The following is a 1,153,433-nucleotide window of genomic DNA, read 5'->3' on the forward strand; positions in this document are numbered from 1 at the left end:
TGGAGAGGCAGCTCTCAGAAGCTGAGGCAATTCCTAATGCCTATAACCTGTATGCAGAAAAGCAGCCTCTCCGTCAAGGCCTAGCCTGTGGAACCTCTTATTTGAGGATAAACAATGTGAGTTTGCCATGGAATTTATTTATGAAACAAACCCACAGACCTACCCTGAGCAACTATCTCCAGGAATCTTTGTAGCTCAACTAGAACTGGAGCTGGGTCACCAGGTAATCTCACCACAGTACCCCCAGCAGCTGAGGCAACAAGTCTTCCTGCAAAGCAGGCTCTGGCAGCACACCACTGTGCTCACCACCCGATCCTGGTTTTCTAAAGTACATTTTTAATTAATGTAGTCTAAGGCATGGCATTAGCACATGGACTCACATACCACTAGCGGCTTTGGACGACTGTCCACTAAACCCTCGATTCTTTTTCACAGTTTCAGATCTCTGCCTGCCAGGGTCCTGGGAGCCAAAGCACTTATAAGACTGGTTTTCTTAGAATAAAAATTTTTAATCGTAAATGTTTGTAACCTGTACATTGTTCTTCCCTTGTCCTCATCAAGCTCCTCCCAAATAAAACTCCACTTGCACAAGCATATTATTAGGCAATGACTCGGGGGACTGCACTAGACTGATTTCTTTAATAAGAGATTTGTATTTCAAGGAGCAATAAATTCCACTTAATGGGTTAGGAAAAATGTTCTTTACCTGTAATGTCAAAAGTCCCGGGAACATCTGAGTTAAAGCATGTTTTCGATTTTTTCCTGTGATGTTTCAGACTCTTATTGACCAGTGAAATGGTCTGGCGGGCCTTACATGAATCTGGTTTTATGGGAGCAAAGGGGAACGTGAAAGACAAGGTTCCTGCAGAAGTAGAATGGGAGCCAAAGCAAACACTCCCAAACAGCGTCAACCCAAAGGGCTTGAAGGAGGAGACAAGGGGAATAAGATAGCTGAGCACGTGGTCCAGAGTGGGACCATGCTGAGTAGGCAAAGCCCAGAGAATCTGGGGCCTTCTGATACAGTGAGCTTGAAGCCACATCTGCACTTGGGGAGGGGGGGTTCCTTGTTTTCAAGACACACATACGGATCTTTAAAAAACAGAACAATCCTACTAAGTTTAACTCCTAAAAATTGCCCTACCTTTCCCCTGCCCTCCCTTCTCTTTGCTTTTCTCCTCTTCTTTCCTCTAAACATAGTAACATAACAACAAACCCCTGGAGGTACAGCATTCATGCAGAGGTTTACCATCCGTGTAGAGGATGAAGGAATTCATGTGGGTTTTGATGAAAAGGACTTTCTTTCTTTGTCCACAGCCTTGATTGGAAGATAAGAGTAGGAAGCTTCGCTCTGATTGGCAGGGGAATTGGTGGGCAAGAGGGAGGGTGCAGGCCCTGATTGGAGGAAAAGAGAGGAGAGGCGGGCCTGGCTCTGATTGGTAAAAGAGTCTGCAACTTGCAAGCCCTTGACTGGTGGAGAGGAGAGGGGAGTCATGCTCTGACTGTCTGGGAGTTCACCGGGTGCAAGCCAGGTTCACCTCTGTGCCTCTGAGAATTCTCATTGCCTGTTCCAAGCCTCTTCTCCCCAGCTCGCCATCCCTCCAGCATGGGGTCCATCTTGGAAGCTATATGGGTGCCAGTCGCTCCTCACCCCAGATTGGCACTGCTCAACCCTCACCTGCCATGCTGTCAGCCTCCCTGTGTTGTAAGGAAGGCCGTCTCCAAGCCACCAGCACTACATTTTTTTCAAGGGCGAGAGCCAAGCTTTCCCCCAATGATCAGCTTCAATGACCCGAGGCGACTCAGTGATGCAGGAAAGATGACATGCATTAAAATAGCATGTCAAGGGCTTCCCTGGCGTCGCAGTGGTTGAGAGTCCGCCTGCCAATGCAGGGGACACGGGTTCGTGCCCCGGTCTGGGAAGATCCCACATGCCGCGGAGTGGCTGGTCCCGTGAGCCATGGCCGCTGAGCCTGCGAGTCCGGAGCCTGTGTTCTGCAACGCAAGAGGCCACAACAGCGAGAGGCCCACGTACCGAAAAAAAAATATATAGCATGTCAATAATTTTGTTTGTAACTTACTAGAAAATATGAAAAATAATGCACCTCACTTCCTTGTCACTATCTGTAGATTTAGAAACATTACCGAAGAGGACAAAAGACTTTCTCGCCAATGCCTGGTTTCTCGTTGGCTTAACTGACTCTGGTGATATGCATTAATAATTGTTGAAAACAGGCTCTGCGTCCTTTCCAGCCCCAGCTCCCAGCCCCTATTCCAGTGGGCCATGTGTTTTTAAGGAGTCTTCAGGCTCAGATTGGTGTACCCACAAAACATTCCTCCTTGCAATTATGCAAGGCAAGAGCTGAAGTCTCAGAAAGGCATCCAGGAATTAATTGAAGACTGGGGGCTTCTCTCCTGTTGAGGTCTTCTGCGGCTTCTCACTTGTCACAATTTATCCTTATTGGAATAAGAAAATTTTTCTTTTCATTTTTTACTACAGTATTCCACAAAAGAACTTAAAAAAAAATCCTATAGAAAATGATGTAGGGAAAAACAATACCATTAGAAATAGGAGCTAGAATATTTAAGGAGGGAAGGACAACGGGGGGTCCTAACCCCTACGTAACCCAAGAAGTAATGTGGTGGCTGACTGTGTTTTCCACCTTGTAGCTAAGGCAACGCTCAGTATGTGAGGTCATAGAAAGGTTGCTGTGGAAGGTTCCCCAGGAGCACTGCCTCTGGGCCTTTGGGGAAGGGAAACGCAGGTTCTGGACAAAGGTCTGTTGGCTGTGTGAGCACCTTCTGTACGAAGGCTTTTGCAGACAGGTACCTCTCATCTCTTCCCAGACTCTGTCCTCTTTCAGGCCTGCATTTGGGATTTTTTTTTCTTTTACCATTTCAATGTTATCCATATAAATGTATTATTATTTAAATGATTGATCCCTTAAGTGCTTATGCCTTGCTAGACTGAATAGTAACTAACCAGATGGGGGAAAAAACATATATACACACACTCAAAATGCATGATTTCTAAAATTCTGTTATCTTTCATTGTTTTCCCCTCTACTCTTTTTTTTTTTTAAGCTGGTGCTGTTTGTTTTTAACTTATTTATTTAATTTATTTATTTTTGGCTGCATTGGGTCTTCGTTGCTGTGTGCGGGCTTTCTCCAGTTGCAGTGAGCAGGGGCTACTCTTCATTGTGGTGCGTGGGCTTCCCATTGCAGTGGCTTCTCTTGCTGCGGAGCACGGGCTCTAAGTGCGTGGGCTTCAGTAGTTGTGGCTCGAGGGCTCTAGAGCGCAGGCTCAGGAGTTGTGGCGCATGGGCTTAGTTGCTCCGCGGCATGTGGGATTTTCCCGGACCAGGGCTCGAACCCGTGTCTCCTGCATTGGCAGGCGGATTCTTAACCACTGCGCCACCAAGGAAGCCCTTCCCCTCTATTCTTACTTTTTCCTCTGACAAATCCAGGCTGCTTTGCAGACATGTAGGCAAACATGGCATTTACTGTGTCCTATATTAGATCTGCAGTGGCCAGGGAGCTCTGGGGAGGGTGAGACACAGAGACGCTCACCCCGGACAAGGAGCCTGGCATCTGTCCACAGGCTGTGGCTCCGCGGGGACCAGCCTCGCCTGCCCCTGCACCCTCCCCTTGCTGTCCTTTTGCCAATTCATCACTCTGTGCAGAAGGGAAGCGACCAGATGGATTTTGGCCACAGCTAATGCTAATGGACTTCTATTTATGAGTAATCATTTTAAACAGAAAATGGAGTTTGCTGTCCTGAAGAGAAGATCAGACAGAGAAGACCAAAGCTCTCATCATAAGATGCTGTTTTCACTGATTGAAAACAAAAAGGCAGAGGAGCGAAAAGTTGTTGGTGAAAAGCAGTGGCAATCGAAAGCTAAGCCTATGAATACACCGAACAGAAAAGCCGTCTTTTTTCATGAGAGGAGGAAATGAATAATTCAGTTTCAGCTAGAAACAGCCAGCAATCAGATATCTGGAACAAGGGGTGAATAAAAACAAGATGACCTGGGAGCTAAAACAAAATGAGTAGTAGAGCCCATATCTTATATTTGTGTTATTAGCTGGTGACATCTGAAAACCAGGAGTAAAACACAATTCCGTGAGTTTGGATGGTTGACTGACATGGGCACCATAAGACAACCATCACACAGAACCACATTTGGAAGGTTTTGCACTTCAGGTAAAGTACTAAATCAGTTTTTAAAATTACATTCTAAGCTCTGATTAAATTCTCATTTTTGTCTTGGATTGAAAACACTTTAAATTCTACAGACATAAATGCCAACAAATTCTGGCCGCATTCTGTCCCTTTGTAGACACGTGGATCTCATAGCTGTGCTGGTGGTCTGTCTTCTGTTTTACACCAAAACATTGCAGATGCCTAGGCAATCCAGAAAGGGGGGACTGGAGGCTGCTCCCCGGAGCTCCTCGTGTCTAATCCCCTCTGATTCTCTCACGCTGACGAGCTGCGCCCTCTCGGCCTCAGGGTCTGTACTATGCTGTGACACTGGTAGGGCTTCCAGATTTAGCAAACAAAAATATAGGATGCCCAGTTAAATCTGAATTTCAGGTAAACAACAAAATTTTGTAGTATAAGTTTGTCTCGTGCAATAACCGGCATCCTGTATTTTATCTGGCATCCCTAGGCTACGTATAGGCCGTCTGCCTTGTCCCTGGGATCCCCCAGAGTCCCTTACACAAGCACGGGATGGCCGCACACCAACTGCTCCATGCCTGTGGCCTGCAGTATGGAGTAACTGCCTCTGCTGTCTTTTCCACATGTAAGACCCAGAGTGACAGTGATCTAGGGTACAAAGTTGTAGGTAAAAAAAAACAGTAGGAGGAGGATCCAGTGGCAACCTCAGGAGAAATGCTCTATAGATATTTCCAACTTCATGTTCACAGGTGGAGAATCTTTTGTAACTCTCTTGATCTTGACCTTAAGGAAGTCACTCTAACTCCTTGGATCCCAGCTTCATTTCTGACACAACAGTGCCTACACTGACTAATAACTCTAAAAGAATATGGTTTTAAACAGTCAGGCGTCTGTCGCATAGCTTGTTTCTCTTCATTTGCAGGGAAGAGACCTTCTCCCAGGTCACCAAGTATAAGGAGCACTTATAATAAAGAATGTTTTCTAAGCGCCAAGCCTTCTGGAAATGGAGTGTTGTTTGGGCGATGGGTCTTGGTGACTCTCAAGAGCCAGACGGACGTCCCAGGTCTCTGCTCTACAGGCTCTGTTGTTTGTGGGACTCCAGCCTATGCGGTCTCCCTGATGTCTGCTCGACTTCTCCTCCTTCCTATTTGCCAGGGCTGGATGCAAACTCTGGACCCCAAATTCAAAAGAGCTGAGAGAGGACCTGCTGAGGCAGATACTATTTACTGAAACTCCCGATTCTATGTTGTTTTGGAGACTAGACATTTGTCCAGATCACTATCCTTCCTCATGTTCAGGCTTCAAGAAATGCATCAGGCTAGGGCACCAAGCCCCAGATCTAAACAACCGTGGCCAGAGTTTCAGGATGATGTAACACATAGCTTAGCACCTTGTTGAGAAGGAACCACCTGGCCCAGTCTCTTCCTCCGAAGGGGCTTTGGGCACAGTGGGTACTTCAAGGTCTATGAATCGATTAGTATACTCCACGTCTTCCTCCCATGCACAGCTTCAAAGGACCCCTACCCACCCTAATGCAACTATTGCATTTATCCAGCAAATACAGACATCCAAGTTGTCCTTTCTCAGTGATGGAAAGTGGAAAGCTTTGGGTTATTCAGAGAATCAGAGGATTTTAAAGTTTGAAGTTACGTTAAAAATGTATAGAAGAGGGGACTTCCCTGGTGGCGCAGTGGTTGAGAATCCACCTGCCAGTGCAGGGGACACGGGTTGGATCCCTGGTCCGCGAAGATCCCACATGCCGCGGAACAAGTAAGCCCGTGCGCCACAGCGCAGCCATATATCTGTGTGTGTGTGTGTGTGTGTGTGTGTGTGTAGAAGGGGAAACTGAAGTACAGAAAGGAGGCTAAACAGCTAGTTGATGTGATCTCATTCATCATCCAGATTCCAACTCTGGGGACTGCCTCCCTTCTTTGCCTTTTAGTTACCACCAAACTATCTTATATCCTAGTCTCCCCTCCAGCGATGGCCAAACTACTACTATTCCTATCTTAATAATTTAGTTTTTCCAATCAAGAAAAAATGAAATGAAAAAAAAAAAAAGACTGCCTCTATTTACAGTCACTTTTGGACCAAGTTCCTGTCCAGGCCAGAAGCTTAGGCAAGGACTATTTTCTTCTTTGTTTAGTTTGTCAACCCCCAATCTTGTACTCAGAAAATAAGAACCAGCCATTTATGGGCTGTCATCATTCTGATGAATGATGTGAACCTTCTATGCTCCCTAAGTGCATGTCTCCTACCTGACCCTTGATCCAAGGCAATTAAGAAAAGCAATAAAATCATAAAACCTCACTTCTGATCACTGCATTCCGGCCAGAGGAGATCAGGGTGTCCTTACAGAATATCTATAATTAGATTGGGTTTGAAATTTGGACTGCTGCATCAAGTAGAAAAAGAGCATAGATTTAAATCACCATCTCAACGTGATTTAACATTGGACTGAAATCAAGGCATTTTGAACTAGCGACCTCACTGCAACACTTTATAAGGTGACACTTTATAAGGAGCTGGTTGAGTAGTTAGGTCTTGTACAAATGAGGGGTAGTACTTGGAAGTCACCAAACATTTTTGTTTAGCCCAATTAAGCAACAACAGTGAAAGGGAATAAAGTATTCTTGCCCCTCATGATACCTTGAGATGCCATGTAGCTACAAACTGAACTTTTTTTTAAAAAATTATTTTTATTTTCTTATTTATTTTTGGCTGTGTTGGGTCTTTGTTGCTGCGTGCGGGCTTTCTCTAGTTGTGGCCAGCGGGGGCTACTTTTCTTTGTAGCATGCAGGCTTCTCATTACGGTAGCTTCGCTGCAGAGCACAGGCTCTAGGCGCGTAGTCTTCAGTAGTTGTGGCACACGGGCTCAGTAGTTGTGGCTCGTGGGCTCTAGAGCGCAGGCTCAGTAGTCGTGGCGCACGGGCTTTGTTGCTCCGCATGATGTGGGATCTTCCCGGACCAGGGCTCGAACCCGTGTGCCCCGCATCGGCAGGCGGATTCTTAACCACTGCGCCACCAGGGAAGCCCTGAACTTCTTTTTTAATAACAATTTTATTGAGGTATAATTTATGTACATAACTGCATCTATGTAAAGTGTACACTGCATTTTGAAAGATGTATAAACCCATGAAATTATGACCACAATCAAGATACATAACATTTCTATCAATTTCAGAAGTTGCCCCGTGACCTTTATAATCCATCCTCCCACGATCCTTTGCCCCTCAGGGAAACACTGATCTATTTCTGTCACTATGGATTAGTTTGTATTTTCTAAAATTCTATATAAATGGAAACATACAATATGTACTCTTTTGTTCCTGGCTTCTTTTCACTCAGTTATTTTGAGATTCATCCATGTTTGTGTATCCATAGTTTGTTCTTTTTTATTGCTGAATAGTATTCTATTAGTGATGAACCTTGGGGTGTTTCCATTTTTTGGCTATTATGGATAGAGCTGCTGTGAACATTTGTGTAAAGTTTTTGTGTGGACACATTTTTATCTCTCTTAGGTAAGAACCTAGGTGTGGAATTGCTGGGTCATGCAGAGGTGTGTACTTAACTTTATAAGAAACCGCAAAACTGTTTTCTAAAGCAGTTGGTACCATTTCATATTCCCACTAGTTGTGTGTGAGAATTTGGTTGGTCCACATCCTCACCAACAAAGACACTTGGTGGTGTCTTTTTGTGTGTGTGCACATGCATGTGTGGTAAAATATGTTTAACATAAAATTTGCCATTTTAACTATTTTTAAGTGTAAAATTCAGTGGCATTAAGTACATTTACAGTGTGTGCAACCATTGCCACCACTATCTGTTTACAAAATTTTTTCATCCCCCAAACAGAAACAGTAACAGTTAAGCTATAACTTCCCTTTCCCCCTTCCCTTAGCCCCTGGTAACCATTGTTCTATTTCCTGTCTCTTTGAATTTGCCAATTATAGATATTTCATTCAAGTCAAATCACACTATTTGTTCTTTTATTTTTTTTAAATTTTTTTTAGATGTTGGGGGTAGGAGTTTATTAATTAATTTATTTATTTTTGCTGTGTTGCGTCTTCATTTCTGTGCGAGGGCTTTCTCTAGTTGTGGCAAGCGGGGGCCAGTCTTCATCACGGTGCGCGGGCCTCTCACTACCGCGGCCTCTCTTGTTGTGGAGCACAGGCTCCAGACGCGCAGGCTCAGTAGTTGTGGCTCATGGGCCTAGTTGCTCCATGGCATGTGGGATCCTCCCAGACCAGGGCTCGAACCCGTGTCCCCTGCATTAGCAGGCAGATTCTCAACCACAGCACCACCAGGGAAGCCCCACTATTTGTTTTTTTGAGTCTGGCTATTTCACAGAACATGTTTTCCATGTTCACCCATGTTGTAGTATGTATCATTTCATTCATCTTATTGTGGTTTTGATTTTCATTTCCCTGATGATCAGTGATGTTGAGCATTTTTTCATGTATTTATTGGTCATTTGTGTATCTTCTTTGGAAAAATGTGTATTCAAGTCTCTTGCCCATTTTAAAATTGGGTTGTCTTTTTGTTGAATTGTAGGTGATCTTTACATATTCTGGATATTAAACCCTTACCAGATATCTGACTTGCAAAAAATGTTCTCCCTTTCTGTGGGTTGTCTTTTCATTCTCTTGATAATTTCCTTTGATGCATAAATTAAAAAATTTTTTTAGGAAGTCCTAAAAAAAATGTTTAGTCCTATGTTTTTTCTTTTGTTGTGTGCCTTTGTTGTCATATCTAAGAATCCATTGCTAAATCCATAGTCATGAAGATGTACCCAAATGTTGTATGTACCCCTTATAAGAGTTTTGTGGATTTACCTCATATTTAGATCATCAATCCATTTTGCATTAATCTTTGTATATGGTGTGAGGCAGGGGTCCAAATTCATTCTTTTGCATGTGGAAATCCAGTTGTCCTGGAACTATTTGTTGAACAGAGAATTCTTCCTCATTGAATGGACCTGACACCCTCATTGAAAATAAACTGGCCAAAGAGGTGTGGGCTTATTTCTGGATTCTCATTTCTATTCCATTGGTCTGTAGGTCTATCCTTATACCAGCATCACACTGTTTTGATTACTGAAGCTTTGTAGTAAGTTTTGAAATTGGGAAATGTGAGTCCTCCAATTTTGTCTTTCTCTTTTCATGATTTGTTTGGCTATTTGGGTCCCCCTGCAATGCCATATAAATTTGATAATTGGCTTTTCCATTTTTGCAAAAAAGGCTCTTAGAATTTTGATAGGGATTGCATTAAATCTGTAGATCACTTTAGGTATTATTGACATCTTAACAATATTGTCTCCCCATCCATAAACACAAGATACCTTTCCATTTATTTATTCTTTAATTTTTTAATCAATGATTTGTAGTTTTCAGTGTACAAGTCTTCTCCCCCTTGGTTAAGTTTATTCCTAGGTATTTTATTCTATCAGATTCTGTTGCAAATGAAATTGCTGTCTTAATTTCCTTTCTGTAATGTTAATTAATTGCTGGTATAGAGAAACAGCTGATTTTCATGGGTTGATCTTGTAATGCTGCAACTTTGCTGATTTTATTTATTAGCTCTGGCATCTTTCTTGTGTATTCTTTGGGAGATATATATTATTAGCTGTGGGTTTTTCACCAATGCCCTTTATCGTGTTGAGGAAGTTCCCCTCTAGTTTATTGAGATTTTTTTTTATCATTAAAGAATGTTGGATTTTGTCAAATTTTTTTTGCAGCAGTTGGAACAATCATAGTTTTCTCCCCCTTGTTCTATTAATGTGAGGTATTTCGTTGACTTTCGTAGGCTGAACCACCCTTTCATTCTTGGGGTTGTGACAGTCTTTTAAATTTTATTCTACCTGGTGTGTGGTGGTATCTCAGTTCTAATTTGCATCTTGATGACTAATGATATTCAGCATCTTTTCATGTGCTCATTAGCCATTTGTATATATATATATATATATATTTTTGAAAGGGGTGTTCAAAGTTTTTAAATGGTTGTCATATTCAGTTGCATGAAATCTTTACATATTTTGAATACAAGGCCTTTACTAGATAAACGTATTGTGAATTTTCCCCCAATCTTCAGCTTGCTTTTTCATTTTCCTAACCATGTTCAAAGAGCATGTGCTTTAAAAGTCCAGCTAATCCTTTCTTTTTTTTATGGTTTGTGTATTTTGTGTTCTAAGAAATCTTTGCTTACTCAAAGGTTGCAAGGATTTTCTCCTGTTTTGTTTTAGAAGTTTTATAGCTTAGATCCACTTATTTCAAGTTAAGTTTTGTGTTGTGTGAGGCAAAAGTCTACGTTAATTATATTCCCTAGTGGGATATACAGTTGCTCCAGCAATTATTTGTTGAAGACTTCCTTTCCCCCTTTGAATTGCCTTGGCACCTTTGTAGATCATTGAACACATACATGTGGATTTCCTTTTGCCATACCATGGTTTGATTATTGCAGCATTTGGTTCTGAAATCTGGAAGTACAAGTCCTCCAGTTTTGTTCTAACAAGTTCACTGACTGTCTTCTAGGGCACACGCATCTCCAAACATTTTAAAATCAGCCTGTCAACTTGTAAAAATTGCTGCAATTCTGATAGGGATTGTTGTCAGGTCTAGGGATCAATATTGTTTTCATAAAATGAATTAGCAAGTATTTTCTCCTATTTGAAGAGTGTTTTGTTGGATGGGTATTATATCTTACTGAAATGATTGCTAGAATTTACTGGAGAAGCATCTGGACCTGCAGTTCTGTGAGAAAGTTTTCAATTGTGCTATTTAGTGCTATTCAGACTTTCAATTTTGAAGAAGGCTCTAGCCAAGCAGTTTTCTACTCCTGGAAAGCCTACCCGCTATTAATGACACAAATGCTAACTAGAGGCAAAAAGTAATACTCAATAGAATTTTGGCTGGAAGAAAAGATTCCTGTCTATCAAGTTGCTATGCAGGTGGCCTAGAGGGAATTTTACTTTTCCTCCTAAAAAAGCATGACACATGGTAGGGAGGAATGAGCTCAAGTTTCTATCCCCATGAGTAGTAGTATCCTATATTTCTTCATTTTTTTTCCCCCTTTCACAAATATATTTACCTTACCAGACACTAACTTCTTTAAGCTGGTACCATTTCTTGTTTCGAGAGCCCCAGCACCGAGCTCAGTGCTTGGCACACTGCAGACACGCCAATGTTTGCCAAGGTACAGAGAGTAATAAACACTGTTGCTCATGGTTCTGCACTGTTCTCGGGGCAAGAGACAAGAGGTTGATTTCAGGACTTACTCTTCTCAGGACCAGGAAGAAGAGATGCTCAGTAGCCTACACCAAGAGAGATTTAAAAGCTACCAGAATTCCTTAAAGAAAATTCCTTAGTACATGAGGCTCACCAAATGTTTATCTTTGAGGTTATTAAAATAGCAGATGGCACTAGAACTTGTGCCATAAACCCTAGATCACTCTTATTCTTTTTGAGGATGGAGGCAACATGATAGAAGAGAAAGTATAATGGCTTCGGGAGTCACAAGACCTGATTTAAGGGATGTGTGTTTACTGATCTAAGTAAGCATCAAATGAATAAATGTGAAAACACTATATACACTTCATAATTAAGTATACAAGGGTGGGTTAATATTAACTGAGCCCATAGAAATGAACAGAGTTATACAGGTCACGTTAGTGGGAACACAAATATTCAGTCTCTCTCTGGATTGGGATTAAACGTCACAAAGTCAGCTTCAGCAAAACAGGTAATAGGTAAAAGATTTCTTGTCCTTTCCCCACCTTCCCTCTTTTACTTCTAAATTCCTACCCTTTCCTCCACCCTGCCATTCCAGCAAGATCCAATTCACATCTGTCCTTTCAAAATAAGGCCTACCTTCAAATTTTAAATCCTCTTAGCATAATTCACAGCTCAATATAGTAAACCTCCCAGAGGGACTTGATTTTTAAATCTAAAGGAATGAATTTTTAGAGTGAATTTCGGTTGCTGTTTCAGGCAGATGGGAAAGTGTTTTAGAAGCATAGGAGCCTTTACGTAGGGAGCTATTAGACTACCCAAAGTAATCTACTCGTGGTGCCAGACCAACTTCTGAAATTATTTTACTTTCACTTTAAAGCGGTTTTTCTCAGTACCCAAGGGGTTCAAATAAACTCTCTGAGACATTTTTTGGGTATAGATTTTAAATTACAAGCTTGATCTGTTACCCTCAAATACAGTTCTTAAGGAAGATTAGTTACAAATAGTTGTCAGTGCTTTCAAATGACAGAAAAAATTACATTATAGTAAAACTGGATGATTTTTTTATGCGAGAGATAACAATTTCTCTCATCACCAGATAGAATTACTCCAATTCATGCAATAAATGACAATTACATTTTTAAAAGTTGTCCTAATTTTTCTAGTTGAGATTTCATGCCTATTTTAAATCAAGACATCAATATGCTCCTGAGCTCACCTCACCCTCCCTGGGAAGTAGTGAGGACACACGTGGTTCTTCTGAGACTCAACTGGACTCCACAGAGTACCAAAGTATTATCTCAGTTCTTTCACCTCAGTGTGAAGGTTCCCAGGAAACCTTCAGTTTCAGAAGTAATGGTCCTGGTGGCCAATAGGAAAACATGACATATAGAGTTTTTAGGACTTCAACAGTGACCTAAAAAGGTGAACAGGAGGGAAATTTTGACTTATCTTCACATAAAACCGGCAGAAATCAGCATCACCAAATTTCTGTAACTAGAAATCATGAGGGTAAAACAGAAGAGGTTTGTCTCTGATGGGGATGCCCCTCACAGTAGACTTTGTGAATGTCTTTTACAGAACCACATAATATAGTACCATCAACATTTTAAATATTTACATACAATTTGAATACAAATTCTTAAAATTTATAATAGAACATTAAAATAATCTTCTAATAAAATCATCCTTAAGTATAAGGAATCTAGATTTCAGTATCTTGTACACTTCTAAATAAATATCTTTGATCTATAATCCTTGAAAATATTATAGTTTATGGTGACATGATACAGACAAGTCAAACAGTATTATAAGTAAAAATAAAACATCAATTTAAAAATAAACAAGCCTAAAACCACACTGAGCTGAAATTATAGAAAATCAAAACACTAAGTATACAGTAATTAAATATCTAGCATTGGGATAACCAGATGCATGCTAAATGACACAATTTCAACTTCTATAAAAAGCCCTTTAAAAATCATAAGTCTAAATAAATAAGCAGAAACACAAAGGGAGGTACTGTACCAGCCAGTAACAACTAGAAAGAAAACTCTCTTTTTCTTTCAAATGATCCTCACAGAAAAACATGAAATAATAGTCACTTCCAGAAAACTATAGTTCATGTGTTTTGTTTCTTTTAGAATGCTGCCAATGACATAAAAAGCCAAAGCAAGGCTTCCTAATTGTTAGACCACTGCACCTTAGAAAAGGAAATTGACAGATTTAAATAAAAATCAGACATTTGCCTATTTAAGATATGATTGAATTTTCCCCTAATGACCTCACATTAGGTCTAAATCAAGCCCATGATATGAACGCACATTCAAGCATCTGAATGTATGATCTGTTAATACTGAATTATATATGATGATTTAATTTCATTTGCCAAAGTATTAGTTTATTTTACATAAGGCCAGAATTAAAACATCTAGAGCAGGAACTAATACCTTATTTATCTTTATAGAAGGGTTCTTAGATTCTCAGAACATAATAGGTGCTCAGTAAGTATTTATTGAATCGAGATGAATCCAGCATTTATTATATCAGGAAGCACTGAATCCACGATGAAACTGGTTGCCTGACACTCAGAGGGAGCTCTTTAATTTTACCTCTAGGCCTGTGATTAATTTCTGGCTAGTTAATAAAGTTAACTGTCACAGATCTGTCACAGTTTCTTAATTCAGGGCCAAGATTTGTACCGTTCATCTGTTCCACAGTTAAGCCTTCTTGAAAGTTTTGTGGCTGCACATCTATAGTCATGTTGAAAGAATAATCTTTGTTATTCTACGTTGGGTTTTTGCTTATGATAACTGTCTGAAATACACAAGCACACACACACAAACATAATCATTTCACAAATGGAAATCTGGAGAGTGCCCAAAGCCTAAATTACATAGCTCCCAAGGTGAACTAAAAAAAGACATTGAAACTGTAAGGTAACTCTTTTTCATTACACACAAACTTATTGCGTGATGGCTGGAAGCAATGTCTTTGGACAAACGGTTATAAACCACAAGTGTCCTTAGCCATTAGCCTGACAAGGTAGCCCAAAATGGTTTGGCTCCAACACTGCCCTGTTTAATTCTGTAGCTCATTACACTAGGAAACAGCGAGGAGGAGGTGGACATGCTCTCCAAAGACCATTCCTTCCATCCACAGTGCTCAGATCAATATCTGTATCATTATGTGGATTATTCTGAGTTCCTCTGTTTTGCCAGTTAAAGCTGCTGTTTCTGATGTTTGTGGTTCCTCACTGGGGAAGGGAGGCGCATGTTACAGAACTCTTGAAATAAAAGCTATTTAGAAAGTTTCACTCTTTGATTCTCACGGCCAGCATGCCTGTCCCTCTTGAATGCTGCTAGGAGAGGTAGATCCAGTGTTTAAGTCCTGCCATTCCCTGCAGTAACTTAGTGTAATAGAAATCCATGTTGTCTGCAAAGTCTGTACAAACAGGTGACTCCGTGTCACCAAAAGTGCAGTATAATGCAGTTCCTCCCACACTAAGGAAAACCGTCACTATGCACAGCAAGACCAGTAAAATACAGGAACCACCTCCAACTTCATCTGCAAACAGGAAAACAGAGTAAGGTTAAACTGACACAAAATTAATGCCTAGTATCTGCTGTCTGCTCACTGATTAAGATAACTAGATGTTTCTAATATTAGTCCTCTATGGATAGTCACTGACAGGAAGCTAGGACACCAATGACTATACAAGGACCTATTAGTTACCATAAAGATATATACTTGTAGAGCTTGTGAATGCTAAAATTAAAACTAGCTCATTTATACAATGAATATAACCATTTCCATAAAAAAAGAGAAAAAAATGGCAATACTTCTCTGATGTGCTCATAGCATTATTTTAGAGTACAAATTATACGTAACCTCACTATTACAGTATCTTTGGAGTTCACATCATGGGACCACCTTAAAGCAAAGTCAATTTGATATTAAACAAACAAGCAAAAATGTCTGAGTGGGATCTTGCATCTTAGTAATACTCAATTTTATCTTTCAGTGGAATAGTGAAGTTCTAGCTAGTACAGTAATTTCATTTCTTAAACAACTTTGGCAGGCTTGTTTTTAATAAAGATGTCCACATGAGTCTTTCTATATTGAAGAAAATAACTACTCTCTGTTGAAAGTCTTAATGATCACTCATAATTAAAGAAAAATTAAAAATATTTGGAAAAGACTAAGAAGTTTTATGATCAGCATGATGAGGGTGTACCAAAACCTTCTCGGAAGGTAATCTGGCAGTATCTATTAACATTTTAAATTAATTTATCATCCAGCCTGGGGCACTTTTGACAGTGAAAGAGTGTTAAGTGAATGCAGTGCTGGGATAATAGGTATAAACAAGGAAGGACTGCCTGAGGCCAACTGGTCCATATGGTCCTGATCACCTAGCCTAGCAAATCCACTTTCAGGAATTAAGCCTACAGATCTGCACAAAACACAATAGCATATTTACAGGCATGTTCACTGCAGCAAAGTTTGTTATAACATAAAGTTGAGAATAACTTAGTTATTCTAGTTACAATGGAAGAGTTAAATAATTATGGGAGATTCATATCATGGAATACTATGCAACTGTTTTACAGAATGGAGTAAATTTAATACATGTTCAAAGAAAGATGTCCAAGATTGATGGTTAAATTAAAAAGCCGTGACATAACGGTATATAATGAACCATTCATGTTAAAAAAAAAAAGGGCACATGTGTATGTACGCACATATACATGCATATATACAGAATGTGTTTTGAAAGGATGGTAAGAACTTCAATCAATACCTGGGGGAAACCCTCAAGGGAGGGAGGGTTGGGAGCCTTAAACTTTCTACTTCATTATTGTCTAAGTTTTTTCATGATTAGTGTATATTACTTTTATGATTAAAAACACAAATTTTACAGAACCCAATATAAACCAAATAGAATTTATTTGGAAGATTTTACAGTAATATGTGAATATATTCTCCCCATAAAAATTTAAACATGAAAGTATCTAAGAGTCTAAGGGACTCTTCCCTTTTATTCCTACCCAATCATATTCCCCTCTCAACCAAGAGGTAAACACTGTTAAATATGGTGTGTATCCTTCTAGATCAAACACATGTGGTTTCAGGATTTTTATAAAAACAGGATTATGTAATTGTATTGTCCTGTGATTTACACATTTACAGTTTAATAGATTTTAATAATTAAAAGACATTAATAGATTTAATAATTTATACTTAGCATAATTTTTATACACACAAATAAAAAGGATCATATCATTCATGTTGTGTTTCTTGGGGTTTTTTTGGTTTTTGGTCAGTTCAGTATTTTTACCATCTTTTCTCTTTTTGGCATGATTCCCACCCACCCTCTTATCTTTGTTAACAATCTAGTTTATGTACTTTTCTGGGTATTTCTTCATTATCATATATTTATATACAAACATTTAGATACAATTTATTTTAAAACATCTACTTTGTTTTAACTACATGCACTGATAGTATTTAGAGCTGTGCTGCCCAACATGGAAGCCAGGAGGCACAGGCGGCTACTGAGCACAAGTTACGTGACTTAGTGTAAGACGAGATGGCTACTAAGGGAACTAGGGACTGTCAGTTCTAAATCCTGGGTTCCCCCTACTGTGTATGCAATGATTCAATACCAATTGGTACAAACAAAGAATTGAGCACTTTATCTGGAGAGGACTGTGATAGTTACAAGCAAGGTGCAGAGGTAAAATGAGGGGTGGGAACAGATTATTTCCAAGGTTCCTACCAGCTTTATAATTGTAAAAATTTAGAAACCTCTACTGCTATCACTTTATGTCATATTTAGAAAGCGTATCTACACGTTGACACTGTTATTTTAACAATGCAGTTGTTTTATAAACATGAAAAGCATACTGACAGGTTCTTGGCTATATTTCTACTCACTCTGATTTACCTAGGCCCTAGACAAATTTAACCACTACCTTAAATATAAGCCCAGGAGGAAAAAAAAATCAAACAATAGCAACAGTGCTAAACTGTACTCTTTTTTTTTTTTTTTTCCGGTACGCGGACCTCTCACTGTTGTGGCCTCTCCCGTTGAGGAGCACAGGCTCCGGACGCGCAGGCTCAGCGGCCATGGCTCACGGGCCCAGCCGCTCCGCGGCATGTGGGATCTTCCCGGACCGGGGCACGAATCCGTGTCCCCTGCATCGGCAGGTGGACTCTCAACCACTGCGCCACCAGGGAAGCCCTAAACTGTACTCTTGAGAGACACCTCTTTCTACAGAGTCAAGAAGAAATCACCGAAGAGAAAATATTTGTAATCCATAAATATTTTCCACATCAGTCAAGAAGGAGTATGAACTGCCACTGAAAAGAAGACAAAAATAGCAGGCTCACTAAAAAACACCAAACAAAAACTAGAAAATAAAACACGAAACAAAGAAACTGAAATAAGCTCTGAAAATTGAGGACTATCTGTGGGACAGGAAGGCAATGAGATGAATTTTGCAACTTGCTCACTTATTTGAGCAAAACAAATTGCTTAGGAATTATTTAAGAACTGATGATAGTTTGATCCTCTGTGTTTCTTTACAGAAGATAAAGCAACTAAGTCCACATATTCTTTACAAATCCTGTTACCAAACACCTTATTGTACATTAATTCATTCTTTCAGCAAACACTGATCAAATCTGTGTTAGACACAGTCTGAGCACTTTACCTTGATCTAAGCTGTCGTCTATTTCTTGGAATCTCACTCTTCGTTTAGATGGTTTCTGTTGCATCTGGGCAGGATGATCTCCTACAGTATTATTCCTCTTCTTTAATATAGAGACCAATCCTTCAGCATGAACAACCTGTCAGAGATTGTAAGCACTGTTTGTTATATTATGGTGGGACATATCAGTGATGTTTTACATGTAATGGTAAGAAGGCTAATTCAGTTCAAGGGGTATCTGAAGTCCTATTAGAGGTTTAACCAATTCCTATAGAAAAAAATCACAGTCGTCAAAATCTAACAGAATAATACTTTGTCTTCAGATATTGCCAAATACACATATCTAAAAGTCTGATTGCTCTTCTAAAGCCCTGACTTGATTCCAGGGCCAGGCAGTGTGACACAGCATGGACTGGAAATCAGGCCTAGTTTATCCTCATTTACAGCTCCGCTTCCCTGTTAAGTCATCTATAAAGTGATTCCTTATGGCCTCTCTTTGCTTAACCATTAGTCCTGGGTTTTGCTTTATAACAGAGGCTGCTTTTTTCATTCATCAGCAATTTTTAAGAAATGAACATGTGAGACTTAAAATATATTCGATACCAACTTTTACCATCAAAATGAGTGTTGTCCTCAGTTCCCCTGAGAAACTACACATTTACTAAGTAATGTTCTAGTGCTCTAAATGTCTTAAGGACTTCTCTTCTAGAATATCTCTTAGACCCAGTTTACTAGGGACACCCTGTAGTATGCAGAGGGTGGCAAACTATGGCCACTAGGCCAAAGGCCTGCTGCCTAGTTTTGCAAATAGAATTTAATTGGAGCACAGCCAAGGTTACTTATCCACATATCGTGTATGGCTGCTACAACGGCAGAAGTGAGTACAGACCATAAAGTCTAAACTGTTCAGTATTTGGCCCTTAGAAAAAGAAAAGAAATAGAAAAAGACTTCTATTATTTCTTTAGTCCCCCTGCTACCCCCTTCTATGCTGTCTTTCCAGTTTTCACTTGGGACACCTCTCTTCTGCCTCCACCCCACCCTTTATTTAGGAACAAAGACAAAACAGAAACCCTTGCCATTTAGGAGTTAAAAGACTCTGAGGCACAGGGAGAAAGAGAACAGAATCAGTTGGTAGAGGCAACTGGGAAGCTGGAGGCCTTACCATAGGCCCCCCTAGGCAGTAGGTTGATTCACAGAAGTTGACTTGTGAGTTGCCTGCTTGAACAAGCTGTAGGTGATGACATAGGTGGGCATTGTGGCCCTAACACTGCTGATGTCAGTGACTTGCTGGTATCCGATCACTGTAAGCTGAGGACTTCCTGTAATGTCATTTATCGGATCAATGGTATAAAATATTTAATATGACTTCCAGTTCCAGCCAGCCACCTCTGATAATGAGCTATACATAAACACTACAGATTCTATTAGTTCTTTTTATAACTCAATGCTTTTAGGGCCAAATAACTCAATATAGTCTTCTACTGGGCTTCCCTGAACATGGGTCTATAGAAACCATTATCTCAAAAAAAAAAAATGTTAGCAATTTATTCTTTTTATAGAAAATATGTATTTCAGATGAGGTAGTTCTTCTGAGAAAGCTAAAATACTTTAGTGACATTAAAATGATAAGTACAAATTATGCAAAGGAATAGTTTTTCAAATCTTTCGTTAGAAAGCAACAATATTAAAGACCATCTTCATACAGCAAAGAAAAATGATTTTACAAGTACCTTGCTGAAACTGGGTACTTGAGGAAGGGAAAGAAACCCTAATAAGTTTCTAAAGAGCAAGACATGGAAAATGGAAATTAATTTTAATGAGTATATTACTACTAAAGATATATCATTGACTTTTTAAATTTTTAGTAAATGTAAAAAAAAATAGGAACTTTTCATAGATTCATTCACTATCTATTTCATTCCATAAAATAGTACATTTACCAAGAGTGAATTCACCTACCATAGGTGTTTTGAAGTTGCTTTAACTACTTAGAAAAAACAATCCTATTAAGAATAGTTACAAAGACAAGCTCCAGAGTTGCATTACTGTTAACTGTACGTCTTTATGATCTGAGTTTTGAATCTGTAAATTCAAGAGACAGACCCAATAATAAATCAAAAGACACTGCAAATATGAATAAATGGATGTTGAAAGACCAAGAGAAACTCTCAAAATCATCTGGAAAGACACAGAATGTGCTTCCAAGACCTAGAAGCTAGTCCTAGTACAGCAGCTGTTAGGCCCCTACCTTACCTCCTGCTTGCCCTAATCTGGTGTGTTGGGCTCCAGAAGTCATATAGTTAAGGGATACAAGACTTCCCAAGTGGCCCCATCTTATTTACTATGGATGGCAATGAACTTTGGCAAATTTTTGAAAAAGGGAAGAAGTAAGAGTATGAGACATTACAGTTGTGTGGGATGAGCCAACATTTTATCTTGACACCCTCCCCACTCAACCCTTAATTCCTGGCAAAAAATCTATCCACAGCCTTTACATGCTTTTCCTTTTTCTCTCCCACCAAGAATCTTTTGTTTCAGCAGGCCTGCTCCAGTGTCTGAAGTGAAGGAATGTGTTCTTTTCCATTATTTCCTTTCAGTCTTATTCAGGGATCTTCTCCAGGGATCTTTCTTTTTTTAACTGCCCTCTTGTCCTATAGTTTATAGGGATGGTGGGACCAAGTTTAGGCATAGGAGATGCAAGCCAAGGGGGAAACTCTTAAAAGACAGGTGGGTGCGGTCCTTTCTGTTCTGACAAGAGTTTGGGGCAAGCGTCTTAGAACCTACCCCTAGTACAGAAATTCCTACTTATCATACCAAGACAGTCAAACAAAAAGAAATGACTTTGGTAGAGTTTACCTTAATTTTATGGTAGAAGGCAATTAAGTTAAAACAAAGTCATGGTCTTAGTCTACAGTTTCATTCAGAAGACTGCCAAGTGTTTCTAAGTAGGTTGGGAAATTGAGTTATGGCACACAGAAATGTGTCTTCTCCAAACTACTCTTAAAAAACATTTCTATGCTTTTAATTTTTTAACATAATGTCAATATTAAAAGGTTAAGAAACTTTAAACCTCAAAAAATAAAGCTTTAAAAACTAAATTTAGGGAATTCCCTGGCAGTCTAGTGGTTAGAACTCCACGCTCTCACTGCTATGGGCCTGGGTTCAATTCCTGTTCAGGGAACTAAGATCCCACAAGCCGCATGGTGCGGCCAAAAAAAACGTTAAAAAAAAACCAGACTAAATTTAGTTTCCCGCTTCAATTACCAAATTCCTTTCCTACCAAAACAAAGTATACCAAGCCTTTACACTGAGAACAAAAAGACTGTCTAAGCTGTAATTAGTGTAATTGTTACTGGTGGTACTCTATGAATAAGTGCAGAATTAAAACAAATAACGAAACATCCATCCGACCTAGCCCTGTATATTTATAAATAAATAGCTCTTCTGCACTTTCCCCTCAAACAGCAATGATCATCTTAAATAGCATTTTAATAATGAACTGTTTGTAAAAAACAAAATTATTCTGCAACTCTGCTGGCACATTCAGAGAGGCCTTGCTGTTAGATCTGCCTCCTCAAATTAAAGGAGAAAATAGATACCAAATAATATTCTTCTACTGATCAAGGCTTTACTCAACCCAGAAACTCAAGGTTGGTAAATTTTGCTTGGTTTCCAGATAACTTGAGAAATAACATTCATAAATCATATTAGTATATTATAAACAGCTTAAATGCCAGCAATTTCACTGTAGAGAATGAAATTCCGGTCATTCAGGGTCAAATTTTCCAGTACTGTTCTTCACTGAAGGAACAAGTCATGGATCTCCGCCTGGTCCTTTAGATTTGGGCTCCATAATAAGAACTATGATTTAGTGAACCTGCACTTTATGTAAAGACCTTTACATAATATTTCATACTTAATCTTTACAACTCTATTACACAGGCATTACCAGTCCTATTTTACAGATGAAGAGGCCAAGCTGAGAAAGCTTAAATAACTTGCTTACATTTGTAGCACCAGTTATGGGCAGAGTTGAATACTAACTCAAGATTAAACCTCTTGCCATTTCCCTAATGCGAAAAGATCTTATTTTCTATGAGTATTAAAATTTTGCTTAGTGTCATTTGTTATAATACATATTACAATTCAAATTAGATGAACAGAACTTTCAAATAAACCTAATAAGTTTCTTTTGTCTTTCCAAAACACTTTATAGCAATAAATCCTTATCTTATACATCACCTGAATTAAGAGATACTTAAACTAATGGCTAAAACCGTCAGTCTAGAGACACTGCGGAGGAGAAGGTTAGATGAAAAATCCTTTGTGTCATTCAATAATCCGAAAGTACATTAATGTCATGGCTACTACTACAGCAAATTAATATAACAAGTCACAGCAGGAGCAAGAGGAGGCAGCTAAATGGAGGAAATCCGTCTTCTAGAAGTAACACGACGGTGCTCTCTGGCACTACAATGCTGCATCTTAGAACAAGACAACATGGAGAGTAAAAAACAAATGATGATGAAGTACATTGATATTGAATTTTTCAAAGATTAATTTAAAAAGGAAAAAAGGGCGCATGCGTGGTCCTACCACAATGTCGGCGCCTAGTCCATAGTGAGGGTGACAAGAAGTTAGTTTTCTTAGGACCAAGGAGGCAACCTTGCACCTGCAGGAAGACTTGTTGCCCCACCCATAGGGAGGAATAAGCTTCCTGTTACGGCTGCAACTGCTAAGAACCCGGCCTTGCTGTGGTTTCTCCCAGACATTTTATAGATACCGTGTGGCTGACAGGGTCTTGGTGCTCCAGTCTGGTGTCAGGCCTGACCCTCTGAGGTGGGAGAGCCGAGTTCAGGATATTCGTCCACCAGAGACCTCCTGGCTCCATGTAATATAAAACAGCAAAAGCTCTCCCGGAGATCTCCACCTCAACGCTAAGACCCAGATGCACTCAACGACAGCAAGCTACAGTGCTGGACACCCTATGCCAAAAAACTAGCAATACAGGAACACAACCCCACCCATTAGCAGAGAGGCTACCTAAAATCATAATAAGGTCAGAGGCACCCCAAAACACACCACTGGATGCGGTCCTGCCCACCAGAAAGACAAGATTCAGCCTCATCCACCAGAACACAGGCACCAGTCCCCTCCACCAGGTAGCCTACACAACCCACTGAACCAACCTTAGCCACTGGGGCAGATACCAAAAACAACGGGAATGACGAACCTGCAGCCTGTGAAAAGGAGACCCCAAACACAGTAAGTTAAGCAAAATGAGAAGACAGAGAAACACAGCAGATGAAGGAGCAAGGTAAAAACCCACCAGACCAAATAAATGAAGAGGAAATAGGCAGTCTACCTGAAAGAGAATTCAGAGTAATGATAGTAAAGATGATCCAAAATCTCGTTAATAGAATGGAGAAAATACAAGAAACGTTTAACAAGGACCTAAAAGAAGTAAAGAGCAAACAAACAATGATGAACAACACAATAACTAAAACTAAAAATTCTCTAGAAGGACACAATAGTAGAATAACTGAGGCAGAAGAACGGATAAAGTGACCTGGAAGATAAAACGGCGGAAAGAACTACTGCAGAGCAGAATAAAGAAAAAAGAATGAAAAGAACTGAGGACAGTCTTAGAGACCCCTGGGACAACATTAAACGCACCAATATTTGAATTAGAGGGTTCCCAGAAAAAGAGAGAAAGAGAGGGACTGAGAAAATATTTGAAGAGATAATAGTTGAAAACTTCCCTAATATGGGAAAGGAAATAGTCAAGTCCAGGAAGTGCAGAGAGTCCCATAAAGGATAAATACAAGGAGAAACAGTCCAAGACACATATTAATCACACTATCAAAAAATAAATACAAAGAAAAAAATATTAAAAGAAGCAAGGGAAAAACAACAAATAACACACAAGGGAATCCCCATAAGGTTAACAGCTGATCTTTCAGCAGGAACTCTGCAAGCCAGAAGGGAGTGGCAGGACATATTTAAAGTGATGAAGGGGTAAAACCTACAACCAAGATTACTCTACCCAGCAAGGACCTCATTCAGATTTGATGGAGAAATTAAAACCTTTACAGACAAGCAAAACCTAACAGAGTTCAGCACCACCGAACCAGCTTTACAACAAATGCTAAAGGAACTTCTCTAGGCAAGCAACACAAGAGAAGGAAAAGACCTACAATAACAAACCCAAAACAATTAAGAAAATGGGAATAGGAACATACATATCGATAATTACCTTAAATGTAAATGGACTGAATGCTCCCACCAAAAGACACAGACTGGCTGAATGGATACAAAAACAAGACGCATATATATGCTGTCTACAAGAGACCCACTTCAGACCTAGGGACACATACAGACTGAAAGTGAGGGGATGGAAAAAGATATTCCATGCAAATGGAAATCAAAAGAAAGCTCGAGTAGCAATATTCATATCAGATAAAATAGACATTAAAATAAAGACTGTTACAAGAGACAAGGAAGGACACTACATACTGATCAAGGGATCAATCCAAGAAGACGATACAACAATTATAAATATATATGCACCCAAAATAGGAGCACCTCAATACATAAGGCAACTGCTAACAGCTATAAAAGAGGAAATCAACAGTAACACAATAATAGTGGGGGACTTTCACACCTCACTTACACCAATGGACAAATCATCCAAACAGAAAATTAACAAGGAAACACAAGCTTTAAATGACACAATAGACCAGATAGATTTAATTGATATTTATAGGACATTCCGTCCAAAAACAGCAGATTACACTTTCTTCTCAGGAAATCATATCAAGCGTATTTTCTGACCACAACGCTATGAGATTAGAAACCAATTACAGGGAAAAAACGTAAAAAACAGAAAAACATGGAGGCTAAGCAATACGTTACTAAATAACCAAGGATCACTGAAGAAATCAAAGAGGAAATCAAAAACTGCCTAGAGACAAAGGACAATGCAACATGACAATCCAGAACCTATGGGATGCAGCAAAAGCAGTTCTAAGAGGGAAGTTTATAGGTACACAAGCCTACCTCAAGAAACAAGAAACATCTCAAAAAAACAATCTAATCTTACACCTAAAGGAACTACAGAAGGAAGAAGAAACAAAACCCAAAGTCAGCAGAAGGAAAGAAATCATAAAGATCAGAGCAGAAATAAATGAAATAGAAACAAAGAAAACAATAGCAGAAATCAATAAAACTAAAAGCTGGTTCTTTGAGAAGATAAACAAAATTGATAACCCATTAGCCAGACTCATCAAAATAAACAGGGAGAAGACTCAAATCAATAAAATTAGAAATGTAAAAGAAGTTACAACATACACCACAGGAATACAAAGCATCCTAAGAGAGCACTACAAGCAACTCTATGCCAATAAATCGACAACCTGGAAAAAAAGGACAAATTCTTAGAGAGGTATAACCTTCCAAGACTGAACCAGGAGGAAATAGAAAATATGAACAGACCAATCACAAGTAATAAAGTTAAAACTGTGATTAAAAATCTACAAACAAACAAAACTCCAGGAGCAGATGGCTTCACAAGTGAATTCTATCAAACATTTAGAGAAGAGCTAACACCCAACCTTCTCAAACTGTTCCAAAAAATTGCAAAGGAAGGAAAACTCCCAAACTCATTCTATGAGGCCACCATCACCCTGATAGCAAAACCAGACAGAGATACTATGGAAAAAGAAAACTACAGACCAATATCACTGATGAATATACATGCAAAAATCCTCAACCAAATACTAGGAAACACAATTCAACAACGCATTAAAAGGATCATACACCATGATCAAGTGGGATTTATCCAGGGATGCAAGATTCCTCAATATAAGCAAATCAATCAATGTGATACACCATATTAACAAACTGAAGAATAAAAGCCATATGATCATCTCAACAGATGCAGAAAAAGCTTTTGACAAAATTCAACACCTATTTATGATAAAAACTCTCCAGAAAGTGGGCATAGAGGGAACCTACCTCAACATAATAAAGGCTATATACGACAACCCCACAGCCAACATCATTCTCAATGGTGAAAAACTGAAAGCATTTCCTCTAAGATCAGGAATAAGACAAGGATGTCCACTCTCACCACTATTATTCAAAATAGTTTTGGAAGTCCTAGCCACGGCAATCAGAGAAGAAAAAGAAATAAAAGGAATACAGATTGGAAAAGAAGAAGTAAAACTGTCACTGTTTGCAGATGACATGACACTGTACATAGAGAATCCTAAAGATGCCAGCAGAAAACTATTAGAGCTAATCAATGAATTTGGTAAAGTTGCAGGATACAAAATTAATGCAGAGAAATCTCTTGCATTCCTATACACTAATGCTGAGAAATCTGAAAGAGAAATTAATAACAATTAAGAAATTATTAAGAAATTAGTAACAAAAAGAATAAAATACCTAGGAATAAACCTACTTAGGGAGACAAAAGACCTGTATGCAGAAAACTATATGACATTGATGAAAGAAATTAAAGATGATACCAACAGATGGAGAGATATACCATGCTCTTGGATTGGAAGAATCAACATTGTGAAAATGAGTATACTACCCATAGCAATCTACAGATTCAGTGCAATCCCTATCAAATTATCAATGGCATTTTTTACAGAACTAGAACAAACAATCTGAAAATTTGTACGGAGACACAAAAGACCCCGAATAGCCAAAGCAGTTTTGAGGGAAAAAAACGGAGCTGGAGGAATCAGACTCCCTGACTTCAGACTATACTACAAAGCTACAGTAATCAAGACAACATGGTACTGGCACAAAAACAGAAATATAGATCAATGGAACAAGATAGAAAGCCCAGAGATAAACCCACGCACCTATGGTCAACTAATCTATGACAAAGGAGGCAAGGAAATACAATGGAGAAAAGACTGTCTCTTCAGTAAGTGGTGCTGGGAAAACTGGACAGCTACATGTAAAAGAATAAAATTAGAACACTCCCTAACACCATACACAAAAATAAACTCAAAATGGATTAGAGACCTAAATGTAAGACTGGACACTATAAAACTCTTAGAGGAAAACATAGGAAGAACACTCTTTGACATAAATCACAGCAAGATGTTTTTGATTGACCTCTGGTGGTCCAAATGGGACCTAATGAAACTTAAAAGCTTTTGCACAGCAAAGAAAACCATAAACAAGACGAAAAGGCAACCCTCAGAATGGGAGAAAATATTTGCAAACGAATCAATGGACAAAGGATTAATCTCCAAAATACATAAACAGCTCATGCAGCTCAATATTAAAAAAACAAACAACCCAATCCAAAAATGGGCAGAAGACCTAAATAGACATTTCTCCAAAGAAGATGTACAGATGGCCAAGGAGCACATGAAAAGCTGCTCAACATCACTAATTATTAGAGAAATGCAAATCAAAACTATAATGAGGTATCACCTCACACCGGTCAGAATGGCCATCATCAAAAAATCTACAAACAATAAATGCTGGAGAGGGTGTGGAGAGAAGGGAACCCTTATGCATTGTTGGTGGGAAGTAAACTGATACAGCCACTATGAAGAACAGAATGGAGGTTCCTTAAAAAACTAAAAATAGAACTACCGTATGACCCAGCAATCCCACTACTGGGCATATACCCAGAGGAAACCATAATTCAAAAAGACACATGCACTCCAATGTTCATTGAAGCACTGTTTACAAATAGCCAGGTCACGGAAGCAACCTAAATGCCCATCGACAGACGAATGGATAGGGAAGATTTGGTAAATATATACAATGGAATATTACTCAGCCATGAAAAGGAACGAAATTGGGTCGTTTGTAGAGATGTGGATGAATCTAGAGACTGTCATACAGAGTGAGGTAAGTCAGAAAGGGAAAGACAAATATCGTATATTAACGCAAGTATGTCGAACCTAGAAAAATGATAGAGATGAACCAGTTTGCAGGGCAGAAATTGAGACACAGATGTAGGGGAGAACTGTATGGACACCAAGGTGGGAAGGCGCCAGGGGGTTGGGGGTGGTGGTGTGATGAATTCGGAGATTGGGATTGACATGTATACACCGATGTGTATAAAATGGATGACTAATAAGAACCTGCTGCATAAAAAAATAAAATATAAATAAAAAATAAATTAAAAAAGGGATCATGATCTGTGGTGTTTATCCCAGGAATGGAAGGATTCTTCAATATATGCAAATCAATGTGATAAACCATATTAACAAACTGAAGGTGGAAAACCATATGATCATCTCAATAGATGCAGAAAAAACTTCTGACAAAATTCAACACCCATTTATGATAAAAACCCTCCAGAAAGTAGGCATAGAGGGAACTTACCTCAACATAATAAAGGCCATATATGACAAACCCACAGCCAACATTGTTCTCAATGGTGAAAAACTGAAACCATTTCCTCTAAGATCAGGAACGAGACAAGGTTGTCCACTCTCACCACCACTATTCAACATAGTTTTGAAAGTTTTAACCACAGGGATCAGAGAAGAAAAAGAAATAAAAGGAATCCAAATTGCAAAAGAAGTAAAGCTGTCACTGTTTGCAGATGACATGATACTATACATAGAGAGTCCTACATATGGTACCAAAAACTACTAGGACTAATCAATGAATTTGGTAAAGTAGCAGGATACAAAATTAATGCACAGAAATCTCTTGCATTTCTATACACTAATAATGAAAAATCTGAAAGAGAAATTAAGGAAACACTCCCATTTACCATTGCCACAAAAAGATAAAAATCCCTAGGAATAAACCTACCTAAAGAGACAAAAGACCTGTATGCAGAAAACTATAAGATACTGATTAAAGAAATTAAAGATGATACAAAGATGGAGAGATATACCATGTTCCTGGATTGGAAGAATCAACCTTGTGAAAATGATTATACTACCCAAAGCAATTCACAGATTCAATGCAATCCCTATCAAACTACCAGTGTCATTTTTCATAGAACTAGAACAAAAAAATTAACAATTTGTATGGAAACACAAAAGACCCCAAATAGTGAAAGTGATCTTGAGAAAGAAAAATGGAGCTGGAAGAATTAGGCTCCCGGACTTCAGTCCAGACTACAAAGCTACAGTAATCAAGACAGTATGGTACTGGCACAAAAACAGAAATATAGATCAATGGAACAGGATAGGAAGCCCAGAGATAAACCCACGCACATATGGTCACCTTATTTTTGATAAAGGAGGCAAGAAGATACAATGGAGAAAAGTCAGCCTCTTCAATAAGTGTTGCTGGGAAAACTGGACAGCTACTTGGAAAAGAATGAAATTAGAGCACTCCCTAACACCATACACAAAAATAAACTGAAAATGGATTAAAGAACTGAATGTAAGGCCAGACACTATAAAACTCTTAGAGGAAAACATAGGCAGAACACTCTATGACATAAATCACAGCAAGATCCTTTTTGACCCACCTCCTAGAGAAATGGAAATAAAAACAAAAATAAACAAATGGGACATAATACAACTTAAAAGCTTTTGCACAGCAAAGGAAACCATAAACAAGATGAAAAGACAACCCTTAGAATGGGAGAAAATATTTGCAAATGAAGCAACTTACAAAGGATTAATCTCCAAAATTTACAAGCAGCTCATGCAGCTCAGCTTAATATCAAAAAAAAAAAAAAAAACCAACCCAATCCAAAAATGGGCAGAAGACCTAAATAGACATTTCTCCAAAGAAGATATACAGATTGCCAACAAACACATTAAAGAATGCTCAACATCACTAATCATTAGAGAAATGCAAATCAAAACTACCTTGAGGTATCACCTCACACCAGTCAGAATGGCCATCTTCAAAAAATCTACAAACAATAAATGCTGGAGAGGGTGTGGAGAAAGGGGAACCCTCTTGCACTGTTTGTGGGAATGTAAATTGATACAGCCACTGTGGAGAACAGTATGGAGGTTCCTTAAAAAACTAAAAATAGAATCACCGTATGACCCAGCAATCCTACTACTGGGCATATACCTTGAGAAAACCATAATTGAAAAAGAGTCATGTACCACAATGTTCACTGCAGCTCTATTTACAATAGCCAAGACATGGAAGCAACCTAAGTGTCTATTGACAGATGAATGGCTAAAGAAGATGTGGCACATGTATACAATGGAATATTACTCAGCCATGAAAAGGAATGAAATTGAGTTATTTGTAGTGAGGTGGATGGACCTAGAGACTGTCATACAGAGTGAAGTAAGTCAGAAAGAGAAAAACAAATAACGTATGTTAACACATATATATGGAATCTAAAGAAAAAAAAATGGTTCTGAAGAAACTAGGGGCAGGACAGGAATAAGGACACAGACGTAGAGAATGGACTTGAGGACATGAGGAGGGGGAAGGGTAAGCTGCGACAAAGTGAGAGAGTGGCACTGACATATATACACTACCAAACGTAAAATAGATAGCTAGTGGGAAGCAGCCGCATAGCTGCTGGGAGATCAGCTCGGTGCTTTGTGACCACCTAGAGGGGTGGGATAGGGAGGGTGGGAGGGAGGGGATATGGGGATATATGTATATGTATAGCTGATTCACTTTGTTATAAAGCAGAAACTAACACACCACTGTAAAGCAATTATACTCTAATAAAGGTGTTAAAGATAAATAAAAAGGAAAAAAGTTTTTTAAAATAAAAATATGAGTTTTATAATGTACCTAAGTCTCTAGATTAGGTACTATCTCATGTTTTTGTAACTAGCTTTTATTTGCTTAAAGGGACAATTTAATAAGTATAAAATAGGAAAAGAAATGGTAAGAGTATCAAGATAGCATCCCACTTTTTAAGCCCCAGTAAATCATTTAGATAGGTAGATTCTAAAACAGAACTCCTGATTCTCTTCCTCTCAGAACTGCTCCTTACCACCCTACCTCATATCTAATCCATTAGCAAATCCTTTTAGTTCTTCCTTCAAAAATATATCTTCACCACATCCATCACTACTGAGTCCTTCATTATATGTCATCTGAATAATTGCAATAACTGGATTTGGTTGCCTTTCTTTGGCCCCTACCTGCAGTTTGCTAGTCTCCATAGAGTAGGCAGGAAACAAATCAAGTCACATCTTCTGTTCAAAATCCATTTCAAACTTCTAGCACCATTTAAATTGAATTCCAGTTCCTTACCCTGGTCTATGAGGCCCTACAGGAACCAGCTCCAGCTTGCCTTCTCCACCTGGACTTCCTACTGTCCTTCTCCTGTTCATTGTGCTCCAGATGTGCTGGCCCTCCTGCTGGCCCTCCCATTGCCTTCCCCTACACCCTGGTTAATAGAGCCTGTTCCTCCATCCTACCCACCACTTCAGTCTCTCTACACCCCTCCACCCTGCTCAGATTTCTTCAGAGCCACTACCAATATATGAAACTGTACTGTTTGTTTTTATGTGAACTCATTTATTATGTGTCTCTCCCTCTGAAGAGTAAGTGTGACGAGAGCAGGTACTTGATCTGTGTTCACGGGTGCCTCCTTAGTTTCTGCAATACAGTAGGTGCTCAAGAAATGTGCCAAAGAGCAAATGAATATATAGATGAGCAATTTATATAAAGACAGCACCTAGCCTATACTTATTTGAATAACATAGCTATTTCCCTTAAAATAATCAAATCTGTCCTTAAAGGTAATTTATTTTTCTAAGTGAACTAGGTCAAAAAAAAAAAAAAAAAAAAGAAAAGAAAAAGAAAAAAGGAGGAGGCGAGGAGGAAGCCTTACTGTGTATAGGTGGCTGTGTTGGCTCTGTAGAGAATACAAGAAGGTATTCAACAAGATCCCTGCGCTTAAGGAGTCTGCAATTTAGTATCCAATGCAATGCGCCCACGCATGTGTGTGTCCTATAATAACAAGGGAATATTACAGGTAGACAGGACTTTAGGAGGAATGGTGTTCAAGCCCCCCCCCCCTCATTATGGACTTCAGTGATCAAGAAATAATGGCAGCAGCTAGCATTTATTGAGTACGGACCATGGCAGGCACTGTGCCTTGCACTCTGTGCTAAAAAGTCATGAACTAGATCTTGAGGGTTGAGAAGAAATAATATGTGGAAAAGAGTTCATCACCTGTGACAGAAGGTAAAGATCAGAGGTGACAATATGTGAGGTGTATCCGGAAGGCAGCAGGGAGGCCAGGCTGACCACAGTATAGGTTAAGAACAAAGGAACGGCAGGAGATGGTGTTGGAAAGGTGAAGTGGGCCAGATTACCAACTGTCCTGAATAACAAGCCACTTAGTACAGCCTTCATCCTGGAGCCAGATGGAGTCGTGGGAAGAGACTGACAAGCAAAAATTATTTTATAGCAGAGGTTTAAATTAACAGTCTATGTGTTAGACCCAGACCCTCAGGTGTGTTTGGTTTCATCTACAGTATTTCAAAAAGCTATTCAGCCTTCTAGACAAGGCATGGGAACATTCTATTCTCCCTATCACCTACAACTAAATCATTTCATCTACTACTACTATTGTCTGACTGGCCCCTTTGGGTATCAGTTTGAGACCCTAAGTTTATACAGTGCTAATGTAAGACCATTTGGAGAGGAAAATGAGGAATGGGGAAACTTATTAAGTAGCTATTGCAAAAGCCCAGGAAGAGGCAGTAAAGATATAAATTGAAAGAATGATTTAAATGGAAAAGAAAAGGAGCTGGGTGCAAGAGACATGACAAATAAGAGAAGCATTCATTAATTAGAAAATTTAAAGGGCAGGATGAAAAAGAAAGGCAAAGACGAGACCATCTGGCACAAAGAAAAGATAGGTAATCCCTGGATAATCCTTTGGGGTTCATTTAGACACTTACATAAGTCCTGGGTCAAACATTTTCCATGAACCCATGAACCTTCTTATGTTATTGGAAGACTATATTTCCTCTTTTGTGAGGAAGCTGGACTTCCCCTGCTCCCCTTAAAAGAGCCATTCAAGAACACCATGATTGCTGTTTCTAAGACCCTCCTTTGTCTAAGATCCAAAGACCAGCTAACTATACGATTTCATAAAATCCTACTGCTTAGTCCCAGCCTCCCATCTTAACTTGGTAAGAGAATCCCACAGTGGCTAGTCTTAATGTAACTTAAATTTCCTGATCTTGGCCAAGAGACAGAGATGAATATTGCACAGAAGTCACTTAGATTAGACAGCTTCTCTGAAGACAAACTCAAAACCAATTTTGGGCTCTCATCTTTCTCCCCGTCAGAAAGTTCTAGGTTATGTCCTCCCCCACTGTGTTTCTTGTGAGACAGGTAGACCTGAAGATATCTAAGTAAATGTTGCCAATAAAGACAGAGGGGGTAGGGAACATATTTTGCCCTCTTTCAGATTGAAAGTTTTTTAAAGACCCAAGCAGTAGTAAAGTGGCTTCTTCTCCAGCTATCACATTAGGATATTATTTCTAAAAACAAAAATCACTTGAATCTGAAGCATTTAAAATAGTTTTCTGAACATATGACATCTCTGCAAACAGATCACACACACATATGTTAAATGAAGAAAAATGAATGGTTTATTTCCATATGGCACATCATGTTGCTAAAATCTGCTCACAAAGGGACCTCGGAATTACATACTATGACTATTTTCAATGTGAATAGATTACTTTTTGTAAAATTTACCCAATACTTGACCTGTTACTTATTTAGAAAACAAAACAACTCCTTCATCCCCACACATGTAACAAACAGCCTACTGTACGCTGAGTGGACTTTTATTACCAATATGAGGTTGGATCCTAATGCCAACTTGAACTTGTATAACATATTTCCTTTCTAAGGTTTTGATGCTAGGAACAGCTAAAGAGTTTAAAGAGAAGATAGTGTAACCCTCCCAGGTTCCAGAACACAGCAAGTCAATGATTTATTAGCATTACTAGGTTCCTGGGTCAAAGGGGTTTGGATTCTGACATTAAAGTAATGTCAGGGGGTTCCCTGGTGGTGCATTGGTTGAGAGTCCGCCTGCCGATGCAGGGGACACGGGTTCGTGCCCCGGTCCAGGAGGATCCCACGTGCCGTGGAGCGGCTGGGCCCATGAGCCATGGCCGCTGAGCCTGCACGTCCGGAGCCTGTGCTCCACAACAGGAGAGGCCACAACAGTAGAGGCCCCTGTGCCGCAAAAAATAAAATTAAAAAAAAAATAATGTCAGTATATTATGGGTTTTGGGATAAAATTTCATCTTTTTCTAAAAACTGGGATACTCAAATTCAGCAAACAGGTAACACTTGCCACCAGACAACTGTTAGACTGAGGCTTCATACATACAGCATCCTTCTCTGAATTTTTAATCACTGCAACTGTAATATCATGGCACTCGCACAGAAGTTACTCATATAAAAATTACTTAATGAGGGGATAAATAAGTGAATCTCTCTAACTTGCTGACACTCTACATGTGATAAACTTTTTTTCTTAAAAAATCTATGAAATGGGGACTTCCCTGGTGGCACAGTGGTTAAGAATCCGCCTGCCAATGCAGGGGACACGGGTTCGAGCCCTGGTCTGGGAAGATCCCACATGCCGCGGAGCAACTAAGCCCGTGCGCCACAACTACTGAGACTGTGTGCTGCAACTACTGAAGCCCATGCTCCTAGAGCCCGTGCTCCGCAACAATAGAAGCCACCGCAGTGAGAAGCCCACGCACTGCAACTAGAGAAGCCTGTGCACAGCAACAAAGACCCAACCCAGCCATAAACAAATAAATAAATAAAATATTAAAAAAACAAAAATCTATGAAATGAGCATAAATGTTTTTGATGCTTTTGTAAAACAGTAGAGATTATACTTTTGATGACAGTATGTCACCTTTTTTACATAAGAAAGAACACCAATGCTTCAGATATTAAGCTATCGTTTTACTTAGCAAAATTACTCCGGTTTTGGAAAAGCTTCCAAAACCTAGAAAAGTTTCATTTATACGTCTTTTTTTTTTGGCCGTGCCATGCAGCATGTGGGATCTTAGTTCCCCGACTAGGGGTCAAATCCGTGCCCCCTGAAGTGGAAGCCCAGAGTTTTAACCACTGGACTGCCAGGGACGTCCCCCACATGTCTCCACATTAATGAATTAAATTAGTGTACATATTTTCAGTTCTCTATGAGATTTTATACAAAAACTTCACTTTATGTGATGAAGCTAATTGTTTAAGAAAAAACACAACAGACACTTCCACCGTGCTGGTAATGGTTATCAAGGCCAAGTTCCACTGAAGCCAGAGCTGAGCAATGCAGAAATGACAAGAAAATGAAAGCAGAGATACAAGAAAAAAGGGGAAAACTGGCAATGAGAGAACGTACTATTATATTCTACCATAAACACAGTGGTAGAAAGAGTGAAAAGCAGTAAGGAAATCTGTAAGGGGCAGAGTCACTCACAGGAAGAAATGATAGATTTGGGAGAGAAGGACTCACAGGATAGCACAGTGATGTGGAGAAAAGCAGGCTCACAAGCCTCAGTGGTTCCTGAGGGCAGGAAAAATATTATTCGTGAACATTATTTAGTTATTAAGAAATTATGTTCTGTATCCTATATTCACAAAAGTATGCACAAATGTGGCAGCAGAGAGTCCCCAAATGCCAAGAACTTCATCTGACTCCTCACTTATCCTCAGCACCTGACACATGAAGATACCCCTAATACAATTACATTGAAAGCACGAAATAAACAGTGTTTGGATTAAAAAGAAGTTTGTACTTATAAGCAAACCCACTGTTACCTGGACATTTTACTTAGCTCAAAACTTCATTCTTAGGGTACTAAGGAAGTAGTAAGCATAGTGATTTCCAGTTTTGAAATTTTAAAAACTTTTCCTGACACAGGCAGATTCTATTAAAGGTGTATTTTTCAGAATGGAGAAGGAAGTATTCAGAAACAATCTGTTTAGCATTATCATAGGAAAGTAAACTAGTTTTGTTAGTCATATGTAGCTTTGGGGGTTTTTAAAACAGTATAACTTAACAGACCAATAGATTTTTAGGAAAGGGGACCATCATGTATAAAAAGTAACTTCACAGGAAAGACAACTTTAAAATGTTCATACATATAATTTCCACCTCTAGCTAGGTGTTATCTACAGGAAAAACTGACATTACGAGTTTGAGGAAGGACTATTCCATTTAGTTGTAGTACAATGTTAATTTAACAGTAATTCTACACCACAAATGTCCTTTAAGGCAGGGAGACTCAACAGGAGTACTCTGGTTCTTCTTCACAGTTTATACTTAAAAAAGTAAAATTAGACCATACATAAGGTCAGCTTGATTCAACTTGAAAATAAGCAGTCAGATAATGGTAACTTTTTGGTATTACAGCTAGATTTGAATATGGTTGTGACTTCTGCCTTGATAATTCCCTGTACCAGAGGTCTGATGAAAATAAAAAAGAAAAGGTCCAGTGTTATACTATTAGCTGTATTAAAAATTTTTTTTTTTACTATTCTTAAAAATTATGGTTTAAAAATATGTATATATATATAAAACAGAAAACTCTCATTTAAACCATTTTTAGGTGTACTATTCAGTGGCATTAATTACATTCATAATGTTGTATAACCACAACCAAAACTACTTCTAAAAGTTTCATCACCCCAAACAGAAACTCTGTACTCATTAAGCACTACTAAATAATTTTAAGAAAAAATTAAGAAGAAAAGTCAGTTTATGGAGGATTGACTATAAATGGCAATAAAAAGATCTAGTTAAAATAAACAAAAGAATGACTATTTTATCTAATTTTGTCAAGAAAAAAATTCAGAATAAAAATCATAGTTGATGGAGAATTGACTATAAATAGCAATAAAGGAAGCTAGTCATAACAGTAATCATCTTAGAAAGCTTCCACAGGGTTCCATTTTCATATGTATTCTGTTGTCTATTTTGTCTTTGTTACATTTCCATTTTCTACTTGATGGGTTTTTTTTTCCAGTGATAATGCAGAATTAGAAAACAATGGACATAAATTAAATTAAAAGCTTATTTGGAAAAAAATATAAGATGAAGAAGAAGAAAAGTAATTAGCAACCTAATTCTCAGAGAAGTAAACAGAATTAGAGAGTTAGATAGTAACTCCATAAGGCTGATAACTGGTGGAGTCAGTATTTGAACTAAGGCTCTCCAGACTCTGCTCCTTCCACTAGGTCAGGCTGCCTTCCTGAGGCGCTATAGTTTTGGTATGGCTTTATTTTTCCCCCCTGAACTTTAAAAAATTGTATTATCAAACAAAGGAGGATGGTCATCTTGATATTCTCTCCTGCCCCCCTTTTTGGATTTTGACTAGCTTAATTACTGTTTAGAGAAACTTTAAAACTTTGAATTATTTGTAATATTTGACTTAGTCAAGCAGTAAGTATTAAGTTTGTTCAAACCTAGAGCTTATAAATCCATTCAGTATCTCCTACTCTTACTGTATTTTAAAATGTTTCCTTCATTCTATTATACTGTTTTAAAGAATTTTAAAATACATTAATAATAAGAAGAAACAGTGAGTATATATTTTATCTTCTAGATGTATGAGAAGAAAAATAAGATTTCCTTACAAGAATGTAACTAATCTTATTTTGTTAATAATTCCCAGGACTGCCAAATAAAAATCATAAGAATATGAAAAATGAGGTACATAATGCTTACTAGAGGCATACGATATAATTTTTGAGGTATAAACATCATGATTATACATAATGATTAAAAATTTATGTTAACTAAATTTCCCCCTCATGTTTGAGGCCAGGGAAAATTTACAAAAACAAGGCAATATTTAGCATATATGTGCTTTCAAATTTCATCATTTTAATCGTATTTTATATTAAATCATATTTATATTAAATCTCAAATTTACCTCTGCAATCTCTATCCTTTTTGCAAGATCATCGAGAGAAAGACAGCTTTCATCAGAAGGCAGGTTCTCCTGTAGACTATAGGATTCTTCTTCAGGAGAAAGATCTTGAAGGAGATCAGCGTCTTCCTCTTGGTTATCTTCATATGAAAGGGAATCTTCAGTATCTTTTAAGCATTCTTCTAAAAGGCTGTTCAAATAGTCTTCTGTTTCCTTACTGACTTGTTCGTGTTTATCTCCCTGTTCCTCTGGGGCCATATACACTTCTGGAAGCACTGTACTTAAATCAGATACTTGATTATTTTCACAAAGTACACTCTCAGAGCCCTCTGAGTCAGTCTGCCCCTGTGGTGATTTTCCATCACTGTCTGTAAGATCAGGTTGCTGCAGCTCATTTAATTCATTGTTCTCAAGTTGGTCTGTGGGCAACGCCTCAGAAGCATCCTCAAGTAGCAACTGGAGTTCCTTTCTTTGCGTCTGTGAGTATTTACCCTCAGAAATCAACGCAGGAGGTATATGGTCAGAGCCTGGTAAAATCAATGGCTCTATCACTGACTCGCTGGAAACCTTAGGGTCTTTAGCAATGCCCTCTATTTCAGCCACATCTTGGCTGGCCTCTGACTGAGTCAGCTGCAAGCGGCTGTCATCCTCACAAGCATGCCCTGAAGAGAGTAGCCCAGACCTGCTCCCTGCCGACTCCAAGGGCAGGGCGTGGAGCTCCAGTGTGGCTTCAGCGCTGCAGAGCGGCTCCTCCGTGTGGCCCTTCCCTGCAGTTACCGGAAGGCTCAGGGGATCTGCCTGCCTGTCCATCTGATTACAGCAGGGACTGCTCTCGCAGGTCTCTCTTTTATGTTGGCTTTCTTTTCCTGATTCCATGCCAAGACAAGTTTCACTCTCTGAAAATGAAGGAAAGCAAGCTGTTTTAAGATTCAAAACAACTTTGTACAGGAGGGAAGAGAAAGGACATGAATAAAATGTGGGACACAACGATATTCTAAACCTCTGAAATGGAAATTCTACCTGATGGATAATAGTGTCTTTAGGTAGAGGAAACATCCTAAACATTTAGTAAGTAATCCTTTAGATATGAAAATTAACAGATTATTCAAAAACATGTTAAAATATGAATATATAATTTAGTCTTCATTATAATTGAAAAAGTCATTTTTTTCAAAGGTTTAGAAGATATTCTTCTGAGCTTTATTGGCTGTGTATATTTAAACGAATATTTTAAAGTGTAGAAAAATTATTTTCAGTGTATTTAAGACATGGTATATTAAATAAATATTTTTACATGATGAACCATGTAATACATAATTTAAAGTGTAAGAAAAACAATACTGGTTCTGATCTATTAAGACTAAACTAAGGAACGTAAGTCTGTTCTGTTCAAATTTATTTAAGCATAATATCTTTAATAATAACATCCTTAATTAATGTGTTGGAAAATTACTTTAACTTCTTAAAGGGAGGCAGTCAAAGGTAGTGGTATAAAGCATAAGTCTTGGTACCAGGCAGAAATGGGTTTGGAATTTTAATATTTCTTTCCATTTCTATTTTAAATAAAACAATTTAAAATACTTTTCTTCCACTTTAAAACTAAAGCATTAAAAACTTTCACAAAATATATACTGAATGCATAAACTAGTAGATAAGAGAGAAGCTTGCTCATGATTGAGTTTTTGGTCGATTAAGCATTCCTAACTACCACAGGAGTTTTAACTTTTTCTTTTGTCATATATTGTTTAATTTATACAAATCATGGGCCAAAGGTTAAAATCAAGAGTGAAATATAGTGATGATTATATTCTACCTGGTTTTTCATTTATTGGTACTTTAATAATTACCAATTGGCAATGGCAGCACGTACCATACCAAAGAAAAGACAGAACTTAAATGCCATCTTCTGGTTTCAGAGAATCAGGGATGGAGTCTGGCCACCTCAACTCTGCACTGCTGAGCTTATTAGAGTTCGTATTACCTCCCCCAATGCCTTAACTTGAACATCAGATGAGGAGAGGACAAGGAAAAATAGGTCTCTTTTGGGGAGAGTACAGCATTCTTTGTCTTGTCTCACCCCAAGGAATCACTCAAAGTTTGGAAGACTGCAAAAAAAAAAAAAACACATGGACATTTTAATTCCCATTAGGTTGTCTGCTTCACCATTGAGCTTGCTGGTCTGCCTCTCTGTTAAGATGCGGGATGTCAGAGCAAGGAGGGCCCCTGCAAGATGGAAAGGGGGCCAAGCTCTCCTCCACAAGTTCCCAGTACCCAAAGGTTCAGAAGGCGGCCCTCAAAACACATCCATGGAATTCAGAGAGTAAATAGCATACACACAGGGTGGAGAGGGCCCCACATCAGAGGAACGGGGTGTGCTGTCTCTAGCTGAGGGCCAGTTACCTAAAGGACCACAGATGTCTAGGAGAGCAATTTGGAAGTAAGCGCCTCCTCAGTTGGTCCTGCCGGAGCCACCACACGTCCCCATAGCCTGGATTCTGTCCTATGCACTAATCTAGCTAGCTTCACCAGAGAGCAGACCATGCTCCCAGCCCCTGCAGAGCTGGTGGACAGAGAAGAGCTTTGAATAATGAGATTTAAGTGTTATGGCAAAGTTTGGAATTGAAAAGGACTAAGTCATAAAGAATCAAAATGAGACTATTTAATAGCTATAAGTGACTGAAAAGTTAGAGAATCAGCCTGAGATGCCATTACATGAGTAGAAAGTGACGTGGCTGACTATAGTTACTTAGACAAAATACAGTCACTTTAAGTACCGTTTCTAATGAAGCAAGATACCACTTAAGTGGTGTGTAATAAAGACTACGCATAGGTACAATGTATTACTTATAAATACTGGCCTGAAAACAGTTGCTTCATTCCACTATTAGAAACAATATAAAATATGAAAAGAAGTAGTAATTTAAGATGCAAAGGGCAAGAGTTTCAGACTAGATCAGGAGAGTAGCTATAGTTTGTTTGACGCCATATAAAATCTAAGTGATATTTTTAATACATATTCAGTCTCCAAATCACACATAATATATGCTATTTTATAATTTGTTGTATCAAATCATGCTTTTGGGGAAAAACTTAAAACCTGTCCTTACAGGTAATGAAAAACAGTCTGCTGCCTTACCCTCCCATCTGTCTGATTCCTGCTCTCTAGAGGCAGCCAATTTTCAATTCCTTTAGCTGTTTCCTCTCATATTTACTCTCTATTTCTAGATAAGACTTACATTGTTATTTATTGACTTTTCAGTTTTAGAGAACACCTACTGACTTCCTACTATGGAAGAGAGTTAGCTCTCATGGTTCCTTTCCCCAACAATGATGCTTTCTTTCTCCTCCTCTAGCTCCCATTACAATTCAACACAATTCTAGGGCAAATCAATATTCAAATGCTTATGTTACTATGGCTTTGTAAGTATTATTCACAACTGACCCACACTATGTACTCTGATACGTCTTCCTTTCTCCTTTATGCTTTGTTTTCCTTGGTGTTGATAACTGCCTCATTACTTCATTAAAAAAAAAAACTTTACCTATGTGTCTTCAAACTCGGACAGATGTACAACTACGGCATATGTACCAAGAGGTAATCCATCAGTTTTAAAACATATCCTTCTTGAGTCCCTGACCTGGAACTCCTCTCCAGGGCTGCTACACAGTTATCATCCTGGAATTTCCTTTCCCAGTGATCCTAGGAATTCATTTTGGCTCTATTTTGGAAACCTTGTTTTCTCTGAATCCCAGGTCTTCCTCTTTGTTTATCCTCTCTTAGTAGAAAATTTCCTAAGAACAGGTACATGGAAGGTAAACTTTCTAAGGTTATTCACATCTGAAAGTCTTTACTTCTTCACCCCTGACTAAAACTTTGGTTGGGTAAAGTTTTCTAGGTTAGAAATCATTCTCTCTCGCAATTTTGAAGGCACTGCTGTATTGTGTCTAGCTTCCAACAGGCCTCCGATTTGGTAGAAGGGGAATATAAAGGTCTAAATGCTTCTTGTACAGTCTTTTAGCCCAACTTTAAACCCTTAAATTTAGAGGTACCCTCTGTGCTTCCAATTCCCAAACCTTCCCAAGCAGAAATCAACCTTTTCCCTGTAGACACTTAGTTTCTGGCTTTCTCTGGTATGTTAAGCCAGGTGTCACCCATCTATCTGCTTTCCAGCTTCCAAAATTTTCTGGATGTCATATCTGCTGCTGGGTCCTTGCCAGTTCTATCCTTCTGGCTTTCTGCCTTTAAGGATCCCCTTCAGATATTTTAATAGTGTTCCAAAAAGAAAGTGGAAGTAAATGTTTGATCCACTATGTTTAACCAAAAATATTTTCTGAATTTTCTACGAGTATGTATCATAGTATAAAACTTATTGTTAATGTTTCTGTTAATATTAACATGAATTTCTGTTAATTGGTTCTCCTGAACCCAAAGATCTAGTGAGGTAAGTTTACTAAACCCTACTGCATTGACTTAAGATGTACTAAAAAAAAAATTCTACTCTGATGACATAAAAATGGAATAAAAGCTGAGTGTATGACAGATACTTAATAATACCAAATTAAAGAGGTAGTTCTAAAATGAGAAGTTAGACTTAAACCTAAGTTCTAACACATGCTCTACAAATGCACATACCTTTGCGTTACTCTCTCATTTCCCATTCCCCCATGAATTCTCTTTAGGGAAAAATCCCCTATACAATACATGAGGTGAGACTAAAGCATTCATGAATTAACACATTTCTTATATTTTCTGAGTATCTCATTAATTATCATCAGGTAAGAACATCTGAGTGATATCAGGCTTGAAAAAGAAATTTTCAATGTTAATATCTATTTTAGCAGCTGGAAAGAAATGTGCCTAAATTAAGTCTGAACTGTTGGTAATAGTATAAATTAGTACAACTTCTACAGAGGCTAATTCAAAACTAAAAATGTACATACTCAGTCATCAGGGAAAAGCAAGGTAAAACCACAATGACATTCATATCCACTAAAATGACTTAAGAAAAAAAAGACTGACAACATTAAATGTCAGCAAGGACGTGGAACACCTGGAATTCTCATATATTGCTGGTGGGGTATAAAATAGGACAACAGCGTTGGAGAACTATTTGACAGTTTTTTAGAAAGCTAAACATGTACCTTCCCTATGACCCAATGACTCCACCCTAAGTTCTTTACCCAAGAGAAATAAAAACATGTATCTACAAAAAAACCTTCCTACCGTTTTATTCATGATATCTCCAACTTGGAAACAACCCAAATATCTATCAACAGGTGTATGGATAAATAAATTGTGGTACGGTCAAAAATGTGGAATACTACTCAGCAATGAAAGGAAATGAATTAATGATACATACAACAATATGGGAGGCTCTCAAAAAAAAAAGGATGCTGAGCAATTCTACTTATATTACATTCTAAAACAGGGAAAACCCACTGATAATAAGAGAAAGCACTGGGTCGCCTGGGACTGGAGGTGGGAGGGACTGAGTGTAAGAGGGCTGGGAGAAAGATTCTGGAGTGATGAATGTGTTCCATATCTTGACTGGGGTAGTAGTTACATGAGTGTATACAGTTGTCAAATCTCACCAAATTATACACTTCAAATGGGTACATTTTATTGTATGGAAATTGTACTTCAATAAAGTTGATTTAAAAATGGGAAGGGAATGATAAATAGAGAACTCAGGATAATGGTTACCTCAGGAATGGAGTGAAGCAGGTGATGGGATAGAGAGGAACACAAAGGTAGCTGTAACAGAACTGACAATTTAGTCCCTTGTTAGGTACAAGGTTCACAGGTCTTCATTTTTCTATCAATTGTTAAAATGTATGTACGTTTCATATTATTTTTACATATAAAATATTACTTAATAAAATGAATTAAAATATAAATTAATAAAAACACATGGGCTTCAGGGTCAGAAAAATAGGGTTTAGCTTTGTGTTCTAATTAGTTCTGTTCCGGAATAAGTCACTTACCTTCCTTGAGTTTCTTAAAATGATTTAGCCTACCTTAAATTGGTTGTTAGGAGGAAAAGATGAGATAATATACATAAAAGTATTTTGAAAATATAAAATACTACATAAGTTACTTGAAGACTTTAATAATGATAGATTAATTAGAAAAGTAGCAATGAATAACACATAGAGAACATTAATGGAATACTAGAAGTAGGGGGTAGTGATAACATGAGGAGGAAGTGGTGGAGGAAGAGTAATGAGAGCAGTGAGCACATATTTTTCTTACCTTATGCCAGGTACTGTTCTAAACTTTAATGAAATTACTAATTTAATCCTCATAAGAATCCTATGAGGTAAGAACTATTAATGTCCACCTTTTGGAGCTGAGGAAAGGGAGGGACAGAGAAATTAGGCAACTTGCTTATGGTCACACAACTTTTTTTTTTTTTTTGGCTGCACCGTGTAGCATGCAGGATCTTAGTTCCCCAACCAGGCATGGAACCCATGTGCCCTGCACTGGGAGTGTGAAGTCTTAACCACTGGACCACCAGGGAAGACTCTTAGGGTCACACAACTTCAAGTGGTGGAGAGAGGATTCAAACCAGACAAGTTTGGTGCCAGAAACAATGTCTTTAACCACCACACACACAAAAAAGCAAGTTACTTATTATATAAGGAGCTTAAGACCAAGATATGTAGAGAGAAAGAAAAGGGAAAGTCTACACTGTAGAACATGTAAGACATTAGAAATAAGGAATATGGGGTAAAACAAGGACAATATATTAAATACAAATCATTTAAAGTAATATTTTCATATTTCTTTCTCTCATATTCTTTCTTACATTTCTATGTATTTATTCATAGAATAACCAATCTGAGTAGGCTCATTATGAGACATTTGACATTTTTCCTTAAAAGATATTATTTTATCAGACTTGGCAAGATTTCTTTCTCCAGAATTTAGTCCCCACCCTCCCCGTAAAATGGCTATTAATGAAATGTCTGCATTGTGTAAGTCTTTGAAAATCCACACAACTTACTTAGCAGAAGTATGCTGCAATTTAATTAGAAACCAGAAGACCCAGGTTCTAGTTGTGAATCAAAGCACCAAGCAAGTGGCTTAAACGTGGTATCTCAGTTTCCTGTCTGAGATAGTGGTGTCTCAGTTCCTATCTCGCAGTAAAGGCCAAGCTAGAAGTAGTGCCAAGCTAGTGCTAGGCAGTGTCAGACTCAAACACTCAGCATGTAATAACAGCCTTCTTCCCAATGTGCACAGCAAAGAGACACATTCACACCCAAACTAGGTGACTATTTTGTGACTTTTTCCCCTAAGATTTTTATGAAGCTCATTGTATTCTGATTTCCAAAATAAAAATGACTGGGAAAAAGAGACAGGAAGAACAGAGTATAGTTGGATTGACCTAAGGCAACCCAAATTTGCCTCATAAGAGAAGAGGGGATAAAATAAGATTTAGGGGGAAAAAAACATAAAGAGAAAAAAGCAAGTGAAATTGCAGGCGTCATCGTCATCATCTTACCTCTTCAGGCACCTCAAGTCAAAAGACCTGATGCTGCCTGTTTACTATCAGGGCTCTCAGGCCCAGGAACATAAAGCCCAGGAATATAAATTAGTACTAAAATCATAAACAAGGAGAAATAAATGCCCTAAAACATATTTATTTATCTTTATTTTCTAAAGTTTTTATAATGAACATACATTACTACTGTAAGAAAAAAAATTTCTAGAAATCTTTAACCTTTGACATAAGACACAGTGCTATAAAATATACTATGAATGCTATAGAAATATATATGTACAAATTAAAGTATACCATATGTTAGTCAACAAAAAAAGGAAAAGAATAAATTACTATAGATAAACTATAAGGATACAGAGCTTATCTTGATAATATCTAGATTTACAGAAAAAATTTCTGATAAAGTTTGTACAAAAATTGATTTTTTTTAACAGAAAGGGATGTCTGAATACACTAAAACCAATTCTATTTCAGAGCTTATTTGTACAATCTTGTCATATTCTGTTAGACACATATAACCACCTACTGAAAACATGAAATAATTTTATGTTTTTACAAGAATTCAGATTTTATCATTCCTACTACTAGATATCTAAAAATAGAATTACACAATGTAAAAAAGTCTTGCTTTGCTATTTGTGCAGGAGAGGTATACGCAAAAAAACTCCTTCACAGCAACTCAGATTAACATTTGTAGAATACTTATTATAAGAGGCAGGCATATCTCCTATATCCCCCTGTAATTTAAAAACATACCCGGCTCTTTGGCTGTAGCTCCTCTTTCCTTTGGATCTTCAGATACTATTAACTGCATAAAGCATTTCCTTCCCAGGGACTTCTGTACAGCTGCTATCTAAAAAGTTTTTTAAAAAGAAGAAGAAGAAAAATAAAACTTTGGAGGAAACTATTACATTAAATTAGAAAGCTGAAAATAATTTGAGAAAGGTTTCATTATTTTCTAAAACAGTCCATACAACAAACATGACACATTTTTCCTATAGACATTTTCAAAGAAAATCTCTTACCTTATGTTTGGATAAAAGAGGACTGTAGGAAAAAAGAGAGAAAAAAAAGAATTAAAAAAATAAATTACAGCAGCAATATGCTTCCAAACAAATGTCACTGAAAGGGCTGTAAAAAAAAAAAAAATAGAGCTTCTCTGGATTCTAATATTAGCACAGAACATTTCCACTGCTGAAACATTACCACTGGTTCACATAGTTCAAAGTGCAGCTATCTCATGTGTTAATCTCCTTAGATGGCCAATAACTAATGAAAACCTCCATAGAAGCTATAAATACTGAGATTCGCGGGGAAAAGTGTCAACCTTTTGCTAATAATGTATTTCAAGAGCATTTCACAGATACTATTAAAATTTTAGTTTATGTCATTATAGTCTAAAATTATGGTGGAAGATAATTTTATATGCATTATCCACAGAAAAGGATAACAAAAGTAATCTTTAAATATTATACTTTAGGAAATACCCAAGATAAAAGAATGCATATATTCACCACAAAGCATACACAAAAATGTTCACAGCCATTTTATTCATACAATTCAAAAACTGGAAACAAACCAAATGTCTATTAACAATATAATGGATAAATAAATTGCTGCATAGTCATATAATGAATACACACAGCAGTAAAGCAGAGCAAGTTACCATAACATGTAACAACATAACCATGGGCAAAAGAAGCTAGATACAAAAATCTACTCTGTGTGATTACATTTATATTAAATTACAGAACAGGCAAACACACTGTTATAGAACTCAGACAGTAGTTACTTTGGGAGATGGGTACTGACTTTGTACAGAAATTAGGCAGATTTCTGAGGGGCTGGACTGTCCTGTATCTTGGTCAGACTGGTAGTTACACTATGTATCTGTACATGTACAAATTCATCAAGCTGGGTACTTTAATGTATGTATAACTCAAAAATATTTTTTATATTAAAAATTTTAGGAGTATAATTTTGGGAAATTATCAAATTTAAAGCATAAAAATTTGAGGTTTTGTTTACTATACTATCCACTGTTCATTAGCCAGAAATTCTCTAGTGATCTGAAGCAATGTGACTAGCTTTTAAATTGTGTGTTGGCAAGTTACCTTATATTTAAAAAGAGAAAAAAAAAAAGAAAAACAAAGTCATGCTCATATTAGGTTAAAAAAAATTGCTTTTAAATAATTAAAACATTTGTAACACATTAAAAATTATTAGTTCCATGGGAAGGGCAGAAAAAGTGTCTATACTGAAATTGTGAAAGTAAGAAAACAATCTCCACAGTATGGAGGTTCCTTAAAAAACTACAAATAGAACTACCATATGACCCATCAATCCCACTACTGGGCATACACCCTGAGAAAACCATAATTCAAAAAGAGTCATGTACCAAAATGTTCATTGCAGCTCTATTTACAATAGCCCGGAGATGGAAACAACCTAAGTGTCCATCATAGGATGAATGGATAAAGAAGATGTGGCACATATATACAATGGAATATTACTCAGCCATAAAAAGAAACGAAATTGAGCTATTTGTAATGAGGTGGATAGACCTAGAGTCTGTCATACAGAGTGAAGCAAGTCAGAAAGAGAAAGACAAATACTGTATGCTAACACATATATATGGAATTTAAGAAAAAAAAATGTCATGAAGAACCTAGGGGTAAGACAGGAATAAAGACACAGACCTACTATAGAATGGACTTGAGGATATGGAGAGGGGGAAGGGTAAGCTGTGACAAAGCGAGAGAGAGGCATGAACATATATACACTACCAAACGTAAGGTAGATAGCTAGTGGGAAGCAGCCGCACAGCACAGGGAGATCAGCTTGGTGCTTTGTGACCGCCTGGAGGGGTGGGATAGGGAGGGTGGGAGGGAGGGAGCTGCAAGAGGGAAGAGATATGGGAACATACCTAAATGTATAACTGATTTACTTTGTTATAAAGCAGAAACTAACCATTGTAAAGCAATTATACTCCAATAAAGATGTAAAAAAAAAGAAAGAAAAGAAAAAAAAAGAAAACAATCTCCTTTATCTATTTTAAAAGATTCCGTTGTTTAAAACCTCTACAAAGTCAAAAGTTAACCTATTTAACTCACTAAGAATTAGGTTATAATGCAAAATCCATACAAATACTGTTTCAAAGGTTCAAATTGACTAACACAAGAAAATTGTACATCCCAGAAATCTGCACTTGTTTAATCACTATCATGTCCCCTCACCTTTAAAATTCTGAGTCTTCAAATAATGAATTAAAAAAATATATTTAAGTTCTTTATTATTACTATATTCAGTTTTAAAAATCCAACTCTTTGATATAAATCAAACAATTTAAAATTATCTGGTAAATGGACTTTTCCTTCTACAGTATTTTGGTTAAATACCATAGTGCGTTCGCTTTCCAGTATTAGACTACTCTTAAAAATGTGTTTTTACTATAACATAGTATAGTAAAAACATAGAAACACTGACAAACATACAAACATTGAAAAACAATTATAATAAAAAATCCTAACACAAATTTTTCCATCTGAATCGCCTAATCTCTTAACCAAAAAGTAATCGAAATTAGAAGTTACATTTAAAAATTTCTAATTAGAAGGTGCTTTGAATTTTGTAAAGTAGACCTTTCGCTGAGTTTAGTGTAAGAAACAGATAAAAGCTGAGAAAGGAACCTAATCATTTTATCAATTTTAATTTCTCCAGTTGAAAGCATTAACAAAACAAAGAAATGAATCTTGTATTTCAAATATTCAATGCTACAGTGCTTCTTCAATATTCTATTCAAACTCATTGTAAACAAATACTGAAGTACTTACTCTTGATGTGTTGTGCAAAATTTAGCAAGCCGTTCAAAATCCTCACCATTAAATCCTTTTTCTGAGTTCCTCAAAGATGTAACTGTATGTGGTTGTACAGTTTTCCATTTTGTTTCTAAATTTAAAATATTTGTTAGTCACTGGCTGTTATAAAACATGTTTAGGAGGGAAAAAATAGATAACTGGCACCACTGACAAAGATCATCATGCAAAAGTATCTTCTCAACCCCAAAGTTAACACAGAAATAGCTAAGTGATTACTTTTCATTCTAAGTAAATATTATCCCAGAGACTAAATTAGCCAATAGGGCATACAAAGTGATCAGAAGAAATGCAAACAGTTGCAAGTGTTCTTTTCTTGGCACTGATATGAAGAACAAAATACAAAGAGAAAAATTTTCTTACAGTGACATAAACTTGTGCTAAAAATGCTACTTTCTTTGCAACATTAACTTGACTAGAAATGTCTATTTCCTAAAACTAGGTCAAATATGTTAACTTTCTAGAGAGCAACTTGTTAGATTATTGATAATTCCACATTCTGTTAGTCTGTACTCACCCCACTGTTCTTGAATGGCAGAAAGATTTGCGAGCAATTGCTCATGATACAGTCGTTCGAGCTGAATGAATTTCATTGCTTTCTCATCTGAATAGAAAATTTGAGGAAAACAGAAATCCAGCCTAAAGAATAATGTCCTATATCAGTTGATAAATTTGAAGCTTACCAAAAAATGAGAGGACTCTAAATACTTTTAAATTTTTTTTTTTTTTTTTTTTTTTAATTTTGCGGTAAGCGGGCCTCTCACTGTTGTGGCCTCTCCCGTTGCAGAGCACAGGCTCCGGACGCGCAGGCTCAGCGGCCATGGCTCACGGGCCCAGCCGCTCCGCGGCATGTGGGATCTTCCCAGACCGGGGCACGAACCCGCGTCCCCTGCATCAGTAGGCGGACTCTCAACCACTGCGCCACCAGGGAAGCCCAATACTTTTAAATTTAAACAAAACTTAAGTAAGGTTTCTTGGTTCTGAAGTAGGTAAATTTTAATGTAGCGTATCATGCAGTAGCTACCTGGGTTCTATTCTATCAGCAAACAGTAGAAATAAAAAGAAGGTTTTAACGTTCAAGGAATGGCTGCTTGCTAACAATATCTCTAGGAGAGTCAATTAAATATAATTTAATTAGAAATAGGACCCATGTGGAATCCTGTATCTAAGTGTTCCCCCTCCCTTTCTTTCTCTCCTTAAATTACCTTCTGTCAAGCAACTATGTTACCCTCTAGTCAAATGTTTGTTTCTGATTTCAACTGCCTGTGATCCTTTACTTATTTCTCACCGAACACTTAAAAAAAATTAACTTGCCACAGTGATTTTCATAATTATGTGCTTCTACTTTTTTGGTAGATTTTCTTATAAACTGCTGTCTTCTCCATCTGTATCACACATTTAGCATCACATGAGGTCATAATAAATTGTGCAACTGTCTACCTTCCTTTGGGCCATGTTCTAAATGTTGACCCAGAAAGAAGGAAGAGAAAAAACTCACTGTTTTAGCTTTTTGTCCTTCCCATGATCACTCAGAGGTTTAATTCTCTCTCTCATTTGTAGTCTTAAAGATATGCCAGGAATCATAAAATAGGCCAGGGAGAAGCAGAGACAATTCCATTTTCCTCTGTGCATGGCTTAAAAGTATACCAATGTTTCTCAAACTTTACTGAACATAAAAAGTGTTTGAAAATCTTGCTAAAATAGAGATTCATGGGTCTGATCCCCAGAAGCTCTGATTCTAAGGCCCATGAATTTTCGTTTCTAAGAAGCTCCCAGGGATGCTGATGCTGATCTGAACTGCACTACATCATACTCATTATTTGGGTAGATCTAGCTTCCTTTCCATAAGAATTTGATTTCCTACATACTTAGAAATGAACTGCCACTGTCTGAAGTTTCATTTCGTAGTTTACTGGATAGGGTTCAGGATGATAATGGCTTATCTCTCAATCTGTCGTGAAAGTCAATAAGGTTAGGAGGAAAAAGAAATCACACAAATAGGGAAATAGAGATACTTAGGATACATTCTTTCTAGAGAATATATTGGGCCATCTTTCAAAAACAATTTCAAATGAGGAAAATTTAAAAGCTAAGGGAATAAATCTTTCCTATACAAAAGTTAACATGCAGTCTCCTTTGAGAACATTTATTCTGTTTATTACTAGTGAAGAACTCAATCTTCCCTTTACTGATATATAGCTACAATAAGACAGTTATGAGATTTACTATGTATAATACACTTGACAGACTCTAACATACGAATATTACTTGACTTGTACTTCTGTTTAATTCAAAAGAAAAAAAATTCAATGGGTTGTTTTTTTTGTTTGTTTGTTTTTTGCAACATGCTTTTCCCCCTCCCCCCAACACACAAATATTTAGATTTTGGTAAAATTAGGGCTTGTTCATGGGAGGTCAAATTTGGGTGCTTCTAGAGAATTTTCTGGAGTGACAAATTCCCTACATCTTGTTTTCTGAGATGGTTACACTGGCGCATACAACAATTAAAACCCAGTGAAAACAACAGATTATACATTTCATTGTACGTAAATCTCAGTTTTTAAAAATGGGCAGTTCTCTAAGAAATCTGTGAATTTCTTCTTGTAATTAAGAAAAGGATACAGTCCTCCTCCTGGAAATAGGACTCTGCTATCTGTTAAAAACAAATAAAAAACAGAGGAAATTAAATTAACATTTGGATGAAAAGACAAATTTAGAAGAAACCAAGACCTTGAAATTCTCAAAGTCTTTGATATTGAACTAAGAAAACTCTTATTTAACTACATTCGCCAGTTCAGAAAAAATCAGACTGTAGGCACAGGACACATTTCTGAAGTCACTTATCTCAAGAAAAGCAAACATAGACATTCTTTGGTCCATATACAATCTCATTCTTCCTACTCTATTTCAAGTCAAAGCAAACATCACTGATTCATTAGAGTTTACAAGTAAGAACTCTAAACAATGAGGGAAATGCTACTGAGGCTTATAAAAGTATATTATGAGTGAAAGGATGACTTTATCGTAAATTAAAAAGTTGAAATATGTCATGTCACATGAAATCTTAAAACCTATTCATTTCATTTCTGTTTCACAAACTACCTCATGGGACACTGATTTTTCATTCTTTTTTGATATTTCAGAAAAGGACAGACCAAGTGCTAATAGTTGAGCAATGATCTTTGGAATATATACAAAGTGCTGCACAGTATAAAGGGCAATGGATGGGAGGGTGGGGTCCAGAGACTCATGATCTGGACTCAGTTGAGGCTTATCACTTAGCAGATTCATTCTAGGGCATCTCTAAATTTAAAAATTCTTTGATTCTAAAAACTTTGGGATCTTTTACTTAGATCTTCATTTAGATATAGCATTTATAAATAGAATAGTAAAACTGAAAGTATTCACTAAGAAATATTTTCATAAATTTACTGTCATATTTAAAATATTTCATTAAGTACTTTACACTTTCAAACAGTTTCCACTGATTTTTAGTATGTCTCTAGTGAAAAAGGTATTCCATTTATAGATCACTATCTCCATTTTCCAGGTAGCTGCCAAGGCAAAGAGCAATAAAGCACTTGTCAAACCTATAAGCTAGCAATAAAAAGGAATGGTCTTTCCCAAAACCCACAGTGGAAAAAGGATAGTTTTAAAGGAAATATTTGCCTAGCTTAAAATTTATTCTATATATCTAACATTCTTCCAGGAGCAACATACAATATAGATGGACTCAATCACCTCTTTGTAAACTGTTAATCAATTAGCTTTCAGATTTCCGTGACAGTTCTAGTACCATTAAGTGCAACTAAAAAGACAGGGTCATGGGACTTCCCTGGTGGCGCAGTGGTTAAGAGTCTGCCTGCCAATGCAGGGGACACAAGTTTGAGCCCTGGTCTGGGAAGATCCCACATGCCACGGAGCAACTAAGCCCGTGCACCACAACTACTGAGCCTGCGCTCTAGAGCCAGCGAGCCACAACTACTGAGCCTGCAAGCCACAGCTACTTAAGCCTGCATGCCTAGAGCCTGTGCTCCACCACAAGAGAAGCCACTGCAATGAGAAGCCTGTGCACCGCAACGAAGAATAGACCCCACGCGCAGCAACGAAGACCCAACGCAGCCAAAAATAAATAAATTTATATACATATATATAAAAAAAAGACAGGGTCATGAAACCCAAGGTATCAAAAATAAAAGACATTTCCAAGGTGAAAGGGCAGCTTGAAAAATAAATATACAGATCATATCCCCTATAAAAACCTACCCCTGGCAAGTCTAGCAGGGCAAAAGAAAATGTGATTTTCTTTGATGCCCCATATGTCTAGATCTGGGAGGTAGCCTGGTATAACAGAAAAACGTGAGGTTTGAAAGTGAATAACCTGACTGCGTTCTAGTCCAAGCTTTGCCACTACCAGCTGTGTGACCCTGGACATGTTGAGTCTCAAACTCAGCTTCCTTATCTGTAAAATAGGGACAATAATACCTACAACTCTGAGACAGGGCTGCTGTAAGGACTAAGTGAGGAAACGTGCATCTAGCACAGTGCCCAGCACATAGCAGTAAGTGCTTAAAATGGTTTTCGAGTCTGACTCTGGACTAGAAGTGAGAGAGGCAGAGTAGAATTATGTGAAGAAGTAAGTTGAAAATCACTTTGGGATGGTAATAATTTTAAGGTTCTCCTGGTTTCAGGCTTCTTTTACCTACCAGAAACAAAAAGAAAGGGAATTAGGAAGGTGTAGTTTTTCGGCCATAGTCTTACAGAGTGGCTTCAAGGATCCCAGCGGAGACATATCCTGCCTGAGTCTGAGATGAGTTTCAGTATAAGCTCACTGAGCACAGAGTACAGCACTTGATCTTTTTCTTCTTACTTCTATATGAGAAACTTCTAAGTTTATGACTTCAGTTACATATTTAAAGCTAACCTGCAGTCATTAACTAAGTCAGTGTAGGAAGATTACTCAAACCCAAAAAAAATAATTTTTAAATGGAATCTTCAAGAGTTCCAAGAGCTAAAAGTATAAGTGTATATCTAAAGTAATCGTAGTCATTATATCAAATGGCCTTTAGCATATATTCATCCATATAATATCATGTTAAAAATAATAAAATTGTCTGGGCTTCCCTGGTGGCGCAGTGGTTGAGAGTCCACCTGCCGATGCAGGGGACACGGGTTCGTGCCCCGGTCTGGGAAGATCCCACATGCCGCGGAGCGGCTAGGCCCGTGAGCCATGGCCGCTGAGCCTGCACGGCTGGAGCCTGTGCTCTGCAACGGGAGGGGCCACAACAGTGAGAGGCCCGCGTACAGCAAAAAATAAAATAAAAATAATAATAATATAATTGTCCCCTAATTAACTCTTCCCATCCATACTTCCTTATTTCTGTTAGTGGTACTACCATTCCTTTCAACTGGATATCCTAGCCTTATGCCTGAATTATAAATTTCTTCTTTTAGCTCTTTTTTTTTTTTTTTTTTTTGTGGTACGCGGGCCTCTCACTGCTGTGGCCTCTCCCGTTGCAGAGCACAGGCTCCGGATGCGCAGGCCCAGCGGCCATGGCTCACGGGCGCAGCTGCTCCGCGGCATGTGGGATCTTCCCAGACCCGGGCACGAACCCGTGTCCCCTGCATCGGCAGGCGGACTCTCAACCACTGCGCCACCAGCGAAGCCCTAGCTCTTATTTTTATCAAGATTACACATGTATATGGTTTAAAGAGTCAAATAGTTTTATGAGGTGTGTTAAAAAAGGCCCTACCCTTCTTGCCCTATTCTCCTTTCTTCAGGAGCAAGCACATACTTAGATTTCTCTTATCTGTTTAAAAATATATTTTTTGCTGTATCTCTAAACATTATGCTTATATTTGCTATTTCTTGATTTTTTCAGTTTTAGAAAATGAGGATTGGGTCTTTTGCTCCTCCCCATCCAAACCCTACAAACATACACGACACACACTTTCTCTCACATATTCACCTATCCCATGTTATTATATTGTAGTAACAGGTAGATAAACATTTAATGTTTACCTTATTATGAGTTAAGCCAAGTAGTAAACTCATTATTTTTCCTTTCCTGAAAACTTTTTGTTTTCCCTGGAGTTTCTTTTTTTCCCTTTTTTGTAAAAAAAAAGTTTTCCATGCACTTATCACTTATACAACTCTAAATAGTCCACCAGGAGTCTAAATCTTCCCTCAATACATTCAGATACCGCAAATATTCAGAAATAGGAAAATGATATAAAAGTTCCTCCCCAGACCCTTCTGATCTGCTCAAATAGAAGTGGTTACTCTCTCCTTTTTGGTACAAAGCTGTCATCTTAGAATCTCCCTTCACCTAGAGATTCCCTTCACCTCTCTCCTGGTAGCATCCCCAGTTTCCTATATCTCAATCTTCCTGTTCCTTGGTTTACTCCCTTGTTTTGATGGAGTACATCATCTAGCGGCTTCCTGAGAAAGGATGGAAAGGAAGTACCATAGACCCTGATGTAGGAACATTCTTGGTATATCTGACAAACTGCTAGGAGGCCAGTGTACCTGGAAAGGAGTGAACAAGAAGGAGAGTTTTAGGAATTAAGGCCTAAGAGGTAACAGGGCCAAATCATGTAGGATCTCGTAGGCCATGGTAAGGATTTTGGCTTTTACTCTGAATGCGAAGAGAAGTCAGTGGATGGCTTTGAGCAGAGAAGTAACATGATCTGACGTAACATTTTATCTGAATCACAATGACTGCTGTGTAGAGAGAAAAAAACCTAAATGGAAGTAAAGGTAAAGCAAGGAGGTTTCTACAATTAGTTTACTGCAAGAATCCAAGTGAGATTTGATAATATCTTGCACTGAGATGGTGTCAATGCAGGAGGTAAGAAGAGGTCAGAATCTGGATATATTTTGAAATAGAGTGGCAGGACTTGCTGACTGGATTTGGACGTGGGGAAAAGTGAAGGATGACTTCAAAGTATTTGGTCTCAGCAACTGGAGGGATGGAGTTGCCATTTAACAAAAGGGGGAAGACTAGGAAAGCAAAAGATTTTGGAGAAAAAAATCAAAGTTTGATTTTGGGCATCTCAAGTTTGAAATGCCCATGAGATGCCTCAGGAAGCTGGATGTTTAAGTCTGTAGTTCAGAATTGAATCCTGAAGCACTTCAATGTTTAAGAATTAGTAAAACTTGGAGGACTCAACAAATGAGCCAGAGAAGGAATGTCCAGTGAGGTAAGATATAAAAGCCAAAAGTGAGGGGTCCTAAAAGGCAAAAAAAGAAAATGCTGTAAAATAGAGTATGTGGTCAACTTGTCAGAGATTCTGATACTTCCAGTAAGATGAAAACTGAGGACTGACCACTAGATTCGTATGGGCACGCAACATGGAGGTCACACCTGGCCTTTACAACGCAACTTTGATGGAGTAGTTGGCACAAAGGCCATATTGGAGTGAGTTCAAAAGAGAACTGAGGGGCTTCCCTGGTGGCACAGTGGTTGAGAGTCCGCCTGCCGATGCAGGGGACGCGGGTTCATGCCCCGGTCCGGGAGGATCCCACATGCCGCAGAGCATCTAGGCCCGTGAGCCATGGCCGCTGAGCCTGCGCGTCCGGAGCCTGTGCTCCGCAACCGGAGAGGCCGCAACAGTGAGAGGCCCGCGTATCACCAAAAAAAAAAAAAAAAAGAGAACTGAGTATGGAATGTTACCTAGGTAGAATTCTTGGCCAATATATTTTAACCTGAATCAAATCATGAAGAAATAATCAGGCAGATCCTAATTATGGGACATTTTACAAGAATTCTTGAGTCTTCGGAAGTGTCAATGTTATAAAAGTATAAACAAACAAGCAAATAAACAAAACAAAAGGCAGGGAATTGTTCTGGATTACCAAAGACTAAAGAATCTTCCCACTGTGTGCTCCTTCACTGGATCCTGGATCTGGGGAAAACTATTTATAAAGAATATTTGTGGAATAACTTGAGGGAAACAAATACAGGCTGTATGTTAAATAATATTAAACCAATGTCTCATTTCTTGGGGTTGATAATGGCATTGTAGGTTATGTAGGAGAGTATCATTGTTCTTGGGGAATTTATGCACAAGTATTGATATTTAAGGGTGAAGTGATATAATGCCTGAAAATTACTTTAAAATGTGTCAGTGGAAAATACGTGTGTGGAGAGGGGCTGGGGGGTAGGAGGAAAACGAAAATCTGGCAAAATGTCAACAACTGTCAATCCAAGTGAAAGGCACAGTATGAAAGTGGGAATTACTAAATAATGAAAAGAAGAAAAACTCACTCCACTTCTCCCTGATTTGTGTCTCCCTTGGGAGGTGACAGGATATTTTGTATTCTTGGGCTGAGGAAGGCAGCCATCAGCTGACTCCTGTTGCCCTGATGTCTCAGCTTACTGCAGGCTTCAGCATCTCTTTCCAACAAGCAATGTTTGAAGTAGTGACAGAGAAATATAGTTATAATGCTTAATATTTATTTAGCTTTTATGTTAAGTGTACCAAGTACTATGTTAAGTACTTTTACTGCATTATTTCACTGAGTCCTCTACAACTTTACAGGAAAAGAAACTAAAAGCTACTTTGCTTGTTAGTGGTACAGCCAAAGCTCATACTTTAAAACCATCACTATAGGGACTTCCCTGGTGGTCCAGTGGGTAGGGCTCTGCATTCCCAATGCAGTGGGCCCCGGTTCGATCCCTGGTTGGGGAACTAGATCCCGCATGCATGCCGCCACGAAGATCCCGCATGCCACAACTAAGACCCAGCGCAGCCTAAGTAAATATATTTTTTTAAATTAAATAAATTTTTTAAAAGTGGCATTAAAAAAAAAAACTCACTATACTTTCTAAGCTCCTTTGCCAGGAGAGGACAGATTGCTGAGATATATAAGAAGCATAACATACGGGACCCAGCAAACTGACATGTTTCTGGGGGATGAAGGTAGAATTTTACTTTGAGACATAAGAAAAATAATCTTCATCTGATCAAGACTGTTATCGTCTTCCTGCCTAAAAATGTGATTTTCTACTAGATCTGCTTCAGCTGTAGGATCACCTGCCTGTAGAAAAGAGAATTCTTCCTACCCTTAATGTAATAGCCCAGTGACATAAACTGCTTGAAAAGATTTGACTACACTTGCTATTTCCATTTACTCCAAATGTCCTTTTCCCCAACTTTTTATCGAAATTCTACAGAAGAGTTCAAAGAACAGTAAAATCAACAGCCATATACCTTTTATTTAGATTCGTCAATTATTGACATTTTGCCAAATTTGCTTTCTCTGTCTTTCCCTCCCTTACATGTATTTTCCCACTGAAATATCTTAAGCTGCAGGCATTCTATCACTTCACTCCTAAGTACTACTTGCACATGTATCTCCCAAGAATAAAGATACTCTCCTACATGATCTTCAATTCCATTATCAATCTCAAGAAACCTGACACTGATGCAACAGTATTATTTAATATACAGTCCATATTCAAATTTCTCCCAAGTTGTCCCCAAAACAGATTCATTGAATGGAACTAACAAATTGTAGCCCTAGAATTATAAGGAACTTGCTTTGTGAGGGAGTCTCAGCCTCCCTACTTGTAAAGATGGTGATAATAATTACCTCTCTAGATTGTTTGGAGAATGAAATAACAGTTAATGCAAATACCCTTTACAAACTCAATCCACTGTACAAATTCAAGGAAGGCTGAAAGATTAGAAAGCTGCCTTAATATTGGTGGTTCTCAACTATAGTTCTCAACTATGGTAAACATATACCATATATGTCAGTAACACATTAGAGGTCAAAAAGTAGTACACATTTTCTCAAAGGCATTCTTCAAGTCCACCAAGGAGGTAACATAAAGTTGTAAGAATATATGTTTTCCTGCCTTAGGACAAAAGCTGTTTTACTTCTTAAAAATTATTCACTGCTCACTGCAAAAGTTAAATGAAACAGGAGGAGTGAAATAAAAAGTGAAGCTTTTTCCACACCCATATACAAATTATTTTCATTTTAAAAGAAAATAAAACACAGCTCATAAATATCTTAATCTTTTTGGAATTATCTCTTGTGTATCTTCCTCATCACTGTCCTATAGATCTCCCAGTCTCCAGGCTCTCCATCTTCTAGCTTACCCTCCCAATCATCAAAAGAGTTATTTTTCTAAAATTCAAATTATGGCACCTGCATAATTAAAAGCTCTCAGCCTCGGGCTTCCCTGGTGGCACAGTGGTTAAGAATCTGCCTGCCAATGCAGGGAACACGGGTTCGAACCCTGGTCCAGGAAGATCCCACATGCTGCAGAGCAACTAAGCATGTGCGCCACAACTACCGAGCCCACATGACACAACTACTGAAGCCCGTGTGCCTAGAGCCCATGCTCCCCAACAAAGAGAAGCCACCTCAATGAGAAGCCCATGCACCGCAATGAAGAGTAGCCCCGGCTCGCCACAACTACAGAAAGCCCGCACACAGCAACGAAGACCCAACGCAGCCAAAAATAAATAAATAAAATAAATTTAAAAAAAAAAGGCTCTCAGCCTCTAAAAGTAAGCCCTTAATGGCACAAGCTACCCAGTCTTAATTCCTGTCTCTTTTACATCTTAATCTTCAACAACATCCCTGTCTTTGCAGGGACTGTTCTCTCTTTCTGTACCAGCTCACTTTGTTCATCTAGTGAGAGCCTAAACATCCTGCAAAACCCAGCTCAAGAATCACCTTTTTTTCCCCTGATGTCCAAAGGACAAAGTTAATCATGCATTTTGTGCTTCTGCTGAACCTTAAACACGTATCTACTCTAATGCTTTGTACAGACTTCTACAATTAGTTATCTACAAACTGTTTCTCCTATTCCACAGTGCCTCTCTTAAGGACATGCTCTGTTACATAATCTGTTTCCCTAGCGTCTAGCTTAGTTTTTGGTACCTTGTTGGTACTTTAATTAAGCACTCACTACATTCACTCTTATTTGTACACAGCTTACTCACTAAGCAAAAGAAGTTAGCAACAGTATGAACTATAGATTGATGATCCAAGCCAATGTGTGGCCACGAGTCAGTGATATGCCAAATTTCCTACCAGCCACTGATCCAGGGTCACCTCCTCTTGGACTCACCAATGACAGGTGGGGTAGAATCAATTACAGAGAATAGGATTTTAGATTATTACAAATATTGGTCCCAGAATTTCAGTGAGGCTGAAAGTGAAGTGTTTAACATGATACCTGATGAAGGCAAAGGGGAAGTGCTCTTGAATCCAACTGCTCAACTTCACCACGTATAAGTGAGAACAGAGATTGCAGAACCAGCTTCGGGGCTTCTAGTTGATCATTAGCATTTACTTCTGCAGATTCTTCATCACTAACAGCATGTATGGCTGCATGTAATATATTTTCTTGCATAAAGGGTGTGGTATCTCCTGAAGAAAGTCCTTTGAGAGGTAAATAAAATGCCTATGTTAGGATAAATTTCCATCATGGTAAACACCTTAAAACAATTATGCCTGTTAATCATAAAATTTTCAAATAAAGCTAATCACATAAAAAAAACCCCAAACCCACAGAAACCACAAGTTATTCTCCTCAATAAATTAAGATTGTGCTGACATCTGATTGTTTCTATTAGCGATTAGTTAATAGAAGCAATTCTATTAGATCTATATAACTTTTTTATTTATATTATAAATTAAGAATATAATTTATATTCTTAATTAAGAATTATAATTAAGAATATAAAAAAAGATCTAAAGAAAAGTAGGTTAAAATTTGACCAAAAACTTGATTCTCCCAAAGGAAAAACGAATTAACTATAATCTGAAGTCATGTCTTACGCAAAATTAAAGAACTACATGGGAAGGTAAATGTGTTTATCATATGAAAGGCTAAAGAAGTTAAGCCTTCCTCTCTAAACTCTTGGTCTGATAACTTTAGAACTACTTCTGGATCCCAGCAGAGCAGAAGGAATTCAGATGTCCAGAGCTAATGGCCACAGAAGCTTTTTTCCTAATAAAAAGAAGTAACACAAACTTGGGGGAAAAAAATCAGTGAATAAATCCTTGGCCCACAGCTCCTGAAATGACACACCAAAGTTTTAAACTTTAAATGTTACACATTATAACTTCACCCTTCACTGAAATCTCAGCATCAGTTCTAATTTTCATATTGAAATTGAATAGACTGTCTGCATCTGTACGTACCTTTAGCTAGTCCGGCTTGGAAAGGATCTTTCTCAGTAATTTAGCGTGTGCATACCATGACTGAAGTTGCCTCCTGCCAGCCCTCTAGAGCAGGGGTCCCTAACCCGTGAGCTGCAGACCTATAGCAGTCCGAGGCCTGTTAGGAACCGGGCCGCACAGCAGGAGGTGAGTGATGGGCAAGCAAGCGAAGCTTCATCTGCCACTCCCCATCGCTCCCCATCGCTCGTGTTACTGCCTGAAACACCACCCCCCCCAACCCTGGAAAAACTCTCTTCCACGAAACCGGTCCCTGGTGCCAAAAAGGTTGGGGAGTTTGCCCAGAACCCTGTCTTCTACTGCCTTCTAAATAAATCCACTGCTCTAGCCAAGCTGGCCAATTCTGTATCTCCCTAGTATTAATACTCTGCACCTTTCTGAGCAATTACAAATCCTAACAGTTAAAAAATTTTCCTCCCTGGACGTCCCTGGCTGTCCAGTGGTTGAGACTCTGCACTTCCAATGCAAGGGGCTCAGCTTCGATCCCTGGTTAGGGAACTAAGATCCCACATGCCGCACAGTGTGGCCAAGAAAATTAAAAAAGAAAAAAATTTCCTCCCATCTGTCTAGTTAAGTTCTACCCTAAAAAATTCATATATTTCTCTATAACATGAGCCTGAAGTAAACTTACTTTCCTCTAAATCCTATATATGGTCTATGGAAAGTCCGCTAGGGCTTTGCATTATAGTGTATTATAGTGACTGGTGAAGGATCGTATTACAGTGACTGGTGAAGGGTCGTATCTTTATTAGATCATAACTCCTACAGCACAGGGATTAATTTACTTACTATAGTATTGCAGTTATATCCAGTAGCGTATTCAGCATTAAAATTCCAAGTGTTGTGCTTTCTACAGATAATCACCTACAGTGATTCCTTATATTTTAGAAAATTCTCTTCTATAAATTTTATGTCGTTTGGACTCTGGAAGTACAAGGCCTAGAGATGGCCTGCCATTTTATTTTGCAGGAACAGTATTTGTGAAAACATGGATGATTCTTCTGCCTTCTAATTTTCTAACCACAATGGTAGTAGTGCCAATGTAGGAACATAAGCTTTGTATAGAGAACTACAAAGAGACTAAGAGAAATACTGTTTTCTTTCCTTTTTCTCCAGCCACACTACTGTGCCCAAGTTATTTAATTTCATATAGACTGTGATAAGGCTAACCTCTCAAATTCTATACTTCTTTTCATTAAATTCTTCCCACATAATTATCAAATATTACTCCATATTTCCTCTTTGAAAAATTGAATTTTATAATGCTCATTTTCTGTAGAGGGAATTTAAATAAAACCCTTGAAGGATATGGCCAAAGAAGGGCAGGATTTTCCAAAGTAAGGATAAAGGACAGAATTTATGACTCCATTATCTAAAGGAAGTCTAAAAAGGGTCCTGTTAAATAATGGAAATGAAAACACGCCATATGATTACCTCAGTTATTTAGACAGTATAGATGCATAATGGTCACGGTTCCTGCTAGATCCATTTTCTAAGTTATTTTATTTACTTATTAAAATTTTTTTCTTCCAGTTTTATTGAGATGTACTTGACATACAGCACTGTATAACTTTCAGGTGTACAGCCTAACAATCTGACTTACATAAAACACGAAATGAATCCCACAATAAGTTTATTTCATATAGATAAAACATTAAAGAAATAGAAAAAAATGTTCTTGTGATGAGAACCCTTAGGATTTACTCTCTTAACAACTTTCACATATAACATAACACATAACATTACATACATAACACATAACATAATTTCACACATAACATTAATTATATTTATCATGTTATACACTACATCCCTAGTAATTGCTTATCCTGTAATTGGAAGTTTGTACCTTTTGACCACCTTCACCCAATTCCCCTTCCCACCACCCCACAACTCTGGTAACCACAAATCTGATCTTTCTCTATGAGTTTGTTTGTTTATGAAGTATAATTGACCTGCAATACTGTTAGTTCCTGGTATACAACCTAGTGATTCAATATTTCTATATATTTCAAAGTGATCACCATGATACGTCTCATTGTCATCTGTCATCATTACAAAGATATCACGTAGTTATTGACTATATTCCCCACACTGTACATTTCATACCTGTGACTCATTTATTTTGTAACTGAAAATTTGTACCTCTTAATCTCCCTCACCTATTTCTCTCCTCCTCCCATCCCATTCCCCTCTGTCAACCACCTGTTTGTTCTATGACTGTTTCTCTTTAGTTATGTTTGTTCACTTATTTAGTTTTTTAGATGACACATGTAACTGAAATCATACAGTATTTGTCTTTCTCTGACTTATTTCACTAAGCATAACACTCTCCAGGTCCATCCATGTTATCACAAATGGCAAGATGCCAATCTTTTTCATGGCTCAGTAATATTCCACTGTATATGCATGTATCTGTGTGCGTGTGTGTGTGTGTGTATAGAACACATCATCTTTATCCATTCATCTACTGATGGGCACTTAGCTTGCTTTCATATCACGGCTATTATAAATAATGCTGCAATAGACACAGAGGTGCATGTATCATTTTGAATTACTGTTTACCTTTCCTTCAGATAAATACCCAGGAGTGGAACTGCTGGATCATATGGTAGTTCTACTTTTGCTTTTTTGAGGACTCTCCATACTATTTTCACATAGTGACTGCTCTTATTTACATTCCCACCAACAGAGCAGAAGGGTTCCCGTTTCTCCATGTCCTCACCAACACCTGCTATTTGTTGTCTTTTTGATACAAGCCATTCAAACGGGTATGAAGTGATATCTCGCTGTGGTCTTCATTTGCATTTCCCTGACGATTAGTGACGTTCAGCATCTTTTCTTTCTTTCTTTTTTAAAAAAGCAGAATAGTACTGTATACTCCTCATTTGTGTATCAGAAAAAAGAATGCAAGGAGATCATACCCTAAGATCTGAGCTAGTGCTCGGTGCCAGAACTTTAAAATATTTCTGGAAAGATATCCAAGAAATTCCCCTATAGAGAAGGGAACTGAGGAATCAAGATTCTGGTCAGGGAGGAGGACTTACATTTCAGTTGTTTGTTTTTTTTTGAATTTTATTTATTTTTTTATACAGCAGGTTCTTATTATCCATTTTATACATATTAGTGTATACACGTCAATCCCAATCTCCCAGTTCATCCCAACACCACCACCCCACCACTACTTTCCTCCCTTGGTGTCCATACATTTGTTCTCTACATCTGTGTCTCTATTTCTGCCCTGCAAACCGGTTCATCTGTACCATTTTTCTAGGTTCCACATATATGCATTAATATACTTGTTTTTCTCCTTCTGACTTACTTCACTCTGTATGACAGTCTCTAGATACATCCACGTCTCTACAAATGACCCAATTTCACTCCATTTGATGGTTGAGTAATATTCCATTGTGTATATATATATATATATATATAAAACATCTTTACCCATTCATCTGTAGATGGGCATTTAGCTTGCTTCCATGATCTGGCTACTGTAAATAGTGCTGCAATGAACATTCAGGTGCATGTGTTTTTTGTTTTTTATTTTTTGCAGTACGCGGGCCTCACTGTTGTGGCCTCTCCTGTTGCGGAGCACAGGCTCCGGACGCGCAGGCTCAGCGGCCATGGCTCACGGGCCTAGCCGCTCCGCGGCATGTGGGATCTTCCCGGACCGGGGCACGAACCTGTGTCTCCTGCATTGGCAGGTGGACTCTCAACCACTGTACCACCAGGGAAGCCCACATGTGTCTTTTGGAATTATGGTTTCCTCTGGGTATATGCCCAGTAGTAGGACTGCTGGGTCATATGGTAATTCTATTTTTAGTTTTTTAAGGAACCTCCATACTGTTCTCCATAGTGGCTGTATCAATTTACATTCTCACAGTGCAAGAGGTTCCCCTTTTCTCCACACCCTCTCCAGCATTTGCTGTTTGTAGATTTTCTGATGATGCCCATTCTAACTGGTGTGAGGTGATGATACCTCATTGTAATTTTTTTTTAAATGCTTGGCTTTTTTTGTTTGTTTGTTTTTGTTTATTTATTTTTGGCTGTGTTGGGTCTTCATTTCTGTGCGAGGGCTTTCTCTAGTTGTGGCAAGCTGGGGGGGGGGCCACTCTTCATCGCGGTGCGCGGGCCTCTCACTATCACGGCCTCTCTTGTTGCGGAGCACAGGCTCCAGACGTGCAGGCTCAGTAGTTGTGGCTCACGGGCCCAGCCGCTCTGCGGCATGTGGGATCTTCCCAGACCAGGGCTCGAATGCGCGTGTCCCCTGCATTAGCAGGCAGATTCTCAACCACTGCGCCACCAGGGAAGCCCCTCATTGTAGTTTTGATTTGCATTTCTCTAATAATTAGTGATGTTGAGCAGCTTTTCATGTGCTTCTTGGCCATCTGTATGTCTAATTTGGAGAAATGTCTATTTAGGTCTTCTGCCCATTTTTAGATTGGTTTGTTTCTTTTTTTAATATTGAGCTGTATGAGCTGTTTGTATATTTTGGAGATTAACCCTTTGTCTCTTGATTCGCTTGCAAATATTTTCTCCCATAGTGAGGGCTGTCTTTTCATCTTGTTTGTAGATTGCTTTGTAAAAGGTTTTAAGTTTCATTAGGTCCCATTTGTTTATTTTTGTTTTTATTTCCATTACTCTAGAAGGTGGATCAAAACAGATCTTGCTGTGACTTATGTCAAACAGTGTTCTTCTTGTTTTCCTCCAAGAGTTTTATAGTGTCCAGTCTTACATTTAGGTCTCGAATCCATTTTGAGTTTATTTTTGTGTATGGTGTTAGGGAGCGTTCTAATTTCATTCTTTTACATGTAGCTGTCCAGTTTTCCCAGCAACACTTATTGAAGAAACTGTCTTTTCTCCATTGTATAACCTTGCATCCTTTGTCATAGATTAGGTGACCACAGGTGCGTGGGTTTATCTCTGGGCTTTCTATCCTGTTCCATTGATCTATATATTTCTGTTTCTGTGCCAGTACCATATTGTCTCGATGACTGTAGCATTGTAGTATAGTTTGAAGTCAGGGAGTCTGATTCCTCCAGCTCTGTTTTCTTCCCTGAAGACTGCATTGGCTATTCGGGGTCTTTTGTGTCTCCATACAATTTTCAGATTTTTTGTTCTAGTTCTGTAAAAAATGCCACTGGAAATTTGATAGGGATTGCATTGAATCTGTAGATTACTTTGTGTCGTATAGTCATTCTTGCAATATTGATTCTTCCAATCCAAGAACGTGGTATATCTCTCCATCTGTTTGTATCATCTTTAATTTCTTTCATCAGTGTATTTTAGTTTTCTGCATACAGGTCTTTTGTCTCCCTAGGTAGGTTTATTCCTAGGTATTTTATTCTTTTTGTTGCAATGGTAAATGGGAGTGTTTCCTTAATTTCTCTTTCAGATTTTTCATCATTAGTGTATAGGTATGCAAGATATTTCTCTGCATTAATTTTGTATCCTGCAACTTTACCAAATTCATTGATTAGCTCTAGTAGTTTTCTGGTGGCATCTTTAGGACTCTATGTATAGTATCATGTCATCTGCAAACAGTGACAGTTTTACTTCTTCTTTTCCAATTTGTATTCCTTTTATTTCTTTTTCTTCTCTGATTGCTGTGGCTAGGACTTCCAAAACTATGTTGAATAATAGTGGTGAGAGAGGACATCCTTGTTTTGTTCCTGATCTTAGAGGAAATGCTTTCAGTTTTTCACCACTGAGAATGATGTTGGCTGTGGTGTTGTCGTATATGGCCTTTATTACGTTGAGGTAGGATCCCTCCATGCCCACTTTCTGAAGAGTTTTTATTATAAATGGGTGTTGAATTTTGTCAAAAGCTTTTTCTGCATCTATTGAGATGATCAAATGGTTTTTATTATTCAATTTGTTTATATTGTGTATCACATTGATTGATTTGCATATATTGAAGAATCCTTGCATCCCTGGGAGAAATCTCACTTTATCATGGTGTATGATCCTTTTAATGTGCTGTTGGATTCTGATTGCTAGTATTTTGTTGAGAATTTTTGCATCTATATTCATCAGTGATATTGGTCTGTAATTTTCTTTTTCTGTAGTATCTTTGTCTGGTTTTGCTATAAGGGTGATGGTGGCCTCATTGAATGAGTTTCACAGTGCTCCTTCCTCTGCAATTTTCTGGAAGAGTTTGAGAAGTATGGGTGTTAGCTCTTCTCTAAATGTTTGACAGAATTCACCTGTGAAGTCATCTGGTCCTGGACTTTTGCTTTTTGGAAGATTTTTAATCACAGTTTCAATTTCATTACTTGTATTGGTCTGTTCATATTTTCTATTTCTTCCAGGCTCAGCCTTGGAAGGTTATATCTTTCTAAGAATTTGTCCATTTCTTCCAGGTTGTCCATTTTATTGGCATAGAGTTGCTTGTAGTAGTCTCTTAGAATGCTTTGTATTCCTGCGGTGTCTGTTGTAACTTCTTTTTCATTTCTAATTTTATTGATTTGAGTCCTGTCCCTCTTCTTCTTCATGAGTCTGGCTAATGGTTTATCAATTTTGTTTACTTTCTCAAAGAACTGGCTTTTAGTTTTATTGATCTTTGCTATTGTTTTCTTTGTTTCTATTTTATTTATTTCTGCTCTGATCTTTATGATTTCTTTCCTTCTACTAACTTTGGGTTTTGTTTGTTCTTCTTTCTCTAGTTCCTTTAGGTTTAAGGTTAGATTGTTCGAGAGTTTTCTTGTTACTTGAGGTAGGCTTGTATTGCTATAAACTTCCCTCTTAGAACTGTTTTGGTTTCATCCCACAGGTTTTGCATCATTGTGTTTTCGTTGTCATTTGTCTCTAGGTATTTTTTGATTTACTCTTTGATTTCTCCAGTGATCTCTTGGTTATTTAGTAATGTACTGTTTAGCCTCCATGTGTTTGTTTTTTTAACTTTTTTTTTTCCTGTAATTGATTTCTAATCTCACAACTTTGTGGCAGGAAAAGATGCTTGAGATGATTTCAATTTTCTTAAATTTACTGAGGCTTGATTTGTGACCCAAGACATGACGCATCCTGGAGAATGTTCTGTGAGCACTTGAGAAGAAAGTGTAATCTGCTGTTTTTGGATGGAATGTCCTATAAATATCAATTAAATCTATCTGGTCTATTGTGTCATTTAAAGCTTCTGTTTCCTTATTTATTTTCATTTTGGATGATCTGTCCATTGGTGTAAGTGAGGTGTTAAAGTCCCCCGCTATTATTGTCTTACTGTTGATTCCCTCTTTTATAGCTGTTAGCAGTTGCCTTATGTATTGAGGTGCTCCTATGTTGGTTGCATATATATTTACAATGGTCATATCTTCTTCTTGGAATGGTCCCTAGATCATTATGTAGTGTCCTTCCTTGTCTCTTGTAACATTCTTTATTTTAAAGTCTATTTTATCTGACATGAGTATTGCTTCTCCAGCTTTCTTTTGATTTCCATTTGCATGGAATATCTTTTTCCATCCCCTCACTTTCAGTCTGTATGTGTCCCTAGGTCTGAAGTGGGTCTCTTGTAGACAGCATATATATGGGTCTTGTTTTTGTATCCATTCAGAAAGTCTATGTTCTTTGGTTGGAGCATTTAATCCATTCACATTTAAGGTAATTATCGATATGTATGTTTCTATTACCATTTTCTTAATTGTTATGGGTTTGTTTTTGTAGGTCCTTTTCTTCTCTTTTGTTTCTCACTTAGAGAAGTTCTTTAGCATTTGTTGTAGAGCTGGTTTGGTGGTGCTGAATTCTCTTAGCTTTCGCTTGTCTGTAAAGCTTTTGATTTCTCCATTGAATCTGAATGGGATCCTTGTCAGAGAGAGTAATCTTGGTTGTAGGTTCTTCCCTTTCATCACTTTAAATATATCATGCCACTCTCCTCTGGCCTGTAGAGTTTCTGCTGAGAAATCTGCCGTTAATCTTATGGGTGTTCCCTTGTATGTTATTTGTCGTTTTTCTCTTGTTGCTTTCAATGATTTTTCTTTGTCTTTAATTTTTGTCAATTTGATTGCTATGTGTCTTGGCCTGTTTCTCCTTGGGTTTATCCTGTATGGGACTCGCTGCGCTTCCTGGACTTGGGTGGCTATTTCCTTTCCCATGTTAGGGAAGTTTTCGACTATAATCTCTTCAAATATTTTCTCGGGTCCTTACTCTCTCTCTTCTCCTTCTGGGACCCCTATAATGCGAATGTTGTTGCATTTAATGTTGTCCCAGAGGTCTCTTTGGCTTTCTTCATTTCTTTTCATTCTTTCTTCTTTATTCTGTTCCGTGGCGGTGAATTCCACCATTCTGTCTTTCAGGTCTCTTATCCGTTCTGCTGCCTCAATTATGCTGCTCTTGATTCCTTCTAGTGTAGTTTTCATTTCAGTTATTTTATTGTTCATCTCTGTTTGTTTGTTCTTTAATTCTTCTAGGTCTTTGTTAAACATTTCCTGCATCTTCTTGATCTCTGCCTCCATTGTTTTTCTGAGGTCCTGGATCACCTTCACTATCATTATTCTGAATTCTTTTTCTGGAAGGTTGCCTATCTCCACTTAATTTAGTTGTTTTTCTGGGGTTTTATCTTGTTCCTTCATCTGGTACATAGCCCTCTGCCTTTTCATGTTGTCTATCTTTCTGTGAATGTGGTTTTTGTTCCACAAGCTGCAGGATTGTAGTTCTTTTTGCTTCTGCTGTCTGCCCTCCTGTGGATTAGGCTAACTAAGAGGCTTGTGAAAGTTTCCTGATGGGAGGGACTGGTAGTGGGTAGAGCTGGGTGTTGCTCTGGTGGGCAGAGCTCAGTCTTGAGCATCTTTTTATGTGACTGTTGGCCATCTGTACATCTTCTTTGGAAAAATGTCTACTCAGGTCCTCTGCCCATTTTTTAACTGCGTTGTCTGGTTTTTTGATATCACATTGTATGAGTTCTTTGTATATTTTGGATATTAACCCCTTCTCAAATATATAATTTGGAAATATTTTCTGCCATTCAGTAGTCAGCCTTTTTGTTTTGTTGACAGTTTCCTTCACTGTGCAAAAGCTTTTTAGTTTGACTTACTTATTTTTGCTTTTGTTTCCCTTCCCTGCAGAAACATATCCAAAGAACTATTGCTAAGACCAATGACAAAGAGTGTACTGCCTATGTTTTCTTCTCGTTTTATGGTTTCAGGTCTTTCATTTAGGTCTTTAATCCATTTTGAGTTTATTTTTGTGGTGTGAGGAAGTGGCTCAGTTTGATTCTTTCATGTAGCTGTCCCGTTTTCCAAACCCTATTTATTTAAGAGGTTAAATTTTCCCCATTGTATATTCTTGCCTCCTTTGTCTTTAATTGTCCATATAAGTGTGGGCTCATTTCTGGGCTCTCTATTCTGTTCCAGTGGTATATGCATCTATTTTTGTGCCAGTAGCATATTGTTTTGATTACTGTAGATTTGTAGAACAGCTTGAAATGAGTGAGCATGATACCTCCAGCTTGTTTCTTCTTTCATAAGATTGTTTTGGCTATTCAGTCTTTTGTGCTTCCATACAAATTTTAGATTTATTTGCTGTATTTCTATGAAAAATGCTATTGGTATTTTGATAGGGATTGCACTGAATCTGTAGATTGCTTTGGGTACTACAGTCATTTTAACAATATTCTTCCAATCCATGAGCATGGTATATCTTTCAATCTGTGTTATCTGTAGTTTTTTTCATCAGTGTTGTAGCTTTCTTAGTGCAGGTCTTTTACCTCCTTAGTTATATTTACTTATTGTATTTTTTTTGAGAAAATTGTAAATGGGGTTGTTTTCTTAATTTCACTTTCTGATAGTTTGTTGTTAGTATATAGAAACACAACAGATTTTGTGTACTAATTTTTCATCCTGCAACTCTGCCAAATTCACTGATGAGTTCTAATAGTTTTTTGGTGGCATCATTAGGATTTTCTATGCTTAGTTATCATGTCATCTGCAAACAGTGACAGTTTTATTTCTTCCTTTCCCATTTGGATTCCTTTTCTTTTTCTCGTCTGATGGAAGACTTCGAATACTATGTTGAATAAAAGTGACAAAGGTGGGCATCCTTGTCTTGTTCTTGATCTCAGAGAGACTGCTTTCAGCTTTTCACAGTTGAGTATAACAGTAGCTGTGGGCTTGTCATGTATGGCCTTTATTATGCTGAGGTATATTCCCTCTATACCCAATTTGTGGAGAGTTTTTACCATTAATTGGTGTCAGATTTTGTCAAAAGCTTTTTCTGCATCTATTGAGATGATCATATGATTTTTATTCTTCATTTTGTTAATGTAATGTATCACGTGATTGACGTAAACACTTTTAACTCTGGTATAAAAGTTAAAAGACAGAAGTATTGTGAGTAACTATAGCTACAATAAAGTGTTAATAGATAAACCATATATTTAAAATGTAAACTGTGACATCAATAACATAAAATGTCAGGGGAGGAGAAGTTAAACTACTTTTTTTTTTTTTTTGCCATGCTCTGCAGCCTGTGGGATCTTAGTTCCCTGACCAGGGATTGAACCGCCTCAGCAGTGAAAGTGCAGAGTCCTAAGCACTGGACCTCCAGGGAATTCCCTAAACTGTACTTTTTGATTATGGTAAAAATTAAACTGTCATCAGCTAAAAATACAATTATATATATATATATATATATATGTGTGTGTGTGTGTGTATATATATATATATATATATATATATATATATATGATGTTTTATATAAGCCTCATGGTAACCAAAAAAAAAAAAATCCTGCAGTAGACACACAAAAGATAAAGATATCAAAGCATACCACTATAAAAATTATCAAATAATGAAGACAGAAAGAAAGGAAGAGAGGAACTACAAAACAGCCAGAAAACAATTTATAAAATGGCAATAGTAAATCCTCACCTACTGATAATTACTTCAAGTGTAACTGGATTAAACTCTCTAATCAAAAAACATAGGGTGCCTGAGTGATTTAAAAAACAAGATCCAACAATTGTTTCAAGAGACTCATTTTAGCTTTAAGGCACACATAGGCTGAAAGTGAGGGATGAAAAACATTATTATATGCAAATGATAAACAGAGAGAGGAGGAGTTGCTGTACTTATATCAGACAAAATTAAGTCAAAAACTGTCAAAAGAGACAAAGGTCACATAAAGGGGTCAGTTTATCAAGAGGATATAATAATTGTAAACAGATATGTAACCAACCACATATATAAATATATATAAGCACATATTAACTAAACTGAAGAGAGAAATAGACAGCAATATAATAATAATAGAGGACTTCAATACCCCACTTTCAGCTATGAATAGATCATACAGGCTGATAATGAAAAGTGGACTTGAACAACACTATAGATCAAAAGGTCCTAACAGAACTATATAAAACATTGTATCTAACAGCAATAGAGCACAGGATCTTATCAAGTTATTCCCCGGGATAGATCATATGTTAGGCCACAAAACAAGCCTTAACAAATTTTAAAAGTCTGAAATCATATCCAGTGTCTTTTCTGACCACCATGTTATAAAACTAGAAATCAATAGCAGGAGGAAATTTGGGAAATTCGTAAGTAAGTGAAAATTAAACAACACACTCCAGAACAACCAATGGATCAAAAAAGAAATCAAAAGGGAAGTAAAAAGTATCTTGAGAAAAATGAAAATGAAAGCACAACTTATCGAAACTTATGTGATGCAGAAAAAGCTGCGATAAGAAGAAACTATATAGTAATCAATGCCCACATTACAAAAAAAGTAAGATCTCAAATAAACGTTTAAACTAAACTTATACCTCAAGGAACTAGAAAAAGAACAAACTAAGCCCAAAGTTAGCAAAAGGAAAGAAACAATAAAGATTAGAGTAGAAACAAATGAAATAGAGACTAGAAAAACAATAGAAAAGACCAATGAAACAATGAGTTGGTTTTTTGGAAAGATAAACAAAATTGACAAATCTTTAGCTACAATAAGAAAAAAAGAGAGAAGTCTCAAATAAATAAAATCAGAAATGAAAAAGAAGACATTACAACTAATACCACAGAAATAAAAAGGATCATAAGAGACTATTATGAACAATTTATATGTCAACAAATTGGATGACCAAGAAGAAATGGATAAGTTCCTAGAAACATACACCATACCAAGAATGAATCATGAATAGAAAATATGAACAGACCAGTAATGAGTAAGCAGATTGAATCAGTAATCAAAAACCTCCCAAAAAAGAAAAGCCCAAGCCCATATAGTTTCACTGGTGGATTCTACCAAATATTTAATGAAAAATTAATGTCAATCCTTCTTAAATTCTTCCAAAAATCAAAGAAGAGGGAACAGTCCCAATCCCATTTTTACAAAGCCAGCATTTCCCCCAATACTAAAGCCAAATAAAGATACTACAAGAAAAGTAAACTATAGACCAATATCTCTGATGAATAAAGATGTAAAAACTCTCAACAAAATACTAGGAAATTGAATTCAACAGCACATTTAAGGGATTGGACACCATGATCAAGCAGGATTTATTTCTGGAATGCAAGGATGGTTCAACATACAGAAATCAATCAATGTGATACAGCACATTAACTGAATGAAGGATAAATACCATATGATCATCTCAGTAGATGTGAGAAAAGTTACTTAACAAAATTCAATATCCTTTCCTGATAAAACTCTTGACATAGAAGTTACAGACGGAAACCTCAACATGATAAAAGCCATATATGACAAACCCACAGATAACATCACACTCAACAGTGAAAGATTAAAATAGTTTCCTCTAAGGTCATGAACAAGGCAAAGGTGCCCACTCTCACCACTCCTATTCAACACAGTACTGGAAGTCCTAGCCAGAGCAATTAGGCAAGAAAAAGAAATATAAGGCATCAAACTCAAAAAGGAAGAAGTAAAACTGTCTGTTTGCAGATGATATGATCTTATAAAATAGAAAACCCTCAGGATGCCACTAAAAAACTGTTAGAGCTAATAAATGATTTCAGTAAAGTTGCAGAATATACAATCAACATACAAAAATCAGTTGCGTTGCTATACACTAACAATGAGCCATCTGGAAAAGAAATAAAGAAAAAAATCCTATTTACAATAGCTTTAAAACGATCAAGTACTTAGGAATAAATTTAACCAAGTAGGGGAAAGCTCTGTACACTGAAAACAATAAATATTTATGAAAGGAACTAAGAAGACACAAATAAGTAGAAAGATATACTATGTTCATGGGTTGGAAGAATTTTAAAATATCTATAATACTCAGCAATCTACAGATTCAATGGAATCCCTATCAAAATTTCAATGGCAGTTTTCAAAGAAATAGAAAAAAGTCCTAAAATGTATATGGAACCACAAAAGATCACATATAGCCACAGCAGTCTTGAGTAAAAAGAACAAAGTTAGAGGCATCACAGTACCTGATTTCAAAAAATACTACAAAGTTTTAGTATTCAAAATAAGATGGTTGGCAATAATAACAGACATACAGACCAATGGAACACAACAGAGAGCTCAGAAATAAATCCACACAATTATGAACTTGATCAAAGATGCAAGAAACAAATAATTGGAGAAAGGATAGTTTCTTCAATAAATGGTACTGAGAAAACTGGTTTTCCACATGCGGAAGAATGAAATTGGACGCTTATCTCACTACATATACAAAAATAAAAAAAAAAAATCAACTCAGTATGAACTGAAGATTTAAATGTAAGACCTGAAACCATACAACAATTAGAACAAAACATAGGGGAAAATCTTCTTGACATTGGTCTAGGCAATAATGTTTCAGACATGACACCAAAAGCACAGACAACAAAAGCAAAAGTAGAAGATGGGATTTCATTAAACTAAAAAGCTTCTGCACAGTAAAGGAAACAATCAACAAAGTGAAGAGACAACCTATGAAATAGGAGAAAATATTTGCAAACCATCCCATCTGAAAAGGGGCTAACATCCGAAATATATAAGGAATTCAAACAAATGAATAGCAAGAAAACAATGTGATTGTACCCTGTTGGTGGAAATGCAAATTGGTACAACTATTGTGGAAAACAGGACAAACATTCCTCAAAAACGTAAAACTACAACTACCATATTATCCAGCTAACCTACTTCTGGGTATATACCCAAAGGAAATGAAATCAAGACTTAAAGAGATATCTGCTCCCCCAGGTTCATTACAGCATTACTTATAATAGCCCAGATATGGAAATAATACAAGTGTCTATCAATGGATAAACAGCCGAAGAAGAGGTGGTACACATATAAAATGGAATATTACTCAGCCATGAGAAAGAAGAAAATCCTGCCTGTTGTGACAACTTGGATGAACTTGGAGGACATTATGCTAAGTGAAATAAGCTAGACAGAGAAAGACAAACACTGCATGATTTCACCTTACATGTGCAATCTAAAAAAAAAAAATTTTTTTTTAAATGAAACTCAGAAGCAAAGTAGTATAATGATGGTTCCCAGGGACTGGTGGGGGCAGACGGGGAGATGTTGATCAAAAGGTACAGAGTTGTAGTTATGTAGGATGCATAAATCTAGAAATCTAATGTACAGGCATGATGACTATACTTAATAATACTGTATTGTACACTGAAAATATACTGAGAGAAGATTTCAGTTGCAGTCATCACACAATAAATGGTAACTATGTGAGGAGATATGTTAACTAGCTTGACTGTAGTAATCATTTCACTATGTATATCAAACCATCATGTTGCACACCTTAAATACGTACAATTTAAATAAATAAATGAATTGAAATGTAAAATATCACTGTAAACAAGGCTGTCAATTATTTAAGAAAATTGAAGGTAAGGGTATCTGTCTAATACAAGTATCTTCTAGCTGCCCTCCCCCACACACAGTGTATTTTTTTAACCACTGTGACTAACTTTGCATAAAATGTAGATTGCATAAACAGTGGCATATCAGAGTTTCATGCAAGAAAATAAGTGCATGGCCTTGCAAGAATTCTGCCACATTCCATACTAAAAAGCAGGTTTCTGTTTCCAGTGCTGTCAAGCTTGAAGGACAATAATTTTATCATGGTTTAAAGAAACATATAAATTGTTACTATACATGTTATTAAATGACAAGGATATACTTTGCCTTAGGCATACAAAATATTCAATGGGAAAACAGGATTTAGCCATATTCTGGATAATCGATTTTTAAACTACTTAAAATACATCCTTATTAATTTCACATTACTAGGATAAAGAACTCATACTGAGAAAACTATGTATTCCCAAAGAGTTGGAAGAAGAATGACGGAAATAAGGGCAGCCCTAAGTACCCATCCTACTTCCACTACGTATTAGCTGTACCTGCAGCACATCCGTCAATCTCTTCACCCCCCAGTTTCCTGATCTGTAATCTGGACACTCTACCAACTTATAAAATTATTGTGAGAATTAAATGAGATAGTGAATGCAAAAGGTAGGTGTACTCCCAAAGCTTATCCTAAAAAGAGGTTTTACTGTCACTTGAATTAAAAAGGTCACAGGAATCATAAAGCACTTCTCAGACAGTGTGCTTTTACATTTCTTTTTTCACTTTGAAGAAAACATTCAGAGCAAAGTGTAAATAAAGCTAATGAAGCACATATTGCTAATGTCATGGTGAATAATAGGAATTATAAAAACTACGTTGGAGTATTAAATTGCTTATCTATTAGTCACCAATATTGTAAGTTTGAACATGATTAAACTTATTTTTAATAAAGACAATAAAGAAAATAAACACTAGCATAACCATGAGTACTCAGAAAGATTAGCATATTGTGAATTGATACCTTTATAATGTACTAAAACATTTTGAAGTAATAGTAATCAAGCATTTATGACATAACATGGAAGTTTCAGTATTTTTCCATGTAGAGTTCAAAATAATTTTTATGTCATTACTTCTCATGTCACATGGTCTTACAAAAGTTTTGCTTGAAAAAATTAAGAATATATCATCAATTAATACAAAAATTTCTTCTAAATATATTAAAACTTTTCTGGTAAAACTGTATTTATAGTTACTGAGAAAAGCCAAATCAAAACATGTATCAGCACATATAATTTCACCTTAATTACAAATTGTCACTCAATACAAAAGAAGCTTTCTTTTACTAGGTATGAATCTACACATCCACATAGGAGCAAAAAATTCTATTTATCTTCATCTGTGAAAGTCAAATGGGCTATAGTTAAAACACCTCATTAAGCAATTTGGTGATTCTATTTATAAGTATATGTAGGTGGTGACAGTCAATCATAGGCCTTCATTTAATTTAATATCTGTCAACTTCATCAAGTTCTAAAATAGACATCATAGCTTACATGTACCTATTGAGGTTTCACATTCTTTTAAAAAATTACTTGTAACTGCCTTGGGCCAGAGATTAGAGGAATTACCTTAACTGAGAGATTGTATTCAATTCATCACACCACCTGAGTTTTGTGTCAGTTTTGACACAGTTATTTTATTCAATTTAGAATCTGTCTCTGATAGTGGTCAAGAGACACACCTATGGAAGAACAGTACCAGTATCCTTTACCCTGAAACATCAGGAGTGTACCCTGACATAATTACTCATAGTATTCTTCTTTAATAATCTAAAATCTGCCATTTGTTAATATACCGAAGGGATATTAACTGTTTCTCTGCGTGACAGGGAGAATGATGTGACTAGATAATTTAAAGGTAAAAATCTCATACCTTAGGTAGTAATTAATCAAGATAATGAAAAATTATCACAGGCAAAATGGGGGTTGAAAAGATGCTACATAGAAGACAACAAGGCCTAGGTAAAGATAGCAGCAACGGCTATACTTAGGATAAAATAGTGAAAGTAATAATGTAAACTAAGCTGATGGGGATGTTTGGGGATGGGAGAAGCGTTATTTAAAGGCTTAATGCATTTCACCCCTATGTTCATAGCTGCACTATTCACAATAGCCAAGACATGGAAACAACCTAAATGTCCATCGACAGATGAATGGATAAAGAAGATATGGTGTATGTATACACACACACACAAACACACACACACACTACTCAGCCATGAAGAAGAATGAAATAATGCCATTTGCTGCAACATGGATGCAACTAGAGATTATCATACTAAGTATGTCAGAAAGAGAAAGACAAATATCACACGCTATCACTTAGATGTGAAATCTAAAATATGACACAAATGAACCTATCTATGAAACAGAAACAGACTCACAGAGAACAGACTTGTGGTTGCCAAGGGGTAGGGGGTTGGAGGAGGGATGGAGTGGGAGGCTGGGGTGAGCAGATGTAGGTTATTATATACAGAATGGATAAACACCAAGGTCCTACTGTATAGTACAGGGAATTATATTCAATATCCTGGGATAAACCATAATGGGAAAGAGTATTAAAAAAAGAATGTATATATATGTATAAGTGAATCACTTTGCTGTACAGCAGAAATTAACAAAACATTATAAGACAACTATACTTCAATTTTAAAAAATGAAGGCTTAATGCATTTCATATACTGTATACTACTACTCAAGAGTATAAGGAAGCTATTTTATATGCAGGTTTGTGGGGCTTTAGAAAACAATCTGCATTTTGTTCATGCTGTTCCCTCTGCCTGGTCTGTCAGCTTTTCAAGGGCAGGGGTATGATTAACCATTGTGACATCAATACTGAGCACAGTGCCTAACACAGAGCAGGTACTTAAAATACTTCTTGGGAAAAAAGTTGGTTAAATGTGAGTATGTACCATGGAGTATACTACGAGCCCATATTCACTACGCCACTGGACTCTCACAACAGTATAAAGTGGGTATTAGAAATTATAGATAAAGCAATTGAAATTCATCAGAGCTTAAATGAGAGCCTTGACTCTGAAGTCAGGTGCCTGGGTTTGAATCCCAAATTGACTGCTTTCTAGTTCTGCAACTCTAGGCAAGTCAACCTCTTAATTTTCCTACCTGTTAAACGGGGATACTGCCCTGTACAGACTCTCCTCAGAAATTACATTTAGATAAGAAATAAAGTAAGACACACTGCTATTTATCCACAATTCCATGACCTCTCTTCTTTCAACTAAGAACACTGAGCTTTTTGAATAAAAGTATTAGGGAAAAAACCTACATTCACTGCTTTCATAAAAATACTTTCCTTGACCCAGTTGTCGAAGGTCCCTTTCACTACATTGAGACTAGATCTAATAACGAAATCTGAGGAAAAGTTATACCAGGATTCAGAGACAATTACTGAAACAAACCAAACTCCACCACTTCCTTCAGAGTGAACCATTACCCCTTTCTCTGATTATGTTTCATCTTGCTGAGGCTGGCAAGCAGGAATTGTTCTGAAGAAGCACGGCTAGCAACATACTCAGAGAAAAGGCAAAGTATGGTCAGTCAAACATGAAACAACTTTCCTTTAAACACACATTAGAATTCAGAAAAAGTCAAATAGCATGGTCTAACAATCAGGCTCAGTCTGAAGTCAGACTGCCTGGGATCAAATCCTGAGAGTGTCACTTGTGAGCAATATGATATTGGGCAATTTACTTATCTCTGTGCTTTCAGATTCCTCATCTGTAGACTGAGGCTAATTGTGGTACTTAGTAAGGCTTTGGAGAAGATTAAATGAGCTATTTCATACAAAGCATGCATCATGGTGGCAGTCATACAGTAAGTGCTCAATAAATACTCAAGAACTTTTGTTTAAAACTCAGCAAGCTTCAATCAAATTAACTCTATATGTCCATACCAGTGAGTTTGGAGCTCTATGAACTTTTTTTGGTGATTTTTTTTTATAGGTAACATAAAACCATTTTTTAACCATTTTGAACTGTACAATTCAGTGACATTAATTACATTCACGATGTTGTACAGCCATCACCACTAACCATTTCCAGAACTTTCTCATCACCCCCAAAACTCTGTACCCATTCAACATTAACTCCCCATTCCCCTCCTGCTTCACATCTGGAATCCTCTGCCACATCAGCAAACAAAGGAGGTTGTGGCCATCAAGCCATTAGCCACTGCAGCTGCCCATACGGTGAGCCCTGAGGGAACTCAGGATGGAGACAAACAGGCTGCCTGCCACCATCATCAGCCACTGCAGCTGCCCCCCAATGGTGCACCCTGATGGGATTCAGGATGGAAAAAAGCAGGATACTGGCCCTAGATAATTATGATGCATATCAAAGGAATGATTTCAATGAGCCCAGACTCTCACATCTTCCTGTACATAGAAAAGCACTAAATTCATTAACTTGAGATGTCTGGTTTTCTTTAATTAACAGTCATCTTTCCATGTTCTGACTAGCTGGTTTTTGTTGCAAAAACTGCTGTATCTCCTGGCTTTTACTTTACCTCTTAGGAACAGCCACTCAGAGCTATCTGAGAGGCTGCCTCCTGGGTTTAGGTCTTCAGAAAGTCTGCCAAATTAAACATTCTCAACTTCTAGGTTCTGCCTTCTTTTTTCTCAGTCGACACCTCTACTCTACTTCCTGTTTCCAAGAATTTGCATAGTCTAAATACCTCATGTAAGTGAAATCAAACAATATTTGTCCTTTTGTGTCTGGCTTGTTTCACTCAGCATAATGTCTTCAAGGTTCATCCATGTTGCAGCATATATCAGATTATCACTCCTTTTAAGGCTGAATAATGTTTCCATATATATGTTTTTTTCCATACATTTTGTTTGTTTCATACATTTTGTCAATGGACATTTGGGTTGTTAATACCTTTTGGTTTCTGTGAATAATGCTGCCATGAACACTGGTGTACAGGTATCTGAGTCCTTACTTTCAATTACCTTGGGTACATGTCTAGAAGTAGAATTGCTGAATTAAATGGTAATTCTATGTTTAACTTTGAGGAACTACCAAACTGTTTTCCTGGAGCTCTACTGCATTTAAACTTCTCAACCACTGTATCCTTATGAGGCTTCAATATTTAAGCTTTTTGCGCCCTCCATCTCTAAAACAAAGATAATATCACTTCCCAAAGATTGAGGTGATGTTTCTTAATCAACAGCATCCCTATCTAAAAAGGTGCTATCAAACAAAAATACGGAACCGTAGTATTCTTCAGAGCATTTTCAATCCATGCATCTGGGCATAGCTCTTGCTATTGGAAACCCTAAAATTAAAAGGTGTTGAGTGATATAAGCAAAATCATGGAGTAGGCAGCTCCAAACTCCCATCCCTTCATAGAAATATTAAAAAAAAACAAAAACAAAAACTAGAACTACCGAAATCAACTTTGTCAGAACTCTGGAAAAACAGTCACAGATATACAGGAACAAAGTGAATGCTGAATCAAGAAAAAGGCATTGTAAAACTGGTAGGCGAGATTTGTGGCATATTAAAAGCCCTTGCCCTCTCCAGCTCAGCAACGGTCTTGAAGACAACAGCACCCTCCCTATATGGGACACTGGTCCCTGGTTCCAAAGGAAGCAGGGCAGACCTTACTTGAAAATTATTGTTTCTCTATTCGAACCTGTCTGGGACTACCTGAAGGACTGATGCAAGGTGTTCACCTCTGTTTCACCTAACTCAGAACCCCCTCAGAGCAGAAAAGCAGCAGGCTTTGCTGGCAAGCATTACTTATACCAAGTGCCCCTAAAACCAAGTTCTCCTGCTGAGTTTATGATCAATCTCTCTATGCAAAACTTCATTCCCTTTCTTGTCCTCTCTGACCTCAATCCTGTGCTAACTGAACACAAACATACCAGTCAGATGACTAAAATTGCTGTTGTCGATAACAATAATGTACTAAAATTACTATTATAGATATCATCATTAACATACAAACTCAAGTTGTTTCTCTATGGCAAGATAAGCTAATAGATTTCCCCAAGCTGTGGACCACCTGGCCTGAAAATTGTAAACCAGAGACATACTGACTCCTGAAACACTGACTAAGAAATGTCACAAAATGACAATCCCAGCCTTTCTTCCCCTAAAAACAAAAAACAAAAACAAAAAACCCCATAACTTAAAGACCAAGTTGAATTGGATCTAAGACTTGGTTCCCACTCCCTCACTTGGTGCCTTGCAAAAAACCCTTATTTTGCTGCAAACACCAGCTCTCAGAGTTTGTGCCAGAGTTTCTGCTGGGGGCACAGAAGCCCTTGCTTTGTTACATTATCAAGCGATCAAAAAATCTGCAGCCACCTGGGGCAAAAAATTCACAACTGAGGCATACAATAGACTGCTTAAAACCAGGGAGCAAAGGCCAGGGATAGAGTTTCTTTGGGAAATCAGAGCCTTCAAAAGCGCTGGCATATAGTAGGGAATTTAGAAAGTTACACATATGCCCAGGCCAGGAAGCATGCTTATTAGGGACGGGAGAACACCTTAAGCTTTTCCCACTGGATGAATAAGCTCAGTGGCAGCAGGAAGTGAAGGCTGAGGCAGAATTGTAAATGGTCTGGCTAAGTGTTAAAGAAGGACCTAAGCATAGAGCCATAAAGAATGGAAAAGGAATACAAACCATAACTTCAATCAAGAACAGCCAACCTTGAGAAAGAGGGAGAATATAATTTCCAGAGTTACCACATTATAATATTCAAGTGTCCAGTTTTCAACAACAAAAAGTCACACAGCATACAAAGAAACACTAAAGTATGGCCCATTCAGAGGAAATAAACTGACGGACGCATCCTTGAGGAAGCCCAAATGTTGGATTAGAAAACCACTTTAAATCACCTGTCTTAAATATGCCCAAAGAGCTAATGGAAACCATGGACAAAGGAAATCAGGAAAACAATGTTATGAACAAAATAAGAATATCAATTAAAGAGATAGTAATTATCAACAGAAGTGAAACAAAAACTCTGGAACTTAAAAATACAGTGATTGAAATGAAAACTTCACTAGGGGATTCAACAGCAGACTTGAGCAAGCAGGAAAAAGAATCAGTGAACTTAGTAAGATGTTAAAGAAAAAATGTTGCCTGCCATATCAGTAAACAAAGGATGCTGCAGCCATCAAGCCATCACAGTACAGCTGCCCAGAAGGTGAACCCTGAGGGAACTGAGGATAGAAACAGGATGCCCACCCTCTAACAGTCAGCCTCTGCAGCCACCCCAATGATTCACCCAGAGGAGACTCAGGATAAGAAAGCACAGGATACTGGTCCCAGAAAGCTGAGGTGTATATCAAAAGAACGATTTCAATGAGCCCAGACTCTTGCATCTTCCCATTCATAGAAAAGCGCTAAATTCCTTGAGATGTCTGGTTTTCTCTAGTTAACAGTGATCTTTTGATGTTCCGACTACCTGGTCTTTGTTGCAAAAACTCCTACTATCCTGGCTCCTCCCTTACCTCTTCGGAGCAGTTCCTTAGAGCTATCTGAGAGGCTGTCTCCTGGGCTTAAGTTCTCAGTTTTGTCGCCAAATAAAACTTAATTCTCAACTTTTAGGTTGTGCTTTTTTCTTTTTTTCAGTTGACAAAGATAATTATCCTATCAGACAATAACACCCAATCTAGAAAACAGTGCTACCACTTGGAATGTCTACTAAGTGCTTCATTTTATCCTTAGCCATTAATTTATAAGGAGCCAGGTTGAGAGGAGTCAGGTCGCTTGCCTTAGGTCACAGGGCAGCTTGACTGTGGCCTGAGCTCCTAACCACAGACCCCTGTGCTGCTCCCTCTAAAGGCAGAGGCTGCCACCTGAGGGCACAGGAGGGGAATGTGCCATGCAAAGCAAATGGTAATTATGCTATAATTACATAAGTTATCCCTTTGACCCCAGGTCAGGTCAGAAGGAAGCTGGCTCATTTTCAACTTTATCTCTCATAATACTAGTATGTAGTGTTGAGGAAAAGGAAGGAATATTTCCTTTTAACTGCTTAAATGTGTTTAGCCAACAACTGAAGATATTTAAATGTTGAGCACTCTTCTCTCTATTTTCATGGCACTAACTTGAACCTTTGAGAGAGGAAATTTTGGAAGGAAAATAAAAGGAACAAAGCACATAGAGTCTTAGCATAGGAACTACATAACCATGTATTCAAATTTATTTCTGATCCATTTTCCAAACTTATGGCCAAGATATGCATGAGCATATGCAGGTGATTTGAGGAATTTAGTTGTGCAATGGCTCAAAGAATCATAATATGAAATTACAGCAATGAAGGCATTTTTTTCAATGTCAATATAAAGAAGGAAAGACATCAAAATAGCCACAACTTTATTTTAGGCAGCGTCTTGAAAATTACTATTAATACCTCAGGACTGTTTTGGGGGATGGGACTCAAACAAGGATGAAAGACCACTACTTTCACTAGCTAAATCACTCATGTTTTAAGCGTTTTAGTAGGAATGTGCCATCATAGGAGACTCTGACATATAAACATTCAAAAGATTATCCTTATTTTCTTCTCATATGCCACAAAGGGCACTTTTCTTGAGTGGAAAGAACAGCACTTCATACAGCTTGTTTGCTTTGCTGAGCTCTTAAAGAAGCAGAGCTCTAATTATTCGTTAGGAAATTTAATGAGCCACACTAAGCCAATGTCTAGCTCTACAAGCTTACCTGATTATTTAAGCACCTCTGCCTCCAGCCAGACTGTCCTGAACTCAAAAACCATTATTTATTTTCTCCTTTCATATAAAAGGCTCACTTAGTTAGGATACACATTTGTCTGAGTATCCTAAACTCAATATTTAGATTTTTATATACAGCAGATCTGAAAAAGCATTTCAAGAAATGAAACTCACGAAACTCCAAGGGAATTTAACAAACGCATGCCCGTTAGAGCTCCCATAGGCTTTTTAAGGGCAGAGTCTGAGAAATGGGGAGTGACTGCTAATAGGTAAGGGATTTCTTTTTGTGGTGATGAAAATGTTCTAAAACTGACTGTGGCAATGATTGCACAGCTTTGTGAATATACTAAAAATCACTGAACTGCTGTATACTTTAAATGTATGAGTGAATTATATAGTATGTGAATTATATCTCAATCAAGCTGTTAAAGATTTACTGGTTTCAACTATACTTCAATAAAAAATTTAAAAATATTATTGATTCATTTTCATTCACTTTTAGGACATTTACCTAAAGCTACACCAGATTTAACCACAGTGAAAACTTGATGTAATGCAGCTTGAAACCCTGCTCCATTCTCTTAAGAAAAAAAAATTCTTGTAACATAATGACAACTGGACTTTTCCTGGGGACAAGTTCCAGGTTTTAGCAGGTTTACAGAAATGCTGCTTCCAGAAAACCAGTAAATAATGATGTCCCCTAATACTATTGCTCCAATTTTTTTCCCCTAGTACTAGCTTTTGGATACATGAAAAATTACTACAAATTAAACTAGGTAAGCATAACAGTGAATAAATTCACCTTAATGTATGTTTCCAAAAAACTGTTGAGAGGGCACTCACCTACAAAAAACTTATTTCTGGTTTGGAATTGAATATCATGTTTTATATGTCATTTCATTTCACATTTGAGAAGCTACTCTATTATTAGAAAAGTACTTATCTGCTAATTTTGTGAAACTTTATTTACTTAGTATCTTAGAATTAAATAGTAAAGAGTAAATATGCCCATAGATCTCTAACCATAAACTCTGTGCATTTTTAGTTTTGACATGAAGAATGGATTAGCAAGAAACAAGATGGGAGACATCTTTAGGGGGCTTTTGCAGTACTCCAGCTAAAGATGATGATTAAAAACAAAAATGTACCAACGTACCGCTTATACATGAAAAACTCTATAGATACACTGGAGGTGAATCACCAAATTTTAATTGAGTTTAGACTATACCATCTCTATTCAGAAATCTGAGAAATTCATAGCTCAGAAAGGAGTTTTATAGATATATGTAGATGAACATCATCATTACACAGATGAGGAAACTAAAGTACAGAATGGTTAAGTCTCACCAAGTGACCCAGGACCAGAAGTAAGATTTGACCTTAGGTTGTACAACTCCTAATTCAGTTTTCTTACACTCTTAAACTCATTTTATTAAAGATATATAAAATAACTTTTTAAATAATCTGTATAAAGGCTGTCCCTAACTTTTATAAGTCATATATTTCAAATGCATAAGGGGACAGTAATTTTACACATATCTGCTCACTGATAATCACTAAATAACTTGAAATTATATAATCACACGTAGGGTAACTGGAATAGGTCATGGAAAGAAGAAATAAAAGGAGCCATGAGTCCTGAAGCTATGACTGACTCTTATATATATGCAACTAGGTGTCAGTTCTTAAAAACATCACTAGATCAGATTAGAAAGGAACAGTCAAATAGCACTTGAATTATGGTTACTGAATAAATCAATTTATATACAGATAGCACTGTATATATCATCTGTTTACAATTAGTTCTTTTAAGAAAATGCTTTCACTTCTCTTGTCAAAAATTTTTTTAATTTGCTTTGAGTCTACTAAGGAAAAGCAAAGAAAAAGGGATCCATTAATTGGAAAGCCAAATGAGTTTAATGAGTTACATTAAAAAGTTATCAAATTGCCCGACTGAATAAACAAGGATTGATTTGTAGAAACCAGGAAGTTTCATATTTTACTCCAAATAAACAAATACAAATAAAAAATAGGATATGGACAGACTGGCTATGTTTCTAATCAGCCAAAGAAGCAGAAGAGAGGAGACACTCCATTTTGTTCACTAGAGCAGCTGTTTGTGTGGGTAAAGTGGTGCTACACTAAAGAGTCCCAGTCTAGGGTGTCAAGAACTCTCTAGAGACAAATGGTTTTGATCAAAAATAACGAGAGGCTGCCTTTTCCCAAGCGTGCCCTGTGACTCAGGCAAAAAAGTCCACAGCTCCAAATTTTAACTGCCAAATTATAAGCCAGATGAGAAATACTCTGATTTACTTTGTAACCAAAGTAATATAAAGCTAGATGTCTTATTCAACATTGTTAGATGATGTATATTAATACATGTTAATGTTTACCACTCACCTACTAAGTGAGATGGAAAGATCCTATAAAGAGGCTGAGTAAGATTGTACTAGCCCATAAACTCACAGGGTAGAAATCAAAGCCAAAGTGATGAAAGAAGGAAACTTTTAAGGTTGATATTGGTAGAAAATGGTCTAATATATAAAGGAAGGAGGCAATATATATATATATTTAAAGCACCTAGTGAGAAGACAGGTACAAAGAATGTCAATTTCAGCACACTTATTACATCAGAATGCTGGGAACAGCCATAAAGAAGTGGTTAAATACTTTATGGTACACCCATATAATGGAACACTATAGAGACATACGTCACATGCATGGCATACCACACAGATGTATCTGTATGTGCTATCACAGAACTAGCTCTGGAATATATTAAGAGAAGAAAAGCAAGAAGCAGGACAATACACACAGTATGGGATGGGAAGACTTTATTCTTAAACAACAGTATAAATAATTTTTTAAAAATACCTTGTGGTATCTTCTTAACAGTGCCTTTTTTGCTTCTTGAACTTTTTCCAGGTATTTTTTGGTCCTTTCTCAAGAAGGCCTGTCCATCTTTGGGGCCTTCACAAGCAGTGTTTTCCAAGTTCTCACCTGCAGCCACCTCACAGCTTGATGTGCAGCTTTCATTATTGTTGAGACTGTCCGGCTCAAACACTTCAGGTTTACCCATTGCACTGTCACTGCTGGTCAGAAGCTCATGCCCATCACCATCAAGTTGATTTTCATTTTCATCTGATGCAGAGGGCAAGCATGTTACAGTACTTTCCACGCCATCACCAGGATGACATCCAACTTGTGGTTCTATCTGCAGATTACATGTAGGAGTTTCACTGTCATCCATTAGAGCATCTTTTGTTGAACCGTTTAAGTTTCATTAAAGTCCTTCAATGTCTACAATGACAAAAAGAAAAAAACATTCATTTTTTAAACTCTGGATTTTCGGGGATCTTTGATTTTCCTCTTCTTCTGGGTTGTTCTACTGTAAGTAGGGAAGAGAGAAATGACTAAGGCTCATTTCTACTACTTCTATCCCACTTACAACCCTACCCCACCTCACCTAGTTCTTGTTTGAATACAATGGTTCTAAACCCTGGCTGTAAGTTTATTGCCTATGGAGCTTGTCAAATTTCTATCATAGACCTCTGAAATCTAAATCTCTGGGGATCGAGCCCAAACACTGACATATTTTTTGAAGTTCTCTAGATTATTCTAATGTGCATCACGTTGGGACCACTGCCTTGAAGAAAGAAATTAATGGTTATCTGCTAAATTAAAGGTTGTCTGCTAAAACCAATCACTCATGTTATCCCTGGACACTTAACAAACAAGTGAAAGTTACTTATGTAAGTCGTTATATGGCCAAACAGCAGCAATATTTACAAATGAAAACATTTAAAAATAGTTTTAAAATAAATTTTTTAAAAAGTATATGGGGGAAAATTCAGGTAGCATATATTTATACTATATTCTCATTACATCCTTCCTAAAAATAAGCCCTGAAAAGTACCTTAGGATTGTCAACAGATTCCTTTTATACAATTAAAAAAAAAAAAAAAAAGAGGGCCATGATTAACTCTAGGCTATTTAGTTTAAGACTTGGAAAAAAATCTCAGTCTACTCCAAGAATCCTTCTAACATTTTAAAGATATACAAAATAGATTTTAAGCCTTGTATCAGTCATGTTTTACCCCCTCTTCTCATCCAAAAGTATATTACATTTTAAGAAAAATCATGCCAGCCAGATTTAGATATTTTTATGCTTGCCAAGTATTACTTTGGATTTGAATGAAATATAATATTTCAGCAATTTTGAGAAAAACGCAGTGATAAAGAATTTTGTAAATTCTTCAAACTAATAAAAAGAAATGTTTATTTGCTCTTTAGAAAGTCAGTAAATATATATAAATAAATATATATTTAAGTAAAGTAAAATTTTTTTAAAACCAGTAAAACAAAGTATAAAACAAAACATGAGCTCTACACTGATTGTATCACATGATTTCAGCTATTTTGCAAGTGGAATATTTTATTTGATTCAGGCATAAAAGTACTGCTTGTCAAATATAAAAATATCTAAATCTGGCTGGTATCATTTTCCTTAAAATATATACTACATAGCTCCACTAAGAAGTATGTAATATGAAAAGTAAAATGATTTAACTTGACTAGAATAACTTAGTTTAGACCTAAATGAATTCTAACTAGAGTATAATTTTTAATTGAAAAGTAATTATTATTATTTTTATAAATTTATTTATTTAATTTATTTTTGGCTGCATTGGGTCTTCGTTGCTCCACGCAGGCTTTCTCTAGTTGCAGCGAGCAGGGGCTACTCTTCATTGCGGTGCGCAGGCTTCTCATTGTGGTGGCCTCTCTTGTTGTGGAGCACGGGCTCTAGGCGCACGGGCTTCAGTAGTTGTGGCACACAGGCTCAGTAGGTGTGTCTCATGGGCTCTAGAGTGCTGGCTCAGTAGTTGTAGCACACGGGCTTAGTTGCTCCATGGCATGTGAGATCTTCCCAGACCAGGGCTCGAACCTGTGTCCCCTGCATTGGCAGGAGAATTCTTAACCACTGTGCCACCAGGGAAGTCCCAGTAATTATTATTTTAATAAAGTGTCTTCAAGATCTCTCTCATGAGAGAATCCAAATTCAAATGAGACTTTAAAAGTGCATGTGGCTAATATGGTGGAAACACCCCAAATGTTCACTGACGGATGAAGAGAGAAGCAAAATGTGATATATTCACACAATGGAATATTATTCTGCCATAAAAAGGAATGAAGTTCTGATACATGCCACAACATGGATGACCCTTGAAAACATTAAGCCAGACACAAACGGATAAATACTGTATGATTCTACTTATGTGTAATTTTATAATAGGCAAATTCATAGAAATAGAAACTAGATTAGAGGGGCTGAGGGCAGGGGAGGGAGTTACAGCTTAATGGTTACAGAGATTTTGCTTAGGGTGATGGAAAAGATCTGGAAAGAGACAGGGGTGACGGTTACACAACAGTGTCAATGTAATCAATGCCACTGAATTGTATACTTAAAAATGGTTAAAATGGCATATTTTCTGTCACATATTTTTTATCACAATAAAAACAGTGAAAATTTTATGTGGCTATGTAGGAAAAATGTCAGTCCTTAAAACTGGCAACAGCCTCGGTTGTTCTCTGATTTAAATAACCAAACTATTTTCTAGCATGTATTTGCAGTTGAAAATATAAAGGTTTTACTTTTATCTGAAAGAGACACAGAGATCTCATGCCAAGGGGGAAGGATGAAAGCAATCCACAGAGCCCCAAACAATAAGAGTCGCCTCTTGTTGAGTCTCTGTCATGTATTAGAAGCCGTGCCAGGCACTTCACACACCTTATTTCTAATTCTCCAAACAAGCCCACATGGGAGGTGCTCATACTGTTTTAGATGAAGACTCTGAGGCTTGGAGAGGCAAAAATAACTTGTTTAAAATCATATTCTTGGAAAGAAGTGGAACTGGATCTGAAACCAGGTCTTCCTGATTTGCATCCTGTGCAGTTCAGCATAATAGCCGAGAACACAGGCAGACCAAGGGTCAACTTCTGGCTCTGCCATTTAACAAACTGTGTGGTGACCTTAGGCAAGTTACCTAGCATCTCCAAGCTTTAATTTTCTCTTTGTGAAAATAGAGAACTGTAATGCTTACCTCGAAGAGTCATTTGTGAGGCTGAGACAATATGGCAGGTAAAGCAGTTAGCAGAGTACTTGGCCCACAGTAAATGCTCAAGAAAAGTTAGTCATTATTATTGCCCAAGAAATCTTACAGATTGGCCTTGAACACCAGGAGGTTTATTCAAGCAGCTCTGTAGCCTTACTGAAGGTTCAGAAACAGAGCTTTTCTAGACCTCCTGGAAATAATTAGGTTCCTGATGATAGACTAATGTTAACCAGCATCATTTGAGAATGCTGAAGTATTAATTTATGATAGGGATATCTCAGCAAGTTCCTGGAATATTTAATGATCTGTTCTGTGCACCATTTCAGATGACGAGGATGTCTAGAAATTAGAGATTAAGGGATTTCCCTGGTGGTCCAGTGGGTAAGACTCCGTGCTCTCAATGCAGGGGGCCCGGGTTCCATCCCTGGTCGGGGAACCAGATCTCACACGCATGCTGCAACTAAGAGTCCGAATGCTGCAATGAAGAAGCCCTCATGCCACAACTAAACAGGTCGCAACGAAGATCCCATGTGTTGCAACTACGACCCGGCCCAGCCAAATAAATAAATAAATATTTAAGAAAAAAAATTAGTGATTAAGCCTCCTTGGTGAGTATAAAATTACAGATCACACTTCGCAACTTTAATGAGTGTCATGTACCAGTTAAACTCTTCTGACCGCTACTCTAATTCAATTCTCACAATTACTCTAGCAGATGGGTAATTTTTAGTCCTATTATACTAATGAAGAAACCAAGTCTCATATCTCATCAAGGGTCAGCTAGTAAGTTCAGAAATAGAACATGGATCAGTTGTGATCTTGAGGCCATACTCTCAACAATTATGCTTTATGGACAATGGGGTAAAAGTATCAATAACTTAAAGAATATTTCACGCCAGTTGTGGTATACCTCAGTGAAGAATCTCTACCCTACAACACAGGACACATCTCTAATAAACATGAAGTTCAAGTTCCTGGAAGTTCTCTCTATCCCTGGGAATTGCTAGATCCAAACAATATACAATTTCTTAAAATAATCCACCTTCTTCTGTCGAGAACTGTTTTTTAAAAAAGACATACTAATATACTATTTATGTTAAATATCTATTACCAGTAAAGTAGGTCTTCCTTTCTTTGGGCCTCAAGACATTTTGCCTCCTATTATTTTGTGACAACGTAATTAGTTTAATTCTCAAAAGGCTACTTTGTAAACTACTTTCTAATACTAATACTTATAGGTGTGAATCTGTAATTGTTCTTAATAGACACTGACCAATTCTTCATGGCTTGGCTCAAAAGTCACTCCAATTTGTCTTCCCTGACTTCTCCATTCCAAAAGACATGATGCATTCCTCTATGGCACTCTGTACCACGCATAGAGTCCCTCCCAAATACAACTCTCTGCACTGTATATATTTGCATATGTGTCCTACCAGATTTAAGCCATTTGAATACCCATAACTCCAGCCACAGATAATTTTTATTCTTCACAATGTCTAGCTCTGGGCCTTATACTTATTATATATATGAAGGAGTGGAGGGCTTATTTTCTACAGTTTCTGTCTTCAAAGGAGAAAGGCACATGGATTTCTATACACTCCTCTGCCCCTACTCTGAGAGGTAAAGGAACCTATTATACAATATTTGGCTTCTATCTGCATTCCTAACACATTTCAATTGGAACACTTTAACTTAAGCAGTAGGATAATATTCTTAATGGGATTTCAAATTAGTACGGGCCTACTGCTTTTGGAAACAGTTATAAAGAAATACTATTTTTGGAAACAGTTATAAGCAAATACTATTTTTGTCTTCTTCCTCCTCTTTCCTTTCCTTCAATGCTATAACAACAGCATTTAAAAAGGTTCATCTTCATGTACACCTGTATCTCGCTATATGAAAGCACCTAGGCAAGAGAAAAATCATAGGGAGAAAGAAGCCCCAGTTGATACATAGTATTTTTAAATATGCCCTAACATTATATGGGACCTGGAGGTTAGAAGTACAGTAGAAAAGGCATTCTAAGTTATTTGCTATATCTAAGCTGTACGTCTATTCTATGAGTCCCTACGGCTGTACCAATTCTCACAAAAAGAAACAGCGAGGGCTTCCCTGGTGCCGCAGCGGTTAAGAATCCGCCTGCCAATGCAGGGGACACAGGTTCGAGCCCTGGTCTGGGAAGATCCCACATGCCGAGGAGCAACTAAGCCTGTGTGACACAACTACTGAGCCTGCGCTCTAGAGCCCGTGAGCCACAACTACTGAACTCATGTGCCACAACTACTGAAGCCTGCACGCCTAGAGCCCGTGCTCCGCAACAAGAGAAGCCACCGTGATGAGAAGCCTGCACACCTCAAGGAAGAGCAGCCCCTGCTCGCCGCCACTAGAGAAAGCCCACACGCAGCAATGAAGACCCAACACAACCAAAAAATAAAATAAATAAATTTTTTAAAAAAAGAATGAAAAAGAACAGCGACACAGTACAATCATTGCACAACACTGACTCGGGCATATTTTGCCTTTCAAAAGCATGATAGTAAGTGTTGCCCAAGTTTCCAGCCTCTTGTGGCAAAATAGCATACCAAATATGTACATTGTATAAAAGTTATTTGACATGTTGACTTAGTACACTGAAGAATTTCAAGCAAACTATTCAAGCTGAAGAATCTCAAGCAAACTATTCAAGTAAGGCTCATACAAAAGTTAAAAAACAAAACTTTGAGGAAGAACATTTAAATATAATAAAGTAACAGACTAACAAAGAGAAATCTACATTTTGTCAAAAAAATAATCTCACTCCCAGGTATGATTTGACTTCATTTTTGATACATCTTAATGCATTATCTGGTGAGATTAAACATCAGGTGCTACTGAAATTAAAAAATTAATTTATAGGAATGGTTAAATATATAATATTACTCAATTATTTTATCAAAATGCTTTAAGAAGATTCTGAGTGCCATTTTTCTGTAATCCAAGTAAATTAGGCCTAAATACTATACTTTTACCTTCGAAAGAAGCCAAGATTCTTCTTAAGAATTAAGATGCAACCCCAAGTTTAAATTTGATGACTTATAGTCAACCCAAAATTTAGAAGTTACCAAATAACGTATTCTATTAAACCTAAATTCAAATCTGGCTACTCACAGTTAACTCAGAATTGAGGAAGAAAGTCACCACACTCATATGTTGTGTTTATGATGGTAACTACATATCACTTTACATTTCGTCATCTTACTCACTTGACGTGTTCCAATACTACTTATATCTCATTGCTAAATCTATAGTTTTCTGTGATGAATGCTTTGTTTAGACATATGCACCTGTAGGCAATATTCAGTATACCAGCAATAAAAAGCATGCCCCAGAAGAATGATTCTCAAAAATTTTGCAGCCCAAAATAAACAATTCATTGTTCACTGAAATCATGTACATACAAAATACGTATACATAACTGAAACAAAGATTTCTCAAAACTAAACACACATGAAGCACTCTGATACATTCTCCATTCTATTCAATACTATTTCTTATTTTCTTTAAATGCTGATCAAGGTCTACTAGGTAGATTTCATACCTCACTAATGAGCATTGACCACAGCAATAAGGCAGTTTCTAGGAATTAACAGTCTCATCCTAAGGACCACCAACTGAGCACTAGAGAAGTTTGTAATTATCTCCAAATTTTTTTCTGAAAATGATGCAGATCATATGAAACTCGGACATAAACTTCACTTAACATATTATCCCCCAAATCTCAGTAAAATAATTTTTGCTAATTTATATCACTGACCTCACATTAAAATTTAGCTAAAATACTATGCTTGATTCAGGGTCCCTTAGTTGATATCTTTGGTTGTCAGCTATATTCTATATCTATGCTATCCAATATGGTAGCCACTAACCACATATGGCTCCTGAGTACTTGAAATATGAACAGTGAGACTGGGGAACTGAATTTTTACTTTTATTTAATTTTAATTAATTTAAATTCTAAAACATATTGATTCAGTTATTGAAAAACTTATGCATGTTTGAAACAAATTGGGTATGTGAACCTGCTTTTTCACCTAAATTTTAGGAAATTTAAATATAGATCAAGCATTTCCAACAAAAAATGTGTCTAAATTGAGATGTGCTATATTTGCAAAATAAACACCATATTTCAAAGACTTATTAGGAATAGAAAGAATATAAAAATAATAGGCCTTTAATAATTTTAAGTATTGATTACAAGTTAAAATAATATTTTGATCTAACGGATTAAACAAACCCTATTATTAAAATTAATCTCACCTTTTAAAACCCTTTTTTAATGTGGTTACTAGAAAACAAAATTCTATATATGGCTCACATTCTATTTCTATCAGACAATGTTGCTCTCCATTATACTGCTTTGATAGTGCCACTGTAGCCAAAGTCCTGGCTCATAGTGAATCACTCCATTCAGGATTCTTTCTTGCTAATACTAGTTAGGCTGTCGACATTTCCCGGGTATAGACGTTATTATTACTATAATTAAATAAGGTAAACACCTAATGAAAGAAATAGATACTAAAAGTTTAAAAAATTAATTTGTAAGTACTTGTTTATATCTTATTTTCTGGATCATGTCGTCCCCCTCTTTAGGTACTTTGCCATATTCAAATTATTCCTGGTACTTCAGAAATGTTAAATGGTAATTATAACTAGTAAAATGGCCTTATAGAAATCTTTCTAAATAGTTTAATTTCTATATAATACTATGTACAAAAGTAAGCCAGATTGTTTTAGTATTTCTTTAGTAAGAATAAAAAACACAATTTCACAATAAGGAATTTACTCTTAATTAAGAAAAACGGTCATAGAAAATGTCTTAAGGAGGAGGATAAAAATATAACAAAGTATATAGATGCAAACTATTACATATAGAATGGATAAACAACAAGGTCCTACTGTATAGGGAACTATACTACTATATACTACAGGGAACTATATTCAATATCCTGAGATAAACCATAATGGAAAAGAATATAAAAAGAATATAATAGTAACTCTGTGTAACTAACTGAAAAAAATGCTTGTGTTGCTACTATAATTTCGTATGCTGTGATTTGCCCACCCTTTATCTTCAAGTGATACATAAGTTGTTAATTTCTAGGAGCATTTGAGTCATAAAGTCAGTAGACAAAATTTATAATTAATGATTGTTAAATGAAAAAATTGTATAAAAATAAAATAGAATATAAAAAAGAATGTATATATGTGTATAACTGAGTCACTTTGCTATATAGCAGAAATTAACACAACATTGTAAATCAACTATACTTCAATAAAAAAAATTTGTTAAATCATAAAAATGCAACAAAGTATACAACACAACTACAAGAATACAAAAAAGAAAAACAAGAAAAATAATCCATTACTGTAAAATGTGAAGGTAATGATTCTAAGGGAGAATACAACAAACATGGATTTTACTTATGCAGAGAAAGTACTCTTAAAATATAAAGGAACTCACAAACCATGTGACTCATAAACCCAAAACAACCTTGGGGCAGGTAAGCTGAATAAAAGGAAGCATAATTTGTTTCATTTTCTTCAATCCTCCCTTTCATAATGGGACTCAGTTCAAGATAGCTTACACATCAACAAAGACTTTAAGTTCAAAATCCATTACATAAATGGAAATGACATGTCAAAAGCCTCAGTGGGGGTATATCCAAGCAGTGCAAAGATAAATAGAGTCATCTCTCTCCTCTCTTTCCTCTCTCTTATATACAGACATATATAAATTTTACTTAAAGAAAAAACAGAAAAGTAAATCTTTAAAATAGTGTGAATGCAAGGACATCTTCAGGCATCCAGACACATGTATTTTTAGCAATAATTTCTAACAATTTTTTCATTTAACAATCATTAATTATAAATTTTGCCTACTTCAGGGTGACTGACTTTATGATTCAAATGCTCCTAGAAATTAACAACGTCTATCACTTGAAGATAAAGGGTGGGCAAATCACAGCATATGAAATTACAGTAGCAACACAAGTATTTTTTTCAGTTAGTTCCACAGAGTTAATACCACATGCATTGAGAGAACCACAGTTTAGGGGAAGGAGTCATTTCACTAGGGTCATGCATAAGCTATGTTTTTTTGGTTTTAAATACTTCTTTGTTGTAAAACTGATTGCAACCATACTTTGAAGCCACAACCAACAGAATCTAAGAACTTGAAAATACTTTTTAGTTCAGACCATAACTTTTAAAATACTTTTAAAACAAAAACTATGTTTACTATTACATATATACTATATATCTTCATGGAAACTGTCTTAATAATTTTTAAACTTTGAGCACTTTGCTATACAACTAGTAACATAAGGCAATCTATCTACACTTTAATTATTAAATATACAAAAGAATCTATATATTTTGTTTTAAAATAATTCTTGCTAATATAGTGGCAAGAGCAAACTGTTCATTAGAACCTTCCCTTAAGAGGCCTGACCAAATAGCATTATCTGAATAAAATGCTAATTATTAACAGTAGTCAACAGTTATTGAATATTTACTATCAGGCAGTATTTCAGTCATGTGTAATATATATGTGAATTTATGAATTTAAAATAATTTAAATTTATAAATTTAATATATAAAATTTAATGTTCACACAGGTCCTACAAAGTAGTTCTATAATTACATCCATATTATAGAGAAGGAAACAGCAACAAAAAGATTCAATAAATAGGCCAAGGTCACAGAGCTAGTACATGACAAAGTCTGGATTCAAACTCAAAGAACCTGACTCCACAGCCTACACCCTTGACCACTATAATCATTTTTACATTAATTTAAAAAATCAACTATATTCATGTATATTTTGTAAACACCAAATTGCTAGCCCTAAGGAGATAGCAACATGAAAAATTTCTAGTGTCTTGAAATGTTTTTCAGATTATAGAGTTTAGAAAATAGGTTGAGGCAAAATAAAATAAAACCCACCAATAAGACTATTTACTTAATGTAATTTCTAAATGTGATGAACTCATTTCTTTAGGATTACACATTAATCTATATCATATCCCCATTAGAGACCATCATTAAGAATTTGACATGTTCCCTTGTACACACAGAATAATTTCTACTAGGCCGATCACAAGTATTTACTGAACCAACATCACAGCTAAAGGGAATAAAGTACAAGAGTCTTCATACTTTGATAGTATACCCCTAATGAGCAAAGAAATTGCACACATACCCACTATATGTATATTTGTTCATAACCTATATGAATGTATACTGGATATATATATATACACATATACACACACACACACACACACACACACACTCATTTTTGAACATGTGCAAAAACATATTAAGAAAAGATGAAAGGGACTTCCCTCACGGTCAAGTGGGTAAGACTCTGTGCTCCCAATGCAGGGGGCCCAGGTTTGATCCCTGGTTGGGGAACTAGATCCCGCATGCATGCTACAACTAAGAGTTCTCATGCTGCAACTAAGAAGTCTGTGTGCCACGACTAAGAAGCCTGAATGCCACAACTAAGAGTCTGCATGTCGCAACTAAGAGTCTGCATGCCGCAACTAAGAAGCCTGCATGCTGCAACTAAGATGCCTGCATGCCACGACTAAGAAACCCACATGCTGCAACTAAGAGCCTGCATGCCGCAACTAAACATCCTGAATGCCGCAACAAAGATCCTGCGTGCCGCAACTAAGACCCCACGCAGCCAAAATAAAATAAAAAAATAAAAATAAAAATGTTTTGAAAAGAAAAGATGAATGAGTTCTACTTCTGGGAAGTGCAGACTAGCTCGTTTCAGACAAACCCTCCTGTTGATAGCAGTTAGAGAAGCTGGCAGAGAGCTTCAATTTGGAAGCCAAAAAAGCTGAGCAGAGCCTTTAGCAGACTTACAGAGCTGGCACAAACAATGGGGTTTAGGACTTGCCAAGAAGAAGGGAGCCTTAGGCTTTCAAGTGGGACCAAAAACGGCTACTCCCCAGAAGAAACAGTGAGTTTGAAATAGACCAGCCTTCACAGGGACTAAAGCCCAGTAGAATGATCTTCATTTCTGGATGAATTAAGATGATCTGCCCTAACTTGGTTGCCTGCCAGCAACATGAATAAATCTCCTCTGGAAGAAGAAATCCAACAAAGGCTCAAATTACCTCCACAAATTTTCATCTATAAAGCCTGTAATATAATCCAAAATAACCAGGCATACAAGAGATCAAAACGTGACAAAAAAAACTGGGAGGAAATGCAGTGAACAGAAGCAGGTTCACAAGAAATTCATATACTGGAGTTAACTTAAAGAAACTTTAAAACAACTATTATTAAAATGTTCAAGGACTTAAATGAATAGGTGAGAAAATTTCAAAAGAATTGACAATATAGCGACAAAAGCAAATAGTTTATTTTGCTTTTTAATCAAATCACTATATTTGAATTTTTAAAAATCCAAATGAGTATTCTAGATCTAAAAAATACAATAACTGAAATTACTCTAGAACTGGAACTCAAGGGTAAATTTATTAATTTCTAAAAGATTTTAGAATGAAGAAACGAGTATAACTTTTGAACTCATGCAAAATGGTGTCTAATAAGAAAAAAGTTGAAAAATGTGACATGAAAAACATAAAAAACATGGAGGGGAGTACAAACAGAGAGTTTTAGAATGTGTTCAAACTTAAGTTGTTGTCAAATTAAAATAGACTATCGTAAGTAGAAGCTGTTATATGGAAGCCACATGATAACCACCAAGCAAAAACCTATAATAGATACACAAAAGATAATGAGAAAGGAATCTAAGCACATCCACTAAAGAAAGCCATCAAACCACAAAGGGAGAAAGCAAGAGAAGAAGAAAAAAATCAGAGGAACTACAAAACAGTCAAAAAAACAATGAACAAACTGGCAGTAAATACATACCTATCGATAACTACTTTAAATGTGAATAGAATAAATTCTCCAATCAAAAGACAGAGAATGGCTGAGTGGATAAAAAAAGCAAAACTCATCTATATGCTGTCTACAAGAGACTCACTTCAGACATAGGTCCTAAACAAACTGAAAATGAAAGAATAGGAAAAAATATTCACTGCAAATGGAAACCAAAAGAAAGTTGAGATAGCTATACTTATATCAGACAAACTAGACTTTAAAACAAAGACTGTAATAAAAGAAGGGCATTATACATTGATAAAGGAGTAATACAACAAGAATATAAGGAATTTGTAAATGTTTATGCATCCAGCATAGGAGCACCTAAACATTTAAAGCAAATACTAACAGACCTAAAAGGAGAAATATATAGCAATACAATAATAACAGTAGAGAAATTTAATAACCCAATTACATCAATGGATAGATCATCCAAAAACATCATCTTTAAATAAGATGTTAGGTCAGATAGACTTAACAGATATATAAAGAACATTTCATCCAAAAGCAACAGACAGGGTTTCCCTGGTGGCTCAGTGGCTAAGAATTCGCCTGCCAATGAAAGGGACACGGGTTTGAACCCTGGACCGGGAAGATCCTACGTGCAGTGGAGCAACTAAGCCCATGCACCACAACTACTGAGCCCACGCACCTAGAGCCCATGCTCCGCAACAAGAGAAGCCACGGCAATGAGAAGCCTGTGCACTGCAACAAAGAGCAGCCCCTGCTCACTGCAACTAGATAAAGCCCACGTACAGCTACAAAGACCCAATACAGCCAAAAATTAATTAATTAATTAATTTAAAAAAAGAACAAAAGCAACAGACTCACATTCTTCTTGAGTACACATGGAACATTCTCCAGGACAGATCATATGGTAGGCCACAAAAAGTCTTAACAAATTAAAAAAGGCTGAAATCATCTCAAACACCTTTTCCAACTACGGTGGTATGAAACTAGAAATCAATTACGAGAAGAAAATTCACAAATATGTGCAGAGGAAACAACATGCTACTGAAAAACCAATGGATCCACAAAGAAACCAAGAGTGAAATTCAAAAATACCTTGAGACAAACAAAAATGGAAATACAACATATCAAAACTTATAAGACACAGCAAAAGCAGTTCTAAGAGGGAAGTTCATAATGATAAATGCCACCTCAAGAAACTGGAAACATGTCAAACAAATAAACTAACTTTACATCTGAAGGGAAAAAAAGGACAAATGAAGCCCAAAATTAGTAGAAGAAAGGAAATAAGAAAGATCAGAGCAGAAATAAATGAAATAGAGACTAGAAAAATAATAGAAAAGATCAATGAAACCAAGAGCTGGTTCTTTGAAAAGATAAACTAAACTGAGAAACCTTTAGCTTGCCTCACCAATAAAAAAAGAGGACTCAAATAAAATCAGAAATGAAACAGGAAACATTATGACTGACACCACAAAAATACAAAGAATCCTAAGAGACTACTACAAACAGCTGTAAACCAACAAACTGGACAACCTAGAAGAAATGGATACATTCCTAGAAACATACAACTTTCCAAGACCAAATCAGGAAAAACTGAAAATCAATTACTAATAAGATTTACTGATCAGTAACTTAAAACCTCCTAACAAACAGAAGTCCAAAAGCAGACAGCTTTACTAGTGAATTCTACCTAACATTCAAAGAATCATTACCAATCCTTCTCAAATTCTTCTAAAAAATACAAGGGGAGGGAACAGTTCCAAACTCATTTTATGAGGCCAGCATTACCCTGATACCAAAACCAGACAAGGATAACACAAGAAAAGTAAATCACAGGCCAATATCCCTGACGAACATAGATGAAGAGTACTCAACTAAATATTAGCAAATTGGACTCGACCTTACGTTAAGAGGATCTCACACCATGCATAATCAAGTGGGACTTATCCCAGGAATGCAAGGATGGTTCAACATCCACAAATCAATTACGTGATACACCACATTAACAAAATGAAGACTAAAAATCATATGACCATCTCAATGGATGCTGAAGATGCATTTGACAAAATTCAACATCATTTTATGATAAAAACTCTCCACAAAGTGGGTATGAAGGGAACATACCTCAACATAATAAAGACTGTATATGACAAGGCCACAGCTAACATCATACTCAATGAAAAGCTGAAAGTTTTCCTTCGAAGACTAGGAACAAAACAAGGATGCCCACTCTCCCCACTTTCATTGAGCATAGTATTGGAATTCCTATCCAGAGCAAGAAAAAAAATAAAAGGCATCCAACTTGGAAAGGAAGAAATAAAATTGACACTCTTTGCAGATTACACATGATACCATACACAGAAAATCCTTAAGACTCCACCACAAAAATTGTTAGAACTAATAAATGAATACAGTTGCAGGATACAAAATTAATAGGCAAAAATCTGTTTCTATACACTAATCATGAACTATCAGAAAGAGAAATTAAGAAAATCCCATTTACAACAGCATCAAAAAGAATAAAACGCCCCAAAATAAATTTAACCAAGGAGGTGAAAGACCTATACACTGAACATTGTAAGACACAGAGGAAAGAAATTGAAGAAGACACAAATAAAGACATTCTGTGCTCATGGACTGGAATAATTAATATTGTTAAAATGGCCATACTACTCAAGGCTGTCTATAGATTCAATGCAATCCTTATCAAAATTCCAATGTCATTTTTCCAGAAATAGAAAAAACAATTCTAAAATTTGTATGGAACCACAAAAGACTCCAAATAGCCAAAGCAATCTTGAGAAAGAACAACAAAGCTGGAGGCACCATGCTCCCTGATTTCAAACTATATTAGAAAGCTACAGTAATCAAAGTAGTATGGTATTAGCATAAACACAGACACAGAAATCTATAGAACAAAATAGAGAACCCAGAAATAAACCCATGCGCACATTTATTTATGACAAAGTAGCCAAGAATACACAATGGGGAAAGGACAGTCTCTTCAATTAATGGTTTTGGGAAAACTGGACAGCCACATGCAAAAGAAAAAAATTAGACCACTATCTTACATCATACACAAAAATTAACTCAAAATGGATTAACTCTTGAATGTAAGACCTGAAACCATAAAATTCCTACAAGAAAACATAGGCAATAAGCTCCCTGACATCATTCATGGTAATGATTTTTCAGACAACTGGGACTACATCAAACTTAAAAGCTTCTAGACAGCAAAGGAAACCATCAACAAAATGAAAGGCAACCTACTGAATGAGAGAAAAAAATCTGCAAATCATATATCTCTGATGAGAGGTTAATTTCCAAAATACATAAAGAATTCACACAACTTAATAGCAAAATAATCCAATTTAAAAATGAGCAAAGGATCTGGATAGACATTTTTTCTAAAGACATACAGATGGCCAAGAGGAACGTGAAAAGATGCTCAATATCACTAATCATCAGAGAAATGCAAATCAAAATCACGAGATACCACCTCACACCTGTCAGAATGGCTATTAGCAAAAAGATAAGAAATAACATGTGTTGGTGAGGATATGGAGATAAGTGAACCCTGTGCACTGTTGGTGGGAATGTAAATTGGTACAGTCACTATGGAAAACAGTAAAGAGGTTGCTAAAAAATAAAAAATAGAGTTACCATGTGATCCAGAAATCCCACTTCCAGGTATTTATCCAAAGAAAACAAAATCACGACCGTCAGAAGATAACCGCAACCCCATGTTCACTGCAACATTATTTACATTAGTCAAGACTTGGAAACAACCTAAGTGCTCATCAACAGATGAACAGATAAAGAAAATGTGTGTACACACACAGACACACACAATGAAATATTATTCAACCATTTTTAAAAAGAATGAAATTCTGCCATTTGCAAAAACATGGATGAACCTTGAGAGCATTATGTTAAGTAAAATAAGCCAGATGGACAAAGACAAATACCATATGATCTCATATGTATGTGGAATATTAAAAACAAACAAACAAAAACAAGCTCATAGATACAGTGAAGAGATTGGTGGTTGCCAGAGATGGAGGGTGATGAGTAGGCGAAATGGGTGAAGGAAGTCAAAAGACACAAACTTCCGGTTATAAAATAAATAAGTCATGGGGAAGTAATGCAGTGTGGCAACTATAGCTAATACTGCATTGTATACCTGAAAGTTGCTAAAACAGTAGAGCTTAAAAGTTTCATCATAAGAAAAAAATTCTACAACTATGTATGGTGACAGATGTTAACTAGAATTATATGGTGATCATTTCACAATATATACAAATATTGAACCACTGTGTTGTACACTTGAAACTAATATATGTCAATTATACCTCAAAAAATAGAAAATTTAAATTAAAAAAAAAAAGCTAAACTTTACAAAAGGTATCTAATAACTTTTTAACCAATTCAAGAAAATTTCATTTAGATGAGTTGCTAAGTGGGAAAGCAAAGAGTAACTTTCCTAAAATCTATTTTGTTTTTTAAATCCAATCACTAGGGCTATCTAAGCATAATTTACTAAAATGAACAAATCTTTACCTATAATATCTACATATTATATAACACTGATGTATGAATATTTTCTCTTTGGTAGTTTCAGAATAAATACTAGATTGAATGAAAATTTATATCCCCAAACAACTAAGTCATAACTAAATTAGTGTAAGCGTTAAGATAATAATCATATACTGTTTTTTACATATGCACACCAACCTATATATTTGTGCCAACATCAACAGTCCTGGGTAACTTAAGACCTGATACATTGCTAAAAGGTCCATCTGTCTTGTTTGTTTGTTTATCTCAAATCTCTTCAGTGCTTAATAAATAACTGCTATCTCTGAGTCCCATGGTTTATTTTGCAGCTACTTAGACAAGAAACAGAACTAACACTGAATTCATTGACAGCAATGGATATCATGAAATTGCATTAAAAATTTCTGAAAAAAAAATTTCACTGCTTTTAACTTCTAACAAATGAATTAATGCTGTGCTGTACTTTGGAGGGAGAGGCAGCAGACCAAAAAACAAACAAAAACAAACAAAAAAGTTAGATAACAGCTATAATAAAATCATAGCTCCAAATCATTAATCATGCTGTATCAGAAGGGATCCTCTGAAAGATTTTTAACCAGAGTAGTTGCATGATCTGGTTTACATATCAGAAAAATCACTTGTGTCGATCTTTAATAACATGAAACGAAAGGGCCAGTTGAGAGAGAGAAGTTAAGGATAACAGGAGAGAAAGTGCTGGACAAATAATGGTGCAAAGACTGAGGAGTGGGAAGGCATCCAGGACACAGGCAGAGGGACTATCCTTACACAGGAGAAGGGGTACATTTTCCATTGTGACAGAGGCTTGTGACAGAAGCGGGGTGGGGGATAGTGTTTACACTGGAGTTAAGTTAGAGGCATTTCCATTTAGTAATATATCTTTCTCAGGGAAACAGTGAGTAGGACATCTGCTGAATGGGGGGAAGGGGTATTGGGAGCAGGGACCTGGGAAACATACAGAAGGTTTAAAATAGCCAGTGGAAGTTTGTAGGGCTGCTGCTGAGGGACCACTGAAATTAGTTCACTACAAATTCGTAGTCTCCATTCTACTTGGTCATATACACTGCCTTCAAATTAATCTCATGGTGCAAACAAACCACAGAAAAGCAACTAAAAGGAGACTCTTTTACCTAACCTTCTACATGAGTTCAAAGTATCGAAAGAAATGCTGGAATTTTCTCAGGGTACTAGGAGAGAGATTTCTTCAGTCCATCTCAACACCTATCTTCATTTGTATTCCTCTGCACAGCTCACCATTCTTCTTCCTATCTCTGTATGCAGACAACTGAATGCAGTTGGTAAAATACTTGCCTCAGGTTTATTTCATTTAAAGAAAATGAATTCTTAAAATCCTGACCCATACTGTAATTGTACTCAAAAGTACACCAAAATTTTTTTTTAAGTAATAGCACCTCATTTTAACCTGCTGCAAATGCTATTCACTAAGCTCTTATGTTCTGCATAGTTTAGGAACACCATATCTTTGGGTTTTTGGGGGGTCTGCGTTGGGTCTTCGTTGCTATGTGGGCTTTCTCTAGTTGCAGCGAGCGGGGACTAGTCTTCACTGCAGTGCGGTGGCTTCTCTTGTTGCAGAGCATGGGCTATAGGCACGCAGGCTTCAGTAGTTGCGGCACATGGGCTCAGTACTTGTGGCTCAGGGGCTCTAGAGCGCAAGCTCAGTAGTTGTGGCACACAAGCTCAGTTGCTCCACAGCATGTGGGATCTTCCCAGACCAAGGATCGAACCCGTGTCCCCTGCACTGGCAAGTGGATTGTTAACCACTGCACCACCAGAGAAGTCCCACACCTATCTCTGAAATGCCACGTTTTTGGTTAAAGTCAGTTTTGAATTTCATCTTATTTCCTCTTAGCAATTTGAGATTTTTCAAACGTAGTTATAAGACTAAATTCTTGTGCCTGTATAAGAAAATCAACATACTGATTTAGTGAATCAGAAAACTTGAGTTCTGATATTATCTCATTTCCTGGGATATAAGATTCCTCCAAACATTAACACGTGATGATTCTAGTTATTAGTTCCCAAATTCTCGATTATTTGTCTTTTACTGCATTAAGTCTAAACAAATATCTACTTTCTCGGGTATTATTTTGTGAGCTGCAATCACTTCTAATCTACTTTAAAACTACAGCTACTGGCAAACACACATTTTCTTCTGTCGTTCCTTATCTTGAAAAACAATGATATAAGGTTGCCCTTTGAATGGAAATATGAAGCTCCTGTCCCACATCCAAGAGGATATTAGCTTTGAACTGTTTATACAATTCATGTGCTAATTCATTGTTTTTTCACCCAGTGCTCTTTGTAATCAAAAGCAGCGGTCCCCACCCTTTTTGGCACCAGGGACCAGTTTCGTGAAAGACAATTTTTCCACGGACAGGGTGTTGGGGGGTATGGTTCAGGTGGTAATGCAAGCAATGGTTCAGGCAGTAATGCGAGCAATGGTTCAGGTGGTAATGCAAGCGATAGGGAGCAGCAGATGAAGCTTCACTGCCTCACCCACCGCTCACCTCCTGCTGTGCGGCACAGTTCCTAACAGGCCAACACCGGTCCACAGCCCAGGGGTTGGGGACCCCTGATCAAAAGCACACATTTGGTCAGCATTAAAGGTTTAGTATCAGGACACAAAACAACACCAATAAATCACTACAAGAAGACTGAACTTTGACCTCAGGAGTAAAGCGCTTTAACTGAGCTAGCCTCAGGTTAATGTAATCAATCTGGTCTACTATGAAGAAGCTATACTTATTAGGTACAGTGGCGGAAGAGGGAGACAGACAAGACACAACCTGTCCTTAAGTGTTTACTCTAAGAGGTTAATAATCAAAATATATAAAGAACTCATACAACTCAATAGCAAAATCCAAATAATCCAATTAAAAAATGGGCAAAAGACCTGAAAAGATACATCACCAATGAACATTTACAAAAGGCCAACAGGTACATTAAAATATGCCCAGTGCCCAGTGTCATTAAGGAAATGCAAATCAAAACCACAATGAGATATCACCACACGTTTGCTAGAATGTCCATCATCAAAAAGAAAAGAGATAACACAGAAAGAAAAATTAAGGAAACAATCCCATTCACCACGGCAACAAGAAGAATAAAATACCTAGGAATAAACCTACCTAAGGAGGTAAAAGACCTGTACTCAGAAAACTATAAGACACTGACGAAAGAAATCAAAGATGACACAGATGGAGAGATATACCATGTTCTTGGATTGGAAGAATCAATATTGTGAAAATGACTATACTACCCAAAGCAATCTACAGATTCAATGTAATCCCTATCAAATTACCAGTGGTATTTTTTACAGAACTAGAACAAAAAATCTGAAAATTTGTATGGAGACACAAAAGACCCCGAATAGCCAAAGCAGTCTTGAGGGAAAAAAACAGAGCTGGAGGAATCAGACTCCCTGACTTCAGACTATACTACAAAGCTACAGTAATCAAGACAATATGGTACTGGCACAAAAACAAATATAGATCGATGGAACAGGATAGAAACCTCAGAGATAAACCCACGCACCTATGTTCAACTAATCTACGACAAAGGAGGCAAGGATATACAATGGAGAAAAGACAGTCTCTTCAGTAAGTGGTGCTGGGAAAACTGGACAGGTACATGTAAAAGAACAAAATTAGAACACTCCCTAACACCATACACAAAAATAAACTCAATATGGATTCGAGACCTAAATGTAAGATCGGACACTATAAAACTCTTAAAGGAAAACATAGGAAGAACACTCTTTGACATAAATCACAGCAAGATCTTTTTTGATCCACCTCCTAGAGTAGTGAAAATAAAAACAGAAATAAACAAATGGGACCGAATGAAACTTAAAAGCTTTTGCAAAGCAAAGGAAACTACAAACAAGACGAAAAGACAACCCTCAGAATGGGAGAAAATATTTGCCAATGAATCAATGGACAGAGGATTAATCTCCAAAGTATATAAACAGCTCATTCAGCTCAATATTAAAAAAAACAAACAACTCAATCAAAAAATGGGCAGAACACCTGAACAGACATTTCTCCAAAGAAGACATACTGATGGCCAAGAGGCATATGAAAAGCTGCTAACATCACTAATTATTAGAGAAATGCAAATCAAAACTGGTGGCGCAGTGGTTAAGAATCCGCCTGCCAATGCAGGGGACATGGGTTTGAGCCCTGGTCCAGGAAGATCCCACATGCACGGAGCAACTAAGCCCGTGTGCCACAACTACTGAGCCTGCACTCTACAGCCCGTGAGCCACAACTACCGAGCCCGCGTGCCACAACTACTGAAGTCTGTGCGCCTAGAGCTCATGCTTCACAACAAGAAAAGCCACTTGTTGCTTGGCAAAAAGCCCATGCACCACAACTAGAGAAAGCCCATGCACAGCAATGAAGACCCAACGCAGTCAAAAATTTAAAAATAAATTAATTAAAAAAAAAGAATTCCCCATCATTCCTAAGTATGAGACATTCCATTTCAAAACATGAATGAAGGCCAGAGACAGGACAAAGGGAAGCTCTGATCCTGGAGTCATTCCCTCCTCAGTTCAAAAACAGGCTCCTATACTTACCATCTGTGTAATTTTAGTCAAATTATTTCAGCTCTATGAGACTTATTTTTCTTTCTTGTAAGAATGAAATGAGATCTAATTTATGGGAAAGTTCTAAGGCCATCCATAAGTCAAATTAAGAACACTCTTGTAGATTAATGTTTTGTCAGTTGCTTCATTTGCAAATATTTTCTCCCATTCTGAGGGTTGTCTTTTCGTCTTGTTTGTAGTTTCCTTTGCTTTGCAAAAGCTTTTACGTTTCATTCGGTCCCATTTGTTTGTTTTTGTTTTTATTTCCATTTCTCTAGGAAGTGGGTCAAAAAGGATCTTGCTGTGATTTATGTCACAGAGTGTCCTGCCTATGTTTTCCTCTAAGAGTTTGATAGTGTCTGGCCTTACATTTAGGTCTTTAATCCGTTTTGAGCTTATTTTTGTGTATGGTGTTAGGGAGTGATCTAATCTCATACTTTTACATGTAGCTGTCCAGTTTTCCCAGCACCACTTATTGAAGAGGCTGTCCTTTCTCCACTATACATTCCTGCCTCCTTTATCAAAGATAAAGTGACCATATGTGGGTGTGTTTATCTCTGGGCTTTCTATCCTGTTCCATTGATCTTTCTGTTTTTGTGCCAGTACCATACTGTCTTGATTACTGTAGCTTTGTAGTATAGTGTGAAGTCAGGGAGCCTGATTCCTCCAGCTCCGTTTTTCGTTCTCAAGATTGCAAACAGTCCCTGGACATCAGTCAAGACAGTAATGAAATCCTATGCTCCAGTTAAAAAAAGTCAACTGTCTCATCAGAAATATTTCTTGCCGTGTATTCTAATTAGAAATTTAAGTTGTTCTGCTTAGGACTCTGTGTGATTTCCAAATCTAAGTACTCATGTTTCATCAATTCTGGTAAACAATCAGTTTTATCTTTACATACTGTCTCTCCCCCACTCATGTTCCTCTTTCCCTCTGTAACTCCTATTAGATGTATTTTAGATTTCCTTACTATCTGATCTACATCACTTAATTTCTCTTTTATAACTTCTCTTTATATTTTTGTATTGAGATTGGGGGCTTGAGTTCCAAATCAAACTTCACAGATGTCATTCAATATCATTTCTTCAACTGTATACAATTTGTTGCTTAATTTGTCTGCTCAGTTTATTTCTGTGATTTTTATTCTTAGAAGTCATACAGTACTATTTAAAATAGCTTTAATTTTTTGATAGTACCTTTTTCCTTTTCCATTTTTATCCCACTTTAATATTTATTTTATTAAAGATAAATATTAGAAGTATATAATTATAAGGATAAAAAAATGCTCATTCTTAGGAGTCTAAATGTATTGTTTCTGTCGACTCCTGATCACGGTGGATTATTTTGTAATTTTGGATAATGAGCTCCTCTGCAGTGAAGGGCTTTATCTGTGGGGATCTTGCACAGGCTGATTTAAGGATCGCTTCTTCCAGAGTGCTTTTGCTTCTGCCAGGTGTCCCTGGTTATGTTACCAACTAGGGCCAGTTTTTGTATTAATTCTCAACTGAGGAAAGCATTAATATGAACCCCAAACCTCAGGGTTAACAGACTCATGGTTACAAACACAAATATAAACAGAGAGAAGTCACTCTCTTCAACAGAATATCAAGGCAGAGACAGAAAAACTCCTTATCTCTTTGCTCCTAGGCAGACACCCCCTCCCCCCCAAATCCATCACTGGAGAACTGAGATCTTCAGGGTCCTGGCTGTATGTGCAGCTCTCAATACCAATGCCCTGTTCAGGTTCCTTGGTTAAGTCTTAAGGCCTCCTTTTCTGTCCCAATGTGGTGGTTAAAATTCAAGCCCACTGGATAACTGCCCCCATCCCGTTCTCCTAAAACAGCTGTTGATTATATGTGATTATTTATCGAACATTTAATGAATGCCAGGTACTATGTTAACACTTTACATATCTTATTTCATTTCGTTCTCATGGAAACCCTTCTATTTTTCCCACCTTACAGATGAGGAAACAGAAAGCAAGATAAGCAATTTGCTCAAAGCTTATGCAGCAAGTAAGAAGCAGAATTGAGATTTGACCTAGATCTATGTGAGCCTGAGTATGCATTGTTAATTATCATACACTGCCACTTTTAAAAACTTCTTCCTAGTGCCTAGGCTAGTGCTAGATGTAAAGTAGTCACTCAAGGACTGTCTGCTGAATGAACATTCTCCTTCGGTATATAAGTCTGTTATTGGAAACCCTGAGAACAATTAAGTATTTGGCAGATTTTTAAGAGTAGCAACAATGGGTATAAAACAGTGGATGGGTTATAGGATATCACCCAAACTACTGAGTAGAAATAATGTTGGATGGCACTTCCAGCCATGTTTTATTATACTTGAATCACAATATTAAAATGTTTGTTTTATTGACTAATCATGAAATCATGAATTTTCTAGTGATGCACGACATTAAGTGTTCAATAATTGTTACATTTGTCATTTGTCATCATTATCAAAACAGAATGCCTCCTTGAGAAGAATTTATAAGCTAGTGGAGAGCACACATGTATAACCTAGATAGCCAGGTATAATGAATAAATATTTAACAGAAAAAGTAAAGAGAGAAAAAAAGGAAAGAGCAAAAGCTGCCCAGGGATCTGCAAAGTCACAGGATGATAAATGAACATTTTCTGGTAACATGAATTCACTACAAAAATTGAGCTGGGAACTACTTAACTATTTGTATGTTAAAACAGATGTTACAGAGCAGAATTTTAAAATATATAAAATTCCTGGGACTTCTCTGGTGGGACAGTGGTTAAGAATCCTCCTGCCAATGCAGGGGACATTGGTTCGATCCCTGGTCCGGGAAGATCCCACATGCTGTGGAGCAACTAAGTCCGTGTGCCACAACTACTGGGCCTGCACTCTAGAGCCCGCGAGCCACAACTACTGAAGCCTGCACGCCCTAGAGCCCACGCATCTCAACTACTGAGCCTACATGCCACAACTACTGAGCCTGTGTGCTACAACTACTGAAGCCTGCACGCCTAGAGCCCACGCACCTCAATAAAGAGGAGCCCCCACTCACCGCAACTAGAGAAAGCCCGCGGACAGCAATGAAGACCCAACGCAGCCAAAAAATAAATAAATAAAAATAAATTCATTAAAAAAATATACATATATAAAATTCCAAAAAATCTTTAGGTTCAAATAGACGTCTTCACAGAATGATTACACTTGTTGTTAGGAATACCATTAAAAACAAAGTATGAGAATAAAAGCAAATATTTATATGGTGCTTACTCTGTGCCCTGTACATACTGACTCATTTAGCCTCACAATAATCCTCTTAGGTAGCTTTGATATTATTAGCACCTCCATTTTATGGGTAAGCAAACTGAGGCACTGACAGGTTGAGCACTCATCACGTCAAACAGCTGTCGAAACTGGGACTCAAACCTACATTGACTGGCTCCAGAGTCCATGCTGCCTCTGACAGCCATACACAAGGTAGAATTTGAGCTACGTGCTGAAGATTAAGAGTTTGGACAAATTAGGAGGAGGAGGAGGAAAGGAAACTGTAATAATACAATTTACAATGCATTTAATACAAATTTATTATTTGACCTTAGAAAAGTCCAATCATAGATGGAGACAATAGCTTACACAGAATCTATGCTAAAATATTCACAAAGACTTTTTTTTTAATGAAATAAGCACTGTATTTTTTAAAGTATCTAGTGGATACTGTTTCAAGTTTGCTTATTTATTGCTTTAGGCTTTTTCACAAGCTATTCCATACATGTATATTATTTCCCAAGTAGAATTCAAGTGCTTGAAGCAAGAGAATATATGTGTTACTTCTTTTGCAGCCCTTACCACAGCACGGTCCTAGGCACATAATTGGCCCTAAATAATGCTTGTTCAATTGAACTAAAACAGTAACGTCTCTTTTTCACTTCCTCTTACCTAAGGAAATAGATTTAGAAAAAATGATTACATCACTTAAGATAATGTTTAAAATATATTTAACAACAAAAACCCCACAAATACCTGGTAGGAAACAGAAATAGAGGGGAAACGCCAAAACAGAGAGTACTTTTGTCACTGAAAGATTAAATATAACGGCAAGTCAGCAAATTCGAAAAAAGAAGCATGAATTAGTACAAAAAGCAAAGATTAAATTAAATGGACCCACTCTACTTTCTGATCCAGAAAATTCTGAATCTGTAATTATAAATCCTTACTGCTCAAGCTATGCAAATTAAAGGATAAGATTTAAATATGCAAAGAACATACAGAAGAACTGTTTTATGTTACTTTCAAAAATAGAGATGAGACAAATGGAACTAGACAAAGGTCAAATTTATTTTAACCTAGACTTTCCTTTTTTTTTTCAACTACAATTTTACCTGAAAGCTTCACCTTCTCATATTCTAGATTGGATTTCTCTACTATAGAAAAACATAAAAGATATTTCCATGCCCATTTAAAAGACAAAAATGAAATCTATGAAATAAATGGAATAAAACTGGTTCCAATAAGAATTATGACCACTCTTACTGAAATTAAGAAAATATATTATTTTACTAATAGGAGTCTCCTGAAATTTTCAAAGTAGAAGACTAAAATAATAAGAGAGTAACCTCAGAGGTCCAAGTGAAAGTGGAGACATACGTTAAAAATTTGGATGATGGGTATAAAATAGTGGATGGATTACAGGATATCACACAGACTACTGAGTTTCAGAGTAAGCTTGGCCCAAAGTTAGTTCAAAAACAGACCCAGGGACTTCCCTGGTGGCTCAGTGGTTAAGAATCAGCCTGCCAATGCAGGGGACATGGGTTCGAGCCCTGGTCCAGGAAGATGCCACATGCCGTGGAGCAACTAAGCCTGTGTGCCACAACTACTGAGCCTGCACTCTAGAGCCTGAGAGCCACAACTACTGAGCCCACGTGCCCCAACTACTGAAGCCCGCTCACCTAGAGCCCATGCTCTGTCTGCAACAAGAGAAGCCACCACAACGAAAAGCCTGCGCACCGCAACAAAGAGTAGCCCCTGCTCGCCGCAACTAGAGAAAAGCCCACGCACAGACCCAACACAGCCAAAAATAAATAAATAAATAAATAAAATAAATTTATTTAAAAAAACCCAAAACAAACAAACAAAAAACAGACCCAGAGAATGGTCAGGTCTAGAAAGAGAATTTGAATAAGGAGGTAAAAGTAGGAGAGGGAAGAGGCTATAAAGGGAGAGGAATGAAGAGCAAAGTCATAATAATAGTACAACAGGATTTGTTGGTACTGCTTAAATCTTTATTTCATAAGAATTGTCAATTTTGAAGATGTTTTAACCACAAAAAGATTTGCACTTGAATCATTTTAGTACATGCTCTTTTCTTTACTAAAAGGAAAATGTCCACCTTAGCAATCTTCAAAAAAAGCTATAACTTGGCAATAACCCATCAAAAACAGAGAGCAGGATAGTTTCTAAAAAGGTAAGAACCAAAATCAAGGGAATTCCCTGGCAGTCCAGGGGTTAGGACTCCATGCTCTCATTGCCAAAGTCCCGGATTCGATCCCTGGTTGGGGAACTAAAATCCCACAAGCTGCCAAAAAAAAACCAAGAACCAAAAATCAATATTTTAAAGTTTTTAACGTAAACCTGTTACTTTACTGTTCCATGTTAGAACGAGACTTCCGAATGTTTGCACTCTGGCCCGTGCCTGAGTTTTGAAGGCCAAGTTTCCATGGCTCCCAGAAGGCAAAGGTAACACCCTTTATTAACATTTACGGAGAGCCTACTAAATGTATACCACCAGGCTCAGTGCAGCATATGTTGGGGGAAGAGGGGGGTGGGGGCATGTATTTATTGGCCATTTGTCTCTTCGGAGAAATGTCTATTCAGATCCTTTGCCCAATTTTTAATTGGGTTATTATTTATTGAGTTGTAAGGTGCATTATTTTTACACTCAGAAAAAACGTTTTAAAAGGCATTTGAATATATGCTAATATATATAATCACTAAGAATGTGGCAACGTTACTATAAATATTGAGGGTTATGAAGAAACCTCCCTCGTTCCTGATGTACTCCTTTACTCACCTCTGGGGAGGCAGATTGATTTATCTGTTTCGTAAATTTGGTAATACCTGATCTTAACTGTCTCAGCCACCTTTCTTTCTTGAGTGAGCCTGTCAGCAGAAAACAGACCCTGCTCTGCTCTGCTCTGTTGTTTAGCTGGGCAGGCCTCCGGACAGGAAAAGACAGAGGAGAAAAGATTGAGAAGAAGATTAAGAAGGAAAAATTAGATAAATGGAAAATAAGGAGAGGTGGGATAGGATAGAGACTTCAGTACAGATAATAGACAAGGAGTTTTTAGAGGAAAATGAGTGCGACAGCTTGGCTGGATGGGAAAAGTATAAGAAGTAGCTAGAGATCTACTGAAGTTGCCTCTTCAACTCACATTGCCCTTAATCCAGTTCAAGTCCTAACTCCTAAACCTTAATACAATCTCTCAACAATCCATCTAACTTTATTCCCTACTAATCTTCTACTAAGATATGCCTTGTCACATGCTGTTCAATTTGAATATAAATCGGCACAATTTATCAGAAAACAATTTCATAATAAATAGTAAGACTATTAAAACAATTAAGACCTACTAAGTTTCTTTCTGAAGGTTTATGCTAAAGAAATACTCTGAATAGCAAGCAAAAAAAGAAAAAAGGGAGAGGGGGAGGATTCTCTATGCACAAACATGAACAGCAAGGCATTATTTTAAAAGTTTATTCTGTTCCAGGAACTGTGCTGTATATTTTGTACACATTACCTCAGTTGATCCTTTTAATTGCTACGAAGTATTGTTTTTCCCACTTACAAATGGGAAAACTAAGCAGCCAGATAGTTTGTCCAAGGTCATTGTGGCAATGTGTGAAAAATTGGAAACAATCTAAATGTTCAATAATAGGGGAATGATTAAGTAAATTAGCTCATACCCTAGATATTACAACACCACAAAATATGTACATTATGAATCTATAATGAGGGAAATAGAATCTAAAACAAATAAATATGATCTCAACTATGTTTACACACACTCCAGAGACACTGAAAGTAAATATACAGAAATGTTCACAATTCTTGCTCTTGGCTGATGGGAGTACAAGTTAATTTGTTTTGTACTTTTCTGCATTTTGCATATATTTAAACATACAATATTTTTCTATTCAAAAAAATGTTTAAAGCATTGAACCAAGGACACAGTATTTTTAAAAACTCCAAAGAATGCTACAGTTAATCTAGATATTAATATTGTTCACCTCTTTACAAAGAAAATAATCCAAATATATACAAGGTTATCACAAAGTTAGCAAATTAAAAACAAAACAACCAATTTACTAACTGCTCTATGTGCTTAACACTGTGGAAGGCGGTCACTTTAACATATGTTATCTCATGCGATAAATGTGTGGTTTTTTTTTTTTTGTAAGGTTTGTTTATCCACCATTTCAGAGGATTCCCATTGCCTTAAGACCCTAACTATTTTAGAGCATCAAAGAGTCACTGGATATATTTGCCAATAACCTACAGAAACAGGAGTTCCTACAAAGCCAGTTCTCAAGGGCACAAAGTAGAAACCTCTATGGTGGAACTCTACAGATCTTAGAAATGAACTCATCTGAATTGTTACATAACTTTTCCCTATATGTTTACCAAACCCTAAGTCAAAAAGGTGGTATTTGGGCTTCCCTGGTGGCGCAGTGGTTGAGAGTCCGCCTGCTGATCAGGGGACACGGGTTCGTGCCCTGGTCCGGGAAGATCCCACATGCCACAGAGTGGCTGGGCCCGTGAGCCATGGCCGCTGAGCCTTAGTGTCCAGAGCCTGTGCTCCGCAACGGGAGAGGCCACAACAGTGAGAGGCCCACGTACCGGGGGCGGGGGGGAAGGTGGCATTTAAAATTCTGGTAAAATGAGGAAATAAATTCTACAAAATATTTAGTGAATTAATTATAAATTATACTAAACCAAAAAAGGTTCTCATATGTTTTCTTCCCTTTCCTAAAAAACTACTTATATATATTTGGGACTTGTATTTTTCATCAAATGTTCTGATGAAAGGGCTCATTTTTACTGCATTTCCCACAGTACTTAGTACAATGCTGATCACCTATGGGTTCAAACATTAGACAATAAACTAATAGGAACTAATGCTAGCTTCAAGGTCATTGACAAGCCACCATATTTCAAAATTATTCACCGAAGTGTATATGGATGTTGTAATGTGTAGGTTCATATGGATTATCAGTAAATTAAAATTAACCTATGAATTCAACTAGGAAAAAGAACATAACCCATACGGCGTCAAACATAATTTTAACACTATTTCACAGTTATAAAACCTAAGCCAGGAGCTCTCTAGTTTACTCTCTATTCTTCTTTTGAACAAAAAGCAAAAATCTATTAATTCTATCGTTTCAGAAGATATGAAATTTCAAAATGAGCTTAGGCTGATATGTTTACTTTTAATTGAGGCTCTTGTCTCACACAGCCTTTTCAATCCATCCTGCAAGCCAGAGGCAGATTACTGTTCAGAAAACACTACCTTTGTAAGCAACTATACTCCAGTAAAAATTAATTTTAAAAAATAATAAAATTTTAAAAAAAAGAAAACACACTATCTTCGTGTTTTACATAAGAAAGACAGTGACTTGATAGACTTGTGGAATGAATATTTCTCCATGTCTCAAAGTTCTATAATGACATCTTACTGTCTGGTGAATTTAGCAAGTGTCACCCTGGTCTTAGATTTTATTGAGCATCAAAACAATCTGTTCCTTCAGATAAGTCTTAATATCTCCAATATGCCACTACCAATATCCCATTATCTGGTTCTATTCCTATTTTTAACTCTCAATCCCCTACTGTCATTACCCTCACTACCGTTACCCAGTTCAACTACATCAAGAACTGCAGCCTCAGGAGTTCCCCAGTGGCCTAATGGTTAGGATTCTGGGCTTTCATTGCCATGGCCAGGGTTCAATCCCTGGTCGGGGAACTGAGATCCTGCAAGCGGCGCAGCGTGGCCAGGAACAAAAAAAAGTAAACAAAATAAAATTATTTTTAAAACAACAACAACAAAAAACCTTCAGACTTCTGCCTTTTTTTTTTTTTTTAACATTAGCCTCCTCCTGGCATTACTTTCTTTCCTATGGAGCACTGAATTCATGGATCATCTCTAGCTACCTCCTTAGTTCTCATATTTCTTCTGCACCCACCCTATAAAACTCCAGCCCTGATCAACCTAACCACTTTCTCTGCTCTTATACCCAAGCTGCTATCTGTTGCTAAAGAAAATCACAATTATGCAGATTGGTAACTGTAAAAACAGTATCCATCCAACCTCAGGTAGGAGCCTCAATGATGGCCAGACATCATTCCTCAGAGAGCTCCCGGGACCACGTCCCCCAAAGCTATTCTAAACCTTTACCACTGGCCTCCAGTCCTCTTTGTATTCCTAGCTCAGCAGTCTCAACTGGGCCACATGTAAACAGAGGTTACCAGATGTTAGTTGGTAACTAGTATTTCCCCCTCTTATCTCAGTAGTAGAATGTTTCTATCTGCTGTTCAAGGATATTCTTTCCCTTTCTTACTCTTTTCCACTTCATCAGGAGCATATGTGTATAATCAACCTACCTATGGACTCATTCCTCTCACTGCGTAAGGCATCCTCACAAAATGCAGCTTTCCTTTATCCTAATCCTTACTCTATGAACAACTCTTTGAAGTGCCAGGAAAAATTCAGTCACAAGAATTAATCATCTTTCTGTAAAATGCACAGATGGCAAACAAATGATAAAAAACAAAGTAACCTGCAGGATACTTGAGAAATGTCTAAAGGTATACAAAACAATAGGTAAGATACTTGAGGAAGAGTTGTTTTTTAAAAGAATCAGTATGCCTTTTCCTATAAGATAATCTATTAAATTATTTTTGTCATAAATAAAATACTACTAAAAAATGAAGCTTATATATAGAGATCCTTACAAAACTATCACTGATGAGAAGGATTAGAGATTTATAACCAAGCTCAAATTAATTCTGTGGTTCTTATCTTTTTCTGGGTCATGGACCTTTGAAGAATCTGATGAAAGCTAAGAATTCCCTCCTCAGAAAAATACACATATACTACCGCTAAGTTATGAATGTTATTTCAGGGGGCTCACAGACCCCTTGAAGTCTATTCTTGGGCCTGACATTAAAAACTCTGATTGTTCGGCTTCCCTGGTGGCGCAGTGGTTAAGAATCCGCCTGCCAATGCAGGGGACACAGGTTCGAGCCCTGGTCCAGGAAGATCCCACATGCCACAGAGCAACTAAGCCTGTGTGCCACAACTACTGAGCCTGCGCTCTAGAGCCCACGAGCCACAACTACTGAGCCTGCATGCCACAACTACTGAAGCCCACGCACCTAGAGCCCGTGCTCTGCAACAAGAGAAGCCACCACAATGAGAAGCCCGTGCACTGCAACAAAGAGTAGCCCCCGCTCGCCACAACTAGAGAAAGCCCGCACACCGCAACAAAGACCCAACGCAGCCAAAAATAAATAAATAAAATCAAAAAAAACAAAACTCTGATTGTTCCCAAGAAATTATATCTTATCCATGTCAAATAGGTAGATATTGTTTTCTATTCCTATAATATCTAAATATTTATGATATTAATTCTTACTGTGATGTTTGACACAACAGTGACATACTAATTTATATCTCCAGCATAACAAAAGTTAATAGAAAGGCAGGAAGGGAGACAGGTGTAAAAGTGAATATGCTTTCCTATAACTAGTCATTCAAGAGAAAGTATTTTGATGGGGGTTTGGGAAAAGAAAAAATTCCAGAGTAAGGTAGTTTATCCTAGGTAATAAATTCTAAGAAAAGAATAAAAAACCAAGAGAAAATATTTGTCCCAGAAGAAGATACCTTCCAATACTTTGAAAGACTGTTGACAGAATACGATTTTTCCCCGAAGATATTTTATTTCAGTGGAGAATATTCCCTAAAGAAAACACACATGATGAAAGAGACACTATTAAATATATTCTACTGGGAATTCCCTGGCGGTCCAGCTGTTAGGACTTGGCACTTTCACTACCGAGGGCCTGGGTTCAATCCCTAGTTGGGGAACTAAGATCCCACAAGCCACGTGGTGCAGCCAAGTAAATAAACAAATATATATATATATGTATTTACACACACACACACACACACACACACACACACACATTCTAGCACAGTTTAGTATTGGTGTACTCAAAGTTTCCTTCTGTAATAGGGAAGAACAAGTCTGACACCATACTGGATCTGCTTCTTCTACTTTAACGTTTGTATTCTATTGCTTTTTGTCACAAGTTAAGAATGTTGCCTATATCCTAAAATATACAGGATAGCCCATTCTCAAGACTCTGACCTTTAAAGGTAAAACACTTTTCCATTCACGTAGAGATAAAAAGTTGCAGAACAGAAAATAACATTTGTCTTGTTGGAGGTTTATAGGAACACTGTGATTGGACCTACCTGGAAAGCTGGAAGAATGAAGGATTCTGGCACCAAGAAGTATGCAGCAACCAACCACACCCCCACATCTTTTAGTATAAAGGGGCCTGAATTCTAACTGGGGGAAGATGGTTCTTTGGGACACTAGTCCACCACCTTCTCAGTCTGCTGGCTTTCTGAATAAAGTCACTCACTATTCCTTGCCCCATGAACTTGTCTCCCGATTTACTGGCCTGTTGTGCAGTGAGCAGTATAGGTAACACCTGTACTCGAAGTTTCTTCCTGGCAAATCCACCAGACATCAAAAGTATGATGACAGTGATCAATGGATTCTAACTGCTAAATTAAAGCTTCTGTTCAACTTTCATTATAGGAAAAAACTCTAATTTTTGAATAACCATGTTTTCCTTAAGTTAAAATATATCAGGCTTCCCTGGTGGCACACTGGTTAAGAATCCGCCTGCCAATACAGGGGACATGGGTTCGAACACTGGTCCGGGAAGACCTCACATGCCGCAGAGCAACTAAGCCCGTGCGCCTCAAGTACTGAGCCTGCGCTCTAGAGCTTGCGAGCCACAACTACTGAGCCCGCGTGCCTAGAGCCCATGCTCTGCAACAAGAGAAGCCACCGCAATGAGAAGCCCACGCACCGCAACGAAGAGTAGCCTCCACTCGCCGCAACTAGAAAAAGCCCGTGCGCAGCAACGAAGACCCAGTGCAGCCAAAAATAAATAAACAAAAAATAAATAAATTTATAAAAATAAAATTTATCCACCTTTTTTTCTCTCTGGAGCACTATTACTTTTGTAATAGAGAGGAAGGAAAGGAAAAAAGGAAGGCGTAAAATGTGTTGTACTCCTACCCCACCCCACCCCAAGGTTATAATAAACCATGACCTGTTCTGACTTTTGAACTTTTCATGGAAGGCAGGTTAGGAAAAAACCAAAAGGTGAGATAAGGCAGAATAAGCTATAGGAGATATTATTCTGGATATCTTTTTACGTACTCTGAAGCACTGTAACAAAATGGAAACTCTCCAGCAAAGGCTATACAAAATACATAGTTTTATACAAAGTATTATACAAGTACATGGAAACTGTAGTTTTAAGACAGACATTCTTAGAATATTTGTTTCATCAGCATAGATAAGTGTTCCCGGAGGAGAATTTTTGCTCATAAGTTTTCTGCACACATAGGTATACTCTTCGAGGCTGTCAGGGAAGGTAAGCCAAATACTCAAAGGTCAAAGCCCTGTCATGGTTTACTAGGGAGTCCCTAGGTTTTCCCCAGGCATACAGCTGAAAGAGGACAAAAAGCCTATAGGCATCAAAATGCACAAAATTATAATTAACCAAGAGGGTTCCTGATATAATAAAAAATTACCTCCTGAATTAGACACTTTAGGTTAATTTGAAATAGACCTTTCTCTGGCTAGCAAAAATACGAACTTTGGTGGACATAAGACCTATTAGGTCAATTTTAAACTAGAGTTCAACTGTAAGACTAAGACAACAAACCATCTTGTCTTATAAAACATTTAATTATATGATTAAAATAAGGAAGTCACATAACATTGCTTCTAATTTTGGCTCTTTACAGTGCTTATGCAATGCTATAGTTAAAAACTCTAACTGGCGTGACAAAGAACTCCACAACAATTTTGTTTTCTTAAACTATTGGAGCAAAAGAAACCTAGTGATTACTTTGTAAATTGTTGAAAAAAATAAAGCCTAATGACTGAATTTGGATTAAGAAATCACAAATGGATACAAAACCTTTTTTTCAGGAAACTAAACTTCATAATTTTCTAATCAGTATAGTTTCTACAAAATTCCACTCCTCTTTTGAGTTGAACATGAGGGAGGAAATCAAGTCTGTTACTTGGTATGAATCCTTTTGAGACCTGATTTAAGTAAACTTTTTCATGTCCACAGTGGAAAAAAGAAAAATCTAAACTAATCTTTGGTGGTTAATAAGGGAGAAAAATAAAAAACAAAACAAAACTCCACTAGGCTTCAATAAATAAAACACATGTTCACAAAAATAAGTCCTTGTTGAAAAATCTTAAGCAATGTTTTTCAGTTCATTTAATAATTCTTTTTGAAGATTTTGTTGTACAGAGCTAATACCTGCAGAAGAGAGAAAAGTGAACAAGGAAAACAATGTAGGCATAAAATAAAAATACAAGTGGTATGCTCTCCAATATCCAGGAACAACAGCATTCTTTATCTTATTATAAAGTTCACATATTTTAAGGAAATTATTTATTTAAAAACCTATATATAAAAGGTGCTTCAAAATATTAGTGTTTTTTTTTTCTTTTTTGCGGTACGCGGGCCTCTCACTGCTGTGCCCTCTCCCGTTGCGGAGCACAGGCTCCGGACGCGCAAGCTCAGTGGCCATGGCTCACGGGCCCAGCCGCTCCGCGGCATGTGGGATCCTCCCGGACCGGGGCACGAACCCGTGTTCCCTGCATCGGCAGGCGGACTCTCAACCACTGCGCCACCAGGGAAGCCCCCAAAATATTAGTTTGCCTTCATTCAAATTACAAATCCACAGCCACCTAATTCACTGGGTTTTCAAAATGCAGCAAACATAGAAAAAATGTAATTATTTATTCAGGTAGTAGCTTTCCAAGAAAATCAGATTAGTATTCTCATAAGAGAACTTAATAGGTATAACAATTACAAAATATTGTTAATTACTAAAATCTCTTAGGTACTGTCAATTAAAATATCAAATGCCCAAATGTCAATAAAGTTGACTAAATGTGTCACTTACTCCTTCAGAATTCTTCCTACAGTCAAAGGGAAAAATACTCTTGATTTGTCAGTATTTTGACAAACACACACTATTTTTCCTTTCCACATGGCTAATGATGATGAAAAAGCGGGAAGTCCTAAGAGATGGAAGGGAGGAGGTGATATAAAGGCAAAAAGTTTTCATCTCCAAATATGTTAAAGAGCAGAATCTGAAAACTGTGACTAAAACAATTTAAGAAATCTCAACCTATTATAAGATTCAGAACTTTTTAATAATGTATTTCTTTTTTTTGAAGATTTAGATATGATTTTTTTTACTTTTTATTAAAGGATATTATAGTTACTTCAAATGCATTAAAAAAAAGTATTCCTTGGTTAAAAGGAAATATAATTTCCCCCAAAGGAATGATACATAAATAAGGAAAAGCCTATATTCATGTGAATCTTCAAGGCCCTAAACAGAACACACTCATAACTGTATCAAGACAGATGGACATATTGAGTGCAGAACTTCTCAATAAAAATATAATCCTTGCAAAGACCACTTAAATTGAGCCTTTTTAAAAACAGAAAATTGCCAGACTATCAATTATTCTTCCTTAAATAACTAAAGAAAAATTTGCTAGGACTAATTTGAAGCAACAAAACAACGTATTCTCTTATCCAACTAAAATGGTGTCAATGGATAGCCATCTATATTTAAAGACAAAATGAAAATGCTCTGTTTTCCTACATAATGTGTATGCACCTCTCATGAAACAAGCAACATCCAATAACTATCCCCTTCTCCAAATCTGTCTTTGATCCTTTAACATTCCACACACTGCCAACACTGTGCTAGGTTTATACTGACTAGGTTTTACAGAGGGAGTTTGTTGACTGATCAGGTAATTTAAGATTTCTTTATACCATAAAAGTTGTGGAGGAGGCATGTTTCTCATATTAAATTATACTGAATATTAATTAGGCCTTCAAGTAAATTCTGACATTAAATGTAAAAGTACAGCTAAAATAGTATTTAGGTAAGCTTATCAGAATACAGACATCAAGATAAGAATGATGATGGGTCCTATTGATCCCCACTGAAGTCAGTGAGCTGCAGTCACCTTTCAAAGAGGGTTATCTTTAAGTTATAACAGCTCTGAACAAGAGATGGTGCAAATCACCACATCTGTTGCAAAAACAACTTAAAACACATTCCTTGTCAATATGTCAGTAGCGTTCTCTAAAAAACTGCCATATTCCCTTTACAGTTTAACCAAACCACCACACACGTGTGTGTGTTTTGCTATTACTCAGGCTCCCAGTGTTTTACAGCCAAAAAACATACCCTCTTCCTTCTCAGTTTTTGCTAAAAAGATTTGCTTTCCTTTAATAACACCATCATATATAGAAGCGCATTTACAGAATTCTTAGCCATACCTGAAACCGAGTCAGAAAATAAGCCTCCAACATTAGGTACTCTACCTGTTTACCATAAAGTTCAAACTTCTCATATGTTTTCAAGTTCTCCCTACTTAATACCAACAGATATAGTAGACAAAGACTCATACAGTGTCTTGACACACTCTTGACATGCAGATGTAATTAACTGTAACGATGACACACCAGGAAATGACTGAGCACTCTATACATCTTACGACACTCACTAAACAAGCACAGGGCACCTGTTAATCCTCCTCAGTCAACACAAAAAGGAAGAGACTTTTTGGAACTTTCATCCTGCTAGAATCTTCTCAGTTTGAATATCCCAGCACTTTAGGAAAAAGATTTTTAAATTTACTCCACAGAATTTACCCCAGACTCTCAGGGTAAGAAGATATCTTAAGAATCACACAGTAATCCTATAGATATGTGCTGCTCAATAAGGTCTTTAGCCACCAGCTAAGACATGTAGCTGGTTGGAATTCAGCTGTACTGTAAATATAAAATACCCATGAGATTTTGCAGATTCAGTATGAAAGAATGTAAAACATCTCATCATTAACTTTTAAAACTGATCACATGTTGAAATGATATATATAGAAATCAAATAAAATATTAAAATTAATTCCACCTACTACTTCTTTTTTACTTTGTTAATGTGACTAGAAAACTTTAAATTGCTCATATAGCTTGTATTATATTTCTATTGGGCAGCACTACTGTAGACCCACAGTCTAAATTCTGGTAGCAAACTGTCACTTGGCATTTCCCAATTACAACTGCCGTATAAAAGTCAAAAGAAAAATCAGTATTTTAACTTCTCTGTCAATTAAACAGGGATAGTAAAAAAAATAACTTAAGAATAGTGTAAAAATAATAGAATCAGTTTGCCTGACACCACTAAACAGATATTACATTACTTCAAAAAGGCAAAAATAGCACAGGATGCAAAAACTACACCTCTTAAAAAAATAAGATGGGAAATATACAAACAAGGTTTTTCTAAAGAAGTAGCTCTCAATGCTGATTATAAAGTTCATTTTTAAGGGAAATGGATATTTCTGTCATTTCTAGCACCTGGGACCTCAGAAAAATAAAATGTGTAAGATTCTGTCTCTTATTATTTAAGCATCGTCAACCACAAACAAACCATTAACACTATAAAAAGAGAAATAATTACCATAACCTAATTCTCTTTTCCAAAATCAAAAGAATATAACACCACTCAAAAGCAAAATTAAAAACGACATTAATTTCTCTAGAGTTGAGTAGGTTATCTTTGGTCCACAAATATAAAATAAGAAAGCATATTTTAAGGTAGGTATTTTTTACCACAATTTTTTAAAGTATATTTTAAACGTGAGAAATTCAACAACACAGTTCTATGAGTGAACCATTTCTTCCTCTACCGTAATAGATCTTTCTGCTTTGATTTTTAAAATATTTAGGCCTCAAGGGCTCTTGGGGAAAAAAATCCAGTGTATTTCTGAATGTACAGAAATATTTTTATAAGGAGAGATGGGGAGACAGCTCAGTAAAAGGATCGGGGGTATGGAGCTCTCTCAGGCGTTCAGAGGATGCAAGAATAACTTCTAGACTTGTCAATGGGGAAAATATTTTAAAAAGAATTAAAAAAAATTAAGACCAAAGGGTTCCCAGGGCTTCCACAACAGTTGACAAGACACTTTCTACGGTGTCCTCACAAATTTACAACCCGAAAAAGGCCATACTTGGCCATCAATTCTTTATCCATTTGATATTCATCCGCCGAATAAATCTTCAGACTTCTATTTGCTAGGCGATACATTCCTTAGGAATCTTTTCCTTGTGCATTTAAAATACCAAGCTCAATTACGCTCCCAGTAAGGTACGCAGAAAGGACTGTACATATTTTAAAATAGGAAGTTGAATGGCTGCAGTTTCCTGCCTTGGTGGAAAGGGTGACGGGTAAAGCTCTTTCTGAGTATAATCCTTAAATACTGAAATCGCTCTCAAAGAATTGAGTGTTCTATCACTATCCAATAGGTAAAAAGACTGCCAAATTCTCCATTAGAGCATCCTATTTTTAGAGTCTTTGGAATCGGTCTTTTAAATTGTATTCCACAGTACAATGTGTTTGACTAAGTTTACAAAGGCAACAAAATAAGCATCCTAAGACCTTACTGTTTTCAAGCTCAGGAAGGAATTTTAAACTTTTCAATCCTATTTTTTTAATCTTAACTTTAAATCTTATAAACGCGCAAATAAAAATAAAGACTAAAATAAATATTGGCCCAGAGGGAGGAACGGAAGGGAGACACTAGGTGCTTCTTGACAATCTAAGCGGTGAGGGGAAGAAAACAGGTATGAAGGAAAATAAAACCACCCACAGGGGTGGAGAGACACGGCTGTGGGCAACAGGACAAAAACGAACAGAGGCGCCGTGGAAGCCGCAGGCTCTGCGGGGAGCCGGGAGAGGGACAACTCCTGGCGCGAGTGCCCTAGGGAGGGAGAAATGGGCGCGCTGCGCAGGAAGAGGCCACGGCGGCGACAGAAGAGAGGGAAACGGGAGAGCGCAGAAAGGGAGGAGGTGAGGGAACAGGGCTCCACCGCACCGAGAAGGCAGAGGCTTCGCTGCCGGAGGAAGACAGCGCCGGGGGAGCAGCGAGGGGGTTCCCAAAGGCTTTACCCTAGACGCGAGCCGGCCGGCCAGCTGCGACCCGCTCTTCCTCTCCTCACCTGGGAACCGGAGACGAAAGGAGGGCTACCGCCGGGCGCCGGATCCGCTTCTAGCCCCCCTTGCTGACATGGCGGCCGACCAGCTGTCACAGAGCTTGCTCGGGTCTCCCGCCGCTCGAGTGTAGGAGACACCTCTCGCCTTCCCGCCCCGCCTCCCTCTGCGTACCCCTCCCGGCTGGCTGGCTGGCTGGCTGGTGGCCGGCGGCCCGCCACCGCGGAGCATAGAGCGCGGATGGCTAGAGAGGAGGTGCAGAGGACGGACGACCATAGAGTTCGAGTTCAGACACCGCCTAGATGGTCCGTCTCTCTCCTCGGCCGTCCACTCACAGTCCTCGGGCGTCGGCGCCGGTACGGAAACGGAAGTGACGGCAAAGGCAAGATGGAGAGGTCGTTCGCACGCACTGTTTGGCCTGTTTACTTCCGCCGGCCTAGACCCGGGGCAAGGAGATGTAGCACATGGGCTTCCCTGTATGGAGTTCGTCGAGGATGTAACGACCCTGGGTAACACTGGGACAGGACTTAGAGGGTGAGAATGTGGGTCCCAGGGGTGGGACTTCTTTCGAGGCTGATGCTGTCAGCTTTGACCCGCGCTGGGCGCTTTTGCATTTTGAAGTCGGGAGCGGTGAGGCTGATGGACGTCCCGGCGGGGAACCGCCGTGGCTTGTCTGACTACTACCCGCACCTGATGCCCAATGTGGGATTTGGAAAATCGTCCTCGCGTGTTTACAGATGCCGCTCAGAGACCAAGCGGTACATAACCAGCCCTAGAGTGGCTGAGACCTTGGTGCGGATCCTACGGAGAAAACGAAAATCTTGCCAGCTATTCCTGGAATGCAATCCAGGTGAGACCCTCGTGGCCTTCATTTTCTTGGATGTTCACTTTTGCAGACTGTGTAAAACATGGCCTCTTCCTTTAAGCAGCTTATATGGCCTCTGTTAATCATCACTCCACAAGATATTTCCGTAGCAGTTTGCACTTTACAAACTGTTTTGATAAAACATGCTCTTAGATTTCACCATCTTCCCAAAAGAACTTTTATCTTACCCTTTCGTGCATCTTCTATAGACCGCAGCAGGATGCCGGGAACACAAGATTTATAGACTTTTTGAAAAATAATTTTTTTAAGCACCATTTCCTATCATGGGGAGTCAGTTCTGTTTAGGTTTGGCAATATCTTTGATGATAAAGTATCCAGAGAGTCTATGAGTAAGTGGTAAGCTAGAGGCAACTATTTTGTTTGTTTGTTTGTTTTTTCTTGAGAGGTAGTGAAACATTGTAAGGAGCGCAGGTTTTGCGGTCTTTGACGGAATGGATTCAAAGCCAGGCAGCACCGCGTTCCAGTTGTGATGGTGGAGTCAAGTGACTGTATCTAATCCGCAGTTTCCTTATATGTAAATCAGGAGTGTAATATCCACTTTGGGAATGTTGTGAGAATTAAAATTATATCATACAGGTAAAACATCTAATTCCTTTGATATTGAAAAAGATTATGTTGTTTCTTTTGCAAATAAACTTTTCGTTCTGTTAATACATTAGGTCCTGGAATCCTGACACGAGCATTGCTTGAAAGTGGTGCCAAAGTGATTGCCCTTGAAAGTGACGAGACTTTTATTCCACAATTGAAGGTATATTTTTGTTTCTAAAAATAATTTATTGTTCAATCAGCTACCTTTGAGTGGTTTAGGGAAGTAAAATTAAGCACACTTTTTTTTTTTTTTTTTTTTGCGGTACGCGGGCCTCTCACTGCTGTGGCCTCTCCCGTTGCGGAGCACAGGCTCCGGACGCGCAGGCTCAGCGGCCATGGCTCACGGGCCCAGCCGCTCTGCGGCATGTGGGATCTTCCCGGACCGGGGCACGAACCTATGTCCCCTGCATTGGCAGGCGGACTCTCAACCACTGCGCCACCAGGGAAGCCCCACACAGTTTATTTTTAAACAATCACTTTTAGGGGCTATGCCGTATCTTGTTAGCCCCAGTGACTAGAACACAGTATCAATGATTGTTGAATGACTGAAAGATGGATTCAGAGACTTTTTTTCTGGTTCTAGCTCTGCTACAGATGGGTGATTGAACAAAATGTATAACTGGTATCTCTAGGCTTGTTTCCTCGTATTAGCAGGCTATGCTGTGCCTCTTCTTTCTTAGAAGGGGATAAGTGAGCTTAGAATCTAATTGGAATGCTAAGATTAGGTTAACGGGACTGTGTTAACTCTGGACTTAGGGTTTCAGAGGCAAGAAAAGTTTGGTGTATTCAGAATAAATTGCATGGAGTAAAGGCATTATCCAAATGGATTTTTTAGTGAATTTGGCTTCATGTATAGCTGACAAGTTCACATAACAGTAAAGTGGAAATTCCTTGCATCATTGTCAGCCTCTTTTTTGTTCTCTTTCTCTTCTTCCCTCCTTTATAAATCTTTTGATTCAATTCAGGAAACTTTTCCTCCATGTGCCAGCTTCCTGAAACCATGTAAAATAGTGTTATCTGAAAGTGCAAGATGACATCAAAAAATGATGAAAATGTATACAAAATCCTGCTCTTTTAAATATAACTGTCACATTAGATGGTTGTTTTTCTACAACTGAAAAAATTCAGGGTTTTTGAATTCAGATTATTTAATTGATGTTAAATCTGCTGGAATTCCAAAAACATGAAGAGAAAAAGAACCCATAAAATTATTCAAAGATTCAAGATCATGAAATGTGATTTAGTAAACATAGCCATCTGTAATTTCAACCTGGAAATTAAAAACAAAATAGCTCTTATCTTGGTCTTTAAACGGGGGGTACTTCCGAAGATTAATCTACATGTTCACAAAATAATTAAGGTGGTATTAAAATGTCCTTCTGTTTACAGTTTGTTATCCTGTAACACAACGGTTGCTTTTCTATAAGATCAAGATAACAGTAGTCTCAATTTAAAAACAGTTGAATCAATGAAATAGAGTGACTAGGGACTAGAGAATTCCTCACAGTATTTCTTACAGGAATATCAGTCATAAAATGTTTCTGAAGCTGTTAATGTAAGCGCAAAATTTAAACGTCTAACTCCCTATTCCCCCCTCCCCACCAACACTCACTTGAGCTCAGCCATTAGTACACGTTCTTTCACTCATTGTAAAGTGAAAAGCCATTCAAAGTTTTGTGTGAATTCATGTATATTTGCAAGAATAAAAGAGAAGTAATCATTTATATAGAACCTTTGCAGCCCTGAATCAGGGCCTTGAAGTGGTGCTCTTAGCAGACAGTGCTTCTAGCCACCCAAAGGCTCACAATTTTGCTCCTAAGAACTAAAATTATTTTCAAGGATAATGCTTGACTCTGGATTTTTATCTAAATTTAAAATCCCATGGACTTCCTTGGTGGTGCAGTGGATAAGAAACCACCTGCCAGTGCAGGGGACACACATTCAATTCCTGGTCCAGAAAGATCCCTACGCCGTGGAGCAACTAAGCCCTTGCGCCACAATGGCTGAGCCCGCACTCTAGAGCCTGCGAGCCACAACTACTGAGCCCGTGTGCCTAGAGCCCATGCTCCGCAACAAGAGAAGCCACCACAATGAGAAGCCCGCGCACCACAACGAAGAGTAGCCCCTGCTCACTGCAACTAGAGAAAACCCACGCGTAGCAATGAAGACCCAACGCAGCCAAAAATTAATTAATTAATTTTTAAAAAAATCCCTCTTCACCCCTACTCCATTTCCCTGATAAAATTCCTGGGACTTCACATTAACAATGTTTCAAGCAGGAACAGTTTGTTTTCCTATCTGGATGTGCTAGAGAGACACATGTTGCCAATTGTGTTCTGTAATAATGAATCATCACAGTATTGTAATCAACTATACTTCAATTTTTTAAAAAAGATAAAATATCTTTAAAAAACCAAAATAATAAATCATGATATATCTCATTTGAATTGTGAAGACTATTGCTGCAGAAATATCTGTATGTGTTCAGATGAAGAGACATCAGCTTTTGTGGTAAACTGTGTCTTATTTCAGCACATTTATGTCTTCAGCCTGGACTTCAGTATTCAGGTCTATAACTTCCTACCTGCATCTCCAGTTTAATCACCTAATAGGCATCTCAAAATTAACATGACCAAAAATATGTGGTTTCTACCTCCAGTCTGTTCCTTTCACTAGTTTTTTTCAAGGGTCCTCTTGAAAGTAATCATTAAAATTTACTAAATTTAGGAATAGAACCATACTTATAGGTTGAATTCAAACAGTTAAGAAAACTTAGGTTTTTTAACTCATAACTTTAAATTGCAAATTCATTAAAACCTTGATAAATACCAGTAGAATTTTCTGTGCATGAGAACCTCAGTGTGCACATCAAAACCTTGCTCTCTTCTATTTGGTTTTTTGTAACTTCGAATTAAGTTTGTAGGGTCTATAGCTAACACTTCCTCTCACTACTAAGTTCTCCAGCGCTACTGCCAGGTGAACACATCAGGGCAGTAAAAAGATTGAGGTATATTGGACACCTTCTAGTGTGCAGGGAGTTTTCCTTCTATAGTTGGCTCTGTCTTTAGGAAAAGTAAATGAAAAATTAAGAGGAAAATGGAGAGTGACCTACACAGTGAGCTAAGTTCATTTGGTGAAGGACTAACTAAACTGTTCTGGAAAAAAGGAATGCTCTCTTGCATCTATCTGCCTTTCACTTTAATATTTTTATTGTTATTTTCTGTTAAAATATCTTCCCATGACTAGCAGATGAATCACAGCTCTGAATAACAGAAACCATTTAGATAAAGTAAAGAAAATAAAAGGATATGTAATAATTTGTTGAAGGTTTCTATTTTGGGTGCTTTTTCTTGGTAATATTATATTCACTTTTCAGACATTAATTCATTTCTATTAACTGTTACATTTTAGGGTATGTTAGTAATGTTTTCTTTGCCTCTTTATTGAGGTAGCAATATTTTTTATAAGAATTACTTTTTGAAGTAGATCTTGGAATTGTTACAAGGTCTGCCTAACACTGAAATTTCTAAACATGTTCTCTCTGTCTCTCTTTAGTCCTTAGGAAAAAAGGTGAATGGAAGACTAGAAGTGGTCTACTGTGACTTCTTTAAACTGGATCCTAGAAGTCGTGGAATACTAACACCTCCCGTTATGACTTCAGATATGCTTTTTCAGTATTTGGGAATAGAAGCACAGCCTTGGTCAAAAGGTGATTTTTGTCATTCAGTAAAGCAAGTACCTTATAACTTGTCAGCTTTCTCTAGCAGTACACCAGATTTGTTGAGATGTGTGTACATGTTTATATTACACAGTTTATGGGTGGTTGCTCTTAAGTTGAATATGGCTTTTCCCTCACCTAGATACAATCAGCAGTTTTGTGGAAGCCAAGTTCCAGATCAAGGAAAGATGCTAAGGCCTAGTTTTGCTCGAAATAACCTTAAAGTAATATAGTTTGTTAACCTAATTTGACTCAGTAAAATATGGTCGTAGGAAAAAAGTGTTAAGAATTTATTTAAATATTTTTGCTTGTATTCTTAACAGGTGCCCCTTTAAAAGCAATTGGGATCTTACCACCTAAAAATGAGAGAAGTGCACTTTGGAAACTTTTACATGACCTGTATTCCTGTACTTCTATATATAAATATGGACGACTAGAACTAAACTTGTTTATTAGTGAAAAGGAATGCCGGGTAGGTTATTAACAAGTACCTAATTTTTTGTTTTAAATGTTCTGCGATTTTTCTCAGAGTAGTCTTAATCTGTGTGATTTTAATTTGGGCTCATGACATTTGAGAGTACTAAGGTTGTTTTTAAATTTCTATAGAGCATTCTTTAGGTATTATTTTTTAAAAGGTTTTCTGTGTGATAAAATATATATAACATAAAGTTTACCATTTTAACTATTTTAAGTGTACAATTCAGTGGCATTAAGTACATTCACATTGTGGTACAACTATTATTACCATCCATCTATTCTCAGAACTTTTTATCATTCCATACTGAAACTCTGTACCCATTAAACATTAATTCCCCATCTCCCCCCCGCCCCTGTGCCCCTGGTAACCACTGTTTTATTTTCTGTTTCTATGAATTTGACTATTCTATATACCTCATGTAAATGGAATCATACAGTATTCCACTTTGTGTCTGGCTTATTTCACTTAGCATACTGTCTTTAGGGTTCATCCAAGTTGTAGCATGTGTCAGAATGTCATTCCTTGTTAAGGCTGAATAATATTCCATTATATAATTAGACACCACCCCACCACCTTTTGTTTATCCATTTCCGTCAATGGATATAATTGACATGTTGCACTGTATAAGTTTAAGGTATATAGTACAATGTTTTGACTTCCATACATCATGAAATGATTGCCATCATAAATGTGGTGAACATCCATCATCTCATATAGATACAAAATTAAAAAATATTTCTCCTTGTGATGAGAACTCTTAGGATTTACTCTCTAACGACTTTCATATGTAACATACCACAGTGTTAATTATGTAGTTGTACACTACAAAACAGGACGTTTGTACCTTTTGACCACATTCATTCCGTTCCCTCTCCCCTCCACCCCTGCCTCTGGTAACCACAAATGTGATTTTTTTCTATGAGTTTGTTTTTTGAAATATAATTGACCTAAACATTGTGTTAGTTCCTGCTATACAACATGGTGATTTGATATGTCTGTATATTACAAAATGATGACATGTTTATATATTACCATCTGTCATCATACAAAGATATTATATTATTATTGACTATTTCCCACACTGTACATTTCATCCCCCTGATTCATTTATTTTGTAACTGGAAGATTGTGCCTCATAATCTCTGTCATCTGTTTCACTTATTCCCCCACCCCCTCATCTCTAGCAACCTTCTGTTGTCTCTATCTGTGACTGTTTCTGTTTTTATGTTTGTTCATTTGTTTTGTTTTTTAGATTCCACATATAAGTGAAATCATATTTATTTATCTTCCTTTGTCTGACTTATTTCACATAGCATAATACTCTCTAGATCTATCCATGTTGTCAAAAATGGCAAGATTTCATTCATTTTTATGGCTGAGTTATATGTGTGTGTATATATGTATATGTAAAACATATACATCTTCTTTATCCATTCATCTACCAGTGGACACTGAGGTTATATACCTTTCTCGGCTGTTGTGAATAATGCTGTAGTGAACATAGGGTTTTAGACTTTTTGTTCTTTGAAATCAAAGGGCTTCCTGAAGTCCTTGAGAGTTATGTTTCTTTGCTGCCCAGAATGCTTCATGTTACTAATCTTATAATCCAAGATAACTGGAAATGCTTATTTGTATATAAGAGAACTATGGGTTGAGATGGGGGGCGGCGGGAGATGAAAGCAAGAGATGAAAGGATGATTTGCTTACCAAGATCCAAATAGTAAGTAAATAGTGACTGTCCCTGGAAGAGAGTAGGGGACTCAGAACCTTGAGGCTGTGTGCATACGTGAAGGAATGAAAGGAAGAGAAATAGGAAATGCTTCGTCAGGTTTCATCTTGCTACTAGTAGAATGTTCTAATGTTTCTTTTACCATGGACCTTTTCACATTTGGTTTTCTCTCTCTGTAGTGCCCTTTCATTCAGTGAGGTACCTCTGATCCTCAAGTGTCAGCCTAAGTAATTCTTGACTCAAAATTTAATAGCCCAGCTAATGCACGTTTCTATCACACTTACCCTTCACCACAGTAATTATACACTTCTGTGTCACTTTTTGTTTAATGAGAATTTGCCCTGATAGGTGATATGGTTAAAGGAAATCAGTCTCAAATACGTTATATTTTAAGTGTACATGATGATATATTTCAATATGAAAGTTTAAGAAGACTTTCTTTTCTTTGAAATGGTTAAGATTCTGCATTTAATTCTAATTTTCTTTCATTTCTAGATATCATTAAGGTATTAAGATCTGACATATGATTTTGACTGATTGGCTATAGCTATGTATAACATGTAACTTCTGTTTTCCTTTTTCTAGAAAATAATGGCAAATCCCCAAAATCCAAGCTTGTATCAAGCATTAAGTGTGCTCTGTCAAATAGCTTGTGGGATTAAGCTCCTGCATACAGTGAGTAAAATCCTTCTAAATTTCAACAAAGAACCTCATGGTTTTTCAGAGGCTGTATTTCTGTGACCAGATTAATTTTATTGTTTTTCCAAGTGTTTAAGATAATAGAGCACTATTCTGATGTTTTTCTGTCACAAATATTTATATACTTCTCTCATTGTAAAACTAATATATTCTCAGTGTAAAAATGTGAGACATGTTAAAGAAAGAAAAGAATTTAAAAAATGATCACTACAGTGCTACCACCCAGAGGTCACTATTGTTGTTTGTGGCATAATTTTAGTCTTTTATTTTTCCTGTTTTTTCTTTTTTGTGTAGAGGAGATTATATTATTTTTTTATTTAATAGCTAATAGTTAATTATAAGATTTTTTTTCCCTTCTATCTAAACATTTTTCTTAAGTTTTTAAGACTATATAATAAGTTTTTATAAATTAAGTTTTTAATGATTCTAATACCTCATTATAGAGCATTCCCCTTTTTAGTTTATTTCCTTAGGCAAGATCAGAGTTGTCTAATAGGAAGACAATGCAAGCCACATATGTAGTTTTACATTTTTTTTAGTCGCCAGGTTACGGAAAGTAAAAAAGAAACAGGTGAAATTAATTTTAATATTATGTTTTATTGAATCTTCTCAATTCAAAACATTATTTCAGTGTGTAATATTTTTAAATTAGTTATTACATAATTTACATTCTTTTTTGTGTACTAAAAATCCATTGTATATTTTACACTTACAACCAATTCAGACTGGACACATTTCACATGTTCAGTAGCCACATGAGACTAGTATCTACCATTTTGTGTGTGTGTGTGTGTGTGTGTGTGTGTCTGCCATTTTTAATAGAGGCCTAAAAGCATAAGAAAAAACAATAAATACCATTTCTTTCATACCATAATTTACCCATTCTCTTTTTTTTATTTTAGTAGACTAGAGTATATATCAAATTGTTTTTATACAGAATATGTTTGTTTTTTGTTTTTTGTTTTTTTTGCGGTACGCGGGCCTCTCACTGTTGTGGCCTCTCCCGTTGCAGAGCACAGGCTCTGGACGCGCAGGCTTAGCAGCCATGACTCACAGGCCCAGCCGCTCCGCGGCATGTGGGATCTTCCCGGACCGGGGCACAAAACCATGTCCCCTGCATCGACAGGCGGACTCTCAACCACTGCACCACCAGGGAAGCCCTATGTTTGTATATTTTATGAGCCCTTGTTCTTCCAAGGATATATTGATTTAATTTTAAAAGAGTGTTTCCTCTATGTAGTCTCTTCATTGCTTTTGTCCAGGAACACATTAAGACCTTCAGTGCATACTTAGTTGTTAGAATGTTATCTCATTTGATTTTAGCTTTTGTTCCGATTCTGGTTTTTTTCCTCCAGAATGTATCAGGTTCTTAGGTTGGCTCTCTCTGTTCCTTGTCTTTCGTATCTGTCATACTCTCATCCTTTTTCTGTATTCCCAGAAATCTTTTTCACATTTAGCCTTCATGGCACTGACCCTGCTTTCTACCTATACTACATATTGTAATCTTGGTACTGTAGTTCTTGGTTTCCCTAAAATCCTTCTTAACCCCACTGATCTCCTCTCATTCTGTTGGCTTTTCATCTCAGTTCTCTCTTCCTGGCTTTTGGCTAGTTTCTTGATAGAAGGCCCTCTGAGGACCTCAGCTTTCAGGACAGTTTTCTTTTTCTGCAGTATTTGTTTTCAAAAGCCCTATGTTGAGTTTTGCCATGTATTAACCTCCAGAAAGGAGAGGTCTTTCTAGACCCAGCATTTTTAACATTTGTCCATTATATATCTACTACTGGATGGTCTGTTGTTGAATCCAATTCCCAAGGTCTTGCAGGTCTTCCTCTCCTGTGGGTTTGGTAGATGGGAGTGAGGTCTTCTCTGTGCCCACTGCAGTGCCCTAAACTGCTGTGGATAGACCAAGTGTGGGGGGAAGCTGCAGTGCCTGCTGCTGATGCTGCTTTGCCTTCCTCCACTTAGTGACATTCCTGGAGCTGCTGGGAGTTTCACAGATGAGCAACAATTGCATTTTTCATTCTACGTCAGCTGCCACTGCAATTAGTAATAAATTATCGTTTCTGACCTTACATCCAATATTATAAGTTTTAGTCTTTTAAGTCTGTGTCAAATGCTGTTATTTTGGAATTTAATGTGTGTATATGTGTTTATACACACACACACACACACACACACACAATAATTTTTCAGTTGGGTCATCTTTTAAAATTGCTTCACATACAAAATTGTATGTACAAAAGTTAGATACAAGAAAGCAATGATCCTTTTAAAAATTGACACAAATTTCTTTGTCTATCTCCTTACATGTCCCAGCATATTCATATCAGTGGTTTTTCCACTAAGGTAGGGCAAAAACATCCCCATAATTGATCTGATAGACCCTAAACTGATTGTGACTGTAATATGCTGGCTATTAAAAATAACTTTAGAATGTATTTGCATAATTATATTAAGGGCAACTCTCTTTTATCTAAGCAAGTAATAGAGTTACCAGTATTTGGCTAGACCTTTGACTCCCCTTTTCTTTATCCAAAAAAAATGAGAGAGAAGAGAAATGTATATGATTTAACTGTCACATGTTGTTTTTCTTACATTCAGTTAGACTGGAGACTTGGCTTTAATTCATTATGTTGTTTAGGCAAGACAATTTTAAAGGCAGTAATAATGTGGGGCACTTTGCACAAAGAGAACTGAAAGAAATGTTTTCTTTTTGTTTATCTTCACTCAAGGAGTCTTGCTTATCATTTGGCACATATACCGCAAATGGGCAGCTGGCAAAGCAAAAGCATAGGGTAAGAACGAATGAATACCTTTCCCTTTTTTCCTCTAATGTAACAGTCTTTGTTTTCTTTTGCATTATCTGGTATTCTGTATTTATTTAAATTTTTAATTTTAGAATATCTAGAAAAATTTTTAAACATATCTTATTGATTTTAATATATTCAAATTATTTTGGAAGGGAGTTATATTTTTCAGCTGTTTATACAATGAATGCTAGCATAGTAATAGACTTAAACACAGATTCTGACTTTTTTTTAATATATAAATTTATTTATTTATTTTTGGCTGCGTTGGGTCTTCTTTGCTGCATGCGGGCTTTCTCTAGTTGTGGTGAGTGGGGGCTACTCTTTGTTGCCGTGCGCGGGCTGCTCATTGCAGTGGCTTCTCTTGTTGCGGAGCACAGGCTCTAGGCGCATGGGCTTCAGCAGTTGTGGTGCATGGGCTTAGTTGCAGCCTGTGGGATCTTCCTGGACCAGGGCTCGAACCCATGTTCCCTGTATTGGCAGGTGGATTCTTAACCACTGCACCACCAGGGAAGCCCCTGACTTCTATTTTTAACTTTTGAAATGAAAATACCTCTCAAATTTGGAAAACATGAATATTAAAATGTTTATTCATCTAATTTGATAAACTGAAAACAAGATTTTATACCTTATTAATAAATCATATATATAATATTACTACTTATAATGGTTTATTTCACTAACAGGTACATCTTGTTTCTTACCCTAGGGGTTGGGCTTTAATTTTTGTTTATTTTTTCCCTTCATAAAGAACCAAAGTGATTATGTTATAGAGTGATCCTCCATTTAGATTATATAGGGCTACTTATAGTGAAGTTGTAATAAAGTAGCTGAAGTTTTAAAAACAATTTTCGGACTCAATTCAGAAGTTCCACTTCAGGATTAAATGCTAATGATTCCCTAATCTCAGCGTATTAGTTCAGTCTGACTTTCCCATTGCTTACTACTTTGGTTTTTTTCTCGCTCTTGCCGCTAAAGGAAAACTATCAATTAAGAAATATTCTGATTTTAGAATAATCAGTGATCATTGTGATTTTAGTTCTGTTTCACTATCCATAAACGTAACTTATGTAGCCTCACAAAACAGAATAGGGGTAATACATTTTGGCTTGATACCAGTAGGAATTTATCCAAATGACCCTGAAATTAATAACCCTGCATATAGGACACTTTCCCATTTTCTCAATGACAGTGTCAAAAGCTAAAACACTTTTTTGGCCGACATAAATGCATAAACTTTTAGGGATGAAAATGAAATAACCAAATGTTATGTTTTAAGAGAAAATTTTATTCAGATATTTCACATGTCTGATGTCGGTGTGTTCATAATTGTTACAGAAGTGCTTTTAGATATTTAACAGTTTTTTAAAGCACATGATCTTCATTTCCATCCAAGTGGTTTGAGGTTTATACTTTTTTGAAGCCATGTTTTTGTGCTGTCACTGGAACTTTTTTCCTAAGCTACATATAACCATTTGTTGAACATCAGGAAAGTTGTTTTTTCCCTACTTATCAAGTAAACCTATATCTGTAACTCCAAATCTATTTACAAGATGCTGTTTAAAGTCACCTTCAAGGGACTTCCCTGGTGGCACAGTGGATAAGAATCCGCCTGCCAGTTCAGGGGACAGGGGTTCAAGCCCTGGTTCAGGAAGATCCCACATGCTGCAGAGCAACTAAGCCTGTGCGCCACAACTACTGAGCCTGCACTCCAGAGCCCGTGAGCCACAACTACTGTAAATAAATATATTTTTAAAAATAAATAAAAAATAAAGTCACCTTCAAAAGACTTGTTAACAACATATAATGCTATCAATTGTGAGGTTATTCCCCTCCCTAATTGATAATTGCTAAATACGTTAAAATTTTATTGCCTTCCTTTTTTACTAATTTCTTCAGCTACAGGAATTCAAAACTAGAAACCAGAATTGATTGAAATTTTTTTTGGCCAACATGTCTTCCACAAACAGTATTTATGTTTAAATATGTATATACATAGGTATTTATTATAAAGTAAATAAGGGGTTACTAGCTAATACGTGAGATTTCCTAAGAACTCAAACATAAGGCTCCCTCTGTTCTGAGGAATAATTTTAGAGGAAAAAACATCTTAATGTTACATCAAGTCACATACAGTTTTTATTTTAACCTGTATAATACTATATACTAAAGCAGGTTGGCAAACTTTTTGTGTAAAGGGCCAGAGAGTAAATATTTTATGCTTTGCAGGTCCCATATTCTTTGTGGGTTTGTTGTTGTTTGTTTGTTTTTTTAAGAATCCTTTATAAATGTAAAAACTGTTCTGAGCTCCATATTATACAGAAACAGGCAGGCCATGTACCATAGTTTGCTAACCCTATATTTTTTAAAAATCCAATTAAAAATTATAAGGCAATAATTTTTTTTTTGCAGTACGTGGGCCTCTCACTGCTGTGGCCTCTCCCGTTGTGGAGCACAGGCTCCAGACGTGCAGGCTCAGCAGCCATGGCTCATGGGCCCAGCCGCTCCGCGGCATGTGGGATCTTCCCAGACTGGGGCATGAACCCGTGTCCCCTGCATCGGCAGGCGGACTCTCAACCACTGCGCCACCAGGGAAGCCCGGCAATAATTTTTTTTATGCTTAGGATCTGGTGTTAATGCCTCAAATACAGAAGAGACTCAGCATATGCTAGTGTCACGTTTAGGATTTCATTTTTCCCTGCTTATAAGTTAATAAGCTGTTACTGTTTCATGGGTGCTGGGCAAAGACACAGACTCCTGTGTCCTGTGGAATAATATGATATTGCGTAGTTGTGTGCTATGCATGCAGTGGGTTTGCACTGCAGCTGAGGAACACAGAGCTGGGGGAATCCACCTCTCTTTAGCAAACATTAATGTCAGTCTATAGAGAGACATTATCTCATCCCCCAAGGTGATTCACTGCAAACAACCCTGAGGAATGGCCCAGGTTAAGAGCAGTTGGGGCCTTGCATTCTTGTCACATCCAAAAATAACCTATAGGGACACGCAGGGTGTATTGTGATTGCCTCTTCAAAAAGGTAGCTTGAATGCGTAAGTGAACAATGTCTGGCACTGGCAATATTTTATGACTAACACATTTTATTTTCCTTTCTCTGCAGGAATCATTAGAACAAAACCTGTGTTTTATTCAACTGACTCCTCATAGGAATTTATTTGCAGGAACCTTAACACCTTTTAATTATGATGTGTTTTTTCACATGTTAAGGCAGTGTTTTATGAAACGCAATGCCAAGCTAATAGACCATTTACAGTAAGTAAGAAAAATAAAAGCAAATATAAAAGTAGCAACTTAATGTGCGAATTGTACTTTCATGTTAGAGCTTTGTTTTTTATATTTTTTATATCTTCATTAACAGTGAGGTACCATGTTTTCACTCATCTATTTGTACAAAATACTTCATTCTCGCCGGTATACATTTTGAGGAAAATATATTTTCCACATAATCTCCTGAGCTTAATTTTTTTTCCCTTCTTTGAAAAAACAACCAGGGATGCCTACAATTTGTTTTATCTTTGTCAGGATTAATTTAACTACATGAAGAACTGGCTGCTTGCCCCGGCATTAGTGTCAGCATACCCACCATCCACCTCTTGTCATTGCCTGTCGTTAGTGGTTCTGTTTCCTAGGCAAAGTAGGCACAGATCATTATACCACCCTAGTCCTGCTCTGGATCAAATTCTATGTTTCTACCTAAAGCCTTATAAAAATTTTACTGTTACTGCCTGCTTTGTATCTATATAATTTTTACGTAGGGCTGATGTGTACAGTTCTGGAAGTTATGCATTTTACCATGTACTCATCAGCCCATAGTCATTCAAAGTACTGTCAGAGGATGGGCAAAATAAATAATCATTTTAATTAATTTGATCATCATTTAATGTATAACTCTGAATGAGCTGCTGATTGAACAATATTTATGTAAAAATAAATGTTAAAAGTGGCAGTAGACCCGTAAAAGTCATCTGTTTTTCATCTTATCAGGAGCGTAGGAAATTAAGGAATACACGTATGATAAACTGTGGTTTAAAATGTTAAGAATTGCCTTGGAGAGCCTGTGGATTGAAAGGATGTTTACAGCTGTGACCAAGATTCCATTCACAGTCAAAAAGTATTGGAAATATTTTCCACCAAAATATTTTAGTACAGTTGTTTACTTGTTATTGTCAGAGGCTCACTGGTCGTTTCTTGCTAGGCTAATAGAATAAGGCAGTTTTCTGCTTTATAATTTATTCACAGTAATTGTTACATAAAAATGTGAAAATTATTTCCTCTTCTGAAAACAAACAGTAGTTCCTGCTGTTTATTAAACTTTTACATGAACCTAAGTGTTTACTTATTAAACTTTTACATGAACCTAAATAGAGTTAAGAATAGTTTTGCAAAGAGAATTAAAAGATGAAAGGTAGACAGAAGAATTTTGGGTTTTTTTTTTTTTTTTTTGCGGTATGCGGGCCTCTCACTGTTGTGGCCTCTCCCGTTGTGGAGCACAGGCTCTGGACGCACAGGCTCAGCGGCCATGGCTTACGGGCCCAGCCACTCTGCAGCATGTGGGATCTTCCTGGACCGGGGCACAAACCCGTGTCCCCTGCACCGGCAGGCAGACTCCCAACCGCTGCGCCACCAGGGAAGCCCAGGCAAAAGAATTTTTAAGGGCAATGTTAAACTAGAATTTGCCTAAGAACTGATGAGAACATGTTAAAGCCTAAATCAGCTCTTTTCATTACAGGCAAGCCATGGAACTTTAGGAATAGACATAGTTAAAGCTATATATAATAGGCAGGCTATTAAACTGAATAAGATTAATTATATATAATAAGTTAGGCATTTTAAATTGGGCTTAGAAGCCGCCTCTATCAATATTAACTGACAGTTGTTATGATAAAGAATTAAGCACATTTACTTTGTATTTATTTTGCAGTTCATTGAGTCCAATTGATGCAATGCATATATTGAAGCAAATTAAAAAAAATAAAGATGTGAAAGTAATAGATATGTACCCTGAAGACTTTCAGCACCTTTTTGAAACCATAGAGTGTTCCAAAGATGATAACTATAAGTGGCTATATGATGACTTCATGGAAGATGTAATCATATAGAGAAGTGGACTGATAAGACATTAACTGGAGCTGTTTATTTATTTGGAAATTATGGCACAAATGAAAAAGAACTGAGTTTGAAAAACTCATATCCTTTCAACAGAAGATAACTGTTCTTGTTTTGCACAGCTAGGCGGATCAATTCTTGTGCCATTGATACCATTACTGTATTGGATAAAATAATGGCTGCTATTTTATTCAAACTGAATAAAAGGAAAACTTCAGTTAATTGTGGATTTGATCAAATTGGATTTGTTTTAAATTCCTATCTGCTATAAGCATACTGGTAGTTATAGGGTATTAGCAGATGAAATTTAGTTTTAGAAATTCTTTTGGCCAAATATCTTACATTATACTTAAATATTCCATTTTCACTGTCGATTTTTATATCCTCCTGGGGGAGCAGAAGAGTTTGTACGTAATTAAACTTGGAAAGTAAACTGATTTAGTGGGTTTTTTTACTTTTCAGTTTGTTGAAATGTATTATCAAGTACTGTACAATGAAATTATTTAAATTTTAATATGGTTTAAATTTTTTTAGAAATTAAAATATTTTAAGTAATAAGATTTTGTGCCTATCTGTTCAAACATAAAATTGACCCTAACTTATTCACTTTAAATTCCGTCACTTATAGTCAATATACTTTCAGTGAGTAATTCAGTCTGTGTTATTCAAAACTCTCATGCATTTTCATTCCATCAAGAAAGTTCATCTGAAGTTAGACCTTTACATGAACCTAAATGGAATTAAGAATATTTATTTTCTTAGCTCTTTGAAGAAGCTACTAGATTTTACCTGAGACATCTAATCTCTGTTAGATTTCTTTGCTGTTATAACACTTCATAATACCTAAGGCATATTATTAGTAACTCTTTGTAAGGCGTGTGTTTTTAATAACACTTAGCCAAACCAGTTCTTCCCAACGTCCCTACTGTTGTCCTTGGTTCACAGTTCAGTCCAGCTAGAAACTCTGAATCCTTGTTTGTTTGTTTTTTAATTTTTTTTGGCTTTGTTGGGTCTTTGGTGCTGCGCGCGGGCTTTCTCTAGTTGCATCAAGCGGGGGCTGCTCTTTGTTCCGGCCTGCTGGCTTCTCACTGCAGTGGCTTCTCTTGTTGCGGAGCACGGGCTCCAGGCCCGTGAACTTCAGTAGTTGTGGCTCGCGGGCTCTAGAGCGCAGGCTCAGTAGTTGCGGCGTGAAGGCTTAGTTGCCCCGCGGCATGTGGGATCTTGGTTCCCTGACCAGGGATCAAACCCACATCCCCTGCATTGGCAGGCGGATTCTTAACCACTGCACCACCAGGGAAGCCCTAAATCCTTTTTTCTCTTGTAATTCCTATCCTGCCATTACATAATCTGCCTAATCTTTATAATGTCATTCTGTCTTCTCAATCCGATGCCTTAGGCCTAAATTTCTCCTGGGACTTCTTAACTACCTCTCTCTCATCTTCCAATACATCTTGTTTATTACTGCTATATTAACTTCCTAAAACATTTATTTCACCATAGTTTCTTCTAAGGCCTTGGTTTCCTAATGGGTAATAGTGGCATATATTAGGGTTCTTGTCAGGAGGAAATCATTTACGAAAAAGGGCTTAGTGTAGAAACTTGACAGTGGTAGTTATAAGTGTTGGTGTAATGCATTATCTTCCCCCACTCCCTCATATATAGGTAGCCAGAGACCTCTGTGCTCTTCATTCTGCATTCAAAAAATTAGAGTTTAAAAAAAACGAATTTACAGTTGTCTATTCACTGAAAGATATGAGCAATTAATGAAGCTTAATATGTGGGGGTAGTTGCTCATGGTAGCAGTCAGGTGCCCCAAGAATTTCGAATTAAAGGTAGCCTTGTTACACAGTAAAAACCCAGAGGCATCAATAGGAACTGAACTCTCTGGAAAGGCCAATTAAGTTAACTAAAAATTTACAGCCAATATCATTAGCAATCAGTAGGTCAGGCCACTTTCAAATAGGGGGTGTAGGCAGAACCCTGATGGTGGGAGTGTATGATTTGTAATAACCTTGGCTGTGTAAGGCAAGAAAAAAGAGAATTCAGAGTTGGGAGATGGGTTCCTATATTTCTTAGTTTATTTTTTTTAAGATGAGACATTTAAACATGTTACTAGGTTACAAGAATGAAGTCAGCTGAGAAAGACATATTAAATATAGCTCAGAAGGATTAACTGATGTTCATAAGAAAAGGAATGGGATCAAAGTACAAGAGAAGCACATTTTGCTCTTAGCCTAGATAAAGGGTCGAGTATGGGGACTTCTCTGGTGGTCCAGTGCCTAAGAATCCGCCTTCCAATGCAGGGGATGTGGGTTTGATCCCTGGTTGGGGAACCAAGATCCCACATGCCGCGGGGCAACTAAGCCTTCATGCTGCAACTACTGAGCCTGCGTTGGGTCTTCACTGATGCACAGGCTATCTCCAGTTGCGGCAGGCAGAGGCCACCCCTCCGTTGTGTGCAGGCTTCTCATTGCAGTGATCTTCCTGCACCAGGGATCGAACCCGTGTCCCCTGCACTGGCAGGTGGATTCTCAACCGCTGTGCCACCAGGGAAGTCCTCAACTCGTTTTAAAAAAAATTTATTTATTTGGCTGCGTTGGTTCTTAGTTGTGGCACACAGGATCTTTGTTGCAGCACATGAGATCTTTGTTGCAGCGTGTGGGGATCTTTTGTTGTGGTTCACAGGTTCTCTAGTTGCGGCACACAGGCTCCAGAGTGTGCAGGTAAGATCATGTTGGTTCAAAGATTGCTAGGAGAGCTAAGAACTTGAGTTATTACAACAGGAGACCCTTTCAGTGGTATTTAGGAAGTTTTTGTGTGTCCGTTTTTGCAATATTGGTAGGTAAGAAATATTGATAAGAAAATAGATGTTTGGGGGCTTCCCTGGTGGCGCAGTCGTTGGGAGTCTGCCTGCCACTGCAGGGGACACGGGTTCAAACCCTGGTCCAGGAGGATCCCATGTGCCATGGAGCAGCTGGGCCCACGCGCCACAACTACTGAGCCTGCGCTCTGCTTTAGAGCCCACGCAGCCCAACTACTGAAGCCCATGTGCCACAACTACTAAGGCCTGCGCGCTTGGGCCCTGTGCTCCACAACAAGAGGGGCCACCGCAATGAGAAGCCTGCACACCACAATGGAGGGGTGGCCCCCGCCCACCACAACTGGAGAAAGTCCGTGCAGCAGTGAAGACCCAACGCAGCCAAAAATAAATAAATAAAATGAATAAAGTTATAAAGAAAAAAAAATAGATGTTTTTCTCTAGAATAAATAAGAATGCAGTCAGCATAAATTCAGAAAGTGATTGGGACCAAAATATGCATGTTCTACATTAGTAGGGTAAAAAAAAATGTTCTTTGTTACTGTGGAGTATTACCATTTGTTCTTGTATCACTAAATTGTAGAATGGCATTCAGCAGGTTACTTATCTGGGTCTTGATTTTGCACATGCAAAACAGAAGGAGTTAACTATGTGGGCTTCTTCTCTGTAATACCCTATGTAATTATCTGACAATGTGTTGTCCAAAGTGTATCTCCTATAGGGAAGAAAATTTCTCCTTTGCCAACCACATAAGGAAAATCTTCTAGAGAATGAAGTCAACGTAGAGAAAGCATGGAAATAGGGTGACAACATTCTGATAACATTTGAACCCCTGACTCCAGCCATACCCGAAGCCATACACGTGTCCAAAGCCAAGAAAATGCCCGAAGCCAACCAATTTCCTTTTTTTGTTTAAACTAGTTCGGGATGGAATTCTATCACTTTTAATCCAGAGTCCTAATATAAATACTATCTTAATAACACTCATTAATAACATCCCATTTCTACATTAATACAGGGACTCTTCTGAGTTTAACTACTAAAAATTAGCATGCTCCTAAAGTGATGACTGTGGCTGGTGATCTCCAAGCCACAAGTGTGGACTTTTGGATTAGTATAAAAGGAAGGGTTTCTTTAATTCCATGACCTGTGAGTATATTATTTGCACCATTCTAAAGCTTGAAAGAGGAATTCTAGTTACCTGATGAGATATGTAATAGACTTTAAAAATAATCCAGTAATTCTTGGTTAAATGTTCATTCAGTTTATTATTAAAACTGCTGGGTAATTCTGTATTAAACGTTTATAAGGGACTTCCCTGGTGGTCCAGTGGTTAAGACTCTGTGCTTCCACCACAGTGGGCGCCTGTACAATCCTGATACCTGGTCAGGGAACAAAGATCCCACATGCCTTGCTGCACAGCCAAAAGAAAAAAAAAAATTATAACTACTACTTAATTTACCTCTTGCTAATAAAATAGTGTGTTAAACTTTCAGTTTGGGTTTATGGGGAATAAGGCACAACATTCTATGCTCTTCTTGGTTTTTATCTGCTCATTTAAAGTGAGGATATGAAAGTAATGGAACAAGTAGAGTATATTTTTAAATTTCAACTTAGATTCCTGGCGAAAGCTAATTGTAAAGCACATTAGTAAGGATTTTTATTGGAAACATCAAATCTTCTCTAAAGAAGATTTCTCCAAAACTTTGAGAAAAAAGGTCAGCTCCAGGATTTCCTCATTGTTTATGGTATAGAAATCTCTACTACATATCATGAAACTTTCATAACATCCTCCAGTTCTCTTTAAAATAAACTTTCTTTTACTGTTTTCATACAAAAGAAACTTCCACAAGAATTTGTTGAGTGCAGGATAGGAATGAGTGCCTAGGGATTCTGGACTTCTGTTTCTATAACATGTCTAAACCATAATGTGGTCCCTCCTAGGTAACTTTTTTTTTTAATATATATACACCAGCATTTTAAAAAATTTATTTATTTTATTTATTTATTTTTGGGTTTTTTTGGCTGCGTTGGGTCTTTGTTGCTGTGCGCGGGCTTTCTCTAGTTGCGGTGAGCGGGGGCTACTCTTCACTGTGGTGCGCGGGCTTCTCATTGCGGTGGCTTCTCCTGTTGCGGAGCACGGGCTCTAGGTGCGCAGGCTTCAGTAGTTGTGGCTCGCGGGCTCAGTAGTTGTGGCTCGCAGGCTCTGGAGCACAGGCTCAGTAGCTCCGTGGCATGTGGGATCTTCCTGGAGCAGAGCTTGAACCCATGTCCTCTGCATTGGCAGATGGATTCTTAACCACTGTGCCACTAGGGAAGCCCCCTCCTAGGCAACTTTAAAGAACAGTATGAGTCAGCCATCTTTAATTTCTGAGTGGTCGTTGTATAGAAAATCTGGAATCTGATGTTGTGATTTATCATTTAGGATTTCTGAAAAGCAGAACTTCCCATTTTCCAATAGTTTGATGAATCTCGTTTATTAAGAGGAAAAAAAGAAAAACACCCTTAACCCTTCTGTTACTGAATATGTGATTCTCATTTTAAAATGTTATATTTGTGTTATTATGGAATTGTTTATTCCATTGGTAGGAACAGATCCAAGTTTGTGGGCCTAAGGCTTAAACAACTTTAGGGAGCCCCCTTTTAAAACTGTGGAATAAATAAAATGGTAAGAATATATATATGCCATTTTAACTTTTTTTTTTTTTTTTTTTTTTTTTTGCGGTACGTGGGCCTCTCACTGCCGTGGCCTCTCCCGCTGCGGAGCACAGGCTCCGGACACGCAGGCTCAGCGGCCATGGCTCACGGGCCCAGCCGCTCCGTGGCATGTGGGATCCTCCTGGGCGCGAACCCGTGTCCCCTGCATCGGCAGGCGGACCCCCAACCACTGCGCCACCAGGGAAGACCCCCATTTTAACCATTTTAAGTGTTCAATTCTGTGACATTAAGTACATTCACATTGTGCTACCATCACCATTATATATTTTCAGAACTTTTTCATCATCCCAAATAGAAACTCTATAACCCATTAAACTAATTTTCCATTCCCCCCTCTCCCCTGGCCCATAGCTTTTGTCTCTATGAACATATCTATTCCAGGGACCCTATATAAGTGGAATCATACAGTACTTGTTGTTTTGTGTCTGGCTTATTTCACTTAGCATTATATTTTAAAAGTTCATTCACATTGTAACATAATCAAATTTCATTCCTTTTAAAGGTTGAATAATATTCCATTGTACGTATATACTACATTTTATTTATCCATTCAACTGTAGATGGACACTTGGGTTGTTTCTACCTTTTGACTTATTGTGAGTAATTCTGTGAACACTGGTGTGCAAGTATCTCTTGGAGTCCCTGCTTTCAGTTCTTTTGGGTAATGGGATCTCTTTTAAGAAAAAGGATACAAAACAATGAATACAAATATAAGTACAAAAGGAGGGACTTCCCTGATGGTCCAGTGGCTAAGACTCCACACTCCCAATGCAGGGGGCTCGGGTTCAATCCCTGCTCAGGGAACTAGATCCTACATGCCACAACTATAAGTTCACATACCGCAACTATGAGTTCTCACGCCGCAACTATATAAAAGATCCCGCATGCCACAACAAAGATCCCACACGCAGCAATGGAGATCCCGCAAGGCGCGACTAAGACCTGGCACAGATAAATAAATATTAAAACAAAACAAATATAAGGGGACTTCCCTGGTGGCGCAGTGGTTAAGAATCCACCTGCCAATGCAGAGGACACGGGTTCGAGGTCTGCTCCAGGAAGATCCCACATGCCACAGAGCAACTAAGCCCGTGCACCACAACTACTGTGCCTGCGCTCTAGAGTCTGCGAGCCACAACTACTGAGCCCACGTGCCACAACTACTGAAGCCCGCGCGCCTAGACAAGAGAAGCCACCGCAGTGAGAAGCCCGCGCACCACAACGAAGAGTAGCCCCCGCTTGCCGCAACTAGAGAAAGCCCACGTGCAGCAACGAAGGCCCAATGCAACCAAAAATAAAATAAAAAATTTAAATTATAAATATAAGTACAAAAGGGAATATTTGGAATAAGAAAAAAAAATAACAAAAATATAAATTTTTAAAAGCTGATAAATACAAACAACAAAAAATCCAGAAAAAAGTAACATATGTTGTTATTAGCTGTGATAGAGCCCTGTGATAACATTTTTTCCCCTGCATTTTTTGGCTGCATACTCTTTATCATTTCTTCACAAGACAACAATTTTTTTTTGTTGTTGTTGTAATAAATTTACCCATTTATTATAAGCTAGCAATGTTTCAAATGGTGGAGCCTCTACTGGACTTTCAATTCCTTCAGTCTTCTGATGGCTGTGAGGGCAGGGGCGGTATTGTAGGTCCAGGCACCACCAGCTACCATTCATGAAGGAACCACAGTGCCAGATCCCCACAGCTTGTCTCTTCGTCTTGGTTTTACCACAGAAGGAGCTGTGCTGGCTGGTGTGCTCGCTGATTTCAATTTTCTACACAATTACCCTGAAGGAGGCACCATTACAGTCCCGTATTTACTAACAATTCTGACCGTTTTAGTGCATTTAGCCACATTACCACAAACTAATTCTGAGCCCAGAGAGCAAGACAGTTTTATAGTATCAGTTTCTATAGAGAGAGTGAGAAGATAATTCAACCTTCCCTCTATGTTGGTTGATTGAAATTTTTTCTGATTATTAATAGTTTAAAATTTTTTCTTTCAGCCTCTAAACTAATGCGTGATTCCATGTCTCTAACTTTCTCTGCATTGTCTTGCACTGGTGGTGCCTCTCACCTAAGAGTGAGCCCCTTGGGGCTCCAGCCCTTTGATCTCCCTCCACACTGTCCCAAGTCCAGCTCCTTGAAGTATTTGGTCCTCCCCACTTCGTGAAACCTACCTCTGCCAGGATGGTCTTGGGTTGGTGAGTGAAACCGGGATCATAGTGGTCCCAAGTAGTGACTCATTTAGCTTTTTCTCCTTGGGGTCAAATATGTGGATGTGGAGGGACTGCTGACAATCTTGAGACTGCCACCAAGGAATAGAGGATGACCCCCAGTGGTCCCTGGCTTCCACATGCCTGAGACTACTGCTTGCTTTCTTTTTTCACTGAGGAAAACTGAGGGCCTTGGAAAGGAGCTTTTCAAGTAAGGGACTCTGCCTATGAAGTTTCCTTAGCCTCTGTGCACTGGCCAAGCAAGGGACAGTGGGTGACCTGCTTAGTAAGAAAAATGCTATGCATGGAGTAGGCTACTTCTGATTCTTGAAGCCCTCTTCTTCTTCTTCTTAGTTGAGGCTCAAATATCCTCAACACCAGGCTCAGTACACAAAAACTCAAATCAGGAAACGTTTAAGTCATTCCAACATTCTATGACTCAACATCGAGTTATCCTGGCTTCACATACCATCTCAATAACTGAAATCCTACATTCTTTGTGTGTCTTAAACCTTCAGTTGGGGAGCTCATGCCTTCTCTTGTAGGTGCACTTCTTACACGCAGATTCATGAGAGAAACAACCCAGGAGAACAGGGACTGAGACCCTGCCATTCATTCATCTGTCAAATCTCTGCATGCTAATTATGAGCAATGCATCATTTAAGAGTACAGGAAGATGGGAGTGTGCATCCCTCAAACGGTCCCCCATGTTTGTTAGATACCTTCCTGATGCCCAATGTCTGCTTCTGAGATCAAAAGTTTTGAGTCCCTGTTGCCATATATGGGTCCAAATAGAGACCTCTTGTGCACAGCCTCTTGGACACTGAGTTTTTCTGGAAGCATAGATGACCTCTTCTAGTATAAGCAGCTTGATGAGAGTTCCTAAATTCTCTTGGCTCTGGTGAAATAATTTACACTTTTTCCAGGCATATCTTGCCTGCCTTGGCTCCTGTTGAATCCCAGCAATGACAATGAACAGGGAACAAAGAAAAATAACGAAGATATATATTAACCAAATGTCACGTGTAAACTGCATTTGGATTCTGAATTAAACAAATCTACTCTAAAAGCAAACAACCAAACAACAACAAAAACATTTATGAGACTATTAGGATACTTTTTTAAGGTGAGATGATGGTATTTTCCCCTTAACATTTTATTATGAACATTTTCAAACATACAGTAAAATTGAAAGAATTTATAGTGAACACTGTATATCACCACCTAGATTCTGGCTTTAACATTTTACAGTAAGTCCCCTACCTATGAACCTTCAAGTTGCAAACTTTCAAAGATGCGAACGTGCGTCCCCATGTCCAATCACGTAAGTTAGTTCACGTGTCTGGTGTAGATTGTCAGGTGCGTGCATCCTCTACAAGTGGTTGCGCTTTTGTGTACTTTACTGTACAGTACCGTATAGGGTACAGTAGTACAGTGTCTTTATTTCAAGCCCAGGATGTCCGGAAGCAAGCATAAAAGCAGCAGTGATGTAGCTGGTACTACAAGGAAGCGCCAAGCGATAATTACGGAAACAAAAGTGAAAATTGAGAGGGTGGAGCAAGGCGAAAAGATGGTAGATGTCGCTTGTTCTTATAACATGAATTGTTCAACCATCGGCACGACTCTAAAGAACAAGGACAAGATCATGGAACATGTGAAGTCTGGTGTGCCGACGATGTCGACAATAATATTGGAGAAGTGTGGGAAAGTGATGGAGGAGATGGAGAAACTTCTCAGCGTGCGGTTGCAGGATCAACATCAGCGCTGAGTCCTGCTCAGCTTAATGCCAATTCAAGAGAAAGCTAAAAGCCTTTATGAAGACTTAAAGAAGAAACACAGCGAAGAATCAGAGGGCGCATCTTTTAATGCCAGCCATGGCTGGTTTCATTGGTTCAAGGCTAGAGCCAACCTTCACAATGTAAAAGTAAGTGGTGAGGCAGCAAGTGCGGATATGGTAGCAGCCCAGGAATTTCCTGAAACACTTCGAGAAACTGTTGATGAAGGCACGTATTTACCCGAACAGGTTTTTTTTTTTTTTTTTTTTTTTTTTTTTTTTTTTTTTTTGCGGTACGCGGGCCTCTCACTGTTGTGGCCTCTCCCGTTGCGGAGCACAGGCTCCGGACGCGCAGGCTCAGCGGCCATGGCTCACGGGCCCAGCCGCTCCGCGGCATGTGGGATCCTCCCGTACGGGGTCACAAACCCGTGTCCCCTGCATCGGCAGGCGGACTCCCAACCACTGCGCCACCAGGGAAGCCCCCCGAACAGGTTTTTAATGTGGATGAGACAGGACTGTGCTGGAAGAGGATGCCAGACCGAAGTTACATAAGTATGGAGGAAAAGTTGATGCCACCCTATAAAGCAGCAAAGGTTAGACTAACTCTGTTGTTTGGTGGCAATGCTTTTGGCGATATGAAGGTGAAGCCTCTCTTAGTTTATCATTCAGAGGACCCAGGAGCCCTTAAAAACATAGCCAAGGGCTCTCTTCCCGTTGTGTGGAAGAGTTACCCCAAAGCCTGGGTTACACAGGCTATATTCCAGGACTGGTTTTTCCACCACTTTATCCTGGAGGTAGAGAAATATTGCTTGGAGAAGGATGTCCCATTCAACATTCTTTTGCTGCTGGACAGTGCTCCGGGCCATGCCACATTCACGGACAACTTTAATCCCAACATCAAAGTAGTGCACCTGCCACCGAATACTATGTTGCTCATCCAACCTATGGGCCAGGGAGTTACAGTGTATGCACATGGCTGATCCGCTTTGTTGTGCAACAGAAACTAACACAGTATTGTGAAGCAATTATACTCCAATAAAGATCTATTAAAGAAAAAATATTATTTATTTATTAAAGAATTTTTTTTTTCTGCTGACCTTGGGTGTGTTTTTTTTTCACATCTTTATTGGAGTACAACTGCCCCACAATAGTGCGTTAGTTTCTGCTTTATAACAAAGTGAGTCAGCTATACATATATACATATCCCCATATCTCCTCCCTCTTGCGTCTCCCTCCCACCCTCCCTATCCCACCCCTCTAGACATTCACAAAGCACCGAGCTGATCTCCCCGTGCCATGTGGCTGCTCCCCATCCATTCTACAATTGATAGTGTATATATGTCCATGCTACTCTCTCACTTCGTCCCAGCTTACCCTTCCCCCTCCTCATGTTCTCAAGTCCAAGGAAATATTATTTAAGTCACACATTTTGTCAGGCAGTAAAGGTGAGTGACAAATCAGGAACAACCTTGCGACAACTTTGGAAGGACTGTAACATCTACGAGGCCATAAAAAACATTGACATTGTTTGAAGTGAGGTTACGGCTGTCACCATAAATGGGGTTTGGAAGAACCTTTGCTCAAAGCTTGTTCACAATTTTTATGGATTTGAGAAGGTGAATGAGGAGTCCAAAGAGGTCTTCAGCAACTTAGTGACCCTCAGCGAGAAGCTGGAGCTAGATCTGCAAGAGGATGACTTCATTGAACTCCTTGCTGTGCAACACGAGGAGCTTACTAATGAAGACCTGATGGAATTGGAGGCCCAGAGAAAGGACGAAGAGAGACAAGAGGAAGAAGTAACTGAAGAACTGATGAGATTCAGGGTGCAGGAAATGGCAAGGGAATCTTTATCTGAGGAGGCACTGTTAGTTTTTGACGCACAGGACCCAAACGTAGAAAGGTACACGAAGTTTGCAGCAATTCAGAATGCAATCCAGTTCTACCATGTCATCTATGATGAGAAAATAGAGCTACTACCCAGACATCACTGGATCGTTTTTTCAAGAGGGTAGATAGAATTGAATCCAGCAAGGAACCAGAACCTGTGCCATCTACGTCAGGTGTGAGTGAAGTTGCAGCTTGCCCTCCATCTCCTATTGCTGACCATCCTTCAGCTCTACCATCTCCCACCTCCTTTCCCTCCTCCAGTCAGTAACTCTTCTTGCCTGTTCACTCGATGCCAGCCCCCGTATGCCAGGTGTTGGACTGTACTACAGTACTTTTCAAGGTACTGTACTGTAAGATTAAAAATGTTTAATTTTTGGTTTGTTTTTTATGTACTATTTGTGTGGAAAGTTTTATAAACCTATTAGAGTACAGTAGTATATAGCTGATTGTGTTAATTGGGTACCTAGGCTAGCTTTGTTGGACTTAACGAACAAATTGGACTTACGAACGTGCTCTTGGAACAGAATTCGTTCATGTGTGGGGGACTTACTGTATTATACTGGCTTTTCTACATATCTATATATTTACCCATTTCTTTATTTATCCATTAATCCATCTTATTTTTGGTGCACTTCAAAGTAGTTGCTAGCAACCAGAGCTCCCCAAGGCCTCCATAACTCTGCAGTGGGAAGGCCAGATGGGCACAGCCCAAGTATTGCACTTTAGCTACAAAAGAGGCTAAAGATGATGACATTGGTTTTGTTTCTTTAACACAGACCAAAATAAGGGTTATTTAACCAAGCTGTCTCTCCCATGGAAATGTCCAACCAGGTGAACAGTCAGGGGTGTAGGGCTCTTCCTTTCTCGTTCCATCGTTTTCTGGGATATTGCCTTTTTGTTTTTGGTGGGTAATGGCTCACCACTAGCCCTGCATCCAAGTTCCAACCAGTGGGAAATGAGAAACATATATATGCACAGACTAGGAGAAAGTTAGACTGAAGGAATGGGACATTCCTCTAAGGTCTGGGGCAGTTGAGTTTCTGGGTCTTGGGAACAAGACATACATTAGAGGAAATGGGATCATGTCCAGGTAGCTGGAACCACATCCCAGAATAGGAAAGACTAGGTCATCCCGTCTCTGAGAATGGATCCCAGCCTAATGTTCCCCTGGAGAATTCTTTTCACATGCTCTAGTAATTGGGAATATTCTATGGTAGAATTAGCCCCTGGTTCTCTGGAACTCCTTAGGACGTGTTATTTTGTTCAGGAAACGGTTTCTGAGCTCCTTCGATGTACAATGCTTAATGGTAAGCAGTGGTATGAGATGATTATACTAGTAGTGCTGGTGAGTGCTCCGGCATTATCCTATCCTTACAGACATAAAAGCTTTAACTCAGGATAATGATTCCTTACATTTGTAAGGTGAATTAAAGGTTTCTCAGAATACTTTCATAGGATTTATTCTCATCACTTTGTAAGGTATTATCTTCATTATACAGTTAATAAACAGGCTTGGAAAATTTGCTGAAGGTCACACAGCAGAACTAGGACTCAAATCCATGTCTTTGAAATCCTTACTCACTGCTCTTTCCACTACAGCACAGCCACTTCTAGATTATTTCAGGAAGTGCCAGAAGTTTGCCTCTCCAGGTTGTGAAAGTCAGGCTATTCTTACAGTGCAGGAATATCACCGCATGGATTACTTGCCAATTGCCAAGGTAAAATGTACCTTTACAATGAAGAGTTTTAGCAGCCGCCACTTTTACCAAGTGATCAAACTTATTAATGGACAACCTGATATTATGCACACTCTGATATGATGTGATGCACTAAGAAGTGAACAATATATAATTTGTAGTGTGTTTTTACTAAAAAACACTTAACTTGAATCAAATCAAACCTCTAGTTTCTAACATCTAGATCTAGTCTGAAGTTTACAGGAAATACAGGGAATAGCGGAACAAGTGAAATGGCACTAGGAGAAAACAATAGGCAAATACAGGATGTTGAACATTTTAACAAGAATCCTAGCTTGGAATCTTTCTTTTTAGAATTTTTGAATTTTATTTTATTTTATTTTTTATGCACCAGGTTCTTATTAGTCATCCATTTTATACACATCAGTGTATACATGTCAATCCCAATCTCCCAATTCATCCCACCACCACTCCCACCCACCACTGCTTCTCCCCACTTGGTGTCCATATGTTTGTTCTCTACTTCTTTTTTCTTTTTTTCGCAGTACGCGGGCCTCTCCCGTTGCAGAGCACAGGCTCTGGACGCACAGGCTTAGCGGCCATGGCTCACGGGCCCAGCCGCTCTGCGGCATGTGGGATCTTCCCGGACCGGGGCACGAACCCATGTCCCCTACATTGGCAGGCGGACTCTCTACCACTGCGCCACCAGGGAAGCCCCTGTTCTCTACTTCTGTATCTCAATTTCTGCCCTGCAAACCGGTTCATCTGTACCATTTTTCTAGGTTCCACATATATGAGTTAATATGCAATATTTGTTTTTCTCTTTCTGACTTACTTCACTCTGTATGACAGTCTCTAGATTCATCCACATCTCTACAAATGACCCAATTTCCTTCCTTTTTATGGCTGAGTAATAGTCCATTGTATATATGTAACACATCTTCTTTATCCATTCGTCTGTCAATGGGCATTTAGGTTGCTTCCATGACCTGGCTATTGTAAATAGTGTTGCAATGAACATTGGTGTGCCTGTGTCTTTTTGAATTATGGTTTTCTCTGGGTATATGCCCAGTAGTGGGATTGCTGGGTCATACGGTAATTCTATTTTTAGTTTTTTAAGGACCCTGCATACTGTTCTCCATAGTGGCTGTTAGATTGGAATCTTGAAAGAGTCAATGTCATGAAAAAGAAAATGCAATCCCAGTTTTTTAAGAAAAAGTTACCAAAGCCATTCTTAAAGTGAATATGTTTTTTGCTTGTCATTATAATTTTCTTAGATGTGATGATATTGTAGTTTTTGTTATTTTTTTTTACAGGTATAGAAAGTTTATAGCTCAGCATTGCCAATATAGTTAATTTGACACCTTAGTGCTTAGTCCTACTTGCAAAGTGATTAACAGCTATACAGTAACTTGTTTTATTGTCATCAGCTTTGGCTCAGATGTTTAAATACTTAAGCAACTTGGAAAGATTTTTCATTTGTGTTCTGTTTTCTTGTTTTTTGCATGGGCATGGGTGCAGGTGGGGATTATAATAAAGAGGGGTCAGTTCAATATAATGAAGACAGATCAGGAACTAAACAGCTACTAAAATTTCACTTACTGGGACTTCCCTGGTGATCCAGTGGTTAAGAATCTGCCTTCCAATGCAGGGGACAGCGTTTGGATCCTTGGTCAGGGAACTAAGATCTCACATGCCACAGGGCAACCAAGCCCGTGCGCTGCAACTACTGAGCCTGTGTGCTCTGGAGCCCGAGTGCCACAACTAGAGGGCTGTCAACGTCACAACAAAGACCCAATGCAAAGAAGTAAATAAATAAATATTTTAAAAATTTATTTTAAATTTTTTCATTTACCATTTCCTTACAAAATATGTGTGGGAGAATATGGCTTAAAGACAGATGGGAAAAGCCTCTTATTTGTTCATACTACTTTACTGTACTACTTATCCAGTCTGACAATAATGCCAAATTTATTTACTACCTAGGGCAAGGGTAACTAAGAGGAATTTTATGAAGTCCAATTAATTTTGATTCTGAGATCTTAAGTGCTTAAAATTTTGGAGTTCTTCAGATTAACTCAAAAAAAAAATCAACAACCAAAATACCCCAAAGGTTAGATAAAGAGCAATTGGTTAGCCATCAACAATTATCCAATTCTTTCACAGATTAGGATTAGTTAGTAGACTAATAGTCTGTAGACCAAGGCAACTTTTCTTAAGCAAGATGCTTCTATTAAGGAGAGAAAAATGATCTCTTCAAAAACAAAACACTAGAGTAACGGAAATAAAAACAAAAATAAAGAAATGGGACTTAAAATCTTTTGCACAGCAAAGGAAACCATAAACAAGACAAAAATACAACCCTCAGAATGGGAGAAAATATCTGCAAATGAAGAAACAGGCAAAGGATTAATCTCCAAAATATACAAACAGCTCATGGAGCTCAATATCAAAAAAACCCCAAACAATCCAGTTAAAAAATAGGCAGAAGATCTAAATAGACATTTCACCAAGGAAGACATACAGATGGCCACGAGGCACGTGAAAAGAAGCTCAATGCTCAACATGACTAATTATAAGCGAAACGTACCTTAGACATAGAGAATGGACCTGAGGACACGGGGTGGGAGGGGGAAGCTGGGGCGAAGTGAGAGTAGCATCGACATATATACAGTACCGAATGTAAAATAGCTGGTGGGAAGCAGCAGCATAGCACAGGGAGATCAGCTCGGTGCTTTGTGATCACCTAGAGGGGTGGGATAGGGTGGGTGGGAGGGAGGCTCAAGAGGGAGGGGATATGGGGACATATGTATGCACATGGCTGATGCACCTTGTTATACAGCAGAAACTAACACAGTATTGTGAAGCAATTATACTCCAGTAAAGATCTATTAAAAAAAAAAAGTGGTCTAAAATCATTCTAGAGCTATCTCTTGGGTCAGAAATAGAACAATGGACAACACACTTTCCACAAACGTACCATTTTCCCTTGCTTCCCTCTGTCCCTCCCTACATCCTCCCTCCTGCCTCCCTCCCTTTGTTTTATTTATTTGAAAATTTTATTTATTTTTGGCTGTGTTGAGTCCTCGTTGCAGTGAGCGGGCTTCTCATTGCAGTGGCTTCTCTTGTTGGGGAGCACGGGCTCTAGGTGTGTGGGCTTCAGTAGTTGTGTCCCACGGGCACTAGAGTGCAGGCTCAGTAGTGGTGGTGCATGGGCTTAGTTGCTCCGTGGCATGTGGGATCTTCCCGGACCAGGGCTCAAACCCGTGTTCCCTGCGTTGGCAGGCGGATTCTCAACCACTGCACCACCAGGGAAGCCCCTTTCTTTTTAAAAGAGAGAAGTTGGTTTTATATATCAAACCCAGAATTTTCATGTTTCCCAATTTTGGTGCTAGAGATCCCCAAATTCCTTGAACTCATTTGGGAAGGTTTCTGAAGGTGTGCATTATAGTAAACAGTAGCAAAATACCAAACCACTTCTATTGCTAAAAAGCAGCTACTCCTGCTTGTGCTTTTAGAATACTAGTTGTAAAACAGCAACAACATGCAAAGTGCGCCATCAATTGGGATTTGAGCTATTCTAAGGAAAAAGCATTGTTTTCTTTAAAAACAGTGCAAGGCAGGATGTCTATAATCATATTGGGCAAATATTGAGTTTTGGGGGAAAATGTCAGAAAACAGCCAAAAGGAAGAGACAATAGCATTATATTTAGTATTCTAAAGGCATGCTTCAGGTAGTTAACTATGATTCTGGTAAGACCAACTGCTCACACGCACACACACAGATTTTAATGGTTAAAAAACCCTCAAATTTGTTACTTTATTTATTTATTTATTTTTTGGATGTACCACATGACATACAGGATCTTAGTTCCCCGAGGAGGGATGGAACCTGTGTCCAGTGGAAGTGTGGAGTCTTAACCACTGGATCACCAGGGGAGTCCCCAGATTTGTTACTTTAGAAAAATAAATGCAGTGGATTTTCAGCAATATTATTGACTCTGATTGCTCAGTCCACACATAAGTAATAGTTGCTTTCTATGGTGATAGGGCTTCTCTGCACTAATTCCCATCATGTTGAAAAACACTCTTGCAGGTTAAGTAAAGACCGAACTGTTGCACAAAGTAAGATTTACTCATCAGATCCCACTGATGAGCCTGTCTCCTGGGCAACCTTCTTGGTGAAGCTTTATTGATTTGATTCAAAGTTTCCTGAGGAATCCAGCTCATGTCAACATCATTTTGACTTGACCTACCCATCTCTACCTCTGTATGGGTCTCTTGTGCTTTCTAGATTCTAGGAGCTGATGAAGGCCAACAACCACAAAGAGCCCAAGACCAGTAAGGAACATATACCCGAAGATTGTTTCTCCATCTAACCCATCTTCTGTCTCAATAATTGTAACTGTTTGATAGAAGACAGCATCTTGGAAAATGTTGCCGTTCAAATCTTTGTAGTTCAGACCAGACCAAAGGGCCTTCCACCCACGGGCTCTGCAGGAATGAAGGAGTACTCAAAAATGCCTGCCTCTGGGGCGGCACTACAGTGTTCAGAGGAAGAGCTGTGAAATTCTGGATGTAAAACTGGTAGTCCTGAAGATAACGGAATGAGGTGTCTAGAGATTCAACAATAAAATCTGGTCTGTAAAGTCTACCAGGAACTTCACAATGTTATCTGCTGGAAACTCTCCTTTCACAAACAGGATGGTTGTATCTGCACTCGGTGAAGCTTCAGGTTCACCAGATACATCTTCTTCCTCTTTATCTTCGGCCAAATATGTGGGTTCATCATCTTCCACCTCTGCTTCATCGTCTTCATCTTCATTTATAGAATCTTCCACTGTTTCTTCATCTTCTGTAAGACCTCGAGTCACTGCCAATGAGCCTCCAGGATCTCCTCGGAGCAAGAGGCTGGCAGGGAACAGCAGCAGGAGAAGCAGCAGCAGGCGGGGGAGGGACTTCATGGCGCCGCCGCTCCGGCGTCCGGTCCCTGTTTGTTGTAGTTTCATAGCATATTGTTCTTATTCTGTGGAAATGCATGCTACAGTATTTAATTATGACATGTCATGATGTAAAGTATTAGTTATGGAACCTTATGATGTCTGCAACTCAAACGGTTCAACACAACAACTTTCAAGCGGTTCAACAACTTTTTTTTTTTTTTCGGTACGCGGGCCTCTCACTTTTGTGGCCTCTCCCGTTGCGGAGCACACGCTCCGGACGCGCAGGCTCAGCGGCCATGGCTCACGGGCCCAGCCGCTCCGCAGCATGTGGGATCCTCCCGGACCGGGGCATGAACCCGTGTCTCCTGCCTCGGCAGGCGGACTCTCAACCACTGCGCCACCAGGAAAGCCCTCAACAACTTTTATAAACACACACACGTACATACACACATACGTACATCCATACTGGGAGAAAATGAGCAGAAACCGCAAAATGGTAAGAATTGTTTGATCTAGGTGGAGGGTATACAGGTGTTCACTGCACTGTGCTCTCAACTTCCCGTCTGCATTAAAATTATCCTAATAAAATGTTGGAGGGGAAAAACACCGCCTCTCCTCGCGGAACCGCCTCGGGTCCGAAAGGTTGGGAGAGCAGGTGGGAAGGCCAGCAACGCCCTCACCCCAACCAGCGGGACCAACCTCGAGACTCCATCTGGGCATGCTCAGAGGCTCCGTCGCGCCCGCCCCGCCCCTCGGGGTACGTGAGCGCAAGGCGCAGGCGCCCGGCTCCCGGCAGCCCGCGAGACGCCAGCTGCGAAACGCGGCGGACGCCTGAGGTGCGGGAGCTCTGCGAGGATGGAGGCGTCGAAGGTGGAAAAGTTCAGCACCGACGACAGGGGAAACGGGCTGCGTGCGTTGGCGCCACTGCGACCCGGAGAGCTGCTTTTCCGCTCGGATCCTTTGGCGTACACGGTGTGCAAGGGGAGTCGTGGTGTCGTCTGCGACCGCTGCCTCCTCGGGTACGTACCTCCCTCGCCCACCTGAGTCCAGAGCAGTGAGGGGTCCGGGGTGCTGAGGGCGTGGCGGGGGGGGGCAGCCCTCCCCGGGACTCCCCATGGCTGTGGCTGCACAAGGTCTCGCCGGTGCTGCCCAGATGCCCAGCCCCGCACTTCCCCAGATGAGCGGCTCCCGGGGGCGCCTCGCAGCTGACAGACTCCGCTTGGCCGTCCCCTGGGCTGCCGCGGCGGGGGTTGGAGGGACCCCAGACGCAGCCCCAGCTGGACCCGCTACCACCCCACCCCGCCGTAGTATTAACTGGAGAGAGCCGGTGGGCAGACTTAAGGGGAGACGTTGAGCCGTGGGTAGTTTTGCTGCGGAACAAAAAAGTCTGTGTCTCAGGCGATAAGCTTCATTGGTGCCGTTGTGGAAATCACAGTTGGAGGAGGTGGGGGTGAGTGGGAGAACGGATGGTGTAAGTCAGGCTGACGGCCGAGGCCTCGCCAAGAAAGTGCGGGGCTCGCAGGACGCAGAAGAATCTTGGTGTTCACGGAGCACTTCCTGTGGTCCAGGTTCTGTTTGGCCTGGGGATACAAAGATGAACGGGACGTCCTTAAGAATCCTTAAGGAGCAGATAAGTGAGCGAGATAATTAATTACAGTGTATCAGAAGGGCTGAAATAGAGATGCAGTACTGTGCTGTAGGAGCATAAGTTACTGAGCTTCCATCGTGTGCTTTGCATTTAATGACTGCAGGCAGGTCTAACTCTTAACCACCTATCTAGATGCAAGAATTCATGTGAAAGTAATTTGTAAGCCTGTAAGCACTGGGTCAATGTAAAGTGCTATGGGAGAGCAATTTATGGAAATGTGTAATATGTATGCACAGTCATAGGAATTGTATTCAAGCAACAATTGTTCTTGAGCTCCTATTATATGTCAAGGAGAAGAGCTCTGTTTTAGATGGCTGGGATGATTTTTTTCCATGACTGCTCTTCCAGACCTATTAGTCTGGGATTGGGGTGGATGGAGGTGAGGGGGTAAGTGCAAAGCTCAAATCAGTAGCTTGACCATTAGTATTACTATGTCCTTATTTGGTTCATAATTGAGGAATTTATTCTCATATTTTAAAGTTACTTAATTGTATTTGTTGCTTCCTGAAGTAATGATAACAGCAACAACAACAAAAATTCTTTGAGGAGTGAACACCTTGAAGCTTTTGTAAACTGTGTGGTTGAAAACAATTCATTCCTTTCAAGAAATGAAATGCTGAAGGCTTCAACATTGAAAGTTGTAGACCTTTGATTCTCATTCAGGCAAATTAGAGAGAAAGCTGGGATGTTCATCCTGTTAAATCCTTTGGAGGTGTTTCTAGAGTTTGAATGTAGCCCAGAACAGAGAACTTGCTTTTTCTTAAGTCTTATAACATTAATTGATGAAGATGTGGATCATCTTGCAGATGAAACCAGACTGCCAAGTTATTTAGTAGTTGGAATAGAAAAGTTTTGGAATGAATACACGATGACAGATTATTAATTGAATTATCAGAGCTGAACTTTAGTTCACATGGAACATGGAATTGTCCACTTTCCAAATAGACTGCACAAACCCAGCCCTTTGTATGTGGCATACTTCTTGATTTACCAATAAAATTCCATTACTGCTATCGCTTATTTTTCTTATTAACAAGAACTGTAATGATTTAAACGAGAAAAGGAATTTCATGAAAGAGTTTTGGGGAGTTCTTGGCATCCTTTTAAAGTCTAGAGGAAACCCAGCTCTGAAAATGGGCAGGAACCAGGGGAGTTCCACAGTCAGAATTGCACTTCAGAAGTAGATGGGGTTGGGACCTGGAGAGTACGTTCCTTCTGACGCTGCCTGGTAATACTGGGTTCTGCAGCATGTGTCGCCAGCACTATGACACTGGACCCTACTGCTGCTGCTATTCTTGCCACCACTGCCGCCGCCACTGCTGCTTGGGAAACTGGTTATTGCTGGAAAGTTGCCAGCTCACCCATGCTTCTTTGTGATATTAGCTTTCTCTTTCTTTCTTTTTTTTTTTCTATTTAATTTTTTTGGCTGTGCCGCGAGGCTTGCTGGATCTCAGTTCCCCGACCAGGGACTGAACCTAGGCCGTGGCAGTAAAAGCCCGGAATCCTAACCACTAGGCAACCAGGGAACTCCGGATATTAGCTTCTGATTCAAAGTTCTCAGTGGGTGTCTTGGATTGGTTGAGCTTGGGTCACTGCCTGCATCCTAGCTACAAGGGAAGTTGAGAAGGTGAGTAGTTGGCCTTCGTGGCTTTTAAGAAAGGAGGTAGGTTCTACTTCCCACCATATGCATATTATAATGGAGAAATCAGCAAACATAAACATAGGAAAGGTAATATCAGTAAATGCCAAGGATCCAAACAAAACAAACTAAAACAAACAAATGGATTTTTTTTTTTTTTTTTTTTTTTTTGCGGTACGTGGGCCTCTCACTGCTGTGGCCTCTCACAGCTGTGGCCCCTCCCGCTGCGGAGCACAGGCTCCGGACGCCCAGGCCCAGCAGCCATGGCTCACGGGCCCAGCCGCCCCGCAGCATGTGGGATCCTCCCGGACCGGGGCATGAACCTGCGTCCCCTGCATCGGCAGGCGGACTCTCAACCACTGCGCCACTAGGGAAGCCCTGCACTTAATTTTGGATTGCTAAGACATAGTTCACAGGTGCTGAACTAGTGCTCCTAGTAGTAGGAGCTCTGTTGAACACTTCTGCTTCAGTGGTTGTTGTGTTTCTGAAGTGCTTAGCTAGGAATCACTGCAGCCTGAGGGTAGTGTTAGAGAAATCAAACTTTGGTGCGTTGTCTTATGCAGTTTTCTACCAATATTGAATGCTCATCAGTGGGGGGATACAATTCTGTGTTCCTTATCACCTTGTAAGTAAAATTTGTTTCTTATTAGCTGTGAAGTCCTTAAGAGTAGATGTCTTTCAATTTTTGTAAACTCCAGTGCCTGGCATGTAGTAAGCTTTTAATTTGTAGTATGAACATCTTGCAGAATTCTCCTCTAGTTGTTTTTGTCCTTTTGCTGCCTTCCATTTGAATTAAGAAATGGAATGAAAATATTAGTTTGTAACGAATAACAACAGTTCCATGGGAAGTGGGGGGGGGACCAAAATAGAATAAAAGAACAGGTATTTATTGTAATTACTTCATTACTCTCCAGATCATTTATTGTTATAAGATTCTACCTGATTTCCTTTGGCCTTGGGCTGTTTTGATTAGTGCTTTAGTTCCTGCATATTTATTTTTATTAATAGAGAAACTTAAACCTGCTTTATGACTTCTCTTGCTTTTTTCCTTTCCTTTTCTTTTCCTTTCCTTTCCTTTTTTTTTCATGGATTGGCTCCTGGTATTTTGTGTTGTGAGTGGGAAAGAATGAGGTATATAAATTGGAGAAAGATTAAATGACAATGAAATTGTGACCTGAAATAATTTATATTATCCTTTTTCTTATCCATTTTTAATTTGATGGAGCTGGAGAAGATTGACAAGGGTTATTTGTGTCTTCTGTTTGTTTTGGTATATGTAACACATAAAATTCCATTGTAATTATTTTGTTTGTAGGTCTCCCCACTTTAGTGACGTAAGTCTAATCTTTATATCTCTGGGACCTAGTACACAAGTGATTCTAACTGTTGGAGTTGTGAAGGGATAATATTTTGGGGAATTTAAAGTCATTCTTTGTTTTTGGTTTTCTAAAGTTCCAAGTTGCCTGCAGTTTCCATTATCAAGAGCTTCCATGGCAAACTCTAATAATAGTTTCTTCTGCAGGGTAAAGAGGGTATTTCTTCCATCACTAAAGCTGAGTATGAGGCTTAGTGCCTCCCAGGAGGAAGGAGAATGAATTGGAAAGTCCATCTTTTTTCAGCCCTGGTGGCTTATGGGAAGCAGGGGATGGGCGGGGGGGAAATAGATTGTGAGAAACATATGTTCTGACCTTCCTTGTCTGGCCAAAGTTCTGGGGTTGGGGTGAGGGTATTAAATGGGTTGACGGGTCAGTCAAAAGTAGAAGGCCTTAAAAAAAAAAAAAAAAAGTGGAAGACCTTTGGGTCTGCTCCTTATTTGTAAGCTTGAGAGCTGTGTAGGCTGTTGCTGTGCCAACATTGGGGCCTAGGGCATAGCAGTGGTAAGAGAAAGTGGCTGGCTGCATGAGTCTGTGCTGGCAGGGGATTCTGAAGTGCTCTCATATCACTTCAGGGATGTGGACAAGCTTAGAGGCCTGGTGGAACAGCAGGCATCATGACAAAGGGCTGTGTGACTCTAGGTCAGGAACATGGAGACCAGAGGTGGGAGGCAGCATGACATCCCAAAAGGTGAGATGGCACCAGTCCAGCCATAGGACCTGATCACTGCCTTGCAGCAGAGACCAGTGAGGATCCTTAGAGACGTCAAGATCTGAGGTCTTGCCACCGTAAGGATGTCCCATAAGCCCCACTTGGAGAAATATTTACCTGAAAGCGACTGTTGAAACCAGCTCTGGTAAGGAGTTAAACTTAAATGTCTGAATATTAACTGGAAGAGACTGAGATGTTATTTGGCAAATATTACATTTCTGGCTATTTACTAGGGTGAGTGTTCTTGAGGAAGCTTGGATTAATTATAGAAAAAACAGCCCCATGTTCATGAGACAGAGTAGATCAATTATAGGAAATAAAGCAACTACATTTGAGCTACAGTGTGGGTAAATATGATCAGGCAGTAAAGGGCAAAAAAAAGAACCCTGGTGAGATGATGTAATCCGTCTTGGCCAAGGACTGAACCTAGGGTGGAAGCAGGAGGGAATACCTTCTTATACTGGGGTAAGAAGAAGAGGTGCCCGAGAAGGTAACAGCAGTGACTGCAAGGCTTGAGGACAACTAGGGAGGCGGCTGCTGAGTGACAGATTCTCAGAGAGGAGAAGGTGTGAAATATTCTTCTAGGAGAGGAAAGTGAATTGCTTAGGAAAATATAGCGGGGTTGCTGGGAAGTGCTAAGGGTCCACTTAAAACTTTTGTTCATTTATTTACCGTGAGAGCAGTTAGCAGACTAGTGCTCTTTTCTCCCAGTGGTTGGCAGTTTGACTGTGAGAATTGGGCTCACCCAGGGCTGCCTGGTTACCATGATGGGTGGAGAGAGGAAGCAGGAAGCTGAAGTCGTGGGCAAGGAAGAGTGTAATCATGGACCATATTTCTAAGCTAGGGACTGAGGTCATGAGGAAGGTGATGAACAGTGAAATGTGGTGGAAGCAATGGATTAGAGGACCTGATGTGCTCAGAGCGATGGTGGAGCGGTCAGAGGATGGGGTGACTTGACATATATATGCTTTAGAAGTAGTGTGTGATTTGGTACCGCAGGGTTTAGGGTATGCAGAAAGTGACTGAGGTAGGGAATAAGAAAAATGTTGGAATGATCAGGAGACTGAGAGGCTGAGGTGTTAGATGAATCTTCTAAATAAGTGAAGTTACCAAGAATGCTAGGCATTGGAAGGAATGGTTTCAACAAAGGCAGAATTCTCATTTTGGCTTCCTGACCCGGGGTTTAAGGGCTGACCAGAAAGAGCCAAGTGGAGACAGGGAGGCACTCACTTCTGTTCAAATAGTGTATAAAAGACATTCTGTGGGTTTACAGCTGGTTTTGTGAAGTATCCCAGCACCAGGTGCAAGTGAGCTGCTGTAGTGTTGCAGACTCTTCCTGGGGGGATGGGCTTGGAAGATGGAAAGACAAGGAAAATCTTCTCAAGGGAAGGACCTTGAGAGCATTGAAATCAGGGTTTGCACATTCCTGGACAGTGGTTCATGGGCTTACTGGAAGGTCAAGGACTTAGAGTAAAATAAAGTAGAAGGATTGATGAGGTGGGTTGGGAAAGGACTCTTTGGATATGACTTCCATTTTTCTTTTTAAGTGGGAGTTATAATTCCTGTTTCTTTTGCTACTACCTTTTCTTCTGCATGGAAGTTTGGTGAAGGGCTGTATGGCAGAGCCCTGAGCCTGAAAACATTTGGTCCATGTGATTGCCGCAGCAGAGGACGTTCTTAATCAGACAGGATGACCTGCTTTGTGGATAGCAGTAAGTTCTCCTTCTTCAGACAGCCTGGTGCTTGTTCAAGGGCTCAAGAACAGAGCAACCATGGGGACAGGGATGGAGGCTGGTGCCTAGAACTCAACAGTGCAGACTTCCTCTCACCATGGCTATTGTGGCTTCTACTGGTACACAGTTCCCAGTTTGTTAGGGATCCTGAGTTCCTCAAATGGCAGCACATGTTTGGGAACCTGGCCAGCTGGTGTCAGGTTTTTATTTTAGACCCTTTTGTCATGGAGCAATCATTGATTTGTTCTCATTGGAACACTCATTTTTTCCTGCCCTTGGATTTGCCTTTTCTACTTGTGCTGCCATCTCTGAGACCCACTGAAATCTTCTGTGAAGCTGTGCTACTCCTTACAAGGTTGGCTCTGACCTTCACAGAAAGAGAATTGAAGCAGCGGGCTAATACCTATGGTTTGACTTCTCTTGACTTATATGCTGTCATTTGAGGCAGCTGATTTCATACACCGTGGTTCTCAAACTTCAGTCTCAGGACCACTTTACCCTCTTAAGAATTATAGAAAAAGATTTCATAGGAGGGTTTAAAAAAAAAAAGTTATTTAGGGCCCTGCAGGGGTTTAAACAAAACATAACCATGCAAGCAGTGTGGTTATATTTATTGATTTTACTGCTTAAAATATTAAAACTGATAAGTTTTGAAATATACAGTCAGCCCTCCATGGATCAAAAATATTCAGGGGACAGAAGAAGTCCAGAAAGTTCCAAAAAGCAAAACTTGAATTTGCAGTGCAAAGGCAACTATTTACATAGCATTTACCTTTTATTTACAACTATTTACATACATTTACATTGTATTAGGTGTTATAAATAATCTAGAGATGATTTAAAGTATATGAAAGGATGTGTGTAGGTTGTATGTAAATAGTATGCCATTTTACATAAGGGACTTGAGCGTCCGAGGATTTTAGTATTGTGAGGGTCCTGGAACCAATCCACTGCAGATACCAAGGGACGACTGGATTTAAACATAATGAATCATTGCATTTTGACAAGGATTTTAATGACACAGACTGTATTTGCAAAACAAAAGAAAATTTGCTGAGAAAATTCGCTTACTTTCATTTTTGTATGTCTCTCTAACGTCTGGCTTAATAGAACACCCTCAGATTCTCACAACTGCTCCTGCATTTAGTGTATTGTAAAATCACAAGTCATTTAACCTCTAGAAAACTCCACTGTACATTGTGAGAGAAAGAGAATAAAAAGACAAAAAATGTCTTAGTATTATTATGAAAATAGTTTTGACCTCGTGGGCCTCCTGAAAGGGCTTTGGAGTCCCGGGACCCTACTTTGAGAACCACTGTTATAAAAGACTGTACCTGTCTTTTGTGACATTTGGAGAGGCTCAGATTTGTTCTCCAGTGTATGTTGTGAACCATGAACAATATTTGTTCTGGTTTTCTTGTAACCTGCCAGGATATACTGGGATCAGGAACCAAAGTATGGAGTTAGTGCCTCTCTGTTAGTATGACTTGTTCAACGTTTGCTTCCCGTCTTCTAACTCTGGCTGGTTCTGGTCGTTTAAGAGTCAAGGGACTTGCGATGGTGATTAACCTTGATTATTAAGGGAAAGTAAGAGAGCCATTTTCCATTTACTTGTTACCACAGTATATGATGACTGAAAATTATTTTTCAGTAGCTAATATGATTATCACTTACTAAGCAATGACAGGCATGATTTTAAGCGCTTTACCTTAAATAGTACTTCACTTAATTCTCATAATGACTCTAAAGTGTCTATTATGTTCCTTGTAAGCACAGATATGAACTAGAGAGCATTCAGACATTTGTAGAGTGTAAATTGGTATGCTCCTTTGGAGGGCAATTTGGTAGTACCTAGCAAAATTGAGCACTGTGTTTTCTTGACCGTATTTTTGGGATTCTGACAAATGAAAATAACAATGGTTGCACAAGAATACTTAGTATAGCATTTTTGTAATTAAGAAAAAAGGAGAGAGAATTTTAATGTGCATTAATAGGAACTGGTTAAGTTATGGTGCAGCCATATTGTAGAATCCATGTAGCTGTTAAGATTGAAGTGGATCTGTTTCTACAGTGGATGTGGATGGATGTCAGTAACACATTGTTGGGTGAATAAAGTTGTAGAACAATGTGTGTATTTTAAATAAAATTTTTGTGTGCATGTACTTGTGCGTGTAGAAGAGGTCTGGAAGAACACCCCAGAATTCTAATACGGTTACTTTCGGAGGATGGGACTTGGAGGGGGGAAGATATCCTTTTGTACTTTATATATTTTGTATTTTTCAAAGCTTGTATCACTTTTTGTAATTAAAGATTTGAATAAACGTTGAGAAAGTCTTTGTTTCATTTGGAATTGTATAAAAGGGTGGTGCTGCTTGGGATGAAGGTGACTTTGAAATTTTTGCCAGTTTATGTCTGCTTTTTTTTTTTCTTTGAGTTGCCAGCTGATTAGACCAAGAGTGAACCTCTTGATAAAACGTGAGCCAGGTGAGCCAGTTTACTGGCTGGCCATTGGCATTAGAATTTGAACTGAGAGAAGTAGAACTTCTCTTCATGGTCCTCATCATAATTCTCCTTGCTCTGACTTTGCTCAGGCCTGGTTATTCAGCTTTCCATGGTGTTTCTGAGATATCACAGTATCCATTATAAACTTTATTCATTTTCCTTGGGTGGGTACATAAGATGACTACATTTCCAAGCCTCCTTGTTAGACTGGGGCTTGTGACTCAGTTTTGGCCAATGGAGTTTGGGCTAGAGGTTGCACAAGCCATTTCCAGGTCTACCATAAAATATCCTATGCCATGTTCTCTGCTCTCTCTTACCTTATCTTGATGACTGTGGGGGCAGTGAGTTGAGATGGAGAAAACAAGAAGTATGAGTCATGGCATGGAAGAGAGCTGCTCTGGGGAATCACTCTACATGCACCAGATTTAGTAGGAGCTAGAAATAAATCTGTTAAGTCACTTAGAGGAGGCCTTATTTAACTTTAATGTGCAGAAGAATCACCTGAAGATCTTGTTAAAGTGCAGATTCTGCTTCAGTAAGGTCTGGGTTGCATGTAAGATTCTGCGTTTCTAACAAACTCCTAGGTGATGCTAAAGCTGCTGGTCTGCTGATCACACACGCGTAGCAGAGATTTAAAAGGGTAGATGAAATGACTTATAGCCTAACGTAAGTACTCAGTAAACACTTATCCAGTGGATATTTGAGCATCCTGAATAAGATGAAAAGGAATTCGAGACTATACATACATAATCAGATGTTGAAATGATTCCTAAGTGCATATCTCTTTCATGTATCATGGACTGGAATTTAGTTTTAGTATTATGTGTGCAGAAAGTATGAAACGAGAACCTGGAATTATTTTAAAGATCATTTTGAACATTTACTTATTTTTAAAATTCTATTTATTTATTTATTTTTGGCTGCGTTGGGTCTTCGTTGCTGCACGCGGGCTTTCTCTAGTTGCAGTGAGCTGGGGCTACTCTTCGTTGCGTTGCGCGGGCTTCTCATGGTGGTGGCTTCTCCTGTTGCAGAGTGTAGGCTCTAGGGGCGAGCTTCAGTAGTTACAGCAGACATGTTTTTCTTTTTAACAGAACATTCCTTATTTTAGGTATCACATCTGGAGGTTAACAGGGTCCTTTCATTGATAGTGTTAAACTGATCACTCAGTCAAGCTGTTGTCCTATTTTTGCCACTGTGTATTATTTTTCCCCCCAGCCAGTTTGTGGGGAGACGTTGTAAGATGGAAATATCCTGTTCATTAAAATTTCCCCTGAGATTTATGCATCCATGGGTGACTATTGATTGAATCTTTGGTATAGTAGTTGCAAAATGCTCATTTTTTACCTATAGCACTCCTCCACACTTACCAGTTGACATTCAGTTCAGCATTCCACCATAAGAGCCTGTCCTCCTTCCTTATTAGTTATCTTGTTATTATCAGTATGGACTCAAGTATTTCCATTTTTTCAGTGGTTTAGAATTAATTAGGTACCTAATTGTTTTGGTACTCAAATTGTCCCAGATCTTTTTTTAGTATGAAACCTTCCAAGGTAGATCCTGTGTCCTTGTGATATGCCCCCAAGTTTTCTTTATTCCTCCATCCCACCCTGCCTTCCTTCCTTCCTTCTTCTCTTTCTCCCTCCCTCTCTCTTTCTACCTACCCTTCCTTTTCTTTCCTTCTCTTCTCTCCTTTTTTTTTTTTCTTTAACACTTCCTTGCTTTCTGGCATAACAGATGTTTTAGACTCATCCTGTACCCATCCTGCCAAAACTCTGGAATCAGTATTTCTCTGAGGATTCCTGGTTTCTTTTAGTGAGAAATAATATTAGAGACCAAGATCTGAGCGCTAGATATGCTCACTGCCCCTGGGATGTTTTTGCTCTTTGACTCTTTCAGAGGACAGAGGAAGTATGCAGGTTCATGCAAATATGCATACATATACACATACGTACACATATTTTCAAAATCATGAGTTCACATCAGTACTTTCAATTCCGACTTGTCTCCTCAGGGTTCTTTCTTGCCTTTCCCGGTTCCATAATTGTATATCCTTTCTGGCTCAGTGAGAACTCTGGCCCTCGAAAGCCTCAATGTATTTACTCATTTGTTCAACTCTATATAATATCTAAAATTGTTTCAGAATTGCTTTGCCCACATCATTACCAAAAAGACTCTATTTGAGGGCTTCCCTGGTGGCGCAGTGGTTGAGAGTCCGCCTGCCGACGCAGGGGACACGGGTTCGTGCCCCGGTCCGGGAAGATCCCACATGCCGTGGAGCGTCTGGGCCTGTGAGCCATGGCCGCTGAGCCTGCGCGTCCGGAGCCTTTGCTCCGCAACGGGAGAGGCCACAGCAGTGAGAGGCCCGCGTACCGCAAAAAAAAAAAAAAAAAAAAAAGACCCTATTTGAAACAGTACAGAATTTGTTTACAATTTCCCTTTCCCCTCTACTCTGCCAAAGACTGAGAATATACAGTTAAATACTGTGTTCGTTTTACATTCTTTCTTTTTTTCCCCTTCATTATATTTATTGGTATTTATTAGAAATACAATTGAGTGACTTCCCTGGTGGCGCAGTGGTTATGAATCCGCCTGCCAATGCAGGGGACACGGGTTTGATCCCTAGTCCGGGAAGATCCCACATGCTGTGGAGCAGCTAAGCCCATGTGCCACCACTACTGGGCCTGCATGCCACAACTACTGAAGCCTACATGCCCTAGAACCCATGCGCCACAACTACTGAGCCCACTCGCTGCAGCTACTAAAGCCCGTGCACCTAGAGCCCGTGCTCTGCAACAAGAGAAGCCACTGCAATGAGAAGCCCGTGCTTGCTGCAACTAGAGAAAGCCCGTGCACACCAACGAAGACCCAACACTGCCAAAAAAATAATTAAAAAAAAAAAAAAAGAAATACAATTGAGTTCATTTGTTTCACTTTGCTTTCAGTTTTAGTTTTTCCCCCTCATCCTTTTTGATTTAATTTTATATTTTGAATATATGGAACATCCACATGCTTCTAAAACTCAAACTATGAAAAAGCGAAGTGTTAGCCCCCCTCCCATATTCATACTGTTCCTCCCTGCCACCCCTTGTAGATAAGCAAGTTCATTGTTTTCTGGTTTATCTTCTCTCTGTCTCTCTCTCTTCGGTAAAGAGAAGCAAATATATGTGTTTATTATTTTCCATTCTTACACAAAAGGTAGCATACTTTATTTGCTCTTTTGCACTTGCTTTCTTCACTTAAAAAATCTACTCCATATCGTATTTACAGAGATCTTTCTTATTCTTTTTTATAGCTCCAAAGTACTCCACTTTATGTGTGTACCATAGTTTCTAATTTCCTATGCTTGGACATTTAGGTAATTTCCAGTATTTTGCAATTGTGAATAGTGCTGTAATCAATAACCTTGCACATAGGTGTTTTTATATTGTTGCCGGTATATACTCAGGGTAAATTCCTAGAAGTGGGATTGTTAGGTGAACGTGTAAATGCCTATGTGTGGGGCGGCACCATTTCACAACTCCACTAGCAACGTATCAGTATGAGAGTGCTGGTTTCCCTCAGCTTTGCAGACTCAGTGTACTGTCAACCTTTTGAATTTTTACCAGTCTGATGGGTGAACAGTGGTATCTCAGTATAGTTTTCAGTTTGCATTTAAATTGTATTATCAATAAAGTTAAACATCTTTTCATATGTTTAAAGGCCATGATTATATGAATATCTCTTTGTGAATTGTCTTTATATATCTTTTGCCTGTTTTTCTATAAGACTTTTGTTCTTTCCTTCAGATTTAAAACTTTTTGTATATTAGAGATATTAGTCTCATGTTTGAGAAATATTGCAAATATTTCTTTCTGGTTGTCATTTGTGTTTTAACTTTTCTTGTGATAGAGTAATTCACATGTTTTTTTCTAGAATTTGTATACTTTAAATCTTTACATTTAGATCTCTGATTCATTTGTGTTTATTCTTATGTATGGTGTAAGGAATGGATCTAATCTTATCTTTTTCCAAATGGATATCCAGTTGTTCCATTTATTAGGAAGATTATTTTTGTCCCAATGATTGGCTCCAGTAATCATATTCTAGATCATATACTAATTGGGTCTAACTCTTGACTTTCTACTCTTTTCCATTGGTTTATCTGTCTATTTATGCATAGGTACCACACTGTTTTAATTACAGATAATTTAATTTCTAGGAGTACTCTTATGTCATCTTCAAACACGTAGTTTCTTCTTTTTCAATTTTTATGCCTCTGAGTGTTCTTTCTAGGCTAATTACTTTGAGTAATGCTTCCAGAACAATGTTTAATAGTCGTGAAGATAGTTGGCATTCTTGTGTTGTTCCTGGACATTAGGGTTTCCTTATTAATTAAGGTGCTGGTTTTACGACTCAGGTACATATATTTTATCATGTTAAGGAGGCATCCATTCATTTACATTTTCTCATGAGTTTATTTATTTATTAACATCTTTATTGGAGTATAATTGCTTTACAGTGTTGTGTTAGTTTTTGCTGTATAACAGAGTGAATCAGCAAAATGCCTACATATATACCCATATGCCCTCCCTCTTCCATGTCCTTCCCACCCTCCTTATCCCAACCCTCTAGGTGGTTGCAAAGCACTGAGCTCATCTCCCTGTGCCATGCAGCAGCTTCCCACTAGCTATCTATTTTACATCTGGTAGTGTATATATGTCAGTGCTACTCTCTTACTTCCTCCCAGCTTACCCTTCTCCCTCCCCATGTCCTCAAGTCCATGCTCTACATCCGTGTCTTTATTTCTGTCTTGCCCCTAGGTTCATCAGAACCTTTTTTTTAGATTCCATGTATATGTATTAGCATATGATATTTGTTTTACTCTTTCTGACTTCACTCTGTATGACAGACTCTAGGTCCATCCACCTCACTACAAATAACTCAATTTCGTCTTTTTATAGCTGAGTAATATTCCATTGTACATATGTGCCACATCTTCTTTATCCATTCATCTGTCGATGGGCACTTAGGTTGCTTCCATGTCCTGGATATTGTAAATAGAGCTGCAATGAACATTGTGGTACATGACTCTTTTTGAATTATGGTTTTCTCTGTGTATATGCCCAGTAGTGGGATTGCTGGGTCATATGGTAGTTCTATTTGTAGTTTTTTAAGGAACCTCCATACTGTTCTCCATAGTGGCTGTACCAATTTACATTCCCACCAACAGTGCAAGAGGGTTCCCTTTTCTCCACACCCTCTCCAGCATTAATTGTTTGTAGATTTTTTGATGATGGCCATTCTGACTGGTGTGAGGTGATATACCTCACTGTAGTTTTGACTTGTATTTCTCTAATGATTAGTGACGTTGAGCATCCTTTCACGTGTTTGATGGCAATCTGTATATCTTCTTTGGAGAAATGTCTATTTAGGTCTTCTGCCCATTTTTGTATTGGGTTGGGTTTTTTTTTGATGTTGAGCTGCATGAGCTGCTTGTATCTTTTAGAGATGGATCCTTTGTCAGTTGCTTCATTTGCAAATATTTTCTCCCATTCTTAGGGTTGTTTTTTCATCTTTTTTATGGTTTCCTTTGCTGTGCAAAAAGCTTTTAAGTTTTATTAGGTCCCATTTATTTATTTTTGTTTTTATTTCCCTTTCTCTAGGAGGTGGGTCAAAAAGGATCTTGCTGTGATTTACGTCATAGAGTGTTCTATGTTTTCCTCTAAGAGTTTTATAGTGTCTGGCCTTAAATATAGGTCTTTAGTCCATTTTGAGTTTATTTTCGTGTATAGTGTTAGGAAGCATTCTAATTTCATTTTTTTCCAAGTACCTGTCCAGTTTTCCCAGCACCACTTATTGAAGAGGCTGTCTTTTCTCCATTGTATACTCTTGCCTAGAGATAAGGTGACCATAGGTGTGTGTGTTTATCTGTAGGCTTTCTATCCAGTTCCATTGAGCTATATTTCTGTTTTTGTGCCAATACCATACTGTCTTGATTACTGTAGCTTTGTAGTATAGTCTGAAGTCTGGGAGCTTGATTCCTCCAGCTCCGTTTTTCTTTCTCAAGATTGCTTTGGCTATTCGGGGTCTTTTGTGCTTCTGTACAAATTGTGAATTTTTTTGTTCTGGTTCTGTGAAAAATGCCATTGGTAGTTTGATAAGGATTGCATTGAATCTGTAAATTGCTTTGGGTAGTATAATCATTTTCACAATGTTGATTCTTCCAACCCAACGACATGGTATATCTCTCCATCTGTTTGTATCATCTTTAATTTTTCTCATCAGTGTCTTACCGTTTTCTGCACATAGGTCTTTTGTCTCCTTAGGTAGGTTTATTCCTAGGTATTTTATTCTTTTTGTTGCAGTGGTAAATGGGAGTGTTTCCTTAATTTCTCTTTCAGATTTTTCATCATTAGTGTATAGGAATGCAAGAAATTTCTGTGCATTAGTTTTGTATCCTGCTACTTTACCAACTTCATTGATTAGCTCTAGTAGTTTTCTGGTAGCATCTTTAGGATTCTCTATGTATAGTATCATGTCATCTGCAAACAGTGACGGTTTTACTTCTTCTTTTCCAATTTGGATTCCTTTTATTTCTTTTTCTTCTCTGATTGCTGTGGCTGAAACTTCCAAAACTATGTTAAATAATAGTGGTGAGAGTGGGCAACCTTGTTTGTTCCTGAACTCAGTGGAAATGGTTTCAGTTTTTCACAATTGAGAACGATGTTGGCTGTGGGTTTGTCATATATGGCCTTTATTATGTTGAGGTAAGCTCCCTCTGTGCCTACTTTCTGGAGGGTTTTTGTCATAAATGGGTGTTGAATTTTGTCAAAAGCTTTTCCTGCATCTATTGAGATGATCATATGGTTTTTCTCCTTCAATTTGTTAATGTGGTTTGTCACATTGATTGATTTGTATACACTGAAGAATCCTTGCATTCCTGGGATAAACCCCACTTGATCATGGTGTATGATGATTTTAATGTGCTGTTGGATTTTGTTTCCTAATATTTTGCTGAGGATTTTTGCATCTATGTTCATCAGTGATGTTGGCCTGTAGTTTTCTTTTTTTGTGACATCTTTGTCTGATTTTGGTATTTGGGTGATGGTGGCCTCGTAGGATGAGTTTGGGAGTGTTCCTCCCTCTGCTATATTTTGAAAGAGTTTGAGAAGGATAGGGGTTAACTCTTCTGTAAATGTTTGATAGAATTCACCTGTGAATCCATCTGGTCCTGGGCTTTTGTTTGTTGGAAGATTTTTAATCACAGTTTCAATTTCAGTGCTTGTGATTGGTCTGTTTATATTTTCTGTTTCTTCCTGGTTCAGTCTCAGAAGGTTGTGCCTTTCTAAGAATTTGTCCATTTCTTCCAGGTTGTCCATTTTATTGGCATATAGTTGCTTGTAGTAATCTCTCTTGATCCTTTGTATTTATGCCGTGTCAGTTGTTACTTCTCCTTTTTCATTTTGAATTTTGTTGATGTGAGTCTTCTCCCTTTTTTTTCTTGATGACTCTGGCTAATGCTTTATCAGTTTTGTTTATCTTCTCAAAGAACCAGCTTTTATTTTTATTGACCTTTGCTATTGTTTCCTTCTTTTCTTTTTATTTATTTCTGATCTGATCTTTATGATTTCTTTCTTTCTGCTAACTTTGGGGGTTTTTTTTGTTCTTCTTTCTCTAATTGCTTTAGGTGTAAGGTTAGGTTGTTTATTTGAGATTTTTCTGTTTCTTGTATTGCTGTAAACTTCTCTCTTAGAAGAGCTTTTGCTGCATGCTATAGGTTTTGGGTCGTCGTGTTTTCATTGTCATTTGTTTCAAGGTATTTTTTGATTTTCTCTATGAATTCTTCAGTGATCTCTTGGTTATTTAGTAACGTATTCTTTAGCCTCCATGTGTTTGTATTTGTTACAGATTTTTTCCTGTAATTGATACCTAGTCTCGTAGCATTGTGGTTGGAAAGGATACTTGATATGATTTCACTTTTCTTAAATTTACCCTGGCTTGATTTGTGACCCCAGATATGGTCCATCCTGTAGAATGTTCCCTGAGGACTTGAGAAGAAAGTGTATTCTGTTTTTGTTGGGTTGAATGTCCTATAAATATCAATTAAGTTCATCTTGTTTAATGTGTCTTTTAAAGCTTGTGTTTCCTTATTTATTTTCATTTTGGATGATCTGTCCATTGATGAAAGTGGGGTGTTAAAGTCCCCTACTATGAATGTGTTACTGTCGATTTCCCCTTTTATGGCTGTTAGTATTCGCCTTATGTATTGAGGTGCTCCTTTGTTGGGTGCATAAATATTTACAATTGTTATATCTTCTTGGATCGATCCCTTGATCATTATGTAGTGTCCTTCTTTGTCTCTTGTAATAGTCTTCATTTTAAAGTCTATTTTGTCTGATATGAGTGTTGCTACTCCAGCTTTCTTTTGATTTCCATTTGCATGGAATATCTTTTACCATCCCCTCACTTTCAGTCTGTATGTGTCCCTAGGTCTGAAGTGGGTCTGTTGTGGACAGCATATGTAAGGGTCTTGTTTTTGTATCCATTCAGCCAGCCTAACCCTTTTGGTTGGAATATTTAAATCATTTACATTTAAGGTAATTACTGATACGTACGTTCCTATTCCCATTTTCTTAATTGTTTTGGGTTTGTTATTGTAGGTCTTTTCCTTCTCTCTGTTTCCTGCCTAGAGTAGTTCCTTTAGCATTTGTTGTAAAGCTGGTTTGGTGGTGGTGAATTCTCTTAACTTTTGCTTATCTGTAAAGGTTTAATTTCTCCGTCGAATGTGAATGAGGTCCTTGCTGGGTAGAGTAATCTTGGTTGTAGGTTTTTCGCTTTCATCACTTTAAATATGTCTTGCCACTCCCTTCTGGCTTGCAGAGTTTCTGCTGAAAAATCAGCTGTTAACCTTATGGGGATTCCCTTGTATGTTATTTGTAGCTTTCCCTTGCTGCTTTCAGTACTTTTTCTTTGTATTTAATTTTGGATAGTTTGATTAATATGTCTCTTGGAGTGTTTCTCCTTGGGTGTATACTCTATGGTACTCTCTGTGCTTCTTGACTTGATTGATTATTTCCTTCCCCATATTAGGGAAGTTTTTGACTATAATCTCTTCAGATATTTCTCAGTCCCTTTCTTTTTCTCTTCTTCTTCTGGGACCCCTATAATTTGAATGTTGGTGCATTTAGTGTTGTCCCAGTGGTCTCTGAGACTGTCCTCAGTTCTTTTCATTCTTTTTTCTTTATTCCACTCCCTGGCAGTTATTTCCACCATTTTATCTTCCAGGTCACTTATCCATTCTTCTGCCTCAGTTATTCTGTTATTGATTCCTTCTAGAGTATTTTTAATTTCAGTAATTGTGTTCATCACTGTTTGTTTGTTTTGTTTGTTCTTTAGTTCTTCTAGATCCTTGTTAAATGTTTCTTGCATTTTCTCCATTCTGTTTCCAAGATTTTGGATCCTCTTTACTATCATTATTCAGAATTCTTTTTCAGGTAAGTTGCCTATTTTGTCTTCAGTTATTTGGTCTTGTAGGTTTTTACCTTCTTTGTCTGTAACAAATTTTTTTGTCATTTCATTTTTTTTTTTTTTTTTGATGGGTGGTGCTGTATTCCTGTCTTACTGGTTGTTTGGCCTGAGGCGTCCAGCACTGGAGTTTGCAGGCAGTTGGATAGAGCTGGGTCTTGGTGCTGAGATGAGGACCTCTGGGAGACCTCACTCCGATTGAGATTCCCTGGGGTCTGAGGTTCTCTGTTAGTCCAGAGATTTGGACTTGGAGCTCCCACCACAGGAACTCAGGCTCGACCTCCGGCCTGGGAACCAAGATCCCACAAGCTGGTCCCTGGGGGTTCGTCCTATCCTCTTAGGTGTATGTGGTCCCCCACCGGTGGCTGGTGGGTGCCCTAGTTGTGAGGAGACATGAATTCTGCATCCTCCTAGTATGCCATCTTGACTCCCAGTCTCTCTCATGAGTTTTTAATTAAGAAGAGGTGTTGAGTTCTGCCTAAGGCATTTCCTTCATCTGTGGAGACTCATATGATTTTTTTCCTCTAGAGTTATGAATATCCCACCATACATTTACTTAAGAGAGACTATAGAAACAATTTGTATGTAAGTCTCTTTATATTTCTGGCTTGCTTGCTTAGGTAAAGAGCATCAATAAAATAAATCTGTGTTTCAGTGTTGTGAAATTTTAATCAGTGTGGCGTTTATGCAAATTACCTCCCCCACTGCAGTCTTGCTGTCTAAAGTTTCCAAGTTTCACCAAATAAAGGGGAAATTCTTAATTTAAGGTGTTAATAAAATCATGGGATAGAATGTTTGAGTTGGATGGGATCTCAGAAGGAATCTAATCCAGTGCCTTTGGACAAAAATCATCAATGGATGCTAAAATAAGTGGGCAAGGGTATGATCAGAAATAGATATTTACACAATTTCAAAGAGTCTTCTTACTAGATACTTATTAAGTACAAGGGAAAAATACAGTAACTTTACAATGTAAAACAGGTGATCAAAGTTAGTATCACCAGTAACAGGACAGACTGACATCATGTGCTTCCTGATATACATTGAACAGGACACAGCACCACTTCTGTGATGTATAGATGCCAGAATGCGTAACCTGAATTTAATCATGAGGAAACTTCAAGGAAAGCCAAATTGAGGGATAGTCTACAAAATAACTAGGCAGTACCCTGCACAAGTATCGAGGATGTGAATGACAAGGAGAGACTGAAGAACTCCAAGATTAAAGGAGATCAAGGAAGCATGGCAACTGAGTGCAAAGTGTGATCTTGGATCAGAAATTGGACATTCGTGGGACAGCTGATGAAATTTGAATAAACCCCATAGATTTGATGATAGTATTGAATCAATGTTAATGTTTTGATTTTGATAATTGTTCTTTAGTTATGTAAGATATTAACATTGGGGGAATCCTTGTGAAGGACATATGGAAATTCTTTACTATTCCTTGCAACTTGTTTTTAATCAGTCTGAAATTATTTCAAAATGAAAAGTTAAAAAATGAAAACAATGAAGGCTTTATCTTTTTGAGATGGATAATGGATGAAGTGACAGGTTGTCTGGTGTTTGCTATTTTTTTTTTTTTTTTTTAGCTGTGCCATGCAGCTTGTGGGATCTTAGTTCCCCAACCAGGGGTTGAACCTGGGCCCTTGGCAGTGAAAGCCTGGAGTCCTAACTACTGGACTGCCAGGGAATTCCCTGGTGTTTGCTTTAAAATGATGTAGTTGGGAGGTGTTGGTGGGGTTTAAGTTATACAAGATTGGTCATGTGTTGATAATTTCTGAAGCTGGTTGGGGGGGGTGGTATATTGTACTATTCTCTCTACTTTGGGGAATGTTTGAAATTTTCTATGATAAAAAGTAAAATAAAAGGCAAGGAAAAAGAGCTGTCCTTAAGTGTCTGCTCGTTCTTGGCCAATCATATTTAAAAGCAAGGCACCAAAAGGTCTTAGGTTAAAAAAATTCTGGGCATTTGCCCAGTAGGTGACTATATATATGGTCATCTGGTGTCTCCCAACTGTTAAGGCTGTTCTCTGGGGCTGGTCAGTTTTTGTGGGAAGGGATTGTATCAGTTAGGGTTTGTTCAAAGAAGGAGAACTCTTGAATGACGAAGCATAAAGATAATAGAGATTAGACTTTACATAAGTTGATAGAGATGCTGTTGCCTCTGCATTATGGGGTAGGCCTGAAGACACTATTAAGTCAGCAGAGCTTGCAGGAAGATAAGCTGATATCAAGTGGGAGGAAGCAAGAACAAATTGGAATCCAACTGGAACTAATAGGATAATTGGAATATGTGTCTGTCTGTCACTGCCTTCCCCCCTCAGTGACACTGATGGCCTACAGAAATTGCTAATGCCCTTTGCCACAGAACTGTTCATGTGCTGGGCCCCATGCCTTGGAGAAGGTTCAGGAAGAGATACAGCGGGAGCTGTCGGAAGAGAGGGCCTGGCTGCTGCCCCAGGCCAACAAGGCGAGCCATTAGATCAGCGACATTGCACACAAGCTGCAGCAGTACCCTACACAGACTGTCAGAATATAATGAAGGTTGCTGCACTTCTGCCTTCCAAATCTCACCCATGTCTTTTGTGGCCAAGCTTCACCTAGAATCATACAGAGAGAGAATTTTGGGAAATGTAGTTCCAGTTTGCTATGTTGATAAACTGCAGAAGCCACCACAGTCCCTTGTCAACTATACATACCTTATTTAACCATACTTAAGGTACTTAAGAGACAAATGCAAGCTCACTCTCCCACCTAACTATTCTTTGCACAACTAAAAACACTAGCCCTCTTCCAAAAAGAGTATACAAAATCCCTTTACCCATCTTTGGGTGATTTCGTTCTTCTTACAGCTGAATCACATTCTCCCTTTGATATTCTATCATTTTGATATCCTGTAATCAATGTCATTCTCCAAGATCCATCTGTCTTCTACATTGGCCATGTAGGCAAGTTAAATGAGGATGTGGGCGGAATCACCACCTTTGCATCTCACAAATCATTGATGTTAGCATTACACCCTCCAGAAATGCAGTATTGGTTTTGGTTCACTGTTAAGGTAGATAAAGGCAGTTTGACTTCCAATTGGACTTTTATACCGTAATAGCCATTACTTCTACGGGTTAGGGAACAAGAGAGGGGACTCTGACAGTTGTTGAGGATTTCTTTTCCAACTCTGCATTCTGGAACTGGAGAATATAACCGCAAGATGGATTTGGGGGCTTACAAAGCCCACTGTGAGATGAATCTGAGCCCAAATCGCGTTGATCCTCTGAATTCCATAAGCTCCTGTTCCTGAGACATTGGACCACAGTGGTATTTTAGGTCTTCAGGAATTAACTTTAGTTCAGAGCCAGTGTCCAGTAATCCCTGCCCACCGCTACCCCCACCCCCCACCGAAGTCTGGATTATGTCCTCTTCATAGTGCAAAGTCAGCCTTGTAAATGGCTGTAGATTGCTTTTGGAAAGCCTAGGAGGAAAATATATACTCTGCATATTTGGCTCTGTAGTAGAGTTCTTCTTCAAGGACCTGGCCCTTCCCTTCATTCAAGGGACTCTGGGTCTGTGAAATGGCTCAAATCTGGGAATTGGTGGAGGGACTACAGCACTTTATTTTTTTGGTTATTGAAGTCATACTTCTGTTTGCCAGACCCAGAGCTTTTCCAGTTATACTAATCAAGTGAGACTTTAGTAGGTTGCCGTTCTATTTCATTTCTAGGGACACTGTGATTAATTAGCCTAGGTCAAAGATCTCTGCAGTTCAGATCTTTCTGGTTACGGTCTTGGCTGCCTTTATGGTATCCACTCCCACCTTATCTTTGGTGCCTAAGTACTATCATCTCTGCTGCCATGGGGCCCCCACCATCCCCCCCTCAGTTCAGGGAGCCCAGTTTGATGGCAGGAGTTACCATTTTTATTCCTGGCCTATGGAGAACAGCCACCAGGGAGCTCTTAAGGGAGGCCAGGGCTCCTCTCATAAAGGTATTTCTCTTAGCTTGGTGAATGGAATGTTTTCTGGGTCCTCCCAGGGACATGGTTAAGGGGTGGGTAAGCAGGTCTTGGATGTTAAATCCACTCAGCATCCTCATCTCCCTAAGCCATCAGGCAACTTCCTTCTCAGTGTACCAGAGTTCTGACATTTCAACTTCATTTAGTGTAGGTCACCTCTAGATTCAGCTTTCAGTCAACCAACCAAGCAGACTCTTAGAGCCATTTCCAGCTGCTTGAACCAACCTGTTGAATCCACAGTCTCTGCTCCATATCAATAAATCCACTCATATCAATAAATTCGTCTTCATCCAGCATTATTTTCCACCTGAATCCAACACTCCAACACTCTTCGCATCCTTTCCCATATGTGCTCCCCAAGTTTTTGTTGATATAAATTGGCAAAATCTCGCAGTTCTTTTGGTATGTTATGCACCTCCGAGTGGATCGCATTTTTTAGTTTTATCCTTGGGGCCCTACTAGGACTCGAGTCTGGCCGTAGATCTAGAAACTCTCAGAGGTGGTGAAAGTAGTTCCTGAGGAGAATCAGTACTTCATAAGGCATAGGGCAGGCCTTTGCAGGTTTCTTCAGGCAAAGGGAAACCAACACCTTCAGAGTGCTTTTGCTGGTAAAAGGAATTCAACACAATTTGGGAGTTCAGGGTACTAAGTTTCATGAGTGTCTGCCCAAATGTTTGCATCTCATATTTGGGGCCCCACTCCTTACGATCAGTTCCCTAATTTTATGTAAGAGTTAAACCTTTGCATTTGGAAATTCAGTTTATGTTGTCTTTCAGTTCTTGCTGCTCCAAATGTGGTCTATGAATGAGCAGCACCTTTATCAACTGGAAGCTTGTTAGCAGTGCAGTTTCATGCTGCACCACAGACTTACTGAATCAGAATATACATTTTCTGTACATAATTTCAAGATATCTGTGTAACTTGTATTTACATTAAGCTGAGACAAACTGATTTCTGTAAGTACTTTTATTTTTTAATTTTTGGCTGCATTGGGGCTTTGTGGCTGCACGCGGGCTTTTCTCTAGTTGTGTCGAGTGGGGGCTACTCTTTGTTGCAGTGCGCGGGCTTCTCATTGCGGTGGTTTCTCTTGTTGCAGAGCACGGGCTCTAGGCGTGCGGGCTTCAATAGCTGTGGCACGTGGGCTCAGTAGTTGTGGCTCGCGGGCTCTAGAGCGCAGGCTCAGTAGTTGTGGCGCATGGGCTTAGTTGCTCTGCGGCACGTGGAATCTTCCTGGACAAGGGCTCGAACCCGTGTCCCCTGCATTGGCAGGCGGATTCTTAATTACTGCACCACCAGGGAAGTCCTGTAAGTACTTTTAAACTTTAACTTCTCAGCAACCCAGTTATTGGATAAATATTACATTTGTGATTATTTTGAGGGGTTCTGTATTTTACTTTTAAATCTATATACACTGCTTCTAAAATTTTTGCAGGTTAATGTTTTAGATGATTTCCCCTTTCCCTCTGAGAGTTCTGCAAGCAGTCTTAATTAGATGTGATGCTCACTCTGGTGGACAATGGCGTGAAAAGCACACAAACATTTTTTCAGAATAGTGAGGGACTTGGTTTTCTGCTACTAAAACTTAATATCCCTGAGTGATCACCTTCATGACTCTCCTTTCCAAACTGCTCTCAACCTATGACATTTACCATAACTTTTGTTTTGAATTTGAACCAAAAAAACCCACTCAAATCAAGTTTTGTCATGAATATCTTTATAAAACTCACCATGATGAAAGAGCTTTGGACAAACTGATACGGTAACAGTGCCTTTTTTTCGGGGGGGTGGCAGGGGACCGTGCTGCGTGGCTTGTGGGACCTTAGTTCCCTGACCAGGGATTGAACCCGGGCCCTCGGCAGTGAAACCAGAGTCCTAACCACTGGACCACCAGGGAATTCCGAACAGTGCCGTATTAATAATGATCATGTTATTCACATTAACAATCACAAAATCATGTCTGAAACTGGTAGTTGAACTTGAATTTGTGATGACCTGGGGGAAAAATTGTGCCTGTTCATCTACTTATATTTATTACTATGAAACACTTTGTGCAAATGATTTCCCCCCAGTTTTTGCTATAATAATTACTTGTTAGAGTGAAAATAACAAATGTGACTGTGTGCAATAACCTTGTCTTTTATATCTCGTTCTAATCTTAGAACTTGAATGGTTGCTTTCCCAGGAGCATAGGTATATATCTGAATAGTTCCTGAAAAGGCAGATAACCGATGTGACAAACACCTTAGACATTTTATTTTAAAAGTAGAAATTGTCAAATAAAGCCATTATTTTACTTGTTTGAGTACAGTAAAAATCAAGAAAGTATCCTTTTTAAAGTTAGCTTGTTGAGCTTCCCTGGTGGCGCAGTGGTTAAGAATCTGCCTGCCAATGCAGGGGACACAGGTTCAAGCCCTGGTCCAGGAAGATGCCACAGAGCAATTAAGCCCGTGCGCCACAACTACTGAGTCTGTGCTCTAGAGCCCGCGAGGCACAACTACTGAACCCCATGCGCCTAGAGCCTGTGCTCCGCAACAAGAGAAGCCACCGCAGTGAGAAGCCCGCGCGCCGCAACTAAGAGTAGCCCCCACTCGCCACAACTAGAGAAAGCCCGCGCCCAGCAACAAAGACCCAATACAGCCAAAATAATAATAATAAAGTTAGCTTGTTTCCATTTTACTGTTTTACACGTGGCCTATTCATGCTCAGTTTTAAACATTTAAGGGCATTTATAGTCCTAGGTTAATATTGATTTTTTTTATTCGTTACTTTGGTTGAGAATTATAATGTTATAAAGTTCTCTGGTTTGTTTTGTTGTTATTAACCATTGAGGCAGAAATAAGAGAAACCTCACAAGGAGTAAAGATAGATTGATAGATCAACAGATTTGACTTCATAAAAGTTAAAAACACATGTATGTCAAAGAACTGTCTTATAATAGGAAAGCCAAGAAACAGGAAAATATTTGCAACATAAAAAGGCATATATCCTTAATATGTAAAAATCATTCATAAATTAATGAGACAAAGCAACTTACTTATAAAGTAATACTTGATTTCTGGGATTTTTTTCCCCCTTTGTCTCAATCTCTGAACAGTTCTGATCTTCAGATTTTTCTGTGAGAGATTTTCTGATTCATAGGTTCTCAACATTGGCTACACATTGGAAGCAGCTGAGGAGCTTTAAAAATACTGATGCATGGGTCCCACCCAGAGATTCTGTTTTAATTGGTTGAGAGTATGGCTTGGACATAGAAACTTAAAAAACTCTCCAGGTTGCTATAATGTGCAGTCTGGGTTGACTACTACTCTCTTTCTTTTTCATCTTAACTGACTCCCTTCCTGCATCTTTAAATTCAAGGGCCAGGGTGAAATTGGCACAGCTGGGTTCAGTCAAGCTACTTATGATATCCATAACTATGCTGTTTAATTTCAAACTGGATATTTACATTAGCATGTTCTGTTCACATTTAAATGATTGTCATATGTAGGACAAACATGTATTAAGTTGCATTTTTAATTTGAATGGTTGTGGTGTTTCTCACAAATTAATTTGATGAGTATATCAAAATTTAATTCTTGTTAGCATCTTTCAGCTACTGTGTTTACCTCTTGTTAGGAAACAGATGTTAATTAGAAAGATTTATGTGGTACAGGTGATCAAGAAAAGAATGCTTGGTTATTTAGGTAATAAAAAATTAAATTGCTCAGAGAAACTATTACCTAAATAACTGTATTATATTAGATATTATAACTAATAATGTAATAACTGTATAATATTAGCACTCAGTTTAGGTGCTGAAATCTTAACCATTTTACAGAAGACCTTCTTATAGTCTGTGAATCATTGCTTTTTCACTCCTTGTAAAAATTTACCTGTAGAATTTTGAAAAATATCCAGATGTTTGGGCCACATCTTTAAAGCCCTACAGGTAAGACTGTTGCATAGCCTGAACTGAGAACCTTTAGGAAAGGGGGAAAAAAAGACAAACAGTTAATAGTTAATATAAGTGGCATAGATAGTAACTATGGGGGTATAACTAATGGAGAGATGCATATGGATTCTGTAGTAGACCAGTTTGACTGCATTGGAGTGGTTTGTGTAGAAGGTTACAGGGGATGAGATTGGAATAGATTCTGGAATACAGAAGGCCTTGATGGTCACGCTAAAGAATTTGCACTTTATTTTGTAGGTATTGAGGAGCTCATAAAGATTTTGAGTAGCAATGTGAAATGTACAAAAATTTAGATGTGTGCTGGAGTACTGATTTGGTGAATGGGATTGGGGAGAGATGTGGAAAGACTGAAGATGGGGATTCTAGACAAGAGAAAATTTGCTTTACTTTGGGTGTGAAGTAGTGAAGGCCTGAGTTAAGAGGGTGGTAGAGAGCCTGGCAATAAAATGAGTCCTTTTGAGGGGAGGGTTGACCCAATTCTCTGATTGTCATGCGAGGGAGAAGTGAAGGATGAGTGCAGGGTTTTGAGCTTGAATTGTTGGAATAATGATACTAGTAGTAGTGATACTACTGCTATTTGAAGACTTTGGTGTGGGTGAGACTTTCAGGTAATAAGTTATGCAGCAAAAGATAGCCCTGCTGAGGACCAAGCTTCAGAAAAATCAGTTCTCAGGGCTGGGAGACAAGAGAGGGCTATTAAATAAGGTAATAGATCCCCTTTTTTTGGGTTTAGGTTTTACTGTCTATGTAAGGTAAGTAATTTAATCCTCTGAGCCTCAATTTTACATTTTTTGAAATGAAGGGGGCTTGAAGAGATTGAATGATTTCTGACATCCTTTTAAAAGTTTTCTTCAGTTCTTGAGATCATTTCTGTATTTGCAGCCTCTTCCTCCTTTTGTTTTTTTCCTCCTTTTTTTGTAACAGTTTTACTGAGGTATAATTCATATACCATATCCATTTAAAGTGCCATAACATAAAAGACCATCTTATCCATTTTTAACTGTATAATTCAGTGGCATTAAGTACATCAAAATGTTACACAATCATCACCACAGTCAATTTTAGAATATTTTCGTCATCTCCAAAAGAAACCCTGTACCTTAAGCCGGTCTTCTACTCTAAATAAACAGAGGGAAACATTAAGATTAAACCCTTGAATTCAGGCTCTTTTCCACCTGCCTTGTAACCAAATGAGTTCACAGCCACCTAGAAATCACTTCCAGCTCAAATCAGCTCCTTGCCATTCTGACCCACTAGATGGCAGTGTGGGAACACCAGGTAGGAAAAATGGCTGGAGGAATTCACCTCTATTTGTGCACAGCTACAACAGGCTGTACCTGTTTACATCTGTTTGTAGTAGTAGGTGTAGTTGTTATGCAGGCAGCCTCAGAGGACTGAAAGTCTCCCACTCGAAGATTTTTCTAATGCGGAAAATTGTCTTTACTAGTCGACCATGTTTCCCAGTCATCTAAACCTATCTCCACATTCCTATCTGGTTTCTGTGTATCATTTGTTAAGTGCAGTGTCTCCTTTATCATTTTCATTACTCTGTACCTTGGAATTCTGTTCAGTCTTCAAGCCAGTTTTTTCATTTTAGCTTTTTGCCCCAGTAATTCCTTGGGTCTCTTTCACCCTTCCCATTGCTTTTCCTTTTTCCTCCCAGCCATGAGCATCCTCATGATAGTGATTCTTGACTTTGTCTGCTCATTGGAACCACCTGGGGAGCTTTAAAACAGCCTGATGCTCAGGCTACACTCAAGATCTATTAAATCAGAGTCTTTGGAGGTGGGACCCAGACATCATTATTGTTTAATCTCTAAATTGCCTACTAAATATTTTTCTGTCTTCCTTTATCTTTTATGCAGTTCATAAAAAATGAGCTAATTTAACTAGATCCACTCTAAGTTCATAATATTTCAGTATTCCAAGTGGTGTATGAGTCTTGATTTTTTTTTCTTCTTTAATTGTCTGTTACTAGTTCTTTTCATTCTTACCTGAAAATGTCTTTTTCTTTCCTCCATTCCCACTGCCACCAACACACTAGTAGTTGAACAAAGTGGGGTTTATTAACTTGTTGCAAACAGAAAACTTACAGATCATGGGGGAATTGTGGGGTGTCTCAGAGGATGTTAGAAAGGATTTATTATAGGATTTAGCTTGTGTTAGGTGATTTGGAGAGGGTTCAAGGAAGTAGGGCTTTGCTTTGAGTTGGAGGCTGTGAAGAAGTGGGGGCAGTTCCATGATTGAAATCTTACTAGAAGGCTGGAGGAATGAAACGGGGCTAAAGCTGTGATTGGTAAAGAAGCAGCGATCACCTGTGTTAGCCAGGATATGGAATGTTTGATCATTTTTGTGGCTTGGACATTGTTCACGTTTCGTCCATGTTCAGACATGATTACAGAGAGGTCTTGTTTTTTGTCTTGATCCATCCTGGCCACAGAGTAGCTTTGTCTGACGTTGATGCTTGTGGAATTGTTTATGATCAACAGGAGAACACCACTGCCTAGCTGTGTCAGCCAGCTCCTGGCAACACCATAGCATAGCTGTTGCTGCCAGGCCCGCTCTGGCAGTGAGGGGCAGCTCCTTTCTAGAGCCGGTTCTTAGCCCTGTGGTCCCCAACCGTTTTGGCACCAGGGACCGGTTTCGTGGAAGACATTTTTCCACGGACCGGAGTGGTGGTGGGGATATGAAGGTTCAGGCGGTAATGTGAGCCATGGGGAGCGGTAGATGAAGCTTCGCTCACTTGCCTGCCATTCCCCTCTTGCTGTGCAGCCCGGGGGCTGGGGACCCCTGTCTTAGCTAATTATATCTTTTTATAGATCTTCCCTAATAAAGTTTGTTCTATTCTGAAGTATTAGCATAACAGTTTCCCTTAAATGTCCCTTTAATGACTGGTTCTTATCTCATCAAACATAAATAGTGGACCTTTCTAATCTGGCCCAACTCTGGCCAGCTTTATTACCCATTGTACCTTCTGTTTTAGTCGGACTGGTTTCCTCAGTGCCTTGTGAACCAGTCATACTTAACTTCCCTTAGGTGCTTTCCCTTGTGTTGTCTTTGCTAGTTATGTGAGTTGGGGGAAGCTCCTTAACTGCTCTGAACTTTGTTTTCTTCATTCTGAACCCTGCCTCTCAGGGGGTATTCTTAGAATTAAAAGCGATATCACATGTGAAAGTATTTAGTCTATAATAGGCGTTCATACTTAATGAATGGTCTTGCTCTGCTTCTCATTGATTTCCTCCATTGATCTGTGGCATTAGGTAATATTACATACTTTTGTTCTTAACTTGGCTATTATTAGATTTTATTTTCCATTTGGTTTTAGCCTCCTTGAGGACAGGGACCTAGTCTTATGTTTCTGTGAATTTCCAGGGATTAGCACAGTGCTGAGCACACAGGGATGCTCCATAAACGTCTCAGTTTCTGAGATTTGCAGGGTTATCAGAGCACTGTGTCTACAGGTAACACCTGAGACATTTTCATGATCCTTTGAAACTTTCTTCTTCCCTTAATTAATTACCACTCTGTCAATTGGTATTACTGCTTAAGACAGCTAGTATATTTGGGGACACAGGCTGAATTCTTCATATCAAACTATAATTCTATGTAGTCACCAAAAAGTTTATATCAAAAGAGATATTCATAGATGAGTATTTAATTCACCTATAAAAGATGACTTAAAGCTCAAAGAAAGTAGATTTTAAACATAGATAACTTCATACCAGTGTACTTTTACTCTCCACCTCAGCCTACACACAGCCAACTTCAGAGGTAATTTTAAATAATTATTTAATGTTTAGTTATAATTTTTAATATTGACCTTTCACTTCTCTGTATCTTTGAGTGAACAAGATAATGAAGCTCTCTGATCTAGTATTATTTTTATTTTTTAATGATTTTTAGCTTCTTTAGGTTACTCTCAAGTTGCTGTCTAATCAAACAAATTTCTCTTGTCCTTTTCCTTTCTCTTTAGTTGTTTAATCTTAACCCCTGGACTTTTGTTTCCTCATTCATAAAGTAAGGATAATAGCTATGTCACCTGATCTTTATGAGGGTTAAATGAAAGAATACACTCGAGAGTACCTAGTACAGTGCCTGGAATATTGTTTCTTAAAGCATGACCCACAACCATCAGAATTAGCTGGAAGTGGGTCTTATTTTAAAATGTTTTTCTGTGTTTCTCCTCAAAATATCTACTATTTTAGGCGCAGTAATCTACATTCTTATGGGACTACCTGGGTGATGTTGGTACCCACCAGATTTTAAGCCCTGCTTACCTGCAGGATAAGGACACATTCCTTTTGGAATCTGTCCTTTGCGTACTTTGTCTTATTGGCACTGAAGTTGGAGAATATTAGGGCCAAATAAATATTATTTGAATGTGAATATCTGCAGCAAATCTCAGTAACAGCCTGATTAAAATTTTTACTGTTTTTTCTGAGCTTAGTCAGACTTTTTTCTTAGCAAACTTCACTTTCATCTGTCTTAACTTTGCTTTTTGATTGAATTTCCTGAATTTGACCTTCTTATATTGGAGATCTATGGTAATATCAGATCTTCTGTTGTCTTCAGTCAAGATATACAACTCAGGGGGCTTCCCTGGTGGCGCAGTGGTTAAGAATTCACCTGCCAATGCAGGGGACATGGGTTCGAGCCCTGGTCCGGGAAGATCCCACATGCCGTGGAGCAACTAAGCCCGTGCACCACAACTACTGAGCCTGCGCTCTAGAGCCCGTGACCCACAACTACTGAAGCCCGCGCGCCTAGAGCCCGTGCTCTGCAGCAAGAGAAGCCACCGCAATGAGAAGACTGCACACCGCAACAAAGAATAGTTGCAGTCCTGCTCGCTGCAACTAGAGAAAGCCTGTGCACAGCAACGAAGACCCAGCACAACCATAAATAAATAAATAGACAAATAGGTAAATAAACAAACACAACTCAAGTTGGCAGATGATTCTAGAAGTCTATTTTAAAATGGCCATGTAGGGTTTCCCTGGTGGTGCAGTGGTTAAGAATCTGCCTGCCAATGCAGGGGACATGGGTTCGAACCCTGGTCCGGGAAGATCCCACATGCCACGGACCAGCTAATCCCGTGTGCCACAACTATTGAAGCCCACGCGCCTACAGCCTGTGCTCCGCAACAAGAGAAGCCACCACAATGAGAAGCCCGCACACCGCGACATAGAGAAAAGCCCGCGCTAGAGAAAGCCTGCGCGCAGCAACGAAGACCCAACACAGCCCAAAAAAACCAAATAAATTTATTAAAAAAAAAACAAACCTAAAATGGCTGTGTAATAACTATCTTTAATCATTAATTTATCGGTCACAGAGCAAATAACTTGATTTAATTATAATTTGGAGCCCACCCCTTAATGAGTAGGATTTAGTGAGCAGTGCACTTGTGGAAGATCGATTTATTGAGAGGTCAAATGATTCATGTAGCTATTAGGCATAGGAAATGGTAAAAGACTGTTAAGTGGAGGCTAAGTTAGAAACTGAGCCTGGTTTTCTGCAGCAGACTGACACCTCCTGAAACTATTTTTCTTGTGTTTTGGAGCATCTCTTATTTTTTTCCTTTTTCTTTCTGTACGTCAACAGATTACTCGAGTACCCTGTTTGTTTAACGTGGTGCTCGCTCGTCCATGTACTCATAACATATATTTTTTATCCCACATACTACATTGTATTTTAGTTGATTATTTGAACCAATATTTATTGTATAATTTTCTGTCTCCTCTGGAAGCTCTGATGCAAGAACTATGTCTTGTAGTACTGCCAATATATACCAATTCTGACAGTTCTTCCTTATGTAAATTAAATTCCTCAGTATAGTTCTAAGCTGTATTTTCTTTTAGTACAGATAGATAATTTTATTTATTTTCTTTTCTTGGAGACTGATCCTCTGCCTTCCTTATAGGTCGTCGTTTTTGAAGAGTATTACGCTCCTTCACCTTTCTTTAAATGTTGTCATTTGGAGAACTGCAACATTGTTTTGTCTTTAAGGCTTTGATCATTGCTAAGAATGAGTATGATGTGTGGACTCCTTTCTTTGGGGGGGGCAGTTACTCTTTTTTAAGAGTTTTTAATTAATATTTATTCATCTGTCTATCTACATAGTGTAGTAAAAAAAATAGCTCTGTACTTAGAGCAAGAAGACTTAGGTTTGAGTCCTTCTTCCATTATTTGTCAGCTTTGTGACCTTTCATTTTCATCATCTACAAAATGGAGATAATAGTTCCTACCTATATCCATGGGATTGTAGTGAAGATCAAATTAGTTAATATACCAAAGAATTGTATAAATGTGATATATTATCATAATCATCACTCTCATCTCTGAAATAGCTTTTAGAAATGAAAGGTCAGTTAATAAATCTAGAGTTGGAATTGGGTTTTTCAGTTTTTGGCTGGAACGTTCAGAAGTTAGTGTAGTTATGTCACCTATAATGTCTTGTGTGTGGGTAATGAATCTGCTATTACCCATTCTAGAGGAATTTGAACCTTTTAATACTTTTGTCATATCTGTTAAGTAGCTTTGTTGTTAGATTCTGGTTTAGGTTCTGGTTATGCTATTTACTAATTGTATGAACCTGGAAAATTAGCTAAACCTAGTTTCCTCATTGACGAAATGGGGTCAGTAATAATAATATAACACCACCACCACCACTACTTTACAAGGTTGCTGAAAGGAATAAAAGAGAAAACGTATGGTAAAGTGTCCAGCATCCAGTGCCATGCCTAAGATATTGTTTGTGACTGATAAGTAAGTAGTAATGATGGTAGTAAATATAGAGGATGATGATAGTTAACACTTCTGGCGTACTTGCTGCGTTAGGAGCAATGCCAAGGGTTTTAATGTGCATTATCTTATATAATCTTGCAAAATCTCATGAAGTCTCTGTAGGTATTCTTATTATTCCCATTTTATAGATAAGGGAATTAAAGTATAGATGGGTTTTAACTTGCTCAAGTCATGCAACTAATTCCACCTGAAGTCAGAGCCCATGATCTTTATTACTAATTAAGCTTTTCATTTCTGTTTGAAACTTGTCAGATGTCAATAGTAATTATACATTCTGTGACTCAATAAAATTGACAATAAAATAATCTCTCTCTTAGAGATTAGAAAAAAGTGTACAGACAAGATTGAATATATAAAACCCTTTCTTGTAATGTGTAGCTAGTTTAATAGTTTAGAAATTTAGGTTGAAAGTTATGTATTTTTGTGCTCTTCAGTATCTTAAAATTTTTTTTGGTGAATCGCGTCTGTTAAAATAGTGAAAAAACAATGGTACTCTTATTAAAATATGAAATATTATTTACAGTTAACCACAAAACTACTTGGACTGCATTGAGATTTTCTTTGTTTTTATTAGAAAGACCCCAAATTGCAGAATACATGAAAGGGGGAGAGAGAGAGAGAGAAAGGAAGAGAGAGGTACTGGTTATTACGTTTTCTGTGAATGCTCATTGCTGGTATATATATATATTTTTCTGTGTTGTGCCATCTTATTTGCTCCGTGCTCTTGTAAGAAAGTTGAGGTGAGAGTCACAGGTGTATGAGAGAACATAATTACATAATTACACAACCCTTAAATGATCCCTTAAGCCTTTAGGTCAGCAATAGAGATAACTTAGTGGCTGTTCTTCCAAAGAATAAAGAAGTTCTTTAGTTTCATTTTTAGAGAAAGCAATCTTTGTGTTTGCATACAACAATGCCTTGGTAAATGTTGTGTATTTAAGGGAAGAATAGGGTACCTTTGGGGGCTTAGTAAGTATTTTGACTTTAGTTTTAAAACATATTTTCGTGCTGTGAATGATAACTTGTGCTAAACTGATGCTCTGGGTGCCTTAATGGTTGTTCTTTTCATCACCAGTTTAATATGACTCATTATATAATGCTCTTTAATGTTTTGCTTGAATTAATGTGATTGTTTTATGAGAATACCAGATTTCAAGGACTTATCAACAGGTTAATTCTTAGTTTAATGTTAAAACACATCAACTGAGGTATACATATCATCAAGGGGGAACTCCTCCTTTCATTACCTTAAAAAGGAACATTAAAAAAGAAGTCATCTGGGTGCAGTAGAAAATCAGTTGTGTTTCTGTGAACAGTAAATCTTTTCTAGGTGTACAACTGGGTTTTGTTTAGGTTCAAGAGAGGGGCAGTGAGGGCTTCCCTGGTGGCGCAGTGGTTGAGAGTCCGCCTGCCGATGCAGGGGACACGGGTTCGTGCCCCGGTCCGGGACGATCCCACATGCCGCGGAGCGGCTGGGCCCATGAGCCATGGCCGCTGAGCCTGCGCGTCCAGAGCCTGTGCTCTGCAACGGGAGAGGCCACAACAGTGAGAGGCTCGCGTACCGCAAAAAAAAAAAAAAAAGAGGGGCAGTGAGATCAATCTGGTTATATAAGAATGTATGGTCTAAGTCAGCAGTAACCCAAAATTTGGGGTAACTAGTTTTATCTCTTTGGGAAATCTTCTTATAACCATAGACTCTTGGGAATCTTAGAGGTTCTCTGGTCCACCCTTGCTTGTGGTGCAATGTTTTCTTGTCTTTGTTCCTGGCTGGCGGTTTTTCAGGATCTTATTGGACATTTCTGCTATTGAGAATATATGGCTTTCATTTCCCTGCACTTGAAATTGGAGTAAGACCTGTTTCTCACTGTCTCCTAGGTTACAGTGTTTATAAAACATATGTAGCTCATTACCTTAATTTTGCTGGCTGAAGTTCTCTGTCTGTTACTTCAGGGCATGGCCACTTCTTTAAAAGAAGGTGCTGTACTGAGATTGAGTAGCTATTTATCCCAGGACATGTGAGAGGGTGGGTGCTTGTGCCTCTGAGGGAGGGCTGTGGAGAGCCCACCCTGGTTGCTCCTGCTTATACTTGGCCCTGATCGAGGCCAGGAATGGGGATGAGGTAGGTTCCAGCAGCGATTGTAACTGAAAAAAATCTGAGGGAGCTTCTATCATATGGATGCTCGTGTTATGTGATGGATCTAGATACATGATGAATCAACTTCTAAAGTGATAAAAAGTGCCTAGTGTGCATCTGTAACATGGAGGATTGGGTTGGTGAGGAAGACTGCCGTGGCTTTACATATAACACCCTGAGTGAGACCATCCGTGTAAAGATTTTATGTCCTGGCCGGACCTAGAATGTCATATCACCTCTCATGGCAAACTGAGAATCACTTTAATGAAAGAAGTTATGGAAGTTTTTTGAGCTCCTCAGAAAGAAAATGACATACTGACCTGAAAGTATTTGGAGCGGATTTATTTCATCCATAATCTTATGTGTAACACTGCTTCCCTGTTGGCTATTTTTAAAATTGAGATTTAAAGGGATCTTTTGAAAACAAAAACAAAAAACCCTTACTTGGGTTTTGCCATTGAGATTCCCATTGAGATTTGCTTTCATTTTATCAGAAAGGCCCAAAATAAGCAGAATGGAGAGGCACAGGGGAGGATTGATGGCTGTGTTTTCTGTGAGTGCTCATTTGCTAGTAAAATTTTTTTTAGCTGTGCAGTGCCATTTTATAAGAGAGCTGATGTGAAAGCCACAGTTGTGTGAGAGAACATCAACACACACCTCCTGCTTTCTGTTAGACTAGGAACTAACAGTTATGTCTGAATAAGTAGTTTATTAGTCTTACCTTGCTAAGATTTTGGAAACATCTTAATACAGTGAAAAATGGGTTGCTTATTGTTGAAGCTGATTGATGAATACATGAAGGTGCCTTATACTTCTTTGTATGGTTTTAATGTTTTATTGTACAAAATGTTCAATTAGAAATACTTTAAGCATGTGATAGAAAATCTCACATGGAGTCTTAGGGGCTAGACTTCTAAATCTTATTAAACCCAAATGAAGAGACCTGCACTTTCAGCGATGCTTACAAATACATATGCTCAAGAAGGCTGAAGCTAAACAAGGGTCATGGCGGAGGGAATAGTTTCTGACCCACCTGGCACTAAACAGTTTATTCAATATTTATCGCAGTATTTATTTCAAGCCTTCTACTTGTCAGTCATTATTCTAGGTACTGAGGATACAGCTGGGAACAAAACAGATAAAAATCCCCGTTTTGTTCTTGACACATGCCAAGCACATTACATGTATTTTCACAGCTTATCCACAGTGCCTAATGCAGTGCCAGATGGCAAGGTATACCTTCAGTGAAAGTGTGTTAAATGAATAACTTTTTTGAGTAAGTGCAATTTTTATCTCCATTTGACACTTGAGGTCACTGAGGCTTAAAGAGGTTACTTGACCAAAGTCACACAGCTGTTAGTGATAGAGCTGGGTATTAAACTCAGGTCTTTGTGACCACTGCAGGTCCATGCTGTGAACTATGACCCTGTACTGCCTCCAAGATAGAGGACAAGTGTGTACACCTGAGCACTTGCATGTCCATAGACACTTTCTCACCCACTAACACTTTTATACAGAAGAGCTTTAGTATTTAGCTGTACTTTTAGGTGAGTGTGCTGAGATGCAATTAAATTAAATCGCCTATCATTTAAAACATTAGTTATTATATACTCTTAGTGTGGTTTAGGTTAGTTTATTTTTCTTGTTTTAAATTGTCTTTATCTTTAGTCTAAATTCCTCTCATAATGTTTGGTAAACTATAACTCCCTAGCACTATGTTCTCATAGTAGGTCTTCAGCAGATGTTTGTTAGAATAAAAAACTGGGAGGGCCTAATAGCTAATTTTCTCAGTCATCTTTGTCCTCAGCAACATACGTATGCATTAGTTTACTTGAGATTCACTTTTATGTTTTTTCCATCCAGTGAGTTGATATTTGATAATCGGTTGTCTTAGTACCAATACTGTAGATGTAGGTGGATTTTGTGATACAGTATAGGTGTAGCCTTTTTAAAATTAAAGATCCACTCAGTGCGTGAGAAATACGTGTTATCTCGGTTAAGCAATCAATAACCCCGCATTAGAAATGCAATATCTGGGTCAGGAGAAATCCTGGGCTTTGGAGTCAGATAGAGCTGGACTTATTCCAGCTTTTTCAGTTATTATGTGACCTTCAACAAGTTGCAAAAATTCCATGAGCTTTAACTTTCTCTTTTATAAAGGGTTCTATAATATCTGTTGCAAAAATAACTATATAATTGAGTATTTACTATACATAAAATAAAGAATTATGACATAGCAAGTTTAGATAAACCTGCCCAAAGGTCACACAATCACTAAGAGTGAATATAAACGCAGAATATAGATCTGGGTCTGCCTAATTGCCAAGCTTGTGCCTACTTGCTTGTAGGAATGCCATAAAAAATAGTCCTTCTACCCTTTTCTTCAAGTAGTTTCTCTAGGTTTCAAAAAGAGCATTAGAATATATTCATGTTGAAAGGTGATTTTAGAATGCAGAGTTTTTTTTTTGTTTTTTTTTTTTGCGGTACGTGGGCCTCCCACGCCTGCGGCCGCTCCAATTGCGGAGCACAGGCTCTGGACGCGCAGGCGCAGGGGCCATGGCTCACGGGCCCAGCCGCGTGGCGGCATGTGGGATCTTCCTGAACCGGGGCACGAACCCGTGTGCCCTGCATCGGCAGGCGGACTCTCAACCACTGTGCCACCAGGGAAGCCCTGCAGGGATTTTTTTTAAAGTACCCTTTTAAAAAAAAGGTGACCTGTTAGAGAAAGTTATTATAGTTAACTTGGTTAATAAGACCAGATTTTAATTTCAAAATCTAATAAATTCCTTAATTACATTTATTCAGATATCACATAAGGAGACAAAATAGAAAGCATGAACAAAGAAAACTCTGAGTCCTTAAAAGAGACTGTACAAGATAATTTTTAGAAACAGATTGATTTTGAGAAAGAGAAATGAAGTTTAAGTATGTTAGTAATTAACCATATTTTAATGTTGGTATAGATTCAAACAAGCAAATCTATTTCAGTTCATGTCAGAGATGTCTTTAAATGTAAGGGCTTAAAGCATGTTGTTTTTAGTAGACAAGCGTGACTAGTTGGAACAAAATCTTTTTGTAATCCTTCCTGTAAAAAGTTGCTGAGCTGGAGGAATCCAGAGACAAGCTGTCTTTGCAGCTTTTTGTGGCATATTTGAGAATTGAGTAGTTATGAGTTTCGTGTCTTAATTATGTCTGCTTTCACGTGTAATGTTCAGTCAAATGCCAAGTTGAAAGAATTTGTCTGCTCCCCCCCAAAGAAAGAGTTGTTTTTCTTCTATATATTTGCATGGGAATAGGGAGAAATAGATTTTTGTCCTAAGAGTAGGAAAAAAGACATTGCACAAATCAAGTGTACTTTAGTTGGGTCTAGAACTTCACTGTAAACTGGAACTCTTCACATAGATTGAAAACAGCACCTTGGTTCAGTACTTGAATTTAGGATATAAATGCCTTTTTGCTTAGGTCACTAAATCCTAAGCTAAATAGCATCCTATTCTAGTGTGTAGTTGGGCAGCAGAGTGAAGTGATTTAGAATCTTATTACTAAAAGTGTGGTCTGTGGACCAGCAGCATTGGTGCTTTTTGGAAATGTAAAATGTCAGGCCCAGCCCTAGACCAGCTTAATCAGATTATACATTTTAACAAGATTTCCAGGTGATTTGTGTGCATTTCAGAGTCTGAGAAGCACCAATTGAACATCAGCTATGGACAGAGTTTAAATCCTGAATCTGACACTTTCTAATGTTGTGACATTGGGCAAGTTATTTAGCCTCCCATGTCTTAGTTTCCTTGTTTGTAGAACAGGGATAAAATAATGGTATATGTGCAATGCTTAGAGGAATGGAGTTCACAGGAAGTGAGTGCTTCATTAGAATTAGCAAGATAGGGAACTTCCCTGGTGGTCCAGTGGTTAAGACTTCACCTTCCAATGCAGGGGGTGTGGGTTCGATCCCTGATCGGGGAGCTAACATCCCACATACCTCACAGCCAAAAAACCAAAACAAAACAGAAGCAGTATTGTTACAAATTCAATAAAGACTTTAAAAATGGTTCACATCAAAAAGTCTTTAAAAAAATTAGCAAGATATTTTTAAGATGTAGCGTACATGAGTAATTACAGAATAAAATGCCCAGGTTCTTTACCATGAACCCCACTATTAATTTATTGGTAAGGTTATTAAAAATAGCTTTAGGAACATATACTAATATTATCTTTCTGTATCAATATTACTTGTCATAGAATAACAAAGTGAAATCTAGATAACATGACTTTTGAGCATGAATAAAATCAATTTAAGTACAAATTCACCGTAAAAACTTTTAAATAATCCTATAAATAATAATCATAATCACACCCCATAAATCACCATAAGGTTGTAGTTGAGGATTTGACCATCTCTGTCAAAAGTACCAAAGGCAGCACCTTAAATTCTGATAGCACAGATAAGGCCGTTTTCTTACTTCTTTCTTACCAATCCTAGGTCCAAGGCTCAGCTCCTTCCTCTTCCCAATATTTGACTGAATTGCCTCATAAAACAGCACTTTCTTGGAAAAGGGGGTAGAGGAAAGGAAAAAGAGAGATAGTGGAAAGGAAGGGGGAGAATGACCTGCAGACAGCATCCTCCCTCCCTCCCCCCACCTCTCCCTGTCTACCCTTTTCTCTCCATTAACCTCGAAGAGTTGTTGACCTGTGCTTTAAATGTTGGAATCCTCTATACATATTAGAGATTAAAAGAAGAAAAACCCAGTGCCTACATATTATAATTCTATATGTAGAATTAAGTTTTGCTGTTAATAATTGTTTCGCATCAATTTTTAAAAAGAGTAGTCAAGCCTCATTACTCCTGAATTTCTATAAGAACTGTGTAAAACGAATGTCTGTCTTATCTATGGGGAGAAAATACAGATTGTAAAGTTTAAGTAAAAGCTGAAAGCACCCTAATGTAGAATTAGAATATTTTGTATTCTATTCCATTTATTTAGGTATTAGTTATGATTATATATAGGATTAGGTTAAAAATAAGTCTTGGGAGCTTTTGGTAGGCTTAAGGTATAGTGAGTTTGATGGCCCTACAGATTTGTTTTGTTTTGAAGATCAAAATCTCAGCCTTATTAGTGATAGAGCATTTGGAAGACATGGCTTTGGTATGTGGCAACGTTGGCCTCCACAGGATTAGGCAACAGAGGCAAATTAGTCTCTTGGCAATGCTGAACAACCATAGGCTTTCTCCTGAGGGGCAGAACCTGCCTCTCTGCAACTTACGACACGGAGGAGTTGTCCCCGAAAAGAACTCTAAAGGGACTGAGCCCTGTGTGTCCAGCTTCCCAAACTCACCAATCATATAAGGCATAAATGGGTTTTGGATTGTCAGTGTAGAGCGTCTGTCTGCTATGGAAGGGGGGCAATTTTAGTACAGAAAAATGTTTTTTGAACCTTACAAGACCTATTAGAAAGTTGGTAATATTCTGAGCCAAAGCAAATGTTTTTAGAAGAATGGTTCTGAAATAAGCCTAGAGTGGTAATTTATAGAGCTAGTCATAAAAGAGTTTTCTTCTCTGAGATGAACAGAATACCCATCAACAAAAATAATAAGGAGCCAGGGTACTTTTCCCAGTTTTAAAAATATGTATATAATAAAATAAGTAATACCATAATAAATCAGATTTACTCTAAATATATTCTGGACTCAGACTGCTAAAGTAGTCTCCCAGATGTGAAACAAGTTAGACTTAGTTTACTGGTTTTCTTTATTACCAGAACCTAAGCAGTGTAAAAAGATTAACTAAAACGTTAAGATACATGCTAAGTAAGGGAATGGAAAAGATTCATCAGAGAAGACCAGATTGATCAGAAACTCTTGTATGACTCTTTAATAATAATCAAGCTGTAGAAAGTATGGAAAATCTTTAAAGAGAATTGTCTCATTTTCTGCATTCAGTTAAACATTGTGTTGTCAGCTGTTCCTTCAAAATGTAACTTGAATTTGTATGTTTCTCTTTATTTTCACTGTAGCTGACATTAAGCAGACACACATGCACACACACAAACACAAGCATGCATATACCTATATCTACTTAACTGCACACACACAAACACACATGTGTGTGTATGTGTGCATTTTAAGAGAAGAAATGGTCTGACAAAACTGCATGTACTACATTTGGGTTTTGGAGAAGTAAACCTAAAACAATGTTTTCTGTCCCGTACCAGACTTTGCTATTTATCGAAGAGCAGAAAGCAGGAAGCATTAAAACACATAGGGGTGGTTAGGTTTTCAAAGAAGAGCAAGTCCACGGTGTACAGGCCTCTGTATTAGCTTTATCGGGTGTACAGTAATCATGATTTTGATCTCTTAGATCAGAAATGTGAGAAACATGTCATGCATGCTAGCACTCCTTTTTCTCTGAGCAGACGTGACTAACCTCCTATGGTATTTTGGAATTGGCCTCACAATCTTTCTTAATACCTTTCTCCTCCTAGCAGGCCATTATCAACTGATTATAGATTATAATATGAAACCTTTCTCGTTTATTTATATAAGTGAGGGCCCTGGGCAGACTCATCTCCTAAGGCTTTGCATACCATCACTCTGTCTGTGACTGTGAAATCTTCACATCTTTGATCATAGTTACAGTAGCTGGACTCAAGCTCTAGACCCTTTCCTCTGCAGTGGGCAGCAGCTGAAATCTCTGTTCAGTTCTGTTAGCTTTAGTTGGGCTGCTTGCAGCTTGCCCTATCCCTGTGTGGTCTGAGGGGCAGCCAAAAACTTCGGTAGAGTAATTATACTTAGAATTTGGGGCACACACTCTCTCTCTGGGTCTCTCTCTTTTTGGTTTCCCCCCTTCATTTTCAAGCTGTTATAGTTGCCCCAAACTCTGGTGTTTCAAGCCAGTAAGTCAAGACTGAATTTTTATCATAGTTTCAGCTGTCCTGCATAGCACAAACTGGGGTCTGCCTTCAGAGTAAGTCATTCAAACCAACCAACCAACCAACCAGCCGACCTGGAAATTCACTCAGGACCCTTCCCTTCTTCCAAGTATAACCCCCATTCCCCACCTCCCCACACTCCTGCCTTATCCTGTGATTTTCTCTCTGCTTTTGGTTGCTCTCCAGTGCCTTTGGTAGTTGTTTTTTATATTTTGCCCAGAGTTTATAGTTGTTATGTGCAGGAGGACTGCCCCATAAAGGAGCAATTACCCATGACATGTTTTGTTTTTTCCTGTTTTTAAAAATTGAGATGCAACTAAAATACCATAAAATTCACCCTTTTCAAAGTACAATTATGTGGTTTTTAGTATATTTATAAAATTGTGCAACCATCACCATTATCTAATTCCAGAACATTTTAATCACCCCTAAAAGAAATCCGGTACCCTTTAGCATTTACTCCCCAACCTCCTCAGTACCTGGCCACCAGGAGCCTATCTCCGGATTTGCCAATTCTAAGACATTCCATATAAATGGAATTTTATAGTATGTAGCTTTTTGTGTCTCACTTCTTTCACTTAGTGTAATGTTTTCAAGGTGCCTCCATGTTGTATCATGTGTCATTACCTCATTCCTTTTTATACTTGAATCATTTCTATTGCATAAATATACCACATTTTGTTTATCCATTCATCAGTTGTTGGGCATTTGGGTTGTTCCACCTGTTATGAATAATGCTACTAAGAACATTCATGTACAAGCGTTTGTGTGGACTTATTGTTTCAACTCTTGGGAACCCATGACTTTTAAATCTTTATCTGTATTCCATGTGCCTTCCCTGAATTCCATACCCATATCTCAAGTAAACTATTATTCATCTCTTCTTGGATTCAAACTCCTTATCTCTAACTCAAACCAGTAACCTCCTCCTCTATTCTTATCTCGACTGATCAAGCTATAACCCTGTGTATCATCTCTTATTCTTCCCTCTCTCTCTCACCCACAATATCCAGTCATTACCACATTCTCATTATTCCATTTCATAAATAACTCTAAAATTCTCCACTTTGCTCCACCCCTGCTGTTACTTCCTTACTTCAGCTCCCATGATCATCTCTTCCTTTATCAGTGCACAGCCAACTGGCCTTCCTCCCTCCAGTATTGCTCTCTACAGTTCCTTTTTCCTACATCTAGAATGATATTTCTAAAAATAAAAGTCTGATCATGTCACTCCCTTGTTTTCAACTTCTTCTATGGTTTTCCATTGCTCTTGGGTTAATTTGTAAGACAAATTGGCTGGCTTCTCTTTACCTTTCGAGCTGTATCTATTGACCCTCTTTCCCCTCCACCTTTGTAATCCAGCCAAATTGAATTACTTTCAGGTCCATAAATGGTCCATGCTTTTCCTTGCCTCTGGCTTTTGCCTGTATTGTTCTTTTGGTCTGTCTTCTCCCCTACCTTATACCCTCTGCCTGGCTAATTGCTATCATACGTATCCTTCTCGTTTCACCTTACAGGTCTCTTCTTCCAGCAGCCTTCCTGTACCTCCTTACATGGCTTAAGTGCTCCTCTTAGGTGCTTTACTGTATTTTTCCTGTCATAGCACACTTTGCATTATATTGGTATTTTCCATTCCTTTATCCATGTCTTCTACCATACTGTGAACTTTATGAGGAGCTATGTCTGTTGTACTATTGGAGGAGTTCTTTTCTTTTTTAATTAAAAAACATTTTTTAAAATTGATGTATAGTTGATTTACAGTGTTGTATTAGTTTCTGGTGTAAAGCAAAGTGATTCAGATGTGTGTATATATATATTTTTTTCTTTTTCATATTCTTTTCCAATATAGGTTATTACAAGATACTGAATATAGTTCCCTGTGCCAAACAGTAGCACCTTGTTGTTTATCTATTTTATATATAGTAGTTTGTATTTTCTAATCCCCAAATCCTTATCTGTCCATCCCCCCCTTTCCCCTTTGGTAACCATAAGTTTTTTTCTATGTCTGTGAGTCTGTTTCTGTTTTGTAAATAAGTTCATTTGTATCATATTTTAGAATCCACATATAAGTGATATCATATATTTGTCTTTCTCTGTCTGACTTCATGTAATATATATATATTTTAAATTTATTTTATTTATTCCTTTTGTTTTCTTTTGGCTGCGTTGGGTCTTCGTTGCTGTGCGCGGGCTTTCTCTAGTCGAGGCAAGCCGGGGCTACTCTTCATTGCGGTGTGCAGGCTTCTCATTGCGGTGGCTTCTCTTGTTGCAGTTGCAGAGCATGGGCCATAGGTGCGTGGGCTTCAGTAGTTGCAGAGTGTGGGCTCAGTAGTTGTGGCTCGTGGGCTGTAGAGCACAGGCTCAGTAGTTGTGCATGGGCTTAGTTGCTCCACAGCATGTGGGATCTTCCCGGACCAGGGCTTGAACCCGTGTCTCCTGCATTGGCAGGCAGATTCTTAACCACTGTGCCACCAGCGTAGTCCCTAGATGTATTTTTGATGTGTTCGTGGGAGGACGTGAGCTCCGTGTCCTTCTATTCTGCCATCTTGATCTCTCTCTAGAAGAGTTCTTAGTTCTTAGTGCAGCGACTGGCATAGTACCTACTCAGTAAGTATTTGAATAAAGAAATGAGTAAAATATTGACAGGGGTGTAGATTATTATCTACAATAATAATCTACAATAAATTTAATTTAATCAATTAAATTTGATCAATAAATTTAATCAATAAATTTTTAGTAAATGCCCCTATATGCTAAGAACTATGTGAGATATTAGGCAGGATATAAGAAAAGGGAAAACCAAGTGCCAGACCTCATCAGTGACCTTTTGTTGCAGTTGTGAAAACAAATGAAATTACTAGAAAACAAATGACAGACTATCATTAATGTTAATTTTTGTGGTACAGATGATAAGTACAGTTCAGGAATCTGGGTGATTACTGGATATTGGAGTAGTCATAGATGTGTATGTTAGAGAAGGAGACCCTAATCCAACTGGGGAAGAATAATAACCAAATTAGTGAGAAATAATCATTGATTAGTTTAAAATGACTCCTAATACCTTCATTACAATTGGAGTTATATGGGAGTACTAATTAACCGTAGAAACAATGCTTTTCACAAGGTGGCTCCTTGATAAATACTTATAGGTTGATTGAAGTGGAAAATGTGTGAAAAAATAATTTCATCTTTTTTATGATAAGTCCTCATGATTATCAGGAGGCTAGAGTGTTATTTAATGAAGTGGTTAGAGTTGGTGATTGTAATAAAAAACATAGTCAACTTAATAACCTTCCTATAATTTTGGCAAGGACTTAATGATCCTCATATTTAAATCATTTTCAGCTAAAAGAGGTTCTGGGATGTTTAAAGCATGCAGGGCACAGGAATTGAGAAACGAAGACAGATATGCAGTTGTCTTTAAGCTGAGCAGTGTCCCTGGTGCATAATAAAGCATCTGAACTCACTTATCTCATGGGGAAAAAAACATGGTCTAATGAAAGGATATGCTTGTTACTTGAAATTATCCTTTGTGTACATTCATTTCCTGTGAAGACCAGCATATAACTAAGTTCTTTGCACGTAAAGAACTAAGTTCTTTAGATGTTGATGCCTCTTTCCCAATTATGTTCCTTTATGTATTTTTATTAGAGTTTGTCCTTTACATTAAATAGGTCTGCTTTCTGCTACTACTTCTGTGTTTTGGTCACTGCCTTCTTTTGCCAACTCTGCATTGCTTGTGTAGGTGTATTTATTTCAACAAATTTTGCTGAGCATTGTTACAGTCGTGTGCTCAATATGGGTACTTGTGGGGTCATAGGGATGGATGAATTACTCTGGGGAGACTCAGAGTGAGAAGAGATTAGGAGTGGTGACTGAGCCTAAGGGAACATTATATGGTTAAAGAGTAGCAGAAGAAGAGAGCCAGCAAGAGACAGAAAGATAATAAGGAGATGGTCATAGATGCCAGGATGAAGGGAGAGTTTCAAGGAGGGGGAATGGTTCACAGTGTGTAAATCCTTGAGATAAGTCAAGTAACGAGAGAATAAAAGACTGATTTCTGGGGGCACATTAGATTGGGTGGGAGTCAAGTTTGGTACAGATACAGGTGATGTCTGGAGGCAGAGGGGAGATATTTTGGGAATTCATGTTGCCTTCCTTTCTTGGCTTCAGGAGGCAAGCAGGTGGGATTAGAGCCGCACAATTTAAGGGATGGAAAAGTTTACCAAATAAGAGTGCTTTGCTTCTGTGGAAGTGATACTGGAGAGGTTGCAGTGCAAATAAGCCACCATTCATGAGGCTGTTATTCATGAGTAGTTTTATTGTGTGATTGGATCACTCTCTTCCTACTTCCCTTCAGTTTGGGAAGTAAGTCTCAAGTATCAATCATTTGACCTATAAATATTTTAATATATAACCCTAAGCTATATGACTTTTTTAAAGAGTACTCAAAATCTTGTCATAATAAATAATTAACAGTAATTCTTTAATATTGCTAAACATTCTTTCAGTGTTTAAACTTCTCCAATTGTCTCATTTTTTGTTTGTTTAAGTTAGGATCCAAATAAGGAAGACATTGTAATGGGTTGATATTGGAGTTTTAAAACTTTTAAAATTTAGGTGACTAGTGGGAAGCAGCTGCATAGCACAGGGAGATCAGCTCGGTGCTTTGTGACCACCTAGAGGGGCGGGATTGGGAGGGTGGGAGGGAGACCCAAGAGGGAGGGGATATGGGGATATATGTATATGTATAGCTGATTCACTTTGTTATACAGCAGAAACTAACACAATATTGTAAAGCAATTATACTCCAATAAAGACGTTAAAAAAATTTAGGTGAAATTTACAAAACATAAAATTAACCATTTTAAAAACGATTCAGTGGCGTTTAGTACATTAACGGTGTTGTGCAACCATCCCCTCTTGATATTGGTTCTTAATTCTATTGATTCATTCTGTATCTTTTTCTTTTCCTTGCAGTTTATTCTTCGAGGAAATGGGTTTTTTTTTTTTGCCTCTAGGGTTTCCCCAAATCTGTTTTTTTTTCTGATTGTATACCCAAACTGCCATTTAATATGTTCTTCTTTCCCTGTAAATTATAAATTGATAGTTGGATCAAGACTTGATCACTGTTTTGCAAGAATATTTCAGAGGAGGTTTTGTGTTCTGACAGGTGCCACATAATGTCTGTGAAAAGGGGAAACTTTGGACAGGCTTTTCTATATCGATATCTTAGAGTGAGCTTCATCTGTTGTCTTCATTATAGTCTGAACATCTGATAAGTCTTGATATTACCTTGTAGTTGAAAAGGCATCATTTTTGGAGAATTGTACCACTCCCCAACTTGCATCTGCCAAGGCTAAACCCAGTGCTACCCTAGGGAGCTGCCCCCCAGGTCTTATGCCTGTACTACTGGGAGTAGCCCCTAGTGTACAATCCCCATCCATCTTTCTCTTTCTCATGCTCCATTATATTCAGTCCACTAGCATAATCTGCTGGTTTTACCTCTCAAAGATATTGAATCCACATACTTTTCTCTATCTTCACTGGTTACCCTCATTCAAGTCACAGTATGTCTTGCCACAATAACTCTAATAGCTTCCTGGTTCTCTGCTTACATTCTTGCCGTTTCTTAACCACTTTTCTGTAGCTGTCCAGCTTTTTTTTTTACGTTGAAATAACATAAAATTTGTCATTTTAACCATTTTTGTGTATAATTCTGTGGCATTAATTACATTCACAATATTGTGCAACCATCACCATTATTTATTTCCAGTACTGTTTTAATCATATTGGACTGAAGCTCTGTAACCACTAAGTAGTAACTCTCCACTCCCCCTTCCCCAGCCCCTGGTAACCTCTAATCTAATTTCTGTCTCTATGGATTTGCCTCTTCTAGATATTTCATGTAAGTGGAATCATATAATATGTGGTCTTTTATGACTGGCTTCTTTCATTTAGCATAATGTTTTCAAGGTTCATCCATGTGGTAGCATATATCAACTTCATTCCTTTTTATGGCTGGATAATATTTATTGTATGTATAGATTTCATTTTGATTATCCATTCATCTGTTGATGGACACTTGCATTGTTCCTACCTGTTGGCTCTTGTAAATAATGCTGCTGTGAACATTCATAATACAAGTTATTGTGTGGGCATTTTCATTTTTCTTGGGTACATGTGTAGGACTGGAATTTCTGAATCATATATGTTTAATCATTTGAAGAATTGCCAGTTTGTATTCCAAAGTGGCTGTGCCATTTTACATTCTTAACAGCATATGTGAGGATTCTGATTTCTCCACATCCTTGCCAGCATTTGTAATCTGTGTTTGATTGTAGCCATCATAGTGGGTTAGAAGTGTATTTCCTTGTGGTTTTGATTTTGCACTTCCCTGATGGCTAATGTTTCCCTTATTCTTGAAATACCTAATTCTCTTGACTTGCACATAACACCACACTTTCTTGGTTTCCCTCTTATCTCACTATCTACTTCTTAGTCTCTTTTGTTGATTCTGCCTCTTCTGCCTGCCCATGAAATATGGAGTACCTCAGGTACAATCTTGGGTCTTCTTGTCTTTCTGCACTCTTTTCTTAGGTAATTTCATCCAGTTTCATGCATTTACCTTCTATAGCAGAGGCGATCCTTCTAGGCCTTCATTTTCCTTCGCTTTTAGGTATGATATAACGTGACTCCCTTAAGATGGTCACCAGGTGACTGACCAGATTAGAATCTGTGGTTCTAAAATTGTGAGCATGGTAAAATTTGCTCATGGTATTCTAAGGGTTAGTTTGAACTTTAGATGAGTGTGTATATGGTGCAGGGGGATAGAGAGGGAAGCTTTTGGATACATTTGTTGGCCGTTGGAAATTCTGAGCATTTTTCTGGAGCACCTGGGAATTTGCTCACCTGCTAAGACCTCCTCACTGTACAGAAGAACTGTTTCTCATCTGACCAAAAGAGGCTCAAGGAGTCAGTGTCGTAGGTGACTGACAGGTTGCAGAGATGGTGGCCTACTTTCCTCCCTTCTGTGTGGCCTTTACTGGTTAGTGAGATTGTGGAGCATTCCTTCTAACCAGGAACCTCACTTTCTTCTCCTTTTGGGATAAGGACAGGTGGGAGTCAATAATAAGTAAGATTGTATATTTAATCTGCAAGTGTTCCTTGTCATTCTGTGATACCAAAGGTAAAGAATCTGAGACAGATCTGTTACCAAGTTTATACCCTAGTGATAACCCTTGGCTGTCTCTTAAAACATTGCCTGTAAATTGGTGACTCTCAAATGTATTTTTCCAGTCCCAACCTTTACCCTGATCTCCAGGAGACTACCCTACAGTGCAATGAAATCCCAGAATGACTGCTTATAGCATGCATTTGGTTCAAATTAGAAGAGAAGGCCATTAGTTTTTAAATCTAAGCTATAAATGGAATGAGTAAAAAGTGCACACACAGGCACACAAAACATAAAGGAAAACAAATTCCAAAGGGGGAAAGAGTGCAATAAATTGCGATCTAAATATGAGTCAAATTAAAACCTGGTGTGCTTTGGAGCAACTGGGAGTAGGCAGAAAGGATATTGTATTTAATTGTGACACTAGGAACATTCTTTTTCTAGTAGCAATAGGGTCATGACATTACAACCATAGAGAATGAAATGTAATCTTAATGTATTATTTGGTCCTTTGTTGAGCAACGTTCTTTATTGGTTTTCACCTTTAGAATCATCCTTTAGACCAGTGGTCTTCAAAGTAGGGTCCCTGGAACAGCAGCATCAGCATCCCCTGGGAACTTGTTAGAAATGCAGACTCAGGCCATACCCCAGACCTGTAGAATCAGAAACTCACCAGGTGAAGTCCATCAGTCTTGTGTTTTTAACAAGTTCTCCAGGTGACTGTGATTCACATGGCAGTTGTTTTTCTTTTTCTTTTTTTTCTGCGGTATGTGGGCCTCCCACTGCTGCGGCCTCTGCCGCCGCGGAGCACAGGCTCCGGACACGCAGGCTCAGCGGCCATGGCCCACGGGCCCAGCCGCTCTGCGGCATGTGGGATCCTCCTAGACCAGGGCACGAACCCGTGTTCCCTGCATCGGCAGGCAGACTCTCAACCACTGAGCCACCAGGGAAGCCCTGGATATAGGTTCTGATAGTCTCGTTTTGAAGGAGGAGTCAGAATATTTTGCATTCGATAGAACAAACAATGAGATTGGAAGTATATCTTAAAAGTAACCAACAAAAGAATTAAAATTAGTGATATACATTGAGAGGAAGAGAGAGGGGTGTTTATGAGAAGTGTAAGTTGACTAAAGCATCATATCCTAACAGATGTATCTCATGGGTAACTATAGGTGATAAAGGAAGAAATGGTGGTAAAAAGTGGTAAAAAAAAAAAGTGGTAAAAGTGAATTATTTAGAAAAGTGAGAGTAACTGCAAGAAAAGCCCTAAAATGACATGGTTAAATATGATTGCTTTTTGGGAACAGGAGAAGGGAGCCCTTTGTACTCTTTGATTTTTTAACCATATGCTGTATATTACTGTGATTAAAAATCCACTCATTAAATTGCAGAAAGGGCTGCCTGTCACTGTTCTGGGTTCTTTTTCATACCGTTGAAGGCCTCTGATTCTTGTAATTACACATGGCACTTCTCTGTGAGTGCTGCGTGAGTGGGTTTGTAGAAACATGGTGTGTGTGTTTTTCTGAGGCTCTTGTGGCTTGTGCTGGGTAATTAACCTTTAGTTTATATTCTTCCCATATTTTTATTACTTAAAGAGCATCAGGAGTCATTGGAAAACTAAAATCAGGTATTTTGGTTCAGTGCTTACATAGTTTTTATAGAACCATCCATAGCATAAGACTTCATAAGTAACAACTTGTTTAAGTTTTTATTTCCCAAGAGTGGTCTGAATGTCCTCCACTTTCTGTATTTGAATTGGGCTTCCTGCTAATTAGCTTTTAAAGGCTAATGAGATTAAGAGCCAGATTTGGTGCCTGTGCAGTTCTCAACCTAGTTGACTTTATGAGCTGTCTTCCTACACTTTTATAGAACTTTTTTTATCCAAATGTAATGATCTATTTCTAGATAAGAGATAAAGTGTTTTAATCTTACTCAGGGGATCCCTGATGAGCCCCAAATGAAATCCAAGTGAAACAATAAGCTGAGCACCAGTGCATAATTGCTGTGCTAGCTGAAGCTTTAATCCTCTCATGAAGTATTTATCTATGCTTTATATCACATTGATTTTTAGATCTTTTCCATTGGGAGGTATATTTTATTATTTTGCTAATTATGGTGAAATCAAAGACAAAGTAAATGCATTCTTATTTTTTAAGTATGTTTTTAAATTGGCTAAACCACTTAAAAAGCTTTATTTTGGAATAATTTTAAAATTACAGAAAAGTGAAGGAATAGTACAGAGAACTCTCACATGTCCTTTACCCACCCCAATTTAGCAAATTTTAACGTTTTGCTACATTAATTTTATCGTCTCTTTTTTACTCTATCTACACACACACACACACACAATTTATTTTTTCTAAACCATTTGAGAGAAGACTGCATACATAATGTCCCTTAATACTTTAGTGTGTGTTTCCTAAGAACAAGGATATTCTCTTATATCACCACTATATACTTAGTAAAATCAAGGAAATTTAACATTCATACAATACTTGTATCTGTAGTCTGTATTTCCAATTTTGTCAGTTGTTCCAATAATTTCTTTGTTGCATTTTTTTCCTTCCGATCCAAGATCCAGTCTAGAATCACATGTTACATGTGGTTGTTATGACTCTTTAGTCTTCTTTAATCTGGAATAGTTCCTCAGCCTTCCTGAGTCTTTCATGACATTAATATTTTTATGATGCTAATATTTTTGAATAATGCAAGATGGCTGTTTTATAGGGTGTTCCTAAAATAGGGTTTGTCGGGTGTTTCCTCTTAAGACTTGGCTTTTTCACGCCCAGCCAGAGCACTACATAAATTACGGTGTGTCCTTCTCAGGGTGTCACATCAGGAGACACACAATGTCCATGTGCTGCTCATTGGTGAAACTTTGATCAGCTGGTCAAGGTACTGCCTGGGTTGAGTAGTTACTGTTTTTCCCCTTGTAACTAGTAAGCCAGTCTGTGGGGAAGACACTTTGAGACCATGCAAACATCTATTCCCCATCATTTTCTTTTCTCCATATATCTAGCATCTCTTTGTGATTGGTTCTTGCCTGAACCAAAATTTACTGTGATGGTTGTAAAATAATGATTTTCTAATTCCTTCACTCTCTCCACATTTATAAGTGTTTCTTCTCTTCAAAGAAGAGTGCCCCCTTCTCAGTTATTTATCTGTTTATATCAGTGTGGACTCTTACTGATAAGTTAAAAAAGTAAAAAACCTATTTTATTCAATGGGTTATGTATGATCGATTATTGTTCTATTTGTTTTTTTAATAAATTTATTTAATTTATTTATTATTTTTGGCTGCGTTGGGTCTTCGTTGCTGTGCGCAGGCCTTCTCTAGTTGTGGTGAGCAGGGGCTTCTCTTGTTGTGGAGCATGGGCTCTAGGTGTGTGGGCTTCAGCAGTTGTGGCACGTGGGCTCAGTAGTTGTGGCTCACGGGCTCTAGAGCGCCGGCTCAGTAGTTGTGGCGCACGGGCTTAGTTGCTCCCCAGCATGTGGGATCTTCCCAGACCAGGGCTCGAACCCATGTCCCCTTCATTGGCAGGCGGATTCTTAACCACTGCGCCACCAGGGAAGCTCTGTTCTGTTTGTTTTGATGCTGAAATTATCATAGATTTAACTATGGGGCCCCTTCAAGCTGGCTCCTGTATTTTTGATCTTCCTCCATATTTTTTGGAACACTTACTCTGCAACAACAAAATGTTTTAGGTTTGTCTAGTATCTTCCCTGCCCAGTCTGGAATCAGCTGTTTTTATGAATTCGTTTAGCTTCTTTCTTAAAAAAATTATTTTAATTTTTAAAAATTTTATTGAAGTGTAGTTGATTTACGTGTTAATTTCTGCTGTATGGCAAAGTGATTCAGTTACACTTATATATATATTCTTTTTCATATTCTTTTCCATTGTGGTTGATCACAGGATACTGAATATAGTTCCCTGTGCTATACAGTAGGACCTTGTTGTTTATCCATTCTATATATAATAGTTTATATCTGTCCTTTAGCTTCTTTTGATATACTAACACCCAAGCTTAGACTATGAGATAGTGAAATTTAACAATATTTTAGGGCTTTTTCCAACCAAGGGAAATTGTGGGAAGAGGAAAAAGACCCGGATTAAAGAAGTAGTTGGTAAGACTGCACCTGTTTGGGAGGTGTGTTTGATAGGTGGTGGTGGTGATGGTGGAGAGCAGATGGCCAGTAGCAGAGGCCCCTCCACTGGGTGGCCAAAGAGATTGGCTAAATATGGCAATACTCCTGGTTCTCCATGGTATGGACTTGTCATGCTGGGATTCCAGTAGTTCCCCTTTGCTCTAGTGATGGACTGTGGAGGTACTGAATGGGCCATTGGGTAGGCAGTTGACCTGGGTTTAGGATGAAAAGGCTGCCACGTGTCGTGAATTAAGGAACAAAGGGAGATGACTGTGCTTGTGGACCTTGGTAATGTGTGATAGCACAGTGTCCCAAAAAAGCCATCTGGCAGGGATAAGGGATGGAGAGAGGGATTAAATAAGTACAAAGAAGTACCACAAGGGAATTTGGGGGATGATGGAACTTCTCTCTGTATCTATGCATTTATGAAAAATTAGAGAATTGTATGTCAAAAAAGTGAATTTAACAGTATGTAAAATTTTTAAAAAGGCATATTGGGTGTTTTTTGTCAAGGTAAAGAGGAGCCATCCTACAGTATATGAAAACTCTAGTTTGTCAAATGTTGTGTATTTCTTGGCCCAAATAATGGAATGATACCAACTTCCCAGTGTTTTAGTGTTAGATGTCCTTTCAATATTTCTCCCAAACTCCTGAACTTCTTCCATTAATTTATGTTTTATTATCAGCACTGAATCTCTGTGCCATAGGAGGAGTTATTAGTAGTGTATTTGGCACAGATCCAGAAGTAGATGCTATCATATTTCATTCATCTACAGAGCTAGGGCAGTGTAGAGTTCCTACAAATGCATTACTTACCAGGCTTGTGAATTAGTCCATTTTTCCTGAAACAATTCACATTGTTAGATAGAGGATCCAAATGATTTGGTAGAATATCATCTCCTGCCATATCCATTGGGTTTGATGAGACAGATTTTAACAAAAATCCATCAGTCGGTGTTTGGGCATTTCCCCTCCCCCAGCTGTTTTGATATATAATTAACAACTTGTGAAAGTTTAAGGTGTACAGTGTTATGGCACATGTATATATTGCAAAATGTATACCACAGTAAGGTTACTTAACATATCCTTCACCTCACATAATTACCATTTTTTGGTTGTTATTGAGGGTAGTTTTCCATCTTCTCCTTATTACCATCGTGAAGGATAGTAGCATCTGGAAAGCAAAAATAAGAGGTTTAGCTGAGAGCCTTTCATTTCATTTAATTTATCCCTGCATTTTGTGCTTCTCACTTTCAAGGAATTCGTTTCCTAAAGGAAGAAGATATACCAAATGACAATCTCAAATCCCTCAAATCAAGCTAAAAAAAGATTATATAACAAAACCGTCATCTTTCTTTGCTGTAACATACAGGACCAAATAAAACCTTACTTACAATAAATAAACATTCACAGATCCCTGGAAAAAAAAAAAAGGGCCACACAGGACCATTTGTACTTCAGTGGTCACCAATTTAGTGGTAAGTCCAGATTAACCATAACCAATGGGCTGGAAAAACTGAGAATCTGGTGGACTGCTTCCTCAACCACCGTCCTAAAGCCACACAAACGTTTGTTTAGCCAGACATCATCTGGGAGAGGAGGGGCTAATCCCCCCACGTGGGTGCTAGAGCCCATTTTCCAGCTTTCTTGGAATTTATACTATTGAGTGTCATTTCTGTCTCATATTGTTAACCTTTCTCTCTATACAGACTCATTCCTATTAGCACTTTAAACATGTTACATTGTCTTCCATCAAAAAATAAAACGGCACCCCTCTACCTTAGCTTCTTGTCTCTTAAGACTACTTACTGTATTATCTTCTTTTTTTCCACGAGCAAATGTCTCCAAAACTTTATTTACAATCAAAGACTCCACTTCAGTTTCCTATGTAGGTTCTCCCTTCCACTAGCATCTAAAGTTTAGATTTTAGACCTTTTCAGTGCCTGTTCCTAGGCCATCTTTTCAGTCCACATTCTTCCATTTCCTCTGGTGATCTCACGTATTGTTGCAATTAATTATATACTAGTGGTTCCCCAAATTATAATTTCAGTGTAAAGAGTCCTCTCTTTTGAGAGATCTTTATATTCAGCTGTCTGCTTGATATTTCTTCTTGGATATCTCAGAGGTGCTTGGAATTGAACATGTTTAAAATACTGTATTCTCAGTCTTCCTTCTTAAATCTTCTCCCACTTTCTTTATTTCAGTGATTGTTACCACCATTTTGCCCTTGTGATGCCTTGGGAGACATCTCTGACATTTTCTCTCCCTCTCTCTGCCCCATAAGTCTGATAACCAGTGAATCCTATTGATTTTAGCAATGAAATATTTCTTTTTTTAACTTTAAAATTTTTTGGAAATATTTCTTAAGTATATGTTTATCTCAGTATCTCCACTATCCTCACCCTAGTCAAAACCATCATACCATCATGCCATAACCCCTCACGTAAACTGCTATGATCGTTCCCTGATTTGTCACCTTGTACCCATTTTTGTTCCCCCTCTAGCTATTATTCTTAATTTAGGGTTTAAAATCCTTATGTGCCTACATGCCCCTCCCTGCCTCATCTTGAACCACTTAACCTTTTCCTTTTCTTTCTTCTCATTCCAGTCAGTCAACTCCAGCTATTTTTACTGTCCATATTACTGAGTTTTTCTTGAATTCTCCTTCTTTCCATGCCTACTACCACTGTCATACTTCACACCTCCCTTATTTCACTTGAATGCCACCATGCCACAGCCTCTTAAAGGTGGTTTTGCTGCCTCCTGATTTCTTATTCACCAGTCCATCCTCTGTTAGCCACCAGGATAAGCTATCTGAGGTTTCTTTGGATCCTGATTTCTTGTAACATCAAGTCCAAACTCCTTAGTGTGTTTCTATAGCCCTGCAGTTCTGATCCTTCCCTCAACTCTGGGCTCCTCTGATTGCCTCTGTCCTGAACTTGTTTCAGCTAGACCGGGTTGCCTGAAGGCGATTCTCCTGTGCGCCTCCACACCCAGCAGGCTTTCTTCTTCTCTCTAGGGCCGTACTCAAAATGCCAGGCTTCCCACATCTACACACACACACACACACACACACACACACACACACACACACACACACCTTACCTGGGTACCTTCTACCCTTTGTTTTAGATTCACCTCCTGCATGGAAGCCTTCCTTGCTCTCTCTGCCACCTCACATTGCATTAGGTACCCTCCTCTGTTGCACTTTCCAAATTAAATTACAGTTAGGTTTATGTGTTTGCTCCTTATCTAAACAGTGAGTACCTTCATCTTTATGCCCCTAGAATTAGGCAGACATGCAATTAACTTAGAATAAATAAGAATGAATGCATGAACATGGGTGTTCTGTGAGGTAAGAAGTATGTGCCACAGCAAAAATCAAATAATGGAAGTACTTTTCTCTGTGTCAGAAAAAAATATGTTTGTGTGGACATTTTCTCAATTGTAGTTTTTTTACACGCATTTTTCTTAACTTTCAGTTACATACTTCTCGCTAACAAAATGAATGAATAAATAGCAGGTATATTTTTGAAAAAACATGGAAATAGACTGCTATGCTTTGTATGATAGGTTTTTGTTTTTCTACAGAAACATGCTTGTGACATGATCACTTTCTGCCATTAAAATTGTCCTAAGTTTTTATGACGAATTTTTTTTTTACCTCTTTATTGGAGTATAATTGCTTTACAATGGTGTGTTAGTTTCTGCTTTATAACAAAGTGAATCAGTTATACAAATACGTATGTTCCCATATCTCTTCCCTCTTGCGTCTCTCTCCCTCCCACCCTCCCTATCCCACCCCTCTAGGTGGTCACAAAGCACCGAGCTGATCTCCCTGTGCTATGCGGCTGCTTCCCATTAGCTATCTATTTTACGTTTGTAGGGTATATATGTCCATGATACTCTCTCACTTTGTCACAGCTTACCCTTGCCCCTCCCCATATCCTCAAGTCCATTCTCCAGTAGGTCTGTGTCTTTATTCCCATCTTACCCCTAGGTTCTTCATGACTTTTTTTTCCCTTAGATTCCATATATATGTGTTAGCATACGGTATTTGTCTTTCTCTTTCTGACTTACTTCACTCTGTATGACAGACTCTAGGTCCATCCACCTCACTACAAATAACTCAATTTTGTTTCTTTTTATGGCTGAGTAATATTCCATTGTATATATGTGCCACATCTTCTTTATCCATTCATCCGATGTTGGACATTTAGGTTGCTTCCAGCTCCTGGCTATTGTAAATAGAGCTGCAATGAACATTTTGGTACATGACCCTTTTTGAATTATGGTTTTCTCAGGGTATATGCCCAGTAGTGGGATTGCTGGGTCATATGGTAGTTCTATTTGTAATTTTTTAAGGAACCTCCATACTGTTCTCCATAGTGGCTGTACCAATTCACATTCCCACCAGCAGTGCAAGAGTGTTCCCTTTTCTCCACACCCTCTCCAGCATTTATTGTTTCTAAATTTTTTGATGATGACCATTCTGACTGGTGTGAGATGATATCTCACTGTAGTTTTGATTTGCATTTCTCTAATGATTAATGATGTTGAGCATTCTTTCATGTGTTTGTTGGCAATCTGTATATCTTCTTTGGAGAAATGTCTATTTAGGTCTTCTGCCCATTTTTGGATTGGGCTGTTTGTTTTTTTGTTATTGAGCTGCATGAGCTGCTTGTAAATTTTGGAGATTGATCCTTTGTCAGTTGCTTCATTTGCAAATATTTTCTCCCATTCTGAGGGTTGTCTTTTGGTCTTGTTTATGGTTTCCTTTGCTGTGCAAAAGCTTTGAAGTTTCATTAGGTCTCATTTGTTTATTTTTGTTTTTATTTCCATTTCCCTAGGAGGTGGGTCAAAAAGGATCTTGCTGTGATTTATGTCATAGAGTGTTCTGCATATGTTTTCCTCTAAGAGTTTGATAGTTTCTGGCCTTACATTTAGGTCTTTAATCCATTTTGAACTTATTTTTGTGTATGGTGTTAGGGAGTGTTCTAATCTCATACTTTAACATGTACCTGTCCAGTTTTCCCAGCACCACTTATTGAATAGGCTGCCTTTTCTCCACTGTACATTCCTGCCTCCTTTATCAAAGATAAGGTGACCATATGTGCGTGGGTTTATCTCTGGGCTTTCTATCCTGTTCCATTGATCTATCTTTCTGTTTTTGTGCCAGTACCATACTGTCTTGATTATTGTAGCTTTGTAGTGTAGTCTGAAGTCAGGGAGCCTGATTCCTCCAGCTCCGTTTTTCGTTCTCAAGATTGCTTTGGCTATTTGGGGTCTTTTGTGTTTCCATACAAATTGTGAAATTTTTTGTTCCAGTTCTGTGAGAAATGCCAGTGGTAGTTTGATAGGGATTGCATTAAATCTGTAGATTGCTTTGGGTAGTAGAGTCATTTTCACAATGTTGATTCTTCCAATCCAAGAACATGGTATATCTCTCCATCTTTAATTTCTTTCATCAGTGTATTTTAGTTTTTTGCATACAGGTCTTTTGTCTCCTTAGGTAGGTTTATTCCTAGATATTTTATTCTTTTTGTTGCAATGGTAAATGGGAGTATTTTCTTAATTTCACTTTCAGATTTTTTATCATTAGTGTATAGGAATGCCAGAGAGTTCTGTGCATTAATTTTGTATCCTGCTACTTTACCAACTTCATTGATTAGCTCTAGTAGTTTTCTGGTATCATCTTTAGGATTCTCTATGTATAGTATCATGTCATCTGCAAACAGTGATGGTTTTACTTCTTCTTTTCCAATTTGGATTCCTTTTATTTCCTTTTCTTCTCTGATTGTTGTGGCTAAAACTTCCAAAACTGTGTTGAATAAGAGTGGTGAGAATGGGCAACTTTGTCTTGTTCCTGATCTTAGTGGAAATGCTTTCAGTTTTTCACCATTGAGGACGATGTTGGCTGTGGGTTTGTCATATATGGCCTTTATTATGTTGAGGGAAGTTCCCTCTATGCCTGCTTTCTGCAGGGTTTTTATCATAAATGGGTGTTGAATTTTGTCAAAAGCTTTCTCTGCATCTATTGATATGATCATATGGTTTTTCTCCTTCAATTTGTTAATATGGTGTATCATGTTGATTGATTTGCGTGTATTGAAGAATCCTTGCATTCCTGGAATCAACCCCACTTGATCATGGTGTATGGTCCTTTTAATGTGCTGTTGGATTCTGTTTGCTAGTATTTTGTTGAGGATTTTTCCATCTATGTTCACCAGTGTTATTGGCCTGTAGGTTTCTTCCTTTGTGACATCCTTGTCTGGTTTTGGTATCAGGGTGATGGTGGCCTCGTAGAATGAGTTTGGGAGTGTTCCTCCCTCTGCTATATTTTGGAAGAGTTTGAGAAGGATAGGTGTTAGCTCTTCTCTAAATGTTTGATAAAATTCATCTGTGAAGCCATCTGGTCCTGGGCTTGTGTTTGTTGGAAGATTTTTTTTTTTTTGTGGTACGCAGGCCTCTCACTGTTGTGGCCTCTCCTGTTGTGGAGCACAGGCTCCGGACGCGCAGGCTCAGCGGCCATGGCTCACGGGCCCAGCCGCTCTGCGGCATGTGGGATCTTCCAGACCGGGGCACGAACCTGTGTCCCTTGCATCAGCAGGCAGACTCTCAACCACTGAACCACCAGGGAAGCACTGTTGGAAGATTTTAAATCACTGTTTCAATTCACAGTGCTTGTGATTGGTCTGTTCATATTTTCTATTTCTTCCTGATTCAGTCTTGGCAGGTTGTACATTTCTAAGAATTTGTCCATTTCTTCCAGGTTGTCCATTTTATTGGCATAGAGTTGCTTGTAGTAATCTCTTGTGATCTTTTGTATTTCTGCAGTGTCAGTTGTTTCTTCTCCTTTTTCATTTCTAATTCTATTGATTTGAGTCTTCTCCCTTTTTTTCTTGATGAATCTGGCTAATGGTTTATCAATTTTGTTTATCTTCTCAAGAACCAGCTTTTAGTTTTATTGATCTTTGCCATCGTTTCCTTCATTTCTTTTTCATTTATTTCTGATTTGATTTTTATGATTTCTTTCCTTCTGCTAACTTTGGGGTTTTTTTTGTTCTTCTTTCTCTAATTGCTTTAGGTGCAAGGTTAGGTTGTTTATTCGAGATGTTTCCTGTTTCTTAAGGTAGGATTGTATAGCTATAAACTTCCCTCTTAGAACTGCTTTTGCTGCATCCCTTAGGTTTTGGGTTGTCGTGTCTCCATTTTCATTTGTTTCTAGGTGTTTTTTGATTTTCTCTTTGATTTCTTCAAGGATCACTTCGTTATTAAGTAGTGTATTGTTTAGCCTCCATGTGCTTGTATTTTTTACAGATCTTTTCCTGTAATTGATATCTAGTCTCATAGTGTTGTGGTCAGAAAAGATACTTGAAACAATTTCAGTTTTCTTAAATTTACCACGGCTTTATTTGTGACCCAAGATATGATCTATCCTGGAGAATGTTCCATGAGCACTTGAGAAAAATGTGTATTCTGTTGTTTTTGGATGGAATGTCCTATAATTATCAATTAAGTCCATCTTGTTTAATGTATCATTTAAAGCTTGTGTTTCCTTATTTATTTTCATTTTGGATGATCTGTCCATTGGTGAAAGTGAGGTGTTAAAGTCCCCTACTCTGAATGTGTTACTGTCTATTTCCCCTTTTATGGCTGTTAGTATTTGCCTTATGTATTGAGGTGCTCCTATATTGGGTGCATAAATATTTACAATAGCTATATCTTCTCCTTGGATCGATCCCTTGATCATTATGTAGTGTCCTTCTTTGTCCCTTGTAACTTTCGTTTACATACTTCTCCTTAAGAAAATGAATGAATAAATAGCAAGTATATTTTTCAAAAAACATGGAAATAGACTGCTATGCTTTGTATGATAGGTTTTTGTTTTTATACAGAAACATGCTTGTGACATGATCACTTTCTGCCATTAAAATTGTCCTAAGTTTTTATGACAAATATTTAAAAAATTTTGAAGTATAATTGATTTACAATGTTGTGTTAATTTGTGCTGTACAGGAAAATTACTCAGTTATACACATATGTATATTTTTTCATATTCTTTTCCATTTTGATTTATCACAGAATATTGAACATAGTTCACTGTGCTATACAGTAGGACCTTGTGGTTTATCCATCCTATATATATATAAAATATTTTGTATCTGATAATCCCCAACTCCCAGTCCTTTCCTTCTGTACCCCTCCTCCCCCTTGGCAGCCATAAGTCTGTTCTCTATGTCTGTGAGTCTGTTTCTGTTTTGTAGATATGTTCATTTGTGTCGTATTTTAGATTCCACATTTAAGTGATATCATATGGTGTTTGTCTTTCTCTTTCTGACTTCACTTAGTATGATAACCTCTAGGTCCATCCATGTTGCTGCAAGTGACATTATTTCATTCTTTTAATGGCTAATATTCCATTGTGTGTGTGTGTGTGTGTGTATATATATATATATGTACACACATGTATCTTTTCGAATTATTGTTTTGTCTGGGTATATGCCCAGGAGTGGGATTGCCGGATCATATGGCAACTCTATTTTTAGTTTTTTAAGGAACCTCCATACTGTTCTCCATAGTGGCTGCACCAATTTACATTCCCACCAACAGTGTAGGAAGGTTTCCTTTCTCCACACCACCTTCAGCATTTGTTGTTTGTAGACTTTTCAATGATGGCCATTCTGACTGGTGTGAGGTGGTACCTTATTGTAGTTTTGATTTGCATTTCTCTAATAATTAGTGAAGATGAGCATCTTTTTATGTGCCTATTGGCCATCTGTGTGTCTTCTTTGGAGAAATGTCAATTTAGGTCTTCTGTCCAGTTTTTGATTAGGCTGTTTGTTTTTTTGTTATTGAATTGTATGAGTTGTTTGTATATTTTAGAAATTAAGCCCTTGTTGGTTGTATCATCTGCAAATATTTTCTCTCATTCGTAGGTTGTCTTTTCATTTTGTTTATAGTTTCCTTTGCTGTGCAAAAGCTTATAAGTTTGATTAGGTCCCATTTGTTTATTTTTGCTTTTATTTCTGTTGCCTTGGGAGACTGATTATGATGAATTTTGACATATCAATATTTCATGACATTCCACAGTATTTATGGTGTTCTGTATAATTCCTGGAGCAGCATGTACTGTGTGTTTAGGAAACATTCTTGTTAACTAATCAAGGGTATCATAACTTCTGCTACCTGATAAAGATTGGTAGTCTTTAAATTAGAGAATAAACTAAAGACTACTAATTCTAATGTTTGAATTCATTTTCCTTGAAATGAGATCAGATTCTTAGCCTCAAGTCACTTGGAAGATACATGAAATACCAGAATATGCCCATCTTATTTGATGTATTCTTCTTACATTCTCTTCAATTAGTGTTTTTCAGAAGTTACCTTAGACAATTTAGAGTCATCGTAGGCCTTTAATAATATTTGAACTCCGTTATCTTCTGCCTCATGGTCTTCTTTTTCCAGGCTAACTTGTCATCTCTTGTAGCTCAGTAGTTGCCCTGATGATGATTGGGGTTTCGCCCAGTCAGCATTCATTGGAAGTATGGCAGAAACTTGCTAAATTTATACTTAGCTAATTAAGAGTTTATAATATTCTGACATGCTGATTTGAACTTTCTTTGTACTGTTTAAGGCAAAGAGAAAAGGATTTGCTTAGCTAATTAAAACTAAACAAGGAGGAATGTTTAATGTACTTGAGGCAAACCAATAACTGTTTTCAAGCATGTAAAATCAACACAAACTAAGGCTGTGCCAATTCAAGTTATTTTTTATTAATTTAAGCACTAGTGGATTCTCCAGGGCACAACTTTTATCTGGTATTTATTTGTTGAGGTTATTAGGAAATACAGATTCACTGGTATTTTTCAAACTCTTTGTTCATGACTCAGTAAGAAATACATATTGTATAGCTGTCCCTTACAAACACACATGTAGCTGAAAGAAAAGTCATAGAAAACAATATAACCTTATAACAATATAACCTTATAACAATAACCTTAACCACTTATCTCTATTTTTATCTTCATATATGTCTTTTTTTTTTTTTTTTTTTTTGCGGTACACGGGCCTCTCACTGCTGCGGCCTCTCCGGTTGCGGAGCACAGGCTCCGGACGCACAGGCTCAGCGGCCATGGCTCACGGGCCCAGCCGCTCCACGACACGCGGGATCTTCCCGGACCGGGGCACGTACCTGCGTCCCCTGCATCGGCAGGCGGACTCTCAACCACTGTACCACCAGGGAAGCCCCAAAATTTTAAAAAGTGCTGCCTGGGACCAACTAAATTGATTTTACAAATTGATCAAGACTCACATTTTGACAGAAGTACTACACTAGATTATGAATTTGAGTGCAGGGACCATGGCGTCCTCATCCTTCTGTTGCCAGGTCCTAGCAGTGCCTGGCATGAAGTAGGTGCTCATTAGCTGCTAATTGAATGCATTGGTGGTTGGAAAGATGTGTAAGAAATGAAATAGGAGTTATAAAATGAGTAGATGTTTTTGGCAATGAAGTTTTTGGATGTAATCAAGGCAGCAGAGGCAAAGCACTTGTGGTTTTAATGTTTGGTGTAAGATTTCTTGTTTTCAGGTAACAGGAACCAGTTTGAGCTAGCTTAAGCAAAGACAAATATATTAAAAGGATTCAGGGTGTCTCACAGAACTGAAGGGCAGGGGTGCATCTCTGCCTTCAGGGAGGCATGAAATTAGGGACTGGGGAGAGAGTGAAACTAGGGCCTGGAAAGGCTTCAAGATCCCAGGCATGTTATCCTGCATTTTTTCACCTCTGCTTCTCTCTGCTTGACTGCTTTGGTTTTTGTTTTACTGCAAAATGGTTTGCTCTGATGCTCCGTCCACATGACAGTTTATGTTCAAAGCTCCTGATTTTATATTTCAGTCCAGCCTTTGTATTGCATATGAATTGTATATGGTAGAATAAATTAGTCTTTTGATATGTATGGTGAATGTTAGTAATCTCAAGTCACTGGTTTTAGATTAGATCTCTTCTGACATCCTGCTCTAAAATTAGTGTTTCTAGTGTCTTTGGTTTTACCTGCTGGGTCATATGAAGACACAGTGTATACATGTGTATATAATTATTGCTTGCAAAAGTATTAATTAATTCAGCATATTTTTGCAGCATCCATTCCTAGTTACTAGGTTAGGCTGTACGATGATTACGGAGATTAATATAATGTATTTAGAATGGTTTTGCCCCTTGAAGGTTATGGCCTTGTTCCAGAGAAGTGATGCATTGATGAGCTGTATTCATTATGTTAGTTCAAAATTAGTCTTCAATTTTTCCATACCTAAGTTTCATCTCTGCCTGCCCTGTTTGTCACTTTTACCTCTATTCTTTTCATCTGGGATGAAGATCCTTAACCCTTCTTCATTTTCACTGTTTGTATTCTACATGTGGGCTCAGACCAGTATCAGTCCTCGTAGCCTGATCCAGGGCCCCCCACAGTTACGAACTGACCTCAAGGGAATCTTTACTAGGCATACATAACCTGGCATGCTCAGCTTCTCTTGGATCAAAGTAAGAAAAACAAAAGAGCTGGACCAGAAAATATGGTTCTTATCTTCAAGAGATGCGTAGAGTGACGGAGAAGATAAAATCACTAGTGTTATTAACACATCATTATAACTGTCATAACTCAAGTTTGAACACAGTACCACTGGTTTAAACCAGTGGCTGTCAGATAGTAGGGCCTCCAGAAGAACTTTTGGAAAAAATCAGAATGAATGTGCTCATCTGCTATAGCCTCACTGAAGAGGTAACATTTGAGCTGATTTTTGCTGGATCTGTAAAATTTGGAAGATGGGTGGGTAATGGGTTGACATTTTTACTGTAAGAACAGCTTGTGTATAGGAACTAAGTTGTGAGCTGATCGAGTGTGAATGTAGCATTGATTATGGTTGGAGAATAGCTGAAGAGATTAGTTACAGCCAGGTTGAGAAAGGCCTTACAAAGGTGATGGTAGAGAATTTGGACTTCATTCTCTGAGAGCTACATGAGAATTTCCAATGAAGGAGTAATGGGAGGAGGTTTCTTTTTTAAAAGGTAACTCTGTGGTCAGTCTTAGCCTGGGGTGGCAAGGGATGGGCATGAATTAAGATGCTGTTTTAAAAGTCTAGGCAAGAGACAGTGAAGGCTCCACCTAAAGGCTATAGCAATGAGGGTGAAAAGAACTTACATATGATCTACTTTGGGGAGCTGGACTTTTCAGACTGTTCGCTCCAGCACAGGGTCAGATTTAATCAGTCTGGTCTACTCAGTGTATGGGGTGGAGGCTAATAAAGGTGAGCCTCAGGTGTACCATCCCCTTCCCTCTGTGTCCTCCTTCATGACTCTCACCCTGCGTTTTACCTGGTTAATCATCCCTCAGCCGTTTCTCTTGTTTTCCAGTCTTGCAGTTACTTCTTAGAACTGACTGTAAAAACTGGGTTAGTCTTTTTGGCTATCACTCATCCTCTGGTGCCACCCATTTGTGGATGCTTTGGATGCTAAAATGAAAAAAAAAAATCCAGTCTTACGGGGATGATAGTCAGTTACAATAAATGGTGATAAACGCTTTAATGGTGGCATGGACAGAATTCTGTGGAAGCTTGGAGGAAGGACTGCTGAATGCTCCTGGGGTCAGTTAAGGAAGAAGAGAAGAAAATGCTCTAGCTTAGTGCTGGTGGAAGAGTATGTTAGACAGGAGACAAGTTTGAGTTGCCTGTGGGATGTTCAGTTGAGGGTCATCAGGAGGGGTGGTGTGATAGACCTAGAAGAGCAGTAGGTCTGGACCTTGACTGCCTGCTAGGGAAACTCAACAACAACAAAACCATGACATGGTGCTACCCATAGAGATTCTAATTTTTTTTTTTTTTTTGCGGTATGCGGTATATATGTGCCACAGCTTCTTTATCCATTCATCTGTCGATGGACACTTAGGTTGCTTCTATGTCCTGGCTACTGTAAATAGTGATGCAATGAACATTGTGGTACATGACTCTTTTTTTTGTTGTTGTTCTTTAGGTGCCCAAATTCAACTTATTTATTTGTAATTAAAGTATACAAATAGAACAGTTTCTTTAATCAGATTTTCATATAACATAAATGTTTGCCAAGCACTGTTATTTTGGAATGTAGTCAAAAATGTATTTTCCAAAGTGAGGGAAGTAGTAAGTTTGGTCAAGTCATGAATGGCATTTTCGCAATAACTATAAACATCAGCATTTCAAATACATATGCCAATTGACTAAATGATTCTACTTCTAGGAACTCACATTTAGAAAATTTCAAAAAGATTTCATGGCAGAATTATTTCTCATAGAAAAAGACTGAGGAAAAGATGAAGAGGACTGGATACATCAATGTCATGACTCTTTTTGAATTATGGTTTTCTCAGGGTATATGCCCAGTAGTGGGAGGTATGTTTTAAAAGCTGCTAGGGTGATGCTAATGTGCAGCCAGGGTTGACAATCACTTTAATCCTGGAGATTGTGGCATGTAAGTGATAGCTGATGCCTTGGGTATAGATCAGTTTGGGAACAGGGAGAATTAGAAGAAAATAGAACCAGACAAAAACCCTAATTAGGGAACACCAACATTGTGGTATGTGGCAAGGATGTACCAGTCAAGGAGAATCTGCAAACATAATTCCTAAATCTTTTTTGTACCCTGTTTTTTTTTTTTTTTTGCGGTACGCGGGCCTCTCACTGTTGTGGCCTCTCCCGCCGCGGAGCACAGGCTCCGGACACGCAGGCTCAGCGGCCATGACTCACGGGCCCAGCCGCTCCGCGGCACGTGGGATCTTCCCGGACCGGGGCACGAGCCCGTGTCCCCTGCATCAGCAGGCGGACTCTCAACCACTGCGCCACCACGGAAGCCCCTGTACCCTGTTTTAATTGTTATTAATGTGTATTTTGCGTAATTCTTTCCTTTCATGACCCAGAGTGAATTGTCTATCTCCTGATACCTTAAATACCTGATTCATGTATATATTGTTGATTGACAGACTGATGCAAATGATAAACATTAATCTTTTTGTCATTGATGTAGAAAATCATGACCTTTAATTCTTATCAGTAGCAAATACCTGTATCTGCCTCCAAGTTTATTTAGAAGAAGTAACAATTACCAAGAATCCATTTTATTTTCTGAATTCAAAGTCACCTGTCATTTTTGCCATAAATTCTTTGAGGCATGAAATAGCCTGCCAGTTGTCTCTTGCTCTCAAAGTTAATGAATGGTTATCAATTTATCATGGGTAATAACCTAGCTGCAAATTGTAAAGAAGGTATTCTATCACTTCCTAGCATTTTTGCCTCAAGGCTGTATCTGCCTTTTCTACAGGATTTGGAGGCTTAGTGTTCTCAGAGCTTTTAGTAGTGCACGTTTCTTACTTGGAAACCAATCTATACTTGGTAATAGCGCAGTGAAATATTAGCTGTTTATATATTGCTTTGTGTAATAGATTTAGTGTAAATAAAATTTCTTGATGTAGGATGTCATGGTTTTATATTGAACCAGTACAGCATTATAGTTTTAGAGGTATTTAATTTTATTTCCAATTCATATTCCGTTCATTTATTACAAGTCAGGTGTAGTGGTTTTCCAGCTTTGTAGCCTCTTGGTTAGGCACTTAATGATTGGAAAAACACGACTGTTTCAAGGAACCTTACTTTTATTTATTTATTTGTTTATTATTATTATTATTTTTTGCGGTACGCGGGCCCCTCACTGCTGTGACCTCTCCCGCTGTGGAGCACAGGCTCCGGACGCACAGGCCCAGCAGCCATGGCTCACGGGCCCAGCTGCTCCGCGGCATGTGGGATCCTCCCGGACCGGGGCACGAACCTATGTACCCTGCATCGGCAGGCGGACTCTCAACCGCTGTGCCACCAGGGAAGCCCAAGGAAGCTTACTTTTTAAAGGCATGCCATTTTTTCCCCAGCGAAGAGAAAGAACTCTGTAACATGAGTTCTTTTTTGTTTTTCATTCTTACATATTGCTTTGTATCTTCTAAGTCATTTGTGTTTTTTTTGTTTTTTTTAAATCGTCTTTTTTTATTTGGAGTATAGTTGCTTGACAATATTGTGTTAGTTTACACTGTACAGTAAAGTGAATCAACTATACGTATACATATATCCCTTCTTTTTTGGATTTCCTTCTCATTTGGGTCACCACAGAGCATTGAGTAGAATTCCTTGTGCTAGAGTAGGTTCTCATTAGTTATCTATTTTATACATAGTATCAATAGAGTATACATGTCAATCCTAATCTCCTAGTTCATCCCACTGCACCCACCCTGGTATCCATACGTTTGTTCTCTACCTCTGTGTCTCTGTTTCTGCTTTGTAAATAAGATCGTCTATATTAATTTTTTCAGATTCCACATATATGTGTTACTATACAATATTTGTTTTTCTCTTTCTTACTTCACTCAGTATGACAGTCTCTGGGTCCATCCATGTCTCTACAAATGACCCAATTTCACTCCTTTTTATGGCTGAGTAATTCCATTGTATATGTGTACCACATCTTCTTTATCCATTCTTCTGTTGATCGACATTTAGGTTGCTTCCATGTCCTGGCTATTGTAAATAGTGCTGCAGTAAACATTGGGATGCATGTGACTTTTTGAATTATGGTTTTCTCTGGGTATATGCTCAGTAGTGGGATTGCTGTGTCATATGTTAGTTCTATTTTTAGTTTTTTAAGGAAGCTTCATTCTGTTCTCCACAGTGGCTGTATCAGTTTACATTCCCACTAACAATGCATAAGGGTTCCCTTTTCTCCACACCCTCTCCAGCATTTATTTTTTGTAGATTTTCTGATGATGGCCATTCTGACCGGTGTGAGGTGATACCTCATTATAGTTTTGATTTGCATTTCTCTAATAATTAGCGATGTTGAGCATCTTTTCATATGTTTGTTGGCCATCTGTATGTCTTCTTTGGAGAAATGTCTATTTAGGTCTTTTGCCCATTTTTTGATTGGGTTGTTTGGTTTTTTGATATTGAGCTGCATGGGCTGTTTGTATATTTTGGAGGTTAATCCTTTGCTTTCGTGTAACATGAGCTCTTTTAGATTAAGGACTTGACTGTATCTTTATTTAAAAACACAGTAAACCGGGTCCATGTCTTATTCAACTTCACATTTCAGGCATTGAGCATACTATTAGGACTCAGTACATTTTTGTTGAATTGAATTCATGTGAACTATCATCTGCATTTCCTCAGTTATAAGTCTGTGGTACTGTGGAGAAGGTTATCTTAAGGATAGGAGGACATTGATTTAATCTCATCATCAGTTTTTATCCTAGCAGTATAAATAGAGGTGACCAGACAGCCAAATGTGCTATTTTCAGTTACAGACTCAAGAATTTCAGTCCCAGTTCTTTCATTGTTAAAGAGCTACCCTCAGAACTTGCGTCCAGTCCTGTTGCTTTATATAAGAACTCTCAGTATTTTAATCTGTTTCATTTTGGCTCATTCAGTAGGAGCCTAGCACAGTGGCTTGTGTATATTGTAGTGATTAATTAAATTAGTTAGTGAATATGCTTTGTTGAGGTAGGAGAATAAACATTACTGAGATTTCTTTGAGGTTTTAGTGTGTTTTCAGTAATCTCTGATCAGTTATTACCGTTGCTATGGATTATTTACCTGTGTGTGTTTAAAAAGCTTCAAATCCTTTCAGCTTCTAAAAGTTGGAGGAGATAAAATTCTGTTCTGATTGACTGCTTCTTGTATTCTTATTCCTAATACATATGTGGGAAAGCAGAGAGAGAAATTCTGCCATTACTAGTTGGCCTTATCCATTTCATGTATTGCTTTTGTTCTCTTCATGTGTTTATTCTGTCTCCCCACCCCTTTAATAAACACTTCTCATGATGGAACCGTATCTTACATTTTACTTAATATTATAACTGCTGCAGAGTTGTGCACATAGTAGGAATTCAATAAATTATTGATTGGTTGCTTAGCTGACTGATTAGTTATGGGGCTATCCTTGACAGAGAAAGCATTTTCCCCATCTCAGTGCATGACAGTTTCTTTATGATTGTATATCTGTCCTATGAAAAATATTTCCTAGAGAGAACCCCAGTTTCTCTCAACTCATTTCATATTTGAATGATCCTTACTTTTCAGGGAGCATGTTTCTGTATATTTGTATATACAGGATTTGTATTTTTGTCCTATGAACAGTTTCCTCACTTAGAACCTGATGTGAGTCAGCTGGTCGGAAGCCACTGCCTTCATCTAGGCATAAACTGCACAACTGTAGTCAAGGTCTGTCATGAAATAGCCAATGGGAAGATCTACTGGTTCCAACAGATTCCCTCTCCCTCTCCTTGTTCCGAGATTTGGTGCTTACTTAGGTAATAAAAATGTGGACTGTTGTGTGAACACAGTTGAGGTTTACTGATACTTTGCGGAAAGAGTACTCCACATCCTGTCCATGCTCTTGGACTGGTAAAGCAAAGGATTAAATTTCTTACGGGTTGGTCTGAGAGATTGGGCATAAGTAAATTACTTGACAAGGCTCATGTGCTTTCCCTTGTGATCATGTGATCACCTGATCCAGGTAGGTGGGGGAGGGGTGTTGGTTTGCTTCCTACCCTGACAGCTAGTGCTGGAGGAGCCCTCTGAGGCAGTCCATACTGTTTGAATACCTCACTTCCTATAAATGTGGAGTTCATACTCATGGATAAGCTAGCAAAGTTGTAACTTTTTATTCAAATAGAAACTGTATATTTCCTATTTTCTGTTAGTGTTTTTTTGGTCGGTAGTGTAAATGGCATCTTTGTTAAAAAATGTATTTTCTGGGCTTCCCTGGTGGTGCAGTGGTTGGGAGTCTGCCTGCCGATGCAGGGGACGCGGGTTCGTGCCCCAGTCCAGGAGGATCCCGCATGCCGCAGAGCGGCTGGGCCCGTGGGCCATGGCCGCTGGGCCTGCGCATCTGGAGCCTGTGCTCCGCGATGGGAGAGGCCACAGCGGTGAGAGGCCTGCATACTGCAAAAAAAAAAAAAAAAAGAAAAGAAAAAAAAATGTATTTTCTAAGTTTTTACTGTTAACATATAGAAATACTATTGATATTTTACGTGATTTTGTAATCAACTACTCTAGTAAATTCTCATTTCCAACAGCAGTTCACCTTTTTTCTCTTTTGGTTTTCTAGCTTCAGTTGTATCATCTGTATTTATGGATGCTTTTGCTTTCTCCTTTGCAATATCGTTTCATATAGCGTAGTGTTGAAGAGCATAGAATCACTACTGCTTGGATTGTAACCTCATCTCCCCTAACTTGCTAGCTGCGTGGCTTTGGGCAAGTTACTTGTGTTCTCTGTGCCTCGATCTCCCCATCTGTAGAATGGGATAATAATAGTACTACCTCATAGGATTGTTATGAAGAGTATATGAATTAAATAATTTAATATTTATAAAGTGCTTAGAACAGTCTCTGACACAATCACCGTAAAAATGTTTGATGGATTAAAAACTTACCATTTTTTCCTTTGCATTGGCTAGTACTTCTAGATCAGTAAGATGAGCTTGCTTCCTTCTAGACTTCAACAGAAACGTTTCTGATGTTTCATTGGTTTAGCATTTCAATAATGGTTCAAATGAAACATCAGAAAGTTATGGACTGATAGAGCATTTTGTATTTTTCAATTATATTAAGAAAAAAATCATCTGCTATGGGTTAAAAATCAGGAGTGGCTTTACAATTTTTCATAAGCATTTTTGGCGTATACTGAGATTGTCATTAACTTCAGATGCCTTTCCTGGAGATCATATCTCAGTCTCCTTTTAATCTTACAATCTAGTTACAAATATTTACCAAAAGGTAACAAAGTACTTTGTCACTCTTCTTGGCTCTGGTGATACAGCATTGATCAAAACAGACATGAGCTATGCCTGTCCTCATGGAACCTGGCATAATTTCCAGAACCTAGCAGGTGCATGGTGAATGTGGTTGAAATGTGTTTGCTTATGGCCCCTCAACCCATTTGGAAATTCTGTTTCTTCCTTAACGAGTTTCCAATCATGGTAATGTGCATTTATTTCCACTAGGTGGTGGTAGTGTCATGTACCCAGAGCAGTTTGCACCGTAATTGTCACTAATTGTTTGCTTGTAAATATATTTCTCTTTATAATAAGTAAAATTTAAATCTGTTTATATTAATTGATTAGGATGTAATCACTAATTAAAATGAGAACTTTTAATATATATCAGAATGAATTCCAGTACGTAAAATTTCTCAGTTTCTTAAGTTTGCCTTCCTTTGTTTAATAATGAAACGTTTATTGAGATTTGGCTATATGTTAGGCATTGTACTAGTGTTGGGGATTCCGAATTGAATATGATTTTCTTTTTGATGAGAGAGAGACAGATATGAAAAGAGATTAAAATATACAGTGAAATGTGTATGTCTTAGGTGTACCACTAGATGAGTTTTGACAAACGCATACATGTGTTTAAACCGAATCCCTATCAAGTTATAGATCATTACCATCTTGGGGTGGCTATTTTTATGGGCCATGTGTGGGCTGAGTTAGCAGAGGAAACCAGTTAGAAGAAAAACGGGGCTTTCCTGGTGGCGCAGTCGTAAAGAATCCGCCTGACAGTGCTAGGGGACACGGGTTCGATCCCTGATCCGGGAAGATCCCACATGCTGTGGAGCAACTAAGCCTGTGTGCCACAACTACTGAGCCTGCGCTCCAGAGCTTGCGAGCCACAACTACTGAGCCCGTGTGCCACAACTACTGAAGCCCGCACGCCTAGAGCCCGTGCTCTGCAACAAGAGAAGCCACCACAATGAGAAGCCCACGTACCACAGTGAAGAGCAGCCCCTGCTCGCCGCAACTAGAGAAAGCCTGTGTGCAGCAACGAAGACCCAACACAGCCAAAAAGAAAGAAATAAATTAAAAACAAACAAACAAACAAAAACAGGGATGATCAAACAAAGCATTCCTGAGAGAGTAACCTGGTTTCTTGAGTTGTTATTTATTAGTTCACATTCAGTCCTTTTCAGTCCTAGATGTACTTTGCATCTGTCTGTGAGATTTTACATTAACTGGTTTTGGTGGTTTTGGTGTTTTGGTGGTTTTCTGTCATTTGTCATTTTCTGTCATTTGCCGTGCTTTACTTTCTAAGATGAGGGACTTGGCACTGTATTGCTAATGATATAGCTTAAAAACAAAACAAAAAATAACTCCCACCCCTAATAGCAGCAGGTTTATTGAATCACAGGATTAAATGTTTCCGTGCTGAAAACTGTAGCCTAATCAAAGCATCTAACTTCATTGAGGACTCATTCTGTGCCAGGCACTGTTCCTCTTTGTGTTCTTTTTAGGGCGATAAGCCCTAAAAATTATTGTTCCCTCGGTTGGGAACATTGGTGAGGAAACTGGTGTTCAGAGAAATTATAGAATTTCTATAAGATCATAGCTAGAGGAGTCAGATCTTGAAACCCAGGTCTCTCTGGTTCCAAAAGAAGGAATTTTTAAGTTACAGAGCAAAAACACCACAAAAATAAAATGAGGATCTTAACTTCTTTTATCCTAGTTGTGGAAGTAAATGAAGGCCATCCAAATTAGGACAGCCAATGGCTATTCATTTAGAGCTTGCTGTAGCAAGGGAATCAGCCACCATCACTTGGAATTGTCAGAGATTCAAAGGCAGGTAGTAGAGTGGGAAACCTTGATAGTGGAAAGAAGGGAGGCTTCAGGTATGCCTGGATTGGAGACTATTTTTATGGGGAAGCTGTAGCCAGGCTAATTAGAAGCAGGACATCCTATGCGATTGGTTAGGGGTACATTTTTGGGTTTCTGTGTTGGTCCTAAGTTGAAGTAGGGGCAAAAATGAGGGAAGCTGTCAGCTATTAATCGACTCCTGGCCATTTGGGGATGATTGTTGCAGAAGTTATTGTTTGGCTTCCTTGGACCGGTTGTTAGAGATTGCATTCTGAGTTCCTGCACTGGTTACTGTGGATAACGGGTTGGCTTCCTGGGCTTGTTGCTGCAGGTTGTAGGTCAGAGTTCTGTTTTTATATATGGTTTGCCTGTTGTTCTTTTGTATATCTAGTCTCTCACAGTAGGTGTGTTAGGGATGGACATTTCTTGCTAAAGGATTGATTGTATAATATATATTCAAATATATTTTCTTTTCATAGGGTAATGACTGTTGGACTTCTGGAAAGGAAAGAGTAGAGGAAGAAGAGAGGAGCATTTATTGAGCATCTGTTTTATCCCAGGCTATGTGCATTGGTCCTCAAAGTGGGGTTTCAGGAGCAGCAGCTTCAGCATCGTATAGAACTTGTTAGCAATGTCATGTGTTAGGCCTCACCCCAGACCCACTGAATCAGGAACTCTGTGAGTGGGACCCAGCAATTGATGTTTTCACAAGCTCTACGAGCGTGACTCTGATGCATGCTCAAATAGAGAACCACGGCTTTATATCAAGGAATCCTAATAGCCACGAGGCCGGTTAGACTGTATCCCCATTTCATAGGGAAGAAAATGAGTTTCAGATTGGCAGTTTGCTCTGGAAGGTATAGGAAGTGAGAGAGGAGGCAGTGGAACCCAGGCCAGTCTGACTATAAAACTCATGCTCATGTGAACTTTATGTTTTGTTCATTTTACCTCAGTAAAAACCAACCAACCAACCAAACAACAACAACGAACTAAAACTGTATTAGTTTCCTAGGGCTGCCTTAACAAATTAACACAAATTCGATGACTTAAAAGAAAAATGCCTTTTCTCACAGTTTTGGAGGCTAGAAGTCTGAAATAAAGGTTTGGCAGGGCTTTCTCTAAACATTATAGGGGAGAATCCTTCCTTGACTCTTGTGAGCTTCTGGTGGCTTCCCAGCAATTCATGGCATTTTTGGTTTGTATTGATAGTTGCATGATTCCACTCTCTGCCTCTGTTGTCGCATGGCTTTCTTCCTCTGTGTCTGTTGTGTGTCCTCTTTGTGTGCTCTTATAAGGACACCAGTCACTGGGTTTAGGGCCCATCTAATCCAGTATGACTTCATCCTAACTAATGACATCTGCAAAGACCCTATTTCCAAATACGGTCACATTCTGAGGTTCTGGGTGGACATGAATTTTGGGGGCACGCTATTCAATCCACTACAACACCTTTGTAGAAAACCACTTGACAATATATGGGAGTCTGTTTCTGGATACTATTTCTGTTCCTTTGATGTATATATCTGTCTTTATGTCAATAATGTACTGTCTTTTAAAAAATTTTTTGGCTGCGTTGGGTCTTTGTTGCTGCGCGAGGGCTTTCTCTAGTTGTGGCGAGCAGAGGCTACTCTTTGTTGCGGTGCATGGGCTTCTCATTGCGGTGGCTTCTCTTGTTGCAGAACACGGGCTCTAGGTGCGCGGGCCTCAGTAGTTGTGGCTCACAGGCTCTAGAGCCCAGGCTCAGTAGTTGTGGTGCACTGGCTTAGTTGCTCCGCGGCATGTGGGATCTTCCCGGACCAGGGCTCAAACCCACGTCCCCTGCATGGGCAGGCGGATTCTTAACCACTGCACCACCAGGAAGCCCAGTAATGTACTGTCTTGATTACTCTAACTTTACAGTAAATCTTGGTGTCAGATAGTGTGAGTTCTCCAACTTTGTTCATTGTAAAAATCATTCAGGTCCTTTGTTTCTCCATATAAATTTTAGAGTCAGTTTGTCAGTTTCTGTAACGGAGCTTGCTGGGAGGTGTTCAATGGCTTGTGGTTGCATAACTTCAGTCTCTGTCTCCATCTTCACATGGCCTTCTCTTCTCTCTGTCTTCTCATCTTCTGCGTCTCGTAAGGACAGTTGTCATTAGATTTAGGGCCTACCCAGATAATTCAGGATGGAGCTCATCTCAAGATCCTTCACTTAATTATATCTGCAAATATCCTTTTTCCAAATAAGGTCACATTCATAAGTTTCTGGAGTTAGGCCATGTTCATTTTTTTTTTTTTTGTGGTACGCGGGCCTCTCACTGCTGTGGCCTCTCCCATTGCGGAGCACAAGCTCCGGACGCGCAGGCTCAGCGGCCATGGCTCACGGGCCCAGCCGCTCCGCGGCATGTGGGATCCTCCCAGACCGGGGCACGAACCTGTGTCCTCTGCATCGGCAGGCTGTCTCCCAACCACTGCGCCACCAAGGAAGCCCCATGTTCATATTTTTATAAGGCCACCTTTCAACCTACTGCAAGAACCTTGCTCAGTCGCTTGCTTGAAAAATTGTTACTTTATGGTAAAATACAAAACAAAACAAATCGTGTTTATAAGCTTAGTATATGGCAGATGTCAGGATCCATTCTTTTCTGATCTTATATCCTGCAACTACCCCCAGCTTACTGGACTCCAGCCACACAGCCTTCTTGCTGATCCTCAGACACTCCAAGCAGGGCCTTTGCTCTGTTCGCATGGCCTGGGTTTCTCATCTTCCAGATGCTACAAGCTACTTTCTCAACTTCATTTGGGTCTCTGCCTAATGTTATCTCATTGGAGGGGCTCTCTGTACTCTAAACTATCAGCTCTCTATCATTCTTCATCCCCTACACTGCTTTATTTTTCTCCTAAGCACTTACCCCCATCTGATGTATTACTTAATTATTTTTCCTTCTATTGTTTGTCTTCATAAATAATAATAATGTAAGCCTCATGGTAGTAGGGACTCTGTTGTTCATTAATATATCCCCAACACCTAAAAAAGCATCTGGCACATGGTAAATACTTAAGAGATATTTTTGAATTAATTTGAATAAATGAGTAGGTGATTTTCTTCAGTAGAGAAAAAGCCTTTAAAAAAAAGACATGACTTTAATCGTACTGTGTTAAGACTCAGGTTTTTAAAAACAGCAGTTTAAAGAAGTTCCTAATTGTCAAATTTGGGGCAATTTGAGTGTTTAAGAAAGAATAATAACTCTAATTGATTTTAACATTTTGAATAGATAACAATCCATTAATCCATAGAGGTAGTCCAGAAAGGTGGTGGGGAGAGAGAAAAATAAAAAGCAAAGCTCTACCTTAGGAACAGGAGAATTCCCCCAACAGGTGTAGGTGGATGATAGAACATCACCAACGTGAAGTGTTCTTGCAAAAGTGTTTAACTTGACTGTAATCAAGCCTGTACCAAATTCAAGGTTTTAGGAAACACGGGGGATAGAGAAACAAGGTAAATGCCCCAAGAGGAAAACAGTCACATACGCTCAAAATGCATGACATTTAATAAGACAAATTTCTGGAACTTTTCAAAATGTCATTGTCATGAAAAGCAGACTCTGTCTGTGTGTGTGTGTGTGTGTGTGTGTGTGTGTGTGTGTGTGTGTGAGAGAGAGAGAGAGAGAGAGAGAGAGAGAGAGAGAATTCTCCAGTCTAAAGGAAGCTAACGAGACATAATTACCCGTTGTGATGTATGAACTTAGATTGGATCCAGGGTCTAGGTTGAAGGGGGAAGTTAAAACAAATGTTCTTTTCACCAATTGGTTGAATTTGAACTGAATTCAACTGAATACTGAATACTGATAATACTGAATACTGAATACTAGATAATATTATGTAATTATTGTTTATTTTCTTGTGTGGGGTAATAATTTGTGATCATATAAGAGATGTTAATCTTAAGAATCACATGCTGGAGATTTTAGGGTTGAGTTATGATTTCTGCAACTTTCAAATGGATGAGCGAAAGAACATACACGTTTATGTATGTGTAGAGAGATGAAGTAGACATGGCAAATTGTTAACAAATGTTGAATCTGGGGGAAGGATATATTAGTAATCATTGTATTTTTTCCCCTTTTCTATTTGAAAAAAGTGGGAAGAAAACAAGGAAAACAGTTCTCTTACAAAGCTGGGTGTAAAAGAGTAGAGCTCAGTAATCCACGTGATGATTACGTGACGATTAATTCCCCACGGGAGTTGAGGCTGCCTTGAACTGGGAAAGGATGTTGAATGAAGAATTGACTAAGCATGAAGCTGACCTGTCCCCTGTGATTTATGATGTATGCATGTCTTCTCCCTCTCCTTATGTGGGTATTTCTGTAGACTATAAGGTTGAAAAAGAAATATTGGAAAGACAGTCATCCTTGTATTGAGAGAATCAATCTTAAAAGATAGGTACAACAACTTCAGGTATGTGACCCGTGAATGAATGAGTCGGTCTCTCTCTCTGATGTTTCTGAGAGAGAAACTATGGGGATTAAATTTGTTTTCAAATATAATTTCTTTTTTTTTTTTTACTGTTTTCATCTTGTCATAAGCCTGAAATTTCCCTCTGGCTTTTGTAGCTAATAATCAATTTTACTGTCTTGCAGCAATTTGTATCACGGTATTGATTTTACAAGTGTTCTTTTTTTCATACTGCATTTTGTTACTTAACATTACTAAAGTTTATGGAACCAAAAAAGTATATTGCACACTCTAATTCACTTATTTAATCACCCACCCAATTTCTCAGAAAAAGACAAAACATCACAGATTACCTTACAATTAAATCTAGTTTCCAAAGGAAACCCTATAATGATAATAATTCTTTTAACATTTCAATAAAATATTCATTTATAGGATTTGGTTTTGAAAGCTATATATCTTAAAATATAGAACTTTCTCTATGTTATGGTGTGATAAAATTACCTAGGATGCCATTTCTAAATTTCTGTGTTACTGCAGTAATAGAAAATTCCTTTTAATAATGCAGTGACATCAGATGCCTCAACTTACAGAGGTTCATAAAACTTATCTCCATATGATACCAATCTACATCATAGATAAGTTTTAATTGAATTTCTAGAAATGAAACTTCTCATAGGCAGAGATCAAAGAGTTAGCTTGAATGGGTTTAGATAAACAGCACCTCTTGATAGTATCTCTAATGTGAAAGTATCATTTACTAAAGATTAGTACATTTTCTCTCCCAGATCACAGAGCTTATTGGATAATATAGCCTTTTAATTTTTGAAATTCTTTGAAGGATTATGTTGTTTATATATAGTAAATTGTCATGCGTTTTCTTATTAGATAAACAGAATTATTTCTAGAGTTGTCTTTAGGACAAGTGAGGTAACACATTATCTTATGGATGTAGCACTGTTATGCCTTGATTCTCTGCCTACTTGCTACATGTAGTGATATACTCTGTTTCATAGTTTGCTAATAACATAAGCCATGATTTTGGGCTCTGCTTCCACAAAAGTGTTGAGAGACTATGCAGTATCCTCTTTGTTCTTTCAGTATTGGTCTTTGTTTTTAGAGGCAATTGATATAATTACATCCTGGGTCTCTGATTTACCTTAGTAAATGGGGAGGTAAAGATTAAAAAGCAAACCAGTTCTCGAAAGGTTTTAAAAGTATGACATGGAATTAACTGCTTGTGATTGTGAATGAACTTGTTCTGTGGAGCATTTCATTGGTTATATGTTCATATGTTGTTCAATCCTAACAGATGTCTAGTAATGCCTTATTTTTATGAGTCACTAAATTAATTCTTTTATTTCTAGGTTTTTTTTTTTTGGATGTCCACTTAAAGCTCCAGGCCCATTTCAGAAGTGAGAATGTTTGTGGAATTAAGTTTAGGTCATTCAGTCAAATTAAGTTCTTATCTGCACTAAGCTCTCCCAGACAGATGACTGGAAGTCTCCTCCATACTTGCACAAATTAAATTCCTAATCTCTTGGTTTGCAAAAGACTGTCTCTTCACACCTGTAGGGGTTTTCTAACTTAGCTCTCTTGAGTTCATTTTCTTTGTTAACTGTGTCATATACTGTTGGACTCTGGGCACCTTAAACACAATTTGAAATTCAGATAAAGATTTGAGAATGGCTTAAAAAATAGCAGAATCTTATTAGTGCTGTTTATCCCTCAGGTCAATAGAAAGAAGGGAAAATTCTTACGTTTTCCTTAAACTGTGCTCTGATTGGGTTTAGATTCATGAAGGTCAATTCTAGAGACATAGGACAGGCTTGTAGTTGAAAATAACGTCTCCATTTTATCTGAGTTGACTGTTAATAGCTCTCTTACTCATAACCTAAATAATTGTATGTTAGCATTTTTTTTTTTTTTTTTTTGCGGTACGTGGGCCTCTCACTGTTGTGGCCTCTCCTGTTGCAGAGCACAGGCTCCGGACGTGCAGGCTCAGCGGCCATGGCGCATGGGCCCAGCTGCTTCGTGGCACGTGGGATCTTCCCGGACCGGGGCACGAACCCGTGTCCCCTGCATCAGCAGGCCGACTCTCAACCACTGCGCCACCAGGGAAGACCTGTTAGCATTTATTGAGTGTCTACTACATGCTAGGCTTTGGCTAAGTGCCTCATGTTATCCTATCTAACCTTGATAACAATTCAGTGAAGCACGGTTACTTGTAACATAGTTTTATCATCATCATCATGACATGATGACCATCACTCCTGTTTTATAGGTGAGGAAACTGAGCCTTTAGGAGATAAAGGGCTTGTCATGTGTGGCCTATTTATATTGAAATACATTCCTTTTTTATCCAATGTGTTGAGAGTTTTTTTTTTTTTTTGGCTGCGCTGAGCAGCATGTGGGATCTTAGTTCCCTGACCAGGGGTTGAACCCGTGCCCCCTGACGTGGAAGCCTGGAGTCTTAACCACTGGACCTCCAAGGAAGTCCCTGTTGAGAATTTTTATCATGAGTGGATGTTGAGTTTTGTCAGATGCTTTTTTTTTTCATGTATTGAGATGATCATTTTTATCTTTCATTCTATGAATGTGATGTACCACATTTATTGACAGGCATATGTAACACATCATACTCAATGGTGAAGGGTTGAAAGCTATTCCTCTAAGATCAGCAACAAGACAAGGGTGCCCACTCTCATCATTCCTATACAATATAGTACTGCAAGTCCTAGCCAGAGCAATCAGGCAAGAAAAGAAATAAAAGCCATCTGAATTGGAAAGGAAGAAGTAAAATTGTCTCTGTTTGTTGATGGCATGATCTTCTACATAGAAAATCCTAAAGACACTGCTGAAAAACTGTTAGGACTAATAAACGAATTCAGTAGAGTTGCAGGATACAAAATCTAATCTAATGTACAGCATGGTGACTATAGTTAACAATGTTGTATTGTATATTTGAAAGTTGCTAAGAGAGTAGATCTTAAAAGCTCTCATCACACACACAAAAAATTGTAACTGTGTGAGGTGATGGGTGTGTTAACGCACCTTATCGTGGAGATCATGTCATAATATGTACATATATTCGATCATTGTACACCTTAAACTTATACAATGTTATATGTCAGTTATATCTCAATAAAGGTCAACAAAAAAAGGAGGTAAAGGAATTTACTTAAAGTCACAGGGCTCGGGCTTCCCTGGTGGCGCAGTGGTTGAGAATCTGCCTGCTTATGCAAGGTACACGGTTTCGAGCCCTGGTCTGGGAGGATCCCACATGCCGCGGAGCAACTAGGCCCGTGAGCCACAACTACTGAGCCTGCGCGTCTGGAGCCTGTGCGCCGCGATAGTGAGAGGCCCGCGCACCACAATGAAGAGTGGCCCCCACTTGCCACAACTAGAGAAAGCCCTTGCACAGAAACGAAGACCCAATACAGCAAAAATAAATAAATAAATTAAAGTCACAGCGCTCTTAAGTGGTAGAGCTGGAATCCAAACCCTGAGCATTATGATTCCAGAGTCCAATCTCTGTACTCTTATATTGAACCTACATATCCTAGAGCTTTTGCCATGCTGCCCTGTATCTTGATTCTGCTTCTTTGCTTAGGACATAATGACTTATAGTTTTTTTTTAATAGATTTTATTTATTTTATTTATTTATTTATTTATGGCTGTGTTGGGTCTTCATTGTTGCATGTGGGCTTTCTCTAGTTGCTACGAGTGGGGGCTACTCTTCGTTGCGGTGCGCGGGCTTCTCATCGCAGTGGCTTCTCTTGTTGCGGAGCATGGGCTCTAGGTGCACAGGCTTCAGTAGTTGTGGCGTGCAGGCTCAGTAGTTGTGGCTCGTGGGCTGCAGAGCACAGGCTCAGTAGTTGCTGTGCATGGGCTTAGTTGCTCTGCGGCATGTGGGATCTTCCCAGACCAGGGCTCGAACCCGTGTCCTCTGCATTGGCAGGTGGATTCTTAACCGCTGCGCCACCAGGGAAGCCCCATGACTGATGATTTTTAGTTTGTGTGTCTGGCTTTCAATTTTGAGTTCCACTCTGGAGCTGTTCTTAGATTTCTAGTCTTCAAACTGGAGTATATATATACCTGGCCTTTCATGGGAACTTTACAGAGATTTTGCATACAAAAAGAGCTTAGATGGTATTTAGTTGATCAATGCACATATTTACTTTCCTGAAATTGGTTGCCTGAGAGCACTTGTGGTTGGCTGATTCGGCTTTCCTACCTTCCCCTTCACCAATTGCTTTTCTCCCACTTGACAAAGACAGTCACTCATGCTTCTCACCTAGCATGAATCTTTCAGTAGTTGACTGCTTTAGGAGGTAAAAACCTCTGGTTCTCCCAGTGAAGGGACCATTTAACAGTTCTTGGCTCCTGAGTGAGAATTTGTAAATAGCAAAGCAGAGATAGCTTTGGCCAGAATCATAGATGGGGCAGAGCCTTATTTTATTTTGGTAACAAACGCATGACAGGTTTCCATGCCTTATTTCTTTCTTTTAGAGTTGGGCTTGATTGCTGCGTGTGTGTGTGTGTGTGTGTGTGTGTGTGTGTGTGTGTTGGGGCAGGGGACAGGGGGCAGGGGGTAGCAGGGTTTACTGAGAAGGCAGATTAGCATATTTACCTGAATTTAAAAATGAAGTCAGGCTTTTCTGACAGACAGTAGGTTAGATTTGGTTTATTGATTTGACAATGAGGACATGCTTAGCAATTAGATTGTTTGGTAGACGTATTTCATTAAGTTAATGAGTGAAATCTACAGTTTCAGGGTTACAACAAAAATATATTTAAAATACATATATGCTGTGGGTATATTATTCTGCCATAAAAAAGAAGGAAATCTTGCCTTTTGAGACAGCATGGATGAACCTGGAGAACATTATGCTAAGTGAAATAAACCAGACCCAGAAAGACAAATACTGTATGATGTCATTTATATGGGAAATCTCAAAAAGTCAAAGTCACAGAAGTCGGTAGGCAAGAATCCTAGAGGGTAGAGAAGGTAGCCTGAGGTTAGGTGGACACAGGGGTTAGGTGCCCAGTGGGAAAACTAACCTTCCTTCCCAAGGCGTTAGATTCCCGCCTGAGTTGATCTCCCATGATCATCCATCCATTCCCTTTTTGCCCTGCTTCATCTCCCAAAACCAAAGCCAGTGTTTGCTTTAATGATTCCGCTTCACCAGTGAGCTAAAGCATACATTCATTTGGAAGCTGTAAACCTCTGGTCTAGTTTAATACCCACATCAAAAATGTTTGTGTGCACTAACTCATGGAATCCTCATACCTACTCCATGAATTACTTCTCAAATTTTATTTCACAGATTAAAGACAAGTGAGAGTGGCTTGGAAACTCAGCTTCGGTTCATTCTTAATTGAAAATACAAAGTAAGCTTTTATAGTCTATTTTGATCCAGTCTAGGTGGCATTATAGCCTCGAGGTTAAGACTATGGGCTCTAGAGCCAGGCTACCTGGGTTCAAATCCTGGCTCTGACTTTAATTAGCTGTGCAGGTTATTTGGCAAGTGTGCCTTGATTTGCTCATTTGCAAAAAGAGGATGACAATAAAATGTACCTTATGTGATTATTGTGGGTACTGAATAAGTTAATGTGTGCAACAGGTTTAGGCAGTGCCTATTAAAGGAAACAGCCACTAAATGTTAAGTATTTTTATTTCATAAATGACACTTATACAATTAAATGTATTGACACCTATACAATTAAATGTCTTGACACTTAATTGACACTTTTACTTATACAGTTAAATGTCTTGAATATCAGACTTGTGGCTGTCTTTGCTTTTTCAGAGGAGAAGGCTCAGCAATAGAGAATAGAGAGTATATTCTCCGTAGGAGTCAGAAGTTACTTAGGTGCTAAGATTTGTCTTGTTTATTTAGGGAAAATAAGAAGCTGTTCTTTGTCCTTGTTTCAGTGTTTCTACTGAGCCACTAGATTGCTTTCCAATTTCTTGAAGATTTCGAAGTTTCAATGATGTCAAAAAAGGAGTGACCGGTGGTGCTTTCCTCACAGGGTTCTTGTGAGGGTGAAATGAGATGACATGGAGTGCTGTGATCACAAACTCTGCAGCGTTGTTACAAACCATGAGTTTGCCCTGTAGGTGAAGTGACCTTGAAGCAAAGGTGTTTTGGTACTTTAATGAGTAAACGGCCATGAATGAGAGCTAAGAAAGAACCAGCTTAGAATGAATTTTACCTACAATGATTCTTTTTAGAGATTTTTCTGTGAGCTTCCTTAGTGAGCTCTTTCAAAGTCTTGGGGAAAAGTTTTTTCCTCATAGGTCTGTAATACGTGTATGCGTATGAATGGCAGGCCAAGGGGAGAGGCACAAAACAGAGGTCAAGGGTTACCTATAATTTGCTTCTGCATAGTATGACCAGATTGAAGGACCATGTTTCTCCCGCTAACAGGTGTGCACAATTCCGAATGGCCTGAAACCAAGCAGCAGGCATGGATAGCCTTACAACACATGGCACCAAGGGTATTGTTCCATTCATGAAAGGATTTCTTCCTCTCTTAGGAAAATACAAAGGAAGGGGTATACCAGGGCATTCAGAAAGATGGTCATAGATGAGAAGGGTCCAACCCTGTAATTATGAAAGGGATTTTGTGAACCTTTTCTGTGAAAGCTTGTGACGCTGCTGCAGGTTGTTTGAATCCCCCCTCTCTACTTATAGTATATGGTAGTCAAATGTGAGGCTTTCCTTTTTAGTCACATCAAAGTCAAGGTTTTCAACTTCGTCTTAAATATGTTTGCATTCTTATTTTAATTTAGTTTTCGCACTTTGAACTTTTTTTTCATAGACATGCACTTGATGATTTGAGGAGAGTTCCCACCTCACCAGGTTCTGCCTGAAAAGACTTCTATAGATTTGACTTTGCAATAAAAAAAACAGTACTATTGAGATTATTTGTCCTGTGACCCTAAATATCATTACATATTTAACACTCAGTTTGTTCATCAGTATAATGAGCCCAGGGTATCACGGAGAGTGAGTGCTAAGTCTAGTGCTTGGCACATGATAAGGACTTAATATGTGGTAGGTATGTATCTTTTATTAGTATTCATTTTTAATGATATTTAATGACATGGGTCAAATAATCATATTGAGTTATAAAAGTAAATTACAAAACTGTATCCTGGGTCTTAAAAAATAAAACCGGACATACGTTTTGTGTGTGTATTGATTAACAGTGGTTGTCTTTCTGGGTAATTTCATTATTATCTTATGTTGGTTTTTCTCATTATTTTACAATTAAAAAAATCTATTTTGCCTTTAAAAAAATAAATTTATTTATTTATTTTTGGCTGCGTTGGGTCTTCGTTGTTGCGCGCTGGCTTTCTCTAGTTGCGGTGAGCGGGGGCTACTCTTCATTGTGATGCGCCAGCTTCTCATGGCGGTGGCTTCTCTTGTTGTGGAGCACGGGCTCTAGGCACGCCGGCTTCAGTAGTTGTGGTGCGTGGGCTCAGTAGTTGTGGCTTGCGGGCTCTAGAGCACAGGCTCAATAGTTGTGGCGCATGGGCTTAGTTGCTCCGTGGCATGTGGGATCTTCCCAGACCAGGGATCAAACTCGTGTCCCCTGCATTGGCCGGCGGATTCTTAACCACTGCAGAGAAGTCCCACATTCTTTTACAATTTAAAAAACTCCCCACAAACATGACTGTTTGCCAGAGTGAAAACTTTTTTCTTCCCTTCCTCCCTTCCTTCCGGAATGCTGTTGAAAACTGCCATGACAGCCTGCAGAAATAATGTTTAACTTTTTTTTAGCCAGAGGGTAAATTGAGAATACCTCCACCCTGTTTGGGATAGGATGTTTACTTTGTAGGATATATGGATGACATTTGGTGTTTGGGGCACTAAGGGTATTCGTGGAAAAGAATGCAGAATTATAGGGTGGCTGATCATTATAAACGTCTCCCAAACTCTATTTTGACTTTTTGAAAAATTTCTAAAGTAGGTTTTTATCTGTCTGAGGTAAAATTAGATGATCTGCCAATCAAATTTTTATTTCTCTTGTGTTACATTTGGGTTAAAAGAAGATAAAATCCTGACTGATCCTGTGGTAATAAAATTTCTATCAGAATTTCACATAAAAAGCACAAAGTAGTAATGACTGTCTTCATGTGAAGATATTAAAAATTTTAGAATATATAATATAGCCACTTCATTTTTAACATTTGTTAGTGTATGTTTAATAAAATGCAAACCGGACTCAGTAGTAACAATGGGAAATTATGCATTATTGCTGGAATAACTTAAAAAGCGTGTGGAGAGATTTAATTCTAGGTAACAGTCAACCTTTTGTTTTTACTCCCATAATATAATTCAAGAAATGGTAGCTGTAGACTCTGAGACTAGAAGCATAATGAATGCACCGGAAGTACTGAAGTTTGATTTCTCAGGTAGGTTACATATATCCTCTGTGTGTCAGTAAACACTTTATAGTTAGATAATTCGGGTGGACTGAAGTTTTTCCTTGAGTTATTACAAATTCTAAATTAGCAGAACTGGAGAAAATGAAATCTTCTCAGACCCAGGATATGCTGGACCTATGACTTTCTATTCCGACCCATACCTGGCTATCTATTCTTACTGACGGGATGTGGTGATAAGGACAGTGGCCTGACAGTCAGGCGGCTCTAGGCTGCTTCTAGCAATAACCTTTAGCTGTGTAATCAAGCAATCCTGATTGTCTTTTTTTTTCTCTTTAAGTTGTGGTAAAGCATATATAACATCAAATGTATCATCTTAGTAATTTTTAAGCATATGCTTCAGCGGCATTAAGTCCATTCATATGGTTTTGCAGGCATCACCACCATCCATTACCAGAATTCTTTTCATTCTGTAAATCTGAAACTTTGTGCCCATTAACAGTAACTTCCCCTTCCCCCTTCTGTCTCTGAATTTGACTACTCTAGGTACCTCATATAAGTGAAATTATATGGAATTTGTCCTTCTGTGACAGGCTTATTTCACTTAGCTTAATTTCCTCAAGGTTCATCCCCGTTGTAGCTGGTGTCCTAACTTCCTTACTTTTCAAGCCTGAATAATATTCCATCGTATATATACACACACCATTTTGTTTATCCATTCATCTGTAGATGGACACCTGGATTACTTCTGCATTTTGGCTGTTGTGTGTAGTACAGCTCTGAACATGGGTGTTCAAGAACCTTCTTTAAATTCTTTGGTAAATATATCCAGAAATGTAATTGCTGGATCATATGGAAGTTCTCTTTTTAATTTTTTGAGGAACTGCCATACTGTTTTCCAAAGTGGCTGTACCATTTTACATTCCAACTAACAGTGCATAAGGGTTCCAATTTCTCCACACCCTTGTCAACACATGTTATTTTCTGTTTTTTGCATGCACTCTGGTTGCATGTGTTTGTGACAGTCAGTGCAAGTTTGTATGTGTATATGTTGTTTCAGACTTTTCTTGGATACACAAACTTTCTGGACCACAAGATTTACCTGGAGTAAGATTGCTTGCTCCAGACCTGTTGAATCAGAATCTCCAGGCCTGGAAATCTATGTATTTGACCCCAGGTGATTCTTATAACCAGGCAAATTTGAGAAATACTGACTAGAGCTTTATTTTCCATGATTATTGATCAGATAAGTTCATAAATATTCAATAATCTACCTCTTGGAGACATTATCTTATTAAAGGATATGTAAAAATGACTTCCCCAAAGATTTTTTTTTGGCTGCATTGGGTCTTCGTTGCTGCGCACAGGCTTCCTCTAGTTGTGGTGAGCGGGGGCTGCTCTTCGTTGAGGAGCGTGGGCTTCTCATTGCAGTGGCTTCTCTTGTTGCAGAGCAAGGGCTCTAGGTGTGAGGGCTTCAGTAGTTGTGGCACGTGGGCTTCAGTAGCTGTGGCTCATGGGCTCTAGGGCGCAGGCTCAGTAGTAGTGGCTCATGGGCTTAGTTGCTCTGTGGCATGTGGGATCTTCCCAGACCAGGGATCAAACCAGTGTCTTCTGCATTGGCAGGCGGACTCCCACCCACTGCACCACCAGGGAAGTCCCCCAAAAGCTATTTTTTCTTAGTTCAGTCCAGCATTTCCCAGCTTAACCATGATCAGTCTTTTGGCAGCAGATTTAGCTTCTTATTCTAGGCTATTATTCCTCAAAACATACTTTGGTAAATACTGATTTGGACTAATGTTTCTTAACTCTCATTCCCTGGGAAAATTTTACCATTCTGAAAATTTTACAGCTCAAAGGCCTTATTAGACTTAGTGATTTATAACCTTACTTAACATATTCAAGCCCTAACTATCAATTAATTCCCTGTGTGAAAGAGGTCCTTTGTTTTCTATGTGCCTACCATAGCCTTCTGCTTATAATTAGTGGGAGCTGGGTTTTTTTTTAGTGGTTTCTTAGGTCATTATAATTATATTAGTCTTAAATTTATAGACTTATTCATTGTAGTCTTTTGATACTAATGAAAGAGAAGGATGTTTTTCACATGTGAGGGAAAAATGTCTAGAGATTCTTACTTCTTGTGCCTGAAGTAGAGTGAGTCTAGTACTTCAGTATGTTCTGTGGCTAATAAAAGTGAAGCTCAGCTTGATGTCTGCAAAGCAGAAAGTGTTGGGTGTTATCTAGAGCCCCAGAGTCTAGTATAATAGCTACTAGCCACTTGTGGTTATTTAAATTTAAATTGATTTAAATTAAAAAATTTAGTACTTTAACCACATACCTACATTTAAAGTGTAATGGCTAGTGGCTCCTGTAGATATAGAGCATTTCCACCATTGCAGAAAGTTCTATTGGGCAGTGCCCATCTAGAGGGTCTAAAACGTGATTATGCTTTATTGTTTGACCTACATGAAGTATGTCAAAACTGCCATGTGTCTTTTGTGGAGATGATTTGCTGAATAGAACTGTGGAGCCAGAAGCGTTTTCTTTATATCTGAAGATAAAAATTTAGAATTAGAAAATAAACCCATCCAAAAAACAAAACAACAGCAACAATATACTCTTCAAAAAACTCAAACACCCACAGAAAGGATTTGTTTATATACCCATCAATTCTTAAAAAATTTTTATTGAACTATTTTTATACATATATAATACATATGTTTAATATATATACAAAATATATAAAAGCAATGTTTATGTAAATTATATATAAATTATATATATGTACGCACACATGCACGCACACACACACACAGCATACAGATTGATGAATTTTTACAAACTGAACACCATAGTGTCACCAGCACCCCATATGGCTTCTTCCTTATGTGTTGTAAGAATTGCAGAGCTTGTTTATTTACTAACTAATGTATTTTCACTTCCAAATATTAACTGAATGTGAGACACCATATCACAAGGACATTCATCTTCAATTTATGAAATAAAAATTGAACTCTGGGGCTTCCCTGGTGGCGCAGTGGTTGGGAGTCCGCCTGCCGATGCAGGAGACGCGGGTTCGTGCCCCGGTCCGGGAGGATCCCACGTGCCGCGGAGCGGCTGGGCCCGTGGGCCATGGCCACTGGGCCTGCGCGTCCGGAGCCTGTGCTCCGCGACGGGAGGGGCCACAGCAGTGAGAGGCCCGCGTACCGCAAAAAAAAAAAAAAAAAAATTGAACTCTGAAATAAAATCGAATTGAGGTTGCATCTCCAATCCTCTGTAGTGAATACTGTCTTCAATTTGTGAAACAAACGCTTTTAAAAAGAAAAATTTTAGTTGAAGTGCACATAATAGAATAATTATAAAATACAGCCTTTTAGGTTTTTGAATTATCTTTTATTAGACACAACTATAAGAAGCAACAAAAAGCACTATTTGTGAATATTTGAGAGAAACTTTCTTGAGTATTTACTACCTCTGTTCACTAGTAGACTTGTTTGAGAAACCTAGAGATTACCTGTTCTCTAGATCACCAAAACATCTATTTCATGTACACTGAAGAAGAAAAACTTACAGAATTATCTTCAGATTTAGTATTATAATAAATATTTAAGAAATGAATATAACAAGTTGGAGTGATTAAACTCTTTCCAAAAGGGACAATAAAACTATTAGTATTTTTTCCAGTTGTAAAGCAAAGTTTGGGGCTCTGATGATGGTGAAAACCAAAGCACGTTTATAAATATCGATTGTTTTATACCTGTGTATTGTTAATGGTCTGCAACAAAGACTTTCACTAGCTATTGTAAGACTAGTTTTTTTCAGATATTTTTTGGAATTAGAATTCACAAAAATTTATTTTATATCTTGAGTTAGTACAAACATATATATTTATAACTGAAACTAGTAAATAACACCTTACTACCTGTGATCTGGGATATATTTTATTCCATTCATCTTTAGGCCCTTGTTTAGCTCACTTAAAAACTGCCCTACTAGGGCTTCCCTGGTGGCACAGTGGTTGAGAGTCCGCCTGCCGATGCAGGGGACACGGGTTGGTGCCCCGGTCCGGGAAGATCCCACATGCCGCGGAGCGGCTGGGCCCGTGAGCCATGGCCGCTGAGCCTGCGCGTCCGGAGCCTGTGCTCCGCGACGGGAGAGGCCACAGAAGTGAGAGGCCCGCGTACCAAAAAAAAAAAAAGTGCCCTACTAAATTGATTTTACAACCCACTAATGGATTGCAGCTGGCTATGTGAAAACTCTGTTCTAATCTCCTACAGAATAGTTCAGCAGTTGCTAACTGAGGGACCCTGCCTTCCTCCCTCTACATGTGGGACTGAGGGTATAGGTGCTCCCCTTCATGGATACTATTGGTTATCCAAATTTAGGTCTCCCTCTATTAGTAAATGTGAACTCCTACCACCTGTTAGATCCTGTGGCTGTCACTTCCTATTCTTAATCAACTCACGTCTACTTAAAGCTTTGACAGTGGTTTAAGGTGTGCCCACTCTCCTGGGACTGGGTGTTCATTTTGGTCTCAGGAAAGAGCCATGGTGAAGGCATTTCTGCTCAGAGAGTCTGCAGTCTGGCTACCATCACCCCTTCCTCCATTTATTATTTTTTTTAAATTCAGATAAAATTCACACAACATAAAATTCACCACTTTAACCATTTTAAAAGTGTACAATTGGGTTTTTAGCATATTTAGCGTTGTGCAAACATCACCACTATCTAATTCTAGAAAATTTCTATCACTCCAAAAAGAAACTCTATAGCTCCCAATTTTCCTCTTCCCTACCCCCTGGTCTAGTCTGTTTTCTGACTTTATGAATTTGCCTATTCTGGGCAACTCATTTAAATGGAATCAAACAATATGTGGTCTTTTGTGACTGACTTCTTTCAAGGTTCATTCATTCCTTTTTAAAAATTGAGGAATAATTGACATATAACATTAAATTAGTTTTAGGTGTACAACATAATGATTTGATATTTGTATATATTGTGATTTCATTCCTTTTTATGGCTGAATAATATTTCATTGTCTGCATATACCACCACATTTTGTTTATACATTCATCAGTTGATGGACATTTGGGGTTTTATTTCCACTTTCTATTATGAATAATGCTGCTGTGAACATTTGTGAACAAGTTTTGTGTGGCCATATCTTTTTATTTCTCTTGAGTATATACCTAGGAGTGGAATTGCTGGATCATATAGTAACTCTGTCTTTTTGAGGAACTGCCAAACTTTTCCACAGTGGCTGCACCATTTTATACCAGCAATGTATGAGGGTCTCAATTTGTCCACATCTTCAAAAACACTTGTTACTTCCATTAAAAAAAGTTATTATGGCCATCCTAGTTGGTATAAAGTGGTATCTCATTGTGGTTTGATTTGCATTTCCCTAATGATAAATGATGTGAGCATTTTTTCCTAGGCTTATCGGTCATTTTATATTTTCTTTGGAGAAATGTTCAAATCCTTTGCCCATTTTTAAATTGGGTTATTTGTCTCTTTATCGTTGAATTGTAAGAGTTCATTATTCTGCATAGAAGACCTTTATCAGATATGTGATTTTTCATATATTTTCTCCTATTTTGTGAGTTGTCTTTTCATTTTCTTGATAGTGTCCTTTGATGCACAGAAGTTTTTAATTTTGATGAAGTCCAACTTACCTATTTTTTCTTTTGTTATTTGTGCATTTAGTGTCATATTTAAGAAAGTGTTGTCTAATGCATTGGTCACTAAGATTTATATCTGCATTTCCTTATAAGAGTTGTAGCTCTTCCATTTAGTTCTTTGATCTATTTTGAGTTAATTTTCATACATGGGTTGAGGTAAGGGTTCATTGTTTTACATGTGGCTATGCAGTTGTCCCAGTATTATTTGTTGAAAAGACTATTTTTTTTCCTCCCTCTGTCTTTTTTTGAGGTGTCTTTTATTTACACCTCTGTATATAGGAGGTAAAATGGGGATCGTCTGTAGATTCACTCATTGGTTCAGTAACATGGATCCAGTAATATTTCTCTTTTCTTTTTTCTTAAACAACTTTATTAAAGTATCATTTAAATACCATGAGGTTCACCACTGTAAATGTACAATTCAATGATTGTGAGAGGACAGAGAAGGTAAAGGCACATTAGGAAAGAACCAGACCCCCTTCTAGAATACTTTGGTGGGTACCAAAGGCTATAATTGTAGATACAGCCTATGAGACAAAAAGTGCTTCTTTTGTTCTAAAAAATGTGCCGTGTCGTTTGTCTTCTGATAATTTCTTGGTTGTTTCCAAGATGAAGATATAGGACAGAGCTTCTAGGTTTTAACATAAAGGAAAGTCTAGGGAAGCTCACGAATTGTTGGCCTATACCAGGAAAGTAATTTCTCTGGGCCTGAGTTAACTACATTTTTCACTGTCTTGCTCCAGCTGTCTCTCATCATTCACCCATAAGCTTGTGCTTATAAAGTCCTCTTCTTGGTTGAAAATTCATTTACTATGTGTGGTTTTATAATAGAAATCTAATCATGTGATATATTTGCAGGAAGAAAGATATAAATAAGAGACAGTACTTTACTGACTAGACTTTATTTTCCTATTGTTGACATCGTTTATATTTTGGCAAAAGGGAGTTGGATCTCATAAAGAAAAAATTCCCTCTGAACGTTTGCCAGAATCAGTTTACTGTCATTTCTAGTTAAAAAGGTTTTCTTTTTTCAAACTTAACGTACACCTTCTTTTTGAATAGCAGATGGGAAAGATCAATGAGCTGCTATGGAGAATTACAGGGTTTTTTCCTCTATTTGATCTTTGATCTTAAGGCAGCTTTTAACCCTGTAGTAATCTCCCAAGAGATTTGAGGAAATATTTTGTAAAACAAAATTATAGGGACTATGAATACATGATTGGTGTTCTCAAAGCATTCTGTCAAATGTAAAGTAAATGCTTTTAAGAAATCATTATCAGCTGTTATGTGTTTTTTATTAGGCTGAATCCTTAGTGTAGTTTATGTCTAAATGCATTATTGTAATTTAGTTTTGAATTTATTTTATTGTTAGGGAAATAGAGTTTTCTTGATATATCAACAAACAGCTGGAAAAAATCACATCAGTGAACAGCCAAAACTCTCTAATTAGGTTTTAAGACTAAATATTATATTAGAGTATTTTAATGTGGAATTTGGAATGTTGCTTTTAAGTTGACTTTTCAATGCGCTTTAAATTTGGTTTCATAGTCTTATCTTTTAGCAAATAAGTTCATGCATTAATAAAAACAAAATTGTGCAGAAAGAGCATTTCTTCCACCCTTAAAACATGACCCACCCCCCCACCCCCACCCCAAAACAGGCCGGACAGCTGCAAGCTTATGATTTTTTTGGAATACATCAGAGAGCTTAGGTTACAGGGCCACCAACTGGCTTGAGGTCTAAGGAGAAACAGGTGCCTACAGAGAGAGACGTGAGCACTTGCTTACCTGGGGCAGTCACTGCAGGGCACTGGTAAGAATTTAGCTAGAATAAAGAAATTGATGGATGCTGAATGTGGAGACTCTGCAGGCTGCACATACAGGTAGAGTTTATCTCCACTTGCAGCCTTTTTTCTCTGTGAACTCTACCAGGTGTTCCCCCAAAAGACAGGTGAAATTCCTGCAAAAGCATCCTCTGGTGGTGCAGGGATTGTGGAGAAGAGCAGCTGCTGTAGATGAAGCAAGAAATTATACCAGTACCCTTCTTCCATACCTTTCCTTTCTCCTCTACTGAATAAAAACGGGAAGGGCAGAAAAATCACTGTTGCCTTTAGGGTACTGGTAAAAACCCATTGCACTTGAGGGTAGGAAATAGAATCAAAGCTACTGTTGGGTGGCATGACGGGTTGAGAACCATAGTTGAGTAAGGGGCAGGGGCACTGAGAAGGCCATATTCCTGAGACCCAGGGACACAGTGACTGTCTAAGATTTATGCATAATCGGAACAACAGGAAATCCCTATTCCTGTCTCCTGTCACCAGAGTGGTAAGCATCAAGTAACAAGTAACAGTGGAATACTGCTGGGAGAGTGGCCAGACCATGCAGACTTCTCTGAGGCGCAGCACAGAGGGAAGGACCTAAAGCTGAGAGTACGGCAGACATTGAGAACGAGTCCCCACTCGAAACACTTTAAACACAAGTTACCAGGAGAGGAATTTGAAGACTGTGGTGCCCTGAGGGTAACCATATCCATAATACATCTCAAACCTAGCCTGATTTCTGACTCGATTAACTTAACCCCCCACCCGAAAGGCATAGCAAAAGAAAAGGGTATGCCGCTTTTTATGCATAAAAACTACTGTCTTGGTTCCTAACCTCCTTCATAAGTTCAACTTTCAACAAAAAAATGAGGTGGTGTACAAAAAGGCAACAGAAAAACCCAACAAACTGCCAAGAGACAGAGCAATCAACAAAATCAGATTTAGATATGATTTTGGGACTATCTGACTGAAAATAACTATAATTACTGTATTGAAAGCTCTAATGAAAAAGATTAAGCAATATGATAAATTAGATGAGTAGTTTTAGCAGAAGGATAGAAACTGCAAGAAAGAATTAACTAGAAGCACTAGAAGTGAGAAAAGGCAGAAATGAAGAAATCCTTTGGTGGGCTTATATCAGTAGTTCTGACAGCCAAGGGAAGAATCAGTGAGCTTGTGAATAGGCCAATAGAAATTACTGAAAAAGAGAAGAAAATCAAAAAAGAGAAAAAAGAGTAGAAAAAACACAGAACAGAGCCTCTAAAAGCTATGGAATGGTATCAACAGATCAAACGTAAGCGCAATTGATAGCACTGTAAACGACTAAAAAATTAAACTGGAAAAGGCAAAACTATAGGAAGGGAAAACAGATCAGGAGTTGTCAGAGTTGGAGATGGGGAAGGGGTTGATTCCAAGGGGCAATATGAGGGAATTTTGGGGTATTCTGACTGTGGTGTTGGATACATGACTCTACCCATTTACCAAAACGGAACCGTATACCTCAAAGAGTATATTTTACTCTATGTACATTAAAAACAACCAGGATGTGAGGGGAAACCAAAATGGAATTCAAACTATTACTAATGTACCTAACAAACGAATAATACAACTTCCCCAAAGAGAGAGGAAAGGAAAAGAACTATCCTAATTAATGTTGGAAAATAGTCTTTTGACTGGATATTGGAAGGCTAAAGACAAAAGAGAGCCGCACACAAGCACTGTACTCTTGTTAGCATATTTGTTTCTCGCAGAAGTATGGATTAACAATTCTGAAACTATATATGTTTACTAGGGTTGAAAAAATAGGTATAGTAGGTAAGGAGATTCAGTTTTCTGACTGTCAGAGAAATTACAAATAAGGAAAGTGACAGATTAGAATGAACCCTGTGGTGTTGGAGTATAATCAGAAATGGCATTAAGAATTCATTCTGGGGCTTCCCTTGTGGCGCAGCGGTTGAGAGTCCGCCTGCCGATGCAGGGGACACGGGTTCGTGCCCCGGTCCGGGAAGATCCCACATGCCGCGGAGCGGCTGGGCCCGTGAGCCATGGCCGCTGAGCCTGCGCGTCCAGAGCCTGTGCTCCGCAACGGGAGAGGCCACAACAGTGAGAGGCCCGCGTACCGCAAACAAAACAAACAAACAAACAAACAAACAAAAAAAAAAGAATTCATTCTGAATATTTTAGGTATATATGTAAATAGATATAGAAATAAATATAGATGTATGTGTGTGTGTGGGGGGGTATTATACATACATAGACGGTTGACCCTTGAACAACATGGGTTTGAACTGCATGGGTCTACTTACATGCAGTTGTTTTTCAATAGTAAACAGGGCTTCCCTGGTGGCGCAGTGGTTAAGAATCTGCCTGCCAATGCAAGGGACAGGGGTTCGAGCCCTGGCCCGGGAAGATCCCACATACCGCAGAGCAGCTAAGCCCATGCACCACAACTGCTGAGCCTGTGGTCTAGAGCCCACCAGCCACAACTGCTGAGCCCACGTGCCACAACTAGTGAAGCCTGCATGCCTAGAGCCCGTGCTCCGCAACAAGAGAAGCCACCGTAATGAGAAACCTGTGCACCGCAACGAAGAGTAACCCCTGCTCACCGCAACTAGAGAAAGCCCACGCACAGCAACGAAGACCCAACTCAGCCAAAAATAAAACAAACAAATAAATACATTTATAAAAAACAATAGTAAATGCTACAGTACTACATGGTCCGAGGTTGTTGAATCTGAGGATGCAGAGGATCTGAGGTTACAGAGGGCTGACCATAGCTGTACGAGAATTAACCCCCATGTTGTTCAAAGGTCAACAGTATTTCTTATCACTATCCACTGGAAGGGTCTAGAACAGAGACAGCCCAGTGGCAGTGAGTACACATGGTTCCCATATCTTGTTTTCTAAATACCGTTATCCAATTAAAGAAACTAGGGTTCCTTCAAGAAGTGGTTGATCCCAGAAGTGGGTTAGAGAAAATACAAGATGAGCCTGGAGCATCTTGTGGTACCAGAACTAAGGAAGTTCTTAAAAGAAGCGTGCGGGCATGTTGAGAGGTACAGGAGCCAACCTGAAAGAGCCTTCAATGGCCAAAGCTGGAACAATTTGAACCACAAAATGTCACAATAGTTTTGGATTATAACTCACAGAATAAAATAATATTTATGAACCCATACTGATACAAAAAATAAAATAAATGAAGAAATAAGTGGGGAGGTAGCATATAGAAGAATTTGAATTCTAAATGTAGAAGGGATACGGGAAGTAGAAAATCATCGTTAGAACACCACAGTAGTAATTGTCACAGGCAGGATCCAGTGATGGATGCTAAAATTAGTGGATCAGAGTTTGATAAGAAACAGGATGTTTGGAGAATCTTAGTGTGTCTCTTCCAAGATATTAATTAGAAGGGAAAGAGAGTAACTTTACTGTTGATAAACCTGGCAAAGAGAAGCGCGCCTCACCTTTGTGGTGTTCTTGCCAAAATGCATAGCCTCAATTTAATTGTGAGAAAACATCAGATGGACCCTAAATAACTTGATCATTACTCTTCAAAGCTATCAAATGTCGAAGACAAGGAAAGATTTAGGGGTTGTCACAGATTGGAGGAGACTAAAGACAGAGGATACATCCTAAATGCATTGTAGAATCCTGGACAGAACAAGGATGTTAGTGGAAAAATGTATTTGGGTAAAGTCTGAGTAAAGCTTGTAGTTTACTTGATAGTATTACATCAATTTTTGTTTCTTAGTTTTGATAGTTATGGTATGATTAAGTAAGATGTTAATATTAGGGGAAGTTGGGTGAAGAGTATTTGGGAATTCTTTGTACTATTCACCTTTTCTGTAAGTTTAAGATTATTTTAAGATAAAAAGTTAAAGGGAAAAAATGTAGGTTTTTATTTAACTGCTGCCTGATGACTGAGATATTCTAAAAAGAAAGCTCCCATCCCCAATTAAGAGACTTAAATTTGTAAATTTCCGTTCACTTTAGGAAGATTAGGTTCTTTTGCAATCCTCTACTATTTTTATATAGTTTTATTAAAACAAGGTTTCATAAGTAAGTTTCCCTCTCAAATATTTTAGGTTCTGTACGTTTTATTTCTTAAGTTGGTGTGCAGGAAATTTGAACATGTAACTATTGCTAAAAGCTTCAGGCCTAAAAATTTTTTACAACTTGGCATTTACTTCCAACTCTTATTTGCATTGTTGACTCATGAAATGTTGAGTAGCAGCTGTGTGACAGGTGCTGAGCTGGTACCCATGGTACAAAGACTTTTAAGGGAGGTCTGTCCCCTTGATAACTTGCAGTTATTTGGAGCATGTAGGAAACACTGTAGTAGAGGAAATTTCACTGTCATGCGGGACATCCTACTCAATGTGGTTTTATTTCTCCAGTCTCTTCATGCCTTCTGTTTGGAATTCTTCTCCTGTTTACAATCTGAACACCTCAACACTGTTACTTTTCTTCAACCCACTAATGGCTTTCCTAACTCAGAGAAGAGTGGTAGGTCTTGTCCTGGTTGTACATTGTCTAGTACTACAGTTTCTTAGAATGCGTTTTGCTTAACAGACTACTCTTACCAAAGAAACTTTGGAGTATAAATAAAATGCCTTCACTTAAAAGTCTGCTGCTTTTTTTGTTTATTTTGTGGTGTTATTCATGCAATAAGAAAATAACTTATGAAACCGCTTTGTAAAAAAAGGTATGTATACGGAATTCCCTAGTGGCCTAGTGGTTAGGATTCTGAGCTTTCACTGCTGTGGCTCAGGGTCAGTCCCTGCTCGGGGAACTGAGATCCCGCGAGCTGCGTGGCGGGGCAAAAAGAAAAAAAGAGTATACATACATGTTTTGCAGTAATTTCAGGTAAGCAGATCTCACCAAAGCTTATTTGTTGACCCCAGATAAAGAATCATGTTTTGGGGCAAAAATGAAGTATCAATTTATTTTGATACTTGATTTATTTCTTATCATATCAGTAAATGATTGGGGGGGTGATTATGATAACTCAAACAGTGAAAAGTTGTCAAAAAAAAAGGACTGTGGGCTTCCCTGGTGGCACAGTGGTTGAGAGTCCGCCTGCCGATGCAGGGGACACGGGTTCGTGCCCCGGTCCCGGAGGATCCCACATGCCGCGGAACGTCTGGGCCCATGAGCCATGGCCGCTGAGCCTGCACATCCGGAGCCTGTGCTCCTCAGTGGGAGAGGCCACAGCAGTGAGAGGCCAGCGTACCGCAAAAAAAAAAAAAAAAAAGGACTGTGGAATGTTTTGTAATGATGACTGTGAAGGCATACAGCAGGATCATTGTAAAATAGAAGGCTGCCTTCAGAGTAGGAATGTGATTTAGGAAATAGTCTGCTGTCAATTAAGTAGCGAAGACCAAGCAAATGAGTGCTCTTCTCTTTTTCCTTCAGTGGAATGAGCACGGAATATAGCTGAAGGATGATAGATCTGGGAATCTTTTACATTATTCCTGTGTCTCATCTGCAGTTACGTCAAATTCTTTTACTTCTTTCCACTTTCCATTCTTCTTTTTTTTTTTTTTGGCGGTACACGGGCCTCTCACTGTTGTGGCCTCTGCCCTTGCGGAGCACAGGCTCCGGACGCACAGGCTCAGCGGCCATGGCTCATGGACCCAGCCGCTCCGCGGCATGTGGGATCTTCCCGGACCGGGGCACGAACCCGTGTCCCCTGCATCGGCAGGCGGACTCTCAACCACTGCACCACCAGGGAAGCCCCCACTTTCCATTCTTGATGTGTTCCATTTGCCCTTATATTGTTGCTGGGATGTTAGTCTCTTTGATGTTAATTGTGAACCTTCTATTTCTTAATGATTTGGTGTCAGAGGGATTGTGCTGAATTCAGATTACATGTGTTTATTAAACGTCTTCTATGTCGTAGACTGTGCAAAATCCGCTTTCATACGTCTTATTTCGTTTGATCTTACTTAGTTGAATGAGATTGTGAGATATAGCTGGGGCACAATACCATTTTATTGTGTGGTCTGAATTGTCCTGAGAGAAGTGTGTGGGACTACTAATGGGATTATGGAAGGTAGTGGAGGAATGGCATAAAATATGTATAAAGTAATGTACAGGAAGGCCGATACATCTGTGGGAGATAAGGTTGTGTATATGTTTTGAAAGTTACCTCTAACACTAAATGCTAGTGATGACACATTTGCCTACAAAAAATCATAATGAGTTTACATTTTAAGATGGAGTACTCATCTATAGAAGTAAGTTGCTTTACTATTAATGAATCTAGGATGAGGGAAATGTGTGCTGCAGATGTACCACATGATTTACTTGCTGATTGGTAATATCTTAGATTTTATTATATGAAAATTTTCTTATTTATAGTTTAATTTATAATGTATTTGAGCTAATTTTGAGCTTTGTTAGTCATAGATTATGACTTTGTTGACCTTTTGTCTCTTAGAAATATTCTAAGAAAAATGCTAGAGTAGTCACTTATTACATAGTGAAGTCTCACAGCATATTGAAAACTAAACCTGACACAGTGAAGTGGGAGTTTTCTCCTGAAGTGAACATGAGTAAATGCATTAAAGAGAATCTCTTACTATTTCTTGGCTCTATGCAGATTACAGATTTTGAGTTTTTGATAAACTTTATTTCCTGGATGATCTCTCTCTTACTGGGTGCCCTCTAATTAACTTTTTAAAAAGCACTGAATACTACCACCTCCCCACCTCCTTTAAAATCTCTTTGTGAGAACAAGGAGAATGATTAACTTTCTAATTGATGTATGGTGGCATAGCTATCTGAAATACTTTCATTAAAGCAACTTATTTTTTAAAGATAGCCAAGTTAAATATGTAATCACTCTCCAGAGTAATTGAAGGAATGGATGTAATTAATAATTGTGTCTTTTTATAGGGCATCACATAACTGATAGTTCTGCTATGTACATGCAGTTGATAATAAATGGCTCTGATAGTTTCCTTGGAGCAAATGCTAGTGGATATAGTACTTTCACACTTACAGTCCAGTCTGAGTTTGACATAACTTTTTCATTACTACTCTTGTGTTGCATCTGTAGTCACACAGTGAGGTCAAAAACCTACATATATATTGTGCTATCTACATTTTCTTCTCCTGCAGTGTAGCCAGAAATATGGCATTTTAGGAACTGACTGATTTTTCTAATAAAGGTAAAATTGAGTTTTTTAAATGGCTCCTTCTTAAGAAAAGAATTGAGTAAAAATGAAGATTAAGATTGAAGTTTCGTTGCCTAGATTGAGCTTGAACAGATTGTGGCAGAATTGGAAAGTACTTTATACAGCAGATATACATAAATTTGCTCCTTTTAGAAATTGGTCATACAAAAAGTGTGGCCTCCTCATTTACATACCTTTTCATCAAATTTTGCTGAGTAGTGTATTTGCCAGATATTTTATTTTATTTTTTTAGTTATTTCTGAGATATACATTAAAGTAATAACTAGAATTATGACTTATAACATTATACCAGAACATATAAGATTTTTATAAATTTCATGCAATGCCTGAAACATTTATATTAACATATTTCCACACAAATAACCCAAAGAAAATTTAGTATTAGTTGTTTTTTTTGTTTTTTTTATACTGCAGTTTCTTTTTAGTTATCAATTTTATACACATCAGTGTATACATGTCAATCCCAATCGCCCAATTCGCAACACCACCATCCCCACCCCACCGCAGTTTTCCCCCCTTGTTGTCCGTACGTTTGTTCTCACATCTGTGTGTCAGCTTCTGCCCTGCAAACCGGTTCATCTGTACCATTTTTCTAGGTTCCGCATACATGAGTTAATATACGAGATTTGTATTTCTCTTTCGGACTACTTCACACTGTTTGACAGTCTCTAGATCCATCCATATCTCAACAAATGACTCAATTTCGTTGCTTTTTATGGCTAACTAATATTCCATTGTATATATATACCACAACTTCTTTATCCATTCATCTGTCGTTGGGCATTCCATGACCGGCTATTGTAAATAGTGCTGCAGTGAACATTGGGATGCATGTGTCTTTTTGAATTATGGTCTTCTCTGGGTATATGCCCAGTAGTGGGATTTCTGGGTCATATGGTAGTTCTATTTGTAGTTTTTTAAGGAACCTCCATACTGTTCTCCATAGTGGCTGTATCAATTTACATTCCCACCAACAATGCAAGAGGGTTCCCTTTTCTCCACACCCTCTGCAGCATTTGTTGTTTGTAGATTTTCTGATGATGCCCATTCTAACTGGTGTGAGGTGATGCCTCATTGTAGTTTTCATCTGCATTTCTCTAATAATTAGTGATGTTGAGCAGCTTTTCATGTGCTTCTTGGTCATCTGTATCTCTTCTTTGGAGAAATGTCTATTTAGGTCTTCTGCCCATTTTTGGATTGGGTTGTTTGTTTCTTTAACATTGAGTTGCATGAGCTGTTTATATATTTTGGAGATTAATCCTTTGTCTGTTGATTTGTTTGCAAATATTTTCTCTCCCATTCTGAGGGTTGTCTTTTCGTCTTATTTATGGTTTCCTTTGCTGTGCAAAAGCTTTGAAGTTTCATTAGGTCCCATTTGTTTATTTTTATTTCCATTACTCTAGGAGGTGGATCAAAAAAGATCTTGCTGTAATTTATGTCAAAGAGTGTTCTTCCTATGTTTTCCTCTAAGAGTTTCATAGTTTCCGTTCTTATATTTAGGTCTTGAATCCATTTGGAGTTTATTTTTGTGTATGGTGTTAGGGAGTGTTCTAATTTCATTCTTTTACATGTAGCTGTCCAGTTTTCTCAGCACCACTTATTGAAGAGACCGTTTTTTCTCCATTGTATACCTTTGCCTCCTTTGTCATAGATTAATTGACCCTAGGTGCCTGGGTTTACCTCTGGGGTTTCTATTTTGTTCCATTGATCTATGTTTCTGTTTTTGTGCCAGTACCATATTGTCTTGATTACTGTAGCTTTGTAGTATAGTCTGAAGTCAGGGAGTCTGATTCCTCCAGCTCCGTTTTTTTCCCTCAAGACTGCTTTGGCTGTTTGGGGTCTTTTGTGTCTCCATACAAATTTTAAGATGATTTGTTCTAGTTCCGTAAAAAATGCCATTGGTAATTTGATAGGGATTGCATTGAATCTGTAGATTGCTTTGGGTAGTATAGTCATTTTCACAATATTGATTCTTCCAATCCAAGAACCTGGTAAATCTCTCCATCTATTGGTATCATCTTTAATTTCTTTCATCAGTGTCTTTTAATTTTCTGCATACAGGTCTTTTGTCTCCTTAGGTAGGTTTATTCCTAGATATTTTATTCTTTTTGTTGCAGTGGTAAATGGGAGTGTTTTCTTAATTTCACTTTCAGATTTTTCATCATTAGTGTTTAGGAATGCCAGAGAGTTCTGTGCATTAATTTTGTATCCTGCTACTTTTCCAAATTCATTGATTAGCTCTAGTAGTTTTCTGGTAGCATCTTTAGGATTCTCTATGTATAGTATCATGTCATCTGCAAACAGTGACAGTTTTACTTCTTCTTTTCCAATTTGCATTCCTATTATTTCTTTTTCTTCTCTGATTGCCGTGGCTGGGACTTCCAAAACTATCTTGAATAATAGTGGTGAGAGTGGACATCCTTGTCTTGTTCCTGATCTTAGAGGAAATGCTTTCAGTTTTTCACCATTGAGAATGATGTTTACTGTGGGTTTGTAGTATATGGCCTTTATTATGTTGAGGTAGTTTCCCACAATGCCCACTTTCTGTAGAGTTTTTATCATAAATCGGTGTTGAATTTTGTCAAAAGCTTTTCCTGCATCTATTGAGATGATCATATGGTTTTTCTTCTTCATATTCTTAATATGGTGTATCCTATTGATTGATTTGCGTATATTGAAGAATCCTTGCATCCCGGGGATAAATCCCTCTTGAACATGGTGTATGATCCTTTTAATGTGCTGTTGGATTCTGTTTGCTAGTATTTTATTGAGGATTTTTGCATCTATATTCATCAGTGATATTGGTCTGTAATTTTCTTTTTTTGTAGTATCTTTGTCTGGTTTCGGTACCAGGGTGATGGTGGCCTCGTAGAATGAGTTTGGGAGTGTTCCTTCCTCTGCAATTTTTTGGAAGAGTTAGAGAAGGGTGGGTGTTAGCTCTTCTCTAAATGTTTGATAGAATTCACCTGTGAAGCCATCTGGTCCTGGACTTTTGTTTGTTGGAAGATTTTTAGTCACAGTTTAAATTTCATTACTTGTGAGTGGTCTGTTCATATTTTCTGTTTCTTCCTGGTTCAGTCTTGGAAAGTTCTACCTTTCTATGAATTTGTCCATTTCTTCCAGGTTGTCCATTTTATTGGCGTAGAGTTGCTTGTAGTAGTCTCTTAAGATGCTTTGTATTTCTGTGGTGTCTGTTGTAACTTCTCCTTTTTCATTTCTAATTTTATTGATTTGAGTCCTCTCTCTCTTTTTCTTGATGAGTCTGGCTAATGGTTTATCAATTTTGTTTATTTTCTCAAAGAACCAGCTTTTAGTTTTATTGAACTTTGCTATTGTTTTCTTTGTTTCTATTTCATTTATTTCTGCTCTGACCTTTATGATTTCTTTCCTTCTGGAAACTTTGGGTTTTGTTTGTTCTTCTTTCTCTAGTTCCTTTAGGTGTAAGTTTCGATTGTTTATTTGAGATTTTTCTTGTTTCTTGAGGTAGGCTTATATAGCTATAAACTTCCCTCTTAGAACTGCTTTTGCTGCATCATATAGGTTTTGGATCATCGTGTTTTCTTTGTCATTTATCTCTAGATATATTTTGATTTTCTCTTTGATTTATTCAGTGATCTCTTGGTTATTTAGTAATGTATTGTTTAGCCTCCATGTGTTTGTGGTTTTTCTGTTTTTTTCCCCTGTAATTGATTTCTAATCTCATAGCGTTGTGGTCAGAAAAGATGCTTGATATGATTTCAATTTTCTTAAATTTACTGAGGCTAGATTTGTGACCCAAGATGTGATCTATGCTGGAGAATGTTCCATGTGCACTTGAGAAGAAAGTGTAATCTGCTGTTTTTGGATGGAATGTCCTATAAATATCAATTAAATCTACCTGGTCTGTTGTGTCATTTAAAGCTTCTGTTTCCTTATTTATTTTCATTTGGATGGCCTGTCTATTGGTGTGAGTGAGGTGTTAAAGTCACCCACTATTATTGTGTTACTGTTGATTTCCTCTTTTATACCTGTTAGCAGTTGCCTTATGTATTGAGGTGCTCCTATGTTGGGTGCATATATATTTATAATTTTTATATCTTCTTCTTTTATTGATTCCTTGATCATTATGTAGTATCCTTCCTTGTCTCTTGTAACATTCTTTATTTTAAAGTCTATTTTATCTGATATGAGTATAGCTACTCCAGCTTTGTTCTGTTTTCCATTTGCATGGAATATCTTTTTCCATCCCCTCACTTTCAGTCTGTATGTGTCCCTAGGTCTGAAGTGGGTCTCTTGTAGATAGCATATATATGGGTTTTGTTTTTTTATCTATTCAGCAAGCCTGTGTCTTTTGGTTGGAGGATTTAATCCATTCATGTTTAAGGTAATTATCGATATGTATGTTCCTGTGACCATTTTCTTAATTGTTTTGGGTTTGTTTTTGTAGGTCCTTTTCTTCTCTTGTGTTTCCCACTTAGAGAAGTTCCTTTAGCATTTGTTGTAGAGCTGGTTTGGTGGTGCTGAATTCTTCTAGCTTTTGCTTGTCTATAAAGATTTTGATTTCTCCACCGAATCTGAATGAGATCCTTGCCGGATAGAGTAATCTTAATTGTAGGTTCTTCCCTTTCATCACTTTAAATATATCATGCCACTCCCTTCTGGCTTGTAGAGTTTCTGCTGAGAAATCAGCTGTTAACCTTATGGGAGTTCCCTTGTATGTTATTTGTCATTTTTCCCTTGCTGCTTTCAATAATTTTTCTTTGTCTTTAATTTTTGCCAGTTTGATTACTATGTGTCTCGGCGTGTTTCTCCTTGGTTTTATCCTGTATGGGACTTGCTGCACTTCCTGGACTTGGGTGGCTATTTCCTTTCCCATGTTAGGGAAGTTTTCAACTCTTAGCTCTTCAAATATTTTCTCTGGTCCTTTCTCTCTCTCTTCTCCTTCTGGGACCCCTATAATGCAAATGTTGTGTTTAATGTTGTCCCAGAGGTCTCTTTGGTTGTCTTCATTTCTTTTCATTCTTTTTTCTTTAATCTGTTCTGCAGCAGAGAATTCCACCATTCTGTCTTCCAGGCCAGTTATCTGTTCTTCTGCCTCAGTTATTCTGCTATTGATTCCTTCTAGTGTAGTTTTCATTTCAGTTATTGTGTTGTTCATGTTTATTTGTTTGTTTTTTACTTCTTCTGAGTCTTTATTAAACATTTCTTGCATCGTCTCGATCTTCGCCTCCATTTTTTTTCCGAGATCCTGGATCATCTTCACTATCATTATTCTGAATTCCTTTTCTGGGAGGTAAATGAAGGTCTCCACTTCATTTAGTTGTTTTTCTAGGGTTTTATCTTCTTCCTTCATCTGGTACATAGCCCTCTGCCCTTTCATCTTGTCTATCTTTCTGTGAATGTGGTTTTTGTTCCACAGGCTGCAGGATTGTAGTTCTTCTTGCTTCTGCTGTCTGCCCTCTGGTGGATCAGGCTATCTAAGAGGCTTGATGGGAGGGACTGATGGTGTGTAGAGCTGACTGTTGCTCTGGTGTGAAGAGCTCAGTAAAACTTTAATCCACTTGACTGTTGATGAGTGGGGCTGGGTTCCCTCCCTGTTGGTTTTTTGGCCTGAGGCAGCCCAACACTGGAGCCTACCTGAGCTCTTTGTTGGGGCTAATGACAGACTCTGGGAGGGCTCATGCAAAGGAGTACTTCCCAGAACTTCTGCTGCCAGTGACCTTGTCCCCACGGTGAAACAGAACCACCCCCTGCCTCTGCAGAAGACACTCCAATACTAGCAGGTAGGTCTGGTTCAGTCTCCTGTGGGGTCACTGCTCCTTCCCCTGGGTCCCGATGCACACGCTACTTTGTGTGTGCCCTCCAGGAGTGGAGTCTCTGTTTCCCCCAGTTCTGTCCAAGTTCTGCAATCAATTCCCACTAGGCTTCAAAGGCTGATTCTCTAGGAATTCCTCCTCCCATTGCCAGACCCCCAGGTTGGGAAGCCTGACTTGGGGCTCAGAAGCTTCACTCCAGTGGGTGAACTTCTGTGTTATAAGGTATAAGTGTTTGGCAGTCTGTGAGTCACCCACTCAACCAGTTACGGGATTTGGTTTTACTGTGATTGCGCCCCTCCTAGCGTCTCACTGTGGCTTCTCCTTTGTCTTTGGATGTGGCATATCTTTTTTGGTGAGTTCCAGTGTCTTCCTGTCGATGATTGTCCAGCAGCTAGTTGTGATTCTGGTGTTCTCGCAAGAGGGAGTGAGAGCACGTCCTTCTACTCTGCCATCTTGGTTCCTCCCTTGCCAGATTTTTGATTGGTTTCTTTTTCTCAAAAAATTACGGTTGCAATTAAAAGATTATTTTGCTCAAAATAACAAGTTATTATTGTTGCTAAATTTGAAAATCTCTTTATGTGTGCTTTACAGCTTTTTTTTTTGTTTAGGATAAACATCTTGGAATTGGATCCAGCTCATCCTTAGCAGATGCTCTTTCCCTTTCCTTCCACCTGATGACTTTCCCTGTTCATCTGGGTGACTTCAGCTCAGCTCAAGGGCAGTCTTTTCTGACATCCCAGTGTGTACTCCACCCCCATTCCTGCCACTCCACTTAAACTGCTTTCAGCCAGGTCATCAACGGCCTAAATCCCTGGGGACGTGTTTCTTATTCCATCTTGCTGTGAAATTTGTCAGTATTGACGCCTCTCTTTCTTACGTACTGGTTTCCTTTCTCTTGATTTTCTTTCCCCTTATATGATTGCTGCTTCTTATTCTTTGTGAGCTCTTCTGCTCATCCCACTAATGGTGATGTTCCTCAGATTATTTCTCTGGGTTCCTTTTTTTCTTTTTGTTTTTGCTTGTGTGTCACATCCTCTTGGGGAAATGTCTTGTTTCCTAGGACTGTCATCTGGTCCTGATGACTCCTAAATAAAAATTCCCAGTCCAGATCTTTCTTCTGCATTCCTGACTCATATCTAGCTGGCTTCTGGGCACTTCCAGTAAGTGAGAAAAATCACCAAGATGTCCCATAAGCCCTTTAAATCTAGTGTCTCCAAACAACTCTTTAGGGGATCTCCCCCCCCCCCTTTCTGGTCATGTCGTCTCTCTCCTTAAAAACATTCAGTGCCTCTTCTTGCCTACCATGCTCTGGCTTCAAGCTATATTTCTAGCTTCATTTTCCATTGTGCCTCTGCTTTAGGGAAATAAAATACTTGCTTTTCTACCAGTATGTCCTGAACCTGCCCATATCCTTGTTATTTTCTCTTGCTTCATGCCTCCCTCTCTTAAGCAGATCCTCGTCTCTTACACATGCTCAGACAGTTCTGATGCCGGCTTGATCCTGAAACTTTCCCTGATCCAGTTACTCTCTCTCCTTTTTTGTGAACTCCTGTATTTTATTGAAACCCATTTAATGGCACAACCTCATTCTGCTAATTATTCTGTATAATTATTTAGTACCTGCCTTATCTCGCCTACCAGTCTATCATATCCTTCAGGCTGGAGTTAAGACGTGTTCCCTCACAGGACCCACACACTGGGCCTGGCATATGGTGGGCATGTCCTGGCCTGTTGGGGTGTCTGATAGAGGGGTTGAGGAGTGTTAACTTTTGACAGCTCTTAGTTACCATTCACGATAAGTTCTGGCCACAGCAGGATTGATTCCTGTTCCATTTCTCAGCCTGCGTGTGGAGTCAGACTAGACTCATGTTGGATATATGTGGGGAAGCAGCTGTAGATTTTTTGAACCCTGGCTGTTTTCATTTATCATATTATTTGACTCTTAAGATGAACATTTTCCCCCACACTTTACTATCTCTGAAATTAGGATGGATTTTACACTTCATGAATTTTACAGCCTCTTACAATAACAGTTCGCAATGTTATACCAGGTTTAGTGGTATATTTAATAATGGCATGTCACACGATCCATAGCCCCTTAGGTTTGATGAATTTTAGTAAATTATAGTGTGTGGTTTCACAGTGATTTCCATTCATGGGATTGTGTCACCCAAGGGTGTTATTGATTGCAGTGAACATTGTAGTTTCTATTCAACCTTCTTTCCAACCCAGACACATTACACAGTAGTTGTTCAGGTTGGGTAGGGGGGGACTCCCCTCACCCTCCTGCCCATGGTGGGTTCCTACTGGTATAGATAACTCAGGGCAACCTCACCTCTTATCTCCAGTAGTTGCTTCTGTGGTGGGAACAACAACTAGATGTGTCCAATTAAAGTAAGACTCCGAGCTTTTGTTTGGTGAGAGGAAATACTTGCTGAGTCTCCTTTTGCCTGAGAACAAGGTCGTCTGTAGCGATAGGAGCTCCTGGCAGCCATAATACCTCTCAGGGGAGACAGTTTCAGCTTCAGGCTATCTGTGGAAAAGGGCAGAGCCAAGAGAATTGAAGAGAAAGGAGCTGCGGCCCGAGAAAGTGTGAAGAGCAGCAGAGCATTAGCGGTTAGGAGTGTAACTCTGGACTATAATGTGTGGGCTTGAAGGCCAGCTCTACCGCTTACTAGCTGTGTCCCTCTGGGCAAACAAAGTAACACAATCTCACTCCACCTCAACTTCCTCATCTGTAAAATGGGGATAATAACCCTCAGAAAGTTGTGGAGAGGATTAATGATACATGGAAAATGGAGAGGGGGTACCTGGCACATTGTGTTTGCTTTGTTACTATTATTGTTATTATTGCTAATCAACTCTGAAACTTACCCTCTCTCTGGGCTTTCTTTTTTTGTTCATGCAGTTTGATTGATGCTTTTGGTTGTTTTCCACTGAAAAACACCCTACTGTATACTGATGAAGTTCAGAATTCTGAGAGTAATTTGAATTTAGCTTAAAGGTAAATATTTAATAAGTAGTTTGACTTCCTGACCACTACATACTTTACATAATAGGTTAAAGTTATTCTTAAAAAATGTGAGAATTATGATTTTACAGACTGCTTTTGTCTAGGACTAAAAAAAATCAGTCCTAGCATTTTTAGGAGAGCTAACTGAACTGGCTCTCCCTCCCCCTCACTTTAACAAATAAGCATTAAAAATGATATCGGCCTTTAGCACCTACTTATAAAAATTTTAAAATTTGTTTGAAAGTTCTCTTGAATAGAAAAGCAAATATTTTCAATTACTTCCTGTGTCATGTTGATATACCCATCTCCATGTTTGTTCTTGGAATCCCCGTATAATAAGTTAAAGATTTAAGAATCTTTTAACCTTTCAGATACATCTCTAAAGTTTAACTTCTTGAAAATGCAGACTCCTTTACTTTTTTTTCCCCCTTTTAAAACTACATTTGGTTGTAATAATGTCCATCCCATCATAGGTACTAAATGTAACCCTTGGTAAACATTCACTTACATCTCATATGTCACACTGTCTAATGACATGGGTATTGACTGACTTTTCCCCCCAAGTGTTATTGAGATATAATTGACATATAACGTATTACTTTTAGCTGTACAACATGATTGACTTACTTTTGAAAACATTCCTTTAAAAAGCAACCTTCCCTATGGCATTAAAAAAATTCGTTTTAGGGCTTCCCTCGTGGTGCAGTGGTTGAGAATCCACCTGCCAGTGCAGGGGACACGGGTTCGAGCCCTGGTCCAGGAAGATCCCACATGCTGCGGAGCAACTAAGCCTGTGTGCCACAACTACTGAGCCTGTGTGCCACAACTACTGAGCCTGCGTGCTGCAACTACTGAAGTCCGCACGCCTAGAGCCCATGCTCCGCAACAAGAGAAGCCACTGCAATGAGAAGCCCGCGCACCACAACGAAGAGTAGCTCCCGCTCTCCACAACTAGAGAAAGCCTGTGCGCAGCAACGAAGACCCAACGCAGCCAAAAATAAATAAAATAAATAAATTTATTTAAAAAAATTCGTTTTAGAAAAATTTGACCTAAAGGTGTGTTTTGGGGAAAATACCTATCATGATTACAAGTTATCTATTACTTTGTTCTTTGGTTTACAAAAGAATACAAGGAAAAGTGACTGTACCATTGTGAGGAAGACAGAAAACCCGAAGTATCTCAATGTGACATTAGCTTCCCTCCTTCTTATACACAGTTGCAAGGCTGAAGGTTCTGGTTTCCTTGTTTCTTTTCTACTAACCTCTTTCTCCCTGTCTCCTTGGTCAGTTGCTAAAAACATATGCTTTCAAAGGAGTTCAGTAATTTCTAAATTTATTTTATTTTTTAAATAAATTTATTTATTTTATTTTATTTTATTTTGGCTGCATTGGGTCTTCGTTGCTGCGTGCGGGCTTTCTCTAGTTGCAGTGAGCAGGGGCTACTCTATGTTGCAGTGTGCAGGCTTCTCATTGTGGTGGCTTCTCTTGTTGCCGAGCATGGACTCTAGGTGCACGGGCTTCAGTAGTTGTGGCTCGCGGACTCTAAAACGCAGGCTTAGTAATTGGGGCGCACGGGCTTAGTTGCTCCGCGGCATGTGGGATCTTCCCGGACCAGGGCTCGAACCCATGTCCCCTGCGTTGGCAGACAGATTCTTAACCACTGCACCACCAGGGAAGCCCTCTAAGTTATTTTTAATGGCTAATCTAACACAGGTTTTTAGATGTATAGAAAGTTTAGTTGTTTACAAAGCATTTCATATCTATCTTCTTTTTAGGATTTCTGAGACGTAGATAGGGCACACATATTATCCTATTTTAGGCGAAGAAACAGTGGCTTCTAGTTAACACACATGTGGACAGTGACCTATATAGGAATATGCTTGTCCTGTCAGAGTTAAACTATTAAATAATCAGCATTTTACTTTAACAGGAAACACTAGCAGTATTCCCACTAAGGTTAGAAACAAACTCAATGTAGTTGACAAGAGAAAACAATTAGAGGCATCTTAGCCGTTATATGGTATTTTATTTGGAAATCCCTAGTGAATCAATGGTAAAACTGACTCAATGAACCTAAAGAGCATTATGTTAAGTGAAAGAAACCAGACACAGAAGACCACATACTGTATGATTCCATTTGTATGAATTGTTCACAACAGGCAAATCTATAGATACAGAAAGTCGGTTGGTGGTTGCCTAGGTCTGGGAGGTGGGGATGGGTAGTGACTCTATATGGGCACAAGGTTTCTTTTTGAGGTGATGGAACTTTCTAAAATTAGATCGTGGTTTTGGCTGTACAACTCTATAAGTATACTAAGATGTATTGAATCATATATTTAAAAGGCGTGACTTATATGTAAATTATTTCTTAATAAGTGTTTTTAAAAATCTAACTCATAAAGTAAAATACTTCAATAGGATAGTAGGATATAAATTAACATACAAAAAATCAAAAGCAGGCTTCCCTGGTGGCGCAGTGGTTGGGAGTCCGCCTGCCGATGCAGGGGACACGGGTTCGTGCCCCGGTCCGGGAGGATCCCACATGCCGCGGAGTGGCTGGGCCCGTGAGCCATGGCCGCTGAGCCTGCGCATCCGGGGCCTGTGTTCCGCAGCGGGAGCGGCCGCAGCAGTGAGAGGCCCGCGTACCGCAAAAAAAAAAAAAAAAAAAATCAAAAGCCTTCATATACATAAACAATAGCTCGTTAGAAGATAAAATGCAAGAGAAGACCCCACTTATAATAGCAACAGAAAAGATAAAATACTCAGGAATGAAACTTTAAAAATGTGCAAAACTGATATGAAACAAACTTTAAAACACTCCTGAAAGGCTTAAAGGTAGAACTGAACAAAACTAAAGTCATGCCTTGTTGTAGGACAGGATGACAGCACTGTACAGCTGTAATCAAGGATTTGAGTGCAGGGAGTGAATTTGAGAGATGATCCCAGGAAGCACTTGTGGGGGAGTGGGAGTGGGGAATGAGATGAAATGCAATGAAGCCAATGTTAGGGTGTGTTCATATGAATGGGCTCCCACTGGTAGCAGCTGGATCTCAATCCTACTGGGGGCTTTTGTGAAGCTGCATAGAAATCATCTCAGAGTTCTCTCACCTGAGGGCAAAGAAGCTGGAGTATTTATTCACCACCTCCTGCCCAGCTTTGGTGGCTGGCTTCTCCCTGATACTCTGGCCTGCCCTCGACAATCTTCCTCCAACGCTTTCAGGCAGAGAGTAGCTGTGGCAGCAGTAGAAAGCTATAAGAATGTAGGGAGTGGTGAGTGCTGAGTAGACCAGCAGCTTATGTTGCAGTGGCATTCCAGATCTGTGCTGTTGAGATGTAGGAGATATTACAGTTTCAAGCCAAACTGAGGAGGTGGAGGTACTCTGTGGGCTTTGTTGTCTATGTAGTGTCATATCTCCAGTACCTGGAGAGCTGTAGTCTTCTCTGAGTGGGACCATAAATGAGTCAGGGAGCAGTTGTGCATTTTTTCTGTTGCAAAGAGTTGGTGGGCTTCTCCACCACAGGACCTCTCTTCCCCTGTGCTCTGTCCAGACCTGCTGAGAGTCTGGCCTGGCTCTTGGAAAGAGCTGGTCTTGCTGTGACCAGTTTTACATTGTGCCTGTGGTTTTTTGCCAATGAAATTTAATGAAATAGGATAAATTAACATCGACAATTGTTTATTTTTAAAAAGCAATTTTTTTTGGTTCGATTTGCCTCTGCCAATATGAATTGTAATATATTTGTTCCTTGATCCTTATTATCACAGTATGAAATAAAGAAAGCATAATTTTGCAAAAAGATATGTTCATGTGATTTTTGAATGTTGATCAGGGAACTATATAGTGTATGAGATCCATAATGGTTCTCTGAATCAAAGATTCAGGATTTTGCAGATAACTATTTTAATTCAGTATTTTACTTGTTTTTCTTCTTATAAATCCTCAACTGCTAGCTGTTTGTTTTTTTATTTATTTATGGCTGTATTGGGTCTTCGTTGCTGCACGCAGGCTTTCTCTAGTTGGGGCGAGCAGGGGCTACTCTTCCTTGTGGTGTGCGGGCTTCTCATTGCGGTGGCTTCTCTTGTTGCGGAGCACGGGCTCTAGGTGTGCGGGCTGTAGGCACATGGGCTTCAGTAGTTGTGGCACGTGGACTCAGTAGTTGTGGTTCTCGGGCTCTAGAGCGCAGGCTCAGTAGTTGTGGAGCACGGGACGGGCTTAGTTGCTCCACAGCATGTGGGGTCTTCCGCACCAGGGATTGAACCTGGGTCCCCTGAATTGGCAGGCGGATTCTTAACCACTGTGCCACCAGGGAAGTCCCCTCAGTTGCTAATTTTATTTGATGATGCCTAGTATTTCCAAAAGCTTATTTGAATGAGAATGTTTATCAGTAAACTAGTTGGCTAATTAAAAATATCTCTTGATTTTGAAAACCTGCACAATGTGACAGATTGAAAGGGAATATGTAAAATGAGCATATTACAGTATATATTCTCTGAAACCCACTGGTAGACGTTTATATCCATTAGTCAAGATGTTGGTTTTCACCTTTATTCCCAATAGATACACTAAGCCAGACTAGCTTAAATATGTTGCTTGGTAGTCATTTTTATTGCCAAGTTTTATTAAGTATACTTATTTTCTATTGTTGTTGTTCCTTTCCTTTCTTTTTCTGCCTTCCTTTGAATTGAGTATTTTTAAATATTCCATTTTATCTCTTCTTTTGGTTTATTAGCTGTACTTTACTTTTTGTTGTTGTTGCTGTGGGATTTAAAATATTTATCTCTAACTTATCATAGTCAACTATTAAATAATATTACACCCTTCACGTATAATGTAAGAACCTTACAATAGTATGCTTCCATTTCCCCCTCCCATTTTATCATAAATTTTACTTGTATGTATTATGAACCCCACAGTATATTGTCATTTTTGCTTTAAGCAATAAATGATCTTTCAAGTAAAATTTTAAAATGTGAAACAAAGTTTGTTATTCTTTAGCCACATATATAACATTTCTAATATATCTTTGTGTTTATATGAATTTCCATCTGATATTCTTTTTTTTCAGCTCCCTTAAAAATTTTTAAGTTTCAGGTCTGCTGGTACCAAATTATCTTTGCGTTTGTCTGAAATTTTTATTTTGCCTTCATTTGAAATGATGTTTTTGCTTGGTATAGAATTCTGGCTTGGCTTTCTTTCTTTCTTTATTGCCTTTCAGTACGTTATAGCTGTTCCATTGTCTTCTGGTTTGCCTTGTTTCTGAGGTGATTTCAGTGTAAAACCTTCTCAGTGACCTGTAAAATCTACATGATCTCAAACTTTCTGACTCTTTGACTTCATTTCCTCCTCCTTCCTCCCCTCCCTCATTCAGGCAGGCTAAGTGTTTACCTGCTGTGGGTTTTTGTATTTGTTTTTCCATTTTTGTGGTCCACTCTTCTCTCAGATATTCTATGACTCGGCTTTCACCTCATGCAGGTCATCTTATGAGAAAAGCATTCTTTTGTTACTCTATATATAATAGTAATACCTTCCACTCTGCACTTATTTTCCCTCTGACCATACTTTATTTTTATCCATAATGCTTATCACTGTGTGACATATTTTGTCTTGATTTGTTTTTTGTCTTGTTTCTTCTGTCGAATTTTAAATCCAACTGGGGAAGGAATAAATATTTTCTTTATCTTCTAGAATAGCACCTGACACTTAATAGGGGTTCAATAAATATACATGGAAAGGAAGAAAGAAAAGACAGACAGCAGGCTTCAGTTCATTAAGGAAGTGATGGTATAAAAATAGCTATCTTTGTCCGAAAATAATATTAAATATGAGGGTGTTTATCATTTCCTTGTGTGGAAACCTTATAGCCTCTGTTAATAATTCTGTAGCTGACCACAAGTATGTTATACTCTCTGAGCCTGATAAATGATGGAATGGGGACAGGCAATGTCTGAAGTCCCTTCCAACTGTTTATTCATTCATTATAAACAACTTCATAATGAGGTCTCCTTCCTAGTTTTCCCTGCCAAAATCCATTGTAATCAGGTTAAATATACAGTAGGGAGATTAATTATATCATTTTTCTTTGCAGAAAACCTTCTTTTTTTAATAAGGTTCCCTCTTTATTATTATTATTTTTTAAATTTATTATTTATTTATTTATTTATTTTTGGCTGCATTGGGTCTTCGTCGCTGTGCGTGGGCTTTCTCTAGTTGCGGCGAGCAGGGATTACTTTTCGTTGCAGTGCGGGGGCTTCTCATTGCAGTGGCTTCTCTTGTTGCGGAGCGCAGGCTCTAGGCACACAGGCTTCAGTAGTTGTGGCATGCGGGCTCAGTAGTTGTTGCACATGGGCTTAGTTGCTCCGCGGCATATGGGATCTTCCCCGGCGAGGTATCGAACCCGTGTCCCCTGCATTGGCAGGCGGATTCTTAACCACTGCACCACCAGGGAAATCCCTTTTGTTGGTTTTTGATTGCCCTAAAATTCTTTGATCCATCATCAAAGGCCTTCCACCATGTCATTCATTCCTGTCTCCAGTTTTCCATATCACCATTCCTACTCTATATCCCATACGTATTCTCCATTTTCTTTTTTAGATGCTGCTTTTTGTTCCTTCCGTTAGGATTTTTTGCCGCGCATTCCTATTTTTGTCGCCATTCCCATACGTATTCTCCATTTTCTTTTTTAGATGCTGCTTTTTGTTCCTTCCGATAGGATTTTTTGCCGCCCATTCCTATTTGTCAAAATCCTTTCTGTCTTTCATGTCTAATATCAAATGCCATCTTCTTTGTGACATCTTTCCCAGTGCTCAGAATTAAATGATTGTTTCTTAATCTGAACTTCTTTTGTACTCTGTTGAAATGAAATATTATATTTGAATATGCTTAACAGATAATAGGGCCTCAAAAGCTTCTAATTGAATTTAAAACATTAAATAATCGCATTGTTTCTTGACATAGGTAAGTACATTGGTGTAGTGCAATAACACTGCCTCTAGGAAAAATCGTGCAGCCAGTGAAGTTTTTTTTAACCCCACCCAGGTTTTCCTTTGGAGGAGCATTGACCTCTCTTGCAGTGTTAAGTTGTCTTTCTCACTTTGCGCTGGATAATTGGGGCTTTGCGCGCCAGCTTTCCTCTCCCTGAGCAGCAGCCTCCTCTAGCTCCGTTTTAGAGTTAAAAATCTCCTTTTTATATTATTGCCTTTATTTATCCTCTGTTATTTTCAAGTACGTCTAGATTCTTTAGAGTTGTTTTTAGTATTTTTTATTTAGTATTTTAAGTCCTATAAGATTGCCTTTAATACAGACCCTGGGGCTCTCTGACTTTCAGTAAAATAAAATCACTTTAAGCTTTAGTTTTATTGGCATAGTTTTCCCCATTTCTCTCATGGATTTGCAGATTGCCTTTTTGATTTTATCATTTTATTACATTTTATTGGTTTAGTGTTTTTAGATAAAGGGCATCTCTTGATATCCTTTTATTCAAAAATTTTTGATAACTTTTACTGGTCTTCACATATTTGTAAAGGAATCTTTAAAAAAGGGAAGAGATTTGTCAAGCCATTTACTGTTCTTTATCGTAAGATACACCAAAATGTACATCTATTTTAGCCTTATTGGTAGTTTCGTTTATTTGATCACAGTGAAATATTGAATATAATCTTGATGTAAATTAAACTTCTTCCTATAGTTAGTAATTTAGATTATTCCTTGTCAGTCAATGATGCAGAGTTGACCCTTGCCAATTAGACATAACAATGTAAAAATGGAAGAAGAATGGATATTTGAGGAGTTTAGAGTTTATTTCAGTGTGGGATATCCTACTTCTACAAGACCATGTCTTGACATGTACAGGTATACCTCAGAGATATTGTGGGTTAGGTTCCAGGTGACTGCAATAAAATAAATATATCACAATAAAGTGAGTCACAATTTTTTTGGTTTCCCAGCGCATGTAAAAGTTATGTTTACACTATACTGCAATCTATGAAGTGTGCAATAATAGCATTATATCTAAAAAAACAATGTGCATACCTTAATTAAAAAACACTTTGTTGCTAAAAAATGCCAACTATCATCTGAGTCCTTTGCTGGTGGAGGGTCTTGCCTGGATATTGACGGCTGCTGACTGATCAGGGAGGTGGTCACTGAAGGCTGGGGTGGCTGGGTCAGTTTCATAAAATGAGACAACAATGGAGTTGGTGGCATCGATTGATTCCTTCCTTTCATGAACGATTTCTCTATAGAATGCAGTGTTGCTTCATAGCATTTTACTCACAGTAGAACTTCTCCCCGAATTAGTCAGTCCTCTCAAACCCTGCTGCTGCTTCATCAACTAAGTTTATGTAATATTCTAAATCATTTGTTGTCATTTCAGCAGTCTTCACCAGGAGTGGATTGCATCTCACAAAAGCACTTTCTTTGCTCATCAGTAAGGCAACTCCTCTTTCATTAAAGTTTTATCATGAGATGGCAGCAATTCAGTCACATCTTTAGACTCTACTTCTAATTTTAGTTCTCTTGCTATTTCCACCAGTCCTCCACTGAAGTCTTGAACCCCTCAAAGTCATCTGTGAGTGTTGGAATTAACTTCTTCCAAACTCCTGTTAGTGTTCATATTTTGACCTCTTCCCATGAATCTCTAATGTTCTTAATGGCATCTGGAATGGTGAATCCTTTCCAGAAAGTTTTCAGTTTACCCAGATCCATCAGAGGAATCACTAGCTCTAACCTTAACAAAATGTATTTCTTCAATAATGAGACTTGAAAATTGAAATCACTCCTTGATCCATGGGCTGCAAATAGATGTTGTGTTGGTAGGCATGAGAACAGCATGGATCTCCTTGTACATCTCCATCAGAGCTCTTAGGTAGCCAGATGCATTGTCAGTGAGCAGTGATATTTTGAAAGGCATCTTTTTTTCTGAGCAGTTGGTCTCAACAGTGTGCTTTAAATATTCAGTAAACCATGTTGTAAACAGATGTGCTGTCATCCAGGCTTTGTTGTTCCATTTATAGAGCACAGGCAGAGTAGACTTAGCATAATTCTTAAGGGCCCTAGGATGGTAAATGAGCATTGGCTTCAACTTCAAGTCAGCAGCTGCATTAGCCCCTAATAAGAGAGTCAGCCTGTCCTTTGAAGCCAGGCATTGACTTCTCCTCTCTAGCTAACAAAGACCTAGATGGCGTCTTCTTCCAATAGAGGGTTGTTTCATCGACATTGAAAATCTGTTGTTTAGTGTAGCCAACTTCATTAATTATGTTAGCTGCATTTTCTGGATAACTTGCTGCAGCTTCTATGACAGCACTTGCGGCTTCACCTTGTATGTTATGGAGACGGCTTCTTTCCTTAAACCTCAGGAACCGACCTCTGCCAGCTTCAGACTTTTCTTCTGCTTTCTCACTTTTCTCAGTGTTCATAGAATTGAAGAAATTTCGGGCCTTGCTCTGGATGAGACTCAGGTTTAAGGGAATGTTGTGGCGGTTTGACCTACTTATCCAGACCACTAAAACGTTCTCCGTATGAGCAATAGCACTGTTTCGCTTTCTTATTGTTGGTGTGTTCAGTGAAGTAGCACTTTTAATTTCCTTCCAGGACTTTTCCTTTACATTCACAACTTGGCTAACCGTTTGGTACAAGAGGCCTAGCTTTGGGCCTCTGTCAGCTTTCAACATGCCTTCTTCACAAAGCTTAATCATTTCTTGCTTTTGATATAAAGTGAGAGACGTTCAACTCTTCCTTTCACTTGAACATTTAGAGGCCTCGGTAGGGTTGTCAATTGGCCTAATTTCAATATTGTTGTGTCTCAGGGAATAGGGAGGCCTGAGGAAAGGGAGGGAGACAGGGAACAGCTGGTCGGTAGAAGAGTCAGAACATGTACAACGTCTATCAAGTTCACTGTCTTATCTGGGCAAGGTACGTGGTACCCCCAATTATAATAGTAACATCGAAGATCACTGATCACAGATCAATATAACAAATATCACAATAATGAAAACGTTTGAAATATTGTGAGAATTACAAAAATGTGACACAAGAAACATGAAGTGAGCAAGTGCTTTTGGAAAAATGGTGCTCAACACAGGGTTGCCATAAACCTTCACCTTGTAAAAAATGCAGTATCTGTGAAGTGCAGTAAAGCAAAGCTTAATAAAATGAGTTATGCCTGTATTAATAGTAAAAATGTATTTAGTACTTCCAGATGCTTTTAAGTGCTTTACATACTCCATTATTTTTAATCCTTACAACAATCCCATTATTAATTCCTTTTGTTAATAAGGGAATTGACCTAGAATTTAGGTAAATAGTCTAAGGTCATGTAGTTAGTTGGCAGAGCTGGGTCTGGAAGTCTGGCTTCTAGTAATAAAAAAGCCTTTTTCTCACTTTTTTTTTTTAACATACCAGGTTTAAGTTTAAGATTTCATTTGGAGAACAAAACGGTTTTACTATTTAAAATAAAGATATTAAATACCACTAGTCTACAAAGTTCATTTAGTTATTATTACTTATCGTTTGATATCACTTTTACTGCACTCTTGATGCATTCTTTAATTCTGTGTTGCTGTTTTAACTTTCTGATGTTTGTGAGAAATATATTTATGTCTTGAACTGCATCTGTCTGGGTGTAAACTTCCCACAGATAAGTTCATTAGACTGGATGTTCCTGGAGAACTTATATTTCTTTGTATCTCCTATGTGGCACCCAGCGCAGTACCTTGACATATACATTTTTCAACAAGTAAACTTGGTTTAACTGGTTGAATAAACCCATATTTTTGTCCTTGGGAAAACAATTCTAATTTGATGTAAAATATGCTACCTATTATAGTTAACAATCTTGAGAATGTCATATGAGAACAGCGGTTCTGTCCCACCCACCCCCAATTTCTTATTCGTACAGTGACACCTATGAATTTGTAGGTTGGAACAAGCTATAAAACTATGGAGCGTACTTTTCCTGCAGAGGGCTGGCTAATTAAGTGTTTTTTGAAGCTTAGCATTCAAATCTGCATTCTTACTTGATTAATATTCACCACCACTATTTTTATGCAGATCACATGAAAAATGAACCCTACATGCCAGGATACCTTGCAAGAAATTACTGTTCATCAGCATGAATCAATAAGCTCACAAGTATAACAGTATCCACTGGGAAAAGTAGAGAAAAGCTGTTACTAAGGTCATATAATATGAAAGAAAAAGGAGAAAAAAATTCGTTTTTGCATTGAAAACCATAAAAATGTTTCAAGAGAAAATTAGTATGACTATCCATATTAGTATGCCTAGATCAAAAACCAATAGATGAAGTTCTGTTATATTTTACTACATCCATGAACCTTGAAAACATCAGACTAAGTGAAATAAGCCAGACACAAAAGGACAAGTATGGTGTGATTCCAGTTATATGAAGCATGTAGAACAGGCAAATTCAGTGAGACAGAAAGTAGATTAGAGGTTACCAGGGCCTGGTTGGGAGGAGGAAATGGGACTCATTGCTTAATGGTTACAGAATTTTTTTTTTGGTGAGGGGTTGATTTAAAAATTTTGGAAATAATGTTGATGATTGCACAACATTGTGAATGTAATGAAGGCCATTGAATTGTACTTAAAAATGGTTGAAATGGCTAATTTTATGTTAGATATTTTAAATTTTAAAAAGCATGTAAATTATTAGGATGGACATTTAAACATTTTCTGCAGTCTTTGAATGAAGAAAGTAACGGATTTCACAGTGAAGCAGGTCACACCACTGGCTCAGGGCTTACTCTCTGCCTGTGAGTAAGCCTTGCCTGGCATGACTCCAGGTTGTGCCTGATGTCAGAGACCTGTGAAGTGGCTCAGATAGACAGAGGAATCTAAAAGTGATCAGCTTGTGAGACACTGGGGGCTGGGAAAGGAGCTGGCTGACCTGGAGTAGGAGACTGAAATAAAAGTTTGCAAATTTAAAGTCTTCAAAGAATGAAAAGAGGGAATAAAAAGAAAATGAGACGAGCGGTGCTAAGAAAACAAGACCAGATGTGCAGTGGAGAAAGGCAGCTTGCCTTGGGAAGCTGGACAGCTGTTTCCTCTGTGCTCTGCAAGCACACGCAGCTGCTCATCCCTTTGTAAATCTTCCTCTGCTGGACTGAGAGGCCAAGGGGCATGTCCATCCCTGTATTCTCAGCACTCAGAACAGGAAAGGGACTCAGTGAGTGAGTCAATAAGCGTCGAGTACCCGGGCTGAGGGAAGGTTAATCACAGAGTTCTGGTGGCCACAGTCAGAATCAGCAGGCCAAACGACCACCAAGAGAGACACTGGAAACTGCAGTAAAAAGGGGGTGGAACAGTTAAAAATGGCTAAGTGAATACCAGCATTTACTTTAGTTGCCTCTTAAAATCCAACTAAAATAACAAAGGAAAGATATTTAAGGGGAGGGGGGGAGAATTGGCATTAACAGACTACAATGTAAAAAATAGGAGAAAGAAACCCCAACAATGTTAGAAGCTGACTTAAGAAGCCAGAGGCTCACTTAGATGGAAAACAAATGTTGAAGTGTAAACAGACTACAGAAAGTGAGTGTTTGCTAGCATCCTGAACCTATGAAATAATCTTGAAAGATGCTAAAGATCTGTTGAAAGAATAACAAAGAATAAATTGGACCCCCCAAGCTCTCCCTCATGTTGCGTAGCCTGGGAACTGCCCCTGGGGGGGGTACATCAGGCATAGCTGAGGGTGAGGTGCCACGCTGAACACAGGGTGGGGAAGTGAAAGGCGGTACTGGGTTCCCATCCTTTGCACACTTGAATCCCAGAGCAATGGCAGGTAGGCTTATACTCCCACAGCAGGACATGGGAGGACACTTTTCTGTTTTCTGGGGAATTTTGACCAGCCCTAGATCCAATAATCAGGCTTTGGGCCAAATCGTTCAAGGCCTCTGTTGTGCAATATGGTAGCCACTGAGCAACATGTGGCTACGGAGCATTGAAATGTAGATGGTCTGGATTGAGATAGTAAAATGCACTCTATGTTTTAAAAGCTTAATAAGAAAAAAATGTAAAACATCTCAATAATTGTTATACTGATTACATGTTGAAATAATATTCTTGATATACTAGGTTAAATAAAACATCCTATTAAAATTAATTTAACCTATTTCTTTTTAATGTGTTGCTACCAGAAAGCTTAAAATTACGTATTTCTATTGGACAGCACTGCTCTGTGATGGAGCCTTCTACTGAACAGTCTGCTCTTGCTCACTCAGCTTCAAAATAGCTTTTAATACTCTACCGTAGGGACTTCCCTGGTGGCGCAGTGGCTAAGAATCCACCTGCCAATCCAGGGGACACGGGTTCGAGCCCTGGTCTGGGAAGATCCCACATGCCATGGAGCAACTAAGCCCGTGTGCCACAACTACTGAGCCCATGCACCACAACTACTGAAGCCTTCGCACCTAGAGCCCCTGCTCGCCACAACTAGAGAAAGCCCGTGCACAGCAACAAAGGCCCAACTGAGCCCAAAATAAATAAAATTAAAACAAAAATACTCTGCCATAGAGGAGATAGTCAAAGATCATTAGACTTTTGAGGAAACGTGTTAATATGAAAGACAGAGAGAAAACAAACTTAAAAAAAAAAGGAGCCTACTGGAAAAGAAACAATGCAAGAGGAAGAAAACAAAATGAAGCAACAAAAACCTGTTGTGTTAACCTTAGGGAAAATTTACCATAACCCTGTTTTTAAAAAAACTCAGAAAACAAATATTCCTGGAAATTAAATCACAAGTGCAGAAATGAACTGTAGTGGGCCAAATAATAGCCTCCTAAAGACGTCTGTGTCCTAATTCTGGAACCTATGAATATGTTACCTTACGTGGCAAAAGGTAATGAAGAATGTGGAGGGAATTAAGATTGCTAATCATCTGACCTTAAAATAAGGAGATTATTCCTCGGTCATCCTGGTGTGCCCAGTTTTATGACAAGAGTGCTTTAAGGATAGAATAGGGAGGCAGAAGATCAAGGTCAGAGATTTGAAGATACTACACTGTTACCTTTGAAGATTGAAGAAGGGGCTACAAGCCAAAAAAGCTTAAAAGGGCAAGGAAGTAGATCTCCTGTAGTGCTTCCAGAATGAACGCTGCCTAGTGACAACTGATTTTACCTCAACGAGAGCTACTTCTGACCTTCCAAACTGTAAAATAATAAATATACAGTGCTGTAAGTGAATACAGTTATGGTATTTGTTTTAAGAGCAATAAGAAACTAATATGAGCAGCTAAATAAAAAGGTTAGAAGATAAAGTTGAAGAAGTTTCTCAGAGAGTACAACAAACATAAGTGGATTCTAGAATGCATGAGACTGCTCCTACAGTTCGGGGCTAGAAGTAAAGAGAACCAGTAGAGGCACAGTGACCTCATAGCCATGCAGTAAACATGTATGGAGCACCTACTTCCTACAGTGCACTGCAGTCAGTGATAATTCAGACTATAGTCAATTTGGAATCACCATCATCTAAGGTTCATTCATAAATAATTCACTTTAACAGGTTGGAAAGGATGCATGAAGAACTATAGTTTTTAAAAAATTATTATTATAATTTTTTTAAAAATTAATTATTTTTGGCTGCGCTGGTCTTCTTTGCTGTGTGCTGGCTTTCTCTAGTTGCAGCGAGCGGGGGCTATTCTTTGTTATGGTGCGCGGGCTTCTCATTGCGGTGGCTTCCCTTGTTGTGCAGCACAGGCTCTAGGTGCACGGGCTTCTGTAGTTGTGGCACGTGGGCTCAGTAGTTGTGGCTTGCAGCTCAGTAGTTGTGGCACATGGGCTTAGTTGCTCTGCGGCACGTGGGATCTTCCTGGACCAGGGCTTCAAACCGTGTCCGCTGCATTGGCAGGCAGATTCTTAACCACTGCGCCACCAGGGAAGTCCAGAACTATAGTTTTATTTCCAAGAATCTGTGATCCTGTCCAGACCTGGTCTTATGAATGGGCAGAGAAGATACTCACATACTTGGCATGATTTCCCAAGGAGCTAAAAGATTCAGCTGCCCCCAGATATCTGATGCATTGGTTTGCTCTGATATATCAAATTCCCACCAACAGAAAGCTTTCAAGATAATAAGTCTTCAGAAAGAGTATTAAAATGCAAATATTAACAGGAAGGTAGTGCCCACTAAAATTTTAGCATAGTTTAGGGAGGAGAAGCAGTCATGGAGAAGAGCAAAAATGGTTAATTGGGAAGACAGCCAGCCATATTTGGTGGGAATTTGATGAATTTCCCATTTTCTTTCTCCGGGTTCTGAAATATCCCTATTTTTATAAGACAGGTCTCACTTCTCCCAGCTGTGGAATCCTAAGCCTAGAGGCAATAAATCCTATCTGAGTTTAGAGAAGAAAAGATTGCAAATTAGCATGGGAGTTTTTGGCTAAAAATTACTGAGACTATATCTGTGTTTAAAGTTCCAAGGGTTTATTAGTTTTATTATCCTCTTTTGGATATTATCCTCATTAGAGTAATATGAAATATACCTAAACCTAAGTAGTAAGCCGTAAATTAAGACAGCATTTTGTTACAAATGCTGTGCTGCTCACCACGATTTGCCCAATGTAGATTCAGAAATCTGAGTCCAATATTTAGGCTTACCTGATTCAGACATATATTTCCATTTACATATATGTATATATCTGTGAACATATATGTATGAATATATGTGAAAAAAATATATGTATGTATCCTGTCTACATGTATATTATGCAGATAAAATATATACATAAAAACCTTCAGAATGATGACAGTGAGAACTATTTACATGATACAACACATTTTAAATCTCAGTTCTTGAAAACTTGTGCTGAACCTTAACCTGTATGAAGAAGAGAATGGTTCTCGTTGGGATATCTGATACTTGCTTCAGGGCTTTGTTAATTTATTAGATAATGTTTTTAGTTTTTCCTTACATATTTTCTAAGAACAATCTTTAAATGCCACTAAAATGATTTATTTAGAATCTTTTGCTTTCCTCTAATATATTAGTATATCCTTCACATTTCTCACTGTTGGTGTTACTTATAAATAACAGTGTGTGATACCTTAGCCCTTGTGTTCTCTCTCAAGAGACTGCCTATTCTGTTTTGCTTTTTGTAGCCACTTCTTTCTGACTGCTCAAGGGATAGGAGGGGCCTGGAGTCCAAGGAGAAAACTGGATTTCCAATGGGGTAGATATAGGGAGACATTTCTGTGCTGCACCATTAAACATCAACCACTCCCTTTCCACCCATAAACGGCAATTATAGGGAATTATTCTTTAATCACTTCATGTTCAGTATTTACATTAGCACATCAAAAGAGGATATTTCATCGTTAAGGTTAACAGTTACGATTTTTAAGAGTTTTCATCATTTGTGCACTTTAAAAAATCCAATTTTGATTTGCTAATCCATCCTCATGAATGTAGCTCCTGTTAAATAAACCATCCTGTTGGGAATCAAATTGTTGTAATTCCATTAGTAATCTTTACTGGTGAAAATTAGCTCTTTACTGTTTTTGCCTAGTCTTGGCAGCGAGTATAGTCTAATGATTAAGGGCATGGGTTCTGGAGTCTGACTGCCTGGGTTTGAATATAAGCTGCACTATTTACTATGTGATTTTGGGCAATGTAACTTATTTTCTCTAGCCTCAGTTTTCTCATTTGCAAAATGGGGCTAAATTTGGTACCTCTCTCTTAGGATTATTATAAAGATTAAATAAAAAATATAGCACAGTTCCTGGTATGTTGTTAGCACTAGTTTAATAATTATTGTGAAGAGGCAGCAAGGTATAATGGAATTAGACAAACAGGGTTTATAATCGTAGCACTGAGATGGGGGTCGGGGTGGAGGTGTTTTTATACACGACCCTGACCTTGAGCAAACTGTTTAACCTCTCTGTATTGATTTCTTCAGCCTAAAAATTTTGGGTAACCTTCCTTATCAAATAATTGGGAAGGTCTGGTACATAGCAAAACTGTAAAACTGCACACTATGTCATTCTCTTCTTCCTTTCTTTCTAGTTCGCTTTAGGAATGCTGCAAATTCAGAAAACCTTTTAACTCTCCACCCCTTTTCCAAAAAACCCAGCAAGTTTTCTTTTATAATACATGGTAAGTAGTTGTCATTCAATATGTTTTATTTAGTTTTATTGGGATCTTTTTTTAATGCCTGCCCTATTTTTTGGCTGAATTATAGGAAACAAGTAGAAGGCATTGAGAAGAGATCAAGTATTAGAGAGCTTTAAGGTTTTATATCTAAAGAATAAGTAGAAAATAAAAGAATAGGCAATGCAGTTGTTTTGTTTTCATTAGAAGCTGTGAGGTAAGAAACTAGAGAGATGCCTGGTAGGTCAGGGAAATGAAATCGGAGCCCAGTGCTCTGTCTTTGGAGATGGAAATATCAGCAACATTAGTAAACTATATTCAAGCTGGGAGAGTGCTGTAGGAACTACCCAAGGGATTGTGAAAGTCATTCTTATTCACTGGGTGGCCAAAGATGCTGAGAGTTTGCGATGATCTGATGGTGATCAACCTGAGATCATCATGGGCCTTTATGTAGCTTCTTGGGGTTGTGCTGAGAATGGTAAATCCAAACCAAGTTGACTCAGCCAGGCGGGCAGTGATACAAGAAAGAGGAGGGATAGTAGTTTCTATTCCTCAGACTTGCTTCAGGGTAGGGACTAGCATAGGGAGGCGCCAGGACTCTGTGGAGAATTTACAAGTTTTAGTTTTTCCTTTGTTTATCCTGGGCAGCCAGAAAGCTGGTGTTGTGGTTACGGAGCTCTGAGGATAGTAAAATATTGATAGGAAACAGCAAGGTGGGTATCACATGACTTCATTCTGTATACCACCAGCTTGTTTCACAGAACAATGTCCCCTTTTTATAAACATGTATTTTGAAACACACACATACACACACTTACTATCCTGAAGGAAAAAAAATCTTAGCTAATATAGCTACTTCTGCACATAATTTCAAAATGCCAGCATGATGCCCTAATGATAATATAAAGGAGAAATAAATGGAAAGTTATCATAAAATAGTGTATGTTACCATATATGAACGTTTAGGTACTAATAGAATTCATGGAAGAATTACGGTAAATGTGCAGCTCTAATTGAGAGTGATAGAAATGTACTGAGTTGGTGATTCAGGTAGCATGACATTATCATCTGAAATGATGAACACCTCTTGGTAAAGTTTTGGACAAAAAAGAACTAATTTTCTTCAGTGTACCTAGTAATAGCAATCCTGGAAAATTCTGCATGTTAAGTATACTAAAACAATACAAGCATTGCTTCTGCCCATAGGTAAAAAGGAATTTGGTTCTAGACCGAAATGTGCTAGTTGGACATTTGAAAGCTGTGTGGGATTGTGACATATATTGCAGGATGTAAGCACACTTGTCTTCTGCAGAGTGAATGCCTATGGTGCCCCCCAGTCATAGTGAAAACCAAACGACCCTCACAGCTTTCTACCACACCTCCCAGGGATCAGTGCCAACCCTTCTGAGAAGAGGTTGATTCCATCCACATTTGCCAAGGGACAGTGATTACTGCTCTGGTCCCATCCAAATCTCAGGAGATTCTCCCCTTGCCTCTCATTGCCGAACCCATTACATAAGGTGTCTGTTTCTGATGATATTACCTAACAACTAGTTTGGAAATGCTTTGTTTGTTTGGGAAGGGAGCTTTCAGCATATAGAGACAATATTGCATAATGGCTGTGAGCAGGAACTCTGGATCCAGATTGCCTCCATTCCAATCCAGTCACTGCCACTTACTAGCTGTGGGATCTTACATGAGCTACTTAACCTCTCAGCGTCTCTGTTTTCTCATCTGAAAAGGGATAGGTCCATTGAGTTACTTACCTTGTGGGACTGTTGTGAGCGGCTACATATATGTGCTTTGAGTAGTTCTTGACACGTAGCACTATGCACACAGTGTGTGAAAGAGACTTGTGAGAATAGTGAACAGGCTTTAAGAGGTGAGAAAGGAAATCATTAAATTGTAAATATACAGTGCAGAAAATTACAAAGATCATGTATTTTTGATTTTCTCTCATAGAGAACGTTTACCAGAGTTCTAAATAGATTTTAATGGATAAAATTCATCATATTCTTTCCTTTTCCTCCCTTTCGGCGTGATAATAATGGTTAATAGCTAACAATTATAGAGCTCTTAACGTGTACCAGGCGTGGTACTAATAGGTTTATAAGTATTGTATCATTTAGTTTTTAAACAAACCTATGAAGTTGTTACTGTTGTTATCTTCATTTTAAAATGCCAGCATTTTAAAAAATGAGACAGGTTGAGTAATTAACTCTGAGAGTCACAGTTTAGAGTCAGACTCAATCATCCAACTCCAGGGTCCGTTCTTTGAATCACTGGGCAACACTAAACAATGAAATGGGCAAATTACAGACAGCACCCAAGAGAAGTCTCAAGTGTCCAAGCCTGTGAACAATCTCAGATAATTGTGCGGAGTCACTAATCCTTGACATTTTCTGGTTGATTCTAGGATTTTTATGTTCAGCAGTCTGGTGGAGGTTTGGTTTGTTTTAAACATGCATTAGGGTCTAGATCAGGGCTGTCCACAAGTACTTTCTGTAATGTTCAGTATGGTAACCAGCCAGTAGTCATATGTTGCTCTTGAGCACTTGAAATGTGGCTAGTGTGACTGAGGAATTTTAAAATTTTATTGAATTTTAATTAGTCTAAATATAAATAGCCGCATGTGGCTAGTATTAGTGCAGGTCTAGGTAAGTAAAGGGGACGCAAAGAGAAAATGCTGGACTTGCAAAACCACCACCCTGTGTTTCAGTAGGAGCGAGTCTGCTATAAGGTATAGAAAATAGGGAGTGGGACTGACTTCTTTCTGCCTTTTTGGATACGGAGGCCTTAGTGCCATGCCTTCAGAGGTGTCCTTTGTTTAGCAGGTGGGTGCCCCGTGTAAAGTCCTCTGGTGTGCTCACAGGTCATCGGCTTCAGCATCCCTAGCACTGCTGAACTGGCTCCAGAAACCTTTAATTATTGCAGCATATGTTTCAGTTTTCAGGCTGGAGGAAATTTATTCCCTTCAGCCTGAAGTCAGCACAGATGGGATCTACAGCCGAGACCTCGATACGAAAGAACTAAATTGCTGACCCTTCACAGTTGCCATGATGCTGCTGACATCAACAGCTGTGGTTGCCACAGTATGTGGAAAGCTTTTATAACAAAAATCAGAAAATTTCCATTTAGAGCCATCATCGTGATGTGAATTCAAGGTAGGTAAATGAAAGGTAGCGTAAGTTGCTGGCTTTATTTAAAAACAATCAACAATATTAGAACAGAAGTAGGTTGTTTGTGTTTTGTGCGTCCATGAATAGTGCAGTATACATTCCAATTTAAGTGTGTATTCAAACATGAATACATTTCTGTGAAAACGTTGACTTTGAATCAGGGTATCTGAGATGTTTTTCTATGTTTAGTTTTATCACAAATGTAGGTATGCTTAAACATAGATATTCTTATTTCTTGAGCTGTATAAAGTGGTATCATTGCTGAATGTAGTCTTATGGGATTTTTTTGGTACTCTACATTTTCAAGATTCATCTGTTATTGCACGTAGCTATAGTTCATTCATTTTCACTGCTATATGATAGTCCACTGTATGGAATATATCACACTTTATTCATTCTCCTGTCAGTGGGCTTATGGGTTGTTTCCTAGTTAAACGTTCTTTCGGTTGATTACACTTTCTGTTGCGTTATTGTTTGAAGGTAGCAAGGATAGGGCATAGATTATCCACCTCTCAGAAGGAGAGAGCAGTAGGAAGGAGGGACCTGGAATATAGGCTATATTTAAAATAGGGAGAAGAGATGGGAACTAACATATATTATTTTCTGGGTACCTGGCACTGTCACATATGTCATCTTATTTTTTCTCATAACAGTCATGTGAGAAATTTTATTATCTTCATTTAATAACTGAAGAAATGGACTCACACAGGAAAACTAACTTCTCCAAGATCACACAGCTAGTAAGAGATGGAGCTAAATGTTCAACCTTGGTGTCTCTGACCCAAATCCTTTATGTTCTCTATACGTGGAGCTGGCTAGAACCGTCAGGATTATATGACCCTGAGGGGAGACAAAGTATAAATGGAAAGAGGTTACAGTTTGGCTCTGTCACTTAAACCAACAAAGTCAGCATAGCACCAGGGAAATTTGAATTCAAGGTAGGCAAATAAAGGAAAACAAAAGCAACTTTATGTTCCAGGCCATGTGTATGGCTCTCCAGCACAAATCTTTCTGACCCTACAACCTTCTGGCTTGGACTGTGACTCATCCAGCCAGCTCTGTAGTCTCACTCTTCTAGAAATTGTCCTTCTGTCAGGGATGAAGTAAAAAAAAAGTCGTGTAGTCCCAGGATTACCCTTAATCAGCCACAAGTAGAGTAAATTGACCTTGATTTATCAGCAGTCTGCCATGTGAAGATTTGGGGTGTTTTTTTCAATGGTGAATCTTTATGAAAAAATAGGATAGAATTGGGTGTCAGCTTAGCAAATGAGAGAACTTCATTTTTTTTCTGTCTGTAACAATTTTCTACGGCTACTGTGCAATTCATAATAAAATGTAAGTATGCATTCAAAATTTATTTCCATAATTTTAAATTATTGACTGCTACTGCTAGCCCAGGGATCACACAGCCTGGGTGACTGTGTGAATAGAGAAAAATCTCTTTTGGTAAACAGAGGCTGGAAATTGGCATTGCTCTTTGCAGGTGACTGTTCTTGTTCATGTTTTATTTAGGTGTTTAGCAGTGCCATTTGAGTTTTTAATTAAAGTTGTGCCTGTGCTTCAATTGTTTATGAAGCCTCACATAGATTTAATCATCAGAACAGCTTGATGAGGATTTGCAAAGGTGAGCTTTATCACTTCACACCGCGGCTTCTAGTCTCTATCTAGAATGTGAAGGGAGCCTTGATTCATAAGAACATTACAAATAGCTCAATGATCGTTGGAGTATATTGAGTAGAGAATGAAATGTGGAAGTCTATTACAGATACTCTGTCTCTATTAACCTTTCCAACCTTCCATTTAGTTTGATGGATAGAGGGATTTGTGCCCTGAAATCACAGAGGTATCACGTGCTCAGATGTGGGATCATCTTTAAGATGGTGTTGTTAATCATTTTAGCACATCAGGACTCAAGTTTAAGTGGTTTTGAACAGTTTTGCTTCACATTTCATTATGGTATTTCATAAATTTGGAAAATAGGTAATCAGCAAATGTAATCTTAAATTTACACAATAGGATGAATAAACATCTGTATTTTGATGTGTTAACTCCATATATATTGAATTAATGTTCCTATGATTACAATAAAAATATTGGAATTTTGTTTTTGCCATTCTGTCGGAAAAAGAAAGGGTGGGTGAAGGTAGTATATACTGCTTAGAGAGGTTATTTTATCCTAGGCTAGAATGCATTATAATAATAATAATAATATAATATGTTTCTGGGCTTTAAAAATAGTATTACTGGGATGTTTTAAAACTTTATATGGTTATTACATACCTTATTTTTAGATTTTGATATTATCAGTGTTTTCCATTTTAATGGCTCTTCTTGGTTACCTAGAAATGTTTTTTTTAGCTTTTAAAGTGATCATTGAATTAATCTAAGAAAGTATAAGTCTTAAGATACTATGATATTCAGCTGTCCCAAACACTTTTTAAAAAGATAGTATCATATTCACTATTTCCATTTTTTTTTTATTTATAAATTTCAGATTTTGTGAAATTTATGAATTTCAAGTGTTTCTGAAAAAGGGCAATGATGGGAATAGTCATTTCTTTCCATGTGAATGGTTTTATTTTTCAGTACTTTCCAAAGAATACATGCACAGATGCCATGTAATTCGTAGTCCTTTTTTTTTTTTTTTTTCCTGCCCAGGATAACTAAATGAATAAAGTTAGTGTATTAGGTCTTTTATTACATGGCTAGTATCGTTTGTTTTGCTTTGTTTTAAAAAAAAAAAGTCTTAAGTTTTCCATCTCAACTGCAGTAGCTTGAAAGGGGCAAGAATTTGGAAGTGGCTAGGAATCTATACTATATCAATATTAGAAGTCATAAAATAGCACCATTAATGACTAATGTCAACCATGTTATTGTTTCTTAAAGTTACCTAAATACCTCAAGGACTTTTAGGAAATGGATTTGAAATGAAAAGTTGAAGTGCAAGTCATTGCTAGTGTAGCTGCAAAGCTTATTTATAAAAAGCACTTAACATACTGTGTTTTAGTTCCTTGTTAAATTATTTTCCAGCTTAAGATGAAGCTTTGTGAAGGCAGGTACTGTTTCTGCTTTGTTCTGTGCTTATTCCTCACTGCCTAAATAGTATCTGGCTTAATAAATAATTGTTAGATGAATAAATGAATGAGTGACTTCTTAAACTGATGACATATGTTAAAATTAGTCACTTAGCAATTGAACATTTTTTTTTTAGGATTATGTACCTTAAATATATAGCTTTTTTTTTTTTGTGGTACACGGGCCTCTCACTATTGTGGCCTCTCCCGTTGTGGAGCACAGGCTCCGGACGCGCAGGCTCAGCAGCCATGGCTCACGGGCCCAGTCGCTCCGTGGCATGTGGGATCTTCCCAGACCGGGGCACGAACCCGTGTCCCCTGCATTAGCAGGCGGACTCTCAACCACTGCGCCACCAGGGAAGCCCAATATATAGCTTTTGATCTTAGAGGAGTTTCTTTGCCTTTTATTTCTTTTAAAAAAGCAATCTAAGGGGATAAAAGGCAAAGATGAAAATTGTCCCTTAAAAATATGACTGTAATTTCAGTGATCTTGTTGAATGGCTTTTTAAAATTATTTTTCATTGATGTATAGTTGACTTACAATACTATATTAGTTTTGTTGAATGGCTTATTAATGTCAGAGTTTTTAATACTTGGATGCCATGAGAGCATTATATAAATTAATAATTAAAATGTACTGATTTGTAGATCAGAATCTTTCATTTCTATCCTTGAATTTTATGTTTCTAAACACAAATAATTTTTTTCTTTTTTTAAAAAATTTTATTGGGGTATAGTTGATTTACAATGTTGTGATAGTTTCAGGTGTACAGCAAAGTGAATGTTATACATATACATATATCTACTCTTTTTTAGATTTTCCCATATAGGCCTTTACAGAGCATTGAGTAGAGTTCCCTGTGCTATACAGTAAGTCCTTATTAGTTATCTATTTTATATAGATAAATATGTATATCTATATAAAATAGATAAGTTATCTAAATAGATAACAGTTATCTATATTTTATATAGATATAAAATATCTATATTTTATATAGATATATAGTAGTGTGGATGTGTCAACCCCAATCTTCCAATTTATCCCTCTCCCCCTTACCCTCTGGTAAACATAAGTTTATTTTCTACATCTGTAACTTTATTTTGTTTTTGTATATAAGTTCATTTGTAGCCCTTTTTGAGATTCCACATATAAACAATATCATATGATTTTTGTCTTTCTCTGTCTGACTTACTTCACTCAGTATGACAATCTCTAGGTCTATCCCTGTTACTGCAAATGGCATTATTTTGTCCTTCTTTATGGCTGAGTAATATTCCGTTGTATATATGTACCACGTCTTCTTTATCTGTTTCTCTGTTGATGGACATTTAGGCTGCTTCCATGTCCTGGCTATTGCAAATAGTGCTGCAGTGAACAGTGGGGTGCATGTATCTTTTTGAATTATGATTTCCTCCAGATATATATGCCCAGGAGTGGGATTGCTGGATGATGTGGTGGCTCTATTTTTAGTTTTTTAAGGAACCTCCATACTGTTCTCCATACTGGCTCTACCAGTTTACATTCCAACCAACAGTGTATGAAGGTTCCCTTTTCTCCACACCCTCTCCAGCATTTTATTGTTTGTAGATTTTTTGATGACGGCCATTCTGACTGGTGTGAGGAGATACCTCATTGTAGTTTTGATTTGCATTTCTCTAATAATTAGTGATGTTGAGCATCTTTTCATGTGCTTTTTAGCCATCTGTATGTCTTCTTTGGAGAAATATCTAGTTAGATCTTCTGCCCGTTTCTTAATTGGGTTGTTAGTTTTTTTGATATTGAGCTGCATGTGCTGTTTGTATATTTTAGAGATAAATCCCTTATCGGTTGCTTCGTTTGCAAATATTTTCTCCTGTTCTGAGGGTTGTCATTTCGTTTTGTTTATGGTTTTCTTTGCTGTGCAAAAGCTTTTAAGTTTAATTAGGTCCCATTTGTTTATTTTTGTTTTTATTTTCATTACTCTAGGAGGTGGATCGAAAAAGATCTTGCTGTGATTTATGTTAGAGAGTGTTCTGCCTATGTTTTTTCTATGAGTTTTATAGTATCCGGCCTTACATTGAGGTCTTTAATCCATAAACACAAATAATTTTAAAGTTGATGTTAATACATCTTATTTATGGACATGGAATGTCTCATATCTAGTCTCTATAATAAAGTTTACAGGATGACATATTGCTATAAATGCATAAATGACTTTATAGCCTGGTAGGATATAAGATCTTAGGGGTAGGTATCTGTCTTTCTCATCTTTTCTTCTCTTTCCCAGTACCATTTTCAATGGTAGTTTATTTAAATATGTGTATGTGTATAATTGAAATCACAAGAGAAAATCTACAGCCCTCTCAAGATTACTCCTTTATGGTATGACTGGGTATGCTAGGCAGTTGACCATGTGTGAATCAGTCTTTTAGGAATAGTAGCAAGAGGGCTGGGTATTAGATCTAGTTTGATTCCATCTATTTTATACAGCTGTGTCCAGACTGAATTCTCCATTTCCTTGGCTTCTGAGAGTGATCTCACCTGTTTTTTTTCCTCCCTTGTGCGTATCTCATTCTCAGTTTTTGTTTTCTGTTCTCCTGCTCCTTTTGGCTTCTGCTTATCTAATTAACCTCAGCCCCCAGTGTCCCCCTGTTTATGCTCTGTGCGGCAGTCATTCTAGGCTAGTTATGTTTCTGTGAATGGACTGTGCTCTTTCATGCCACTGTACTTTTGCACATGCTTTTCCTGATGCCTGGAATATCCTCCTTTTTCTTGTCAGCCTGCTGGAGAACCTTACCGATCCTTTAGGAACCATGTCAAGTATTTGATTTATAAAGTTTTCTTTTCTTTTTTCAATAAATTTATTTTTTTAAATTTTTATTTATTTTTGGTTGTGTTGGGTCTTCGTTGCTGCACGCGGGCTTTCTCTAGTTGTGGTGAGTGGGGGCTACTCTTTGTTGCGGTGTGCAGGCTTCTCATTGCGGTGGCTTCTCTTGTTGCAGAGCATGCGCTCTAGGCACGTGGGCTTCAGTAGTTGTGGCACGTGGGCTGAGTAGTTGTGGCTCGTAGGCTCTAGAGTGCAGGCTCAGTAGTTCTGGAGCACGGGCTTAGTTGCTCCACGGCATGTGGGATCTTCCTGGACCAGGGCTCGAACCTATGTCCCCTGCATTGGCAGGTGGATTCTTAACCACTGTGCCACCAGGGAGGCCCTGTAAAGCTTTTCTTAAGCAGAGTTCATCGCCACTGCACCTTGTACATACCGCTGTTATAACTTTTATCATACCTTTAACAGTTGTTTATATATATTTTTCCGTACTAGATCATGAGCTTCTTAGGGGCCTGGCAATAATAAACATTTATTATTTTTGATAATGGATAAGTGAGGGATTTAGGGCTTGTGCTAGAATAGCTCCTATCTTCTGAGACAGTTTTCTAGCACAGACAGCAAAGGAATCAACCATCTCACGTAGTCAGGAAGATGACAGAGCTAGTATATGATTGGACTATGTCCTAAAAATTCATGGTCCAACAGGCAGATAAGAAATTGAACAGTTTTCCCAAGAGAGCACGAATTCTAAGGATTCCTAGCAATCTCTGGAAAATTGATGTCACAGTGACACACTTTTTACTTTGTCTTAAGCCACACTTTGCAAAGAAATATTATTACTATCTATCTATTCACTTGGCTAAGTACAGTTTTTATACTTGCTGACTATATGAAAGCTTTGGTTATCTTACAAATATCAAAATAAACTGAGATTGCATAATAGTTTATTCTTTAGTTTTATGAAAGCTGTCCTGAATTAGTCCAATATGCACAAAATATTCATATATGATGATGACATTAATCCAATTCTAATTCAGAAGCTTCCTGATGATCCATATAGGGTGATAAAGAGGAGCAGAAGCTCAGAGGGCTTTATAGTTCGAGGTGTAATGAGTAAGTGAGCCTGTGCGAACCATCACTTTTGAATAATAAATAATTAACTAGCTGAGAAGGTAAAACTAAAATTTCTAAAGAGTATAGGATTGAGAAAAATGGAGACATGCTGTATCATTGAGATACAGATACAAAGTTCCCTGTAACGCCTGATTTGCAGAAGACAGTATGTCTCTATGAAATAGATGCATTAAAAGCAACTCCTACTTTTATCTCAATCTTAAAGTGAATGATATTTTCCTAAGGCTCCCCGGTATGTTGGGGTGTGTTCCTAAGGCTCCCTCCATGGTGAGATACAGTAACCCTCACTGCCACACAGACCCTTCACCAAGCTCTTAGTTGCACCAGACATCTTCCTTTTTCCTGTTAGATCCCCGGGCCATGGACCGGTACTGGTCCGCGGCCTGTTAGGAACTGGCCCCCACAGCAGGAAGTGAGTGCTGGGCGAGCGAGCAAAGCTTCACCTGCCGCTCCCCATCGCTCACATTACCGCCTGCACCATCCCCCCCGCCCCCTCCTGCCAGTGGAAAAATTGTCTTCCACGAAACCGGTCCCTAGTGCCAAAAAGGTTGGGGACCGCGGTGATAGACTACCTCATACATTTTGCTTACTTTGTACTTTTAAAATCAGGTTTAAAAGCTCCTCTACCCTCTCATGTACTTGACGTAGGTGTCTTGACATCTGCAGGCTCTGGGCATGTGATGTCCTTGCTCATACTTTTCAGGCGGGGGCAGAACACAGAGCCAGTGATTGCGGCCCCCTTGCCTGCCTCACGGCGGTGGTCCCCATTGAAGGGGTGATGCACGTGGTCCATTTGTGAAAATGGGGGAACTTGTCAAAGGCACACTGACAGCCAGTGCTTTGGCTCTGTCTACTTGTAGAGAAACCCTCAGGGCAATCAGATGACTCTGAAAAGAGTAAATTTGTCTCCGGCTGAAAGGAAATAGAAAAAATCTTTCCCCGTAGGAATGTATGAGTGATGTTGGTGTTGACGTTGCTTATCTGGCCAATGTTGAACATTTCAGGGATGGAGAAAAATGACTTATTTCTATGCATGTACTTGCATATATGTGTGGATTTGTATGGTAATATATTTAGTTGGTTTCATCTCAAACATTTATATTTTAAAATCCATGTTACTTGGTTATAGATTGTTTGCTTGGGGATAATGGTAGAAATTCAATCTTCTGTTTTGTTTTAAAATGGAGGGAGTTTGAACCCTTTTCTTCACGTTAAGGCTGTTTTCCCAGGTGGTTCTATCCAACAGGTGGCCAAATTGTCACTCTTACATGATAAAGAATAGCTAAATTAATGAGTTGATTACTGCTGTTTATTGTTCAGTCTCTTTACAGCAATAGGATTTAAGCTTGAGTACTTGATACTGGTGGTTTCTTGTTTGGAGATATTCTAATCTCTACATCAAAAGACTGTGATGCAGTGAAGTTCAAAGCAGGATTCTAAAGGTTGGTAGCAATGATTGAGGCTTTGCATCTGCCGAATAGCAGTTATTCTGGTGCTGTATGTTCACACTGCAAGGCCCTCTCTGTGGTGTTCTGACATCAGGTCTTGTCTGTGTAGTCAGGTTTGTGTACAGTGGGTTTAAATTTCCTTTCATTATGGAGAGGAGGTGCACGGGAGGAATCTCACAGTGTGTATTGGTTAGTACTAGCCGTTTGGATTCCATTCTTCAAGGAAATGAGTACTTCCTCAGTTTCCAGATGTGTTAGAGATCATTGGTTTCATCACTTACACACTTGTGTTATATGAGTTAGTTTGTCTAATATTTTAGGTAAATGCTAAAAAGAGCAATCAAAATACAAATACCATTTGCCTACTAGTCTAACCCCCTCCATGAAGAACACAGGATAACATTTTGAGGATATGACACTAGGGAGGAATAATATAACTGTTTAGATTTTCCTTGTTTTCTGTTTATATGAAATAAGTATAACTAAAACTAAGAAAAACAGAATCCATATGGAAAAATCATCTTCTTTCAACAGCTAAAGCTAGCTTTCATTTTTTACCATAGGATGTCACCGAAGTACAGAAAGGAGTTAGAAATAATTTTCCTTTAGATTTTTTTATATCATAAATTTTGTTCTTATGCCACTTAGCTTTTTTAAAAAATATTACATTAATAGAAAAATGCTTATATTAAAATTTATTGCTTTGGCTTAGATATTTAGATGCAGTCCTTTTTTGAAGATGAGCTAAGTATAATGCTTCTGTTTTGAACTTTGTGAAGTATGCAGGTATCCAGAGCACAGAATCAGACTGCCTGGGTTCAAATTCTGGCTCTGCCAGTTAATAACTATATAATAATGGGTGAGTTAATTTTTTTTAAGTTAGTGCTTTTAAAATATGCAATTCACATGCTATACAATTTGCCCATTTAAATTGTACAGTTCAGTCTTTTTCAATATATTCTCAGAGTTGTGCAACCATCACCAGTTTTAGAACAGTTTTGTTACCCCTGTAAGAAAATCTTTAACCATTAGCTGTCGCTCCATATTCTGGTGTATCATATGGTAATTCTATGTTTAATATTTTGAGGAACTGCCAAGTTGTTTCCAAAGCGATGCACCATTTTACATTCCCACCTTTAATGTGTGACAGTTCTAATTTTTCCTCATCCTTGACAACACTTTTTTTTTTAAAATACAGCAGATTTTTATTAGTTATATTTTATACCTATTAGTGTATACATGTCAATCCCAATCTCCCAATTCATCACACCACCACCACCACCCCCCTGGGGTTTTCCCCCCTTGGTGTCCGTACGTTTCTTCTCTACATCTGTGTCTCTATTTCTGCCTTGCAAAACGGTTCATCTGTACCATTTTTCTAGATTCCACATATATGCATTAATATATAATACTTGTTTTTCTCTTTCTGACTTACTTCACTCTGCATGACAGTCAGTAGGTCCATCCATGTCTCTACAAATGACCCAATGTTGTTCCTTTTTATGGCTGAGTAATATTCCATTGTATATATGTACCACATCTTCTTTATCCATTCGTCTGTCTGTGGGCATTTAGGTTGCTTCCATATCCTGGCTATTGTAAATAGTGCTGCAATGAACATTGACGTGCGTGTGTCTTTTTGAATTATGGTTTTCTCTGAGTATATGCCCAGTAGTGGGATTGCTGGGTCATATGGTAATTCTATTTTTAGTTTTTTAAGGAACCTCCATACTACTCTCCATAGTGGCTGTATCAGTTTACATTCCCACCAACATGCAAGAGGGTTCCCTTTTCTCCACATCCTCATCAGCATTTGTTGTTTGTAGATTTTCTGATGATGCCCATTCTAACCGGTGTGAGGTGATACCTCATTTTAGTTTTGATTTGCATTTCTCTAATAATTAGTAATGTTGAGCAGCTTTTCATGTGCATCTTGGCCATCTGTATTTCTTCTTTGGAGAAATATCTATTTAGGTCTTCTGCCCAGTTTTTTTTTTTTTTTTTTTGCGGTACATGGGCCTCTCACTGTTGTGGGCTCTCCCATTGCAGAGTACAGGCTCCAGACGCGCAGGCCCAGTGGCCATGGCTCTCGGGCCCAGCCGCTCCACGGCATGTGGGATCCTCCCGGACCGGGGCACAAACCCGTGTCCCCTGCATCGACAGGTGGACTCTCAACCACTGTGCCACCAGGGAAGCCCTTCTGCCCACTTTTTAATTGGGTTGTTTGTTTTTTTAATATTGAGCTGCATGAGCTGTTTATATATTTTGGAGCTTAATCCTTCATCCATTGATTCATTTGCAAATATTTTCTCCCATTCTGAGGGTTGTCTTTTTGTCTTGTTTATAGTTTCCTTGCTGTGCAAAAGCTTTTAAGTTTCAATACGTCCCATTTGCCATTTGTTTATTTTTGTTTTTATTTCCATTACTCTAGGAGGTGGGTCAAAAAAGATTGTACTGTGATTTATGTCAAAAAGTGTTCTTCCTATGTTTTCCTCTAAGAGTTTTATAGTGTCCGGTCTTACATTTAGGTCTCTAATCCATTTGGAGTTTATTTTTGTGTATGGTGTTAGGGAGTGTTCTAATTTTGTTCTTTTACATGTAGCTGTCCAGTTTTCCCAGCACCACTTATTGAAGAGACTGTCTTTTTCTCCATTGTATATCCTTGCCTCCTTTGTCATAGATTAGTTGACCATAGGTGCATGGGTTTATCTCTGGGCTTTCTATCCTGTTCCATTGATCTATATTTTTCTGTGCCAGTACCATATTGTCTTGATTACTGTAGCTTTGTGGTGTAGTCTGAAGTCAGGGAGTCTGATTCCTGCAGTTCCGTTTTTTTCCCTCAAGATTGCTTTGGCTATCTGGGGTCTTTTGTGTCTCCATACAAATTTTAAGATTTTTCTTCTAGTTCTGTAAAAAAAAATGCCATTGGTAATTTGGTAGGAATTGCATTGAATCTGCAGATTGCTTTCGGTACTGTAGTCATTTGAACAACATTGATTCTTCCAATCAAAGAACATGGTATATCGCTCCATCTGTTTGTATCATCTTTAATTTCTTTCATGAGTGTCTTATAGTTTTCTGAGTACAGGTCTTTTACCTCCTTAGGTAGGTTTATTCCTAGGTATTTTATTCTTTTTGTTGCAATGGTGAATGGGATTGCTTCCTTAATTGCTCTTTCTGATCTTTTGTTTTTAGTGTATAGGAATGCAAGAGATTTCTGTGCATTAATTTTGTATCCTGCAACTTTACCAAATTCATTGATTAGCTTTAGTTGTTTTCTGGTGGCATCTTTAGGATTCTCTATGTATAGTATCATGTCATCTGCAAACAGTGACAGTTTTACTTCTTTTCCAATTTGTATCTTTTTATTTCTTTTTCTTCTCTGATTGCTTTGGCTAAGACTTCCAAAACTATGTTGAATAATAGTGGTGCGTGTGGACATCCTTATCTTGTTCCTGATCGTAGAGGAAATGCTTTCAGTTTTTCACCATTGAGAATGCTGTTGGCTGTGGGTTTGTCATATATGGCCTTTATTATGTTGAGGTAGATTCCCTCTCTGCCCAATTTCTGGAGAGTTTTTATCATAAATGGATGTTGAATTTTGTCAAAAGCTTTTTCTGCATCTATTGAGATGATCATATGGTTTTTATTCTTCAGTTTGTTAGTGTGGTGTATCCCATTGATTGATTTGCGTATATTGAAGAATCCTTGCATCCCGGGGATAAATCCCTCTTGAACATGGTGTATGATCCTTTTAATGTGTTGTTGGATTCTGTTTGCTAGTATTATGTTGAGGATTTTTGCATCTATATTCATCAGTGATATTGGTCTGTAATTTTCTTTTTTTGTAGTATCTTTGTCTGGTTTGGTATCAGGGTGATGGTGGCCACTTTGAATGAGTTTAGGAATATTCCTTCCTCTGCATATTTTGGAAGAGTTTGAGAAGGATGAATGATAGCTTTTCTCTAAATGTTTGATAGAATTCACCTGTGAAGCCATCTGGTCCTGGACTTTTGTTTTTTGGAAGATTTTTAATCACAGTTTCAATTTCTTTACCTGTGATTGGTCTGTTCATATTTTCTATTTCCTCCTGGTTCAGTCTTGGAAGGTTATACCTCTCTAAGAATTTGTCCATTTCTTCTAGGTTATCCATTTTATTGGCATAGAGTTGCTTTGTATTTCTGCAGTGTCTGTTGTAACTTCTCCTTTTTCGTTTCTAATTTTATTGATTTGAGTCCTCTCCCTCTTCTTGATGACTCTGGCTAATGGTTTATCAATTTTTGTTTATCTTCACAAAGAACCAGCTTTTAGTTTCATTGATCCTTGCTCTTGTTTTCTTTGTTTCTATTTCATTTATTTCTGCTCTGATCTTTATGATTTCTTTCCTTCTGGTAACTTTAGGTTTTGTTTGTTCTTCTTTCTCTAGTTCCTTTAGGTGTAAGGTTAGATTGTTTATTTGAGATTTTTCTTGTTTCTTGAGTTAGGATCATAGTGCTATAGACTTCCCTCCTAGAACTGCTTTTGCTGCATCCCATAGGTTTTGGATCGTCATGTTTTCATTGTTGTTTGTCTCTAGGTATTTTTTGATTTCTGTTTTGATTTCTTCAGTCATCTCTTGTTTATTTAGTAATGTATTGTTTAGCCTCCATGTGTTTGTGTTTTTTATATTTTTTCCCCTGTAATTCATTTCTAATCTCATAGTGTTGTGGCCAGAAAAGATACTTGATATGATTTCAGTTTTCTTAAATTTACTGAGGCTTGATTTTTGACCCAAGGTGTGATCTGTCCTGGAGAATGTTCTGTGTCCACTTGAGAAGAAAGTGTTAGCTGCTTGTTTAGGATGGAATGTCCTATAAATATCAATTAAATCTTTCTGGTCTATTGTGTCATTTAAAGCTTGTGTTTCCTTATTAATTTTCTGTTTGGATGATCTGTCCATTGGTGAAAGTGAGATGTTAAAGTCCCCCACTATTATTGTGTTACTGTCGATTTCCCCTTTTATAGCTCTTAGCATTTGCCTTATGTATTGAGGTGCTCCTATGTTGGGTGCATATATATTTATAATTTTTATATCTTCTTCTTGGATTGATCCCCTGATTGTTATGTAATGTCCTTCCTTGTCTCTTGTAACATTCTTTATTTTAAAGTCTATTTTATCTGATATGAGTATTGCTACTCCAGCTTTGTTTTGATTTCCATTTGCCTGGAATATCTTTTTCCATCCCCTCACTTTCAGTCTGTATGTGTCCCTAGGTCTGAAGTGGGTCTCTTGTAGACAGCATATATATGGATCTTGTTTTTTATTCGTTCAGCAAGTCTGTGTCTTTTGATTGGAGTATTTCATGCATTCACATTTAAGGTAGTTATCGACATGTATGTTCCTGTTACCATTTTCTTAATTTTTTTGGGTATGTGTTTGTAGGTCCTTTTCTTCTCTTTTGTTTCCCACTTAGAGAAATTCCTTTAGCATTCGTTGTAGAGCTGGTTTGGTGGTGCTGAATTCTCTTACCTTTTGATTTTTATGTCAAATCTGAATGAGATCCTTGCCCGGTAGATTAATCTTGATTGTAGGTTTTTACCTTTCATCACTTTAAATATATCGTGCCACTCCCTTCTGGCTTGTAGAGTTTCTGCTGAGAAATCAGCTGTTAACCTTATGGGAATTCCCTTGTATGTTATTTGTCATTTTTCCTTTGTTGCTTTTAATAATTTTTGTTTGTCTTTTTTTTTCACACACACACACTGTATTTTATTTTTACAAGAGAGAAATACACTGACACCAAGCTTTGTAAATGGATGACCACAACAAAAGCAACAATGATTGCAATTACCAAACATGAAACACACTCATACTATGTCATAATATTGACATTCAGTCCAGTAATCCTCCACTGTAACAGCTCCTTTACTTTGCAGTGTAAATTGATTTGTATATTTTTTTCCTCTGAGTCCTCGTTGGATTTTTTTTTTTATTATTGAAACAGAATGTCACAAAAATTATAATCATCCTCATCAGTTCACTCAGTCCCATGTAATTAATTTTTTTTCATCTTGATCTTTTGTTAGCACTTTTATGAATTCATGAGTTTTCCATTAGAGTTCTGAAAATGCTTATTCATTCAGTTCAGCAGTATAGTCAGTTACCAGAAACCTGTACTTGTCAGAGTGTTTTCCATGAATTCCTTGAAGATGAAGCCCTTTTATAGGAACATTTTTGCAAAAGTGTCAGAGTACACCCAGAACTGTTGGTAAATGACAAAAGACTTAAAAATGACCACGGTTAAAGATTTGATGAAAGTTCATAATAATGCAATTGACAAGGAAAGTTAGTGATTTCTGAGAGATACATTTTAAAGTAATAACTAGAATTATGACATAACATTATACCAGAACATATAAGATTTTTAGAAATTTCATGTAATGTCTGAAACATTTATTTTAACATATTTCCATACAAATAACCCAAAGAAAGTTTAGTGTTAGTTGTTTTTTTGTTTGTTTGTTTATACTGAAGTTTCTTATTACTCATCAGTTTTATACACATCAGTGTATACATGTCAATCCCAATCGCCCAATTCAGCACACCACCATCCCCACCCCACCACAGTTTTCCCCCCTTGGTGTCCATACGTTTGTTGTCTACATCTGTGTGTCAACTTCTGTCCTGCACACTGGTTCATCTGTACCATTTTTCTAGGTTCCACATACATGCACGTCTGTTCCACATACACGTTATTTCTTTGTCTTTAATTTTTGTCAACTTGATTACTATGTGTCTTGGCATGTTTCTCCTTGGGTTTATCCTACCTGGGACTCTCTGCACTTTCTGACTTGGGTGGCTATTTCTTTTTCCGTGTTAGGGAAGTTTTCGACCATAATCTCTTTATATATTTTCTTGTGTCCTTTCTCTCTCTCTTCTCTTTCTGGGACCTCTATAATGTGATTGTTGGTGCGTTTAATGTTGTCCCAGAGGTCTCTTAGGCTGTCTTCTCTTCTTTTCATTTTATTTTCTCAATCTGTTCTGTGGCTGTAAATTCCACCATTCTGTCTTCCAGGTCACTTATCCATTCTTCTGCCTCAGTTATCTGCTACTGATTCCTTCTAGTGTGTTTTTCATTTCAGTTATTGTATTGTTCATCTCTGTTTGTTTGTTCTTTAATTCTTCTAAGTGTTTGTTCTTTAATTCTTCTAGGTCTTTGTTAAACATTTCTTGCATCTTCTCGATCTTTGCCTTCATTCTTTTTCCAAGGTCCTGGATCATCTTCACTGTCATTATTCTGAATTCTTTTTCTGGAAGGTCACCTATCTCCACTTCGTTTAGTTATTTTTCTGGTGTTTTATCTTGTTCCTTCATCTGGTACATAGTCCCCTGCCTTTTCATTTTGTTTGTCTTTCTGTGAATGTGGTTTTCGTTCCACAGGCTGCAGGATTGTAGTTCTTCTTGCTTCTGCTGTCTGCCCTCTGGTCAACAACACTTGGTTATTGTCTGCTTTTTTATTATATCCATCCTGGTGTTTGAAGCAGTATAGCATTGTGGTTTTGATTAATATTTGTCTCCCTGATGATTAATGATGTTCAGCATCTCTTCACATGCTTTTTGGCTATTTGTATATCTTCTTTGGAGAAATGTCCATTTATTTTAATTGAGTTTTTTGTTGTTGACCCTTCTCTGAAGTGGTGGTAAAGCTAGTACCTTCCTAATGGAGTTATTTTGAGGTAAACGAATTAATATATGCTAACTGCCTAGAGCAGTGCTTAACACATACTAAATGTTCCTTTATGTTGGTTACTATTATTGTTATCACTTATAACAATTTCTTCATGTGCTATATGCTTCCTAGTGACTCTATTTTTAACTTCTCTGAGGGAATTGTGAAAAATAACCTTGATCTTAAACTCCCAGTTCTACCAACAGTGGTCTTTGCTAAGTATGTTCAGTTTTTCATTTGTTTAGCAAGCATTTATTGAACACCTATTATGGGTCATAGTTTTTGAAAGAATTAGAAAATGCAAAGAAAAAATATGATGGTTCTTATTTTCAGAAAGTCTGGAGAGAGAGAGATACCAAAATGATAATTGTAGAATAATGAGTGCTTTAATATAGGTGTGCAAGCTGTGGTGAGAGCCTAGGATTCAGTAAAGCCTTTATAGACAGCCTGAAATTTGAAGGATGAGTTGGGTCATGCACAATGTTGGGGTCACTGTTCTGGGTGGTGCAAGTGTATGTTTAAATGCATAGTAAGATGAGAATAATAGGGCTGCTCCGCTATGCAATGCTGAGACGCAGTGGAAGTGTAGTATCAGCAGGAAAGCGAAACACCTTTCTTACTTCTGAACCTTTAATGCTCAGAACATTCTTGTTGTTCCCCTTCTTAACATGTCCAGATTTTCATTATGAAATGTCTTTCTTTTCATTATGAAATATCTTTCTTTGTCTCTAGTAATATTCTTGTCTTAAAGACTATTTAATATAGTTGCCACTGCACTCTTGTGGTTACTGATTTGTTTTGTTTTTAGCCTGTTTGTATCTGAATGTATAGTGTATCTTCTCTAGATAGCATACAATTTGATCTTGCTTTTTTTTATGCAGTCTGACAGTAGTTCCCTGTAGATTTAAATGTTTATTAGTTCATTCACATTAATGTAATATTTGATGTAGTTGAGTTTATGTCTGTCATTATGCTGTTTGTTTTCTGTGGGTCTCATATCTTTTTTATTCCTCTGTCCTTTGTTACTGTCTTCTTTTTTTTAAGTAAATGTATTTTGAGTGTACCATTTTAATTTGCTAATTTTTAAAAAAATTTGCTGATTTTTAAAAGTCATCTTTTTTGGATTATTTCTTCTGGTGATGGCTCTGGGGCTGCTTTGTCCAATGCCATAGCCACTAGCCACCTGTGGCTGGTGTGCACTCGAAATGTGGCAAGTCTGAATTGATATATGCTAAGGTGAAATACAAACTGGATTTCAGCAACATAGTAGGAAATGCAGAAAGTAAAATATCTCATTGATAATTTTTATATTGATTATATAAATAAGCCTCTAGCAGATTTTGAAAAATAAATGCTTTCCAACTTGTTATCTGCTTTTGGTCTATTTTCAGTACTCAGAAATGTTGTAAATTTTAGTATAATTTTGTCCGATTTTACACTTGTTCTGTGTAGCGTTGAATTACTGACTTCCTCACGTAGCCATAACTAGAAGTTTCTCCAGAACTGTTACTTTTCCTTCAGGTTTTTCTTTTTCTGAGGAGACTTCTCTGTCTCATACTACTTCTCTGCTTTAGATCTCTCTGCTGTGTGTTCTGGTAACATCCAGTACTTCTTTTCATTGTCAGATTAATTGTTGCTTTATGCTAGATTGTAAACTCCAGGAGGCAGGTACCTTTTAAAATATTGTATTTCTCTTGCATACACGGTATCTGGCACATAGTAGCAGAATTTGTTGAATGAATTTATGTTTTCCTAGCATTTGAGTCTGGTTTGCTAATATGTTAACTTAAATTTTGTTGAGGATAATTTGGAAGATAGTAAGAACTGCCCTTTATGAAAGACCAAGTATGAGGCTACTTACTACATTAAATGTTTTGCATATATTATTAATTTTACTTCTTAAAATAAAGTTAGCAGTATTGTCTCCGTGTTATAGACAAGGAGTATGAAGTTGAAAAAGCTTAACTAAATTATCCTAAATCATATAAGTAGTAAGTGTGGAGCCAGATTCTAATCAAGAGTCTGACGCCCTTACTGTATACTAAGTGCTGCAATACATTGCCTCACACAGTGTTTACAAGAGGTATTTATCCAGTGGTTTCTTTTTATTTAAAGGCAGCCTCTAAATGCTGATGGTAATTTCTGAGCACTGGTCCTTGGCATTGTGCCAGCCAATCTGCTTGCTCTACTCTGCACCTGCCTTCCTTATGGGTTCTTCGTGAAAGTCATGTAATGTGGGTAGTCCCCTGGTCACCAAGCCCCAAAGGATATTAATTTGCTAGTCAGTACCTCCAAGACTCTTGCTTATTGTGTGGTTCTGCTTCCATGTTCTGCCCAGAAAGAGTTGATCTTTCTGATACCAGAACAAGGATCCCCATAAGGAGATTGGGAATTATGTAATAGCGTGGACAGTTCTTCCCATTAATTCTCTAGCTGAGCATATTCTATATCCTCCGTAACACCAGTGACTTACTATTGCTTCTTTATCTACTCTAGCCCTCTTTGTTCCTCCTGCTTCCTAGATAAAAATTATTAAGCTATCCAGACAATAAATTATCTCTGGTTCTTGACAACCTTGACTCCAGAACAGCCTTCCACTTCCTTGGCCAGTTGTCCCAAATCACCCAGCACAAACCCAGAGCCCATTCTGTGAGCCCCCTAAGCTCATTCTAACTCCCGCATAGAGATGCCTGGTTTCCCAAGACGTGCACCCTTCCTTGTGGCGAAGCTGATAAAGCTAACTGGCAGTCTTTGGGCACAACTTTACCCCCGCAAATGAGGTGTGGATGTTATTACTCTCTCGCTACTCACAGTATGGTCCATGGACAGGCGGCATCAGTATCATCTGGAACCTTGTTAGAAACGCAGAGAAGCCCCCTCCGGACCTAGTGAATTAGAATCTGCATTTTTAACAAGGTTCCCAGGTGGTTTCTCTGAAAAACACTATTCTGCTGGATTCCTGTTTCTACTGGTCCATGTCTGTTTTCTTTCTTGTTCATGGAGAATATTATACACAGTTTGATGGGGGAGTGCTATTTGTACAGTGTTCTTCATTGAATCACTTCACTTAGGTTATTCTTTATCTTTTCTTTCTTTTAGGGGAAACATTTCTAATGTTTATTCTAAGTAACAGAGGCTAGCTCCTTTTTCTCCAAGCAACATGACTTAATTTATTATGTGAGGATTTGAGGTAGAAGCAGAAATGCAGTAAGGCATTTGCTCTTAATATTTATAAAAATTTTAAAGTTTATAGAGCCATGTGAGTTTTAAGCACTGAGGAGATATTGAAATATTTAGGAAATTTGCGTATTTTGTTTCTCTGTCTCACACAGAGAATTATGCTCATCATTTACGCAGATCTCTGTCTCACACAGAGAATTATGCTCATCATTTACGCAGATCAATTTTCAAATCTTTGGTATTGTGTTATGTACATAGAGTTTAAATAATTTAGCTATTAAATTCAGTGTAAAAGACATTCTGGAAACAAACAATAAATTTTCAATATTTGAGCACATACGAAAACCTAGTCTTGTAAGATTTTGTTTAGTAAAATGTCCAGACAGAAAATATCAATGCTTTGCCCTTCAGAATCTTAAACAATTTATTTTCTTCTTCTTATTTTTTTAAATGTGTGAATGAAAAGTTTCTTTATTAGAAATTTGGTCAGGTTTTTATCACGCTGCAAGTCTTGGGCAATATTATATATGTCTCATGGGTGAAATATTTCTAAGGTGAAAAGAAAATCAGCCCAGTTCAGCTATTACAAATAATGTCTTTTGACAGCTAATAAATAGAAGAATCAATTAAGTACCTTTGTCTTTTATTACTGAGTTGTTGAAGTATGGTTTTCATTATAATTTATTTTCTAAACTAAGGCTTTTTAAGGACAGTAAGTGGTGATACTTTTGTAGACACACACACATACGTTACGTATAAAATTTCTATCAGGCATTGTCTTATCTTGTTCATCAGTTACATTTTCTTCCCTTTGTATTCATCTCTGCTTAGAACATTATGGGAATTCATTTCTAAATTTAGTCTCAACTATAAATAGAACTGGAACGGGAAGGTCTATGAGATCTGACCTTAAGAGGAAGATGAAAACACATTGTACTTCCAATTTCTAGTTCTGCATGTAAAGAGCATAGAATTTATCACTCCATTTTAACAAAAAGTAAAAAGCTAAAGACACTGAAAAATCAGCATCTCTTCTTGGATCTGTAAGAGAGGTAAGGAGACAGGGCAACCTACTGTCTCCAAAATTGAAGAGACAGACAAGTTAATCCACGGAGTCACAGCTTTCCAGAGCAAAAATTCATGAGCAGAAACCAATCCTGGAGTAGGAAAACCTGAACTGTAACAGATGAATTGATGGGGGCTCAGTGTAGACAAATCTGAGGGTTAAAAACACCAGGGGAACCTAGTCATGGGAGGGAGTCCATACTTTTGTGAGTTTTATCTCAGGGAGCTTGACCAGATTCTCACAGTAAATATTGGAGAAAAATTCCCTCATGCTTCTGGTAGGGGAAGGGGAAGAGGAACCATTTTGAAAAACACCAGAGCGCTTTGTACTTCCTAACAAGGCCTGCCCTGAGGAGAAATTAGTTTATCATATCCTAACCTGCTGGGGTATTACTGGAGCCTAACTGACCTGGAGAAAGGGTAATACACAGTCTTGTCAGCTCTAGCATTGCACCTGACAGAAGGGAAATACTCACCTCCAGTCCTTTCCGCCTTCCATGTGGGAAGAAGGAGATACCCAACTCCAGTCCACTCTAGCCATTCTCTCACCTAAAGAAGCAGAAAAAAAACCCTGATTAACACTTGCGATGTTCACAGTCCAGAAGCACTGGCTCATTAGAAGGCTGGAGCCTAATCATAAGACTGTAGAACACTTCCTTTCTCCCCACAACTCACCACCTCATTACTAAAGGTCTATTTACAGCGGTTCCTTTTACCCAGTATGTCATATCCAGCTATCGAGAAAAAAAATCACAAGGCATACTAAAAGGGGACAAACACAATTTGAAGATAAAGAAAAAACTTCAGAACCAGATATAACAGAGATGTTGGAATTATCAGACTGGGAATTTAAAACAGCTATATGCTAAGGGCTCTAATGGATAAAGTAGACAACATATAAAAACAGATGGACAATGCAAGCAGAGAGATGGAACTCCTAAGAAGGAAACAAAAAGAAATGCTAGAAATAAAAAACTCTGTAACAGAAATGATGAATTTCTTTAATATTAGTGGACTAGACATGCTTGAAGAAAGAATCTCTGAGCTTGAGGATATCTGAATAGAAAGTTTCCAAACTGAAAAGCAATGAGAAAAAATAGAACAGGAAATACAAAGACTATAGGACTACAAAGAGTGTAACATAACTGAAATGTGAATACTAGAAGGAGAAGAAAGAGAGAAAGGAACAGAAAAAATATTTGAAACAAAAATAAGCATTTCCCCAAGTGATGTTAGACAGTGAACCTTAGATCCAGGAATCTTGGAGAACACCCTACAGGATAAATACCAAAACACTATATCTAGGCATATCATTTTTAAACTACAGAAAATCAAAGGAAAAAAATCCTAAAGAAGCCAGAGGAAAAACACATGTACAGAGGAACAAAGATAAGAATTTACATCCAACTTCTCAGAAACTATGCAAGCAAGAAGAGAGTGTAGTGAAATATTTAAAGTGTTGGGAGAAAAAAACTCTATCAACCTAGAATTCTGTACCCTGTGAAATTATCATTCAGAAGTGAAGGAGAGGACTTCCCTGGTGACGCAGTGGTTAAGAATTCACCTGCCAATGCAGGGGACATGGATTTGATCCCTGATCCAGGAAGATCCCACATGCTGCGGAGCAACTAAGCCCGTGCACCACAACTACTGAGCCTGTGCTCTAGAGTCTGTAAGCCACAACTACTGAGCCTGCGTGCTACAACTACTGAAGCCTGCGTGTCCTAGAGCCTGCATGCCGCAACTGCAGATCCCGTGTGCTGCAACTACTGAAGCCCGTTCGCCTAGAGCCTGTGCTCTGCAACAAGAGAAGCCATCACAATGAGAAACCCGTGCACCACAATGAAGAGTAGCCCCCACTCGCCGCAACTAGAGAAAGCCCGTGTGCAGCAACAAAGACTCAATGCAGCCCCCCCAAAAAAGAAAAAAAAACCCAAAAGTGAAGGAGAAATAAAAACTTTCTCACACAAACAAATATTGCAAGAACTTTTTGCCAGTAGACCTGCCTTGCAAGAAGTTCTTTAGAAGAAGTTAAAAGAAGTTCTTCAGAGAGAAGAAAAATTATATATAAATAATATAGTATTGTTGCATCTAATAAAGAAAGAAAAAGCATTGAAGAAGGAATAAGTGAAGGTAAAATAAAAAGTTCTTTTTTTCTTCTTCATTGATCTAACAGATAACTGATTGTTCAAAATCTATGCTTATGTATATATCATATATATGTATTTATTTACACATAAGTGAAATGAACCATAGCAGTGATACAAGGGATTGGAGGAATTAGGATTATTTTCTTATTATAAGGTATTCGCACTACCCATGAAACAGTATAATATTATTTGAAAGTGGACTTGGATTAGTTGTAAATGTACATTGTAAAGTCTATGGCAACTACTATAAAAAGTTAAAAAAAAAAAGAGTAGGAGATAAAAAAGGCATTAAGAACAAGGGCACCAAATAGAAAATAGTAACAGGTATCGTAGATATTAATCCAACTCTGTCAACAGTTTGAATGTTAATCATCTAATATGCATCAATTAAAAAGACAGAGATTGTCAGAGTGGATCAAAAAAACAAGGCCCAAGTATATGTTGTCTACAAGAAGCCCACTTTAAATATAAAGACACATGTAGATTAAAAGTAAATGGATGGAACTTCCCTGGTGGCACAGTGGTTAAGAATCTGCCTGCCAATGCAGGGGGCATGGATTCGAGCCCTGATCTGGGAAGATCCCACGTGCCGCGAAGCAACTAAGCCCGCATGCCACAACTACTGAGACCTGCATGCCTGGAGCCCGTGCTCCGCAACAGGAGAGGCCACAGCAGTGAGAAGCCCGTGCACCGCAGGGAGGAGTGGCCCCGCTCGCCACAACTAGAGAAGGCCTGCATGCAGCAACGAAGACCCAACGTAGCCAAAAATAAAATACATAAATTAAAATAAAAAAGTAAATGGATGGAGAAAACTATACCATGGTAACACTAATGAAAAGAAAACAAGAATAGTTATATTAATGTCAAAGAAGACTTCAAAGCAAGAAAATTCCACAGGAGTAAAGAAATGCATTACATAATGATGAAGCAGTCATTTCTCCAATAAGATATAGCAGTTCTTAACATGTATGTACAACAGAGCCTCAAACTATGTGAAGCAAAAACTGATACTACTGCAAGGAGAAACAGATGAATCCACTATCATATTTGGATACTTCAACACCCATCTATCAAAAATGGACAGACCTAACAGGCAGAAAATCAGGACATAATTGAACTCATCAATCATAATTGAACAGTATCAATCAACTGAATATAATTGACATTTATAGACTACTTCATCCAACAATAGTAGATTACACATTTTTCTCAAGCTGACATGGAACATTCACCAAGATAGTTCATATTCTGGGCCATCAAACACTCCTTAACAAATTTAAGAGTAGAAGTCATAGCAGTGTCTGCTCTGAGACCACAATAGAATTAAACTAAAAATCAATAACAGAAAGATAATTGGAAAACCCTAAAATATGTGGAGATTAAACAACACACTTCTAAATAACACATGGGTCAAAGAAGAAATCTCAAGGGAAATTTAAAAATATTTTGAACTAAACAAAAATGAGAATACAGCTTATTAAAATTTTGGGGATGCAGAGAAGGTACTGCTTAGAGGGAAATTTATAGCATTGAATATATAAGAAAAGAAGAAAGATCTATAATCCGTCATATAAATTTCTACCTTAGGAAACTAGAAAAAGAAAAGCAAATTAAGTCCAAAGTAACCAAAAGGAAAACAATAATAAGATTTAAAGAAGAAATCAAATTGAAGACAAGAAATCAATAGAGGAAACAAATGAAACCAAGAGCTGGTTCTTTGAAAAGATCAATAAAATCAATAAGCCTCTAGCCAGGCCAACTAAGAGAAAAATAAGAGAATACACAAGTTACTAATATCAGAAATGAAAAAGGCGGCATCACTACAGATCCCATGGACATTAAAGGATGTTAAAGGAATACGATGAACAACTTTATGCCCACATATTTGATACCCTAGATGAAATGGACCAGTTTCTTGAAGGGCACAGTCTGCCAAAATGCACACAAGAAATACACAATGGGGCTTCCCTGGTGGCACAGTGGTTGAGAGTCCGCCTGCCGTTGCAGGGGACACGGGTTCGTGCCCCGGTCTGGGAAGATCCGACGTGCCGCGGAGCGGCTGGGCCCGTGGGCCATGGCCGCTGAGCCTGTGCGTCCGGAGCCTGTGCTCTGCGGCGGGAGAGGCCGCAGCAGTAAGAGGCCCGCGTACCGCAAAAAAAAAAAAAAAAAAAAAAAGAAATACACAATGAATAGGCCTATACCTGTTAAAGAAATTGAATTAATAATTAATAACCTTCCCAAACAGAAAGTACCAGGCCCGTTTTGGTTCACTGATGAATTCTACCAAATTTTAAAAAAGAAATTATATCCATTTTCTACAATCTCTTTCAGAGGATAGAAGCAGAGAGAATACTTCTTGACTCATTTTGTGAGGCCATCATTACCCTAATACCAAAACCAGGTAAAGCCCTTATAAGAGAAGAAAACTTCAGACAGATATCTCTTATGAAGATAGATGCAAAAATCCTCAATGATATAGGAAAACTATAAAACTAAAAAAGAACTTAATAAATGGAGAAACATTCCATGTCCATAGATGGGAAGACTCAATATTGTCAAGATGTCAGTTCTTCCAAACTTGACTTGTAGATTTTATGCAATCTCAGTTATAATCCCAGCAAGTTATTTTGTGGATATGGACAGACTGATTCTAAAGTTATATAGAGAGGCAAAAGGCTCAGAATAACCAACGCAATATTGAAGAAGAACAAAGTTGGAGAACTGACACTACCCAACTTCAAGAATTTCTATCAAGCCACAGTAATCAAGTCAGTATGCTATTGCAAAATAAAAGACAAATGGATCAGTGGAACAGAGTAGACAGCACAGAAATGGACTCACATAAATATAGTCAACTGATCTTTGACAAAGGAGCAAACGCAATACGATGGAGCAAAGATAATCTTTTCAACAAATGGTGCTGGAAAAACTGAACATATGCAGGCAAAAAAAAATCAATCTCACACAGAACTTAGAGTCTACACAAAAATTAGCTGAAAATAGATAATAGATCTAGATGTAAAATGGAAAATTATAAAACTCCTGGAAGATAGGATAGGAGTAAACTTGTAACACCAAAGGCACAATCCGTGAAATAAATACTTGATAAGCTAGACTTCATTAAATTTAAAAACTTCTGCTCTGCAAAAGACAATGTTAAGAGAATGAGAAGATAAGCCACGGACTGGAAGAAAATATTTGCAAAAGATTTATATTATAAAGGACTGTTATCCAAAATATACAAAGAACTCTTAAAACTCAACAATAAGAAAACAATCTGATTTAAAAATGGTCTAGGGACTTCCCTGGTGGTGCAGTGGTTAAGAATCCACCTGCCAATGCAGGGGACGCGGGTTCGAGCCCTGAACCGGGAAGATCCCACATGCTGTGGAGCAACTAAGCCTGTGTGCCACAACTACTGAGCCTGTGCGCTAGAGCCCACGAGCCAAAACTACTGAGCCTGCGTGCCACAACTACTGAAGCCTGCGCTTCTAGAGCCCATGCTTTGCAACAAGAGAAGCCACCGTAATGAGAAGCCTGCACACCACAACGAGGAGTAGCCCCCGCTTGCCGCAACTAGAGAAGGCCCGCACACAGCAGCGAAGCCCCAACGCAGCCAAAGATTAAAATAAATAAATAAATAAATGGAAGTAACACCTAAAAAAAAATGGTCTAAGGATCTTAACAGGCATCTCACCACAGAAGATATAGTGATGGCAAGTAAGCATATTAAAAGCTATCCTACATCATATGTCATCAGGGAAATGCAAATTAAAACAACAATGAGATACCACTACACACCTATAAAATGGCCAAGATCCAGAACACTGACAACACCAAATGGTGGTGAGGATGTATAGCAGCACGAACTCTTATTCACTGCTAGTGGGAATGCAAAATGGTATAATCACTTTGGAAGGCAGTTTGGCCATTTCTTACAAAATTAAACATACTTTTACCATGATCCAGCAATCCTGCCCCTTGGTATTTACCCAATGGAACTGGAAACTTATGTCCACACAAAAACGTGCATGTGGATGTTTATAGCAGCTTTATTCATAATTTCCAAGACTTGGAAGCAACCAAGATGTCCTTCGGTAGGTGAATGGATAAATAAACTGTGGTGCCTCCAGACAGTAGAATGTCACTCACTGCTGAAATGGAATGACCTGTGAAGCCATGAAAGACATGGAGGTACTTAAATGCATATTGCTAAGTGAAAGAAGACAATCTGAAAAGGCTCTGTACTATACAGTGCCAACTATATCACATTCTGGAAAAGGCAAAACCATGGAGACAGAAAAAGATCAGTGGTTGCCATGGGTTGAGTTGAGGGGAGGGGTGAATAGGTGGAGCCTAGGATTTTTAGGGCAGTAAAAATATTCTGTATGACACTTGAATGACATATGTTATTATATATTTGTCAAAACCCAGAGAATGTACAACACCAAAAGTGAATCCTAACGTAAACTATGGACTTTGGGTGATTATAATGTATCTTGTAACAAATGTAAAGTTTGTAACAAATGTGGTGCTGAGGGCATGTTGGTAATGGGAGTAGCTATGAATGTGGGAGAGGCAGGGAGTATATGGGCCATCTCTGTACCTTCCTCTCAACTTTGCTGTGATCCTAAAAATGCTCAAAAATTAAAGCTATTAAAAAAAACATGAAAATCAAAAAGAGTACATGTAGCATGGGAGAAAAAATATCTGAAGGTTGATTTATCTCTCAGGATAATTTTCTTGAATATTTCCATGTCATGATATTGCTTTAAAATAGATACATTTTATTTTCCAATTTACCCAGAAGAAAATATTTTATATGAGATACATGTATAGTGAAAGCAAGCCACATGTTTTCCACCCTCCTTCTCTCCTTTTGACTCCATGTCAGGTTTGTCTATTAAATACCTGCAGGAACCCCCAGGTGTTTCCTTTCAGACACTAATTACACCCACTGTTGCAGATCATTTAATTTTTAAAAAATGCCTTTATCTTTTCCTTAACCATAGTTTTTTTCCTGCCATATCTTTCACATTCTTTTTGTGTATTGTAGATAACAAGAAAAGAATAAATGCTAGCACACTTTGGAATGTGTGTGACAGGTCAGTAGAAACAAAGGTGTTGGGATTTGTTGTGGTCTAAGAAGAAGAGTGAGTTTTGCTGAAAGGAGTTATTTGTTAATTCTGGTAGATTAACCAAGTAGGGACATTTGGGCAGAGGAGTGGGAAGAAAGATGAGTGGAATGAGATGCTTATCCTTGATGGGTATGAACCAGCAGCAGCTGGCGTGCCTGTCTAGGGATCCTTCTTGGACTGAACTTGACGGTGATCTTTCACATATACTTTCACTTGAAAGATTTGTCCTTTGAGGAGGACAAAATGCATTTGATAGTGATGTTTGGTATACTAAGATGATAATACTAAGCTTCAAGTTTTGCTATTTTTTCTTATAGTCATTTCCCCATAACTTGTGATAAATGTTTACAGTGTACTCAGTGTGGAATGAGGGTTGACTGTTGGGTTGGCAGTTTTTTTCCTATGTACAAACCCATATATATATAAAAATATATATATATATGTGTGTGTGTGTGTGTACAAACCTATATATATTTCTTATAAACTTTATCATTAGATTAAGCTATCTGAATCATTCATCCATTCACTAAATACTTAATGAGCACCTGCTATATGCTTGGCCCTGTACCAGATGCCAATGAAATAAAGACATGGAGGGGGATGAGGTAAAGAACACATGAGTAAGTCACTAAATATAACTCAGTGAAATAGTCCTCCAGTGAGTGGAGGACTCCATTGTGACTTACTTCAGTTTATAAGTTGAATATTTAGAGATGCCAGACTTCATGGCAGCTGTGTCTTGGGAAAGACAGATGTACTTTGGAAATTCACTGTGAGGCATATTTTAAAAGCATCTTCTCTTTTTACTTATCACTTTCATTTCAGAATTGCTCCATTGGCCTTGAAAATCAATTTAAAGTTTTTAGAATAACATGTTATTAAGAAAATAGGAATTGTTTCACATGCTGTCTATAGTCCTGGGAGCACTATTGCACTATATAACTCACTTGTGCTTTTATTCCTCCTTGCCTTTCCCCTAATCACGAATTTTCCTTCTATTCCTGGTAGCATTTTTGTACCTCTTTTCTTTTAGTCTGGGTACTTTTTAGGTCTACTAAAAGGCTGTACTATCACCTTTACCAGTAATTGTCCTGTATTGCATGTGTCACTGAAACAGTGTATATTTTAAATTTGAAGGTTCATGTTGGTGAAGTAAATTAGACCTTCCTTTATCAGTGTTTTTTCAAACAAACTTATGTAAAATGATGGCTACCAATTTTAAATTTTCAAATGGTTAGGTAATTGGTTAAGTATTTGGATTGATTATAATTCTGTATTTCTCCTGATCAGTTTCTTTTTGGCTTACTTTGGTATAACATAATATTGTATTTAGTGTGTGTGTGTGTGTGTGTGTGTGTGTGTGTGTGTGTGTATTCTGTACTAAATTTTATGGACAAGGGATAAATCATCTTGATATTTTGACCATCTTCTAAAAAGCATCATGACAGCTTTTATTTCATGTGATATGTTAGACTTTGCTGCCTACCATTTCAAAGATAATATATTTTGAAACCAAAGAGGCTTCACATCCAAAGTAATTGCCTACAATTCCATTTCAGATATGGCTATTCTTTGTAGGTAAGACCAGTGTTTTTCTACTTTTAATGCAATATGAATCACCTCGAGTTGATTCATATAGATATCATATAGATATGATATAGAATCTGCATATAGATGCAGATTCTGATACGGTAGTTGTGGGGAATTTGTTAAGCTCCCAAATGAAACCAGGCTCTGGTACCAGCAGTTGTCACCTTCTGTCATTTTGGGAGGAGGTTATTATCAGGGAGTCTTCTTTCAGTAATTGCTGAGATCTCCTATCTCATTCAGTTGTCTTCCCAGCTGGTAGATCTTGCTGTGAAGATAGAGGCCAGGTTAGTGATTCCTTAAGCATCTTTCATGCCTGTAAGGTCCTTTTGCCTTCCCTCTGTATGACCCCACCCCCGAGGGGAGGAGGGGCACCTCACTTGAGGAGAGGTTGGACCCATTCTGTGAGTTGCTTATTTAGCTGACCTCTGGCCTAAGAATGTCAGAACTTGTGTTTATGATAGATATAGAGACAGACACATTTTAACTTGGAGACATAGTCTTGGCATGACAAGTGCAAATAAAATTAAATGAATCTAATAATGTTAAGTGTAGGAGAAACAGTCCCATTTAATAGAATACTCAAGTAAATCTTTTTGAAAAGTGAATATAAGGAATTCCTTTTTAACAAATGATAATTATTCCCTAATTTATATTTTTGTTAGTGTTTCTGTTATTGGCATTTTAAAAAGAAGTGTTATTCTATATGTGCACATATTTTCACTTTTGAACTTATTTTATAAAATTTCAAACTTGCTGTATAAGTCATAGTTGGGAAAAACATGGTGGTGTATACTTTTTCCCCTAGAACACTTTATCTGTAAGTAGTTTGCATTATTACCAGGTGAGAATTTTGAGTTTGCCCTTAAACTAAGCATTTAACAAAATTTTGAAAACCGTATTGTGTTTGTTGGGATGTTTATCTGAATGAAGTAGAGACCGTTTTGCTTTTATCTTTGAAATAGTACAAGGTTTGAGAAACACAAAGGGCTAAAATTAGACTATTCGATCTGAAACTTGCCTCTTGACCTCCAGGAAAGTCGTTTTAGAAAAATTTGCCGATTTTCTTTTAAAGATTTCAACCATTGTTGGTGTTGGTGGTCTAGTTGAAAGTACTTTTATATGTAAGTGCACTTATTCTTTTAGCAAATATTTATTCACTGTGTAAAATGTGCAAGGTACTGTGAGGGGCATTGATGGGATTATAAAGAGGTACCAGATGCCGTTCAACTTTTAAGGAAATCCACAGCCTTCAGTGCACTTATCAATCAATCTGTGTTCACTGGTCTTCCTTCCTGGTATAAGAATATCTTTAAGTCTTCTGATTTTGACTTGACTGCAGTTTGTCTATGGTATTTTACAGAAAGGCATTGATATACTTTGTCTCTCTTCCCCACTCTTTTACCAGGCAATGTCTTTAATCTCATCAGTGTTATCCTTTGTTTATTTTATTACCTGTATCTGTTACGTTATATTTAAATAATTTAAATGAATTACTTAATATCTCCTCTTTTGCATATAAGCATATCCTGGGTTCACTAACTCTTTCAGTGCTTTCATCTCTAACAAAATTAACAAATCTGCTTATTCAGATTGCATTTAGACCCTTTATTTTGAGAGCCTTTCTTGGGACTTCCTGAACTCATATCTATCTTGCATGTATTCTTTATGTCAGGTAAAAAGTCTGCTCTGTTCTCTAGTAGCTGTGGAGGGAGAGAGAAGGTGAGAAAAATGTTTCAGGTGAAGGGTAGAACAGGCTTGACCCATTTCTACAACAGGAGGTGAGGTCCGAGCGTGGGGAGGTTAGAATCTGCCCAGGTGGGATTTAGCCATTGTGTGGACGTTCTATTTCTTTCCATTTCTAAAGGAAGCAAAGGGCTACATTCACTTTAGGAGTAAAGAGTTTTCTTTGCCCCAACAATCTCTCTCCCTCTCAGACTTCAGAACAGAGCTGAACTAATCAGAGGAATCACTCTTGGTTGTCTTTTTTTCTGTAACAGCTTTGCTGAGGTATAATTCACGTACTGTACCATTTAGTCATTTAAAGTATACAGTTGAGTGATTTTTAGTGTATCCATAAAGTGGTGAAACCATCACCACAATCAATTTAAATGTTCTAATTTAATCACTCCAAAAGAAATTCTGAGCCTTTTAGAGGCACTTCCCACTTCCCCAATCCTCCGCTGCCCCGACCCAGCCCCAGGCAACCACTGGTCCACTTTCTTCCTCTATGGATTTGATGATTCTGGGTATTTCACATCAGTGGAATCATATAATATGTGATCTTTTGTGACTGACTCCTTTCACTTAGCATAATACTTTCAAGGTTCATCCATGCTGTAGCATGTATCAATATTTATTTCTTTTTATGGCTCTAAATCCTCACAAGGAGTGTCCTCTAGCTGTTCCCATAGTCTGGAGTGCCACCATCCCCTTTTAACCTTATTCACTCAGAAATTCTCATCCATTCTGTAGTTCTGATTTCGTTGATCATTTTTAATGAGCTGCCTTCTGACAGCTCTTTGTTTCTAATCTTGAGTTTTCCTGGATTTTTGTTATATATTTTGACTAAAACATTTGTCATTTTGCATCAAGGATATTTTAAGAGTAGAATGTAGGTAGAATGAGCATGGCCTTTGAAATCAGGTAACATCCAACGTTATCTGTTCGTACCAGACTTTTAACTCCATATGGCTCCGTGTCTACCTTAATCTCACTCAATTCCTCACCCTTTCTTAACACTGGCCCCCATCCTTTCTTCTCTATCACCTGGAGTGTGCTTTATCATCAGCAAACCCTCTATATCCTGAAGGTCTTCTCTGAATACTCTCTTCTTGTTGCTCTAACTGAAATCTGACTGCCTTTTAAGGACAGTGCTTCCTATCCTCTTAAGTAGTGGCTATTTTTTCTCATATCCTAAGTACCTCAGCATCTAGAGAGGTACTAAGACCATGCTGTTCTTAGACCATTTCTCTTCTCCCTCGAAATGGCCAGGTCCTTTGAAGCATTTGCCATTATATCCCCATCACCTCACCTTCCGGTTATTCCTTTACATGCATGGCTCACTTTTTCTTTCCTCATCATTACTCTTGGTGTCATTTTTGCTGAAGCAAATATCCACCCAGCACCTGGCCTCTTCATCCCCATTTCTAATTATCTTTGCCTTTATCACAGTTTAGCTACCTCTTCCTGTGGCCATACCCTAGAACCGGTGGTGACCAATAACTATTACTTCTGTTACTTCAATTTCAGGGTTCCCACTCTCCAACTACTATCTTACAGATGTCTAGCACAGTCCCTGACACAACATAATAGGTGTATAGTAAGCATTACTGCTGTTCCTGCTATTCTGCTTCTGTTGTAGCATCAACAGTCCTTGAAAGCAAGAACTGTATCTTATTATGACCCCTGTTTCTCCAGAACCTCCCATAGTTCATCGTACAAAATGGTCCTTAGTGATATTTATGGGCCCAGTAAAATAAAGAGCAGTAACAATAGGAAGGATTTGGCTTTCAAAAGATCTTTATATCAGAAAAAAAGATAATTAAATTTTACCATGTAAACATCACATAGTTTTAAAAAAACATTTGAGTAATGACATTTCAAAAATCGTTTTCTTTCTCATTTCCTCTGGGGGAAAATAGATGTTATAAATTGTTGCCATTGGGATTCTTTTAGTTTAGTCAAGGTTGATCAATTATAAATTTCCATTGTCTAAGGATTATTGTAAATGAGCTATAAACAGGGAGATTGCTTTTTAGTAAAATGAGTCAGCTTACCTGAAAAGAGTTAATTATCTTTTCTCTTCTGTGTTGAAAGACTTTTTACTACTAACCTAATGAGTGGAGAGGAGAGGGAAGTTGATGTGTTAAGATTTTCTCAGCCTTTCTTATAATCTCTGTAGAAAAATAAAAGTATAAGTTGCCACTGTATTATTTCTGATTTTTTTGAGATAAGAGAAAAATATGTAAAAGTTTTCTACTTATTTGGGTCAGATGTTGACTTTCTAGAACATTTAAAACTCATGTTGGGCTTCCTTGGTGGCACAGTGGTTGAGAATCTGCCTGCTAATGCAGGGGACAGGGGTTCGAGCCCTGGTCTGGGAGGATCCCACGTGCTGCGGAGCAACTGGGCCCGTGAACCACAACTACTGAGCCTGTGCGTCTGGAGCCTGTGCTCCGCAACAAGAGAGGCCGCGATAGTGAGAGGCCCATGCACCGCGATGAAGAGTGGCCCCCGCTCGCCGCAACTAGAGAAAGCCCTTGCACAGAAACAAAGACCCAACACAGCCAAAAATAAATAAATTAATTAATAAACTCCTACCCCCAACATCTTCTTTAAAACAAAAAAAACAAAAAAAAAAACTCATGTTGACCAACAGTTTTTCCAGAAACACTAGTTTCATTATTATTGTATTCATGTGTGGTTGCTTTTAAGCTAAGAAGTAACTACCATTTCATTATATCCATGAATATTTCAGTAAATGACTTCTACTTATACTGCTATTATACTTTTTCAATAATTTTTCATAGTTAGATAGATATATGAAGGACTTGGAAATGACTGGGAAAAATGTTCCAAATGTTTATAGACATTCAAGGGTTTATAAAATTCTGAATGTCTAGAAGGTTAAACTTTTTATTATATTAATATATTTCTACCCAGCACTTGAGGTATTTCAAATAATATCTAGAAACGTCTTTTGAGAGTTTACCATTAAAAAATCTCTTAAAGTAATAATAATAATGTGATGATAATAAGGAGTATTTCCTATAAACCAAGCACAATAAGTTTTCCACATGTTTTATTTAATTCTCATTACAACCAAATAATTTTGGTATTGTTATTATTCCCACTTTTGTTCAGTGGTTTAGAGAGATTAAATGGCTTAGTATCACACAACTACGAAATGATAAACTGGAATTCAGTTCCAGGCCATATGGCTTCATTGTCAATGATTTAACTACTATATTGTATTCTCTTATAGTGCCTAATTGAGGAATAAATACAGACATAGTCTGTGAGAAATTAATTTACAAATCATGCATCCAACAAGAGATCAAACTCAGTAGGTTTAATCTCTTTAAAAGACAACCCAGGGTTTCCCTGGTGGCGCAGTGGTTGAGTCCGCCTGCCGATGCAGGGGATGCAGGTTCGTGCCCTGATCCGGGAAGATCCCACATGCCGCGGAGCGGCTGGGCCCGTGAGCCATGGCCGCTGAGCCTGCGTGTCCGGAGCCTGTGCTCCGCAGCGGGAGAGGCCACAACAGTGAGAGGCCCGCGTACCGTAAAAAAAAAAAAAAAAAAAAAAAAGACAACCCAGCAGAAAGTGGGCAAATGATATGAATAGGCAGTTCACACAAAAGAAACCATGAATGGTGAATGAACTTGCAAAGATGCTCAAACTGTGACTATTTATCTAGAAAATGCCCAGTAAAAGCACAGTGAGACAACGTTTCACACCCATCAGGCTAGCAGAAAGTAAAATGACTGTCAACAGGGCTGACAAGACATGGATTTAAGAGAACTCTCACTAGGCTGCTGCAGGAGTGTAAATTCCTACAACCACTTTGGAGAGCCATTTGTCAATATGTGAAATATTTCAAGATGTGCATTCTTACAACTCAGCAATTCTACTTCTACGAATATGTATTCTGAAGCAGCAGAAGTCAAAGTGGGGTCCTGAAATGTCTGGGGGTTCCCCAAGGTACTTTCAGAGGACCTCTAAGTTTAAAACTATTTTTATAGTAATATTAAGACAGTATTTGCCTTTTTCACTCTCATTCCCTCATGAGTATACGGTGGAGTTTTCCAGAAGCTCCATGATAACCATAAATGAGAATCCAGCTGCATTCTATTAAGCCATATATTTAAGAGATTTGCATAAATGTAAAACAGTGCCACTCTGCTCACTAACTTATTTTTATTTTGGAAAATATAGTTATTTTCATAAAAATGTATTATTTATATCAACATGTAATGGAATTATTATTTTAAATGAATGAATAAATATATTAAAATTTTCTTAATTTTAGTCTTTAATATAGTAAATATGAATAGAGGTAACCCACATAAATAAAACCTCTTTGGAGTCCATCAATAATTTTTTTTTTTTTTGCGGTACGCGGGCCTCTCACTGTTGTGGCCTCTCCCGTTGCGGAGCACAGGCTCCGGACGCGCACGCTCAGCGGCCATGGCTCACAGGCCCAGCCGCTCCGTGGCATGTGGGATCCTGCCAGACCGGGGCACGAACCCGTGTCCCCTGCATTGGCAGGCGGACTGTCAACCACTGCGCCACCAGGGAAGCCCCATCAATAATTTTTTTAAATTTAATTTTTATTTTCTATTGGAGTGTAGTTGATCTACAGTGTTGTGTTAGTTTCAGGTATACAGCAAAGTGATTCAGTTATACATATGCATATATCCATTCTTTTTAGATTCTTTTCCCATATTGGTTATTACAGATTATCAAGTAGAGTTCCCTGTGCTATACAGTAAGTCCTTGTTGATTATCTATTTTATATATAGTAGTATGTATACGTTAAGTCCAGATTGAGACCAGATAGTTTTGAAAATCATTGTATATGTGTACAATGCAGGTAACATTGTTTTCTAAGAGTAAAATAATTGACCCAAATGTCCATCAATATGGACACGATGCCAATTCTTTCAATGTGGAATGGCAAAATAAATTGTGATATATCTTTATATATACACATACATACACACACATTCATACATAATTATATATTAATCAGACAGTATTATTTGTCAGATGTTCCTTACCTTATATGTCAAATGAAGTGATTTTTGAGAATGTATTTTTCTAAGTAAGTACATGATAAAAATAAGTGCAAAATTTATTAAGAATTAAATATTAGTTCATAATATTGCAGGTTTGTTGACCTTAACCTCAAAAGGTAGAAATAAAAGTGCTACATAAGCTACTCTATTTGACTAGAATTCACAGTAAGCAGCATTTATAGGACTTGGTTTTTCGGAATGTAGAACATGTTATTGTTTTATTTCAGGAGTAGTATACTGTGTGTTTATTGAAAAGGAAGCATCATTTTATTATATCTTTATATATACATTTCCACTGTAATGGCTTAAACAAATAGGAACTTATTTTTCCCATCCAAAAGCTGGAGGTTGGTAGCTGCTGGCTATTGGATGTTATCGGGGTCTTTCTGTCTGATGGTATTTGTTCTCTTGTTGCCTCTTGTGCAAAGAAAGTTGAAATGGACAGAGTGTCTCTCATTAGAAATATAGTTGATTCTTGTTATTCACCACAAATGCTGAATTAGCCAAAACTGAACCATCACTCCTAGGGGATATACAAAGTTAGGTTCCTATAAGTCTCTGGGCACACTTTAATCAGCCAGTCAATACATAACCTTGTTTTGTGTGTGTTTCTGTTTATAGATACCTTATTTAATACGTATTGTTGATTCATTAACGTTGAACTCATGGCCAACAGCACTATAACTCACGCCTGAATGAAGCTTATCTAACACACATATTTCCTGGGTAACACACATCACAGCTTTCTTGTGCTTAGGACACTAGATAGCACTGCAGCACTGTACTAGCTGGCCGTTTAAAATAGCGAAATCACCAATGAAAAGCACAAAAATGAGTAAAGTGTGGCACTAGATAGACCTTGAAAAGGGTTCTCGTTTACAGTATGAGAGCTGAAATAAGAAAGCAGAATGTCACTTCATTTGACCTCAGCTGGGAACATGTGCATTGGGTAACTCAAATTTTTTTGCCTCTCCACACATATCCACGAATGACTACAAAAATGGTGCAAGTATTGATTTGGAGTTACAAATAAATTTTAGTGAGTAGGCAGATTTTCAAATAAACAACCCATAAATAATGAGGGTCAGCTGTATCTCTTTACAAGTCATTTGCCAGAACTGGGTAACAGGGTCTGTTATTAGAACAACCAGTGGCCATGGGGCATGAGCTTTTTACTAGTTTAGACCAGCGATGATTTATCCCCCTGGAGTTGGCAACCTACACTTCCTGAAATCCAGAGATCTCTGCTATTTCAACAAATCACAGTACCCTTGGCAGGGAAGAGTGAAGTGGTTGTTGGGTAAGCAATGGACAGTGCCTGCCATGTGCCTAATCAGGTGCTTGGCAATTGGAAGGGACTTGGCACTTTTTTGTTGAAGAATGAATTGGTGAATGAATGACGGGGTCATTTTTGGAAACAGCCTTTGATTTCTCTCGTATCTCAAAGATTTTCCATTTGCATCTGAATTTTTTAAAAAACGTGGTGTTTTGACTGGCCAACTCCAAATCAAAGTGAAAGTTAATGTAAGAGAATAAAGAAATTTTACTTTATATGGATTAACTTCAAGTTAAATAAGTCAGAGAGAATAATAAAAAATGAAGCATCAGTTGAAGTTGAAACTTGTATTCAGAAAGAGGCTAAGTAGCCCAAGTTTCATGTGGTAAAACTTTTTCTTTCTTTTCATATTGTTCCTTTTCTGAAATGATTGCTTTTTATATTTTGGAAGATGTTAAATCTAGAAATATTAGTTTTTAAATATAGTATGATGATAGGTATCATTTTAAATTATCAGGTTCTCATATATTATCAAAGAGTAAAACAATTTTACTTTTTAACACTACATTTGTAGCAAATGCCAGTTAAAAATAAGTTCAATTAATAAAGTATAATTTCATTTAAATTTTGTGTAAACAAAGCGTACATTTGCGCTTACTATTCCAAACATTGGAATAAATTGTTGATCTTTCTGTCTGTGTCCTGCCTTAGACCAAGAGCAATTTAAAGCCATTAAATAGTACATATTGCTTTTTCATTAAAGTTGATGTTTATTTGATTATGGAAGTAAAATAATATTATTATATAAAATTGGAAAAGAGAAAAAAGAGGGAAAATCACCCCAATTCATATCACTCAAAGAAAAGTTTCAACAATTTGGTCTATTTCTTTTCACTCTTTTTTTTCACACATTACAAGAACTTAATTTCACAAAGTATATGTAGTATGAAAAATCCATTCAACATTCTAGGTGTAGCCTTTATTATTATTGTTATTATTATAATAGACTTAGAATAACTTACAACTTTAGGGACAGAGAAGTATATTTATTACTATCAGTTGCAGAGCAATAAATGAAGCAGCCAGGTTTAAAGTATGGTTCTCCTAGAACTTTTTCTGCTCAGCTTACCTTCTCTATTCCATACCTGTCTGCATACTGAGCTGGAGTCCACATTTCAGGGCAAATGAAATTGTCTTCTTGTACATTTCTAATTTCCATTTTGGTGCATTGTCACGGTTTCTGATATCTTTTCTCCCTAGGTCTTTTAGATGTCGAACACTCTGGTAGTTCTCCTCCCTTTCTATACCTGCTCTAAGCAAAATGTCTATTGCCAGAAATCACAGCTAAGGGTCTAGAGAAAAATAATGCGATTATCTGATTAAGGTAATTCATACTAAGTTGCAAATGACTTGTAGTCATAAGGTTTTTGGGGTGATGTCTGCATTTCATCACAATATATTATCAAACTCATAAGGGTGTTTGATAAGTAGAGTATGTGAGGGTAACGTTGGGGGGCCGTGGGAGAACCTTATATCGGCCATAGTACCTGCTCGCTGTAGGAGGACAACACAGGCAGGAAAACCCTTGCACGGCCCCTGTTAACTCTCATTCAGCGGTTATCAGCTGATGATCATTCTCCTTAAAAAAAAAATCATTAAGAATTTACAGTTAATTATAATGCATTGGCAGGTGAAACATTTAATTCTGTGTCTCCTAAGGACTCATCTTTTAAGGTTTCTTTATTTTGGGATTAGGTCAGCACAGTGTTTCTTTATAAACTTAAAGTGCCATTTTATTCTCCAAAGTTGAGAATGAGTTATCTGAGATTTCATTAATGCTTACTTCCAGGAGGACTTGAGGAAATTTATAGTTAGAGGTTAAACGAAGTAATATACTTAATTATAAAGTAGAAGAGCAAATTTTTAAGCAGCCAGGAGAAAATGGCTTCCAGACCTCTGAAGTGAACAGATAAATATAGTTCGATAGTGATTTTGACTTTTGGATTTCTCACTGTTCAAGTTAAAATGGAAACATGCTGCTGATAACCTCATTTTCTAATTAGAGGTAGCATGATAGATAATTCATTCATGGTGATAAAGTATACCCTGCATTTGAAACCAAGGTGAGCAGCTTTTGCCATTTTGAAGGCTTAGGTTTTAGTATGTTAATGAAAATGTTGACCAGATTTTCTTGTACCTTCTTTGATATTTTACCCATGGTACTTTTATTTTTATGTGTATGCTGTGTGATATTTATAATAGCAATACTTAACATATTTAAAGGGTATCTGATTTCAGTCTTTAGGCAAAGTCAGGTTTTTTTCTTCTTCCTCACTTAAAAAAAATTTCAAGACTTAGGGAAAACGAATATATCTCTTAGACTTATCAGAGTTGTATTACTCGACTAGGCTAAAGAGGTTTCCTATTTAGAAACAAAGATGTTGTCACTAGAAAACAATCCCTCTTCAGCAATTCGTTTTGGTCACAGCTTTCTTCAGTCTACTTGTGTGTGCTCTGCCTAAGAAACACCTTTAAGTCACCAGTTTTCAATTCTTAGCTGTTAGAGTGACCCACAGCACACAATATCCAATTTTGTAGAGAAATATCATATAATGAGGAGAGTTTAAATCTGTACTCTTGTAAAAATGTTAATTTTCTCAACTTGTAATAGACATTAGTTTACATAAAGCAAGCAGAATATTAGGAGTTGTAATTACCTTTTAATATTACTGAAGACGTAACAGCCTTCTCTGATTTTAATTTCCACAGATGAAACTTTCATAAAACGTTTTTAGCTTCTTGAATCAGACCACTTTGAAGTTAATCATTCTGATCAAATTAAAAATAGTAATACAAACTTTAGTGAACGTGATTGAGCAGTGAAACACTTAACGATGCTAGTCAAATTTTGAAATTAGAGTCAAGTATTACGGGAACATGTGGATTTCAAAAAAAAAGTGGTGAATTTTCTGTGTGCTTGCAAGGAGATGACCAGATTTGTGGCACATGTGGATTTTGCTTTTTTAGCAACCATGGAAGAGGTGTGGGATTTTCAGATATGGCACAGAAATAGGCAACGTTATCTTGAGCACTTTGAAAATATACTTAGCATCCTCAGTTTTAACTCTATGCTTAGACGCTCTGTTAGCAGCCACTTTATGTAGATTACCTCACATAGTCTACCCAACAGTTTTATGAGTAGTCACTTATTCTCACTTTACAGAGGAGGAAATTGAGGCTAAGAGAGGTTACAAGGTTACACTGCTAGTAGGGAGTGGACTTGGTGTCTCAGTCCTTTCAGGCTGCTGTAATAAAATGTCATAGACTGTGTAGCTTATAAACAACCTAAGTTTATTTCTCACACTTCTGGAAGCTGGATAGCCCAGTATCGAGCAGCTAGCCTGGTCACATTCTGATAAGGGCCCTCTTCCTAATTCATAGCTGGCACCTTCTCACTTTGTCCTCACGTGGTAGAAGGGGTAAGGGATCTCTGTGGGGTCTCTTTTATAAAAACACTAATCTCATTAATGAAGGTTCAACCGTCAAGACCTGAGCACCCCCCAAAGTTCCCACCTCCTAATATCTTTGGGGGTTAGGATTTCAACTCATGAATTTAGGGCAGGGGGACACAAACATTCAGACTATAGCACTTGGACTACAAATTTTGAACTCTAAACTGGTAAAATATTTTCCCTCCTAGGTATGGTGTCTTCCTTTTCCCTTATAACACCCTCTCCAATTCACTCTTTACCGGTCAGAAAGTGACTTTTCCTTCTTCTGAACTAGGGCCCTGTAGCTGTGCTGCTTTTCAAAACACAGTTTTGTATTGTAGCTCATTCTGCAAGTGGTATGTGTTGATCTGTCCTCCTTTACCACGAGCTCCTAGAAACAGTGACTGTAATACCCTCCTCACACCCACCCACCCAGGACCTTACACCTTACACGGTGGCCAGTCACTGAACACTTGTTGATTTAACTACTGGAGTTTGTGTTCATCAGGTAGCATAGTCTCCGCCAGTACAGAAGCTTTAAGAGACCAAGGACAGTGAAAAACGGAAGTCCCCGAGTCAGAGGGTTTGCCTCTCTTGACTAACTTGGCTCAAATACTTTGCTGTGCTTTTCTCTAAGTGCTAATGTGGGTTTAAATTACTTGTGCTTCTCCCATGAAGTTATGGTGCCTGTGAATCACAGATTCATTTTCCCTGAAATATTATCCATTGCATTTTCTTGTTTTGTACTTTAAATATTAGAAATAGGAAATAAAGTGATAGGGAATATAGAAAAAGGAGTCCAAACCAATTCTTTCTATATTCCTGTGTTATGAATCTGTTATATATTATTTTGATCACATCTGCTGCTTTGTATTAAAAACCATTTGATAGGTGGATGGTAGATATGAATCTCTTTAATTTTTAAAAAGGCCTTTGGGCCCAAACCCACACAGTTACCATCTCCAAACAAAAATGGAGGATCCCTTTAATATATTATTATGAATATTTATGCCTAAAGGAGTTCTTTAGCATTTTCCGGTGTATTTTATTTGGCCAGAGTACGTGTTGCACTACCCTTGCATAGAATAACATGATTCTATTTGGGATAATCTCTTTTTCATAATGTAGAACTTCTTTTGCTTCAGAAATTTCCAGGGGGAAATATAGCCAAGTACTTGGTTACATGACATTAACATTTCTAATGAATCAGGATTCTGAGGTTTTAAAGATATTAACAAACATAAAAATTCTGTAAATAAATATTTCTGTGGTATTTTTGTTTAAAAAATTGTATTTAGACTTCTTTCACTTAGGTATTTTGGCTTTCTCCATTTAAGAACAAATGGAGAGTTTTTATTCTTTATTTTTAAGAGCTTGCCCATCATGACATTCAGTATTTCTCATACTCCATAGAGCATCTTGGGTCTTAATTATGTGAAAAAATACTTTCATAGGAATTCTACTTAGGGAATTTTCTTAACACTTGTATAAGGCCTGGGGTACTAAATCAGACATCCCATAAGTCAACACTTTTTCCTTAGCACCTATAAGTGGTACAGGCTTTACTTAATGCGCTCTGGTCTTTTTCTCAGCTCAGATTTCTTCCCAAAGAAATCAGCCACAAAATAAATTTCCTCATTGGTCAGCCACAAAGTAAAATCTGGTCCTTGAGATATTCACGGTGCAAAAGATCACTGGGCAGGGATCTTCACCTTGAATGAGGAGGCTGCAAAGGCACACCCTGGGCTCTGGGGTTGCTTCTGATTGTGCTGGGCTATGCTCCATCCAGATGAGTGTGCTTCAGCGAGCGGGAGGGTCGCCTGGCTTCCCTGTGGTGTCTGAGCCTTCGCCTGCATCTGACTGGTCAACAGTGAGCCAGTTTCCTTCCACTGTGAGGATGGCTGTTGAAGGAGAGATTCAACCGCTAGACACACTGGGAGACTTCTAGGAGATCGAGGCATGTTGCTAGGAAGGAACCCTGTATGATAAGTATATTATCTATGAATGTGTTGTAGATGCATTTTTTCCCTCTGTAGGAAGTTTTAAATGGATTCTGTACGTGCCAGGGCTGGGGGAAATTTGGGATAGAATTTGTTCATTTTCTATATCCTTTCCAGGAAACTTCTTTCTCTCTACCTGGCAACTGGCCGTATTATTTTAGGGCAGAGTTTCTAAACAGTAGTATACTTTTGCCCTCTGATAACCAAGAAGGACAGAGAGATGTTCCCTTAAATAGTACTCCAGTTGTTGGGATCTGAGGGAGCCAATTAATCCCCTTTCCTCTTTGATTTCTTAGAGACAGTGGTTTCCCCTATATCCATATACGATTGACCCTTGAATAACACGGGTTTGAACTGCGTGGGTCCACTATGTTTTAGTTTTCACTATGTTTTAGTGAAAAAACCGCAGCTTTTTTCACTAAATACACACTACAGTACAACACCATCCGAGTTTGGTTGAATCCGTGGATGCAGACCCTCAGATATGTAGGGCCAAACTGTAAAGTTATACATAGATTTTCAGCTGCATGGAGGGTTGGCGCCCCTAAGCCCCATGTTGTTCAAGGGTCAACTGTATGACTTTTTGATTTGTATAGCAGCAGAACAATTAATTTAGCTTTATTTTAATTTCCTTTCCACACTTCAGTTGCCTAGGCTATTGGAGAAACTAATTACGACCCAACTTTTACTTGGAAGAGAGGACTTAACTTATGCTCCGTGAATCACTGTGTCTGGAGCACTGGAGCAAGCTGAGAATTTTCTCTGATTTGACATTGTGTTCAGTAACATCCAAGTTTATATGAACAAGTGATAAGGGAACCCATTTTGCTTTTTTGGGATGGGGGCCTAAAACTTCCATTTATTTTAGTATACAATAATTTTAATATCTTCTTTAATTTAGAGGTAGCCTGCTACTATTTGTCTCTTAAGTGGAGGGGAAAAAAGAGGTTCTGTTACTGATACATTCCTAACCTGTTTCTTTAGATTCCTTTTTATTCAGAAATTCCAGTTCTGGATGGACTCTTGAAATAATCGCTTTGCAAACAGGATGTTTGTGGAGTTTGTGAGAATTGTATATTGCTCACTTCTCTACTCCTGTGAGATTATCATGTTTGGCCTAATAATAGGCACAAATTTTGTTATCTTCAAATTTTATTTATATTTTTTTGTTACACAGGAGAAGCAGAACCAAATAATTTTGGAATTAGAAGGAAACATTTAATTCATGCTCCTCTGCAGTGCTGGAATTTCCTGTACATATGTCTGTAAATGTACCTATCAGATTCTCCTTGAACATGTCAAATGACCTGGAACTCCACCTCCTCAGGGCATTTCTTTTGACTTTTGAACAGTTGTTGTTGCCACAACGATCTTCTTTACCTTTAGACAGAATCTGTCCCTCTCGCGCTTCCATTCAGTATTTCTTGTTTTAGCCTTTGGAGCTACCACCTAGAATAAGTGATCCTTTTTATTTAGGGCTTCTAATTAATTCTGTTTTTTATTTGACATGTACATTTCTGATTTTTTAAAGAAAAATGTTGGTTTGTCTTTCAGTTGGAAATGATGTATTGATTTTTTTTTTTTTAAGAGAGAAAGAATGTTTCCATGAACTGTCTGGGTGGCTATGTTTCTAATACTTATTTTCCTCTCCCACTGCTGCCCAAATTTTTTCTCTGCAGGGAGACCTAACCAGGAGGCTATTACTCTGAACCTTACTCAACAGGGAAAAGCAGTAACTCTTCAAAGCCTCAGTGGTTCCTCTAATCAGACACACTACTTTTCTCTTGGATTCAGTTGACCTTTATTTTTGAAACTTGAGAACTTAAATTTATTTGTTTGGTTATTTGATATGTAAAAGTAACCCCAAACATTTAAATAACTCATGTTAAGGAATTTTTTTTCACACATCAAATGGCAGCTGAATTATCCCAGTTCTTTGAATCATCTTGCTATTTATTTTGCTGAAATTCTGTGTTAAAATTCATTAAAGCCTGTGGTTGAGAGCTATGGGAGGGAGAAGACGAAGTTTTAATATTTGCTACCAGGTTCATCACTGATTTTCCTGGGTATTTTGATTCTGCTTATTATTTTCATTTGTTTATTTATTTTTTTCTTTTTCCTTTCTTTTTGCGGTACACGGGCCTCTCACTGCTGTGGCCTCTCCCGTTGCGGAGCACAGGCTCCGGACGCACAGGCTCAGTGGCCATGGCTCACGGGCCCAGCCGCTCCGCGGCATGTGGGATCCTCCCGGACCGGGGCATGAACCCGTGTCCCCTGCATCGGCAGGCGGACTTCAACCACCGTGCCACCAGGGAAGCCCTGCTTATTATTTTTAAAAATGGAGATGAAACACTTTGTATAGTTGGGAATCTTTATTTGCAAGCAACAGAAATAGCCTCTGAATAACTTAGACAAGAAAAAAGGAAATGAGGGGAAATCTGAGGAGCCAGGTCTAAGGAAAGCAGGATTCAGGGGAGCCCCAGGGACCTCATCCTCAGGAGTGTTCCTGCAGAAAGCATACTTTCCCAGTCTTGGCTGCAGTTCTCAGTTTGGCTTGACAGGCTTTCTGCCAGGGATCTTTTGGCAGTTTGGGGCTTCTTCTGTTTTCAGGTCTATTGGAAGTTGCCTTCTTTGTTTTCTCCCACAAATATACTGATTTAATTTAAGTCTTGAAGCTAGTAGTGTGTGTGTGTGTATGTGTGTGTGCTTTCTTTTTCCTGCTAATATTTTTGGGTTTGTTGTAGATATTTTCCAGGGTGGGGAGTGATGGTTAGGTTTTCCTATTTCCTACTTACTCTGTCATTTTTTTTATGGGGAAAGTTACGGAGATTAAAAAATTATGCCACTGCGGTCAACATAAACATTTAAAGCTATAAATGTTCCTTTAAGTATTACTTTAGCTGTATCTCACGTTTCGTTTTTTTTATTATTTAATATAATACATTTTCTAATTTTCATGACAACTCTTTGATCCTTGAATTATATAAGCTTTTAAATTTCTATAAATATGAGATTTTACTGGGTTTATTTTTTTTTTTTTTACTGATTTCTAATCTAATTCTTTTATGGTTGGAGAAAATTATCTGTATAATATTGATTCTTTGGGATTTTTAGATTTGTTCTGTGGCCTAATGTGTGGGCATATTTTGTAAATGGCCAGTGGATGCTTGAAAAGAGTATGTGAATACACATTAATATAAAAGGTGCAAGGGTCTGTGTTTTGCATGAGATCAAGTAAAATTATAGAGCTCCTTATTCTTTATGTGCTTGATCTATGAATTCCTGAAAAAGACTTGATAACTAATACTTGTATGGTACTTAGTATATTCCAGGCATTATTTTTAAGGCCTTACTTGTATTAATTTATTGTGTATTGATCATTTTTTTAGATGTTACTTTTACTTTATGTATTTTTAGACTGCGAACATTTGGACTGCGAACACTAGGTACTTAATACCTAGTGATTGGAGTCTTTTATCTTTGTGTATTGACCTTATTCATCTGTAGTAATATTTTTAACCTTAATGTCTCTTTTTCTGATATTGATATAGTTACACAGGCTTTTTTCTATTAGTGTTTAATTAATTTTAATATTAATGTTAATATTGCCTAAGCATATCCATCTCATTCCACCTTTGTATGTCCTTTTATTTGGAGTGTGTCTCATAAATAGTCTATGACGGGACTTCCCTGGTGGTACAGTGGTTAGGAATCCACCTGCCAATGTAGGGGACACTGGTTCGTTCCCTGGTCCAGGAGGATCCCACATGCCATGGAGCAACTAAGCTCGTGTGCCACAACTACTGAGCCTGTGCTCTAGAGTCTCCAAGACACACCTGCTGAGCCCGCATGCCACAAGTACTGAAGCCCAAGCACCTAGAGCCCATGCTCTGCAGCAAGAGAAGCCACCACAATGAGAAGCCCGCGTACCGCAAGGAAGAGTAGCCCCCGCTCGCCACAACCAGAGAAAGCCCGCATGCAGCAATGAAGACCCAGCACAGCCAAAAATTAAAAAAAAATTTAAATTAAAAAAATTAATTAATTAAAAAAATAGTCTATGGGTGGATTTTGTTTTTATCCAGTTTTGTCTAAGGGTGGTAGTATAATATGATGGTTAAAAGCAAGAAATTTAGGGCCAGGTTGCTTGGGTTTGGGTTGTTGTCTGGGATGTTGATATCTGACACCTGTAATTCTACACTTGGGGGTAGGAGGTGTTTGGACTTTGCTTTATTTAGACTTTTAACCTCCCCCCATGTTATATGCTCCATATCTCACTGCTGCTCTCCTATGGGTGAGGTACCTGGTATATTCAAGTTCTGATTCTCTGCAGCGTTCAGTTGTTACCGTTTCAATGTCACCTGCCACTTGAACTTTATGGTGTGTTTCCTTAGTCATCTGCTTCTTATCTCTTGAAAATGTATTGAAGTATCTCTAAAATGGACATAATAAAACTGCTTAGTTATAGGACTATCTGAAGTTAAGTGTGAGTCAATAGATGTAAAGAACTTTGAACACTACCTGGCACATCAGAAGTGCTTAGAAAGATTTGTTCCTGTTTTGTCACTGTTGTTAATACTATAGTTTGACTTTTAATGCTCTTGGCTGCCTTGAAAGTATCTCCAGTCCTGTCTGATATTTGTTACTGTGAATTTCATCATCAGATTTATTGTTTTTATTTTATAATCCAAGTTTTTCTTTGTTTTGGCTTTTTCCTTCCTCAGGCGATTTGGGGAGGACATAACTTTGGTGCATCTCAATTTAGCAAGTTGAAAGTAGTAATTGAATTTAATGGAAATTGAAAATCATTTCCCAGAAGGAGTATATTATAATTAAACTACATGGTAAATTTAAACTTGTAAAATTTCTCTATTTGAATGGTGTAGGGTACTTTCAGTTAGTTGATAGGCTAGATTCTTAATTTCATATGGAGACATTAAAAACTCTATGAAAAAAGAACTCTATGAAGTGAAATTTTTTGCCTAAGTGGGAATCTCTGTGTTTTCATTAAATTTATGTTAAAAAGAACATTAGTGGTGGTGACTGTTACACAACAATGTGAATGTACTTAAGGCCACTGAAGCCATACACTTAAAAATAGTTAAAGTGGTAAATTTTTTGTTATATATATCTTACCACAATTTAAAAAAAAAGAACACTAGTTATTAGGTATATGTCTCACATTGAAGGTGAAAGAAGATGTTCATCACTGTGAAAATCTAAATCTCATGGACCAAACAGATAGAGTGAGAAGAACATATTGGTGTCAATACCTTGACTTATGTTTTCTTTCTTCAGCCATATATGATTCTCATTCATTTCCTAATGTGAACTTTATTTTTTAACAGGAAGGAAAAGCTGATGCGATGCTCTCAATGCCGAGTTGCCAAATACTGTAGTGCTAAGTGTCAGGTAAGAAGGTTCTGCTGTATGTAAGCTCTCTACTCTTAAATTTGTTCTCCAGGCTTCCCTGGTGGCACAGTGGTTGAGAGTCTGCCTGCCGATGCAGGAGACACGGGTTTGTGCCCCAGTCCGGGAAGATCCCACATGCCGCGGAGCGGCTGGGCCCGTGAGCCATGGCCGCTGAGCCTGCGCGTCCGGAGCCTGTGCTCCGCAACGGGAGAGGCCACAACAGTGAGAGGCCCGCGTATCGCAAAAAAAATAAAATAAAATAAAATTTGTTCTCCATTATGCCTGTTGAACTATTTCTGTTTCTTCATAATCTTTTATTTATTTTAACTTGTTTTTTTCCTTCAACTTAAAAATCATATATGTATATGGTAATAATTATATATACATAATATATACATAAACTCTATCCATATAGTGTGTGTGTGTGTGTGTGTGTGTGTGTGTGTGTGTATCACTGAAGAAAAGTTAAATGTTTACTCCTCTCCATCTTCTTGTCCTCTTGACTTCAGTCCCATTTCCCAGAGCTAACCACTGTTAAGGTTCTTATGTATCTTCGCAGCATTTTTTTGGTGTAAACACATTCATGTATCTTTATCTTTTGTTTTTAAAAACAAATACAGGTTATTCTGGCACAAATTCTTTTATACCTTGATTTTCTTTTTCATTTAATAATCTATCTAGAAGAATTTTTTGTATCCTCATGTTCATTCTATCATATGATGCACCACAATCATAATTTCCCCACTAATGAATGCATAATTTTTTCCCAATATTTGGTATTGCCAGTACTGCACCAGGCATCCTTTCATGCACATTTTTGCACACTTGTGCAAATTGATTGTAGGATAAATTCTTCCCCGTTGTACTGATTAGTAAAAGGATATATGCATTTTGAATTTTTAAAGAGAATGCTCAGTTGCCTTCCAAGAGTTTGAGTTAATTAACAACAACAGACAGTCTATGAGAGTACTGCTGTTAACATCTTTGAAATTCTTTAAAGGATGTATAATTAACATTCAACATGACCTTTTCTTCTAACCTTACGGTTAATCATTTAATAAGAAATTTAATTATGCTCTAATGAATTAGGTCATAATAAAAAGTCTAATTGGAGGGTATGTGTCTGTGTCACTTGCCACCCATGCTTCAGGGAACTTCAAGTTAAGAAGACTACATATAGAACCAAATGAATTATATTATTTGATACAGATTTTCTAGTTGAGCTTCCTTTCCCTTCTCAATGAACTAAACATTTACTTTTATTTTCCCTTGTTTTTATGACTGTTTTTCCCCAGGGCTACTTCCTCCTTTTGTAGTACACTCAAGAAAAAAAAACAACAAAACCCATTATCTGATTAGAATGAATAGAGGGAGTCTGGTGGGTAGGTATGTCATTTTGATTCATTATAGTGCATGTGTTTTTACCACATATATTAGCTGTTTACTGTAGCATCAATAATAATGTCATCGTCAGATATACTGTAGAAGGTAATGGGAAAATAGCTAGTAAGATGAAAGATATCATATATAACACAGCTAGTGGACATGCTTGTCTGTGGGCGGGGGATAGGGTGTGTGTGTAGAGGAGATGGGATGGGAGTCAAAGAATGGCCAGAACATATGCATTTAAACTGCTCTGTTAAGCTCACCCTTAAGGTACAGCATTAAACATTGTAATTATTGTGGATACCTACAAAGCAGCACAAAATTAAACTGACAGACTGAACTATGAACAGTAATGAACAAAAGCACTTGGAATGGAAATTGATATAGAGGATGCGAATTCATAACATAAAATCCAAAATACGTTTACCCTAGGGGGACATAACTTTTGTCAGTAGCTTAGCGTTTGATGTATGGGGCCATAGCATCAATGAGCTCTCCACAAGAAGCTGAGGTGTTATAGGGTATAATGTCCCCTGTGCTCATAAGGAAGGTATCAGTGGCATCAGTTTTCACACTTCATTTTTAAACATAAGCGATACAAGGATACATTTGCATTATAAAAATTAGCACAGTATAGACTAATGCAGGGTGAAAAGTAAAAGTCTTCCTCCAGCATTCTTCTCCCATTCCTACTTCTCTTTTCCAGAGGTAGTCTCTCTGTGTTTGTTTTGTGAGTGGAGGATACACACCAAACTGTTCGTCTATGCGTCATACGTAGTATACACATACATGTATATATTTACTGCTACGTACAGAACTGTTCGTATTCCTCTGTATATACCTTGTTATGAGGTGTCATATAATGTAATAGAGGGGTTATATATTGGATCCAGTCTTATTTCTATATTGGCATAATCAGCATATCACAGATGATTATGAGATCAAAGAGGAGGAACAGGCTAAGTTTTCTTATGAAAAAACATTCTCAAAATTTGTAATATAGATAGCAAGTAAACCAGTTTTAAGCAAATTCACCAATTACTATTTCATCTCTGCTGGATTTACTTTGATTCATAATATGTACATTTCTAATTGAATTAATTGCAGAGCAAAACAAGCAGCTGGATACCACATCAAATTGCAGTTTACATACTTTTAAAAAGTACTGTATTAGCAGAAAGAGGCTCTATTTTTTGTTGATAATTATAGGCCTCTTTAAAAATGTGAATCATATTTTTGAGTGTGCATTTTATGTTTAGTTGTAGAATGATTTGATTCATTTTTGATGAATTCCACATTAGTAAGCACTTAACAGCGTGATTTAATAAGTTGGTTTCTGTAGTATCATACCCAAAGTGATGATAATGAAGAAAGCCAAGCCCTTGGTTTTTATAAATAGCTCTGTGCCAGGCTTCAGGCTGATAGAATATGTACTGGGTGCTCTGTAGAGAAGTTGGCTTTGTATCTAACTGTAAACAAAAAGGGAATATTGTAGAAAGGTTAAAATTATTTGATCATATTTAACTTTTTGACTTCTGCAAATGTCTGCAGGCCTGAGCTTTTCTTTTCTCGCTTTACATTTGCCTGCAGAGTGATCCCATCTACTCCCATGGCTTCAGTTGACATCTGTATATTAATTATTCTCAGTTCCCATCTCCAGCCTCCTCCTTTCTCCTGAGCACCAGACCCATATCTTACGGGGCACCTCTATTTGGGTGTTGCACCGGTATCTGGAATGCCATATATTTATACCTGAGCACATTATCTTACCCCAGACCTTCTTTCCTTCGCATTTTTCAACCTCAGTGAATAATCTCACCAGCCACTCAGCAGTCCTAGTTGCCAGGGTGTCATCAGCTCTGATTTACGTTCTTTCCTGGCTCCACATCCCCTTAATCACCACGTCCTGCTGATTCTACCACCTGAAGATCTGAATTGGTTCACTTCTCTCTAGCTTCTCTACCACTACCCTTGTGCATGTTACCATGATCTCTTTCCTAGGTTAGCTGCAGTCTTTAAACTCTTACAAGCTTCTATTCTCTTTTCTACACAGGAACCAGAGTGATTATTTTATTCTAGAATGTAAGCGTGATCTGTCAGTCACCAGCTTGAAACCCTGGCCCTCTCTTTCCTCAGGGTGAAATTCAAACTGGCAGATTTTGCCACGTTTTTACTTCTGGGCCTTTGGCTATGTAAGTCCCTGGGTCTGGAGCAGACCTCTCCCCCCAGCTACTGAACTCCTATTTATCCTTTAGAACTCAGATTAAATGTCACTCCCTTTTTCCTAACCCCCTGAGACTAGTTTGTATCCCTCCTTTATCATACAGAAATTTAATTGGGTTAATTGCCTGTTTCTGTAGTTAGATGTCAGGCTCCTTGAAGGTATGCTCTGTGCATGGGTCACTGCTGCAGATGTAGCATAATTTGTTGAGTGAATGAATGAATGAATACATTCATCAGTGATAATTGTTGAATTCCATTTTTAAAATTACATCATCTCTAAATAACCTGTCCGTAGTAATATTTCTTTTTTAGATGGAAATATAAGTGGGATATAACATTGTATTAGTTTTAGATATACAACATAATGATTTGATAGGTGTATATATATGGCAAAATGATCACGACAATAAGTTTAGTTAACATCCATTGCCACACGTAATTATAATATTTTTTCTTGTGATGAGAACATTTAAGATTTACTCTCTTAGCAACTTTCAAATATACAATACTGTATTGTTAACTATAGTCACCAACCTGTACGTTACATCCCCAGGAATTTTTTGTTTGTTTGTTTTTTGTTTTGACCACGCTGCATGGCATGTAGGATCTTAATTCCCCAACCAGGAATTGAACCTGCGCCCCCTGCATTGGAAGCACAGAGTCTTAACCCCTGCACTGCCAAGGAAGCCCTCCCCAAGAATTATTTAATTTTTATAAACCGTTTGATCATCTTCACCCATTTCTCCCCTCCCCCACTTACCCCCATCTCCTGCCTCTGGCAAACACCTGTCTGTTCTCTGTATCTATAATTTTTTAAAATTTATTTTTATTTATTTTATTAATTTATTTGGTTGCGCCAGGTCTTAGTTGTGGCAGGCAGACTCCTTAGTTGCGGCTCACGGGCTACTTAGTTGTGGCATGCGAACTCTTAGTTGCAGCATGCATGTGGGATCTAGTTCCCTGACCAGGGATCGAACCCAGGCCCCCTGCATTGGGAGTGCAGATTCTAAACTACTGCACCACCAGGAAAGTCCCTATATAATTGTTTTTTTTTTTTAGATTCCACATATAAGTGAGACATAATAATACGTCTTTTGTTTTCTTTTATTCAACAAATGTTTATTTAGAGCCATCAAGCTGGGTCTGCTGCATTTCTAGATTGTGACACTTTCTTAATCCTCTAACTCAAAAATTATGGAGCCAGTGACTATTATTGGCACTCAGGAATGCATCCATGGGAAAAAAAAACAGACAAATATCCTTACCTGTGTATAATATAAATTCTAATAGGGAGAGATAATTAAAAACATTATTTTATTGTGGTAGTCACAGGATATAAAACATACTATTGTAACCATATTTAACTGTACAGTTCAGTGGCACTAAGTACATTCACGTTGTCGTGCAACTATCACCATCATCCATCTCCCGAATTTTTCACCTTCCTAAACTGAAGCTCTGTCCCCTTTAACACTAATTCCCCATTCCCCCCTCCCTTCCACCACCCCCTGGCCCCTGGCATCTACCGATGTACTTTCTGACTCTATGAATTTGACTGTTCTAGGTACCTCGTACAAGTGGAATCAAGCAGTATTTGTCTGCACCTAATGTATATTGGAATGCATTTTTAAGGTTTTAATATGTCTTAATTCATCAGTATAGGCATAGTCTACTAACTTCCTGCTCTGATAGACAACAGAATTTAGCTCACCTATGTCAGCATCTGCTTCCTCTCTGTCTTTTTACATAGCTATATCAGGATCCTCCATTCATCCAGAGTCTATCCAATAGATATTTATTGAGTACCTGCTAGCTAGTCACTGTTCTAAGTTGGGATTTTGGTGGTGGGCAGCTAGCAATGAACAAATAAACAAGGTCCTGGCTTTCGTAAAGTTTATAGGGGTGAGGAGACAGACAGTAACAAATGCCATGATTATATGAGTGAGTGTGATTTGGATGAGTGTGAGCTTGCCATTGCACAGATGGTTACAGAAGGGCTTCCTGTATAGGTGACATTTGGCTGGAGTCTAAAAGTACTCAGCCACGGAAAGATCTCGGAACAGTTTTTTTTTTTTTTTTTTTTTTAATGTAAAAGGAACAGCGAATGTAAAGGCCCTGAAGAGGAAAAAAGCTTGTCATGTTAGAGGAATGAAGAGGAGTTTGAGGTAAACAGATTAACAAATTCATATGAAAAAAATGAAAAAAATGTTTTGCCAGAGTGTGTATCCTTATTATTTTACCAAATATGACCACAAACAAAAATGACTGAATGACTTACAATTAAATAATGCTAAAATAACATTCTTGCCCTGCTTTTTACAGAGTATTGTGAAATTATGTGTTCTGCATGTTTTTGAGTTATAGTTGCTTCTGGTTAGCTGGAAAATAGAGAAATTTAGTGGTCAAAACTGAGACTTTGTCAAAAACATTTTTTCTAGTTCATTACACACCTGGTTCTCAGAATTTAAAAAAACTAATTATTAATAAATTTAAATTATACTTCTTTGGGGGAAAAAAGGAGTTGGATAATGGTGGATACATGTCATTTGTTCAAACCCATAGAATGTTTGACACCAAGAGTGAACCCTCATGTACACTATGGACTTGAGTGATAATGATGTGTCCGCCTAAGTCCATCAGTTGTAACATATGCGCCACTGTGATGGGGATGTTGATAACAGAGGAGGCTGTACATGTGTGGGGGGCAGAGGGTATATGGGAACTTTATGTACTTTCCTCTCAATGCTATGAACTTAAAACTGCTCTAAAAGTTAATGTCTTAAAAAAATAAATCATAGGGAAAAAAAGCAGTTGGAGGTGAGGCCAATGAGGAAGGACTTGATAAGGGATTCATCCATCCATTAATTTACTCAGCAAATATTAGTGCTGGTGCCGGGACTTTTCTTGGCTCTGGCACAATATTATTGAACAAGACACAGAAAACCCTTGCCTTTATGGAGCTTTCATTTTCCTTGTGAGACAGATATATAATATTGTCTTATTTTTATGCCTAAAATAAAGGGAGCAAGAGAAAATGATCGGGATTGGGAGGCTATTTTTACATATGTATGTGTGTGTGAATACATATACACACATATGTACATATACATATCTATATTTAACTTCTTTCTATATATCTAATATATAGATATTGAGAAAGAGATATATCTATGTATCTATATCCATATCTGTATCTATATCTATAGTGAGATAAGTATTTCTATATCTGTCTGTCTGTCTACCTAAGACCTCTCAGGAGGTGGCATTTGAGTGGAGATCTGAAAGAAGTAAGACACGTGAAGATTGGAGAAGGGAGTTTCAGGTTTGATGTACATCACATGTAAAAGCAGGAATGAATATGGTGTGTTCACTGAAGGACAAGAAGGCCAGTATGGTGGACCAGAGTAAGCAACAAAGAGAGTTGTAGGAGATAGATTAGAGAGATAGGAGGGGCCAGGTTATGAGGTCATTGTGTACTATGGCTAAAAATAAACATTTTGTTCCATGTGTGATGGGCTGCTACTGTAGGGTTCCGGGAAGGGGAGGGGGGATCAGTATTATGGTCTGAGATTTTAAAGGAATTTTCCTGACTGCTGTGGGGATAGGTTTTAGGAGGGCAAGGATAGAGGCTGAGAAACCAGTTAGGAGGTTGTTACACTAGTCTGGTTGCCATATAATGGTGGCTAGGACTAGAGTAGCAACAGCAAAAAGAATTGGTTAGATTTGGGGTATCTTTTGAAGGAAGAACTGACTGAATTTGCTCATGGTTGCGTTCATTCATTCAAGTTGAGAACTCAACATATGCAGGCACTGATCTAGTCAAGAGCTCTGATGACTTGGATTAGAGTGGTAGCAGTAGAGGTGGTAATAAATTATTGGATTTGAGATGTATTTTGCAGGTGTAACTGGAAGAGTTTGCTAATAGATTAGATGTAAGAGGTGAGACAAAAAGTCAGAGATAGAACTTTTTTTTAAATGGAGTTCCATTTAATATTTATTTATTTATTTACTTAGGCCACGCCGGGTCTTAGTTGCGGCATGTGTGCTCTTTTTTTAGTTTTGGCATGCGGACTTAGTTGCGGCATGCAGACTCTTAGTCGCAGCGTGCGAACTCTTTAGTTTCAGCATGCATGCAGGATCTAGTTCCCTGACCAGGGATCGAACCCGGGCCCCTCGCATTGGGAGCGTGGAGTCTTACCCACTGGACTACCAGGGAAGTCCCAGAGATAGAACTTTTAAGTTTCTGCCTTCAGCAACTTTGGGTGAATGGTGGTGCTATTTAGTGACTTAAAGAAATCTTATTGAAGAGTAGGTTCTGAGAAGAGAATTCTAATTTACAAATTTTTAGTTTGTGCCTATTAAACATATACATGGAGATGTTGAATAGGCAACTGGATATACTTGCTCAGAATGGGGGCTGGGACTGCATGAAAAAATGTAAGAATGAATATGGGGATGGAGAGGGAAAGAGAGGAATCAAGAATGAATCCTTGGGCACTTTCCTGGCTGTCCAGTGGTTAAGACTCTGCGCTTCCAATGCAAGGGGCGTGGGTTTGATCCCTGGTTGGGGAACTAAGATCCCACAAGCTGCGCAGTATGGCCGAAAAAAGAAGAAAATAAAGAATGACTCCTTGGTTTTTGGCTTTAGCAATTGGGTAGATGATGATTCCATTTACTGACATGGGGAAGACAAGACCCCCATGTAATAGCGTAATAGACCCAGTTTTAGGTGGGAAAAATCTGCTTTGGCTGTGTTAGATTTGCAGTAACTGTTATATGTCTATTAGGTTCAATTTCCTTTTCTCATGTCTGTAACTTTAAACAATATGTGCAAGCCTCCATCTGTGTTTATCAGTTGTAGATCGTATCTTTTGATTCCCTACCTTTAAGGTGAAGATATTAGTATTCCCACTCTTTCCTCTCTTATCACTCTATTTTCCATAATTTGCCAGCTGTACCTTTACTTTTATATTGTCAAGGTTAGTGATATTTACATGCTGTTCTAGAACACAAAACTAAGTCCCGCGTAATGATTTTAAAAAGTCAAAATCAGTAAAAAGTCATAAGTGATTTTTAAAATATCACTTTCTAGATTCAGATTCAATGCAGTCCCATTTAAAGTCCCACGGATGGATAAGCTGACTGAAATTTATGTGGAAATGCAAAAGACTTAGAAACTGAGTCCCTTATGTAGAAGAAGAGCAAAGTTGGAGGACTTAGACCGCTTGATTTAAACACTTACTCTGAAGCTACAGTAATGAAGACAGTAGTGTTAGGTTAGGCGTATAGAGCAATGAATAGAATAGAGTGACGGTCCCCAACCTTTTTGGCACCAGGGGCTGGTTTCGTGGAAGACAGTTTTTCCATGGATGGGGTTGGGGGGTGGTGCAGGCAGTAATGTGAGCGGTGGGGAGCGATGGGGAGTGGCAGATGAAGCTTCGCTCGCTCGCCCCCCCCCCCGCTCACCTCCTGCTGTGCGTCTCGGGTTCTTAACAGGCTGTGGACTGGTACCGGTCCGCGGCCCGGGGGCTGGGGACCCCTGGAATAGAGAGTCTAGAAATTGGCCCTGTTCTGTGTTCTTTTATGTGATAGTTAGCTATGGCCACAAGAGAGGACTCAGAGAGGCTCAGGAAAAAGTTTATTACCCTCAGAGATCCTAGAAACAGGAGCGATGGATTGCCGCACAGCATCGTGTGCGGGAAGCCTCAGGGTGGTCTGGAGGCAGAAAGGAGGAGAAAGGGGAAAACTGAGGCTAGAGCCTTTATTAAGGTTTCCGCAGGATTACTCAGCCATAAAAAGGAAAGAAATTGGGTCATTTGTAGAGACGTGGATGGACCTTGAGACTGTCATACAGAGCGAAGTAAGTCAGAAAGAGAAAAACCAACATCGTATATTAATGCATACATGTGGAATCTGAAAAAATTGGAATAGACGATCTTATTTACAAAACAGAAATAGAGACACAGACGTAGAGAACAAAGGGGGGGGGTGGGATGAATTGGGAGGTTGGGATTGACATATATATACTATTGATACTACTTATAAAATAGATAACTAATGAGAACCTACTGTATAGCCCAGGGAACTCTACGCAATGCTCTGTGGTGACCTAACTGGGAAGGAAATCCAAAACATAGGGGATATATGTATACCTATAGCTGATTCACTTTGCTGTACAGTAGAAACTAACACAACATTGTAAAGCAACTATACTCCAATAAAACTTAAAAAAAAAAAGGTTTCCTCAGGAAAGGCAAGGCAGGGTAAGGTAAACAGTTTAGGATTGGCTAATTTGAATAATTCCAGAGGGCTTTGAGCTATAGGAGTGGCCTCTCCATTCCTGGTACCTGGCTCTATGAATTTTAAAGCTGATGGAGGGAGGTAGGGCTCTGGATTGGTTAGTTTGCATATCAAAGGCATGCTCCCTGCTGAGCCTTTTGCTGTCTCTAAGAATTGCCTAGCTCTGGGATGGGCAGTCTCTCTTTCCAGCCAGAAAGGTTTTTAAGATGTCATACTATCATAATATACAGAAAATTTAAAAAATATAAATGCAACCCCACACATGTATAGCCAGTTGATTTTCTACAGAGGTGCCAAGGTAATTCAATGTTGAAAGGATAGTGTTTTCAACAAATTGTGGTAGATATGCACATGGAAAAGAAATTATATAAATACAGTTTTCCCCCATCAAAGTCTCATAATAGATTACAGACTTAAAAGCTAAAGCTCTAAAACTTTTAGAAGAAAACTTAGGAGAAAATCTTTGGACCCGGGGTAGGTCAAGTTTCTCAGGCTGGACACAGAAAGCACTCACTATACAAGACATTGATAAAGTGAACTTTAGCAAAGTTGAACCCTTCTGCTCTTTGAAGACATGACTAAGAAAATGAAAAGACAAACCACAGGCTGGGGAAAATATTTGTAATGCATATATATCCAACCAAAGAGTTGTATCCATAATTTTTAAACAGTGCTTACAATTCAGTAGTAAGATTATCCAGTAAAATGGACAAAAGCTTTGAATAGACCCTTCAGTAAGATATACAGTAGAAGATGCTTAACATCATTAGTCATCAGAGAAATGAAAATGAAAACCACAATGAGATGCCATTACATACCCACTAGAAAGGCTAAAATGAGAAAGACTGACTATACCAAGTGCATACAAGGAAGAACAACTGGAACCTCATACTCTGCTGGTGGGAATGTGATATGTTACAACTGCTTTGGAAAAGTTTGGTAGTTTCTAAAAGTGTTAAATGTGCACTTACCAACTAACCCATCAATTCTACTCCTAGGTAGTGCGTGTGTGTGTGTGTGTGTGTGTGTGTGTATACACACATAGATACACCCACAATTTACTATTACTCAGCCATAAAAGAGAACTATTGATATATACAGCAACATGAGTGAATCTCAGAAACATTATATGGAGGAAATAAAGCCAGATAGAAAGAAGTAGTACTGTTCTGGGACAGGCACAACTAGTCTGTAATGATGGAGACCAGATTACTGGTTGCCAGGGATTGAGGGGTTGAAAGTAAAGGCCCACAAAGGAATTTGTGGGAGTAATGACAATCTATATCTTAATTTTGGTGTTGGTTACATAAAACTATACTCTTAAAATGGGTCCATTTTATTGTAATTTATATCTCAATACATTCCTTAAAAAATATTGCTCACTGCAGAGCCATTAAGTATGCATAGTTCTTACTTCTTCCTCTGTAATAAAGTGTCCACAACCTTTCAGCCACTCAAAGAATAAGACTGCTGTTTGAGGGAACCATTATAAGATGGTAAGCATTGGGGAGGGAAGACCAAACAGAAGGCTGAAGAAATGGTCTAGATCAGTGATATTCTTAGCGTTACATTCAACTAGAGTCTCCATTTTAACACTCCACTGCTTACTCAAAATCGTGCCAATAGTAAGAAGGTGTTTTGGGACCCTCTGGTATACAGACTTCTGGTTCACTGTCTCTTTTTCAGTCACTTTTCAATCCCATTCTCTGTCCCATACGTAGTCTTCAATTCTAAATTCTTGTTGGAGTTCTGTTTGGCAGGAGTCAAAGACTTTGCAGGTAACTGCCTCCAAAGTTACCTGCCACTTTGAGGCGGCCTCCTTTGCCCTGTTTCTGTAGCCTGTTCTCTTACCCCAACTTTCTGACTTAATGGAAATGAGGTTAAACACCTCATCCATTGATGGCCCTTCCGGTTCACTTTGGGAGTTAAAAACCTGATAATTACTTGTGTTGGGGAGATGAAATGCATGTGCCCCATCTGCCATGTTGCACTAGAACTCGGCGTTGACATTTTGATCAATCTAGCATGGAAGTTTCTTTCAAAGAAGTCCTTAGAGGTGAATGATTTATTTTGCCCTTCCAGCTAAAATGTATCAATTAGGTCATTCCATCTTGATATGACCTCTCACTAGATCAGAGATTGGCAAGCTTTTTCGGTAGAGGGCCAGATAATAAACATGTTAGGCTTTGTGGGCCATAGGATTTGTCATAACTATTCAACTCTGTTGTCATAGTATGAAATTAGTGAGTGTAATACCATGAATTGACTATGTTTCAATAAAACTTTACAGAAACAAGTGGCAAAATGGATTTGACCTGAACCTTGTACTAGATTGACTTACTTTGGGACTCTAATGTTTTTATTTATTATAAGGTTCGTCAATTAACCAAGAAAGTGTAATACCCATTTTCCTAAGGAGTAATACTTTATTCTTGTTTCTTTTGTCAACTTCTTGCCCTATGACCATCCTCCTGCCTTATTCTGTCTTTATATTTGGCCCTATCGGTCTAATTTGATTAAGGCTAGTGGGGAGGCACTCTTGTCCTACGTTTGTTACAGCATCCAGAAAGCTTTTAAAGTGCTAAGTCTAATGTCTATCGCTAGGTCTCTAGTGTGCTCTAAGGAGGTTTTACGCAAGATTTTAATCAATACCTGTCAGTCAACTATAGCTTGTTAGCCAGCGTGCTTAGCTTTCCAGTTTTCTTTTCCCAGATTCCAGCTTTTCAGGTCTTCATGCATCTGTCAACCTGTAATTCATTAGTGTACTACATTTGATGCATACAGAAGATATTATTTATTTGCTGTTAAGCAGCCTGTAAGTGAATGGAAGACTGTTGAGTCTCTTTTCTTTCCTGCAAGTTGCATGGCAGCTCAACTATCCTAAGTTTTGCCTATAGCAGACCTCTGTAGATGATTGATTGAGAGCGGAATGAGTCATGAACATGTGGTTAAAAAAAATCATGACAATATTTCACATAGAAAATGTTCAATTAATAGTGGTTATTAGTCACAAAATGAGCTTGTTGAATAAGCTGGCTTAAAAGAATTCGTTTCTTTTTTACATATTTTAAGGCAATTTCTTTTAAATATCCCCAAATCTGAGGAAAATACCATTCCAAATTTTCAGTTCTCTGTAAGCCTAACATGGGGAGGTTTCAAGCCTTTTTGACATAATTCAGATTATTTGTTATGAATGGGGATTACAGAATCATAGATTTTTATCATTGAGAGGTTACCTTAGATATGAATGAATCCAGTCCTCTTACAGAATAAACGTCTAGTGAGCCCTGATTGTGAATTAGATGTGTTTTACTGAAACTGGATTTAATATGTATTGATCCTTCCCACATTCCATCCCACAAAATAATAAGCTGCCCTAAAATGAGTATTTAATCCAACTAAAATTCAATGTTAAATAGTATTTAAATGGGTTATTGAGCTGTAGTGGCTTTGTATCCAAGGCAGGGAGGGAAATGTTACAATAATAGTGTAAAGGTTATTTTGTGTAAGAAAGAAGAAATAAATGGATTTTCTCTTTCTATTGTAACATCTCATCAATCTTCTCCTTTCATAATTAAGCAATCAAAACCGTCTCAGACTGGCCAAAGCAAGAATTGCTAGGGATTTTCCTGACCTTTTTGCATGGCTTTAATTTCAAATAAACAGTGGTAAATATATAGTAAATTATATCTCCTAAGTGGTACTGATTTTAGAATAAATCATCAGATACCTATTGAACACCTGTTACACGCATGCTGCGCCTAGCTGGTAGTATACTTATTTAAGAAAACCAGACATAAACAAAGCTAAAAATAAAATAATATTTAAAAATTGATAAAAGTTTACTGTCTTTGCGTTACAAAAGATTTCATTGGTATTACAAAAGAATTCATTGAAGCATTTTTTTAACATTTAAAAATTAATACATTTAAAAGATTTTTTGAGTTACAACCAGGTTTTCCAAAATAAACAAACGTTAAAAAGTTGTTTTTTAGGGCTTCCCTGGTAGCGCAGTGGTTGAAGGTCCTCCTGCCGATGCAGGGGATACGGGTTCGTGCCCCGGTCCGGGAGGATCCCACGTGGCTTGGAGCGGCTGAGCACGTGAGCCATGGCCGCTGAGCCTGCGAGTCCGGAGCCTGTGCTCCGCAACGGGAGAGGCCACGACAGTGAGAGGCCCGCGTACCGCAAAAAAAAAAAAAAAAAAAAAAAAAAAGTTGTTTAGTAACCGTGATTTTGCTTTCTTTTTCACATAAAAATGCTTCTCCCCGAATCACAGTTATTAGATATAAGAAAGATAATTATGTTTTGCTTTTATTTATAAATATAATACATGATATTAGTCAAAGATAACAGTATTGGGAAAGTATAAAGAGAAAAACAAAAGTAGCTTTTTCTTATAGGAAAAGCTGGAAAATTATTGCCAATTTCCAGTATTTTAGCAAATCTACAATGAGCATTCTTAAGCTTATTTATGTACATCATTTAAACTAGGATTAATTGCATTATAAATATTATTTCTGTGCCAGCAAAATGCACATTGAAAATCCCGATATTTACTACCAAACACCCATCAGAAAGATTAGGGAAACTTACGATTCCAAGGACAAGGTTAGAAAGTCCCCACTTCCCTATACCCTAGAGACTTCTGAATTAATATTTTCATTTATCTTTGCTATACTAATGGGTCACCTATGTTATCTTGTTTCTATTAACATTTCTTTGATCACTTGTTTGGTTTTTAGTTTTTGTTTATTGGCATTTCTTTTTTAGGCATGAATTTTCTCTTCATGTCCTTCACTTTTTTTACTATTTTTATGGAAATATTCACCCTTTTCTTAGTTATTTTATAAGACCTCTTTGTATTTTGGTGACAGTTAACACTATCTACGTACGTATTTAAAATTTTCTTTTCCTAGTTTGTCCTTTATCTTTCAACCATATTTGTGGTATTAGGTTTTCTTCCTTCTGATATACATGAGAATTATATATTATATATATAATATATAAGAATTATATATATGAGATATGAGATATACATGAGAATTATATATTATATATATAATATATAAGAATTATATATATATAATATATAAGAATTATATATATAATATATAAGAATTATATATATGATAAAGAATTATGTATATGATAAAGATGAGAATTACTTAAGCCATTATGCTTTCTTTTTGCCTTGCCTGTGAGGCAGCTCAAATAATCGTTGCACACAAGCACGATAATTGCTTAGCTCTCCTGTTTAGCTTACTAAGAATTTATACTCTCCCCCTTTATATTTATGTAGCTTGGTAATTAGATCCCAGCTCTTGAGCCTTACTTTTTTCACCTTTAATATAAGGATGACAGTATCTACCATTTGGATTATTGTGAAAGTCAAATAAAATATTTTTTAATTGCTTAGTCATGTGTCTAACACTGTAGAATGCTAAGTAAATGCTAGAGGACTTTTTTTTCCATAATTTTTACATTTTCTGTTTCTAATTTTACAACCTTATTTCATACTCATCTTTACTTTGAAAGCAACTCAGTTTTATTTAGAAATGAGTAAAGTATAAACACTAAAAAAAAAAAAACACATTAAGAGCATTGCCATAGTGGATATGAAGGAATGAAATGAGGCAACTGTGAATAGAGTTGATAAAAGAAGTACCCCTTGTAAACAGTGTCTCCAAGATTTGGTTTACAAGGAAATAGCAGCAGACAAACCACGCCTTCACCCAGCAACCTGACACAGGCAGTCTTTCTGAGCAAAATGCTGTCTTGAACTTGAATCTGAGTCACAATTTCAAAGTAGCTGCAGCTACTGTCTTGGTTGTGCTGCATGTTGTGCTGTAAGTGGAAAAGAGAAACCTCTTCTATGGGGATTTTATAGGCCCAGAATTTGGGAGTGATTGAACTTCCAGCTCTCATCTGGAAAAGAACATACTAGATATTTGCTTTAGCTGTCTTCCACTTGCCAGGGTTAAATATTGGATACTCTGGATTTTATTTCCATATAGAAGTAATCCCATGTAAAGGGAGTCATGGCATTTCTGACATCAGACTCAAGGATAATGTCCATCCATTTAGTCCTCTTATTCCTCGTGTTGCGAGATTGGTGACTGGCTCTGTGGTCTCTTCAGCCCCACTAGCACATGGCTAGGATCCTGGGAAAAGTGACTATATAATTTATCATCCAAACCACACTTTTCAGAATGGAAAGGGACAGTATTAATAATTAGGCCAGGGCTTCCCTGGTGGCGCAGTGGTTGAGAGTCCGCCTGCCGATGCAGGGGATACGGGTTCGTGCCCCGGTCTGGAAAGATCCCACATGCCGCGGAGCGGCTGGGCCCGTGAGCCATAGCCGCTGAGCCTGTGCGTCCGGAGCCTGTGCTCCGCAACGGGAGAGGCCACAAGAGTGAGAGGCCCGCGTACCGCAAAAAACAAACAAACAAACAATAATTAGGCCAGTACAACATAAGTAAACCAAGATGGTCCTGGGTAAAAATGGCATTTGGTCATTTTAGCTAATAACCCCTTTCTATCTTGTCTTAAAAAAACAAAAAGGTTTTCTATTTTTTATGTTAGCCCTCCTGATATTTCTATACTTACTGTAATAGTGCAGAAATTCAGAAAGCTATCAGCCCTGTTTTGATTTTTTTGAACCATGTGTTTTGTTTTCTAATTTGGAGTGATATTTTCTTTTTGTATTCAAAATCACTGTCCATTATTGAATCCTATTTAATCACCTAAAAGGCTATCTTATAAATTATTAAGAAAGACATAATGAATCTTTCTTTGGACTCTACCAGTTAGGTAATAACCAAGGGACAAATTGAAGGACAGAGGTGAAATGGAAGTTCTTGATGTCCATGCCTGGTAATTGCATACTGAATCCTGGATCATTAATAGTATTAGAATATTGCTTTCATTTTCTATTTGCAGTTATATTTAGGCTGTTGAAATTAATGTTGATGACTCACAACATTCAAAACCAGTGTAAATGAAAGTTAAATTTTTATGTCTTATATGCCCTCCTCACTCTTGTCTTAACAGAAAAAAGCTTGGCAGGACCACAAGCGAGAATGCAAATGCCTTAAAAGCTGCAAACCCAGATATCCTCCCGACTCTGTCCGACTTCTTGGCAGAGTTGTTTTCAAACTTGTGAGTATAAAACTTGTGAAATATGCTTGGGTTTTAATTTAGCATAAGCGCTTGTAATTGCATGTATTATTCATATTTAAGACTGAATTTAAATCCATGTTAAGGTAGAAGGTGGATTATTCCAGGGAGTGTCTTAAGACAAGACTTGTTTTCCTATTAATCACAGCAGTGATAAAGTGCACCGTCCCTCTTTGAAGACCCTGTGTGTGATCTCCTGTGAATAGAAACCTAAAGTCCTATGTTTGGGACATGAGATGTTAGTGATGCCTGTTACATTGCCTTTATTACTTTTCTACTGAGAACTAATGCACAGGGCAAGTATATAATTCTTTTGGTTGCCTCTTCAAGTGAGATTTTAATTAGATGATAATTAATCTTACAAGGAAGGGTACTTATCTTTTTTTCTTTTCGTTTTTTTTTTAAGCCAACATTCACTGAAATTGTTTCTCCAGTCCCTTTCCCTACTCTGCCAAAGCAGCTAGTGGATTCCCTGAAATCCCCCTCTGGCGACACCTTCCAGTTTTGGTTTTTTTTTTTTTTTTTTTGCCAGGCTTTAGAGTGAATATCTCTTTATTGCAGGCTTCAGCTCTCTTGTGTCCTGTTGTCTGTTAACTTCTTTTGGCAATAAAATTTCACAGAGGAATTTAGGGATGTAAAAGTATATACCTAAAACTGGTGCGATGTTATATATCAACTACATCTTTACTAAAAGAAAAATGGATTTAGAATGCCAAATTGGCATTGTCTTTGGACTGAATATTCAACATCTGTCACATATACTTACTACTATTTTTAAATGTACATATTGTGTTGAACTAAAATACACAAATTTATTTCAGAGCTTTAATAAATTCAGAGCAACTTTGTCATTATGCGTTTCTTTAATCACTGGATATTAAAAGTATAATAATATTATATTTGAGTCTGAACTTTTTTTTTGCTTTATTAGTATTGAATAGATAGAGAACCACTGTTAGAGCAGAAATGGGTTGCTTCAGAATCACCCAGGGCTCTAGTTCTCAGTCTTCACCCCGACCTATGGAATCAGAATCTAATAGAAACTAACTGTAATGATAGCTACTTTCTGTTGAGCACTTAACTATTCCTAGGCCCTGTGCTAATTGCTTTACAAGATATACCTTATTTCATCCCACAACAACTCAGTGCTATTATTACTCCTGTGTTTCGCATAAGGAAATTGACACCTCAAGTTTAAGTAACGTGCCCAAGGTTGCACAGTTTGTAATAAACTCTTATTTTTATTCATCCATCTTTGCTTTTCTATAATAATTAGTAGTAAATTCCTTACAGTGATACAAGTCTGTGGTAGAATTGGGGAAAAAAATGGAAACTTCTTGTAAAAGAATTTTGTGTTTGGAAATTAAATTGGTGGGTCAAGTTGCAACACAGATTTTAAAGTTGTGACTGATTGAATAATTTAACTCTAAGAATGATGAGAAGGATAATATAGAAAATTATCTTTTTAACGGACTTCCATTTGAATATTTAAAGATATGCAAACATATTCATTTATATATTGGAGCACTTGAAATCGTTTTTGGTGTTTTCCCCCTTTCTTCATAGATGGAAGAAACACCCTCTGAATCGGAGAAACTTTACTCATTTTATGATCTGGAGTCAAGTAAGTGATTCTCTATCAGCATCTTAAGTTCTATCATTTATTTGCTGAGCTGATGAGTTGCCTTTTTTTTTTTTTTAACTTTGTTTTTCTGTCTCTTTATTATGTGAGGCAGCAAACCTTTTCATGCTTTTATATAGACACATTAGCTTATTTAATTTATTCTAGGGTAGCTTTGGCCCTATAGGAGTTTGTGAGGTGCCATAGAGGTGTCCAAGTTAGGCAGTGAGGGGAGTATAACCCTCTGTCCAGCTAGCAGAATACATTTTACTTCTGTTTTTCCTCCTCTTTCCCTTTTTCCTACTCTTGGTTTCTTTTTGATGTTAGGGAACAGTAATGTGAATGGGGGCTCCAGGGAACATTTAGATAATAAGGAAAGTAGAAAGTACCGATGACTTAGGCTCTCTGACAGCACTGAGCGTTGTTCTTTTCCTGAACTACCATGGTGGTGGCCAACCTCCTTAATACTGAGAGGCTTTGCAAATCTGAGTGTGAAGTGAACGTAGCGTTTACGTTTCTTTCTATTGGCACAGATCACAGATCCTCTTTGTTGAAGTTGTAAATGACTTTTAAGTCAAAAGTAGCAAGAGCTCATGGAGTAAATGTGCTACACAGTTTAATATTTCTAGATGGAGACAAATAAAATCATCTAGTACGGATTTATGGTTATGGAATCCTAAGTGCCAATGATAATAAATTATTATTTAAGGAATCATTGGGTTAATTTATTCTGTTGAACAAGTAATTTAAAGAAAATATGTAGACCTGACATGAGCAACAGAGTTATGCTGTAGTTTCATCTTGATCTATCTTTTCAAGTTTTAATAGAGAACTAGTCATTTTTTTCTTCTTTTTTTTTTTTTTTTTTTTTTTTGCGGTACGCGGGCCTCTCACTGCTGTGGCCTCTCCCGTTGCGGAGCACAGGCTCCGGATGCGCAGGCTCAGCGGCCATGGCTCATGGGCCCAGCTGCTCTGCGGCATGTGGGATCTTCCCGGACCGGGGCACGAACCCATGTCCCCTGCATCGGCAGGCGGACTCTCAACCACTACGCCGCCAGGGAAGCCCTATTTTTTTCTTCTTATATTACTGCTAGGTAAATAACATCTCTTGCAGTGAGTTTTACTATGAACATTAGCCCTGCTCAGTAGCAGTGTCATACACGCTGCCTTAAGTGAAGTGCTCTCAAACGTTATTAATTCAACTGTGCACTCCTAGTCCTCACACCCCTTTGTGGTATGAATGAAACTGAGTTTTTAAAGGGGTGATATTGGCTTTGGAACTTTCTCCTTCTGTTTGGGTTGAAGCAGTATCATATTTTGTTTATTATTCAACCTGAAAAGAACTTGAAAATGAGATTTCTTTGGTTGATTCATGTTTTTTTCTTGATGTACTTTCTACTTGACCAATTTCACCAATTTGAACTTAATTTAACTGAACTTTTCTGTTCTTGCTTTAGGTTTTTTTTGTCTTTGAGATGATACTGTTTATCAGTTAGTTATGACCTGGCTGTAAATTGTTTCATGGAAAAGTCTACTTAAATTCACTAACTAAATAAGCATGTATGGTGGTTTGAACATGTGTGCAGAAGGATGTAGAAAATCTGCTAACACACATCATTACTGATTTTGGTTTTAATGTTTTTTCATCAGTTTGTGTATTTATTTTGTTTTGCTAGGTGTTTGATCTTATTTTGTAGATAACGTTTGGCAGAATTTGATTGATAATGTATGATAATGATTTGTAGTTGTCAAAAAATAAAAAGATGCATTTGATCTCTGTCAGAATGGAATCTGGGTAGGAAATATCTGCCTTAACAGCTACCATTGAACACCTGAAAATTATCCATTGAAAGTTCACAGTGTGATTGTACTATTTATTTTATCTTTAAAAAAGATATTAACAAACTGACTGAAGATAAGAAAGAGGGCCTCAGGCAACTTGTATTGACATTTCAACACTTCATGAGAGAAGAAATACAGGATGCTTCTCAGCTGCCACCTTCCTTTGACATTTTTGAAGCCTTTGCAAAAGTAAGTGTTAACTTTGGTATCTTTGCTAATGCCATAAATCAACGCTTTACTCCTTATTTCCTTGTTGATCCGTGAAAATCCAGGACCCTTCATGCCTTTATCAGTCCCCTGCTTTACTGAGTAGAGAATGGGAGAATGTATTGCTTATATTGAAAAGAGTATTATTTTTTCTGCTTTATCAGTATTCTTACTAATGGCCCAAGTATGTTCATTGTCAGCTCTCAAAGCACACCCTCAAGAGTGTGCTTTCTTTTCTCAAAAGAAAGTAACATATTCCATTATTTTTTATGAATGGATTTAAGTTTGCCATTGAGTCCATTTCGTTTTGTGATGGTTGTTTCAGCAATGTAACCTTCCTTGAAGTGAAAGAAATCATTGGAATCCGTTTCTTGATTAAGTGAATTTTAAATGATATGAAAATATAACCATTTCTGATTTTAAAATAATTGCCCAAATTGCCAAAACATTTGTTTAAATGTTTTAAGTCATGAAAATCTTAGATTAGGGGTAGAAAATAGGTATAATTTAATATTTCATTGTGGTCTCTTGGTAATGGGTACCTGAGTGCTCTTTTTGGAAGTGCTTCTGAGGGTTTGTTTGGGTCCAGAGAGAAAGAATGCACTGATTGATTCTTTTTCTTTTATAATTTATTTATCCATTTATTTATTTTTGGCTGTCTTGGGTCTTTGTTGCTGTGTGTGGCTTTCTCTAGTTGCAGCGAGCAGGGGCTTCTCTTTGTTGTGGTACGTGGGCTTCTCATTGCAGTGGCTTCTCTTGTTGTGGAGCACGGGCTCTAGGTGTGTGGGCTTCAGTAGTTGTGGCACGTGGGCTCAGTAGTTGTAGCTCACGGGCTCTAGAGTGCCGGTTCGGTAGTTGTGGTGCACAGGCTTAGTTGCTCTGCAGCATGTGGGATCTTCCTGGACCAGGGCTTGGACCCGTGTCCCCTGCATTGGCAGGTGGATTCTTAACAAGTGTGCCACCAGGGAAGTCCCTGATTGATTCTTGATATCTACCCTGGGATAGGGACAGAGGAACCAGTATATCCTTTGTTATTATCATGTGTTTGCCGTCCTTACTTTCTCATATTGTGTGTTTGGATTTGTTTAAATATTGATCATATTTTTAATAATAAGTAAAATTTTACATTTGAGGGTGATTTTGTCAATTTTACAATTTATATGCACACATCCAATGATATATTTATCTTGTGAATATTTTTAAAGTATGTTTTATAACCTGCTTATTTTCTAAGAATTTAAATGTGATTAGTGTGATTGCTACAGATTTATTCTTGTTTTTCCCAAATGTAGTTTTATTCTTTTAGGTATGCTCTTACGATTTTCCGATAATATCATCTTAGCATTACATTCTGGTTTGTCTATTAATTAAAATTGATTTCAAAATGTAAATGTTGTTTATAATGCATCTGAGAAGTTTCTCATGTTTATTTCATATGCTTCTGAAAATTACAACCTATAGTAACGCTGCGTATACAGTGCATACAGGCTCTTTTGATGTTACATGCTATACAACGTAACACCTACTGAAAGATAAAAATATACCTTATGATGACTGTAACTTCATTTCTGGTGTTTCCTGTTGTTGAAAAATGTTCAAGTGCTAATTACTGGAGTTATTAGTGTTCATAATAACGAATTAAAAATACTTTCATTGCTTAATGTAAATTGTAAATTACTATCTTATTTCTCTTGTTTCTTTTAAAATAATTTTAATCTCACGTATCTTACAATGAACTTTTCTCTGTGCTGTGTAGGGGGAAATTCTGTCATTATGATTAAGCAGACAGAATTTTAGTAATGTGCTTTCCTTCTCCCCACATACTTAGATTTGTTGTTGCTACAAAAGTAAAACGTATACATTTTTGTGGTGTATGGGGGAATTGGACTCAGAGCTGTGATTTCTGCCTTAAAATATAGGTTAATAATCAGAGGAAAGCAGCATTAACCTATGGCTCCTGTACTTCCTTGTAGAAGTTTTGTTTATATTTTATAGACTGTAGTTATTTTTCTGCTTATACATTTGTGTTTAAAAGAGAAAACTCTCCTCCTTCTCCCCTCCTCCATCCGTCCCCCTCCTTGTCCTTCATTTTTTAAAAGAAGAATAGAATAGTCTTAAATTAAGCTGATCAGTGTCCTGCAAAGCTTAGGGATGAGCCACTGAGCTTATAACTTTGCAAGTGTGTGATGACACCGACCATGACAAATGCGTTGGAAGTGGGTGGAGAATGCTGGACAGGGAATTTTATCCCTATCTACTGCCCCCCGCCCCATCTTACTGGCATAGAATTAATCAAAGAGAAGAAATGGGCACTTCAGAGAGTGCTGCTTTCTTTTGCTGCACCTACCTGTACAGTCTGTCAGGAGTGGTTCTATGCTGACCTGCCTTTCCCACCTTCAGGAACTAACTTTTTAATTTACGCTTCAAAGAAAGCTGGCTTCACCTGGCCTCAAAAAGAAAAGCCTGTTTTATGTTTTGCTTTTCCTCCCACTTACTTATGTTCATGCAGGTTCTGTGCAGGTATTAGACATGAGAAGCTTGTGTTTTGGCTCCTCTCATTGTCATTTAAGACAAGAGGAATTCTGAGAGCTTTTGCTGATTTGTTTCTATCTTAATTTTTTTGAATCTTTGATTATGGACTTTTCCAAACACACACAAAAGTAGAGAGACAATTCTAATGAACCCTCATGTTTCCATCACTTGGTTTCAATACTTTTCAGACTTGTTTTACATCTGATAGATGTCACACAGATGTTCTTTTCCTTTATTTGGGTTTCCAAACATTCCTTACAATTACTCTTTTGCTATCAGGCCTCTTGGCCTCCTGAGAGAGGTGTCTGTTAGTGAATTCACTGATCAAATTATGCAAGTTTTGTTTTGTTTTTGTTTGCAGCAAGCACTCTTGTCCAGGGTTATCAAAATACATGGTTAATTCTAACTCTGAAAATTATCTACCAAGGCAAAGAACCTCAGCAAGTCAAAAGTTTTACTTGGGGTTATGCATATATTTATCAAACTTGTACTGCCTGGAAAGGAAAGGGGTTGGTGGAGGATGAGAAGGTTCTTAGTCCTGAGAGCAAATTTCTTCTCTGCTGAGCTGATAGCTTTTTCTCTTAGAAGACCATGATGAATTCCTCAAAAGTTAGCAATTTGTATTTTGAACACTCTGGGGTTTTCTGTTGAAAGATAGTGTATATTTCCTGTTGGACTAGGTTCTTAGTGCCTCTTGTGCTTCTGTTGCTCAGGACTTGGTTTTGCTTGGAAAATGTCCCCCCGTCCCCCTTCACTACTCTGAACACATTATTGTGTAGCCTTTTTTCCAGTTATATTTCCAAGTGTTCCTTTTTTCTCCACTTCCTGGTTACCAGTATTAGCCTCCCACTACCCATCCCCACATTCACACACACACACAGAGCAACTGGAATTTGGGATTTAGAGATAGTACTTTACTGTATAAAATATCCTGTTGACTTCTGAACTTATTGCCTGGTTGTAAAAGTTAAGTAGGAAGAAGAAATTTTTCTAGGGGAGGAGATCAAGGAGGACTTCACATAGGAAGCAGAAATTAATGGCATGAATTTCAGAAGAGAAGATGGTGTTGGGAAACAATTATAGAGAATGGTCTAGAAATACTTGTGGGGAGCGAGGGGGTACTAACTCCTCTAACCCCCGGGTAAGAAAAATATGTTGACTTCCTATGGAGAAGATTTGAAAAGGCAGTTGTTACCAGTGGAATACATGTTTCAGTTATATTTAGTGATTACAAAAAGAGTTTGAATGAAAGCGTGATGCTTAAAATGTTTGTTTTGCTTTAGGTAGTAAGAGAAAATTAGTGAGGGTAGTAGTACCTCTAGAATTTCTACAGCTGGCGAGCTGCAGAGTGATGATCTGGTTGGATGGAAACGTGGGAGTGATTTGCTTGAAGCTTTATTTGCATAAGTTTTTTTTTTTTAACTTAGATTGTGTGTTACTTGGGGGTGTGGCTGAATGGAAATAAAAGCGTAAGGTATGAGGAAAGTGGTGGTTCACCACTGACAATAATGAAGGTGGCCAAAGGGTGGGAGATGTACTGGGGATACTTGTTAGTGAGCACAGTGGAGGCGCGTGACTATTTGTATATTCATCAAAAATAGAGGCCAGACTCATCTCTGCTGGCTCTTTTTCAGATTGTTTAGAGAAGGGAAGATGTATGTTTCCATCTCCACAGGCCCCTCCTCCTTCCCACTCCCCAACTTTTTTTCCTTCCATTTCTATTTTGAAATAAGATTTCTGGTTAGATTTCAAAATGGATTTATCTTGGCAAGACAACTCCTGTGGTTCAATCTGTTGATAGAGTTCGAAACATTTGCTACAAATATAGAGAATGTATATACAAATAATGATGACTGTAAACTTTAAAAGGTGAGACAATTACAGTTAGAGGGCAAATTTAAATGGGAGGTTGAACAGTAGTATGATGGCTAAGTTGCTTTTTCAGACAAGTGAGTGAAATTCTCTCAACCTCAATTTCCTCATCTGTAAATGGGAATAATAATAATAATATTTACAGATAAAAGTGAGGATTAACTCTAAAGTACTTAGAGTGTCTGACACGTTATTAATTTCTACTGCTGCTGTGCCTATTTCCCATACTTATTTGTATTCTAGTATAAAACTTCAGTGTTGTATGTCTCCCTGTGTTGTCATGTAGCCAAGAGTGTAATCTGCAACTGATTGTAAACCAGAGTCTCAGATGGTTGCTTACAGTTGTGCCCAGTGCTGGTATCCCATGCCTATGCTGAGAATTACCTATCTTGTTGAGAAAAAAATTTTGCAGGCAGAAAATAGTACCTTTCCCCTAGTAACTGGCTTGGTTTCAGCCCATAGCTATTGTGGACAGAAATCGTGTACTATGTCCTACATTCGTCGCAACTCCATGATTTCAGAGTAGTTCCTTGGGATTTCATGTAGGAAATATAAAAGCAAGCTTACTATGATGAATGAGATGTTTCTCACACGTGAATCTTAAAAGGATGAAATTAAATTGTAAGGGTTTTGTTAGTTGTTATGTCATAGTTCACTGAAATGACATGGAATGTCTCTATTCCATCCCCCCAAACATACACTGGTTATTATTGGTAATGGTTATTCTAAATTTAATGTCAGTAGACTTAGTTCTGAGCTTATTTTCTATGCATAGAGTATACTTTTTAGCGATCACTGTGCAGAGTTCTAGAACAATATACTTATTTTTTTTTCTGGACTTAAAACTTCCTTTTCTAAAAATGCATTTGGTAGACTGATTAGAATGTGATAAGCTCTGAACAAAATAATAGAAAATGGACTAGTTGCATAAAATGTTTCAAAACCAGACATCAAATTGGAAGCAACAAGAATAAAAGTGAACTTCCTGACCACAAAACAGATGTCATTGTTCGTGCTGCCAGACCTCTGCAAAGTACTTTTTAACTCGATAATATTATGTAACTGCAACAGAATTTTTTGATTAGAAATTTCACATCTGTTTGAGAAGATGTTCCCTCTTTTTGTCTTTTAAACAAAATAATAATTTTCCTGGTAGAATGTTATTTTTGCTCTTTAGGGCACATCTGTGACCTCCAGAGCTTGCCTACTGAACTCTAATTTTTAATGCTATTAGGGGGAGCTGGTTTTGCAATATACACTGTGGTTGTATAGATTTGAAAGTGAGAATTTTAGGTGCTTTTTGTACTATGATACTTAAAGTTTACATTCAGTTTCATTCTGAGTAAATTCTTTTTCACTGGGGGAGAATTTTTGTTTATTGAGAAACAGTGGAGAATGGGTTAAAACGAGAATCTGCTAATTCATAGGATGAAAAGAAATAGTAATTTAATATTTTTGATTGAGATATGTTAGAAATAAGACACAAATGATAATATATTTAAGATTATACTTGCATTTGCCTGGTATGTGCCATTCGAGTGTTAATAAATAGTCTATGTGATATTCTGCCATAGCCTTATAATTTTAGTAAAGTATAGAAGTCATCATGGAGGAAAAAATTACTAAGTAAACGCTTATTGGGTCTTTTTACTTGCCAAAGAATGGTGTACCTCAGTAAAAGGCAAGAACAAATTTGTTTATGATATATTCAGTTCTTTAATCTTAAATTTTTCGTTCAGTTAGCCCTCTCATTCTGGATGTACTGGTGCTTTATTACTTCACTGTTGCTGTTAGGCTAATTTGTGGGACACATATTACCACAGTTGTTTTGAAAGGTCAAGAGTGTGTGTGTTTGCCACTGGAGGTTTCAGGTTCATATAGGACCAAATTTTAGAGCCTTTTTGTTGATCAGCTTAGTTGAATTTCACTACCGTAGCATGCTATAAAGTAGTAAAGAGAGCAATCTTTTGAATTAGTAAAGTGACGAATTATCTAATTACAAAGCTTATAAGATGGCGGTATGGTAACTTTGACTGCATTACTAAATGATCCCAGTGACTGATCAGATGTGCCTGGATTCCATTAAGGAAAAAATATGCCATTAATTATTTAATACTAAAAGCAAGGAGACACACCAGGATTGCTAACCTCCAATCACCGGGGTGCATGTATCTCTACATTTGGAGGTAGTTGCTAGTTGAGACGTCTCTCTCGTCTGCTCACAACAGTTGCTAGAAGACTTCATTATTGGGATTATACTTTCCTTCTGGTTTTAAGTGAAGCAGGCAAACAGCCAACATTCGTAGCTGCATGCACATCCTGGCACTCTAATTATGAAAAGCAGATGCATTTATGATTTATTTATTTACTTTTTACAATAGATTGAATCTCTGACGAGATTCAAGGGACAGTTCTTCTCAGAAGTGTTCTTCCAAGTAAAGTGACACTTGTAGGACACTTGAGACTTCAAAACAAAACAATTCATGTATTTTTAATGATGGTATTTATCTATTATGTTCTTCATTATTAACCATTCAGTTACTATTTCTCTTCCTTTATGTACAAATAACCTATGATGAGTTGGTGTCTGTTTATCATAGTTAAGGACCAGATGGCCAACTAACTTCTAAAGTTCAGAAGGATAATTAGTAAATTCTTAATCAGCATTTTTACTTACATGTGTGTTGGTCAAGGTTGATTATGTACATAAGGTTATTAAAACTATTAATGGATAAACGTGTTGGCCAAGCCTTGTTGCCTTATTTATTTGAGTGTATAACTTGCCACTAATTCATATAGAGGTAATATTTTAAAAATGACAGTATGTCTTTATGAAATGGTAGAGGTTAGTTTCATTGCTTTGGCCTTCCCTTTAGTGACAAAAACCTTTATTAGAGTACTGTGTCTCCCCACTAGAGTATGACTTTCTTAGAGCTAGGAATTACATTTTATTTATTTTGAATCCCTAGAAATCTTCATTGTATACAGTAGGGTTTAATTGTTGACTGAGTTAAATAATGCATGAAAACTGTACCTTTTCTGTTTTATGGTGTATTCTTTGTTAAATATATTTTAAAATTATTACAGTACTGTAAATATACAACACTAGGTAAAAAGGAATCTTTATTATGGTAAAATTCAAGAAGTTCAGTTGATAGCTCAGAATCACAGAAGCTGTTATTATCATAAATTCTTCAGGGAATAATGAATCATTATATTAATTATTCCAGAGTTCGGCAAACCTTTTCTGTAAAATCCCACATATTTTACACTTTGTAGGCCAAGAAGCAAAAATGAATTATTACTGGCGATTTGTAATGCACGCTGAGAGGGTTACTTATGGTCTCCATGGCAACTCCTTAACTCTTCCATTATAGTGGAAAGCATCCATGGATAATATATAAGTGAACGGGTGTGGGTGTCTTCCAATAAAACTTTGTTTACAGACACAGAACATTGATTTTCGTATAATTTTTACTTGTACCCAAATATTCCTCTTTTTATTTTCCCTCAGCCTTTTAAAAATGTAAGAAAATATTCTGAGCTTGCAGGCTGCGCAAAAACAGGTGGTGGATCAGATTTGGTCCATGGGTCATTGCTTGCCAACCCTTAAATTAGTTTTTGTAAGCCAAAAGATTTTTTTGTACACAGTAGGAGACAGCACGTGTTATCAAAAACTTCTCTAATTAAAAAAAAAACGATAGGAAATATTTTATTTGTTACCTTCTAACTAGCCACTGGTTCTACAGTTTTACATTGCCAATGACATTTGTAAGCATAGCATGTATACAATAATTGTTTTTTGAATTTATTATTTTTTATCCTCAAAACATTTGATTCAATAAATTTAAAATGTTTTAATTCAGTAATATAGTAGAAGAGATGTAGTATTTCACTAAGGATTAGGAAGAAATAAAATTCTTAAATAGAAAAAATGTGTACTTTACTAATGTCTTACATACTTAAACTATCATTCTTGGTCTTTTGTTTTTGTTTTCTTTAACTGCAGATGTTATAGTTTGTTACTTTGCCTTGAAAAGAAATACACATTTTTCTTTTTTTAAAAAATTTTATTTGTTTAATTTATTTATTTTTGGCCGTGTTGGGTCTTTGTTGCTGTGCGCAGGCTTTCTCTAGGTGCGGCGAGCGAGGGCTACTCTTCGTCATGGTGCGTGGGCTTCTCATTGTGGTGGCTTCTCTTGCTGTGAAGCACGGGCTCTAGGTGTGTGGGCTTCAGTAGTTGTGGCACGCGGGCTCAGTAGTTGCGGCTCGCGGGCTCTGGAGTGCCGACTCAGTAGCTGTGGAGCACGGGCTTAGTTGCTCTGCAGCATGTGGAATCTTCCTGGACCAGGGATCGAACCCGTGTCTCCTGCATGGACAGGTGGATTCTTAACCCCTGCACCACCAGGGAAGCCCCAAGACACATTTTCCTAGTAGAATTATTTTGGCTGTGTAACTCGGGTTCAGAAATTTTTTGTTTGAGTCTTCAGATCTTTTTCTTAGATAATGGATATTGCCTTCAGATTTTACTTTGTGATTTGACTATTTCTGTTATGAATGAGAAGGACCTCTCATGGGAGGAAAAAAAAGGTTTTAGGGGTATAACACTAATAGTAATGAAAAATTATGATAAACTGCTCTGTTAAATTTTACTATTTTTAGAAACAGTGATAGTTTTGATGGCAGAAATCAGACATTGCTATATGATGAAGAAAACAAGGTGGTATATTATAAAGGTAAGCAGGTAAGTTTGGGGATGGCTTCTCTAAGTCAGATGAAAAAAATGTGGCCTGATCAAGAGAGAAAATAGCCCAACTACTATCTGAAAGGGTCAATTTTCATTAAATTTTTCTTCAGTACCTAGTGTTACGTATTTAAGGAGATGTATTTAGATAAATGTTCTTTGTAAAGTATGACGAAGGAAGGACAGAAAGCCCTGTCATATTGGGCAAGCTGACTATAGCTCAGTATCTGGAAGAGCTTTGTCATTAGAGTGGTCCAAGGATGTATCAGGCTGCCCTGGCATAGCTTGGAGCTTCCTGTCCCTGGAAGTGTTTCATTCCAGATTAGAAGCACATGTCAGGATGAGTTATCTCCATGAATAAGGTAAGGCTTGATGATATGTAAAGTGCTCTGTGTTTGTCGTACTCATGGTACATAATGGAAGAATGTAATATATCTTTCCCCATCCTCTCTATCCAAGTCCAGCTTATTTCTTTCTTTATTTTTTTTTAACCGGTACGCGGGCCTCTCACTGTTGTGGCCTCTCCCGTTGCAGAGCACAGGCTCTGGACGCGCAGGCTCAGCGGCCATGGCTCTCGGGCCCAGCCGCTCCGCAGCATGTGGGATCTTCCCGGACCGGGGCATGAACCCGTGTCCCCTGCATCGGCAGGTGGACTCTCAACTACTGCGCCACCAGGGAAACCCCAGCTTATTTCTTTGATGAAGTCCACCTGACTAGGATTGATCCTTCCTTGTTGTAAAATCAGTAGCCACTGGTATTTTCTACGCCAATCATTTGGCAATGGTGAATATTCTTTTAATTAGCTATATGTCTTCATTTCCTACATTCCCAGTTAGATGTTAAACTTTGTGAGAATCTACTCACGTAGCAATTTTTAAATATGATACAGTATTATCAGCTACGATCACTATGCTATCCAGTAGATTCCCAGAATTCATTCATCTTATAGCTGGAAGTGTGTATCCTTTGTCCATCTCCCCATTTCCTGGCACCACCCCTCTCTATTCCTTATTTTGAAGGTTATCAGTATAAAGCCAGAAAATTAAGAATAAGTTGCACCATAGGATTACTCTTAACAGCATTGGAACCTAGATTAGATTGTCTCTGTAATGATGAGTTTCAGTCTCAGGGACTCTGTATGGCTATGTTTAAATGATGGTGGCTTTCCAAACCATCTGGATACATTCCCTTCAGATAACTCTGTTATAAACAGAGCTGCTTTATTACATACTTAACGATATGTGGATTTGTTTTGTATTCCTCATTTTTTTTTGTCCCATATTTACCAGGAAGCCAGTGGGTATTTAGACACTGGTCTTTGTCTTACATGAACAGATCAAGCGATAATTGAGAGATTTATCACAAGTTGCCTAGTGCTGCACTCACCCAATTTTATTTTATTTTATTTTATTTTACTTATTTATTTTTTTGCGGTACACGGGCCTCTCACCGTTGTGGCCTCTCCTGTTGCGGAGCACAGGCTCTGGACGCGCAGGCTCAGCGGCCATGGCTCACGGGCCTAGCCGCTCCGTGGCACGTGGGATCTTCCCAGACCGGGGCACGAACCCATGTCCCCTGCATCGGCAGGCGGACTCTCAACCACTGGGCCACCAGGGAAGCCCACCCAATTTTATTTTTTATTGTTTACTCTACAAAGTACTTTAACAAATATAATCACATTTATTACTTACAACAACCTTCTGAGTTATTGTTATTATTCCTTTTGCAGATGATGGAATGCTTAAGGTCACACTGTTTTTAAATAAAGGAACCAGAGCTTTAACTTGACTATCATGATTTTAGATTTTCTCCATCCCACCATACTGCATTCCCACCATACTGCATTCTGGTGTTATGTTAGTTTTGTGTTAAAGCTCTAATTATGAACTATTGTAAGCCTTAGGAGCAAAACCAGAGTGAAAGAAATGAGAATATGTAGGATAAGATTTCTATCACTAATACTAAAGCACTACTATAGGCAAAGCTTTAAAGTATTTAATTAGGATTCCTTCTGTTCTCATACAGGTGGTGCATCATGTCTTACATGTCTCTGCTTCATATATTCAAATCTAAAAAGGGCTGGCAGGGAGGGTCGGGGGAGGGTGGGTTTTTCATATCAAATATTTCTGAGCTGATGCTGCCACAACTCTATGTGAAAATAAAGATGACTGAAATGGAATTTGCATGGCGTTAAGCTAACTTTTGAAATCTAGATTCCACAACCTTGAAGTACTGGATCAGTTGAATTAGGAACAGGATTAAAAATACACTTTACAGCACTTTCTTTCCTACCCTCCTCCCCCATCATGGGTGGCAGTATTTTATTGAAATACAGGGCCAACTCAGCATCTGAAGAGGCCCATGTGACTTGCTGGTTGATGTCCTGGGCCTTGTTTCATCCTTTCTTTTCCCCTAATATTTATTTATTTATTTGGCTGCACTGGGTCTTTGTTGCAGCATGTGTGATCTTTTAGTTGTGGCATGTGGAATCTAGTTCCCTGACCAGGGATCGAACCCGGGCCCCCTGCATTGGGAGCACGGAGTCTTAGCCACTGGACCAGCAGGGAAGTCCCCCTGTTTCATCCTTCACAGCCGTTCATGGGCTCTTGGTGTTTCAAGTTTAGAGCGAAACTTGGTAAGGTATGTTGTTTTGGTGCCTCAGAAGTCTTTTGTAATAGCAGGTGACTGTGGGTTTTCTTGTTTTCCATTTGTCCGAGAGTCCATAGAGCAGTACCCACTTAAACCTCAAGGATGCAGATCTTAAGGTGTGATATTGTCCAAATTTTAGAAATCTTTTAATTGCCTTCTGTGGCATGACCTGCCGCTGATTCTCCTATGTCTCATACCATTTTTTAAAAAAAATTATCATTCTCTAGTTCTCTTTTTACCTGTTGGATGACAAGCATTCCACTGCCATGGCCTGACTTGCTGAGCCTTGCCGTTTCCTCTGAGATCCAATCCCATATTTTCTACTTAATAAAAATCTTCATTTGCATGATCTGTTTTAACTTCAGATTCATCCAATACTTAAACTCTTGTCTTATCCTCAGTAGGATGTGCTGCTTCTTCATCTTTTCTATCTCTTTTCTGAGCATGGCAGTCTCCTGAGTCAGCCACACCAGAAGCGTCAAGGATGCCCCTGAATATTCCCTCTCTCTTGCCTTCTATATGCCCTGCTTATGCTGCTTTTGAAATATCTCTTAACTCTGTTCTTTTCGTTTTATATATTTTTTGCCTCTGGCCTAGTTAAGTCTTTTTATCTTGTGTACTTGGCTCTAACTAATCTTTTTGCCTCTCTTTCCCTGGATCTCAACCCATTTTTAATACTGCCTTCAGAAATATATATATATATATATATATATATATAATTAAAAAAATTTATTTATTTATTTTGGCTGCTTTGGTTCTTCGTTGCTGTGCGTGGCTTTCTCTAGTTGCAGTGAGTGGGAGCTACTCTTTGTTGTGGTGAATGGGCTTCTCATTGTGGTGGCTTCTGTTGTTGTAGAACATGGGCTCTAGGCACGCAGGCTCAGTAGTTGTGGCTCACAGGCTCTAGAGCGCAGGCTCAGTAGTTGTGGCGCTCAGGCTTAGTTGCTCCACGGCATGTGGGATCTTCCCAGACGAGGGCTCGAACCCTTGTCCCCTGCATTGGCAGGTGGATTCTTAACCACTGCGCCACCAGGGAAGCCCTAGAAATATATTTTTAAAATACCAATCTGATCATTTGTATCCCCTGCTTTAAATTTTGATTTCCTACTGCCTGTTGTATAAAATTAAGGTTTTAAAATATAGCATTTGAGGACTCTGCAGGCCTCATCCCATTGCTGCTTTCCTGGAACTGGATGACTGCTTGGATAGATTGTAACTTGAGGGGTGTAACCATTTTCTTAGCACCTTGCATAGTAACCAGCAAGTTGCAGGGATTCAGTCAATGCATGCTTTCGCTCTTTTACATTGTTGCATCGTCACCTGCATTTTGCTTTTCCCCCTTCACATTATTGCATCGTCAGTGTGTTTCTTCACACTTCCAAAGCTTGATGATATCTGAAGCATTGTTGCTATGGCAGTAGCAAACAAAGGTAGGCAGGGCAAGTTAAGTCCTCTGGATACGGAATTATTTTTGACAGGCTAAGGTATTTTTGAGCCAATTTGTAAAGCTGCCTGTGTATATGAGAATACACAAGGAGAGGTTGTCAAAGCCAGTGTGACAAATGAGCAAAGCCTGGTTATGGCTGCTGCTGCTGCTGTGTGTGTGTGTGTGTGTGTGTGTGTGTGTGTGTGTGTGTAAATGCGTAAGCAAGGAGGTGGAAATCATTGTGTTCCTTTGGATCCTAAGGTAGTGTGCTTCTATCTCGGAGTCATTCTGATTTGATAGAGGAAATTTAGCTTTGAATACAAATTATCAGCAGTAGTTGAGTGGGCTTCTGCTTTGTCAACACTGCTGGGTTTGATAATTAGAGAATTACAGGGATGTGATTAGATTTTGGAATTCCATTCCTGGAAGATAACTATGTGTTTGCTAATGGTTGTCAGGCAGGCTTCTAGCTTTTCTTTAGAGCAATTGCTAAACATAAGTTTTCTACGCTGAAAATATTTTCCTCATATCAGTGATGTTTGGATGATCTTTGTCACTTCTGACGTCCTCAAAGTCACTAAAGAGAAGCTTGCAAATTCCTTTGCATTTTGTGGAAGCAAGGCATTATGCTCTGTGGTTATAGTTAGGGCTCTTTCGGCTTATTAGAGTAGAAGGGTATTTTCTACATGGCAAGGAGTGTTTAGACTTAGAGGATCTTGGTATTTGAAAGTTCTTTTGAAAACAACTTCATGTTTTCAATTACAAAATAATATAGTGGCTCAGAGAGTGTGATAATTCACATATATAGTAATAGTTATCAGCGTTAGTTGCGTAGGATTCAGAGTACTCTAAACTCTTGCCATTTATCATTTCACCTAACAGTCAAGATTCCTTTCCTAATTCCAAGCTTTGCATGTACAGCTCTTTCCATTCTTCCTGGCAAATTCCTTTTCATTCTTCAAGATTCACTTCAAATGCCCCCTTTCCTAGGAAGTCTTTCTCAACTTCCTTGGACATGGCCCATTATGACAGGAATGAGAAAGCTGAAGTACAAAATATAAGTGGATTAAAAAAATAAGAGCAGTCATGTCTATCATTTTATCCCTCCAGCCAGGAGGGATTAAAAAATATATATATAGGTATATATATTTTTTGGCCGCGCTGTGCAGCTTGTGGGATCTTAGTTCCCCCACCAGGGATCAAACCCAGGCCATGGCAGTGAAAGTACTGAATCCTAACCACTGGACTGCCAGGGAATTCCGAACCTTAAATAATTTTAAACAATTAAAAATACTTATTGATTTTAGAAATAACTTCGAGGTTCTATTATATTAATATAGAATGAATGCTTAAAATTTTTTTAGTGTAATTAAGCTTTTAAAATGTTAGGCAAGGAAGTAATTTTACATTTTTGTAGATGGATACCAGTTTGGGTGCTTTTTGGATGTTGTTTTTAGAATGTTGACGTTGCAGTCCTTTCCGTCTTTATTTTCAGTGTCAGCAGAATCCCAAGTATAAGAAAATGTGATTAATTCTTTCACATTGAAGTCATTTAATCGTTCTTTGCCTAACAGCTGCTTTTTATTCAGTACACTGAACATAAAATTCTAGAGTGCCTTTGTGCAATCATAAATTTTAAATGTGAACCATTCTTCCTCTGCAGTATCATATGCTATTGTTGTTTTGATTTGTCACTTTGGTAGGCTGTCTCGCTAGAGACTGCTGTTGTAGTTGGTTAGGAGGGCGTTCTTCTGAGACTAAACCCTTTCCCCAGCTTTGTATGTCACCATGGTATTTAGTGTCATGTACTGACAGTAACGAAGTGGGGAACAATTGGTTTGCCTTGTCATTCCTAAGCTCCTTTTATTTCTAGAAAATCTTGGAGAAGTGGAGAAGTAGGGTCAAAACAAAGCCCTGGGGTTCTTTCTTGGATATTTTGGGTCAGAAAGAGCCAGCTTAGTAAATTTCAGCTCCACAAATGTGTACCCTCTCTGTGGGAAAAGAAGGGTAATTAACACTTCGTTTCTGACTTGTCTGGTAGGAGACATAAAAGAAATATATAAATAACTTAAATATAATTATATTGAAAGTTCCTTGAAAGCAGGACTATGCCTTAATCTTCTTTTTAAAACATTTTACATGCCAGACTCCGTTCGTTGTAGTTGCTCAGAATATTCTGCAGACTAAACTAACGGTAGTAGGTGCTGAGATGGAGATCAGGTGCCGGGGGATCATTTGATTCAGGCCTTTAATGAAAGGTGTTGCAGGTGGAAGAGTCAGTGCTGACTTCCTAGAATTTAGCAGCCACTGTTCCACATAGGTCAGTGCAGACCCCAGAACTGTGAAGTAGACTGCTGTGGCTCTGGTTGCCAGAGGAGGAAGCAATCCAAGGAGATTTTTGCTTCTGGTTTAAGTTTAACGAATCTGACTATTTTTGCTTAGGAGCTTTAAGATTTTCCTTGAAACGTAACCTGAGGCTGTTCCAGTGAGTCTCGCTTCCCCTATGTGAGCCCTCCACGTGCACTTGCTCTTCCTGGCCCTGATGGAATCCCCTAATTCATGACAGGCACGTTCTCAAGTGGGAAATTTGGCTGTAGACTTTTGTTTATTTTGCTTTTTGTTTTTCAAAATAAACTGAGAAGCATCTTTTAAAAGACGTGAAGAGAAAGAGTAACCTAGGTGTCTCAGGAGCCTTGGTGATCTCAGGTTGTTTGGTATCCACGAAAGAAAACAGTTTCCAAAAGGAGATGGCCAACATATATGGAAGTGCAGAGATGTTAAGGGGGCATAAATACAGCATTCAGTTTAGCAATTAGAAATTCACTGGTGGGACTTCCTTCATGGTGCAGTGGTTAAGAATCCGCCTGCCAATGCAGGGGACACGGGTTCAAGCCCTGGTCCAGGAAGATCCCACATTCCGGGGAGCACCTAAGCCCCTGCACCACAACTACTTAGCCTGTGCTCTAGAGCCCGCGTGCCACAACTACTGAGGTCTGTGCACCCTAGAGCCCATGAGCCGTGACTACTGAGCCCACGCGCTGCAACTACTGAAGCCCACGCACTCTAGGGCCTGTGTGCCGCAATTACTGAGCCTGCATGCTGCAACTACTGAAGCCCGCGTGCCTAGAGCCCGTGCTCTGCAACAAGAGAAGCCACTGCAACAAGAAGCCCGCGCACCACAACGAAGAGTAGCCCCCGCTCGCTGCAACTGGAGAAAGCCCACGCGCAGCAACAAAGACCCAACACGGCCAAAAAAAAAATTTTTTTAAATTAAATAAGAAAATAAAAAAGAGTAAAAAAAAAGAAATCCATTGGTCTGTCTTAGATTTGAATGGATCTTAAAAAAAAAAAGAGAAATTCACTAGTGCTGTTTTTATATTTTATGCAGACTCAAAGTGTGAAGGCTTTTTTTGTTTTACTTCGGAATAGTAGTTGAGTGATTAGGCTTTTGGTATTTTTACCAAAATTATAAGTTGTTTCTCAGGATGTATTGCTCCTAATGAAAAACTGAGTTATTCTTTCTCATTCTTAGAAGAAAATCCCTCGCCTCCCCTATATTTGAACTCAGAATTACTTCTAGCTAAATTGGTATGTTAGTTCATTGGCCTGAAAATCAGCTAGTATTTTTTAAAGTATTTCATGAAGAGCTACAAGAGTCATGGTGATTTAGGATTTTACAAACTTTGGTGACCGTGTTATGTTCTATAATGAAAGTATCCGGGATGAAGAAGGAAGTCAGGATGGTCTTATCTGAGCCGTCATTTGCTTTAGTCAATCCTTTGTAAAGCATCGTTTTACAGTATTAACCCTAAAGGTGGTACACACATTTAATTTGGGGATTACTTATAACTTACTAAATTGTAAGTGTAGGTTTATCTTTATGTATATGTGTGATCTCTTATTGTACTAAGGCACTAAGTAAAGTGATTATCCATTAAAAAGCCATGTCCATTGAAGAGCCATGATGGTAACGGCTCCATCCTGCTGTTAAAGTACAGTCACTCGCTGGCAGGTGTGTTGGAGATGTAAACCAAATTGTTCTATTTTGAATAGGGAGCTGCTTGAATGGCCATAAATGTTCGTATTTGTATATAGAAAATATAGGTTTTTTTCATGAGCGTTAAGACAATAAAGTTTTTGAAAAAAATATTTTGAAGGAAAATAATGGCATAGGTAAAGTAAAGCTTGAAGGTATATTCTCTTGCATGTTTTCAACGCAACGCAGAAATACATTTTGTGGTGCCATTGAGAAGGTTCCCAAAATCAGTGCTGTGAATACCTGGCTTACTTACCAAGTCTAGCTCTTTACAAGCTTGAAGGGAATGAGAACTTTAGTAACGTTGTTTGTCATGGTTGAATGCTGCCATTAGGTATCAGGAGCATATTAAAGAGGAGGGTTGGGCTGTTAAATATCGTACTCACTTGTTAAGACAAGGTAATAGTTGAAAAATCATAGGACAAACTAACCTTGTATACTTATTAAAGAAAGGGGCCTTAAAGTATTTTTGGTTCCTTCATATTAGATTTTCTTTCTTCTTCTTCTTTTTTTTTTTTTGATGTGGACCATTTTTAAAGTCTTTATTGAATTTGTTACAATATTGCTTCTGTTTTATGTTTTGGTCTTTTGGCCACAAGGCATATGGGACCTTAGCTCCCCGACCAGGGATATAACCTGCACCCCTGCATTGGAAGTCGCAGTCTTAACCACTGGACTGCCAGGGAAGTTCGTAGATTTTCTAATTAAAAATTCTGTGGTAATTAATAAAAGTCAAACTTCAGTTAGAATTTTCCTTCAATACATATGACTATGGAAGCTTATATGTTAATTTCAAATTATTTTTTAAAATGGTTTTATTTCCTTTATCATCCTTCTTTAATATTCATTTCTTAACATCTGTATGAGAAAGTAGCCCTTATATGCATATTATAAAATGGAGGCAGTCTGACTCGACCATTAAAATTTTTTTCTAATGTAATAAGGCTGTGAAATTACCATGACCCCTAGTGTTTTATGTTAAAAGGGCGATTTGTGCTATATTGGAGATAACAAGGAAGCTCTTATGCTGAGGCTTGTGCTGAAATGAGGTTTTCTGTAATTCTATGAAATTGTTGTTTGAGTTTAACTTTTTTCTTGAGGCAATTTTATATCTTATAAGATTTTAGAAACGAATGTGAAATGGAATCTTTAATCATTGTTTCAGTAAATGAAGTCTGTGCTCCTCAAAATGTGAGCTCTGAACCCTTTGGGACTCAGCAATTTTTGTGAGCGATTTAGGACACTTCTCTTAAAAGCTTGAAGCAACCTCAGGAAAAGTGAATTATAATGTTAGGAATAGATATACATTTGTAAAGTTATCCTTGTTTCTTACTCCAAATAATTGTATCAGAGTTTATTCCACACCACATCTTATGTGTGTATTGTAGAGATTCAGTGGTTCTGGGGTGAGCTGCAGCAAGGCTGTGCTCAGTGGTGGAGCTCAGGAATGTAATAATTTTCAACCAAGATGAAAGTTTCATGTCTCATTAAGTAAAGTTAAGTCACAACCCACAGAGATTTATCAGTGGACTATTCCTATATTATTTCAGATATAAATTTATTAATTTGTACCCAAGGGCTCAAAAGCAACAGAGGCATTGACAGAACATTAAGTTCCATCTTGATGTCACAGGTCTCTACAGTGATCTTGCTGGAAAATATTAGTAGTTTCAAGATAATTATGACTGTGACTAACTATGAATGCTGGAGATGAAGAGAATATTCCCACTTCTAGCAGCATCGGTGGGTGGGTGGGTGGCCTTTAGGCTTTGGTCTGTGATTCACTTCATTTTGAGGGTGAAGGAAAAAATCTTTATGATACTTTTTTCCTCACTATTTTTTTCTGCTTATGTGTTCATTGAAGTCTTTTTTTTAAAATCACATTTTCAGTTTTCTGTTGCTTGTCATTTACTAATATTCAGAGCAATGTGTGATTTTATGGCATGTGTGCACATTACAGGGGTATTTTTTCAAATTCATTATTTTTCTGTATGCTTTGAGCTATTTTCTTTTTTTAACTGAAATATATTTCTACATGTACTGTGGTTACTTCCATAGGAAGTTTTTCAATTTATTTTGCTTTGTACAGATTTTTACTACTGTATTTCTTCTGTATATGTGGCCTATAGGAATTCATTCAAATGTATTCTATATTAGGTCCTGTTTTGTTAGTTGCTAGTTTCATCTGAAATATAGTACCATTATTTAATACTGTATGTGTGAGATGGGATTTTATTTACCAGTAAGATTATTATGCTTTTTTCCATGCTAAGTATCTGTTGATCTAAAATACTTAAAAAATAACTTTGTGGTGCTATATTTTATTTTTAGGTTAGTAGACTGTCATTGCATATCCTGAACTTGATATTTCCAACTGGATTCTAGTCTACAGTATATGAAGCAAACAATTACTTTCCTCCTACAAAATCACTTTAAAATCACTCTCAAGACATATATTAATAAAAGTATTTTTATAAATTGTTTGCCCTACCTTACATCTTTGAAATTCTTCAGAGAAACAACCAGCTATATGTATGCGTGTGTGTGTGTGTGTGTGTGTGTATTTGAAGGGGAGAGGGGGCAAGAGGGGAGAGAGAAAGAGAGAGGGAGGGAGATGGATGTGGCTGTACTGGGTTAGTTCCCACGTGACAACGATTTGCTTGAGCTGGGTAGCAGCTACTACTTTTAGTGAAGTGTGAGCACTCCAGTTTGCTATACTGAGCCCACTCAGCTAACCCCAACCCATTCAGACTTAATCTAAACTTAAACGTGAGCTATAGATTTTTTAAAATCGCTGTAACTGAAGTAGTCTTCTTGTTTCTTTTCTCTTCCTTGTTTTGTATGTAGTTCTTTCCATTTGGAACCTCTTTCCCTATTGAAAACATTCTTCAGTGATCAATTCCAATTCCGTCTTTGCACGAAAACTCTTACAGTTTCATATGATTGAAAATCTGGCTTGATATTGAATGAAGCAAAAAGGGATTTGTTTGCTATGAACTGAAAAATGCCTCGTCAAGCACTGCTAAACTAAATCCAGAGGCTCAAGAGCTGTCATTAGGATCTGGTATCTCTCCATTGCTAGGCTCTCTTTCCATGCGATGCCTCCATTCTCAGATAGGCTCTCCCCTTGTGGTGGCAAGACAGTGATCGCAAGCTCTAAGTTTTCATCCTCTCAGCTGCAAATCCAGCATGAAAAAGAACTTGTGTTTTTGGTTGCTTAAGCAAAATTCCCAAGATTAGTGATGATTGTATCTAATTAGCATGGCTTGGGTCAGGAATGCATTTTTTTTTTTTTTTTTTTGCGTACGCAGGCCTCTCACTGTTGTGGCCTCTCCCACTGCGGAGCACAGGCTCCAGATGCGCAGGCTCAGCGGCCATGGCTCATGGACCCAGCCGCTCCGCGGCATGTGGGATCTTCCTGGACCGGGGCACGAACCTGTGTCCCCTGCATTGGCAGGCGGACTCTCAACCACTGCGCCACCAGGGAAGCCCAGGAATGCATTTTTGAACCATTTTCTGTAACCAGGAGGATGCTGTATTTTCGATTTGCTCAGCCTAGGTCACATGCCCACCCCTGCAGTTAGCTCCAAGGGAGCAGGGAGACAGATAAAGGGGAAGAGATGATTACCAGAGGAATATGGGGATGAATGCTGGATGACAAAAATGGTACTTACCTTCACCTTCCTTGCTTGCCCTATTGCAAATTCTGTGTCCCTCTGCTAAACTTCTCTGATTCTGATGATCAGCAGCACATCCAATATTCTGCTTTGTATTATAGTCATTTGTTTATTCAGTTATTTGCCAGACATTTATTTAGTGCCAGTGATTTTGCAGGCATTGTGCAAGGGGATGGGAATACAAAGATAAAAAAGACACATCAGTTGCCCTTGGGGAATTCACAATACAATATGTATCATTTGTTTCCCAACTGGATTGTAAAGCTTAGGGTGTATCAGAAATATTATTGTGTTCCCTTATAGCATGTTACAATATTTTCCACAAAATAGACTCTCGATAGATAGTATAAAGTTTGTGCATGCAGCTTATTAAAACATAGTTTCATTACTTCAAACTTGCTAGATGAATGAAACTCAATTTGTGACCATCTTGTCTGTACTCATACCTGAAAGGCATTTCCACTGTACCTGTATGCTTCTCCCTTGGCCTGGCAAGAAGCGTGCTATCTCTTTGACAGGCTCCTGTGGAGCTTGGTAATTCTTGTATCACAGTTACTTGTTGGTTTATCTTGGCTTCTGTAGTAGAACTGGATATTCCTGAGGGCAATGAATTGCTTAATACATGTTTGTTGATTTCATTCTGTTGAATGATGGAAATGTATGTGCTTTGATTGTGGGAAACAGTTGCAGTTCTTTTTTCACTCTCTTTATAGTTATTTGTTCATAAGACTTTGTCAAGATTTTCCCTCAAGTTCTCATTGATGTTTAACAGGCACATTGGGTTTTGTTCTTCATTCAGTTTTTTATGTGTACATTTTGAACTGGTATTATTTTAGTACGTGTCACGAAGTCAGGGTTGGTATTAATAATCAGAGAGGACTTATATCTCTGGAAAGCTACAACTATCTTTAGGATGGGTAGCATTATAGAGTTAAAATGAATTCCACTGACTGGCTGGGTGTTTTCTGTTATCCAATCTGAAGTTAACATCCCTCATTTCTATTTTTTCTGCAATAAAATTCAGGCTTCGGTTTCATGAGGTTTTTGTAATTGCTAATGAAAAAAACTTGGTGTGCTTTGAGAAGGATAAGAGCCCAGATCGAAAACTGGCCATACGCCAAGCACTGTTCCTTGCATATATTATCTTTTAAATCTTCCCAACAATTTTATGGGGGTAATACTATTATTATCCCTGTATTGTAGGAGATAAACTGAGGCTTGGAAAGGTGAAGGAACCTGCCCAGGGTCACTGACAGAATTGGGCCCCTAAACCATGTATCGCTCATTTCAGAGCCCATGGTGTTAACACCTGAAAAGCACAGAGGCATTTAAAAACCCAAATTCATACCTTGCCACCCATTTCCCCCTCCCACCACCCTGAAGGTTGATAGCATCTTCATGCTGGTAATATATTAAACATTTGCTGGATTAATTTTCTCACCAGTATTCCCAAGATGACAATTTTGTGTATTTCTTTTCATCTCTTGTGTAATAACAGTGGTAGAATATAGTCAACACATTAGCTTTCATATCTCTAGGTATCTTTAATCCTTTGACACAAACAAAAGCCATTGTCTATAATATATGCAAATATGTATTTTTCAACTGTGGTAATAAATTTCATCACTTATTTCAAACATTTATTCAAGTGTTTAAAAAAATTTTATGTACATTATAAAAAAATTAAAATAATCAATAAAAGTGCAGATCAGAAATTCAAGTACCTCAGAAACCCTGCTTCTTAGAGACCACCATTTCCATCATTCAGCAGACTGCTGTTGGGTCTATGTCTGTATCTATATCTAATATATACACTCCTGAATGCATACCATATATAATTTTCTTTTAACAGTTATATACCATTCCATGGTATGAAACATGTCAAAATGTAATTAACCAGTACCCTTTTGAGTTACGTCCATTTTTTTTTTCCATTGCATGGAACATCAGTATACATATATCTTTATAAAATAAAGTTTTTTTGTTTTTGCATAGGATAAGTGAATAGAAATGAATTTCCTGAGGCATATTTTGCATTTTTATATATGTTGTCAAATTGTATTCCAGTATGTATTGTATTAACTTATACCCCATCAGCACTGTATGAGTGCACTGTTTTTTTACAACCTTGCTAGCATGAGATATTATCATTCTTTTTAATCCTTGTCCATCTTATAAATGCTGTAAATAATATCTCTTTGTAGTTTTAATTTCTTATGTTATTTAGTTCTGTTGCATTTTAAATCTTGAAGTTTTGCATGATAAAAACTTGAGACTGACTCTTTTTTCTCTGTGAAATTGCGGCCATGACAATTCTAAGCAGACCTAGACATTTCCTCTGGCTTTTAAACGTAGAAATGTTTCTTCCTTCTTTACATGGTAGAGTCTAATATACAGGTAATATTGTATATGCTTGATAGTCCAGTCATTGTCACAACATTATGATAGCTTTTTGAACAGCCTTATTTTGAAAGCTATTAGGTGTAGAATGTTTTAACCTGGTGGGGTATATCTTTTACTTTTAGAGCAAAACTTCCATTTCATTTCTGATGTTTTGTGAAAGAATACCTGGAACTAAATGTGGCAGCCCCTATGTGATATCTGAAATTGTACTGTAAACACAGGAGAACCCCTATAGTGTTCTCAGCTTTCTTCTTTACATTCAAGTCCTTTGAATTTAAATCAGCCCATTAGGCATTAGTTGAGTTTGTAAGCTTTACTATACTTTTTGGTTATAGGAGAAAATTAATATTCAATATTTAAAACTTTTTTCAATTTACTACCTTTTGTAGTGCTTGATATTACTATGCAGTTATATTTTATCCCTCCCCCCACTTTTTGCCTGCGGTAATAGGTACTAATTATTATATTTTACCTCTGTAAGCATGTTCTTGTCTTTTAGGGATACTTCTCTTAGAAGTTCCTTCTTATTTCTCTTTGACTTTTGACAAAACTGTCTCTGAACCTGCAGATTTAAATAGACAAAGGAAAAAGCCTATGTTGTTTATTGTCTTTCCAAAAGAGGGTGTAGCGAGAGAGGAAAAGAGCAACTGTACTATCCTATTCCTCTTCATATTTGGCATCTCTTAAAAATTTCAGATGACGGAATATTCATCATATTGAAAAACACTCCTACACTTGTAATTCATAAATAGTATTGGCAATTAAATCCAAGATGTTCTGTTAACAGAAACCAAAAAGTAAATCTGTCTCCCTCCAAAATATGAAGATCATTGTCCTATGAGACAAGGATGAATGGGGAAAACACATATTTAGGACTGAAATGGAAGTCTTGGAAGGAAAAATCTTTTAATTAAAAGCATTACTAATCTCAGATAGATTCAGAGCATCCTTTAATAGTTGCAATGTATCTATGGCATTTACACATCAGAAAAAATAAATTTTGACATTTGATGCATGAGAAAATATTCTCTTTTTTTTGCCAAGAAATTTATTTATACTGCCGGGATTTAAAAAAAAGAAAAAAAAAAAAGGATGGATTGCTGCTTCCTAGTACAAGTCACTAATTTCAAGTTTTTGCCTTTAAAAACAAATCTGCGGGCTTCCCTCGTGGTGCAATGGTTAAGAATCCACCTGCCAATGCAGGGGACATGGGTTCGAGCCCTGGTTGGGGAAGATCCCACATGCTGAGGAGCAACTAAGCCCCTGTGCCACAACTACTGAGCCTGCGCTCTAGAGCCCATGTGCCACAACTACTGCAGCCCGCGGCGCCTAGAGCCCGTGCTCTGCAACAAGAGAAGCCACCGTAATGAGAAGCCCACACACTGCAATGAAGAGTAGCCCCCGCTCGCCACAACTAGAGAAAGCCTGCATGCAGCAATGAAGACCCAACACAGACAAAAATAATAAATAAATTAAATAAATAAATTTATATAAACAAAAACAAATCTGCTATTGTTTCTTTCACGTAAGAATGGTTATTATATAATCCAGAAACACTAAGTTTTATTTGTTGAGGATTCTGATTTTAGCATTAAGCATGTAGAACATAGCAATGTTGGATGCATTGTTTCCTTTTTCTCACTCTACCCTTTGAGGCTAGCTAGCTTCTGCCTCAGCTACTGTACTGAAAATGACTCCACTAATACGCCTAGTTACATCTGAAATGCAGATCCCAATATGCCTTTTCTGTTGATATGTTCTGTTGAGCTCTTTGAGGTGTATGTTGTTGACTGCTCTCTTCTTGAAACCCTCCTCTCATGACTTTCAAGACACTTTTGTCACCTTGTTTTTTTAAAATTCCACTAACCTTTAAATATTTAGTCTCCCTCAAGGTTTATCCTTGTTTCTCTTTATTAGTCTCTTTTTCACGATGTTTCCCTAAGGGGTATCATCCTCTTTTGTACATTCAGTTTTTGCTCATTCGCCAGTGAGTGAACCTTCGTCAATATTGCAGACAGCCCTCCTGAGTTGCAGCCCTCTGTTAACAACTTCTGACTGTTTACCACATATCTCCACCTCATTATTCAGTCTTTCTAGAGCATGGATGATTATCTAGCACTTTCCCTCAAATTTGTACTCACTCGTGGGCTTCCCTGGTGGCGCAGTGGTTAAGAATCTGCCTGCCAATGCAGGGGACACAGGTTCGAGCCCTGGTCTGGGAAGATCCCACATGCCACGGAGAAACTAAGCCCGTGAGCCATAACTACTGAGCCTGCGCATCTGGAGACTGTGCTCCGCAACAGGAGAGGCCGCGACAGTGAGAGGCCTGCACACCACAATGAAGAGTGGGCCCCGCTTGCCGCAACTGGAGAAAGCCCTTGCACAGAAATGAACACCCAACACAGCCAAAAAATAAATACATTAATTAATTAAAAAAAAATTTGTACTCACTCATATATTTCCTTTACCATTTAATGTTATTATCCTCCATCTAAGTTCCTCAACCTAGAAACCTTTGGTCTTGACCTTAATCTCCATAATCTTTAAGAACAATAAGCAAAAGTATGTAATCTGTGCTAGCTATAGTTGTTATTTAAGTTGTTAATATTTTGTATGAATTTAATAAAATTTAAGATATTAGATTTTATGAAGTTTTCTGAAATCTTAACTGTGATTTTATTTTTTTTAATTTTAAAAAATATTTATTTATTTACTTATTTATTTGACCGCCTTGGCCTTAGTTGCAGCATGTGGGATCTTTTTTGCAGCACGAGGGCTTATTTGCTCCATGGCATGTGGGATCCTAGTTCCCTGACCAGGGATAGAACTCACATCCCCTGCATTGGAAGGTGGATGCTTAACCACTGGACCACCAGGGAATTCCCTAACTGTTATTTTTAAAAAGGTGTCTTTAGCCAATCCTTTTCAGGGAGGCTGGAGACACGTTCTATAATTTTATATTGAAAGTAGAGAGAAAGCATGGCTTATACAGAAAATTTGATTACACATAGTTTTCAGGATTGTATTTCAGAAAACAAACTAGTTATTTTATATATGAATATTTATATTTGTAAAAATAGATGCTATTATATATGATATAAATATATATTATAATAGTATATATAATGTAAACATATATTACCAAATCTGCACTGACTATTGAAGTTAAGGAAAGAGCTGGCCAATGAAGAAAAATATTTCTTTAATTCTGCATGCTGATATTTTCTTACAAAGCCAGTTTATTGTTGAAGCAGAGGGAGTGCAATTTTTATTCTGGTTGTCTTTGAGGACATTGAGCACGGATATGCTGTTCTGTAAAATCATTACAAATAGACAAGAAATGATTTGTTCACAGCTAAAGTTGTGGGGAAAATGTTATCGTTTCTCGGATTGTTGTAGAAACAAGTATTAGAAAAGCTTTTACAGAAGAGAAAATCTATATGATGTTCATAGTCATGGCTGAGGCTTTGCTGATTGTGTGGAAATTGTCCTGTCTGCATAAACAGTCTGTGTGTCCAGACTTCAAAATGGTCTAATTTTGAAGACCATTCAAGAACGATAACTTACTTCCTTTTTTTATTTAGAATCAATTTATTTTGAATATGTCCTTCTGACATTTTCTAAATAAAAGTAGAAGGTTAAATCATCCAAGGATGTCCTAGAGTTCAAAATATACCCCTTCCCCCAGCATATACACGCACACATACACACAAAACAAAATACCAAAATGAAACCTTCGAGCTTGCTGTGAGAAATTTAGTCTTGATAATTCATACTTCCTTTGAGGACTGATTTTGTTCTCCTTTTGATGAATTCTGACTTTCTTGTTCCATGGCTGTCATCTCAGTTGTTTAATGATTTATTTTTCTTACTCATAGAATTGAGTTCTCCAGATAATATAGCTATACCTTGTATTGGTGTCAAGGTCAAAATCTTTTAATTTTATTGATGGAACTGTTATTGTAAACTGAGGATCTCTTGCTGTATATTTAAATCATGTTGTATTGCCTAAAAATGGTCATGTCTTGGCTTTTGGTCCAGCAGATACTTTCATTAAATTCCTTTGCTACATCTAGTTTACTTTTCCTTGAGAGAAATATAACGGAATAATACCAGCATCATGATTGCAAATAGATTGTTACCATGGCAACCCGACAGTTTTTAATATTAGAATTTTCTTGTTAAAGCAAAACTTATGACATTGGGGACCTTTCCCTGACTATAAAAACTTTACGGTGTCTCTTATAGTTGGCACTACCCTGTGTCGGCTAAGAAAACAAAAACAGTTAATTTAAACACTTCTTTGCTCATTAACCCCTCAGCTACTATGTTAGGAAGACCTATGTTTTCTCAGCTGTAGTCCCACTCTTTGGTGTAGGGTCTTTCATAATTAGGTGCCAGTGAGATTTGTAAGAGACAGTAAGTAAAGAGAATCACAGTTTCATACTTGATACCAAAGAACTTTGCCACTGACCAACTGCATTAGTGGTCTTGGGAAAATGGCTTAGATACCCTGGTGCTGGTTTTAAAAATTATACGTGGGAATAATAATTCCTGTCTTATTTGTCTTATGTGAAGTAATACATAAAATATTACTGCCTTTTATTTATAGCAGGGGTCCCCAACCCCCAGGCTGCCGAGGGGTACTGGTCTGTGGCCTGTTAGGTACTGGACCACACAGCAGGAGGGGAGCAGCAGGCTAGCGAGGGAAGCTTCATCTGCCGCTCCCCATCGATCCCCGTCACTCCTCATCGCGCCCCATCGCTCCCCACCGCTCCCCATCACGCCCCATCACGCCCCATCGCGCCCCATCGCTCCCCATCGCACCCCATCGCGCCCCATCGCTCCCCATCGTGCCCCATCGCTCCCCATCGCTCCCATTACCGCCTGCACCGTCCTTCCCTACAACACACACACCCACCCGCCATCTGTGGAAAAATTGTCTTCCACGAAACTGGTCCCTGGTGCCAAAAAGGTTGGGGACCGCTGATTTATAGTGAATATAGGGATAACTAATATGTTTACACCATATTGGGTTTATGTATTATCTCATTTAACTCCCACAATAACCCTGTGAAATAGATACATTGCTCTCAGTTTATATACGAAGACATTTATAAGCAGAGAGCTTAATTGGTTGGCACATAGATCTCACAACTATTAAATATCTAGGTGGATTTGGAAGAAAGAAAGAGTACTCTTTCTAGTTGCATTGCTTTCCCTGCTAATTCATGTGCCTACCATGGTAGCTGGCATATAGTTGACACTGGATATTTGTTGAATAAGTGAATACTGAGCTGAAGACTTCTTGGAAATGTAAGACTCAGTAAGACTGACCACTTGTAGGTAATTTCTTGAAGGAAATTAGAAATTAGTAATTCTTCAACAGGGCAGGCCCTATTTGTTTCTATATATTTCTTTATAATCTCCCATTCATTAGGCCTTCATCAGACCTTGTGAGCGGTACTATGTGTCAGGGACTTAGGTACGCGGAGATGAGTAAGACAGCCTCTGTAGCCAGTGGTCTGGTTGATAATTTGGGTAGTCAGACCCTTTGGAGGGCACATGAATTCCTTCAAGTGTATATGATGCTTCTATTGAGACAACTTTGTTATCAAGGCCTAGAGACTGGTCCCTTCTTTGACCTTTTATTAGTATTAGTATTAGTATAAAAATAACAAGAAATATATGACTCTGAAGTTCTGAATAAATACAGTTTGACATAGACTTCTCAGGTGTTCCAGCCATTATGCCAGCTGCGGAGTTCAAGCCAAATTATTATTTGTTCATCTTACATTTTTTTTTAAAACTTCCTTTATTAAAAGGAATTATTAGAATTAAGTGATGACGTATTTTACAGGTGAACATCATAGCTTGTATCTACAAGAAGTATAAAAAAGATGCCCATGTTTTAATTCCACTATTGCTACTTAACAGTTGTGAATATCAGCTCTAGGCCCTAAAAATCAAGATGAAGAATGAAATACTAAGGAAAAGCAACTTCTTCTTCATCACTGGGTATCATCTTACATTCTTTGAAAGCCGTTTATTGAGTGCCTGCTATGCTAGCCAATAAACTATTGGTTCATTTCTTCAAATATGAAGTCATAGTACTGTCTACTATTCATAGGGGGCTCTTGCCCTTAGAGCACATGGGAAGGGCATTACACTCAGGCTGTAGGTGCCTGGGAAGGCTCTGGGAGAGTCTTTGCAGCTAGATAAATTGGGGACAAAAGTTATCAGGCAGAGAAGCAGCCTATACCAAGGCACAGATATACAAGATGTTTTTTGGGGGAAGCTGCCAAGCAATTTGGTGTGCGCAGGAGGCAGGAACTTGGTTAGAAATGAGGCTAACGATAGGCTGGCGCCAAGGAGTTGGGCCTTATCTTGAGGGAGACCCATTTACACATTCTTAAGTTGACAAGGGACATGGGATTTGGTGAGTGAGATGTGCACTTCAGAAAGCTCTTTCTATCTCAGTTTGGAGGATGTTTGGAAGAGAGTAAAACTGAGAGCAGGAGACTGCTGCAGTCATCAGCTCAAGAAATGATGTGGTCCTGAAGGTCTGGACAGTTGCAGGAGGCCAGGAGAGCCAGCAAGCAGTGGGGCACCTGCCTCCCTCTTCAACTCAGTCTTCTCTGCTCACTTACACTTTCTGTCTCAGCTCTCCTGGATCCCATGCAGTTCCAGAGTGCACCATGCTTCTTTGTTTCTCTCTGTCTTTACAGGTGTTATGCTATTGGTTTTCGGTGCGTTCCTCTCAGAACTTTAACCTGACCGATTTGTGTTTATTCCACAAATCTATTCAAGCATCCACTGCTTTGTGAAGCCTTTCCCAGTTTACCCAAGAGGAACTCATGTTTCTGCCTTTGGGCTCCCCCTATGTCATATACATACCTCTTTTGCTGTACTTCTATTCATTCATTTGACAACTATTTATTTCACACTACCATGTGCCAAGCACTGTTCTAAACAATGGGGAAATCAGTCAGTCCGAGCTTCTGAATTAATGAAGCTATCTAAGTTTTAAAAAAAAAGCAGGATTTTGAACAGAGAAATGATTTGATCTAATGTCTCTTTTAAAAGGGTCACTCTGGTCAGAAAGAGAAAAACAAATATCGTATATTAATGCATATATGTGGAACCTAGAAAAATGGTACAAATGAACCCGTTTGCAGGGCAGAAATAGAGACACAGATGTAGAGAACAAACGTATGAACACCAAGGGGGGAAAGTGGTGGGGGTGGTGGTGGTGGTAGTGTGATGAATTGGGAGATTGGGATTGACATGTATACACTAATATGTATAAAATGGATAACTAATAAGAACCTTCTATATAAAAAATAAAATTAAAAAATTTAAAAAAATTTTTAAAATAAAACAAAAGAAATGATGTGGTCCTGTACTCTGGCAGTAGTAGCCATGGCTGTGCGAAGGGAAGAGGGAAGTAATGAGAATATTTGAAGAAGGTAGAGTTGCTAGCACTTGGGGGCTGCCCACTGTGGACGTATTAAAAGAAAGAAAGGAATCAGAGAGGATGCTCATGTTTCTAACTCGGCAGACTTGAGGCGTGAGTGGTGGTACCTCAGAAAGACAGTGAGTACAGCCAGAGGAGTTGACAGTAGGGGAAGAGAGAAAGAGGAGAGGGAGTTGCATGTGTAGATCATGAATTTCATTTTGGATGTGTTCAGTTTGAGATGCTTGTGGGACATCCAGGTGGATGTATTCTTAAGGGATCTGGATATGTGCGACTGAATCTCAGCAGTGATTTGGGTAGGAAATTAAGACTTGAGAATATAGTATATATTCTCAAAAAATATAAAGATGATCTCTTATTCTGTGGAGGTAGGAATAATACAGGGAGAGGGTGGAAACAATGAAGACAGTAACAGTATGGATGGAACCCTGTGGAACAGGAATATTTAAGAGGCTAATTGAAAAGAAAGAGAAGCCGGCAAAGGTGATTGATTGAGACGAAGAGTCAGAGGAAAACCTAGAGAGAAAGCTGTCATAGACACCAAGGGAGAAAAAACATCTCAAGATTGAAGTCAACAGTTTCATGCTGTAGAGAAGTCAATTAAGATGAAGACTGAAAAGTGTTAATTGATTTCAATAGTAAAGAATCCTTTAGTGAGCTTTGCTAGAGCGCCTCAGAGTCATGAGTGCTGGATCTTAAGAAATTGGGCTATGAATAAGAAATAAAGAACAGGATGGGGGTTAGCAAGGTAAAAATAGTTTTTTGATTGGCTGGTTGTTTTAAAGAGTTTTGAACTTGGGGGCCAGTAAGGATGCATATTTTAAGGTAAGTGGAGGAGATGGTTATTAGTGATGAAGTGAAATTTCTGAGAAGGTGAGAGCAAAGGAATTAGCCTTGAGTCTTGGGATAGACACTTTCCCTCTGAGACTGTTGTGGGTTGTCACTATGCAGGCTAGAAAACTTACTGGAGAGACCTCACCAGTTGGAGAGCCTTAAAATGCCCCATGTCCTCAAAAGTGGAAACACATGTGCATATGCCTATGTTATACTACTTGGAGGTCACAGCCCTCTAATTTTTTAATTCACCTTCTGATAATAGCTTAAAATAAATCACAGTTTAATAAAAAGTATACCTTGACCACACTTATATTAAAGTAGCCTTCTAGAAGCACCAGGTGCTCTAAGGTGCCAGTGAACCATTAAAAGTACATGGTGGGCTTCCCTGGTGGCGCAGTGGTTGAGAGTTCCTGCCGATGCAGGGGACACGGGTTCGTGCCCCGGTCCTGGAAGATCCCACATGCCACGGAGCGGCTGGGCCCGTGAGCCATGGCCGCTGAGCCTGCGCGTCCGGAGCCTGTGCTCCACAACGGGACAGGCCACGGCAGTGAGAGGCCCGCGTACCGCAAAAAAAAAAAAAAAAAAAAAGTACATGGTAAATGTAGAGGAGAGAGGCGTGAATGATTTGTTGTGCACACTGACAACCAGCACAGCTCAGAAGGGGCCTGCCAGCGCTGGGCCTCTTCATGAGGTTGCCTACGAGGTCGTGGGCCCACGACTGTCCTCAGGGGGTGATATGATATATTTTAGGGATTCACAATCCCTTCCTGGTGAGGAGCTGCAAATTGGCCTCATGATTACCACCGCGTGTAGAATAATATCACATGTGTTCTAGTTTGTCTGCAGTGCTTTCCTAGCACGGATGCGGTAAGAAAGACAGGCAGTTACTCACCAAGTGTGGCAGCCGAATTGTTCTTTGTAGTCCTCCTCAATTTCGCCTTCAGGTTTTCTCAACTCAGGCTTCAGTTTTCAATCTTTTTTTTTTTTTTTTTGCGGTACGCGGGCCTCTCACTGCTGTGGCCTCTCCTGTTGCGGAGCACAGGCTCCGGACGCACAGGCTCAGCGGCCATGGCTCACGGGCCCAGCCGGTCCATGGCATGTGGGATCTTCCCGGACCGGGGCACGAACCCGTGTCCCCTGCATTGGCAGGCGGACTCTCAACCACTGTGCCACCAGGGAAGCCCCAGTTTTCAATCTTAATACCTAACATCAACTAAAATTATTTTCTTGAAAATGGTTATCCATTGACTTCTTTCCTTCTTTTTTTTCTTTTCCCCTCACCCCCACACTCCTTGCCTGATCTCCCTCTGTCTTTGCTCAGCCCCTTATAAGGTTGCAGACTGCTGTTTGGGCCTGACCTTTTTACCCCTGAGTGATCTCAAGTAATAGGTTGACAATACCTGCTCGCAGTATTTTGTGTAAGGGAGACTTGTAATATGTCATACCTTTTACTGTGTCACATGGTTTATTATAGCACATACCTGCAAAAATTATACTGTACTGTGATGGAGTGACTAGTATGTTGGAGTAGATTTTTATTAGCAATATATTTGCCCATATAGTGATCATATCTTTTTAGTACGTGACAGTTATGGTAAGTTTAAGGTACAGACATATTGATTAGTTGTGGGAGGTAGTAATGACTCCTTTACTACCTACCTGTATGATAATCAAATTCATTTTTTTCCTAAGACCGATATTTTCTTCTTTCTATTGTAATTAGCTTTCTCTTTCTGAAAGTTAACTCTGATAATGCATACTGAATACTTGGCATGTTTTCTCAAGTATGAAAATAAAAACTTAAACGTAATGTGTAAATTACAGCTGAACATAGGTACAGACATATGGTTATTAGTGTCGCTTAAATCATTGGGACTTCTTGTCAACACTGTTACAAATGTTCCCAAAGGGCCTTCAAGTTGCTTCCTTTTCTGTCCCCTGTAAATAAAATAAATAAATAAATTTTAAAATGCATGAATTTCAAATTTATTTTGCCCTTTACTTGGAGGTCCACATATAAACAGCAACAACTAGTACTGAGAAGTACACGTGCACTGGGCTTGTTAGATGCCTCACAGTCTCTAAACATTTGGTCTAGTGTTTCTGGCTAAAAGCCAGCAGCAGATTATACTTTCCGTGCAACTAAGTTCACTCTCTCACTTCTCAGAGCATGATCTGCAGAATGTACTCATAAGACATCATATTTGAATTGTAAATTTGTGTGTGAATATTATTTTACAAGTAGTCAGAAAAGAAACCAAAGGGGAACATTTTCCTAATTTGTTAGCAAGCTGTACACATAATTTGTAACTGATGCTCATCTTGACCATACAGTCAATATTCTATAGTATATGGAAACACCAATAATTCTCAAATCTTTCTTTTCTTTTTATTAAAATCACTTTATTAACCTACATATTTTCTGTTGTGCTTAAAAGCTTGCTTAATTGTACCATCATAAGGCAACAAATAGTTTTATTTTTTAAACAGGGGAAATTAGTTATTTTATAAAGTGGAAAATTACCTGTTTAAAAAGAAGTATATAACCTCAGAGATTTATTATTACTTTTCTTTCAACTGCTGTGTATTTGGTGATAGGTTAGTTGATGATGAAGATATCAGGGTGGTAAATTATGAAGATTGTGTGTCTAATTATGTGTGTTTACTTCAGAATAAAGCTAGAGTCCCCCCCACCCCAAATCTGAGCAAGGGAAAAGATGGAGTGGGAAAAAAAAAGAGAATACTATAGAGTTTTCTTTATTTTGTGAGGTGTGTGTGCTTTTGTTCCTTCTGTCTTGGTAGTTGTGGTATTGCTTATTAATATTAGGAAAACTGAACTCCTGACACTTGAAAGAAAAGCAGTGGAATGAAGAATCACCAAATGGCCATGGCCTTGACAGTGTATTGATGTATCTGAAACTCTCACCCTCTAAGTTAAAGTCAAAGTTAAGTCTGAGGTTTCTTATAAGCCCGGTTTTAACATTAGACAAGCTTTTGTTTTCACAGGTGCACTTCATTTGCGAAGAAAATTCCTGTAGAAAAATCATACCTTTGGAGTTTATAATTTAAGAAATTAACCGTATATTCTCTTTCTGGGAGCTTTTGCTCCCTCCCTTAACCAGTTTCCTCTCTGCTCACATACCAATATAGTTAACTTTGCTGTACTGCTTTTTCTTCTGTAACTGGATCAATGACATAAGTTTTGAATATCATTCAAACATCCCCTTAAAGTATGGAAGAACGCACTTTTGGTCACCAAGGAGATGGCTTCTTTTAGATCAGTGTACTTGATTTTGCTAAGTTATCATTGTTTTCTCCCCATAGGCCCACACACCTATTGTGATAAATAAACAAGTGATTCTCATCATCTGCATTGATAGTTTGGGAATTATTTTGAGCAGAGTGGCTCCCTATATTCACAATATTTGCAAGTGGCCCCAACTGAGGGAGGCTTCCATGTAACTACTGACCTGGGTCACCCTCGATTATTGCTTTGAAATCCTGTTGGTAAGTCTGTGGCCACTGCTAGAGGCCACGTAAAATCCCTTCCAACTACTAGCAGCTATGCATAATAGCACATTTACTGAGCATTTACTATGTGCTATGCACTGTGCTAAGCACTTTACTCGAATTATCTTGTAAAATATCCATTTGAGATCGGGGTCATTGGGTGGTAGATTCACAAACACTGTTAGATCTGTAAAGAAAATGTAGTATCAAAGTACAATCTTCAAAAAGTTAGAACTTGACTCATAGAAATACAGAAAGAAATATGTCAGTGATTTATTAACTTACTAACAAGGGAACCCGTAAAGGTTACTGCTGGTTCCAACATTAAAATATACACACACACACACACACATATCATGTCTATGTATACATATTGTATCTACATATACTTATTATACCTACATATATACAAACATTTATATATATATATATAAAATAAGATTTCTAGGTTGGAGACAAAACTGCGAATGTTCTACAGTCAGTAAAACTATAACTTTTTGGGTTATTATTTCTCTTGGACCCAAACCTACAAGTAACTTGCAGTTGTGCAGTGTCTGCACTCTGATGGAAGAGTATATGACAAAGTCAAATGCAGGGACATTCTTCTAGAGAATTAAATAAACCCTGGGTCAGCCTATTAAATGGTACCCCAATATGACACTGAAAGAACGTGTGGCTCTCTCACCTTTTCCTTTTTTTTCAATTTTTGGGTAACTTTAATAACAATGGCTTCTTTATATTCTATAATTCCTCACTTGCCTCCACCTCAGCCTGGATGGGGTAAGGGTAGGGTGGAGGCATGCACACAACTAGGACAAACTTGGCAAGTCATGGTACTTCTTCTGTTTCTTCTAGTTTCGTTTCTCTTGGGTAGCCCAGCTTCTTTCAGGTAAGTGCTCAACCCTTGGCATCTTCTCTTTCGTGCGCTGTCCATGACTGTGGGAACATGGCTGTCCTTTGGACCGATTTGTTTCTGCTCCCGGTGCTTTGCATAGTCTGGTCCCTGACTGGCCTTGGCCCCTGTTCTCGTGATCTCTCCACTCTGGCCCCAGTCTCCTACTTGCAGCCATCCTGTCCCAGTCTCCACATTCCTCCACAGGGTCACAAGATCTCCTGCACAGTCTACACACATGGCTGTAGGGGGCCAGGAGGGCACTGCCAGATTTTCCTTCCTGTTCTGTGTTGGTCACAGTTTTGGATCAAATGGGAGGTTTCTCTTAGAGCTATCATTCCAAAGCCAGGCTACATATCAGAGTCACCTGACGGTGCTTTAAATATATTATCAATGCCTGAGTGCCTCGCCCCAGACCAATCAACATGGGTGGGGGTGCGGTCAGGCATATGAGGTCACGGGGGTGTGGGGGGGAAGCTGGGGCGAGGTGAGAGCGTGGCACAGACGTGTACACACTACCAAATGGAAAATAGCCAGCTAGTGGGAAGCAGCTGCAGAGCACAGGAAGATCAGCTTGGTGCTTTGTGACCACCTAGAGGGGTCGGGTAGGGAGGGCGGGAGGGAAGGAGACGCAAGAGGGAGGGGATATGGGGACATGTGTATACGTATGGCTGATTCACTTTGTTATACAGCAGAAACTAACATACCATTGTAAAGCAATTATACTTCAATAAAGATGTTAAAACAAAAAGTTCCGAAGGCGACCCAGGTGGTTCTAATGTGCAGCAATGCTCAGGGAATCAGGTCACTACCAGTGCTGAGGCTCTTGTGCCTTCTTCATCCCTAATTGTTAAAACTGAAGTTTAAAGAATTTAGAAAACACAGTCTCTCCTGACAAGACTCAACTTTCAGGAACGTTGTCTTGCGGTTGATTTAAAATCATGGTTTCTGGGTTTCAAAACTGATCATTGAGGCTTTCTCTTTGTATTCGGGTTTCAACAAACTTGAATATCCCTTAATATGCCCTTAATATTCAACAAACTTAAATATTCCAAAATGCAGGCAGGGTCAGGTCCAAGTAAACACAAAAAAGCAAAGCTAACTGAAGCAAAGAAAGTGGTAACTGAAGCAAAGATAGATTTAGTATAACTTGCTCGAAGTCACTTAGCAAGGGATGGAACTGAAATTTGAACCACATCTTCCAGCCATGTTTGGACAGGGAAGTAAGTTCTTCCGGTGTCCTGACTCAACAGACAGGATGCCAAATACATTTGTGGAAAATATAAACTATTATAAACTATTAGATTAGTGATTAGATCATAGGCTTGTAATGAAACTATAAAATGAAATCTTTAGCTCATCTGACCTAATCATTACTCAAAATAGCATTTATCTGAGAAAAACATTTCTAAGTTAGAATAACTTTGGACTGTAAATATCAGACTTTTGGGGTTTGTCTTTATTAATATTTTCTTATTAATTAATATTCATGGAGTTCTAAAATGATTGTTGCTTTTTAAAATGTGATTTTATTATATTATATCTTGGGATCAAGTATTTTGCAAAGGTGTACCATTCCCCTTTTATAATGATGGTCAGTGGTAACAAATTTTCCCATTTGAATTTGTAATTCAAAAAGTCTGACTACCAAACATTCGAAAGGCAACAAATCTACTCTTTAGTCAACAAATATTGAGTGTCTTGTATGTGCCAGGCCATCTGCTAGGTGCTGAATGTACTGAGATGAACAGAAACAGTGTTTCCATATTCATAGTTATATTGGTACATTATTGCTACATACAAATTCCTATTTTTTCTATTCAACTCTCTATATAAGGAGTTGGTAGAAAACATGCACTAGTAGTCTCAGAATGTGAGTACAGAACTTGTATCGGTCTTGTGTTATACTCAAATTTACACTGAGTGAAAACTTGGGGAATTAATTTGTATGGCAAAATTTCAATCAATTTGGACTTCCCAAGATGGTGGAAAATACTTGCTTGTAAGAGGCATTGTTGGGGGCAGGTTGGTGATTTATGATGGTCAGGTTAAAAAACAAAAAAAGTGCTTTCAAGTGTTAGAAGGCAAGGTTTTATTACTATTCTTCATTAAGCTTTTTGTGGGGGAGAGACTTTACTTTAGAGTCAGAAACCCCAGATGATGGAAGATTTGCTCGCATTTCATGAAATTGGGAGAATTCACCGTGTAGACCAGGTGACTCTTGGAATATGCTGCAGGTGGCTAAAAGGAAGCTGAAAGACTTCTGAGTCTGCTGCTCTCTTTGTTCTGCATTTACAACACAATACCAGATGCCAGATGCAGAAGTACTGCAACATTTCCTTATTGGGAAATCTTAATCTAACAGCTAAAGTGTTGCTGATATGCAGCATCTGACAGCCTCATATGCCGGTGTGCAGCATGTTCACCAACACTCTTGATACTGGCTCTGAGGAAATGCTTAAGGCTGCACGTGACATGGAATGTACCTCTCTAGCAAAATTTCATTTCTAAGGAGTACGTGTAGTCTTCTTCAAGAGTAATTTATGTTTAAAACAATTTTTCTACTGGTTGGTTTGCTATTTTATTTAAATATTGATGTGTTGAATTTGAATGCTTGACATTAATCTGATATAGACACCTCCTTTTGTTGTTTTTTAATATCAATTATTGGAAAATGGACTGTTGTGAATGGTGTATCTGAAGGTTGTGAATAGTTACAGTTGTCGTGGGGTCTGAAAGATGGAATGTGCTCTGGTCTTTGTTAATGACTGGATAGTGTGAAGAGTGGGAGATATAAATTCTAAAGATATGGCCAGCAGACAACCTTGTAGATTTCTGTGAGTGCTGTAAGCTTTATGTACAAATGATCTTGTGCTTTTGATCTTACAGATGTGACCATTATATTTTCTTCTGGTCTCACAGAAGATGGTGTCATTTAGGGACCAATGGGGCAGAATATTGCAATTTGGACCACATTGCCTAATTTGAGACCTCTAGTTACCAAAATAAGACAGAATCACAAATATTATATATGAACAGGAGCTTTATTTATGTATGAGCAGAGCAACATTTCCTGAGGTGCTGATTATTGGCAAGAAAGGGAAAGGAAGGAAGGAGGGTAAAATGGACTCATTTAACACATTCAGAGCCCAGCTTAGCCAGAGTGAGGATTCAGAGGTCCTATCTCTGTTAAGATCGAGAGTTGAAGGCAAGACTTTAGGAGGGAAGTCATATAGGGGTTGTAATAATGGTTGTAGCTTATGCTTATTGAACACTTATGTACTATATAGTACGCTAAGCTCTTTGCATGTGATAGCTTGGTTTTACAAAGGTAATCTTACTATATTTGATTTAGAAAAGTAGGTGACTTAGCCACAATTACAGTTGTGGAACTTCGATCTGAACCCAGGGCCCATTGGCTTGACCACTGCTTTGTATTCTCTGGGAGCTAATGTTCCCACAGCAAATTTTAGATTTTTACTGTGGCCGTTGTTGAGAGGAACCCTACTTCCTCTGTCTCATGTTTTCCTGTACCAGGGAAGGTGCAGGAAGAGGTGGTTAAATTCCAGTCCCTCTTAAGGAATGATTTTGCAGCAGTGGTTTGGTGTAGGGTAGGACAACATAGAAAGTATTGACAATATTGAGAATCTGGGGTTATTCATTCCTGTTTGGGGAGAGAGATTGCATCCTCGGTTTTACCTTAAATCGTTAACAAGCACAACAAACCAGATTCATGTATAATATTTTCTATGTGGTTTTTGACTGTTCAGTTATTTTAGTCATGAATACATTTCTACCATTTTCCCCCATAACATATGTTGAAGCAGAAGTCTCATCTGCTAGAAGCAGTATTAAAAGTGCTGACATAACAATAATGTTGATGCACAAGATCATTTGTATCCAGACAAGGAAGTTTAACCACTGTACTTCATTTATCTTCATCTGTCTCTAAGTGACAAGAAAAGAGATGCTGAAAAATAAGGGGAGGTAGGAAAAGAAAAAATACATTAACTTCTTGGGAACATAGTAGAATTTTTGAATCTCTACATTGTGTTTGTTTCCATGATTCTCTTCTTTCCACGGTTTTCTTCTTTTTTCTTTTCTTCTGTTCCCTCCTCTTAATAGGTTTCAGGTTCTATTAAAGTCCAGCACCCGTGTATGTCATCATCTTCTGATGCTGGAGTCCTTTTTCTATTTGGTTTTTAACTGGATAGTGTTAAGCTCTGTTTCCATAACGCTCTGTTTAACTCATGTCTTGGGATTTTCTCCTTTTCTTGCCACAGTTGAGTATGGGTGTCTATGTTCAGGGATCAAAACTTTTTTTCTCCTCTTTTTTCTTCCACTACTTTCTCATACTATGAGCTTAAGCACAGGTCATGCTCATAGTATGCATTTAGAAGCCACATTTGTTCAATATTATCTCCATTCATATATCCTGCAGACATTTTTTTGAGTACATACTATACGCCAGGTACTGGAGATGTGCTACGTTCTGGGGAAACAAACATGACAATGACATAATCCCCTATGCTTAAGATGCTCATTTTCTTGTAGAGGAGAAACATCTGTTTAAAACAAAAGCATTGTAGTGTAGTGTACAGCTTTCCTCATCTATGAACTAAGCATAAGCATAAAAATAACTGTTTCATAGAGTTATCAAGTGAGGTGAATATGATAGTGTCTGGAAAACACCTAGCCTCAGTCCCTGGCACATAGGAGATCGTTAGTAAATGGCAGCCATTATTATTCATGAAGTACAATGGGTTCCTAAAGAAGAAGGAGATAAAATTTTCCTGGGCTTGTTCAGTAAAGAATCTTAAGTGAACTCAAGCCCATGAGGCAGGCTATACCACCAGCTCTATGGTAGCCCTACTTCCTTCTTACTTTTGTAGTGTCCAATCATATGCTAGAATTTAATTCTCAAATGTATCTTTTTAATGACTGGTAAGTGCCTGTGAGTACCTGGAGGGCAGATGCTGTACTTCTAAGTATCTCTGCTTTTCTGTGTTCTTCCAGAAATCTGTAAGTGTTTGTTAAATGAATGAATTTGTAGAATAAATCAGTAGGTTCTAGGAAACACTTCTGTGGAGCACTAGGGTGATTTTAATTGTTAGGTCTTTGCAAATAAAATAGCCAGACTGAAGCAGGCATCTTTCCACTTGCAATTGTGGGAGTAGCCGTCCTTTTCCTTTGTCATGTTTTTGATATGGGAATCTGATCAAATGCAGTTTCAACAGTAGGATGCAGTTGGGTGTTGTCGTATCTGACAAATGCAGAAAAGATGAGGCCAGCAGGGGTCAGTTTAATACCAGCCTAAGTTGCAAATACAGTACTTCTTTACTTCTCTGTAAACTGGAATGAGAATAGAAACTGAAATGTACAGTCCAAATGTAAGCTTTTTAATACCAAGCTATAGTAGAGAATTGCTAAAAAATTAGGTAGGAATACTTAACCATTTTTAATGAATGATAAAGACTACTAGTGACACAAGATGAATGATGGAAAGTAGATGGTTTAGCTCTTTTTTTTCTGACATGGCAGCATAGGACTTTCAACCAAAGTTATTTTCCTTGCTGACTGTTCTTTGTTGGCATATGCCGGAAAAAGCCTGGAAATATCATGTGCATTCCTTTGATCTTAGTTACTTGGTAGGCTTTATAACATAATACTTTAATTTATGCCTATTTTTTTGCTAGCTGGCTATAACATTAAACCAGCACTACTCATAGCTTGCATATGAAATGTCAGTATTTCACAGTTATATTTATAGTAAGAAACTGTACATTAAATAATGACTTCTGAACACTAAACTTAAAGTAGAATAACAAAGGAATATATACATATATAAATTAGCTGGAGGTTATCTTAGAGGATTTGAATGGCCTTTTCTTTGCAGCCAAGATGTATGGGTTGACATTTATAAGACTAGACTCTCAAATGCTAAGGATACAATGTGTGCTAACATTCAGAGCCCTGCCTGCTAATCTTAGTTACTGAGAATAGGTACTCTTAGCAGATAGAATAGTTGCTTTCTTGATGTCTTAGTACACTTTTTTCCTAAGGTAGTAGCTGCTTGTTACTATAATTGTTGAACTACATATTCTTATGTGAAGACTGAAGAATGTAGGACTGTTAGACCTGGAAGACACCTGAAGGCGTCCTAAGCCTCCCGTTTAGTAGCCCATGGGCAGGGCTGCTGCTGTCAGAGCATTTCAGACTTCTTATAGTGTTCTTTTTCTATGATACCACACTGTCTTTTTTCTCTCCATACTGTGTGTTTGCTTGTTCACTATTCTGCATTTTTGAGTTTAATGCTAAATATATTACAGAAATTAAGAGCCTGTCTTTGTCTTACACCCTTCTTTTTCAGTTGTAGACTAGAACCCCATGCTCAAAAGAACTGGTCACAGCAATCTCCCATCCTGGCTTTAATGGCTCCTAAAGGATTGTTGTGAGCCATGTCCTCTGGGGCCCCTTAGATCCAAGAGAGTATGGGTCTTCCCAGAAGAGAATAGGGTACTGCTTGAAAGTGCAGTATGTACCATGCTCCCTGCGGCGCTCATAGGGACTGTGGTGAGGTCTGTGATCCATACATGGTAATGCTTTAGGGTCTGGACATGCTGGACTAGTGTGGTGTCAGGAAGGAACACAGGGCAGCATTACTCATTGAACAAGGAAGTGGCTCTGTTGTCTGGACAGGTACCTCTGCCTAGCCCTTGTGTTCTGAAAAAGCCTGCTTTATTGGAGGCATTAAGGTTTTCCTTTTTAACCATTTAAGTATCTCCCTCTCTATTAGTTTTCTGTTGTGAGTGCCAGATTGCCACAAACTTAGTGGCTTAAAACGTTACATACTTATTTTTTACAGTTTCTGTGATTCCAATAGTTAATCAATTCTATAATATCCAAATTTCACAAACCTCTGATGTATTCTTCCTTTAGTTTTACTATTCTAAGATTCATGCCTGGACGTCTTATAATGCCTGACTTTTCTAGAAAGAACATAGTCATATAGCAAAAACACTGATGTGAGCACGTTGACGTTCAACCCAGTGTTTTATTCTGGGGCTCCTGCTTCAGGCCACTACTGCTCAATGTCGTGTACTCCGTTTTCCAAATGCACATGATTATTTTTTCTTTTTAAGTAGCTAAATTACTGCATATTATTGAAAGCAATATAATGACTTAAAAGTTTTTTCTACAACTCTGGATTTTCACTAATTCAGGTTGAGAGTCCTTCTATCTAGTCCAGATTCATCCAAATTTTATTGACTAGCCCGCCCATAAACCCTGTGAAATAAAATGCCTCATCACAGATACAGGCAGCCTGAGAGTCAATCACATCCCATGGGAACACAGCCTGAAGCATCTCTGACAGTACAGAGAGCCAGTAGCTGCCATCTCAGCCGTGCTCCCCTGCCCTCCGCTATGTAGGAATTCAGTTTTACAAGTGACGTACTAGAAATGTTAAGCCAACCCTGTTAGGCTCATTCAAGAATAATACTTGACAGAATGAATGCAAGAATCATGCTGTAGGATGGGAGAAAGAATATGAATGTATAAATTAGATCTGGATTCTAATTCTAGCTCCATCACTTGCCACCAGTTATTTAACTTAGGAGCCTCAGTTTCCTGATCTAGAAAATAAGAATATAATATCAGCATCACAATAGTAAACTAATTCTTATGGTGATAACATAGAAGTCATTAATTCAGTATTTATTGAGTTATTAATAGAGGTTATAGTTACGTCATTAAGTGTATCTACTAAGTATAGTGACAGAATGAGTAATATGCCAAGAGCAGTTTGCTGGTATTTGAGAAGTATGATGTCAAGTATGTTCAGATGAAAATTTGAAAATGTTTCCCCAAAGCATTATTCATGTCAGATTTTAGAGATTTGCTATGGACTGGGAATAATCAAATAACATAAACCATATTTTTTCTGTTTTTATAATGGGGCTCAGAATATAGATTCATAGGTGTTTTATCAATTGATAAAATTTCAGTTCGTATGTCAACATATGATTATTAGCTTTTTAGATTATCTAGGCTATATTTATAATTGTGGTCCATCTTTTCCCTTTGACCAAGCATATATATTCAACTATCTCTATGCTGATTTATATTCATGCTATGCATATACATTTTAATATTGCTTTATTTCATCTCTAAAAGGCAGACAAATATTCTCACAAAAAGTTGCAAAGTGAATTTTGCATTATTCAGTACTAAATATATATTTCATATCTCTGGGGCAAGACATTTGTCAGGTTCATAAAACTAGATATAACCATTCATAAATAAAAATCTCCCCAAGTGATGTTTAATGGAAGAGAATTAAGAAACCATAGAAAATGAATGAGAAAAGAAAAATATTATTTTCTGCAATTTATATTTTTTACTTGGGATTATACTCCATTTTGTGTTTCTACTACTTAAAAAGATATTTTCTCTTTCTCACTGCCGTTTCAAAGACTAATATTACAATATTTTCCTTAAATAAAATAAAATTATTACTGAGGACTTTGAGTCACATTAATAAAATTATTCAACAAAAATTATTAAATAACTGCCCCTGGCTCAGGTATGTTTTGGACATACAGAGATGAATAAGTGATGTTTTGTGTCTTCACAGACTTCATTATCTGGGATATAAACAATTTACTGTAATAAATTTATTAGTACTCTAATAGTAGTATGGACAAATAGTTGGGGAGTACAGAGGGAAGAACTGTTAATTCTGTTAGAGCAGTTTGGAAATGATATTTGAGCTCGTCCTGGTAGGGTGAATATAAACTTGCCTGATGTTGAAAAGAAGAAGGGGTTTAGAGGGAAAGGCATGGCATTTCCAGTAGAGTTCTCTCCTTGTCCTTTAAAAAAAAATGAACTTTTTAGGAATCTTAAGTGTTGATATACGGTGAGCAAAAAAAAGTTGATGAGATGACTGTTAAGGATGACTAAAATGGAAGAGTTGTTGGGGGGATCTGCATGATTCCCTTTTGGAATCAGGTTTTCAGCACACAGGAGAACTGAAAAGTTAGCGGTGTCTTGAAGAACAAACTCAAAATTGTAAGGAGGTGAGTCAACTGCATCTGCGTGGCTTTTTTTGTTTGTTTGTTTTTGTGGTACGCGGGCCTCTCACTGTTGTGGCCCCTCCCGTTGCGGAGCACAGGCTCCGGACGCGCAGGCTCAGCGGCCATGGCTCACGGGCCCAGCCGCTCCACGGTATGTGGGATCCTCCCGCACCGGGGCACGAACCCGTGTCCCCTGCATCGGCAGGTGGACTCTCAACCACTGCGCCACCAGGGAAGCCCTGCATCTGCGTTTTTATAAATAGCAAATACGTGTACCTTAAGCATTAAAAACATTTGCGAAAAATTAGTTAATGGAGAACAGAATATTCTCAAACCCAATACTTTGGGGAAAAAAATCCATTTTCTCATTAATTGGAAGATTGTCAATGTAAAGGGATGGCAGTAATTCTCAGTTACTTTCACATAATCCTACTTAAAAAAGCAAGCACTGCGGGAGTATTTTCTGTTGATTCTTTGGTTTATCAAGATGCCCCACAGGAGAAGACTTACACAAGCTGGACGATGAGCTCATTTATTAAGATACGTGGTGGTCACTGAATGCCATCATGTTTCTGACATGTTTATTCCGCCTGCTGATTTGCTGACTTTTTGTTGTTGTTTCATGTTTATATTGAGGTCTGCTGAACATGTGAATATCCTAAGAGCTATCATCCCTGAAATATGTGTTCTTTAAGAATGAGGACTGCAGGTTCTCTGGAGTCTATCTTGTCTCTTTCTGCTGGCTCATGTTTATGAAATGAGGGTTTATTCTTTAAAAAAAAAAAGAAGAAAGAAATATATGCTGACCAGGAATGTCAGTCTGATCCATCGTCAATAAAGAACCATGCAAGAACAATTAACGAGTTGAGTTTATGTTTCACAAAATCAGGATAAACAAAAGCTAGCAGGATTCTTTCTTAGGCGTATTTCTCTTCATATGTACCTTTGATTTAAAAATCACTCTCCTCTAGGTTTTTATTTCTTCAAGATTACCAGTTGGAAACCGACTTTCTTCTTTAGTAATAAGATTGCTGGTACTGTATGCATCATAGAATTGCAAGAATTAAGCAACAGAGTCCATGTAGAATGTTTGGCACATAGCAAGCACTGAATAAATAGCAGTTATCATTCTTGTGGTCACTACTACCAGGACCTCCACCACCCCCACCATCTTCATCATTCTTGGTAAATGCTTACTCTCATGTTGTCTGTTACTGCAGAGTCACTGACAGGTAATGAGGAATAGCCAGTTAGGTGTCAGATCTCAGGAATTCAGGAAGCCCATAAACGTTGTGGACCGAGAAGGATTTGGTCTAGACTGCATGCTCTTTGTCTGTGAAGACAGTGCCTGCAGTCCCCACAGAATGATTACAAAGCACTGCATTGCATTTAAGGCCTTGGCATTAAGAAACTATTCCTTGAAAGGCATGGTCTTGTTGAGGTGTGAGAATAAAGTCGTACTGAAAAAATAGAAAAGTTACCATGTTTCATTAATTCTAAGATGCAGATCTTTTTTCGCATTTTGTTTTGCCCGAAATCAGTGTGCATTTTAAAGTCAATGGCATGTTATACTTCGACAGCATTTTTTCTTTTAACATAGATAATAATGCATCTTAAAATCATTGGCATCTTAGATTTGATGACATCTTACAAATGCTTAACCATGTGGTACTCATGAGAAGGGTAGTGAGAATCTAGAAAAAGAACAGTCAAGACCAGACCTTAGAAGGCAGTCGTGGGACTTGGGTGCAATCCGTGTATCTGACTGGGGTCAGTCAAACCCTGTGGCTTCACTGCCACTTTGCGGCTAACGTTTACATTCATCTGCTGTGCCATCCTAACTGCTTCTGTGTTATTTCAGGCCCAGGTTTCTCATCTGGATTACTTTGATAATCCCCCTCTGTCCTTCTCTAACGTACCCTTTGAAATGCTCTAAGAGTCCTTTTAAAAACAGTCAGGTCTTGATACCGCTGTCTTCAACAGCCTCTAAAAATTGGCCTCCCGTGATGGCATAGCACAAGTTGGAAGCATGACCTGGTCCCAGTCCTGAATCTGTCACGTACTAGTCACATGTCCCTGGGCAAGGTTGTCAGCCTCTCTGAACTGGTTTTCCTAATTATAAGATTGGGGTGCTAACAATTCTTTATCTCAGAAGATCATAATGTTTGCTATTTACCTTGCAAAGGGCTTGGTACATAGTGGATGTTTAGTAAATATTAGTCTTCTTGCTTAACTCAGTTTCCTCATCTGTAAAATAGGGTTGATAATTTTTTCCCTGCTAATGTGGTCGGATTGCTCTGACGATTGATGGAAATAATTTACCTGAAAGCATAAATTATTTTTATGCTTAAAATTATTACATTTTTATGCTTTAAATTACTATTTTATAAACTATAAAATGCTTTGTCAAATTAGAGATTGTTTTTACCAAAGCATCCTAGGCCTTTAAGGAACTCATTCCAGGGTTTCTTTCCAGTTTAGTGTACTCCAGTCTATTCCAGTCACATACCTTCCTGTACATCCCCAGAATATGTCAGGTACTTTGGCAAAGTTTGTTCTGTATGTTTATGCTATAGGAATTTTACTCTCCACGATATTCTGTATCCACATCCAGTAATGTCCAGTTCAAATATCCTTACCTTTTCTGATTCTACTAGAAAAAAAATTGCTTTTTCCCATTTTTTCTCAGAAGCTGTAGGAGTTTGGCCTTCTTTTTTTTGGGGGGGTGGCCTTCTTTTTAATGTTGATTTTATTCTGATTTATATATTAAAAAAATTTTTTTTTCATTTATTTTTGGCTGTGTTGGGTGTTTGTTGCTGCACGGGCTTTCTCTACTTGCGGTGAGCGGGAGCTACTCTTCGTTGCAGTGCGCGGGCTTCTCATTGCGGTGCCTTCTCTTGTTGTGGAGCACGGGCTCTAGGTGTGCGGGCTCAAGTAGCTGTGGCACACGGGCTCAGTAGTTGTGGCTCGTGGGCTCTAGAGCGCAGGCTCAGTAGTTGTGGCCACAGGCTTAGTTGCTCCGTGGCATGTGGGATCTTCCCGGACCAGGGCTCGAACCCGTGTCCCCTGCATTGGTAGGCTGATTCTTATCCACTGCGCCACCAGGGAAGCCCTCTTCTTATTTATATTGTGTTAATTGTTTTGTCTGTTTTCTTGTCCATTAGACTGAAAGCTACTGAAAGGTAGGGACATGTCTAATTTAACAAAGCATTTTGTCCACAGAAATTGTGTAGAATATGTTGAATTGAACAAGGTACACGAAGGCAAGCACAAAGGCATTCTTGACAATGGGGTTAATGGCTGAAGAGGTAATGTACATGGAACATGTAGAGCCCAGTCGTGTTGACTGGAATGGCTGTAGTGTTTGGAAGAGTTGTGAGAAAGAAGTTTTGAAAGGTAGAGTAGCATCTGTTTATGGATGTCCCCAACACCAGCCAGAGAAGGTGGAACTGTATCAAGACAACCATTTTCAATTGTTATTTACCAGCAGAATTTTCTTCTCACATTTTTACAACAAAACCCCAGTGTATACGAAAGAGAAAAATGGAGTTGCTTTGGTTGATAGAGACACTGGCTTCCCACCCTCCCTGCGAATCCTCTCCCCCATTAACATCATGTTTGCTCCTCAGCAGAACAGTTGGAGTGTCATGAAGCAAGATTTGAAAATCAGTGTATTACAGATTAGGCTGGTACCTTCTTGTGCAGGAGAATGACATGATGGGAATTATGCTTCACATCTGGTAACAATGTGAAAGATTGATTGGAGAGGAGGTGTTTGATTTCCTTTTTAGTTGCTTCATTTTCTTTCTGTACTACCTCAGAATAACTGCCAGTCTTCAAGGATTATCCTGTTGAACAGTTTTTCCTACTGCGTGCTCTCTCAACTTCTTGCAGAGCTGTTGTCTCAGTTTTACTAATCTTCACACTGGTGACCAAGCTGAATGCCTAGATGTCTGACTTTACTAACTAAATCTTTCCCAGGCTGTCAAGACCTATCACTTCTGCTTATTTAGTGTACCTGTGCCACGTTTGGGCAGGTTGTTGTTTTCTTTGTAGGCAATAATATTAGTTTTGAGCCCTGCTATAGCTTGTGCTTTGTTCCTGTCTTCTACTGCTTGTTCAAAAACATACTGAAAATGGACCTTTGGAAGATGATTGTATTGAATTATTGTATCCAGAATAATTATATACTAATTCAAAAGGAGATGAATACCCAAGTGATAGAATAAAATGAGTGATTAGTTAAGATACAATGGGTTTTGCTTCTAACAGGAAAAGTTTCCATCTATCTGGCTTCCCTCAGAGGACTGTATTCTAAACCTGAGTTTCCTCATACCTATATGTAGGTTATAAAATGAAAAAAACAAAACGAAACATTTGTTTTTATTCTATTGGGGCAATATGGTCTTTTGGCTAAGACTTAGAAATTAAGAGCTTAATATATCTATCTGTTGGTTGTATAGACATCTTACATCAAAGTAATTAGTAATTTGGAGATAAAAGAGTAATTGTGTACCACCTAATAAGGAGGAACATAATTATCTAAGCCAGTTACAATCTTACACATTTTTCATTTAATACATGAAAAAGTGGCTAATATAATTTCTTTTTCTGAGACATATTTTTTTAAATGTTCAGATTTATCACTAATCTTTGGGTTTGATCATGCCTTTGGGAGGAATTAGTGTTTTCTTTATAGAATTAAAAGGTAAAATTTGTTGAGGGAGTATAGGATAATTTAGAAAGAAATCAGTAATTTTTCCCATTTTTACTATTAAGTTATAAGCAGATATTTTGAATGGTAGTATGAAAAGGTATGTGTTTGTGTTTTAAGCAGGATGCTGTTAAATTAAGAAAAATAAATGAGGTGATTTTTCTGGAATCCTACATTATGGAGATCAGCTGATTCAGGAACAGGCATTTGCCTGCCTACTATGAAGCTTTAAAGGTCAGAGAGTAGAAAGGTGTCTAGTCTCTTCAACCCCAGACCTACCAGAAAATTTATTTCCCAGCTTCCTTAATTCTTTTTTTTGTTTTAAACATCTTTTTTGGAGTATAATTGCTTTACAATGGTGTGTTAGTTTCTGCTTTATGACAAAGTGAATCAGCTATACATGTACATATATCCCCATATCCCCTCCCTCTTGCGTCTCCCTCCCACCCTCCCTATCCCGCCCCTCTAGGTGGTCATAAAGCACCGAGCTGATCTCCCTGTGCTCTGCAGCTGCTTCCCACTAGCTATCTATTTTACATTTGGTAGTGTATATATGTCCATGCCACTCTCTCACTTCATCCCAGCTTAATTCTTATTCTAATATAAAGCTAACATTTAATGAACCGTAACTCTGACCTGGGCATGTGCTAAATATTTTATGTACGTCATGTCATTTAGTCCTCAATCATCTCTGAAGGGTACGCTAGGTGCAGTTGTAATCATCTGCATTTTACAATGTAGAAACTGAGGCTTAGAAGTAAAGTAACTTGCCCAAGATGAGGTAGTTTGTAAATGGCAGAGGTAGCATTCAAACTCCTTGATGTCCGACTACAAAGTAATCTTCACGTTGTGTGGTTTCCTTATGTTGCTTTTTTGGCCAACACTATGCATTATGCCCTGAGTCTGTGAAAATGCATTAGAAGACTATACCCATGTCATGGCTGTAACTGAATTGGGTATGCAGATCACACAGTCTTGAAATAATTGGATGATGACTGTGTGATGGTTTATTTATACACTAGGTTGAGGTAATGTGCGTCATGCTGCACGTATCCCACTGCGCCACACTTCCTTCTCCGTGTAAGTTTGAAGTACAAGTATTTGCCATCTGATGTGGGTTGCCTGGATGCTCATAATCAGTGAAATAATTCCTCTTAAAAATTATTTTTAAAATATGTATTTTAGTGTTGAATAGCAAGCTATTTTGAGGTAAAATCACCCTGGATCCAGATATCTATTTAAATGCTATGTTGTAGAGACAAGTAACTTATTTAACCAAATAATTCAGTGAATCTTCACTAAGAACCTAATATGGGCTAGGTACCCATGCTGGATGTCAGGGACTGGGTATGTGGTGCAGTAAAAGAGAGATGGATTTTTAGGATAGTTACTGAGCTAAACGTAGGGCCTGGTATGTACGGAAAATACTAAGAAATGTTTATTAACTGAAAGGAAGGCCAGAGTTGAAATTGTGGTCTAAAATGGGAAAATTAGTTAGTGTTCTTAGTTTGTTTCTTCATCAGAAATATAAGGGTAATAAAATCCACGTCAGAAGGATTGCTGTCAAGGTTAAATGAGTTAATCGACAAAACTAAAAGACAGCCTACTGAATGGAAGCAAATATTTGCAAATGATATGACCAATAAGGGATTAATATTCAAGATATATAACAGCTCATACAACTCAACATCAAAAAAACAAACAACTTGATTAAAAAATGAGCAGGAGTGGCTTCTCTGGTGGCGCAGTGGTTGAGAATCCACCTGCCGACGCAGGGGACGCGGGTTCGTGCCCTGGTCTGGGAAGATCCCACATGCCGCGGAGCGGTGGGCCCATGAGCCATGGCCGCTGAGCCTGCACATCCGGAGCCTGTGCTCCGCAACGGGAGAGGCCACAACAGTGAGAGGCCCGCGTACCTCAAAAAAAAAAAAAATGAGCAGGAGAAGTGAATACACATTTTTCCAAAGAGGAAATGGAGATAGCCAACAGGCACATGAAAAGATGCTCAACATCGCTAATCATCAGGGAAATGCAAATCAAAACCACAATGAGATAACACCTCACACTTGTCAAAATGGCTATAATCAAAAAGAACCCAAATAACAAATGCTGGCAAGGATGTGGAGAAAAAGGAACCCTTGTCACTCTTGGTGCGATGTAAATTGGTACAGCCACTGTGGAAAACAGTATGGAGGTTCCTCAAAAAACTAAAAATAGAACTACCATATGACCCAGCAATTCTACTTCTGGGTATATATTCAAAACAAAAACAAAAACACTAATTCGAAAACATATGTGCATCCCAAAGTTCATAGCAGAATTACTCACATTTTCCAAGGTACAGAAGCAACCTAAGTGGCCATCCACAGATGAATGGATAAAGAAGATGTGGTTAATATACACAATAGAATACTACTCAGCTATAAAAAAAAACAAACTAATTTTGCCATTTGTAGCAGCATGGATGGACTCTGGAGGACATTATGCTAAGTGTTAAGTCGGACAGAGAACGACAAATACTGTATGATGTCACTTATATTTGGAATCTAAAAACATATGACAAACTAGTAAATGTAACAAAAAAGTAGCAGATTCACAAATAAAGAACAAATTAGTGGTAACCAGTGTTGAGGGGCGCAGTGTAGGGGTGGTGGAGTGGGAGGTATTGGGTTGACCAAAAAGCTCATTCAGGTTTTTCCACACAGTCTTTTAGAAGAACCCGAACGAACTTTTGGGTCAACCTAATACACACTATTGGGTGTAAAATTGCTCAAGGATTTACTGTACAGCACAAAGAATATAGCCAATATTTTGTAATAACTGTGAATGGAAAGTAGCCTTTAAAAATTACATAAAATTTTTTTAAAAAAATATTAAATGAGGTAAAATATGGAAGTGTGTCCAGGAGTGTGTCTGACACATATCAGATGGTTAATAATTGTTAGTAAAATAGTGAAAAATAAAGAACACCTTTCCCTCTTCTCAAGGCGTGTCAAGGTTTAGGACAGGGGATTCTTATACATTATGAAGTTGGACTTTAGTTGTCATTTCCCTGTATTTGCTTTAAAGTTCTGTCTGAGCTTCACTAATAATCCAAAGGGATTTGGGACTCTAAGAAGAAAACACATGCAAACACACCCACACACTCCCCCGCATCTGCCCTCATACTTAATTCTCCTCTTGTTCACAAATTTATTGCTTAAACCCATGAAATATTTTTACATTTAGATGTCCTCTATAATAACAAAAGAACATGGGAAATGAGCAGAAGCAGCAGAATTGTATTATTGGATTAAAATTTGGATACAGAAAGAGATGTGTAGGTATTGAAATTTCAACAGCTTATTTTTTCCTCACTTCTACACATTTTATGGTTCTTATAAACAGATTTATTGCATTTTTGCCTCGTGATTGAAAATCGACAGAAGTTAAGCCTAGTGATGCCAAAGGGATGTGATGTATGTGTGACACAGGCTGCTGTTTGTGCCCATCTGCACAGAATGCCACATATTTTAAAGAACTTTTTCCTCTCTTTCTTAATAGGAAGAGAAAATGATCTGTTTTTCCTATTAGACAACAGTGAACTGATTCGTTTTGGTCCCTATTGCTGTTTTTAAGAAGAATTGCTAGTGTGAAATATGCTAAATGCACAGCTGTGTTTTCGCTTAAGGTCAATTCATATTTTAATAATGTGTTTTGTGCTTTGTCTATCTTTAAATTTAACCATTTAAAAACTTTGATTGCTAAACTGATCATTTTATACATAATTTTTAAAATCCCATAGGTCATTTGATGACCTTTCTATATTTTTTGATTTTATGGATGTCTTCGTTTGAAGATTATCATATCTTTAATGCTAAAAATGCCTCACATTTTCTGAAATTGGATTTGAATCATCATTAAAGGATCGAATGCTATAACTGTAAGGGGGCATTAAAAAGCCAGAAACACTTATTAAATTTAAACTATTACTTTCAAGCACAGATTTTCAACCCTTTTAGAAATACTTTTGAGTTAAAATTGAAATGTCAAATAACATAAAATTTAAAATACATATTTGGTTCATTATTACCATCATATAGTATTAAATATTAAACATTAATTTATTTCATGCTGCTGGCAGGACACAATGATTCAGGGTTTAATGAAAAAAGTATTGTCTGCTTGATGACTTCCATGTATTGTAATAGAACTGAGTGTTTATTTACTATGGATTAATAGGATTTGTTCTGCTAGTGTATACTTAAATATGATGTCATGTATGAATATATTTATTTCAGACACAATCTATAACTGAAATCCACAAATTCTCTTTTTTGAAATATGCCTTTGTTTCTTCTATGAAAGGAGTATTTATGAAAAGATGCCTCTGCCTTATACACTACATTGCTTACAGTAACCAAGGCCTCATTAAAACCAGTTGCTTTGTACCCAGTGATAGGTTTAATGTAGGTAGTAAAATCTGGCTAAATGAATCTGAAAAGAAATCTGCTTTCAGTAAAGGGAATGAATCTAAAACAATAGAATGTACTACTCAGAGCAGAATTAAACAGAAATCTTTAACAGAGAACAAATTTATTTCATTATATTTTGGAGTCAGTGTAAGTATACATATGATTTGTTCCTACCACTGAATGTATGACCTTGGGCAAGTTACTGACTTCTCTGTGCTTCAGTTTCTTTACCTGAAAAATGGGTATAATAATAGTTCCCACCTGTGCAAACACTGTGTAAGTGTTATCTTTTTGTTATTGCATGATATGTAGAGTAGGGTAGGGAAATGGGAATAAAGGATGAAACCCTTCAAAGTCAACTGAAATAGTACACTGTCAAGGGCCCTTTTAGGGATGCAGGCCAGCTGTTGTTGCACTTGAGACGAGCTCCAATCACAAAGTGATAACATTCTGTAGATGTGTCTTATATCTACAACCTACCTATAAATATCTCAAGGAAGCCACTACTATTTGAAGTCAACTCAGGTTACTTTCTATTATGAGAAAAAAAGTTGTTCCTCTGTGAAGTTCCTTTCCCTCACCCCCAAACCTCAAATCCAGCAACACAATCCTCACCTCCAACTCAAATAGACTACCCACTCCCAACACAAATTTGTGTTGGTTCTACCTATTGATTTTCTTTGAATTAAGAAATCACATCTGAAACAAACTTCCAGAACTACATGTAGGGTGTCTTTAATTGTTAGAAGAGCTTAAAGTAGTTGGCATTCAGGTTTTCATTTTAGTTTATTGATCTCTTAAAGCTATTAACTATTATTTAAAGATGGCTACCTTTTTTGGTTTTTATTGAGGTATAAATGACATACAACACTATATTCGTTTCAGGTGTACAACATAATGATTCAATATTTGTGTGTATTGCAAATTATCACCACAATAAGTCTAGTTAACATCTGTCACTGTACATCCTACAGACTTTTTCTTTATGAGAACTTTCAAGATTTTCTCTCTTAGCAACTTGCAAATATGCAATACAGCATTACTAATTGTAGTCACCAGGCTGTCCATTACATCCTCTTGACTTATTTATAACTGGAAGTTTGTACCTTTTGGCCCCCTTAACCCATTTTGTCCTCCCCCAACCCTCCACCTCTGGCAACCACCAGTGTGTTCTCTGTATGTATGAGCTCAGTTGTTGTTTTTTTTTAAGATTCCACATATAAGTGAGATCATAAAGTATTTATCCTTTTCTGTCTGATTTATTTCACTTAGCATAATGCTCTCAAGGTCCATCCCTGTTGTCTCAAATGGTGAGATGTCTTTCTTTTTCATGGCTGAATAACATTCCAATATATGTATGTGTATTTATTTATTCTCACCAACACTTGTTATTTCTTGTCTTTTTTTTTTTTTTTTTGCGGTACACGGGCCTCTCACTGTTGTGGCCTCTCCCATTGCGGAGCACAGGCTCCGGACGCACAGGCTCAGCAGCCATGTCTCACGGGCCCAGCCGCTCCACGGCATGTGGGATCTTACCGCACCGGGGCACGAACCCGTGTCCCCTGCATCGACAGGCGGACTCTCAACCACTGCGCCACCAGGGAAGCCCTATTTCTTGTCCTTTTGATAATAGTCATTCTGACAGGTATGAGATATCTTTCTGTGGCTTTGATTTGTATTTCTCTCATAATTTGTGGTGTTGAGTACCTTTCCATGTGTCTGTTGGCCATCTCTGTCTGTTTACATCTTCTTTGGAAAAATGTCTATTTGTGTCCTCTGCCCATTTTTTAATTAGGTTGTTTGTTGTTTTACTGTTAAGTTGTTGGAGCTCTTCATATATTTTGAATATTAACCCCTTATCTGATACATGATTTGCAGATATTGTCTCCCATATGGTAGGTTGCCTTTTCATTTTGTTCATGATTTTCTTTGTTGTGAAGTAGCTTTTTAGCTTGATGTGGTCCCGTTGTTTATTTTTGCTTTTGTTGCCTTTGCTTTTGGTGCCAGATGGCTGCCTTTTTAAAGTTTGATTTAGGACAGTTGTATTTACAGTCTAAAGTTTCATAGTCATCTTTAAAAGTATCTATCAAACTTACTTTTTTTTTGTTTTGCTTGGTAAAATTATAAATGCATGAAAATAGCCTTAAGAAATGGAACTTCAGTTGTAATTTAATTTCTGATTCCATTAGACACATGCTACCATTTTGTCAGTGTTACAACCCTGTTGACTATTTCTGATGTTACCAGCGGGCTTCTTTTGGATTATTCAAGGTGTTATATAAGTGTAATGATGTCTTACTGGTTTTCTGTAAACTTATGTGTTTGGTCTGGTGAGATTTATTTTTCAAAATAAAATATTCTCTTATGAAGTTTGCACATTATATGTCTTTACACCTAGCTTATGAGAAAAATTATCTGCATTGCGTGCTGTAGTTTTGCAGTCACTGAAAATAGTGTTCTGAACTTAGTTGCTTTTCTTTCAATAGACATTCCATGACAACCAGATTTCTCAAGAAATAGTTGAAGATGTGAGTATTGGACTATGAAAATGAAATTTCAAAGGAGTCACAGTAGACACAAGGTGAGGATAGATTAGATAGTGTTGCCAAATTTGTAGAGAAGTGTTAGACTGGAGAATCAGTATATCATGTGAATATAGAGAAGTCCATTTTTTAAATGTAGATTTCATAGCAAGAGTTTTTGAGACAATTTTGCAGCTGTGTATCAAGAGAAAGAGAAAGGGGAAAGTAGAGTTGGTGGGAGAATGAAGAAAAAGGGGATGGAAAGGAATGCGTTTGAATTCACCCTGCAAGCACTTAAAATGACTAGTGGGGGCTTCCCTGGTGGCGCAGTGGTTGAGAGTCTGCCTGCCGATGCAGGGGACACAGGTTCGTGCCCCGGTCCGGGAGGATCCCACATGCTGCGGAGTGGCTGGGCCCGTGAGCCATGGCCCCTGAGCCTGCGCATCCAGAGCCTGTGCTCCACAGCGGGAGAGGCCACAACAGTGAGAGGCCCCCCCCCAAAAAAAAAGACTAGTGGACTCCATAATGGCACATTTCCACAAGCAGCTCAGTTTAGAGGCAAGTTAACATGGACCAGATTTGACTACCTGGGGGAACTGCTATCAGCAGAAAAGAGACAAAGTTTAATATAAAAAGGACAAGATCACTGATCTGAGGGGGAAGTAACTTGCAAGTTCATAGAATATCCTATCTAAGAAACAGTTGTCAAAGCAGGTATATTGCAGTGAAAGGTAAGGGCAATAGACTTAATGTGACCTTATATTATTAACTGATAAGGAAAACAAGTTTTCAAAGTACATAAACACACATGCACACAACACACACACACACATACACACACACACAGAGACAAACTTTTTTTAAAGGGGAAAGAGAAGCTGTATTTTGATGTTGCTTTAGATAAAAACTGTTTAATCATGCTGCACCATGATTCTCAAATATGACTTTAAATGAAGACTTTTACAGAACCTATCATTTTTTTCAGGAATATTTTTTCCAGTGCATTGAGGAAATTAACAACAACAACAACACTGTATAAAGGTCCATTCTGGGCACTTTTTCATGAATTAAAACCTGGGGAAAAATTCATGTAAATTTTATGTCTTTTCTACATCTTGTGTGGAATGTTGCATAACAATAATAGTGATATCATCCTATGTTTTGTTGCCCTTACAATTTTCACATCTTGTTCATGATCTCAGTTGATCCTCAGACCACTGTGAAGCAGGTAGATGGTTTCCTTATTCTTTAGATGAGGAAGGTGAGGCCAGATTGGTTACATGATTTGCCCAGAGATGTGGGTCTACAATCCAGGCTTTCGGAGCTTGAATGCAGAGCTATCACGTGAGGATTAGAACATAAGCACGAGGAAACCCAGGAGCAGCTTTGGTTTAGGAAAAGAAGTATTTAAATACTGATCAGTAGTTGATGGTGGAACAGATGACTCAGACTAAGCTTTATCAGGAAAACCATGCAGAAGAGGCAGCCTTTGTGAACTAGTGAAAGCAGGCACTTAGATCTGAATTGAAGTGAAGTTTCCAGACTTAAGAGAAATTAGTTTGTGTGTACTAATTGGCCTGATTTCGTCAAAATTACTTTCCAATAAAATATTGTCTCTGGAGAAGTTTTGAGTTGGAAAGAAGAGCAACTTTTGGATGAGACAGGAAGATTTTAAATCTTGTGAAATCTTTTCAAAATCCAAAATCAGTGCGTCAGAGCCCAGCTTCTGTTTTGTGACCAGACTTTTCCTGTGTATATTACATTAGTTAGAGGGCATGATTTGATTATGTGGTCAGGAAACAGTCTGGGCAAAATCGTTAAATCATCAGTCTTTGTCTTACTGGCGCTTTCTTGTGGTTATTTTTCAGTTTTATGAAACAGTTTACTCCCAAACACTTTCTCAATGACTCAATGTCCTAATCTTTTACTTCAGAATTTGTTATCAAAAGAGATACCCTCACTCCCTGATAACTATTTAAATTGAGACCCAAACCTTTTTTTTTTTTTTACTTTTTGGCCGTGCCACGCAGCATGTGGGATCTTAGTTCCCCGACCAGGGACTGAACCTGCACTCCCTGCATTGGAAGCACAGAGTCTTTAACTACTGGACCTCCAGGGAAGTCCCCCTGGATTCTTTTAGGAGGAAAAGACTACTAAAAATTTTCAAAGCAGACATTGTAACCCACTTGAATTTATCCCTGTGAAGAAAATAGGTGACACTTAGCTAGAAAATAAAAAGTGTTACAGTAGTTTTTGTTTTCTTTAAAAAGGCTTTTAAGGTCGTGTATTTAATCAAAGAAATGAAACTTGAGTTTTTAGCATTGTACTTATATATAACCCATGAAGTTCGAGATCTGGGGCTTGGGATATTTCCTCCCAAGCTGCACAAGGACTTTGAGATGCCGTAACCTGCTGGAGTCCAGCATCTGGCAACTTGTTATACTGAGCAGCTAATTTTTCATTGCGGCTCCTCTGGGGGCTCAGTGCAAAGTCATACGACACAACGGACATAGCGGAGTAGCAGCCTGAATTCAGATCAGGAGCCAAGTGTATTCACAGCTCTATAACCTTCAAGCCTAATAAGGAAGTTGTTTTAGCATTTGGCCTATTAGTACATTTAGTGGTTGGATGTGTAATCTGGGTATTTGACATCTGTAGCTAACCAAGACATATGCTGAATGTTATTTTCTCCATAAAAGCATTTACTTATCTGAATAATTGGAATTCAGATGTCTTCATCCCTACTTCAGATACTATAATCATATTCAACAGTTTAAAATGTTGGCATCAGGCAAGTTGGGCTTGAATTTTGGCAGAAACACTGTGTCATTTGGACATCTTCTCTATGCCTTAGTTTCCACATCTGTAAAATGAGGATGCTAAAAATAGCAACTTCATAGGGCTCCTGTGGGGATTAAATAAAAATTATAGTTATACTATTAATGCACATTATAAAGTGCCTAGTAAGTGCCATTTATTTCATTTGATAGAATTCATTTATGAATATGAAGCTTTTTTGATCATAACAAATATATAATATATAACATGAATAATTCACTCTTCATAAGTTATACTGGCTCTGAAGTAATATGGAGCATGGACTGAATTTCTCCACTTACGATAATGACTCTACTTGGAAACCTCATTACTTGGGATTGGTGCTCTTTCCACTATGACAGGAACCTTAGCTACTCAAATAGACTCAGTTGGACTGTCCAGTAGAAAAATGTATATTTGTACTCCAGGTAGGATCTCATTTGGATAACTAGAGCAATGTCCAATTCAGTATAATAAAGCACATTTATATTTATTCAATGTAAAGAATACCTTTGAACAATAAATTTTATAGACTATACTTAAAATTCTCTATTTTCCTTTATTTGTACATTATATGTCATAAGTATACTTGAATATCTTTATAATTTAAGTGTTTTTTTAAAATAAACAGCATCGGTAACCATAATTGTAGGCTGGAGCTTATGAATTGGAGATGTACAGTTTTGGAGGTGCCATTGTTATCAAGGAAATCACCTTCTTTTCACTGAATCAGTGGGGCTTCTTCACGTTCCACATCTCCCAGCTAACTGGAGTCTTGGTCTTGACCTCTTCTCCTTTGTTGGCAGCTGCCTAGTTCTTGGCATGTTCATTTTGGGTATACCACTGTCAGCCTGGTACCCACCCTGGGTGCTAACACCAAGATGGTAATTTTATCAGGAAGAAATAAAAGTGCCTATTTACTCTCTGTAGTCTCCACCCAAACTCCATCTCAAGTGAGCATCACACCCTGATTTATTGTCTTTTTTTATTTTTTTAAGCTGTTGGAAAATAAATTCCTGTGATTTCATGTCACATTTCTCTCTTGGGTCAGAACATCTCGTCAATATTAATGCTCCAACTCAAATGAGAATGCTGTACTAGTGTGTAATTCATACTCTGCCCAGGTGGTGACATGATCTTAAGAAGGTGAAGGCCCTAAATCCCTTAGGTTATTAAGTAGAAGCCCTTCCATTCCCTAATTATTTAGCCATTTGTTGCCTGCATAGTGAAAGAGATTGCTCTTTAATTCAGTCTGGTCCCTTACATTTGACGAAAAGCTCATTACCCAGTTTTGTCATGGATGAAGCTGTATGTTTGACTCTTTTCTCATTTGTATACTAAATTGGTAAGGGCAGCATAGTAACTTGGCTGTCACCTCCCACTCTCCAATTTCATTTTCTGGTAACCTCTCAGGCTTTGTCATCTCTTGAATTGCTTGTCCTTTTTTACATGCCATATCAGTGGTTGGTTCCCATGTGAACTGGGGTCAGCCAGGCTCATGGCCACTGACTTCCCTGGAGTAAACCTTTGTTACAAATTATAGATCTTGTGATAACCACACATAATCAGAGGGAGAGATGGCCATTATTTCTCTTTTCTTCACGGCACAGTCCCAGTAATGAGTTCATTAGATGTAGGACTTCGGTATGTATCAATTTCCATATGTACGTCTGGCTAGAGAAAATTCTCATTCACAAATGCCCTTGACTTACAAAATAAATTAAGGATGTAATTATTTGTGATACAGGAGGATGCACCATAGTGTTCCTTTAAATCAGAAACCTTACTGAAACTTAGATGTTTCAATCAATGAAGGGAAGGGAAAGGAAGGGGAGAAAAGGAAAGGGTAAAGGAAAGGGAAGTGTGAGCAGATCTACCCTACAGTATGGTATGACTGGGATCATCCCAGAGCTGCACACTTGAATTTTGGTTAAAAAGCGATGCAGGAAGATGGCGCCGAAGGCGAAGAAGGAAGTCCCTGCCCCTCCCAAAGCCGAAGCCAAAGCAAAGCCTTTGAAGGCCAAGAAAGCAGCGTTGAAAGGCGTCCACAGCCACACAAAAAAGAAGATCCGGACGTCACCCACCTTCCAACGGCCCAAAACACCGCGGCTCAGGAGGCAGCCCAAATATCCTCGGAAGGGCGCCCCTAGGAGAAACAAGCTTGACCACTATGCCATCATCAAGTTCCCCCTCACCACCCAGTCAGCCATGAAGAAAATAGAAGACAGCAACACACTGGTGTTCATTGTGGATGTCAGGGCCAACAAGCACCAAATTAAACAGGCCGTGAAAAAGCTCTATGACACTGATGTGGCTAAGGTCAACACCCTGATCAGGCCTGATGGAGAGAAGAAGGCATATGTTCGACCGGCTCCTGACTATGACGCTTTGGATGTTGCCAACAAAATTGGGATCATCTAAACTGAGTCCAGCTGACTAATTCTAAATATAAAAGTTTTCACTATATATTAAAAAAAAAAGCGATGCAAGATATTTTTCTTTGCAGTCAAGATACATGCTGTAGGCTTAGTGGAACCAAAAGACCCTATGTTCCTGGATCCATATTACATTAAAACTTGGCTCATAAACCAGACCTAAGTTCTGCCCTTTGGACTAACGGCTCACCTTGATCCAGCATTCAAGGCCTCGAGCAGTTCCTACCACATGACATCACTCTCCTTCCTGTGCAGCCACAGCCATTTCCCCAAGATAGTATGTTAATTAAGAGACTTGGTATTGAGTGTAACAGAAACCAACTCTGGCTAGCTTAGGTCAAAGGGGAATTAGTTGATAGAACCTTGGATTATTTCATGAGATCAAACAAATTCCTTGGTAGCTAAGTCAGAACTCGTGGACCTGCACATCCTCTGGAATGCTCCCTTAGATGCGACCACTCCAGCAGTGTCCTGTCTCTGAGTGTCTCTGTTTCAAACCTTTGTACCCTAGAATGGGAATCTGTTTGGACTGGTTTGGGTTAGGCATCAGTCAGCAGGGCCATATAGCTCAGAAATGAGCGTTTGGTAAACGTTTCTAGAAAAGGGGAGATTGTTAAACTAAGTTATCCCATGACATGACTGCTCCGTAATCCAGCTTCTGTCCAATCTTCATCTCTGTATTTATGATGTTCTTTCTACTTGTCCCCTCTGCCAGGCAAAATCTTCTCAATGCAGTTCACGGTCTACCTCCTTTGTGATGCCTTTCCTGACCATCTAGTCAGAATTACAGCATTCTCCTACTTTCCCACAGCATATTACTAATGTCTTTGATTTAGCACACAGCATTATTTTGTTCTTCTGATAAACTGAGATGTTGACTGCTACCAGACAATGATTTCACTTTCTTTCCAGCTGCTAGGAAAGCCAGGGCTAAGGTTTACATTCAATTACTATGGCCTTCTTTAGTCCAAAAAATTTTTTAATATGATCTTTCTCTTCTCTTCCCCTTTACCACCTGGCTTTTGTCTTTGTCCTTGTGGTGGGATCCTTGATCTTATGGTACCTGCGGTTTTATTTCACAAGAAACATGAATAGTAACAGAAAAGACGGCCTTTGTCACACAAGTTCTTTTTTGGTGCCCTTACAGTACCTGGAATAACTCTGACCACAGCTCTGCTCTCACCTTGGTCTGTCACAAACTATGCCCGTTGTCCAAGGCTTTACCCAGCTGTCACCTCCTTTATTAAGCCTTTCCTTATCATCCCGATCCCACACCAAGATGGCAGAGATATAGACTTATTTTTCCCCTGAAGATACTTTTATTCACACTTTACATAAAACTTAACACATATATTTGTCATTGTTATTGTTGATGTTGTTGTTAACATTTTTATTAGGGGTGGCTTAGGAAGGCTGATGGAAATTTGGAGAGGCGGGCTAAAATTTCCCAAGCCTTGGCAACCCCAGTACTGACTGGATTTCAGTTTTGATTCTGCCACTTGCTTCCTGGCTGATCTGGTCAGGGTCAAGTCATTCCCCTTCTCTGGGCTTCAAATAATTTCATTTTTCAAAATGTCTTTATTGAGTGTTACAACTGCAAAGGTGATTATTAAAAGCCCCTGTAAACCTTTAAATATCTGTAGAACTAGAAGAAGAAGTGAGAGTAGCTCTGTAGCCTCCTAGACTTCTTTTCACATGAATATATGTAAACATCAAAGCATTTTAACCTAGATTATGTCATGCCGTCCATCCATATGGCAACTTTATTCCCTTAAAAATATTGATTTCAGCAATACATTAGTATTATCATTTGTTTTATCTGCTGCATTATAAAGAAGAACTATAGTCTAACAATCCCCTATTGATGAAAGTGCCCTTTAAATTTTAAGCTTTTCTTAAAACTAGGAAAGTAATATATGCATATAGTTTTTTTAAGTATAAAATGAAAATGTTCCTCCAACATTACTCTCTCTGAAAAAAAAAAACAAACACTTCTAAAATGTATTATTTTTGTTCTTCTGATGCCTACCATCATAGTTTTAAATAATATGTTCCTACATTTCTTGATTTTTCTTATAGTATTATTTTACATTGCCATAAACTATTAAATTCTTTTCCATAACTAGAACTCAGTCCTCTGTACTTTCTCATTAGTTGAGTTTAGGAGGCTAAAAAACCAATAGACAGCATTTACAATATTCTAATTATATAAATATTATTAAGCATAGAACTAAGTATGGTGGCAAGGTGAACAGACCCACAGAAGAGGAAATGCCATTAATCCTGTCTTCTCTAAAGGAAAATATTCCAAGAATCAAGGTCAAGTGGATTCAATCTGCTGCTGTTGTTTCTGACATCTCAAGTTATCTTTTTTCTTAGATTCATTGTCATTTCATTTAAGTAACTCTCCAAATATTTATTTTTCATATAGGAATTGTGGATAGTATTAAATGGCTTATATCCATGCATATTTGAATATTTTTTATTGTTGCCTTAATTAATAGATAGTTTTGACGACAAAAGATTTTTGGCTAAAGTTTTTTTTCCCTGAGAACTTTGAAAATATTGCTCCATTATCTTCTAGAATCCAGTGTGGCTCGTGAGAAATGTAATTTTAGTGTAGTTCTTGTATCTTTTGCAGCTTACTGTTTTCTCTCTAGAAGTATGTAGGGATACACACACAGACACGCACACACACACACATTTTTTAATCCATGGAATTATAACTGAGAATAGTAATATCTGACTATTAGATTTTTTTTTTAATCTGACCCAACACATAGTGAGTTTTTTCAGTCTGAATACTGGTATAGCTTTTATCGGCTTTGTGTAGAATTCTTCTATGATTTCATTTATTATTTTCTCCCCTCTGTTTTGACTATTATCTGCTTCTGAAAATCCTAATAAAAAGATCTTGATCTTCCTAGATGTTAACCTCAAAGTCTTATTTCCGAAATTATCCATTACTTAGACTTTTTTCATACATATTCGGGGAGTTTTTCTGAACTTTACTTTCAAAGTCAGTCTTTGGCTATATTTATTCTATTAGTTTGTCCATATATTGAATTTTTTCTTTTTTAAATCATGGGGCAATTCTTAGGAAAAAGTTTAACTATTTCAATATTGTTTTGATTCCTACCTTGAAAAGTTGGTGCAGAAAGAATTCTTAGTTCATGGACAGAGAACACAACAGATTGAGCGTTAAGTCAGAAAGAAACATTTTCAAGGTTTTAAAATATTTTTTTCCCTCTTATTTGGAGGTAAAAGATGATTATTTTAAGGGTAAAAGCCAACTGACCTCTCAATCTAATGTGAAATACAACCTGAAATGTAGCCTATCGTCAATAAAAGCTTTATACTCTGTCCATGCATACTTTTGGGTCGTATGCGTAATTTGGGTCAAATTTAAAACATATGTCCAGGCAACCGCAGATTCAATCGACCACTGTTAGAGATTTTGCCTAGCCTAGTGGTTTAGGAGAAGGATAATAATAGATAAAAAGGAAAATATATATTAAGAGAATCTCTGCTAAATTAGTTTCCATGTAAAAAAATATTTTATTATCATCTCTTATACACAGGAAACATTAACACAAAACACTTCCCTCCTTTATTTTATTGGACTCTAAAAATATGCTATAAAAGGGGTTAGCTACAGTTCACGTATCAGCGACTCATCACTCAACTCCCACACCTGAAAGAGTCCAAGGAACTTAAATGCAATTGCATTGCACTTTTCACTTTCTTGAGTGACCCCATTTAAAATGCACCTTGAGACTAGCTGCAGAGTAGAATTTTTAATTCTGAAGTGCTGACTCACTTCATTGGAGAGAATGAGGCTTCCAATTTGTGAATGTGAAAGAAGTCCTGATTTTCTGGATCATTTTCCTCCATTCACTTTCAATAATGCTACCCTATAAATAGGATTTAATTCACGCAAATCAGCAAACTGAAAGCACCAGTGGTATATACTGTAATAATTTATTTTCATATTTTTAAATGCCTTATTATTAATGGAAAATAGCTTTAAAGCCATCCGTGATATGCTCCACAGCTAACTCAATTTGACAGTGAAAGATGCTTTGTTGGTCTGTAATGGCAGATACAAAATTTACACCATAAGAGCTGATCTTCTGCATATATAATCACATTCTTTGTGCTTCATATTTTTCCATACTATAAAAAGGGACAGGAAGCACTACTAACACTGCTTTTACTGAATTTTTCCACAGTGTTTTCTGTTGCCTACTATAAATATTTAAACATCTGTTTTTACTGTCTAGTTACGTTTTCTATAAAGAAAAAATATTTCAGTTCTAATATGAATTGGGTTTATACGAACTCCATCTAAACATTATTCGTGAAATATTCTGAACACATACAAAAATGATAGCTTAATGATCTTCAAAATGCTGAGGTTTCAAATTTCTATAATTCTGCTCTCAGACCAGGCAATGTGTTCATCTCGGTGTGGCAGCCTGCCTTTCAGGCATCGTTAATGTTTTAGATTTTCATAAATTCTACTATGGCCAAACAGACCAAGAACCTGGAATCTATAAAGTTGCTGAAGGAATTAAACAGCTACTAGCTTTTATTTTTTCCTTATGGTTTCATCTCCAAATAAAGTGAAACAAAAATTAGAATAAAGATTGGGAACAAAAATACTTTGGAACAGGCTAAAGTATATACTTTCTACTATATTAAGAAAAGAGCAGACACTCAACACCCTTGGGATAATCCCCAGCCCCCAAAGGGAGAGAGAAGTGAAACATTTTATAAATGAAACATCTCAACAAAATAATAGCAACTTGTATCTAAGAGGTAAAAACTTGAGATTTAAAGTAGAAAATGTTTGAAAAATGTTGTGGTTCTGAGTAAGCCTTATGACATTTCTACACCACCCTTGAGTGGTGGTACTCATCCCCACTGAGGACCTTATTTCTCAGTATTGCAAAGGTGATTCTTTCATGGTCAGACTTTACTCTGAATACTGTATGAAAAGTTACAGCTACAGTTTTTCCAACTCTGTAAGTGCAAGTTCAACCATGTAATCATAGATAACATAGAAGGCCAAGGTCTCAGTCAATTACTAATTTAACCATGTTTTCCTGCCCAGATATTCATTTGTTTTTGGTGATGGTAATAACAGAATTTTTAAAATGTACTCATTTATTTGTTTTTCATTTGGTTGTTTAATCATATTTGTGCTCCAGTTTGTTCCATAGAGGGTTTGAGAAAGCCTACAGTAAAAGTACGTATGGTACATTAAAAATATCCAGGACAGGAAAACAAAATTTAAATAGGAAACCAAGACCAGAACAAACCCCAAGACACAAAGACTCAGGACCTTAAGTTCAGCAAATATTTTGTTCTTCTGATAAACTTCGATGTTGACTACAACCAAACAGTGATTTCACTTCCTTCCTTGGTGGGGAGCTCTGATAGGATGTGGCACTGCCATGAAACTGATGAGTGGAGATGGCTCCCTCTATATGTATATTTCCCCCAGAGCCTTGCTGTTGCCCATCTGAGGACCACAATTGTATTTAATTTACCTGCATAGCCATGTATGGTTATGTATCCCTAAGAAGACTATAAGTAATTTGAGAGCAGGGATTATATTTTATAATTCTGCATCTTCCTCAGTTGAATAACACATTAGTAAGTATATAGGTAGGGCATTGTAATCTGGCTTGAAGACAATGTGTTATTCATATTCCAGCAGAAATTGATAATGATTCTTCAATTTCAGTGAACTGGAAGGTGTTAAATATAGGATGATTAGGATAGAAACTAGTGTAGGGCTTATGACACTTTCATTTTTTTTTCCTAAAAAAATTTTTTTGTAGCAGTTTATCTTATTTCATTTTTTAATACAGCAGTTTCTTATTAGTTATCTATTTTATACATATTAGTGTATATATGTCAATCCCAATCTCCCAATTCACACCCCCCTCTTGCTTTCCCACCTTGGTGTCCATATGTTTGTTCTCTACATCTGTGTCTCTGTTTCTGCCTTGCAAACCGGTTCATCTATACTGTTTTTCTAGATTCCACATATATGCGTTAATATATGATATTTATTTTTCTCTTTCTGACTTAGTTCAGTCTGTATGACAGACCCTAGGTCCACCCATGTCTCTACAAATGACCTAGTTTTGTTGCTTTTTATGGCTGAGTAATATTCCATTGCAAATATGTACCACATCTTCTTTATCCATTTGTCTGTTGATGGGCATTTAGGTTGCTTCCATGACCTGGCTATTGTAAATAGTGCTGCAATGAACATTGGGGTGCATGTTTTCTTTTTGAATTATGGTTTCCTCTGGGTATATGCCTAGTAGTGGGATTGCTGGGTCATATGGTAATTCTATTTTTACTTTTTAAGGAACCTCCATACTGTTCTCCATAGTGGCTGTATCAATTTACATTCCCACCAACAGTGCAAGAGGGTTCCCTTTTCTCCACACCCTCTTCAGCATTTGTTGTTTGTAGATTTTCTGTTGATGCCTATTCTAACCAATGTGAAGTGATACCTCATTGTACTTTTGATTTGCATTTCTCTAATAGTTAGTGATGTTGAGCATCTTTTCATGTGTTTGTTGGCCATCTGTATGTCTTCTTTGGTGAAATGTCTATTTAGGACTTCTGCCCATTTTTCGATTGGGTTGTTTGTTTTTTTAATATTCAGCTGCATGCGCTGTTTATATATTTTGGAGATTAATCCTTTGTCCATTGATTCATTTGCAAATACTTTCTCCCATTCTGAGGGTTGTCTTTTCGTCTTGTTTGTAGTTTCTTTTCCTGTGCAAAAGCTTTTAAATTTCGTTAGGTCCCAACTGCTTATTTTTGTTTTTATTTCCATTACTCTAGGAGGTGGATCAAAAAAGATCTTGCTGTGATTTATGTCAAAGAGTGTTCTTCCTATGTTTTCCTCTAAGAGTTTTATAGTGTCTGGTCTTGCATTTAGGTCTTTCATCCATTTTGAGTTTATTTTTGTGTATGGTGTTAGGGAGTGATCTAATTTCATTCTTTTACATGCAGTTGTCCAGTTTTCCCAGCACCACTTATTGAAGAGACTGTCTTTTCTCCATTGTATATCCTTGCCTCCTTTGTCATAGATTAGTTGACCATAGGTGCGTGGGTTTCTCTCTGGGCTATCTATCCTGTTCCATTGATCTATATTTCTGTTTTTGTGCCAGTCCCATATTGTCTTTATGACTGTAGCTTTGTAGTATAGTCTGAAGTCAAGAAGTCTGATTCATTCAGCTCCGTTTGTTTCCCTCAAGATTGCTTTGGCTATCCGGGGTCTTTTGTGTCTCCATACAAATTTTAAGATTTTTTGTTCTAGTTCTGTAAAAAATGCCATTGGTAGTTTGATAGGGATTGCACTGAATCTGTAGATTGCTTTGGGTAATATAGTCATTTGCACAATATTGATTCTTTGAATCCAAGAATATGGTATATCTCTCCATCCGTTTGTGTCATCTTTAATTTCTTTCAACAGTGTCTTATAATTTCCCGAGTACAGGTCTTTTACTTCCTTATGTAGGTCTATTCCTAGGTATTTTATTCTTTTGTTGCAATGGTGAATCGGATTGTTTCCTTGATTTCTCTTTCTGACCTTTCATTGTTAGTGTATAGGAATGCAAGAGATTTCTGTGCATTAATTTTGTATCCTGCAACTTTACCAAATTCATTGATTAGCTCTAGTAGTTTTCTAGTGGCATCTTTAGGATTTTCCAGGCATAGTATCATGTCATCTGCAAAGAGTGACAGTTTTACTTCTTCTTTTCCAATTTGTATTCCTTTTATTTCTTTTTCTTCTCTGATTGCCATGGCTGTGACTTCCAAAACTATGTTGAATAATGGTGGTGAGTGTGGACATCCTTGTCTTGTTCCTGATCTTAGAGGAAATGCTTTCAGTTTATCACCATTGAGAACAATGTTGGCTGTGAGTTTGCTGTATATGGCCTTTATTATGTTGAGGTAGGTTCCCTCTGTGCCCACTTTCTGGAGAGTTTTTGTCATAAATGGATGTTGAATTTTGTCAAAAGCTTTTTCTGCATCTATGGAGATGATCATATAGCTTTTATTCTTCAATTTGCTAATATGGTGTATCACACTGAATGATTTGCATATATTGAAAAATCCTTGCATCCCTGGGATAAATCCCACTTGATCATTGTGTATGATCCTTTTAATGTGTTGTTGGATTCTCTTTGCTAGTATTTTGTTCAGGATTTTTGAATCTATATTAATCAGTGATATTGGTCTATAATTTTCTTTTTGTAGTATCTTTGTCTGGTTTCGTTGTCAGGGTGATGGTGGCCTCGTTAGAAGGAGTTGGGAGTGTTCCTTCTTCTGTTATTTTTTGGAAGAGTTTGAGAAGGACGGGTGATAGCTCTTCTCTAAATGTTTGATAGAATTCACCTCTGAAACCATATGGTCCTGGACTTTTGTTTATTGGAATCTTTTAAATCACAGTTTCAATTTCATTACTTCTGATTGATCTGTCCATATTTTCTGTTTCTTCCTGGTTCAGTCTTGGAAGGTTATACCTTTCTAAGCATTTCTCCATTTCTTCCAGGTTGTCCATTTATTGGCATAGAGTTGCTTGTAGTAGTCTTTTATGATGCTTTGTATTTCTGCGATGTCCATTGTAACTTCTCCCTTTTCATTTCTGATTTATTGAGTACTCTCCCTCTTTTTCTTAATGAGCCTGGCTAATGGTTTATCAATTTTGTTTATCTTCTCAGAGAACCAGCTTTTAGTATTATTGATCTTTGCTTTTGTTTTCTTTGTTTCTATTTCATTTATTTCTGCTCTGATCTTTATGATTTCTTTCCTTCTACTAACTTTGGGTTTTGTTTATTCTTCTTTCTCTAGTTTCTTTAGGTGTAATGTTAGGTTATATATTTAAGAATTTTCTTGTTTCTTGAGGTAAGATTGCATTGCTATAAATTCCCCTCTTAGAACTGCTTTTGCTGCATACCACAGGTTTTGGATTGTTGTGTTTTCGTTGTCATTTGTCTCTAGGTATTTTTTGCTTTCCTCTTTGATTTCTTCAGTGATCTCTTGGTTATTTAGTAATGTATTGTTTAGCCTCCATGTGTTTGTGTTTTTTATATTTTTTCCCCTGTAATTTATTTCTAATCTCATAGCATTGTGGTCAGAAAAGATGCTTGATATGATTTCAGTTTTCTTAAATTTACTGAGGTTTGATTTGTGACCCAAGGTGTGATCTATCCTGGAAAATGTTCTCCGTGCACTTGAGAAGAAAGTGTAATCTGCTGTTTTTGGATAGAATGTCCTATAAATATCAATCAAGTGTATCTGGTCTATCGTGTCATTTAAAGCTTGTGTTTCCTTATTCATTTTCTGTCTGGATAATCTGTCCATTGGTGTAAGTGAGGTGTTAAATTCCCCCACTATTATTGTGTTAACTGTTGATTTCCTCTTTTATAGCTCTTAGCATTTGCCTTATATACTGAGGTGCTCCTATGTTGGGGGTGTATATATATAATTATTATATCTTCTTCTTGGATCGATCCCCTGAGCATTATGTAGTGTCCTTCCTTGTCTCTTGTAACATTCTTTATTTTAAAGTCTATTTTATCTGATATGAGTATTGCTGCTCCACCTTTCTTCTGACTTCCATTTGCATGGAATATCTTTTTCCATCCCCTCACTTTCAGTCTGTATGTGTCCCTAGGTCTGAAGTGCGTCTCTTATAGACAGCATATATATGGGTCTTGTTTTTGTATCCATTCAGTGAGCCTGTGTCTTTTGGTTGGATCATTTAATCCATTCACATTTAAGGTAGTTATCGATATGTATGTTCCTATTACCAGTTTCTTAATTTTGGGGGGTATGTTTTTGTAGGTCCTTTTCTTCTCTTTTGTTTCCCACTTAGAGAAGTTCCTTTAGCATTTGTTGTAGAGTTAGTTTGGTGGCACTGAATTGGGTTAGCTTTTGCTTGTCTGTAAAGCTTTTGATATCTCCATCAAATCTGAATGAGACCCTTGCCAGGTAGAGTAATCTTGGTTGTAGGTTCTTCCCTTTCATCATTTTAAATATATCATGACACTCCCTTCTGGCTTGTAGAGTTTCTGCTGAGAAATCAGCTGTTAACCTTATGGGAGTTCCTTGTATGTTATTTGTCGTTTTTCCCTTGTTGCCTTTAATAATTTTTCTTTGTCTTTAATTTTTGTGAATTTGATTACTATGTGTCTTGGCGTGTTTCTCCTTGGGTTTATCCTGCCTGGGACTCTCTGCACTTCCTGGACTTGGGTGGCTATTTCCTTTCCCATGTTAGGGAAGTTGTCGACTATAATCTCTTCAAATATTTTCTCGGGTCCTCTGTCTTTCTCTTCTCCTTCTGGGATCCCCATAATGCGAATTTTGGTGCATTTAATGTTGTCCCAGAGGTCTCTTAGGTTGTCCTCATTTCTTTTCATTCTTTTTTCTTTATTCTGTTCCACAGCGGTGATTTCTACCATTCTGTCTTCTAGGTCATTAACCGTTCTTCTGCCTCAGTTATTCTGCTATTGATTCCTTCTAGTGTATTTTTCATTTCAGTTATTGTATTGCTCATCTCTGTTTGTTTGTTCTTTACTTCTTTTAGGTCTGTGTTAAACATTTCTTGTATCTTCTCAATCTTTGCCTCCATTCTTTTTCCGAGGTCCTGGATCATCTTCACTATCATTATTCTGAATTCTTTTTCTGGAAGGTTGCCCGTCTCCACTTCATTTAGTTGTTTTTCTGGGGTTTTATCTTGTTCCTTCATCTGGTACATAGTCCTCTGCCTTTTCAATTTGTCTGTCTTCCTGTGAATGTGATTTTCGTTCCACAGGCTGCAAGGTTGTAGTTTTCTTGCTTCTGCTGTCAGCCCTCTGGTGGATGAGGCTGTCTAAGAGACTCATGCAAGCTTCCTTATGGGAGGGACTGGTGGTGGGTAGACCTGCATGTTGCTCTGGTAGGTAGAGCTCAGTAAAACTTTAAGCCACTTGTCTGCTGATAGGTGGGACTGAGGTCCTTCCCTGTAGGTTGTTTGGCCTGAGGTGACCCAGTACTGGAGGCTACAGGCTCTTTGGTGGTGCTAATGGCAGACTCTGGGAGGGCTCATTCCAAGGAGTACTTCCCAGAACTTCTGCTGCCAGTGTCCTTGTCCCTGCAGTGAGCCACAGCCACCCCTTGTCTCTGCAGGAGACTCTCCAGCACTAGCAGATTGTTCTGGTTCAGTTTCCTATTCAGTTTCCAGGGGCCACTGCTCTTTCCTCCTGGGTCCTGATGTGCACACTACTTTGTGTGTGCCCTCCAAGAGTGGAGTCTCTGTTTCCCCCAGTCGTATCGAAGTCCTGCAATCAAATCCTGCTAGCCTTCAAAGTCTGATTCTTTGGGAATTCCTCCTCCCATTGCTGGACCTCCAATTTCGGAAGCCTGATATGGGGCTCAGAACCTTCAGTCCAGTGGGTGGACTTCTGTGGTATAATTGTTCTCCAGTTTGTGAGTCATCCACAAACTGGGTTTGTGGATGACTCACAAACTGGGAGTGTTGTTATGGGATCCACACTTTCTAATTACAGTGTATGAAAGTGTTAACTCTTGTTTTTTTCTTCTGTGATCTTCCTGTCTGAGCCTTAACACTTAAGAGCAGATCTGTTAATGAGATATTTGACCTTTAATTTTTTTCCAAGTTAGTAGTTCAAAAGTAGTCCTATTTGTAGGAATGGGAGACTAGAAACCTATGCAGGGTAAAATATAAATCTGTTCTGTAAAATCTGATTTAGTGTCACGTTTCACTTTTCAGTAGTCAGTGCATCTCTGCACCCCCACCTTTCTCCTTTTGAACTGAAATGGTCTCGTAGGTAATATAACCTGATTTTTTTTCCTTTGTATTGGTTTCAATCACTCTTTACGTTACTTTTGCATCAGCTTAAGTAGACACATAATTTAAACATAATTCTAATTCCAAATTGTGCACAAGTTTTAACTGGTATATAGAATTCTATAGTCTTAAGTTAAAATGTACATTGCAGCATGGTTCACTATGTTAGCTATTTAGCATTTATCATCTTGCAGGATAAATGCAATATTCCCTCACATGAGATAATTTAAGGTGTTAAAATGTAAGACACATATGGCAAGAGAGGCCAATAACCATCGCAGCGTGTCTTGAAGGAGTGCTTTCCCTCTGTACAGTGCCTGTTCTTTAAAGGCAGCAGCCATTGCTTTCTACCTCATTGTAATTCACCCCGCATCCAGCGCTACTGGAAAACTAATGAAAATGCTGGGACTACAAGGCTTTATTTTACTGTTGAGAATTCTCAGTGGTTACAGTATTATGTAGTGTCTAATTCTCTTGGTGTCGCATTTTTTTTAATAGTGATTTTTATTTTTAATCCAGTGATCCATTTCATTCATTAACCCCCTAACCACTAAGTTTCGTGTCACAAAAGGGCTTCCAAAGGAAGATGCATGAATTACATTTATTGTAAATTTTCTAATCATCCTAAATGTCTCTTTCTCTCTCTCTCTTCCTATATTTTTCTCATTGGCGTTAAAATCTATGGCTTTTAAGTCAAACTATGAAAGCTCAAAGTGCTAGAATAAGACAGTAAATACTGTGTTTCTCCCGGACTATGATCTCATATGATACAACTGTTGCCATAGCAAAATTAGGTTAAATTTAATAAAATCTGTTCATTGCTCCCATGGCAAAACTAAACTAGGGCATAAGGATTTTAATGTCACTTGTTCCCCTTTCCTTTAATTTCCCATCCTTAACAGAAAATAAACATTGAGTGTACCCTTTATTTTGAAAAAATTGATTTGCTATGGGAAGTTGACTGGTATTGGATCCTGTGTGTGATCTGTACAGATTTGTACCCAAAACAGTAATTGTCATTCATGCCATGCCTTTATGTGTCAAGTGCTGTATCTGATGAAAAACTGGTGCCCTAGATGACTAAGGCAGTTTTGAAATGTCGGGGATATTGTCTCCAGGATATTTATGAAATATGTTAAGATTTTATTTTGATTTTTTCCCTTGCCATTTAAAGCGTGCTTTCTTTTTTCTGTATATCAATGTGTGTGGATGTGCATTTTAGTAAAACTCCCCAAAATCAGTTTTTAATGTGGAGTTTAGAATTATTACGTTGATGCTTGTCTGAACACTGTAAAAATACTACAGCTGCATTTTGTATCTATATTGTTCCCTGTAGTAGGGATATGTATTTGCTTTTTAAAATAAGTCCATGTATTGCTGCTGCTGTCAACTGCCCAGTGACCACAGAAGCTGCTTTCTGGACAGCATCTTTATTACACTCTGCAAGTGTCCACAAGCCATATCAAAAAAGCAAGAAACAGGAGAGAAAGCACACCTCTTTGAAAGTGGAATGTCAGCTGGAGTGAGAGAAGGGTATGAATGATTGATAGTTTAAGAGAATGAAAGACTGCTTTCAGGAATGAATGAGGACCAGAATCTGAGTGCTTCAAAATCGTGCTTAGCACTAACCCAGGGAACTCATGAGGCAAGAGAATACTGAGTTCATAATCTGAAAAACTCTCTTCAATAAAATGCATTAGTTAGAAAAGTAATTAAAGTATTTAGGTGATAATATACCTCATATGAAAAATACTTCTGAATTAGGAAGCTATGTAACTGAGAAAGATACTACCAGGACAAAGAAATTTATACACATGCATATATGCGTTAGAACTAAACTGTCAAATACAACAGCCACTAGCTACATTTGGCTACTTAAGTTCAAATTAATTAAAATAAAATCAGATTTAAAATCAGGTTTTTCAGTTGCACTACCCATATTTCAAGTATTAAACAGCCACATGTGGCTACTGGCTACCATATTTAATGGCGCAGGCATAGAACATTTCTATTATTGCAGAAAGTTATCTAGGATAATGCTGCTCTAGAAGAATTTCTTCTTAATCAAGAAAGGTACAAGGATCATGATACTGTTGTTTAATGATAAAAATAAGCCAAACGGTATAAGAGTGAGGATATATTTTGCAGCTGACTCCGCCTGGGGACGTAATAGTAACCTGAGAATCATAAACAATGAAGCTATCCCCAGCTCTGCTCTAAAACTTCTCTGTGGTATCTTGGACCTATTATTGTATCTTTCCAAACTTGAACCTGCCTTGCATGTGTTTTGTATTCCAGCCTAACTCCTGCTTTGCTGTTCCTTCTCTCATTTTCTTTAGCTTATGATTTCTTTTTTTTTCTCTTTCTTTTTTTAAGTTGATATAGTTGACATGCAACATTATATTAGTTTCAGGTGTACCGTGTAGTAATTCAACATTTATATACATTACAAATTGATCACCACAATGAGTCTAGTAACCATCTGTGACCGTGCAAAGTTATTACAGTATTATTGACTGTATTCCCTGTGCTGGGCATTATATCCCCATGACTTATTTATTTTATAACTGGAAGCTATGCCTCATAATTCCTTCAAGCTATTTCAGCCAACTCCTTACTTGCCTATCTTCTGACAACCACCAGTTGTTCTTTCTATGAGTCTGTGTTTCTGTTTCATTTTGTTTGTTCTTGTGTTTTGTTTTTTAGGTTCCACATAGAAGTGAAATCATACAATATTTCTTTCTCTGTCTGACTTACTTCCCTTAGCATAATGTCCTCTAGGTGCATCATGTTGTCTCAAATGGCAAGATTTCATTCTTTTATATGGCTGAGTAATATTCCATAAAAAAATATATATATAATTTGCATAATTTTTATCCATTCATCTATCAGTGGACACTTAAGTTGCTTCCATATCTTCACTATTGTGAATGATGCTGCAGTGAACATAAGGGTGCAGATATCTTTCCAAATTAGTGTTTTGGTTTCTTTGGATAAATACCTGGAAGTGGAATGACTGGATCATATGGTAGTTCCATTTTTAATTTTTAAAAACTTCCATATTGTTTTCTATAGTGGCTGCACCAATTTACGTTCCCACCAACAGTGCAGAAGGGTCCCCTATTTTTCCACATCCTTTCCATCACTTGTTATTTCTGCTTTTTTGGGGGGGAATAGCCATTCTGACAGGTGTGAGGTAATAAATTTTGATTTGCATTTCCCTAATGATTTGTGGTGTTGAATATCTTTTCATGTTTATGTTGGCCATCTGTATGTCTTCCTTGGAAAAATGTCTATTCAGGTTCTCTGCCCATTTTTAAATTAGATGGTTTTTTTGATATGAGTTGTAAGCATTCTTTATATTTTTTGATATTAACCCCTTATTGCATATATGATTTTAAAATATCTTTTCTAATTCAATAGGTTGCCTTTTCTTTTTGTTGATGATTTCCTTCCCTCAGCAAAAGCTTTTTAGTTTGATGTAGTTCCATTTGTTTATTTTTGCTTTTGTTGCCCTTGCTTGAGGAGACAGATCCAAAAAATATAGCCAAGACTGATGTCAAAGAGACCAGTCTGAGGCTTAGACCCCTCACTTCCCAGGGGGGACCTCTGTGGTTGTGGTATCCCTCCTGCTTTTGGGTTGCCACACCAGGGTTGGGGGTTCTGACTAGACTGTCATATTGTAGGCAGGAGACTCCTCCCATCTGTCTCAATGTGGCCTTTTCTTTATATCCTTAGTTGTAGAGAATCTTCTGCTAGTCTTCAGGTTGTTCTCAGAGACAGTTGTCCCATATGCAGTTGTAGCTTTGGCATGTCTGTGGGAAGAGGTGAGCTCAGGATCTTCTTACTCACCATGTTGATCTGGACCTCCCTCCAGGTTATGATTTCTTTGTGTACCTTTAAAAAAATTGTCAACCTGTTGTATTAATTGTGTTTATGCAAAGCACTTTAAATCTTTCTCGGGGGGTACGAATTAGAAATAAATGACCCTTTCTTTCTCTTTCAAGCTTGGTTTTCCTACTTGTTAAAAAAGAATTGATATTACTAACCCACAGATCATAATAGTGTGAGAATTAATGAATTGATCATTGGGAACAATTGGAAAAATGCAAAACATTATATACAGAGTGGCATGGATATTTGGAAAACACCATGTAGGAAAAGCAATGGTTCTTAAAGGCTTGGTGCATTTTCAAACTTAAAAATCCTAAGAAATTTCTCAAATTAGTGTTTAAATTCTATGATATTGCAATTATTTTATGTGTCTAGACAGTGACTTTGATGTGAATGCCTCATTTTGGGGGGGTTCATCTGTTTGAACACCTGGAAAAACCCAGACCCAGATTTTTAGGACTAAAAATATATGTTTGTTGTAGGTGTTCATAGACATTGAGATAGTTTCAATATTATGTAAATTTCTCAGAAGCTCACAATAATTGAAAGGTGTGTTATGTAACTTTGCAACATCTCTATGAAATGGATAAGGGGCAATTTTAGTCATTTTTCTATAGATTTAACATTAAAAAAATTTTTAGGATTAAATACATTATTGGTATTATTTTGTTCTGTGGCAGATAGACTGAAGCAATGTAACACCTATTATTAACGTAAGCTAATTACTCAGCAGGTTATTGCTAGTTATTTCATTTAAATTGACACTTATCCCTTTTATTTTTAATTAGTGAGAGAAATTGATTTAAAAGAATTTTAGCAGGATGATAATATGAACAAAAACCAGATGTAGAGTTTCTCAGTAAAAAGATAGTGTAGAATTTTGGGATATAAGCAAAGATAATTTCTTAGGAGATGTTCTAACATTATTCCTATAATGACTTTTAAATTTATGAACTACTAATTGCAGACTTAGAATAATTGTCATTATTAATGAATATAAAAAAGAATATTGGTGCTTTACTTGTGGAAATTATTTCAGGCCACATAATTGTTCTTCTTAATCTAAATGATGTTAATATAGTTTCTAAATTTATCTGAAAATTTTAAATCTGGCTCAAAAATCCCACTTCATTCATTCATTCAATTTTGGTTTTATTATGGATATTTCCAAGGATAACAGGAACTTCTAAAAGCAATGGAGCAATCTGAAATAATATCCGTAGTTAAAAAGAGGCCTTACTTCTTTTTGAAGAAATATTGTATCTGGATGGTAGAGTTTTAACTGTTTTCATAAAATCAGATAAGTGACTGCTGTCAGACAACGCACATCTTGTTTTTCTCTCTCTGAGAAACTCATATATAAAGGAATATCAGTAGAATAGAGGTTTTTGAACTTCTTAACCATTGAAACCTAAATTGCCACTTCAGCTGCTGTAAAAGATGTGATCTAGATATTAAGACTTATGAGCACTTGGGATTTTTTACTGCCATTCAGCCAGAAATACAGGGAGGCCCTGAGATGGGAATGAGGGCAGGTCGAGAATCACCAGCTAGTACTGAAAATGCAAGAAAGGATGTGTGGGACTCAGAACAACATATTTGATTTTCTTCTGCCTCAAAATATTCGAAGTTAGGATAGAAACAGTACCACCCAGTTCAATATTCTATGAACTTTGCCTTCCTTTAAAAATGATATAGACTTGGGCTTCCCTGGTGGCACAGTGGTTAAGAGTCCGCCTGCCGATGCAGGGGACACGGGTTCGTGCTCCGGTCCGGGAAGATCCCGCATGCCGCGGAGAGGCTGGGCCCATGAGCCATGGCCGCTGAGCCTGCGCGTGCAGGGCCTGTGCTCCGCAACGGGAGAGGCCACAACAGTGAGAGGCCCATGTACCGCAAAAAAAAAAAAGATATAAACTTAAGAGTCCTATAAGAGAAACTATTTCGTTCTTGTTAAACATGGAAGCCAATTGAATTTCCCTGCTTTAGGGTCTTCTGAAGTAAACTTTGAAATAAGGGAAATATTTTTATGGTGTAAATAGCAGCATGTGTTGTTAAATCTAGATTATAAATACTTTTGTCATAGATTTTTGGAGGTAGGTGGGACCTTGGAAAGTTACTTGAATGATTATGTATAAACTAGTATTATTTTCATTTTATGTATAAAGCTAAATGGGGCGGAAAGGTCATCTGCTTAAGTTCAAAATGTTAATAAAGTGCCAAAGGAACACAGTTCTCCAGCCCAGTTTTCCATCTTAGGATGGAGTTGCTTTATTTAGTCCTTCTGAGGGCTCTTGCATACATTAGATGGTAAGGAAACATAGAAGGGTAGAATATATAATCAACATTTCCTAAAATAGAAACATTGTTCTCCAATAGTAGAAAAAGTGGAAAGTGCATCTAATCATGTATTGTGATGTGTTCCAATGAAAGTATTACCCCATTTCTCCTCAGGGTCTAACGTTTTACCATGAGATATATATATGGGAAATTGGACTTGGTTAATGTTCTCCAAGAATTATTGCTGAGGTATAAAATTTAATGTGTCAATAATTATCCTATGTGGTTATTAAGTGTTAATTATTAATATTAAAGAAAATTAGGGAGAACAAATAACTTCACCTAATAATCAGACGCTAAACAAACCAAGACTATATTTTGAAACCAAGGGAGATGAACCTACATGATTTATAAGATCTTCCTGAGCTTTAAAATTCAGTGATCATGATTACTAGATACTATTTGCTTTGTTATTTTTCATATTAAAAAAAAATATATATATATATATATTTGCCTTTTTGGAATATTTGCGTGCCTCCAGTTTATTCAAAGCTTAGTTTGATAATCTTATAACAGAGTTTCTTTTCTTTTTTCCAAATATGGATTAAAAAATCAGAACAGTAAAGTTATAGAAGGACTAGAAATCACTGTGCTTCCCAGTTCCACTCTAAATAAGTCATAGTTGAAAGAAATTGGACACATCAAAGATTTGTACTGTGCAGGTATAAATGGTAGCACAAATGGTGATGGTGCTACAAGTCACTCCATGACTTGAGTGGAAACCTTTTATCAGTTAGTGATATGTATAATCAGCATTCAAAGATGGACTCTAAGCAAACTATACTACTTATGGAATGTTTGATTTTTATATAATTTTTGTATACTTTTAATATAATTTTTATACAATTTGTCATTATCATTGCAATAGTCATTGACGAAAATATACCAAACATCCCATGTAGACTAAACAAATCTGCAGTACGTGGCATCATCACTAACTGGTCTTTATGTAAATTAAAATTTTTTTCTTAACTTATGCAGTGTGCCTAGTAGAAAAGATGCTCCTCCAAGTTAATGGAAAGGCTATGAAATTGTATTTGCAATACACTTAGGAGTTCACTATCCACAAAAGGCAAGTACCAGGGCTTTCATAGTTATTAGTCCCTTAGTACTTGCTCTGTGAGGACAGAGTCCAAACTGTTTATGGAGATCAAAATGCTACACTTTCAGTTCAATTTAGTAGAGCAGATGGATAGAAGTTTCTATTAGGTAAGGGGAAACTCCCCAGAACAAAATGGGGGCCAGAGAGTGTAAAAAAGAGCAAATAAATATGTTATGGAGACTTTAACATAACTATATATGTTATGTTATAGAGACTTATCTTGTGAAAGGTGACTGGGACATAGATTGGCTTTCATTATTGGAAATGGTAGAAAATCAGATTCAAACTTTCTTTAGCGATTTTTCCCATTTCCAGGTAGAAGAGAATCAAAACTTTTTTTGTGTGTCCTATGAGGTACGTCTATCCTTGCAATCTTTTAATACTTACAAGATGCTGCTAATTTGCACATGTTTATAACAATGAAGACTGTAGTTGATCCTAATCCATCCTCAGAACTCCTGATTAGATTTGGAAGAAAAATATGGATAGAGAGGTTGAATAAAAGAGGTATATGAGTTGTGGGTCTACATCATTTATTCAGTAAGAGGTTTTTTACAATTAGACTTCAGCAGGTTGATTTGAATGGGAATCCGAGGAAGGGGATTTTAAATATGTTCCATTTCTTACAATGACTTTTGTTGTTACCTATTTTGAGTGCATGTGCACATTCACATATACACACTTCTTCTGACTTAACATTCTTTGCAGTTACTGCTATGTTTCTAAGCACAGGGAAACTTTTTTTCCTGATATGGTTACAATTTACAGGGTGGTCTGCATTGGCCCCTCTTTTCTAGGACCTGCTACTGGTTCTTTTGGTTCTCCAGGCACATCTTTATACCTGGGTGGCTTTAGACACAGTGAGGAAACATATCCCAAGCAAAAATAAATAATTCAAACTATTTAATTTTTGAAAGGGGACTAAAATTTTATTGTGTCAGGTTGGAATTCTCTGCTTTGGCCCTATTTTTGGCCAATGTTTTCAGTGGAGAGTGTCCCCATTCTTAAACATCACATTAATCCCTATTGCTCTTAATAAGGTAGCAAAGAACTGTGTATATGAAGATGAGAGCAGCCTTCCCATCCCAAAGAAAGATATGTTTTGCTGCAACAGATCTTGCTTTTGCAAAGAGACACAAATGCCTTTATTTTATCATTTCTGATTCTTTCCTGGCTTTCAGATCACTTGCCTCTCTTCTTTCTCTGCCTTCCTTTGTCAAAAGCATGAAGTGTAGATACGTGGAGCCCTAGAACCTTTTGTTTTTAGGTAACTCTTTTGGATAAAGTTTGGGTGAATAAATTCAGATAACTCAACAACTTACTCAAAGGGAATATGAATGTTTGGGCCAATGTAGTGAAACTTTTTAAAAGGTCTGAATGTAGTCAGGCTCCCCCCGACCCCCAGCCCATTTTCCTCACCTTCCATGCTCTTATCAGCTCATTCTAAGGGGACTTTCATTCCTCATACTTCATTGAAACTCTACTAATAAGGTTACCAAAGGCTATATTTAACCTTGCCAAATCTAGTGTCTTATCTCTGCCCTCCTGACTTTTCAGCAGCCTTCCACATAACTGACCACTCCCTTTTCTTTAATAGACTCACATCTTGGCTTCCAGCATCCCACGCTCTCCTCATTTTCTGTCACTGGATAGCCATTTCTTTTCAACAACTTTTGATGGTTTTTATGCTGTTATCAACCTTTAAATATTGGAATTTCCAAAGGCTCGGTTCTGGGCAGTCTTCTCCCTTTCTTTCTAACTAAACTGTCTCCTTTAAGGGTTCTCATTTAGTTTCATGGCTTTAAATGCCCTCTTTTAGTGAATATACTCCAAAATTTGTATCTCCAGCCCTGACCTCTACACTGAACTTTGGATTTGTGTATCCAGCTTCCTACTGGAAAGCTCCACTGGGATATCTGAAAGGCATCTCAGAACCAGAGCAGAACTCTTTATTCCCCCACCTCCTCTCCCGCCTATCTCTCTTTGTCTCTTTCTCACCTCAGTAATTAATACTACCCTCCATTCAGTTGCTCAGGACAGAAGTGTAGTCATCACTTTTGATTAATTCTTTATATCACTATCCACCCCCGGTCTAATCCATCAGTGAGTCCTGTTAGCACTTCGTTCAGAATACAACTAAAATCTGTTTTCTTCCAGATTTCACTGCTCTTCTTTCTTCCTTTCCTGCTCCTTTATAACCTTTCCACACACCAACCAGAGTGATCTTTTAAAAATTAAATTAGGCTGTACTTGCTCCTTCCTCCCCAAACCTTTCATTAATCCTCATTACACTTAGAATACAATTTGAATTCCTCATGCCAGTCAGTACTAACATATATAACCCCAGCTTACCTCTCTGACATACTGCTCCGCACCCTTCCTAAATCACTGACCTCAGCCACACTGGCCTTCTGTCTGTCCTTCTAACATACCAAGCTATTTTTGTAGCCCTTGTAACTGCTAGGTCTCTGGTTGGGATGGTTTTAAGTCTGTGGGTCTCAGTATAGATGTCACCCCCTCAGAAAGGCCTCCTTGACCACTCCATCTAAAGGAGCTCCCCATTAAATCTACTGTATTTTATTCTCTTTGGAGCAATAGCATTGTCTAAAATGTTGTCCACTTATTTATTTGTTTATTGTCTTTCTGCTGCATGAGGACAGAGCCCTTGCTGGTCTGGTTCACTCTAGCTACTAGTACTCTAGTAGCAGGGCACAGAAAGAAACCCTGTGTATTCAATGAAAGATGCTTGAATAAACACTCTAGAAGGATTAAAATCCTCTTACAAATGAGAGGTCTTTACAACTAAAAGAATTTTTCAGTTCTTTTCAGGTTATAATCAAAAGTGATTTTGGAAACAAGTCAAACTGAATGCTATGATTTGATTAAGTTCATCTAATGAAATTATAGAATTTAGCAATTCCAGCATATTATAATTACTGAAGTTTTCCATATACTAAAGGACCAATCAGAATGCACAGTTCCAATCAAGTGTGCCTATCAGGTAAGAGGAAATGGTATGCTGCACGGAGGAGAAGGGGAACATAGACGGGGCAGGCCTGCTAAAGTGACCTCAAGGTTAGGTGAGATCTTTGAGTGCCTTTAGTAGCTCCAGCATAGGGTTAGGTCAATAAGAGAAGCAAGAGGGTGCTGGACATCCGCTCTAATAACTGTGACTCCCTTTTCAGTATTTCTTCAAAATGTCAGAATGAGCAAATAAATAAGTGTGGTATGTCACCCTCAAGCAGGAAAATATAGGGACAAGAAATTAAAATCTTGGATATTGGAAGGTTTCTGAGATATTTACAGGAAACTCAGGCTGCGTAGTTGATCTGAGAACACCCTCAGTCTCACTCCCTGGCTACACTTCTTTCTTCTTTGCCTGGTGAGACATTTGTGGGTGGATATGCATCTGCAGACTCTTGCTTCCCTGTGCCTACCTGTCTCCTCATCCCTGGCTACAGGGGACTCTCTTTTCTGAACCTTGCTGCCTGCCATCCCCTGCTGGGAACCAGAGGAGTTGGGCAGAGGGGTGTTTGCTTGCAGCTCAGGGAGGATTCTACAAATTACAAATCCCCAATATCAGAAACAGGGAGTCTATGAATGAATGTCAAGGGCTGTCTGTATGTGATATGGAGTATACTATTTAACTGTATAGAAAAGATATGCATATATTAATGTCAAATAACAATATTAGAGCATGTATGATTTATTTATTTTTTTTTATTTTTTGCTGTACGCGGACCTCTCACTGTTGTGGCCTCTCCCATTGTGGAGCACAGGCTCCGGATGCGCAGGCTCAGAGGCCATGGCTCATGGGCCCAGCTGCTCCGTGGCATGTGGGATCCTCCTGGACCGGGGCACAAACCCATGTCCCCTGCATCAGCAGGCGGACTCTCGACCACTGCGCCACCAGGGGAGCCCAGCATGTATGATTTAGTATCAGATGAATCATGATTATTACTAATAGGGCAATTGTGTCCCTTGGAAACTACTTAATGACCCACTTATTAGGTTCTGTCTACTCCTTCAGGATGTCTGTGAGAAGCCACTGAAGTGAGATTATAGAAAGGTTAGAGTTCCTTGCAACCTTCAGTTTATATTGATGTTTTAGGTGTAAACTTTGTCTTGTCCTAAATCTCAGGTACCTCAGACTTCTTTTGAAGGGAGTAAAGGTGAAAATTGGGACTTTTTCTTGTCAACTGGGACTTCATTATTAAATGGAAGGATATATTTATTAAGAACCTACTCAATGACAGGTACTCTTGTTTGGAACTTCTTTAAATTTTATGTAATTCTCACAGGAACCCTGTGAATTAGCTATTATTGCACCTGTTTTACAAACAAGGAGATGGAGGCTCTGAGAAATTAAGTTCTTACTCAAAGTTATGCAGCTAATGAGGCACAGATGAGCTCAAATCCCAGGTCTAATTTCTGAAGTCAGCCCATTTTCTGTGATAACATGGGTGTCTCCCTATGCTTTATTCCTTGTCTATATAAAGTCAGGCTAATAATACCTCCAGGGCTTCTCTGGTGGCGCAGTGGCTGAGAGTGTGCCTGCCGATGCAGGGGACACTGGTTCGTGCCCCGGTCTGGGAAGATCCCACATGCTGCGGAGTGGCTGGGCCCGTGAGCCATGGCCGCTGAGCCTGCGCGTCTGGAGCCTGTGCTCCGCAACGGGAGAGGCCACAACAGTGAGAGGCCCGCGTACCGGAGGGAAAAAAAAAAAAAAAAAAAAAGCTAATAATACCTCCATATCTATTTTGTAAAACCATGAGAACCAGATGAATATGAATGTAATACCCATACAAATTCCAAGGTCTATTATGACTATTAGTAGCATTAATTTAACAGCAGTACCAAAGTGGTCTTTTAATTAACTGTCATTTTATACCACCATTTCTGAATACACATCATGATTCTGTGAAGACTTCTATCTGCAACAGTGGATATTATAATTATTTGTTAGACTCCTCATGGTTATGTTTGGGTTTCTTTGAGAATGAGTTTTACACCCTTCCAATTGTTGGCAAATATTCATACTGGGGAAAAACTATCCATCTGTTCAGCTGCTAGCCAAAACATCACAGTCAAAATAGCAGATTCAGCTCTAACATGAACTGTGAAGAGACAGTGTCACACAGAATATAAGTCATATCCTCATCAACAGATGTGGAAAGGGGTAGTGTCCGCCTAGGAAATTTTAAGATTTTCATCATATAAGATGAAAGATGGTATTTTAGGTTACACATCATATGAGGGTAAGGCTAGGTTTAGAAGAACATAGCAAATGCCAAAAATTACACCTACAGATAGCATTAGAGGTGAAACTGAATGAACGGAAATAGAGGGGAAAACAAAAGACTAAATTAGTTAGCTTAAGCCCAGCCTCTGTTACGGATAGACTTGACATCTCCTAGGCGCTCAAGGAAGGCTGTTGGCGCTCCATAGGATGGAGGTCTACTTGAGTAGATTGGTCATTTACTCACCACAGTATCCAATATATTCTTGAAGCACATGGATGTTTGCCATGATCATCTTGACGAATGTTATTATTTTCCTTTTTTCTAAGGCATGTTTCTCGCATGCAGTACTAGTATAACTTTGTGCGTTGGCCAGGATGCCCATGCATATTGTTGCTTTTTTTGTTTTGTTAAGTAATTTTTATTACTAAACACATAGCAAAAATGTTTATAACATAAGTATAAGGCACAAATAATAGTAAACAAAAACTTGTATAGCAATCGATCAGCCTAAGAAATAGAATGTTCCCACTACCTTTGAAGTTCCCTGTACTTCCTTTATCTTAACGCCCTCTCTGTCCTATGATGTAACCACTACCTCAGGTCTTACGTATCATTCACTGGCTTCTCTTTATGGTTTTTCGCATCTGTATTACAATTGATATTTTAGTTTATTTTTATATGTTTTTAACCTTATTTAATTTTTTTTCTACTTTCTTTTTTGGCCCAGTATTCTGAGATTTATCCATGATGATGAATGTAGCTGTAGCTCATTCAGTTTCACTACTGTATAGTTTTCTATTATGTGAGTTTATCATAGTTTATTTGCTTTCTGTTTTTAACAATTACACACTCCATTGCCATGAACATTTATAAACTTATCTCCTGTTGAACATCTACAGGAGTTTTTCTAGGGTATATAACTTGTAATGGATTTGTTGGGCCATGAGTATGCTTATCTCAGCTTCACTAGATACTGTCAAATGATTTTCCAAGGGGACTGTATACATTTATACTTAACCATCTGTGTATCAGAGTTCGTGTTGTTTCAAATCTTTGCTAACATTAGACGTTGTAGGATTTAAGGATTGTTGCCAATTTTTAATTATTTTAATTATAATTTGCAGTTCTAGACATTTTTTGCTTTAGACATTTAAAGAATGTTTTTATCTTTCCTCATATTTGTAATCTTTTTTAAAATTTAAATTAAAATTTTTTTTGTAATCTTTTATTTTTAAAACATGTTAAACATTTACTTTAAATTCTGACAACCCCAATTATGAGATCTTTGTGAGTTTAATTCAGCTATATGATATTTCTGCCGAGTCTTCCTCACTAGTTTTTGTTTCTTTGTTTTGTGATTTTTTTTTTTAACCTGTAAGCTCATGTGCTTTCAAAATTCTTTGAGGTCTGTGTTGAAGGTGTTTTCATCCAGAGTGAATTTGCTTTTTTTCTGGTGGCTCACTAGGGCAATAACAGCCCCAGATCCCTCTAAGGTTAATTCCTGTGTTTGAGGCTTCTTGGGCCAGAAGTATAATGTTAGTTTAGGCTTCAGACTTGGCCAGTTGTCAAGTTATGGCTATGAGTTCTCCGGAAAAAAATTATCCCACTCTATCCAGTGCTAACGTCTAGACTGGCAACTTCCTTGCTGTCCCTTCTGTGTGGTAGGCTTATTCGAATTCACTCTAAGGGTATGACCCTTGGGAACCCAGGTCTATTCAGGAGTTTGGCCCAGGCACAGTTCCTAGTGCTTTGTAACCCTGGCTACTGTCAAAATGGAAGTTCAGGGTCCCTGTGTTAGCCAAATGTCCCCAGTGAGAGAGCCAGCCTCAGAGTTTACTTACCTCTCTGATTTGCTGCTTTTGCTTCACTGCAGTCATCTAATGATACTTCTCTTTCTTGTCATCTGAATGACGAATTTTATTTTTCAATTTTCTGTTTTTTAATGGAACTTCTTACATGCCTTAATTTTTCTTTATTTTTTTAATTATAAAAACTTTCAATCATGCAGAAAAGATGAAGGGATAAGGTAGGAAGTGTATTACCTAGATTCATTAATTGTTAGTATTTTGTCATATTTGCTGTGTGTGTGTGTGTGTGTGTGTGTGCGCGTGGGTGTGTGTGTATACGATGAACCATTTGGAAGTCAGTTGCAGATATCATGACACTTGACCCTGGATGTTTTGCTGTGCATCTTCTGAAAATAAGGACGTTCTCCTTTATAGTCCCAGTACCATATCACACCTTAGAAAATGAATAAGAAGTCTCTAATATTTTATCTAATACCTAGTCCATGTTCAAATTCCCCAGTTGTCCCTAAATATGTTTAATATATTTTTTTCCTCTAAAATGAGAATACAAATAATGTAGTGATGCATTTATTTTTCAGTAGGGCTATTTGGGTTATTTGGTTCACTGTGCTTTCAGATGTGGAAATACATTTTACTGTTTGTCCTTTTCTGAAGTTTGCTCTTGACTTTTTCAAGTAGCCAGAAGTGTTACATCTTTTGCTCTCTATTCACTTTCCTTTGAGTTGCTGATTATTTGGATATGCAGTTAAAGAACTATAACTTAGTTGAAAAAAATATTTTTATGTCCTTTTTAAAGAGCTTTGCCTTTCAAGTCGAAGATACAGAGGTGGTTAGCTCACTGACTTTCATGCAAATAGTTAATAAGGTTTAAGTTTTGTCAGGCAAGTGGACTGACCTCACCCAGGATTTCATCCCTGGGTGTGCTTTAAAAAAAGACATTTGGCTTTATACAACAAAACCAGTTTGTCATTGGACTTTTCTTTGGGCAACTGAATTCTGCTGAACCCTGTTGTGTCCTGCTGCTGGTCAACCCAACTGCATGAAGATGGCCAGAGAATGATGAAGATGAAGAGTGATCCAAGTTACTTTATGGGGAGAAGACAGATGGATAAAGATTTCTTCTTAAATATAAATCTAACCTAATGTTGCTGCTCATTACTGGTAGCTTTCTTTAGGGCTTAAGACTTGATGAATTTAGTGTTGCCTGACATATTTTTTAAATGGCTCAGGATTAAAAAAATATGTATCTCTGTTGAATAATAATAAGCACCAAGTAAGAAATATGGCTGTGCTGCTTCTTTTTGATGATTTCATGGTGATTTATGTATTTAGCTACATACATGAAGCCCCCATGTTTTTATTTTTCTTTGCCACTGACTTCACAGCAGCTCAGTAGGATTTTAAATATTTATATTTTATATTTTCCAACACCTGCCCCATGACAATATTCATAGACCATGCAAACAAAGATGTATTTAGTGAAGAGATTGTGAAACTGTTTTATTACTGTCCTGATCTCAATTGGAAATGAAGCCGCTTTTTCAAACACTGTTTAGGCATGCTTTCTAGCAGTCAGTAGTTGTGCTGATTATAATCATGAGCTTTTCTTCAACATGTGTATGGCTATTCTGGTAATAACTGATGAATCATTGCATTTTAATTTGAATGAATAAAAAATAGAAAGCTCAGCAGAAGCATTCGTTAGAGAGGTAAAAAATCTTTAAAAAAAGAGAAAAAGAAAATAAGGTATATCCATGAATTTTAACTTACTAGATATGGAAAAATGACTTAGATAATATATATGCTTTTATAATACTGCTAACATAAACATGAGCATATAATTTTGGGGATTCAGTTAGTTTAGCTGCAAAATGACTTTTCTTCATCCTTCTTTGTTTGTGTTTTTAAATTAGCATTCCTCAGTAATCAGAAGGTTCTGTTTCTTAATTTTTTATTTATTTTTTTTGCGGTACGCGGGCCTCTCACTGTTGCGGCCTCTCCCACTGCGGAGCACAGGCTCCGGACGCGCAGGCTCAGCGGCCATGGCTCACGGGCCCAGCCGCTCTGCGGCATGTGGGATCTTCCTGGACCGGGGCACGAGCCCGTGTCCCCTGCATCGGCAGGCAGACTCTCAACCACTGCGCCACCAGGGAAGCCCTGTTTCTTAATTTTTAGACCTAAATATCCCATTAGTTGTCTTTGGAAGGTTTTAAACGTATTTTCAGTGACCACAATGGAGAATGTTGGATAGAACAGAACCATGTCTTTACATGCCAGAACCCAGTGGTCTAAAACAGTTTCTCTCTTAGCCCTACTTCTTGGGGGCATGTTTATTGTATGGTTATTTATTTACTACAGCATGCTAATTTTTTAATTTCTTGGTTTTTATCTTAACTCCCTAATGTATTTCATTAATCTTACAATAAATAAGCTGTTATTATTAACTTTAACCCGTTGGTTTCAAACCTCAACTCTTTGTCTTTTCCCTTTGTTTTACCCCAGATATGGTTAATTGAGTGTTGTGTTTGTTCTTCCTTTGAGATTTCTTGCCATGCTTGGCTTAATGTTGAAGCACAGACTGGACGCTTCCTAGCTAGATTGCTATGACATTTGATACTTGTCTCTTTCCTTTTCAGTCCATCTTGCATGCTTCTATCAAATAAATCTTTTAAAAATATATCACCTCCCTACTGATTAGTGATCTAGGATGTGAAATCTATTCTCTGGCTAGATTTGAAGACCCCTTCCTTGTCTTTTTCAACATCATTATTCACAGCTTGGCTTTATGAAGACCATGTTCCATTTAGGCGAACACCATCACTTCTTCAAAGAAAAAAACAGTCTGGCTGCTTCTAGAAGGTGGGGAGGAGAGTATGTATTTAATTTAGTACCTAGATTAAACCATGACCAATTTACTGCAACTTCTGTCTCTGATGTTAAGAGGTAGAGTTTGGTGTTACAGGTGAGCCACCAAACAGGGCAGGTTATGGGAGCCAGTTCTGCAGAGCTCTTGACAGCGGGAGTTCAGAAGATGTTATAAGCTAGGATACCCAAGGTACCACCAAAGACATTTCTTGAAGGAAGAGGAGCTGTATTGAGGAAGAGAAAGCAGCAGCACAGGAGGAAAAGTTCTTTAGTCATATGCAGATTTAAAACTGGGGTTTACTCAAAGCCAATGGCCATTACAGTTGTTTTGGGGATCATGGGAAGTCAATAAGCTGGATGGGTGCGTCAGGGTAGGACTGATGTTGATCTTTGAACAGGGCCACTGTCCTGGCCTGGAAATGCAGTAGATGATAGGGCCAGTCTGACGGGAACCAGGAAGCTGAGTGTTCCATTGCCCTGTTGTAGCAGACTTGGGTGCGGAGCAGGGGGGAGTGTGGGCCTGAGAATATCTTGCTCTCTGTTTCTCCCATGCTGTTCTTTTGAAATACATACCTTTCTCCTATTCATTTACCCAAATGTCACATGTGCTATGATGGAAGGAGCACAGACTTAGGAAGTAAGCTGACCTAGACTTGAGTTTTGTCTTCTTGCTGGTTAGCTGGGTGACCCTGACCAAGTTATTTTACCATTCAAAACTCCAGTTTCTTCCTTTGATAATGGATATATTGATATATTCTCTGCTGGTGTAAGGAATGAAAAGTCTGCCTCTCAGTTTTTGGACTTAGAAAATGGCTTTTGTCAGCACCCATAGTCACTGAGAAAAAGAATATATGAAATCTTCCATATCTGTATATACATATAAAACATGAACTCTAGAGGAAGATTTAAAGAAATACTAATTTCCATTGACAAGGTTCTCTTAATTTTATTTGTTTCTCTGCATCCTTGACCCTTCAGTCTCTCTGCTGGCAGGGGGTTAAGGGGGTTAGCAGTTGTAGGTAGCGTAATCACCTGCCCCAGATGGTACTAAAAACTCCTTTTGTGAAAAGTGAGTACATTCTGGTACAAGAGGAATGCTTGCCTGAAGCCCCTGTATCTTCTGGAAGGTTACTGAAATATATCCCTAACATCTCAAGAGTATCCTGTCCATATCTGTATGCTCTGTGCTTGGTGCATGTTTGTTGAATTGTTAAATAAAGGATGCTTTTCTTTAGATTAAATTAAATTATATGCTTTTATTATAACTGTTCTCTGTGGTAATATTGACTAAATTTATCTATATTTATGGAAGTGAAAATTGTTGATCTAAAAATACTTTTTGAAATTTAAGTACTTCAGCTTGTCAGTACTTAGGAGACTAGTGAGGGTTGAAGTTCTGAGTTGAAATTTAAAGATCTCTTAATCGTTCAAATAAAATTCTGATGTATTTTATTTATTAGGACATTTTTCTGATTACAAAATACGTAATTGTCAGTATGAAAAAACTAGAAAGGCATAGGAAAAGAAAGGGAAAATAATCACCCCTAATTACTAATATTTTGATATGTTTTCCTCCACTATGTTTTCTATACATTTATGTATTGGTTATTTTGTTTCATTGTTTTTCTTCTCATTATAAGAATTATTTCTTTTCATAAAATATTCCTGAAAAATACTTTAATAGTGCTTGTCATATAACTGTATCATTACTCATTTAATCATTCTTCTAATATTGGGCGTTTAAGTATTTACAATTTTAAATGTACCTGAAAGAAATGTCTTTTGTTGACATCTTTAATTATTTCCTTAAAATACTTTCTTAGATAAACAATTACTGTATCAAAATTTTAAATATGTTTATATATATATATATATATAAACTACTGAGCAGGCTTAGTAGTTGTGGTGCACGGGCTTAGTTGCTCTGTGGCATGTGGGATCTTCCCAGACCAGGGCTCGAACCTGTGTCCCCTGCATTGGCAGGCGGATTCTTAACCACTGCGCCACCAGGGAAGCTCCTGCATTACTTACTGATACGACTGTTTCTACCACGAGATTGTACAGGGATCAGATTTTACTCATCTTTATGCTGCCCATAAAGATGTGAGCGTATATTAGGTGCTCAATAAACATGGAAAATAATTATCACATAATACCCTCCTCGATGGATTCCACCACCTACTAACATATCTGTGCATACGCTTTAAGCAAATATCAACTCTTTTTATTGGAAAGCATCACATAAAGTTCCTGGGTGTCGTTCTTGTTTTTGTATGAAGAATCCATTCATTGGTAGCCTATAATGATATGTTTAAAATAAGAATTCTTATTGCCTCCTCCCAAAGTCAGTGTTAGTATTGAGTATTTGTAATTTAGCTTGTAAATTGCATCGTAAGTGCCAAGTAATTTAGCTTGTAAGCAGTGCCCATCTGAAAGAATCTTATGTTGTACTATCAGTGGAGAGACATTGGAAAGTGTAGCTAGTGGTTAGTAAGAATGTAACCAAGATGTGAGCTTTAACAGAGATGTGAGATGTGTATTAAACCAGTTTCTGGAAATCATTTGCTTTTTGTATTTTATGGCAGTACCTTGTCGATCTGCATTTAGAATGATAATTCATGCTAATGTCTTTCATCTCCCATGAGGTAGCAGAAATCAATTCTAAAATGGCAGAATGAAAGGATATAGCAAATAAAGTCAATGAGCTGTCAAAGAATTTTTCTTCATCAAACAAGCCCCAAAGCACAGTGTGTTATACTGACCTTCCTTCACTCTTCTTTCTTGGATCCTTATGTTGATTTGATTCATGACTTTCTCTTTCTTTTCTTCTTTTCATAATAGAAAAATTAACAAACATGTTTGGTCAGTGAAACAGAAGGTATTTGAAAATAATACCTTGGAGCACTGTCTCAATCTTCAGGAAAATTGTGAAGGGGAAATACAGCATTGATTGCTGTTGCTAAGCAACAGCTTTCACTGCAGATGTGCTGGGGACAGTGGTGGTGTCTGCCAGCACACTATGCAGGCTAGAAAGCAGTGCAGCACTGTGACGTTTCTGAGGAATCAGAATCAGGGCCCTGCATTTCCTCTTTCTGCACAATTTTCTGCGATCAGTATTTGAGACATTAAGATCATATTGTCAAATATATAGACTGAAAAATTTGGAACACTTTGGGAATTTTTAGAGAGCTAGTTGTGAATAGATTTGTTAGAGCCAACTCTAAAGGAATCAGAATTCCTATTTTATTTCAGAAATACTATCAGTTTTCCCATTCATGCATTTATCCATTCAGCCATGCATATGTTCACACATTCATTTAGCTTGATATTCAAGGCACTATCCTGCTGTTAAGAGTCTGGTATGTCTTGTATTGCTGACAGGTACACAGTAGGTATGATGGTAGGAAATTAGAGGTGGCATTGCAGCAGCGCAGATGTGGTATTATGAAGAGCCTCTTGGGCCTTCTTCATTGGACTGTACCACTCAAGCTTTAGGGCACATGAAAATCTCCTGGGCAGCTGGTTCCTGGTGATCCTATTACCAGAGGTCTGGAAGGTAATTTAGGAATATGCATTTTATTTATTTATTTTTTTGAATTTTATTTTATTTTTTTTATACAGCAAGTTCTTATTAGTTATCCATTTTATACATATTAGTGTATATATGTCAATCCCAATCTCCCAGTTCATCCCACCACAACCACCCACTCACTATCGCTTTCCCCACTTGGTGTCCATACGTTTGTTCTTTACATCTGTGTCTCTATTTCTGCCCTGCAAACGGGTTCATCTGTACCATTTTTCTAGGTTCCACATATATGTGTTAATATACGATATTTGTTTTTCTCTTTCTGACTTAATTCAATCTGTATGACAGCCTCTTGATCCATCCACATCTCGACAAATGACCCAGTTTCATTCCTTTTTACGGCTGAGTAATATTCCATCGTATATATGTACCACATCTTCTTTATCCATTCGTATGTTGATGGGCATTTAGTTTGCTTCCATGTCGTGGCTATTGTAAATAGTGCTGCAGTGAACATTGGGGTGCATGTTTCTTTTTGAATTATGGTTGAATTATGTCTTGTAGACAGCATATATATGGGTCTTGTTTTTGTATCCATTCAGCGAGCCTGTGTCTTTTGGTTGGAGCATTTAATCCATTTACGTTTGAGGTAATTATTGACATGTATGTTCCTATTACCATTTTCTTAATTGTTATGGGTTTGTTTTTTTAAGTCCTTTTCTTCTCTTATGTTTCCCACTTAGAGAAGTTCCTTTAGCATTTGTTGTAGAGCTGGATTGGTGGTGCTGAATTCTCTTAGCTTTTGCTTGTCGGTAAAGCTTTTGATTTCTCCATCGAATCTGAATGAGATCCTTGCCGGGTAGAGTAATCTTGGTTGTAGGTTCTTCCCTTTCATCACTTTAAATATATGTGCCACTCCCTTCTGGGTTGTAGAGTTTCTGCTGAGAAATTAGCTGTTAACCTTATGGGAGTTCCCTTGTATGTTATTTGTCATTTTTCCCTTGTTGCTTTCAATGATCTTTCTTTGTCTTTAATTTTTGTCAGTTTGATTACTATGTGTCTCGGTGGGTTTCTCCTTGGGTTTATCCTGCCTGGGACTGTCTGCGGTTTCTGGACTTGGGTGGCTATTTCCTTTCCCATGTTAGGGAAGTTTTTGACTATAATCTCTTCAAATATTTTCTTGGGTCCTTTCTCTCTCTCTTCTCCTTCTGGGACCCCTATAATGCGAATGTTGTTGCATTTAATGTTGTCCCAGAGGTCTCTTTGGCCGTCTTCATTTCTTTTAATTCTTTTTTCTTTATTCTGTTCCGTGGCAGTGAATTCCACCATTCTGTCTTCCAGGTCACTTATCTGTTCTTCTGTCTCAGTTATTCTGCTATTGATTCCTTCTAGTGTATTTTTCATTTCAGTTATTGTATTGTTCATTTCTGTTTGTTTGTTCTTTAATTCTTCTAGGTGTTTGTTCTTTAATTCTTCTAGGTCTTTGTTAAACATTTCTTGCATCTTCTCGATCTTTGCCTTCATTCTTTTTCCGAGGTCCTGGATCATCTTCACTATCATTATTCTGAATTCTTTTTCTGGAAGGTTGCCTATCTCCGCTTCATTTAGTTGTTTTTCTGGGGTTTTATCTTGTTCCTTCATCTGGTACATAGCTCTCTGCCTTTTCATCTTGTCTGTCTTTGTGTGAATGTGGTTTTTATTCCACAGGCTGCAGGATTGTAGTTCTTCTTGCTTCCGCTAGGAATATGCATTTTAAACAAGCTCTGTGAGTGATTCCGATACTGGTGCTAGGAGTCCCACTCTTAAGAAATACCGAAGTAGATGGATTAGTGAAGATTTTATCACTGTTACGGGGCAAGATGTCATCTGTCAGTTTTAATTCAATAATGGAAACTACCTGTTGTGGTTTTACTTGTTCAATCTGTGCCTCTTCCAACTCGGTTCTTATGTCTCTCCATATTAGAACTGCTTTTGATTCAGTAGAGTTATACTGCTTGTGACTCACACCTGAGCAAGAAATGGGAGTATATATATAAAGTACACAAGCAGTGCTTTGTATTAATCTGCAATACAGACCCCAAAGACTAAATTTTCAAACTGCCTTTCATTGAAAGCAAAAAACAAATGAACAAGCAAATACCTGAACTGACTGGTTACTTTTTTTTTTTTTTTTTTTAACCCCAAAGCTGATAACATTACAGGGTCTGTCAATTGTGAATCTGGCCAGTCCTTTAATAAAATCTTGTGTGCTTATATTTTCATAAACTAATGAGTAATTATTGTTTATACAGTCTTTTAATAGGATAATTCTTTTTTTTCTTTCTTCAGTTATGTATGCTCCGAAACACAGTTTTGGTCTCAATTAGACCATGTTTGCGATCTTGGTTTCATGCCATGTAGTAGTATAGACTAGTAACACGTGGTTCTTATTAGTTTATGTAGTTTGTTAACCATTCATCTATCAAGGTAAATGATTTACAAATGACTTGGACATTTAAATCTGTTCAAAAGTTATTAAGGTCTGTAATTTATCATCACTAACATATCTGACCTTATTCTTGATCCCTTAACCAAAATGATGTTCATTGAATGTATACAACACAATAGGAAGAAAATTAAGTTGCACTAAAGGCATCACCAATATGTGTGGGGAGGTTTAAAATGTTGGTAGTAATCAAATAGATTACTGTATACTTTGTAATAGAGACATTTTTCATTACACTTATATTTTCTAAATTGCTTCCATTTTAAAATTAGTTGCCTTCATCTTGGACCATACTCAACAGTGAAATAATATATTTTCTGCATTTAAACCGTTGTATATGGTTTGACCTTTAGCTGAATCAAGTAGTAAAGATCAAAATGAATTATGCTTGAGTGGAAAGGGATTTTAATGTTGCTCTGCAATGCATTTTCCCTCATCCCACATGCTGTTTAATATTATTAATTCAGCTTGAATGATGATGAGACAAATAAATGACTCTAGTTGTTTTTGGCTAATGCATTCTTGGATGTTATAGAAGTGCCTGTAACACCTGAATGGTTCCACATAAATAGCGATGCCTTTTCATTTTGTCCACAAGAGAAAATGCAGCGCAATTGCCTCTAACCAGCAGAGAACAGGTTTCTAGATGTATGTTCTTTCCTAGGTACAAATATATAACTTCTGTTATCACTAATAGGACCTGTGTGTTTGCATCCAGAAATTCAGTTTTTAGAATATGACAAGCGATGAATATTTGAGGAGTTATTCCTTAACCTTCCGAATAAGTTGAAAGATATAAATGACTTTGAGTACTGGGGAAGTGCAGTAATCCCTTAGAAATGAACTATTCAGAATATTTAACTCTATTGTCAATGAAGTGTTAGGAGAAGGGAACTATCCATATCTTTAGATTTATTTCGGCCTAATAGTATATATGTACATTTTGCAGTCATATCAGCTCCCTGGTAATGCCCTTCACCACATGAAGTCAGTGGAATAGTCTCAGCCTTGTTCACAAAGCCGTGGTCTCTCAACTCCCCTTGTTGAATCTGCAGCCATTATAATGGCTCTTGCAGCAGCTCTGTTGCAGAAACAAAAGGTGCACACAGAGTAATAGCTGTGCTTTCAATTAACCTATGAGGTAAGGATGACTCATTCTAGAATTATTTTATGTCATATAGGCAGAAAGCAAAAATGTATAATCTTACTTTATAGAATAGATGCATCTAAAAAGTTCCCTGTCACCTGAATTTTTGTATAAATATTTTTCTATAAATATTTTGTATAAATATTTTTCTATAAATATTCCTTTATATTTTCTTTATATAGATAGATATTCATCTAGGCAAAAAGACATTGCATCAAGACATAGGCAATTTAAGAAGGTTTCAAGTCTCTTAAGACTTTAGAAATCACAGATTTCTAGGGAAATAATAATTTTTCTAATAAAATATGACAGCTCCCAAATAGCTGTGCTTATTTTTACATTTGGTGTCCTGAAGGAAAAATGAGTCCATGAGCTGTTTTGGAGAGGCACCTGGGAAGTCTCATACACAGTTGAGAGCCCATGTCATGCAGCAATGTACAGGTTTAACTGGTTTACATGAGACAGTGGTTTAAAATGTAGCATTGACTTAACAAATAGGTACAGGGCAATTATTGATCACTCACGTCAGAAAACTTGAAAGTTATGTGTTTCTTGCTCTGTAAATTATTCAAGTTCAATTTTCTGTCTAATTCAGTGCTTATAAAAATCTCACAATTTTCCTAAATGTACAAGTATAATTAATAGCACTCAAAACAAAAATTTGAACTTGAATAGAGTTCATATGAAAGGTGAGAACTGCATGGACATAGAGAACAGATATATAAGGTGGCTGCCACAGGTAGGGGTTAGGGGTGGCTGAAATGGGTGAAGGGTCAAAGGTATATACTTCCAGTTATTAAAAAAATAAGTCCTGGGAATGTTATGTATAGCGTGGTGATTATAGTTTCTAATATTATATTGCATATTTGAAAGTTGCTAACAGAATAGATCTTAAAAGTCCTCATCACAAGAAAAAAAAATGTTGCTAACTATGTACGATGATGGATGTTAACTAGACTTCTGGTGGTAATCGTTTCATGATACAGTTGAAGGTTGAACCCTGGTGCAATGGAAAATCCACGGGGGATTTGTTCCAGGACCTTCCAAGGATACCAAAACCTATTTTTAAATGTTACCCATGTTTTAACCTGTAGAGGTAACTGCAGTTGTTTTTCTGTGTTTATGTGTTTTTTCTTTTTGTTATTACACAGTTGGTATCACGTTGTATATGAAATTTTATATGCTGCATTTTTGTTTATTATATTAAAGACGTTGCATTTCATTAAATTCTTTGTAGATATGGTTTTTAGAAAGCAAAAGAAATCCTAGTGAAAAGATATGCTATATTGTATATTAACGCAAACATGTGGAATCTAGAAAAATGGTACAGATGAACCTACTTGCGGGGCAGGAACAGAGAATGCAGATGTAAGAGAATGAATGTGTGGACACGGGTTGGGGGGGAAGGAGGGGGTGGGATGAACTGGGAGATTGGGATTTACATATATACACTACCATGTGTAGAACAGATAACTAGTGGGGACCTGTTGTATAGCACAGGGAGTTCAGCTTGGTGCTCTGTGGTGACCTAGGTGGGATGGGGGTGAGGGAGGTCCAAGAGGGAGGGAGTATATGTATACAGATAGCTGATTCACTTCGTTGTACAGCAGAAACTAACAGAACATTGTAAAGCAATTATACCCCAATAAAAAAAGAAAAAAAAAGAAAAGATATGCTAAAATTAATATAGTTCTCTATTGTTTAGGTTATATCTAAATTTTTGCCAATAGGAGTACCATTGCAATAAAGTTATGATTTTTTTTTTTTTTTTTTTTGCTGCCTGTTCCATTATTTACTGTACATTTTCTTTTTTCTTTACTCAAGATTCCCTTGGGACTTCCCTGGCGGTCCAGTGGCTAAGACTCCACGCTGCCATTGCAGGGGGCACCAGTTCAAGCCCTGGTCAGGGAACAAAGATCCCACATGCTGCACAGCCAAAAGAACAAAAAGATTTCCTTAAGGCCCCCTCCTCTTGCTAACTTGAATGTTTTTGGTATATTTGCTTATCTTTTCTTTTTCTTTATTATTTATTTTTGGCTGCTTTGGGTCTTCCCTGCTGTGTGTGGGCTTTTTCTCTAGTTGTGGTGAGCAGGGGCTACTCTTCGTTGCAGTGCGTGGGCTTCTCATCGCGGTGGCTTCCCTTGTTGCAGAGCACGGGCTCCAGGCATGCGGGCTTCAGTAGTTGTGGCTCACGGTCTCTAGAGTGCAGGCTCAGTAGTTGTGACGCACGGGCTTAGTTGCTCCGCGGCATGTGGGATCTTCGCGGACCAGGGCTCAAGCCTGTGTCCCCTGCATTGCCAGGAGGATTCTTAACCACTGTGCCACCAGGGAAGCCCCTCTTTTCTTTTTAAATTAATAATGAAAGTCTTTAAGGGTATCAATTTAATTATAAGCACAGTGTTGGCTGCAACCTATACCATGAGTTCTTTTTTGTTACTTTCTATTTTTTTTCTGAATTTTATTTAATTAATTTTTTTATACAGCAGGCTCTTATTAGTTTTCTATTTTATATGTATTAGTGTATATATGTCAATCCCAATCTCCCTATTCATACCACCACCACGACCTCCCGCCGCTTTCACCCCTTGGTGTCCATACGTTTGTTCTCCACTTCTGTGTCTCAATTTCTGCCCTGCAAACCGGTTCATCTGTACCATTTTTCTAAGTTCCACATACATGTGTTAATATACGATATTTGTTTTTCTCTTTCTGACTTACTTCACTCTGTATGACAGACTCTAGATCCATCCACATCTCTACAAATGACCCAATTTCGTTCCTTTTTATGGCTGAGTAATATTCCATTGTATATATGTACCACATCTTCTTTATCCATTCATCTGTCGATGGGCATTTAGGTTGCTTCCATGACCTGGCTATTGTAAATAGTGCTGCAGTGAACATTGTGGTACATGACTCTTTTTGAATTATGGTTTTCTCATGGTATATGCCCAGTAGTGGGATGGCTGTGTCGTATGGTAGTTCTACTTTTAGTTTTTTAAGGAACCACCATGCTGTTCTCCATAGTGGCTGTATCAATTTACATTCCCACCAACAGTGCAAGAGGGTTCCCTTTTCTCCACAATTTCTTTTTTTACTTTTTAAGAAATATGTTATTATACATCTGCCTTTTGAGTTTTCAGATGAATGGAATTTTGTATTTACATTCAGTAATTTCTAGTTTTCAGAATATGTTCAATGTATTTATTACTGTTTTGTTTTATAGATGATTAGTTGTTCAGACTCTTTCATGGACATTTTTCAAAAAGTACAATATTATTTGGAGATACAGAGTTGGTGTAGTTAATAATCCAGTCTTGTAGGTAAAATCTTCCACAACAGTATTTGTGGATTAGTCATTGTGTTTCAGTCTTCCCCTATAATTTTGTTTTTGTTCTTATTCATTTTTAATAGCTTTTGATTTTCATATATTGATATTACATGACTGAGTGAAAAAAGGTTCACAATTGTTTCATTATAGGATTGGTATCAGTATAAATTGACTTATGGGTTTGGTTTTTGCCCTGAATTTTTTGTAATCTGATTTATTTTATTTTATCTTATTTTATTTCATTGAAGTATAGTTGATTTACAGTATTTCAGGTGTATAGCAAAGTGATTCAGTTATACATATATATATGCTTTTTTAGATTCATTTCCATTGTAATCTGATTTTAATTTGTTAACTCTGCTTTTGATTATGATTGACATATCTTTGCCTGCTCTCTAATCTTTAATCTTTCCATTTCATTTTGTTTCTTCACCCTTTTTTAAGTTCTTTGTCCTGGTTAAGGAGAGTTAAAATTATTTACATATATTTTACCAACTGACAGGTGTTTTATGTTTTCTGTACTCCATGCTTCCTTGCTTATTTTGCAACCTGAACTTTGTTTTGTTTGCTTTTATGTTCTACTATGATTGGAAGTTAAATCTAATTACAAAATCTAAGAACTAAATTTACTTTTTCAACTTATATTTCAAAAACAATGTATTTTCTTGTGACTTTTCTGCCCCCAGTTTCTAAAACTAGTCTTCTAAAACTTTTCATTAGTGGATTTTAATTTTTTTAATATATTTTCTCCTTCAATAATTGATTTTTACTTTAACACATTTACAGTTATTATCTAGACTTGACTGTTTAACTGTCATGTTGTCCATCAGTGCTATAATATTTTAAATTCCCAATTTTTCTGGTTCTTAATTTCTTTTCATCTGGTAGTCAGCAGGATAGTAACAGCAGCCAACAACAGCCAAAGTTTATTAAGTATTTACAAAGTGCCACTGGCACTGTGCTCAGCCCTTTGTATCAGTGAGCTAACTCATATTTAATCTTCTGCACATTTTTCTGAGGTAGATCCATTAATATCTCCACCGTACAGATGAAGAAGTCGAGACACCAAAAGGTGAAATAATTTGTCCATGGTCACAAATCTTCTGGAGCCAGGACTCCGGATAAATTCCTCTCTCTGTCTCTGTCTTTGTCTCTTTCCAGAGTCCATGCTCTGAAACATTGCACTCCTGCTGCCTCACCTCTGTTGCCTGGAAAAATATACACACTCATACATTTTTAAGAATCTTTGGGGTGGGTGATAAATTTTCTGAACCTTTGCATGTGAGAGTGTGTCTACAACCTTTAGACATAAAACATCAATTTAGTTCAATATGAAATTCTTGAATCACAGCCTTTTTTCTTCAAGACAAAAATACAACTGTCTCCATCATGTCATCATTTTCCTGTTGCAGAGGGAAAGTGTGAGGCCACCCTGATTTTTGTTTCTTCATAGGCAACCTGTACTCTCCTCCCCGCCCCAAACCTGCCTGTATGTTCTTAGAATTCTTTACTTTAACATTAAAATTCCAAAATTCTACTAAGGTTTGTCCAGGGGTGAATCACTTTGAGTTAATTTTGCCTAAAATTCTGAATTTTGATGTCAGGTTGCGATATTTCTTTAGATCAGGAAACGTTCTTGAATTATATCGTTGTTTATTACTTTCATTTGCTTTGGTTCTTCTTTGGAGATACACGTTATTCATTGGTTGGCTTTCATGTCCCTGACCGCATAGGCATTATCTTTTTCCCAGCATGTAGATCTCTTTCTCTTTTCCCTAAAGCTGAAGTTGGAAAACATTTTCTGTAAAGACCCAGTTAGTAAATATTTTACACTTTGTGGAAAAAGAGGCAAAATTGAGGATATTATGTAGCTACTATAACAAGAGAGAAAACAAATTTCTATACATTTTTTATTGATGAATATAATAATAATTGAGTAGAATTTATTTCGTTTTGTTTTGTTATAATACAGATCTACTAATGAGAAGAATGTCATTCTTTTTGGGATAGATAACCTTTCGGTTAATTGGGGTTCAAAGTTCTTATCATTAATTGATTGCAAGGGTTCATGTGTCAAAACAATTGTTAGCTCACAGGACTTAAAAAAACAGAGTGCAAGCCAGATTTGGCTTTCAGGCTATACTTTACTGACTTCTGTTCTAATATCTTGGAGAATTTCTCAGACTTGTCTTCTGTTCTTCAGAATTGATTTTCTGTATTGTTAGTTTGGCTTTTTATTGCCTTGGATGCATATTTTAAGTTTCCGTTTGTTCTTCTAAAATCTTAGCCATTTTCCTTACCTTTCCTTTTACATCTCAACCTGTTGACTTTTCATATCATATTTTTAAAATAAATTTATTTATTATTTTATCTTTGGCTGTGTTAGGTCTTTGTTGCTGCGCCTGGACTTTCTCTAGTTGCGGCGAGCGGGGGCTACTCTTCGTTGCGGTGCGTGTGCTTCTCATTGTCGTGGCTTCTCTTGTTGCGGAGCACGGGCTCTAGGCACGCAGGCTTCAGTAGTTGTGGCTCACGGGCTCTAGAGTGCAGGCTCAGTAGCTGTGGTGCACAGGCTTAGTTGCTCCACGGCGTGTGGGATCTTCCCGGACCAGGGCTTGAACTCGTGTCCCCTGCATTGGCAGGCAGATTCTTAACCACTGCGCCGCCAGGAAGGACCTTTCATATCATATTCATCTCTATTTGTTGTTCTTTTTGAAGCCATGGTTTTTATGTTTCCTTGGGAATACAAAACAGAAGTCATTAAAATAGTCACACTAATTCATTTTCAAGATGATTTCCTATGTACCTCCAAAGGAATGTGAACCTTATCCTAAAGCTTGCAGTTTTCTTAGGCTCATGCTATGCTTCCTACTTTATATTTGTTTTTTCATAAGGAAATATTTAAGCACAGTCTATCTCAAAATCTAAACAAACAGATATGTGGCTTGCCCTTTGTTCTCTCACTATTTATGTATCCTTCTCATATTTTAGGCCAAGAGTGTGTTGTTTCACCTAGCTTCTCCTAGTGTGACTTTGTTAGAATGAGGAATATTCTTTCCCATCACTCTTCGTTTGACACAGTTTTGAGAATGCAAGTTTACATCTGTATCATCAGAGGTAATTTGCATATCTTATTTAACTATACCGCCCAAAGTATGCTGCTTCCCAGGCTCTTCAGAGTCCTATCCTTGCCTCAGTTGTATTAATGTGGTTCCTGTGAAAAACTGAGATTCAATAATAGGTATGGTTAAAAAGTGCCTCTCAACCCAAAAAAAGCAAATTTAAAATTAAAACCTTTCTTAAGCAAATCCTCCCCTACCAGGTACATGTCATTTATTTTTCTTTCTTCTAGTTAGAAATGAAAAATATGCTTCATATCCCATAGTTATAAATTTGTAAACTGTAAAGCTTCTTCTTTTTTTTTTCTTACACTCACATGGTAAGTCAGGAGGAGCTGAACTGCTACTTATTTCTTTTTGTTTTTTTATACATCTTTATTGGAGCATAATTCCTTCACAATGCTGTGTTAGTTTCTGTCGTACAATAAAGTGAATCAGCCGTATGCACACATATATCTCCATATCCCCTACCTCCTGCGTCTCCCTCCCACCCTCCCTATCCCACCCCTCTAGGTGGTCACGAAGCACCGAGCTGATCTCCCTGTGCTATGCGGCTGCTTCCCACTAGCTATCTATTTTACATTTGGTAGTGTATATATGTCGATGCTACTCTAACTTCACCCAGCTTTCCCCTCCCCCGCACCATGTCCTCAAGTCCATTCTCTATGTCTACGTCTTTATTCCTGCCCTGCCACTAGGTTCATCAGTACCATTTTTTTTTTAGATTCCATATGTATACATTAGCATACGGTATTTGTTTTTCTCTTTCTGACTTACTTCACTCTGTATGACAGACTCTAGATCCATCCACCTCACTACAAATAACTCAATTTCGTTTCTTTTTATGGCTGAGTAATATTCCATTGTATATATGTGCCACATCTTCTTTATCCATTCGTCTGTTGATGGGCATTTAGGTTGCTTCCATGACCTCGCTATTGTAAATAGTTCTGCAATGAACATTGTGGTACATGTCTCTTTTTGAATTATGGTTTTCTCAGGGTATATGCTCAGTAGTGGGATTACTGGGTCATATGGTAGTTCTATTTTCAGTTTTTTAAGGAACCTCCATACTGTTCTCCATAGTGGCTGTATCAATTTACATTCCCACCAACAGTGCAGGAGGGCTCCTTTTTCTCTGCACTCTGCAACATTTATTGTTTCTAGATTTTTTGATAATGACCATTCTCACTGTCATGAGGTGATGCCTCATTGTAGTTTTGATTTACATTTCTCTAATAATTAGTGATGTTGAGCATCTTTTCATGTGTTTGTTGGCCGTCTGTATGTCTTCTTTGGTGAAATGTCTATTTAGGTCTTCCGCCCATTTTTTAATTGGGTTGTTTGTTTTTTTGATATTGAACTGCATGACCTGCTTGTATATTTTGGAGATTAATCCTTTGTCTGTTGTTTCATTTGCAAATATTTTCTTCTGTTCTGAGGGTTGTCTTATTGTCTTGTTATATTCTTCAACCTTTCTTTGGATTGCTTTTTCAGCTTTTTACTCTTCATACAAGTGTCCCTGATAAATATTCCCATAAATGGCACTTTCTCGTGGGTTACATTCCTTGTGACATGGTTTGTTTTCCCATGATCTTTGCTTAGTAGCACCCAAACCATTGTCCTTTTCTATTCCTTATTCTGTATTTTAGGTGGAAACAAGAGGACACGATGTTCCATCTTGGAGCTCTGGGAGATCTTAAGGCTTACAGAATAAGATTAACATAATAGCATGGGCCAAGGGTAAACATGAAAACACAGAAGAAGGTGCAATGTAAATAAGTAAGAGAAACATACATCCAGGTAATAGGTATGAGAATATGATGGTGATGAAGAATTATTTAAAAGAGAAGAGTAGACATAGGAATGATTCATACCCAGGAATTCAGATTTTGTTATGTTTCATGTAAAATATTTATTTTATATAGCTTGGGTATGACAATTCCAATCTAATTTTGATGTCCAATATCCATTATCTGTACAGAAATGACCTCCCATGGTGTTCATTTTAGGTAATCTGAAGTCCTCATATCTGCCTTATATGCTGTGGCATAGAATGGCATGCCCTGCTAATGCCTAGCAATGAAATGTTTGGGAAAATCAATTTGGTTTTTTTTTTTTTTAGAAAGCTTCTGAGTCTTTCAGCACTTTTGGCACATCACTGTTTCTGTTAGTGAATTGAAAAATTAATATAGATTATATACTATGAATTTGGCTTTTTAGAGTTGTTAAATCAGCTGAAATTATATAGTTTCTAAAACTATATTAAAATGTAATATACTTATTCTAGGGCTTCCCTGGTGGTGCAGTGTTTGAGAGTCCGCCTGCCAATGCAGGGGACACGGGTTTGTGCCCCGGTCTGGGAAGATCCCACATGCTGCGGAGCGGCTGGGCCCGCGCGTCTGGAGCCTGTACTCCGGAATGGGAGAGGCCACAACAGTGAGAGGCCCGCGTACCACAAAAAAAAAAAAAAAAAAAAAAAGTAATATACTTATTTTAAAGTAGCCAATGTTTTAAGGTTCCCCCAACCTTTTCTGAGTTTTATTAAAGCATTAAATACAATACAAAGTGCTCTCTTTGCCACTGTCTGATTAGTTATGTATTGGTCAGAGTGACAAATTTACTTGTCTGAGAAGATGCTGAGTTAGGAGTTCTGTTCAGTGCCCAGATTGCCTCTATGCACTACAATGGATACAAATCTAGAAATAAAATTGGTTATTGATTTTGCTTGTTTTGCATTTGTAGCAAGAGAAAAATAATACTTGCAACCTTTCATTCAAGCGTACCATTTCTGTGCACAGTTTTTCTCTGTTGGTTTTGTGCAGGGTTTTTTGGTATCACTGAAACTTTCCATGTGATACTAACTCAGCTTCTCTCTTGTGTTTGACATTCAGCATGCTCAAATGCCTGTTTAATATATTCAGCTGCTTCATTTACCCACAGAATTCATATTGCTTTTACTCGAGAAGTTCAAAATTCCTTTTATCTTCTTCTTATAAGAAGATTTCATGTTGTTTTATGGTGGAATATTGACTTCAATATAGATTTCACCCCCTATTTTGATCTTTTGGTCTATCATCTAGACCAATTTTTTGTTTTTTAATTTATGATAGTTGTTTTATGGTAGGTTGGGTCCAAAATAGTTTTCTGATTTTTTTGAGAGTATGTAAACATTACAGGACACATAATTCAGATTTCCAGGAAGGCCTAACATTAAAAAAAAAAAAAGAGAGAGAAAGAAATACCAATAAAATTAGGTGTTTTTTTTGTTTGTTTTTTGCTGGTTTTTTTTTTTTTTGCCATTTTATAGCTTTTTCTTTTTATTCATTTTAGGTTTAAATGGTTTCTAGTTTTTAACAAAACATATTTTCAGAGTGTTGTATTTTTTTCCTATTACTTCCATATGTGATTGAAATTGTCCTAAGAATAAGGAATATTATTCATGCAACATTTTCAATAGAAAATCTGACTCGTAACCTGGAAGCCACATCAGGGATAAATGAGGGCAGTTTTCCAAGTCTGATATGAAAACCTCAGCTGAAATGGTAATTCTAATATGTGGAGCCTTAGTTCTCCCTTTGAAATTAAAGTGAAGATAGGATGTTACGTATTTCATCACATCACTTAAATCTCAGCCTTCCTAGGTTTTAACATTAAGATCCCCATTTTGCAGTGGAGGAAGCTAAGATCTAGAAAAGTTAAGTGACTTGGCTTAGCATAGTACTGGAGCTGGTATTTTAATCCATTTTTGTCTGATTCCTGTTATGCAGGAATTGAACAAAAGCAGAGCTGTATGGGAGTGTGTAGGGTCACTCACATTCTCCTTTTCCTACAGAGAGATATGGTTAGGCTGAGCATTAGTGGACTGGATGTCCACCAAAGTCACCACCTTCTTTTAAATAAAAAGACCTCTTTATTGGAGTCTTCATAGAGCCCACCCTCCTGGAGTACTTAGACCATTTTTCAGAGAGGCAGACGAGAGGGAGTAAATTCAGTCTAGTCCTGAGTCGGCTAGAAAGACACCTCTACAGAACAGTAAACCAATATCTCAGGAATTAAGTCTGAATTTCAGGCTAATGTAATAGAACATACTTCTGGCCAGATACATTTCCCCTCCAAATAAAGTTATGTTTAAGAATTAAAAGCCAGTAGGTTCCAAATGAAGGCCTGAAGCGTTCCCATATGAGTGAAATTAATGAATATTAACCATCTATTCTGACAACTCATAGAATTTCTTCTTATCTCCTGACGCTTGACTATGTTCTAAAATGTTAAGCACGTAGATAATTGACCTTGTGAATAAATGAGTTAGAATTATATCAGAATTTTCCTCTCAAGAAGCTAAAATTTGCCATTTGGAAGAAAAGTGGGCATTTAAGCTCTCGTGCCATGTAGGAGTAGATACATGACATGATAGGCAGGAATCTTGCTAAAACAATGAAGCGAATAGGTATATAAAATAAATGGTGAGCCTTTACAAAATTATTCAAGGTGGAATTCTTTGATTTACAGTTCCTCCATGCATTTTGGTTGTTCCAAAGGGATAAGCCAGTCCTTTACTCGGTAATCATTTATTGAGGACTCAGTGTTAAGCATTTGAAATATGGAGATAAAATATACACAGTCTGCCTTCAAGGAGCTCACATTCGAGATAGGGAGGATGACAGGAAAGCTGTGGGGACTTCAGAGTGGAATGTGTGGAAAGGACTTGGTGCAAAGAAACCTGATTTCAGAAATGGAAGAAATGAATGACAGGTAGGAAACGGGGAAGGTAAGAGATTAAAGGAAAAAATAAGGGAAAAAAGATTTGGGGCCTACTTTATTTGGCCCACCTAGAGTTTTTTGTTTGTTTTTGTCACCAGCATATAAAACTTGGGAAATTCAGCTAAGTAACTTAAACTCTGTGAACTTCAATTTCAACTCTAGTAAAATGAGGCTGATAATACCCACCTTACAAGGTTATTTGGAGAATTGAATTAGATGTGAAAGCAGAATGCCTCCTACAGTTCCTGGAGGTTAGCTGGTTATTCCCATACCTTGCTCCTTCTCTATCACAGGGGACGTCCGGGTTCATGCCCGCCCAGCATCCGTATCTCCCTCTTCTGGGAACAGCACCCCTACATTTGCTTTGGATAACTTCTCCTCCACCTTTGGATAAAGCCTTGATACAACTGTCAGTCAGGATCCCTGGTGAACATGCAACCCAAGCCAGCCAATCAGATGTGCTCTTCGGATTCTTGAGCTATGTGGCATGATTCTGCAAACGTGTAGAATAGTGTCCTGAAGGGAGTGACTGACCAGTGGTTTCTACTGCTCAGAGCCCCGCAACTGCTCCGGTCCCTTAGAGTAAATACTTTTTTTTTTAAACATAAATTACCTGGGTTGTTTTGTTTGTATCGCTTATACCCAAAGTCCCCTGACCGGTACATTTGACTGGGAATAATTTCACAAGCAGGTACTTTCATTTGTGTGCTGATGACCTTCCTCTTTATCCGTCCAGTGCTAGGTGCTGGAGTGTATTCAAAGATTGGGTTTCTGCTCCCTCGGTGCTCTCAGTTCAGTGGCTTCACAGAGGGCATTTGGTTCTAGCACAGTAGCTCATGTGGTGCAGTCTGAGGCATAACCCCAGCTTAAATTTAGTATCAGGTATAGTGACAGTTAATCTAACTCTAAAAAAGTTAATTAAGAAGTTTTAAGCTAAAAAAAGCCCTCTAATTCCCATTAATTATAGTCTTTTTACAGGATCGCTACTACTCAGCCTTTTCATTAGTTTCACTTAATTTCATCTTTTTACTTATTTAATCCGATGAAGAAAAAGTGTCTTAATAGTTTTATATTAAAAAGTAGGTGACACTAGAAAATTCTGAGCTTTTGCTGAAAATTGTGACCTTTGATTATTCACACTGGTAATTCATTTCTGTTTTACGTTGCTATTGTAGCATTCAAAGCAGTAGACTAAGATCTAATAATTTGGAAGCACCAGAGGCATTGTTGGACCAAGATGACAAGCCTTTAATGACTATCTTCACTGGCAAAAGCCAGTATAATTGCTGCATGAATATTCATTTGAGAAGCATTCATTTGTAGGAAAGTTGTAAATCTTAACAACATGTAAACTTTTTTATAAACAGCACTATGAACCCTGGCCATTTTTTATTCAAAGTATCTTCAGCTATTTTCATCAAATTCATTTTGCTCCTTTTTCTTAGAATAAGCTTTGCTTGTGGAAAGAAAATAGGATTTCATTAGCCTCATCTGCATATTAGAAGTAATAAGCAGGTAGTGTTCATATCACGTGAAATTGCTGATGGTTCTTAAAATCAGTCCTGCACTTTGCTCAGAGGCATTAATCACTTTGCTGGTTACATCTGTTCTTGGGAAAGAGAACCTGCCTTGACTGTGAATGGGGATGAGGTTGCCATCTGCTTATTCCCAGTGTTATTCAGAGCAACACATTGGCCTGGGCCATTGCTAGACATGGTTACCCCGTGGTAAGAAGGTCATGGCTGATTGGGCTTTACTTATCTTATTTTCTCTCATTGGGAAAGCAGAGATTGTGCTGAATATAACTGAAGTCAGGCTGGGCTCCGTAGTTAGCTATATATACTGTGTTCAAGGCAAGCACATAGCTAGTAAAAATCAATCTAGACAGTTGAACTGGATTCAAATCCTAGCAGTTTGATACTCTTCACCACAATTGCAATGTCAAATAAATACTGTAAAAACAAACCAAAAGTGGTATGTAATATGATTTAGTGTTGAAAAGATAGTATAAATTTCAAAATAAACTTTTAATTTAAATTTTTTTGTTAAAATTTTTTTTAAATTTTAATTGTTAAATTTTTTGTGGGAATCTTAATTCCCCGACCAGGGATTGAACCCGGGCCCTCTGCAGTGGAAGCATGGAGCCCTAACCACTGGACTGCCAGGGAAGTCCCAAAATTTAATTTTAGAGCAGTTTGGATTTACAGCAAAATTGTGAAGATAGTACAGAATTCCACTATCTCCTGCACTGTTTTCCCTGTTATTAACACTTTACATTAGTATGGTACATTCGTTACAGTCAGTGGACCAATACTGATATGCTGTTATTAACAACTTCCATACTTTATGCAGATATTCTTTGTTTGTACCTAATGTCCCTTTTTTGTACCAGGATCCCACACGCATTACCGCATTACCCTTCATCGTCATGTTGCCTTAGGCTCCTCTGCAACGGTTTCTCAGACTTTGTTTTTGATGACCTTGACAGTTTTGAGAAGTACCGGTCAGGTTTTTATAGAATGATGCTTAAATGGAAAGAAAGTAAGATTTGTCTGAAGTTTTCTCCTGATGAGCGTGGAGTTTTGGGTTTTGGAGAGGAAGACTACAGAGCAAAAGTGCTTTCATCACATTGTATCGGAGTATGTACTTTCAACATGACATTGTGTTTTTGTTTTTTAATTTATTGTGGTAACATTTGATTATAACATTATGTAAATTTCATGTGTATGACATTATATTTTGACTTCTGTATACAGTACAGTGTGCTCACTACTCTTTTCTCTGTATCTGTGTGTGTGTTTTGGTTTGCTTGCCTATCTATCTGTCTATCTATCATCTGTCTTCCACCTATGATTGAAATCATCTAGTATTTGCCGTTCTCCGTCTGACTTATTTTACTTAGCATAATACCCTCAAGGTCCATCCATGTTGTTGCAAACATCAAGATTTCATCTTTTTTTTTTTTTTTTAAGTGGCTGAAGAGTATTCCATTGTATATATGTACAACATCATCTTTATCCCTTCATCTGTCGATGGGCACTTAGGTTGTTCCATATCTTGGCTGTTGTAAATAATGCTGCTGGTAACTTTAGGGTGTATATATCTCTTTGAATTAGTGTTTTGTACTCTTTGGGTAAATACCCAGAAGTGCAATAGCTGGATTGTATGTAGTTCAATTTCTTAATTCTTTGAAAATTCTCCCTACTCCACAGTGGCTGCACCAATTTACATTCCCATCAAGTGCATCCTAGCCAACACTTGTTATTTCTTGCTTTTTTGATATTAGTCATTCCAGCGGGTATGAGGTGGTATCTCCTTGTGGTTTTGATTTGCATTTCCCTGATAATGAGTGATGTTAAAGATCTTTTCATGTGCCTGTTGGCCATCTGTATGTCTTCCTTAGAAAAATGAAATGACTTACTGTTGATTTTGACCTTGATCACTTGGCTGAGTGTAGTGTTTGTGAAGTTTCTCCTCTGCAAATGTACATTTCCCCCTTCCACTTTGTCCTCTTTGAAAGGAAGTCACTATGTGCAGTTCACACTTGAGTGGAGAGTTATGGCCCATCTCCTTGAAGGGGGAGTATTGACATAAATTGCTTGGGATTCTTCTGCAAAGGAATGTTGTCTCTTCTCCCTTATTTATTGAATTTATTTATTTATCATACATGGACTCATGGATATTTATTTTACACTTTGGGTCATAATTCAATACTGCTTCATTTATGCTGTTGTTCAAATTGTTCCATCTTTGGTCATTGGGAGCTCTTTCAGTTGAGTTCTCCAGTGTCCCTTTGCCATATCCCCACCTTTGTGGAGTTTTGTTTGTTTCTTTTTAACATTTCCTCACTTTCTGGCATCACAGAATGCTCCATGCTTATCTTGTATATTTCCCACTCTACTCCCTGAATCCACCATTTCTTCAATGAGCCCTGGTTTCTTTTATCGTGGAATGGTATTAGAAGCCAAGAGCTGGATGCTAGTCATGTTTATCGCTACTGGCATGTCTTTGCTGCTAGGGCTTAGAAAAAGTTTTTAACTCTGGCTTTTTGAGCTGCCTGAGCTTCTATACTGAGCAGGACTTTTAAACGTTGGTAACCAAAAATGTTAAATGTTTTCATTTGTTGTTCCTTATAGAGAGAATGTTCTATTATAGCTGCAGTCAAAAATTGCCAAAAATAAAATTGAAAAAGAAAACATACTTTATAAGAACTTGCACTCTTGTCTTAGAATTGTTTAACTGTCTCCTTAAATTTGCCTTTATAGATTTTAAGATATTTTTTTAAAACAATGGTTCCCTGGATAGTGACTGTGAAGAGTACCATCTGTGCTTTTCTTTTACAGTGGAATTTCCATTTATTTAATTTGGATTAGAATTAGAAATGCAAATAGGTCAGCAATTGAATTTAGCACTTGGAAGCTGGAGATTTACTATCTTAGTTACATAATGGAAAAAAAAAAGACAGACTTCAGTATCTGTGCCCCAGAGTAATTTTCAGAGTATTTAATAGCTAGCACTGATTGATCGGTGAGGACAGGATAGCCAGAAACGACGAGATCACGTCAGGTGTTTTCTGGACAAATATCACCCCTGCCCAAGACTAAAGAATTGCCAAAGGTCTGAGATCTTGTGGCTTTTGAATGTTACGAAGTAACAATCTTTTAAATTTCAGTGATATTTCTAAAAGTATGTTGTTTTTGTTTTTAGATCCAGAAATGACAGTAAAAGTTATCTTTGCTAGCTTTTAAGACAGTGCTGTCTTCTGTATGGTAATATATTATTCTGAGAAAAATCTTAATTCTTTCAAGGTAAAAAGTAGCCTATTATCACAGGCAGCCAACCACTGCAACAACGGATATCGACAAAGTCTCTGAATCCTTTGGTTAAAAATTTAGCAAAATCAGAGTTTTCGTAGAGCTTCCCAACCTGCTGCAGAGCTACATGGAAGAACTATCCACCCATTTCAATAATCCAAGCATGTGATGATATATATTCTAGTAACCTGCAAAGTAATAACTTAGTGAGAGGTGTTCTTTGTCAGAATAGGGACAGACTGAATCACAGAAGGTAAAATTTAGAAGAAAGTTGAACTATTATAATGCTGTTTCAGTGTGTGTGTGCGTGCGTGTGTGTGTGTGTGTGTCATATGGTCCAAGAATTCCTGGATCCTTTTGGGTTTATGAATATACTGTACAACTGACAGAATGATGTATTACTTTGTAGGTCACTGGAATAGAGTCCAGATGCGCTTAAGTGTTTGTGAAAATTTACGTATTGTCGCAGAGGCCCAATGTCACATTACATTATGTGGGCCTGCACTACAGTATTGCTCTCAGACTTTAAAGGAAATCTAACTAAAATTGAGGTCTATTTCAAATATAGCTTTTGTTATTTGAAAGTGACATTATACCCATTAAAAATTTTTTTACGTTCATTTAAAAACCCATTAAGTTATTTACTGTTACTTACTTCACAGTAGCACAAGTTCTTTCGATCTCCTGGGCTGAAGCAAAACTTCAGCAGCATAAAGTTGACTTCTGCCACTGCCCTGGGAACATATGTGCAACAATATGTGCAACAATTTGATGTCTTTTTTGGCCCAAACCTTTGCTAGACATTCAGGAGAGGTTAGAATAGAGTCAGAATTGGAAGACTCGTGCTCTCTATGGGCCAGGTAGAGTGTAGAAAATTGCAGTGGTGAAAAATGAGGCGGTTCTAAGAGAGCTCATGCAGAAGCCTGCAGGGTTCTAGTAAGAGCTGTGGAGTGAGAGAATTCATCTTCATTGTGCCACAGAGACCAAGTGTAATTCTACAGATATTTTTGTGGAAAATCTTCAGTAAGGAGAAAGGACAACAATGCTGTCCAATAGAACTTTCTGCGATGATGTAGATGACCTGTATCAGGACAATATGGTGGTCACTAGCCACATGCATCTTTTGTGTACTTGAAATGTGGCGAATGTGCCTGAGGAACTGAATTTTTAATTTAATTTAATTTAATTTTTAATTTAAATAGCACAGCTCTAGAGCGTTATGTTTGTCATGTCTTTTCATCAGATGATGTCCAAAAACTGTGGCACAGTAGAGAACACAAAAAATGTTAAATTTCCCTTTAGGAAGTGTGTAGATCGATATGATACTTCTTTTAAATGACATCCTAGAGGAGAATAAATCTCTTATTTTAACTTTCCAAATATAGCACCATTGCACATATATCTCATATATTTCAAGACAGAATCAGGAACCCTTAGAACTTTGGAATTATAGAGAAATATACCTGAAAAGAATACACCCCTCTTAATCATGTGTGTCCCAGAATGAAAGAGAACATAGATGATACATTTGTTTCCATTTTGTTCCCCAGCTCAGGACTGGGTGAGCATGATGTGGGATGCTTTGCTAGTTTTGCCATATAGTTCCCCTCCTTGAATAAAAGGAGAAGTTTGAAAGGGGGTACAGAGGTAGGAAGGAAAGAAAACAGGCCTAGAATTAAGGAAGGAGAAAAAGAAAGGGAAGTATCTGCGGAGCTAAGGGTACCAATAGCCTGATTGTGGAGGCCCTCTTCTGGAGGTGACGAGGGATGTGTCTAGTGTAAATGGAGGTCCTCCCTTTACAGTATAGTTCGGTTCTAAGCTCCAAATAGTTGGTAATTTCACCTTTCCAGACAAAGCTTTTCATTAGTTAGTCCTATTTTTTATTGTATTTATATGTTAATTTATTCTTCACCCCTCTCCTTCCTTACTTTTCCATCTCATTTACTTCAGAAACGTATATTGTTAGCAATGTGACTGTCAAGTTGTCTCCAATTTGTCAGGGCCTGCAGCCCTGGATTCCCTTAACTAGAAGTGATAAATGGGATATGAAGATGAAAATAAGCTAAGAATATTTCTAATAAGGAATATTTTTGTTTAACATGTTTTATTGGGCTTAACTAGAATGTAGAATGAAAAAATAATCTTCATACCACCTCTCAGTTTTCTTAGCGTATTTTATTCTTAATTTAGTTCTACTTATTAGAATTCCTCAAAGACTTCCTATAGTTATTACATGAAAAGCCTACATTGTCTTTGAAATGCATCCTTTGCAACCACATTCTTTTTATTTTGACTTCATATTTTACCTTTTTAAAAAATAATGAATGCATTACTGTTACCAAGCAAATGTAAAGATCTCAGTAAGATTTATTTTTTTCCTTCCCCAAGAGAGATCTAATTTCAAATTCATTCTTTAATTTATTAATAACTGGATTTAAGTCAATTTAGTCTAATGGTTACTCTTTTAAAGAAAATGTGATGATTATTAATTTGATTTCATTTCCCCCAGTACTTTTAACGTTAGGACTAAATAATATACATTTTAGCATTGATAGGTGTTTCATAATTTCAGATTTCATTTTATAGTGACATTTACTAAAAAAGCTGTTGGAATGTGAATCTGGGTGTAACACACACACACCTTATCTATATCCAACTACGTGTAAATGGAAGTCCTTAAAACTTTGAACAAATGTAACATTCTTCATTTTTCCACTGTAACTTTAATGTTTTAAAATTTCATGATTGTTTTCATATATATTTTTGTGGTGATTCTCAAACGTTTTAGTGCATTAGAATTGCAGATTGTTGGAGTTTCTGATTTAGTAGGCCTAGGGTAGGGCTCGAGATTTTGCAATTTGAAGAAGTTCCCAGGTTCCTGATGCTGCTGGTAACAGGGACCACGATTCAAGAATGACTGTGTTAGTATATTTGATCCTTACAAGAACCCAGTGTGGTGTTGGGCAGATATAGACGAGGAACCTGAGCCTTGTAGCAATTCATGATTTTCCCCGTGGCACGTAATGAATTAGTGGTTGACTAAAGATGAGAACCCATGAGGACCTTTCAGTTGTCCTCCTGATCAGGACAAGAGTTCAGTTCCCCCCAAAAATCTCTTGATTTCAGATGTTTGATATTTTTGTTGCATTCTATACAGACCCATTTTTCTATGTAGATATGTCCTCCCCTGGTATTCACATTTAATAAATATGTGTTTAAAATAGTCTTCCCCTTTAAAGATATAACTGATTTTTGTTCCTCAAGATGTTCGAAAAATGCCAGTCCTTCTGTAGAAACAAAAAGCTTATGTAACTTGTTAAGGCCACCCAAGCTGATATAACTTGTTAAGGCCTTCCCTTAATCATAAGGAAAGATGTTGAATTTTTTTACCCACTAGCCTAGTGCTCTGGCATTTTTTCACTCTAATTTGTGGTGATGGTTCTAGGCAGAACCACTGTTTGTGGGTGTAGCAAATGAGGATGGATCATGAATGATCCAGAACAAGGAATCTTAAAATCACAACTCTTGTGTGCAGAACAGTGGCATCCAGAATGAACTATGACATGTGCTTTCTCCCCCTTCCTCACAATTTCTGTCTGAACTGGTTCAGGGTATTCAGCATATGTTTGTAGAATGGTAAGTCAAACCTAGTGTCACCCAGTATTTGGAGCTTGCCTTCTGAATGTTGCCTAGTGATCTTTTCTCATATTATGAGGCAAATGTTGGTGCACTTTTCTTTTTTTTTTTTTTCGGTACGCGGGCCTCTCACCATTGTGGCCTCTCCCGTTGCGGAGCACAGGCTCCGGATGCGCAGGGTCAGCGGCCATGGCTCACGGGCCCAGCCGCTCCGTGGAATGTGGGATCTTCCCGGACCGGGGCACGAACCCGTGTCCCCTGCATCGGCAGGCGGACTCTCAACCACTGTGTCACCAGGGAAGCCCTGGTGCACTTTTCTGATACTGTTTTTTCTAGTTCCTACCTTCTGTGTTCTCTTGCTTTCCTCCTTTTGTTGTACTTTGACCTTGGACCCTTGTAATCCAAAAAAAAAGAGTAGAGAAAAATAATGGAAGGAGAACAAATTGAAAATCATGACCCTGACTGTCTACTATTATTATTATTTTGCTGTTATCTTTTTTTTTTTTTTTCCTGTAGGACAGAGGAAGATTTGATATGTTTTACTTAGTCTTATTGAGTATGAATTTAAATCACTGTGCTTTCAGACCTGAAACTCATCCTGGTCTTCAGCCTCTCTTCCCCTCTTTCCACTCTTCTTAAAACTTATATTAAGCCTTAATGTGTGGCAGGCTCTGTGTGGTGCTTTATATGCACCATTTTATTGATGCTTAATCCTCACATCGACCTTATGAGGTATGATTTTGAGGAAATAGAGTCATAGAGGTTATGTAAGTTGGCCAAGATGTCACACTTAGTATGTCATAGAGCTGGGTCTTGAAATCAGGCCTTTTGGACTCCAGAGCTTATGCATTTAAGGACTAGTTTGTATTACTTCCCATTTGAGACCACTACTCAGACGAGATAGTTGAATTTAATAATCTAGATTTCTTGAAATAAATTAGGATCCACAAAAAACAACATCCTGACTTTAAATTTGTCTCCATATTTCCTCTTATTTCTCAGTTCTTTTTTTTTTTCTAAATTATTGTAAAGAGAAGGAAAGAATTCTCCCTATTTCAGCGATATTTGCCTCTCCCTGAAGCACACAAAATTGGCAGTATCTTGCCTTTGCTGTTCCTGAGAGTTTTTATTCTAGTCATTTGGTCTTTAAAGCAGTGTGTGATGGAGTTTTCAATTTGTCTTAAAACCACAGAGTGCTCCCATGATACAAACAACAGTAAACTGCGAGGGTACATCAGGCTCTTTTTCTTTATTTTGCCCTTGAAATATTTGGCAGTTTTTAGAAAAAGACAGCCACCCTAAGTGATTGAGGTGACCCATTTATAGGGAGGTAGTTGGGAATATCTCCGAAAGCATATCCATTTAAAATCCTTCCTTAGCCTCTCCTGTATCTTTGAAAAAATCATTTTCATCTTTCCTGTTTTTTCTTATGTGTCTCTTCTTGTATGAATATGTATTTTAATAACAGATATAACACAGCATTCAGATTTAGGATCAGGGTTTAGTGAATATTTATTATTAATGGTAACCCTATACCCAAACCAACCATATGTCTTCCCTCCCTCTCTCCTTTTTTCCTCTCTCCATCCCTCCCTCCCTTCCTCCTTCTCTTTCTGCTCCACTTTGCTTTCTTTCATCATTGCTACAATATAGAATAACTGGTATTGATTCTTGGATTTTTCCCTTACTAGCTGAGTAGCCTTGAGAACATTTTTTCATTCCTTTGAGCCTCAAGCTTCCTTATCTGTGAAAATGTGATAATAATGTCTCTGTAGATATTTGTAAGACTTGGGTAAGATAGTACACCACACAAGAAAGTGCATCTCTGCAGTGTCTGGGTGGGGAAAACGGCATGGCAATGAGGTGCCTCTCTTCTCAAGAAATTTATGTTTGCTTCTGGAAAATGATTATAAAATCAAAGCACAATGGCTGAAGTATCACATAGGCTAAAGGGACAGATTTTAGGCAGTCCTATAATCTAACTAATAAGATAGATATCTTTAAAAGAAATATGTCAACCAGAAATGTTAGTAACCTGTGGCCCTTTAAAAAAGCAGTAATTATTGCAGAGTTTCCATTTGGGGTGATAAAAAAGTCTTGGAAATAGTGGTAATGCCACTGAATTAAACACTTATGAATGGTTAAAATGACACATTTTGTTATTTAAAAAAGTCAGTGAGGTGAATATTCACAGTGTTCCTTCGGGTGTAACCCAGTCCAAGGAAAGGTGGAACTAGTATGCTGCACAGATCCAGTGCAAAGTAGACCCTCTTTGTGCAGTTCAGTCCAGAGATTGTAAGCTCCACAAGGCCAGGAATCTGCTCTCTTGTTCACTGCTAGGCAGGCACCTGCTGAATGAATGAATAGCCTCTTATTCAGTGTTTTATGTATGCAACTTACTGCTCTCGCTACAGTGTCAGACAAAACAATATTCCGATTGTAATTTGGCTTCTAATGCAGGGAGAGAACATGCTGGTCGGAAGATGACTATCTGAACCTTTCACTCATTATCTTTTCATTGTAAATGAATAAATTATTATTTATTAAACATTCTTAAAAATATTGAAATGTGTTAGAGGTTTACGACTGAACTCTGAGGTCTGCTAGATGATTTTTACCATGGCCATCCTTAGTGCATGTGAGGAATGTGTGCCAAAGACTTTTTTTTTTTAATTTTTCTTTTATTTTTTGCGGTACGCGGGACTCTCACCGTTGCAGCCTCTCCCATTCCGGAGCACAGGCTCGGGACGCGCAGGCCCAGCGGCCATGGCTCACGGGCCCAGCGCTCCGCGGCACGTGGGATCCTCCCAGACCGGGGAACGAACCCGTGTCCCCTGCATCTGCAGGCGGACTCTCAACCACTGTGCCACCAGGGAAGCCCCAAAGACTTTTTAAGAAGACTTACCAGCAATATTTCTATCAATATCAAGGTCTTCAGTGAGATTAATACTTAACTGAATATTCTTTCATTTTTTCCCTTTCGCTTTGCACTATTATTATTTCCAGGGAATGGGTTCCATTATGGTGGTTTGTTTATTTGCTTGCTTGGTTTTTTTTCTTTTTTTCATAGTTTGCTATTCAAACAATGAATGTAAGCATGTTTGTTTCAAGAAAAATGGATAGAAATTTGGTAGTCCCTTTAGAGCATCAGTACTGCTTAAGAATGAACTGAATCCAGAAGCATTTCAATTAAGATATTTAAAGATTTCAAAGCTTGCAATTTTAAGATGTGTTTGTTTTTTTTTCACAGTGGAGCTATTTTAAAATCTCTTCAGTTACTTATGTTATTGTTGCTCTTCTGAATGTTTTCTGCAGTGATCCTCTTGAGTATTTTGAAAAAAAAATTGTGCCAAATTAAAAAAAGAAATTATCCCTTGATTCCCATTCTCCTCCTGTCCATGTCCCGTGATTCTTTGCCTAGATACAACACACAAGAGCAATACCTATTGTTTCTCATTGTTCCTCACTGCACTTTTGAGTCCTCGTGTTATACTTTTTCTACTCTTCGTCCCCAGTTATTTCCCCTTTCTTAAATGTAGATTTTCTGACCAGAGCTGTGGAATTGGGGTCACAGTTAAACTTGATCAGCATGTCACTTGTTTATTTATCCTATTATACATTCTTTGTATGTTTGTGTAGCAGATTATTTCTTCTCATGTCTTTTCTCATTTTATATTTTATCTGAAGAACAATAAAAATTCGTTCTCCTAGACCTCCTTTTCATAGACTTTAAGGGGCTTTGGAGACCTGTGATGTTGTGGAAAGAGAGTGGGACTCGGAAGCAGAAGACCTGAGTTTACATACAGGCCTTACCATTACTTGCATAAGGAACTTCTGTTCTGAATCTGTTGCCCTCATGGAATTACTGCCTGTATTAACAGGGATCATTGTGGGGAGGAGTTCTGAGCGTGGACAATGCTGGGCCAACCTGGTAGAGATGTTGTTGTCTCTAAGTCTTTGTGCTGACGTGAAATGAACGTGGACCTTTTTTTGACTAAACAACTAAACAAGAATTCTGCCTCTTGGCATAACCACCATGCTGTTCTCTAGTTTTATAATATTTATAGATGGTAGGAGACTATGAGGAAAAATTGTGAAAGACTTTGAAATTATAAAAAATTTAGTGTGTGTTCTGTCTAGCTCACCTAGTTCTCTCTGCCTTTCATTGTCTTTGGGCTGTTTTATAACTCTGCATATTGTAGAATTCAGACAGTAAAGCAAATGATCTTGTCCATGACAAGCTAACTGTGATCAGTAAATGCAATAGATTATTGCCCTTATGTATAGTGATCAGTTTTTCCTTGCCTTTTTTTCTAGCACTACTGATGCTTATATATTTGTTTTCACTTTGGATTCTTTTGAACAGGTTATAACATCTTACTGGTTCCCCATTAAAGAATTAAATAAAATCTTTCACACTTTTTTTTGAGATTCATTATTTTAACTTTTAAAAAATTACTCCTTAACAATATAGTAGAAGAACACAGTTCTGGGAATTAAAGGATCTATTTATGTCACCTTGAATAAGGCACTCATGTCACTGAGCTATGCTTTTCTTATTTAAAAAAAAAAATGAAGCTGACCTAAATGATCTCTAGTCTATGATTCTCTGATTTTGTGATTTTATGATTTCATGTTCTGTAAGCCCGAAGTGCACTGTCCTAAGTTTGATAATGTCTAGGTGAATTGGCATAAAAATCAAGGAACTTAAGTATCTTACTTATGTAAAAACTGCAACAGAAATTCTTTGTTTTATTTTTAGCACACATGTCATATAAATTAGCATTACAGAAGATAGTTTATTTTGCTGTTTATACTTCTTGTCAAGGAATTATAGTACTTGAATTGCTATTGACAGTTTTCAGTAGTGAGTGAATAAAGGGTGAGTGTTCCACAATGTTTTTAATAGGAGAAACATTTGTTTGCTTGTGAAAATGATATCTTGGCTTATATTACTGTCAGTGCTTATGGAAAACTGTGGGTGTTATGGTAGTCAGTGGCATTTTTTAACCATTATTATATTCAAAAAAGCATTTCTGAAGCACTCAGCCTCACAGAGCATTGCATTATGGAATATAAGAAATAAATTTAAGATTTCATTCCTGCTTTCTAGGAAGTCACTAAGTAACATCGATAGAGTAGGTGAGTCTTAGCTCAGGTTGCTACAACAAAATACCACAGACTGGGTGGCTTAAAATAGAAATTAATTTTCTTATGTTCTGGAGCCTAGATGTCCAAGATCAAGGTTCTGGCTGATTTGATTTTTGCTGAGGACTGTCTTTGTGGCTTGCAAATGGCTACCTTCTTGCTGTGTCCTCACATGGCCTTTGCTTTGTGTGTACTTGTGGTGAGAGAGGGCAGGTTCTCTGCTGTCTCTTCTTAAAAGGGCACTAATTTTATTGGATCAGGGCCCTATCCATATGACCTCATTTAACATTAATTACTTCCTTAGAGGCACCTTCTCTAAATATAGCCACATTGGGAGTCAAGGCTTCAACATACGACTTTTGCAAGGCCACAAACATCACAAGGTATGATACTTTTAGAAGCAGAAATCACACATCTAAGGTACAGATTGGGAGATGACAGGAAGTACTGTCCTCAGAGGTGACCGGGTTAGTGTTGAAGACATCAGCCAAGCCTTGATGAGTTTGGTGCTGCCAGTGTGTGTGCTGACTTGGAAACTGTTAGTCATACTGACCTATTACTACTCATCTGTTTTTTCAACTGTTATCTTCCAAGTATTTCCCAATAGAAAAAAAAGGGCAATGCAGTTGCTTTTCTTTCATTTTTAATTTAAAAGCTGGGACCTCTTTGGGTCAAGGTATTTCTTTAGATTCTTTCAGCATTTGTAACAGGATCTGGGAAAGGACAAGTGTTTTATATTCTTCTCATTCTTAGTTTTTCCACCTAACTGCCTTTACTGGTTTGATGCAATGGGAATACTGCCTCTTAGGGAATAATAAAGTATGATCTTTCATGGATCTGGGGGTGGCTTACTTGGTTTAAAATAATCTAGTATGTGCGTAGATAGAGTTATTTCAAGTCCTCTGGCTTTACTTCCATGCCTAATGCCTTTTCTCATCATTTATTAAAGCTCGCCTTTTGGACTTTGATATATGTCATGTTCGTATCTTGTAAATCCTTGTAGTAATACCTTTCTATTACTAAGGTGTAAACGCTGTTGTTTCTACACCATTTGCTTCTCTCTTTCTGTTTTTATAGGGCTCTTTAACCTGCTGATGTTCCAGGATATTAATTTGAAACGGCCGGCTAAATAATAGAAACTCCTTCCTGCCTATGAGGCACTGACCTCTTTTTACCCATTTCCTTTTCCAGTTCAGTTTGGAAAGCTAAATTTTCATAATCTTTTGAGCTAGTACTTCACTTCCCTGGTGCTTGCAATTTAGCAGCCTTATTATTCTCAAGACTTTATACCAGGAGTTTACATACTATTTTATTTTTTTCTGAACACACTCCCCTAGCTCAATCAGGAATTTTATGTATTTATTTGTTTGTCTGTTTATTTCCTTGTAGGAAATGGAATTTCTATTTGCATTTTCCCTAATTTCTTCACCTTGCTGCTTCCTAACTTTGTTCTGTAGCTATTTAAGGGATTTAGCTAGGACATTTCTGGCTTTCATCTCTTAGGCTAACCTCGTATTTAGCTACATGGTTAGAGTTGTCACATTAAATAATGTCTAATGGACTGATTATATTTGAGTTTGTGCTTGGAAATATTTTTAAGACTCATGTAATGTTTTCTCCTTCATTTCTGGTTGTTCCTTAAGTTCACAAGTTAGTCTATCCCAAAAGTGCTGTTGTCTTGAATTCTGCCTCTTTTGCGTGGAGGTGTCATCAATTGCCCTGGACTTATACGAATTTTCTAACACTTTTGTTGATGGCTTTTCTCTTATATTAAGGATGTCCTTGGTCCTTATATTAACCTGTTCTTGGTTCTAGAGTCTAGCTTCCAAAAAGCAACATATTCGATTTGAAGCGACCTTAGACAAAAGCCAAATATATCACTAAAGGATTGATAAGGGAACTAAGATTATTTAACCTGCTAAAGGTAAGGCTGTGGAGAAGTTTAGCTATTGTTGTTACAAAAGTTCCTTGTATTCTCTTTGTTAATCATGCCCACTTGCACTTCGGGGCTTGCGTCGAGTGCCTTTTCAACCTTTTATGGTGATTGTGCTTCAATATCACATTTAAGAATCAAGGGCTGTTTCTTTCTTCCTTTTTAAAAATTTTTTTTTTTAAATTGAAGTATAGGTGATTTACAATGTTGTGTCAATCTCTGCTGTACAGCAAAGTAACTCACTTATATACATATAGACATTCTTTTTTTCATATTCTTTTCCACTATTGTTTATCACAGGATATTGAATATAGCTCGAAGGGCTGTTTCTTCATTCAGGAAGGATTTAGGTTTGACCCGTAGAAGATATCCTTCCAGCCATGTTGAACAGTGGAAAGAACCATTGGGAAAGGGTCACTGTGGAATCGGCCCTCAAATCTTACTCCCTGGATGAGGTGGATTAAGGGTGAAGAAATCTGAACTTTGGAGGATTCTTCTAGATAGAGGATTCTAATCTGATTGATGTGATCAGTTTTATCTTACTTTTCTAATTGTGACTAGAAGCCCTTCTTATGGTAGAAAACAATGGGATGCCATCAACTGATTCCTCAAATCCCTTTCTTGGGTAAGAGTCAATAGTGCCAGGTAGAAGGTAGTATGGTGCAGTGGAAAGAGCACTTATACCAGGAGGCAGATCTCTGGATGAGGACCCAGCTTTGCAAATGATTGGCTACCTGACGCTGAGCCTGTGCCTACATCACTTTAGGCCTCACCTTTCCATTTTTACTGTGCGTGAGCTTCATTAGAATATTTAGATCCCTTTCAGCTCACTCTGATGGGTGACAGTGGGAGGGAGGTTATAATTGCTGAGGGGCTAAAATAGGGGAGATGGAAATGATATGGGGTCCCAGAGATATCAAGAGTACCTGGGGAAAGTCTGTGGTGGTAGGAGAAGGAGGAAGGAAGGAGATGCAAAGGCAAGGTGAGGAGGTTTTAATTTCAGTAAGGAATTGATAAGAAGACAGTGTTTATGGCCACTGATAATGGGTTCTTCCTAGTCTTAGAAGTTGATCTCTCTCTCTTTAATTGGATTAATAGGGCAGGATTTGAGACTGTTTGTTCAAGGTTTTCTTTCTGTTTCCTTCCTAATTAGGTTAAAGTTGTGCCCTTTCTTTGAAGATTTCAAAGAATTTTGTTGTTGTTGTTATTCAAAAATACTCCTGCAAAATAAGCAAACATATCAATAGTTATCTCCATAAAGTGGAGAAATGAAGGTGTAAGGTGGGTAAGCGATTTATTTAGGAAATAATATGCTAGTGCTAGAATCCAATTTTTCAGCTCTCTCTATGAGGCTTCTCTGCTTTCAGCTGTGTGTGGGTATCTGGAGGATATATTATTTAGACAACTGGTGCTTGGCACACAGGTAGCAGAAGTAATACTATACCTCAAAGATAGGAGCCCTGGGGCTTCCCTGGTGGCACAGTGGTTGAGAGTCCGCCTGCCGATGCAGGGGACATGGGTTCGTGCCCCGGTCTGGGAAGATGCCACATGCCGCGGAGCGGCTGGGCCCATGAGCCATGGCTGCTGAGCCTGTGCGTCAGGAGCCTGTGCTCCGCAACGGGAGAGGCCACAACAGTGAGAGGCCCACGTACCGCAAAAAAAAAAAAAAAAAAAAAAAAAAGATAGGAGCCCTTCATCCTCTTGAACTCATATTTGGGAATGGATCCCAAACCAGACCACCTTAGTCTATGTCCTTGTTTCATAATCCAGTACAGTAAGTCCCCTATATACGAACCTTCAAGTTGCCAGCTTTCCAAGATGTGAATGCTCTCCTACCCAGACATCACTGGATCATTTTTTCAAGAGCGTAGATAGAATTGAATCCAGCAAGGAGCCAGAACCTGTGCCATCAATGCCAGGCGTGAGTGAAGTTGCAGCTTGCCCTCCGTCTCCTATTGCTGACCATCCTTCAGCTCTACCATCTCCCACCTTCCCTCCCTCCTCCAGTCAGTAACTCTTCTTGCCTGTTCCCTCGATGCCAGCCCCCGTATGCCAGGTGTTGGACTGTACTACTGTACTTTTCAAGGTACTGTACTGTAAGATTAAAAATGTTTTCTTTATTTTTTGTGTTTATTTTTTATGTATTATTCGTGTGAAAAGTATTAAACCTATTACAGTACAGTACTATATAGCTGATTGTGCTGGTTGGGTACGTAGGCTAACTATGTTGGACTTATGAACAAATTGGACTTACGAAGCGCACTCTCAAAATGGAACTCGTTCATATGTAGGGGACTTACTGTAACTTGAATTCTGTCTCTTATAAATAAAATTATACAGATTAAGAAAATATCTGTACCCCGGGGAACAGAAATACTGAGATTTCCTGTGTTTGTGTGTAGAGAGGATCTTTGGTTGCCATAGTGCCGTTCGTGAATTGATATAATTCAGAACATTTTCTTGAATTTCCTGAGTCCTGTATGTGGCAAATAAGATGTCAGATGTACTGCTGTTCCTGAGCAGTATCAGCTTTCAGGGGTGGAGAGAATGTCAGTTGATAGTCTGAAATGCTTTTCATTAATTTTATAAGTAGAGAGACTGCTTACATCACATCGGCATATAATTTCAAGGACACCTCTCCTTTCCACTGGAGTGGAGACGAGGCTGTCTGTTTGAAGGTGGGATGTAGGAAGAATACAGGAGAAACATTTTCCTCCATTGCAGTCAGCTGTATTTTAATTGTTTATAGTGTACTCTCGGTGAACCTCCATCGGCCTTGCTCTCTTGAGGCACTGTTTTGCGTAGTTATTCCTCTGTGTGGAATGGAACCTCTAGGAACGAGTTCTTCTCTGTTCACAAGAGCATTTGTTTGCACACCATGTAGGCCCATAGTTCCCACCACTTCTCAAGTGTGGAAATGCATGTGGGGAGAGAGACGATAGTAATTGTCATAGTTTAAGTGATCACTTTATCTCTAGGGAAAAAATAGAACCCATGTGATGTACATACCATAATAGAATATGTTCCTTGCGTGGCATTTGGTTGCTTTTATCACGTCTCTTTATGGCTCCTTACATCACAGACTCTGTTTCTATCACTTCTGAGGAATGTTTGCAAAGGGTGGCATCTCTTGCTGGAAACTAGCTGCAGTCAGCCTTCCCTATCCATGGGTTCCATATCTGCAGATTCCATGTCCACAAATTCAACTGAGGATCAAAAAAAATTTTTTTTTAATTCCAGAAAGTAAAAATGTAATTTTCCGCATGCCAGCAACTATTTACATAGCATTTACATTGTCTTAGGTATTATAAGTAGTCTAGAGATGATTTAAAGTATACTGGAGGATGTGTGTAAGTTCTATGCAAATACTACACCGTTTTATATAAGGGACTCTGGAGCGTCCCCGGATTTTAGTATCTATGGGGGTCCCGAAAGCAATTTCTCGCAGATACCAGGGACAGCTATATATTGATTGCTCCCTATTCTCTTCTGCCCTTTGGGGTTCTATAATCAGGTGGCAAGCGTCTGCATCATGACTTTGAGAGGAAGGTGTTAGATATTTAATATTCTTAAATAAAGGCACAGAATTTTTTATTTTGTTTTGCTTTTTGCGGTACACGGGCTTCTCACTGCTGTGGCCTCTCCCGTTGCAGAGCACAGGTTCCAGACGCGCAGGCTCAGCGGCCATGGCTCACGGGCCCAGCCGCTGCGCGGCACATGGGATCTTCCTGGACCGGGGCACAAACCCGTGTCCCCTGCATCGGCAGGCGGACTCTCAACCACTGAAGGCACAGAATTTTTTAACTTTCTTACTTGGAGGTGTTCAAATTAAGAAAAAAGATCTGCTTGCTGTAGAGGACTTAATGAAACAGACCGTTCTAAAGCAGGTTATATCTTTATTTACTCCAACCCCTAGAAATACTTAGGTAATGGACAGTTTTAGATTTCTGACACGGCTACGGGGAATGTTCCCCTCAAGGAAATTTCAGCGTTAAAAATAAAACCCTTATTGGTTTTTTTTTGTAATGATATTCGGGAGTCAGATCCTTATTTTGAAAACTGACAAATAAAAGGAAAGAATCAAGTATGTAACTTGCTTTCCTTAACAAATTGTACCTCGTATTAACCGAATAGTTGATGAGACAGTCTCCTTTTAGAGAGACAGTCCCACTCAACAGAGGAAGGATTCAGAAAGTCAGAATTCTTTATTTTGCAAACCCCAGTGAGTTGATGAATCCAAGTGGTGAACACCCCTTGCTATAGACATCACAAAGAAAGGCAACCCGAGATTATATCTCAGCTAATGAAGTACACAGCTTATAAAGTGTTCTTGCCAAAATTTCAAACTGTAATCTGATCTGACCTCTTTCTCTGACTACCAATTAACAGGAAATACAGAGGGCAGGGGAACAGAGTGAATTAAATAACATGGAAATACGATTTTAAAAATCTACACTGGGCAGCTCTCCAGGACAAATGACTTTGTTCCATTACCAACAACAACAGCAAAAATGCAACAGAATTAAAAAAGAGATGGAGAGGAAATCTATAGATTAAAAGGATTTACGGGATATGTCAACTAATCCTAATGTCTAGATCTTTCTTGGATGCCATTTTATACAAACTGTAAAAGATTATAATACAGTTGGGGAAAAGGTACAATGCCTGACTGATATTAAGGAATTCTTGTTAATATACTTAAGGAATGATTACATTGAAGTTTTAAATTATTACATCAAAGTTTTAAGTTTTAAATTATTACATCGAAGTTATTACATCTATAACTATTAACAGATGATATGATATTTGGGATTTGCTTCAAAATAATACAGGAAGGTTAATAATACAGGGTGTAAATGAAGAAAGATTGGTCAATATTATTAAAGCTGGAAGATGAGTACATGGGTTGCTCTCTCTAATTATGTATATGTTTGAAATAATCTGTCATAGAATATTGTTAAAAAAGAATTTGAGGTGAGAGACTTCCCTAGCGGTCCAGTGGTTAAGACTCTGTTCTTCCACTGCAGGGGGTACGGGTTCGATCCCTGGTTGGGGAACTAAGATTCCGCATGCCCACGCAGCACAGCACAGCCAAACAAAACAAAACAAAACAAGACAAAAATCAAACAAACGAAAAAAAAGAATTTTAGGTCAAGATATGTAGTAAAGCTTTGGATACAATGAAAAGGAAATTGGGAGAGGAAGAAAAGAGATATGAAGTGCTTAACATGTTACCTGGTATGTTCTATGTATTGAATTTTTGAATTGAATTATTGGCTATAATTATTTCTAAGCCATGCATGTACCCATTCATTTATCCAATCTATTGCTTATTTCAGTAAATATTTATTGAACATGTATGATGTGGTAAGTACTAAAATACTTCTGTAAATCAAGTAAAACGAATAGAGCCCATCACACCCCAGTGGTATTTTTGGCCTGTACTCATTCTACAGAGTCTCTGAACTGAATGTGAATAGCTCCCAGACCAGAGGGTTTAAAAAGGCACTGTGTGGGGCTTCCCTGGTGGCGCAGTGGTTGAGAGTCCTCCTGCCGATGCAGGGGACACGGGTTCGTGCCCCAGTCCGGGAAGATCCCACATGCCGCGGAGCGGCTGGGACCGTGAGCCATGGCCTCTGAGCCTGTGCGTCCGGAGCCTGTGCTCCGCAACGGGAGAGGCCACAACAGTGAGAGGCCCGCATACTGCAAAAAAAAAAAAAAAGGCACTGTGTGGTATCATGCCTGGACTCATTCAAGTTTAGTCGTTAATATTCTTCACAGGGTAGCTCTAACCATCTGCTGGAGCTTTGCCTTCCTCTTGAATCATCCAGTTCCTAAAGGTTGTGGGTGCCCCCTGCTCGATTCCAGAAGGACCCTCTTTGATTCCTGGCCTGGTTCATCCCGTGACTGCCCATAGAACAGCCAGCTCCTGATTTATAGTTGAGATCCTATGGGAAAGCTCCTTCCCCCTGCCATTTCACCTTTGGAACTGTTGTTACACTCTGGAAGATTTTCCAATTACTACATCTAATTACAAGGAAGAATAAATTACTGAAGCAAGTTAAATTATCTTGTGTGTCATAACAGTAATTAACATTCAAATAGGAAACTGCTGCCATTTTTATAAACATCACCAAGTGGAGGCAGCTCCCCTTCGAAAGCAGGAAACAAGAGCGTGCCCCCTCCCTGAAGCCTGGTGTAAGGTCTGGGAGAGTTGCTAGGTTGAATGTTTAGAAAATCTGTCTGGATGAGATTGGTGTAATTGGAGAGATTGATTTTTGAATTGCCCCATTTTCATCTAAATCCTTAGAAATAGCAACTTTCCTCTGCATTTATCATCATCTACTTTCTCCTCATGGTCCTACATATTTTTCTTATCTCTTTTTTTCCCCCATATTTCAAGTAGGACTGGACACCAGTCTGGTCACAAGACATTTTGTGTGCTAGGCTTTGCTTGGAATGCAACTCACAGCCTTTTCAGAATCTAATTTTCGGCAATTCCATGTGCATTCCTTACCTATTCATTGCGCTTCTGCCATGAAAATGTTTATTCTTCTCCTGAGTGGTCTCTTGATTTTACGTTGTGCCTTTGAGCTCCACTAAAGAGTGAACATACCTTTCTTGCTCAATATAGCGTCTAGCCTGGCATTATCATGTCTAGTATTTAGAAATTCTTAATGGCAGTACTGAAGTTGTAAATTCAAAGAGTATAGGAGGAATGCCCTTTAAATTATGTAATGGCGAACAGAGCTAGTACTAGATGGTCTGTAGCTGCTTTTTTTTTTTTCACATCTTTATTGAAGTATAAATGCTTTACAATGGTGTGTTAGTTTCTTCTGTATAACAAAGTGAATCAGCTATACGTATACATATATCCCCATATCCCCTCCCTCTTGCACCTCCCTGCCACCCTCCCTATCCCACCCCTCTAGGTGGTCACAAAGCACCAGCTGATCTCCCTGTGCTATGTGGCTGCTTCCCACTAGCTATCATTTTTAGCTGCTTTTAACCTCATTTGGTGAGTAGTGTGTGGGCAGTTAAAACTCAGCAAGGTTTGGGAAGATCATTTTAGCCTGTCGTTAGTTGTTGGGATTATGAATTGCTTTTACTTATTCAATAGACTAATAAGTCTAGAATTTATTTAGAAAACTGACACCATGCCTCTGGGCACAACTCTGCCTTTGATAATAATGATAATAATGAATTGTTATCATTTTTGTTCTTGTTCTTCTTTGAAGTTTACAGACTCTTAAATGATATAAGGATTGTAAGCAATGGGCTCTCATTTAAGAAAGCAGTGATCTTAATATCATAAATAGGTATATCTGATGTTATGAAAGGTTTGACTAAGTCATGGATATAAGCAGAGATCTTTGTACCCTCAGGCCAAATGTGAATCACAGCGGTTCCTACAATATGTGAAGCATAAGCCTGACAAAAATTTCAAAACTTCTCTTCCTTTTACTTTATATTTAAATAGGAATATTTTGTATTTCCACCAATTTTGGTTAAAGTGTGTAATTTGGGGATTCATACCTTATGTTCGTCTGTTATGTGTGTGTTCTTTTTTTTCTGTTTTTAGCTTGAAGCATAGTTAATTTATAATGTGTTAGTTTCAGGTGTACAGCAAAGTGATTCAGTTATATATATGTATGCACACACACACGTATATGCACACATACACATTTTTTTTTCAGATTCTTTTCCATTATAGGTTATTACAAGATACTGAATATAGTTGTTCCCTGTGCGATATGGCAGGCCCATGTTGTGTGTTCTTTTAGCTCAAGAGTGGCTAACCTCACCACCTAAGGGGAAGAGCCAGCATTTACCAGCGTCATTGACAAAAGCCCAATAGAAGTGTTATTCTCATTGCTTTGAAATGTTTTCCTGTTGCTGATTTTAGACCATGTATGTAATTTCTGCTTTAAATAACAAAAAATTACTTTTTGGTCACAGTATCAGTTTTTTTGTTTTGTTTTTTTATAAATTTATTTATTTTTTGGCTGCATTGGGTCTTCATTGCTACGTGCGGGCTTTCTCTAGTTGCGGCGAGCTGGGCTACTCTTCGTTGTGGTGCGCAGGCTTCTCATTGCGGTGGCTTCTCTTGTTGCGGAGCACGGGCTGTAGGCGTGCGGGCTCAGTAGTTGTGGTGCATGGGCTTAGTTGCTCCGCAGCATGTGGGATCTTCCTGGACCAGGGCTCAAACCCATGTCCCCTGCATTGGCAGGCGGATTCTTAACCACTGCGCCACCAGGGAAGTCCCCAGTTCAGTTTTAAATGCTGCATTTTTTTTTTTTTAATAATGTTTTCTCTTTCTGCCAAGGGCTCTGAAAAGCCAAATACGGCCCCAAATTTTGATTCCCCTTTTGGATCTGGATAGCAGTGGGAGGAATTAGGAATGACTTTTATACACTGGCACTCATCAGTGTGGTTGAGGGAGGCTCATTTTGTTTACTGATCTCCAATTTTGCAACCCTGCACTTTGTTTCTGAGACTAAGGGTCATGTAAAAAATAAGAATTATTTTGTGGTTACTGGTAGTGGAGGTTGTGCAGGGTCCTGGAGGAGGCAATTGAAAGGAAAGGGTACTGGAGTGGAATAAAAAATGATCTCCTTAGTGTCTTTGCCTAACAGCTTAAACTGGAAGACTTGTTCCCCATTATCGTGTTGCTTTTGAATAAATACCTTTTCTAAAAGGATCACGGAAGATGTAGTAACTTGGGTCAATGCAAATTGCTTTTCACGGAGAATGTATTTAAGATGGAAACTCCTTTGAATAAATTACATATTTGAAAAAGGTTTCTATTCTGTGTTTTATATAGTATAATACATTTGGAATTTGTGGCTAATTTACACGTTTCATTTGCAATGTATTTAAAAGCCTTCCTCAATGAATAGTTGGTAATTAGGTGATTGACATATTCTCCCACTTGACAATCACACACACCAGTAAATTGCCCTCTATTTTCCAGGAGTATATCCAACAAATATTTGAAACTTCCCTTAGCAATTGTTATTCAGCAAAATTGTAAGGGACTGAAGGATACTTTATTTCTACAAATTGAATGAATGCTCATGCTGTAATGCCCTGTCTTCCTGGATGGTTTATGAAGTACTTCCGGATCTGTGATGGAAAGTGTGGTTCAACTTAAGTAGGTAGATGTGAATATTTATAGCGTTTTAATCTTTAGGTAGTGAAGGGATTTTAGAGTTTAGGGTAAGTCTACAGTGTAAAGGTTACTTAAAAAAAAAAACTAACCTTTTTTTTTTATACATGAATAATTGTTCTTTTAAATCTCAAAGACCAAAGCAATTATTTTGCTTGATTCATAAACTTCTCTCAGGGATGCTTTTTGTTTTGTTTGTGATACTGTCATGTATCAGTTGAAAAGTACTAATTTTATTATCATAATTCATCTTGAAACCTAACTTTAAGTTTTGGTGCAAAAAAGGGATAGTTATCCTGTCACAAAATACCATGACATAGTATTTTTTACTCAAATATGATTTTATAAATAAAATTGATGTTTATGTCTGTATCACCAGTGTCTCTTCTACACGGGTTATATGACTCCTTGAATCATACTCATATTTTTTCCCATACTCTTTTTTAAATTGCATTATAATTCACAGACAATAAGGTGTATAGATTTAGATATAATTTGATGAGATTTGAATATTGATGTGTAGGTATTCATATAACTCACACTCCCATCAGTACATAAAGCATTTCCTTGAGCATAGAAAGTATTATAATATTTTAATTTGTAAAATTATAGTATTCCTATTTTAAAATTAGCAGAGAACCCTGGAGTAGTGATCAGAGAAAACCTCATTTCAGTTTATTAGGTACTTACCAGAGGAAAGCATGATGGAAAAAAACATGTATTAAAATTAACAACTTAATAGTTGTTGAGGCTCTGTTCTTTGCAGGTGTTCTTTTAGCTCGTAGAATAGATCTGCTATTAGTAAAAAAAATACTCTAAAGTTTAAGATATTTACAGGTGACTACACCCCCCCTCCCCCCAAAAAATTTGTGATTAAAGTAAAATGATAGGCAAGGTGAATCAGGTACATTAAACTAAAAGAAAGGGAGTACAGTATTAATGTCATATAAATAGAATTCAAGATAAAAAGAATTAAATGGAATAAACTTTATATCTTTCATAAAGGAAATAAATCTGGGTGGCTGCTAGGAGGGAGCGAGTTGGGGGGTTGGGTGAAATCCTTGAAAGGATTTAAGAGTCACACACCTCCAGTTATATAGTAAATAAGCCACGGGGTTGTAATATCCAGCATAAGGAATATGGTCAGTTATACGGTAATAACTTTGTATGGGGACAGATGGCTACTAGACTTATGCAGTGTCAAATTAAGGTATGCAAATGTCAAATCATTACTTAGTACACCTGAAACTAACATAATATTTTTTGTCAACTATATTCCCCAAAAAAGGAAATATACTGTTTATTCAGTTATTCTTGAAACATTTATTAAAATTGATTGTTCTTTCAACATAGGCAACATTGAACATTAGTTCAACTGCACTCATTGTTTGGGAACTAAGAAAATGTAACTATTGGACCAAAGTGGAAATCAAAAGTTTTTGGAAAATAAGAATAGAGAATCATAACACTTATAGAAAACAGGCAAAATTGTACTCAGAAATTCATAATTTAAAAATAGTCATTCTCATGTCACAACCATAAAAATGTTCTGGTTTAAAGAAACAAGATTGGAGGGTGATATGGAAAGTACTATATATTTTGCTTACAAAAAAACTCTGAGAAGTCTTTCAATAAGCTCGTTAGAGGCCACAAATACCACAAGGAAAATACAAAGAAATCTGCAAACTTTAAGAAATGATAGAAGGAGATTAATTAGAGAAACATACTATGTTCATAGATGAAGGGCGAAGCATTATAAAGTTGGCAGTCTTTCCAAACTAAATGTTTTTGAGACATTTTTCCAGATGATTATTTAGTGTTCACGTGGAAGAATGAATAGACAAGATAGTATACTGTTCAGAGCATCCACAAAAAAAGTAGCCTATGAAGATGTGAAAAAAAATTAATCTTACTAATAGTCAAAGAAAGGCAAACAGCGAGACCATTTGGCAGAAATTAACAAGAAATGTTAATGCTGAAATGTTAGCAAGAGCTTAGTAAGGCAGTCACTTGCATATTACTACTATTATTCTGTACATTGATTTATAATTGGTACAACGCAAATTTAGAAATATTTATCCAGTCTAAAATTATTAATTCATAATGATCCTATTTGGTGCAACTAGTAATTGTACTTTTTTTTTTTATGGCAAAACAAGAAAAAGTCCAGCAATGTGGAAGTGGTTAAATGAATTATAAATAAAATTAAAAAGAAGTTACTTAAACTGTTAAGCTTACTTAATAACATGGGAAAATAACCACCGTGCAATATTAGTTGAATGACATATATATAACATCATTCTGATATTTTGTTATCAGAGGTATTTCTGAGAGGAAGGAAATCATAGTATGTAAATTCTTAATTTAGGATGGCACAAAATAATTAATCATTAATTAATAATTAATCATTGAATGACATATATATAACATCATTCTGATATTTTGTTATCAGAGGTATTTCTGAGAGGGAGGAAATCATAGTATGTAAATTCTTAATTTAGGATGGCACAATAATTTAGGATGGCACAAAATAATTAATTTGATAATTAGGAAATATACCCAAAATATTCCTTTTCTTAAGTTGTAAATACCTAATAAACTGAATGTGGTTTTCTCTGATTGCTACTCCATGGTTCTCTGCTAATTTTAAAATTAGGCACATTATAGTATTATAAATTAAAATATTGTAACACTTTCTATGGTCATGGAAATACTTTATGTACTGATGGGAGTATAGGTTACATGAATACCTATCAATTCAAATCTAGTCAAATTATATCTAAATCTATACATGTTATGTTTGTGGATTATAACTCAATTAAAAATAGCATTAGAGGGAAAAGATAAAGTATATATACTGTATATTATAATATGTAGTATATATAGATTCTCTTTTTTCTTCTTTATATTATTCTGTGATTTCTATATCTTCTATAATGGTTAGAAAACAAACAAACAAACAAAATGCAGTACCCAGAATCAAGCTGCACCAAATTCTGGTTGTCATCAAACTTGAAAATCAAAATCATTTCAATAATCTATGAAAAATGAGCTTACTAGGTACATTTTAGACCTTAAGTAACCTGTCATATCTTTAGAGCTGGAGCTCAAACCTGGGACTCCCAGTACTGTGCATTGTACTATTCTGTTCTTTTTTTTTTTTTTGCGGTACGTGGGCCTCTCACCTCTGCGGCCCCTCCCACCATGGAGCACAGGCCCCAGAAGCGCAGGCCCAGCGGCCACGGCCCAAGGGCCCAGCTGCTCCGCGGCATGTGGGATCCTCCCAGACCGGGGCACGAACCCGCGTCCCCTGCATCGGCAGGCAGACTCCCAACCACTGCGCCACCAGGGAAGCCCCTGTTCTTTTTTAACTGTGAACTGGGACAAGCAAGAATATTTTGATGTCTAATCCAGGACTTATTGTTATTTATTTGCTTTTCCAGGAACATAATTTTTTAGAGTAGTTTCACTTATTAAGCTTGCCCATTTCATATGTCATATTGCTAGAGGTTTTTCAAAGAAAGAAAGTTTCTTGCAGACTTTCACTAATTTCTCTTCTCTCTACTTGGTAAATTAATTTTGGCATTTTTCCTCTTAAGTTACTAATTTCTGACCACCCCTTCCTTCCTATTCATTTGTTCTAGTATTGCGAATAAATATGAACTTACCCATGACTCTAATTCCTTGGCATCTGTCCTTTGCAGGGTTCATGGATTGAAATCCAAGTTAATTAGTAGGTCAAGGTTTTAATTTGCTGGTGCAGGGGATGTGGGGAAGGACATACATAAGCTTTTAGAAAACCCGGGCTCCCTAAGGAATTCAAGTGAAGTCAGGACTCCATTCCTTACTAAAGCAATGTAAAATGATAGGAAAAATTACAGGTATGAAATTGTATATTACAAATTGAAATTGGACTGGAGTATGTAGTAGGTGATATTGAACCCCTATCCTGGAAGGACCATTATTTATCAAATCTAGGATAGAACTGGAGCATAGAGGCCTTTGTACATTGACTTTGAATTTTTTTTTTTTTTTTTGGCTGTGTTGGGTCGTCGTTGCTGTGTGTGGGCTTTCTCTAACTGCGGCAAGTGGAGGCTACTCTTGGTTGCGGTGTGCGGGCTTCTCATTGCGGTGGCTTCTCTTGTGGAGCACGGGCTCTAGGCGCGCGGGCTTCAGTAGTCGTGGCTCGCAGGCTCAGTAGTTGTGGCGCACAGGCTTCGTTGCTCCGCGGCATGTGGGTTTTTCCCCGACCAGGGCTCGAACCCGTGTCCCCTCCATTGGCAGGCAGATTCTTATACACTGTGCCACCAGGGAAGCCCTGTACATTGACTTTGGATTGGTGTCACATGTTATACCGAATGCTCCTTTCTAAAGAGTGTGCAAAGCGTAATAGCAGTAACATAGACTTGGCAGAAAGACGCATATGACTCTTGGATGTGAGCAGGTGCATTGCTTGACATGATTCCTCTGGGTGCGATGACGTTTCTCTTTGTATGGAAAGGAGAGAGTCTTGATGCTTCTCAGCCATATATGATGGTTTATTGTTCTCGCTCACAGTGATGGATAGACATTTCAAAGAAATCACAGTTGTAAAATACAGCAGCCTGCAAACTTTCTCCATCTTTTCTGTTCTATGGAATGTATGATGGGACAGAAGGTTTGGTCCTTGTTTACTGTTTGTGTCACTAAACTGTCTTCACAGATGTGGGTTCTGCCTTCCGTGCCACAGTGTAAGAATGCTTTTCCTATGTTATTAAAAAGGTGTAAAGAACAATATTTTGTCTAACGCTTTTCATTATTTTGAGACTATTTTATACTTAACATAGGGGGAAAATACTGACTTCCTCCCTGGAGTTCATCTTCCCCTCGTATGGCTGAATGTGGAAGAGGTTCATGCATTTCCCCCAGCTCTATGGGAATACACATGTAATTACATGGAGGTGCTATCCCTACAAACTGTATTGATTGTTGACACATTTTATTGTTCTTACTTTGTGTTGGACACTATTGTTAAGCATATTACATTGATTCCATTATTTACTGTTCACCACACATCCATGAAGTTTACTATTACTGTCTCCATTCTACAGGTGAGAATCTGTGGCTCAGAGAGGTAGCTTTGTCAAGGTCACATAGGTAGTAAGTTGCAGAGTGAACCCAAGCAATCCGATTTCAGAACATAACCTCTTAACTACTACACTGCTAATGTCTCGTTTTGCATCTTGTCTGCTTAAAGCAGTATGTTTAGAGACAAGTATTAGAGTGCCTTGCGTAAAAATGACTAAAAGACAAACAATCCAATTAAAAAATGGGCAGGGCTTCCCTGGTGGCGCAGTGGTTGAGAGTCCGCCTGCCGATGCAGGGGACGCGGGTTCGTGCCCCGGTCTGGGAAGATCGCACATGCCGCGGAGCGGCTGGGCCCGTGAGCCATGGCCGCTGAGCCTGCGCGTCCGGAGCCTGTGCTCCGCAATAGGAGAGGTCACAACAGTGACAGGCCCGCGTACCAAAAAAAAAAAAAAAAAAAAGGCAAAGGGCTTGAATAGACATTTCTCCAGGGAAGTTATACAAATGGCCAATGAACACATGAAAAGATGCTCAACATCATTAGTCATTAGGGAAATGGAAATCAAAACCGCGGTGAGGTACCACTTAACATTCACTAGGATGGCTATAATCAAAACAATGGAAAATCACAAGTGTTGGTGAGGATATGGAGAAATTAGAACCCTTGTACATTTTCTGGTAGGAATGCAAAGTGGTGCAGCCACTGTGGAAAACAGTTCCTCTAAAAAAATTAAACATAGAATTATCATGTGACTAAGTGATTCCACTCCTAGGTATATACCCAAAAGAACTGAAAACCAATACTTAACAAATATATTTACACATATGTTCGTAGCAGCACTATTGCCAAAAGATAGAAACATCCCAGATGTTCATTAATGGATGAATGGGTAAATCAGTTGTGTTATTTCCATACAATGGAATATTTTTCAGCCATGAAAAGGGAGAAGTGCTGATGCATGCTACAACATGGATGAATCTCAAAAACATTATGCTAAATAAAAGAAGCCAGACACCAAAGCCCACGTATTGTATGATTCCATTTATATGAAATATTCAAAATAGATAAATCTACAGAGATAGAACTCGGATTGGTGGTTGCCAGGAGTTGTGGGAAGGGGGAATCGGGAGAAACTGCTTAATGGGTACAGGGTGTCCTTCTGGGGTGATGAAAATGTTTTAGAACTAGGTAGAGGTGGTGCTTGTACAACATTGTGAATGCACTAAATGCTACTGATTTGTTCATTTTCAAATGTTAATTTTTTTGTAATGTGGATTTTACCTTAATAAAAAATTAAATGAAAATGACTAAGCTATCCCCCATCCCCTGGCCTGCAGTTATTGCTGCTTTTATGGAGCACATGCTCACATGTTCTGTGGCAGAGCAAGGCAGGCAAGCACTGTCACCAGCACACATTATGCTGAGTACTTAACATATGCAGGGCACAGTGATTGACATGGTTCCCAGGCTCTAGGATCCTACCATCTCCAAGAATTAACAGAGGGGCGGACAAATATGAAGACTCTGCGTTTATTGAGCTGACACTCGGTAAATAAAGGACTTACATTTTGAGTAAGCAAAGAACTAATATGCCTTTTCTCACAGTGAGAAGTAAGAAGGGAGTCACAGGGCTTCAAGCATGTTCAGACAGCGTGATGTTATCTTCTAATTAGGGTAGGTTTCAGTCATGCATACTGGGACAAATGATTCAGGTGAGAGAAATGCTCCTGAAATGACCCTATGCACCTCTGTACTTTTATCTTCCTGAGTGTGAAGGGAGCCTACTGGTGTGTGGCCCGGGGTAGCTTGTGCCCAGAGATCCTTCCTGTTCAGTGCAGGTCTTTGATGTTCTCAGGTGCTTTGCTAAGTTGCGCAGAAGCTTTAAATATACGCTGCATTCATCTCCACAGTATCCCTGAGGAGTTGAAAAAAAATAGATAGTACTTTTCTTAAAAAAAAAAAAATAGAAGGACAACTTGGGACACAGCGAGGGGAAACCGCTTGCCTGAGGTTAGGTAACTGGGCTGCGCCTCGCAGTGCATGAACCTGGTCTCGCTGAATTCCTCACCTCTTCAGTTCACATGTACGCGTGTGGATGTCCTCTTTGGTTACTGAACTTGTTGATTCGGCAGTATCTACATTTCCAGGTTTTTAACCCCACACTTGGAGTTATAAATGGAAATGTTTTATTTAAAAATGTGCGAATCATTGTGTTACCCAAGTATTTCTGCCTAGTTGGACAAATTTTATATGTCCCTCTGTTAAGTAAATTTATTAATCAAACTATAACCCACCTTCTTCTCTCTCGAACTTCCCATTCACTGTTACCAGTTGTTAAGTAACCTAACCTAAAGTACATGTTCCTGTCTCTGGGGGCCTCTTATATTTGCAGTGAATCTTGCCTGAGAATTTACCTGGCCTTAGGCATTAGGTAGGAGATTCTTTCAACTTTTAATTGTCTACTTCTGCTCCGCACCCCACCGTTGCTCCCATCAGCATCTTTCCTCCTCCTGTCCCTCAATTCCCAGGGGAAAGGATGTCTCCTCCTGCTTTCTAGATTCCACTGTTTTTTATTCTTTCAAGGACCTCACTCCACCAAGTTATTCTCCATTATTTTCTCTTTTCAGCCTTTACATGTGGTTATTTTAGGAAGAGAGGAAGAGAGAGAGGAAAGGAGGGAGGGAAAAAGAAAAACTCTTCTGCCCCACCTCTTTCTCTACGTATCTTTGAATCAGTCTCTTCTTTCACAAAAAACTGAAATTGTCTGCACTCTTAGCCTTCACTTCTCACTGGCTCACCTGCCCAGTGCAGTCTGATGTTCAGGTCCGTTAATTCCATTGAAACCACTCTAGTTGGTGTCACCAACAGTCTTCATGTTGCTCAATCCAGTGAGTACTGGGTCCTCTTTATATTTAACTTTGTGACTGTGTGTGTACTATGCATGGCTCCTCGAAATGCTTTTTCCTGGTTTAAGAGACACCATACTCTCCCAGTTTACTTCCTACATCACTACCTTCCACGTTTGTGGGCTCGTTTCCACTCTTCCTTTGTTCTCTACACACTCTTTCTGGGCGACCTCATTAATTCGCATTTACTGTCTAAGTGTGACTGATCCCCAAAGTTCACCTGTGTTTTAATTACCTTTTTTTTTTTAACATCTTTATTGGGGTATAATTGCTTTACAATGGTGTGTTAGTTTCTGCTTTATAACAAAGTGAATCAGTTATACATATGTTCCCATATCTCTTCCCTCTTGCGTCTCCCTCCCTCCCACCCTCCCTATCCCACTCCTCCAGGTGATCACAAAGCACCGAGCTGATCTCCCTGTGCAGTTTGTTTGGTTTTTTTTTGCGATATGCGGGCCTCTCACTGTTGTGGCCCCTCCCGTTGCGGAGCACAGGCTCCGGACGCGCAGACTTAGCGGCCATGGCTTACGGGCCCAGCCACTCCGCGGCATGTGGGATCTTCCCAGACCGGGGCACGAACCCGTGTCCCCTGCATCGGCAGGCGGACTCTCAGCCACTGGGCCACCAGGGAAGCCCTGAACTCTTTTTTCATCCCGGTCCCATTAGTGCTGCTGCCGCCTATGTTAAGTAGAAAGTCAGAATGTTTTCTAAGAAACTTTCCTTCTCTTTCTCCCGCCCCCCCCCCCGCCCTGCCCCCCTGACTTTTTTCACATGGAAAGAGGAAAGGATTAAGCATAAAGTGTTTGGCTTACTGGGCCTGGGCATCATGGCACTTGAAAATGTCAGATTGTTACCTGAAAACTGGGTTCCCCTCTTGGTGGGTGTCAAGCCAAAAGACACAACCAAACCAAAGAGCAGGAGAAGGAAGGATTTACTACTTGCAGCAAGTAAGGAGAGCACCAGAGATCTTTCCCAAAGCAACGTCTCCCAGAACAGCAAGATTGGGGAAGCTTTAAGCTAAGGGTATATGCATAGTCTGAAGGGGCTGAGCAGAGGAGAATTCAGCATTGAATTGGGGCAAAGGTTGCCAGAGTCCAAGCTTTACTTGATTAAAGTCATTGAAGGTTAGAAACAATCATCATTCCTTGGGTTCTGACCAGTCTGGGGTCTCCTCCACCTGGACGGGGGCCTTAGATCCTGCAGAGCTCAAGATATATATCCGATTGTTATGTATATCCCTTGAGGAGGAACTAGGACTCTGTTTTATCGCTGAACGATTGTTTCTTGGCTGCTTTTCCTTTGTTCCTGCATTCCCTCACTTCCCTTAAGACCATTCATTACTGAGACCTGTTCAAGGGCAAGCATGGTGACCAGGCTTAGATCACAGAATGGCTTAGGCCAAAAATGGCTTCTCTTCTGTCAAGAGAGCCATGCCTGATTCTCTTTCTCTGGGAACCTCCTACCATATCTGTTCAAAAAATCTCTAAAATAGCCCCTCACCTCAAGAGAACAGCCTTATGTTTACACCATCCTCCTTCAAGCCCTTTTCAAAGGGACCTGTTGGGAAAAACGAGCTCAACACTATGTTTACATTTAAACTTTGTGCTCTGAATTGACTCTGCTACGGTGGGGGTAGAAGAGGAGGCCCCCGAAGAGAACGTGAACTAAATCAGGGAAAGTACCTTCTCTCCTGAGTATTCCTTTTATTTGGAGGATCTCTTCTTTAGATCTCTGAGTATTTGGTCTTCCATTCTTGGCGATTCTGACTTTCCTAGGACCTTCTGTCAGTACCCTCTACCCTGAGGTCCTGACATGTGGCTGAAGGTGACTTCCCTGAGCCTGTCCCGGCACTGCAGGGGGCACTCTCAGTCGGACACAGCGGGCCTGATAACATCCAGGTCTCATAGGTCTTTTCTTTCCATCTCACTGTCATTTTTTCTTGTTGTTATTGTTGCACTTGTTCCTTTTATAAAGTGACAGCAGCTGAATTTATTTATCAAGATGCTTATGTGTTCCCTTGTAAAGGGTGTCTAAGTTAATAAACATTGAGCAAAGCCAGCTAATCTGAATTTGTGTTTTTACTGAGAGCACTCTAATTAAACACAGGCTTATAAAATGTCAGCCAGACCCTTACGCCTCTTGGAAAATCTGATCTTTTTCCCAGTCTAGTAGGCTGAGACATGATTGCCTTTATTTCCAAGCTCAGAGGGATATAGGTAAACAAAGATTAGAATGGCCTTTTGGTGAATATGCATAAGCCTATAAAATACAAGCATAAATTGATTAAAGAGCAATAAAATTTTGTTCTACTTCATGAATGCTTAGCAGCATTATAAAGACATGAACATATTGTCATATTTCAGTGAGCTGCAGCCTTGCCACTTGATATGCTTAATTATTTTCAAGGTCGTTTCTTTTTATAAAATCAGGGCGAGCTGGAAAATGTCAAGCAGCCTGTAAGTATAGAATGAACTCCTATTTTCATTGTCGTTTTATAGTCATATATAGTTGTGGGTTTGAATTTCTAACTTACAACCAGTCCCTGAGTATAAAAGTCACAATAATTTATAATATCAGGAACATGGCATCTATTATCTCACCAACCATTAATGTTCCGAGCATCTTTTCAAATGAAAGAATGGCCAAAAAAATAATTGATATGTTCTGAGAGTATGAATATTTAAAGCATCAGGTTAACAATACAGATGAAGGTGATTAACTGTGCAATAGGTCGCTACAATAAGATAAATGGAACTGAGGCATCCAACTGAAAGGATTATGTACTTAGCCCCTAAGCCATTTAGGATATATATAATATTAAGTAAGCTGCTGGCACCCTACCACTTTAACTGAAAATAATTTTTCCTTGCATAAAGCAAATACTAGTAACATAAGATCTTCAACATGAGTTGCAATTATGACACCTAAATAGGAAGTTGAAGTCGTTCACTATGTAGGTATATGGTATATAGTTCATATCCTTTTAGGGAATCCTGACATACTAGTAATCTCTACATCTGGAATAATCCTCACATGTTATTGTGCCTGAGCGTTTGAAGTGATTCATAGCTAGGCATCATAGCTAAGAAATCTGATCTCAAGATTCAGATTTTTGCTGCCACCAGCTGTTAGGAAGTGCTGGTTATTTTGTAATTATGCCTGAAAATCATGGACTCCTCAACCTCGTATAAATTTGAATACAGAGGTAACACAAACAAAATCCCAGATCCTTATAAGTAGGAGATAAGAATTTTAAATGATCCAACAGCATTCACACCATTCTATTTTTAAAAAGAATTAATGTGCCTGGAGTGGCAGTAGCATTCCGATCAGTTGGCTGCAGTCTTCAGAAATACTTCTGTCTATATAGGGCTTTAGCCCGCGCTGTGTCTGAGGCAACTTGAGCCGTTACTTGTGCCAGGGTCTGACAGACTCCTTTTCCCAGAAACACCCCCAACCCCGTATACTTATTCTCATTAGCTTAACCTAGTTCTGGAGGGTTCTCTTGGAGTAATTGGGGTAAGACTGTCCCTTCATTTAGGCAATTGGGAGATGCTGCCTCTTCAATGGATGATCTTTTCAGTCTGGCGTTACTTCACTATTATGCTTGTTTTTCACTTTAGATACATTGCTCCTACCGATGTAGCCTGAGCAGTTAGTCTTTCTCTGACAGATTCACCAAGGAAAAACTAATTTAGCTTAGCCAACTGGAGACGCTGCAGCTTGGTTCAACCTCACTCGCTTATACCGGGAGCTCACGGCTTCAGCCACACTGTCCTTTTCTCCGTTCCCGAAACTTTCTAAGCTCCTCCAGGCTGCACACAGGCTTTTACCTCTGTAATAACCATCTTTTCACAGATGCACACACACACACGCACTCACACACACACACACACACACACACTGTTGATGGCAAATCCTACTTCAAAAGGAAGCCTGCCCTAATCCGTATAACTGGCAAATCTCTCACCTCTTGACGCAGACTAGATTAGGTTCCCCTACTAAGCTGTTAACACTCTTCATAATAACCTTGTTATTTTCATCATAAAGCATTTATCACAACTGTAATATTGTAGACATTTATTCATTGCTTTAATTCCATCGAGGTGGGATTAATGTCGGTTTTGTTCGCTAGTGTATTCCCGGAGCTTCCTGTGTGAAGCACATGATACACACTTGTTGAATGAAAGAATATTACCATTTCATAAATAGCATTCATACTTTTGGTTTGAAGGCTGCTATTGGTTTAACTAGGGAACAGTAATACGAGGGTCTGGAGAGAGGCCAGAAGAGTCATAGCTATGTGTTGAAGGAAAACTCAGGATTTGGGAAGACGTATTCCTGCCTGACAGCCTTTTGAAATGTACTCTTCTAGGGCAGATCTGTAGCTGATTATATTTTTAGGCTTTGGAATGAAAACTTTTAGGTCATACATTTATCATCAAGAATTTATTGAACAATTGCTATGTTGTAGGCACAGTACTAGGCTCTGGGTACTGCTATTGGGGAGGCATGGAAGTAAATTAATGACTTCAGGAGAGCGTGATGCGCTGGGATAGAGTAACCTAAGGGTGATGGGGGACGTTGGGGAGGGGAGGTGAAGGAGGCCACCTGAGTCAAATGTGGAGGCTGGGGGTGGCTTGCTGGAGGCAGTGATGCCTGAATTGGGTTTTGACGTGTCCATAGAAGATAGTTTTATGAAAGCAGGTGCAGCGTGGAAGAGCGGGAACAGCCTGTGTGTGTGAGGGTGGGAGAGCATGTAACCTGGCACAGAGGAGACAGAAGGAGCTCAGTCTTCCTGGTGGTCAGGGGCGGGTGGGGAGTAGCACAAGGTGAGGCCGGAGCATAGGCAGGGCCGCTCAGAAGCATTTTAATACACAGTTACATGAATTTGAGGTTTACAACGAAAGCCATTGGGCCCAGAGAAGAAGAGGTCTCTGGAGGAAAACAGAGCTTTTTAAGCACTACAGTGAGAACAGTCTGTCACGCTTGGCCGCCGGGGTTCAACTACACCAGGTGCCCTGCCAGATGCATTTGCATTTGCAGAAGACTCTGCTTGGAGGCGCTGGGTGGAGGTACGGTGCCCGGGGGGAAGGAATGAGGTTCACCTAAAGCGATTGCTAGAACAAGGGGCTTGTCTGATGTTATTATCTTTAGATCTCAGCGTGCAGGGCAGTAACATTCTGGGCGAGAGGTGTACGCAAACAGCCCCCCCTTCCGTGTGTCTCTGCCCTGGAGAAACCAGAGGAGCTCTGCCAGCCTCGTGCCCTTCTTTAAGACTCACCATCTCCTTTTAATCTTCCCAATTTTTAAATAATGGCTTGTCCTAGGTGTGATGTGATCTCTGTGCATTTGCCCAGTACCTGCCCACAGGATTCACCTGCAGAATCCTCACTTTCTGCTGCCACTTCCCTCCTGTGGAAACTCGGGTCGTGCTGGAATCCTGCAAGGTGTAATGTGAGGTTGGACAACAGGTGCCTCCCTAGCTCCCTGCTCTCTCCATTTTCCTAGAACTTTTCATTCTCCAATTCCTCGAGAAACTCAGTTACCTTTATTTCATTATGCAGAGCAATTTAACTCTCAAACATCCTTAGGCTCTGGGCCCACCTTTGCAAATCTAGAAGCTCATTAATGTTTCACAGCACTGAAGAGCTGGCAGGAGCTTTGAAATTTCACTCTTTTCTTTTTGCCTCCCCGTGTATCTCAGAGTGAAAAGGAGCAGTATAGAGATTTACTTTCCCACTAATATGAGTTTCATACCCCTAAACCTCAATGTCAGAAAGAGATCCAATCAGTTTCAATTTTTAAGAATTTTTTTTTCTTCCCATACATATTAGATAGGTAAAGAATCACATGGAAATCTATCTAGAATTCCAAATAAATGAAAATATTAGAACAAATAAAGAAGCAGTTCTCATAAATGTGAGTGAATAGAACAGTGGTAATAACCAGGATGGATTTGGAAGCATGAATTCTGTCAGTTCAATGTATTCAGAGGCGTAGTTAAAGCAGGGAAATGAAGGTGGAGGAAGAGGACAGGGTTATGAGCGTGAATTTAGGAGTTCCAGTTGTGTCTCCTCTCCTTCGTAGCTTTGTGAATTGAAGTGAGTTACTTAACCTAAGAGTTTGCTTCCTTATCTGTAAAACAAAGGTGATACCCATCCCATGGGGTTGTGGGGAGACTTAAATGAGATGGTGTATGAAAAACACTTCTCTGGTTCACCACATCTAAGACTTGAGGGCCCTCAGTACCAGTGGCTGGCATCTCACTAACCGTGTTCCTGGACTGCACTCTGGTGTTCCCTACACTCCTACACACTGGTCTTCTATGTCACAATCCAAGCCTGTTGTCGTATGAGGGGCTTTGCACCTGCCACTGCCCTGTCTAGCAAGGCGCAGCAGACACAGCTCCTCGCAGGCCAACACCCATTCATGCTTTCTTCTTACTAACAAAGTTCTAGGTTTGGGAGCTGCAAAAGGCCCAGGCCAGTTAAAGGCATGCAGCTTTCCAAGCTGCTTTGCAGTCGCTGTGGTACAGTGTTCAGAGCAGATGTAAGTTGAGGCTTACGGGCAGGGCTTCTGAGAAAGCTATTATTTTCCCATATGAAGGGACTGACTAGGCTGGCTGGGCCTTTCACCCTTCACCCTTCTCCATTCTTCCCCAGCAGGATGCTGATTTCCTGCAAAGTGGTAGAATGGCCCTCTGGGTGAGCATAAGGTGGAAAGATACACACCAGGGGTGGCAAAGGAAACATTAAAGGGAGCTTGGGTCTCCAATGGCAGGCCCAAGCTATGAGAAAAAGAACTGACTGTTTGGGTGAACTATTTTATTTGTTTTACTGTTGTAAGCAGCTGAATTTAATTGAATGTTATATGTGTTCTTCCCCCACCACTTTTTTTTTTTTTTAATTTGTATGGCCAGCTCCTACCCATCGTTTGGGATTCAGTTAAAAACGACCTCCACAAAGAGGCCTTCCCAGGTCCTCCCATCAATAGCTTTTCCTTTCACATTCCTGTTCCATCACTGTTTTCGTATCATCACATTGTTAACATTATGTGGAATTATCTTGTTTCTTTACTTCTTGGTACTGTACACCTCACTTTGTGTAGAATTAAACTGCATTAGAATAAAGACCTAGTGTATCTTATCCACTGCTCTGTCTGCATGAAGAACTGTGTCTGATACAAAGTAGATGCTAGTAAATATTTCTTAAGTGAATATAAAATGTATTATGTGGATTAAAGAGCAACTTTTTTGATTTAGTTTGTTGGGAAGAGGAAAAATAAATTGAAGTAGAATGAATGGTATTGGGCTGATTATATATCTATATATTTATATAGTCTGTGCTTGTGCGTATCTTTATGTGATTCAGATCAATAAATTGGGCACTTATTATGTGGTTGGGAATCTAAAGTGCCTTCTAGCTTTTCATATTTTTCAGTAAATAGTTTGTATAAAAAAAGAAAATATAAAAATTTACACCTTACTCTACCTTTCCTGGGTATTTCTAAAAAGCAAAAGTAAAGCCAGTTTCCTCTTTTCACCACTGTATATTTGTTTATTCTAAAGTGTTTGCTTAAAGTGAAGTTTGAGATGTGTGGTGAACTTTGAAATAGAACTGCATTTCTGTCTCAGTAGAAAATGCTCTTTCACATATATCTCAATGGCTTTGTGTCAAAAACGTGCTATTTTGCACGTCAAGACACTCTTCTTCCCTTACTGTGCATTTCAAAGGATGGCAGTACAGAGAATGAAATTTTAGTGTCAGACGCATCAATTACAAACCAACGGAGCTATTTCATTTTTCACCAATGACAGAGAGAGAGCGAAGGGAATTGAGTCTATTTTTACCTTAAAGTCGCAGCATTCAGGGGAAGATGTCCTCACTTAGAAATCAGTCGTACCCTTGACTGTGAACCAGTGCAAGTATTTTATTTATTTATTTTTTATTTATTTATTTTTTATTTTTGCGGTACGTCGGCCTCTCACTGTTGTGGCCTCCCCCGTTGCGGAGCACAGGCTCCGGACGCGCAGGCTCAGCGGCCATGGCTCACGGGCCCAGCCGCTCCACGGCATGTGGGATCTTCCCAGACCGGGGCACGAACCCGTGTCCCCTGCATCGGCAGGCGGACTCTCAACCACTGCACCACCAGGGAAGCCCCAGTGCAAGTATTAATAATTCATTCTGAAACCTGCACTTCCTAGGCCAGTGCTCCCTGGCTCTTTACTTATTTAGAAGTCTGTTTACCTCTCGGTTTGCACCTGCAACTGTCCGTTCAATCTACCGTGCATAACCAGTGGAGAATAAGCCCATTAACCAGGATAATTTACGCATCTCTGTTTCCTGCAGTCTTCAACTACTGGGATCTCACTAGCAACATGTCTCTTTTATAAAGCTCATCTTTTATGTGAACTGTGGGTCCAGATCCTTAACGCAGTGATTGGAAGCATGTGGTTCTGTGGCAACCGAGAAGTTAGAAGCCCTGTAACAGATGGCCTGATTTGCAGATTCTCAAAGCAGTTTCCATAGGGATTGATATAGTTGCTGAACTCTTGTGTGATTAAGCATGACAGCAGATCGTAGTGGAACACGAGAAAAGGAAGCAAGACCTGTGGAAAGAAGACAAGCTTACTGCTGTGGCACTAGAGACCGCAGCCCTTTGGGATGGGCTACCCAGATGACCCTGTAAGGCTAAAGAGGAGTCCTGGTATTCACGCAGGCCTTTCGCACAGCAGCAAAGGACGAGATCAGAAGGAACCATTTGAAAGGGAATGCCTCTTAGCATCTCTTTCCTTGATGACGACACATGGTGTCTTAGTGGCTGAGAGCCCGTCTTTGGAAAACATGAGTTCGTAAGAGAAGGAATTGCTATTTCTTAAACCAGGCAGTATAGTGTCCTAGGGAGGAGCTCGGGCCCTGAGGCTAGAGGGCCACACGCCTGCTCTGGAGCAAGTTATTGACTGTCTCTGTGCCTGTTTTCTCATCTGTGCACTGTGGCTAGCCAGAGCTTCCTGAGGCGTGCTTTACTGCCAAGGCTGAAGTACAAATCTCAAACAGGCAAAAAAAGTGGAGTCCAGGGCTTCCCTGGTGGCGCAGTGGTTGAGAGTCCGCCTGCCGATGCCGGGGACACGGGTTCGTGCCCCGGTCCGGGAAGATCCCACATGCCGCGGAGCAGCTAGGCCCGTGAGCCATGGCCGCTGAGCCTGCGCGTCCGGAGCCTGTGCTCCGCAACAGGAGAGGCCACAACAGTGAGAGGCCCGCGTACCGCAAAAATAAAAAAAATAAAAAAAAATAAAAGTGGAGTCCATAATGCCACGTGGGGGGAGAGGGCAGGTAACACCTGTGCGCTGTCACTGCAGGGGTGCCTGGGGCAGCTCTTGTCCTTTGTCTCATACCATGTGACTCCTTAGCTTCTCTGATATAAGCCCTAAATAGAAATTCCCTGCTGTTCCAAACAGATGTAAGGCAGAGGTTTAAACTTTTCATGGTCTGCATGTGAACTTTTCAGCCTTACCCTCATCTTTCCTGTGACTCCTTTCTCCATGAAGGGTACCCACCATGAATCAGTTACCCAAACCAGACACCTGGGTCATTCCAGGCTCCTTTGTGTCACCCACCCCCATCATGCAATCAGCCACCAGTCTGGTGTGTTCTCTGTCTTACCTACTAGCTAATTCCTTTTCAACCTTCAAATTCAGCTCAAACATGACCTCTGATAGGGAAGTGTTCTGGGGCTCTCCCTCTTCAGTCTGATTTCGGTGGCCCTTTTCTTCAAAACGCCTTGTGAATATTCTAGAAAACACTTCGAGTATTCTTCTGGAAGCATTATTTCCTCTGCTGGACTCTGAGCTCATTGGGGCAGAGATTGGGCCTTATTTGACTTTATAGTCCTAATTCTTGACACAGTACCTCATAGGCATTTAATGTTGATTGAAGGAATCAGAGAAATAGGTCTTTGTGAGTTAACCTGGGATCCTAACCATGATGTAGAACTTACCTTCATGGGAAAATAAAATAACTTAGGGTTACAAGCTTTAGAGTATTAGCGGATGGCATTCTAAAAGTTCCTTTGTTAAGTTTAGTATCTAAACTGTTTAAAAATTTTGATTCTGTGTGCTGGTGAATTGCCAGTCGCCCTCATCAATGACATCCCAGTGGCAGGATTTTCACCGTCCTTTTCCTGTTGTTGTTTTATTTCCTTTCACTTTTTTGTTATCAATTCTTGGACTTCTGGGACCAAGGGTAAGGACTGTCTGAGGAAAGGGTCTTAGTTAAATTTACTTGAAATGATGAGCACACCTAAGGAAGTCTTTCTGCACGTAGTAAACACATAATAGTCAAATTAAGTATTTGAAGTTAAGAGCCAAGGCAAACCTCCCAGAACTTAATATTAATTAAAAAAAAAATTCTGGGGCTTCCCTGGTGGCACGGTGGTTGAGAGTCCACCTGCCGATGCCGGGGACACAGGTTTGTGCCCTGGTCAGGGAAGATCCCACATGCCGCGTAGCGGCTGGGCCCATGAGCTGTGGCTGCTGAGCCTGCGCGTCCGGAGCCTGTGCTCCGCAACGGGAGAGGCCACAACAGTGAGAGGCCCGCGTAACGCTAAAAAAAAAAAAAAATTCTGTCCTCAGAACTGTCATAGCTGAGGATAGGTAAGATTTTTGCCATGTTGTAGTTTGGGTTCTACCTCTCCCACTGACTCTTGACAATCTTGAGGGCAGGAAGTGGATCTTATTCACTATATTGCCAGCATCTAGCGTAATGGATGTTTGGTGAGAGAGGAATCAGTAAATGAATGATTATATTTCCTTCTCAGCTTTGATGAGAGATTATTTGATCAAGCTATTTGGTTTGATAACTTTTTTCTTTATAGTGAAGATAGGTTTTGATTACTGTAGAGAAGAGCTGGTTGATGGGCTCAAAGCTTTATATTTTTATTTAATCAAAACATATAGAAACAGTGGATTATTCCCACTGGGTTGCTGTTTTGAATCAAGAAAATTATAGAATGAAAGGGATGAAGATTATCTGCTTTATGTTTTTTATTATCTTCAAAGAACTGGAATTTGCCATGGAGAAAAAGCTGAATATTAAGCAATAATCTTTTCCTTTTTAAAGTAATGCCAGACTATTTGCAATAATAATAATAAGATAAATTTCTTAGTTCCTTTCACTCTCTTCATCAGATGCATGGTTTGTTTAGGGTAAAGGAGTTTGGGAATGAAGAATACTAATTCATTAATTCATTTCGCTGGTTAGTGTAATGTTCATTTTGTAGTAATTTCATTTCTTTAATACACTGTCATTGTCATAAATTAAGTAGGGTGCCAGAGGTTGGAGGGATTGAGGAGAGATGAATGCAGAAAGCACAAAGGGTTTTTAGGGCAGTGAAAATACTCTGTATGATACTGTCATGATGGATACATGTCACTGTACATTTATCCAAACCCATAGAATGTACCACACCAAGAGTAATGGAAACTACAGACTTTGGGTGATTATGATGCCAATGTGGGTTCATCAGTTGTAACAAATGTACCACTCTGATGAGGGATGTTGATAATGGTGGAGGCTGTGCCTGTGTGTGTGTGGGGGGGGGGTATATGGGAAATCTCTGTACCTTCTCCTCAATTTTGCTGTTAACCTACAACTGCTCTAAAAATATAAAGTCTAAAAACGTTAAAAAAAAATAAAGGAAGAGCTCTTTCTATGTTGTAGTGCTTCTTGCAAAATTTTGTTAGGTACCATCCCATTGTTTTTAAAAGAAAGGAGAGGAGAAAACATTAGGTCTGAGACTGTATTAAAAGAAAGATTAACTAGGAGGGGTACTGGCTTCAGCTTCCAAGATCATTGTAACACTACTGATAAAGCTATGTGGCCTTGAAGTTTGTATTGGGCATCCTTCTGTGCGGTGAGCCAGGGTAAGGCTTTGAAGACTTAAGCCCTGGCTCACTCACTATATCAGTGAACATATTTCCCACCAGGAAAAAACCAAGAGCTGAATAGAGCGGCATCAGGCAGAACCTTGGTTCCTTGCTATCTCACTTTGCCGACAAAGTCATTTACTGAATCACTTTTTAAGTTTTTACTGGAGATGGAATCAGCAGAGATAGCACACTAAAGGCTTTGGAGCCACCAAGACTCTGAGATTATTTTCACTGATTCATTCAGTACTGTCTGGGTACCGTATTATATGCTTGGATATAGAGACAAAACCATGCCGTTGTTTTGCCATTGTTCACTTTGCCAAGTGAACTTACAGTATAGTGAAGCCACCAAAATATACAAGAATGATTCAAGGGTGGGAGAGTAAGCAAAAAGTACAAACTTTAAAATCCTCTGACTTTGCATATAAGAGGTCATTGGAAACCAAACCAAGATTAGAGCGAGGGCTTAATGATGTCATGGTACATATTATAAAATATTGAAAATTTGGGTAATGGAGATAACAAGTGTAGAGGGTTTTTCTAGCAACTTGGCTATAAAGGGAGAAATAAAGTGTAGCTAGAGGTGAATGGAGTTGAGGAGGGCTTTGTTTTACTTTGTTTTAAGATGGAAGGCTCTGAGTAGGTTTGTAGGCTTAGGAGAAGTAGCCAGTGGGGAGAGAAAGAAAGTAAAGGGTAGGAAGTAGAAGTTATAACTGCTGGAGCAGGAAGGAGGCAGGAAGGATGAAGTGTAGAACACGGGAGAATGGGTTGTCTGAGTAGGAAGAGGACTGTTTCTCTCAAAAGGGGAGAATTTAAAGGATGGGCACACATGCTGTTCACGGGGTCTGGGTAGGAAGTTGATAGCAGGTTGTAAAATTGGGAGCACGACTGTCATTTGAGGAAGAGCAGACACAGGATTGGGGCTTGAGCAGAGGGTTGAAGATCTGAGAGAACTGAGGGAATGAATCTGGACCCTGTGATAGAATTCCAGGGTCACGTGCAAGTTATAAGGGTCAACCAGGCACCATCCATGTGTCGAAGCACCAATCCACAGAGTTCCACGAGTCTCTCCATCACAGCTTAGCAGCCAGGTGTTATAGCAAATAAAAATAGCAAACATTTATTGAGTGCCTACTTTGTGCCAGGCACCTTATTGTAGTAACTCACGCAGTCCTCACAACGATGCTATAAAATAAGCTCCTGTTTTTACCATCTGTATCTTGCAGATGGGACTGGAAAGTTAAATACATTGCTCAATGTTCTACAGATAATAAGTAGCAGGGCTGATGTCCAAGTGCAGGCAGTGCTGTTTCAGAGCCTGCACTCGCTTGTGCTTTCCTGGCTTAGAGCAGAAAAGTGCACAGTGGACTACAACGTGTTGCATTCTGCTGGGTAGATGAGACACAAATACAAAAAGCAAAGGAGTTGATGATGCTGGTGATAGAAGGGTTGAAGTTATGTGGAATTAAATGATGCCCCTTGGGGTCTGGGAAGGTGGGAAAGGGGGTAGAGCTGGAGTGGGTTTAGGAGTTTAGTGTCTTTGGAGAACAGAGTACCCAAGGGACCAGAGTGCAAGGGGAGTGGTTACGTAATAGGAGGGGAGTCACAGTGGGTCTGGAGGGTGGGGTAAGGTTTTCATCCAAAATATACATTTGGAAGTTTGCTTTTCCTGAGGTATTCTGTTTCTTTAAAAAGTTTTGGCCATGTTAGGTGTTCCTGTGGGCACTATTTTTGACTGATCAGTCGCTGCACAATTTGCTACCATAGAAGTAGAGCTTAGTACTTGAGATATTTCAAGTTCCATCCGAAAGACTTGGAGCTGAGTATCAGCATTAATAGGGAGGAAATGTACTGGCTCTAACTAATACCACTCTGTTGGGAAATACAAACTGTAAGCAATAACACTGCTTCATGTGGTCTGTTGCACAGTGGACTGTGTGATGAGTTTATTAAAACTTTTTGGCCTTTAGATCCCCCAGAGTGAAATGCACTGGCTGACTTCTTCACTCACCCGTTATAGACAGGAATCCCTACTGGGGACAGTGTATGAACACTGAACGGTGACTTACATGGGTTGTAAGGGCATATCAATACCAAACAATACAGGCCAACATTTTTAAAAAGTCTTTTTGCATATGAAGAGACTTGGCAGCCCTCAGACTCACTCCAGAGCAACTGAGGGAATAGGAGAAAACTTTAAAACTGTTTCTCTGTGAGATTCAAGAGTACATTGCATCTCTAGAGAAAGAGAAAACAGCTTTGAGTAAGGAACAATTAGGAGTTCATTTGTTCTTTTACATGATCATAAAACTAATTACAAAATTTGATTATGCATTAGGCCAAAGAAAATCTCAATAACTACAGCACAAAAACCCCAGAAATTCATAGCAAAAATATAGACCCCTTAAAATCTAACAGCTTGTTCATTTAAAAAATGCTTCCTACATAACTCAGAAAGAAATACAGCTTAGTTGGGAAGAGCAGAAGAAGAAAGGACATGTGTTCCTTGTTCTTTGTAGAAAATTGGATTTCAAATCATCCCAGGCAAGGTCAGCATGATTTGAGGTAGAATCATCCATTTCTTGATTTCCTGTAGTTAGGATAGGGCGGAGAAAGATGAACTATGATATACACTAGTGATTGTCAAACTTGATGACTAAATAAGAACCTGCAGTATAAACAAACAAGCAAACAAACAAAAAACTAATACTAAACTTTCTTTGGGTTATTTGTATGGAAATGTGTTAATATAAATGTTTTAGAAATACATGAAATTTCTAAAAATCTTACATGTTCTGGTATAATGTTATAAGTCATAATTCTAGTTATTACTTTAAAATGTATATCTCAGAAATAACTAAATTTCCTTGTCAATTGCATTATTATGAACTTTCATCAAATCTTTAACCATGGTCATTTTTAAGTCTTTTGTCATTTACAGACAGTTCTGGGTGTACTCTGATGCTTTTGCAAAAATGTTCCTATAAAAGTGTTTCATCTTCAAGGAATTCATGGAAAAGACTCTGACAAGTACAGGTTTCTAGTAACTGACTATACTACTGAACTGAGTGAATAAGCATTTTCAGAACTCTGATGGAAAACTGATGAATTCATAAAAGTGCTAACAAAAGATCAAGATGAAAAAAATTAATTACATGGGACTGAGTGAACTGATGAGGATGATTATAATTTTTGTGACTTTCTGTTTGAATTAAAAAAAAAAATCCCACGAGGACTCAGAGGCAAAAAATATACAAATCAATTTTCACTTCAAAGTAAAGGAGCTGTTACAGTGGAGGATTACTGGACTGAATGTCAATATTATGACATAGAAAAATATATATATATGTGTGTCATCTTGGGCATGTTACTTAACTTCTTGTCTCATATGTAAAATGGGATAGTAGTAGTATTGTTGGGAAATTACGTGAGATAGTATATGTAATGTAGAGCACTTAGAATGGTATATGGTTCAACCAAAGACTATATATGTGTTTGCTTTCCTCATGGTATTTTATTGTGTATATGCAATATAATTAATTTAGCTAGTTTCCCATTGATCAATGTATAGCATTTTCAATTCCTCTGCTATTCCAATGTTGTTGTCAATATCCTTACATATCCATTGCCATTGGCAAAAAAAAAAAAAAAAAAGATGAACTATGATATACACTAGTGATTGTCAAACTTTCTATCTCAGGATCCCTTTATACTCTTCAAAATTATTGACGACCCCTAAGATACATTTTTATATGGGTTATATCTATCAATTTTTACCATGTTAGAATTTAAAACTGAGAAATTTAAAGTATTTATTAATTCATTTAAAATAATCTATTAAATGTTAATAAAAATATTTTTATGGAAAATAACTTTTCAAAAACAAACAATGAGTAAGAAAATTGACATTGTTTTATGGTTTTGCAAATCTCTTTAATGTCTGGCTTAATAGACAACAGTTGAGTTCTTACATCTACTTGCACATTCAGTCCCTTGTGATCTCCCATAACGTGCCCTCTGGAAAACTCCTCTGTCCACTCACGAGATGATAAGTGTGAAGAAGGCAAATAGTATCTTAGTATTGTTATGAAAATAGTTCTGACCTCTCGGATCCTCTGAAAGGGTCTTTGAGAGCTGCTTTGAGAACCACTGGTGTGCATAGTAGGTATGTTTTCCAAATAAATCAATAAAAATCCTTGATGTGAGTTCCAGGGTAAGTCATCTTTTTGGTAATAGCATTCAAAGAATATAGCCTGAGCATCAAAATTAAACCTGCTTTCACTCAAAAGCCTTTATGGTAGAAGTATATCTAAGCAAATAAAATTGACATTCAGTTCTTTAGAATGAAATTACATGGAATTAAATGAGAAAAAGCCTCACGCTGCTTAAACATAGTAAGTGCATAGAAAATATTGGTTCCCTTCCTCTGCTACCCACTCCACTCTTAATAAGCACCTAGTTTGAGATGACATTAAAGGCATGTAACTCTGGGTTTACCAGGTTATACGAGTTAAGGATGAAAATAGCAACAAAATGCGATGCTCTGTCTCCACATACCCAACTGCAGGTTCCTCCCTCCACGTCAGTTCTGCAAGTCCTGTGGCTGTCAAGTGCACCGTGCCTGTGGGATGTGCTCATAGACACTCTCTTCCCTCCACTTCTCTAGCTTCATCATCCTTGCTTCTAGGTGCAAGGCATCCTCAGCTATCTCTTCTCTAGTCAAGATGTGGGCCACCTGCTGGGAGCCTCTTCTCTCCATCACCCATGCTCTCTTATCTTCATGTCCTGCTCCAGCAGCCATTAGGCTTCACCCTTCACCTCAGGTGATTATATTCTGCTTTGTAGGCTCAAAAGGAAGTCATGCTATATTGCGCGCCCAGAAACAGCCCCTTCAGTAAAGCAATTCTTCATTTATTGTTGTTTCCCCCCAACATCTGAGGGCATTGACCTCAGACCTGAAGGTCTGAGAATTTTCTTCTTCCTCTCTTTACTCCTCCACTCTTCTCTGACCATATTTGTAGGCATCTGCTTTTCCCCTTAGGATGACTACTTTTTTCAGAAGATTCTAGGTTCTTCTCACTGGCAGATTGTTGGAGAGGAAGTCTACTAGAATGTGAAACCTGCCTAGATGTATCTCAATCCTTGGGTATACACAGTGTAGGCTCTTAAAATATCTTTGTATAGTATTGAATATACTTCCAGGGCTAAAATGGACCTTAAAGATAATTTTTCTTAACTAGCCACATATTTGCTTATCTAATCAAGTGATGTTTGAACCTACCTCTTCGTACAATGGAGATTGTGGAGAAAAGATGAACAAATAATTATTTATTGAGTGTCTGTTGAACGTAGGCCTTAGGCTAGGTCCTTTTCATTTTACTTTTTCATTCTTTCAGTAGTCTTTCAAAGCAGGTTTATTATCTCCATTTCACAAATTGGGAAACTGAAGATCAGAGATTAAAGTCACTTGTTCGTTGCGCTGTATTTAGTAAGTAGCAGAGCCAGGATTTTAAACAGCTTGGCCTCAAACCCTGTGTTTTTCCTGCTGTCTCAGAAAGACTCACCAGCAAATAGAAGCTGCATCCTGCATGGAGAAGGACATAATGACGTATGGAAAATAGGGGGTTATAGGGCTATTATTTTCCCTTAAAGAATAGTTTAAGTTGTAACTTCTGTGGAATTTCATTTTAGCCTGAGCCAAGCTTCTAAACCAGCCTTTTTTCTCCAATATCCTTCAGGTTGGTAAACTGGGGACATTATTTTCCAAATATTTAGGTTTTTTTGGCAGGGTTCTAGATAGGAAAATAAGCCATTGGGGTATAACCATGGTAACATGGACTGGATTTTATTGGTTCGGTCTCCCTGTGGCCTCTTCCCTGTGTCCCCACCTCTGCTGTCTTTCATGGTTGGGTCAGGCCTTTCCTTTCTGGGACAAGCAGTCTCAGTCTGTCCCCTCCGTGGCTGCAGAGGAGAAATCCTTGGTTTGGGTCCCAGTCTGTCCACATGGGTTATTCTTATGCCTTATGCAGATAGAAACATTAGTATGTCTAGAATTAGCAATATAGTATTACATTATTTTAACCAATAGATGTAAAACATGTTTCATCAGACCTTCTTACTAGCCCTGCTTAGAGGCTACTTAGAGGGTGGGGATAGTCTGTTTCCCTTATTCCTATGGAAACTCAGACCAACAGCTTTAGCAGACTGTAGGCAGTTAAGATGTTAATGGGAGATTCTGGGAAATGATAAACCAGGTAGTTGACCCCTAATTACAAAATCTGAATTACAAATTCACGCATTCATTTAATATTTATATTAATTTTGAAGTTTATATTATATTCTGTTACAAATTTGGGGTATGGAGAATTTTGCCTGATTGATGTGCTGTATTCTAGATTGGATTTTTAGTGAGGTTTTGGGGGTTGTTGAACATGGCATAATCGTTTTATGATAGCTGGGACACAATTTTGGAATAATTTGCAATAAGTGGTTTTAATCACAAATCTGTAGGAAGATAAATTGAACTCTTCTTCCAAGTTTAATTATAACTACTGCTGTGCTCTTGTTGAAATCAAAGCTGAACCTGAGATTAGTGACTCACTTTTTTTGTTGAACTGATATGTCCAGCATGAGTGAGCTATAGTAAAAAATACAAAACCTCAAAATAAGTGAAATGCAATTAACTTTGCTTCATCAAAGTCATTTTTGCCCCAGTTACCTGAGTACTAATATCTAAGCTCAGTGTGTCAAGATTGTAGCAGAACCTAATAGCCAAGAAATGTGATGTATTTTGAGAAAGAAGAGAGTATTATTATAGTTATCCTATATGTTATACTTTCTTCGGGTAACATTTCTTTGGGCATTCAAGTTGTTTGGGAAAGAAAAGATTTTGATGTTTTCTTCTGTGACTTAAAAGATTAAAACATTTGTGTAGAAATTTATGTTTATGCTAAAAGTTACTGTGGTGTTTTCTTCTTTAGAATCAATCCCAGTGATAAGGTGAGTCAGAAAACTGAATTTCTTTTTCGATAGCTGCGGATGCAAAAGAACAGAGAGGTTAAATGGGCTCCCTTATACACAGAAGTAAATGGTTGATTCAGATTAAAAAAATGTATAGAATCATACATTTCTCAGGACATGAGTTAAATGGTAGACAGAAATCTTTGGGTTAGATTGTGGACAGTAGGACCATCTTGGAATATCAAGGAGCTTCATGTCTTCTATGTGGTACTTTCAAAGATGGCCCTTAGAATACTGATCTCTGTTTTGAAGGCACTCAGGATCTAAAGTTAATTCTCATATTCTGTCTACTTGACATTTTGGATTTTGTCTGATGTAGCAGAAAAATTCCTAAGCAGAATAATTTTTTAAATATGATTACATCGGATTAGGGCAATGAACACATTGCTCATCTCACTAATGCTTCCAGCTTTTGAATTCATTAAAATAATAAAATCTTTTCTTTATCTGCCTCATTATTTTTAATGCAGTTCCCTTTATTGGCGAAGGGAGTTAAAATTTCCCTTCTGAAAGGAAAAAAAATTCACTTCCTCTAGTTAATCTGATACCTTTGTCTTCAAGCTCTTTTGAAACATCTTAGTGAAAACAAAACCAAAACTAAAATCACAGTGGAGGGAGGGACATAGCATTGCATGGCCTAGTGGTGGATGGAGCAGAGGCTAAGTGATGGTGATGGACTCCCAAATTCTGAATATTCATCAGGGCTGTGTTCTGAACAAAAAGTCATTTACACTCTCTGAGTCTTGGTTTCTTCATATAGAAAGAAGGGCTTCGATTTAGATCTCTGAGGTTCTTTTTAGTGCTAACTGTTTTTATAATTTAATCCAAATGCAACAGGAGGTATTTTGTTCAATTCCACCTTGTTTAATTTTCATAACTCTTCTGACCCCACACCTTTGACCAGCTACTGCCCCTAGTTTCCTTTACAGAAACACGTCTCAAAGGAGATGTCTCTACTCCTTGGTCTACTTCTTGTCCTCCCAGTTTTTCTTAAACTCACTCCATCACCCTTTGGTCCCTGCCACTCTACTGAGACTTCCTGTCAAGGTAACCACATTGCTAAACCCAACGCATTTGTCCTAGGACCGGCCATGGGATGTAGGGTTTCCTTGCTACGCACCCACCTGAGAACACTAGACCAAGCCTTCAAGTGCCCTTGGCTGCTTAGGTGGTGCGGGTCTCTGCCATAACGTCATCCTGATGGCAGAGTTGTGACAGATTAGTTATCTCTTACTGCACAAGTAAAGGGCTGATCCCAGGAGGTTGTTGGAGGCTAAAATGGGAATTGTGCTTTTAACTTTAGATGTCACGAAGTAACCTGTGCTTTGAGATCAGCTGTGTAGCGTGCCTAGAACTGTGCAGTTGAATAGCAGGCACTCTATACCTGTAAGATTTTTCTCCATCTTTTTTTCCTCCTTCCATCTTTCCTCCACCCTTTAGTCTTGGCCTCTAAATCATAGCGTGGAATTATAACCACGGAGCACATCCTGATTCACATTGCTTTCAACATGCGATAAAGGCATATTCTTCATGGGGGCTGTTTCCCTGCTTTTCTCTCCTGTCTCACTGTAAATGAGGGCTGCTCCCCTGGCTGTACCTGCAGCTCCTGACATGAATCCTCTGAGGCATGGCCTTTTTCCAGCAATAAATCAGCAGAGCTTCCCCTGTTCTTGGAGGTGAGCCTTTCCTAGGCCTGGGAAATTAATATAGCAGGATCCCCTACTTTCCCTTAGGGTTTGCCGAAGCAAAGTTTGTTTACAGTGAAAAATGTGCCATGCAACTCCAGGTTTAACCTCACCAGTGAACATATGGATTCAGATGGAAGCAAAAATGGGATATTGTAAATATACCGGGTGCCTCTGCCACCAAGGCAAGAAGTGAGGGGGAATCTAATTATTCTTGAACAGATTGTCCTATGCCAAGCACTGTCATCCTTTTGTGCAGATTAACAAGAAAGTGGCCCGAATCTAACTTGAAAACCACACAGGGCCATCTGTGGGTTCTCTGTGTGTTTACCTCAGTGAGTAGATGGACAACACCATGAATCTTCACTAGATTAGAAACAGTTTGGAGCTTGAAATGTTAAGATGCCTCTTTTGCTTTTCTCTCCCGGTTCTCAATCCTTCTTTCTCCTCCTCTCAGAATGCATTTTTCTGTCTTGTTAATTATAGGTTAATTGTAGGTCTGTGGCTCTGCTGTAGAGGCTCCATTGTTTAGATTCCTCAGCTAGTTTACCTCATTTCTGTTAATCCTATTTCCCACTACAGTTCTCTTTACACGACTTCCCTTCCAGGCCCTTTGATTCTGTCCTCCTCAAAACTCACCTTTTGGAAAGGTCTCCTATCGGTCATTCATGCCTCACCATGCCTCAGGTCTGTGTGCTGTTACATTTTTCCTTAGTTGTAGAAGAAGTTGTTTTGCCCCTTGTTTGAAAAGGTTGGCAGGGGACTCTTTCTCAAACCCTGATGTTACCCTGCATATACTTGCCCTACTGAGTTCAATCCATAAGCATTTTCCTTCTTTTTGGCGCCTTTGCACACCTGCAGCTTGAATCCTTGATACTCAAACATCCTGAGCTGCTGGACATCTCTGGGAATTTTGGTTTTAAGAAAAGGTCAAGTGTGAGTTCATGTAAGCATTTTTATTACCTGTATTCTTGTCTCCTAAAAAGTCCCATGTTTATTCACTTCCCTGTCTCTCCCCTGTGGTGCTCCCTGAGCCCTGTGTATTTTTCCTATCAGATGGCAGGGCACCCTATCTTGTAACGTCCAGTCTCTTATCTGTTTCTCCAGGATATGTAGTAAGCTCCCTGAGGCCAGGTATACCCTTCATCTTCTTCATTATCATAATAAGTCAGACAGACCTGCGATAAAATTCCCACCTCTACTCCTTAGCAGCAGCAAGACTCTTGGACCTTTCTAAGCCTCTATAGCAGATATAATCTCGAATTGTCACTAATTGGATAGTAATGGCTGACATGTACGGGGTACTTACTACGTGCCAGGCCTTGTACTAAGGAATCTACAGGGATTGTTTCATTCAACCCTCACAATGTCTGTGAGGTGAGTACTGTTATTATTACCTGCTGTTTTTGTTTTTGGCTGCTTGTAGGAAAGATATCTTTATTTACAATGATAAAAAGAATAAGAGAGGGCTTCCCTGGTGGCGCAGTGGTTGAGAGTCCGCCTGCCGATGCAGGGGACGCGGGTTCGTGCCCCGGTCCGGGAGGATCCCGCATGCAGCGGAGCAGCTGGGCCCGTGGGCCATGGCCGCTGAGCCTGTGCGTCTGGAGCCTGTGCTCCGCGACGGGAGAGGCCACAACAGTGAGGGGCCCGCGTACCGCAAAAAAAAAAAAAAAAAAAAGAAAAAGAATAAGAGAATTGCTAGCATTTATCTATGTGCAGTATGCTCATTTTATAATAGATGTGTCTGTCTAGTCATAAGTTCAGCACTTTATTTTTTTAACTGAATGATTCTTTAAATTCTGTAGTGCTTTACAATTTTCAGAAGTTTCATACATATGATTTCATATAATTCAATAATAACCCTTTTTTCTTCCCTACTTCTATATTGCCCCTCCCCCTTTCCTCCCCTCACTGGTAACCAATAGTTTGTTCTCTATATTTGCGACTCTGTTTCCTTTTGTTTTATTCACTCGTTGGTTGTATTTTTCAGATTCCACATATAAGTGATATCACATAGTATTTGTCTTTCTCCATCTGACTTATTTCACTTAGCATAATGTCCTCCAAGTCCATCCATGTTGCTTCAAAGCAAAATTCTGTTCTTTCTTATGGCTGAGCATTATTCTGTTGTGTGTGTGTGTGTGTGTGTGTATACACACACACACACACACATATCTTCTTTACCCGTTCATCTTAGGTTGATGGATATTTAGGTTGCTTCCATACCTTGACAATTATAAATAGTGTGGCTATGAACATTGGGGTGATTATATCTTTTCCTTTCTTTTTTTTTTTTTTTTAATCTACTGGTTGCAAGTTTGTACTTTCTTTTTTTTTTTTTTTTACATCTTTATTGGAGTATAATTGCTTTACAATGGTGTGTTAGTTTCTGCTTTATAACAAAGTGAATCAGTTATACATATACATATGTCCCCATATGTCTTCCCTCTTGCATCTCACTCCCTCCCACCCTCCCTATCCCACCCCTCTAGGTGGTCACAAAGCACCGAGCTAATCTCGCTGTGTTATACAACTGCTTCCCACTAGCTATCTATTTTACGTTTGGTAGTGTATATATGTCCATGCCACTCTCTTACTTTGTCACAGCTTACCCTTCCCCCTCCCCATATCCTCAAGTCCCTTCTCTAGTAGGTCTGTGTCTTTATTCCTATCGTACCCTTAGGTTCTTCATGACATTTTTTTTTTTCTTCAATTCCATATATATGTGTTAGCATATGGTATTTGTGTTTCTCTTTCTGACTTACTTCACTCTGTATGACAGACTCTAGTTCCATCCACCTCACTACAAATAACTCAATTTTGTTTTTTTTTATGGATGAGTAATATTCCATTGTATATATGTGCCACATCTTCTTTATCCATTCATCCGATGTTGGACATTTAGGTTGCTTCCAGCTCCTGGCTATTGTAAATAGAGCTGCAATGAACATTTTGGTACATGACTCTTTTTGAATTATGGTTTTCTCAGGGTATATGCCCAGCAGTGGGATTGCTGGGTCATATGGTAGTTCTATTTGTAGTTTTTTGAGGAACCTCCATACTGTTCTCCATAGTGGCTGTACCAATTCACATTCCCACCAGCAGTGCAAGAGTGTTCCCTTTTCTCCACACCCTCTCCAGCATTTATTGTTTCTAGATTTTTTTATGATTGCCATTCTGACTGGTGTGAGATGATATCTCATTGTAGTTTTGATTTGCATTTCTCTAATGATTAATGATGTTGAGCATTCTTTCATGTGTTTCCTGGCAGTCTGTGTATCTTCTTTGGAGAAATGTCTATTTAGGTCTTCTGCCCATTTTTGGATTGGGTTGTTTGTTTTTTTGTTATTGAGCTGCATGAGCTGCTTGTAAATTTTGGAGATTAATGCTTTGTCACTTGCTTCATTTGAAAATATTTTCTCCCATTCTGAGGGTTGTCTTTTGGTCTTGTTTATGGTTTCCTTTGCTGTGCAAAAGCTTTTAAGTTTCATTAGGTCCCATTTGTTTATTTTTGTTTTTATTTCCATTTCTCTAGGAGGTGGGTCAAAAAGGATCTTGCTGTGATTTATGTCATAGAATGTTCTGCCTATGGATTCCTCAAAGAGTTTGATAGTTTCTGGACTTACATTTAGGTCTTTAATCCATTTTGAGCTTATTTTTGTGTATGGTGTTAGGGAGTGTTCTATTCTCATACTTTTACATGTACCTGTCCAGTTTTCCCAGCACTACTTATTGAGGAGGCTGTCCTTTCTCCACTGTATATTCCTGCCTCCTTTATCAAAGATAAGGTGACCATATGTGCGTGGTTTTATCTCTGGGCTTTCTATCCTGTTCCATTGATCTATCTTTCTGTTTTTGTGCCAGTACCATACTGTCTTGATTACTGAAGCTTTGTAATATAGTCTGAAGTCAGGGAGCCTGATTTCTCCAGCTCCGTTTTTCATTCACAAGATTGCTTTGGCTATTTTGTGTTTCCATACAAATTCTGAAATTTTTTGTTCTAGTTCTGTGAAAAATGCCAGTGGTAGTTTGATAGGGATTGCATTGAATCTGTAGATTGCTTTGGGTAGTAGAGTCATTTTCACAATGTTGATTCTTCAAATCCAAGAACATGGTATATCTCTCCATCTATTGGTATCATCTTTAATTTCTTTCATCAGTGTCTTTTAATTTCCTGCATACAGGTCTTTTGTCTCCTTAGGTAGGTTTATTCCTAGATATTTTATTCTTTTTGTTGCAATGGTAAATGGGAGCGTTTTCTTGATTTCACTTTCAGATTTTTCATCATTAGTGTATAGGAATACCAGAGATTTCTCTGCATTAATTTTGTATCCTGCTACTTTACCAACTTCATTGATTAGCTCTAGTAGTTTTCTGGTGGCATGTTTAGGATTCTCTATGTATAGTATCATGTCATCTGCAAACAGTGACAATTTTACTTCTTCTTTTCCAATTTGTATTCCTTTTATTTCTTTTTCTTCTCTGATTGCTGTGGCTAAAACTTCCAAAACTATGTTGAATAAGAGTGGTGAGAGTGGGCAACCTTGTCTTGTTCCACATCTTAGTGGAAATGCTTTCAGTTTTTCACCATTGAGGACGATGTTGGCTGTGGGTTTGTCATATATGTCCTTATTATGCTGAGGAAAGTTCCCTCTATCCCGACTTTCTGGAAAGTTTTTTCCATAAATGGGTGTTGAATTTTGTCGAAAGCTTTCTCTGCATCTATTGAGATGACTATATGGTTTTTCTCCTTCAATGTGTTAATATGGTGTATCACATTGATTGATTTGCGTATGTTGAAGAATCCTTGCATTCCTGGAATAAACCCCACTTGATCATGCTGTATGATCCTTTTAATGTGCTCTTGGATTCTGTTTGCTGGTATTTTGTTGAGGATTTTTGCATCTATGTTCACCAGTGATATTGGCCTGTAGTTTTCTTTCTTTGTGACATCCTTGTCTGGTTTTGGTATCAGGGTGATGGTGGCCTCGTAGAATGAGTTTGGAAGTGTTCCTCCCTCTGCTATATTTTGGAAGAGTTTGAAAAGGATAGGTGTTAGCTCTTCTCTAAATGTTTGATAGAATTCGCCTGTGAAGCCATCTGATCCTGGGCTTTTGTTTGTTGGAAGATTTTTAATCAGTTTCAATTTCAGTGCTTGTGATTGGTCTGTTCACATTTTCTATTTCTTCCTGATTCAGTCTTGGCAGGTTGTGCATTTCTAAGAATTGGTCTGTTTTTTCCAGGTTGTCCATTTTATTGGCATAGAGTTGCTTGTAGTAATCTCTCATGATCTTTTGTATTTCTGCAGTGTCAGTTGTTACTTCTCCTTTTTCATTTCTAATTCTATTGATTTGAGTCTTCTCCCTGTTTTTCTTGATGAGTCTGGCTAATGGTTTATCAATTTTGTTTATCTTCTCAAAGAACCAGCTTTTAGTTTTGTTGATCTTTGTTATTGTTTCCTTCATTTCTTTTTCATTTATTTCGGATCTGATCTTTATGATTTCTTTCCTTCTGCTAACTTTGGGGTTTTCTTGTTCTTCTTTCCCTAATGGCTTTAGGTGCAAGGTTAGGTTGTTTATTCGAGATGTTTCCTGTTTCTTAAGGCAGGATTGTATTGCTATAAACTTCCCTCTTAGAACTGCTTTTGCTGCATCCCATAGGTTTTGGGTCGTCGTGTCTCCATTGTCATTTGTTTCTAGGTATTTTTTGATTTCCTCTTTGATTTCTACAGTGATCACTTCATTATTAAGTAGTGTATTGTTTAGCCTCCATGTGCTTGTATTTTTTACAGATCATTTCCTGTAATTGATATCTAGTCTCATAGCATTGTGGTCAGAAAAGTTACTTGGTACAATTTCAATTTTCTTAAATTTACCACAGCTTTATTTGTGACCCAAGATATGATCTATCCTGGAGAATGTTCCATGAGCACTTGAGAAAAATGTGTATTCTGTTGTTTTTGGATGGACTGTCCTGTAAATATCAATTAAGTCCATCTTGTTTAATGTATCATTTAAAGCGTGTGTTTCGTTATTTATTTTCATTTTGGATGATCTATCCATTGGTGAAAGTGGGGTGTTAAAGTCCCCTACTATGAATGTGTTACTGTCAATTTCCCCTTTAATGGCTGTTAGTATTTGCCTTATGTATTGAGGTGCTCCTATGTTGGGTGCATATATATTTACAATTGTTATATCTTCTTCTTGGATTGATCCCTTGATCAGTATGTAGTGTCCTTCTTTGTATCTTCTAATAGTCTTTATTTTAAAGTCTATTTTGTCTGATAGGAGAATTGCTACTCCAGCTTTCTTTTGGTTTCCATTTGCATGGAATATCTTTTTCCATCCCCTCACTTTCAGTCTTTATGTGTCTCTAGTCTGAAGTGGGTCTCTTGTACACAGCATATATATGGGTCTTGTTTTTGTGTCCATTCAGCCAGTCTGTGTCTTTTGGTGGGAGCATTTAGTCCATTTACATTTAAGGTAATTATCGATATGTATGTTCCTATTCCCATTTTCTCAATTGTTTTGGGTTCGTTATTGTAGGTCTTTTCCTTGTCTCGTGTTTCTTGCCCAGATAAGTTCCTTTAGCATTTGTTGTAAAGCTGGTTTGGTGGTGCTGAACTCTCTCAGGATTTGCTTGTCTGTAAATGTTTTAATTTCTCCATCAATTCTGAATGCGATCCTTTCTGGATAGAGTAATCTTGGTTGCAGGTTTTTCTCCTTCATCACTTTAAATATGTCCTGCCAGTCCCTTCTGGCTTGCAGAGTTTCTGCTGAAAGATCAGCTGTTAACCTTATGGGGATTCCCTTGTGTGTTATTTGTTGTTTTTCCCTTACTGCTTTTAATATGTTCTTTGTATTTAATTTTTTCACAGTTTGATTAATATGTGTCTTGGTGTATTTCTCCTTGGATTTATCCTGTATGGGGCTCTCTGTGCTTCCTGGACTTGATTAACTATTTCCTTTCCCATATTAGGGAAGTTTTCAACTATAATCTCTTCAAATGTGTTCTCAGTCCCTTTCTTTTTCTCTTCTTCTTCTGGAACCCCTATAATTCGAATGTTGGTGCGTTTAATTTTGTCCCAGAAGTCTCTGAGACTGTCCTTGCTTCTTTTCATTCTTTTTTCTTTATTCTGCTCTGCAGTGGTCATTTCCACTAGTTTATCTTCTAGGTCACTTATCTGTTCTTCTGCCTCAGTTATTCTGCTATTGATCCCATCTAGAGTATTTTTAATTTCATTTATTTTGTTGTTCATTGTTGCTTGTTTCATCTTTAGTTCTTCTAGGTCCTTGTTAATTGTTTCTTGCATTTTGTCTATTCCATTTCCAAGATTTTGGATCATCTTTACTATCATTATTCTGAATTCTTTTTCAGGTAGACTGCCTATTTCCTCTTCATTTGTTAGGTCTGGTGGGTTTTTATCTTACTCCTTCATCTGCTGTGTGTTTTTCTGTCTTCTCATTTTGCTTATCTTACTGTGTTTGGGGTCTCCTTTTTGCAGGCTGCAACTTCGTAGTTCCCATTGTTTTTGGTGTCTGTCCCCAGTGGCTAAAGTTGGTTCAGTGGTTCAGTGTAGGCTTCCTGGTGGAGGGGACTAGTGCCTGTGTTCTGGTGGATGAGGCTGGATCTTGTCTTTCTGGTGGGCAGGTCCACGTCTTGTGGTGTGTTTTGGGGTGTCTGTGGACTTATTATGATTTCAGGCAGCCTCTCTGCTAATGGGTGGGGTTGTGTTCCTGTCTTGCTAGTTGTTTGGCATAGGGTGTCCAGCACTGTAGCTTGCTGATCGTCGAGTGAAGCTGGGTGTTGGTGTTGAGATGGAGATCTCTGGGAGATTTTCGCCATTTGATATTACATGGAGCTGGGAGGTCTCTTGTGGACCAGTGTCCTGAAGTTGGCTCTCCCACCTCAGAGGCACAGCACTGACTTCTGGCTGTAGCACCAAAAGCCTTTTATCAACACGGCTCAGAATAAAAGGGAGAAAAAGTAGAAAGAAAGAAAGAAAGAAAAACGATAAAAGAAAATAGAATAAAGTAAGGTAAAATAAAATAAAGTTATTAAAATAAAAAATATTTATTAAGAAAAAAAATTTTTTAGAAAAAAAAAAAAAAGGACAGATAGAACCCTAGGACAAATGGTGAAAGCAAAGCTATACAGACAAAATCTCACACAGAAGCATACACATACACACTCACAAAAGGAGGAAAAGGGGAAAAAATAATAAATCTTGCTCTCAAAGTCCACCTCCTCAATTTGGGATGATTCGTTGTCTTTTCAGGTATTCCACAGATGCAGGGTACAGCAAATTGATTGTGGCGATTTAATCCGCTGCTCCTGAGGCTGCTGGGAGAGATTTCCCTTTCTCTTCTTTGGTCGCACAGCTCCCGGGGTTCAGCTTTGGATTTGGCCCCACCTCTGCGTGTAGGTCACCTGAGGGCGTCTGTTCTTCGCTCAGACAGGACGGGGTTAAAGGAGCAGCTGATTCAGGGGCTCTGGCTCACTCAGGCCGGGGTGAGGGAGGGGTATGGAGTGCGGGGCGAGCCTGCGGCGGCAGAGGCCGGCATGAAGTTGCACCAGCCTGAGGCCCACTGTGCGTTCCCCGGGGGAAGTTGTCCCTGGATCCCGGGACCCTGGCAGTGGCGGGCTGTACCGGCTCCCGGGAGGAGAGGTGTGGATAGTGACCTGTGCTCTCACACAGGCTTCTTGGTGGCGGCAGCAGCAGCCTTAGCGTCTCATGCCCGTCTCTGGGGTGCGCGCTGTTAGCCGCGGCTCGCGCCCGTCTCTGGAGCTCCTTTAAGCAGCGCTCTTAATTCCCTCTCCTCGAGCACCAGGAAACAAAGAGGAAAGAAAAAGTCTGTTGCCTCTTCGGCAGGTCCAGACTTTTTCCCGGACTTCCTCCCGGCTAGCCGTGGTGCTCTAACCCCTTCAGGCTCTGTTCACGCCCCCAGTCCTCTCCCTGCGCTCAGACCGAAGCCCGAGCCTCCCGTATATCTTTTCTAAGTTAGTGGTTTTTATTTTTTGGATATATACCCAGGAGTGGACTTGCTGGGTCGTATGGTAGCTCTATGTTTAGTTTTTTGAGAAACCTCCATAGTGTTTTCCTTTTTTTTTTGCGGTATGCGGACCTCTCACTGTTGTGGCCTCTCCCGTTGCGGAGCACAGGCTCCGGACGCGCAGGCTCAGCGGCCATGGCTCACGGGGCCCAGCCACTCCGCGGCATGTGGGATCCTCCCGGACCGGGGCACGAACCCGCATCCCCTGAATCGGCAGGCGGACTCTCAACCACTGCGCCACCAGGGAAGCCCCATACTGTTTTCCTTTTACCTGCTATTTTTTGACGAGAAAGACAAGGCTTTAAGAAGTTTGAGTTACTCACTCACGGTCACACAGCTAGAAGGTGGCAAAGCTTGAAGCTAATACTCGGTCATCTGACTCCAGAGCCTGTGCTCCTTAGCTTGCAGGTTCCTTAAAGGTAGGAATGTTTGGTAAGAATATAGCAGTTACTTAGTAACCACACTTTGCTAATCAAAACAATGGAAGGGCAGGAACTACACTTTAAAAATGGTCCTTGATCCAGTGAAGCTGAGATACCTACAGTATCTTTAATTGTCTAAGCACTTGCACAAAATTATTTACTGTGATCCTAAACAACTCAGTATAATTAGCCAAAATTGATGTATTATCGTCGTGAGAATAAAAGTTGCTGTTTATCTAGCAGCTACTCACTGCAGAGCACTTTACATACTTAACTAATTTTCATGACAACCTTGTGAGTTACATGTTCATAGCATGACTCATTTTACAAATAAGAACCTGAAGCTCAGAGAAGTCAACAAAAGTGATCAAGGTCACATTGTAGCTACAGTTGCAGAGCGCAGGTTGAAACTCAGATGTGATTCCCAGGTCCATGTTCTTTCCACTACACACACCTAATTAATTAGGACTGTTACTGGAGAGCCAGCCTATTTGACCGCATGTGGAGCTTTCTCAGTGAAACTACCGTAATCCTATAAAGGGAAAAACCCTGTTGCCTAGGGTGACTCCAGTTTGATTTAGTCCAATTCCTACAAAGTTGTGGATGGATGAAAATGTTGTGAATTGAGAATGGAATCATGTTTTAAACAATTATTTTATTGATATTTGTGTTTAAAAAAATCTACTTCCAAGGAGCCTGACATTTTATAAAAGGAGTGAGCCTAAATCTAAAAATTATTTTACTATTTTTCAGTTCCACAGGCTTTGTTTCCTAAAAGAAAATACTTGTACAATTTTCAGGAGTCACGTATCCACACACACCACACACCCATGCTTTCCTAACACCAGTTACCCAGAATACTGTGCTCTAGAAATTGTCTCCAAACTATTTTCAGGCAGATTAAGTGTATATTTTATCTTAAGGCCGTGAAAATGACATTTGGCTGTAACCACATTTCCCATTATGTTTTTAAGATGCAGCTACTCCCCTTTTAATTCGATTTGACAGGTTAGTGAGACTCAGTCTCTTGAAATGCGTTCCATGGCACTCACAAACAGAGCCACACCTCTGAGTCACTGTATATTGTTAAGTGATGCTTATGTAAGGTGGTGGCCAAGTTAACTTTTTGGCAGATTTGTGCTACCCAGGGCACCTGTTTCTTGCTTTCACAACTTAGCCATGTAGGTATGCTGTGGGGAAATTCTGTGCCCCTAGTCTTCAGTGATGTGGGAACATAGTGACTATGTCCAAATATTTTATATCTCTCTATGAGATTTCTAAAGGTCTTACTTATGAAGGTTATTAGTTATGCATAATCTGCCTTTATGGATAGTTCTGTGAAATGGTTCCAATTAAAAAGAAATGGATAGATTGCCAGTCAGTGTCAGCTAATTAAATTATGATATGCTCCTGTCATTAATAGCAATTCTGACTGGAGAAAAAAAAGAGAAAGTTAAAAGCAGATTCTTGAAATTTGTTGATAGGGAGGGTGTATTACTTTGTCCATTCTTATATAATTAGAAGAATAAATAAAACAGTAGCTTTCCATTTTGTATTTCAAATAGGGAAGACTGTTACTACTCTCTTCTAGGGTATAATTAATTTCACTTGTAGTATTTTAGATGCTATGGTGAAATGGAGTTTCATTAAAAACTGTAGTTTAATAATAATGGGTCAGCGAAAGTGACACTATTGCAAACATAAAAATGAGCTTCAAATACCAAAAACACATTGCTTCTTCAGTGTTACCCAGAGAAGAAATTGAATTGCGATGGGGCTGGGTTAGAATTATAAGGCTGGTTTCATCTCAGAATTTTGAGTATCTGAGGGGAAACACTGTAGTCCACAGGATTGCATCGAAGAGTAACAGCCTCTGTTACACATGGCAGTAACAGCCTCTCAAATCCTCAGTAATACTCTGGTGGGTGTATCCATCACCACTTGTCAGCTCTACAAGGATGCTGTCGATCTGGGCAAGGAGAGCCTTGCTAAGCAGTTTATAAGTACAGTCAGGGAATGGAAAAGAAATCTCCAGCTTTTCTTCCAGCTAAAGTTATAAATCTTTACAGGAGCTTCTAGAAGCAATTTATTCACCATGCTACTGCTCTGTGAGGATGAAAACATCTGACTGCCCACTGCGAAAGCTTTGGGAAAGTTACCTTTTCTGCAATAAATCAAATTTCATTATCTTCATCCAGTGCCTTTCTGTGGGGTTATGTAAGTTGGGTGTTGCTCCAGATGAGCAGATAAATGATATTGACGTACTCACCTGATGGGGGGATCCAGGGCAACTTTGAGAAGTATTGTGCCCAGGGAGAAGTTTCTTATGGGGTCCCAAACATAAATAAGCAAAATCTGGAGAATTTAGACTTTTACTAATTTTTTTTATTGAAGTACAGTTGATTTACAGTATTATATAAGTTTCAGGTGTACAACATGGTGATTTACAGTTTTTAAAGTTTATCCTCCATTTATAGTTATAAAATACCAGCTGTATTCGCTGTGCTGTACAATAGATCCTTGTAGTTTATTCATTTTATACATAGTTGACTTTTACTAATTTGACTTCATGACAATTCACATAGGCATGTGATTTGATTGTTTTGCCATGAATGGACAGGGAAGTTATTAGAAAAGGAGGAATAAGGTGCAGAGTGCTCCAAAGTCCTTTTCTTGAATGTAGGGAATTGGTGATTGAAAAATTCGAGTGTATTTTAAAACCCCTATAGCATGCATTTGAAAATAATCATTAAAGATGTGTAAAAATACTCCAATTAAGAATGTTTTAGGTAAGTATGAGGTAAACTAAGTTCTAATTCTCTTTTTCTGTGTGATCCTGAGCAAATCTCCTAAGTATTGAAATACTCTTTTTAGCCTCCTGCTTTCATTAAGATATGTTTTTAAAACATATTTTTGTGCTCTTGAGAAAGATCCTTTATAAACATAAGGTTAAAAGGTTAATTTTAGGTCTTTGGTTTATGAAAAATTAAATTTCCTGGGAAGTTTAATCAGATATTAATATAACACCCCATCAGTCCTGTGGAACCTGCTGTGAGTTTCACCATTACTCCTTATTGATTAAAGCATGTTCTTTTTGCTGCTCATGAATTATTGATGGAAGATCCCCTCAGGGTATTCAGGCACTGTGAAGGGAGAAAATAAAATCTCTTGCCTTGAATGCTCAGACGAGGGCTTGGTGGCCGAGGTGCCTGTGGAGGCCACCTCCCCTGGCTCCCTGCTTTCTCAACCACCCTGCAGCCTACAAAATCTGGAGTTGCCAGGAAGAGACATAAAGGGTTAGACTGTGCCCAGCAAACGTAATGGACCTGACCACTTTTTGAAAAAATGTTTCACGTATGCTCGTTTATAGAGAGCTGTTCAAAGAAATGTAGACATTGTAGGAAGTATTTAAACTTTTAAAACAAGAAAATAGTTTTTTTTCTAATAGTTGATAGGAAAACATGAACTGACCAAAACACATTCTTTATATTTTTTTGGCTTGGGTTTTATTTTTTCAGTCCCAGAAGCAAATATCATTCAAACAGTTGTTTTAATATTAATGTCTTTTACAACTGGTGTGTGCACATGTGTAAAGGGGGTGTGGGTCCTCAGAGGGCAGCAGCTGGAGGCAGGATGGGAATGGGGCAGATGAGAACTGTGTACAACTCCTGTCTTGTTGGTAAATTCAGTCTCTTGGGCCATATTCATAGAATGGGGAAAATAAGTAAAACCCCATATTATTTTTGTTCAGCCTGATTTCATTAACTTGAGGAATATTTTTTAAAATGAAAATATTTTGCATTTTTAAAAGAATGTTTGTCGGGGGCATATAAAGGCAAATGAGGTTTCTTCTAAAATTCATGGTAATAATCTCTGAGAGAAATTCGGACATTTGCTTATTTTAAAATGTGCTACTAAAGAACAATCCCAATTTTGGGAACAATCCCAAAACCCAATAGTAGAATTATAAGTACAAAATTTAATGGAGGTTCATTCTTAGTTGACCTTAAAATGGAAAAAAAGAATTCAGCTAAACTTACTGTTAGCGCAAGTTCATGTGCCCGATGCACAGTGAGGCCAAACACCAAAACGCTGGAGTTTGGAGCAGAGAAAGATGTATTTTAGGGGCCGCGCAAGGAGACGGGTGGCTGAGGCCCTAAAAAGCCCCGAGCTCCCCGGAAGGGTTTCGGCCAAGGGTTTTTAAAAGCCAGGTCGCTTTTAAAAAGGGCATGGTGGGGGGAGGGGGGCGGGTCTCAGGGTATGTGATCAGCTCGTGCACAGTTCTCTGATTGGCTGATGGTGAGGTAACAGGGCGGTATCAATGGGGTTAATGTTATCAGCCCTTAGACTCCAGGAGGCCTGGGGGCAGCATGCTCATGGTCATCAAGTAGTTAACATCTTCCATTTGGTGGGGGTTTTTCACATCTGTAAAACAGCTCAGGAGATGTGCATCAAATACTGTTATCTAGGTACTTCAGAAAGGAGCTAAAGCAGAGGATATGGGGAAAGGCCTGTCCCGGGAAGGCCCCATAGGGTCCTGCTCGGTTACATTATAACCCACTGATTCCATCTAGGGACTTGCAGAGAAATATCGGTGCATTCTTGGACGAACTTCAGTTTCATTCTGGGGCTTGGAGGAAAAATCAATTATGATCTAAGGCTGTGGTTGCTGAAGTGGGTGATTAGTTGTACACCATCTACTTTAACCATCTTTTGATCTGGCCACTATATTTAAATTGTTATGATATCCAAAGGGGAGAAAAAACCCTTAAATTTTTGCAATTGGGAAACCAAATGGTACTTTAAAAACCTTAATGAACCTTGAAAATTGTTATTTACCAAGTGAAAGTAAAAATGCCACATCAGGTAGATAGAAAAGAAAATTTTCTTCTTTGATACTCCCTCAGTTCTGACAGTATTTCTTTCGTAAATGATCGTTTATCTTCTACTGAGACTCTTAAGTACAAATCTCCATATATGCACTTTGTGGAGATATAAAAAAAATAGAAATTCATATCGAGATTACACCATGTTAATTCCATGGGCTGGAGGGAGGGAGAATGGGGAGTGACTGCTAATAGGTACGGTGATGAAATTTTCTCGAATTAGATAGTGGTAAGGTTGCATAACTTTGCAGATACACTATACGAATTATATCTCAATTTTTTAAGAGATTATTAATGCTAAATTTCTAGTTATCATGTGCATGTCATATGTTGGTTTTGTATAGTCAAAGTAGTGGCTTAGCTTGTAGTTATTATACCTGTTGTAAGTCTTCTGTTTCTTATATTTTACCTACTGCTTCCTAATTAATCTTCCTCAATCACTTATTTCATAGTGATAAAAACTTTCAGTGAACTCTCTTTGGTTTTGGCAAGTCTGCATACAGTTGGGCAGACTGTGTACTGTACGGCTCTAAGGAGTGCCTTTCTTACCTGCTTTTTAGGGTAGATTCAAACTCATTGCGTTAGGACTAGCTGTATCTTAGTTCCAGCCTTTCACTTATGGGTTGACTTATGGGTTCACTCATTCACTTATTTATTTTATTAGTTCATTGGTTGCTTTGTTGGTTGGTTCATTCATTCATTCACTCATTCATTCCATAAACTATATTCCTTATCTTAAAATTGCCTGCTAGTTGGTATGTTCACTCTGCCTGAGATGCAGAGCCCATTCTTTTCTTCATCCCAGCCCTCTTCCCATCTTTTTTCTTCAGTCCTAGGCATTCTCAAGGCCCTCCTTACATCCCACCACTTCTCTGCTACTTCTCTTTACCACTGTAGAGTCAGTGTTTCTTCTGTGTAAAGTGCCCAATAAATAACAAAAGAAGATTCTATCTCAAAGTAGGAATGAAGACAGCAGGAGATTTATTCTTCCCAGCTGTCTCTAGACTCCTCCATGAGGGATCTCAAACATTTGCCTTTCTTTCAACTTTCAGATCTGAGCATGAGGAACCTATGCTTTTAGAATTGATAACAGACATCAAACTAAAAAATGAAGAGCTACTCTTCACCTGTTTTTTTTGCTATTGCTGGATGGTAACTACAAATCAAGGAAGATCTGCGTATTTATCAGAGTTGGCCTAGGCTTTCAACTCTGCAGTGTTCTGTATATGCTTAACTCTAATCTGTCGGAACTATGTTGAGATGGTAGTTTGGGAACATGTGTAACTCCTGACATATTTGAGAGGATTTAAGGATATGAAGGATAGAGGAATCAGTACCAGTGACTGATCTAACAATCCCAAGTACCGTTGTTATCAGTGGGCACTGCCAGATTTGAGAACCCTCTGCTTTTCTCAACCAGTTTTCTTTCCTGGTTGCATAAGTGAACAAAGGATGATTTTGGAAAGCGTTATGCCTTTTGAATGAGATAACTCCTAGCAATTCCTTCTACTTATGTGATCTCATATGCATCTCTTTTATTTAGAATTTCACTTTGGCTTGAATATGAAAATAATTTCAACTGTGTATTTCTACTCTGGTTTTACATATATTATTTTGGTGAAAATTCCCACATTCATTTAATTGAGAAGCGTTAGGGTGATTGATATTGGAATCACTTATTGTCTCTGTATTTTAAGCAAGTTTATGTTCTTTGCCCAATTACTTCTATGTTTACTACCACTGACTTGTTATGAAATGACTCAAGGAATGCTACCAAAAGTGATAGTTCTATGGAAGAAATTGACACGTGTCCCTAGTATGACTTATTTTATTTATGACCCTCCATTATTTTAGAGCATACTGAAGCTGTCTAAATTTGGATAGCTTTCAAAAGTTCAAATTATAAGATTTAATCAGGTCATGCATTATTAAAGTTAATCAAAAACTATTTTAATAGGCTTCCCTGGTGGCGCAGTGGTTGAGAGTATGCCTGCCGATGCAGGGGACACGGGTTTGTGCCCCGGTCTGGGAAGATCCACATGCCACGGGGCAGCTAGGCCCGTGAGCCATGGCCACTGAGCCTGCGCGTCTGGAGCCTGTGCTCCGCAACGGGAGAGGCCACAACAGTGAGAGGCCCGCGTACCGAAAAAAAAAAAAAAAAAAAAAAACCACTTTCATTAAGTTATTAATTAAACAGTTGATGAATTGATGGTCTGTTAATGTTCTAATTGACAAACACTTGTAACATTCTTATCATATGCCAGGCAAAGAAGCACCCTTTGTGAAAATAAAAGTCTATTGAACAGGGCTTCCCTGGTGGTGCAGTGGTTGAGGGTACGCCTGCCGATGCAGGGGACACAGGTTCGTGCCCTGGTCCGGGAAGATCCCACGTGCCGCGGAGCGGCTGGGCCCCTGAGCCATGGCCGCTGAGCCTGCGCTTTCCGGAGCTTGTGCTCCGCAACTGGAGAGGCCACAACAGTGAGAGGCCCGTGTACTGCAAAAAAAAAAAAAAAAAAACTATTTTAATTGCCTGTGTTAACCAGCCCCTACGTCTGACACTAGATATAGAAAGATGAATGAGACAGAGGTCCTACTCTAAGCAGCACATAGAGGAGTAGCGTAGACAGACCTATTTTAAAAGGTTTGAATTGAGAAACTTTCAGGTAGACTACCAAACTGTTGTAGCTCTTCAATATATCACGGCAGAAGAAGATGTACTTTTTGATTTTAATGAGCGTATTAGAGTTTTAAATGATAGTAAGTTTTTGCACACAAATAGTGATGTAGTTTTAAGTCAGAGACGCTCCTCCTCATTTCTAGTTCTTACTGCCTACTTCAGCACTTACCCAGAGTCCAAATAGCCCCTCCAGTGTATGTGCCCAATTTTCTTCGTGATTTGACTGTGAACGTTTTCTAGGGGACACAATTTTTAGGTCGGCTTAATGTACAAACAAGCATCTTTTAAAGGTAGCTATTAGTGCTTGAGTGGAAATTAAAAATGAGTCATCAAAAAGGAGTGAGAAAAAAAAGAAAATTTGGTAAATCCAAACTCATTTCAATTGCATATAAGTGTAGAAGTAAATGGAAAGCTACATGATTTAAGTCCTCTAAAAGTCAGAGGGCATTATGTCTCCTGTTCAGCGATGCTACTTATAGTTAAATAATATAATGGTCATTTGGGAATAAACCAATGATTCACAGATTCTTTTGAGAAACTGTTTAAAACTAAGCATACATACAAAATTTGCATATAATTTCAAGGAGTTCATGGATCCTGAAGCACATTAGTGGACCTGCTAGGAGCACGTAAATAGTATGTATTAATTTATCTTATGAAAATTATATTATAAATATATAATTTAAATTTTGCCCACAGTTATAAATTATCTAGATTATTTATAAATTATATAGATGATCTAGCTGAGCTGAATATATACATGTTTATTAAATGTTCTTATGAAAAGCCCCAATTTAAATTATGTCTTAATGGAGTTTAGGTTGGAGTATACTTTTGGAGTACTATTTCTAAAGGAAAATATTTCCAAGTAAAGGCTATTCCTCTTGAAATGTCAGTCATATGCCACTTCTAGAAGGAGAGGTGAGAAAATAAAAACATTTTTCTTAATGTAATACAGCAAGTGACAAAGTGAGCTGACATGCTTATGAAGCCAGGTAGGAGATGTGGTTTATAAAGGAAGATTAAAATGTCATTTTATCTGAAGGTTCACTAGTCATTTCCCCAGGGCTATCTTTGAGTGTGTATGGAAATGGGTTCTTGTGGTGCAAATAGCCTGCATTTTTAAATAGTTGATCATAACAATAATATGTTCCTTTTGAAGTACTTTTAGCCTATAGATGGCAATGGTTTAATTATGGAGTTTAAAATGAAAACTTAGGGTATAATTTTAATTATAATAACGATAGCCATAGCGGTGTCAATTGCTAACTTAGCTTTGGCTGTTAATAAAATAATGAAATGTTTTCAAGTATCATTTTGGTAGCAGTTGAATTTATTTCGTTCTCGCTCTCGCTCTCTCTGCTGTTTTTTTAAAAAATATATTCATGAAAGAGAGAAAGTTTTAATTTCTTTAAGCAGATGTTTCCTCATACTGCTCCCAGTATAGTATACTCCTCTATTAGTAGCTGCCAATAATGATGACATGAGTCAAGTATCAGGTTTTAGACCAGGTAAGTGGTTATAACAGATGGGCCCCTTAGGCCCTTCTTTTTGTAGAAATTCCCAACTAAGGGAAACAAAATTGAAAACTACTGAAGGGCAATGAACTATTATCATCAGATAGCAAGTTTAATAACATTCAGGCCTTTTGAAAGTATTTCTTTTCTTTTCTTTTTTAAAGCTTTCTAGCTTCTCCATTTAGTAAAGTATGGAGATATGCTATGGAAAACACTCTCATCCTTTCCTGATTTTGTAGGAAGTGGACCAACTGACATTTTCAGTAACTGCAGAGCCTGGGAGCAGAATGCTTACCCTGCTTTTCCCTCAGTCAGGTTACACAAGTTGACTTAATTGACATGTTTTGGGAAAGTTACCTTTTCTGCATTAAATCAAATGTTCAATTTTTCAAACTGTTGAGGTTTGTGTGTTCTTTATATATTCTAGATTCTAGTTCTTTATCAGATACATGGTTTGCAAGTAGTTTCTCCTAGTATGTAACTCATCTTTTTATTTTGTTGAAGTCTAGTTTATCAGTAGTATTTTATTTTTTTGGATAGTGCTTTTGGTGTTGAGTCTAAGAGCTCTTTGCCTAGTCCTAGATCCAAAAGACTTTATCATTATTTCTGGACTCTCAGTTCTGTTTCATTGATCTGTGTGTCTATCCCTTTACCAATACCACACAGTCTCGGTCACTGTAAGCTGTGTAGTGTCTTGAAATCATGTAGACTGATACTTCCCCCTTTATTCTTTTTCATTATTGTTTTAGCTATTCTAGTTCCTTTGCCTTTCCAAATAAATTTTTTTTTTTTTTTTTGGCCGTGCCACGCGGCATGTGGGATCCTAGTTCCCCGATCAGGGATTGAACCCATGCCCCCTGCAGTAGAAGCGCAGAGTCTTAACCACTGGACCTCCAGGGAAACCCCCCAAATACATTTTAGAATAATCTTGTGTATATCTACAAAATTTCTTGCTGGGATTTTGATGCTAATTACATTAAACCTGTGTTTCAATTTGGGGAGAATTTACTTTTTTTACTATGTTGAGTTTTCCAATCCGTGAACATGATATATGATATGTCTCTCCATTTATTTAGATTTTCTATGATGCCCTTTATCAATTTGTAGTTTTCATCATACAACTCCTATATATGTTTTGCTAGATTTATAACTAAGTATTTCATTTTTGAGCAATTATAAATGGTACTGATTTTAAAATTCTGTGTGTCCATGTGTTCTTGCGTACATACATGCGCACAAACACACACACACACACTCTTACTTGATTTTGGTAAGTTTACCTTGCATCCTGAAAAACCTGTGGTAATGACATGTGTAAGTGCAGGTATTCAAAGCCCTGTCATTGACTCAAAGCTTCATCTTGTCCCCTTCTTACTGATTGACTGGGTGATTGCATGATTCATTCATTCTTTCATTCAGCAAGCATTCACTGCACGGCGACCACCATGTACATGGTTCTTTGTTAGATACCTCTGATGATCTGCAGTTAAACTAGACAGGATCTTTAATCTCATACAGTAGCAAGAAAGAGGACAATGCAGGCAGCCACCTATAATGCTAATCATGATAAACTAAGCATCATTCTAGAGATAAACCCTGTGTGTGGTAGGAATTCAAAGGAAGAAACAAGTAATTTTGACTATGAGGGTCAGGAACATCTTCATGAAAGAAGTAGAATATGTGTGGAGTAAGGTTGATGTTAAATTTCAGCGGCAGACCAGTGGAAGGACCCATAAAAGGACTCCGTGTGCACCCAGTCCTTGGAACCCTGGGGCCGTTGAGCTTTGTTGTGATACAGGGGACTGGAAAGATGAAACCAGCTTTGATTGTGGGGTTCTTGAATGCTCTTTTATGAAGTTTGGACTTTATTCTGTAGTAAATAGGGAGCTATTTAAAGTTTCTAAGCAGGAGAATAACATGATTATGATGATTTAGTAAGATAAATCTGGTAATAGTGTCAAAGATAGATTAGAAAGTCAAGGGGCTGGAGGGAAGGAGCCCGGCTATTAAGCCCTTGCAATGGTTTAGGCAGGAGAAATGGAAATGCAAAACTGGTCTCTTTCAAAAAGGTCAGAACCATCTGAAGTGCAGTGAGTGGCACGTAATTGCTGTTTAATCCAAACAGCATTTTCTCCTTGTGATTAGGAGGAGATTCAAGTTCTCTGTTCTATAAGGAGAGTAAAAATTGGATTTTTGAAAACAAAAATGCATCGTTTTTACTTAAAATTTCTAGCTGCTTTATAAATAATAAATATAGGTTGTAATTTTCTTTGAGTGATGCAGTTTTGATTTTGAAAGGGCGACCGCTCTGTAAGAATCAGTGCATTAGACTTCCCTGGTGGCACAGTGGTTGAGGATCCCAAAGTGATGTGACGAATTCTCTGGTACTAGAAAAACCCAATAACACGTGAGTCATTCTGCAGGTAACTTGCTGTGGTCACCTGCTTCTGGAGAACCTATCTTCTTGGGGCTACTCTTTCTTTCTTTTTTATTTTTTTTTTTGCGTTTTTAACTTGTCTTCGAATTGTGGCATCACTTAATGTTCTTAGTTTCCTAGTCTCTGTGCCTTTAAATAGGAGTAGACATACCTACAATCACATACGTGGTTCACCAGAACTTTAAGTTTTAGAAATACTTGAGATAATTCAGTGAAGGGCATACCAAAGAAGAATTTACTGTTATGGGGTCATGAATATTTATATGTCAAGAGTTTAGTACAGTCTTTGCCTTACCAGCTAACAGGTACTGTGGAATTATCTCTATTTTCAGTCCAAAAAAGAGAGAAAAAAATGTGTTCAGAACTTCCTCAACCCTGATGGAGAAATTATTCCTCTTGTGTGAACAGATGAGTCCTCTCCTGGCAGCCCCTTCATGTAACCTCTAGTGAGTCCCTTGACACACGTCCCTCAAACAAAACAAAGAACCGTCCTTCCTCAATTTAGATTCAAGGAAATTGTAGTCTTTGAAAATTTAGTAGATATTAAAATGTGCAAGGAACTTTGTGTCTATAAGTAAATTGAGGTTGGGCTCTAAATTTAGATAATTATAAACAGGACTTTTTCTTCTATGAGAAAGTCCAGTGGGACATTTGAAAGACTTGCAGGATGCAGAGTAATTCTTTGTTATTGAAGACTGTCCTGTCCAGCGTGCGTGCCTGGCTCCAGTTTACCAAATGCCATTGTGATAATTGAAAACACCCAAAATGGCCCCTGGGGTGGTACCACTCCCAAGCTGTTCTGCACTTCTTGTGCCACGTGGGGTCCTACCCAAGCTACAGTGCTCTTTTCTTCATGACTTAGCTTGGCACCGTGCTGCCCCTTCATGCTCTGGAACTGTTCTGCTTGAAGCACTTTCCAGATGGCTGGCTGGTAGCTTCTGGGCAGGCTGAAATCTGTTCAGGTGGCTTCTCATTCTCCTGATTCCCCAGCCCCTTTCTTCAGGTGCATTTTACAGATTCTTCAAAAGTTATTGTGTATAAAAGGAATAGAACGGATAGGTAGTTTTCACTCCTTTTCACCACCTTTCTGATTGCAGAACTGGTTGTTGTTGAGGGTTTATTGACCGATGGGCTGTTTTTCGTTCTGTTGTCATCTCAGTTTCACAGCCATGTACTGACATTTGTCTGTTGCTCAGCATCCCTGTCACCACTTCTGATCATGACCGTCGTCACTGTTGCTGTTCTCTTTCTTTCGTTCCTCTTAACTTTACCAAAGTGTCTTTTATGATATGTTTCCACTCCGTCAGAGTATTTCTTTTCTTACAACTCATCAGTATCATGGTCCTCAGCCGTACTCTTAACGTTGCTGTAAACTCGGGGGTCGCTTCTTTAATATTAGTTTTTTTTTTTTTTAACATTTTCTGTCTGATCATAGTATTTTTTAAAATTTATTTATTATTTATCTATTATTTATTTATGGCTGTGTTGGGTCTTCGTTTCTGTGCGAGGGCTTTCTCTAGTTTCCGCAAGCGGGGGCCACTCTTCATCCCGATGCGCGGGCCTCTCACTATCACGGCCTCTTTTGTTGTGGAGCACAGGCTCCAGACACGCAGGCTCAGTAGTTGTGGCTCTCGGGCCTAGTTGCTCCGCGGCATGTGGGATCTTCCGAGACCAGGGCTCGAACCCGTGTCCCCTGCATTGACAGGCAGATTCTCAACCACTGCGCCACCAGGGAAGCCCTAATATTAGTTTTTTTAAATTCATGTTGTTTTTTGTTTACTCCTCTTTTATTCTATCTATACAAGAATAAGAAATATCTAAAAGAGTTGATCTAGCAAGCCCTAGTTTCTTTGTCATAGAAACCTCTAGTATGTAATGGTTATCACATTTACCACATGGACACAGCAGGACCTTGTCTTTCATTTGATATGACAGACAGTAGAGTCAGTACATGTTCTTGAGATGAGTGAAATGATGAAAGTTGTATTCTAATGACGTAAATTGTATTCATTCTGCAGGGGTTTTTTTGTGGATTTTTTTTTTTGAGAAAAATTGAATATTGATTCTACTTCAATATATGGAGCACTAAGGAAAATCGTTCAAGGTTTTACATATGCTGTTATCATCATCTTTACCAACTAGAGGAAATTTTCCTAATTGTTGACACATCAGAAATCCGTTAAAGGAAATAGATCAGATTTTGTTTTAAGTAGAAGATCACACTCCACTGCAGTGTCATGGGTGGCCTGGGCTGAGACCTGTCCAGGTCTCTGTGTGTGACCATGAGATGTATTCTAGCTTGAGACATCATCATAGCCAGTTGTTTTCTTTTTAAAATTATGCTATTTGTGTGTCTCTCTAGCCTTAGGACATCTGCCTTATATTACAGTTAGTCTTTTACTTATTCATCCCCCCTTTAGATAGGAAGCCCTAGGGATCGTCTTATGCGGTATTGTGCACTCATATTGCCTAGCACAGTGTGTTACACTTAATCAGTGATCAGTACATATTAGGAAATCGGCTCTGCTCCCGCTTCATCTTCTTATTAGAGCACAGCATCTTTGAATTTTACAGTTTCTTTAATCACTTTCAAAGACTTTTAGACACTGGTTCAGTTAATGTAGCCTTTAAAAAAATTATAGAATGGTAGACTTTTATTGCTGGAAAGAATTTCTTAAAGAAATCACCTTTGGGCTTCCCTGGTGGCGCAGTGGTTGAGAGTCTGCCTGCTGATGCAGGGGACGTGGGTTCGTGCCCCGGTCTGGGAAGATCCCACATGCCGCGGAGCGGCTGGGCCCGTGAGCCATGGCCGCTGAGCCTGTGCTCCACAACGGGAGAGGCCACAACAGTGAGAGGCCCGCGTACAGCAAAAAAAAAAGCAATAACCTTGGCCAACTTCATGTTTAACGGATGGGGAAAGAGAAAACTAGAGACGTTAGTGACTTGCCCTAAATCATTAGCCAGTTAGTAACAGAACGAAATCAAGAATATAGGTTAAAGTTCTTCAGAAAGAGATTATTTTTCACTTATTAAAACTGACTGCTGCTTTCACAGTGACAGTTGTAGGCTAGTTCATTATTAATTCAACAAATATGTATTGACCATTTTTATGCACAAAATATATTAGACTTTAGCAGTGAGGTATATACAAAGAAAAAAATTATATTCTGAGAAGGATCTTAAATGGAGAGATTGAAAAATAAAGAAAGTGTAATGCATTTATAGATGGACAGTGACGGAGGGGGTAGTGAGAGGGGTGGCTGAGATGACCTGCATGAGTCACTGATGGGAAGAACGGCTGATGAACGCAGATGGAGAGCTAGGCCCACCCTTTGGTGCTGAGGCTGCTATTACCTTGATGGTTCCTGTCTGAAATCACACATTTCCCGGAATAAAAGAAACTGGGAACATTTGACAGCACACAATTCTGTGTGATGGTTTTATTAGGTCTTTTGGACTTAGTATATATACTACCTTATGTAAAACAATAAAAGCATGTAATACAATTTTAATAGCTTTAGTTTTATTAGAACAAAAATATAAAGATGCAAACCAAGGACGGTCACCATTAGGAAAAGTATTATTTTACGCCCAGACTGGCATCTATGGCTCTTCTTCTGTTTGGGCCCTCAAATGCCTGCAGCATGAAGTTCTCTTTAGTTTTGAATTGCTTTGAACATACTCAGCTCGAGTTACCATCTGGAGGGTGTTATGGTACTTCAGAGTTTTGGATTTCTAAGGATTTGAACTCCATAGTTGACTAAAGTTACTCAGTTTTTGGTGAGAGAACAGGATAAAAAAGGAGGAGAATTCATTGTGGAGGATAGTCTCCTATCTCCCCTTTAATCTTTCTCTTTAACTTCATTTCACTGAGTATTATAGAGATGATGTTCCCTGGAAATCACAGTAAAAACCAAAAAACTCAAAGTGTGTTTTCTCTTGACAGAAACTTCCTGTGAATAAATTCCATGAACCATGGATTTAAAATTATGCCTCCTCTGGGAACCATAGGATTTGCCTGAAGTTAGTAGTTGCTATATTCCACACTGCGTTTTTTTAGTACAGATATGAAAATAGTCCTGGATAGGAGGAAGAATGTTTGCTTGATTTCCTTGGTTAGGACATCAGCTGAGTTTGGTCTATCACAGCACAGCACATGCTGCCACCTTGCATTTGGTTGCTGCGTTCCAGCTCTGTCATAAAGCTGGATTTATCAGAATGACCACCTAGAGTTCATTGACAAGGTTCAGTAAGAGTTAAATGAAATATGTCCTTTAGTCAAGTATGTGATTTTTTTTCTGTAATGGTTGGTGCATTTTTGAAAATTACTTGGCAACTGGGGATATTTCATTAACATGTAATAGGATTTAGTGAATCATTTTTGAAATACATGACAGATGTTTGGGGCTTTAGCAGTTTATCATTTGGCAGTAAGGAGTAGTTTTCAGAATTCTTAGGAACCTCTTACACGAATACATTTTCATAAGGATGTAGATGTGTGTGATTGAGAGGAGCATGTATGTTCTCGATGTTGTGTCTCCTTGGCTCCATAAAATGCTGGAAATTATTTTTTTCATTTCTTCCTCTCTGTGGTATCAGTTTTTCTTCCCCAAACATTCTATAAAATATGTTTCTTTTAAAAATTTAAGAGAATAAAGGGGGGTTTTCCCTTGGAAATGGAAATATTCATTATTTTTGAGTATCACGGTAGCTCACTGGAGGTGATATACGTTACTGTAAAAGAGGATATAGGTATTGTATTAACTGATATCTTATTCTGAGCATGGACATTTTTAATTTGCTTATGATATTTTGTTTGATTAGAAATCTTTTAGTAAATCTCTTTGTTGTGCTGTGACGCTCCTGTCATGGGTGATATTCCCAGATGCCATTAACACTGTGTTCTTTATCCCAGAGTGACATCACTAAATACTCATTTAAGGGCCAGTTCCAGAATGCATACTTCCTCCTTTCCACAGCAGTCATTTTGTAGTTACTGCCCTATAGGACAAGTCTTTATCCATCTAAGGACAAGTCTTTATCCATCTATCCATCCATCTATCATTAAAAGAGTCTGGTGTTACCTGCACTTAATTTTAGGAAGTGAAAGAAAAATAATTGGGACTTCCCTGGTGGCACAGTGGTTAAGATTTAGTATTAGTTGTTTTGTTTGTTTGTTTGTTTATACAGCAGGTTCTTATTACTCATCAATTTTATACACATCAATGTATACATGTCAATCCCAATCGCCCAATTCAGCACACCACACCACCACCCCACCGCGGTTTTCCCCCCTTGGTGTCCATACGTTTGTTCTCTACATCTATGTCTCAACTTCTGCCCTGCAAACCAGTTCATCTGTACCATTTTTCTAGGTTCCACATACATGTGTTAATATATGATGTTTGTTTTTCTCTTTTTGACTTACTTCACTCTGTATGACAGTTTCTAGATCCATCCACGTCTCTACAAATGACTCAATTTCGTTCCTTTTTATGGCTGAGTAATATTCCATTGTATATATGTACCACAACTTCTTGATCCATTTGTGTGTCGATGGGCATTTAGGTTGCTTCCATGACCTGGTTATTGTAAATAGTGCTGCACTGAACATTGGAGTACATGTGTCTTTTTGAATTATGGTTTTCTCTGGGTATATGCCCACTAGTGGGATTGCTGGATCATATGGTAATTCTATTTTTAGTTTTTTAAGGAACCTCCATACTGCTCTCTACAGTGGCTGTATCAATTTACATTCCCACCAACAGTACAAGAGGGTTCCCTTTTCTCCACACCCTCTCCAGCATTTGTTGTTTGTAGGTTTTCTGATGATGCCCATTCTAACTGGTGTAGTTTTGATTTGCAATTCTCTAATAATTAGTGATGTTGAGCAGCTTTTCATGTGCTTCTTGGCCATCTGTATGTCTTCTTTGGACAAATGTCTATTTAGGTCTTCTGACCATTTTTGGATTGGGTTGTTTGTTTCTTTAATATTGAGCTGCATGAGCTGTTTATATATTTTGGAGATTAATACTTTGTCCGTTGATTCGTTTACGAATATTTTCTCCCATTCTGAGGTTTGTCTTTTCGTCTTGTTTATGGTTTCCTTTGCTGTGCAAAAGCTTTTAAGTTTCATTAGGTCCCATTTGTTTATTTTTGTTTTTATTTCCATTACTCTAGGAGGTGGATCAAAAAAGATCTTGCTGTGATTTATGTCAAAGAGTATTCTTCCTATGTTTTCCTCTAAGAGTTTTATAGTGTCCGGTCTTACATTTAGGTCTCGAATCCATTTTGAGTTTAATTTTGTGTATGGTGTTAGGGAGTGTTCTAAGTTCATTCTTTTACATGTAGCTGTCCAGTTTTCCCAGCACCACTTATTGAAGAGGCTGTCTTTTCTCCATTGTATATCTTTGCCTCCTTTGTCATAGATTAGTTGACCATAGGTGCGTGGGTTTATCTCTGGGCTTTCTATCTTGTTCCATTGATCTGTGTTTCTGTTTTTGTGCCAGTACCATATTGTCTTGATTACTGTAGCTTTGTAATATAGTCTGAAGTCAGGGAGTCTGATTCCTCCAGCTCCATTTTTTTCCCTCAAGACTGCTTTGGCTATTCAGAGTCTTTTGTGTCTCCATACAAATTTTAAGATTATTTGTTCTAGTTCTGTAAAAAATGCCATTGGTAATTTGATAGGGATTGCATTGAATCTGTAGATTGCTTTGGGTAGTAGAGTCATTTTCACAATATCGATTCTTCCAATCCAAGAATATGGTATATCTCTCCATCTGTTGGTATCATCTTTAATTTCCTTCATCAGTGTCTTATTGTTTTCGGCATACAGGTCTTTTGTTTCCCTAGCTTGGTTTATTCCTAGGTATTTTATTCTTTTTGTTGCAATGGTAAATGGGAGTGTTTCCATAATTTCTATTTCAGATTTTTCATCATTAGTGTACAGGAATGCAAGAGATTTCTGTGCATTAATTTTGTATCTTGCTACTCTGCCAAATTCATTGATTAGCTCTAGTAGTTTTCTGGTGGCATGTTTAGGATTCTCTATGTATAGTATCATGTCATCTGCAAACAGTGACAATTTTACTTCTTCTTTTCCAATTTGTATTCCTTTTATTTCTTTTTCTTCTCTGATTGCTGTGGCTAGGACTTCCAAAACTATGTTGAATAATAGTGGTGAGAGTGGGCACCTTTGTCTTGTTCCTGATCTTAGAGGAAATGCTTTCATTTTTTCACCATTGAGAATGATGTTTGCTGTGGGTTTGTCCTATATGGTGTTTATTATGTTGAGGTAGGTTCCATCTATGCCCACTTTATGGAGAGTTTTTATCATAAATGGGTGTTGAATTTTGTCAAAAGCTTTTTCCGCATCTATTGAGATGATCATATGGTTTTTCTTCTTCAATTTGTTAATATGGTGTATCCCATTGCATCCCGGGGATAAATCCCACTTGATCATGGTGAATGATCCTTTTAATGTGTTGTTGGTTTCTGTTTGGTAGTATTTTGTTGAGGATTTTTGCATGTATATTCATCAGTGATATTGGTCTGTAATTTTCTTTTTTTGGAGTATCTTTGTCTGGTTTTGGTACCAGGGTGATGGTGGCCTCATCGAATGAGTTTGGGAGTGTTCCTTCCTCCACAGTTTTTTGGAAGAGTTTGACAAGGATGGGTGATAGCTCTTCTCTAAATGTTTGATAGAATTCACCTGTGAAGCCATCTGGTCCTGGACTTTTGTTTTTTGGAAGATTTTTAATCACAGTTTCAATTTCATTACTTGTGATTGGTCTGTTCATATTTTCTACTTCTTCCTGGTTCAGTCTTGGAAGGTTATACCTTTCTAAGAATTTGTCCATTTCTTCCAGGTTTTCCATTTTTTTGGAATAGAGTTGCTTGTAATAGTCTCTTAGAATGCTTTTTATTTCTGTGGTGTCTGTTGTAACTTCTCCTTTTTCATTTCTAATTTTATTGATTTGAGTCCTCTCCCTCTTTTTCTTGATGAGTCTGGCTAATGGTTTATCAATTTTGTTTATCTTCTCAAAGAACCAGTTTTTAGTTTTATTGATCTTGGCTATTGTTTTCTTTGTTTCTATTTCATTTATTTCTCCTCTGATCTTTCTGATTTCTTTCCTTCTGCTAACTTTGGGTTTTGTTTGTTCTTCTTTCTCTAGTTGCTTTACGTGTATGGTTTGATTGTTTATTTTAGATTGTTCTTGTTTCTTGAGGTAGGCTTGTATAGCTATAAACTTCCCTCTTAGAACTTCTTTTGCTGCATCCCATAGAGTTTGGATTGTCATGTTTTCATTTTCATTTGTCTCTAGGTATTTTTTTATTTCCTTTTTGATTTCTTCAGTGATTTCTTGGTTATTTAGTAATGTATTGTTTAGCCTCCATCTGTTTGTGTTTTTTACGCTTTTTTCCCTGTAATTCATTTCTAATTTCATAGCGTTGTGGTCAGAAAAGCTGCTTCATATGATTTCAGTTTTCTTAAATTTACTGAGGCTCGATTTGTGACCCACGATGTGATCTATCCTGGAGAATGTTCTGTGCGCACTTGAGAAGGAAGTATAATCTGCTGTTTTTGGATGGAATGTTCTATAAATATCAATTAAATCTATCTGTTCTATTGTGTCATTTAAAGCTTCTGTTTTCTTATTTATTTTCATTTTGGATGATCTGTCTGTTGGTGTAAGATTGGTGTCTATTGGTGTAAGTGAGATGTTGAAGTCCCCCACTATCATTGTGTTACTGTCGATTTCCTCTTTTATAGCTGTTAGCAGTTGCCTTATGTACTGAGGTGCTCCTATGTTGGGTGTATATATATTTATAATTGTTATATCTTCCTCTTGGATTGATCCCTTGATCATTATGTAGTGTCCTTCCTTGTCTCTTGTAACATTCTTTATTTTAAAATCTATTTTATCTGATATGAGTATAGGTACTCCAGCTTTCTTTTGATTTCCATTTGCATGGAATATCTTTTTCCATCCCCTCACTTTCAGTCTGTATGTGTCCCTAGGTTTGACGTGGGTCTCTTATAGACAGCATATTTGTGGGTCTTGTTTTTGTATCCATTCAGCAAGCCTGTGTCTTTTGGTTCAAGCATTTAATCTCTTCACGCTTAAGGTAATTATCGATATGTATGTTCCTATGACCATTTTCTTAATTGTTTTGATTTGTTATTGTAGGTCTTTTCTTTCTCTTGTGTTTCCTGCCCAGAGAAGTTTCTTTAGCATTTGTTGTTAAGCTGGTTTGGTGGTGGTGAATTCTCTTAGCCTTTGCTTGTTTGTAGAGCTTTTGATTTTTCCATCAAATCTGAATGAGATCTTTACCAGGTATAGTAATCTTGGTTGTAGGTTCTTCTCTTTCATCACTTTAAGCATACCATGCCACTCCCTTCTGGCTTGTAGTGTTTCTGCTGAGAAATCAACTGTTAACCTTCTGGGAGTTCCCTTGTATGTTATTTGTTGTTTTTCCCTTGCTGCTTTCAATAGTTTTTCTTTGTCTTTGAATTTTGTCAATTTGATTACTGTGTGTCTCGACGTGTTTCTCCTTGGATTTATCCTGTATGGGATTTGCTGTGCTTCCTGGACTTGGGTGGCTATTTCCTTTCCCATTTTAGGGTAGTTTTCAAGTATAATATCTTCAAATATTTTCTCTTCTCCTTTCTCTCTCTCTTCTCCTTCTGGGATCCCTATAATGCATATGTTGTTGTGTTTAGTGTTGTCCCAGAGGTCTCTTAGGCTGTCTTCATTTCTTTTCATTTTTTTTTCTTTATTCTGTTCTGCAGCAGTGAATTCCACCATTCTCTCTTCCAGGTCACTTATCCGTTCTTCTGCCTCAGTTATTCTGCTATTGATTCCTTCTAGTGTAGTTTTCATTTCAGTCATTGTATTGTTCATCTCTGTTTGTTTGTTCTTTAATTCTTCTAGGTTAAATATTTTTTGGATATTCTCGATCTTTGCCTCCACTGTTTTTCCGAGTTCCTGGATCATCTTCACTATCATTATTCTGAATTCTTTTTCTGGAAGGTTGCCTATCTCCACTTCATTTAGTTGTTTTTCTGGGGTTTTATCTTGTTCCTTCATCTGGTGCATAGCCCTCTCCCTTTTCATCTTGTCTGTCTTTCTGTGAATATGGTTTTTGTTCCACAGGCTGCAGGATTATAGTTCTTCTTGCTTCTGCTATCTGCCCTCTGGTGGATGAGGCTATCTAAGAGGCTTGATGGGAGGGACTGGTGGTGGGTAGAGATGACTGTTGCTCTGGTGGGCAGAGCTCAGTAAAACTTTAATCCACTTGACTGCTGATGGGTGGGGCTGTGTTCCCTCCCTGTTGGTTGTTTGGCCTGAGGCAACCCAACACTGGAGCTTACCTGGGCTCTTTGGTGGGGCTAATGGCCAACTGGGAGGGCTTATGCCAAGAGTACTTCCCAGAACTTCTGCTGCCAATGTCCTTGTCCCCACGGTGAGCCACAGCCACCCCCAGCCTCTGCAGCAGACCCTCCAACACTAGCATGTAGGTCTGGTTCAGTCTCCTATGGGGTCACTGTTCCTTCCCCTGGGTCCCGATGCGCACACTACTTTGTGTGTGCCCTCCAAGAGTGGAGTCTCTGTTTCCCCCAGTCCTGTAGAAGCCCTGCAATCAATTCCCACTAGGCTTCAAAGTCTGATTCTCTAGGAATTCCTCCTCCTGTTGCCGGACCCCCAGGTTGGGAAGCCTGTCATGGAGCTCAGAACCTTCACTCCAGTGTACTTCTGTGGTATAAGTGTTCTCCAGTCTGTGAGTCACCCACAAAGCAGTTACGGGATTTGATTTTACTGTGATTGCGCCCCTCCTACCATCTCATTGTGGCTTCTCCTTTGTCTTTGGATGTGGGGTATTTTTTTGGTAAATTCCAATGTCTTCCTGTCGATGATTGTCCAGCAGCTAGTTGTGATTCTGGTGTTCTCGCAAGAGGGAGTGAGACGTGCTCTTTCATTCTTAAAAGATTACCATTAAAATGAACAATAATTAGGAGAGCAGTTGTCCTTGACAAAATGGGAGGGGTTTCAAAATTTATGATAGTGCTGGAAAGTAAAGTCAAACAAACAAACGTGTGGGAGGAATCTCTGCTCAGTCAAAGCAGGGACTCTATATGATTATTTTGTATCCCTAGTGTAGTAGTGTGGTGAACAGGAGATTATCGAAGGCATTCCTTATTTAGTCATTCTGTGTCAAGGCTGAGTAAATATTTATTGAGCAAGCGTTGTAAGTCAGGCACGGTGTTCAGTGTTGGTACCAACTTGTGTGATACATGGTCCCTGCCCTTCTGGTTCTCCCAGTTTGGTAGGAGAGGCAAATGTGTAAATAGCTAACCACAGTTCATTACTCAGTAGTGTGTACAGAGTGTTCTGGAGGTACACAGGAGGTAGAGGTTGGGTTAAGGATAATGATTTCACAGAACAAGTCACATTCAAGCTTGGCTGGCCTGTCACCCATTATTTATAAATCAAGGTATTGGTCCTCTAGTCAAGGTCATGAGCCACACACTATGCCAGATGCTGAGGATATAGAGATGAATATGACATACTCCCTGCTTTCAGAAACAGGGATTTATAGAAGACAGATACATATACAGATGATTAAAATTCAACAAGGAGAGCTGTGAGTGGGATGCTGGCAGAGGGGGAAGAGAGACACAGAAAAGGAGAGCCTCACTTGGGCTGGGGAAGAAAGGGCCAGCAAAGACCACATGGGAGTGACCCTTGAGCTCAGGATGGGGGCTAGGAATTTTGTAAGCCAATAGTGGGTGGATTGGGGTCTGGTTTCAGGCAGAGGAACCTGATCTATGAAAATTTGGGGCATGATAGGGAATAGAATTCTTAGGAAAAACGGTGTAGCATGTGACAGAAGGTGAAGTTGGGAAGCATGTAACAGAAGGTGGAGCAGGATTTGGGACATCTGATGGGTAATGGAGAGTCATGCAGGAGGGAGTGTATTCATTAAAACACTTAGCTGCAAGCAACAGAGACCCAACTACGGTGACATAGATATAGGCACATAAAACAAACCAGGCAGGGCTTCCCTGGTGGCGCAGTGGTTGGGAGTCCGCCTGCCGATGCAGGGGACACGGGTTCGTGCCCCGGTCCGGGAAGATCCCACGTGCCGCGGAGCGGCTGGGCCTGTGAGCCATGGCCACTGAGCCTGCGCATCCGGAGCCTGTGCTCCGCAACGGGAGAGGACACAACAGTGAGAGGCCCGTGTACAGCAAAAAAAAAAAAAAAGGAACCAGGCAAGTATTGCAGGGCTGGAGTAACAGCTTTAAAAGTCCTCAGAGTTCCTGGCTGAGTCTGTTTTTGGCCGTGCTGCACCTGGCTTTCTTCTTGAAGGTCCTGCATGGCTCAAGGCAGCTGTTGGAGCATCAGCCATTGTTTCTGCACTGAAGAAGGCAGAGGAGCGAATGAGGGCACGTGCCTTTGAAGTAATCATGTTATCGTAATTATTAGCTTATAAGTCCCTAACAGAAAGACACCCTGTCATAGGATACATACGTTTGACCAGTGTTGAGAAATACTATTATTGCACTGTTTTTTAGGAATAAAGGAACCCAATTTTTAAAGAGTAATTTTTTTTAGTATAAATGTGAAGTTGCCGGCTGCATGCATGACAGAATGGATTCCTAAGTTGCTTCCTACTTAACAGAATAAGTGCCTTGTCATCACTGGGTTTGCATAACCTGACACGTGGATCGGATTTCAGGATGTACATGAAATGAGTACTGTGGCAAAATGAAAAACTCCTTTAAAAAAAAAATGAGTTAATCAAGTCTTAATGCCAGTCTGGATTTTGCATTCTGTTAACCTGGCTTCGAGATATTTTTGTCATCTGGGGAACCTGCTTCCTGTGTCCTGTTGAAGCAGAAGGGGGCAGCAGAGAAATCAGTTGGAAAGTCAACAGCCTGATTTGCTTCCTTCTAATAGAAGTGGTTGTACCATGTAAATATGCTGAAGGAAATGAATGTTGAAATTAATACCTTTTATTTATTTAAACCTAAAAATTATTAGAAAAAATTAAAATAACATGATTTAGATTTCTACTTGTCAGTTTTAGCTTAGTTATACAGATGTTGCAAAGTAGATAGAGTATTTGTGGGTTTTGTTGTTGTTCTAAAATCTGACAAGCAAATGTGGACTGTGTTATTTAATGCAGTCCTGCTTTCGATGAGGCTTGTTTCCCACAAGATATCCTGTGTGTTTATAGAAAAGCAGATGCTCCAATGGGTTTTGGTGGTTTATTTTAATATGTTTATCCTTTGGAGTTAGAGTTTCTAAGGAAAACCATTTCATTTCTTGTTAAAACAAAGGGGAACTTAATGCCGTTTGACCAAATTTTGATTTTTAGAGTTAGAGATCTAATTTTTTGTTGTTTTATTTAAAAAATATTGCCTGCATAAAATTTTTTTTTTCCTATTTGTTGCAAGGAATGAGGTCTAAGCTGACTGATTGTTTTCATGCCCTTGACCTTTGAAAATATGCTTACCAAATTAATTGAAGCAATACTATTTTTCTGTAAAGGATGGCTGAAGTCCTGTCAATGGGCCTAGCTAACTAGTTTTATTTACTGTGTATGAAATCTATTCTTGTTTCTCATTAATATTTGATATTTTTTCCCTATGATGAAGGACGGTAAAACAGCACAGCTAAGGGCTTCTCTCTGAAAGAAAAGATATACCATCAAAATACCATCACTCTGGTATTTTGATGCATTCTGTGTTTAAGATAAAGAACAGCGTATAGTGCTTAACAAGTAACTAGTACTTCTTTTCTCTGGTTTATAAGTGAAAAGAGGAATCATAAAGTTTTACAGGATCTCCCTCTGCAAGGGAACCAATGAAGATAAAGCTGCAATTCTGTTCTAAATCTATTATGTGTGCTGTTTTTATATTGTGGTAAATTTAACCTATTGATTTCGTTGTTACAGCCCTATTTTATAAGATAAACTGTGAAGGAAGTGGCCTCAATTGAGAACTGTTAGTTGTGCTCTGAAGGTTACGATGTAAACCATGGCCTACTGTCAAACAGAAAGTGTGTGTGTATGGTGTGTGTGTGTGTGTGTGTGTGTGTGTGTGTGTGTGTGTGTGTCTGAATCTCAAGGTGCTTTATGCGTAGGATTACAGTTCATTCTTACTGACGGCTCTTAGTGGCTCATCTGGTCCATCTCCTCTTTTTTTTTTTTTTTTTTTTTGCGGCACGCGGGCCTCTCACTGTTGTGTCCTCTCCCGTTGCGGAGCACAGGCTCCGGACGCACAGGCTCAGTGGCCATGGCTCACAGGCCCAGCCGCTCCGCAGCATGCGGGATCCTCCTGGACCAGGGCACGAACCCGCGTCCCCTGCCTCGGCAGGTGGACTCTCAACCACTGCGCCACCAGGGAAGCCCGGTCCATCTCCTCTTAATCCGAGTCCTTCTCATTCTCTCCCTGTGTGGAAGGTGTCATTTGGTAAGAGCTAAGTGTTCAGAAGTAATGGGTCTGACTTCATCAAGGAACAGTTGTTACCTTTGTGGTCATCTATGACCCCAGACCACATCCTTGACCACACTATGGGACAGCTGTCTAGTGCAAATGTGCTGACACCAGACTTCTCTTTCCTCTCAGGTGTATTTTATCTCTTGAAGTCACAGGTCACTGAGCTCTTTCCCTTTTTAGTTTTTTTTTTAAATTATTTTTTCTGTCTGTGTTCTATTTTGGATATTTTCTATTGCTGTGTCTTCAAGTTACCCTCCATGAATCTCATCCAGTGCATTTTTTTAAAATAAATTTATTTATTATTATTATTTTTTTTTGGCTGCCTTGGGTCTTCGTTGCTGCACGCAGCTTTCTCTAGTTGCAGCGAGCTGGGGCTACTCTTCGTTGCGGTGCATGGGCTTCTCATTGCGGTGGCTTTTCTTGTTGAGGAACTGGGGCTCTAGGAGCGCAGACTTCAGTAGTTGTGGCAGGTGGGCTCAGTAGTTGTGGCGCACAGGCTTAGTTGCTCCGCGGCATGTGGGATCTTCCCGGACCACGGCTCGAACCCGTGTCCCCTGCATTGGCAGGCGGATTCTTAACCACTGCGCCCCCAGGGAAGTCCCCTCATCCAGTGCATTTTTCACCTCAGACGTTGTGGTTTTCATCTCTAGGAGTTTGATTTGGGTCTTTTTTTAATATCTTCCTTGTGTCTAATTTCTTGAACATATGGAATACAATTATAATATCTCTTAGTGTCCTTGTCTGTTCATGCTAACATCTGCGTTGGTTCTGGGTCTATTTCAATTGATAGCTTTTTTCTTCCTCGTGGATTGTATCTTCCTGATTCTATCTATGCCTAATAATGTTTCAATGCAGGCTAGACATCCATTATTTTACCTTTTGGAGTGATGGATATATTTGTATTCCCTCAAATTATTCTCGAGCTGTTTTTCTGGAACATAGTTAAGTTACCTGGAAACAGTCTGATTTTGAGGAGTCTTGCTTTCAAGATTTACAGGGTGGTACCAGAGCAATGTCTGGTCTTGGTTAAGTTACTGTAGCAAGACTCTCCGAGTCCTTTTCCAGTGCCCTGTGAATCTTGAGGTTTTCTCCTTGGGCTGATGGGAGCAGATTTTTGGCCTTGCTTGACTGCCTGGTACTGTTACCTCCAATCCTTTCAGTTGGTGTGTACCCAGGCTAGGGTAGTGTCTTCATGTGCCTGTGCTGATCAGTACTGTGTTGAGTCCTGAAGGGTGAGCAATGGCAGATTTGTAGATTTCCCACTGTGCAGTTTTTTCCTCTCCGGCGTTCTGACCTGGGAGGTCTAGCCCTTTTGGTCTCCTTCTACACTCAACTTCATCATCTTCTCTCAAGGAATCCACCAGGCTTCCCTCTTCTTGCACCATAACTCTCTTCAGTAAACTGGGGCCATCTTTTTGTTCTTTTCCCGTCTCTCAGTGATTCTGGTTTTCATCTCCTAATGTTCAGTGTCATGAAAACTTTTTTTTTTTCATATTTTTCATATACTTTGTCCAGGTTTTTTATTGTTTCATGTGAAAGGGTAGATCCAGTTCTTATTACTCCATCTGGGCCGGTAAGTGGAGTTTCTCTATCTAAATTCTTAATGCCATGCCCTGTTCAGAGCCCATCTGAACTTAGTGTTTTTTCTCTCCTCTTGATAATGGAGTTATGTTAGTAGTGGTATAAGTTTAAGATATAGGTCCCACCATGGAAAACTACACAGCATCCCCAAGAAGTCCCAACCCCATGCTGCCTAGTGGACTCCTCTTCCTTTTGTGGGTTCCTAAACAGGTTTACAGGGAGTGCCAAGGGGATGGCCAAGTCTCTGCCTATTGATGGTGACTCAGCATGGAGTGGACATTCTGAAAAAGAGCAGACGGAGGTGGTCAGTTCTAAGCAAATATGTTTATTATTCCCCACAGACTCTTTTTAAAACCTTCAAGAATGAGATTGTAAGTTGCCGTACTTTTAAAGTCTCTCTGTGTGCCAGTCTTGACCGTACAGGTGCTGAAGATACAGGGTGAGTGAGAAGCAGATGTCCTAGTCCATGGGAAGCTCTGTCTATGGGAGAAACAAATATGCAGATAGGCAATTGTAATAAAATGTGATAAGCTGTGGCTTTTCTATTTAAAGACCTAGGCAACAGAGACAGTCTCTGTCGTTCCTTGCACCATTTTAGCCTAAGCTGAGCAATACCAGCTATCCTGGTGCTTTAATGTACTTTGGATTTCTCGGTGAAAACAAAGTTCTCTATTTTATCATTTATCAACAAACCATCAAAGAGCAAAAAAATATTTTAGACATTTCTTCTTACCAAGACTGTCTCCGGGTGACACTTTTTATCAATTTACTAATTTGTAGTCATCTGTGTAGAATTTGCTGTTTGTTTATATAATTTTTCAGATTGGTGACGAGTTTTATTCTGTTTACCATGTACAGCATTTCTAAGCCTTGATCTTTCAATATGTATTCTCTTTGGCAGCAATTCTAGTGGAAAAAATAGGATTGTCTCTTTTTATTAAATCTCTTCTATTTTCTATAAAACAACTGTGAGATGTTGGGTTCGCATTGGTATTTTAACCTGTGCTTTAAGAAGCAGAACTATTTCTGTAAAAATACATTACAGAAGCATTGCTATTCTCCAGGATATTATTAAATGAAATTGTTTCTTTTCCAGGTATATTTGAAAAAGTACATTAGTATACCTAGCTTTTAATTTTCTTTGTTTTGTCTTTTGATACCAAAACAAACAAACAAAATAGTACTTCTCAAAGCTTGGGTTTTCAAAGCACACATAATCCACAATATAAATTTTTCAGTAGCCTTGTCTTACGTTGCACATGAAGGAAGAAACCCTGGACCTATTTAGCTCTGATCCTTTTCTTGGTAGCAATCTATGTATATCGTCATTTCTCTTAAAGAAACCTAATTATTAACCTAATTTAGTAGACTCTAGTAAAGAATTGATTTGGGAGAAACAAAATAAAGTAATGCAATGGTACAGTCATTGTAGAACCGAAAATTTAACATAGATTTATTAGAACATTTGACCACTTTTAAATTGCTTCCAAAATTGACCAATTTTGAATTTTTTCACAATAGTCAATGGAAGTCCTAGAGAAAACAGCTCAAATTTTGGCAACAACAAGGAAATGAGGGTTGGCTCCTCTTTCTGCCTGGTAATTTATCTTATCTTTTGAAGAATAAACTCATAAGGGTAAATTTGGCAGTGTTTATAAATGCAGTACAGCCTTAATCCTAGGATAACTTAGTAATCAGCAATTTTAAGTGTGTAGGGAGTATGCACCCACTCTATCCAGGGTAAACATTCCTTATTGAAGACTACGGAATCCTTTCCTAAGCATAGTATAGTACAAGAAATATTCCTCCAAAACTAACTTCTGTGCAGTATGTATAAATTAAGAGCTGGTTAATAAGCAGCTCTTGATGGCCTATCTTGTATTAGCCATAAACTGAGCAGACCTGTTGCTAACTATATTGTTCACCCTACATAGTAAAATAATGTGGGAAAAAGTACTGTCATTGATCCCCTCCAGATGGATGGCTGTGATTGTGATATTACATAAACGAGCAGAATGCTGTGGGGATGCAAAGAGGAAGTCCACTGTTTTGGTGACTGTTGGGCACTCCTCCTTGTCAAGAGGAGCCCTGAGGGCTTCCCTGGTGGCTCAGTGGTTGAGAGTCCGCCTGCTGATGCAGGGGACACGGGTTCGTGCCCCGGTCCGGGAAGATCCCACATGCCGCGGAGCGGCTGGGCCCGTGAGCCATGGCCGCTGAGCCTGCGTGTCCGGAGCCTGTGCTCCGCGACGGGAGAGGCCACAGCAGTGAGAGGCCCGCGTAACGCTAAAAAAAAAGTGGAGCCCAGAAAGAAGGATCACACATGAGCTGTATAGAGACATTACCCACATGAAGGAAACCAGTCCTCCTGATGTAGAGGAGCTTATATAGAGGAATGATAGATATGGAGCTCAAGTAAACTTGTTCTTGAGCAAAGCTATCCAGAAGAGTGTTAAGGAAAAGCAAAAGATTCTTCAGGCTGCACTGAATTCTGTCACCGTAGGCATTCCTTGTTTGTGTGGTGTGGAAGGAACCTCTGCTTGCCCAATGTGGCTTTTTCCAGCTGCACTGGCCCACGTGGATTGCCTTCAAGATCATTTGCTCTTGAGTCAAAATAAGAGGGAGGGCATTCAACTTAGGAAACCTTAAGATGGGTATAACACTGGTAGAACACTGGTTATTATGGCTGGGATCACTTAGAGAGAGCGTCAGTGGTGAAAACACCTAGATTCTCTTCTTTGGGCGTTAAAACTTCTTAATGAGCTAATAGGGGGGTATGAAAGCTCCAGGCATGTCTCTATCATATGAATACCATGCTCGAATATGATGCTGTGCTCAAATGCTATGCTGGGTGAGGGTCTTTGGCGAGGCTTAATGTCATTTCTGTTGTATTTTATATTTGTTTCTCTTTGTGAGAGGATATGGTGATGTATCTCTTGGACAACGAAAGAGGAAACATCCTAATGAAAGGTTCTTTCTTAAATTTGTATTGGAAAAATGTCTAATATTATAACATCTTAATTTTCATAGTTTAGAATCCTTACCTGGAATTGTAGTAGTTTAGAACTGGAAGGGACCTAAGCGATTCTCTGACTGGACTCTTATTTTACAGAGAAGAGATTGAGCCCCCCAAACGTTAACTGACTTGTCCAAGGCCACACGTCTAGAGACTAAGCCAAGACAGAACCTGACTTCTGATTTCTAGACCCATGACCCTTCCTCAGTGGGGTGTGATTCGCAGTTTCTGTTTACTTGCTGCTGAGGTCTGCCACCTCTGGGAGTCTGTCTACCCTGGAGTAGGTGTGCATTGCCGAGTGAGAAACAGCTTGGATGTGTGTCCTGTTGTGGCTGCAGTTGGAGCTCTGACTATATGAAGGCATCACCACCCCTTGTTTTGTGTCCTGCTCCTACTCTTATCCTAAGAGTCCTGCCTTCCTGTGGCATTTAATGGGGAGTCCTGGGACCTTGCAAGAAAGCACTTACTCCTGTGCCCTCGCCCGAGGCTCTGCTTCCTCTTCCGTGCTCCCAGGTGGCAAAATGACATCCTCCCCGTGAGGCTCGGCCTCTTTCCACCTGATCAGCAGCCTGGTATGCATCTGTAGCCTCAGGAGACATTTATTTTAGCGAAGAAAACAAACTTGGAGACCTGGGCATCTATAATCAGTGGTTCGGTTGTAAGGGAGAACTTGGTAAGAGAGCTCTATTCATGGTTTGTTGAGAGCTGGATGTGTGAGGCTATCAATGAAACCTGAATTTTTTTTAGTGTGGGTTAACGACTTTCCTGGAGGCGAGCAAACAATTAATGTTTTCTTGACCATACAGAGATTTCAGCTGAAGAGAGAGATTGAAACAAATTCTTCTGCTTCTTAGAACACATTATATTTATGTTTTTAGAATAAAAGCTGACCTTAAGCTTAAAAATAAGTTTGTCAGAAACCAGTCCTGTTTTCCCTTGAGCTAACTTCAAACCTCAAATGCATTGCGAACTGCGAAGTGACCGCTGTGGAGCCAGCCCTAGAGGCTGATGCAGTGAATCGTGAAGAATCCCTTTATAAACAGCCTCCGATTCCGGCTCTTTCCAGGACTATAATAGTATTTCTTTATCAGGCCCAGGATAATTTTATCTTTCTAACGTGGTACGGTACCATCCTAATAGGCAGTAATTTCCTTTATTAGACTTGTATTTAGGATGGATTAGTAATTCTTCTAGTTTATTCAGCAGATTTTTATCAAATATATTCTTTGTGTCGCATGTCGTGCTAGGTTCTGGGAGATGACTAAGAAATGGCCTTTTTCTAGGAAGAGAAAAGACAAATAAAATTACGCCAGTATACTGAATACGGTTTTGTGGCATATGCAGAGTATTACAGCTGCACAGGGCCAGATGTTAAATCTGCCCGGAGCCAAGGAAGACTACACAGAAGAGACTACACAGAAGACAGCACATTAGAAGAAGGAGAAAGAACTAGCTGGGCAAGGCCGAGGGGAAGGGGCCTTCTAAGGAGAGGGAACAGCATGTACAAAGCACTGGCTGCTTGATAGAGTGTGGGGTGGTCTGTCAACACTGAGTTCAGTCTGATTGCTTCTGTGGAAGCTTGCTTGGGGGAAATAAAGCCAGTATTTGCTTTGCTGGTTGGGCTGCGCTGTACTAGTTAGTTTGAACTTCAGCCTCTACCCATCAGGAACTGTTGGAGGCTTTTAAGAAAGGGAGTGAAATCAGATTCTTGTTGGTGGAAAATATTTTAGTAGATGACTAGTAAATAACGAAGGGTGTGTCTGCTGGAAGTCAGGGCGCAGGTGGAGAAGCATTTATAACAGAAGGTGTAGGGTATATGTTAAGAAGCAGGCGGTGGCTGCGATGTCAGAACCAGTTTGGATGATGTTTTAGAGGGAGATCTGGAACTCAGTAAAGCAAGGAACTTAGAAGAGGTGAACTTTAGAGACTAGGTTAATGTTGATGGCATTACTTATGGGAGGGCATAATCTCTGTGATTGTTGAGGTTGTTATTAAGGTTGTTTTCTGGGATTCCTGCATTCATAGCTAACCTGTGACCCTCCTTGGCATAGCTCTTGTGCTGTTTGTATTGTCATCATCAGTTGGACCATAAACTGGACCATAAACTGCTTGAGGTCAGGGACCAGTTTCACTTTGTTGTTGCTGTTGTTACTGCAGCACCTGGTACGGTGTTTGGTGTGTAGTAGGTGCTTGGTAAGTACTTGGATGTTTTGATGGACGCATCAGCCGCCTGCATAAGGAATTCCTCTCTTGAATTCTTCCTTTGCCCAAGATTTTTGTTTCTTGTCAGAAACAAGGCTAGCTAGTTCTAAAAGTCAGTTATAATTTTCAGTGTATGAGCCAGTTTCTCTGGACTTGCATTTTCCAGAAACTGCCCAGGCTTCTTAGATCTGACTGTTTCCTTGTTGACAACTCACTAAAGTTCTTATTGTTTAGAGATTACATGATAAAGTGGAGATATATATATATATACATACATATATATATAGGGGCCCAGGACAGGCAGCCCCAAAATATGCCTCAATGGCATATTGATTATTTTGAATTAGAGTTACTTAAGAAGCAGCCAATGCAAGAGGGACACTCTGACCCTCCTCTCTGTCCCCCTGAAAGCAGGAAATAAATCTGTCATGTGAAAGGTACACTCCGGACATCTGAAGGTAGAAGGATACCCCTTATTGCCAGATATAGGGACTTTGGGGCCAAGAGTCCTGTATAAACAAACCTATTACTTCTTTAATTTACTACCCCAAGCCCAAACTCTGTTTAGATTCTTCACTAAGTAAGCACCCAAAGCCTAGGTTTCTTTGTCCTGTTGATTCCTCATAAATTTATGTTTGTTTGTCTGAAAAGTATAAAAACTGCCTGCTTTGGTGACATCATAGGTCCTATTTCCATGAGACCTCATGCACATGAATTAAAATTTGTTTCTCTTCTGTTAATCTGTATTGTGTCAATTTTATTATTAGTCTAGCCACAAGAGCTCAAGAAAGGCCGGGTGGGGGGGTGGATTTCCTTCTACCTGAAATATACATGTGTGAATATATACATATATATTTTTTTTCATCATTAACGTTGGCTACTTGAACCTATGACTCTGTGATATAAACTAATTCTTTTCTAGATTTGTTTATTTGGGAGTTTTTTTAAAAAACAGTCTTATGTTTATGGTCTTGAGTTAAATACACTTATAATCGCTGTAGGGGGTTCCCATGGCATGGCCACAGCCGGAGGTCTGGTGGGCTTTTGTAAATGGCATTTGGAAGAATGATTAGTTTGCCAAAGCATTAGCCGTCTTTTGTATTGTTTCCATCTGTTTTTTGTCTAAAGAGACAAGTGTTGGAATTTTATTTATTTAACGAACTTTGTTTGAGTTAGCTAATTTTCCCACTGAGAATTCTGAGGGGAGTCATGAGCATTTATTGCAAGGAATTACTCTATCCAGTTCTTGCTTGGCAGGGCAGAGGCAGGGCTATCACTTTTACGGCGATCAAACACCTGATATTTTGATCTTTTCTGTGACTAAATTTTAAGAATTTGCGTACTTGCTTGATTCTGGTATAAGGCTATATATTTATTTAAGTTATTTTATTTAATTATAGTTAATTTTCAATGTGTTAATCTCTACTGTACAGCAGAGTGATTCAGTTATATATCTAGGCATTCTTCTTCAGATTCTTTTCCATTATGGTTTATCACAGGATATTGAATATAGTTCCCTGGGTTATACGGTACGACCTTGTTGTTTATCCATCTTATATATAATAGTTTGTATCTGCTAATCCCAAACTCCCAATCCATCCCCCTCACCCCCCTACCCCTTGGCAAGGGCCATATTTTTAAAGTACAATCACCAGTTGGATAAATTGGCTCTATTTTTGGTTTGTTGTCTAAAGAAGGGAAAAATAGATACATTTACATTTCAAAAGTTTTCTCATTGAGAGCCTGTTCTGTGCCCAGCTCTTGCATTACTTTCTCTTATTTCACATTCACACCAACCCTGCTTGAGCACTATTGTTATCCTCACCTTACTGTTCAGAACAATGTTTCAGAGAGCTTACGAAATCTACAAAACTCCCTTAGCAGTAGTTATCAGAGGTTGTTTCAAACCCAAGTCTTCCGTCCATGAGGGAGAAGCTTATCTCAGAAGCTTCTGAGAAGCTGAAAGACTTGACCTCCCTTGGAAGAGGTGGCAGTTGTGCTGTGAAAATCAACCAGAGGGGGACATTTCGACTTTTTCTTGGTAACCACGTAAATCATAAATTAATTATGGTACCTGGTATATTAGGACTGTGCATTTTAAGAAATCAAGTCTTTTGTCTTCTCTGTCAGTGTGATGTAGGGTCATGTAAGCACTGGTGAGCTGCTCGCTTGTTGGCAGACATGGGAGTGGTTTTACTCCCTTTGCTGTTTGAAAACTCGTGATAATTTTTGCACTCTCATTGTGAGATGGATGAGTTCAGAAAACAGTTTTGAGAATATCTGTATTAAACCAAAGCATAAGCGATTTCACCTTCAGTAAATTTAATTCCTGGCCTGGGCTTTAGACCACAGAAATCTTAAATGAGATATTTTGTTGCATGCTAATAACCTCAAGGATTTTTTTTTTTTATCAGTTTGTTTGTTTGCGGTACGTGGGTCTTTCACTGTTGTGGCCTCTCCCATTGCAGAGCACAGGCTCCAGACGCGCGCAGGCTCAGCGGCCACGGCTCACGGGTCCAGTCGCTTCGCGGCACGTGGGATCCTCCCGGACCGGGGCACGAACCTGCGTCCCCTGCATCGGCAGGCGGACTCTCAACCACTGCACCACCAGGGAAGCCCACCTCAGGGATTTTATCTGCTGCTGCTGTGATCTTTTGAGAAGGATTCTCCCATTGCAAAGGATGCCTAGATATAATGAGTGGCAAGAAGTATCCGGAATATTTCTGAGTGTTTAAACCCATCTGAGGTTTATTACTTTTCCGGATACGCATTAACATGGTTCCGTGAATAGGCACAAGGCCTAGAGAGCAGGAATGGGAAGGTTTCCAGGGGCTCTGAACTTACATCAAGCAAAACTGGCGCGCTAGGCAGCTAAGTCACCTGAACAGGGAAAAGACTTTGAAAGTGCTTTATTTCACTGCATAATGTTTGTAAATTTTATCCAATTAATTTACAGCTGCAGGGCTCATGAGGCTGAAATTAAAGTTTTGTGAAGTTTCGATAAGGAGGCAGCCAAACAAGTTTGATTAACTGTGGATGCTTTGTAAATGAGTTGGCAGTCGTGCAAAAATCAAAGGTTTGAGTTTCAGGAGGTGTATTGGCTTGGCAGTGCCCATTTGATTAACCGTGGAAAGCGTGTGTTTTCCACCTGTCATGTCAGGCATCTTTTCTCTCTCTTGTGTCTTCTCCAAGCTGACCTCTAACATTGAAAGATGCATCTTTTATAGTTAAGTCTCACCAGCCCAGTGTTCTCAGAAAGCCTGTTTTATTAGTGGAAATCAGTGTTCCCACTGATTTCTTTCTTTCTATACTCTTACCCGGTGCTCTTTAATCTTTCTTTTCAAGTTGTGGGCGTTTTAAGAAGGTCTTTCTCTCTCTAAAGGTTGAGGTGGCAGATGTCCCTTTACTTGGAGTTCAGATCTGTCAGTGGCTGGAGGATCAGAGATAAGGAGACACAACACAGGTTTTCACATACAGTGATATTAAATAGGCAGAAGTGTTCAAAATAACATCGATCACTGGTAAATATTGGTATTTTTTTTAGTGAAACATTGCAGTAAACCTCAGCAGGAAAATTTCACATGACTAAACAGGATTTAGTAGCCTATTTAAAAAGTCATATTGGAGGCTGTCTCTGGAGAGGAAAGGAGGACACAAGGACTGGGGAAGGACATAGAGAAGGCTTCAACTGTGTCTGTATTATTTTATGTCACGAGGAAAAAGGTTTCAAGCGAATATGGAAGGTGAATATAAATTGGTTGTGGTACATGGGACATTGTTACATTATTGTCTTTGCTGGTGTTTTTCAAACTGTCTCTAGTGAAAGACCATTTTTTCCTTTCACTTCCAATCCATCGCGGACCGATATGCAGACCTGTTGAGCCGTTACTAGCCTTCAGCTCTTGCTGTATGTGCCACTTACCACGTAAGTTCAACGAGACCCAGCCAGTACCTTAAGACAAGCCCATGGAAGTTGTATATGGATGTGTCAACCTTGTGAAGTTGCTATAAAAGTTTCTAAACAATTATTCTTTATTTCAGTTCTTATCTCACAGTAGACCCATAACTGTGTTCGTAGTCAATGGCACACTCTAGGCTTTGTATGCCAGAAATATTTCATAATAAAAGTGTTTAAATCATTTTGGAAATATTTATGTTTTCCAAATATTTCACATTAGCTCATTTACCTATTCTGTGTGTTTGACCCAAAAGCAGGTCATTCTTTTATTCTGCAAGTTTGTCTTGATCTTGCAGCTGTGTTAGGTGCTGCTAAAAATGCAGGGATGAACAGACATTGTTCCTGCCTTTGAGAATTTGCTGTGTAATGAAGACAGCTTAATTATTATTATTATTTTGGAGCACTCGTTTTGCTTTAGGATTTATCTTAGGTAGTGAGTATTCAAAGATGTGTAAGTCACAGACTTTTTTTTTCAAAGAGTTTCCATTTTATAGTATAGAGTCAGTATTTTGTGTGCCAGACAGGTGTATAAACTAAATGCTATGGAAACCCTGAAAACAGTCACAATTTGTAATTGGGCAGGCTGGAAGTTCTAATAGAGGAGAAGCTTATTTGAACTGGGTCTTCCTGAAGGATGAGTAGGGATTTTTCAGACTGACAAACGGATAGTCAAAGGAACAGCATTTGAGCAAACTTGGAGAGATATGGCAGACCATAGCTTGATAAGAAGTGATCAGTGATTGGCAGATGGGCGTGATTCTAGAATGCACCAAGGCAGGTGAGGTTAGAAAGGTAGGATGGGGCAAGATGGTATAGGGCCTGGAATTTCAGGCTAAGAAGTTTACATTTTTTTCTTGATCACATGAGACAATTTTAAAGCCTGACCAGATTTGTGTGTAGGGATCAGATAGTATAAAGAATAGGTTATTCAAAGGAGAGGCTAGGGGAGGGGAGACTAGTTAGGAGGTTGTTAAAATAGTCCGAGAGAGGGACTTCCCTGCTGGCGCAGTGGATAAGACTCCGCGCTCCCAATGAAGGGCGCCCAGGTTCGATCGCTGTGCAGGGGACTAGATCCCACATGCATGCCGCAACCAAGAACCCACGTACTGCAACTAAGGAGCCAGCAAGCCGCAACTAAGGAGCCCACGTGCCACAACTAAGGAGCCTCCCTGCCCCAACTAAGGAGCCCTCCTGCTGCAACTAAGACCTGGCACAACCAAATAAATAAATAAATAAAATAGTTTTAGTGAGAGGTGTTAAAGACCTGACTCTGGGAATTTAGAGGAGGGAAACAACCTAAGGACCGTATCTGAGGTGAAAGTAAAGGTGTGGAATGCAGGAGGAGAGAGGCTAGGTGAGGGTCAGGAGCTCCTTCACATGGATAAACTGATTCACAGAGGGACACGTTTTTCCGTGGATGAAAATACAAATGATTTTTGCAGCAAAGAGGAGAGAGGATAGAAGTGTCACTTTCAATGTTCTTGGTATTCTCAAAATAATTGCGGTTACTTCAGGAATGGGAGAAGCAGTGTAAAAATTGAAATAGGAGACAATGAACAAAATACAGATTTGCCCTAGAGAACGTAGTAGGGATTTCTTTATTATATAGCAGCTAGGATCTTTGACTTTCATTTTCTGATATAGATCATTTTTTGTTTTTTTTTTGCGGTACGCAGGCCTCTCACTGTTGTGGCCTCTCCCGTTGCGGAGCACAGGCTCCGGACGCGCAGGCTCAGTGGCCATGGCTCACGGGCCCAGCCGCTCCGGGGCATGTGGGATCTTCCCGGACCGAGGCACAAACCCGTGTCCCCTGCATCGGCAGGCGGACTCTCAACCACTGCGCCACCAGGGAAGGCCCTCTGATATAGATCTTTAGCTCTCACTTTTGAGTTCCACATGTTCATTCATTCTTCAGTGTTTATTGAAGGCTACCTTGTGAGAAGCATTGGATTATGAGCTGGGCATATAAATGTAAGATGTAAGCCCTGCCTTTAGGGAGCTCACAGGATAAATATGGGGACAGCAATATGGTCTGGGCAAGTAGGCTCACAGGAGAGATGGCTAATCTTGCTAATAAGACTGAGGACTATGAAAGGCATTGGAAGAGATGAGTTTTGAAAATAGTCTTAAGAGATGAGTTCAAGTTAGGTGAAAAGAAGTAAGAGGGACTTTTCAAGAAGACGGGAGTGTAGGGCTTCCCTGGTGGCACAGTGGTTGAGAGTCCACCTGCCGATGCAGGGGACACGGGTTCGTGCCCCGGTCCAGGAAGATCCCACATGCCGCGGAGCGGCTGGGCCCGTGAGCCATGGCCACTGAGCCTGCGTGTCTGGAGGCTGTGCTCCACAACGGGAGAGGCCCCAACAGTGAGAGGCCCGCGTACCGGAAAAAAAAAAGAAAGAGGAGATGGGAATGTAGAGGTTAGAGAGAGAGGTAGGCAGGACCCAGATTCCTGTAGACCCAATATGACATGTGGGAATTTGTGCTCGGGTGAGGAAGAACCTTTGAAACGTTTAAGTGGAGGAGTTAACTGAACAAATTAAGGCTTAGATAGAGTATGCTGGCCATTGTGGAGAGCGGGGTATAAGTTCTCCCCTTCAAGGGCAGAATAAGGGAGACCAGCTGTAAGACACTACAGTATCTCAAGTGAGGAATGATAAGGATCTGAACTAGATAGGCAGTATCGGGGATAGAATAAGGAGTTAATATGAGAAAGAGAAGCAGAATTGACAGGAGATAGAGGTTGATTGAGGTCAGAGAATGAGAGAGGGGGAAGGAGTATGAGACGACACAAGTTCGATCTTGAGCTACGTAAGTGGTGGGACCACCACTAAGAGCCTGGGGCAATCATATTGAGGAGAAAGACGATGAGTTCAGCTTTAGACACTGTATGGGACACCTGGAGCTGTCTGCAAGAAGCTAGATATTCATGTGCAGAGAGAGGACTGTGGAGAAATTGAAGCCAGCGAGGGTTTGGTGGAGAAGGGGGGAGTCACCAACATGTAGGAATAGGTAGTTTAAACTGATAATGGAGGAGTTTTCACAGGCGGAGCTAAGGGAATGTCAAACAACATCATACTGCTCTATCCTTTAATTAAAATTTATAGGGAATTGACCTCAGAAGACAAAAGAAGCCAATTTAAGTGCAACTGTTGGTGTTGATCTTTTGCTTATCTACTAGGACGAGTGCAAAGCTACTAAAGGAGAAAAAGGGGGACTGTACAGTTAGAGAAATTTCCTTGGACTGTACAGTTAGAGAAATTTTTTAAAATGGAAGCATGAGGACTTCCCTAGTGGCGCAGTGGTCAAGAATCCACCTGCCAATGCAAGGGACGTGGGTTTGATCCCTGGTCCCACATGCTGCGGAACAACTAAGCCCGTGCACCACAACTACTGAGCCTGAGCTCTACAGCTCGCGAGCCACAACTACTGAGTTCGCGTGCCACAGCTACTAAAGGCTGCGTGCCTAGAGTCTGTGCTGCACAACAAGAGAAGCCACCGCAATGAGAAGCCCGCGCACCACAGCGAAGAGTAGCCCCCGCTCCCGCAACTAGAGGAAGCCCGCGCACAGCAGCGAAGACCCAATGCAGCCAAAAACAAACAAACAAATAAATAAATTTATTTATTTATTTATTTATTTATTTATTTAAAAGTAAGCGTGAAATAATTTGAGAAGAGGAACAATATATTAACATATTTACACATAAAATATCGTTATGAAAATTATATAAGCCATATTTTTAAAATATGAAAAGATATAGCTATAAACTAAGTATTTAAGTACTATGATGATTTAGAGTAAGTTAAAAATACTGCAAGTAGCATTTAATCAGGGAAATTCCCTGCTAGTTTGTAGAACGTGTGGATGGGTATTGGCAGAGATTTAAGGAGCCCACTTTGTTTTGGGTCTTGTGTTGGAAGAGGTAGGGATAAATAGGCAGAGTCCAGTAATACTTTTAACAATTTTTAAAGGATAATACCCTGTCTTCACTAAACCATTGTTATGAATGTGATACTGTTATATTTGTTCCTGTTTGTTGATGTTAGCCCTTAAATGGAAGATATAAAGATATACTGGCATTGCAATTTTTAAAATATTTATTTATTTATTTGATTGCACCAGGTCTTAGTCGCAGCAGGAGGGCTCCTTAGCTGTGACTTATGGGCTCTTTAGTTGCGGCTTGTGGGCTTTTTAGTTTTAGCTTTCCGGCTCCTTAGTTGCAGCATGTAGCCTCCTTAGTTGTGGCCGGCGGGCTCCTTGGTTGCAGCCGGCAGCCTCCTTTAGTTGCGACTCACCAGCTCCTTAGTTGCAGCACATGGGCTCCTTAGTTGTGGCTGGCGGGCTCCTTAGTTGCAGCTCACCAGCTCCTTAGTTGCGGCATATGGGCTCCTTAGTTGTGGCATGGAAACTCTTAGTGTGGCATGCATGTGGGATCTAGTTCCCTGACCAGGGATTGAACCCAGGCCCCCTGCATTGGGAGCACGGAGTCTTATCCACTGTGCCACCAGGGAAGTCCCTGCAATTATTTTTTTTTTCACAGTCAGTCTTATCTTTGGCTGCCTCTGAATAGAAGTATAATCTAAGCAGAACCAACCCTAGCATCTCAAGAAGTAGTTGACAGGACGTCACGTTACAAGCTTCTTAATCCATAAAAAATGTCAAAATGTATATGGAATGGATAACAACAAGGTTCTACTGTATAGCACAGGGAACTACATTTAGTATTCTGTGACATATCATAATGGAAAAGAATATTAAAAAAGAATATATATATATCTGAATCACTTTGTTGTACAGTAGAAACTGACATTGTAAATCAACTCTATTTCAACTAAAAAAATCAAAATGTTACTAGTAACATATTCATTGAAATAAGTTTTATCAATTTATCTGGTTTTTGGAAGAGACTGAAACTTAATAATTCCTTTGCTTCATTCAGCATAGTGACCTACAGTGTAAGTTAAATAGTACTTTTTATTGATCTTGTTTTATTTTGTTTTCTCAATGATAATATCTGTAAGGCTTCATGGGGATAAAAAAGGTACACAGAGACCAGAAGTGTTCTGTGTATAACATTGTAAGCAAAGGAGGTTTGAGTACCTGTGGATCCTCCTCTGCAGATTCAGAGTCAGCCTCTCAGAGGGTCAGTGTCTGAGGTTGCTCACAAACACAAGAAATCAAAGTCCAAGGAAAGAGGATGCAGCAGAGCTGCACAGTCCAGTGGGTAGGTGTCCTCTGTCTTGGGAGGGTGGGCACAACCTTGAACTTTGTTTTTTTTACTAGTATTTTTGTTTGTTTTTTTGTTTGGCTGTGCTGAGTCTTAGTTGTGGCCTTTGGGCTCTTCGTTGCAGCATGTGAACTCTTAGTTGCAGCATGCATGCGGGATCTAGTTCCCCGATCAGAGATCGAACCCTGGCCCCCTGCATTGGGAGCACAGAGTCTTACCCACTGGACCACCAGGGAAGACCCACAACCTTGAACTTTGAACCAGACTCCTGGGTATGCTTGTTGGTTCCTTGAGCCAGGCTTTTCCAGTCCTCAGGGGCAGCACGCAGCCTGGGAGGTGGGGAAGTGAAGGTTGCAGGCAGATTTGTGGAGACAGTGAGTGTTAATATAGGATTGACACTGGCAGTGCTTGTCAGTGTAGTGCTTGCCCAGCGGAGGTCTGCAGACATTTGAGTGACTCATAAGTGGGGTGACTTTACTCATCACACTGGCAGGTATGGCAGCTCACACTTGACAAGTGCCTTCTGATTTCTTCAGTACCAACCTGGGTTTTCATGTAAATGAACTCTCTGCTAATCAACATTTCTGCACTGTGTATTGAGGGTCTACAAAAAGGTTATGCTAATCTAAACAGTTAGGAAGGATGACATGTTAGGTAAATGTAACCTAGTGCATCCCAAAATTGAAGACAAATTTATGATTTTTTTTTATTAACTGGAGAAAAACTCCAGCTTTTCTATTCTGTAGGCATGAAAAATTACAAGCTGCTTATCTGTGTTGGACTGTCCATAAATACGTACTAGACATTGTGCTGTTAATGGTTATTTAATGATTTAATCAGAAAGGGCTGGCTTTAGATTTCTGATGAGGTAATGAGAATTGGCATTTAACAAGTTAATTGGACCTGGAAAGAGCTATTAAAGAAGGTCTTTCATGAAACTCTTGAAGATGCTTCAGTCTGAAGAACTTACTAAATTATGCTAAGGGTGTTTTTCCTTTCACTTTAAATCACCCATTAGGATCATCTAATCAACTTCCTGAATGTTCCTGCAGATGAAATTATTATTAACATCATAATTGTTGGAATTTATATTTTTTTCCCTCCACTTGTTGGTGAATCAGTGTTTAATAGACAATAGTTTTTCATAGCCCCACAGGGACCAAACCAGAATGACTTTTAGGTTTTCTTTACATCTTTTTGGGTTTAAAGCTTTATTATTGTAGATACTGGTGACAGTTTTTAGTGCTCGTTTTCAGTAATTGCTCCATTGTTTCTTAGAGGCACGTTCTGTTCTGTTGAACAGACAGCTTTGCTGTAGTTATTTGCTGCACGTAGATCAGTTTGTTGCCACAGAGAGGCAGATGGGGAGATGACGTGGTCGAATTTTGCTAGCCCTTTACCAATAACTCAGAGAAAGCTGTTTATTTCACAGCCAGCCGTGGGACAGAATAATTGTTTGTGCCAAAATAAAGATCAAATTGAATGTTATTCTGAGGAAATAATTTGCCTATTCGACCCAAGGATATTAATAATAAGAACTACTTTTTGCTGAAGTCTTTAAGTACTTGTTTTGGACCTAGATTCACGGTTTAAGGCTCTGTCAACACTCTTTCGAGACAGTTTACGTAACAAGCAGTGAATGATGAATACGGATTCTCTTTCACATCAATGAAGAGCTTGAAAAGTAGTTTATCAGACGTTTTGATAAGCGAAGGCTTGGTGCCACCTCGTTTGTTTAGAGACTGTTGGCCAGTGAGGGTGCGAGGGCAGTGTCCGTCTCCAGAGCATGTGAACTGTGCAGTTACCGCCTTTTGTTCTCAACACACTAGTCCCGCAAAACCAGACAGGCTAAATCTGTTAGTTGAAAATTTTTGTCGATCTCTAGTATTATTTGAAGACTGAGACTGGTTGGAAGAGGTTGGCTGGAATTCCACTTTTCTTTGCTCAGAGACTGCTTGGAAATAGTTTGGCAAATGGCATTTTAGTTATTTTTGGAACTTTTTTCATATTATAACGTTTTTATGTATAAGACTTATGCGTATGTGTTTATGTTTTCATCAAAGGGTTCAAGTTCAGGTGTGTGTATACACACACACATACCTGTCTTTATGTAATAATGTTCCTAAAAAGTTGGGTATAATAAATTTTTTATAATTTAAAAACTATTTTAATAGGACAAGGGAAGCTGTTTAAAAAAATACAGTGTTATATTCTAAGTGATGAATATACTTTTGTTTCTTAATGTAAAATTCAGAAAAATATAGATAAAATAAGCCACTCAACATGAAAATTTTCCTAACATTTTGTTATCAGCATATAATTATTTTGTAAATGGCATACAAAATATTCCAGGGCAATTTGAAAAGAGATATTTTAAAAAGAAAATAATAGCTCCTTATTTATTAGCTTTTAAGATTTGAATGTTCAAACAGTGGGCTCTAAGTTCACAAAATAGAAAGTATTTTCTTCTAAAGTCTATGGTTGGTGTTTCTGGCTGTTCATGAACTCTCTTAAGACGGTAAGTTCTCGAATGTGCAGGATACCTGGAAGAACTCAAGTCACGGATACAATGCTTTTAACTTAGGACTTTCTTAGGTTGGCAGTGAGCGAATATTTGAGATATGCTTATTGGCATGCAGCAAGCAAATGAATATGAACACCAGTAGTTTGAGAATTAATCCCGTCTTCTTTCTTGTTCTTGATTTACAACTTTGCACTGAATTATATTGTCTGTTTGGATGCGTGTGTAGATATAGTTTTCCCCCAATTGCTTATTATTTTTTGAGGGCATATATTTGTAACTTATTCATATTTTTGATACAAATAAAATATTAAAATGAGTCTAATGGTAATTTAGAAATAAGTAGACACAGGAAGGAAAAACAAGATTATAACAAAAAGAAACAAACACTGCTTATTTAGAAATAAGTAGATACAGGAAGGAAAAACAAGATTATAACAAAAAGAAACAAAATTATAAGGATGGTGGAAAAGCAAGTAGGTATAACTTAGTGCCAGTCAGTGTCTATAAAATGTAATAGAAACTAAAATTCTGATTCCATATAATTGCAATCACAGAAGCATACTTGAAAAAGAAATAAGTTCTTAAGGAAAGCCAACTAGACTTAGGCTTGTCTCCAAGGAAGGTCAGTGCAGGTGCCTAAGAAGGTGAGCTAGGTCTCGGACACCAAATATTTCTTCACTTCATATTAATATGCGAGGTCAGGAGGTGGATGGTCAAGTGGGAGGGATGTGTAACTGCATCCCGTGGAGTAGCACAGCCGCCCCCCCAGTGGGAAGTACTGGTTGGAACTGGGGTGTGGTGCAGGGGGAGTTGGATTTGAAGGTTGGAAGAAAGGAGTGATGGGGAGTTAGACATGTCTGTTTGAGAACCCTGGAGTTATAAAGACCTGTTGCTTCTCCAGGAGACTCTGGTCAGGCCAGTAGAGTTTGCACAGGCACACTGGCAGCATGGGGGGCCTTTCTTACATGGAGAGAACCTGGCCTGGGAAAAGTGGAGAGGCTCCCCTGGGGCCCAGTGTGAGCCGTCTTGGAACCATTTCGGCAGACCTGGTGCTTGCTGTGCACTTCCTGCCTTTGTTATCCCTTCAGAGGGTTGGACTCACCCAGAGTGCAGCGCACTACAGGGAATCACCATAATTTACACCCCCTCCCAACTTCTGCTCAGTGCTTTGCACAAATTAGGAAAACAGTGGGTTTAAAGGAAATGGGTTGAAATGAATTCTGTTCCTGGGGAGAAAACAGAAGAAGATCAGAATGATGTTTCTTTGTTTGAAAAACTATCTTTTCGTATGTTTTATAAATTTCCCACAAATTTAAGAACTCAAGAAATGAATACTTTGTAATGCAAGAACGTTTAACTGGCCCAGTAGGGCGACTTTAAATTGTGTATCTATGCTTGGTACTTATAAAACTCCTTAGATGCCTGGATTATGCATGAGAAAATGGATTGAACACATACAAATCAAAGACTTGGATAAAAAGTGTTCATGCACTAGCAGAGAGCCCAGCTTTTTCTTGCCTTTGGTAAGATGGGCAGGTCATGTGGCAGTTATTATAAGTGTCTCTTCTCATAAACTGTGTTTGTTGTCATGTAATTGGAAGTACGGTTTAGACAATAAACACTTGCAAGAGCCATGAATCCTTTGTTCAACAAAAGCTGGTTCTGGTATCTTTTTCATATACGTTGTTTTCTCAGGCCAGTAGACGCTTATTAACTTATTTGGAGACTGAGGCTCTGGTTTACAGCGTATTCTAGTTGGGTCTTTGTGGTCCTGCTTCAGAGTACTCATATTAATCAGAGTATCTAGAAAGCATTCCCATAAATGCAGTGGACTGAGGTTGCCAGATTTCCTCAAAGATTATTCCTGTTTAAAGTATTGAGACCTCAGATCTTCATTCTTCCCGCTGTCATAATTTTCTGAGTGCTGAGGCATTGCAGACCTTGTCTCTCTGTTTATTCAGTTACACATTTTGCCAGCAAAGAGGCCTTGACCAGGGGGTAATAAGAGGCCATCTCCATCGAGCTTCTGCTAAGTCCTCTGGCAAGGCCAGTTAAGGGTTTAGTGTTTCAGGTTGTCTATTCTGTTTGCTCAGAGTTTGCTGATTGAAGAAAGCAAGCTCTAGACACAAAGCAGCTCTGGACACTTGAGCCAATAGAAATAAACATGAATGCATATATATATTCTACATTATTTTTTAACATTTTGGGGTGTTTTTTTATACAGAAGATGCTTCCGCTTCTCATTTGTAGAGAAGGTGGTGTTTGATATCCACACGTTTTGCTTAGTCAATCCTCACAGCATTGCCTTTCTAGTATTCATATAGAAAAATATTTTATAATTTTCACTAAGTTTGGGGAAATACTACTATAATCATGGTTTGATAGAAGGTGTCTATCTTTGAATGTTTAGCTTATTTAAGAGGAGTCTTAATGGTGGTCCGGATGTATGAAAATAACAGTAGGATTGAAGTTGATGTTTCAGGTCATTCCTCCTTCAGAGCTGGTTCACCAAGGCTCTGTTATTGGCTTGATTGATTTGACTGGTGATTTTGGTCTCACGGTATGCCCTTCCCTGTGTCTCTTGCTGGTGAACTACCAGTGTGACAGTCGTTAGCCCAGGCATCTAGGTTTCTGTGCAGTCTTCTCCAAATCTTTAGGCATGATTTGTCTTCTCAGTCTGTGTTCTCAGAGAACCTTGTGCTTACCTTACCATCTTACAATTACGTTTGCATGTCTGACTCCTTTACATATTGTAGGGCACTGTGTCTTAATCATCTCTCTACTTGTAGTGCCTAGCAGAGCGTCTGGCATAAAGTCTAAGTTCAATAAGTATTTGTTAAATGAACTATTAAATAGCTGAAGCCTAAGAAAGATTAAGAGATACTAAGTGACTGTGGGGTACTTCCTTCTTCTCATACCTATGTTTTTAGGTTTTTTTCTTCCTGTTAAGGACAGGCATGTCAAGTTTGTGCTAGCCACCGGGAAGCCCATGGTGTACAGAGAGACAGACAAGGAATCAAATTACAATACTGTGCATCAGTGATAGGATAATGTGTACAGGGGGCTTTAGAAGGCCAGGGGAGGACTGAGAGACCAGAAAAGGCTGTTTGGAGAGGGTGGTGCCCGAGTAGAAGAGGATCATTGGCTGTAGTGTGGAGAAGCCGTTGATGGGGGAGGGGTCTCACCAATAAGGCGCTTCCTGCATACACCCAAGGCCAAAGAAGAGAAAAGTCTAACCAAGGCAGGGAGTGGGGTACGGCAAGGAGGAACCAGAGTGGAATACATAATACTCAGTCGATTTTGCTGCTGGTTAGATGTGAAAAATGGGAACCGTGGTATGTGTTCAGTGCGCTATGTTAACAAATTTCTGGTATTTGTGGGGGGATACTTAGACTTGAAGAAATGCGGTGTGACTCATGTGGTGTATGACTTTAAAGCTCCCAAGGGACAGCCAGAAATAGCTCTGTAAGTTTTGTTTTGGAAAAGAAAAAACAATTACTCTGGACCTTTGTGTACGTGCCTGAGCCATGAAGGGTGATTCTTTGAACTCAGACAAACCAGAGGTCTGAAAGTATGTTAAGTTACAGACTGTGGGAGGGAAAACCCTCTCTAGAGGATCGACCTGGGGAAGCCCAAGTATCCAGACATATACTCTAAGTCACAGTTACGCAGATGTAAGTGGTGCAGTGTGGTGCAGTGAGCAGAAACGCCTATGTTCTGGCCTTCACTGTGCCATTTCTTACTACGTGAGCTTAGGAACGTTATGTAACATATTGAAGGCTGCTTAGGACCAACAGCTGTGACCCCGGCGTGGAGTCAGTGTGGGGATTAGATTGGAGATTAGAGAATGTGGCGTATGGAAAGCCCCAGCTCAGAGCCTGGCATCTGAGTCCCTTTCTCTTTCTTTCTTGGTTGCATTATAAGGTTATCACCAGCCTTCGTGGTAGTATTTTTCCTGTGGCCAGAAAGAGCGTGCCTATTAAAACCCCTGTGTACTCCTAGGGGTCTCTCTCCCAGGCAGTTGCCCCTGTGATGGGGGCTGGAGAAGTCTCTGCTTTGAGAATACAGCTCCTCCCCAGTGGGAACCGACCTGTTGGAAGCTCCCTTCCTTGTAGTTAAGTAAGTGGGTTTTGGTGTTTTAACGGTCCTGCCCCTGTCCTGATGGGGAACGTATGTTGGGTGACAGGGCACACACCACACATACTTTACATAAACCAGAAATTTGTATAGATTGTGTGTTTCTTCTTTTTAAAAAATTTTGGGGTGGGGGAGGAGGAGAAAATGCCAGTAAATGAGATTTATTTACGTTTTAAATGAATCCAAATAGGCACAGCATCCTCCGATAACATTTTAGAACTTTATCCTCATGCTGATATAATTTCTGTTGGAATTTTAAAAATAAACTAGAAAATTGTTGCTCAAAGGTACTGTTTTCTAGTGTTAGAAACTTCAAATTTTTAATGTACAGGTTTTTTTCCCCAAAAAGTAGGAATGTGTTTATTCCTGGTTCTCCAGTGGTTTCCTCTTATCTGATGGGTCTTGGATAATTTTAAACAGCAGCTTAAGTTTGCACTGGGCCATGTAAGGATTTTGAAGTTATTTCAACATTTTCTCTTTTGGAAAAAAATAAACATTTAAAATGACTGCAACCTCAAAAAAGTAAGATGAACTCCACAGTTATGCAGTTTAATTAATCACATTTTATCATAAGTAAAGTATAATAGTACACACATGGCCTTTCATCTAAATTGATCTTTTATGCTTAAAGTAAGATTTGAATAAATCACATGCATAATTAGGACAGAATTTTGTATAACATAGATGAGTAATGACTGTATATGCTTTTTTTGTTTTGTTTTTTTTCGCGGTACGCGGGCCTCTCACTGTTGTGGCCTCTCCCATTGCGGAGCACAGGCTCCGGACGCGCAGGCTCAGCGGCCATGGCTCACGGGCCCAGCCGCTCCGCGGCACGTGGGATCTTCCCGGACCGGGGCACAAACCCGTGTCCCCTGCATCGGCAGGCGGACTCTCAACCACTGTGCCACCAGGGAAGCCCTGCATACGCTTTTAAAGAAAAAAATGTATTAAATGATTAGAGGAAGTATCCAGGTATCTCTGTTTCTGTGATTATTACCAGTTTTGCCGGTGATGAACAGCGATAACTTGGTTAAAACACCTGTTTTCTTCACTGTTCGGTCTTCCATGCCCGATAGAAAGGTTACAGGTATTATGAACATTGAGGTTGATATAAATATCCCTTGAAATTAAAGTTGAAAGTAGCATTTGAAGCACAAAATTAATATTTCTGATGCAGAGTTAGCACCAAACTAATTACTCATGTCTGCTGCCACTATATCTCACTCGGTGAGCACATGCTTTTCCAGGAACTATTAGGATTTCTGCTGAAGCTACAGTCATACACAGAGCTTTGTCTAAATCACTCAAGTATGTGTTCAAAAAGAGCTGCCTGTCAGTGTGCAATGGAAATGCCAAAGCACAAATCACTAGCATACTCTCCTTGACCATTGGAGAAAACAACCACAGCCAAATTAAAAGCACATTTTCCCAGTGTGAAGCCAGAACTGATTTTAGTTCTTGGCTGACGTCAGGGTTTTCTTCAGAAAGAGCACGCATCCTCTCTGTTTCCCCAGTGCCCATTTAATGACCAACTTGTAGCTGTCGCTGAGGGGCTAGAAATGAAGAGCCTCTTGTATGGGATTAACTTTTTTTTTCTAGAACTGGTTTCTCTTTCTTTTAGGACCCATTCAGTGCTCATGCAAAAGCTTGTGTGTTGGTCAGTTTTGCAGTTTGTATGCATTTTTCTAAAATTTTTAAACTTTAATATTTTATCAATCTGCAGTTTAAGCCTTGATTTGAAACAGTTTTACCTTTTCTTTGATGGGAAAATAATTCCTTATCCAATGGTAGATGGAACAGTAGACTCTCTGAGTGCAACTCCTACAGGACCAAGGGGAAAAACACAGACTAGATTTTTTTTAGTCTCAGCCACTGGGAATTGGAAATGAAAATTTTTCCATACCCACATTTCTCCCAATCTCCCTATACAAACATCGCCCCCACCCCCGCCAAAAAAAAAAGTCTACTAATCCAGAGTTAGGTATTCAATAGCAGCACCATAGAAACTCAGCGATTTGGAGGATGAGACAATGTATGTATGAGTGACTGGCATTTGGAGTGGGAACAGGTGGTCAGTAAAAGTCTATCATCATGTCTACTCATCTCCTGGACTCCTCAATGCCTTTACTACTACTGAAGATGAAGGGGCATTTTCTACCAGAGGCTTTGGTTGAATAGTCATAAGCCTATTTTCATGGGTGTACAAAAGATGTGAACATCATGATCAGGTGAAATGGGAATGGTTTTGGAAGCTGATAACTTCAGTGAGCTTCTGTGAAAGTTTTATGAAGATTGGAAATATTCCTTTCTGGAGGCCTTAAAGGAACAGTTTAAGTGATTTGGGGCAGTTTAAGTGATTCCAACTAGAAATATAGATGAGTTGGATATACATCCTTTCTAAAATAATAATTCTCTGGATCAGATATTTACAATTAAAATACATACTAGGAAATATAGTATCATATTATTTATGGACATGGAGAATGTAACTCCCAGTGCCTAATGTTTAGTTCTAGGAGAAAGGAATGTACTAGGGAAATATAATCTTTATGCACTGAAATTTCAAATAAGGTCAGGTAATTACCCACACAGTCGTCCAAGGATTCAAAAACCTCTGAAACCAACAATGTGGTTAAAGCTCTTCTGGACATAGCATATATGTATGTAGTGTGAATGCACACAGACATATAGATTTGTTAACCAAAACTTCAGAAATAGAGACCTGACTGCAATAAAGAGGCACGTATTTGGGGTTTGATAGGACTATAGCCCAAGAGACGCAGATTTAAGAAGCACATGAATACAGACTACAAAATGGAAGAAGCTTATAAAGGCAAAAGTTGCAAGGCCACAGTTAGTTATGTAAGTTGTTTGTCAAGAATTATAATTGGAGCTGGCAAGAAGGAAGGGTGCTTGTTAAGCAAGGATTGGTTGGGGTCTGAAATGGTTGCATAGTTACAAGGGGGCGACCTTGAAACCATAAAGTTGCAGCTGATGGATGTTGTTCCAGGTATGGTTGGTTGGATACAGTTCAGAGAAAATTCACGTTTCCAGTGGGCCAGGGACATGTCTGAGAACAGATCCTCAATGGCCACCCGACTCCATTTTTGTATGCCTGAACTACGATTGCCTCATTATAATTTCAGTTTGTCATCATATTCATAAAATAAACATGTGACTCCTTCCTGTAGAAATTATAAGCTTTTTTGAAATTATTAAAATGGGATGCAATGTAGGAAGTATGTTATGGCCTATACAAAGCTAATTTTTCAAAGCATTTTGTGGGCTTCCCTGGTGGCGCAGTGGTTGAGAGTCTGCCTGCCGATGCAGGGGACACGGGTTCGTGCCCCGGTCCGGGAAGATCCCACATGCCGCGGAGCTGCTGGGCCCGTGAGCCATGGCCGCTGAGCCTGTGCGTCCGGAGCCTGTGCTCCGCAGCGGGAGAGGCCACAACAGTGAGAGGCCCGCGTACTGCAAAAAAAAAAAAAAAAAAAAAACCATTTTGTGATGTCGTACTCAAAACAGAAATGGGCGATCACCAGTCTCCTCAGACTTACCTCTTGGGTAAAATAAAATTTTAACTAGATTACTTTGTGAAATTTCTCTCATTCCTCTCAACTTTTGAGAACTCCTGAAGAGTACATGTGTGTGCATGTATATTTATGTGCTTTTACATGGGTTACATTCCTGTGGCATTTCTGGGCTTTGTCAGATGTGCATTTCCTGCTGAAAATGTGCACGGCCCCTCCCTTAGATAGGGACAGTCTGCATTGGAGGTTTCAGAAATTGGCAGCTCATGTACCAAAGGGATCCATAGAGGAACAAGAGTATGGCATTAGTTAGAAAGTCAGTGTATGAAACAGATTAGAACCGATACTTTATTTTTTAAGTTTAAATTTAAACATATACTTGCTGTAAGTCTAGTCAGAGTTGGGAGTCTGTTTTGATTAACGTTTGGAAGGGCTCCAGTTTAAATCATCGTGTGGAATCCAGAGTGGACCTGATCATTGGTACTTTAACCTTGCAATCACAGCGATGTTGGAACTTGACTTTGCCAAATTGAGGGGTTTTTTTTTGTTTGTTTTGCATGTTAAAAATTAGAATCAAGATGCACAAGCAGGTACAGTCATGTCATATTTGTAGGTAGAGTTGCTGTGTCAGTGGGTAAAAGTAGCTTGTATAGAACCCTTTGCTTGTTTAGAGAAAAGTGTCATGGATGCCACAGAAAACAACTACTATCTAAACTTTTTTCCCTTGCGACCTTTCTAAGAGCCTCTATCCTCAGATTTTTTTTCCTTGCCATTGCTTTCCCATTGTTTCAAAAGGAGAAAAGCAACTATTGAAGTCTAAAGGAGACACCAGGAAATCTTTCTTTTATTTACTCATTCAACAAATATTTATTGACTAATCAGTCCATGCCAAATGTGCTAGAATCCAGGGATATAGAGATGATTAAGAAAGGCAACACAACTGACTTCATGGGGCTTATAGTCTAGTGTTGGAAGAAAGATATTGGACAAGTGATAAAAGGTAGCAAAAGATTCTAATTCCCTTAAAACAAGGATAGCAGGATGCATCTGGAAATAGGCAAATGGACTTGTGGATTTGGTGGCAAGAATTTGAGGATACTTCTGGCCAAAAGCTCTATTTGCTCTGAGATACAGGACAAGCATTCATCTGCTGGGAATTGCAGGCAGGGTAAATGGGGAGTTTGGGTTTGAGGAGAGTCAGAAAGACCTCAAATAGTCATGAGAGAATGGAGAGGCTAGAACTGCAAGACAAAATTTAGGGCTAGTTGAGAGTGGTGTCCATGAATGGATGGGGATGTGAGCTTCTCAGTCACGTGGTTTTCCTTTTCCCTAGGTCCACTGAAGGTCTGGATCGCGGCAGGGGCAGACAGATATTCTTAGAAATTCTTACTGTTCATTCATATGAGGGTATTGATATTGAGGATCTCTCCATTTTCATTCAGTTATGATGTTTGTTCTAGCAAATATGTGGAGGATTTATCCCTTTGTTAAAAACATTTGAGCCATAAGAAATTTTCAAGAGCTTATATGATCTTGAAGTTGGCAAAATGGTTAAAATTGACATCGTGTGCACTATAGAAAGCACTAACTCTTAAGAAAAAGACATCCTTCTAAGGTATGCTGGCTAATGATCCCTTTTTTGGGAGCTGAGGATAATGGTATTTGCCTGTCTGAGAAATAAGTTACAAAAGTAGCTAATTTAAAATGAGATTAAACTAAAGAAGATATTTTAAAGATGCCTAATAAGTGTACATGCTCAATAAACTTTTCCTTCTTTCCTTACTTAGTTTTTCTTGATCTCTCTTTCCCTTTCATATAGATAGACGAAAAAGGTGTTTTTTACAGTGTATTACATCAAGTTGTGCTAGTCTGTGCTGAGCAGGTATTCCTAAGAGAGATCTCAAAAATGCTCAATTTTTCTTTTCAAATATTAAGAGGAAATATTTTGCCATTGAGGATCTTGTATATTCCCTAACCCCATTTACCTTTAGTTTTAGTTCCACATAATTGGTTACTTTTTTCTGGTTGTGCCCACAACCTCAGTCCCGGGGACGCTGATCCCAGTCACATGGGTGAGAGTTGGGCAAGCAGCTCTGGTAGGCTTTGCTTGGGGTCCTGACCAGAAAAAGCTTGTCAGAGCTTGTCATTATTGCCTAAGCCAGTCGTAAACAAGATTTCCACCTCAAAGTTCAGCTCTAGAGATCAGTGTATTGAGAGGAATTTTAGGTTGTGTTTAGTTGTTCCCATAGGTTGGAATCTACTTAAAAGGAAATCAATGATAACGCCTCTTAGGCTATACCTCTGATGTGTTTTGCTTTTTAAAAGTAAGTTGCATTTATATTATTCCTCTTCTTGTGTTTGGCAATATCCTTAATGATTTTATACACAGACACATATTCATATTTATTTATGTCAGATTAGGCCTTGTGTCAGCACACAGCTTTAATACACTTGCCATAACAGAATGTGATTAAAAGTTGATGGAACTGAGGAATTTTTGGATGCATTTTGGTTCTCTGTGTCGTGCTCCAAAGCTGTAAAAGTACTGAAGTACCTTTGCCTTTAAAACACATCTGCGCAAACTGTGTCATGTTTATAGGTAATAATAGCAAAGAGGAGAGTAAAGAGAAGTGAGTGAACGATGCCGCTGGCACTGCTTCTGAGGTGTTCTGCAGCCCTAGGAGGGAAGGAGAGAAGCACTTCAGCCTCTAACATGAAAGAAAACCCCATTTCCTTAGATGACCTTTTATAAACCTTATCGGTAGTTCCGCTGTGTTTCATTTGTGCTGTATTTGAGTCTGTTATTATCCAGCTCATCACAAGGTTTCCACCTCGGAGTTTGATTTGATTCCCAGAGCTGGAGTTTTTAACGTATTTAATTCCTTTTGTTTGTCCTTGTCGTATTGTTGCTTCAGGGACTGAAGTATTTTACTGCCTTCCTCGCTGTACTTTTTTGAAAATGTACAGTCCTCTCACGTCACTACTTTGCCATTCAGCTTTCTTTCCAGGGTCTTCAGAGGCATGTGCGCGGTGACAAACGTCATGACGTCCTCAAGGTATATATCTATTGCAGACTGACCTAAGCAAACTTATTTGTTATTGATTATTTGGAAATATGTCTGTAGCCTCCAGCAGTTAGAGGTAAATGAGAACTGAAGGTCTTGTCACCTGCAGGCAGTTCCAGGCAGTGTGTTGTAATGAAAACAGGTCTCAGACGGGATCATGCACAAACATGAACATTTATTATCAAGCAGGCACAAAAATTGTCACACTGCCTGTTCTGTAAACTTCTTGAAGTTTGTCCTTTTAGTACTGTAACAAGCACTTTGCAACGACCGTTCACCAGAGGTAGATGCAGTGGTATTTTAGCTTCAGGACTCAGCTATTCAACCTAGTTGGTTGACAAAAGTCCATTCAGGTTCCAACGTATTTTTAAATAGAGGGGGCCTTTAAGAAGCGTATGCTATATTGTACAGTGTCCATATAATTTATTGTCCAAGCCAGAATACTTTTGAGAATAAAAGGAGGAGCTGTTAGTAATTATTCTGGAATAAGTGGTGTTAACCGGGACTATACCACGCAAATTGGAACCTATGGTTATCCTAGCATTGGACAGGCTAGATTCTCATACCCTGCTCATGCAAAGCAAAGATACCTATTTACAAACTGTTTTTATCCATATGCATGTCTTAAACACTCATGGTTTCCACCAAGGAAAAATTATTTCTATCATCTTTGATGCAAATTAACATACCTTTTAAGGTTGACCAGAGACAAAGATATTTGAAACCTTTTACTAGCTACTTCTGGCTCTGAGGCATAGTGAGCAGTGTCAGATTGTAACTAACCACTTCTGGAGTAATTCCTCATTAAAGTACTTGAGATGTTAACTAATACCTTTTGGGTGTGAATTGAAACTCACTAAAACATAAATCACACTGTGATACTTCTGTATTGAAGTACTTAAGAGTTACTATAGAAGGTGTAACAGTGCCTTTGCTGGAAGATAAAATTGGGTGGTTTTAAAAGAGAAAATGCAGTATTCTTTAGTAAGTACAGTGTAAATACAGCTTAAGGCTGCATTGGGAGGAAAACAGGTAAATGCAGCATTTAGCAACAATATGTACTCTCTTTTATGTATTCTTCTGGGTACTCTCATCATAAAATATTAATGTGCATCTTTAGGGGTAAAATAGTGTACACTAAAGAATACAGATAGTCACTGATAATTTGTAATTACTTACTAGACTTTTTAAGTAAATAATTCAACAGTAGCACTATAGGATCAATAATCAGCCTGCTGAAGAATGAATAATGCAATTGATTTACATTCTTTCGTTGCCAGTGGTAGGGCGGTAACAATTTACCTTTCCTATATTCTGTAGGCATCTGAGAAGAAAGTATATCAAAACTTTAAGACGTCAAACTGTATTTTTCAAAAAATACATGAAAATAAGATTCTCATACAAATACAAAGTGAACGCGTCATAACTTCATTTGCCTAATGGGTGTGGCAAACAGCATGGTAAAGTTGATTTCCCCCAAATCCAGAGGCTAAGTGTACATAAGCACTTACAGAATGCCGAAGTAAGCTTGTAACATTAGTAAATTGGGTTATTATTTTATAGGGCAATGAAACTGTAATCTTTGGGGTTATCTTTCTACCACAGAACAATCATTTGCATCTCTACGGACAAAAATCTACAAGTTAACAAGTAACAGCAGTCTAGACCCTGCTAGATAATAAATAGTAGGCCACACCAAGGTGCAATATCCTACGCTGCTAAATAATCCTTGATTGGGCCTGTGAGACAGTGATCCAGTCTGACCTTGAAAGGACACACAGTTATCCTTATTTCCAAGTTTTTCATAATTTTTCCTAACAAAGGTTTTTGTTTAGTTTGGCTTTGATTTATATTGAATTATGTGATTCTTAAGCAGATACCAAATTGTGACCTTTGTGTTTTGTCTGTTTTTTTGTTTGTTTATCTGTTTGGATCAAGGAGTGGAACTTGGAACCCAGTAAGAAAGGGCTAATAGTTTTGACTTAATCTGAAATGTAAGCAAGACCAGCTGTGTTACTGGCTTGGCGCTTTAATTCTGTATGAAGGGAGCTCTTCAAAAATCCAGGAGCTCAATTTGGCCCTTAGGCCAACTTGAGAGAAGTACATCTATTTAAAAATTTTTCTAGCAAAGGGAAAGGTGTATTCAATTCTCAGCTGGCACACTAGTAATTAAGAGACAGAAGCTAGGAAAAAAAAAAAAAAGTCCTACATTTAACTGTGCTTATAGCTTGTAAGAAATGTTATCTCTTTTGTAGCTCCCTGTCCTTACAGAGTTCACGTTCTAGTTGAGAGATAGACAAGAAACATGGTAAAATAAAGGTGTGTGTTACGTAGCGAAAGAGTACGCTGAACTTGGACATTAAGTTCAAGATATCTTAAGGATTTCCCCCTTTGTGTGGCAAGAAGAAAAGAGTCCCTGATAATCTTTCTTTTTATAATAGTTCTCTTTCCTTCTAGATCCCCCAGCTTTCTTAAAGGACTTTTCCTACAAAGGTAAGGTTCTGCTAGGGCACTGACTTAAGAGTTGATGAAGAAAGTAAAAGATAATTTAAGGATTATTGCAGTTGTGTTTTCCTGTGCAGCACTAATATTCCAAATTACCCCAAAAGGTCTGAAAAGGCCCTCTCCCAAACTGTCTATTTCCTTACTTGATCATCCCTTTTCTTATTCTACCTCTCTCATTCTTTTGTAATTATTTGGGCATTAAACTGCTCTGTGGTGAGTCATTAGAGATCACATTTGTCAGTGGAAATAATCAATAAACAATCTATAATAGGAACAGAAAGGAGTTTTATTTGAGCCAAACTGAGGACCATACCCTGGAAAACACAGATTCAAGAAGCACGTGAATTGTGTTCCATGGGATTACAAAATGGGAGAGAATTACAAAGGCAGAAACCGCAAAGTTAGATAAATTGTTTGTGAAGAATTAGGATTGGAACTGGCATGAAGTAAGGGTGCTTGTTAAGCTAGGATTAGTTGGGGCCCGAAATGGTTGCATAGTTAGAAGGGGAGACCTTGAGACCATAACGCTGCAGCGGCTAGCAGATACTGTTTTGAGAACGGCTGGTGGTGTCCTTGAGTTTGATACAGTTCAGAAAATTCATGTTCTCAGTGATGCAGGAGCATGTCTGAAATCACACCCACAATGGCCATTGGCTCCTTTTCTTTCCTTAATTAATTAATTAATTAATTAATTAATTTTTGACTGTGTTGGGTCTTCGTTGCTGCACGCGGGCTGTCTCTAGTTGTGGCGTGCGGGGGCTACTTTTCGTTGTGGTGCACGGGCTTCTCACAGCGGTGGCTTCTCTTTGTTGCAGAGCACGGGCTCTAGGCACGCGGGCTTCAGTAGTTGTGGCACGCAGGCTTAGTCGTTGTGGCTTGTGGGCTCTAGAGCGCAGGCTCAGTAGTTGTGGCGCACGGATTTAATTGCTCTGCAGCATATGGGATCTTCCCGGCCCAGGGCTTGAACCCGTGTCCCCTGCATTGGCAGGCGGATTCTTAACCGCTGCGCCACCGAGGAAGTCCCCCATTGGCTCCTTTTCTATGAAGCTTTCCTTGCACTCTCCAGTCTGGGTCATAAGCTTCTACACTTTTATGCTCCCATGGTGTCCTGATTCTCTCTTTAATTAGAGTGCTTATCCCATGGTATTGAAATTGCCTGTTTACTTATCTGCCTCCCCTGGTATTCTTTTATTTTTCTGAGGCTGGGGACCCTATCTTATGAATTTTTTATAACTTTAGAAGCAAACATAGGTCTGACATAGAGTGTGCAATAAATATTAAGTGAATGAGTGAAAGGCTAATTCATTGGGACTTGAGTATCCCACTTGACCGATGGATGGACTTCATATACTCTCAAGACTAAAGTGAACTGAATAGTATTAGAGGTGAGAGAATATCATAGTTGTAGGGTAGAGGGGAACCAGCTAAAAAAGAGTTCATTTTATTGTTGTTGTTAGAAATAAACTATGACCGTCTTAGGGAACACTGGGAATTGAGGGCATCTGGGTCTGTGTGGTATTTGAGTCATTAAGTCATTTCATTTCATTCCTTTTTTTTCTCCTTGTCTTCTAAGAGTGAAATTGGGATAACAATAGCCCAATAAGAGTGTTTTGGGGAAAAAATATTTGAATGTCTCAAATGAAAGTTGCCCAGATGCTTTAGAGAAAAAAACAAAGCAAAACAAAAAAAAAACTTACATTATCTCAAAGTAAAAAAAAAAAAAAAAGTGTGTGTGTATGTTTGTGAGTGTATCTCCTGCTTGTTTTATGGAGGACACTTAAAAGAAGCTGCCGAGATATACTTTTATTGAGCACTGGCAATATGGATTTTTATTTGAGCTAATTTTGAAACCTTAAAGAAGGGAAAACATTAGTTTTTGTTTTCATTTGACAAACCATTATTTCCTTTTTTAAAATGAGAATATCACCAGAACAAGAAGGGAACACCAGAGCATGTGCAAAAGAGGTTTCTGCAATAATTTTTGCCACAAAAAAATCTCTTTCTTCTCTCAGGCTAGTGGTGTTATTTTGCACTAGTTTATGATCTTTTACTAGATGATGGGTATTCTGATTACAGCAAAAATTGATTCCTCTAGTCTCTCCTTTATTTTCTATTATTTTAAATTACTCAGTTTTGCATGTTGTGTTACATGTCGCCCAGAGGGCATGAGTTGGGTAAGGCAATCCCAGTCTTGCCTTAGTTGCTGGGCAGAGCCATGTTACAGTCTGTTCTGCACACTGCTGCTTTGGAAATTGTTTATCTTTACACAGTTAGCTCCCACACTAGACCATAGTCTTCTTGAGGGACTTTGTGGCATTCAGTTTTGTACTCTTACTTGTTAGCTCAGTTTTGGGCACTCAGTAGACTCTCAAAGAATATTTGTTGTAAGTAAAGAAGCATGCTAATTCACAGTTTAAAAAAAAAATCTTCAGTGAACCCACTGCCTGTCGAATAAGGTCTGAGCTTTTTAGCTCGGCGTCAAGACCCAAAATTACATATCCAGCATTTTCTCTCTCACACAGCTTTCACCTGTGTCCACTGTATACTCCAGCCATACTGGGTTACCCCCCTGCCTTTTGCTCAAATGCCCTACACTTCTCTGCTCTCTTATTTCTACCTTAGGTTCCCCACTCTGATCTCACCTCTGAAATACTCATCAAGGACCAGCTCCTCCTGATTCTCTGACTAGAAACAATGTTTCCTCATATCTGCTTCCATATGACAGTCAGACGTGTTTTTTATCTGTTTGTGTATATAGCGTAGGTATTTCACTTAAGTCCTAGAAGATGAGGGCTGTCTTAGTCATCTGTGGATCTGTCCTTACCTGCCAATAAATAGTGTTACAATAAATACATTTAATAAATGCAGACTCACTATGAAGCATAGTGTTTTTTTCTGTTTTTACCTCGACTGAAGGGAAGACAAATCATTTTTCTGCCTTGACCATGGCAAAAATTATAGGATGCTAGTGGAAGCAGTTCAAATAAAGGAGCCAAAAAGGGCAAGTGACTGACATACTCTTGGCTTATTTTTTAGTATTTTAGTCAATACCATTTATGGTCTTAAATTATTAGTTTATATAGTAATCAACCATACAGTATAGTCTAAGATTTTGAAGTTTGTCTTAAACCCAGAAGAGTTACACTGAATCAAATTTGATTCTGCCCTGAATAAAAGGGGATCTATTAGAAAGACACTGAAACCTAACGTAGTGTTTCTCCACCCTGGGTGTTTTCAGTGTGGGTAAGTGGGTGGATTACACTGAAGAAACAAACACTGTTTGGCTGCATATGTAGGACATGAAGTCTCAGCTCAGTTGTTTCTTCAGCTTTTCAAAGAAAAAGTGGGAGTTGTGAATGGACACAGCGGAACTAGAGATGGATTTGCTATTTTGCCTTTTGGTGTCTCTTTCTATGGTTTCATTCTTCTTTAATTGAATGAAAAGTAGAGAACTAAGACATTTTAATGGATGTATGTGTTTGTGTACATGTTTAAATCTGCCAGTGTGTCTCATACCACTTCTTATGCAAATGACCATATTGGTAAGGAATGGATGAATGAGATCATTGCTGCTGAGACTTTATAATGCCATTGCCAAAAGTATTTTTCATGAAAAACTAATCCTAAGTGATGGTATCAAGGTACAGGGCTTGGGTGGTATAACCCCTGGAGAGTCCCAGTGTATATTTGCATATTAAAGGATGAGAAGTTCTGCTCAAAAAAAAAAACTTGTTTAACTTTGTTTATCCCTATGTTTCTTAAACTTGTACGATGGTAGAACACTTTTTTCACTTATCACTTATGTCTTAGTCAGCTTGGGCTACTATAACAAATTACCCTACACTGGGGAGCTGAAACAACAAATATTTATTTGTCACAGTTCTGGTGACTGAGAAGTCCAAAATCTAGGAGCTGGTGGATTCAGTGTCTGGTGAGGGCCCACTTCCTGGTTTGCAGGTGGCTGCCTTCTTGCCATACCCTGACATGGTAGAGAAAGAGAGTCTCTCTCTTGTGTCTCTTATAAAAGCACTAATCCCATTTAAGAAGGTTCCACCTTCATGACCTAATTGCGTCTCAAAGCCGCACTTCCAAGTACCATCACATTGGGGATTAGGGCTTCACCACAGGAATTTAGCAGACACAGAAACATTTAGTCCATACCAACTTACTTTGGGAAATTCTGCTTTATTTTATTGCAGTTACTATACCTTTTAGGTGTACCATCTCACCAATATTTTTCTCTTTGTCCTATTGTTTTTTGTTCTCCTGTCCCTCCTTTCCTGCCCTCCTTGGGTTAATTGGGAAAAAAAATTATTGAATATTATCCTTTGGCCTTCTGGCTATACCTCTGAATTATTTTTTAGGGTTTACAATACACATGCTTAAATGTTCACAGTTGTTAGTATTTGCATATTTCAAAAAACCTCACAATACGATGTTTTACTTTTTTGTTTAAATAGTTATATGTATTCTGAAGAAATATAGAGGGGGGAAAAGTCTTTTATGTTTATCCACATAACTACCATTTCTAGTACTTTTCATTCTTTCATGAAATTTGAAGTTTCCATCTGATATCATTTTCCTTCAGCCTGAAGGACTTTCTTTAGCCCTTCTTGTAGTTTGCAGGTCTGCGGGCAATGAACTCTCTTAGCTTTCTTTTATATGAAAATGTCTTTATTTTATTTCTATTCTTGAATAATATTTTTGCTAGATATAGAATTACGGGTGACAGGGTTTTCTTCCGCTCTCAACACGTTTTAGTTTTCTATTGTTGTTGTACCAAATTACCACAAACTTAGTGGCATAGAACAATACAGTTTTTTTTATCTTACAGTTCTAGAAGTCAAAAGTCCAAAATTGATCTCAGCAGACTAAAATCAAGGTGCCAGCAGGGGCTGTATTCCTTCTGGAGGTTCTAAGGGAAGCTCTGCTTCCTTGTTTCTCCAGCTTCTAGAGACTGCCTGCATTTCTAGACTCACGGCCCCATCATCCAAGCCAGCAATGTCAGGCTGACGCTTTATCATTGCCATTTCTTTTTCTTTCTTGTCTGCCTCTTTCTTCCATTTATAAAGACCCTTGTGATAATATTGGGACGAGCTAGAAAATCCAGGATAATCTCCCCATTTTAGGGTCAGCTGATTAGCACCCTTAATTCTATCTGCAGCCTTAATTCTCTTTGCCACATAACACAGTCACTGGCTCTGGGGATTAGGATTTTAACATCTTTGGGGGACAATTATTTGCCTATCACAGCACTTTAAAGATACTGTTCCACTGCCTTCTACCCTTCACAGTTTCTAAGGAGAACTCAAAATAATTTTTTAAAAAGATTTATTATTTATTTATTTAATTTATTGTTTGGCTGCTTTGGGTCTTAGTTGCGGCACGTGGAATCTTCATTGAGGCATGCGGGATCTTTCGTTGTGGCGTGCGGGATCCTTTCTAGTGGTAGCATGTGGGTTTACTCTTCTCTAGTTGTGGCGTGCAGGCTCCAGAGCTCATGGTCTCTGTATTTTGTGGCACGCAGTCTCTCTAGTTGAGGCGCATGAACTCAGTAGTTGTGGCTCATGGGTTTAGTTGCCCCACAGCATGTGGGATCTTAGTTCTCTGACCAGGGATCGAGTCCACATCCCCTGCATTGTAAGGTGGATTCTTTACCACTGGACCACCAGGGAAGTCCCTCAAAATAATTTTATCAGTGTTTCCCTGTATGTATGTAATATGATTTTTTCTGGCTACTTCAAGATTTTCTCGTTCCGTTTTTTTTTTACCACCAGATGGAGTATGATACCTAAATGTGGGGGGCGGGGGGTGTTGTATTTATCCTACTTGTGGTTTGCTAAACTTCTTGAATGTGTTTTTTTCCTTTTGCCAAATTTACTAAAGTTTTGGTCATTGCATTTTCAAGTAACTTTTTCCACCCTATTCCCCTTTCTCTCTTTCTGCTCTTTCTCTGGACTCCAATTACACATGTTAGGCCTTCTGATATTTCCTCACAAGTCTTTGAGGCTTTTTAAAGTTTTCTTGAATCTTAGTCTCTCTGTTCTTTAGATTGGATGATTTTACCGACTTTTTTCTGTTATTTGCCACCCGCTATTAAGCTACCCAATAAATTTTTTATTAGAGATACTGAAGTTTTTACTTTTAGAATTTCCATTTGATTCTTTCTGGTTTTTAAAAAATTAACTTTCTGATGATATTTCCTATTTATTCATTTATAACAAGCATATTATCCTTTCTTTCCTTAGGCATAGTTATAAAAATATTCCTATCTAGTTATTGCAACATATGTATCATCTTCGGTTGGTCTCCACTGGTCGCATTTTTTTTTTTTTTTTTTTTTTTTGCCTTATGCGGGCCTCTCACTGTTGTGGCCTCTCCCACTGCGGAGCATAGGCTCCGGACGTGCAGGCTCAGCGGCCATGGCTCACGGGCCCAGCCGCTCCGCGACATGTGGGATCTTCCCGGACCGGGGCAGGAACCCATGTCCCCTGCATCGGCAGGTGGACTCCCAACCACTGTGCCACCAGGGAAGCCCTCCACTGGTCGCATTTTGCCCTGGAGAATGGATCATCTATTCCTCTGTCTTCATATGTTGAGTAATTTTGAATTTTATTCTGATTATTTTAAATATTTTATAGGATTTTGTTTTTTGTTTTTTTTATCTTTATGGGAGTATAATTGCTTTGCAATGTTGTGTTAGTTTTTGCTGTACAACAAAGTGAACCAGCCATGTGCATACATATATCCCCATATCCCCTCCCTCTTGCGTCTCCCTCCCACCCTCCCTATCCCGCCCCTCTAGGTGGTCAGAAAACACCAAGCTGATCTCTCTGCAAGATGCAGCTGCTTCCCACTAGCTATCTATTTTACATTTGGTAGTGTATATATGTCAGTGCTATTCCCTCACTTAGTCCCAGCTTACCCTTGCCCCTCCCCATATCCTCAAGTCCATTCTCTACATCTTTATTCCTTTCCTGCCCCTGCGTTCATCAGAACCATTTTTTTTTTTTTTAGATTCCATATATATGTGTTAGCATACGGTATTTGTTTCTCTCTTCCTGACTTACTTCACTCTGTATGACAGACTCTAGGTCCATCCACATCGCTACAAATAACTCAATTTCGTTTCTTTTTATGGCTGTGTAATATTCCACTGTATATATGTGCCTCATCTTCTTTATCCATTCATCTGTCAGTGGACACTTCGGTTGCTTCCATGTCCCAGCTGTTGTAAATAGTGCTTCAATAAACATTGTGGTACATGATGCTTTTTGAATTACATTTTTTTCAGGATATATGCCCAGTAGTGGGATTGCTGGGTCATATGGTATTTCTATTTTTAGTTTTTTAAGGAACCTCCATACTGTTCTCCATAGTAGCTCTATCAATTTACATTCCCACCAACAGTGCAGAGGGTTAACTTTTCTCCACACCCTCTCCAGCATTTATTGTTTGTAGATTTTTTGCTAATGGCCATTCTGACTAGTGTGAGGTGATACCTCATTGTGGTTTTGATTTGCATTTCTCCAGTAATTAGTGATGTTGAGCAGCTTTTCATGTGTTTGTTGGCTGTCTGTATGTCTTCTTTGGAGAAATGTCTATTTAGGTCTTCTGCCGATTTTTGGATTGGGTCATTTGTTTTTTTGATATTGAGTTGCATGAGCTGTTTGTATATTTTGGAGATTAATCCTTTGTCTGTTGCTTTGTTTGCAAATATTTTCTCCCATTCTGAGGGTTGTGTTTTCGTCTGGTTTATGGTTTCCTTTGCTGTGCAAAAGCTTTTAAGTTTCATTAGGTTCCATTCGTTTATTTTTGTTTTTATTTCCATTCCTCTAGGATGTGGGTCAAAAAAGGATCTTGCCCTGATTTATGTCATAGAGTGTCCTACCTGTGTTTTCCTCTAAGAGTTTTATAGGGTCTGGCCTTACATTTAGGTCTTTAATACATTTTGAGTTTATTTTTGTGTATGTTGTTAGGGTGTGTTTTAATTTCATTCTTTTACATGTAGCTGTCCATTTCTCCCAGCAGCACTTATTGAAGAGGCTGTCTTTTCTCCATTGTTTATTCTTGCCTCCTTTATCAAAGATAAGGTGACCGTATGTGTGTGGGTTTATCTCTGGGCTTTCTGTCCTGTTCCATGGATCTATATTTATGTTTTTATGCCAGTACCATACTGTCTTGATGACTGTAGCTTTGTAGTATAGTCTGAAGTCAGGGAGCCTGATTCCTCCAGCTCCGTTTTTCTTTCTCAAGATTGCTTTGGCTATTCGGGGTCTTTTGTGTTTCTATACAAATTGTGAAATTTTTGTTCTAGTTGTGTGAAAAATGCCATTGGTAGTTTGATAGGGATTGCATTGAATCTGTAGATTGCTTTGGATAGTAGAGTCATTTTCACAATATTGATTCTTCCAATCCAAGAACATGGTATATCTCTCCATCTGTTTGTATCATCTTTGATTTCTTTCATCGGTGTCTTATAGTTTTATGCATACAGGTCTTTTGTCTCCTTAGGTAGGTTTATTCCTAGGTATTTTATTCTTTTTGTTGCTGTGGTAAATAGGAGTGTTTCCTTAATATCTCTTTCTGAGTTTTCATTGTTAGTGTATAGGAATGCCAGAGATTTCTGTGCATTAATTTTGTATCCTGCTACTTTACCAAATTCATTGATTAGCTCTAGTAGTTTTCTGGTGGCATCTTTAGGATTTTCTATGTATAGTATCATGTCATCTGTAAACAGTGACAGTTTTACCTCTTCTTTTCCAATTTGTATCCCTTTTATTTCTTTTTCTTCTCTGATTGCCATGGCTAGGATTTCCAAAACTATGTTGAATAGTAGTGGTGAGAGTGGGCACCTTTGTCTTGTTCCTGATCTTAGAGGAAATGCTTTCATTTTTTCACCATTGAGAATGATGTTGGCTGCAGGTTTGTCATATATGGCTTTTATTATGTTCAGTTAGGTTCCCTCTATGCCTGCTTTCTAGGGAGTTTTTATCATAAATCAGTGTTGAATTTTGTCAAAAGCCTTTTCTGCATCTATTGAGCCGATCATATGGTTTTTATCCTTCTATTTGTTAATATGGTGTATCACATTGATTGATTTACATATCTTGAAGAATCCTTGCATTCCTGCCATAAACCTCACTTGATCATGTTGTATGACCCTTTTAATGTGCTGCTGGATTCTGTTTGCTAGTATTTTGTTGAGGATTTTTGCATCTGTGTTCATCAGTGATATTGGCTTGTAATTTTCTTTTATCCTGACATCTTTGTCTGGTTTTGGCATTAGGGTGACCTCATAGAATGAGTTTGGGAATGTTCCTCCCTCTGCTATATTTTGGAAGAGTTTGAGAAGGATAGGTGTTAGCTCTTCTCTAAGTGTTTGATTGAATTTGCCTGTGAAGCCATCTGGTCCTGGGCTTTTGTTTGTTGGAAGATTTTTTATCACAGTTTCAATTTCTGTGCTTGTGATTGGTCTGTTCACATTTTCTGTTTCTTCTTGGTTCAGTTTTGGAAGCTTATACCTTTCTAAGAATTTGTCCATTTCTTTGTGGTTGTCCATTTTGTTGGCATATAGATATTTGTAGTAGTCTCTCATGATCCTTTGTATTTCTGTGGTGTCAGATGTAATTTCTCCTTTTTCATTTCCAATTTTATTGACTTGAGTCCTCTCCCTTGTTTTCTTGATGAGTCTGCCTAATGGTTTGTCAATTTTGTTTATCTTCTCAAAGAACCACCTTCTAGTTTCATTGATCTTTGCTATTGTTTTCTTCATTTCTATTTCATTTATTGCTGCTCTGATTTTTATGATTTCTTTCCTTCTGCTAACTTTGGGGTTTTTTTGTTCTTCTTTGTCTAATTGCTTTAGGTGTAAGGTTAGGTTTTTTATTTGAGATTTTTCTTGTTTCTTGAGGCAGTATTGTAATGCTGTAAACTTCTCTCCTAGAACTGCTTTTGCTGCATATTTTTTGTGTTGTCATGTTTTCACTGTCATTTGTTTCTATGTATTTTTTGATTTCCTCTTTGTTATCTTCAGTGATCAAGCTTGGTTGTTTAGTAGTATATTGTTTAGCCTCCATGTGTTTCTATTTTTTACAGTTTTTTTCCCTGTAATTGATATCTAGTCTCATAGCGTTGTGGTCAGAAAAGATGCTTGATACAATTTCAGTTTTCTTAAATGTCCTAAAGCTTGATTTGCAACCCAAGATGTGATCTATCCTGGAAAATGTTCCGTGTTTACTTGAATAGAAAATGTATTCTGTTGTTTTGGGATGGAATGTCATATAAGTATTAATTAAGTGCATTTGGTCTAATGTGTCATTTAAAGCTTGTGTTTCCTCATTTATTTTCTGTTTGGATGATCTGTCCATTGGTGAATGTGGGTGTTAAAGTCCCCCACTATTATTATGTTACTGTTAATTTTCCCTTTTATGGCTGTTAGCATTTGCCTTGTGTAGTGAGGTGCTCCTATGTTGGGTGCATATATATTTTCAATTGTTATATCTTCTTCTTGGATTGAACCCTTGATAATTATGTACTGTCCTTCCTTGTCTCTTGTAATAGTCCTTATTTTAAACTCTGTTTTGTCTGCTGTGAGTTTTGCTGCTCTAGATTTCTTTTGATTTCCGTTTGCATGGAATGTCTTTTTCCATCCCCTCACTTTCAGTCTATATGTGTCCCTAGGTCTGAAGTGGGTCTTATTTTTGTATCCATTCAGCCATTCTGTGTCTTTTGGTTGGAGCATTTAATCAATTTTCATTTAAGGTAATTATTGATATGTATGTCCCTATTACCATTTTCTTAATTGTTTTGCGTTTGTTTTTGTAGGTCTATTCCTTCTCTTGTGTTTTCTGCCTGGAGAAGTTTCTTTAGCATTTGTTGTAAAGCTGGTTTGGTGGTGCTGAATTCTCTTAACTTTTGCTTGTCTGTAAAGCTTTTGATTTTTCCATAGAATCTGAATGAGATCTTTGCTGGGCAGAGTAATCTTGGTTGTAGTTTTTTCCGTTTCATCACTTTAAATATATCTTGCCACTCCCTTCTGGCTTGCTGAGTTTCTGCTGAAAGATCAGCTGTTAACCTTATGGGGATTCCCTTGTATGTTAGCTGTTGCTTTTCCCTTGCTGCTTTTAATATTTTTTCTTCGTATTTAATTTTTGATAGTTTGATTAATATGTGCCTTGGTGTGTTTCTCCTTGGATTTTTCCTATATGGACTCTCTCTGCTTCCTGGACTTGATTGACTATTTCCTTTCCCATGTTGGGGAAGTTTTTGACTATAATCTCTTCAAATACTTTTCTCAGACCCTTTGTTTTTATTTTCTTCTTTGGGACACGTATAATTCTAATGTTGGTGTGCTTACTGTTGTCCCAGAGGTCTCTGAGACTGTTCTCCATTATTTTCTTTTTTTTTTATTCTTCCCTGTGGCAGTTATTTCCACCATTCTGTCTTGCAGCTCACTTATCCGTTCTTCTGCCTCAGTGATTCTGCTATTGATTCCTTCTAGAGTATTTTTAATTTCAGTCATTGTGTTGTCTATTACTGTTTGTTTGCTCTTTAGTTCTTCTAGGTCCTTGTTAAACGTTTCTTGTATTTATTCTATTTCTGAGATTTTGGATCATCTTTACTCTCATTACTCTGAATTCTTTTTCAGGTAGTTTGCCTGTTTCCTCTTCATTTACTTGTTCTTATGGGTTTTTGTCTTGCTCCTTTGCCTGCAAGGTATTTCTCCATCTTCTCATTTTGTCTAGCTTACAGTAACTGAGGTCTCCTTTCTCTAGGCTGCAGGGTCATAGTTCCTCTTGCTTCTGTTCTCTGCCGCTGGTGGTGATGTTGGTCCAGGGGCTTGCATAGGGTTCCTGATGGTAGGGACTAGTGCCTGCATTCTGGGTAGAGAACTGAGTCTGGGTGGGTGGAGCTGAGTCTTTTCCCTTTGATGAGCATGTGTCGGATGGTGTGTTTTGGGGTGTCTGTGAGCTTAGTATGACTTTAGTTCATCTGTGTGCTGATGGGTGGGTTTGTGTTCCTGTCTTACTTGTTTCTGGGTGTGAGGCGTCCAGTGCTGTGAGCTGCTGACAGTTGGGTGGAGCCAGGTCTTGGATTTAGAGGCTGCTGTGAGGGCTCTCAGCAGTTAATCTTCCCTGGCGCCGGGAAGTCTCTAGTGGTCCAGCATCCTGTACTCAGTGCTCCCACCCCAGAGCCTCAGGCCCGACTTCTGGTCGAGGAAGCAGCAGTCTGCAAGTCACTCGTCCTGGCAATAAAGGGGATTAAAAAAGAAAAGAAAAGACAAGACTAACAAAGCCCAGACAAATGGTAAAAAATAAAATCAGGGAAACAAAAACAGAAACAAGGAAACACGCACACACACACAAAAGAGACAAAAACAGAACCAAATAAAACAAAAACAAGGGAACGACCAGACAAACAGAAGAACTCAAAAATGAAATCAAGCAATTAGGATCAAGACTAACAGAAACACAAAACCTAAAAACAAAACCAAAGCAGTGTGCCAGCTGAAGAATAAAGCAAGGAAACAGAATAAACTGATAAAAATTATACACAAAATAATAAAATAAAAAGGGAAAAAACCCAGGACAACAGAAAAGCAAAGTAGAAATGGAAGTATAAAAAATATATATGTTGGGCTTCCCTGGTGGCGCAGTGGTTGAGAGTCTGCCTGCCGATGCAGGGGACATGGGTCCGTGCCCCAGTCCGGGAAGATCCCACATGCCGTGGAGCGCCTTGGCCTGTGAGCCATGGCCGCTGAGCCTGCGCGTCCGAAGCCTGTGCTCCGCAGCAGGAGAGGCCACAACAGTGAGAGGCCTGCGTACTGCAAAAAAACAAAACAAAACAAAACAAAAATATATATATATATATATGTTAAAGAGAAAGAAGAAGAAAAAAATAATGGAAAAGAACAACAGAAAAGCAACGTAAAATTAGAAATATATATTTTATTTATTTATTTATTTTTTTAATTTTATTTATTTGTTTATTTATGGCTGTGTTGGGTCTTCGTTTCTGTGCGAGGGCTTTCTCTAGTTGCGACAAGCGGGGGCCACTCTTCATCGCGGTGTGCGGGCCTCTGACTATCGCGGCCTCTCGTTGCAGAGCGCAGGCTCCAGACGCGCAGGCTCAGTAATCGTGGCTCACGGACCCAGTTGCTCCGCGGCATGTGGGATCCTCCCAGAGCAGGGCTCGAACCCGTGTCCCCTGCATTGGCAGGTAGATTCTCAACCACTGCGCCACCAGGGAAGCCCAGAAATATATATTTTATAAAAATGTTATAGACTATGAAGATCCCAGAAGACTAAATAAAAAAAAAAAATACTGAACAACTGCAAACAAAAAGAAAGACAGAAAGAAAAAACAACAACAAAAAAAAGCCAGAACCAACAACAGAATGAACCAAAACATAATAAAATTAATAGTAATAATTCTGTTTCCCTGGGGTCTCCGCTGTAAGTGTCCTTGCACATACCATGAGCCACAGCCCACCTCCACCTCCGCCTCCCCAAGAGGCTCTCCTGTGCCTCTGGGCTGCTCTCTGGACCTGCTGTGGGCCCTGTTGGGACCCCTCAGACTCTGATGTGGCCCAGTTCCCACGTGTGCTGCCCCCGCAGGCCACAGCTGCCAGAGCTAGACCGTTTCCATTTGTGGGAGCAGTCACTGTCTGCTCAGATATTCCATAGACTCAAGGTCTGCCTAGCTGATTGCGGGGATGAATCTGCAACTTGTACAGCTGATGGAAAGATTTTCGATCTTCTTCCTTAGTCGCCCCATCCCTGGGGTTCAGCTTTGGTTTATCCCCACCTCTGCATGTTGTCCACCCACAGGAGTCTTGTCCTGAGGCTGCCTTGGAGCTCTTGGGTCTGCCTCTGTGAGGACCGGGCGCAGAGGTGGTATGACTGCTTGGATTGCGGGAGCCCCAGTGGCACCAAATGCCCATGGAAGCCATTGGCCACAGGCGCAAGAGATATGGCCCTAGTGAGGGCCTTTTCTGGCGCCTGGCATAAGGCATGTGAGGGCCAGCCCTGGGCGGGCTTATTTTCTGGCAGTCGGCAGCAGGCATTTAAGGGCCATCCCTGAGGGGGCTTTTTTTTTATTGCTGGCAGATGGCCCACGAGAGCCAGCCCCGAGCGGGCTTCTTTTATTGTCATCGGCAGGCGCTGGCCTGTGGGGAGAGAGAGGCTACAATAGTGGCTCCTCCCCTAGAGTGGGACTCAGCAGTCGCGCCCCCCTTCCATGGCAGTCCGGTCCTCCTCCATAGGTATTCTCTGCTGTGGATTTCCCCCCTCCCGTCCCATCAGTCCATCTCCCCAACAGCAGTTCTCGCTCTGGGCCTTTTCTCCAGTCCTCACGCTCCAGCTCCCAGCTGCCTTGCACACCCGTGAACACACATCCCAGTCCAGGGCACGTAAGGCCGGGACCGGCTGTGTATTTCTCACTCTCCCCCATCTGCCACCGATTGGCCGCTTCACCTTCTTCCAACAGCCTCAAATACTTCCCTTCTGTCCCAATCGATTTCCCCGTCGGAGAGGGGGTTTCCCCAAATTCGGGAATCTCTCCTCTGCTTCAGCTCCCCCACCCCTGGGTGCAGGTCCCATCCCACTTTCTCTCCTCCTTTTCCCGTCTGTTCTCTGTCCCACCCAGTTATACGGGGATCTTTATAGTCCTTTCCGGTGTCCAAGGTCTTCTGCTAGTTTGCAGCCAGTGTTCTGTGAGAATTGTTGCATCTATAGATGTATTCCTGATGCATCCGTGGAGAGAAATGAACTCCACATCCACCTACTCCTCCATCATCTTGAACCTCCTATAGGATTTTGGATTCTGTTTTATTCCTCTGAGGAATACTGAATTTGTTTGTTTCAGGAAGCTATTAACTTGGCTCAACTCATGCTCCAAAGTTTGTTAACTCTGTGAAGGGCAGCCTTTCAGTTCCTTTGCCCTTAGCTGGGCTGCTTGTCATCTGCTTGATGCAAATGGATTGCAGGGATTAACCAGAGATTCAGGTAGAGTTGATGCAGTCAATTTAGGGTTTCCTCTCTGTGGCGCTTATTGGGACGTTTCTTCTCACTTTCTTCTGTTTCTTCAAGTTTCAGTTGCCCAGCTGGCACGGATCTTCCTTCAGTCAAAAAAGCATTAAAAACAAGAAACTCACCAAGTGTTGTTCATTTATTTCAAATGTTAACTCCCCTACAGTTTCTGCCTACTTTTCATCACTCTCCAGTGCCTTCAGATAGTTGTTTTTTTATATTTTGTCTAGAGTTTATAGCCATTATATCTGGGAGGGTTGGTATGATAGAAGCTACTTCATCATTACCAGAAGGCTTATTATAATTTTAATAACTGTTACTTCTAGTACATGTTTACAGCTTTTTTGGCAAGCCAATAAAGAAGGAAGATAATTTTTTCTTCTCCTGTTTTTATTTGCAAACTATGTTTTACTCAGAGTTACTCTGATTCTCAGAAGTATCAAAGTAAATTCTTTGGAGGTACAGACTACTTCTTAATTTAGTATGATCCTGTCTAGATATTTCTCTGGTATTAAAGACCTAGACCACAGTCAATTTGCCAATCATTACATTTGATTTCTTCTTCAGAAATTGTGTCTGAGACATGAATCTCAAAAGGTGGAACATTAATGGAGTAATATGCTCTAGGAATTTCTACAGCATCTACCATAATGCTTTCCTAGTACCTTTAGGCACTAGGCTTCTACAGTACCCAGCAGTCATGACTTGTGATTAATTACAGTGAGGTATAAATAATCTGAAATCTTAAAATTAATTTTTAGTTGCAAAAACAATAATATAAACACAATCGTTTCATTTTAAAAAATCCGTACAAAGCTAAACCCCCCCCTTTAGTCATTGTTCTCAGTCCCCATTTCCCTCCTTCTACCTGTCCTGCGTACCTTCCCAGAGGTGCTAACATTTTGCCATGTGATCTTCAAGATTACACAGACACACACACAACACACATCCCATAAGAAAAACAGAGAATTGTTCTGTGCTGTTTTGATAGGTAGGATTATGTGTGTGTGTGTGAGTGTATGTGTGTAACATCCTTACTTTTACTCACTAACAGGCCTTAGATATCTTTCCATGTTTACCACATACAGATCTACTACATTTGGTATTCTATTCTCCAGTGTTTCTGTAGATAGAGTTAATTTATCCTATTGTAAGATAGAGTTAATTTATCCTATTGTAATCTCCTTAGGAAACCCTTCAACTTGTATTCTTAATTGAACCAGTAAAGCTTCATTGTTTTGGAGCCTACTTTCTTGAAATTTGTGATAATTGGGCCAAGAACAGAATTAAAATTTATGGTTGCCAATTAATGACTTCAAAAGAATATTTTTTCTAACTAAGAGATAAATTGCTTTTATACCGTAGTTTAAAACGTACCGATTACATATAAATTTTTGTGTTTCATTATCTAACAAAGTAGTAGCTTTTTCTGCTAACTCTATGCATTTGAAAGCAATAAAAGGTACATGTCATTAAAATAATTCCACAGTGAGATTTGTCACTAATTAGGAACTCTGCCTTTGTAAAGTTAGACACAATCATTAACTTTCCATTTTGTCCCACTGCCTTGCTTGGTTCTGTTACTTTCTGATTAGAGTTCTGACAGATCCCTGGGTGAGGGGTACTCCCCTTGGGCCTGATCCCTGAGGTAGTTAGGGGAATGGAATACAGACAGAGACTTTCTCTTCTGGTGCTCTAATAGCCTAAAACTTTTTTAAAAAATCGTTTTGGATATAACGATATATCTTTTGGATAAAAGATAAAATGGGAATGAGTAAAGGGTGTTTTCAAATGGATACATGTGTAAATTCTCTTACAGATTGCTACAGAAATACCCAATTGTATTTCTGGCTAAACATCAAGAAAGTATAATTGGACCTGATCAATTTTAAATACTACTTTCTGTTTCTCCTTCTTTGAGAATTTAACTCACTTGTGGCAAGTTTTCTCATCTTACACAAAGAGGTAAGGTGGATGTTATCAGTGTAGCCCTCAGGGATGGAGGGGGACAGGAAAGGAAGAGGACCTGACACATATGCTATTGCCATGTATTTAGGAATTGTTAGTTCACTCCTTGCTACTTTTCTTCGTCTCTGGTTTTTGTGACTCTTAAGTCCCCATTGCCTTACAGTAGGTTAAGAAAGGGAGGGTGAACATCTCTCAGAGCACAGATTCAGGCCTACGAAGTGACCACCACATCCACGAGCATGACAGAGAAATGGGGTGTTATAATTCACTTCTCACAACTGAGGCTACACATCGTGAGGATGTGGGGAGAATGATGGGGTCCGAGGCAGTACCCTATGCAGGGCCCGCCCAGTGCTAACTCCAAGTGGAATTCGGCCTTAGCGGGTGGCTGAAGTAGGGAGAGAATACTGCTGCCTCTGATTCAGAAATGAGCCTGCAGAGAATGTTGAATTCTTGTTTCGAAGCAACAAAGCTGTTCTACGTACTTTTGGGGTTGGATAGAGATGAGTTTGAAATAGCATAATGAAAAGCTTGAGGTGATATCTTTTGGGATTACAAATGCCATCCTCTCCTTTATGTTGGCTTTGTTTCTTGAGTTGAGATTGTTTGTTTGACTTACATTAAAACAATTAGGAAAATAATACATGCATTTAGGAACCTGTCTTATATTTAATTTCTGACAACATATTTGTCCTTAAATGTTTTGCATGGTTTATTTGCAAAAACAAATACGGTGCATTATTGTAATTTAGCAGATTAACTCTGTAGAGAGACTTGTTTTCAAGATTTTTATCGAGTTTCGGAGCGTGATCATTACCATGACAATAATCTTTTGTTTATGTGAAATGTGTTGGATATTAATGTTGAGTTGAAGGTATCTGACATGAAGCTTTCCTTACACAGAAGAAAATGTTCATGTCTCTAGCCAATTCTCATAGTTTGTTTTCTTTTATTAAATATTAAAACATTTTGATTTACATTTTTGTTGCAAAATTTTTCTGTTCATGGCAGAACAAGATGGGGCAGCTACAATGTCAAGATTAAGAACAGGGGGCCCAGAGCCAGACCACTTGCTTAGCAATTTGCCATTGGGCAAGTTATCATCTCTGTTGCACTATCTGAAAAATGGAGATAACAGTCAAAATGGTACTCTATGTAGTTGATCATTTTCATTCTATTTTTAGATGGGTGGTACTTCGTTTCCAGTTCAGACATATCCTAGTCAGCGATTCTTCCCGTGTTAGTTTTGGCGTTTTATTTTTGATAAGGAGATCACCTTTTCATTAACCATGAACATTAGACGTTGGCCCTTTCTCTGTGGAGCTACGTGTGGTGATTCTGGACGGATGACTTTGCAGATTGTATGGCTGTTATGCCTGTAAAACTGATTCCCTACCAAGAGCCATTCACACTGATTCCACATGAAGGAGATTCTTCGATTTGGTACTAATGAGTGGTATTTATTATTGTGGTTCCTATTAGTGTAAGTAACAAATGCTTGTGAAATTCATTACTACTGACCATATACTTATGTGCATTATTGCACTTTTGGTAGAGATGAGGAAAGTGTGACTGGCTGAAGGGTACTGTCTCTTCTGCTCTTGTTCTTCCCCAGCCTTTCATGTTCCTTCCTAATCGTACCCTCCTCCTGAGCATTGCATTGATCAACACAGACATATTAAGCTTAGGCATTTAGTTTTGCTTTATTTTTACTTTTGATTTTTCTTTTTCAATTCTTTGTATCACCAGAATACAAGTTTTGTTATGAAGAAGAGAATTATAAAACATTGATTTGAAGGAAGCAAACTGCACCCCTTTAATAAAGGCAAAGTGACATGACAACCTTTTACCTCTTGGGTGTTCTTTTTTTGCTGACCTATAGTTTAATTTCCAGTGTCTAGACTTAAGAGTCTGGATATAGGGTGGGGTGGGGGTGCAGGAGGGAGGAGATATAGGAACGTATGTATATGTGTAGCTGATTCACTTCGTTGTGGGGCAGAAACTGACACACCATTGTAGAGCAGTTGTACTCCAGTAAAGATGTAAAAAAAAAAAAAAAAAAAAATTCTTACCAAACAAACAAAAAAAAAGAATTCGCCTGCCAATGCAGGGGACACGAGTTCGATCTCCGGTCCGGGAAGATCCCTCGTGCCACGGAGCAACTAAGCCAGGGGGCCACAACTACTGAGCCTGCACGCCACAACTACTGAAGCCGGTGTGCCTTGAGTCCGTGCAACATTTATTTTTTGGAGAATAAAACCACCTCTGAGTGATTAAAATTTAGGCCAGCTAGTCAAAATGCTTTATCACCTGTTCTTCTAAAACACTGATCAACGGAACAAGTTTTACTAGGGATAACAGTGTAATTGTATTCTAGAGTTCATATCAGCAATACGGTTTATGACGTTGATGCTGGATCAGGACATTTCAATGGTATAACTGCTATTAATTGTCTGTTTGTTCAACGATTAAAGTCTCACGTGATCTGAGTTCAAAAAAAAAAAAGTCTGGATATAAACAAAATCATCTGGAAGTGATTTTTTTTCACACTAAACACTTCTTTCTGATCCTAGTTTCCAGGAGGCTCCCTCCTCCAACCACACCTCCAGATGAAAATCAATTAACCAAGAATTACTGACCTGTCCTTAATTGTTTTTCTCAACAGTCACATATGTTGGATTCACTTACGTTGAGAATTGACTAGCCAGTTGCAAAGCACAAATTCATTCTCATGGACCCTCCACACAGTCTCTTGTTCCCCCAAATAGGGTCTTGCTAAGGACCATTTGCTCCTCTGCCAGCAGCACCAGCTTAGTCGGCACTGGAGTGTGTGGCCTTACGACTACTTGTGGTTTTCCTGCCACATGATGCTGATTGAGCCACACCTCTCCTGAGCATGGTGCACATACAATAACAGGCATCTGAAAGCTCCAGTTTCTCTTCCAGGCTGCTGTTATGCATATGCTTTTTATTCAAGCAAAATAATAGAGAGGATTTAAATCAAGTTATTTATTGAATCAATGTGTCAAATGATTCTCGTTAGATTCACATCCAGTAGTAAGTTGTCCTCAGTTAGTTATGGTATTGAGCTCTCCTTTCCTTGGAGACCCCCAAGGCTGTGGGCCCTGGGAGGGCATTAGTGAGTGAAGGAGTATCTATTATTTATATGAGTCTGCAGAGCAGCGTTAAGAATTTTAAGAACCCCTGCAACCAGGTAGTTTAGCTCAAAATCGTGTGCTAATTAAGAACAAAACTGTGCTCCGCCACTGGCTGTCTGGTATATGGACAAGTATGGAGGAGGAGATATGTAAAAACAGTTGTGGTATTAGAGCTTAGTGTGCTTTAGCACAGATGATAGGGTTTAGTTTAGTTTATCATTGACAGTAATCATGATCTTTGTGACATACAGAGTCCCCCAGTTCTTCTAACTCTGCCCTAATTGAACTGTGCTGTCTCCAAATGGCTGTTTACAGTGATCTCAAAACGACTCTTACCAGCTCTTATTCACCAGAACTTTTACTTTTATTGACTCTCTCTCTGAAAGTTTACTAATTCCAAGAAACGTTATTCCAACAAAAATAAAGTGGTAAATTCTGCCATCCTCTCCTCCCATTCCACACTTTAATTATCAAACCACTCTCACACCAGATAGTAAACCTTAAATATTTTAACATTTTTCCCAGCAGGGAGACAGCAGCACATAAAGCAACATGCAATTATACTAAAAGATTTATTTGTCTCTGACCTGGGAAGCCATGCATCAGTGCTTTAAGATGATAAAGTCTGCCCTTCCCACCCTGAGGGAGCTAATTAATTAGCATAGATACCTGTGAGTAGGTTAAGTACATGCAGTGTGACAGATAACAAAATAAGGGACCTTTAAACAATTAACAAGGGTTTAAAAACACTGATCTATCAGATGTTCTAGAAGGTGTTTGCTTGTAAATTTAGACTTTAGCTCAAATTTTATTGAGCAGCTTAAACAACAGTGTCTTCTTTTGCTAAGTCATGGTTCATTGTCAAATTCATTCATAAGATAGTTTCCATCTGATTGTACTTTAGAAGTTGTTATTTTGGACATAAACTGGCTAAAACTTACCTTTTTTCACTGTTTGTAAAAAATAATTTAAAAACAATAATGTAAAAAATATTAAAAGACTGAATCTTTTTTAATTAACTTTTTTTAATTGAGATAACGTTGGTTTATAACATTATGTAAGTTTAATGTATACATTTTAGTTCTTCTTCCGTATTCACACAGTGTGCTCACCACCAAAAATTTAGTTTCCATCTGTCACCATACTGAGACTGATTTGTAACCAACAGTAAAGAACAGTTTTCAGATGCTGTCTAAAATGTCTTGTTTATACGCAAGTTGATGAGAAGGGAATTACAAATCTATTAATTCATTAAAAGCAAACCTCCTAGGATGTCCACTAAGCCACCTTGATTAGCCCAGTTTGAATTACTGTCTTTGTACTTGAGACAAATTAAACTGAAATGCTTTAAAAATTCAAATCTGTAATTAATTCAGAAGGAGTTTTCATCCAGTAATTAAAATTAGTAAGATTTAGTATTAAATTTAGATATTTTTATGTTGACAAGCCTTGAATCTTCTTCAGGGTTTTTTTTCCAACTCTGCATGTACTGTTTTCCCTTCTCTTTGTAGTTATTTGTTAGGAATTTTATAAAGCAAATTAATGAAAATTATCTCCTTCCTGGGTGTTTATAAAACAAAAGCAGATGTAAAGGAGGAAAAAAAAAAACCCTGGAAAAAAGTGTCTGATGTCAGTAATAGTTAGATATTCTTGTAATAATGAAAAAAGGGGGGTGGGAAGGAACAGAATGAGTTTGCTCATTAAGTAGGCATTAAAGTTCCTTGAGGGCAAGAACTGTACCTTAATTGCATTGAATCCCATTCAATACTTAGCACAGTGTTTTACTTAGGATTTTGTTAAAGAATGTTTGTCAAGGGGGCAGAAATTAACAGGGCTTTGAGCACATTCTCACATTTAAGGTGTTAATAATTTCTGGTGTGAATTCAGTGAAAACAGTGTTTCAGTATTTAATATTAATTTGATTTTTCTGGCTGGTTTTGAACTTGAGTTACATTTAGAGGTGATGAAACAAATTAAAAGGATTGCGTATTTATACACAGTAGAATCTGAGGAGGATTTTCTCATAGTACATTTTAAAATAGCCTCAGTATATAAATCTGGGATTACAAAATAGGTATAATTGTGGGGTAATTACTCCCTTTACCCCAGAGTTACTCCATTGATTTGCCATAGCATTCCTTTAGAAAGTGAGCATCTCAAATAAATTTAAATTTTGATTTTGTTTACACAACTCATTTTACACACAGCTTTTCAGCAGTGCATTGACTGAATAAAACAAGGTGCACATCTGGACTCGCTTCTTTGAGTTTTGTTCCTAAATCCTCTGAGGAAAATATGGGCACACCTGTGCACGCCTTTTGTTAGACTGACTTAATTGCATGAAGCTGAGCTGAGAACCAGAAGGAAAATATTTCCTCTGGTAAGATGTGCTTTGGATTCAGCTAGGAACGGGTCGCCGAGAAATATCAAGGGCTCACTTTCTCGAGAGGAAAATGGGATAATGTTTCCTCTCTCTGGGACTTATGCATATTTATTTATATTCTGCCTTATTCTAGAAAGAACTTAAGTTTAAAAAAACAAAACAGATGAAGTATAAGTAAAGTAATCAGGTTGAGAAGTTAGGAAAGGAAGATAAGTTGAAAGCAGATTGGGGATTAGTATACAAATTCCATGCTGTGAAGAGCTACACAGTCAGAAGAGGTAGACCACACATTTGGCTGCTGGCTTTTGAACAAAGCCAATACAAAGAGGATAACATGAATAATGCAGCACTCCCAGTGTCTGTGCCAGAAGTAAGTTGAGTCCTCTCCCAAAGGCTCAGAGATAAAGCTGACCTAAGGAGAACCTTGCTAGAAGTGTAACATTCAACCAATTAACAAATATTTCTTGAACCTGAACAATTTGTCAGTTACCATGCCGGCCACCGAGGATGCACAGACCATACCCTTAAGGAGTACACAGTGTGAGGGGATAAATAAGTGAAATAGACTTGGACTTTGCAGTACAGTGTAATAAGTTCTGTGGAGGGGGGGAGGCATAAGGTGTCATGACACAGCCTGGGAGAGGAAGCGTATCTGGGGAGGGTTTCTGGAGGAGTTAATGCCTCAGCTAAGCGCTAAAGGATATGTGCTTCTTAACCCTGGCAAAAGTAGAAAATGTTCCAGGGACACAGGGCAAGTATTCTGTACAAAGTGCCAGAGGCAGGAAAGCATGATGCCTTCTGAGAATCGTATATAATCATTCAGTATGACTGGAACAGAGAGTACCAAAGGGAGAAAGTCTTGAGAAATGAGACGGAGAACTTGGGCACAAGAGAAAAGGGTCTGCGATGCTGTGCCCAGGAGATTGAGAGCAGTGAGATGAAGACAGCAGGTTCTTCATCGCGGGAAGCCCTGTGGCAAATGGAGTAGAGCATAGGCAGGGAAATAGGTGGGAGTTCCTGCAGGGATTCAAGTAAGAAGTGACACAGGTCTGGACCAAAGTGGTGATAGGATGGAGAGAAGGGGCTGGATGCAAGAGTTATTAAGGGGCAGAATTGATGGGTTTGGCTTTCAACAGATGAGGGACAGCAAGGAAGAAGTAGGCACTGAGATTACTCTTTGGCTTTGGGCATGGTCGCTGCACAGAAGAGAGTTAATGTAGCAGGCCTGAACTGCTGTCCTTGGAAAGGCCTGCTTGCAAGGCTGGTCCTGACATCCAGGAACTTAGATTTCAGGATGGTTTTCCCTATATCACTTGTGCTAATAAGCTGTCTGTACAAACACTGTGGTTTATGCTGAGCACCTAGTGTCTTTTTGGGAGTCTGAAATAGACAGAGGCTGCCTATGTGACCAGCTCCCAATGCAAACCCTGGGCGCTGAGTCTCTGCAAGCTACCCTGGTTGACAACATTTCACACATGTTATCACAGTTCTTTGCTGGAGGAATTTAGACTCCACTGGGAGAGGACCCTTGAAAACTTATACTTGCCTGATTTTACGCCACGTGCCTTTTCGCTTTGCCGATTTTGCTTGGTGTCCTTTCACTGTAATAAGTCACAGCCTTGAGTATGACTGTGCGGTCTTGTGAGTCCTTCCTGTGAATCATCGAAACCAGGGGTGTTCTTGGCTTCCTCCTGACACAGTCATCTCTCGATGTAGTGGTACCTCTCACAGAGATAAAGAACGTGAAAGGAGAAGCAGGTTTGGGGGTGGGAGCAGTGATAAGTTCTACTATATGTTTTCCAGTTTAGTCCTTGTATTGCTTTTTTAGAGTTATTTTGAGCTAACATTTAGTTACTGACTATGGGTTGCCTATTTCAAAATTAATTTATCAGAAAAATTAATTTTTTCAACATATCTTCATTCATTAATTCATTCAGCAAGTATCTGTGGAAAGCTGAATGTTTGGAACTGGTTGACATTTCATAGGCCATATTGATGCTTTGGAATATGGGTCGCGTGTTCAAAGAAGTTATTGCACTGGGAAAAATAAGGTATTTGCCTTTGAAAAATAAAATGGCATTCATTTCAGAAATGAATTGCTGAAATATCTCAATATGTAAATATTTTTGTCATTGAGAGAAACAATACCTTAAGTGTTCCTCTGTTAGTGGTCCAGGGCACTAGTATATGAAATTAGGAAACTTGTACTTACTTGATTCAAAATGGACACGCCACACATACCAGGTTCATCATCACTCAAGCAATATTTGTCCTCTTCTGATGTCACGATATATTTAAAACTAAGACTCAGAACCTTTTTCACTGGTTTAGGAGGTGTATAGTGGTAGTCACTTTAGGTAAGTGCCCTAAATTCAGCACGTTTTCAGGCTACTCCTGATGGGTATTTTTTCTTGAAGAGAGGTCAAGTCACACTCAGATGGTGGGCTCAAAGATCCCCTAAATCAGTGACTGACCTGCTTATTGTCTCAGGGAAACAGTCTTCAGATGTTTTCTTTCACTTACGAGCAATGTATGGTGATGGTCTTTCTGTTACCACTAAGTAGGTGATGTGGAACACATGCAGGTGAAGTAAGAGTCTGTCCTGCTTCAGTCTTTGATTTAAAACGTCTGAGCAGTACCGCTCCTTTCTGAGGCTGCACACATCTTTGTGATAGAGCCAGGCTGTCAAGGCAGGTCTCCTTTTACTGCAAATGGATCAGGAGGGTTATACTCAAACCACTGTTTATGGGGTTTTATTTGTTAGGTTGTTTTTTTTTCTATTTTACCAAATTTAACATTTGAAAACACTTTTTGTGGCTTTGACGTGGATTGCTGCCCGTTTGATCCTAAAAGAGCATGAATCAGCACATTTTTTCCAGTTGTTATCTATTTGCTGAAACATTCATATGGTACCCAACTCCCCACTTATATATCTTGTTGCAGCTATCTTTCCCTGTTATTTTACCCGTAAGCATTTAAAAAAGTTTAAAACATCTATTTCTAATGAGGGTAGGTACCTGAATAAAATCAGGATTATGTTAGAAATGAAAAAGAAGGAATGGATGTCAGGTTGGTGACCAGTAATGTACACTAAGCTGATGGTTATTCCTAGTACTGGTAAAAGTGACCACCTCCCCAGGCTTCTGACTGCCTGACTTAGCAAAGCAACAAGAAGATAAAATGGGTCCTGAGTGTCTTTCTTGGTGAGAACTGAGTGATTATGTCAGAGCTCCGATCTATGACTCATTCTGGAAATGGGAGCTACAACTAAAAATTCATTAAAATTTACAAGTCAGAAATATGTTGTTTAAAGAAACTATTTTTTTAAAGCAGTAAATTTAGTGATCTCTGGAGTAACTCTGTTTGTTAGCACTGCCAAATTTGAAATTATTACATAAGTATTCTGCACTGTCTTCTCTATTTTAACTTTCATGATAATACTTATATGCCTCCTTTCCAACATAAATGGATTTTGCTTAACAAGTATTGCTGGTAATTAGGCTTTCTACCAGTTTTAGCTGGCTTCTACAAGCAAGAAACACATTTCTTCGTCATTAGTTCTCCTAATTGAGTTTCCGAAAATGAAATATTACTATGACACAGAATAACTATCTTATTTGCCTTTTTCCTGAAGCTTCTTATAAAAGTTTAAGATCTCTTAAAAGGAAAGGAACAGTTGTTTTCCTTAAATCCATCTATCCCTCAGCCTCAAGTCTAAAATTACTTCTTATAATTTCTGAGAGATATTGCTTTTAGTTTTGGTTCTCAAGACTGTGCAACATTCTGATATGACAAAGGTCAGCTCAACATACCTGCTAGTAAAATGTGAGCGAAAGGATCCTAATTCCAGGGTCACAGCAGATGAAACACCTACAGTTGGTCAAATAGCTGTTGAGTTTTAAGCACAATTAATTCTACTTTAAAATCTTTCCTGTTATTATCAAATATTTATAATCCTTTTAATCTGAATATTCTTTATTTTTTCTTTCTTTTTCTAACTGACTGTCTTTTATTATCCCAGACTCTGCTACTTTGGGAAGCCTAGCAGCAGCGTGCCACCTGACCTGGCTTATACATCATACCCCAAGGATCTATTGCCTTTCTCGTTTACTTTTACCACTAGTGAATTTGGAGTCCATTAGAAATGTAGGATTTGACTAGGCAAGTGGCTGCCTTTGTTAACTACAGGGAATGTTATCTATACGTTATTTTTATTACACTAAAAGTCCTTTTCTGTACTACATGACTTGGAAATTTTCCAACAATTTTTTATTGTTTCTTCAATAAAAATGGTTTTGCTTTTGTGAGGGCTTGGATTTGAGTTCTGTAGAACAGCAAAATGTTTTTACATGGCCCTTCAGACTGCCAGCTGTTATACTGGGCTATCAAAAGACTTCCTCAAGGTTACTCACACTGGCTTTTCAAAAGCGATCTCCCAAGTTTTTGAGAAAGGGTAAAATTTTTATTTCCCTAGAAAGAGAAAGGCAGGGAAGAGACCCAGTTCTGCCAAAGAGAAATGAATCATTTATTCTTTCATAAGAACCTACTTTAGGTTACTGACTGGGGTTTGCTTCTATCATTCATAGTTTCCGTCATACTTTTTTTTTTTTTTTTTTTTTTTTTTGCGATACGCGGGCCTCTCACTGTTGTGGCCTCTCCCGTTGCGGAGCGCAGGCTCAGCGGCCGTGGCTCACGGGCCCAGCCGCTCCGTGGCATGTGGGATCTTCCCGGACCGGGGCACGAACTCGTGTCCCCTGCATCGGCAGGCGGACTCTCAACCACTGCGCCACCAGGGAAGCCCCCGTCATACATTTTTAATGCAAAAACTTTATTTGAAGAACAGTAGTGCATTAGGAGAGAGGGAGGGAGGGAGGAAAACGCCAGTGAATTTAAACCACCATCTAAGAAGCTGCCTTTTTCTTCTTCATTTTTGCATGTAACTCTATTCTTTCTGTACCTAGATATTACAGGTGAAGTTTATGGAGGAAGAAGAAGGCTAATATTTATTGAGAATCCATGATGTCCCCAACATTATGCTAAATGTGTCACATCTGTTATTTAATTTAATCATCACAAAAGCTTTTTGAGGTGGATACTATTATAATCTGCATTTTGCCTTTGAGAAAGCTGAAGCAGCAAGAGATCATATCAATACACAGCACCAGGATTGGGACCTGGGAAGAGTGACTCTGGGGCTTGTGCTCCTAACCTCTATGTTCAAATGTTGACGTAAGTAAGGAGAAATTGCCAAAGACAGAAGTTTTGAACTCATTACAAGAAGTTCTTAAATGTGAACAGAAGTACCTGTTTTCCACACATTTTATTTTGATTGATAACACAAGATGGTCATGGCTTTACATCTTATCACTTGCACTCCTCTATGTAGGATTCTGCTCGTGCATCATTTCCCCTCACGTCTGTGGGCCTGGTGAGATCACAGATAGGGAGAAAATCTTTGCAGTGCACATCTGCGAAGACTTTGAATCACAGACAGTGGTTGCAAATTGAGCTCTACTGTTTCCTCTCTGTGGGACCTGGATAAATTCTTTACCATGCCAAACCTTAGTTTCCTCATCCATAAACCTGTTACTGGAGTAACAGATGAAAGAGATGCTCCCCAAATATTTTTTGAATGAATGAATTTTTCTCCCTTTTCCTCCTGCTTGTCATGGCAGTGGCGGGGGTTGGGGGCTAGTAGGCATGGCAAGATGAAATGAGGGAAGGCAGGGAGGAAAGGCATGATAAATTATATTCTTGCTAATTTGTGTGTGTCTTTTTTTTCCCTTATCAACTTTATTGAGCAATAATTTTATACAATTAAATGAATCTATTTAATTGGATGAGTTTTGACAGTTTTATACACCCATGAAACCATAATCACACTCAAGATACAAAACATTTCCATTACTCTAAAAAGATTTCCTGTGCCACGTTTTTCTTTATACTCATTTTTATTGCAGTAAAATATACACAATATGAAATTTGCCATTTTAACCATTTTAAGTATACAATCCAGTGGCATTAGTTATATTCACCATGTTGTACAGCTATCACCACTAACTGTTGCCAACAATTTTCATCACCCCAAATATAAACTTTGTACCCTTAAAGCTATAACTCCTCATTCTCTCCTTCCCTCCGGCTTCTGGTAACCTCTAACCTACTTTCTTTCGCAATGAATTTGCCCATTCTATATATTTCATGTTAGTGGATTCATACAATATTTTTTCTTTTGTGTCTGGCGTTTTTACACGTAGCATAATGTTTTCAAGATTATTCCACATTGAAGCAACTATGAGAACCTTATTCCTTTTTATTACTGAATAATATTCCATTGTATGTACATACCACAATTTGTTTATCTACTCATCAGTTTGATATTTGGTTATTTCCACCTTTTGGCTGTGGTCATTAATGCTGCATTGAACATTGGTGTACAAATGTCTGTTTGAGTCTCAGCTTTCAGTCATTTTAGTTAATTTACCTAGAAGTGGAATTGCTGGATCACATAGTGTTTAATTTTTTGAGGAACTGCAATAATGTTTTCCACAGCAGCTGCACCATTTTACATTCTCATCGGCAGTTCACAAGGGTTCCAGTTTCTCTACGTCCTACCAGCACTTGTTATTTTCTGGGTTTTGTTTTGTTTTGTTTTTGATAATAGTTATCCTAATGGGTATGAAGTGGTATCTCATTGTAGTTTTGATTTGCATTTCCCTAATGATTAATGATGTTGAACATCTTTTTATGTGCATAATAATGACCATCTGTATATCTTCTTTGCAGTTGAACCCTTTTCTAGTCCATCCCTCCCTCCCTCCATCCCCAGCCCTAGGCAACCACTGATCTCCTTTTTGTTTCTGTACTTTAGTTTGCATTTTATATAAGCAAAATCATTCGGTATATACCCTTATATCCAACTTCTTTCACTTAACATAATGGTCTTGAGATACACCCATTTTATTGGCACTATCAGTAATTCACTCGTACTTATTGATGAGTAGTGCTCCATTGTGTAGACATACCACATATTGTTTTTCTATTCACCTATTGGTGGATATTTACTCTGAATAAATCTGCTATGAACATTCATATACAAATCTTTGTGTGGACTATGTTTTCATTTCTTTTAGGTAAATACCTAGGGCATAGTGGCTAGGTTACATGGTGTTTATGATTAACTTTATTAAAAAACTTCCAAACCACTTTCCAAAGTGGTTATACAATTTTATATTCTCACTAGCATGACATGAGAGTTCCAATTGCTCTACGTCATTGCCAACACTTGGTGCAGCCAATCTTTTAATTGTAACCATTCTAATGGGTGTGTAGTGGTGTCTCATTATGGTTTTAATTTGCAGTTCTCTGATTAGCTAATGATGTTAATTATCTTTTCATGAGCTTTTTTGCTGTTTGTATTTTTCTTTTGAGAAATATTTGTTCACACCTTTTTCCCATTTTATATATTTTTTCTTCATGTTATTGAATTGTAAGAGTTCTTTATATAGTATGGATACAAATACTTTGTCAGATATGCATTGCAAACATTTTCTCCCTATCTGTGATCTTCCTTTTTGTTTTCTTAATGGTATCTTTTGAAGAGCAAAAGTTTTAATTTTGGTAAAGTTCAGTGAAACAGTTTTTTCTTCTATGGTTAATTTTTTTTTACATCTCATTAAAAAATCTTGGACTACATAAATTCACAAAGATTTTCTTATAGATGTTTTAAAATTTAGCTTTTACATTCAGATTTATAATCTATTTTTAATTAATTTTTGCACATGTTGTGAAGTTAAGATTGATGTTTATTTTCTATACAGTTATTCAGTTGTTCTAACATCATTTGTTGAAGAGACTTTCCTTTTCCTATTGAATTACCTTCTCATCTTTGTTGGAAGATGATCACATATAATTGATCATATATATATATATATATATATATATTTGGCTCTGTTTCTAGATTGTCTATTCTGTCTCTCCTTTCTTCAATATTGTACCATCTTGATTCATATAGCTTTTTAGTAAGGGTTGAAGTCAGGTAGTTTACACCCTCTAACTTTTTCTTTCTTTTTTAAAAGTTGATTTGGCTGTTCCAGGTTGTTTACCTTTTCATATAAATTTTAGAATCAGTTTCGTTAGGTTTTTTCTTTTAAGCCTGCTGATATTTTAATTGAAATGGTATTGAATATAGATCATTTGGGGGGAGATTTGACATATTAATATTGAATTTTCCAACCTGATGGATATGGTAAATCTCTTCATTCACCTAGTAGTCATCTTTAATTTCTCTCAAATGTGTCTATCTCTTTTGATTGTGATTTAATTTATTGAACACCTACTCTAGGCCAGGCAAAGCACAAAGATTACAATTAATCCCCCGTTATTACCCTAAAGCATGTATTGTTCTCACCATGTTCAGTGGGGCAACTGCAACTGAGAGAGGTTGTCACTTGCCCAGAGTCTCAGGGCTATTGAATATTGGAACTGGGATTCAAGAGAGGTCTGCTTGCTCCAGAGACCATGCTCTTAGTCAAGGTAATATATTTGGTAACTACAGATATTTATTTAAAGATATTCTTAGCAATTTTTGCATGCCTATTTCTCACCTTCTATTTCTCCCAACCTAAAGTAAATCTATAAGCTATTTGAGTGGATAGATACATTCATGGAAGGATAGATAAGTCTTTAGTCCACCATCTCAAACTCATGGTGGACTTGTGTACCACTGGAAAGTCATGTCAGGTTTATCTCTGAAATGCATTTTAATTAATTAGCCTGGATTTTTTTTCTCTCTTGTCTATCTCATCTAGACACCAGGAAGCAGAAAATAAGTCTTATACTATCAGTGTCACATAGGAAATCATTAGAATTTTAGAAAGTTGTCTAATCGCATGCCACCCCATTGATGTGTTGGTTACCTGGCACCACTATCATGCCCTATGTGTGAGGTCTCAGAATATGGCAGACTTGTATTTCACTTGTTAAAAGTTTTCTGGAACTTTGGTTGTGCCTAATGGTTCTTTCTTCCTCCTTTTAAAAGACAAAACTGAATGGGCTGTTTTATAACCCTTTTTCAATCCTCTGATCTTCAGAGAAGAAAATGTTGAAAGGCATGGTGCAGCTGTTTTATGTTGCAGTTAATAATCTAATTAAATGTATTTTATCCAGATCATTATGGACTTCATTAGAGCTGGACTTTTGAAAAGAAAGATGATGAGTTAGATTTATGCAGAATCATCTGGGTCTTTTAAATTTTGTGATCATGCCAGCAGTGCCTGATGAAAAAAGATTTCAAATCTGCCTATCTGATTTAGTTGGTTATTTATTTTTGAAAGGTTCTTGCTTCCAATTTTGCTCATATTTTTGTGAGCATACAATTTTCAGAATGATTAATAAGTGAAGCTTGTTGTTTCAGAGAGAGTACCATTGGGGAATGATGCACAGTCTTCTTAGAAGGCTGTATCATTTGAACATCCTGGTACATATGGGAAATAAAACATCTAAAGTAATTGGTATAATCTAGGTCAGAAAGAGAAGAAATGACATTTTGCTTGCTGTGTTTTTTTGTTTTGGAGCAGAAGTTAGTTTTCTGGTCTTCGGTTTAACTGCTGAATTTTTCCAGTGTCAGGGAGAAGTATCTAAGCTAGAAATTGATTTGAAAAGGGAAAGTGGCTCATGTTAGCCTTAGTTACATAATTTGTATAAAGGTTTGAGAGTACTTCTACTCTCCATTTGCTTTAGATATGATACTAACTTCTGCATGACTCCCTAGTCTGTCACATTAAAAAGGAAATTAATATTAAGCTGTGCTTAACAGAAATCTCATGTTTTTAAAGAATTGTTCTTGGGATGTGTTCCTCTCCATAATTTTATATTTTTAAATCAAGGTATGTCTGTGGTCTTGAATTTCCTTATCCTTTTAGCTCTCATCATGGGATCCTAATGACATGCATAGCTTTTCCCCACGTGGATAATTTATTCTATCAGTTTAACTGTGGTTGGTCCCAAGCAATCCTGAATTCTTATTCAGTAAGAGACAATATTAAAATATTCAGTAAGAGACAATATACTTTGATGGTTAATGTTCTGTTGGAACTTTGGTCTTGCCCACCTCCTCTAAGCCACGAAACCTGCACTTCCCTTGCTCTCTCCCGGTTGGTTTGTATCCATGTGTGGCCTGCATAAGCACACAAACACACTATGGAACTGGCACAATATAACAAATTCTCCACCCATCTCTCAGTATTCATAATTTTAGTTTTGAACTGCTTACAAAGATCCAGTTTTCTTTCTCTATACCCTTTAGCTTCTGATCTTCTTCACGTTTGGCCTTGGAATCCTTTTGCTTTTTATGATCTCATCATGTACATGGGACCTGACATTCAGAACCACCTCTTGTATGTGCTTCTGTTGCCTTCCTCAGCAGTGATTAATATTGTTCCTCCAGGTAGACTGCCTTTGGTTATTCGAACAGCACACCCAATCTAGCCTGCTCTTGAGACCCTCATCTTTTGCCCAGCCTCCCGTACAGGATGCCCTCCTCTTAGTCTACCTGGTAGCTATCTCTTAACAAATATGCAGTATGCCCTCCATGTCCATGGGCTTTGCATCCTCACATTCAACCAATGACAGACCAAAAATATTCAGGAAAAAAATAATCAATTTCAGAAAGTTCCAAAAAGCAAAACTTGTTTGCTGTGCGCCGGCAACTATTTATATAGCATTTATATTGTATTAGGTATTATCAATAATCTAGAGGTGGTTCAAAGTATGCAGGAGGATGTGCATGGATTATATACAAATACTATTCCATTTTATATAAGAGACTTGAGCCTCCACAGATTTTGGTATCTTCAGGGGGCTGGGGAGGTCCTGGAACCAATCTGTGGCTGATACCAAGGGAGTGCTGTATTGTACGTGGATGCTCTTTGAATTCATAGTTGGCTAAGATTATATCTGTGAAATTTTTTGTGTGTAGTGGACCAGGCTTACCTGTCTAGAGACCATTGTGGGGCTAGGGCTTTTCGGTGATCCTCTGAAGAACGATATAAAAATTCTAGACATGACTATAGGTCTAGTGAAGGCCTATACCAAACCTCTAATCTTTCATTTTGAAGTGAAAAGAACATTGGCTTATAGTTTATGGCCCTAACCTCCATGCATTTTGTGAAAGCCTGCCCATTGGTTGTATTAACACACTCACTGTTTGCCCTCTGACTAATTAACTTGTATTACTTATTGATATTTCTTCATATATACCTTATATATTTTCTTGTTAAATTTACCCTATGTATCATATGATATGTGTTGCTACTTTTTGTTGAATATTTTTTATTAAATATCTAGCTGTTTATTTCTACTATAGTGAAAAATTAATGATTTTTTGGTATATTTTTCTTGCATCTATGCATCTTAGTAAATCCTCTTATTAGTTTAATTATTTTTTCAATTAGAGTTGGATTTTCAAAGTATGTAATCTTTTCTGCAAGTAAAGACTATTTGTATGAATATATAAAAATTTATATATATATAAATGTAAATTTATATATATATAAATTTTTCTTACATCAACCTCACCTTCAAAACAATATAGTAAAAGAGATAATGACAGTCACCCTTGTTGAGTTTCTCGTTTTATTTTATTTTATACATAAATAATTATTTAAAGCATTTTTATTGAGCTATAATTGACATATAACATTGTGTAAGTTAAGGTGTACAACATGTTGATTTTTTACATTTTTGTTTTGTTTTGTTTTGTTTTGTTTTGTTTGTTTTGCGGTATGCGGGCCTCTCACTGTTGTGGCCTCTCCCGTTGCGGAGCACAGGCTCCGGACGCGCAGGCTCAGCGGCCATGGCTCACAGGCCCAGCCGCTCCGCGGCATGTGGGATCCTCCCAGACCGGGGCACGAACCCGTGTCCCCTGAATCGGCAGGCGGACTCTCAACCACTGTGCCACCAGAGAAGCCCGATTTTTTACATTTTTATATTGGAAAATATTTAGCAGTGTTGAGTTTCTCATTTTAATAAAAATGACTTTAACATTTAACCATTTAGTGTTGTTTGCTATTGAATTTTGCTAAATTGTCTTTATCATGTTTAAGTAATTTTCATCTTTCCTATTTAAGTTTTTTTTTAATTAATTAATTTATTTATTTTTGGCTGCATTGGGTCTTTGTTGCTGCTTGCGGGCTTCTCATTTTGATGGCTTCTCTTGTTGTGGAGCATGGGCTCTAGGTGCCCGGGCTTCAGTAGTTGTGGCATGCAGGCTCAGTAGTTGTGGCATGCAGCCTCAGTAGTTGTGGCTCTCAGGCTCTAGAGCGCAGGCTCAGTAGTTGTGGCACACGGGCTTAGTTGCTCCGCGGCATGTGGGACATTCTCAGACCAGGGCTCGAACCCGTGACCCCTGCATTGGCAGGCAGATTCTTAACCACTGCGCCACCAGGGAAGCCCTATTTAAGTATTTTTAATATACTTATTTATCGACCTAATTTGTTGTATACATGCTGGTCTTCATAAGGGGCCTCATTACCTGTTCTGCAGCCTTGATTCAAATAGAGAATTCTTCATCATAAAATTTTGTGCCTGGTGAGGAGGGCCGGAAATCAGTTTACTTGATGAAGCTTTTTCTCAGTGACCTGACCTCTGGCCTCTCTGCCAAATATGAGACAGCCTGTGTCATCTTTAAATTAGTTCTGTCTTTATGTACCTACATGATTTCTACCCCAAACCATCCATTCATATGAGAGTCTTTATACTGGCATAAGCATTAACAGGTTTATGCCCATTTCCCTGAAAGTAAAATGAACATCATGTGATATCTTCATTTTCCTGCTGTGTATTCATCTAGAACATGTTATTTTGGTGTGTATGGATGTGGACTTATTTAAGCTATTCCCTATAAACTGAACCATGAATCCTTATAATTTGCACTAAGAACTGAGCCCAAGTAATGCATTTTTATTGCACAATCAACTCCCCCTAATTTAGAAAAATATACTGTGTATCAATTGAAATTAGATCTGTGTTTAATTATTTACAAAACCATTCTAATTCAAAGAAAATTTGAATATATCTTATTTTGCAGCATGATTTCATTTTTTAAATACAAGTCATAGATAAAAGAGGCTGCAAGAGGACATCATTGAGATCTGGGAGAAAAATAAAACAGACCTAGAGGGTCTACCCTTTCTCACCGGGAACCACCTGAGGACACTGCAGCAGTTATAGTAAACCCTGAATCTTCCTATATTGAGTGTTCTGACAGGTTTTCCTTTACTTTTACCTTCTCAGAAATCCTTGGTGGGAATCATTATTCAATTTACTCTCTGTTCAGGATTTATGCCTCTTGAAGAGTTCTAACCCCAGTGTTTCTGAGAAAAGAACGGACTGTCATAGCTTTGGGAAGTTGCCAGGGAAAAACTAACCCCTCAGACAATTATTTTATCTTTATTATCCTTTTACTGTACATGTGATACATCATTCATCAGTTTCTAAGCATATTCATTATAAATGCTGTAATCACATTTTAAAGGTAAACAGTGTTTATCAAATTATCAAATCACTATCCACTCTAAGTCAGCACTGATTTTTAACCATAAACCTGTGCTTTGCAGGGGAATGTGTGTTTATTTTTTGTCCTACTATCTGTCCAAAGGCTGAGAGCTACCCCCATGTCCCATTGAGTTATTCCCTGTGTTTCAGGCCATCCCGCATAATAAAATAATCTTAATTTGGTAGTGTTGGTTCTATCGCAAGATATGTTTTAATTCTGTGCAGTAGCTAATTTTGCTTTTCTGGACTTTTCTGAATATCTGTGATGTTCAGGCATTTCATGTTCAGAATATGTGAGCGTCTTAATTGACTTGCTTTTACTGCTTTACATAGCAGTATGAGCTCAATGAATACTTGTTTGATTGAATGGCAGCGATGCATGGTGAGACTGATGGATTATACAATTTTGTGTGAGTTATCAGAAATTCTTAGATTTCTTGATTCCTCTTTGCCTATTTTTGATAATAATGGTAGCAGAGACAGTGTTAAGTCCATGGAGAAGGTAGAATAGATGATGATGTGTGTGTGTGTGTGTGTGTGTGTGTGTGTGTGTATTTGTGTGTGTCTCTGTGTGTGTACTTATGTGCATATGTCGGCATGTATTTATCTGTATGTAGGTAAGAGTGAGGATAAAGAAGTAGTGAGAATTGCTGAAAAAATAGATAAAAATTTCCCACTGTGTTCTGGAAATTGTTTTAAGCCATTTAGGCCATTTGATTTTTCCTTTATCCCTCAAGACACATTTATTAAGCATCTGCTAATAATAGCAGGAACTATACAGAGCCCTGGAGACAGCCTCAGAGAACTTAGTCTAGTGGAAGAGAAAGCAGGGATATATGTGGTCGAGGCTTTGGTAAAAGCAGGGTTCCCAGGTCAAGGCACAAAATAAGGCCTCCATACTAGAGTGGAATTCAAGAAGGCTTTCAAGAAGTGAGTCTTGGGTTTAGTCTTGAAGTTTAAGAAGGAGGTCACTTGACAGAGAAGGGAGGAAGGGGGGCTTTATGCAAAGGAAAAAGCAGACATGACTGGTTGATGAATACAGCTTTCATTTCTTCTTGGGGGATGGGGAGAAACATTTTGAACTTAAGATGTCACACTAGGTGCCTGTTTTAGAATTGGTTCATTAATAATGTTAAATTCTTTCGTATGGGTAGATAATCTAACAATACAAAGAGCAAAACTGTTGCCACTGAATTTTCTGTGGTTCTTATTATTTAACTTGCAACTAGGAATTTATAGACAGTTTGAGTATGTGGTTCTTTTTAAATTGAAGTATAATTGACGTACATTATTATATTAGTTTCATGTGTATAACGTAGTGATTTGACATTTGTACATTGTGAGATGGTCACCACAATAAGTCTAGTTACCATCTGTCACCATACAAAGTTCATACAATATTACTGACTATATTCCGCATGCTGTCCATTACATCCCCATGACTTATTTATTTTATAACTGGAAGTTTGTCCTTCTTGCTCCCTTTTACCCAGTTAGCCCCCTGCCCAACCCTCCTTCCTCTGACAACCATATGGTTCTTGAATTATGATTATTTACCAAAAATTCCCTATATATTTCCCCCCAATTTTTTCTTGTCATATTAATTTGTTTCCAATCTTAATTTTTCCCATTCTTACAATATGTAATCTATATCTTGGAATCCAGAGGAACATCTTAGAAATATTAATTAGCATTGAAGATATAAAAAATCCAAAGGAAGTTCTGCATAAGGATAGACTTTAGAGGAAAATAGTTGGCTGTCCATTGTCTTTTTAGCTATGCATTCCGTAGATCACACAGATAACCTACCTCAGCAGCCTGTTGTAGTTGGGAGAAAGTGGGCATTGGAATCAGATGGGCCCAGTGTCACATCCTCAAAATGTCACTTATCAGTCATGACCTAAGAGAAATTTCTGAATCTTTTGATTCTCAATTTCCTTGACTATGAAATGAACACACTAAAACTAACTTTGTAGGAGAGGCTGTTAGAGACAGTGTTACAAAGTACCTCATAAGGGCCCAAGAAATAGTAGCTATCCTTATTGGAAGTTTCATCTAGGAATGCAAACTATGTATTTGGTCAAATCTTTATTATAAAAATAAGGATTTCATACCATCTAAATTGAGCTAGATATACCTCCATCTGAATCTACTGGAAAAGAGATTATGGCCTCTCTAACTGGCTTTCAGAACCAGAAATTCAGATTTTTCTAATGTACCCAGTGTATTTCATTGCTCTAGCTGTGAATGTTTTACTCGTTCTCTCTTTAGGATTACTTTCTTGTAGAATATAACCATTGTTGAATTGCCCACTAAGCAGATTTCAGGCTATTGTGTGCATGCTAAATGCCCCAGCAGCCTTGAGATGCATGCATAGGCACACATACGTGTGTACTTTGCTTTCATAAAAAAGGTCAACTCTGAACAAATTAACCAGAAATATACTATTAGACGCTCTATAAAGATGTAGGTTAATTTCAGCATGGGCAGCATTTTTTCTTTTGATGTATAGTGTTTTTATTTTGAAATCTACACTGTGGGGAGAAAGTAAGGAGCCCCAAATCTTTTCACTGCGTGGGGACTTGAAAGATTTTATTCCCACCCTCAGGATGATAGGGATAAACTTAATTAGGAAGTATTATAGCTCCAAGTGTGTAGTTCTTCAACAGTTTTATTTCAGAAATGGAAAAAGCACAACCATCTGTCTTTCAGTTATTTGCCATTTGTGTAATATTTAACAGTTTTCAAATAAAACTCTAAGCAGCAGGATATTAAGATGCAGTAGAATCAATGAAATGTAGACCGCAAAATGTTAAAGCCCTATAAGAATTTAAGAATCAGCTGGGTATAGGAGTTGTCAAAATATTTTAGCATAAAACCCTTTCTTCAAATGAAGGAGGATAGAGGAGCCCACCAAGCCATTTTGGTAAGAGTACATAGATGCTTACTGAGGGTAGTGGGGTCCCCAGGAGCCTGACGCCTCTTCCTTGATTGCCCCCTACCCAGCCTGCCAGACTCTGGGGAGGTTCTTGGAAGCAGAGTTTGTAACTACTGGTTTAATATAAGCCCCAGCTGAGAAACCTGACACCCAGAAAACTTTATGCCAATATGGCTAAACTCTGAGTTTCTGTCTTTGGGAGCTGCGTTTTGAATTAATTTGGCAAACTCGTATCAGAAAGCAGTGTTCAGAGGGCATTGTCAACTTTATTGGGGTAGTTCATCTGAGAGAAGCAAAGCATCGTGTCAGAGTCATTCCAAGCCCACGTTCATGTTTGTGTGAGAGAAAAGATAAGCAACAGCATTTCTTAGTTCTGTGGTGGCAAAACACAAGTAGGTGATTTTTTAATAAACTGTGATGGATTAAAAGCCAAGAGTTTTTAATCCTGGTGGTTTTCCTATTTCTTTAACCCCTCAGGTTGGAGCTAAATAAATCCTCCTCCTTTTTTTTTCTTTCTTTTTTTTTTTTTTTTTTGCGGTATGTGGGCCTCTCACTGTTGTGGCCTCTCCCGTTGTGGAGCACAGGCTCCAGACGTGCAGGCTCAGTGGCCATGGCTCAGGGGCCCAGCCGCTCCGCAGCATGTGGGATCCTCCCAGACCGGAGCATGAACCCGTGTCCCCTGTATCAGTAGGCGGACTCTCAACCACTGCGCCACCAGGGAAGCCCTCCTCCTCCTTTTTTAATCTTTGCATGTTAATAACATTCAGATTGTGATGCAGTAAATATCCAAAACAGCCCCAAATTAATTGTAAACCAAAGCATTAGAATACATCCATTTGAAAAGTGAATGCTTTTTCTGATTCATTATAGCGTCTTGTTAGGTGATTGAATAAATTCAGTTTTATGCTACCCAGGAGAAATGTTTTACTTAATTTTACATAGCCACATATTATGTTGGACGTGAACTATAATTTAGATGACGACAATGGTACTGATTCACCCTGAATTGGTATAAGTTACTTTTCTAGTACTTGGGATGGATTTGTGTTTAGCCACTCTCTTTTCTTCACAAATCTCTTTTGATCTTGTGGTAAGATGTTGAGAAGTCTCAGGCCTGGGCTGTGTCTTTGAAGCACAATAAAAGGTAATTGGCAAAGAGAGGATTGAACCTGTGACCTTGCTTCCACTACAGCATGACCTAATCAATTGAGAAAACTCCCGGCCACAGCTTTTCTTTTGAGGGTTCTCCTCTCTTTACTGCCATATAACTGATGTTTGTTAGCTTGTGACTCAACTCAGCTGTCACCAATTACTCCTGCCCTTTTAATCCCACGTGGTATGCTTGCACATGAGGCGCTTAGTAAAATTTATTGAGTCAATTAGTGAATGGAGACATGAGGTCTCTGACCAGTTTGTAAGCATCAGTTATTCCTTTGAGGAATATAGTGATATTATGGTCACATTTCAAAGGCTGCCTCAGATTATCCTAGGTATTGTACTTATTATTGAGCTGTGTCTTTCTTGTCCCCCAAAGCCTATATCTACCTTGGCCATTTTGGTTTTATATGTTGGCCTTTGTAAATATATATTTTCTAACATATATTTTGTAGGCAAGATAATGAGATGGTGTGGGTATATATCTGCACATATCTATGTTTACATGTGGATGAACATGTAATATACATATCTGCATATGCACATATATGGAGAGACGGGCATCTAAATATGAATAAATTTGTTCTGCCATGGACAGAGCAACCGATTGCAATTTCAAGGATTATTTTTATAACTCAACTGAGAAATTTCAGATTGTTATTACTCATTGCTAGTATTATTATTTAGAATGCAAATCCATGTTGAAACCTCCAAATTTCCAGTTTGCGTTTTGTCCCTTTACCTGTAACTGTGTTTGCTTCTTTATAGTAGGAGAAAATAGGCAAAGCTAATTGTGACTTTAAAATATTAAATCCCAGTAGACTTGAATGTCCAATATTTTTTCCTACAAGAAAAACCTATCTTAGTTTATGCAAATCAGTATTTAAATTGGCAATGTTTTAATTGCCCTGTTTCTTCTTACAAAATTTCCCTAAAGGTATTTGTTTTTTAATTTTTAGATGGCAGAAATTCACTACACTAAATTCACTACAAACTAAGGCTAAGAACCCTTATACCCTGGAGCAAAATTATACGGGAAGGATTGTGTGGGTCTGAGATGGAAACGCTGAGAGATGCCTGCATGGTGAGACCCACAGCAGGTGGTGGGCATGCATCTGCCTCTGTACATGGTGCAATGGAGAATTCTTGGACTTGTTACAAGGATGTGATGTAGAAAACTCTTCTGATTTCTAAGGTCCTTAGTATTCGTGTAGAGAAGTGGCTTCTAAGGTCTAGAATCTAGTGGCCTGGGAGGTCCCTCAGGTGCTTGGGAGTAGATAGTTTGCCTCAGCCATGGCGCTCACTCTATTTTATTAGTCAGCCTTCCTTCCATGGAAGATTTTATTAGGTTCCACTAATTGAGACATGTTGTTACAACTCTGGTCGTAGAAGGCTGAGTGGTCTCATTAATAAGACTATTGATGGTAGCACAAGCTACCTGATTGAGTTTAAGATACAGGCTTCCGGCCTTGAGTTTCTTGTGGTTTTACTAACTCTTTGTTCTTTTTCTAAGCGTAACACAAAAATCTGAAGCCATAAATAGCAGATGAATTCCACCATGTTAAAATAAAAATTTTAAAAATTCTGCAGGGCAAAACCCCTATGAGAAAAGTTAAAAAACAAACTGGGGAAAAAATATTTGCAGCTCATATCCTAGAGAAGGGATAATTTCCGTAATGCTGGGTCTGTAACTACAGCCCCAAAGCCAAGTCCAGCCTGCTTTTGTAAATCAAGTTTTATTAGGACTTGATTTACACGCCCATCCGTTTGCATCTTGTTTGGGGCTGATTTCACCTTACGGTGGCAGAGTTGAGCAGTTGCAACAGAGACCATATGGCACACAAAGCCAAAAATATTTACTGTCTGGCCCTTTACAGAAAATGTTTGCCCCCCCCCTTCCTCTAATGAATAATGAGTTCCTACAGCTACCACTCAATATGAAAAAGACCAACAACTAGATAGAAAAATAGGCAAGGGGTTGTATGTTAATATCTCAGCAAAAAAACACAAAAACAGCAAACAGTTTTCAAATGAGGAGACATAGATTAAGGGGCAAAGGGAATGCACAAGGCAGGATGAGACACTCACAGACCAGCAAGGGCAGGAAGCCATTACCATCCCTTGGATTGAAGGCACAAAGAGAGATAGTGTTACCGGAACTCAGTGAGAACCACGGCAGAGGATGACGGATTGCCCAAAGGGAGTATGGAGGCATAACCATAAGAAACATGGTATTGGAATGAGACAGAAATGGGAAAGAAACACGCTGACGCCTCTCTCCTCCCACCTTCCGGTCCCCTCCTGGTGCCTCCTGGTTACTGAACCCCACCAGGCAAGGGAAGCCAGGTGATGCTGTCCTCCGGAGTCAGCCTCCTGGGGCACAGATGAAAAGATCCTCAGCTTATTCATAATAGGAGCAGTGTAAGGGAAATCGACACTGAAATGTCCTTTTTTACCAATCAGATTGGCAAAGGGCAAGGTGTTTGCTAGTACCCTGTGTTAGTAAGGGTACAGGGAAACAAGCTGTGTGTGTGTGTGTGTGTGTGTGTGTGTGTGTGTGTACACATTATCTCTCAGATTACAAATGCATATGCCCTTTGACCCAGCAATTACACTTCTATGAATTTTTCCAATAGATACTTCAGCAAATACATGAAGTGACATATGTATAAGGCTATTCAGTACAGCCTTGTTTGTAACATGAAAAGAACGAAAATAACCTAACATCTACCAATAGACGGGTTATATAAATTAAGCTCTATCTGTTCAGTGGAATACTAAGAAGTCATAAAAAAGAATGAGGGAGCTCTTTATGTCCTCATATGAAATTAAATCTAAGTTATATTGTTAAGCATGAAGAGAAAATGAAAATAGGGTGTGTAGTATATGCCCATTTGTGTAAAAATTAGGAAAGAAAAGAATACATAAACATTTTGTTACATATGCACAAAATTTAAAAACCCATGAACTGATAAAATTGGATGCCTCTGGAGAGGGGCGTGCTGGGGGCAGGGAGACCTTTATGTGTTTTTGAACCTTTTCAATTTTGATTCATGTCAGTGTACGTACCTTTTTTTTTTTAAGAGTGGCTTTATTGCTTTGTCAGGCAAAGGGGGGCACAGCAGGCTCCTGCCCTCGAAAACTTTGTGTCCTCTACCTATTTAAAAATAAAGTAAGAATAATCTTGTGGACCAGTTAGTTGCAGTCTTAGATAGCTTTCATCTGAAAATTTAATTTAGGAGAATCTCAAAATTCTAGTCCCCGACTTGTGACTTCTGATAATTTCACAAACAAGATCTGAGAAGCTGATTGGCAGATCCAGTGTGATGTGCTGGCTCCTAAGGCTTCAGTGAGGTTGCTTTGTCTCCTCAGCCCAGTTTCGCTGGCCAGTTGGGCTTGGTCCCTGGTACTGCCTCTTAAATCTTGTTTTCCTCAGCATGCTTGAAATCAATAACACTATTTTTTTTTTTTTTTTGCGGTATGCGGGCCTCTCACTGTTGCGGCCTCTCCCGTTGCGGAGCACAGGCTCCAGACGCGCAGGCCCAGCGGCCATGGCCCACAGGCCCAGCTGCTCCGCGGCACGCGGGATCCTCCCGGACCGGGGCACGAACCCATGTCCCCTGCATCGGCAGGCGGACTCTCAATCACTGCGCCACCAGGGAAAGCCCAACACTGTTTATTTTTTAAAATGTTCTCTATCATTGGGCTTTCAACTAATTCATCCTGCCCCCATCTATTGGTCTGATTTATTGAGGTTTTTCTGTGCATGTGTTGTCTCTCTTTAAGATAGATGTATGCTTTAGTTGTTTGGAGCTGCATCTTTTGAATATTTATTTTGACATGGAGAAAATTTTGGATTATCAACAAGTAAACATTTGGACAATCAGAGGATCAAAATATAGGAACAAATCTGGATTTCTCAAATCTGTCTCCTTTTATTTATTTATTTTTTTCTGGGCAGTATTTGCCTGAAGTGGAAAGAACTGAATATGGATGAGCGCATGTTGCAAACGAATTTTCAACTGTAATTGCCTCGCAGTACGAAAATAGGCAGAGAAAGTAGATTGAGAATATAGGCAATCAGAGATGAGATTCTTACACCTGCCAGATACCGTGTAGCACACAAGCATCCACAGAGAAATTGAAATGCTGCTGTCTTGAGACAAGAGGTTCCAATTAATGTGATTCGGAGGCATCTGTCCGATAGCTCACCTCATGAAATGACAGTACTGTCCTGAAGTCGGAGTCAGTCAAAAGGCTCATTTAGTGAGTGGCACAGGAGTCATCCCGGGAACTTTGCTGTAGGCTGTGACCCTCATTCCCTTCCATTTATTTCAACTCAGGACCAGCGGCTTACAGGGAACTCTCCTAGCTGGAAGGCTTGGAACAAGATGGCATTTATACAATAAATGCTATTCTGAAAACATATGTCCCTCAAATACATGGCTATGGAGTAGGGGTTTAACAAAACAAATTGCAAGGTTTTGATCACTGAAATACAGGTATGTTTACCACCTTAATTTTGGCATGAAAAAGATTTGGACAGTGTGTAGAGCATTTCAGGCCCTAATTTAGAATTGAAGAGTTCAGACAGGGCGCCTGGTAATTATATATCCCGAGGCAGTGAACTGGAGGAAAAGAGGTGGGAATGTTTGTACTGCCAAAGATTTTGCTTCTCATTTTATTTTTGAGGCTAGAACACTATGATGCTTCATCCTCTGTGCACGTGCCTTTGTGTGTGTTTTCCGTTGCCTGTGTTGTAATTAGGAACTTCATCAAGCTAATTTATATAGCAAGGATCAGGCAAAGGGGCTAGAGATCTCTGGGAAAGGTGGGATTACTTTGCAACATCAGCAAAGTACTAAGGATGGCTGCAGTCCTTCAGGAGGCCAAGGTCACGTACCAGGTGCATGGTACCTGGTACAGCCAGCAGTACCAGGAGTGGCACTACGTGAAATCGGCAGCGTCCTGCTCAGACATGCCCCGCCCCCTCCCAGCCACATGCCCAGATCCCCAGACCATGCTCACCTCTCCCTTCTTGGCAGGTGTGTTGCACTGATGGTCTGTTCCCCACTTACTTGTTCTCTGACTCTTCGTGTGTGAGACTTTTCCTTCCTTAAGTAGACGTGAACTCTTGAGCATGTGAAACCAGGTTTTATCCTTTCCATTTTCTTTCTTCAGTGTCTGTAACAGAACATACACATTGATTTTCGGCCATGGTTTTTCTCTTTTGACAGTGGCTCTTAGCCAACTGAATCAAAATCCTCTGCCACCTGCCCCACTATTCACATTTTTGTTAAAAAACTTGGTGGTTTCTGAATTGTACAGTTTTGCTCTGGGAATTGGACTGATTCTGTTTGGTATGAAATAATACACATTTTCCTGAAAGTCTGGATTTACAGAAATAAAGGCCAAGAAAGGTTGCAAATAATCAATAATACAATAATTATTAGACCGTTTTCATGGAGTTACATTTTCATTTGATCCGCAAACAAAAATCCACCAGAACACACATTCTAACTGTGAACAACTTCCTAGTGGAAAGAAATGAACATTTAGTGAGTCTCTGTTTTTGCCAAGAACTGGCCATGCTAGGAGATTTAATAATATTTAATAATTATGTAATTATTGTTTAAGTTTCATTTTTTTTTTTTTTTGCGGTACACGGGCCTCTCACTGTTGTGGCCTCTCCCGTTGCGGAGCACAGGCTCCGGACGCGCAGGCTCAGCGGCCATGGCTCACAGGCCCAGCCGCTCTGCGGCATGTGGGATCTTCCCGGAGCGGGGCACGAACCCGTGTCCCCTGCATCGGCAGGCGGACTCTCAACCACTGCGCCACCAGGGAAGCCCTAAGTATTGTTTAATTCCATATATTTCTTAATCTTTGTAGTGATCTTCTGAAATATGCATTATTTTAAAAATTTCTTTTAATAAAACCTTTTATTTTGAGATAACTGTAGATTCCATGTAGTTGTCATAAATAATACGAGAGATCTCTGTGTTTTTTACCTAGTTTCCTCCAGGGATAACATCTTACAAAACTATAGTACAGTATCACAACCAGAACATTGACGTTACTACAGCCAAGAAACAGCATTTTGGGACTTCCCTGGTGGTGCAGTGGTTAAGAATCCGCCTGCCAATGCAGGGGACATGGGTTCGAGCCCTGGTCCAGGAAGATCCCACATGCCGTGGAGCAACTAAGCCCATGTGCCACTGAGCCTGCGCTTTAGAGCCCGCGAGCCACAACTACTGAGCACTTGTTCCATAACTACTGAATCCCGTGCGCTTAGAGCCCGTGCTCCGCAACAAGAGAAGCCACTGCAATGAGAAGCACGCACACCGCAACGAAGAGTAGCCCCCGCTCGCCACAACTAGAGAAAGCCTGCGGGCAGCAAGGAAGACCCAATGCAGCCAAAAATAAATAACAAATAAATAAATTTATTTAAAAAAAAGAAAGAAACAGCATTTCATCACCACAAGAATCCCTTGAATGTTGCCCTTTTATAGCTTCATCCGTTTTCTTTCCACAACCCCTCTTTAACCCAAACAACGACTAACCTGTATTCCATTTCTATAATTTTATCATTTCAAGAACACTGTATAAATAGAAACATATATTATGTAACCTTTTGGATTGTTTTTTTTCACTTAGCATAATTCTCTGAAGATTCATCCAGATTGTTGTGTGTGTTAACTTCCTTGTCTATTACTAAGTAGTATTCCATTTATTACTAAGTAGTTTAACCTTTCACCCAATGAAGGACATCTGGGTTGCTTCCAGTTTCTGGCTGTTACAAATAAGGATGCTATAAAAATTCATGCACAGGTTTTTATGGAAACATAAGTTTTCATTTCTCTGGGATAAATTCTCAGGAGAACCGTTGCCAAGCTGTATGGTAGTTGCATGTTTTGTATGAAACTTGCAGTGATCCTCTAAAGTACGCATCATCTTTGTTTATTACAACTACTACTAGTATTAATTATTTACAGATGAGGAAACTGAAGCTCAGAGGAGTTAGTTGACTTGCCCTAGCTTACGTAGCTAGTAAGTAGCAGAGCTATGACTTGAACTCATGTCTGTCTGACTCTCCAAATCCCTACCTTTTCCAGTCAAGGACTCTAATACAGTACGTAGTCTTTACATGTAACAGTGTTTGGAATGGAAGACTGAGGATGCTGTTTCCACCTGACCTTGAATCCCTAAAAATGAGGAAGTGATTTAATGGTTATGCTACTGTACATGAGAGCAGACAGCAAGTATCAGTACAGAAGATACCACAGTCCATGATAGACATCATTATATTAAAGCTCCTAGCATTTCAACGCAAAGGCAGCAACTTTTACAATCCCTGCTTTGCTGAAGGGTTGAAGGACTTGAGCAGTGAATCAAGGGCAGAGCCAGGGCTCAGATGGATATAAACTCTCCGTCCCTCTTCCGTCTGGTTGCCGTCTCTCTTTCAGCTTGTACATCCTTCAGTGCTGGGGCAGGCAGCTGGTGACTAGTGATCCTCAGAAAGGCAGATGCCATCAATTATTGCTGTGTTTGTGGGAAAGATGTGAGTGGAAAAAGGAGGGAGGGGAGTGAGACAGTTCCAGGTGCGGGGTGATCTGATCGTGGCGGGTACTGAAACTCTGACAGAGTTTATGGTTAGATGCACTGTGGGGAACTGCAGCCCTTTCCTGTAATCTAAAGGGTTATTTCTGGATGACATTTTTTTTTTTTTTTGGCGTCAGGCACTGCCTTTTTTTAACTTTTTATTTTGCAAAGTTGCAAACATAGTACAGAGTTCCTAAATGCTCTTCACCTTGTTTCTCCTAAGGTTAACATCTTACATATATATTGAAGCCAGAAAATTAACATTAATACAGTACTGTTAACTAATCACTTTATTTGAATATTGCCTGTTTTCCACTGTCTTTTTTTCTTGTCCATGATCTGGTTGACATCTTGACAGGAAACTGTCCTTTGGGAGAAGAGTGCTTACTCAGTGTGCCTGACCAACAGTTAATTATTAATAGTTCATGCTCTGGATAAGTAGAGTGATGTTACCTGGGCATCTGTTATGGAACTATTGGTACTTTGCTTTCTTTCTTTCTAATAAAAAGGAGGAAGTTTTATTAAGCAGTTTCAAAAACTTGCAGCCACAAAATTGCACATTGCTGCAAGAGTGAAAGGGTCTTTTCCACATAACTTTAGAGCCTGTGTAATTTATACTATTACAGGAAATACCCCTTTTGTTTCAGAGATTTTAAACAAAGGCCGGGTGGTTATAACTGCTTTCTGCCACCTAAATAATGTTTCTGAATTAAAATGGCTGATTTCAGTTTAGTCCCTGCAGACTATGATGAAACTGGAATGAAAATGACCTGATTTTATGTTCACAGCAGTGAAGCCTTTTGAAATCAGCTTCTTCCACACTTAACATCTTTGTAACCTGAAATAATGTTTATTTCCAGAGGTCAACATTATTTCTGTTATAATAACAGATTTTCTCAGTTAATTCTTCACTCAGTTTCATATCTCAATATTTACTATATAATAAATACATAAATGAGATTCCAGGGTGGTCTGAGCTTTTTTCTCGGCAGATAGGTAATTTGCCACCAGGATTGTTTAGTGTGATCTATTGTAGTGACTATCACGCCCATGATGATGAGGACCCTATATCATAGAGTCATGAAATACTATTGCTAGAAGCCTATAGGAGAAAACAAACGTTTATGTATAAGGAAGTTCCTTACCTGGAGTGTGATCACCTGTTTAATTTTGTCTGGGAATGAGAAACTTACACTGCATCCGTGATTTTCAAACAGCATCCTGGCGAAGCAGCCCTGTCCTCTCCCCTCAAACACCGACATGTGCGTGCACCAACCCCCGCATCCCAAACACATACACACGTCTTCCTCCCGTCACATCAGATCACTTTTATTTTGAGATTCTGTGTTTTGGGGGGTTTATGTAATGTGTTGGTTGATGTAAGGGTTCCACTGCAAAACAGTTTGAAAATTATAGTCAAGATGTTTTATGAGGTTTCTCAGGGCTCCGTCATCGATGATACGTAGTAAATGACACATAATTTGTGTGTGGGTACGCCCTTATCTCCTGTGTGACAAGTTTGGCAACAATGGAACTTTGAAGAAGCTTATAAGCTTTTTTCAAAGACTGCTTAAGTGGATTGGCCATCTAGAATATGATATAGAGTGCTGTAAGTATCTGCTTGATTTTGCATGTCCTATAAGATTCTGATTTTTACCTATATGATTAATCTAGACGTACTTAAAAAAAAAACAACCAACCTGTCTTCTCCCAAAGATAAACAGAAAAACTACAATTTTGTTAGGCAAGTGTGTGTTTCGGGGTTCTGTGGTTAAACTATGTATATCCTGTAGATAAACAGATAATTAATTTTAAAGTACTGGTTTAATTGAGAGTGCATGATCTAAGAGTTCCTTATTACCTCTTCTGTAGAACTTAGGGAAGGTTAGAAGGACTCTGTGTTTTTGAGGAAAGGGCAACCTTATTCCTGGGACAGGGCTCCCTTTCGAACACTTGGGGCTTAAAGTTTATAGCTCCTTCGTTCATTGAAATTCCTGTTGCTCCGTCTTCGTTACATCACCGTGTCCATTCATTCTCTCTCTATCCACCCGTCTACCTACCCACCTATAATATAATCATAAATCTACTCAGGTGACAAAAAGGAGAAATTATACTCACTGTCTTTATCAAGATGGTATACTGCTAAGCTTCAGGCAGGCCCAAGTCCCTCTCTCTTCAAGGGCTCTGAGTCTTGGAGAGTCTGTGTCCTCTCTGTGGGTTAGGCCAGCAGAGTGTACAGGATACCTAGCCAGACTTTTCTGAGCTATAGGCTCAGACCTAACATTATCCTCTTCATGACTCAGTGAGTTAATTCCAGAGACCTGACCTGTGTAGTCACTGGCACTGCTTTTTGGTTTATAGAGGGTTGTTAGGAGGAATCTGTTTGGCAAACATTTGGATGGAGGGGACAGATCCTTTCTGATGGCGCTCTTACATTCAAGGTGATCTGTTCTATTTCTTTATTTGTTTTCCTCTTGGATCAGATCTGTCATAATTTCCTTTTTAGACGCTGTCCATCAATATAGTCTTTAGCATTTTGTTGTTCAGACGGAGATGATACTGAGGTTCTCCTTTTTCTGGAAAAAGGCTAAGCTATATTGTGTATCTATCACTGTGTCCGAGATTCCTATTTTCTCACCTCCATATCACTTCACAGAAGGCAGAATATGGTGTGATGTGGTTGAAAAAATACTGAACTGTGATACGAGACCTGATTTTAGTTCAAGTTCACTCCTAGATGACCTGGCCAAGACATTTGACTGTCTGTCAACTTGATGATCTCTGTAGTTTCTCATTTTATCTCCTCTCACCTAGTACAGTGGTAGTCATACGTATAGTCATTTGAAGGAGTTAATCTGTCATTATTCTCTATTTATTTTTGCTAAATGACCACTATTTACCATCCACAAAGTTCTCTCTGAAATAATAGCTAACAGCTACTCGGTTTGTACTAAGAACCAGGCACTGTTTTAAAGCGCTTTACATGAATTAACTCATGTGATCCTTAGAATAATCCTGTGAAGGGGATTCTAGTAGTTTCCTCATTTACACGATGAAGAAACTTAGCTCCAGAGAGGTTAAATAACTTGCCCAACATGAATAACTAAAAAGTGGAGAGCCAGAGTCTGCACTCATGCAGTTTAACTCCTGAGCATGTTGTCTCTTTTCTTCTATGTTATCTGCTTCTCTTTGTCTCAAAGTGAAAGCCACAGCTTCATTTTCCAAACAAGACCAGGACCTGAATGAAGTGAAGCAGCCCGTTCTCAGCATCATTCTATACACTGAAAAGAAAAAACATGTAGCCTTTTTTCTTGACAATTCTAAAATAGTAACGACTTTGGAAAATGACAAAGCAGGACCCTTTTCTAGTGAAAACCATCAGGGAAAAAGAGGAAAATGATTCAGGCAGCTTCACTTGGTCATTTTCACAGATTCAACTTTCTCTTATCGTATCTGAATTCCGTAATCTAGTAATAAGACACATTTGATTTATCAGTGAGAGCTTGCTATATTGTCTAATCTTCTGTTTTTTAATTGCTAATTTTAAAGGACCACAGTTCTTCCTGGACTCATATTCTAACAAAGCTTTCCATCAGAGCTCTCAGCATATCATTTCTTGAGACTCTGATCAGTGGTTAGCAAGAGTTTGCTTTTTAAGTAGGTGCGTCTTCAATTCCCATTACTTGTGCGTCCTAGCTGTTTTCATTCACCACTACACTCAGTCCAAGACAATTACCCAGTGAGTTTGAGAGGAGCAAAAATCGGCCTGTGTCCTAGGTGGAGAGGCAACCCTGGCTGGGAATTTTAGACAGTGGGTTGGTAGAGAAGTAGAGAGGTATACTTTATTGCTGCTGTAAAAATTCCTGGGCTAGCAAGTGGCCTCACTCTTCCTAAATTATGTCCTACTGTCCTAATGTGAAAAAGAAGCAGAAAATTCTTCACAGAATTAAAATTTAGATAAGAAAAATCTAGAGTTAAGGTTGTTATGATTGCTGTTTACTACTGTGATGTGGGATCACCCTGGCACCATGAAAAGTGTGAAAGTGAAAGCCTTCTATCGCCTCGTCACTCCTCATTTTCCAAGGGGATCCATGTTACAGTTTGGTACGTATCCCTGCAGACCTTTCATGTGCACTTGCGTGCGTGCACACACACACACCCACGCAGAGACGTGTGCACACATACACAGAGGTATGCGACTTACATGCATCTACAGCTTGCAACAATGACTCGAGATCATCTTTATATGCTAACAGATACAGACCTATCCTTTTCTTAATGGTCACATACATAGCATAATAGTAATGTATAATAATGATTGCTAACATTTGTTGAGCTCTTACTCTGTGTCCGGTATTGTACTAAACCCTTTACGTACAGATGAGGATATCAAGATTCAGAGAGGTTTAGTAACTTGCCCAAGGTCACGCAGTCAGTATGTGGTGGAACCAGGATTTAAACCAAGGCTGTGAGGCCCCAGAATCCACGTGTGCACTGTAATTCACGTTACCAACCCCCTGCTAACGGACTTTAGTCTCTCGTTTTTCACTATGACAAATATTTCTATAGTGAACATCTTTGTATATAGATGTGTGTGAAATATTTCTCTTTGATATATACCTTTTTTTTTTTTTTTTTTGTGGTATGCGGGCCTCTCACTGTTGTGGCCTCTCCCATTGCGGAGCACAGGCTCAGCGGCCATGGCTCACGGGCCCAGCCGCTCTGCAGCATGTGGGATCTTCCCAGACCGGGGCACAAACCCGTGTCCCCTGCATTAGCAGGCGGACTCTCAACCACTGTGCCACCAGGGAAGCCCGATATGTACCTTTTGATGTTTGAGAGCCAACCTTTTTTTTTTTTTTTAAATGATATTGACTTGTGCAAAGAGGTTACAGCCTATCTCCAGAGGGGCTGATGCCTTAAGCATAGCAATGTATCATCTTGATAATGACAATGAATTTCAATCCTTTTGTTGTATTATTAGATTTTTATTTATCTAATACAAGGCCTATGAGTCTTTGGCTGTGTTCAGTGGTAATGGCTCTCAGTTGCTGCTGGAATCCATGTTTTCAACTATCAGTGTCATTCAAAGCCTAGGAGACTTTGATAATCAGGAAACCCTGATTATCTAACAGTTTGGGGTACTTACTCGTCAGGAGTCAAATCTTCAAAGAGGTCCCCTGCAGAATATTGAAGTAATACAACACTTACAAAGTGAGGTACTGATGTCTTATGTCTTTCAGTACCACACTGAAAAGTGCAGTTTCATTTTTCCACTTTCCATTTGAATGGGTTTAGATTTGCTAAAAAAAAAAAAAAAAGAAAGAAAAAATAAACAAAACTTGGCCTGTGAATTTTTTGCCTGTATGGCTGAGAAAGCAACAGAATTGTAAAGCTGAGATGGCTTTTCATCAATACAGTGATTCATTACTACATCAGAGAATGTTGCGGCTGATCAATAATATAATGACTGCCTCCCAAGAAGCATCTCCTGTACCCTTCTTCCCTCATAGCTACCCGATCCTTATACTAGATCGGGTGGCTGGTTGGCCAGGCAGGTGTCTTTGTGGTTGTAGGACTCCAGATCCATAGGCGGCAGTCCTTCCGAGCATAGGCTTCAGTCAACACTCTGTTGTCTGACCACAGGCTGCCCTGTAGCAAGGGCTTGTGGGATAGTGTGGGTAGATCCGAAGTCAGAATATGCTATCCTACCACAGGAGGATTAACTCTGGACACTTCCCATCATGATGGAGTTATGTTTTGCACTGAGATAGAAGACATAGTGGAATTCTGTACCCATGTCACGAGCCTTCAGAGCTCCTCTGTCTTCACTGAACTCTGCTGATGGCAGAAAGGGCAGCAGCAGGGTCTTCCCAGTCTTTGCCCCAGATGGAGAGAGAAGGTGATAGAGAGGCCTTTCATCGGCATTTGGGGAGATGCGCTCCGTTTTTTCTTTTTCTCGGATAATCTGGTGACTACTTTGTGATAGTCACATGTTTCTGCCATAGGCGTTGAGAATAGTTGCTTGTCATCTTAACAAAGCAAATGATGTTCTCTTTAGCTTTTATTTTTGCAATCAAACTTGCCGTTGATTCAGACAAACCTATAAAGATTTGTACTGGCAACTATGTAAACGTGCTCATGCAGTTAGGCCTTATAAAAAAGGGGCTCTCTGGGTTTCATGCTATAATGAATGTTGAAGTTTCAGATTCAATCAAAAATAAAAGTTGAAGAAAGTTTTTTCTTTTCCCCATTACAAAGTAACATTCCTTTTAGCATATAACTTAATGAACCTAAAAGAGAAACCATAATGCTGTGAGGAGGGTGGAAATCAGAGGCAGAATAGTGGTTGATACTATGTTTCTAATCAGGCTTTCTGATTTCAATCCTGGTTCTGACCTAGAAAAAGTTATTTGAACCCCTGGGCTTCAGTTTCCTTATCTATAAAATGGGACTAATAATTATAATAATAGTATCTACTTCATAGGTTGTCATGGGATTGAGTTGACACATGTAAAGCATTTAGAATAGTATGTCACACCATAGAAAACCCTCAATTCAATAAATGTTAGCTACGATTATGATTGTTGTTATTATTAAATAATAATTATTTGTCATTTTCACAGGCTATTTTCTTGTAACAAGTCAGGGAAGGGACAAACCATTTAAAATAGAGTGGTTAAAAATTTGAACAAAAGCTAGGGTTAGTGACTGTAGGAGAGGAAACAGAAGTTACAGAATTTCTAGTCTTTTAACCTACGTAGTAGGCTAAGAAGAATTCTCTTCATTGTGTAAGTTCCCACAGCTCCTTAGGGAATCAAGACCACAAGAAGCCTCTCTATCGAGTTTAGCAGTTTCTCACTGGAAATCACAGTTTCTGAAAATACTGTTTAACCTGTGGTACTTTTTTAAAGGTATTATGTTGAAGAAAAGGGATTCAGCATAGATTTTTGTTTGGCAGTTAGCCTCTCGATAAATCTTATTGGCGTCAGCACTCTGCTCCATTCCTGTGCAGTGGTGGCAGAAAGTAGATGTCAAATCTGTCAGGAGGATAGGATTATGTTCGGATGGATCTGGGACAAAGACATTGCTCTGATTGGGTAGAGGAGCTCATGAAATCCCTTGGTTCTAAGAACTGCATACTTGTGAAAATGATAGTAAACTGTTCTGGCAGGCCAGTAACGATTCTATAAGCAAGAAGATACATGCTGTGTATGCGAAGAGAAAAATGTTTTGAAATCTCCTTTCTTTCTAATATATCTATATATCTTGTTAAATTTCTTTTTTTTCCCCCTTGGCTTTATTGAGGTATAGTTGACTCTTGTTTTATTTCTTCCTGTTATTCTGCTGTATAAATATTTTCTTTCAAGGACCTGAGTTCCAAGAAAGCAAGGATTTTATTTTTAACACTGCTCTTTTTTTTTAAAATATATATGTTTATTAGTATTTCTTTTAGTACTTGCCAATATCCTTGGCATTATAGAATTTGAAAAAATTAAATTATTCATTTCCTTCCTTTTTTGTGGCCATTTATGATAGAGCAAATGTACCCAGATAATCAATATGAATTCTTGACAATATAGCAAACACAGATTCAAGACTTAATGGAGCAGGTGAATGTCTATGTCAAGACCTCAGCTAAGAAAATCCTTTGTGGAAATAATGATAACAGCTCTTCTTTTTTTTTTTTTACAATGACTTTGGATTATAAGAGGCTCTGTGACCAATATTTATAAATCAAATTTAGAGAAAGCCATTGTCTACATTAAAGATAGTTCCGGGCTTCCCTGGTGGCGCAGTGGTTGAGAGTCCGCCTGCCGATGCAGGGGGCGCGGGTTCGTGCCCCGGTCCGGGAGGATCCCACATGCCGCAGAGCGGCTGGGCCCGTGAGCCATGGCTGCTGAGCCTGCGCGTCCGGAGCCTGTGCTCCACAACGGGAGAGGCCACAGCGGTGAGAGGCCCGCGTACCGCAAAAAGAAAAAAAGAAAAAAAAAAAAATACTTCCCTTTTTAGTCTTTCTTCTCCAATATCTTGTTTTGGAAGAAATCAGAAGACTACCTATAAGCAGTGGAGAGAGTATAGAGCAGGGTTTTTCAACCTTGGCACTGTTGACGTTTAATTCTTGGTTGTAGGCCGTCCTGTGCGTTGTAGGATGATTAGCAACGTCCCTGGCTTCAACTTACTAGATGCCAATCACACTCCCCCTCCCCAGGTGACAACAATCAAAAATGTCTCCAGGCATTGCCAGATGTCCCCTATGGGACACTGGAATAGAGAATCACAGAAATGCCAAAAACTCAGGAAAAAAGTGGGACTCAGAGGCAGTAGAAAAGCAACAAGGGGTTCAGATTTTCTAAGTCAACAAAATAAAAGTTCTTGTTAAAAAGTAAAAGAAATTAAGAACTAAAGAAGACATCAGGAAATTATTTGCAACAGTTAAGCCAAAAAATTAACTACCTTTACCATACAAAGATCGTACGCTAATCCACAGGAAATTGACAAAGATCCATTTGAAGAAACAGGCAAAGCACGTGAAACCATTTTCACACCGAAATGTAACGGCAGACATGAAGTGTTCAAACTCATATATAAAACTCATAATGTCTCTTGTCCTCAGTGTTTCTCCGTAGTTCAGTGTAAAAGTTATTAGATGAAGCAGAGCAAATTAGGGGCCTTAGTTAGGAAAGGGTCCCGGGAGAGGGGAGAGCTACAGTGGCCCAGAGCCAAGTGTCAGAACTCAGGGGAAGTGAGGAGAACATTCACAAGTTCATGTCGGAGCAGGACATGGGGAGAGCGACAGAGGCATGACAGAGGCATGGAGAGGGAGGAAACTGGAATGAACTCTGTTCATTGAAGGTATTGGTGTGAACTCATGATATTAAGTAGAAAGAGAGAGACGGAGAAATAGACATGGATGTAAATCATTGTGTTATGTGAGCAGTACTACCTAGTGCACACCTAGTCCTAGACCTTGGTTTCTAAGCACTGTCTACACTTAAAAGTGTTCCTTGGTCAAATGGCTGATACTAGGGCTGAGACAGAGAAAGTAGATGAGCCTGGAATATCTTGTAAGGAAGTGCTCAGAGAAAAGTAGGGAATACATCAAAAGGACACAGGAGCAAGCTTAAAGCGGCTCCCACTAGCCAAATCTGGAGCAGTTTGAACATCAAAAATAATGATAGCAATAGATTATAACCCGTTGAATAAAATGGGCATTCATGATCCCCTACTGATCTAAATAAATCGATGCTTAAAGGCTGAGTTTGATGAGAAATGGGATATTCGTTGCATAGTCTCAAAGTAACTCCTCTACCCTCGAATACTAATTAATTACAAAGGGAAAATGAATGACTTCACAGTGGAGAAGCCTGGCAAGACACCACCTTAGCCAAGTGATCAAAGTTAATAGCATTGGTAATAGGACTGATTGAACTTAGGTACCACCTGAGAGGCTATAATGAGAAGAACACAGCATCATTTCTGTGATAGTCTAGTCAAAGGTGCATAACCTGAATCTAATCATGAAGAAACATCAAGCAAACCCAGAGTGAGGGACATTCTACAAAATATCTGGCCTCTAATCTTCAAAAGGGTCCAAGTCATGAAAGTTAAGGAAATGTATGCTTTGAACTGGATCCTTTTGCCATAGGAGTCGTTACGGAATGATTGGCAAACCTGAAATAGAGTCTAAGGATTAGATGGCGTTAATGTGCCAGGGTTAATTTCCTAATTTTCATGGCTCTGTTGTAGGACAATGTTGTCGTGTACAGGAAATACCCAGTTTGGTGGGGATGAGGCAGCTACCTCTCAAAGGGTTCAGAACAAATAAATTGTCCTGTTTTTGCAACTTTAAGTTTGATATTCTTTTGAAATAAAAAAATTAAATAACAAAATTAAAAATGGCAGTGCTGGTAGTCTCGTACCTTGCTGATATAACCCTTTGGATAGCAGATTAACAATATGTATCAAAAGCCTTAAATGTTCATATCCTGACTGATATCTGATATTCTATACTATGGAAAGAAAGGGGAAAAAAATGGAAAGATACTTGTATTATAGTGTTAAGTGGAAAAGTTCTATTAATAAGCAGTACATACCGTGGGTTCTTTACTGTGTACAAAAATATCATTAAAAGACTGGAAACGACCCCTCACCATTATTCTTAGTGTTAACCCCTCACGGAAACTCTGAATGGCCACGCGTTGGCTCAGCTGTTTTCCCATTACTTTGTTTTTTCAGTATGTATTTTTATTTCCATTAAGGTAGTTCCGTTTCCTCGTATTTGTTTTTCTTTTACCTTAGCGAGCTTACTGTCCACCCCCGCATCCCCACTCCATCTTCATCTCAGCCTATCCCTGCCCCCTTCTTGCATCTCACTGAGGACAGCATTTCATCTGTTTCCCGCGTTGAAACACTTTCAAACGCGTGCTCTTATTCTGTGACTTTAGTGTTACGTTCTCTTTCCCTTGTACTGTATAGACCCGTGTTCATGCTTTTCTCTTTCTAACCTGCATCTGCCGGTAGACAGACAGGATGGCCCAGCCATGAGCAGCGCAAGACGCCCGCTTTTCATGTGAGCAGGGGTAATTGCTTGGGCTTCTGATGGTTAGATTTCAAAATGCCAGCCAGTTAGAAGCTCGAACACTCATTCACTGGTGCTGACCTCAAAGGGAACTCCCCTCAGATTGTTGAGTAAAGAATCTTCTCTCATCTTTAGTTGATATGTACTGTGGCTAGAGTCTATGCTTTTTCAGGGGTATTTTAATGGGAAATTAAAAGGAGATACCTACTGAAGTCCAGAAGGCCTCATCTGCTATAAACAAATAATCCTTTTAAAATATTCACAATAGCCTTACAAAGGATTTGTTATGTTATCATTGAACAGTGGAAAAGCAGGGTTTAGAGAGGTTAATGATATGACTGGTTAACCAGCTAGTAAGTGGTAGAGTCAGGAGTAAGCCCCGTACCTCTTCGTTCAAAGTTCATGCTGTTTCATGAAACCCCAGTTCCTCCAGAAAGCACAAATGTTATGTTACCTGATCACCAGGAAATCATATGGGCAAAACTTTACAGTTTGTTACTTAGGACACGTACTTTCTCTTCATGACAAAGTTGCTAATGAAAGCCAAATTTCTATAATGCTTTTGAATTCTAGGAGATATGCATTCTTCTCTCTTTTTTTTTTTTGTATTTATAGATAATATTAATAAGATAGTGTAAACTGTACACCAGAAGGCTTCTCAGGTTCTCTGTTCTCGGAAAGCAAGAGTATGGACATTTGATACTATATAACAGAGGCAGCACGACAAAAGCACATTACTTTTTTGCGGTACAGCCTATGATTTTCCTTGTAATTCCTCTTACCCACTCATCCATTTTTACACAAATAAACTTTTTAGTACTTCTGCAGCTAAACATGCCAAACTGTCTCTTACCTGGCATGTCCCTTTAGGCTTATGACTTGCCCATCCGTTGTTTTGATCTCAACCTTGCTTCATTGGCAAGATTTCCATTGTTAACTTGTCCTAATAAAAAAAAAAGCAACCCACAAACTCAAAATTAAATAAATTTAATATATCAAACCAATAACTGTTACATTATAGTCTAGAAATCGTATAGTAACTGCTGCTACATAATAAAATTGTGCGTGTGAATAAAGAAGTGAGCCATAGGTGTTGAATGAGATTCTTTGACATAACAATTTTCTCATATTTAAAGCAGACACAAAAAGCCTATGAAATGTAATCTGTCTTCTTGACACATTCGAGAACAGTCCTGAATTCTGTGTTTTCCTTGTAGGAATACAATTTGTGTACCTATTTGTTCCTTCTAAACATTAAGCATGCTCTTTTGGTGCAGAAGAGTGAAGACAAGAGCTTATGAAAAATGGACAGTAGAGTGTTTCTTCTTGAAGTGAATTAATTAACAGACTTCTCAGGTCCTAGATTTCTCAGGCATTTGCCTAGAATGTGCCCCAGCACCTTATGACGCTGCCCTTCTCTTGTGCGCGTGTCAGGGGTGGGTGGAGATATACATGTCTATAGTAATTGAAGATCAGAACAAACGTGATGGAACCTATTTCCCTTCTGCTTCTTCCCTGCCGTGGTGTGTCCTTGAGGGACATTACACCTGTGTGTAGATGATTGTGTGGGGAGGGGCACGAGTATGGGAGGGTGGCAATTGGTAAAACTGCAGTTACGCAAATTCCAACGTTTCCCTACTCGTGTTTGCATTTACCACATAGGAACATATGTACACGCTGTCGATAGAGGTGACTACAAAAACTGTTGATGCCTCCTGGAAGGTGAAATCGCAAACTGCAAAGGTTTCTTGCCAGGGAAGATGTAGCAATGGCAGTGCCACCTGTTGTTTAAATCAGGGAACAGCTTCAAGTTCTGTTGCACAAATATGGGGGCAAACGCTAGGCTCGATCACTGGGGAGTTTTTCTCTTGTCTCCTCATGGGGAAACTCCAACGCTTCATGTACAATCTCGTGCATTCCTTATAAAGTAGGCTATCAAATATGGTTTTTCACAGTGTATGGGAAGATAATTTAAATTGAAAACATGCATCGGCCCTTGTTTACGTTGTGCGATTTTCAACACTCTCTTCCACATGGTGAAGCTTAAGGCGCTCCCTTTTGGTGCTTTTTCCCTTAAGAAAACAGAAACAAAAGAGGAATTTCTCTTCCTTACAGCTGCTAATGATGGATGGGATGAAAAAGTAGGATCGTGCTTGAGACTGCTATCGCGTCCTGTCATCCAGCAAGCAGCTCATCCACAGTTCGTGACGGCCACTACTGGTTGCTTGTACTACTGTCCATACATGGACTCATTTGGGTTATCAGATGACTTGCCATTACTGTGCGTTCATCCTTCTGCGGGGAAAACAGTATAGCTCTTGAGGGCGTTAAGAGCTGGTGTTAAGTGTATGTAGTGGAGCAAATGTGAACTTCGTAGGAGGAGTTTCTGGCAGATGGTGTGTGATCATGTAGGTTTCAGACCACTTGAATCGCAAGAGACCAATGCCCGCTGTACACATTTACCGGGGTATAATTCAGTGGCTTTCACAGAGTGAAAGAACTCTATGTTTAGAAACGGGTAGCTTAGGTCAGAAGGCAACACAAGGCCAGGTGAAGGACATAACCTTATTGGATTCCAGTCTCTGAGGCTGTTGCTGTTCTTTAGACCATTTCTTTTTTTTTCTTTTTTTTTTTCTGCGGTACGCGGGCCTCTCACTGATGTGGCCTCTCCCGTTGCGGAGCACAGGCTCCGGGCGCGCAGGCTCAGCGGCCATGGCTCACGGGCCCAGCCGCTCCGCGGCATGTGGGATCTTCCCGGACCGGGGCACGAACCCGTGTCCCCTGCATCGGCAGGCGGACTCTCAACCACTGTGCCACCAGGGAAGCCCCTAGACCATTTCTTAACCTTCTAAATTGTAGGGAGCTTGTACTGGAGCCTGGGGGAGTGGGGATTCCCACCCACAGGATAGACAGTGGCCTAAGTGGCTTTCTGAATTCTCCCCCTTCCTCATACTCCTTTTCTAAAATTTTCAGACATATGGGCCAGACGTGTAGTGCTCACTTTCTGACCCTGCTAAACCACTAGTGGTAAACTTTAAGTTGTCTTATTGAGGATTGACACCAACCAGTGGCGTTCATATTGGCTTTTTAAGCTCAAGAAAGCCAAAACTCAGGCAGAGTAGTAAAGAAAGAAAATGGAGAAACAGTAATAGATGGGAGACAGTAGACATTTGAGGGCTACTTCTTAAACTTGGGTAAGTTCTTAAGCTCTTAGGGCCTTTATTTCCTTGTCTCTAAAATGGGCAGTTCAAGTCCAATCAGATAAGAAGATTTTGAGGTTTCTTGTACCTATGTGTTTGTATTTGGAATTTGTCTTACAATATGCCATTAGATATATAAATTTACAATACTATTTAAAATGCAGATTTCTAGTCCAGTTGCAATATTGGGCTTTACTTTCCCTGGATTACGTGTGGTGACAGGATAACCTCTCCAGCCCTCTTCTAGCCTCATGATTCTGGGAGAAAGTTACGTGTTTTCCGTGACAGAAATTCTCCAAAGTTTTCCTAGAAGATTCACAGATAAACTAGGATAAACACAGCTTTCCTTGGGGAAACACCGTCTTCCCTTAACCCTCTTCAGCCTGATATCCTTGGCCTTTAATACATAGTAAATAGATGACATACATTTTATATCCGATGCCTCGTAACAGCTATTTTGGGAAGTTATTTTAGACCTCCAGACCTTAAGCATGGCTAAGATTTTTTTTTTAATCTAAGAAATATTTTATGATGGCTATTTAAAGATGGGGATATTAAGTTTTCCCCACCTCCTGTTCTTTTTCCTATTGGGATTTTCTCTGTCATAACTATTCATTCTACAAGTCAGCAAAGGTAATTCAGTTAACTACTTGCCGAAAATGCACTCAGAACTCATTTTTGAGCAAACCAAATTAGTAGAAAAGGAAGAAAACATAGAGGGAGTTGGGAGTTTCTTTTTTTTTTTTTTTTTTTTTGCGGTACGCGGGCATCTCACTGTTGCGGCCTCTCCTGTTGCGGAGCACAAGCTCCGGACGCGCAGGCTCAGCGGCCATGGCTCACGGGCCCAGCCGCTCCACGGCATGTGGGATCTTCCTGGACCGGGGCACGAACCCGTGTCCCCTACATCAGCAGGCGGACTCTCAACCACTGCGCCACCAGGGAAGCCCGAGGGAGTTTCTTAAATTATGCTTAGTCTGGATACATGTTGAACTGGCTGCTTGCTTTAGGGGACGTTTCTATCCAAGGATAAAAGCTGGGCACGACTCTCACTGGTGAATACCTCATGCTCCTTACTTTCTGTATGGAGAAGCTTCATCACTGGTGTGAGGCCTGGTAGTAAACTGGTGAAGGGAAGGAGAATACAAGAGTAGACGTCAATTTTTAAAAGTCCGTTTTTATTCATTTCAAGATTTTGACTACAACCAAATTGTTGCTCCACATAGAAAATATGATTCTGAATTCTGGTTCCCATCAGAAGTCCAGAAAAAGGAGAGAAGAGTCTTGTAACATCCACAAATACCATTTCCAATGTTATTTTAAAAATTGTTATCATTATTATTTCAAGCTCTTATTCTTATTGGGGATAATAATAAACTTTGTCTTATATGAGGCAACACCACCGCTCAGTAGCTTCTTCCTCTTCATTCTAGTTATTCTTCTTGGGGTCACAACAATATTCTGAAGGTTTTTTTCATTTTTAATGAAAAAGAAAACATGTTTGATGTTTCTTTCCTTTTTTAAATAATGAGAATACTGAGACCTGATCAGAAAGGTTGAGACTTGCCTGAAGATTCCTACCATCCTCAGTATTGGAAGTAGGTGGTCTAACTTGGAATCTAATATTCTTTCCACTGTGTTATACATGCAAACCCATGTTATTTTCTCCTCTGATACCTGTTCACGTATATGTGTGTATAAATGTGTGCATATGTATGTGTGTGTACACACATGTACATGTGTATCCAGAAATATTTCCATGACTTCAAAAAGTGTGAAGACTCCTAGCTTAGATGAGAATGCATTGAAGTTAGGATTGTAGAATCTTCCCGCAAATGGAAAGGACACTTAAGGAGGTTAAGTAAGTCCTCTAGCTTCAGGCTGTTCTGCACCAAAATCAACCTTGACGTATCACCTAAACTTTCTATACGTTGGTATGGTGTTTCCCCCATTACAAGGATCCATAGAGTGTTTATGACTTGACGACCACAGTCCGGAGCACCAGAGCATCGTGACGGACGTGTGTTAAGGGCTTTGAGTATAATATCTCATTGCAATGCAAAGTTACACATTCCTGTAGATATTTTGTTCGTCTTGCCACTGTTTTATGTAGTTAACATGTATTATGTATGGGCTATGCGGGGGTCAGGCATTTCACAGCGACCCTAGTTTCCAGATAAGGAGAAGAAACAGACTAAATGACTTGCCCACGGTCTCATTGCCAGCAAGTGGCTTGGCTCGTCCTTGAACCTGGGTCTCTTTGACTCCAGGGTCTAATAAGCTCTTCGCCCTTGTCCTCTGCCGTCTCACCTGGAAAAGGTGCTGTGGTGTCTCAGTGGATTTGCCCACAATCTGCCGGCCTAAACACAGTCAATCCTGTGGTTTAATGTTTTAACAGGGATACTGAGGGCAAAGGAGGGGCTCTTATTTTCTAAACAGATGACTTCGGCATTCATGGAAAACCGAAGCCTGGAAAATTTCGCTGCTTTATTTCCCTGGGTTGCCGCTCCTCATTAAACGGCCCCCTCCTCGTGTTGGCTGGAGAGAAAGGAAAGTTAAACTTCAGAGGGGCACTACTCCCAAAGCACCGTTCTTGCCAGCAGACCTTCTAGTATTTGCTGTTCACAGTTTGAAAAATAGTGGTGGCATTCATACAGCCCTCACTCCCTCCAGGATCCCAGCGGACTTCCGAGCACAGAAAATGTTCATGGACCCAGGGAGTTGGAGGCGAGAGCGCAGCCTCGTTCCCGGAAATTCAGGCTAAGCCAGTTCTCAGCTCAGAGGAGCGCTGGCCTCTCTGAGGCCCACCCTTATTTCTTATTTATTTGCAGTTGTAGAATATAGAAAGAGCCCTCAGACATCACAGAGGGGAGTGGTGACTGATGTCTTCCCCACACGGGCTCTGAGCATGTGTGGGTAAGGGCCTGATTGCCAGTCTCTCTAAGGTCACTTGGACCAGCTACTGAACGTAGCCTGTGGCTCTTCGTTACCTTCAGAGTTTAAAGGCCCTGAGTGTTTTGACCCTCCTCTCTTGCGCTATTTACAGATAAGGAAAGGCAGGAGAAGGGAAGGGACTTCATTATTGTCACACAAGCACGGCACCAATGATCCCCCTCCAGACACCCAGCATCTGGGAACAGCATTCATTTAGTGGCATCGCTTGGCTTTGTTTTTCCTGGCACCTTTGTTGTATGGACAGTGGCCATGACTTATACTTTTTTTTTTTTTGGTATAAAATCACCCCCCTTGACATTGGTAATAGGGTAATAGCTTGTTAAATGACTAATTACTGAAATTTTTCAAAATTTCAGTTTCATTCTTTTCTAATGAATTTAATCCTGTTTCTCACTTCTGAGTACAGATTGCCCTGGAGTGTATTTCTTGTCTTACCCTTCTGCCTTTTCTTCCATTATTTTCTTAAAAAAAAGAATTTTATTGTGGTAAGAACAGTTAACAATGAGATCTACCCTCTGAACAGATTTTTAAGTGAACAATACAGTATTGTTATCTAGAGGCACAATGTTGCACAGCAGATCTCTAGAACTTATTCATCTCCCATAACTGAAATTTTATATCCATTGATTCGGAATTCCCCCTTCCTCCTAGCCCCTGACATCCACCATTCTATTCTTTACTTTTATGTGTTTGACTGTTTTTTTTTAAATAAGTTTATTTATTTATTTTTGACTGCATTGGGTCTTTGTTGCTGCGTGCGGGCTTTTCTCTAGTTGCGGCGAGCAGGCTCTAGGTGCATGGGCTTCAGTAGTTGTGGCTCGCGGACTCTAGAGCGCAGGCTCAGTAGTTGTGGTGCACAGGCTTAGTTGCTCCGCGGCACATGGAATCTTCTCGGACTAGGGCTTGAACCTGTGTCCCCTGCATTGGCAGGTGGATTCTTAACCACTGTGCCACCAGGGAAGTCCAATGTGCTTGACTATTTTAGATAACTCATACGAGTGGAATCATGCAGTAATTGGCCTTCTGTGAACGTCTTATTTTACTTAGCGTAATGTCCTCAAGGTTTATCTATGTTGTCGCATACTACAGGGTTTCCTTCTTTTTAAAGGCTGAATTATATTCCATTGTATATACATGCCACATTTTAAAAATCCATTTATCCTTCAGTGGACATTTAGATTGTCTCCACACCTAGGCTACTGTAAATGATGCCACAGTGAACACAGGGCCAATATCTCTTTGAGATCCTGATTTCAATTCTGTTGGATAATACCCAGAAGGGGAATCTTCCGTTCTTTCCTTATCACGTTTTCTTCCCCTAATTCTTCCGTCTCTCCCTCTGTAGAATGAACATCCAAAGTGCTAGATGCATGAATCTGTTTTATTAAGGAGCCCAAATCTTAACGGTATTTACTTATTCCTTTAGGTGTTTATTGCTAACAGTTGTTCTGTGATTAACCACCCCCCCCCACCGCCCTTTTTTTTTTGAACCTTCGTGAGATTTGGGGCAACTATGTTGGTTTTCCCTTGGTTATTAAAAATAGTCCAGTCCAGTTTAGATCCCGTTTTATATCTGATTCAAATCTCTTTCTCCCCATCACACGATAGACTTAAAACTCAGGGAGCTTAGAGTAGAGGGGATACGGAGCCTCTCTTTTCCTTACTTCACGTTCCCTCTGAGGATACACTTTGGCACATGCGCCCTGCTGGGCCAGTCAGGGGATGGTTCAAGACAAGTGCTGTTTTCTTTCATGGAGAAAGGTGCTGCTGCTCTAGAACACCCTCTGTTGCAAGAATCCAAGTATTGGGCTTCCCTGGTGGCGCAGTGGTTGAGAGTCCGCCTGCCGATGCGGGGGACGTGGGTTCTTGCCCCCGGTCCGGGAAGATCCCACATGCCGCGGAGCTGCTGGGCCCGTGAGCCATGGCCGCTGAGCCTGCACGTCCGGAGCCTGTGCTCTGCAATGGGAGAGGCCACAACAGTGAGAGGCCTGCGTACTGCAAAAAAAAATTTAAAAAATTAAAAAAAAAAAGAATCCAAGTATTGACTGTTGCCACATGCATGTGGGTAAGTTGGAGGGCCCTGTCGCCCTGTCTTCCTCCCACCATGGTGGAGGTGCTGGATGTGGAAGCTTTGGTCCAGCTTCACTGGCCACTTCTGGGGTTAGGCAGTAGCAAGAGGGCTTAAACTCAGCTATATTCTGTGGTGTCCACCTGTCCCATGGGACACCTATGTATTTGTAACAAAGCAATTGATAGCATACAGGCTATGCCACTGCCTTCTTATCAGCTCTCCCCTTCTTATATTCCCTGCTCAGGTAGGCAGGGCTGAGATCAGGAAATCGGCTGCTCAAGTGGACACCTAACCAGGGAACTGACACTAGGCTCACTTCTTTTTTTTTTTTTTAATTTATTTTTTATTGAAGTATAGTTGACTTACAATGTTGTATTAATTTCTGCTGTACAGCAAAGTGACTCAGTTAATATACATATATATATTCTTTTTTATATTCTTCTCCATTATGGTTTATCCATAATGTTGGATATTGAATATAGTTGAATATAGTTCCCTGTGCTATACAGTAGGACCTTGTTGTTTATCCATTCTGTATGTAATAACTTGTACCTATTAACCCCAGACTCCCAGTCTGTCCTTCCCCACCACCCCCGCCTCACCCTTGGCAGCCATGTGCCTGTTCTCTGTTAGACTCACTTCTTATAGGTACCCCAGAACATTCCATTCTGGAAGGGAAAGCACGCTCTCTCATCCCTCATGGAATCACTTTTCATCTTGAAAACAAGGCCAAAGACAAACTCACATTTTTCACATTCTACAGTCTGGGAAAGACAAGTGTGGTCACAGAGAGCTGATAGCAGAGTTCTGCTTCGTAAGCCCTGGGGGGAAAGATGTCTGGTACCAACTGTTGGCAGCTTCTCCAACAGTCTCCTCAGACTATGGGGAATTTAGTATTCTGTCCTAGCTTCAGTTCTGGACCAGTAGGGAAAGCCCCTCTGAGTATGTAACTGGGATAGCAGGGAAGAAGCAGGGAAGGGAAAGACATGGCCCTTTCTTGCTCTGGATCAGGAAAGGATAATCCAGCTCTTCCCCTCCCTTGCTTTTCTCAATCTCTGGCTGTTCCTGTTCTTGCATTTCATGATGTTAATTGCTCTTATATTCTAGAGGTTTCAGATCCTTTGCCTTGTTCATTGTCAAGTCACCAGTAGCCCTGCCACTGTGTGTTCATTGTGCTCATGATGTTAATTACAGTTGACATAGTAGTGGGATCCACGTGGAGGGCTTCTTCAGAGACAGCTCGCTGCACTGTCTGTGCTCCACCTGTGTTCTGTGGGTGGGAAGGACAGGTGTTTTGCTATGTGAGACAGGTCAGTGCGCCATACCTGTTGCCTTTACCTGTTGATCCACACACTGGAAAGGCCGTAGCTGAATTCAGGTTACTTCTGAGCCTTTTTAAGGTGTCCTGAAAACAAACCTCAGGATGCCTTAAAATAGCCTTGATTTACCTTGCTGTCCTTGGCAATGACCAAACCTGAACAGCCCCCAAGAACAATAGAAACTAGCTGGTTTTCCCTGGTTCACGATCTCTTTTATTCACAAGAAATCTTCTCAGAGTGAGTCAGAATCATGCATGGGTTGCTTATCATGGCGCAGTTTTCTCATACATTTTCTAAAACTTTGAGGAAAGGCAGAGGTGAGGGAAGGGCTTTCCCTATCATCGCCCAGTGTTTCCGTCTGGGAAGGTGGGGAGCCGGCTTTAGCTGCCGTTGGGTAGGAAGAGCCACGTAGGTGGCGCTGCCTGAACACTCCTGACCTGTCCCTCTCCACACGTGTTATCTCCCCTCTCCTACCCCAGCCTCTCCAGCACTCTGTGCACGCGCGCACCCCTCCGTCAACTCCCCCTCCCCTTCCCTTTCTAGTCAGTTATAACGCAGAATGGCAAGACTTGCTTTCCCTACAAAGTATATTTGTGCTCCAACAACTTTAAAATTTATCTTGGGGGACCATTGCATATAGTTAGATTTCCTCTAACAATCAGGGCATGTTTGTGCTTTTAATGCAAACATCCAATGCACAATCTTTATTTTTTAAACTAATCTTAAAACATTATAGTAGAATTGATTCCCAAAAGTACAGTCAAGACCCACCGTTTCTCCTTTTTCCCTTACCCTCTAACCTCCCAGGTGTCTTTAGGGTACGTAAACCCCACTCACAGAGCTTGGGGACAATTAGATTCTCAAACGCCACGACTGGTATGGAGGTCAGCTCTGTATAGAGGCAGACTGGAGATAAACTTTAAATATCAAGAGATGTGTGCTGACCTCTCGCCAGGGCTGGTTCAGTGAGGACCTCAGGTAATGATAGTGAATGACTGACTGGAGCTTTGAGGGACTTGGCCTTTTCGTTACCCCCTTTGCAGTTTTCCTAGGACTCTGTACTAAGCAGATACGTATGTTTTACTTTTGCAGTATCATTCTAAGGTTGCCTCTTTACATCTTTAAACCGTAGATGACCAAACCAATGTACAGGGAAGTTGTCCAAGGTCAGACAGCTAGTTAGCTGAGAAACCAGGGTTTAAATCCAATTTCAAGTGGAGTCTTCTCTCCACCGTGTGTGATTGCTTCCCTCCTGTAAGCATTTGCTTTGCTGCTGTGAAAAAGATCTATACTTTGTCTACTGGGTCTCAGGGCAATGGGAATCTCTTAGGCTTGCCTTAACCTAGCTAGTAAGTGGTTAGAAAGATAGGAAGAGCCCCCATTTGTGAAGCCTTTCTCTCCTTCCATTCCTAATATGACCCTCCTCCCTTTAAATGTTTTCATTGTTACCGCATTATTTTATTTCTGATAACATCTGTCATCACGTGGGTTTTCCCAGGGAACAGTATTTACTTGCTCCCGATTTCATGGGTTGTCCCCAACTCCACTTCATGGCCTACCCTGTTCTAGTCCCAAACCCCACACGTAACCCTTTGTGTGCATGTGTGTTCTTGGGCTCCCAAGGATAGAGTCTCCTGCAGGAGGAAGCTGGATGAAAGCCTGGAAAGGTTATTTTGTTTAAATTCTTTCCTTGAAGTTCCTTTGGTGAGGGAGCCAGGCTGGAAATCTTACCAGAACAGTTGTGTTTCATAGTTACACTGTAATCAGGAAACTGTAATTCATGGCCATTAAATCGCTTCCTTTGAAGTGTAAGAAAAAACAGAACAACTTTTATGGCCCTTTAACCCACAGGATTATAGTGCACATGAATTAAAGTCAAGTGTGTTATGAACTCTCCCAGGTACCATGCCTGGCAGAATTCGGTCTTCACCCCAGGGCTCATTAATTGGTTGACTCTCAACTGAAAACTGCAGTGAGGGGTGTCAGGATCTCGGAAGGCTTTTTCTTCTGTCTCATCTCTGTATTTTTATAAGACAAGTCAGAGGTGAGGACACTTCCTGTGGTTGCTCGACCGAAGATGAGACGTGTTCTTTCTGTGGTGGCTCTCTTCAGGAAAGGGCAGCTGGAGAAGAATTACTTAGCGCTTCCTAAATGTCAGCACTGTGTGTCCATTGAATCCTTACAACAATCCAATGAAGTAAATGTTGGCATTCCCGTTTTACAGGTAGGAATGATACAGACTCAAGAAATTCAATAATAAGCCCAAGGTCACTCAGTAGGTGGTGGTGTCTGAACTCCGGCCGAGAGCGGAGTCAAAGCATATGCTTCACCGCCACCCTATGCTGCTTCCCAGAACTCATACCTGATGCCACACAAAAGTCAATAAATAGCACTGCTGGAGCCCCATGTCCTGGGTCCTAATATCGCTAGTATAATCAGTTGTACGGTAAATCGCTGAGATTTACACTGTTGTCATTTTAAGGAAATTTCATAGGAAACCTATGGAGAAAGATAAGCAACAAAATTGTATATTAATATTCAATGACTATATATGAAATATTTGTATTAAATATAATAAACATGTTTTATGACATATATATTTATCTAATTTTGTTAGAGGCTTAAAATAGATAATCATTAGAAAAAATAGCAATGTTTTTTCCATTACAAATTTCATTGATAGCTGAGCTGATTTTGAAAGGGGGGTGGGTCTTTCAGAATGTGGAATGTCAAGTTGTGTTCCACTTGTTGTGAGAGGAGGTAACCCACAGGACATAAAAAGTTTTGAACTTAAGTTGCACATATTTCTTAGTAATAGGTTCTGTCACCTGTATTTATTGCCTGGAATATTTTCAGTATAGACTTAGTTAGTCCTAGACAATTCTGATTAGGTCCATTATGGGTCCCACCACTCCACTAGATGGCGCTGTGGTAGCACGGATATGCCTAATGCCCCACCATGGGTTTGAAAAGCAGGTAAGAACTTTGTTCTGTTGGGACGCCTCAAAGCCTGATGGAGTGTGAATTAGAGCCCCATAGCATAATATAATTTTTCCACTTTTCTTATTCTGGTTCCAGTTGTTCTTCTGTGTGTCTGCGTGTCTTCACTTGGTATTTCTTTGCCCTTTTGCCATCTTTCCCTCTAACTCTTTAACATTTCTTCCTAAGTCCTGCCCACCAATCCTCTTTACTTGGAACCGTCACTCTTCTCTCCCTTGCTATGCATACACGTTTTCTATTTGAGGGTGTACAACACACTTACATTGTGTGGTGATAGACTGAGACTTTTATGAGCCATGCAATGGGACCAACTACAGGGGCTACTTTGCAAGGAGATGGTCATCTTGCCCTTCAGACTGGAATCTTTCGTCACATCTGCACGGTCTCCTCAGTGGGCTCACCTTGCTGCTTTTCCCTACAATGAATTTGGTGCTTTCTCAGAAACGGTGGGTTTGGTTCTAGCAAATACAATCAGAAGGATAGAGGCTCTGGCACGGGGTGTAGAATATGGGAGGCGTACAAAGTATCGTGACCTTCTAGGGCATCATTCAGAACCAGGACCGAAAGGAAGCTGCCAGGGCCTCTGTCTAAACCCCTCATTTTGAAATGAGAGGCAATCCAGAGGATCCTGTGCCCTCCCAGTCAGTTTAGTGCTCTATTCTGAGCTCCAAAGAGGAAGAGCCTTGATATGCAAGGAAGGGAACCATCTGTGAACGTTGTTTATTGTAGGGTCTGCATTTCTGAAGATTACTCAGAGAATTGACCTTTGTTTGACTATCATTTGTAGTTCAAAAGAGGATCATGAAAAACGTTTAAACTATTTGCAGTCATCCCCGGAAAGAGCTGGCCTTAGCTGTATGGGATTATTGCCGGTTCCTGCTTCAAACCACAGCTTTGCAAAGCCACGCATCACCTGGTGGGAAACAGGCATGCTTGTCAGATTTCGATTTTGGCAAGGGTGGCTAATGTAAACTCTCCTCACCTTCAAAATGTGATGAATTCCTCATTTCTTTTGGTTTCTAGAATGAAGCTAGACCTGTCTCTTTAGAGTACTTAGAGCAAGGAGAAACTTTCAAAACACCGATACTCCCTATGAGGTTGAAGGTGGGTTGGCAAGAGGAGGAGGTGCTTATGGGAATCAAACTTGTAGGTGGGCAGACGTGGATGGGCTCGCGTGGCATGTTTTCTCTTGGGTGCAATTCATCTTCTGTTGAAGTAAAACTTCCTCACTAGTCAGAAGTACATTTTGCCAGATGTAATTTAATTCACACTAACAAATTACGGTGAAGTTCAGGTGAATAGATTGGAAAGCAGTGTTTGCAACTGGCCTGTAATGACCCCAAATGTGGTTCTGTCTGATGGCCTGAGGAGTGTCATTTCCATGAACCTTGCTCCCCTCTCCGTCAGAGGAGCAGGACGGTGGCCCCATTTCATAAGTCTTGGTTGAAGTAGTGTAAATAAATGTGTTGCTTACCGGGAGGCTTTTCTTTCGCCACCACAGGACTTCAACAATTAAATAAAATCTTACTTAGGTGAAATAAGGCAGTCTCGGTTTAAGTTATCTAGACATTCAATCCGTGTCGAATATTGTTTTCAAAGGACTCTTTGATCTTGTTGTTTTCCAACACTGGACAAACCAAGGATGAATTTAAGAAATACTCACTGTTGTTACCTTGTAGTAAGACATGTTCTCTGCCTTCCAGAACCCTACAGTTTACTAGAGAGTAGGGACTCAGTGAATAAGCCGCGATCAACATAAGGCCTCTCAACCTGGTATTTGAGTTCTCTGTTATCTTGATTAGTGAATCTTAGAAAATGAAACTCCTTAATGACTGCTTTGGCCTGTTGCAAACTAAAGAATCATAATGGGAATGTGCATGTGGCGGTGTCCGGGGGAGGGGGATATGGGGAGGAGTCCTTTGGACCCAGGCCTGGTTTTGAGGGTATAGATAAGTTTGCTGTCATCTTCAGTTTGGGGGCATGACTGATGCTGTGGGACATTCTAGGGAGAAATGGAAGCGGGAGCTTCCTACAGACCACAGCCTCTCCTCCCCTGCTGGGAGGGATGGGAAAGAAGTAATATCCCATCTCTGTCTTCACATCCTGTTTCCTTTTTATCTTCTGTGTTCTTTTTTCTCCCCACTCCTTCCTGTCCGCTCTTCTTCCCACCTCTTCTGGGAAGAATAGAAAAGTATATACTGACACTTTTATTAGCGCCCTGCCTTATGTCACCATCTGGCTAGCTTGAGGGTAAGAAACAGGGAGGGGCAAAAGAAACAAGGTAGCTGTTTGTGCTTATTTGTCTGCAGCCTGGCAGACACAATTCCTTCCTTGCAAAAACAAGCACCAAGATTTATATAGCTGATCGTTATCAAGAATCTTTATTCTGAGGAGTTAAGCAAGAGAAAATGTTTTCAGTCATCCATTATGGAGAGTAAATGGGAGTCAAGAACAGTCACAGCTTCTTTCTTTTTTTTTGTTTTGAATTTCATTTATTTATTTATTCACAGCACGTTCTTATTGCTTATCTATTTTATACATATTAGTGTATATATGTCAATCCCAATCTCCCAATTCATCCTCCCCCACCGCTTTTCCCCCTTGGTGTCCATACGTTTGTTCTCTACATCTGTGTCTCTATTTCTGCCTTGCAAACCGGTTTATCTGTACCATTTTTCTAGATTCCACATATATGCATTAATATACGATATTTGCTTTTCTCTTTCTGACTTACTTCACTCTGTATGACAGTCTCTAGGTCCATCTACAAATGACCCAATTTCTTTCCTTTTTATGGCTGAGTAATATTCCATTGTGTATATGTACCACATCTTCTTTATCCATTCGTCTGTTGAGGGGCATTTAGGTCACTTCCATGACCTGGCTATTCTAAATAGAGCTGCAATGAACATTGGGGTGCATGTGTCTTTTTGAATTATGGTTTTCTCTGGGTATATGCCCAGTAGTGGGATTGCAGTCACAGCTTATTTCATTTACCTTTCCTAACGATTTCTGAGGTAGGTATAATTATTCCCATTTTATGGCTGAGAAGCTACGATTCAAAACATTGAGTGAACTGGCCAGCGCTGTGCCCCATGCCCAGGAGACAGTTGATAAACATTTGCTGAATGAATAAGTAAAGTGATAGAGCCAGGATTTAAAACCAGATTTTATAACTTCCAGTCCAGTGCTCTTTTTGTGCTATTATTCCTCTTCCTGGAAGGGACTTGGGTGAGCCTAAAAGATCAGTAGTAGCCTGTGCTATTTATTCAAGAGTTAATGTTTGATTTTGAAAGAAGAGGACTATGTCAGTTTCATCAGCCTTTATCTGTCTCTTTTACTTTAGTTAGCCTATAATTTTTTTATACATCCCTATCCTTAACCTCCTTTTTTGTGGGGTGGGGGGCACCCTCATCCTTATGTCTTTTATACTGGTAAGAGACACAGTTGTGAAAAATACAGGTTCTGGGTCCAGACTTCCTGAGTTTAAATCTGCCACTTATTAGCTGTGTGACCTTGGGCAAGTTATTTAACCATTAGATATCTCAGAAGAATCACTGACTTTAAAATAGGGATTATAACAGAAGGTACATCAAGGGGTTATTGCGAGGATTATATGAGTTGATATATGTATAGCACTTAAAGCAGCTCCTGGTATAGAATAAATATAATGTAAATTAGTTAATATAACCCTGTTGTGAATATTACCATTATCCTATATTTTTTTCTACCTTTGGAAATAAACTTCATGACAACAGAGCGTGTCATTATCACAGTCTCTTTTTTTTTTAAAAAATATTTTTTGAGTAAACTCTCTGTGTTGTTATTTTTTTTAATTTCCACACTATGTTCTCCCTTATGTTTTGGTTTTATATTTGGTTGGTTGGTTTTTATTGTGGTAGAATATGCCATTTTAATCATCTTTAAATGTACAATTCAGTGGCATTAATTACATTCACAACATTGTGCAACCATCACCACTCTTTATTTCCAAAACTTTTTCATTACCTGAAACAGAAACTGAACCCCATTGATCAATAATCCCCATTGCCTTCTCCCCCACTCTTGGTAACCTCTAATCTACTTTTCGTCTCTATGAACTTGACTATTCTATTTATCCTTTTATGGCTGGCTTCTTTCACGTAGCATGATGTCTTCAAGGTTCATCCCTATTGTAGCATCTATCAGAACTTTATTTCTTATGTCTGAATAATAGTTCATTGTATGCATGTGCCACAATTTCGTTATTCATTCATCTGTCCATGGACATTTGGTTGTTTCCACCTTTTGGCTACTGTAACTAGTGCTGCAGTGAACACTGGCGTATTTGTTTGAGTTCCTGCTTTTAATTCTTTTACGTATATACCTAGAAGTGGAACTGCTGCATCATATGGTAATTCTATGTTAACGGATTTTCACAGCAGCTATACTGCTTTGCATTCCCACCAGCAATGCACAAGGGTTCCAGTTTCTCCACATGCTCACCAATATTTCTTTTTTTTTAACATTTTTATTGGAGTATAATTGCTTTACAATATTGTGTTAGTTTCTGCTTTATAACAAAGTGAATCAGCTATACTTATACATATGTTCCCATATCTCTTCCCTCTTGCGTCTCCCTCCCTCCCACCCTCCCTATCCCACCCCTCTAGGTGGTCACAAAGCCCCGAGCTGATCTCCCTGTGCTATGTGGCTGCTTCCCACTAGCTATCTATTTTACATTTGGTAGTGTATATATGTCCATGCCACTCTCTCACTTCATCCCAGCTTACCCTTCCCCCTCCCTGTGTCCTCAAGTCCATTCTCTGCATCTGCATCTTTATTCCTGTCCTGCCCCTAGGTTCATCAGAACCATATTTTTTAGATTCCATATATATATGTGTTAGCATACAGTATTTGTTTTTCCTTTCTGACTTACTTCACTCTGTATGACAGTCTCTAGGCCCATCCACCTCACTACAAATGACCCAATTTCATTCCTTTTTATGGCTGAGTAATACTCCATTGTATATATGTGCCACATCTTCTTTATCTATTCATCTGTCGATGGACACTTAGGTTGCTTCCATGTCCTGGCTACTGTAAATAGTGCTGCAATGCACATTGTGCTACATGTCTCTCTCTCTTTTTTTTTTGGTGATAAATTTATTTATTTATTTGTTTGTTTATTTATTTTGGCTGTGTTGGGTCTTCGTTGCTGCACATGAGCTTTCGCTAGTTGTGGTGAGCAGGGGCTACTCTTCATTGCGGTGCTTGGGCTTCTCATTGCGGTGGCTTCTCCTGTTGCAGAGCATGGGCTCTAGGTGCACGGGCTTCAGTAGTTGTGGTTCACGGGCTCTAGAGTGCAGGCTCAGCAGCTGTGGCCCACGGGCTTAGTCACTCCGTGGCGTGTGGGATCCTCCCGGACCAGGCATCATACCCATGTCCCCTGCATTAGCAGGTGGACTCTTAACCACTGCACCACCAGGGAAGTCCCCATATCTCTCTTGTTTTTTTTTTTAACCATCTTTATTGGAGTGTAATTGCTTTACAGTGTTGTTAGTTTCTGCTGTATAACAAATTGAATCAGCTGTATGGATACATATATCCCCCTATCCCCTCCCTCTTGTGTCTCCGTCCCACCCTCCTTATCCCACCCCTCTAGGTGGTTTCAAAGCACCGAGCTGATCTCCCTGTGCTATACAGCTGCTTCCCACTAGCTATCTCTTTTACATTTGGTAGTGTATATATGTCAATGCTACTCTCTTATTTCGTCCCAGCTTACCCTTCTCCCTCTCCACATGCTCAAGTCCATTTTCTAAGTCTGTGTCTTTATTCTGTCCTGCCCCTACGTGCATTAGAACCATTTTTTTTTTTTAGATTCCATATATATGTGTTAGCATACAGTATTTGTTTTTCTCTTTCTGACTTACTTCACTTTGTATGACACACTCTAGGTCCATCCACCTCACTACAGATAACTCAATTTTGTTTCCTTTTATGGCTGAGTAATATTCCATTGTATATATGTGCCACATCTTCTTTATCCATTCATCTGTCGATGGACACTTAGGTTGCTTCCATGTCCCAGCTACTGTAAATAGTGCTGCCATGAACATTTTGGTACATGACTCTTTTTGAATTATGGTTTTCTCAGGGTATATGCCCAGTGGTGGGATTGCTGGATCGTATAGTAGTTCTATTTTTAGTTTTTTAAGGAACCTGCATACTGTTCTCCATAGTGGCTGTATCAATTAACATTCCCACCAACAGTGCAAGAGGGTTCCCTTTTCTCCACACCCTCTCCAGCACTTATTCTGTGTAGATTTTTTTGATGATGGCCATTCTGACTGATGTGAGGTGATACCTCATTGTAGTTTTGATTTGCATTTCACTAATAATTAGTGATGTTGAGCATCCTTTCGCATGTTTGTTGGCAATCTGTATATCTTCTTTGGAGAAATGTCTATTTAGGTCTTCTGCCCATTTTTGGATTGGGTTGTTTGTTTCTTTAATATTGAGCTGCATGAGCTGCTTGTAAATTTTGGAGATTAATCCTTTGTATATTGCTTCATTTGCAAATATTTTCTCCCATTCTGAGTGTTGTCTTTTTGTCTTGCTTATGGTTTCCTTTGCTGTGCAAAGGCTTTTAAGTTTCATTAGGTCCCATTTGTTTATTTTTGTTTTTATTTCCCTTTCTCTAGGAGTTGGGTCAAAAAGGATCTTGCTGTGATTTATGTCATAGAGTGTTCTGCCTGTGTTTTCCTCTAAGAGTTTTATAGTGTCTGGCCTTACATTTAGGTCTTTAATACATTTTGAGTTTATTTTTGTGTATGGTGTTAGAGAGTGTTCTAATTTCATTCTTTTACATATAGCTGTCCAGTTTTCCCAGCACCATTTATTGAACAGGCTGTCTTTTCTCCATTGTATATTCTTGCCTCCTTTATCAAAAATAAGGTGACCATATGTGCGTGGGTGTATCTCTGGGCTTTCTATCCTGTTCCATTGATCTATCTTTCTGTTTTTGTGCCAGTACCATACTGTCTTGATTACTGTAGCTTTGTAGTATAGTCTGAAGTCAGGGAGCCTGATTCCTCCAGCTCCGTTTTTCGTTCTCAAGATTGCTTTGGCTATTCGGGGTCTTTTGTGTTCCCATACAAATTGTGAAACTTTTTGTTCTAGTTCTATGAAAAACACCATTGGTAGTTTGATAGGGATTGCATTGAATCTGTAGATTGCTTTGGGTAGTATAGCCACTTTAGCAATGTTGATTCTAACCATCCAAGAACATGGTATATCTCTCCATCTGTTTGTATCATCTTTAATTTCTTTCATCAGTGTATTATAGTTTTCTGCATACAGGTCTTTTGTCTCCTTAGGTAGGTATATTCCTAGGTATTTTATTCTTTTTGTTGCAGTGGTAAATGGGAGTGTTTCCTTAATTTTTCTTTCAGACTTTTCATCATAAATGTATAGGAATGCAAGAGACTTCTGTGCATTAATTTTGTATCTTGCTACTCTACCAAATTCATTGATTAGCTCTAGTAGTTTTCTGGTAGCATCTTTATGATTCTCTATGTATAGTATCATGTCATCTGCAAACAATGGCAGTTTTACTTCTTTTCCGATTTGAATTCCTTTTATTTCTTTTTCTTCTCTGATTGCTGTCATTAAAACTTCCAAAACTATGTTAAATAATAGTGGTGAGAGTTGGCAGCCTTGTCTTGTTGCTGATCTTAGAGGAAATGGTTTCAGTTTTTCACCATTGAGAATGATGTTTGCTGTGGGTTTGTCATATATGGCCTTTATTATGTTGAGGTAGGTTCCCTCTATGCCTACTTTCTGGAGAGTTTTTATCATTAATGGGTGTCGAATTTTTTCAAAAGCTTTTTCTGAGTCTATTAAGATGATCATATGGTTTTTATTCTTCAATATTTTAATATGGTGTATCACATCGATTGATTTGCGTATATTGAAGAATCCTTGCACTCATGGTATAAACCTCACTTGATCATGGTGTATGATCCTTTTAATGTGCTGTTGGATTCTGTTTGCTAGTATTTTGTTGAGGATTTTTGCATCTATGTTCATCAGAGATATTGGCCTGTAGTTTTCTCTTTTTGTGACATCTTTCTCTGGTTTTGGTATCAGAGTGATGGTGGCCTCGTAGAATGAGTTTGGGAGTGTTCCTCCCTCTGCTGTATTTTGGAGGAGTTTGAGAAGGATAGGGGTTAGCTCTTCTCTAAGTGTTTGATTGAATTTGCCTGTGAAGCCATCTGGTCCTGGGCTTTTGTTTGTTGGAAGATTTTTAATCACAGTTTCAATTTCAGTTCTTGTGATTGGTCTGTTTATATTTTCTATTTCTTCCTGGTTCAGTCTTGGAAGGTTGTGCTTTTCTAAGGATTTGTCCATTTCTTCATGGTTGTCCCATTTTATTGACATATAGCTGCTTGTAGTAATCTCTCATGATCCTTTGTATTTCTGCAGTGTCAGTTGTTACTTCTCCTTTTTCATTTCTAATTCTGTTGATGTGAGTCTTCTCCCTTTTTATCTTGATGAGTCTGGCTAATGGTTTATCAATTATGTTTATCTTCTCAAAGAACCAGCTTCTAGTTTTATTGATGTTTGCTATTGTTTCTTTCATTTCCTTTTCATTTATTTCTGATCTGATCTTTATGATTTCTTTCCTTCTGCTAACTTTGGGGTTTTTTGTTCTTCTTTCTCTAATTGCTTTAGGGTTAAGGTTAGGTTGTTTATTTGAGATGTTTCTGTTTCTTGAGGTAGGATTGTATTGCTGTAAACTTCCCTCTTAGAACTGCTTTTGTTGCATCCCATAGCTTTTTGGTCATCGTGTTTTCATTGTCATTTGTTTCTAGGTATTTTTTGATTTCCTCTTTGATTTCTTTAGTGATCTCTTGGTTATTTAGTAGCGTACTGTTTAGCCTCTGTGTGTTTGTATTTTTTAGTTTTTTTCCCTATAATTGATATTAGTCTCATAGCGTTGTGGTCGGAAAAGATACTTGATACGATTTCAATTTTCTTAAATTTACCAAGGCTTGATTTGTGACCCAAGATATGATCTAACCTGGGGAATGTTCCATGAACATTTAAGAAGAAAGTGTATTCTGTTGTTTTTGGATGGAATGTCCTATAAATATCAGTTAAGTCCTTCTGGTCTAATGTGTCATTTAAAGCTTTTTTTCTGTATATATTTTCATTTTGGATGATCTGTCCATTGGTGAAAGTGGGGTATTTAAGTCCCATACTGTTAGTGTGTTACTGTCAATTTCTCCTTTTATGGCTGTTAGCATTTGCCTTATGTATTGAGGTACCCCTATGTTCGATGCATAAATATTTACAATTGTTATATCTTCTTCTTGGATTGATCCCTTGATCATTATGTAGTGTCTTTCTTTGTCTCTTGTAATAGTCTTTATTTTAAAGTCTATTTTTTCTGATATGAGAATTGCTACTCCAGCTTTCTTTTGATTTCCATTTGCATGGAATATCTTTTTCCATCCCCTCCCTTTCAGTCTGAATGTGTCCCTAGGTCTGAAGTGGGTCTCTTGTAGACAGCATATATATGGGTCTTATTTTTGTATCCATTTAGCCGGAATGTGTCTTTTGGTTGGAGCATTTAATCCATTTACATTTAAGGTAGTTATCTATATGTATGTTCCTATTACCATTTTCTTAATTGTTTGGGGGTTTTTTTTTAGGTCTTTTCCTTCTCTTGTGTTTCCTGCCTAGAGAAGTTCCTTTAGCATTTGTTGTAAAGCTGGTTTGGTGTTGCTGAATTCTCTTAGATTTTGCTTGTCTGTAAAGATTTTAATTTCTCCGTCAAATGTTAATGAGATCCTTGCTGAGTAGAGTAATCTTGGTTGTAGGTTTTTCCCTTTCATCTCTTTAAATATGTCCTGCTACTCCCTTCTGGCTTGCAGAATTTCTTCTGAAAGATCAGCTGTTAATCTTATGGGGATTCCCTTGTGTTTTTAATATTTTTGCTACTTTTAATATTTTTTCTTTGTATTTAATTTTTGATAGTTTGATTCATATGTATCTTGGCATGTTTCTCTGATTTATCCTGTATGGGACTCTCTGTGCTTCCTGTACATGACTATTTCTTTTCCCATGTTAGGGAATTTGTCAACTATAATCTCTTCAAATCATTTCTTGGGTCCTTTCTCTCTCTCTTCTTCTTTTGCGACCCCTATTATTCGAATGTTGGTGTGTTTAATATTGTCCCAGAGGTCTCTGAATCTGTCTTCAATTCTTTTCATTCTTTTTTCTTTATTCTGCTCTGTGGCAGTTATTTCCACTGTTTTATCTTCCAGGTCACTTATCTGTTCTGCCTCAGTTATTCGGCTAGAGAATTTTAATTGCATTTATTGTGTTGTTCATTATTGTTTGTTTACTCTTTAGTTCTCTTGGTCCTTGTTAAACATTTCTTGTATTTTCTCCATTTTATTTCCAAGATTTTGGATCACCTTTACTATCATTATTCCAAATTCTTTTTCAAATAGACTGCCTATTTCCTCTTCATTTATTTAGTCTGGTGGGTTTTTACCTTGCTCCTTCATCTGCTGCATATTTCTCTGTCTTCTCATTTTAACTACTGTGTTTGGGGTCTCCTTTTCACAGGTTGCAGGTTCGTAGTTCCTGTTGTTTCTGGTGTCTGTCCCCAGTTTGGGTGAGGTTAGTTGAGTGTTTTGTGTAGGCTTCCTGCTGGAGGGGACTTGTTCCTGTGTTCTGGTGGGTGGGGCTGGATCTTGTCTTTCTGGTGGGCAGGGCCACGTCCGGTGGTGTGTTTTGGTGTGTCTGTGAACTTAGTATGACTTTAGGCAGCCTCTCTACTAATGGGTGGGTTTGTGTTCCTGTCTTGCTAGTTGTTTGGCATGGGGCATCCACCACTGGAGCTTGCTGGCCATTGGGTGGAGGTCGGTCTTAGCGTTGAGATGGAGCTGTATGGGAGAGCTCCCGCCAATTGATACTACGTGGAGCCGGGAGGTCTCTGGTGGTCCAATGTCCTGGACTCGGCTCTCCCACCTCAGAGGCTCAGGCCTGACACCCTGCTGGAGCACCAAGACCCTTTTATATGCACTGGGAAACCAAAAGATTCATGTGACTCTCTTTATTGTAATATCCACTTTATTGCCATGGTCTGAAACCAAACCCACAACCTCTCCGAGGCATGTCTAGTCCCCACACCCAGCTGCCAGGCAGACAGTTCTCCTGCCCTTCTTGGGGCTGCTGGCTTCACTATTCAGTAATACACATGTGCAAACGATGTCTCCAGGCCATCCTTTCACCAATATTTCTTTTTCTTTCCTCTTCTTTCTTTTTCTTTTCTTTTTTTTCTTTTCTTTTTTCCCCTTCCTCCCTCCCTCCCTCCCTCCTTCCCTTCTTCCCTCCCTCCCTCCCTCCCTCCCTCCCTCCCTCCCTTCCTTCCTTCCTTCCTTCCTTCCTTCCTTCCTTCCTTCCTTCCTTCCTTCCTTCCTTCCTTCCTTCCTTCCCCCAACTCCGTCTCTCTCTCTCTGTGTCTCTTTCTTTCTTATAGCCATCCTAATAAGTATGAAGTGCTATCTCATTGTGGTTGTCATATAGTCCCTTACTAAAATTATAGCTCTTAAATAAAATGAAACTAATTTATCAAAACATCAAACTATATTTCAGACATGAGTCCATGGTTAGGTCCCTGACTTACAATTATTTATTCAACAAGAATCATGTCCTGATAAGAGCTATCAGGTTTCCAAACAGTGAGAGTTCAGAAAAGAACGTTTCATTGTACTTTTTGTCCGGGGTGAATGATCTCCATACCCTCCCAAAAGGCAGTTAGGAGAGGGTGGATGTTACCTAAGTGGGACTCTTAGCAGAAAGATACCTTCTCTTCTTCATTTCTCTTTTGAAGAAACGCTGTGAGCTGAGCCTCAGAGGAGCCAGCCTGTGACTGTACGTTTTGGAATTCACTCGCTCACAGGTGTTGGCAGCCCTAGCCTAGGTCCAGCACAGCATTTTCCCTGGAGGAATGCCACACTTTGGATTTCCTTGTCTACAGACTATGTTATTGTCCAGCCTTTCCGCTGGGATCAGAGAGAGGTTGGTTTGTCTGGGCGATGCCAGAATGGTGCCTACGCATGACCTCTTGTCTGAGCACCTGCCAGAGAAAGCTCTTATCTCTTCAGGGCAGCTGAGGGCTTGGAGATGCACCTCATAGTGGCTAGTCCCACTCGCAGCACTTCTGTTCACTCCCTGACTGTCAGGCCCTCGTCCTCACCTGTTGCCTTTGTGCTTCCTCCTGTGTCCTCACCTACCCCAGCTGCCTTGAGTTGGGTATGGTTTTCCTGGTGCTGCTGGATGCTCTGTGGTTCTGGGAAGGGGCTGGGAATCAGGAGTGTGGGCTGCAGCCCTTGCTTATGCCGTGCCATTTGCACAGCTAAGTGACCTGGAGAGAGTTCCTTACCACGCTGCCTGCCCTGCCCCAGCCCACGTCTCAGTTTTTCTCAGGGAAAATAATCCCTGTCACTACTGATTCACGGCTAAGATTGAATGAGATCATGTGAGATGATAATGCATTGCTCACCAAAAATGTTAGTTGTTAATATCTCTCAACAGGCTCTTGAGGAGAGATGGAGTCTTCTATGTCTCACAGCACAAAGCATAAGCTCAGTAAATCCCAGCCGAAAGAAAGATGCTCACACTTCTGATTTCACAGGGAAGTCAGTTTTCCAGGGATCCACCCCCCCAGTGACATTTCCCGTTGCCTTTGATTAGCACTCAGGTGACTCAGTTGCTCTGAGACGTCTTGTAACAAATCAGTCTTTCTCTTCCCGTTCCTTGTGCTAGTCCGTTTAAAGGGGGATCCCCATATTTGGCACCGTTAAATAAATTCACTAAATGTCTCGTTGTGCCAGTTTTGTCATTTCTTTGATTAAACTCCATGCCCTGAACTGAGTTCAGAAGCCCCGAGAGCCAGAGCTGACTGCACCCGTGGAAAAGCACTCCATGTATACATCTCCCCGAAACAGACGCCCTGGCGGTCTGCACCAACTGATGTAGTCTCAGTGCCAATTCATAAATCAGAACTCTTCTGGAATGTAGGTCATGTTAGGGCTTCAGTATCTGGGGCGGACTGCTTCATCCAAAGCACAGAGGCATCTTGCTAAACAATAGGAAAGAGCTGAGGGAAGTTGAAACCTGGGGCTGATAAATAGCTCTTCCCTCTCCCCTCTCTGCCCCCCAACCACAGGCTTTGAGCTTTCTGTGTCTCGGGAGGTGTCCCCAGTTCGGATGGGGATATTGGAAAACCACCCAGCTCTTGTTCTGAGTGCTATTCATGATTTTGTTGGACTCTTGAATCCTGGGTTTGGCTATATTTCAGCTACCCCTACCTTATATATTTATATTTTAGAAATATATATATATTTCATACTTGGCGGTAGCGGTCTTGTGTCTTCTGACTGTCAAAATGTGTCAGGTATTTACTGAATTCCTGCTATGTGCTAGCACTTGTCTGGACCCTGTGAATGCATTAGGTAACTAGATAGACAAGGTCTTGCCCACAAGGGTTTATCTGTTGTTCCATTCTCAAGTGGTTAGATCACAGTGTTTAGAGTAATGTCCGTAACATGAGTTCTAGTCTATGCAGACCCATAAGCATTATATAGAGAAAAGTTCCATTCTTCACAACACCCCACATCCCTCATTCCAGCCACCTGGTTGGCAGGTTTGTGCTATTGAGCTCAAGTATCTGGAGAAGTCAGGAGCGGCTCTGGATGGCTCGTCACCAATCAGCCAGCAGGTTTTCATTGAGCATCTTCTGTGTACCTTGCAGCATGTAGAAGGTCATTTCAGAATATGCCCTGCTAGTTACTGCTTTTTTCGTTAAAGCAGTATAATGCGTATGTTCTTTTTAGTCAGTTAAGATGTCATATATAGATATAAAGCAAAGCAAGAAAATTTATTAAACATTCATTACATTGAGCATTGTTAACTGACAGAAAAATATTAGGTGTTGGAAATTAGACGTAATGAGTATAGTCTCAGTCCAAAAGCTACAGTGTGCAAGAAATAACACTTAAAACTTTTTCTCTAAAGCTGCCCAATTTCTGGCTCAGATTCCTCTTTCCACTGGTGTGGTGGAAAACAGCCCCCCTCCCGAGGTCCTGGGGTGACCAGGACCAAGCCGTTGGGGGCTCGGGTCTTTCCGCGGCCGTCTCTGCCACAGGGCTGGCAGCCCTCTGCTGCTTCCTCGCCGCACAGAGGACTCAGGAAGCTCACGTGAAGTTGCGTGTGGCTCTATTTACCCATTTCCTACTCCTGGGGAAGTTGTGCTGCCAGGGTGTCAGCGCTACCAAGAATCGGGGCCCAGGCCCTTGTTCATTCAGACCTCCCGGCCCCCCTCATCCCCAGCGCCTCCACTGAGGCCCTGGGCAGAGTCTGCTCCCTGGGAGAAAAAGAAAGAGGAGAGTACAGATTACTGCCTCGAAATGTCATCCAGCCCCACACTTCCTATCTGCCTAACCTGTAAAGATTTACCAAACTTGTTGGCATAAATCATCTATTTAATGCTCAGAGTGGCTCTGAGTTTGTGACTGTTTTCGCCGCTGTTCAGGTGCGTAAACAGGCTTAGGTTACACGCTGTCACACGAGCGGAAATCACAGGGACAGTAAAGGAGTTGGCAGTGACCTTTCTGCAGCTCAGGGCTTCTCAGGCTGTCCTGAGGGTTACGAAGCCACCTTCAATGTGTAACGTTCACACGCACAAAAGTCAGTGTGGTAAGTGGGCATCAGAAACATTCAGGGAAATGATATGCTTTGTTTTACTTATTTGTTTATTTGTATTTTTTAAGAGTTTAATTTTTTTGGAGGTTGGGTTTTACGAACTGTGTCCTTTTTACAGTATCTTCTTCTTTTTTTAAAATTTTCTATATCTTTTACTTTATCTCACTCCATACCACCAAATACTGTGATCTGCCCATGGATGGATAATAGGGGAAGTGATTGGTGAATTACAAATTTGTGTTCTTAACTAAGTGCATAAAACTTCATTTATGACTAGGGTCTTCCCTGTTTCTGAAATGAGACCTGAGACACCTCGTGGAAGGATAACTCCAGCTCAAATGTGGAGGACAACCATGGTGGTGAGGAAGTAGCCCCAGGGCTCCCAGATGCACTAGGAGAAAGTGTCTCTGCCAGAGGATGGGGACGAGGGAAGAGCATTAATCCAAGGGGCCAACCCGGGAAGAAAGTAACCTTCCCGTGTCCCTTCTGATGAGCCAACACATCCACAACAGGAGTTTAGTAAGAAACCCTGACTGCCAGGTGCCCGTTTGTTGTTGTGCATCTCTACCCCCAAGTTCCCGGCTCCCTCTCTCCTGACTCCAGTGTTTTCAGTTTGTTGGGCCAGTCTCTGACTCTTGAAACACACAGGAGATGTCTGGGGAAGAGTGTAAATAATGATAATCCCAGAGTAGTTCCTAAAGTATAGGCTATGAAGCACTTAATGGTGTGGGCAGATTTTTCCTGGGTTTAGGATTGGGCTGCAATTTTCACTTTAAAATTGCTGCTTATACAACTCGGGAGATACAAGCGTAAAGGGAACTATTCTAACATTTTATTTTTTGTGTGAGGGAAAGGGCAGCCAGAAGAGGGTGAAAGAAAGACGATGAACCAACCAGAACAGACAAATCCTCTGGCTTCTTTTCCGTGCTTTACAACTAAACTATTTTCTAAGCATCTCAAGTGCTTAAATATGTGGGATTCTTCATTTTGTGTGAGTTTCTGAATGGAATATCAGATACTGAGTTTAATGTCTGTTTCTTTTTTAATTGTGGGAAAATATACATAACATAGACTTTACCATCTTAAAGTATACAATTCTGTGGCATTAGGTACATTCACAGTGTTGTGCAACTATCACCACCATCCAGCTCCAGAACTTTTTCAACTTCTCAGACTGAAACTCTATACCCATTAAACAGTAACTGCCCATCCCTCCGTCCCCCAGCCCCTGGCATCCACTTTCCTCCTTACTGCCTTTATGAATTTGACTATGCTAGGTCCCTCATATAAGTGGAATCATACTGCCTATTTTTGAACCAAATTTTAAAGTGTGATTTCTTTTTTTCAAGTTTTAGTACTGCTAATGTTTTATAAGTAGTGTATTTACTTGCATTATTTCCATACTCTGTTAGAGAACCAGTAGAGTACAGTGACTTAGAACATGGATTCAGGTACTGAAGCACCCAGGTTCAAATCCTGACTGCCTCTTCCTAGTGATACAGCTTTGGGCAAGTGGATGAACCTCTCTGTGCTTCAGTCTCCTCAGCTGTCACTTGGGGGTAAAAACTGTGCTCACCTCATAGGGGTGAAAAGGCATTTAAGTTAAAGTATCTACTTATTTAAGTCTGTTTTGTAAATATGAGAGGAATGTTTGATACTCAGATCTGGGCACTTATCTGAATTTTCCTCTTGTTTGGATCCTTGATACATTTTAACAATATTTTCTTTTTCCTAATCTAACTTCAACTTATGATTATGACTTACTACCATGCTCTATGTTTGAGAAACTTAACAGTTTGTTTTAAACAGTAGCACTCAATTTGGAAAGGAGCTGCTCTAAATACCAAAGAGGTAGCAATCACCTGTATGGGAAAGTCAAAGTATTAGTGTTCTAATATTGTCATAACAAGTTACCACTGACCCAGTAGCTTTAAACACCACACATTTGTAATTTTATGGTTCTGTAGGTCAGAAGTTTGATACAAGTTACACGAGGCTAAAAATCAAGGTGTAGGCAGGGCTGGGTTCCTTTCTGGAGACTCTAGGGAAGAATCTGCTTCCTTGCCTTTTCCAGCTTCTAAAGACCACTCTCATTCCTTAGATTATAGCCGCATTCCTCCAGACCAAGAAGACCCATGCCAACAAAGAATCTGAATTGCAGGAAATCTCCCAGTCACTGAGGATGTGATGGAGTGTTGGATTAACAGATCTACTTCCGCTTTCTGTTGCATGTTTCCTTCCTGATCTAGAGATTTCACATAAGGTCCAGTGACCTGGACCACACTGAATTAGGACTATTACTACGAGAGAGTTCTTCTCTCTTAACACTTCTCTCATTTAAATACAACGAATGTAGGAGAAGCATCTCCCCACATAGGTAATACAGGATGATATTAGAATTTCGAGTTGTGATGTTTATGGTTCACAGAAGAGGTGATAGTTTCATTACATCTGTCAGAGATCACTGAATAGATGTCCTTTATTTGGCATATATAATATTTTATTTTTAAAAACTGCATTTTCATACCTTAAGGCAAGGTACCCTGTAAGATTTGAGTTTTTTGCCTTTATTGTACGTGTTAAGCTCTGCTTAAGTTTAATAAGGTTGGAAAAGACTATAAACCACATCTATCAGCACAACCCTATCACATCTAAATGGACCTGTAAGCTTGGGTTGGGGGGACACTTGTAATTGGAAATCGGCAGTGCAAGGTAGAAAATGTTTCTCTTTGATTCCTTCAAGGCACAAGGCAAGGCATCTAGAAGGCTAGGGCAGAAACCTTCGCCACTTTTTTCCCCTCTCCTGTATCCAGCTAACCAGTCGTCTGGCATTTAATGGATCAGCAGTAATTTATTGCCTGCCTTCTGCAGGTCCAGCCCTGTACTGGCATCGAACACACACAGTGAGCTAGATTTGTGCTGTTTGCCTGTGAGCCGATAATGCCTGGAGATGATGTCCTCAAGGTGCTCACCACCTACGTTTAGGGGGAGATCAGCATGAGGAAACTTCACAGCGAAATTAGGGATAAAAGAGGAACAGTAAAGTGCTTGTGGGAGTACAGAGGAAGAGTGTTTCTCTTAAAGGCCTTGGGCCAATGGTCACATTTAAGTTGGGCCCTAAAAGATGCGGAGGAATTTTTAGGAGGAGAAGGGGGGCAGGGCACTCCAGGCTGCAGAAACCAGTCATCATAAGTGTTGTGAATTTTACAACAGGCACTAATTATGTAAATAGTCTAAGAAGTCATGGAATCCTAAAGTTAGAAATGATCCAGGTGGTTCTATCTCACCACTCCCCTGCAGGTGATTCTGGATAAATAATAATGTTTGCAGTCTTAGTAATAGAAAAAGAACCTCAAACCAGCTCAAATTGTAAAAGGGAATTTATTGGCACACAGATCTCAAAAAATACAGAGTTAGCTCAGGTTTAGATACCATTTGATAAAGGCTCTCGGTAGCAAAACAGCTGCTGAGTGTCAGGTCTCGTGTTGGCATACCCCACAGTCTGGGAGAGGAAGTACTCCTCTCAAACAAAAGCCTTTGGGTTCATTCTGATGGGCCCCATTTAGGGCACCTATGCAGCCTCCCTTCCAAACCAGCCTCTGTGCCCAGAGGAACACCACCTGCTGATTGGTTTAGGCTTCTTATTGCCTATCGCTGTGGCAAGGGGGCCAGGCGTCGGCTGATTGGATTGGGCCAACCAGGGCCCGCAGTAAACTGAAGCTGGAGCCCCTTCCGTTGCATCCCACGCGGGAAGGGTGGTGGTGGGGGTAAGGGCAGTGGATGCTGGCAGAGGCCCCTGCAGCAGCCAGCGGGGGTGACTACGTGTCAGGTGGGCCGAGGCGTCACTTGCTCATGAGAGATTAAGGGTGTCATTATTGAGCACCCATCTCAGGCCAACCACAGTGCTTGGAAGTGTACGTAATTGTCTCTAATTTGTAACAAGAGTTTTTTGAGGTAAGTCATATTCCGTAATTTCCAGTTGAGAGAACAGACTCAGAGAGAGAAAATAACTTGACCACTGCACGCCTAGAAACCAGCTGAAGCAGGAGTGGAGCCAGCCGAGTGTGTTTGCAGGGATTGAACTCTCTTCCGTATGTCATGATCCCCTAGGAGGTAGCTGCTACCATGTTGGGGAAGCTCTGGTTCTTGAGGCTGGTGTGTGAGTGAGATTTGGTTTGGTCGGTCTGTTTAATAATGTAAAGCCGAACCTGCCTCTTGGTAACCCCTCTGCATTTATTCCAGTTCTGAGGTCCAGAGCAGTAGTTCTCAGGCCCAGCAGAGTGTTGGAGTCCTTTGGGGACAACGTTAGAAAAATACAGTTCCCTGGCCTCTATGCCAGCTCAACTGAATTAGAGTCTGGTGGTGAGACCTTGGAATTTTTTTTTTTTTTTTTAAAGTTCCAGAGGTGATTCTCTGGCACAGACAGGTTTGGGAACCCCTACTTTGGAACACAACCAATTTCTTCTCCCTTCCATATCACATGTCTTCAAATATTAAGACTGCTGTCCCGTCTCCCATGGCCATTTGCTTCTTCAGCTTCTCATGTGGTGCTTCAGAGCTGGGGCTTTGGAATCAGAAAGACTGAGTTCATATCCCCTCTCCATTGTTTCTAAGTCATATATTTTGGGCAAGTTTCTTATTATCCCTAAGCCTTAGTTTTCTTATTTGTAAAGTGGGAATAATAATGCAGCCGATATTTAAAAAATTTGTTTCAAGGAATAAGTTTAAAAAACACACGACATTTCTTAGCACAGTGCTGGCACACAGAAAGGGTTCATCGGATATTACTAGTTATCAATAATTATTAAACTCCCCTGCTTCCTTCAGCTCTTTTTCTTTTCTTTTTTTTCTTTTTTTTTTTGCGATATGCGGGCCTCTCACTGTTGTGGCCTCTCCCGTTGCGGAGCACAGGCTCTGGACGCACAGGCCCAGTGGCCATGGCTCACGGGCCCAGCCACTCCGCGGCATGTGGGATCTTCCCGGAGCAGGGCACGAACCCGCGTCCCCTGCATCGGCAGGCGGACTCCCAACCCCTGCACCACCAGGGAAGCCCCCTTCAGCTCTTTTTAACGACGTATTTTCAAGATCCCTATTTTTCACCCCTAATTTTTGGTGCATTTTAATTTTTCTCTTAAAATATGATCCCTTCCACTTTCTTTAGAAAGTGAGTAGCAGTGTGGGCGTCGAAGCTAGCACAAAATTCTAGATGTCTGACCACATCAGCAGACAGTAGGACTGTGACTTCCTGTGGTCTGAGTGCGAAATTTCTCTGCGTGCAAATATCCTTTGGATATTAAACATCTGGAAATTTCCCATCCTTGCGTAAGTTCTCTTCTGTTGGGAAATTTTTCAGTGGACGATTACAGGAACATCTGGATTCTTCAAGATTTTTTGGATACTCTTCTGCTTACTTTCAGGCCTCAGCTATGTTTGGAGGCATAATATGAGAGTTGGTTTCATCATAAAAGTGGGTTGTTGCCAAGGCTGCTGTGATCCACTTTCTCTAGTGTAGGCCTGTCAGCATTTTCCTCTGCAGCTGCAGTGACGACTAACTCAAAATGAGAATGAGGTGTCCTCTTCAGCAGAGTCACCTTACCCCACAACGTGTGCATTGACATTTACATAAAAGGCAAGTGTGTTCATTTAGTTCTATTTATGTTTGTTTCCTTTTTTTTTAATTTTTTTTTTTTTTTAAAGAACCTTTATTCTTTTTTTTTTTGCAGTACGCGGGCCTCTCACTGTTGTGGCCTCTCCCATTGCGGAGCACAGTCTCTGGACGCACAGGCCCAGCGGCCATGGCTCACGGGCCCAGCCGCTCCGCAGCATGTGGGATCTTCCCGGACCGGGGCATGAACCCGTGTCCCCTGCATCGGCAGGCGGACTCTCAACCACTGTGCCACCAGGGAAGCCCTATGTTTGTTTCTTGATCCTCAAATCCATGTTTGCTTGCTGTGCCCATCTGAACAGATTTTCTTTAAAATGCCCGTAAGGCAAGACCGTAACTGTTGGGTTTCCCTGGTGGCGCAGTGGTTTGAGAATCCACCTGCCGAGGCAGGGGACGCAGGTTCGATCCCTGGTCCGGGAAGATCCCACATGTCACAGAGCAACTAAGCCCGTGCACCACAACTACTGAAGCCCACGTGCCGCAACTGCTGAGGTCCGTGCGCCTGGAGCCTGTGCTTTGCAGCGGGAGGCCACCACAATGAGAAGCCCACGCACCGCAACTAGAGAAAACCCGCACACAGCAACAAAGACCCAAGGCAGCCCAAAATAAATAAAATAAAAAGACCGTAGCTGTTGAAAGTGGATGGAGGTAGCACCCAGCTCACCCTCTCTGAGGGCTGCTCTGCTGCAGCCTTGCTGTGGGTGTGTGTGGCGCCTCACACTGAAGAGCTGGGCGTGGAGAGTGCAGAGTGTCCGTCCTTTGATGGTGCACGGTTGGGCTCTTCAGGGCAGTAAAGCCTTCACTGAAGACCATGAAAGTGCCCAGAGGCTACCGGTTTCAGTCAGTTCATTGGGGCATTTACAACTGGCCTTAAAATTTCTTGTAATTTTATTTCTGGTCTCATAATAGTGTGAAAGCAGTTGGACTTCCTGAGGGGCTGTGTAGGTAGTCCGTCATACTCGGCCCAGCTGCAGGAGTAACAGCCCAGTTTCCTGCAGCCCAGATGTAATCTGAGGTGGCTGTCTTTGATTCAGATGTCAGAAAACAAACTCAGGTACTTACAGAAAATGGAAAATTCCCAAGTACCAGCTTCCCTTAGCTCCCCTCATTCTTCTAATGACTAGAGGAGAAAAACTCTTGTAATGAGAGAAACTCTTCAAAAAATCTTTCAACAGACTCCTAACCATCCCCAAATCCAGTTTCAGTGTCTCCTTCCCCAGTTCCTTGAAGAAATGAAGTGAACAAGAAATCAACACATTGAGATTGAGGTGAAATAAATACAAGACATTGGTGGTCTAAAATTTAGTATTTCAGTGGCTTTGCCAGAGGAACATGTCCCCTTGTTCAGGGTCATTGATACGTTAGTTAAAATTTATTTTTAGTAAAGATCATACTTTGAGCCTGGTATTACCCACAGCAGTGGAGCTTGAAAGATTTACTTCTGAGAACCCTACAGTCTGGTGCAGTGGTCGCCTTAAGAACAGACCATTGCTTTAGTGGAGGGCAGATGCCACGTGGAAAGAGAGCAGGAAAGGGACCTAAATCCAAGAGGACTGGGGAAGGTTTTGGAAAGGAGAGTACTGGTGCAGGGATTTTAAGGACAAATGGTTTTCCAGGAAGGGGGAATAGGATATACAGAAGTTTTTAGATGTGTGAGAACATGACACGTTCAAAGATGTAATTAAATAGTTTGGTATTGCTAGAGCTTAAAATGTGAGGAAGGGGGGCTTCCCTGGTGGCGCAGTGGTTGACAGTCCGCCTGCCGATGCAGGGGACACGGGTTCGTGCCCCGGTCCGGGAAGATCCCACATGCCGCGGAGCGGCTGGGCCCGTGAGCCACGGCCGCTGAGCCTGCGTGTCCGGAGCCTGTGCTCTGCAACGGGAGAGGCCACAACAGTGAGGGGCCCGCGTACCACAAAAAAAAAAAAAAAGATGGGGACTAAGAAGCATCCATCGACCTGGAAACTCTAGTGCACGCAGGACTGTAGGCTGTGCGGGTCCAGTGAACTTGAGAGAAAGTCATATGTGGAGAACATTCTCTTAAGAATTTGGATGTGTAAGAAAGGAGAGAAAAATATACTACTCCCATTCCCAATGAGGTCAAGGAGGATTTTTGTTTGTATTTTAAGATGAGAGAAATTTGAGATTTGAAAAAAAGCAATATGGAGGGAGAGTTTCAAGCATCTGGGAAGAGTGGATCATTAGTGTAACGGGTTCTGGAATAATGTTGTTCAAAGTCTGGTTTGGGACCAGCGGTGTCAACATCACCTGGAAATTTGTTAGAAAAGCACATTTTCAGCCCCTACCTCACATCTACTGAATCAGAAACTCTGGGTTTGGGCCCCAGCAGCCAGTTTTAACCAGCCTCCGGGTGATTCTGATACACACTCAAGTTTGAGAACTCCTGTCCTAGAGGGAGAGGAGGGGTGGGATCCAGAGCCCAGGTGGGTGCACACACCTTGCACAGGAGGGGAGGCACCTCTGTAGCGTTCAGGTGCAAACAGATTCATGGTGGCTGGTTGTGAAGTTGCTTCTGATGGCATAAGTTTCCTTTTAGAAATAGGCAGCGGCTTTGTCTACTGAAAGAATCTGGGATGAGAGGAAGCTTGATTGAGTCCATCCTAATGTAAGACACCTTTAAGTTTTGGAAGTGTTGCCTTCTAGTTGAACTAGTGTATGATTAATTTGAAGCTAAAATATCTCTTTATTCTTTCTGTCATTCCGTTCCTTCTCCTGGCCGTTTCTCACCAGGAGCAAGCTAATTTACTTACTGGTTTCTGATTCCTTCCAACCAAAACTGTCCCATCGCACCATTATGTTTGGAGACTATGTCTTTAGGTGTTTGGGGCTTTTTGTTTGTTCGTGATTTCATTGGGGCTTTTACATCATCGTCTTAGTCATTGGATACTTTGGGAGATGGCTGAGGTCACATCACTCAAAATCAGAATAAGGAAGAAAACTTCAGCAAGGATCCATCATGTCAATATGAGAGATTTACAGATGTTAGATTTTATTAACACTCCCGCCCAGGAGGTTTGAAATGATCAAACCTTAAACCTTTCTTTTAAGAAGAGAAGTGGAACAATTTAAAAATCTACTGTGGGTGTCTGGTCAAGGGGCCAGGTGGCCCATATATGCTGGACTTTTGATCTCCTCAGATATGTTTCTTAGCTGGCTATGAAAAGGTGGTTGGTTGTCCTTTCATTTTACCATTTTCAGTATTGTGAAGGACTTTGACAAAGAAGCACCATTTTGACATGCCTGATAAAATAATGATCTGCTGTAATTAGCCATTACTTTTCTTTTGCTATTTTCTTTCCATTTGATGAAAATGCATTTACATTAATTCTAATCTAGGCACAGAATCCCTTAAGGGTGAGAGTCTGAAAATCTACCACTGAAAACAGTGTCCTGAAGGTCATGCCAAATTAAGATAAGGAAGGAAGAGGGGACAAGTTACGTCTGTTAGATCTTCAGTACCGGGTGTTCTCAGCTGGTAGCAGGGGAACAGGGTCATATTGGGACATCATCTACCATCACGCAGAGCGCCAGCACTTTAGAGATTGTTGTAAGAAACGCTTGACCACATCCCTCATGGTGTGACTACAAAAGAAATTGTACTCCTTCTAAATGGAATACAGCACTCCCCAAAGCAACTCCAGTGAGTCAATCCTTGTCTGATTTTGTGCTCCTCCTGTGGAATAAGTAAATTTTCTTAACATTGTGAAAACAGTTTGTATGGACCATGCACATTTTCCCATAGTACCTGGATTTTTGTTATAAGGGATATGAATTAAATATGAAATACGTGGGCTTAGGAGGGAGTTAAATTTTAAAAATTTGTTACATTGAGATTTCTTTGATACAGTATTTAACTTAAAATTTTACTTTAATTGTTATGTCAGGTCAGCCTTCGGAATGCTATTTTGATTGTTTCATATTTCATCAGACACTGAGACAACAAATGCCACTTTTATTTAAATCTAAATGTGATCCTGTCATAACAGTGATTAAAACTTCCAATGCCTTCAAAGATGGTAATTCAGTATTACCCAAAAAATTTTAAGGGAGAATATGCCTGGATTAGGAGAGAGTTACAGCTCTATAGGCCTCCCGAAAAGAAGACACTACAGTGCTTAGGGTCCCAGTGACCATGAATTTTGCCCCAAATCCCTGGAGGCAGGACTGGGAGAGTCTTCCATCCAAGCCTGCCTTGAAGACGTGCATGGAAGCAAGAGTTCTTTGAGTGAGAGGAAAAAAATAGAAAGAGGAAAATAATATCAAAATCTTCCCTCATGGAACAAGTTCCATGTGATCATTTTCCAAGTTAAAGGACCCTTTCTTACTTTGAATCTAACCATGAACAATTTTATTGGAGCCAGAACTTGCACATGCTTTTAATATTAACGCTAAAGGATCTTACTCAGAAATGTCTGATTTTTCTGTTTCTTTCTTTGCTTTTGTTATGGCAGGTTAAATTGGGCTTTTTCTTTCAGATCTGAGAGTCTTTTTTTTTTTTTCTCAGTACCTTGAGCATTTGTGTTTATAAATGTTTGGCTTCTGACAGCTGTTTTGGGTTCAACTGTGTAAGGGAACCCTTAAATTTGAACTGCTTTGCAAGTGTTTATTCCCTTAAAACATTTCTAATGTAAATGTATATATATAGAAAAAGGATTTTGAAAGGTTCTTCGTAGTTAGGTTTAATCTGTCCTGACAGGCCAGCATTATCGAATTCTTGTAATCATTACATCCTGGTTGTTTGTCCAGCCTGGGCTGCCAGAGGGCTCCTACGTACTTAGTTAACCAAGGGACATCCAGTTGCTGCACGAAGATACTCATGGTTTGTCCCCTCCAAGGGGACAGAGCCTCTGGACACTGGCCTGGCCCTGTAGGCATCCCACTAGTACTTGGTGTGTTGTTGCTACTACCTGTCATAGAATCTCAACATTTATTTGGCTTAAGTGTTCATTCTATACTCAGAGGTTTATTGAGTACCTGCTATAAACCAGATATTCAAAGCATCAGAGATAGAGGTCTGTGTGAGACAGGCAAGGTTTCTGTCCTATTAGAGCTTAAATTTTAGTATAATCACAGCAAGATGGTTCAGATTAGAGGTTGGCAGACTTTTCTGTAAAGAACCAGGCAGTAAATATTTTAGGCTTTCTGGGCCTTTCTAGGCTTTCTGGTCTTTGTTATAACTATTCTACTCTGTCCTTGAACAAGCAGCCGTAGACAATATGTAAAAGAATGGGCAGGGCCGAGTATCAATAAAACTTTATAACAGGTGGCTGGTGTATCATGGGCTGTTTGTCCAGGTAATGCCAGCGATCTGGTGCGGCAACATCCATATCACACAGTCTGGACTAGGCTTTTGTTTCACAGACTGTAAGGCATCTCTCCAAGCAGCATCAGGCAGCCGTAGAGAGTAAGTGCATTGCTCAGCATTTGCCGGTCATTGCAACATTACTGACCGCTGCATTTGCCATGTTTTCGAAATTGTTTTCTCTGCCTTGGGTTTAATAGGTTTTCCCAGAGTCCTCAGTTAGGAAGTATCACCCTGATTTGTTCTACATGTTATGTGTGTGCGGTGAGCAGAAAGGAAATAGGCAAACTCAGCTCCAAGCACTGAACTTGGAAGGAAGCATTGAATTCTGGCTCCCTTTCCAGCTTGATAGAGCGGAGTGACGCAGCCACAGACATCTCTCCTGCAGAAGGACTTCCATTTACTCTGTGCATAACCTTTTAGCTGATGCCGGACACTGTGGATGATACAAAACTCAGGTTTTGCCCTCAAGGAGTTCACAGTCACAGAGGTCGAAGAGATGAAATAAATTCCTGCCGCCCTTCCCCAGCCGCGTTTGACTGTCTATCACATACATGCAAGGAAGGTGAAAATGCCCGAAACACAGGCCCTGTCCTAGACAAGTTCACAATCAAGCAAACAGAAAATAATGCACAGCAAAATGCAGTCAAATGATCCAGCCTGTGATAGAAAGTGCACTGCTTGGACCGCTGAGCTTTCCTTCCTCTGTGTCATTCAGAAGGCTGCCCAGCGTGCCCTGTGTACTCATTGGTGAGGCACATTATAGTATCATCCCCATTTAGTACAGGTGAGGAAACTGAGGCGCAGAGAGCCCAAACCCCGCAGCTGGTGGGCGGCAGGGCTGACCCAGGCAGTCTGAACCCATGCTTCTAACCTCCAAACCCTGAAAGATAATTCAGCTCTTTACAAGTACATATGCTGATTTGTAACATCCGGAGAGTGAATATTTTGGCCAGAAAAAAAAAAAAAAAGTTTTATAATAGCGTTTTTGTTTTTCAGCAGAAATGTGACTACCCCTTGGATAGTAAGCACTGAATTAGAGGCAGTCTGGCTGCTGGGGCTTGGATCCAGCCCACAGATGTGTTGTTTGGCCGACACAGGTTTTTTAGACATCTGAATTTGGACACTGTATTAGTTTCCTGCAGCTGCAAAGCAAAATACAAAAACAAAAACAAAGTACCACAAACTGGGTGGCTTAAAACAACAGAAGCTTACTTTCTCACAGCTCTGGAGCACAGAAGTCTGAAATCACGGTGTCAGCAGAGTTAGCCCCTTCTAAGCGTTCTGAGGGGGAGGCTGGCCCACTCCTCTCTCTTGGTGACGGCGGGCCATCCTTAGTGCTTCTTGGCTTGTGGGTGCATCTGTCTAACCTCTGCCCCCATCTGCATGTGGAGTTCTCCCTGCATCTCTCTTCATATATCCTTCTTACAAGGCTCACCTTTCGTATTGCATTAGGGGCTCCCTGTCTCCAGTGTGACCTCTTCTTAACTAATCCCACCCACAGTGACCCTGTTTCCAAAGAAAGCCACATTCTGAGGTCCTGGTGGCTGAGGCTTCACCATATCCTTTGTTTTGTTTTGTTTTGTTTTGTTTTGCGATATGCAGGCCTCTCACTGTTGTGGCCTCTCCCGTTGCGGAGCACAGGCTCCGGACGGGCAGGCTCAGCGGCCATGGCTCACGGGACCAGCCGCTCGCGGCATGTGGGATCTTCCCGGACCGGGGCACGAACCCGTGCCCCCTGCATCGGCAGTCGGACTCCCAACCACTGTGCCACCAGGGAAGCCCTTCACCTGGTTTTATTTGGATAAAACTCTTGTGAAAGTAGAGGGAGGAACTAATGTCTGTTCCTCCATCATTTAGTAAACACTTGGTGCCCAGCTGGTGTTTAATGGATATTTGTAGATTGCGTGAATACCCTGTGTGCAGCACAGACACCCCTAGTTATATGGCCTCCTGAAATTCCTTCTAGTGCTGTGTCTGCAGACTTTCCTGCTGTAACCTCAAAAACATGACGGTCACCCCAGCAAAAGCAGCAAAGCATATAGCTATTTTATCACAGCGCTGTGCACTTTGAAAACAACTTAAAGCTCTTTCCTCTTCAGGTGGAAGTTTTGTCTTTGTTTTTCCTCATCTCATAACTCTTCCTTCCCGTAGCTGAGGGCAGCAGTGGGGTCTGCGGCCGTGGAGCCACGCAACCTGTGTGGGCAGTAAGGTGCTTTGCGTGGTAGTCAAGGTAGTAGTGGTGTCATCATTTATCTACTGAGTGCCTGCTTTGTGCCAGGCGTTGTGATAGGTGGAAGTACTCTGTTGGTTAACATAAGGCCAGGCTGCTGTAACAGTGGGACGCAACAATAATTCAGCAGCTCGAAGGAGATAGACGCTTGTTTGTTTCTCACCAGTAGATGGCTGGGGCTCTGCTCCGGGTTCCTTCCATGGCGTTTCTCCACCATCCCTTAGCGGCTTGTCGTAGGTTCTATCCACCAAGAAGGAGAAAAGAGAGCACAGAGGGGCCAGCCCACAGTCTCGAGGCTTAGACCCAGAAGTAGCTCCCCAAGCTTTCACTTGTGTTCCACTGGGGAGAAGCTTAGCCACGTGACCAAGCCTGGCCCTGGAAACTTAGTTCACTGCTGAGCCTGGGAACAGATGTTGGTGAACAACACAGCCTGCAGTGTAAGCATCATTCTGTACATTGTGCAGATGAAGAAACTAAACTTTGAGAGGTTAGCTAACCTGTTTGCCTGAGATCACCAGGTTGTAAGGTGGAATCTAACTGTTAGATTCCAAAGTCCGTGCTCTTCTCCCCATCCCATCGCCATCAAACGCTTCGTCCTTGTCCTCGAACCCTTTGGAGTTGACGGTAGAGCTTCATGTACATTAACGCACTTATGGCTTCAGAAGCATGTCTCCAACCAGACTTACCCAGCAGCTGAAGTGCCCGTGACCTAGTAGTGGAATGAAAATACAGCATAATGCTAAGGAGTCGAAATCTGATTTCCTTGACCTCTGCTTTCAGGAGATACAGGTGAGGACAAGAGAGCGATCTGACATCACGAATTATTAAGATGTTCGAGGACATGAATACATTCAGATCAGTGCCCCCTGCTCACTCGGGTCTGTTGAAGTGAGGGGTCAGTGGTGCCCCGAGGTCCCGTGAGACCAGCAATCATCGGGGCAAGCGGTTCAGTGATTGGAGGTGACCGCACAGAGAGGACAACGCATGGCTCACTTCAGCTGGGCTTTGGAGTCTGAATCTCTTTTAGTCACTTACCAGCTATGTCACCTTGGACAGGTTTCTTAATCTTCCCAAGCTTGAGATTTCTCCTCTGAAAAGGGGGGTTAGTGAAACCTATCCCACAGCGTCGTTTTAAGTATCACGGACTGTGTACACCAAGGGCCTACCACAAAGGAGCTTCAGGTTTTCCCTCAGGAAGGATAATGCATTCTAATCAGACTAGAGTGTGTGTTCTGTTAATAGATTGTATAAACTAAAATAGTGCAATAGCCAGTTTGGGGGGCAACTAGGTATTGAAATGAAACATTGACATTTTTGTATGTTGTTTTGATCGTTCTTATGATAAATGCCAACAAAATAATACTTTTCAGAGACACTTGGTTTTTACACATACTTTGAGAGGTAATAAAGTCTCCCATTAATGCTAATAGCGTTCTGACGGAGTGAAGACTTAGCGGTGTGATGAAAAATAAGTCACCTTGCTCTTTTCTTAATGTAGTCTGAATTTTAAAACAACACAGAGGAATGCTCTTGGTATTTATTCAGGGATTTGTGTGTGCCTTTGATAGGTACCATTTATCTCCAGCAGAGGAATCCATACTTCCGGCCTTTTCCCCTCCTCTGTTAGTTTGGATTTCCTCAAAACCCTTTGCCCTGTGAAGAGGTGTATGCTATTAAGTAAATGAACGGAGTACGTTTCTGGGTTCGTGCTGACCGATTTACAACGGGATGGCAAATTCAGCAGGGAGAACAGGGTCAGGCAGATACCCTGGCTAAGAAGCTCAGCTGATTCAGACACGAGAGCTTTGCTTGTGCTTTCCTCCGACTGTAGTAGAGAGAGGTCTTGGCTGAGGCCTTGAAAGCGTGTGTACTGTAAGCTCTGGCAGAATATTCCCATCACTACTGTTGGAAGAAGTGGTTGCAGTTGTTACATTGTTGCTATGATTTATGTTCTGTCTACTGAAGTCATTAATTCATTATTGAGATTAATTTTCACAGTGACCCTGTGTTCGTTTTAATTCATCCAAGGCTCTCAATTTATTAGTTGAAATAAATTCTGCAGATTTATTTTTATTTTATCTTGCCTCCCCTTCTGATTTAATGAAGAGAATTCACAAGTACTTACATTTGGGGGGAAATAGATCAGTTTTCATGGTACTACCAGGGTAACACGTTATTAACCGAGAAAACAAGCAGAATTGCATGCTTTTTACAAGTTGCTTTCACAGGACACAGTAGCAATCCCTGAAGTCTGGAAGTCTCAGAGTTTTCTAATGTAGAATATTATCAGCTTCCCTCGTGATCAGGGATGCGGAGAGGGGACGTTTCCTCAACAGCCTGTGGAGACATCTTCCACTAGCCCTTGGAACTAAGCCTCCATTAGTGACCGGCAAGAGAAAGAGACCTGAAAAGGCCCAAAGTAACAACGTAGGAGGGACACGGGCAGCACAGAATTATTCACTGGAATATGGGAAATGTGTGTTTTGTGTCTACCATCTCCACTTGTGACATAGATATCATTATGTCTGTTCTATAGTGGAGAAGGCTCAGTTTCAGAAAGGTTGAATAACTTAAACAAGGTCACGAGATTAAAAGATGTCAGAGCCAGGATGTAAACCCACATGTATCTGACTTCAAAATCCAGTACCTTAGGGGCTTCCCCGGTGGCGTAGTGGTTGAGAGTCCGCCTGCCGATGCAGGGGACACGGGTTCGTGCCCCAGTCCAGGAAGATCCCACATGCCGTGGAACGGCTGGGCCCGTGAGCCATGGCCACTGAGCCTGCGCGTCCGGAGCCTGTGCTCCGCAACGGGAGAGGCCACAGCAGTGAGAGGCCCGCGTACCGCAAAAAAACAAAAAATCCAGTACTTCTGCTTTGCCTCAGAGTGGTGTGTGTAACATGTGTTGGTAACAAAATGTACTTGGCCTTGAGCTGCTTTTACCCTCTGTTTTAGATAGTGTCCTTTTTCAACGTAGTGCAGATTCTGAATGATTTTGTTAAAATGAAAAGTTTTAACCATTCCTTCTTAAAAAAGGAGTGGGGGCCTTGAAGGATGATTGCCATTTCAATTGTCTGATGAAGGGCATTTCAGGAAGAAGACACAGCATGGGCAAAGGCGCAGAGGTGAGAAAGTTGCAGGCTTAGTCAGGGAATAAAGAGTAGTTCATTTTGAGGAGATCTGAGTGTATCCGTAGGTGAGGGTTTTAGGCCAGGAGCTGGGAAGCAGAAGGAGGCCATTTCTGAAGGGAGGATTAACGTGCTCAGAACTGTGTTCTAAGATTGTTCTGACAGCAGTGTGTAGATTGGAGTAGTGTGGAAATAAACTGAGGGAGAAGTGACATTATCCATAGAAGCTGTTAGGGAGCAAGAGAAATCTGGGTTTTCATTTATCGAGTTCAGGGAACATTAACTTTGTCACAGATGTTTCCCAGAGGTATGAATAAATACTGCAGTATACTGGTCCAGGATGCAAGGTTTGGGAGAAGTTAAGAAACACCCTTGTGCCACAAGGTAGATGCTTAAAAATTTAACATTCCCTCGAAGTGGTGCATAAGCTGTGGAAATATAAAGACGTTAATTCATGCCACTCTTCCTGCCTGTTGCCTTACACCAACCATTTCATTGAAACTTGATTTCTCCTTATGGCTATTTGGGTAAATTAGTCACAACTGGAATTATTCAAGGAATGATGCATTTACTTTGCATTTAGTGTTCTGTCATTACCGCTCTGTTTAGGTCTTTGATCTCTGTTGCTTTAATTAAGAAGAAATTCTTGAATTATGCCTGCCCCTGATCTGAGGGCCCCAGGAAGTCTGTGTCACACAGTAAGCAGCCCAGTGGTGAGCCCTCCAGATGAACTAAGTCTGTGTTACAGATGCTTCATTTTTTATGGCCCAACACCCATCATAGTAGGCACATATACGTACCAGATGTGGTCACAGGCCAACCTGTTTTGCTTCTCAGACTGAAAACAATTCACAGTATAACAGATTTTCAGGGACAAGCCCAGGTTTCCATAAATGCTGCTATGCTATTGACTTTTCCCAAACAGCTTGTTCGTAATCACTCAACAGGTATTGATCACCAGCTATGTGCCTGGCATTATCTTAGGAGCTGATGGAGGAAGTTCCACATATGAAAATGGTATTTGGAATTTTGAACTTTTTTCCCAGTTCATTTATTTGGCAACTTATTCATAATTTAAAAAAAAAAGACTTTCAGAAACATTTAGTCATATTTGAAATGGGTATCTTCCTAACAGACAATGAAATATATAAAAAGCTATAATAATACAGAGAATATAATACTAGAATATCATATAAGATTAAGAATTATGATGGGGGCTTCCCTGGTGGCGCAGTGGTTGAGAGTCTGCCTGCCGATGCAGGGGACGCGGGTTCGTGCCCCGGTCCAGGAAGATCCCACATGCCGCGGAGCGGCTGGGCCCGTGAGCCATGGCCGCTGAGCCTGCGCGTCTGGAGCCTGTGCTCCGCAACGGGAGAGGCCACAACAGCGAGAGGCCCGCGTACCGCAAAAAAAAGAATTATGAATAAAGACCTTTCAGCCTCTTTCTTCTCTCAAAAATCATCCATCCCCCGACAATGATGGGAAGAGTGAGTAGAACTGATGAGACCAGCAGTCACCTACAACACTGGTCCACCAGCGATGAAGACAGAAGGCCATCGGAGGTCTGATGGCTGCACTCACAGGGTACGGCTTGGTGAGATCTAAGTGCCTACAGCAGCGGCTGCCAAAGAGAAGCAGCAGATTTCCTGCAGAACTCTGGAAAGGCTCAGAAATTGAAGAAGCCGGGTACTGAGGAGGATGGGTTGACGTGGGAGCTTGAAGGAGAAGGAGTGTTTGAGAGACTGCATAAAACCCGCCCCTCTACTCCCTATAACCAGGGGCAGTGCCCCGTCATATGCAGTTACAGATTCCGGAGCGAGCCCCAGACCTCAGGCGCAGCAGAGGTTGAGGGTGAGGAGAATATAGGGGTGTTGGCTTATCTAAAGGTCTGTCTCCCCAAGGGCCAGATCTTTAGCAGCCAGAGCTAAGCAGACTGTTTTTTCATCTATGCCTAGAAAAAAGCTTAGAAAAGAATCCATAATTGTAGTCCCAGTTGGAAAACTCTTGGTAATTTTTCTTTTTTCCTCTGTTTTTCACATTTTAATATGTATATATTGTTTTCTTGCTAAGAATAGCTAAATAATGCAGGAAAATAATCATCGTGATGAAGAAGAAGAAAGAAGGAGGAAAGTGGTTGTCAAGGCTTTAGTGAATATGCTCCTGAAAATCATCTTTTTTAAACAAACTTTATTTTTTAGAGCAGTTTTAGGTTCATGGCAAAATTGTACAGAAAGTGCAGAGGGTTCCCCACACAAGCACAACCTCACTACTGACACCCCCTCTACAGTGGTACGTTTGTTACAGTCAGTGAACCTGTACTGACACATCCTTAGCATTCACTCTTGGTGTTGTACATTCTGTGGGTTTGGACAGATGTTTAATGGCATGTATCAACCCTTATAGTATCATACAGAGTAGATTCACTGCCCTAAAAACCCTACGTGTTCTGCCTATTCATCCTTCCCTCCCCATTAACCCGTGGCAACACTGATCTTTTCACTGTCTCCGTAGTTCTGCCTTTTCCAGAATGTCATATAGTTGGAATCATCATGTTGCCTTTTCAAATCAGCTTCATCGCTTAGTAAATAATACACATTTAACTTTCCCCCGTGTCTTTCATGGCTTGGTAGCTCATTTCTTTTGAGCACTGACTATTTTATTGTCTGGATGTACCACAGTTTGTTTATCTACTCACCTACTGAAAGGCATCTTGGTTGCTTCCAGGTTTTGGCAGTTATAAAAAAGCTGTATTTTATATGATACTGTTTTCTCTCTTTTCTTAGCATATCAATTATATGTCTTTTAAAACTTTTTTTTTAGTGGTTGCCCTAGAGTTTGCAATATATATTTAACAACTAATCCAAGTCAACTTTCAAATAACTCTGTACCACTTCATGGATAGTATGAGTACCTTATAATAACAGAATAATCCTTATTTCTCCTCCCTGTTCTTTGTGTAATTGCTGTCATTCACATCACTTATATATAAGCATACATAATTGACTACATTGCTGTTATTATTTTGAACAAACTTTCGTTTGTTAAATCAATTAAAAATAAGAAAGATAAAAGTTTTATTTTACCTTCACTTGTTGCTCTCCCTTTTTTTATGTAGATCCAGTTTTCTGACCTACATCATTTTCTTTTTCTCTGAAGACTCTTTCCACATTTTTTGCAAGATGGGTCTACTGGAAACACACTCCCTAAATTTTTCTTTGTCTGAGAAAGCCTAGGTTGGTGATTTTTTTTTCTCTCTCAATATTTTAAATATTTCAACTCCACTGTCTTGCTTGCATTGTTTCTGAGGAGAAGTCAGATGAATTCTTTTCCTATTCCTCTATAGGTAAGGTTCTTTTTTCTTCTGTCTCTTTCAAGATTTTTTCTTTCTCTTTGATTTTCTCAAGCTTAGATATGGTATGTTTAGGAGTAGTTTTTTGGGCATTTATCCTGCTTGGGGCTCTTTGAGCTTCTGGAGGTGTGGTTTGATGTTTAACATTAATTTGGGGAAAATTCTCATTCATTATTGCTTCAAGTATTGATTGCTTCTGTTTCTTTCTCTCTTCTCCTTCTGGTGTTCCCATTACACATTTGTTACACCTTTTATGGTTGCCCCACAATTCTTGGATATTCTGTTCTTTTTTTTTTTTTTCCTTTGCTTTTCCATTTTGGAAGTTTCTATTGTCATATCCTCAAGTTCAGAGATTTATTTTTTTCCTTAGCTGTGTCCATCAAAGGCATTCTTCATTTTTGTTACATTGTGTTTCATCTCTAGCATTACTTTTTGACTCTTTCTTAGAATTTCCATCTCTCTGCTTACATTATCCAGCTATTCTTACATGTTGTCTACTTTTTCCATTAAAGCCCTTAGCATATAAATCAATATTTAAAAATTCCTTGTCTGATAATTCCAGTATAGCTACCATACCTGATTCTGGTTCTCATGCTTGTTCAGTCTGTTCAAACTGTGTTTTTTGCTTTCTGTTATGCCTTGTCATTTTTTGTTGAAAGGCAGACATGATGCAGAGGATAAAAGGAACTGCTCTAAATAGGCCTTTCACAAGATGTGAGGGACTGGGAAGCGTTCTGTAGCCCTGTGGTTAGGTCTCAGTCTTTGGGTGAGCATGTACCCTGGGCTGTGGACTTCACTGTGCTTCTCAGTTTTATCCCCCCTCCCAGGCAGGACAAGATGGCTAAAGCATTCAAGATGGAGTAGGGTATTTCCCTTCCCCAGGGCATTTAGGCTCTGATAAAACTCCAGCAGGGGTAAATAGCTTCATCCAAGGCCAGGCCTTGTGAAGAACAGAATTCCGTGGTGTTTGTCAACATGGTTCCTTTTCCCCTTCCTCTGCCAGAAGCATGAAAGGATTTTTCTCCAGTATTCACTGTGAGGACCTGGTAGAGCTCTTGGAGGTAAAACTCACAAAGGTATGGGGTCCCCTGTCACTGGGTCCCCTGGAGTTTTTCAGTCTCAGATTTGCCCACATTGAGCCTCCAGCAATTTGTCAATTACAGTTTAGGTTTTCCTGGGCCAGCACTGGTTCCCCTGGAGGTTTCTGCTTCCTGTAGGTTGTGATTCTCTGCAACTGTCTCTCCAGTTTTGGGGCAGCAGTCTGCCCTGTGACCTCACTTCTCTGACAGTTTTGAGAAGAATCATGGATTTTTCATTTGTTCAACTTTTTACTTGTTGTTAGGATGGAGTGGTGACCTCTAAGCTCCTTACATGTTGGACCAGAAACTGGAAATCTCATCCTGTTTTTAAAACAGAGCTTTGTGAAAAACTGAAAGCATTTCCACTAAGATCAGGAACAAGACGAGGATATCCACTCTCGCCACTCTTATTCAACATAGTTTTGAAAGACCTAGCCACAGCAATCAGAGAAGAAAAAGAAATAAAAGGAATACAAATTGGAAAAGAAGAAGTAAAACTGTCACTGTTTGCAGATGACATGATACTATACATAGAGAATCCTAAAGATGACACCAGAAAACTACTAGAGCTAATCAATGAATTTGGTAAAGTTGCAGGATACAAAGTTAATGCACAGAAATCTCTGGCATTCCTATACACTAACAACAAAAACTCAGAAAGAGAAATTAAGGAAACGATCCCATTTCCCATCACAACAAAAAGAATAAAATACTTAGGAGTAACCTACCCAAGGAGGCAAAAGACCTGTACTCAGAAAACTATAAAACACTGATGAAAGAAATCAAAGATGACATAAACAGGTGGAGAAATATACTATGTTCTTGGAGTGCAACAATCAATATTGGGAAAATGACTATACTACCCAAATCAATCTACAGATTCATTGCAATCCCTATTGAACTGCCAATGGCATTCTTCACAGAATTAGAACAAAAATTTTTGCAATTTGTATGGAAGAACAAAAGACCCTGAATAGCCAAAACAATCTTGAGAAAGAAAAATGGAGCTGGAAGAATCAGGCTCTCCAACTTCAAAATATACTACAAAACTACAGTAATCAAGAGAGTATGGTACTGGCACAAAAAGAGAAAAATAGATCAATGGTACAGGATAGACAGCCCAGGGATAAACCCGCGCATATGTGGTCACCTAAGTTACGACAAATGAGGCAAGAACATACAGTGGAGAAGAGACAGCCTCTTCAATAAGTGGTGTTGGGAAAACTGGACAGCTACATGTAAAAGAATGAAATTACAATACTCCCTAACACCATACACAAAAATAAACTCCAAATGGATTAAACATCTAAATGTTAAGACCAGACACTATAAAACTCTTAGAGGAAAACATAGAAAAAACACTCTTTGACATAAACCACAGCAAGATCTTTTTTGACCCACCTCCTAGAGTAATGAAAATAAAAACAAAAGTAAACAAATGGGACCTAATTAAACTTAAAAGCTTTTGCACAGCAAAGGAAACCATAAACAAAATGAAAACACAGCCCTCAGAATGGGAGAAAATATTTGCAAATGAAACTATGGACAAAGGATTAATTTCCAAAATATACAAACAGCTCATGGAACTCAACATCAAAAAAAACAAACAACCCAATGATAAAATGAATGGAAGACCTAAATAGGCATTTCACCAGGGAAGACATACAGATGGCCAAGAGACACAGGAAAAGATGCTCAACATCACTAATTATTAGAGAAATGCAAATCAAAACTACAATGAGGTGTCACCTCACACCAGTCAGAATGGCCATTATCAAAAAATCTAGAAATAATAAATGTTGGAGAGGGTGTGGAGAAAAGGGAACCTTCCTGCACTGTTGGTGGGAATGTAAATTGTTACAGCCACTATGGAGAACAGTATGGAGGTTCCTTAAAAAACTAAAAATAGAACTACCATATGACCGAGCAATCCTACTACTGGGCATATACCCTGAGAAAACTGTAATTCAGAAAGAGACGTGTACCAAAATGTTCATTGCAGCACTATTTTCAGTAGCCAGGACATGGAAGCAACCTAAATGTCCATTGACACATGAATGGGTAAAGAAGATGAGGCACATATATACAATGGAATATTACTCAGCCATAAAAAGAATCGAAATTGAGTTATTTGTAGTGAGGTGGATGGACCTACAGTCTGTCATACAGAGTGAAGTCAGAAAGAGAAAAACAAATACTATATGCTAATGCATATATATGGAATCTAAAAAAATGGTACTGCTGGACCTAGTGGCAGGGCAGTTACAAAGGCGCAGACAAAGAGAGAATGGACTTGAGGATACGGGTGGGGAGGGAGGGGAAGCTGGGGCGAAGTGAGAGTAGCATTGATGTGTACACACTACCGAATGTAAAATAGATAGCTAGTGGGAAGCAGCCGCATAGCACAGGGAGATCAGCTTGGTGCTTTGTGACCGCCTGGAGGGGTGGGATAGGGAGGGTAGGAGAGAGGCTCAAGAGGGAGGGGATATGGGGATATATGTATACATATGGCTTATTCTCTTTGTTGTACAACAGAAACTAACACAGCGTTGTGAAGCAACTATACTCTAATAAAGATGTATTTTAAAAAATTAAAAATAAAAGTATCTCTGCATTGAAATAAATAAATAAATAAATAAAACAGGCTTTGGACCATTTTATTTTCCTGAACACAATGCCAGCAGCAGGAACTGTATAGCAATCCCACAGTTTCTACTTTTATAAGAGCTTATAAAGAAGGACTTCGTGTCTTACCCAGTAAGCTCCCCATGACTCTTATACAGTTCAAGTAAAATCCGGATTTCTGGCAAGATCTGAAACTGTAGCTTTTTGGGTTTTGTCACGTATTTAAAACATCATACCAGAAGTAAGCCCACGGGAGGCATTATCATATATTAAAGGCTACTGTGATTTTCCCTCCATGGACGTTTCTAGAAACATAGTGAAACACTGAGATGATTGGATTTGCAGCTGTTGAGGTCAAACCTTGGCCCAAGATTTTGTGTCTCTGTTTTCTCTTTAGCGTTCAGCACAACCAACATGCAGGGTTCTGTTTCTCCTCCCCCCTCCACCTCATCTGCTTGACATGTTGATAGGAACTTGGCCAGGCTGCCTGGTAACCGAACCAAAAGCCATATGGCTTGCTCAGTCAGAAAGGATGTTCAAGAATAAAATAACCATGGGGACAGCCCTGCACAAAGTCTTTTCATCATGGAGGCATTGAACTTTAGAAGGAGTGTAGTGATCACCTAGTCCTTCCCCTTGTTTCACAGTTCTGGAACCAGTGTTAGCAAAATTGTATTTCTGACAACATCAGGATTCTCTAATCACTTCATGTCTGGTAACCTTGCAAGATAAACGGTGGAGAGAGATGAGGGAACCTGCAGCAGTGAGAAATTCAGCCACTTGCTTGAAGTCCCAGAGGTGGCGGTAAAAACAGCAAGAGTGAGACTTGTTACTTGCAGCCTTTGGATCTCTCTTCCAAGTCAATGGTTTTGAGGCATATTTTTTTCTCTACCACCCACCCTTTCTTTAGTCTACTGCTGGGAACTAGCTTATGTGAAGTAGATGAGAAAAAGCTGCTGGGCCACGTGGGAGGCTGTATAGTGTGGTGCAGTATTTGATTGAATTGAGACTCTGAAACCACATTGCCTGGGTGCCTCATCTGTAAAAGGAAGATGACCACTGTACGTGCTTCAGAGGGTGGCTGTGAAAACCAACCAGGACAGTGCCCAGGTGTCTTAAGCATACAATTCATCCATCCTTTCACTTGTATATTCAAAAGTTTTTGTTGAATATGTCAGTGAAGAAAACAGGTAGATATCCTTGCTTTCATGGAGCTTCCATTCTCATAATAAAGATGAATTGTAGTAAAATGGATTTAGGGGACGTGGGACCTCTCCTGATTCTACCTCCTCTCTCTCCCTGTCTCCAGGGGTTCCTGAGGGCACAGTGTGAAAACCACTGCAATAGGTCATGCATCTTAACAGCCAGAACATTGTTCAGAGCTAGAGTGGGAAAATGTAGAATTATATGACGGCATTTAAATTTTCCATTACTTACATAAACTCTTCCAGAAATATCAGGTAGGAGAGTATGATGATTGCTATGTCTGAGTGTCCAGTTTGGAGAGCTAATTAGCAACTTGTCTGCTTTGCCCCCCTTAGCCATCTTGTATGTTCACAGCTGTGCGTTTTACTTTGTGTCTTATGCAAGCTGATACTGTAGGGTGAAAGGATGAGAAGGAAATTTAGATCCAAAATGCTGACAAGATGAAGTGTTCTCTAAAGACTCATTCCCTTTAAAAATGAAGTTATAGCCCAGATATCTTCTCTTAGCCAGCTGATGGGGGAAAAGTGGAAAACTCAAGAAAATCATTTGGTTCACAATTATGTTCTTAGAAATCAGGGTTGACTCAGTTTAGAATGAGCCTGTGCAGCTCTGCAAAGAAGCATTTGAAACTTCTTTGTTGTTGTGCCTGAGAGAAAATTGAGTAGATAATGAACCCTAGTTTGTGATTATCTTCAGTTCTTTTCAGATACCTACAAACGCTTAAACCTTATCTAACTCTGCCTTCCCTCAGTAATTTTCAAAGACATCTGGTAGCATTTCACTAAACTGAGTTGATTTGGGGAGGGGGGGAATTTTTTTTTTTTTTTACTGTTGCCATTTTAAGGGGCTAAATACCACAGAGGAGACCTTTGGCATTCATATGGAATATGTCCCAGGGCAGTTGTAAATCTCCAAATGTAAATATGCCATATAACATGCAATTCTCCCTTTCTCTCCCTGAAAAATGTAAAGTATAATTGAAAAAGTTAAGTAACCCAGATATGTAATGATTCCATAAATTCAGGATTAAAGTAATTTATAAAGCTAATTTCTGGCTATTCTATAGACTGATTCACTTCTGTCACCAACACTATCAGTTAATTTTCACGTCAGGATCATTTTCAGACAGAAAAAAGTTTGTTCCATTTTACCCAAGTTTCTGCTTTCATTACAAAAGCCAAGAATAACAGAGCCTATGAATCAGTCACTAGGTAATGGACCTTTTCCTGTGGACATCAGCCTTAGAGCAAGGAGTCAAATATCTTTCTCAATAAAATTACAAATGATCATGTATCATGTACCTTCGGCATCACATATGCAAGTGTAAAATTCATGAATACTAAGTGTCTACTGTAGTGCAGCTGATTAAATTTTGTAAGTCAATACCAGTGTCCCCTTGGACTTGGATTTGACCTGCATTCATTTGTTTTACTAACTTTTTTTCCAGGAGTCATCCTGTCCAGTGCACTCAAATAAAATATGTAGGTTTTACTCAATTTTTTCTATGCATATCATACCTTATTATTTAGAAAAAGAGCCATCAGACAGAGAAAAAAGTTTAGGTGCAAGATAGATGGGCAGAGGGCTTTGGGCACTGGTATCAATAGGTCGCATAAGAACACAGCAAATGATGGGAAAACAAACAGGAAGCCTTTCTTTGAGTAGGAAGGCATTTGAGAGGCCATCCAGTTGGACGCCTTTACCCAACTCTCTTTTCACCTTTGATTTTATAAATGGGGAAAGTGAGATGAAATGACGTGTCTCCCTAAAGTCACAGAGTGGAGTCAGGGCTAGGACCCAGGTTTTCTTACTCCTGTGTCTGTCTTCTTGGTATCGTGCCATGGTAGCTTCTGAGACGTCAGCTCATCTTCATCAGAGAACTTGGTCAGGAGTCGTCAGGAACCACAGACCATCTGAGCTAGAATGGGTGTGCTAGCTCACCCGCACCACTCCGCACGTGGTGTTAGGAGTTCTTTACCACCCACGATGGGTTATTATCTAGCTTCTGCTTGAACGCCGGTCCGTGAGATGGACAGTCCAGCTCTTACAGATTTTCTGTATGCGTATCCCAGTTGGACTACCCTCTGATTTCTGTCCAGTTGTCCCAGTTTTCTTCCTTGATGAATCAGGCATTCACTATATGCTAGTGATACAAAATGGAATAAGATGTGGCTCCTCCCCTCCAGGAGTAACTTTACAGCTTGCTAGGGGAAACCATCAAATAAATGAGCAATTATGGTCCAGCGGGATAAGTGCTTTGGAGGGGTGTGTACCTTGCTATGCAGGAAGTACATCTAAATCAGACTGGAACCAGGTGAGGAAAAGCTTCCTGAGGGACGTGACCCTTGAGCTGGGGTCTGGAATAGGAGATAAGTAGATGAAGAAAGAAGCAGGGGCATTTCAGACAGAAGAAACAACCTGCGGGAAGGCACAGAATCATTCATTAGCACATCGCTTTAGAGAACAGTACAATGCTCTCTATGGCTGGGGGAAGGGGGATGTATGGCAAGTGCTAGGAGGGAAGGTGGGGAAGAATGTGGGAGCAGACTGTGCAGCCGCCTGCCTTGTGTGCCGTTGTGTTGTCAGGCCTTCACCCCTCTTAAGATGCCGTCAACTTTAACTTGTCCTGCTTCAGAGTGAGAGGACCAGAAAACTCCGGATTCAAATCCTGACACCGGCATTAGGCCTTTCTAAGCGTTAGTCTCCTCATCTGTAAAGTGAGGTTGATGCTAACTTTCCCTAACTTTTGTACAGGTAGAAGGATGAGTGAAAGCACCTCACATAGTGCCTGACTCACTGTAGCTATTCAGAATATTAGTTTCCCTTCTTTTCCTAAAGTCTCTGTAATAATTACATCCAGAGCCCCTACCTTGGCTGTTGTGAACTCTGTCATTAGACTGGCCTTTTTTGGGGCAGGAATCCTGTCATTTTTACCTAACCACACAATTCTACATTTTGGAGTGAAATTAAATCCAAAGTAAAGATTCCCCTTATTACTTCCTAAGGCTTTGAGAGAGAAAGTAATTAGAAAGGTAAGTTATGTCTTTTCCAGATATCCTGCATTTAGCAGGCTTACCTAAGAGAGTTAGATAAGGAGGATTTCTGGGAGAGTCAGACAAAAAGGTCAGGGAAGCTACTAGATTTGACTGAAGTATGTGGAGGAGACAATGTTTATATGACAGATATATTTTGTTTGAAGAAGGATTTTGAACCTACCCAAATATAGTAGCAATATATCGGGAGCAGAGGGTGTGCATTAGCTAAAGCACATGTAAGAAATACAGCAACCCCAGGAAAGAGCCAGAGTGTAATAGAAAGAGTTGAATTATTTGCAGTGAAATCATAACTCAAATTAGAAAGGAAAAGCCTTGCCCAAAGGAAAGTTGAAGTTAAAGAGTAAGGACCGGCCACTCTTTAACCCCTTCCAAGGATCTTTATCAAGAGAGGCAAGGGGGGCTTCCCTGGTGGCGCAGTGGTTGAGAGTCTGCCTGCCGATGCAGGGGACACGGGTTTGTGCCCCTGTCCGGGAAGATCTCACATGCCGCGGAGCGTCTGGGCCCGTGAGCCATGGCTGCTGAGCCTGCGCGTCCGGAGCCTGTGCTCCGCAATGGGAGAGGCCACGGCAGTGAGAGGCCCGCGTACCGCAAAAAAAACAAAACAAAACAAAACAAAACAAAAACAAAACAAAAAAAAAGAGAGGCAAGGGAAGTGTGGAAGAGGAAGTGAATCTAGTGGAGCAATGGGAAAGGGGGAGGAGGGAGATTTAATGACGAAGCAGAAGTGAAGGAAAGGATGATGTGTAGCATTTATTTGTATATCTAGTGTGTCAGAATAATGACCTTTTCCCTTCCTTTCTTTCCACAGGCACCCCTGCCTTTTTTTTTTTTTTTTTTTGGCTAAATAGTCAGGTCTAAATTATGACCATGGTAAAATGAGGAAGGCAACTCAAAGTGAGATGAACTTCCGTTAATAATACTGAAATTCATGGAAAAACTTGTCTGTAGTTGACAGTCTTTACTGTCTTTAAAGTCTTGGCTTTAATTCCTTTTCATTACTTTCTGTACCAGTTCTTTGAAAGTAATTGACTAAGCGCTGCAGATAAACGCATACTCATTTGGTTTGGTGTAATTTGTCTTCCCTGGCATCTTTACCGGCAGTGTTATCCTGAGGAGTAGTTTCTATTTCAGTAAAATGAGAAATAGACTAATAGCATGCTGGGATGGTGATCATTTTTCTAGGGGGTTGGTTTTGCTCAAGAGCTGACATCAAATATGTTAAAAAGGAAATAAGCAGGGTAGCTCAACTGCCTTAAAATGGGTATACAATGTTCAAATGGTGACACAGTGAGAGACAAATCATTGCCCAACAGAATGTAATTATCATTGGACTGAGTCAGAGCTTGAGATGGGTCGGCAGAGAAGGGAAATTCGAAAGTCAATTCTTACCACCATCCCTAAATCCTTCCCAGGTGTACCAGAGCAGATTCATCCAGAAGAAGGGAGTAGCAAAGGAGATAGAGGAGGTGGGGGAGAAGGAGGGTTGCAGAGGGAGAGAGGGATACTTATGAACCACAGTGGTTTGTAGGAACTCAAAAGTAAGCAGGTAGAATTAACACTAACACTAGGAACTCAAAAGTAAGCAGGTAGAATTAACACTAACGGAATTAACACTCCGTCCACCTAACTTGTGGTAGGCATTCCCACGTCACAGTTTCCATTTTGTTCTCTCACTTGCTCAGCGCAAATTATCTGAGTTGTCAGTTTATGAGTATTTTCCAGTGCCAGCCTCAGTACTGAGCCTCTAAGCATGTGTTGGGCTCAGAGGAGGAGGCCATGGTGAATCAGTTGTATGTCTTTCCTCAAGTCCATTTATCTATTCAGAAAATACTCATGGAGGCTTACAGTATGCCAGACACATTAGTAAGTGCAAGCGTAGAAAATATCATGATTTATTTGCCTAGCCTCCTGGTAAGGAACACTTGGGTCATTTGCAGTTTTTGCGTTTACAAAGGATGTTACTATGGACGTTTTTCACATATGTGCCTCCCAGAGCTCCTTTGCAGGAGGTTCTCTTAGGTAGTGAAAATGAATGAACTACAGCTACACGCATCAGTGTATGCGAATCTTAGGAGCATAATGTTGAACCAAAAAAACAAAAACAAACACATGCAAGTTGCAACCGTCAACGCGGTATGATTCTGTTCATAAGAAACCAAAAGCGTGCAAAAATAAACAATATGTTGTTTAGGGATACATGCATATGGGATGAACTATCATAAAAACAAGGGAATAAGAAACACAAAATTAAGATTTTGATTATCACTGGAAGATGGAGAGGGAATGAGTGAGATGGGGGAGCACAAAAGCTATTGTACTGTTCTACCAATATGGGAAGCTCTAGGTAATTTCTGTTTATTCAGTGGGTAAATAGAACCTTGACATAGATTTATATTAAGTATTATATTTATATTTAAAATATGTATTTAATTTTTTATTTAAAATATTTTTAAAGGGAGGTGTGGATCATGACCTCAGGAAATTTATGGATTATTGAAATAGAAAAGACATATTAGCAAGTAAATGCCACAAAGTGCTTAAGAGATGTAACTCGTTGTATTCAGTTGCTTATAGTCTAGTATAGAGATTGATTTTATATAATTAGCTTCAATTCAAAGTAGAATGTGATAAATGCTGTATGAATAAAGGCTAGGAGAGTATAGAGAAGTAAAATTAATGGGTTATAAGAAAGCTTCTTGAAGGAGGTGCCGCCTAAGCTGGATCTTGCAGGATGAATAAAATTATGAGCAACTCAGATCATGAGGGAAGAATTTGTTTAAAGAGGAAACAGTGTTAAGAAAAACGTAACACCACCTGAGTACAGGACACAACTGAGGGATGGCAAAGAGACCAGTGTAACTGAAACAGACAGTGAGGGCTGGGTGTGGTGGAAAGGAGGGATGAGGATAGATTGAGGACCTTTAATGTCATGCTAAAGAATTTTGTCCTTATTCTGCAGCCACTAGGTGGATCTCATATTTCTCTTTATCTGGTGGCAGTTTAAAGAATGGAGTGGAAAAAGATGGGTGGGAGGGGATGCAGAGAGCCTACCTTGGAAAGTTGCAAAAAAAAGATCGTTGAAGGTCCAAGAAGTAGTGGAAATGGAAAGAAAAGGATGAATGTGAGAGGTGATACAGAGCTATGACCTGACTGGTAACTGAATCTGGAATGAACTACCACTTGCCTTAGCTTACCTTTTTGCCTTGGTTCTACATTGACTCCTGTATCTGTCTCATTTGATCTGCATCCTTGATTTATTTAATTGCCACTGAACAGCAGCTCAGGAAAAGAGTTACCAACTGCATTTTACCTAGCATCTTTAAAACACTCGTCTGGGAAAGATTAGCAGTATGTGACCACTACAAATATTTATACCAGGGCAAATGTGTAAAGTCTAAGGAGAAATATACTTTTCGTAATTACAGTGTTGATCTCTCAGGATTTGACCACTTATCTCTGATTTAATCACATCCCTGCATTAACATGTAAAGGTATTATGCCTAATGTGTTACATGGTAGTTTCTTTTCACTTAAAAGTATTGAGGCAGAAGGTAGATTGTCTGTCCCCCGCCCCGCCCCCGGGAAAGCAATTGGAGATTGGTTCTCTGTGGACCGATACTCCAAGATGAGAACAGCAAGACAATTGAGAGAGGAGGCTGGGCCCTGCCCAGATAGAAGATAAGAGACCACATATTTATCATTCTTGAAGTCAAGAAGACCTTCCCGACTAGAAAGGTCCTTGGAGATCAAAAAGGGAGGGGGCGCCACCCCATAGTAAGGCCTACCCATAGGCCTCTTCGATAGAATCCATCATGGCTGAGAGATGTACTCGCACACATGGGAGGATCCTGAGATATTACCAAATACGGACTATGAACCAGGCAAATCAGAATGATTGGCCAAAGGAAACCCAGAAGAAATGCCCCATATAAGTGATTTAAACTACCAGGAGAGTGCCACTCTCTCTTTGAGTCTGCCCATGTGTCTATCCACACATACTACACTCTTTTTTTCTCCTAATAAACACTTTACTTGTTTCACAACTTTCCATCTTTGCGGGAATTCTTTTCTGCAAAGCCAAAGGGCCAGGGCTCTGTCACTGACCACTTGTCTAGCGGCTAGGATTTGGTCCTCTCACTGCCGTGACCCAACCTCAACCTCTGGCCGGGAACTGAAACCCTGCTTCAAGCCACTGCAGGCCAAGGCCACCCAAGATCAGTATTACATCCATTAGCTCTTTTATTTTTAATTATTCAAGGTAAAGAGGATTATTGTGTTCCAAAAACATTAAACAGAAAATCTTTTTTTTTTTAATTTCAACAAAAATCATTGTTGAAAATGTTCCTAAAGTTCTATTGGCCTCCGTAGGTACACTTTACTAAACACATTTTAACCTTCCTTCCTTGGTGTTGAGCTGCTAGGCTTCATCTGTGATATGTAGCACTGTGGTTGAAGAACAGGCCACAAACTAATCACAGAATATAATTCAGAAACTATAAGCAGAGTTTTTGTTAGTTTCGTTCTTTAAAACTGAGCCCTACATGTGAGCTAGTTTTCTTAAATTTTCTATCCCTACCTCCTCTGCTCAGACTAATATCCTGAAAAAAATTTTTAGTTTATTTAAAGATTTCTTATAGTTGGAGTCCAGTATATCAATGTGTAGACAAGTTTCCCAATGTAGTAAATTTAAATATGGAAGAAAAAAAAAATCTCACCTTACTTTGTTTCTTTCTCCTAATACACTGATAATAGTTTATATTATGACCAAAGAGGTCTAACTATCTTGAATTCCTCTTTGGGGAAACAACACTTTACCCAAAGGTATTTATTTTTCTCACTTTCTGGGATGTTTTGGGGATTTCATGATTACATGCCTACCAAGTTCCTTTGTTTTAGATTCTTATTCCTGCTCAGCCTCTAATTGCTACCTATTCTATCTAATAACTGGCTTTCTGTTTTGATCCTAGTGCCTTACTAAAACTAAAGATATTTAGTCTTCACCTTGATATAGCGTCTAGGTATGTGCTGACCCCTGCGTAAGGAAAGGTAGTTGGAGATATTAAGAAGGCTTTGGTTGGGACATGACACGCTCTATGTGGTTGAGGGCATTTGGGGAGTTGAGGCTCATTTAGGAAGAGTTTTTACAGCCCTCTGCTGTTGTGTGTAGCCAATGCTCTATCTGCCTCTAGCTTAGTGAAAACTTGCTCTGTCTACACTGTACTACGAAACATATCATTAGAGCATGTTGACTTTCAATGTTTCTTTTGCACAGAATGCTAGCCATGGTGGAAGCAGGGAGGGACACCTTTCTTTAGTCATTAGCAGGAGCATCTGGGGAGCCTGTATCACAGTCTGTTCAGTAGAACAGTGGTAACAGTGGTGCCCATCACCCAATACTCTCCCCATTTACCTATAAGCTGCCTCTTTATTGATTTGCTTCTGAAAATAAACTCTCTGACTTATTGGACTGAATTATTATCAGGCAGCCATGTAAAATCATTGTATCTTTTTTCTATCCTTGTCAATCTTTTATTTTTTTCATGACAAGCCAAATACATACTGGCAATCAGTAATTCTTATACTTCTCTTTACTGTGAGTCTTTGAAACTTGTTTATTGTCAACTTACTGTTTCCTTAATCTTCTTTTCATGCCTTTTTCTTTTCTATTTCATTTTTGCTCCATTTCCTAAAATGATCCTTGCATTTCAGTTTTTTTGGACTTCTCTTTTACTGATAATGCTTTGGTTTATTTTTTTCCTTTCAGATATGCTTTACAGTAATAATCTTCTCTTAGGGATGTTTGTGTGTTATTTTCTTTGAAACCAAATTTCTTTTCCTGCCATTGATTTAACTAAATTTTTTCTGCAAACTTCAGATTAATTCTCATTTGGACTGTTATGCTATTCACTCTCTCTGAATTCAAAGTTGGAAGCCTCACATATGCAAATTCATTTATATTTGCTTTAATTATCAACTCTGTTTCCTTTAGTGAATATGTTCTGTTTTGCATTTAGATGTTGCTGGAAAATGAGGAGAGAGAATATGCAAAATAGACTGGAGGGAAAGAAAGAATCATTTGGAATTTTATTTTTTATTTAAAAACATCTAATTAAATCTGTATAACTTAAGAAAAGGAAAACTTGACTCTTTTGTGATCATGAAGGTGGACTGTTGAATCTCACAAATTAGGAAGCTCGGATGTTTCTTCTTTGTGGAGGCAACTCTGAGAGTGATCATTATAAAGGACGATGCAAAGGAAGTGAGGAGTTTTAATGGCCAGACCACAGGCAGCATATTCTGATTTTTAATAGTTAGGTTTTGTCTATGGTCATCTAAAGGTATTCTTAAAAAGATATCTGAAGAGTATATGAAAATTGTGATAAAATGAACATTGAGTGGACAATTTACTCTCAGATATTTGTATAACCAAGGAATGCAGTGGGCTCTTGGCCACCAAAGACTCTGGCTGGTGCTATAGAAGATTACCCACTCCTTGGCATTTAGGTAACAAGGGTGTTGCAGAAGCAACGTGCCCTGGTTTTCTTCAGGTCCTGTGTAGTTTCTGTATACGTCTTTGTATGTCTTTCTTCAGTTCCTTACGTGTTGTCTTGAAGGCCAGTACTCTCCTTGAAAAATAACCGGCTAAGATTCCGGAGCATACAATACCTATCTGTATGACTTGTCAGGATAATGATGAGTGACTTTGAAATCCGTCTGCAGTGTCTCTACCCAATGTATCCTCATAAACGCTTTCACTTGGTTATTTAGAGAGAGCTATGTGGTAGGTGGAGGAAAATGTGAACTTGGGTTTTAAAGTAACTAATTTAAATTCCATTCCAGGGAAAATTGCACTGCTTAACTGAGTACTGAAAGAAGATACTGGGAACATATGTGCATTAGGTCACCTCCAGAGTGTAGCCAGATTTGGCAAGACCATTGACTTGGCGCAAGCGATGTAACTTTATACCGGGGTTGTACTTCGGGTTTTGAGTGACTTATGGTAGTCTGTTTTATGATGACTGATTCAGAGGATAGGGAACAATGAACTGACAGTGGTGAATGCCTTCGGGTGATGCTAAGAGTCTCCCAACCCAGAGCAGCCCAGTCTGTTAGTGGGAGGGTTTCTGGGAGGTCAGAAACTCAGGGCCTGATGTGGCTGTGCTGACACAGACGTCCTGTATGTCCCCCAGTACCCGCTGTATAGACCTCTATTTACATTCTTCCAGGAACCTGGAGCTGTACATAGTGATGTTGTATTTCATTAATCCCAAGGTTCATATTTTTCACAGTTTTACCTCTCTGAAATTGGAATCTGTTTTACGACTAATAGCATAATATAGTTTGTTAGTGATTTTTCTTAGTGGTGCATAATATAATGGTGCATCTTACTAATTACTGAGTCTGTCTTATAGTTGATGAACTGGGTAATAATAATGATTTTGCTACTATTTACCAAGCTTCCCGTGTGCCAGGAGCCATTCGGAGGCCTGCATGTATTATCTCACTTAATCTGCACAATTCCTCAGGATTATAGCTTTCTGGTAAATTCTGGTCTTTTATTTTTGGCTTTTCCTAATCTAAACTAATGGGCCAATAGCGTAGAAATGCAGACACGTAAGTTAGCACATTTCACCCCACATAAAAAATACAGATTCCCTAAGTTTTTAAATGTGATCAGGTGCGAAGGCAGAAGGCATCTGTGAAACAAGAGACCACAATCATGCTTATTTGGGAGGAAGATGGCAGGAGGGCCATGTGGGAAGGAAGAGTTTTTTCCGTACTCTGTCTCAGATCCTTCCCTGTGTGAATGCCTACAAATACCGTGACAGTCACGTGACAAGGTATCAAGGCCTCCTTTTCTCCTTCTTCCTTAGCTGCTTCCTCTTTTGTAGCTGATTGATCTTTCCAGCCTGTATTGGGGAGCGAGCATCCCTTTCTTTGTGGCGCTAATTTGGTAAGGGCGGCTGGCTGCAGTCAAACAATGGAAGAGTGGAAACTTCAAAGGCCACCCATTTTAATTTACGTCTCCCAGCTGGTCTTCAGTAATCCCCAGCAATCCTTCGTGTGAATGATCAGAGGGTGGGGGGGCCAGTGCGCCACCCAGGGCCGTGGAAGACCAGCCGTCTCATGTGTTTCTAAATTGAGCTGACAGATTAGAGTGCTGCCCTGCGTCATTGCAACTTGTATTTCGACAGAGTGACTTGCAAAGAGATATGGCCAATAGTCAGGAAAATAATCTTTGGCCGAGGGAGGCCAAACTTTGTCAGAACTGGAGAGAAATGTGACATTTTTTACATTCTTATTTCACTTGGGTCACCAGGCAAAGTGGTGAAAGGGGTAGTTTTTGCTCCTTGCTGGCGGTGCCTTGGTGCATAATAGGCCCTTAATAAATGAGTGAATAAATCTCTAATTCTGAAGGCCCCGGCTACAGCACTGTTCCAGACCTCGCCTTTCGCTCACCCCCTTCTCCCAATCTGTCCTGTATATAATTCCTTCGGGCCTGAGTTTTCTGCTAAGACAAACTACATTCTGCTGCTTTGTGAGAGCTGGTGAACGTGTACCAGAGAACAGCACGTGTATTTCTCTTAGCTTGCTTTTCCTCGTCCTTAAAATGAAGCTGAAGTACTAATAGCTTGTTGGTGAGAGGCTGGAGAAGTAGACAAGATGAGATGAGAAGGCCTTCAAAGGGCACCACAGAAATGTCAGATGTCCCTCAGGCTACACACTTGGCTTTAGTAAAGGCTTTTCTGTGCTGGAAAACTGTGAGTTCAGTCGTATGATTTTCACACAGCCTCCGCAAGTGGTGGAGGAAAGCGTTGAGGTCATCCCTACCCAGGCCGCCCTCCTCCTGAGTCCCCCTGGCCTGCGTTCAGCCCTTCCTACATCTCCTTTCTGGTTCTTTTTCTTTGCTTTCTTTCCTTCTTTTTTTTTAATTGAAGTATATCCTTCCTGGCTCTTCAGAGAAAACAATTAAATCATGGTATTTTAGGTACTACTTTAATATTTTTAATACTTTTAATATCTTTAATACTACTGTGCCTTTTTAATATTTTTAATACTTTTAATATCTTTAATACTACTGTGCCTTTTTTTCTCCTCTCCACAACATGGAGTGAGGAGAAGACACATTTTAGAGGTTTGTGAGTCTTTTTAAACCAAGAAAGAAATGTGGTGGGTGTTTTCTACAATCTGTGTCAAAACCCTAGACCCCTATTCCTTTTACTTATTGGTGTTTACTTTGTAATAGCTACTATTATCAGATGTCACCACCTTTAACTTTTGAAAGTCAAAGGGGTCTGTGTAGGTATGAGGTTTATGCCAGTTTTCCTCAATCTAAGGAACCAGATTTTTAGGGTTTATAATTAAGTTGATATTCTCCCACTGTGTCCCATAAGGAATAAGAAGTTTGAGTTACACTCGTGACTCCAGATTCCAGGTACCTCCTCTGGCATCTGCTTGTCAGTGAGCCTTCACTGACCTGCCCCAGCTGAGCTAGTGACCCCTCTGCTGGGCACTAGTACAGTTCGAATGTTGTTAACTGACTAATACAACTGTCTCCCCTGCTGGTCTCAGAGTCCTTGAGGGCAGTGTTCTGACCTTGTATCTTCTTATAGTTCCAGAACCTAGTCTGTGTAAGTCACTGTGACCTCCTACAACTATGACTTTGTTGTAGGAAGGAATGGAGATGGGGAGAGAGAGAAAAGTGAGGAGAGGAGGATGTTAAGAGAACTTTTTTTTTGGCTGTATGGTGATGATTGCCTTGGTTTATTTATACTTTTTTTATAATTTTATATTTTACATTTTTAAAATAAATTTATTTATTTTTGGCTGCCTTGGGTCTTTGTTGCGGTGCGTGGGCTTCTCATTTTGGTGGCTTCTCTTGTTGCCGAGCACGGGCTTTAGGCACGTGGGCTTCAGTAGTTGTGGCTCGCGGGCTCTAGAGCACAGGCTCAGTAGTTGTGGTGCACGGGCTTAGTTGCTCCGCGGCGTGTGGGATCTTCCCGGACCAGGGCTCAAACCCGTGTCCCCTGCAATGGCAGGCAGATTCTTAACCACTGCACCACCTGGGAAGTTCTGCCTTGGTTTATTAACAATTCTATATAGAAGTCACAAAGGCTAACAAAGTCACTAATATTAAACAAACAGTTTTTGAACACAGTGTGTCAGACATGTCTGAGCCAGGAGGAAAAAAAAGAATAATGTAGAAGTTCTACTCTCTTGGAAGTCAAGTATACAGAAATAGCTGTAATATCCTGTGCCGAGTGTGGGAGTGAGTATGTGGACAGCATGCAGAAACAAAGGCCAAGGGGTCTCCCTCCCCAGCCGGGTGAGACCGGAGACCTCCCAGGAGAGAAGACTTTTCAGAAGAGGCTGCAAAGAGACTGGAAGATTTGATCAGGACCAGATCCAAGCCCAGCAGTCAGCTTCTCTCCCTCGCCCAGGGCTTGTCTATCTTTTTAAAGCTCATGCTTCTATATTGCTTTCCTACTAAGTAGCCAAGAAGAGTCTATCAGACTTTACTTTCAGCAATACACGTTATAGAAGAAAAGGTGTATTTAATCTGCCTTTCAAATCCCCTCCTCTTCACATTCTGATGAACTCTGAATGGGACAAGGGGCCTTCCCTTACGAATCTCTGTAGGGCACTACTGGAGTGGTGCAGGGTGCATGCCGGTGTTTTATCATCACCACCTCAGGCGCCTGGTCAGGAGAGAGGCTGGGAAGAGTACCATTTGTGTATTCATTATGCTGTTTAATTTAATATGGTACCAGAAGAAAGGACAAATAATCACATCGTGTCCTTGCATTGAAGTCTCACCCATCTGTTGTGTATCTGTCTGTTTGTAAGAGTGGCTGGTGGAAGCGGGGAAGGACTGATTACCTCTTAGAGAAAGGGTTGGGGTGCGGGTGGGAATGAAGCCATGGTTTATTTTCTCTTTTACTTGCTTCTATATTTCTGAAAATAAAGGAGCACACCTTGAGAGATCACAAGAGAGACTGTCTAACCTCAGAGTCTAATTTCTTGCATCCTCTGGACTACGTAACCAGAGTTGTGACTCTCTAGTCTGGTGTCCTTTCTTTCCTGGCTTCCGCTCACGTGGGTCATTGGGCAGTGTCCAGAGATTGGGTAGGCTTGGGAAGCCACAGAAGGATTGACCCACTGAGATGCTCCCTCATCTGTGGCCACTGCTTGCCAGAAGCAGCTCCAGGCACTAGTCCCCAAAACACCCTGGTGCAGGCCCGTGCAGCTTGCAGATGAGTCATGCACACTTCACGTGCTCTAATGTGAAATATATGCTTCTGGGGTTTCAGTCCCTGAGATGTCAAGTATGATCAGTATGACAAACCCTCGCCTGCCAAATTTTCTCCTGGAAAGAATATTCACCTTAATTTCTACATAGTGAGCATAACCTCAGCTCACACTTGAATTTATCTTTCGTTTGGGGATTACATTAAGCAGTGGGTTAGTGTTCAGTATTATCTTTCACGTGGAATATTTTTCTGCAGTTTTCTTTTGTCCGTGAACTTGATGGAAAATCAATTAACTTGATTTGAGGCACACACTGCTGTATTCAATTCAGCCTCAGTCAGGTGATACTCACCACCTAGCATATTTCATTTAGGAATTTAGTACTGAAACTCAGAAAAATTACAGTGAGGAATACTGGCACTGCCCACGGGTAGATTTTTGCTCCAATTACATGGAAAGAGAATGGTGAAACTAGATTATCAGGTAAGAGAACATTTTTAGAAATTCGAGTTGAACAAAAGAATCTTTAAGTGTGCTCTGTGGAAAAAAGTTGAATTCATTGTGATTATAAACTTTTTGGATAAGAGCATGACTAAATGAAATTTTTAACAGAAAAGACTCTTATGTCAGAGCTATGGAAACCTACAACAATATTCTATAATAAGTTAAATTTTATAATTTAAGAATATCATAGTAGTTCTGAGCCTCAGGATGTGGGAGGGAAGTTAAACAATGGAAATCATGTTCCAGGGCTTTATATTTTTATACATACTTGACAGACATCTATAGTAAGTGCTTTTTTCATCAGATGACTTATAAGGAGGTGAAATGCTAGGTAATATCCTCAGGGAAGGAACAATGGGCAAATTTGTGAATATCATTCCTGTTTTGCTTTCGATTATCAAGGACAACTGCTGAAGATATAATAAGTTCTGCTGTGAGTAAAGCCCTTAGAAAAATGAAAATATGGGTGGATTTTAGAAAGCAAACATTTTATCTAAAGGGGCTTCATTCTGTGAATCCTCATTTGCTAACATTTGGTAGTTTGACCTTGGAAAACATGTAAAATAGGAAGCACAATTTTATGATTGCTGTTCCCTCAGTTATGACATTGGCCTTGATGTTGATTTTAGCCTTGGCAAGTCAATGCTGAGTATTCTGTATGTCGAGTGTACACTATTTGTGACCACAGCTTGAAATGTGACAGACACTTTTAAAGTTGTGGGAACAGTACTTGAATGTACCAGGGTGTAGAAGGACACATGTCCAAGTATATTGTGATATGGGATGTGATAAAGTAGTTTAGCTAAGTAAGATTGTTTTATTTATTACCTAGCTTGTACAGTAAAATACATTTGCAAAATCAATAATATTCATATAAGGACAAAATTTTAATTTGTCCATTTAACAAGTGATATACATAGTTTAATTTGCTTTAAATTAGTTTTGTACACCCCCCCCCCCAAAAAAAGCATTATTTATCAACACATAGATTTTTTGTTGTTGTTGTGGTACGAGGGCCTCTCACTGTTGTGGCCTCTCCCGTTGCGGAGCACAGGCTCCAGACACGCAGGCTCAGTGGCCATGGCTCACGGGCCCAGCCGCTCCGCAGCATGTGGGATCTTCCCGGACTGGGACACGAACCTGTGTCCCCTGCATCGGCAGGCGGACTCCCAGCCACTGCGCCACCAGGGAAGCCCAACACATAGATTTTTAAATGAATGTTTTTGGTTTGGCCTTAGATAGTATCATGGTTTCATGACCTGATGTTTACCATTACTATCATTTACTTTTTAAAAACCAGTCAGATTAGATTTTATAATTTTCATGTTCTGTTTCTAAGTGACAAGGTAAGAGAGAAGGTTTGGAGTGACTGGGTGCAAGCACATTTCAAATAACACACTGCAGGGACTTCCCTGCTGGTGCAGTGGTTAAGAAACCGCCTGCCAATGCAGGGGACACGGGTCCGAGCCCTGGTCCGGGAAGATCCCACATGCTGCAGAGCAACTAAGCCCGTGTGCCACAACTACTGAGCCTGTGCTCTAGAGCCCACGAACCACAACTACTGAAGCCGCACTCCACAACAAGAGAAGCCACCACAAGAGAAGCCGGTGCACCGCAATGAAGAGTAGCCCCCGCTCGCTGCAACTAGAGAAAGCCTGCATGCAGCAATGAAGACCCAACACAGGCAAAAATAAATTTATAAGAATAAATAAATAAATAAAATCATGAAGAGAAGTAAATCTAACACATGGCACATATTCTTTAAAATTTCTCTTTCTCTTGCCTGCTCCATCCCTATTATTTACTTATTTATGGCCACGTTGGGTCTTCATTGCTGCACGCAGGCTTCCTCTAGTTGCGGTGAACGGGGGCTACTCTTCGTTGTGGTGCACGGGCTTCTCATTGCGGTGGCTTCTCTTGTTGCGGAGCATGGGCTCTAGGGCACATGGGCTTCAGTAGTTGTGGCTCGTAGGCTCTGGAGCGCAGGCTCAGTAGTTGTGGCTCACGGGCTTAGTTGCTCCACGGCATGTGGGATCTTCCTGGACCAGGGCTCCAACCCGTGTCACCTGCACTGGCAGGTGGATTCTCAACCACTGCGCCACCAGGGAAGTCCCAAGGATCCTACATTTTATTTTGAAAATTTTTGTTCTCTTGCCTGTGAAGTTTCTTAGGTGACTGGTAATCCTGTCTCCCCCTTGTTTTTACAGGTGATCTGCAACTCTTTCACCATCTGTAATGCAGAGATGCAGGAAGTTGGTGTTGGCCTGTATCCTAGGTATGGTGAATGGCATTTCATTTCCTGGAAGAAGCAACTTTAATTCCCACCCACCTCTCCAACCTTTTAAAAGTAGTTAGAAAGGCTGTTACAAGCAGCTGCTTCAAGAGCCACGCTTGAAACTTAATGATAAGTGACAAGAAAATGTGAAGTTAAAAAAAAAAAACAGAACGTTTTATATCCCCACATTATATGCTATGGTATTAACAAAGAGGTATACCACAGACCTAAATTCTTGTTCTCAGGAACTTTGGGGTAAAAAGTTGGGGATTGTGGGTGCTAATAAACCATCAGGCTGAGATTTTGTTATTCCCCGACCCTTCTGGGCCGATGCACATGATCGTTTCACCAGACCTGCTGTACTGCACCAGTCGGGTTCATTTGGTCTTTCCGCTTAGCATACTCTGAGCCCCGTTGCTCCAGGAGGCGAGAACACTTTCAGGCTCTGGCCTTCTGAAGCGTTCTCTCCAGCTATCTCTGAGGTGATCTGAATCACTGAGCTACTAGACTATCCTTCCACAAGCACTCCGGGGTCACTCCTAGTTTGATTTTGTTTTCATGCTATTAGGGTCCTAATACAAATAGGGTCTTTCTTATAATTAACTGTGAATCTGAGAATTCAGCTTCTTATTTCTCACATGTTATCCACTACATGTCTATGCTATGGGTCCTCAAAAAGCAGTAACATAGACTAGTTCAGAGCATGGGCTCTGAGTTCAGACCACCCGGTTCAAATTCAGTCACCATTTACTAGTTATGTGTCCTTGGGGAAGTCATTTAACTTCCATGTGTCAGTTTCCTCATCAGTAAATAACCCTCAGAATGTTATGGTGATGGTTAAATCTGATAAACATGCTCAAGTGCTAAGAAAGCGGTTTCTACATAGTGATGCTTACTTACAGTTATTTCTAACTGTAAATGTGGTGGCAGCTTAAATCCATTCCCTCCCCAGATGGAAAAAAAAAATGTGCCTCCAAGGTAATAAAATGACTTGGCCACGGCCCAGAATGCATGAGGGTCTCGTTAGCGAGATAAACCTAGCGTTCTGTTGCAGAGGAAGTACTCCTAATTATTCTTTAGTGTAGTTGTGCATGTTCTCGTGAAGGTGGCAGTTCCTCCAGAGGAGCTTGACAAATGCGGTCCTGTGTGGGAAGCTCAGTGGTGTCTTGGCTTTAACTGCCGTATCCCATTATCCCAGAAATTATTCCTTTGCAGGTCAGTTTTTTTCCCCATCTTCATGTTGGGTTGCCTTACTGGCTGGTATAATGAGACAACTACCTCCCCTCACCCATCCCCCAGAAGGACTCAGAATGTTTTTATTAACAAACTTCCCTAATGAGCTCCATCTTGGGGAGCGTTTCACTTCACAGGAAGTGGGCTAGAGGCCCCAGAGCACTCAATCCCTGGTACACTGTCAACCTTACCTGTCCCCCTGCCCCTAAGCTAAAGTGTTTTTTGCCCACAATAGTCATTATGTTTAGATATTTGACTCCATCTACTGGGCCACGATGGTCTCTCCTTTTTTTTCTTTCCTGCAGTATGTCTTTGCTCAATCACAGCTGTGACCCCAACTGTTCAATTGTGTTCAACGGACCCCACCTCTTGCTGCGTGCAGTCCGAGACATTGAGGCCGGAGAGGAGGTAAGGAACCCGTGTTTCCCACTGGCTGGCCTCCTTTTCCATCAAAGACCCTCTCAGCAAGGCCCTGCCCTAAAGCCAGTTGTGCCTGAGGGGCAGCTTTTCATTGTCCTTCTGCCAAGGAGAAGATGTATAACACCTCTACCCAGCGACTCATTTATCCATCACCTCTCCCAGATTATAGATGAGCTAACGTTTTTTTTTTAATCACCATTTTTCTGGATGATGACAGTTCCTGTTGTATGTATGTGGGGGAGAGGTGTGTGTGTGACAGAGTGTGTGTTTTGTGCGTATGACAGTTCAGCGGCCCCTCGCATCTCTGCAAGTGGTCATCTTTCCATAGGCAGGGAGGGCAGCCCAGCTTGTGAATGAGATCCCAAGGGCTTACTGATTCCCAAGGTCCCTAATTGCATTTCAGAGGTGACTCGTTTTTACCTTCGTGTTAAGAAAGCAAACGAGTTTTACTCTTTCAGGTTGTCGTTGGACCTTTACAAACCTATCAGCGTCAGCATCTCTGGGTAACTGTCGAGGCAAAGATGTGAAGGGAATAGGGGACAGGAAGTGTGACCTCCAGCAATGAACTGGCCTTGACCCTTCCAGTTTTACAGGCTGCCCAGCCAGCCTCTTTTGATGAGAGGAGCCTTCTCAGAAGTCCGAGGTCTCACAAGACAGCTGCAGGTGGGCTGCTCCAGGACTGCTGAACCTGATCCTGACAGGGTTTACACAGTTACTACCCAGAATTCTGGGTTATAGATATTTACGCTTTTTAGAACCTAGTTTCCTTCTACCTTCCAATTTGCTAAAGTGGATATTTATTGCAAGGAAAACAGACCATCATAAGCTTTTATTGCACTTATGCAGCACTCAGCCAATAAAACCTAAACTCAGAGGTACCATATTTTATGTAGACAGGGATTTGGCTTTGATAAGACTCGGTCCAAACTGATTTTCAACTGAATAAGCTGTCTCTTATACAGGCACTTACTGAATTTCCAGTTTTTAGGATCAGTGTAGTTGGTACACTGGGATACCTGTCAACAGTATATAGAATTTAGATTTTTTTCCTTGGGTCCTATGTGACTTCAAGGCAGGTAAGAAGGGGGGACCACTATCCAATTTCAACATTTTGGGAGCTGAGGGATGGCTGCCTTTTGATAATGATGGTGGTGGTGGTGTTCTACTAAATTTAAAAAGAAAAGGTAACTTGACAAGCAAACAGAAAAACTATTGGTAACAGTTGGACTTTTCAGAAACAACAAAGAAATCTCTTTATATCTTTTTTCCTAGGCTTGGCTGCCAGTTCTTCTCCCGGGTTGTTTTTCATTTAGTTGAAAAAACACTGTCTTTTGGTGCTTATTTCATGTCCTTCTCTTTCCATCTCTGGAGCAGCAAAGAGAGGATTCTCCCTATAAGTCCTTTTTATACCAGCTTGTTCAGAAGATAAATTTCTTTCCCCACCATTATACATGTCTTGGTGCATGACGTTTTCTCTGCGCAGTTGCTCCCCTTCTGTCTGCCCACCATTTCTACCTGTCTTAACATTATACACCTCTCAAGGCCCTCTCAAACATCATGTCTTCTATAAAGCGTTTCCTGATTTCTCAAATTAAAAGATCTTTTCTTCTGAGCTCTCTCTTACAGTGGTTATTAATATTTCTTTGGCACTTATTCCAGCTCTTTTGGTGACTTCTCCACTCAGCTGTGAGCTTCATGAAGACAGGCAGTTGTGTCTTACTGTGTCTCCTTTAGCACCTAGCACTTGGCCTTACAGCCCAGGAGGCATTCAGTAACACTTGGTTGGGTTGACTTTCTGTTAAATCGAGCATACATGGTGTAAAGACCAGCAGTGTTTCTCACTGAGGGCGCTGTTGGCATCCCGGATGGGACAGCTGTTCGCTGTGTACGACTGTTGCATCAGTGAGGAACTCCCGTGTCTAGTCCCTGCTCACTTCATGCTTGTAGCCACCGCAGTACTGAAAATACATCCTGCACACTTAAAACCGGCCCCCTGTGGTAGAGGTAGTGGAGAGGGAGAAAGGACATTCTGAGGTTAATTAAGAGGGACAATTCCTTTTTACTGTGCAGATATTGGCTTTTGTGAAATTGGATAAAGAAGGAAATGTAGAAGTTTTGTATTATAGCATCAATTTTGCATTTTGGCTTTATTGCTCATTAGGGCGCCCCCAGTTTTAAAATGTGCTATTTGGGATGGAAGTACCAGAATGCAGGCTGCACAAGAGAAGACTGGATAGCGCCTGTAATATAGAAACTCCTCAGTCTGTATTTGTTGAGTGAATGAATGAGGTTTGCTGGACACAAAACCAGAGGTGGAATAGAACCTTAGACCCATTTTGAAGCTACCACCAATCCTCAGGTGTGTCCCATGGGCCCCGGAAAGAAAGTAACACGAAAGCCAGCGCATTGCCAGTTTGAGATGAGAACATTTCAAACCTCAGACAAGGAGACCTGGAAAATGACACAGGGTTCCACCATAACAGAAATTTCTTACCTTTGTTTCTCTCCACATAAAGTCATCCTTTGGACTTTTTGGACCACTTCCCTTCATACCAGCACCACTTATAACACTTCGCTGTTTAAGGATTTTCACTGTGATGTTGAGTTCTGGGACTGTTTTGTGTCTAGCAGGGGGTAAGGGCTGTTTTTTGTTCTGTTTGTTTGTTTGTGGGGGGTTTTGTCTCTCATTCAGTACCTCCTACCAAGAGATGTGTGTATTATAGTTTAAGTCGTGGCTCACACGCTGGGTTGCCGATGGCTGTCTCTTCTGGGTTTTGTTAAGCTACGAAACACATGTTATCAGCTGACAGTCTTCAGGAACGTGGATCATGGAAGAAAGCTGGACAGTCCAGGCTTCCTGGTTTTGCCTGGTTAGAGGAGCTTGTAGCTGTTACAAATAATGCCACTGGGTGCCGGTGTTTTCTGGAGCCACAGCAATTGAGAGAAATGTGATCTGCACAGTTGAGCACATATCAGTATCCCCAAGTATCGGTTTTCATCTAAAATGTTTTGGGATCGTAACGGTCTTTGTCTTCTCCCAGCCATCTCTATTTGCTAAGTCATGTAACAAATTCACTGCACGCTTACTGGTATCCTGTACTGGGGTGGGCGTTGGGAATACAAAGATGAGTAAGACCTTACCTTGCCTTCAGGAATTCAAGGTGTAATTGAGGAAACTGACACAGAACAGAACACAATAATAGAATATGAAAACTAAAATAGTGTAAATGGGCACAGGGCTTTCTAGAGGTTCAGAGCAGGGACACTCGAGTGGTGGTAAGGATCAGGGGTGATGGGAGAGGATAAGGAAGGCTTCCAGAGAAGTGACTCCTAGACTTTTAAAGGATCCAGCGAGTTAAAGTTGGCTAAGACAGGGGCAGGCATTCTAGACAAAGACACAGGGGCGGGGCTTCCCTGGTGGCGCAGTGGTTGAGAGTCCTCCTGCCGATGCAGGGGACATGGGTTCATGCCCCGGTCCAGGAGGATCCCACGCCATGGAGCGGCTGGGCCCGTGAGCCATGGCCGCTGAGCCTGCGCATCCGGAGCCTGTGCTCCACAGCGGGAGAGGCCACAACAGCGAGAGGCCCACATACCGAAAAAAAAAGACACAGGAGCCAGGGACAGAATGGTGAATTCAAGGAACAGGAAGCTGTTCACATCAATAGACTGACAAATTCAGTTGTGACCAGCGGATGAGGGAATATGCAGGGACCAGACCAAGCAACCCACGGGGGCCTTATTGAGGATCTCAGTTCACCTGAAGGATCTGTAACAGTGCCTGGTATATAGGAGGCCCTCATTAAATATTTGTTGGAAGGGAGGGGGACAGGAAATGGGTCATCACTGAAGAGTTTAAGCAGAGGAACGGCACGATGAGTTTTTCCGTGTGTAGGCAAGATTGGGAGAATGATGCATAATCCAGGCAGGAGGTGACAGTGGCAGCCTGAAGACGGGAGATTCAGGTGGTGGCTTGTGATGGGGGATCTGAAGAATATATCTATAAGCTAGAATTAGCAGAATTTGGAAATTGACTGGCTCTGAGGGTGTGACAAAGAGAAGAGACATGAATAACACTCAGGTTTGACTTTAAAGACAGGGAGGATTTTTCAAAGTCTATTTTCAATTGAGGGCCAGTATTAGAAAAATTTATAACTGTGACAATGTAATTCGAGAAACGAAGACCAAGTCTAATTTTAACTTGATCTTATTATCCACTCCAAAGTACATAATGAGAAGATGGGCTTCTGGGAAAAGGGGTTCACTTTGCCTTGAAATTTTCAAGTAAGCAACAAATTCAATATCCAGCAAATACCTTTCATGATATTACTCTAATGTTGGAATTGATTTACTGCATTTTCCATAAGAGCTGCACTAAAACGGCAAAGCCACGGTCAGTAGCATTAATATTTTAATGCAGTTTTGTTCTTTGCCATTAAAACATCCACTGATCAATGGCAAAGTTTCATATAGATGTTCCCACTAAATGAGCCCTACATTTAGTGAGCAGATTCTCCATTAAAACTAGTGAGTCAGCGAGTCTTTAATAAAGGTTTTTATCTTTGGTTGATAAAATGATTTAGCTGTCATTACTAGTTAGTAATCCGGCTTTTTTTTTTTTCCAAAAAAAATATGAATAAAAACGTTTTTGCCGTTGAGACCTTCAGCTTTGATACAGTGTATTTTTGCAGACTTCAATGGTGTGAAAGAGGCATGGGAGGAACTGGACATTCTTCATTGGAGGAGGCGTATTTGAGCCAAGCCTGAAGGAGGAGGGAATTCTGAATAAGCTGAGAGTGGAGGAAAGGGCGTTGGCTGGTAAAGGCCAACACCATACACGTTGCATGGCGTGCCTCGTTTCAGCGGGTAGCGTTGTACATAATGGTGACAGATGGTAGGGTGTAGGGAGAGATGGCGGAGTCTAGAAAGGCAGACAGAAAATCTTCTGGGGAAGCCTTGCGTGTCCTTATCCTATAGGCAGGGAGAAACCATCAGAACTCTTTGCATAGAGAAATGACATGATCAAATATGAGCTTTAGGAAGATCTCTCTTAAAGCAGCCTAGAAGATGCAATGTAGACTGACGGCAGCAGGGGGGCCAGTTAGAAAGCCATTGCACAGTCCAGGTCATGGTTCCAGGCAGTTACAGAACACTGAGGGAGCCGTAGGAGTCTCTTTTTGGGGTTAAATGAAATAACTAGTCTCCTGTTGCCCATTCACTGCCTGGCATGATCACTCATGAGTTTTGGCCCTTGTAATAGACTCTTAGGTCTGTCAAGCATATTTTTCTGGTGTGACAGGCCCTGGATTTGTCGGCTTCACACTGGGCCCATTGTAATCACCCGGTAAGTACTACCGATTAATCTGAGCCGATAGCTGGGGCTGATGACTGAGAGCCATTGGGCTGGATTGAGAATTAGGGTCCTAGAGTTAACCCAAAAGGGAACACAGAGATCAGTGCGTTTTACCGTCTCACCTCATGTAAGGAAACTGGGCCTCTGAGAGCCTGATAATTCAAGATGAATGTGTATGCTGCCCCAGACTTCCTAACAGGCTGTTTCAAAAAGTGTGCTTAGAAATCGGTTATTTGGAATTTAAGAGGAACTTGCCTGATACGGTGGCCCTTTGTACCTCAGAGGCAGCCTGGCTTCAGATCATGAGGCAAAAGAAAGATTTAGGGAATTAAAACGTGGCTGTGGTCTCAGTGGCAGGAACCCAGTTGTTACGGACTATTGCTTAGCGTGGGCTTGAGACAAAAATAAATAAATAAATATATTGTACAAATAAATAAATAAAAGCCTCACAAGTAAGGGAACTGTCTCCTAAGTTCCAAGATTCCAAATCTGGTTGACCCTAAATTCCATGAAGCAGCTTTAGGATTGATTAGGATTTAAGAGCAATCTGGCTACAATAATCTGCCACCCATTTGATTGCCAGGATAAATTTGGCTTCTCTGATTGCCAGTGGTTACAAAATTTATTACCAAAACTTAGTAATATCCAACGTATAACAGCTCTTGATATTTTACTGTTTGGTGAATAAAAGATAAGGTGCAAAAGCATATAGAGTTAATGAGCCCAATTCTTTAAAATAAATATATGATACGCGTGTGTTCACCACATAACAAAGACTGGAAGGTAATGCATTAACAATTTTACATGTGATTATTTGGGTGGAGAGACCATAAGTTGTACTCTCTCTTACTTACACTTTTTGGTGTGCGATAAAAACGTGTTTTACTTTAATGATTCACAGTAATAGCCATTGGTTAAAGAAAATGATCGCAGCAGCCGTGTGACCCCTCCCTCTCTGGCCTCCGCAGCTCACCATCTGCTACCTGGATATGCTGATGACCAGCGAGGAGCGCCGGAAGCAGCTGAGGGACCAATACTGCTTTGACTGTGACTGTCTGAGATGTCAAACCCAGGACAAGGTATGTTGTGTGGAACCAGCTTGGAACACCTCCTGGGCAATGTCTGCGTGGTTTTTCAGAGAACTCTGCTTTTATTTCATTAATCCAGAAGTAAATGACCCTCAGTGCATAGCAGGAAACAAAGGTAAATAAAATATGCATATGTTTTATTTCCTGGAACTCTTATCACCCAGCAGACAGTAAGAGGTTTAATCTCAGGTAAGGATCCATGGAGTTTAGAGTCTAGAGGGAATGTAGGTGTAAAGCATGTAATTAAAAGGACACTGAATGGGCTTCCCTGGTGGCGCGGTGAGAGTCCATCTGCCGATGCAGGGGACACGGGTTCGTGCTCCGGTCCGGGAGGATCCCACATGCCGCGGAGCGGCTGGGCCCGTGAGCCATGGCCGCTGAGCCTGCGCGTCCGGAGCCTGTGCTCCGCAATGGGAGAGACCACAGCAGTGAGAGGCCTGCGTACCGCAAAAAAAAAAAAAAAAAAAAAAAGGACACTGAAGGACAGAGTGCTATTAGAGCCTGCAGCAAGAGGGTTAATTATGTTATGATTGGTAACAGCTATTGCTCAGTAGAGAACATCTCAAGTTTTGTCTAGTTTTTTATTTCTTTCAAATTTCTTCTGTAAGCCTTTCTGCTGCACTACTTTATCAGATGGTGACCACTTATCTAGCAGCTTTTACTCTCTGAGAAATGAAGAAGATCCAAAATAAATGCCATAAAGATCAAGAATAAACTTTTCTCATATGAATCTTATACTTTCCTCACATTGAACCTATTTACTCTTAGTTTGCACACAATCAGGTTATCTAATGAAATCTTAACTTTTGTAGAGTGTTTTACGTTTGTTGGAATTCTTTTGTAATCATGATCTCGTTTGAACTTAATACTCATAAATTAAGAAACAGAACTCAGAAAGGTTCAGAAATGTGCCTCTGGGAGGGGATGAAGGAAAAGTGACAGCACCAAGTCTTAAACACATTAGCTTTTGATAAAGCTATTGCTCCCTCCCCTGTACCACAACTACCTGTGACTTCTGACACTGACATCGATGGAGAGAGGTAGTTGCTTTCACTGCATGCGAAAGGACCCTGAGCTCATTCCAAAGATGCAGGAGTTAGTGATCATGATTAGTTTTTCATTAAAAAGAGCTTTTAGAAAGAAGTGAACTGAACGGGAAAAGTTGGACCCATTGCTAATAGCTCCCCAAGATTCAGTCCACTTTAGTGCTCCTGTTTTGCAGTTCACAAACATTCCAGGCATCATAGGGGATCCCCTGGGATTCCTCCTCAGATTACAACCTGGAATGGCAGGGAGCAAGCTAACTTCCCACCAGCATCCTTGGTTGGGAATGGGAAGGTTTTTGGATTTAGTGCCTCTTACATGCCATCATATGGCAGACCCTCAATTTTTTTTTCTTTGAGTAAGTGATGGTTTTATTAAAGCTGGGGTCATGTTCACTTTTGGCTTATTGTTACAGTTGAAATCTGGGCTAAAATAGTATATTAGGAAAGAGTTTGGCTACAAATAACAGATAACCTGACTAAAACTGGCTTTAGTAGGTGTGATGTGTTTTTCTCAAGAATTCTAGAGAAGCAGTCCAACATGGGAGCAGCTACTCATGGGTCTCATCACAGACCCAGAATCCTCCTGTGTTCCTCCTTAGCTAGCCCTAGCATATGCTTTTGTCTTCATGGTGCCAGGATGACTGCTGCCCACAAGCCCTAGTCAGTGCATCCAAGCTCTAGACCAAAAAAAAAAAAAAAAAAAAAAAGAAAGAAAAGAAGGGGTAATAAAATGCAAAGAACAAAGGGAAATCCTCCTAGGGATTTCCACTTATATCTTATGGGTCAGAGCTCTGTCACATCCTACTGTAGGTGTAAAAGAGGCAAGGAAACAGAATTTTAGCTTTTCACTAGAAGAAGACAAGGGAGAAGAAAGCTGTGGATAGCTTTTCGGTAGCTGATCTACAGTGTCTATCATATCCGTTAAGACCGTTTTCTTTATTCCTTTGAGTTCAAAGTTCATTTGAGATAGGATTGTCCAGAGAAAGAGAACCAACAGGGTGTGTGTGTGTGTGTGTGTGTGTGTGTGTGTATGTGGAGAGAGATAGAGAGAGATTGATTGATTGATTGTAAGGATTTAGCTCATGTGATTGTGGGGACTGAGAAGTCCCAAAATCTGCAGTTGGCAGGCAGGAGACCCAGGATTGCTGATGGTGTAAGTTCCAGTCTGAAAGCTGGCAGGCTGGAGACCCAAGAAAGCCAGTGTTTTGGTTTGAGTCCAAAGACAGGAAGAAACTGTTGCCCCACCTAGTCAGGGAGGAGGAGTTCTCTCTTACTAGTGGTAGGGTCAGCCCTTCTGTTCTTTTCAGGGCTTCAACTGATTGGGTGTGGCCCACCCACACTGGAGAGAGCAGTCTGCTTTATTCAGTCAATTTATCCAAATGTTGATCTCATCCAAAAACACTCTCACAGATACACCCAGAATAATGTCTGACCAAATGTCTGGGCACCCTACAGCCCAGTCAAGTTGACACATACCGTTAGCCATCACAAATATTGTGTTAGAGGTAGGCCAAGCTATATAATCAAAAAAGTACTTGAGGGTGGGAGGAGTGGCAGCATCCCGCTTTGGGAAGGTGTGTGCAGTAGCCCACAGGCACCTGGTGCACACCTGCCCAACCATGATGATGCCCAAGAGGAAGGTCCACTCCACAGAGCGGGTGGTGAATGTGGAGCCCAAGAGGAGATCAGCAAGGTTGTCAGCTAAGCCTGCTCCTGAAAAAGTGGGAATGAAGCCAAAAAAGACAGCAGGAAAGGATATACCTTCAGACAAAAAAGTGCACACAAAAGAGAAAAAGGGGAGCAAAGAGAAAACAGGCCGAAGTGGCTAAGCAAGAAACTAAAGAAGATTTACCTGGAGAAAATAGAGAAACTAAAAATCAGGCGAGTCTAACCTCTGACAAAGCAGGAGAAAAAAAGCCAAGTCTGATTAATATCATCTACTATGTCTTATCAGTGGCCCCTGTCTCCCTTCTTGCATGATCCAGAGGAATATTTTTATCAACTATTTTGTGAATGCAAGTTTTTTTAGAGGCTCTAGAAACATTTTTAAGGAGGGAATCCCACATCCTCACATTTTTTAAGTGTAAAGGGTTTTTTTTAAAGAGGTGAAATCATTTGCTGGTTGTTTATTTTTTAGTACGACCAGAAAATAATGGGATATTGAATAAGGAGGCTTTGATTGTCTTGGGTGTCAGCTTAACATTCCATAGATGGGGATTAGTTATTATATCTTATAATACAAAGCATACCAAATGGCAATTTGGAGTCACGTTGTACATTTACTATGTCTTGGACATTTTAAATTACTTCCATTCCCATGTTGTTTTTGGTAGAATTGTTTCCTAAAGAAAACTACCCCTTGACCTTGGCTGTCCCTTTCAGAACTGTGTGCGTTCCATAACATCTTTGGTCTTGGTAGTGCAGTCTTCCTAATAACTTTGGTAATGTATTGCAAAAGATTAAAAATGTGAGTATGTAATGTATACGATATTAAATTGTGAATTAGTGGTATTTATGATGTAACAGCTTAACAGTATTGGAAGATATTGGTACTTGATATCCTATTAAGGAAAATTTGCCTTCAAATTTTAAACTGGAAAGTCACTGGAATAACTGTTTAGAAAAGTATCACAACTACGTGATTTTTCAGATTTTAAGAATTATGTACAAATTGAAATGTCTGTGTACCGATCCTCAAAACCACCAATAAAATCTCAATTCTGAAAAAAAAAGTGCTCAGTTACTCTGCTGGATTCCAGTCCATTCTGTATCTAACAGACTGAGTGATCTTGGGCAGGTCATTCAGCCTCTCTGATTTGCTCCATCGTCTGTAAAACAAGGGAATTAGACAAGATGGTCTTAAGGCCCCTTCCGGCTCTATTATCCCATATTTCTGTGAAATGTTTCCTGGTGGAAATGAGTAGGATATCTATTTAGATGAAAATATAAACTTGATTTCAGTTAGTTCATCAGTTATATTTTTGAGTTTCTATTTATCTGAGAATTTTGTTCTATTCAGTGATATAAACATCCCTTCTGAAATCTCTATACTGTTGCTTTGATTTGCAAAAATACTACAGAGGTAAATTCAACTTAGCCCATCCCCAAAAGAGCATAAATTAAAAATTAGTTCAAAAATTAAATTGACTTCAGTTCCTAGATTTAAAGTTTTCAAGCTTATTTTTCCGTTTTTCTTGGAACCTAGAAAATTCCTCTCAACAGGTTTCTGCATCAAGCAATATTTATTACGTGACACATCTGTATGTTAGGGGACTTGCGTGGTATCATGTTTCAGGAAGGCAAGAGGCCTTTTAATAACAGGTGTAATTTGCATTTATGGAGTTAGTTGTCGTTTGTAATCAGCAACAACTTAATTTCTGGAAGAAATAAAACTTACCTTCTAGAGGAGGTTTGGGGATGATTTGGCTTGCGCGGGTCAGAATCCAAGGCAATAGAAGCAGAACAGACCAAATAGAATTGATCGTTTCCATAAGTTTGTGGATGGTACATAGTGCGCTTCCTTGAATGTCACATGCTTTATTGCAAAAAAAAAGGTTGTATTTACTTTCTTTCCTAAGCCTGTCACACATGATCCTTCTTTTAAAACGCAATGTCAGTCAATTTACTCACAGCCCTCTTGCCTCATTCCTAGTTTATTGAAATAGCCCCTAATTGGTCACCTGGCACTCAATTTCTTTCCTTTCATCTCTTTTGCACACTGTTTTTGAGTAAGTTTTCTGAAAGAGCACTATTTCCATGCCGTTGTTTGCTCAGAATTTTTAAAATATTCAACATTATCCCTAGTCTTCAGGATAAACTTCAGACTCTTAGCTTGGCGTTCAGTGTCCTGCAAGTCATGACCCCAAGACCCAGCCTATATTTGTTTCTTTTTTTCTCTTTTCCTTTTTCCTCTCTTTTGCAACTCGTTTTACCTAAATTGTTTTATCTAATTATACAATTTCCCCACCCAAAAGATTCTGAAGTGGCTTACAGGCACCCATGCACACATATACACATATATGTATCAATATATACCTGTATATGCAATACAACAACAATAAATTTTATATTGACTTGTGAAATAAGAGTGGCAAAAAATAAGATAAAAGCAGGTTAGAACCCAGAATGCATGCCATATGATCCTATACGGTGACAAGAAATAAATCACAAATTTACTTTAAATTTCTCAGCAGCCAAAGCTAAAGACTAATTTCGAAATGCACAGTAGCTGGAAGACAGGACACATACGTGCTCCTCAGCTGCAGCAGTTTCTCCTGGAACTGAGGCCTGAGGCACTCACCAAGGGTCCCACTGAGACTGAATGAGCAATATCCTTATCAGAATCCGCAATGACTTGAAGAGCTGATTTTTATAATATTCTTCTGTGTGGTTGATTGACATAGTTTCACATTATAACTTAATAAAAGAAGTAAGGAAGGTGAAAGTTTATGTAATCTATGTTCTCATCTCTCTGATGGTTTACTTCATTCCAAGACTAAAACTGAGACTATATAGAAGAAAGCAAGAACTGCATGTCCTTTAGGTAATCCTTCCTTATTTCTTGTAGTCTTTTAAGTTTTTAAAAAAATTTTTATTAGGGGCTTCCCTGGTGGCGCAGTGGTTGGGAGTCCGCCTGCCGATGCAGGGGACGTGGGTTCGTGCCCTAGTCTGGGAGGATCCCACGTGCCGCGGAGCGTCTGGGCCTGTGAGCCATGGCCACTGAGCCTGCGCGTCCGGAGCCTGTGCTCCGCAGCGGGAGAGGGCACAGCGGTGAGAGGCCCACGTATCGAAAAAAAAAAAATGTATTAAAGCTATACATGTATACACTTTGAGAAGTCAAAGTACTAGACCCAAGTTGAAAACTTTGGTACATTCTCTCCTGCTGCTGCCTGAGTCCTGCCCCCCAGAGGGTGCCCCCTCTCAGCTTCTGGTATTTATTCCATGTTTCTAAAACTAAAGTTCCCTTAAGGCACATCCTAGGGATTTTTTTTTGCTATTGGGTTGGTTTAATGACTATTTTTTATTTCCAGGATTTCAAATTTGCTTTTTTCCCCCCATATCTTCCAGTTTAGGTTTTATTTCTACCTGTTTCTGTTTCATAATTTCTTATTCACTTCCAATGCATACTCCTCTGTTATTTATCTATTTGAGCATCCTCATCATACTTCAAGTCTTGGTCAGTCAGTGCTATAGTTTATTTTACTGGAGTGAAATTGTGTTGATTGTTGATTTTTGTCGGTTATCTTCCTTAGCCTTGCATTTCACTGTGTGTTCTGGAATTTTGTATGGCAGGCCCATTTTTAGTGGAAAGTTTTTCTTTATTTTGTTCCTTTTTCCTCCTCTCTGTGCATCTGCTCTGTCTGGTAGCTTTGCACTTGCCTCCCTCAGGCTCCTCAGGCCCCAGTTCAGAATCCAGACTTCATGGCATTTGTAGGTGTTGCACCACAGCAATGTTGAGGCTATTGCAGACCTGGTTACTTAGGCAACAGGCATCTGACTCCTTACCTGGAGAGACTCTATCTGTGCCTTCTAGCCTTTCCAGGTCCAATAGTTTCTATAAATGTTTATCCCAAGGAAACGTGTCATCAACCTATATTGTCAGCCTCTTTTTGTAACCAGGGGAGCCTCACCTCATCCCCTGCCTTTAAGCTTTAAAGCAGACTCTACTCACCTTTCTTCTGTGAACCATTTTTATCTCTTTTAAGCATTGGAACTGAACTCGTGCCTGTGACTGCCAGCTTCTAGACCGGAGGCCCTGGCTTCGGCTTTGCTGAGGGCTCTGCGTTTCTGTTCTGTTACTGGTCCAGGGAGAAGTTTATCTTGTTTTTGAATTAGTGAAGCCACTTTTGGTTTTTCTTTTTATATTTTACTCATCATTACTATGGGTTTGGAGTAGAAGAGAGCACCTCCAAGTCTGAACTTACAACATCTTGTTGGAAGCCTGCTGTTCGCTTTTCGTAGCTAAGAATTCAAGTCTTTGGCGGCAGAGGAAAATACGAGGATAAACAATGATCTAATTCTCCTGAGGGCTTCCAAGCATGTGTGCACTTTTACCCAGTACCTGCCTGTCTGTGGAGCAGAGATCTGTGTCTTGTATCCCTGGGCCTTCTTTGGAGGGAGAGTTGAGTAGAATCATTCTGAAAATGTATCCATTTCAAAAACAGTTTAATAGGAGGAAACGCCCTAAGAAGCTTCTCATTCCTTGATGCTACAGTTCTAAGTCCACCCACTCTCATTTTCTTTTGTAGAAATAAAGCAATGTTAATGATTGTCTTTGGTAAATATTGCAGTTTCTTTTCAGAGACTCTCTTTTGTAACATGGAGTCACTTTCTTGGGTCCCTATGAGGCCCTTCAGTACATCTGTGGGTGACGGAGCCCAGAGTAGCCCAGCATCCCTCAGAGACACGACTAGTACTGGCGAGAGTGGCCTCGGTTCCTGTATGTGCTGCACCTTCCCCAGGCTGTCACTGTTAAACCGGGAAGACTGGGGAAAGGAGGCAGCGTTGAACCAAAGGAAGGAGCAATGATTGTATGAAGAGGGAGTAAAGGAATGTAGGGTTAAAGCTGTATTCAAAGGAAATGAGAGTTTACTGCCCAAGAAAAAGTTTTTATGGTAACTTGAATCTATTTGAAATATGAGCAATTACTTAAAGGTCATTAGAAAACCAAGATTTTTTTCTGCTGCCTTCCCCTATTTTGCTAAATTAATGGTAAGCAGGAATGCCTCGTGGTGCGATGATGAGTCCAGCCAGCTCTGAATTGTTTTATATTTCAAGTTTTAACAATCTAAGCAGAATGTGCTTCCTGTTTCTAAAGTTTTCGTCATAACTGAATTACATTATCTTCAGGAAAATTAGGAAGATTTGGCAGGGAATTGAAGGAGAGAGAGAGAGTGTGTGTGTGTGTATGTGTGTGTGTGTGGGGGGGTGAGTTTTTAAGTAGTCAAACCTAACATTACTGTGTGTTACCTATCATGCTTCTCCAAACAACCAGAAGAACGGGTTTCCCAGGAGTGGGTGCAGTGCTGGCTGTCGTTAACGTTAAAGTGAGGAAAGGGGTTTATTGATTTCATAGCCACATAATCCCAGAAGCAGTGTCACTGTGAATGACTGGGCGAGGCTTCTGGGCGTGACACAGTGGACACAGTGGGCTGTAAAGTCAGCTGGGAGATAAACACTGTAGCTACCGTGTTAGCCCTGGGATATGCTGTTCCCCACATCACAGGACACAATGCTTCAACACGCTCTTCTCCCCAGAGATTAGACAGCTTTGCCCCCCAGGCTGCTTCATGTGACTCTGGTTTGTCCAAAAGCCCACGCCAGGGGTAAGAAGAGGGTCTGTCCGTAATTTGTGGTGACATGAATTCCACTCACAACCTTTCCAGTTGTTGCATAAAAATTCTTTTCTCCTGGCTTTTGGTGTAGAGGAAGCTCTGGCTCGGGGAGCAGATTCAGTGATGGCAGCTACTGTGACATGGAAGTATGTGTTCATGTGTAACAGGCTCATTACCTTGCTCAGCACATGGCACACGGTGTTCAAGGAGTGCTGTGGAATGAGGTGCGCTTCCTCAGAATGTTATCATCGTGATGCCTGCCAGAGCTTCGGGGGCACTTACTGTGTGCTGGGCATGCGAACTGGGGGATTATGTACCTCGTCTCATTTAATCTCCGTCATTTTATCAGGGGAGTGCTTGCTCTTCTTCCCACTTTGCAAACGAGGTATCTTCAGGAGCTGTATTCTTAACCACTCCACTATACTGTCTCTATAATTTTATGAATAACTTACACACTTTCCCTATCTTAGTTTTTAAATATCGGAGTATAATTTGCATTCAGTAAAATTCACTCCTTTTTTTTTTTTTTTTTTTTTTTTGGTGGTACGCGGGCCTCTCACTGTTGTGGCCTCTTCCGTTGCGGAGCACAGGCTCCGGACACGCAGGCTCAGTGGCCATGGCTCACGGGCCCAGCCGCTCCGAGGCATGTGGGATCTTCCCGGACCGGGGCACGAACCCGTGTCCCCTGCATCGGCAGGCGGACTCTCAACCACTGCGCCACCAGGGAAGCCCAAAATTCACTCTTTTTAGTGCACAGTTCTGTGAGTTCTGACAAATACGTACAGTCTGCATCACCACCACTAACAAGATACAGACCAGCCCCATCACCCGTCCCCAGATTCTTTTATACCGCTTTACATTCAGCCTCCACTCCCGCTTCCAGCCCCTGCTGACCCCGATCTGCTTTCTGTCACTATAGCTTTACCTTTTTCAGAATGTCGTATAAATTGATCCAAACAACCGTTTGATTCTGTCTTCCTTCATTTAGCACAATGCATTTGATATTCAGCCATGTTACTTTTACACGCGTGTAAATATGTAATCTCAGTATTTGGTTCCCTTTTATTGCCCAGTTGTATTCTATTATGTGGCTATCCCACCGTTTGTTTATCTGTTCACCAACTGAAGGACATTTGGGTTCTTTTTCAGTTTTTGGTGGTTATCAATGAAGCCACTTTAAACATTCACATACAGGTTTTTGTATGAATATAAATTTTTATTTCACTTGGGTAAATGCCTAGGAGTAGGATTCCTGGGCTGTGTGGTAAATATATGTTAAACTCTGTAAGAAACTGCTAAACTGTTTTCCGAAGTAGCTGCACCATTTTGAATTCCCACCAGCAATGAACGGAACTGCTAGTTACTTCACATCCTTTCCATCGCTTGATTTTGTCAGTTTTGCTTTTGTTTTTGTGTTTAATCCTCCTGATAGATTTATAGTGATATCACATTCTGCTTTTAATTTGCATTTCCTTCATGACTAATGATGTATTTTTTTTCATGTGCTTATTTACCATCTGCCTATCTTACTTGGTGATATATTTGTTCAAATCTTTTACCTATTTTAAAAAAGGTGTCTTCTTCTTCTTGAGTTTTGAGAGTTCTTTATTCTGCATACAAGTCTTTTATCACATACCTGTCTCAGAAATCTTTTCTTCCTGTCTGTGGCTTGGCTTTTCATTCTCTTGAAAGAGTATTTTGAAGAACGGAAGTTTTGAATTTTGCTGTAGTCCAGTTTTCATTATCTGTTTTTAACAGATCAGTCTTTGGATGGCATAGCTAAGAAATCTTTGCCTACTCCAAGAGGATAAAGATTTTTCTCCTATGTCTTCTATTAAAAATTCTATAGTTTTAGGTTTTAGGTTTGATCCATCTTTGAGTTAATTTTTATATATGGTACAAGGTTTATTTCTTTATTTATTTATGCACACGGATGTCCCATTATTCCAGTACCATTTGTTGCATCAATATCTTATGTAAGACAGTTGGATACTATAGAAAAAGTGCAGAATTAGATAATAGGAGTAGTTGGGTTCTAGTGTTGGAGCAATAACACTGGTGACGTTAGCCAGAGAGATCGAGTCTGAATGGTAGGTAACAGGGCAGTTAACTCTACATGCTTTAGAGGCATGTAGAGTCTGCTACCTCCTAACTATTTGATATTGGCAGGTTTCCCTAGATTAGCCTTAGTTTTTTCTTTTGTAAGATGAGAATAATCCGTATCTGGCAAAGCTGCTTGGAGGGTTCAATTAGATAACGTTAAGTCTAGCTTGGGAGATGGAAGTTCCTCAATAATGGTAGCCATTATTGTTATTGAATGATCTGAGGAAATTGTCTATATGGAAAGTTCCAGGAATTATAGCATCCTCAGTTCCCATCATTTGCTGATCAGGTTCTCCGAATTGCTCACATAATCTTCTTGATAACTTTCAAAGTCTTCCCGCTCCAACCTTTCGTAATCTCTGATTCCTTCCCCTTTTCTGTCCCTTCTTTGCGGCTCCAGTGATGACTGTGTTGCAGTGGTTGGTTCTTTTCACTCCTGTATTCTCCCTGGCATAGACCCCTCCCCAGCCTGGGCTCTCCGTCCTGAGACGGGAGCTGACCTGTGTCCGGACTAGGGTATCTCACTGCCCTCTATCACATGCTGCCCTGTTCAAGCCTACAGTTCCTGACATGGCTCATACTGAGGGGTGTGTAGGCAGGCTGTACGTAGGGGTGTCCAGGTATGTGTGTGTGTGTGGGGGGGAAGTGTACTAGGGCGGGGGCTTTCAGAATGAGTAAGAAGACAGCGCATGAGCGGCACTGCACAGAGTGATGTGCAGGCCATTTCTCCCCTTCCCCCCAGATCCCTGGACAGAGTACATGTCATCCTGGACTCTCTTCCATCAAGTTCCCTCCCAAAGGAGATTATGCTTCTTTTAGGTTTACCACATGGGAATTGTTCTCCCTTTCTGAGTGTGACCATAGAGTCTTATGCCCACAGTGAAACAGAAATAATGAAACTCCATGGGAGCAGAGATCAGACAAGGCTTCCCTTGCCATTTATTTGTGACTACAGTGCAGGGGAGTGTGACTCACCCTTCCTCAGCCCTGAGCCTGAGAACAGTCGTCTTTCGTGGTTGTAACAGCTTCAGGGCTCCGAGGTGGGTGGAGACCAGCTCATTCTGCAGTGGGAGTGGACAGCCGAGGGCTGTACCTAAAACCTGTAGCTGACCTAGCAGTGACAACGGGAAGGATGTCCCAGAAATCAGGAGTGGGAAGACGGGGTATTCTAATCCCTTCAATTATCTTAATCTGTGTAGAAATTAAGAGGAGATGATGCCATTCAAAAATAACTTTTATTTGTTCTACTTGCAAAGTACATTTGCTGGGCTCAACAGCAAACTTGAAGGCTGAGACTTTTGGTCCATGGTACCTGCTCAAAGCCCTTAAAATATGACATGCTCGACTTCACAAAATTTTGGAATCCTGCAGGTCTTGGTCACACAAACTTCCACTAACATCTCACTGTTGTAATGTGGGAAGAAGTAAGCTAAACAGTGAATTTCATGGTAACTATTTGGGGCTCACTATTTGCGTAGTCATAGACAGGCCCCTGCAGTGACACTGCCTCCTCGAAGGGATGAAGCTGGGGAATTGGTGCTATTGGTGGGCTCCAGTAGAATACGTAGTGCAGGTCTGTGAATTGGGGATGGGGGGCTACCAACTGTGGTTCCACTTTCTTAGCCCCTTGCTCTGAAAAGTAGTTACAGAGCTCCAGGTAAATACATTATATCGAGCACCTGCATTTCTCCACACTCTCTCCCCAAAACCTGCTGAAATGATGGTCACATTGGGCTCTTCCTACGTGTAGTTAAGTGCATACCTTCAGAGCCTAAAAGGTGGAAATAAGAGTGCATACTTTTTACTTAGACCCATAAATATCACAGAGGCTAAGTGGTATGTCAGAAGGAGTCAATTCAGTTTGAATAGCTGGAAGAAACATTAGGCATCTGGTTCAATACCTTCCTTGTATAGAGAGGAAAAATGACTTGTACCGTGAATGACATTGGAGAGTCGGGACCAGAAATTCCAGGTATCCTAATTCTGAGGCAGTGCTCTTTTGATGAGGCGCTGTGGTTACTGCACCTGGGCATGGGGGCAAAGGTTAAAGAGTAAATTGGCTAGAAATTCCCCTTTGACTGTTTTTCTTGAAAGATCATTTCTATTTGTTCACACCTCATTTTAAAGTTCTTAAAATAGTATCTTTATCCAATTTTCTCAAGTCCTTTGGATAATAGAACTATAGAAGTAAAAACAGAAAATGTGTATAGAGCATATTTTCATTATAAATGTCTGGATAATTTAGCATATTTTAATTAGAATGTCTGTCCAAGACCGTGGACTAACATTCACTAATGCTTTCACTGCCCAACCAGGAGGATGAGACTAGGTCAAGCCTATAAGAAGAGATTAAACCACTAGCTACTGTGGGGCATCCGAGGAGCCTGGACTCACACGCCCAGATAGGACTGTGATTCCCAAGCAGGTCTTTTCTATTCCCAGCCTGAGCATTAACCCTCAGGAAATCAGGCTTCTGCTATTGCTTAGGACTTAAGAGTGGACCTAAGTCTCCTTTTAGGCCTATCACTCGTCCACAGTTACCATTTACCTCCAGTCTTTCAGCAAACCTGCGTGAATGCTTCCTTCCCTCCTTCCTTTTCTTTTTTCACCCTTTCTTTCTTCCTTCTTCAAGTATTTGATGAAGTAAGGCTTGTAATATACCAACTATGGGAATCCTAAGATCTCCCCTTCCCACAAGTGGCCTACATTCTAGTGTGGAGACAGACACCAGACACAGTTCAGTTCAGTGCAGCAGTTATCTTAATGGAAGCCTTTTTTAAGTGCAGTGGGAACAGAGGAGGAAAAAAAAGTCTCCCTGCACAGTCAGGGAAGACTTCACAGAGGAGGAGACACTGACCTGAGATGTAGAAATTATATAGGAGTTTTCAGTGAGGTAGGTTCAGAGGGGGCAGTTCAGACTGGGGACACACCCCGGGAAATGTCTCGGAAGTTTGGAGAGTATCGTGTAGCAGGGAGCTGCATATGATTCAGTGTTCCTGGAGGATAAAGGCTGGCAAGGGTAGTGACTGGGGGCGAGGGGAGAGGTATGTCAAGCAGAGTTTGGATTTTCATCATGGAGGGGTGTGAGGCCATTGAAGAAAGTGAGGGTTGGCTTTTGACCAGCAGCAACCAGATAAAAAATATAACAGTGTGTGTAGAAACAGAGTGAGAAACTATTGCACAGGAAGGAGAATCATACACTCTAAACACAGGCGAGGAAATTAGTGAGGTTCTCACACTATTCCATCCAGAAGGGCTTTCTGAGAGCTGCTTTTGCATATTCGTAATGGCAGCCGTCCCCCTCCTCGCCACCCCAATGAACGAGATGTTACTGGGTCCAGTTAATACCAGGGGATATAGCAACTGGTCTGTTTCAAAGGCTCATCTGCTTACAGGCTGTGTCTGGGTGCTTCAGTTAAAGACTAGAATATTTACCAATTGTGCTGAGTATTAATTGCTAAGGAGAGGTGTGATGGTTCTCTGAACTAATTGTACTTCTTGGTAATTCGGATATTGTATTGTTTCAGATGCAGACATCAGCATGTCTGCTGTTTTCTTTCAACCTTTATTGCCAAGTCATTTTCAGACCCTGAGCACTCTAAAAAGTAAAGAAAGATGTGGGCTTTCTCCGGCTCTCATTTTGATATGTAAATTGGAACCCTGGAGTTATTAAAGCATTGATAATGCTTTCCTGTCTGTGAAATTAAAATTTGAAAGCTGCAGCTAAGGGCCCATAAAAACAGTCATCTCCACATTTGTCATTAAATCCCTTTATGCGATAAATTTGCATATCCTTAATTTAGAATCATCTTGCTTTTTTCAGAATTTAGTCAATCTTGGCATTTTTTTCAGTGCCTTCTTATGCTAATTTCTTTATTTATTGTGCCTCTTAAATTGAAACACTTAAAGTAGCAGCCAGTTAATAAATTATGTGTTCTACAAATGAAATAAAAGCATGTTAATTATTTCTAAACAATTAGGCCGCATTCAACATGGAGAGTTTCTCAGTGGGAATAGCACACAGACTCAGAAGATGAGAAAAATTCCCTGCGTTTGACATCATATCAGTGAATATCTACTTTTTACAACTGCTTCTTGCTACAAATAAGGTCAATTAGAGTCATTGTAAGAATTGCGCAGACTAACCTGTGACTCCATAGCACTGCTTTTCAGCTCATCAAAAGGCCCAGAGCAGCTTTTTTCTGAAGCTGCAGTTCACCAGGTCCAGCAGCCCCGTAACTTAAAAAGGGACAAGGAGGGGCTTCCCTGGTGGCGCAGTGGTAGAGAGTCCGCCTGCTGATGCAGGGGACGCGGGTTCGTGCCCCGGTCCGGGAAGCTCCCACGTGCCGCGGAGCGGCTGGGCCCGTGAGCCATGGCTGCTGAGCCTGCGCGTCCGGAGCCTGTGCTCCGCTACGGGAGAGGCCACAGCAGTGAGAGGCCCGTGTACCGCAAAAAAAAAAAAAAAAAAAAAAAAAGGACAAGGAGAACCTCCCATGTGCTCAGAGAAGCGCTGTAGAAAAATAAGACTCTAAGGAAAGATGAGGGAACTAGGACTCTGCGGCCTGCAGGGGAAGGGGTGGGGACTGCATCCAGGCAGGGTGACCTGCAGTGTTTAGTTGTCACTAAGCCTGGGGAAATAGACTTAAACTGCAAGTATTTGGAATAGATGTACTGACCTTCTGAACTTCTTTTTCTTTTTTAAACATGGTGGCATTTCCTCTGTGGGGCATCTTCTAAGAACAAAGTCTTTCCCATCTGTCTGTCACTTGAATTCCCAAGAAGCTTCCCAGTCCTCAAGTTCCGGAATCCTTTGATTCCAATAGGTTCCTGGATACGTTAGATGGGGGGAGGCGGGGGGAGGATTTTAAAAATCACACATACTACCACTAAAAAAGGAATTTCACCCTAACATTAGACTTTTTAAAAATCACCCACTCTGGGTTTGGGCCATTTCACCTTTATCTGCTGATTCACATGACACTCAGCAAGCATTTGCTGAGTAACCGCCATGTACTCGAAGGGCTAAGAGAAGACCCTGTTCACTGAAGCTCCCGGGAAGCAGGCCAGAAATAGGCAAGAATGAGAAGAGGGTGAAGCCTGTTAGGTGTTTGCCTGTATTCTTACCATGTCGCACCCATCTGTGTGTCGTGATGTCCTGTTGGTTTCCGGGGATAGAGATTCTGGGTGGTCAGAAGGAAGCTATTCTCCTCCCTGGTCCTTCAGCATCACACTCAAAAGGAAACAGATTGGCACACAGGAGATAAAGTTTACTTCTGGACTTCAGTCCCAATATTTTTGCTTGTTTGTTGTTTTTTCTGTTTCTTTAAGCACGATAGAGTGGCAACGAGAGAAGTGAGAAGGGGAGTTTAAAACGAAAGAAAGGTGGTAGACCATTTTGTCCTTTACCCCCAAATAAGTGGAAAATAACAGGATTATTACAGTGTCTTGGGTTTCAGACTTTTCTTTGGGTGGTTTCAGGGTTTGAACAAGACATCCCTGTCAAGTTTATTTGGAGTATGCCCCTCAGTCTTAGTGCTGTGAGCCTGCTTGAGATGTTATCTGGATTTTTTCTGAGCTAATCTAATACCATTCTATAGTCTGGAAAAAATAAACTGTTTTCGTAATGCTGTTGGTTTAGTATCTAAGTATCAAGGGTGTACTCAGTGAAGAGAAGAAGGCTTTTCAATATTCATAGCAGAGCTTTAAGGGATTGCTTATGCCCTTTCTGCATTTGTCATTTCATACCTTAAAGATTGAACAGACAGGTTTAAGTGTAAAATCACTAGTATTGTCCATTGTGGGCAATGACTGACTATCAGCCTCAGTTTCTTACTGTAACAATCCCAGTGCCACTGTGTTAGCGATTAGCGAAGCCCAGCCTACCCTCTCTATAAAGTATAGCTGCTTGAAAACACTTTGCCTACATAAGTCCCTCTATTGATTGAGCTTTTCATGCTACCATAAGCTCATCCCAATAATTTTTACCCAAGAAAATTACTACTCTTGCCATCCAGCCTTTCAATTAAGTATGCTTTGCGATGAGATGTAGCATTTAGATTTTTATTAATTTAAACATTTTGTGTCAACAGAAGGTAGATCATTATTAACTGGTACAGTGCGATGTCTCACAAAATACATACATGTCATAGAAAAGTAATTAACTTCCTCATTCCATTGCCGAACAGATGTGTATCTGAATAAGAACTGGGGCCCCAGGGTGCTCTAGTACGTTTATTTATTTATTTACTTTAAGTCATTAAACTGTTGACTGAGAGGCCTTGTTGCAGATTTCCCAAACTTTGTTCTCTTTTGCATCGCTACCTCCCCCCTCCTCCACCGATGGTTAAAAGTAGGTTTAGAGCAGTCATCCGAGATTATCAATTCACTTTTGGCTTATAGTAATAATTCCAAGCTATAGAGAGCCCGTTGGCTCTCTTTCAGATGAGATAAGGGTTTGATGACTGAGAGAGTTGGGAATACAGAAGCCAACAGGGACTTTGGTTGCAAACCTGCGGAAGGTTTAGCAGCAGCTGTGTTTGCTGGCCAGCGCGCCAGCGTGAGGCAAGTCCAGACCTCGTGACCACACCAGACCGTTGTCACTTCTTTCCTTCACAGCTCTGATTCTCCAGGGATTTCTTCAGCACCATCCTCTCCTACCTGGACTGCTTCACTGCAGGGGTGCGCTGAGTGGGCTGCCTCTTTCTACCCCGCTGCTCCAGAACTTAGCTTTCACACGGAAGCCAGAAGGACGTTTTCAGGAGGGACCTCAGCCACTCCCCACGCGCTGAAAGGGGAGATGGGGCGACACTGGCAAGACCCCTGGGTGGCCTGCCGCTGCTCACCTTTCCCATCCCAGCCCCGTCTCCTGGCTGGAACTTGCCAAGCTCTTTCCTGCCCTGGGGTCCTCGCACGTGGCTTCCTGGCTGGCTCTTTATCCCTCTTCAGCTCTCAGCTCAGCCTCCCCTCCTCAGGAAGTCATCCTCAACTGCCCTGTGAAAAGCAGGTGCCTCTTTCCTTGTTATTTCCTGATCCCTCTTCATCTCCATTGTAGTGCAAACAGTCATTACGTATTATTATTATTTGTATTTGCTTGTTTGCTCACTTGTTAAGAAAGTAAGAAGGACCGTATCAGTCTTGTTTTCTGTGGTGTCCTCAATGCCCAACACGCTGCTTCCGTAATTATTATAGCTCTTAACAAATTAGCGTTGCATGAATGAACAAGTCAATAAGTACAGCTATTTGCCTACTGTTGAGTTAAGCGCTACAGGATATGCCAAGTAACTACGTTACTGGAAGCTTTGAAATGACTTTTGCTCGGAAAACAACATAAACATAAAACTTGCTCATTCGTAATAGTTTAAATGATGGGCTGTCAGGAGGGAATGTGCTTGCCCTTCTTCCTCCAACAGTTTCTAGCTTTGAACATGACCTATCCCAGTTCCCGACACCAAGGCTTACAAACCTGCACGTAAACTACCCAGAAAGACGTAAACCACCCAGAAAGACGGGGTGCCTAGCTCCGGTGACCTTCTTGGAAGACCCCCTCTCACGTGCAGTTCGTGCCCCTGGCACGCTTTCCTCCAAGAAAGCACACATTTCCAGCGTGCGTGAAACCGGACTTTGAAAGTAACCCGGGGTGGTGCATACCTAGATATGCGATTTTTCTAGTCTGATCAGGAGCATAAATATTATTCACATTATCCTGTTGGATATCGGTGTTTTGACAATTAATAAAGTATAAGAGAGTTATTTCATAGGGACCCATAAGCCCATGATTGGACGGGACCTTAGAGGTCCCACCCAACCAGGGCAGGCACCTCCTCTGCGATATTCCTGCTGGTGGGTGTCCGGCTCGATGTGAGCAGTTCTGGTGGAGAGCTCAGCACATTCAGTGTCTTTGGGTAGATCCTTCCTCTCTCTGGCACCTGTGATTGTTAGTTAACCTCATGAACTCAAGCCTGCCATTTTAAACTTACATCAGTGTCCTAGTTCTGCCTCGTGGAGCAGCGGAGAGTAAATAGCTTCCTTACATCACCCGCCTGAGTATTGGAGGCGGCGTAGCTTAGCAGAGAGCATTCAGGCCGTCAGTTATACAAGCAGGAGCTCAACTCCGTGTCCACCACTTTCTAGCTCCTTGAACTTAAGGATGTTACTTCATCTTTCTCAGTTGCAGTCTTACCTATAAATTAGGGATGGAGTGGTTTTTACCTTATACCTTATCAAAATGATTTAATGAGATAAAGCACTTCAAGTAACTAGTTCAATAAACCTCAATAAATGTTGTTATTTTTTGAACCGTAGCTAGCCAGCTCTCTGAAATTCAGCCTCATCTGTAAAATAAGGAAAAGAATTCCTACCAAGGAGTGGTTCAAGGTTAACATCAGTTAATCCTAAGACATGGTTGGTTGGTCACCGAGACAGGAATCTGGTTGCATGCAGATATACATGCATTCTCATCCTAACCAGGTTTCATTACCTTTTTTAAAAAACCACTTTATTGAAATACGACTGACCTCCAAAAAGCTGTACATAGTTAACGTATACAACTTGATGAATTTGGAGATAAGTACGCACCCATGAAACTCTCACCACAATCTATGCTAGAAACATGTCCATCACCTCCAAAAGTTTCCTTCTACTGTCTTTATTAATATTAATTTTTTGTGATAAGAACACTTAACGTAAGATCTACCCTCTTAGCAAATTTTTAAGTCTACAATACAGTATTGTCAGTGATGGGCAGTATGCTGTAGAGTAGGCCTCCGATTTTTATTATCTTGCCCACAGAATATCATGAGAGACTTTGTTCAATACTTGTTGAGGTAGAAATATACGGTGTTAGTAATAGTCACCCTGTGTACTTGCACAGTCACTATGAGAAGATGAGTGTAGACTGCTGGACTTGTTCTCGCTGCTCCCCTGCTGGTATCCTCTAGTGGAGAGCACTTTATCTTTTCAAGTCACAGTAAGCCTTAGCCAGAGAAAGACACTGGGTTATCTGATTGGAGGAGGCTTCATTATGCAAACTTTTATGTTTTCTTGGGACCGTATCTGCCACCACTTTGGGCTTCCGCTACCACTCCCTTTCTCTCATTCCTCAGAGGAATAATAATACTTTGATGACTATCTCTGCAAAGTTCTTTGATTACCCTGGGATATAGTTCGTCTAGAATTAAACATGTGAACTTTCCTGAAATACCTTGTTCTACTCTGTCCTGTTTGAGAATAATTTCTTTTGGGAGAAAGGAAAGGGAGAAAAATCAGAATCATGCAGCCCTGGTTTTTCTGTCGTCTGTTAACTTTGTACCACTTTGTACCCCAAGCAGCGAATCGCCTTCGTGCTTGCTTCCTGTTCACAGAGCCTGGAACCTTTTCTCAAAGCCGCCGTCATTCAGCATTACCTTCCTCACTGTCTTCTCATGGGTGACTGCTCCTCTCTCGAACTGTCTGGGGGTTGTGTGCTCTTGTCTGACCCTCTGTCATGATACAGCTTGTGTGTGTGTGTGTGTGTGTGTGTGTGTGTGTGTGTAGCGGTTACTGTGCTGAGCACTTTACACACGTTGTATTTCATTTAGTCCTGATACCGACTCTGTGAGGTTGGTCCTCTAGTCCTGTTTCCTGTTGGGAAATGCTTAACGCCTATTTTAGCATCATGCTCTCAGATTTTGTTCTGGAAGGTGAACTGGCGCCATTGTGTGAGTAGAGCTGGATAAAGCAAACGCAAACTTAAATGACCGTCAAGAATTTTACAAGCTCGTAGTTTCCCAATAGTTTAATGACGACTCATCAAGACTACGGCTGCTTTGTTACGAAATAAAACAAAACAAAAATGCATTAAAAATGGGAGTGGGGCTTCCCTGGTGGCGTAGTGGTTGAGAGTCCGCCTGCCGATGCAGGGGACACAGGTTCGTGCCCCGGTCCGGGAAGATCCCACATGCCGCGGAGCAACTAAGCCCACAACTACTGAGTTGCGCCACAACTACTGAGCCTGCGCTCTACAGCCCGCAAGCCACAACTACTGAGCCCATGTGCCACAACCACTGAAGCCCGCCTGCCACAAGTACTGAAGCCTGTGTGCCTAGAGCTCGTGCTCTGCAATAAGAGAAGCCACCGCGATGAGAAGCCCGCGGACTGCAACAAAGCGTAGCCCTCGCTCGCCACAACTAGAGAAAGCCCGCGGGCAGCAACGAAGACCCAATGCAGCCAAAAATAAACAAATAAATAAATAAATTTATTTTTAAAAAAGACAATCATAGTGCCCTGGACTTGGTCACTTTTTGTGTCTATTCTAAACAAACTCATCTGTGCAGAAGCAGAGAGCATGGGAGATGTAACTGTTGATTGAGTAGACCAGGAAAATAAGCCTAAACCATTAAACGCTTGCAGCAAGTCTTGCAAGAAAAGTGACAAGTAGGATCGAAGAGATTAGAGCCAATGACTAAGGCAGCAAAGACCAGGTGTGGTCCTTGGTCCTGACTGTGTGGTGGAATAACCTGGGGAACTTATAAAAAATGCAGACACCTGCCCGCCCCTGAGGAATTCTGCTATCATTTGCCCAGAGGAGACCTGGACCTCTGTATTTTAAAAAGTTCTTCAAGTGATTCTAAAAATATACCCACTGCATCAGACCCTGACAGCAGGGAAGAGAACCAAAGCTGGAGGAACAATAGGTGTGAGTTTGGAACAAAGTCAGAGACCTTGATATCCCTTAAAGCACATTCCTGGTGCATCTGCTGTTTGTGCGTTATTGGTAGGATGTGTCAGGAAGTCAGCGCTCTGTAGCCTCCCAGAGTGAGCTAAAGCCTCTGATAGATGTAAAATAGGCATATCCCAAAGAGTTCAGCTCCCGTTGGTGATGAAAATCAGGTTCACTCATGTGTTAAGCTCTCTGAGTGAAGTTCTGTCTACACTTGTGCAGAGCAAGCAGGATTTTCATATTTGTCTACTTCCAGAAAAGAATTCCATGCATATTCTAATTGATGATGAGCATCGACTAATATTAGAATCTTACTTTCAAGTAATCTGGGAAGTTAAACAAATAATAAAACAGAAATGTTAAAGGAAAACAGCTGGAGCTGTATACTTTGACCCACAGAGTATGACTCACAAAGAAAATAAAAACTGATTAAGAGGTAATGATTTTATAAATCCTCTGTGGCTGGCATCATTGCATTCCCTGGGGCAAGGGGTATGAAAAGAGAGAATTAGGCCATCTTGTCCACCCAGAATGACATTTTGGACACCCGAAATTTGGTGGGGACCTTGTGAGACATCAGTGTACAGATTATACCTGTACTATTTGGGGGCAGATTTGCGATTGGACGTTGACAACATGCCAGGCCCCCATGAAAGATGCCCATGACTCAGCGACTATTCTTTAGGAGCAGGAAGGTTCTGAGTACATACTTGAGTGTGTGTTTCCAGTTCTCCCCAGGATTTCCAGCAGGCCCTCCGTGAAATCACTTGCCCCTTCCTGTACCTCTTTCTCTTCCTGTGAAGTGGGGACATCTCTGATCATCATCTGGTAATGTTTATGAAGCTCCATCAGACTTTGGTCTGGAAGGCTCTGTTAACAGTAATGCCTGCTTGGTTTCTGACATGGTTACAAGAGAATGGAGGTGGAGGCAGGGCACCAAACATAGCCAGTGCTTTTATCTTTGACATTATAAAAAGGTCCCCTGGCTGAGGGCCAGACTGGAGTTTCCTGGAATATAAAATGCAGACGTGTGCTTTCTGTTGGTGGGGCGCCAGGGAACGCTCACCGAGCCCTCGGCCAGGACTTCACTTCCACGGCCTGCACAGCTGCCAGGAAGAGCATCTGAGTCCTGGTGACTTTGTGCAGGGTCTCTCCTGGGTACGACGTGGGGCCAAAAAAGAGCTGAACCGTGGAATTTGGTCACCTCCTCTCCCAGACCTTAGAAGGAGTGGTCTCCCTGCCAGACCCTCAGCTTATGAGTGATGCCCTCTGGAATGACCCTCCCCCCCTGCTCCCGCCAGCTTCCAGGAACAGAGCTCTGTGTGGATTAATTCACAGATGACAGAATTGTTTTAGAATAACTGGAGTAGCACCAGTGTTTCTCCTCTGAGAGACCAATGCAATCCTGAGCGCTTTCTTTTTGAAAATATGACTGAGATATTAGAGATAATTCTTCCCTCAAACCGGGACATATTTCTTTTGAACTTTTTGCCCATCTGGTACATGGTCTGTGGATTTCAGTGCTTCCTTACAGGGTATTGGTAAGAACTGGTGAAGGGCTGGGGCAAGCCAGCTATGAAAAGGTAGGGGAAGCTACAGAAATGGCCTTCGCTGGTGTTAAGGGACAGATTCTGATGTCACATTAAATAATTTCCTTTGGTTACGCTTACGATTACCTCCTAAAAAAGCACGTCTAGACTTCTGTCCAGGACTCATTATCTGAAATCGTTAGCGTGGACCCCAACTAAACTAGTAGCCCCTCAGTTTGAGACCACAGATTAAATAATCTGATGTGCTTGCTTTAGCAGATAAGCAAATACCATATTCTCGTGTGAGTCTGGAAAGTTGCCCACTCTAGTCATTATACATGCAAGCATTCGAGGAGATGTGTGGATTAAATAATCATTGTCAAGTTCTTTGGTTGGCAGAGTGCAGGACTGGGCTGGGTCTAGTCTTTGTTCAGTCCTCTGCATACTCTCTCTGCTCTGACTGGTGTATTTTATACGTGAGAAAAATCAGCTTAAAATAGAATGAAGGTGTTTGCAGTCTGTTGCACAACCACAGATTCCAGAGTCTCTCCCATCAGAATTTCAGGTCTCTCTCCGCGCACAGCAGACACTATATACACAGGTGACTAATGGAGTGGAAGGATTCGTTTCCATCTCCATGGTAACCTTAATCAGGTTCTCACCTGGGGTAGCTGAGCCAGGAGGCATTGTTGGCCTACAGGGCGCACAGCAGGCCAGCAGCAGACCTGGGCTTGGGGCTCCAGCCTCCTTATTTCCATTTCACGGTGCTGCCTGTCACACACTCCCATATGCCACAAGCAGAGAACCCACATCTTGCTGTTGTTCATCCTATTTATAAATGTCTCTGCAGGAACGACGTCCAGGTCATGCTAACCGTCGCACTCAGAACACTGCCCCTTATACCTAACTTGAAACTGTTCTGCTGCGGTTCCAAGCACTTTCCTCTGTGTTTGCAGAGGAAAGTGAAAGCAGCTGTTCCCAAAGAAGGAAAGATGAAGTGGAGGCGTGAGGGGCAGGAGGAGATGAGGGCTGTGGTTTGCATCTCCATTAAAACAAAACCTGCCCTGAAATTTGAGGGTATACTTTGCCTTAATGAGGGTTGCCATTAGAACAATTTTTCCTGTAAAATATTTGCATTTTTCCTAGTCTCAAACCTTCCACCTTGTGGTGTTTACACAAGATCCGCAGGACTCTGCTGGGAGTTGCGACAAATTCTCCTTAAATGTGCTTTTGCAAACAGAGCCAGTAGCCTTCTGCTGCGTATAAGCCCATTCTGTATTCTCAGGAACATGTCTTTCTCGCGGAGGAGGGTGGTGGGAAGTGTCTGCTGCCTCAGCGTCTTCGTTTAATCTTCACCTGCCTTTGCATATCAGCCGGTCACGCTGACCCACATACTGTTGCACTAAAGGCAGATTTCCAGCAAACACCACGGACACGGATAGTCTTTCAAACTCCGCCGAGTGTGTGGATGCCAACTGCTTTTTATTTCCTCTACATGGACCTGATTTCATATAAGCAAATGAGCTTCATTCTCGGAGAAGGAGTTTTAGTCACTGCTTTGGGAATACCCAGCACAGAGGAAGGGGAGGTGTTGAGGTCGTAGCCGGGAAAGGCCTTTGATGGTTCTCAGTCACACTCAAGGCTTTGGTCACTTTCCTAGAATCCCTGAAGGGGCATTCCCCTTCCTGCTGGCAATTCCGTGTTCCTGGACATTTAACCTTGACCCCGCAGTTGGTTCCAGTGTATGTCCTTGTGGTAGAGTCCTGAGGAGTCAAGTTCGATGGGCATTGACAAATGCTGACAGCTGCAGCGGGAACGGAAAGTTCAGTGGTGGTGAAGAGAAACAGCACCGCTGGGGGCCCAGGTGGTTTCGTGAACCGCCCCCCCCCCCCCACAGCATCAGCACTTGTTTGGACTGGGCTTTAGTGCTACGTGTTGCCCAAATGCTCCTCCCCGGATCCAAGGCAGTGACAGGATGGCTGTCTGGAGAAGGCTTGCCAGCCTGAGAAGAAGACATCTAGTCTGGGGTCAGCCAGCTCGGGGGCTGCGAGGGGGCAGGAGGCTGGAGCTTCCTTCGAGCTCTTGGAGACCAGAGTTTTGAGCCCTGCTGTAGACTGTTTGTGCACATCACTCGCAGGCATTGAGATTTCACCATTTTATGAAGTAGGTGAAAGGAAGAACCTTTGCAAGGTGATTGCCCTCCATCTGCATCTGGATGGCATCCATCTGCATCAGTGTGACCCATTGCTACAGTTATCACGGAGCCCAGTGGAAGGTACGCGACAGATCGTGCCTGTGAAGACTGGAGGGTTTTGGTGCGCGAGAGAAGTTTGTCTGGATGACTCGGTTGAGGAAGAGCCTTCCAGGCAGGGGGAATGAAATATGCAGAGATGCAGGGCATGGCCGAGTGGTTCTTGATTACGTTGTAATTTGCTCCTCTTCCTAATATTAGGATGAGCCTGTTTTTCTCCCTCCCACCAAACAAAGCAGACTCCAGTCAGACCCCTGCCCTCTAGGATGGTAATTGAAAACTCGGGCCACTATGCCGTTCATGACATTAGTGCTTCTAGAGGGTGCAAAGGTAATGGGTTAGAAAGTGCATCTATGCAGAATTATTACTGCTGAAAATCTTAGCTTCAGGGAGGTTAAGTATCTGGCCAAGATCACACCGCTATGGAGCAGAGATTCACTTTAGGACCAAATCCAGTGTTCCTTTCACTAAGTTCTAATTATTGTGTACCGTTGCTTAATTGCCAAGTAGACGTTCTGCAAGTTGTACCTGCTTCCTTGAGAGAACATTCTTCTTCCCTGTCCATAATGCCCCTTGATTGGTTTGTGGTTGATATAATAGTGAATGCTCTATTTTTAACCACTGTTTTTTCCACTTTGTGGGAGAGCCGCTTTCCCCCTCAAGTTAAATCTGAAATGTTTTCAGTTTTTTCCAGAGGAGGTGGAAATTGGTTCCAGCAGAGATGTTTCCTGTGAATCATAAGGTTTTTCAATGATGTTGTATATTAATCTATTAGTTCCCAGTATATTATCCATGAACTAGAGTACCTCGGTCAAAAGCACTGCAAATTGTACTTTGTTTGCCTCATAATTTTGAATTTCAGGACTTCCCCATCTCTCTCTGAAGTGCAGACACTATATTTGAACCTCATTTTACTTTAGAAACAGAACGAATCAAAACACAAAAAAACCTCCTCTTAAGACACTAGAATTATTGAATTACTGGAGAAGTTTATGTGTTCAGTAATTTTATTTCCTAGCCTGTACTCATCTCTCTCCAATCCAATCTAATTAGAGTTTGCATGAGGATTGGGTAACAGGAAGTACTGGAAAGCAGATTGCCTTTCTCCTTTTCCTCTTAATGTGAACCATCTGAAATTAACCCAGTGCAAGAGTTTCAACATCAAACACTTGTGAGCCAAGTGAACACATCTGTTTAAATGTTCCAGATGCAAAGTAGATCTGGATGGCTGCATCTGATGTTTGAGCCTGATAGAGCCACTGGTCACTTTCCCAAGGATGTGGTCAACCAGTCTTGCTGGATTCCAACCTTGCCCTATTGAAGAAACTCAGATTTCTAATTCTAACAATAACCACTGGCACCTGGCAGGGATGCTTCTACTTTGAAACCTAGAGGAAGCATTTGACCAATTGAATGTAATTGTGTGGACGGACACCCTTTGACGTAGTGGAGTATCTCATATCATCTGGTACCTATTTTTTACTCTTAAGGGAATAAAGTTAGGGTATTTATTTAGCAGCCATGTATGGGGGAACTTAGATGGCCTCACTGATCCATCCACAGGTAGTTGGGGGCAGGGACCTCCGCCAGGTGAGTGGCAGGAAGCTCAGGATGATGTGGGAGATAGAAGCCAGGGGAGTGAACAGAGCTCCCTCCCAGGCAGCCTTGATGCTGCTGTCCCACAGCACGGGTCCTGAGCTTGCGTGGGATTTCTTATGCTGTGGGTAGCAGTCACCTTTAGGTTCTAGACCAGTATCTGGGCATTTGGTAAATACCAACAGTTACACTGAGAACACATCATTTTCCAACATAATCATGATATAGTAATATTAGAAACAAGATAGGAGTATGGAGTGAAGAGAACAATCTTCTGTTTCCTTGGCTGAGATCGTCTTTGTTGTTGTGGAATTAAGGTATTTTATTCTTACAGTACTGTTACCTATGGATTGTAGAAGATCACTCCTCTCCCTACGTTCATCTACTTTGCCCCCAAACATTTACTGAGTAACTTACCATGATGGCACTGGGAATAGTTCTGATTAGGTGGTCCCTCAAGGAGTTCTGAGCTAGTTGAGGAAACAGTAGATCATTAAAGACAGCTTGGTGCTAAGAGAGAGGTTTGCAGAGTGGCTGTGGTGTCTCAGGAGGGCGGATAGACAACATTTCCTGATCGAGAACATTCGACACTGTGTCCAAAAGGGACAAATGGGAAGGAAGCGGGAGAAATGATTGGAAATAGAGATCCAAGAAAAGAGCAGGAAACTGCAATCCTAGTCCTGACAGAATCCAGAGGGAAAGGATTGCACTTGGAAGAATAGGTGTATTGGCAGTAAGATGGAGCCGGGGATGGGTCAGACTCGGGCAGGGTGGGGGGCTGCGAGAGGAAAGAAAGGGGGCGAATGAGAAGGAATCAAGTGTCAAGAGCAATGACTGCAGTTGTGGGGAGTTTGCACCTGGCCACGGGGGGGTGGGACAGGTAAAGGAGCTTGAGTGGTCGAAGGGAGAAGGAAGACTCCTTCCTGCCAAGATTCTGAGAACAGCTTGCACAGTCCTGCCTTAGATGAGCTACTTCCATGTGTTTGTTGTTTAAAATGAAGACACACTTTTTAAGGACTCTACTGGAGCTGTGCGAGGGAGTGGTCACCAGAAGTAGAGCCGAACTAGCTGTGCACTGCTCCAGGCTCAAGTGGCCATGAGACCACCTTCTCATTTTACCAGTGGGGAAGCTGAGGACAGACAAAGGAGGCCTTGCCGGGGACACACAGGGCTCAGGACAGAGGTGCTGTTGTTGGCTCCTCATTCTCTTCATCATTTCCCAGCAGAGTGAACCTTCTCAGGAACCCTTCTGCTTAGAGTCCAAATTATGTTGATCGTTTGTAGAAAACTCAGCAATAGTACATTTTATTTTATATATATAATGTTCTCCCCCTACTGAAAACAAATTTCAGGACTCACCTATTCAAGCTCCTTTTACATAGTAAAGCTGAAGTTCAAAAAGGAATTCTTTCCCTAAATGATAGCAAGCATCTTGGGTACGTTTGGATAAGAAATAATGAAATAAATTTACTAATTTCATACGTCAGGGACTGTGAAAAAGAGCACACTCGTTTACTCTTATATTTGCAAATTGAAAAATTAGAAGATTTAATTTATGCTTCCCTAAGTAGTTTCTCTGTTTGTGTATATATATTACACACACACATACACACACACACACACACACACACACATACCCCTGTGAATGGTCTCCTCTTACCTGGTTGGTGTGGGAAGAGGGGAGGTAGACCCCATTATAGGGACCGTTACAGAAGAAGTGACAGAATGGAACGGGAGGGTCAGGACATGGCAGCGAGGTAAGGTGCGCTGGGAACCTGCGAGTGGAGACTATCACCTTGGTGAAACACTCCTGGCGTGGATGGCTAGCTGTGAGTGAATGTAGCTTTGTCTAGCTCCAGTATAAAGTGCTCCCAAGAGCTATTGTTTCTGAATGTTTGGAAACAATTTCAAAGCTTGCCTGCTCTTCTGTTAAGTAAATAAAGCCTTAGGCTCAACCCCAAAAACAGCTAATTAGATAATGGTGGGGATTTCCTTGTGAATATAATTCCCATATGAAATTGCTCTGCCTTGGGCCATGGTCTCACTCCGCTTGGTGGAAGAATGCAAGTTCCACTGTGGGTTCCACGTTGGAGGATTTTATTGCCATTTTCCAAGTGCTAAGACTAGGAAGATCATAGGGGCCATGAGTTGAGTATGTGTTGAATTTAACTGTCTCACGAACATGAGTTTCACCTTTCAAGCAAGCCTAGGAGAAAGACAAATTCAAATTCAACACGAAGACAGTAGAAAGAGCACGGGCTCCAGAGCCAGACAGACTTGAATTTGAATCTTACCCCTGGCAGTTAGGGGCATAAGGACATTTGTAACCGTTACTTAAGCTTTAAGACTGTCTTGTGCCTCGTTTGTTAATGGTGGGCATTGATGCCCTACAAGGATGTTGTGAGGAATAATTGAGATACATACAAGAGTCATCCACATCATGATCAAATAAATGTCAGTTTCTTCTTCCAAATCCATTCTACAGACACTTAACTGAGCTTTTGTTACATACATGGTTCTGTGGTAGGTATTTGGGAGAGGCAGGATCAAAGAAGAATGACACCTATATTACTGTTGAAATGGGGACAGTATGACATGGCGCTCAGACGACAGCCCAGGACCTCTATCCACACCAGCCTCCTTGCTGTTCCTGGAACATGCAGGCCTGTTCCTGCCTCTGCACCTCAAGACTTGCTGTTCCCTCTTCCTAGAACTCTTACCTCTGCTCCTTCACCCCTTCACCTCTAAGTCATCTCAGCGATGGCTTCCCCGATCGCGCTAAACTCCCTGGGACTAGTACTCCCCATCCCTCTTCCCTGTTTATTTGTTTTTCCCTCTGACAAATATAATTTGTGTGTGTGTGTCTGTGTCTGTGTCTGTGTGTGTGTTTTCTGTCAACCCATTCTCCTTCTCCCTCTTCAGCGTAAACGCTGTGACTGTCTGATGTCTTCACTGCTCTATCCTCAGTGCCTAGAACAATGCCCAGTTGGCACCCAGTAGATTTTAATTGAATAGATGAGTGATGGAATTAATTAACTTCAGGTACCAGGAGGGTCATGTACCAAGTCCCAGTGGCCAGAAGAGCAGAAGCATGTTAGGGACTGTATTAGTTTCCTATGGCAGCCGTAACAGTTATCATAAAATTAGTGACTTAACACACACTTATTATCTACAGTGCTGGAGGTCAGAAGCCTCACACAGGCCTCGCTGGGCTAAAATCAAAGTCTTGCCAGGGCTACGTTCTTTCTGGAGGCTCCAGGAGAGAATCCGTTTCCCTGCCTTCTCCAGCTTCGGCAGGCTGCCTGTACTCTTTCCTCTGTGGGTCCCTTCCTCTGTCTTCAAGGCCAGCAAAGGCAGGTTAAGTCCTCCTCACATCACATTGCTCTGACCTTCTCTTCTGCCTCTTTCCACTTTTAAGGAACCTTGTGATTCCACTGGGCCCACGTACGTAGTCCAGGACAGTCTCTTAATTTTTTTTTTTTTTGCGGTACGCGGGCCCCTCACTGTTGTGGCCTCTCCCGTTGTGGAGCACAGGCTCCGGACGCGCAGGCTCAGTGGCCGTGGCTCACGGGCCCAGCCTCTCCGCGGCATGTGGAATCTTCCCGGACCGGGGCACGAACCCGCGTCCCCTGCATCGGCAGGCGTACTCTCAACCGCTGCGCCACCAGAGAAGCCGCAGTCTCTTAATTTTAAGGTCAGCTGACCAACAGTCTGAATGCCATTGTCAACTTAATTTGCCTTTGCCATGTATGCTAACATATTCACAGGTTCTGGGGATCAGGACATGGACATCTTTGGGGCTGCATGTGTCTGCCTACCATAGAGTCTAACAAGGGAGATATTTTGCCTAGAGCAAAAGGTTTGAGCTGCCAGTAGTGAAATATAAAACAAAAATTTAATCAAGAATGGCCATGGTTGTCAAGATTTTTTTTTTTACATCTTTTTTGGAGTATCATTGCTTTACAATGGTGTGTTCTGTATAACAAAGTGAATCAGCTTTATGTATACGTACATCCCCATATCCCCTCCCTCTTGTGTCTCCCTCCCACCCTCCCTATCCCACCCCTCTAGGTGGTCACAAAGCACCGAGCTGATCTCCCTGTGCTATGCAGCTGCTTCCCACTATCTATTTTACGTTTGGTAGTGTATATATGTCAGTGCCTCTCTCTCACTTCATCCCAGCTTACCCTTCCCCCTCCCCATGACCTCAAATCCATTCTCTACATCTGCATCTTTATTCCTGTCCAGCCCCTAGGTTCATGAGAACCTTTTTTTTTTTTTAGATTCCATATTTGTGTGTTAGCATACGGTATTTGTTTTTCTTTTTCTGACTTCACTCTGTATGACAGACTCTAGGTCCATCCACCTCACTACAAATAACTCAGTTTCATTTCTTTTTATGGCTGAGTAATATTCCATTGTATATATGTGCCACATCTTCTTTATCCATTCATCTGTCGATGGACACTTAGGTTGCTTCTGTGTTTTGGCTATTGTAAATAGTGCTGCAATGAACATTGTGGTACACGTCTCTTTTTGAATTATGGTTTTCTCAGGGTATATGCCCAGTAGTGGGATTGCTGGGTCATATGGTAGTTCTATTTTTAGTTTCTTAAGGAACCTGCCTACTGTTCTCCATGGTGGCTGTATCAATTTACATTCCCACCAACAGTGCAAGAGGGTTCCCTTTTCTCCACACCCTCTCCAGCATTTATTGTTTGTAGATTTTTTGATGATGGCCATTCTGACTGGTGTGAGGTGATACCTCATTGTAATTTTGATTTTCATTTCTCTGATGATTAGTGATGTTGAGCATCCTTTTATGTGTTTCTTAGCAATCTGTGTATATCTTCTTTGAAGAAATATCTGTTTAGGTCTTCTGCCCATTTTTGGATTGAGTCGTTTGTTTTTTTGATATTGAGCTGCATTAGCTGCTTGTATATTTTGGAGATTAATCCTTTGTCAGTTGCTTCGTTTGCAAATATTTTCTCCCATTGTCTTTTCTTCTTCTTTATAGTTTCCTTTGCTGTGCAAAAGCTTTTAAGTTTAATTAGGTCCCATTTGTTTACTTTTGTTTTTATTTTCATTACTCTAGGAGGTGGGTCAAAAAGGATCTTGCTGTGATTTATGTCATAGAATGTTCTCCCTATGTCTTCCTCTAAGAGTTTTACAGTGTCTGGCCTTACATTTAGGTCTTTAATCCATTTGGAGTTTATTTTTGTGCACGTGGTTAGGAAGTGTTCTAATTTCATTCTTTTACATGTAGCTGTCCCAGCACCACTTATTGAAGAGGCTGTCTTTTCTCCACTGTATATTCTTGCCTCCTTTATCAAAGATAAGGTGCCCATATGTGCATGAGTTTATCTGGACTTTCTGTCTTGTTCCCTTGATCTATATTTCTGTTTTTGTGCCAGTACCATACTGTCTTCATTACTGTAGCTTTGTAGTTTAGTCTGAAGTCAGCGAGCCTAATTCCTCCAGCTCCGTTTTTCTTTCTCAAGATTGCTTTGGCTATTCGGGGTCTTTTGTGTTTCCATACAAATTGTGGAAGTTTTTGTTCTAGTTCTGTGAAAAATGCCAGTGTAGCTTTGATAGGGATTGCATTGAATCTGTAGATTGCTTTGGGTAGTATAGTAATTTACACAATGTTGATTGTGAAATCCAAGAACATGGTATATCTTTCCATCTGTTTGTATCATCTTTAATTTCTTTATTCAGTGTCTTATAGTTTTCTGTGCACAGGTCTTTTGTCTCCTTAGGTAGGTTTATTCCTAGGTATTTTATTCTTTTAGTTGCAGTGGTAAATGGGAGTGTTTCCTTAATTTCTCTTTCAGATTTTTCATTGTTAGTGTATAGGAATGCAAGAGATTTCTGTGCATTAATTTTGTATCCTGCTACTTTACCAAATTCATTGACTAGCTCTAGCTGTTTTCTGGTAGCATCTTTAGGATTCTCTATGTGTAGTATCATGTCATCTGCAAGCAGTGACAGTTTTACTTCTTTTCCGATTTGGATTCATTTTATTTCTTTTTCTTCTCTTATTGCCATGCTTAGGACTTCCAAAACTATGTTGAATAATAGTGGCGAGAGTGGGGAACTTTGTCTTCTTCCTGATCTTAGAGGAAATGGTTTCAGTTTTTCACCATTGAGAACAGTGTTGGCTGTGGGTTTGTCATATATGGCCTTTATTATGTTGAGGTATGTTCCCTCTATGCCTACCTTCTAGAGAGTTTTTATCATAAATGGGTGTTGAATTTTGTCAGAAGCTTTTTCTGCATCTATTGAGATGATCATATGGTTTTTCTCCTTCAATTTGTTAATATGGTGTATCACATTGATTGATTTGCATATATTGAAGAATCCTTGCATTCCTGGGATAAACCCCTCTTGATCATGGTGTATGATGCTTTTAATGTGTTGTTGGATTCTGTTTGCTAGTATTTTGTTGAGGATTTTTGCATCTGTGTTCATCAGTGTTATTGGCCTGTAGTTTTCTCTTTTTGTGACATCTATGTCTGGTTTTGGTATCAGGGTGATGGTGGCCTCGTAGAGTGAGTTTGGGAGTGTTCCTTCCTCTGCTATGTTTTGGAAGAGTTGGAGCAGGATAGGTGTTAGCTCTTCTCTAAATGTTTGATTGAACTCGCCTGTGAAGCCATCTGGTCCTGGGCTTTTGTTTGTTGGAAGATTTTTAATCACAGTTTCAATTTCATTGCTTGTGATTGATCTGCTATATTTTCTATTTCTTCCTGGTTCAGTCTTGGAAGGTTGTGCATTTCTAAGAATTTGTCCATTTCTTCCAGGTTCTCCATTTTATTGGCATAGAGTTGCTTGTAGTAATCTCTCATGATCCTTTGTATTTCTGCCATGTCAGTGGTTACTTCTCCTTTTTCATTTCTAATTCTGTTGATTTGAGTTTTCTCCCGTTTTTTTGTGATGAGTCTGGCTAATGGTTTATCAATTTTGTTTATCTTCTCAAAGAACCAGCTTTTAGTTTTATTGATGTTTGCTATTGTTTCCTTCATTTCTTTTTCATTTATTTCTGATCTGATCTTTATGATTTCTTTCCTTCTGCTAACTTTGGGGTTATTTGTTCTTCTTTCTCTAGTTACTTTAGGTGTAAGGTTAGGTTATTTGAGATTTTTCTTGTTTCTTGAGGTAGGATTGTATTGCTATAAACTTCCCTCTTAGAACTGTTTTTGCTGCATCCCATAGGTTTTGGGTCGTCGTGTTTTCATTGTCTTTTGTTTCTAGGTATTTTTTGATTTCCTCTTTAATTTCTTCTGTGATCTTTTGGTTATGTAGTAATGTATTGTTTAGCCTCCATGTGTTTGTGTTTTTTTCAGTTTTTTTTCCTGTAATTGACATCTAGTCTCATAGCATTGTGGTTGGAAAATATACTTGATATGATTTCAGTTTGCTTAAATTTACCGAGGCCTGGTTTGTGCCCCAAGATATGATCTATCCTGGAGCTTGTTCCATGAGCACTTGAGAAGAAAGTGTATTCTGTTGTTTTTTGGATGGAATGTCCTATAAATATCAATTAAGTCCATCTTGTCTAATGTGTCATTTAAAGCTTGTGTTTCCTTATTTATTTTCATTTTGGATGATCTCTCCATTGGTGAACGTGAGGTGTTAACGGTCCCTACTGTTATTGTGTTACTGTCGATTCCCCTTTTTATGGCTTTTAGCATTTGGCTTATGTATAGAGGTGCTCCTGTGTTGGGTGCATAACTGTTTACAATTGTTATATCTTCTTCTTGGATTGATCCCTTGATCATTATGTAGTGTCCTTCTTTGTCTCTTGTAATAGTCTTTATTTTAAAGTCTGTTTTGTTTGATATGAGAATTGCTGCTCCAGTTTTCTTTTGGCTTCCATTTGCATGGCATATCTTTTTCCATCTCCTCACTTCAGTCTGTATGTGTTCCTATGTCTGAAGTGGGTCTCTTGTAGACAGCATATATATGGGTCTTGTTTTTGTATCCATTCAGCCAGTCTGTCTCTTTTGGTTGGAGCATTTAACCCATTTACATTGAAGGTAATTATCAATATGTATGTTCCTGTTACCGTTTTCTTAATTGTTTTGGGTTTGTTTATGTAGGACTTTTCCTTCTCTTGTGTTTCCTGCCTGGAGAAGTTCCTTTAGCATTTGTTGTAAAGCTGATTTGGTGGTGCTGAATTCTCTTAACTTTTGCTTGTCTTTAAAGGTTTTAATTTCTCTGTCGAATGGTTGTCAAGTTTTAATATGGGGGCTTCAACTGGGAGGCACTAGGAAGTTTCTAAAGGCTTTTGTGATATGGTGGGACTGTGGCTTCAGGAGACGGAGATGGACTTAGAGCAGGTATTTGGAGGGAGATTGATGTTTAACCTTTTAAACGCAAGTGATTTTTATTTCCTTCTTATACACACGAAACACTAGGTTCTTACTTGGAATTTCCTAGAAGAAGTAGGGTCCACTTATGGTGTCTTTTTAAAAGCCACCCTATTATATTACACATATGTACAACACATGTACACAGAGACTCATGAAGCCCTGTCACACAGACACACTCACACAAATGCACACGTTTCCTCCTACACACACCCACTGCCTCTCCCGTTCTTGAGATCTCTTTTCTGTGGTACTTGGTGGCCCTCCTTCTTTTCTGCCCTGGCACACTTGAGTGACATGTATCTTCCCACCAGTAACATAGGGCTTACTCTGGCAGTGGTTCTCACAGGGGTCATTCTATAAACCTCCCCTAGTAGGCATGTAAGAATCTCCAGGGAGATACATATAGTTTGAAAAAGTCTTCCCTCCCTCACCTTTACCATCACCCCACAGTGGCTGTGATTTGATATCACTTTCTAGAATGGTTCTTCTCCCTGACATCTCCTGAGAATCTAGTGGATATGGAACACCTGGTTTTGAGTAGCGTCTGATGAGAATTTCTTACCCTTTGGTTAGCCTCTTTAATGCAGTGCCATCCAGTAGAACTTCCTGTGGTGATAGAACTGTTCTCTGTCTGCGCTGCCCAATATGGTAGCCACAGCCACACGTGGCTACTGAGCTCTTGAAATGTGGACATACAGGAAAAATAGAGGACTCAGTAGGAAGACAGACAATGAATAAATGGTAACTCCTACCTTCATTTTGAATTGCTTTTTAAGTTGTTTTGCTTTAGTTTTTGCAGAAGTCAACATTGGTTCACGTGGGTGTAGTTACGCTCATCTTTTACCTTACTTCATTTTGATTGATAACTCAATATTTGATTGAAGTGTAGGGACTTCCCTGGTGGCGCAGTGGTTAAGAATCCGCCTGCCAATGCAGGGGACACGGGTTCGAGCCCTGGTCCAGGAAGATCCCACATGCCACGGGGTCACTAAGCCCGTGAGCCACAACTACTGAGCCCGGGTGCCACAACTACTGAAGCTCGTGCACCTAGAGCCTGTGCTCCGCAACAGAAGAAGCCACCGCAATGAGAAGCCCATGCCCCGCAACGAAGAGTAGCCCCCACTGGCCGCAACTAGAGAAAGCCTGCATGCAGCAGCGAAGACCTGATGCAGCCAAAAATAAATAAATAAATAAATAATTTTTTTTAAAGTGTTATCCATGGGTCTCCTGACAAATGATTCTTTCTCTTGCCTCTGTTCCCCTTCCTGATAAATACATACATACATATATGTATATATGTAAGCTTTATTGAGATATAATTCACATATGGTACAATTCAATCAGTTAAAGTGTACAATTCAATAGCTTTTCATGTATTCAAAGAGTTATGGAATCATCAACATGATTGATTTTAGAATATTTTTATCACCCCCATAAAACTCATTAGTAGTCACTCCCCCGTTCTCCCTACCCACCACCCCCTGCCCTAGCCATTTACTAATCTACTTTCCTGTCTCTGTGGATTTATCTATTCTGAGCATTTCATATGGGTGGAATCATACAATATATGGTCCTTTATGACTGGCTTCTTTCACTAAGCATGATGTTTTTTAAGGTTCATCCATGTTGTAGCATGTATTAGTACTTCATTTCTTTTTTTAAAAAAATTTATTTATTTTTGGCTGTGTTGGGTCTTCCTTGCTGTGTGCGTGCTTTCTCTAGTTGCGGCAGCGGGGGCTACTCTTCATTGAGGTGCGTGGGCTTCTCATTGCGTTGGCTTCTCTTGTTGTGTAGCACGGGCTCTAGGCATGTGGCCTTCCCTAGTTGTGGCTCGCGGGCTCTAGAGCACAGGCTCAGTAGTTGTGGCGCACGGGCTTCGTTGCTCCGTGGCATGTGGGAAGTTCCCAGACCAGGGCTTGAACCCTTGTCCCCTGCATTGGCAGGCAGATTCTTAACCACTGCGCCACCAGGGAAGCCCAGTACTTCATTTCTTTTTATTGTCAACTAATATTCCATTGTATGGCTATACCACATTTTGTTTATCCATTCATTGGTTGATGGACATTTGGGTTGTTTCTACTTTATTTGCTATTATGAATAATGCTGCTGTGAACATTTATGCACAAGTTTTCATGTGAACATATATCCGCATTTTTATTGCATATACATCTATGGAGTGGAATTATTGTATAGTAACTCTGTTTAACTTTTAGAATAACTGCCAAACTGTTTTCCAAAGTGGCTGCACCATTTTACATTCCTACCAGTAATGCATGAGGCTTCCAGTTTTTCCACAACCTTCCCAACATTTGTTATTATCTTTTTGATTATAACCATCCTAGTTATGAAATGATATCTCCTTGTAGTTTTGATTTGCATTTCCCCGATGGCCAATAATATTGAGCATCTTTTCATGTGTTTATTGGCCATCTGTATATCTTCTCTGGAGAAATATCTATTCAGATCCTTTGCCCATTTTTTAATTGAGGAATTTGTCTTCCTCTGTTCTTTTCATTTGGCCTGAGCAGGATGCTGATATGCTAACTGGTGATGAACAAGTGTGGAAGGAAGTTCAAGAATCCCTGAAAAAAATCGAAGAACTGAAGGCACATTGGAGTATCCTTTTACCTGTGCATTGAGTTGTTTTGTAGGATTGCTTCCTTACTGGTTGGAGCCTAGTATTAATGAATCCACGTCCAGGGTTTGACCTCTCCACGAGCCAGAGAGCTTCATTCTGTTCCGTGGTCATAGGTTACATCCCTGACCCCAGCCAACAATTTCAGTAATGGCTAAGGAAGATATGGTAAGGTCAGCATGAATTCCTCTCCACCATTAGATGATAATCCAAATTTATAGGCAGGATTAGTGGGACAGTAAATAGTACTCTCTTTATACGTACAAGGTAGCAGATTTCTGGATTCCCTTCCTCCCGTAACCTACATCTCTAAAAAGTATAACTTGGAATCCTTATAATTTAATGACTGTAGTCAACCATGACTGCAATGGCAATGGGATTTGCTTCACAATACATTTTCTTGGCGTAAATAGTGAGGGGACCTCAGGAGGACCGTAAGCCCTGGAGGATTGTAAGACCCCGTGGTCTTTCAGCCTTTGAGTCTCAAGGAGTTGATTAACTCCCAAGTGGATTCACTGTGTTCCCCTTTCTCTTTTCCCCCAATCGTCTTATGGTCATGGAAAAGTCTGCAGAAAGGTGCCTGTTCTGTCATCCATAGTCTGTTCTCTTTGGGTGGGCTGTCTTCCCTGCTCCCCTCACTGGAGCAGAGTGACTTGTGGTAAACACCCAGAAAATGCAAATACAGGTCAGCATTAGCTTGGGAGAAAAGCCTCTTAGTTAAAATTATTCCATTTTTTTGCTCACTGATGTGTTTTACAGGAAAGATTTGCCTTGTTTGCCAGGTGACTGCTGCCAGTGTTTCGAAGGGAAGTTGTCCTGTGGTCCCTCCCAGCTTGCTGGGGGAGAAAGTAGATGTATTCCTGTCAGCGGCTGCATCTGGTTTTTACTTCTAAGGCTTGTCACCTCAAACCTCTTTAAAATGAGTTGGAGCATATGTAAATGAACAGGCAAATAATTATGGAGGTCATGCAACGTGATGTTAAAATAGAGTCAAAGTCTTGCCACAGAAATGTCTGGCATTGTGTAAGAGACAGGCATTCCTCCTGACGATCCGTCAAATATCTAATCCTAGGATGAAAAGCCACAGAGTCTAGCCTGGCGGTCTGTTACGAAACCAGTGCGTTGCCTAAGATTCTGCTTCCCCCAGCCTCTGGGGGCCACATGCCGCAAACTTCAAACATGCACGTCAGGTGGATACCACAGAAAGTCATCAAGTCACTTTTCTTCAATAAATGTGCCTCTTCCGAGACCAGAGACAACTCCTCAGAGACAGGACTCGTCCTAAAATTACAGAGTGTTATGTACAGAAAGGCCCTCAGCCATGTGTTAGGGGGCCTGTAGTTCTAACCAGGAAGTCGGGCCTGTGGGGTAAGGTATCATGCCACCAGAGGCCCCCGCTGAAAGAAAGATATATTTCCTGCAAGGGTTAATTTAAAAATAGGAGCTCTCACTCACGCAAGTGGCTTGATTGGTTTATCAGAAGTGTTCACTGATGTGTTGGAAAGCAGTGCCCTGCGAGTCTGAACTGTGGAAAAGGTAGATTTTGCCGGAGGGAGGGCAAAGGACAGGTGGGCCATCTGTCCAGGACGGGGATGCTGTGTTAGGACCTGAGGAAGAGGCTTTGAGTTGGAGGCGGGGCGGAGAGCCCTGGGCTGTGTGAGAGTCGGGCAGGGTGTGGGTGTATGGCGGGGAAATGCCATCAGCCTTACTCCACTGAACCGTCTTCCTTAAGCTGGTCACGCTCGGAGGTCATGACACAGTAAAAGGAGGTGGAAGGCACTGATATTTGTGCAGTATGATCTTGTGCAAGACACTAAATGTTCTCCCACTGTGTCCCAGGTACACAATTCTGCCTGGCTCAGGAGAGAAGACGTGAAGCGTTTTTAAAAACTTTACCTACGGTATCTTATTTAATTCTTACAGCGACATTAGGCATTTTTATTTCTGGCCTACTTCAAAGCACAGGTGACGTCCTCAGAACCTCAAATCTGACCAGTGACAGAACTAGCTTAGATTTAAATCCAGCTTTATCTGCGGTCCAACGCTATGCCATTTCTGTAAATCGGCAAACCTTGCGCGCTGTGGAATTCCAGCCTATGGAAGCAGATGAATTCGGAGCTACACAGGTTGAAGGTGAGAGAGGAGCCGGGGCCGGGCAGCCCCAGCCCAGCATCCTCCTAGGCCTCGGCCTTGCCTAACACAGCATCAAAGGGAAGAAACTGTGTCAGGCCCCTGGGGCCTGCCTTCTCTCCACCTGCAGCTGTGCTTCTGAGGGAGTTCACCTGAAGGACTCGAGGCGTGCTGCGTGCACCACGTCCTCAGTGCTCTGACTGCCTTGTCAGTTTTAAAAAGTAAGGTCGCACTGGGCTCCATGAGAGTAAGTTATGGACTTCCGGTTAATCAGAACGTCATTGTGGCTCCGAAGTGAATATTGGGTCTTCTCCCCCCCTTTTCAAAGCATCCTTTCCCCCTGCCTGCAATTTATGTACATAAGCCACATGTTCTTAATGTTTATCTTTTACTTTGGGGGTTTTAGATAAGAATACCTTTATTTGGTTAAGCATAGACTGGAATCACTTTTGTTTTATAATCAAAAAACTTAAATTTGAGATCCACTGGCAATGGATTTCTTTAAGTTGTTTCCCCTAGTGTGTGCCTGGGGTTGTGTTTTTGGTTTCTTATACGCCCAAGGTTCAAATGACACAGAAGCAAAAATGAGCTCTTCCTTTTTTAAAAGGAGTCTCTCTAAAGCTTCTTTCATTTCAGATCATTTTTGAAACAGAAACTGAGTAAACAATTTTAAACTGAACTTACTCTTTAACTCATTTAATAAACAGCTGCATTTATTTCATGGCTAGGTTTAAAGAGAATCCGTGTAGGAATAGGAAGGAAGAATGGTTCTCTGGAAATCTAATCCCTCAAAGCACAGGCTTGGTTGGAAGATGGTTTGTTGATGTAAACAGAATTTCCTTCTCTGAGACGCCACTCACATGTTTTTGTTTCTCAAGTGTGTTTTCAGGCAGCTCATCTGTGCAAAATAATGGGCGCTTCCTTCCCTCCTGTGCCTGGGAGCTCTTCAGCCTTTTCAGAATCTCATTTTACTTTTGTTTTTCCTTGATGAAGACAGTGAATCCTTAACTAAGGTTAATAACAGAGTGGGAACAGGTTCTGGCCATGTGCCAGACGACCCTGAGCAGCAACGCAGAGCGGCTTCCTGACATCAACATCTACCAGCTGAAGGTGCTCGACTGTGCCATGGACGCCTGCATCAACCTCGGGCTGCTGGAGGAGGCGTTGTTCTACGGCATTCGGACCATGGAGCCATACAGGTGAGTCCCGGGGAGGGGCTGAAGTAAGGGCTACCGTGTCTTGGCTTGGGGCAGAGGCTCGAGAGAGCCTGACATCATCCTGATCATTGCTGCTTTGTAAAAGCGTTCCATCTGCTTCTCACAGCGTGTGAAACCACACCTTCGTTCATATATGCGTTCGTTCTTCATTTGTAAAGTCCCTTCCGTGTGTCAGGCACTGTGGGTGTGCAGGGACTGATGAGATGCTGTCTGCACGTGGAGCTAGTGCTTGGAATAAGGTGCAGTGCTCGCGATGGCAGAGGCAAGGACAGAGTTTGGGGGAGCAGAGAGGGGCTCGGCACAGACGTAGCCTGGGGGCTGCGGCCTGTGGCCTCAGCCCTGCTGATCTAGGTGAGGACGCCGGTGTGGGACCCTCCACCTGGCTGACAGCAGTTCTGGTTTCTTCCGTTTCTCAGGGCTTTCTGGTTCCCAGGGTGCCTTCACTCGAGCCCTCTGACCTCATAATCACCTTATGACCCAAGCAGGAGAGCAGGGGGACAGCCCTGCTCAAACATGTCATTGAGTCAGAGGAAGGAACTACTGGTAATGAATTGTTTCTTGACCGGCCTCAGCTCCTCCAGACCCATGCGTGTTTTGCCCCTAGAGGTTCTGGTTACTCAGGGGAGCTTCCGGAGGGAAGGCAGTGTTGAAGTCTAGTGCTGAGAATTTGGTGCTGGTGGGTGTGGGACCCTGGTTTGCAGTGGGCCAAGAACATAAGTTTGGAAGATGAGATAGATCAGTCCAGAAGAAAAGGCACAGAGACGCATATACCATCATCTGAGGTTGGAGTAGCCGCCTCCAGCACAGAACAAGGTCACTCACTGTGCGGAAGGTGCTCTGAAAGCATCTGGGACCTGGGGAGGCTGGGGGAGGCCCCTGCGAGGAGGGGCACCATTCCAGGCAGATACTGAGTTTCCCAGCTCTGAAGACCGTGCAGACATGATGTCAGCCCTAAGGGGCTGAGCAGAGTGAAGATCCAGGTCTAGTCCTATGCAACATGGGCAACAGGCAGGGGAGTGGTCCTCAGGGAAGGAGGGGAGGGAGGCAGAGCCCAGGGCGCCGCCTGTCCCCACTGAGGAAGAGCCTCAGAAGACACCGGAGCTGGGAAGTTACCAAGATCAACACGATAAGAACAGAAGCAAGTCCAGGGTCTGGGATATCAGTCCGGGCAAAGGGAGGAAGCCGGAAATGACACATTTGGTCAGGAAGCCAGGAGCATGGTGCAGACAGAGAAGGACCTAAAGATGGCATAGACCCACCAGCCAGGTGCATGGCAGAAGTCCATAGGCCAGCCACGGCACCAGGGTGACCCTGAGGGTGTTTTTCAGAGCTTCTCTAGGTGGTTTCTCCCGGTGCCTTGTGGTTGAACAGCTTCGGAATCCAGACTGTGAGTCAGCTTTAATCAAATTTATAAGAGATTGCCTTGAGGGCTGGGACTGTAGACTTTCCCATGAGCGTGAAACGTCTGTTAGGTATGATGAATCTTGTGGGTTCTCAGAAAATATGAATTGAATACAGAGAGATAAGGCTTCATTCGTTCTCTGTGTTGCAGTGAGAGGCAGGTTGGGCACGGTTGGCGTTACCCCTCTGAACTCAGGGCTCGGGCTCACGACGCCAAACCACAGGCTGCACGGTGAGCGGATGGAATCCGGCCAGGAGACAAAGACGGAAAATCCTTTCCTCCAGACCCCCTCGGCGGCGGCTCGCCCCGCTGCCGTCTGGGGCTGGAAGTGCACTGAGCCCGCCGCCCAGGCGCAGGAATATATGTTGGTCCCCCGACTTCATTAAGAAAGCCGCATGCCTTTGAGGGAGCTCGTTCTCCGTGTACTTTTGAATCCGCTTTTCTCCGTAGCCCCCAAGGCTTCCCTGAAGGACTTTCTTACCCCCTTTATTAACTGGCAGTTTCACTGACTTAAACTTGAATCAAACAAAGAGGCCTTTCTTGTAAGCGAGGCCAAGTCCACGGAATGTACTCCATGTTGTTTGGAATACTTTTGGTTATGTTTCCCTGGTGTTGGGCAGGTCACAGTCTCTCTGTAAATGTACCCTCTGTTCTTACGCTGGGTGACACATTTCCAAGCTTCCCTCCGTTTCTCCTCCCTGGAGCTTATTAAGGAGTTGCTCTGTGGTGTTCTGTATTTCAAGAAATCGAATCTGCAATGATCCACTTCAAACGAGTGAGATCTGAACTATTTGCTTTCGAAGTTGTAGCAGAGAAAAGGGCTATCAGTAATCCAGACCAACAGAGTTAAGAGAAATGAGAGGGATGGATGCCGACAGACTTGGCCCTTTTGCCTGTTAGCTCAGGCAAAAGTGAAAATAAAGAACTAACGGGCCAGATGCCCTGAAAGCCCTTTAACAATCTTAGTGTGAGGTAGGAATCCCGAGGTGGGCAGTGGTTTTCACCCCGCAGGTGTGCACGAGGGAACTCACGCTGTGGGCCTCCCCCGTCTACACGGTCTCCCGGCAAATGCTTCGGGTGGGCTTTTTGTCCACCTGTAGCCAAGGACACGGGTAGTTAGGCATTTGTTACTGAGAGGTGACTGGATTGCCATCTGCCGTAACAGTTTTACAATGTTAATATACTGTTTTCAGCAACTAGATTGAGGTCAAGACTCTAGTGATGATTTTGTCACTGCTGACCTTGGCTAAATCTTAACTGCTGACCTTAGAGGAGAAGGCATCCATTATTCCATTTTTATCCAAATCACCGCGTTGCCCTCGGCTCCCTTCTTGTCACTCCATCATTTATTTTTACTCAATAGAAGTTCCTTTTATGGTGCAACATAAAATATTAAGTTCTTTATGTTTCATAAAGCAATTTGGAATTAATTCACATACAACAAAATGTGCAATCTTTAGTATTAACTCACAGTACTTCTCCTGAGAGTATCTATGTGTGTATCTGTGATTATATATGCAGTCATCTGTCTGTTAGCACTACCAACATTAAGTAATTTAAAGGTATTTCCCAAATTTTACTTAAAAATACAATTCAGTCAAATCTCAGCTGTAAGACGAATTGGGTTTCAAAAGTTAGTTTGCCAGTTGATAGTTTAGGACTTGGGAAGCATTTTCTCATTGAAGAAGGTGTCACAGATCATGCTGGGGTCCCCTGGACTAGCCCGTGAAAGTCTGCTCAGCATCGTCAATGTAGGCCGTACATTTTTTTAAAAAAAGGAGAAAGAAAAACAAAAACAAAACTGAACATAGTTTTAAAAACTAAGATTTAAATTATGTTGAATACAAATTAAAGTTGATTTTCTTTAGGAACCAGAGGCTGATACGGAGGTACAGAGGCTTCTTAAGGCTTCGAGGAGGACGTTCAATATATTCACACGTTCTGTTAATTTTTTTTTAATATCCTTATTGGAGTATAATTGCTTTACAATGGTGTGTTAGTTTCTGCTGTATAACAAGGTGAATCAGCTATACGCATACATATATCCCAATATCCCCTCCCTCTTGCGTCTCCCTCCCACCCTCCCTATCCCACCCCTCTAGGTGGTCACAAAGCACTGAGCTGCTATGCGGCTGCTTCCCACTAGCTATCTACCTTACGTTTGGTAGTGTATATATGTCCATGCCACTCTCTCACTTCATCCCAGCTTGCCCTTCCCCCTCCCCGTGACCTCAAGTCCATTTCAATATATTCACACGTTCTGGTAATTTTTGTTGTAAGAATAATACATACTCCTAGGAAAGGACATTTTCAAAACGACGGAAAGGTAAAAATCATCCTCATCTTTCACATCCTGTCCCACTCCCTAAAGATAGCCATGGTAAGTTTCTTTCTGCACTTTTCCATGTGTGAGGGACTCGTCTGAATATATTCCAAAGCCCCACTTTTCCCTCCTTCCCTCACTTTCTGTTTTCTTCTTGTCTTTCTTGGGGAGAGACTCGGTCCCAATCCTGATCCATTAACTATGCCCACTGGCGTGTGGTGGGTGAGGAAGGAAAGATGACAAGGAGAAAAGGGATGGAGAAGCCAAGAATTCTCCTTAGTGGGAGAGAGAAGGAAAAAATAGGGTCACTCTCCGTCTCATGTTCCATAACTTGCTTTTTTCACTTTATGACAAAGTGTGGACATCTGTGCAGATCGACTCCTGCATGTCTACCTCATTCTGTTTTTTTTTTTTTTGCGGTACGTGGGCCACTCACTGTTGTGGCCCCTCCCGCCGCGGAGCACAGGCTCTGGACACGCAGGCTCAGCGGCCATGGCTCATGGGCCCAGCCGCTCCACGGCATGTGGGATCTTCCCGGACCAGGGCACGAACCCGTGTCCCCTGCATCTGCAGGCGGACTCTCAACCACTGCGCCACCAGGGAAGCCCTACCTCATTCCTTTTAACAGATACCTAGTATATCATCTCAGGAATGTACCGTAATTTGTCCATCCGTCCCTCTGGTCTCCGTGTATGTTTACCATGTCAAACAATACTATGATTAACAGCCACATACTTGCATCCTTGTGTTCTGATGTGACTGAAGCCATAGGGTGAATCCATATGATAAATTCCTAAATGCTAACTTGCTGCATCAAAAGTTATTTACATTTTCAATGTAGATAACCATTATCAAATTGTGTCCCCCGTCCACCAAAGTGTTCCTCTTTTCCCAAAAGAATTAAGAATGGATAGCATGATATTGATTATATCTGATTTAAATTCATTTCATAATATATAAGGGCCTTTTCCTGATCAAAGTCTGTTCTTATAGAGTGAGGTTTGCTTGTATTGATTTACTTATCCAAAAATAGTGCTGGGAATGACATTTTGTAAGTTACCTGGAAAGAGGCAGAGGAACAGGAATGACGAAGGGTCTTACACGTGAGTGCATGACAGTTATGAAATCCTCCTCAAGGGGAAGAAATCGTGAAAGAGTAAGATTTTTTCTCATCGTTTTCTGTGCTTTGTTGTCAGAAAAAAAAAATAGTGGGAAGAATGGCAGTAAAATGCAGCTGGTGGTTTGTGTATATGACGTAGTTGCGAGTAAGTGTTTGTAACTCAGAGATTGCCAGTAATTACATAGCAGCCATTTCCGTTTTGATTTTGCCAGTAGTTTTTTGACTCTTCCCTCAGAAGCTTTAGCAGATAAGTTGATGAAATGTAAGGTTTCATCACAGCAGTACCTTCTACGACTGTTTTCAAGCTGGCTTTTCTTCTGAAGACGTTTACAATTGGTCTTCTGTGGGTTTTTGTCTAGTCCAAGAGCCAGCAGAGCATATGTGGGTGCACGTTCCCCGGGGCGTAATCACTCACTCGGCACTTACTTGGGCCTGCTCTGCTGTGGCCTCGTCTCTCCGTGTCACAGACCTTGTTAGGCTGCTCCAGGAGGATGCTTGTTGTCCATGTAACCGTCCGTGAAGCTCATTCCTAGAGGGCAAGGTCTTGGCTGGGCGTATCAGCTGTAGGACTTCTCCAGACTCACAGAGGAGGACCCAGAGGTAAAGCAGAGCTGGGTCTCCAGCCAGGAGGGGACATGAGAATCGGAGCTTCACCCAGCGTACTGTTCACGCACCTTGTTTGCAATCTGTCTTCCATGGTGAGGTTTACAGAATTATTTCACCCAATGAATGAACAAATGTTTTACTCTCTGCTTACTGATGTGGACCCTTAGCCACTTAATCATTTTTTTTCCACACTGTAATTTTCAATTAAAGTATCTTTGGTGGCCAAACCCCTATATGAGCGTTTGAGCTCTGTGTGCATGTTTGTGTAAAATACTGAGTTGCCTGATACCTCTAATCGGGGCCTCTCTTTCTTTGCTGCCAGTTCTGTGAGATTGATTTCTTAGTCATGGCCCCTTGTCTTAACACTGGGGCAATGACCACCGGCCTGGCAGTTGGGGTAGGGGCCTGTCGAGGCCCCAGCACTCTTAATTTAACCTGCTTAATATCAGCCCCTTAGTTTAATTCCAAAGGGCTCTTTTAATTCAGAATCTAGAAATACAACAAAAGGAAAAAGAAGGCAAAGGAGAGAAAAGAGGAAGAGGAAGGGGAAGAGAACAGCGCAGATGATGAGATGCCGCAGTTCAGGTGCACGTGTGTTTACTTAAACTACCGACTTGAGCTCATCCCTAGTTACTCGTGTTTCCAGGTCCAGATAACCTGGAGCTAGTGTGAGGCTCTTGGTAGGAGAATAAAGAAGAGCAAGATGACTAATTTCTCTGACTGCACTTTCCTTGGGGCAGCGGAGGAATGAAACCATCTTGCCTTCAGTGGTCCACTCCTCTAAAGACACCCTAACTTCCCTTTCGCTCTAACCACCTTGCTGGGGATGCCACCTGTGTGTTTGGGTAAAGACATTTACTGACCAGTGTTCTGGGTGGTTCCAGCCCTGACCCCACTAGCTGCATGAGAATGACCCAGCTGTGTGGGTTTTGTTCCGAAAGAGAAAGAAAGGGTAGTCTGTGCATGGAACTGGCACGAGGCTCTGACCCTCCAGCCCCTCTGGAAGAGGGGAGGGGCGGCCACGAGCCCACCCATTCTCCTGGGTGCCGCAGCTCCCCTGCCCGTTGCCACCACCCCAGGCCTCTGGCCCTTGAACAAGAGCTGCAGATGGTGACAGAGCTCCCGGTGACAGCAGACGGGCCTAGGTGATAGCTTCACAGACCAAGCCTTAATCCAGCCTGGGTATTCCCACCTGACTTAAGGGTGGCACAAATGACTGGGTGCTACTGGTATATGTACAGCCCCTGCTGGGGAGGGGAAGGTGACCCACACATTGCCCCCAACATGCTGTGCACAGCAGGACACACGTGAAACCCGTGCTTCCTGCTGTCTCCTGGCCACACAGCTCTGTATGTTTGTCTTTCCTGGCTACCGGAGGGCCGCCACCTGACCATCGTTCAGAGACCCTGGATCTAGTGTTGAAACCCTCTGCTGAACTTTATTCCGCCCACTCCCCCTGTGCCAGGATTGTTAGATCAGCACATTGCCCAGAGCCACATTCCTCCTCTCAGACAAGAAAATCCCACAGCCATGGGCCAACGTCATCCATCCCCACACTTACCTTGACCCTAGACACCCCAGGCTAGGTCGGGGCACAGGACGTACTTCTTGTCCATTGCATTTGCCTGATTCCCGGTAAACAACCTCCCTGGGGAGCAAGATGAAAGCCGCCCTCCACCCTGGGATTAGGTACCTGCACAGGAAAGCATTTCATCTTCTGTGTTCACCCATGTATATTCTCTGAGAAATGGTCTTCTGTCCTTTTCTTTTTTTTTTTTTTTTGTGGTACGCGGGCCTCTCACTGCTGTGGCCTCTCCTGTTGCAGAGCACAGGCTCCGGACGCGCAGGCTCAGTGGCCATGGCTCACGGGCCCAGCCACTCCGCGGCATGTGGGATCCTCCCGGACCGGGGCACGAACCCGTGTCCCCTGCATCGGCAGGCGGACTCTCAACCACTGCGCCACCAGGGAAGCCCCCTGTCCTCCTATTTAAGAAAGCATTTCCAGAATAAAAACATTTCCTGTTACGTTTCACTTTTTTTTTTTTTAAGTTTTCACAAGCCATCTCTGAGTACTTTGACTTTCCTGACAGAACATCTTCAGTTTCTTATTACAACAGATTGTACCCTAAGCGGCAGGATATCAAATCCTAGGGAATCTTTTGGGATGCATTAAATTTCTCCTGTTGAATCAATCTCTTGCTTGGCTGCCCCTGAAGCTACATAGCTGCTATCTCTTGTCCTTTTTCTCAGCTCTTGGAAGAGAAAGTAGAGAAAAAAATATCCCATTTTCCCCTGCAGGGAGCCAACAGAAAATCAGGCAGGCCTGAGAAGTGGGAAATGATGGATATAACTTTGAAGGGCTCAAAAAGAACTGATTAAAACCAACTTCAATTTCATATAAATACATGTTTTTGTAATTAAAAAAAATTTTTTGGTCACATGCTATTCGTGTATTTTGAGTGAAGTCCATACTGAGTTTTCAGAACTTCTCCAAGGATAGATGAATGGACCTTCAATTAAATTGCACAAGTAAAGCTGATTTATCAAGCCTCACGCTTTTGATCACTTATAGAGAGTGGTGATAGCACTTGTAAGGAACAGTAAGAGGTCCTTCAAAGAAATGAAAGGTGGGGAATTAATGGCCCCGAAAAAGATAGGTCCCAGTTTTTGAGAGAGCCAAGTTATTCTGAGCTCGAAAAATGTCCTTCGGCCCAGATAGCACAAAGCTCTTAGCTCATGAGAGCACACAGGCTGGAAACAATGTGTAATATGTTCAAGGGAAGCGGCCCCATCAGGGACTAGGAAACTGGAGTGCAACAGGGCAGTGGGCGGGGCCCTGGGAGCAGCGAAGGGAGTGGAGACAGTGCTCACTCTGCAAAGAACGCAAGGCTGCTGGAAATGGCTCTTCCCGCACAAAGAACACCAGTCACGCTATCACGCTGCCCTTCAGAATTAAAGAGGAGCAAATCTGCTCTCACTTGTAATGGGAACCATCACCGTAATATCCTCCCAAAGTAAGATAAATCGGGTTCAGCCACTGCAGAAGCATCTGTCAGCTATTTGTTAGCATTATCTTTTGAGAGGAATGGGCGAAAGGACTGTTAAGAGCTCTCCTCTACCTTTCAGCTTTCCTCAACTGAAAAGTAATTGCTATTACTTATTAAGAGCGTCCTGTGGACCAGGCAGCTCGCTTGGCTTTCTAACCCTCCCAGCACAGTGAGGAGGAAGTTTAGCCTGTCCTGTCCTCCAAGTGAGGGGACTGAGGATGAGAAGTATGTGGCAGAGCTGGGGTTCAAACCTTAGGCTTATTTATTTATTTTATTTTATTTTATTTTATTTTTTGCGGTACGTGGGCCTCTCACTGTTGTGGCCTCTCCTGTTGCGGAGCACAGGCCCCGGACGCTCAGGCTCAGCGGCCATGGCTCACGGGCCCAGCCGCTCCGCGGCATGTGGGATCCTCCCAGACCGGGGCACGAACCCGCGTCCCCTGCATCGGCAGGCGGACTCTCAACCGCTGAGCCACCAGGAAAGCCCTAGGCTTATTTATTTTATTTTGGTTATAATTTACCAAAAGAGCAGTTGAGTCAGCTTGAACCCAGGTTTGCTCAGTTACAAAGGTCTGGATTGTTACTGTACTATAGCGGGCTGAGTGGTCTTTCCAGCTACCCCTCGCCTTCCTACTACATGAATGTATCAAGATTCTTTTTGTTACAGGTGACAGAAACCCACCTCAGACTGCCTGAGCATGAAAGGGGGTTCGCTGACCATGAAACTGCACAGCCAGGGACAGAACTGGTGTGACAGAATTCAGGGATACAGTCTCTCTTCCTCTCAGCCCTTCCCTACTCCTTTCCCTGGATCTGTTTCTCTCTGCTCTGCTCATTCCTCTATGTTGTTTTCATTCTTTACCACACAGGTGGTCTCCCCACAATGTGGTAGAGAAGGTGGCTTCCAGCAGCCTCCGGTTCACATTCTCCTAGTTCTGTGACAAAACAAAAGGTTCTGTTTCCTCTAGCTCCAAATTTTTGTTTTAATTTTTAATTTTTTGGCCACACCATGCAAAATGTGGGATCTTAGCTCCCCGACCAGGGATGGAACCTGAGTGCCCCTGCAGTGCAAGTGTGGAGTGTCAACCACTGGACTACCAGGGAAGTTCCTCTAGCTCCACATTTTAAAATATGTGTTTTGGATGGACTTCTTTGGCCTCTTTGGGTCTCATGCCCACCGCTGCCTGGACCAAGGGAGATAACATGCTGGCAGCCCTACCAGTAACAAGGTGTGGAATGGACGGAAGGTATTCCAAAGATGGAGGGTAGGTGGATGATGGACAAAGCAGAAGAATGCTGTCCACTGCACTAGTCTACTCAGGTAGTCTAGTAAAAATTCTGGAAAGAAAAAAATTCACAGGTGGTAAAGAGAGTCCAAAGGCTCATAAGTAAAAAGCTATGACATGGGAGAGAAAGAAAAAGCAGCATTGTACCATTAGAGTTATGCGTGAGGAATGAATTTCTGCAAGAGCAGATTCCTAGAATTTTAAAGGGAGCAGCAGTATTCACTTGGACCAGGACACAAGCTAAGCTTCTTGAGAAGAAGTCTGTTCGCTGTAAGAGGAAAGGATGGATGGGGAGGCCGGTGAGGCCCTACCTGAGGCAGAGAAGTTGTGTAAGAAAGTGTGCCTGATGGCAACGTGTGATACATCTTGTGAAGGTTTTTCAGTCCCAGTGTGCATTACCTATTTCAGGCTGTAGGCACTAAGGAACATAGCCAGAAGACTGCATTTGTTTTGGAAATGCTACAGGTAGAGTGCACCTTGATTTCAGCAAGGTATTTGATAATGTCTTCTGGTACATTTCCTATAGATGGAAAAATTGGGCTAGTAAGGTTTGTTTATGCCTTTTAAACAGCTGTTTCTGAACTGTAGCCATTAACAGATTGATAGACTCCTTTTGGGAAATATGTAATGGTATGTGCCTCAAAGCTCCACTTTTTTGGTTCGGAGTCAACATTTTTATTAAAGACTTAATGAGATGAATACATAGCCGTTGTGTATATCAAATTTGCAAGGGATGCAAAGCTGAGAAGAATAACTGCTACTTTGGGGGAATAAACCAAACTTCAAAATTATCTCCTTAATTAGAAACATTTGGCCAATATCAACAAGATGAACTTAAACAGGGATACATGGAAAAGTCTGCATTTGTGATTAAAAATTCAGTAACAGGCTGGAGAATTTTTCTAGTGTTTTGTAGTAGTGGATTATGTTTGGATGTCCCACTAGCATTAATTCCTCCGTTCTCTTTCTTTTTTTTCTTTTTTTCTCTCTTTCTTAATAGAACCTCAGATGTCCTAGCCGTGTAGTTTGTATGTGATTGATTGACCACAGAGGCAGTGCCTGATTAGCTTAAGCTAGAGAACCATATTTCCCTGGTCACCTGACTCAAGCCAGACCAGTTAGAACCAATGATGGTCTATTCTTAGACTTCTATTCACAATATTAGGAAAGTAAACTGCCCACTGCTATGGCTCGTGATAGAGGAAGCATATGGCCACAGGAGATGCAGGCTGTTAGGTCTCTTGGGGCCACAAAGAGTGAGAATGGAGATGAAACTCAGGAAGCAAAGGTAAGGAATGGAGACAGATCCTGGTCCCATTGTTCAAGAATTGCCTGAAACCAAATTCAGCCCTGTAGTATTGAGTTACACAACACTTAGGCTGATAAATTTCATTTTTTATCAACCTGTGTGAATTGGATTTCTTGGTTCATACAACATAAAGACTCCTAACTGACATATATGGGGGGTTGCAGGAGACTAGTGCAGTGCAGTCACCAAGAAAGATAATGCAGCCTTATGCTGCATGATTGTAGGTAATTGTAAGAGACTGGACACACGCATCCATTGCACTGTGTCTAGAGAGTTCCTAGCTAAGAGTGACAAGAATGAGAAGAATCTTGTAGCAACATCATATGAGAAATGGCCGATGAGAAATGGAGATGTTTCACCACAAGATGCAAAGACTTTGAGAAGGAAAAGGAGACCTGTTATAAGTTTACAAATCTTTAAAGGGCTGTAGGGTAGGACGGGGGTAGACTCTTCCTCATGACCAGAGGGGGAGGAACCAGGACATATGACTTGGAATTAGAGGAAGACACATTTCATGCCAGGCTATTAGGAAGAGCAGTTTAGGGAATTCCACAGCGGTCCAGTGGTTAGGACTCTGAGCTTCCACTGCAGGGGGCATGGGTTTGACCCCTTATATTTCATTTTTAAAATTAAAAAAAAACAGGCTTCTGCCTCACCCCTCCCCACTTTCAAGGCTGCTTCTTAAGAGCAACTCTTTAAAAACATTTCTGTTTTCAGCACTTCTGATAGTTATTTTTATACCCCTGAATAATAGTTTTTTGATTTATGTTTCTTGTGTTTCAACTAAATAAATTATCTACTCCTAACTATGAAAAAATAAAGCTCTAGCGTATACTATCCTCTTTTCTCTCTCCTTCCTCTTCCTTTCCATTAAAAAATTATAAAGGTTATTTAATTCATTTAATGGCTAACTGTGAAACTTCAAACAACATACTGAAATCTCTGTTTCTCATTCTGTCAACTTTAGGCAATGTCCCTTGATTTCCCACCATGTTAGATGGAGGTTTAGTACTCTTGTTCTTGATGGAGAATTAGAATATAAAATTCTCAGTTCAAAATCACTTTCAATGGCTATTTTAAAAGCCCGCTACCCTGTCTTCTGAGATCTATCATTTCTGATTCTACTTGGATTTGGGTTTCTTTGTTGATCACCATTTTATCTTCCTGTAAGTTTTTAGGCTCTGCTCTTCTCCTTGATGTTCTGAAAGTTCACGTTGATATATCTAGGCATGGGTATTTTTTCATTTATGCTAGATCCTTTCATTTTAAAGACTCCTGTCTGCCTTTATCTCTGGGAAATTTTTTCTTTCTTTTTTCCTTTTTAATTCCATTTCCTCTCTCCTCTCTGTTCTTTTGTCCTGAAAGTCCTGGTAGTCAGATGCTAACCTTCTGTTTCCAGTGTCCTGGGCCTTTTGCTTTATGTTCTGAGAGTTATCCTTGACTTAACCTTCCAGACCTTTATTGGAATTTTTATATCTCAGCAAAACTGTTGTTTATAAATTTATAAGAACTGGTTCTTGAAATTTTTCTTTTTCATAGCTCGCGATTCTTATTTTTTGAACTCAACATCTTCTCGAATCGAAGGGTAATTGGTATTTTAAAAAATGCTCTCCCATTTTCTGAATAATCTCAGTTTCTTCAAGTTTTTTTTCTTCAGTTTATTTTTTCTGGTCTTTTTCTGTGTTCTGAACTTTTCTTGAATGGTTCTCCATTCATAGTTTTTTACAACTTTATTGAGATATAATTCACATACCATGTAACTTACCCATTTAAAGTTTACAATTCAGTGGCTTTTAGTATATTCACAGAGTTGTACATCTAATATTACCATCAATTTTAGAACATTTTCACTGTCTCTCTCTAAGGAAACCCTACGCTCCTTAGTTGTTCTCTATCCTGTAATCTTACTCACCCCCACTGCCCCCCTGCCCTTAGCAACCACTGTCCATTCACGTTTGAAAATATGGGGTTAGAAAGGTTGGCTTGTTGCTCTGGGGGTTTCAAAATGACAGTCGGTAAGAAGACGATGGTTGGGAAGGAGGAGAAGACAGAGGTTGAGATTGAGTAGAACCCAAGTCCCAGAAAGCTGGGTGTAGGAATCAGGACCTTGGAGAGCCCTGAGAGGGGCTAGTGTTGCAGGGAAGCAGTCAGACCTTCTGTATTCATGAGCTTCACTTCTGTATTCAGGATTCAGAGGACATCCTGCCACAGATGATGATGCAGTGCCTCTGGACTCTGGGTTCCATAAGGGGGGGGGGGGAACATGTCTGTCTTGTTCGTAGCTTTGTCTCCTACACTTGGCATACTGTTTAGCACACGATACACATTATTTATTTGTAGAAGAATTCCGTGTCATTTGTTTATATAATGCCTTACAATTTGCAAGGCACTTTTGTATCCTCACCTCTTATCTCAGTTAAGATAGGCAGGTATGCAAAAGTGGATTTACCGTGTGGAGCTAATGAGGCTGAAACTGTAGGATCCTCCACTTGCATGAGCCCCTTCTAAAACCCTGTTCTCAATTCTGTATTTGTTAACTTTGCATTCTTTTCCTTAAAGTAGGCCTACAGAATTATATTTTGTAGTGGCAGGCATGAGAAAACCTGAACCTAGATCTGCCTCTCTAGGTAACAGCAGAAGTGATTAGCCCCAGTTTATAGCTGTAAGGCTATACCCAGAGAGCTGGGTACCTCACCCAAGGTCCCACATCCGGTAAGCGGCAGAATATTTCATACTTGAATGATGTCTCCCACTACTTCTCGCTCCCCCATCCCACCCCCCCAAGAGGTACGGCTTCTGATTGGTGCCTGTTCCCAGGACAGCAGTCATAGGGAGCCGTACAGACCTGAGCGTTCTGCAAATATCTGTCAGCAAGGGTTGGGCCCTGGGCAACTGGTGAGCACTGTAAATGGGAGGTGTCTGTTGCCCCCAAGCTCACAGGCTGTCTCTCTATCCAACAGGAACCAAGCAAGGAAAGCCATGCCTTCCCCCCACCTTCCACCTACATGTTGAAGTTTTAGTTATGAAGTACCTTTGAAAGTATTTTCTCTGAACAAAGAGAAACGCCGAATTCTCCTTTTCACTTCTGTTTCTGAATAAGACTTTTAATCCCGTGTTGTTTCACAGTCTTAAAATAAAATGTAAGATCTGATGAAAAGTCGGAAATCATATTTTCAACTGCCAACTCATTTGGTGATTCTCCCGGGTGGAAGTCAATGTCTGCTCCGCAGAGGTGAATCAGGCATTCCATCGTGTTGTGCCGCTGACGTTCTTCTCTGAAAATTGACTTACCCTCCATGCTTTTCAACTTTTCACTGAAGTATATACTTCATGCTTGCCTTTCCCCAGACACAAGTATATGTGTTCTGAGTAGAAATCGAAGCTGGCGATGCCTCTGTTGTCTGTTGGAAGATTGAACTGAATTCCCCGGAGACAGAGAAGGAATCTCCCAGTGTCTCAGGTCTGAGTCTCTGATAGCCTGCCAGCCCCCAGGCTAATAATGTGAGACTTGGCTCTGGGGGGCAGTTTCATTCTCTCTAGAACTTCCTTATTCTTTTTTTTTTTTTTTTTTTTTTTTGCAGTACGCGGGCCTCTCACTGTTGTGGCCTCTCCCGTTGCGGAGCACAGGCTCCGGACGCGCAGGCTCAGCGGCCATGGCTCACAGGCCCAAATGCTCCACGGCATGTGGGATCTTCCCGGACCGGGGCACGAACCCGTGTCCCCTGCATCGGCAGGCGGACTCTCAACCACTGCGCCACCAGGGAAGCCCTAGAACTTTCTTATTCTTAAGTTATTGATCCAGTAGCAAGTTACGGGGACCAAGCTCCCGTGGGTAATACCATGGTGTGATCAGAAAGGCGAAGGTTATAGAGACTTTCTTCCTTCGGTGCTTCTTCCCTTGTGTCCACACCGTCACCCCCAACCCTTAATAGGCCCGAGAATCACCTCGACTTGGTGCTGACTACTGCTCGTAATAGCATTAAAATAATTTCTTCCCAGTTGGCAAGCAGTCACTGCCCCACTGTGCAGCTACACAGGCTCCTGTCCCGGAACTTTCCCATCATCCAGGAACCCAAAAGGGGGGTGCACTACACTCCTTCTGGGACCTGCTCCGTCGCTAAGGCTGGCATTGCTCCGATTGGTTAGTGACTGCGCCATATTGCAGGTTATTAAATATTTTGAAAAATCACCCCAGCTCCTGACAAAGATCACTTGGGATGGGGGTCAAATTGGGTAATAGGCTCCTGTTTGACGCCCCAGTTCCTTTGCAAATCAGTAGCAAAGTTGCCCCTTTAAAGGTTGATTCTCAGGGCTTCTCTCAAGGCACACCTTTCTTTTGGCTTTGCTCTGTCAAGGTTTCATTAACACTGGTGACAGTAAAAACACAAAATGAGGCACTGGAGTCACGCGTGGGTCCAAGCTGGAGCATCCTGGCGAGCACCGTAGCGGTCCCCCAGCTGTGAATGAGTGAGTGTGTGCTGAGCTCCACTTCCTTATAAAAGCATGTGTGCGAACCGAAGAATGTACGCCGTCAGCAAGGCCAGCTCTCATCTGTCAGCAGCTGAAAACATTTAGGCCAGTCCACTGACTGGAAGTGTGCACCACGGCGAGGTGCTCAGCAGCAGACGGTATGTGTAAAGCCCACCGACTCAGAGCATTAGCACCTTTAGCGTGGCCTTTGGATGAGCCTGGAATTAACCTTCATAAACACGCAAACATCTCTCTCAAGATGTCCTGCGAGAAAAGATCACTCCTCGGGGCCGGCCCCTGACGCTGCAGGGTGTGGCGTCCAAGGCCGGGCAGCAGGGGGAAGGTCCAGGGGCCGAGGTAAGGGAGCAGCAGGGATTCAGATCCTGCCTCACTCCTCAGCTCCACGTAAGCCAGGCCATCCTGGACTGAGTCATGGCTTTGGTTTTATCCCGTCTCACCTCTTAGGTCTCCAGCGTCTGTTTATATGTTACCCAAATGGTGTCACCCTTGTCCCCTGGCCACAGCAGTATTGAAGCTAACCAAATGGGCCAGAACTGGGTTTTGACAAAAGGTATTTTCCCAGTAGCTTTAGAGACTCTTGTGAGGGTCACACCCTGCAGGGTGGCCAGTGTTTGGCAGGAGCCGGGGGCTTCTGCTCTGGCCCGAGGCAGCCTGACCACATGGGCTCAGGTGTTGTGCTACAAAGGCACCTCCTAGATGCCGTGTGAAAATAGGGAGACATCCCTGCCTAACAAGAAGCCACCTACACTCGCAGTCCTGGAGACAGAACAGAAAGGATGAAGAACCGAGGTCTGTCACTTCCCCCGAAGGTTAATGGAGGAATTAGTTTCACTGATCCTGGTGCTGGGCGCGTCTGTGCAGCAAACTTAGTCTGTGGCATCCCCGCCTTCGTATGTGATGCCATTCCTCTTGTACCCCTTCCCCTCTCCCCGCACTGGGGGCTCCTCTAGCCCCTAAGGGGCCAAGGCCTCGCTGCTGTCTCCCTATAGCCCTTTCCTTCTAAACCCACTCTCAGATCTTTCTGCCCCAGCCCCACTGGCGTCTGTTGACCGGCAAGCTGTGAGCTGGCTTTCCCGAGGACACCTGTATTTAGCAGAAATCAAAGCCTTAAGCTAATTGTTGATCACAGTCTAGTCACCAGGCGCCATGCAGAGCAATGATCCCTGGACCATCTTGGACCTGAAATCATGCACGTTAATCTACCCACTTGTGCTTAAAACCCGCCTCGCTCAGAGCAGACTGGCTATGACTACAATGGAAATACAAGTCTTAGCTGCCCTTTTGATTCCTGCCTGTGAGCAGTATAAATGCTAACAAAATGTGGGCAGAGAGAGAACAGGAGAAGGAGGGAGAGAGAGCCTTCGATAATGTCGAGAGAGCGAGACACCTTAGCTCTGGGTGATATCGGGTTGTTCCGATGGACTTGCTTCAGGGCACTGGTGTCTGTCCTCATCATGCTGCACAGTCCAGAGACTGCTTTAAATGGCGTCCTGCCTCTCTGGGTTGTCTCTGAGACCTTCTCAAAGCTGGGGCAGTGGAGTATCAAACTTGTGCAGAATTGAGGCTGTACCGTATATGTCACCCATGAGCTAATCCCCAGTGAAAAGGAAGCTTGCAGTGCAAGGAAATTCCATGCTTACTACTCACCTTCTCTGTGCCAGGCACTTGCTAAAATTGTTTAGACAAGTTACCTCATTCGGTCTTACAGTATCATTGTCAATAGGATGTCCTTATCCCCATTTTACTGATGAGAAAACTGAAACTCAGAGAAGTTAAGAAACTTGCCTCAGGAGACAGGACTTAAATCATGGACCCTCCAACTCCAAGTCTCGTACCTTTCCTACCATACCGTTCTTCTTTTTACAAAAGATGACAGATTTTTAAAAATAAAGTGAGTAGCTGCCCTTGTTGATCTCTAAGCTCACCTTGTCATATAGCTGAAAATGTTCCCATTCCCATAATGTGGGATTTTCCCCCAGAGACTCCCTGTGTGAGCTATTCATTTGATGGATGGCCCTCTACACCTGTTTCTGCATGTACACGTGCTGCTAAATACTACTGTCATTTAGTAGGAAAAATATAACCCCGTGTCCTAAAAGTCCTTGTCGGTAGCCGAGACAGAGCCTGACGTTAGATCTCCTTCTTTGGTCTCCCGCTTGTGGGCTGAACGATCATTACTCAGGACGTTGCTGTGATCTTCTGAAAGGGAAGATTGCTCCATTGGGGCCACTCAAAACTGCGAAATGAGGTTGGCTATCGTAATTTGCTTCCTAAATTTTCAGCCTAGTAGCCTGCCGGTACAGTGTTCTTCAGAAAATGTTAAAGATCCTGTATCAGAGAACAGGAGTGCATTCTATTAAACTTGTGTATGAGTCCCGGCAGCTAAAGGACAGAAAGGTTCATGGAGGGCTGGGGTGCAGGGCGGGGCTCAGCTGCAGCCCGCCGGCCTTCACGGTGGAACGGTGAGTGGTTCTGATAACGGGTCTCGCAGGGGTCAGCCTTTGAGTGCTCGGCTGTCCATCTAGATGGTTTTTACTCCCCAACATGGTGACAGGGGTCAGCCACTCCCAGAGGACTGTCTTCGTGACCATCCACAGCTCACAGAAGTGCAAGCACAGCCTTCCTGGGGTGAGTGAGAGGTCAAAGAAACCCATTTAAACCCATCAGAAACGTGGCTGAGGATGGCAGGGGCTCTGAACAGCATTTCTTTATGAGGAAACTTGGTCACATCAGGCAGGTGGGACTAGAGGCAGATTCCGGTCCAGAACCCAAGTGTCTGGACCCAGTCCACTGCCTTCCCCTCTATTCTCATGCCCCCAAGGTGTAGGTGAAGAAACGCCTCTTAAGTGAAAAAAAGGACTCAATGATCAAATTAATTCGAGAAACAGTGGGTTAAACAAGTTACTGCAGGACATCCCAGAGCCTGTACAGTACACTTCATCCTAAAATAAAGAGCACGGGCTTCCCTGGTGGCGCAGTGGTTGAGAGTCCGCCTGCAGATGCAGGGGACGTGGGTTCGTGCCCCGGTCCGGGAAGATCCCACATGCCGTGGAGTGGCTGGGCCCATGAGCCATGGCCGCTGAGCCTGCGCGTCCGGAGCCTGTGCTCCGCAATGGGAGAGGCCACAGCAGTGAGAGGCCCGCGTACCGCAAAAAAAAAAAAATAAAATAAAATAACTGAAATAAAGAGCACATCTTTTTACATTCTAGTGTCTAAACTTGGAGTAAATCTTAGTGTCAGAAGCAGGGTGAGGCAAGTGAACTGTGTAGGGTGCAAGGTTTAAGGAGGCACTCATTCTCAGGGTCCTGCAGGTAAGACCCAGGAGTGAGTGTGCCCAGAGCCTTCCTCGCCTCAGCCTCCTCCCAGCCCAGGTCAGAACAACCTGCCTGGCACCCAGCAGGGAGTGCGGACGTGCTGAGGCTGCCCCACCTGCACAAAATGTCGAGACTTAACTCTTCCCAGAGACCTGTTCATCTCATGGCCCCTCGAGTGAGTTCTTAAAATAGCCCACCAAGGTTAAATTTTAACTTAGATCCTTTCACTGACTTTTAAAATGCCTTTTAAAAGACTGTTATATAAAAAAGAAAGAACTAAAGAAAGGCTATTACTTGCAGTGGAAAAAGCCAAGCAAACAACACCTTAACCAAGTAGATTAGCATCATCAGCGATGCCATGTGCCTATCATGCCCCCTCTGATACTGTTTACAAAAACCCATAAGCCCCATGTAGTCATGAGAAAAACCCAGATCCAGGTACATTGTACAGAAGACTTGGCCAATGCTCTTTAAGACTGTCTAGGAAAGATTGAGAAACTGCTACAGACCACAAGAGACTGGGGAGACAAGACAACTGACTGCAGTGTTGTCCCTGAATTGGATTCCAGGACAGAGAGGGGACATTGGTGGAAGCACTAGAAAAATCCAAATAAAGTCTGGAACTTAATTAACAGTAGTATGCCAACATAGCTTTCTTAGTTATGGCAAATGTTCCTTGGTAATGTAAGATCTTAACAACAGGCAAAACTGGAGAAGGGTTTATGGGAACTCTGTACTATCGTTGGAACTTTTCTATAAATCTAAAATTATCCCCAAACAAAATGTGTTTTTAAAAAGAAAAGACTGGGCTTCGCTGGTGGCGCAATGGTTAGGAATCCGCCTGCCAATGCAGGGGACACAGGTTCGAGCCCTGGTCCGGGAAGATCCCACATGCCGCGGAGCAACGAAGCCCATGCGCCGCAGCTGCTGAGCCGGTGCTCTGGAGCCCACGAGCCACGACTACTGAAGCCCACGCACCACAGCTACTGAAGCCCACGCGCCTAGAGCCCGTGCTTCTCAGCGGGAGAAGCCACTGCAATGAGAAGCCCACGCACCGCAACGAAGAGCTGCCCCCGCTCGCCGCAGCTGGAGAAAGCCCACGTGCAGCAACGAAGACCCAACGCAGCCAAAAATAATAAATTAAAAAAAAAAAAAAGAAAGAAAAGACTGTTATAAAGTAGCATTGGAAAGGCAAATTTTCTGCCACACCCCAGGTAGTGTAGTTAAAGGTGATAGAAATTGCCAGATTTCAAGAAATGGATCATAGAAGTTTCAAAATGAGAAGAGAGTGTGACAGTTCTTGAAACGATTATTCCTTCATTATGAAGAACCTTAATTCCATCTCCAAGCATCTATCAAAAGCTTCCAGCTGACACTTAAGGAAGTTGATACCTTCTAGTGACATGTTATTCAGTTAAGGAAAAGAGGAAACTATAACCTTATCAGAAAGAAAAGCCACGTGAATCTAATATTCCTTTATAGGATTCAGAGTTATGTTATTTATCCTAAAGGTACAAAAGAAATCAAGATCATGAAAAGTTTATAAAAAGCAATTCATCACCATCATATTTAAGATAACTTCCAAAGGTCAAAAGTGACTCAGAAAACCTTTAGAATCTGAAGGCAAAAATGATTAGATACAAACTGTTACAGAGATATTGAAGAAGAGAGTCTATATGTACGTGTATAGCTAAATGTAAGCTCTTATAATTTAAAAGCAAAACAGCGTTCTTGTAATCAGGTGTTTCTCCCCATACCTTCAAAAAACTGCTGTTAAATCAATGGGGAGCTTACAATTGACGATGCCTTAGGATCCCAGAATAAGGCGGAGGTGGAGTACATTTTTTCAAACTTAACTGCCCATGGAACCCTGGGGTTCCATGGAGAACACTTGGGTAAAAGTGCTCTACCCTATTTACTGTCTGTCCATTTGACACAGGATGACTTCTCAGCCTAAAGGCTACCAAAACTATAGCTGTTAAGTTTGGGAATGAGTGTGCTACACACACTGATTTATTGAGAGTTTCTGAACCCAGAGGGGCTCTGCATGTAAATGACCCCTAAAAAGTGAGACCCAACCTCGTGGCTGATTATTGAGCCAGGCATTAAGTCAGATGAGACATAAAGATCCTTTTCAGCTTCTTTGAATGTGGTAAGGGTGCCCCAGACCTGCCCATTCATTATACAATACGGCTAAAAAACATGGAGGTACACAGAGTTGACAAGGCCTTTCCTCCCTCCCTCAAGGAAAGCAGTGAGCTCTAGGAAACTCACATCCGTCACTGAGGGAAGAAGCAAACTCTGCTCCCGAAACACTGGCTTGGGTGATGTCTGGCAAGGTTTTCAATTCAAGACACCCGACTTGCGAGCTTCCATCACAGACACATACACATTCATAAACCTTGGCCTTCTCCGGAGTCAGCACCAGGTTATTGAGGGCCCCTTTGAAGGTTTTTGTCCTCAGGGCCTTGCTTGGCGGTTTTCTCTTCTCTGGTGAAGGGTTAACATGTCACTGCCGCAGTTCCCCTCACAGGGCTTTATTAATCCAGTCCCCTGCTCCAGACTTGACCTTCAATCACTGGAAAACAAGAAAACATTGAAAACAACTTCAACCAAATGAAAAATACTCTGTTGGACTCGGTCCAGACCTTGGCAACCTTTGCATGAGTGATGCAGTAAAGCGGCTGCATGACAGGTATGTTTCTAGCTGATGGACGCCTCAAGTAATTAATGGCTTTTCTGGGGCAAGGTGGTAAGGGCAGCGTTGGCCCCTGCTGTGGCAGAAAAACAAATGAGAGAGAAAGTTACTGAGGCACATGCTTTGCCCCAAAATAGCCATGGATGGAGGGTACTTACCAGATAGATGTCTTAGCTAAATGCTAGCTCCTTCCCACTGGTGAAGATGAGGAAAGACACTTAGTTTCTTTGTATATGTCATGGCTAGAGTTCCATCACTCTATACAGAGCAGCTATATATATTTCTTTTTGCAGAGCATTTATATTTTATATAAATATATTTTATTTTATATTATATATATTTATATAATATAAATAAAAATAATATTTATATAATATAAAAAATAAATATATTTTATATAAATATATTTATTTTATATTATAAAAATATATTTTAGCCAATTCATCATTTGAGGTCCTGTGTGTAGCTCTGTTGAGGACAAGCATTTATTACCCTCAATAAGGTAGAGTACTGTCATTACAGAAAAACAGTAATTGAGGGTGGGCCCTGGCTAAAATACTGAGAAGTGTGTCATTCACACAAACCTATGGACCCAGACTTCTGAAGTTCAAGTACTGTTTACTTGGGATTGGCTCAAGTTTGGTTAAGAAGCTGTGGAATTTGGACAGGGTTGTTGATACCGCTGTTTGTGATGAGAGAAACCAGACCAACTCTTGTGATGTGAAGAGGGAAAGAAGGGCAGGGAAGTGGGCTAAGAGGCCACCCACCAAGAATCTACATCTTGCTCTAAAGGACAATTCTGAAACTCAGTTCAGGCATTGTGAGGCTGGGGGGTGACATTTGGAGAGGAAGAAGAAAGAAATATCTGTCTCTTCTAGTTTAAAGACAGGTATTGGCAATCTCAGATGAAAGATTTGTGAATCTGCGTACAGCTTGTGCCACCATAGTGAGTTGTAAACCTTATCAGTGGCTGGTTTTGCCAGGAAAATCAGTCATCTCTAAGCTTTCTACTTTCTGTGGTAGTCTGGGCAATATTTGCCGACTACACTCTGTCACAAATTATTTGGTTCAGAAAGCTCCCCAGAGGATCATTCTCTGTAGGTTTACAGAAGATAAAAGGTAAGGTGGTGCCCAGGCTAGTTGCCTGCTCATTTATACACCTAGCTATTGGGGTCATCTTTCACCAGCTCTCAGTATTTCTTCATACTAGGTTATGCATCATCTTTTCTTTTTTAAATAGTTTTATTGAGAGTAATTCACATAGCATACAATTCACCCATTTAAAGTGTACAACTCAATGGCTTTCAGTATGTTTACAGATTATAAAATGCAACTATCTTTTTTATGCACTTTTAGGACATTTTCATTAGCAGTCACACCACAGTCCCCTCAGTCCCCAGGTCCTAGGCAGCTAGCAGTCTGCTTTCTGTCTCTCTCTATTTGCCTATTCTGGACATGTTATGTAAATGGAATCATACAGTAGGTGGCCTTTTGTGACTGGCTTCTTTCGCTTAACATATTTTCAAGTTCACCCATATTGTAGCATGTATTAGTACTCTATTTCTTTTTATTGAGAAATATTCCATTTTATGAATATACCAAATTTTATTTATCCATTCATTGGTTGATGGACATTTGGGCTCTTTCTACTTTTTGGCTATAAAGAGTAATACTGCTATGAACATATTTGCACAGACTTTTATATGGATGTCTTTAAATTTCTCTCAGGTATATACCTAAGAGTGGTACTGCTAGATCATGTGGTAACTCTGTGTTTAACATTTTGAGGAACTGTCAAACTGTTTTCCAGAGTGGGTACATAACTTTACATTCTCACCAGTAATATGTGAGGGTTCCACTTTCTCCATATCCTCGCCACCACTTGCTATTATCTGTGTTTTGATTCTAGCCAACCTAGTGGGCGTGCATTGGTATCTCACTGTGGTTTCAATTTGCCTATTATTATTTCTTCTATAGAGAAATGTCTATTCATATATCCTTTGCCCATATTTTAACTGGGTTGTTTGTCTTTACATTACTGTCATTACATTATTATTACAATAGTTCTTTGTATATTCTAGAGATAAGTTCCTTACCACATATATGAGTTGCATGTATTTTCTCCCATTCTATGGGTTATCTTTTCTTTTCTTTTTTTGAGGCACAGAAGTTTTAATTTTAATGATGTTCAATTTATTCAGGTATTCTTTTGTTGCTTGTGCTTTTGGTGTCATATCTAAGAAACCACTGCCTGATACAAAGCCATGAAGATTTATGCCTGTGTTTTCTTCTAGTAGGTTTATAGTTTTAGCTATTATATTTAGGTCTTTGATCCATTTTGAGTTAATTTTTCTATATGGAATGAGGTGTAGGGGTCCAACCTACCTCATGTAGATATCCAGTTGTTATATATCATCTTTTAAGAGAGAAAAACAGAAGCCTTTTCTGGGCAGTCACTCTGGTTGTGTTAAGGACCAACTGCTGTGCACAGCTATATCCCACAGTTGAGGGAAAGAACATAGAGAACATAGAGACTCTTGACTTCAGAGAAAACAACCCCCTGCTCATATAAAGCAGGAGTATTCTGGAACCGCGAGAGCTAGAGCTGGCCTCTTCAGCCTTGATCCCAGCCCCAACCCTCTTGCTTGTTAACCAGGCAGCCATGGGTAAATCACTTAACCGCTAAAGCTCAGTTGTCTCATCCATGAAAGGGGAGCTAATTGGAATATAATCTCCAGGAGAGCAGGAACTTCCTCTGCTTTGTGTAATCCCGTATCCCTAGGGCCTAGAATAGTGCCCAGCACACAGTAGGCTCTCAAAAATCATTTGTGGATTAAATAAATAATACCTCCATTATATAATCCCCCAAGTCTAAGAATAAGCATTTAAAAAAATAATGCATTCAGATATTTTATAAACTATAAAATGCTATAGAAATGTATGATTTCCTTTCCTTGTAGTGGAACAGAGATGTGGGTAGATGTAACAATGCAGCAAACCTGCAAATGAGGTGAATATATATTTTCTAGAAGGTGTAGTACCTTTCAGTTTCAAGGTACTAAAAAACCAGCGATCCTTTAATGAAGTTAATTTATTAAAAATTTTGAGGTCATAAAATGTTAATGTCCCTTCTAGATTTTCACACTTTACCCTGGAGAGAATTGCATTCTCCTTGGCCTTCCTTAAAAGCAAGCAATATTGGGGTGGGAGGGGGCAGAGGAAGAAGGACCGTGAGAGACTATCTTGTCTTTCAGCTATTTAATATCTGTATAAGAACTGGGAATTTTTCACTAGTCTTTATTTTTCTCTGTTCAGTATTCCTCTTCATTTTTTCTTCCCCTCTAGAAATTAAAAAGTAATACTTTCATATCCCCTTAAAATGACTGAATGTAGGATTTAACCTCTCTTTCCTTGTGTTTGCCCACTTAGGGCCTTAGGACACAATTCTGATGCAGAGAAATGCGAAAGTCTCCTGGTTAGATGGGGCCTGGCACCCAGAGTAGCAGGAGAGCACCAATCAGGAGACAGAAGACTGGGTTCCGGGCCCGAGTCTTCACTAATTAGCTCTGTAACCAGACAAGTCACTACACGTCTCTGGGACCCAGTTTCTCAACTGGAAAATGAGAGTGTTAAGCCAGATGTTCCCTAAGGAGGCTCTTAAATTGCATAGTTCTGTGGTGCATCCGGTCAGAAAGCATTTATCAAGGGCCAGCCACATCCCCAGGATGCTGTTAGGTGGTATGGTGGGAAGGAAAGCATGCAGCCTTCCTTGGAGGATCATAAAGCAGTATATAACACTACCTGCGAGAATGTACTGGATTTGTCCATGCAAAGCAAAGGGGAAGCAAAGTACGAGGAATGTCAGTGGGAGCGTTTGGTCAGGAAGAAGTGAGTCTTGATCTGGGCCTTGAGGAAGGTATGGGATTTGGATTGAGTAAGCAGTCACACCCACAGGTCACCTAGATTGGGAATGGCCTGGTGAGGTAGGTGGCAGGTGAGTAGGGAAGAGAGCCCTGGGCCAGGAGTCAAGAATTCAGGGGTCCACCCCACCTCTGCAGCTGATGGGCAGAGCACCCTTGGTGTCACCTCATGTGTCTGGTCCTCAGTGTCTCTTTCTGTTACGTCACTCACTGAGAGGAAGTACAGATGAATGGAGGACAGCACGCTGTAGAGTCAGAGGAGCCCGGAAGAGCATCAGAGATCCAGATTGCTGCACTTTGAAGTCCTGTGACCTTGAATATGTTATTTCATCTCCCTGGCCTCCGTTTCCTCATCTGCAGATCACAACAATGACCTTCAAGGGTTACCGTGAGCACAGAGTGAGAGGCTCAATTAGCACAGTGCCAGAGCTCAACAGCTGGTGGGGGTAGTGGTCATATTATTAAAGCTCTTCTGTGAGTGAAGTGAAATTAAGAAGGGGTGTTAAGAAAGCAACTTGATGAGATAGGGCATTTATAAAACCTAGTGGAATACATATCAGAATAATATTCAGCCATAAAAAAGAAGGAAATCTTGCTTTTGTGACCACATGGATGAACCTTGAGGACATTACGCTAAGTGAAATAAGAGAGTCACAAAAAGACAAATACTGCATGATTCCACTCAGATGAGGCATCTAAAGTAATCAAACTCATAGAAACAGAAAGTAGAATAGTGGCTGCCAGGGGTTGGGGAAGGGGAAATGGGGAGTTGTTCAATGGGTACAGAGTTTCAGTATTGCAAGATGAAAAAAAGTTCCGGAGGTCTCATCCACAACAATGTGAATATACTTAATATTGCTCAACTGTACACTTTTTAAAAATCTGATGGAGTGAATGTAGGATGCACATTCTTTAATTTTTTTTTTTTTTTTTGGCAGTACGCGGGCCTCTCACTGTTGTGGCCTCTCCCGTTGCGGAGCACAGGCTCCGGACATGCAGGCTCAGCGGCCATGGCTCACGGGCCCAGCCTCTCCGCGGCATGTGGGATCCTCCCGGACTGGGGCATGAACCCGTGTCCCCCACATCGGCAGGCGGACTCCCAACCACTGTGCCACCAGGGAAGCCCACATTCTTTAATTTTTATTTAATGAGTATATAAGTGAATACAACATATACAGCACTGTGCTAGGTGCTACAAGTAGGAGCAGGAATACAAAGATAACTAAAAGGAGGTTCCTGCTTTCAGGGGAGAAAGTAACCGAGAGTTTTGTAGAGAGACTTCAATTCTAGCCTGAGATAAGCCTTTGCTGGGGCATGACCTTGGGCAAGTTACTTACTTCTTCCAAACTTGAGCTTTCTCTGGATGTGAAATAGGAACAATTCATGTCTCTCTCACAGATTGCCGTAAGAATTAAGTGACGGTGTATTTGGAACAGTGGGCACATACTCAATAAGTGCTTTTATCATCTATTCCTCTCTCCAAGGGGCTTCGACTCTCATGGGAGAGGTGAGCACACAACAGAAGCCACAAAGGCAGTAAGAAAAGTGGATGGAGGGGTGAGGTGTTCAGGGAAGACCAAGGGTGGCCTCATCCCACGTTCTTAGCACTTCCTGGCCTGGAGATCAGGAAGTAGACTAGATGAAGGGGCAGCTGTTAAAGACTGAATGTCTGTGTCCGCCCAGATTGTATATGTTGAAGCCCTAACCTCCAGTGTGATGGTGTTGGAAGGTGGGCCTTTGGAGGTATTAGATTTAGATGAGGTCATGAGAGTGGGGTCCTTGTGATGAGATTATAAGAAGAGACCAGAAAGCTAGCTCTCTCTTTCTCTCTGCTGTGAGGACACAGTAAGAAGAGGGTTGTCTGCAAGCCAGGAAGAGGATTCTCACCAGGAACTGAATCAGCTGGCACCTTGAATTTGTAATTCCCAGCTTCTAGAACTGTGAGAAATAACTGTCTGTCATTTAAGCCACCCAGTTTATAGTATTTTGGTGTAGCGGTCGCAGCAGACTAACACAGCCACTTAGAAATCTCATCCCAGTGACTACCAGTGGTAGAATCTCCTTCTAGATCTGGGCCTGGGACAGGCAGGAACAACTGGAGAAGGACTTAGATGACAGGCAGGTGGAAGGCCTTCTAGAGGAGGTCATTGAGAGCTGCCCTGAGAGCTCCGAGTCTAGGAAAAGGTGGGGAAATAGAAAAGGCTTCCCAAGGGTGATGGCTAGGAAATTGCCAGGAGCCGTGGCAGCACTTCTTCCTTTAATGTCGGCCTTACGGCAAAGCTGTGTCCTCGTGTGTCTGGGGTCGCTTCCCGGGGGTCCTCCCCAGGGTGACATATCCAGGTCCCTGCTGAGCACTTGGTGGGTCTTCACCGTCAGAGGTTCCTCAGTGGAAGCTCCGCCTGCGGTTTGAGGGAACCATGACTTCATTTTGTTGGCCCTGTCACCCCTTCATCTCCCCGTTCATTTATACAGGAAACCTTTAGTGGAGCCCAGTATGGAGGCGATACCCCGCTATGAAGCATCTCTTCTTTCAGGCCATTTGCCTAAATGGTGACAGATATTTTGGTCAGTGGCCAGCTGTGCGCAGGGCCCCAGGGCCAAGGCTGTGCAGGCTCCCCCGCCCCCGGTCTTCGCCCACGTCGGGGAGCAGTGCTGAGTGGCCTGGGCCCCGGGCGCTTTCAGACGCTGCTCGTCAGCTGGCTGCGCCGAAAGCAAGGGGGGTAGAAGCCTCCCTTGTAGACATGAGTGGGAGTGGAGGCCGCCGCGTCATGGAAAGCGTGGCCCCGGGCCTCTGGGTCCCTCCGTGCGAAGGGCTGGCATCTCGCTGTGATTCGGGCGCGCGCTCGCCCGTCCCCGGCAGCGCAGTCAGCGGAACGGAGCCTCGCCTGGCCCGCGGCGCCTGGGGCTCCGCCAGAGCTTCCGCGCCAGTGCGGTTTCCTCCCGGGTCAAGACTGGGACTGCATCAGGGAAGTCATTCCAAGTTTCTTTTCTCGTTTGGCATTCTTGCCACTGTGCCCGTCCTCTCTTCAGCGGAAAAGGAGAGCAGAAATCCCGCGTCCAGGCCTTTCTGAAAGGTCGCCCGACCACCTAAGTGAACGACTGGGGGGGTGGGCAGACGAGAGAGTCAGTAAAGCACACGTGGGCACGGTGAGAGCTTCTTGAATGAGCATCTATGAAGATTGGCCATGTGGCTGAAGTTGACAAATCCTACCGAGACTGGTGGTAGGATTTAGATGGTTGAGGTTAAAAGGATACTTGCTTTTATTTCCCCTCTTCCTTGCCTGCCTTTCTAATGTATGCTTCTCTGAGCACAGGTGCTACAGCCTCGGAAACAGGGGCGCACTCACAATTCTGTGTGTTGGGGGAGGCGGGGGGGCGGGGAGGGAGAGCTCAAGCACAGAAAAGCTTAGGGAAGGGGCAGAGAGGGAGGAAGAGAGAAAGAAAATGGATTTAAAAATTGTCCTAAAGAAGATGGAAAAAGACGATATGAATCAGGTCCTCTAAATGCCATTCCTGTGTTCCCTTTTTTTTTTTTTTGAAGTTTTTTTTTTTTTGGCCGTGTTGGGTCTTTGTTGCTGCATGTGGGCTTTCTCTAGTTGTGGTGAGCGGGGGCTACTCTTCCTTGCGGTGTGCGGGCTTCTCATTGAAGTGGCTTCTCTTGTTGCGGCGCACGGGCTCTAGGAGCCCGGGCTTCAGTAGTTGCAGCACCCGGGCTCTAGAGCGCAGTCTCAGTAGTTGTGGCGCACGGGTTTAGTTGCTTTGTGGCATGTGGGATCTTCCCGGACCAGGGCTCGAACCTGTGTTCTCTGCATTGGCAGGCGGTTTCTTAGCCACTGAGCCACCTGGGAAGCTCCTGTGTTCCCTTTTGTACTTGCTTATCCAGCCCCTTTCTTCTGAAGCCGAAGGCCTCTGTCACTCTGTATTTCACACCAAAGGGCTGAACTCTCCCTCTGCAGGGCCCTAGTGCCTGAGGGTGGCAGACAGAGACTGTAATAATTAGGGAGACAGAGAATGAAAACCCCTTTGCTCTCACAGCATCTGGGTGCTTCAAGGCACCCGCCCTGGGCCGACGGAGCAAGGCATGTCTTGCTCACACTCCAGTTCTGTTTATTAAACACTCACTTTGGCTCAGCCCTGTTCTGGTATATTTGAGGACAGTCTCACTGGAATTTTTTTAAATGGGCCTTATGCCACATGTGTACAAATGTCTTTTGATTGAAGAAGTAGAGGAGGGGGCTTCCCTGGTGGCGCAGCGGTTGAGAGTCCGCCTGCCGATGCAGGGGACGCGGGTTCGTGCCCCGGTCCGGGAGGATCCCACGTGCCACGGAGCGGCTGGGCCCGTGAGCCATGGCCGCTGAGCCTGTACATCTGGAGCCTGTGCTCCGCAACGGGAGAGGCCGCGACAGTGGAGGTCGCCTTGGATTACGTGATATCTGGCCTTGCACTGGCTCAGCTGAATATCGCATTGTTTCAGTCTCCCATTCCGAAGAGTGTCTGAGGATCCTGCTTAGCTGAGCGTGATTACAGCCAACGCCAGAGTGAGCCCCACTCCCCCTGGCCTGTCTGGATAGAGTGAGGGTGCTGTGCCCCCAAGGAACGCTGTCTGTGGGGCGTTTGCCACTGAGGTCTGCAAGGAAACAGACTTGATTTTCTCTTCTACTCAATTGTAATCCATTTGGAGAAAAATCTTGGTTTCTTAGCATAGATATCTGGTAGTGGCTGACTGTAGGAAGGATCTCCTAGATCTGTTGTTTTGTCCCCTTTAAGCTTCACTGGACATGCTGACCCCTCCCCACATCCCAAGGCTTTGCCCCAAATATCTTTGGGGTACCCTGGCCCATCTTCTTCCACAGAGGTGCACTGCTCTTTTAAAAGAACTGTGAGCTGCATCTTACCCACTCACCCAGAGAAGGTAAACGGTGCAGGGAAGCCACTGTGGACACCTGAAGGGCAGCGCTAATGAATGGCTAGATCATAGGCTTTAGAATCACCAAACCCAGGTCCACAGCCTCAGCTCAGCTACTTACCAGCAGGCTGTGCAGTATTTTTAGGGCACATAATTTCTGAGTTTGTGAAAATAGAGATTCTAATTCATACCTCAGAGGGGTTGATGTGACGAGACAGAGGCTATGGAGAAACTTTGTAGGCTACAAGGTGCTAAAGATGTTACCTTTTGTCACCATCCTTATCCGTGAAGGGTATTCTAATGCCATCGAGCAGGACAGCAACCACACAGAGGAGGCGCTACCGGGACCCAGTGGCTTCTGCCACCACCCACCAGGTTGCTGTTGGCAACAGGATCTGAGTACTTCCTTGGGTGTGATGCGCAAATGTTAATATGCATCAGGATGGCTTGGGGGTTAAGCATACGGATTCCCTAGGCCCCAACTCTCTAATATCGCCTTGCTTGACCCCAACTATTCTGATGCAGGTTATCCATAAGCTACACTTCAAGAAAAATTAGAGCGCGCTGCTGGGACTGGGTGACCGAGGGAAGAAGGGGAACACAGGCGTGATGTCCACGTGCACCCTTGGGTGGGAGGAAGGGACACTTCATGCTGAGCTAACCAGCAGCTCTTCTGGTTCTGCCACCATGATGTTCCATTTGTCAACGAGAGCCTCCTCTCTGTTCCTGGGTCCTAGATTTCCGTTAAGTTTTGAATCTGTTTATAACTTTAGAAGGAAGACTGGAGCATATCCCAGACTAGAGCCCCAACCCCTGGCAAGTCAGTGGGAATGCTTAGCCACAAATGGAGTCGTCATCCCTGCGCGTCTGGGAAGGAGCCTTGGGGCATAGTGGGGGCGTCACGGATATAAGACTATCTTCTGTTTCTTACACTGAATATCCCACTATTTGGTAGCAACAGTTGCCTGGCTTGCCTTAAAGTTGTTTTCCTTGGAGGCTGTACCTGGAGATGTGGAGAAAGGATCAAGACCGTTGTCCTGCTCTGGCCTTGTCCAACCTGGTCCTCTGTGAGCTTGGTTTGCACTCCATCTCAAGCACTAACCGAGGCCCTTTTGTGATGAAGATATCCTGGGAGCCTTCAGTGAAGAGAGTGTATGTGTGACGGAATCCATAGTATAAGGTCATCCCCAAGGATCCGGAAGCTGAGGAAAATATACCTGCTGCAAATTCTAAAGTTCTGTCAGGTGAAATGTCCTGAAGTCTTCCTCACTGGAGCTCCTGGCAGAGCCGGTACAAGCTAAGTGACCTCAAATCCTTTGGAAAGAGCAGCTCCTCAGCAATGCCACTTACACAGCACAGGAGATCAAGCATGTCATTTAAATAAAATCCTGCAGCAGCATCCGTTTCACAGGTCCCTGGGGCTGCACGTGTTCAGTACTAGAAGGACAAGGCTTTGAAACAAGCGTGTGGGGTAACAATGAAGTTCTCTATTTGCCCCCAATTAAATGAGAAGATCGAGAAAGAAGGAATCTTCTTTTAAAAAGCTGAGCTGTATCCGTCCTTACACTTGCTGCTGCCTCACAAATTTTTCCACCTTAATTTTCTAATATTTCTGTGAAGACAATGGTTTGGACAATCGGACATGGCTATAAATGACACTATTAAATTGTTCCTGTTCAAAGCAAGAGGATCCCAGAAATTCGAGTGCTTTCCCTTGGAACTGCAGTTCAAACCGTATTTAATAGCTCATGTAATAGTCATGGTTTACTCCTTTGCTAGACAGTAAGTGTGCTGACCTGGACTTAGCTTCCTTTCTGCAGCTTTCACAGGATTTAAGGACAGCTGTTTATTTCCCCTTTTTTCCCTTCTGATTATAAAAGTTATACTATCATTTTTTTTAAAAAAGGTACAACAGTGGACTCCTCCAAACAACCCCATCACCTAAAAGCAACTACAATTAATATTTTAGCTCATTTCATACCAGTGATTCATCTGCGCATAGATGAGGCCCCACGAGGTAACCCAAATGAAAGAACAGTTTCGGTGCTAATATTCTGATGACATCTAAACTCTAAATGTTGCCTTTCTCCTGAGGACAGCTACTCCTAGTTCCACTTCTACTTTGTGGTTTCCAGAGCCTTCTCCAGCTCTGGTCGTATTTGCAGCCCTTCTGTGGAGCGTCTAGAAATCATAATAAGATCTTTGATGGGTAGGCCATTACCCACCTAGTCTTTAGCCTTGCTGTAGAGGTTGAGTAGATTAGTTTGACTAGGCCTTGGCCTTGGAAATCTTTTTTGGTTATCTCTTTTCAAATAATTACTATTCACGTACTTCTCCCAAATGCCCTTAGGCTAGGGAATAGCTTCCTTTCTTGCCATCTCTAAGGTGTGATTCTTCTGCCTGGGCAGCCTCCCTCCTTCAAGGGTGGGATTCATTTAATCTTATTCTGAGGCCAGCTGCTGAGCCTGCACCTGGGGGAGGGAGGTTTGCCTCTCAGGCTGTGTGTTGACCCTTGTAAATTTTATCTCAGGGACCTTTGCAAATGAAAGAAGCAGTCTCATCACCATTACTGCCACTCTGTATCTTCATCTGCCTCCATACCCAGCTGCCTCTCCATCCTTGCTGAAGCCAAACTCTCTGGCTTGCCCATTTCTCAGATTCACTCACTCACTCACAGTAGCTTGTACCAAAAAAGAAAAAAAGAGGTGCTAATTATTATATCCTGATAAACAAGGTAGTGCTTCTCTATCACCCCGGCCCTTTGAGTGGCTGCCTCTCTCTTTTTTTATTCCTGCTACTGGGTGAGTTTCTCATGCATGGCAGGTGACTGGGAATGTTCTCTGTAGGTTACCCTGATGAGGGGATGGTTCCCTAGACCTACCCCCAAGCATGTTTTCCCAGACGACGTACCTCCCTCACTCAGGGTTGACTCAGGCTGTAGGTGTTATGTTGGTCATAAAGGAGGAAACCGGGAGGCACACCGTCCACAGAGCACAGCGAAGACCTGTCTGCATTCACGCCTTGCCTTGTCCATTCATCACACAGCTGTCGAGGTACCTGGTGGAGCCGGGAGGGTGTTACAGTCCACGGGAACAGCTCCTGCTTGAGGAGGGCTGGCACATTGAAGGAACTGAAATAGTACAGGTCCTTCTGGGCACAAGCCTGTCCTCATCAGTGCAGAGGGTAAAGCAGTCATGACTCAGAAACACATAGAACTTTAGAATTATAAGGAATGTAAAAGGTCTCCGATCCATTCTTATGATTTCCTGGGGGAGAAGAAATATCACTGAGGGAAATGACCTGCCTGACTGATGTGGCCTGCAGCCGAATCCCGTTCTTGGACTGACTCATGTCCCAGAGGTCAAACCGATTTCCAGCCACTGAACATAGTCATCACCTACTTCCAGAAGGACGTTCCATATCCCTGTAAATGGAAAATCAATTTTGAGACAATCTATGCAAAAAAGAAGGGCCTTTTTCTAAGCTAGTATGACGTAGAGGAAAGAACAAGGGCTTTGGAGCCTGGCCAACCCATGGTCAAATCCAGATTCTTCCACTTACTAGCTAGGTGATCTCAGGCAGTGTACTTAACCTCTCAGAACCTCAGTTTTTATTATTTGTGAAGTGAAGGTAATAATACCAACCTTCAAGAGCTCATCAGAAGTATTAATGGAATAATATCCATGGTGCCCCTGGACCGCATATCGCCTAATTTTTAACATTCAAGAAATGATGGTTATTATTTGCTTGTGATTTATTTTTATTTTTTATACAACAGGTTCTTATGAGTTATCTATTTTATACATATTAGTGTATATATGTCCATCCCAATCCCCCAATTCATCCCACCACCACTACCCCACCCCCCCCCCCCACTATTTGCTTGTGATTAGAGATGCCTTCACTCTTCACTGATCTGTGTTTAGGAAGATAGCTTGCCCTAAATATTAAGTTTGTTATGTACCTGGTAGAGAGAGAGGCTGGACGCAGAACTGTGGTTGAAAAGGCAAAATGACAGGAACAGCCAAACTGTATCATCATCTGTTCCAAAAACCTCTGATCAGATGGTTTTCCAAATTCTGAAAATCCTAAGCCCCGGCCCTTTAAAGAAATAATGTTAAAAGTATAGTGTTAAGAAACCCAAGGCTTTCACCATTTGTTCACATCTGTCTGGGAGTACAGATGCTAAAAGCATAACAGATATCTAATGGAATCTGTCTTTTTGATGATAATTACAGCATTCTGAAGTAGGCTTTAAACACATCTGTATACATGAACTGCTGCTTCAAAATTGCTTGCTTCAAGAGGGCGTTCAGTCTCTTGCTCAACTTTCAAGTTAGATTTAAACTACTGTTTAAATTGATGGCAGGTGTTTGATCTATAAATAAGAGTCGTGCTTTGCACTTTAGCGCTCTGTTTACCTGCTGCACGGTGTTCATTCACATCACACCAGGATATCGGGAAGGCCGGAGGAGTCTGCATCAGTGATCTGCCCGAATGTGGCAGCTGCAATGCAGCCTTCAGACTTTTAAGTGCCGAGAGGGACTAGTTCTGCGTTCAGAGACAGGAGGCCCTGTTGAATTGGAAGATGCACCAGTGAGCCTGAAGGGAGGCGAGAGAATAATATTGGAAGGACAACAAGCATCGGGGACTTTGGCCAGAATATCTGATAATCTCCGTAGCTACTAAAAAATCTTCCCTGGTAATTTTTTTTTCCGTCTGCCTCCATGTGGCAACAGCATTTCCTCAGTCTCCCAGGCCACGTGGCTCTAGCAGCTGGATCCCTTTGTAGCATCCTGCTGCCATCGTATTTCAGTTTTCCACTGAGGACTTCTTTGGAAACTGGTCCTCTCTCCACAGCTCCCAGTTCAGTTCCGTCATTCAAATTGCAGCATCCTGATGCAGACCCCCAGGGCTCAGACGGGCTAGACACAGAAGCCCTGATGGCTTTCCCTTTCCAGCCTCTTCAAACCTAATGCTGCCGATCAGGTCCACGGACGTGCAGCCCCTCAAGGCTCCGAAGAGAGCGGACCAGCGGGAGTGCAGCTCAGAGCGTCGATCAGTTCTCAAGCCGTCCCACCGGGCCTAGAAGGAGTGGCTCGAGTGGAGGTACAACTTTCGGTGAGTGATGGGGAGGCGATGCCGCAGAATGACCTCCTGACCACTCATACTCATTTGTCAGTTCCAGTCCTGTCTGTACGAGGACCTTTACAGTTCTGGAAATGGAGTGCGGAACATTTGGGGGAGACTTGGAACTCAGGAGCTGTGCTATCCTGGCTTCCACCCACAGAGCATGAACGGAGGGAGGAAAGCCTCCTTCTGCCCAGGTGTCTTCGGCGTCCCTGCTGTCCTTCTGTCCACTTTGCCCGAGCTAGGAGGTCTGCTGCGTCTCGCTGCCTCATGCTACAAGCTCACAGTCTTTACTTGGTGATCTGTAGAATGGCGTTCTGACGTTGTCCCCCTCTTTGTTCCTAACCTGAGTATCTTGTGTCTGTGGGCCTAGCTGCCACCCCAAGGAACTCAACGGCCGGTGCTCCGAGAAGGGGTACCTCTAAGTATTGATGGCAGAGTTACACTCTGCTACCTCCTCCTCTTGAACCATGGGGCTCCGTAAGAGAGGGCCTCTGCTTCCTCTGTAGATTGGGACCCACGTGGCTGGGATGGGAGCTGTTCAACCCAGCTATTGGAGGGACATGCAAATCCCGCCCAAGCCCAGTGCAGCACTGTATGTCGGTGCAGTTCGATACAGAGCCTCCGAGAAGGAAAACAGATGCACATTTGGAGAAGAGAAAAGTGGTAGATGATTCTGAGCATCTGAACATTTACCTGGCAGACGAAATCGTAATCCAGCTACCAAATGATCGCTAACGCTGAGGCGATGAACCCGGCAGCACAGAGCAGCTGCAGTCAGTACAGAGCTCCAAGCTGCTTGGAGACCTTGTGAAAATTCATATTTTGACCCCAGCCTGACTTTAAAAAAGCACAGCCGCATTTCTTCCCATTATAAAAAGTCCTGTGCTGGCGTGGGACAGTGTCCCCCAGAAGGGGCCGAGGCATTCTGCAGTCGAGGTGGAAACACACACACACACGCACGCGCGCGCGCGCGCACACACACACACACACACACACACACACACACACACGGCAAACACCTCAAGAACCTTGGGGCATCTAGGAGGCCAACATGGGCTTGAGGACAGGAGAGGAGTGGCCGGCTTCACCTCCCTTCACCTCCTGCACCAGCTCTCAGGAGGCTGCCCTCTCCCCAGGCAGTCGGTTCTCTGATAAAGTGAAAGCGTTAGAAGGCTAAACTCGTATCCTCTTGAATTCTTCCCTTTTCCATTTTTGCTAGAGACTTCCGTGATAGTGTTACTTTCTTCCCTTGTCCCTTTAGAAATCATGTTTTTGAAACGTCATGGAAACAGGTGGGAGAGGAGCCTGTGTGTGCGCGTGTGCTGTGGAGGTGGAGGGCACATGCCCACACGGGGGCCCAGCACCGAGAAACCAAGAAACGAGTATGCTATCTTGGATCTGATTTTAAAAACGAAAAGAAACACCCCAGCCCAGAGCCTTTATCTGTTTAACGTACCAGAACTCCACTGCAGGAGACCGACTTCTGTCTTAGCCTATTACCAAACGTGTAGCGCAGCTGCCTGGGAACGGCCAGCTTGCTGTTGCTGGGGGCCGTCCTGGGTTATGATCTGGAAGAATCTGAATCACCCTTTACATCTTTTCCTGCTCTCATTTTGATTTTGGCAGTGGCAGAAGAAGAGAATACTCCCCAGAGATTCAATTATTTCCCTTCAGAATTCTCTTGGAATCATAATGACTGTTAGAACTTGAAGGCACCCATATCTCATGCTAGTCAGCCTAACTGGTAATTAAAGTGCAATTAAATTTTTCACGGTATAGATTGTGCCTGTCTTTTCAGGGAAATTACAAACTCCAGGCCCTTGAGAGTTATGGGATTAATCTATAGACATTTAATAATTCAGCTTTGATCAGATGCAGTCGCATCTGAACGGGAAGGGGGATAGTATTGTTTTGTTATTAATGGTGCGTTTTAATTTTATTTGGTTTCTTAGAGACCAGAAAATACTACCAGTCCAGGAACGAAAGGCCATTTTCAAATTGGCTTACTGCTCTCATTAACATGTGCCAGTACTGATATCGCCACTGCCAGCCTCCCTTCCCTCAAATAGATTTGAACAATTTAGAGTCCATTCCTGACTTGTCACCAGTGAACAAGGAATCAACATTTGGCCAGAAGTTGGGAGGCTTAATTGGTTGACCCTGTCTGGCCTTGGCCAAGTGTTTTTTTCCCTCTCTCCTTCCCTTCATCGCTCTCCTAATTTTTTTCTTTGTTGGTAAAAATGTCTTTGCAGTGCAGGGCTGTGCTCATAAGTCATTTCTTGACTTCTGATCTGAGGCCAGCATTCCCACAGAGACCTGGTCAGCTCCCGGGTCTCTGTGCTGAGGAGAGCGACCCTGGCCAGAAGCCGAGCTGAGCGCACCCGGAGCAGAGCTCCCACCTGCCCGCAGCCCCGCTGCGGCAGCAGGACGTGCTCAGGTGCTGGCTGGGAGGGGATTCGATGTGGGCCGCAGAGGCTGGACCACAGCCCACTCGTGATTTGTAGCAGAGGCCCACCTTCAGGCCCTGTCCTCAATCAGATTCATTTCTAACTTTTGAGAAGACATGGCTTTTTTTTTTTTTTAACCCATTTTGAAAACTCATCTTGAGAAATACTACGTGTCCCAAATTGGCAGGATATAAGTTTACCAGTAAATTAGTGCAGTATAGCATAGCAGCTAAGAGTTTAGATAGGAGTCAAATAGGGCTGTGCTGCAACTCCATTGCCTTGAGGTCCCTTATTTTAGACGTGGGTTTCTTAGCTTCCCTGAGCCTCATTCTTCCCATCTCTAAAGTGAGTATATTGACAGTACCTGCCTCACAGGGTTATTGTAATAAGGATTAAAGGAGTTAAACGTTAGCAAAATGCACGGTACAAAATAAGCACTCAACAAATATTAGCTGCTAATGTTTTAATTACCGACCTATGGGGTGGTGCATTGGCATTCTTTTTTGGGTACATTTTAATTCTGCATCCCCACTTTGGAGTACTTTTAGAATACTTTCTCACACCTCTCCAGACTAGAATTCTTCCTCTTCTCTGTCTCTTCCTTTGATCATCCCTATGAATAACAAAGAAGCTGAACCACTGGAAAGACTGTCTTACTCATCACCGTCTTCCCAGCAGCTAAGTTTTTCCAAGGCACATAGGGGGCCCTCAATATGTAATAGATGGCCACAGGGATGGAAGGAATGTCCAAAACCAATTCGATGATGGGATAAGAAAGAAAAAAAAAAAACTCTCTGGTTTCTTTACTCTTCTACCTCAAGTCATATGCTGCATACAGAAGCTGTAGTGAGGGACTTGGGAGTATAAGTTATGTTAAACTCCTAGCTGCAGATTCTTCAAGTAATGTGCTCGAGCCTGGATTCTGAAGGCATATTTGTCAGGTGGGACAGCTACTGAGTCTCATATTAGCTCACAGGATAATGGCACAGCGCATCATCAGTCGGAATTGGGAAGAGGACACAATTTTCGTTCGGTGGTCTGGAGCCACGAATGGGGTGAACACTGAGTACTGATTTTCAAATGGTGACTAATAGAGGGTAAAAAGCAAAATATGTTTTTGGTTCCAGCTTATCCTTTGCCCATGCCACAAATTTTGGCAGTAAATTAAAATCAATCTTCATTTGCCTAAAACAGTAAATTATAACAGCAGCATGTAGCCAGGAAGACTTAGGACACAAATGAGCAGCGGGCTGTTACTTTCTGCATTGCACATCTGCAAATGTTTAACCAGCTCAGAAAAGAGACAAAATTGACTTGAAACATTGAGTACTATTCTAATATTTTTATTATTAGAATAATATGGGAATATTCTAATAGTTTTAATCTAATAATTTGATAATTTGAATCAAATCTTAGCTCTTGGCTTGTGTAATTTTCACCTCACCTCCAACTTCTTGCCTGTGAATGAGGGCATTAACAAGCTTGCTTCTGTCTTATATTCTGAAGACCTAACTGTGAAATTGCCTGACTCTTTCCTTCTCAGCTCTGCATTAGACACTAACACACTGGCCGAATCTATGGATGTGAGAAGCTTCTCTTTCATTTCTCCTGTTTTGACAGGAAACATACTTTTTTCTTTTACCCAGAATCTTAGATAAACAATTCATCTCTGTAGTTTTCAGCTGCCTGGGGCTTGACCCCGTGGATTTGTGAATCAGACTAGAAGCCTAAGCTTTTTTGAATTTTTGATATGAAGTGGGTCCTGCCTCTCTGTGATTCATTTCAACATTTTAAGACAGTCTGGTCTAGCATCGTAAGCTTTTGTGTATATCATAATTCTTATTTGTGTGTATGTGTGAGTATGATTTGTGATGGGAAGACTCATGTAACTGAAAAGTCCAGGAATATCTAGCTTCAGGCATAGCTGGATCCAGGGCTCAAAGGATACAACATTGTTTCTCTCCAGCTCTCTGTTTCCCCTTGTGTTGCCTTCATAATCAGGTACATCAAATTTTTAAAAAGTTTCGAAACTTTGTGACTCTGTCATTTTTCTATTAATTTTTGTTAACTCTAGAAATAGTGAATTTGTTCTTTTCCTGGAATCCTCACCCAGTTCCACTACTTCCAGAAGGCATCTCCATGACTGTCCTTTTGTTATATAAGAACCATTTAGCCTCCACGTGCCCTGGCTTTGTGTCTGGACTGTCATCTATCTTCCTTCTGTTTACTGCACACAGAGGGAGGCCTGGAGAACTCTACTTTCCCCAGCTATCAGGGATCTTTGTGTAGATTTAACCATATGAAACTATTGCTAGTTGATCATTTTTTATCTATGAAATTGGCAAGTTCACACAGTTCAACCTAAAATACCAGTCTGGAGTGGTACATGTTTTACAGCGGCAGCAGCAATTGTGTCTCAGAAACCTTGCATAAATTGCTATTTTTGTTGTTGCCGATGGTTTGTTACTGGCGCTTCTCCTGGCCTCAGTGTGATGTATAAACAGCTGGAGGCAAATGGCAGAGTGCTTGAGCATATGGCAAGTCATTCGTAACTGAGCCCCATGCCCGAGATGACCATCTTTCATGTCACAGTCGGAGGTTCTGGCATGCCGTTCCGGAATTTCACCATTAAATTAGGTTCTGTGAATCAGATAATGAGGAAAGATAGGAGGCGTTTTTAGAAACTGTAGAGCTTCACTGCCAGCCCTGTGAGTCTTAAACATTCATGCTCCTTAACTCATTTCGGCCACTCTTGGTGGGGATTTGGGGGGAATCTGTAAATCCCCCAAAGGCCAATCTACCTATGTGCTAAGGCCGTTAACAGATCATCGAATTTCAGAGCTGGAGAGGATTCTAAAGACAATCTAGCTGCAGCCACTCGCTTTACAGATGAGAGCATCATATCTCAGTGAGTTAAGAAATGTGCCCAGGGTCAGACTAGGACAAGGCCCATGGCTCTGGCTTCCCGGTCCTGTCTTTTTCCTCTTATTCTATCATTTCAGGGAGCAGTGCTGGCCTTCCAGAGTGGGGAGTCAAGTCCATTTCCCGCCCTCTTCACAGCTTGACTTTTGTTATTTTTTTGTTTAATTATGGGATTTTAGGTCACAGACAGGCCCATGAGGGAATACTAGAAACTGGAACCACCTGAGAAGCCAGAAACCTGCAGAGCCCAGAGCCAGGCCCTAGACTACAGTCTGTAGCCACTGACCTGGGGTATCCAAAGCGTGATCAAATTCCATCTCTAATATAGCAATCCTTCTGCTTTGGGAGGTATAAGAAGTTTTTTAAAAAATCATCTTAAAAACAACTAATCATTTGGCAAGAAATTAAATAAATAAATAAAATTCGTTTTGATCTTACTATCAAGTAGCTATTTTTACAATTTATAGTAAAGAAGAAGAAAGAGTCAGCTCATGATCTGGGGAGAAGGGGAGGTTAGTATTTGACTCTGACCCTAGGACTTATGTAGCTGAGGCCTGTGGTGGCCTTGTAGGAGCCTGCTGTGCTGGTGGCCCTGAAAACTTGGAGAACTCCATCCCAGGAACACTGTTGGGTCAGATCTCTCCCATTATGTGAGTTTTCAGTAAGTTTTTGCTTATATGCAGGGGTACTCTGAAAGTAACTCAAATATTTTAAATAAATCAAATGATTATAAAATAAAACACAGTGGACTATGTTCACAGCAATGTTTAGACATTCCTGAAGTCAGTTCTCCAGGAATCATTGGACTGAACTGTACAACACACAACCTTCCTTTAACGGATGGGACTGATTGACTGCTATAGCAAAGCCTTGATCAAGACTAAATGACATTGTAATATTTTGGAAGAACATTGATTTGATATTATTCCAAGTTTGTTTTTTGATCTTCTGTTTTGGTTTGTTTGTCTGCCACTCATTTGTTTTCTTCATGTGCCATTGTTTTTGTGTGGATCCTTCCCTAAAGTCATTTTTTTGGAAAACTAAATGTAGGATTCCCCTTTTATTGGGGTGTAATAATTGTTAGTTTCAGCCTATTTTTCCAACTGGAGACTTTTTCTTTTAATCCTGATGCCACCACTCTGCATATGAAGGAGCATAACTAACTTTACTGGCTCACTTTACATACTTTTAGCTCGTTAATGCTTCACAATAACTCTCTGAGAAAGGAATCATTATCCCCATGTTATAGATGAGGAAATGGAGAGTCCAATGGATTAAGTAACATGGCCAAGATTAGAGAGCTATTATCCCTACCTCTGAACTTTCTAGCAACCGCAGGTTTGATAAACATGTCTTAAATATCTTTATCCAGATCGTGGCTACAGACGTTGAATAAATCCAGGCCAAGGATGGCCTGTTTCCAGTGCCCTCCAGGACGGAGGGAAATGTTAATCAACATCCTCTGGGAGAAGCTTTTCAACCACTTAGTGATCTACCTTGTCAAATCTGATACTCTGTTTATTGGCATTATTATTGTTTTTGAAAATTCTTTTACATATAAAAGCATCAAACACATTTTTTAAAGTTTAGCTATTTTAAACATTTGTAATTGGTTCTGGTATAATATGTAGCACACCCAGACAAAAATAAACTTCTTTAAGATCGAATTCTCTAAGTGGGGCTGTTTATTTGGTTTGTCCACCAGAGACTTGACTTTAAAAGCCAAATTGGACCTAGTGAGTCCTGGCACCCCACATCATAATATCTAGAGGGCTTCTTCAACACAGGATTTTATGTGATGAACGAAGAATTTGTCGAGAATCACTAAGTCCCATGCTGTGTAATGAGAACTACATAAAATTCATTCAATTATGTACAACTAACCACATATGTGCCCTGTTCTTAGTTTCTGTCTCTTCCCCATCGGGAAGGTAGTGCTAATGTTTAGCCACAGGGTCCAAGGAAAGAGTCTCTTTCATCAGCCAGACTGAACCCTTCTCCCAGGTCCTGGGGACCTGCCCCTGGGCGTCTCTCATTCTCCCATGGGTGGTGCTGGCTTGTCTACTGCTTGTTTTAGGATCCTTATTACTAATTACAGAAAAAATCCTAGTCTTTCCTTATGCTTTATACAAAATATAGTCTTTAAGAACAAGGCTTTCACCCATTGCTATCCATAGATTTCATTGTTCTCAGCCAGTATGCCTACAGCAGTCCACTGCTTGTTTACACAGACATGACAGGGCTCTCTGCCTCACCTAAGGTGCATTCTTACTACCATTCATTCATCAGCTTCTTAAATATTTAACTATTTATTATCTATCTCCCATGTACCAAGCACTCTTAGATATAGTATTTTTTTAAAAAGCATATCTGAATCCTGCCACCAGGCAGCTCACACCCCTGTGTGAGAGGCATACCTTAATGACATGAGTCTGAAGATACAGCATGTAGTCAGGCACTGTGTTAGAGCTATGAAGGGAAGATACACTGTTATGAGAGCTTAAGATGGAAGGACCTGACGTGGTCTGGGGTGGAGAGAGGTGGCGTTCGGAAGGGTACGTACACTGTTCTGAGAAAGTGATGTGAATTAGCCGAGGCAATGGGCCAGCCTTGGAGAGAAGCGCGCAGGTCCTGAGGCAGGAGGTATATGGGATACTCAAGAATTCGCGCAAAGGCTAGTGTGCTTGGGGGCAATGGAGAGATGAAGGATGGGGAGGGACAAAGGGCCCCGAATGAGGCTGGTAAAGTGGGCACGTGCCTTAGGCCAGCTGCTGCCTGGTAGGTGTCTCAGGTTTTTGTTATTAAGTGCAGATGCCCCCTTGGGGTGTCTGGAGTTGATGCCAGCTGCTTATGCGGTTGGTGTGAATTCCTGCGCTGCAGCCCGAGGTGGGCAGGTGCAGCCCGGGGCTGGAGGTGCCACAGGAATCCTCTCTGGCTCACTGGTTCACGAGCAGACATCACAGAGAACCTACTCCAGGGCAGGATGGATGCCTCGTGTCAGCGCTGCCGCCAGGATGCAGGCAGAGCAACGTGTGGAGCACAGTTTACTCCCGTGATTAACGTTATTTACGTGTTCCGACAAAGCCTGAAAATGTTCATTTGCATAAACTCACTCATCATTTAGTCTGCTTCAGGGCCACTAAATCTACTTCTCGTCATAAATAATCCCAGACTCCGTGCATTCAAGCCCATAAAGTTGTCATTTCATTGGACAGGAGAGGAGAGGGACTTCTAGAGTGGAAGATAGTGCCTCCAACCTAGGACAACACTACCTGCTGGTTCTGGTGCATGAGCTGCTTGCAGACTGTTCACAGAAACTAGTTTTGGGGTCCTGAACAGCTGAGGTTGGGTCTGGGTGTAAGAAGCAGAATGTGTAGAACCGAGTCTTTGGATGAGGCAGGACGTGGTGGACCTTCCGGCTGAGCCGTAGCTGCCTCGGCCCCGCGCTGTGTCCTCCTTGCTGTGCTCTTTGCGCACCTGTGTCAGAGGATGCTCACCCTCCCGTCGCACTCTGCATCTGACCTGAAGGGGGCGCTTTCGCACGCAGCCCTGCTTCCTGGATGCTGCTGTTTCTTCGAGGAGTGGAAGGGCCTCTGACCCTGAAGGGCCGGGGCGCTCTGCAGAGTAGTGAGCGCGCCGGGAGTCTGGGGGCACGGGGAGCACGGTGTTGGATGTATGGACATGGGGGCTGTGGGAATGTCACAAGGACGTCGTCAGGGAGAGAAGTTGGAAGTGGAGGGAGCAGGATGTGATGGGAGGGGGACCCTGCGGCACAGGCTGAGGGAGGGAGAGAACAACGGGACTCAGGGGCTGACTGCGTTCTTGGGGGGAGGTGAAAGAAAGAAGCAGGAGAAGTAAGAAAATAGGGAGCAAAGGCAGGATGGTGATCTGAAGACTCGAACAGCAAGAATGAGGAGTGAAGCTTGAAGTGGTAATCCAGAGATGGAAACGCAGGGGCGACCGCAAGTCCCGAAGTGGCCGAGTAAGGAAGGCTGCCTGCCCTACTCTTGTTCAGCCCTCACATGGGACAAGCCCAGCCTGGAGAAAACAGGTAGCCCGAGACCCTTGATACTTGGCCCTCTCGCGCTTGCTCTGGAGTGGGTAGGCTGAGAAGCTGGTGACGCTTCAGCATGGAGAGGGCTCAAGGTGTGCACGCGTGCACGTGTGTGCACACTAAACAGTCAAGGCTCCTGCCTCAAAACGCTTCTCAGACTGCAGCTCCCTGCAGGCTGGGGCCCGTCTGGCTTGCGCTGGGAACTGCTTCCTCTGTGCAGGGCTGAGGGACTGAACCCAAGCCCGGCACCGACTCTACTCAGGGATGTAACAGCCTGGGCTGGGTGGCGGGGCAGGGGTGGGGCAGCTGGGGCTGCCGTGCTCACCTGCAACCACTTGATGTGAGAATCCTCACATGTGGTTTCCTGAAATTTGAATTACCCAGTAACAGCCAAGAGTTGTATATATATTTAAAGGTAAGATAATTTCTTAAAAAAAAAAATTAAGATTATTTCTACTTTCTGAAATGTGATTCATTTATGTAGGGAAACATTGGACCTTTATGCCTAATCTTTATCTGTTTTCTATGCCCCAAGCTACTAATCTCAAATGCTGAGCATCCTTGAACCCATATTTTGAAAAGTCTTACAGCTTTTGAAAATGAATTCCCTAGAACGCACAGGCAACAGACCACGAGTAGCAAGCCTTGGCAATCTCTTGGTCCAGCTCTCTTTTGGAACCTAGAAGCAAATGAGGAGACACATCTTGGCACAGTTTTGAAAAGCTACCAGTAGTGGACATTTGCAGCAGACCTGAAATCTCTTTAGAGTTGGCCATTTCCTGTACTGGCCTCAGCAGCCATTTGAAGGAAGGCCCTGTTCAGAAGAAAAGTACACCAAATCCCCTCATATTCTGTGCCCGGCAATTTGGTACTCGAATAGAAAGTTCCTTTTGCAGACTTTCACTCATACTAACGAAGAAGCAATTTCCTCCACCATCTGACTCCTGAGTGCAGTAGCTGGTGTAGATATGTCTTCTCCTGTCCTTCCAAATCCATCATTGTTTCTCAGGGGATTTGCACTATAATCGTGGCCTTTCCTTTTCGACTCATCAGAATAGTGATGCCTTCTGTAGAGAAAGAAGGAGAAAGAAACACTGAGTCTCCTCACTTCACTGATATTTGCTGCCTGATTGAAATTGGCAGTATGGGGCAATGATCGAGCTGTAGCAAAAGAGCTCCCTGTACATACAGTGACTACACTGTATTCCCTTCCAAATTCAGATCAAAATATGCAAGAGTTTTGTGCAAATCAAATCCCGGTGATCTAACCTCACTGGTTTTGAATTTATGGTCGTTTAGAGAGGACTTGGGTTGATGTTCACATTTCCAGTATCTACAGAAGAAAAAAAAATGTTTCCTAAAAAGCAAATGATGGATATGTAGGAAATTATAGGGGAAATATTCATGCTATCTTTACAGCATGCTGTCCCAAATAAACATTACTAATCACAGGCAGTTCCTCACTATTTATTAAAGTAGGTCCTGGCAGAGTCTATATTTGGAAGTGGTCTATTAACCACTACTCTGTTATTATACAGACTTATAAAAAATCAGTCTCTATTTTACTGAAAGAATCCAGAATTTAAAATTTTTAATAAATAAGTTGCTTCATCAGCCCAATTAGTCCTAACAAATAAAGTTTTATTACATTTTCTTTCTGTAAAATGTTGAAACAACAGAATCTTTGCTTATTAAACATAATACCGACTTCCAAATAATTCCATCATCTAAGTCCCAAAAAGAAAATCAGGCTTCCCAACCCAAGAAGTATGTTTCCTTTCACATCAGGACATTCCTATGTATAATCTTGACCTTCATATTCATAGATAGCACTACTGTCAGTGTGAGTTGTATAGGTAAGTTTGGCCAAGAAGACAGAAGTGTGGCCTTTGGCTACTGTTTTAGAGATCTTATGGCTGTTTGCAACTTTGCTGTGAAGAAAATTAACTGGATACCATAATAAATATGTTGGCGGGGCGGGGGGAGTGTCTAAGATACAGTGGTCAGAAAAGGACTCTTTGAGAAGATGTATTCAAGCTGAAATGGGAAAGGCGAGAATGGCATTTGGGGAGAGGAGGAACACGGAGGTTTTGGGGCTTGGCTATTCCTCTCTGGCATGTGTCTGGTCCTAAGATGGGAGAAGTCTTGGTTGACCAGATAACTGAGGAGATGCCGGAGTAGGTGACTGGAACACATGGGCCAAGGGCATGAAATGAGGTTATAAAGGTAGTCAGGGAATTTCTTGGTAAGATGGCATTATTAGATCATGCTTTAAGCCACAAGAGACAAAATATAACAAGGGGAAATTTAAATGTTATTGCCAGGGTCAAAGCAAGATCTGTGGATCAGAAAAAGAAGGGAGATGCAAAGCAGGTACAGAGCTGAAGCCACTGGCAGCCCAGCTCTGGGATAAAGCAGGCAGAAAGACTGGTAATTTGACTCCTGCAGTGTATCAAAAACTAGATATGTTCTCTATGAAGTGGGAAGCAGAGTCGGGCTCACTGCTTAAAACCAGGGCTGTTTATAAGTGAGAGAGGGCATCCTCACTTATATGACAGGAGGCTGACAAAAGTGACTGCTAACCAATGCCTAGGAGGATAGCTTAAATGAAGCTTGTATCTCTATAGACGTAGGGATACAATCCCAGACACAGGATCCTGACCAGGACTTGAGCCAAACTACCTGCTGGCTTGGTGACTGAATATTTCTGTCACTGAGAGTAGGATCCCTGAGCCATCATTTACGATTCTGTTCAAGATGGGGGCCTGGGCACTTGTGGGGACATGGTGCAAATAGAGACAGGGACAGAGACAGATGAGAGGGAACATCCCATTGAGAATGCATTTACACACCAAAATTCCAAAACACATGAGGAAATATAACATCAAGAAAGTGAACCAATCCACAGTCAGAAGATAAATTCAATCCATATGGAAATAAAATCATAGAATAAAAGTTTTAAATATATTATGAATCCTTAAAGAGAAAAATATCTACCAGGGTTGGGGAAATAGGATAGGAGAAGAGGAAAAGAACCAATTATAGACCCTAGGAATGAAAACTATAGTCCCTAAAATTAGAAAACCATAGAAATATATTGAATTTAAAAATAATACTTAGGAATTTGTTTAGAATGCAGTTCAGAGGTGGGGGGGGATACTAAGATGGCAGAATAGGAAGACCTCGAACTCGCCTCTCCCACAGATATGCCAAAATCACAACTACTTACAGAGTTGCTATCTGTGACAATGACCTAAAGACTAGCAACAACCGCACAAGGCAGGGCCTGGCAGCCAACTGGGCTGGGGGTCAACCCCACCTACCAGTATGCCCACAGTAATCAGCCCTGCCGCAACAGAAGGGTACATGCGACCCACATAGCACACAGCCCTGAACCACCTAGCTTGGGTGGCCAGGGGAGCATGCTGCTGGGCCCAGTAGTACATTTCCAACATAAAGCCACTTCTCCAAGACAAGACTTGGAGACATAATGGACCTACCTAATACACAGAAATAAACACAGAGAATTAAGCAAAACGAGGAAACAGAGGAATATGTTCCAAACAAAGGAACAAGACAAAATCTCAGAAAAAGAATTAATCAAAACAGAAATAAGCAATCTCCCTGATAAAGAGTTCAGGGTAGTGATCATAAAGATGCTCACTGATCTCAGGAGAATGGATGAACACAGTGAGAGCTTCAACAAAGAGAAAATATAAAAAGAACCAATCAGAGCTAAAGAATACAATAACTCAAACTTAAAAATCACTGGAGAGAATCAATAATAGATTTGATGATACAGAAGAACAGATCAGCAATCTGGAAGGCAGGGTAATGGAAATCAAGCTGAACAGAAAAAGAGAAAAAGAATATGAAAAAAGAAGATAGTTTAAGGGACCTCTGGGACAACATCAGGTGTATAAACATCCACATTATAGAGGTCCCAAAAGGAGAAGAGAGAGAAAAGGAGGCAGAGAACTTTTTTGAAGAAATAATAGCTGAAAATTTCCTTAACCTGGGGAAGGAAACGGACATCTGGGTCCAGGAAGCAAAGAGAGTCCCAAACAATATGAAGCAAAAGAGGCCTACACAAAGACACACTCTAATTAAAATTGCAAAAATTAAAGAGAGAATTTTAAAAGCAGCAAGAGGAAAGCAACTAGTTATGTACAAGGGAACTCCCATAAGACAATTACCTGACTTTTCAGCAGAAATGTTGCAGGCCAGAAGACAATGGCACAATATATTCAAAGTGCTGAAAGAAAAAAAGAAAGCTACAATTAAGAATACTCTACTCAGAAAGTTATCATTCAGAACTGAAAGAGAAATTAAAAAGAGTTTTACAGACAAGCAAAAGCTAAAAGAGTTTATCACCAGTAAATTGGCCTTAAAAGAAATGTTAAATATTTTTTCTATGTGGGGAAAAAAAGGCCACAACTATATATATAAAAAAATTATGAAAAGGAAAATCTCACTGGTAAAGGCAAACAAACAGTAAAAGTAGTATATCAACCATTTATAAAGCTAGTGGGAAAGTTAAAAGACAAAAGTAGTAAAATAATCTATAGCTATAATAAGTAGTTATGGGATACACCAAAAAATTATGTGAAATATGATATCAGAAACAAAATGTGCTGAGGGAGTAAAAATATAGGGCTGTTAGAATGTGTTCAAGCTTAAGAGATCATCAACTTAAAATAATCATTCATATAATAATTATATATATATATATATATATATATATATATATATACACACACACACACCCCTCATGGCAACCACAAACCAAAGATTGATAATGGAAAAATAAAAATAAAGAGAAAGGAATCAAAACATAAGACTAAAGACAGTCATCAAATCACAAAGGAAGAGAGCATGAGAAGAAAGGAACTACAAAAACAACCAGAAAACAATTAACAAAATGGCAGTAACTACATACCTATCAATAATTACTTTAATGTAAATGGACTTAATGCTCCAATTAAAAGACACAGAGTGGCTGAGTGGATTAAAAAAACAAGACCCATATATATATGCTGCCTATAAGAGACTCACTTCAGAGCTAAAGACACACACAAACTGTGTGAAATAGATATTTCATGCAAATGGGAACAAAAGAAAGCTGGGGTAGCAATACTTATATAGAGCAAAATAGACTTTAAAATAAAGGCTGTAACATTAGATGAAGAAGAGCATTACATAACAATTAAGGAATCAATCCAAGAAGAAGACATAACAATTGTAAATATATATGCACCCAACATAGGAGCACCTAAATACATAAAGAAAATGTTAACAGATATAAAAGGAGAAATTGACAGTAATACTGTAACAGTAGAGGACTTTAACACCCCAACCTCAATGGACAAATCATTCAGACAAAAAATCAGTATACAAACACTGGCCTTAACACATTATACCAACAGACTTAATAGATATATACATAAAATTTCATCCAAAAGCAGCAGACTGCACATTCTTTTCAAGTGCACATGAAATATTCTCCAGGATAGATTGTATGCTAATCCACAACACAAGTCTCAGTAAATTTAAGATTGAAGTCATATCAAGCTTCTTTTCTAACCACAACGGTGTGAGACTAGAAATTAACTATAAGAAAAAAACCTAGGAAAAACATAAAATATATGGAGTCTAAACAATATGCTACTAAACAACCAATAGGTCATTGAAGAAATCAAAGAGAAAATCAAAAAAATACCTTGAAACAAATAAAAATGGAAACACAATGTTCCAAAATCTATGGGATGCAGCAAAAGCAGTTCTAAGAGGGAAGTTTATAGCAGTACAGGCCAACCTCAAGAAATAAGAAAAATCTCAAATCAACAATCTAACATTAAACCTAAAGGAACTCAAAAAGAACAAACAAAATGCAAAGCTAGTAGAAGGAAGGAAATAATGAATATTAGAGAAAAACTAAATGAAATAGAGACAAGACAAACAAAAAAACATTAGAAAAGATCAATGAAACTAAGAGCTGTTCTTGGAAAAGATAAAATTAATAAACCTCCAGCAAGATTCATCAAGAAAAAAGAGAGGGCCCAAATAAATAAAATCATATATGAAAAAAAGTTACAATTGACACCACAGTAATACAAAGGATCACAAGAGAGTAATACAAACAATTATATGCCAACACATTGGACAACCTAAAAGAAAAGGATAAATTCTTAGAAACATATAATCTTCCAAAATTAAATCAGGAAGAAATAGAAAATCTGAAGAGACCAATAACTTTAATGAAATAGAATCAGTAATCAAAAAAGTCCCAATAAACAAAAGTCCAGGACCGAGTGCCTTCACAGGCGAGGTCTACCAAACATTTACAGAAGAGTTAACACCTATCCTTCTCAAACATTCCAAAAAATTGAAGGGGAAGGAGTGCTTCTGAGCTCACTCTACAAGGCCAGGATCACCCTGTTACTAAAGCCATGCAAAGGCACTAAAAAAAGAAGAAGAAAGAAAACTATAAACCAGTATCATTGATGAACACGATGTTAAAATTCTCAGCAAAATATTAGCAACTGACAGTACATTAAAAGGATCATATACCATGATCAACTGGGATTTATCCCAGGGATGCAAGGATGATTCAATATCAGCAAATCAATCAGTGTCATATGCCACGTTAACAAAATGAAGGATAAAAATCATGTGATTATCTCAATAGATGCTGAAAAAGCTTTGGACATAATTCAACATCCATGTATGATAAAAAAAGAAAACAACAACTCGTAACAAACTGGGTATAGAGGGAACATACCTCAACATAATCAAGGCTGTATATGATGAACCCAGAGCCCACATAATAATGGTGAAAAGCTGAAAGCATTTCCTCTAAGATCAGGAACAAGACAAGGATGCCCACTCTCATCACTTTTATTCAACATAGTTTTGGAAGTCCTAGCCAGAGCAATCAGACATGAAAAAGAAATTAAAAGGATACAAATTGAAAAGGAAGGAGGAAAGCTGTCACTTTGCAGATGACATAGTACTATATATAGAAAACTCTCAAGACACTACCAAAAAACTAGTAGAACTAATTAATTCAGTAAAATTGTAGGATACAAGATTAATATACAGAAATCTGTTGCTTTTTTTATACACTAATAATGAACTTTTTTATACACTAATAATTTCTCTTTCTGATGAAAGAGAAATTAAGGCAAAATCCTCTTTACAATTGCAACAAAAAGAATAAAAATACCTAGGAGTGAATCTAACCAAGAGGTGAAAGCACCTGTACACTGAAAAGTGTAAGACACTGAAGAAAGAAATTGAGGGCAACACAAACAAATGGAAAGATATACTGTGCTCATAGATTGGAATAGTTAATATTGTTAAAATGTCTGTACTACCCAAAGCAATCTACAGATTCAATACAATCCGCATCAAAATACCAATGGCATTTTCCACAGAACTAAAACAAATAACCCTAAAATTTTCATGGAACCACAAAATACCTCAAATAGCCAAAGCAATCTTCTGAAAGAAGAACAAAGCTGGAGGTATCATGCATCCTGATTTCAAACTATGCTACAAAGCTACAGTAATCAAATCAGTGTGGTACTGGCAAAAAAAAAAAAAAAAAAAAGATACATAGATCAATGGAACAGAATAGAGAGCCCAGAAGTAAAACTCACACTTATATAGTAAATTAATCCATGACAAAGGGGGCAAGAATATAAAATGGAGAAAAGGCAGTCTCTTCAAGAAGTGGTGCTGGGAAAGCTGGGAAGCCACATGTAAGAGAATGAAATTACAACATTTCCTCACACCATATACAAAAATAAACTCAAAATGGATCAAAGGCTTAAATGTAAGACCTGGAACTGTAAAACTTCTTGAAGAAAACATGGGCAGTACATTCTTTGACATTGGTCTTAGCAATATTTTTTGGATATGTCTCCTCAGGCAAGGGCAACAAAAGCAAAAATAAACAAATGAGACTATATCAAATTAAAAAGCTTTGCACAAGTGAAGGAAACTTTCAACAAAATGAAAGGGTAGCATGCCAAGTGGGAGAAGATATTTTCAAACTATATACATCTGATGAGGGTTAACATCCAACATATACAATGAACTAATGCAAGTCAATGTCAAAACAACCATGCAACCCAGTTTTAAAATGGGCAGAGGACCTGAATAGACATTTTTCCAAAGAACACATACAGATGACCAAGAAGCATGTGAAGAGATGCTCAATATTACTAATCATCAGGGAAATGCAGGTGAAAACAAGGAGATACCATCTCACATCTGTTAGAATGGCTATTATCAAAAAGATAGAGAATAACAAATTTTGGTGAGGTTGGAGAGAAAAAGGAACCTTTCATACACTGTTGGTGGGAATGTAAATTGGTGCAGCCACTATGGAAAACAGTATGGAGACTCCTCAAAAAATTAAAAATTTAACTACTATAGAATCAAGCAATTTCACTTCTGAGTATTTACTTAAAGAAAACAAAACCACTACTTATAAAAGATATATGCACCCCTAAGTGTTCAACAGTAAATCAGTGGATAAAGAAGATGTGGGGGGGTGTGTGTGTATGTGTATGTACACAATGGAATATTTCTCAGCCATAAAAAAGAAGGAAATCTTGCAGCTTGTGATGACATGGATGCTTCTAGACAGTATTGGTTCTGGGGCCTAAGTGAACAAATCAGACAGAGAAAGTGAAATACTGTGTAATCTTATTCATATTTGGAATCTAAAAAATCAAAGTGAAACAAAATGATAAGACTCATAGATACAGAGAACAAATGGCTTGTTACCAGAGAGGAAGGGTGGGGTGGGGCAAAATCGGAGGGAATTAAGGAGTACAAAGTGCTATTATAAAATGAATGAGTCATGGGGATGTAATATACAGCATAAGGAGTATCATCAATAATGCAGTAATAACTTTTATTGGGACATATCATTACTAGACTTACTGTAGTGATCATTTTGTAATGTATTTAAATGTCAAATCACCATGTTGTACACCTGAAACTTAGCATAACATTATACATCAACTATATTTCCAAATTAATTAATTAATTTAAAATTTTTAACGAATACAGCTCAGAGAGAAAAAAAATTTTTTTAAACACATGAAAAATCAGCTAAGGAGCATGAAAGATATTTTGAGACTCTCCAATCAACTTATTTATTCGTTTATTTACTTACTTATTTTATTGAAGTAGAGTTGATTTACAATGTTGTGTCAATCTCTGCTGTACAGCAGAGTGACTCATACACAGAGACATTCTTTTTTTAATATTCTTTTCCATTATGCTTTATCACAGGATATTCAGTGTAGCTCCCAGTGTGATACAGTAGGATCTTGTTGTTTATCCATCCTGTATATAATAGTTTACATCTGCTAATCCCAAACTCCCAGTCCTTCCCTCCTCCAAGCCCCTCCTCCTTGGCAACCACAAGTCTATTCTCTGTGAGTCTGTTTCTGTTTTGTAGATAGGTTCATTTTTGCCATATTTTAGATTCCACATATAAATGATATTACATGGTATTTGTCTTTCTCTTTCTGACTTACTTCACTTAGTATGATAATCTCTAGTTGCATCCAAGTTGCTGCAAATGGCATTATTTCATTCTTTTTTATGGCTGAGTAATATTCCATTGTATATATGTGCCACATCTTCTTTATCCATTCATCTGTCGATGGACATTTAGGTTGTTTCCGTGTTTTGACTATTGTGAATGGTGCTGCTGTGAACATAGGGGTGCATGTATTTTTTTAAATTTTGGGGGGGGTAAAAGTCATATAATATAAAACATACTATTTTAGCCATATTTAACTGTACATTTCAGTGGCACTAAGTACATTCATGTTGTCATGCAACTCTCACCATCATCCATCTCTCGAATTTTTCACCTTCCTAAACTGAAACTCTGTCCCCTTTAACACTAACTCCCCATTCCCCCTTCCCCACCCCCACCCCCTGGCTCCTGGCATCTACCGATGTGATTTCTGACTCTATGAATTTGACTATTCTAGGTACCTCGTATAAGTGGAATCAAATAGTATTTGTCTGCACCTAATGTATATTGGAATGAATTTTTAAGGTTAACTTCACATATGTCTTGCAAGCAGATCGTATCTTCCTGTTTTTTCCCCCTGTGCTATACAGTAGGCACTCACCAGTCATCTACTTCATACGTAGTAGTGTACAGATGTCAGTCCCAGTCTCCCAATCCATCCCACCCCCCCCAACCCCCTTGGTGTCCATACATTTGTTCTCTACATCTGTGTCTGTATTTCAGCTTTGCAAATAGGTTTTCTGTACCATTTTGCTAAATTCCACATATATGCGTTAATATATGATATTTGTTTTTCTCTTTCTGACTTCACTCAGAATGACAGTCTCTAGGTCCACCCACGTCTCTGCAAATGGCACAATTTTGTTCCTTTTTATGGCTGAGTAATATTCCATTGTATATATACGTACCACATCTTTTTTATCCATTCCTCTGTGATGGGCATTTAGGTTGTTTCCATGTCCTGGCTGTTGTAAATAGTGCTGCAATCAATATTGGGGTGCATGTGTCTTTTGGAACTATGGTTTTCTCCAGGTATATGCCCAGGAATGGGATTGCTGGGTCATATGGTAGTTCTATTTTTAGTTTTTTAAGGACCTCCATACTGTTCTCCATAGTGGCTGTATCAATTTACATTCCCACCAACAGTGCAAGAGGGTTCCTTTTTCTCCACACCCTCTCCAGCATTTATTCTTTGTAGACTTTCTGATGATGGCCATTCTGAACCGTACGAGATGGTACCTCATTGTAGTTGTGGTTTGCATTTGTCTAATAATTAGTGATGTTGAGCAGCTTTTCATGTGCCTCTTGGTCATCTGTATGTCTTCTTTGGAGAAAAGTCTATTTAGGTCTTCTGCCCATTTTTGGATTGGTTTGCTTGTTTTTTTTAATATTAAGCTGCATGAGCTGTTTGTATATTTTGGAAATTAATCCCTTGTCAGTTGCTTCATTCGCAAATATTTTCTCCCATTCTGAGGGTTGTATTTTGGTCTTGTTTATGGTTTCCTTTGCTGTGCAAGAGCTTTTAAGTTTCATTAGGTCCCATTTGTTTATTTTTGTTTTTATTTTCATTACCCTGGGAGGTGGGTCAAAAAAGATCTTGCTGTGATTTGTCAGAGTGTTCTTTCTATGTTTTCCTCTAAGGGTTTTATAGGGTCTGGCCTTACATTTAGGTCTTTAATCCATTTTCAGTTTATTTCTGTGTGTGGTGTTAGGGAGTTGCTCTTGTTGCTTCAGGTGTAAGGTTGGTTGTTTATTTGAGATTTTTCTTGTTTCTTGAGGTAGGATTGTATAGAGTTCTAATTTCATTCTTTAACATGCAGGTGTCCAGTTTTTCCAGCCCAACTTATTGAAGAGACTGTCTTTTCTCCATTTTATTCTTGCCTCCTTTGTCAGAGACTAGGTGCGTGGGTTTATCTTTGGGCTTTCTGTGCTATTCCATTGATCTTTATTTCTGTTTTTGTGCCAGTACCATACTGTCTAGATTACTGTAGCTTTGTAGTATAGTGTGAAGTCAGGGAGCCTGATTCCTCCAGCTCCATTATTATTTCTCAAGATTGCTTTGGCTATTCAGGGTCTTTGTGTTTCCATACAAATTGTAAAATTTTTTGTTGTAGTTCTATGAAAAATTCCATCATAATTTGGTGGGGATTGCATTGAATCTGTAGATTGCCTTGGGTAGTATATTCATTTTCACAATATTGATACTCCCAATCCAAGAACATGGTATATCTCTCCATCTCTTTGTGTCCTCTTTGATTTCTTTCAACAGTATCTTATAGTTTTCTGAATACACGTCTTTTGCCTCCTTAGGTAGGTTTATTCCTAGCTATTTTGTTCTTTTTGTTGCTGTGGTAAATGGGATTGTTTCCTTAATTTCTCTTTCATATCTTTTGTTGCTAGTGCATAGGAATGCAAGAGATTTCTGTGCATTAAATTTATATCCTGCAACTTTACCATATTCATTGATTAGCACCCGTAGTTTTCTGGTAGCATCTTTAGGATTTTCTATGTATATTATCATGTCATCTGCAAACAGTGACAGTTTTACTTCTTCTTTTCCAGTTTGGATTCCTTTATTTCTTTTTCTCCTCTGATTGCCATGGCTAGGACTTTCAAAACTATGTTGAATAACAGTGGTGAAAGTGGACATCCTTGTCTTTTTCCTAATCATACAGGAAAAGCTTTCAGTTTTTCGCTGTTGAGAATGATATTTGCTGTAGGTTTGTCATATATGGCCTTTATTATGTTGAGCTAGGTTCCCTCTATGCCCACTTTCTGGAGAGTTGTTATCATAAAGGGGTGTTAAATGTTGTCAAAAGCTTTCTGCATCTATTGAGATGATCCTATGTTTTTTATTCTTCAGTTTGTTAATATGGTGTATCATACTGGTTGATTTGTATTGAATAATTGAAAAATATATTTTTTCAATATATTTCAAAATATATTGAAAAAGCCTTGCATCCCTGGGATAAATCCCACTTGATCATGGTGTGTGGTCCTTTTAATGTGTTGTTGGATTCCGTTTGCTAGTATTTTGCTAAGGATTTTTGCGTCTATGTTCATCAGTGATACTGGTCTGTAATTTTCTTTTTTTGTGATATCTTTGTCTGGTTTTGGTATCAAGATGATCGTGGCCTCGTAGAATAGCTTGGGAGTGTCCCTTCCTCTGCAATTTTTTTGGAAGAGTTTGAGAACGTTGGGTGTTAGGACTTTTCTAAATGTTTGATAGAATTCACCTCTGAAGCCAGGTGGTCCTGGACTTTTGTTTGTTGGAAGATTTTTAATCACAGTAATTTCATTACTTGTGTTTGGTATGTTTGTACTTTCTATTTCTTCCTGGTTCAGTCTTGAAGGTTGTACCTTTCTAAGAATTTGTCCATTTCTTCCAGGTTGTCCATTTTATTGGCATAGCGTTGCTTGTAGTAGTCTTTCATGATCCTTTGTATTTCTGCGGTGTCAGTTGTTACTTTTCCTTTTTCATTTCTAATTCTGTTGATTTGAGTTTTTTCCCTTTTTTTCCTTGATGAGTCTGGCTAATGGTTTATCAATTTTGTTTATCTTCTCAAAGAACCATCTTTTAGTTTCCTTGATCTTTGCTGTCATTTCCTTCATTTCTTTTTCATTTATTTCTGATCTGATCTTTATGATTTCTTTCCTTCTGCTAACTTTGGGGGTTTTTTGTTCTTCTTTCTCTAGTTGCTTCAGGTGTAAGGTTGGTTGTTTATTTGAGATTTTTCTTGTTTCTTGAGGTAGGATTGTATTGCTATAAAATTCCCTCTTAGAACTGCTTTTGCTGCATCCCATAGGTTTCAGGTTGTCGTGTTTTCATTGTCATTTGTTTCTATGTATTTTTTTATTTCCTCTTTGATTTCTTCAGTGATCTCTTGGTTATTTAGTAGCATATTGTTTAGCCTCCATGTGTTTGTATTTTTAACAGGTTTTTTTCCTGTAATTGATTTGTAATCTCATAGCGTTGTGGTTGGAAAAGATGCTTGATATGATTTCAGTTTTCTTAAATTTACTGAGGCTTGATTTGTGACCCAAGATATGATCTATCCTGGAGAATGTTCCATGCGCACTTGAGAAGAAAGTGTCTTCTGCTGCTCTCAGATGGAATGTCCTATAAATATCAATTAAGTCCATATGGTCTAATGTGTCATTTAAAGGTTGTATTTCCTTATTAATTTTCTGTCTGAATGATCTGTCCATTGGTGTAAGTGAGGTGTTTAAGTCCCCTACTGTTATTGTGTTACTGTCGATTTCCCCGTTTATGGCTGTCAGCATTTGCCTTATGTATTGAGGTGCTCCTACATTGGGTGCCTATATATTTATAGTTGTTACATCTTTTTCTTGGATTGATCCCTTGATCATTATGTAGTGTCCTTCCTCGTCTCTTGTAATATTCTTTATTTTAAAGTCTATTTTGTCTGATGTGAGTATTGCTACTCCAGGTTTGTTTTGATTTTCATTTGCATGGAATATCTTTTTCCATCCCCTCACTTTCAGTCTGTATGTGTGCCTAGGTTTGAAGTGGGTCTCTTGTAGACAGCATATATACAGGTCTTGTTTTTGTATCCATTCAGCCAGTCTGTCTTTTGGTTGGAGTGTTTAGTCCATTTACATTTAAGGTAATTATCAATGCGTATGTTTCTATTACCGTTTTCTTAATTGTTTTGGGTTTGTTTTTGTAGATCTTTTTCTTTTGTGTTTCCCACCTAGAGAAGTTCCTTTAGCGTTTGTTGTAAAGCTGGTTTGGTGGTGCTGAATTCTCTTAGCTTTTGCTTGTTTCTAAAGCCTTTGATTTCTCTGTCAAATCTGAATAAGGTCCTTGCTGAGTAGAGTAATCTTGGTTGTAGATTTTTCCCTTTCTTCACTTTAAATACATTCTGCTACTCTATTTTGGCCTGCAGAGTTTCTGATGAAAAATCAGCTGATAACTTTATGGGGATTCTCTTGTATGTTATTTGTTGCTTTTCCCTTGCTGCTTTAGATCTTTTTTCTTTGAATTAAATTTTTGTTAATTTGATCAATATGTGTCTCGGTGTGTTTCTCCTTGGGTTTATCCTGTATGGGACTCTGCGCCTGGACTTGGGTAGCTATTTCCTTTCCCATGTTAGGGAAGTTTATGACTATAATCTCTTCTAATATTTTATCAGACCCTTTCTCTTTCTCTTCTTCTTCTGGGACCACTATCATTCAGTTGTTGGTGCGTTTAATGTTGTCCCAGAGGTCTCTGAGACTGTCCTCATTTCTTTTTATTCTTTTTTCTTTATTCTGCTCCTCGGCAGTTATTTCCACCATTCTATCTTCCAGCTCACTTAATCGTTCTTCTGCCTCAGTTATTCTGCCATTGATTCTTTCTAGTGTAGTTTTCATTTTAGTTATTGTGTTGTTCATCACTGTTTTTTTGTCCTTTAGTTCTTCTAGGTCCTTGTTAAACACTTCTTGTATTTTCTCAATCCATGCCTCCATTCTATTTCTGAGATTTTGGATCATCTTTACTATCATTACTCTGAATTCTTTTTCAGGTAGATTACCTATTTCCTCTTCATTTATTTGGTCTTGTAGGTTTTTACCTTGCTCCTTCCTCCATAACATATTTCTCTGTGATCTCATTTTGTTGATGGCTAGTGCTGTGTTCCTGTCTTGCTGGTTGTTTGGCCTGAGGCACCCAGCACTGGAGTTTGCAGGCAGTTGGTTGGAGCTAGTTCTTGGTGCTGAGATGAGGACCCCTGGGAGAGTCACACCGATTAATATTTTCTGAAGCCTGAAGTTCCGTGTTAGCCCAGTGGCCTGGATTTGGTGCTCCCTACAGAGGGGCTCAAGCCCGATCACTGGCCTGGGAACCAAGACCCTGCAAGCTGCACTCTGTGGCAAAAAACCCAAAAACAAACAAAACAAAACAAAAAAACAGACAACAAACAAAAAAGAGCAGAATGATAATAAAGAATAGAAAATTAAATAAAACTAGAAAAATAAAAAATATACTAGAAAAAATAAAATTGAAACAACCACCACAAAACACAACAGGAAAAATAAAATTTAAAAATCAAAAATAAATAAATAAATTAATAATTCCCTGGTGCCTCTGCAGTCAGTGTCATTGCCCCGCCCATGAGCTATATCCAACCCCTGCCTCCCCAGGAGGGCCTCCAAGACCTCTAGGACCTGCAGTGTCAGCCCCACCTCTGCATGTGTTCCTTTCACCAGTGTCTGCTCCTGAAGCTGGCCCGGAGCACACATGCCCGCACGGGCCAGCTGGGGCACAGGCTTCCACGGGCACATCTGCAGGGACCAGCACAGCCAGAGGAGGCTTTGGAGGGGGGTGGTGCTCGGTCCACCTGGACTCGCAAAGCCAGAGGAGGTTTTGTCAGGGGCAGCAAGTGTGTCACCAGAACCCGCATGGCCCACAGAGCCTTTGGGTGGGCATTGCTTGGGTCCACAGGGACCCGTGCAGCCAGAGGAGGCCTTGGTGAGAGCAGGGCTCAGGACCGGGACCCATGCGGCCCACAGAGGCTTTGGCGGCGGCAGGTCCCATGCCTGGGACCTTCGTGGTCAGAGGCGGCCTTGGCGGGGGCGGGGCTCAGGCCAGGGACCCTAGCAGGCTTGCCAGGGCTTGAGGGGTGGGCAAGCCTGCTCAGGTGTGTGCCTCTGCCACTGCCCAAGGAGGGTGGGCAGCAAGGGGCACCACAACGGTGGCCCTGCTCTCTGCATGCCACTCAACACAGGTGCCCCGCTTCCCTGGTGGCCCAGGCCCCCCCACAACCTTCCGGCCATGGAACCTTTCCCCCTGCTACTCCAGGCCATCTCCTCACCGCCAACAGCTGTCCACCCCCCGGGGTCCACCCTCCAAAACCTACTGTCTGGCACCCAGTTCCCCTCCCCACTGGGAGGCACACAACCCAGGCCAGAGTGCGCAGGTCCGCAGAGGACCACGTGCAGAGGCCCCACTTTTTCCCAGTCCCCACAGACCAATCGCCGCACTCCTCTCCATCCCCCTGAGCCCCCGAAGGTCCTCCCATCCCTGCTGATCCCCCGCCATGAGTGGGTGCCCCCGAGTGTGGGAACAGCTCCTCTCCCTCAGCCCCCACCCCCAGGGGTGCTGGTCCATCCCACCTCCACCCTCTTCCCCTCCTCCTTCCCTACCACACCCCACCCGGTTGCACGGAGGCCCCCTCCTGTCCCCCCAGGTGTCTGAGGTCCCCCAGCAGCACCCAGCAGGCGCTCCTCGAGAACTGATCTGATGCCTCCCTGCTGTACCCGTGAGGAGATGCAAACTCCACGTCCTCTACTCCACCATCTTAACTCTGAGCCCGCATGTATCTTGTGGAATTACAATTCTGTGCAGGTATATGCCCAGCAGTGGGATTGCTGAATCATATGATAATTATATTTTTAGTTTTTTGAGGAACCTCCCCACTGTTTTCCATAGTGGCTGCACCACCTTACATTCCCACCAACAGTGTAGGAGGATTCCCTTTTCTCCATACCCTCTCCAGCAGCGGGAGGTAGTACCTCATTGTAGGTTTGATTTGCATTTCTCTAATAATTAGTGATGTTGAGTATCTTTTCAAGTGCCTACCGGCCATCTGTACGTCTTATCTGGAGAAATGTCTCCTAAGGTCTCCCGCCAGTTTTTCGAATGGGTTGTTTGTTGTTGTTGAGTTGTATGAGCTGTCTGTATGTTTTGGAGACTCTCCAATAGACTTCTAATATGAGGTTCTAAACAAAGAGCCAGCAAATTATTATTCTGCCAGAAGTTTTAAAAGACACGAGTCCTCAAATTTAAAGCATACTTCCCAGTACTGAGTAGGATCAATAAAAGAAATCCAAACTTGGACATATTGTAGTGAAACTTGAAAACATCAAGGATAAAGGATCTTAAAGCCCGATATCGGTTAGGTTGACAGCCATTTCTCAGCAACAGCCATTGAGGCCAGAACACATGGAAGAATATCTTCAACGTGCTAAAGAAAATAATTGTTGAGAAAGAATTCTCTGTAGGTAAACTATCTTTCAAGAGCAAGAATGAAATAAAGATATTTTAGGAAGTACAAAGAACCTCACTAAAAGAATCGGTAAATGATGTATATTACAAGAAGAAAAGTAATCCCAGAGGGAAGTTGTAGGATGCATGGAACAATAGTGAGTATAGAAATTATTGAAATGTCAGTAAATATAATTAATAATGACCACCAAAGTAACTGTTTTTCCCATGTTTCTATCAAAAGGTGAAAGCAAAATTCTAGATAACAATGACAAGAAGGTTATAAATCCACATGTATCACCGTAAATATAAGCGGATTGTGATTACATTTAAATATTAAAACGTAGAGATTACCAGATGGGTTTAAAAATAAAAACAAAGTTACATGCTGCTTAAGGAGAAAGCAACACCAAATGGCTAAAAGTAGTAAGATGGAAAGAGAGACACCATGACAACACTAACCCAAAGAAAGCAGGGTAACTATCATCAGGCAATGCAGGTTTAAGGCAAAAAAAAGCATTAGTAAGGATAAAATTCTGTGTATTTATAAAAGAGAGGTAGGAGTGAGCCAGGGCATCTGGGGTCCATGGCCAGGGTTAGGAGTTTGCATGTCAGCCTGACCTCCGTGGGCAGTCACTGCAGACGGGCTGTGTGGAGAGCAGGGCAGAGGCTGAGAGATTGGGGCGGGGGCGAGCAGTGCTGCGGGCTCGAGAGGTGTGTCTCGTGGATGCCAGGAGTGCCTATTTGGAGGAAAGGGGGCTGGTAAGCTAGTGTATGCTGCAGAGGTGTGGACCTCTGGGTGGCATTCACTCAGTGTGACAGCGTGGGGGTTTGAGAGGGCTTGGAGGAAGCCGAAGCCTCGCCAGTAGGAAGGAAATTGCTACCACCTTTTTCATTCCCACCTGAGTCTGGTCTGGAAATCATGGCCAAATTAGTGCTGCACCGTGTCTGTCACCCCCAGAAGATGCACAGTGAGACTCTAGGTGGAAGACGTTTTCTGACAAGAAATGCAGCAAAGGGCATGAGGTGACTCTTCTGAAACTCAAGCCTTTATCAGAGGCTGTTACTTTTAACGCAGTATTTGTAACGCAAGGAAGCAGATTTTGTCATCATTACAGCACTGGATGACAGTAGCCGCTGCCCGGCTGCTGAGATTAACGAGCTGAGCCTGCCTGGAGTCCTGCGAAGACTTCATTGTCTTTGAACTTTGATTTCCGGCTCTTACCCACCCCACCTCCACTCTAACCCTACCCTGCAGACTGCTCCTGCACTCTTAACTGTTTATTAGGGCCACTGTTTGTAAAGAAGCTGTATGTTGACTATAGACAATTTTCAGCTATCTCTGAAGTCGTGGCCTGCAGATCATTTTGACATGCTCCCTGTGCTTCCCATGAGCTTGGTACCCCCAAAAGGAAAAGCAAATGGAATGTCAAAATTCCATGCTTATTGAGAAGCGAAGAGGTTTAGAAACTCATTCTTGACTTGTTCCCAAAGTGATCAGGATCTTGCCCATTGGCTGTCATCATTAACAAATCAATTTTTGGAGTCTACTGTGGCATGAAGAATTAGGCATGTTAATTTACCAGATCTGATTACAAAGAGAGAGGCCTGTCTGCTAATAGCTTATAGCACCATAAAACGATTACCAGCTAGAGACAGACCAGTTTTGCACTGTACTAGTTATGTGATTTAGGACAATTATTTAACCTCTATGAGCTGCATTCTTCTTATATGTAAAATGGAAATAATAATGTTAACCACACATTATTGTAAGGATTAACTGAGGTAATGCTTTTCTAGAAAAGTACCCAGCACCTAGAACAGTGCTTGGCTAATTGTTGGTACTCAATAAATATTCCAGGAAGGAAGGAAGCGGGGGGCAAGGAATTGAGGAGAGGGAGGGATGTAAAGCCTCTAGGCACATAGCACTCTTTTATCCATATTTTGAGAAAAAGCCAAGAACGGTTACATAGACAGAATTCCTTAGAGCAGTCTTCTGGGGAAGAAATTTCACATGCCACTAACACACACACACACACACACACACACACACATACGTGTTTAAGATTAGAATGTTTTTAAAAATCTAATCAGCTGTCATTGGGCCTGACAATGAGAACTAATCAGAAAGAATGAGAGGAGAGCTGGTGATGGGGGGAGGCAGCGGCTCAGAGAAAAAGGAGTCAGGCCGTAATTCTGGAGAAAGAAACGAGGGGATGGGAGGAGGCTGCCTGTCCTGCGGAAGCCGCTCAGTGTCACTTCTTCAGTGGCTTCCAAACACATGTAACCCTCTGGCTATCAGAAGCAACCTGGCTGGAGGCTAAAAAAGACCAGCATGCTCATAGGAGCGTGGACACATTCTCTCTGTTTCCCTCCCTCCCCCCGCCTTTCTGTCTCTCTCTGTCTCTGTCTCTCTCTCCATTTCTTTCCTAAGAGACAGATAAACTCATTAACTATAGAAAATGATAATCCATCTGGCTGAGCCCTGCTCCACAGCCCTACTCAAGGAAAACATAGACAGTAAGCACATAAACGTTGGTTACCGACAGAGACACGTGTCATGGTGCCCCGAGCTGGGACTGCTGCTGGTTCCGTATGCCGTCTTGCAGTGTCACGGAGTTAGCAGGATAAACTGATCCATTGCATTAACAAGTGTTGCAAGTAGTACTTTGGTGCCCAAGAGGGATTTGGAAAGGTTCTTGCTGTGCTCGCCAGACCTCTTTGCCTAGGTGAAATAATACATTGTCTTTTTTCTCAGCTGATTTCATTCCTGCAAAATGCCCAGAACAGTTTCATAAAGATGTCCCTTGTGGATGAGCAAAAAAAAAGAGGCCAGTTTGAGGAAATGACTGAGTTCTTAGATGCTGGGGAGGAGTTGCTTGTCTGATAGGGACATCACTTTTTTTTTTTTTTTTTTTTGCGGTACGTGGGCCTCTCACTGTTGTGGCCTCTCCCGTTGCGGAGCACAGGCTCTGGACACGCAGGCTCAGCGGCCATGGCTCACGGGCCCAGCCGCTCCACGGCATGTGGGATCCTCCCAGACCGGGGCACGAACCCGTGTCCCCTGCATCGGCAGGCGGACTCTCAACCATTGCGCCACCAGGGAAGCCTGGGACATCACTTTTTAATGGCACAGCTCACTGAAGACATAGAGGCTGGCTGAATAGCTCACTGCAGCTGCCTTGCCATCTCCTGTGCATCTTTTCTTAATGACAAAGACCAAATTCATGTCCCTAATTACAGAATGGATTCTTTTGTATCACCTGTGTTTATATTCCCTGGGCTTTTGAGGTAGGTGTAGTACTTTTTCAACTGAAAACTAAAATGTACTCAGGAATATACAGTGAATTAGGCAAAAAATTCATTATTCCATAGTGGAAAACAATGGGGCCAGATGGTTAAGATGGAACAGAGAGCCACCCAGAGTCTTGGATTCAAATTCAGCCCTCTTGCTAAGTTTCAAATTTTGGTTGATTCATAAAGATGCTCAAATGTCTTCCTTCAAGTTAATCACGTCAATGCAAATGATTCAAGCAGCGGGGCCAGAGAATCACGGAGCACACTCATCTCCCACTGTGGCTTGTCTGTGGCAATTCCTGCTTCAGAAATTTAGCTGCTGCTCTGTCTTTAATTATGTGCTTGTGCCTCTCTCTCCCTCTTTTTGAAGACTTCACATTTATTGGGTGCTGGCCTGCTTTGAAGCTAGGTGTGAGAGGTACAGTCGCCCTTGAGCCCCAGGCCCTGCCCTCTAAGGGTTCTGTGACCCTGGCTCTGGCGAAGCTCCCTTGCTTGGAGCTGACACATGAGTAGTTGGATGAGGGTGGGCTCTGTCTTATGTTGCCTCACTCACCACCAGGGTTGAGCTGATCTGGCTGGTAGAGTAGTGCACCCTTTCTTCCTCACTGCAAATCAATATTATCTGTATCACCTTCATTCTGTACTCAGAACACTCTGGACTTTTTATCAGTTCCTGGAATATGTAGTGTTGTTTTGTGCCCAAAGACCGTCTCACCTACTGTTCCTTCTGCCCAGAATATTCATCATCCGTCTAATTTTGACTCATCTATCATCCACCAACTAAAATGTTTCCTCTTCTCAGAAAGTTTTCCTGACCCTCCACTTTAGATTAGATCCCCTGCTGTAGACCCCTATAGAAGCCTACCTGGTACTCACTAGACCTGTCAATACTTCTCAGTGTCTGGCCCATCCACAGCAATGAGGACAGGAGCCACTGTCTGCCTTATTTCCCACTTTATCTGTATAATGCCTGGCATATAATGGGTGCTCAGTAAATGGTGAATGAATGAATGAACTAACGAACGAATAGATAAGTGGGTTCTCCTGGTGTGTCTCCCCCAGGGTATATGCCACATCAATGATGGGGATTTTACTTTAAGAATATATGAGGAGCTTTGCTTCCCAGCTGGAAAGTTCAAACCCCTGAGCAGGGAAATCCATTAGCCAATTGAGAATCCTTGTGCCAGCAACATTCTGAGAGAGGCTGAGAGAAGCCAGCTGATAGTGTTGAGTGGAATTGGAAAATGGTGGGAACAGGTACAATGGAAAGCTTATGAAATCCTCTTCACATTAGACCTCACTTGTCTGGCACCAGTATTTAGTTTGAAGGAAATTTCCAAAACACAGACCACACAATTCCACTCAAATATAAATAAAAATAATATTCTATAGCCGATAAAAGATTTGGGGTTTCGATAAAAGATTTGGGGTCATTCCCTGTTACCCTAGTCACTTATTCTCTGTCCATTGAATTAAATATCTGAATGTTGACTACAGATTTTCCATTGGTCTAGGATTTTTTGTTCATTGGAATCCTTGCTTGCCCATAGGTTGCAGAGTTGCAAACTACTAGTCATACCAGGTCTATGCTAAATTGCACTGGGTTCTAGTGCCATTCCAGCCCTGCGTCTGGTTGAGAAGGCCCTCATCCCCTCTGTGCAACAACTTTCCATTTATAGGTGAGTGGTGATGGGGGCATTTGCCTCGTTAGGGAGCTGCCTACAAAAATATCTCTAAAAGGAGTTATATCCTTCAGTTCCCAAAGGATGGTACATTATCATGCTACATGACCTAGGGCAAGTCAGTGGACTTAGAGTAACTTTTCTAGGCTGTTACAGCATCTTTAAATTGAAGGAGTCGAAGTAGGTGATCTCTGATTCCTTCTAGCTCTAAACAGTCTATGAGTCATTTTAATAATTGTAAGCAAAGCACCTCCCACCCCTTTACTCTCTCAGGCATGTACCAAGAATATCACCTGGCATCCTAATCCTGTGAAAGATTGGTAGAAGGGGAGGAATGCAGATGACAGGGCTCCCAGTATTAAGTTCTCAGATACTGACAACTAGAAAGGAGTTGTTGGTATTCACTGTGGTGGAGTCTGGTCAGGTGGTTTTAAGCCCTTCCTGGCATCTTGCATTTACCTCACAGGACTAAGCGATCCAGTGGACATTTCAGCAGCAAGGCTGAGGGTGTGACCAGCACATTGCTCACCTTGACTGTACCATGCTTGGTGGTCAGCTACCACGCTTGTGAACCTCAACTCACCATGGTTTTTTAAAATCCTGGGAGGTACTTGTGCCCAAAAATACTTTTCCATCTCACTAATGAAAATTCACTTGGTTACATTGTTTTGAATTTTACCCATTTGAAATTCTTTCGAGTTAATGAAAATTTCTCCTTCAAAATGCAAATGCCTCTCTGAAATTATCATTAACAACTATAATTTAATCTAATAAGATTGCTTTCTTTTAACACCTTGATGAGATCAGACTTTTCTAAAGGAAGCTGACAAGTTTTGATTGGGTGAAGAGGGATCCTTTTTGGGGGAGTGGGGTGCACTGGGGAAGGCAGTATGTGTGAGGCACCACTGAGAAGACCACTGATGAGTCCTCCAGCCTGGGTAAAAATGAAAAGTTTCTAGGAAGTAGGAGAGATGAAAAGAGTGAAGACAAATGTGCTTACTGCAAAACTTTAATGTCAGTTCTAGACCTGGTCCAGCACCAGGACTGGGCTTGATGAATTGCTTATGGAAGAGGTTGCTCCGCACAGGAACTTATGAGTCTAAAATGATGGTAGCTGCCTGTAAACAAAGGCCACATAGGCTTTTAGAGAGAGTTCTTTTCCCTAGCAACATAAAGAGCCCCTTATAGCAAGAATAGCTGTAATTTGCAGAAGTGTAAAAAATCTACTTCCAACTGTAAAAATACTGAAAAATCTAGGGCATAGCAAGGTGCCCGTTCTGCCCTGTGATATGATGTGTGATCTTGAAAAATAATGAGAATGGAATAAGGCATTGTAAAGATATTGCTCTAATGAACACAGTTCTGTTCACCAGCCTTTCTTCCTGTTAGCAAATTATATCATTCCATCAGCTTGGTAGAACATCAGTAATGTCTTTGGAGAAGAGCTTGTAAGAGCTGAGATGCTCTATGGCAGGATTTGTGACGACAATGTAATTTGGCATTTCTCAATTCTCTTTGATTTTGCACAGAGAAAATGGAAGACTGTGATAAATATTTTCCACAAATGGCATCTTAAATGGAAACACAGCTAGTAGCAACAGTATTCTGCTGTTTATTTAGATGCTGGATTCCCGGTTCTCTAGGTGAAACAACCATGTTGGCAGATTCATTGGTTTCACATTTTTTCAACACTTTTTTTTTTCAGTTAAGTGATGAATTTGGTTTCACCAGCAGGCTTCTGCTGGCGAGAGGTGATGTCAGGCTGCTGGCATGTTTGTACTCAGTGGAATCAGAGTTGTGTATTAGGGGCTATTGAAATTGATTGGAGATGTTTTAGTTGCACTATGAGAAGTTAACAAAGTGCAGAGCTAATCTAAGGCAAAACTTAGATTGGGGAGGTTTGGCGAGGCAGTGAGGTAGACTGGAAGGAGAACAGATTCAAGAAGCAAAGTGCTGGGTTCTGAACTCAGCTTCTCCATTTACTGGATAGCTTAGTGGTCAGTCAGTGACATGGGCAGAGGTGTTGCTCAAAGGTCTTGAACCTATAAGGCTTCCTTCCACCTGCTGCTGTGTGTGGGAAGGTGTATGCATTCAAAGCTGTAGCCAGTTCTCAAGTCTCCCTTGGCTTTTACTTTTCGCCAGGCTTTCTCATGTCTCCCTTATGTACATCAACTTTCCCAGGTACCCAGGTGATATGGAGAGCTTGTCTCAGTCCTTCTGTGGCTCATTCAGGTCGGGGTGGTGGATGCAAACAGTCCCAGGCAAGCAGGCTATAGACCTCTGCTTTTCTTACTCAAAGCTCTAGCAGTTTCTTGGAGAATAAAAGCTTCTCAATTTGTTGTTTAACTTTGGTCAATTTCTCATGCCCTGAAGTGGTTGCTTTTGGCAATTTTGTCCAGCTTTATACTTGTTTTTGCAGAGGAGACTCTCCGATCACATCATCATTACCAAAGTTTACTTGCATAGGTTATTTTAGAATAAATTTAGCTGAAACAAACAAAGTCGGTAGATCAGTGCCTGGTATGTAGCAAGGACTCTAACAGTATTTGGTATAATTATCATTATTCTTCTTATTGACAGAGACAACTATATAGTCACATATCTAATACATCTTCACAGTTAACCATTGTATTTTTTTATAAACTAAATGTATTTTCATATATATACAGGGTCTTTTTTAATTTAATTTTATTTATTTTTATACAGCAGGTTCTTATTAGTTATCTGTTTTATACATATTAGTGTATATATGTCAATCCCAATCTCCCAATTCATCCCACCACCACCACCCCTCCCCACTTTCCCCCTTTCGTGTCCATCCATTGGTTCTCTACATCTGTGTCTCTATTTCTGCCTTGCAAACCGGTTCATCTGCAGCATTTATCTAGATTCCACATATATGCGTTAATATACGATATTTGTTTATCTCTTTCTGGCTTACTTCAATCTTTATGACAGTCTCTAGGTCCATCCACGTCTCTACAAATGACCCAATTTCGTTCCTTTTTATGGCTGAGTAATAATCCATTGTATATATGTACCACATTTTCTTTATCCATTACTCTGTCGATGGGCATTAAGGTTGCTTCCATGACCTGGCTATTGGAAACAGTGCTGCAATGAACACTGGGGTGCATGTGTCTTTTTGAATTATGGTTTTCTCTGGGTGTATGCCCAGTAGTGGGATTGCTGGATCATATGGTAATTCTATTTTTAGTTTTTTAAGGAACCTCCATACTGTTCTCCATAATGGCTGCATCAATTTACATTCCCACCAACAGTGCAAGAGGGTTCCCTTTTCTCCACACCCTCTCCAGCGTTTGTTGTTTGTAGATTTTCTGATGATGCCCATTCTAACTGGTGTGAGGTGACACCTCATTGTAGTTTTGATTTGCATTCCTCTAATAATTAGTGATGTTGAGCAGCTTTTCATGTGCTTCATGGCCATCTGTATATCTTCTTTGGAGAAATGTCTATTTAGGTCTTCTGCCCATTTTTTGATTGTGTTGTTTGTTTTGTTAATATTGAGCTGTTTATATATTTTGGAGATTAATCCTTTGTCCGTTGATTTGTTTGCAAATATTTTCTCCCATTCTGAGGTGTGTCTTTTCATCTTGTTTATAGTTTCCTTTGCTGTGCAAAAGCTTTTATGTTTCATTAGGTCCCATTTATTTATTTTTGTTTTTATTTCCATTAGGAGGTGGGTCAAAAAAGATCTTGCTGTGGTTTATGTCAAAGAGTGTTCTTCCTCTGTTACCCTCTAAGAGTTTTATAGTGTCCAGTCTTACATTTAGGTCTTTAATCCATTTTGAGTTTGTGTATGGTGTTAGGGAGTGTTCTAATTTCATTCTTTTATATGTAGCTGTCCAGTTTTCCCAGCACCACTTATTGAAGAGACTTTTCTGCATTGTATTTCCTTGCCTCCTTTGTCATAGATTAGTTGACCATAGGTGCGTGGATTTCTCTCTGGGCTTTCTATCTTGTTCCATTGATCTATATTTCTGTTTATGTGCCAGTACCATATTGCCTTGATTACTGTAGTAAGTCAGGGAGTCTGGGAGTCTGATTCCTCCAGCTCTGTTTTTTTCCCTCAGGATTGCTTTGGCTATTTGGGGTCTTTTGTGTCTCCATACAAATTTTAAGATTTTTTTGTTCTAGTTCTGTAAAAACTGCCACTGGGAAATCTGAAATATGTGACAACATGTATGAACTTTGAGAACATTATTCTAAGTGGCGTAAGCCGGTCACAGAAAAACAAATACTGCACAGTTCTACTCATATGAATATCTAAAATACTCAAATTCATAGAATCAAAAGTGGAATAGTGGTTGCTAGGGATTGGTGGGGTGGGGGAAACAGGGAGTTATTAATCAATGGGCAGAAAGTTTCAGTCAAGCAAGAGAAATAAGCTCTAGAGATGTGACTATACAACACTGTACTTATAGTCAACAAAAATGGACACTTCAAAATCTGTCGAGGGTAGATCTCATGTCAAATGTTGTAACCACACACACACACACAGAGTAAAATAGAGGATATGTATACTCTGCAACCCAGAAATCCCACTTCTAAATATATTCCCTAGTGAATCCTCCACGTGTATGAAGAGTCATGTGCAAGAATGTTCACTGCAGCATGATTTGTAGTAGGAAAAACCTATAAACAACCTGAATGATCACGAGGGAGAGAATGTCTGTGGACTGCTATATGGCAATTCAAATGAATAAACTAGAGCATTTGTATTTAAAAAAAAAAAAACTGCCACTGGTAATTTGATAGGGATTGTGTTGAATCTGTAGATTGCTTTGGGTAGTATAGTCAATTAGCACAATATTGATTCTTCCAATTCAAGAGCATGGTATATCTCTCCATCTGTTTGTGTCCTCTTTGATTTCTTTCATCAGAGTCTTGTAATTTTCTGAGTACAGGTCCTCCTTAGGCAGGTTTATTCCTAGGTATTTTATTCTTTTTGTTGCAGTGGTGAATGGGATTGTTTCCTTAATTTCTCTTTCTGATCTTTTGTTGCTAGTGTATCGGAATGCAAGAGATTTCTGTGCACTAATTTTGTATCCTGCAACTTTACCCAATTCACTGATTAGCTCTGGTAGTTTTCTGGTGGCATCTTTAGGATTCTCTGTGTATAGTATCATGTCATCTGCAAACAGTGACAGCTTTACTTCTTTTCCAATTTGTATTCCTTTTATTTTTCTTCTCTGATTGCTGTGGCTAGGACTTCCAAAACTATGTTGAATAATAGTGGTGAGAGTGGACATCCTTGTCTTCTTCCTGATCTTAGAGGAAATGCCTTCAGTTTTTCATGGTTGAGAATGATGCTGGCTGTGGGTTTGTCATATATGGCCTTTATTATGTTGAGGTAGGTTCCCTCTATGTCCACCTCCTGGAGAGTTTTCATCATAAATGGGTGTTGAATTTTGTCAAAAGCTCTTTCTTCATCTGTTGAGATGATCATATGTTTTTTCTCCTTCAATTTGTTAATATGGTGTATCACATTGATTGATTGGCATATGTTGAAGAATCCTTGCATCCCTGGGATAAATCCCACTTGATCATGTGTATGATCCTTTTAATGTGTTGTTGGATTCTGTTTGCTAGTATTTTGTTGAGGATTTTTGCATCTATATTCATCAGTGATATTGATCTGTAACTTTTTTTTCTTGTAGTATCTTTGTCTGGTTTTGGTATCAGGGTGATGGTGGCCTCATAGAATGAGTTGGGGAGTGTTCCTTCCTCTGGAATTTTTTGGAAGAGTTTGAGAAGGATGGGTGTTAGCTCTTCTCTAAATGTTTGATAGAACTCACCTGTGAAGCCTTCTGGTCCTGGACTTTTGTTTGTTGGAAGACTTTTAATCACAGTTTCAATTTCATTATTTGTGATTGGTCTGTTCATATTTTCTGTTTCTTCCTGGTTCAGTCTTGGAAGGTTATACCTTTCTAAGAATTTGTCCATTTCTTCCAGGTTGTCCATTTTATTGGCATAGAGTTGCTTGTAGTAGTCTCTTAGGATGCTTTGTATTTCTGCGGTGTCTGTTGTAGCTTCTCCTTTTTCATTTCTAATTTTATTGATTTGAGTCCTCTCCCTCTTTTTCTGGATGAGTCTGGCTAAAGGTTTCTCAATTTTGTTTATTTCTCAAAGAACCAGGTTTTAGTTTCATTGACCTTTGCTATTCTTTTCTTTGTTTCTATTTCATTTATTTCTGCTCTGATCTTTATGATTTCTTTCCTTTTACCAACTTTCGGTTTTGTTTGTTCTTCTTTCTGTAGCTCCTTTAGATGTAAGGTTAGATTGCTTATTTGAGATTTTTCTTGTTTCTTGATGTAGGATTGTATTGCTCTAAACTTCCCTCTTAGAACTGCTTTTGCTGTATCCCATAGGTTTTGGATCGTCATGTTTTCATTGTCATTTGTCCCTAGGTATTTTTTGATTTCCTCTTTGATTTCTTCAGTGATCTCTTGGTTATTTACTAACGTATTGTTTAGCCTCAATGTGTTTGTGTTTTTTACGTTTTTTTCCCAGTGATTGATTTCTAATCTCATAGCATTGTGGTCAGAAAAGATGCTTGATATGATTTCAGTTTTCTTAAAGTTACCAAGGCTTGATTTGTGACCCAAGATATGATCTATCCTGGAGAATGGTCCACATGTACTTGAGAAGAAACTGTAATCTGCTGTTTTCGGATGGAATGTCCTATAAATATTAATTAAATCTATCTGGTCTATTGTGTCATTTAAAGCTTGTGTTTCCTTATTAATGTTCTGTCTGGATGATCTGTCCATTGGTGTAAATGAGGTGTTAAAGTCCCCCACTATTATTGTGTTACTGTCGATTTCCTCTTTTATAGCTGTTAGCACTTGCCTTATGTATTGGTGCTCCTATGTTGGGTGCATATATATTTATAATTGTTATATCTTCTTCTTGGATTGATCCCTTGATCATTATGTAGTGCCTTCCTTGTCTCTTGTAACATTCTTTAATTTAAAGTCTATTTTATCTGATATGAGTATTGCTACTTCAACTTTGTTTTGATTTCCATGTGCATGGAATATCTTTTTCCATCCCCTCACTTTCAGTCTGTATGTGTCCCTAGGTCTGAAGTGGGTCTCTTGTAGACAGCATATATATGCGTCTTGTCTTTGTATCCATTCAGCAAGCCTGTGTCTTTTGGTTGGAGCATTTAATCCATTCACATTAAAGGTAATTATCGATATGTATGTTCCTATTACCATTTTCTTAATTGTTATGGGTTTGTTTTTGTAGGTCCTTTCTTCTCTTTTGTTTCCCACTTAGAGACGTTCCTTTAGCATTTGTCTTAGAGCTGGTGTGGTGGTGCTGAATTCTCTGAGCTTTGCTTGTCTGTAAAGCTTTTGATTTCTCTGTTTAATCTGAATGAGATCCTTGCCTGGTAGAGTAATCTTGGTTGTAGGTTCTTCCCTTTCATCACTAAATATATCGCACCACTCCCTTCTGGCTTATAGAGTGTCTGCTGAGAAGTCAGATATTAACCTTACAGGAGTTCCATTGTATGTTATTTGTCATTTTTCCCTTGTTGCTTTTAATAATTTTTCTTTGTCTTTCATTTCTGTCAATTTGATTACTGTGTGTCTCGGTGTGTTTCTCCTTGGGTTTATCCTGCCTGGGATTCTCTGCGCTTCCTGGGCTTGGGTGGCTATTTCCTTTCCCATGTTAGGGAAGTTTTCAACTATACTCTCTTCAAATATTTTCTCGGGTCCTTTCTCTCTCTCTTCTCCTTCTGGGACCCCTCTAATACGAATGTTGGAGCATTTAATCTTGTCCCAGAGGTCTCTTAGACTGTCTTCTTTTCTTTTCATTCTTTTTTCTTTATTCTGTTCTGCGTCCTTGAATTCCACCATTCTGTCTTCCAGGTCACTTATCTGTTCTTCTGCCTCAGTTATTCTCCTACTGATTCCTTCTAAAGTATTTTTCATTTCAGTTATTGTATTGTTCATCTCTTTTTGTTTGGTCTTTAATTCTTCTAGGTGTTTGTTCTTTAATTCTTCTAGGTGTTTGTTCTTTAATTCTTCTAGGTCTTTGATAAACATTTCTTGCATCTTCTTGATCTTTGTCTCCATTCTTTTTCCAAGATCCTGGATCATCTTCACTCTCATTATTCTGAATTCTTTTTCTGGAAGGTTGCCTATCTCCACTTCATTTAATTGTTTTTTGGGAGTTTTATCTTGTTTATTCATCTTGTACATAGTCCTCTGCCTTTTCATTTTGTCTATCCTTCTGTGAATGTGGTTTTCATTCCACAGGCTGCTGAATTTTAGGTCTTTTTGCTTCTGCTGTCTGTTTTTTTGTATGAGATCCTCTCTCCAGCCTCTTACTTCTAGAAACTCCTATTTAGACCAACTGTCTGCAACCTTTTTCTGTAAAGGGGTAGGTAGTAAATATTTAGGCTTTGCAAGTTGTACAGTCACCTACTCAATTCTGCTCTGTAGACCGAAAGCAGCCATAGACAATATGTAAATGAATAGGTGTTGCTGTATGCCAATAAAACTATTTATGAAAACATGCTGCAGGTGGGATTTGGCCTTCGGGCCATAGTTTGCCAACCCTTGCCACAGACTCACTGTCTCACAATTCTACATCTAAGCAGTGCCATATTCTCTGCCCCAAGAGACTATATTTTCCTTTGGAAATCACTGCAAAAGAGAACATCTCTGCTTCTCAGCACACATTCCAGCTCCTCCCAACACCTGTGCTCTGGGAGCCTAAGACTTCTTCAAGAGCTAGGGGCTCTTGAGTGCTTGGCATCTGTATCAGCTAATTTCAATAAAAGTACCTGTCACTTCTGGAATACATGTCAACAGCAACACTCTCAGTTTTGTTAGAGACACACTGTTTTATAGATACAGACATACAACTTGGTTAAGCTTATAGATGGCAAACTATATTTCATCTTCTATTTAAAACTAGATTGTGCAACTTTTTACTAGTTGTTAACTTTTTGTAAATCTAATTTTTTCCTTCCAAACAAAGGAAAAGTATGTACATTTTAAAAACCACAGTGTTGGGCTTCCCTGGTGGCTCAGTGGTTAAGAATCCACCTGCCAATGCAGGGGATGCAGGTTCGAGCCCCAGTCCGGGAGGATCCCACATGCCACAGAGCGATTAAGCCCGTGCACCACAACTACTGAGCCTGCACTCTAGAACCCATGAGCCACAACTACTGAGCCCGCGTGCAACATCTGTTGAAGCCTGCACATCTAGAGCCTGTGCTCTGCAACAAGAGAAGCCACCGCAATGAGGAGCCCACACACCGCAACGAAGAGTAGCCCCCACTCACTGCAACTAGAGAAAGCCCGTGCACAGCAACAAAGACCCAACACAGCTAAAGATAAAAATAAGTAAAATTAATAAATTTTTTAAAAAATTAAAAACCACAGTGTTCCCTTCTTGATTTAATGCTCAATCTTTTAAGATCATTAAGTTCATAGGTTATAATTAATTTAATTGTTCTTTACACAATGGCTTTGTATCTAGAAATTAAAACTGAATGTTAAATCAGTTATTTAAGACTATTTTATTATTAAATATATCCTACCTTCCATAGGTATATAAATTATAGAGGAACTACTTAAAGAAATATAAGGTAAATATGCATGTAATCACTGTAGGTTCTTCCTGGATTTAGAAGGACTTTAGAATTCTTGAATCCTGTTTTCTTCCCTACTGACATATATGGTGTGCTTACTGTATTTTTTATTTTTACCATATTTTTAACCCTCTAAAATTGTTTTGTTTGTCAGTGTTCGTAGATTAACCCATGTAAGCATTCTCTTTATTCTTCAGTCCTTCTTGCCCTTAGACTTCCCATCTTGGCTCACCTTCCTTCTACCAGAAGTACATAATTAGAAATTCCTTTTGTTGAGATCTGAGGTGACAAATACACAATTTTTCTTTGTCCCAAAATGTCTTTATTTCAACCTCATTCCTTTTTATAAATTAAGGCTTAGTTTTTTAAAAAACAGTTTTATGTTCACAGCAAAATTGAGTGGAATGTACTGAGATTTCCCATATACTCCCTACCCCATACATGCATAGCCTTGCTCATCATCAACATTCCCCATCAGAGTGGGACATTTGTTACATTGACGAACCTATAGTGACACATCACAGTAACCCAAAGTCCATAGTTTACATTAGGGTTCACTCTTGGTGTTGTACATTTTATGGGTTTGGACAAATGTATAATGACATGTATGTATCATTATGGTATCATATAGAGTATTTCACTGCCCTGAAAAATCCTCTGTGCTCTGCCTCTTCATCCCTCCTTCACCTCTAAACTCCTGGGAACCACTGATCTTTTTATTGTCTCCATAGTTTTGCCTTTTCCAGAATGTCATAGAGTTGGAATGTAGCCCTTTCAGATTGGCTTCTTTCACTTAGTATTATACACTTAAGGTTCCTCCATGTCTTTTCATAGCTTGATAGGTCATTTCTTTTTAGCACTGGATAATATTCCATTGTCTGGATATACCATAGTTTATTTATCCATTCACCTACTGAAGGACATTTTTGTTGCTTTCAAGTTTGGGCAGTTGTGAACAAAGCTGCTATAAATATCCATGTGTAGGTTTTTGCGTGGATGTTAAGTTTTCAACTCCTTTGGGTAAATACCAAGGCACACCATTCCTGGGTACTGTGGTTTAGTCTGTTTAGCATGTTTAGTTTTGCAAGAAACCACCAAACTCTTCCAAAGTGGCTGTACCCTTTTGCATTCCCACTAGCAATGAATGAGAACTGTTGTTCCACATCCTCGCCAGCATTTAGTGTTGTCAGTGTTCTGGCTATTCTAATAGATGTATACTGATATGTCATTGTTATTTTAGTTTGCATTTCCCTGATGACATATAATGTGGGGCATCTTTTCATATCCTTAATTGCCATCTGTGTATCTTCTTTGGTAAGATGTCTGTTCAGGTTTTTGGCCCATTTTTTAAATTGGTTTTTTTCCTATTGTTGCATTTTAAGAGTTCTTTGTATATTTAGGGTAACAACCCTCTATCAGATGTGTCTTTTGCAAATATTTTCTCCCAGTCTGTGGTTTATCTTCCCATTCTCTTGACATTGTCTTACAGAGCAGAAGTTTTTTATTTAATGAAGTTCAGCTTCTCAATTATTTCTTTCATGGATCATGTTTTTGTTGTTGTAACTAAAAAGGCACCACCACACCCAAGATCAATTTTGAATTCTTCTTTGTGAAGGGTGTTAAGATCTGTGTCTAGATTCTTTTTTTTTTTGGGCATATGGATGTCCAGTTGTTCCGGAAACATTTGTTAAAAAAAAAAAAACCTGCCTTTGTTCCATTGTATTGCCTTTGCTTCTTGGTCAAAGATCAGTTGACTGTATTTATGTGGGTCTATTCTGTTCCATTGATCCATTTTGTCTTTTCTTTCACAAATACAGTACCACACTGTCTTGATTACTGTAGCTTTACATTAAGTCTTGAAGTTGGGTAGTGTCAGTCCTCCAGTTTTAATCTTCTCCTTCAGTATTGTGCTAGCTATTCTGGGTCTTTTGCCTCTCCATAAAACTTTAGAATCAGTTTGTTGACATCCACAAAATATCTTGCTAGAGTTTTGATTGGGATTGCATTGAATCTATAGATCAAGATGGGAAGAACTGACATTTAGACAATATTGACTCTTCCTATCAGTGAACATGGAATATCTTTCCATTTATTCTGATTTTGTTCATCAGAGTTTTGTAGTTTTCCTTATATAGATCTTCTATATATTTTGCTAGATTTATACCTAAGTATTTCATTTTGTGGGTGCTAATGTCTCATTCTTTTTGTTAAAGTTTTGTTGAGATGTAATTAATTCACTTACCATACAATTTACCCATTTAAAGTGTACAATTCATTGTTTTTTTATTATGTTCAAAGATATGTGCAACCATCCACACAGTCAATTCTAGAACATTTTCATCACCTCTAAAAGTAACCTTGAACCTTTACCTCTCCATCTTGATTCTTGAAAGATATTTTTGAGGATATAGAATACTAGACTAGGAATAATTTTTCCTAGGCACATTGAAGGTATCATTCTACTGGCTTCTGGCTTTCACTGTCAGCCTTACTGTGACTCTTTTGAATATAATCTGTCTCCCATGATTGGAAAGAGGGGAAGCTTCCCTATTAGACCATTCACCATTGGGTAGACACTGAGCTTGCTCTTCTGCCCCGCAAGCTCCAAAAAGCAGATGAAGCCAGAGGTTTCAGCACACCAATATAGCAGTGGTTTTGTAATCCTGCTTACTTCTCAAGGGTACCTCTTCATTTAGATTTTGGCCTGACAGTTCTTTACTATCTTGCCAGCACGTTATTACTTTTAAAAATATTTATCTATCATTTTACATTGTTTTCAGTGAGATAATCAATATGGCTATTAAGCTTGCCATATTACCAGAAACAGCATTAAAACAGTTTTCATAAATCTGAACAGGCCCAAATGAATAAATAATTTATGAAAATAAATTTTAAAATTTCTACTCAAGGGCTTCTTTTTGGGAAATGATCTCAGAGTGATATGATCATCTGTGTATTCAGATATTTAGGGGATTTAGAGTACCTATCCAGAACTTCAGAGGTGTCTTTTATTGCCCATATAAGTGGACAGATAGACCTTGTACAGGACAAGTGGAACTTTTCTTTCTTTTTTTTAAGGTAGAAACTTTTTAAAACTTTATTATTTATTTTTATTTATTTTGTCTGTGCCAGGTCTTAGTTGCAGCGTGCAGGATCTTTTAGTGGCGGCAGGCGGACTTCTTAGTTGCAGCACGCGGACTCTTAGTTGCGGCATGCATGTGGGATCTAGTTCCCTGACCAGGGATCAAACCCAGGCCCCCTGCATTGGGAGCGTGGAGTCTTACCCACTGGACCACGAGGGAAATCCCCAAGTGGAACTTTTCTAATGAAAATCTCACTGCCATTTTTTTCCCAAGGACTTAATAACTAAATTATAGTTACAGTATAATTCAGTCATACTGGCTGGCCTTTTTGAAATATTTCAAAATAGTATTAAATATTCCATACCCTAAGAAAAAAGTGCTGTAAGATATGAGACAGGCAAAAGCCAGACAAAGGACAGTACTCTCACCATTATGAGTATTAAAAAGGACTATTTGCATACAGTGGAGTACCATCCTGCCTGCCTGGAAGATTCTGACCAGTTCTTTCCACTGTGCTGCATACAAGGCCAACCGCATGGACTGGCCTATGATGTCTCCCTGCTGTTAGCCAAACTGCCAGTGGGCCAGGCAGCACATGAGCAGGTCTGGAAAGAGCATGAGGAAATTTGAGCACAAATCCGCATTAAATGAAACTAAGCACACCTAAGTTGAAAGTTATACGTATGGGCAATGTCTTCTCTGTTCATTTTTCTAAAAAGAAAGCTAAAACTCAAACTTTTAGGTTCAAAATTGGACACAACCCTATCTGCATCATAAGTCTTTCCTTAAGGAGGCAGCTCCTGGCTACTCAGCCAGTATCTTCTTTCTCCAGACCCCACCAGGCTTCTCTTTGTGTTGCTACGTATTCAACTTGCATTCTAAAAAGAAACAGGCAAACATACAGGTGATCCAGGTGGGTCTTTTGGCTGTTGGAATATAACTATTTTGGTGCTATTAGGCTATCTTTTTACACTTTGCAACAAAATTGAGTGATTTTTTTTCCCATTGTTTATCTCAATATGGATGTAAAAGTGCGTTGCAACTAATTACCTTACATCCACTATCCCTGGAAACTTAATAATACTAGTTTGTGTTTATATGTGATTGACAGTCCCAAATGTTCTCCCATCTGTGTTCTTACCATCAGGTTAATTGTGATGTGAAGTGGTCACTCTGCTAACTGCTTGGAAGAACCAGGTCTTAAATCCAAATCTTCTCAAACTCCCTCATTCTAATTTATCTACCATAAAACCTCTGCTCCAGAGGCTGAATTACGTGAGCATTTAAAATAAACAAAAAGCTCTCTTGTACTTATTATCTGATTTAGAGATTCTTTCGAACAATGGATCATATACAAATAATTATAAATTGTCAAACTTCTGAGCGTACGAAAGCTCTGCCTTGTGAGTGAAGGACCTATTTGGTGGAAATTAAGAGAGGCAGAAATGCATTCTTTGTGTAAGGAAATGATCCTGCTTACTCATTTTATGGCATAAAAATGAACCCAAGAAAAATCTCATTGCATTGAGACAAAGTCTCAGTGTAACACTGTAAAATCCCATTGTGATGTGTGGTGGGATTGTAAGAAGCACTATGAATTTATTTTCCTATACTCAGGTGGCAGGAGGTGGTGGGGGGGTGGCAGAGCCATCTTTCTCAATGCTGTGGGGCTGACAGCACATGTCACAGATGGAGCAGGAGGTGAGGGTTCAATCTAGGCTGGAAGCCAGGACCTTTTTCTTTTGGAAACAAGTGAGAATTCATGGCCCTGATCCTCCTGTCACCAACAGAACCAAGCTGTAGAGGTAATGGAGAAGTAAGGCTTCATCACCCCACTTGGAGAGCAGCACCTCTCCAGACTGTGTGAATTAATTAAGAAATGGTAAGAAATAGTTCTCCTTGTTCTGAAGTTCCCAGTATAGTCTGTCCTTTTTTCTTTGGTTTGGTTTCCCAATGTTAGGATCTTTTTTTTTTTTTAACTAACAACAACAAAAATGTATCATATTACAAATAAAGCTACCCTACCACAAAGGCATAACTAACTTCCATACAGCAGCTGGTTTAACTCAGAAAGACCCTAAGGAACATCCTATGACTCTATCTGCCTTTTCATGCTTCCTTGTCTCAGTTACCCATGGTGTTTGACAATGAGTTTCTACACTTAAGGCCTAGAGCAAAGCTTGTTAATGCTGAGTGTGAGCTGCTGTTACATCTGCTGTTCTTCTAGCTATCAAGTAGTGTCGATCTGATGTCTTGACAGTGTGGAAGGCCACTGTATGCCACTCATTGTGTGTATCATTTCATTTCTATATAAGACTTAGAATTAAGTAAAATTCCAAAATCTTCTGAAACTTGGGGCAGTTATCTACCAGAGTCCATAACTTCAGAAGGTGAAAAAGTAAAACCCAGTGTCCTGCTTTTTTAATTATGAAAAATTTCAAACATACACAAAAATAGAATAATATAATGAACCTTCATATATCTATTACCCAGTTTCAATAATTATCAAGATTTTGCAACACTTAGTTTATCTCTCACCTTACTTCCCCCTCTTTTCCCCTTATTTGAATTATTTTATTCTTTTTGCAGTTCTTAGCTTTCATTACTTCTGAAAATTCTCAGCCATTATGGCTTTAGATATTGCTTCCGCCATCCTCTCCCATCTCTCATTTGAGATTCCAGTTTACCTATATGAGACCTGTGTTCCCCTTTATTTTCCATTTCCTCATCTCTCTTTGTTTTGCAACTGATATATTCTTTTGACCTGCCTTCCAGTTCTCTAATTCTTTCCTTGGCTGTGATAAGTCTGATGTTAAACTACTGAGATCTTAATTTCAGTTTTCTATTTTTCAGTTCTAGAATTTTCATTGGTTATGTTTTATATAATTTCAATTTTCTGCTAAAGTTCTTTTCTATTATTAAGTTTGCAAACATACTTTTTATAATTGTTTCTTAATTGATTTATTAGAGCCTCAATATCTGCAAACCTGTAGGTTTGTTTCATTGTTTATGTTTTTCTCTTGGTTTTCAGACAGTTCTTATCTTTTTGTATGCCTGATTATAAGTTTACTGAATGCAGGACATTGTATAGAAAAATTAGAGAGATAATTGAGACTCAGGATTATGTTATCTTCCTTCAGAGAGAATTTACTTTTGCTTTTGGCAGTCAGGGTAGAAACAGATCACCTTACTCCAGTCAGGGTTTGAAATGATTCAGTCTTTGGGAGGGCCAGTCTGTTTATGGCTTACCACTATTCCTGGATTGTAGCCCTTTGGTGGGGCTCACAAATGAAAGTTGGGGATGTTTACTGGAGCTCCTTCTCATCTTTGCTAAGCCCTGAACTCCAAGTTCTGTGTCTCCATATCCTTGAGACTGCCAAAACTTCTGCTCAGCTGTTTAGCCTATCTGCCTCTACTTTCAAATCAGCAAAGGGAAAAGCAGCAACAAATGTAAGAATCACTACTTGAGCTTCTGCTCTTTCTGCCATTTTGCCACATCCAGACCCCTGTCCCTCTGTGATTCTTTGACACCTTCAAACAGATTTTTTTTTTTTTTAAAGAAGATGTTGGGGGTAGGAGTTTATTAATTTATTTTTGCTGTGTTGCGTCTTCGTTTCTGTGCGAGGGCTTTCTCTAGTTGGGGCAAGCAGGGGCCACTCTTCATCGCGGTGCGCAGGCCTCTCACTATCGCAGCCTCTCTTGTTGCGGAGCATAGGCTCCAGATGAGCAGGCTCAGTAGTTGTGGCTCATGGGCCTAGTTGCTCCGCGGCATGTGGGATCCTCCCAGACCAGGGCTCGAACCCGTGTCCCCTGCATTAGCAGGCAGATTCTCAACCACTACGCCACCAGGGAAGCCCCAAACAGAATTTTATAAATATTTTGTCTAACGTTTCTTGTTCTTAGCACAGGGTTTGGTCTGAAACAAGGTAACCCACCATTGCTGGAAAGAGAAATTACGCTGAAGAAATTTAAATCAAAACTCAAGTCATTACATCATTTTATCCATGCATACTTCAGTTTGTATCTCTGAAAAATGTGGACATTTTCTTACCCACAATGCCATTTCATGTTCAAATTTCCTAGATTGAATCAGAAATGTCTTTTTACAGTTGTTTTAAGAAGCAAAAGGTCTGCAAATTACATTTGACTGTTGTATCTCTTAAGTCTCTTTTAATCTAGAGTGTTCTCCTCCCCTGCCATCTTTTTCTTTTCACGCCATTGACCTGTTGAAGATCCTGGGTGAAGGTCCTGTAGAATTTCCCGTATCTCTAATTTAGCTGGTTGCTTTTATTTGTTCCTCTACCACTTGTTTTTCCTATGAAATGGAATTTAACTTTATGGGCTTGATTAAATTTAGTTTCTTTGTTTCTGTTTTTGTTGTTTGGCAAGGATCCTTTATAGGTGGTGTAAAATCCTTCTTATTGCATCATATCAGGTAGCATGTAATATCTGGCTGTCCCACTTTAGTGATGCTAAGACTGATCAGTGGGTTCAGATGGCAACAACCTGATTTATCCATTTAAAAATTTTCCATCATTCTTTGATCTGCTGATTTCATCTAGTGATACTTTTTTCGTGGATTCTTCAAGAGTTGCAAAATGCTGATTTTTCTAATTCCATCATTAGAATTAGATTTCACATTAATCAGCTAAAATTCACATTTATCAGCTAAAATTCATACATTATAGCTATTTGGTTACTCTAAAATACAGTTTATAGAGTCAAGTTAAGCTCTTGTTTTAAATTCAGTGATGTATTTTATATCAGTTCTAAAAAATAACCCTAACAATAAATGGTTTTTCCTGTCATATAAATGTCAAAACTCTACCTGTAATGAAGCAATGTGATTGGTAATTGCATCATGTGGAAAAACCTCAGCAAGACCAACAACATGGGTCCTGCCAACATAGGTCCTGCCATGTTTTTCTCTACCCCCTTTTAACTTGAGACATTCCAGTTCCCTGACCCTCAGCCTCCTTGTAGAATATGGCAGCAAGATCCTGGTGCTTATGGGTCTGAATTAAACTAGCATGTGTGCTGCTGCTTTTCTCTGCTTGTTTAAACACCTTCTTCCTATACACTTATTCACCTCAGAAACACCAAGGGCACTTTTTCCATTCTAGGCCCAGCATCCTGGACCATGTGATTGTTAGCACCGTACCCATGAAAAGAAAATTTATAACACCCAAACAAGTAGAATGCCTTGCTGAATGATTTTGTTATTACATAGTTTGCTTATGTTTTTTGTGGCGGCATTTCAATTTCTGAATCTTGGAGTCAGCTCTGACTGCCAGACCCCAGCAAGTCTCCAGGTCCTGTTGAATCAGCTGTAGGCCATTTTTTGCATCAGATCCTTCTTTTCTGTTCTCAATACCACATCTTGACTCAGGTCTCTCTGCCTCTAGAGTCTCTTTTCCAATTTATCCTGTTTCCTATTCTGGTGAAACACCCTCAGCCCCTCTGTAGGGCCCAGCTGCCTGCAAGCAAAGTCTGAACCTCCTAGCTGGGCATGGATGCCTCTGCACAGCCTGGCCTCAGGTGCACCTCCTCTCCCGCTCTCCTTCGCTGCCGGTCAGATCATGCATTCACTGGCCCTTTGTCTCCAGCCTCCTGTACCATTGCCAGAGCTACCCGCCCTTCCCATGCTCCACATGCTGTCCTAGCAGCCCATCGCCTCTTCCAGTCTGAACCAGCTCAAGCTCTGCTGCTCCAAGGAATCTCCCTGATCACTGTGGTCTCCACTGCTTCTGGAGCACCCATTGTCTGTGCCGTGGTCTGGCAGCTCTCATAATCCTCTCTGTATCATAACTCAACTTACTTCACATCTGCAATCAGACTGTATCCTAAGCAAGGGCAGGGACTCACCGTGGGCTTCTTGCATCCTGTATGCACTGGGCCCAGTACCTGGCCTCTCCTAGCTACTACACCTTCCCGCTCAGACTCCTGTTTTAGTCCTTGCAGTCCTCAGGCATCCCTGATTCCTTCTCTGGTTCAGGCTCTCAGCCTGGCCTTGATTCCTGACAGTCTGTGATTGAAGACCTCTTGCAGGCCTCCTCTCATCACTGTCACACACGGTAAAGTTGATGAAAGCCCACGCCCTGGGTAGAGAACTTCTCCCAGCAGGAGTGAGCTTCACCGGTTTTCCTTGGGGTGCTATTCCAGCAAGTAATCATGATGCTTATTCCATATGTCAGCTGGGAGGCCTCCAGAAACAACCCAGGCACACACTCAGCACCCCTGCCAGAGCTGTTAGGCTGCTCCGTAAATATTTATGTGGAAGTCCCCCTCCCAGACACTTCCTCATCCTCTCCTGATTAAACTCCACTTCATTTTTTAAAATCTTTAAGCAACCGGAGCAAGTACCTTTCATGGAGTAATTATGCACCACTTTCTCTGCCACCATAGAACCAAAGATTTTCTTTCCTTCTGCTAACTGATGTGACAGACATCCACTTAATGGAATGATTATTAGTATGAAATTACATTTTGGCCTTTAAATTTAATTATGCCACATTCACAGCAATAAAATAAAGTTCCAAATGCAGGTGTGTTTTTCAAGGAAAGTGTCCAAGGCAATTAAGTACAGGGCAGTGGCGTCCTATATTTAAGCCTTTTGTCTGGGGAATCTTAAAATCTTTTCCACACAAGTAGATAATGATGTTCATTTTGTAAGGGGGAGAGGTGAAGTGACTGATCTCTTGGCATGCTCAGAAGACGACGGAAAATCCAGGACCCAGGTGTCCCCTTTGTTTCCCCCCTCCCCTCCCTTTTCAGTTCTTTAAGAGAAGCATGGCCGACCTTCTATTAATTTAAATACCTCTCTCTGAGGTACTGCTTTCTGCTTCTTTAAGAGCCTGAATGAAAAAAGTTTCTATATCACATTTCATGTGGGGAAGAGCTGAGGTTCAGGGAGAGGGAATGGTTTGAAGATAGTATACTAATCAGAGAACATACATGTCTCTCCTGATAAAGCTACCTCATCTCTATTACACAGTAGAGCCTAAATGTGGGTTCCATGACTAGTTCATAAATGAAAAGCAGAACAGTGCTTGGCACATGGTAAGCCCCGTATAAGCCATGACTCGGGCCTACAGGCAGGCACCTATGTTCTCTGGATGGGAAGCATCTGGAATGCACCCTCGCTCGTGCCATGCAACAGTTTGGATGTGTTTCCGTTCTCCCCACCCAGACAAACCTTCTCAGATCCTGGGGAGCCAGGTTAAGTCCTCTTACCCTCTTCCAAGAAACCTTCCCTGGTCCAACCAATCATCATAACTCTCCTTTTCATAACTCCTGTATCATTTTCTCAGTTCATTCCACACACTTGAACTGAGCATTGCCATCTACTAATTAACATAGGCTTCATCGGGACACTAAATCATGTTCTATTCTGTGATATTTTTAAACTGTGGTATGAATGTTTGCCTTGTGTCTCATGGGATTATTGGGCCTTGAGGGAAAAGATCATATATATACAGTATAGTATGTCCCCCGGCCTCAGGATCGATCTTGCACGTACAGCCGGAGGTCAGGAGACTTATCAGGCTAGAGGATGTGGGGGGCAGAAGGGGCCAAACTGTACACATTTTGTTGAATCTCACGTAATACATTCTTGTTGAATCGAGTTGAAATAACACTGGGTCTGAAACATAGTCCTGGGTTTTCATTCTTCAGTCCACTGCAACACCCTGTTCTATTCTGTTGGGTATGAAAGAGGTCAAGTATGTACAGAGTTCCTACATGCAACACGGTAGCAAGCACAGATGGGGTGTCTGAATCCAAAGAGTCCAGTGATATATATATATATATATATATGGAATCTAAAAAAAAAAAAAAATGGTTCTGAAGAACCTAAGGGCAGGACAGGAATAAAGACGCAGACATAGAGAATGGACTTGAGGACAGGGGGAGGGGGAAGGGTAAGCTGGGACGAAGTGAGAGAGTGGCATGGACATATAGACACTACCAAATGTAAAATAGATAGCTAGTGGGAAGCAGCTGCATAGCACAGGGAGATCAACTCGGTGCTTTGTGACCATCTAGAGGGGTGGGATAGGGAGGGTGGGAGGGAGACACAAGAGGGAGGGGATATGGGGATATATGTATACGCATAGCTGATTCAATTTGTTATACAGCAGAAACTAACACGTCGTAAATCAATTATACTCCAATAAAGATGTTAAAAACAAAAACAAAAAAACAGAGTCCAGTGATGACAGAATAAATACACGGGGCCTGTAAGAAAGGTGGACTCTGTGATGAATGATGGACTCTGCACTGAGACTCAGGGAGCTTTGCGGTTAAAAGGAGCGTGTGGGCGTTTCTATATGGGGAATCCTGAAAGTAAATGAAAATTCATTTACTTAACAATTATACACTGAGAGGCCAGCTTCTGGTCCAAGGTTATCCTGGGTGTTGGAGTTTCACGGGGGAGGTTGGAGGATAAGATTGGCACCTGGTCCCTACACCCCCTGCCAAATATAAACGCAGAGGTCTAGATTCTCTTCTTTTAGTGTTTATTAGAGAGGTATTCCAGTCCTGTCATTTTTTTCCCCAATGCAAAAGGCATTCTGGGGAACAGAAGACCAATAGTGTGCTTCTTCCCTCGGTATCACGTTCTCCCGGCTGCAGAGCTGATTCTTCTCAGTGGCTCACTGACATTCACACCCAGCATTTGCTCCCACTTTCATAGTCTCCTGACTGTGCTGACTGCACCAGTGAGAGCTACTGACACTGTTTGCCATTTGTTTTCTTCCAGGATTTTTTTCCCGGGAAACCATCCCGTCAGAGGCGTGCAGGTAATGAAAGTTGGCAAATTGCAGTTACATCAAGGCATGTTTCCCCAAGCGATGAAGAATCTGAGGCTGGTGAGTGTGCCAAGATCGCATGTAGTTCTGCCTGGAATACCTTTTCCTGGTTGTTGCTAGGCCTCTTCCTTGTGATTTCTAGCAACTCTACACACGTGTGTGTATGCACATGTGCAAGCACACATATGTACACACACGCGTACCCATAAATGTTAAAAACCAGCTTCAAAAAAAAAAAATGATTTGTGATGTTTGCTGATGTCTTTGGTATAAACATGCCCACCGTTGCTGATTTTAAACTCCCAATGTCAAATCAACCAGTTCACAAGAATCAGTAAAATTTAACAATCAATTCCTACTAACTGGTGCAAACTGGCCTCAGACACCACTGCGCCTGTGCCCTTCTCCACCGTGGACAGGCCACCCTTGTCCATGCCTCCCCACCCACAGAACAGAATCCACATTCCCAGCCCCCTGACCACCTGTCTGCAGACCACCTTTGCAGCCTCGTCACCTCCAGCCTCCCCCCGCCCACCTACACACACACACACCAGCTGGTGTACACTGAGCCGCTCACTGTTGCCCAGGCATGGTCTTTCCAAGCTGTCTCCTTTGCCTTATATGCCCTCCCCCGACCCCAGCCCCTGGGCCTGGCAGAACTCTACTGACCCTTTAAGGCCCAGGTGGAATGTTGTGTCCTCCCTGCCCCCCTACAACTCCGCTCACTCTGTCAGCTGAGCACTCATCACAGGGCAGCAGGAATACCTGCTGCCCCGCCCCCCAGGAGGCTGCGAGGTCTGGGACTTAGCAAGTATCCACTGTTGGAAGAAGGGAGGAAGGGAGCGAGGGCGAGAGGTCAATACAGTGCTAGCAACAAGTGCGGAGAAACTCAAGGGGGAGAACTGGGTGTGTGTTGGAATGCAGTGTTAAAGAGTGAATTTCGGGCTTCCCTGGTGGCGCAGTGGTTGAGAGTCCACCTGCTGATGCAGGGGACATGGGTTCGTGCCCTGGTCCGGGAAGATCCCACATGCCGCGGAGCGGCTGGGCCCGTGAGCCATGGCCGCTGAGCCTGCGCGTCCGGAGCCTGTGCTCCGCAACGGGAGAGGCCACAACAGTGAGAGGCCCGCGTACCGCAAAAAAAAAAAAAAAGTGTGACGCCTGTCCTCACCCTCTCAATGAGTCTCCTCTGCCACTAGGGCCCAGGGCTCTCTGCTGTCTTGGCCTTTCCACCCTGGAAGAACACCCCCTCACCCAAACCGTGGCTTCCAAAGGCAGAACTCAGGTGCTGGTCTGGTCCAGGCACTGGTGGCGGCTATGGAGAGCTGGTGTGTGGGCTTTCATGGGCAGCACCTGGCACTTTCCCAGGTCCTCTGGGCCACGATGCCCTTGTCCGCAGAAGGGTGGAGAGACCCGGGCCCTGAATCAGGATCTCTCAGGGAGTGTCTAGGGGCTGGCTGATCCACACTCAGATGGGAAAAATAACAGATGCCTAAGGGATTCTTACAAGTGAGATTCCCTAATGCTGGTTTCTGTTGATTGCTAGCCCTGTTGCCTTTTCCTGGTCTCTAACTGAAATCAGCCTGTGGTCAACTGGGAGAACACTAGGATGGCTGAAGGTGGCCAGCGCTTCCTGTTCTCTTTGCCTTGTCTGACGTCGTTACCAGACTGATGGAGAACACTGGAAGGCTCCTGCGGTCTCAGGAGAACTTTCCTTTTCTGGTCTGGCTAATGGTTGTCAACCAGTCAAATCAGTTGGGCAGAAAAGACTCACTGAGGGTCTACCCTGTGAATGTTCTGACGGGAAAACAATGTGGAGGAAATTTCCCACGTATATCATGGACCCAACCCAGGGTCACCTCCAAGTAGGCATTTTATAAGTGATCAAATTAGTCCTTGATGTTTCATGGGACTAGAAAGTATTAATACTGCTCACATGTACATGACTGATCGGGCCCTCATGACAGCTGACAGCCATCTGAGGCCAGCGGGCCAGGCATTTCCGTGTCCATTTGAAAACTGAAGGCGCTAAGGAGGCTTTGAGTCACACTGAACCAGAGCCAGGTCCAGTCTGTTCGATTTAATCTAACATGTGTTGATTAAATGCTTCTGTTAATCTGAATAAGGCCCAGTGTTGTCCTCACAGTTCAGTGGAGGAGACAGACACGTGAACACGTCATCAGATCCAGGCTGGGATCCGAGGCTCTAGACTGGCCCAGCAAATAACTGAGACTCTCTAGTAAGACTCAGTGTAGAAACCCCTTCAGATCCCACTGAGCTCCTGGTGCCAACTCAGAGGAGGACGTGAAAGAGAAATCTGAGGGGATTTGGATCTTTTCTACTCTTCACGTGAGGCTTTATCATTGCCATTGCACGCAGGACTCTCGATGGAGACATCTCACACCCTCAGCTGCAAAGACAAGCATGAACGAACCCACACTGACGTCTAGATACAGATTTACGGGATATTTGTGGGCCAGGCGTATCACCAGTCCTTCTTGGGACACTCTTGCTGCCCTTTGATACCCTTCGTGCCCTGTTCCATTCTGTCTTCCTCACGTCCTTCTTGTGAGCTTGCCTCATTTCCTCCAGAAGCCTCCCTTGGTGATTGTTTTAGCATCTTCTGCTCCTGGTACCAAAGATAAGCCCACATATGGACCCTGACAGCTGCCAAGTGAAAGACCTCGGAGCAGCATCAGAACGTCTGTCGTGAGGCCTGGCGCTAGTCATGGCCCCACCCAAACTTCCTGCTTGGCGCTGGAAGAGACACGGAGTCTCCTGGGTTCTGATATCGACCAGAAAGCAGATGTTCGCCCCGGGAGTGTCACGTAGTAGGAAGACACTCGGATTCAGAGTTCAGGTTCCAGTCCCGTCATTTACTACGTTTATGACTTGAAGCAAGTCTCAATCCCTCTGAATATAATTTTCTTATTTTAAAAATGAGGATCATACCTACCCCATAGAGTTATTTTAGAAGTCGATAAGGTAGTGCGTAAGGGTGTGTTTGGCTGAGTCCCAAGTGTTTGGAGAGTATAAAGGATTATTATTGTGTAGGAACCCTTGTTCTGACCACTCCCTCACTATCTAGTCCTTTTAGCACTTGCATTTGGAGTTTGGGGTTATACAGTGTTTCCCCTGTTGAACAATTATATTATAGAACTGCTCCCCAGCAGTTCACATGGGTGTGTTCCATTTCCTGGAGGTGAGTGGGAATTCCACAAGATACCTTTTGTATCTCCTGGGGCTACCAAACCTAGACACATGCCCTGAACACAGCAAGTTCTATCAAGGACACCTAATTGAATGAATGGATTTTTTAATGAGGAGAGGTCTTTAAAAGCACCACCCTGGCCCTGTTCTTTTAGCTAATATGTATATGTACTACGTATGTGACTAGTGGACCAGATCTTCTCAGGACATATGCTGACCATTTACTAGCAGGGTAAGGTTCTGCCCACCCAATTCCAATGTGTGGCAGGGGTTTTCCCGCTTCAACAAGCAATTCTCAGACACAGCTGGGTGTCCTACGGTTCAACTCAGTTCTGACACCATTTACCTGGAGATGGCATCAGATCCCACTGCCCCCCGAGATCGCCTTCCACACTTCAGACGCCAGTCACAAGCCCAGGCTGTCACATAGGCTTCAGACTGACTGGCTATGGCTTAGCGGTGCCGAGGATGCCACCACGGTTTTGATTAATTTGCTAAAGCAGCTCACAGGATTCCAAGAAACATTTTACTTACTAAGATCACCAGTGTATTACAAAAGGCTATGAATCAGAAGCAGCCAGATGGAAGAGATGCCCATAGGGCGTCTCTCCGAGTTCACCGCTTTCCACGAATCTCCATGTGTTCACCAACCTGGAAGCGTTCAAACTCTGTCCTTGTGGGTTTTTATGAAGGCTTCACTACAGAGGCATGACTGATGAAATCACTGGCCATTGGCGATTGATTCAACCTCCAGTTCCTCTTCCCTGAAAGTTCCAACCGTCTTATCCTATGGTTGGTTATCCTAGCAACCAGTCCCCATCCTTAGGTGCTTCTGAAAGTCACCTTATTAAAATAATAAAGACACCTTGATCATTCTCATCACAGGAAATTCCAAGGGTTTTAGGAACTCAATGCCAGAAATAGGGATGAAGACCAAGTATATATTTCTTATTGTATATCCCAGTATCACACAGAGGGACAGGCTGCACACCTCCATCTTTTTGCAAGTTCACAGCACCTGTGAGTCTAGAAGCAGGGCAGTTTCGTTCTGCAGAACACCTCTCCTCCCGAGCTTTCTCAGGGCTCAGGTAACCCAGAGAGGGGCAAGGGAAGATATGTTCTTGCCTTTTTTAAACTGATGTTCTCTTTCGACTGGCACCCCCAGACATTCTTCCTTAGAAACTCTGGAAATAATGGGATGAACGAGTTTGAATAAGGGTTTCAGAGGCTGAGTTTGAAAACAAAAATAAATGAGAAAAGCTTCAGAAACAAAAATTAGGTACAGATTCAATTAGGCCCGGCCTCCTCCAGGAAAGGAATCCTCTTCGCCCAGTTCTGATTTGGTTTAGGCTCCCATCTCCCCTGGGCTCAGCTGAAATTCTTGGGATTGCTGCCACAGGACAGTCCTGGGCTCCCTTCACCGTACCTCCCTCTTGCTTTCTCCTGTCTCTAATCTATTTTCATTTCTTCCCATTTATTTCTTAGAAGGATTTTGTTAGCCACTAATTTGACTTCTTGGACCTCAGGGGCAACCATTCTCATCTGGCCTGTCTTGTCAGTGAGCCTGCTTCTTTTCTGTGAGCTCTGCATGCTGCCAGCTCCCTCACCCTGGGCTACACTAGCTGCTTTGTTGGTAGTGCCTTGTTAACTGAAGTCAGGCTGGAAAAAGTCCAACTTCTTCCCCCTCAATAACCATTTTTTATTTAGATGTAAATTTCTTATATTACACTGTAATGTTTTTTCTCTTCTCATTTCATTATGTTGAAGCATGGTACACTTTGAGGATCTTTTTAGCTTTTTCTGGACCTGAACAGGGAGCTCAGGCCCAGTCCCCAGCACAGCTCCTCTCATACCCACATGGTTACTAGCTATTCCAGCTCATGCAGGCAAAGCTCCAAGCACATGCTGGTCTCTCTCTACTCCAGCCTGCACCCTGATTTCAAGCCCCTCTAAATGGATGATTTAGAGCCTGCAAGTCTATTGCTCCCATTTCTTAATCTGCTACAATGATTTTTAACCTCTTTGGTCACGCTCTTTTTTAGGAACTGTGTGAGGACCACTGACTCACCAGAGAAAATGCACATACACACATTTTTTTAAAAAATTGGGGTATAGTTGCTTTATAATGTGTTAGTTTCTGCTGTACAACGAAGTGAATCAGCTATCTGTATACATATATCCCCTCCCTCTTGGACCTCCCTCCCACCCCCCCCCATCCCGCCCATCTAGGTCGTCACAGAGCACCGAGCTGAGCTCCCTGTGCTATACAGCAGGTTCCCACCAGCGATCTGTTTTACACATGGCAGTGCACATACGTCAATCCCAATCTCCCAATTCATCCCACCTCCCTGCCCCCCACCCCGTATCCACACTGCACAACATTTTTTTTTTAATATTTGGTGGGGAAGGGGGTTATAGGCCCGCGGTCTCAACGTTAAAAAGCTCTCGTCTAAATGCAAAACATCACCTTAACATGTGGGCAGATGGGAGGGAGAGGGGGAGGACAAGGGGGCATGCAGAGGTGACGTGCCACAATCATCAGTAGTGCCTTCAAAGAGTCGTTTGGCAGAGTCCCTGCCTCTGATGTTTATGACCGTCCCCTACTGACTTAAAACAGAGACTATCAGTTTCAAGAGTATGTTGCTGAACCAAAGAAAGAGAAGATAACTAAGAGAATAATCATAGAATGAAAGCATAGTGATTAAGTTACATTACAGGAAACAAGCAGAAATTTACCTACCAGACAGTGTAAGCCCGGCAGTGACCAGGAACCAAGTGAGGAACCTGGACTTGTACTTCCGCCTGGCAGTAGCATGGTGTCATCTGCCGTACTCCTGCTGGAGCAATACTGGAGAGAGCCAGCTAAAACAGAAAGTTTACATGAAAGTCAGAATCTCAGCCTAATACTCAAAATGTCCAGGTTTCAACTGAAAATCCCTCATCATACCAAGAACAAGGAAGATCTCAATCTTCATGGAGAAAAAGACAATCGACAGATTGCAACTCCAAGATAACAGATTTTAGAATTATCTGACAAAGATTTTAAAGCCAGTCATACATGTGCTCAAACAAGCAATTACAAACATCCTCAAAACAAATGAAAAAACAGAACCTCAGCAAAGAAATAGAAGATAGAAAGAAGCAGCAAACAGAAATTTACGAAATGATAAATACAATTACCAAAATATACAGACTGGAACTTAACAACAGAATGGATAGAGGAATGAGTTAATAAAGAACTTGGGGCTTCCCTGGTGGCGCAGTGGTTGGGAGTCCGCCTGCCGATGCAGGGGATGCGGGTTCGTGCCCCAGTTCGGGAGGGTCCCACGTGCCACAGAGCGGCTAGGCCCGCGAGCCATGGCTGCTGGGCCTGCGCGTCCGGAGCCTGTGCTCCGCAGCGGGAGAGGCCACAGCAGTGAGAGGCCCGCGTACCCCCAAAAAATAAAAGATAAAAAAATAATGAACTTGAAGATAGAACAATATAAGCTGTCCAATCTAAAAAACAGAGATAAAATGACTAAAAAAGGTAAAATTGAACAGAGCTTCAGGGACCCACGGTACCTATAACAAAAGATCTAACAGTGGAGTCCCAGAAAGAGAAGAGAAAGAGGGCAGTAAAAGTACTTGAAGAAATAATAGTGAAAGCACTCAAATTGAAAAAAAGTAAAATTCTCTCTCTTCATAGATGACATGATCTTATATGTAGGAAACCCTAAAGATACCACAAAAGAAATTGTTCCAACTAAGAAATTCAGCAAAGTGGGAGGATGTAAAATTAACATGCAACAGTCAGTTGTGTTTCTATACACTGATAGGGAATGATCCCAAAAGGGAATGATCCCAAAAGGAAATTGAGAAAACAGTTCCACTTCTAATAGCATCGTACAGAATAAAATAATCAGCAATTAACTTAATCAAGGAGGTAAAAGACTTATACACTGAAGACTATAAAACACTGCTGAAAAAAATTAAAGATGACATAAACAGAAAAATATTCCATGTTCATGACTGAAAGATTTAATATCATTTTAAGATGTCAATACAACCTAAAGCAATCTATAGATTCAATGCAATCTCTGTCAAAATCCCACTGACATTTTTTTTTAGAATTGGAAAAATCCATCCTAAAATCCATATGAAACCTCAAGACCCCAATAGCATAACAATATTGAAAAAGAAAAAAAAAGTTGGAGGACTCACACTTTATGATTTCAAATTTTGCTACAAAACTACAGTAATCGAAACAACATGGTACTGGCATAAAGACAGCCATATAAGCCAATGAAATTGAATAGAGAGCCAGAAATAAACTCTCAGATATATGTCAAATAATTTTTGACAAGGGTGCCAAGACTACTCAGTGAGGAAAGGACAGTCCATTCAATAAACGGTGTTGAGAAAACTGGATATCCACATGCAAAAAATAAAGTTGGACCCTTACCTAACACTATATTTTTAAAAACTAATGCATGGATTAAAGACCTAATATAAGAGCTAAAACTATAAAACTCTTAGAAGAAAACAGAAGAAAAGTTTCATGAGACTGGATTTGGCAATGACTTTTTTGGATATGCCACCAAAGGCACAGGCAACAAAGAAAAAATACACGAATTGAACTTCATCAAAATTTTAAATGTTTGTGCATCAAAGGATGCTACCGACAGAGTAAAAAGGCAACCCACAAAATGGAACAAAATATTTGCAAATCACGTATCTGATAAGTGAATAATTTCCAGAATATAGAGAGAATGCCTAAACTTTAATAACAATACCAAAACAGCCCGATTCAAAAATTGGCAAAGGACCTGAATAGACATTTCTCCAAAGAAGATATGCAAATAGCTAAAAATCACATAAAAAGGTGCTTAACATCACCAATCATTAGGGAAATGCAAACCACAACCACAATGAGATACTACTTCTCACCTGCTAAGATGGCTATTATTAAGAAAAAAACCAGAAAACAACATGTATTGGTATGGATGTGGAGAAACTGGAACCCTTATGTATTACTGGCAGGAATGCAAAATGGGGCAGCCACTGTGGAAAAATAGTATAGCAGTTCCTCAAAAATATGAAACATAGAATTACTATTTGATCCACCAATTCCACTTCTGGGTATAAACACAAAAGAATTGAAAGCAGGGACTTGAACAGATATTTGTACACCAATGTTCACAGCGAGCATTATTAACAATAGCTTAGCTAAAAGGTGGAAACAACCTAAATGTCCATGGACAGATGAATAGATAAACAAAATGTGGAATATACAGACAATATTATTCAGCCTTAAAAATGAAACCACATGGATGAAACTTGAAGACATTATGTGAAATAAGCCAGTCACAAAACTGGCTTAAATATTATATGATTCCATTTATATCAGGTATGTAGAGTAGTCAAAAACATAGAGACAGAAAGTAAAATAGTGATAACCAGGGGCTGGAGAGAGAAGGGAATGGAGAATTGTTGTTTAGTGGGTACACAGTTTCAGTTTGGGATAACACAGAAGTTCTGGATGTGGATAGTGGTAGTGGTTGCACAACAATGTGAATGTAATTAATGCCACTGAACATAAAAAAATCGACCTGGGGATTCAAGAAGGTAACTGATTGTGAAAATGACTATACTGCCCAAGGCAATGTACAGATTCAATGCAATCCCTATTAAATTACCAATGGCGTTTTTTACAGAACTAGAACAAAAAATCTTAAAATTTGTATGGAGACACAAAAGACCCCAAATAGCCAAAGCAGTCTTGAAGGAAAGAAACGGAGCTGGAGGAATCAGACTCCCTGACTTCAGACTATACTATAAAGCTACAGTAATCAAGACAATATAGTACTGGCACAAAAACAGAAACATAGATCAATGGAACAGGATAGAAAGCCCAGAGATAAACTCAGGCACCTATGGTCAACTAATCTATGACAAAGGAGGCAAGGATATATACAATGGAGAAAAGACAGTCTGTTCAATAAGAGGGGCTGGGAAAACCAGACAGCTTCATGTAAAAGAATGAAATTAGAACACTCCCTAACACCATACACCAAAATAAACTCAAAATGGATTAGAAACCTAAATGTAAGACCGGACACTATAAAACTCGCAGAGGAAAACATAGGAAGAACACTCTTTGGCATAAATCACAGCAAGATCTTTTTTGACCCACCTCCTAGAGAAATGGAAATAAAAACAAAAATAAACAAATGGGACCTAATGAAACTTAAAAGCTTTTGCACAGCAAAGGAAACCATAAACAAGACGAAAAGACAACCCTCAGAATGGGAGAAAATATTTGCAAATGAATCAACGGACAAAGGATTGATCTCCAAAATATATAAACAGCTCATGCAGCTCAATATTAAAAAATCAAACAACCCAATCAAAAAATAGGCAGAAGACCTAAACAGACATTTCTCCAAAGGAGACATACAGATGGCCAAAAGGCACATGAAAAGCTGCTCAACATCACTAATTATTAGACTAATGCAAATCAAAACTACAATGAGGTATCACCTCACACCAGTTAGAATGGGCATCATCAGAAAATCTACAAACAACAAACGCTGGAGAGGGTGTGGAGAAAAGGGAACCCTCTTGCACTGTTGGTGGGAATGTAAATTGATACAGCCACTATGGAGAACAGTATGGAGGTTCCTTAAAAAACTAAAAATAGAATTACCATATGACCCAGCAATCCCACTACTGGGCATACACCCAGAGAAAACCATAATTCAAAAAGGCACATGCACCCCAGTGTTCACTGCAGCACTATTTACAATAGCCAGGTCATGGAAGCAACCTAAATGCCCATCGACAGATGAATGGAATAAGAAAATGTGGTACATATATACAATGGAGCCATAAAAAGGAACGAAATTGGGTCATTTGTAGAGACATGGATGGACCTAGACACTGTCATAAAGAGTGAAGTAAGTCAGAAAGAGAAAAACAAATATCGTATATTAATGCATATATGGAATCTAGGAAAATGGTACAGATGAACCGGTTTGCAAGGCAGAAACAGAGACACAGATGTTGAGAACAAACATATGGACACCAAGAGGGGAAAGCCACGGTGGGGCGGGGGACAGTGGTGGTGGTGGGATGAATTGGGAGATTGGGATTGACATGTATACACTGATGTGTATAAAATTGATGACTAATAAGAACCTGCTGTATAAAAAAAAATTTTTTTAAAAACCTACAAAAACTTAAAGGAAAAAAAAAACCTAAGTGAATCCAAATAAGAAAAATCCAAAGAAATGCACATCAAGATTCATCCTAGACAAACTTCTGAAAACTAAAGACAACAAAAATATCTTAAAAGCAGCAAGAGAGGGGCTTCCCTGGTGGCGCAGTGGTTAAGAATCCACCTGCCAATGCACAGGACACGGGTTCAAGCGCTGGTCCAGGAAGATCCCAAATGCTGCAGAGCAGCTAAGCCTGTGCACCACAACTACTGAGCCCGCATGCCACAACTACTGAAGCCCACACGCCTAGAACCCATGCTCCACAACAAGAGAAGCCACCACAATGAGAAGCCTTCACACCGCAAGAGTAGCCCCCACTCACCACAACCAGAGAAAAGCCCGCGCGCAGCAACAAAGACCCAACACAGCAAAAAATTTAAAAAATTTAAAACTTTTTAAAAAAGCACGAGAAAAATGACATCTTCCTTATAGGAGAAAAACAATTTGAGTTACAGTGGCTTTCTCATTAAAAACCATGAAGGCCAGGGACTTCCCTGGTGGTCCAGTGGTTAAGACTCTGTGCTCCCAATGCAGGGGGCCTGGGTTCGATCCTGGTCAGGGAATTAGATCCCTCATGCCACAGCAAAGATCCCGCATGCTGCAACTAAAACCAGATCCTGCGTGCTGCAGTGAAGATCCCACACGCAGTATTGAAGATCCCACGTGCTGCAACTAAGACCCGGTACAGCCAAATAAATAAATATTAACAAACAAACAAACATGGAGGTCAGATGAAAGTGGCACATTTTTCAAGCACTGAAAGAAAAGAACTGTTGAGCCAAAAACCAATACTCAGCAAAATAGCCTTCAAGAGTTAAGGGAAAATCAAAACATTCTCAGATGAAGGAAAAGTAAGAGAATTTGTCACCAGCAGACCTATTCTAAAAGGATCGCTAAAGGAATTCTCTAAACAGAAAGTAAATAATAAAGGCAGGAATCTTTGAACATCAGGAAGAAAGAACATGGTAAGCAAAAGTAAGGGTAAGTAAAATAGACTTTCATTCTCCTCTTGAGTTTTTTAGATAATCTTTTGACAGTTGAAACAAAATTTATAACACTGTCTCCTGTGGTTCTAAATGTATATAGTGGAAATATTTAGGTCAATTATATTTGACAATTATATGTCTATGTCTCTCTCTATATATATACACACACAAACAAATACACTCAAAAACATTACAGAATTCTAAAAAAAAGTAGTAATCCACCAGAAATGCAAGAAAAAGAAAATAGAAGCAAAAAAGAAAAAAACAGAAAAATTTTTTTAATGGCAAACTTAAAACCCTAATATATGAATAACCACATTAATTATGCAAGTGATCTATGTAAAAAATATAAATTGTCTAAAATATACTAATTAAATGACAGAGGTTATTAGAATGGATTTTTTTAATGACCCAACTATATGCTGTCTATAGGAAACTCGCTTTAAATATAGGCACGTTGAAAGTAAAATGATGGAAAAAGATATATCATGAAAACACCATTCATCAAAAGAAAGCTGGAGTGGCTATATTAATATCAGATAAAGTCGATTTTAGAGCAAAGAAAATGTTGCTAAAGACAGAGAAGGACATTATATAATGGGGAAAAAAGGTCAATTTACCACGAATACACAGCAATTCTAAATGTGTATGAACCAAACAACCCAGTTGCCAAATGTGGGAAACAAAAACTGATAGAACTAAAAGAAGAAATAGATACTAGACTTATGGATACGAGTATAGCTGGGGACATCAGCACTCCCTGTCAACTACTGACAGGACAACTAGACAGAAAACCAGCAAGGATACAGAAGGATTCAACAACAGGATCAAATTGACATTTATAAAACTCCACCCAGCAGTAGCAAAATACACTTCTTTTCAAGTACCCACAGAATGTATACCAAGAAGGACCATATTCTGGGCCATAAAACAAGTCTCAATAAATGTAAAAGGATTCCTGTCATACAAAGTAAATTCTCTGACCTCAGTGGAGTTAAATTAGAAATCAATAACACATTTTGAAATGAAACCAAACCTGCACCTCCTAGCTCTGTGTCTGGGACTTGCTTTGTCCACAGAATTTATCTAGTCCAATCTCCTCGTTATTCAAGTGAGGAAACCGGAGCTCAGGGAGGAGACATGATGTCTTCAGGGTCTCTCAGGTGCTCAATAAATATGCATTGGATCGATTGATTAGTTAAACATAACAACACAACAGCAACTCTTTCTGGAATAGCTACTCCCACTGGAAGGCACAGACCTGAGCTCACCATGTCAGTAACCGCTTCTGGGGTCTCTCCTCTGGAACCCCAGCACCTTACATCCCCCTTTATCACACACTGTCCTGCTAGAACCCTGATTTCTGGCTGTGCCAGAGCTCCTCCCAGGGCAAGGACCAAGTCTTGTTCATGACAGCTGCTTAGCCGATATTTAGTGTATGAATGGATAGATCTTTTCTTTAAGGAATCTTGCCTCCCAGGAGGACAGGTCCTCTCGGTGGATTCTGTACAAGGTGGAGAGCACAGTGGATCAGCAGGGGTGCTGTGAGCTCAGGAAGGTCATCCAAGGCTTTGGGATTTCCTGCTGCCCCTTGTGAAGGGCTGCCGTGGCTCTGCAGCTGCTTGATGGGTTGCAGGTCTGTCTTCTTACGTGTCCTGCTTTGGATGCCCCAGCGCACGCCCACCACCTCCCACCCCTCTACTCTGCTTTCATCCTGAGGTGGGCAGAGTAAGAAAACTTGCCTGCATTTTCCCCTCCTGTGATCTGATTCCAGAGGTTTTTATCATGCATACATTTCTTTTCCCTCTGATTTATATCCATATTTAAATCCTGCTTGGGGAAGTCATTATTGAATTCCCTCAGGCTTTTTGTAGAGAGTATATGAGATCCTTGATAAGCTTAATATATTTTTATTAAAAATTAATAAGAAAGCTATATTGTTTGCAACTTTAAATCATAATTTAATTCATTTTATTTAATGTATGACCCACAATTCTACAATTACTTAAAAGAAAAAAAAAAGCTGTGATGAGATTGAAATCAGTTCTGGGGACCCGATCTTTCAAAGAACCTCTCTTTACTCCTGAGTGAGCCATGCCTGTCATGTGGCAGGCAGTCTGTGCTTCCCTTTCTCATGTGACATTTAGAGTCAGTACACGGGCGGCAGCAACACCCCCTTGAAGGCTTCCAATAGGTCCTCTGTGGAAGAATACAGGCAGGCTCTTTTTAAATGCTACCGTTAAAAAAATAAAATTTAATGGAAAGAGATAAGCTTTTCCCAGCACAGGCTGGCTCTGATTTTATATTTCCTGAATCTGTTTTACACATTGCTGCAGGAAATTAAATCAAAATTGTTCTCTCTGACACGTGCATGTGTGGCAGTTGGGAGGGGCTGAGAGAAGGGAGACACAGAGCTACAGGAAACAATTGTCCTGGTTTGTCAGAGATTTACTATAACTTTGTTTTGGGGGGAAGAAAAGACCTCCTCATCTTCTTGCTGGGCTGAGGAGCTGTGGCCGCCATGCAGAGGCAGCCTGTGCTGACAGCTACCTAGGGCTCCCTTCCTACATCGCTGAGAACTGCTGCCCCAGCTCACCTGTAGGCCCAGGTGATGTCCAAGACAAGGACCAGACGTCCTGCTGGACCAAGTCTGAGTTTTGGCTTCCCGTCCTGTATACTCAACCTGCCATATTACTCTCATACACACACGCACACACACACACAGAGAACATAGTCATCACCATAGTTTGCACATTACTAAATCCTATTTCTTTTTTTCTCTCCTTTTCTCTTCTACCCCACCCATCACTCAGAGAAAATTACAGTGTTTACTTGTTAACCCTATTTATACTTGGTTTTACCTTCTAGACAAATGGTATGGATTTTTTCCAGTCCCTTCAATGTGGTCCTCTGCACCCAGCTATGCCCATTTCCTCTCTGCTTCCAGCCACCCCTGTGGATAGGATCCTCTAACCTTAGTATCTCAAATCCTACACATACACACCCAGGCGTTGCCCCCGCCCCACTTTTGCTACCGGTGCTGCATTCACCACCAGATAAGAGAACGTAGGTCACAACCAGCAGCATCTTGACTAGGAAGACCTTCATGGCTCCTCAGGGTGTCTCAGAAGCCACACGTCAGAGACCCTCCAGGCCCTCTCCTTGGTCACTGAAGACTGTTTGCAGGTGGAGGCTGCACAGTGCAGTCATGGAATGAACACGGGGTTCACCCTGGGCTCCCTCTCAGGCCAAACATGAGGACATTGCGCCAGATGGTCTTTATGGCCCTCCCGCAAGGAAGCAGGCTGGGAGGTATGGAAGTGAGGCCTGGGGAAGGCCAGGTGGCTTCCCTTCCTGGCTGTGGCTCTGCAGTTCGTGAAGGGTTGCAGGGCCGGAAGCCTCCTCTGATGCTCAGGCACCTGCTGTGCTGTGGGATGAGCAGGAATGAACAGGAAGACTCCAGATCAGCCACAATTAACTTTGTCTCTTGAGGAGTAGGCCTTATTCTTTTTTTTTTTTTTTTTTTTTTTGCGGTACGCGGGCCTCTCACTGCTGTGGCTGCTCCCGTTGCGGAGCACCTGCGCCACCAGGGAAGCCCCATAGGCCTTATTCTTAAAGCTGGAAGGGAGGAGAAAGTGAAACGTATGACTGGAAGAAAGGCAGCGAGGAAGGAAGCTGGAGCTATAATACGTCTGAAAACGTGCAGATCGACCTTACCCTTCAGAGTGGTATGAAGATGACTGTCATGTAGCCTCTGAGTCAAGTCCCTGAGAAGCACAGAACATTCTCCAGATGAGGAACCTGGAGAAATAAAACAGGAGGACACAGAGAAGCTGATCTGGGAGTTCTCCTGAGAAACGAGGCCAGGCCCTCACCCAGCAGAGAGCTGTGAGGGGCCGGGAGGGCGAGAGCCCTCACAGGTCAGGCAGGCCTTTCTCCAGCCGACCTGTCCATGGGGCTTGGAGGAGCGTTATTTCTCTTTCTGCAAAGAGCTTTTCAGGTGATGCTCCTGGCCCATTCACCCTCCTTTGTCAGATCACAAGTACAGCTGGTCCTCTGTCAAGTGGAAGGGAAGAGAACATCTAAGCAGCTTTCGAGTGAGAGAATTTCCCATGAAGGGCTCGAAGCATCTCTCCAGTCTCTTTTTACAATCGCGCTCTCATGCAGGCCCCTGCCTGGGACCTTGAGATGTCTAGAACAACAGAGGACCTGGGGAGTGGGGCGGGAGGGAGACAGGAGACATTTGTTCCCTGAATGGCATCAAACATTTGTTGCTGATCTTCTGCCCAGAGGCATGTCACCGAGCTTGGCTGCCTCCAAGGTGGAGGCTACTCCCAACCCCTCCCCTCGATCTCGTACACCCCTCACCCCGCCCCACTGCACCTCGGGATTTGCTTGCAGATGCTCTGCACCCACAGGGCAGACCCACTCAGGTTACTAAGAACCAAATCCTCACGGCCCTGACTCATCACAGCCCCCTTCTGGTTTTCCAGCTGGCATGTCACAGGTGATGGGCCTGCCAGTGCAGGATTACAGCCAACGCCACGGGCAGAGCTCTTTTCCAGGCTGGGACACCAGAGCCTGAGGTGGCGGGCCTTTCCCTTTTTTTCCTCTCACAGTAGCTAAATCTAGACCCCGTCTGTCTGACTGTTTTCCTTTATCCCAGCTAAAGGGAACTTTTTTTTTTTTTTTTTTTTTGCGGTACGCGGGCCTCTCACTGTTGTGGCCTCTCCTGTTGCGGAGCACAGGCTCGGGACGCGCAGGCTCAGCGGCCATGGCTCATGGGCCCAGCCGCTCCGCGGCATGTGGGATCTTCCCGGACGGGGTCACAAACCCGTGTCCCCTGCATCGGCAGGCAGACTCCCAACCACTGCGCCACCAGGGAAGCCCGGGAACATTTTTAAAGAGGCCAAAAAGCCAGGAACACAGGCCAAAAGCACTCCTAGCCCTGAACACCCAGTAGAATGAAGGGGTGCTCCGCAGCTCTAAAGTCTCTGTGGCTTTAAAGAGGTCCATACCCAAGAATATCCACCTCCAGAGATTTATCTTAAGCAAATATTCAGCAAAGGCAAAAAAGTCCTATGCTAGAAGAGCTACATCATAACAAAAACTTGGTAGTGATCTAAATTTCTAAGAGTAGAATTGTACACAGCCAGTAAAATGGTGATTATGTTGGCTGTAAGTCACCACTGAATAATAAACAGTTGTTATTATTTGGTGAGAGCTCACTGTATCGGTCGCTCTCAACCCCGAGGGCACGTTAGAATCTCCCGAGCCCAGGCCTCACCCCCAGAGAACAGGCTTCAGTTGACCACGTGTGGGGTTTGGGCGCTGGTACCTTTGACAGCCCCCAGTTGATGCTACTGTGCGGCCAAGGCTGAGAGCGTGGTACTGAGAGGCAGGTGCTTTTCTGGGCGCCTAGCACCCCCCAAAGTCTCTTTACCTATCTCTCGAGGCACGTTCGTATTGAAGACAATGGGTCTGGTGCCCCCCACCCCGTCGGGGAGCCCCCAGTTTGGGCAGTGCAGGATGGTACTGTTTATCTCTAATTTATTGCTCGGTAACAAACCATCCCCAGAACTCAGCAGAGTAAAATAACCACCCTTTTATTATGCTCACCGATGCTCTGAGTCAGGAATTCAAACGGATCGCAACAGGAATGGCTCGCCTCTTTTCCATAACGCCTCTTTTCCACAGTGTCAGCTGGGAAGACTGGAATCTGGCTACTTTCTGGCTGATGGCTGAAGTCATCTGTAGGCTTCCTTATGCACATTTCTGGTGTCTAGCCTAGGATGACTTGAAAGATGGACTCAGCTAGGACTCTCAACCAGAGCATCTCCACTTGGCTTCCCCAAGTGGCTTGGGCTTCCTCACAGCGCGGAAGCTCATGGTTCCAGGAGCAGACACACTAGTGAACGAGGCAAAGGTTGCATGGCCTTTCTGACCTAGCTTTGGAAGTCAGTAGCATTAATTCCATCATCACACTCTATTACTGAAGTGGTCACAAACCCATCCAGATTTCAGAAATATTTTGGAGGTAGAATTGGCAAGATTTAGTGAAGATTGAACATGGGGAGTGAAGACAGGGACTGTCAAAATGCCAGTGTTCTAATGTCATAGGACATGAAAAGAATACAAAAATTGTATGTATACATTATATGTATCACAGTGCATATAGATGAGAATTAAATGCAGCATGCAAAAATGAAAATTATATTTTAAGGCGATAGCAGCATAGTAGTTCATCTTTACTATTACTTAATCATTTTAGTAATTCTTCTCAAACCTCTTTACCTACACCAAACCTAAGCTCTAATAATCCCTGAAGATTGGTGTTGCACAGCAGGCCCAGCATGACTCAGGTAGTAAGTCTGCTTTCCAAGCACCACGTTACAGAATCACCCTTGTCACTTCATTGCTAGTGTGGAGAACCACCGTGCTGCTCACACTGCAGACGCTGGGCTTCTTCGGGCTCCTGGTGTCATGGGAAAAGACGAGGAGCAGGCAGGGACCTGCCTCATTTGGCGTTCTAATCCGTCTTCTTTCTCTTCCCTTTAGGCTTTTGATATTATGAGAGTGACACATGGCAGGGAGCACAGCCTGATTGAAGATTTGATTCTGCTCTTAGAAGAATGTGATGCCAACATCAGAGCACCCTAAGGGAACCCCCCCCATAGAGGGAGAGACAGCTTATATACCTTTACTGAATGCCTTATTGAGGTCACACACTCTATATTTTGTTTGTTGTGTGAACCTCCCCTATTGGAAATGCTGTTCTGTATTTACTTTGGTAAATAAAGTCAGACATATGGTTTGCACACCACATGAATCTTTAGTTGTAGAGAAGCACGATTATAATAAATATAAAAAATTTGGTTGAAAATGCCATCTGCTAATTATTTTCTTTGCTTACTCACTGGTAATGTTTAAGATCTCAGCATTAAAGATAGAAAATCCTATTAAAAGCATAACAGAATAAGTTGTAACTTTCTCCTTAGATAAACGGAGGGATAGTTGGATAAAAATCAATGTTTTCATATTTGCTTCCAAGCAAAATCTTAATGTCCATTTTGGCAAGAAGCAAGATTTTCAGATGTCTTCACTGCTTGCGGTAAACAATATGTATGTCCATGATTCACTTCCAAATACATCTGCAACACAACAAGTTTTACTCTAAATCCTAGAAAGATGTCATGTTAGGTTTTATTAGAAAAGGACAGGAGGTCTTAATGGAAAAAAAAGAAAACTGTTTTTCATATGTCTCATGGCTCTTTGTGTAACTCATTCTGAGCATTTTATAACCCTTTGTGTATGTCATGCTTTTGGAAGGGGAATTTTCTTCTATAAATCTCTATGTCTAAGGTTCGACCCTGTGATCTACATAGCATGGGGCTCCATTATCCTGCAGGAAGCAGGGTCCTAGCATCCCAGCTCAAATCAGGTTTGCTTTCTTTTCTTTTTTCTTACTGTTTGTTATTCCCCAATTATGTGGCCTGCTTTTCCACTTTCTGCTTTAGACAAACACAGAAACCTTTTCTTTTCCTCTAGCAAATAATAACTTCTTTCATGGCTCCGTGATCCTGTGAGCAGTTTAGTCCCTCAGGCTTAGAGAAGACTCCAGGAGTATTACTGAAGCTGACAGGAGTCTCACAGAGCTTCCTGTCACCCACACCTTATTTTACAAGCAAGAAAATGAGATACAGGGAGTGATGGCAGAATCCAGAGCAGCAACTCAGGAGCCTCCCCCACCACCCCAGAAGGAGTGGCACATCCTCCGGCCACGTGGCTGCACTGCGGCGGCAGCCATGTCAGAATGACACATGGACGTCTGGTCGAGCCAGAAGGAACCAACCTCATTTTGCAGCAGAGAAAGCTAACGCCTAGAAACTGGAATCCACGTGAACACCTGGTGGGCACTGTGATCACTGAAACATGCCTGATCTCGCGCACACTGATGAGTTCTGCAGCCGTTTCATCAGCATGCTTGGCTCGGGCTACTGTCCATCAAGTATCAGGCACCTCTCAAGCACACAGTATCTCTAATAGCCACAGTAGCCCAACAAGGTAGGTGTTTTGAAGCCCATTTTATAAGTAAGGAAACTGAGGCCTGGAGTTAGATGCTCTGGGATCTCTCCTGATTTATTGTGACCTTGAGAAGTCTTTTTGAGAGACCAGTTCTACCCAATTCAACAAATACATATTGAATGGTTATTGAGTTTTTAGGAAAAAAGAGATATAAAGACTGAATAAGGTGTGCCCCTCATCCTCAAAATGCACACTGTGTGATATGCTATTTATATCAGTTAGCTTTTACTGAATAATAAACTATCCCCAAATAACACTTATTTTGTTCACTATTCTGTATGTCAGCAATTTGGCTGGACAGTTGCTTCTGGTTTGGCCCAGGCTCCACATACCCCTGCCCTTACAAAGTCCCACTGCAAGAGCATGGATGTGTGGAGAGGAAGAAGTTGTGGCCATGTATGCAGTCCACCATAGCAGCCCTTGCACTCTTTTGGCATTACGGAACATTTAGTGATTTTAATGAAATCCACAGACCTTGGTTGGCTTGGCTGGTCTCAGCTGGGCACACTCACTGTCTGCAGTTGCTGGTGGGTCTGCTGGGGAAACAAGGGTGACTGGGGCCATGTAGCTCATTGGGCTAGCCCAGCCTTGTTGACATTGCAGCAGGCTTCCAGGAACAGTAAGTAGGCAAGCCCCGAAGTGCAAGCACTTTTCCAATCTGCTTGGATCACATTTACTAATCTCCCGTGGGCCAAAGCCAATCACAGTGCCAGCCCAGAATCAAGGGTGGATAGACTTCTCTCAGTCAGAGGAGCCACGAAGTCTATTACAAGGACATAGATCTTGGGAGAGAAAGACGTTGTAGACATTTATGCAGTCCCCCATGGCAGCCCTTAAGCTATCTTGGTGTTACGGAACATTTAATGAATTTGATGAAACCCACAGACCTTCTTTCTAGAAAAACATATACATATGAGCAAGTTGCTTGTTCACATTTGCTTGTAGGATCAGGGATTCTTGAACTCCCTATGGCCCATTAACGGATTCCCTGGGGTCCTTCATCTAATGAAAAATAGACTTGCTGCCTTTCAAAAACACTGTGAATTGTCTTGGTTCCTAATTTTTAACTCATTAGGAAAAGAAAAAGGCCATAACAGAAGGTAGAGGTAGTAACTGACGTGCCAAATGAGCAGAGTTCACCGATAGAGCCCCATGTTTGCCAGTTTTCTGAATGAAAGTTATCAGTCAGTGATGATCCTGGATTAAGAGATTTGCCTTCACGCCTCCTAGAGAAAGCATGATAGGCTTTTAAATCCCTCTCAGCCCACCTCCAGTTTTCTGAGAAAAGCCCCTTTAAAGGAAGGGGCCCAGCCTGCACCAACTTCTAATAGAAAGCAAACATTTAAGCAATGGTAAGCATTTAACAAACAACTCTACAGCTAAATAATTTTGGAGAAGGGGAAAGGAGATGGAGAATATAATTTAAAATCCATGTCACCGGTGGCTGACAATTTATTGCTGCCCCAGCCTCCATGACTGCTATTTCATTAATCCATAGTCACTGCAGCGGCAGGCTTTTTTCACATCAGTAACCTGACGCCATTAGTTGCTCCTCTGGGATGAGAACACATTTAAACTGAAAATGAACACGCTGGGCATAATTTATGGCCATGCCATGTGAATGCCAAGAGTGCAGGGGAGGAAGGCTGCTCTCTCACTATGAGAGCTCAGGACAGGCTTCCTCTAGCCAAGCAAGAGCGCCGGGTGGGTGAAGACGGCAGCCATCCTCTGATGAAGCCAGACAGCCACAAAGCACAGAGTCCCCTCATTCAAGCTTCACTGCAGGGATGAAAGAGCAATTTCATACGTGGGAGCCCCCCGCCTCGAGTTATGCCTTGAAAATTCTTTTCTGGCCCAACCAGGAGGTGATGTTATACTCACTCAGAGTAGCCCACTGGGATTCCACAGGGACATGGTTCTGAGCATTGTCTGTGAAGCAGTACAAAATCCTACCACTGGCAGCAGCTTCAGGAAAACACCAGAGCCCTGCCCTCACCTGAGCTCTGTAAGAGATCAAGCTGACTGAGAAAGCCCAGCAATACCACCCCCAACGTGGGACACGCGACCTGTTTGAGGTTTGTAAACATCAAAATGCAATTGGTTCACAGTCACTATATTCAAAACCAGTTCAAAATATATCGAAACTCAATTCTCTGCTCTTCATATTTAGCTCAGCTCCATCATCGTCCTTCTACCCTTCAGCACGGAAACTCAGAGCCACTGACTCTTCCCTTGTCCCTTATCAGAGGAATAAGTTCTGTCTATTCATCCTCTGAAATGCTTTTTTAAATTTCAGCCATTTTTATCCTTATCCATTTCCAGGCTCTTTGCAGGCCCCCAGCACCTCTTGCAAAGACTTCCTCGCTGACCTCCTTGCTTGCCATCCCTCTGTTCCCTGCCTCCATCTAGCTGCCAGTCATCTCCCCAAAACACCTATTCCGTCATTTCCTCATATAACTCCTCTGCTCAGAAACTTACAGCGGCTCCCCATTGCCACCGCACTCGAAGTCTAATCTTCAGATTGGCAGTGATGGTCTAAACTACCAAATCTTACACTTACTGATCCCTATGTGTCCCTGACAACCTAGCTGGACCAAGTGCCCCCCGCCACTCCGAGCTCCTGAATTATGCCGTCTTCTTCATCACTTCCTTCTTTTGTTCATACTGACTGAACCACCTTTCTTCTCCATCTATTTAAATTGAATTCATTCTCAAAGGTCTAGCCCAAGCCTCTTCCTTTTTCTTTTTAAAAAAACATTCAGATATGTTATAGTCTATAACCAGAATTCTTTTTTTTTAACATCTCTATTGGAGTATAATTGCTTTACAATGGTGTGTTAGTTTCTGCTTTATAACAAAGTGAATCAGTTATACTTATACATATGCTCTCATATCTCTTCCCTCTTGCGTCTCCCTCCCTCCCACCCTCCCTGTCCCACCCCTCTAGGTGGTCACAAAGCACCGAGCTGATCTCCCTGTGCCATGCGGCTGCTTCCCACTAGCTATCTATTTTACGTTTGGTAGTGTATATATGTCCATGCCTCTCTCTCACTTTGTCCCAGCTTACCCTTCCCCCTCCCCATATCCTCAAGTCCATTCTCTAGTAGGTCTGTGTATTTATTCCCGTCTTACCCCTAGGTTCTTCATGACCTTTTTTTTTTTTCCCCTTAGATTCCATATATATGTGTTAGCATACGGTATTTGTTTTTCTCTTTCTGACTTACTTCACTCTGTATGACAGACTCTAGGTCCACCCAGCTCACTACAAATATCTCAATTTCATTTCTTTTTATGGCTTAGTAATATTCCATTGTATATATGTGCCACATCTTCTTTGATGCTCAAGTTGTATCAGCCTTGGCTACTGGGATCGTCTTCAAGCTGGATCCTGTGTCCTGTGATGCTGTGATTTGGGAAACACTTTTTTGCTTTGGTGTGCAGCAAGATATTCCAGGCTCACCTTACACTTTTGCACTCTGGACCTGGAACTAACCATTCTCTAAGGAGCTCTGGTTTCTTTTACTGAGGAATGGTATTTAGAAGCCCTGATCCAGGCGCTGTGTTTGCTTACTGCTCCTAGGGAGTCACCGCTTTCTAGGCCTCTTTAAAATTGTGAGCTCACACTGATACCACCAATTAAAATCCAGCATCCTGGGTATTCTTCCTCTTTCTCCTTCCATCTTTGTACTTCTCTCATACACACAAAATAGTTCTGAAATTATGACTACAACCATTACTAACAGCAAACCTACTAAGTGAAATTTAAGATTCTTTTCTAGTGCTTTTTGTTCTTAGGCAAAAAAAGGTTGTATTTTCAGAATACTATGTTTAAAAATTATTTGAATTAAATTTTCCTCTGTGATTATGTAATTTGATATCCAATTAGGTTTGTTTCTTTTTTTATTCAACTTTAGGGTTTGCCCCATTATTAACTTATGGTGGTATATAAATATCAATATAATATATATTAATATAGATTATATTTTGCTATTACAAATAATGCCATAATGGAAAACCTTGTACGTATGTTTTTTCATATTGCTAGAGATGTACCTTCAGGATAATTTCCTAAAAGTGGAATTGCTGAGTCAAAGGGTAAATGTATATGTAATTTTATTAGGTACTGTCAAATTTACCTTGAGAGGGGTTATATAATAATGCCTGTTTCCCCTCAGCCTTGCCAACAGAGTGGATTCTTCTAAGCTGATGATAGGTGAGAAATGGTATCTCAATGCATTTTTCTTATTAGTGAAGTTGGATGTCTTCAAATATTTAAAGGCCTTTTGCCTATCTTTTGTGAACTATCCTTACATGTCTTTTGTCCATTTTTCTACCAGATTTTTAAAGGTTTTTTTCCTCTTGATCTTTATATATTAGGGAGATTTTCCCTTTATAATATTTAATCTCTCAGCTTGACATTTGCTTTTTGACTTTGCTTTAATTTTTTGCCCTGAGTTCCTTTGCATAGGATTTTCAAAAACATTCCTTAAGAACTCTATTCCATGACAATCCAGCTTCCAGTTATAAAAGTAAGCACTACCAACCTTCCTCGCATAGGTTCTTGACTCTTAAAACTTCATGAGTTGAGTTGATATTTTAAAATTCATTCTTCTACTACCCATTCTATGATCTTCTTGTCTTCAGTCAGCACCTTGCCTTGTCAAGGTGCTGACCTGGTGAAATGATTCAGATTTTCATTCCTGAACTGTCCGGGTCCTTAGTGGTTTTGCCTTTGTGGGTTGCGTCAATCTTCATTAAACTAGTTATACAACTGCTAAGATGCACTTCAGAGAATCCCCTGGGTTCAGACATGGTCCTCCTTCACCCCATTGTATAGCAGCAATTTGATACTGATATCAGTCAGTTCAACCAGATCAGTAATCTGCTCTTCCCCTGTTGACTCAGAGGAATGAAGAGCCCCAAATGAACACATGGCAGTCTCAGTTCCCATAATAATGGAGCCACTTTTGCATTCCCTGAGGAATCATTCCTCCCTTAGAAAGACATTTAAGCCAGCAGATCCAAAAGTCACAGGAGTAGGAAGCAAAAATCTGCAAATGCATTATTAACTGTAACCGTGAGAGAAAATTATTTACAACCCCAAATTTGAAAGATAAATGCCAACCTAGTATATTAAAAGTAAATGCAGGGCTTCCCTGGTGGCACAGTGGTTAAGAATCCACCTGCCAATGCAGGGGACATGGGTTCGAGCCCTGGTCTGGGAGGATCCCACATGCTGCAGAGCAACTAAGCCCATGCACCACAACTACTGAGCCTGCGCTCTAGAACCTGCGAGCCACGACTACCGAGCCCGCGTGCCACGACTACTGAAGCCCGCGTGCCTAGAGCCCTGCTCTGCAATAAGAGAAGTCACCACAATGAGAAGCCCACACACTGCAACGAAGAGTAGCCTCCGCTCGCCACAACTAGAGAAAGCCCATGCACGGCACCAAAGACCCAACGCAGCCAAAAATAAATAAATTAAATAAATAATTTTTTTAAAAAAAGTAAATGTAGAATAAGGACTGTAAGTCTCCCAAATTATATTTCCTATGAATACTTTCTTAGGAAGCTACTGAATGATTTTAATACTCTAATTTTCTTATCTTCTCTCTCTCTCTTTCCTATTTTCTATCTTTTCTATTTTTGTTTTACTTTATGCAAGATTCTCTCCATTTTAAGTCTCAAATTTTTATAGGAATTTTTTCACTTCTGCTAGCATTATTTTTTTAACTTTCAAGAGCTCTTGTTTTATTCTCCAGTGTTCTTTTAAAATAGCATCTTGTTCTTGTTTTACAGATTCAGTATCTTATCTCTCTAAAGATAAAAAGATAATGATAGTGGGGAGAAGATTATTTTTCTCTGCATAATTTGTTTCTACCAAATTACCTTTTCTTTTTGTTTGTTTTATTCTCTATCATTCATATAATACTTCTTTCTCAAATATCTGGTGACCACTGGCTATCCATTCATAATTTAGAATAAGATTCCATAAAAACTGATTGGACACTTTATGGCTTCTGATTATGGAATGCTGAGTTTTGTGTCACAACTCTCTCAACAAGAACAATGAAAAATGCCAGGGGGAAAACACAAGAATAACGTTCAAAACACTGAAGAGATTAAGAAACACTGAGGAACCTCGAGGCTAATTTTTGGATGAAAGCCTGTTAACAGAGAGGTTAGTGAACTATTAGATATCAGAACCAAAGCTGCTTGCCCATGAAAGGCATTTGTCAGTGCCGCATACTCGGATTTCAGAGGCTGTATGGGGAAAAGGGGACAGAAGTTAAGTCTCATGAAATCCCTAAAGTGGTAAGACTTAAGAGAGATTCTGTTTATACTGAACTGGGACCCCAAAAGGCTAAATACTTATTGTAAGGGGAGATAGGCTCAGGAATGTCTTCATGTTGAAAAGAATAATAAATTTAAAATGAAAGGAAAGGGGAGGCAAAAAGAAGACTCTGTAACTCTAGTGCCTAAAGATTAGTCCTTATGTGAATTTACTATCCAAGCAGGCAAAGTCTGGGCTGACCAAAGAGCCTCAGGTTGTGAACTGACTTGGGATGATTCTCAGCTGATAATGTCCCCTAATCTCTGGCAGAAACAAATGAAAAACCTCACTGGAGAATGGTATATTCATCCTTGGCCTCTGGGAAAGCCCTCAAGTCATTTTTCAAGGTCAGTGACTGACCAGTCAATGGTAATCAGGAACTCAAGAACAAAGGTGACACGAGTATGTGCAGGAAAACAACAAACTGCAGCAACAGGCTCACATCCCAAATACAGGAATATCACAGGCGTATCTGAAAACAATTACATCCACTACTTAAATTAATAAGTGATAGATTTTTAAACTACAGAGAATAAGGAATAATAAGAAGTGAAACAGTATATCTGGAAAAGACTCATACAGATTCTAGAGATAAAAAATACAATAACTGAAATGAAAACTGCAGTGGATACCCTTGGTAGCCATTTGGTCGGAGTAGAAGAAAAAATTCGTGGACTGGCAGATAGGTCTGAAGAAATTATTCATAATGCAGCACAGTGAGAGAAAAACATGGAAAATATAGTAAACAAGTGAAAAGGTGAGGAGGAAATAGTAATCAGGTCTACCACACACTCGATCTAATAAGACCCATAAGGATAGAGGAGTAAGAATATGCAGCACATAATGGTTGAAAATTTTCCAAAACTGATAAAAGCATTAATCCACAGATTCAAAGATCCAATGAATTTCAAGCATGATAAATAACAAGAAATTCACAACAGGTACATCATTGTGAATTTAAGAAAAATGAAAAAAGAGAAAAACTTCAAAGCAACCAAAGTAAAAAGGCAGATTACCTTCAAAAAAATGCCAGTTAGAGTCACAGGTGATTTCTCATCAGCACCACTAGAAGTCAGAAAGAACGGAATGCTGTTTTCCATTGATGAAATTGGTCAATGAAATTGATGAAAGAAAATAATGGTCACCCTAGAATATTAAACCCTGCAAAGGTATCTTACAATACTAAGGTGAAATGAAGACATTTAAAACCAAAATCCAAGAGAGCTTACTAAAGTCCCTTACTGGAAAAAAAATCCTAAAAGATGTGCATGATGCGGAAGGAAAGTAATCACAGATGGAAGGTCAGAGTTGCAAAAAGAAATGGAAAAGTAGGAAAATGGCTACTATTTGGACAAATACAAATGAAGTTTGTATTTTTACAAAAGAGTAATAATAATGTCTACTAAGGTTACAAAATGAGACATAAACACTAGATAACAATAAAAGTATACAAGGAGGGAGTAAATAATGTTGAAATGTTCTAAGGTCCTTGTATGGTCCAAACCATACAAGGGAAAAGATTTTGATTAACTTTATACCTTGATAAATTAATTATGCATGTTTTAATTTCTAGGGTAGCCACCAACAGGACAGTCAGAGTGTATAACTTACAAACTCTTAGAAGAGAAAAGGGAATTATTTTTAAAAAGACTCAGACATCTCTTATCAAAAGAGTAGGGGAGGGGGAAGCAGGGAGGCAGAAATTTTAAAATAAGGGAAATTTTAAGCACAAAATAAGATATTAGATTTAAATGTAAATATATCAGTATTTACACTAAATGTAATTTAGTAAACAGAGTAAATACATAGTAAATGTTTCCACTAAAATAATATCAGATTGGATTTCAAAAGTCCAACTATATGCTCTTAAAGAGAGACATCTAAACATAGGGGTACAGAATTTTAAGGTAAAAGAAAAAGGTATGTTATACACATACTAACCGAAAGAAATCCGGTGTGGCTATTAATAATTAATAAATATAACAGACTTTAAGGCAAAAGGTATTATTAAACACAGAGACATTAATCAAGGTAAAATATTCAATCTACCAGGAAGATACAACAATTCTAAAATTTGTAGACACATAATAATATAGCATTTGTATATATAAAGTAGAAATGAACAGAATTATTAATGGAAATAGACATATCAACAATAATAATGGTATAACTCAAAGATCAAAGAAAAAATTACAATCGAAATACAAACATATTCTAACTGAATAACAAAAACTTGTATGATCAGTCATAGTTAATCAGATATAGACAGTCATAAATATATATGTTAGAAATGTTCTAAGGTCCTTGTATTGTTCAAAGAGAAAATTAGGCCAATAATAAATGAGCTAAGAACCTATCTCAAGAGCTTAGAAAAAGCTCAGAAAATATACCGAACAAAAGTAGAAGGAAGGAAATGATAAAGATCAGAGGAGAATTTGAGAAAACACAAAGTAAGCATAAAATAGAGTGGATCAATAACAATAAAAAGTCTATTTTTTGAAAACACTAATAAACTGACAAACCTCTGGCAAAATTAATGAAGAAAAAAGAGGAGCTACAAATATGTAGTATTCGAAATGGAAAGGGAACAGCAATCCAGATGCCTCAGCATTAAATAAGAGAATTTTTAACAACTGTATACCAAAATTCTTGAAAAGATATGAAAATGAACAAATTCCTAGAAAATACAACTTACCAAAGCTGACTCAAAAAAATGTTTAAAAATCTAAAAAATTGACTTCCGGGAAGATGGCGGAAGAGTAAGACGCGGAGATCACCTTCCTCCCCACAGATACACCAGAAATACATCTACACGCGGAACAACTCCTACAGAACACCTACTGAACGCTGGCAGAAGACCTCAGACCTCCCAAAAGGCAAGAAACTCCCCACGTACCTGGGTAGGGCAAAAGAAAAAAGAATAAACAGAGACAAAAGGATAGGGACGGGACCGGCACCAGTGGGAGGGAGCTGTGAAGGAGGAAAGGTTTCCACACACTAGAAGCCCCTTCGCGGGCAGAGACTGCGGGTGGCGGAGGGGGGAAGCTTTGGAGCCGTGGAGGAGAGCACAGCAACAGGGGTGCGGAGGGCAAAGCGGAGAGATTCCCTCACAGAAGATCAGGGCTGACCGGCACTCACCACCCCGAGAGGCTTGTCTGCTTCCCCGCCGGAGCGGGCGGGGCTGGGAGCTAAGGCTCGGGCTTGGTCGGAGCGCAGGGAGAGAACTGGGGTTGGCTGCGTGAACACAGCCTGTAGGGGGTTAGTGCGCCACGGCTGGCCAGGAGGGAGTCCGGGGAAAAGTCTGCACCTGCCGAAGAGGCAAGAGACTTTTTCTTCCCTCTTTGTTTCCTGGTGCGCGAGGAGAGGGGAGTAAGAGCGCTGCTTAAAGGAGCTCCAGAGACGGGCGCGAGCCGCGGCTAAAAGCACGGACCCCAGAGACAGACATGAGACGCTAAGGCCGCTGCTGCCGCCACCAAGAAGCCTGTGTGTGAGCACAGGTCACTATCCACACCCCGCTTCCGGGGAGCCTGTGCAGCCCGCCACTGCCAGGGTCCCGGGATCCAGGGACAACTCCCCCAGGAGAACGCACAGTGCGCCTCAGGCTGGTGCAACGTCACGCTGGCCTCTGCCGCCGCAGGCTCGCCCGGCACTCCGTGACCCTCCCTACCCCAGGCCTGAGTGAGCCAGAGCCTCCGAATCAGCGGCTCCTTTAACCCCGTCCTGTCTGAGCAAAGAACAGATGCCCTCCAGCGACCTACGCGCACAGGCGGGGCCAAATCCAAAACTGAGCCCCTGGGAGCTGTGAGACTAAGAAGAGAAAGGGAAATCTCTCCCAGCAGCCGCAGAAGCAGCGGATTAAAGCTCCACAATCAACTTGATGTACCTGGATCTGTGGAATACATGAATAGACAATGAATCATCCCAAATTAAGGAGGTGGACTTTGAGAGCAAGATTTATTATTTGTTCCCCTTTTCCTTTTTTTGTGTGTATGTGTATGCTTCTGTGTGAGATTTTGTCTGTATAACTTTGCTTCCACCATTTGTCTGAGGGTTCTATCCGTTTTTGTTTTTGTTTTAATTTTTCTCTTAATAATTACTTTTTATTTTAATAACTTTATTTTATTTTACTTTATCTTCGTTCTTTCTTTCCTTCCTTCCCTCCTTTAGACAACGAATCATCCCAAATTGAGGAGGTGGACTTTGAGAGCAAGATTTATGACTTTTTCCTCTTTTCCCCTTTTTGTGAGTGTGTATGTGTATGCTTCTGTGTGAGATTTTGTCTGTATAGCTTTGCTTCCACCATTTGTTCCAGGGTTCTATCCATCCATTTTTTTGTTTTTTGGGTTTTTTTTCCTCTTAATAATTATTTTTTGATTTTAATAACTTTATTATATTTTATCTTTATTTTATTTTACTTTATCGTCTTCATTTTTTTCCTTCCTTCCCTCCTTCCTTCCCTGCTCCCTCTCTCCCTCCCTCCTTTCTTTCTTTCTTTCTTTCTTTCTACTTCTACTAATTCTTTCTACTTTTTCTATCTTTTCTTCAGAGACGTGTGGATGAAAGGCTCTTGGTGCTGCAGCCCGGAGTTAGTGCTGTGCCTCTGAGGTGGGAGAGCCAACTTCAGGACACTGGTCCACAAGAGACCTCCCAGCTGCACATAATATCAAACGGCAAAAATCTCCCAGAGATCTCCATCTCAACAGCAGCACCCAGCTTCACTCAACGACCAGCAAGCTACAGTGCTGGACATCCTATGCCAAACAACTAGCAAGACAGGAACATAACCCCACCCATTAGCAGAGAGGCTGCCCCAAATCATAATAAGTTGACAGACACCCCAAAACACACCACCAGACGTGGACCTGCCCACCAGAAAAACAAGATCCAGCCTCATCCACCAGAACACAGGCACTAGTCCCCACCACCAGGAAGCCTACACAACCCACTGAACCAACCTTAGCCACTGGGGACAGACACCAAAAACAACAGGAACTACGAACCTGCAGCCTGCAAAAAGGAGACCCCCAAACACAGTAAGATAAGCAAAATGAGAAGACAGAAAAACACACAGCAGATGAAGGAGCAAGATAAAAACCCACCAGACCTAACAAATGAAGAGGAAATAGGCAGTCTACTTGAAAAAGAATTCAGAATAATGATAGTAAAGATGATCCAAAATCTTGGAAATAGAATAGACAAAATGCAAGAAACATTTAACAAGGACGTAGAAGAACTAAAGATGAAACAAACAATGATGAACAACACAATAAATGAAATGAAAAATACTCTAGATGGGATCAATAGCAGAATAACTGAGGCAGAAGAACGGATAAGTGACCTGGAAGATAAAATAGTGGAAATAACTAATGCAGAGCAGAATAAAGAAAACAGAATGAAAAAAACTGAGGACAGTCTCAGAGACCTCTGGGACAACATTACACGCACCAACATTCGAATTATAGGGGTTCCAGAAGAAGAAGAGAAAAAGAAAGGCACTGAGAAAATATTTGAAGAGATTATAGTTGAAAACTTCCCTAATATGGGAAAGGAAATAGTTAATCAAGTCCAGGAAGCACAGAGAGTCCCATACAGGATAAATCCAAGGAGAAATATGCCAAGACACATATTAATCAAACTGTCAAAAATTAAATACAAAGAAAACATATTAAAAGCAGCAAGGGAAAAACAACAAAAAAACTACAAATAGAACTACCATATGATCCAGCAATCCCACTACTGGGCATATACCCTGAGAAAACCATAATTCAAAAAGAATCATGTACCAAAATGTTCATTGCAGCTCTGTTTACAATAGCCCGGAGATGGAAACAACCTAAGTGTCCATCATCGGATGAATGGATAAAGAAGATGTGGCACATATATACAATGGAATATTACTCAGCCATAAAAAGAAACGAAATTGAGCTATTTGTAGTGAGGTGGATAGACCCAGAGTCTGTCATATAGAGTGAAGTAAGTCAGAAAGAGAGAGACAAATACCGTATGCTAACACATATATATGGAATTTAAGAAAAAAAAATGTCAAGAACCTAGGGGTAAAACAGGAATAAAGACACAGACTTACTGGAGAATGGACTTGAGGATATGGGGAGGGGGAAGGGTAAACTGTGACAAAGCGAGAGAGAGGCATGGACATGTATACACTACCAAAAGTAAGGTAGATAGCTAGTAGGAAGCAGCCGCATAGCACAGGGAGATCAGCTGGGTGCTTTGTGACCGCCTGGAGGGGTGGGATAGGGAGGGTGGGAGGGAGGGAGACGCAAGCGGGAAGAGATATGATTCATTTTGTTGTAAAGCTGAAACTAACAGACCATTGTAAAGCAATTATACTCCAATAAAGATATTTAAATAAATAAATAAATAAAATGGATAACCAAAAAAAAAAATCTGAAAAATTATATATCCACTAATGAATAACAATGAACACTTTATACTCTTTCTAAAAAGATAATGAAAGCTGAGTTGGTTTCACTAGTGCATTCCACCAAAACTTTTAAGGAAGAAAAAAATTCAACCGTTCACAATTTTGTTCCAAGGAAGAGAATAGTAAGGAATACTTCCCAACTAGTTTACACGTTTTTGCCTTAGTACCAAAATCTGACAGTATAGAAGGGAAAAGCACAAACCAATTTCACTCAAGAATATAGGTGTAAAAATCCTAAACAAATATTAGCAAATCAAAGTTAGCAATACTTAATATACTGCTAAGCCAAAGTTAGCACAAATAGAAGAGATAATACATCCAGTAAATCCACTACATTAACACATTAGAGAGATGTTATCATGTGAATATCTTAGGATGTGCAGAAAAAGCATTTGATAAAATTCAACATCTTTTCATGATTAACTAAGATCTCAGCAACTTAATAATAGAAGGAAAATTCTTAAAAAGTGAAGGATATCTACAAAAACATATAACAAGCATCATACTTAACAGTGAACATTGAAAGTGTGCCTTTATTAGTAGGTAAGTTCTGGAGATCTAATGCACAGTATAGTGAATACAGACAAAAATACTGTATTGTAATCATCAAACTTGCTAAGAGACTAATTCTTAATTGTTCCCATCACAAAAAAGAAATGATTATTATTTGATGTGATAGAGGTGCTAGCACTACAATGGCATTCATATATAAATATATCAAATCAATATCTTGTATACCTTAAACTTACACAATGTTATATGTCAAATATATTTCATTTAAAAAAAAGAAATATTCTATCAAGAAATATTTTCTCAGCATTGTACAGGAGCTTCTAGCCAGTGTCATAAGGCAAGAAAAAGAAAAAAAAGATTTAAGAATCATTATAATCACTATATCATTATAATCATTAAAATTATATAGTAATAATTATATTACATATCATAATATATATATGATATAATACTATTATATAATATATTATATTACACAACATATAATATATTATAATATAATTATAATTTTTATAATTAAAATATATAATTATAAACATGATTATATATTATATAATATATTGTTATATAATATATTGTTATATAATTGTAATAATATAATAATAATATATAATAAATATAATCATTATAATGATATAAATATATCATTTATATTTATATAAATGAATATGTGTATCATATATATAAATATATCAGAGACCCCAAAAGTCCACCATTTCCTAGAGAGACCAGGCAGTCATCTGGAGACAAATTGAGATTAATTATATTGGATATTTTTCATTATGAAGGTAAAATGATTTGTTCTTACTGGAATAGAATATATATAGTCCACACAAGTATATATACTATAATCTATATTTATGTAAATATATATTGATATACATATGTGTAAAATATACATGTGTGTGTACTTGTATGATTAGCCTTCCTTCTCCACAATGTCTCTGCCAGAACCACTGTCCATGAACTCACAGAATGTCTTACTTTCCCAGTATCCTACACAAAACTGCTTCTGAGAAACTCATTTTACAGCAAAAGAAATATGGTAACATGCTCAAGTCCATGAAATATACCAGTCTTATCATGTACCCTTATCTTCCAGAAGTAACTGAGCTGACAGAATAGTGGATGGTCTAATGAAGTTTCAGTTAAAACACCAATTTAGAGACAAGCCCAGGATGTTGGGTATTGTCCTATGGCCATGGTTTGTGCTTTGAATTAGTCATCAGTATGTGATTCTCTTACGGAAGACTTGATGGAAAAACACACTTAAAAATGTAAATTCAAGCCATGAAGTTACAAAAGACTAGTGCGTTTAATAAACTCATTAATATATACCAACAAAGAAAGGCAAATAATTCAAATGGCAGAAAATCTAAACAGGCAAAAGAGGAAATCCAAGGGGCTGAAAAAAGCATATGATCTTGCACTCAACAACGTTAGTAATCAGAGAAATCCAAATTTAACCCACAATAAAACATTACTATGCATTCATCAGACTGGATGGTTTTTTTAAAAATCTGATAGTACAAGTGTTGAGCAGGCCATAGATGACAAGAACTACTATACTAGGGAATAAAATGTATATGAGCACTTTGATAAGCAATTTCTAATTAACCAGTAATGTTAAAGCTATCTCTTCCCAATCTTCTGATTTCAAACTTTTTTTTAATCATTCAGATCTCTTATAAACAACATAGCATAGATGGTTTTTGTTTTTTCTTAAAAATTCTTTCTCATAATTTTTTTCATTGGAGCATTTAGTTTGTTTAATATAACTACCGATTTATTTGGGTTTAAATCTACCATTTTACTATGTGCTTTCATTTGTATCAATTGATCTATACTCCTTTGTTGTCTTCATTTAAATTTTTTATACTTTTTATCCCCTCCATTAGCTAGAAGTTAACACCCTCATACTATTTTGTTTTGAATTTTATTTTATTTTTTATACAGCAGGTTCTTATTAGTTATCTACTTTATATATATTAGTGGACATATATCAATCCCAATCCCCCAATTCATCCCACCACCATCACCCCCGCCCTGCCACTTTCCCCCCTTGGTGTCCATATGTTTGTTACCTACATCTGGGTCTCTATTTCTGCCCTGCAAACTGGTTCATCTTACTATTTCTCTAGGTTCCACATATATGCGTTAATATATGATATTTGTTTTTCTCTTTCTGATTTCACTCTGTATGACAGTCGCTAGATCCATCCACATCTCTACAAATGACCCAACTTCGTTCCTTTTTATGGCTGAGTAATATTCCATTGTATATATGGACCAAATCTTCTTTATCCATTCATCTGTTGATAGGCATTTAGGTTGCTTCCATGACCTGGCTATTGTAAATAGTAGGGCAATGTACTACAAACTTTTGTTTGTTGGAAGATTTTTAATCACAGTTTCAATTTCATTACTTGTGATTGGTCTGTTCATATTTTCAATTTCTTCCTGGTTCAGTCTTGGAAGGTTATACCTTTCTAAGAATTTGTCCATTTCTTCCAGGTTGTCCATTTTATTGGCATAGAGTTGCTTGTAGTAGTCTCTCATGATGCTTTGTATTTCTGCGGTGTCCATTGTAACTTCTCCTTTTTCATTTCTAATTTTATCGATTAGAGTCCTCTCCCTCTTTTTCTGGATGAGTCTGGCTAAAGTTTTCTCAATTTTGTTTATCTTCTCAGAGAACCAGCTTTTCATTTTATTGATCTTTGCCTTTGTTTCCTTCATTTCTTTTCCATTTATTTCTGCTCTGATCTTTATGATTTCTTTGTTCTATTAACTTTGGGTTTTGTTTGTTCTTTCTGTAGTTCCTTTAGATGTAAAGTTAGATTGCTTATTTGAGATTTTTCTTGTTTCTTGAGGTAGGATTGTATTGCTATAAACTTCCCTCTTAGAACTGCTTTTGCTTCATCCCATACGTCTTGGATCGTCATGTTTTCATTGTCATTTGTCCCTAGGTATTCTTTGATTTCTTCAGTGATCTCTTGGTTATTTAGTAACAAACTGTTTAGCCTCATGTGTTTGTGTTTTTTACGTTTTTTTCCCTGTAACTGATTTCTAATCTCATAGTGTTGTGGTCAGAAAAGATGCTTGATATGATTTCAATTTTCTTAAATTTACTGAGGCTTGATTTGTGACCCAAGATGTGATCTATTCTGGAGAATGTTTCGTGTGCACTTGAGAATAAAGTGTAATCTGCTGTTTTTAGATGGAATGTCCTATAAATATCAATTAAATCTATCTGGTCTATTGTGTCCTTTAAAGCTTGTGTTTCCTTATTAAATTTCTGTTTGGATGATCTGTCTGGTGTAAGTGAGGTGTTAAAGTCCCCCACTATTAGTGTGTTACTGTCGATTTCCTCTTTTAGAGCTGTTAGCAGTTGCCTTATGTATTGAGATGCTCCTATGTTGGGTGCATATATATTTGTAATTGTTATATCTTCTTCTTGGATTGATCCCTTGATCACTATGTAGTGTCCTTCCTCATCTCTTGTAACATTCTTTATTTTAAAGTCTATTTTATCTGATATGAGTATTGCTAGTCCAGCTTTCTTTTGATTTCCATTTGCATGGAATATCTTTTTCCATCCCCTCACTTTCGGTCTGTATGTGTGCCTAGGTCTGAAGTGGGTCTCTTGTAGACAGCATATGTATGGGTCTTGTCTTTGTATCCATTCAGCAAGCCTGTGTCTTTTGGTTGGCGCATTTAATCCATTCATGTTTAAGGTAATTATCGATATGTATGTTCTTATGACCATTTTCTTAATTGTTTTGGGTTTGTTTTCGTAGGTCCTTTTCTTCTGTTTCCCACTTAGAGAAGTGCCTTTAGCATTTGTTGTAGAGTTGTTTTGGTGGTGCTGAATCCTCTTAGCTTTTGCTTGTCTGTAAAGCTTTTGATTTCTCCGTTGAATCTGAATGAGATCCTTGCCAGGTAGAGTAATCTTGGTTGTAGGTTCTTCCCTTTCATCACTTTAAGTATATCATGCCACTCCCTTCTGGCTTGTAGAGTTTCTGCTGAGAAGTCAGCTGTTAACCTTTTGGGAGTTCCTTTGTATGTTATTTGTTTTTTCCCTTGTTGTTTTCAATAATTTTTCTTTGTCTTTAATATTTGTCAATTTGATATCTATGTGTCTTGGCATGTTTCTCCTTGGGGTTATCCTGCCTGGGAGTCTCTGCATTTCCTGGACTTGGGTGGCTATTTCCTTTCCCATGTTAGGAAAGTTTTCGACTATAATCTCTTCAAACATTTTCTCTGGTCCTTTCTCTCTTCTCCTTTTGGGACCCCTATAATGCAAATGTTGGTGTGTTTAATGTTGTCCCAGAGGTCCCTTAGGCTGTCTTCATTTCTTTTCATTCTTTTTTCTTTATTCTGTTCTGCACCAGTGAATTCCACCATTCTGTGTTCCAGGTCACTTATCTGTTCTTCTGCCTCAGTTATTCTGCTATTGATTCCTTCTAGTGTATTTTTCATTTCAGTTATTGAATTGTTTATCTCTGTGTGTTTGTTCTTTTTCTTCTAGGTATTTGTTCTTTAATTTTTCTAGGTCTTTGTTAAAACATTTCTTGCATATTCTAGATCTTTGCTTCCATTCTGTTTCCAAGGTCCTGGATCATCTTCACTCTCATTATTCTGAATTCTTTTTCTGGGAGGTTGCCTATCTCCACTTCATTTAGTTGTTTTTCTGGGGTTTTATCTTGTTCCTTCATGTGGTACAATGTCCTCTGCCTTTTCATTTTGTCTATCTTTCTCTGACTGTGGTTTTCTTTCCACAGGCTGCAGAATTGTCACTTTTCTTGCTTCTGCTGCCTGCCCTCTCCCTCATACTATTTTTTAGTTATTACTTAAAAATTACAAAATGTGTCCTTGACTTACCAATGTCTAATATTTCCTAGTACTTTTACTTGCCTCCCAAACAATGTAATAATCTTAGAATTTATGTTCATTTAATTTCTCCTGATTTGCATGCTATCTTTGTTGTGTATTTGTATTATTTAAATACTTTAAATCCCATGAGATTGTTGTTTTATAGCATCAATGTTCACTTACATTTTCCACATGTTTATCCTATTTCTTGCTCATTTCTCTCTGCATTTCTGAACTTCCATCTGGGGTCACTTTCCTGCAAAAAATTCCCTTTAGTATTTTCTGAATGGTGGATCTGCTGATAATGAATTCTCTCAGTTCTTGTTTGTCTGAATATGGCTTCATTTCACCTTCAGTTTTGAAGTATATTTTCATTGGAATTCTAGGTGGCAGATACTTTCATTCAGCACTTGAGTATTTTATTCTATTGTCTTCAATTTCCATTGTTTCTGTTGAGAAGTCATATATTGTTCTATTGTTGCTTCTTTGATAATGTTTTCTTTCTCCATACAGCTCTTTGTTTTTCCTTTTTAGCAGTGCTACTGTGACGTGTCCAATTTGGGATTTCTTTTCATTTACTTTAATTGGAGTTTGTAGGTCTCCTTGAACCAGTGGTGGTTTGATGTCTTTCATCTGTTACAGAAAGGTCTCAGCAAATATCTGTTCAACTATTGCTTCTGACTCATTATCTTGCTTCTTCAGAGACTCCAATTCCGTATATGTTAGACCTTCTTTCTGTGTCCCCCTTGTCTCTTACCCGCTCTTGTATTTTCCATTCTTTTGACTATGTCACTTCATCCTGAAAATTTCCATTAATTTTTTTCCAGTTTATTAGTTATTTCTTTCTCTGAGTCTAATCTGCTATTAAACCTAACTACTTAGTTCTTACTTTCCGCAACTTTATTTTTTAGTTACAAAAGTTCTGTTTTAGAATAGCCAGTTTCTGTACAAATTCTTAATTTTGTTTTTCTTCTTTTTGAATATATTAAGCTTATTTATTTTAAAGTCTGTATCTGATCATGCCATTATCTGGGCCTCCAGGTAACTGTCTGTTTGAAGTATATGTTGTTTCTTTTGGTTTTCCTTCAAGTTGTTTTTATCTTTGTATGCCTGATTATATTTTAATTGAGTGTTAACATTGTTATAAAAAGTTATAGAAATAAGACATAGGAAAATGTTATCTTGGCTATGCAAAGTAGCAATCTTAGATAACTTTAGTCTATTTTCAAAAATTGAGATGATTTGTGCTGAGTTTCAGTCTACCCCAGTTCACCCTTACTCCTAGGGTATAGCCCTTTGGGGTCACAACCCAAAGTAGAGGGGATTATCAGGTCCCTGTTGTTGAGCCCTAGACCCAGTTTTTGTCCCATATTCCCATGAAGCTGTCCAAAGTGCTGCTCAGCTTTTCAGCTTCTCAGTCTCTTTTGATATCAGTGTAGTGGGAAGAGTTGAAGCCAAAGTATAAAATACCTTGAATAATGGGATAAAAAATATTGATCTCCACTCAAGGGGATTTTGCTTCATTAAAAGTACTCTTGCATTTGTAAAAAGATCTATATCATACTGTATCTGGTCCCTCCAAGTGATCAGATAAATCATTGGAATTTTTTTATAGTAGAATCACTTAAGAGTGCCTGTATGCTATGGCTTATAAGTTCTAGTACTGTCAGGGTAAGTTTGGCTCTGATCTCTGCTGTAGAACACATGGGGGAATGTTGCTGCCTGTGCCTTGTACTGGGGTGAGAGTTTGGGGGAAGACATATGTGAGAATGAAGACAATGTATTCAAGGGCCCTTATGCAGGCCATCCCACTCGGCTTGGCTAAATTCAGAATCAACAGAGTCACCATGAAAAGAAGGAACAACAAAAGTACCTGTGGTAGAATAAGGTTGCAAAGGACTGATTTGGCTGAAGTTTCCAAAGGAGCCTCTGGGATAGACAGACACTAGGGCTGGCCTTCTCTGGAGCCAGAGCCATCAGGTAAAGGTGAGCAAGCAAGTCACCACTGCACACGATGCTAGGGACAGAGACAGACACACACCCCCCTTCTCTCCATCTCTACGTTCTGCCTGCTTCTCCCCAGGGTCTCCTGGTCTTGAGTTGTCTTACCTATAACACAGTTACAAGGGGGCTATCTGAATGCCTAGGTTTTTCCAGGGCAGATTCCACACGTTTATTTTTTTGTCCACATAAACAACTCTAATATTTTGACAACCAAATTACCACTTTAAAAAAGAAATTATAGTAAAATCTATATAACAAGCAATTCACCATTTTAACTATTTTTAAATGTAAAGTTCCAGGACATTGAGTACATTCCAGTTGTGCAACCAATCTCAAGAACTCTTTTCATCTGCAAAACTGAAATTCTATACCCATTAAACAATAACCCTTCATTCCTCTCTCCCTGCAGCCTCCTGAAAACACCATTTTACTTTCTGTCTCCATGAATTTGACCATTCTAGGTATAAAAAGAATCATACAATATCTGTCCTTTTGTTTCTGGTTTATTTCACTTAACACATATTCAAGGTTCATCCGTGTTGTAGCATGTATCAGAATTTAGTTCCTTTTTAAGGCTAACAAAACATGCCAGTGTGTGTGTGTTGCATATATATCACATTTTGTTTTTCAGTCAATGGACATTTGGGTTGTTTCAACCTTTTGGCTATTGTGAATAATGCTGCTATGAACATTGGCATACAGATGTCTTTTCAAGTACTTCCTTTCAATTCTTTTGTGTACATACCCAGAAGTGGAATTACATATGATAATCCTATGTTTAATTTTTTGAGGAACTGCTGTACTGTTTTTCACAGTAGCTGCACCATTTTACATTCCTCTCTGCAATGCACAAGGGTTCCAACTTCTTCATATTCTTGCTAACACTTGTTATTTCCTTCCTTCCTTCCTTTCCTCTCTTCCTTTCTAATACTAGCCATTCTAATGGGTGAGAAGTGGTACCTCATTGTGCTTTTGATTTGCATTTCCCTAGTGATTAGCCAAACTGCATTTTGTTTGGCCAGATTTGACATTTAAACAGCCTTTATATGTACAATCAGAATAAAAATCCTTTGCTAAACCACATGTGTATTTTTGGTTAAAAAGAAGGTACGGGCCATCAAAATCAACCGGAGGGTTTGCTGGGCTGACCTGTCTGTGTGCTGAGCCTTGAGATATTTATTGGGGAAGGCTCTTCTCTGAGACCCTGTAGGCCCAGCTCAAGGCATATGGGTGGAGCACCCTCCTCTTCACCCCTTACCATCTCAGATACAGCAACATTCACTTCACATACAATGAATGACTAGGGCCTTTTTACTATTGGAGACAATTTGACGTTAATTTCCATGAGGTGCCATCTTTCAGTTCAATGTGTTTCACGGGTCATATGATCTTCGATTACTAAGGTGACACTTAGGACAATTTTACAGCAAATTGAGTCCCAAATTACAGCCCCTGAAGGAGTCCGCATTAACAACGGTCTGTAAGATCCCAGCAGGGGGCCTGAGCCAGGTTATACTGCAATCAAATGTGGTCACTAATATAACATTTCAGTAGGAACAAGAGGAATGTATTGCTAAGACACGTGTGCTGATCTTCTCTTTTCAGAAAAGGAGGGCTCAAATCACCATAGACACCCCTAGATTATGGAATAATACAGAATTATTTTTGCATGAATTGGGATTTCCCTGTAGCTGAGTTAAGAAGCATGACCCACTGAGTGAACTGGAATTACTCACCCTTCTTTTTCTTTTCTTCTCTTCTTTCTCTTCTCTCTCTGTTGCATCAACCACTCTGATTGTTTTAGTTCTACTGCAGGCATTTTACTCCTCACATTTAATAAACCAGTGCCTCTAGAATAACAGAGTGTGAGAAAATTAGAGTGGGTAATTACTAAGCAAAACCTATAAAAATAACAAGCATCACCCATAGACTAATTTCCGAAATATTTCATGATTTGAATGCCCCTGCACATAGCAATGTGCTGAGTTTTGCAAAATGCTAGTAAGACAGACAGGCTTCCTACCTTTTGAGAATCTCCTATAGAAACCACATATTGATGTTGATGTTCATATGGCTGCACATGCATTTACAATCAAAAATGTGAAACAAAAACAAGAATTAGATATGAAAATTGATTGTGCCTCTACTGATTGTGCAACATTCCCCTATGATTTAGGTAGCATTTTCATACATTAAATATTGGGCTATTACTGGATTTTTATGAGTTTTGGGGGAACACGGACTCATCACATTTCAAGCACATGTGAAAACCATGCTCTGGGAGCTCACTCTATGGGTTTGTACTTCCTCTGAATAGAATATGCATTTCTAACTACTATAAAAGGTTAAATATTATCTAGTTCTTTGCTGTTCTGGTTTCTTAAAACACTTCAAATTAACTGCTATGTGACTACTGAACCCACTTACCCAGTGAAAACATATCTATTCTGTGTAAGGCCCTGTGCTGGGTACTGGGAAACAGACACTGCAGAGCCCATTGGAGCTCACTGTCCAGTAGTGAAGACACAGAGCAGGCAAAACAATAATGTGTGATTTTCAGTCACTAAAAACCCATCTCCTGGGTGCTGAAGACATGGAATGAGCCTTCTAGAGACTCTTCATTGCCAATCCCCAGAAAATAGAGGGTATTTGACCCTCAGGAGAGAGGAGTCAGGACAGTGAAGAACTTAACTATTATGGGCTGAATTCTGTCTCCCCCTCAAATTCATATGTTGAAATCCTAACCCCCAGTACCTCAAAATATGACTGTATTTGGACACTGGGCCTTTACAGAGGTGGCTGAGTTAAAATGAGGCGATTAGGATGGGCCCTAATCTAATCTGACTGGTGTCCTTAAAAGTAGAGGAAATTTGGACATACAAGGAAATACCAGAGGAATGTGTGCAGAGAAAAGGTGATGTGAAGAGACAGCAAGAAGGTGGGCATCTGCAAGCCAAGGGGAGAGGCCCTGGGAGGAAAAAAACCCTGCCAGCACTTTGATCTTGGACTTCAGTCTCCAGAACACTAAGATAATACATTTCTGTTGTTTAAGCCCATGGTATTTTATTATTGCAGCCCTAGTAAACTAATATATTAACCATTATTTCTATTGGGATTTTTTTAATATCTTTATTGGAGTATAATTGCTTTACAATGGTGTGTTAGTTTCTACTTTACAACAAAGTGAATCAGTTATACATACACATATGTCTCCATATCTCTTCCCTCTTGCGTCTCCCTCCCTCCCCCCTCCCACCCTCCCTATCCCAACCCTCTAGGTGGTCACAAAGCACCGAGCTGATCTCCCTGTGCTATGCGGCTGCTTCCCACTAGCTATCTATTTTACATTTGGTAATGTATATATGTCCATGCCACTCTCTCACGTTGTCCCAGCTTACCCTTCCCCCTCCCGGTATCCTCAAGTATATTCTCTAGTAGGTCTGTGTCTTTATTCCCGTCTTGTCTCTAGGTTCTTAATGACCTTTTTTTTTTTTTTTTTTTTTTTTTTTACATTCTGTATATATGTGTTAGCATACGGTATTTGTTTTTCTCTGTCTGGCTTACTTCACTCTATATGACAGACTCTAGGTCCATCCACCTCACTACAAATATCTCAATTTCATGTCTTTTTATGGATGAGTAATATTCCATTGTATATATGTGCCACATCTTCTTTATCCATTCATCTGTTGATGGACACTTAGGTTGCTTCCATGTCCTGGCTATTGTAAATAGAGCTGAATGAACATTTTGGTACATGACTCTTTTTGAATTACGGTTTTCTCAGGGTATATGCCCAGTAGTGGGATTGCTGGTCATATAGTAGTCCTATTTTTAGTTGTTTAAGGAACCTCCATATTGTTTTCCATAGTGACTGTATCAATTTACATTCCCACCAACAGTACAGGAGAGTTCCCGTTTCTCCACACCCTCTCTTGCATTTATTCTTTGTAGACTTTTGGATGATGGCCATTCTGACCAGTGTGAGATGGTATCACATTGTAGCTTTGATTTGCATTTTTCTAATGATTAATGAAGTTGAACTTTCTTTCATGTGTTTCTTGGCAATCTGTATGTCTTCTTTGGAGAAATGTCTATTTACCTGTTCTGCCCATTTTTGGATTGGGTTATTTGTTTTTTGATATTGAGCTGCATAAGCTGCTTGTAATTTTTCAGATTAATCCTTTGTCAGTTCCTTCATTTGCAAATATTTTCTCCCATTCTGAGGGTTGTCTTCTGGTCTTGTTTATGGTTTCCTTTGCTGTGCAAAAGCTTTTAAGTTTCATTAGGTCCCATTTATTTTTGTTTTTGTTTCCATTTCTCTAGGAGGTGGATCAAAAAAGATCTTGCGGGCCTTCCCTGGTGGCGTAGTGGTTGAGAGTCCACCTGCCAATGCAGGGGACGCGGGTTCGTGCCCTGGTCCGGGAAGATCTCACGTGTCGTGGAGCGGCTGGGCCCGTGAGCCATGGCCGCTGAGCCTGTGCGTCCAGAGCCTGTGCTCCGCAACGGGAGAGGCCACAGCAGTGAGAGGCCCGCATAATGCAAAAAAAAAAAAAAAAAAAAAGATCTTGCTGTGATTTCTGTCATAGAGTGTTCTGCCTATGATTTCCTCTAAGAGTTTGATAGTGTCTGGCCTTACATTTAGGTCTTTAATCCATTTTGAGTTTATTTTGGTGTATGGTGTTAGGGAGTGTTCTAATTTCATTCTTTTAAATATAGCTGTCCAGTTTTCCCAGAACCATTTATTGAAGAGGCTGTCTTTTCTCCACTGTATATTCTTGCCTCCTTTATCAAAGGTAAGGTGACCATATGTGCGTGGGCTTATCTCTGGGTTTTCTATCCTGTTCCATTGATCTATATTTCTGTTTTTGTGCCAGTACCATACTGTCTTGATGACTGCAGCTTTGTAGTATAGTCTAAAGTCAGGGAGCCTGATTCCTCCAGCTCCGTTTTTCTTTCTCAAGATTGCTTTGGCTATGCAGGGTCTTTTGTGTTTCCATACAGATTATGAAATTTTTTGTTCTAGTTTTGTGAAAAATGCCAGTGGTAGTTTGACAGGGATTGCATTGAATCTGTAGATTGCTTTGGGGAGTATAGTCATTTTCACAATGTTGATTCTTCCAATCCAAGAACATGGTATATCTCTCCATCTGTTTGCATCATCTTTAATTTCTTTCATCAGTGTCTTATAGTTTTCTGCATATAGGTCTTTTGTCTCCTTAGGTAGGTCTATTCCTAGATATTTTATTCTTTTTGTTGCAATGGTAAATTGGAGGGTTTTCTTAATTTCACTTTCAGATTTTTCATCATTAGTGTATAGGAATGCAAGAGGTTTCTGTCCATTAATTTTGTAACCTGCTACTTTACCAAATTCATTGATTAGCTCTAGTAGTTTTCTGGTAGCATCTTCAGGATTCTCTATGTATAGTATCATGTCAGCTGCAAACAGTGACAGCTTTACTTCTTCTTTTCCGATTTGGATTCCTTTTATTTCTTTTTCTTCTCTGATTGCTGTGGCTAAAACTTCCAAAACTATGTTGAATAACAGTGGTGAGAGTGGGCATCCTTGTCTTCTTCCTGATCTTAGTGCAAATGGCTTCAGTTTTTCACCATGGAGGACGATGTTGGCTGTGGGTTTGCAATATATGGCCTTTATTATGTTGAGGAAACTTCCCTCTATGCCTACTTTCTGGAGGGTTTTTATCATAAATGGGTGTTAGATTTTGTCAAAAGCTTTCTCTGCATCTATTGAAATGGTCATATGGTTTTTCTCCTTCAATTTGTTAATATGGTGTATCACATTGATTGATTTGTATATACTGAAGAATACTTGCATTCCTGGGATGATCCCCACTTGATTATGGTGTATGATCCTTTTAATATGCTGTTGGATTCTGTTTTCTAGTATTTTGTTAAGGATTTTTGCATCTATGTTCATCAGTGATATTGGCCTGTAGTTTTCTTTCTTTGTGACATCTTTGTCTGGTTTTAGTATCAGGGTGATGGTGGCTTCCTAGAAAGTTTGGGAGTGTTCCTCCCTCTGCTATATTTTGGAGGAGTTTGAGAAGAATATTTGTTAGCTCTTCTCTAAATGTTTGATAGAATTCGCCTGTGAAACCATCTGGTCCTGGGCTTTTGATTGTTAGAAGATTTTTAATCAGTTTCAATTTCATTGCTTGTGATTGGTCTGTTCATATTTTCAATTTCTTCCTGGTTCAGTCTCGGAAGGTTGTGCATTTCTAAGAATTTGTCCATTTCTTCCAGGCTGTCCATTTTATTGGCATAGAGTTGCTTGTAGTAATCTCTCATGATCCTTTGTATTTCTGCAGTGTCAGTTGTTACTTCTCCCTTTCCATTTCTAATTCTATTGCTTTGAGTCTTCTCCCTTTTTTTCTTGATGAGTCTGGCTAATGTTTTATCAATTTTGTTTGTCTTCTCAAAGAGCCAGCTTTTAGTTTCCTTGATCTTTGCTATCGTTTCCTTCATTTCTTTTTCATTTATTTCTGACCTTATCTTTATGATTTCTTTCCTTCTCCTAACTTTGGGGTTTTTTTTTCTTCTTTCTCTGATTGCTTTAGGTGTAAGGTTAGGTTGTTCATTTGAGATGTTTCTTGTTTCTTAAGGTAGGATTGTATTACTATAAACTTCCCTCTTAGAACTGCTTTTGCTGCATCCCATAGGTTCTGGGTCGTCGTTTTTTCATTGTCATTTGTTTCTAGGTATTTTTTTATTTCCTCTTTGATCTCTTCAGTGATCTCTTGGATATTAAGTAGTGTATTGTTTAGCCTCCATGTGTTTGTATTTTTTACAGATATTTTCCTGTAATTGATATCTAGTCTCATAGCATTATGGTCGGAAAAGATATGTGATACGATTTCAATTTTCTTAAATTTACCAAGGCTTGATTTGTGGCCCAAGATATGATCTATCCTGGAGAATGTTCCATGAGCACTTGAGAAAAATGTGTATTCTGTTGTTTTTGGATGGAATGTCCTATAAATATCAATTAAGTCCATCTTGTTTAATGTATCATTTAAAGCTTGTGGTTCCTTTTTTATTTTCATTTTGGATGATCTGTGCATTGGTGAAAGTGGGGTGTTAAAGTCCGCTACTATGATTGTGCTACTGTCGATTTCCCCTTTTATGGCTGTTAGTATTTGCCTTACATACTGAGGTGTTCGAATGTTGGGTGCATAAATATTTACAATTGTTATATCTTCTTCTTGGATTGATCCCTTGATCATTATGTAGTGTCCTTCTTTGTCTCTTGTAATAGTCTTTATTTTAAAGTCTGTTTTGTGTGACATGACAATTGCTACTCCAGCTTTCTTTTGATTTCCATTTGCATGGAATAACTTTTTCCATCCCCTCACTTTCAGTCTGTATGTGTCCCTAGGTCTGAAGTGGGTCTCTTGTAGACAATATATATATAGGTCTTGTTTTTGTATCCATTCTGCCAGTCTGTGTCTTTTGGTGGGAGCATTTAATCCATTTACATTTAAGGTAATTATCGATATGTATGTTCCTATTATCATTTTCTTAATTGTTCTGGGTTTGTTTTTGTAGGTCTTTCCCTTCTCTTGTGTTTCCTGCCTAGAAAAGTTCCTTTAGCATTTTTTATTAAGCTGGTTTGGTGGTGCTGAATTCTCTTAGCTTTTGCTTGTTTGTAAAGGTTTTAATTTCTCCATCAAATCTGAATGAGATCCTTGCTAGTTAGAGTAATCTTGGTTGTAGGTTTTCCTCCTTCATCACTTTAAATGTGTCCTGCCACTCCCTTCTGGCTTGCAGAGTTTCTGCTGAAAGATCAGCTGTTAACCTTATAGGGATTCCCTTGTGTGTTATTTGTTGTTTTTCCCTTGCTGCTTTTAGTATTTTTTCTTTGTATTTAATTTTTGATAGTTTGATTAATTTGTGTCTTGGCGTGTTCTTCTTGGATTTATCCTGTATGGGACTCTCTGTGCTTTCTGGACTTGATTAACTATTTCCTTTCCCATATTAGTGAAGTTTTTAACCATAATATCTTCAAATATTTTCTCAGTGCCTTTCTTTTTCTCTTCTTCTTCTGGGACCCCTATCATTCAAATGTTGGTGTGTTTAATGTTGTCCCAGTGGTCTCTGAGACTCTCCTCAATTCTTTTCATTCTTTTTTCTTTATTCTGCTCTGCAGTAGTTATTTCCACTATTTTATCTTCCAGGTCACTTGTCCATTCTTCTGCCTCAGTTATTCTGCTATTGATTCCTTCTAGAGAATTTTTAATTTCATTAATTGTGTTCTTCATCATTGTTTGTTTGCTCTTCAGTTCTTCTAGATCCTTGTTAAACGTTTCTTGTATTTTCTCCATTCTGTTTCCAAGATTTTGGATCATCTTTACTATCATTATTCTGAATTCTTTCTCAGGTAGACTGCCTATTTCCTCTTCATTTGTTAGGTCTGGTGGGTTTTCACCTTGCTCCTTCATCTGCTGTGTGTTTTTCTGTCTTCTCATTTTGCTTATCTTACTGTGTTTGGGGTATCCTTTTCGCAGGTTGCAGGTTCATTGTTCCCATTGTTTTTGGTGTCTGTCCCCAGTGGCTAAGGTTGGTTCAGTGGGTTGTGTAGGCTTCCTGGTGGAGGGGACTAGTGCCTGTATTCCAGTGGATGAGGCTGGATCTTGTCTTTCTGGTGGGCAGGTCCACGTCTGGTGGTGTGTTTTGGGGTGTCTGTGGCCTTACTATGATTTTAGGCAGCCTCTCTGCTAATGCAGGGGGTTGTGCTACTGTCTTGCTAGTTGTTTGGCACAGGTTGTCCTGCACTGTAGCTTGCTGGTCGTTGAGTGGAGTTGGGTCTTGGCGTTGAGATGGAGATCTCTGGGAGATTTTTGCCGTTTGATATTATGTGGAACTGGGAGCTCTCTTGTGGACCAGTGTCCTGAACTTGGTTTTCCCACCTCAGAGGCACAGCCCTGACGCCTGGCTGGAGCATCAAGAGCCTGTCATCCCCACAGCTCAGAATAAAAGGGACAAAAAGAAAGAAAGAAATAAAGAAGATAAAACAAAGTTATTAAAAGAAAAAAATTTTTAAAAAATGGATAGAATGCTAGGACAAATGGTAAAAGCAAAGCTATACAGACAAAACCACACACAGAAGCATACACATACACACTCACAAAAAGAGAAAAAGGGAAAAAATACATATATATATCGTTGCTCCCAAAGTCCACCTCCTCAATTTAGGATGATCTGCTGTCTATTCAGGTATTCCACAGATGCAGGGTACATCAAGTTGATTATGGAGAGTTAATCTGCTGCTCCTGAGGCTGCTGGGAGAAATTTCCCTTTCTCTTCTTTGTTTGCACAGCTCCTGGGGTTCAGCTTTGGATTTGGACCCGCCACTGCGTGTAGGTTGCCTGAGGGCGTCTGTTCTTCACTCAGACAGGACAGAGTTAAAGAAGCAGCTGATTTGGTGGCTCTGGCTCACTCAGGCCAGAGGGGAGGGAGGGACATGGAGTGCGGGGCAGCCTGCGGCGGCAGAGGCCAACATGACGTTGCGACAGCCTCAGGCGCCCTGTGTGTTCTCCAGGGGAAGTTGTCCCTGGATCACGGGACCCTGGCAGTGGCGGGCCGCAGAGGCCCCCGGGCGGGGGGTGTGGATAGTGACCTGTGCTCGCACACAGGCTTCTTGGTGGCCACAGCAGCAGCCTTAGCGTCTCTTGCCAGTCTCTGGTGTCCGCGCTGTTAGCCATGGCTCGCGCCCGTCTCTGGAGCTCCTTTAAGCGGCACTCTTAATCCCCTCTCCTCGTGGACCAGGAAACAAAGAGGGATGGAAAAGTCTCTTGTCTCTCCAGCAGGTCCAGATCTTTTCCCGGACTCCCTCCCATCTAGCTGTGGTGCACTAGCCCCTCCTGGCTGTGTTCACGCAGCCAACCCCAGTCCTCTCCCTGGGATCCGACCTCCGAAGACTGAGCCTCAGGTCCCAGCCCCGCCCGCCCCAGCGGGTGAGCAGACAAGCCTCTTGGGCTGGTGAGTGCCAGTCAGCACCAATCCTCTGTGCGGGAATCTCTCTGCTTCCCCTCCGCACCCGTGTTGCTGCGCTCTCCTCCACGGCTCCGAAGCTCCCCACCTCCACCACCCACAGTCTCCGCCCGCGAAGGGGCTTCTAGTGTGTGGAAACCTTTCCTCCTTCACAACTCCCTCCCACTGGTGCAGGTCCCGTCCCTATTCTTTTGTCTCTGTTTTTTCTTTTTTCGTTTGCCCTACCCAGGTACCTGGTGAGTTTCTTGCCTTTTGGGAGGTCTGAGGTCTTCTGCCAGCGTTCAGTAGGCGTTCTGTAGGAGTTGTTCCACGTGTAGATGTATTTCTGATGTATCTGTGGGGAGGAAGGTGATCTCCACGTCTTACTCTTCCACCATCTTGAAGCTCCTCCTATTGGGATTTTTAAAAAACAATCTCAAAATTCCAGAAAAGTTGCAAGTACAGGACAAAAAGGGTTTTTTTCCTGAATTATCTGAGATAAGTTGTTGACACACTAGACAGTTTTTGACAGTTTTCTATAAATGAGAATAAGATTCTGATGGAGCTAGAGAGATTAGCATCTTAGAAAAACAAGGGACTGCTGAAAGCTCTTCCTGAGAATGTGAAAGTGCAGGCATCGCCTGAGGGTACAGGATGTTTGTGAAAAAGACCAGGAGACTTCTTGTGTCCTATCTCTACCATAAGCTTTGTGACCTTGGGTAAATCACCTCTGCATCCAGTGACAACTGGACTAAATGAATAACTTCTGAGTTCACTTCCAACACAAGCATTTTGTGATTTTTATGTCTGAGGGGCATTTTTTTCCTACCATGAGGTTAAAGGGCAAAAATGATTCAGTCCTGTCCACCAGTGCCAAGTGCCCTTGCCCACTATTTGCCCCCGTGCTTGCCAGCCTGTGGCCTTTGACAGGGCTTCCAGCCTCATCTTCCTCCAGCTGACCAGAAACCTGCTACCCTGCAGCCAAGCCCAGCCCATGGCAGTCCGTTCCTTCATGTCCCTGTGCTCATGCTACTTACTCTATGCCACATGCCCTTCTGCCTTCCCCCCAGTGCCCTTGGAAACCTTCTGCTCATTCTTCCTGATCTTTCCAAGCATGTCCTCCTCTGTGCTGCTTGAGCATCTATTCATTCCCCTCAAATCTTTCCACATCAACATAATTGCTTCTTTATTTGTCATTCTCCCCACTAGACTCCAAATCTCTAGAGGAAAGGGCCTGGGTTTCTTCCTTTTCTGCAGCCTCAGGTACTGTCACAGTGCTTGGCTTATAATAGGTCATCAGTGGATAAATATGCCTTAAGAACTGTGGGCCAGATACTGTGCTGGGCTGGGTGGAGAATGATCCTGCTCTTGGGGAGTTCTAGGCCAACAGGGGGAGAAAGATGATTAAATAGGCAATTGCCACGGAAGGGAAAGTGAGCAACAGTGTGGCAGAGGTGAGCTAGAGCTGATAAGGAAGCTCACAGGAGGGCACCTTTCACACTTGGAAAGCCTTCCATTAAGCTGGGTTGCCTCACACTTGGACTTCGCCAACAGTACCTTGCCAGGGGCAGGTGTTGAAGAAATGTGTGCTAGACTCTAAGCTCCATAAGGATTTGGACCATGACCACCTCATTCACTGATGTCTCTACAGCTTCTAGCATATGTGACACATTGTGGTAACCAATAAATATGTATGCAATGAGTGCATGAATGAACTAACAACCAGGTCCTCCTTTCTGTTCTTTTCACATGCTTTTCCCACCTTGCCTCTCACTTTCTGACTTGTCCTTGTCCAGAGATGCGAGCTAAAACTTACCTCAAAGAGGGTGGTGCTGAAGGTCAAAGGCACTAATAAATATGAAACCACTTAGTATAGTATAAAGTGCTCTATACACATGAGTTACTACTTACCGCTTCTTCCCTTCCAAGGGTTGTGTTGGGTGCAGCCGTTCTGGGCTGACCTGGTTGGGGTTCAGAAGCCCTCAGGACCTGTTATGCTCCTGTCGATGCAGGAAAAAAAAAAAAAAAAAGACTCAAGCATTCTCAATTTACCATTCTTTAGAAATTTCCTACGTTTTAATAAGGACCTTAGAGATTTCTTCCTTTGCAACTAGAAAAGCATAATTCAAGGGCAGTAATTAGGGTTCACACAGTCACTGCTCCTGTGGACAGTCCTAATGAGGATTTTTCTTTTTTCTTATTGAGCTCTCCCAAAGGGACCTCTTATTAGAGAAAAATGAGTTCCACAGTCATGGTGGGAGGTAGCCTGTATTAGTCAGTGTTCTCCAGATAAACGAAACCAGTAGGATGTGTGTACTTACGGAAACAGGATGTGGATTCACCACGTGGGTCCTGCAGGAGTATGGAGGGGCTGAACCATGCTTAAATCATGAGTTGGGGCCAGTAGAGGGGCTGTCACTGGCCTGGAGCCTGAGATGGCTCAGGAGGCTGCAGAGAGGTGCACCGTGGAGCAAGCCCCTCGGCCTGTCTGTGCCTGAGTGACTTGAAACGTGCCGTCAGGGACAAGGAGATACTTCCGTCCTAAGAACCCCTGAACGGAAAAGTCCCCAATCCTTTGCCGTGACTTAGGATCGCAGCTGCTGTGGGACATAGACAAACTAAGTGGTCTCATGAGAGGTGTGAGAAGCCTGAGGGTTCAAGTCGCTCCCTTCTCCGGGCTGGTGCAGTGCCCGTTGTCTAAGGCGCTTACTCGGCCATTTTACAGCACAGCCCCCCCTTCCTATTAAAAAGCACGTGATGCTGAGTGAAACGGACAAGGGCCGGGATGGATGAAAATATTCCCCGGGAATGGGGAGGACGGGGGAAGGGGGGCGCGAGAGGGCGGGTAAAGTCAGTTCAGCTTTTCAGGTGTCCAAAAAGGAAACTCCGGGGGCAGGACTCGGGGGCTGAGAGAGGCTGTGGAGAAGATAAAACCGGGGTCTCCTCTCAGCCTTGGAACCTTTCTTACCTCCGGCCTCCTCTCTACTTCTTAGAAATCCAGGCCCCTCAACCTGTCTGCCACTCCCTCAAGGCAGGCCTAGCTTCTAAAGCTAAGACGTTTCCTTTATCCTCCACAGCTAAAACTTTCCAGAAAGGTCAGCAACCCGAGGATGGTGTCTGATTAGCCAGCACTGAAGTTGCTCTGGCCGAGGGCAGCGGGACCGCCTGGGCGGGTGTGGGTTGCCGGGTAACGTGGGGTGCGCTGAGGCTGACGCTAGAATGCGTGGCTCACAGCAGCGCGGTCCCCGCCCCCAAGAGCTCCGCGCCCTCGTGGACACGGAGGACTGCCGATCAATGGCGCGTGCGCCGAGGCAAGCATCGCCCCCACACCGTCTTCCTCACCTTGCGTCGGGGCCACGGGCTGGACTGGGACGCCCCGCCCTCCGCCGGGCTGAGCCGGGACCCGGGCGCTACATGCCCGTCAGTTGTGCAAGCTGTCGGATTCTTCCGCGGCCGCACAGGCCTTGAGGGTGGGGTTGCCTCTCCTCTGACAGGCACGTGCGAGTACACAGTGCGGTCTCGGGGCGCTGGTATTCGACAGACTCCATCTCCACCTGCACCCGGGTCAGCCGTGGCGCAGCGGCCTTAGGAGAGTCGAGAGCGCAGACCCGGCAGCGACCCCCACGCCCTGCCCCGCGGGCCCTGTCCTTTCCGCTTGGGAGAGCGGCGCGTGCGCAATGGCCCGGCCGCCCCGGCGCAGCGCCTGCGCGCCGGGCTGCTCCCGGGCTGCTCCGGTACTTTAAAGCGTTCGGTGTGAACAGCAGTGCGCGGGAGCTTCAGGGAACACCTCCGGGGTAGTTAGTCCGCTTCTGCAGCGAAGTCTGGAGGCACCATCCAGCAGGGCTAGTCAGCACGCGAAGGACTCTGATCCGCACCAAAGAAGCCCCCGTAATAAGCACTTTAAATCTCATTATCTGAATCAAACCAGGAGGCTCGTGAATTACTAAGGCATTTTGAAATTATTTCTGTCAGTAAAATAAGAGAGATTGAAGACATGTGGTCGACTTGAAAAACATAAGCTGGACCATCATGGCCTGAGGTGGGTATCTGCATCCAGCAAGCCCAGGCCTGTCCGTTTGAAGCGAGGCCCTGGGTCTGGGGCTCCACTTGGTCCTGTGTGCCCTCCGCTCAGGGAAGGGCTGGCGGCTCTTGGAGCCCGCTGCCTGCACCGCTTGACCGGGGTCTCCTCCAAGTGCCCGAGGACGGAGAGCAGGCGCGGCCACGGGAAGAAAGTTACACGTGTAACAGAATCCCACCACCTGGGCCTTCATCAATCAGCCCACCTGGGAGCAGAGTTTAGGGAGTGGGGCACAGCCAGCCCGTCTGCGTCTAACAGATGGAGGCCACTGACATTTATAAACGAATGGACAAGCACTGAATGAGGCCAATGGGAGACGTGAAGGTTGTCGGAAGGGTGTTTGCTCTAATTATTAGAACAAATGCCTAGCACCCTACTTCCTTACATCTGGTGAGCACTTAGCAGATTCTGACATCCTTCCGCATACAGTGTCTCCTTTCATCCTCAGAACAAGCCCGAAGGACCCAGGCCACAGAGGTGAGGCTTCCCTTCTACACAGACAAGGAATCTGAGCCCAGAGATGTTCTGTGACTCCCTCGAAGGTGACTGAGGGACGCAGTTCTCAAACCAGCACCCAGGCTTCATGACTTCTTGGCTAAGAGTGAAGACATATGTCAGAATTCTCAGGGAAGTGTTCCCAAAACATGTATATTTATAATGTATATAAAAGTTCCTTTCTGAGAGTCATGACCCAAACCCTCTGTATCCTAACACTTATTTTGTGCCCAGCACTGTGCTTGACACCTGGGGCCATAGAAAAATCTTCTACTCTTGGAAGAGTTGCAGAACCTGCCACCCAAAACATGCCAGCTCAGCATGAGGATTATTTTGAGCTAAAGGTGCTTGAAAAACAGCAGATGCAAGAAGGATGTTCTGATCTCCCCTTTTCTTCCTGAAAACAGGGGATATAACTCCCGTATGAAAAATGCCCTCCCCATACCCGGAGAAAAGAAACGTCCTTATCATCAGGGATAGGGAGTCAAGGCTGAGAGAAATCTGTACAAACAGACTTGTTAAAATAACTCATCTTCCTTTAGCGTCCTGACATATTTAGTTCCGTTTCCACAGCTGCCTCTCTTTCTTCAGCAGAGTTTAAAAGCATTTAGGTTTCGCCACCTCTCTGGGTCTTCATCTTCTTATGAAGGCTCCCGTGGCACTTAAAGCTTATATTAAATAAATGTGTTTACTTTTCTCCCGTTAATCTATCTTACGTCAATTTAATTCTAAGGCCCAGCAGTAGACCCTAAGAGGGTCGAGGTAAAGTTTTGCCTCTGCTACACCTCCAGAGCTTAATATTTAGGGACAGATACACCTGTCCTACATTAGGTACAAAGGAATAAGTAAGAACTTGGTGCATTTTACAGCAAGAGCGCGTCCCACTTTGGAACTCCTTGATATATATTTGTGGAGTGAACAAATAAGTGCATCAATGAAGTAGGAGTTTAGAGAGGAAGAGATGACTGTAAATGGGGCCATCAGGGGAGGCCTCTAAGTACTGTTCTGGGTGGACGATTAAAAATGGCCACTCTCCATGTGTATGGAACGACTTGTAATGTTTTATTCCTCTTGTTACAGCTACTTCACTTCTAGGAATTTATCTTAAGGGACTTGCCAGAGAGGCAAAAAAGAGATATATGTTCAACATGTTTATTATAGTATAACTTATCATAGCAAAAAAGTGGAAACAATGTTAAGGTCCAATAGCAGGGAATTGTAGTACTGAAATGATGGTCAGTCTACCCGATGGAATATTCTGCAGCCATTAAAATCAGTTGTAAGAGCACATGTTCTTGACTGGGGAAATATATGTGTGTGGTAGAATTATTAAGGGGGAAGAAAGATTCCAAAAAAGGGTTAAGTCAATGATTATCCAAAAGTTGTAAAGGTGTTTGTGTGTGTCTATTATGACAGTGGTGGTCTGGAGTGAGATTAAAGGTAACTTTTATTTTCAACTTCCAGCTTTTCAACAGCCCAGTTTAAAAAAAATAAAGGCCTTTTTCTTGCTGGCTTTTCGGGGAACTTGGGGTTTGTGGAGCTCTGTGGTCTGGTGGAAAGCCTTTATTTTGAGTTTTTCTTCTGAGCACAGGCAAAGTGGTATAATGTACATGTCTGGACCTGGGACCGCTACGGAGGGAAGGGGCCCAAAGGATGGGCAGAACAAGGGCAATTTAACAATTACAAATGAAAAATAAACAGATGACACACTGTTTACCCAGCACATGGGAGGTACCCAGAGCAACTTCCTTGGGTGCCTCCAGGTCACTTCCCCTGATGGAGAGGTCAGGTGACTTGGAGGAAGAGTCTACCCCTCGGCCTCCTGGATTCTTCTCAGACTCTTGGCAAGTGCAGGGAGAAGGCTTACAAGCAAGGGCTGGAGGACCCAGCTGAGTGGCACTAGGGATGGCCACACCCAGTGGACAGGTGGGGGGCTCCATGGGGAGTGAATTTCCATCGCAGAAAAAAAGTGACTTGCAGGGTGACCTATACTTATTCTCTCTCCCTCCTCCCCTTCTCCTTGCCCGCCCAACCTTGGACCCAAGAAGACTCTTCTGGAGGTGAGGCCTGGCGCAAGGCCCCAAATAGAGGAAAAGGGGCATGTGGTGGGGTCAGAGGTTGGCAAAAGAAGCTTGCACCCTACTTTGAGGAGGACTGTGTTTGCCTCTTTGTACTAGGGTTTCGGTTTGCCAGCTGGTGTTGTCAAGGTACTGTGCTCTCGGAGGCCGGTGTCTGTTTTGTTCATCAGCCCCAGCAGTGTGTGACACAAAGCAAGCGCTCGCTAAAGATTTGTTCCATGATTACTTTGTAAATGGTGAGTAGGCATCCGTGTGCTGGAACACCACTCTTCCATCTCTAGGAGGCCTGAAGGCCAAGGCTGCTCAGTGGTAGAGAAGTCAAGTCTGTGTGTATTGTAAAGCAAGGGCACGGGTTTGCCTGGTGTGGGCCTGGTGCCCATTGTGAATTAGGGACTTAATCCCAAATGGGGCATTTGCAATGCAGACCTTTGGTTCTTTTGTTAAAGAAGTCTGACATTTCTGCAGACTCCTGCCCAGGTGTTTTCTGTTTCCTCTTCTTCTTCCAAAGGTGATCCTTTCATTCATGCATTCAACTAGTATTGTTTGAGTACCATGTTCCAGACTCTGTTCTAGACACTGGGGATATAGAAGAACAAGAGACACCCGTGGGTGCTGGGGCGCATTGGCTGCTGACAGGCCGATGTGTTTACACTCAAGTGCTCTGTATGTTTATAAAGGTTTTCTGGAAACAAAGCCTTCAACTAGAAGAGAGTGCAGAAGCATCAGACAGTGCAACAGGCCCTAAGCGAGACAGGACGGCATTTTCTCCACACAGATGCAGGGATGGAAGGGATGGAAAGGATGAAAGCATAACAGTTATGTTAATAACAATTTGGAGAGTTTAATGGTTTAGGAGACAAATGCAAGTAAGGTCATGTATTTGGTAGTCCTCCCCTGAGGGAGGGGGAAGAACAAGGGGTTAGAAGCAGTTCTAGGTGCTACCTTTATGGTCTCTCCTCTCCCAGGGGATGGTCAGAGTTAGGTGGCCACTCCACCAGCTCTTCTGTTGAAGGCATTATGTCTAGAAAACCCTATGGCTCCTGGATTCTTAAGAACTCATGGCTTCTGCTACAGTGGCCCAAAGGGAGCCCACGAGGGTCTGGTCTAGCATTTGGGGACAAAAGAAAGGGGTAGCTGGAGCTGTGCGTGTCCAGGCCAGATCAGCAGAGTAGGAGGTATGGATTCAGAGCAGGGCTGTGACCAGTCCAACAAAGCCATCACCACCTCAACACCTAGCTTCTTGACACGTTTCATGTGTGATCACCAGCCCTGTGACTCTCAGGGACGCAGGACAATGCCAGGGCTCTGGGCCTGAGCCCAACATCCACCCACCCCCGCCCGAGCTTCTGAACTTGCTGGAGGCCAGCCCCACAGTGGGAGGAGACAGGCCTCATCCTAGGAAGGCCCTGGGGCCTGGGAGCAAGTCCTCCGCCAAGGTGTCGCTCTAGCGAAAGGGATCCGCCCCAGGCCTTGAATTGTTTCCCCCTCTGTTCAGAAGGGTGAACTGGATAGAGGACTTCATGACTCTGAGTAGGAGAAAAGTGAACATTTAATGCCACCATAGTTTGACTCTTTTTAAACACCAGATTCTTTTTTGACAACATTTTTCACCTCATATGCCACAAAAAAAGTCAGAGATCGTAGCCAGCAAACAATGTCTTCACACTGGAAATGGCGCACAGCTTAATGAAGTCATGTCACCAGGTTTTAAGAACTATAACTTTCTTTTCCAGACTGTTCTCCAGGTAGCCTGCTCACACGTATCAGGATCAAGCCAACAGCTAACTTATATCGCTATGCGAAGGCCCATACACAAAACCAGCCTGTTTGCAAATAGGCCGTTGGGACCTACCCAAGTACAGAATAGTTGGATTTCTGACTTTAACAGATGAATTTTATTAGAAGTTTTTAACAGCAAACACTTGTAAGCTAAGAACTTAATTTTTAAAATGGCACCAATCTTTTATCCAAATAGTGAATTTAAAACAATGACATTAAATACCACCCTTGAATTTGAAGTGAGATTTTATGAACTTGTTTATGAATTCGCTGTTTCCGACACAATAAATGCACCTGGGCAGGTCTTGTCTCCAATTCTCAAATCGGCCCATTTCTACAGATTAGCATGTTTATATACACATACATACATGACTAGAGCTGAAGGAACCACAAAGATCATTTAGCACACTGTCCTCCTCTTACAGATTAGAAAACTGTGTTCCAGAAACGTTGGGGAATATATCCAAGGCCATAGGACTATTGTCAAAACTGGAGTTAGAACGCAGGTTTTCTGTTCTATGTTCTTCCACCATGTCACATACCTTCTGTACACATGCATCCGTATACACCCCCGTGCACACACACGTCAGTACATCGGTGTGGTGTGTGTCCACATTTCCACACAGACCTGGTGCAACAGCACCTCATGGGAAGAGTCCAAGATGCCGGACTCAGATCCCAGTTCTGCTATAAAACTACTCTGTGAACTTGGGCCAATCATTGGCTATTGACTTCAGTTTCTTCATCTAAAATGATTATCCCCAGCTCCTGAACAGAGCTTTCATTTCTTCAAAGCACTTCCCATCAACTATACCATTTTCTCTTTACACTCTCCCAGAAGGGCAGCTATTATGACCCCCAACCTTCCATCGGGGAGCCCGAGGCCCAGCAATGTGAAGCGACTTGCCGAAGGTTGCATAGCGAGCGAGGAAAGCAGGCCTGGAGCCTGGTTTCCTTACTCTGAGCTCAAGGCTTTTTCTCCTAGGTTTAGCTGCCTCTCAAATGAGACTACTGACCCCAGCCCCTCCTGGCCTCTCAGGGATCCAGTGAGGGGACAAGATGCTTTAAGTATTATGGGTTGTAAGACTCACTAAAGTGCTTTGGTTTGTCCAGAAAAAACAGGTACTATATATATCCAAGGTAAGGAACTTCAGTTTCCTCTTCCAGACCCCTTCAGTAACAGCAGGGGTGGGAGGTGGGACATCTTAGGTAAATGTAGGAACCTAATACTGTCTGCAATTTTCAGAAATTTAGTGTTGAACCAGCAGGAGGAGGCTGGATCCTCTTTCACTCAGGCCTGTGGAGGCTGATTTCCAAGACGGTTATCATCAAATTCAAAAGGAAATGATCTTTTCCTTTTCAGCTACTTACTTTAGAAACAAATTAGGTTTTGAACTAAGCCCTGGACTTTGAGGATTGGATCCTAATCCCTGTTTTCCTGTTTTATTTCTCTTTCCTCCCCGCTGCCTGTGTCTCTGTTAACAGAGCTTGTTAGAGTGAGGAGAAAAAAAAGCCATAGGCAGATCCACCAGACTTACACTTTGATGCATAGCACTTGGATAGCATTTCCAACCACGGTGTATAAATAAATTATAAAACACGAGGCGCCACAAAACAACATCCTGAGTTTACAAATAAATTATAACTTCTTCATAAACTGAATATGACAGTGTGGGGTGTTGGTTAGCAGTACGGGGAATGAAACAGTGAGCCTTTTGAGTTTCGAAGGTGATTTCTACATCTACATAAAATAGATGTGTGAGTGCCAGGATTTCAGCACTCGCCCTACACGCATGGACGTTGGGAACTGCATCTAGAGAATATTGATTATGTGCACTAAAGGTCTGATGCCACCTCAAGCACTTCAAGTATGTCCGATATTATGGCATCATCTCTGGTTCCGAGCAGGGCCACCCCAATGCAGAATGCATTGTTTAGGGATGGATAAGCAGCTTCTAAAACTTTGCAAAAACTTTTTCTGAGAAGATGAGCTTCTCCTGGATTGGAATTATGCTGTTATCTGGAAATGACGAGCAGCTTGGAATAGATATGTATTTTGTCGGGAAGATTGCTAAGGGACACAATTTGTGAGTTTTTACCCACAAATGTTGACAGATCTTTGCTGGAGGAGAAAGAGAGATTATAATCCAAAGGGACACTATATTCTACTACCTGTCCACCCACTACTGCCCCCCCCCCAAAAAAATTTTAGACCATTTGCTGGCATTTGTCAATGAAACTGAGTGTCGGTTTTGCTTCACTGGGCATAGAGAAAAGTGGGCTGCACGGGCCTTTCTTCGGCAGTCAAGTTTCAGTGTGGCAATGTTGAAGAGCGTGCCCTGTGGGGGAAGATGGGCCGTACTGCCTGGGTGGCGGCAGGCGGGCCCCAGGGCCAGCGCCCATGGGTGATCTATTCAGCATCAGTTTGTCGAGAACAGGGTTTTCAACGTGTTTCTTACTTGCATGGTTTCAGGGTTTAAAATACACTGCCCTTAAAAGTGAGGAAATCTTTAAATATGTGCTCAAGGAGTGGGGCTAATCTTCCAGCAGGAAAAGAACACTGAATAAATTCATGAATTCTTCTGGTTTCAATTTTGAAATTAACTCATCTTTAGTAATTTCTGTTACAGCCCAAACCCTTCTTGGAATAGGGATTTAAAAACATTCACCACATCATTATTTATGGTGGGAGCCTTGATTACAGATCAGCAGTGGCCAATGACACAGGCAACTGTGTGTAGAGCCAGGGTAATAAACGCTTGGGCTGTTGCAAGCCCTGCCTCTATCCCAAGAAACCCAGATCAGACAGCTGCTTTTGAATAGTAACACCTAAAAGGCTGATGGATTAACCAAAATTCATGATCAGCATCAGAATCTGAAGCCCAAAAAAGGGCTCTTGCTTAACGCGAACAGAAATCCGAGAACCGGCACAAGATATATATGCGTCTGTGTCAGACTTTTTGAACCACTGCCCTGGATGGGTTTCGTGGCTATGATGTAGTCACCACCACCTTCCAGGAACACAGACTCCAAGCTTAAGACTAATTGATGACAAATGGCGAGATTCCTGCCTGCCGAATTCCCCACTCTGGGCTGCATGGCGTTTTATCCCAGCTCTCTCCTCTCCCCAGCATGGGGTCCCTTGTATGAGCCCCACCTGAGTCAACACAGGACCAACCTCTGCATTTACATCTCAAGCTCCCTACCTTCAGAATAGCAACTGCAGATAAAACAACAGACAGGATGTTTCGATTTCAAATCTGGAAGAGGTGAAAGTTAGTGACAGCTTCCCCATGACGTAGAGGGGAATTCAAGGACAAGAATATCAAAAGTTGCAGCTCTCAGGTGGGGCTTGAGAGCCCAGGATAAAGCAAGCTCTCACTCTGTGGCAACGTGAAACACCCCTCATGAAATGCAATATGGATTCACTCCCCGGAAACAGCATCACTATTCCACTTTCGGGCTCTGAGTTTTGCTTCCACCTCACACTAAACTATTTGGAAAGGGGAACAGATTTCAGACAAAGAATTAAGGCTTCCACATCTAAACGTTAATTTCAAATAAATATTTGTTTGGTCCTCTCATTTGTGGATAATAAAATGGAATAATGGGTTCTTTGACATTCCCTTTGCCTTCCTAGGTTATCTGTCACCAAAACCACAAGGAGACCTGGACCTGCCTCACACCTGGCCATGGAATGAGGTGTTCTTCAGTTATTAGAACTGCTACAGAATAGCTGACCAGCTGTACAATCAACTTATAGGTAGAACCAGGCATAAGCACATTATAGCATAAAAATCGTGATTTCTTCACATGGTTTACAAATACTTGGTGTGTTAAGATGTTTGTAGCTTACTTACGTTAGAAAAGAAAGGAAAAGAAAAGTAAGGAAAAAAGCCAATGGACAACCTCCATGCCAAGTTGTTCTACACCATGGCCAAAAGCATCCTGTGAGAAGCTCCATGGTGTGGCATCTTGCGAGGCCAATGTGACTTGGTAAGAGAGCTCCTGGTCTCATTCAGCCCTTTGGCTATCTCATAAAGTTGCTACAAACATATAAAGCAGGTTTAGGCAGGAGGCAAGCGGAAGGCCACTCCCCTAGGAAAGTTTCCACTGATCAAGATTTTAATTTCTGTAGATGTTTCCGCTTAGTCTCACTCCAGGAAAGGCACAAAGGCCCCAGTGCTGGCCTGCTAAGGAAGTCAGCACAGTGAGGTAACCTGTGGGAAAGACATGGCCAGGGCGAAAGCTAAGGACACTGATTACTAATCAAATGCGTTTGTTTCCAGCAAAGACTAGGATACTCACCTGTGACAATCCCTCAGTTAAAGGCTTTTCATGAAGTGGTGTATATCAAACCAGCAACCAAAGAGGTGTCGAATGGAAAACCCAAAAAACTCAACAGATTGGCATCCTTTGGGGTCCAGAAGCTTCCATTATGCTGCTGTTGAACAAGGCCATTAACACAAGTGCCGAGACCAGAGGTGCACCCAGAGCCATGGGGCTGCCCTGCAGAATGAGGTTAGGGTGTGGGACCCCTGCCTTCCAAGGGGACAGACACTTGTTAAACTAGAGGGGGAAATGATCCGCTCTGGAGTCACTTTTCACCGTATTATAGCCCGTTTCAGCTATCAGATGGGAGTGCAGCTTCTATGTGCACCTCTGCATAGGAGCGTGCTCTAACCAAACACAGAGCCAGACTTGTCATCCACAGAGCTGGCTTCTATCTAGGGGGCTGACTTCCCAAACAAAGCTAATGGGGCCATCTGTGCCCCGTTCTGACCAGTAAAGGACTGGTACTATGAAGCTCACAAGACTATGATTCCCACTTACTGAGTTCAGCTGAGCTATGCTGGGCTACACGTATCCTGAAGAGCATTGTCAAAGAAATGCAAAGGTTCCTTTTCCTTGGGGAGCAGTTGGGGCTGAGGAGTTGGTTAGCCAGGACTGCCTCACCTGGAAATAGGCTCATGGAGATATGCTGCATTTGAGGGCAAAAAGAACAGGGAAAACCCTGGGCACCTCTATCAGTGGGCAGGCTGCAGGGGCCTGGGGGAGGGCCCTGACCTGGAAGGTAGGCGAACACCCTGCTGTTCCACAGCTGTTATTAGACAATCCCTTGACCACTCTGTGCCTGGGTTTCCATCACTAAAATGGGTATAATAGTCCCTAAGGGAATTGTGGCAGGGCTGAACATCTCAATTTGAGAATGAGGTCCAAAGTCAAGCCTTGTACATCCATATGCATGAAACTCTGTGCCCTGCCTCGCTACAGGTGTGTGATGTATGACAGGAAAACTTTCTCTGCCTTCAGGTGTCAAGGTTGAGTGGCCAAGCCTAGTTGTTTCTTGGGATGGAGGCTTTGGTTCACACGAGGACTGGGACTTCTTGCATTTAAGCAGCACCCTGGGCAACAGAAAAGTTGTGCAACCTCACATCCATCCTTGTTCTGGACCAATACTGTTGGGGTCTCTGAGCATCTACAAGCCCAAGAAGGTCTCCAAACTGGGAAAAATCCTCTGCTCTAATAAATTTGCAAAACTAGGGAGCAAAAATATATGGCTCTGCTGAATCGGTTCAAGGTCTCAATCCAGAGTCTTTGGAATAAAAATGAATATGAAAAATGTTATGAGGGCCATGAAAACCCTGGATTCGTGGGTCAAGGAACTAGTATATGTGTTCAGGATGTGTGAGGGGAAACTATTCGGAGCAAATATCCCACCCAAAGGGTAAGCAGGGCCCAGGTCATACAGGCTCCTTTCCCCCTAGAGACGCAGCCCTTTCTCCTCTCTTTTCTCTCCAGCTCACGTGCACCTGCTCCATGATCGACCTCCGAGTCTGCCCGCTGACACTGCCACTCGTAGGAGCTGGCATTGAGCATCACCTGCTGTTCCAACCTTCTTTGGAAACACACTGGCTTGTGCCCGGAAGTCTCTATCTTCTGTTTGAGTGGCCTTCCCAGCAGAACCATAGCAGACAGTTAACATTTATTCATATGCCATACCGATTAGGAAATAGCTCTACAAACACAACTTACTTAGAAACAGCAAGTCAGAAATAGGATAAAACACCAAGAGAAAACGAGCTGTAAATACATTGCAAAAATGTGTTTGATTTTCTTTTTTGTTCGTTTTGTTGTTTTCATCTTGACTAGCACCATCTGTACACAAGAAAGTATGAACATAAATGTTTGGATAATAACAAAGATTTGCAAGGCACTTCATCAGTCATTCGGAGTAACTTGTTTTGTTTTCACTTTCCACAGCAATCCCACGTCCACCCTCGCCTTTTCTCACAAACCAGGAGAAGAGTGAGGTCTCTTTTGCCAGCATTTCTTATGTACAAACAAGTTCTTTAAAGTTCCTCAAAGTGCTTTTTCAGTCTCACGGGGGCTTCCACGTCCCTTGGGTTTCCCAGCATTTTCTCCTCTCCTGCGTGTTTGGTGTTTGCACCTTTCCTACAGAAAACAAAAGAAAAATCACCTTCTGCTCCACGCTCACTCCAGACTTGCCACCGACCTTCGTCCTCCTTCCGTGGTCACTGAGCGCGGCCAGCACCGAGGGCCCACCGAGCGCGGCTGCCTGCGGATAGGGAGCGAGGGCCGGCCGGGCGGCGCTCCCGTCAGCGGCGCCGGGAGGTGATGTCGAAGCAGGTGATCATCATGAGGTGCGCCTTGCAGAAGTTGACGCGGCTCTCCAGGCGCTCTGTCACGCACTCCAGCGCTTCCAGGTACTCCAGGGAATCCAGCTCCAGAACCTGCTCCAAGTCAACTGCAAAGAAGGAGAAGCCCGATGGAGACGTGCGGCCAGCGGGGAAGGGTGATCGGACGGCTCAGCCGTGCCGGCCCGCGGCTGCTGCACCTACACCTGTACCTGCACCTGTACCTATACCTGCGCCTGTACCTGCACCTGCACCTGCGCCTACACCTGTACCTGTACCTGCGCCTGCGCCTGTACCTGCACCTGCGCCTACACCTGTACCTGTACCTGCGCCTGTACCTGTGCCTGCGCCTGTACCTGCATCTGTACCTATACCTGCGCCTGTACCTGCACCTGCACCTGCGCCTGCACCTGTACCTATACCTGCGCCTGTACCTGCACCTGTACTTGCACCTGCACCTCTACCTGCGCCTGTACCTGCACCTGCACCTGTACCTGCGCCTGTACCTGCACCTGCGCCTGTACCTGCACCTGCACCTGCACCTGCGCCTGTACCTGCACCTGCGCCTGTGCCGGAAGGTCTTAGGCAGCGCTGCCACACCCTCCTGCTCAACCCTCTGCCGCTCTCAGGTCGAGACCAAAACACTTTACTACTTGTAGTTATATTGGGGCCCTTCATTCCAATGATAACGTTAGACCCCTGACATTTTATTGTGACTCTACTGACTCTACAAAGTGACATCAAGCTCTCTCCACCTCCACCATCTCCATGACAGGATTTGGGACTCTACCAGCACCATTTTCTTTATTAACTAGAAAATAAATAAAGCTTCAAGCTGAGGTATGGAGAAACCCTTCCTTTCTGGGGTCTCACCTGAATGATGTTTATACCTCTGCCTGCTGATATAAGTGTGTTGCTCTCTGGTTAGTCCCTCACACAGCTGTGTGCAGCTGCCTCTCTATGCAGTGACCCTGCCTCTTGGCACTTCTTGTACAGTTTCATATACTCACTGGCCCTTTGGGAACTAGGCTGATGATGGAATCTATGTTAATAATTACGATTCTTAGACTCATAGACATAAAGAACAGACTTGTGGTTGCCAAGGGGGTGGGGGGGGTAGGTAGGGGTGGACTGGGAGTTTGGGATTAGCAGATGCAAACTAGTATACATAGGATGAATAAACAACAAGGTCCTACTGTATAGCACAGGGAACTACATTCAGTATCCTGTGATAAACCGTAATGGAAAAAATATAAAAAAGAATATAGATGTGCGTGTGTGTGTCACTGAATCACCTTGCTGTACAGCACAAATGAACACATTGTAAATCAACTATAATGAAAAATAATAATAATTACGATTCTGTGCTCAGAAGCTGAGATTTAGGATCCAGATGCTGTCCCTAATGTTCAGGCCTGCACAGAGTTAAAAGCCTGTTTCCTTCAGCTCCTCAAGGGCAATTATCTGAGGCCACCCTCTCCTGGCCCCCGGCCACTACTTGGTCCAGTGGTGACTGGGCAGGGGGGTAGGCTGCTACAGAGTGCCCAGCATGGAGAGGACAGGCATGGGCAGCAGCCAGGGCAGTGGGGGTGGCCCTGGAATCCAAGGCAGGAGACTTGCACTTGACTCCCAGGTCGGTCACGCCTAATCTTTGCTGCCAAAGGGTCCTTAAAAGTAACAGGAGAGTCATAATCCCTAGTCTGCCTACTTTCCTAACTAGAGTTGTCATGAAGAGTAGAACCAAAAAGAGACGATGAATGTGAATGTGGTCTGAGAACTGTAGCAAGCTACAGGAACATCAAGGGCTGAAATCAAGGCTGACTTCTTTTATAGGAGACTTAACTGGGCTCAGAGAAGTGAGGCGTCCTGCTCAGGGTTACACAGTTAATAAGGACCGGGGCTGGGAACGAGGCTGAGGCTCCTGAATACCGGTCTAATATTTAAAAACCAAACAAAACCCCTCACCATACCATACCCACATCGGCTATATTATTGGATCACCTTGGAAATTTTAAAAAATGGATTCCAGAACATTTATTTCTAGCCAACACCCAGCCTATTACCCACACCCAGGGAACAGTCAGAATACAGTCTCATTGATTTTTGGGGGGTCATTTTTGGTTTCAATTCATCTTGAAGAAACAATCTGTGTTTCTCCTTTCACGTGGCCTTCTGTTCATTACCTTTCTCAGCATCAAAAAATCCCTGATTCCTGACGTGAACAAAGGCAAGAAGGAAGGGATCGTTTCCTGGAAGCATCTACATATGTACCGACGTTTAAGCTGCTCCCATCCTGGGAAAAAATGTGACTTTGTAAGATGAAGACAATTATCAAGCCTGCCTTAGGCATAAATAGCTCTCAAAAAATGTTAATGAAAACAGCAGAAAGGAAGAGGAACTGCTGAATGGGCACCCCTGGGATCTTGAAGTGCCTGAGGATTAATGGAAGAAGGAAAAGGGTGTGCACAGGTGGGAGAAACATAGCATTAGGCTCCGTGTTTATGCCGCGGCCAGACCTCAGCGAATGTCCTCATTCGTGTCTTGTCTGCCCCATCACAGCCTTAGATGGAGACACCCTGGAGAGCAGGAGTTCATGTCTCTGGTCCAGATTTCTAACAAGGGACCTACGTTGCTGCATCATGCAAGCAGGCGCTGAGGAAATGTCTCCTGCTGAGGATAGCTATTTTGTTAACTCGGGGAAAATACAAACACTAATTACTACCGGACGTTGCTCCTTCATCATGGGCAGGCAGCGTAACCAGCCCTGGACTGATAGTAGCTCGTTCACTCTCACAACAGCCTTATGAGGTAGGCACCATTATGTGCCTACCATCTGACAGTTAAGGAAATCAAGGCTCAGAGAGGTTAAGCGTCTTACCCAAGGTCTCACAGCCAGCTTCCAAAGTGGGTCTGCATGACTGTGGCTGACACCACAAACGGTACAACTCAACAAGGTAAGATGCATCACAGACTGGTCCCAGTGCCCTGTCCTCCTTTTAGGTTATGTTCATCCTCATATGCACTCATGAGGTACTCAGGGGAGATGTTATTACCTCAGTGCTATGGAAAGGAAGCCACCTGAAGACATACTGTGAAAGTGGCAGGGCACAGCTAGAAGACCAGCAAGTTCTGTCCTTTCTTCTTTGCCCAGGATCATTTCACCCAGTGTTTCTTAAACCTAAGCCCCAGACTCTGCCTGTCACGCTCCCGGCACTGGCCTGGGAATGCTCAGGAGAGGGTGATGTGACCTTCAGGGGACAGTCTTGAAGAGAGGGAGGCACAGGGAGGCTGAGGGACTGGAGGGAAGAGCTGGTGAGTGCCAGACAGGAAAGGAGGGAAAGGAACTTTAGTGGAAGTAATGTATTTTATTTCAGAGACTAAGCCGTCTAGCATTGGGCCCCCATATCAATGAAACAGTTGGGACCAGATCTGAGCTTTATTTTGTGGTAAATGGAATGGTTCGAAACAAATAAATAAGAAACAACTGAATCCATCTTTCAAAGGGAGCAGAATTGTTCTGAATTGTTATTAGATGGTTACTGTCATCCTGGGCTTTCTATTAAATGGAAATAACACCGTGAATGTTATTCTTTTCACTCAAAAATGTTTTTCTTGCTTTCTGGGTTCTTTTTGAGGCTTTTCTAGGATTGCACATTCTACCTTATAAAGCACTCTATAAATTCTTGTCTATTTCAGGCTAGATATGCAATGTGATCTTGTGGCCGGGGAGCAGATTGGTAATATAGCCTTCATGTCTGGGTGAGCGTCCACCACACGTAGGGGGGAAAAACATCTCATTTTCAGGTGCTTTGGACTGAGACACATAAGAAATAATCGTGCAAGAGCAATACTCACCGCCCTGCTGCTCACACCCCTCCCACCTGCCCCCCACAGAGCGGGATTGCGCTCAGGGAGGCCATCTCCAGCCAAGGGGCATGGAAGGCCCTCGGGTTCAGACAGCGTCTGTGTCCCTCTCAGCCTGGCCTGTTTAACTGGTGAACCCAGGAGTCGCAGTGATGGGCCTTACATTCGCTGAGCCACTTGTTGGGATCCAGCATCAGATACTGTTTCGTCGTCTCCAGCTCCTTCATTAGCCACTCGTACTTGGCTCGGACCTCGGCAATTCTCTGCTGGCGATGCTCCAGGATTTTCAGCTTTGCATTGAAGCACATGACCTCCTAGTACACAGATGGGAAGGAGATGGGGGTGGAGGGGGGAGGAGAAAGGACCTTCAGCTCAAATCCAGCCCAGGCAACCTCTTCTGGAAAGGAATACTTGTGCTTATGGTCAGTGCAAAAGGAGCAGGTCACTGGGAAGTTTGGGAGGGAGCTGGGGGCTCAGCTCAGACAGCCCACTCACGGGGTAGGGCTATCACTGGCGTATCTCAAATTTAGAAGGCGGCTGGTGCTCCAAAATGGAGCCAGGAGAGCCTTGAGAGCTCTCCGGGCGGAGAAACAGGCTGCTCTCCCGAGCTGGGGGCACGGGCTCGTCTCCCGCCGGAAGCCGCTGGGAGTCTCGGTGGCCTGCGCCCTTCTCTCGGGCGCGGCCTCAGCGTCAGCCCGGGGACCTCCTGGGGGACCGCCACCGCGTGGGGAGGGGGAGGCGCACCTTGCTGCTGCCCCCTCGTCGCCGCTGCAGCCGCTCCACGTCGTCGATTTCATAGACTTTAATCTCAAAAGGTTCCCCGAGGCCCCTCTGGGTGCTGCGCAAGGGGCCGTCCACCCAACGGACCCCTGCGCTGTTGGCCGGTTTCCTCACAGGGGAGGGGGTGTCAAGGGACAGCGCCGGGATGAGCCTCCGTCTCTGGGAACCTAGGCAGGGGATTAAGCCTAAAGTTAATTGTTTTGAATTTCTTTTTTTTTTTAACATCTTTATTGGAGTATAATTGCTTTACAATGGTGTGTTAGTTTCTGCTTTATAACAAAGTGAATCAGCTATACATATACATATGTTCCCATATGTCTTCCCTCTTGCATCTCCCTCCCTCCCACCCTCCCTATCCCACCCCTCTAGGTGGTCACAAAGCACTGAGCTGATCTCCCTGTGCTATGCGGCTGCTTCCCACTAGCTATCTATTTTACGTTTGGTAGTGTATATATGTCCATGCCACTCTCGCGCTTTGTCACAGCTTACCCTTCCCCCTCCCCATATCCTCAAGTCCATTCTCTAGTAGGTCTGCGTCTTTATTTCCGTCTTACCCCTAGGTTCTTCATGACATTTTTTTTTCTTAGATTCTATGTATATGTGTTAGCATACGGTATTTGTTTTTCTCTTTCTGACTTAACTTCACTCTGTATGACAGACTCTAGGTCCATCCACCTCACTACAAATAACTCAATTTCTTTCCTTTTTATGGCTGAGTAATATTCAATTGTGTATATGTGCCACATCTTTATCCATTCATCTGGTGATGGACATTGAGGTTGCTTCCATGTCCTGGCTATTGTAAATAGAGCTGCAATGAACATTGTGGTACATGACTCTTTTTGAATTATGGTTTTCTCAGGGTATATGCCCAGTAGTGGGATTGCTGGGTTGTATGGTAATTCTATTTGCAGGGTTTTTTTTGTTTTTGTTTTTTTTTTTTTGCGGTACACGGGCCTTTCACTGTTGCGGCCTCTCCCGTTGCGGAGCACAGGCTCCGGAAGCGCAGGCTCAGCGGTCGTGGCTCACCGGCCCAGATGCTCCGCGGCATGTGGGATCTTCCCGGACCGGGGCATGAACCCGTGTCCCCTGCATCGGCAGGCGGACTCTCAACCACTGTGCCACCAGGGAAGCCCTATTTGCAGTTTTTTAAGGAATCTCCATACTGTTCTCCATAGTGACTGTATCAATTTACATTCCCACCAACAGTGCAAGAGGGTTCCCTTTTTGAATTTCTATCTTTTAAATGTAGTTTTGATGCAAGGGCTGGGGGCGTGACAGGGCTGTCGGAGCCTGTGGCAGGGCTGTGTTTGAACCCCTCCAGCCTCCCACCTCCTGCCTCAGCATCCACTTCCTTACCTGGCACTTGCTTTACCTCCACAAGCTCAGATGTCCCCCCTTCCCTGTCGAGCCACCTGTGGTCTCCCCCCTGAAACACACATGCTGGAGGACACGAGAACTGAGAGTCTCCCTGGCCACACCCTCAGCACGGACAAGGGTTACCGTGAAATTAGAGACGTTCCATTAGCGAGAAAAGATCCTAGTGTTTGGTATTGTGGTAGGAGGAGTTTATTTGCTTCTAACAACAACACTGGAATAAGCACTGATTACGCCAGGCCCTACTTATCGTGCCTTACACACTGTGACGGAGACTGCGAGCTGCCCCCCAGTACCTGCCCCCCTCGTCTTCCTCTGCAGAAGACCCTGAGTTGGAGCAGGGCACACGGCCACCCAGGTGTACCCTGTGTGGTACATGTGACTTAAGCTCCACCACTGCAACAGAAGCAGAATTGCCCCGTGTGACAGCTAGAAAGTGTCCTGAAAGGATGAGGTCTGCTCTCCTCGTCCTCTCGCCTTTGTCCTGGATGGAATATGGGCCTGTTGGCCGGTCCATGACATGAAGATCGTAAACAACAGAAAAACAAGAGAAGGAACCTAGATTCCTGACACCCTGGAGACCTTCACAGTGGTACATGTGTTACAACTGAACCTACATTGACACGTCATTATCCATAGGGATACCCAGGGTCCATAGTTTGCACTGGGCTTCACGCTTGGTGTTTACATCCTGGGGTTTGGACAAATGTGCAGTGATATGTATCCACCATGATACGATCACACAGAGTATTTTCCCTTAAAACCCCCTACACAGACTTTTACATGAGAAATTAATCTCTACATTGTTATTAGGGTTTTCTGTCACAGACAAGCCTAGTATCTAATTTAATTCTCACAGAAGCAGAAACTAAGGTACAAAAGACTTCAGTAACTTGCCCAAAGTCTCAGTGTTCCCCTGTTTAAAAAATCCATTGCCGGGCTTCCCTGGTGGCGCAGTGGTTGAGAGTCCGCCTGCCGATGCAGGGGACACGGGTTCGTGCCCTGGTCTGGGAAGATCCCACATGCCGCGGAGCAGCTGGCCCCGTGAGCCATGGCCGCTGAGCCTGCGCGTCCAGAGCCTGTGCTCCGCAACGGGAGAGGCCACAACAGTGAGAGGCCTGCGTACCACCCCCCACCAAAAAAATCCATTGCCCACATTCTCTACCAAAATAAAAAATAAAAATATCAGATAATAAACGATTTCCCTAAAGGATGGGTTATAATTAAACATCACAGAACTTGGCACATAGTAGGTGCTCACTGAACATGAATATCCTTTTGATTTTTTTCTTCATAATCTATTTGAGGAGATGAAAAATACACAGAAATCATAGAGACTGTATGGTTAGGCCATTTAAGATGGCTGTTCTCTTGTTCTCTATAAATCCCCTGCTTGACCAGTCCCTGCTTCACTCACATGACTACCCAATCCTCTTAATTACAGGGCTTAATCAGTCCCTGATAACCAATGAGCCCACCTGACATCAATTCCCCCTATAAAGGGTAGCTTCCTTTCCCCCCCGAGTAGTGAAGACTATTGCCATATCTTGTCTGCCGTACATGGTGGGGTGTCGCTCCAGGACCCTGTGCGTCAGATCCCTCTGACCAGTAAACCACTGATGACTCTGTTGCTGTCTCTGGGCTCTTCCTTCGGTCTCAAGGCTGGGTAACTGCAAGGCTTGTGGGCCTGCAGGGTGCATCCCAAGAACTGGCGAGCCTAGCTGGGAGACCGAGGAAACTCCTGTGAGTGCTGAGATGTTGGGAAAAAAGGACGGGAATGGAAAGTTGCAGGGGTAATCCCGAGGAGGCTGTCCATTAACATGGTAGGGCCCAAAGGTTGCAGGGATGATCCTGCAGTGGGGCCCTGTGGCAGCTGTCTACTGTGAGAGATGTCTTTCTGTTCCATTATATTAATGCTATCTTCTTAACCTCCGGGTCTCTTTCCAGTTTAAAAGTAGCAGCCCCGTGCTCATGGCTCATCTAACTGCCCAAGGATGGCTGGTGAATACAGACAAAATGCAAGGACCTGGATTACCTATCAAGGGTGTTATCTGGTCGGGTAAGACAAGCAAACCCCCGACCTACCATGCCTAAACGGTTACAGGCCCAGGCTTTAGGGATATTAACTCAGGAACTGGCTTGTGAATTGGATGTGGCCAGTTACCCAGAAGGGTTTATTTGGGGCCCAAGGCAACGGCAAACTAATAAGAGCGCCCTTGGGCCTCTGGTCCCAGCTCTGGCCGGAGGCAGAGCAATGATACGGTGTGGTGGCAGCAAGAGCTATCTGCCGTCCACAGTGCATTACAACAGGTGGAAGACGTTACAGAAGGCCTACCCGAGTCACCCAGCAATGCAAACAACCACCATCTGGCATCTAGGACAGCTGAGCATGACATATGGGACCCCCATGGACACTGACAGTGACCAAGGACCATGCAGTTCAGGAATGGGCCGATAAACATGACATACACTGGCATTTCCACCTGCCTTACGACCCCACTGCTGCCAGGCTAATGGAAAGGGTGACTGGGCTACTTAAACAACAGTTGAGATGGGAACTCGCTCTCTCAACCTGTGGGCCAGGAGACTAACTCAAGCCCTAGGAGCTATAACTGAACATCCCAGGAGCAATCGTCCCAGTGCCGACGCCTTGTTAACCCAGAGGAAACTAGTCAACACAACCGGAGTTCAACAGTTGCCCACCGAAGGACCGTTGCTAACTACCGGTCAGGACGACAACTCACTTTGGCCCTGGCGACAGGATCTACCCCCAGGGAAACACGTTATAAAATGGTCCTGAGACGGGCAGGTAAGCCCCTTGTGGTTTGGGTTTGCTGCCTCGTGGGGAATAGGATTAGAAAGGGACCTACAGGTTTTACCTGTCTTCTACCTGCACTCCCCCCGCAGACTACTAAGGGAATTAATCCAGGGCCCTTACTGGAGAAAGGCACCATTCTATCACATCGCCTCTCCAGTATTCAGCACCGGCTGTAGGGACTGGGGGTGGACGGGCAATATGGTACTGCAGGCAAGGATGCAAACCGCAGGCAGGGGTGGTGATCTCTCAGGGTGCTGACACTGCTTGTTATTTTGCTTAATGATCACGATCTTCCCTGTAATCTGTCTGTTCAACATCTTACATTTCATCCCTAGTCTGAGCGGAGGTAATCTGTTTGTGGACCGGGTGACAACGGTGGCCTCACTACAAAATGAGTTTGATTGCTGGGTCTAAGTCGAGATGCCGCTGTCGTCCTCCTGTGAACTTCCATGAAAAATCGGCCGGATAAGCACCTGGTTCAAAGATTGCCCACCTCTCGGGCTCTTGGTAATCTTTAGCTGCTGGTGTCCGTACTGCATTTGTGGTTATTTGGTTGCAGTGCACCTCTACACACCTGACGCCAGGGATATCGCAGGAGAGGGGTGGACCAAGTTCGTAAGGGTGGTGCAGGGTATGTATGGGTAGACTGCATGGTGAAGCCATTTAAGACGGCTATTCTCTTGCTCTCTGTACATCCGCTGCTTGCCCAGTCCCTGCTTCACTCACGTGACTATTCAATCCTCTTTATCAGAGGGCTTACTCAGTCCTGATGAGCCCACCTGACGTCAATTCCCTCTATAAATGGTAGCCTCCTTCTCCCCTGAGTAGTGGAGACTGCTTCCGTGTCCTGCCTGCTGAACAAGGTGGGGTGTGGCTCCAGGACCCTTCGTGTAAGAGCCCCTGTCCAAACACCACTGACGTCTCTGTCGCTGTCTCTGGGCTCTTCCTTCGGTCTCGAGGCTGGACAACTACAAGGCTTGCGGGCCTGCGGGGTGCAGCCCGACAGATAACATGAGATTTGTGCCCTTAGAGGCAGGTCTCTAGAGGATTCTAAAAGCAATCACCATAGGACTGGCAGGGCCAGGGGCCCTTTGCTGGTGACTGGTGGCATGAGTGAGTGAAGCCAGGCCCTGGCTTCTGAGGACGGGGCCTAATCTTTTCACCCACATCTGAAGCGGATCTAGCCTCGTGCACTGGGCAACCACCATGTTTGTTCCCCTGGTTCCGGCCCCTCTCCCGCTGGGAGGCTGTGGGCCTGGCCCCCTGGGAGGGAAGCTTGGGCCTGTAGGTGGTAATGCTTCCTCAAACAGCTGCATCCCCTGAGGCACACCCACCTGGCAGCTCCCGCCTCTAGTAAGGGGCATCTAGGAGGCTTGCTTTCTCCTGGAAGGAGGATGGTTGGGAAACGTGACACCATCGCAACCGGTTTATCTTGACGCTGAAGGGAGCCCGATCTCATTTAACTCAGGATTGATATGTGGTCCCTCCTGAGTCCGAGGAAAGAAGGTTGAGTCTGCCTGAAGCCGTGGCTACCTGCACTTAGAGTCTGGGCTGATTCTGCTTTTAAGTACAGTGGGCTCCACCCAGTCAGACTCCAGTGAGAGTGAGGGAGAGCAAGAGAGCTTACACGCCGTGATGCAGCAGCAGTCAGATGGGGCTGCTGCACAACACGTAGGGAGGCCGAGGAACACCGAGAACGCAAAGGATGCGCAGTCTGGTGGTTCTTCTGGAGGCCCTGGGAGACGGGCTGCATCGCTACTGGGCTACTGTTGGGGGAAGCACGGGTCCTTACAGCACCACGCCCATGGTGCTCAGGGAACCCCGGAGAGTTAGTGCCCTCTCTGCACCACTCTCCCTCCATCCTCCTCCCCCCAATTCCAGTGGGTTCTGCCTGTTGAGTGCCAGGCCACCATGGCCTGTGTGGCCTGATGACCCTTCCAGAAAGAAAGACAGTGTACTCTTCTCCAACTTTGAGAGATCCACTGGCTGCTAAAGAAAACTTAAAGTACCACAAGCTCAGAGAGAAAAAGAGCCAGAACTCTTGGTATATTATCAGGGGGCCAAGGCACAGGACGACCTTCTCACCACCCCAGGGAGCTAGGAATGTGGAAAGCCACCACCTGCAGCTCCAGGCGGTGGTGGTGATTGGGTAGCGCGTGACTGTTCAGAGTGTGGGTTGGTGGGCTTTCCTTCAGGAGACGACGAGGGACTCTAAGTACATATTGATAGTTCATTTTCTCTACAAAGCATACTCTGTCCTACAGCCTCCTTTTTTGGGCCCAGATCTTCATCTCGTGCATGCCCGCATGCACGAGCACATGCGCGTGCGCGCGCACACACTCACACACACTGACTTAGAAAACTGGGAAGTGTCAACCACTGAAGCAAAGTAAATATCTGTCTCCTTGACTGGAAATAAGCCAGCTGATAGTTTTGGGTTTTTTAAGTCGGCCTGATCAAGCTAGCTGACGCTGAGCAAACGTCTCTGCCTTTGTGGGCTCAGCTCCAGCCCCCGTCAGATGGGGCTGCTGCAGAACATGTAGGGAGGCCGAGGAACACTCAGCATCACTGGGAGGATGTCCAGCTCTCGGAGGCAGGGAGAGTCTGAGCATCTTTCAGGTGGAGACTGGGCCTGGCCACCAGGCAGCCCGAGTTCCTCAGGCTGCAAACACTCGTGATGGGGCTCCCAGTAAGCCCTTTTCCCTCAGTTGGATGATGTGTACTCAGCCCCTAGGAAGGGTGACTGGTCCTCCCCCTTACCTCCCCTGACCCCGAGGACAAGTCAGGGAGCAACAACCCCTCTAAAAGCGAGGTCAGTCATGTATGGGCATCTCAGTCGTTTAACCCACTGGGTGCACGTGTTCAGACATTTCTGGGATGACTCTTCTAAGGATTTGTTTATGTGAGAAATAGGGGAGGAACTGAGGAGGGTCATGGGATTGGTGGTGTATCAGTTAGCTATCACCGTGTAACAAATTAGCCTAAACCCAGCAGCTACATTCCTGTGAGGCAGGGAGCTGGGAGCAGCTTATTTAACTGGGTGGTTCTGGCTCAGGGTCTCTCGTGAGCTGCAGTCAAAGTGTCAGATGGCGCTGCCATCATCTGAAGGCTTGGCTAGGGCTGCAGCATCCACTTCTAAGCTCACTCATGTGGCTGTTGGCCGGAGTTTCAGTTCATTGCCCGGTGGGCCTCTCCACAGGGCTACTTATGGCATAGCAGCTGGTTTTCCCACCCAGAGTGGGAAAAGAGCAGCTACCGCGTCTTTCACAGCCTAATCTTGAAAGTGACATACCATCACTCACTTCTATTGAAGTGATTCACCGCCTTATTCTACTGCACACAGAGACCAACCCTAGTATAGTATGGGAGGGGACGAAGCAGCGGTGAATGCCAGGAGGCAGGGACCATTGGGGGCTACCTAGGAGTCTGGTTGCCACAGATGGGATGTGATCAGATGGGAAAATATCAGGAATAAGGGTCACTATCTCCTTCCAAACCACTCCAGGACGACCTATGAGATCACCCCGATTGGGGAAAGAGAAGTAAAGAAGCATGAATGGAGAATGACATTTCACTGGGCTATTCGTAGCTTAATAGAAATACCCTGAAGACAATCTAATTCCCATTGCCTTCTTTCCATGCTTTTTTGCAATCTTCTCAACTTCCTCACCACGTCAGTCAATCCCTGCCAGGCTGGGAAGTGAGTGCCCAGTGTCGGGTGAGTTGCAGTCTGGGGGTTTCTCCCGCAGGTAGTGAACGGCTATCTTGCATTTTCTGAGCGTTCTGAATTTGGTCACTGGTAAATCAATTCCATGAATGAATTGATATCGTCCAGGTCTTGCACCCACCACTGAGGAGCCTCCCCTCCCCTCTCGTCTCCTCCACAGGTACACTGGGAGCCTTACTTGGGGTGTGATGGGGAAAACTGAGGGCAGGGGCAGGGGAATGTCGTCACACCAGAGGAAATCGAGTTTAATGCTGTGAAGGAAGTTTCAGAGGGAGGGGTGGCGCCCTCACACTGCTGGAAAGGGCACAGGAAACAACGGTGCCCAAACGCCACGTCATCACTAGGAGAGAACTGACCACAGGGCCTTTGCCTGGGTCCCCACAGAAATATGATTTCTTGGATTTTCAGCATGCTCCACCCTCTCCACCTCTCAAGCAGATGCTTCCAGCTTTCTGCTGAACCTAGTCCCTGTCAATGACCACTTCCTTCCAGGTTGCTGGAAGGTCAGGGACGTGTCCGCTGTAAGGAAGCTGCGGGGAAGCGCCTTAGTCGGGCAACAGTGGTGCGGGACCCCGTCAGATGCAGCTGTCTGGTTTGGGATCACACGTCCTCATGCCAGTGGGTCAGGATTCCTTTTTCTTCTCTATCACTCCCTGCTCATCAGCCCGGCACTCAGTCTGGACATGGAGACGTCAAGTGTGCAAAAAAAGAACAAAGCACTTAAGCTGATAAATGCCAATAGCTTTGCTGCATGCAATATCCCCAATTTGACCTGAGCCCACCCTCTCCCCTCCCCATCCAGGCGTGGCTGCCGCCTGCGTGCGGCAGGAGGGGCCCCCCGCCTGTCATGCCCCACTCTACCCTCCGCAGCACTGATGGCCCCAGTGAGGAGTCTGATGTTGGGCCTTCCATTTTTATCATCACTGAGTGCAGATAAAAGTGTCCACATTCGACATATATACACCACTAGGTATAAAATGGTAACTAATGAGAACCTACCATATAGCACAGGGAACTCTACTCAAAGCTCTGTGGTGACCTAAATGGGAAGGAAATCTAAAAAAGAGGGGATATATGATACCTATAGCTGATTCACTTTACTGTACAGCAGAAGCTAACACAACATTGTAAAGCAACTCTACTCCAAAAACATTTTTTTAAAAAAGTGTCCACACTGAGTCTGAAGATGCTGCTTCTCAGGTCAAATGTCAGGAAACATGGGCATTCTGAGCGCCGAGGACTCACGACACTCCTCAGGGAACAAGCTGATGTCCATCCCCACCGCCCGCCCCTGAGAACCCGCCGTCACCAGCTTTCCCTCCGTCACCCCCCGTCTTCATTCCGACTCAGGGTACAGGCACTAGAAAGATACTGAGTCAAAAAGCAGAAAGCACAAATGCCAGGAGGACCCGCGGGCATCCGCAACGAGGAGGGGGGAGGGGGAGGGGGGAGGGGAAAGATCAGCGTGTGTGGATTTACTGGCTGGCAAGGGTCAGCTCCGTGGCCTCCCAGATGAATGAGGATGGGGCTGCACTGGCTGCTGCAAGCTTGAATTGAAGAGTGAACCCTTCCCAGGCTGGACAGGAGATGGCGAGGGGCCCGGCTGCAGAGCCCAGGCCCCTCACACACTTGCTCTAGGCCTCTCAGCCCCGTACCTGCCTCCACCCGCTCTCCACTCTAAGGGGCTTCCTCGGTGTCTTAGCGAGCCAATTACTTTTCTAGTAGTTCCCAACTTATAGTCAAAAAGGCTATCTCATTTGGAACCCTTTCTCATCTGTTTCTTGGTAGAGTCTCTTAGAAACACTCTAGAAATCTGACAGCTGCCAAGATGCTGCCTGCCTTATCCCCGTTTTCATTAAGCCAGGAACCACTGTGTTTCCTGAATTCATTAAAACAAAATAAGATGGCACCTGAGAACTGAACAAGCCGAGGGGTACAGACAGAGCGAACCATGGCGCTCTAGGCCCTTTGGAGCAGTAACTAGTCACAGGTTTTGGTGCAGTGGATCTGCTAACTGAACCCGGCAACCCCTCGGTCAGTAACGTTTACTCGGCACCCAGAGAAGGGAAGGCACAGTGTTTGGTGCTTAGAGTGGGAAAGAAAATAGAGGATAGGCTTAATGTTTAAAACATAGGTCACCAGCAGGGCGAGATATGAGAAGTACATAGAAAAGAACTCAGCTAACTTGTAGGACCACACGGTCAGCCAACCAACCAACAAATGCATCAATCAATGGTGTCCAACTGATTCATGGTAACCTGTACCAGCCCAGCACTGCGGACCCAACAGGCTGAGTCAAGTGCCGAACAGGGCTCTCAGGAGCTCACGTCCAGGCAGGTCAAGCCCTGGGTGCATCTCAGAACCGACACACTCCCTGGCTGGTGTCTCCCCTGGGCTTTCTGGATGCTGTGTCACACCACACCCGGGCCTGCTACAGTGGCAATGAACTTCACTCAGACCAAGGTGCTGATCTAATTTTCATATTTCCCCAGCCAGCCTGAGAGAGAAGGAAAAAAAAAATAAAGAGAGAAGCCAAGGGGGTAACACACCAGGTTTGGGGTGAAGTGTCAGGAACATGAGGAAGAAGAGAGAGAGCGTCTGGGAGAGCCCACATGATACATGATACCAAAGAGCTATCAATCACTGAAAGGATAGGGCCTCAGGGGCGGCCAAGCTGATGCAACTACGCCATAAACTGCCCATCCCCGATTTCCATCCTCTTAGCAACTGAATGCCCTCTGGACAGGGTGGACATTCGCTCCCCACCTGATCTGGCTGTCATCACTCTACTTCATGGCTAATGGCTACACGTATACACTCGTGTACCTACCACGGGGGAGCTGGCAAGGAACGGTGGAAGGATTGATGAAAATCCATCTATAGAAAGCAACCCACAGCTTCTGTCACCTTATGACACTCTCAGCCAGGAACCTATAATGACTCCCCATTGCCAACTGCAGTCATTCTTATCACAGTGGCCAGACGTTCAAGGAATAACTTGATCTGGGCTTACATTTTCTGTCCGTTATTACATCCATTAAGAATATCCCCCTTGTTGAGTTAACCCCGCTCTTTATCCGTAAACCATGCTCTTACTGCCTCAAGCTCGTATTCCCATCACTGCCTCAGCCTACAACGCCCTTTACCCGCTTTGTCCCAGCATCCTTTAAGGCCTGGCCCAATCCCAATGTTTCCCTGTAGCCTTCTTCAATGTTCTGGGCCCCCTTTGTCTAAATACTTCTTACCCTTAGCTCTCACACCCTCAGTCAGCACTTGGCAAGGCACCTTGGTTCACAGTTCACTGTTCCCTGTTCCACACTCTTCATCCTTGCTTGCCAGTGAGATTACGCACTTCTTACAGTGGCCTTGTCTTCTACGCTGCCTGCTCCTCCCCAACCACACTTGCAACTTCCATATCACCAAGCTCTAACTGCACAGAAGAGGCCTGATCAATATTTAACAACTTAATAATAAATCCCTTCATCTGTTGATGGACACGTAAGTTGCTTCCATGTCCTGGCTATTGTAAACAGAGCTGCAGTGAACACTGTGGTACATGACTCTTTTTTTTTTTTTTTTTTGCAGTACGCGGGCCTCTCACTGTTGTGGCCTCTCCCGTTGCAGAGCACAGGCTCCGGACACGCAGGCTCAGCGGCCATGGCTCACGAGCCTAGCCATGCCGCTCCGCAGCATGTGGGATCTTCCCGGACCGGGGCACGAACCCGTGTCCCCTGCATCGGCAGGCAGACTCTCAACCGCTGCACCACCAGGGAAGCCCTACATGACTCTTTTTGAATTATGGTTTTCTCAGGGTATATGCCCAGTAGTGGGGTTGCTGGGTCATATGGTAGTTCTATTTTTAGCTTTTTAAGGAACCTCCATGCTGTTCTCCATAGTGGCTGTATCAATTTACATTCCCACCAACAGTGCAACAGTGTTCCCTTTTCTCCACATCCTCTCCAGCATTTATTGTTTCTAGATTTTTTGATGATGGCTATTCTGACTGGTGTGAGATGATATCTCATTGTAGTTTTGATTTGCATTTCTCTAATGATTAATAATGTTGAGCATTCCTTCATGTGTTTGTTGGCAATCTCTATATCTTCTTTGGAGAAATGTCTTTTTAGGTCTTCTGCCCATTTTTGGATTGGGTTGTTTGTTTTTTTGATATTGAGCTTCATGAGCTGCTTGTAAATTTTGGAGATTAATCCTTTGTCAGTTGCTTCATTTGCAAATATTTTCTCCCATTCTGAGGGTTGTCTTTTGGTCTTGTTTATGGTTTCCTTTGCTGTGCAAAAGCTTTTAAGTTTCTTAGGTCCCATTTGTTTATTTTTGTTTTTGTTTCCATTTCTCTAGGAGGTGGGTCAAAAAGGATCTTGCTGTGATTTATGTCATAGAGTGTTCTGCCTATGTTTTCCTCTAAGAGTTTGATAGTGTCTGACCTTACATTTAGGTCTTTAATCCATCAACAGATGAATGGATAAAGAAGATGTGGCACATATATACAATGGAATATTACTCAGCCATAAAAAGAAACCAAATTGAGTTATTTGTAGTGAGGTGGATGGACCTAGAGTCTGTCATACAGAGTGAAGTAAGTCAGAAAGAGAAAAACAAATACCGTATGCTAACACATATATATGGAATCTAAGGAAAAAAGAAAAAAAAGGTCATGAAGAACCTAGGGGCAAGATGGGAATAAAGACACAGACCTACTAGAGAATGCACCTGAGGATACGGGGAGGGGGAAGGGTAAGCCGGGACGACGTGAGGGAGTGGCATGGACATATATACGCTACCAAATGTGAAATAGATAGCTAGTGGGAAGCAGCCGCATAGCACAGGGAGATCAGCTCGGTGCTTTGTGACCACCTAGAGGGGTGGGATAGGGAGGGTGGGAGGGAGGGAGATGCAAGAGGGAAGAGTTATGGGAACATATGTATATATATAACTGATTCACTTTGTTATAAAGCAGAAACTAACACACCATTGTAAAGCAATTATACTCCAATAAAAATGTAAAATAAATAAAAATTTAAAAAAGGAAAGGAAATAAAAAATAAAAATAAATCCCACTGACTACGGATCGTCATATGGAAAGGAAGTCATATTACCACCAATATTCTTTATATTATTTGCACCAACTTCTACAACGTGAGCATCAGAGATACCATGGTGGTTCTCTACCAACCCTTTCATTTTACTTTGATGTGAGAAAACTGAAGCCCAGAGAGTATAGTTATTTCCCAAACATCACACAGCCCAAGACCCCAAGTCTCCTGCTCTCTAGATCAATCATCCCACTGCACCAGGTCGAATTCTGCTCACTCTCCACCGACATGGAATCTCCAGGAATGGGACTGGAAAGGTGAACATTCATGATGTTCGGTTGTTTCCGCTGTTACCTGTACTACAAAGCACTCAGAAAACTCAAGGTTCTCTTCCTGGCAGTAAATTTCTAGTTCATTTTCACTAAGGAAATAACCAAAGCATTAAAGCAACCTCCACTAACAGATAATTGCCTGTCTCCTCTGCAGTTCCAAATGTCTCTAGTAATTGTAAAATCATGCCATCGAGCTAGGAGTTTCCTTTGAGGAGTTTTATGGCTTCTCTTAAAGAAGTTGCTTTTGATTTATGCTGATCATGTCTGACAGCCAGCATTTTTCTTAATAATAATCGTAAATAAGCGAGACAAGGTCACCCAGCCTGCAAGGAGCGTATCTCCACTGCCGTATCCATTATGGAGCCTGGGATCTACGGCAGCTGCTCACAGCAGTCCGACGCCCTCGGCACTCTCTATTAAACCCCATCTCTGGCACCCAGACTGGTGCTTTGATTTTACACAAACAGCCTAACCTAACAAGGGACCCTCGAGAACAGCATTTACGAAAGGAGGTAGCAGCAAGCAAGGACACGTGTAGAGCCTACCGTCCACTCTCCAAGTGGTTAGTTTTTCTTCCTCTTTACTCCAGTGTAACAGCCAAACCAAACCATACAAGTCAAAAAAAGGGTAAAGCTATTGTAAGAATAAACTGGATTGGTAGATTCAAGATGCTAAGTTAGAGTACGTGAAAGCACTCTGTAGCACTCAAACTCATGTGAGCACATGGCAAACGTCACACAATAATCTGGACTTTGAAGACCAAGGCTGGGTAGATTGTAATAATAAGATTTAACAACCGAGTACGGGGAAGGCCAGATTTTTTTGTTGTTGTTGTCAAAGGCTCTGGCTTAGGTACACTTCTTTGCTATTTTTAGTAACTGCTATCAATACATTTGAATGCCCTTGACCCTGAAAATAGGACCCAACAGCTGTCATGTTATACTGAATGGATTTCTGTTCTCCACTTGTCTTATACAGGGGGTTCTGCTCCCAGGTCTGCTGCTGAGACTCAGGGTTGAGGGTCTGAAGTAGAGCACCGTCAAAATAGATCAAAGCCTGATGCATACACCGCCTGGGAAATAAAGACATCGAAATTCTGACAGCCATGATGACTCCTGAACGTGCTGGGAGGCTAACCTCCTCATCGTATTTCACGATCTGTGATGGGGTGGGTGAATGGGGCGATCTACATCACAACGTCTAGAATTACAACATGACTGCATGGGTCCCTTGAGGTTGGTTTCTTTGATTTGAGGCAAGCAAATGGCTTATGATGTGCACTGACCACAGTCCCTACATTTGGACCGGAACATTCCGGAGTCTGCACTTGCCTGTGGTGTGACAGTGAAGCCCTCCATGGCTCTGTCCCCAGCAGGTGACAGGCGGTTGGGGACAGGGGCGCCCACCCCCGAGTCCTGGGGCCCGCCCTCCGCCCGTCGATGCCCGGGCCCGAGCCTACCTGAGTTGGCGCGCTTCTTCGGGGCTTTGAGGCTGCGGCAGCGCCCGCCCACGGAGCTGCTGTTCTCGCTCATGGAGTCCTGGGCGGACGACGCGCTGCCGGTGGCCTCGCTGTCGCGCATCATGCTCTCGTAGCCGCTGCTGCCGCCGCTGTGGTAGAAGAGCGCCGTCTTGCCCATGGCAGGCGGCAGCTCCCCACTCAGCACGCTGCTGTTGTCGCTGCCGTGGCCGCTGCTGCAGCGGTGGGGCCTGCGCGGCGGCGTGATCTTGCTGTAGGGCGAGGGCAGCGGGACGGCGGGTGGCGGGCGCTCGTCGGCGGTGGCCGCGCGCTCCTCCGCCTCGGGCCCCGCGCGCCCCGGCGGCCCCCGGGGCCCCGCGCCGCCCTGCAGCAGCTCCGAGATGCGCCCGTTCACCGCCCGCAGCGGCAGCTTGGACGCCAGGCCCGAGCCCCGGCTCCGGCTCAGCGATTGGGTGGACCAGGACATGTGCTTCCCGCCGGGGGGCGGGCCGGAGCTCTGGCCCACCGCCTGCGGCAGGGACTTGGTGGAGAAGCTCAGGGTCTTGGTGGTGGAGGTGGACAGGCTGCGGGCCTTGGGGCTGGCCAGGAGCAGCTTGCTCACGGCGGAGATCTTGGACTGGCTGGCCTTGGGCGAGGCCCCGGCCGACTGCGCGGGGCCCGGGTTGGTGGGCGAGGCCCCAGCGCTGCGGCCCGGGCTCCTCCCCGTGCGGGGCATGGTGCTGTCCTTCCCCGCGTGCAGCCTGGAGCTCACGGAGGACAGGCTCTCGGCCCTCTCCAGCGAGAGGCATTCGTAGTGGCTGACTGTTGTCCTGCCGAGAGAGTTGGTCCTGCTGGCCAGCTGCTCCAGTTTGACACCGAAGAGCTTGCTGCTGCAGCTGCCGGCATCCTTCGTCTTGCCGCTAGGCTCGTCTGGGAAGCTGGCGGAGAAGGGCGCCGGTTGGTTCAAGGGGCTGCTGGAGTTGCTGCTGCAGGCGCTGTGCTGGGGGCTGGCCCGGTTCTTCTGGTCCAAGCTGGACTTTCGGACAGGGGGCAGCGGGGGAGTGCCTTTGGGCCGAGCCAGGACACAGTGCTTGGGTGACGCCACCTTCCTCTCCAGGGTGGCCTTGGACGCCTGGGTGCTGGAAGCCGGGCCGATGCCGTTGGTCTCGGCAGGGCAGTGAGAGAAGAGGCTGTCCGGTTCCTCCTGCCGGCTGGCTTTCTGAAAAGCCCTGGGAAGGCTGCTCGACTTCAGGCTTTTGTTGAGATGCACAGGGCTCTGGGCAGCCACACTGGGCAGGGCCGTCTCACAGCCGTCCACAACCCTCCTGAAGTTGTCAGCCACAGGGGAGGCAGATACCTCACCGCTGCTGCTGCTGAGCCCGTCGCTGGGGCTGGCCTTCCTGTCCTGTTCCGCTCTGGCCTCAGGCTTTGGGGGGCCTGGGGCAGTCTCGTGCCTCATCCCTGCTTCGTGGGGATAGGCATTCTCTTTCTTTACCTCCTCTTCTCGTTTCAGCCAGGGGTCCTCAAATTTCATCTCTTTCTTTGCACCACTTTCCTTGCTCTCCTGAGACCGGGCTGCTTTGGGGACTGAGCTGACGGTGGCAAGGGACGCCTCGGGCTCTTGGACGTTCCGGGGGCTCACGGCGATGCAGGGGTAAACCGTAATGTTGGTCTTCATGGGGATGTACCCTTCGCAGTTGCCCAGGCTGGCCGTATTCGAGATGGTGACCATGGCTTTGCCCAGCGTGGATATCTTGCAGCCTTTGACGGGGGTTGCTTTGTTGAAGGAGTCGTCCCCCATTTCCGACAAGAGGAGCAAACTGTCGGGGCCCTCCTTGGGCTTCTCTCGGCACACCACAGCGGTGTTCTGCGTGCCGCTGACGAACTCCGAGGCCGGAGGGTCTGCCATTGCTTCCCCATGCCCGAAACACGTCTGGGCTATGAAACTGTGGCAGGGCGGCTCGCCGTCACTGCCTGTGCTCATCTCGCTCAGCCAGGAGCTGATGGAGGAACGCCTGCTCCCTGTCTCCCGGGCCTTCTCATCCAGGTTCAGTTTCGGGAGGGGCAAGAACTGCGTGATGCTGACCTCGGAGACAGGAGCCACGTTTGAGTAGCACTCGAGGTCCTCGCTGACGCTGCCGATGATGCTGACGGGCCTGGAGCCCGAGGCCAAGGCCTGCACCGAGCAGTCGCTGTTGAAGCTGATGATGCTGGTGGGGCGGCCGCCGCCCAGGACCCCGCTGATGGTCAGCTCCTCCACCAGCGTGAACACCAGCTCGTCCTCACCATTCAGCTCCAGGGGCTGCTGCACTGTCACCATCGTGGTGCTGCGTATCTCCTTCTTGGCATCTGCAGAAGTGGCTGCCTGATGTTTGGCGTCCACAGGGGATTCTGGGAACCCTTCACTCCCAGTAGACATGGATTTCTTCAAAACCTGGGGGCTCATTCCGACTGGGGGGGTACGTACCTCGGGCTGCAGCAGGGACTCACTAGATACCACGCCCGCATCCTTGCTGAAGGTGGGCAGGGGGGCAGGAGAAGGCAGGACACCCTTCTGGGTGTAGACTTTGCACCTCTGGGAAGGAGAGCTGGCCGGCTTGTACTCTGAGGTCTTGGACAGGCTGGCGATGCCCAGCCTGGGGGAGCCCATAGGCCTGGGCTTGCCTTCTACAAAGCCACAGGAGTTCAGGCTTTCCCGGCTGCTCTGGAGGCTGGGGCTCTGCACGAGCTGGGAAGAACCGTGCTGGCTGCCGCTGCCCGGGATGCTTCTGGGTGAGGCAGGGGTGGGGCTGTTGGTGAGCCACGCAGCAGGGACAGGGGAGTGATTCCCCTGCACCTTGGAGCCCGGGGGCTCACTGCCTTCTCTGGCTGTCAGCGGGCTATCTGACCCATCATCTTCCTTATCAGACTCACAGAGCGGGCTTGCCCCAGCTGCCTGGCTTAGCGGGACACTCTTGCTTCCTTGCTGTGCCCCAAACTGGGCCGGCAGCTCTTCGAAAGGGAACGTGCTGGACTCCTCACTGCCGTCAATGCAATCTAGCCTCTCCTGCAGCTCGGCGAACGTGTTGCACTTCAAGCAGTCCCTTTCCGATTTGCTGGCCGCGGCCTCTCCGGCCTCCGTGGACCGGCTGTCACCCCTGGCCGCCTTCTGCAGGGCCGGCACGATAGGGACAAAATCTGGAGGCCCCTCGTTGTCGGTGAGCTCCTTGTCAGAGAGGGCCGTGCCGTTTGGCCCAATGTAGATGACCGTGTCGCAGGACTGCTCGCTGCTGGAGGAGTAGTCGGGGTCGCTAGACAGCTGAGGGATTGGGAAGTCCGACTCCACGGTGGCCCTGGCGTGGAAGGGTCTCAGCTGGGTGGGCCTGCGCATTCTGCCTTCCTCACAGGAGCTCTCTCCCCCGGAGGAGCTCGACGTGTACTGTGAGTGAGAGGGGAACCGTTAGTGTGGGCCACCCTTCTAAGACAGCCCTCCCAGGGACCCTGACTTCGTGGGGCAACGGGTGGAGGCCACCGGCTCCATATAGGCCATCCAGACCCCAGTGGGCCTCCGTGCTTCTGGGCTGTCACCCGGGATGTGCCAGGCCAGTCACCCAAGCTATGCACGTCACGGCCTCATACTCGAAGGAAACCCCTGTGAGGCGCACTGGGGAAGCAGAGGCTGCTCGTGAAACGGGGTGACCCGCCCGGGTCCCATCCGACTGCCTAAGGACTGAGGAGGGGTCACCAGTTTGCACACCCAAACCATTTGTGACAACGTGTGCCACGGAACACTGGAAAGATGTGTTTTTGACCAAAAAAAGAAAAAAGAAAGATACAAAAAGGAGGGGGAATGCCCCCCGCAAATCACCAGCTGGCTATGGACCAGTGTGACCACAATCATGATGATTTTCTCAAATGTTCTTGTCACACCACCACTGTCCTGGCTTTGCCTCGGCCTGAGAAAACGAGCCCAGTGGTTTCTAGCAGACTCTGCATCAACCAGAAACCACTGAATTAACATGACAACACCCAGCAGCCTGAGAATGCCTCCTGGAAATGCAAGGGAAGTAGGGCCACCTGAGCAAGGAGGGGTCAGTCAGTTGAAGCACCAAGGTAGGCAAGAGATAAACTATGAATAGTTCCCGTCCCTCTCAAAATTTTCAAAGTAGCAATCCATTTAAACTATCTAAAGTGGACCAAGTCCTCCCTGTTAGGGGTCCAGGCTGGATGACCGAGGAAAGCACCAGCGGTGCGGAGGGGAAGTGACTTCAGTATCGGCCAGAAGGGGTTCCTGCCCCGGGGTGGTTGCTGAGCGGGGCCAGCGGCAGCCAGCCACGCTCACCACGCCCCTGGTGCTGGGGGATTCGAAATATTGATTTGGCCCTTTCTGACTCAGTTCCAGGGCAGGGCTACGAAAGCTCCTTCAGCCACCTGCACCCCCTGCAAGCTCCTTACCTTCGTTTTCTTTTTCTTCATCCTCAACACTCTCGAGGCAATCTGGATGGTGGACAGGGTTTCGGCATAGTTCCCAGCGGCGGCCGAGATGTGAGCGATCATGGTCGTGCGGCAGTTCACGTTCCCCAGGGACTCTCGCAGCAGCATGGTGAGCTTGCTTTCTCTGCCAACAAAGTGAATTAAGGCTGCATTAGCGGGCCGTGCTTCACTTTGGCTGTCAGGGTAGGGCTTCAGGCCCCTACGTGGCTTGTTGTGGGCAGTGGGGGTTTTTTCCCCGTTTTTTAAATGGCAAACTAATTAACATCATCTTCTACACGAGGCTATCTGTAGTTGACAGCTGAGCAAGTGCTTCCAACCCCAAGGATGGAATTCATGCAAAACACCTCCCCTGGCACCGCCGTCCTGGCCGTGATGGGGTATTCCTGTGTGTCTGCGTGTGTGCATATGACATTGCACGTAATGAGACCTGGGAATAGAAATGAGAGGAAGGAATGGAGAGAGCACAGCTCTGTGATCGGTGATTCGGCATGCTAGCTGCACACCCGGCCCTTCTCTGCAAGTTTCTGCACCAGGCAATCCCCACAACAAAGAGCAGTTCCCCAGCCGTGAACTTGTATTGAAGATCTCTGGGTCTGTAATACATACAAGGTTTCTTTTGCCAAGGAGTTGCACGCACTTTATTGCCATCGTCTCTTAACTCCTATCTGCACACGGTAGTGATGAAGGAAAATGTATTCATATTCCTGATTATTACTGGGGACACACAGACATAGGCCCGAGCACTCACTCCATCAGCAACAGAAAGCAGAACTTTCTAGAAGGGACTCCTGGGGGACTTTGCAGGTGCTGCGTGGGGCCAGTGCCCTGAGGGGTGATAACGAGGCCCAGGAGTTTACAGATGGTGTCTCTAGGCTCTTTAAAAAGTGGTCTGGAGGAATGGCTCATGTCTTTCCATTCCTATACTTGTCCCAACATTCTTCCTGCCTTGCTTTTAAGAGGCTTCTGCTTACGTCATCATCTTACCTGCTGCCAAATGTCACTTCATCTCTGGAGACTCCCCTGATCCCAAAGGCTGAGGGAGGCTCTTTGCTTCCCATGCCCTGTGTTGAGTTTATTTTGCCAGATGAGAGGGGTTTGTCCTCACGCCTGTGTCTGCATCAGACTCGTAGCCAGACATCCCCTCCTTTCCCCTCCACCCCGCCAACTCAGCTCTCTGGAGAGAGACTGTCCAGCTCAGGAGACTCAGTGTGACATGCAGGCCGCTGTCAGCAGGGAGTAGACCTTGGAGACAGGAAACCACTTCACATGTGACCTGCATCAGGCCTTCAGGGAGGAAAGACTGGTGTAAGAGCAATAGTTTTCCCTTTCCGTCTGGGACCAATTAAGGTGTCAGTTCAGGGATACTGGGCTCACTATGACTCAGTGCCAGGGCAATTTAAAAATATAGCAGGGTTTCCCTTCGAGCAAAATAATCAGTGATAAAAGTGATGGAAGGAGAGTGCTATGGACTGAATGTTTATGTGTCCTCCAAATTCATGTGTTGAAACCTAACACCCCAAGTGATGGTACCTGGAAGTCGGACCTTGGGGAGGTGATTAGGTCATGAGGGTGGAGCCCACATGAGTGGAATTAGTGGCCTTATAAAAAAGACCCTGGAGAGTTTCCTTGTCCTTTCTGTTATGTGAGGACACAGTGAGAAGACAGCTGCCTGTGAGCCAGGAAGCGGGCCCTCACCAGACACAAATCCCCTAGCACCTTAATCTTGGATTCCCAGCCTCCAGAACTGTGAGAAATAAATGACTGTTACCTAAGCCCCTCAGTCTATGGTATTCTGTTATAGCAGCCTGAACTGACTTGGACAGAAAGCTAAGTGGGGTGTGGAGGAAGAGACCTCCAGCCCTAGCTCCGGGCTCTAAACATTTAACTTCCTTCAAAATGTCTATCAGGAATATCATGGACACCACCAGAGCCGACGACCAGATGGGGAAGTCAAGCCCCATTCCTGGCACACATTCTCAGCAGAGACACTGCACCTGGATGAGTTTAGGACTTTGTCTTCCATATGGGAAGTGGCAGATAGATTCCATTAGGGTTAAGTTGTGATCCTATATGGTTAATTCTTATTATTCATGATAGTTATTTTTTGTTATGTCTCCATGAACACTGAATTAGTGAATGCTGAGCCAGGCCCCTAGGGGACATACATGGTTTTAGGTTCCTGAGACCCTCTGGCCACGATATTTCATCAGTGGATCAATACATAACCTTGTTTTATGTGCATATCTCTTTTTTTTTTTTTTTTTTTTTTTTTTTTGCGTTATGTGGGCCTCTCACTGTTGTGGCCTCTCCCGTTGCGGAGCACAGGCTCCGGACGCGCAGGCTCAGCGGCCATGGCTCACAGGCCTAGGCACTCCACGGCATGTGGGATCTTCCCGGACCGGGGCACGAACCCGTGTCCCCTGCATCGGCAGGCGGACTCCCAACCACTGCGCCACCAGGGAAGCCCTGCATATCTCTTTAAAGACACCTTAATTTCTATTTCTTATAAATAATGAATTATATATACTTTCTATATAATAAAACACTAGCTGAGAAGGGTTGAACATTTCCCTGACCCTGGGTAACATGACCATAAATTTCTTGGGCTTTAAGCCTTATGGTATTTTCCACTATGCTTTAAAAAAAAAAACTGGTCATATTGTGATCCACAAATACAGCCTGTTTCTACAGCTTCGTTATGCACTTTAGACGTAACCTGAGTACTTTCCAGAGCAGTCAGATATACATCGGTGAATCTCCTCTTCCTTTCTCTGGATGTGCCATGTTGTTGATCCATTAACACTGAACTCACACCAACAGCACTATAATATGCCTGAATGAAACTTCTCTAACATATATTTTCTCTGCAAGGTACATCACAGCCTTCTTGCACTAAAGAACACTAGACAGCACTGCGGCACTACACCTAGGGGCCTACTTTAAACAGTGAGATCACCAAAAAAAAGCACAGAAATACTAAAAACACGTGTCCCTAAATAGACTGCAAAAAGGACCCTTGTTCACATGAAGAGAGGTGAAACAAGAAGGCAGGGCTGTTGCCTTGTCCAGGTTCAGCTGGGAACATGTGCATTGGGTGGCTCAGAGTTTTTGCTACTAAGCATGTCTGCAAATTATGGTAAAAGTATGGATTTTGAACATAATTCACAACATGGAATCTGCAAATGATTCCAAGGACCGACGGTACGATGACGTTCCTGATACGTCTTGTTCATCAGTTGCACTCTGCTGAAGGTACACCCCACTTATTTCTCCATGTGACCCCGTAAAGTCTTCAGGAAACGATACCAAAGACAGAATAAACAGATATAGCACTGTTATATCAAACTGTTTGCCCTGTGTATTTCCACATGATTCCCCATTCATGAGTCAATCATAGGACAATTTTATTTTTTTAAGTCCACATTGTTGGAAGAAGCCAGGGCATGTGTGTTGCTTGGCAACCAGCATTTTAGCTCTCCTTTGGAAAGCCAGTAAAACTGCCGGCAAGCCTGTTTCATGTGGGCCTCTCTAGACTCTAAAACATACCTTATGGGAGTGAAAGATGGTGGCTATAAAGCTTTGTTTTTTTCCACCTCTTCATGATCCTTTAACTTGGAACAAAGACAATTAAATTGGGGAGGGAAGGTGAAAGAACGGACAGGGTACTAAAGGCTGCAAACTGTAGGTTTCACTCAGTGTCTTTGGGAGGAAACTAAAAAGGTTCAAAAGAGTTTCTAGGGCAGTGGTCAGCACAAACTCAGTTTGCACTCTGCATGCAGACTGAGGCTAGAGGAAGAGGAGAGCGCAGGGGCAGAGCTGCTTGCCACTGAGCCTCAGGGCCAGGCTGGACGAGGATTTAGACTCGGGGGCCGTGTGGGAGAGATAGGTTGGGTGGGAGAGGAAAGCACTGGTGATGGAGCAGAGCTGACTGGGGTCTGGGAAGAACCATGTTGTTTTTTCAGGCAGCCATGTTCTATGCACACATATTCCCCCTCCCTCCCACCCCAACGGTACACACCTTTTAAAATGATTTTTGGAAAAATGTCTTACTTTTCAAAATAAGTCAACCTTTTATTAGAGCAAAAGGACACCAAAAAATGGCATAATGAGTAAATTTTAATTAATAATATTAATTTTACAAGAGCATGAAAGAGAATGTAGTACTCTAGGACAGGGGCTGACAAACTAAGGCCTGTAGGCCAAATCTGGCCCACTGCCTGTATTTGTAAATAAAGTTTTATTGGGACACAGCCACACCAATTTTTTATGCTTTCATGCTACAACAGCAGAGGTGAGTAGTTGTGACAGAGTCTGTATGGCCCCCTAAAGCCACAAATATTTGCTATCTGGTCCCTTACAGAAAAAGTCCATTGACGTGTGTTGTAGAGTAATGACATAAGGTGGTTTCATTTTATACAGAGTGCCAAAGAGTTACCAACCAGAGCACAAAGGTGTGTCTTAATTTCCTTACTATTCAATAATCTTGTTCTGATTTGATAGTTGTCTGTGTTGTCTTTCTTTCAGTTCAGATGTTTCATGAAGGGAGAGCTTTTAAAGTCAGCAGCATGGAAACAGGCAGAGGAACAAATGCTGGCTTACGAAATCACTTGACCATCAGGACACAGCTATCAGTAACTGCCCCAGTCATTTCCTATGTGATGCAGAGCCTGTCCTTCTCAAGGGGGCTGTGAGGTTGCTCACCCTCCTTCAACTTGTTAACTCGTGAATGTCCATAGTGGCTCACTCAAGAAGCATTTGGTGAGTTCCGACTATCAGGAAGCCACTCTGCAGACGCTGAGAACGTGCACGGCAGAGAGCCTAGAGGACCTCAAGAAGCCCGCTATCCAGTGAGGGAGACACATATGTAAACACACATACCATCCGTTAAAGCTAACAACAGAAGAACAAATCTGAAATAGCACATGCTAAGGAAAGACCCTCAAGGCTGTGGGGTGTCTCCACCATCACTGTTAACTCCCTGATGGCTAGAGAACACCCAGACCTTGATGTCTCCTTGGCTGGGATTCTCCTACGTGGCAGGCATCCAGGGACGTACGAGCTTGAGGTCCCCCAAAACACCCAACAGAATTCTAAATTCCTTTCTGAAAGGACAGTCTGGAATCTCTAGCTCCTTGTTCTCTGACCCTGAGAGCTGGGAAACTCTCTCAACTGGTAATCTGGTACCGGGCCACCAGTGAAATGAGATGTCCAAAGTCACACATTTGCAATGTTGGCCAGGTAATTTCATAAGAAAAAAGCCATTCCTTTCATGAGAGCTGTTAAATATATTTCTTCCCCAGGAAGGAGGTGAAGAACTCTGGAAGTAGAAAGAAAGGCATCTACGGACCACGTTCTTTTGAAGGAGAAAAAAGTAGTGAGCTCTGAATCGCCAGGCTGGGCAACCCAATTACAGCACCAGGGGATGGCTCTTCCTCAAGGCCTGCTTCTTGTGAGAGAGAGCCATAAATGTCCACTTACAGACATGGGTCTGTTGTCAAAAATGTGCCTCCTTTAATGCAAAAACAATGAGGGCACAGAAGAAAGCAAAATGAGTTATGTTAATTCTAAATAAAATGAAAGGAAAGGAGCTTAGTTAATCTAGAAAACTAATTAATCTCCAGAACAATTTGCAAGAGAAGGATTCCTGTGGGCAGCAGACGTATAAATCATAAACGTACACACATGCATCCACCCGGGCGTACACACAAGCATGCTCTTTTTTAGAAAAGGGAGACAGGGCTTGTTTATTTTTAAGCAATGCACCATTGGCATTCAAGAATGGAAACCACACACTGAATTCTTACCGGTGTCAGATATTCAGATCAAGATAACACCCAATGTTTACATGCCAAGAAAATGTTGGTATCGCTCACATGGTCAAGGATATGACCCTGGAACTACATTGCATTCTCGTACCTATCCCATTTTCTACCCACTTTACCTGTGAACTGCCAGACTGTATTGTAGAGCCCCAGACAGAGAGCTTGAGATGCTGGGCACGAGTTGCCAGGGATCGAGCCAGCTCTAAGAGTTCTGATCTCCCAGCCTTCGCCCCCCAACACCAGGTCCCTGCATCCACCCACTGATCACCGGGGGAGAGGAGAGTGAAGAGGAACAAAGAACAGAAAGGCAAAGAAAGCCCAGAGGTAGGCTAAAATCATGAACTTGGCCTAGTTTTTCGCTACTCTACACCCTTTCTCCCACTGACCCTGTCTCCTTCCACTCACATCCTGTTGGTCTGTGAACATCCTCTTAGACTATTGCCTGAAGGGTCACCATTGTTGTCCTCTGGAGACCAGCCCAAGGTCTGGGGACAAGGGTCCCAAGACACCAGCATCCGTGGCCCATTGCTCCTGGCCAAGGTGTGCAAGATCAGTGCGGTTCTTTCTCTCTCATTAGAAAGCATTGTGAGAGGGCAGACTGAGTCACCAGGCCCCCGGGTGAGGGCAAACTCTCATGCCTCTGTCTGTCTTCTAGGTCCCAAGCAAGTATGCTTACTTGTGACACTATTGAGTTGTGACACTGAAATACATACATCCACAAGGGAAAAATCACTTCCCTTGCGTTTATTTATTTGTAAGGGCTTGGTGGTGCCCTGTTCATGATTGCTTCACAGACATTCACATGTTTGGGAGAAGACTTTACACGCCTCCTTGCCTGGGAAGCTGTCTGCTCTGCAGGAGTGGCCTTTTCTCAGCAATGTTCCCCTCAAGGATGCCAACATTTTAGGACATGAATTTTCTGGTTTCTGGTACTAGAGAACAGCCCAAACCTTGGTACAAGCCAAGCTATCCTAATGGCATTTTCAAAAGGAGTTCATGAAGTTAAAGGGCTTTCTGCTCAGTTTCAGATAATACTCCATTTGTACTGCAAGTGGCATAAGCAGGTCTGTGTTGTGGGATGCTGGGAAGGAGTGTGCGTAAACCTGGCAACCTTGATAGAGAAGCACGGTTCTCAGGTCTTCCAATGAGAGTGACTCTGGCTTGCAGAATAAAGTACTGGCGAAAATAGCTGCCTGTGTCTGGCACGTGTGTTAGAGGTGCCTCTGCCAGCACTGGCATGCAGCAGCGTGGGAGATGATGAGACTGCTCCTCAGAGGACAGCTTAGAAGAGGACCCGGAAGAGAACCACCCACTGCCAGCAGAAGGACCAGCCTTTGTGATCTGACTGATATGCTACCTGGTATGAGTTCACGCCTTACCTAACCGAAGACCACCTGTTGGTGAAGGTCCTAAGAGTGGTCAAGGTTAACCTAGCTGTTCTCTCATGGAGCTCTTTAGTAAAAACTATAGAACCCTAGCACAAACAGCATCATTTGGGGACACCTCTGATGCAGGGTAACACATGGGAGAGATGCGTTCTCCCCATGCCATCCTGTTTATCCAGGGCTGGCACCATGGTGGCTTGACAACTTTGGTGGCTGTACCCAATGGGAGGCAGGAGAGCGGTGATGGGGCCCAACAGGGGCCTCTATTCTAGGTGAAGCAGGAGTTGCCCCCAGCAGGACTACATGACGAGCATTCACGAGAGCTCCCTAAGGGACGTCGGAAAGGATCTGGATAGAAAGACAGTCTACATAAACTAGAGGGTTTAAACTGTAGGGATGGGTTGGGGGCCAAGGAAATCTGAGTTATGACTTTACTCATTTACCCCTGTACCCACAGGAAGATGAAATCTAAGGAAATTTGGGCTACATGAATCCATTTGATCTTGGATATCAGTGTTCTGTTTATCTGAATAAGATAAAATTCACATTAATTCAGCCCACTTCATGAGAAAGACCAGCTGTAAACAGGGAATAGACTCAGAATATTTCAAAAGAAGTTTATAATGTAACTTGAGTTTATAGCTAACAGAAGGTTTCAAGTTAAAATCCTAATTAATCTGCTTTGATCTCACTTGAGATACATTTGCAATTATTGAAGTGGCTATAAAATACGGGTTCACTTATATACATTAAATGTGTTTCATGAAAACTTTCTTATATTATTCTTTTGCTTAACAATTCATTCCGTCTTATCTAGAGCAAGAAAAAATTTCCATCCTGGTCTAGTCGTTGATCACTCAATTACTAGAATGTGAATTACTTCTAGTATTCTAAATCTAAGTTCTGCTCAGGAAAACATACATTCATTTGAAGGCTGTAGCACTCAGGTATAACATAAGACGTCTTAAAGATAATTCATGTAATTAGAAGCACAATATAGAAAGTCCACTGATTCTACGGTACAAGGTTGAAAGATAGATACAAACTTCCAGTTATAAAATAAATAAGTTATGGGGATGTAATGTATGGCACAGTGACTATAAGTAGTAATGATACTGTATTGCATATTTGAAAGTTGCTGAGAGTAAATATTAAAAGTTCTTATCACAAGAAAAAAACATTTTTTAACTTATAGTGGCAGATGTTAACTAGAATTATTATGGTGATCATTTTGCAATATATACAAATATTGAATCATTATGTTGTACACCTGAAACTAATATAATGTCATGTCATTTATACTTCAATAAAAATTCTTAATTGGGAATAAAAGAAAAAATAGAAAAATATTTTTTTAGAACCACAGAGTATGAGTTGAAAGGATTCTTAGGGGTCACTGCATTTACTAATAACAGGACTGCCACTGTTACAGGTGATCTGCTTTCAGACAGAATATTCTTAATGACTGAACACTTACCATCTCCCAGGCAGCCTGTGTAATATTTTTGAATAGCCTCAATTATTAGAAAGCTCTTTCTTATATTGAACTTATATCTTCCTTATACTTCTAACCCACAGACACTCAACTCTGTTTTCTAGGGGCACACAAGGTGTGCAAAAAGAATAATCCTTTTGCACACACTGGCCCTTCACATTTTGAAAGACATTTATCATGTCCTCCTTAAAAGTTCTCTTGCTTGGGAATAGTCCATGTTCCTTCCATTGCTCTTCAAATAGTTGGTTGGTCATCCAAGCTCCACTAAGCCCCCCTCTACCTACCACATAATTTAGTACTTCCTCTTCACTCAGACTTGTCTTGACTCCTGTATAGTCAAGAATATGGCCTTGCTCGAAGAGCTCTAGCCTTTGCCCTCAGCTTCTGGGAAGTAATCTGTATTGTATCTGCTGGGGGTATCTTTGTGTAGGGTGGGGACTGGCCACAGGAGATCATAGGGCCACACCCAATAGTCTTAGGGTAGGAGGTGGCCATGCCAGAAAGATCAACTACGTGATTTAGGTCAGTGGCTTTGGGTCATGTGTCAACCTAGAGACCGAGTTCAACCAAGTTGGAAATCAATCAATCAATCATGTCTACGTAATGAAGCCCCAGTAAAAACTCTGCACACCAAAGCTCACTGTATATTGTCACACATCGACAATGGGAGGGTAACACACTCTGTCTCCACAGAAGACAATGGAGGCTTCATGTTTGGAACCCTCCCAAACTCTGCCCTCTGCATCTCTTCCTTTGGATGATTTTAATCTGTATCCTTTCTCTATAATAAGATGTAGCTGTGAGTACTTTCAGTGAGTCTCTGAGTCCTTCTAGTGAATTACCAAACCTGAAGGTGATTTTGGGAACCCTCTAAACTTGTAGCTGGTGTCAGAAGTGAGAGTAGTCTTCTCTGGATTCTTCCTCTAATTTTGTAGTTGGACCCTAACTCCTTGCAGTTGGTGTCAGAAGTCTTGGGCAGACTTGGCAGTCCAAGGACTGTGCCCTCAAACCTCACAGTTTGGTTAATTCCAGGTAGCTCTTTTCAGCAAGGTCCTTGAGGGCAAGAGCTATGCTTTTATTTTGATCTTTCTTTTTATTTTGATCTTTCTTCACAGTAATTCAAACAATGTTATGACTTATTAGCTCCGGGACAGAAAGGGAAAGATCCTATATTTAGTTGTACTTACTTTAGCATAATCAAGAGCTAGGAATGTCATCCCTTTGATGAAAAACAAAACAAAACAAAAACAATAACTTAGAAGGCAAATCAGTAGCCCTTATGGACAAATAGAAAATAATAGGTCCATAGGTTTCCCCTGAATTAACGGACTACCAAAAATTGAGTATGCTAATGAAGTTTGAGATACTATAAAGGGGTGCTTAATGGTTCATTAAGCATTTAGTGAACTCTGAAGACTGGTCTGTACAGATGCATGCTCATTTTTTAATCCATCTGCAGGACCAGATTAGGAGTAATAATAATGTTTAGATTGCTACTGCAATTTAGAATGCAAATACTACTCTGACATTTTACACATTATCTGAAGTTTTACTTCCTTTTAAAAATTTATTTGGCCCAAGCCATTACGATTAATTACGATGTTTTGCAACAGACATTTCTATAGCCTTGTCACTTTTTATAGAGCCTTTGCAGTGGTTTATGACAGCTTTACTGGGGGAGGGATAAGGAAATATCTCAATGATGTTACATTATGAGCATTACACATCTTCTGAGTACAGATGAGCTCATTGTACTATTTAGAAACTTTGCTATTCTTCAGCTTTAAATCATCCTCAGGTTTAGAGGCATGTGTTAATTCCAATGTCAGAGATCTCTGCAGTAATCCGAAAGGCACTGATGGGTGACAGAGATGGAGTCAAGAGTCATGTTGTCATGGTAACCCAGAGCTTCTCCCCTGATTTCTGCTCACCCCCTCCTTCTCCGTGGATTCTCAAAGAATTCTCAAGAAGAAGAAAATGAAAGCTGCAAATGGAATTCTTGATATAATAAAATCCTATTTTCGCGTAGCGCCTGAACTCAAATCTTTCCCACTGCTTTCCCACGACACCATCCCCAAGCCTCCTATATCGCCTTAGTGATAAACTTATAGTTTTAGAACATTCCTATGCTTTTTCATGAGTTTTAGTGTTTACTTCAGGTAAGAAACTTACATGAAGCTTATGTTTGATGTGGCATTTCGATGGTGCCTCTTTCTATAGCTCAGTCTGTGATCACCCTTCAGGGTTATTAGAACGGTGCAGAAACTGGGCTTTGAAAATCTGCAAATGTAGTTAGAGTTCTTTCAAAAGAAATGTGTTTACCAAAAAAAGGCAGGGAAACATCTGGAAGGGTCTCATCTACTTTTTTAACCTACTCTCTAAGCAAAACACGAAGATGACAGAGCAATGCGGGTACTAGGTGAATTAGAGGGCTTTTATTTTCCAACACTGGAAACCCAGATGACCCCTCTTCTACCACATTCCTTGGGAAGGCCAAAAAGAAGTTAAATAACATTAGACAAGGAGTCTGGGCTTGACGATTACACTGCATTACAATCGTGACTATTTCCAGTCTCCAGAGTTCAACTGAGCCAATTCCATGCTTCCTCTCTATCAAAATAAAATAAACAGAGAAAAGGCAAATAGGAGCCCTAGCAGTCATTTCATTTGCATTCACTTGACTGTATTCTGATCTTGTGCACACAAAAGAAAGGGAAGTCTAATCTCTCTCTGCTCATCAGACTGCGTATCAGTGGGCACCCCTTGTGCTGTAGAACAACCTTCCAAGAGAGGTGACGTGAAGCTGACTCATTATGCGAAGCCAGTGGTACAGAATATCACCCTGTCGGGAAGGATTCAGACCAGTACTTGGGAGGATGGATTAGATGATTAAATGTGTCCTTCCTGTGATCTCAAGCTCATATCTCTTCCTGTGCAATGGCTTTTCTTTGAAGGCAGCAGCATGGAGCTTAAAACGAGATTCTGATTGTCAAGGTCAGGATGAGCTATTTGTGCCCTCTGCTTCCAAACTTTGCTCCCTACTCCTAACCAGTGGCCTTTCCAAGTCTCAGGTGGGGGATACTGAAAGTGGTTCCAGGAGCAGGAGTGAAGCATCATTGCCACAAAGTCCATTACTCACCGAGATGAGAGCCCTTGGGTGCTCACCCTGTGGGCTGTGCACTGGCAGGACCATAGTTCTGATCCATTTGTTACTTCATTGACTGATAGTCTAGGAGGCTTCCTCCTTACCATATAAAAGATGACAATAAAGACAAACTGGTGGCTTTGAACCTGGAGTTGGGCAGCCTAGTGAGGAAGAAGATGCAGGATATCCTAAGGTGCCTTTCTGCACTGTGGACTCTAGCCGTCCCACTCTAGTCATTACTCCCTGAACACGTGTGGACTTTTGTGCCTCTCCTGCTTCTGTGTTCATCCCAGGTTTCGGCCTGGAATGACCTTTACTTTATTTACTCTTGTCTATGGAAATAGGAGTGGAAGTGCTGGATAGCATGGCAATTCTATATTTAACTTTTTGAGGAACTGTCAAACTGTTTTCCACAGTGGCTGTACCATTTTACATTTCCCCCAGCAATGCACAAAGGTTCCACTTTCTCCACGTCCTTGCCAGTACTGATAGTCCATTTTTTGATAACAGCCTTTCTAACAGATGTGAAGTGATAGTTCATTGGGGTTTTCTTTGCACTTCTCTAATGACTAATGATGTAGAGCATCTTTTCATGCGTTTATTGGCCATTTGTAATATCTTCTTTGGAGAAATATCTATTCAAGTCTCTTGCCCATTTTTGAATTGAATTGGATTTTTGTGGTTGAACGGTAGGAATTCTTTATATATTCTGGATATTAATCCTAAATTAGATATACGATTTGCAAATATTTTCTCCCATCCTGTGGGTTGTTTTTCAATCTCTTGATAGTGTCCTTTGATGTACAAAAGCATCATTTTTTGGTAACGCTTTGTCAGTCTTAGATTTTAACTAACATTTTTCTTTGGCATCTGTGGTTCAAAAGCCTTCCAATATTTGGTGTTCCTATGAGAAGCCTGCCGATAAGAGTTACCAAAGATTTCTTATGCTATTTTGTGCTTAAGATACTTATCCAATACGGTCCTTGTTACTTGCAGGCCATTAACCAGTCAGCAGATGGGGAAAACCTGAAAGACTATTGTTAAGCACATGTGCCAAGGACTGCCTGGGGATAAACTTCTCTTGAAATCAAGAATAACTTACTCTAAGGACGTTGATGAGGGTAACTCTGTTAGAATGCCTTCTGGGTATCACATGTGGTTTAAAGAAACATGACTCCACACTCTTCACAAAATGTACCAATTGGATTGGCTCTTGGCACAAAGACCAGTGCCTAGTAATTGGAAGGAATTAAAAGGAAATTAAGTTTAAGAATGGTTTCCATTACTGGTCCAAGTCTGAGAAAAGATGTTACACAGAGGCCATAATTCATACATGAAATCTTATTGGGGAATGACATGAAAAACATGAAAGAATTATGCATTTTTTGAAAAAGAATTAGGAAACATTTGAGTTTTCTAGTGATACTTATTTTGTTTAAAAAAAAAAAAGGCTACTGCAGCACAAATTCTGAATCTTTTAAGTTGGTAAGTTCAATCACAAACAGCTATTCATTCCTTACATGGGATAAATGTGGTTTGAGTTTAGTCTATTCACTGTCATCCCTGCAAGATCCCTGACTGGGCACTTTCTCAAAGTCCTGCCAGTGACAAGAGGCTTGCAAATTAGGAATCAATCACAACTTTCTGTGACACCTCTTTGCCCCCTGACCTCACGTTTTTAATTTTCAAAACATCTCAGTGCTTTCCCAAAGTGCTATGAAAGGCTCCTGGTGGGTTAGGTTAGATGGATGGTCCAAATGCCACTAATGATGGCTGCTTTTTTGGAGAACTGCATAAAATGGGCAGAGATCATGTCTAACACAGTGCGCAGCAGAGAGTTGCCTTTCTATAAATATTTAAATAACTATCTAGTGGGTACTTCTCCATCAAAAGAAGTCTCCCTCAGCTTCCTACCTCCATAACTTCCAAAACGTTACCTTTTTTTTTTACCTCATAGGAGCCATGGTCAGAATAAAACCAAGGTAGATGACACTGCCTTGGATTAGAACGGGTGTCAAGTGCTCAGTACAGGACTCACAGTCTCACCGAGGTACAGCAAGAGAGACTCTTCCGGACGCTCTAAGTGTTCTAGAACACAAGCCACGGGCTACTCAGGCATGCACAGCTCACAGTCATCAAGGGTGGATCACAGAAAAGATATTCACACCAAGGTCACTGTCAGGCCTGTCTTGAGAAACGTGTACAACAACGTTCCGCAAAGAGGAACAGTCAGAACCACTGATACGCCCTCGATTTCAGTCAAGACTCTGACCAAGTCCAGTGAGGTCAGTCTGCTAATTGTGTCTCTGTTACGACCCCAGGACTCTTCTTAGATTGATACCACACAGCATGAAGGTCTCAAAAGCAAAAACACGTTAGGTTTCACAGGGTGTATGAGTTAAAAGAACTGAAAAAGCCAACTTGCAGAGTTCAATATATTTGGCTTGTAGAAAAGATGTTCCAAAATAGCAATAAGGGGTCATCTGCTTGCAGTTAAGTCTCAGCAGAGGAAGCAGCTCCCTGTGTGGTGGGATGTTGGAGGGTCTTGTTACAAAGCAACTGCCCATCCTCATTCCTTTGCACCAATACACAGAAAGTCTTAGGCAAACAAATGTGCTATTTTGGGTAGTTTACCCAACAAGCATGTATTAAGAACATAGGATAGGGACTTCCCTGGCAGTCCAGTGGTGAAGACTCTGCACTTCCATGCAGCATGGCCAAAAAAAAAAAAAGAACCTAGGATACAGGGAGGCCCTCTGCTGGCTCTGGAATTGCAAACACAAATGAGACATGTCCCCTGGTCTGCAGGGCTGTAATTAGGCTGGACATAGGTGCTGGTTTGCCCAGAAGAGTCGCAGTTTATGCCTATTATCCTGCATCCATCTGGTTTATTTTCTCCTGGATTTTTCTTTTTAAAAAAAAAAACCAAAGTATTATTATTAGGACTTTAAAAAATGAGATGGGAAGAGTTGGGCAGAGCTTCACTCTTTACTTCCATCGTCCCATCTTGCAACGTGTTTGATACATGCAGTGAAGAGAGTTCACATGTTAAGACATAACGTTCCTACCGAATGGAGAGACTTGTGCTGAAAGGCAACTGATAGGTTATTGCACATACATAATTCGTAACTGTGCTCAAAGACAGTTCTATTTATACCCAGAGAAATACAAACCATAATTGTCAAAATCAGCAAAATTTACACATGTAGAGCTGGAGTAACTGAACTACAAAACTGTTGTGATAAAGCTTATGTTAAATAAAAACAGACTTCATCAGGGAGTAAGCAGTTCTCTTGCTGCCTGTCATCAACTGGATTTGAGAAATGTTTGCGACTTTAAAGAACTAGCTTAAATGATATGAAATTGCTGACATCAGACAGTTTTTAACTTCAAAACATACTTTATGAATCTACCTAAGTGGCCTACAAAAAAGTATAGGAGTTTTAGAAACAGATCTTCTAAATTTGATTGCACTTTGTTCAAAATAAAGTCATAAATCCATAATCAAGTGTTCAACAAATGAAACACAGAGATCTCAGCCTCTGAAGCCTGTAAAGAGTTGCAATTATTAAATAAAATAAAACTTGCAAACGGGGAGGACGTGAAATACATCCCTGCAAAAGCAAGGAAGGAACTAAATGAGTATCAGACAGCAAGAAACGAACAATATAAAAGATTAAATTTTAAAATTCTATAATTGTGCTCCAAAATTGATTTGGAGGAAGACCTTCTGAAACTTGAACACAGAATATTCTCACTGAATTACTGAAATGAATTTATAGTTGGTTGCTCCATAAATTCTTAATAATTTTGTACCAGCCTGTGATATTCTATCAAGAAAAGTAGAAGCTGCAGTTATCAAAATACATAGATAGTTTTATACGTTAACAAATATATATACATAAATATATGGGTAGGCAGTTAGATAACTGAAGAAAAATGCTGTGGCTCTAAGATAATACTAGAAAAAAATAGCCTTAAGAAAAATAGCGTTGACATGACATTAGACATAGACTTGGTGAAGGTGACTAAAATACAGAAAGCGGTATCAAGAACAATTATTCTGCTTATTTTAATGTCTTGACAAACAATAGAAAGAAAATTTTAATTTTTTTACTTTGGTGCACATGACATTTTTTATAAGAAAATATTGTATTTTTGAGGGTGATTTTTGATTAGAACTATTTTATGGGCCCACTAATATAACTTTAGATAATCAATAGTATTGGTTACCCCTTTTTCACTCTCAAAAGTGTCTCAGTTTGGATAGTAAATTATGTGGTTCCATTAATTGTAATTTAGAACAGGGAGAGATGTGTAATAGAAAAATACAGAAAAGTAGCAAAAAAGCAATATGGTAGTCTAGGTACCTGAAAAGACCTTCTTATCAAATAGAGTTAAACATTATGGATAAGATATTTTCACAAATCTTACTAAATGCATTGCTGGACTTGTAAAAAAAGTAAGAATTTTTTTTTTTTTTTTTTGTGGTACGCGGGCCCTTCACTGTTGTGGCCTCTCCCGTTGCAGAGCACAGGCTCCGGACACGCAGGCTCAGCGGCTGTGGCTCACGGGCCCAGCCGCTCCGCGGCATGTGGGATCTTCCCGGACCGGGGCACGGACCCGTGTCCCCTGCATCGGCAGGTGGACTCTCAACCACTGTGCCACCAGGGAAGCCCAAAAGTAAGAAATTTTTAGGCAAAAAAGTATATATGAAGTTGGGAACTCAAGAGAAGTAAGCAGAACACTGAAGTTTGCTTTTTCCCTGAAGACATTTGCCAAACCAAGTGATATTCAAGCTTCATTTTATACGGCTTCAAAGGGCATGGAAAATAGGAGACAAAGCCCAAAGCCTGCCCAACATGAAGATTCTAATAGGAAAATCCCTCTCAACAACAACTGCCCCCTCACATACACAAGAAATTTGTCTTGAAATATGGCACTGAGAAAAGAAGAAAGAAATTTTCCTGAGAATTTGGAACCAAAGGCTGAATTAATGTAGGTTTGCAGTCTTAATTAATTCTCAATACCTGGGTGGCCCAAAATGTTTCAAGCTGAGAATATTATTTCGAGTATCCTCAACTGGTAGTAATCCCAGGCACCAAGTAGAAATACATACAAATGCTAAAGTAAACCATCTTTATAAAAGGTCTCAAAGAATTCTCACAACTAAAATGCCAACAAAAATGAGTCCCCCCTGGGCAAAGATAAACACACAAAGAAACAAGGCACCATGAGAAAGACCCAGCAGAAACAATAGATGGCAGAAAGAGATGTTCAAACATAGGTTACAGATAAACAACAAAAAGTGGATTAACGTGTTTAAGGAAATTAAGATGTTTAAGGAGATAAAATAAATTAAGCAAAAAAAAAAAAAAAAAAGAGATGATCAGGAATGACCAATTTCTGCTTCTGGCCATGTTGGACAAACAGGATTTGGATTTATCCTCCAGCCTTAAATAACTAGAAAACCAAACAAAATATTAGAAAAAAAGGGGTTTTTGGATACTGGGCAATGGACAACAGAGGAAAGTAATCTTTGAGAGAAGGGAAACAAATGAGGTGGGCCCTGAACTTGCCCAGTTCACTGTCCAGGGAGGACTTCTAGGCCACAGAACAGAGGGGCTCAAACAGAGCCAGGCAGTGACCTTGCTGAACTGAGGAGACAGTTTAGAATTTGGGGAGGCCAAGACAGCTAAAATTTTCAGGGCAAAATATAGAAAGAAAGAGGAGACTTGGAGAGAAAGAGAGAGAGTCTGTCCCGTGGGGTTGGGAATAACTTATGTTCAAGCAGAGGGGAAAGACCTGCTAATACATGGAGCATTGAACAGAGTGCTCCAAAGGGGTCAATAATAAGAAGAATGTTAGAGTCCTCTAATAGTGGTCAAAGTAACCCTAGGTGCTCTGTACCTGCCCTAGCACTGATTAAAAGCAAGCCTCAAAAAGGACAAATTGATTCCAAATAATTGTGAAAATTAGTACATTATTCTAAATAACCCGTGGATCAAAAAAGTTACTATAGTGAAAAAGAGAAAATATTTTGAACTAATTAATGATAGTGAAAATAATCATCGTTATCAGAACTTGACGCTATAGACAAAGCAGTACTTAGTGGGTAATGTACAGAACTAAGTGTTTATAGAATAAGAAAGAGTGAAAATTGTTAAAGCTAAGTAGCCATCTTAAGATGGGAGATAGAGAACAGCAAAATAAAGCAGAAGGAATGAAATAGTAAAGTGCAGAAATTAAAACAATGAAGAACAAATATACTATAAAGAAAATTGCAAAAGCCCAAATAATTAAGACAGTCTGGTATTGGCATAGGATAGGGAGCCCAGAGACAGACACATACATATTTGGACACTTGTTATATGAGCAAAGGAGCACTGCAGATCAGTGGGAATTCAATAAATGGTGTGAGAGAAACTATTTGCAAAATAGTAGAATCCAGAGTTCACAAAGAATCCCTATGAATCGATAAACAAAAAGATAAACAACTCTGTAGAAAAATAGGCAAACGATTTGAATAAGAGCTATACAAAAGGGGAGAAATAACTAACAAACATGAGAAGATACTCAACCTTATTAGTAATCTGGAAGATGCAAATTAAAATTATAATGATGTGCCATTAAGAACCCACCTGATGGCCAAATATTTTTTAAAGCAGACAATACAAGCATTGATAAGGTTGGGAAGAAAGGGAACTCTTGTCTATTGTTAGACAATTACTAGATACTACCTTTTTTTTGTTTTTTTTTGTTCCCTTTTCTCCACACCCTCTCCAGCATTTGTTATTTGTGGACTTTTTATTTTATTTTTTTAATGTTTACTTCTTTTTTTTTTTCTTATTACTCATCCATTTTATACACATCAGTGTATACATGCGATTCCCAATCTCCCAATTCATCCCACCACCACCACCACCACCACCCCCTGCCACTTTCCCCCCTTGGTGTCCATACGTTTTTTCTCTACTTCTGTGTCTCAATTTCTGCACTGCAAACTGGTTCATCTGTACCATTTTCTAGGTTCCACATATATGTGTTAATATATGATATTTGTTTTTCTCTTTCTGACTTACTTCATTCTGTATGACACTCACTAGATGCATCCACGTCTCTACATATGACCCAATTTCGTTCCTTTTTATGGCTGAGTAATATTCCACTGTATATATGTACCACATTTTATTTATCCATTCGTCTGTTGATGGGCATTTAGGTTGCTTCCATGACTTGGCTATTGTAAATAGTGCTGCAATGAACATTGGGGTGCATGTGTCTTTTTGAATTATGGTTTTCTCTGGGTATATGCCCAGTAGTGGGATTGCTGGGTCATATAGTAATTCTATTTTTAGTTTTTTAAGCAAACTCTATACTGTTCTCCATAGTGGCTGTATCAATTTACATTCTCACCAACAGTGCAAGAGGGTTCCCTTTTCCCCACACCCTATCCAGCATTTGTTATTTGTAGATTTTCTGATGATGCCCATTCTAACTGGTGTGAGGTGACACCTCATTGTAGTTTTGATTTGCATTTCTCTGTTGATTAGTGTTGTTGAGCATTCTTTCATGTGTTTGTTGGCAATCTTTATATCTTCTTTGGAGAAATGTCTATTTAGGTATTCTGCCCATTTTTGGATTGGGTTGTTTGTTTCTTTAATATTGAGCTGCATGAGCTGTTTATATATTTTAGAGATTAATACTTTGTCTGATGATTCATTTGCAAATATTTTCTCCCATTCTGAGGGTTGTCTTTTCATCTTGTTTATGGTTTCCTTTGCTGTGCAAAAGCCTTTAAGTTTCATTACGTCCCATTTGTTTATTTTTGTTTTTATTTCCATTACTCTAGAAGGTGGATCAAAAAATATCTTGCTGTGATTTATGACAAAGAGTGTTCTTCCTACGTTTTCCTCTAAGAGTTTTACAGTGTCCAGTCTTACATTTAGGACTCTAACCCACTCTGAATTTATTTTTGTGTATGGTGTTAGGGAGTGTTCTAATTTTATTCTTTTTCATGTGGCTGTCCAGTTTTCCCAGCACCACTTATTGAAGAGACCGTCCTTTCTCCATTTTATGTCCTTGCCTCCTCTGTCATAGATTAGATGACCATAGGTGCGTGGGTTTATCTTTGGGCTTTCTATCCTGTTCCATTGATCTATAGTTCTGTTTTTGTGCCAGTACCATACTGTCTTGATTACTGTAGCTTTGTAGTATAGTCTGAAGTCAGGGAGCCTGAGTCCTCCAGCTCCGTATTTTTCCCTCAAGACTGCTTTGACTATTTGGGGTCTTTTGTGTCTCCATACAAATTTTAAGATTTTTTATTCTAGTTCTGTAAAATATGCCATTGGTAATTTGATAGGGATTGCATTGAATCTGTAGATTGCTTTGGGTAGTATAATCATTTTCACAATATTGATTCTTCCAATCCAAGAACATGGTATATCTCTCCATCTGTTGGTATCATCTTTAATTTCTTTCATCAGTGTCTTATAGTTTTCTGCCTAAAGGTCTTTTTTCTCCTTAGGTAGGTTTATTCCTAGGTATTTTATTCTTTTTGTTGCAATGGTAAATAGGAGTGTTTCCTTAATTTCCCTTTCAGATTTTTCATCATTAATATATAGGAATGCAAGAGATTTCTGTGCATCAATTTTTATTTTTAATATCCTGGAACTTTACCAAATTCATTGATTAGCTCTAGTAGTTTTCTGGTAGCATCTTTAGGATTCTCTATGTATAGTATCATGTCATCTGCAAACAGTGACTCTTTTACTGTTTCTTTTCCAATTTGTATTCCTTTTATTTCTTTTTCTTCTCTGATTGCTGTGGCTAGGACTTCCAAAACTATGTTGAATAATAAGGGTGAGAGTGGGCATTCTTGTCTTCTTCCTGATCTTAGAGGAAATGCCTTCAGTTTTTCACCATTGAGAATGATATTTGCTGTGGGTTTGTTGTATATGGCCTTTATTATGTTAAGTAGTTTCCCTCTATGCCCACTTTCTGGAGAGTTTTTATCATAAATGGGTGTTGAATTTTGTCAAAAGCTTTTTCTGCATCTATTGAGATGATCAAATTGTTTTTCTTCTTCAATTTGTTAATATGGTGTATCAGATTGATTGATTTGCGTATATTGAAGAATCCTTGCATTCCTCGGATAAATCCCACTTGACCATGGTGTATGATCCTTTTAATGTATTGTTGGATTCTGTTCGCTAGTATTTTGTTGAGGATTTTTGCATCTATATTCATCAGTGATATTGGTCCGTAATTTTCTTTTGTTGTAGTATCTTTGTCTGGTTTTGGTATCAGGGTGATGGTGGCCTCATAGAATGAGTTTGGGAGTATTCCTTCCTCTGCAATTTATTGGAAGACTTTGAGAAGGATGGGTGTTAGCTCTTCTCTAAATGTTTGATAGAATTCACCTGTGAAGCCATCTGGTCCTGGACTTTTGTTTGTTGGAAGATTTTTAATCACGATTTCAATTTCATTACTTGTGATTGGTCTGTTCATATTTTCTATTTCTTCCTGGTTCAGTCTTGGAAGGTTATATCTTTCTAAGAATTTGTCCATTTCTTCCAGGTTGTCCATTTTATTGGCATAGAGTTGCTTGCAGTAGTCTCTTAGGATGCTTTGTATTTCTGTGGTGTCTGTTGTAACTTTTCCTTTTTCATGTCTAATCTTATTGATTTGAGTCCTCTCCCTCTTTTTCTTGATGAGTCTGGCTAATGGTTTATCAATTTTGTTTATCTTCTCAAAGAACCAGCTTTTAGTTTTATTGATCTTTGTTACTGTTTTGTTTCTATTTCATTGATTTCTGCTCTGATCTTTATGATTTCTTTCCTTCTGCTAACTTTGGGTTTTGTTTGTTCTCCTTTCTCTAGTTGCTTTAGGTGTAACGTTAGATTGTTTATTTGAGACTTTTCCTGTTTCTTGAGGTAGGCTTGTATAGCTACAAACTTCCCTCTTAGAAGTGCTTTTGTTGCATCCCATAGGTTTTGGATCGTCGTGTTTTCATTGTCATTTGTCTCTAGGTATTTTTTGATTTCCTCTTTGATTTCTTCAGTGATCTCTTTGTTATTTAGTAAGGTATTGTTTAGCCTCCATGTGTTTGTGTTTCTTATGTCTTTTTCCCTGTAATTGATTTCTAATCTCATAGTGTTGTGGTCAGAAAAGAAGCTTGATATGATTTCAATTTTCTTAAATTTACTGAGGCTTGATTTGTTACCCAAGATGTGATCTATCCAGGAGAATGTTTTGTGCGCACTTGAGAAGAAAGCGTAATCTGCTGTTTTTGGATGGAATATCCTATAAATATCAATTAAATCTATCTGGTCTATTGTGTCCTTTAAAGCTTGTGTTTCCTTATTAATTTTCTGTTTGATGATCTGTCCACTGGTGTAAGTGAGGTGTTAAAGTCCCCCACTATTATTGTGTTACTGTCGATTTCCTCTTTTAGAGCTGTTAGCAGTTGCCTTATGTATTGAGGTGCTCCTATGTTGGGTGTATATATATTTATTATTGTTATATCTTCTTCTTGGATTGATCCCTTGATCATTATGCAGTGTCCTTCCTTGTCTCTTGTAACATTTTTTATTTTAAAGTCTATTTTATCTGATATGAGTATTGCTACTCCAGCTTTCTTTTGATTTCCATTTGCATGGAATATCTTTTTCCATCCCCTCACTTTCAGTCTGTATGTGTGTCTAGGTCTGAAGTGTGTCTCTTGTAGACAGCATATATATGGGTCTTGTTTTTGTATCCATTCAGCAAGCCTGTGTCTTTTGGTTGGAGCATTTAATCCATTCATATTTAAGGTAATTATCGATATGTATGTTCCTATGACCATTTTCTTAATTGTTTTGGCTTTGTTTTTGTAGGTCCTTTTCTTCTCTTGTGTTTCCCACTTAGAGAAGTTCCTTTAGCACTTTTTGTAGAGCTGGTTTGCTGGTGCTGAATTCTCTTAGCTTTTGCTTGTCTGTAAAGGTTTTGATTTCTCTGTGAAATCTGAATGAGATCCTTGCTGGGTAGAGTAATGTTGGTTGTAGATTCTTCCCTTTTATCACTTTAAGTATATCATGCCACTCCCTTCTGGCTTGTAGAGTTTCTGCTGAGAAATCAGCTGTTAACCTTATGGCAGTTCCCTTGTATGCTATTTGTCGTTTTTCCCTTGCTGCTTTCAATAATTTTTCTTTGTCTTTAATTTTTGCCAATTTGATTACTATGTGTCTTGGCATGTTTCTCCTTGGGTTTATCCTGTATGGGACTCTCTGCGCTTCCTGGACTTGGGTGGTTATTTCCTTTCCCATGTTAGTGATGTTTTCAACTATAATCTCTTCAAATATTTTCTCAGGTCCTTTCTCTCTCTCTTCTCCTTCTGGGACCCCTATAATGTGAATGTTGTTGTGTTTAATGTTGTCCCAGAGGTCTCTCAGGCTGTCTTCATTTCTTTTCATTTTGTTTTTTTCTTTATTCTGTTCTGCAGCAGTGAATGCCACCATTCTGTGTTCCAGGTCACTTATCCATTCTTCTGCCTCAGTTATTCTGCTACTGATTCCTTCTAGTGTATTTTTCATTTCAGTTATTGTATTGTTCATGTCTGTTTGTTTGTTCTTTAATTATGCTAGATCTTTGTTAAACATTTCTTACATCTTCTCGATCTTTGCCTCCATTATTTTTCTGAGGTCCTGGATCATCTTCACTATCATTATTCTGAATTCTTTTTCTGGAAGATGGCTTATCTCCATTTAATTTAGTTGTGTTTCTGGGGTTTTATCTTGTTCCTTCATCTGGTACATAGCCCTCTGACTTTTCATCTTATGCATCTTTCTGTGAATGTGGTTTTTGTTCCATAGGCTGCAGGATTGTAGTTCTTCTTGCTTCTGCTGTCTCTAGATACTACCTTTCTAATTTGACCTAAGAGAGCACATTATCTTACCACGGAGCAAGGTGTGAAGGGATAGCCCACAGGGAAGAGCAGTTTTGATGTAGGTATAGAGTAAAATGAGGTCTAGGGCACTGGGGGCTCTTAACAGTGGTACAACCAGGAGGATGGTGGTGAAGTGGCAGGCACTGGGCATTTCCAGACATCACCAAGGTACAGGGTACCTGTGGAGGGGGTAAGGGAGGTACTCACTGGGAGGAAGAGGCACAGAATTGAGGGGAGAGGTGTTAGTGAGTCACAGGAGTCAAACTTTGCTTGTTTATAATTTTTCCCTTACCAGCTCCATTAACAGTGCTAAATCAAATGTGGCTACAGAGATTTCTGTTATCTGCTACTGCATGCTCCTGGCTGCCATGACAAAGGAAATTTGGAGTAAACTTCCTTTGGTCAATTTGTAGTACTGACTCCATGGAGTTGTCACGAAGATGAAATGAGTTAAAAAAATAAATACAAAGAAGTGAGTATAGGCAGTGGCTCATAGTAAGCACTAGATGATGGTTGTGGTAATGATGATGATGGAGAAGGAGGAGGAGGAGGTCAATTTGCTTCACATTTCTGTGTCTCAGGATCTTCATCTGTAAAATGGGAGAAACAATAGCATCTACTTCTAGGGTTGGTGTGAAGATGTAAACAGAATATTTGTATTGTATAGACTGGGCTTGTACCTAGCAAATACTCCAAAATGGTAGCTTTGCTACTCTTATTGCTTTTGCGCACTACCCATGGTTCCAAGACCATGTGAAATGGGTCCTTAAATGGGTCTTGAACAGAGGACTTAATGCCAAAGAGCGATTCCAACTCATCCAAAAAGCTTTTAGAGGAATAGTCCCTTGGTCCCTTTCATTTACAAATTATAGGCTCAAATGAATGACTTTGGTGAGCAGAAACCTTTGGCTTTTGGAAAGGTCAAATTGTATGGTTTTTTGAAAGTGGCTATTCTCCTTTTCCGAAGGAAATCATCAAGCAGGGGCCGAGATGGGTTTCATTATTCCAGCAAGTAATCAAGCAGGGAAGTTTGCTTTTTCAGAATTTGATTGTCAAGGAGGCCACAGTGGGTAGAGATATGGGTTGTGGATTTGTCCATTTTCCTAGAGTGGGTGGAGGTTAAATTACCCAGAAGTTGGAAGGGCTTGCAGGCACCTCCTGGACTTTACAAAGGAGAGACTACCATCACCCTTATTGTGAAACGTTAATCACAAGAGCTGATGAAGCCCCATCCACACATAGCCTAACTGTCCTTCTTGGCACCAGGGTACAAGGTTTTCTAGATGTAGCTCAAAATTTACATTGTTGTCAAGAGATGTGCTGCCATTCCCAAACCTGGGGACATTAATTAGTCATAACGACAGCCTTTCCTTAGGGTTCTAATGCATTCCTGGAACTTCCCTATACTTAGGCCCATAGGGCACCAACTTCAAAGCCATGCAAGACATGATTATAATAAAGATGTAGTCTGAGTAAGGAAATCTCTTGGATGAACTCTAAGGCATATTTGCTTCTGCCAAATTCTAGACATTTGGAGGGCTGTAGCAGTAAATAGGAACCTATATTCATATCTAGTATTTATTTTGTTATCGTCAGAGAAGCCATATTCACTGATGACTTACTGGAACTTCTCACCTCTTCCTTGAATGTCTTTATCACGTGCCTTTTAACTGCTTTATTATGCCTTGCATTCTAATTTATGTACTGGTTTCTTCTGTCCAACTCGTCTGTAAGCTTTGTGCATCAGCCCTAATGCTTAGAATAATGCTTTATACATCATAGATGCTTGAGGAATTGTCAAAATAACCTAGTAGAGTGAATATAATTCTGCTCTATATCTGATTCAGAAAGTAGGGCTATAGCTTAAGTGCCTCTCCTTCAGTGCCTGTCCTAAACAGCTGACACTGCAAAAAAGACGCACTTTGTACTAGTTGAGAATGGGGCTCTGATGGCCACAGTGCAAGTCTGGGGGCCCACAGTATCCTCCAGGTAGTGAGGCAGGCCATCAAAAGTTGAAGGCAGATGTCGGACTCATCTCTGCTACTAAGAAGTAGGGTTTGGATCAGGTTAGTTTAATTCAAATTAGTGCAAAAATAATAAGGAACCTGAAGAAAAAGATTTCATCATTATCTTGCTGAGCTCATGTGGTAGGAGAGATATGCATGTAAACAAATAATTAAAATATAACATCAGTGCCTACAGTGAAATACCTACAGAATGCCATAGGGGATTAGAGGAGGGAAACAACTTTTCTGGAGCAAAGAATTGGGAGGGAGGAAAAGAGATCAGAGAAGGCTTCAAAGAGGAGATAATATTTGAGATAAGCCTCAAAGGAGATGCAGGAAGGAATGCCAGAATTTTTAATATTAGAAACTTGATTTATGTAATTTACCATATTAAAGAATTAAAGGAGGAAAGCCATGTGGTCATCTCATCAGATGCAGACATGGGTTAGATATCCTCCCACAATGAAAAGCTCACACATCAATGAAAATTAATAAACTATAGCTACACACATCAATATGGATGTCAAAGTGAAATATTAATTGAAAAAAGTAAGTTATAGAAGGGCCAGGGAGAGTACGATTCTATGTAGGAAAAGTTCAAAAACAGACAAAACTAAACAATATAGTTTTTAGGGCTACAAATTTAGGTGGTAAAATTGTAAGTCAAGCAAAAGGATTGTAAACACAAAACTTTTTCAGCACAGTGGTCTCCTCTGGGAAAGGCGGAAGGGCAGCACAGTCACAGAAGAGCACACAGGGGCCTTCCGAGGCACTGAAATGTTCTATTTCCTAACCTGGGTGGTGGGCACACAGGTATTTAACTTGTTATTTTATAGATTGGGCACGTGTGCTTCTACATTTGTATATATGACACAGTTCACAATTAAAACATGTAAGAGAAATAAGCAGAAACTCACTAAGTAGAGAGGGAGATCCAGGTCAGTCCTGAAATATAGCATGTTCTTGGTAACTATTCATTGAATGAATGAATGAATGAATGGACAAGGCCACTGTAAGCAGAAGAAGTAGCATCGACAAAGCATGGGAGTGTGAGAGGGCATGGGGGCTTCAGGAGACTGTACATAGTTTCTATGATCAGAAAGGTGGGCATGGCCCAAATTATAAACAGCCTCTTAGGCCATAAAAGGGTTTGAACGTGTAGCTGACAAGGAGCCATTGATGGATTTAAAGAAGGGGGTGACATCAGAACTACATTTTAAAGACACATTCTGGCAGCTGTGTGGAGGGTAGATGAAACTAAAGCCTTCTTTGCCTTCACCACAAAGAATCCTCAGAAGGAAACAGTGGGTATGTCATGTGCCCTAGGGCCTTCCCTGGACTTTGTTCAGGAAACTACATACGAATCCTCTCAATACAAACAACAATTGCAGCTAGTCCTCAGCATAGGATTTCATGCTCGGGGATGCAAGGTTCATGGGACACATAAGGTAAGTGGTCTGAAGGGAAGAGCTCACACAGTACTTTTAGGACAGATGTATTTAACCCTCAGTAAAATTGGCATGTTGCGGCACAGAACTAGGAAACGCATGCTTATAAAGTGTGGGCCCTGACACTACTTCCTTTCATCCAAACCTAGAAACTCCCAACATTTTTACTGATTTTGCTGGTAGGGAGTAGGATAAGAAAGAATGGTCAGGAAAAACAAAAATAAGTAGCAATTGTGGCCATTGCCCCGAAGGAATAGCGTAAAGTCTACTACTCTTCAAAGCAGTAACAAATGTACCATAACCATCTCTATTTCTTCAGTTCTCTCTTTATTATATCAAAAATAAAATTCAGCTCTATTTTACTTAAAAAATTGCTAGGTACATTAGACAATTTGGTACAACTTAACTGCTCCATGAATATAACTATTTGGAAATTGTTCAATTACACATGAAATGAATTATCGCCTCATTTGCATGGGCGAAAAAAAATCTATTAATGCTCAATGAAGCCTGAACCAGTTGTGAAACAGGTGAGAATTTATGGTTGGATACTCTGATTGAAGCTCTATTAACGTTCAAGACAGTTTTTAAATGAATTAAGCCCCAACTCATTTGTATGCTCTATCCCTTCTAATGTCTAACTGTGCCTAAATCAAGCTATCCTTGACTAATCGTGGAGCCCTGTGCGTACCCGAGGGCATCTTGGGCTCCATGTGCATTGGCCCCGAACTAAATTAAAGCCCTCCCACTTTGGCTGTTTTCTCCTAGTAGCAACATGACTTGTGATATGATGATTAGTTATCATTAAAGATAACAATTAGCTATAGATTCGGAGTCTTGCATTTGGCCCAGCAGTTTATCATGATTTGTATCAGGCAATGTCTACATCATTCTAGGGAATGACAGAACAGCTGTGAAATGGCTCAAGCATTTAAGGATGGACTGTGGGAAACTTTGGAAAACAGAGGAGTGAGAATGGAGAAAGAGTGGGAGTCAGTGAGGAGAGTTTCAGGATCACCACCTCTGCCCAGACAGCCTTTTTTTTTTAAGATTTTTTTTTTTGATATGGACCATTTTTAAAGTCTTTATTGAATTTGTTACAATATTGCTTCTGTTTTATGTTTTTGTTTTTTTGGCCACAAGGCATGGGGGATCTTAGCTCCCCAACCAGGAATCGAACCTGCACCCCCCGCATCAGAAGGCAAAGTCTTAACCACTGGCCAGCCAGGGAAGTCCCCCCAGACAGCCTTTACTACAGTATTTCTGATTCCCTCAGCCTTGCTTGGGTTCCCCTTTCCACGGTGCGGGTTAAACACCGGTGTTGCATATTACCAGGTGTGGGACCTGGCTGTTTATGTCTCTATCTCCCCTACACTGTAAATTGTCCAGGAGTGGAGATCATCTATGTTTCTCCGTTATATTTCCAGTGTCTTGTGTATTGTAGGGGTCTAATAAGTATTTTTTAATTAATAGATAATGAATGACTACATGGATCAAAGAACTTACAGATATTCTACTACGTATTTCTCAGAGTATCTCCTGTATATGTTTGGTAGCCTCCATCAGACTTGTAACAAAATTAGGTGCGTAAACTCCTCACTCAGCTGGCTCCTTTGGGCCAAAATTCACCTTGCTGATCAGAATAGCACTGTGCTTCATGAATAATAAACTTTATGTATCACTTGGGATCTAAAGTGTAAGGTAAAATTTGTATCATCAAGGTCAGCCTTAAAAATCTCTTTGGAAGCAAAACGCTTCTCTCAGGAAATCTAACACGGTCAGGGTTGGAACACATCACTGTCTCTGGCTGAGCACCAGAAAGGCGTGGCTTGTATTCAAAGGCCATGTTATATGAAACATTTGTATCTTTAAACATTTGAATGGCAGCGGTCAGTGGGCCAGACAGATGCAACTGGGGGTAGAGCACCCTCTGCTCACCCACAACCTCCACCCACTCTCAGGTCTGACGGCCTCACTGAGGGAGGTGGCGGGTGGAGTCCTTCACTTCCTAAGGAACCTGTTACTTCTCTCCTTGTGCAGAGTACTTAGGGTTACGTTCTCTTAAATTAGATGTCTGTATCTGGCAGTGACCCTGTACATTAGGCACACAAACTCGTTGAAAAATGCATGAAGCTTCTGTTTCAACAAAAGGTAATTATAATCCATTTGGCCAAAAGCAACACATACGTTTAAAATCAAGATAAAAAGATAAATAGTGCCAGATCAGTCTGGGTTATAATGTTTTGAAATATTTTAAAACAGTCATATTTTTGCCTTTGAAGCCTGTTTCTTTAAAGGGCTATCGCAGACATTGTCTCAATGGTACCTACCACGTTTCTGAGGTAAAGAAGATGGTTATTATGATTTAGCTGGTGGAGAATGAAAAGCGCAGGAAGAGTGAGCGTTCGGAGGTGGGCAGTGGCCCTGGCACGAGGACCCATGCCTCCCTGGTGTCAGCTCAGTGTCACCTCCCGGGCCCGTGTCACAATTCATCTCTTTCGGAAACCACAGATTTTTGACTTCACATACTTCTCTGGGAGCGCAGCCTGAAGAAACTTCACAAATTCCAGTTGATAGATTGACTATCTCATCTGCCGATTGTGGAAATGCCCAAAGCTTTTATCATTAGACAGGTGTTGGAGGAAGCTCATTATCTCATGCCCTGACACCCTTGCTGTCATCCTCACCTCTTGACTCTCCCTTCCTTACCTTTCCTGTTCAGCAGAACTTCAAGACCCAGACTGGGTGATAACCTCTCCTATTCTGACAGGACTCTGTTCACTCAGGAATGCTTCAACGCACCTACAGAAGCTGCCACCAGGGGGGAAGTGGGCTGGAAACTGTCTTATCGGGAGGCTGTGCCCATGTGCAGGCTCCAGCGTGGGAGATGGTCACCCTTCTTGTGCTGGAGGCCAGGCAGGAGGGCTGTCTGGGGGTCTTGTATCCTAAGAGAGCATCAGGGCATCCTGCAGCTTTGCCCGTGAATGGGGTACATGAAATGGCTACATGAACTTTCAGGCTCTTACATGAGAAAGATGACAGAAATTAAGAGAGAGAAGAAGACTTGTGAAATAGCTGAGATTTGCTGAGATTGTCTGCTGGAGGTGCCCAGAACATGGGATTGGGACTGTTGGGTTCCTCTGATTCAGCCCTGCCGAGTGGCTTAGGTTCTGGAAGGGAGAGTTCTTTCCCGTCCTCATCTTCCGTATTTCACTTTCCTCACTGTCACAAGTATCTGGCAGTCAGTCCAGCTTCACCGTCACAGAAAAGGTGAGGCCAGGAGATGACCCTGAATGGACAGCTGGCCACAGGTGGTCCCACGCCTGGGACTCACGCTTTCACTTAAAACCTACTGCACATATTTAAGCCTTGCAGATACATTAGATCCATTGTCTGGCCTCATTTGTTATTTCAACAGATATGGATTGAGGACCACAGCCTTCCAGACGCTGTGCTAGGAAGTGGTGATATACCAGGAGACAGTGGAGTAGCCCTGTTGCCTATCAGCCACGTAGACATGGACAAGTCACTTCCTCCTCTTGTTGCAATTTCTCCATCTGTAGTATGAGTACGACCAAAGCAGTATCTATGCCATGAGGCTCTCGGCAGAATTAAACACCCAGGAAGCATTTAGAGCAGCTCCGGATGCACAGTAAGGAAACGATGACACGAGCTGTTGTCACCACGCTCACACCATGGAAGAGCCCTCACCCAGAGCTCACGTGTGCACACGCCAACCACCTGGATCCGAGCTGGAAACCCAGAAAACAAGTAACGGAAACGAGTTTTTCCTTCTCCCTATGACCCAGCAAGTCCATAAATCAGGAATCTCTAACCCCTTGGAAAAAAGGAGAACAAAGTTCCCATCCTTCTTTCTGCCCCCCCCTTTTTTTTTTAAATTTTATATTCATTTTTGGCTGTGTTGGGTCTTCATTTCCGCGCGAGGGCTTTCTCTAGTTGCGGCGAACGGGGGCCACTCTTCATCGCGGTGCGCGGGCCTCTCACTATCGCGGCCTCTCCCGTTGCGGAGCACAGGCTCCAGGCATGCAGGCTCAGTAGTTGCGGCTCGCGGGCCTAGTTGCTTCGCAGCATGTGGGATCCTCCCGGACCAGGGCATGAACCCGTGTCCCCTGCACTGGCAGGCGGACTCTCAACCACTGCGCCACCAGGAAGCCCTCTGCCCTTTTATTTACTTCTTCTCACAGGAGGAAAAAGGTCTGACTGGTGGCACTGGTAAACATGGCCATGGGCACGTACAGCCCAATGCTGTCTGTCTCTCTGTCCCCCTGTAGGTCACACACACCCCTCCCCTTGAGCCATGTGGCTCTATGGGTAAGGGATTGCTCTGCTGATCCAATTCTGCCCATTCCTGAGTCCTGGGGTCTATGCTTGTGGGGGGATAGGAGGAGACCTCCTTCCACTCTGCTAGGATTCAGCAGATGGAGAATTTTAATTCCCAACCATACCCTTGTATCTATTTGCCAACTGGTTCGGAATCTGGAGAGAAGAGAGTCTGATTAGGACTCTCAGAAATTGAACATAAAGGAAGAAAACCTCTTGAAAAGCCAAAAGGGAAATGAAGAAACCTCCTGATTTCTGCTCAGTCCTAAAACCATAAGCTCATTATCCAAGAGGGACTAGCCATGGTAGACAAAGAAAAATATATGCCACGGCTTTGCTGCCAGGGATCATGACTGAGTTGGGGGCCTAACAATCTGCTCTGTGAGGGGGCACAAAGGGGTCCTCCTGGGAACAAAAAGGACGATGCGTACAGTGTACGTGTCAAACCAGTGGTGGAAGGACCGCTGCTTGAACCCAGGGCTTGTGATCCCAGCCGATCCCCAGACAGCCTCATTTCTCCCTGAGTGACCTGCATGCTTCTGTGATACACCTGGCAGAGTTCATTTACTGGTAGTTGATGCCTCAACTCTTAAGAAAATAATATCAATCTCTGAAAATTTTCATAATTACATGTGAAGATACCACTGGCCAGGGAAGCAAACAGAGGTAGGAGGGAAGCATGAAAGGAAAGAGATGCTAAAATCTCATACAAAAGAGACGTATGTGCTGGTGATTTTCTGAACTTACTTCCTCTGCATCCTAACAGTCATTAAAATGTATAAAAATGTATATTTCTGAAGCAGCAACACTAAGAATTATCATTGCTGCCGTTGCTTGGCAACCTGAGACTTTGGTTATTTTATTTCTAAATAGGGAATGCTATAAACTGGTATCTGGAGTTTGTGCAAATAGTTCTAAATTGATGTTCTCCCTGTAAATCAGGAGGAGATAATACAGCATTAATGTACATTTACAGGTTGCTAAACATGCATATGTATGTGTCTCATATCACACACACACACACACGAAGATTCTTACACAGAGCTGCTCTCCATTACATGCTATCTTAAATAAATCTGCAGAATTGATATTCCTTTGCATTTTTCCTGGAAAATATCTATTTAATTTCATTTTGTAAATAATATGCATTTGAGTCACGAGGGACAAACCTTTTGTCTCCTGTGTGAGTCAGGGGAACTGAGTATTGTAGCTCATATCGGTCATGAGCTCCTTTCTCTAGCTTCCCAGACACTGAGTGGGTTTCCAGTTCTGAGAAAGCAGAGACAAACCCGGTATCTAAATGGCTACTGGGGGGAAATATTTCTCAAAGCAAGGCATGGGAACGTCCACATTCTTCAGAGATGCAAGTCCTGTGAAGGCCTTATGACATCTTAGGCCTGCAGGTTCCAGCATGGATGAGAAGAGGTGTTAACATTTTGAAAAAGTCGCCTCTGTTTACAAACTGTCATTTCTCCATAAGTCACCAACTTGAATCTGAGTCTCTAGTGATGCTTGCTGGTTTGAATGAAATGCTGTGCTCTGATGCTGCTTTTCTCTTAAACGTGACCTTAGTGCCCAACTCCTCACTAGGGCCTTAGGAGGAAAAGTGCCTCCGTTCCAGATCCTGACGACAGGCATCCTTATCACTTTTGTAGAACAACCGCTTCTAACGTGGCCCCTGCAGTGGTGTTGGCCTGCAGACTGAAGCTCGTGACAGCAAACTGCCTCAGTCTCCACCTGCTTCTCCAGAGAGAACAAGGGCGTGAGGAAGTCAGCTGCCTGACCCCCAGAGTATGTCAGTGACAGATTCCAAAACACAAGGATTTCGTCTTGGTCTGAACCACACAGACCAAAACCCTAAAAGAGAGGCATCGAGCACCAATTCGATCATGGGATTGTTCATGCAGAACCACGCTTCAAGCCACTTGGGGACAGCATCTCAGACAGACACAACCCGAGAGGGTCACAGAATGACTTTCCATGACCTCTTGTTCAACGGAAGCCGGGACATGATAACATATCTGTTGTTTAGGAACAGAGGACAGCATCTTGTTGGCAAATAATCAGATAGACCGTTTGACCTATTAAAGTCATTATTTATCCAAATGGAATAACAGTTACAAACGAAGGAAAAATGTTTCAGGCTTAAAGTAAGTGTGAAGGGTATGCTTCGCCTTACCAGACATCTAAAAGGGACGAAAAATTCTATTCCGAGAGAACTTGGGGGTCGTTAGAATTTCCAAGTCTCTGGAAAGACTGTAGTCCTGCAGATCAGCTGGGATCTAACAGCACTTTAGCCAAAGCTAAGGGCACACTGCCAGATTCCTGTGGTGGCCCTTCTGGGCACCAGTTCTAGTGGTGTGTGCCTGCAACGCTTGTTTTTGGCATGGGAATTCATTTCGACGTCTCTGCCTAGTTTTTCTCATCTATCGAAGGGAAGGCTCCTACAACCTTAGTGCCCAAGAAGTGTTGAGGAATAGCAAATGGCTGAGCGACGGAAGGAAATTGGCAAATGCACTGTCAACATGATTAGGACTATGACAGCTTCCCCTAGACAAGAGGTTCCCCAAAGTTAGGGAGTTTTGTGCAGCCTGTCCGTGCAGAACTGACTAGGAGGCTGGAGCCCTTGGTGGTCTCCCTGCTGTCCCTGAATGCTTTTCTGAATGGTGTCACCATTTGGGATTGATTTATAGCACTTGGATTGGTCGGTGAGCCTGTGCTATGTCGTGGCTGAGGCTGGGAACCTGTTCTGCACTTGCATGTGTCATATCTAAAGGCAATATCATTTGCAAAGTCAAAACCACTGAGAGCACACCTAAGAGTGCCCGTGGGAGCACCTGTGATGGGTAATGAATACAAACTCGCTTTCAGGCTTGCTCACATGACAGAGTCTGGAACGATGATGAAGAGAAACGAGGACAGGCTACATCCCCTCTGTGCACATTCCAGTTAATTTCCCAGAAGCAAACACAAATGATGCAGGTTCCAAGCACAGAAGTGTCCAGGGTGACAAACGTGAGTGGGTTTTTGTGTTTTGGAAGAGTGGGGGAAGGTAGCGAACGGAGTTTGGTTTTCCGTTTTTTCCTGTAAGTGAACAGGAATAAGAGGAAACTGCAAGGGCAGAAAAGCTTCCCTGTCTTAGGAACCTACTGCAAAGACAAGGTTTAACATGGGAAAGGTGTTTAGTACGCTAACAAATGCCATGTGATGTGGCTTTGGAGCGCCGACTGAACTGATAAAAGAAATCTGGGCCAGCCTGCTGTGCTGAAGACCTCATGCTGTGCAGAGCAAAGGCAGCTAATATATTACAGAGCTTGATGAGGTTGGGGGGAGTGGATTGGCAACAAACTGCCAAGGTCTCTGAGGCTGTGAAAAGTGATGCGGTTTGATCCTGCCACCAGCTGGCTGGGTGATCTGAGTTAATCTTTGCCTTATCTTCCTGTGCCTCGAAAGAGGATAGTTTCTAGTTGATGAATCACTTTGCAAATGTATTTGCAGAACCAAATATTGAATATATGCTGTGGCTGAGAATCTGAAACGATATTACAGCAAGGGTCTTTGAAAGCTTACACACAATGATGGGCATTAAGGACGGAGGGCTGATAGAACTGGCTGTACAAGTGCACTGTCAACAAATGTTTCGGGGAGGACAGAGCTGGCCGCATGGCCAGGCCACCATGTTTCCTGGCATCAAGCAGTGGGCAACTCTGCAAGATCCCTAGGAGGATCCTGATGGTGGGGGACAACTCTATGCCTGTGTCTTACATAGACACCACATTTATGTTACGTCTGTGCCAACTTCAGACATAGAAACGCTTTAATCACCACTCCCTCGGAGCCAGAAGGGAAGGAAGGGAACTGAAGCAGACAGATGTCTGCAGAGAATGGTGAGTGGAGTTTTCACACTTTGTCAGCCCTCCCAAGTGGGCAGGTAGCTGGTCGTTGTGGCTAGCTGATGTTAGATATGTTTAATTTAACAAGAGACCTTGAACTACTAATAAAAACAATTCTTAATGTTTCCCTTTAGGTTTATAATAAAACCCAACTGGAACCGAAAAGAAGTTACTTTATCTAAAGTAAAAGTAATTTCATATGCTTGCATTCATCCATCCCTCCTACCATCAATTCAACTATTGAAATCATAAAAGTATGTCACTTTACAGAAATAATGTAAGTAAAATACATAATCAGTGACCTTATAAGGTGGTATTTTGAACTCTGTCTATGCCATGATCTATTAAGTTATTACATTAATAGACATGCTTCCCTTTTTATGGACAGGGAAACCAATGAGGCCTGATAACTCTTTCCTTTCTAAGATCTCCAACCTTGACAGTACCTCTGCAGACCTTTTTTTTTCCCCTCCCTCTCTTCTCTCTTTCCTTTCCTTTCTTTCTTTTCTTTCTTCTTTCTTCCTTCCTTCCTTTCCTTCCTTCCTTTTTTTTTCTTTTTTTCTTTCCTCTTTCTTTCTTTTCTCCCTCCCTCCCTCTCTCTCTTTCCTTTCTTTCTTTCCTTCTTTTCTTTCTTTCTTTCCTCTTTCTTTCTTTTCCTCCCTCCTGCTTTCCCTCCCTCCCTCCCTTCCTTCCTTCCATCCTTCCTTCCTCTCTTTCTCTCTTTCCTTGTAATCACAAGTTGACTTTATTCAACTGCAGAAATGATACTGAATGAAACTATATAAACCTTCTATTGAATTTTTTCTCAGAGAAAAGAATCCTCACAAGGGGTAGAAAAGCCATTTCTGGGTTTATCCCAGGATTCCAAATTTCAAGAATTGAGACAGACAAGATTATAATCTCTATTTAAGCTCCTAAAGTAGTCTAGTAATGGGCTTCCTGGTGGAGAATAAAGGCACAGTGTTGGCATCAGCTTAGGGCAGAGGGGAAGGAGAGCTCAAGGACTTGTCCTGAACCTCAGCGATTGTAGAACAAACTGCCCGACTTGCCTTTTCCGTCCTACACAACAGTAATTTATATTTTGTAGGATCCTACAGATTAAACAAAAATGATTCTATGTACTGTATATTTGCTTAATCCTCAAGGCAACTCGGTAAGGTAGGTGTTATTTCCATTTAAATAGGCGAGGATAGGCTCAACCACATTATCATTATTGGTTATTGACTAGAGTGTTACACATTTCACAAAAAACTTTCATACACATATCACTCTGAGCCTTTTACCCTTGTGATATAGATAAGATATACAGCTATAACCCTCAGTTTATGAGATGTGAAGGAAGGTTCAGCTAGTGGAAGGTGCAGCTGGACATTGGCAGGGCCTGAAAAAACAGGAGAGTACCCATCATCCCATCATCACATTGTCCAATGACAAAGACGAGTTGGGGTGATGGTGGTGAGGGGTGGCTCCAGGGCTGGGCCATTCATGAGCACAGATGATATGGCAAGTCTCTGGCTATTCCAGACATAGGAGAAGTTCTAATTTCATCTTCATGGAGCAGCAACAGAAAGAGGAAAAGGATCTTGGAAGTGAAATAAACATCTGCATAGGATGGTGGGTGGTAATTCCCCAAGCTTTTTAAGTTCTCCTAAATAGGACTACCAGATAAAATACAGGATGCCCATATAGCTGATGCAACACTGGGGGGAGGCTTATACTAAAAACTACTTGTTGTTTATCTGAAATTCAAATGTAACTGTGTATCCCATATTTTTATTGGTTAAATATGGCAGCCCTATTCCTAAGGGAAGGGTAATTCAATCTTATGGCCCTTGCTCTCGTCACTATAAAGCATCTGTACAATGGTGACAATAATCTACCAATGGCAATTGTGATTGGAGACCTCAACTGAGATAACTTCTTCTTATTTCTGACTTGAGCAGCCTAATGTTAGCGTTGGGGTAAATTTAAATATTTCTGTAGCTTTTGAATTTGGAAGATCATGCATTACACAATTGTTAGTGAAGTCTGGTTTCTGGCACTGAACTAACAATGTGGTCCATACTGTACCTCTGTAGTACAACTCTCCCCAGATGACACTGGTCAGAGAATCCCACACACAGCCCTCGCACCATGCTTTCCTCATCCCATTCTTTGAGTAGAAGAGTCACTTACTTGTATGGGATGTGTTTGCTGCCATTGACGAGAGCCAGGATGACATTGCCCAGAGCAGACAGTGAGAGGCACAGTCCTGAGCCTCCTTCCCGATTTTTGCTAAGAGCTTTCACACAGCTGCCAAGATCAATGAGGTGCAGGCGGCTGCGGCCTCCAGACACTGTCACAGGAGAGAAGACAAGAGAAGAAAGAAGTGGTTAAGTTCTGGCAAACATTCATCTGTCCTTCATACAGCTCCTCGGGAAATCTGATGGGACAAAAGAGGAAATAAAAGATTGAAGTTCATGGCCTCGTAGGAAACCCCCTCAAAATTATGCAGGGGTAACAAATAGCATGGTCCTCTTAAATTCTGTCCACCACACATCCCTGATCTTCTAAAACCTACTGATATTTCTACTATAAATAAATGAATAATTCACGTAGGCTGAATTAGATGAAATTTCACAGAGAAGGTAAATGTCTACATTTACCTTCATCGTCTTCGTGTAGCAGGATTCTGAAACTGATGATATTAAAACATAAATAGCCCATAAGTGATTATCCGCTTTGATGGACTGTCATAGAGACCGTGACCTAAAGCTCAGCCAGGAATCAGGTTGATAACCCAAAGTAAAACCAGGAAGAATGAACAACCAGGTGCAGAGTCAGGGAACACCCAGGTATTTGCTGAGTACCTGCCAAGTGCCAGGTGCTGCACAAACATCAGTCTCATTCAGTTCCCCTGGGAAAATCACAAACTTGCTCATGAGAACTTCCACTTCTGGCCTAGAGGAAGTAACAGCGACCAGATCTTTCCGCTTACCGGAAACAACCAAAAACTGAACAAAATGTGTAAAACAACCGTTTGCAAGACACTAGACATCAAACAGCAAAAGACAGTGATCCTGGAGAGGTGGGAAGTCAGGGAGGTGAGCACTAGCCGTTTCCCAGCTTACTGCACGGACAGAGTTTTCGGGCCATGGCTCAGAGAGAGGGAACTCAGGTGGAGCCTGGCAGACTCTCTGAACTGAGGAGCTAGAGCTGAGAGTCCAGGGAGGCCAAGGTAGCAACATTTCCAGGACAGAGTGCTGGAGAGGAGAGAACTCTGGAGATTTGTAGTAGGTCTTCTCAAGTATTCAACCTAGTACTGATCAGCACAGAGTGATGAAACTACCCATGGCTGGGGAACTAACCACTGGAAAAGATTAGAAGTAATAGCGCACAGGACTCACACAAGGCCAGGAATACTGCTTGTTCCCAACAGCCAGACTAGAAAACCTCAAGATTCACAGGGCACTGGGCAGGGTACCCGCAAGGGTCTGGCTTCAGTAGTCAGGAACACTTAGCCCTAGACTGAGAACTGACTGGGTTCCACCTTAACAAATCTTAAAAGTAAGGCCATAAAGGATCAAACTGTTTCTAAACAACTGCATCCCCAAACAAAGATTAAAAACATTAAAAAAATAAAGAAATGTCCAGCACCCAATCAAAAATAACCAATCAAAAAGAAGCAAGAAAATGAGAGCTATAATGAAGAGATCATTGAAACCAACCCAGAACTGACACAGATATTAGAATCAACAGAGAAGGACATTAAAACAGTTATGATGTTATTTCAAACATTAAAAACGTTAAATAGGGACATGGAATGTATTAAAAAGATACAAATTCAATCTTTAGAGATAAAAACTACATTGTATGAGATGAAAAATACACTGGTTGGGATTAACAGCATATTAGACATTGCAAAAAGAAAGATTGGTGAATTTGACAATATAGCAATAAAAACGATCCAAGATGAAGTACAGAGATAAAATTTTAAAACAAACAACCAGAAACCGATTAAAAAAAAGAGCTATAGGACTACTTCAAGTGTCTTAATATGTGTGCAATTGAAGTCCCTGAAGGGAAAGACACAGAGGGTGGTGCAGATAAAATATTTAAAGAAACAGTGGTCAATACTTTCCCAAATTTAATGAAAACTATAAACTCACAGATCCAAGAAGCTCAATGATCCCCTGGCACAAGAAACATGAAGAAAACTACACTAAAGCATATAATAATCAAATGGGTTAAAACTAGTGATGATGGAAAAAATCTTGAAAATAACCAGAGGAAAAAAATTATGCTACATGTAAAGGAACAAAGATAAGATGATGGCAGATTTCTTGGAAATAATACAAGTGAGAAGACAATGGAGCAACATTTTTAAAGTACTGAAAACTGCCAACCTAGAGTTGTACACCCAACCAGAATATCATTCTCAGATAAAAGGGAAATAAAGACTTTTTCAGACTTAAAAAAGCTGAAAGAATTCATCACAAAGGATATACACAAAAGAATGAAGAGCTTTGGAAATGACAACTATGTGAATAAATACATGCTATCCTCCTCTTATTTAAATCTCCTTAAAAGCTAATTGACTGTTAAAGCAAAAATAACAACAATGTAACATGTGGGCTATAACATATGCAAAATTAAAATGTTTGACAACAATAACACAAAGGTTAGGAGTGGAGAAATGAAAGTACTCTATTGTAAGGTTCTTATTCTAGACATGAAGTGGTATAATATCGCTTAAAAGTAGACTGTGATAACTTAAAGATGTATACAATAAATCCTACAGCAATCACTAAATAATAAAGAGTTACAACTAAAAGGCCAACAAAGGATATAAAGTGAATCATTTACAGTGCTCAATAAATTCAAAAGAAAGCAAATAAAATGAAAAGGAGAACAAAGAACAGACGGGTTGAATAGAAAACATAGAGAAAAATAATACTTTGGAACACACCATATGAAGAATCCCATTAAATGTAAGCTGTCTGAATACCCTTATTAGAAAGTAGATATTGTCAGATTTGATAAAAAAGCAAGACTCTACTATATGTTACCTATGAGAAGTGCACTTCAGATATACAGAAACAATAGGTTGAAAATGTAAGTATGGAAAAGGCTATACCATGCAAACAGTAGCCATAAGAAAGCTGGGGGCGGCTATATCAATATCAAACAAAAGAGACTTAGGACAAAAATATTGCTAGAGGGAAAGCGAGCCATTTTATAATGATAAAGGGCACAATTCATCAAGCGGTCATAACAATACAAGTGTTTATGTATCTAATAACAGAAGTTCAAGTACGTGAAGTAAAATCTGATAGAATTGCAAGAATAAACAGGCAAGTCCAGAATTACAGTTGGAGATTTCAAATACCCCTTTCTCAATAATTGATATAATAAGCAGACAGAAAACCAGTAAGGATATAGAAGATCTGAACAACTATCAACCAATTCATTCTACTTGACATTTGTATAACACTCAACCCAACAACAGCAGAATACACATTCTTTTGAATTGCACACAGAACATTTAACAGGATAGACCATATTCTGGTACATAAAATAAGTCTAAATAAATTTCAAAGGATTCACGTCATTCATACTATGTTTTCTGACACACTAGAGTTAAATTAGAAGTCAATCCAGAAAGATACCTGGAAAATCCCTAAATATTTTGAAACTCAACAGCTCAAAATAACTTAGGGTCAAAGAAGAAACCAAAAAGCAAATTAGAAAGTGTTTTTAAGTGAATGAAAATGAAAACACAACATATCCAAATTAGTAAGATGCCTTTAAAGAAGTACTTAGGAGGGAATTCATACCATTAAATGCCTATATCAGAAAACAAGAGGTCTCAAATCAATTACCTCAGCTTCCATTTTAGTAAATTAGAAAAAGATGAGCAAATTAAAGACTAAATAGCAGAAAGGAAATAATTAATATAAAAGCAGAAATCAATGACATAAAAAAATTAAAAAAACAATAGGGAAAACCAATGACATCCAAAGCTGGTTCTTCAAGATCAATAAAATTGATAAATCCCTAGCATGACTGATCAGCAAAGAAAGAGAAGACACAAATCACCAATGTCAAGAACAAAAGAGGTGGCCTCACTACAGTTTCTACAAATATAAAAAGGGCAATAAAGAAACATTACACCAGGAAATTAGACAACTTGGAAGAATGAACAAATTTCTTGAAAGATACAAAGTACCAAAGCTCATTCAAGAAGTAATAGATAATGTGAATAGCTCTACATCCATTAAAGAAATAGAATCTGTAGTTAACAACTTTTCCACAGGGAAAGCAGTGCCTTTAACTGCACCGGAGAATTCTATCACACATTCAAGGAGGAAATAATATCAATTCTACACAAATTCTTCCTGAAAATTAAATAGGAGAGACAACTTCCCAATTAATTCTATGAGGCCAGGATTACACTGATACCCAAAACAGACAAAGATATTACGAGAAAAAAAGTTGAAGACCAATATCCCTCATGAACAATGATGCAAAATTTCTAAACAAAATATTAGTGAACCATACTATAAAACTGTATCTAGGAACATATTAAAAGCATTTTATACCATGAGTAAGTGGGACTAATCCGAGGAATACAAGGTTGGTTAACAAAAAATTGATCTATCATTATAATTTTAACAGATATTACCATATTAACAAACCAAAAAGAAAAATGATTCTCTCAGTAGATGCAGTCAAAGCATTTAACAAACTCTAGCATCCACTACTGATAAAAATGCTCAGCAAAATATAAATTGAAGGTGATATCCTCAGTTTGATAAAAAGTGTCTAGGAAAAACCTACAGCTAATGGCATTCTTAATGGTAGAAAACTAAATGCCTCCCAAGATCAGGAACAAGACAAGGATGTTCACTCTGACCATTTCAATTCAACATTGTACTGGAGGTTCTAGCCAGTTTAATAGGCAAGAAAAAGAAATAAAAGGTATCCAGACTGGAAAGAAATAAGTCAAACTGTCTTAATTGGCAGATTACATGATTATCTATGTAGAAAATCTAATGGAATCCACAAAAAAGCGACTAGAACTAATAATTGAGTTTAGCAAGGTTGCAGGATACTAGATTAACAGACAGAGATCAACTGTATTTCTAAATACAACTTCTAAATACAATTTCCAGTAACAAACAACTGGAAATTGAAATTTAAAAATATCTTTTACAATAACATCAAAAATATTAAATACTTAAGGATAAATCTGACAAAAGATACGTATACTGAAAACTACAAAACACACCTGAGAAAAACTAATAAAGACCTGAAAAAATAGAGAGATAAACTGTGTTCATAGGTCGGAAGACTCAATATTAAGATGTTAATTCTCTCCAAAGTGATCTATAGATTCAATGAAAACCCAATGAAAAAATCCCAGCAGGCTTTTGTGGTAGAAAGTGATTCAACAAAATCAATTCAGAAGCTGACTCTAAAATTTATATGCAAATGCACAGGAGCTAGAATAGCCAAAAAACAATTTTATAAACTAAGCACCAAGTTGGAAGGCTAACAGTATCTTTCTTTTTTTTGCCGTACGCGGGCCTCTCACTCTTGTGGCCTCTCCCATTGCGGAGCACAGACTCCGGACGCACAGGCTCAGCGGCCATGGCTCACGGGCCCAGCCGTTCCGTGGCATGTGGGATCTTCCCAGACCGGGGCACGAACCCATGTCCCCTGCATCGGCAGGCGGACTCTCAACCACTGCGCCACCAGGGAAGCCCTCTTTCTTTTTTTTAAACATCTTTATTGGAGTATAATTGCTTTACAATGTTCTGTTAGTTTTTGCTGTATAATAAAGTGAATCAGCTATATGTATACATATATACCCATATCCCCTCCCTCTTGCATCTCCCTCCCACCCTCCCTATGCCACCCCTCTAGGTGGTCACAAAGCACCAAGCAGACTTCCCTGTGTGATGCAGCTGCTTCCCACTAGCTATCTATTTTACATTTGGTAGTGTATATATGTCAGTGCTACTCTCTCACTTCATCCCAGCTTACCCTTCCCCCTCCCTGTGTCCTCAAGTCCATCCTTTACGTCTGTGTCTTTATTCCTGTCCTGCCCCTAGGTTCATCAGAACCATTTTGTTTTTTTAAATTCCATATATATGTATTTGTTTTTCTCTTTCTGACTTACTTCACTCTGTATGACAGACTCTGGGTCCATCCACCTCACTACAAATAACTCAGTTTCGTTTCTTTTTATGGCTGAGTAATATTCCATTGTATATATGTGCTACATCTTCTTTACCCATTTATCTGTCGATGGACTCTTAGGTTGCTTCCATGTCCTGGCTATTGTAAATAGTGCTGCAGCGAACATTGTGGTACATGACTGTTTTTGAATTATGGTTTTCTCATACTGTTATGGCTAACAGTATCTTAAGACTTATTATAAATCCACCATCATCAAGACAGTGTGGTATTGGTGTAAAGATTAAAAAAATAGATCAATGGAGTAGAATAGAGAGTCCAGAAATAAGCCTGCATAAATATGGACAATTTTTGACAAAGTTGAGAAGGTAATTTAGTATAGATAGGATAGTTTCTACAGCAAATGATATATCCATATAAAAAACTTTAATGCATAAAAATATATACAAATTAACTAAAAATGGATCAAAGACCTAAATGTAAAATATAAAATTATAAAACTTCAAGAAGAAAGCATAATATGACACATTTTTGATCTTGGGTTAGGCATACATTTCTTAGATATGATGCTAAAAACATGATTCATAAAAGACACAGAGATAAATTGAACTTCATTAACCTTGAATATTCATAGTTTTCAAAATACACTGTTAAGAGAGTAAAAAGATAAGCCACAGACTGGGAGAAAGTATTTGCAAGTCATATATCTGATAAAGGACTTATAACCAGAGTACATAAAGAACTCTCAAAACTTAACTGTAAGACAAAAAACAATTTTAAAAAGGGCAAAAGACACCTCACCAAAGATGTATGGATTTCAAATGAGGACATGAAAAGATGCTAAACATCACTGGTCATTAATGAAATGCAAATTAAAACCACAGTGAGATACGACTTCATATCTATCATATAAAAGGCTAAAATTGAAAAGACTGGCCGTACTAAGTGTTGGTGAGGATGTGGAGGAACTGGAATGCTCAGGTACTGCTAGTGGGAATATAAAATGGTGTGGTCATCTTGGGCAACAGGTTGGCAGTTTCTTAAAAAGTTATAAATTCATGTATGGTCCAACTATTCCAGTTTGTCTAGGTATTCACCCCAAAGAAAAGGAAATATATGTCCATATAAAGATTTGTACATGAATGGGTATGGTACTTTTATTTGTAATACCCAAATTGGAAATAAAACAAACGTCCATCAGCACATGAATAGACAGGCAAACTGTGGTCATCCAGACAATGGATTACTACTTAGAAATATAAATAAATGAACTATTGATACATGCAACAAAGTAAATCTCAAAATAATTACGCTAAGTGAAAGAAGCTACTCAAAATAGTACAGACTGTGTGATAGAATTCCATTTATATAAAATTCTAGGAAATGCAAACTAATGTATAGGAACTGAAGCCGAGTTCAGTGGTGGTTACCTGGGTATGGGGAGCGGGAAGGAAAAGGAGCTAGAGGGAGTGATTTCAAAAGGTCCCAAAGAAACTTTTGGGGGTGATGAATATGTTCAACATCTTGATTGCATGGGTATATACATATGACAAAACTTATCAAATTATATACTTTAAGTATGTGTGGATTATTGTATCTACAGTATATCTCATTAAAGCTATTAAAAAAAAAAAAAGGAAATATGCCCAAGATCATGGTAGAGCTAGAATTCAAACCTTTAAGACATATACTCCTCATCCTACACCATGTGGCCTCAGCCAGTTCTGGGGACAGCAGGAGCTACGAGCTGCCTTTTTGTCCTAAGCCCCACTGGCCCAGGGGAGTGTGGCCCTCAGCACATCACCCGAGCTCCTGGATCATCTCCCTTTCCTGCCCCCAATCCCCAGGCAGCAGCAGACTCCTACTTCTCAGGCCTCTGGATTCCTACCTTTCCAGGGTGACCCAGCCCACACCATCAGAACTGGCCCACCTCCTATTGCTCTAGGACAGCCACTATTCCCTCTGCTTTCTACTCTGCATGGAAGGAAAACAGCAAAGGTAGAAATGGTGACTTCCCAAAGCTGTTGGAGAAGCCAGGTCACCTGGGACAAGGTGGAAAAGGGGTTGGCTGAGAAGGCTGATGCAGGGCGTGGGATGAGGGTGTGTCTGGGTTCTGCTGGGTGTGCAAGGCGCATGCGGGCAGTGTCTGGAAGCTCACACATCTGCAGGCAGAGTCCACAGGACAGTGCTGATGCAGGAGAGCAAGGAAAATGTCTGGGAAACACTGTCCTGAGCCCAACCTTGTCTCTCTGCCCATCCCACCCTCAACTTCCACATCAAGTACTGAGAAAAACAGTGATAAAGGTTTAAAGAAAGCACAACATTTCATTGCAGGCCCTCCAGTGGCTCTGGTACACCTGTGGCAAAGAATTTTCCACATTAAGGATGTTATATTTTGTTTACCTCCAACTATTCCTCAATAAAAATCCTTAAAAGGGTGAGAGACCATCAAGATGGCGGAAGAGTAAGACGTGGAGATCACCTTTCTCCCCACAAATACACCAGAAATACATCTACATGTGGAACAACCCCTACAGAACACCTACTGAATGCTGGCAGAAGACCTCAGACCTCCCAAAAGGGAAGAAACTCCCCACGTACCTGGGTAGGGCAAAAGAAAAAAGAAAAAACAGAGACAAAAGAATAGGGATGGGACCGGCACCTCTGGTAGGGAGCTGTGAAGAAGGAAAAGTTTCCACACACTAGGAAGCCCCTTCACTGGCGGAGATGGTGGAGGGGAAGCTTTGGAGCCATGGAGGAGAGCGCAGCAACAGGGGTGCAGAGGGCAAAGTGGAGCGATTCCCGCACAGAGGATTGGTGCCGACCAGCACTCACCAGCCCCAGAGGCTTGTCTGCTCACCTGCTGCGGCAGGTGGGGGCTGGGAGCTGAGGGTCCGGCTTCGCAGGTCAGATCCCAGGGAGAGGACTGGGTTGGCTGCGTGAACACAGCCTAAAGGGGCCTAGTGCACCACAGCTAGCTGGGAGGAAGTCCAGGAAAAGGTCTGGAACCTCCTATGAGACAAGAGACCATTGTTTCGGGGTGCACAAGGAGAGGGGATTCAGAGTACCGCCTAAATGAGCTCCAGAGATGGGCATGAGCCGCGGCTATCAGCGCGGACACCAGAGACAGGCGTGAAACGCTAAGGCTGCTGCTGCAGCCACCAAGAAGCCTGTGTGCAAGCACAGGTCACTATCCACACTTCCCCTCCCGGGAGGCTGTGCAGCCCGCCACTGCCAGGGTCCCGTGATCCAGGGAAAACTTTTCTGGGAGAACACACAGAGCACCTCAGGCTGTTGCAATGTCATGTTGGCCTCTGCCGCCGCAGGCTGCCCCGCATTCCGTACACCTCCCTCTCCCCGGACTGAGGGAGCCAGAGCCCCATAATCAGCTGCTACTTTAACCCCTTCCTGTCTGGGCGGGGAACAGACGCCCTCAGGCGACCTACACGCAGAGGCAGGGCCAAATCCAAAGCTGAACCCAAGGAGCTGTGTGAACAAAAAGAGAAAGGGCAATTTCTCCAGGCAGCCTCAGGAGCAGCGGATTAAATCTCCACAGGCAACTTGATGTACCCTGCATCTGTGGAATAATTGAATAGACAACTGAATCATCCCAAAATTGAGGCAGTGGACATTGCGAGTAACTGTAGACTTGGTGTTTGCTGTCTGCATCTAATTTGTTTCTGGTTTTATATTTACCTTAGTTTAGTATTTCGAGTTTATTATCATTGGTAGATTTGTTGATTGATTTGGTTGCTCTCTTCCTTTTTTTTATATATAGATATATATATTTTTTTCCTTTTTCTCTTTTTGTGAGTGTGTATGTTTATGGTTCTTTGCATGAATTTACCTGTATAGCTTTGCTTTTACCATTTGGCCCAGGGTTCTGTCTGGCCAGTTTTTTGGGTTGTTTTTGTATAATTTTTAGCACTTGTTATCATTGGTAGATTTGTTGTTTGGTTTGGTTGCTCTCTTCTTTCTTTCTTCAGTTTTCTTTTTTTTATTACTTTTTAATTTTTAATACTCTAAAATTTTTTTATTTCAATAACTTTATTTTATTTTTCTTTCTTTCTTTTTTTCTATCTTTTCTTCTGAGCCATGTGGCTGACAGGGTCTTGGTGCTCTGGCCGGGTGTCAGGCCTGTGCCTCTGAGGTGGGACAGCTGAATTGAGGACATTGGTCCACCAGAGACCTCCCAGATCCATGAAATATCAAATGGCGGAAGCTCTCCCACAGATCTCCATCTAAACACTAAGACCCAGCTCCACTCAACGACCAGCAAGTTACAGTGCTGGACACCCTATGCCAAACAACTAGCAAGACAGGAACACAACCCCACCTGTTAGCAGAGAGGCTGCCTAAACTCATAATAAGTTCACAGACATCCCAAACACATAACCGGATGCAGTCCTGACCACCAGAAAGACAAGATCCAGCCTCATCCACCAGAACTCAGGCACTAGTCCCCTCCACCAGGAAGCCTACACAACCCACTGAACAAAGCTTAGCCACTGGGGACAGACACCAAAAACAACGGGAACAATGAACCTGCAGCCTGCAAAAAGGAGACCCCAAACACAGTAAGTTAAGCAAAATGAGAAGACAGAGAAACACACAGCAGATGAAGGAGCAAGGTGAAAACCCACCAGACCTAACAAATGAAGAGGAAATAGGCAGTCTACCTGAAAAAGAATTCAGAGTAATGATAGTAAAGATGATCCAAAATCTTGGAAATAGAATGGAAAAAATACAAGAAACATTTAACAAGGACCTAGAAGAACTAAAGAGCAAACAAACAATGATGAACAACACAAAAAAGGAAATGAAAAATTCTCTAGAAGGAATCAATAGCAGAATAACTGAGGCAGGAGAATGGATAAGTGACCTGGACGATAGAATAGTGGAAATAACTACTGCAGAGCAGAATAAAGAAAAAAGAATGAAAAGAATTGAGGACACTCTCAGAGACCTCTGGGACAACATTAAATGGACCAACATTCAAATTATAGGGGTCCCAGAAGAAGAAGAGAAAAAGAAAGGGACTGAGAAAATATTTGAAGAGATTATGGTGGAAACTTCCCTAATATGGAAAAGGAAATAGTTAATCAAGTCCAGAAAGCACAGAGAGTCCCATACAGGATAAATCCAACGAGAAACACGCCAAGACACATATTAATCAAACTATCAAGAATTAAACACAAAGAAAAAATATTAAAAGCAGCAAGGGAAATATAACAAATAACATACAAGGGAATCCCCATAAGGTTAACAGCTGATCTTTCAGTAGAAACTCTGCAAGCCAGAAGGGAGTGGCAGGACATATTTAAAGTGATGAAAGGGAAAAGCCTACAACCAAGATTACTCTACCCAGCAAGGATCTAATTATGATTTGACAGAGAAATTAAAACCTTTACAGACAAGCAGAAGCTAAGAGAATTTAGCATCACCAAACCAGCTTTACAACAAATGCTAAAGGAACTTCTCCAGGCAGGAGACACAAGAGAAGGAAAAGACCTAAAATACCAAACCCGAAACAATTATGAAAACGGTAATAGGAACATACATATCGATAACTACCTTAAATATAAATGGATTAAATGCTCCCACCAAAAGATATAGACTTGCTGAATGGATACAGAAACAAGACCTGTATATATGCTGTTACTTAAATGTAAATGGATTAAATGCTCCCACCAAAAGACATAGACTGGCTGAATGGATACAGAAACAAGACCCGTATATATGCTGTCTACAAGAGACACACTTCAGACCTAGGGACACATACAGACTGAAAGGGAGGGTATGGAAAAAGATATTCCATGCAAATGGAAATCAAAAGAAAGCTGGAGTAGCAGTTCTTATATCAGACAAAATAGACTTTAAAATAAAGACCTTTACAAGACACAAAAAGGACACTACATAATGATCAAGGGATCAACCCAAGAAGAAGATAAAACAATTGTAAATATTTATGCACCCAACATAGGAGCACCTCAATACATAAGGCGAATGCTAACAGCCATAAGAGGGGAAATCAACAGTAACACAGTAATAGTAGGGGACTTCAACACCCCACTTTCACCAATGGACAGATCATCAAACATGAAAATAAATAAGGAACCACAAGCTTTAAATGATACATTAAACAAGATGGACTTAATTGATATTTATAGGACATTCCAACCAAAAACAACAGAATACACTTTCTTCTCAAGTGCTCATGGAACATTCTCCAAGATACATCATATCTTGGGTCACAAATCAAGCCTTAGTAAATTTAAGAAAATTGAAATCGTATCAAGTAACTTTTCCGACCACAATGCTATGAGATTAGATATCAATTACAGGAAAAAGATATGTAAAAAGTACAAACACATGGAGGCTAAACAATACACTACTAAATAACCAGAGATCACTGAAGAAATAAAAAAAATACCTAGAAACAAATGACAATGAAAACACGACGACTCAAAAGCTACGGGATGCAGCAAAAGCAGTTCTAAGAGGGACGTTTATAGCAATATAATCCTACCTCAAGAAACGAAACATCTCAAATAAACAACCTAACCTTACACCTAAAGCAATCACAGAAAGAAGAACAAAGAAACCCCAAAGTTAGTAGAAGGAAAGAAATCATAAAGATCAGATCAGAAATAAGTGAAAAAGAAATGAAGGAAACGACAGCAAAGATCAATAAAACTAAAAGCTGGTTCTCTGAGAAGATAAACAAAATTGATAAACCGTCACCCATACTCATCACAAATAAAAGGGAGAAGACGCAAATCAATAGAATTAGAAATGTAAAAGGAGGAGTAACAACTGACACTGAAGAAATAGAAAGGATCATGAGAGATTACTGTAAGCAACTATATGCAAATTCTTAGAAAAGCACAACCTTCCGAGACTGTGCCAGGAAAAAATAGAAAATATAAACAGACCAATCACAAGCACTGAAATTGAAACTGTGATTAAAAATCTTCCAACAAACAAAAGCCTAGGACCAGATGGCTTCACAGGTGAATTCTATCAAACATATAGAGAAGAGCTAACACCTATCCTTCTCAAACTCTTCCAAAATATAGCAGAGGGAGGAACACTCCCAAACTCATTCTACGAGGCCACCATCACCCTGATACCAAAACCAGACAAGGATGTCACAAAGAAAGAAAACTACAGGCCAATATCACTGATGGACAAAGATGCAAAAATGCTCAACAAAATACTAGCCAACAGAATCCAACAGCATATTAAAAGGATCATACACCATGATCAAGTGGGGTTTATCCCAGGAATGCAAGGATTCTTCAATATACGCAAATCAATCAATGTGATACACCATATTGACAAATTGAAGGAGAAAAACCATATGATCATCTCAGTAGATGAAGAGAAAGCTGTTGAAAAACTTCAACACCCATTTATGACAAAAACCTTCCAGAAAGTAGGCACAGAGGGAACTTACCTCAACATAATAAAGGCCATATATGACAAACGCTCAGCCAACATCATTCTCAATGGTGAAAAACTGAAACCATTTCCTCTAAGATCAGGAAGAAGACAAGGTTGTCCACTCTCACCACTATTATTGAACAGAGCTTTGGAAGATTTAGCCACAGCAGAGAAGAAAAAGAAATAAAAGGAATCCAAATTGGAAAAGAGGAAGTAAAGCTGTCACTGTTTGCAGATGATATGATAGTATACATGGAGAATCCTAAAGATGCTACCAGAAAACTACTAGAGGTAATCAATGAATGTGGTAAAGTAGAAGGATACAAAATTAATGTATAGAAATCTCTTTCATTCCTATACACTAATGATAACACATTTGAAAGAGAAATTGAGGAAACACTCCCATTTACCATTGCAACAAAAAGAATAAAATACCTAGGAATAAACCTACCTAAGGAGATGAAAGACCTGTATGCAGAAAGCTATAAGACACTGATGAAAGAAATTAAAGATGATACAAACAGATGGAGAGATATACCATGTTCTTGGATTGGAGGAATCAACATTGTGAAAATGATTATACTACCCAAAGCAATCTACAGATTCAATGCAATCCCTCTCAAACTACCAATGGCATTTTTCATAGACCTAGAACAAAAATTTCAAAATCTGTATAGAAACACAAAAGACCTGAAGAGCCAAAGCAATCTTGAGAAAGAAAAACGGAGCTGGAGTAATCAGGCTCCTGGGCTTCAGACTATCCTATAAAGCTATACTAATCAAGATAGTATGGTACTGGCACAAAAACAGAAATATAGATCAGTGGAACAGGATAGAAAGCACAGAGATAAATCCACACACATATGGTCACCTTATCTTTGATAAAGGAGGCAAGAATATACAGTGGAGAAAAGGCAGTCTCTTCAATAAGTGGTGCTGGGAAAATTGGACAGCTATATTTAAAAGAATGAAATTAGAACACTCCCTAACACCATACACAAAAATAAACTCAAAATGGATTAAAGACCTAAATGTAAGGCCAGACACTATCAAACTCTTAGAGGAAAACATAGGAAGAACACTCTATGACATAAATCACAGCAAGATCCTTTCTGACCCACCTCCTAGAGAAATGGAAATAAAAACAAAAATAAATAAAGAGCAGAAAGAGAAAAACAAATATCGTATATTAATGCATATATGTCGAATCCAGAAAAATGGTACAGGTACCGGTTTGAAAGGCAGAAATAGAGACACAGATGTAGAGAACACACATATGGACACCAAGGGGGGAAAGTGGGTGTGGAAGGGCGATGGTGGTGGGATGAATTAGGAGATTGGGATTGACATATATACACTAATATGTATAAAATAGATAACTAATACGAACCTGCTCTATAAAAAATAAATAAAATGCAAGAAAAATTCAAGGAAAATATAGCAAGGAAAAGAGAACATACACAAGATGAAAAGACAATCCTCCGAATGGGAGAAAATATTTGCAAATGAAGCAACTGAGAAAGGATTAATCTCCAAAATTTACAAGCAGCTCATGCAGCTCAATATCAAAAAAACAAAAAACCCAATCCAAAAATGGGCAGAAGACCTAAATAGACATTGTTCCAAAGAAGATATACAGACTGCCAACAAACACATGAAAGGATGCTCAACATCACTAATCATTAGAGAAATGCAGATCAAAACTACAGTGAGGTATTACCTCACACCAGTCAGAACGGCCATCATCAAAAAATCTAGAAACAATAAATGCTGGAGAGGGTGCGGAGAAAAGGGAACCCTCTTGCACTGTTGGTGGGAATGTAAACCGGTACAGCCACTATGGAGAACAGTATGGAGGTTCCTTAAAAATCTAAAAATAGGGCTTCCCTGGTGGCGCAGTGGTTGAGAGTCTGCCTGCCGATGCAGCAGTCCGGGAAGATCCCACATGCCGCGGAGCGGCTGGGCCCGTGAGCCATGGCTGCTGAGCCTGCGCGTCCGGAGCCTGTGCTCTGCAACGGGAAAGGCCACAACAGTGAGAGGCCCGCGTACTGCAAAAAAAAAAAAAAAAAAACCTAAAAATAGAACTACCATACGACCCAGCAATCCCACTACTGGGCATATACCTAGAGAAAATCATAATTCAAAAAGAGACACATACCACAATGTTCACTGCAGCACTATTTACAATAGCTAGGACATGGAACCATCCTAAATGTCCATGGACAGATGAACGGATAAAGAAGATGTGGCCCATATATACAATGGAATATTACTCAGCGATAAAAGAAACAAAATTGAGTTATTTGTAGTGAGGTGGATGGACCTAGAGTCTGTCATACAGAGTGAAGTAAGTCAGAAAGAGAAAAACAAATACCATATGCTAACACATATATATGGAGTCTAAAAAAAAAAGTTTATGAAGAACCTAGGGGCAGGACAGGAATAAAGATGCAGATCTACATCTGAACCCTCAAGAATGGACTTGAGGACATGAGGAAGGGGAAGGGTAAGCTGGGACGAAGTGAGAGAGTGGCATGGACATATATACACTACCAAATGTAAAATAGATAGCTAGTGGGAAGCAGCCGCATAGCACAGGGAGATCAGCTCCGTGCTTTGTGACCACCTAGAGAGGTGGTATAGGGAGGGTGGGAGGGAGACGCAAGAGGGAGGAGATATGGGGATATATGTATATGTATAGCTGATTCACTTTGTTATAAAGCAGAAACTAACACACCATTGTAAAGCATTATACTCCAATAAAGATGTTAAAAAAATAAATAAGTAAAATTAATTTTTTTTAAATCCTTAAAAGGAAAGACATAATATGTTACTTCTCTTTTATCCCATTTTGTATCATGCAAGATCAGTCCACGGCAGTGTGCAAGGGAAATAGTTATTTTTAAAGCAAACTGTCATCTGTTTTGCAACCTAATTATATAGACAGGAGAGGCTCAGATATTTCATTCGCTCCACAGATTAAAGGGCAAAGACAGGGACCAATTTGGACTTTCAGTAGTCCATTTGATGTAATGGAATAAAATGCATAATGTGCATGTAGTAAAACAGAACACAGAGAACAAAAGGCACAGTTTAGACTGTGCTGAAGAATAATATTTTAAAATACCTATAATTATACCTGCATGAGTCACAATGAGAGTCACATTTTTAACAATGGAAAATCAGCTTTGCTCTATATCCACTGGAGTTTCACTAGTCACAGAATTCTGAACTTCACACATGGTGCTAAATCTGAAATGGTACAAAGTGAGTGAGCACAGGCCACCTGCTGTGACCATGAATTTCCATGACTGCAGGTGGCTGGAGAGAAAGAAGTTCTAGAATCAATGAACAAAATAGGTGATAATTAATGGCAGGTAAGAAGCAGGTTCCTCATGGACTTTTCTGATTTCTGAGGTCACAGCTTCAAGGTTTAGAACATAACCCAGTCTGCCTTGAGACTATTTATATTTGAATATGTATATTTCAAGTCTAGACTTTGACCAAATGAAATTACCCACATGCCTTACTCTCCCACAGGAAACAATATACTAATTCACTCCTGAGTGACTCTCCCAGCTCATGTTCATGGTGCCAGGAAATGCTAAATTCTCCTAAAATCACTTAATTCCTACAATGATCCTGTAGTGCAAGAACTGGCACTATTTTACACAGATGAGGAAACTGAGGTTCACAGATGCTAAATAAATCACTTAAGATCTCATAGAAAACAGATGCTGAATCTAAGACAAAAATCCAGAGCTAACTATAAAGCATGTAGAAACTCTTTTAACTCACTTTCCTATAACTTAGTGGTTCCCAAACTTTGCTGCATATCAGAATCACCGTGGAATCTTTAGAAAATACAGATGCCTGGCTCCCACTCCCAGGCTTTCTAATGTAATTGGTCTGGAGTACGACACAGGCACTGGGGTTAGCCGAAAATCTCCCCAGGTGATTCTCTTGTGCAGCAAAGTTTGGGAACCATGGTCTTGCCACTTGGCCAGGTTAACCAAGGCCCTCCGTCATCTGTGTCAGGCACGCTGCCTGATGCCCACAGCACGTTGTATGCTTGTGAGGTGTGTTGGCTGTTCCCAGTTTGTCTATGCACTTTTGCACCAAAAACATGAGCTGTACACTTATCAACAGGTCAGCTGGGTTTCCTCCTAAACCTAATTATGCCACTTGTACTTGATATTATAAACAAAAATATAAACAAATATTATGTAAACCAATAAAATATGATTATGTAAAGAGAGCTAATATTTCTAAAAAAAACCTGAAATCAATGCTTTGGAAAGATGTGATTAAAATGAGTTAATTTTTGAAAAAAGATGCTGAGTCAGGTGTGAATGAGAAATTACAGAGTAGAAAAAATTGTAAGAATCTAGGGAAAGTCTATACCCAGTTAGCTGCACAAGTGTCTCTTAAGTTCTTCAATTGCTCAGAAGAAATTGAAAGCAAAAACCAGACTATTATTAATGAGTGTGGTTTACAAAAGTCAGAATCTGAAGCTGAAAACTCATCTCAAAGAGAAAGCCATGGCCCTGTATCAGAAGACCGATGAATAAACACACAATTGTATGTTTTAAGCTGAAAGTGTTTTAAGACATGAATGTATCCTTTTATATGATTTCCCTTTTTAACCTAACTTTCTCGTTAACTGATAACTCCTTCTGACCCTGTTGTATAACAGGGCTGTGAACTCACACCACCTGCTTACCCAAAAAGTAATTGAATGGTTGCTCTCTTTCTGAAACAGCTGCAACTACGTCATGGAGAAATTCACTCACTGTTTAACATACAGCACACATTTCATGTGGTGTGACATGTAAGGTCTGATGTGCAGGCACACCTCTAGGCTGTGGAGGACAGGGGGCCAGATGACAGGGGACCCTGTCCTCAGGGAGCCTGTAGTCTGATGGGGCTTAGAAAGCCCAGAATGGCTGAGATATAAGGTGAGTAAGGCAGTGGCCTCACATCCCCCAAACTGCTATGGGACTTAAAGGAGAAAGATATTCCACAGAGGGGAGAATCTGAAAGACTTATGGGGAGGCAGCTCAAGGGGGTAGTAGGGTACAGACAAGGTTTTTTATTGTTGACGTTATTGTTCCTTCCTTTCCCTTCCTTCCAAGATGAGACAGCCCTGACTTCAGTGGTAGGAGAGACTGAAAATAAAAGCACAAAAAGACGATTGATGGAGTCCCAATTGGTGGGGTCCCAGAAAAGGCAGAAGGGGAAAGGATAAGGAAGGCAAGGAGATGGGAGGAAGCAGACCTATGGGAAAGGAGTGGGGGAAAATGAGGTACAGGGACAAGGAGGTTTGATGCTAAGAGGACAGAAGCTGAGGTCATAGCCAGACTGACTTTCTTCTCCTTAAACAGGAAGCTGGTTATCTGCTGAAAGAGGTAGAGCAGGGGTCTCAGGCTTCAAGAGGAGGTTGGGAACTGCTGCTCTGATGCAGGTGGTGGGAAGGCCATGAGAGACCACTGTGGGAATTCCACACTGCACGGTTTGGAAAATTGTCTCCTGGCCAAATATCTTAAAAATTGTATTACAAAAATCTAAAAACATCAAACTGTCATTTCACTGTTGACCAAGGGGAACATGAGAGCCCTAAAGTAGCCCTGCCATGTGTGGCCATCCTCGCTGCACAGGGCTTTGCAATGCGGGACAGCAGAGGCCCGGTTCTGCACCATTTAGAAGCAATGCTCCTTCCTAGATCCCTTTTCCTACATCTACCACCCAAATAATGGATCTCTAGAGTCCTACAGACAGCACAGCCCTGGATAGGGCATCAGCTGATTCAAGCCATTCCAAGATATAGGAAAGAGGGGTTTGGTGGTCAAAAGAAAACCAAGATAAGACTTGTAAACAGATGAGTGCAGGCAGAGATGAATGTCCACGTCCTCACACGGCGGTTCAGGTGCACACACACAGATGGATGCCCGGGTGCTGGTACACAGGTGCACACACAGCCAGCCCAGTCCGCACTTGGCCTCTACACTTCCCCTGGAGGCAATAACGTGAATGAACAAATCAGAGACCTAGTGTCATTCTCAGTCCTGGGCAATAGTTGCTTGCAAGCTTAGATGACTCATCAAAGTGAGGCTTTTAAAAACCATCTTAATCAATAGGACTTAGAAAATTCTGTATTGTGAACGTATTCCACTGAAGTATCACTCGTAGCATCTGGCTTTGGACTCCTAATTCACTCATCTTTATGAGGAGCACCTCCTGACTGTCATGGTTTTAGGGTCCCTTCCCCATTGCTGCAGTTCCCAAGGGGAATCTCAAGCCTTTACAGACATAGCTTTGCAAAGCAGGGGAAGGCTCCACGACAGGTGAAGAATCAGCCCCACTAACGCTCCAAAGATTTTAAAGCAGGGAATATTTTAAGCTTAACCCAGCGCTATCTGCAAAGCAGTGATACGTCCACACAGAATTTTCTTTTCTACCTTGCCTGGACATGTTGTAAACATTTTTGTCTGTCCACTTATATGTGCATATGTGTATGTACGTGTGTGTTTATAAAATGCATATATGTGTATAAGCTCCAGGTGCCCACATACACATGGTGTGTTTAGTTCTTGCAGCAGAGATCTCTGAATCCAGCATCTTCACTGGCCTCTGATGGCCAGTTACCAGCAGCTCGCTCTGCTCTGTTTCCCTGCAGGGGGACTAATTAATAAACTTTTCCTTAATGGAGTTCTGGCTGCCAGGTCCGCAGGGATTATTGCTTATATATAAGTAAACAAAATTTCCGTTTTAAACAACACTCCAAATCTCCTCATTATATTTTAAACAGATATAAAGGCACTGAGTCAAGCAAGCCGTGGGCTAGGAGGCTGTGTGCATTCTGGCCTGGATTCCCTTCCTCACTGGAAGCCAGGTACTGTAGCAGGCAGGTGATGCCCCCAGGTCCTTCGGGGCTAACACCCACATCAGCCTGGATGCCTGCCTTTTCTTTGTTCTCATCTACAGTTACGTTAGAAAGTACCTCACTAGGTTTTGGAGGCCATTAATAGCATCTGCCTTGTCTTTTAACCTGAACTTATTATTTAAAAGCCATTCACTTTCACAATTTATAAATAGGAAGAAAATGAATTTGATGTTAAATATTTAATAAGTGCCCAAGATTTGTTAGGTGAGGACTTGGGTAGATTGTTGGGTTTAGGGAATGTCCCAGTCTACACTTTTGTGGAAGCTATACGTTAAGTTCTTATAGTTGAAATAATTTAATTGTTTCTTTGTTTTCAAGATTCCTCTCTACTTTCAGATTCCAAATTGAAAGCAGAACCATGAAAGAAAGTGAAAACCTGAAAGCAAGTTGTTTTAACTTGGTTAGAAACCTAGAGGGAGGGATTATCCTTCCCTCCTGAGCTTTTCTGCTCAGAGCCATTTGGAAGCCATTTGGCTCCAGGATCAGATCTTCTGCAAGTCACCCTTTGCTGAGAGTACAAGAATTCACTGCAGGCTTTGATTATGATTATGATTGGTAGCTTAAAAGAATAAAATAAACATTTTTCAGATTCCCACATTCATGCTGCTAAGACATAACTCAGAAAAATCAGTGAGGGCAGGATTTAAAGCCAGCTCCCAGATCGTTAGGAGAACTGTGGATCAAATTCTGTACAGGGCTTCCCTGGTGGCGCAGTGGTTGAGAGTCCGCCTGCCGCTGCAGGGGACACGGGTTCGTGCCCCGGTCCGGGAAGATCGCACATGCCGCAGAGAGACTGGGCCCGTGAGCCATGACCGCTGAGCCTGCGCGTCCGGAGCCCGTGCTCTGCAACGGGAGAGGCCACAGCAGTGAGAGGCCCGCGTACCGCAAAAAAAAAAAAAAAAAGAAAAGAAAAAAAAATTCTGTTACAGATTTTAAAGGTCTGGATCATTTCATCCCTATCCTAATCCCTTGCTTCCTTCTTTAAGCAATTTATTCTAAATGGGAGTGCTGTACGTGACGCGAGCGCTTCATTGAGAATCCACCTCCCCTGAAAGACTCGCATTCAATATAGTTTGCTCATCCCCAGTCAGATCTCGATCACCATCACTGGTTGTCAAGAGCGATCTGATCTGCGGCTGGTACGTCTCCCTGGGTGCAAGTGATGGCCAGTGCCTCTTGATTCCTGGGCAGCAGTCAGTGCAGGTAGCCAAGGAGGCGGGTCTGAGACTGCATTAGGGGAACTCTGGCCCCAGCGAAGATATCTGGTGAGATTTTAGTCCTGGGAGTAGGGGTAGGGGTGCATCTCTGGGCCCAGTCAAAACTAAAGGAGCAGGCGGCAAGCAATGTAGGTGAATGACTGGTCCATGTAGCAACATGGATGCATCTCAAATGCGTTATGTTCAATGAAAGAAGCCAGACACTGAAGGGCCACATATAGACCACATGATTCCATTTACATGTTGTTCTGGACGAAGGCAAGGTTATAAGGACAAAAATCTGATCAGTGGTTGCCAGGGGCTAGGAAGGGGACTGACTAGTAAGGCAAGAAGGACTTTTCTGTAGCCATGGCTTTGTTCTATATCTTGATAGTGGTGGTGGGTACACAACTGAACAGATTTGCCAAAATTCATTTAACGACACATAAAAAGGGTAAGTTTTACTGAATTTAAATTATACCTCATAAACCTGAACTAAATAACAACAACTAAGGAGTAGGAACAATAACAGAAGACTGGGCCAACAAAGGCATCGAGATGGGGGGAGGAGGGAGCTTCCACTTCCCCCATGTGGAAAGGGGGAACAGAAGCCCCCAAGAGCTATCTCCAGGAAAACCGGTTTCCAAGTCTTTGGGCAACAAGGACCCCAAATTGGGGAGCCCATCCAAAGGTCCCAGTCGCATGTCTTAATTCCAGGCTCCATCTGGAATTAGGTTAGTTGATTGCCTCCCATTAGGCAATTAGCTGCACAACTTCTAGGCACCAGGCTTAGTCTCCTAACTCAGGGTTTTTGTTTGTTTTTCGGGCATTCAGTGCCCTTGAGGCAATCATTTGGAGAGCACTGGGGGCCAGTTGCCTACGTTTTGAAAGCCCTGTAGAAGTGGACAGAGAGAGACTCTGGAAGCTGCTGCCCAGCCAGCCCAGCCCTGTGGCCCACACTTGCTTTAGAAAAGCCCAGTGAGGTCCACCGACTACTTTGCCCACTGCCCAGGATCCCACCTGAGACACTCAGCTAAGTGCTGGTACTCAGCTCCTGAGCATAGAGTATATACTACTTGGCAGACAAAGGATGGAGCATTACACCGAGGTCGGTGCCAGCTTTGAAAACAGCCAAGAGCGGACCGTATAAGCATTGATTCGGGTTCCCGGAGGCGCAGCTGCTCACAGAGCATGCCCTGGGCATAGGTGTTTACAGAGAAATGTCACAGTTGGGCATTACCTGAGGCAGGGAGGCAGCCAGAATCTGGTTCGTTATTCAGAAGTCTGATTTATAGACTATTTAAAAGACATGGTTTTGTTTCTTTCTGGTCCATATAGTGGCTTCAAGCTACTGATTAGTAACATTGCCAGGGTGCTTTGGTAGATACATGTTGGTCTTTCATGATGAGCACCTTTAAGGTTTTTGAACAAAAACATACTATGAAGCAGCCATTTTTCTTTTTCAAATTTGTTCTCTCACGTTCCCATGGCAATCACATCTGTAGATCATCTTTACCGAGTGAGCCCTTTCCCCTGGGTTGTTCGAAAGCAAACATCAGCCCAGACTACACAATGGTCTTGAATGACAGACACATCGGTGCACACCACACTGGTCAGATCGTACTACATTTTAAAAGGTCACAGCTGGGCTTCCCTAGTGGCGCGGTGGTTGGGAGTCCGCCTGCCGATGCAGGGGACACAGGTTCGTGCCCCGATCCGGGAAGATCCCACATGCCGCGGAGCGGCTGGGCCCGTGAGCCGTGGCCGCTGAGCCTGCGCGTCCAGAGCCTGTGCTCCGCAGCGGGAGAGGCCACAACAGCGAGAGGCCCGTGTACCGCAAAATACAAAACAAAACAAAAAAACCCCAAAACAACAAAAAAACAAACAAACAAGAAAAAGGTCACAGCTGCCCTCGAGGAGAGGCTTCTCTCCAGGGAGGGCCAAGGAGGTTCGAGGGCAGAGGCCGACTTACTTCCCCCCTTGCCGCTCTTCTCCATGCGGTACTGGTAGATGTGCAGCGTGAAGAGCATGTGGGAGTTGCGGAGGTCGTCCTCATTGCAGTCCTGCTGGCTGCCCCGCCGGGAGGTTATGGCAGCATCCAGGAAGAAGGCGGCCTTCTCTGCAGTGGGCGCCCGCAGCTCACTCTGGTTCTGCAGCTGGAAGACACAAGGGAAGGACTGAAGCTGCAGGCGGGCGGTTTGCCTGCCACTCGGGCCTGGCCGTCTGTTCCGCATTCTTGAAGGCTGGACGTCCTTCTGGAACCAGGGCCTCTATCCATGTGCAATTCTCAGCTTAATTTATTCATATCTGAAAAGTAACACTGAGCAGGCTATTGGATGAAACATATTTTCACCCATTTTACAACTGAAGTAGAATCTGTAAGTATCAGGTGTGAAAAGCAAATGGTTGTATCTGGGTGATCCACGGGGGCAGGTGTCCCACCCTGACCTCTGCAGAGGCCAGCAAACCAACATCCTGGGCAATCCATGTACCTAAGAAAACATGAAGGATGTGACCACATCTTGATTTCAAAGACTAGAGCGTTTAGAAGCAGGTGGGTTGCAAAGTGTGATTTTAGTCCAGATAGTACTGGTATCACAAAGAAGTGAAAAAACTTAGTTAGCTTTAACTCAATTCTCAATTTTCCCAGCTATTTAATTAGAGCCAATTTTAGGCCACATTTACTAGCATAGTTATAAATAAGAAGTAAGTGTAAAAGACATAAGAAGTAAGTGTAAAAGACATATGAAAACACCCAAGATACTTGAGCGTCTCATCTATATCATTTAAGGGCTATCTATTTTATCTTTAGTTGCTAAATTCATGTTCATGGCGTACTCATTAATTCATTAAAGAAGCACTGTGGGCAACGTGTCTAAATCCTATGAGATGCCTTGGTAATTATAGTAAACCTTACTCAGGGCCATATTATCAGCATTTGACCAGCACTCCTCTACTGGGGGTGGGAGGGAAGAAAAGTAAACTAATATTTCTGATCTATTCAAAGGAATGATTTGCGGTATGTGCCTTAGGGTCAAATGTTGACAGTCTTCTATTCTGACTCTAACTGTGTCTATAATTCTGAATCATGAGAGTCGATATCTGGAACCTGAGGCCATCAAAATCCTCAACCTTCAGAGAGGTTCTGTGGTGCTCGTTGTTTTATACTTACTATCGCAGAAAAGATAACCCAAAGAATGTTTAAGATTCTTCAACAAGAAGGTGAAGAGGATGTTGGTCTCTTCCTCTTTTTCTTAATCTTCAGTTAACCAGAGCTTTCACCTCTGTGGAACTTCATTAATGGAGTTATAAAAGTGAATGGCGGTTATAGCATATTTGAATGTCTAAGTAATGCTTGGAGTGGGAGCAGTGGGTAGGGTGACACTGATTCCATCACAGGTGCTGAGAAATGTGCATTTCTATCTATCCCAGGCCTATTGAATCAGAAATTCTAGAGGTGGAGCCCAGCAGTCTGTGTTTTAACAGGTCTTCCAGGTGACTCTGATGAAGACTGAAGTTTGAGAGCCACTGGATGAATGTCTGTATGACCACTTAGTTTGCATTCTAATTAGGTTTCATATCCAAATGGTATCTGATGCATCTGTTAAACCTATGAAGAGCCAATTTTAGTCAGACATGGTAAGGACCTTTGGGAGTTGCTGAGAACTAACCAGGCAATCACAATCGACAGTCAGGAGAAACATCTAAGAGGGCTTCCTGGAAGAAGAGCCAACTAGCTGATACCCAACAAATAAGGAGTTAGCCAGATGAAGAGCGAGAGGAGAGGAGTCAGCAGCCTTCTGTGCACAGGGAACAGGATGTTCAAAGGCCCAGAGTGAAAAGAGGGAGGATGGTTGGTGCCTTCGAGCCTTGCTACTGAAAGTGTGGTCAGTCATTGGGAAGCTCGTCAGAAATGCGTCATCAGAGGCCCAATCCCAGACCTACGGAACCAGAATCTGCATTTTAACAAGATCACCAGTGCTTCTTATGCACACTGAAGTTTGAGGGGCACTGCTTCCTTAGGGGACCTAAATGTAATTTAAGAGGAGTGGCAGGAGGGGAGTGGTAGCAGGTGATGCTGGAAGGTTGTGTAGGGCCTCTTGCGAACCATGAGGATTCATAATGGAAGTGGAAGGATCTGAGGTGCTCTAAGCAGGGGAGGAACATGGCCAGGTATGAGTAGATGGGTGTAACAGAGTGGGTATCCTCACCCGAGAAAACAGTCGCATCTGGGGTGAGGCAGGTACTTATCAAAATGAACACCTATTTAAAAAGGAGGCATCTGATAAAACTAGAAAATAGAGCCTATAGCTAAAGACGGGAAAACCTGATTATTCTGGATATGAACCAGGGTCCTCCCAGGTCATGCCCACCTCTACTGTCAAACAGCGAGGGAGAAACGCTCCCAACAGGCATGACATCCTGAAAAGGCGAACTGGAACTTCTCTTGGCTTCCATGGTTCCAGCAATTATATCATGGTTCCAATTAGAAAGTGGTTATTAGTTTTTCCTACAGCACTACTAGTCCGGCTGTAAACCAGTGCCAGAAACGCAGTTTATAGAGCCATAAACAGCCCCAGTGATGGCTGGAGCTGTTTGTGCAAAGCAGTAAACATTTCCGCTTGTCGCTAAACAAAAGAAAGATGGTATTTTCTTTTTTGTTTTGAAAGGGGCGTAAAGAAAGTGAATTCAATTTCCCCCCAGTGCTACAACAACTGTGGTTCCTGTTCATTGTCAATTAGATGCAAGGTACAAATATTTAGGTTGGGCGAGCAGCTGCCCTGCAGCTGCAGGCCATAAAGTTCCAGTCCGCTTTAAAGTAAACACTTGCAAGCCTCCCCCGGTTGCATGTTGAGTGAGTCACGAGGTGAACCGCCCCAGCCGCCGAGGTAGGGATGAGCCACCTTGGAGCCAGCCAAGCCCCAGAAGCAATCACCTGCGTGCCACAGATGGGGTCCTCGCACAGGTACACGCCCGGAGACTGGCCGTCCTGCAGGCTGCCCGTGGCCACCTCCGACAGCAGGTCCCGAAGGTTCTCTTCTTTGCCCCACACCTCCACGGCTGAGATCCGCACTGAGAAACGGGCTCCGGTCTTTTCTTTCCGTTCATTTATCAGCTTGAAGAGCCAAGAGATGGCACAGGGGATGATGCCAAGGTTCTGCATGGAATCGTCTTTTCCGATCATGGTGTAGGATTTTCCTGGGAGAGCGAGGAAGGAAAGAAAAGCAGCTTGAGTGTCCAGGCATCATTCTATAGTCTCAAGATAGATGCCAAGGATGCAGAAGAGAGGCATGGGGAGTGGGGAATGGGAAGAGAGGAAAGGAAAAGGTGAGAGAAATATTAAACATTTGACATTTCCAAGTACTACTGATGGAATAGCTATAATAAAGAACGTGAGAACCCCGACTAACGACAAGATTAAACCACAGTTGACCTTGAGGAGAGGATCTCAAACGTTACAAGCTTTCCAGTTTCCGTACTGTTTTTCTCATGGTGGGAAGGCAGAAGTCTTTCATCCCTGATATGGTTCTTTTTTTCACCACCCCACGGATTCACTCCACATACTTACACTTTATATCCTTTTTCAAGTTAAATGCTGCGTATATTTTGCATGGGCAAATTCCATTCAAATCTGGATCACTGCTTTGATCAGAGATCAGGAAGACCAAAGTGGCAGTGAGATGAAATGGGCTTTCCGACCTGGCCTAGAACCGGCTCCATCATTGCAAAGCTGCTGTTGGAAGCCCTGCCCAGGAACACTTTTTGGAACTCGCCATATTACTAACTTATCAAGCATGTAAAGTGAGACCTGGTGAGCAGATGGCCACAGGTCAGGATTAAGAAGGCACTTCAAGGGGATTCAGTCATCAAACCCTCACAGAGGTGTGTGGCGGCCGCCTTTCCCAGGTGCTTCAGCACAGGTGGATTCCCGACAGTTGGGTGGTGGGAAGCAAGGATGCTGGCAGACTTATCTCCCCAGACAGGTGCTAATGTGGTCCGGCCTTTGCTTGGTGGCTGCCCCTCTGGCATTACGTTGAACCCAAGTACTCTGGGGAAGGGGAGTCATCTCTGCTCCCCAGCAACCCCTGCTCAGGAAATGTAATTCTCCTGCTGGCTTTCTGGGCGTGACCCTGACCTGGACCGAGTGGGAACAGCCCCACTACTCCTTTTGTGCATTTCTTGGACTCTAAGGCTTTCCTAGGTGACTGGGAATCCACTTAGGATGAGCATCTATATTTCAGAAGCAGAAATGGTTATTCATGATTATTCAATTCAGCACCTGCGGGAAACCACCTTTCCCTTCATCCGAGGACTCTGGGTACAATACAGAACAATGGATAAAGTGATAGGGAAATCCAGCAAGCAGCATGAAAAAGTAAAGCTCTCACTGACCCAGCTTGGCGTGGCCGAAACAGAACACACAGCCATCTGCCCCGTTGACCACAGACTGGATCACCTCTGCCACGGTTCCAGCACACACTTCCGCCTGGCAGACACAAGAGGAGACACAAACTGTGAGTCGACCATTAACAATGGAAACTTGCACCTGCTCTCCTGGGACTCAGGGTCCCAGAGCCATGGCATTTCCAGATGGGTCGGCTCTAACGCAGTTCTGGAGGTGCGCAGAACCCTTCGTACTTCCCACTCACTCGCAAGCCTGAGCATTACACACATTAAAAGCAAACCACCCTTCTGCTAATTTGTGGTACATTTCAGCTGCTGTCTCTGCAGGCCAGGCACGAACAGGCTGGAACGGGAACGCAGAGTGCTTTCATGGACCTCACGCCATTCTGGCCTCCTCCCCGGGCAAGTATTTAAATATTCCATTCACCCTCTGCTAACTAGATCCTTCCTTTACACACACACACCTCCACCACCACCACACACACACACTCAGAGCTTATGAAATGGCTAGGCTTGTTAGAGGGTAAAGGGTGATGTGTCATTTCAGGAAAGTGACCTTGGGATACATTATGGTTCTAATCTAAGCAGGAGGTTTGTGATGCATGTCTGCTTTGTCTTCCTGATAACTCTCTCCTCTTTCTCCATCTACATCCTTCTCTTTTCAAAACCAGACTTTTGGGCTTCCCTGGTGGCGCAGTGGTTGAGAGTCCGCCTGCTGATGCAGGGGACGCGGGTTCGTGCCCCGGTCCGGGAAGATCCCACATGCCACAGAGCGGCCGGGCCCGTGAGCCATGGCCGCTGAGCCTGGGCTCTGCAACGGGAGAGGCCACAACGGTGACAGGCCCGCGTACCGCAAAAACAAAACAAAAAACCCAGCCTTTTCTTTCTTTCTCTCTAGATACATTCAATGTATACACTATTAATCACCACTGGTCAGTATGTTACAATGGGTGGTCTTCAGCCTGTTATGTGTCTCATCTCCAATGTGATTATTACATCCTTAGACAGAGGCCAGTCTCTTGGTAACGTTTTGTATTTCCCCATTAACACCCAATACAGCACTCTGCAAATGATAAGAAAATAAATTTTGTGAACCAACTTGGGGGTCTGGGAAATCTCTCTGGTTAGCCTCTGAGGCTTTCACAGCAGCAGGAAGACAGAATCACTCGCCGTGTGCTGCACCTTCCTTTCTCCCTCAGCACCAGAGTCAGATCTGGAAGCATTCAGAGGACGTGCAAACCCGGGGCTCAGTGGGCATCGGAGCAACGTGCCTCCCAGTGGGAATCTGAGGACGGCAGCCTCGGCACTGAATGTGGTTATTCAGCTCCAGGTTGCAACAACACAATGAAGCTAAGTGTTCGAAAATCAATGTTCTCTCCCGAACCGAAACTGAAAAACCACACTCCTAACAACTGTCAGTTGTTCTGGTGATGGCCTCAGCAGCTCTGCTGGGGGCTCCTCCTGAACGAAGTGGGTGGCAGGATGAGGCTGCGGTGGGGACCACAGGATCTGTCTCACCCCCAGGGCCTAGGCAATGAGAGTCCGGAGCTAAACCCTGAGACTGAGGTGGAATCTTGATGGAATTTGCTGAAGGTGCCTCTGCAGAGCCAGGAGAAGTTATCACCAAATGAACTCTGCCTTCCTCAGACATAAAGTGAGATGGGGGTCAGGAGGCTGAGAGCCCACCTTGAGCCATACATAAAACAAAGTGTATTAGATTCAAGGTCAGCAAAGAGAAAGATGGTTGTGTGTGGACCACATCCACGCACGTTACTGAATCACCCGTCCAAAGGCCTGAGGACAGAGAGAAACGGGAGCAGCCTCACGGGCACAGGGTGGGCAGGCCTCCCCTTGCAGAATTCTTGCCCAGTGTCCACTGAGAAGAGAGCGGTCACCAACATGTCCATCTGGTGTTTGTTAGCTGACAATGGCCCCTGGAGGCCCTTTGCTGTCTTTCCCCTTGAGCCTAGAGACGCAGGAGCCTTCCCAAGTGGACTCCACAGGCAGGGCTGGGCGTGCAGGAAGCCTGTTACCCACCGGCAGGACTCAGTCCTGCTGCCCACCCTTCCTAGTGATGATGGAATGTTTGTGTTCCCCATACCCCCCACCAAGATCATATGTTAAAACTGAATGTCCAATGTGATGGTATTTGAAGGTGGGGCCTTCGGGAGGTGATTAATCATGAGGGTGGGGCCCTCGTGGAGGGGATTAGTGCCTTTATAAAAGAGGCCCCAGAGTCCTCCCTGGACCTTCCACAATGGACGTAGTGAGAAGACATCTGTCTATGAATCAAGAAGGGGCCCTCGCCAGATCCTGAATCTGCCAGCTCCTTGATCTTGGACTTCCAACCTCCAGGACTGTAAGAAATAAATTTCTGTTGCTTATCAGCTACCCAGTCTGTGCTGTTTTGTTAAGGAAGTGAAAATGGACTAAGACACCTCCCCAAAGCCAGAACCAGCAGAGGTATGCCCCAGCAATGGGCAGCTGGTGACCGCCGAGGCCACTAGAGGGTACTGAGTGTGGCTTATAAGGAGGATGTCCTTAAAGACCGGGTAAAAGCAAAGTTCATGACCGCCTTGGGTCACGGCGGTTGCTGCTGCCTCACAGGTCAACAACAGGGGCCTGAGAGCAGAGGCCCATTCTATACGCTTTCCTGCTTTCCTGCTTCGGAGGCTCAGAGGGTGCTCCTTCACAGGGGCTGAGGCTGAACACGCCGGCAGCATGATATTACTATTAACAATGACAACAGCATGGTAAAAACAGTAGCACTTGTTGAGCGCTCACTGTGTTCTGCCTCTGCTCTAAGCACCTCACGTGTATCCACACAGTGAATCACAGCAGCCCAGTGAGGCCCATTTTGAACTTGTCTTCATTTTATGGATGAAGACACTGAGACCCAGAGAGGTAGAGTGACTTGCCCAAGGACACACTGGTAGTAGCTAGTGGATAAAATGGCAAGAGGGCAAAGATACAACACCATCCTGAGCAGGACGCAGATTGGTTAATAGGAAGACTCCAGGACAGATGTCCACTCAAGAAAGAGTCTGTGAATGAGAGACTGAATTTTTGAATCTCAGTTTCCTTGTCTGTAATGTGAAAACAGCACTACCTCCCTTTTCAATACCACAGAATTCCAGGAAGAGTAGAACGGGTTAATGTATATGAAACTTCTTGAAAACTACAAATTTATATAGAAATGTAATTTATTATATTGGAAATGTAACAAAAGCAAGCATTCTGAAGCGATAGCAACTGTAAGAGGGAGCACATGAGCTCTGGAACCAAGTGTGAAATGTAAGCAAAGACTAGCAATAAAAATGGCTCCCTTTTCCGGAATAAATCTAAAACTCATTAATAGTCCACACTTAATTTAGGGTTTGCTTTGGAATTCTTACGACTTAGGGAGATTCGCTTTTGAAAAGTTTTAACTGTGTTAATTAAATTACTTGTAGGCCATTTATTAGACCCAATGTCAGGGTTAGATTAGTGAGCCCACTGGGTGGTACAACACACAAAAAATGTAACGAGGAGAAAACCTACAGAACTTATTCATAGAGTACTTTGTCTTCTCATGGTAAAACTCTTTGGGAAAACCACACGCTTAGCTTGCTAATGAATGGAGCCTATAATACGTGCTAAGTGCCTATGGTGTCTGTGTGAACATCGCTACTTCCTATACTCAGATACCACATGGAGGAAATTAGCAAGAGCTGCAAATCGTACCCATCAGCACCCTGTCTTCAGGTTCTGCTCTAGGCTATTGGTTACCCGAGTGCACACTGTTTTGTTTAAATCTTGGGAAGTGCTGGAAATTTGTCAGGAAGATGCAGGTGTCTGATGCCAAAATGCAGGCAAAGTAGGCCACTGTACACCTATAACCTGGGTTATAGATGTCTACTAGAAGATCCAGTTGCACCAATTCATTGCAGATGAATTGCACCAGATGGTGTAAGTGAATCTTCTAGTACACATCTGTTCTACTGGGATTGGTTCCAGGAGCCTTGGTTAAGGAATCTTGGCACCCTGGTCCCCCAAGAAGCCTCCAAATTATACTCATAACAGACTAACAAAAATGGCCACAATTCTCCACCCCTCCCTGTGTGCATGCCCCTTGCAATGTGACTTTGCAGCTCCTCCAATCAAGAGACAGAGCCTCTCCCCCACTCCTCGAATTTGGACCAGTCGCATTCAGCAGAAGTGATGATGTGTCAATTCCGAGCCTAGACCTCAAGAGGCCTGCAAGCTTGGATCCTCTCGTTGCCTTGAGAGCAAGCCCAAGACAGCTGCTGGTTGATAAGAGACAACATGGAACACAGACCAGGTGAGCTGGCCAAGGCCATTCTGGACCAGCCTAAAACTAGCCAACCCTCAAACATGTGATAGCGTCCAGCCAAGATCAGTAGAGCTGCCGACCCAACCCAGAGCTGATCTCTGACACACAGGTGAGCCGAGCTAGGAGCAGAGGAATGCTCAGCTGACCTCCAGACTCATGAGCAATAATAAATACTTATGGTTTTAATCCACTAGGCTTAGGGTGGTTTCCAATGCAGCAATAGCTAACCAACACACCAGCTCTCCCCAGCCTCTCTTCTTCCTCTCCGCTCCCCTGATGCAGGCCACAGGACTGCACGTCAGCCTCAGTTTCCCTGCCTAGCACTCCAGGTCCTCAGTAGGACTTGCCCTCTCTGGAGCCCTAGAACCCTGCCTAATTCTTTTCTTTTTCTAAATTTTTTTTTTGATGTGGACCATTTTTAAAGTCTTTATTAAATTTGTTACAATATTGCTTCTGTTTTATGTTTTGGTTTTTTGGCCAAGAGGTATGTGGGATCTTAGCTCCCTGACCAGGGATCGAATTGGAAGGCAAAGTCTTCACCACTGGATCGCCAGGGAAGTCCCAAACCCTGCTAATTCTAACCCAGCTCCTTGAAACATCTTTTCCCTTCTTACATGCTCACACCCAGAAGCCCAGGCAGGAGTGGGGTCTTAATGGACCCGTTGCCAGCATCTCGATGCAGCTGTACCCGACACTTCCAATTCTGCCTGCTCTCTTCCTGCTTCTGTTTGCCATTCACTGATTGGCTCTCTCTTCCTTCTCTCCAAGAGTATGTTTTGTTGAAATCCTGGCACAACAATCCTGCCCAAGGTGTGACACCAGCGATTCAAAAGGACTGAACTATTCAATGGAATTCAAATTGGCTTCCGAAAGTTGTTGTGTAGACAGTGGAAGCGACCCATCAGAGTGCTCTGGAAGATACCCTCCCAGCTCATGGGTCCTAGTGAATAGTTAAAGCTTCTTGAAACTAATCAATATCGCCTGAGCCTGAGAAGGGGTTGTACCCACCTGAGAAGCATCTTGTGGAAAAACCGCATCAAAGGCAAACATCTTAGGAGGAACTTGGTTCCCTCTCTTTTGGAAGGCATTTAGACCTCCACATGTCAGGGGGTCATACAAGGTGATCTGCTTCTTTCGTGGGTCCACCTTTAAGAAAGAGCTGGATTCCGAGGTATCGCGAGCCAACGTGGAACAAACGCGAAGCATGACTTTCACCTGTTAAGAAACAAAAGCAGGAAATGACAGGGATTAAGACAGTTGGATACTTTATGATGGAGCACCTTTACGTACTCTGGAGACACAAGTATGTGTGGCAGCATGGAATCTTCTCGTGACAAATTATGATAAAATGCACAATGAATTAGCAACATAACCCTCAGCGGGTCACGGGAAAACTCAATTGATTTATAATTACCAGGTAGAATATTTTGATACGTCTGTTACTTTATTACAGAACTGGCACATCATGTTCTTTGTCTTCCTGTTAATATAAATAGAAAATTAACTGTACCCAGGTGGCCCAATTACTTAGATGAAAAGGTAATCTGGACTGCCAAGCTTTGGGGGGGCTGGTGTAGTTCCCTTGAAGCTCACAGATCAGTAAACCCTGTACATAAAAGTTAGCTCCGTAATTTACTCCTTGAGTCTTGCCCGTCAGGACTCTTAGAGACAAAAACCCACAGTTATTAGTGTCATCATTAGAAGCCTGTGAAACGGCCTGTTTTTAATGGCCAGCATTTGAAATGTGTGCCAAGGGGCAACAGTGATAAAAGACTTGTTTGAAACATGTTATTTGGGATCCCATTAAGTGAGTGCAGAGAAATGATCGTTTCAAGGGATGAAAGTGCGTCTCTGTGGGAAACAGGCAGCAGTGCCCCTTTAACCCACCTCCTAAGTCATTGAACATGGACATTTCTAGGGCTCAGCCCAGCTCAGCCCCACCCCGGGGCCGAGTGGGGTACTTGTGGGAAGGGACTGCTTGCCCTAGAGTTCTGAAGTGAGCAGAAGTCAAGTTGAAGTCACACACACAGTTCTAGAGGCTCAAATCCCGGGGAAATGGCCAGCATTTGCTCCCTTACCAGCTCTTTGTTACTGCGTTGCTACTTCACCTACTCGATGAGCCAGGCACTGAGCTAGGCGCTGGGGATGCAGAAGACACATAATACATAGAGGAGCAGGGCACACAGACACAGAGACAGGAGATTTTTGTAATACGATGCGGCAAATCCTGATGCTATATTCAGGGTTCTTTTTAAATTCCTCTCTGTGTCATGCCCTCTTCATCCAATCAATGTTCAGGCCTGAAGAAATCTCAGTCATGCAATTTTGGGGAAAGGGATTGTCAAATTTTACATAAAGGATTTCAAACATACAGAAATGCTCAGAGGATAATCTACACTGTGCATACCGAGTGAGGTCACCCTCCTGCTTATCTCAGCCGTGTCTGCTGAGGCATGGGAACTCATCTGCCGTGGGCAAAGCTGAAAGGTAAAGAATTCCTAGGGCACTGGACTCACCGGATGGGCTTGCACTGTGTCCCAGCTGGGCTTGTTCTTATCACTTAAGAAGAGTAATCAGGTGTGGATCCGGAGGCCGGGGAGGGGGCGGGTGTCATGGTGGAAGGTTGGCATGAGGCTGACCCCTCAAGGTGCAAATCTTGGTTTTCTCTCTGAGGTCATACAATGGTACCTGCCTTTTCCTGAGGGTCTATGGTGTGCTAAGGCTGTGCTGTTATCTATGGTATCTTATTTAATCCTCCCAACAGGCCAGTGCATAGGCGTCCAGATTTTACAGATGAGAAAACAGATGCTACAGAAATTGCGGGTGGTAAGGCGAGCTCTGATCCCACCTCTGACTCCAAAACCCATACTCTGACTCCAAAACCCAAACCAAAACCCAAGTATTGCTCCTATACACAGCCAGACTTCTCGGAGCCTCAGTTTTCTCACCTGTATATTAGGGACAACATCACCTATCTCATGGGACTGTTGTGGGAATGAAATGAATTGACATGTGAAGTGCTGAGCACAGGGTAGGCGCCTGATTCCTTTTTCTCCTCCTCTTCTCTGTATTGCCACAATCTGAATCACGATATCCTAGCATTTTCCAATCATGGTGTGAATGATAAGGTTTTAGAACTCCTTGCCCTGGATTCAAAAACAGGATGCCATGGGGGAATCACTGCAGATGGAGCTGGGTATTAAGTGCTGGGCCTTAAAAAGCTCCTGTTAGGGACTTCCCTGGTGGCGCAGTGGTTGAGAGTCCGCCTGCCGATGCAGGGGACACAGGTTCGTGCCCCGGTCCGGGAGGATCCCACGTGCCACGGAGCGGCTGGGCCCGTGAGCCATGGCTGCTGAGCCTGCGTGTCCGGAGCCTGTGCTCCGCAACGGGAGAGGCCACAGCAGTGAGAGGCCCACGTACCGCAAAAAAAAAAAAAAAAAAAAAAAAAGCTCCTGTTAGTAAAACCCGTCAAGTTTCACACATAGTCACTGCGTGTATGACAATAACCATCACTTCTGTCTACATTCCATTCTGGCAATTTTCTTGTTCACCATGAATGTCTCCAATCTTATTTCAGTTCCATTCATTACTATAGACTTGCCCCCCTTACACAGCAGGTGTGCTAAGAGCATGTATTCAAAGTGCAACTTTTGGTAGGTGTCTGGGCCCTCTGGTCTTTCTTTTTTTTTTTTTGCGGTACGCGGGCCTCTCACTGCCGTGGCCTCTCCCATTGCGGAGCACAGGCTCCGGATGCGCAAGCTCAGCGGCCATGGCTCACGGGCCCAGCCGCTCCGTGGCATGTGGGATCTTCCCAGGGCACGAACCCATGTCCCCTGCATCGGCAGGCAGACTCTCAACTACTGCATCCCCAGGGAAGCCCCCCTCTGGTCTTTCTGTAAGCAAACCTCCTAGCCCAGCCCCTGAACACTACAAGTCAAGGATGATGCAACCCCAGGCAGAACTGATGGGGTCACATGGCCCACTGCTTTTCTATTTCACAACTTTGCATGCAATTTCTGGGTAACTAGAGGTGCTGAATGTACAATATGAACTAAGCCAGGCAAGGGCCCGCAAGGAGAAGCAGCACAGAAGGGGCTGGATCAGTGAGTCATTTGTCCAGGGGGAAGGCTCCTGAATCTTAATGAACTTCTGAGCCTGCAGTTCAATTTCTGCAGATAGGCTGCAGATCCCAGCTTCTGGTCTGACCAAGGAGATACGCAGCTCTTTAAAAATCCACTGAATTCCGGGCTGAGGGAAATGCCACACTCCATTCTCTCCTTTGTAATTCATTTAAATAAATGGATAATTTTTTCCCCTTAAAGGAAGGAAATTGGGTTTCTCTGCTTCGTTTCTTTGTGTCATTATTCCTTGAGCCCAGCACTGCACTTCCTGCTAATCCTCTGTAATTAAAGTGCTTAGGAGATACCACTTGTGATCAAGAAAGTCTCCCGACTTCTTGCCAGGAGTTTGTGCTTTTGTTGCAAACACTGGTAGGTTTTTGGCAACATGTACGTCAACCCTCCCTCTGACTGCTGCCCTGGGTAGAGGGTACCCACAGCTGTCAACGTGCATAGCCTTCTCCCCAGCTCTCAGGGTCCAGGGGACTGTCACTATTTTAGGCCCAGCAGCAGAGGAGCTAGAGAGGCCCAAAGTGGGGGAGCGTGGGCCTGACGCCCTGACTCTCTGGGACTAGCTTAGCACGTCACCTACCAAAGCTCTCCCTGGTTGAGAGCCCGCTTTGCCGCAGTTATCTAATTATTCAGTGGATGGTGGCAGACAGCGGTTGCTCCAGGCAGCACTTGTCTTCCTGTCCTGCTCATTAATCATCCCAGCGCCTCCTACTGGATGGCCTGGCAGGACTGATGGAGAGTGGATACGTGAGACTCGCAGAGCTTTGCGCCTGAACTGGACAGACTCTCCATCAACATGAAGCAGCGCCGGCTGCCACAGCCTTCGGCGCAGCCCACTGACAGGCAGATCCGCCCACGTGGTCACCCAGACTCCCTCCCCCCGCCGCGCCCCCCGCCCCCCCCCCCCCCCCCCCCCGTCCTGAGGCTCAGTGCACAAGCGCACGGTTGAGGACCAGGGAGGTTCCTCGCTGCCTGTCTCTCTACCCCCAAGCTGTCCGGCCGCAGGCTCTCTTCAGACTATATGGCCCAGGAGGGCTGGAGGCAAATTTGACCATCCGAAGAGTCCCTCACCAGTCAGAGAAAGACTACAGACGATGGTGGGGTAGTGGGACACAGAGAGGACACAGCCATCCTCAGTATCAGAATTATCTTTACCTTCCACATCTACTCTTAAGTTCCTAAAACACATCTGGAAATGGTTCTCCAAGGCACACAGAGGCATGTGAGATGGGTGCACCAAAATCTGCCAGCAGGAAGCATGGTGGGGCAAGTAGGGCGGGTGAGACCATCAGAAGGGATTCTAGACCCAAAGGAGCCATCTCCCGAGACAGAACAGCCAAACTGCAGAGCCAGGGGAGCACTGACAACTCAGGCCGGCGTCCTGTGTCCCTCTCGCTGAGGCAGAGTGGCAGCGATGGTGACACTGAGACTCCCGGTGATGCGTGTAGGCCACGTAAACACCCACCATCCCGTCTCTCAAGGGCGATTTAGCCTCAGATGAGCGAGAGCGAAGCCCAGGCGAGAGACTGAGCTGACGTCCAGCCCTGCCTGATGACAGCGACGGGGAGGGCCGAGGCAGTGCCGCGCTGCCCTCAGCGCAGCCCAGGAAGCCTTCCTTGGTTTCTACGTATGTTTGGATGGGATTCAGCTCTTGAGGGAAAAACACAGAGGGATAACAAAAGGGTCCATTGTACCTAAAGTACATCTCCTTTCTTACAGGTTCCAGGTGTGATGGGCACTGCCTGCTAGGAGCCAGGAGACTGGGTTCTTATCCAAACATCACCACCGTGGTGTGGCTGTTCACCTAAGGCAGGGGCCTTGGTTTCCTTATCCCTAAAGTGGGCCAGCTGTGTCACCTCCCTTGCAGGACAGGTGTGAAGAAATAAAGAAATAAAGACAGACTCTAGAGCAACATACAAGTGTAAAATATCATTCTTCAAAGAAAAAAGGAAGGGAGGGAAAAAAAGAATGAATTCATATTCTTCAAACCGACTAGTATAAAGTAGACTTTCTACATCAAATTAATAGCATTAGAAGCCTTTCTCCAAGGCTTAATTTTTTTAATTAAAGGAAAAAAAATATTTAATGAACATATATATCCACAGTGACGAGAGACAAAGAATAAAATATCCTCCTTCTTCCTCCCCCCGCCCCAAATTAAAGAATATACAGTCTACCGACATCTTCTGTAAAGGGGAGTAACCCATGTAAAATGTGATCTGAGGCTCTACAAGCTAATGAGGTATTGACCTTATTTTATTCCCTTCTTTTCTGTCTTGATCACACGTGATAGACGTACTCACATTGTCTACTTATGGTACATTAGCCACTTCAGGAAAATTCTCCAACCATTCCAAGTAAGATGACTGAAGAGACAGGAACCTTAAACAGTATATACTTCTCGATATGTATTCTTCTCAACACACTCGCTTTTCTGATCTACCAAGAAATGCAGCAACCTTCCATATTCTTCTATGCTTAGGACATTCTGACAAATCTATTGTAAAAGATTTTTACAATAGTGCCAATTTCTAAAACACACTGCAAGTGATTAAGGGTGTGACTTTCCAGCCAATATTTAAAGAGTGGTTTCCTCCTTATAACATAATGTAAGATTCTATTGCTAATCCACCACTGGCACACTGAAACCCACAAATGTGACTTTCTTTCCCCCTTTTGATTTGCCAAATGTGCATGCTTCACCTGATACGAGAGACAGGCAAAGATGTTTTGTAAAGAAACAAATTAAAATTGGGTTTTAGAACAGGAGAAAGTTTAAACACTTTTCTGGTAAAGTTTCTAGAAATAATCTGAAATTACTTTTTCTAAAGGAAGATCTTGATGATTTCATGTGCCTGAAAGCTTCCAGAAGTTGTTTTTCTTTTTTTTGTGGTACGCGGGCCTCTCACTGTTGTGGCCTCTCCCATTGCGGAGCACAGGCTCCAGACGCGCAGGCTCAGCGGCCATGGCTCACGGGCCCAGCCGCTCCGCGGCATGTGGGATCTTCCCGGACCGGGGCACGAAACCGCGTCCCCTGCATCGGCAGGCGGACTCTCAACCACTGCGCCACCAGGGAAGCCCTTCCAGAAGTTTTTAAGGAGACCATGGAATCAAATTCCAAATAGTAATAATCTTGGAGGTCTCAAATAACTCCGATACTGGGAAGTCCAGGGAGCACCAAGCAGGTGTGTGCTCCCTATATTTACAGAGGGAGCTTTTCAACATTACGTTACAAAGTCATTATTCCATCGAAACATAGTTACTGTTACAGAATCACAGGTCACACTGAGGGACTCCAGAGATTCTAGGCACAGTTGAGTTGTTAGTTACAGAACAAAATCGGAGTGCATTTCTTTGCATAAAACCACAGTAATAATCCTACATGACATATTCGAAGATCATAGGCTAATCTTCACCTGGAGGTCCAGAGCCGTTGGATCCAGTGCTGAGTTTGGGGGGTAGAGGGCAGACTTCAGGAGGCTGAGGGCACTCCGGGCCTGTTTGGGGGCAGCATCTGCCCCGTGTTGATAAAATCAACCACTCAGTAGAGGATACTCAAGTGACTTGTCCAAAGCCAGTTGCCTGGCAAAGGTGAAAGGGCAGTGGCCCCTGACCCACTCCTCCCACAGAGTGTGTTCTGGGTCGGAGCCAAAGAAAGAGCGCTGTCCTCCCACCAAAGCCAGCAGGGCTTGAACCCCTCCCACCTGGGGCTGGGCCCGCACTGAGCCACCTTTACAGAGATGGTGTGGGGGGGGGACTGTCCCTGCACTGTGGGTGGCTGGCTTCTCAGAGGTACCAGTGGGTAAGCTCACGTGGTACCAGACAGAAAATAATGAGCAGCGACGCTATCAAGAGGAAAGATTTACGTTATTCAAAGCCAGGCTGGGAACGGAGACAAGTGGTGGCATAATAGAGCTAAGTGTGGGAGAACATGTGCGAGACCAGAAACGGGGCCGTAATGAGAGGTGCTCCGCGAAGAAGCGCTTCGGGGAGTGGGGATGGGAGATTCCCTGACGCCCTCCATCACCAGCATCTGTCACCAGGCAGCCATCAGGGGACCACAGTGCTGGAAGGAGGGAGAACGAAGCCAGGGGACAAGCCCTTCCTGTGAGGCTCATGGCCGGGCAGCCTTCGGGAGCGGGGCCCCTTACACCAATTAGCAGGTTGGGAAAAATCTGGCCAGGATTCGAGGAGGGAGATGGGCACATTTCAGGGGCTAGTCTGTCAGCAAGGACAGCGACTCTGACAGCAGCCTGTTAGAAAAGGCCCCATCTCTTAGTTCAGTGCTAGGATACTTATTTTAAATGGATAAGCTGTTTAAATATACATCCTGGGACTTCCCTGGTGGCCCAGTGGTTAAAGCTCTGTGCTCCCAATGCAGGGGACCTGGGTTCGATCCCTGGTCAGGGAACTAGATCCCACACACCGCAACTAAGAGCCCGCACACCACAACTAAAAGATCCCGCATGCCACAACTAAGACCCGGCACAGCCGAATAAATGAATAAATACATATTAAAAAAAAAAAAGCTACATCCTAAGACACAGGCATTCTCTGTCAAGTGGGATGTGGGATTCTGACCCTCTCCAATATTAAGAACGCTTACTGTCTGAGTGTCTTCCCTCTGACCACGTGGAGCACAGCCTGGAGTTTCGGAGCACATGCTCTGGAGACCCACTGCCTGGGTTTGAGTTCTGGTTGTACCTTTTACGGATGTGCATCTGTGGACAAGTGACTTAATCTCCCTCAAGCCACATCTAGAAAGATCATGAACTTCGAAGTCAGGACGTCCTGGCTCTTACAAGCTGTGTGACTAGCAACGTATTATTTTAACAGTTTCCTCAACAATAAAATGGAAATAATAGCCCCTATCTGGAGCGCTTTATAAGATTATTAAGCAAATAATCATGCTGAGTACTTGGCACAAAGTAGGTCCTCAATAAATAAGTTACCATCACACTGAGCCCTCATTCATGACAGTGCTGTACGAGCCAGCGTTCTCAGGAATCTAGCAGATGATCTCTGCTCTCCCAGCTCTCCCTTTAACCACCTTTGACCTGGGAGTGCAGAAGACCTAGTCACTAGATTCTTAATCGTTTGTGCCCATAAGAGAGAGCTAGAGAGAGAAAGCATCATCTCACCATACACTACAGAGCTGAGGCTGCAAGGCTTGCCCGAGGCTGCCCAATCTGTATACAGAGTTAGCTTAGGTCTTCCAACTGCCACCCACTCTCTCTGATGCCCGATTTTTGATAAATCCTGGGTAAGTGACAAATGGAAATTTTTCTGAATACTGGGTAGGAAAACTATTGTGGTTAGTTTCTGGTGATTGTGGTTATTTTATCTTTGGAAATACCCATTCAAAAGATAAAAGATCAGGGAAGAAATTGTTGAGAAAAGCAGCCATGGGCACTCCTTAAATTAGAGTTCTTTCAGGTGGACTCAGTTTGGATTTGGGCACTAATAAGTTAATAAAGGGCCCATTTACTGTAAAGCTCGCTCATGGGTTACGACTGGAGAGCTAACTAATAGAGCTGTTGTTAAATCACGAGCATTCAAGAAACGCTGCATCTGCTGATGCCAGCTCGTCTGTCACCAAAGATGCTGTTCAGCTTGGCCACCAACAGGGCCAAGGGAAAGCTGTTTTTCTTTTCTGCAGCCCAGTTTATTATAAATATGAAGACTTCAGCTTGCTAACCTGACATTTGATTTAGTGTCTTCTGTCCCTCATTACTGGGTTCTCCTTGGTCCCAGGAATTGCACTATCCCACTGCTTCTGGCCTTTGACCTAGATAAATAACACCCAGAACTCTGAAAATAAGTCAAATCGCCCAGTCAGGGGAGTATCCAGAAATACTAGCTACCAGGTCCACCATGGAATTTAGTGAAGCACCATAATAAACAGCGTAGTTATCTAAATGAAAAAGGCAACAGCTGTGATCATCTAATAATTAGCTATGTATTTTGCTGGCATTCATCACTTCAGTCCATTTTCTTTATAAAACTGTCACTTAGGAACACTGTCCATGCTGCTCCCAAGTTCTATCACATATGTGCATCTCTCACGGGATGATAATTTTATTCCTGGCAGCACTCCTTATGGATGAGACCTGAGTAGAACCTAGGGGTGCCAGCATTAGCCCGGGTTCTCAGTGCTTCCTGGGGACAGATGTCAGGTAAGCCAGCACAGAACCCCCTCAAGCTCAGCACTGAGGTTTCTCCAGGCCCACAGGACTGCACGCTTGGTGTTGGGAGAGAAGACGTCCTTCTCCAGGCCCCCAGGGGAGGTCGGGGTCGATGCAGGGGACCGAGTCCCCTCCTGGAAAAGTCCCCTCCTGGAAAAGCCGTGGGCGTGATGCACACTCCAGGACTGGGCTGTTCTCCAGCCTGCAACTCTGCAGCCCTAGTTCTAGGAAAGAGAAGAAGGAGGGACTTGTCCTGGTAAGAAAAAGCACCTGAGGGATCTTTAGGGCCAAGAGGTTGAAATCTGGAACAGTCTTAGCTGGCATTCAGGGTAAATGTAACTTTCATTGAAGCCTGATGTACTCAATGGATGGCCATGCCCAGCTCCACACTCCCTTGACCTTCTCACACTAAAAGAGGGAAAGGAGAGGGAAGAAGGAAGCAGGAGGAAGACGTGACGCCAGTACCTCGGTCCCCAAACCCTGGACCCTTAATGAGTCTTAGAGACTTTCATTCTCCTTCAATAAAAAAGATGAAGAGAGTTCAATCACAGCAACACTAGCCACAATTACTCCAACGCTTTCGCTGTGAGCTCCTCCGAAAGGCCTCCCTACTCAGAAGTGCATGTGTCCAATTCCACTGAACACGTATGAAACGCACAGTATGCACAGAGCCAGGCCAGGGCCGAGCAAGGGAGGCACAGGCGGAGGTGGGAGGGTGAGGAAAGTCAGAACTACGTAGAACAGAAAAGGGAGAAGGTGGCATTTCCATTTCAGATTATTTTCAGGTTTTAGGCTTAGAACCAAAGCAACTTGAACTCTCGGCTTAGCTCCAAAGAGCCCCGAGCTCACGCTGCCTTCTTGTTGGAAGAACTCGATGGGATCTGATAAACCTGGGCAGCCCCTGGAGGTGAAGGACATGCTGATAAGAGGAGGAGGGTGACTGAAGCCCAGTGGGAGGCAAAGGGGCAAATGCTAGTGAAAATCTCCCACCGCCTCTGGCCAGAGGCAGACCACTGACCCCCTCTAATTCCCTTAACTGGCTCTACCTTGGCAGGGAAGCCCTCGCTGGCAGCAGGACGCAGGTTCGAAGCAGAACGGTAAACTCTAATATGGAGGATTATTTGGAGAACATGTTTTCTCCTTATTTTCTTAAAATGTGTGTATGAAGAATCAGATGGAGTTTGGGGAGAGAAGTACCAAGTAAATGTCAGGTTTACCTAATTGCAGTCTTCTCCGGCGTGATTATATTAAGAATTGAAAAAAAAAAAAACCCCAACAAATTCAGGTATATACCCATAATCCAACAACAGTCATCCTCCTTGCCCAGAAGCCTGGGCCTGGGGAAAGGGCCTGGGACGGGGGGCATCACTCCTGTGGCGGAGGGGCTTCAGCGACCTTTAGTGAAAGACACTTGATCAATCAGGCGTACTCCTGCATTTGAGAACTGAAAAGACATCCTAGCGTGCTGTGTCTGAAGCAAACGTCAGAAGCATTTACCACATTCTGGGATGGACGGTCCGAAGCTACAGCTTGCCAAGCTATGAAAGTGAACTTCACTTAGGTCCCACAAATACCCTCGACAGCCCCTTTGGCATCGTGTGGAATCAGCTTTTCTTCAAAGATCAGAACGCGTGGGGGAGCTTGATCATGGCTCTGTAGAATGGACACCGCCACAGGACTCTGTTACTGGGAGGTATCACCATGATAGAACTTTGTTCCTGGGCTCCAGCTTACATAGGGCTGTTTTATCTTGCCTTCTAGGTGAACCCACAAACTTCCCTCTTTGTATTTCCAAGGAGCCTGAACTGCTGTCCCCTCAACAGATCATGGTACACAGTTCATCTTGTTTGGACTTAGAAACCTCAGGCTAGAAGAAATTTGCCCAAGGGACACGGACTGGACAAAGCAATGACCAGTGACTCTCCTAGACTCCTGGCCACTCCCCAACTAGTCTAGTGGGGAAACACCCAGAGCAGGAATCAGAAAGCCTCCATCCATTCATTCCTTCAACATCTGTTGAGCACGTCTCAGTCTGAGCCAGGTACCATGCCAGGCTCTGTGGTTACAGGGCTTAAAAACCAGCTGTTGTCTTCAAAGGGCTTAGTGTATCAGGTGAGATAAAAAGTGTACCAGGTGGAACAAAAGAGCTTTGTCCTGGGAAACCATGAGGACCCAGTTGGGAGGGGACATTTCCAGTAGGGGAGCAGGGCCAGGAAAGGTTTCCTGAAGATGATCCATGAGACTTGGAAGAGGAGTCAGGGTCAGCTAGGCACCTAAGGCAGGGTGCAGGCACCCAGGCAGAGGGAGCATGTGGGCAGAGGCTGACTGGTGTGTTGGAACCTGCAAGTAGCTATGGGGACTTGAGTTAAGTGTCTCATCTTCTCTGTGCCTCAGTTTCCTCATCTATAAAGTGGAGGTGGTAATAATGCCTACACCTCATGGAAACTCTTATGGGGATTACATGAGCTGATGCACGTGAAGCTCTTGGCAAAGAGCCTGGCACACAGTAAGGGCTCAGTGACTATTGTTTTATGATTTCACTCTGATGCTGTTTAGGGTGGGCAGGGTGGAGGAGGGGTAAGAAATTCGACTGCAAAAATAGGTGGATGTCAGATTGTGGAGAGACTTCCTTTCCAAACTAAAAACTTTGTACTTAACTGGGATAATGGGGAGCCATTGAAGGACAGAGAAGGAAAGTAACTGGGAGGTTCCCATCCCTCTGCAATAGAACAACAGCTCTGTAGTCCCGACTTCTCCATCTGTAAACCAGTGTTAACACCACCACCAACTTTCTTCCACTGTGGGGTGTTACAAAAGTTAAGGAAGAGAGCGTTTATGTAACTAGCACTTTAATAGCGTAGCATTTTAGACGTGCTGACCACTTGTTCAACGAGTCTACTGCGAGGCTTGTGTAAATGGCAACTCTGTGCAGAGTCAGGAGTCTGCTGTATGCGTGTGAACTTGGTGCTAGAAGCAGCCACGTTACCTGACAAGGAGAATAATGAACCAGTCAACCAACAAATAAATATTTATTAAAATGCCAATGAGGAAGGCACCCTCCTTACCTAGGAAAGCAAAGTATGCCAAAACATTTGCATTCAGGGAAAGAGCCAGACAGATCTGCTTCGGAACTCTCAAGAAGAGAGCGCTTGTTGTACGGTAGTTGTACATAAAGCCACAGGACGTAGACTGCTCTGTTCTACCACGGAACAGACTATGTCGGTGGTTGTTAGGGAACTACCTGACAGAAAAGAACATCTCTTTTCTCCCTAGTAGAGGAGAATCCGCAGCCTTCGCTCCTCCACCCTTGGGATCACGTATTAGCTCACCTATTGGACATTACTCTGTCCTGCAGCTGATTTATGCTCCCAGTCAGTGACTGGGTTTCTATCAATCACACAAGGGACACAACACAGATTCTTTTCTTTAAAAACTTGTATGAGGCAACTGGCCACCAGCTATGGTCTCCCTTGGCACATTTTTGTTTTCAGTAACCACGTTCCCGGGAATCGATTTCATATAAGCATGCAAGGTGAAGCTCATGTTTTCTTACTTACAAACAGCAAGCTAGAGACTTCCCTGGTGCCACAGTGGTTAAGACTACGAGCTCCCAATGCAGGGGGCCCGGGTTCAATCCCTGGTCAGGGAACTAGATCCCACATGCGTGCCGCAACTAAGAGTTCACATGCCACAACTAAGGAGCAGGCGAGCAGCAACTAAGGAGCCCACCTGCCACAACTAAGACCTGGCACAACCAAATAAAAAAAAAAAAAAACTAAACGAAATTGATTTTTTAAAATAAATAAATAAAGAGGATACTCAAAAAAAACAAAAAAACCAGGAAACTACTCAAACATAAACTACTTGTTGAAACACAGATTTCTGGCCACGCCTCCACCCCCCACAGAGTTTCTGATTCAGGAGGAAGTCTGGGGTGGGACTGAGAATCAGCATTTCCGGCAAGTTCCTGCTGCTGCTGCTGGTCTGGGCCTCACACTTGGAGAACCACTGCTCAGGAGGTATGTTGGCTTCATCCTCATGGAATATTTCCTTCAAACTCCATTGTGGATCAAAAACACGACTGATGTGAATGTTAAATCCAAGGCAAATGACAGTCTTATTAGTTTTAAATACTCTGGGAGCTAAAGAAAGAATGTTTCTGTGCTGTCAAAATAAAACTGGCTTCTGATTCTATTCCATATTTCTCCTTGAGGACAAGTTCTAAAGTGAAATAAGATAAGTGCTAACCTAGGGAAGGATCAATAGGTTAAGGAGCTTTCTACTAAAAGTAGCCCAAATCTTGCATTTATACTTATTTGTTCTGTAGCTTTTTTACCCTATAGCGCTTTTTTTTATATAAATTTATTTTATTTATTTATTTATGGCTGCATTGGGTCTTTGTTGCTGCACGCGGGCTTTCTCTAGCTGCAGCGAGTGGGGGCTACTCTTCGTTGTGGTGTGCGTGCTCCTCACTGCGGTGGCTTCTCTTGTTGCAGAGCATGTGGTCTAGGCACACAGGCTCAGTAGTTCTGGCTCGTGGGCTCTAGAGCACAGGCTCAGTAGTTGTGGCACATGGGCTTAGTTGTTCCGCAGCATGTGGGATCTTCCCGGACCAGGGATCGAACCCGTGTCCCCTGCACTGGTGGGTGGATTCTTAACCACTGCGCCCCCAGGGAAGTCCCCCCCCCCAGGGCTTTTATTACTGTCACGGAAGCATAAGCTTCCCACAACAAAATCCAGACCAACTCTTCCTATAAGTTCTTTTATTTCCCTCTTCCCTCAAACAAGCAATTATTTGGGATCTTATTAAAATTATACTCATAAAGAAATCAACATGAAAGGAAGTCAGCAATCGTTCTGAGACCATTTTTCCTCCTGGAGAACACGGTCCTGGCTCTGCAATGTGTGTGACTCTATGGGCATGAGTGTGGATGAGTGTGAGTATATCTGAGGATGATGTTTAACACTTTCATTGAACAATTTCTAGAATCAAAAAGCATGTATGGTTGGGTAGAATGGTCAATATTTATTTCATGTGGAAAACAGTTATTAAAATCTGAAATTACCTAGGGTAATTTCACCAGGGAAGGATCCTCTGCTTCCGGATCACAGTTCGTCCCGAACAATGCTTGAATTTGATGGAAGTGTTTCAGAATAAACCAGTCACCAAAAACATGTAACACTCACTGGGTGGGGCAGAGGAAATGCAAATTTTGCTTTGTTGGGTAGGTGAAAACCGGCAACCTTCCGGCCAGTTTGTCCAGCTTTGACGCCCTCAAAGTGAGGATGATGATATAACCCAGATCCAACTTGAATCCCATTTAGGTACCAGAAGATCTCATTATAATACTATCTACCTATAACACAGACCAGATGGCAATGGGCCCTCGGGCAACATTAGAGAAAGCTCTAGTGAACTCTACTTAGAATGAACTGATTTAATAAACTCTCATGCATGATAAAAAAAAAAAAACCATTCATCTGTAAAAAGGGAGTAAATGAGACTATGATGAATTTCCCCCAGAAGACTGAGTGTAGGGTAGAGGTGTCTGGGTAGGACATGATGGTGGCAGCTAAGAGAGAGACTTAGGTGGCCGAGCCCAGGGGCTGATACAAAGATCTGGCAGTTACAAATGGCAGTTATGTTCTAGGCAAAAAACTCATTTTCAAATTTGTAAGACTATGAGTGCCTTGAAGTAGAGCCTGCATCTCGTTTATCTTCACATCCTCAGTATCACTGATGATGCCTTTCATCCAGTCGGAGCTCAATTCTACCGTAAGGTTTTAATTTGAGACTTAGAAATGAGAGATGGAAGTATTGGGAAATGGAATCTTTCCTGGGAAGGTTCTGGATGCAGGTGCAAAGGAAAATAAAAGACGATAGGAAGGAAGAGGAAGACTTTTCTCTAAATAATAATAACAAATTAGATCAGGGTTGGAAATGTTTTTAAAGCAACCTGCTCAGATTCTAAACTCTTGCTTCTTCTGTTTCTAGGGGGTGGGTAGGAGGTGGTAGTTATGCTGACTGGGAGGTGGGGGTGTGTCTGAATTTACAAAATATACGGATGTAAGTGCATTCTGACTGCTGGCCTCTCTGAGGGACACTGTGGGTGTGTAGGGGTTTTGGGGAGGTGGTGGTGGTGGACAATGCTGTTGACCCTTTTGCTCAGTGCCAGCTCTTGCAAGTGGTTTCAATTTAACAAGCCTCTCTTGAGGACTTACCTCTGCCTTGCTCTTTGCCAAATCTCCCAGCTACCCTGTAAGGTAGGCCTTTTATTGTCATAGAAGAAATAGGTTCAGAGGAGCAAAATGGCTTCCCTAAAATCTCATAGAAATAAGCAGCAGAAACAGGATGAAACCCAGCTCTGGGTGGAAGTCATATACATGTTCCTCTCTACCACAATAGCTTCCCTGGGAAGACAAGGCAAGAGGGCTAATACAAACTCTTTAGGTCAAGCCCAACCTACAGCATGTAAACTGTACACCAAACAGACTTTACGCTGAATATATTTACGGCTGCTTTGGCAGGTTTTGTGGGACTCCCTAAAGCCATTTTTTTTCCTTGTACTGCTGTGGCTCAACAGGCTAAAACATATTTCAGCACTTTAAAAAAGCACAGGTGGGAGACTGGTTCAAGAGGGTGGAGTAGAAGGATGTGCACTAACTCCCTCTTGCGAGAGCACCAGAATCACAACTAACTGCTGAACAGTCATCGACAGGATACTTGAATCCCATTTAGGTACCAGAAGTACCTAACTCACCAAAAAAGATACCCCACATCCAAAGACAAAGGAGAAGTCACAATGACATGGTAGGAGGGGTGCAATCACAATAAAATCAAATGCCATAACCGCTGGGTGGGTGATGCACACGCCGCAGAACACTTATACCACAGAAGTCCACCCACGGGAGTGAAGGTTCTGAGCCCCACATCAGGCTTCCCAACCTGGGGGTCCGGCAATGGGAAGAGGAATTCCCAGAGAATCAGACTTTGAAGGCTAGCAGGATTGGATTGCAGGACTTTGACAGGACTGGGGGAAACAGAGACTCCACTCTTGGAGGGCACACACAAAGTAATGTGTGCATCAGGACCCAGGGGAAGGAGCAGTGACCCCATAGGACACTGAACCAGCCCTACCTGCTAGTGTTGGAGGGTCTCCTGCAGATGCGGGGTGGGGAGGGGTGGCAGTGGCTCACCATACGGACAAGGACACTGGTGGCACTGGTGGCAGAAGTTCTGGGAAGTACTCCTTAACATGAGCCCTCCAGGAGTCTGCCATTAGCCCCACCAAAGAGCCCAGGTAGGCTCCAGTGCTGGATCACCTCAGGCCAAGCAACGAGGAGGGAGGGAACTCAGCCCCATCCATCAGGAGACAAGCAGATTAAAGTTTTACTGAGCTCTGCCTACCAGAGCAACACCCAGCTCTACCCACCACCAGTCCCTCCCATCAGGAAGCTTGCACAAGTATCTTATATAGCCTCATCCACCAGAGGGCAGACAGCAGAAGCAAGAAGATCTACAATCCTGCAGGCTGTGGGAAAAAAAACCACATTCACAGAAAGACAGACAAAATGAAAAGGGAGAGGACTATGTACCAGATGAAGGAACAAGATAAAACCCCAGAAAAACAACTAAAGGAAGTGGAGATAGGCAACTTTCCAAAAAAAGAATTCAGAATAATGATAGTGAAGATGATCCAGGACCTTGGAAAGAGAATGGAGGCAAAGATCGAGAAGATGCAAGAAATGGTTAACAAAGACCTAGAAGAATTAAAGAACAAACACACAGAGATGAACAATACAATAACTGAAATGAAAAATACACCAGAAGGAATCAATAGCAGAATAACTGAGGCAGAAGAACAGATAAGTGACTTGGAAGACAGAATAGCGGAATTCACTGCTGCAGAACAGAATAAAGAAAAAAGAATGAAAAGCAATGAAGACAGCCTAAGAGACCTCTGGGACAACATTAAACACAACAACATTCGCATTATAGGGGTCCCAGAAGGAGAAGAGAGAGAGAAAGGACCCGAGAAAATATATGAAGAGATTAGAGTTAAAAACTTCCCTAACATGGGAAAGGAAATAACCACCCAAGTCCAGGAAGCGCAGAGAGTCCCATACAGGATAAACCCAAGGAGAAACACGCGGAGACACATAGTAATCAAACTGACAAAAATTAAAGACAAAGAAAAATTGTTAAAAGCAACAAGGGAAAAATGACATATAACATACAAGAGAACTCCCATAAGGTTAACAGCTGATTTCTCAGCAGAAACTCTACAAGCCAGAAGGGAGTGGCACATATATTTAAAGTGATGAAAGGGGGGTTTCCCTGGTGGCGCAGTGGTTGAGAGTCCGCCTGCCGATGCAGGGGACGCGGGTTCCTGCCCCGGTCCGGGAGGATCCCACATGCCGCGGAGTGGCTGGGCCCGTGAGCCATGGCCGCTGGGCCTGAGCGTCCGGAGCCTGTGCTCCGCAGCGGGAGAGGCCACAGCAGTGAGAGGTCCGCGTACCGCAAAAAAAAAAAAAAAAAAGTGATGAAAGGGAAGAACCTACAACCAAGATTACTCCAGCCAGCAAAGATCTCATTCAGATTCGACAGGGAGAAACCTAAAGCTTTACAGACAAGCAAAAGCTAAGAGAATTCAGCACCACCAAACCAGCTCTACAACAAATGCTAAAGGCACTTCTCTAAGTGGGAAACACAAGAGAAGAAAAGGACCTACGAAAAAAAACACAAAAGGATTAAGAAAATGGGAATAGGAACATACATATTGATAATCACCTTAAGTGTGAATGGATTAAGTGCTCCAGCCAAAAGACATAGGCTTGCTGAATGGATACAAAATATGCTGTCTACAAGAGACCCACTTCAGACCTAGGCACACAAACAGACTGAAAGTGAGGGGATGGAAAAAGTTATTCCATGCAAATGGAAACCAAAAAAAGCTGGAGTAGTAATATGCATATCAGATAAAATATACTTTAAAATAAAGAATGTTACAAGAGACAAGGAAGTACACTACATAATGATCAAGGGATCAATCCAAGAAGAAGATATAACAATTATAAATATATATGCACCCAATAGAGGAGCACCTCAAAACATAAGGCAAATGCTAACAGCTATAAAAGAAGAAATTGACAGTAACAAAATAATAGTGGGGTACTTTAACACCTCGCTGACACCAATGGACAGATCATCCAGACAGAAAATTAATAAGGAAACACATGGTTTAAAGGACACAATAGAACAGATAGATTTAATTGGTATTTATAGGACATTCCATCCGAAAACAGCAGATTACACGTTCCTCCCAAGTGCACATGGAACAAGCTCCAGGACAGATCACATCTTGGGTAACAAATCAGGCCTCAGTAAATTTAAGAATATTGAAATCATATCAAGCATCTTTTCTGCCCACAGAGCTATGAGATTAGAAATAAATTACAGGGGGAAAAAAACCCATAAAAAAAAAAACCCATGGAGGCTAAACAATACGTTACTAAATAACCAAGAGATCACTGAAGAAAACAAAGAGGAAATCAAAAAATACATAGAGACAAATGACAATGAAAACACGAAGATCCAAAACCTATAGGACACAGCAAAAGCAGTTCTAAGAGAGAAGTTTATAGCGATACAATCCTACCTCAAGAAACAAGAAAAATATCAAATAAACAATCTAATCTTACACCTAAAGGAACTAGAGAAAGAAGAACAAACAAAACCCAAAGTTAGTAGAAGGAAAGAAATCATAAATATCAGAGCAGAAATAAATGAAATAGAAACAAAGAAAACAATAGCAAAGATTAATAAAACTAAAAGCTTGTTCTTTGAGAAGATACACAAACTTGCTAAACCTTAAGTCAGACTCATCAAGAAAAAGAGGAAGAGGACTCATATCAATAAATTTAGAAATGAAAAGGAAGTTACAATGGACACTGCAGAAATACAAAGCATCATAAGAGATTACTACAAGCAACTCTATGCCAATAAAATGGACAACCTGGAAGAAATGAACATATTCTTAGAAAGTATAACCTTCCAAGACTGAACCAGGAAGAAATAGAAAATATAAACAGACCAATCACAAGCACTGAAATTGAAACTGTGATTAAAAATCTTCCAACAAACAAAAGCCCAGGACCAGATGGCTTCACAGGCAAATTCTCAAACTCTTCCAAAATACAGCAGAGGGAGGAACATTCCCAAACTCATTCTATGAAGCCACCATCACCCTGATACCAAAACCAGACAAAGATGTCACAAACAAAGAAAACTACAGGCCAACATCACTGATGAACATAGATGCAAAAATCCTCAACAAAATACTAGCAAACAGAATCCTACAGCACATTAAAAGGATCATACACCATGATCACATTGGGTTTATCCCAGGAATGCAAGGATTCTTCAATATATGCAAATCAATCAATGAGATACACCATATTAACAAATTGAAGGAGAAAAACCATATGATTATCTCAATAGTTGCAGAGAAAGCTTTCAACAGAATTCAACACCCATTTATGATAAAAACCCTGCAGAAAGTAGGCATAGAGGGAACTTTCCTCAACATAATAAAGGCCATATATGACAAACCCACAGCCAATATCGTCATCAATGGTGAAAAACTGAAATCATTTCCATTAAGATCAGGAACAAGACAAGGTTGCCCACTCTCACCACTCTTATTCAACATAGTTTTGGAAGTTTTAGCCACAGCGATCAGAGAAGAAAAAGAAATAAAAGGAATTCAAATCGGAAAAGAAGAAGTAAAACAGTCACTGTTTGCAGATGACGTGATACTATACATAGAGAATCCTAAAGATGCTACCAGAAAACTACTAGAGCTAATCAATGAATTTGGTAAAGTAGCAGGATACAAAATTAATGCACAGAAATCTCTTGCATTCCTATACACTAATGATAATAAATCTGAAAGTGAAATTAAGAAAACACTCCCATCTACCATTGCAACAACAACAACAAAATATCTAGGAATAAATCTACCTAAGGAGACAAAAGACCGATATGCAGAAAATTATAAGACACTGATGAAAGACATTAAAGAGGACACAAACAGATGGAGAGATATACCATGTTCTTGGATTGGAAGAATCAACATTGTGAAAATGACTATACTACCCAAAGCAATCTACAGATTCAATGCATTCCCTATCAAAGCTACACTGGCATTTTTCACAGAACGAGAACAAAAAAGTTTCACAATTTGCATGCAAACACAAAAGACTCCGAATAGCCAAAGCAATCTTGAGAAAGAAAACAGAGCTGGAGGAATCAGGCTCCTGGACATCAGACCATACTACAAAGCTACAGTAATCAAGACAGTATGGCACTGGCACAAAAACAGAAATATAGATCAGTGGAACAGGATAGAAAGCCCAGAGATAAACCCACGCACATATGGTCACCTTATCTTTGATAAAGGAGGCAATAATATACAGTGGAGAAAAGACAGCCTCTTCAATAAGTGCTGCTGGGAAAACTGGACAGCTACATGTAAAAGAATGAAATTAGAACACTCCCTAACACCATACACAAAAATAAGCTCAAAATGGACTAAAGACCTAAATGTAAGGCCAGACACTATCAAACTCTTAGAGGAAAACATAGGAAGAACACTATGAGATAAATCACAGCAAGATCCTTTTTGACCCACCTCCTAGAGAAATGGAAATAAAAGCAAAAATAAACAAATGGGACCTAATGAAACTTAAAAGCTTTTGCATGGCAAGGAAACCATAAACAAGACGAAAAGCCAACCCTCAGAATGGGAGAAAATATTTGCAAATGAAGCAACTGACAAAGGATTAACCTCCGAAATTTACAAGCAGCTCATGAAGCTCAATATCAAAAAAACAAACAACCCAATCCAAAAACGGGCAGAAGACCTAAATAGACATTGCTCCAAAGAAGATATGCAGATTGTCAATAAACACATGAAAGAATGCTCAACATCATTAATCATTAGAGAAATGAAAATCAAAACTATAATGAGGTATCACCTCACACCGGTCAGAATGGCCATCATCAAAAAATCTACAAACAATAAATGCTGGAGAGGGTGTGGAGATTAGGGAACCCTCTTGCACTGTTGGTGGGAATGTAAATTGATACAGCCACTATGGAGAACAGTATGGAGGTTCCTTACAAAACTAAAAATAGAACTACCATACGACCCAGCAATCCCACTACTGGGCATATACCCTGAGAAAACCATACTTCAGAAAGAGTCATGTACCAGAATGTTCACTGCAGCTCTGTTTACAATAGCCAGGACATGGAAGTAACCTAAGTGTCTATCAACAGATGAATGGATAAAGAAGATGTGGCACATATATACAATGGAATATTACTCAGCCATAAAAAGAAATGAAATTGAGTTGTTTGTAGTGAGGTGGATGGACCTAGAGTCTGTCATACAGAGTGAAGTAAGTCAGAAAGAGAAAGACAAATACTGTGTGCTAACACATATATATGGAATCTAAAAAAGAAACAAAAATTGGTCATGAAGAACCTAGGGACAAGATGGCAATAAAGACGCAGACCTACTAGAGAATGGACTTGAGGATACGGGGAGGGGGAAGGGTAAGCTGGAACAAAGTGAGAGAGTGGCTTGGATATACATACACTACCAAATGTAAAACAGATAGCTAGTGGGAAGCAGCCGCATAGCACAGGGAGGTCAGCTCGGTGTTTTGTGACCACCTAGAGGGGTGGGATAGGGAGGGTGGGAGGGAGGGAGATGCAAGAGGGAGGAGATATGGGGATATATGCATATGTATAACTGATTCACTTTGTTATAAAGAAGAAACTAACGAACCATTGTAAAGCAATTATACCCCAATAAATATGTTTAAAAAAAAAAATCTCCCAACAAGCAAAAGTCCAGGACCAGATGGCTTCACAGGTGAACTCTATCAAACATTTAGAGAAGAGCTAAGACCCATGCTTCTCAAACTCTTCCAAAAAATTGCAGAGGAAGGAACACTCCCAAACTCATTCTATAAGGCTACCTTCACCCTGATACCAAAACCAGAGAGAGATACTACAATAAAAAGAAAATTACAGACTAATATCACTGATGGATATAGATGCAAAAATCCTCAACAACATACTACCAAACAGAATCCAACAACATATGAAAAGTATCATACACCATGAGCAAGTGGGATTTATTCCAGGGATGCAAGGAATCTTCAATATATGCAAATCAATCAATGTGATACACCATATTAACAAATTGAAGAATAAAAGCCATGTTATCATCTCAATAGATGCAGAGAAAGCCTTTGACAAAATTCAACACCCATTTAGTATAAACTCTCTCTAGAAAGTGGGCATAGAGGGAACCTACCTCAACGTAACCAAGACCATATATGACAAACCCACAGCCAACGTTGTTATCAATGGAAAAACAGAAAGCATTTCCCCTAAGATCAAGAACAAGACAAGAATGCCCACTCTCACCACTATTATTCAAAATAGTTTTGGAAATCCTAGCCACGCAATCAGAGAAGAAAAAGAAATAAAAGGAATTCAAATTGGAAAAGAAGAAGTAAAACTGTCACTGTTTGCAGATGAATGATACTATACATATAGCATCTTAAAGATGCTACCAGAAAACTACTAGAGCTAATCAATAAATTTGGTAAAGTTGCAGGATACAAAATTAATGCACAGAAATCTCTTGCATTCCTATAAACTAGCAACAAAAGATCAGAAAGTGAAATTAAGGAAACAATTCCATTCACCATTGCAACAAATAGAATAAAATACCTAGGAATAAACCAACTTAAGGAGGTCAAAGACCTGTACTCAGAAAACTATAAGACACTGATAAAAGAAATCAGAGGACACAAACAGATGGAGAGATATACCATGTTCTTGGACTGGAAGATCAATATTGGGCAAATGACTATACTACCCAAAGCAATCTACAGATTCAATGCAATCCCTAGCAAATTACCGATGGCACTTTTTACAGAACTAGAACAAAAAATCTTAAAATTTGTATGGAGACACAAAAGACCCTGAATAGCCAAAGCAATCTTGAGGGGAAAAAATGGAGGAATCAGACTCCTTGACTTTGACTATACTACAAAGCTACAGTAATCAAGACAATGTGGTACTGTCACAAAAACACAAATATTGATCAATGGAACAGGATAGAAAGCCCAGAGAGAAACCCACACACCTATGGTCAACTAATCCATGACAAAGGAGGCAAGGATATACAAATGGAGAAAAGACAGTCTCTTTAATAAGTGGTGCTGGGAAAACTGGACAGCTACATGTAAAAGACTGAAATTAGAACACTCCCTAACACCATACACAAAAATAAACTCAAAATGGATTAAAGACCTAAATGTAAGACTGGACACTATAAAACTGTTAGAGGAAAACATAGGAAGAACACTCTGACATAAATCACAGCAAGACCTTTTTTGACCCACCTCCTAAAGTAATGGAAATAAAAACAAAAATAAACAAATGGGACCTAATGAAACTTAAAAGCTTTTGCACAGCAAAGGAAACAATATTAAAAAAACAAACAACCCAATCAGAATATGGGCAGAAGACCTAAATAGACATTTCTCCAAAGAAGACATACAGATGGCCACAAGGCACGTGAAAAGCTGCTCAACATCACTAATTATTAGAGAAATGGAAATCAAACCTACAGTGACATATCACCTCACACCAGTTAGGATGGCCATCATCAGAAAATCTACAAACAACAAATGCTAGAGAGGGTGTGGAGAAAAGGGAACCCTCTTGCACTATTGGTGGGAATGTAAATTGATACAGCCACTATGGAGAACAGTATGGAGGTTCCTCAAAAAAACTAAAAATAGAATTACCATGTGACCCAGCAATCCCACTACTGTGCATATACCCAGAGAAAACCATAATTCAAAAAGACACATGCACCCCAATGTTCATTGCAGCACTATTTACAATAGCCAGGTCATGGAAGCAACATAAATGCACATTGACAGACGAATGGATAAAGAAGATGTGGTACATATATACAGTGGAATATTACTCAGCCATTAAAAGGAAGGATTTAGGGTCATTTGTAGAGATGTGGATGGACCTAGAGACTGTCCTACAGAGTGAAGTAAGTCCAAAAGAGAAAAACAAATATCGTATATTAACGCATATATGTGGAATCTACAAAAATGGTACAGTTGAACCGGTTCGCAAGGCAGAAATAGAGACATAGCTGTAGAGAACAAACGTATGGACACCAAGGGGGGAAAGTGGTTGGGGGGTAAGGGGGGTGGGATGAATTTGGAGATTGAAATTGATATGTATACACTAATATGTATAAAATGGATAACTAATAAGAACATGCTGTATAAAAAAATAAATAAAATTCAAAAATTCAGACAAAAACGTAAAATAAAATTAACCCCCCCCACCTTGTATTTAAAAAATATATGTAAATGTTTTACTCAGCTTATAGTAGTTATTAACTCCTTCCACAGGTCACTGGTTTGCAAATAGCAGATATATGTATTTGCTAAATTAATGAATTTATGAATCTTCCAATAAAAACCATTCTGTATTTCAAACAAAAACAAAAAAAACACAAAAAAACCCACAAAAATAAATAAATAAATAAGCACAACTATGATTAAGTATATTAAGGGACTTTTAAAACTTAGATTCATGGCCTGATAAGTTGTAAAATGGCTCAGAATTTTGTAAACTTGTATTCAGGGATTTTCTAAAATTGTAAGTTATTGACTTGATAGATTGTAACAAGTCCTTTGAAACTGTTCTGCTCTATTACTCAAATCTTTACTGTGTAATTTATTGACAGGTTGAGGGATACGATGACTCCCTTGGTGGACTCATGGTAAATTCTCAGCTCATGCAGTCCTCCATTAAGAAGATCTGCTGATCACTCTGCAGACACATTGGACAGGACTAGGGATGGTACAACGGTCATGTGAAGTTTAGCATGCTTCTTCCTTCCAATAGACCTGATTTCCAAAGGCCATAAAGGTCTTCACTCACGTCTCAGTACTTGCCTGGAAGTAACAGTTACATTCAGTGCTAGTAAAATGGCTAAGTTATTCTGCATTGCTCACTTGGAGAGGAACTACCATTTCATGCTTACTGTATTTACAGGTAAACTGCCTGAGACCCAAAGAGGTAAAGTGACATATGCAAGTTCAACAGTTAGATGAAGTGAACCAGTTATAGAGTCCATGCCTCTTACCTCTCATTTAATAGTTTTCCACTTGGAAGAAAGGGGTCAATAAGCCGGTGGTTGTGGACTCTTACAGGAACTGAAGACCCCTAGGACTGAAATCTCAGTCAGCTGTCTGAATTTAGGTCAAGGCAGGAATACGGATGGCTCACAGAAGGAAACTGACCCCAGTCTTCAAAAGACACACAGACACACACATACTTCTATCTACTTACCTGTCTGTCTATCTATCTACCTATCTATCTATCTATCATCTCTCCGTATCATTATAATGCTCAATAATGTATTTGCAACAAAACTCAATGCTATTCTGACCAAGGGCAAAGTCTCATCAATAGCTCTAGGTTTGAACCCGGGAAAAAGCTAGAGGTAGAGAGCCTTGTGAACACCTTTCCAGGTAGCATCAGCTCTTGCAGGTCTCTTGGGCATTGACAACATATCTGGAGAAATAATTTTCTAAATGTGACTCAGGAGGATCAAAAGGGTTGACATCCAAAAGGCGTGCAGTGTGGAATCCACCTTTTAGCAACCGGGCTAGTGAGTGGGCCAAAGCTGTCGCTGTGCCACTGTGTCCCCCACACTCAGAATCTGGTCAAGCTGTGGCTACTGAGAAAGATGAATGCAGTAAGCTCAGAGTAAACTGCCCATCCTGGGTCTGTGTCACTCTACTGGCAGAACAAACCTCATGCTGTTAGCAGCAAAAGAGATGATCTGAAATAACCTTTAGTTTCTCCAACCATTATGACAGTACTGGCAGAAGAAGGAATGAAGGCAACAAACAGGTTGGAACATGACAAGTGAGGCAGGGGGTGGGAGGTGTAAGCCACATCCAGCCAAGGACAAGGAGGGGTGGCAGGAGTGAAAGCCTTTTAGTCTCAGCAAGTGAGGAGGGCTATTTTGAAAGAATTATTCTGATCCATGCTGGGCCAATTTCCCTCCTTGCCCTCCAGATGCATTCTCCAACGTTCTCCATCCTGCTCTGTGCCAGGGAGGCGGGCCTGCCTGGATCACATCAACAGACGCTGCTCTCACACTCCAGGGGGAGGAACGCAAGTCAGGAGACCTCTCCACCCTTCCTTTCCCCTGGCTCAGAAAGCTGCTCCCTTCCCTTCGTTCTTCAAACCTAGGGATATGGGCACTCTGCTATTACTGGCCCTGGGCTACCATATTAGCCTTTCTAGTTTTCTACACCTTACCCATAATTCTTTTCAAAATAAGTGAGTGTGACACCGTCCTCCTAGTAGGACCCTGCTGATACACCCGCTTTTGCTCAGGAAGTATCTTTTTCTCTTGCGTTTCCCTCAGTTTTCAGGCAGTGGCTGCTCTTTGGGGAAGGGGAGGAGAGAGAAGACTCTAGTTTTGACATCTATGGCAAAGGGAAGAATATAAGTGGTGGAGTGAGAAGGGGCCGCTTAATGTTAAATACTGGGTGGGCATGTTGGGGTTTTGTTATGAGATGACATCCTTCCCTAAGAGTCTGAGTTCTGCCCCAACTGGTGCAGCAGCTCTGCTCAGAGCATCACTGTAATGACAGCTGGTACAGCTCTTATCCCCGTTGTACAGCTGGAGAAATGTGGCAGAGAGAGTGAGCTCTTTCCCTCAATCAAACAGTCTGCTTGCTCAGCGGGACGAGGCACAACTCTTCCTCAAAGAAGAAAACGTTCAGAAACACAGACTTGTATTAGAGAAAACTGAGGCTCCTTTTTTATCTGATTTGCTGCTAGTTTTCACCCTAGGAAACTTCAACTGTAGAGATAAACATGATTTTTTCTTTGTGCAAAGTTTCCAGAATGTTCTTCCTTTATTCGGTGGAAAATGGAGCACTGTGATCCACATGCCAATGGCAATGAAGTACAGCTCACAGAATCAGTCTAGTTTGTTTTTCCCTTTGGATTATGACCAGGTGGCTGGGGAGGGAAGAATTCAGAAACACAGAAGGTACCCTACTGTTCATTTGAAGAATAAAAAAAAAACTAGGACAGCAAAAGTGTAGAAAGGACTTTTCTCCAGAGTAATGATTTATTAGAATAAAACCACAATTTCTGGTAGCATAACAAGAATTATTCCCTTTAGTTCATTAGCTATGCTCTTAGAGCCTATTTAACTACCCAAAATAACTTCATGCAAAAGCTCTGTTTCTATTTTGGCATTTCTAGCATATTTAAGCAAAAGTCTCAGAGAACTGAGTGAAATTTTCGCTTTGCGTGTAGGTACAGCCACCTAATGAGGTCCTGTGTTTGGAGGAAAGTCATCTAGGATCACCTCCAAGGAGCCCAGTGAGCCAAGGACAGAGCTCAGAACAGGAAAGTTAGAAGGTTAGAATCCAGAGCCCTGGCAGTGGAGTTTTCTTACCTTGATACAGCGGAAACCCAGGTTCATACCAGGCCCCCGAATCAGGCCCAGCATGAAAACTTCTGATCTCTCACCTATGAACTCCCTGGTAACTACATTTGTCTGCCTCCATCAGAAAGTGGCAATACCCCAGGGCAGGCGTTAGCTGCCACACTCCTCACATCTAGTGCTGTATGTGTTCTCTAAGCCCATGGCCAGGACAGAAAAGTGACACAGATTTAAAGGAGAAGAATGGAGCCCTGTACAAATTGGGTGCTTGTCAGACCTTAGGAAAAAATGCCAAAGAAACTGTGTGAGTCAGGACTTCCGCAGGAGGATGGAGACCAGGGCCCAGCTGACATCTACCGGGCTGAGGATGCGTGGGGCTCTACTGCATGAGGCTCACGGGGCCTCAGCCACGGGGCTGGTCCCAGGTTCTGGGCGTGTGGAAGGTCAGGAGAAACATTCCTCTGCCTCTTGTATTCTCTCCCCTAAATCTGTTCTCTCTGGACATACATCTTATGATTTTCTAAGCCATATTGTCCAGTTCACTCACAGAAGTTGAGTCAATGAGTCATTGGGTCAGGTTCAATTAGTAGATGGGAGGTTGGCTAAAGGGAACACGTCTGCCCAGAGTTCCATAAAGTTCTTCCTTGCTCCTGGTTCCTCAGTCTCCTAAGTCCTCTTCTCTCCCTCGAGAGCTGTGGAAGCTCTCTTGACTATTACTCAGAGCTCTGCGCAGGTTGAGAACTTAATTCTGTTGCCCAACCTGGACAGAGTGGATCTGGGAGTCAGGACACTTGGGTACTAATCTTGACCCTGTCACAGCCTAGCTGTGCGCCTCCCACCAGACCGGTGGTGCTCGACCACGGGACATTTAGTAACGTCTGGGTACATTTTTGTTTGTCACAATTTGGGGGATGCTCTTGGCATCTAGAGGGTAGAAGCCAGGGATACTGCTCAACACCTCACAGTGCACCAGGGAGCCTCCCACAAGCCAGAATGAGCTTGCCCCCAATGTCATAGTGCCGCTCTCAAGAAACCTTGCTCTAGATTTCTGTTTTCTCATCTGTAGAACGAGACGTTTGCATTAGATCATCTACAAAACCATTTTTGGAGACAAGATTCTGAAGTGTAGATGAAGTATTTGGGGAAGTAAATAACATTATATTAAATTTAGATGTGAATCACATCATAAATGATGCTGAGAAGCAAAAATTCATCCCCTGAAATATATAAGTAGAAATACGGTAGCTCATATCAGTAACAATAAGGGAATGCGGCCTGTAGCTAAGGCAGTCCTTAGGCTATGAAATTGTAAGAAACTGCACTTTATCAACAACCTAGTCAACAAGGCTTTCATTTAGAGGGCAGAAAAAATCCCAGGTTCCAAATCCAAGGCTTCCACTTAGGAGAGTCTGGTGGGGAGTGATACAGACAAACTCCTCTTTATCTAAACAACGTGCCAAACAGAAAAAGGCCAGAGGTGATTCATGTGGAAATGGGTTTTTAGAGGAGTTGCAGTAAAGTACCCCCTTTCCCAAGCTCTAAAGAAATGCTAGCTATATAATCAATGAAACAAGGCAGAAAAGGCCTGGGAAGGCACCAGGGAAACCTATTTGATGCCCAGACACTCGGGGTGCAGGTTCAGAGGTGGCCACGACACAGTGACAATCAGCTCGTGCTGGTAGCTCAGGGTACTTCTCCCATCAGGCTGTCACACAGACAAAGACCAACATCACGGGTCCTTCTGCAGGGCCTCAGGGCTGGCATTCGTCCCTAAAAAAGTCACTAAATCCCCACAAAGATAGCTGACAGCAAATATGATTACTGGGAGGATGGGGGAGCTGAGGAACAGGGAGAAGTCTTATGACGGAGAAGAAACTCCAGCAATGACAACAATGACACTCCACGTAGAGACGGACACCTGGTAACTCCAGGCCTGTTTTCAAGGGAAGTCTGGGTTACCTAGAAACCCCTCTGTGGCCTCCTCAGTGACAACCTGTGCTTATGAGTCTCAGAGGCTGAATGTTTACATTTCATTCTCGAACGTTCAGACTGGGGAAAATGGGGCACATCAGAGCCAGTCAGACTCTTCAAATGTTAGAGCCTGAAAAGACTGACTCTTAGAAGGTGATGGCAATCCTGACCCTCCCTGCTGTGTGCAGGCGGCTGGATGTGCGTGGACGATGCTCCCTCAGCTCCAGGTCATGAAAGGCCCCAGGCAAATCCAAGGAAAGGGCACAAGTGGAGGCAAGAAAGAGTTCAGGCAGGGCTTCCCTGGCAGGAATCCACCTGCCAATGCAGGGGACACGGGTTCGAGCCCTGGTCCGGGAAGATCCCACATGCCGCGGAACAACTAAGCCCATGTGCCACAGCTACTGAGCCTGCGCTCTAGAGCCTACGAGCCACAACTACTGAGCCCACATGCCACAGCTACTGAAGACCGCGCACCTAGAGCCCGTGCTGCACAACAAGAGAAGCCACCACAATGAGAAGCCCGCACACCGCAAGGAAGAGTAGCCCCCATTCGCCGCAACTAGGGAAAGCCCGCACATAGCAACGAAGACCCAACGCACCCAAAAATAAATTAATTAATTAAATAAATTAAAAAAATTTTAAAAAAGAGTTCAGGCCCTAGACTCTCCCCGACAACTGCCTCATTTCCATAACTCAGCAAGAGCCATTCAGGGAAAATATCACACGAAAAGAAAACTGATAGAAAAGGTAGCCTCTGTCAACGCCTGGTTTCCTCCCAGGAACATTTATTAAATTATTGTATTGACAATGCTAATAACGTTACGGATTTTAAATCTTCATTTCCCCAACATCCTCACCCACAGGACGGAGGCCCTGTGATGTGAACCAAGTGACCCTCTGAGGGGGAGTTAGAGAAGGCAGTGGGGAGTTCAGCCACCAACTCCAGGAACCTGACATATCTGGGGTTGGAGCATACAGACTTGAAAAGCGTGTCAGTATTTTATACTTTGAAAAATATACAAGAAAGATAATCTTCCCAAACATCACCCTTTTTTGAAAAGGAGGATGGCGACGTGCAAGGACTATAGGGAAAGGCACGTTTGCAGCAAAAGCACACCTCTCCCCCTTCCCCACCCACGAGGCTGGTGTAGACGGTACCTCCCCTGGCCTTTAGCGCCACGGAAACTAAGGCAAGGGAAGTTGATGGCCGCTCCCACAAACAAGAGAGGCAAAAGGTGGGCCACAAGGCAGACTGAGCCCCAGAACCTCGGCAGGGAGACCCCAGCCCTGATATAGGACGGCTGGAGTGAGGCGCCCAGCCTCCCCGCCACACCTGCTGTCCGTCCAGTCTCCTGCTGCGGTTGCTCCAGGAGCATCTCCCCAGCCTCAGTCCCTACTTGTTTGGATACTTATTCAAATTAAATGGTCTCTAAGGACTACTGAGGTTTGTTCTAAAATTGGCCCCCAAGCAAAGCATGTCAATTTTCATTCTCAGAAAAAACTTATATGAGAAATTGATCTTTTTTTCCCCTTGGCCACTTTTCAATAAGCAAGAGCCAACCTTTTAATGGGGAGGAGTCAGTGAGATATCAAATAAGTTGAAAGAAAAATAAGCAATAAGATGATACAGAAAAAATTGTCATTGAAAAATAATTGTCATTAATTTAAAAAGCATCGTGGCCTAGGCAAACGTTGGGGCCTTAATGTGAAAAATATATAATATTTTAATTTAGATAAAATTTGCATCTATGAGCCCCACTTGTAATCATCTCAGGGATGCGGCAGGGCACATCCCTTGTTTTTCATCTGTGTTCCTCGGATTTCTTTTTTGTTTTTGCATTTTATTCTGTGTGTGTTTCATTTGGGTTAGAAAAGTTTTATTCCTCCTCAGGTACTGGGCAAAATGTCAAGAACTTTACTGATATGTGTATTTATAAGAATTCCAAGCGCTCAGAGTCGGGGCAGGAAGAGGGGAGGGTGTGTTTCTCCCTTTCTGTGTTAGGGGGCGCCCTTTCCAACAGAGGAGGCAGAGCCATTTTCTCATGTTAAACACATCTGAACCACTAAAGGGCCTTATAACTTGATTACCTTTGTCAGATGGGCATTTCACAGGGTCATGCTAAACAAAAACAAACATATAATATACGTATGTGACGTATCTTGCAATAAACGTGGGCAATAGTATTGCTGGGATGATTCCTTCTGAGGATGAGATTGAATATTTGGTTTTTTAATTTTATTTTTAATTTTGGGGGATAAAATTCACATAACATAAAATCTTCCATTTTAACCAGGAGAAATAAGTTTTTTTTTTTTTAAGTATATTTACAATGTTGTGCAACCATCACCACTATCTAAGTCCAGGATACCTGCATCACCCTGAAAGAAACCCCATACCTGTTTAGTAGTGACTCGCAATTTCCCCTCCTCTAACCCGCTGGCATCCACTAATCCGCTTCCTGCCTCTATGGTTATGTCTGAGAATGACTGTTTAAAGGGAATTCCAAACGGCTGCCACAGCAACATCCCCATTTGTCCTGGGATGGTGACGGGTGCAGAGGAGGCCGGAGGCCGGATGGCGGACCATCTTTGAGGTCTGGGCCCGTGAGAGGGTCCTCCGAGCAGTTAGTGATGGCTGAGGTACCAGCACGTACGGGAGCAACAGAAGTGTGTCCAGCCTCCTTCTCAGGGCCACACCCTAAAACCTGAGCATGTGGTCAGGCAGCCCCTCTGTTCCCATGAAAAGCCAGGAGCCAAGTGATGAAACCCCAGGACCTCAACACTCTCTGTGTCCGGAGAGGAAAATGTCACCTACCTCCTTCTGTCTCCAAAAGTGACTCCTGCCACGGGAGCCAGAGCCAAGCATGCAAGGGTGGTATGCCACATTCCAGGCCAAATGACGAAAGGTAAATAGATCCCGCCTGCCCAAGGGCGCACCATTCCTACAGGAACGGAGGAAGAGTCACCTGTCTGTGGGAGCAGGGACACAGGCCCTTGGTCTTGCAGCCAAGGTAACTGGGCTTTGTGTGCATTTGCCACACTTGTCATACTTAGCAGATAAAGGCTGTTCCCTGAGGATGCTGTTCTCACATAATTCTCCATGGCTAAGGCCACAGGCACACTCATCTTGTCTCAATCAAGTTGGCGTAAAGAGGGAAGCCAGCCATGTGTATCCGTCATTTGGACGATTAGCCCCTTTGACGGCAGATTCCCCTCTGAAAGGCTGGCTCTTACAAGCACGTGATTCTCACCAGGAAATAATTTTCCTATGTCTGTCAAGGGCAGTAAGGATGAATGTCCTTACAGGGTGGGATCTGGAGGCTCACAATGGAATCCGTGTAAATACACTGAAGACACCCTGCTAACATATGACCAAACAGAACGCAAGCCTTTGAAAGGCACACTCTAGACTCCACTGTGCACACAGAGAGCATGTCAGGATGACGCCTCTCCCGAGGCTCTGCTTATTTTTTTTAAATCAAGAGAAAGGCCTAATTAATTCTGTTACTGGAAGTGTTTAGAGAGCCTGACAAAGGGAAGGTGAAGCTAATGGACAAGGGCCTCTCAAGAAAAGCCAATGGGTATGGAATCACGGAGCAGTGAACACTGCATCGCCTCTGACCACTTTCTCATCTGGGAAGGAAGAGCAGAGCTCAGAGGACAAAGGGGCTGTATCCACTGGAAATCGGACTTATCTGCACCTTGATCTAGGGATCGAATAACTTTTCACAACTGAGAAGATCTCTCACAGTCAACACGTTTACTTGGAAGTGGTGTGGTGTCGTGGTGTAAACACAGGTGGGAGCTGGGAGCAGGGGCCCCATTCAGTCCCAACACCATCACCTCCCCGCCCTGGTGCATCACTGATATCAAGCAACATGACTCCTAGAGGACCGCAGGTAAGTACGGGTCATTCCACGTGATGGGTACTTACTCAGTGTCTTATTTAGTACCTAATGCATAAACAAGCATGGTTCTTTGTCACTGAGAGACTTACAACCCAACTGGAGAAGGAGGCATGAGAGCAACCAAATAGGATATAATGCAATTTTGTTATTTCAAACGATGAAAATGTGGATTATAAAGCAGGCAGTGTTATTCTAATTGATATATTTTAAATGATAGGTTTTAAAAGTTTAGATGTAACTAAGAGGCTAAAAATTACTTGTAATTTTGTGAAATGTGACCATGAAATTCCAAGTATGGATAAATGTTGCCTCAATCCCCAGTCTGCAACGAAACCAGTGAATCCTTATTCTGGGAAAACAAAACAAAACAACTTCAGTGTGAGCTTTCCCTGACTTTCGTGACCTGACGTTCAGTGACCGTGTAACATTGAAGGGGAAATTCACGTTCATACAACTCTGTGTCTAACATAAACAGGGGTCCACAGATAGAAAGCAAATATTGAGCACTGCTGTGAGTTAGCACTGAAGTACAAAAGGCACAGTATGTTAAGGAATCTCTCAGAAACTTTTCCTGCCACAAGCATCCTCAGCTCTGTGCCCACAACCCATGGGAGTTGCCGAATGAACAGAACAAACGTGAATTCATATTCCCAAGACTCCAGAACTCAGGGAAGCATCCAGGAGGAGGCAAAACTGGCATCGAAAAGGTGATGCAGGAAACCAATGTAACGGTCCAGGCATGGGGCGATGACAGCCCTAAAGGGGGACAGTGCATGTGGAGAGAAACAACAGATGCAGGTAACATTATAAGGGAAAAATCAGCAGAGTTTGGTGATGGGTTGAATGAGGGGTGTGCAGAATCAACACAAAAATGATGCCAGAGTTTCAAACCTGTGTGGAATTATCACTCGACATCCTTGAATTTCAGTTTTCTCATCTATAAAGTGGAAATTAAAAACATCTGTCCCAGGGCTTCCCTGGTGGCGCAGTGGTTGGGAGTCCGCCTGCCGATGCAGGGGACGCAGGTTCGTGCCCCAGTCCGGGAAGATCCCACATGCTGCAGAGCGGCTGGGCCCGTGAGCCATGGTCGCTGAGCCTGCGTGTCCGGAGCCTGTGCTCCGCAGCGGGAGAGGCCACAACAGTGACAGGCAAAAAAAAAACAAACAAACATCTGTCCCTATCTAACTCACAGGTTTGCCTCAAGGGAAAGATAAGACAAAAAGAACTCTTGACCATCCAAGAAGCTGGATTCTTCATTCTGCTTTCTTTGAGGGGAAGTGTCCCTTAAGGCCCAGTGGGATACTTTGGGAAGACAACCCATAGACAGTGGAGTAAATTATAAGTAAATCGTACACAGAGAAGGAACGAGAACTTAAGTGGTCATTGGCTTAATCCTCTAGCTCCAAAATCCAAACTCCATTCCCAGTGATGAAGCTGCATACCTTCCCTGGTGGCCTAGCACAACATTTATTCACTGACTAGGGAATATTCTTCACACCCAACCAAACTCTCTTAGTGTCCCCTTAAACCTATTTCTCCTCTTACTCCAGTGAGCATGGAGCAAAGCCAATCATCTTCATCATCTTAAACCTGGTAATAATGTCTAACTTGCCCTGGCTCAGAGTAGGGAAATCACAGAACATAATCTCCAGTTTTTTTAAAATCATTCCTCTTGTATCGGCTCACTTCAGAAGCACAGCCTGGATGAATGGCTTTAAGACTCGGAGATCATGAAACCCTTGGTGTTGTTTATTATTTCTCATATCCTTTACCGGTGCTATGACACTGAGTGAAGAGGCAGAACTTGCAAGTGAAGACACAGAATAAACGAATTCTCTATGACTTCAGTTTCTTTTAAGAACTCCCTCAAGGAAGCCCCACGAGACCCTGGGACCCCAGGACCAGAGTGTGATGTCACTGGCCCAGACCAGCAGCTAATCAATAAATGCTCCCTCTAGCTCCCTGTTCCCTTTCATGCCTTTGCACACGCCAAGGGAAATGCCTCCAACTATGTGACGTTTCACACGCTTTCAAGCCTTGCAAACAAGACTCTGAGAGCCTTTTTCCCCTTTGAATTCTAACCCAAGACTGTTAATATAGACGAAAACTCTCGAACAGGGAATGATGACAGCATCATGCTCCCACACAACCCCATCCCACTTGCACTCTTAGTATTTGAAGGAGAGTTTTGTCCTGAGATCCAGCTACACGACATCCCCCAATTCTGCAGAGCTCAGCTAGTGGGAACCACTCAGCAAATAGGCCAGTTTTTTCAGAGTTTGTCATGGTGGACCACTGAATTATCAGTGCGGTTTGGTTTGAAGAATGTAAGAAAGCCCTTCCAATCCAAACTGGTGGTGTTCTTGCCACTGGTCATCTCTGTACGCCACTGGAGGTCACAATAAAATGTCAGCGTTTGGTTGGGGTGGGATAGGCCCCTTCGAGCCAGGGTCTGTCTCGCATCAAACCTATTCAGCAGCTCCTGGGGATGGTAGGGAAGAAGGGTGCACAGGCTCGGCGGGGGGCCGGAGAAGGCAAGTCTGCCACTCCACCACTTGGCAAGGTAGGACTCGGGGGCACAGCTCTGTCCATCACCAGTCACTGAAAGGGTGGCCAAATAAGAAGACTTGAAACAGCTCCTGAAAGGCCAGGAGCGGTCACTTCTATGGAAAAGCCCATGTAAGGAAAGCTCCTCCAGGATGGAATAAATCAGAAGCAGGAAGAGCGCTGCCACTGTCACAGTCTACCCAGCAGCATCTGGAATATCTCCGGGGAAATAGTAATTGCAGGCCTTTATGGGTCTGCTTATTTCTACAGTCTGGTCTGCAGAGACAGTAAACGTTGACTGTGTCTTAAGACAGGAGGCACCTGATTAATCATCATTTGCTACTTCTGACCCTGTGCCCGGGCTGGGGGGCAGGGCTATGCACACTCGGGACCCAGGATATGGGGGTGCACACAGCCATTTTAACTTTGACCTTGTGTTCTTGGCTCGAGTATGGCCGGAGAAGCAAGTTTTAGAAAACAGTATGTTGCCTTTGAAAGCTTCTGCTTTGGGGAAAGAGACATAATCATTAGTTTTGCCCTTAATTTCTTTTTTTCCCTTCTTTGTTTTTAATCTTAGCACAAGGAATTGCATTTATTTGTTTGGTATTCATTCATGCATTCATTCATCCCCTCACTCATATTCTACCTGATTCTGGAAAAGATTCTGTACAGTGCACACAACTGTCATCTAATTTGCCGTTAACTTGCAGGACCCTGAAGGAATGGAAGTTGAGGAGTGGAACGTGCGGCCCTTTGGGTGCAGGTATTGTATTACCTGGAAGGCGGGAGGCAAGTGGGGTAAAGGCTGAACTGAAAAGAAGAGAGGCCCCGCAGCCAACTTACCTATTCCACGCATGACGTGAAAATGGCTCACTGACTTCCTGTAGCAAACGCGAAACTAATCTGCACGAACTAACTCTGTGCACCTTTAAAGCAGGGCCACAGAGGCAAATTAACTCATCTCCCTTGTTCCATGTAGATCTATTTCAGAGGTGGAATACTGTTGACATTACCGATGTCATGACCTTAATTTCTCACCTGAGCGAGAACACACACTAAGGAACACTGTGCAGATGACTTGCGAGGGTCCGTCATTCCTGACAGTGACGTCTGAATTAGTGTATTTCACCACAGTGAACTCCAAAAACTGTGGGCATTCAAATTTTGTTCTTTATAACGTTATTCTGGAAAGGAGACCATTCCCTGGGGTCTGTGACCTCTGCCGCAATGGGAGGGGACATGTATGTATCTTGAGGTTGGGTTTCAATGGAAAAGCCTTTGTTGATGCCTCATGTAAAGATACACAGTTCAGGTGGTCCTTCTCCTATCTTTCTGAGTTACTGCATACAGGACTTAACCCCAAGCTTTCAAAATGTTGTCCCCTCCTCACAGCCGTTCACATTTAAAAGGGCAGGGGAAGCAACTCCAGCATCAAGCTGGGAGCAGGAAATGCAATCATGACCAGCTTCTGCCCTGGAGGAGGTCTCAGCAGTAGTAAAGAGAGACAGGCCAAGAAGTCCTGGCAGAGACAGGAGGAAAGTGCAAGTGCACTCTGCCTGGGGAAGGGTGGTCCAGAGGATTAGCAGTTTGTGTGGCTGAGTATGGGGGGAAGTGAATTCCAGCAGAGAGAACAGGTGCGAAGACTCCAGGACACAAAGGGTCAGGAGACACTGAGGCTTCAGTTTGGCTGCAGTGCAGGTGGTGGCGTTTGGGGGTAGGAACGAAGTGGGGAGCCTCACTGGTATTTGGGATTGAATTGTACAGAGCCTAGCATGACCTGCTCAGCTGTTTAATGGAATCCAGTGTAATTAAGTGTAATGATCGCACTTGGAGTTTAGGAATATAATTCTGTGGTTGGGAGGACACACTGAACGGGGTCAGAAAGAGAAGAATGCCCAGTAGAGAAAACAGGAACCTGTGGGAAAGTCCCGGGAAGGAGGCTGGGGCCTGGCTGGGAGGGTGGGAAGGAGCAAGGACGGGTTCAACATTGCACTCAGGGGGTGTCTTCAGGAAGACAATGGAATTTGATGTGAAATATTTGAATTTTGCTGACTTCTGCCTTTAATAGGCTCCTTTCTGAATCCACTGTTAGGAGCTCACATTCATTCCCTGAACACACATGTACTGAGTGCCAGCTTCTGTGCTGGGAGGTGGGAAGGCGGCCCATGTAAAGATGGCCAAGGCAATGATTCTCCAAATTCTCACAAGGAATTCACCGTCGGATGGGAAGTCGGACAAGTAATGAACGACAACGCAGTGGGATAAGTGCATACAAAGGGGCAGAGACAGGGGGACTCACGCCCTCCTGGGGGCTCTCAAGGATTTCTCCAAGAGCAATGGGTCATCCAGGCAGAGAGCAGAGAAGCCGGGGTCTCGGCCTTGTGCTAACACGTAGATTCCCTAACTGTGTCGACAGATGGGAAAATGACTAGTCGTGCAGACACCAGGGGAATCGGTGTGCATAAAAGTTGGGAACAGAGGCTCAAATCCTAAGGCCTGGCCTGGCTTTCCTAATGAGCATGTGCCGAACCAGAAGAGCCAACCGTGCGAGTTCTGGTAAGTTTCTCCCTGAAGATCCCTTTCGAGCAATGTGAGGATCTTCCTATTTTAAGGGTAAAAGCTAAAAATTGCCAGTTTTTGGCCACGAGGTTATGTTTTTTGAAGTCTGTCGTATTAAGTGCAAAAGGTTAAAGTCACAAACCAAACTACCCTCTCACGTCTCATCCTCTCTGTAGGATTCCTGACACCGCCTCCCCCCACCCCCATCCTCCGCCCTTCCTAATCTCTGGGCTTGACTCTTGGCGGTGGCCACTCACACGGCTGGAAGGTGGTTTCATGGCCAAGTCTAGCAGAGACAGCTGGAGAACTAAGTTGCCGGTAGGATGTGGTCCCTCCTGAAGTTGCCCCCTCAGCCATCCAGGTGTGCAACAGTGACCACCGCGGCCCTGGGGTAAAAGGTTGGAGGGGTGGTTTAATACTGTAGTACATGCTGCAGGAGGATGAGGCCGCAGAGCTGGACAAGCCCTCACGTCCCCACTGAATCCCTCCATGACTAGGAAACCTCGGTTTCTGCCTCATTTGTAAAATGCTCTGTGGGTCTGTTGTGAGGGGCTGGTGGGCTGATGAAACTACTAATAATAGTTGGTAAGATGCACACAGACATGCTATTGATCCAAATCACACCGTGAGAGGCAGCATAAGCTGACGCAGAGCTCGCAGGAGCTAAGACTCTGGAGCCAGAGTTAACCTGTTTGACCTCAGGCGTGGGACTCTCCGTGCCTGTCTGTCACCAGTAAAATAGATTTAAATTAATGTATGTAAATGTATTGTGTATGTAAATGAGCTAACATATGTGTTATGGACCAAAACTTTGTGTCCCCCAGAATTCATATGTTGAAACCTAACCCCCAGTGTGATGGTGTTTGGAGGTGCACCCTTTGGGAGGTGATTAGGACATAAGGGTGGTGGCCTCATGAATGGGATTCGTGCCCTTACAAAAGAGGCCCCAGAGAGCTCCCTCACTCTTTCCACCATGGGAGGACACAGCGAGAAGACAGTCATCTATGAACCTGGAGGCAGGCTCTCACCAGACACCACATCTGCCAGCATCTTCATCAATCAACTGTGAGAAATAAATGTTTGTTGTTTAAGCCACCGCGTCTATGGCATTCTGTTACAGCAGCCCCAATGGACCAGGACAATACATAAATGTACTACGTCTGTAAATGAGTTAATGTATGTAAACACACATTTGTGCACCATACATGTAAATAAGTTAGTACGGGTAAGCATGCTGTGTGTATTATGTATGTGTCATTCATGTAAGTGAACGTATGCCAAAAACTTAGAACAGTATTCAGCAGTTAGCACTATGTTAGTATTAGCTACGATTATTATTACCGTGGAAATGAGAACGCTATTCCCTTTTTTGCTGGGATTCAAAAATCAATGCTGAGTCAGAATTACAGAGAATGGCTCTAGTGGTTCTCTCCACAGTGAACGTACCTGCCCCTTAGTTACACAAGCAGTTCACTCACTTGGTTTGTGTGTGCACATGACCCCACCTTTCTTGTTTCAGGTCTGCTCTTCTCCCGGGAGGGGAGCGTTCCACACACCACATGGCTTCCCTCTGTATCTGTGGCTGCCCAGGCTGTTCCCCACATGTCCAGCTCTCGTCCTCCACCACCCCTGTACTGTCTGTCGGTCTGTGCCTGCACCATTGCTGTTTCAGTATTAACAGGCCAAGACCAAACTGGAAATAGCTCTGCACTGTGGGGTTTCAGCACTGCCTCCTGTCTGTCTAACACCCCTCATGATACACAGCCACCCGTGAGCCGGAAACGTTCCCAGCATCCAGGGCACCAGGTGACTGGCTTCTGGGGGCAGCACTTAACCCCTCTCTAAGGTGCTTCCGTTTCTCCTAAGGGATCGGGGCCACCCTCTATCACATCTGTGCTGCTATCAACCAGGCTTCCCACAGGAAGAGGGTACAAGCTGCATTATTCTTGAGCATGGCACCCCTTGGGGGCTGTGATTTTGAAGGCGAGACGCCGAAGTCCAGAATCTATTCTCTTCAGAGCACAGGGGAGTCTGGGGGAGGCCACCTGGGTGGAGATAGGGTCTGTCTGTCACCATTGTCTGATGAAAACACTGTAGGGGCAGGGAGTGAGGGGTGGTGAGGGAGTTTACAGCTGGAGGGAAGGATGTCTTCAGGAAAGACAGAGCACCTGAGAGCAGGTGTCACAACCTCAGATTTCCACATCAGACTTCCTCAGGAGGGGAGAGACTGACAGCTTGTCAGAGTTGCACTTCTCTGTTCCCAGAAACTTATGGGGTCCCCGAGAACCTTCATGATGTGAAGTGAGATGTTTGAAACCTCTGTACTCTGTGAAAGCAACACAAAATCCAAGTTCCCTCTTCGTTCTTCTGCTAATAGAATTAGGAACAGAATATAGTAAGAGGAATAGAGGATTAACATCTGATGATCTCTAAATTTTAAAACAAATATCATGGCAGAATTAAAATGAAGAATTAAAATTAAAATACTGTAAGCTACAATTTTATTTCATAGGAAAGAAATGAAATAGTAAGTTGCCAGGCCCAGCATCATATGTGTAGCTCAACATGTCTCTCTCCTCCCTTAGCAGAAGGAAAGCTCTTTAAGGGCAAGATCTGCATCTTGGGGGTATCTGAGTCTCCTTCCAAGCGAGGAGATGCCAAATGGGAGAGATGCTCAATGAATTGAAGTGACAGGCATCTGTGTATTCAAATGAATAAATACCCCCCCCCCAAAAAAGGTAAGATACAGCCCCTTTCCTCCACGTTCATGGTCTGTACAGGAGCACATGCACAGTGCATGGAGGTGGGACCAGGGGGAGGAGCTGCAGGTGGCAGGTAACGCAGGAGCTGGGCCTTGAGGGAAGAACGGCATTTCTTCCAGGCCAGCAAGTGATGGGGAGACAAGCATCCCTGGCAGAGACCAGGTCAGGTGAACAGACAGGGAGGCACCTCGAAGGGGCCTGGCGCGTCAGTAACATATAATGTGGCATGAAATCAGCCAAAATGCTGAAAATATTGATTGAGAAAAACAGACTTACCCAAGAACAAATCAAAAACCTTTGTTACTCACTATCCATTTGGTAATAAAAACAGATCTCCTTCAATTTTAATTTAAGTACCATGAGCCTGCATACACAAAGGCTTTAAGAAAACCCATAATAGATTCCAGTGGATGTAGCAGAATGATGAGTCGTTTTTCTTATATAATCTGACAAGAATTCTGCCTCGACTCCTGTCAAAGATTTGAGAGCATCTTCTGTGACACTAAATTGCCTAGACAGAAAATGCATTACCTAACCCTCTCCCCTTCTCACCTCTCTCCAAGCCTGGGTAAGTGAGACACTGGGACTGAGGTCTTGTGAGTGACAACGTCATGCATTTGGCCTTGCAAATAAATGTGTCCTTCCCAAGCGTTATGTTGCTCTGCAAGTAAATGGTGACTGAAATTATTTAACCTGAATGTTCTGAGAGGGCAGGCAGGAAACATGGTGGGCACCCTGTCCCGGAAGCTCTCTGCACTGTGACCCTCAGTGAACGGACCTTTAGCCAGCACCTACTGTGTGCAGGGAGGACCGGGCCTGGCCATGGTCAGATGAAGTCCCTGCTTTCAGAGCCCCCGGGGGAAGTGGGCCAGATCCAACACAGCGAAGTAAACACTGAACTGGAGCCCCACCGGGTGCTGTGAGGACAGCAAGAGGCTTGGGAGCCCAAGGGAAACTTCGGGGGGAGAATAACGCCCAAATTCAAGCCTGAAGAAGAAAGATGAGTTAAGAACCAAGGAGGAAGATGTGGGAGCAGGTCCAAAGGCCTGGAAGTGAGAGGAAGAACCCTCCTTGCAGGACTGAAAGCCATTCACTGGGGTGCAAAGGGGCCAGCAGGGAAAGGTCAGGCTGGAGGGCTGGAGTAGCCCCAGGCAGCCCCCGGCTGAGTGTGTTGGATGTTCAGCTGAGGGCAAGGGTGAGCTTAAAAGGGAAGCCATGTGATCAGCTGGACAGGAGTGGGGTGGAGAATTTGGGCAGCCGTTGACACAATCCAGGTTCAGTCCCCTGTGGGCCCGGGAACCACTCTTGTCCTTCACAAGAGGACCCCAAGAAGCTGCAGGTGGTCACCCACTGGCCCTGCATCTAGATGGTTGGTCATTCATTCCAGGCTGCTCTGGCTGTGATCCTAGGACTCTAGTTTTCTAAGAATCAAGGGCCTTCTTAGTATCCAAGATGGATTTCTTGTCCCTGAAACCCAGTGTTGTTCCCCTCAATGTCACCCCCTTTCCCCCTCAACCTTGGAGGGCTGTTGACTAAATATCTCACTTCTGGTTGGATGGACATCCTCCGAGATTGGCCTCAATCTGGACCTTTCCCCAAAAATACCTGTATCTCACCTGTGCCTCTTCCCCTGATAGGTTTAAATCCAAGTTGAGACCTAAATATGAACTCACATCTCCCATAGCCATCTCGTGAACAGCCCGCCTAAAGCTTCCACACCGATGGATCACTGGAAGTCTCAGTCCCAACCTTTCTTGGTCTGGAACATCCCACCACGCCCTGAGCTCCACGGGACCACGAGAAGAGGCTTTCCCACAGTCCAAATCTAGCTGGCCTTGTTTCCTCAAGCACAGTTGTTGCAGACTTGCTATTACCTTGTGACAAAGTATAATTATTTTCCCCCCTCTGCAAATAATGAGCTTAAGACCCAGAGAACCCTTCCTGCTATGGTCGGAATGTCTGTGTTCCCCCCAAATGTATATGTTGAAATCCTAACCCCCAAAGATGATGCTATTAGGAGGTGGGACCTTTGGGAGGTGATTACGTTGTGAGGGTGGAGCCCCCATGAATGAGATTAATGCTCTTATAAAAGAAGTCCCAGAGTGCTCCCTCGACCTTTCTGTCAAGTTAAGGATACCATGAGAAGCCTGCAGCCTAGAAGAGGGCCCTCACTGGACCATGCTGGTACCCTGATCTTAGACTTCCAGCCTCCAGAACCATGAGAAAAAAATTTCTGTCATTTATAAGCTACCCAGTCTGTGGTATTTTGTTATAGCAACCTGAACAGACTAAGAAAGTCCCTCAGGCCACACAGCAAATGAAGGAAGACAGCTGGGATTCTGACGCACATCTCTAATCCATGTTCCTTCCACTGCACCGCATTCAACTTCATTAACTCATCGCACTGCTGGTGGTGATGACAATGGAGAAAGTGAAGATGCTGAGAGCTTCCTTTTGGCTACCCCTCTGCAAAGAGATCTGGATTCTCTCCTAGACTGCCAATTCAAGGCCACTTAAAATCTACCAATCTGTTCAGATTTTCTGCTAACTAAAGATGAATATATATGAACACATATTATTGATACTATCCAAGATATTTGGAAAATTCTGGAAACCTAAAATTAAAAAAAAAAAACCCTCTATCTGTTTTTGCTCTATTACATAGCTGGTGTCTTCCACACAATGCCTGGTACTTTTGAGTAGGCAGTCAGGAGTGTTTGTTGAATGAGTGTTTCTTGGGAGTTAGACCACGGCCTAGATTGAGACAGATGTCACTTACAGCCTCCCTCCAGGTGTACATTTCACAGTGTAACTTCTAGATGGGGTTAATTTGGGAGAGTGCATCCTTCTGGCAGTGAGTTCCACACTACTAGGGAAATGGGATGGCTGTGGGGAGCCACAGTGGGAGTGGGGTAGAGAGAGAAACAAATCATTTTGATGAAGATTAATGTGCTAAAATTTGGGCATTTTTGTGCAATCCTTGCTCTACAGAGTAAGCAGGTTGCTGCCAGCATTAACTGGCAGATGTAAGACCATTCATCTGGGATCAACGCCACCTGCAAGCTGGAGCCCTGACTCGGGGCTGCATCTCTGTCTCTTCAGAGAGAACCACAAGACTGTCAGTGCTCACCTGCCACAGAGATGCTGAGGTCCTCCTCTGAGGTCTCCAAGGTCTTCGATTTTCTTCCCCATGCACTTCTCCCCACTTCACTCTCTGAGCTTATGCCTGTTTTCTGTTTTCTCTAAGCTCTCTTGAATAGGCATGTCACTCTTCCCCAGAAACCGCTAAATGAGTGGTCCACAAAATGAACTCCCAAAGAAACCCTTATTTCAAAAGTTCAGTAACTACTGACTGGGTCGCACCTGAATTTGAGGTACGTCATCCCCTACATTAGTCTTTCTTCCTAAATGCTCACTGAACCTTCCTGCAAATCCTCTGAAAGTGCAGAGGATGGCTTTCCTTTGTCTGCTGTGGGGCAGCATCTCCTTCTACTCGGACATACACCTCTCCACTCCAATCCTGATATGCCGATGGGAGCAGACACTGTTTTACACCCCACACCCAATCAGGGCCAACTCCAGCCCTTCTCTGGAATTTTGAGCTTAGGGTCACAGGAGTGTGTGGGGTCTGCTGGTGGGAGCTATAAGATAATGATGCTTTAGAGCCGTCAGCAGCTGTGTGAGGGCCAAGGCTGGTCTGAACTGAAGAATGAAGCCAAAACGTGGAGGAAGCACAAATGAGAGGCAGAGAGAGAAAGACAGTCCTGGATCCTCAGTGGACCCAGCTCCAGGCCTTCCTGACTTTCCCGGGTCTGGGGCCATAGTCACCAACATCCCTCCAGTCATCTCCCATTCCTGACAGTTTGAGTTTCTGTGAAAGTGCCTGAAACTAAAAAGACTTCTAATTAATACAAACCCCTCTCATTCTCCTTTAGTCCCCTCTGCTCATCCCCACTCCAGACTATACCACCATCGAGTACACATATTTTTCGAGATAACTTCAGAATCTCACCGATCATCGATGTTAGTCTCATATCTTAACAGGAGCATTCTCAAAAGAAACCAGGCAACATGGGAACTTTGAAAGGTCGGAAGCGGCTCCCTCGGTGAGAAAAGCAGAATGGAGAATGCAGAGGCAATGGAGGAACATAACCCAGGATGGTAGACGGCTTTCTCTACGACCTTGAACAAAGCCCCTTGCTTCAGCCCACCTCAGAGAGGACGAGTACAACTTCCTTATCACGTACTTTCAGGGGAATTCTATCTGTAAGTAAAGGACACGTGAGTTCTTTTAAGAGAGTCTGCAGGAACACAAACGCTCTGCACGCCACTGTGATTCATTCATACGAACTAATCGCAGCGAAACTGCAGGTAGTACATCAAAGTGTTAAAAACGAAACAAAAGTACATCCTTCCCCGCCTGCTGCACTATCAGTTGTCATTACAGTGCAATCTGAATACTTTAGGAAGATGACAGTGTATTCAGTAAAAAGGGAGAAAACTCACCAGGAAGCCAATTATCTTGTACAAATTTCAGCCTCATGAATGATGGTAACAGTAACAGGTATTTTTAGTTTGAGTTGGCTACCTAAAGAATGATTTTTAACTCTTCCAAATCGCAATGTGGGGGATCCTTAAGGACAGAGACCATTTTGAACTCATCTGTGTATTCCCAAAGTGACCGACACAGAGCACGTACATCATACCTGCCTTATGAATGAACCAGTGGACAGACACATGCATGAATGGATGATGGATAAATGAGTGAGGGATGGCGTAGGCAAAAGCAGGAAAAATAATCATAAAATGACGGTTATACTCTATACTTTAATATCTTTCAGTGCCGGAAGTTCTGTCTGCCTGTTATATGGCTAAGCATCTGTGGGGATATGAAAGCAGTATCAACCAAGATCCCCACTCTCACGACTAAACACTCAGTGGAGGAGATAAATTATACCCATAAAACAATGAGAGCAATATAAAGCAGTAAATGGTTAATGAGCAGACTCTGGGCTAGGGGAAGTACATGGTACAAAACATCAGAGGATCCGGGGAGCCGGCTTGGGGAATAGATATGGGATGCTGATGAAAGCAGGCACTTAGCCGGCTCTGGAAGAGGGGGTGGGTGTGGACACGGGAGAGAGTGGTCCATTATGAGAGAAAATTAAGAGCAGAAGCCAGACAGGGAGGGCAGGCAGGATGGGTTCAGGGCGTGCTGCCTCTCCCAGCACTGTCTCCACAGACCACTGCTCAATAAGTACCTACAACATACCTCCTAAAACAGAAGTCAACATTCAAACATTGCTATCGGCACTGAGCTAGTGTTCTAGACACAGAATTTTCATGGGACTCAATCACCCACATGGCTCAATATAGTGTAGTACGAGATTCACTGTTAAGTCAGCGCCAGGGGTCCTGTCCCACCCAGCTCTGACCCAGAGTTGTTGTCATTCTGGAATACGGCTAAAGTACAATGGACTTTTCTCTCATGGAATTCAGGACATTTTCCGGTTTGCTTTGGCCTTTTAACAATCATTTTGAACATTAGTTTACTTTCACTGGCTTGCTTACTGCATGGAAATAGGAGCCACACAAGACAATCCAAACCATCAGAGCTTTCAATACAAGGGCTAAAACACCACAGGGACAGTTACAAAGCTCTCTGAGATGACGAGTGGAGAGGACAGCGGCAGGATGCTGGCAGCAGAAGAGGATGCCCTGGTGCCTGCCTCGTCCATGTTCACCACCTTGCAAACGCAGCTGCCCCATGACAGCCAGGGACGTCTGCTTACCGGGTCTTTGCTGAAGCCAAATGACTACATATGAAGTGTGTAGAGAGACGGCATCATGTAGCCATCCAGAGAACAAGTCCCAGAACCAGGGCTCGTATATATATCCCAGCCCCACCACGGACCAGGCATGCAAACTCGGGCAGATTCCTCATATCTGTTTCGGCTTCCTCCGATGTAAAATGGGGGTGATTATAACAGACCCTTCCCACAGACTCGTAATGAGGATTTAACAAGCTAATACCTGTGAAACACTCAGAATGGTGCTTCAGTGGCACAAAGAAATGGCCAATATATGGTGTAAGATCAGGAAAAGAATACTGGAAACAAAGATGTAGGGTGTTCCCATCCACTCTGAAAAGCTGTGACGCCTCTGGGAAGTGTCTTACCTTCTCTGAATCTCATCCATCAGGAGGATCTAACACTCCCTCCTGCCCCCTACTGCCCACCTCTTAGAACTGTATGAAAGATGGAGAGAGACAATACGGATGAAGGGAAGTGTAAGCCACAAGCCTTACACAGATGTAAAGGATCATCACTGCAGAATGGAGACCCAGATCATGATTCTATCCATCCATTCATTCACCTAGTATGATGGCTAATTTTTTGTGGCCATTTGGCTGGGCCACAGGACCCGGATATTTGGTCAAGTGTTATTCTAGATGTTTCTGTGAAGGTATTTTTTAGATGAGATTAATATTTAAATCAGCAGACTTTGAGTAAAGCAGATGACCATCCATAACGTGAAGGGCCCTCATCCAAGCAGTCGAAGGTCTTAATAGAAAAAGACTGACCTCCCTGGAAGAAAAGGGAATTCTGCCAGCAGATTCTCCCCTGGGTCTCCAGCCTGTCGGCCTTCCCACACATTTTGGACTTGCCAGCCTCCACGACTGTGTGTTCTCTCCCTCTCTTCTCCACACACACACACACACACACACACACACGCATGCATCCTGTTGGTTCTGCTTCTCTAGAGAGCCCTGACTAATACACCTACTATTTACTGAGCACCTGGGTAGGATTCAAAGTGGGGTGAGAGAGACATAGCCCTGCTTTCATGAAGCTTACGGCCAATAAAGAGACCCACTAAACATGGAACTATAGAGATCAGTTATCTATAGGGTGATGAATGCAATGAAGAGAAACTTTGGGTGCTATGAAAACACGTAATGGGGCACCTAACCAGGGAAATCTTCCTCCAGGAAGTGGCATTTCTGCAGATATCCCTGGGATGGGCAGGAACCAGCCAAGCAGAAGCTGAGCAGAGAAACAGCAGGACCTCTAGACAAGAGCAAGTTTTCTGGTGCCCTTCTTGCCCAGGCTCTGGCCACTTGCACTTAGAACCAGAGCAGACAGCCTGATTTCAGAGCCGTGTAGCTGGTGGTAGTCTGAATGGCGTTTTATTCGCCCTCGAGTCCTTTGGTGCCCCTGTAGGGTGCTACTTCTACCGTGTTCTATAGAATGGGGGACGGAGTGGGGGAAGGCAGACCAACAATCCTGCTCTCTGATCTTCCCATTTCCTGTGATTTTTAACTTTCCACTGCTTTACATGACACAGTGCAGGGAGTATTTTACTGATTGGGTTTTTAAAACTTTGCCCTTCACTGAAAACCTTCTAGTACAAATATGGCAAAATGTTTTCTCAAAATACTTAAAACAAGGAACAGATCAAGTTCACGATTTGATTCGCTACAGCTGGTACACTGCTCCACTAATGAATCACCAAATACTCGTTGTTGGTGGTAAGGAGATCTCAGCTAAGCTGCAAATAAACAAAATTTCTATCTGAATAGTTGGCTATAGCATGGAACACACAGGCAAGACCAAGGGAACAGGAAAAGAAACTTGGAAGGAATTTTGTCCCTAGCACTAAATGCTACTGCCACGGTTCTATTTCTGTTGTTTCATCTAGAAAGTCAAATACTCAGATTCAATGCTGGAACTTAGAGGTTGGTTTGTGGACCATAAGCTTGTTCACCTGTTCCCAATTCATATATTGAAATCCTAACCCACAAGGTGATGGTATTTGGAGGTGGGGCCTTTGGGAGGTGATTAGATCATCAGGGTGGCACCCTCATGAATGGGATTAGTGTCCTTAGAAGAAGAGACAGGAGAGCTTGCTTGTGCTCTCTCTCTGCTCTCTACCATGTAAAATACAACAAGAAGGTGACTGTCTGCAAATCAGGAAGAGAGCTCTCATCAAACACCAGATCTGCCAGAACCTTGACCCTGGACTGCTCAGCCTTCAGAATTGAGAGAAATAAGTGTTTGTTGTTTCAGTCACCCAGTCTATGGTATTTTTGTGATAGTAGCTGGAACGGACGAAGACAGCATCACAGAACAGAGCTAACCTGAACTTGGAAAGCAATATGAGAGAACGTAGGGAGTCTTATGTTGTGGCTGTCAGGAGCTAGAGGATTTTTATTTCAGACACTATTTAATAATCTAAGCAAAATATGTTTTGCTTTTAAGAATGTATCAGAACGATTTTCCCCCTCCATAATGATACATTTTAGTTCAGTGAAGCATTAGAAAGGAATTCAAATGTTTTGCTATGCTAGTCATTGAGTAGGCAAGAAGAGCGTTTCCTACTCTGAGGCACAAAGGACAACTTTCTAATTAACTCAGCAGTTTGGACTCACCATTTTTTAAAAATAAAACATTACTATCAATCCCATTTTAATGGGATAATTATAGCAAATCATGGTTAACTTCTCTTTCAGCCATCAGCAAGAGAAAGACGCAGAAAGATAAGATGTTAGAAATGTTAGCTTAAAATATACCTACTGTTCCCATACTCTTGATATCAGTAATTGTCTAATTGTGCTGAGCCTGACTAAAATGTGGTTTTTGGACAAAGAATGATCAAAAGCCCTATTCTGGCACTATCATCCAACTTATTGCCCTTTGTTTAATTGAGAAAGTGGCATTGATTCCAGAGAGAATTCCCTCATTTTATCTCGTGTTTTCATTCCGTAAGTCAGGATGCTAATTAGGGATTACAGGTATTCAGGGAGGCCCCAAACCTATCCTCCAATTATGGTAAAGGTTTATAGTCTTTAAAAAGACCCTTTAGAAAAATCACCTTCCACCTCCTTCCACACAAGTATGTGCATGTGTGTGCATACACACACACACACACACACACACACACACACCCCTCCCTATCAGTTCCACTTACTACCTAAAAAAATAGAGTCTTAGAATTGAAGCTGAAAGTCACATAAAGGGGGAAAAGCTTAAGAATCACTCAAATTCTGCCTTAAAGTCTTCATGACTTTCATGATCTTTCACACCCCAAAGCTTAAATTTTTGTCTTCTCCCACAAAAATGGGTTGACAAGTTACTTCATCTTGTTGGGCCTCAGTTTCTTCCTATGCACAGTGGGAGGACTGGACAAGATGGTCTTTGGGAAAACTTCTCAGTGAGGGATGTTGATGGTGCTTACACATCGCCACAGCGCCAGCACTAGGCAGCAGCATCTCCCCGATGTCACCCTCCCAGGGCAACTCGGGTGCTGAGGAGTAAGCAGGGCCAAGGACCACTAGGGTCTTGTCCTTTAGATGCTCTTGGTGTTTCTGCCTCATTACAACAGCTCCATCATGCAGCTCTATCATTCAGCACTACACAGTGCTGAATGCCCAGTTAGGATGCCTAGTACTAAATAGACTTACGTTAAAATACTCAACGTTTTTTGGGTGTCCTTTATGTAATCTGGCATTGAAACGGTACAAACTTCCTCCCTGCTTACCCAAGAGTCCTTTCATACAGTTTGCTCTGTGTAGATATTTCAGGCAAAGAAAACCAGACAACGAGTATTTTATATATAACGTGCCATCCTATCAGAAATCTGATGTAATTAAACTGAAATGTGCTCCTTACCCTTCTCGTTCTCGACCTAATAATGAAGCCAACAGAAAATTATATCCATACAACTTGGTCAGCTGTCTTAACGGCAGTCATGTTAATAATGAAAAACAACAATGGCCGCCGTACTTTCTTTTACACGTGGTTTACCACGACTTTTCTGTCCAGTGGCCTTTAACGGAGAACATCTTCCTAATACTTCCCCGTCTTTGCAAGAATGAGCCTGCTAAATTCAAGAGTGGCATGGAAGGGGGTGTAGAAAAAACTCTCTCCCCATCACTTAGCGGCGCAGTCAGGCTCCAGAAGCAGCGCTCCGGGCAGCGGCACCTGCAGTTCCTGAGCTCCGGTTTCCGGTAGCGGAGCATCACGCTGCGCATGTGCGGCGGAGGGGGGCGGGCTCTAGGACAGGTGCGTGCACCTCTGCATACACGGCGGCGTGGGTGGGGGGAGAAGAAACCGCGAAGATTAATGAGTCAGAACATTTTCCCTTGAGTCAGAACATTTTCCCTAAGTCTCCTTTCTCTGGAGATGCAGGTTGGAGGAAGGGTCAAAATAAGAAAGAAAGGAAGGAGAAAAAAACCAAACTCTAACTACAGGAGCTTAGCCGAGTCAACCACAACCAACCGAGCACAGAAAAGAACTGCAATTAGGGACTGGAAGGTCACATGAGTTTATTTCCCAGAAGAGCTAACAATTCAATTTTCAAAGCTATCAGGCCAGCTATCCTGATGAATGTGCATGTATTATTTACGCAGTCTGTTTCTCCCCACCCCCCAAAGCACACCAAAATAGAAAGCTCACGATTCCTTTCTACTGTCTGGCGTGTGTAAGGGGGGAGTAATCACTGGTGAGTAGTGGGATCGAGAATTTTCCATCACATTAGAATACTTGAAATGAATGTTACAGACTGACTCAAATCTTTTCTCTCTGATAAAGCTTCAGGATGAGGAATGGTAGAAATGATAATGAGGAATTTGATAATTTGCATACTATTTAAATAACCCGGACCTTGGTGGGCTGGAAGGCATGACATTTTCTCCTTGGTATAACCTGGCATCATTTCCTGAACAAGAGAGCTACATCGGCCATTTCTACTTGTTGAAAAAATGAATAAGAGCTACATTTGTACCTTAAAAAAATCTTATTTTAATCTAATTTTTCTATCTTATTGTTTTCCTCTTGTAATGAGAACATAAATTGAACAGTTATCTTGGCTTCTTCTTCCTTACAGTGTCACAAGGGTTTAGTAATCGAATGACTTCTGCTCTAAAAACGTTAAGAAATCTGTAAAGGGAAAGAATCTCTACTGAAAAGCACACGTGGTTCACTTATTTTTTTACCATGCTATTAGTTTACTACCAAATAAGTGGAAGTCTAGAATTAAACTAAACCTAGATAATATAGGACCTGGTAAATGAGCGAAGTAGTGAGTGAGAGTGAGTGCGAGTGTGTGTGTGTGTGTGTGTGTGTGTGTGTGTGTGTGTGTACAGGTGTGTTGCGGGGAGAGATGTTATTTAGAGAATACATGTTTTATGTTTTAACAGAGGTCAAAATATGTTGCTACCAGGTTTGAAAAGTAGTGCTAAATAAGAGGCAGATGACTTAAAATCGAGGACTGTGAAGAAAAAAGAATAATGGCTCCAGCCTTTATTGCATAAGAAAGATAATTTAGCCAAACAAGCAAGTCTATTTCTAAATCGCAACTCCAAGGACTCCGCGGAATTGTCTGCCTTGGGGCTGCACCGTCTACAGAGGAGAAATCTCAGTGAGGCACTTCGGAAATGCACAGATGGATGGGCATGAGTGGCGCTGGGGATCCAGTGTGACGGATACCACACAACCCTTCCTCTACCCAGACTAGGGATAAGCAGGGGTCCCCAGGAGAAGGAAAGAGCATTTGTAGCTCAGGAGTGATGGCTGAGGCTGAACGCCAGGCAGGCATTTTCACAGGGGCCTAGAGTTCATGGAGATCAGGATATACACCCCCCGCTCCTTTGCAGGCATGTGGCCCAGAGCAGCCAACCAGCTTCTGTGTACTGTCCCCAGCAGTGGCACCTCCTGCAGTACCTGGCACACAGTATGTCTACAGATATTCACCGAGTGAATCGAGTAGGAGAAGCCCTCCGCAACCTGTCTCCAGCTCAATTTTCCATAATTATTCATGTTCGTTTCATCCAATTTTTATGATCTTTTCAAATTCTATAGAGTCTCTTCTCTTGTTGCTAGTACCCACCTATATGAGTTTTCTTATATTCCCAAAACATATCTGGGGGAACAAAGGCTGAGTGGTGATGATTCCATCTTTTTGAGACATTCCTGGAGATTATGAAGGAAAAGAAGGCTTCTTTTCCCTTCATGCTTCATGTATTTCCCTTCAGGAATACTGCCAGGAAGAGTAGAATTAACAAGGTGAACTGTCATCATCATGAATGTGACTGTGGCCATTACTATTCTCCCCTTTAAAAGCATTTATGCACCCGTGGTGAGGCTGCAGAGCTAAATACTGAGTGAGTTAAACAGATAAGACGCTTTGCTCTAGAAGCTTGTAATCCAATACTAAGAGGTCTGACACACCAACAAATAAACCTTAAACATGGATGTTAATTAATTGTGCAAACAAATTTCATGAAGAGCTTTTACTGGCTTAGGAGAAGGAACCATTTTCAAACAGATTAGAAATATCATTTACATAAAGCCAAACTCATGAAATATAAACAGGGACTAAGCTGCTTTGATCCACTAATCATCTTTATCTATTCATTAAAATGTCTCTACAAGACCACTTAGTACTATAGCTTCTTTATATAACTCGAAAGTTAGGCAGAATTATTTGAAGTCTGTGATTCCAACTTTTCCTTAAGTCAAATAGCCCTTCATAATGATCCAAGTCGGTGAGATGTCTAAGGCTGACTGTTATAATGACTAGATTATAAGTGCTGTCGGGGCAGGCATTCTGCCTGTGTGTCCATCAGGGCAAGCCTAGAGCCCAGCACAGGGCCTGACACATAGAAGATGCTCAATAAATATTTGCCGTGTGCCAAGTACTGCTCTAGGTGCTAGGGATTCTGAGGTGTTTCCTGTGTTGTGAGCGTGTTGTGATTCAGCTCCAAGTGCACTGAAGTTACCCCAAGTTCTTCCATCCCTGTGGCCTCCAGAAAAGCTTTTGCCTCAAGATGCACTTGGTGGCCAGCAATGACTCTGGGTGGAGAAAGGGGTGCGGGGAGGGAGGAAGTTGTTGCTGGAAATCACCGGCAGTGGGACAAGGGGAGGGGTCAGTGTAGCACCTCTGACTCGCTGTGTGTCTACCATGGCCCGTCACTGCCCTTTCTCTCCCATCCATGACTCTGAAAAGGGACACATGTCCTTCTCCACCAGATGGAGGTGACCGCTTCCCAATTTATTTTGCTACCATTATGGTCCCCTTACATTCTTGTCTCCACTCAGATTTTTAAAGGTCATGTATATCTAGAGGCCACCCAGTGAGACGGAAGAGAATAAAATGTCTTACAGGTCCTGACCTCTGGGCTTGACTCAGAAGGCACTGGAAAATCGGGGCCTCCGTTGTCTCGTCTACAAATGAGAGGAGAGCTCTAAACAAACCCACAAAAGCTTGTCTTCAGGTCTCCCGAGGAAGTCCTTGGTGGTTAAGGATAAGAGGTGGGGCGAAGTGGCGTCAGCTGCGCTGGGTTTGTTCCCCATCCCGCCTCAAGGGCCCCCCCCACCCCGCCCAGGTTAAGTCATTAAGTTGCTTTTGGCAGTTCAATCAAGCTTTTCTACTTCAGATGTAATGATCTCTATATAGCGCCAGTTCTTTTATGTTCTATATGAAACTGCACTGTATTTCTTTGAAACGTTAACATGCAACAGAAATAAACCTACGGGGATTTTTCCATATGGATAAGAGGAATGCAGTGCCTCGTTGTAGTGGACTCTCGGGGTGGGAAAAGCATGAGTCTGGGAAATGGGCCTCCACCAAGTTTAGACGGTCGGTGCCTCCGTGGCAGAGTCAAGGCCAGGCCGTCTGGCTTTCTGTGAAGCACACGTCTCACCAGGAGGAAGCATGATGGGAGGTGTGCTCGCGGACCTCTGGCTTCAATCACACGTCCTCAAGTAAAAGTATATAATGACACTGCCCTCCAGAGAGCACACCCCCTCCCACTGTCACTTTCTCGCCACCAATGCCCCAACCCCCACGCTCAGCAGGACAGCTGCCGTGAGGTCACTCGTCAGACAGAAGTCACACCTTCTGCCACCTTCTGTGACACCCAGTCTGGTGACCCCACCTCCATGGACAAACTCCGGGCTTCCTGCATTCCTGGCTGGATAATGTCACCCTTTCTCTCCCACTGAAAGAAGCACATCGGACTGCAAATGAGAGAAACGGATAGTACTTTACGTTAAAAAAGTAAGTGTGTGGGCTTCGCTGGTGGCGCAGTGGTTGAGGGTCTGCCTGCTAATGCAGGGGACGCGGGCTCGAACCCTGGTCTGGGAGGATCCCACATGCCGCGGAGCAGCTACGCCCGGGAGTCACAAGTACTGAGCCTGGGCGTCTGGAGCCTGTGCTCCGCAACAAGAGAGGCCGCGATAGTGAGAGGCCCGCGCACCGCAATGAAGAGTGGCCCCCACTTGCCACAACTAGAGAAAGCCCTCGCACAGAAACGAAGATCCAACACAGCAAAAATAAATTAATTAATAAAAAAAAAATAAGTGTGTGGTTTGCATGCTTTAGTGTGTGAATGATTATAATATTAATTGTAGTTATACCTGGTCTTATGCTGCTTATCTTACTTATAATTATACTTCTAACTGGCCCCTACATAGAGTACATCACGAAACCAAGATTAGACCAGTGCCTTCCAGATTATTTTCGTGCAAGTCCCAGGTCACCCTGGCTGGAAACAGTCTTTCTGCTGGTTCAGTGCCTGACTGGTGCCCTGATCCCTTTGTCTCAGAATTCCAGGGAGAGGGGAAGGGATGGGGGAAGGAAGGGACAGAAGACCCTAGGCTTGGGGACCAGGCCCACCTGAAGATGTAGCTGCATCAACCCTTTTAGGAACCAGAGACTGGGCCACTGTTATAGATGCAGGAAGATAGTTTCTTATGTGGTTCATTTCAAGGTGTTCTGGACAGGGCCGTAGTGGGGTGTATGAGTACTACAGGTTGGCGAATAGTACCTCTTTAGAGCGACAGCATTTAAATATTGGTTCACATGTACTCAGAAGAGAAGTAGGGTGTCACTCAGAGCAGGAGAGGAGAAGGAGACTGCAGTGGAGACATTTGATGTCACTGTGTCCAGGGCAGTTCGGCTCCGGTACCAAAGTTCCAAAACTCCTCTTAGCAAAACCAAAGTCCACGCACACTTAAAAATGGCTCACAAGGTACATTTTCTGTTATGTGTACCTTACCACAATTCAATTGTTTTCTACAGTTTTGAAAGCCCTGCAGTTACTTGTACCCACCCTCCTTAGAAGGCAGCCTCTCAGCCATCCGCTATGACCGCAGTGTGTGTGCCCCCGCGGGGATGCCACTCCCACCTGCATGATTCCTGCTCGTGTGGTTTCCTCCATCTCCCTCCCTGGCCAGTGATGCTAGAGCAGCTCTCGCAGGCTGCCTGGTCTCCTACTTTACCTCTGGGCCTGGGAAAGCCCTGCCCAATGCCATGGAACATTCCAGGACTGGATGCTTTCCGTTAGAATAAACATTGCTCTATTCAACATAATCTTAAGATGTAGACTCTGTTGGAAGGAGTAACTTAGCAAGTTAGGACTTTCCCAGTGGGTGATGAAATAGGGGGTGGGAGGGTATGGGAGGAGGCAGGAGAAATCATCGAGAAAAGGGAGAAGAGCACCAAGGAAGAAGGGCAGAGGGTGTGGGGTAAACTCCAGAAGGACCACTGGTGAGGCTGAGGCCACTGAAGACCGTGAACCCGGGAAGAATCATGTTGAGGGTCGAGGTGAAAGGGAATCAGTGACCTAAATAAGTAAAATCGTCCAACAGTTGAGCAGCCACTCCCTTCAGCAAGACTCGCAACCTCCCGAAATGAGTCCTGTTAAGCGGGTGGTGGGAAACTGGCAAGGTGGTGTGTACCATCCTCCTTCTGAGGAAAGTAAAAGAAAGAAAACAGCCACCGCTTTCTTCAACTAAACGTTTTTATAAATCACAGCTTATTTACCCATTGAAGAGTAAACCATAAGTTACTTCACCCAGACATTTATCTCAGAAGAGACCGTTAAGAGATGACATCCAAAAACGAAGTTACCCCAAACATAGCTGAGCCAGGTCTCGCGACGGTGTTTCTACATCTCATCATAATGTTCCCCATCTCTTTCTAAGCAGTTCTAACAATTCAAAATTGCATTTCTTGGCTAGAATGGCACACAGAAAATGCTCCCCAGAAATCCCACCAGTGGTCTGGTTCAAAAGTAGAACTTGGGATTCCTCTGAAGGGGAGGAACAATGAAACTGTACCAGGGAAGTGATGAAGCATCTTCATGTCTTATTCCTATACCGTGTCTCTTGGTCTCTCCTGCCTCTGCCTCTGTCTTTTGTGTTATGGGGTCTTTTCTTTAATTGGGTACAGTTCTGTCAAACAATACAAGGCTGTTTTCTTTCTGCCAAAATCAAGCCACATCTCCAATAACTGGAATGTCTTAATTTACTACTAGTATATGTAACCAAAGAAAATTTTACAGTACTTCCAAACCACTTTCACTTCTTCTCCTTCTCTCCCTGACACCTTCTTGTTTTAGCAAACAAACCGAGCCCTCATTCTCGTCCTTGCCTTTGATGCAGAGCCCCACACACAGAGCCAGCGTGGCACATGGCACAGGTGCCTACCTTGCCCAGGCCTGGGGTGTCCTTCACCTTGTTGACGGCCCTCAGCAGGCAGGGTGGGGCCGGGGGCGGGGAAGTCTGCAGAATCCCGCTGAAGCTGGTGGCAAAGAGAGGTGGCTCGGCGACAGAAGAAGTGGAAGGCCGATGTTTCTTCTTTTTAGAAGATAGGTTTAACTTCTGGGCAGCTCTGGAGGGAAAAATTCAGAAAAAGACAATAAAGGAAAAAGTATATTCACAATTCACAAAAAGTATATATTCACAATCAGATATGCTAGGGTCACTTTCTGTTCCTTCTCTTAAAGAAGCCCCTAATTCTGATTGCAGCTCAGCGGTTCTCTCTTCTTCCTCCGAGTGCCTGGTGGTAGCCCCTGACTGCAACCGAGTGAACCCAGGGAGCTGCCCAATCACTTACACGGCAGAGCGACACCACAGCATTGCACGGTCCTGCAGCTGCGATCTACAAAGAATTGTTGGTTTTCCACAAACACTCAGCTTAAGCATGAATAAAGCTGGCCATCTTTGGGGATACACAGCACTTATTAGGTTAATCATTCCATAACTTCTGGTATAAACTCAAATGTGAGAGACCTTATGAATTTTTTAGAAACTCTAACACTTTGTAAAATCCAAACCAGCCTGAGGAAGAACCACGCGGTGACCACTCAAGGCATGTTGTGGACGTGATTGTGGAAGAAAAACACACACCCCAGCACAACGGGGAAATGCAAATCAAACGGTTTTAGAAACATAACACCCAAACAGAATAAACTCCAGCCAAGGTGTAGGGTTCTGAGACTAGGCGTGGCTCACGTGGAAAACAGGCTTTTATGTAGGGTGGTCTTTCACCACAAAATGCAGTTCATGGGCAAGTGCAAGGGGTGATACAGTCAGAACCCACAGAGGTGGCAGAGGACGCAAACAGAAAGGTGAGAGGGAAGGTGACGCATCGTTAATAACATTGATTGTTCACATCACATCTTCCATCGTTCAAGTGTTCTGCGACACCTAAAACATGACAATCTTATCATAGAGAAGAAGGGAAAGTCAGGCAAGGGCATTTCACAGACTGTAACATACTCACTTCCGGGTTCATTCTTGGTGTTTTTCACACTATACTCATGTTCTAAGAATTCCAATTTCCTTACCAAAGGTTATTAAACATTTTAGCTGCTGCTTAAAACAAATGGGCTACCGTGACTTTATTCTACACATCAAAACCTTACAATCCATCCTGTGTTCTTACCAATTGCATAACAGGTCATAAGCAAAGCAGGCCAAAAAGATTAAATCAGCATCGTTTGCACCCCTTTCCCCCCAACTTCCATCTTAATATCCGAATCTTAAGCTCTGGACTGGTTAGTTTTAATTTTGTATCAGTAATTGCCGTGCTTTTGACAAATCCCCTGAGCTACAAAATGGCCACTGAACAAATACAGCAAAGAGAATTACCACTTCAAAGCTTAATTTTCCTTAGCTGTAAAACTGAACATCTATTTCACAAGAGTGAAATACAGAGGAATGGGATGCATGAGGAGTGACAGATTGTGATGGAATGATACCCGCACAGTCCCAATGCCATGTGCCAAACTTAGGGACCTCTATGGTGACTCTACTGTAAGGTGATGAAAAATGAAGACACTAAAAGGAGATTTCCACCATGCTTTCTTTTCCCAAACAGCAAAAAGAAAAACCTAGGAGTAATTTTTTCTCGTGCTTTCTTTGTCACGCTTCCTGATGCCGTCCCTCTAAAATGAAAGGTGAAGTGGAATTGTTCAGCGGCTGGTCTGGCGCATCTCTTGGCAGTTTTCCTTATTCTGTGAGATTCTCTCCCTGAACAAACAGTGACTCCTCCAAAGGTGGGTGTGGGCATCGCATGCTTCTGACACTCACGCCTCTGCTCAGCAGCCCCTTACTGCTTTCAAGTCAGGACGCCTATAGGCAAAGGAGAGTTAGAAAGAAGGCGGAAGATGATGATCTGCTAGGAACCGAAAGGTGGTGTTTAATCCATTCATGTTAGGATTCTTTTGGATGGTGGCAAAAGGACCAAGGAGCTGCTGTGGGTTCCCGGTCCAAATGTGGAGACAGAGAGGAGGAGTGACACTCAAAGGCAGCTCAGAAGAGGTAGTAGCCTGCTGGCTTCTTTTTTCCTTTTTCTTATCTCTACTACCCATGCCCACTTACTCTCCCCACATAGACCCTGCAGAGGAGGAAGTGAGGGTCCTTGAAATGAAAGTATATGAAGGACATTCCCAGGAAGAGCAATCCAGTGCTCTATTCCCCTCTCTCTCTCCCTCTCTCTTTCCTATAACATCACAATTTCACTGTATTACCGCATCATTCCCAAAGGCATATAAACATGCTATTATTTCTCCCACCTCAGAAAAGAAAACACAAGCCCTTCTCTTCATTCTTCTTACCCAGCCAGCTACTGCTCTGTTTCCTGCTCATTTTTGCAGCAAAACTCATGGAAAGTGTTGTCTCTACTTGCTTTCTCTAGTTCATCTCCTCCCTTTGCCTATAAGCTCATTGCAGTCAGGCATGTGGTCCACAGCTCCTCTGAAACAGCTCTTGTCAAGGCTGTGAATGACCTCCACGATTGCTAAATGTCATGGTTCTGAGCCCCACCTTACCTGCCCAATCAGAGCACTGATGAGATCCTTCTACTATTTTATACTTTCTTCTTTAGGTGCCAGGACATCTATGGTGACAGATGTTAACTAGACTTATTGTGGTGAGCACTTTGCAATTTATACAAATATACAAATCTCGACGTACACCTGATGCTAATATAATGTTGTATGTCAATTATATCTCAGTAAAACAAAACAAACAACAACAAAAACACACTAAAACGATTCTACTCAGATATCCAATAGGTATCGTAAACTTGCATCTCTAAAGCTAAATTCCTGATCTTTCTCTAAAAAGCAGTATGCCTTTAGCTTTCCCTATTTCAGAAAATGGCAATTCCATCCTTACAATGGCCCAGACATCTTTGCCTCCTCTTTTTCTCACACCAGACATCCAATCCGTTAGGAAATCTGTTGGCCGTAATTTCGAAATAGACCTATGATCTAACCCCTCTCACCACCTTTACTGATATTGTCTTGGGCTGAGCCACTAACCTCTCTTGCCTGGATTACTGCAGTAGTCTCCTAACTTGTCTCTCTTCTTCTGTTACCTTCCCTGCCACCTCCCATTGCACTGGCCCAATCTATTTTCCACACAGTTGCCAGACTGATTCTTTTAAAACATAACCAGACAAGACCCTCCATTTTGCTTCTCATCTCATAGTAAAAGCCAAAGTAACTACAATGGCCTATAAGGCCTTCCGTATATCTTCCCTCATATCTCCCAGACCACCTTTCCTACTACTCTCTTCTTCAGTTACTCTGCTCCAGCCATAACAGCCTCCAGATACTCCTGGTACGCTCCCACCTCAGGGCCTTTGCACAGGCTCTTGCTTCAGCCTGGAATGCTCTGCCCTAGATAGAGATAGGCATACGGCTCCCTCCCTTACCTCCTTTAAATCTTCATTCAAATGACACCTTATCAATGAACCTACCCTGCACACCATAGCAGACTGTAAGACAGCTGCACCAACATGTATCCCCTCCCACATGCTCTTCTATGACATGAAATTGACAGTTCTCCATTGAGAGGTGGAATCTATTTTCCTTCCCTTTGAACCCAAGCAGAACTCTGAAATTGCCTTGACCAACAGAATATGGTGGGAATGATGTTGTATGGCCTCCAGGGTTAGGTCATAAAAAGCAATATGGCTTCTACCTGTCTCTCTCACCCCTGGCACTCAGCTTCCACATCACAAGAAGGCCCAGGCCATGTGGAAAAGGCCATGTAGAGAAGAACTGAGGACTCCAGTGAACAACCAGTGTCAACTACCAGACATGTAAGTAAATGAGCCTTTAGATGATTCCAGGTGCCACCCTTGAAGTCTTCTGGCTGAGGCCCAAGGCATCGTGGAGCAGAGGTAAGACATCCCCATTCTGTCTTGTCAGAACTTCTGAACTCCAGAAACCATGAGAGGTAATACACCATCATTGCTGCTTTAAAGCCACTAGGTTTGGCGGTAGCTGGCTACATGGCCACCTACTCCCCATCTCCTAATTTCACTTGCCCTGCATGCCTTACCCACCCACCCTCCCCATCATGGCACTCACTATCTTCTAACATAGTAGATGATTTACTTAGTTATCAGGTTTATTGTTTATTGTCTGTTTCCTCTCTAGAATGTAAGTTCCAACAGGGCAGACTGTCATACCTGCGTGTTGAATGACGTGAATAAAGATTGAAGGAACTGGGAACATTTAGCCTGGAGAATATAAACCTGGAGAAAGGGGAAGGAAGAGTTTTTCTAAAAAACTGTCTTTAAAAAAAATGAATAAATAACATGTAGCAGGAAGTATTTTTCAAGCAATAATGCCAGATAGTTTCATAGGCCATCATTTTGAATCTCAGAAAACTTTGTGAGGAAAATAATAATAGGACTCCCATTTAACAGACAAAGAAATGAGTCTTAAAGAGTTAAATCCAGATTCCTTGGACTATCTGACCTGAATTTGAACATCCAGCTGCTTCAGATACTAGGTAAATAATAGGCAAGTTACTTAAATTCTGATAATGTTTATAATGTGTGTAAAGGGCCTAGTATAGCACCTGGCATATAGTTGGCATTCAACAATACTATCATCATCAATATTATTATTACACATATTATTATCAAGCCTCAGTTTCTGCATCGTAAGATAGAGCAAAAATATTTTCTACCCTTATAGACACTTTATGAAAATTAAATAAGAGTGCAGGTAAAGGGTTTAGCACACAGGAAGTACTTAATAGATGGTACTTTGGAGGAATACAATACGTGGTGGAGCTGAGACTGAATCTAGGTCTCTGTTCCCCATATTGCTTCAGATCATCTCTGAATAGGCAGCAAAACAGGCAGGTGAAATGTAAAGGCATTTGGGGATTTGTAAGTGAAAGGGGCATCTTTCTAAAAATTGGAGTAATCCATTAGTGATGGGTCTGCTTCATGAAATAGCTTTTGTCATTGAAAGTGTCCAAGTAGTAGCTACAAAACCATTTACAGGGACTGTCAGGGAGATGAAAGCATGCATTGGGAACATCAGATGATTTCCAAAATCTCTTCCAATGCAGTTTCTGAAATGATTCCTGGAACCTCTATTTCATTTAGGGAAGCCTCTGTTGGCTTCAATGCAGAAAAATAGGAATACAGTAAATTATTTGGAGAATACATAAAAAATTACTCTCTTCTGAAAACAGGTATATAAGATAAATACATTAGAAGAATTCTAGAATTTAGAAATCAGTAGAAATCACATTTTAGAGCCTTATAGTGTATAAGAACATTTTACTTTACTTTTGACATCATCATCACCAACTGTTTGATCTCTATTTTATATGTTGCGATTTCTTGGAAGTCAGCATCTTCTGATCTTTTTATATAGTACTTCAATGACACGCAGACAGGAGAAGGTTGAAGTACAGAAATCATTCATGTATAATTGTATTATTCAGTGACATAAAGAAGAAGCAATCGTGAAAGAATTGAAAAGGAAAAGACATTCGGGCTAGAAGTGTATTTTGTGTTATTAATGCCTTACACAAGTTTTCTTCATAAGGAAAGGGACAGATGAGTGGGTTGTCTTATAAGATTTTAAACAACAAAAAATTAACCTAAAAAACTATTATAAGTAATATTCACTTGTCTCATTCCTACCATGGACAGTATCACATATTTCCGAGAGCTATTCATGCCTGCACACATCTTTAAATATCCATGGGCTTCATCTAATTCTCTGAACCTTATTTCAAGAAAAAAAGGTGGCCTCCCTAGCAGGATGAAATTAATATTCACTAAGCTCCTATAAAGGAAGTGATGCCATGCTAAAGCAGTATCAGACTTGTGAGGATAGGAGCAATGATGTGAACCTGGAAAGAATTTAAACCTAGTGAGCTCAGATTTTTGCTCTGGGCTCTACCCTTTCTCTCCATTGCCTTACTCATCTCATATAGGAGACAATTATCCTAACACATCTATGTGATGCCATCTGAATTCAGGAATCAGTTTAGAATTGAGATGACCTTCACATGGGACAGTTACTGGTGCTCATTGGCCAGATCTACCTGGATTTAAAAGAAAGAGGCAGGGCTTCCCTGGTGGCGCAGTGGTTGAGAGTCCGCCTGCCGATGCATGGGACACGGGTTCGTGCCCTGGTCCGGGAAGATCCCACATGCCGCGGAGCGGTTGGGCCCGTGAGCCATGGCCGCTGAGCCTGCGCGTCCGGAGCCTGTGCTCCACAACGGGAGAGGCCGCAACAGTGAGAGGCTCACGTACCGCAAAAAAAAAAAAAAAAAAAGGCAAATGATTATCTAGTAAATTTAATTGGTTAGGTGGGAGAGAGTCTTAGGTCTCCGTTATACAGATCAGAGGGGAAACTTTTGGGGCTTTTCTGACATTTCTTTTTTTTTTTTTGCATTTGTGTGATAGACTATTTGACCTTGCATTTTCAGAAATACGGAGTGTTTCAATGGAAAGCGCTTCATTCTAAGTGCATCCCATGAGACTTAAGTTGGGGGTCTACCACCCTTAGTGTATAGGGATTACTAATACATTGACCTAACAACATTTTAAGAATTATTAGCTTCATGAAGAATAGAACTTTCGGGGCTTCCCTGGTGGCGCAGTGGTTGAGAGTCTGCCTGCCAATGCAGGAGACACGGGTTCGAGCCCTGGTCTGGGAAGATCCCACGTGCCGCGGAGCAACTAGGCCCGTGAGCCACAACTACTGAGCCTGCGCGTCTGGAGCCCGTGCTCCGCAACAAGCGAGGCCGCGACAGTGAGAGGCCCGCGCACCGCGATGAAGAGTGGCCCCCGCTCGCCGCAACTAGAGAAAGCCCTCGCACAGAAACGAAGACCCAACACAGCCAAAAATAAATTAATTAGCCAAAAATAAATAAATTAATTAATTTAAAAAAATGAGTATATGTATCTCTAGGGTTAAGAAGATGTAAAAAAAAAAAAAATAAGAACTTTCCTTAGGGAATACCAAGCAGGAATATCAGGCAGTATAGTCGTTTTTTAAGAATTCTCTATCCTTTAAAAAATTCTATGTCCCATGTGTTGCTGACCACATCATGAAAGCATTTCATCCTGTCTGAGGGGGGTGTTCGACTGTGAGATGCTTGGATAGGTGGGTAAAAGGTTTATAAAAATTAAGAGGTCATGCAAGCTCTACTAAATGGGACCCGGGCGATTGATTGGTGAGATATTAACTGAAAAACTGCTCAAGAGGAGGGCAGGGTAAGGCCCTCAGAACTGCCACATCTGCTGCCCACAGAGGGTCCTGACCCAGGAGGGGGATGAGAGTGGTAAAATTGCCACCGTCAGCAGGTAAAAGACAATCCAGGCTGCAATTTAACGTGACAGTGGCCGGGCGCCAATGGCTTATGTGCCATGATAAAATATTTCAATGCTCTGAGGATTGAGACTGTCTGATAATAAGCAATGACGTGACAGATCACAGCAGCTCCCAGGAAATCCATGGGGTCAGTGACACAGGGGTAGAAGAAAATAGAACGGATTATAAATAGCGAGGATATATGACAAGAGCCAGTGGTCTGAGGCAAAGCGTCTGGAAACAATTAAGATATCCATCTATATGGAAAAAAATACCAGTTATGCTTCACTTTGAAATAACACCTATTTAAAAGTATTCTGGCACTGCCATGAAGCATGTTAGTCATTTTGGAAACTCTCCAAACAGGGAATAAAGAGCGTCCTCCTTCACCTTTCCATTTTCTAATTGGCTGTCACTGAGGTCATTTCTGTGTCTCCAGAGACGGAAAAGCATATGGGTCTTGGGGTTTTTCTGATTTTTATGTAAATGATCCATTTCATTAGTGTAGGAAGGTAATTCATGACATGACTTCAAATAAAATGTTTACTGCTAGGAGACAAAACATGGCTGACCGTTAACCTCAAACAATATTGTGTTAAAACACTACAGCCAGACACTATTATACTTTGAAAATGGATGGATTTTTGCAACTTACTGCAAGCATTAACCCATAGTGATAATCTCTATGAATTTTCCCTTATTCTTCTCTTAAAAATTTACCCATTCATCAAAGCTTCTACAAGTTGCCCTCATCAACTACTTCAGGCCTCAGCAATTGGTCTTGAGAGTCTATGTCTTATGTTGTAACACTTAATGAGATGCTGCTTTGCAGTGTGGTCTTTCCTTCTGGGTGCCATTAGTGTTGCCTCCATCACTGAATTATCAACTCACTGAAGGTCCATACGTGTTTCCTTTCTTCTGCAGCTTACTTCCTGCCCCATAGCTTTGTACCTTTTTGCAAAATGCGCACCCACTCAAGGCTTCTTAATCGATCTCGCCTTTGGAGTTACACCAACATATGCAAAGTCCCAAGACTATGTACCTGGAGTTCTAGAAATGCTTAGACCTTGGAATGTTTTACTCTTTCTAAAGCATTTTGCACACATTGTCACATCCATCACACTCAGCCCTATGAGGCAAGCAGAGAAGGTGTCTGTACCATAAATTACAGATTTAAAAAGCAATGAAGGCACAGAAGTTACCTGATTTTATCCACAGTCACAGGACTAGTGATCTTCATACCTGGGATCTAGGATTTGAGTTTTCTGCTTTAGACTCAGGGTCGGTCTACCACTTCATGCTGTTATGCAATTTAGTACATAGGAGCAGTTATTTTATTTTGTTTAGGCAACATAAAACCAAATGATAATCACTTGCCTAAAAATGAAGACAGAAAAAGCAGTTACATATTTTTGTATGTAACTCAAATCAAATCATATATAAGCATTTACCAATTACTGATCCAGTTGCTTAGCAACATACCTTCACATCACAGGAGGAAAATGTCTCAGCTGAGTGAGTCAGGTCATGCCCAGAATTAGGATGTGAAAGGCAAATTATATGAAAATGGTTTCTCTGTTCCTATAGTCCCAACCCGGAGGGAGTCCTTGCAATGACAGTTACAATACAACAGCTACCACCACCAGGCACCATTCTAGGTACCATCCTCCACCGCCTCATGCTTCTCCCTCTACAGACACAAAAAGAATGCTGGAAGCTGCTGAGAATGCAACACAATGTTCTGGAAACTCAATCAATCAATCAATACTTATTGAACGACAACTATACACAAAAGAACTATGCAATCCGTAGGCTATGCACGTCACTCAAGCCATCTCTGAGTCACACCGCAGCTGCTCTGTGTTCAAGAATCTACTCCTAAATTGTGGCAATGAGAAGAATCCACACCACCCAGCATTACTGAGAACTTTCTACTGGCTCCCCAGCAGCCGAGAAAGAGAAGCTTGGAGAAGCTGGAAGCTTTCCCTGAACTGCTCACCATTCACTCGTGCCTAGCGGTACAAAAAAAGTAAAAAGCAAAATTTGAAAACCATACTGTTGGTGAATATGGCTAATCCATTCGTTTCTGGATTTTTCATGGCCCAAGTGAGAATGTTATGGGTAAATGAAAATATGACTAAAGGCAAAAACAACGGGATGAAAAGGAGCCCATTCATAAACTAATTTTTTTTTTTACAGAAGCTATTCAAAGTAAAATCTTCTCCTTTGCTGAAAGTCAGGTTCCTAGGAAAGTGTTTGCTGAGACAAGCTCCTTATGTGAAAATAGAAACACTTTCATACACACAATAAAGCAGGAGATATTTAATAATAAAAGAATTAGCCATTGGCATGGAAGGCTAAACAAGAGTACAGAGCATGAATCTGTTATTTCCTGGCTGTGGAAATCTGGATTTTAGGAACACTAAATAAACACTGTGTCTGTGGCAGAATCTATGACCTGCCAAGGCCCTTTGTCTCCGTCTCTCTGATGCTCTGGTTTCTCAGGGCTCAGGTAAGTTTCCTCGGTGTCTGCTGGGATTTGGAGCATTTTAAGAAAGACTCTTCCACTTGTCTTGCCAGGGGTTAAGCCCTTTCAGCTCATTATACAGCAGCTGCTCAGTACTCTGTGGTCTCCCAAGCTCTGTTCACCTCGGGCCGCGTGGCAGTGGGATACCAGACATCGCGGCTGATCTTGGCAGCTACGTTTAATATTTCATGTGACGGGGGCTTTGAGGGAGCGCCTTCACTAATGGCCAAGACGCCATCTGCAGGAGGCTAGGTTCCAGGGCCCAAGAGGAGGTTCCCAACGAACTCCTAAAGAACTTAATCTCATCCAGAACTTGACAAGTTGGGGCTGCACTCTTTTGGCAGCCTGGGGACACCTGGGCCTTCTTTTTCTATTTCCGTGTGTCCGGCAAACCTAGTAAGTCAGACCCGAACACTGCCGAGACAACCAGCTCTGGTCAAGCCCTAGAGGAAAACACGTCAGAAACTGGGAAGTTCTGTCTCTGAGCATCAGTGACCTCAGAAAAATGCAACTTGCTTCAGGCCTCATCAATCTTTCATATTTTAAGAGAGAGCACCCCACTCTTTCAAGGACACTGGAGGATAGAATAAACCAAAATTTATTCTCATTTGATGTGTAATATAAAAGGCTAAAGGAACATACTGCTGATTTGTAAGCTGCCTTTGACGCCATGTGACATACACTTCAGCTCGTGACTCCATAGCTGATAGCTTCTTTATTTCATTACTTGTCTCCAGGCAGACATGCAAGGCTACACTTTCTTCCTGCCTGCTGATCTGGCGCGGTAGACTCCAACTCCGACACTCCTAAGGACTTTACCGAGTAGGGAAAAAGCAGAACGGGCGCAGAGGTCTGGAGGTGCGCCTCCAGGGCACTCTGCTTGAAGGGTGTTGACTACAGATGCCCTGGATAAGGCCACGTGGGGGTAAAGCACAGGGCAGGCACACTGCCCCATCCCTGTGGGACACAGCCTTGCCTGCTGTCTGACCTGGTGACAGTGGTCAGGCACCTGATTTGAGGACTCAGCTCCAGCTGTGCTCCAATTCTCCCCACTCCTGATACCGCTCTATAGCCTGTGCCAAACCCTGGTCTTGGTCATCCCAGACTCCTAACCTGGCTTCCTGATCACCTACATCTTGGCTTCTGTTTGCCCACTTGAGTTCAGCTTAGACGCCTTCTGCCCCAGCCTGGATGGATCTCCTTGTCTTTCTTCCTTATTTGCACTAAGGTCCTCATGCACCTCTCCCTGTGCCAACTGACTGTCTGGCCATCAGTCCCTTCTGACCAGATGCTCCCTGCTGCAGAGCTTTAGGTCCCTGGCCTGATCTGCCCAACCCGAGCCTGCTTAGTACCAGAGAAACCAGGGCACTTCTAACCTCCTCCGGAGCCAGAGCTTTGCAAATTGGGCTCAGTGAATAAATTAAAAGAACTGTAGGGCTTCTCTGGTGACGCAGTGGTTAAGAATCCACCTGCTAATGCAGGGGACACGGGTTCGAGCCCTGGTCCGGGAAGATCCCACATGCCACGGAGCAACTAGGCCTGTGCGCCACAACTACTGAGCCTGCGCTCCAGAGCCCGCGAGCCACAACTACTGAAGCCCATGCACCTAGAGCCCGTGCTCTGCAACAAGAGAAGCCACCGCAATGAGAAGCCCGCGCACCGCAAAGAAGAGTAGCCCCCGCTCTCCACAACTAGAGAAAGCCCGGGCGCAGCAACGAAGACCCAACACAGCCAAAAATAAATAAATAAAGTTAAAAAGAAAAGAGAACAGTAAACACCTAAGCCACCAGACCCAAGTCAGTGCAATTGTAAGTTTAAAAATCCATCCCCAAAAAGTTGGTTCGGATTTTCTGTAGTTAATTGTTAGTACTGCTGTCTTTCACGGACATTAATAATTGAGAATTGGCTGGTCTTCTTGAATGGAATTGATAAAAACCATGTATCTACAATCTAGGTATTTCAGTTGCTTATAAATAAAGACAGAGAAAAAGACAATCATAGGCTAATTAAAGCCCATTCCTTGTGGAATGCCAGTGTCTGATTTTTCTGCAGAGAAACAACTGTCCATAATATATGTATGGATATCTACTACATTGCAAGAAATAGCCAAGTAAAATTATGATTCCTTCAAGGAATACGCATATTCTAGATAATGTGATTTCCAGAATCTAATGAATCTAATGTTCTTTTCATTCCATCATGTGGCCTTTTAGATGCTAACGCCAGTAGTTTCTAGTTAAATCATTTATACGTATGCTAATGTAATGTTCAAAGGAAGAAACTGCACGATCTACCGTAAACCGAGAGCCCATTTAAAAGCCAAGGGTAACCACTAATTCCCTAGTTTTCCTTAATATTTACCTTCCTTAGCTGTTTGGTAGAAAATTATCTTGAAAAGCATAAGAAACTGAAAAGCAGTTGTGTTGTTCACTTTTAATGTCTTTATTTTCAAAGAAACAGTGCTTTATTCTCATTTTTCCCATGCTTTGATCATGTAAAATTAAAAACTGACATGAAATTACATACTTCAGATATAATTTGCTGCCTGAAGCAGCGAGCTGCTATCAAGGTGTGATGGCTAGAAATGGACCGCGGTTGCAAAGAAAACAAAGCCTTTAATCCATAACTCTTTGCTCAATACCTGTAGCTCTCTCAGAGCAAAGCTAATTAATTGTCAATGCTGGGTGACACACTCTGTGGTTTGGGGGCTTCTTGGTTAATTAAATTTGAATGGAAGCTCTGTTTGCTAATGGAGGTAATTTCTTTTTTCCCCTTTAATATCAATATTTCTTTTTATTTAACAAATTATTTAGTATAGTTGAAATCTGAGGAAATCATTAAGTAAGTTATTTCCAAGAACAATTTGTAAGGGGTCTCTGCATTAAAAAGATATGAACCAGACACAGCAGTGGCTCAGAATGCCTGCCCCCATGCCCTCTACTGCAAGGCTGCGCAGCCCCAGATCCAGGGCAATCTTTTAGACTGTCGGTACCTCAGCAGCCCCACTAGAGGGAGAGAGGTAGAAACTCACACCCCCGCCCCTCCTGTTTACTTTACTGGCAGGTCACTTGGGAGGAAGTCTGTGCAGATCCCTGAAAAACATGGCAACAGCACACTGCAATAGAGTGCACTCCTCATAGACACATTCAAAGGCTGGGAAGCAGAGGAAAGGAGGCAGCTTCTGTTTTCAATAAAGTCGAGAGCAGACGGCCTAGGTGAGAGATTGCTCCAGAGCAGAATAACTTGTGAAAGTAGGACGGATCTATAGTAATCACGGCCTATTAAGACTCTAGGGGATGGCAAAAAGGAAGGAAATTCTGACATGTGCTACAACATGGATGAACCTTAAGGACGTTACGCTTAGGGAAAAAAGTCAGGCACAAAACGACAAATACTGTCTAATTCCTCTTATATATGGTACCTAGAGTAGTCAAAGTCCTAGAGACGGAAAGTAGAATGGTGGTTGCCAGGGACTGAGGGAAGCAGGGAATGGGGAGTTACCGTTTCATGTCTAGAGTTTCAGTTTTGCAAGATAAAGAGTTCTGGAGATGGATGGTGAGGACGTTGCACAACAATGTGAATGGACGTAATACGACTGAACTGCACACTTAAAGATGGTTAAGATGGGCAAGTTTATGTGTACTTTAACACAGTAAAAATTTTGTTTAGATATTAAAAAAAAAAACAAAAAGGACTATAGGGGCTGGTTCATCCCTGGGGTTCAGCACCAAAGAAAAAAAATCAATAAAACTATAGAGGCAATTTTTTTTGTGACTTCGCATCAAAGCTGCTAACAAAGACCTATGCTTCACTTTTTGATGCATGTACTTGCTCACTTGATTATTTCTGCACAAGCAAGGCAGTTATGCTATGAAGTAGCCTGGGACGGGAACAGGAAGTAGGACCGGATGCCCATCTCCACCGCCAGGACGTGGACTCAACCATTAAGAACGGATGCTCTCCACCGCTCCCATTCCACTCTTGCACTTATTCTCTCTAACGCTGTGCCTGGGATTGTCGGGGTCTGGACATGCACGCGTGTGTGTGTGCGTGTGCGTGTGCGTGTGCGTATGTGTATGTGTATGGGGCATGGGTAGGGAGGGAGAAGGCAGGAAGAATACTAAAGAAATTAAATAATAGAGAATAATAAAAAAGATAATGCAGTGGATTCCTCCCAAGTAATTCACATCTCTCTCAGCTAAAGTCTTTAATACATTCTTCATAGTTACTTTTTTGTCTTGTAGCGAAAAAAAGTATTTTTGAAAACAATTATCAAACAATTAACAATTAAACTGGTATAAAAATTATTTTGAACTAAATTGTAGGCAATAGAGAAATGTGTCAAAATACAACAAGGATTTAGTTCAAAGGTCCTGGTTAACTCCGTAAAGAAACCTGAGCCACGTCAAACTGCACATTTAACTATTGTTTACTTTCGTGGGCCTGTTATTTTCAGGTAGGTGAAATTTAAAATGGGTCAAGTTAAATTTTTTATGCTGTGGTTACTCTTAGTTATTAGAATCCTAAGTTAAATGATCACCTTTTTTTTTTTTTTTTTTTTTTTTGCGGTACGCGGGCCTCTCACTGTTGTGGCCTCTCCCGCTGCAGAGCACAGGCTCCGGACGCGCAGGCTCAGCGGCCATGGCTCACGGGCCCAGCCGCTCCGCGGCATGTGGGATCTTCCCGGACCGGGGCACGAACCCGTGTCCCCAGCATCGGCAGGCGGACTCTCAACCACTGTGCTACCAGGGAAGCCCTGATCACCATTTTTGCAGAATTTGGAGCGTGATTACATCCAGCACCCATGTAGTTTAAAGTACCATCTCAACTTACGAACACATATTACAACATTCCAGGCTCTTTCATGCCTATGATTTAAACAGGCCTCAAAGAGTCTCTGCGTGGAGAAAAGACGTATGTAAAGGAAGTCGTGTGATGCAATACATGCTCCAACAAACATTGATTTAGCATTAAGTACTTTAGTATTTCAGAGTTCGCTCAAGAGGCAGAAAGGAGAAACAGTCCAGACTACACACTGTGGAGCCAAGTTGGCTGGGTTCAGATCTTCTGTCTGACACTCACAGCTCTGCAACTTTCCTCAAGTTCCTTGACCTTCGTGTGCCACAGCTTCCTCAGCTGTAAAACAGGATGCAAGAGTGGCCACCTCGTGGGGTTGTTGTGAGATTGAAATGAATAGACATATTCTTAGAACATATGTCTTCAAACCATTTCTGGACCATAGTGAACACCCAGTAAATGTCTGCTTGCTACAATTATTATTATAATAAAATATTAATGTGAAAGCTATATCTAAATGTTTTTTAGAGATTCTTTCCCATAAGCTTCTTAAAATATAAATCATAAGAAGCAAGGTAAAAGAGATGCCTTGGCTTTAAGCCCTGCTCCATTCTGAGTCAACTCAGAACGCGGCCCACCAGGGCTTTCTGATGTGTTCAAGCCCTGGGCATCTTGAAGGGAAGTTTTGGTTGTGCTGTTGGCTGGGAGGGCCTTATTTATAGCAAAGAAAGGTCAGAAAAGAGGGCGATGTCAGTCGATAAATCGGGGTCTTCTACAACCTTAAATCAGATGTCAGGGAAATCTCCGTCAGTGCAGTTGCTTTGGCCTGAAAACCACCGGCTGAAACTAGATTCTTATATCAACCATGTGACAGAACGACCGGGGCAGGACAACCAATTTTCACCCTCACCAAGACACATAAGGCAGTGTCCTGGGGGCACTTAGAAAAATCAATACATATGCAAAACCAAAATACTGTGTTAAGGAAACTAACACAGTTGTTTAAACTGGCCCACAATTTAAACTGGGTGTAGACAGTATCATTTTCCTTAATGCACTGGAAATAAGTTGTCTCTGCTGCACAAAGGTTGATAGAACCAGACTGCCATGTCTCTCACACCAGCCAGGCACCTGCCGGTGTGGTCCCCAGTCAAGATGAGGGCTGGACCAAAAGCATGACTTGCCAATACTGCTTTTTACAATTGGCTGTGATTACTGTGTCTTCCTCATAATACTAAAAGTTCCATAAAGTCAGGAGCCATGTCTGTCTTTTCTACAATTGCATTCCAACGTTGCCTGGTCCATAGTGAGCATTCCATAAACATGTATGTAAGGATGGACGGGTGGGTGGATGGATGGATGGATAGATGGATGGATAAGTGGATGGATGGATGGATGGATGGATGGATGGACAGAGGTGGCCCAAAGTTAATGACACTAAAGAAGAAAGTCTGTCATCCTGTCTTCCTGATAGGGCCGCCCTATGGTCCTCACACGCTTCCCAGTAGAAAAGTTTGGAAACATTGGTCTAGGTGGAGGTGATTTATATTTAAGGATTTCTCCAGCCCAGAGGTTCTGCAAGGCTATGCATTGGGGCATATTTTGATATATTTACATTTCTAAATATCTTCCAAAACAAGCTTGTCAGGTTACATTAACAGGTTCCTCATCATCTGTGGGAAAGATGATTATTTTTATTTTTAGGGGAACTAAAATAAGGTTCTATCTATTTCTTTTTAAAGACTTTGGCACAGTCTAACCCGAGAATTCCCAGATTCACCAGTATCTTTGCTTCTTTGACTCCATACCCACACCCTCACTCATCCTGCTGTGTTCCCTAAGGAAAGGCATATGGTCAGAGCTGGTGCTTAATTATCTCCTGCTCCCACGTAAGTTTCACGCAGGGCTTTTGTTTATTTCACTTCTTGCCAATATGGTGCCTGGTACACAGTAGGTACTCAATAAACACTGTAGAATGAATGAATGAATAAACAGACTTTTGGGGGTTTGTTTTTACATTTTGCTTGCTTCTTAAATGATGATAATCCATAAAATATTTTGTGGTATGGGATTTGGCAAGCTATCATGTTCATAAAACTAATAATTATTGTGTTCATTACTAGTCTGTGTCCAGCATTTGTTGTAGCAAGCCTTTGGGGGAGGGATGTTTCTGAAGTTGCCTGTTGACACAAATATCCTCACTGGGTTCTCATGAGTTAAAGGTTGTAGACTTCTGTTTCATAAGGTTAATTCCAAAGTCATTTGATTAGATGTTTCTTTTTTCCATTTCTGACCTTTAGAAAAGAAACCATTTGCTGCCAGACCAACAGGGGAGGGCTCTCTCTCTTTCCTCCAGAGGGGGCTCCAAGTCCACATTTCCTTGGCTTTTCCCTGGGGTAGCTCTCCTGAGGCCAGATGCCTTTAAATACAGCTCACGTTCATTGCTAACTAACTGATGAATCTTTGATTTTTTTTTAGAAAAATAGATATTCGTCACAATCATATTTTCAAGGTAATTAAATCAATAATTTTCTTGTACTTGAATAATGTGTTCTTATTAGGCTGTCAACAAATGACAATTCAACAATTCAATTTTAATCCTGCTCTGCATTTCCCCAGGAAAACAAATATGGTGAAGTCAAACACTTAATTTTATCTAACTTTTCCCCCTTATTGAATGTTCAAAACTTCTCAAATAAAACAAATGTAAGTCTGAGTTAATATAGCGAATTCTCTATTTCAGGGCACAGTCATCCATTTTACTTGGAAATAAGTTTCCGTCTTCTGAACTTTAATAGCTCCCTTTCATTTTATTTTAAAAATAACTTCCCATTTGTATTCTTTACATCCATGTCTTACCTCCTTACAAAGCTGTAAGCTCCTGGATGATATAGCCGGTATCTTATCCAAGTATTTATCCCCCATGTTGCAAGTGTGTTATGAACATTTGTGAATGAAAGAATGAATGCATATGTGGACCCAAGAGCGAGTATGTCAGAGTACGGTGGTTCTCACTAACTCTGCTCCCAGATACTTCGCACAGTTTCCTTTTGCAAAACACCATTCTTCAAAGATTTAAAAGCCAACAAAACACATGATCCCTAAGGGCTCTCCCAATGCTAAAGTGCTTCTGTAACCACTCTGATGCTTTGACTTACTGTTAAAAGCATCTAAAACATTGCCCCACCCTTCTTTGGGGTCTTAGAAGGCTCATTAGCATCTTTCCCACTACCATGAATTTGGGGCCTGTACCTTAGTAAAGTAACTGGTTAACAGTCAGGCTGCTTACTACAACTGTAAAAAGACTTTGAATTACCTGAAAGGTAATCCTGTACTTTTTTTTTTTTTTTTTTTGCGGTACGCAGGCCTCTCACTGTTGTGGCCTCTCCCGTTGCGGAGCACAGGCTCCGGACGCGCAGGCTCAGCAGCCATGGCTCACGGGCCCAGCCGCTCCGCGGCATGTGGGATCTTCCCAGACCAGGGCACGAACCCGTGTCCCCTGCATCGGCAGGCAGACTCTCAACCACTGCGCCACCAGGGAAGCCCCATCCTGTACTTTTAATATAGATACTTTCCCAGTGACTTTTTCTGACTTTTCAAGTGAATTCAAGTTGTTTGGACTCAATCTCCTGTTCTCTCTCCTGAGCAGCTCTTCCTTTTCAAGCAATGATTTTTAGAAATGGATACACAGATATCATGAGTTAACCAGTAGTCTGAGACCACCCACCCACTCAGGCACAGAACCAAGGTTCTAAACACAGGGTGCGGCCATTCCTATACATCCTCTCCCTTGTATCAATACTACTTGACTCATGTTCTACTGTTTCCAATCAGCTGTGAAAATGTGATGTGATTTCGAATCTTGTCTGATACGAGCTGTTAATTCATCATCATTATAATCCCTATTTAATGGGATCTATTACTAATCACTGCCTATTTTGAGACTCCAAAAACGATTTTGTTTTAACCGTGTAATATGAAGATCATTTCATGACACCCATGCACTTTCATGCTTCTGTGTATAAACGGAGACTCCAGCCAATTCCTGTCTAAAATGCCCTCCCCTCGCTGCCACCTCCCTACTCATCCTTCTAGACTCAGCTCTAATGCCTGGGACTCCTTCCCTACCGCCCAAAGGAGAATTTATCCTTTTCTTCCATACGTTCTGATCCTATTTTGCCAATAGACCTACTCTGTGGCTTATCATATGGTGTATTACACTAGAATTAAGTTGTGTCCTAAGCACACCTCTCCTTGATCCACGTTTGAATCCCCCAAACTTACAAAGTGCTTATAACAGATTAGGCGCTCAGTAACTGTTTGTGTACCAAACAGCTGCTTCCCGCCCTGAATCTGAACTGCAGGCCTATATTTTAAAATGAGATATACATAGCGTAAACTACTGATTCGATTTTTATTAAAACTCCCAGTAGAGTTTGAAACATAATACAACAGAGATTGAAATTTGGACAGATTCGGTTACAGCTGCCAAAACCTAAATGCTGGCAACTATTTCTCCTGTCCCCATTTACACATTTAACCCTCTTCCTATCCCAGGTGCAGAATTCTTCCCCACACTTAGTAATCAAAATACCCAGAGACAAAGCCCCCGATGGTGGGGCGGGGGGCGAGGACAGCAGCCATGGCGGGCAGCCATCAGCCCAGCCTCCCTCCCCACTCTCCACTCACCAGCTTTCAGTCCCCAGCATCTAGGGACAGGCTGGCAACTGGAACTTTGTGTTCAGCTGACTAGAATGTGCAAATGACAGTTTTGGCTGTCAAGGAGCTTATTACCTAAGCGAGGAGCTTACATATTTATGAGCTGACATCTCAGATTTGTGGCTTCGCAGTGTCCCTCAACTACCCTTTAGAGCAGCCAATAGGCATAGGAAGGCCTTGCAGGCTCATTACTTTACCCCACATCTCCGCCCTCACACCAAGATACAGCAGGTGGCTCATTTGTGGAGACATCAAGGGTCAGAGGAAAGGGAAAAATGAGCCTACACAACTCCTGGGCTGGACCTGAAGAGGTGAATAATAGATCCACAGTGCACTCATTCTAATGGCAAAGGCGGCTGCAGCGGGGCTTTTCCGTATATATATATAGGAATATATACATCCCTACAGAGTTGTCTGTTAACACAGCACACCCATGGACACGATCTCATGTCATCTCTGGCCATCTTACGGCTCTGCATCAGGACTGGCCATTGGGAACGACTATTCCTGTTAAACATGTTTCTCTTCTTCATGCAATAAAAAAAAATTTTTTTTCTGAAGGAAAAACAGACTTAACACCAAGGAAGAGCTGTTTTATCACGGGACAGAGTTCAAGCATTGCTCTGGGAAACCATAACCTCCAGCGAGAGGGCTCATGAAATGCAGCAAAGACCCACACATGGGGCTGGGATCCAAACTCAGGCTTGTCAGACGCCAGAGTCCTTGCTCTTTCCTTCCCTGCTCTTTCATGCCTCCGTGATGAAGCTGAGGAAGTCGACGATGTTGATTTTCTGTGCCCCAGGACCCCTTTCCTTCCTCACTTCCCACCTCTGCTCTGAGAACCCCATTTCCCTCCTGCGTCCTCTGGGCGGCTGGGACCTGCCCCGCCCACTCATGCCGGGGAGAGTGAAGCCACACAGGGCTGCCCCCCAGGGGCTTGGGCTTTCAGAGCCTTATCTCTCCCTGTGGAATGAGAAGTTCGGTCGCTCACAGTTTCAAACATCAGAGCCTCTGGCCCACATAAAGCTTGTCCTGTTTCTATGACAAAGAATGGGTCCGTACTATGAGGACAGTACCGAAAAAGAATGCTTTTTTGTTCCACTAAAACTTATGCATCCTAGTACGAGAAACCAACTTAAAATACTAGTACTAAAGGTACACTGCGCCTCCTACAAACTTAAAACTAAAGGCCGTCTCTCATCAAAGCCTTTCACATACGTTCTTTCATTTTTTCTCCAATCGAGACCTACGACGGTGACGGCAGGGACCCTTCACTCATCCTTCTTTCACTCACGCATCCGTTCCACAAGTGTTTACGGAGCAGCGTCCTGGTCTTGACACCAAGTGCACAGCTTCAGACAGAGGTGGTTACAGCGCAGTGGGGAAGGCAGGGGGGGCGAAGCCTTGCCGATGCGAGTGCCTTGGAATTGCAGAGGGGGGGCCCTGATCCGGCACAGGGGATCAGGGTAGATCTCATAGAGGAAAGAGAAGAAAGGAATTAACCAAGAACAGGAGCGGGGGAGGACAGCTGCCTGAGGGACCGGCATGCATCGAGGCATGGTGAGTGACAGAGTAACCTTGTTCAGGGACAGAGAAGTGTTTCAGTAGGGACGGAGCACAGAGAAGGGGTGATACCTTCCTCAAGGTCACATGGCGATTACTGACAGAGCTGGGACTAAAACACCCAGGTCTTGACTCCTACCCAGGTCCCTTTCTGTCCTATCACACTGTCTTCCTCAGGATCCCCATCACTTAGGACGTGGGTCCTCTGTTGAAAGTGTCTGGCCGACAGGCCCACGGCTACCAGCAGAACACGAGGTCAGCGTCCTCCCAAGGATATGACCAGGCACTGTGCTAAGCCTGGTCATGTATCATCATTGAACTCTCGCAAAACCTGAGGAGGTAAGCTGTGCATGCATTTTACTGAGGCAAAGAAGAGACGCTTAGAGACGCTAAGTGATTTACTGGCCAATAGCTCAACTGTGCAGAGTAACTGTGGGTCCTGCTGAATTTAGCTGTAATCCAACAGCAGCTCTTCTTGGACTCCTAGAGGAAGGCAGTGACAGAAGGCAAGCCCTTCCTCCTTAGGAAAGCTTGCAGAGACATTTTTCACCCGGCAGATTCCTTCTCCACATTTACTGCAGACACATTTCTCCCCTGCAGTCTCTCCAAGAGAGCGGGTGGGCAAAGGAGGTTAAGAATGGACACGATGTGTCAACAGGCCACGGCTCTGCAGCGAAATGCCCCAGGAACGTGAGGCACTCCCTGCAGTACAGGCGAGACCCGGGAGGAGTGAGCTCACAGGCGAGAAGAATTGTGACAGGTGTAAAGCTAATAAGGCCCATCCGTGCAGACCAAAGGCACAAACTAGACCCAGGCGAGCTGTCTGCTAAGAAGAGTGAAGAGGACCCTAATGGAAGCTCTTTTCCTCAGTGACAGATCTGAGGACCATCCTTGGTTTTAGAACCTTCCTTAAGCTCCCACTCACAGAGCAGAAGCAGTCACCGGGGAAGATGGAGATCCAGAGCTGCACACAGTCAGAGAAGGGGCCGCCGAGCAGAGCGAGAGAACAGGCAGCGCATCTCCAGCAAAGCTTTTCAGCAGAACCTTGGGCCACGATGAAGGTTCCGTTCCATCTGCAAGGTAGTGATCAGTTCCAGACTACCTTAACTGAAGTCGGGCATTATTTAGACCTTTTGGGGACTCAACAGAACTTTGCCTGAAACTCCTCAGAGACAGCCCCCCTCCTTCCCTTTCTTTCTCCTCTTTCTCTCACCTTGACTTCCAGTATTTTTTTAACCGCTCAGTAGTTCTACTGATGCCAATCAGCTGCCTCTCTCAAAGACTGTTTGCAGGTGTGAGCGTTACTGGCCCCCCCCCGCCCCCGCCCTTGCTCACTCACCACTAAAAAGCACTCTCACCCTCCACGAAAACCCTGCCCTTGGCAGTTGATCCTTTTGTCTTAATAGGACACACTTGAGGTTCCAGGGGACATTTCTGAGGCACAGAGAGCCTGGGCTGGGCGGGAGGGGGATGGGGAAAGCGAGGGTAGCTGCTGCCTCTAAGTGAGCAGACACGTAAAAGATTGTTTCTCATTGGCTTTTCTTTTCTGTTTCTGGAGAGATCGTCCTCCTTTGCTCAAAATCTAAAAGCAGTAGGAAGGAATTTCTATCCCCCTGAACTCAGGAAGGCTATGATCGGTGTCTGCTTTAACAGGAAACCAAAACCAAGGATGGGAAATGGAATTTGGGTAAGAGAATGAGTCCATTTCTAGGCTGACTTTGCTTTCAAATTATTTCCCTTTTCCCTGCATGTTTTGCTTTAGGTTTTTCAGTCCCCTCCAAATCTCTTCCAGATGCTCGAGTCTGACAGAATCCATCTAAACAAGAAACCAAAACAAAACGGCACAAGATCGAAAGCGTTTCCCCTTGTGATACAGCCACTTCATGTGCAGCGGCACTCACGTGACACTGCCAACATGTGTTTTCTGTCTCAGATTTCCCTTGATAACAAAGGACATATTTTAAAAGGCGTGGCTCTAGGTATATCTGACCAGCAGGAATCCGAGAGAGTTTGGGGATTTTGTTTGGCTTTAGGCTGGTCCCCTCAGGTGCCCAGCGCTGCAGCCCTTGAAGAATGTTAAATGCCCATCAATAAAGTTAGGAACACTTTGGGTCAGCTTTGTAAGATATGATCTCATTCAATGGCTCACAGAACTGATTTAATATTCAGGAATCAACTGAGCTCATTCAATTCCGAATTTGGCAGCCCTGTGTGTTGCATTACAGTACACCCTCTGTCCAGAGCTGGGCAGGGAGTGCTAATGGGAATCTTTAGAAGGGTCTTTCATGATGTTCCAAGACTCAGAGGGAAGGATGGGGGCTGGGAGACAGGCAGGGGGATGAGTGGGTGGGAAGGGCAACAGCCCTGCCTGGGGTATGGATGTGATGAGGAAGAAAGGCAAACATGACTCAGAAAAGCTCATTACAGTGTCCGTGTTAGAAATCCCACTTCCAAATAACTTAAGCAAGTTTTAAGCCAGACATATTTGTAATAACACTGCTGTATGGACTCTAAAACAGAAAGTTGCAACGAGTCATAAAAACATATCAGCCATCTGTTTTGATGTTCTTACCTAAGTGATTTATGGTATTAAAAGTTTCCTTTGAAGTGTTTTTTTCCTTAAATCAACAAAGTTTGTTACTCTTTCAATACAAAATTAACCTCATTTCAAATTTCGAAAAAAAGGCAAATCATATCCTTTAATTCCAATTTCTAATCTTTTAGATAGCTAGTCCTTCCTCCTGTGAAATGAACTGATTTGGGTCTTCAAGTTACTTGTTGTTTCTCCCCCTGCCCACCAAATACTAGAAATTAAGTGCTTAAATCAAGCCCTAGCACAGAAAGATGGAAAATCCTCTGACTGGCAATGACTAGCTTTCAAAATGCCAGTGTCATACCGCCCTAGGGTGACCAGACATTACGTTCTAGAATGGGAGGTGTTCTGTCTCAAGAAAAGCTGAAGTGGAACGTAAATATAGTTAACATTGAACAACATTAGGGGAAAAAAATCCATCTCATATTTATGTAGCCAGAAACAACCTGTTCCGAAAGCCACAGGCTAACTTCATTTTTAAGATCTTGTGAAGAGAGCACATGTCAGTTCTGTCTTTGATTCTAAAATGAGCCAATGTCAAATTTCTTAGCACCTCTGAATAAGTCTGATTATAGCAATGATTGTCAGTTCAGATCCCCGGTTCATTTATTTCTTGTTTTAGCCCCATCCTGCAGGGGATGTTTGCAGATTCTCTGTAGGTAGTTTGCGTGTCTCATTTGATACAGCTGATGTATTCTGCAAGTCAACTGAAAAAGGAGAAAGCTCATATAATCTGGACCCTCCTAACTTCTCTACACTTTATACATTTTCTTTTCACTTTTGTCAAAAGGAAATTCACCAGAAAAGTTAAAACGAAAAGAAAAAAAAAAAAAGAAGCAACTAAAACAGACCATCTAACTACAGGTACATATATAACTGTTACTTACACCGCTTTCCAATCCATCATCATTGATAATTCATGGCTAAATAATCAAGTGCAGAATCCATTTCTTCACATCTGTTAATAAATAGCTTCTCTCAAATGTCTCTTGCAGATCTGGGGCCATCTCAGGAGGAAGTAAGAGAGTGCGAAGGTGAAGGAGAAAAGGCTGGGAAATTCTAAAATCCATGGGGGTCTGGGAATTCTCAGAGCAGACCCTGGTGAAACATTCCTGTGATTCCAGCCTTTGGCTAAACCAGGATCCCAGCCTCCCTGAGCTTCCAGCCACCTTCCTGGTCCAGCTCAGCCCCTGCTCCAACATTGCATTTCCCTCCAAGAACGCTGCATTGATGGAAGAGGAACTCACGGGATCCTGCCAATCTGCACACACAAGCACGCTTCTCAGGGGAAGCTGCTCCAGTTTCTCTCTTGTCTGCTATCTCAGAGAGAGAGGGAGGGAAGAGCAGAGGCAGGCAGGGAGGGAGGGGGGAGAGAGAGAGAGAGGAAAGAGAGGAGCTTTACGAAAAGAAAGCAGCAGAGAAACACTTGCTAGAACTCTCATTAACACACAGTAGCTGAGGAATGAATTTTCTGAGCACAGCAGCTGCAAAACAGACTATCAAAATCAAGTGTTTAAAATCTTTCATTATACATCCATATACACATTTGGTGCAGACAAAGCCAAGAGAACCAAGGTTCTGGATATGTGTGTGACTCTGCAAGTAAGCACTTGTAGACAAACAGATGCAGGCGTACATCCCCACGAGGCTAACATCTACATTCATATATTTCAGTGAAAATGTCTACTCTCACAGTTTGCATGTCTTAAAACTATTCAAATGCTCTCAGCGATGGAAGTGAAAATCAGACCAACAGCGCCCTTTGCCTCTGATGCCATCCCTGATCCCGCCTTCCCCAGGTTTTTAGGGGGGGTTCCTGTTTCTTTTTTCTTGCCTCAGGACAGAAGCCCCCAGAAGGAAGAGGGTAGGAGGCTAGGCAGAAGCTTTCAGTGTGACTGTCAACTCTGTGTGCCGTGCTCCTTTGTTTGGGGCACTCCGCAGACAGAGCCCAGACACAGACTGTGCCCGAGGGAGGCAGTGGCCTGGAGCAGGGCTGTGACACACACACGGGGCTCTGCAGATGGCCAGGAACAGGTGGAGGCATATGAGGAGGAAGAAGGAACAGGAAGAGAGGATCTGAAGCAGGCAGGTTAACGCGAGGAAGAGGCTGGCTGGCTGGAAAACAAACCTGAAGGTAGACAGCACAAGACCATCTCTGACCAATTCCTGAATGTTCTCTACAACACTCCTCTCTCCATACAAGGAATCCCTTCACCGTGTTTCTCCAAGTGTCCCGATCATCTGCATTAGAAATAGCTGGTGACAGCATTAAACTGCAGATCCTGGGACCTACCCCAAAGAGTCCGATTGAGCGGCTGGGGACCAGAATCTGCACCTTATGATTCTGGCGCAGGCTGGACTTTCTGAAGACCCGTTTCTTCATCAGTGTGGACTGAGTAAATGAGTGAATGAAAAGAGAAGAACTCCAAATGGGACACCTGTGAGAACACCAACACTGATGGCGGGTGGGTGACAACACAAACTGAAAATGCGTGGCTGGAGTGGTAAGAGGGGAACCAGGAGACAGCAGTGTCACAGAAACAAAATGAGACTTATGAGAAGGACTGACTTGCCACCTTCCAAATGTGCCATGCTTTTCACAGCTCTGAGACTACACTGCTGTTGCCTTTGCCTAGAATTCTCTTCATCCCCAGACAAGCCTGGTCCAAAGCCACATCCTCTTAGAAGCCTTTCTATCTCTCTCAGGTGTAGGTAATGGTCCCAATCACATTTTGTTTGTATTTCTTATTGCGAGTACCTTTATACATTGCAATTATTTATCAGCCTCTCTCTTCCCTAGTAGATGGTGGTGAGCTGTTTTATGGAGACGGATGATCTCTCAATCATTGTTATACATCCCCAAATTTTGGATACAAAGTAGGTACCCAATAAATGTGCATTAATTAAGTGGCTAAATATATCATAAGAGTATTTCTTAACCTGGGTGGTTGTTACATAGATGTTTGCTCTGTTGGTCTTTAATACGTTTCACATATTATTTTGTAGGCATGATACACTTAACAATAAAGAAAAAATTTTAAATAAGTCATAACATCTGGGATTTAGTCAGAAAGTCAGGTCTTAATGAATAATGAAGAGAAAAAATTGCCAAGCGCTAACCTAAACAGGAGGTTAACAAGACAAAAAAAGCAAAGAAAGCACCAGAGTGAGGTGAACCCAGTGGGATGTACTATATAGCGGAGTTGGTTTTTGATAAACTGATGTGTTTGGGGCTCAGAAAGTTGTCACATTTGCAATCAACGGTGGCAAAGAAGTGTCCTTACAGAGATGGGATGCAAGAAGTGGGAACAAAGCTTGCACTAAATCTCCTGGAGAAGGGCCACTTAAATTAGCAGAGAACAGAATCTCCCATTTACTTGGCTTAAAAAGTTTGGAGGAATTGTAAGTTGAAAGTTAGGAATGACACTAATAATTGAATGAATGAATGAATGAATGGATGGCTGAATACATGGTTGGGTGGATGGATGGATGGATGGAGCACCAAAGGAAAAGGGCCCACAACAACTCTGAGGTACATCACTATCTAAGGGGCTTTTTAAATACTGTTGAATACTTTTTAAAGTGTTTCGTTTGGTATCAAGACCCCATCTACAACGAGGAATCATAGCTCAGAAAGGATAAATGGCTTGCTCTCAGGACACAGCTAATAACTTCCAAAATGAGATCTAGAATCCAGATCTTTCCACACATAATCTGCTGCATTTCCCACTGTACCAAATTAAGCCCCAACAGGTGAATGTGGTCATTTTTTTTTTTTTTTTTTTTTTTTTGCGGTACACGGGCCTCTCACTGCTGTGGCCTCTCCCGTTGCGGAGCACAGGCTCCGGACGCGCAGGCTCAGCGGCCATGGCTCACGGGCCCAGCTGCTCCGCGGCACGTGGGATCTTCCCGGACCAGGGCACGAACCCATGTCCCCTGCATCGGCAGGCGGACTCTCAACCACTGCGCCACCAGGGAAGCCCCGAATGTGAAACTTGGTCAAACAGAGATGGAAATGAATTCCATCTTAAAAGGCTTCCATCTTAAAACACAAAGGAGAAGCTATCTTAAGGACTGGCCTATTTGTCAAAACGTTTATTCAGCAAGCATCACACTCAGTACTATGGAGTTGGGACTCTAATGAGAAGTCTGAAGTGGCCTGGCAGACAGCTGGGAAAGCTGCTGCCACCACCTGCCTCTCCACTATCTCTTGTGTTCACCAGAACACTAATGGCCATGGGTACTGGATGTGGAGGTGTGCTTTCTAGATCTTTCTTCAAGGGAGGTCTTCTTGCCCCAGCTGTGGGCAGTCAGCCTCCAGCTGTCAGCTCTTTTAGGATTTGCCTCAGCTGCAGAAAGCCACTTTACCCAAGAGTATGGCCTTCCCAGGGTGACCCACATTCAATGGTTGATGGGGGTTCAAGGGTCCAGCCATTAAGTCCAATACAGGTCACCAAGATGGTCATTTATGCTCCAGAGCTTCCCTGTGGGGTTGACGGAGGCTCTGTTGGGCCTGTTTGGCAGTTTGACATTTTCCTCTATATAATCCTGCATCCTCCTCCTCATTTCTACAGGCTTAATCTCTAGTAAACACCCTTCATGGCCAAGTCCAGCTCCGTGTTGGCCTCCAGAGAACCCAACCTGCAAGGCCACAGGGTGAAGCAGTGGTGTCCTTGTGCTCTGTTTGGGCTTTACTACCAGCGGTCTCCACACACATCTCCTCTAGTGATGTCAAAGCTTCAAAGCAATGACGGCTCATTCTTCCACCAAAGTGCTGGGCAACTGATTTGATCTCCAGGTCTCAGTTCCCTCAACTAGAGGAAATCAGAGGCTGTGGAGCCCCGGCGCCACCTGGGCAGTACGAGGAAAGTCAGAGCCTCCTTCAACCAGAGTAGCTCTGCTTTTATCTGTTTTATACGTTGAGGATTTCATTTGAAATTGGAGCTTTACAGTTACACATTGTGTTTTTTAAAAGCATTGGTTCATCTGATCCCATAGACAGCTCCCATCTGTAACATTCTATGATGCTCCTACCGTCCTCAGAGGACACCAAAAAGTAGAATAACAACATGGTACCTAAGGCCATCCACTGATTTGGAGAAACAAATCAACTCACATATACAGCCAAGATATAGATTAAGAGACAGAAGACTTTAAGGCTAAATTCCGGTTTATTGGACAGATAGGGAACTATACAAATGATGATGGAATTAAGGAATTCCATCAGGAATTAAGGAATTCAGGAATTAAGAAGAGTTTCCCAGAGGATTTGGAAAATTTGGAAAAATTTGGAAAATCAGAAGGATTTAAGACAGCAAAGTAAAGGAAAGAGCATTCAGTTAAGTGTGATTCTGAGCCCCAAACACAGTGTGTTGGGTATGTGACTAAGCATAGATTGGGGGACACAAGAAATTAGGCCGCACTGTCTCTGCAGTAGGCCCTGGAGAGAGTGGTTTCCTTATTCCCTCTTATAAGAAGATACTATTCCAATGAAAATGATTGAAAAGAAAGGAAATCCAAGCTGCTAAAACTCTAGCGACACATTTTATACAAAACTGTATGTATTCACATGCAAGGAAGAAGGTTTAATGGTTATCAAATCATTATAAACAATGAAAAAAAACTAAAAAGAGAATCATATCTAAATTACCTGTGAATTTCCATGTGGGAAATACTAAACATATGAAAATCCTTAATAATTCAAAGACACTCATATTGAAACAAAGCATCTATATTCTGGAGATGCAACGCAGAGATGGTTAAAAAGTAATTTATGTTTCTTGATGTGCTGTGCCAACATATCTACACATTTTCCAAATGTTTGTATTTGGCCATTATTTTCAAGATCCACGTTATGTGGAAAAGACATGTTGACATAGGAATGAAGAAACATTATAATATGTAATGAGAGTGGTACACAGTGCCTTGTATACAATCCTCTCCATCTTCAAAACTTCAGTTGTCCACCAGTGTGGATCCCGAGTCTGTTAATGAGAAAACTCTCTCACTATTTCGAGCAGTCAGGCATGTAGGAGCTGGTATAGCTTTTTCCTTTTCTTTTTTTTATTATAAACAATACTATGAGTTATTGCTTAATTTTCTAAGGTTAAATCGTTCTGCAGTTCATCTTCCAGTAGGAAGTTAAGGACTGGTTCATCTAAGATATTTAAAGTTTGCAATATCTTTTGTAGCCTCCTGTAGTCTTTTGTACTCTGTGTTTTCCAAGCTTCCTCATCGTGAGATGGGGACAGCCCAGGCCACAGGTATAATTTTATTTATTTATTTATTATGTTAAGGTTGTTTTTTTTTTTTTTGGCAGTTTTGGATTATTTACTGATTAGAAGTTCAATAGACAACGAAACAACTCTTTAATATATTCTAAAATAGTAAAGATACAATATAATTTTATACAGATAAGTGTGTTCAACAATGATTATCTAGTGTTGATATGCATACAACTTTTTTTTTAAACATCTTTATTGGGGTATAATTGCTTTACAGTGATGTGTTAGTTTCTGCTTTATAACAAAGTGAATCAGCTATACGTATACATATATCCCCAAATCCCCTCCCTCTTGCGTCTCCCTCCCACCCTCCCTATCCCACCCCTCTAGGTGGTCACAAAGCACCGAGCTGATCTCCCTGTGCTATGCGGCTGCTTCCCACTAGCTATCGGTTTTACATTTGGTAGTGTATATATGTCCATGCTACTCCCACTTCACCCCAGCTTACCCTTCCCCCTCCCCGTGTCCTCAAGTCCATTCTCTACGTTTTTATTCCACTGCCACTGGGTTCATCAGTACCATTTTTTTTTTAGATCCCATATATATGCGTTAGCATACGGTATTTGTTTTTCTCTTTCTGACTTACTTCACTCTGTATGACAGTCTCTAGGTCTATCCACCTCACTACAAATAACTCAATTTCGTTTCTTTTTATGAGTAATATTCCATTGTATATATGTGCCACATCTTCTTTATCCATTCATCAGTCGATGGACACTTAGGTTGCTTCCATGTCCTGGCTACTGTGAATAGAGCTGCAATGAGCATTGTGGTACATGACTCTTTTTGAATTATGGTTTTCTCAGGGTATATGCCCAGTAGTAGGATTGCTGGGTCATATGGTAGTTCTATTTTTAGTTTTTTAAGGAACCTCCATACTGTTCTCCATAGTGGCTGTATCAATTTGCATTCCCACCAACAGTGCAAGAGGGTTCCCTTTTCTCCACACCCTCTCCAGCATCTATTGTTTGTAGATTTTTTGATGATGGCCATTCTGACTGGTGTGAGATGATACCTCATTGTGGTTTTGATGTACATTTCTCTAATGATCAGAGATGCTGAGCATCCTTTCATTTGTTTGTTGGCAATCTGTATGTCTTCTTTGGAGAAATTTAGGTCTTCTGCCCATTTTGGGTTTAGGTTGTTTGTTTTTTTGAAATTGAGCTGCATGAGCTGCTTGTATATTTTGGAAATTAATCCTTTGTCCGTTGCTTCATTTGCAAATATTTTCTCCCATTCTGAGGGTTGTCTTTTTGTCTTATTTATGGCTTCCTTTGCTATGCAAAAGCTTTTAAGTTTCATTAGGTCCCATTTGTTTATTTTTGTTTTTATTTCCATTTCTCTAGGAGGTGGATCAAAAAGGATCTTGCTGTGATTTATGTCATAGAGTGTTGTGCCTATGTTTTCCTCTAAGAGTTTTATAGTGTCTGGCCTTACATTTAGGTCTTTAATCCATTTGGAGTTTTTTTAAATTAATTTTTATTGGAGTATAGTTGCTTTACAATGTTTTGTTAGTTTTTACTGTACAGCAAAGTGAATCAGCATCCTCTTTTTTGGATTTCCTTCCCATTTAGGTCACCACAGAGCACTGAGTAGAGTTCCTGTGCTATACAGTAGGTTCTCATTAGTTATCTATTTTATACACAGTATCAGTAGTGTATATGTCAATCCCAATCTCCCAGTTCGTCCCACACCCCCTCCCCGTTGGTATCCATACGTTTGATATCTACATCTATGTCTCTATTTCTGCTTTGCAGATAAGATCATCTATACCATTTTTCTAGATTCCACATGTATGTGTTAACATACGGTATTTGTTTTTCTCTTTCTGACTGACCTCACTCTGTACGACAGTCTCTAGGTCCATCCATGTTTCCACAAGTGACCCAATGTTCATTGCAGCACTAGTTACAATAGCCAGGACATGAAAGCAACCTAAATGTCCATCAAAAGAGGAATGGATAAAGAAGTTGTGGTACATATACACAATGGAATATTACTCAGCCATAAAAAAGAATGAAATTGGGTTACAGGTATAATCTTAACTGAGGAGAGGAAGGAGGGAAAGAGCAGAGAGAAAAGAGGGGAGAGCAAAGTGCACAGGGAGGCAAGTGGAGGGGTTGGAGAGGAAGCCCTAGCATGGGGCCATCTATGCCCAGTGGAGCGGAGGGAGTGACGGTTGGTGGAAGCTCCCAGACAGATCTAAGCCCAGGGCCTCCACTCTCCCCACATCTGAAGCACTGCCTTCCTGGCCTGTCCTCACCAACCCTGCTCAAAGAGTGTGTGGAGGGGACAGGACAGCTCTGAAAGCTTGGAAATTGGTGTTTCATGAAGTAGTCTCCAGCGGTAGAAGAAAATGACCAAAGCAGGACCAGGTTCTTTTCCCTGGGAAGTCCTCGCATTGGCTGCACCTGGCAGTTGGGAGATGGCCATTGGCAATCATCTCCGGAACATCTTAGGAAATGCCTCTGGCTAATGCCTGGGGTGGGCCCCAGTGGAGCCATGTGACATCAAATTCCACAGTACAGCTGAATGGGCCTTGGAGAACTACGAGAGCCTTACAGGAGAAGAGCCTGATGTTCAAACCTTCACAAGGCAAGACAGCCACCCCGTGGCAAAGCCAAGAGTAAAACTCCCAAGTTCTCGCTCCAGACCCACCGGTCTATCCAAGGGCTGAAGCATCCCCATCACCATGGAGCCTTCTTTAACAGACAGTAATCACTCTGCAGATAAGTGGGGCTCTGATGCCTTGATCTTTGGTCTGGTGGACTTCAGAGAGGATTTTTATCCCTCTCAAAAGAACTGAGGATTTCTCTACATAGAACGGATTTGAGAACAGAGACCTTTGTTGAAAAGAGTCAGAACATCAAACATGTCTTAAAATGAAAGGTCAAATACTTCTAATATTTAGTTATATCTGTGTGGGAAAAAGGAAGCGCTTTCAAGAATGTAAATGGCGAATTTGGGAAAAGCCAGTGTCTTAAAAACTCACTCGACGTGTGGTATATACACAGGGTGGTTGGCACCACCCAAAGAGAGCATGAAAATCATGGTACCTTATAAAAATCAGAAGTTTACTTCATATCATACACAACCAAATAGACATGAAAGCTGTGTGTTAATCAGAGATACGCATGAGAAAAAATGATACATGAAAATCTAGATGTAATTTTTAAAAGATAAATTAGGACAATGCATGTGTAGTTTAAAAAAGAGCTCAGCACGAAGTTCTTTTCCAATGAATACAGATAGGTTTTCAGGGAGACACCGCTCCTGACAAGGAAGGATTTGGTACCTGCTGATGCCCTGTGTTCTTTAGTTCCCCAGACATTTTACTTCTCTTTCCTTATCCAGAGGGCATTCTCCTCATACTCAGATAATGTCTACGATCGTAACTATTATTTTCATACATTCACTCATTCATTCAATCAAACAAATATGTATAAAACCCCTGGAACAAGACAAACCTAATTTTGATCTTACGGAGCCTGCCGTCCAACATAAACGAGTCCTGGTTTTCCAGGATAATTGTTCCTGCTTTTTTTTTTTTTAAACATCTTTATTGGGGTATAATTGCTTTACAATGGTGTGTTAGTTTCTGCTTTATAACAAAGTGAATCAGTCATACATAAACATATGTTCCCATATGTCTTCCCTCTTGCGTCTCCCTCCCTCCCACCCTCCCTACTGCTTTTTTTTAAACATAACAGCCCCTTATTCGACGCTGTTCTCAAAAAGATGTAAGAAAGTATATATGTTTTATCTAGTTTTTCACTAAATTTAAAATCTCTTGTTGGAAGAAATCACGCTACAATGACCTTTCGTATCAAGTAGTTATAAAACAAGAGATACAGTGATTTTCTTATCAGAAAAGCAAACCGTGGTTATCTGTCCTGGGTCTGGAGTTCGTCTTTTCTGAAGTGCATGCTACCTTAGCTGGATCCTCGATGGCTAAATGCTCAGAGAACTGTATCGATGTACACCTGGCATCCTATGAATGCGCAGCAGTGCAAGAGCTACCAAAATATCAGGGAAACACAATGTGTGCACGACGAAGCAATTGCTGGTTCTAAAGACAGAAGTGTAGCAGCGCCAAATTTAGCAAAGGGCTTGACAATCCTCTGTCTGTGTGTTGGTAAAGGAACAGGATTATTTCGGACTTCTATATGCCTCTAAATATACGGCTAGTCTTAGAAAAAAAGGCAGTCGTTGATACTTCAGGTCACGAAGTCTAATTCTGATGTGAAATCTAACTCCTAGCTCAGTATGGTAATTATCTTCCCTTTAAAAAGTGCTCTGTAGGTAAATATGAATCTCCATGATACCTTTGCATGCTAAAGCAGGATTATCATCTCTTTTCAGATGCCAGAGAAAGAAGAAATTTCTTCCACTTGAGTTTATAAAATCATAAAACAACAGGCGACAAAGAACCCTAGCATCAAATTAATCTAGCTTCAAATCTCTCAGCACAGCTACAAACAAGCAACCACCACAACAGATGCTGAACAGTACTTGCCACGTGCCAGCCCAGTCTAAGGGCTTATTTAACCTTCATCACAACTCTGTGTAGTACATAACATTATTATCTGTCTTCCACAGATGGGGAAATGGAAACATAAATAAGTTAAAAGCTTTTCTCCAGATCACACAGCTAAGTGGCAAGGCCAAGAATTGGACCCACTCGATGTGGTTTCAGAGTCCCCTCCATCACACTACACTAGACTGCCTTGTGTAAATTATTTAAGTTCTCTAAGCTACTGTTTTATCTGTGAAATGGGGATAATGGTTCTGACCTCAAGGATTGCCAGGATGTCTAAGATAAAACATCTAAAAGTGCTTGGCACGCACATCACATGGGCTTGGTCTCTATTTTAATTATTAGGCAGTGCCCAATCCCTCCTCAGCACCTTGTCTCCATTGGGCTAAGTAGTTCATTCTTCCTCTAAGAATACCTGTAAGCGACCTGGCATCGCCTGCCTTCCTTTCTGGGCTCTGGGGATGTGACATGACTAAGTCCTAGGCTGGATAGAAAGATTCCTCTTCGGTCATCACGGGATGGAGGTGGCATTTTAGCTCCAGAAAGAAAGGAGCCTGAGCTGTTGAAGGAAGTGAATTCCACCTTTATCCTCATCCTGACTCTTGTTGTAAGATACAAATCAGTTAATTCATCCCATTCTTATTCAGCATCTTGCCATCTGAGGTCCCTTCCCAGCTCTTTGGAATTCCTTCTCTAATTCAGTGTGGCTTTTCAAGTGGGCCAGGAGCCAGCCCTTGCCCTTGTGAAGTCTGAAGGCTACATAAGCTACCTTGTCTTGAATGTTCTTCTGGGAGTTTGGAAGGAACTCCAAGTCCGTTTTTGACAAGTTATTGGCAAAAGAAGAAGACGCTCCTGCCAAATTGGCTTCAGGCACTGAGCAACTCAGGCACCGAGTTCACAGGTATCATACCAGGTGTCATTCATATGTTATTTACAACGAACCCAGCGTTCAACCTATGCTTTGGGTCATATAGGGTTACAGGTTTTGTACTTTACAGAGTAATGTATTTTTCCCAACTCAGAAAGCTTAGATGTGTGAAGAACTCAGACCTCAAATGTGAGATATTCAATACATTTATTGCAAACGAGTCTTATTTAGGAATCAGGATGTGGGCCAAATGATCAATGCTCTTTCTTCAATTCAAATAATCACTTTATAAAGCAGAAGATTGGGGCAGATGTCACTCCCAGGGCTCAGCCAGTTCAGCTCACAGGTGTGAGGTCAGCACCCTGGCGAAATGCTCTACCTTTTCAGTTCTGCGAGGTAAACCCACAACTTCATCCCAAGGAATTTCAGAACTGGAAGGAATGCCTCTGAATGCTCTGCTCTGGGGCTTAGAGAATGGAAGTTTAAGACACACAGTCCCCCAAACTGCCATATTCTTAGCAAGAGTGGGGGTCGTCTGTCTACAGTCTACTTAATGGCGCGCAGCCACCCAGCCGGAAACAGAGTGCGCACTGAAAGGTCAAAGAGCTGGGGAGAAAGTGATGCTCCCACCCTGGCCAAGCCCCAGCAGAATCTTGAGGGAGGGAGAGTTCCCCCAAGGAAAATGGCCTCTTCACACATTCCACACTGTTTACCTGGCATCCATAATCACCTCCACACTTTACCGGGCATCAGACCTACCAGCCTGAACACCACAAGCAAAACCCCAACAAAACAAGCTTCTGCACAGTTTTCTATCCCTTCAGGCCCAGGACATCAATTGGTTAATCTGAAAGCCATGTGTACTAATAAGCTGTTCCCAAGAAACACAGATGAAGCGATGCTGTCATCTTTGCCTCCCGGGCCCTTGATTTATTTGTAAGTAAATTATAGATATAGAAAATCTGTGAGTAGAAACTTTTCGGGTCACAAAAATTATACCACTAACAGTTACCTATTTATTTATAAGTCGGTTGTGTGCCCCCAGCTATTTAGCCAGGTTAACCTGTCCAGAAAAAATAAAATCAGAAAATAATCTCATATCTCATAGTTCCCAAGGAATATGGCAGGAAAAGTCAGTATGAAGTAGGGACTCTATCTTTAATCTGACTTTACTACTAAATTCACTGTGTGGCCTTGTCTACATCACTTAGTCTATCTAGGCTAATTTATTTAACCTCTTCATACTCTGATGATGTTGAATTAATCTAGATTATTTTTGTAAAGTGTTAGGACCCTCTCCAGGGAAGGATACGCACCCCCCCACCCCTTACACACACAAGCAAAACTTTGAATTTTCTACCACCGTACTTAATTAGAGAAGGAATTCCGAAGAGTTGGGAAGGGACCTTAGGATGGCAAGATGCTGAATAAGAATGGGGTGAATTAATTGATTTGTATCTTCCACAAGAGTCAGGGTAAGGATAAAGGTGAAACTCACTTCCTTCAACAGCCTGGCTCCTTTCTTTCTGGAGCTAAAATGCCACCTCCCTCCCATTGATGACCAAAGAGGAATCTTTCTATCCAGCCTAGGACTTAGTGACGTCACATCCCCAGGGCCCAGAAGGTGTGGAGGAAAAGAAAAATGGAAGCCAGTAAAGGAAATGTAGGTGGGCAAGAGAGAGGAGTGAGGGGAGACCAGCCTTGCTCCTGCCTCTTTGCCTGGTGTTCTCAGAGCTGCCCCGCAGAAGCACAGAGCCACGAGGCAGTGGGCAAGACTGACCTTCCTCACAGGCAGCTGGTGAGGGCAGCTATTATTAACTTACTGAAAATTTCAGGCTGAAAGAAAGTCAAATCTTAATGACTATATTATTAGGAGGAAGAAAACCTGACAATCCACACAGATTTAAACTATCTGTTCAGGAAGAAAGGCCAGCGAACAGGACTGAGTGCCGTCAGATACAGCTTCAAAGAAAGTACCCGCTGCTTACACACAGGCTCTGTGAGAAGACTGCCAACGGCTGCACTTTCTCCCACCCTCGCTATTGCTGGTGGTTGCTGTGGATAAACAGTTTTCAGTTATGGTTCACAAACTCTGTTTTCAGCATGTTCTTCCTTAACCCACTTGCTTCTCAAGTGAAGATTTTTGCTGGTAGAGGAGATGATAATATTCCACTAGCTTCTAATTAAGCACATGGAGCCAACAGTGATAACTTTCACATCCAGGCTGACTCATCACTTGGGTTGCCCCTGAGGTCTCTGATTCAGTTTCCAGCTTCTCCGATCACACTAAAGCCATCGGGTTGAAAATATGAGAATATACAGTATGGCATCCCAGGTTTTCATCCCTTCTACCTCCCTCGGCTGCCAGGAAGACTTCCATGTGGGAAAAGAGATACACAGGGAAATGGAAGAAGATGGGAATTTGATGTTTAATAAATGATGTCTGAATGTTGAGAAATCACTTTAGAAATTACATGTGCATTATTTTCATATTTTTGTATATTTTTAGATGGATGAATATAATATGATAGAACAAGTGTGTTTTCAAACTAGCTTCATCTAAGCATTGCTTTTTATTTAATAATTGGAAATTCCACATAAAGCACTGGCATTACTATAATTATCTCCATTCCTGTCACTGTCAGCGATTTGCTTTAAAATACAGTCCTTCAGCATACATAGCATGATACATATGTGAGTTAGTACTAATTTACACTATAGGGAAAGTTAGTTAATATTTAAAATGCCTTAATCAGAAATACACACTTCAGGAATGATCGGTTAGCACTTCATGTGTCAAATTTTCATTATCATTGAATTTCAAAATATTATCTAATTTCCACTGAAATTTCTTCTTCAACCCATGGGTTATTTATAGGTGGATTGCTTACTTGCCAAATCTTTGGTGATTTTTCTATTTTCTTTGTCATTGATTACTAGCTTAGTTCCTCTTTGGTCAAGAAAACTTACTCTGAATAAATTTAGGTCTTTGAAATTTTTCAAGACCTGTTTTATGAGCCAGCATATGGTCAGTTCTGGTAACTTGGAAAAAGAACCTGTACTGTGTCAATATTGAGTACAATGGCCTATGTACATCAATCAGGTAAAATTAATTAATAGTAATTGTTCAGATCTTCTTTATCCTTATTGAATTTTTTGTCTGCCTGTTCTATTATTTCTTTAGAGAGTGGTGTTAAAGACTCCCACTATGATTATGGATTGATTTATTTATCCTCTTAATTCTGTCAAATTTTTGCTTTTTACATTTGGAGCTATGTTGTTAGATATATACAAATTTAGAATTGTAACTTTCTTGTGGATTCATCCTTTGATTATCATAAAATGTTCCTATTTATCTTTAATGATGATTCTTCCCTTAAAATCTATTTTCTCTGATCTAAGTAGAACTACACCAGCTCATTTTGGTTGGTATTTACAAGGTGTATCTTTTCTCATTCTTTTATTTTCAACTTCTCTGTGTCCTTCTATTTAAGGAGTGTCTCTCACAAGCAGTATATAGTTAGATTTCTTTTGTTCTTTTTTAATGCAGTAGGATTATAATTATCTTTTAGTTGGAGTATTTAGTCAATTTCCATTTAATTCACTTACTGATATGTTTGTGTTTATATTTAACATCTTAGAATTGTTTTCTATTGGTCCACCTGCTTTTATGTTCTCTTTTCTCCTCTTTCTTACTTTCTTTTAGATTAATCAAGTATTTTTCATTCTATTTCCCCTTCTATGTATTATTTTACTAGTTACTCTAGAAATTACAATGCATGTCCTTGACTTATTATAGTACAGTAAAATTATAGCTTTTAGTACTTCCAGATGTTGCTGTGACCTTATAACACTTGAAAGTCATTTAGCCCTCTTCCACTTTTTGTATTATTTTGGTCATACATGTAATCTACATATATTTTAGACTCCATGAGACTTCATTTTTGTTGTTTTGTGTGATCAATATTCATTTATATTTGTCCATATATTTTTCTCAACATTTTATTATGAAATGGTATAGTGAATGCCCATATAACCCTTATTCAGACTCTCTAATCAACATTTTTCTATATTTGCTTTATTACATATCTATTCATCTCTCTATCCAGCTATCAATCCATTTTATATTTTTAATATATTTCAACTTAAGCACATATTCACCTTTTCTGTCACTCTCTAGTCCTTCTTGCATTTCTGGGATCATTTTCTTTCTACATGTATAAATACTTTTAGTATTTCTTTTAATGTTAGGCTACTGGTGATTGATTCTCTCAACTTTTGTTTGTGTTAAAATGTCTATTTCACATCAACTTTTGATGAATATTTTTGCTGGATTTATGAAATTTTACGTTGGCAGTTATAGTCTTTCAAACTGTTAATATGATATTCCATTGTCTTCTGGCATCCATTGTTTCTTCTGAGAAGTGAGCTATTGGTCTTATTGTTGCTCCTTTGAAATTAATGAATTTTTTTTTCTGGCTGCTTTCACAATTTTTCTCTTTGGTTTTGTTTTCAGCAGTTTTACTACATTGAGACTAGTTGTGGTTTTCTCTGTATGTATCCTAGTTGGGGCATACAAGGCTTCTTGAATCCATGTTTTGATGTCTTTGATCATTTTCAGAAAATACTGTTCCTGCCTTATTCCTTCTTCTCCTCTTCTGGGACTCCAGTCACATGTTGCTATGTAGAGTAATATATGTTACATGTGTCTCTTATGCTCTTTTCAGTATTTTCAGCCTTTTTGCTCTCTGTGCATCATGCATCCACTTGAATATTTTCTACTGATCTGTTTTCCATTTTCACAAATTCTTTCTTGTAATGCATCTAATCTGCAGTTAAATACATCTATTGAGCTCTTAATATCCATTATTTCATTTTTTAAGTTCCAGAATTTGGTTTTTAAAAATTCCAGTTTTCTGATGAAATTATTCATCATGTCACCAATTTTCTTCAACATACCAATCACAGTTATTTTAAAGTCTATGAATGATAACACCAATAAGTGGGTCATTTATAAGTGGGTTTTTTTTTCCATTGCCTATTTTTTTCTCTTGGACCTGTTTTCTGGTATGCCTGGTAATTCTTTATTGAAAAAAAATATGAAAAAATTTAGAGACTCTTGAAAATACTCTCTTCCTTCAGTGACCTTATCCTCTGGTAGGCAGAATGGGGGTGATCACCATAACCCAATCAAAGACTTACTGAGTTTTTGTATGGCTTGGTCTACTTTGGGTTTACCTCTACTCCTACATGTAGCTCTCTAAGGATCCCAAAGGGGTATCTGGTCATGCCTCTTCTCCTTGGTGGGCTTTGAATGCCAATATTTTTTAGTCAGCATTGTGATACTGAAAACTCTTCAGTGTTTTTTTAGTTAGCTCCTTAGTTTCTTGTTCTGTACAGTAATATTTGTCAAATGCTTCAAAAGAAAATATACTGGAGTATCTAGCTCACTTTTCTATAACTTCCTTCTCTCCAGGATCTTGACCTCTCAAGTCCTGCCTACCTTAGCAGCCCTGAACACAAATTCCCATAATATTGCCAAAAGGTCTGCTGTATTCTCAGCAGATGACCTGAGTAAGAAAAGCATCTTCTCAACTCTCTGTAGTTCCCTTCTCTCTCAGATCTTAGCTACTCAAGTCCTATTGCCTTGGCAGCTCTCTGATACAACTCTGGCTCAGTAGGGGCCTTCCTCAATTTAGCATCAGCTAAGACAAGAATCTGTTCTGATTGGTCGGTGCCTGTGACAGTCCAAGTTATTATCTGAGAGATTCTAATTGGAAGGTAACAGTCCAGAGGCAGTCACTATAATTGGTTTGGCTATCTTTATTACTGGTCAACAGCAGAAACATTGATAATTAAAATAATGCAAGTTAGAAATGGGTTTTCTTTGGTGCAAATGGTTGTGCTCAAAATATGTGGATTGGATAGAAATATTATGTAGGTAATCTTGCTCTTACACAAACAGTACATAAGAATCCAGCGAGCCCAATTAGCCTATAGATTAGAATCCAATTGGTCCATTGTTCAGATCCTTACAGGAGGATTTTTTTGCCCAACTTTAACTAGATGAATCATGCCATCAGCAAAGAACCACACCTGCCTCTAGTGTATCTTTTATGCAAGGTGCTGAAGAAGTGTGTGCCTGAAAGGACAACGATGTGGCTCTTCATCAAGTTTACAAAACAGATTGTACAACTTTTTTGCCAGCTTGCTAACACGTGTTGGTAACTATGGCAGAGTTTAGTTTAAGGTTTATTTACTTTATAATACCACCTGAAAATGTTTTGTGGGAGGAAACCTATGGCCCCACTTACCTTGAACTAGGGGAAGCTAAGATATCTACCAAAGATAATTACAGATAACCAAATTGGCCTAAGGCAGTTTAGAAAATACCCTTGGCTTCACAAGTCAGTGCAAAACTTCAGTGGCCATGATGGCCTTATCATTTGCTCTGGTTTTCCACCTTTGTTGTTTTTTTTTTTTAAATATCGTGAAGTATGATAATCTTGGCTTTTTCATGGCCCAGTTTAACCCTGTTCTCTTATTAGCCCTAGTTGCACACAGAAGGAATTAAGGTTACTGAAAAGTCTTTCTAAGTTGACAGGTGAACTGTATTCAAGAGAATTGAACTCTTCCCTCTCCCCATCAGAAGAAAACATACAAAGCTTGTAATATCATCTTAAGAAAAGGAAACATCAGAGAACCTGAATCCCGCTTCAGTGAAACACCTCAAGAACATAGAGAGGCCACCAGAGCGGCATTTCTGACAACTGTGAAGTGTTTAAACTGCTTCCTGGGAAAGAGCTGACAGTGCTCAGCCCTTGTGTCCAGGGGGCTCAGTGGGAATGTCCCCCCCAGCAAGATGCAGAGAGTGAAGCAGCATTGCTGTTTCACTGCACTCCTGTGAGAGCAGACACCAGGAAGGTCCCCGGCACAGAGTACCATGGGAGCCTGGAACTCCTAAATTTGGCAGGAACTTAGAGATTTTCTGGTCTATTATTTCCATTTTATAATCAAGGAAACAGGTCAAGAGAAATTTGGTAACTTAGCCAAAATGACTCAGGAGTTAAGGCCTGACCCAGAATTCAGTTTACTAGATATTAATCTACTGTCCTGCTTAGGGCTCCCTGTTTTCTGTCCTTCATAAGGAGCTCCTGGAGGCCAGTGGCTCTTGCTCTGGTTAGCGTAACATTTCCCCTGGGCCAGCTTGTACAATCTAGCCCAAGTTAGGTCACCATACTCTGAATCCAGCACAGAACTTTTAGGTTACCTGTGTCTATCGAGCTGTCTTGGATATGAGCAGAATGCCCTAGACGAAGAAAAATAGAAGTTTTTATATCAGAGTAACAGGAAACAACCTCAGTAAGTGATGCGGTTTACTTTTAATTCTGAAACATCAACATATAGTTATTTTCTTTTCAGAAGAAAAACGTGAACAGACCAATGTCAGCAAGACAAAGTGTCTTATATGTTAGCTTTGACCTAAATTTTTTAGGTCCTTACATCTCTGGTTGAAATTCATTTCATTCTTTGGATAATTCTGGTGGAGAATAAATATGCTGTCTCAAAAGAAAGAATAAACAAAATTAAATCTGTTCAGTGATTTCTCATGGGACAAATGCCAATCTAAGCAGCAAAGTGAAAGAGCAAAAATTCTTCATCACTGAAGAGGTGGATATGTGTTTGAATTTCCTGTAAAAATGAAGAATTCCGAGGATCTGATCTATTTGCCAATGTTACAGATATTTTGAAACAGCATTTACTTGCTCTGTTTTTATTTCTCCAGCTATAATTGGAGTTAACAATGTACTTCGCAAACAGGGAAATCACAAGCACCTGGGATTCTTGAGAGAAAGGTTCACATACAGCAGTAAACCACTCAAATATTTCTCATCGTACATACCATTTTCCAAGGACTCAGTATTGAGAAAGAAAACAAATCCCAAAGTAGAATTTATGGAAAATGGGCATTGCTTTTGATAAGACATTAATATGAAACTGCCTACTCTTTATGAAGAAAGTAGCCCACTGACAAGCTAGAAATACAAATATAGACTGTGTAATAAAAATGTGTTCTAGGGGCTTCCCTGGTGGCATAGTGGTTAAGAATCCACCTGCCGAGCAGGGGACACGGGTTCGATCCCTGATCCGGGAAGATCCCACATGCCGCAGAGCAACTAAGCCCCTGCGCCACAACTACTGAGCCTGCGCGCTAGAGCCCGCGAGCCACAACTACTGAAGCCCGCGTGCCTAGAGCCCGTGCTCCGCAACAAGAGAAGCCACTGCAATGAGAAGACCGCACACCCCATCGAAGAGTAGCCCCCACTTGCCGCAACTAGAGAATGCCCGCGTGCAGCAACGAAGACCCAATGCGGCCAAAAATAAAAAATATATAAATAAATAGTTTTAAAAAATGTGTTCTACAGAAGCCCAGACGGCATGTGGTCCACAAAGAAGTCCCTCATGTTTGTAAATAATCTAATATAGGAATGGCAACTCGAGTCACATCTTTCCTTTCCCTGGATCTACCCATTGCAGATAATCACAAATCAATCACAGATAGCACTGAACTGCCAAGTTCAATATTCAAGGTAGAGACCAACATTTAATTATCGTGGGCAAGCAAGCTGATTTACTATCCCAGGTAGTCAGACAGTTCTATATACAACAGTACAATTGTTACATGTACAGACTTTATACACAGCTCAATCACTGATTAGCAAGCTGTTCTTGGGCATGTTACTTAACCTCCCTGACCCTCTGTCTCTTCCCTCTGTAAAATTAGGGTATTAACAGTATCTGCCTCAAAATGTTTCTGTAAAAATTAAGATAATTAGTATAAAGTTCTTAGCAAAGTGGCACGCACACTGTAAGCATTCAGTGAATGTTAGCTATTATGAGTAGTCCTAGAACAATATAAATAGCATTAGCAGTGTCTAAAGAAACAGAGAGTTCTTATCTATATTAAACTAAGTTACACCATATTATACTGTGACACCTTCTGGGCAGAAAGTTTGCTTCTTCCTTTAGATAACCCCGGACATTACATACTCACATCCCAAAGAAGAATCAGAAATGGAAAATAAATCTTTTTTTTTTTTTGCTTTAAAAAATTACAAACTTAGCAAACACTAAAATTAAATCTTTCAAGAAGGATGCAGCACTATGGTTAAAATGTACTGAATCTCACTGTCTTGGAAAATGACAGGCTGAGATAACACTTGCGGGCTATCCCAAAGTCACTTCAGTCCATCATGGGGCCTGACACCTCTTAGATTTCTAGCCCAGGACTTGATCATAGACTGGATAATTTTAAAATGAAATGAGCCATCAGATTTACTTCCATGAGATAGAAATATCTTTTCTATATTTGCATCATGTATCCAATCCATGTTTATTCATAAGGGACACGCAACTGCAGTTTAGCAAATGATGCTGCGTTCTCATATCTGCTCTTGAGGGTTGAAAAGGATGCGTCAGTCCTCCCTGGGCTGTTGTTTCAAGAAGGCTGTTCAAGAAACGGCCTAACATTCAGAAGGACTTCTTTATGGTGGATGTATTTATAATGATTCATAAGTGGTCTTTACCTAGATGCTCAGCAAAGAGGTCTAGCCGCCAGAGTGTGGAAGCTGGACTAGCTGTTCCATGTCTGACAGCGACTTGTAGGAGATAAGAGTCTGCTTTCCTGTCCATACAAATCCACAGGATCCAGTGCAAGGGAAGCCAGGGCGCTGGAGCCCAGGGAGTCCTCTGAGATGGAGGGTAGAGGTCATTTGCAAATAAAAGAGCATGAGGCTCCCTTAAGAGTCACTAGAAGAGCTTTAATCTTATCAGTATATTTTGCATCTTCCAACTGCAAAGCCGGGAGAAGGCATACAGAATCTCATCTTGGTGCCTCTGTTATTAAGGACTCACTCAAAAAATTAACCTCTTATAGATCTGACCTCTGATTTTAGTGTCTGAAATGCAAATGGAGCACCACTTCAGTGCCTTGAGATACTTATAATAATTTTCTTAAAGCTAAAATGCTTCACTCTCCTGTAAGTCTCCATTACAGCCCAGACCCAAGCCTTCCATTCATCAAAAGCCAGACGGGGGATGGATGGGGCCACAGCAGAGGAGTGACATGGCCTATGGTTCAGATCTAATCCCAGGAATGGACAGACCAGGAGGCGCCAGGTTCTTCCAGGATGCAAGGGTGGTTCATTCTGTAGAGGTTGTTCCTTCAGGAACCAGGCTGTGTGGCACTGCTCAGACGGAGCTGTGACAGATGCCACAGCCAGGTCCCTGTCTCCTCACATCCTCTGATACAACCCTACGCTGTGAGAAGGAGTGTATATTTGGTAGTGTTTTCAGGGAGTGTACCTACTCTTGGGGTCTGTTGCCAAAATTGTGGCCAAATGTCAGGTGGGTTTGCTCATTTTTTTTTTCCCTGCGGTATGCGGGCCTCTCACTGTTGTGGCCTCTCCCGTTGCGGAGCACAGGCTCCGGACGCGCAGGCCCAGCGGCCATGGCTCACGGGCCCAGCCGCTCCGTGGCATGTGGGATCTTCCCAGACCAGGGCACGAACCCGCGTCCCCTGCATCGGCAGGCGGACTTTCAACCACTGCGCCACCAGGGAAGCCCCCCGTGCTTGGTTTAATACTCTGCTGTCACCATCTTGAAACTTTTGTATCATTTTTGAACAAGGGGCCCCACATCTCCTTTTGCACTGGGCCACACAAACCATACAGTGGGTCCCAGCATGGCACTCTTCTCTTTTAGATTTGTATAAGCTACCAATCTATTAAGTCTGTCCAATTTAAAATCTCAAATTCATATGTTAAAGATCGTTTCAGAAACACGTGGTGGGATCATGTTTACAAGTGCACAAAGGAAGAGGCGGCAGAATATGGTTGCATTGGTGAAACACTTCCAGGAACTCGAAACACCCCCCCCAACTCAGTTTTCTACAATGAAGGGTTCATTCTGCATATACATAGAGTCACAAAGGGTAACTGATGGGGACCCAGCCCTCTGCAACTAACCCAGCCCTCAGGCCCGGGACTCTAGACTTTGGGACATGAACTCAGGCCTGCCAGACTTTGGTTTCTTCCTGTGGCCTGTGTGACTTTGAGCGAGTCGTTTATGAAAGCTGAAACTTCAGAACAAAATAATAACTCCTTTGCTGTGTCGTTGTGAGCATTAATGAGATACTAGGAATTAAATTACTTTATGTATGTTAAAGTTCTATAACAAGAACCATTTTTATAGTGCTCTATGTAATGTTCTCTCTCTTTTTTTCCCTTGAATTGTCTGCTCAATCTTACACTTTGCCGCAACTTCTTTCTTGGAAAAGATTTATCAAATCGAGAGACGCTTTTCTTCCTTCCTTGGAACGTATTTGTTCCAAATATGACCCTCTTAAAAAAAGGCAGGAATCTTTTTCTAGAGTTTCTCAGTGATTTTACAAAACGCTCAATGAAGCAGTGTTAGCCCAAATGGATGGACAGGATACAACAGGAATGTGTTACAAAAAGAGCCTGGAAAAACAGGCACTTAAATTAGGTTTCTTCACTTTGCCTACATTAACCCTTGAGAAAGCATACAGTCTTCTATTTTTAATCAGGGTATATGGATTTCTTTAAAGCTCCTTTAGCAAAGGTCAAGTCTAAGTAAATGCCAGTATATTTAAGAAGAACAGCTGGGAGGAGGTTGCTGCAAAGAAAGATGCTTACATTTAACCAGAAGATAGAATGACTGTCGATCAAGACGCAAAGCAGAATGGAATCTTAACTCCTTCCTTTATTCATTTATTCATCACAGCAATAGAAAAAATGTCAATACCACTCAAGCGGAAGGGCCACCATCACCCCCTTAGAGTCTTGCCCCACAGTATCTGTGATCCCAGAGAAAGGCTACACAGGGCCACCAGTTTATAAGAAGATGCAGAGTTTTCTCCTCGGGCTACCTTCACATGCAGCAATTTCTGAATAAAATTTTTTATTGTGGTAAAATATGTATATAACATAAAATTTGCCGTTTTAAGTGTGCATTTTAGTAGCATGAAGCACATTCAGAATGTTGAACAACCATTACCATCATCCACTTTCAAAACCTTTTCATCTTCCCAAACTGAAACTCTGTACCCATTAACTCCTGGCAACCACTGTTCTACTTTCTGTCTTTATGAACCTGCCTATTCTAGGTACCTCATATAAGTGGAATCATACAATATTTGTCCTTTTGTGGTAGGCTTATTTCACTTAGCATCATGTCTTCAAGGTTCATCCACGTTGGGGCATGTGTCAGAATTTCATGACTTTTTATAGACAAATAATATTCCATTGTATGGGTCTACCACATTTTGTTTATCCATTCATTCCTCTATTGATGGATACTTGGTCAGCATTGTTTTAATTTCTCGGCTTCTGTTGTAAAAACAGACTTAAAATACCAAGGTGTCTGCTTTTTTGTCATCCCACTTAATCCAGAGAAGAAAAGCAACTCTCGGGGTCTCCTGTCACAGAAATCTACTCTGTTGGAAGTTTCTTTGGAGTAAAGAGAGAGAGGGAGAAAAATGAAGGAGGGAGGGAAGGAAGGAAGTAAGGAAGGGAGGGAGGGAGGGAGGGAGGGAGAAAAAAAGAAAGAGAGGAGGGAGGGAGGGAGAGAGAAGAAAGTTAACGGCCCACAGTAAAAAGAAAAGAAAGTTCCAAATTGCTAGAACAATCTCCAAATCTCCAACCTTTGAACAATGCTTCAAAATCTGTTTCATTGTGCAACAAAATTTCTTTTCCATCAATCCAATTTGTAAGCCAAATATTTCAGAGAGGGATCCATCCCCGAAACTACATGGAATAGCAGAGGGACCAATCTATATCATTAAACTGTACTAGAGAAGTTACTCAGTGTCTGTACAGTGTTATGAGGTACATCTGACAGATGACCAAGGTTATGTGCCTTCATTCACTGTGTCTGGGCTTCAGATGAATGCAGTCACGTGGCTCCATCAGATGCTTTGAGCTTACTGGCACCTGTAGGAGAGCACAGATGCATAATGTGGAGTATCTCATTAGCACCTTCTTTAGTGAGGTAAGATTCAGAATATTGCCCAGAATGAGCAAAATTACAACCCAGAATGATAAACACTTAATAAGGGAGAACAGGCAGAGCGGTCAGAGGTAAAGGGAAAGACAGAAAAGATATGGAGCTGGAAATCTTTGGAGTGGAAGTAGATTTCGACTGTTACACTTGACAAAGCACCGTTTCAGCGAAGAGCTTCAGTTCAGGAGAAGGTATTAGAATGAAGAAAAGACATAAGCAAAAACATAAACATGCAATGAGGAGAACTAACTTATAGATTTTTTTATTTTTTTTTAATTTTTTTTGCGGTACGCAGGCCTCTCACTGTTGTGGCCTCTCCCGTTGCGGAGCACTGGCCCTGGACGCACAGGCTCAGCGGCCATGGCTCACGGGCCCAGCCGCTCCGCGGCATGTGGGATCCTCCCGGACTGGGGCACGAACCTGTGTCCCCTGCATCGGCAGGCGGACTTTCAACCACTGCGCCACCAGGGAAGCCCCTACTTATAGATTTTTATATCAATATGTTACTAAATACATTACTAAAAGTTGAAAAGGAAGAGAAAAACATTTGACAGACTAAGATAAAAAGAAATATTCTTTCTGATTCAGTTCCAAGTAGTTGTTTTGTGTAATGAGAATTTGGGGTTTCCACACCAAACCTGACAAAATTCGCAAAGTGAATGTTCCAGCTCTGCCAGTTACCTTCTCCTTTTTAACCTTCTGGTAGCTCCACTGTTGTGACCCCTGCACGTGTTTCATCTGTGCCCACCTGCGATGGCACCTGTAGCAACGTGCTCAGACATGCTCAGCATGTCCTCCCAAAATTAATTAGGGAAATTTCTTGTTAGCGATTTAAACTTTATTCTTGCACCTCTCCTGTTCCCCCCAAGACAGGTGTTAAGTATCTGTGGTAAAAGAGACTGTGACACACAACACTGTAAATCAACTCTACTTCAATTTAAAGAAAGAGACTGTGACATTCCAGGCACTTAAACCAGCTCTGGAACGAGGCAGAGCAGTTCAGGGCTCGAGCTCTGGGACTCTGGATTTCAATGCCAGCTGGGTAACCTTGGATAACTCTCCTGATCTCTCTAAGTTTCATTTTTCTCACCTATAAAAGGGGACACTAATAGAAGTTGTGAGGATGAAAAGAAATGATGCCCTGCTTGAGACAAAGTAAATGTTCTATAATGTCAATTATTAAATATTATTTTTATTACAACTGATTCTGAGACAGCCTCTCTCCACCAGGCTCTTGCATTCTACATGAAACATCAATGTTTGTATAGACCCCAGGCACTCGTGAAACCCCCTGAGATCCGAGGAGACACAAAAGAAGATGACCCAGAGCTTTGGCTGACACCTAGTTCCCCACCTTCCAAAGGAAACTAGGCCTGGCAGTGTAACCTAGCACACACCACTTGTGCTTTCTTGTACCCAAAGGGGAAGCTTTCTTCAATGACTTGGACTTGAATTGATGAAATTTCATATTCCCCAAAACCATGCACTTGTTACCCTGATTCACCACACCACACTCCCAGACTCCAAGGCTCCAACATTGGAGACTATGTGTGTGTTTGTTAGTCTCTTAGAACTGGACTTCATGGCATACGCCTTCCTCTGAAATCCACATGTGCCTCAGGGTGAACCCTTCGTTGGTGGGGACACCCATAGAAATCATCAGCCACCCCAGGCACGAGGCAAGTGAGGAACGTATTAATTAAGGCTCCACAGCCCATCGATGAAGTGAGTTTTCCACTGGCCCCTTTCCCATCTCAATCTCACCCAACAGTGAGACTTCTCATTGCAAAGGAGGACTGCAGGCAGATGGAATATATCATGTACATAGAAACCAGGGTGGCCTCGGGCAGTTTCTTCCTAAGCCCTGAGAAGAACCTGGTTAATGACGTTTATATTCGGCTTTCTGGATCTTCATATAAAACGATATGCATCTCTGAATATACATCCACCTAGTGAGCATCTGGTTCTAAGGTTGGCTACAAAGGATTACTCACTGGAAGCTCTTATTTAAAAATAAATGTCTCTCCCCATTGAAATGCCTTCTTGACAATCTCCACCTTTGGTTTGCAATTCTCCTAGAATCAAATACACTGCCCATTTGTTATTTTTCTCTTCCTTCACTATGGGCCTCATTAGCGAGGACAGTAAAATTACACAGTTCCAAGAGGAGTGCAATTTGGTTTGATGCTGCTATGCTGCTGGTAAGAGGGAAGGCTACGGCACGCTGTCACATCAAACTAGAGACTCTTCAAAGAGGCAAAGGACGTTCATCAAGTCTGTGGTCAAGATTCCCAGCCTAGAGACTCTTGGGAAATTCTGGAGAAATAAACAAAACTTAGCGCTCAGTAATGGTAACATTTGTATTCCTCTCTTACAATAATCATCAACACTTGGCCACAGCTGTCCTCACTTGTTGAAAAAGAAAATCTATTCCTTGCCTTTATGGTGAGTTGACAGGAGGTCTGACACTCCAGGGAAAGAAAGAATTTTCAAATATTAGCCTCATGTAAAAAGGTGAAAGATCTGGGAATAGGAATAAGTGTTACATCTCTCTACAGCATGGAGACTGGAACACTGAGTGATGCTGGGGCACACATCGAGTTTTCCTGTTTAATGACAAGTCCCCAACCATTACCGGGGGTGTAGTTCAAACACGGAAGCCTGAAGTTTTCTGTTGTCCTTTTTACACTACATTTGAGCATTAGAATGTTTCAGGAGTTCCATTGTTCCCTAGACAGATTGACTGAAACATGGGAACAGGACCCGAAACAGTTTGTGTGCCAGCTGAGCTGGTGGCTGTGGGCATTTTCTAAGCCCAGGGACGGCCACAGAGTTGTAAAGAGAGCCTTTGCCAGTTACCATTTATGGAGAAACCCACATGGTAGAAAAGATAACAGAAAAGCCATTTGGTCCACCATTGGTTCTAAGCAGATGCTTCTTCCTAGAGCATGACTATTCCAAGATAGCACTTACAGGTGATATTTTAAATAAGCAAATGCATGTGCAGTGCCTGGCACATTATAAGTACTTCTCATAAGGTAGTTGTTTCTGAATCTTAAATGTAAAGTAACTGTGGATAAATCACTATCGTGGGAATAAGAAGAGAAGGTTCGAATCAACTTAACTGCTCTGGGGTAGACCTTGCATCTTCCCTTCTATAAAATGAGGAAACGGGACCACGTGATCTCTGGGGTTGCTTTCACTGGGAATATTTAATGACTCCAAGGGTTTGTATTCAAACGTGAAACATTTCTTTTCTCAACCCTCTAAAAGTGTTAGGATTAAACTACATTAGCATTTGGAACACATAAGATAAATAGAACAGAGAATCCCAAGGTCTCTACAGAATGAAGGTACAATCCATGCACAGAAGGGCAGTGTATTTCTAAAACACCTGCCCAGACTCAGTCTGTCCAGCCGATCACCCACATGCTCTAACTCTTGGAATGCACTGTTGCGAGCCAACGATTCACTTCAACCTGAGAGTCGCTGGTTAAACAATACCAGACCGGACTAGAATCCTCTGAAGAACGAGGGCTTATTTGCATCACGGAAATGTAGAAACTCTCCAAGGCCCTTCGCAAGTCCATCCTCTCTTTTTTAAGCCATACTACCTGAGAATCATGGGATTTACAAGCTGGTGCTCAGAGGTCCGAGCCCAGCGTGGAGACCCTCTGGTTGCACCCTGACTGACTATCCCCCTTCTGCACAGCAGGCGAAGAGGTGGCAGCTGAACTGCACCCAATACCCTGCATATCGTTCTGCAGCTTTAATGATCTGAAAGTTCCTTCCTATTTAAATGGAAGTTTGTCAATTTGCAAACCTTACCCACGAATCCTGGTTCTATCTAGAGTAACATACGAGTCTGGGTCCTTTCAGATATTTCAGTATAACTCCTATCTTCCTCCTCTCCGTTTCCTCCAGGCTCAACCCCCTCAGATCTGAAATTATTCCTCCCTGAGGTGGTTTCCGGACCAGTCAGCACTCTACTTGCCTCTTATGGATGGACTTAACATTTGGTCAGTGATCTAACAACGTAAAGGTGCTTTTTACCATCCCCTGCCTTCTGCTGTCAAACGACTTTCTCTACGTGGGAACACTGCAAATTAGTCAAGTTAGGTAAGGTTACCACCAACTTTTGGGGCGGTAATGTCTCAACAGCACAACCATTCCTACTCCTTCACACCGATCATAAGCTGAGGTGTACGCGGGAGAACAGGAAAATAACCAAAAAACGGAAAGCATGATTAGAACAAAAGAGACTTCACACGATACCGAGGCATATGCCCCTAAGGCGTTAGTGAATGACTTCTTATATACACGCTGGGTGCCTGTAGCATCACCGCATTAAATGTGCATTTCTAGAGAAGCTTCTCTTGTGATGTGTGTTTTCAGTTATAACATGAGCTCATTGCTGGAACTCAATAAACAGAAACTATTACCACGATCTATCCATATTTATGTTATTTGGCCCTTAAAGTAAATGGGAACCTTGGTGATCTCACTCAATTTCATGATTCTAAATAGCATCTAGATGCCAATGACTCCCAAATTTATATCTCCAGCCCAGACTATTTCCTGAACTCCAGACTCATTTATCCAACTGCCTGCTTGACAGCTCCTCTTAGATGTCTAACGGACACCTCAACCTCAGTATATATCCAAATTGAACTCCTGCCCTTCCTTCTCAAGTCTTTTTCATCTCACGTAATGACAACTCCATCCTTACAGTTGATCAAACCAAAAACCTTTGGATTAATCTTTATATCCTCGCTTTTTCTCACTCAAAGAGAAATTATACTGGCTACCTTCAAAATACATCCAGAGTCTGACCACTTCTCCACCATCACTGTTCCCAACCTGGTCTGAGCCACCATCATTCCTCACCTAAATCAACGTAACGGTTTTCTGCCTAGGCTCCCTTTTGTTCACGCCACAGTCTTTTCTCAACAAGGCAGCCAGAGTGATCCTCGGATACGTCCAAAACCTTGCTGTGGCTCCCCATTTTACCCAAAACAAAACAAAACAAAGTCCTTCCACCTGTAGGCATATACCAAAGAAATAAAAACATACACCCACACCAAACCTGTACACAATGTTCATAGCAGCATTATTCATAAGGGCCAAAAAGTGGAACCAACCCAAATGTTCATCAACTGATGAATAAACAAAATGTGGCATATCCTTACCATGGAATGTTATTTGGCCATAAAAAGGAATGAAATTCTGATACATGTTGCAAGTGGATGAGCCTGGAAACATTATGGTACGTGAAAGAAACCAGACACAGGAAGACACATATTGTACGATTCCATTAATAGGAAATGTCCAGAACAAAGCAAATCCATAGACACAGAAAGTAGATTAGAGGTTGACAGGGGCTGGGGAGGAGGGGGGAATGCGAAGTGACTGCTTGCAGGGCACAGAGTTTCTTTTTGGGGTGATGAAAATGTTCTGGAATTAGTGGTGACGGTTGCACATCCAAGAATATACCGAAAAACATTGAATTCGATGCTTTCAAAAGGTAACTATTCTGATAAGTGAATTATATCTCAATTTTAAAAAGGGAAATTCCTCACAATGGCCCCCTAGGTAGGCTCTGCATCATCTGACCCTCCTAGTTCCTTTCGGATTCAGGCTCTTTTCCTGACAATCCAGACCCTTTGTGGTTCCTTGAACATAATAGGCCCGTTCTCAGTCTTTGTGGTGGTGTTCCCTCTGCTGGGAATGCTGTTCCCTCAGAGACACGCAGACACCTGCTTGGTTAACTCCCTCACTTCCTCTGTGTCTTTGCTCAAATCTCACCTTTCAGCAGGGCTGGGCCCTTTTATGTAATACAGCCACTTGCACCGACGCACTCCTAACACCTGCTCCTCTTCCTTTTATTCCACAGATTTTATCGCCTTCTAATCTACTGCCTGATTGACTGACTTATGCGTGTAGTTGTGGTCTGTGTCCACACACGCTAGAATCTAAGCTCTGTGAGGGTAGGAATCTGTCTTTGTTCCCTGGTGTGCCTGGGACACTGCCCCGCACAGAGTAGGAGCTTGAAAGGTATCTGTTAAATGAATGAATCTTGTGTGTCTTGAGCTTCAAAAATACACCTTCTAAGTCAGGATTTAGAACAACGATTTCGAAAAAAAGAGACAGGACTGAACTAAGAAAGCATCAATACAAGTTACTAACCCTACGTAATTGAAGGTAATGCTGAAAATTTGCTCCAGTTTACAGTTTAGTTTTACAACCTAGTGGCCTGCTAAATCCTTCCTTTTTGCCAAAAATGTACTGGCTCACTCTCAAAAATATCATGTCTCATACCCACTGAGATTTCTCTCTCTACCTCTCCTATCAGTTATTTCAGATGAAGAACATCTCTGCCTGTTTTTCCCAGGTATACCACACGTACACTCCGTTTTCCCTTTGACTTATGGAGGTGTATGTATTGTTTATACTCTGTTTAATTACTGTTCCATAATCAAGTGTAAGAAGCCCATTTAAGGGGGCTTCTTAGGAGCCAAAAACAACATAAACCTGACTTTCACTGATTTTTAAATTATTATTTAGTTAAAATTCACATAACATAAAGCTCACGATCGAAAAGTATACAAGTGATTTTTAGTATATTCACAGAGAGTAAATCTTAAAAATTTTCATCACATGCAAAAATTTGTAACTAAGTGTGGTGACGAATATTAACTAGACTTACTGTGGTGATTATTTCATGATATATACATATATTGAGTCGTTGTGTTGTACACCTACAACTAACATAATGTTATATGTCAAGTATACAAGTGAGTGGTTTTTAGTATATTCACAGAGCTGGAAAACCATCACCACAGTCAACTGTAGAACGCTTTCATTACCCCCCAAAAGAGTCATTCCCAATTTCCCCCAACACTCCCCGTTCTGGGCAACCACCAATCTACTTTCTGTTTCTAGAGATTTGCCTATTCTGGAAATCTCACCACATGGGACCTTCTGTGTCTAGCTTATTTCACTTACCATGTTTTCAAGGTTCATCCACTTGTTAGCATATATCTGTACTTCATTCCTTTTCATGGTTGAATAACATTTCATTGTATGGATATACAATATTTTGTTTATCTATTCATCAACTGATGGACATTTGGGCTCTTATGAATCATGCCGCTCTGGACACTTGTGTACAAGTTTCTGAACGTACGTATGTTTTCATTTCTCATGGGTATACACCTAAAGGTGAAATTGCTGGGTCAAATGGCAACTCTATGTTGAATCTGCTAAGGAACTGACAGACTGCTTTCCACAGTGGCTGCATCATTTTACATTCCCACCAGCAATGTCTAAGGCTCTAATCTCTCCACATCCTTGCCAACACTCAAACCACCGCAAAAACACCATGTCTTTTTTATTATAGCTATCCTAGTGGTAGGTGTGAAATAGTATCTCATTGTGGTTTGAGTTTGCAGTTCCCTAACGACTAACAATGCTGAGCGTGTTTTCATATGCTTTTGACCATTCGTATATCTTTGGAGAAATGTTTATTCAAACCCTTTGCCCTTTTAAAAACTGGGTTGTTTGTGTTTTTGTTGTTGCGTTGTAAGAGTTCTTTTTATAGTCCAGATACTAGACCCTTATCAGATACTTGATTTGTAAACATTTCTCCCATTCTTCTTGCGATTATTACTGCCATCCAACCAGTGACCTTCTGACCCCCAGCCTAGGCCCACCCCAGGATACCTCGTGGTGCCCCTACTGCCTTCTCTGCAACTGGCACCGTGCAGTTCCGCCTACTCACTTGTTAGTCAACCAACTCTTCCTCAGCTGAACTGGGGCCAGCAATGGCGCCCCTGATAAACATGAACAGGTCTGAGCCGGCTCCCAGCCAGCAGGTCAACTGTCTGCACAGCTCAGTCCAACAGGCAGAGGTGGCCACGGTCTCTGCAGGGCACAGCAGATGGCTGCTCCAGGGCCAATCAAAAGCCCAACATCCAGGGAGGGAGGGCATATGGACAGAGGTGTTTATCAGAGTTTTTAACTTTGGATGGGCACATAGTACTCTACTCAATGGAAATGTGACTTTTTTACAAGGTGCTATTTATATGAGCAATGAAACCCTGTTACCAAAAATAATTGTTTTTTATACAATATATTTCAGTAAGAGTAGAGTTGCCCTGAGGAGGGAAAACCAGATGGGCCCCCTGGCCCTTTGCAGGGTCCCTGTTATCTTGAACTGGGCGGCCCCTGCCACTCCTTGGAACATAGTCTGAAAACTATTTATTGGCCTGGAAGTTCTCTGTTAGTGAGAAAATTGGTATTGTAATTTTCTCTGTGGTAAAATTTTAAAAGGAAATATTTTTTTCAAAGTATTTAGAGCTTTACACTGAGATATTAATAGTAGCTGCTGGTGGGACTTCCTCGGTGGTGCAGTGGTTAAGAATCTGCCTGCCAATGTGGGGGACACGGGTTCAAGCCCTGGTCCGGGAAGTTCCCACATGCCACGGAGCAACTAAGCCCGTGTGCCACAACTACTGAGCCTGTGCTCCAGAGCCCGCAAGCCACAACTACTGAGCCCATGTGCCACAACTAGTGAAGCCCGCGTGCTCTAGGGCCCGTGTGCCACAACTACTGAGCTCGTGTGATGCAACTACTGAAGGTTTTGTGCCCAGAACCCGTGCTCTGCAACGAGAGAAGCCACCACAATGAGAAGCCAGCACACCGCAGAGTAGCCCCCACTTGCAACAACTAGAGAAAGCCCGCACACAGCAACGAAGACCCAACGCAGCCAAAAAAAAAAAAATAGTAGCTGCTGGGATTATGAATATTTAACTTGTTTTCCTTTTGCCTTACTTTCTTTCCCCCTTTGTTTCCACCCCTCTCATCAAGGACGGATTAATTATGTAATTAAAGAAAGAAAGTGAGTGCAAGAGTAAGTGCTTATAGTGCAGATTTTAAAAAGCTCTTCCATCTCCTCCAGTGACAGGGCACACCCACCCAGATGACCACCACTCCAGTAACAGCACCACCTCACTCAAATGAAAACGGCAGGCATCAATTAGAAGCCCTGATGCCTTCACATGCCATTTCAAGATCATAAAATATTTAAAGCTCTCAGGCAAATCGAAGACATCAATTAAAATATTGAAAACAATAAGAACTATCATATAAAAGATACATCATAAAACCCTTGCATACTGGTCTTTCAAAACAATGTCTTTGCCTCTAATAGTAAAGACTAGAGGAGGATAGAGACTGGATATTGGCCTACTTTGGTCCAATGGTCTCTATTGAGCAGGTCAAGGAGACCATGGTGAGAGACATCCACTCATTCAGCTGATTCTCTTACTGTCATCCCCTCTGCATTTCTCCACAATTCTTTACCATCTTGGTTTGCAGATGTTCTCTTATTGTTTATGCTTTATTTATTTTCCCTAAATAAAGGGTAATTTGCATGAGGGCAGGAAGCAGAGACCTAAGGGAACACTACAGTTCTACATACGCAGAGGTAAATGGCCAGGCTCGGTGACTTTCGTCTCAAAAGGAAATCGTTCCCCTGCATCTACTTCTTGGTTGCATTAGGAAAATAACTTTCTGTGTCCACACTGGAGGAGCCTGGTTTAGAGAATGAGATAGGCACATAAACTCTAATTTCAATATAGGTCCATAGAGATCGGGAAGGTTCCCTGAAGAAATTATAGCCTCGAAAGGTAAGGAGGAGTTGACTTGTTTTAATTATCTGAGGGCAAGAGGGTGTAGTGAGCCCAGAGACAGAGGGCCAACTAAGGCAGCCGCTCGCTTCTCCATGAAGTCTCTTTGGAAGGAAAATACTACGTAAGGTAAGATCACTTTTATTAGCACAATAAAGTACTAAGCGCCAACAGTCTACTGGTGAAAGTTTTATGAGCAGGAAAATAAATGCACTCATCCATTCATTTATTCATTCAATAAATGCATCAATAATACCTCCCATGTGCAAGGCTCATGTGCTTTTATGTACATCTTATAAGAGTAGAGATGTGTCTGGAATGCTCTCCCTCTAGATTTTTTCCTGGCTTATTTCATCATAGCTTTTTGACTGTCAGATATTTTCTGGTTTATTTATTGTCTGTCTCCCCTGATCAGAATGTAAGATCTATGAGAGCAGGAAGCTTATTTTTACTGTCCCATTGTACTCAGTCACCTAGAACCATGCCAGGCAAGGCTCAATAAATGTCTGTTGATATAACTAATTAATTCATGAACATGAATATCATATATTTAGCAGAAAATGCCTACACATAGCCCTAAGAGATACAGAGCTTTGTATGACAAGAATTCACTAATGAGGATGCACTTTTATTAATAGAGATAACATATTTCAGTGCAGTAAAACAAAATTTTTTGTTATGTGAATAGATATTGAAAACACTGTAATGGTGTTTGTCAACACACTAATGACTTCTGTATCTTCATAGGTGCCTTTTGGCCAGCAAGAGTTAAAAAATAACTATCAAAGGCTGAATCACAGGTTCAACTTTAGTAATCACTTTTATTGTCCTACTTGAGAATATAAATGATAAATTTAGAAGACACTATAAGAATGGGCTTCAGCTCTCTTGAAAATGCTTCCAGCTAAACAGGAACACAATGTATCTCGAAATTCTTGAGCCAGTTATCAAATCAAATATATATCATATATCTATGCAAGAGAGAGAAAGAAAGAGAGAGCTAGAGACCGCATATGAAATTGCGCTGGGGAATATAGAGGGAAATGAGCATCTGAAAGTTACATAGATAAGATTTCAAATTATGCACTAATTGGCAGGAAATTACCAAGCAGGGGAATTAGCTCCATCTCGTCCCTCAGGAGATTGGGGACGGAGACTGCGGAATCAAAGCGGCACTATGCTTCAGACCACAGTGCTTCTCTAAACATGAACTCTTTGGCCAACCCTTGCCAATTCTTCCCCCATAACTTGAATCCATTGCTTTCTTTTCATGTCTTCCTGAACCAAATTCTCAGTTACCCCAGTCTTGACTACTGCAATAGCCTGGTTCATCTGCCTTCTGCCTAATCCATTAGGACTGCCAGGTTTTCAGTATTTAAAATGCTTCAGGAAGCTCCCCCCGCCTACAAGATCTAAGCCTGGGTGACCCACCTTCCCACCATAGTCCCCTGGGCTTAGCAACCCAAATCCTGAACTATCAGGGTGTGTGGTGGGAAATGCCCTCTAGCCCCTCTAGCTCATCTGAATCCTCTTGGTTCCAAACCCCTGAAGACTCTCCCCCAACTCTAATCCACTGGGGCCTCCACTTCCTTTGGACGCCTATAGAATTCCCTTCTGGTACTATTCATTTGGCATGTATCCACAGACTACCTTTTGCATCTAGTTAATTGTGCACATTTTATTCTTTTCAATGAGACCTTGAATTCCTAAAAAGCAGGGACTAGATTATCTCCCCCTCACAGGGTGAAGCACAGTACTATACACATTGCAGGTAGACAGTAAAAAAAAAAGTTTCAATTAATTGTTTATGTCAACTGGGTTTTGGATGTGTTGCAATAGGACTGTAGATTGTCCATTTCACTAAAATAAACATGCATGGTGACAATGCCAATCAAACAAGGATAAACAGAAGTATAAGTTTTTACAGGTCTGTGTGCCAGTTTTTCAAAGGCTTGGCTGATACAAGAGTCACCTGAAGGTGCTACTAGATACTCTTAGCTGTGCCTAGTCCCACCTGGAATTCAGGCAACCACGAAAAACATGGTTTAATTCTGGAGTAAAGGATAACTCTGATTAAGCCATGATAGTTCTTGCTACAGGTATGGAATGTTAATAATGCATATTAAGTATTAATAATACACACTAAGTATTAATAATACACACAAAATACCGGAAGACTATGCCGATCAATTCTGTTACCCATCAGTCCCCCCTTTTTAATGGATACCATCGAAGAAAATTGAACCACAAAATCTCCACATTAAAGCCAAGTTAATAGCTTGATTATAATTGAGATGAGAGAAAAGGCATTTTCAAGTCTAGGCAGGCCATCCCCTTCTACCCCTCTCCCCCTGGGACCACTGCTTCTCTGTGTGCCACAATATGGGTGTAGTGTGTGTGTGTGTGTGATCTTTCTACCCTGAAACCTGGTGTTGGTGTTAAACTAGGGGGCCATGCTGGTGAGAGCAGGAGGGAGCCAGAGATTCTTCTTTATGACCCAGTTGGGGAAAGGCTTACAGCAAAGATACCCTTCTCTTTCTACCCCAGCTGATGTTAAAAGACAAAACAAAACCATACACACACACACACACACACACACACACACACTACATACATATGATGTATGTATATATTAAAATATACATATTTTAAGTATATATGCATATTAAAAAAACTAGCAAGTAGTTTCACTTGCTAAAGCAATAAGAAGTATTTCCCCTGCAATAACCCTTAATTTAACTGTCCAAGGCAAACTGTTAAAAAAAACACAGCTGGGGGCTTCCTTGGTGGCGCAGTGGTTGAGAGTCCGCCTGCCGACGCAGGGGACACGGGTTCGTGCCCCGGTCCGGGAAGATCCCACATGCCGCGGAGCGGCTGGGCCCATGAGCCATGGCCGCTGAGCCTGCGCGTCTGGAGCCTGTACTCCGCAACGGGAGAGGCCACAACAGTGAGAGGCCCGCGTACCGCAAAAAAAAAAAAAAAAAAAGAACTCTCACCCTGAGAGGTCCAGAGATTGGCTGAAAGGAGTGCAAAACTCCCCGAAAACATATGCAACATTTTGCCCAGGACCCCAAGAATGTTTAAGTGGTTGATGACCCTAAGGGGTTATGAATATTTATATGTTAAAGGAATCTGTACAAATTTGAAGGAAATTGAACCTAGAAAAAACTAAAAATCAAGTCTCCACGTAACTGGGCAGAAAACCCAAAGATGGTTGCTCTGTGGTTCCTTCCCATCCTTTGGTTGATGCAATCTCTCTACCCCCAGTGCCTTTATATGAACCCCAAGCACTAGGCGTGGGTGCCCCTGCTGGAGCATCAATGCTGCTTTCCCCTCTCATCTGAGTATGAGTCTAGGCTGAGAGGTAACAGCTTCACAGGCAGTTTCCTTAGGTCTCACCTGTGAAGCTAAGACAAGAACAGTCCGCAGCCCATAGGATGCTGGAGGGAGAGATGCGGTCCTGCAGGTAACCTGTGGGCCTGGTGCCTGGGTGGCCAGCAGCCCCGTGCACCTGGGCTGGGCTCCCATCTGTCAGCCAGTCCCATCCTCGTGCTCTGCACCATGGCACTGCCCTCTGCTCGCCTGGCCCCCTTGACCAGTGAACTGCTTTGGATGTAATTTGTTAAATTTGATATTGGTATCCTCTCTGGGACACAACTTTGGGTGTTTGTCTTCTCGATACTGGCACCACAAAAGAAGAACCCTGGGCTGGGCACGTGCCTGCACACCCCTGCACACACGTGCACTCACAGGTGGGGGAACTGGACCTACTTGCCTCTGTGTGGCCCCCCATCTCCTGAGGCATGCAGCCACCCCCGTCACCGCTTTAAAGACAACCCAGAGCTGTCTCCGACAGATCAACCGTGGCATGTTTGGGACCAGAGACCAGCACACTTTTCTGAATGTGCACTTAGCTCTTGGTGTTTATTTCCTGCGACTGACTTATGCTCCTTTCATCCGACTTGCACCAGAGAGACAGGAACTGGCACAAGTTTGAGGAAAGACTACAAAGGGTGGGGACGGCGTGATTAAGTGCGGTCAGAGGAGGACCTCAGGTCACGTTTTCCTGAGGAGGGGGAGGTAATGATTTTGAAAGCTCTGTGGTACAGCAATAAAACATCACTAATTGAGGAATGAATCATTTAAAAAAATCATTACGGGGAAGCCTTAGGCGACAGACCTCACAGCACAATATCCCCAGGTAGGAAATGAGTAAGATGGATTTGTCTCTGAGGTGTGTGTACACGGTGGAATCCTACACCCACCCCCATCCCCAGTTTCCTGTAACAGAGTCACACTACACTCAGAGTACATGACACCGTCCTGGGTCTGCCTCCTCCTCTTTAATCACGATCCAGACAGACTGTTGGTCCCCAGAGGTGGGCCAATGGTAGCTGCACCACATGAGTGGAGAATGTGCTGGACTCCCAGGTCCCAGAACAGGCCGATCTCAAGTAATTTCTGTAACCACTGATTGCACAGTCCCAGGAAGTCTGTGAACTTCCTGATGGTGCAAATACCTTCAGCTCAATGACTTTGCTTCTGTTACCTTACTGAGCACTCTAGCCCCCAGCTGCCCATTCCAGCTAGGAAGAAATAAAACCCACCCCAGTACTGAAGTATATATACATGGGACACACAAGATATCATGGGACTCACTCTGAAGGCTTTTGTGGTCTGCCACACCATTGCATGGATCCTGAGCTATTTACCGCTACTGAGCTGTGAGATCTGGAAAGTAAGCCTCAGTTGTTTGTTCTATAAAATGGGAATAATAATCCCTATCTCATGAGATTGGCATGAGGACTGGATATGGTCATGTATGTAACGGGTTGAGTGCAAGGAATAAATAGGAACTGATACGGCTCTTATTGACCTACACTAGCACCCAAATGCTCTGGGTCCTTCTGAAAAGGGCACCATTGGGGAGAATGGGTGGAGGACAGAGAGAGTTTCCTCAGCGTCATGCGACCCATCTCATATCACTTGCTATCCAGTTATCCGTTCTGTTCCCTTTATGTGTGTTTGGTATCAAGCCTTATCTCCCCAACCTGGTCATAAGCATTGGGCAAGAGTTGTCTCTCCATGTCCCCCAGAGCCTGTCTCAGTAGATGTGACTCATTAGTTTATTCACATTGATTCTTTCACAGGAGGCACTGGGTAAAGGTTGAGTGGGCAGCCCCTAAAGTATGTCCACTGGAGTTCAAATCCCAGCCCTAAAGGACTTGGGGCCACTAACGTTACATGCTGTGCCTCAGCTTCCCCACGTGGATTCTGTGAGCACAGAGGAAGATGATGTCTGTAAAACACTTCTTAGAAGAGAGACTGACACTTGAAAGCCACCCAGTAAACATCGGGTCTTATCACTGACACTGTGGGTACACGGTGAATACACAGTGAAGATGCTACCAAAGGTCCACTGCCATGACCATCACCTCCTCTCGGCCCTTCAAAGCAGGAGTCCATTGCTGGCTTTGATGTACTGGCTGAAATACTTCATAATGAAAAATATGCCTAGTCTATATGCTTTAAGAAGTTACCACAAAACTTGACTTTAAAACATTTTGGAGATTAACTTAAAAATATATATATTATCTAGGGAAAAGCATAAGCATGTCTGTGTAAGAGCATTCTTTCAGTATGTCTTGAAGCTGTTCCATTTGCTCAGATTTTGATGTAACTCCATTCTCAATGGTTTTCCTGAGGAATATGGTAGATTCCGTGGAGTTCTGCAAAATTCTTCCACCACTACCAGTTAAAATCTCCTGTCTTCAAGACACCTAAAATCGAATTCCTGAGGCAATAGTGCAATCATATGAATATCTGCATTCCATCTCCACTAATACCTCATCCTTGTCTGGAAAGAGCTCCACTTGGAGCACCACTCCCGTGGCCAACATGATCGAGACCACGGATGCAAGTGGAAGATGGAACGTGGAGCCCTCTGCTTCCCTGAGGACCACTGGGCAGTGTCCCCGGGAGGCTCCCATCAGCTCTAGTCAAGGCTCAAGCAGCTCGAGGTAATGGGAATGAAAGATGGGTATTAATTTCTTTCCTCCTCAGTGAGCTTCTCTCAACAAATTACCACTGACCATTGTCGACGGAGCGCTAGCCTTGCAGAACACATTATTAGCCAATCTGATTGGTTATAAGATGGAGAAAACTGAGCTGACTCTGAGAAAGCAGAAGCGAAGAGTCAGTCCAGATTTTAGCACATCACCCCTCAGCAATCCAAGCTTCTAACGGGTCCCCAAACGTTGCCTGAAAATTGAGGTGAGAATACATTTTCCTGAATGTCTGCTTAGCCATGACAGGGAAGACGGCTATTGGACGCTTCGTGTCCTCAGTGAATGGACAGGCTCTTGGTTTCCATTCAGATTCTTTAATGAGAATGAAAGGAACTAGACCCTAGAACTGCAGGGTTGGGTCTTCAGCTCTCCCAGGCAGAGCAAGCTGCTTTCCTTGGGTTCCCATCAACCTTGCTCCTCTCTGCAAGGGCTCTTCTGGGATATTTGACGTCGGTCGCTTTGTCTGCAAGATTTGTTTGCATGTCTGCCTCCCCCTCTTCTCGGAAGCAGGGGCCTGCTTCCGCCTTCTCCATCCTTGTATCTTCTGCTCTGAGTGCAGAAGTTTTCAAGAAAAGTCTGTTGAATGGACTTGGGCCATTATGGCCAAACTAACTCTGAATGGGTGGCATCATTTGAGAGCTGTGCGTATGCTCCCACACGCACGCCATGCAGCCATGGCCCCTGCCGCTGGAAGAAAAGGCAGGCTGTCCATTTCTTTTACAAAATATACTTTCTGCCTTGCTTTCACAAAATATAGACCTTTTCCTCACAACTTTCCTTTACCAAATGACTTTTCAAGAGCTTTCCTACACTGGAATTCTCTGAAGGCTTTTTCTTTCCACTCTTTCTGCAAAGAGCCAAGTGGTAAATATTTTAAGTTATATGATTTCTGTCCAGCTGCTTTAAGAAAACTCTGAAGATAACTCTGGAGAGAATTAATTCTAGGGCATTCCTTATCTTCCTCATTCTACCATAGGTCACAGGCAGAAAAAAGAATTAGCAGGAGGGGGAGAGACCCTGAATCGTAGATTTTCCACGACGCTGCAACCTGGATCACAAATCCAGATTTCAGAGGTTTTCATCCTTTTATGTGCTGTAACAGAGCACGGGAACGCAGCCCCAGATCTGCAGGATTGGGTTTTATCTCCCTCTCACATCTCTTTCGGGCTTTGCTGCTTTCTTTAGTTCTCTTACAGTTCAGGTGACCCCAAAGTACCCAGTCATTCTTTTATCGACTCAGTCAGTCCTGAGGTCCTTTATGGCAAGGTCATATTCACTTCTGTATTCACCCCATCCTCCTGGGAATGACAGCGCCTCGCATATACAGGATCTGCCATGCACACAGTGGAGTAGGTGTCACTGCCCTCTTAAGGAAGGTATAAGGCATGTGGCTTTGTGGACTCTCGGTATATTCCAAAGTAGATAAGGCTGAACACAAGTAAGATAACATAAACCTGGAACTCCAACCACTGCTCTGAAGGCAGCTTAGAAAGATTCAAAAAAATAGCTGGGTAGGGATGGAAGAGGAGTTAGAAACCCAATCTGAAAACAACGAAACCAAAAGAGGGGTGGTAAGTGGACAGCTGGACTTAACCAGAAACATAACCGATGAACCCACTTCGTCTTGTGTTTTTCCAGCACACACGATGGAGATAATGGGCTGTTTGCAAACAAAATGCAGAAAGTGGAAACGCTCAACCTAAAGCTATAATTAGTTTGTCAGCGCTGTGTGTCTATGATGTGTGTACAAAGAGAAACGCACCCCTGCTGCGTCTTCCACCGCTGCCTTCTCTTTCCAAAACGGGCTTGAACAGTAACAGGCAAATGGAAGGCAGGCTTCAGCCAGCCATTCTGTAAGCCTGACTCATGACACGGTCCTATCAGCTGAGCTCTAAGGCCACGAATAGTTTCATCATCAGCTGTTCCAAACACTGATGGAAGCAATAACCCTAGGAAAATTATAGCGTAGGGAGATTTAATTCCATGCCCTTATTTGTAGGCGAAGGACGCTAACATCTCTTCTAACTGGGCTCACGTCATATTTGATGAATATTCAAACGTGATTTTACCAGTGGCATTTTCTCTGAAAATTGCAGCGATTACTCATTAGTAAATGAGGGGCCTTGGGCAAAGAATCTGTTCAGAAGACCGAGTACCATGTTACCATCAGATGTAACATATTAATCCTGAAATTTGGCACTCAGAATGGGGATTAAAGTGCTGCAATTAAAATTTACATGATTATATCCATTACTACTCCTAAAAAAATTATTTGACCTTTCTATTGAGAGCTGTCTACCCTAGACTAAAAGAAACTGAAAGCACATGAAGATATAGCTTTATACCTTTCCACACAGGTGGAGAGAGAGAGACACTGAACAGAGACAGCATGGCCAGCACGATGCATCCACAGCCTGGGATTTAGCCTGCAATCAGTCACTGATCCGTGGACCTTGAACAAATTAAGCAACAATTCTGTTTCTTCTTCCCAATCTGCAGACAGTAGTACTCTAGTAAGGTTGCTCCCTTCTTCAGAGGTTTCCTGTCAGCTAATAGCTGATGTCTTTGTACCAGTGAAGCGTAAACATGAGGTGAGGATTAAATGTATTGACTCACATAAAAACCCTTAGAACATTTCCTGGCCCACGGCAAGTACTCAAAAAATATTTACCGGTGCTATTTATGTAAATGTCCATGGGGAAGACTCAAGCATTTATATAATACCTTAAAAACATGAAAAATAATTTTCTAGTTTCTAGAAAAGAAGGATATGCACCCACCTATGACTCAGCAATTCCACAGCTACCCTAGAGAAACTCACAAGTGGACACAACCAACAACATTCGTTGAAGCAACATTTGCAAGCACAAAATACCGGAATGACCACCAATGGGAGAGTGGATAAATAAGCTGTGAAATTTCCATATGATAGAATAGTATTAAAATGTTTGATACAGCCACTATGGAGAACAGTATGGAGGTTCCTCAAAAAACTAAAAATAGAACTACCATATGATCCAGCAATTCCACTCCTGGGCATATACCCTGAGAAAACCATAATTCAAAAAGATACATGTATCCCCAAGTTCATTTGCAGCACTATTTACAATAGCCAGGACATGGAAGCAACCTAAATGTCTATCAACAGAGGAATGGATAAAGAAGATGTGGTACATATCTATAATGGAATATTACTCAGCCATAAAAAGGAATGAAATTGAGTTATTTGTAGTGAGGTGGATAGACCTACAGTCTGTCATACAGAGTAAAGTAAGACAGAAAGAGAAAAACAAATACTGTATATTAACGTATATACGTGGAATCTAGAAAAATGATATAGATGAACTTATTTGCCAAGCAGAAATGGAGACACAGACGTAGAGAACAAACGTATGGATACCAAGGGGAAAGGGGGAGTGGGATGGATTGGGAGATTGGGATTGACATATATACAGTCCTATGTATAAAACAGATAACTAATGAGAACAGACTGTATAGCACAGGGAACTCTACTCAATGCTCTCTGGGGACTTAAATGGGAAGGAAATCCAAGGAAGAGGGGATATATGTATACGTGTGGCTGATTCACTCTGCTGTATAGCAGAAACTAACACAACATTGTAAAGCAACTATACTCCAATAAAATAAATAAATAAAATGTTTGTATCCCCAAAACATAATATTGAATGAGAAAAGAAATGCTGCAATAGGAAACTTACAGTATGATCCATTTACAAAAGGGTTAAAAATGTAAAACAATCTTTCATATGCTTACAGATACATGCCTGTGTCATAAAAGTATAAAGCATGTGCTCAAATAAAAAAGTATCATATTCAGAATATTAGGCAAGAATAGCTACCTCTGGAGAAGAAGAGGAATGATACAGAAGAAGGGAATACCGGTGGCTTCAACTATTCTGTGATGTTTGACTTCTTTAAAAAAATGATCAGGGAAAAAACGATAAAACCCTATTTGGTAAAAGTCTTTCTTATATCATTCTGTTAACATTTTACATTCATAAAATATTGTTTAATTGGAAAAAATTCTGAGCTCTACTTTTGTTTTGATTTGTAAAATTTGTTCTCTCTGATGTTCTGCTAGCCTGAGGTCATATATATGAATATAGTTTATTTTTCTCTTCCACCTTTCTTTTCTGGGACAATCCATTATAAAAGAATAAGTTCCTTAGGAGAACTCCTAACAGACTAAAAATTCTCATTTTAGCTTTACTAACCAACATTGTACATCAACAACATATTAGATAATGAATCATTCTCTCATTAAAAAGAATTTATGTAGCCCCTTGTATAGACAGCTCTGTTCCAGGTACAAAGGTTGAGAAATGAAAACAGGGTTAATTATAAAAGGATAGCAGCTATTGTAGCTTCATTAAAATTAAAATATTTGGGTAACTTAGTTCATACTTCATAATAATAGAATTTTAGAGTTCTTAAAAATCACTAAGAAACACCCAAACACCCTAATGGAAGGATGAATGAAAAACACAGAAAAATTTTAGCAGAAGAATTTAAATGGCTGATGAAGACACGAAAAACATTCAACTAAATAAGCAATAAAATGAACAAAATTTAAAATGAGATATCATTTTAAGCTATCAAATTGGCAAAGGTAATATTCAATATTGGCGTAGGTTCAGGAAAATGGGCACTTAGTACGTACTGCCAGTGGGTAGTTTGGCATTATGTATCAAGGGCCTTAAAAACATGGATACACTTTGACCCAGTGATTCTCCTGCTAGGATTATATACTAAGGAAATAACAGAAGATGTGCACAAAGGTTTACGTGCAAGGATATTCGCTAAAGCATCATCTATCACAGCAAAACAACTAAACATGTAACAATAAGGTATTCATTAAATAAAATATTATCCACATGATATAATAATTTTCAGTCATCATACATATTTTCATATATTTTTCAATTTATATTAAACGACATGGACAAATGTTCAAGAGATAATGTTAGTGGAGAAAGGATACAATACCGCATATACGCATGAATCCAATTCTGCAAATAACTGCATGCATTGGAGAAAGACTGGAAGAAACACTAAAAAGCCACTAGTGATTTTCTCTGGCTCCTGAGATCATGGGTATCTTCTTGCTTTAAAACCTTTTTATAATCGTTTTCAAATATTTTTCAATGGGCCTATTTTATTATTAGCCCAAAACACAACCGATCAGATAATTACAGAAATTGGGACCTAGAAAGGACCTTCATTTTTATAGATGGGGAGACAGTGGCCGTACGGGCTCCTGGCCTGGGCAGCCATGTCCTGTGGGAGCCCCGGGGAAGAGTAGCAAGGCCTCTGCTGGGCCCCAGTGGTCCTGCCGGAATAGAACTGCCAGACTCCGTGAACGAGCACGCTGGGCAATGCTCATACTCTCTCACTTCCGGAATATTTATCCACTTGTATGCAGTTGGGCTTATCACAATGATTGGGAAAAGGTAGCTAAATAGATATTTTATTTCTCTTGATATCACCACCTTAAGGATTTGCTTTATAATACAAGCTGCAACTGAAAATAGAAAGTAACATAGTATAGTTTTTTAAGTAACTGATGTTTCAGAAGTTCAGAAATACTTAAAATCAATTAAAATCAAGCAAAGGGTGATGGCAAGAGATTGGAGATCAATGCAAATACGGTACTGAGCCAGCTTCGAGCAGACCCACAGAGTCCAGTGAGGAGCGGGCAGAGGGCTCCCTAGCAGGAGGGTGATGAACAAGTATTTAATGTTTAGGGGCTTTAAAAAACCTCACTCGCAACATCTAGTGCTTATTTCACCTTGAACTCAAACATTTGTCCCAAGTAAGTTTGTTATAATCTGAAGTTGAGACTCTAGTTTTACAGAGTGGATATGAGATATCTAGGCATTTATCCATGTTGGAAAACAAAGCCCAGCTTGAGAGTTATTTTCATTTAAAGAGAGTTCCCACAATTCTTACAATAGAAAGGAGATTAAAAAGGAGAAAGAAAAAAAGACTGTTGGGGGGTGGGGCAACCTTCTCTTCTAGGGCTGGTGGCTCCCCTGATAGAGAACTAGGGCAGTTTCTAGGGCAGATCAGATCCTTTCCATTGAAGCCTCGTCAATAGTTTTCTCAATGTTTGCCTGAAGCAGGGGCTTGCTGACAAAGTGCATTGTATGAAGCCTCCCAATGGAAGGTATCAAAGGAAAATACCAAGTTTTGTTCAGCCAGGGCTTTCCTGATCTGTTATTGATGCCTCTGAGCACCTCAGAAGGAGACAAAGGGAAGAAAACCTGATGTACCAAAATGCACTTTTTTTTCCCATTCACATAACAAGGCGCACAGAGAGAAGCATGAATGCATTCGGAAGGGGCTGGTAAGGCCAAAACTGAGCCATATTTTATTTCCACCCGTCTTCAGATTTACCTCCCTGAATGCTCCAAGACACAGACACGAGAACCACTTAGAAGAAAAGTAAGAAGCCAGTCTCAAATGCTGCGGAACTGCTTGAATGAAGCCAGGCTAATTAATGTAGAGGCTGTAAGGTTGCCGTAAGAAGTACAAAAGGGAAAGATAAGAGACTGGACTCTGTAAAGTGCAGCGAAACAACTCCCTTCTTCTCTCATACAACTTCCAGGAGCTCAAAAATGAGGCCCAGGATCTTGTTGTTAAAGACAAAATTTCTAACTAGTTGAGTCGGCTGAATCGTCCAAATCAGCGAATTGGCCTTCCTCCAGCTCACATCCTTCACACCGGTGCAAGTTTCAGCTCCCTCACAGGGTACCACATTCAGCCCAGAGCTTACTTGAGTCTGCCCATCCTAAAACCTCAGTTGGGTTTGTGGCCCATGTGCTTACACATAATGAGGCTATTCACTGTAATTTTGATTTACACAACTTCAGAGTGATACCATTTCCACATGGAAGTATACTGAGGCTGTTGCTATGTCAGTACTTAGAAGTAAAGCAATCAACACTTTTAACTTAATAGGCATAATTATTCCAACTTCTTCCAAAGTCTTTGGGCCTCAGTTTCATCGCTGGTAAACTGAGGACTTGTTAGCATCTCAAGTTTCCCCCTACAGTTTGTGATTCTGATACAAGACAAGGTAGAATGCAGGTCAAGAAGCATTAAACAAGACAAATGACGCTGCAGCACTGAAAGCCACAATGCATAACAAAAGTATAACGTTTATGAATTCTTTTGCATCAAATACATGGCAACCACTTTCAAAAAACAACACTGCATGAGCTGCAAGGAGAAACAGACAGAAATACACTAAGAATAGGAGCCGTTAGCCCAAGACTGGGATTAGGGTGAGGTGAGTGAGGCACTTTCCTCAGACGCACCATCATAGGGAGTGCCCAAAACTCAGGAACCAAAACAAAAAATATTTTAATGCAATATTTTAAAAAGTAAAAATTAATGCATACAATCTATAATAAATAAAATTTGAAATTTTAAAATAAAGATAGGAACAGTATCACTGAGTTTTTCTTTTGGAGCCCCAGGCTCCAATATAACTTAGCATGACACTGGCACTACTTTAACCTGCCACTCTTGGTCCAAAGATAATTCAAGAAGACAAAAAATTAAGTAAGGCTGTAGGAGACCTAAACAATGTGATCAGTAAGATAAATCTCTGGTGTACTGGAAAAACTGTATATCCACATGCAAAAGAATGTATTTGGACCTCTATTTCATACCATAAACAAAAATTAACTCAAAATGGATAAACAACCTAAATATAAGAGCTAAAACCATAAAGCTCTTAGGAGAAAGCATAGATGTAAATCTTCATGACGTAAGAGTTGGCAATGGATTCTTAGCTATTAACACAAAAAGCATGAACAACAAAAGAAAAATACACTGTATGTCACCAAAATTAAAAGCTTTTGCATCATAGACCCTATCAAGAAAGTGAAAAAACAATATATACACTGAGAGAAAATATTTGTAAATCATGTATCTGATAATACCCAGATGATATAAAGAATTCCTACAATTCAACAACAAAAGACAATGAAAAATGAGCAAAGGGGCCTTCCCTGGTGGGACAGTGGTTAAGAATCCACCTGCCAATGCAGGGGACATGGGTTCGATCTCTGGTCCGGGAAGATTCCACATGCCGCAGAGCAACTAGGTCCATGTGCCACAACTACTGAGCCTGAGCTCTAGAGCCCGTGAGCCACAATTACTGAAGCCGTGTGCCCTAGAGCCCGTGCTCCACAACAAGAGAAACCACCGCAGTAAGAAGGCTGCACACTGCAATGAAGACCCAATGCAGCCAAAAAAAAAAGAAAAAAAGAATGAGCAAAGGATGGGACCTCCCTGGTGGTCCAGTGGTAGAGAATCCGCCTTACAATGCAGGGGATGCAGGTTCAATCCCTGGTCAAGGAACCAAGATCCCACATGCCATGGGGCAACTAAGCCCGCATACCACAACTACTGAGCCTTCGCGCCTCAACAAGAGAGCCCTTGTGTCACAAACTACAGAGCCCACACGCCCTGGAGCCTGCACACCATAGCTAGAGAGAGAAAGCCCACACGCCACAACTAGAGAGAAGCCTGCAGGTTGCAAAGAAAGATCCCACGTGCCTCAACGAAGATCCCACGTGCCGTAACTGAGACCTGACGCAGCCAAAAATAAAATAAATAAATAAATAATAAATAAATAAATCTTTTAAAAAATGAGCAAAGGATTTGAACAGACATTTGTCAAAGAAATGGACAATATGCATATGAAGAGAAGCTCAACATCACTAGTGGTTAGAGAAATGCAAATCAAAACCACAATGAGATACCACTTTATACCTACTATACTAGTTATCATTTTTAAAACAAAGAAACAAAGTGGAAAATAATGTTGGTAAAGATGTGGAGAAATTAGAATCCTTATGCTTTGCTAGTGGGAATTTGAAATGATGCAGCCTCTGTAGAAGATAGTTGGACAATTCCTCAAAAAGCTAAACATAGAATTACCATATAAGCCAGCAATTCCACTCCTAGGTATATACCCAAAAGAAGTGAAAACAGGGACTCAAACAGCTACTTGTGCACTAATGTTCATTGTAGCATTATTTACAGTAGCCAAAAGGTGGAAACAGCTAAGTGTCTGTGAGCAGATGAATGGATAAACAGAATGTGGTATAACAGAATATTTTTTGAACCTAAAAAGGAATGAAGTTCTGATATATGCTACAACTTGGGTGGACCTTGAAAACAGTACGCTAAGTGAAAGAAACCAGACACTAAAGGACAAATACTGAATGATTTCACTTATATGAAATATCTAGAATAGGTAAATTCATAGAGATAGAAAGTAGAATAGAGGTTACTATGAGCTGGTGGTGGGGTTGAGGGATAGAGAGTTATTGCTTAATGGGTATAGTTTCTGTTGGAGGTGATGAACAAGTTTTGGAAACAAATAGTAGTGATAGTTGTACAATATTGCAAATGTAATTAATGCCACTACATTATGCATTTAAAAATAGTTTAAATGGCAGATTTTATGTTTTATATTTATTCCAAAATAACTTTATTAAAAAATAGAAAATAAAGACACAGATGTAGAGAATGGACTTGAGGATAAAGGGAGGGGGAAGGGTAAGCTAAGTCGAAGTGAGAGAGTGGTGTTGTCATATATACACTACCAAATGTAAAACAGATAGCTAGTGGGAAGCAGTCGCAAAGCACAGGGAGATCAGCTCCTGCACTGTGACCACCTAGAGGGGTGGGGTAGGGAGGGTGAGAGGGAGATGTAAGAGGGAGGGGATATGGGGATATGGATACATATAGCTGATTCACGTTGCTATAGAACAGCAACTAACACAACAATGTCAAGCAATTACACTCCAATAAAGATGTTAAAAAAAAAGATAGATTTTCTTTATATATATCATACTCTACACTCAAAAAATAAAGACTACACCCTTCTCATATGCAATTCATAAAACTTGACTGTATCTTAACTCATAAAGAAAACTTAAATAAGTTTCATAAAGTAGAAATAATAAAAACATTATCTGATCATAATGCAATAAAACCAGAAAAAAATAAAATAATAAAACCTTTTAAGTTTCATTAGGTCCCATTTTTTATTTTTGTTTTTATTTCCATTTCTCTAGGAGGTGGGTCAAAAAGGATCTTGCTGTGATTTATGTCATAGAGTGTTCTTCCTATATTTTCCTCTAAGAGTTTTATAGTGACTGGCTTTACATTTAGGTCTCTAATCCATTTTGAGTTTATTTTTGTGTATGGTGTTAGGGAGTGTTCTAATTTCATTCTTTTACATGTAGCTGTCCAGTTTTCCCAGCACCACTTCTTGAAGAGACTGTCCTTTCTCCGTTGCATATCCTTGCCTTCTTTGTCATAGATCAGTTCACCATAAGTGCGTGGATTTGCCACTGGGGTTTCTATCCTGTTCCATTGATCTATAGTTCTGTTTTTGTGCCAGTACCATACTGTCTTGATTACTGTAGCTTTGTAGTATAGTCTGAAGTCAGGGAGCCTGAGTCCTCCAGCTCCGTTTTCCTTTCTCAAGATTGTTTTGGCTATTTGGGGCCTTTCATGTTTCCATACAAATTGTGAAATTTTTGTTCTAGTTCTGTGAAAAATGCCAGTGGTAGTTTGATAGGGATTGCATTGAATCTGTAGATTGCTTTGGGGAGTATAGTCATTTTCACAATGTTGATTCTTCCAATACAAGAACATGGTATAGCTCTCCATCTGTTTGCATCATCTTTAATTTCTTTCATCAGTGTCTTATAGTTTTCTGCATACAGATCTTTTGTTTCCTTAGGTAGATTTATTCCTAGGTATTTTATTCTTTCTGTTGCAATGGTAAATGGAAGTGTTTCCTTAATTTCATTTTCAGATTTTTCATCATTAGTGTATAGGAATGCAAGAGACTTCTGGGCATTAATTTTGTATCCTGTTACTTTACCAAATTCATTGATTAGCTCTAGTAGTTTTCTGGTAGCATCTTTAGGATGCTCTATGTATAGTATCATGTCATCTGCAAACAGTGACAGCTTTATTTCTTCTTTTCCGATTTGGATTCCTTTTATTTTCTCTTTCTTCTCTGACTGCTGTGGCTAAAACTTCCAAAATAATGTTGAATAATAGTGGTAAGAGTGGGGAAACTTGTCTTGTTCCTGATCTTAGTGGAAATGGTTTCAGTTTTTCACCATTGAGGATGATGTTGGCTGCGGGTTTGTTATATATGGCCTTTATTATGTTGAGGTAAGTTCCCTCTATGCCTACTTTCTGGAGGTTTTTTTATCATAAATGGGTGTTGAATTTTGTCAAAAGCTTTTTCTGCATCTATTGAGATGATTGTATGGTTTTTCTCCTTCAATTTGTTAATATGGTGTATCACATCAATTGATCTGAATATATTGAAGAATCCATGCATTCCTGGGATAAACCCCACTTGATCATGGTGTATGATCCTTTTAATGTGCTGTTGGATTCTGTTTGCTAGTATTTTGTTGAGGATTTTTGCATCTACGTACATCAGTGATATTGCCCTGTAGTTTTCTTTCTTTGTGACATCTTTGTCTGGTTTTGGTATTAGGGTGATGGTGGCCTGGTTGAATGATTTTGGGAGTGTTCCTCCCTCTGCTATATTTTGGAAGAGATTGAGAAGGATAGGTATTAGCTCTTCTCTAAATGTTTGATAGAATTCGCCTGTGAAGCCATCTGGTCCTGGGCTTTTGTTTGTTGGAAGGTTTTTAATCACAGTTTCAATTTCAGTGCTTGAGATTGGTCTGTTTATATTTTCTATTTCTTCCTGGTTCGGTATCAGAAGGTTGTGCCTTTCTAAGAATTTGTCCATTTCTTCCAGGTTGTCCATTTTATTGGCATACAGTTGCTTGTAGTAATCACTCAGGATCCTTTGTATTTCTGCCGTGTCAGTTGTTACTTCTCCTCTTTCGTTTCTAATTTGTTGATTTGAATCTTATCCCTTTTCTTCTGGATGAGTCTGGCTAATGGTTTATCAATTTTGTTTATCTTCTCAAAGAACCAGCTTTTAGTTTTACTGATGTTTGCTATTGTTTCCTTCATTTCTTTTTCATTTATTTCTGATCTGATTTTTATGATTTCTTTCCTTTTGCTAACTTTTTTGTTTTTTGTTCTTCTTTCTCTAATTGCTTTAGGTATAAGGTTAGGTTGTTTATTTGAGATGCTTCTTGTTTCTTAAGTAGGATTGTATTGCTATAAACTTCCCTCTTAGAACTGCTTTTGCTGCATCCCATAGATTTTGGGTCATCGTGTTTTCATTGTCATTTGTTTCTAGGTATTTTTTGATTTCCTCTTTGATTTCCTCAGTGATCTCTTGGTTATTAAGTAGTGTATTGTTTAGCCTCCATGTGTTTGTATTTTTTACAGATTTTTTTCCTGTAACTGATATCTAGTCTCATAGCATTGTGTTCGGAAAAGATACCTGATACGATTTCAATTTTCTTCAATGTACCAAGGCTTGATTTGTGACCCAAGATATGCTCTATCCTGGAGAATGTTCCATGAGCACTGGAGAAGAAAGTGTATTCTGTTATTTTTGGATGGAATGTCCTATAAATATCCTTTTTGACCCACCTCCTAAAGAAATGGAAATAAAAACAAAAATAAACAAATGGGACCTAATGAAACTTAAAAGCTTTTGCACAGCAAAGGAAACCATAAACAAGATGAAAAGACAACCCTCAGAATGGGAGAAAATATTTGCAAATGAAGCAATGGACAAAGGATTAATCTCCAAAATATACAAGCAGCTCATGCAGCTCAATATCAAAAAAACAAACAACCCAATCCAAAAATGGGCAGAAGACCTATACAGACATTTCTCCAAAGAAGATATACAGACTGCCAACAAACACATGAAACGATGCTCAGCATCACTAATCATTAGAGAAATGCAAATCAAAACTACAATGAGGTATCACCTCACACCAGTCAGAATGGCCATCATCAAAAAATCTACAAACAATAGAAGCTGGAGAGGGTATGGAGAAAAGGGAACCCTCTTGCACTGTTGGTGGGAATGTAAACTGATACAGCCATTATGGAGAACAGTATGGAGTTTCCTTAAAAAACTACAAATAGAACTACCATATGACCCAGCAATCCCACTACTGGGCATATACCCTGAGAAAACCATAATTCAAGAAGAGTCATGTACCAAAATGTTCATTGCAGCTCTATTTACAATAGCCAGGAGATGGAGAAAACCTAAGTGTCCATAATCAGATGAATGGATAAAGAAGATGTGGCACATGTATACAATGGAATATTACTCAGCCATAAAAAGAAACGAAATTGAGTTATTTGTAGTGAGGTGGATGGACCTAGAGTCTGTCATACAGAGTGAAGTAAGTCAGAAAGAGAAAGACAAATACCGTATGCTAACACACATACATGGAATCTAAGAAAAAAAAATGTCATGAAGAACCTAGGAGTAAGATGGGAATAAAGACACAGACCTACTAGAGAATGGACTTGAGGATACGGGGAGGGGGAAGGGTAAGCTGGGACAAAGTGAGAGAGTGGTATGGACATATATACACTGCCAAATGTAAAACTGATAGCTAGT

The 1,153,433-nt window shown here is 40.6% G+C and overlaps 4 protein-coding genes and 4 pseudogenes across 8 annotated transcripts in view; 4 read left to right on the forward strand and 4 right to left on the reverse strand.

Moving 5' to 3' along the window:
* Positions 1-13,105: 13,105 nt before the first annotated feature.
* Positions 13,106-127,877, reverse strand: CNST (consortin, connexin sorting protein). 2 transcript variants are annotated; one of them, XM_030868508.3, is made up of 11 exons: positions 127,711-127,877; positions 87,969-88,394; positions 60,561-60,766; positions 51,982-52,012; positions 49,877-49,963; positions 49,318-49,432; positions 46,510-46,531; positions 46,241-46,337; positions 37,983-38,875; positions 18,120-18,255; positions 13,106-14,970 (listed from the first exon to the last, which is right to left on the reverse strand). In XM_030868508.3, the coding sequence occupies exons 2-11, from the start codon at positions 88,342-88,344 to the stop codon at positions 14,765-14,767; spliced, it is 2,169 nt and encodes a 722-aa protein (XP_030724368.2). In that variant the 5' UTR covers positions 88,345-88,394; positions 127,711-127,877; the 3' UTR covers positions 13,106-14,764. The 2 variants fall into 2 exon arrangements, with proteins under 2 accessions (XP_030724368.2, XP_060161408.1); XM_060305425.2 differs by lacking the exon at positions 87,969-88,394.
* Positions 127,878-128,066: 189 nt separating this feature from the next.
* On the forward strand, positions 128,067-144,292 carry TFB2M (transcription factor B2, mitochondrial). Of its 2 annotated transcripts, XM_030868514.3 has the most exons (9): positions 128,067-128,236; positions 128,440-128,552; positions 129,248-129,336; positions 132,732-132,885; positions 133,218-133,366; positions 135,687-135,776; positions 138,533-138,595; positions 141,727-141,878; positions 143,548-144,292. In XM_030868514.3, exons 1-9 carry the CDS (start codon positions 128,181-128,183, stop codon positions 143,723-143,725), a joined length of 1,044 nt encoding a protein of 347 aa, XP_030724374.1. In that variant the 5' UTR covers positions 128,067-128,180; the 3' UTR covers positions 143,726-144,292. The 2 variants fall into 2 exon arrangements, with proteins under 2 accessions (XP_030724374.1, XP_030724372.1); XM_030868512.2 differs by having other exon boundaries at positions 128,075-128,552.
* A 6,570-nt stretch (positions 144,293-150,862) lies between these two features.
* Positions 150,863-152,804, reverse strand: LOC115859541 (large ribosomal subunit protein eL43-like; annotated as a pseudogene).
* Positions 152,805-160,910: 8,106 nt separating this feature from the next.
* LOC115859492 (translocon-associated protein subunit alpha pseudogene) lies at positions 160,911-161,812 on the reverse strand (annotated as a pseudogene).
* Positions 161,813-162,568: 756 nt separating this feature from the next.
* Positions 162,569-876,235, forward strand: SMYD3 (SET and MYND domain containing 3). Of its 2 annotated transcripts, XM_060305607.1 has the most exons (13): positions 162,678-162,810; positions 290,090-290,179; positions 341,560-341,623; positions 358,583-358,690; positions 360,275-360,332; positions 362,224-362,360; positions 719,803-719,870; positions 721,409-721,511; positions 727,842-727,952; positions 765,417-765,504; positions 768,678-768,852; positions 857,855-857,963; positions 875,911-876,235. In XM_060305607.1, the coding sequence occupies exons 3-13, from the start codon at positions 341,573-341,575 to the stop codon at positions 876,010-876,012; spliced, it is 1,110 nt and encodes a 369-aa protein (XP_060161590.1). In that variant the 5' UTR covers positions 162,678-162,810; positions 290,090-290,179; positions 341,560-341,572; the 3' UTR covers positions 876,013-876,235. The 2 variants fall into 2 exon arrangements, with proteins under 2 accessions (XP_030724376.1, XP_060161590.1); XM_030868516.2 differs by lacking the exon at positions 290,090-290,179 and having other exon boundaries at positions 162,569-162,810.
* LOC115859493 (large ribosomal subunit protein uL23 pseudogene) lies at positions 423,965-424,478 on the forward strand (annotated as a pseudogene).
* On the forward strand, positions 730,633-731,020 carry LOC132593504 (non-histone chromosomal protein HMG-14 pseudogene; annotated as a pseudogene).
* Positions 876,236-915,777: 39,542 nt separating the features above from the next.
* The window catches only part of KIF26B (kinesin family member 26B), a 500,381-nt gene continuing 262,725 nt past the window's right edge, over positions 915,778-1,153,433 (reverse strand). The window contains exons 1-12 of one of the 2 annotated variants that reach the window (XM_060305729.1): positions 1,100,207-1,100,622; positions 1,075,682-1,075,865; positions 1,017,536-1,017,742; positions 1,012,183-1,012,276; positions 1,010,726-1,010,988; positions 1,007,762-1,007,945; positions 984,199-984,358; positions 946,524-946,686; positions 942,093-945,507; positions 927,293-927,495; positions 926,712-926,862; positions 915,778-922,794 (exon numbers count right to left, since the gene is read on the reverse strand). In XM_060305729.1, coding sequence (XP_060161712.1) covers positions 922,646-922,794; positions 926,712-926,862; positions 927,293-927,495; positions 942,093-945,507; positions 946,524-946,686; positions 984,199-984,358; positions 1,007,762-1,007,945; positions 1,010,726-1,010,988; positions 1,012,183-1,012,276; positions 1,017,536-1,017,742; positions 1,075,682-1,075,865; positions 1,100,207-1,100,229 — 5,196 coding nt within the window. In that variant the 5' untranslated portion in view covers positions 1,100,230-1,100,622 and the 3' untranslated portion in view covers positions 915,778-922,645. Of the gene's footprint in view, positions 922,795-926,711; positions 926,863-927,292; positions 927,496-942,092; positions 945,508-946,523; positions 946,687-984,198; positions 984,359-1,007,761; positions 1,007,946-1,010,725; positions 1,010,989-1,012,182; positions 1,012,277-1,017,535; positions 1,017,743-1,075,681; positions 1,075,866-1,100,206; positions 1,100,623-1,153,433 lie in introns of those variants that run through there. The other variant, XM_030868518.2, reaches the window with a different exon arrangement.

This window comes from Globicephala melas, chromosome 1, assembly GCF_963455315.2.
Source record: "Globicephala melas chromosome 1, mGloMel1.2, whole genome shotgun sequence".
Lineage (NCBI taxonomy): Eukaryota > Metazoa > Chordata > Mammalia > Artiodactyla > Delphinidae > Globicephala > Globicephala melas.

Bases quoted from the DNA above. Each gene is read 5' to 3' on its own strand.
- TFB2M (XM_030868512.2), top strand. From the start codon at position 128,243: ATGTGGGTCCCAGGGGTGGGACTTCTTTCGAGGCTGATGCTGTCAGCT. The intron at 129,337-132,731 runs GTATATTTTTGT...GTCTCTCTTTAG, and splicing joins CTTTTATTCCACAATTGAAG to TCCTTAGGAAAAAAGGTGAA. The intron at 138,596-141,726 runs GTAAGAACGAAT...CTTTCTCTGCAG, and splicing joins TGGCAAAGCAAAAGCATAGG to GAATCATTAGAACAAAACCT.
- SMYD3 (XM_030868516.2), top strand. From the start codon at position 162,647: ATGGAGGCGTCGAAGGTGGAAAAGTTCAGCACCGACGACAGGGGAAAC. The intron at 341,624-358,582 runs GTAAGAAGGTTC...TTGTCTTAACAG, and splicing joins ACTGTAGTGCTAAGTGTCAG to AAAAAAGCTTGGCAGGACCA. The intron at 362,361-719,802 runs GTAAGTGTTAAC...TTGTTTTTACAG, and splicing joins TTTTTGAAGCCTTTGCAAAA to GTGATCTGCAACTCTTTCAC.
- CNST (XM_030868508.3), bottom strand. From the start codon at position 88,344: ATGGATGACAGTGAAACTCCTACATGTAATCTGCAGATAGAACCACAA. The intron at 46,532-49,317 runs GTAAGTACTTCA...TTTTTCCTACAG, and splicing joins TTTTGCACAACACATCAAGA to TCCTCTTTTATCCAAACATA. The intron at 38,876-46,240 runs GTATGTTTTTAA...CTTCATTTTCAG, and splicing joins AGCTACAGCCAAAGAGCCGG to AGAGTGAAACTTGTCTTGGC.